The sequence below is a fragment of the Peromyscus californicus genome, unplaced genomic scaffold (assembly GCF_007827085.1).
Source record: "Peromyscus californicus insignis strain IS unplaced genomic scaffold, ASM782708v3 Scaffold_1__1_contigs__length_55948999, whole genome shotgun sequence".
Lineage (NCBI taxonomy): Eukaryota > Metazoa > Chordata > Mammalia > Rodentia > Cricetidae > Peromyscus > Peromyscus californicus.
Genome location: NW_026294492.1, coordinates 20,731,278 through 21,866,333, shown reverse-complemented (window position 1 = coordinate 21,866,333; position 1,135,056 = coordinate 20,731,278). Strand labels below are relative to the sequence as shown.

Below are 1,135,056 nucleotides of genomic sequence, written 5' to 3'. Positions count from 1 at the left end.
TATTTTGTAGAAATGTCTCGGCTTTGCTGGCTTTGTCTGTCTGCAGAATGGGCTGCATCCTGCATTAAGAGAATCATTCCAGTAAGGTGTGGGGGGTGATGAGAGAGTCACGTGCTGACCGTATCAATGAGAAGGCCGGGGCCTAGACTCAGTCATCTTGTTTCTTTGCCTCCTCTGCCTGGCTGCATGTATTGCCCAGGCTGGAGGGCCTCTCGTTTTGGGGTAAGCACACCTCAGCTGACATATGCCAGAGTAGCTGTTGGGATTTTAAGTGAGGGAGTCCAGCTTTCCTTTCATGTGAAAATTCAGGGACGATTTTTGTTCCTTTCCTGTTAGAGAGAATCTATGTCAGCTATTCTACACTAGAGATCAAGTTCTGTGCTTGGCTACTGAACCTAGTCCTTTGATATCCATTGATATCCATTGTGATTACAGGAAAAGCTGGGATGTGGCCTTGTCTTAACACTGATCACAAATAGAATGTGGTTTCATGTCTGGGATCAAAGTGGCACGTGAGCTCAGGCATATGGACAGGACATTCATTCTGTGCCACCAGTTTGTGACAGCTAGTGATTATTTTCTCTCTTTCCTTGGGCCTCATGTAGTCTAGGCAGGCTTCAAGCAACCTATGTAGCCAAAGATGGACCCTGAACTTCAGATCATCCCAGCATCCGGGAGGTGAAGGCGAGATTGTAGGCATATGCCACCCACTCTTGGTTTAGGCAGTGATGGGAATCGAACTCAGGGCTCTGTGCATGTTAGACAAACACTCTACCAACTGAGCTACAGCTCCAGTCCCTAACCTGGTGGTTTCTTCCCCTCTGTTGAACTACATTTCTTTTTTTTTTTTTTTAAAAAGAATTTATTTATTTTTATTTTATGTGCATTGGTGTTTTGCCTGCATGTATGTCTGTGGGAGGGTGTCGGGTCTCTTGGAACTGGAGTCACAGACACTTGTGAGCTGCCATGTCGGCGCCGGGAATTGAACCTGGGTCCTCTGGAAGAACAGTCAGGGCTCACCACTGGGGCATCTCTACAGGCCCTGCACTACATTTCTAATATTCTTGCCTCACCCGGGATAAGGATTTTTGAATGGCCCCCCTCTGCCCTTGTTCCCCTTTCTTGTCTCCGAGTTTGAGCTCTGCGCTCTGCTATAAGTAGAATTTGCCAGAGGAAGGGGAAGTCCCTTGACCCTCACAATGTAATCCAGCTGCAGGGTGAGGTCACAGCTCAGCATGGTACCCACAGTCAGTCTTCTAGAGCAGCTGGAGGCCTCTTTGTGAAGCCTGGCACCTGTGGGCCGGTGCTTGACTTGGCTTGCCCCAATGATGCATCTGAGCTACCCAGTGCCCAGGAAGGAAAGTCACACTGACAGGGCTGCAGATGTTCCTTGGGGGGCTGTCTGGAAGGGGTGTGCTGTGCGCCTGCCATCGAGGCTTGTGCAGAAACTGGAGTGTTGAGTCCTCGATGCTTTCTGCTACATAGACTAGTAGAATCGTACATGGAGATTTCTGGAGAAATCGGGAAAAGGAAATAGTAGGGAAGGGTAAAGGAGGTCTTGTTAGGAGGTGGAAAACTCTAGGAAAGGGACAACAGGAAGGAGTCAGAAGACAGGCAGCCATTGCTCAGCAATTTCAGCTCTGCATCTATTATGCCCCTTCTGCATACCAGGTATGAATGCAACTATCATTCCAATGCTCCCAGCAAGGTACTTAGCCACTCAGCGAGGTGGAACAGTCTTTAGGGGCAGGTGTCACCAGGGGTACCCAGTGCTCTGGACTGCTCCTTGAATGTAGCCTGGGAAACATCTGTCTCAGAAGACCATCTATGGCCATGACCTTGGCTTCTATTCCTTTTGAAGGCATCATCAGAAGCTCTTGGAAGACATGGACAGTGTCACTACTGACTTTGCAGTCTCCTGGTAGGATGCTTGGCAGGGGAGAGTACAGTAAATTAATGTCCCAAGAATCTGCTGGATGACCAGGCATGGAGATTCACTTGAAAAAAAAGAACATCAGAGACCAAGGAGGGACTTTCCAGCCCAGACACCGTATATGATACTAATGCCTTTGAAGTTTAATGTGCTTATTAACATCCTGAGGATCTTGTTAAAAACCTTACATGGGCTTTACCAGAGAGGCTGTTAGAAAGGTGGGTGTGGGGAGCTGGGGAAATGATGCAGTTGGTAGCATACTTGCCATGTGAGCATGAGCACCTGAGTTCAGATCCCCAGAACACATGTAAAAAGTTGGGCATGTGTCTGTAACCCTAGTGCTGGGAGGGTAGAAACAGGTAGGATCCCTGGAGCTTTCTGGTCAACCAGCCTAGCTGAGCTAGTGAACTCCAGGTCAATCGAGAGACAATGTTTAAAAAAAAAAGGGTGGGTGGGTGGGTAGAATGAGGAACTCACCTGAAATTGAGCTCTGGCCTCCACATGCTTGTATGAGCACACACATACAAACACACACAAGCACACAGATACATACATGGATACACAGGAAAAGAAGAAAATGGAAGATGGTTGTTTGGGATTCAGACGGAAAGGTTCTTGCCTTGTCTGCCCTTTGCTGAGCTGTGTGGCCCAGCAATAACGAACTCCATCTGAAGGAGCTCAAAGAGCCAGAGAAACCAAGTCCGAGGATGTCTGAGGTCTCACAGCTGGAAGCGACAGGGCGGGAATCCAGGTCTTTGGACTCCACGGCAGATGTCGTCACTGCTGCCAATCCTCAGTTTCCCAGCCTCCTCTCTGTGCTGGTGGTCTGAACTCTGGTGGGAGGACCTGTTCTGTGCAGAGGGGCAGACCCCTTCTACAGTAGGGCCCAAGCTCCTCTCAGCCAGAGAGGGACAGGCGGGTCCAACGGCCAGCTTGGCCTGGTTTATGGCCAAGCTTAGGTACTAAAGGAGCAGACTGAGTGGGTCTCTTCATTCAAACAAACTTTTTTTTTCCACCCGAGGCAGGGTTTCCCTGTGTAGTTTTGGTGCCTGTCCTGGATCTCACTCAGTAGACCAGGCTGGCCTCGAACTCACAGAGATCCGTCTGGCTCTGCCTCCCAAGTGCTGGGATTAAAGGCATACACCACCACTGCCCGGCCAAACAAACTCTTAATTCCCTGAGATCATGGGGTCAGGGATGTCGCTGCCACTCTATAACTTGAGTTTTTGCGGAGTCAGCCTTTGAAAGGCGTTTATGTGTGTCTCTATAAACAGAGCAAGAAGCCCCTTGCCGCACCCCGATCCCCTGAGTCTGTGATGTGTCAGAAAGATGGTAGGCCATAAAGTCATGACAATAAATGCCTGACACTATTATGGTGATGCAGATTTTCAAAGCACTCTGAATGCTCCCTTTCATCTTTGTCCTCCTGGCCTCCTTTTAAGGGAGGCAGGACAGGTATTATGTTCATGCTACAGATTAGAAACAAAGACTCAAGAAGGAGGTTGGCTTGGCCAAGTTCATAGCTCTAGATGCAGAAGACAATGGTCTTTCGACTGTGCTGGACCCACTGTCCCAACTGCCTGCCTGCCTGACGCCATACAGCAGAGACTGTCTCAGTTCTGACAGATTTATTACCAGCAATTTATCATTTGCTTATTACCAAAGAGAGGAAAAAGCCAGCCTTGAGAAAAACACCCGAAAAATTGCCCAACGAAGTGTTCAAGAGCTGACTGAGCTGGCATGGAAGTGAGGCCAGGAGATGGTCCACCCAAGGGAGGGACAGGAATGCTTCTGCATGGGAAAGGTACAGGTAAAGCACACGAGTTGGAGGCTGGCAGATCAGAGTTCGCACCGGCAATAGCTGATGTGTGGGGAGTGGTAGGTAGAGGTGTGCCGGCTGATAGGACAGGGTCAAGTCTAGAAGAGATCAGAAGGAGGCAGGCTACATCCAGAGTCTGGGCTTTAAGAACCAAAGCCCAGAATTCTGGAGGAAAAATTGTCAGGGACTCATGTCTGGCAACTGAGAGTTGGTACCAAGAAAGGAGAGGAAGGAACAAAGAGAACAAGAATGTGGAAAGTAGTTGATCAGAGTAGAGATGCTTTTAGATGTCTTGTCCAGGAGAGATCTAGGTTCATGTGTTTAGATTGGCTGGGAATGTGTGGGAAGGTAAACCGGTCAGTGTACTGTGGTGGGAGGCCAAGGATGCTCTTGGCATGATTGATTTATCTGGAGAAAGGGTTGTATGCTTTTTTGTTGGCTGCCAACTCACAGATGACAACACAGAGACTTATTAATTATAAAAGCTTGGACATTAGCTTAGGCTGGTACCACCAGCTCTTATAACTTAAGTTAACCTGGTTTTATTTATGTTCTACCACGTGACTTGGTTACCTTTCCTCTGCACCTTATATCTGACCTCTTCAGTGTCTCCCTGGCGTCCTTCACATGCCTAGATTCATCTCCTACTTCCTTTCTCTCGTCTCAGAAGTCCCGCCTATACCTCCTGCCTGGCTATTGGCCATTCAGCTCTTTATTAAACTAATCACAGCAGTATATCTTCACATGGCGTACAAAGATCCCCAGCAAAGGGTCAATAACCCAGGCTAGTCTTGAACTCCCTATGTAGCTGAGGATGACCTTGCACGTATGATCCTTCTGTCTCCACATCCTGAGTGTTGTGATTACAGGTGTGTACCACTACACCCCATCTATGTGGTGCTGGGGATTGAACCCAGGTCTCCGTACATGCTAGCCAGGTACTCCACCAACGGAGCCAGGTCTTCGCTCCTAGTATGGGTTTTAAGGAGCTGTTTCTTCAACTGACATTCAATAGAGCAGTGCTCTCTAGGATGCCTCTTCAGGAGAGAGGGAGAGAGGAAGGTCTGTGTGCAGTACAGATGTCAGAAGAAGCTCCACAGGAGCCCTTAATGAAGGCTCCACAATGCCTTGAAGAAGCACACATGCAATCTATTCCAAGGGAGAGGAAGTGAGAGCAGTTTTCCAAGCTCTTTTGATCTTGGCACAGGTTAATATCTCCCGGGCCTCAATCTTGGAACACAATCCAACATTTTATCAGCTTGGCCAATGGCCATACCCACAATACTTTGTGCCTTCTACCCCTGGCCTCTCACCTCGTGTTGGGGGTTGGGCACCTACATAAGACAAGACACTGCGGTGACTTCAGCCTCCCTCCTGTCTGTTTTGGGGTTTCCTCTCAGAACCTTTCCCTAAGTATTGCTTTAACTTGGCTCTTACCACAGACTAATTTGCTTCTAGCTAATGTCCAGTGGGGATTGCCCACCTGTTTCCAACTACGTGACAAACTAAACGTCAGCAAAGCCTGGAGATCCTCCACCTTTCTCTGGCCACCGGGCTGTCCACTCTGCCCACCTTGTTTGCCCAGGTGAGCAGGAAGCAGAAGAATGGCCCGGAGCAGGCTCCGCCAGGCTCTGGTGTCCCTTTGCTTCTGCCACTCTCTTGCGTGTGCCCACACCCACTTGGGCTTGTCCTTGGCTACGCTGCCTTCTGTCTGGGCTCTGCTTGCTCCCTTCCTCTGACCTTATCCCTCCTGTAATGGAAAGATCCCAATGGCTATTGATCTGCTACGGCCTCCTAGTGGGTTGCAAACGTATGCAGCCACCAGAATTATGGGGAGGCATGGGATAAAACCTTAGAATTGCCTTTCTAGTAAGTTCTGTGGGATTCCAGTGCTGTCGGCCTGAGGGGCCATGCTTTGCGGATCTATAGCTCCCAAATGTGAGATGCTTGGGAAATGTGGTAAGACGTTATATTAGTTACTTGCCTTAGTCGCTGTGATAAAATACCCCGGACTTAAGAGAGAAAGGGTTTACTTGGGCTCACAGTTTGAGGCTACAGTCCATTATGGTAGGGAAGTTCTGGAAGCAGGAGCTTAATACGAGCAAGTTGATCACATTGTATCTGCATACCCTTCCTTGTTCAGCTAGGTTTCTTTATTCAATCTAGGACCCAAGCCTAGGGAACGTGCTGCCCATTCTTAGGTGGGTCTTCCCACCTCAACTGAATTTAATTAAGATAGTCCCTTCCAGGTATGCCCATACAAAGGCTCATTTCCTAAGTAAGATCCTATCCAACTGACATCAATATTAACTATCACAGAAATGTATATTCCTGGCGCTCACCTCGGACTTACTGAATCAAAATCGCTGGAGGCCATGGTCCTTGCTGCCTGCTTTTCCTTGCCCTGGCCCAGTGTGGACTGCTTTGCTCTTCCACCTTTCCTGTTCTTCTGGCTGTGAATGCTCCTATTGGCTTGCTCTAAACCCCATCTCTGGCTCCTTTCCCAGCTTGCTCTGTGTGCATTCACACCTTATTGCTGAGTGGGAACTTTCTGTCAGTTTTGATTCTCTCTCAAACATTTTCTTTGATTTAGGGTGGCAAGATGCCCAGCAAAATGCAAACTTCAGAAGAAACAACAAATATTTGGGGGGGTTGTTAAGGTTTGAAATAGGGTCTCTGTGTGGACCCGGGTTGGCGCTGGACTCCAAAAGCTTCTGCCTTAGTCTTCTGAGTACTGGGATTATAGATGTGTGCTATCTTACTGTTTCAAGTAAGTTTTTAGTGTATGTCTCCTGCAGTATTTGTGACATAATTAATTAAAATGTTGTTACTTGGGGTTGGGGATCTGGTTAAGTGTTTGTTGCATAGGCATGAGGACCTGAGTTGATGCCATCAAAGTTTGCGCATCAGGTGTGGCACACACCTTTAATCCCAGCACTCAGGAGGCAGAGGCAGGTGGATCTCTGAGTTCAAGGCTAGCCTGGTCTACATAGCAAGTTCCAGGACAGCCAAAGCCACACAGAGGGACAATTGTCTTAATCAAAACAAAGCCGGGCATGGTGAATCATGCTTGTAATTCCAGAACTGAGGGTGGAGACAGGAGGATCCCAGGGTTTGTTGGCCAGCTAGTCTAGCTGAATCTGTGAGCTCCAGATAAAAATGAGATGCCCTGATTCAGAAAACAGATGTTAAGTGACTGAGGAAGATATTTAAGGTTGGCCTTTTGGACTCTACATGCATGTACACACTAGTGTACTTATACTCTGTATACACATGTACACACACAAACAAGTACCCACATAGAAATATTATTTCTTTGAAGAGAAACATTTCATCAAGTGTTCTGTATCTTCTCCTAACCAGTCCAGCTGCCCCTTGGCATGCTGCCATTTTGGTTCGGACAGTTTTGACAGAACCTTCAAGGGTTTGCCCTTGATCTCTCTTATTCTCGACCCCATCCTTTATCTCTTTAGGTCACCTGCCTGTCACCTGCTATCCACTCACTGGTGCGTCTCACCATCTCACTTGGTCAGTTTCTCTAGACTTGCACCTCTGGTCTCTTCTCAGATCCAAGTTGCCTTTGTTCCTGCATACATCCCCGGTCCCATGTGGCCAAGCCGTGACTTGACACACCAACATCAAGGCTCAGTATATTGAAGCCATCGGAGATTTCTACTCCCAGTTGCGGCTAAGATCGAGGCCTAATATGTTCAAGCCCCCAGAGCCTTCCATTCCCTACAAGCCCCCAGAGACAACAGCTCAGTGCTTTTACTCATTAATTTCCTCATGCTGCCCATGAGTTACCATAATGGGCCAAAGTTCACTGTCAGGGTTGAAATTATATATAGGTATCTCATTGATGAGGCTGCCTTTAGGTACATGCTTGACAAAAGGACCTAGGAATATAACCGGGAACAAAGAGCCCTTTAATTAATTTACTCAATTTAATTTATGTCAATACAATTTTAATTCTGCTACCAAGGAGAGGGAAGCTTCTTTTAAAGTGTATTTTTAGTAATATTTTAATTCATTCTTTGACAGTTTCATACATGTACACCATGCTTCTTGATCATATCCACCCTTCACTTTCCCTAGATCTCCCCTAACGGGTCCCCCTTCCATGAAAAGGAATCTTCTACGAAGCTATCTACTAAGACAGCTTGGAATCCTTTCTTTTCCTTTGGAGATTTTTTTGGGGGAGGGGGTCACAAGAACATATGTAAACCACTTGGGGTTCGGGGGGCGAAGCATGAAGCTGTCCGTGGGAGTGGTTTGGTTAGTTTACAACTCTAGGATTTTAGAGGGACAGAGCATTTGAGCTTGCTATGGGTGGGTGTTGGTTTCAGAGGCAAACGTGGGTTCAAAGCAGCCCACCACCACTTCTCCACTGCTCAGTGATAGCAGCAGTAAAAACAGTCCATTTGGACATCAGGGCTTCACACAGAGCAGTCAGTGAACAAGACAATAGTGCATGCAAAGGGATCCAGCTGTGGTTTAACATGCAGCCTGGGAGAGATGTGAATTCCAAGCCTGGAGAGGGGGGCAGGGATCCTGGCTGGAAGCAGTTAGAGGTTAACTCAAGAGAAGATGTCATGTGAAGTTGGATCTGAGTAAGTGAAAAATGCAGAATTCTAGAGAATAGAGAGATGTGTCCTTCCTGTCCTCCAGAGGCTTGTCCACAGTCAGTCAGGAGAGGCAGACTGGTGACAGCTTTGCTGCTCTCCCTCACTTGTACTCCTACTGGGAGGTTTTGTGTTGGGGTGTGTGTGTGTGTGTGTATGCATACATGTATGCATGCATCCACCTGGAGGTGGCTGTCCTTATAACCCACTATGAACTTGATTTTAATGTTCTTAAGGGTTTTTTTGTTTTGCTTTAGTTGGTTGGTTTTGGTTTTTTTTGAGACAATGTTTCTCTGTGTAACAGCCCTAACTGTCCTGGAAACCAGGCTGGCCTTGAACTCACAGAGATCCGCCTGCCTGGGATTAAAGGCATGCGCCACCAGGCCCAGTTATGTTCTCAAGTTTTAACACGTTCCTAAGTCATTTGGGGATGAAGTAGTGGTATGATTAATATACGAGAAGAAGCCGGAGAGTTTGTTGAAATACCATTTGTTGTCTGTTTCCATCCTTGGAAATTGAGGTTCTGAAGATCGGGGGTGGGCCCGGCAATCTGCCATTTTAAAGAGCTTGCCAGGCAATCCGATTGCAGGGGATCTTTGACAATATTTGAACGTAGCTGTGGAAGATAGCTCCCCATACTACACCCCTGCTTTAAAGAACTCTCTGTTGCTGAGAAGATGGTAGTCAAATGATCCTGGATGGAGGCCAGAGCTTCAGGCTTCTTCACGGTTTCTCAGACCCAAATCCTAGGGAGAAAAACACAGTGGAAGACCCTGTCTTACCAAGGAAATGTGACCACATTATTGTCTCTTTAGAAAATGCTGTGTAAAGGGGTTGGAGAAATGGCTTAGCAGTTCAGAGCATTTTGTCTCTCTTGTGGTGGACCTGGGTTCAGTTATCAGCACCCACATGGCAGCTCACAACCATCTGTAACCCCACTTCCAGGGTATCTTATGTCCTCTCTGGCTTCCACAGGCATAAAGCATGCACATAGTGCACATACATACATACATGCAGGCAACATACTCATCCACATAAAGAATAAAAAAAAAATCTTACCAAGAAAATAACACCGTGCAAGGTTAGTGGGAAGAGGTCAATATCCTATGTCCTTAGTAGAAATGGTTCTCACTCCTGATCAGCTCTGAACATTATGATGTTCCCCACACGGTTCATGGTTTACCCCATAAGTCCAGGTAGAGGCAGATATGCCCCCGGTTGCTCTTTCTCCCTCCCGCTGGGTTTCTCCTTCCTCGTCTTAGAAGGCTCCTTTATGTGCTTTCATTACAGCGTCTACTTTGATGGCATGTCAGTTCCTCCAAGCAGCCCAGATACTCCCCTCGGTGTATGACTGCCATCCTGGACAGAGGATGTTCTTGAGATACTCCCACCGTCATGTTCCACAAACCTGGGCTTTGGAGACGAGCTCTAACTTCATACATTCTCTTTCATTGGAAACCCAATGGGTTGCGAGTGTAGAAGGATGGACTGACACATGCCTGTGACACATTCATGCTTCCCAGGACAGAGCGCTTTTGGGTGGCGAAGCCAACCCCGACTTGGAGTATGTGGGAGGATACAGTAGGATATAGGAAACAAGTACTAACTTGATGCCTTACATGCCTTTTTCATAAGGTCAGGAAGAATTTTGCCTCCCTACCATCTTATTTGTGGATGGATGTTGGTGAGCTTACTCATGTCACATACCATATTCCTTAGGGGCAGTGTCCTCTTTTAATGTGCTATGGTGATTGTCCCCTAAAGTCACAGAGTTAATTGTCACCAAATTTGAAAGGCGTCCGACGACAAGTTGACAGATAAAAGCACTAGAAAAACAGCCATGCTGACTGGCTGCTGACAGGGAGAACTCTTGTAGCCACAGGATGAAAATTCAAGCTATGTTGATCTAATCAGAGCCGACATCAAGGCATAACACTGGGCTAGTCCAGAAGTCTGGATTGGATATGGATTGCTCTGCATTCCTTCCTGATATTGCCCAACCCCTTCCTATATGTGTAGCTGGTGCCTTCAGACATAAACTAGTGACATCAAGCCATACGGAGGAGCAAGGCATTGAAGGAGGTGGCACTGGGTCCATTGATGAATCATTCTACTTGACAGAGCGGTGTTGAAAAATCACAAGGCTCTGAGCTCCATACCTCATCAAAATCTCACTTAACCATAAATGTGATATTTAGGAGTCTTAAATTTTTTTTTCTCTCCCCCTCTCTTCACTTGCGGTTTCCTTCTTGTGGTGATAAAAAGTACCCACATGTCGTCATGCTTAAATAAAATAAGGGAAGTCACACAGCAACGAGGAGAATAGATCATTTTCACACTGGTGGAAAATGCATAAAAAGCACAGTCAGATATTAGAACAAATTATGCGCTAAAACACCCCATATGTTTAGCCTATGATATTTGTCGCTTTGTGTCAGCTATGAAATATGGAGTAACTCTGCATGTATGTGTGTGTCCCGCTGAAGAAAGAAATGGACCCGTGAATTTATTCTCAGTAGACTATCTAATTCAAATTATGCTTTGGGATTGGAGCGGAGCTCATGTGTTTAGCATGTGAGAAGCTCTTGAGTTCAATCCCCAGGACCAAACTCAAAACAAAATGATGCCTTTGGGGCGGGAGAGATGACATCCGGGTTCTGAGATTTGTGTAGTTAGGTGATTGTGTCACCGTGAGATCATGGAGTGTGCTTACACAAGCCTGGACGGTACAGGTCAGCCAGGAAATGCTACAAAGCTGGACATCGTGGAGTACAGCTCTAGTCCCAGGAGTCCCAGCCTTGGGGAGGCTGAGGTGGGAGGTTCTCCAGTTCCATGACAGCCTGGTTAACCCTAGATAATGAGACACTTTCTCAAATAGAAAAAAAGTCAGGAAAACACACACACACACACACACACACACACACACACACACACACACACACACACACAATCTATCATGACATACTATTTTATAACAAATGTTTTGATGGAGTTAAGGGCACTTACAGAGGGCCTGGGTTCATTTCCCAGAATCCATATGGTGGTTCACAGGACTCTGTAACTCCAGTTCCAGGGGACCTGATGGCCTCTTCTGATCTCTTGTGGGCACCAGGCATGCACGTGGTACACATACTTACATGCAGGCAAAACAGCCATATACATAAAATAAAAAGAAATGAATCTTAAATAATAATTCTTGGGGAAAAAAATCATGGATGTGTCCTCCCAGTTAAAGTTACTGCTTTAACTAGAGTCAGACTCCTGGGTCAGTGGCCCCGCCCCTTGCCTGCCGATGCACAGGGTGCAGGAAAGCTGTCCCCCACCCCCATGGCTCTCCTCAGCTGATTGCTTCTGGTGTAGCTGCAGGCAGAGAAAGACTCATCCTCCCTCGGTGGTGGTGGTGGTGGGGGGGGGGTTGGCCACTAGGAATTTGATCGTGCTCCAGTGAATATATGGACAACAAAAAATGCACTTTTTCTTTCCTTTTTGGAGGGGGGGGAGGTCAAGGGAGGGGGGGTCAAGGTGGGGGTGTGTGTGAGAAGACTGGGAGGTGAGTGTGACTGGGGCACATGATGTGAGATTCCCAAATTAAAAAAAAAAAAATCCTGAGTCAGATCTCTGTGACTTCATTTTATAAATGTCCTATGAAGTGTCTTTCTCCCATAAGTGCTGGTAGTCTATACTGAACGAGTGAGCGTGGCTGTGTGTGTAAAAGCAGATTCCTATGAAAGAATACAAACAGAGCTCCATCAATGAGATGATTTTGCTGTATCATTTACTGGCTACTGCAGCACAGCCAGACGCGTCCAGAGTACCTCGGGCTATCATCACCCACATGGTAAGGCACAAACACAGGCTTTGCAGTGTAGTAGAATTCTTAGGACATTTTTGTAATGAGAGGAAGAGTCACCTCAAGAGCATTTTGGCCAAGCGCTTCTAAGAGCCATCCTGCTTGGAGATGAGTTATGCATTTTAATCAGTAGCTTGTTACAAATTTGTTTCTCTCTGTACTGCTGATGAACTGGGTGTCAGTAGCATGGCACAGAGGACGTATTTACAAAAAAAGTAAACTCGGTTCATAGGAAAGGAGGAGAAATGATCCGTTTTTGGAAGCTGAAAGGTGTACAGTAATCTTCCAGTTGCTGACAAGTATAAATGTAATCTGCCCAGTGGCCATGTCATAAGAGCAGCAGATGGCAGTTGACTTCAAGGGGTCAACCCACCAAGAGGAAACTCCCTGATGGGTGAATTTCAGATAGGCAAGACCACAGACCCCAGACTGTCTTTTTCTTCTGCTGTGCCTTTACATGTTTGCTGCTGCCAACTTTCCCTGGTGTCTGGCATGGTGTGAATGGGTGTGGGGAGATCCCCCCTGCTTGTAATGTAGTGTGTTTATCTCATGAAAACTTCCCATTCTGCTGGGCGTTTTTACTCCTGGATTATTATGAAGATGATTCCTTCCTAAGCTGTATTGTCTAATTAATAATAATAGTTTATACAGAGTTTTGATGAATAAAAATAAATACAAGGAAATGTTACACAGCTAGAGCCTATGAGTTTCACCTAAGGAGCTGTATTGATTGCAGCTCAAGTTAATAATTAAGAAAAACAGTTTATGGTTGGAGAGATGGCTCAGAGGTTAAGAACACTGGCAGTTCTTCCAGACGTCCTGAGTTCAATTCCCAGCAACCACATGGTGGCTCACAACCATCTGTAATGAGATCTGGTGCCCTCTCCTGGTGGGCAGGCAGACACTATATACACAGTAAATAAATAAATCTTTAAAAAAGAAAGACAATTGAGTCCCAGGAGCCAGGCTGGCTCAGATTCCTTTAATCTTAATACTGTAAGTTGCAGTGACAGGTTTTGGTGTGCATAGTTAGCTGAAACAAAGCCTTAAATAACTTCAGGTTAGATCAGATGTTTAGATAATAGCTTTGAGATAGAAAACCCCCCAAAAACAATTGAAACTTCAGAAGGACACATGGCTGAGGTAAAAAATACAAAGCAGCATAACTGTTACTAGCTGATGTACTTTCTTGCTAAGGTTGGTTGATGATCAAAGGTGATGATTAATTCCTTGTACCCATTCCTGCCCACAATCTCCTGATATAAAAAACTATTGGTGAGTGGGTATGCACCCTAATGGTTTGAAGTAGAGTTGACTGATTCTTTTTCATATATAAAAGTTTGTTTAGCCGGGCGGTGGTGGCGCATGCCTTTAATCCCAGCACTTGAGAGGCAGAGCTAGGCGGATCTCTATGAGTTCGAGGCCAGCCTGGTCTAGAGTATGAGATCCAGGACAGGCACCAAAACTATACAGAGAAAGCCTGTCTCAAAAAAAAAAACAAAAAACAAACAAAAAAAAAAAAACAGAAAAAAAACCCAAAAAGTTTGTCATTTCTTTAAGATTCCTTATAAGATTACCTTTCAAGATAAGTAATAAAGTAATTGGCCCTTTCTTTGTAACTGCAAAACGCAGCCTGCCAGCAAAAGACCTGACTGAGAAGACTATCTTGCTTGCCTACACCATTAATCTATAACAAGTTGCTTGGGTATGAATATACGTGGGTTCTTGGGATAATTTGTTTTTCATCTGTAATACATAAAATGTTTAATCATGTAAGAGAGATGAAAAACATGTTTTTACCTGTATTCATTATAATCTTTCACTTGAAAAATCGAATGTAACCACATTGTAATTCCTATATTGCTTGAAAAACTTGGTTGGGGTATATAAGCTGTAGAAAAAAGTATACAGTAGGAAAGAATACAGAAGAATAGAGAATAAAGAAGGAAACCATCAAGAGAGTGAGTGTGAGTGTCTAAAAAGTCTAGTATGGACTACTCTGTGGATTCCCTTTGAGCCCTGAGCTGCTGGGGGCTGACCCCCCAGGCAGCAAAAATAATCCTTTTAAAATATGATGTCTGTTTATTTTTATTTATTTAGTTTGTTATTGTTGAGACAAAGTCCCATATGCTCCAGGGTGACTTTAACACACTGAGTAACCAAGGATGACCTTACAGTCTGGATCCTCCTGCTTCTACCTCCCAAAAGCTAGATTGCAGGTGTGTGTCACCATACCCAGTTTTATGTAGTGCCAAGGACCAAACCCAGGACTTCACAGATGTTAAGACAAGCAACCTGCTCACTACCTGAGCTACAAACCCAGTCCTGAAGGTGATTTGTGTGTGGTGTTCATGTGCATTTGATATTTGTATGGGCACATGCTTGCCATGGCGCATGTGTTGTGGACAGATAACACCCTTGGGCATCTATCCTCTTAATCCCCTTTGTTATAGACAGGCTCTCCTCTTGTTCACCCTTGTGTAAGATAGTCTAGCTGGCTTGTGAGCTTCCCTAACTCCCCTTTCTGCCTCCCATCTTGACTCAGGTATGATAGGATACATGTGATGGTTTTTACAGGAGTTGTGGAGATCTGAATCCTGGGCCTCAGGATTGCACAGCGCCTGCGTGCTGTATCCACTGAGCCATGTTCTCAGCCTCTGGGGGTGGTTTTTTAAAGGAAACATTGGGGCAGGTGTTTGGAAATGCTACTGTTACATAAAGCAAGAGCAGGAGCCATGAGGTCTGTGTAGAGTAATACCATCTGTGCACATTCAAACAAACTTAGAATGAAATGTTCTGAGACCGCTTTACGCTTTACGCTCGAGTCTGGTACCACAGGCCTGTAACCCCAGCTGCTTGGGAGACTGAGGCAGGAGGATCATAAAGGCAGTCTGTCTGGGCTGCAGAGTGAGTTCAAGGCCTGTCTGTGCAACAGAGATGGTCAAAAGGTAAGGGGAAAAATAGTCGTATAGCTCAGTGGTAGAGAGCTTTTTTTTTTTTTTTTTTTTGCAAATGCAAGGCCCTCAGTTCAATCCCCAGTCTAAAAATAAATAACTGTAGGGTTGAAGCTTTAGCAGAAATGAGAGATCTTCAACTGGCTCACTTACCCCTCCTCCCAAACAAGTGGACACTGGGCAGAAGGCTAATAATTCATAGGGGCTCTTTAAGAAATGTCTTGGGAGAATTGCATGAAATTCTGCAGATCAAGGAACAATTGTGGCTACCTGTCTCTGTAAGGAATTTTCCCAGCTACAATAATCTTTGAAATCAAATTTAGAAAGGTTAGGTGGTTTTAAAACATATCAAAATCTGGTCCATCAAGATGTTCTTCCCCCGACAAGGGTACTATTTTGGCAGGAGCCAAATGCTTATTTTGTCTGTAACTTTAATTATGACATGATTATTATGTGGTCAGTATAATTGTAACTATAAATTTAAATCTAGTTTTCTTTGGAAAATTATACTTGTTTGTGCATCTATGTGTATATATTTATGTGTATGTGTGTGTGCAGGCGCGCACACACACACACACACACACACACACACACACACACACACACACACGACACAGCACGTGTGCAGGGGTCAGATGGCAACTTGTAGGAGTAGTTTTCTCCTACACCATGAGTTCCTGGGGTTGACTTCAGCTCCACAGGCTTGGTAGCAAGTGTCTTTACCCAGTGAGCCTTTTCACCAGCCCCAATCCTGCTTTTATCGTGAAAATAGCATACATAGATATGGAGATACTTACAAATTGTATATTGGGGTGCATGTGTTAGTGTTTCCTGGGTGGTACATAGTGGAAAAATTAGGATCCCCAAACCAGATTCCCATCCCTTTGATGGGAGGCCTGTAACTGTCTGGAGGAAGGGTTGGGATGCCGACTGGTCCAGAGATTTTTGTTATGAAAACAGCATCAGTATCAACCCAGGGAGGACAGCATCACTAAATCAATGGACATTAGCAGAGCAACCACGGCAATCAATTACAATAGGAAATTGAAGTGCTCCCCATGAATAGTACTAACAATAGCTAAATCTCGGAGTGAGCTCTGTATGCCAAGAAGCGTCCGGTGCCTTCTCTCAGACTGTCCGACACATCCACAACAGCCACACAAGGTCTGAGTCATGGTGGGGATGCCCACAGGGTTGGTTTCACAGTACCCATGACACCTTCTGGAAGTAGGGGGCTGCCCTTTTGGACAATTTAGGAAGCTGCTTAGGTTTCCTTGCGAGTCCAGGGGATTTTGGTTCCATGAAGAGCCTGGTCCTGTGCCCTGCTGTGTAAAACTATAAAAATAGAACCGGAGAAGAAAGGTCAAAATTGAGTTTCCATATGTAATGATGTTATCACTGACCCTTACCAGTCCCCAGAGATGTGCTGTTTTCCCAGCAAGTGGAAAAAAAATCTAGCTGCCCTGCAGGCTTGCCTCCTGGGTTCTGCCTCAGGCTAGGCACCTTCTTCACTCTAGAAGATTAACACCTTCCAGCTGGCAGTTTGTCCTGATTATATAAAGGGAACAGAGACTGATGGCCTGTCACTCTGGCGCTAAATGGTCTTGGCATGGTCAGTTTTGTGGGTGTGTGGCCTGTAAGTGGTTCAAAAGATCCTCCTTGGCTGAATACTGTTGCTGTTTAAAAATTCTTCATGGAGAGGGGGTGAGGGGTAGGGTGGCCACGGCCACGGCCACGGCCACACCTTTGATCCCAGTGCTCGGGAGGCAGAGGCAGGCAGATCTCTGTGAGTTTGAGATCAGCCTGGTCTATACAGCAAGTTCCAGGACAGCCAGGGATACACAGAGAAACCCTGTCTCAATAAATAAGTAATTTTTTTTGTTTTGTTTTTTGTTTTTCAAGACAGGGTTTCTCTGTGTAGTTTTGGTGCCTGGATCTCACTATGTAGACCAGGTTGGTTTTGAACTCACAGAGATCCACCTGGCTCTGCTTCCCAAGTTGTGGGATTAAAGGCATGCACTACCACCGCCCAGCTAAAATTCTTCAGTTTTTTTTTTTGTTTTTTTGTTGTTTTTTTTTTAAACAAAGGGCCCTGTACTATAATTTTGCGCTAAGTCCTGTGAACTATGCTCTTGGTCTTAGGTCTAGGCCAGGATGGAGTAGTCCATACAGGGCAGCTTGGAGCACTTGTCTGAGCTGGTGGCCAACTCCAAGGCCCATTTCTACCTTGAAAATCAAGTCTAGACGTAAACTCAGCCTCAACCCAGACTTTGAATGGTTGTATTACAAAGTCCCTTGGCAAGATGGGCAGAGAAGGCAGCTGAAGCCCCGGGGAGGTTTGGGAGCTAGGGGGGTGAGAACCCATTCTCTCTTTATTCCTGAGTTTGACCACTCAACATGCTAGCACATAGAATTGTACTACCCATCTGTTTCATTCCAAATTGAATTTTAACAGTGCTCCTGGAGGTCTGCCGTGTAACTGCCCTGTTCACCCCGTGTGTGGGGAGCAAGCTGCTGCCACAGAGGGTCTCCCTGGAGGCCCCAGCGCAAGACTGAGCCTTTGCTAGCCACATAAAGGGCCAGTAGTTCTATGCCAGGCACATGGTAGAGACACACGGAGAGTGTAGGCAGTGACGCAAAGGCTGTGGAGAGCAGGTTGGTGGTTATGCTTTCTCCCTAGGCATGCACACAGGAGGATGGTCGGAGCTGTTACTGATCAAGCATCTATTCACCACCATACCCTTTCATACAGCTTCTCACTTAACCCCCAAATGGCTGTTTGTTTGTTGTTTTTTTGGGAGGGGGAGGGCAGGCTTCTTGCTTTTCATTACAGTTAAAACATTAGGGTCATTCCTTACAAGTCAGGACCAGAATCCCTTGTTCACCTCGTCTAAGCCCCCAACTCCCAGGAAGTGTGGTCGTTCAGTCATCGAGCCTGACTGGGCTTGAGATTCGAATTGATCGGGCATAAGATCCAAATGATTAAAACACCACTTGTGTGGAATACATTTAAGGATGCTGCATTTCTTCTTGTCTCAGTTCCTTGAATCCCAGGCTTCGGAAGCATCTTTGTTACTGGAGGACGCAGGCAGGGAGCTAAGGAGTGGACTCCAGGTCTTCCTTTCCAAGAGGATGGAGAGGCCCTGGGAAGGAGGCAGAGCCTAGGGCCAGAACTGTAGAACAAACTTCTAGTGATGAGTCTCCTGGACATTGTTTGGAGAGCAGGGGGGTGGGGCACATCTTTTTGCTGAACTTTGGTAAGCTGCTTTTGTCAACAGTTACAAAACTAACTTCGACTAACAAAGTTTTGCTAATAGATGCAAACCTTGTTAGTGTTCTATGGGCACTGGAACGATCAGCATGTTATATTTGGTTTTTATTATTATTGTTTTTTTTTTTTTTTTTTTTTTTTTTTTGGTTTTTCGAGACAGGGTTTCTCTGTGTAGCTTTGCGCCTTTCCTGGAACTCACTTGGTAGTCCAGGCTGGCCTCGAACTCACAGAGATCCACCTGGCTCTGCCTCCCGAGTGCTGGGATTAAAGGCGTGCGCCATCACCGCCCGGCGGTTTATTATTGTTTTTAAATCATACTTTTAAAAATTATTTATGTATATGGGTGTTTTGTCTGCGTATATGTCTGTATATGCCTGGCCAGAAGATGTCTGAACCCCCAGAACTGGAGTTACAAATGGTTGTGAGCCATCATACGGGTGCTGGGAATTGAACCCAGGTCCTCTAGAAGAATAGTCAGTGCTCTTAACCACTGAGCCATCTCTCCAGTCTCTTTTTAAAAATAATTTTTTTTGGCCGGGCGGTGGTGGCGCACGCCTTTAATCCCAGCACTCGGGAGGCAGAGCCAGGCGGATCTCTGTGAGTTCGAGGCCAGCCTGGGCTACCAAGTGAGTCCCAGGAAAGGCGCAAAGCTACACAGAGAAACCCTGTCTCGAAAAACAAAAAAAAAAAAAAAAACAAAAAAAAAAAAAAATTTTTTTTTGTTTTTTGGCAAGACGGGGTTTCTCTATGTAACCCTGGCTGTCCTGGAACTCTCTGTAGACCAGGGTGGCCTCAAACTCAGAGCTCCACCTGCCTTTGCCCCCTGAGTGATGGGATTGAAGGTGTGTACCACCAACACCCAGTTTTTATTATTAAAAAATATTATTTATTTATTTTTGAGACAGAGTCTCACTATATAGTCTTGGCTGGCATGGGACTTACTATGTAGACCAGGCTGGATGTAAACTCAGAGATCTGCTTGTCTCTGCCTCCTACATGCTGGGTTTTATTTAAAAATAGAAAGCCACAAGTCACTGTCATTTCATAGTGCCAGGCTCTAGTCACAGTAGCTGAGCTTTACTGTTGACAGTCCTGGTATACAGTCTACACGAAGACACGTCAGTCACTGAGTTATCCCCTCTTGCTGTTTGAAGCTCGAACTGGTGTCTTTTTCTCTAGTAATGCTATATTTCATTTTTGGAAGTTCTGTTTCATTCTCAGTTCTTCTATAAAAATGCTGCCTTGCTCTTACACTTTTATCTCTAAAAATACTTACTATTTTATGTGTATGTGCCTGAATGTATACGTACATACCATGTGCATGCAGGTCCCTTCAAAGATCAGAAAGGGGCACACTGGAACTAGAGTAGTAGGTGCTTATGAGCATCCAATGTGGATGCTGAGAACCAAAACTAGGTCGTCTGGAACAAGTGTCTTAACTACTGAGCTGTTTTTCCACCCCACTCCTTAGTTAAAAAAAATTGATATGCTCATGTGCTGTGTGGTGACATTTTTGCCAACAGGGAACCAAATATAGGATGGTGCTTCCATAAGGGTAATAATAGAGTTGAAGGTTTTTAATCATGTAGTGATGTCATAACTGTCCTAATGTCGTGTGTGTGTGTGTGTGTGTGTGTGTGTGTGTGTGTGTGTGTGTGTGTGTGTGTGTGGTTTATGTATGTGTATTAGTACTGTACTGGCAACTGTATTGACTAGTTTTATGTTAACTTGACATAAGTAATCAGAGAGAAGGGGGCCTCAATTAAGAAAGCGCCTCTATAAGATCGGCTGCAGATAAGTCTGGAGGGCATTTTCTTAATTAGTGATTGATGGGGGAAGACCCAGCCCATTGTGGGTGGGGCCATCCCTAGGCTGGTGGTCCTGAGTTCTATAAGAAAGCAGGCTGAGCAAGCCATGAGGAGCAAGCCAGTAAGCAGCACCCCTCCATAGCCTCTGCATCAGCTCCTGCCTCCAGGTTCCTGCCCTGCTTGAGTTCCTGCCCTGACTTCCTTCAGTGATGGACAGTGATATGGAACTGAGTGAAATAAACCCTTCCTCTCCAAGTTGCTTTGGTCATGGCGTTTCATACAGCAATAGGAACCCAAACTAAGACAACAACTTACAGAAGGAAAGGCTTATTTGTATATATGTGTATTAGTAACTTTTCCATATATGTTATGGATCTTGAGACATAAGAGTTCTTCCTCGTCAGAGATGGGAAGTGTGGCAGCAGACAGGTCCAGTGGCTGGAGCAACAAGCTGAGAGCTCATGTCTTACAGTGTAAGCAGGAAGCAGAGAGAGTGAACTGGGAATAGTGTGAGGCTTTGAAACCTCAAAGCCTACGCTCGGCAGCATACTTCCTCCAGCAAGGCCGTATCTCCCAAACCTCCCAAACTGCACCATCCACTTGGGACAAAGTGTGCAAACATATGAGCCTACGGCGGACATTCAATCCATCACAGCGTGCGTACAAGTGAGTGTGGCTGCATGTGCATGTATGTGCATGCGGAGGCCACAGGCCAACTTTGAGTGTCTTCCTCAATTGCTCTCTATTTTTGAGACATGGTCTCTCATTGGACCTACTGCTCATCAGTTCTGATAGGCGAACAGACCAATGAGCTCCAGAGGCCATTCTGCCTCTGCCCTCTTCCTCCAGGACTGGGGTCATAGATGCTCGCCACCACACCCAGCTTTTTACGTGGGTGTTTGCGGATCCAAACTGAGGCCCAAGACTCGGGGCCTCAGGCTTGCACAGCAGACACTTAGCAAAGCGTCCATCTCTCCAGCCCTCGGCCCCGATGTCTTGGTGCAACACATCACTCATGTGTTCTTAGTGTTACTGGTGCAAACACACAATACTAACAGTGGTGTATGCAAGTAGAGCATGTGCAACACTCAGTAATAAACATACAATGCCACTAGTTTACACACCGTGCTATTTCATATTTTGGAGTGTATTCTTTGTATTTATAAACAAAACATTCGTTATAAAACAGTATGCCATGATACGTTATGAGGAGCCTCATACATTGTGGCCCCTTGCCTCCCTCACTTCCCTCTCTCTCTCTCTTTTCCTTTTTGAGAAAGTGTCTCATTATATAGCGTTTCCCAGGCTGGCATGGAACTTGGGTCCTCCTACCTCAGCTTCCCCAGGGCTGGGACTAGAGCCGTAGTTCACAGTGTCCAGCTTTGTTACATTTCTTGGTTGGTCCTTACTGTTCAGGCTTGTGTAAGCACACTCCACGATCTCACAGCAACACAATCACCCGGCTGCATAAGTCTCAGAACCTGGCTGTCATCGGGTAACAAGGCTGTGATCCCTCTCTAGCGCTGCGTCAGGTAAAACGTCGTGGGTCTAATTGTGACGTCTGATTCTCACTTTCCGGGATTGTAAAACGTCGTGGGTCTAGTTGTGAAGTCTGATTCTCGCTTTCCGGGATTGTTTGGTTTTGCTTATGAAAAGACTGGCTACAAGTCTTGACTCTGAAGTTTAATTTTTAAAATCACAGATGGTTAATCAGGTGAGTTCTTCTGCCCAGGGGAATGCTAGAGCTGTCATGTTAGTCATGGCCTACTTTTCTAGATTTTTTTGATTTTTATAGACGATTCATTTGCAGCTGGGTTCAACTCATGGCTGGACTTGGTGGCCATTTTCTATTTGGAGGTTACTCTTCTACCATGGATTAATCTTCCACTGTGTGTGATGAAAACATAACTGAGCCAATTCCCTCTTCTCTGAATCTTGGTTTCTTTCTCTGTACAAAGAGGGTGGTAACAGGAAGGGGTGGAGTTCCTTTATTCTAGACTAGGGTGCCTGTCTGGCCTGATGCAAATGCTGGAATGCTGTCGATTTTCTTCTTTTCTCCTCTTTCCTCCACCCTCTCTCTTCAGGGTCCCATGCAGCCCTGGAGTGTCTTGAAATCACTACGTAGCCAAGGATGACCTTGAACTTCTGATTCCCCTGCCTGTACTTCCTGAGTGCTGGGATTATAGGTGTGTGCCATCACTTCGGGCTTATATGATGCTGGGGATTCAACCCTTCCATGCCGAGAAGCACTCTGCCATCGGAGTGGCAGCCCCAGCCCTTGACCTTCTTGAGAACACTTGCCTTTGAATGAATCTTTTTCACTACCCCTTATAGTCCCAAATCAGAAGCAGTCCGATACAGCCAACACAAATCATTGCTAACCCCTTGCCTTTTCCACAGTGGTCCTCCGAGTAGCTGACTCATCTTCACCCTTGTTTCCCTAGCTACCACCTCTGATACAGACCAGGCACATCCTTTTCTCTACCTATGCAGAATTACCAGTCTTAATGGCTATTATTCCCTTAGGGCCTCTAACAAGATCATCACTCCATCTTTCAGAGCTCAATTAATGTTCCAAAAGCCTCGCTGAAGGATTCTGACTAGGTTTAATCCACCTTAATCTTTCCTTTATGCATTTAAAAGCCTCTATAAGGTGTACCATAGAGGTAGCTTCCCTGGAAATGATAGGTTTTGTTCATGGTGTGACTTTGGGCGTAGTCCTACCTAGACTGTTTACCTAAAGGGACACGGTACACCATTGGTGTACACAGGTCCTGAGTCACTCATCCAAAATGTGTGGGATCTGAGTGTCTTGGAATCTGCATTTTTTTTTTGAGTATTTGTTTGTATGTAGTTGAGATGCTTTAAGGATGGTACCCAAGTCTAAAGATGAGACCCACTTTTGTTCCAGACAAAACACCTACTACAAGTAGTCTGCAGGTAACTCCACACAATGTTTCAATGCACCAATTTTATGGGGTCAAGTATGGAATTTTCCACTTGAGCGGCCTTGTTGGTGTTGAGTGGCAGATTTTTGAGTCAGGTGTTCTCTGGGGTTGGGATGGAAAGAGAAATGGGGATTGGAAGAAGAGACGTGTCATTTGGGACTCCTAGATTTAATAGGTCATCTCTGTTGGGAAGTCATCTCAAACGAGAGGCACCTAGGGCTGTGTTGACACAGTTCATGGAATGAACAGGCCATGACGCACTATTCATAGTGTCAGACCTGGAAGCCCAGGAGAACAGACACTGAGCATGGCCCTTCTAGTTTATCTTCCCCAAGAGAGATGAATTCCCAGGAGAGGAATTCAGTCGGTCTCTATGCCTTGAGATTACTGCCTGGTACCAAGGGCCCACCTCTGGGCTTTGCCTCAACCCTTTACTAAGAATGACACGTTTTCATTGGTGCAGTTTTTAGGGGTAACAAAGTGCTGCGAGGCAAGAAAAAATGGGTGCTTGCATTCCAATTTTATTACTACAGGATCTGAGAATTTGAGCTGGAGACCAGGGTTTTAACATGCATTGTCACCCCAGGTTTTGTAATTGTAGAGATGCTAACATGAAGATGACGATGTGGACCTTCTGGATTCCTACTGGGTTCCTCTGAGGTGAAATTCACATGGCATACAATTATTTCTAAAAAGAACTCATCAGCACTTAGTACATTTGCAGTGATGATCACCACCACCATTTTCAAAGTATCCTCCCCTGGCGTTAGGTGCAGAATATAAGGGAGAATGTATATGAGGCATGCAGCTCTGGCCTTGCCCCTGACCAATGGTCTGTATCTTCAGATTTAATCCCGATTTCTCTCAGATGTCAGCTAATGTAGAACTAGCTAATTACCTAAAATTAGCACCATTTGAAAGGTTGAGGGGACATGACATAATTCATATCCCAATCTAGTTTTCTTCCAAAATGGCATATTCCCTTCCAGGGAAATTCCCCGAGCAACCAGACACATCTCCCAGTAATTAACTACATTATCGAAGAGCCGCCTCTTAGTTGGAAGGAGTTTGTCTTCCCAGCCGGACTGTGACATGCATAGCTCAGAAGCTATCACAATGCTCTCATGGTCTCGGGTACAAGGCAAAACAGGCGCTGAGTGCATGCACACCTACCTGTTGGGTGGAATAGAACAGGGACCAGTCACCATCAGGTGACCAGGGTTTTCACTTCAACTGTGGGTTTGGTGAGTGACAAGATATGCTTGTCATAGGGTTGCGATGGAGCTGGACAGGGCCAGTCTAGACTCTGGTCTTATCCCCCAGGCAACCCTGCCTGGCATAGGACCCAAGACACTCTGGCTCCCACACCTGTATATGCATCAGATGGAGGGCGAGAGCCAGGGCCAGGCTCAGCTAAGAAAAAAACAGTCTTTCAGTAAAGGCTCTGGCGCCCCCATAAACCTGGGAGCAGGCAGGCTCCCAAGAAGTTGTGACAGTCCCTTTGGCTTCTGAGGGCACCAGGGATAGAAGCAAGGTTGGCCACAGTCCAGGGCTGCTGCAGCTGAAGGCCTGGTGAGGACTGTAGCTGGGACTTTGGATGAAGATCCATCCATCCGCTCAGGGTCCTAGAAACTGACAGTGTTCGGAACCTCCTTTCGGGGGCGTCTCATGGCTCTCCACAGCATCATCCCAAGGATGCCAACCACCAGGCCACCGACTGCTGCCACTGGTACTGCCCAGTACAGCACCTTGGAGGATGCTTCAGCCGTCTGGTCTGGAAGGAGCTGACTATTCCGAAGGGTGTAGAGGAAAGGGCTTTCCTGGGGAAGGAGGTAGGAGGATCAGAGGCTAACGGGCTCCATCCACCCATCCATCTGCCCCAATCCCATCTCTAAAAGAGTGCAACGACCTCCTTGCTGTGTGTCCTTGTAAATCTCCTTCACATTGTTCCTGAACCTTCCCTGTGAGGATGGGGGTCTCAAGTGATCAACACCCAGCTATGACCTCTTTGGTTTCCCACCAGCCTTTCCTTTCAAATGTGAGTTTGGAAGGTGGGGAGTTGGTAAGCTACTGTGGGAAGAGTCTTGGGGTGCTGGCTGATTGGGGTCTTTCCCCATCCCAGGAGTGTCTAGGGCTCAGGAAACGTCAAGGTAACAGGAGGCCTGGTCGTGTAGTGGAGTTAAGCACCCAAGTGGCAAGTGGATGGGAGGGCAGGCATCTGAGCCTGCTTCCTACCGCCCTCTTCCTAAACAAATCTCAAGCAACTGCTCTAGGGGCCTGGGTTGGGAGCTCCGATAAGCACCTGAGGACTATCCTCTCACTGTCCAGGAGGAAGATATGGAGAGGGTGCACACAGAAGAGGGAGCCCACCACAGGGAGATGTTTGCAGGCAGGGGCAGTAGACTAAGAAGATGGAGAGAAGTCCAGGGGATAAGGGAGCAATGGGGTCAGGAGGAGGTGGACATGTGCACAGGCCAAGTCCACAGCAAACAGGAGTAAACCACACATGCACACTACTGGGACTCCTCTGGGAAGTGGGTCCATTTGCCTTGGGTGTGAAGTGTGTAATAGCGGGAGGCAGGTGACCCCTCTGGGCAGCGGTGACCAGATAAGGATCCAACATCCTTGACAAGGCTGGGGTTACTTTACAGGACATTTCTAGAAGCAAGTGAAGGATGACGGAGGAGAGGAGAGCTGGAGGGATGGGGGGAGCAGACTGAGTCTTCACGGTCCCCTCCCTTCCCTGAGCTCCTAGCACAGGGCTGGGCACACTACACGATCCTCAAGTCCTTCTGAAGTAAAGTAGTTCGGGCATCTAGCCAGCACTGTCTAGCGTGACTCCTCTCTGCCACTGCGTTATTGGCTCCTGCTTCCCCTATGGTGTGGCCGTCAGAAGGGAAAGTTGTGATGCAGTTAGTGAGTGGCAGTATGTTTAAGTCCCGCCCCCACACATGCAGTCAACGTAGGGCAGGTGGGGTACTCATTGCTCACTCACAGGTGAAGGACACTTGAGTTTGGTTCGGCTGTATGTGAAGTTAGTGGAGGTCGTCTTGCGGCCCACTGGTTCCAGCTGGAAAGAGGAAAAAAAGATACCTTGATGGTGTGGAAAGCTGACCTTGATGGTGTGGAAAGCTGGGATCCGGCTTACATGGGATACTCTTTTGGAAGGGTGGGTTGCTAACATCTGCTGCACAGCATAGCTCCTCTGACTGGAGCTGACTTTTGACTCACAGGGAGAAAAGTCTGTCTGAATAGGGCAGGACCCCTGAGTTGATGCCTTTAGACTTACCCAGAAGGACCCCAGGGCCCCAGGAAAGAATGATGCGTCTGTTGTGAATCTCTTAAGATCTGGGACCAGAATGCCCACTGCCTCTCTACTCGTGGGTGGCAGTGACTGCAGACACTGTATCTTCAATTTTATCAAATGGTGATCATATTTACCAACTTATCCCAGTGTGTGCGGCTAGTCAGTTTCAGGAGAACTTTGAAAGCATATTGGTTACCATGACATCCTTACTACACTTGGCTTGCCAACCTTAAACTGGAATCTTCCTGGAACTGTTTTATGGGTTGTCACACAGATGAAAACATTGACTTGAAATATCCCAGGGAGCAGCTGTGGTTCAGTGGGGTGCTGTTAAAAGCTTCCATATCAGACTCTGGGAGAAGTAGCAGGAATATGACATACCCCTACCCTAGCAACTTTAGGTAGTCGTCTGTCCTGGGCGTGTGTCCCCAAAGGAGGAGAAGATCGGGCACTTTGAACTGGTCTGGCCTTTACCTACTGTGTGATTTGCTTCAGGTCTGTTCTTGGCCACCAAGCCCTGACAAACACAGGAAGTAAATACTCTCTCCATGCTGGTGACAGACCTGGGGCCTGATCTCACTGTCTTCTGTCTGAATGCCTTCCACACCCATTTCTTAGGAACTCCGAGGAATGGCTGTAGGCTTGGAAGAGATGAGCCATGAGCACATGCCAGAGCCCTGACTCAGTGGACAGTGACCATGCAGGGCCAGCCGGTTGCCTTCTCCAAGGCAGCAGGATGGCTGGTATTAACTGTGGTGGAATTTCTAGGGCATTTATTTTAGGGCTTCCAGAGAAATGGTGACATGGAAGCATCCATGGACTGGGATGGGTTATGGATGTAGATCTATTTCCACTTTCTCAGAGTCAAGGGAACACAACTGCACTCTAGCAAACAGAAGTGCTAGGGACAGAAGGAAGGTTAAAGGTCAGGTTGGCTGATTCCCAGGGCTGCTCTGAGAACTTACTGGCACAGAGGATGACGGTGACCCCGCGGGTTCAATGAGCCTCTATCAATTTCCTTTTCCTGTTGCTTCCCACCAGAGTGCATCTACTCCATCCTTAAGCCTCCATCACCTGGGCTGTTGTTATTGACTGATTTTTCGAGATAGGTTTTCTCTGTATAGTTTTGGTGCCTGTCCTGGGTCTCACTCTGTAGACCAGGCTGGCCTCAAACTCAGAGATCTGCCTGGCTCTGCCTCCTGAGTGCTGGGATTAAAGGCATGCGCCACCGCCACCTGGCTATTGTTATAGAGGCTATTGTTTTTGCAGTCAGCTATACTATATTCACAGAAAGTCCCTCCCTAACCTGCCCCTTGGTAGTTGGCCCTGTGATCTCTACTCCTCCCTTAGGGCATGTCAAGTTAATTCTCTGGTTTTCGAACACTTACGTTGGTTGCACTAAGGTCACTTTTCTGTCGTGGTTGCCATCTCACTCGGACTTTCCCATTTGAGCTCTTGCATGTGGCAGACCCCAATACCTCTGTGTCAATGTCTAGGAGGCAGCTCCCCCTTCCCATGTCCAAAACAGAACTCAATTTTCAAGTAGATGGATGTCTCTTTTGCTATTTGACCATCTGCTTAATGTCTTAGACCCCCAAACCCAGAAGCCTCTCCCTAGTCACCCCCCTCAGCCAGTTTTAAATACACCCCAGGATGATCACAGCTCTCCTCCATGGCTGTCACCCTGGACCCAGCCACGCTTTGATCCCAGCCCATGCCTGCACAGTGACTAGAGGGCAAAGTGGAACATGTCAGCCCCTTGTTTAAAACAGCCAAGGATGTGGCCCTTGCCTGTCTTTCTGAGCCTGGTTCCTGACCGCTGGAGCATCACACACTGGCCTGTATGTGCCTCGGAAGCTTCACGCTCATTCCTGACTCCATGCCACATGGCTCCTATTTCTTCTCCCTGGAACACTGTGGCCCAGACCTCTGCCTGCCTGGCAACCTCTTGACATTCAGGTCACAGGCCATCAGTGTCACCCCCACCACCACCCTATGTCCTCACCTCCCTGCTTTACTTCTTGTAAAGCTCAATGCAGTTGGTTGTACAGGACCTTGTGTTGGCCTAACTTGATTATCTTTTGTCTTTTCCTGGCCACACTGTTCACACTCCATGAGAGCAGGGATATTCTTTACTCTGTTATGTTTTTGGCACCTGGAACAGTACCTATCACGTAGTAGTGCTGGATAGTAGTTGATGAATGGAAGTCTGAGGGTCTTGAATGGAAATACTAAGAAGGAAAAAAGGCCTGGTGCAGCCCCAGGAAGTGGAGTTGTTTTTCTGGCACGGGCGCTGTGGGGTACCAATGATGCAGCCAATCTCAGGGCTTGGCAAGGCGCAGTGGAGGTGGCAGCCACTGGCCCAGGGAGGTAAAAGAGAGGTCCCTGGGGTAGCTTCCTCTTGAGTGTTTAGACTAGGCAAGGGAGTGAGACGCCCCTGCCTCCAAAACAAAAAACAAAAAAACCCAAGGTAAAAAGCCAGCGTGAAAGTGCAAAGGAAAGGCAGGGTCTCCTTAGTATGGTGGCCAGAGAAAGGGATTGGGACCAAGTCCCCAAAAGCCTTGTATGCTATGCCAAAGGTTCCTAACCTGTTTCCTTCCCATCTGTCATAGTGGCACATGACTTTAATCATAGCAGTTAGATCTGTCGGTTCTAGACCAGCTTCGTTATCTGGCCAGTCAGGGATATAGAGTGGGACCCTGTCTCAAAAGGAAGAAAGGAAAAGAGCAGCAACTCTGAGACCTACTCCAGACAAATTATCAATTATACATCAATGGATGTAGCTGTGTGTGCATAGGAGAACAGTTGCCCTCAAAGACCAGAAGGGCACCGGATCCCCTGGTGTCACAGGCAATTGTAAACTCCCTGTGTTGGATAGTTTTTTTTTTAATCAACTTGACATATGCTATAGTTGTCTGAGAAGAGGGAACCGCAATTGATAAAATACCTCCATAAGATTGGATTGTAGGCAAGCCTATGTATGGCACATTTTCTTAATGAGTGATTGATGTGGGGATGACCTTGCCCGTTGTGGGCAGTGCCCCTGGATGATAGGAGAAAGCAGGCTGAGCCAGCCAGTAAGCAGTGGTCCTCCAGGTTCCTGCTTGAGTTCATGCCCTGGCTTCCTTCATGGATGGGCTGAGCTGTGCTGTGAAACCGTAAGCTGAAATAAACCCCAAGTTTCTCTTAGGTTTCTCTTGTTGCTATAAAACATCATCCCCTGACACTGTCTGACATAGTTGGGAATTGAATTTGGGTTCTCTGCAAGAGCAGTATACACTCTTAAGCTATATGACAAGACATCTCCAGCCCCATTGCTATATTTTAAAAGTACTATTTCTGGAAGCTAACAAAGAGAGAAACAAATACATTGCAAATACGCAGCTGATCATTTGGGTAAAGAGAACATGCCCAGTACTCAGAAGGGCTCCTCCTGCACCTCCCCCTAATCCTGTTCACTCAAAGAGAGATCACCAGGAAAGACTTTTAAGGCCTTACAGTCAGCTGCTTGCCTTTGAGGTAGAGGGGTGTGTGTGTGTGTGTGCACATACTGTTAAAGTTTGCTTACTCTTGGTGTGTGAAAATACCCTAGCTTACGGATGTTCAATAGTTTGTTGATAGACGCTTGGTTACGTGTGTAGTGCTGCTATGAAAACTATAGTATGTATCTGTTTAGTGGACACTTGTATACTCTTCTCTCCAGGATAGAATTGGTGGGTCTCAGGAACTACACAGGCTCAGCATTGTTAGATAGATACACAAGAGCTTGTCGAAGTGGCTGTAAACACTCAACTACACTGAAAAGTCACCAGAGGACGGTCTAGGGAGATGGCTCCAGAGGATTGTCCTATGTAGCAGGGGCTGAGAACTGTTGTATAGTGGCTGTGAGTCTAGAGACAGGGATGCTGAGGAGGAGGAGGAGATGGGATTACAATTGGTGTAGTGTTTTTAGATAAGGGTATATTGTGTAGCAGTGGTGGAATAGGTCTCTAGAGGAAGAAGCGGATTATTAAGCCAGGAGAAGGCAAGAGATGTCGTGACATAAAGTACATTAGGTGCCCTGGGAACATCAGCCAAAGTACAGACACTATGTCATAAGACTAATTATGAGACATGAATTCACCGGCTGTATATGTGCTTATCAGGCTGGGAGTGGGAGGGAGCGAGGTTGGTGTTATGGCTGGGCCACCAGAGGAAGACATGGAAAACATGGACTCTTGTTTCGGCCAAGCCCCTATGTGAGCCTAGGCAAACTGGCTCATGTCTCCAGATCTCAGTTACAAAGTGTTCCGCCTGGATGGCCCCTCAGATCTGTTCCAGCTCTGACAGCCCATTTATCTGCTCTGACTCTAGGGGTGACATTCCAGGAAGACTGGAGAACTGGCAGAACGCTAGAGCCGTATGTCTGAGATGGTTTGGGATGAAAACATGGGACTCTGTAATTATTCCCCCAAATTATACAGGACAAGGGACAGTGGGGTAGTTCAGCTTTTTTTTTTTTTTAAATTTGGGGTCTGGCTGGGGAACCCAGGCTGTCTTGTGCTACCAGTGTTTTTTAACCATTTCCTCCTGCCTTCATGGAACAGAAGGCCCTAGAAAAGGTGCAAAGCGTGTTAATCCTCACAGCAGAGACCAATGGGCGTGGTTGTGTTTGAGCATCCATCTGGCTATTGAGCCTCAGGAGACCCTGAAGAGTCCCAGCTGTAAGCAGATGTGGCTTGATGGAAAAGCTGGGAAGGGAAGAGCAGGAACTTGGCTTTCCCCTCAGATCTTTGGGGGGGGAACATAAGACAGGAAACAGATTCCCATTCCATGAAGAGATGTTCAAAGAAAAAATGTCATGGGACTTCATCACTGAAGGACAGCTGTCCTTCAATAACAAAGTCACCAAAAGAAACAACTAGGAATTATGGTCTATTAACTTTGATTTCAAAAAAAACTTGTGCAAATGCCCAGGTCGAGAGTGCAGGCCCTTGGGAGATGGAGACAGAGAGAGTTCAAGGCCAAGCACGGCAACGTAGTGAGACATTCTTTTTAAAATAAAAGATGACTCCTGGGAATATAGCTCAGTGGCAGAGAGCTATATACATGTGATGCCCTCAGTTCAGTACCTAGTAAGAAAACAATGAAACACCCCCATCAAAGCCAGATACAGCTATAATTCTGGCATTTGGGAGGCAAGAATCAAGCCAGTCTGGGCTACAAGAACCAAGAAAATCAAGAGAAACTGAGGGAAGCAGGTGGAGGGAAACTCAGAGATTTTGGATGGCAATTGAGAATCTTGTGCTGAAAGGAGTATGATGGGAAGTTCTGGAACTGAGCAGACAGATGATGTCAATGGGAGGAAAACCCCAAAACAACACGAATGGAAGAAAGCTGAGTCTGCAATTAAATAGGCTTACATGGAACTTTGGTTGCTAGAGAGGAGGAGGTGATGTAGCTAGGGAGAAAGTCAATATTGTGAGCCAGCTGAGGAAGGCACCGGGCAACGTGGAATTGCTGACAGGTGTGGGAATATTTGCCCAGAGGTGGTTGGCACAGCCACCCTAGGCTTGAAACCGCAATAAAGAGCATGGGTGTAGATGGTTCAGTCACCATGGGAAACATGCAGGCCAGGGGGGTTTTGGGTTGCCGTGGAGCCTAGATCAAACGGCCGGGAAAGCGCTCCATTTGCTGAGTCAGATGATGTGGGCATCAGGGGTGATGGGTGAGGCACAAGGACACCTGCCCCTGGGGGCCCAGGACTGCATGTTCATTTCATAAGGTTCTCTCCCTCTCCAGTGGAAAGGACTGGACTAGGTCTCCACCGGGAAGAGCAGGCTGTGTGGATGTTGCCTTTATGGTGTCTATAGAAAAAGACTAGGTACTGAAGGGTAATGGGGCTGACATTTGTCTAAACCGATTACTGTGCCGACTATCATTATTTTACAGATGTTGATACAGATGTTGATACAGGTGAACAGAGAGACCATTTGCTCAAGGATGTACAGCTGGTACTCTCATCCAGTCTCAGTCTGACTGCAAAGCTACTCTCTTAGCAATGCCTAGGAAATGTCACAAGTGTGCAAATGTGTGTATAAATACATACACATCCTTTAAAAAGGTATGTGTACGTGGTGTGTATATGTAAGTAAAGGTGCTTACTGGCAAGCCTTCTGACCTGAGTTCAAGGCCCAGAAACCATATGGTGGAAGAGAACTGACTCCTACCAGTTGCTCTGACCCCCACGTAGATGCTGTGGTATGTGAACACACACACAATAAGTAAAACATTTTTCTTTTTCAGTGAGATAGCTCAGGAACTAAAAAGAAGCACTTGGCATCCAAGTCTGATGAGCTGAACTTGATCTCCGGAACCCACTGCTGTGGAGTAATCCTTTTGTACACTGTGAAGATGTGTTGCTCTCATTGTTAATAAAGAGCTGATTGGCCGATAGCTGGGCAGGAAGAGATTGGGCAGAAATGCCAAACTAGAGGACGCTGGGAAGAAGAAGGGCGGAGACAGGGAGACAAGCAAGATAAACATGCAGTGCTGAAAGAAGGCACCACCACGTGACAGAGGGTAGATAAGAAATACAGGTTAATAACTTGTAAGAGCTAGTTTGTATAAAGCCTAAGCTACTGGCTAAGAATCTATAATTAATAATAAATCTCTGTGTGGTTATTTGGGAGTGGGCTGCTGGGACAGAGCTGACTGGCGGGCCTGATGAAAAACTCTGCCTGCAACCCACAGTGGAAGGAGAGATTTGTGCTCTAATGTCCACATATTTCCACACTCAAATATATTAGGGGTTGAGCAGATGGCTCTGAGGGCAAGAACTTGCTGCTAAACCGTGCTAAGCATGAGGACCTGAATTCAAATTCCCAGAATCCACATGAAAAACCAACCAACCAACCATATCAGTAGTTTGTCCTCTTGTAGGAATGAGCCAATAGCCTGAGGTTGCCCCCTCGGCCACTTACCATGTTGTTCCAGAGGGCAATGGCCATCTCAGCATGCCCACGTTCTGAGAAGTGGAGACAGTCTTCAGAGAAGAAGGTCAGGTTCGTGCCCCCTAGCTGTGGGAAGAGATAAGGGGAGGTTACCCTCTGGACATGGTTGCCTGCTTCCCCTCCCAGCACGTGACACAGCATTTCCCATCCTTTTAATTCTGCTTCCGCCTGCTTCAGGTGCTGATGGAAAACCTCCTGGGTTTAGGGTTTTGTTTTTAGCAAGCATGAATTGTAGCTTCCCTAGCTCATCCCGGGCCTGGAATTGAAGATACGATGATTTTCCCATTCTGGGGCGGGAGCTAACTTGGTGGGGGTGCACTGCCTGGTCACAATTCATTTTATTGTTTCTAAGAATGTCTAAGTTCTAATCACACACACACGCACACAGAGTTGAAAAAAAAATTCCTTTGGGAGTCTTCCTAGAGCAAGATCATAAAAAACGAAGCTGCATTCAAAAGCTTCCTAGAAGCAGCTGCAGCTTACCTCAGTCAGCGGGATGAGGGTTTGCCGGAAGAAAGGCTGTACAATGACTGCAAAGTCCTCACGCTGCATGTACTGGGGCCAGAAGGAGAGCCCGGAGATGGCACTCTGCGGATGAAGAGGTTGTTCAACCCAACTGGCAAGGCTAGACAGGATCGACTTTAGCTGCCATGGGATGGTTGTGACAGGCGTGGACCCACCCTAGACCAAAGGAACTTAAAGGGACTCTGCTGGCCCACACATGGGTTCATCCTGCTTGTAACGAACACCCACATCTTTGGGGCCCTGTGCTGACCATCAGGATCAGAGTCAAGGAGCCCCGGTTAGAGAAGTTCTCCATTCACAGGCTCTATTAGCTTCATTCTCAAGAGGCTACATCTGAGCCGCTGATGACTTTGCATTGGCCATGGGTCTGGCTGCCCTCACTGCATGGGGAGTATCTCATCAGCTCTCGAAAAAATGCCTAAGAATGTAGGATGACCAGGGTAGAGAGCCTATGGGTTTTGAACTTAAGTATCAAAACATGGGATATTAAAAGGATTAAATTATAAGCACATATAATAAAGACTTCACGATTCATCTGGTAAATGGAGGCAAAAGCAGAAGGCGTGAGAAGCTCGAAGGTCCTTCTGGTGCAGACCTAACTTGATCTGGGGAGGCTGCTAAGGTAAAGAGGGAGTCACGGGGACTTCAAAGAGGAATATTACTTGCCTCATGAAGAGGGATTAGTCTGAAACAAGGCTTAAGGTAGGCTTATCCCAAAAGGGTAACATAGATGTGCAGAAGTATTAGGGGAGTAGACATCAGTAGGCTAAGTTTTCTGCTCCTGGGGAGGGGGAAGTGGAAGGAAGTGGGAGCCAGGTACACTAACCAGTCACCTCATAAAGGTTAGAGGTAAGGAAAGTGGCCTCTGCTGTGTGACGTCTACTGACGGCAAATCTGTCACTTGCTCAGGGCTGACCCTGAGCCAGCAGGCAAGGTTTCTTCCAGCTGTCCCTTTGAGATCTCCATGCCATCTTTCCCTGACCTTGGTATCCAATTTGCCCAGATAAATACTTTGAGAGAGAGGATCTACATTTTAGGGAGTCACTGGCTCTCAGCCAACCCCTGGTGCACACACAAGGTCTGAGTCGTCCTCAGAGCACAGCGTGGGTTCCCATCCTGGACGGGAGGAAGAGCGCCAGGACTGACCTGGAGGTTCCAGTTCACTTTTTTCAGCTCCTGCATCGCCATGGGGTTTTGAGCGTGTTTAAAACAACTGCAGTTCCTATGAGACAAGAAATCGTGCATTGGGGCTCCTTGGGGTGGCTCAGCTCTGCCCTCCTGACAGGAGTTTCTGCCCACAGGGAGCTGCCTGTGCTGCTCAATGGGTATGGAATGGGGCGGGGCTGGACATACAATTATCCCTACAAAATTTGGACCCAAGTCACCGAGCCCTAACTCAGGATTGAGGTTAAAAAAAAGGTGTGCCATGGCTGGGACCATCAACTTTCCCTAAAATCTCAAGTGCCGAACAAAGGCTTGGTCCCAATTTTTGGCACTATGGGGTGGTGGTAGATCCTTTAGGAGGTGTAGCCTACTTGAAGGAAGTAGTCACAGCTACAGCGAGAAATCCAAGGGTGTCTGTTTAAGGGTATTAGGGAGTTTGTTATGCTATAAACTGGGGAGAATAACTCATTAAACAAGATGGACAAAATTGTTGCAGAGTCCTGGAAGGCTGATGTCTTGATCCATGTTGCTCCTGCCGCCTGAGTCAGTCCACACCATCCAAGCCCACGAGGGCAAGAAGGGGCGAGCATACGTGCCCCTCAGGTCTTAAGCTAGCCCCGAGGCCATGCCCTAGGGGCTGGGGCCTCCAGGTCACAGGTGGAACAGGTACTCACCACATCTCCCTTTTCATCTAAATAAGAGAGTACTAACTTAACACAAAACTGTATACAGTAGGAACGACCCTGGGATTAAGAGTCCCTTGCGGCCGGGCGGTGGTGGCACACGCCTTTAATCCCAGCACTCGGGAGGCAGAGCCAGGCGGATCTCTGTGAGTTCGAGGCCAGCCTGGGCTACCAAGTGAGTTCCAGGAAAGGCGCAAAGCTACACAGAGAAACCCTGTCTCGAAAAACCAAAAAAAAAAAAAAAAAAAAAAGAGTCCCTTGCATTCTGGTTCTACAGGCACTTCCAAGGGTTTTCTAGGTCCCTGGCTTCCGGCCCTGCCCACCCCAGGCAACCATGCCCCGCACACTTACTGAACTGCCAGAGGCATGGCACACTTCCCGTCTTGGCCCTGGTGCAGGCCAGCCAGCTCCATGACTTCCACCACATTGATGAAAACCCTGGGAAGCTGCAGGAAGCAGAGGCATGGGTTTCCTGAGTTTGAGGTAGTGGGTTGGAAGCCTGGAGGACAGGTCTTCAGTCTAACCTTGCCCTCCCTGATATTACCAGAGAAGAAATGGACGCCCAGGGAGGGGGCCTATGTGATCGCACCGACTCTTTAGTACCTCACTTCATCGGGTAGGAAAGCTGAGACTCAGGGAAACCCCAGCGCTAATGAAAACCACAGTGCCTGCCTTCAGACTCAGGCCTGCCGGCTCCAGCAGGAGCTCTGTGCTAGGCCACTGTCCAGCTTCCAAGCCAGCTAGACGCTGTCCTGCAGGGAATTGAGTACAACTTGCCTAGATGTACCCAAGGAGGGGCCCTCCACACACGGCAGTCGTGGGAAAGCAGGGTTGTTTGCGGGACCAGGGAACAGACTGCTCACTGCCCATTCCTACCTTCTCATAAAGGATGTCCAAGGCCTGCTGGATGTGTTTGACATAGTCATTGGCTGAGTGGTTCTCCTGTAAAGGGAAAGGAGGTTCTCTGTAGATTTCTATTCTGGGAGGAAGAACCAGAGGGTGAACTGAGTGACTGCTGTCCCCAAGAGCCCTGCCTTCTTGCATTCTTGAGAGACCTAGTGGCGTCCTTTTTCATAAATATATGCTCTAAGGAGCAAAGCTGAAATTGTCTACATGAGAGGCATTTCCCCACATCACGTATCCACAGGAAGCTCTGGGTATCCACTGGTTTCCAGTGAATCCTACGATCCAAGACCCAGAAATATGGAAAGCCCTGCTGTGGGATACACTGTATGAAAATGTATTGCTTTGATTGGTGTAATAGAAAGCTGAATGGCCAACAGGTAGGAAGACGTTAGGTAGGACTTCTGGGGACAGAGGTGTCTTTGGAAAAAAGGGCAGAGTTGCCAGCCACAGAGAGGACTCTGGGAAGAAGGATGGAGTCACCAGCCCGATGGAGAAGAAATAGAAAGTACAAGATGGAAGAGAGGTAACGCCATGTGATAGAATATAGATTAATATAAATGGGTTAATTTAAGTTATAAGAGCTAGTAAGGAACGAACACAAGCTATAGGCCGAGCTTTCATAATTAATTAGAAGTCTCCATGTTATTATTTGTGGGCTGGCCGTCCCAATGAAAAAATATGATTATAAAGCTCTAGGGGTTAGGTCCTTCTTGCATACCCCAGGTCCCCAGTTCTGGGTAGTAAGGGAAAGGACTGAGGGAAGAGTCTAGAAGAGCTGAGCCTGTGTGAGGGAAGATAATCAGGCTCTCTGTGATCCACCAGGAGCTAAGAGCCACCCACCCACCCCCAACAGTGACTGTCAAACATTCTACAACATCTTCAGAGTCCTGGCCGAATAAAATACAGGATGTCCCCAGCTTAGAACAAGCTGTATTCTAGAAGGGACAGCTTGCAAAGGCTTGTAAGTCTGGACATGTTTCCCCACAGAGACACATCAGGAATGGGGTCAGCTCCCAGGCCAGCTGGCTGGGGTTGGCTGGTTAACTTATCACGGTCCTGAAGGACAGCGAGGACACTCTCAAGTGTGTGTCTATTTTTTTTCCCAATTCCATTTAGAAGATTGTATTGTCTCCCCTTCCAAGAGAGGGCAGACTCCAAACAGGCACAAGACAGAGAATCACTGGCCACCTGTCTACCAGAAAGTGCCATCTGTATGCCCCAAAGAGGCCACACCCCCAATGCGTGAAGACTGAGTCCTTCTAGACTTTTCTTCTGAATGGAGTGCCACTTCGGAAAAGCTAAGCCTCACTCTGTGTGAACCAGAGGCTGCCGGGGTAGAATCAAGTTCCTGGAACCCAGGCTAGTCTGACACTCTGCAGGGTGTATGTCAGAGTCCAGGGTGAGGAGGAGGCTGGGGGTCAGCAATTTCATTCTCGTGCCCCCAGTGGGGCTAGTCAGCAGCTTACCGAGTTCTCACAGTAATGACACAGGTCGTTGCCCCCAATGAGGAGTGTAACCAGCTTCCAGTCTTCCTCCAGGTTGATTGTCTGAGGGGACAGATCCTGAGTTTAAGGTCTGGGAACAATTGCTGGTGATATTAGTCATGCTATATGGTCAGCTGATTCTCAGGTATCTTTTTTGTATCACCCAGAGTATGAGGTGGTAACTCCTCTATTACTATGGTGCCCTGAGATGATGGGAGCTCCCCCGTAAGGTGTGTGTGTGTGTGTGTGTGTGTGTGTGTGTGTGTGTGTGTATATATATCTGCTCACACACAGGAGGCAGGCTACTTTCTCCCCTCAGATCCTCTTAAAATGTTAGAATGGACATGTCTCACATTTCCCCAAGCTCTTGAAAGGCCTCTTGGATTATCCTGCTCCTCAAACGTGATCTGAGGCGTTCAAAGGAGTTTGTGTCAAAAGATAGAGCCTGAAGACCAAGTCGGGGCTCTTAGGGCCTGAGTTCACGGAGGGAGAACCCAGCAGGGTCCGTACGGTGGGATAAAACCAGGAAGGCCCAGGAGCTGCGGTTCTCCACTCGGCCTCCACCATAAAAGGAGTCCCTCCAGGAGCCACAGTCCACAGCACAAGAACAGAGCATCCAAAAAAAGAGTTTAGTGAGATTCTGAAGGGCTGGGGATGGGGAAGGATTGGACCGGGCAGCCTATTTTTAGCACTTTGTGTTTATGTAAGAGGGCTCTGGGAAGCCAACTCTGGGATAAAGAGCCCGAGGCCTGTGATCTTGGCCAGCTCCCCGCCGCCGCCACCTCGTCCTCCTGCATCCAGCCCCGGGGCAGGGTGCCAGGCAGATCTCCTGTGAACTCCCTGGAAGATCACCTGAAGGCAAGCTGCGGGGACAGTCGAGGGGTTCATCAGGCCCTGCAGCTCCCCCCGGTTAAAGAGAAGAGCACCTTTCGGGGTGGGGGTGGGGCTCTGTACTCACAGGTGTGTCTTTCATTCTCTCCACCAGGGCCTGGGCCTGGGCCGGCATGTCCCTAGGGAGAAGGGAGAGACGTCACTATCAGAGTTGCTCGGGATGGCGGCCTTGAGCTGGACTCCAGAAAGACTAACCCCATGGAAGTCAGGCTTCCCGGTCAGCCTGTGAGTTTCTGTTCCGCAGAAGCTGCAGGCTGGTTCTCAACCAGGGACCTGGGGCGGACCACGGCTCCAGATCCTGCTGCCCCTGGTTGGGACAGGAACAGGGCCTCACTGGCCTCTTATCTAGGCTTTGGACACCATTCTCAGAGATCCTCCCTCCCCCCGCCCCCCCTTTATCAAGTCTTTTCACTACAAGCTGAGCCTGTTTGGTTCTTACTCGGGTGCCTGTTTTAAAAATAATCTTTTTCTTTTTTTTAATTTTTGAAAAAGTCACGTTCCTAAATCATTCCCCAGATTTCCTCTTTCCAGGCATGACGGCTCCTTCCACTGCTACGTCTGAGCCCCAGTGGGCAAGCCTCTGGTCCCTTTAGTCTTCTCCACTGTTACCTGGATTGTGACACTATTTTCCTCCTCCCCTCTTCCAACAAGACAGGATAGGAGAGACAATACGGGCAGGATGGGACTCCTTTTGTCTCCCCACTGTTTGATATACAAAAAGGTACACTGTTCTAGATACTCAGTCACGTACGGCAGTGGAATAGTATGCAGCCGTGAAAAGGAATGAAACCTTGCTGTTCCCGGCAGCCTAGGTGGACCTGAGATAACTGTGTGAGTGACAGATATGTTCACTGCATGAGATACGTTCACGGCTTGAGAGCGGTGATTGTCTCACAGGTACACAGGGGTCAAGACTTACCAAACTGTATACCCTTGAATATGTGTGGTTTATTGTGGGTCAATATTACCTCAATGAAGCAGTTTCCTTAAAAAGACACATGTATTGAGGCGGGTGTGGTAGCACACACCTGCCATCCCAGCACTTGGGATGTAGAGGCAGGAGAATGGGGAGTTGAAGGCCAGTCTTGGCTACACGGTGAATGAGAGGTCAACCCGGGCTACCCGAGACCCTGTCACAAAACAACAAAATTGATCTGAGAAGTTAGGTGAGCAAAGAACACATAGCCGACCTAAAGAGCCAACACAAGATGGTGACAGGCTGTGTGTGGACACAGTGGGCAGACACAACAGACGGACACTGGCCAGCACTCAGGGTGCCATCCCTGCCCTTCTCATGGACAGCTTATGCACCTGGGATTATAGTGACAGGCGCCCACCTTCCCTGTAGGGCCCAGGGTCTCTCTTTGCGGCTGTTCCCACAGCTCTGTGAGTTAGCACAGGTCCCAGGCCTCAAACAGCATGTCCCGACATCACCCTGCCTTTCTAAGTGAGAATCAGAAGGTTCCAGTCTGCACGGTTGCCGTACAAATCACCTCCTTTCCCCAAAAGGGGAAAGTTCCTTGGCGGGACTAATTCTTTCAGAGCAAGGATTGCACTTTTTGACTCTATGGTATCACTCAGTAATGCAGTGAATTACTGAACACATTTTTGCTTGATGATTAATGGAAGGGAGATTAGCTGTTGAGTAAAACCCTGAAACTAAATATCCCAACAATGGCAAACTTTCGTGTGCACACGGACTATGTGCCGTACTCAATCTTTCCAAGGCTTATTTATCCCCTTTAATCCCATGACAGCTCTGAGAGACAGGTACTATGATTGACCTCACTAGAGAGGAGCAAACTAAGTCAGAGATGCTAAGCAACTTGGCCAAGGCCACAGAGCCAGCAAGTTTCTGAGTGGAGACTCGAACACAGAAGATCTGATCTCTGTGGACCTGACAATTACATGGGTCCTGGGGATTCAAACGCGGGTCCCTCACGTGTTACCTTTCTCTTCAGATGAACTCACACTTCTCCACACCAATGAATGACAGGGTAGAAACAAGGAAAAGAGAGAGAACAATTCTCAGCCCTTCCTTAAGCCAATGGCTTACCCTTGCTTCCCCCCCAACACTGGACACGGGTGATGCCTGCAGGTGTCAGCTACATCTCCTGTCACGGCCTTCGCTCAGGCAGGGATGCTAAATAAGGCAGTAAGAAAAGGGAAAAGTGGGAGACGGGGGAAGATGGCCCAGGGGGTAGCGTGCTGGCTATCCAAGCGTGAGGACCCGGGTTTGAGTCCCCGGAGTCCACGTCAATCCAGGTACAATGGTGCACACCTGTAACCTCAGTGCTGAGGCGCAGGCAGTGTACCCCTGGGGTTCTGGCCGGCTAACCTAGCCCTATCTATCGGTGAGCTCCAGGTTCGGAGAGAGACCACGCCTCAAAATACGGGGTGGAAAGGCAGTGAGTTGGCTGGGTGGGAGAAAGCGCGTGCTACACATGAGCCAGACATCCTGAGTCCGAGTCCTGGAAGCCATGATGGAAGGAGAGAACCTACTTCTCAAAGATGGCTTCCGACCTCCACACATGCTCTTCCCATGTGTACCCCACCTCTCTCTCTCTCTCTCTCTCTCTCTCTCACACACACACACACACACACACACACACACACACACACACACACACACACACACACAAAATAAAATTACAGGACTGGAAAGATGGCTCGAGAGTTAAAAATGCTTGCTTGCACAGGACAAGCATCCAGTTCCCATGCCAGGCAGCTCACAACCTCCTGTATCTCCAGCTCCAGGGATTCCAATCCTCTCTTCTGGCCTCTGTGGGCACGGGAGCATGCACGCACATGCGCATACACAAGGTAAATCTTTAAAAAAATAATTTAAGGGGGTGAGTTACTGAGGAAAGTGTGACATCGTCCTCTGGCCTCTCCTTGTTGGAGTGTGTGTGCGCGCGTGTGCACCTGAATGCACACACTCACACCCAAGTCCATACCACCCCCAGAACCCCATGAGGGGGTGGGCGAGGAAGAGACTGGGGAGCCAGCCCCCCCCCCCCCCCCCCCCCCCCCCCGGTGAACAAAGCCTGGGCTCCAGTAATCCTAACAGTAACTAGGTGCTGGAATAATGGCCCACAGTGTTTTGTAGACAAATAGGTCCTTCTTGTGACACTGAGAAAGTATCAACACTTCTGTGGCACCAAGATTCAAGCAGAGCCCCGGGCCTCGGTTAGGCTTCCAAAAGGAATGTTCTCTGTAAGCAGAGAGTCAAGCCTGTGCCGTCTCCCTGGTGACAAGGACACAGCATCCTCCTGCAGAGCAAATACCCAGCACGCTCCGCTCTGCTCCATGCAGGAAATCAATGAACCCGGTCGGGCATTTCAGCTTTAATTACCTGGGATGCCGTCAACAACAGAGAGCCCAGTGAAAACAAACCAGTACCATGCTATTTGAGGGGCCCCGACATCTGACTCTCTAGTGTCAAAACACGGCTTTTCTTTTTTTCTTTGAGATCCAGGGATACGAGGCAAGACAGAGAAACACAGAGGAAGAGGACTGAGTGGCCCCTGATGCCGAGAGCCACCCTGCACAGGCGACTCACGCCCCTGATAGACAAGAGGTGGGACTGGCATCAGCAGGGACAGTCTGCTCGTGTGGAAGTGGATGGCGCCTTCGGCTTCTTAGTGCAGTGGTCAGCGCTATGTGCAGGAATGGTCTGATCTAGGGCATCCCTGATAACTTGCGAGGTGACCTCTGCTATTTAAGAAACTCTCTAGCCACAAGGTCCGCAGCACAGTACCCGTGTCCAGGGGTGTGAGGATTACAGGAGATAATCCATGTGGAAGGTCTGGTGTGGGCCCAGCATTCAAGGAGTGCGGGGTACTGAGACCATGGCCAAACTAGGTCCTAGACACTGTGCCCCTTGCTTTGAATCCCGGCACTAGGGAGGCTGAGACAGGAAGTGAGATGGCTGGGTGGAGAAAGGCATATAAGGCTTGAGGAGATAAGAACTAGATCCCTTTTCGGGCTTTCCAGTCTGAGGATTCGTGGAGATAGGATTTCGCCTTTCATTTGGCCTGAGGACTCGGTAGTGATGAGAAGTTTCTCTAGTGGCTTGTTCCTTGTCTCTCTGACCTGTCAGCATTTACCCTGATCCCTTATCCCCACCTCGATCTCTTTGTTGGTCCCCATGTCAACTCACTGAGCTCTGGCCCCTTCTTCTGCCACATTGAATCCCGCCGTCTCTTCCAAGGTACCGGTAGAGAATCCGAGGATGGAAGGGTTGAACTTCTTCAGTATGTCTTTAAAGAGGGGTGAGGCAGAGAACACAGGGGACAGGAACTGAGGTGGGCCTCTAGTTTGGGGGTCACAGGTGTGTGTCTGGAAGGGGCTAGCTGACTCCCTTCCCTGCAGATCACTTCCTGTGTCTCCAACTCTAGGCAAAAGGCCCTGGCCTGGGTGAGGGTCATGATGGTCGTGGTACCAGGACCTCTTGGCATGGGTTACTTACTGGGCAGTGTGGTATGGGTCTCCAACGTGCCATCTCCTCCAATGCTGGGGAAGAGAAAGTCACTTTGTCAAGGCCACGCTGACCTGCTGCCTCCGGGGTTGCCACAGGTAGGAGACAGGCCGGAGAGATTCTACCCTCGGGGCATCGCTCCTACCACCCTCAGGGCTAACACAGCGTCACAGAGTCTCCTTGGATATCAGAGTTGGGCCTGGGGACCTACGCCTACCCCCGAGCAGGTGGCGGGGAACCCACTTCTTGTACCTCTTTAGGGGAATATTTTCTATAGAGAGTGAGCCGAGAGCACTCTTACCTCCAAGACAGCCCCCTCCAGGGGGTGGTTAGATTGCTGGACTCACTTGGTCGAGCTCCAAAGGCTGTCTGTGAAGAGCAAAGGGAAGCTTTCAAAAGGCTGCCACAAGGCGATGAGTTAGAGGGCCTTCAGGCAGGCCCTCTGGCTCGTGCGTAGCAGCCAGTACTCAGCTCGGCCTTTTCTAGGGAAGGCCCCTTCTTCTGTGTCTACACGTCTAAAGTCTGAGTTCTTTTCCCAGACCTTCACGTGGTCCTGCTGACTCTTTCTGACCCGCTCCCCTTTCCCCAGTAAAGGTCCTCTCTTTTACACTGTTCATGTTCTTGGAGGCGCTCACATGTCTGCTGCGGACAACACTGGTATCCCATCTGACCTCATGGAGGCCAACACATTCCCGCCCTGCCACCAGGGCTGCCACGACGCCCTACGTCTCTTTCTGCCATTTACCTCTGACTCTGACACTTCCACGTGTCTACCTTGCCTTCAGGGTCTAAAGCAAAAACACCGTCCCTGGTGTTGGATGCCACCATCCAGCATCCACGTTCTGATCCCAGGGTTTGCATCCTGCATTTCTGACCAGGCCACGCCTCAGATGGACGCAAGCTGACCTGGCACTACCTCCAAAGCCTGAAGGCCTTGAGCTGCTCTGCCCTGTCCTTGTCCTCCCCTCCCTTCCCCTTCCTGGACTGCTGAACCTCTTCCTCCCCAGGCCCACAAATCCCTAGTTCCTTCTCTCCCATCTCTGGCCACATCGCTCCCTGCTATCCCGGTCAAGGCAGGGTCAAAGTCAAACCCCTATCCCGTGGGGACATCATCATCTGTGGTCCATCCCCCCCCCTTGTCGCTTCCTTTATTCTACTTTCTTTTCTATGAACATTTCTGAAGCGGCCTTTTTAAAAATTTTTTCTTAATAAAAACAAAAGAAGCAACCTCTCTTTGGAATTTACCAAAGTAACACGTTTGCAATAATCAGGGAATTAAACAAAGACTTAAAAAAAAAAACAACTTCATCTCACCACAGGAATCTTGCCCCAAGACTAGGGGTGCAACTCATCCTGTAGGGGGCTTGCCTGGCATGCATGAAGACCTGGGTTCAGTTCTCAGTGCCGAATAAACTGGGTTCAGTGGTGTATACCCATAATCCCAGCACTCCAGCGGCCGATGCCAAGAGGGATAGGGGTTAAGGTCATCCTGAGGCTATGCAGGGCTACTTGAGATCTTCTCTCAAATTAAAAAAAAAAAAAATCAATATTGCCTCAGCAGGCCCTGGTAGCTCATGCCGGTAATACCAGCCGTTGAAAAGCTAAGGCTTACTGGGAGTTTGAGGCTAGCCTGGGCTTCAGAGCAAGTTGGAGTCAGTCGGGGCTATTTATTGAGATTCCCAACACACAAAACAAAACTGAAAGAATCATGGCCCTGACAGTCTACTGCATCTACTATACATTACTTCCTTCCCCTGCACCCGTACACATGTCCCACCGGGGTGAAGTCATGGTTGTTGGGGCCTGGTGTACACTCTTCACTACATTTTCCCATGTCTACACCACAATTAAAACACTTTCACGTCCATGTGGGGCGGTTTGGTTTCCACAGGAACGGACATGCCTTTTGAAAGTCCCATATGTCACCCATTCACTCACGATTTCCTCCCCGGTAAGTTTCCTGCTGTCTTAGCCGGAGGGCTGTGACTGTGTCAACCTTCCTTTTTAGAACTGCTGAGAGAGCATGGTGTACAGAGCAGAGTGGCTAAACAGTTGACTAATGCAACTGAGCCAGGACCAAACTGGGTTTCCCCCTGTCCTTAAGGAACATGTCATAAGTGGGGTGAGGCAATGCGTCACTAAGACCTATCACTCTTTAGGACTGTGTCGATGGACTTGAGTTCAGGCAACTTTGGGCATGTGCGTTATACTGATGTGAGGGAGCAGGGTGGGGTGCAGGGAGACCCTGTGCACGGGGTGAAGTTTAAGTAGGGCTAAGGAAGATGGGGGGGGGCTGGGATGCATGCTTCCTGCCTGGAAGGGGACTCCCTGCTGAATGCTAAGGAAGAGCTGACTCTGCCGAGCCAGGCGAAACTTTGTGGGGGCCACCCTGGCCCACGGCGCAGTACTCACAGTCAGGGAGTCACCCATCGCTGCCACCACCTTGATGTCTGCTGGTCGGAGCTCGTGGACTAGGAGAAAGAGGCAAAAGCAGAGTGGACGGGTGTTGGCCTTTTACAGCGTGCGTTCAACAAGGCCAGGGAGTCTGCGCTAGCCTACGGCTCCCTTATGCTGTTTCTAGCCTAAAGGTTTACTGGTACTGCCTCTTCAATTCGTTCAGAATGCTAAGGCTCTGAAGAGCGTGGGCTTGATGGCTACCATCCGGCACGCTATAGGTGGTGGTCCAGCAGAGTTCCAGTGTGGTTCACATGGAATAGGCAGCTAGGGCCACATCCCTGCCTGCACCTGTCTCACCAATCGGGGAGGCCTGAGGAGCTGTGCTGAAACTTCAGAGAGACAAAAGTATTACTCGGGGGGAGAGGCCTGAATCCTTCCATATTGGAGCCCAGCAGTAGCTGCAGACCATCTTCTCCGGGGGCCTCTGAGCATCTAGCTCTGCCTTGAAACGGAACCAGCAAGGTCTGCTCAACTTGGCTCCAGGGTGCACCTACCTATAGTTCTCTCACCCAATGTGGTATTTTGTGAAAGGGGTGTGATGATTTCACTTACCTGAGCTGGGCACACTGCCAGAAGGATTCTGCTCTGTGCACAGAAAGTCACTACCCCAGTTCTGAGTCAGAAGGAGAAAGATAGAGGATAATCACTCACATGCAAGCAAGGTGCATCCAAGAAGATTCAGCCAATGAACCTAGAAATACATCCCTGGATGTATAGTTAACTGCAGGTGTGGAAAAAGGAAATTAGAAGTGGGCTTCTGTGCATGTGTGCACATGTGTGCACAGCACAGCCTTTTCCTTCCTGACTTATCTATATTTGAATGGAGCCAGCAGCCACAAAATAAGGCAGAAAGCAATGAACTCTTACAACCAGTTCTTCAAAGGACACAGGTTTTATACATCTAACATGAACAATTATAGGCATGCTTTGATGTGTGTTAACACTAAGTTGACTGACATTAATTATGACACCAGAGTCTACACAACCATCCATTAAGATATTTTTACGAAAATGCTGAATTTTTTAATAGCAAAGCTCTTGGCTTCTGCCCATCTTGCCTGTTTTGCTATTTAACCCAGAGCCATCAATCCCTGCCATGTGCAGAAACAAACATCTGGCACACTGGATACTTTTGGTCAACTGTCCTTGTCTCTGATAAAGGGTGGATTTTCCAGGTGCCAGGGGAGTCAGGGCAGGTGGGAGGTAGAAGGCACAGAAATGCCAATTCAAGCCAACCGGTGAACTAACTTTCTCCAAATACGAGCACACTGGGTGTGGAGTAACGCCTCCCCACAACTGTTGGACTGATTTTCTTGGAGTGTGAGTGACTGCCAGAGCTTTGGAAAGGTCATCCAGAGACAAGTCTTCTCATGTCCCTCCTGAGCAAATGAGAAGAACTGTCAATCAAAACACAGCTTTCACCTCAGAGGGACGGAGGATAAACCTTCCATCAAAACACAACTCCCCTTTAAAGGGAGAAAAAAAAAAAGGTGATTTTTTTTTTCAGCCAAAAAAAAAAAAAGTGACCATAGCCCAGGAACATAGATTTAGATTGCCCCAAATAATATGTTCTAATGTAGAAATGGTTCTGTGAAGTTTTTATAGTCACAGAACAAAGAAATACATTAACGGAGACATCAGGTGTCCGGGTAAAGAAGGAAAATGTCCTCTCAGATGTTCTCTAATGACATTTTTAGCTTCTGGGTTGATGGAAGGTAGTGGTTGTCTGCTTAGTTTCATGTATTTTTAAAAAGTTCCCCCCCCCCCCCGCCCCCCGAGAGTCACAAGGACTTAGGTTGGGCACAGAGTTGGACAATGAATAGCTCCCAAGGGGACTAAAGACAACACAAGACTGTTTGGCTCTGGATCTGTAACATTCCAACTCTCTACATTCCTGAAATTGTGATCAATCAACCTTCAAGACTCTTTGACATAAGTGTGGCTTCTGTGGGGGTGGGGGAGGGCTTCACCAAACTGTCTCTCAAACATTTGCTTACTCCGGTAGATCCGTGTATCCCCGGGGCCTCCTCAACAGACCACAGTGATTTCCCCCATCTGTTTAGATGTAAGATGGAAGTCAAGAACGGTCACACAAATACTTGGGAAAAGTGCAACTTTGAAAGAAAGTTCTAGAGCTACCAAGCACATCATGGGAATCGCTGATGGTTGAGCATGTTCTCTGTGACACACGCAGATTAGACTTGAGTGTGTACATCCGTCACAAAGGAGAAGACACCATGCTGTTACCTCAACCAGGACCTGCCAGGGGTCTGCCATCTTGCTCTATGTACACCAAGTGGGTCCAGGAAACCACCCAGGACTTTGTAACAAAGGCAGTGTTTATGTTGCCTACTTTAGGCAGCCATCTATCAAAACGAGAACATACCTTTCTACCCTGAGCTTTAAACAGTGGAAGGAAAGATCCCTAAGAACAAAGATCCAGGAGAACAGGCCGAGCCCCACTACCCACTACTGTCCATCCAGTACTTAGCATAGTGGTTGTTCCTCGTAGTCTGTTAAGGAAGTGGAAAATGAACAGATGAATGCCTGGCTGACAAGACTTTTCAGTCACACGGGAATTTGGTCACTGGTTCAAGCAGGACTCGACACCTTTGGGTTAACGTGAGTCAGAGAGAATCCAGAGAGCCTGGAGATGATGTAGCTCCCAGCCACACCGCTGGAATAGGACGTCCCACTTGACAGTTCCTTGGCACCTCCACACAGGCTATTCTCAGTGCTTTGGTTGGCTTATGAAAGCTCTGTCTTCTAGGTGTGGCAGTTCCCACCTGTAATCCCAGCATTTAGGAAGCTGAGGCAGGAGGATCATGGTGAATTATAGCCCAGGCTGGGCTATAGAGTGAGATCATATTTCAAAAACCAAACCCAGATTTAAGTAAAAGCCAGGTGTGGTGGTGCACGCCCAGAACCCATGGACTTGGGAGGTGGGATAAGAGATTCAGGGGTTCAAGGTCATCCTTGGCTACATAACAAGTTTTAGGACAGCCTGGGCTACATGTTACTCTGACTCAAAAAGCAAGGTCCCCCTAGTCACGGATGTCTGGTACAGTCTCCATGCTGCAGCCAGAGAGGTCTCTTAAAGGCATGTACCAAATCCTCAAACCTCCCATGGCTTCCCATCTGAAACCTAACCTTCATTCCCAGGCATCCCGGCTGTGTGCCCTGGCCCTGCGCACTAATGTGATCTTATCTCCCACACTGTTTACTCACCACAGCCACATGCCCTGACTCCAGCCACTCTGACTTCCTTCTCCTCCTCGATTATACTCAACTTGCTTCACCCCCCCAGCCTCCATGCTTTCTGGCCCTTTTGCTTGGCATTTTCTGGTCCTCCAGGCAGCTGGCATCTTTTTGACCTGCATCTCTCAGTTCAAATCTCCCCTTCTCAGACAGGCTCGGCAACCATGATGCATCAGAATTGGCCACCCTTCCTGTGGCCGGCCCATCTCCCTCCTTTGAGCAATGGCTGTCCCTACCTGAAATGATCACTTTAGTTATGTCCTAGATGTCTCAGCTCAGCAGATGGGACTCTCTGTAAAAGCTGAGTCCCATCAGTTTCTACCGCCCTGAAATAGTGTATGACACATGGTAGGTGCTTAATAAACAATTGTGAACTCTCTACTGGGCTCTAACTACCCAGGTCAGGACCATGTCACATGCGTCTCTAAATCCCCACCAGCCCTCAGCATGAATGTGAAATGCTCGAGTCTCTGACCAGGCCTAGGTCCTTCAAGGTGTGGTGTGGTGTGGTGTGGTGTGGTGTGGTGTGGTGTGGTGTGGTGTGGTGTGGTGTGGTGTGGTGTGGTGTGGTGTGGTATGGCACAGGATCTGGCAAGCCACCTTTGGAGTGTCGATCCTTAAAGCCAAAGAGCTCTCTGAAAGCTCCGAGCGGGATTGAGTGACTTGTATTCAGTTAAGGTCGGGGCTTTGGTGTGGATATGCGTCAGCTTCCTGTCATGCTCCACCCCTGGCACAGAGATTCCTTCCCACTCAGTTTAGGGTTCCACCTTCAGGAAGCTGATGGCACTTCATGACCCCTGCCCCACACCCCCACTGTCCACCTCTGCAAGACTGAGACGCTTAATTACGAACAATGTCGCCGAGCCCAGGACAGCAAAGGTCGGTGCACGCTGATCCCTGGCACTTCCTCTGCTTGGCCCCTGACGTCAGGTAGACAACTTGAGAACATGTCAGGACCGTTCTGGGGCCTCAGTTCCGGACCCTTTTTTTGTACATTCCAGTTCCCAGTATGTCAGAAGGATATATTTGGGCTTAAACTAACAGTGAAATCTGCACCACACCCCGAGTCCCTGGCAGGTAGGACTAGCTTGTGTCTGAGAGGCACAGACATGAGTCAGAGGTTACCTCAATGGCTGGCTTGGAAGGGTACGTGTAGTTGCTGTTCTGGAAGGTTCTCAGGAAGGGCTCATCCTAGGAGGAAAAAAAATTGACCCGGGGAGGTTATCTAACAGCATGGAGGCTATGTATGAGCTAACCACCCTGCCTTCTAGGTTTATTTAACAGAGTTCTGCATCGAACAGCAAAGAGCTGCGTAGACACAATTTCAGCCATTCCAGAAGGGTTTTTATAAACCATTATTAGCCAGGGAGGCACAAATAAAAGGCTTAGAGAAAGTTCAACACATTCTGCGGTCTGGGCTCCATGATCTCATGTAGACCATAGCAATTACGCACATCTCCACAGTCCTCGGTCTTACCTATTTTCTTATTTTTTTTTTTTTTCTGGCAAAAGACTCACATTTCAGCAATTTTCTTTCTGGAGAAAAGTTATGATGATCAGTGTGTTTTATTACCTGTCTTTTTTTTTGTTGTTGTTCTTTCTCTCTTCCTTGTGCCATATGTGTTTATGACTCACTGTAATTTGGCTTCCTGTGTTTTAGGTCATTTTCCCCCCTTGACTAACCTGTTCTCCAGGAAGGCCCTCCTCACCTCTCTGCTGTACAGCCAAAGCTGCTGCAAGCCAGGGGGACACCCCAGGCCACGCAGTGGAAGGTGACGGGTTAATCAAAGAAGGGTGGAGGCGGCGGCCAAGGAGAAAATCAAACTCGGAGAAAACCCACAACCGAGCGAAGCCAAGTCAACCTAAGACCTGGACCAGGAGACAGTGAGGTCGACCAGACCCAGGGGCACTCAGAGAACATGCTTATAGAGTAGAAAGGCCAAGGCTGGGGGGGAAAAATGGGAAGCCAACAGTCAGAGGTGTGGAGAGATGTGAGGGGAAAGTCAGACCGTTGGAAAAGAGGTCTTTAGAGATCGGTTCCAGGTGCTGTAAACTATGTCTCCGTGGTAAACTCAGCTGGGAGGGGTTTTATTTTGGCTCACGGAGGGGTGCAGGAGAAAGAGGGGAGGAGAAGGAAGAGATGAGGAGCAAGAGGATGATGATGATGATGAGGAGGAGGAGGAGGAGGAGGATGATGAGGAGGAGGGTTAAAATGTTGAAGCTAGCTAGGTGGGGGCGTGGTTACACACGCCTTTAATCCCAGCACTCGGGAGGCAGAGGCAGGCAGATCTGTGCGAGTCTGAGGCACCAGCCTGGTCTACAAATCGAATTCCCTGAGAGCCAGAGCAGTTACACAGAGATACCTGTCTTGAAACCCCGCCCCTCAATGCTGAGGCCTGTCTTCCCCTTTCTCTCAGTCTCAGCACTCCAGTCTGAAACAGAGACGAGCGGCACTCAGGCAACGTTGCCAGTGAGAGACAGAGAAGCTCGTAATGGCATGCTGCATCGTTAATTAGGCAGCCTCAGATCAGTGTCGTCAGCATCCGCCTCAACAGTCACTCCGGAGGGCAGCCATAGTGCCTTCTACAAACGATCGACCTACACCTGTCCGGCTCCTGTACCCAGAGAAATACCGAGAGGAGGGCAGGGGGAGATTCATCCATCAGGCACAAGGAAGAAAGACATGAGACACTCCTAAGCAATAAAGACCAGCAGACCTAGAACTGTGGAATTTTTTGAGGGAACCGACACAAGACTTGGGGACTTGCATCCCTCAGGACAAGACTGGGCGTGGGGGCGCTAATTATGATTCTCCCTCCACAGAGACGTCCTGGCTGGAGTGGAAAGGCACAGTCCACTTTTACCTTTCTGGAAGAGCTAGGAGTCTCAAAACTATTCATCTGACCCCAGGAAGCCTGAGTTGGGGAAGAGGAGAATATGCCAAAGGGATCAGAGGACAAAGGGACCTTGGAATTCTGCTTTTATTGGCTCTTGGTTGCTTGGTGCACATGAGTCAGGCTGGTTTAAAAGGCCTGGGGTGTGGCTGATGACATGTGAGATTCCTGGCTGCGAGCCTGAGCAGGTAGAAGGGACACTGCCCGGCGGTTTCCGTGGGCTGCCAAGGAGGCAGAGTCCAGGCAAGAGCGAGCAGTTGAGTCAGTGGCTGGAGAACCCGACTGCTGCATAGCTAGATGGAAAGGTCTGCAGAGAAGGAAGGGACTTTTCTGATGGGCTATGTATACATTTAATCTCCTCCCCCGTGTCTTGGGTAGGAGCGGCAATCTTATGCCATATGTGGCTTCCAAGAGGAAACGTGTCTTAAGGGTTTGGAAATCTAGGATGGGTGTCTGGGAAAGAAAATAAAACAGTGGAAGGGTGAGAGACTGTGGAAGCTGGAGCTATGAAGTTCAAGTGGGGGGGGAGAACTCTAGAAATAGACCAACTTCAGAGTGAGGATGTACACAATAAGACCAAGACCAGGATGTCTGGGAGGGGCCTCGTTTTCAGAGCCAGAGAGAGGAATGCCATGAAGAGGTAGGAAGGGAGGCAACCAGGAAAAAAAAAAATGGAGGTGCTTAAGCCTTCCCAAGTCAGGGAGGGACAGATTCCAAAGGAGAGAAACGTAACTATGACCGAGGTCAAGAAGAATAAAAGCTGGAAAAGGGCAGAGCTCAGCTCTGGAGTGAGGTAAAGGAGGGGCAGAGAGCTAATCAAGACTCAGTTGTACAGAACTCGCCCAATCTGCGAATACATCCTAAAACCACGGTGTACTGTGAAGTCACCCTACCCGGCGCAGCGGAATGTGTTATCATGGTATCCGTGAGGCTGGGAATGGAGGAGGAGAGGGGCCCTTCTGGAAGTACTCACTCCCAACTCGCTGCCTCCGCCCCTCCCTCATCCCCCAGGTCCTGCTTGTGGCTTCTATGTTTAGACACAGCCTGGATGAAAATATGCGCTGCCTGTCCTGCTCATCAGCTCACACGGAGAGACGGGTGGACTTTTGTGTGGCTCCGAGGCACATGGCAGAGAGCAGATGGCACCTGAGACACTGTGCTGTGAAGCTGGGCTGGCCAACAGATGGACCCTTTTGGAATGGGCTCCAGGGTTGCTTAGCAACAGCTTCTACTGGGCTGGGCTTTTACAGGGCTCTAGGAAGCTGGATCTTTCCTCAGTTCATCAATAGTTAGGTCAGGTTCTGTCCGGAATGGAGGAAGAAAGCTTGAAGTCCTAAGGTAGAGCCTCACCTCTTTGGGGCTCCCTGCCTGAATTGGGACAGAGAGGGGCATAATTTGCCTTGGGGCTCACAGTGAAGGGACCTCCCTGACCCAGGGCCGGGACCTCAATTTGGCATATAATGTTTGTAGGGAGGAAGAGCTCATGATGGCTGAGATTTGACACTTTGGAGGGGACTCTTGTAGTTGATATCCAATGTGTTCATATCCATTATTAAAGTACTGCAAACCTCAGTTATAGGCTGGGGAGATGGCTCAGTTGGTAAAGTTTGCCACCGAAGTATGAGGACTTGGATTTGGATCTAGAGCCCATCCAAGGAGCCAGATGTAGAAGTTTGAGCCTGTAATCCTAGACCGGGGGAGGTAGAAATGGGGGGATTCATGGGATTTCCTAGTCAGCCAGTCTATAGCCAAGTGGTTAACTCCAGGGTCCTTAGGAGAGCCTATCTTAAAACTAAGGTGAAGAACAGCTGGAAACATCCAACATCAACCTTTGGCCTCCGTGTACGCATGCATGCACACCCGTACATACAAGGGCTCACAAAGAGAAGGAAAATGAAATTCTTATGGTATGATCACTGCTGTAAGTCTTCAAATGCCCCTTACTGCCCAAGCTGTCCAGGTCCCTCCCCCCTCAATGCCCCTGGGCAGCCTCAGGAAGCGGCAGTGAATCTCCTCACACATGGCATTGAGGGGCCTCACCCAAGCCCTTTTGCCCAGCATCTGATCAATCGTTGGTACTCAAGCTACCCATGCACGCTGATAACTACATGACTCGACTTTCTCCTCTGCTTGGGGCACTAGATCCAGCCATTGAACCCTCTGCTACCACTGCCCTGATCCCCTCTTCCGGCCCCTCTTGCTCATGGTATATCAGAGGAAGCCAGGTACTAAAGATTGAGATGGAAAAGACAGCTGACAGGGAGCACGGAGCAGGATAGGGGCCTCCCCTTTTCTTGGGATCCCCAGCAGATATCCCAAGGGAGCTGCAAGCCTAGGCCGAGGCTCTGCCTGGTAAGCAGGGGGCGGGGTGCTGGTTGCAGCCTGACCCAGACTGGAAGGAAACCCAGCCTCCCACATTAGGTCAGGCACTCTGCTTTTATGGCCACCAAGGGCTCTCTAGCCTTGGCCTTATTTGGTTAAAAAGCCATAAGACAAAACCAGAAACTGAAGGCAAGGGGAACGTGAGCCTGCCCCCACTCCAGGCCTGAAGTCACGTTGAACATATTCCTCCTTAAAAGGAGCCCTTGTGCTGCTCCTGATGCCAATTCAGGCTGGTCCTCTCGAGCCCTCCCGGAGGGTAGCTCGGGCTCTCCCGTCGTGACCCCCGCTGTTGGCCCTCTTCGTGGGGAGAACACCGAGTCCAGGCTCTGGGCTCCCGGGTCCCTCTCTTGGCCCTTCCACCCATATTTAGACCCTCCCATCCACTCCACACTCTCTTGTCCTCCTGGCTTCTCCTGCCCAGGCTCCTCTTTGTGAGGACCCAACTTTATCACCCATCTCCAAGGAAGCAGCTCAGCCACATTTCCCTCTCCCCATCTCCCAAGTCCATCTCTCCGCCTAGGGCTGAGCAAGCTCAGTTGGAGGAGGAGGAGGAGGAGGAGGGGGAGGAGGAGGAGGAGGAGGAGGAGGAGGAGGAGGAAGAGGAGGAGAGGAAGAGACAGAGAAGGAAAAAGAGGAGGAGGGACAGGTCTGGCCAGTTTCTGAGGACAGACCAAGCAAGTCCCTCCTTTACTACCTGGGTCGGGCAGGCCATGGCTATGAATGCTCTCAGATCCAAAGTATCTGTTTTCTTTCCCAGAGGTTCAAGCTGATCGGGGAAGAAAAGAAAAATACACCAGGCTTGTTTGTTCCTGCTGAAGAAGTGAAGATCAGAACTTCATTTTGGGGGTGTGGCTTTGACTGGAGGCTCTGTCAGGTGCTGGCAAGCAGGATCCAGAGCAAGTCAGGCAGCTTCTCTGGAAACTCAAAAACGCTTCCTGTGAGAGTGCGTGTATGTGGAGGGGCTGAAAGGAGATTACGTGGTTTCAACTGCCTAGCATATGCAGTGGTGGACAGAAAAGGTTGAATAAATGAAGGTTTTCTGCTGGTGTGTGTGTGTGTGTGTGTGTGTGTGTGTGTGTGTGTGTGTACGTACGTACGTGCGCGCGCACATTTAGGAGTTGATAACCATGCTTGTGTATGGAGGTCAGAGGTCAGTGTGTCAAGGGTTTTTTTCTCTGTTGCTTTCCACCTTATTTTTTGAGTTAGGGACTCTGATTAAACTTGGGAGTGTGCTGTTCCAGTTAGACTGGCTGGCCGGCAAGCTCCTGGGATCTCTGTCCCCCCAACACTGGCGTGATAGCGGTCTGCCCCCCATACCCGGCTTTTACATGAGCCCTCAGGATCTGAACTCAGGTTTACCCACTGAGTCATGTCCGCAGCCCTTCTGATAGGTTATGTAGACAGCGTCCCTCCTGACAGCTGACAAGGGGCAGCTGGTAGTGCAAGCTGGCCAAGTCAGTTTCCAGGATTCTCCATGGCCACTCTGTAGATATCTAACTGATGTGCCAGCTGCTGTCCCTCTGGGCCCGACCCACATCGGTTAAGCTTGGTGCTTTGCATTAGACTACGCTGCCAGAAGCCGCCCTTTATCTTACCATATTGGCCCAAAGGGCTCTCGAGAGCTGAGAGTGGAACTTCTGATTAGGGAGGACGCAGTCTGGGGCAAAGAAGGATGTATCTGGACGCCCATCCTGAAAGAGACAAACACTTCCTCAAGGTCCTGTGGGGTTAGAGGGAGCCAGAGGCCATGGGATCCTGGGGAATGACCACAACATACCCTCTTCCCTTTGAAGAACATGCCAGGGACATAAGGGCATTCCCACAGATAAAGAGCTTTGGGTGACCTAAAGCAATACCTTCTCTGGCCTCCACATTCTCCCTATTTTATTTAAAAAGTGCTCTGTTTGGGCACATTTGTAGAATCTCTAACTCATGCTGTAAGTGAAGAAGCTAGTTTCTTAGCTCTCCAGGGAGTCTTGGGTAGTGTATTGGTTAATACTGACGTCAACCTGACAGAGACTGGGTGACTTGGGGTGGGAAGACCCACATGGAATGGGGTACTGGATTGCACAGGGAGAGAGCTAACTGAGGACCAGCATTCCTGGCTTTCTGCTTCCTGACGGTAGATGCAATATGCCCGGCTGGCTGCCTCATGCTCCTGACCCTGCGGTCCCTGCCAGGATACATTGTGTCTCTTCTTAAACTAAAATGTGAGCCAAAACAAGCACGCCCTTGCTTAAGCTGCTTGTCGCAACGAAGAGAAAAGTAACTAATAGTAAACTAGCTAGGGTGTGATGGGGAGTGGGGTAGGGGAACTTCCTTGCTAATTCTCAGCCTCCACAATTAGGCGGAGAGGATGAAAGGGCAGACCAAGTAGGCCTGGCTAGGGCTGACATCAGGCCAGCAGGACACCTGACTCCAGTTCTTCTCTCTGGACACACCACTCTGTGTTCCTTCCACCTTCCCCCCAAGTTGTCTGAGGTCTTGGGATAGAGGCCTTACCTGTTCCGCCCACACAGCCAGCTCTTCTGCACTGAGAGGAAGTGCCAGGCAACATGCATGGCCAAGGGGTGGGAACACAGCACAGGAACTCCCTTTCATAGCCACAGGGCCACATGTGAGGGAGACCACATGTGGCAGCAAGTCACTAATGTAGGCTTGGATATCTGTGAGTCTTGCCTGTCTTTTACGTTCTTTCTGATTTTTCTGGGAAGGCTACAGCACATCTATTCACTTTCTGTTCTATGGGGTTCTCAGTATCCCCCAAGGCAGTTGTGGCAATCTTATCTGTGGGATGCATAATGCCTGGGTTCAGGTGTAAAAGGGCACTGTGGCTGCTGGCCTAGCATCTGCGGAGCTCTCTGTGTCCTTCCCATTCTCATGCATTCCTGCCTTGAGGGTTCTCTTGCAAGGATGCCCCTCCTCCCTCCAGAGCCCAAGGTGGGGGGAGCGTACCTCTAGGATGGGGAGCCTGACGTTGAGGAGAAGGGGCTGTAGGACCACAGAGAAGTCCTCCCGGGTATCATAGCGGCCAGACTCCACCAGCTGGAGCATGCTACTCTGGGAACACACACGAATACCAACAGCAGCCTTTAGCACAGGATAGGGTGAGGACAGGCGGCAGACAGCATCCCTGTCCCCATCCCCTTAGACAAGGGAGCTGACTCTCAGCCTGATGCAAATGTTTTTGATGGCAAATCCCATTCTAGACAGTTTGGAAATGGGTGTACGGTTTCAGGGTTTTCTTTTGTTTGTTTGTTTTGTTTTAAACCTGCCATCTCTAAAGGGTTTTTTTTTTTTCCACAAGGAAAAAAAAAAAGAAAAAGAAAAGGAAATGAACAAAAAACAGAGAAGACACTCCAGAGCTCGTCAGGCTCCCAGGTTCTTATCCTGTAACCCCCTTTCTTGTGGCTTGTCTGTGGGCACTCGTGTGAGAGTGGGGGCCAGAGAAATGGGGAGAAGCTGGCCTCCAGTGTGGCTTCATGGGACACCCCAGACCTACTGGCTAACAATGAGATTTATCACCCTCCACCCCAAAGGTGGCTCAGCCATACCAATGTCACCTGGATGCTACTGGGGCTTTTCCAACCAAGGAAACCAAGACCCTCAGCCAGGTGGGGCAGAGGGAGGGGCCCAGGATGGTTGATGTCTTGCTCTATTTCCTTCATGTCCCCCAACCCCCTGCCTAGAGGGGGCCTCTGGGCTGTAATAAGAAGAACACAGGAGGAGGACATGGAAAGGGGCTCTCCTCTACCTTACCTGGTAGGACTGGGTGAAGGACTCCAACCTGGCCAGCTCGTAGGAATTCTCCCCCGGGCTCAGAACACAGTTGCACATGACACTGTACAAAGAAGGGGAGAGAAGAAGGTCCATAGCTGAAGCTCCCTCCACTCAGGGACTGCTTCTGGCCACCCAGAGCTGAGTGGGGTAGCAAGACTCACTCAAGCCCTGGTTTGGGAGCACAAGCGCCTGGAGTTTCTGAGGCATCTGTCCCAGGTCCTCGAGAAAGTGATGTGTGGTGGTATTGTGTTCCCCAAAATATTGTGTGCCCTAATAAACTTATCTGGGGTCAGAGAACAGAAAAGCCACTAGATACAAAGGCAAGAAAATGGTGGCACTCGCACCTTTAATCCTAGCATTCCAGAGGTAGAAATCCCTCTGAATCTCTGTGAGTTCAAGGCCACATTGGAAACGGCCAGGCATGGTGACACACGCCTTTAATCCCAGAAAGTGAGCCTTTAATCCCAGGGAGTGGTGATAGAAGGCAGAAAGGTATATAAGGCGTGAGGACCAGAAACTAGCAGCATTTGGCTGGTTAAGTTTTCAGGCTTCAAGCAGCACAGTTCAGCTAAGAGCTGTTTGGAAATGAGGACACAGAGGCTTCCAGTCTGAGGAAACAAGACCAGCTGAGAAGTTGGCCAGGTGAGGTTAGCTGTGGCTTGTTCTGTCTCTCTGACCTTCCAGCATTTCACCCCAAGAACTGGCCCTGGGTTTGATTTTATTAAAAGACTCTCTAAGATTCCTGCTATAGTGATGAGAAGGAGGAATCTGCAGTTTGAATGAGTCTGCTTTAATAAGTATTGAATTGGACTTCAGAGGCTAGGCCTGTCACATTCTGTCCAGTCAATGAACTCAGGCAACAAGAATGCAATATTTAATTAAAAAAATAAAATAGCAATGCATCCTGGTATTAAAGCAGGCACACCAGGACTCTGATACTCATATCCTGAGATACCTCCTCTAATGTTATTCCAATGCCTTTCCTTTGATTATGAGTTAGCTTCAGTCATATGCACTTTACATTCAGAGGAAAGTTAAAGATGACCTTTGACATACGATGGAGGCGACATTCCAATAAGCCTATGGTAAGTTTATAATAGCATATGTTAACATTCGTGTTCCGGGCTGGCAGATGGTTCAGTGGTTAAAGCGCTGGCTGTACACGTGGGAGGGGCAGAGTTTGGATTCCCAGAAGCACCAGAAATGCCAGGTGGGTATAGCGGCCCACCTGAGATCATAGTCTGGGGAAATGGAGACAGAGGATTCCCAGAGCAAGCTGGCTAGTGAGACCTGCCTTATCGATGAGCTCTGGGTTTGACTGAGACACCCTGCCTCATTGAGTAAGGTGGAAGATCACTCAAAGATGAGTCCTACCACCAACTTCAGGCCTTCACAGGCACACACAAGCATGCGCATGTGTACCCTCACATGTGTGCTCCCCCATATAGACATGGATGCACACATGTGCACCATACCCTCAAAAAATGGAAAAAGGAAAAAAAAATCATTTGCTATACCTACCTACCAAATATTTCATCATAGCAGCCCCATACGCCATAGGGAGCTGGCTGGTTTCCATTTGGGGGGAGGGGCTTTTCTTGGAGTATTTCTTGGGGCTTCCAGAGTCACTTGAGACCATGGGACTACATATTTCCAGCCCAGAAAAAGACTGTATTCTCTTGAGTACATGTGGCTATCGCACCATTATATAGGTCAGAATCCTAAGTCAAGGCTATCTGTGTTGCCTTCAAGACTGTGCCTGGGGCACAGTAAATCCTGTGAGATTTTGTTTTTTAAGATCTATTTATTTATTATGTATACAGTGTTCTGCCTGCATGTGTGTCTACAGGCCAGAAGAGGGCACCAGATCTCATTACGGATGGTTGTGAGCCACCATGTGGTTGCTGGGAATTGAACTCAGGTCCTCTGGAAGAGCAGCCAGTGCTCTTAACCACTGAGCCATCTCTCCAGCCCCTGTGAGATTTAAGTCAATAGGTGCATGAAGGTGTAAAGGATGAGGACTCACACACCTGTGTACCCACCACCCAGTTACAGAAGCTGAACAGTCATCTTTCCCTTTCCCCAACCCCCCTCTTCTCAAGAAGTCTGGGTTGGGTGTTCTGTCTCTTGCTCTCCACTGTAGTTTAGCCACACAGAAAACCAGTCTGTGTTGCCATTTTCAGTTTGGGCTACTCATCTCTTGAATAGTGGCCCCCATGATTCTTGCTATCACAGAAGTTCCTGCCTGGCACCTGGGATAGGGAAGGGACAAGATCAAGGGTCTTGACCTCCCAGAAGAGAATGATGCTAACACGGTCCTTGTTTATAGACAAGGAAGAACTAAGCTGCTGCTGAGACTCTGGGGAGACATTGCTGAAAGGGCAGGCCAGGGCAAGGCTTAGGAGATCTCTTGGATGGGATGACCAGTGCCTGCCTACCTGGCCTGATGCACCGGGCACTTGTCTGGGTTCTTCAGGAACACTTGCCGTATGATACTGGGGTTCATGAAGTCCACGAGGTTGACCAGGGCTCTGGGGACCTAAAGAGAAGGCTGCAGGTGAGACAAGGGCTCCCTCCCGGGGTTTGGACAGAGGCTCCCTTTAGACTTCGAGCTCAGCTCATCCCCGAGTTCAAGAGACAAGTCTACACAGGACTGTTTCACGGAGTGTTGCAGCCCATGTGTGACGTAAGGTATACCAGTGGGTGGGGAGCGCCCTATACAGCTACAGCATAGATAGTACCTCGAGGATGGGACAGTAAATGCTAAGAGCTCAGCTCTGTTCAGCCATCATTTAGTGAGCCAGAATATGGCGTGATAGACAACTTGTTTGCCAGCCTGTTGGCTCCTGACCAATTTCTGCCAGCTTGACTCGGGTCAACTACTTCTGAGTAGACACGGGGACTCAGTTACCCAGCAGGGCATCTAGTGGTTAGAATGTTATTTCCCTGGTACAGCAAGGGCAGCTTTTTGCTGCCCACAAAATAGCAGTGAGGTGGAAGAAATGAGCCTGGGTATAAATAGAGGTTTACTCAAGACACACTCTGTGTTTAACATGCAATGCCAAGCCTGGCCAGTGGCTAACACCAAGGAATGTCCTGGAGAGAGATGTTAGTACACAGTGCCTTCCTTTCTTGATACCGGAGATCTCTGGGGCTCCTTCCAAATAGAATGCAGCTGACTTGGGTATAAGACTGGATGGAGCCTCTGGATGGGGACAGAGCCTATGCCCCTGGCTGGCTCCATCCTTCCTCTCCTCTCCCACCCGCACCTCCACCATACTAGAGCTGTAGCCAAGTTACAGAAGCCCTAACCCACCTCCTTATGCAGGATATCCAAGGCATTGCGGAGATGGCCAACAAAATTGGCTGCAGAATACCGATTCTGGAAAGAGAAAGGGAAGGGGAAGGAAGGGATTGGTTCCGGTGAGAGGGCAGAGGGGCAGGTGTGGCCTTCCCTTTTGGGTCCAGCCCCGAGGACTTGTTACCCCCCTGCCCACCATCCGTGAGTATATCAGCATGTTAGACTCTGAGCTGAACGCCCAGTGATTCACTGTCGTCAGGGACAAGGGGCTAGGAGATCAGAGCCATTGGCCAGAGCCGAAAATGAAGACCGCTCTCCCAAAATGTTTGGGGGGTCTACAGTTCCTTCTCTCTCCAGAGTCGTAAAAGCAGCAGCCACCACTCATGTGCCACCTGGCCCCTCCCCACTTGGGATGTGCATGTGGTGCCAGTCACAAAGTCGACCCCAAGGAGCTCGAGCACATGAGTGCGTGCATAAGTCATGTGTACACATGCACAATGTGGTTGGAGCTGAATGCCCGCGCCTGGGGTGAGTTGTAGGGACCTCGATCTCCAAAAGCCTAATGGTCAAAGGCAGGATCAGACCCAGACCCTATCCAATTACCGAATCCATGCAGAATTCACACAAGTCACGGGCCCCGATCATGACTGTGATGACCTTCCAGTCTTGGAGGAAGTTCACTCTCTATATTAGGAGGGAGGAAAATGCTCATCAGGAGCTCAAGGAAATCCAGTCAGCCCCTTGTGACTTCCTTGTCCACTTGAAATAACACAATCAGAACCTTGGAGCTGATGACATTTTAGAGGCTTTATTTATAGACCAGAATCTTAGCAGCAAGAGGGACCTTCAAGGTCACTGTGACCAGCAGTCATTCTCCCCCCACCCCTTATAATATCCTCTAGAAGGTCTCAGACAAGGGGGTTTTCCTATCTCTGCTTGAATGCTTCTAGCAAAAGGGCACTCACTGCTTTTCATGGCAGACCACTCCATTTGGGGAAAACTTTACCGGGCTAGACAAACTAACATTTGTCAGTAACCACCAATCTGACTCACGTGGTCATTCTTCATCCTCTGAACCAGAGTTTGGACTTGGCTTGCAAGGTTCCTAAGGAGAGAAAGTCAGTCCTTCTGTTGAGGAAGGATGCCCATATTTGTCCTCTTACCCTCTAGGGCCTACACACTGCAGGTTTTCACAATACTACATGAGCTGCCGGTTGAAGTCTGAGTGATGGATCCATAGCATGATGGTCTCCTTGGGTAGGACAGTGGGGGATTGTATGTCACAGGCTACTGCTATTGTAGAGCCCAGTTAACGGGTGTTGGGGGCACGCCCACCAACTAGAGATGTGGGCTGGAACCATGGGTGGGCCAAGAACCATGGGAAGCAGGAGCTCCAGGCTTCTGGGGTCTCTAGAAGAATTAGCACCTCCTTGAGAGACCATCCCAGGAGGCTAGGCAGTTCTGCCTCGGCAGCCCCCTGGATATCTCTAGTCTGCTTTTTTTTTTTGTTTTTGTTTGGTTTTTGGTTTTGTTAGCTCCATTCCAGGACTAGGGAGACCAAGAGACTTGTCCAGAGGACCCCTCAGGCTGGAGATCTTGACTTGGATGCAGTTGGCCTTCCCTGATCACATAGGGTAAGTGTTACCCGTGGGAGGATTTCTCTAACAGCATTATGTCAGAGTGAGCTTCAAAAATTGGCAAATACTGCTTAGTTAGTCCAACCCTTAGATGCCAAGGTGTGTGAAAGCCTGACCAAGGAAGGAGCTGGGTGACAGCTGTAGAGACACATCCAAGGCGACTCCAAACTCCACCCGCTAACTTTAGTTATGGGGGGACAGGAAAGAGCACCCTCAAAATCATTGCTGCAGATGGGGCCCCTTTGTGGGTCTCTATGGGGATCTCTGAGGGGCTGACCGCATGCCTCTGTTCCCCCTCTCTGCAGCACCCCCCCCCCCCAATGTCATACTCAGCTTTCGCCCTAGGAACAGCCTGGTTAAGGAATGCGCCTGCAGAATCGACGTCACCCATGCCGACTGCGTAGCCTGTGAGGTTGCCATTAAATTCCCGGAGGATATCTGCAAGAGGAAAGGGAGACTCTAGGCACAGAACTCAAGACAGAAGACTAGGGTGCATTCTGCAGTAGTACAAAGCGTCCTAGGGGCTCACCGGCATTCTCATGCTTCCTGGGAACAGGAAGTGGGTTGCGCATAGGCCCGACACAAACTAGGGCCTCTCTCAGATGGAATGACGTGATGATAAGCATGACGGGGTAAGGTTGGCAGTTTCTCACAGAAGTTCTTTCCTCTGCCCAACTTACTTACAGGGCCAGTGAAGGCCCTATGGATTTGTCTCAGCATTTTTCTTGAAAAGCTCAAGGCCAAGGGCACTTGGCGGCTTGCCCTCGGTCACCTCACAAGAACATAGAAAGAGCAGGGATTGAACTCAGGTCTTCAGGCTCTGTCTCTGGTGCTCATTCCACCCCCTCAGGCTATTGGGGTCTCCTCTCCCTCTCCAGGGCTCATCCGTAAGGATGTGTTTTTTTTTTTTTTTTTCCTAGAGCATTCCTACTCAAGCCCTGGGTAGTTACTTACTGGGCAAGGTGGTCACATTCTCCAGGGACTCATCCCCGCCAGCACTGTATGGAGTGAGCAAGGCAGAGGAGGAGAGAAACCAAGTCAGTATATGAACTTTACCAAAGACCAGTCCCCACCCGTTCTAAGAATGTGAGGGATCCTAAGAACATTCTAGATTTGCCAGTGGACGATTGATTTCCCCTTTAGTCTAGGATCTGAAGGTCAAGGACTTTCCTTTATCTACTTGGGTGGTGAGTGCTCAGCTGAGGAGGACATGGTGTGCCCTGCATGGACTGTATTGTAGGTCATGGCTCTTTCTCTTGTCCCAAGCTTAGAGTTAGATATGGACATCTCCACGTGACAGAGAAAAAAGCTGAGGTACTGGGAGGTTAATGGCTACGGGTAACTAAAACCCAGCTTGAGCTGGGAAGCTTGAGAACACAGATAAGCTTTTCTGCCCCGTATCAGGTAGATTCCAATGGAAGATTCAGAGGATGGGAGCTTGCTGCCTTCCAGTGCCCCATCTCATTGGATCTGGCCTAACCTCAAAACACAGCACATAAGAGGTCATTTCCTCCCATGTGTTTAAGGAGATACTCATTTCTCTCTTTAAAAAAAAAAAAATCAAGCCAGGCGTGGTGGCACACGCCTTTAATCCCAGCCTTTGGGAGGCAGAGGCAGGTGGATCTCTGTTTGAGGCCAGCCTGGTCTACAAAGTGAGTTCCAGGACAGCCAGGACTGTTACACAGAGAAATCCTGTCTTGAAAAACAAAACAAACAAACAAAACAAAACAAAACAAAAAACCCCAAAACCCAAACAAAAAAATCTAGATGTTCCGATATTTGGTATTTACTGTGTTTTTCTCTGTGCCCTTTCCCTCAGTCCCAGTATATCATTCCAGGCCAGGGGAGTTTGAGAATATAGACTTAGCATCTAGCCCCCTAGTAGAGACCTCTCAAGGATGGCCATAACTCAAAGTTGCTAAGCTCCGCCCTCCACATCACTGAGTTTTCTCCCCCACGGCCCATCAGATGTCTGGGCCTGGGCTAGCAGGTGGGGCTTTTGTCACTACTGAATTCTCTTCTAGCTCTACATGACGGTGTTGCTTCTGAATCCTTTTGTCTCTGAGCCCAAGTCACCAAACTGGAGCATTTTACACTTGGAAGGAAATTAGAAATCCATATACTGTCCCATCTGCTGTCTTCTGCATATTTCCCTCAACAAACAGGAAAACATATATAAACACGTACATTTATCATGTACCTTCTACTTTCATTTCTTAAAGGTAGATTGGTACTTAAAAAAGGGTGGTGGCAGAACAAGACCAACAGGCTCTCCTGGTGCCATGTCAGTGTCCAAGAAGATAAAAGATAAGCACACAAATAAACACAGAGAAGTCAAAATACTGAAGCCACCATTTTGTTCAGAACTACCCAAACATGAAAGGAAACCCTCATGCCAAACATCTGGTCTACGTTAGACTCTTCAGGAAACGTAATCTGTGACACACGAGCTCAATGGCTAGACTCTGTTTCTTCTGTGGTCATCCAGGGTGCAGAAAGGTACAGGAGATGCTTAGGAATGTGTGTTCAAAGTGTCAGAAATGTGAGGTTAAAGACCTGATTAAAAACAAAAACAAGGAGATGCATTTTGCTTTGGTTAAGTAAATTTTATTTTGGCCATAGAATAATCCCAAACAAGCCAATGCATTTCTATCAAGGAAAAAGCTGTACTCTAAAGAAGAAAGCCCTCAGACCAACTCACTGGTAAGCTAGCTGACAATGATGCCCATAGGTGCGCGGTCTCATAGGCCAAGGGGCCTTGGAAACCTCTATAGGTCATGATTACAACCATCCATCCCTACAGAATCCTGGGGCCCCTTTTCCCGTTTATGTAAGGTCCATTTTTCCTGTTTCCTTGGAGGAAAAGGTCCAAGGTGCTTTCTTAATTTTCCTAGCACCATTTCATTGCCCGGTATTTCTAATGTAGTGAGCTCCAGAAAATGGTTTTTCTCTGATCAGTCTACTTCACGGACATTTCCCAGGGGTTAACATATTTCAGAGACACAAAAGTCCAGAATTAAGGGCAACCCTGACTCAAACATAAACCATCAAGAGAGGTCTTCAGTGCGGCACGTCTCAGAACCTTTACTATGCTAGTATGCACATGAAGGAAATAGTAGGTAATGTTTTACCTCCAATACAAAGGAATGCCCCTCTTGGACAGTTAACATTCCATGGACCAACCCCAAGAAACACCTGTCTGGTAGTCTACCACTGTCACTTAAATGCTAACCTAGAGCTAACCTAGAGCTTCCATCCTCAACATAGGGACGCTTGGCGGGGGGGAGATTTTAAAGTCCAGCAGTCATTGGCCATGGGTTATTGGGATTATAACTAGAAAAGTTCGGGCATTTCATTCCTAGGAAAGAACAGAGTGGCTGAACATTTGCACGACCGTGCAAGACATCTCTTAGAAGGCTTATGCATCTGGGTTGGGAGCTGCACTATCTCAACTACCTGTGAGGCTGGGCCAGTTACTTCCGTTCCCAAGGGGTGTTCCTCTGGAGCAGACACTCGTGTGTGGTTTCCCTCACACAATGATGTGTCACTGCCTCCTTCATCTGAGATACAAAGCAGCTGCTGTTGTGAACCAGGCCTCTTCTGGTTCACCTCAGTGAGTCCTGCTCCCCCCACCCACCTCACTCTGTTCTCTTTTTCTCTTCCCTCCCAGCTTCAGCAACACTCTGGAGAGTGCTGAGTAAGGGAGGGTCTGCTTTGTTCCAGGTAGCCCGCTAGAGACCATTGACGTGGCTGAAGAGGCGTGGGAATGTGGGGGCCTCTGAGCTGAAAAGCAGCGCCCTAGGGAAGATCACCCTCATGCTGAGGGTGTGCATTGGAACTTCTCGGTGGGTGGCTACCAGCTCTGTGATCCTGCCTCTCTCTTCCCTTGGGAAACGGGTCTCTCTTGGGGGCTTTCCTTGGCTCTGGATCACCCCACCTTGTCCCCTATCCCTTTCTTAGGGAGGATCCTTGACATGAATGCACCCCGCGAAAGGAAACAATAAGTTTGCTTCTGAGCCGGCAACTGCTCATTAACACCCCGCCCTCTCGTGGCAGGCTTCGGTTTGGTTTTCCCAGATAAGTCCTTAACCACTCACTAATTACTTTGAAGCATGCAAAACCTCGAACTTTATTAGGAAAGAACAAAACGTAACACCACCGACACTCAGTTGCTCACCTGACACCCCAAGCCTGAGCTCCTTTCTACGTCTGTATCTGTAGCCGGGGTTTCCTTTTTTATCCCTCCACTTTGTCTAATGACATGCTGGGTACCACTTTCTCTGGGAAACCTTCTATCCCTGCTGGCAGGAGGGCTGGTTCCTCTCTCCTTTCCCATCCTGTAGCACTCAGGAAGTTTTCATTTCTAAACACTAGCCAGGCGAGTATGCAGCTGATGCCCACACCCCTCGGACACCCATCCGGTTCTTAATCCCATGCCAGCGCACAGGAGTTGCTCAGGGATGCCCACTGATTGCAACTTGCATCCATTACTTCCTCTGGAAGTGAGTACTGGGTCTGGGCAGTTTTCTGTATAGACGCATACATATATATATACAAGCAGAGGTGTTACTACAAAATGACATGAATACATACATGAAGACAAACAGAGTAGCATCGACATACGAACACAGACATGCAAACGGGCAGGTGGAGACTCAAGGACTTGGTGCTTTTCGGGCACATTTCAGTTTGGATTTGCTGACCCAGGAGTTTGGTAAGAACCTTGGCTTATTTTTTCTGCATAATTTAAAGATAAAAGGATCATTAACAGCAAAATTATCTTCCCCGTTCAGTAAATGTTCATAGTTTGCAGAAACATACAGCGGTTCCTCTGAAAGCCCCTTCTAGACCTGGTCCTTGCTCTTTGAGATTTGCGCATTTATAGGAGCTAAACCCACAACCTAGCCAGTGCACACTGGCCATCCTAGCAGCTGAGAGGTAGAAAGAGGAGGGCTAGAAGCCCAGGGTCATCTTCCCTTACATAGTTCAAGGACAATCCTGATTCCCCGAGACACTGGCAATAAAACAAAACAAATCCACAAAACCAAAAAGGTAACAAAACCAACAAGGAGGCTAAGCTCTGGGGAGGAGGAGGTCAAAGGTTAACATTACCTATATGACAGTCCTCGATACTGGGTGTGGACATCGGAGAGGTTACCTTCTTGGGAGCCAATGCCATTGCCAGCCTTGGAGAACATCAAATTCCACAAGAAAACCAGTAAGCCAGAGAGAAATGGGGAGCCGTGAAGATGGGGTCTGAAGGCGTGGCCCCCAGTGCACTCACAGAGGCAAGAATGGTAGCGAGGGGACCCAGGCTGCGACCCTCCTTCCCAGCTGTGCTTTCTCTCACCACGGCAAGCCTTTCCACAGGAGAGGCTTGGGACTCAATTGGATCGCAGCTGTGAAGTCTGGGAAACTCTCAAGTGCTTTACAAATGGGAGTGATGTTGATACTATTACCAGCATCAGTACCACACAGGGCTTTATGGACAAAGCGCTTAAGCTGGAGCCATTGTGATGGGGAGATTTCCAATAAACACCCCCCCTCTCTCTTTCTCTCTCTCTCTCCAGAAAGGCATTTCCAAAGCCCCGGCTGTGCCACCAGAAGGTGGTGCCCTGGGACGGTAGTACAGTCCCACGCTGAAGGTGAGGAGGAGCCAGAGCCACCGCTGAAGGATAAAGCTGTGTGTGGATGCGGAGAGAACAGATGGGGGTCTGGGCTGCTCACAAGGGAGGGAGAATAGTACCCACACTGGCATCGTTAGGAGAATTTTGAGTCAACATGACATATTCTTTTGCATATGTCAAAAAGTGGTGTTGGGTGTTCAAAACCTCAGCCAACTGAGAATATTCAGTTCATTCCTGAAAAAGATTTTTTTTCCCCCTGCACACCTACTTGATAAAGCAGTTGTAAAAATAACATTGTTGCCAGTCTCCTGGACAGACAGAGCCAGGGCAGAAGGGCAAGGGCTTGTAGAAGCTCGGAGTGCAGGCTCTGGAGTTAGGAGGGCAGGGACTTGGAATGGCCCCACCACACCCATTGCCCACTTTTACCCCCTCCACACCACGCCCACTCCCACCCCAAGGGCTCCAAAGTCCTTACGGTCAGAGAGTCTCCCAGAGCTGCTACAACTTGGATGTCTGCAGGTCTCAGGGCATGCACTGGAAGATAAGTGGACATGCGTGAGTCTGGGAAGGGAGCTGCCGGCACAGGCTAGAGCCTCTGCTTTATGCCAACACCCCAAACAAGACGCCATGTGTGTTTTGGCCACGTAGAGCTGGGGAGCCCAAACTGTGTTGGCAGAATGTCATACAAGAGTCTCCTCATCAGAGACAAACAAATCTTAGGTTTTCATCGGGCCGGAAGATAAAGAAATAGATGACAGGAATGTTGCAAGGCACCAAGTAGGAAGGGGGGCAGGGAAGAAGAGGTATTAGTGCTGGCAGTCATGTGAGAAGTCAGCTGTGGCCTAAGTGCCCACCCAGAAAGACACTGGCCCATGTATAGCCCACTTCGAACTGGGTTCTAGATTTCCACAAGAATCTAAGAAATAGTCATGCCAGACCTTTCCCTCCCCTCAAGTCTGTCCTGAAGAATCCAGAGAACTTTCTAGACCCTTCCACAGGCAAAGCTGGAGGACACATTTCCACAGAGCTATCCATTTAACGGGACTCCCTGGCCCTTATCCCCCTCTGGACTTCGCCACCCTGCAGGCTGGGCCAGTAAGAGGCAAGCTCCCATGTCTTCTGTGTGTCCCTGCTTAGATCCTGAAAGTAGGCTAGGAAACAGCTCCTGACCCAGAATGCACTGGGGCTTGCCAGGCATGATACTGCCGAAGGCCAGAGCTGGGCAAAGCCCAGCTAGACCAGGCTAGAAAACAAGCGCTGTTCAGGACTGTGTTGAGTGGTCACCACGCGAAGCCTGAGAGCTTGCTCACTGGTAGGTAAGCCTTTGTAGCGGGGGGAGTCTTGGATCCCAGTGGGTCACAGGAGCTTACCCGAGGTTGGTGGTGAGGTGGAAGGGGCTCTGTCCTTGCATAACGTCCAGGTCCCATAACCCTAAATGCAAAGAGCCAATCCCAGAATCTCAGAGTTAAGGGGGTGACGGGCAGAGAAGATGGATAGGCATCAGACTTAGTAAGCAGGCTTGAAAAACACAGAGCCTGGGTCCTATACCTGGGGAGGGTCCTCCAGGGGCACCAGAAGATGGCACCCTAGATGATTCTGAATATCAGCCAACCTGGGATCTGTTCATCTCAACTCTGACCTCTCTTTCATCCAGCGCAAGACTCAGGGCCTTCAAAAATGATCCACCCCACCCTCTGCCCTCTCTTTACTCTGTCAAAGACCCCTTTAGCTCTGTTCTGTTCTTGGTGGGGTTGCAATTTGATATGAAAGGCGTTTGTTCTGCTCTCCACCCCACTGGAAGGTGTGGGTGGGGAGATGATTTTATGAAAGGGTCCGAACCATCTTCTGCTTTCTGTCAGGGGTTCTCATCCGTCTTCCCATCAGTAGCGGCTGCCCACCCCATTGCCTGGTGATCCCAAGGGAGACTTAGGTAGATACCTGGTTGCTGTTCTTGTAGGTGCTCAGAAATGGCAAGGTCTGTGGGAAGAGGAGAGGGAACAGGGTCTGGCTTCACACCAGCCTAGACATGCCCTTTCCTAGCCTGCCCAGTGCCACAGTTAGAGCTTAGACCCTTCCAGAAAGACTGACCACCACGTGCACCAGGGGCTTCTCTACAACCTGAACCCAGCCCCAAGACGCAGACTGAACCCTTAAGTAGCTACTAGGAAGGCGTGTGTACTCTTTCCCACACTCAGCCTATTGGCGAAGGGAGTTGGGTCTTGTTTCTCCACCCTGCCCCTTCCCAATAGGTTGCCTTGCCACCCACCACCCACTTTGTCCTACAGTGACCTGGGTTCCTTAAGCAAGAAAAAGCAGATTCCTCCACGTCTAATTTCCTCCCATGCAAGCCCTGGTCCAGCAGTTCCCAGTGAGAAGCCTGAGATCCTTTTGGGGACCCAGCAGAATTCAGAAGCCTCAGAGGGGACAACTACAAAACTCCAAGAATCTGACAGTTTGTGAGTGGAAACTGGGGTCCTGGTCTGCTTTTCCTGCTGGTTAAAATCTGCTTTTCTAGCTCAAGCGTCCATTTTAGCCCCCCACCCTTCTCTACTCTCCCGTCTGTAGTCAGAGGGCGTTGCCCGAACAGCCCACTCTACCTGGTTTGGACACATAATAGGGATCTTGTTTTCAAAATTGTGTTGTCTTGTCTTGTGGCCAACAGGTTCCAGCTAAACAAACAAGCAAGAAGACGAGGAATGTGGACCTGGTGGCTTGGTCAAGATGCAGGGGGCGGGGGAGGTGGGAGGGAGGAGGAGGAGATGGCAGGCAGCTGGACTGGAAGGGAGGACTCTTACACGGTAGTTCTTACCATGTTCTTCCAGAGGGCAGTGGCTGAGCGTGCATGAGTCTTGCTACTGAAGTGGAAACAGTCGGGGGCAAAGAAAGAGCTATCGGGCAGGCCCTCCTAGTCACCGGACAGAAAGAGAGAAACAGTTACAGATGGCAGAAAAATGCAGCTGCGTACCCTCTGGGGTCCCCCCCTCATCCCCAATGCATCATTTCTTTACCGGGGTCCGAGGCATGGGCACATTTTCAAAGAACGGCTGGAGAACCACGGTGAAATCATCTCGAGTGTCGTATCGCCTGCTCTCAATCAGCTGTTCAGTGCCTTTCTGCAGGAGGAGACAAGAGACAGAGGTTGGAACAGCTGGAGGAACACAATGAAACCAGTCTCATGTCTTACTAGCTACTTTCAACCAACGCTTGAATTCCTTCTTAAGGGAGGAGGCGGCGATGAGGGGAAGGGGTCCGGTGAAGTGTGTTCTGTGACTTCATTCTGAAGCTTCTAAGAAGCTGCACTGTGATCCCTATCATCCTTGAATGTGCTTCCACTGGCACAGTCCTTGGCAGTCCCCACTCACTCAGTCAAAGACAAGATACTTAGCATCAACTAACTCTGCCTGATACAGACCTCCCCGATCCCTGCGCAGTGGCAGAACCCTCTCCCGGCTTACCTGATACTGCCTGTTCCTTTCAACTAGGGCGGCAAATTCTGTTGAGTTATCATCAAACTTCAGGACACAAGGACACAGGGTCCTGCCGGACAAAACCAAAAAGATACCCCCAGCCCGAGGTCATCATCCTGAATGGGTGATGCAAAGGCTCTGGCCATGAGCCTCAATGTGTTTCTTTTTAAGTTGAAGGAGGCATCAGGAATCTAAGGCTAGTCAAGAGGAAGCCACAGAAAACGGCCATGAACTTGCTCTTGGAAACCAAATGCCTGATGTCTGGAGGAGTGATTTATGGAGCTGAGTCATCTGATGGTTGGGGAGAGATGTGCAGCGCGACACACCTCCTCCAAAATGGCAATAGTGACAGGAGCAATAATTGCTAGTATACATTACATGCCAACGGCGCCAAGCATCATGTACTGATACGTTTAAATCTCTTAGCCACTCCAGAAATCATTATTGACCTCATTTTACAGGAGAGAAATCCGAAGCTGGCACAGCCTATCATTCTGGTTATTTCAACAGCTAAGGAAGACGATCATGAGTTTGAAGCCAGCCTGGGCACCTTAACAAGATGCTATTCTTAACATAAACAATGAACAGGGGGCTGGGGATGTGGCGCAGTTGGTAGAGCGCCCGTCGAGCATGCCTAAAACCCTGGGTTCTGTCCCTAACACCCCAAAACCGGGCGTGGTGGTCCCTGCCTGTGATCCTAGCACTCTGGGAAGTAGAGGCAGGAAAATCAGAAGTTTAAGGTCGTTCTCGGCTACAGAGAAAGTTTGAAGCCAGCCTGGGATATACAAGATGCTGTCAAAAAAAAAAAAAAAAGAAAAAAGTAAAAAGGGCTAGGGATATAGTTCAGTGGTAGCAGATGTTCCAAGGGGTCGGGGGAGAGGAAATGACCAAAGCTCAGTAGTTAAGTAACTTTCTCAACATCACACAGCCTTAGACGTGGATTGGAGTGAGGACTTCAAACTCAGTCTCTGAACTAAACTGTGTCCGTCAGTCTGCAGCTCCACTCTGGCTTACCAGCCGGTAAATCTGGATGTTTGGCCTGGGGGATAAGGTAATAATAGCCCAGGTGGCTCAGCATAGATGTAGCACCACCGAAGAAGCTTGGCCACTGAGACAGAACAGCAGAAGGGTGGAGAGTGTGGTCCCAAGAGAAGGAAGCCCTTGATTTCGTCAACACTGACATTCTCGTCTTCAAACGGGCTTGGCAAATGCCTTACTCTGAACGTCGAGTTCTAGTGGCCAGCAGTGGGAGGCTTTTGGGGGATCTCTCTGGAGTGGAAAGCATTTCCATACTGAACCCCCTGCATGTCCCAGTGACTGGAGAAAGTGGAAGCCGGCAGAGGAGTCAGCAGGTTGAAAATAACATGCCTGGCACCAGCTGTGTTAATAGACACGCGTCCCTGACAGGCAGCCTGTTCCTGCTCCGCAGTACCCTGAAGCCTTCTCTAGGGAACCTGTGCCGTCTGCCTATACTCCCTTAGGGACGGTCTGCCAGAGTTCTCCAGGGATCAGTATACCCCCTTAATTTCCAAGAACAAGGCTGGCTGGCCCTTGTGAATTATTCATTCGCTTATTCAGCAAACAGCCCCTCCGCTCTACTGGCAGTGACTCAGTGCTCACAGGCTGTGGGAGATAATCACCGCCAGCCGGTGACTAATGACCACGTGGTGTGCTCGGGGATGCGGTGGGGGCTTGCACAGAGCTGGAGGGCAGGGGAGGAAGGTTTGCCCAGCCCTGTGACCCAGGCAAATGGTGCAGAGAGGGGCTTTCAGGGCAGAATCGGTGGGGAATGGCCATGCTTCAGTTAGAAGAGCAGCTTCCTTCCAAAAGCCATACACTTACAATGGTGCAAGAGGGAAGCCATCTTTGGTGGGTTCTGGAGGCTGAGGCCAGCCTCTCAGGAGCATCCTTCTGATGACTAGAATGCTCTGTTTTGAGAGGAGACTGTCCTCTAGACCCTGCCGATTCTGATCTCTCTTTTTCTTCTAAGGAGTGACATAGCCCTATGTTGGTCCCACCTGGAGCATCCACATGCCAGTCAGAAACACTGTCCTGGGAATGGGCCTCTGGAGGTGGTGACTATGCTCTGGATATTCTGTGAGTTAGGTCTTAGTAGTAGGCTGAGTGCTCCCCAAGTCTTACCCATGACCTGACCCCATTCCTAACACCCTCTTCTCCCTTCCTTGATGAAGGGGTCCTGTGGCTTGCCATGGCAACAGAAACAGGAAGAGATGCCCCATGTGCTCCCTCAGAGAGATTGTTGAGGCCTATACTGATGTTTGGTTTGTTTTTAATATCCTGAGATGCCCCCAGGGAGACCCTTTTCAGGTTAAAATGTGCGGTGGTCCTAGCAATTCCCATACTCTACCCTGGGGTTTCCTAAAGAATATGCTAAGGTCCATGACCCTTTAGGAACATGGGAGAAGTTCCCACCAGACCTGAGGATGAGCCGTGGGCAGCTGACTTGAGTTTCTTTGTATAGCTCCCTCAGGGCGATGATCCCAATCACTTCCACCATGTTCACAAAGGCTCGGGGAACCTGCAGGAACATGGCGTCAGTCACCAAGGCGACATGTGAAGCGTAGCATCAGCTTCTCACATGGGGGCTGGAGCTCAGCTCTTGTGACCTCTTCCTGACCCCGCCCACTCTCCTTCTCCTTTCACTCCTCCCTCTGCTCTCCAAGGATGCCAGTGCATGCAGGCTGCCGCGGAGGTGGCCCCAGAACAAAGCCAGAGCTGCGTCCCGGCCGCCGCCGAGGCTACAAATGATGGCTATGACGGAGCTACTCCAACACCCGTGTGGTCTAAGCCCCGTACCTCTGCATGGAGGATGTCCAGGGCCTTCCTGATGTTGTCTGTGAAGTTTTGAGGAGAAAAGTGATCCTGCAGGCAGAGGAAGAATCTCCTGAGGTCCATGAATCACCCTATCTCCTCCCTACTAAGCCAGATTGTTTCTTATTTTGGCTTTTCCTTTTTCTGTATTTTGGTCCGAGTTGGCAATATTGAGACAAAGTTTAACGAAGAGCAAGGTTCGAGGGAAAGAGAGCTTGGGAGCGGGAGATCCCAGCTGGATCAAGAACAGAGAGGAAGAACAAGAAATAAGAGACCATGATAAATGAAAACCACATGAGAATAGGAAGAAGTGAAGTGCTAGAGAGGTCCACAGAAATCCACAAAGATACCTCCACAATAGACTGCTGGCAATGGTTGAGAGAAAGCCTGAACTGACCTGCTCTGGTGATAGGATGGCCAAACACCCTAATTGTCGTGCTAGAAATCTCATCCAAAGACTGAGGGAAGTGGATGCAAAGATCCACAGCCAGGCCCCAGGTAGAGCTCCAGGAGTCCAATTGGCGAGAGAGAGAGAGAGAGAGGAGGGTTTACATGAGCTAGAATTATTGAGACCAGAATTGGAAAAAGCACAGGGACAAATAGCCAAACAAATGGAAACACATGAACTTTGAACCAATGGCTGAGGGGCCTCCAACTGGATCAGGCCCTCTGGATGAGTGAAACAGTTGATTGGCTTGAACTGTTTGGAAGGCATCCAGGCAATGGGGCCTGGACCTGTCCTCAGTGCATGAGCTGGCTGTTTGGAACCTGGGGCCTATGCAGGGTCACTTGGCTCAGCCTGGGAGGAGGGGACTGGACCAGCCCGAACTGAATCTACCAGGTTGAACTCAATCCCCAGGGGAGTCTTTGCCCTGGAGATGGAAATGGGGGGTAGGCTGGAATACTCTCAGGAAAGGGTCCTTTCTTTTTCCTAGGGCCAGGGAAAACTCGGAACTGATTTTGTATTGCCTAGAGGTAGAGCCTTGGCTGTGCCGTATCACTTCTCTGAACTCCTCTAAAATGGGGGTGTCGGAGCAGATGACCTGAGGCTCCGCAGTGTAAACAGTCTCTGGGTCTACTCTCTGTCCCCTTCCTGTGTGATCAGAGAATCTGCGCTGAGCCTCAGGTGCCTAGAATCACATCCAAGCAAGTGCCTCTAGGATGTAGTGGGGGAAACGGGGGGGGGGGGGTTGTGGGGCCTCAAAACATAAATACGCTCTGATTTTTGTATCTGTGGTTTTAGAATTGTGTGTGTGTGTGTGTGTGTGTGTGTGTGTGTGAGGAGAGAGAGAGAGAGAGAGAGAGAGAGAGAGAGAGAGAGAGAGAGAGAGAGAGAGAGAGAGAGAGAATGGATGGATAGAGGCGGGCATCCATGTATATGTGTATGCAGACAGAGGCTGGCACCAGACAGCCTCCTCAGTGGTCTCCACCTCATCTTTTGGGACAGGATCTTCCACTGAATCTGGAGCTTTACTGTTCAGCTAAACTGGTTGGCTAGCAAGCCCCAGGAATACCTTTGTCTCTCCCGAGCAACGGGGTCACAGGTGTGCACAACACAAGCACACCGGGGTCACAGGTGTGCACACACAAGAACACCGGGGTCACAGGTGTGCACCGTCACAAGCACACTGGGGTCACAGGTGTGCACCGTCACTAGCACACCGGGGTCACAGGTGTGCACTGTCACGGCTGGCATCTTCTGTGGGTGCTGGAAGTCCAACCTCAGGTCTCCATGCGTGCATGGTGACATGTCACTGGCAGGGCCATCTCTCCAGCCCCATTTTCAGAGCACGGGGGCGGAACCCCTCTCGTGGATGGCAGCTCTATGAGCACCCCACTTTACAACAGGGTAAAGCTGTGTCCCTCAGGAAGCTAGAGGGGGCGTGTACCAAGGTCCCCAAGCCTTTCCTGTCCCCAGCAGCTTGTCGGACCTCAGCTTTAAAGTTCCTAGCCCTCCGTACACCAAGGCTGTTTTGGCTGTGGACTCTCTGATTTGTGTATCGTCAGAACCCCATGGTGATGTCTCTTGTGTTATGAAGAGTTGCTTGTTTCTGGCCCCTGGCTGAGGGAAACCCCCAAGGACAGAGCTTGTGTTTCATCTGCCACGGCTTACCCCTCCCCCACCCCCCGGGCACAGCGTACGGGTGTGAGACAGGTGGTATGGTCTAAGGGGTCTCCTTCAGAGGGACTTGGGAATCCAGGATTACATGGCAGCCATAGATCAGCAGCCTCTGGTGGGGGCTTCCCATCAGCCCCAAGAGGTGCAGACCTGAACCTTGCCTTATCACGTCTGTGGGAAATCACTTTCTCTAGCGACCGCACAGAGGCAGAACTGACAGGGCTGGGCAGTGCTGTGGAGGGGAGCCGGCCTATCGCTAGCTATGAAAACACGCCAGAGTGTCTCAAACAACACAAGGTTGTCTTGTTTTCTAGAATGATATCATCAGGCTCCCTCGCTAAGCAACAGCATCAGGACCAGCCTTCCAGGGGAACGTCCCCGGGGTCTTAGGGTTAATTAGTCCTCAGTTGGATTCATGCCAAGCCATGAACAGAGTCCTGACCTAGCTACGCTGTTCCAGGAGCCAGTGGCCAACTACGGAAATCCTTCCCGAGGGTGAGGGGCTGGGGACTTACCAGGTCATTGCAAGAATCACAGAGGTCATTGCCTCCTATAAACACAGTGATGACCTTCCAGTCCTCCTGGAAGTCTATTGTCTGAAACGCACAGAAAACAAGCAGGGTCAAGCAGGAAACTCCCAAAGAGGCAGTTCCCCACATGCCAGAGAGTTCAAACTTTTCTTGGCACAGTAGGACATTGGTCTGTCCCCAACCACATCAGTAGGAGGAGCTCTCTGAGTTTTGCCCTCGGTCTCTAGCATGGCCAGGAAGGGGTGGGAGATAGGGAAATAAGTCCTGGCCCTGGGAAGGGAAATTTGTTCTAGAATCTTCTAGAAATCTGGGGTTCTCACAATTAGCTTTACAGGAGACCGATCATCTTCTGGATTTCTAGAAGATTCTAGAACAAATTTCCTAACTCGGGTATTCACTTGAGTTAAAGGCACCTGTGAAGAATTCCAGCTGGAGCTGGGCCTAGAGGCACATGCTTGGAGTCCTGGTGCTAGGGAGGCAGAGGCCAGTGGATCTCTGAGTTCAAGGCCAACCTGGTCTACAGAGAGTTCCAGGACAGCCAGGGCTACACAGAGAATCCCTGTCTCGAAAGACCAAAATAGAAAGGAGAGAAGGAAGGAAGGAAGGAAGGAAGGAAGGAAGGAAGGAAGGAAGGAAGGAAGGAAGGAAGGAGAGAGAGAGAGAGAGAGAGAGAGAGAGAGAGAGAGAGAGAGAGAGAGAAAGGAAGAAAGAAAGAAAGAAAGAAAGAAAGAAAGAAAGAAAGAAAGAAAGAAAGAAAGAAAAAGAAAGAAAGAGGAAAGAAAAGAAAAGAAAAGCTCCAGCTGGGGTAGCTGGTCAGAGCAACACTGTGGTCTCGAGAACATGGCCGGGAGAGTTTGCCACCTCTAGACTCTACCCTCCTGCAAGAGAGAGCCAGAGAAGTGTTTGAAGTCATAGGCTGCATGGAAGGGGATGTGAAAATACATGAACATATATATTTTCCACACACCATGGCCCAAGGGTAGCTGTGGCGCTCACAGCCTCTTACGTCATCTCTGGCCCACATAAGCTGCACTTCTCTGGCCTCTGCTTCCAAATGAGGTGGAAGAAGGATGATGGGAATGATGGGAATGATGGGAGGGAGAGAGGGGATGCTGGCCAGTTTGACAGTGGACATAGACACATTCTGAAATTCTAATAATGGGTTTTTTTTAGGGGGTGCATTGCATTACAGAAAAATAACCAATATTGATCCCTTTTTGTTATTTTATCCACCCGAGACCACCTCCCAAACCAGATCAGCACTGAGTCTGCACTTCTCTCTTAGCTGAGAGACAATCTTACACTCATCTGTTAGAACCCAGCCAAACACCTGTCTCCCTTCTGAATCCTACCAAGCAGGGGACCTAGCCCCATGGCGCCCTCTTCCACTCTACGCGTAACTCTCTTTACAAAGCCTGAGCCAACTGCTTCAGAATCTTGATCCTCCTCTTCTAAACTCCTGGAGGATGGGACCGTGTTGAATTGTCCTCATGTATCTACAGTCCCAGGCTTGGCTGGTAACACACGTTTACTTTGTACAGCTGGTTAATACACTGAATGGGAACCATATTTGTAAAGGCACAGAGGTTCAGGGCTCAGATCGGCTAGAAACCTGGCCGGAATCCTCTGCACCTCTCACCCTACTCCCGACTCCTCTGTGTCTCGGGATTTCTCCTCCCGTTCTGTGGAGTCCTACCTCAGTGTGTCCAGACTCACCTTGTCTGCCTTCATCAGGCTCACCAGCTTTTGGGCCTGGGTAACTAAGCCACTGTGGGAACACACAGGAGTTGAATGAGGGTTAGTGACAGGAAGGGCAGCGTAGAGGCAGTAGCAATTGACAATCCACTTCCGGCGGGTGGCGGGGCAGGACTGAAAGCCCACCCCCCCCCCCACCCCCCCCCCCCCACACACACACACGCACGCACACACGCACGCACGCACACACAACTCCTTCTCTACCCAGGCTTCACCAGGGAGGACTGACCACCTGAGATGGGCAGGAGCTTGCACATTTTTGTGGGGGCGGGGGTTAACTCTCAGCGGTTTTATTTTCAGGTTGGCGTATTTAATGATACAGTTCCGGTTTCTCTTCCAAGCCGGGCTTGTTCAGGGCATAGAGGTCTCACCTAAACATTTTACGTCACGTGCCACTCAACTCATGCCCCTGTTAGCAGATGCCACGGCCTGCCTACCCTACAAGGTGACCTCAGTTTAAAATGATGACAGAGCTCGGTGTCAGAGTGCTTGCTTAGCATGAACGAGGCCTTAGGCTCATATTCTCCATAATGGAAAACAAAAAACTGTAACCAGGGAGATCAACCTGCTTAAGGAAAGGCATCGTGGATGCAAATGGGGTTCAAGCAGCCCCTTGAGTAAGAGCTCCTATTCTGCTAGACAGCACGGGTTTGAGTCCCAGGTCTACCCATGACCACCTACCTCTCTGACATCTTTACCTTACAAAGCCAGTGCTTTCCTTTGTAAAATCAATCACTGGCCTTGCCTCCATGGGGTCGAGAGAGCCGAATGAGGGTCACATAAAGAGCTTAGTGCCTAACACAAGGCAAGTGTCCTTAGAATGATTTCTATTAACACTAGCACTGACACCATCTTCAAAGTTCCCCCAGGCACTGTGCCCAACGGGTAACACCAGCTGTCCTACCTCCCTCTTAACTACTAGCCCAGTTGCTCTGATCTTGGCCCTAGAACCCTGGGTAGCAGCTACTTGGGAGGAGATACTTTGAGTCTCTTAACCTGTTTCTCATCTGTGGATCTGCAGTTATCAGGGCAGCCCCGCTGTCTGAACGCTGGTTTGGAATGGGTACTCGGTGGGCTCTATTTAACCGATTAGAAATACAGGTAATAACCCCTCTGTGTGGTGCATCTCACAGAATTACTGTGTGGAACACAAGGGTGCCAACCATGAGGGTATTCTGTAACTTGGGCACTGCTGTGTGTATACAGAGGGTTATGATCAAGATGGGAATAAACCCTGCAAGATCCCAGGCCAGACCCTGGGGTCAGCTTGCTGTACCTGCTCAGGCTGCGTATCTTCTTTGTGCTGTAGTTTCAAGTGTAATATGGGAACAACCCTCCTGGCCCTGCTTTTCTCTACCACCTAGATATCTTCCCTAAGGCCTAAGGAAAAGTACGGCCACAGATTCCAGGCTGTATGAGCCACACTTACTGCTGTTAGTCATAGGTCCTTGACTCTGCATGTCCATTCTTACGTGTCTCCCTGATCTAATCATGTTTATAACTGCCTTTCTTCTGGTGCGGTTACCAGCTGATACACACTGGAGGAAGAGAAACTACAAATGTTAAAGCCAGCTTTAGCCTGAAAGTGGTAAACCACTAGCCTCTCACCCCCAAAGAAAGCAGCAGCCTTCAAATTAATTCTAAAGCCTATTAGGCTTGGCATGAGCTGTCTTTCCTGTAGGGAAAGTTAATGTGAAAGCTACTCAGAGGACATTTATAAGCTCCAGGAGAGAGCGCCTTCAGGGCTTGGAAAACGTCATTGAGTCTTAGGACCAAACTACAAAAAAAAATCTTCAGACCCACACGGAGATGTATGGTCTGTGCTAAATCTGGAAGAAAAATTGGGGTAAAATAGAAAAGATCTTTTTAAACGTTTCCCTAATTGGATGTGGTATTTGTGTGTTCATTGGCTAGGAAAAAGACACCCCCCCCCCCCCCGACACTCAGTCTTTGAATAGTATGCAAGCAGAGCTGGGGGTACCAGGAACGCTGACCTGCTAGTTTTTAGGGACCATCAGGTCAGCAGCACCATGGAGCATGGTCTCTGAGCCACTAGACATTTTCTTAGGGGAGCCCTGCAGCCCTACTGAGTTAGCACTGGGGCCACTGCTGTGAAGCGTTGGTTTTTTTTTCATTTTTTTCATTTTATTATTATTAATTTTTTTGGTTTTTCGAGACAGAGTTTCTGTGTGTAGCTTTGCATGAAGTGTTGTTTTAAGATGGGTTGTATTTGTTTACGCTGTGGAACATTTGTTTTAATGATGCAAAGGTGTGTTGCATTCTTTTATGTTGCATTTGTTTAACTCTGTGAAGCTGTGTTACTTTACCTGTCTAAAACACCTGATGGTCTAAATAAAGAGCTGAATGGCCAATAGCGAGGCAGGAGAGAGAGAGAGAGGTGGGGCTGCCAGGCAGAGAGAATAAATAGGAGAAATCTGGGAGGAACAAGAAAAAGAGGAGCAAGAGAACAAGGAGAGGAGGATGCTAGGGGCCAGCCACCCAGCCACAGAGTAAGAATATACAGAAGTAAGAAAAGGAAAAAGCCCAGAGACAAAAGGCAGACAAAATAATTTAAGTTAAGGAAAGCTGGCTAGAAACAAGCCAAGCTAAGGCCAGGCATTTATAAGTAATAATAAGACTCTGTGTGGATTTATTTGGGAGCTGGGTGGCGGGCCCCCAAAAGAGCTAAAGAGCCAAAGAGTAAAAACGAAACAACAGACCGCCATACTCACCCAGTCCATGCAAGGGTAGAGCTCACTAGAGCTTTTGTATCCAAGATGCTGTCAACCTGTGACAGCCTTGCCCCATGTGCTTCAGAGACTTGTAGAGGCCAAGGAAGACATGTGGCTGCCATTCAGGGCTCCCTTCCCATGTCAGTGTGCTTCCTATGGCACCAGAAGCATAGCGAATGCAGAGCCCCAAATAACCCTCTAAAGAAGGCAGGGAGTGTAAGACTCAAAAACAACAGGAACAAGCTAATAATGGGGACTCCCCGCGAGTCCATTTACAGCCACTGCTTTGTGAGGGGATAGGGTTTACCCACGAGGCCAGGCGATCTCCTTGAAGTGCATGCAGGGCATCAGAGGAATCTGATCAGTTGCTAGGGTAGGGCTGAGTGTACCCTGCCAGATTTGTGTGTCTAACGGCGAAGAACTCTCTCAAGACAGCACACTCCGGCTTCTCACCCTGACTCTACCCAGACCAAGACTCTGAGCCTACACTAAAGCTCTCCCGGGCACCCGTGCTTCCATCCTCCCCAGCTCGCACCCCGCTCCGGGATATTCAGGCTCACTCTGCTTTGGCTCCCGCTACAGCCTGGTTGAAGGACGCCTTGTCCGTGTTTTCTTTCCCGGTGCCGACAGAGAAGCCCTTCAAGGCGGGGTTGAATTCCCGGAGGATGTCTGGAAATACAAGGGACGTGTTTGCCAATGGCCTCCACAGCAACCTTCCCGAGACTCTTTCATTGTTTTGTGACAGGGTCACTTACAGGTATAGCCCAGGCTATCCTCGAGCTGGTCATCTTCCTACCTAAGCCTCTTGAGTGCTGGGATTACGCGGCCGACTGTCAAGTTCCTTTGACCACTGAGTGTGGGGGACAAAGGACAGCCCCCAGCTCACAGCCCAGCATGGAACAGAACGTGGTCCTCGACCTCCCTGATGCTGCGACCCTTGAATACAGCCCCCTCGTGTTGTGGTGACCCCGAAACTATGACATTATTTTCGTTGCTACTTCATAACTAATTTCTCTACTGTTACGCATTGTAATATAAATACCTAACATGCAGGATGCTCTTGGATGACCCCCGTGAAGAGTCCTTTAACCCCCACGGGGGTCATGACCCCCAGGTTGAGAACTCTGCTTTACATCAGGCACAGCACATAATAATGTACTACACTGAGGGTTTTTTTTCTTCCTTCAGCTCCTTCTTTAAGGATTTTTATCATGAAGGGCTGTTGAAGTCTTTTCCTCTTCTATTGAGATGATCATGTGATTTCTGTCCATACTAATTTGTATATGTCAATGCATTCATGTTATCTCTGGAATGAAACTGACTGGCATATGGTCTCCATGTGTACTTGAATTTAATTTGCAAGTATTTTATTGAGATGTTTTGCGTCTATAATCACAAAGGAAATGGGTCTTTTTTTTTTTTTTGCTACTCTGTGTGCAGCGGGGTTGGTGTGAGGATGATGCTTGCAGTGTAGAGTAGTACTCTTTCCCTCTGCTTTATAGAATGATTTTAGGACTGCTGTTAGCCCTCCTCCAAAGGTATGGGAGAATTCGTTAGTGGATCGGTCCAGTTCTTGGCTTTTCTTCACCGAAAAGTTAGTTTTATTTTTCATCAAATTTTAAAGGTAGTTTTGCTGGATGTAGGAATTTTGATTGGTAGTTACTTACCTTCAGGGCTTGAAATAAATAATTCCACCTTCTCCTGACTTCTATGGTTGTTGATGAGATCTATTGTGATTCTGATGTATTTGCCTTTGTGGGTGAGTTGGCATTTCCCCTTTACAGCTACTAATATTTTTTCTTTGCTTTTTAACTTTCGATACACTGTCTATAATACATTGTGATTAGGTTCTATTTTGGATTTTAAATGTCTCTTGTGTTTGATTATTTTTCTCTAGGCTTGAGAAATTTTATGTTATAAATTGAATTGGATAATTCTGTATTCATTTAGTATTTATCTCATCTCCTTCTATCTTAGCCATTCTTAGGTCTGGCCTCTTGATTATATCCCAGAATTCTTAGACATTATGGTCATACATTCATTTATTATTTTATTGTTATTTGACCAAAGATTTCATCAATCTTGTCCTCCATCCCTGGGATTTTTTTTCATTTTGGTTATAGCTCTTGGCAATACTTTCCATTATATGTTATTGATTTCACTGAGATTTTTCGTTCCTAACATTTCTATTCCCCCAATCTCAATGACTAGTTCCTTGCTGACTTTTTTCCACATTGCAGACCTTTTTCTCCACACTTGCTGATTATCAATTCCTACGTCTATCTTTAGGGTGGCATGCCCCACCCTGGAGATTTGCTGGCACCATCAGGGCAGAGTTCTGTCTCCCACACACCCTGTATTGGAGCATCTGCTGGGTTAAATCAAGCAGGGCACCGGGCAGAAGCTCTGTCCTGACCTCACACTGTCACTGCACATTCCCACACACCTGTTTTACCCTGAACCATGTAGCTCTACAGGTTGCTTCCTCCCACTAGGAAAGGTTGAAGAGGTAACTGTGTCACTGAGGGGTGACACTGTCTCCGTCATTTGTAAAGCACTTTGGTAAATGATCTTGAGCAACATGATGTCCAGCCATCTTGCTGAGGCATCTCAAAGCCAAGATCGTCACAGTTACAGAAGCAACCTAAGTCACCTCCCAGCAAATGGGGACAGAGAGTACTCAGAACACGGAACTGTACCTACTTAAATTCAACACAGTTTTCCAAGAACTGAAATAGATAATAGACATGAAGTCCTATCAGGTGTGCCAATGTGGACGTTAAGAATCTCTACTGTCCTGTCTAAACTTGCTGGCTTAAGACTCAAATAATATCTCAGCTCAAAATATGTATCAAAGGGATATGTACCCCCCAAAGTAGCAATAATGAAACCCATCAACCCCCCCAACCCCAGGCAAAAATTCTTAAGCGTTTCTAAGAAGAAAAGAATTCACTGTAAATATTGTCTAACACCTTATTAAAAGAAAGTGTACTTACAAACACTGGGATTGGGCAGTACTAAAAATAATCAATCAAATAACATAATGGAAAGCAATGCCCATAGCCATACCCAAAAAGATTAAGGCAGACCTGTCAGAAAAATGTAGCCAAGCTTAAAAAAAAAATCATCCGAGTGGGTGAAAATGTTGAGCCCCAAACAAGGCTCTGTTTGCACAGCCTGAGCAAGGTAACTTCATCTCTCACTGCTGCCATTGCTACGGGTTTATACAGCAAAGTCTTTGTGGACAGAGATGCCCAACCTACCAGGCCTGAGTGGAAAACTTCCCAGATAGGCTCTGTGTCCAGAATGGCAGTCCAATCCTTCTTTATTGGATCACTTTTAAATGATTGTCCTAAGATTTTATCTAAGCGCTCTCTCTCTCTTTTTTCCACACTCATTTATTGGATAAAGACGATTTCCCATTGAAAAACACTGAAAAAAAGTCAAAACCCTCCAAGGCTTTTAAAATTAGCTCAGGAGTCCAGCCAGGATGGCAACCTCGGGGAAGCAGCGCCCCCTACTGTACTCAGCGGCGTCCTGCCACCTTGCGAGGCTGGCGGCCGCCAGGAGGGGGCGCAGAGGGCTCAGGCGTAGCCACCCCGCCCCGAAGGCACCAGGGTACTCACTGGCCAGGGTGGTCACGGTCCTGATGTTCTCATCTCCTCCGACGCTGTTGGTGAGAAGCAGGAAAGAAAAGGAAGGTTTAATATGCCAGCCAAGCCTAAACAAAACAGATTTCCCGCCTGAGTCACAGGCTCGGGGACTCACCCTCTACCCATCATTTCTTCACCAGAACTAAAAACCCAAATCAGAACGCAACTCCTTTCCTCTCACCCTGGACGTCCGCCGGCGCAAACAAAACAGACAAAAGAAGTTAAATTGTCGCTGCTGGGGCTGCTTTTGTTTTAGCTTTGAGCCCAGCTCTGATGTCGGAGCAGGGAGAGCTAAGTTTGTCTCTTTCACTGCCTTTCCCAATCCACAGGGCTTCTGGGCTTCTTTTGTGGCCAGCCCCGTGCCACTTAGGGTCTCCGTTACTGTTACTAGCTGATGCTGCTCTTCCTGTTCCTGTTTAGCTTGGAAAAGCCCGTTTTGAAAGAGCACCTGCGTCAGGGTCTCCCGACCCAAGCTTCCAAAGGAGATAGCACGTGCGGCTTCTAGGAACACAACATTGGCGCCTGTTCATCCCCAAAACTCCCGTCCACACCTTCTGTTACTGGGATTGTAGTCTTTTGGGGAGGCCAGTACATTGAATTTAGAAGTTTGTTAAAGAAAGGTAGAGATAGCCCATCCCCCCACTTGATGTACTGTTTTCTAGAAGGCTCAGGGACCTTCTGGGTCTCGCTCACCTCCAGGACAGGCCTCGGTATTGAGTTAAGACACCGAACAGGTTCCCGGGCTCGGCCCCGGCCCCATTGGCTGCCTGGAAGAGAGAGCAAATAGTGGGTGGGTGGCCCCTGCTTTTTCTCAGGACACCACAGCTGTCCACCTGTTTGAAGGCCCATACCATTAGCCTGAGCAGGACACCTAGGAAAGTTCTTGAATCCAGATGGAACCTCCTATGGGTACATCTCCCGCCCTTTCTGGGATGATAGTGCGCTCCCTCTGGGAAAGCCTGGTGCCATCCACAGCTGTACCTCCTGCCCGGAAACCCTGTCTAGACAGCAACTGAGAGATCCAGGAGCCCATGGCATATATTTCTCAAAAGCACATGTCTGAAGGTGCTGTGTCTTTTGAAAGCTGTGAAACCTATCATCAAAGGACGCATACGCTAAGTCGGTCCTCATCACATCTATGTCTGCTCAGGTGAGAAACAGCAAGATGTTTCTTTAGGGCGTCTCCTCCCCCAAAGCATATATTTCTAAACTCCAGGAGAAATCCCCAGATTACACTCACTACAGTTTGGTACCTAATTCCCTTTTCTACCTGCCTTCATGTCTCACTTGCTGCCTTCCATGCCTGTGTGATTCTTTTTCTCTATGGCTCTCTGTCCCGAGAGAGAGCATCTTCTAGGAGACGGTAGAGGATGGTAAGGGTGGGGTGATATCAAGACCTCACTCAGCAGGGAGTGGCTAAGATACACAGCTGGTAAGATGCCCAGGACCAGCCTGCTAGTCTCTCCCGGGGGGGGGGGGGGTTTACACACAGTAGGACCTTTGAGATAAGCAATTGCTGGGGTCTCATGGAGGAGGTTGCTACAGGGCTAACATTCTGAACCCAGAGTCAGGACTCTTGAGTTCTTGGGCCTGGCCTGTAGACTCAGAAGCCGACTTGGGTACTCACCGCAAAGCTCCTTATTGGTCGGATGTGAGGAATGCCAGACCTCACGGGACTTTTGTCACGGGGCTACAGAGTGAGCTAACTTCATCGTGACTAGGCCATAATTGTCCTTGGAGAGTTCAAAGCTGCAGATGCTGCCTTCTAACTGATCCAGGGGATAGCAGCTGGAGATAACAGCTGGATTCTACTGGGAGTGACCATTAAATAGAAACTTGTTTCTTGGAACCTCTGGGGACCAACCCCCTCAGGCTTTCTATAGGATTTTTTTTAAAGTGTGCTTTGTTTAGGGTATCACCCTGGGGCATCTCCAGAGGTGGATTTGTCCATTTCTGGGACCTCTACTTCTTCCACCGACCCTCATTTCTCACCCCCACCTCCATACCCATTGGTCCGAGCTCATCACCTCTTTGACTTGTCTAAGCAGTAACCTCTTAGCTTTTCTTCCGGGACAAACAGAGGACTGGCTGCGTCTTTGGAGACACGCCAGAAGATGCTGTCCCACTACAGACACGGGCTATGTAACTTCATTTTGTTACTCATGTTCCCTCGGGGTCCCTCCTGCTTTCCCAGCATTGGGGGAGGAAGGTAGAGGGTGGAATGGAAATCACATTGTGCAAGGCATGCTACATGCTAGACAGTGGGAATACGGAGGGTCTGGGGATCGGGACCAGAAACAGGCGAGGACTAAAACCTCAACTTTCAGTTCCACGTTTTCATGGACACTAAAATCTCCTCTCTCCTGGTAGCCCACAGCTGTAATCTCAACACTTAGGAGGTAGACACAGGAAGATCAGGAGTTCAGCTCCATAGTGAATTAGAGGCCAGCCTGAGCTACATGAAACCCAGTCTCAAAAGCATCAACAAAATCTCCTCCTCTTTCTACAGCTGAGGTCACCTACCGTGAGAGAGTCGCCCAGCGCTCCAATCACCTTGATGTCAGCCGGCCTCAGCCTGTGAACTGAAAAGCAAGTCCGGGGTGAATGGAAAATGAGGATTTCAGGAAGACCCTGGACCTGGTTCCCTGGGCCTTGCTCCCACCAGCAGCCAGCTCAGGCTCGAGCAATTGCGGGCTGCATCACACTCAACGGAAAGAATGCTCAGAGGCACCTCAGTTCTCTGTCTCCTTCCCTGGACATCTCTCTACCACTTTCATGCTTCTTGTAGAGTGGCAGCTGCCACTCCCACTGAGGACTTTCACTGGGAAGGGAAAACGCCCCTACTGTTTCCGAGGACATGATGTAAACGAACACATGCGTGGTCGTGAACGCATGCCTTTGAGAATATATAGATTAGCCGTCCTCGAACTGGGTTGTGCGCCGGAATCACCTGGAGAGCTTGTTAAATCACATATGATCTCCTCCCCGCCCGCCCCCCCCCCCCCAACTCCCAAGAGCTTCAGATTCAGGAGGTCTTTAGTGAGTCTAAGAATTTGCATGTTTAATCCTTAGGCACTATAGCTACAACAAGTGCTATCTGGGTATTACATTTTGAGTACTACTGAGAAACACTTTTTTATTTTGAAGCCATGGGCAGTGTGGTCCATTTCTGCATTTGTGGAAGAAACCGTCAACTGTTTCCTTCTAGGTCTAGGTACAAATTGGCTCACACAACCGTGGCTGCCATTGCAAAGCCTGATGGTGGCTTTGTCATCTTGTTTTTAGACCCTAGAGTCACTAAGCATCTTTAGAGTCTTCCTCTCCCCCCCACGCCCCATCATCATGTCTTGAATTTACCACATGCATGCACGTGCGCTCTCGCGCGCGCGCGCGCGCGCACACACACACACACACACACACACACACACACACACACACACGCGCGCGCGCGCGCGCACATTCCCTTCACATGATTACAGCCTATGTGGCCTTTCCCAGCTTTCCACAGCTACTCTATGTGGTTAACAGAACAATATCAAATCACAGACCCAGCTGTACACATTAACACACGCCTACAGGGCTAAGCATGGAAACTTGAAAACGACCTCTTCCCAAAGAAATCAGGCTATGAGGGGGTCGGAGGGGGAAAAAAAAAGCATACCAGAAAATAAGACCCATTCCCTCAACTCCCAAGTGGTTTATTTTAGCTTGTGTTGACGACAGGCAATCGCTATATTTCGCAGGGCCAGAATAGTGAATTCTCTGAATGCTGACTGGTATGCAAAGGTCAGGGCAAGTCTTTGGAGTTGGTAAAGTGTGAAGGCGATGGGCAGATGTGCCTCCACAGCTCCAACCTTTATTATAGGCTGAGAGAGAAAGAGAGAAAAAAAAAGAAGCTCAGATGGCTTCATGGGTAAAAAGCTCCTGCCACCATGCCTAAAGACCTGAGGATCCACAGGGCGGAAAGAGAACTCCTGCAAGTTGGCCTCTGACCTCCGCACCTGCTCCACGGCACAAGCACACCCACACACATTTATACGTGTGCATGCAAAATAAAGCTTACAAAAAAATGTAAACAGCAGCTCAAATAGATCATAATTTCCTCTTAAATTTGACTGATAGAAATGGAACAGAATATATGCACACAGACTATATGCACACAGACAGATCTCCTCTGCTCCCCCACAGTGTGTGTGTGTGTGTGTGTGTGTGTGTGTGTGTGTGTGTGTGTGTGTGTGTGTGTGTGTGTGTGTGTGTGTGTGTGTGTAAACAGTTTGTTTCTGGAGTGGCTTCTCTAGTTGGACACTGTATTCTCAGCCAGAGAGAATAGGCCATATGAAGCAAGGCTTGGTGGGAGGAGTTGGCTTCTCTGGCATTCTACTGTTATGATACAACCCAGGCATTTCTTTGGTTTTATATTCTGTAGACCTTGGTTTGAGGTTTATTAACACCATTGTGTATGATAAAGACTCAGAAATTGAGCAAAACACTTTAGCAATTGCTCTCCCTGGAAAGACAAGTATTTCAAGATAAGATTAAATTTATGTGGCCTGATTAATGTTATCTGGAACAAACTGTTTACTACCTTGAAAGAAGATTGATACTCATCATTAACTCATGAACATTTCTACAGAATCTTTATCAGAAGGCCATCTAAGCTTTGGTGCGGTATTATGAACAGTGAGCAGTCTACACCCGAGTAACGATGGGGAAATGGTCTCTGTCCATGAAAAGCCATACTCAGGAGTAGCATTTAGCAGTTTGGAGTTTTATTCTTGTGTGGCCCAACAACTTGAACCATCCGATGCTGTAATCTAAAAAGTCAATTTGCTCTCTTTGTTAGCTAGGGCTTCCCAATCCATTTACTCTGCAACTTTAAGAGTCTTATGAAAAGATTTCCACAATGATGGTGATTTACTGACATTAGAATAAAACCCCATTTCTGCCTTTGGGGATTTTAATCTAAGTGTATATGAATAAATGGGAACCTTGTGCATAGGAGGAGTGCAAGAAACATATTAATTTCACTTAGAAATGATACAGGTCCGAGGTGTTGTATATGCCAGTTTTCTAGATATGATTGTTATACATTGTATTCATGTCTCAAAAGGCCACGTTGCACTCCAAGAGTACGGATGATTACTATGTATTAGTCATAAGTATATTAATAAAACATATTAGCTTGACTGAAAGGTTATGTGGCCTGTGATGGTTGATTTTACAGATCTCAAAGGTTTAAATAAGAAACTTGGGGAGCAAGGAGGGATAGATAGGAGGGTTTGAAGGGAGGACAAGAGAAAGAAGTGATGTAATTATCTCAGAAAAAAATGATAATGGATTGTTTACGGACTATTAAAACAAAGCCTGTAATTCCACTCTAGACAGCACTCTTTTTGTCTGAACGTTTTTGAGCCATTATTGTTTGAATCTGTTGACATGGAAACCATGGCTGTAGAGGCTAATTCCACTGACTTACCTGTGGGACTTTGTCATTTCTACAGTTATCGCACCTCAGTGGATGATGACATCCAAAGAATGTCCCCAGCTCTGTCCTCCAGTTCACTAATTTTATTTTCTACTCATTTTGCCATGTTGTTTAACATAGCAATAGGGGTCCCAATTTCAATGATTATTTCTCCATATTAATTAGGGACCCAATTCTTACCATCCTATGTTCAGATTTCAAAGCTCTACCTGATTCTTTAGCATTTTGGTGGTTCCTTCATCAAATTCTCAATTTGTTTTTATTTGTTTAAACATACTAAATGTATTTTAAAAAACAACATTGGGTGAGGAAAACAGATAAATGAGTCTCTTGGGGAGAATCTGAATTTGCTCAGTAGGCTGGATGTACTGAGGGACAGACAGGCTCTTAGTTCTCATGGGACAACATTTCTTGCTTATGACAGGCTACTACGCCAAGTCACAAGTCTCGTGAACAGGTAGATGGCTTCACAACCTCCACTGAGCATTAGCTCTTGGGTCACAATGAGGTGAAAGGTCTGGTGAGTGACTGCCTACTTGGAACGTGGTCATTCCTCACCTTAGCTTTGGGAGAGCTCAGTTTAGCCGACTGGGGTGAATAAATAGCATTGGGAGTTTAGAAAGGAGCAGTGACTGAAGTAGATGTACTTTTTTGACTCACACTGCTCGTGACAGCCACATACAGGCAGCACATTGGTGTCTCCTAGCCTCAAAAGCTACAGGTTGTTCCTACTGCGTGGAATTAGAATTAGAAGCTTGTCTTCAGCGGACAGCCAATGAGCCACGTCCCCTCTCACTCCTCAGTGCCATTTTTGGAAAAAAACTGAAGTCAGCGGTAGATCCCCAAGTCGATATTTAAGTCATCCCAGCTATACGAGAGGAAGGGCCAGCTCATATCAAACTATCAGCGTTCATAAAGTCATAAAGCGCTTGACATATCCTGCAGGTGTACAAGCCTTTATTCTTTATTGAATTCCAAATGCTGATTGGTTATAAAAAAAAAAATTACCTACACCAACTTTCCACATCTCATCCCCAAAACCCCATAGATCAACTGATGAGGTCCTACCACCCTCAAGTCCTGGTGTATGAGAATAGGTTCCTAGGCCACCAGGGACCGTGGCCTGTGATGATAAACAGTATCCTATTTTGTAACATTGTTTTTGATCTACACAACTGTGGGTTGAGGGGGACATACTAGGAAAGGACTACAAAAAGAGGGTTGAAAATAATTGGGAAGGCACAATAGTTACTTTATACTGTAGTCTCAGTGACAGTATTTCAGTGATAGTACTGTGGCCTAGTTGACATGTCAACTCTGAGAATTCATTGGATGAATTCAAAATTCTCAGTAACTCAGAGTTGCTAAGTATTTAGTGGCTCCTCCCACTTGCTAAGCCAGCGGAGGGTGTAAGAAACAGGCAACTCGATTAGGATTGTGTATCATATGATCTCATTTCATTTAGCAATCACGGGCTCCGGAAGAGGGGAAGAACTTCCCAGAAACATGGTAACAATCAAAGAAAAATAGTCATGTGGTTTTTTGCTGAGGTCTCCCCCCGCCCCCCGCTTTTTTTTTTTTTTTAACATGGAAATACTTCTGTCATCAATATGGCTAGAATGCTCATAGATCAGTGGCCCAAAAATGAAGTGTGGTTTCCTTCTTGCCCACTTATCTATGGCTGTTTTCCTGACAGATACCTTCCAGGGGACTCCGAGGTCTCCCCCCAACACTCTTAAATGAGTGTAAATGTCACTGGACGAGCTTGTGTGGTTCAGTCCTAGGCCATTTGGTTAGCTCAGTGGAAGGAGGTTTGGATCACCTATCTATGTGATTCCCTTAACAATGCCTATCACTGACGTATCTCAGATCGTAAAGTCTTGAGATCTCCTAATCTTGAATTTCTTCCAGCACTCATAAACACAATGGTCACAAGGGTCAGGGAGTAAGGAAGACTCTACTTCATCTGGTTTTCAGATGTGGAGATAGGTTCTAATGGATGGCAGGTTCTAATGGATGGCAGATTCTAAAGGATGGTTGCCATGACAGAAACACAATTTCGGGAGATTGCAGAACACACATCATCCTTTCAGAATGATAAGATTAAAGTATGGCTATTAAAACCTTCCAGCTGATATTCTATCTTTATTTATATATATGCCAATCTCTCTACATATATCTCTATCTACGTCTCAGAATGAGGGCTTTTACTGTGGGAGGGCACACATATATAGATGATCGTTCCTTTCGGCTGTTAAAGTCCACCAGTAAATAAATCAATAGGAATGCAGTGTCATCAAACACCGGAGCAAGACATCTAGAGACTTAACTCATCTTCCTGAAAGAGCTGCACCATTTCTGTGGGGCTTGGATGTGGTTTGGTCCCCCAAAGACTCAAGTCCTGGAGACTTGGCCCTCAATATGGTGGTGTGGGGGAGGTAGAAACTGAAGAGATGGATCTAATGCAAAGTAATCTGGTCACCGGGGGCTGGGGGGGGGCCGCCCTTGGGCAGGATTAATGCTGGCCTTGCAAGGTGAGTTAGTTCTCATGAGAGTGGGTGGTTACAAATGAAGGTGACCCCAACACATGACTCGGTGTGTCAATTCTCTTCTCATTTCTCTACCACATTTTAACTGTGCCACACGGGGCATCGCCAAAGAGACAGGCCATCTAATGTTGGGTATTCAGGCTCTAAAACCACGGGCTAAACGTGATTTCTTTTCAAGGTCCCCACTTCAGGTATTTTGTTACAATAACAGGTAACAGATTAAATACGATTGCCCACTTTGTTACATGACAGCTTTGAAGAGTAAGTTTTGTATCCAGGCTTTGGCGAGAGGGAGACAATGTGACAACGGATGTCAGAGTCCTGATAGGTATTGTGACTTCTCCAAATTCAATTTTCTCTTTTCAGTAATCCATGTCAGAAGTTAACATGGATCAGCTACGACAGACACTCCTGAACGGCTTATAGGAGATACTCAGCAACTCGCCAGCAAATGAACAAACACACAAACTGAGAAGTGAGCATATCTAATTATCCTCGAATGCCCAGCATGAGAGCCTACAGCACTAACGTCTTAGCTAAGGTTCTGAGTCATCTGGGTCCCATGAAGACCTTTGTGTGACTTCCCGTATGTACAGACATCATTTTCCCAAGCTACTTCACCTGCCAAGAAAACTACAGTGCTTAAGTGCCTTCCTCTTTAGGAAGATTGTTGATGACCACCCAGAACATCCCATCAGTCTCATATTCAGAGCCCAGCAACATTTTAGAAGTGAAGCCAGGAGTGATGGTCTACACCTTTGATCCCAGCACTCGGGAGGCAGGGGCAGGCGGATCTCTGCGTTCGAGGCTAGCCTGATCTACAGAGTGAGTTCCAAGACAGCCAGAGCTACATAGATAAAACCCTGTCTTGAGAGGAAGGGAGGGAGGGAAAGAGGGAGAAAGGAAAAGGAGAGAAACAGTGAGAAATGACACAAACGAATTCACCCATCAAGGTTTTAAGATAGGAACAATGCACTCACCAACCCTGAGGCTCCTTGCACAACAGGACCTGACATGGGGTCAATGCTCAATAAACGCTTCCTGATAATGATGTTATTATTTTAGTTAAAGGATAATCAAGCATAAACATGACCTTATGGCCTCATGCAGGGCCATAAACACCGGCTTGGACCTTCTCACCCATCTTGATTCAGATCTTGGGAATCCTTGCTGTCTTAAAGTTGCTCTGACTTGGATTTCAGCCCTCAAGCGAGTTGAGAACTCACGGAACCCAATAGCCATGTACCTGTGGTGGGGATTGCGTCCGACGGGTCCTTGTCAGGACAGCTGAATTCTGTGCCTTCTCTCGCCTGGAATAAGACACACAGGGAAAAATAAATGGCATCTACCAGAGTAGAGCCTGGGGATGGCGGGTGGTGGTGGGTGGTGGACCTAGATACTGGAAAAAGACCACTTACAATAAAAACAGAACAGAACGATCATGTCTGTTAAGATCTCTCTCTCTCTCTCTCTCTCTCTCTCTCTCTCTCTCTCTCTCTCGCTCTCGCTCTCGCTCTCGCTCTCGCTCTCGCTCTCGCTCTCGCTCTCACACACACACACACACACACACACACACACACACACACACACACACACACACACACACACACACACCCTCATTGCTCACTGTCCACACCACATTGCTCTGGTCTGTCTCCGCCTCCTCCACCTGAGCTTGAGCCTTTAATACTCTTGCTCAGAATGTCGCTGTCCTCAACGGTGTCCCCTCCTTCATGCTGGAGGCCCCCCCCTCTCCATTCGCAGTGGTCTCTCTCTCTCTCTCTCAGGAAGACTTAACTGTGACCCTCCCCTGCCTCAGTTCTCAGTGGAGTCAGGCCGTTCTGGGTAAGCTGCGTATTGCCGTGTCCCCAAAGGTGAGAATGGTGCTAAGCGTCACAGAAAAATTAATATTATTTGTTGATTGGAGAAAAAAAATGGCTACCATATGCCAACCTCAGCATCGAATCCATTGATGCTACTCTAGTCTGTCTTTGACCAAAGGCTTGATACTCTCCCACACCTCTTAGACTTTGCCTACGCCATTCTCCTTTTTTTCTCTTCCATCTTCTTACCCTTCCATCCACCAGGCTCATCCCTCATCATTCTTCAACACTGAGACCATGGGTAGGTACCTTTGTGAAAGTTATCTTTAACTTTCTGAGTTGGGTTTTCTTCCTCTGTATTCCCGGAAGACCCGACACAAAATATTAATTCTAGTTGTTATTATAGTGTATGGCATTATATCATATAGTGTATGTCATGTTGTTATAGTGTATGTTATTATAGTGTATGGCATTATATCATATAGTGTATGTCATGTTGTTATAGTGTATGTCATTGCTGGCTGGGGTGTCCATTTCTCTACCAAACCATGTTCCTTTTGGAGCGGCAGTGTATTCTAGTTGTGGTTTAAAGTCTCATGTCTAGAATCCAATCTATCCACCTACTCAGTCACCTAACAGATCATACCTGGGCACTGGCCCCGAGTCCTTGCCTCTCTGAGCTTGCATTCTAGAGGTATACAAGAGACTTAATAATGTATCCTGAGGAAAATTAGCAATACATAGAAAACAATACCAGCACTTCAATAGGAGCCACTGCATTCCAGGCATGGAAATAAGCGCTTTCTATTTCTTAATGCACTTTAAAATTCTGTGGTAATATTATTACAGTTACTCTTCCCAATGAAAAAACCAAAGGCATGGAGAGGTTAAGGGCCTTGCTTATCAACACAGAGCCAGGATATGGAAGACTCTGGATTTGAACGTAGAGCTAGTGACTTCATCTCACTTGCCTGCTTCCTTCTAGATGCATCTATGATATTAGAAAATATGGGGGTCATTGGTAACTTGGGAATCAATCACATTGGGTCTCTTAAGAGTAGAAGTCCAGGCTACCACTTGGCGTGAGTGTTCCCATGGGGAGAGAAGAACCAAGTCATCTTTATCTACCTTTGTCCTGGTTCTCTGATAACAAAGACATCAAACTTTCGCTGTTTGAGTCCCTTGGGGAGTACAAAGTGCCCTATCTAATCTCAGTAGGAAGAATCCAGGCGACTCTGAAATAAACCGTAATCAAGACATAATGAGAGAGGTGAATAGTGTGGGTACAGGTCGACTTTAAGGCTCTCTGGTCCCCAAACTACCTGGGTTCTAGACCTCGCCTCACTTCTCCCCGCCATCCTGACAATTTTATTTTCTTTCTCCTCAGGTGAAAGGTTCAAGGACTAGCCAGAGATTTGTGAAGGGTTTGGGGTATCTTGTCACAGTGCCACAGAACCCCAACATCTCATGATGCTGTGAGAGCTGCAGGGAGACAGGTCTAAGAGGGTGTGGATCCAGGCCACCAAAGGCAAGCCACACATACCCTTGAGGTTCTTCACTGCCCGCCCCTGCCCCGCTCCGGTCGCTCTGGCTGAATTCCAGGTACCTGTTGCAGTTCCCATAACTGCAGCTTTCAGCATGCCCAGAGGCAAATGGAGTTTTCAGGACACAGAGAACCAAGTGGAAGCTTACCAAGATACAAGGCTGTCCTTCCCTTACCTGAAGCCTTCCTATGGGTTTCAGCTGTTGGGCCTGGTAGTTGCTATTTCTGTAGGTGAACAGATAGGGGCTCTCCTGCAGAGAAAGGTAACATGTAGCCATGACCCCTGAGCTCTCCCATCCCATAATAATCAAACCCATCATCATCGATATGGTTGACTGGAACATTCATGTTGAAAGGTTTCAGGTGCGGGGGGGTGGGCAGGAGGTTCAAGAGAGACACTGAGGAGGAGTATTGGGGAGTAAGGAGCTCATTAAAAAAAGGGGTATCACAGGCAAGCAGACAAAATTGATGGTAAGGGGCTCTGAGGACAGTTCAGAGCCCAACACCAGAGAGAGACCCCACAGCATGGCAGGGTCTCTCAAGAGAGGTACAGAGCCCAAGCGGCGGAGTGAGATTGGGGGAGGGTTCACAGTGTAAGCCTGCAAGCCAGACAGGAGCCAGGGAAAAGGCTGGGGAAGAGGATGTGTCATCAATACTCCCTTGGCCATAAATGAGACCCTGGCCCCACAGGTCTGTTAGCTAGAGACTTGGTAGGTGCCTGTCAGTCTCTGGGACTGGGAAAAGGCTGCTATGGGTGTCGTGGCCCGGGCAGTGGCTGGATTCTAACATGGCGTTCTTACACGTCTCTTCTCCACGAAGCCAAACCTCTCCCTACAGCTTTTCTTCTTGTTGGCTGTTGATCCCCTGAAGAAGGTTCCCGGGGCTTTGAAATGGCCCATTCCCAAGATAGCCATCTCTGATGCTCTCTAGCTCTCTACCTCAGTGGTCTGTATCACCGGCTAAACACATGTATCTGACAGAAGAGGACCTCATTGTAGGCTTCTTGGAAGCCATAGCAAAGAGGAAAAGAGGTTTGTCTAGCCACAACAAACTTACTAACTCATCAAGAACGCACCCCGCCCCCTGCCCCCAAATCAACCTGCATTCCACAAGAGAAGGAATTTCCATCACTGATGTTATTTCCTCATCCCTGTATTTGGAAAGACTACCTATATGTCTATTACATATTGGGCATGTATTTAGGATACAGCCTTCAAGACTCATTAGGAACTCATCAACTCTGCCTCCCGAGGAAGAGAAAGGCCTCGAACTGGTACCTGGTGCCCCAAGAACATTAGAGGGACCATAGCTGGAGGCCAATAAGCTATGGTTTTGTTCCTGTGACATCCACAGATATGGAGGGCCTTCACTCTGCTAGTACTGCTCTCACAGTCCATAGGAATAAGTTTTAGGACAGCTACATGTACAACCTATGCTCAAGCCCAGAGCAACAGACCCAAGACTCTCGGGGCTAATGTCTCAGTAAGACCCCACTTTTCAGTAAAGTCCACGTCGCCACCCACATCTCGCCTCGCCCAGTCCAGTGTCTCCTACCTTAGATGGACATTGAATTGTCTTTCTCTCTGCTGCATCGAATATCTCATCTTTGTGACCCACTGGTTTCATCTAGAAAAGAAGGTGACATCTAAAACAGAAGCCTCATGCAGGTAGCCCCCCCCCCAGCACTGAGATGAGCCCCTCCAACCAGGGAGTCCCCCAGAGTTTGAGTCTTGGATCAGTAGCCCCTTGTGGGCATTTCCAGCTCTGTCCTAGACCTAGGGGTTAAAAGCTCAACTCTCAGGGGAGTGCAGCCTACATCTTCCTGGGGATTCGGTAGTGAAGACCACTGTGTGAGGATGAGTGGGTTTTGGGGGGGCCTTGTTTTTTGACAGGATTTCCTAGCCCATCTCCCCAGGAGTGCAGGAGGAGAGACTCAGCGTGGTTTGGAGCAGGTATTCAAGGAAGACTGACATTGGTCTTCTGAATCCAAACAGATTATTTTGCAGTGGGTCACATGGCTTCCTGATCACCCTAGGGTGGTTACCATACTTGGCATCATGTCCTCCCCCTGTGTCCAGTTGGCTGGACACTGATGAAGATTTCCATAGCAAGGACAGTCGAGGCAAGGAGGAAGGTCAAGCCCGAGCAGCATGTGAAAAGCATGTATCCTTTGCCCTGACTTCTTCTTGCCTGTAGCTATAATCTACATCAGTGGTTCTCCACCTTCCTAATGCCGTGACCCTTTAATACAGTTCCTCGTGTTGTGGTGACCTCCGGCCATGAAATTATTTTCATTGCTACTTCGTAACTGATTCTGCTACTGTTATGAATTGTAAATATCAGATATACAGGATATCTGATCTGTAACCCCCCCCCCAAAGGGGTTGCAACCCACAGGTTGAGAACCACCGATCTACATACACGTAAACCCAGGTGCAATTAAAAAAGAAACACCACCCTCTGGATTGAAGTTTACACCACTGCACGGGAAGTCAAACAGGTCCCAGTCTTTAGCTGGGGTATGGAGATAGAGTGACAGAGAACGCAGCTCGGCCCCCACACTCACAACAGGCTGGCTAGCAACTTGAGAATGAATGGCATGGTACCATGACCACCAAGGCCACCTGACGACAGACAGATGGTGCTCAGAACAGCAGCAGGTGGAACCATCACATCAGAACTTCGGCAAAGCGCCAGAGAAAGGGGGATGGAGGGAAATAAAGGCAATTGAAGAATTAGATGAAGAGTTTTTGTTGCTTTTCTTCAGCGCTTGAGATCAAGATCATGCCCTCTGCACGCCAGGCAATTGTCTACTACTGAGCTACATCCCCAGCCCGAGGGAGAATGTTTTTAAAACTTGTTTTTGTGGACTAGGGATGTATCTCAGCAGAGCGCTTGCCTAGCATGCTTGAGCCCTGGGTTTGATCCCAGTGCTGAATAAAGACCTAGTAAGTGCCTGTAATCCCAGCACCTTGGAGGTGGAGGGTCAGAAACTCACTTACGTATCAAGTTCAAGGCCAGCTTGGGCTACGTAAGATCCTGGATATGAGGGAGGCAGATATGAGAGAGAGAGAGAGAGAGAGAGAGAGAGAGAGAGAGAGAGAGAGAGAGAGAGAGAGACAGAGAGAGAGACAGAGAGAGAGACAGAGAGAAAAAGACAGAGAGGAAGGGATGAGAGGGAGGGACAGAGAGAGAACTTAAAAAAACAAAAACAAAAAACCACCCTGCAGTGGCTTGGAGGGATCAGTGTCCTTTGCACAAGCCTTTCCCCTCCTGTTTGGGAGCCTTGTCCTTTGCTCTCAACCCCACCACGCCCACAGTGCTAGGCTCTAGACCAGCTTTTCTCCTCCTCTCCCCTTACAAGGACTTTGACAGGGACATAGTTAGTTACTGGCTTGGACACCCCTGTCTAGCTGGCACATGTATAAAACCGTGAAGATTCAGATTCCCCTCAAGATCTGATAATTCTGCATTTGTGCCCCAGACACTGGGAGCCAGAAGGAACATTCAGGACTTATGGCTTGTTCTGATCCAGTGGAAGGAGAGTCCGACAAGGGGGTATAGTTACAGTCACTTCTGGATAAGGAGTGGCAGTCTGCATCTCCAAGCCCGGAGTGGGGGAGGAAACGGTCTCTCAAACTCTTTCAGTTTTATTTTGATGGTGGCCCAGGTGGTTCACAAAGGGAGCACTCGGGGGTGGGGGGGTGGGGGGGTTGGGAGGGTTGGGGGGAGGGCATGGCTAATGGTCAGGGTCAGGTGGTCAATTACACTGCATTTTTCTCCTCCTCAGTCTTTCAAGAAAGTCAGAATCTATGGGAGAATCTGGAAAGAAACCGCATCTATCCTAATGGAATGAATTCAACAGAACCCTTAATATCTCAATCTCCTAATCTTTTAAGGACCCCAGAGAAGGAGAGTTGACAGGTTTGTCCAAGAAACCTGCTTCTTGTTTAGAGTCTTATCTTAAAATGAGCTTGATGGTACACACCCATCATCTCAACATTTGGGAGGCTGAGGCAGGAGGGTTGCTTATGTTTGAGGACAGCCTGGTTATAGAGTTGGGATCATGTCTCAAGGCCCAGGCAACAGCAAGCCTTAAGTTAAAGGTTCCCGTATCAGTCACCCAGTGTTCTCACACCGGTTCTAACCCTGAATCCTCAGAGAAGATAGGAAAACCCAATTACTTCATATAACCCCTCTTCCTCCACCACCCACCGCTGCACACAAAGGCACTATCCCCCCCCCCGGGGGGGCATCTGTCCCTGGTCTTATCCTTGCTTTATGCTCCATCTTCTGGTCCCTTAATTGCTAAGAGTCTCCTCCACTCTGCTCTGCCACCGAGAAATTAGCTAGTACGTGGGGATGGATGAGGGTGATCTTAAGATCTCTGGGGGCTGGGGAAATGGCTCAGCAGGAAAAGGCACTGGCCACCGAGCCTGGCACGAGTCTGCCAGGTGGTCCTCTGACCTTCAAATGCACATCGCAGCTCATCCCCTCCCCTCAACAAACAAACGCAGTACATTTTTAAAAATCAGATCTGGAAAGAGTTCTGAAGTATGAACACTTCTTACATTCTCTTCCCTGCCTGGAGGTGCTAGCATCTTACTGTGAGACTTAACATAGGGTCTTATGATTGCTGGAAGGACCTGGGATTTAACGTCCCCATGGGTGCGTCCCTTCATTACCACTATACAAGAATTTCCAGAACTTGCAGAGGAAGCAGCAGAAAGATCCCAGAGAGCGTGAGTTCTGCCCAAGCACAAATCTTCTTCAGCTTTGTATAAGGGGTGCAAGCTGCAGCCAGGGCTGGGACCAGGCGGATCCTGCACCTGGGAGAGTTCTAGTCCAGGTGTGTGCAGACAAAACCACCACTCACCACCTCTGCCTATGTGTGGTGCTTAGAGTTCACACCTGCGGTCTGCAGGCACGGCAGACAGACGTTGATGTGGCCCGTGCACATGGCTCTGTGGGCTGCGGAGCGAAGGTTCCTTTCCACACTGATGTGCCCCGGGTGTGTGGTCAGGAGAACGGCAGATGAGGGTCCCCGAGATCACAGCAGTTCCTCTTACCCCCACCACCTGCCTAGGAGGAAAGCCCTCCTCCCCCTGAGCTCTGTGTCTGGATGTGGCCTAGAACAAGTCAAGTACTCCTGGGAACTGGCCTCAATGGTTTTTTGGGTAAGCTAACCACAAACCAGGGCCTCCAGCTTCCCCATGCTCTCAAGGGACCGCAGCAGCACTGAAAGAGAGGTAGGGAGCCCACGGGCTCCCATTCCTTCACAAGCCCTCTGAGGCTAGCTGAAGGTCATTAAATTCTCTTGGCAGAGGAGAGAAAAAAAAAAAAAAAGTCACTCTTGTCAAGAAACAGCCAGAAGTGGGCCTGGAGCCAGAACACTATGACACCCTTTGCCTCGCCCTAACCTGTCACATTCCAGATCGTTCACGGGGCAGATTCAAGCCTGCAGGAGGCGTGGGTGGGTTTGAGCAGAGTGGTGGGTGGCCTGGTATTTCGCCCGTGAGGGAACTGGGGAACTGAAATACTTGCGGGACTCCTCTCTCCCCTTCTGGGCTGCAGGCACCTTGAGGGGCTTAGAGGGAAACTGCGGGCTTGTGGGTGTTTGGACAGGTCTGGAGAGAGACCAGAGGCTGCCCGTCTAGGACAACTGTCACCTCCTCTGTGAAGCCCTCTTCTTGGCACTTGCTGTACCCCAGGCCCTTGGCCTTAAGGGAGAGACCTCTGTTTCCCTCTGGGCACTTGCTTGCTCCTCGTGACCCTTGAGCAGGTGAGAGGAAACTGGGTCAGCAGCATGGGAATGTCCCTTGGCCGCCTGATAAACTGGTTATCACCGTTACTGCTGCCAACACCCGAGGACATCCACAGAAGGAGAAAGGGAAAGGACCCCGCCCTGACATGCTCTCGTCGGCTGTTCCTGAGTTCCTGGACTCGTCTGTGCTCTGGGTCCCATCGTCCCCATACCTTCTCTCTGCCACTCGCCGCTGGACTCATTATCCCCACACCCCTTGCTCACAGAGGTCCTCTTGCCAAGGATGTCTGCCCTGCCCTCCTCCCACACACCACTTCAAATTCACTTTGCAGCCCATCTTCAGGGCCCCTCCTGACCTCGTGGTCCGTATTGAGTTTGGGCAACTGCCAGCACATCCCTGCTGGCCCAGGTGCACGTGCCCTGTTCTAGGTACTGGTCCCTTCCCAGCTAGACCTTAAGGTCCTGGCGTCTCCTGTCCCCTCTAGTACTAGGCAGGGCAGAGTGAGGTCATACACTTGTTGGCGGAGGAAGCATGGCATGGTAGAGGCCTGAGGTTTGGCTGAGGTGGCACAGTCAACCCTATCTCCTTGAGAGAGGGTGGCAGGAAGACAGTGGGTTCTGTGCCCTTCATGGAAGAAAGGCTAGCAGAAGTTCTCAACCCGTGGATTGCAAGCCTTTTAGCAAACCTCTATCTCAAAAAAAAATTTATATTACAATTCATAACAGCAGCAAAAATCACAGTTGTGAAGTAGCAATGAAAATAATTTTATGGTTGGGGTCACCACAACGTGAGGAACTGTATTAAAGGGTCACGGCATTAGGAAGGTTGAGAACCACTGGTAAGGAATTATCCCATCCCAGCACCTGCCCTACCAGCAAATGCCTTTGGAAGAGGCCTTGGGTTTCATCGACAAAGGGCAGAGTGTTTCATATATGGGGTCTACCGCTGTTCTCTGCCCTGCTCTGATCTCCACAGGGTCACCCTAGACTAACTGAAACTCAATATACTCCACGCAGCTCACCAGTAGGAGGAAAAGAGTGAAATGTTTCTAATCCAAGGAAGAAGAAAAACCAATTTACATTGCTGGGATTCTAAAGACAGGGCGGCGTGGGTGGGGAGACAATGGTAAAAGCAGCTCTCTGAAAGGACATCAAGCTTTGGGGTACCTTCCATCCACTAAGAATCCCAAAGGCCCTCGGGACTCTTTGGGGACCTGGGAAAGCCCATCAGTGTCACCCTATGGAGAGCAACAGAATCTATGACATCAATGGTGAGATACGCTGAATGGGTGGGGTCAGGGGTCATGCGTTTCGTGTAAGGGGGGGGGGAGTTGATACCCTGAATGGATGCAGGCATGAAAGGCGGGATCTAATTCGAGCCCCGGTCATCTCTCTGAAGACCGTGATGGCTCTAGGTACTACCTACACCTTTAAACCTGCATGGTGCCACATGAGTGAGCAAAGTGAGTAGGAACTGCAGGGTGGCCTGTGGCCTGAAATGAAACTTGAAGCCAACCTCTAGGGACATGGCTCTGCCTCTGGGGAAAGCAGGATGGAGCTCCCCACCAGCTTCTGTCAAGATTCTGGGGTCAAACTTGGCCAGCATCTCCACTAGCGTCCCGCACCTGTTCCTTGGTGCCATGGGCAGAGAGATGCAGTGGCTGTCCCTTTGTGAATCAGCTCTCAGGCTGGCATGAGCCTCCCATCTCCACACTCACCATGCTGTTCCAGATCCTGAGGGCGAGTGTGCTGGGATCCTGGGGTGAGGACCTCTCCTGGAAGAGAATAAGGTAAGAAAGGACTCTGTCACTCACCGCTCACCCCCAGGATATGATGGCCTCTACATACTGATTGATCCATGTGGACAGGGCCCTGGCCCATCCAGCTCTGTCCCCTAGTCCTTCCTTAATGAGTATAGGAGCACTGTCTGGGGTTAGGGTTTGGAGGTCAGGGCCAGCAGGGAGAGGGTAAGTCTCCAATTGTTCTCTATTGTTATGGTGCCTCCAAAACTGAACTCAGAACAGGAGCAGGTGACAGGGAGGCGACTCAGTTGAGGCATGAGGCATGGGCAGGGGTTCCTTTCCTCCTTATGAACCAGGACTTCAAACAGCAGGTGCGTCTTGGAGGTACACAATGAAGCCAACAGGCAGGAGCTGGGAGCTCTTCCCAGACACAGCCCGGAAGGCTCAGGGGCTACAGAGACCCTGGTAGGCAGGCATGTCTCTCCTTCAGTGCTATACACTCCAGATAGTCCCTTGACCAGTGAGTGACCTTGGGGAGGAAGGTGCAGATGCCTCTCTCCAGGGATAGAGGTAGAAGAGCACACAGAGGGAAAAGCCAAAGGTGGTGATCTTGAAAATGCCATCCTCAATAACCACAAAGGTGGGAGGTACCGAGCTCTTCCCATGTGTTAGCTCATGGGATCCCGACGTCCACTCCAGGTGGATGGAATATTAGCAACAGTCCTCGTTTGACAGATGTGAAACCGAGGCACGGAGATGTCAAGCCTGAAGTCACACAGTTGGCCCATTCCAGAAGCAGGGCTTTAGGCCAGGCTATCAGCCCTGAGGCCCTGCTCTTCACTTTGGAGCTACCCTGCCTTTCAGAATCTGCCTACGTGAGGGAATTGCATGAGAAAGGGCGAGAGAGTACTGTGGTATTGTCTCAGACTGTACATCTGATATTGGGTAAAGGCTGGGGATTCTCTGGAGGAGAGGGGAGGGGCGGGGAGGCAGGTGTGTGGCCCAGGCTACCTCACCATCTACTATCTATACTCACGATGCCTCACATGGCTCACTCACCAAAGGCAGGTCTACCTCATAGAAGAAAGGCTGGAAAACCACTGTGAAGGACTCATGCTTGTTGAACTTGCTGGAGGCCAGGAGATCTTGCCAGGTTTCCTGAGGAAGCGAGAAGAGAGCGCATGTTCAAGAGCCCAAGCCAGCCCGAGTGTTTCGCACACCAGGACCCCCAACTCAACCACCTCCACACATGATAGACAACTGTGTGCTGCTTGGAAGGCCCACCCCCACCCCCTTGCCTTACACTTTGGGGCTCTTGAGGACTGAATTTGAGTTTTCCCTTGTCTCTGAAGCCCCAGCACTAGGGCATACCAGATTGAGAGCTGGAGTCTCTTCTCTGGAAACACAAGAAGTGCAGGGCAGCCCTGCATGCCAAGGAGGAGCCGCCATGGTCTCCTTGGGGGCTAGGTCTGCAGAGGCATGTGCCATTAGATCCCGCCTCCCTCCCCTCCAATCCTATCAAGAGTAGGCAGCGCCGCACAACTGTACTTACAACTTAGTTGAATGCAAATAATGTTAACACATGTCAGCGGGCACTGTATTTTGAGCTGTTTACCAGCAAGGATAGTGGCTTTCACTGAGCCCACTATACCCTACTTGACCTCTTTGGTCAACTAAAATGTATGGCTTCAGGAGCCGTGGCTTGCCTCCATACAGGCACCATCTGTATGGTGTGTATGGTGGGGAGTCTGTGGAGGAGAGGGGAGGAGAGGAGGAAGAGGCAGGGGCAGGTCCAGGCTTCTTCTCCATCTACTGTCCATACTCTCAATGCCTCACACAGCTCAATCACCGAGGTGGTTCTATCTCATAAAAGAAAGGCTCGGGAGCCACACATGTAGCAGTGCCAGTAACAATGACAGCAAAAAAACAAAAACAAACAAACAAACAAAAAACAAATTTCAGAATGAATGGGCCAAACTCTTCACTAGCTGTTGTCAGCATGATCGTCCACTCCCACACAGGCTGTGCCTCTCCTTTGTTCTAACAGTAAGGACTCATCACAGGGAGTACCATGAAGGTACCTCTCCTTGGCTCCCAACAGTCCTGAATTCAGCCACGTCTTGCTAGAGCTAGTTAGCTCTTTGCCCCCCCCCCCCCCACCACCACCACCACGCCTGTTGACCTCCTCCACACTCCCTTGCCCCCGTGAGCCAGCAGCTCAAGTTCCACGTGGGACTCACCTGATAGGACCACTGCATGACAGCCTTGGACAACTTTGTGGTCTCCTCCGAGCAATTGCAAAGCTCTGGTGCAGGGCTGCTGCGGATCAAAAGGAGCCAGGCATGATTGATTATGCTGGTGGGATAGAGGTATGCAGAGGGCCTCCAACAGAGTGTGTGTGTGTGACTGGGGGTGCAGTGAGTTGCTTAGGAAGAGGAGAGGGGAAGTGGTGGATTTAGAGAGTGTAGAAGACCCAAGTGGTGAGTAGGAAGATTAGGGTGTATCTCAGTTAGGGTTACAAGTGTTGTGATTAAAGCAACTGGGGGAGGAAGGGGTTTATTGGCCTGATATATTTGGAATCCCAGTCCATTGAGGGAAATCAGGACAGGAGCTCACACAGGGCAGGAACCTGGAGGCAGGAGCTGATGCAGAGGCCATGGAGGAGTGCTGCTTACTGGCTTGCTCCCCATGGCTTGCTCAGCCTGCTTTCTTATAGAACCCAGGACCCCTAGCTCAAGGATGGCCCCACCCACAGTGGGCTGGGCCCTCCCCTGTCAATCACTAATTAAGAAAATGCCCTACAGGCTTGCTACAGCCCCATCTTTTCAGTCATCTCAGATGACTCTGGCTGGGACAAGAAGACATAAAACTAGGTAGCATAACTGACCCCTTGTCCACATGACACATAACACATCACTGTTACGCCATAACCTTTCCTTTCTTGTTCATCTCATATTAATATATCACATTATAAAACATATCACAAAATTAAAAGTTTCACAGTCTTTACAAATTGAAACACTTCAGTCTCTTAAAAAAAAATCCAAAGTCTCCTTTAAAACACAAAGCCTCCCTAAAACTCCAAAATCTCTTTAAAAGTTCAAAGTCTCTCTCAACTGTGGGCTCCTGTAAAATCAAAACAAGTTAAATAATTTCTTACTTCAAGAGGGGATCCACTCACAATTTTCTGGGGTCCTCCAAAGGGCCTGGGTCATTTATCCCACTCTGCCCTCTGCAGTACATATGGTTCATCTCCTAAGCTCAGACCGGCTCCACTCCAAGGCCTGCTGTCCTTGGCACCTCCAAAATTCTGGGGTCACTTGCTGCAACTGGACTGCACCGATAACCTCTCCTCTTCTGGGCTCTTCTTCAGGGACTCCCTCCTCCCATACAGTGCCACACTCCAGCCATTCTCCATGACCCCTTCATGCCTTCAAAACTAGTACCACCTCGGTGACTCTTACACTACCAAGTCCGGCTGCCAGCACAAGGTACAACTTCGGCCGCCTCTGGAACACAGTTTCTGTGTGCTCTCAAGCAACACTCCCCAGAAGATTTCACCTCAGTCATGCTGGTCTCTTTCTTAATCACGGCTAATTTCTCAGCTCCAGCTGATCAGCATCAATTGTCCAAGCAAGGCAAAGATTTCACTTTAGTTTCACACAACACTTCTGGGATCTTGTTCATCACAGCTGATTCTCCAGCCCCAGCTGACCAGAACCACTGATTTCTTAATTCAAAATATGCAATGGCCCCGACGGTGTCTTTAAGTGATTCTCAAACTTCCTTTTGAAACGTCACAAGCCAGACCTCTGTCATCTGCCCGGCTCTCAGGTTCATCCTCCAAGTTCTCACAATGTGCTAACCTTTGAAGACTGAATGGCTTTTCTAATCCAAAGTTCCAAAGTGTTCCCACAATCCCCCACTCCCAAACAACATGGCTAGGTCTATCACAGGACTACCCCCACAAACCTGGTACCAATTTCTCTCAGGGTTATTACTGCTGTGGAAACATCCTGACTAAAAGCAACTTGAGGAGAAAAGGACTTATGTGGCTTACAGATCCTGAATCAGTCCACTGAGGGAAGTCAGGGCAGGAACTCAACCACGGCAGGAACCTGGAGGCAAGAGCTGATGCAGAGGCCATGGAGGGATGCTGCGTACTGTCTTGCTCCTCGTGGCTTGCTCAGCCTGCTTTATTATAGAACCCAGGACCACCCACCATGGGCTGGGCCCTCCCCCATCAATCACTAATTAAGAAAATGCCCTACAGGCTTGCCTGCAGCCCAATCTTATAGAGGCATTTTCTCAGTTAGGGCTCCCTCCTCTCAGATGACTCTAGCTTGTGTCAAGTTGAAACAAATCCACAAATCGCCAGCTCAGGGTGGAAGGCACCCCATGGGGCCCTTGTCCACAGGGTCAGGATATGCTGTGAAGATGTTCTTCCTTTCCTTTCCACGCGCTCCCCACCTCAGAAACCCACACCCCATCATTTCTCTCCTAGTCTCCTTTTATCTTCCTTCCCCTTCAAATCCCCTCTTCCTTTCTCAACTGTTCTCATTCTGACTTTTTTCATATGAACCTCTTTTTCAGCATCAAATACCAGATTCTGAAGATAAAACAAAAAATCCTCTGAGAAATTTCAGAAATACACGAGAACCAAGTTCTGAAGCATTAAAATATATTTAGGTTATTTTTTTTTACCTAGTCACTAATACTTCTTGTGGCAGGGATATTTTGCCAAACTCGCACGGGTTTGTGGTTGTTTTGTTGAAGACTGTATCTCACGTAGAAGCTAGGCTTGCTTCCAACTTGTTGCACACAGCTTTGCCCTTCTGACCCTCCTCTCTGTCTCCAAGGGCAGCAGCTACTGATGTGAATCACCATGCCTAGTTTTATGCAGTGCTGGAGACCGAACCCCGGGTGCCAGGCGAGCACTCTACCAACTGTGGTTTAAACCCTCAAATCAGTTGGGGTGGGGGTGGGGCTCTGCCACTGCATCAACCAAATTAAATATTGCAACATCCCCACCGGCTCTGCCACTCACTAGTATGTGAGCGAGACAGCTACTGAAGTCCCCAGGCTCCATGCGTGGGTCTCCCCAGGGGATCGATGTACGTGGAGAGCCTGTGCAGTACCAGCATGTTAACAACCACAATCACACACAAGAGATGGTGCCTCTTCTGCCTCTTTTTTCTTTTTCTTTTTACCTGAACCCAGTCTCTTGATGCTGATGAGACACGGCCAAAACCTCAGAGAGATCCACCAAATTCACAAATGCTCGTGGGACCTAGGGGTTACAAAGAGCCGTAAGGGATAGGAAGGGACACGACACGAGCTTTTGCCGGGCGCTGCCTTGGCTGCTGTGGCCGTCTCTGGGCTCTCTGCAACCCTGTGGGCTTCGTTTGGGGGCCACCCTTCTAGAGGGTTTGGATGAGGCTGGTCCAAAGCCGTCACCCCTCCAGCTGTGCATCTTAGAAATGCAGCGGCCGCTCTCTCTGGCGGGTCAGTGCAGCCCCGATCCTGGGGTAGCACGGAGCCCAGGGGAAGGTGAGCCCCAGCCCCCCATTCTTGGGTGCTCAGAACCTGCGGCTTCTAGAAGGGCCAGCCTCAGTCAGAAAGCAAGGACACTGAGGCCCTCCAAGGGCTGCCAAGCCCCTGTCAGGAGCGTCCCTTTTTATGGTGGCGAGAAGACGGGGTCCGTCGAGCCTTCCATGTCTCAGGGTCTCATTCTCCCTCCAGAAGTCCATTTACCCCACTCCAGCAAACGCTGGGGAGCCACCGCCTCACCTCTCGGTGCAGGTAATCCAGGATCTCACACAGGTTTTCCATGCGCCTCATCAAACGGCTTTTCTGTGAGAGAAGAACTGGGCTGAGCCAGGGCGGTCACAGGGAGGACGTGAGGCCCAGGGACCCAGACTCAGGTGAGCCCACAGAGATGGGGACCGGTGCCTCCTGGAGATCGTGCTTCCCTACAAGGGTAGAATCCCGGAGCCGTGCCATTTTGGTCTGGGCTCTGGGTCCAGTCTCTATTTCTCTAACCGGAAAAACAGTCAACCTCTCATGAGGGAGGCGTTTACCCACAAGCCCAAGGTTGGAACATGATGAGAAACACTGTGGTGACTCTGATGCTCCCGGTAGAGGGTGGGACACATTCCCGAGGGCTGAGTGAGTTGTTTTTATCTGAAGAAAATCAGATCTGAAGAGGGAACATGACCAGCCTGGATTTAAGGACCTAGACAGATCTCAAAACTTCCAAAAAGGGACCTGGCAAGATTGCTCAGTGAGTAAAAGGTTTCTGCCACCAAGCCCGGCAGCCTGTTTGATTGTTCTGTGACCTCTGTAATCATGGTATATATCACACACACACACACACACACACACACACACACACACGCTCGCACTTACGCACTATGTAATCAACAAGATTAAAAAAAAAAAAAAAAAAAAAAGCCGGGCGGTGGTGGCGCACGCCTTTAATCCCAGCACTCGGGAGGCAGAGGCCGGCGGATCTCTGTGAGTTCGAGGCCAGCCTGGGCTACCAAGTGAGTTCCAGGAAAGGCGCAAAGCTACACAGAGAAACCCTGTCTCGAAAAACCAAAAAAAAAAAAAAAAAAAAAAAAAAAAGGAAAAGGATGGGCCAATGAGATGGGTCTTTGGATAAAGGCACTTGCTGCCAAGCCTGAAGACACAAGTTCAACTCCCTGAACCCTCACGATGGAAGGAGAAAACTGACAGGTCCTCTGATCTCCACATACACACCATGTCATCTTGTGTACACACACACACACACACACACACACACACACACACACACACACACACACACACACACGTATACAAAATATAGTAAAATTTTCAAAACCCCAAACTTCCACAGGGCACAGGCCAAATATCCCTTATCAGAGACGTCTGGGGCAGAAGTGTTTCTGGTTTTGGAGTCTTTCAGATGAGGGGATATTTGCATGGACTTTACCAACTGAGCATTTATTATCCGCAAATCTCAAATCTGAAAATGCTCAGAGGTTTTTGGATTTTGGATTCCTGATCAGAAATCCAAGCTTGGCTGTTTGCCAGATCCCTCCTTCTCATACCCCACCCCAGTTCTCCCCTGTGCCACGTTTACCATGAGTAAGAGACAGGGTCCCAGACAGAGGGCTGAGAAGGCCTCATTACTGGAGTGGATAAACCCTCCCAGCCCCCACCTTCTCCCCCTCTTCGCAGGTTTTGAAATAAGTGAGAGCACCTCTAAATTTGACCCCTGGTTATCACTTCAGTGTGGGAAACGAATAAAAAGTACAAGATGACAGACTCCTCAGCTGGCTGCAGACTCGCTGTCCCCTGAAGCAAGGTGGCTCCGACAGCCAGGCAAGGAAGGGCAGGAAGCTGTGCTGTTACCTGGGGGGACAGGGGCTGGGACTCTAGAGACAGCTGCCAATCACCAGATGGGGGTTGCAGGGAGGGCCGCCTGCCACCCACAGCCTAGGAAAAAGGGCCCATCCCTGTCTCTCCTCTGCTCTGCGTCGGTGAGAGGCTGCCAGAGGCCAGCCCAGCCCGTCTGTTGCAATGGCCAGTGATAAGCACTGTCTGGATTCTTCTGAGCATGGCGCACCCCCCCCACCAAGAGCCCTAGGTAAGTGGGTCCGGAAGCATCCCTGCTGCTCATCTGTAGCTCATTCAGGACATCCACCCTTCCTAGGGGATGTGGAGGACATGGTGCCTCCCCTGCACCCCGAGTGTGAATCTTGCTTTAGAAACCCCTGGGTCAAGGGTTTGTCTGTAGCTATTTGGGGAATCCAGGCTCATTCCATCATCTCAGGCACGGGATGGTTGTCACTTGGTTCACAAACTGTCCCTGTTTCCAAGTGGGAGACATATACCTATAACGTCTATTCTAGACATTTGTCTTCAAACTCCTTGGACCATGACTCAGCCTGTCACGTGCTTCCCATGGTGGTCCAGTGCAGGTACCCAGAACAAAGAAAGCACAGACTTCCTCAGTCCACAGCCCCCTAACTTCATGCAACGAACTAGAATATTCTATAGTTTATTCTATCCCATTTCCTTCTCCCTTCATTCTGCAGTTTTTGCTCTAATCTTTCTGACTAACTCGTGAGGACTCACTAATGTACCGGCACCCATGACCTCAGAGCCTAGAAAACACTTTTACACGTTTCAAATACTAAGAAACTTGAGGGAGCTAAGCGACTGTCAATAAGCCAACGCCGAAGCACAAGGTGGCCGACTTCACACTGCGGAGGGACTCGCTCAGCAAGACGAGGTCTCGTCTGTAGGTATCAACGTGACAGGGTCTTGAAAATATGTGGTTGATGAAAGGCACACAGTGCACACTATATGGAAATGTCCCGCTGAATCCATTCATTATGCACACTGAATATATTTTAATAAAAAAATAAAGAATATTAAAAGTAAAAAAAGAAAGACTTGTGTAGTACTTGTGGAACTAAAAATTAACAAAAAAAACAAGTCACATAAATGGGACACATGTATTCAGAACGCATCATGCATTCAATAATGCTCGAAGGGATAAATACATTAAAGGCAAGGAATCGTGTACGTTTGCTTGGCTGCAGGTTAGAGTACAGAGAAGAAATTATGAATCAGTGTAAACATCTGTGAATGCACACTTATACATTAAAAAAAAAAATCAAATACCAACCTGAGCAAACTCATCGCAGATATGCTAACATGTGTCTGAGTCTGCACGTAAGAGGGAAAATTTGCATATGGGTTGATAATGGGTGAGTAGCTAAAGAGTAATGAGTGCCTATACAGAGGAATTCAGCAGTGTCTAAACACACGCTTGAATATTTCCGTGCAGGGATACATAATTCATGAGTTAATGTTCACACGCACAATGACCCCAGAGAGAACAGAGCGTGTAAATTTCACTTGGCACAGGTGGGCAGAAACTTTCATCATCTGTACACAAGACACTCAGAAGAGCTGCAGGAAGGCTGAGAGCCGGCTAGGGAAAGGAGATCTTCACCACGATTCTCCTAGGGTTCCACAGCACTAAGAAAAGGGAACTTCGGTAGTGGCCCAGGGATCTGGGCAAGTACACTGGATTCGGAAGAAGAGATGCAGCAGGGGAGGGGCATATCAAGAAAGTTAGCCAGGCCTGAGCCATGGACTGACAGAGGTCCTGGGAGCTGGGCTGAGGGGTCAGTAGGCAAACCACGGCAATTGACAGAGACAGCCTGGTGGCAGCTAGACTTTAGACCACTGAAGAAGAATCTGTATGGCATTTGTATTGCCACAGCCTATGGCCCCAGCCACCCCTAACACTTTCAGCTGATTGGAATTGTCTTCAATAAATACTGAAGTCACAATATAATCACCTACACAAACACAGGTTGTTTGTCTTTGGTAAACAATAGCCTTCTCGCCCAAGCTGGAACTCACAGGTTTAGGGTGAGGCAAGTGTACACATCCTACACTATTCTGTAAATCCAGCACTCATGTGAAGAGAGGCAAAACAATTCTTAACTAACTAGGAAGCTGATTCTCCTCGGGTGTAGAAAGATCATTAATTCAGTTTATCTAAACCTGAATTTATTTTCCTAATATGAGATTGGTGGGTATAAAAATCGCTAATAGAGCTGGAGTCTCAGATTTTTTTTTTTTATTTTAGAGGAGAGGGGCTCTTTATATGTGACTGGTGGTAGTGTGAATTAGTGAATTACTGAAAAGCAGTAGAATGTTTCCTCCAAAAATGCAAAACAGAAGTACCATATGACCCAGTCACATTACTCCTTAGAATCCCAAAGAATCCTCAGTCATGATACATTAATGACATCGATACACTCATGCTTCTCATGGCACTGCTATGGAACCAGTCCAGGAGCCCACCACGGATGAATGGATGATGTGGTATATCAACACAGTGGAGTACTATACATCCATGAAGAAGGATAAAATTGTGTCATTCCCAGGACCTAGAAATCATAGGTAAGCAAAATAATCCAGACCCGGAAATACAAACACACATTTTCTCGCTTATGTAGAATCTAGGTTTTTCTTTAAGGCATGGAAGTAGAAGGGTGTTGTGTGATATTTTATTCGCATTCTGACAACGTTTGCTTTGAGACAGAGGGCAAAGCTAGCTACTAGCTGACCAAAATTAACCATAGAGGTTTTGGAGGACTGAGGACAGAGAGACAGGAAGCAGTAGAGCAGGGCTTAGAGGAGGTCTCGGCCTTTTTGGATGGAGGAATGAAAGAGATAGGAGGTCACTGGTCACTATGCCTCTTCTGTGATCACTCAGGTTCTTACCCCGATGTCTGACTCCCGAGTCTTTATTGATAAAGAATAATTAGATAAACACTTCAGAAGGGGAACTGTTTGTCAAGAGGGGGGAGAGGGAAGGAGAGAGGGTAATGGGTGGGGGGGTATAATGAAAGTACATTCTATACATGTATGAAAACACCACAAGACCCATTGTTTTGAACAATGGATATAACAATAAATTTTCTTTTACAACTTTAAAATTCCAAATTTAAAAGCATTCTTGGCACTTGTGATGGTTATAAATGAGCAATGTTAGTCATACACTCATGACAGCATTTAATCCCACCCAAATCATAACACACAAAAAATGATTAAGATGGTTAATTCTATGTTCTGCGCATGCTCTCACACTAAAATACTGGAGGAAGAAAAGCAAATACGTATTGTTTTGTTTGTTTTCTTGAGAATCCGTCTGTCCGTCTGTCCGTCCGTCCATCCATCCACCCACCTGACCCACTCATCTACTTGTCCTAGTTCTGAAATAGGAGCCTCATCCCCAGCTCAGCATACAGTGCTCAGACAGGGTTGCCCCCTTCTCCTCCACATCAGCAATCCCCCAGCCTCCCAGCCTGCAGCTTACCTCCTCAGCAGAGGGACACAGGTGACACTGGCTTGTGTTACTGAAGAAGACCGTGATGAGTTTCCAATCCTTCTCAAAGTTAAGTTGCTGAAACGTAACAGCAAAAGGACAGAGGGTAAGAGCTGGGCCAGGAGTCTGTCTGTCCATGTTTCTCAATCTCACACATCAACTACCTTAAATCACTGTTCGAGGGTTGTTTTCGTTAGCCTCAAACATCTGATCCTCCTGCTTCTGCCCTTGAGTACTAGGATTATTGGCATGAGTTACCACTGGCTTGGGCGTTTGTTCTAATTTCAATTAACTAATTAATTTGTTTGTTTGTTTGTTTTGGCAAAAGTAGTATTTGGTAGTCTAATGTGGAATAATTTTTCTAGAAGGCAATTTGGACCCAGTTGTATTAAGGAGCATACCTTGTTAAAAAGTTGTTGTTTTCAATATCAGATTGAACCTAGGGTCCTGTGTATGCTAAGTAAGTACCGTACCACTGAGCTATACACACCCTCTTTTTATTTTAACATAGTTTCACAAAATTTCCAAGGCTGGCCTTTACTCTGTAACCAGGCAGACTTTGAACTTGTGATCTTCCTGCCTCAGTCTCCCAAGTAGCTATGATTTCAGGCCCATACCACCAGGTCCAGTTCTCAAGGGGTATTTTAAAGAAAGAAGGACCATACAAGATTTAGCTACAATGAACGATGCCTTGTTGGGAGGAATGAAAATCAGCCAACAGCATAAATATCTGAAGTACTTTATTGTGTAAACTACGCCACATTCATGTAAATGAACCACTACGTGGCTGTTAAAATGATAATGGAAACTGTAAATAATATCACCAGAAAAACTGAGAAAAGTAGATTACAAAAAGCTTATCTATCCAGTAACACCCCACTTTATACCGATATACGTAATTAGAAAAAAAATGTCGAAGGGAATACATACAAAGTCATTATTAGCAATTATCTTTGGATATGAGGCTTAAGGTGGCTTTAATATTACATTTGCTTTTTTGACTTTTCTCTAGTGAACATATTACTTGGATACAAAGCAAACTTGTTTTCGGAGGCAGCTTTGGGTAGCTGGGGAACACCGTGAACTCTGCTCTTTAGGGTTTAGCTCTAACTGACTTCGTGAACTTGGCCTGGTCTCATGGCATCTTGAAATTCTAGTTTCTTCATCTTTAAAATTACAGGGTTGGATTCAGGACCACCCACCTATTATGCAGAACAATTACATTCTTATTATCATTATGATAGCTAACCACTGCCAGCCAGACTGGATTTATTTATCTTTTTTTTTTTTTTTTTTTTGAGACCGAGTCTAACTCTGTAGTTCAGGCTGGTCCCAGATTGCCTAAGATTTGCCTCCTTTGGCCCACTGAGTGCTGGGAATATGGATGTAAGCCAACACCCCTGGCTTAGACAGGATTCAGAATCGCCTAGGAGATACACCTTTCTGCTTGCTTCTGAGTGCAGCCCCCGAGAGGCCTGAGGAGGGAAGAGCCACCCTAAATATGGTTAGCACCATCCTGTGGGCTAGAGGCCTAGACTGAATAAAAAAGGAAGGAAGAGAAAATCAGCATTCATCTCTCTTTGCCTCCTGACTGAGGGACACATTGTAACCAGATGTCCCATGCCCTGCCTTCCCCGCCATTCTGGACTGCATCCCCACACACCATGCGCCCAAATAAGTTCTTCTTCCCTGAGCTGTTTCTTGTCAGGTCATTTGGTCCCTGTGTGTGTGTGCATTATGTGTATTTGCGTAGGCTAGGGATGGATGCTAGGTATCTTCCTCAACCACTCTATTTTTTTTTTTTTTTTCTGAGACAGCATCTCTTGCTGAACCCAGTGCTCTCAAATTTGGCTAGACTGGCTGGGGAGCGTGACCCAGGGATCCTCCTTGTCTCCTCCCTCCCCAGTGCTGGGACTACAGGCACATACCATTCTGCCTAGTTATTACGTGGGTGCTGGGAATTGAACACAGGTCCTCAAGCTTGCACAACAAGCATTCTTCTGCCTGAGCCATCTCCCCAGCACTGTGGTAATTATTTGTAACAGCCATCATTGATACAATGACAATGATAACTACCGACTTTTATTGAGCGTCAACTGTACCAGGCACATTCAATATATCATCCAATCCTTCATAAACCCTGTGCGTCAGGCTCTCTCACTACTCCGTTTCTTAAATAGGGAAAATCAAGTTTAGGGGAGGCTGGATGCCTTACCCAGAATCACACAGTGATAAGCTGAAAGTCTAGGTCACACCCAAGCTAATCTGTCTCTCTCCGGAACCCAACCCCCTCCCTATGTGAAAGGTCACTCGGTCCATCTGCCGACTTTCTGCAGTTTCACACAGAAAATCATTCTAAATAGACCTCCTCACTCTTTTCTCTAGTGACCTTCGGGGTATTACGGTGGAAGGGACACTTTCTAAGAGGCCAGGACACCTGAGGTGTGCTCATGGCAAGCTGGCACCAGGGTCATCCACTCTGTGTCTTGGTGTCATCGTCTTGCAGCCCATGCCAGGGTTAAAAAGTCTCTTACCGGGTTCTCTTTCAAACGTCTCACCAGCTCTTTAGCCTGAATCCACAAGTCTCTGTGCAGAGGCAGGGGAGTAGAAAGAACAATCAATAAAATACATTTTTGAGAGTGAAGAAGCTGACCCCACCCCCACTCCAGCACAGATGTCAGCCTCTGAGCCGGAGGCTACCCTGAACCACCCTGGCTTCTGAGGGGCAGACTTGACCTGACTTTTATTTATTTATTTATTTATTTATTTATTTATTTGAGACAGGGCTTCTCTGTGTAGCTTTGCGCCTTTCCTGGATCTCGCTCTGTAGACCAGGCTGGCCTCGAACTCACAAAGATCCGCCTGCCTCTGCCTCTGCCTCCCGAGTGCTGGGATTAAAGGCGTGCAACACCACCGCCCGGCTCTTGACCTGGCTTTTAAAGCCAACTACCATCAGCCGAGGGAAGGTACTTGGGCACAGATTTAATAAAGACCTCTATTTTAAACCTCCTCTCTGACTGCTGGCAGTCCCCCTCAAGTCCCACACCCAAGGCTAGCAAGAGCGCAGGACACCAGAGAGGGCCAAGAGTGTGACTTACTCAGCAGTACTGTGGGCTGCACCACTCTTCCCAGGAGAGCACATGGGCATCAGAACAGAAGGGTTGAAATGTCTGATGATATCTGAAAGGACTAAAGAGAAAGCCAGGGGTCACCTCTAAAGATGAAGGACTCCCTGGAGTGACAGCATCGCTGCCCCCATCGCAAGGCACAGCCTTCACACCATGCTGTGGGGGTCACCCCCGAGGCAGGCCCTGGAAAGTGCACAGAGCTAGGCTGAGCATCTGTCTAGGTGGGCCAGGCCCAAGGTTGAGTGCTCTCCAGGCATTCTCTCATTTACTCCCAGGGAAACGGAGATGGAGACATCAAGCAGGCAATGTCGGGTCTCTCAGCTGACAGGAGCTACTTGGGATTAGAACCAGAGCTCTGGGCTGCTCCTGATGAGTGACATCGGGGTAGGAAAGCTCCGGGGAACACGCAGAGAACATGTCGCCAAGCTGACAGCCAGAGGACCGCTAAAAATAGTGCTGTCAGGAGTATTTAAGTTGTGTCTTGCTCCTGAGAGAGGAGGGGGCAGAGCAGGGAGGGAGGGTGGCAGAGGAGAAAGGCCTCTCTCCACTCCCCTTGCTTTGTGTCTGATCCCAAGAGCCTCAGGGTCTATGGAAGCAGGATCCAGGGGGCTGCAGGAGAGTTCTGTATGGGGAACACACTCTGCAAATGATAGGCAGAGAGAGAGAGAGAGAGAAAGAGAGAGAGAGAGAGAGAGAGAGAGAGAGAGAGAGAGAGAGAGAGAGAGGAAAACTGGGCTGAAGATGGGGGGACTGGTTGCTTGGCTTCATGACCTCAGGTGGCCACCTAATTCATATGCGATTTGGCTTTGCCATCTTTAATCCAGACTCACAAGTCTAGTTTTTTCAGCCGTGACAAGTTTGCAGGATCCCAGGGCTATGGGTGGGAAATGCAGAGCTTTGGACTCAGTTCAACATGGTAAGAATGGCGTGCATGTGTGAGTGTGGGGGCCACTCCATTCCCCATGGGAGGGTAGCTGCTGAAGGTCTATGAAAATACATGAATACAAAGTCACGGTAATAAGTCATTGGAAGAACTGCTTTCGAAATTACATGTGCTCAAACTTGACCGTAAGACTTTTCACAAAACTTTTTCTATCATTTTTTTTTTTCTCAGCTGCTGGTTTCTTTTTCGTTTGTTTGTCTTTTGCTTTTCTCTGGAGCTGAGGACCAAACCCAGGGCCTTGCACTTGCTAGGCAAGTGCTCTACCACTGAGCTAAATCTCCAACCCCAGCTGCTGGTTTCTAGTCTATTGTTACTTAGTCTTTCTCTTGGGGTTTCATGATGGTGGGGAGCGGGACAAAAGGCAAGGCTGGGGGATAGATGCCCTTAGTTTCCAGGGACCCTACTACTTACTGAACATACAACCTTGGAAATGTCCATTTATCTCCTCAACACTCAGTTTTAAATCTACAGAATGCCACCCTGACAGGCAAGGGCATGGCTTGATGTGGAGGTCATTAGAGTGCTCTAAAACTCCGGGATCAGAGGATAGGAGGGTTGAGCCCGGACCAACCCCATCATACACAGAATGGGTCCGGACATCCCTGGACCACTTTCTCTGTGGAACTCCTGCCACGGCTGTCAGGGAAGCTTTCTGCCTTGGCACTGCCCCGCCCGACTCAGGGTGCCCTCAGCTTTTGATGTTCTGATGCTGAGGGTTTCAGATGCAATCTTTCCCTTCCCTGTCACTTCCACTGCCCAGCTGGGATTCCTGATCACTGTGTGCCCAAAAGGGGTGATTCGGCTTGGCAGGGGGAGGGGGGGAAATGGAGGCAAATGAGAAGCCTGGCAAAAAAGCAGAGTGGTACTAGAGGCTCCGGGGTCCAAAGTACATCCCCAGGCATTCCCAAATGGACCACTTCATTTCTCTCCTACCATTTGAATGGCAAGACGTCCGGGCCTTGGCACGGCTGTGACAGCCACCAGGTCAGTGAGCACTCTGACTCCTGCCTAGGAGACCTTCCTACCACCCTGACCCTCACTAGCCCCTCACCTGTCAATCAGGTGACAAGAGGGCTGGACAGTGGCCTCAGCCTTCCTTGCTGGGTCATGAGCAAAAGAGAGAGAGGATCCTCATCTCCGTCCTTTCTAAGAACCTAATACATCACAAGCCCTGTGTGTCAATGCCCAGGCTCAGCTGACAGGGGACCGCCGCCGCCCCCCCCCCCACCCCTGTTCATCAGTGCAGCGGGGGCGGGCAGCTCAGCCTAACATCTGGATGGCCAGCTCATCTCACAAGCAGCAAGCATGGGACACCCATGCTTAGCTCAGTGGCATCAAGGGACTGGCTGTTTTAGGATAACTTAGTAGAGTCACAAAGGTCCTCTGGCATCAAAGGAAGAAACAACCGAGGTCACAGAGAGCGGATTCATTAGAACATGTGTGTGTGTGTGTGTGTGTGTGTGTGTGTGTGTGTGTGTGTGTGTGTGTATGTATATATATATATACATGTATATATATATATATATATATATATATATATATATATATATATATATATAGAGAGAGAGAGAGAGAGAGAGAGAGAGAGAGAGAAGAGGCCAACATGTCAATCACAACTACTTCCTTTTATTTTCTGGAGCCTAGGATATGTTTTTATGGCCAGTGAGAGAGAGATTATAGAATGCAGTTTTATTTTACAAATAGGTGGAAAATTAGACTTGGGTCTTCCCCTTGGGCAGGAGGAAGGACCCAAGTAAGTGCCATAAATCCATCTCTGAGGTCCCGGAGGAGGAAGAACCCACAAGGCTTTGGTCCAGTCACCCCAGTCGCTCCCTCTTTCCTAGCTCTCTATCCTAACCCATCCATCTCTCACGCTTTCTATTCAGGACATGTGACCTGACATTCCCTGCCTCCCTTATCTGCCTTCCTAGCATGAAGTCCTCCTTTCCCAGGCATTGATGATAAAGTGACCAATAAAATGCATCTTCGCTATTAACAAAATGTCTGCTGTGTCACAGGGTTGGAGACAATCTGGCTAGAAACCCAGGACTCACCTGTCATGACCCCCAGGCACATCTGCTGTGGTTTGTTCTCCATGCTGTAAGAGGCGAGCACAAAATGATCAGACTGCACTGGTCACCCATGGGAGCCCTTTCCTTGGCCATCATAGGCCATTCCTAACAAGCTTTTAACCTATCCTTGCTCTGCAGTTAGTAAGGGGCAAACAGCTCCCTCTGGACCCTCTTCCCAAGCTCTCCAGTCCTGCCCAAAGCTGAAGGGGAAACTGAGTCTAGTGTAAAATGACTCTGGTCCAAACCCTGCAAGGTCACCCAAGAACAGAAGGAAGAGGCCTTGTGGCAGACATGGGCATTCCATCTTTTTGACCTCTCCCACTTCCCATCCACCCAGAGGGGCCATGGGGAGTCAAAGGTTCTGGATGGGTGCTAGGAGGCTGTGAGTTGGTTCCGGTCACTGCTCTGTCCCTAAGCCTTAAGCAAAGTCTTTAAACTCTCTGGTCCTTGGTGTCACCCATCAATCTAGCAAGAAGTTACAGGAGAACATGTGTGGGGCATCCCTGCTAGCTCTGTGTTCCAGAATACAGGTACCTTTGAGTTTTCTCCATGTTGGCCACGCCAGAGTCTGGAGGCTGGAAGAGACACTTAGTGTGAGTAAGTCAGCCATAGGAAGCCAGCAGGGAAGTTTGAGACCACAGGAGGACCAAGTCCACCTTGCTCACTTTATGGGGAGGAAGACATACCCTGCTCCCCCACAGCTTGTCTGTTAGACCCTCACAACAGAATGGCTGAGAGCTTTCCTCAGAGTATAGATGTAAACACATCAGTAGTCATGCTATATTCTATACAGAATTAAAAGACCAATTTGCCATAGCTCTCCATAATCTAAGAGTGACTGTCATCTTTCCCCCTTTGAGTAGAATGTAAGAGCCATCGAAGGGAGGGGGTTTCATCTGTTTGTACTTGACTGTATTCCTTGGACCTAGAACAGGGCCTGACGTATTGTAAGCACTCAGTAAATGTTAAATGAATAAAGCATGCCGGGCGGCGGTGGCGAACGCCTTTAATCCCAGCACTTGGGAGGTAGAGGCAGGCGGATCTCTGTGAGTTTGAGGCCAGCCTGGGCTACAGAGCGAGTTCCAGGACAGGCTCCAAAGCTACACAGAGAAACCCTGTCTCACAAAACCAAAAAAAAAAAAAACAGAATAAAGCAAATTTCTGTTTCCCCTTGATGAAATATTGGGTAACACAGGGCATTCCTTGTTGGGGAAGTCCTAATCACAGTGCTGAAAGGGAGACAATTTTACCCTTCCCCTGGTGACAGGGTCATGTGCTTAGCAAGCTCCCAGAGACACTAGAAACTGTTGTCAGGACATTGGAAGCACTCAAACATTAGCTAGCATAAGTATTTTCATAGTTTTTGACACATAAACACACACAAAGTTCATATATGTTTAAATTTAGATCTGTCAAAGTTACTAGAAGACAGAATGCCAGGTATAGTGGCCATAGGTAGACAGTTATGTCCTCATTGTCCCAACCCAGGCTGCTTTAATGAGCCCAGTTGTCCCAGCCACCAGCTCCAACCTGGCCAGCCCACGGACGGCACTGGGTCACATCCTTAAAGCTCTCTAAGAGCATAGGCTGACCATGAAATCCCTCTCCCTGAGGGCCACCCCTCTCACTTGTCAGTAAGAGGGACTTGGGAAGGTCATCGTCCAGGGAGAGGCCACAAGCAGAGCAAAAATCCCCGGACTACGCAAGTCAGAGCCTGTGAAGCCAAGCAGTGGGCCAGTTGGACAGTCTGGGTCAGACCACAGGGGGTGCTGTCTGCCAGCAGGAGTGTCCGGTTGCCGGAGGAAGAGCAGGGCACCGATGGCTGTCAGATCTCATATTTCAGACACTGGAAAGGCAAACGTTTGAAACCTCCGGATTTCAGTGTTGGCAGTGGACTGAATTAAAGACACAGTGTTTTAGGACCACAAATTTGCTTCTTCTGCAATTAGCTGCTGGAGAGCACACCTTGCCCCCAGAGGGGGGGTGGTGCTCAAGAGGAGGAGAAGGAAGAGGGAGGAGCACAAGGCCAGGACGTGGGGAAGCTTAGCTGGGAGGACCCAGAAACCATGAGACTGGCGAGGGTTCTTTCTCCTCCATCTCATTTGCTGAATGCCTGGCCAATACTATGACCTCCAGGTTCCAAACCAAGTAAGACACAGGCTCTCGCACAAAGAATCCAACAGAGTGGATCCTAAGCTCCCATTTGTTTGGCATGGAGATGTCTTTGATAGTTAAACATGAAAAAAAAAAAAGATTTTTCAGATGTTCTATTACGTTATAGAACCATTTAGGTTTCGCATGTCACTTCTGTCCCTCTCTGCTGCCTTCAAATGTATTGGATTGTGAGTGTGCGTGTAAGGGAACATGTATGTTAATGGGGGCCGAGGCACAAGGTGTGAATGGCTCTTTTAATTTTTCTTATGCTGTACACCTGAATTTATGGAACGTGTATCACAGGTGCTATTGAAAATCAATTGTGTAACTATTTGCAGATCTTGTTTTCAAATGTTTGAGAGGGAATACAAATCTAAAGCAATTAACAGTTTTTAGAGAATTCCAAGTAAGTGAGTGTGTCTTCATTTCAGACACCCCAAAAACTCAAAGCAAAAGTGTTAGCATTAAGGACCTTAAAAAAATTCCCGTGTGTGTGTGTGTGTGTGTGTGTGTGTGTGTGTGTGTGTGTGTGTGTGTTTTAACATACATCTACCTGTCAGGACAGACAGAGAAGGGTGGCCTACAAGGAGCTGGGCCTTCAAGTCTCATCCTGAAGCTAGAGGGGCCTGCCTATGGACTGGTGAGGTCAGAGGTCATCCTGGCCCAAGCTTCATTCTGTCTCTGTAGGCCCTGACTCTCACTCAGTAAGGAGGGGAGCAAAGGACATCAGGCAGTGTCACCGTTGGTGAGCGGAAATGCTGTCTCAAAGCGAAGCCTGAAAGGTCCAAGTCCACGAGAGCTTTAGATTTAGAACATGACTCTGGAAACTTCTCTGTCCGGAGCAGAGAGCCAGAGAGTCCCCTCGGGAGTGGGTCACAGCTGCAGGAACCCGGAGTAGCTGCTTCCGTGTCGACAGCACAGACTCAGCAGAGGCCGGCTGTCACCTGGTACAGGAGACCTCTGCTCACTGATTCCCTCTGACATTGGTACCAGTGTTCCTAAATATGGCAGGGCGAGCATCCCAGGCCAGTTCCAGAGAGGCCAGTTATTCAAGAGGAGCGGGGAGAGAGACTCGGCATCTCAGGAACACTGGCTGGCTCACACTGCCGTGGGGTTGAGCCAGGCCTAAAGGAAGGATATGTGGTTGAGGGAGCCCAAACTGGAGATGAAGAAGAGCCTGGGGGAGAGGGAAGACCCTCCTGGCTCAGGTGTAAAAGGCACAGGAAAGCTCTGGAACACAGGGCAACTGGTGAGAAGCACTATGCTCAGCTGGGTCATGGGGACTCGAAGGACCCCAGGCTTCCGCTTCCTGCTAAATCCAGGGTAGGTGGTATGGGGCAGTAAGGGCAGATGTGAACATGTGGCATTGTCTATTGCCCTCTAGGCTCTCCCAGATGGTTTCCCTGCTCACCCCTTCCCTTTCTCCCCGCTCTGCATGACTGTATAAAACATGTCCCTTCGAGTTTACAAACAAGAAGCACACCAAAGGTACTGACCACCACCAATCACCAGAAAAATTAAAGTCAAACCCACCGTGAGGTGTCAACCCGTGCCTGTTAAAAAGCAAGCAGACATGGATCTGGAGAGATGGCTCGATGGTTAAGAACACTGGCTGCTCTTCCAGAGGACCTGGCTTGGATTCCCAGCACCCATACTGGGAGGCTCACAACCACCTGCAACTCCAGCTCCAAAGGATCTGATTCCCTCTTCTAGTCTCTAAGGTCATTTACTGTGTGTGTGTGTATGTATGTGTGTGGATATGTATGTATGTATGTATATACATATACACACACTCAGACACAATACATAAAATAAAGTCTAAAAAAAAATCCTGAAAAACAAAACCACCAAACAAAAACAATAGAAAATAAGGGTTGAAAATATGGAGAAACTGGAACTCTTTGCGTTGCTGATGGGAATGTAAGCTGTGCAGCCTCTATGAAAACCAATATAACAGCTCCTCAAAAAAGGAAATTTTTTTTTAGACAAAATAGCACTGTATATCTCAGCCTGGCCTGGAACTTGCTATCTAACCCAGGCTGGCCTAATCTGCTTTGATCCTGTCTCAGTTTCCTAAATTGGGATTATAAGTACACACCATCACTTCCAAATTCCTCAAAAAAAAATTAAAAGTATAATTACCACGTAATCTAGTGTCATATTTAAAGGCATCTTTCCAAAAGAATGGGAAGTAGGACCTTGAGGAGATTATTTGTACAGAATGTTTTTAGCAGGATTGGAAACAGCCAGACGATGACACATGTCCATGCATGAACAGATAAACAAAATAGGCTGTGTCCATGCATACAATGGAATATTAGTCACCCTTTAAAAAGGAAGCATCTGGCACAGGAGGAGATTATGTTGATCAAAATAAGCTGTTTACATAAGATAGACATTACATGATTTCAAGGATGTGAGGTCTCTCTGGTCAAACTCACGGAAACCAAAAGTGGAAATGTAGATTTTGGGGGGCTGGGAAAATGCAACATGAGTTGTTATTTAATGGGTGAAGAGTTTCGATTTTGTAAGATGATGAATGTTCTGGAGGCCGGTTATACAGTGAAAACAGACTACACTACTGAGCTGCACACTTGTACAACCCAAAGGGAAGCTTGGATCTGTATATGTGAAGGAACAAGGAATAGTTGTCTTGCTGGGTCTGGGTTATCTATCTCAGGAGTGCTGGAATGCGGCATTTTCTTGTCACTGCTTCCTATATTTGCATTGTATTAGGTATTAGAAATAAATATTTAAGTGGCTAAGATAGCAAGTTGTATGAATTTATATTTATCACAATTATATGTTTTTATTAATATCAGTGTATTTTTAAATTATTTTATGAGTGTTTTGCTGCATGCATGTCTGTGCATCACATGGGGGGCCCAGGTCCCCATGAAGGTCAGAAGGTCAGAAGAGAGTACCCAATTCCCTGGGACTGGAATTATAGATGATTGTAAGCTGCCATGTAGAAGCTGGGAATTGAACCTGGGTCCTCTGGGTCGAACAAGTGCTCTTAAGCACTGGACCAACTCTCCAGCTCCTCCATGTATTATTTTAAAAAATATACAAACTAGACATGTAATTTCCTTTATCTTAGAAATGCAAAAGCTTAAAAGATTGCCTTATCAATTCTGTGCCATGATATGGAATTCAGTATGGCGGCTTCTTGAAAACTAAAAATGGGTTTTCCGTATGACCCAGCTACAGCCCTCCTGAGTATTGACCCAAAGGATTCAAAGTCAACACATCCAAAGCACTTACACATCATTGTCTGTTGCAGCGCTATTCATAACAATCAAATTATGGAACCAACGTACTTAGCCTACATCAGAGGACTGGACAAAGAAAATGGGGCTTACCTACATAGTGGGCTTTTCTCAGCCATAAAGAATCAAGTCATGTTGTTGAAAGAAAAAAAATGGAAGCAACCAGAGACAATCGTATTACGTGAACTAAGCCAATTTCAGAAAGACAAACGTCCAATGGTTTCTCTTGTTTGTCGTTCCCGTATCTTCTATAGATGATACATGAAATCATGAATGAATATATGAAAAGAAAGAGAAAACAAAAGGGGAGCTCGGGGAACAAGGGTGACTAACGGCAGGGAGAGAGGCGTGGAATACAAAGATAATGCAAATCGAAAGAGATAAGGGATATAAAGGGAACATGCTCAGCCAGAAGAAGAACGTGTAGAAAACGGAAGCAATACATTCTAAAACATAGGGCCAGGACTCTGGGCAAGACTTACCAGTGGGTTTAACTTATTAATGAGAAACCCCAGACATTCCCTTTCCTGAGGTGATCATAGGCATTTATTTGATTTTTTTTTTTTAAATTAGATCCTCCCTCTAAGATTTTAGGATGTCTTTGACTCATACAAGGTTCCCTTCCAAATGGAGCACTATCTGAGACAGAGGTCTAACAGCCCAGGCCAGCCTCCAAGTTGTTGTTGTTATTATTATTATTATTATTATTATTATTATTATTATTATTATTATTAATTATTATTATTACTATTACTATTATTAGACAGGGTTTCTCTGTGTAATAGCCCTGGTAGTCTTGAAACTCACTCTGTAGACCAGGCTAGCCTCAACTTCACACAGATCCGCCTGCCTCTGCCTCCCGAGTGCTAGGATTAAAGGCGTGCGCCACCACCACCCGGCTACCCTCCAAATTATTATGTAGTTGAAGATGACCTGGAACTTCTGGTTCTTCTGCCTCTACCTCCCAAGTGCTCAGATTACAGGCTTGTGCCACCACACCTGGCCGAAAACAGAACATTCTGCCGAGACATCATCAGGAGCTTATTCATGGTATCACTAGTACCAAATGGCCCCCTTAGCCAAGGTATATGAAGTACTTACAGTTCCCAGGTTTCCAATGGCTGCCACAAGTTTAATGTCTGATGGTCTTAGAGAGTGGACTGTGAAGATAAGAACCCATGTGACAAGGTCAGACCTGCAGTCCCACAAAGAAGGCAGAGAATGCCCCGTGTGGGTACACAGAGCAGACCCACACCCTCAAACCCCAACATAGCCACTAAGGCCAGGTCTGTGGGCAAGTTCAGGATCCTGTACTCACTGGGAACCCCAGCACCTGTACTCAAGGCTCCTGCCCTCTGGAGACCACACTAATAACCTGGACTTGGCCTCTCTAAGCTTGTGTCCCAAGGTTCTCATGGTATCTTCTCACCTGGCCCTCTGCCTGCCTCTCACCTCCCACTAACTCACAACCCTGCATTTCTGAGCTACCATTAATAAGTAACAGACCGAGAGACTAAATTAGGGCAACCCGGGTACCCACTGGTTAACTGTGGTTAGAAGATTACCAGCGCGAATAGCACTCAAACTCAGTGACCACATGGAAACATTGGATGCAAATTATGTGCAAATGTACACTTCTCCTCGACCCACGCGTGTGCCTCCCTAGAAACCACTGGCCAAACTTCCTAGGTGTGTTATGGAGGGATTTAAATGTAAACTTGGAGCCGGGCAGTGGTGGCACATACCTTTAATCCCAGCACTCAGGAGGCAGAGGCAGGCGGATCTCTGTGAGTTCAAGGCTAGCCTGGTCTACAAAGTGAGTTCTGGGACAGGCACCAAAACTACACAGAGAAACCCTGTCTCGAAAAACCAAAACAAACAAACAAACTTCTAAAAGATGCCATTTTCTAAAAAGTGCATCAGTTTATTTTTTTTAAAAGACGTTTAAGTGGGAACCCTAATAAAGTCAGTACAACAGCACACACACACGCACGCACGCACGCACGCACGCACGCACGCACGCACGCACGCACGCACACATTTCCACTAAACCCAGCCAGCCACTTAACAAGTAAAGTTAGGAGATTTATGGCATCCCAGTTTTAGAGAAACCCAACCCATAATAAGGGAGAATGGCTAGAGTAGGCACTGTGACTACATAGCAGAAATGGAGAAGCCACATGAGTGACAGCTTCCAACCCACAATTCCCAGGACACTTCACCCTGCAAGGGAGTCAAGACACTAGAGGTTGTCTCCATGTTGGTTTTATCCTTAAGTGTTGTGTTGTCTCTGTCCCTCCACAGGAATAATTGAGGAGGAAACAGAGCAGTGGTTTTTCAACCTTCCTGATGCTGCGACCCCCAACCATAAAGTTATCTCGTTGCTACTTCATAACTGTGATTTTGCTGCAGTTAGGAATCATAATAATCTGCTATGCAGGCTTATCTGATATGCTACTCTCCAATGGGGTAGGTACCCACAGGTGGAGAACCACTGAAATAGTAAGGTGAGGGGCTGAGGGAGAATGGAATGGCCGAGAGGCAGAAGAGGAATGGAGGCAGAGCCTCTGTTGGCCACAGAGCCTCTCCTGCTCACGGCCAGTGGGCACATACCTGACTTAGAAGGCATACTCAGTCCTAACTTCTTCGGCTTGCACGGGAATGGAAAATTCTTCAGCGTCCGCAACTGAAACCAAAACACCCAAAACATCAATTTCCGTGTACAGAAGCATTGCCTGCTAAAACACCTGGTGTAGAAACGACCCTGTTCCTGGCTTCCTAGGCTCAAAATCCAGAAGCAACACTTGCCCATGGGCACACTTTCCTAACTTCCACACCCAGTGTCCCTGGTCAGAGAGGACACGTGTCTCTTGATGAGAATTTAGCAAGCGGCATGTGCATCTCTTGGAAGAGTGCGGTGGAGAGGGAAGGCGGATGGTGGAGAATAAAAATGAATTCTTGGAGAAACAAACAAACAAAATGAACTCTTGGGATGATGAAATGTTCTGGAGATGGATAGCCACGGACACACAACAGCAGTGTTCCCAATGTTGCTCAAACATAGGGTAAATATTAATGCTTGTTATGGATTTTTTATTCCAATGTTTAAAAGAAGAGATAATCGAAGGACCTAGTTTATTGAGGGGGAAAAAAAACTACACCTAGTTTACTAAGTGTAAAAAATTAATTCAGTGCCTCCTTTATTTGTATTATATACTGTTCCTCTCTTATTTTAACACAAGAAAGAGCATGAGGCATTGTGCCCATTTGCTGCTGCAAATTGGGTAACCATGAACCCAGGAGCCTCCTGTGTCTCTTCCAGACTGGAGTGTCCTGAGCCCAAACGGATCACTAAGAGCAGAGGACGGTCATGGTGACCAGTACGCAAGTCTTCAGGGCAGCATGCGCCTCTCAGGGTACTGGTGCCAGGAATCCAGGGTGGCTTCTTTGGGACATGGGAAGTGCCAGGGGAGGGACTCTGGCAGGGAAAGCAAGCAGCACACGGAGCCCTCACTGTATATCACAGCGTAAGTTAATTTCTCGAGAATTACTGATTACAGTAAGAGACACACAGCGTTTACTCTCATCTCTTATCTGGTGGACCTTCTGGGAAGACCTCACCCAGATGCCTTTGGATAACTTACAACATCTGCTTCAAGGTTCACAGTGATAACATGTCCATTTATAATGCTTGCGGGACACTTCTGGGAACCACCCGCTCGGTCTGCAAGGATGATGAGCCCCAAATTTCAGGAGCCGTGGCAACGTTCTGCCAGGCTTCCTGGCTGGCCTGGGGAAGCAGCTCCATTGGCCCATTCCGTTAAGGCCTTAATGAGGGGCTACCCACCTGCTCGGAAATGTAGATTTTTTTTTTCCACTAGAAGAGAGCGTCCACATCTCCCATCCCACTATACACACATATGCACCTCCCACCAGGGCGAGATCCTTACCACTTGCTGTGGTTGCCATGCCAATGTGTTCTCTCCAGAAGAGCTCTGAATTTGGGAGGGTCCTAAAAATGAATAAAAAGAAACACACAAGCACGTAAGCAGAAATAACTCAACTTTGTGTATGTGTACCTGTATATGAGGTGGTTTTTAAAAGTTGAAATGAACTCTTACCCAAATGCGTACCCTTTACACCTGTCCCCCAAGCACTGTCATGTAGCCATATTAGTAATATCCTTTATCTTAGAAAAGCACAGATTCCTTTTCTCCAGCAGTCACAGTTTGGAACACCATGATTCCATTTATATATTTCATTACAGTAGAATCCCCAGTTGAGGGTACAGAAGTGTGGTCTGAGAGAGGCGGCCGTCCCCCTATATCCTGCTTAGGCACATTATTAGATTACCATACGGCTTCCTTGCCAAGAAGCAGAACCCTCTAGGATCTTAAAAATGATGGCTGATAGCTGCCCCTGTTTGGGGATCTAGGACAAGGCAGGAATGGCAAAAGGCATCCCAGAATGATCTGAAGTGTAGCAAGACTGTAAAGAGCTAATCACAGGGTTTCCCAGCAGCCATGACTGTGTTAAGTACCTAGGTACTGCTGTTAATTCTCAAGAGGTCTTGCTGAATTGAGGCAAAGAAGATGGCAAGACAGGCCGGGAGACACAGAGACATACTCCTCATCCCAGCATACTCTGGCAATATAGCCCTGGCTGACCTGGAACTCACTATATAGACCAGGCTGGCTTCCAACTCACAGAGCTGTACCTGCCTCTGCCTCCTGAGTGCTGAGATTGAAGTCACGCACCACCATGGCAACCTCTTCAAATTCTTCCTGTTGTGACATAATCTCGTTATCTGTCTCAACGGCGCCACAGGACATTTCTAGTACTTGACTCTGGATTTAGAGTCCCCGCTCCCTCTGACTCTTCTCAGCTCTCTGTACAGTGGGCACCGTGCTCTAAAGAGCAGCAGACACCGTGAAAGGCAAACCTGACCTGAGAGACGGAGCTTGACTAATTTCCCACCCCAGCCTTCCTCTGCAGCTTTACCTTTTGACCCTGAAAATAATTTATCTAGAGCTGCATGAAGGAGAAACAGTACATTTCCGGATCCTACCCACTGAGGGACCAGACACCAGTTTCCACGAACACTATAACCCACCTCCAGATCTCATTGACTCTTGAAATTCCCGGAAGCCAGTTTTCTGGACAGAAAGGGCCCTATGATGGGAAATCAGTGAGATGTGGACAAGCATGGCATGCTGGAAAAAGCTAGGACATGGGGTCTGTAGCTGGAGGGCAAGGAAGGGGCCGGTCACAAAGAGAAGGAGCTGGACTTCAAAGGCACAAATGCCAGGCTAACCATGGGTAACTGGGAACCATGACCAATCTTGAAGAGATGATTTTTAAGATGTTGTTACTACAGTAGTGGAGAAATGAGTTAGCAGGGCAGGGAGAGTTCATTCAAGGTAACGTTCTGCCCAGGTCAGGAAAGCAAATCTAAATGTAAGTGGTAGCCGCTGCTTCCACACAGCTCCTGTCTCCCACTGTTAGAGCACTGACATAAAATACTTGCTTTGATCCTTATGACAGTTCTATGAGAGAAGTCCCATAATCTCACCCTATATGCGGCAAAGTGAGATCCAGAAAGCCCAGCTCACAATAAAGTTGACATAGCTAGCCGCTGGTGACAGAGAGACTCAAAACAGACAGCCTAGCTCACTTAGCGACCGGGGCAGTGTTAGAAAGCAAAGAAGTGAGGAGAAGCCACATGCCCGAGACGAAGTCTGACAAATGCTTCCTATAAAGGCCAGATGGTCCATATTATGGGTTGCGTAGACCCTAAGGTCTCTTTTCTGACATGACCATTCTTTCTATTCACGATTTCAATATTGTGAAAGTGGCCAGAGGCAGTGTGTGCATACGTTAACTTCATCTGTGGAGGCTACAGTTTATAGTCTACATAATTTTCACCTGTCATAAGATACTGTTCTCCTTTTTAGTCTTTAGGGCCATATAAAAGTATAGCAATCTCTGTGGGCATCAGCAAACTGATTCTACAGTTTCTATGGAGAGGCAAAAGACCTCTTATAGCTAACACAACACTGAGGATCAATAAAACCCAATACCAAAACTTACTGTAGAGTAACCCAAACAGTGTGGTACTACCAAAAGGACAGACAGATCAATGGGACAGAATGGAGACCAGAGAGGCCCAGAAAAATATAGTCAACCAAATCTTTGACAAAGAAACAGAGACAATATGGTGGAGAAATTACAGTCTCTTCAAAAGCAATGTTGGACTTTCTGAACATAGATACACTCACCCAAAACGTAGAAATGACTTTTAGCTTATCAGATACACAAAACAGATAGCAGGCTGGATTTCACCCATGTGGCTAGTTTGACAACCAACCCATGATCTTACACCGGGCCTGAAGAGGTCATCCGGGTGAAATAGGAGGGTGGACCTGTAGTGACTGGCACTAGCCTTCACAGGGTGGATGAGAGACCGGAAAGTAAAAACAATGCATTGAAAGGAGGTGAGAAAGGAGGGAGACCCTAGAACAGACAGGGTACCCCAAAACACAAATAGGCAGATATTATATTCGATCACAGAGGGAAGACTAGAAATAAGAAGTGGAGGAGGGTTTAGGAGCCCACTCCTCAGTATCTGCAGGGCTGGGTATCAGGAGAACTGCCCTTCCCCGGGCAGCTCCCAAACCAAGACCGGAACAAGGAAGGACACAGGCTTGTCCCTTGGGAGACTAGCTGCAGATAGCCAAACAAGAATAGACCGTCCAGAATGCTGGCCCCAGCGGAGGCTTCGGATTTCAGACAGGGTCAGGAGCTTCGACAACCTGTGTCTTGTCAACCTCCCCCCAGCCTCAGTTCCCTCATAAGATGGACGTGGTAATGTCTGCCTTGTACAGCGGTAATAAGCTTTAAAAGGGTAGAGACACCCGAGGCTGCACTCCTCCCCCAAAGAGACATCGGTTAATGGTTGCCTGGAAAGGCGAGTCGTTTTCTTCAGTGGTGTAGACGTTGGTAAGGGACCCACCCATGCTCTTTTAAATACCCGCTCCCCCTGCTCATCAAAAAACCGTAAAGGCTGTGGGGGGTCACAAAACCAAGACAGACAGGAGAGCAGAAAGGAGGTTGTTGGTCAGACAGGGTGAGTGGGAGCAGGAGGGGAAAGAGAGGGCAATGGGGGTGAAAACGACCAAAACACATTATGTACAAATATGGAGTTGTCAAGGATAAATGGAAATGGTTTTGATATTTATTTTTTTTATATGGGTGTTTCGCCTGCATGTATGCCTGTACACCACATGCATGCCCAAGACCCACAGAGTCCAGGAGAGGGCATGAAGTGCCCAGGGATTGGAGTTATAGATAGTTGGGAACTACCGTGTGGGTGCTAGAATCGAACCAAAGGTCCTCTGGAAAAATAGTCAGTGCTCTTATCCACTGAGTCATCTGTCCAGACCCCTAAATACATATCCCTTTAAAGGTGTATATGACAGATGTCAAGGGTGCAGGAATAAGTGGCTGTGATGAGCTGCTGACGTAGATAATCCTTCAGATACTTCCAGACTCTGTAGCCTGAGATTACCCATGTCACTGAAGGTTCTAGAGCCCGGCATTTTCAACTTGGTGGTAGAGTTTCTGGTACAACTGCCCTGGGCTCTCAGAGAAACTGTGCCTCTCAGTTGTCATGGAAAGTTACAGCCCTTTGTCCTGTTCCCACTGACTCTTGGAGGGACTCAGGCCTCATTCTCTCCCTTTGCTTTCTCTCAGGTATGTGGAAAGAAAATTCTTTCGGTGTTCCCCGGTGCCTGAGGCATTGTGGCAGAGACCATCAAAGCACTGTGACATCACTGACCTCCCCAGTCACGGGACCCCAAGGGAATGTTTCGCTTCTGGAAAGTTGTTTGACCATCAGGCTCACGGATCTGTAAAGGGCTCTCGGCTCCCTGAGAAACTCCCACCTCAGTAAGGTCAGTCAGGGAAAAAAAAACATGTATTTTTCCACCCTGCTGGGAACGACAGAAAACCACCTATGTGAGCTCTGAGAGACAGGCCTGGATGACAGAGATCAGTCATCCAGATCAGAGCTGCAACCTTTGGGGTTGGGAAGCAAAAAAGGTCCATTTATAGCACCAGGCCTTGGGGAGGTACAATGCACAGAGGTTTCTGCCTCAGGGATCCCCTTTTAATTCAGCAGCTCTCTATTGCTCTGCCGTTACCTAGATACTGCCCTTCCCCCCTAAAACCTCAGGTTTCACTAGACTGCATGAGGGCCTGGATAATGCTAGGCATCAGCAATCACAGAAGTCCCTTGGGCGGTGCTCACGGACTTCCAACTTAAGAACCTGACTCTACAGTAGAGAACTGACAGGGGCTGGTCCAGCAGCTAGCCACATGTGGGTGGGATGATTTCACTAGCCAACTTAAAACAGGCCACACACTCCAATTGACTGATTTCCTTGATGCCTGCCTGTCCACTTAGAGTGTATCCGGGGCACAAGTTTCCACAATCCATCCCTTGCTTGAGGAAGAACCACCCCAAGGTGACCTTGGCCATGCACTCAATCTCTCGTCGTCGTTGTCTGTGGACTTCCTCATCTATAAAATGGGAAGGAGCCTGGCTGCCTCACCTTCCTTCTGCAGTCGCTGTGAGGATCAAAGAACAGGAAAGTGCTGTGTGGGCAACAGTCGTGCACGTGAACAAAGATCGCCTTCCAGATGAAAGCGATTTGCGTCCCTGGGCATCAGGGAAAATGATCAAGGATGACGGACGTGGAACTGAGGTCAGGCTTTGGGGTGCATTCAATTCTTGGGTTCTTTGTGAAGTATAATGTCCTCACAGCAACACCGCAGGTGGGATATATGACCCTCTAGACTAGTGGTTTCTCAACCTCCCTAATGCTGAGACCCTTTAATACAGTTCCTCATGACCCCCAACCATAAAATTATTTTGCTGCTATTTCATAACTTTTTTTGCTACTGTTATGAATTGTAATGTACGTATCTGACACACAGGGTATCAGATATGTGGCCCCTGTGAAAGGGGCCATGACCCACATGTTGAGAACCATTGCTCTAGACTTTTTAAAAAAAACAGGTTCAGAGACCAGACCAGAGAGGGAAGTATAGGCTTCATGAGCTGCATTCACTAAGTATTATGCTAAGCCAGGATCTGGAAAAGGGAGGGTCAAAGTCACCGAGTGTCTCCCTGTGGTCTCCTTGACTGCACACAGATCTTCTGGGTGACTCTAAGTTCCTTAGGGTGATTGGCAAGTCTCATTCATACCCGGGCCTTACAGGATGCTGTGGTGGCCTGTGAGCAGATGCTACCCGTGAGCAGCTGTGCATACTGAGTCAGAAAATCATGAGTCACGCCTGACTGTGGCTTCCACCTCAGAATTCCAGGCATGCTGGGAGGCACAGGTATCTTTTTTTGTCAGCATGGTACATGAGCAGTCACATGCCAATCAGTAGAAGGTGACATTGAAGTCCAGAGAGACTGCTGGGGCTGGCTTCTGAATATTTGTCCCTGTAGTTTAGGGTAGTGGAAGCGGAAGGCCACTACAATCACCTTGCCAGCTGCCTCAGGAAACTATGATCTAATGGGTTAGCACACACACCAAAGACACTCCATAGGTCACTAGCGGAGTCGTGTGGGGCATTCAGTTCTTTTAAAGTGAGTCCAGTGTGCTTGCTCTGAGCTCACAGGCTTTTTGAATGGATGATGATTTGGATGTAAGTTGGGCCCCATAGGTCTGTGTTTGAATATCTGGTCCTCAGCTGGTTGTACTGTTAGAAGTTGTTTCAGAACCTTTAGGAAGTGGGGCCTAGCTGGAGGAAGTAGACGGCTTGTGGGATGGGGAGTTAGAGCCCACCTTGCTTCCAGAGGGGGCTCTCTATTTCTGAGACCACAGAAATGTGAGGAGATCAAGCCACATTGTTCCTGTTGCTATAAACTCTGCCATGCCCTCTTCCCCATGATGGATGCACCATCTCGAACCCTGAGTCCAAATAAACATCCCTCCCTTAAATTGCTTCTTGTAGATATTTTGTCACAACAACAAGAACAATAACAGTACCTTCCCTGAATTGTCCCCATGTGGAAATGTGTCCTGTGGCTATGCCTACATGAACACAATTTTCAGCTGCCCTCCCAGTCAGAGTAGGTTTGCCATCAGGCTGGCCAAAGAAATGACTTACCATGAACAATAGCATTCCCTTTGGGGAGATACCTAGTCTGATGAGCCATGAAAGCCATCAGAGATGATTTCAAAAGCCCTGAACCATGTTATCTAAATATTCAGTGTCCAATGCCAATGGCCAAAGGAAGACACCACCTCTGTGGGATGGAGACCAGTACACCCTCCATCTTCTGCCCACCCCTCCCAACATCACGCACCCTGAGCTCCAAGGGATGGCAGCATTCCTCACAGGGCAGGGCATGCTTACAGTTGACTTGTAGTTTGGCCCTTGGCCTGTGTTTTTGTTTTTATTTTTCTTGACTTTGTTTTGTGAGGGGAGGTCAGGTTCTGGGCCCAGAACAAAAAGGCCATGGAGATCTCTCAAAGCTAGATGTGGGGAAAGAATGCTCGTCAAGGAGCCCCAAGAGGAGAAGCATCTTAAGGAAGCGCATGGGAGGGGGGCTCAGGGTCTCTCCATCAGGAAGGTCTCCTCCCAGAGATAAGGGAGAGGTGGTGGTATGACGGGAAAGGACCTCACATGGAAGAGCAAATGGCGGCCTAAGGCAGAAGAGCTGCATTGGCCTTTTCCAGAGTCCACCAATCCTCCCGCTCAGGCTCAGTGGTAGAGCACTTAGTGGCACTCACCCTCCACTTCCTCTTAGGACTCCAGGCTCCAATCCTACCAGCCTGCTTGGGGCAGGCGGTGAGCCTTGCCACAGAGTGGGCAGGTACACCTCCCTCCCTTTGCACCCCTTGCCTGCTCTTCTGGGTTGATTTCAACCGAGCTGCTAGTTCTGTAGCACACCCCACTTAAGACTTCCCTCGCTCACAACCGTCCCTCAGTTCTCAGAATCCTTTTGCAGCTATCACGGCTCTCTGCGCCTGTGTTGGCGCCTGATTTTCCTCCAGTGATCCCGTGAGATCCAGTCTCTGTCCCCAGAGACATTGCTTAGTAAGTGCCAGCCAGGCTCAGCTTGACTTGGGCTCTCCCAGGGGTGCTCAGACAGTTCACTGACAGCAGTTAAAAACTGCAGCTCCAGGAAAATGATGATTGACAGCAAGTCCTAAAAATCTTCAAGATGCAGGTGACATTCCGGGAAAGTAGACTCTCGAGCCCTGAAGGAAACCCCCATACCTGTCCTGGCTGCTCAGAGCAAGAATGGGGGGGGGACATATGTGTGTGATGGCAGAGATGGGGACAGGGGCTGAAACTTCTGAGATAGAGGGGAGTGTCCGGCCCCAGGGTCCTAGGAATGGCCCTGCTGACATCCAGATGAGGGACCGAAGCCAATCCCTTCCCCCTTGCATCAATAATTTGAAGGAGTTGTGTTGTTGGGAGTTTTTGCTCTTTTGCGGGGCCCACCCTCAGCTCCCAAAAAAATCTCTCATGGTGGCTTATTCTTAATTATAAATGCCTGGCCTTAGCTTGGCTAGTTTCTTGCCAGCTTTCTTTAACTTTAAATTATCCCCATCTACCTTTTGCTCTGGACTTTTCCTGTTCTCTTATTTCTGTAAATCTTACTCTTACTCTGTGTCTTGCTGTGTAGCTGGATGGCTGACCCCTGGACTACTCCTCCTCCTCCTCCTCCTCCTCCTCCTCCTCCTCCTCCTCCTCCTCCTCCTGCTTCTCTGGCTACTTCTTTCTTCTCCTTCCTCCCAGATTTCTCCTTCTATTTATCCTCTCTGCCTACCAGCCCCGCCTATTTCTCTCTCCTGCCTTGCTATTGGCCGTTCAGCTCTTTATTAGACCATCAGGTGTTTTAGACAGGCACAGTAACACAACTTCACAGAGTTAAACAAATGCAACATAAACAAAAGTAACACACCTTAAAATAATATTCTACAGCAGAGTTGGCCCACCAGAATTTCCCTAACATCTGTTTCAACTTTTATTGTTTTTAAAAATTTTTTTTTATTTTATGTGCATTGGTGTTTTCCCTGCATGTATGTCCATGTGAGGGTGTTGGGTCCCCTTGAACTGAAGTTACAGAAAGTTATGAGCTGCTATGTGGATGCTGGGAATTGAACCTGGGTCCTCTGGAGGAACAGCCAGTGCTCTTAACCACTGAGCCATCCCTCCGGCCCCTCCACTCTTATTGTAATGATCGTGTTTCTAGAGAAGGCTGGAAGGGGAAGGGACCCAAACTCCCAGCAGCACCCTGGCTTCCTGCCGATGTGTGGTGACTTCACTCACATCAGTGCTGAAAACACACATGATCGGTTCACTCAGCTCCTACCCCTGGCTTTGCATCGACACTATCACGGATGCATCGTCGCCAAGGCAATGAGGTTTTATCCACAGTTAGGACAGCCTCTTGGGGATTTGTGACCCATTTGAGGAAAACGGAACTCTAACAAAAATCTGCATTTTATTATCTGTGGTGCTTTCCTGCCAGCTTGCTGGGGCCGAGAGCAGTTTTGAGATAATGCTGTTTCTGTTTTAGAAGTTAAAGTTTTGAAACAGGGATCTGTGTTTACATGTGTGGTTTGCTGAGGTTATCTTCAAGTTTAAATAGAAGTCTATTTAGGTCCTGTCCTCCACTGGGTTCTAGCATCACACAAATGAGTGGCAAAGGGCCTTGGGCTTGGGACCGGCTCAGGTTCCTTTATTTACTAGAATGACTCTTGTTAAGCCACCAAGACTCTCAGAGTTCTCATCCACACAGTGGGAATAACGGCACAGTCCATCTTAAACAGGAGTTGCTATGTGCAGTCCGCCCTCTGAAGCTGTATGTCCTATACCCATGGATTCAACCACAGCGGGTTGAAAACATTTAAAAAACTGTATCTGAACTGAACATGTGTATCAACTATTTGCAGAGCATTTACAATTCATTTTGTATTGAAATCTACCTAGATATGCTTTAAAGCACACCGGAGCTTATTCATGTGTTTATACACATCAATCTACACACGGATGGTACAAGGAATTTAAACACCCTCAGATTGGAATATCCTCAGAGGAGTGGGGTCTGGGAAGCCACTCCCTGCTAGGACCAGGGAGAAGTTATGTGTGACTGCTTGGCATGTGGTTTACCTCTTCAAACCGTGAATTGAGTTTGAAATGACTCCTTATTGGAATGGTCTCAGTGTCTGAACGCATGACCCTTATATTTATATTTTCTCTGAAATTGGTCACCTTCAGCCTAGGCCCCAAAGACTATCATGGGTAGATTGTTCAAGGAGGCTGTTACAGGGCAGAGGAAACATAACCAAACCAAGCAGAGACACACAGTGCCTGTGAGTGCCAGCATGGAGAAAATAGAGCAGAGATATCGTAAAGCTTTGTATGCTGAAATTACCAGGCAAAAATTACACAATTATTTTTTTTTGAAAATAGCACATACTTGAGGTTTTTTATAAGAAGCCAAAAATTACCAAGTTATATTGATGTAATAATTAAAATATGGCTTAATATACTATATGTAATATAGTAATACATACCATGTATTAAGCCAAATAAGTTTGTGAGGAACTAAATATAAATTAAATTTGAAAAAATAAAATCAGTAGTTTTCAAAAATCTTTCTTCATCAGCTCTAACAGCAAATTAGACACAACTGAAGGAGAATGGAAAAACCACATGTGTCAAGATAAACTACTTAATGGTAAGTGTCTAAAAGGATGGCGGTTTGGGAAGAGAGGTGACAGGTATGGTATGTGACAGGAGAAAGCCAAATAAACATCTAACTGGCACAGAAGAGGAAAAGAAAGAATAATTGGCTGAGAATTCTTAAAACAGATGAAAACAATCAAACCACAACTTTGGGACACACAAGGAGGACAAAGCAAAAGAAATGTGCAGAAATTAATAACCTTGGAAATAAACACACAACGTGGGTTTAGTATGTCTATGCACATATATACATATCTTGTGTGTGTGTGTGTGTGTGTGGTGTACGCAGGTGGACTTATCTGTACATGTGTAGATGCAGAAATTGGAGGTTGCCATCAAGGATCTTCCACTACCATTTTTCTACCTTGCTTTTTTATTTATTATGATTCTATTTTTATTTATTCATTTAGTTTGAGACAAAGTCTCTCACCGAACCCGGAATTCAAGACTAGCTGGCCAGCAAGGCCCAGGCAATATCCCGGGCTCTGCCTCACCGGTACGGGATTACAGGTGGACACCACCATGCCTGTCTTTTTATGTGGGTTCCGGGGACCCTAACTTAGGTCCTCATACTTGAACAGGCAGCAGTTTGATGACTGAGCCGTCTCCCGGCCCAGATCACGGCCTTTTTCCTTTGCTTTGGTGACGTGACTTTATCTTCTACCCAGCTGCAAAGTTCCTTTCTCTCTCCTTGAACCAAGGCCAGCTCTGGAATCTGCCTTGGGTCCCCAGAAGCATGAGAAGTGATGTCAGGGCCCAGGGATTAGAAGACCTCTTGTGAACTTTATCTGTGTTCTTTGGGGGAGTCTTGGGTCATGACCTAAAGTATAGGCTGCATATTAGAAATACAGAGCCGGGCAGTGGTAGCACACGCCTTTAATCCTAGGACTCAGGAGACAGAGCCAGGTGGACCTCTGTGAGTTGGAGGCCAGCCTGGTCTACAGAGTGAGTTCTAGGACAACCAGGACTACACAAAGAAACAAAGTCTTAAAAAAACAAAAGCAAGCCGGGTGGTGGTGGTGCACACCTTGAATCCCAGCACTCGAGAGGCAGAGGCAGGAGGATCTCTGTGAGTTCAAAGCCAGCCTGGGCTACAGAGTGAGTTCCAGGAAACATGCAAAGCTACATAGAGAAACCCTGTCTCGAAAAACCAAAAAGAAAGAAAAAACAAAAACAGAAGATGAGAACAAAAAATCTGACTTTGGAACTGATTTAAATGTAGCCACCGTTTGGGGACGGGGAGACGGCTCAATTGGTGAAGCGTCTGCCGTGCAAGTGTGAGGACCTGAGTCTGGATTCCCAGCACCCATGTAAAAGCACACATCTGTAACCTCAGCCCTGGGTGGAGAAGGAGGGCGCTGAAACAGGAGGATCCCTGGAGTTCATCTGTCAGACAGCCCCGCTGGAAGGAAGAGCTTCAAGTAAGAGACACTGTCTCAAACATTAAGGTGGAGAAACAATCGAGGAAGACACCCAACATAGACCTCTGTCCTCTACATGTATGTACATGTGTGCACATGCCCCTAGACATGTAAAACACACACAAACGGAGAGGGAGAGAGAGAGACAGAGAGAGAGAGAGAGAGAGAGAGAGAGAGAGAGAGAGAGAGAGAGAGAGAGAGAGAGAGAGAGAGAACAGCTACTTATTTCACAAATTAGGAACAAGATGGAAGTTTCTCAGTCTCACAGGAAGTGCAGGTTGAGTTGTCCTTAAAATGCCTGGAGTCAGAAGTATTTCAGATGTTGGTCTCAGAAGTGCTGCTTCTGAATCCTCTAACACACACGCACGCACGCACGCACGCACGCATGCACACCAAAGGTTCATTTTGGTGCATTTCCGGCTTTGGATGTTCAGATTAGAGACGTTCAAAGTGTCCTCATAAAAAAAGGCCACAGCAAACATCGCACTTGCCGATAGAACTGTGTAGAAGTTCACTGAGTTGTATAGACTTTGTGTCTAGTCAATTTGGGTGTTCTTACTTATTTGCAAGTTTTTTTAAAGTGAAGTTTATAAAATTAGAAAGTGAAAAGAAAACGCTTCCCAATGGAACTTGTAAGATTACAATGCCTCCAACCATATCTTCTATGAGAAATTGTAAACAAGGTTTCAGAGACCTTAGAGACACACAGACACAGAAGACAGAAGGAAGAAGGATTGAGAGGGAGATGACAGGACCAACCAGACTGTGATTAGAGGGAATTCCAACAAAGAAGCAGAGAGAATATATGAGAATTTAGTTCTGCCCAAATCTCAACATGTAAAAACCAATTGTACTTCTTTATGCCTATAATAAATACTTTTAAAATAAAAAATCAAATCTATTTTCCATATAACATAAATATCATATACCTGGGAATAAATTGATCAAAATACATGAAAGACCTCAGCAAGAAAACAGTGAACTATGAACAAAAATTTAAATATATAGTCATGATTTTCATGACTCAGTGTTGTGAGGGTGTTTTGTTTTTGTTTGTTTGTTTGTTTGTTTGTTTGTTTGTTTGTTTTTCAAGACAGGGTTTTTCTGTGTAGCCCTGGCTGTCCTGGAATTCACTCTGTAGACCAGGTTGGCCATGAACTCAGAGATCCGCCTGGCTCTGCCTCCCGAGTGCGGGGGATTAAAGGTGTGTGCCACCACCCGGCTAGGGTGTTTATTTCTCCCAAATTGATTCATAGACTCAAAAGCAATCTTTATCAAAATCCCAACAGGTTTTCTGAGGTAAAAATGGACAAGCTGATAGATTTTCAGGAGAATTCAAAGCCAAGACACTTTGAAGAAGGAGAACTAGGAACTTATTTTGTCAAATTATAGCCCTTACCATGGAGCTACAGAGTTAAGGCAATGTATGACAGGCAGAGAAACAGACAAAGGAATTTGCCAAGCACATCTGACCCCTAACCTTGAAACAAATGTCTCTTTGGGACAGTGGGAAACAACTGACTTTTCAATAAATGGTGCTGAGGCAGCTGACTATCTGCATGAAGAAAAAAATAACAAACCATCGCACCAGGCTCCTCCCCTACACGAGGCACTGAAATCAATCCTAGGTGTACCAAGATTAACCTACTCGGGACAGCAAACACAGAAAGAAACATGAGCTATTCTTCGTGACCTCTAAGTAGGTGCTCTTAAACAACACATACCGAGTGCCAACTGTATAGAAGAGACCTACAATTCATACCTTAGGCACCAAGACAGAATATACAACAATGACATTGGGACTCTGACCGCCATCTATGGCCACCAGATCTCAACTGTCTGTGTCTATTGTTCTGTAACAGCTTCCGACTCAGGATCAACTAGCTCAGTAGTTCTCAACCTTCCTAATGCTGCAACCCTTTAATACAGTTCCTCATGTTGTGGTGACTCCCCCCCAACATAAAATTATTTTTGTTACTACTTCACACCTGTCATTTTGCTACTTAATGAATTGTAACATCAATACTTTGGGAGGTAGAGGTTTGCCAAAGGGTTGCGACCCACGGGGTTGAGAACCGTTGCACTATAGAAACCCAAACATGCTCAAGTCAACTGCTGAAGACGCCCTGTTTCTTAGCGTGCCTCCAGCTTCCTCCAGCCGACAGCCCACAATCACAGCAGACCTGAAGTCTCTTCTTCACCATTAAGCCTTCCAGCTCCCGTCGCCCTCTGAGTCTCTACGGAGTGCATATTATGGTTTCTTCTAGCAAACTCTGAGTAAACAGCCTATAGGTCCTCTCTGGGTGCTTATCATCTGTTTCCACGATATTAACCCTCCCTCTCTCCATGAAGAGAGCAGAAAGATGGTGGACTTCAGGGTGGGAAAAGACAGTTGCCATGTATGTTCACCCACCAAAGAACCAGTAGACAGAACACATGGGAAACTCGAATAATCCAAGAGAAAGATAAGACTACAGAAAAATGGAAAGACCCGGTCCAACACAAGACAAGAACCCATTGATCAATAGGATGAGAGGTTCTTTCGTGGGTCTCACCAGAAACCATAAAAGTGCAATCCTCTTGTACAACAGGCAGAGTGGTCCCTACTCGTCTCCCCAGAGGCTCACTGAGGCCACTCCCTTACCCTAGATGAGCAAGCAGGACTTCGGGGGGGTCCCCGGCAGCACAGACTCTGTCCCATCTATACCTCCTCCATTGTTTGAGTGGCTCAAGGGCAAATACCTTCTGCTCCAGTCCCTGGCCTCTCATAGGAAAGGGCAGGAAGTCATGCCCAAGGCCTTTTTCAGCTTAAAGAATCCTGCCTTCCTAAACCAAGGAGGATGGGGCAGAGAGAGGGTGTGGCAGGAGTATCCTTGTTCACAGTCATGGCATCAGAAGAAATACAAAGCCCCGAAGCCCTGTTCATCGCCTATGTGGTCCAATCAAGTACTCACTAAGTACTTCATACTACTAAAGCCTACAAGCTTCTTTAGGATTTATCATACTGATCTATCTTCATCTGTCCTTAACAGAAAAAAACCAAAGGCCACAGATAGCCATAACCCTGACTTAATATTGATATACCCATTTTATTCTATTATTTTTGAGGGATTGAAACTTGGGGATTGAACCCAGGACCTTGCACTGATAAAAACTCTACCATGGAGCCACATCTCCACCCACCACCACCTCATTTTAAAGATGGAGGGAAAAAACTGAGGTCCGGGTAGGTGGAACTTTTCCAAGGCCATACAGCACACAGTAATAGAAGTAGTCTTGGCGATTTGGCACTCACCGCTTTCCCCCGCCCCACCAGAGTCTGCAGCTCATCTGTGCATCTTACCTCTCCCAAGACTCCCCCCCCCCCCCCCAGCCTTCAGAGTGCCTAACTCTCAGCCCTTCTTCAGGCAGCATCCGCCTCCCATCATCCCACAAGAGGCCAACAAGCCTTCTCATGTCTTAACTTTCCATTCGGAGCTGTGTCTCAACAGAAGGGGGGCATACCACTCCCCAACTTCTTGCTTAAGCAACTGAGGGCACCAGTAGGACTGAGTATCAGTGACTCTGACACTTATCAGTCACACTTACCTTGTCCCAGCAGTAGCAACAGCAGTCCCACGAGGGGCACACCTGGCCGCAGCTCCATGCCACAGTGTCGCAGGTGTCTGGGGCCTTGGCGTAAATGGCTTCCTTCCACAGTTGGTGGAGTGACCACTCACCCCCCTGCTTTTATGCTTCTCTGGGATCTGATAGAACACCCGTTGTAAACTTTATGGTGCTCACCTTTGACAGGGGGCAGTGGCTGGCTGTAAACGATAAATATTAACATTTAGGCAGAAGCTTGACAACAGGGGAGCACGCTCTAATCATCAACACCCAATGATCAGGACCCCAGGGTGGCCTTCCCGCTACCTTCCACGATGTCAGGGGTCCAGAGATGGAGCTACTGAGGAGAACATAAACCTTGGCATCCTATGTGTAGAGCTAGGATCCCACTGTATGCCAAAACTCTGGGATCTTGGGCACATCCCTAAATTTGACCTCATCTGCCTTTTATTTTCTGGCTTACAGGAAATAAAAGACACCGAGAACCAAGTGTTTAGGGACCACCATAGACCCACCAAACCAGCTCCAAATTGGAGCTTTCTTAGAGTGAAAGATGTCACCAACCAGTCTCAGAAGCCACTGGGCTCTCTAGTTTGGACCTCAAGAGGAAATCTGTTTCTGTTGTCCCCACCCCACCACCAAACGCGCTGATGGCCAGAAGTGGCAGGCAGCGGAGTACACACTCATTGTCTGCCTGTGGAACGGCGAGAAGCAAAAGGCTGAGAGGTGAGCCCGTGGAAATCACACTGACCCCATCAGCAGTTTCCACTGGGCACATGAAGTGGGGGATGCTGGGCTGAGACCAAGTCAGGCAGACTGAGCTAGAGTCTAAAGCCCAAGTGACAAAAACTGTTGAGGGTGACACTTTTGTCCCTTCCCCTCAAATACCAAGGAATGACTGATTGCCTTGGTTAATACGCACAAATACAGGCGAGTCACCTTGCCCTTTGCCCACCCTATGACGCAGTAGCCAAGAGCTAACTCCTGGGGTCTAGCTAGGAGCCCTGAACTGGTTCCCATGACCCAACTGGGATCTCTTGCTCTCATGCAAAGCTTTACTGAGTTGAGACTCAAGTGATGATGAGGTGGGCGGCTCCTCATTTATCAAGTCCTGATTCTGGGATATTGCCATCCCCTCTCATCTGCTCAGAAAAACGTAACATGGGTGACTGTGGATCTCAGGCTTAGTCTCAGCCTTCAGACTTTGTGTGAGTCTGGAGCCATGTTGTGGAGTGTAGACATGGCCACGCTAACCCTGTTGGCCAGGGGCTAATCCTAGGGCCTGGGAGAGAGTAATATGCTCAGAAAAGGAAGAAGAAGCTGTACCCAATGCCAAGGTCTGTGAGGGGGCTATTTGGGCACAGATGTTCCCTGGGTACTTGTCACTATCACTACACTGCCCACAAATGCAACCTCCAACTCACAGCTGCTGCCCCACTAAGGATGCAAGAACCACCTACTCTGTGCCACCAGCAGCCTGGAAGAGCACCCCTAAACTTCCGTGAATGCAGTGAGGGTCCATAAGTCTCTGCTCCTACTTAGACCAGGAGCAAGCAGAGCGTGAAGCATGATGGGGCAAGGGCAGAAACATCTGCTCCCATCTCTGATCTCTCTGGAGTGTTGTTGGCCATAAGCTATCCTATAACCTCTTTTATGTTTAGAAAATTGAGATGTGACTTAATAATTCTGATCTGAGAGGCATTTTGGCATAGGACAGTCTGAATTGCCTTTTAGATCAAGGAAATATTGGAGTCTCAACAATGCCTCAAAGGAGCCCTCCCTTTCCTTCCTTCCTTCCTTCCTTCCTTCCTTCCTTCCTTCCTTCCTTTTCTTTCTTTCTTTCTTTCTTTCTTTCTTTCTTTCTTTCTTTCTTTCTTTTCTTTCTTTCTTTCTTTTCTTTCTTTCTTTCTTTCTTTCTTTCTTTCTTTCTTTCTTTCTTTCTTTCTTTCCTCTCTCTCTCTCTCTCTCTCTCTCTCTCTCTCTCTCTCTCTCTCTCTCTCTTCTTCTTCTTCTTCTTCTTCTTCTTCTTCTTCTTCTTCTTCTTCTTCTTCTTCTTCTTGGAGGGGTATGGGGGGGCTGGAGTAAAACATGGCCTCACACTCTATTCCAGGTTGCTCAGAATTTGCACTGTATCCCATGCTGTCCTCAAACTCATAATAATCTGCCTTACTCAGCCTCCTGGGTTAGAGGATCACAGGTGTGAGCCCTCACCCCTGGATTGGTAAGTAACATTGTGTGGACACTCTTGCTAACACTGTGGAGGCATCTGTTGGCTCGAGTGACACTTGTTGTCTGTGAAGTCTGTTATAGCTGAGAAAACTAGGGAACAGCAGTCCTCTCCAGCCAGAGGCAAGCAACTGTTGACTTCATCACTTCTCCATCAATTTCTGTTCTCTGATTTGTTTTCTCTGTAAAATGTGTAAAGAAGGTAAGTTCTAAAAGAGGGAATGTGCTCCATTGCCTGTTTCAGTAAAAGTCTTCAGGTGTGCCCTTTGAGAAAGAAACAAGCCCATGAATTCACATCTTCAGGGTGAGACCGCACGCAGTCCCTGCTCAGAAGGCTTCTTGTAGACAAAGCAAAGTAGTTGCTGTTTCTCAAAGTTCCACTAGGAGGTGCTAGACCAAATCTCGGGCTCAAGGCCAACACAGATTAAAACAGCACTGGCCTTAGAAGTGTAGTTTTCAAACTAAAGGATATAAGTGATTATTATTCTCATGACTTTAATTTGATGAATGACTATCCCATTTTAAAAAATAGACTATAGGACATCCAAGGGTATCGAATGTAACATTGGTAAGTATGGTGCCTGGGGAATTTGTTTCAGCTACATGTTGTGAGTGCGTGTTTCTTAATGTGGGTCACAGTCACTGTCTGAAAACCACTATGTTAGTAGAAAATGCAGAGGTCTGTTTTGTCCTCTGGCTGATGATGCAGTGAACCACAATTCCTCTGTGTTATAGAGGAATTGCCTGCGGTTGGTTCTGGGCCTAGGCAAAAAGGGAAGTGAGGTCAAGTTCTTTGATGTTTATGAGAAGAGCCTGAGGTAAACTGTCCTATTCTTCAATAAGAAAAACCAAGTCCGCTTGAGTGACCCGGGACAATATGATAGGAAAGGTCTGGTGGGGGATCTGCTTGTACCTATTTTCCAGTACAAAAAAAAAAAAAAAAAAAAAAAAAAAAAAAGCCAAGTTACAACACAGTAACCAGACTTCATGGGAAAATCCATGCCAGCCAGCCAGACCTCCTCCAAGAATACAGAAAGCATTCAACATTGTGTAAAACCCTGTAACAATGCAGGATTTTTTTCTTTTGTTCTTTCTCTGTTGTAGAATATTATTTTAAGGTGTGTTACTTTTGTTTATGTTGCATTTGTTTAACTCTGTGAAGCTGTGATACTGTGTCTGTCTAAAACACCTGATGGTCTAATAAAGAACTGAATGGCCAATAAAAAAAAAAAAAGATACTGAAGACATGGACTTCACTAAGAAACAAAGAAAGGACCGACAATATAGTTCTGGAGAAAGCCCACACTTTTGAAGTTTCTCCTTCTTACTAAGGAGAGTAAAACTGATGTGGCAAATCCCTGCAGATCAGATAGACATTCCCCGAGAGGGGACACCTGGTCCACTTTGATCTCTGTGCCATCCCCAGAAGCTAGCCCAAGGCTACTGTGGCAGGCATTCATTAAGTGTTGGGTGGATAAATAAATGAAAGAAAGCTGGAATGAAGCAGAGGCCAAGTCGTCTATGAAAAGATCACTCCCAGAACAGACTGAAAGGAATACAAATCGTGACTGAGGACAGAGGGCTGAGGACAAAGAGAATGTCTCCCTTGTGCCACGAAGCACAAAGGGACACAGGTGGTGGATCACGGCTCCTCTCTAAGGCTATGCTGTCATTCGGCTGGTGGCCCTCAATCCTGGCTTCCTTTAGGGATCTCGAGGACCTACTAGGCAGCCAGCTGAGGGACAAAGATGACTCTCTGATTTGCATCAGACAAGTCAAAAGTCCACCTGGCAAGAGGGTAGGCTATTAACAGCTGGCAAAAGACCAGGCTGACCCCTGACCTCGCTAGAGAGGAAATTCATTGGAGCACACGGGCTGGCCAGATTCTGGGCTTACTTCTCAGAGGTCGTGGGGTAGATGAAAAAGGGGATAATTGCTGGTGCTGGGTAAAGCCCAGTGTCTGTGACCAGGACCTGTAAGCTAGAGTCCCAAGTCAGCTATGATGCCTGTCGACATTTGTGGTCTCTTTCTCTTCCTCACGTACTGTGATATATGACAGCATGGATTCCATTCCGCAGTGAGCACACAGACAGACACATCCATGGATTTGGAAGGAGGAGGTGAGCTGACCCACCCTGCTTCAAGCCTGCAGGATATCCTCTTTCTACCCCCCAGCATTAATGCAGAGCAGGTACTATGGCTGACCACCATTTACAAGTGGAGGTGAATTAGTCTCCACAGTATGAGCCCTGGCACTCTGCAAATCACAGGGACACTCTAATTATGAGTCTTTTTTTTTTTCCTCTCCACACCTTACCACTTTCAGACTCTGAGGGTCCTCTAGACTCCAACATCCTGGTGGCATAGGCAGGAACATTTATTAGAGCCAAGCTCTCCTAGCTTGTTCCTCCAAGCACGTAGAAAATGAAGGTGTTTGTATGGCAAGGAGCTGAGATGATCAGCCACGTATTTTAAACAGCCCAACCCAGCACCCTCCCATAAGTCCAGACAGAACATTCTCACTGCCCTCCTGGAGCCCACTACTGCACCTACGCCCAGGTTCAGATTTAAACAGCATTCACTGAACACCTACTCAGTAGTAGCTGAGCACCCACTGGGTAGCAGGTCTCTTGCAATTCAAGTCCATAAATGTTTTATTTCATACTAGTGGGATCCTTCAGGGGGTTAAAAAAAAAATCTAGTCAAAGGTCACCCGATTAGTAAGTGTAAAAGGGGGTTCTGATCAAAGTCTCTTCTCCCATTCATTTCTTTCCAGCGTTACTGGGAGATAGGCCTAGTACAACGTCTAGTCCTCCTTCAAGAGGGAAGTGGGAGACGGCTCAATCCTGCGTGGTAGGAGGGTGGCCTTCGGCTCATATACTAAATTTGACAGAGGACTTACCAGTGTGATTCTTCTTTCCTGGATGCTGAATCTGAAAATTAGGGTGATAGGGAACCTGGGGATACAGCACCCCCTTTTCCTGGCACCAGAGGACTCCTCTCTGGCACTATTTCAGAAGGCCCAGAGAACTTAACAGCCTTCCACAACCCATCACAGAAAAGGTGATGCCCAGCTCCATCCGTCCGTCTGTCTGTCCGTCCTTCTCCCCTGCCTGAGGACAATTAGGACTCCATAGTTCAGGAAACACCTGGTCCTAGGCAGTGTCCCAGACCAGGCTTTCTCCACCCCTACTGTACACAGAAGAAAACTAAGGCAAAGAAAGAAGCTTTTGTGATGCCTCACCATGAGTAAGAGCATCGCTGGGGGGTTGGACTCTCTGGTCCAAGTTCAATGCTGTTTCCTACTAATTGCTCAGGGGTAAATCACTGTGACCATGGCAGCAATGGTGTGTTTACTCCAGTCTTATTGATAAGAAATTTAAAACGCACAGAGGATGAATAACCAGCTCAAGATTGCTTAGCTACTAAGGGTAAATCCTAGAATGCTTGCCTGTCCACCACGGCCAGCAGTGACCAAGGTCAAGCTATGAAGACTTAGTATAAAACCTGCGATAAGTCAGATGATGGTGGCACACACCTTTAATCCCAGCACTCAGGAGGCAGAGGCAAGTGAATCTCCAAGTTCAAGGCCAGCCTGGTCTAGAGAGAATTCCAGGACAGGCAGAGGTACACAGAGAAACCCTGTCTCAAAAACAAAACCAACCTGTGCTAAATGATGCCAACATAAACCCTCATGCCCATACCTACCTCACCTTTGTTCTAGCATGGAGTCCCTGGGAAAAGACGAGTGTGGGAAGCCCTTCCCTAGCTCTCCCAGAACTGAGATGTTATATGTGGTACCCATGACTCCACGAAGCAAGGCGAGGGAGCCAGTTGGCATGGAATTGGATGCTTTGCCCAGGAAACTCACCATCCCCTCACTGTCTGCAGGAGCTGTCATCCATCCTTCAAGTCCAAAGGGAATAAGCCAGCCCCCTCCCCGCCTCCCATGCTTCCCTGGGAACCTCAATGCTTGCTCCCATGCCAAGAAGGCGGCCCTGGATTCCACAACCCCAAGCATCCCATGCTGACCCGCACCTGTCTGCATTCACAGCAGAGTACCTGCCCAGAAAGCATCTCCCAGTCTTGGATTAGAGAGAGGAGCAGGAGTGAAGATTGCCAGCTCTTGCCCCCTGAATGTCTCTCACCTGGATGCTGGTGACAATTCCTGCAGATGGACTGGGGCAGGTCACCAGCCGGGAAGTCCCTCTGTTCACGTGGCACAGCAGATACAGAATGGGGCCTCTGAGCCTGTGGTTGCGGGGCAGGGGATGGCTGAACTTTATGTAGCCAGCTTGGTCCAGGGCTGGGCTGCCAACACCCAGGACACCAAGGCAGCTGTGGGTGTTACTGGCCTTGGCAGTGATGCACAGACCTGTCTACCTGTTTACTTTTGATGGCACCACCTGGGGAGAGAGGAGGAAATGCTGACAGAAAGATCTGTGCTGGGCCCCAGCCATCAGGACATCCAAGCTGGGGACTGGGTGGCTCACTGAGGAGTTGTTCCCTCAAGTTCTGTTTCCCGAGGGACTGCCCATATACCACTGCCTCCAGGCACTTCTGACTGACATGCACCTGTCACCTGTCCTGGCTTCACCTCAAAGATGCAGGAAGGACTTCTTCCTTGCAGAAAATTGAATTCCCAAGATCTACATCTTTTCTATCCTAAGCTTATTTTCAGACTATGGCATTTCTGAAAATAGACTACCATGTGCGTGCGTGTGTGTGTGTGTGTGTGTGTGTGTGTGTGTGTGTGGTGAATATATTTGTGTGTGTGTACCTATGTGTTGTGTGTGTATGCATTGTGTATGTTTGTATGTTGTGTATGTCTGTGTGTATACGTGTTGTGTTTATGTGTCTATGTGTTGTGTATATGTCTGTGTATGTTGTGTATGTGTTGTGTGTATCTGTATATGTTTGTGTGTCCATGTGTGTTGTGTGTCTGTGTGTTGTGAATGTGTTGTATATATATATGTATTATGTGTGTATGTGTGTATGTTGTGTGTAGCTCTCTATGTGTATATGTGTTGTGTGTATATGTGTGTCTGACTCTGTGTGTGTGTTGTGTCTGTGTCATTTGTACATGTTTGTGTGTGTGTGTTTGCGTGTGTATGTGTGTTGTGGGGGTCATGGGTGTTCATGTGCACCTATGTGAGAACAACCTTAGTTGTTGTTCACCTGGCACTATGCACTTTTGAGACAGAGTCTCTCATTGGCCTAGAGTTGCTGTAGGCTAGAGTAGCTGGCTAGTGAGTCCCAAGGATCCTCTTGTTTCTACCACCCCAGCGCTTACACCCCAGGGGTTACAGGCTTGTGCCACCACACCAGCCTTTTGGACTGTCTTTAAATCTACAGTTAGAAACCTTCCTGAGTATGGGTGGTCAAAGCAAATTTTATTTTGTTTGCATCTGATCTGAGATGAATCTCAGGTTAGCCTTGAACATGACCCTTCCTTCCTGCCTCAGACTCCTGGGTGCTGAGATTACAATTGTGTGCTGCCATGCCCAACTTTAAAGCTGGGTTGTTGTTGTTGTTGTTGTTGTTGTTGTTGTTGTTTTTAAATCTTGTTTTTTCTGCTCCAAAGACCAGTTATTTTAACCTGAGACATAGCACCTCCTTATGCTTATTCCTTTGTGTCTGACACTTAATTGACATGTGGGGGCCTTTTAAGGGCATGTGGGAACAAGAACATTCAAGGACATGCTTCTCCTGGGGTGTGCTCCTGGTGGGAATCATGAACATTCCTATTTCCTGTTCACTTGTTTCTGAGGCAGAGCCACACCAGGCTACCTTCCCTCGTTTCTCTCCAGCCACGGAGACCCATGTCTCCTCAATCTCCATGAGGCTTCATATTCTTACCCCTCGATCATTTGATACCCGAATCCTGTAAGAATTCCTGTAGGCTGACCGCCCCAAGCCATTGCCAGGTGGCAATTCTAAAACGCTTTTCACTCACCTGTCCCTGTCCTTCAATGTGGCTTCTGTCCCCACCACTCCATCAAAAGTTCTGGAAGGTCAGGAGTTTGCTGAACTCAATGGACAGCAAAGGACCTTCAGATCCTTTCTTACTGGGCATCTCAGCAAAGCTTGACTGAGGGCATCTACTGTTTTCTTGAGCTACTAGCCCTGCCTAGGGTTTCTGGCTTCTCCCGGCCACTCCTCCTCTGGCCTGGCCCCTCCTACTCTGTGGTTCTCAAGGCAATCCTAAGTAGCCCGTGGCTTCCTTTAAAGCCTGTGTGTCAATCGTTCCCAATTTCCACTGCAGCCAGACCTTTCTTCTGAGCTTCAAGCCCCATAAATTCATTCACTGACTCAATCCTCAACCATCACTTTGAAGCCTGTAGGTTCTCTAGACTCTGGGAGTGTAGAACTGACCACATCATTCTTCCTCCTTTGTTTCCAACCCTACAGGAAACAGCAGTGGCCACTGCAGACAGACCCGGGAAATGTCCCTGGAATCTCCCTCTCCTCCGTCCAGCAGATCACCAGTTGCTGAGTCTCATTCAATCCTAAACTGTTCTCCAGTTCCTGGACTAGGCTGGGTCACTATCCACTGGGCTGGCCAAATGGCTCCAGCTAGACTTCCGTTTCCTATGTTTCCCTTTCCTTCTTTACCTATATCAGTCTGAACAGTCTTGTCTGTGTGCAAGCTTAATGTCATAGCCTGTATAACATCCCCCTTTGGCAAGTTCCCATTGCCCTGTAGTTAAGGCCCAACCATCTTAGCAATGTCTATAAGGCCCTGTGTGCTTTTTCTCCAGCCTCAAGTCCCATACTCTCTCCTTGTTTTACACATACACACTCATACACACATGTACACACACACACACTCATACACATACACACACGCATACATACACACATACACACACTCATACACATTCATACAAACACACACTCATATACATACACACACTGATACACATACACACACTCATACACACATACACTCATACATATACACACTCATATACATATATACACACTCATACACACACACATTCGCACACAACACTGGGCTCCTGTGTGTCCTTTGACCTATGCTGCTTGTCCACAGATCATCCTGTCTGACCAACCTTAAGCTCCAAGAGGACAAAGACTGGCTGGCGATTGTGTCCCCACTGCATGGCAATGGGCCTGATATCAGTAACTGCGGACTAGCTGTATAAATCCACTGCCACTCAAGTCATCCCTCAGGGGCCCCAGTAACCAGAATCAAAGTTTACTCCTTGGTGGCTTAACTACCCCTGTCCATCCTCTCTGGCAGTTTGCTGAAGGCTCCTTCACCTACTCCACTTTGATGGGGAGCACACAGTTGGCCAGTTGAAAAAGGTAGACCCTGTATTTCACTCATTGATGTGACTCCCACACAGCTCCTAATACAATAGCGACCCAGCTGGAAGCAGGGTCCTCAGACTCGTTCTCTTGAGACCAAGACTAATACATTGCTTTATGTATTAGAATAGATACTCTTGGCTTCTGCGGGACGCAAATATGTCCCTTTGTCCTCCAAAGAAATCTCTTAGAGCAGTCTCCCTGAAAACCAAGAAAACCTGTAATTTTCCCAGTCCCAGTAGCTAATGAACCCAGCAAGGACTGCCAAATGTTCTGCCGGGTCAGTGCCAATATCCCCAACCCTAACAGAACACCTGTCAGTCAGAAACCCCACCCCCTCTTTTCAGGTACCCTAGAACCCCTGCAGATTCAGAGGCCACTGCAGATGGTTGCCTCCTGGCTGGAAGTTTATAAATACACTTTTCTAATCGGCTAACACGCTCTTGTGGTTGGTTGGATTTTTTTTTTTTCTCGCTGTGATCTTGACGCTGTGACTTGGCTCTGGCTCTTCACCAGTTGCAGGTCCTACTTAATAGCCTCAACCCCACTCCCTCTGCTTTGAATTCCTTGACTGCTGCATGGACTTGTCAAGTCCAGGTATTTATGTTTGGGTAACCTTGCCCTGGAGCCGTGTCCTCAATGACTTGCTTCTGCTGGCCCTTCCTTTCACCCTGTGTCCTTAGGTGTCACCATGTCACCAAGAGGAGGGTCATGAAGTGGAATGCAAGAACATTCCTAGCAGCTGGCCTCCCAGACTGGAGAGCTGGCAGCTTCCCTCAGACTAGCCCGCTTCCCCCCACCCCCAGGACAAATAAATCCAGAGAGAAGGGTCCTTTCGGCCTGCCCGCTAGTCCTGACAATGTGATTTCAGAGGGATCGTTTCTCTGACATACTCTGCCTGTAGGAGGCTGAGATCACCAAGTTCCCAGGTGTCCAGCCATTAGGTCAGGGCTCAGACCAGAGATTGCCTAGGCTACTTCAAGGAGAAGTAAGCATGAGTCTGAAGAAAGAGAAGGAGGGAGAGGAGGAAGAGGGAGAAGAGGAGGAGGGAGAGGAGAAGAGGGAAGAAGAGAAGAAGAAGAAGAAGAAGAAATAGTAGTGGTGGATGGTGTCTAAGGAGGAAAGATAAGTAGATCTCATTGGCCAGTTAGTTTAGAGAAATTGATGAGGTTCAGATTCAGAGAGAGACCCTTTCCCCGAGAACAGAGGTGGAGAAACATCAAGGAAAGGGACCCAGTGCTAATCTCAGATTTCCACATGCACACACACGCACATGCACACACGCACATGCACACACGCACGCACGCACGCAGACTCCAAATGATGAAACTGGGACTCAGACCCCTTCCCCCTTCCCCACACACCAGGGAACACAGACACTGGTGTCTGACCAAGGCCCTGAAACCTCCCTGTGATGGGAGTGACTGACTAGAGCCAGACCTGCCCCCACGAGGATGTATTTGGAAATATGGACCCTGGAGAAGAGCCCAGGAGGGTGCGGATGAAGACCATTAGGAGCCTGGAAGATTCTTCATGACCTACTCACGAAAGCATTATATGGGTCAGAGAAACACAGGACAGCACACCTCTGCAATGAGAAAGTCCAAAACCACCAGAGACACTCCCTCCCGGGGGCAGAATCCTGATCTCCCATCCTTCATGCCTTGAAAACCTTAATGATGCCAGGCATGCCAGGCCGGGCTCATTCTTTCCTAACCTCTTCCTCCAGCTCCCCACCCCCCCCCAACACCCACACACCTTCTCCTGGTTCCCCCAGCTGAAAGGACGCAAGAAGGGTGCCCTATGACTCAGCGCCAAGAGTTGCTCCAGCCTTTGCGGGTGGCAGGGGGCAATTTCCAATGGAACCTGGCATTTTGATACCTGTACTGGCTGGTCTTACGTCAGCCTGATACACAAATGAGAGTTATCTGAAAGGAAGGAAACTTCGTTGACAAAATGCCTCCATAAGATCTGGCCATAAGGCATTTTCTTAATTAGTGATGGATGGGGGAGGGCCCAGCCTATGGTGGGTGGGGCCATTTCTGGGCTGGTGGTCCTGGGTTCTGTAAGAAAGCAGGCTGAGCAAGCCATGGGAGAGTAAGCCAGAAAGCAGCACCCCTCCATGGCCTCTGCATCTGCTTCTGCCTCCAGGTTCCTGCCCTGTTTGAGTTCCCATCCTGATTTCCTTCGATGAAGAACACTGTATAGACATGTAAGCCAAATAAACCCTTTTCTCCCCAAGTTGCTTTTTGGTCACGGTGTTTCATCGCAGCCAAAGAAACCCTAAAAGACAGTATCACACCGGCCGGATTTTGTCACATGGGAGTTGCCCCGAAGAATGGATCCCAACTACTTACTAGTCAAAAGCATGCTTATGTTGCAGATCTAGCTCACGGGAGTCAATCACTACCTCTGTTTACACCTGGGTAGGTGGGCAGGGAGGCCGCGACTCAGTGCAGATTTTTCTGAGCTACCTGTATGCCTGCCACGTGTGGCCTCTGATCTCACGGACCTTCCATCTGAGCCAGGGGTAGGGAGACATTCATTAGCGTCACTCGTGAACGTCAGAAGCCAATGGGCAAGCATACCCAGGGCTCTCTTCAAGGCTCACTTCCCGGCTCTGTGGTAAGCGCCTTGGAGCTTTTCTTTTTTTTTTTTTTTTTTTTTTTTTTTGGTTTTTCGAGACAGGGTTTCTCTGTGTAGCTTTGCGCCTTTCCTGGTACTCGCTTTGGAGACCAGGCTGGCCTCGAACTCACAGAGATCCGCCTGCCTCTGCCTCCCGAGTGCTGGGATTAAAGGCGTGCGCCACCACCGCCCGGCCACCTTGGAGCTTTTCTTACCTCTGTTGGCTTCACGCTGCAGCTGCTCTCCTTCTCTGAACTGGCTCTTTCCTTCGTCTGACTTGCAGACTTAAAAACTCAGATACCATCAAAGCTCCTCCATCACAGCGGCTGCCCATCTCACAGGCACAGGGCCACACCCATGTGCTTGTGAAGCCATCAAATTGCATCACTCAGCCCCAGGCCACTCTCAAGAGCTCAAGAGACCATATTCTAGCCATGATGTGCACAGCCCAAAGTAGAAGGCTCTCCTCCCCTGGCCCTCTCAGCTTCTGTCAATAAGATCTCACCTGCTCTGCGGCCCCTGGGCTCCATGGTATTATCCCAGGAAGGAGATGTCTTGAAATGAAGGTGACTGAGTCCCAAAGTCCCAAAGCAGTTTAAAGAGGACAGTCACCTTTTGATAAAGGCTTAGTGGCTCTCTCCCCCCCAACTTCTCTCTCATATTGTCAAAGAATGAATCAATTCTTCCCACAATTCAAGGCTGAGTCCCAAAGCCAGCTTCAATTCTCTTCTCCTCGACACTTGACGTTCCAAGTCAACTTGGACCTCCTCCAACTACCCTACATAGGGCCCCACATATACCTGCCCTGCACACCTTGGTGTTCTGAACCCATAGGAATTAGCCCGAGAGAGGCAGGGAGGCCGCGACTCAGTGCAGATTTTTCTGAACTACCTGTATGCCTGCCACGTGTGGCCTCTGATCTCACGGACCTTCCATCTGAGCCGGGGGTAGGGAGACATTCATTAGCGTCACTCGTGAACGTCAGAAGCCAATGGGCAAGCATACCCAGGGCTCTCTTCCTGGCTCTGTGGTAAGAGGGTCTTTGGGAACTTCCAGGAAAGGCCAAGGTGATTTGCAATGTAGAGTGGAGGGAGCCTGAAGTAGAGCAGGAAACTGTTTATGCTTGGGTAACTCATGGGCCTTCGTCCCAAGAAAAGCTGGAAGCCGGCTAGAAGTTGTAAAGAGGAAATTGATGGGCCCTCCTCATGTGTTGGTTTTGTTTTATTTGTTTTGAGACAGACATCTCAGATTGGCGTCAAACTCACCGTGTAGCTAAGGACGCTTCTTAAACCCTTACACGTCCGATTTTCTTGCTCCCGCCTCCTGAGTTCCAGGATTATTGGCGTGTTCTACCACACCTGGTTTGTGCAGTGTATGCTAGGCAAGCACTCTAACTACTGAGCCACATACCCAGCCTCTCCTTGTGTTTTGATGGCTACATGGAGCATGGCTATAGGAGGACAAGGGTAGACGCCGTGGCCCACCACTTAAGACACGAAGGTGGTTTGCTGTACTAAAGATGGACATGGTAGAGATGTACAAGCAGGAAATAGGCACGCTGTAAAAGGGAAGGGCAGATTTCTGATTTGGACACTGGCCTGAACATCATCCTGTGCCCTGAGTAGGGATCAGAGGGCCTGGATGAGGGGTTTGAAGAGCATGCTATGGGAATGCCGGAATCTAGACTTAGATACTACAGTAAGCCCCGCCCTTGAGAGGTGCCAGAGACAGGTCGGAACACAAATTAGAGATTCAAAAGAGGACTCTGGGAAGCCAGGCTTGGTGGCTCACGCCGGTAACTCCGGCACTGGGAAGGCTGACGCAGGGGGGTTATGAATTCCAGACTAGCCTGTCTCAAGAGGGAAAGAGAGATGCATGAGAAAGCATGCACATGTGTTCTGGGCTAAAGCTGTGTTGGGAGTCCTGTGAGGCCCTGCAGGCTGTGGCCCCTGTCTGAGGAAAGACTAGAGGAGAAGAAAAAATACCAACAACTGCTACCTGAGGAACCATTGTGTGGGAACCTAGCTGTGAAGGAAAGATCTACAAAGCAGACAGATGAGAAACTGACCCCAAAAGTAAAAGAAGACTTGGCTTCGGGAGACGCCTCAGTGGATAAAGAGCTTCCCGTATAAATGTGAGGACCTGGGTTTGGGTCCCTACAACCTCCTTCAAGTCAGACACAATAGCATATGTCTGTAAGGCCAGGACTCCTACTGGGAGCTAGGAAGTAGAGACAAAGGTCCTCTGACCACATCCAGGCTTGTATTCACACATATGCATGCATGCACGAGTGTGCTCACACGCATGTGAAAGACTTGGTTATGGAGGGGAGAGTCAAGGCACGAAAGCTTGGAAAATGGAATCTTACCAACGGGAGTCACTGCTGAGCTCAGTGAAGCGCCTCAGAGTCTCAATTCAGCTTGCTCCCCCTGGGCAACTGTCCTCACATGAGCATCCTGTTTGCACAGCCCCAGAGGGAGCAGACTGGCTCATCGTCACTGGGCCCCTCCCAAGCTGGCCATCATTCCAGAGAACATCATGGTAGGGGCAGTTCCAGCTCCTCCTAGCTCCCCTCCCTGCTCCCTATCTCTACGATTTAGGGTCACATTCCCAAGGTACAGGGCTCATGTGAGTGGAAAGAATTCCCACTCACTCAACGTTCTGTGCATGTTGGGATTTCTGTGAGCCAATCCCTATTATAGGTGTCACCCAGGAGGGGGAAAAAACATGAGAGGCGTGGTCCCCACCCTCAAAGACTTTATCATCATCTCTTTGGGAGATAAGATGTAGTCACGAGCAACAATAAAGTTTGGAAACTTTAAGAAAGAGGAGAGGGCCGTGCATAGATTGGTGGCCCTGGAGGAAGCTGCTTGGAGCAAGAGCCACCTTCAAGCCCAGTCTTGAAGAAATGAGGAAATCTGACTGTAGACCCATGAGCAAAAGCAGGGCAGCCAGCTGTAAGCAGACAGATGTGGGCTCCGCCTGGCAGATCCAACTAGGTGGGACAGGACTCATTCAGAGAGGTGCAGGGATGAAGTAGGGATGCTTTCATCTAGGCCCACAGACCCAGGGCCACGACACGGCCAGAGCACTGTAGGCCAATGCCGCAGAGGACACATATTCTGTGAGGACCTGGTCCCCAAGTGACTCACCTGAGTCCAGGCAAAGACACTTAGAGACATGGGCTCACCACACATCACAAGCATGGCTGTAAACAGTAGTCCCTTCCCCATCCCCCTGACCAAGGCAATAAAAACTCATTTCTCACCTTGACCTGACTCTTCCCACTGGAGACTCTCCCTAGGTGGTGGGCGCTGCTGGTTTCTCTCTGAGGTCCAGTCTGCTGCACAGGCTTCTCTGGATAGCATCTCCCAGGGCATCCCACTACTCACGTGACAGGGGCAGGCTCCTCCCATTGCCTCCTGGCCCCGCCCATATCTTCACATGCCTGATTTCCTCCATCATTCCCCAGCGTTTCTTTCTCGGTTGGCCTTTTTAGCTCTTCATCTCGGGGTGGTTCCTCCTTGCCGGCCGGTGAATCTTTTCCTACTTGGAGTGCTATTATGACGCCTGTGGCCTTCTAAGAAGGACCACAAGACCCTCTCTAGTCCCCACCCTCACCCCAAAGCCTTCCACAATGACCAAGACTTGCCTTGGCTCAGATGCTGAAAGTCTCCCCTTGACCTAGATGCAATTCTGGTACCTCGCTCTGTCTTCTCTCCAGCTATATCTTGGCCAGAATAGGGTCCTCCATTGACATCTGACCGCTTCCTTCTCAACCTCTAGGTTCTCCACGAGCTCCACCTGTTTTAGATGGCAAACGATGAAGGCACAAGCCAGAGAGCCCTCTGACCCTCTGAAAGATGCTTTGCATCTTTCAGGGAGCACCCTGGGTCAAGCCACTGCATAAGCTTCACAACAAGAGAACCCATCCTCGACTTAAGGAAGTCAGTGGAGCGCTGCAGTCAGCTGTATGGCGTGCTCAACGAGGCACTTACCTCCTGTAGTCTGCAGGAATGCTTTACCCATGGGGTTTGTTTTCAGGTCCTGAGCATTAGCTGCAAGCTCACCTCCTTTGAAAAATCTACATCTAGAGTAGTAGTTCTCAACTCGTGGGATGCCACCCTTTGGGGGAGTCAAATGACCCTTTCATAGGGTCACCTAAGACCATCAGAAGACACAGATATTTACATTACCATTCATAACAGTAGCGATGTTATGAAGTAGCGATGAAAATAATTTTATGGTTGGGGGTCACCACAGCATGAGGAAATGTATTAAAGGAAGGTCGAAAACCACTGATCTACAACATTCCCCGTCGTCTCTCTGACAGGATGCATTAGTCATGTTATCGGCGACAAAGGCCTCTAACACAGAGATCCTTCTTTGTACCCCTTTTGGACACAAAAGGTATTTTTTAAGGAGAATGAGGAACCACTTGTCCTGAGAACACACACTTGGCTATGGCTGGAGGTGCCCCTTGGGCTTCCGGCCAGCAACTCCAAGACTTGGAAACGCCTTGCCCCACATTCATACCACTTTGGCCTCTCCTTGCTTCCTCCCGTTCCTCAGCATGACCGTGGACAGGGAGGAGCCGAGATGAGCCGAGATGAGCCTCAACAAGGTCAAAGCAGCAGCTGCACCCCGTGAAATTGATGAATCCAACCTCACCAGCCTGGCCACTCCACTGTACAAATTAAATGATGCCCAAATCCTGTGGGGCAGATTTCTAGGGACTGACGTGGTGAGAGGCCTAGGGAAGTTTACCAGGGCTTTATATGTTATTTCTCTAAAGCAAGATCGAAAACTGCCTGAAAGGATGATTTCATTTTTATTTTTTAAACCAAGAAAAGCAGAAAAGGGCTCGGGAGGGGCTCACTCTGGAAAGCGTTTGCTGTGCAAGCAGAAGGACCAGCATCTTAACCGCCAAAGTCCAGGTATTCAAAACGAAGCTGAGCACGGTGGCATGTGCCAGTTATCCCAGGGCTGTGGAAGCAGAGACTGTGTGTGTGTGTGTGTGTGTGTGTGTGTGTGTGTGTGTGTGTGTGTGTGTGTTACGATTCATAACAGTAGCAAAATCACAGTCATGAAGTAGCAATGAAATAATTTTATGGTTGGGGGTCACCACAACATGGGGAACTCTACTAAAGGGTCGCAGCATTGGGAAGGTTGAGAACTACTATTCTAGAGGGTGCCTTCATGGGAGGTGATGGCCCAAACTTCCCCCTATTACTTGTCCTTGTTAAGAAGATGGGACATTGTGTCTAACTATAAGTAATGGGATCCAGAAAGCTCATGCATCAGGGATAGATCCTGATCTCACTGCCAGGGGCTCCTCAAACAGAGCCAGCAACACATCTGTCTCCCATATGCAGAGGGTCTAGTCCGGTCCCATGTAGGTCCAAAGGTGTTGGTCTAAAGGTTGTGAGTTCCTTTGAGCTTGGTTCGGTTGTCCCTGTAGATTTCCCCATCATGATCTTGACCCCCCCCCCCTTGCTCATATAATCCCTCCTCCCTCTCTTCGACTGGACTCCCAAAGATCAGCCTGGTGCATGGTTGTGGATCATCAGTTACTGGGTGAAGGCTCTATGATGACAGTTAGGGTATTCACCAATCTAATTACTGGGGTAGGCCAGTTCAGGCACCCTCTCCACTATTGCTAGTAGTCTAGTCTGGGGTCATCCTTGTGGATTCCTGGGAACTTCCTTGATGCAGTGGGGAGAGGCTTGGTCCCACCTCAACTGAATGTACCAGACTTAGCTGTCCCCCCTATTGGAGGCCTTACCCTGTTGGAGAAAGGGATGGGGGGTGGGTCAGGAGGTGGGAAGGTGGGGCCAGGGGGAGCCAAAGGAGGGATGACAGGGAGATCTGTGGTTGGTATGTAAAATGAATTTAAAATTTTTTTTTTTAAAAATAGATTAGGATGGTTGAAAAAAAAAAAGATGGAACAAGAGGTATCCATAGAACTCAAGGCTCAAGGTGGGACAGGTGGAGTCCCTCTTCCTTCTGGAGAGACCCAGCCTATTGGACTGAGCAGAGGTATCATTCACATCCAGAAGCAAGGGGGAATTCTAGTCTCAGGAGATTAAGCCTTGTCGGAATCCCGGTAGAGTGCATTCATTGGCAGCCCAGTAATCTCAAGGCTTTTCCAAAGGCTGGACCATTATAGGGACCAGCTACCCTCTATCCACCTTACCCACCAACTCTCATGATCCAAGCACTGTTCATTTTAATCCCTTCTTTTTCTCAACAGAGAACACTCTCCTGTTGTTGGTTGATCTTTGGTCTTTGGGGGTGGCCCTCCACCCAGCTCCCAAATAAATCACTCACGGAGGCTTATTCTTACTTATGAATGCCCGGCCTTAGCTTGACTTAGTTTCTAGCCAGCTTTCCTTAACTTATCCCATCTACCTTTTGCCTCTGGGCTTTTCCCGTTCTCTTACTTCTGTCAATCTTACTCTTACTCCGCGGCTTGCTGTGTAGCTGGGTGGTTGGCCCCTGGAGTCCTCCTCCTTCTCTGGCTGCTAGCTCTTAGATCCCTTCTCCCAGATTTCTACCTCCAAATATTCTCTCTGCCTGCCAGCCCCGCCTATCCTTTCTCCTGCCTTGCTATTGACCATTCAGTTCTTTATTAGACCATCAGGTGTTTTACACAGGCACAGGAACACAGCTTCACAGAGTTAAACAAATGCAACATAAACAAAAGTATCACACCTTAAAATAATATTCTACTACACTCTCCTTTCCTATTTCCTTCTCCACCCAGATAACTAACTTTACCTAAAAAAAAAAAAATAAATGTACCCTGGAAAAACATATGCCATGCCCCAGCCTCCTCGGTTTTTGTCCTCTGACCAGTCCTGGTCGCATCCCATGCTCCTTTCCTCTCCAGCAAATCCCCCTGCTCTTTGACTGATCATAGGTCTGTCAGTACAGACACAGCTCTTTGAAAATTTTGCCTCTGTAGCCCAACGGCCAGGATCTCGGGGCTCAGATTAGTGTTCGACTGCCCTGGATCAAAGACATGAACCAGATATCTGATTCTAGCCAAAAAGCCATGAAATTAGAATGTAGCTTAAGACCTAGTGGAATGTGGAAGACATAAAATGAAGGCTCCCCTAATGTCCCAAAGTCCACCTACCATTAGACAGTTTCCATTTGTCCACAGTTTCCGGACCCCAAGCCTCTGGCATCTGACTCCTCTCCGATTCTTGCCCTGTATCCCCGAGAAGTTCTTGGACCCCAAACTAGAATCCACATGAAAAGAAAATTCAGCACCTGTGTTGCTGGGTCTGAGTCACCTGGTTTATCTAGTTCCATGAAAGTTTCACAATTTTATTTTTCTTTATAATTGATTCAAAGTCTGTTGTGTATATGTACCACATCTTCAACACCCATTCATCAAAACTGGTATCTAATTCTGAGAAAGGAGGCGCAGCTGCTGGAGAGAAGCCATGATGCCTCCCACATTATACTGCTCACCAAGCAACCTCAGGTTTCCATCCAATCTGAGGAGCAATACTCTCTGCTCAGTGTGGGCAAGGTGGCTCATTTCACAACAAAGATGTATTTTGAAACCCTGCATGCTGGGAGCTAGGGGGACAGTTCTGTAAAGGCCTCACCTTACATGTAGGAGGACCAACTCCTAGAACCCATATGAAAAAAGAAATTTGAACAGGTGTGGTGACATTCATATGTAATCCTAGAGCTGGGTAGGTGGAGACTGGCAAATTCCTGGGCCTCTCAGTCTAGCCTACTGGGTGAGCACCAGGCCAGGGAGAGACCCTGTCTCAAAAGAAAATGTGGACAGCACCTGGGTGACAACACTAGAGGTTGTCTTCTGGCCTCTACACACACACACACACACACACACACACACACACACACACACACACACACACACACACAGAGAGAGAGAGAGAGAGAGAGAGAGAGAGAGAGAGAGAGAGAGATCCTGCACACATAGGCTCACAAAGGAGAAGATCAACCCTCAACCCTCACAGTATTTTATAGCAGCTTCCATTTTCCAGAAGTTGTATCAAGGGGCAGGAGCATAAAGATTTATAATTCACTTACCTGCCGGGTTTAAAAATCATGCAATTTGTGAAGACTTTTAGAAATATCTGGGGACTCGTGCTATGTCATCGCTGCATGTAAACGGAGGCTTTGTGACCGTTTCATTAATATCGTTTTTAGTAAAAGAATACTTCAAAAATTCTTTCTTTCTTACAAAAAGTTCTGATTGCATCACCAAGCTATCTCAAAAGTGTGTGAATGGTGTGTGAGTGGGTGGAATCGGGTGGGAACAGCATGCAATTTACTTTCCCAAGACACTGGGAAGGTTCCTTGCAAGAGCCAGTGACCCACCAGAGAGACTTTGGGCAAATTACTCTCTGCCTCAGTTTACTTCTCTGGATCCCATGCTACTATCAAACTGCTGTGATAAGCATCTACATAACCTGCCACCACATGCTTGTTTTTTTATTTTTTAAGTTTTATTTTTTTTTCCTCTGAGGAAAAAAAAATTCTCAGAGAAATTTTTCATTGCATGCTCTCTATCAGAAGAGACACAAAAACTTTATTTTATGTTCTCTACTTTGCAAATAGATAGGTAAGTGGCAGAGACTTTGGAAAGGAAAATTGGACACCATTCACAAAGCCAGAGGCTAAGGCAAGGCTGAGACTCCTAGCTTGTTCGCAAAGGTAAGCTACCCTTGTAGGGTGGAGGCTGGATTCCTTTCACAGTTTTCCTGACCCCACATTCCAGGCTCAACAGCTTTCTCCACCTGAAAAAAAAACAAAAACAAAAAGAAAAAAACTCATAAAACACAAAACAAAACAACAACAACAACAAAAACTCCCACGGGAGCTTAACATAAGCTTGATCTATCTTTTTTCTGAATTTGGCCTTGGCCAGAGAAGTGCCATAAGAACTATCTGGAGGGGCTGGAGAGATGGCTCAGGGGTTAAGAGCACTGACTGCTCTTCCAGAGGACCCAGGTTCAATTCCCAGCACCCACACGGCAGCTCACACCTGTCTGTGACTCCAAGATCTGACACCCTCACACAGACAGACATGCAAGCAGAACGCCAATGATAAATTAATAAATTAATTTTGAAAAAACTATCTGGAAAGGCCTGGCTAAAAGACAGACTCTGTCCAGCCCTAGCTCCTGGCCCTGGGGTCACAGACCAGAGCTCTGGAGGAAGGTCTCTGTGTCGTAGCACACTCATTTAGGCTGGACACCATTGGCTCACAGGGTATTTTACAAACATATTAAATGAGGAGACATTGAACCATGAGATGATTTTGTACTTTTATTTTTATTTTTATTTTTTTTTTTTGGTTTTTCGAGACAGGGTTTCTCTGTGTAGCTTTGCGCCTTTCCTGGAACTCACTTGGTAGCCCAGGCTGGCCTCGAACTCACAGTGATCCGCCTGGCTCTGCCTCCCAAGTGCTGGGATTAAAGGCGTGCGCCACCACCGCCCGGCTGATTTTGTACTTTTAAATGCAGGCTTCTGGCTTCTTTTAAAACGGTACATGATCTAGAACATGAAGGCGTTAAACTCTCCCACTCTATAACTGAGTTTAGGTTTCAGTTCTCTGAGGGGGCAAAGAAGGTGTATAGTGACTATTAATGAGGCAATGTCACCTAGTTTATCTGATAGGCAAAAGGGGTTTATTTTGAGTTAACTTACAACAAGCAAAGTGCGTTAGTTACGGGATCCAGGAGAGGTGAGGCCCGGTCCAACACAGTTTTCTGGAGAACTCTGACTTGGTCCCCAGCACCAGCCTCCAGCATCCAGGATCACGAGGTAGCCAAGAGAGAGCGAGCGCGTATGCATTTCAGGTCTTACGGGGTCCCCGTCTCGGACATGCCCCAGGTGGGGGCAGGTACCTAGCAGTTACCTGCTAGGAGTGGTGCTTCAGGGGTGAAGCACAATCACCCCTACACAAGTGTCTTTCCCACAAAGGGTCATTTATCCACAAGGCCCTTGCATTCAAGGAAGAGGCCTGAGCCAGCCTCAGAATGTCTCAAGGACAAATCCGGCAGCTCCTTCTGAGTCACGTCAGAACTTGCCCAAGCTTGTGCAAGTATGTCCAAGAAGGAGAAGACTAAACCTTAGCCAATTAAAAGCACACTAATACGACTTGTTTAACCAATCATATTTGAGATGACCTGACTGTCCCTAAAACGCCCCTTAACTGTCCTTAAAAGGAGCCTACACACTTCTCTCGGGGTCGTTGCCATTTTGTACAGGTGAATGGCCCCACACGCATGCTGGGATGTTAATAAACGCTCTTTGCTCTTACATCCTGTTTGAGTCTGGGGTCTTCCTTCAGCATTTCCTAGGACCCTACAAACATAGAGGTCCATAGCCCTACATGGCTACAATTGGCTGTCCCCAGCACAGCGTGTGTACTGTCCAAGCTCATGACAGGTCCCACCTGTCTCCGCTAGGGTTTCTACTGCTGCAAGGAAACACCATGACCAAAAACCACCTGGGGAGGAAAGGGTTGATTTTTGCTTTTACTTCCTTTGATGGCAGACTGTGATGTGGAAGTCAAGGCCGGAACCTGGAAGCAGGAGCTGATGTAGAGGCCATGGAGGAGTGCTGCTAACTGGCTTGCTCCCCAAGTCTTGCTCAGCTTGCTTTCTTATACATCTCAGGACCACCTGCCTAGAGATGCCCCCCCCTACAGTGAGCTGGGCCCTCCCCCATCGATTAGTAATAAAAACATAAAATGCACCACAGGTTTATTTGGTGGAATATTTTCTCAGTTGAGTTTCCCTCTTCCCAAATGACTCGGTCTTGTGTCAAGGTGACGTAAAACTAGCAGCACACCATCCTTCCCTCTTGTCTCTGATAATGAAGCTGGCAGTCAGTTTCCAGCTAGCATCTTGCCAGGGTATTGGGGCTATTTGCACCTCAAATTCCAGTGGATAGTGAACTCTTCCTAAATAGTCCATGTGTCCTTCTATAGGTCTAATTCCTTCCAGAAAGCTGCTCATACGCTTATCCCTACCAGAGCGTGCTCTGGAGCCAGGGTCCCTCCTGCTCCTCTATTATTCATAGCTACATGTTTCTGTCTTCTCAGACATGGTGTGGTGGTTTGAATGAGAAAGGCCCCCATAGGCCCATATGTTTCAATACTTGGTCCCCAGTTGGTGGAACTGTCTGGGAAGGATAGGGGGCGTGGCCTTTTTGGAAGAGATGTGTCACTCACTAGGATGGGTTTTGAGGTTTCAGAAGACTCAATACCATTCCCAGTGTGCTCTCTATATCCTGCTTGTAGATTGGGATGTGAACTCTCTTCTTGCCTCCATACCTTTGCTCCACCATCATGGACTCTACCCCTTTGGAACTGTAAGCCCAATTAAATGCTTTCTTTCATAAGTTGCCTTGGTCCTGATATTTCATCATAGCAATAAAAAGGCAGCCAGTACAGCAACCATACCGCACATTTACATCAATGCACCCTCAAGTTCCTATAGGCTGATGTAGATTAAGGAGGCACGCACAGAGGAGATCGATGGTACACGTGATGATTGACAGCCCCTTTATTAAAGTTTTGATACTGTGGGAGTCTATGTTTTCTATCTCTATATGCACTGAATTACAATGCAAAATTAGTGAAAATAGAACTCGAGTTGGGTATAGTGACTGACACCAGTAATCATAGCACTCAAGAGGTAGAGGCAGGAGGATCACTGTAAGTTTAAGTCCAGTCTGGGCTACTTAGTTCCAGGATTGTTTGGGCAACAGAGTGTGACCCTGTCTCAAAAAGAAAGAAAAGAAAGTAAGAAAGAAACAGAGAAAGAAAGAAAGAGAGGGAGGGAGGGGAGAGAGAGAGAGAGAAAGAGAGAAAAAGAAAGAAAAAGAGGAAGGAAAGAAGGAAGGAAAGAAGGAAGGAAGGAAGGAAGGAAGGAAGGGAGGGAGGGAGGGAAGAAAAAGGTGGAGGTAGAGGAAGAAGAGAGGGAGGGAGGGAGGGAAAAATAATTTGAAAGCCGAGGTCAGAGACAAATAAAGAAAACTGCTCCATAGCCCAAATCCTGACTCCAGTTAATTTTACCTGGTCAGGCCTGGGCAAGATGGCAACCAAATCCTGTCCTGGCTGTAGCGTGGTAACCAGCCTGCAAGGGGCTCCATTCTCCTGGGAAGAGACATGACAAGATGTACCTGAAGGTGGCAGACTTGGTCTCAGTGATGTCTCAGTGGCCCACCCTCCTTAGGTCTACCTCCCCACAAGGAGAGCACTGTCTTGCCACTCACTTGAACCACACTTCCCACTCACTCCACCTTAGGAGGAAGCAAGGAGGCTTCTGCACTCACTGTGTCTCTGGAGTCAGCTCCATGGCCAGCTCCATTCATTGAGCTGTCCTACCACAGCCCTTAGCATATGTGCTCTGAAATCCCCTCAGTGAGTAATGGAAATGAGGGGGCAGCACGGTCCCCCCATCCACCTTCCACATGCATGAATAACGTAGCTCTGTGAACAGATTTAATTAGTATGATCTACACGCCGAAGGAACTGACCAAAAACAACAGTAGGGTGGCCTCTGTCAGTTTCTGGAACTTCCTATGAACCCATAGAAGGCCAACTGTGGTGGGTGAATAAGAGCCCCCCCCCCCCATGCACGCACATAGACTCATATGACTTCTTAGTCATCAGGGAGTGCCATTTAGAAGGGTTAGGAGGTGTGGCCTTGTTGGTAGGTTGGTAGGTGTGGCCTTGTTGAAAGCAGTATTTCACTGGGAGTGGGGTTTGAGGTTGCAGAATCCCAAGCCAGGCCCAGTGGCTCTCTCTTTTCCTGCTGCATGCAGTTCTAGATGTAGAACTCTTGGCTCCTTCTCCAGCACCATGTCTACCTGCACGCTGCCATGCTCCCTGCCATGATGAAAATGGACTAAACCTCTGAAACTGTAAGCCAGTCCAGGGAAATGCTTTCCTTTCTAAGAGTGGCTGTGATCACAGTGTCTCTTCACAGCAGTAGAACAATGACCAAGACACCAACTCCCCAACTGTATATAGGACCCGATGTTCCCATGGTTCCTTCTCCATCATGCCCTCCTTTGGGACACTAATATAGTATCATTTTTCCCCCAAGGTCGAACATTAAAATAAAATGTCTCTGGATTGCATACACCCTCCAACATCAACCCCGTTTTTCTGGGTGTGTGTGTGTGTGTGTGTGTGTGTGTGTGTGTGTGTATTTAACTTTAATGTTTAAAGTTTTTTTTTTTTTTGGTTTTTCGAGACAGGGTTTCTCTGTGTAGCTTTGCGCCTTTCCTGGAACTCGCTTTGGAGACCAGGCTGGCCTCGAACTCACAGAGATCCGCCTGGCTCTGCCTCCCGAGTGCTGGGATTAAAGGCGTGCGCCACCACCGCCCGGCTTGTTTAAAGTTTTTAACCAATACTTTATTCTTTCTCCTAGACTCCCAGTTTTTCCCTTCATTAGGTTCTGACTTAAACAAAACACTCCTGTACCAAGAACCTTCATGGGGCTAAACCCAGCAGTCAGTTTCAATCTTAGTCTTATTGAAGCCATCAGCAGCCTCTGATTGGTCAACCACTCTCTTAAACTGAAATCCCCTCTTGCCTTGAATTTCAAGAGAACATTCCTGTGTTTTTTTCATCTCCCTTTTTGTCCAATTGTTCTAGGTCTGCCTTGTTAATTCTCCCTTGGCATCCTTGCCATCCGAGTGTAGTTGCTTTTGGTTCTGGGCCTGTTTCTCTCACACTCCAGGCTCACACCCTAGTTAAGGATATTGACCTGACTTCCTGTGCTGCGTGTGTTCTGTCAAAGGTTATGAGGTTCTTCTCCAGAATTCTCTAAGTATATCTCACCAACGGGCTGCTGCACATCTTCAGCTGGATGGCTGCTGCCCATCTCAAACTTAATGCATCCTAAGTCATGTCAACAGTTCTTCTCCCAGGGCAGCCCGACAGCAGCCACTACACTTGCCTCTGCACATAACAATGTCACAGTCTCAGCAGGCTGTGACAAATGAGGCCCTAAATAGTGCCCAAAGCAGGCAGTTTCTAGAACAGAGTCAATACTTGAATAAAAAGAATGTCTAGGAGGAATTTTTCATTTTTAGTAAAAAATAGATAAAATGGCAATAGGAATCCTAGCCCAAAGAGTCAAAGGCTTGAGTTTAAGTCAATGATGGCCATGAAAGTGAGGAGGGAGAACCCACAGAAGACCATAATTCTGATAGACTTTGTACAAGTTCTGGACAGTTCCTGATCCCCGCATGAGATGTGCTCATGTGACCATCAAACAGTAGACAGATGGACCTGAGACTTACGCTATTACCCAAGTGACAGTTCACACTTGGCCTGATGAAGTTCACTGTCTACTACAAAACCACAAATAAATGCAGCATTTTGTGGGAGCCACTACATAACAGAGCCCAAGATTTCTGTAACCAAAGAATCATAATGTGCAGAATATAGGAAAGTATTCGACATATGAAAAAAATGAAAATGTGACCCATTCTTCAGAGAAAAGGCAACCAGTAGATTCTAGCCTTTAGATGATCTTGAGTTTGGAATTAACAGATCATACTTTATGCTTTTTTTTTTTGAGAGACAGAGAATGAATATGCATGTACAGGCACACTTGTGCCACGGCACATGTGTGGAAGTCAGAGAACAACGCTGTGGAGTCTCTTCTCTCCTCCCACCTTCTGTGGGTCCCGGGGATTGAACTCACGTCACCAGGCTTGCATGGCAAACACTCCTGTCCACTGAGCCGTCTCCCCAGCCTAGAGCATCCTGATTTTAAAGGAGCTTTTACGAGTCTGTTTTACTAGCTGAGGGGTTAGATCTTTTCAACAGAGAACTTCGGCCCAGAGACCAACTTCATTTACAAAGAAACCAATGGAAATAGCAGGCCTGGGAAAGAGTTTTTGAAATGGAAGGTCATCTGGATTGGGTTAGTCTCCAGTCTGAAGAACAAGGAGGGCGGTGGTGGATTGAGGCAGGAGGGGAAAGCCAAGCCCGAGGCAGGGCCAAAAAACAATGTCAAAATGTTACTGTGTAGAATTGGAACCAGGAAGGGAGCGGGGAAGGAAAAACAAAAGCCTTGAAGAAATAATTCTCAGAATTTCCCCTAATTTGGTGAAAGAACACACATTTGTAGATTCAAAAAACCCAGTGTCCTCCAGGACGGCAAACGCAAACAGCACTTTTATTTTCTTCTCTCCCAGCATCCCCAGTAGTTGGAACACAGGCGTGTGTCACCCGGCCCAACAAAACCCCCCTTTCTATTCTCATTTCCCAAGTAGAGCAGTCAAATAGGATCCCACATCATAATCAAACTGCCAAAAACAAAGAGAAAAGCATGAAGGCCACCAGGGGAAAAGGCACATTACACATGAGAGGAAGAGTATCTCAAATCACTGCTGGCTTACCAACAGAGCTCAGAAGCCAGCGACCAACATCTTAATACTGAAAGCAAAATCCAGAATTTTATACCCAGCAAAAGTTGCCTTTAAAAAGTGACGCTAGCTGGGTGGCAGTGACGCACTCCTTTAATCCCAGCACTCAGGAGGCAGAACCAGGCAGATCTCTGTGAGTTCAAGGCCAGCCTGGTCTACAGAGAGAGATCCAAGACAGGCACCAAAACTACACAGAGAAACCCTGTCTCAAAAAACCAAAAAAAGAAAAAAAAGTGAAGGTATTTCCAAGGTAGGCAAGCGGGAAGGATGGAAAAAAAAGGAATGAAAAAAGGTAAAAGAAAAACTAAAAGATTCCAGTGCTTGGGTCAAAAGGAAGGTGACCAGGGAGGGGGGCCAGGCCCCAGGAGCCAGTGTTTATGGCCAGAGTGGGCTGTCAAGACAAAGGCTGCAAAAAGGCCCGCGTAACAAGACATAGATCCCAACTAAGAGGAAACATTCAGAAAGGACGTCTGATAACGAACTTCCAGAGTTGTCTGTACACACAATGTAGAGTGCTTTCAGCCAGAGGTAGCTGGGGGTGGGAGGTGGCTCCATTGATGAGTATCTGCTGTAGGCCCCAAGTAAAGACTCAGGTCTTAGACCTTCCTGCCAGCTCCCAGGGGCTGTCTCTGCAGAATCGGAAGCAAAGAAAGGGAACAACCTGGTCTGTGTTTAAAGCAGCTATGAAGATACTGAACTAGGAACAGAGATACAGGGAAATAAGATCACCATTTGCACGGGAAAGGTGTCATACTGAGGCTCATACTCTGTAGAGCTTCCTGAGTTGGGATCTAGAACCTTCCTTCATTGGTATTCGTCTATTTCCCACACTGGAAGCACGAGTGAATTCTAGTTGGGCTTCAAGCACTGCTTTGTAAAACCATCTTAGCCTGAAAGTCAACAATGATCAGACATGTGGTTGGGGGGGAGAGACGGAGGGGGAGCCAGATCCTATATATAGTGGTTGCGGGGAGGGGTGGAGAGGGAGCCAGATCCTGTATAGTGGAGTGAGTTCAGGTAGCTCCTGTCAGGGAAGCCATGGAGGTAGAATTTGGGCAGTAGTGAAGACACCCCTCACAGTTGTGACAGTCAGATGGCCTCTTGTCTCTTCTTCACAGTGCGGTGGCATCTTGTTTATGCTCCACGATTACCCCGGTGAGACATCACAGCTGTTCTGTGACATTGTCAGACAACTCCCACAAAGCCTTCAGCTGACCTGCCTGCTTTCAGACTCCTGGGAAGAGGTATCAGAACATACCTGAATCTGTCAGTGTTTAATCAAAATGAATCTGACCTCAGAGTGATCTTCCTTGGAAATGCTAGCTCATGCTGCAACTATTTTATAATGTGAGAAATTCATAGAGTCTATTTAATGAGCAAAGGAATTTATTTGGGGGTTAACTCACTACCATGGGTGATTTACTGTAGGGTCCAGGAAAGCTGAGCTATGTCCCATGCTGATTTGCCTGGTCCAAGATCTCAGCATCTAATACCATGAGGAGGCAAAGAGAGCCACTTATGTGCATCCTAGGTCTTAAGGGTCCTCAAGTGGCCATGCCCCAGGGGCATGTACTTCAAGGTCATAGGCAGGTGCAACAATTACCTATTAGCTCACTAGGGGGTGGTACTTCAAGGTCATAGCTACAACAGCACTACATCTCCCCCTTTTGTCTAAATAAGAAAGTTCTAACCTAACATAAAACTGTACACAATAGGAATGATTATTAAGTATTGTCCAGGAGAACCAATAGGTAATGACCTAAGCAAAATGGAACTACAACCAACAGGAACATCAAACAAGAGACACATACTAAAATCCAGAGATGTCTAGAGCATAGGTAAATGGCACGTTACAGAGATTATTCCAAAAGCTGTCCTATCCTGAAGAATCTGAATCTAGTACTTAGTATGTTCTAGCTAAGCTATGAGAAGATTGTAACTGTAACTATTAGTCTTCAACTGCATCAAAGACCTAAGAAGGAATATAATAATACCTGAGAAAATGGAAAGTGCACGCAAGCAATTTTTGAAAATCTTTCGAGAACAGACAGAGACATCTGGCCACTCCATCCTTCTGTCTTATGATTTTGTTGGCAATCAATGACCTCTGATTGTTAGTTCACTTGTTGCTGTTTCTAAATAACTGTGGATCAATGGGAGCTATAATACAAGGATTATTTTCATTTCTTTGAAACTTCAACAGGGTTGGTATCTGCGTGCTCGAAGAGTTGCTTTGACAGGAGCCCACAGGGTACCAAAGAGGAGCATCACTGTACTGCCATGCTTGATCCTTGGCACCAAGTCACGTCAGCTTCGCAGAGAAAGGTCACTCATTTTAGAAGTATGACATTTCGGTCGCTCTGATGAGAACTGCAGTGAGAGGGAAGTCTGCACTCTTAACGCATCTGTCCTGGTTAGCTTTACTAGTCAGTTGACACAGCCCGAGTCATCTGAGAGGAGAAGGCGAGATCTGGTTTGCGTATAGCTGTATCTGTGAAGGATTGTAATTAGTAAATGATGAAGGTGGTCCCGTCTACCCTGGGAGACACCATTCCCCAGCAGGTGGTCCTGGGGTGTATAAGAGGACAAGCCAGTGACTGAGCCAGCAAGAAGCCTTCCTTCATGGCATCTGCTTCAAGTTCCTGCCCAGATTTCCCTGGAAGTAAAAGAGGAAATAAACCTTTTCCTGCTCTAGGTTGTGTTTTGCGGTTTTTTAAAAAAACTTATTTATTTTCATTTTTATGTGCACTAGTGTTTTGCCATGGGTGTCGGGCACCCCAGAACTGGAATTATAGACAGTTGTGAGCTGCCATGTGGATGCTGGGAATTGAACCCCGGTCCTCGGGAAGAGCAGTCAGTGCTCTTAACTGCTGAGCCACCTCTCCAGCCCCCTAAGTTGTTTTTGGTTGGAGTGTTTTATCACAGCAACAGAGGTAAAATTAGACCATTTGTAAAGGTTCATAGAATACCATTTGAGAGCAAAGATCCCGTGGCTGATCCCAGGGTTGATCACTGGAGAGCGATTATGTTTCTGAGTGTTGTAACAACTTTCCCATCGTCTCCAATTCTGATCCAGTCATTTGAATACTCATTCTATTCCAGTATTACTTGCTGCATTTTATGTTAAACAGGATTGTCTCTGGCTGTTCCCACCAGCACTGTGCTTCACTTCTGGCCTGTGCTACTGACTGAAGGGATGTTGAACCTTCTGCATGCCCTACATTCTGGAGGCCATGGAAGTTGCTGAGCGCGGTATACTAACTAAGCTGAATCACTGCCAGTGGAAACAGCCTTCTGGTGACTTTTTATGGTTTTGATACTAAGCTTTTGCTCAGGTTCCCAAAACAGGTCTATCCCTTACAGACTGTGTGTGCTTCAAACAGTCCTATATATTCTCTCTTCATAGTGTGTGTGGGGGGGGGGGGGGCGGGGTGGGGGGGGCTAAGCCAGAGTCTATGCTTTCTGATCTTGTTAAAATACTTAAGTCCTGTTGATGGGAAGATGGCTCAGTGGTGAAGAGCACCGGCTCCTCTTTTAGGAGACCCTAGTTTGGTTCCCAGCACCCATGTGCTGGCTCGCAATCGTCTCTAACGCCAGTTCCACAGATCTGATGCCCTCTTCTGGCCTTTTCAGGTACTGCACGGCAAACCACCCCACGCATAATTTAAAAGAAAAGAAAAGAAAAGAAAAAAAGAAACCTTAAATCCTCTAAAACCAAAAATGAAAGTAAGAAAAATTACTATGGGCAGATTGCACTACAACAAATGTTACAGGAAGCTCTTGGGGTGGGTACCGTGACACAGAGAAGGTCTGGGTGGCCACAAACTGCTGAAGCACCCGGGAAACGGGAAACCACTCGGCAAACACAAAGCCACAGAGGCTGCTTCCTGCCCTGCCTCACTCAGACCTGCTCTTCCTGCAGAGTCCCTAGCACACCCTGCCGTTAGCTGCTTCCCCCAGCAAGGATCTTGGCTCTGTCTCCAAATACAAAGTCACAAGGAAGCCGGGGAGTCAAGGTCAGAGCGGGCCGGAGAGTGAAAGAGCTGTCCGGAGTTTAAAGGGTCCCTCTGGTTGCTGTGTGGAAACGCGATGGGAAAGGAGAAAGAGATGGGAAGGATGGTGCCTCAGAAGTCCATCAAGCGACGGGAGGGCTGGGACCGCCGGTCCTGCAATCTGACTTCCGGTTTCCGCTCTTGCCGCTTTAAAAATCTACGCTGGCTCGCTCATTCTTCCATCCCACCGCATTTAGGAATAGAGGGTAGAGGTGGTTCTTACTGTGGTCATGTGATGTGTCCCCTGCCACTCCTCTGGTCTTCTCTCCTTTATCCCACTTCCTCCATCTCCTGCTGCCTGAGCTATGACCCGTTGGCTTCCTGCTGGTTCCCACGCAGGCTAGGCTCCTGCCTCAGGGACTTCTCCTTGGTGTCTGTCTCCTCTAAGAACCACAAGGCTCCCTCCCTCACAGGATTCTCCTACTCAAACGTTACCTTTTTTTCCCAAAACTAAATAAAACGGCAAAACTTCGGTTTTCTTTGTAAGGCTTACTGCCTTCGTGGTCGTTAAATATTTGGTAGATGAGTGAGTGAAGGTACAAACACCTGAGATTCGAAACAGAAAGTACGGACACGGGGCCCTGAGAGTTCAAAGGACCAAAACTGTTACTGATTCAGCAGCCTGCTCGTTTAGCTTGTTGCATTATAATAGTTAATCTTCATCACCATACTATTAAGTAATGTATTATCATTCATTTATAGGCAGGTGTTAAAGTCCAATGAAGTTCGGTATTTTGCCATGATCACATGTGGGTGTTAAGTAATAACAGGAAAGTTCAAACCCAGGTCTTTATAACATATATATGTATATGCATATATGTGTGTGTCATGATATATATGTCATATATATGGTGTGATTTATTTATTACATCATATTCACTCATTGCTCCCAAGACTCTTGGCTCCTCTGAAGAGAGGAGAGAAAGTATGTGAGAAGGCTTTCTGAAGAAAGTAGGACCTCGTTTCTCAGGGGAGTCTAGTTATAGGGGGCACTTAGACCCACAAGCAAGAAATTAAAAAACATCTTGATAAAAGAAAATGAATGTATCCACCATTTGTACAAGCTAGGGAGAAAGCAACTCCAGTTTCTCCTGCTCTTTCTGTGGCCACGGTTTTGTAGGAAAGATGGTACAGAAGGCAGGAAACACACTCGTACTAATCTGTCAAAACCAAAACCGTGAGATCTCTGCTTAGGAGGCGCGTTCCTCCTCTGTGGAGCACTAGGGAGACAGCCTTTCCTTCCCCATGGGAATCCCCATGGAATTCCTGGGACAATTTTACTTCTTTGGGGTCCATGTTTCGGTAGTCTGATCGCTGAAGAGAAAGGCACAGTGTCTCCTTTAGATCAATTCATCTCCTGCCAGAACAGCCATCCTCGTCTTTGTTTAAGATGTCAATCCTTGAGGCTATGGGGTGATATGGTGGAATTAGCGTGCAAATTCCTTAACTATGCCTGTGCCTGAAGCACAGTGGGAGCCACAGTTAGAAGACAGACAGTGCCAAGTGACCATGGCTAAGAACCATTTCCTTAGCACTCTGAGCTTGAGTAAAGGGCTGGCACAAGTGACTCCATTTTCGTTGTTGATGTGGATACAAAGTCTTCCTATGAAACTCAAAGTCAAGATCTTCTCATTGACCCCATTAGTGCTGGAACCCAGGCAGGCACCATGTCCAGTTGATTTCAACCTTAGAATTGTCTCCGAAGGCATCACGGTTTCACAGTCTAGTGGTTTGGTTTCAACTGCCCTTCAGCCCCCATTGGTCTGAGCCGAGTTCATGTTGTAAATGACAGATGTCAGGGAGCTGATGCCGATCAAAACCCTTGTTAGGCAAATCTAAGTAGCATGAAGTTGACAAAGATTGGCTCTTAGGCCAAGTCTACCTGGAATCCATGGTTGAGTTTAATTTTGCCTCTTCCGTAGTTGGTTTCCTAGCGCTACTCGGGATCTTTTGTTATGAGTCCTTCTGCAGAGTGTTGGCAGACAGCAATAACAATGTCCCACATTGTTACTAACAATGTCCTACAAGGAGAATACAAAACATAACCCCAAAGAGTAAACATGGAAAGAGAAACTAGTCTGAAACCTAAGTTCCTGTTGCAGCCCTTTTCATGGGGGGTTTGCAGTTCTCTAGAGAAGGAAGGAAGCTGAGCATGATGAAAGACCTAGACTAGCCCAGGATTAGAATGTTCCAGAAAGCTCAGCAATTGCCCAACAGTCTGCTTGCCTTTGCTTAAAGATGAAAGTCACCGTACAACTAGGAACACAGCTGGGAAAAGACAGCACCATTCACAATTCTAGTTTGGAGGATACCATCTTTGTCAAATATTCTAGTCCTAAGTGTTGTGTTCTGGGAGGCTTATGTTCCTAAGGAACATAAATATACCTAGCATGTGTGTGTGTGTGTGTGTGTGTGTGTGTGTGTGTGTGTGCGCGCGTGCGCGCGCGCGCGCTTGTATGCGTGTAACAATACTAATCAAAGAAAAAGAGACTATCAACTTGAGGGGGGAATGGAAGGGCGAAAGGGACGTTATCAAAGGAGGGGCTGGAGGGAGGGAAGAGAGGGAAAAAGTGGTGTAACTCTATTGCAATGAAAATCATATATATATATATATCACTAGCAGCAATTAGCACAAAGGTGCATAGAATTTTTTGGGGGGGGTGTCTGTGTCTGTGTCTGTGTGTGTCTTCTATTTTCAAAGCAAAATTTAGAATCCTTGGCTCAATTACTGTGCTGGCTAGTTTTACGTCATCTTGACACACATTTTCTTAATTAGTGATTGATGTGGGAGGGCCCAGCCCATTGTGGGTGCTGCCACTCCTGGGCTGGTGGTCCTGGGTTCTATTAAGAAAGCAGGCTGATGGGGCTGGAGAGATGGCTCAGCAGTTAAAAGCACTGACTGCTCTTCCAGAGGACCCTGGTTCAATTCCCAGCACCCACATGGCACCTCACAACAGTCTGTAACTCCAGAATCCAACACTCTCACACAGACATACAGGCAAAACACCAATTTTTTTAAAAAAAGAAAGAAAACAGGCTGGGCAAGCCCCTTCGAAGCACCCCTCTATGGCCTCTGCATCAGCACCTTCAGGTTCCCTCTCACTTTGAATTTCCGTTCTGACGTCCTTTAATAATGGCTATGATGTGGAAGTGTAAGCCAAATAAACCCTTTCCTCCCCAACTCGCTTTTGGTCATGGCGTTTCATCATCGTAATGAAAATCCTAAGACAGCAATACAGTAGGTGCTCAGCACTGACAAAAAGTGAAACTTTACACCTCTTACAAATTAGATAGGCAACAGGCCACACAGACCAGCTTTCTGACGCACAAGGATGTCTCACAGGCTCATTTAGTCAAAGCTAAGAGATGCAGACCAGGGTTTTTAATAGCCTGGAAGCCCCAACATCAGGCTTTAATCTGAATGGTACTGTCCGAAAATAGCAAAAGATGGGGCTGGAGACATGGCTCAGTGGTTAAGAGCACTTGCTGCTCTCGCAGAGGACCCGGGTTTAGTTCCCAGCGCCCATGTCAGGTGGCTCACAACCCCCATGTAACTCCATTCCAGGGGATCTGACGCCCTCTTCTGGCCTCTAGGAGTACTTGCATGTATGTAGTACACTCACATACACACTCAGGCACACACATACAAATAAAATAAAATAAATAAATACACTTTTAAAAATTAGTAAAGATCTCATTTAAAAATTTAAAAGCCCAGATGTAATACTGTAAAGAGAACACTTATTTGGTCATTTTGCATATCACAGAGCTTTAACTGTGCCAACTTTTACATAGTATTTAAGGTTCAGGAGTACAGCCCTATACGTTGTTAGCCAGAGACACAGAGGACATTAAGTGTACTAGAATTGCCTTAGAATAACAGTTGGGTATCCGGGTAGTTGCAAGAAAAAACAAAAAGCTTTATCATAATCACACATTGCAAAGAACCTTGGCTTGGTTAAGACTTGGTTTCTTACGTAGCCAGACAGAGCCACACAAAGTGAGCAGAAAACATAAGCAGTTATCTCACAAAACATGAAATCTTATCCTTCATGGCAGTTCTCTGGTTCAGTTTTACTTTGGTGTATTAAATCTTGACTTAGAGAGTCCTGTCGGATTTTAGAACATCGCTTACAAAATGTTTTTGCACATAGCACCTACATCCTAAACAGACTTATCACTTGGTGCAAAGGGTCCCTCTCATGGGCTGGTCCTATTTAACCAGGGCTAGAAAGTGATTGTGGACAATTCCAGCTTAACCAAATGTGAATGAGAGCCGGTCTGTTTTACAGACCCAACAGGAGGCTCAGGGGGTGACAGGGAGACGGGACAGTGGGTAAGAGTGCCTGATGTACGGGCATGAGGACCTGAATTTGGATCCCTAGGGCCCCTGTAAAAAGCGGGGTGTGGTTACAACCCCAGCACTGTGGGGATGGAGACGGGAGGTTTATTGGGCTTGCTGGTCAACTAGTCTAGCAGAAACAGTCAGATCCAAATTCAGTAAGACCTTGTCTCAAGGGAAAAAGAAAATCATCCAATGTGAGAGCAGGACACAACATCCTTCCCTGGCTTCGGTGCACGCACAGACAAATGTAAACATAACTAGATGTGCCTATACATCATACACACCACACACTCACACACACACACACACACACACACACACACACACACACTCACACACCACACGAGAGAGAGAGAGAGAGAGAGAGAGAGAGAGAGAGAGAGAGAGAGAGAGAGAGAGAATCAGAAACATAAAACATTAAACCCCTGTCTTTTAAAAGTTAGCTCTTTTGGCTATAACCCCAACGCTTCAGAGGCAGAGGCGGGTCAATCTCTGTGAGTTTGAAGCCAGCCTGGTCTATATAGAAAATTCCAGGCTAGCAGGATTATGTATTGAGACCTCGTCTCAAAAACAAAACAAAATAGACCTTATACAATTTTACTAAAATTAGATCAGCATTCTAAGAAAGTCTAATTGCTTTGAATATAAAACATTTTTTAAACGCCCATTAAAAAGTATGACATATCTGAAAACTATATAAAAATGGATACAATTTCCAGTGATGTTTTCCTCATGTCTCATCTGCCAGAGACATACTTATCTAATAGCATCATACTGCATGTGCCGTAAGAATGTTGTCTATTACAAACATAAATATTGAATTTAATGATCTGATGAACTTAACTCTTAACACTGCCTTTTTGTGAGAGGTGCTGGTTTTATCTCAATTTCATAATGTATATACATATCAAATTAGATATTAAAATGTTTAATGTCATAATCATTTATAATACAATCTATTACCTAGCAGTGAATTAATGTTGACCAACAACTTTATTATCCCAATAAAAAAGTAGCCCATCTCAACAATGACACAATATTTTTATCTTTTTAATTTACTAAATTTGACTAGGAAAAAAATAGCTTAGAGATTTTCTAAGCATCAGCGAAGGCGTGCTTTAGTACATTTTCTTCGTTTTTAAATAACTTATCATATGGAGGGGGGTAGCAAGTGTCACAGCACACATGTGGAGGTGAAGGGACAGCCGATGGGACCTGGCTCTCTCCTTCCACCACGTGGGTCCTGGGGATGGAACTCGAGTCCTCAAAGTTGATAGCAAGTGTGTTAACCCACCTGAGCCATCTGCCAGCCCCATATTTTGACAACTTAGTCACCCTTTGAATACAAGATGTTAGCTCTCTCTCTTCTGAGTAAGCCTTAATACAAAGACTAACACACAAGCAATAAGGTTACTCAAACCCTAAATGTCCTTGTGTGTAGGGACTGGCATTTCCTGGGAGCCTATTAAGAAAAGGAAATGCAGCATGAAGTTCTCTGACAAATACAAACACCCATCACTGTATGTGTATCATAGCCTTAGTAAAAAGCTCCTGTTTATCAGTTGTATATACGAGTATTCCTGAAAGAAAAACCCATAGCTATAAGAAGTCTCCTTCATAAGAGGATGTATAATATACATGACTTTAATTAGCATAGCATGCTTTTAGGTCCTCTCAAGGGTAACTTGACTATTCAGGAAAATGAATAAAATTGAATTTCTTTGTAAAATCTGCTTTGGAAGAAAGTCCTATCAAAGGTCTATATAGCTGAAATAAAATTTGATTACTTAACAAAATTTAAGACAATGAATCCTGTTTTACATTTTTAAAAAACCCTTTATTTTCAGTATTTTAGATGCTTATCATCCTTCTAAAATTGGAGGCTTTCAAAGCATTCTAAAGTTTCTATGAAACATACTCAATGGACCCCCAAACGTCATTTTTGTTTGGTTTAGTTTTGGTTTTTTGAGAGAGTGTTTCTCTGTGTAGCGCTGGCTGTCCTGGAACTCGCTCTGTAGAGCAGGCTGGCCTCGAACTCAGAGATTCACCTGCCTCTCCCTCAGGAGTGCTGGGATCAAAGGCATGTGCCACCACACCTGGCTCCAAATATCATTTTACTAGGTTTTGCTGAGCTATGAGTGCCTATATTTCTAAGGCAGTAAAGGTCTTTGAACAGACAGTTAATTACAAACTGTATCTATGACAAATTAAGAACATCTACGTTTAAAAAACTTTGTTGTAAATTATTTGGTAATCCCTTGTTTTCTTGCTGTATTCTCAGCATCAGTTTCCAAAACTGACATTTGAAAGTGTGGTGTCCTCAATGCTAAGATGAATAGATTGTGGGGAGCCCCACAGAGTGGATACATCTACCCCACATCTCCCTGCATCATGAAGAGCGATAGAAAAATTGTAAGGGCCAGAATACCAGGAAGTCTGCTGGCTAGCAGTCTCTCCTAGAAATGGCTGCATAAACAAGACCAGAACAATGGCAAGATGAGTGGACTTGTTAATGTGGGAAGGGGGAAATGTCAAAGAACTACAGTCAACTAGTGACAGCTGAAAGAAGGCGAATTCATCTCTCCCAGGGATGAGCACCCAATTTGGTTGTCCAATGCAGAGTTGTCAGTCTTGAAACCATAGGACACATGAAACACAAAGGACAAAACCAGACTCAGTAGGATCTATTTATATGTATTTGTGGGCGCGCGCGCGCACACACACACACACATGTATGTGTATGTATGTACCAAATATCATCAGAGAAAAAGAGGCTATTGACTTGAGAGAGAACATGGGAGGGGGGAGGGGGGCGCTGGAGGGAGAAAAGGGAGTGGAAAGTGACATGATTCTATATCAATTAAAAACATTTTTTAAAGAAAGTTCTGCCGGGCAGTAGTGGCGAACACCTTTAATCCCAGCACTCAGGAGGCAGAGGCAGGTGTATCTCTGAGTTTGAGGCCAGCCTGGGCTATGGAGTGAGTTCCAAGGCAGCCAAGGATACATACAAAGAACCTTGTCTTAAAAAAGGAAAGAAAGCTGGGCGGTAGTGGCACAGCGGGGCAGTGGTGGCGCACACCTTTAATCTCAGCACTCTGGAGGCAGAGCCAGGTGGATCTCTGAGTTCGAGGCCAGCCTGATCTACAGAGTGAGTTCCAGGAAAGGCACCAAAACTACACGGAGAAACCCCGTCTCAACAAAACATAAAAGAAAGAGAAAACTAAAGTTCTGTGTATTAACCATTCTATCAAAAACTCAAAGTTAGCATTTCAATATCTATAGTTAGACAAGCTAAAAAAAAGCCCTTTATAATGTACATGATTTAGGGGTATTTTAATTAAAATAAAGTGCTTTTAGGTCCAAGGGATGGGGGACTGTGTTGCTAAAGTTTTCCTGCCTGGCCCACAGTCAGGACAAATCTCTCTCACCCGCCAGTCCCACAGCCATCAGACCCAACCAAGTAAACACAGAGACTTATATTGGTTACAAACTGTATGGCCGTGGCAGGCTTCTTGCTAACTGTTCTTACAGCTTAAATTAATCCATTTCCATTAATCTATACCTTGCCACATGGCTCGTGGCTTACCGGCATCTTCACATGCTGTTTCTCATCATGGCAGCTGGCAGTGTCTCTGACTCAGCCTTCCACTTCCCAGCTTTATTCTCCTCCTTGTCCCGCCTATACTTCCTGCCTGGCCACTGACCAATCAGTGATTTATTTATTGACCAATCAGCAACACATTTGCCATACAGAACATCCCACAGCAGGACTGGGCACAAATAAATGATGACCCAAGTCCAAAAGTCAAAAGTTTTAAATTAGATGTGCCAATAATTATAATTTTTAGTGTGCAATGAGTTTTCAAAATGTTTAAGGGGACGGGGGCAGCAGACAACCACAATGGTTGATTGGTTAACTTTAGGAAATTTAAGGGCAAATTACTCTAGAGGCACACCTTGACGGCTGAAGTAAGTTAATGCCAGAAAAGTGTAGCTGTGTGGGTGCTGCTTGACAGGGATTCCATCCCAGAGCATCTGCAGAGGTCTAGATTTCCTCCCTCACATGTCCAGGAAGCCCCAACACCAAGGGTTATGGGGTGACTCAAGGTGAGGGGTGACCTTAGGGTGTGCCTAAACAAGCTATTAGAGTTCTTCCAGCCCAGAAATGAGATGTGCACTTCTCAAATGGTTCAACTAGGGCAAGGAGAGATGGCTCAGTGGTTAAGGGCACTGACTGCTCTTCCAGAGGTCTTGGGTTCAATTCCCAACAACCACACGGTGGCTTACAACCACCTGTAATGAGATCTGGTGCCCTCTTCTGGCCTGCAGGGACACATACAGGCAGAATACTGTATACATAATAAATAAATCTAAAAAGAAAGAAAGAAAGAAAGAATGAAACCAGGGCAAGCCACTTAGCATCCATGCCCCTGAGTGGGCTAAGCAGGAACATTTCTCTCTTTTCTCTGGAGTCCAGAGACCCTCCTTGTGTGTAAATCTCTAATGGGACCTAGTTGCTACAGTCACTGAATTTCAACCCTCATGAAGTCGGTTATGAGAGATGCAGACTTGTTCACAAAACAACACATTAAAAAAAAAAGAAAACAGTCGCATTAATTCAGAGAGCACTCATAAAAGGAATAGTCAGCAGGTAAGTCCCACCAAGGCAGTGTGGACTTATTGTTTCCCATGCCTACACAAATTACAGGAGGGATCTCTCAACAATGTACTCAAATTTCAATGTAAACAGTGTGTGTGTGTGTGTGTGTGTGTGTGTGTGTGTGTGTGTGTGTGTGTGTGTGATGTACATGCATGTGCGTGGGGATGTGCACACCCATGTGCAAAGGCCAAAGGAAGACACTGTGTGCTCTGCTCTGTCTTTCGTTGAACCTAGAGCTCACCATGGTCTCTGACCAGCAACATCTAGCGATCCTCCTGTCTCCAACCCTGTACTGGGTTACAGCTGTGGATACCCATGTGGCCACACACAGCTTTTGTCCACTGGGCCAACCTCCCCAGCCTCCTCCAGGCAAGCTTTTCAAGAATCAATCTTTATCCTACAAGGAAGGCAGAGACTAAATGACCACCAAAGTCTCAGACAGCGGAAATGATTTCTCTGTTGTGAGTCGATACTACTGAGTGATTCAAGACTAATTCAAATTGAAGTGGCAGTCATGCTCCAAACAGGGAGATAAATATTAAACCAAAATCTAAAGACAAATGCCAAATTGGGCTAGCTGGAAAAACAAACAGAATGATCACTCTGACAAACTAAATTGGAACTGTCCTGTCACTTAACAGCTAGTGGCTCCGTGAAGCCATCCCAGTGACAGGCATTTTAAATGCACCTTTTACAAATTGTACCAAGGACACAAAGCGAATCAAGGTCCAGGCTGTGAGAGCGAACCAGGAACCCTGGTTCATAACCTAGATAGCCAGGGTATTCTCCACAGGTCAGCCCCAGTCAAAATCCAAAATGCTTCCTTTCTTCCCCACTCACCAACATGCGTTTATAGCAACTGACACCCAAGGGTCAGAGAGAACCAGGGCAGACATGCCATGAGTTCCAAGCACAGGAATGGGCAAGCCATGGGTTTATGTCCGGGCTAGCTCCCCAGACTTGTTACAGGGCGCTTAACCACTTTAAACCAGGAGACAAGTCAATACTTCCTTCATGGATCTATTTCCAGTTTAGCCAAAGTGAGACTAGAATGGCTCCTAGTTTTTCCTCTCTGCTTTTTCTCTAGTGGTTTTTCAATTTTATGGCAAAAATGAAACAAATCCAGGAAACCACCATGTTAATTTAGCTATGCGATAAGCTGTCAGAACCGTGTGAAATCCTGCTCAGCAAGTTTTAGCCTTTCCCCTTGCCCCAGCAGGTGATCCGCTGACCCATTGTTTTTTTTTTTTTTTTTTTTTTTTTTTTTAATTTATTTTGCAATACAATTCAGTTCTACATATCGGTCACGGATTCCCTTGTTCTCCCCCCTCCCGTCCCCCTCACCTTCCCCCCAACGCCCCCCCCCCCCCCATTCCCATCTCCTCCAGGGCAAAGCCTTCCCCACAGACTGAGGTCAACCTGGTAGACTCAGTCCAGGTAGGTCTAGTCCCCTCCTCCCAGGCCGAGCCAAACAATCCTGCATAGGCCCCAGGTTTCAAACAGCCAACTCATGCAATGAGCACAAGATCTGGTCCCACTGCCTGGATGCCTCCCAAACAGATCAAGCCAATCAACTGTCTCACCCATTCGGAGGGCCTGATCCAGTGTGGACCCCTCAGCCATTGGTTCTAAGGTTCCTGTTTCTACTGCTGAAGGGGCATTGAAGGGCACAGGGTCTCATTTTAGAATGTCTCTCCCCCAGAGGGCTTCAGCGCTGGATCATGGTGACAGTAACATCTGTCCTACAAACGGTCATGAACTCTCAATGTACCATCTTTATAATGTGTGTGCAGTATAAACTGTGTGGAGGGTTTTTATCCTTCCCTGAGGTAGGGGTACGTGTTCCCATCCTCTCTTATGATGCTGAGCCGTGGCGGGAACCACAGCTCCCAGCTGACCCTGAGAGACCACAAGAGGAAGAAGGGACCATCCCCTGTTCATTGAGTAGTGTTGCTCAGCTCGGATGTTCAGTTGGGTGCATTAGGCAAATGCATTTCCAACGCACATTTCAACTTACAATGAGTTTATCAGGATGTGACCTCCATGGTAAGTGTTGGCCCTTCACATAAGTGTCGTCAGAAAACATTGCGGGTTATATCGTTTTTGTGTGTCTCACTCCCTTAGCAAATGTCTTCGAGATTCATGTACGTTACAGCAAGTGTCAGAATTTCCTTCTCCTTCAAGGCTAAATAATATTCTACTGAATGGACATACCACATTTTGTTTACCCATTTCATTGCTGCTATGGTCCAGTCTTACTGGCAGAAAGCAACAATCCTGTTCACCAGAAACGTTTCTCAGTTAGGCTGCTAGCTGCAGCCTTCTCTCCTCATCCCAGGGGCTTCTCTTCACGCACACACGCACAGAGCTATGTGCATAGGAAAGCACCTACTTGAAATCAGAGGCGACTGTGAGGACCAGAGTTCCCAGAAGTTTCTTGTCTTCTAGGAGGCAATACTGAGGAGGGTAAGGCCCCAGAACAGCTCTTTGAAGAATGGAAATGGTCACGTATTTCAGGCCCTCGTCCTTTCCCAAATCAAAAAAAGTGTCCTGGCAGCTAAAATTGCCTGAGGGAAGGGAGGAGGTAAGGAGCCCATAGGAACCACAGCCATTTATCTCTTTTCCTTTCACGCATTTTTTTTCTCTCCTCTAAAAAGCCTTGCCACATGACGTCATCTCTGCCCCTACAGTGCAGAACAGAGGAGGGTGGCCGCCTGCTGGACACCAGAAGAAGTGCAGCCTTGGAGCCCTGGCAAACCTTATTTGTGGAGTGTATCCACCATAAACGAAAGGGCTTGCCTCCCTACAGGAAAAATTAGAGGAAAACCAAAATATACAACAACAAAAAGCAGCCTTATATCCATAAAATGGGATTTATTCAACACTAAAAAGAAAGGAGTGATCAAGCTGTCAAAAGACACAGGAGAGCTGATATATGTGTGTGTGTGTGTGTGTGTGTGTGTGTGTGTGTGTGTGTGTGTGTGTGTGATTACTAAATGGAAGAAGCCAGTCTGGGAAGGTTATTCATCACAGCATTCCTAAACCATGGAGACAATGAAAAGACCAGCGGTTGCCAGGAGCTGGAAGGGGGAGGGACAATCAGATCATAGAGGACTTTTAAGGCAGAGAGACCATCTTGGGATCCCACCATGAAGGATACATGTCTGTGGTGTGTATTACATTGGTAAGTCATCATGTGCTGTTTGAAATTATCAGGACCCTGGCTCTTTGCCTCTGCCTTCAGACCCAAGCATCTTTGTCTCCAAGTATCCTCCACGACTCCCTGTCCTGGAGCAGGCTAGCCACCCCACCCCCACTCTGCAACAGGGAAAAAGGAAAACAGCAAACAGCTGAGGCCAAACATTATACGCCAGGCGGTGGTGGCGCATGCCTTTAATCCCAGCACTCAGGAGGCAGAGCCAGGTGGATCCCTGTGAGTTCGAGGCCAGCCTGGTCTACAGAGTGAGATCCAGGACAGGCACCAAAACAACACAGAGAAACCCTGTCTTGAAACCCCCTCCCAAGAAAAACCCCCAAAATTTCCTCCTAGTTGGAGATTAATCATAATTAATTATATTATCATCTACCTTCCTAAAATTACATAAATACATATAAATTGGTGTATAACTATTCATACCATAGGTCAAATGAAATTTTCTCATCTGGGCTGACCTTAGAGCCATAGACCATCTAACAAAAACTCCAACACCAGGCACGCAAAACCCCCTTTAGAGTTATCAGTCAGGGTTATCCAAGAGACTCCCGAAACATTGTAGGTGATTGCTAGTGCCCTTGGCTGCTTCCCAGAAGTCAAGTCCCCATTTCTGAAAACACCACAAACTTCAGACACAGGACCCAGAAGACCTGAGCTTGATCTGACCTAAAAGCCTCTTCCCTGAGAACTAGCTTTCATGGTACCAGAGACATCATACAAGCTTCTAAGGAAGGGAAGCAACCAACAGTCTTACCCAGATGTGATGCCTATGGACCACAACAACAACCAGCATGGCACAATAAGTGTGCAATACTGGCCCACAAGCCTCGGTGGTCACCAACAATTCTCTAACCGGACTTAAGGCTTGCTCACAAGAGGGAAATTGTGCCTGGTACTAGACACCTAGTCAACCAACAGCATGGAGATAGAGAAGTCATGGGTCTTGAAGGAGAATCTAAACCAGCGTCATCCCTAAGTGCATTCTAAATATTCTCTTTATATCCATAGATAAATGTAGTTCTTACCCCCCATCGGAGAAACTTCTCCTTACGATGGGTGAAGACATTACAGAAACAACCACCACCAGAATGCAGAGAAGAGATGGTGTGGAGCCCGGCCCCAACGGATACGTCTACAATACAACTCCCGCACCCAAAGCTCCGGTATCACTGCGGAAGACAGGCAGGAAGATTTTGAGAGCCAGAAGAACAGGGAGTTTTGGGTAAGACTGTGTCTCTTAGAAATGCTACGTCTCACCAACATGGCTGCTAAGACCTGAACGTTCATGGCACCAATAGACATGATAATATGAAAGGGGGAACCTTCCGAGAAGGGGTCAGCCCTGAAGTCATATACATACAAGTAACATTACACAGGCTGAGCAGGTTGTACTTATATATTTAGGAATATATATATATATGTATATATATATATATATATACATATATATATTCAGGAATATATACATATATCGACAATTAAAGAAAAGGCCATGAATTTGAGAGAGAACAGTATGAATCATGGGAGGGATTGGAGGGAGGAAAGGGAAGTAGGAAATGATGTAATTTTGTAATTTTGAAAATTAGCATAAAAGCACTATGGCCTTGAAAGCAGTTAGAAGATAAGCTGTTTCTCCCAGCCATTGCTGCTGTTTATCCTAGTGTCCAAAGTTGCCTGTGATGAGAATGGGAAGTTGGGAGCTTACCCATGGACCTCCAGCTGACTGCCCCAACTTCCTCAGCCGGTTTCAACCCGAGGTTGTAGGCACCCAATTCGATGTTTCTCTCCACCTGCTTCTCACTGTCTGTCCCCTTGCTTTTGCTTGCTCTAAGCCTCATCAACTCACTCACTCAAAACCCAAATCACAGCTCCCACAGATCCCTCTCAGACCATACACAATGGGGTCATTACATTTTTGGTGAAACTCAGAGAACGTACATCAAGAATGAGCCCTGAGGTATAGACTTCCGGAAATGTTAACTTCCCTGACTGTGATATGTACACCACACATGGAGGAAAATGGAAAGCCGGGGTCTCTCTGTACTTGGTACTCGGTTTTTCAGAGCCTAAAACTGCTCTTTAAAAAGTGGTTTGGGCTGAAGAGAGAGTTTGGTGGGTAAGTGCTTGCAAGCTCAGAGATTTGAGTCTGAGCCCCACAAACCCATGTGAAGAAAGCTAGGCATGGCAGGGAGTACTTTTAATCCTACTCCTGGGGAGGCAGAGACAGGTGCTATCCTCATTGTTTGCTGGCTGGGTAGCCTAGGCTACTTAGCAAATTCCAAGTCAGTGAAAGACACTGTCTCAAAAGTAAATAAACAAACAAATGTTTCCCTCTGACTTACACACACACACACCTCTCCAGCAGGGGCTCAGCCCCCATTCCCATTGGCCTTTTAGGTGGGTGGCAGGGAGTCCAAACCTCCTAACTTGGGTCACCGTTTAGGGCCTTTCGCAGGAAGAGTCCCCTGCATAGTGGTTCAGTTTAAATGTCACCTTGCTGGGTCTCCCTTGACCACCCTTCCCCCACCCACTGTCTCATCCAACCCATCTATGATTTTCTACCTAGCAACACACCACTGTCTAAATGAGCTTCCTCACAGACTCCGCAAGCCACACCAAGAGAATGGCATCTCCACAAAAGGCAGAAACGCCGTCCTTAGTGCCTAGAACAGCAGGTGGCCCAAAATAGGAGCCCAATAAATATTTGCTGACTGAATAACCCAGTTACTGACCAGCTGTATTGCCAGGGGTAAGGCAGTTAAACCTTCCTGGACCTCAATTTACTCATCTGTAAAATGGGCAATTATGCTTAATAATTGCACTCTCTTGCCTCAACGCTCTGCGTGTCCTAGCCGGGATCAGAGTGACCTTGTTTTCTGACTCAAGGGCTTCTTGGGCCACAGGATGGTTGGGAGGTGCTTAGGAGTCGCAGTTCCAGTGACCTGGGTTGCCTCACCTTCCTGCCCGGGGTGGCGGGGGTGGGGGGGTGGGGGTGGGGTCTTCAGATCCAGAGGGAAGTGGGAGTGTGTGCTGGTAGATGGGGGTTGTCGGGAGTTCCTTCCCTGGAATGGCATTCCCAAGAAGGCAGCCACCTCGCATGCATTGACCGCCTATTGCCACATGTGTAGATTAGTGCCCGGCACCCAGCAGCTCCGTAGATGGTTCTGGAATGAGTAAGGAACAGCACATGCCAGCCATGCATGTTTCCATGCCTGGCTAAGTGCCGTGCGGTATGAAAACAGCGGTAAGTCCCTCCCACTGGCAGAGCCCTCTCCAAGCTGTTTGTACTTGCCCCGTCTCATTTGATCCTCGTGACAAGCCCATGAGATAAGCACCATTAGGCCCCATTATCCCCAATTCACAGATGAGATAACTGAGCCACAAAGGGTTTGCCCTGCCCAAGGCCACATTGCAGGTGAATAGCAGAGACTGATCTCAAACCCAAGTCCTCGCTCCAGACTCAATGCTGTGGGCACCTGTGTGTGGCTGGCCTCGCACACCTCTGCGTGTGAGCGTGAGCAGGGAGACTCGAGTTGAAGCGAGGAGGGGGCAGGCAGGCGGAGAGGAAGAAAGCAGAACTGTCTGCTGTGGTGTGGGGTTCTGGACTGCTCCGGTAAGCCAAGACCAGGAAGAAGGCGGGTCCTCGCCAGGGGCCTGGTGACCCCGGTAGGGGATGCACCTGCAGGAAGTGCATGGCCTCACGTAGGCACCAGCAGGCCCAGACATGCCCAGCTCCCTTCAGGTTCCTCACAGGGCACAGATGCCAAAGATGTGGGCAAACAGGTTTGAGGAATACAGAACCAACTCAAAGTTTTCTCCTCTTTTCTTGGGCAAGGCACCAGGCCTGATCCATGGCTCCTATGCCACAAGAATCCTTCCTAAGTGGCTTTCAGCCCCCTCTTGCCCTTGCCAAAGTCACTTACGTCTCTCTCTGAATCAAAACTACTTACTTATGCACCATGTCCAAGCCACCTAGACTCTGCCCTCCCCCCCACCCCAGAAGCCCATGACGATCTCCATCACTCCTGGACTCCCACCTCTGCCTTCTGAGAGCCCCTTGGGGGCCCCATGAGCTCTGCTCTGCCATGTCCTCTCCGATTCCTGCTCCTGAGGAGGCATCTTCATCTCCTGCTGTCTGAGTTGGTCCTTCTAAATCAGCCCCGGCTGCTGGCACCTTCCCTGTAATCTCCAGCTCCCAGAGGATGAGATTCAAGGCCCCGTACCAGATCTCACTTGGTGTTAAGGACGTCACAGCTGCTGGCCATCCTGCACTGATCCCTGTCAGAGACCCCTGGGGTACCAGCAGCTTGGCAAATGCCCTGAAACCTTCCCACCAGAGGCCGGGGACTGATGTGGATGGAGGGTGTGATGAGGGCAGTGTGGAGTGGAGCCAAGGACGGGTGCTGGTCCACACACTTGCCGTGTTAGTCACTTAAGGCGGTCAGCAAAGCACAGGTCACCTCGAAGCTGGTGTGTCAGGACATGGGTAGGGGACAGAAGGACCATTACAAAAGCTGACGCAAAATGTCAAAATGTCCTTCTTTCAGTGACAATGCAGCTTCCCTCTCCATATCCCAACAAGGCCCTAAATTACCAGAGGAGGGGCTGGGCCACCCAAACACCAGACTCCTAATTCCTGCTTCATCGACAGCTCTGGGTGCAGCTTATCCTGTCTGAATAGCTGGAAATGGGCTTCCAGAACAATACCAGGATGCCAACTGCTCCCACGAGGGGCTAAGAGATAGTCATTGACCACATTAGCCAGTGACTCCTTACTCTATAAAGCTCCCACTAAGCACTTACACGTGTTATCTTGGTGACTTCGCCAGGTGGTTCCCTGAAATGGTTCTAGAGGTTACAGTGAGATGTTTCCAAGCCTGGATGGGATGATCACATGCCTCACTCTGCCCGAAACAGTCCCATCTTATGTCTGTTATCTCAGAATCATTATTGACAGACTATCACTCTCGTGCTCGGTATCCTAATTTGATTCTACATTGGGCTTTGCTCAGAGAGAGCATTGTGTGATGTTCCCTAGAGGAAAGAAACTGGGCCCAAAGACTCAGACGCCAGAGGGCACCAGTGAGCTGTGTTTGTCTGGTGTGTCCCCCGGCAAGGCACAGGAGGGCAGGAGGGCAGGAGGAGAGCAGCTGAGAAAGTGCCCAGTCACCTTCCTTACAGAGCCTGAGCTCTACTCTGGCTTGCTGAAACCCAGCAGAAGTCCACCTCTTCCATCTGCCCAGTAGAGAGAGCCCAACTAGGCACGAGACTCCGTGAGGGAAGAGAGACACTGGTCCCAGCCCACCACAGCCTGGCCAGCCTCTTGCCAGGCTCCACCTTGGGCTCCACAGTAGGGCTTGGCTCATTCTGACTTTGATGGACGCGGATGTGGTTGCATCCTTATATTGGTATCAGTGTGGCCTTAGGCACATTAATAACTTCTCTACGCTCAGTTGACTCCTGTCACAAGAGTGTCTACTTCCTTAGGCTGGTGTGGGGACGTGCCCTACGTGCCCTAGAGAACATGAAGCCCGTGGCTTCGTTCCTGGCATTCTCATGGCGGCATGTGGTTTGGGAAGTTCTTATCCCCATCAGTTTTTTTTCTGTGTACCGAGGTGCCTCTTGGAATAGGCAAAGATGGACATCAAGATACAAGAGAAGCATCAGTTACCCAGATGAAATGCTTGACAGGGAGACCAGCAGATGCAAAATGGAAGCCACAGATGCCTCAGGGTCAGAGCCCCATTCAAACAGACAGGCAGACAGACAGACAGACATCTATGTATAGATGTAGAGAACAGACTCCTGTGTTGTCTAGTATGGTCTCGGATGACAACCGCTGTCCCAACATAGTTATTAGTAGCCTCCCTTCACTCTTGTGGTGGCCCAGTTTGGAGAATAAACTACGTGATGCCGCCTACTGGACATCAACTGTGTGCCAAGGTCAGTGCCAGGCACAGGGGATGGAGAGAGAGAGATGACATCCCAACTGCCAGTCTCCAGCTCCCAGCTCTACGAGAACACAGACTAGGAATTGAGGGAAACGCATTGGGAAGGTGGGGCCGGCCATGCTGCTAGAAGTTCCCTTTAGACCTGCCAAGAAACATCTTTGGACAGATCTACCTTTCTTGGGTTTATTTTTCCTTAATGAATTAATTATGTGCATTTTGCCTACATGTATGCCTGTGTAAGGGTGTCGGATCCCCTGGAACAGGAGTTACAGACAGCTGTGTGAGCTGCTGTGTGGATGCTGGGAACTGAACCCAGGTCTTCTGGAAGAGCAGCCTAGGCTCTTAACCGCTGAGCCATCTCTCCAGCCCCCTCTTGGGTTTATTTTTGCTGGTTTACAAGTTTGGGGGTTACTGCAAACATTGTCCCCCTGATACATGAATTAGCAAACATTTTATTCAGTATCATAGGATTTTAGTATTTTTCCAGCCTCATAAGCCGCTTTAAAAAAAAAAAAATCTATGTAGCCTAGGCTCATGAAACCCTCCTGCCTCTGGCTCCCAAGCACTGGAGATTTTTTTTGTTGTTGTTGCTGCTGTATTTATCTATTTGTCTCTGTGTATGCTGGACAAACAGGTGTGTGTTCTCTACCTTCTTCAGAGATGCACGCCGACTGGTGCAGGACAGAAAGGGACAACTGGTGGGAATTGTTCCCTCCTCCTGCCATGTGGAGCTCTTGGTGAGATTCAGGTAGTCGGCTTGATGTAAGCGCCGTTATAGGCTGGACCATCTGGTCAACCGCAGTGGATTATTATAGGCATGTGCCATGTCCAGCTAGAAGTGGCATTAATCCATTTTCTGTTAAAAATATATTTTTAAAAGAATTGCTTTAAAAATCCCATCTGTTCTTTTGTGATCTTATAAACATAATTTTTTTTTTCTTTAGAAGCAGGTCCTGTTTTTCTTCCTCATGGAAAGTGCATAGCAAGAACATGGCTGTGGTCCAGGGGCACACTCTGAGCTGGGCTTCCTATTGCTCCACACTAAGGCCATCGAGGGAAAGGGATGGGAGAAGAGAGGAAAGAGAATATGATGGAAGAGGTGGTGTTGTCCCCTAGCTGGCTAGGATCCTCCTGATCATCTGAGCTGGTTTGGAGGAGGATGGTGCCCTGACCCGAAGGACTAGAGACAGCTACACACAGCTACCCTCGACCCAGAGATGCCTGGAAGGGCACAGACTGCTCAACACTAAGCCTCTTGCCAGCTTCCCACAATCCACTCCCCCAAGCCCTTTCCTTGTCCATAAACCTCGCTGGTCCTTCTGAGCTAGGTCCTCCCTGAGTCCTGCTGAGTTAACTTGAGGGCACCCACTGGTGGGCAGTAGAGTCTCCCTGTCCATCCATCAATGTCACACAGGAACTTTGTCCTGCTTCTCAGCAGGCCATGTCCTGATCCCATCCCATAATATCCTGGGTGACTAGATGAAAACCCCAGAGCTCCCCAGCACTAGAGGAGCTTTGCCTTATTTAGACACGGTGCCCTGGAGGAAGAAGAAGAAAAGGAAGGAGGAGGAGGGGATGACAAGCAGATAGGCTGGAAGGAGAAGGAAGGAGGCTGGCGAGTTCTGAGAACTAAGGGTCATGACGACATCATCACAGGAGGGTTTTGCTGGGGTCAGTGGGTGGGGGCGGGGTCCAGCGGCTGGGGCTCGTGGTGACTCATTTATAGGAATGGGCTTCGTGTCTGCAGAAGTCATTTATTTAGTAAGCCATTAATTGTTTCGACACTCGTTTATTGAGCTGTTATTATGCTCTCAGGACCAGGACCAGGCTCCAGAAGGGAAGAGCTGGGAGCTCATGGCCCAAAGGGGAGAGATGAGGCCACTGCGGTGTGGGGGTTTGTGCAGGAGGAGAGGGATGTGTGGCAGGCATTCGAGAGAATGACAGCTACAGGAGCAATGGACTGGCTCCATTTGGAGGAGGTAACAGCCAAGAAAAAGTCCCCTGGGAGGGAAGGTGGGGGGAGGGGGATACCTAAGCTGCTAGGGGAGGAGAGGAGGGGAAAAAAGGAGGAGGAGGAAAGAGGAGGAGAAGAGAGAACCAGGTATGGGTAGGAAGAGTATGTTCTGGAAGTCTAGGAGGGGGGCTTAGGAGGTATAGGAAACTGACAAGCACCTGAGACATGATGACAGAGACAAGACATGTGATTGAAGCCTAGTGACATGGCTGGACCGGTAATGGCACTTACTGCCAAGTCTGCTGACCTGTGTTTGATCCCCAGGCCCCACATGGTGAAAGGAGAGGGCCAATTCGGGAACGTTGTCCTCTGACTTCCACGTGCGTTCTGTGGTACATGAGTGAGCGCGCGCGCGCACACACACACACACACACACACACACACACACACACGCATGTACATCAGAGAGAGAGAGAGAGAGACTAAACAAATCTTTAAAAATTCAGAAGGAGAACAGAAATGTTTCTGAAGAAGGAATGGTCACCAGTTTCTAAAGGAGCTGAATTGCCACTTTCATCTGTGAGGACCCTGAAGGGGTGGCTACATTCTTCACACGTGGGGCTGCCTAGTGTGACCCTGACAGACTGATCCCTGCTGTAAGGTATGGCCAGGTACGGTCACGGTTGGAGCCTTAGCGCACATCACCCCATACCAGCCCCATCCTTCCTCAGAGGTAGCCCGTGTCCCCTGCTGATAGGTGCGAAGAGTAAGCCTTCATGGGGGACAGAGTTTATCTGACCCCACAACCCACAGTGGTAAGAATCAGAGCAATTGTAGCTTTCAGCCACTACACACACACACACACACACACACACACACACACACACACACACACACACACACACACACACACACGGTCACACCTGAAGATCTCTACTTGATGTCTGGACACAGCTCCTGGACAGTTACTGCTAGTATCATTGGACGTCCTTCATAACAGCCAAGGCCAATGTTACCCATTCCTGGCCAGCCTCAATTCTCACGCTTGCCATCTGACTCCATGCTGGACCAGGGGTCCTCACTCCCAAATGGGAGACTGCCTGCTTCTCAGTGTAGAGACCGCCACACTTTCTCTCTCCCGATCCTCCACATTTCTGGGGGGGGGGTGCATTGGGACCCTCTTCTAGAAGAGCCAGACCATAGGAGGCCATAGACTCCAGGAGGAACCTTCAGCCCTGAGAGTCTCTTCTTCCAACAGGAGACCATGAGCTTTCCCACAGGCCCCAGATGAAGGTGGCTTCGGCAGGGGTTCCCCCCCCCCCCCCCGGGGTCCTGAGCAACCACTGATCTTCCAGAAGAACCAAGCCACTCCACCTGGTCTTGGGTACCCACACTGCCCGTTTCTTGCAAGCACTAAAGTCCCGAACATATTTCTGTTTCTCCTGCTAACACTGATTTGAGTCTATTTCAAGGGAAACTCTGTCGTCTGCCCGCTTCTGATTCACACCCACTGAGTTCATCAAAACCAGAACAATTTGGTAATAGCTGCTGGGTTTACTGGACGCCCTCTGGGATCTGTGAAGAAAAAAAAAAACTCCATTCCTCAGAAACAGGAAGTTTCGACAGAAGGAAGGAGACGGTTGCAAAAATCAACATTTGAATTGTCCCTGCCTGGTGAGAGATACCGTGTTCTGGTGTGCACCACTGTGCAATCACAACACTTCCTTCCTTTGGTAGGTCAGCAAACATGGATTCGATCCAGTACCTACTGTGGGGGGGTGGGGGGGTGGCGGCGCACGCCTGGGAACACAGGGGAGTTTTAAAGAGGACCTGTGGTTGGGGAGAGTTGCAGTAACCGGGCACAGAGGGGAAGGGCTGGGGAGTGTAGGTTGGGGGAGGAAGAGGAGGCCGGTTACAAGCTCACCTAACAGATTTACCTTCGTCCAGTCCTGGAGGCCTTCCTGGCTTACGGCTCTCTTTCCTCATTTGTGTTCCTCTGGTTGTCCCTCTGTGAGCCTGTGTCCAAATCACAAGCCCGGTGTGGTGGCTCACCCACGTAATCCCAGCAGTTGGGGAGGCAAAGGCCAAATTGCCACAAGTTTGAGGCTAGCCTGAGCTACATAGAATGAGTTCCAGGCTAGTCTGGGCTACAGAGTGAGTGTGTGTTTCAAAAATCCAACGATACAATAAAAGGATATTGGTCACATTGGAGTGGGGCCTGTGACCTCCTGTTAATTATCTCTTTAAAGGCCTTTTCTCAGCTAGGCATGACACATGCCTGTAATCCCCACACTCGGATGTTTAGGGCCATCTTCAGCTATATATTGAGTTTGAGTCTAGCCTGGGCTACATGAGTCCTGGCCCCAAACAAACAAATAAGTAAGTAAATAAATAAACCATAAATATAAAAACAAATGCCTTTTCTCTAAATAGTATCACACTTTCAGAGGTCCTGGGGATTACGGTTTCCATATGTGATCTGGACAGATGAAGGCAATAACTACAGGGCCATGTCTTTCTCCTTGATCATCATCTTCAGTGAGATTCCTAGTTGAGCTTATCACAGAGCTTTCTACAGAAGGGTGGCTCCATGCAACGACCATCAGGCCACCCGATCCGGGTTTACCTCTGGCTCCTTCATTTAGTATCAAGGTGACATAGCCCTCGTTACAGGGTCTGGAAGCCTGTGTTTCCTCAGAAACACAAGGAAGATGTTGACTGCATCCAAGGGAAAAAATGTGATGATCCAGAATGTTCAGCAGTGTAGGACACAGTGTCCATCCCAAGACACACAGTGAGTGCTCACAAAATTCAAGTTCTTTTCCTAAGCATGCTGCCCCATTGGAGCTTCTTCCTACAGGAAACTGAGGACGCCCCCTAACAGTTCCCTGGGAAGGACTGAGCTAGGGATCCTTAGAAACAAAGACCCAGACTAAAGAACAAGCCAGTTCAAAGCTGAATGCTGACTGTGGGTCCTTAGCCCTTGAGTCCGGGCCACTAAGACACGTAGGCACCTCGCAGAGGGGGACAGAACTGCCAGTCCTCATCTGACTCATGATCTCCTGACCCATTACCGTGTCCAAAAGGATCTTTAAACTATGCACGGTGGTACCTGCCTATAACCTCAGAACACTGGCTTAGAAGCAACAGAATTAGAAGTTCAAGGCCAACCTTGGATGGTACAAGAGACCCTGTTTCAAAAAACCAGAGGAGGAAACTCTGTTTCAAAGGCATTCAGGTCTCTTCTAAACTTGAAGCCCATCCAGGGACACTCACTCTTAAGACTTCAAAATATGATAGCAGAAACCGTGTCGTCGGGTCCAGGCTGAGCCCAACTTGAAATCTGATCCTGGAAGATAAAAAAAACAAAAACCACCAAAAAAACCTCGTCAAAGTTGGCAAAGCCTTCATCTCAGGGGAAATCCTCACAGCCCATGGCAAGGCTGGACTAGGAATCGAGGGCTTTGCCTTCGAATCTCAGCCCTGATATTTTCCATTGGTGGAACTCTAGCAGGTCATGGCAGGGGACGGGGGCACCCAGAGGCCAAAATGGAAGCCATATGCTTGGTCAACATGAGGTAATATCGTAATAAGCCCAAAAGGAGTCCCACTGGCTCCACTTCTGGCTAACACAGGCTTCCCTGAGTACCTGGGGTGAAGAGAGAAGTCCTTATCTAGTCTGGGACTCCATTGTCGAACTGCCAGCACTTGCTGACTGCACGCCCACTTGAGAGTGGATTGAGGATGCATCTTTTCTTAAGAAGAGGAGCATTTCCTGTTTTGGAGGAAGAGCGATGGGGCTCTTCCTGGACCACATTGCCTCTTCCACATACCCCCCTACACCCCGGCAGCACCACACCTCCCTCTCCGAATTACTCACTCCTGGAAATATGACTGATGACATCAGGCTGAGTAAGAGGCTCGTGCGCGTCACTGCTGGGAGGGTGAATGAGTTCAACACTGGCTCCCTAGAGCACAGCCACACAGATCTACACCAGGAGTCCAGGCAGCACAATAGGCCTGGTGTGTGTGTGTGTGTGTGTGTGTGTGTGTGTGTGTGTGTGTGTGTGTGTGTCTATGTCTGTGTGTGTGTGTGTCTGTGTGTGTGTGTCTGTGTGTGTCTGTCTGTGTGTGCGTGTGTGTGTGTCTGTGTGTCTGTGTGTCTGTGTGTCTGTGTGTCTGTGTGTCTGTGTGTCTGTCTGTGTGTCTGTTTGGCGTGGCACTGCATGGGGAGGCTGGCCTTCATTTAGTAATGAATCACAAGCCCTGATCCATTGCTCTCTTTTTTCATTCATGTATTTTATGTATGCGAGTGCTCTGTGTTCATGCACACTAGAAGAGGGCATCAGATCCCATTACAGATGGTTGTGAGCCACCGTGTGGTTGCTGAGAATTGAACTCGGGGACCTCTGGAAGAGCAGTCAGTGCTCTTAACCAATGAGGCATCTCTCCAGCCCCAGCCATTGCTCTCTCTGACTAGCCCCTGAGTGATGGTAGCCTTTCTTAGCAACAGGTAACAACCGCAACACCTTTCTAGGCAAGGGGGCACAGAAGACTAGCTCCTTTAGAAATCTAGCTGACTGTTCTTCTGACCCAGTTACCCAGCTCCACCCCAGCACAAGGAGATATAACAGCAGGCCTGAAATTGCCAGTCCAGCCTCAGCTGCTTTAGAAGGGCCCTAACCCCAGGGATTATCCTTGCAGGGTGCATGTGTGGAATGGGTATGTGTGTGTTTATACTTTGAGGGACACCCTAATTCACGGTGTCAGTCAAACGAATACTTTGGCTCTGTTTTCCATTTCCACGTGTCCCATTTTGGAACATGGAGCGGACATGGGATCAGAGCAAAGGAATGCATGAATTCAATGCATTTTGAAATAGCTCTTTAACATTCTTAGAGTTACCGTACAAGCTGAGAATACAAAGAGAGGCAAAACAACACGCCAGCTAGACTCTCCTGGCACTTGGTAAATAGGGCTGAAACACCAGTTTCCCCATACCTAACATGGGCGTAGTCAGGACATGGATGGTATGGAAAATAACACCAAGGCTGTGAAGCATGAGGCAGCCCCACCTTCATGCTTCTCCACCAGACAGTGGCATGAAACGCTCCCCAAACAGCCACTGCTTCACACATTGTTCTTCACATACCTTGGGGACTGCTGCTTAGGACCTACAGGGTTTCTTTGGAGTTGTTCTATCTGAGAATGGAAGGGCATGCTCTAGACCTTTCAGGACAGAGGGACTAGAATTCAGAAGAACATATTATGAGCTGGGCATGGGGGTCACACCTGTGATCCCAGCACTTGGGAGGCTGAGGAAGGAGGATTGTTAGTTCCAAGTTGGCCTGAGCCACACATTGAGACCCCTCTCTCAAAATGAATTGCTTGATGTGACTTTGGTATCTCAGAAATGACTACGACAGCAGTGAGGCCGGGGAATCAACTATCCAGGGCTCCCCCAGTTCCTCTCCATTAGCCCCTGTGCCATCAGAGGGGACAAAGTGTCTCCCAACTCACATTCTTCAACTCCAGGCTTAGCTTGCTAGCAGTTTCCTACAAGGCAGGAAGGATCCTTGAGGAACCTATTCAGTGTGTAAGAGATAACTCTACCCCTGTCCCTACCTCCATAACTCAGTGAAGATTCCTGACGCTAGAAAAGCAAGAAATATGCATTGGTTGACTCAGGATCCCCACCTTTCTTAGTATAGAGAATGACTTTCCGGGAGGTTCACAAAGGACCAGGTCACTGGGGTGACTTTTCTCAGAACCACTTGTCCATTCAAGTCTCTGCTGGAATGGCCACTGACTCTGCCCAACGAGCCTTCTGAGTGTGACGTTCTCTGGGTCATACTGAGAGTTCAGGACGGACCATTTTGCTGCTCCAGGGCTATCAGGGTGGGTGTGGGCTGGGAGGCTGCTCCGTGCCATCCCTGGCTCTCCCAGCTCCTGCACTCTAACCACAATAGGCACGTATAGCTGCTCTCTCCCCAGTTCTCCCCTGGACCTTTTTCTCCTTACATCCTAGGAGACCTCTTCCTAGTCCTAGAGGAGTTGCTGGCTGGGTGAGGGCATGAAAGCTACTCTCTATCATGCTCTTTTCCAAATGTGTGCCCTTGTTGCTTTAAGAACTTGAGATGGCTGGGCAGTGGTGGCTCACGCCTTTAATCCCAGAACTCAGGAGGCAGAGCCAGGCGGATCTGAGTTCGAGGCCAGCTAGGTCTATAGAGTGAGATCCAGGACAGGCACTAAAACTATACAGAGAAACCTTGTCTTGAAAAACCAAAGAGAAAGAAAGAGAAGAGAGAGAGAGAGAGAGAGAGAGAGAGAGAGAGAGAGAGAGAGAGAGAGAGAACCTGAGATGGCTCAGCAGTTAAGAGCACTGGCTTCTCTTCCAGAAGACCCAAGTTCAATTCCCAGCACCTACATGGCAACTCACAACTGTCTGTAACTCTAGTTCCAGGGGAATCCAACACCCTCACACAGATATATATGCAGACATACATGCAGGCAAAACACCAATACATATGAAATTAAAAAAAAAAAAAAACTTAGGTTCTGAAAAGCAAATCTAAGACAGCCTCTCTTGTGCACCAGCCCTGAGCATAATTGCATGGAGCCGCTGAGTGGTAAAGAGAGCAACAGGTAAATATTGGGGGGAACGAGCTGAAGTTTCACGAAAACACTACCCGGCAGAGAGTTCTCTCGCTGCCTGATTTAGGGCTTTTGGGGAAGCTATAGGAATCACGACAGTATGCTATTGGCAGAAGAACAGACAAGGATTAAGGAAACAGAACAGAGGCCAGAGGTGGATCCCCAGGCATAAGTCCCACTGCTCCTCAGCAAAGGCACCAGTGTGCCTTGGTGAGCAAAGGAAAGTCCTTTTTAATTAAAGGCTGCCAGGACAACTGGATATTTAAAAGTATTACCTCACCTCATATTCAGACCTTGTTTTGAAACGGACACAGAGCGATGCAAAACTCTAAAGCTGTGGGTCTTCCAAATGTTCATAGAAAGTAAAAAGAACTATTGAAACCAGGGCCCCGTGAATGCTGCCTAAGTGTGCTACACAGAGCTAGATCCAGCCCATTTTTATTTCGTTTTATAACAGTGAGGCGGGATCCCACTGTTACCTAGACTAGCCTTGAACGTGCAATTCTGTATGTTCACACAGGACCTGAACATGCAATCTCCTGCCTCAGTCTCTGGGGTAGCGAGGATTACAGACCTCTATGACCAGTCCTGGCAGAAGGCAAAAGTTTCTTTCTTTTTTTTTTTTTTTTTTTTTGGTTTTTCGAGACAGGGTTTCTCTGTGTAGCTTTGCGCCTTTCCTGGAACTCACTTGGTAGTCCAGGCTGGCCTCGAACTCACAGAGATCCGCCTGGCTCTGCCTCCCGAGTGCTGGGATTAAAGGCGTGCGCCACCACCGCCCGGCGGCAAAAGTTTCTTAAACAGGCCCCAAAGAACCCAAACGAGGAAAAGAATGAGGGGGAGGAAGCCAGAGAGGACTCGGTTAGATGCTTGCCACACAAGATTGAGGACCTGAGTCAAAAACCAAGCAACACTGAGCTTGGTGAAGGGGCACTTGGAAGGCCGTGGTAGGAGTGCTGTGACTTTGAGGCCAGCCTGGGCTACATAGTGAGTTCCAGGCCAGTCTGAACTGCGAAGTAAGACCTTGTCTCAAAATAAAAGACACAGCTACACAGGCAAGCCAGTCTGGGAAGAAAGATCGCAGGACACGCGTGTCTGTCAAGCTTCTCACATCCAGAGGATATTAACCCCAACAAATTCATAATTCAAGTTTCCAGAGGAAGACAGCTGACAAAAGAGAAAGCCAGAAAGCCAGATGTGGCCACGCACACCTGCAGTTCAGCACGGGGGAGGGGGAGGCAGGCAGGCTGCCAGGCTGAAGACAGTTTAGCCCACAATACTGATACCCTGGCTAAAATATAAATAAATAAATAAATAAATATAAATTTAAAACAAATCAAACACTTAAAGGAAAGCCAAAGACTTGAACAAATACGTCACCAATGAGCGTTGTTCAACATCACTGTGTTTCCCCGGGAGGGTGCAAACCAAATGCACAGTATCATCGCATACTCACTAGCAAGGCTAAATTTAAGAGTGACAATCCTGAGTGTTGGTGAGGACCCAGACCAACTATTACCCATGCATTGTTGGTGGGGGCATAAAATGGGATGACCAGTTTTGAAAACTGCCTGGCAGTTTCTTTCAAAGCTACACATCGACCTACACTATGAGTCACCAAGTCTACGCTCCAGTATTTTCCCCCAAAGAAATCAAAACATATTTGTCACCGTAAAAACATATCCAAGGGATTCATGAGAATTCTATTCATAAAAGAAAAAAAAAACAGAAATAACTCAGGGGCCCATCAATGGGTAGATAAACAAACACACACATTGTGGCATCTTCACAAGATAGAATATTACTCAGCGATAAAGCTGAACAAGCCGCCAAAGGAGACAACACACATCATCTCAGGATTGCACTGAACGAGGTCAGCACAAGACTACTTGCTGTGTGAAGTTCTGAAGCAGGCGAGACTAATCCACCACGATAGAAATCAGAACATCGGTTGCCTCGGGGTGAGAGTTGGAAACTGTCAAGAGAATGAAAAGGCGACTCTGTCGGGGGGTGGAAGGCTGCTTCATCTTGCTTGCAGTTGTGGTAACCCGGGGTTTGCGTCTGTCAATCCTCATCGAATTTTGCTCCTAAGGGTCACCCACGATACGATATGTAGACTATGCCTTGACAACAAAGAGCTGCCAGAGAGGGTGTTTACTTGCTAGAGAGCTCCAGTTTTACAGCATGGAAGCGGTCTGAGACAGAAGCAGCGTGGCTGGACTCAACACCAGTGGACTCCATTCTTACAGACAGTCAAGGAGGTCCACCGTATCACAATTAAAACACACACACACACACACACACACACACACACACACACACACACACACACACACAACGACGACGAAATATGCTACCACTCAAACTTAACAAGCCATATTCCTGAGGCTTCAAAATGTGATTTATTTTATTCTTTTGATTAGTTTGAGAAAGGGTCTCTATATATATTCCAGGCCTCAAGCTCTACCCTGCTGCTACATCACCCGAGTCCTAGGGTTACAGGTGTGAGCCGCTACATCTGATTCACAAGTTGATTCCTTAATATTCAATACTTACGTTGTTTTGTCAAATAAGTGAGGGGCATTTCATGTGAGGTCTATTTTACCAGAATATACGAACGTGAACACTGGCATGAAATGGGCTCGAGTGGGCACCCGTGACTCAGCTCTGTTCTGACTATTGGCATTCAGCATCTCTTGGTGCCATCATAACTTCCCACACAGTCTTGAGGGAGATCTTGGCAAATGGCTATGTGACTTTCCTTCCTTCCTGAGTGGAGCAAAGTCTAGAACTGCTTGCAGGTGAGTTCTCTTCCAGGGAGGCTGGTTTCTTGGTCTCCTTGTTGGGTCTTTTCCACAGTTGATCTCTCCTGTTTAAACCTCCCTCCACAGACAGTTCAGACAGTAACAGCGTGACCGTGCTCCTCCTCCAACGCCCTCTGGGCCCCTCAGACCCCCCCAGGGGAGAGGTGTCCTATAAAGACACAAATTCTGAAGCTACGTGGGCCCATTTGCCTTGTGTCTTTTGTTTTTGTTTTTGTTTTTCGAGACAGGGTTTCTCTGTGTAGCTTTGGAGCCTGTCCTGGAACTCACTCTGCAGCCTAGGCTGGCCTCGAACTCACAGAGATCCGCCTGCCTCTGCCTCCTGAGTGCTGAGATTAAAGGCGTGTGCCACCACCGCCCGGCCTCATGAGTCTTTTTGACAGAGAGGTAGTGTGTACCCTCATGCTCTTCGCCTTTATCTCAGGCAGAGGACAAGGTCCTTTTGCGTGCCTGGACGCTGTGCTCAGCATCTTGTTCACTATGTGGAGGAGGGGAGGAGGGGGTGAGCGAGTCTTGAATTTCCCGGCGATGGGACTGGCTTCGAACCTTGGAAAACCAATCGCCCCCTGTGCTCAGCGTGCACCGCAGCACCCCGAAGCCGGTCCAGCCTAGTGTCACAGTGGTGACATATAAAACAGAGGGTGTGAAGGTGACATTGGGGGCCCTGGGGACATCTGTGCTAAGATGGAGATGACAGAGTCCTGTCTTCTTCACAGGACTGCCCAATGGTCAGACTGAGGGATGTCATTGGCCCTCTTCAACTTGGTGGTTGTCCACTTGAATTTATTCTTTCTTAAAAAAAAAAAAAAAAAAGGAAGAGGTTCAGGATGGCCAGGGAAGTAACTCATAAACACTGTAAAACAGGAACCAAGACTCCAAGACTTGGGGTACTCTCTGTACCCACAACCTCAGATCTCTAACAGATTCCCATCCCGGGTTTTCTTTTCAGCAAAACACTCTGAGTAGCAGCAGAGATACCTAGAGTCATCGCTGAGGTTTTTGAACAATGGGAATGGGAGGGGGAAAGTCCAAAAACAGCTGCTAAGAAGAAGAAAGGGGAGTGAATGAAGCCGGGCCTAGGCTCTGGAGGACACACTGGGACCATGGGATGTGGAAGTGAGTCAGGATGAGGGTGCCCCTTCTAACTGCTGTGGCCCACACTCCCTGGACCCCAGAGCACCCCATGATTTGTTCTGCAGTCCACTCCCCTACTCCTGAAGCCTCACAGGCCTAGCTTCAAGTCCTCCTGCTCCTCCTCCACAGGCTCCACCGGGCCAGCTTCTCCACTGCCCTCTGCTGGGCTGGCTGTCCTCCAGGGCCTGGATGCGCTGTGGCGGCTCCTCCACCTGCCCCAGCTTCTTCCTTAGGTTCTTGGTCTTCTTGGCTTTCTCTGGGGTGGCAGCTAGAAGGGCAGCCCGGGAGCCGTGGAGAGCACTGGGCATTTGGGCCGCGTCTCCCAGAGACACCTTATCGAGAGTCCTGCTCAGGCCTCTGCCTCCATCTCCTGCGGCTGCCTCCTCCTCTTCTATGCTTCAGGTCGCCTGTGGCTGTCTTGGAGAGAGGCCTGCTTCACCTCCTTCAGGTCTGGATGGGGTGACGGGTGTGGTGGCCTCTGGGCTCAGTCCTGGGGGAAGTTCTGGTTTACTCTGGAAAAACTTCACATACTTGTTTTCGTAGATGAGAACCTCCTCCTGGGGCACCTATGACAATCTGCTGCTGTGCCAGGCCCTGTCGGGTCTCTGTGTTGAGGCAACGAACTTGCCTATTTTTACCTTATCTTGCTTCCATCCTCTGGCCTTGATGGTATCCCAGGGTGAAGTTAAAAAAGAAGGGAGACATTTGATGATTCCTACCCGCCCTCATAACCTCAGGGATACTGATGGATTCCATGACTGAGGTGGGTGGGCAGCCCTCATCAGGTCTGGCCCCTCAGAGTAACTTCTTGCCCTCCTCTCTTAAATTGTTAAAAGTCTCTGCCCCAGCTAGTTCTCTAGAGAAAGAAGCAAGGATTGGGAGACTTTCTGTGAGACAGCCTGAGCCCGGGAGGGTCCCTAGAGGAACACGCAAAGAGGAGCAGCATTGTGTCTAGGTGTATGTTATATTGAGCTGAGACCAAGGGAAGGAAGCGTGATGGGCCTGCTTCCCTGGAGCCATGCTGTGGGAGACCTCATCCCACTAGCCTGGACTCTGTCTCTATCCTGCTCTATAGCCTTTTCCCTATGACCTTTGCTCTATGACCTTTGCTCCCTGGCCTTTGCTAAGCCACTCTCTGTTGAGGTGTGAGGCACTCTGAGGAAGGTGTAGCTCTGGTCACTCTCTGATGGGATCCTCAGCCCTGGCTGGGACATTCCACAGTCCCTCTGGCCCTGACAACTCATGAGCCAAGAATGGGGCAGGGTGGAGGGACTCAAGATGGAGAAGGCTGACCCAGCGGGTGGGCTGAACAGTGATGTAGATGGTGGAATAAGAAGAGAGAAAAGGCTGTTGTCCTTAGCAACAGGGGTCATGATGAGTTAGTGAACTCAGCCAGTTAAGAGATAGACGTACAAGCTGTGCTGAGATCATGACACCCAGTCTTCACAGTTCCCTAACTCCTCTTCACTAGACCTTCTGTCTCTTCCTTGGCCTAAGAACCCTGGGGGCAATGGTAGGGCCTGACCTTGAGCAGCAATGGCTGCTTTGGAAGAGAAGTGATATTTAAGGTGTACTATCCACAGGACAGGACCACACTAAAAGATCCACACAATACCTCAAGAAGTAGGTTTACTGCTCCCACTTCATGGACGGGGATGTTGAGGATGCCCTCATTCAAGCCTAAGTGCTGGACATCCTGGACCGATCTAGGGGAACCACCTGTATTTGGGGTCCCACCTCACCCCGAAGTCCCATGTTTCCAGATCCTAATTGTCTGTTGTTAGGCCTCAATAGCAGTCACCCTAGGTAGACAAGGCCACACTCTTACAAAACCCAGTTTCCTTCCCATGCCCCCACCATTGTCCTCTGCCCGGTTTTCCCATGAGGGTCTCTAAGGACCACAAATCAGTCTTTCTACCCTAAACCGTAGCTGCCCTCCTGGCCTGGAATGCAGGCTCCAGGGACCAATGTGGGCATTTCAGCAAATCACCAAGTCTCTTGGCCCCACTCTTTGCCATGGTAAACTGGTGCAGGGCAGGAGAAACGGTCCATGGAGGACCCCTCCCTCGGTGGTCCATGGATGGTACCGTGAGTTCTTCTGGTCTTTATTTGGAAGCCACCAGAGACATTCACGCCCTGTTGTCAACAAGCTGAGAAAGAGACCCAAGGCAGCAAGGCCATGGTTCGATTTCCCAGCAAGAGTATGAGAGGGTAGGGAGTGCCACCCCACACCCTTGTAGAAGTGAGGAGTGGAGGGTGTCTGAGGAGGGAGGCTCCTCTGTCCACCAGGACCGAGAAGGGGCCAAGTTTCTTCTTTTTAACAATGGAGGAAAAGGGTGAGCGGGTGGGGTGGGAGAAGGCAAGAAGCCTGTTGCATTTCCACCATCCTGCCTTCTTTCTCATTGGTGGAAGCTGCAGAGATTGGCATCGGCTTTCTTCACACAATAGACTGAGAGGTTCAAAGGCGCTAACACAATGACTTTTATATATTTAGAAATAGTCCCGCCCCCACCCCCGAAGTAGAACACATTTGTTTCTGTCAAAATAAATACCAGGCAAGAATGCCACACGGCTTCCTAGCATGCAGGTGACTGTTGTGCAAGCGGCCTGCCCACCTGCGTGGGTGGGGACCTGCCCACAGCTGTCACCCCCGGCTCTTAACTCCTCTGGGCACACCCAACTCATTAGGCCAAGGCCACACCCAGCTGTCCCACTCCTGGTTGAACCAGAATGCCGGGAGCCTAGGGCGGCCCCTTGAACTCCAAACAATGGGTGATGCTGTAGTTCAGCAGGGCCCAGGGCCTCGGGCCCCAGAGAGCTGGAGCTGGCCCTGGGATGCTCCCTCACCATGCCAAGAGGAGGCCTTTGGGTCTTGCAAGATGGCCTGGCCCCCTGTGCCTCATTGGGAGCCCCAAGTAGCCAGACACCCCATCGGGAGTGGGACTGTGCTCTAAGTAGTAAAAATAGACTGTCTGGAGCTGCCTCCCTGGTGGAGGGTGAGGAGAAGCAGACATTAGCTCACCCCTGCTCAATGTCCCCCCCGGGGCAGGTAAGGGATGGGACTTGTTCCTGCTTTATAGTTGGGGAGCCCAAGCTGAGAGGGGGGGACAGGCAGAGAGGAGGTTGTCAAGCCCAGTCCAGCATCTGTCCTGTACACGGAAAATACCTCTGCTGGCCAGGCCACTGCCCCTGGGATGCAGGACTGACCGGCCCTTGGAGTAGAATGTGTCTTGACAGTGCGCGCGCACACGCACGCTCACACACACACACACACACACACACACACACACACACACACACACACGCACAGGCCTCTCTGCCCTACCCCCTTCCAGGGCCACCACACCTCTTGTCTCCCGAGGCCCTTTGGGCAGGGTCCCCTCCTTTGTGGCATTACCATCCTTCAGGCACTGTGTGGCATGAGGAAGGACAGGGTGTCCGGCCCAACCCCACCTGGGAAGTACATCTCTCCCAGGCAGTTCTGCTAACTCAGGACAAACCGGATTGGGTTTAGGCAGGCGGTGACACATGGCTATTTGTAGATGCTCCTGGACGTCTGCTCCCATGACACTGGGAGGTGAGGGTGGCAGCTGTCTCTGCCTGGTCACGAGACTGTTTAGAAGGCCAACGTAGAGTTATGGACGGCAAGCTAGATGGTATAGAGTCTGTATAGAGAGTCAACGAATGCCAGGAAGAGCCCCTCATTTAGGCAAGAGATGCAGTGGCCTGAACTCAGCCACTGACTACGGGAAGGCTGCCTCCCTCCTGGCCTCGTGTATCATTGAGGGGCTGCATGTAATGAGATCCTCTCTCTTCATGAGCCCTCCACTGTCACGAGGCTGTGTTCCCTGACTCTCAGCCCCTCCTTGGTCCTCTCAATAAAATCCACGCGAATTGGGGATGAGAATGTATTCTAGATGAGAGGCTGGGGGGGCGGGTGTGATGGCGATGGTGATGAGCAGTGGCTGTGCACCTTCAGAGCAGGTAGCCTTGGGGCCTCAAGAGAGGAGAGAGGGGCTGATGAATAGCCAGAAGAGCCAGTTCCAAACCCATCTCGTAAGGCTGGCCCCATTCACCCAGGTCTCCAAAGCCAGGGTGGGACACTTGGGCTCAGAGTCCTCTCCTGGAGACATGGCAGGGAGGACATGAAGAGATGGGTCACAAGGGTGGGAAGAGTGAGCACTGTCCTTGGGGGCCTCAGGGTACCAATGTCTTCCTTAAAGCCAACTCTACTACACACAGTCATCCCTTAGCAGCGCCCGGGATAAAGGCATGCCTATAAGTTCCTTTATTTCCCATCCAGTCTGGTTAATTATTTGTTCAGTCTGGTTAATTATTTGCAGAGTATATTTGTATTTTGGCTTACACAGTATTTTTTCCCCATCCGTGACTTCATTTGAGCATCAGAACAACACACTAGAAATGCCTTCATTTTATGACAAGCTAACTAAAGTTCAACTCACTTTAGGGATCGGTATTAGTCACTTTTCCAGTCTTAGCTGCTACAACAAAATGCCCAACAAGGGCAAGGGAAGGAAGGAAGGGTTTCTTTGGGCTCAAGGTTTGAGGGTACAGTCCACTGTGGCCACAGCAGGGAAGGTGGGGTGGGGAGGGAGGCTCTGGCTGTGGCCGCGGGGGGGCGCGAGGTAGCTGTTTACAGCGCTGCCACACTGCTGGCGGTCAATCTACTCTCTCCCCCTTATAGTCGGTGCCGGAATCGGTGTTGTATAGTTTTTTGACAACTTGACGCAAACCAGAGTTCCTTAGGAAGAGGGGAACTCGTAAGAGGAATCGCCTCCATCAGATTGGCTAATGGGCTTCTCTATGGGGTATTTCCTTGATTTCTGACTAATGTGGAAGGCCCCGGCCACTGTGGGGGCTGCCACCCGTGGGCAGGTGGTCCTGGGGGCTATAAAGCAGGCTGAGCGAGCTGGGAGGAGCAAGCCAGTAAGAAGCACCCCTCCGTGGTCTCTGCCTCAGTTCCTGCCTCCAGGTTCCTGCCCTGACTTCCCTCAGTGATGAACTATGACCTGGAAGTGTAAGATCAAAATAAACCCTTTCCTCCCCAGGCTGCTTTTGGTCATGATGTTTATCGCAGCCACAGAAAGCAAACTGAATCATCCAGGGTAGTTCTTCCATCTGCAGTTACAGCTCTCTAGACACTCCTCACAGAGACATCCAGAAGTGTGTCTCCTAGGTGATTTCAGGTCTATCCAAAATGACAGTGAAGATTCACCATCCCACAGTCCCAACCTGGATGTGGTAAAAAAACAAAACAAAACAAAACAAAAACAAAAAACAGGCCTGGAAATGTGATGGTTAAATACATGTTACCAGACACTGCATCACTCTCTCCAAGACTGGAGACCTGGAAATACTCCACCAGGGTCCATACAGTGGGATAAGGCCCTGTCATAACAAGGGTATGAAGTTCACTCTCAGAGGGGTCTAGAAATCTGCCATGTGGTTGCCCCATGCCCATGTGTGGATCCATAGAAACCCAGTGCAACTCTCCCCTGGAGGTGGAGTTCTCTGCTGCAACACTTCATGACAAATCCCCTTTAAGTAAGAAAGCCATCATCACCTGCCTTCAAATACCTGAAAAGCCATGAAAGCCAGTAGTCATCTGGGAGCCAAGCAGGAAGCAGATGGGTCAGTGTAAGGACAGCTTGCTAGTCACGGGACCTGCCTGAGGATGTTTCGGGCTGCTTTGGAAGGTGAGAACTTCCCATCCACGGGATAGTTCAAACAAAAGACTGAGAAACATTGTGCCTGGGAATGTTATAGAGGAAATTCAATGATGCATAGGTGAGTGGGAGGAATGAGATGTATGGCATTCATGTGTTTTCATACCAACAGCCGATGCCGAAAATGAGAACTATTTCTTCTGTTGGAGGCCCTGATGTCTTTCTATGAGTGCTATACTGGAGAAGGATAAAGCTGCTCCTGCCTACTACCTCTGGTTAAGAGATTAAGAGTAGAAATGGGGCCGGGCGGTGGTGGCGCACGCCTTTAATCCCAGCACTCGGGAGGCAGAGGCAGGCGGATCTCTGTGAGTTCGAGGCCAGCCTGGGCTACCAAGTGAGTTCCAGGAAAGGCACAAAGCTACACAGAGAAACCCTGTCTTGAAAAACAAAAAAAAAAAAAAAAAGAGAGAGAGAGTAGAGATGAGCTCCAGAGGCAGAGGCAGGAGGATCTCTGTGAGTTTGAGGCCAGCCTGGTCAACAGAGTGAGTTCCAAGACAGCCAGGGCTACACAGTGAAACCCTGTCTCGGAAACAAAACAAAAAAACAAAACAAAAATAGAGATGAGAAAAATAAGTCCACAATAGAATAGTGTGTAGTGTGTGTGTGTGTGTGTGTGTGTGTGTGTGTGTGTGTGTGTGCTGCTGCTGCTGCTCCTGAGCTACAGCAGGCTATACTGACAAGGATATGTACTCCTAAAGCTGGATTCCTCTGAGGGATGAACGCTCTGAGGCAACCGCTCTCTGCCCGCTCTGACAGGTAACTAGGACATCCCCACTGATTGGCCAGCCAGCCAGAGAGACCTGCCTAGGCCCTGAGAGTAACTGTGCCCTTTGCCACCGTGACCAGAACGAGCTGTTAGACTGAGCAGAGGTTAGTCTCACCTCGGCCAGGGTTGCTGGCCAGCCATCTGCCTGCAGGATTCAGTTGGCCAGGTCACCGAGTGATCCCCCTTCCTAAGCAATCTCGCCCAACCAGATCTTCCTCATGGAGAAGCATTCTCTTGAGACATGAGCACCTGGAGAGTGGCAGATTATTTGATTGTGCTGTGAAATCCCGAGACTACGCTAATAAAATTAACCTTGGATTATGGGGCAGAGCTAGAGACTAGCTGACAAGAATTAGCCACAGAGAGGACAGAGGACCTGAGGAGATGGATAGAGAGGCGCACAGGAAGGAGTAGGGAAGGATTGAGAGATTCTCGGTCTTTTCGGTCTGGGTTGTGTGGAGAGAGACGCACTTGCTGGATCTCCAGTTTATAAAAAAGAAAAGTCAGCTGGTCGCTCCTCCTCCTCCGCGTCTTTGATCTATCGGGTTTTCACCCCAATATCTGCCTCCTGGGTCTTTACTGGTAATAGAACAACTTGGATCAAAACAACACTGGAGTCGGAGTCTAGTACTTGGATGGAGAAATTTGACAGTAGCGTCCCAACACTGTCCATGTGACACCTCACACTGGGGTACACGACAGTGGACCAAATAAATCCACGTTCCTCGAGAAAGCCTTCAGGGCCGTGCTCCATGGTGAATAGAGGGAGAGACTGCATGTCCCCCAATCCCTCTGTTTCCACCTCATTTTCTCTCACTTCCTCCTCCGTAGGCATAACTGACCAACCATAGGGGGGTGAATGACTAAATGCCAGAGTTCTAAGAGTCCTGGAAGCCATTCCCTCCTTCTGTAATAAATAACCATTGAGCACCTCTGTACCCCCCAGCCTCCCCCCCAAAAAAAAAAAACAGAAGAATGGTCAGAGTCAGGCCTGGTGTCACAAGCCTGTGATCTCTGGGAGGCCCAGGGCAGGCAGATCACAAGTTTAAGACCCGCCTTATAAGGCAAGTACAAGGCCAGTTTGGTCACATTGGTAAAAGCCTGTCCCATTTTTAAAAAAGATTTAAAAAGAGCTAAAATCTTTTAGCTGGGGCTGTAGCTCAGTGGTAGAGTATTCACTTAGCATGTGTGAGGCCCTGGGCTTAATTCTCAGTACTGAAGGTGGGGGAGGGGGAGGGAAAGAGGAAGAAAAGAGAAAATACAGTTTCTGGACACGGCTCAACTCCTTACTGCAGTGTGAATTTTGCCAAAAAACTTAACAGGTTTGTGACTCCATTTCCTTCTGGATTCTACTTTAACGAGTTATTGGAACCATTGAATACAATAATCCATACAGAATAAGCAAAAATGGTCTCCTGAAAGTTCATATGCTGGGGGCTGGAGAGGTGGCTCAGTGGTTAAGAGCACTGGCTGCTCTCCCAGAGGACCCGGGTTCAATACCCAGCACCCATGTGGCAGCTCACAACTATCTGTCACTCCAGTTCCAGGGCTTCTGCCACCCTCACACAGTCACATAGATATACAGGCAAAACACCAATGAACATAAGATAAAAACAAATTATAAAAAAAGTCATACGCTGAAATACCAGCCCTCCCTCAGTAAGTAAGTAGCTCATGATAGGATTTTTGGAGATAAGACCTTTTAGAAAGATGATTGGGTGAAAAGGCAGCCATCAGGGTTGACCCTAATCCAACCTGGCATGTGGGCAGAGGAGAACAGCTGGGGACACACACGAATATAGAAGACCATGACACTGCCAGGAGCAGACAACAGCCATCTGCAAACCAGGGAAAGACGCTGTACAAGATCCCCATTCACACCCTGACCGTGGATCTCCAGTCTGAAGAACCATGAGACGATGAGTTCTGTGGCTTAAGTCCCTAGCAGCAGCCGTAGAAGATGAATATTCCACATGAAGCAGCATAATAAACCCAGCACATAGTATTCAGTTGATACGAATCCCTGTCATAAACATGACGGGATCTCAGCACCGTATGAGAATCCTGTTGCTGCTATAACAAATTGCTGAGAGTGTCCAGGCTCCCAAGTCTGCAAATGTATTGTTCTGTAGCCATTGGGCTACAGTCAATATGTCATCCGGCCGCCTTCCTTCTGGGGGAACCAAGAGAGCGGCCATATCCTTGCCTCTCCCAGCATTTTAGGCTGCCTGCACGGCTTGGCCGGTGACCTCCTCCTCTAACCTCCACAGCAGCCATATTCAAATGCGTCCTTCTTTGGTTCTTCTCTCCTATGATGACACCAGATTCACCCAGATAATCTAGGACAGCTTCCCATCTCAGGAGCCTGAATCCGATCAGCCAAGTCTCTTTAGTCATGGGAAAGGACACAGTCACAGGTCTGCAGGAGCAGAACGCGCACATGTTTGGGGGGACATTGCGCTGCTTGTTCATGATTATTATTATAATCTGTATGACACAGGGTCTCACTCTGAAGCCCAGGCTGGCCTTGAACTCATGGCGATCCTCATGCCCAAGCATCCTGAGAATTGTGCCGTTATGCCCCAGTTTCCATATACTATTATTACAAGGGGGAAAAAAACCCAGAAAACAACCAATATTGATGAATATCCTGCATATGAAATACTAAATAATCTGTGCAGAGAGAAAACACAGAACAAGGGAAGGAGGGGGAGGGAGGGAGAGAGGGAGGGGGAGAGAAGAATGGAGGGATAGAAAAGAGAGAAACAATGGTGGGTGAATATGACAAAGCATGAGGGAATGTCTACGTGAAAATATAATGGAAAATATCATAACAGCCATTGTTTTTATATGTTAACTAAAAATCAAGTTAAAAAAGAAAATATGCAGGTGTGTTGAAGGGGGAAATAAAAAAAATGAGGAGAGTTCATTGGCAAGGGGAGAGAGGAGTAGGGAGAGAAGAGGAGAGAGGGAGGGAGGGAGGGAGGGAGGGGAGGAGAGAGAGATAAATAGCACTAAGGCTGTTTGAAGAAAACACACTATTTTATGTTTATGAAAATAATTATGACACATATGTTATGATTATATATAACACACACATACACAAAGTCTGAATGAAGTTGTGCTACTTGGGGTGACGATGATCCCCCCAAAAGCACAGATCAACAGACACCCCAGTGCCAGGCATGGGAAACCTCTCCTCCAGTTCTTGGTCAGGTGAGTCGAAGATATCCCCAAAACAATATAAGCTACTGCTGTTGTCCTTGGCTGCCTTCCAGAACTTGAAGGTAAGCCCTGTTGCTGAAGACACCACATACTTTGGACACAGGACTTGGAGGAATCGAGCTGGACCTGACCTGGAAGCCTTCTTCCTCCCCGAGGACTAGCTGGCATGCTATCCCAACAAGCTCTGTAAGCTGCTGAAGGAAAACAGCAGTCGATCCTCCTACCCAGCTATAATGTCTACAAACCACAACAAAGAGCAGCCCATAAGCTATCTCAAGGATGCCATGGTGGTACTTACAGCCAAAAGCCGGCTAAGTGGATTTAAGGCCCATGTAATAGGAGGGAATTTGTGGTACCATGAACCCTGCCAACTACTTGTGACTAGTGGGTCATGGACCTAGAGGAGAACCTACTTTCCTATACCAGTATGATTTTTAACTGCATTCTAAATACATATCCTATACTCACAGGCATGTGTGTGTAGCTCTTACGCCTCATTAAAGAAGCTTCTTTTTGCAGTAGATAAAGACCACTGGGCTATCCAACCCCCACCAATATACGTACAACCTAACTCCTACACCTAAGGTTCAGCGAATATCCCCAAAGAGGAGATGTAATGATTGTTAACACTGGACAACCAGGATCTCTGCTGTGAGATAGTGTGCCCTACCCACGAAATCTCAAAAAACATAGCCGCCTAACCGAGACCTACACACTGACACCAGTGGCTGACCTACCATTACGGATGGAGTAAATCTCACAAGGCCCTGCCCACCGCCGCTAGAGCTAAAGGCAATTAGTGGCTGCCGAGAGGGAAAAGCAGTCTTCCCCAAGAAGGAGTTCCCTGAGAGGTGATCTGGTCCCAAACAATCAGCCCTAAACACATATACATCCAAGCAACACCAAATAGACTCAGCAGGCTCTGTGTGTGTGTGTGTGTGTGTGTGTGTGTGTGTGTGTGTGTGTGTGTGTGTGTGTGTGTGTAATAATAATTAAATAAAAAGAGGGCATGAATTTGAGAGGGCGGGGGAGGTGAAAAGAGGCGGAAATGATGGAAACGCAGTGCTCACACATGAAACAACCAAATTTTTAAAAAGAAGGCGTGTATCCATTCCTTCCAGGGACTCTCAGGCTAGGGGGGGCATAGGACGTGAATCCACAGCACCAGCAGCTCCCAGGAAACCTTCTAAGAAGTGTGGGCAGAGCTCTGTGGTGGCTGGCCAGGGGACTCACTGTCTGGGAAACCCCAAAAGGCCTTTGAGGAGTTAGCGATTCTGGAGAACTCTTACAAGAAGGTCAAGCAGGGGGAGAGTAATGCCAGTGACCCCAGCAGGACAAAAACAAAAACAACCTGATGTCCCTCATCTGCCGGTGTGTGGAGTCGAGGCTGGGGGTGGGAGGTGCGGAGCAGCTGTACCAGCCCCAGGCAGAGCTGAACACACAAGACAGGGCAGCCGGCACCTGTGGAGAGGCCAGTGCCAGGCCCCGTGCCCGGTGGGTGGATAGGTGATTTCTTCTAAGATGTAAGTGAAATCGGGTGGGGGTGGGGGAGGAAGAAGGGCAGGAAAGATGGTAGCTGATCCGGGGACTGCTCCCGGATCGTCCAGTCCACACAGGCAAGGCACGAGGAAGCAAGGAAGGAGGGTCAAAGCCGGTGACAGACAATACCTTACCACCCACCCCAAATATACGCACACGTCTGGGCTTCTCGTGCCCCCGCTTCCCACTTCAGCCCCACTACCGATCCAAGGGCCAGGAGGATCTCAGGCAGCCTACTGGGAGTCGGGTGCCAAAGAGCTTCCTTAGTGGCCTGACCCCAGACCTGGTGCCCCAGGGCAGGCGAGGCAGCTCCAAGTGGTGACCAACGCAGCTGGCCAAAGAGCAGGCCCAGAACATCCTGGCAGTGCCCTTCAAGGTTAAGTATACAGGCCAGAGTGGGCAGAGCCTGACGCAGGGAAGCAGGTGTAGAGTTTCAATCCACAGCCCTCCGCTTCATGCGCTCCTGCTTAGCAGAGAGGTTGTGCCCTGAGGGTGTTAGCTGCAGGTGGGACCAAAGGACAGAGGGCCAATGGCATGATGAGCCAGACAATGGGCTTACGTCCCTGTTTGCCAAGTTCAAGCTAGGTAGGGCTTTGTCTCAGTTTCCCTGTCTCTCACTGGGTCGATGATGATAGCTACCGTATGTTACTGTGTGTGTGACACTTTGGTACCCAGGAGGGCCATCTGGGCTCCGGTGGCCGTTCTTTGTGGACCCTCTATAGGTCTCCTGGCTGAGCCTGGCTGGCAAGGTCACCTTTGGGTCTCTTTCAGCCGACCACCTGCTCATGCTTACTCCAGGGCCATAGTGTGGTACGTAGCACGGGAATGATGTCATGGGGGCGGGGGGGGGGGGGGGAGGGGGGCGGTGATGGGGTTGGCAGCTCTACGTGGTGGTAACTGTGGCCCTGAAGGACAGAGTGGACCAAGCAGAAGCAGGAGCTTCAGAGTAGTAGACATCCTGTCAAGAAGATCTTCCTGGGGCACAGACAACTGGGCCACCCTGCTAGTCCTAAATGCCCAGGGTTAGGAGGTCAGGGATGGCTTAACATGGGCAGAGGTATCTATCATGTGCTCAGGGGTTGTTGGGAATAGAACTGGGTGCCAGGCATGTGAGCACCTGGAGTTCAGAATCTGGGATTTGGATGGAGAAATTTGATGGTAGCGCTCCAACACTGTCCATGGGACACCCCTCACTAGGGTTACATGATAATGAACCAAATCCACTTTCCTTGAGAAAGCCTCCAGGGCTGGATTCAGTGGGTGAATATCCTTTCTCTCAGACCTGTCTTTTACCCTATCTTATGCTTGGTGTATGGTTTCTTTCCTTCCACAGGCACACATGGCCAACCATGTTCATGTAAGTATGTGCATGTGTTTGGGGGTATGTGTACATGTATGTGCCCACGCATGTGGAGGTTGGAGGATGGCACTGAGTGACTTCTTGGATTGATCCCCACCTTACCCTTGGAGACAAGGGCTGTCCCTGAACCTGGCACTTACCCATTTGGCTTGGTGACTTACCAAGAGAGTCCCCCAAATCCCCCTGCCTCCACTCTCCCAGTGCTGGGTTATAGACGTGCACAGTGCTAGCTTTTCATGCGTGCTAGGGATCCAGATGCAGACAGTCAGGGTTATGCAGCTGGTGGTTTACCATTTTTCCCAGACCCAGAAACTTAATTTTTAAAAGCAGTTTTAAGTTCACAGAAGAATGAACACATGTATAGAGTCCCTGGCCCCAAAGATACAGAGTCCCTACTGTCAAACTCCTGAGCAAGAAGGGCCAGTTATTTAAATCTGCAAGTCCAGATTGATCCCCATTGTCACCTACAACCCAGAGTTTACCTTAGACCTCACTCTGGGAATTGTATTCTCAAGGGCTTTGACAACTGGGTAGTGTCAGGGATCCACCACTGCATCATACAGAATGCTTTCCCCATCCTGGAAATCCTCCCCACTCCACCATGAACCCCTGTATTCCCCCAGCCCCTGGAATCCACGGATCTTTTTACTATTTTCAAACTTCTGCTTTCCCAGAATATTATGTAGTTGCATGTAGGCCCTTGCAGAGCGTCCTCATCGCTGGGACAGAAATCAGGTGGAACAATTTAAAGTTCTAAGGGTTGTTTCGGTCTGTGACTTCAAGGAAGGCATGGTGGCAGTGGTTCCGTGAAGTGAGAGTCCCCCTTCCACACACACACTCACATACACACTTATGCATACACTCACATACACACACATACATACACACACACTCACACACACATACACATATACATACACAAACACACACATACATACATACACACACACTTATGCATACACTCACATACATACACACACATACACATATACATACACAAACACACACATACATACATACATACACACACACTCACATACATACACATATACATACACAAACACACACATACACACATACACACACAAACACACATATGCACACAAAGGTAGTTTATGTCAGTGGCTTGTTATAAATAAAATGGCTAACAACGAGGAGGCAGAAAGCTCAGCTGGAGCCCAGTCAGGCTATGATTGTTCAGGATACAACCTAAGACTGTGATGCCAACCTGGGACCAAGTGTTCAAGCCCATGGATTTATGGGGACCTCTCACACTCCAATCATGATGCTCCTTCCACTTAGAAACATACATGTAGGGTCCTTCATGGTCTTTCATGGCTTGATGGCTCATATCTTGTAAGCAGTGAATAATATTCCACTGCCTGGATGGACCACAATTTAATTATCCATCATCCACTGAAGGCCATCTTGGTTACTTTCAAGTTTGGGCACTAAAGAGTGTTTTACTTCTGTAAAACGTTGCTGCAAGCCAGGCATTGAGGTACACGCCTTTGATGTCAACATTTGAGTTGCAGAGGCGGGCAGATCTCTGTGAGTTCAAGGCCAGCCTGGTCTACACAGGGAGTTCCAGGACAGCCAGAGCTATGTAGAGAAACCCCGTCTCAAAACAAAACAAAACAAAAATTGTGAGTACCTCTTTTTTTTGGGTGACTATCAACTTCCTGCTGCCTCTGGTAAGTATAAAAAATATGACCACCAAGTCATGCAGTAAGAGTATGTTTAGTGTATCTTCCAAAGCATCAGCACCACCCACATCCTCGCCAGCAGTAAAGATGAGAAGCGACTGAACGAAGATTGTGTGGCCATTAGTTGCTATAGCAAGAACCGCATGCAGAGCGTCTGTCTCCATACTTTGGTGGCTGCTGCTTGACGACATTCACGTCCTCGCAAACATTCCCACTTACCTTGAGCTGAGAGTTAAGTCCTGGTTGCAGCTCACCCAGCTTCCTCTCTTGCTGCCTCTTCTAGTTCCCATTCTGCTGCCGTGATAAGCACCGTGACCAAAAGGAATCCAGGGGGAAGACAGGGTGTCCTTTGGATTACAGGTGACAGTGTATCGTTGAGGGAAGCCGAGGCAGGAACTGAAGCAGAGAGCACGAAGGAACACCGTTTACTGACTCGCTTGGGCCTCACACTCAGCTTTCTCACACTTCCCAGGACCACCTGTCCGGGGGTAACAGTACTTGTAGTGGGCTGGGTCCTGCTGCATCAGTAATTAAGAAAATGCCAAACAGACATGCCCACAGGCCAAGCTGCTGGAGGCAATCCTCAGCTGAGGCTCTCTCTTCCCAGGTGGGTCAAGTTGACAATTACTACTAGTCAGTGGACTTGTAATTACTAATACCAGTTGTCAACTTGACACATGAAGACATAGTCCAACTTGGAAAAAAAAAATCACACAGTCTTTAAAAAATTTCAACCCTTGAAAAATGCAAGTTCTCTCTAAAAATCCCAAGTCTCTTAACTGTGGATGTCTTTAAAATCCCAAAGAAGTTCCATGCTTTCTTATTCAAAGAGGGAAGAACCAGGGCACAGTTACAATCAGATCAAACCAAAACAAAACCCCAACCACGCCCCAGGCGGTGGTGGTGCACACCTTTAATCCCAGCACTCGGGAGGCAGAGCCAGGCGGATCTCTGTGAGTTCGAGGCCAGCCTGGTCTACAGAGCGAGATCCAGGACAGGCTCCAAAACTACACAGAGAAAACCCTGTCTCAAAAACAAAACAAAAAAACCACCATGTAAACAGCACCCACTGAACCTCCGTGGGTATGCTGCGGAAGCTCTTGGCCTGTGACCTGACCCTCACTGGCCTGTGTCCAGGTGTTCAAGCTTTACTGTACCCAGGGGCATCCTGAAGGCCCTGGTCCTCTTCAGAGCAGCCCCAGGCAGCCCCAGACTCTGAGGAGTCATTAGGACCAGGTCAGTCAGGGACTGCAGGAGAAAAGGACAAACTCTCCGGCTCTCCTTCCTCCCTTCCTCCTCCCTCGGCCATTTTTCCTCCTTCCCCCCTTCCTCACTCCCTCTCTCTTCCCTTCTTCCTTCCTGTCTTCTCTCCTTCCTCTTTCCCTTTTCCCCTTTTGGATGTGGAATTCAGACAGGCCATTTTTGAGCGAATAATTCGGTAGTATTTGGTACGGTCATGAAGTTGTGCAAATGTCACCTCTGTCTAGTTCCATAAGCTTTCACTGTCCCTGAAGAAACGCTCACAGCCATGACAGAATTCCTTTCCTTACCCCTGCCCAGGCCCTGGTAACTCTCTCTCTTTGAGTTTACCTATTCTCATAATAGATTAAATGGAATCTTACAATATGTGCCCTTTTACGTCTGGATCCAAGTCTTTTCCTTGGATCCCTAAGGAAGGAAAAAGATCAGGGACCTCTTTACCTTTGTCCTCCTCCTGTCCCCTGTCCACCCTCCTCCCTGTCTCCTGCTCACAGTGAAGTGGCCTGGATCGTATAGCCATGTTATTTCCCATTTCTTCTCATCTCTGGTATAATACTTTAAAAGTCCATAGATGCAGTCAACAAACTGTCCGTGACAGATGGGGCTAGTGACACAAGCCTTTAATCACAGCCGTTTTGCAGGCCGAAGTAGGAGGAGCTCACACTGAAGGCCAGCCTGGGCTACAGATCAAGTTGAAGGCCACTGTAGGCATTTTAGTGAGACCCTGTCTCAAAACAAAAAGGAAATAGAGAGGCTGGGGATATAGAGATCAGGAGTAAAGCACTAGCCTAGCAGATGTGAGGCTGTAGGTTCAATCCCCAGTATGGGGACCAGGGAGCTCTCTGGCTAGTGCAGGTAAGAACCAGTCAACAGCCCTTAAAACTGTATTAAAGCAATGTGGGAGCCGGTGGGGGCGGGGGGTGGGTGCCTGGAGGAAGGCCAGGTGTCTCACTGGGGATCCAGATAGCCAGGGAAAGATCAGGGCTAGCTTATCTACCTGTCACCTCAGCACTCAGCTCTCAGCACAGTTCCTGACACCTATTATGGGGAAGAATGGATGGGCTGGCCTTCAAACCATCTTCCAGCTAAAGGCCGGAGGCTGAAGAATGGTCTATCCTGGGAAGTGGGGACGCCACACCTAGAGACCTGTCAGCAAAAGTTTCAGCCCCTTGTTAGACCAAGGGATGGTTTAGCCTAGATGAAGATGGGAGGGGGCTGAGGGGAGAAGATGGGAGGGGGCTGAGGGGAGAAGATGGGAGGGGGCTGAGGGGAGAAGATGGGACCTGGTTGGGCAGGACCTTGGAAGCTACACAAGGGACCCGGACTTGAGAGTAGAAAAAGGAACCCCTGAAGGCTTCAAGATCTGCACTGTGGACATGCATCTTCCCATCCAGACTGGAGATTACGGTGGCCTCCGAGGGACCAGGCAGACTGAGGAGCTGACTCTGTCCCTGCCCTCCTGGGGCTGATGTTTCCACAGGGAGTAGAGGGTCTTAGCACTCCCTAAGAATAATTACGCCAATCATCACCAAGTGTGCATTCAGTTCAATGGACACCAGGGCCCAGGAAATCCTTCCAGGGAGTGAAATCTGGGCAGTGAGGGAGAATTGGTGGATTAAAAGAGAATTCACGACTGTGGGGGGCTCAGCCCTAATTGGTACATCTACAACCAAATCCTTACACCTAACACTCAGGAAACATCGAGGCAGAAGAGGTGGAAACATTGTAAGAGCAAGAGGACCATGGCACCTGCTGCTGAACAGTGTCTCCTACATATGACGGGGATGCTACACCATGAAATCTCAGCAACATGGTTGCCAAACAACATCACCAGTAGATGTGCCAATGTGGGTAAGTGCCCCCACCCCCCGAGATCAAGAGTTACAGATAATCAACGTATACAGAGAGGAAGAATCAATCCTTTTCTAGGGATAACCCTGATAGGTCATCCAAGTCCCAATGGCCAGCCCTACACACACATACATATGAGCAACACGACATGGGTTCCCAGAACCCAGAGCCCAACAAGACTGGTGTCCCAGCTGTAATTCCAGAGTGTGAGCCAGAAACAGGGACTCCTGTTTCTAGGAAGCTAGTTAGCCAGACTAGCTAGGCTCAGTGAGAGACCCTGCCTCAGTATAGAAAGTGAGAAGCAATTCAGGGTGACACTTGACGCCAACTTCAAGTCGCCACACGCACGTGCAAACACACATGCTCAAAGCTATGCACACCATACACACGTACCCACTAGAAAAAAATTTGTTTAAAAAGGAAAGCTGGGTGTGATGGTGTGCTGTGGGATGTTCTGTATGTCAAATGAGTTGCTCTGATTGGTTAATAAATAAAACACTGATTGGCCAGTAGCCAGGCAGGAAGTATAGGCAGGACAAGCAGAGAAGAGAATTCTGGGAAGTGGAAGGCTAAGGCAGAGAGACACTGCCAGCCGCCACCATGACAAGGAAGATGTAAGGTACCAGTAAGCCACGAGTCACATGGCAAAGTATAGATTAATAGAAATGGGTTAATTTAAGATATAAGAACAGTTAACAAGAAGCCTGGGCCATTAGGCCAAACAGTTTAAATAATATAAGCATCTGTGTGTTTATTTTATAAGTGGGCTTGTTGGACTGCTGGGGCTTGGTGGGACCTGGAGAGAAGCTCTCCAGCTACAATGGTCCACACTTTTAATCCCAGCACTTGGGATGCTGAGGCAGGAGGATCTCAAGAGGATCACAAGTTTGAGGGTATCCTGTGCTACATAGCACAACTGTGTCAATAAATGATGATGATGATGGTGATGATGATGATGATGATGATGATGATGATGATAAAGACAAGCAAAGAGGTTTCCAGATCACACTCCAGCATTTAAGAAAGTGCTAAGCAGAACTCTGCTGAAGGAACTGAAAAAGTCCAGTGTGGCCATTGTGAAAAACATGTGAGGCCAGGACTTGGATCAGCTGAACCTAGTGAGACCTGAAGGGGCCGGGGGTGGGGTGGGGGGGGGCAGGATGGACAGACAGACCCTCTTACACATTCTGGACTTACCCTCAGCAAAACAGGAAGTCCTTCATTATGTAAACAGGATCCTGTTTTGACAAATAGGATTAACTACATTTCTCTTTTGGATTCAGAACATGTAACCTTCCGCCTGGTCAGTTCAAACATTCACATGTCTGAGAAACAGAAAAAAAAGATACCTAGCATTTTACTAAACCATTTGACTGGTCCTAAACATTTATCCTTATACCCACAGATACATGTAGCACTTACGCCTCATCAGAGAAACTGCTCGTTGCAACAGATGGAGAGAGACCACCACAGAAAGCTACAACTGGTCCAAATGCAGAGAATAAGTGACCCCAACTGATATACCTATAACCCAGCTCCTGCACCTAAGGCTCCAGAAACATCATGGAAGAGCTGGAGGACCAGGAAATCTTCCATGAGACTGTATCTCCTCGAAATGACAGAGAAGCTTCACCCGTGATACCTCCACGATATGGATGCCTAGAAAGGACCTGAGGAAGTACACCACCAACAGACACCCCAGCAAGGAAGGGGTCAATCTATAGGCCCCACCCATGGACAAAGAACTACAGGCAACTAAGGAATGCTGAGGGGAAAGATGAGACCCCTAATCGGTTATCCAATACCAAGTGGCCAGCCCTGAAGTTACAGTCGTACAAGAAATAGTAAACAGACTGAGCAGGTTATATTAGGGGTGCGTGTGTGGGTTCATTCGTGCGCGCGCGTGTGTGTGTGTGTGTGTGTGTGTGTGTGTGTGTGTGTGTGTGTGTGTGTGTATGTGACAACAATTAGAGAAAAAGAGGCCATGATTTCTAGAGGGAGAGGGCATGGGAGGTGGGCACATTGGGAGGATTGGAAGGAGGAAAGGGAAGATGAAAAATGATATACGTATATTTGAATTTTTTTTTTTTCGAGACAGGGTTTTCTCTGTGTAGCTTTGTGCCTTTCCTGGATCTCGCTCTGTAGACCAGGCTGGCCTCGAACTCACAGAGATCCACCTGCCTCTGCCTCCCAAGTGCTGGGATTAAAGGCGTGCGCCACCACTGCCCGGCTATATTTAAATTTTTAATTTTATTTTTAAAAATTTAACTTTAACAAAGGGAGGGGGAGCTAAGAGCAAACAAGTCCTAAGGGGACAAACCTATCAAGAGCAAAATAGCTTGAAGAGTGTGTGTGTGTGTGTGTGTGTGTTGTGTGTGTGTGTGTATATGTATGTGTGTGTATGTGTGTATGTGTATGTGTGTATTTGTGTATGTATGTGTGTGTGTGTATGTGTGTGTATGTATGTGTGTGTGTATGTATGTGTGTGTGTGTGTGTGTGTCTGTGTGTATGTCTGTGTGTGTGTGCACAAGCACTGACATGCCGCGTATGCATATGGAGGTCAGAGGACAGCTTTCAGAAATGAGTGAGGTCTAGCCTAACCAACTTGCAGGATCAAGGGATCAGACCCAGGTCATCGGGCCTCTATTGACTGAGCCCTTTTGCCAGCCTTGTAAAATCTTTTCAGGTGTGTGTTGGGTTTCTTTGGAATTTTTGTTTGCGTGCAAACAGTATATCATACTGTCAGTTTTTGCATCAGTAAAACTATGGATTTGTAATCCTCCATTAAAACACACACACAGACACACAGAGGAAACCCCCTGACCTTTGGTCCAAAGGATGCTGGGAGGAGACGGCACAAAAACAAGGAGGAAGTCAGACGTACTCCATCACTGGTCATCTTCCAGGTGAGTCCCAAACATCCAAGGTTCATTAGACAGAGGGAAGGACAGTGTTTCCGGGGCCCCTGGAGGAGCCGTCCAGAGATGCGCATTCCAAAGTCTATACTAGATCTCTAGCTGTGGTATTTACAAGAGAAGGTGACCACGACAGATAGAGTCAAAGCTTGCTTTGCCTTTGTGCCAGCTGGCTTTCTGTCAACTCGACACAAGCTGGAGTTATCAGAGAGGAGGGAGCCTCAGTGGAGATAATGCCTCCATAAGATCGGGCTGTTGGCCAGCCTGCAGGGCATTTTCTTAATGATTGATGTGTGAAGGCCCAGCCCATTGTGGGTGGGGCCATCCCTGGGCTGGTGGTCCTGGGTTCTATAAGAAAGCAGGTTGAACAAACCAGAAGGAACAAGCCACTGAGCAGCACTCCTCCATGGCCTCTGCGTCAGCTCCTGCCCTGCTTGAGTTCCTGTCCTGACTTCCTTCAATGATGAAGCATAAGCCAAATGAATGCTTTCCTCCCCAAGTTGCTTTGGTCATGGTGTTTCATCACAGCAATAGTAACCCTGACTAGAACAGCCTTTTTAAGAATTGTGTATTGGAGGAACTTCAAAAACTAAGAGAGCAGTGACTGTGACCTGCCATAGACTTAATAGTCCCTTAGCTAAGAACCCACCGTGGGATGTAGACCCTGAACACCCTGATGTTCCCGGGGGAAGCCACTCACCAATGCCAACTTCAGGGGTGGCAGGGAAGACTCTCCCAGAAGGAAAAGCCCAGAGACACAGCCAAATGAACCGGAGTTCCTTCTGAGAAGGAAGACTTTCTGTCTTCAACCTGAGGATCTAGATTAGAGAATAAAACCTTATATGGTCAAGTGTCTGCTTCTTTGGACTCTGCGTCGGGCACCGCTGTATCTAATCCTAGCGATGTCCCTCCACGACAGGCTTTGAGCAAGAGCCTCACATCGGTAGTTTACACTGGAGGTCCTGGAACTTGTCGGCCCAGGAAACAGACCATAGGGTCCCAGAGTCAGTTTGTGACTGGGCTGTGCAGTGAGGACCGGGCTGTGCAGCGGGGACCGGGCTGGGCAGCGGGGACCGGGCTGGGCAGTGGGGACTTGGAAAAGGCTCTTGTTGCACAGACAGAGATGGCAGGGCTCCTGCTGGGAAGGTGGCAATAGACAAGACATTTCTACTTGAAGCAGACTCGGTGTGGTGTTGGGATGCATCGACGTGGGAACTGAGGGTGTAGTAGGAGTCCAAGGCTTGGAAGAAGGAAGCCAGAGAGAAGCGCCTATCACAGGCACAGCTGGGACAACTCGCCGCGCCGTGTCCTGCTTAAGAGCACTCAGGGTCAGATGCTAGTCTATAGCATTTCATCACAAGAAAGTCCAGTGTCTGGCAAGGGAGGCAGAAGTTAGACCTGAGTGGGTGGCGAGGAGTGGGAGGTGAGGAAGTAGGCATCAAAGGGGAGATTAACTCTTAAGACTTGGAGGTGAGCCTGAACGAGGGCATGTTCTAGTTGGTGCTGGGGAGGGCTCTGTCATCTAAAAGATGGGGTCACACTTAATCCTCTCGGCTCCTGGTGGGAAAGGGCCTTTGGAAAACCGGAGACCAATCCAAGAACAAGGAAAGGGAACTCACCCCGAGAGGGTCCCAGCTCTGGCAAGAGAGTGAGGCTTAGGGACCAGGAGGGAGAGGAGCCGACGGGTTTGTGAAGTCAGTGAGGGGAAATTGAAGAGATCCCCTGCTTTCCTGCGAAGTGGGAAATGACCTCATCTGCAGAGAGTGAGGAGGTTGGGGACAGTTTGAGAAGGGAGGAGACAGCACTGAGTAGCCCTTCTGAGGAACCAGAACAGACCTGGCCAGGAAAGCACCCACGGTGAGGTCCAGGGTGGCCTGGAAGTGAGCGGAGCTGTGAGGTCCCACACTTTTCCCTGGAAGGAAGCTCCTCATCTTAGGCTTCCCGGCTGCCTTTGCGCCGTCATGGTCTAGGGGCCTCTGCCAATCCCCGAGCGCCTCAAATGAATGTGTCTAAACCCAAACTTGGGACCCGGGTCTCCTTCCCACTCTGATTCCTCCCAGTTTCTCTTCCTGGAACTGGGGGGTCTGGGATTCAGCCTCCCCAGGAGCACACTGCCGCCCAACCCCATGGCTCCGACTCGAGGCTGTTCCTTTCCCAGCTGTCCTACATATGGGGTCCCTTAGTCTTCTAAGGATGACTGCCGCTGCTTCGCCTCCTCTGGCCGAGTTTGGATCTGTTGCTGTGATAATTGCCATGACCAAAAGCCACTTGGGAAGGGAACGGGGGTCGTTTGACTTACACTTCCATCTCACAGTCCACCACTGAGGAACGCCAAGGCAGGAACTGAGGCAGAGATCACGGATGAAGGCATCTTACTGGCTGCCTCTCCCTGGCTTGCTCAGCTTGCTTTCTTTTATAACCTAGGACCACCTGGCTAGGTGTGGTACCACCCACAGGGAGTTCAGCCCTCCCCCTCCCACCAACCACCTTCACACACACACCCTCCCCAACCCGTGCATCAATCAGAAATCAAGAAAATGGCACACAGGCATGCCTGCAGGCCAGGCTGATGGGGCAGTTCTTTAATTGAGGCACCCTCTTCCCAGGTGACTCTAGTTGGTGTCAAATTGACAAAAATCCTAACCAGCCCACCCACTTCCAGTTAGCTGCCACCTTCAAAGCTAAATACCTAGAAATTAACTCTTAATTTCCACTTACTTTGGGGATTTCAGTTTAAATACCACTGGTTCTGGGATGTGACCCCCCTCTCCCTTCCCCCCCAGATTGGGGAAAGTCCCCAGTGGTACCTGCACCCATAGCACCGTATGCCTCTTCTCTTTTTCAGTGAACTGGTCCTTTCTTGTACCCCTACCCCATGAAGGCAGAGGCCGAGGTGGGGATACTAGGACCCCCTGATCTAGTTGACTTTCTTGGCACAGAGACTGTGTGACACAGACAGACACTCCCTGCATGACAGACGCCTGCCATTCAAAGCCCTTAAGATCACAGCTTAGAACGCTCTGTCTTCCCTTAAATCGGCACCCGCTCTCGACATCCAGGCACCCTGGCCTTTTCCCCCCATGTCTTTTTGCTCAGCCGTTGCTGGCTGCGAGGCATGCTTGCTCTCTGCTCCACCTACCAGTGATTGTCCCGTTTACCTTTGTCCCAGCCCTGTCCTCCCTGGTGTCTTCTCTGTAGCCTCCCCCACCCGCCACGGGTCATGTTCCACGTCCCACTGTAACTTCCTTGAGGGCAACTTGTAGTTTTCCTGTGAAAACCCTGAACTACAAAGCAGAGACACTTTGTAGAACATGTGTCCAAATAGTGTCTTATCCAGCTGTGTCTCAAAGTGTCCACTTTGTGGTATTTGGGGGGGGGGGGGGCGTAGTAAGGACACAAGAATACTTCTGGATGAATGGGAGAACTTTTTCCCCCTTAGACCTGTCAGAACAAGAGGCGTACCCTCTTGTTGGCATATTAATCTTTAAAACGCGGTCCTCTTAGGTTTACACGAAGAAGTCCTGTTTTTATGAACGAACAACAACTGCGGTTACGGGTTTGCTCCATCTTTATTTGGGAGACGAATGCTTGCTTTGTGCACTGGATGAAGGTAGTGATTGTGTTTGCCAGAGTGTTAGCCGGGCCACTGCGTAAGGGCAAAGGAATCCCTCCTGGAGCTGGCGTTTTCCAGCACACTCAGCAACATGTGTCTCCTGGGCTGAATGAGACCGTGTATGTGAAGGCATATGGAAAGGTACGAGGCCAAAGGCAGGGGGGTGCTGTGTCTATAAATAATAAACCAATAGTTATTTTAGTTTATTTGCAACATGCTGGGTTTTTTTCCCCCCCAAGTGTGGAAAATGGAATTGTTGGAATCCTCAGAAATGTTACCTAAAAATAAATCACAGAGACAGACAGCAGGCTGGTGGTTGCCAGAGACAGGGGACAGGAGGTGACTGCTTAATGAACCAGGTTTCTTTCACGGTGATGAGGATGTTTTGGAACAAGATAAGGGCAGTGGTTGCCCGTGGTGTAGGGACACAAATACCATGGAACTGTTCGCTTTGAAATGGGTAGTTTTACGTTAAATGAATTGAAAGTTAATAATAATAATAATAATAAAAGGTACTTAGCATCTAATAACACATTCCAAATAGACAAGGCTGGGCTATTCCAGGGGCGCACAGGATCTACAGTTCCCACCGTGATTTGGACTCTTCTGTTGTACAGGGGATGGAAGCCTTGTGTGCACAGGATCACGCCCTCCTGATGTTCACGAGAGTGAACACTATTGTTGGCCAACGTGGCTTAGTTACCTCTTCTGGCTTCCACAAGGACTTAGGTCTTCTTGTTCTAGAGGTGGGAGCCTGAAGCATTTCCCCCTTCACGTGAGTAGAATTTTCCAGAGACAAGAACTCACAGACCGTGATAAGCTTCACTGTGGCCTCTGTCCACCAAGGCCCTTCACCCTGCCTACTAGGCAGCCACAGCAATTTCTCAAGCCTCTAGGCAGGTCTGATGACAAAGAAGGCTGAGCAGATGAGTATTAGCAGCTCATCACTCCTAGTGACACGGCCCCTTCTCTCACCAGGAAGGGACAGAACTGTCTGCAAAGGCAAGGGCAGATTCAAGAGCCACGACTTGGACCATGTGCACAGCCCAGAGGCTCTCTCAGTTCTCTTGTGTAGCAGGACTGTCCATGTGGGTTCTGGTGGGGCCCCATGAGCAGCAGGGATGGAGCTATCCACAGACACATATCCTATCCACCCATTAAACACATACAGCCTCCCGGAAAAACACACCCTTCAATTCAGACATGGCGGTCCAGCCCAGGGCCCAATGGCTGTACTGTAATCAAGCTGCATCAGTCAGCTTTGTAACCAAAGTCTGTGGGATTTAACGACTTGATCTCTTCCTGATTCTAGCACTTCCTTTCCAAAGGCCTTCGCGTATGTGGTCTCGTGGCTCAGAGGGCTGGAAATCTCCAGGAGATAGATTACTCCTTATACACTGCAGAGCTACTTAATAAAGAAAGCCTAGAAACAAAGCTGTAGTCACCAATGGAGCTCCAGGTCTAGCACAAAGGATAGTCTCTTGACCCCTTTGCCAAGGAATCCTTTCTGAGGATGGCCCCTGCTGAACCCCTTGGAAGTCTAAATGCTGTCTACCTCTCATGTTAAAAGTCTGTGTTGAAAACAGAATAACAGAGTCAAGTGATGGGAATGGTTTGGACCAGTTCAATGGAGACTTACATAAGGTGACTCCCAAACTCCCCTAGTACATGCCCTTAGATTTGAGAACCCAGTGGGGCTATCCCGGTTGCCGGTTTCTTTCTTTCTTTTTTCCAATAAAAGCCTGAATGCCTGTCTGGATGTTAAAACATTTATAGCTGTACAAAGAAGCATAAGACTCCATCTAATAAGTGCCTGTCAATCATCAACTTCTCTAATTGCCATATGGGTAAGGAGGTGGGGATTGTGACGTGTCACTGGAAGATGGAGAATGTATGGCGGTACTCAGGCATGAGAGGCAAGCTCAGAAAAATCATCACAACATGCCTCTCTGTGGATAGTGTCATCCTCAGAGCCTAGAGAACCCTGGGCAGCTGTTTCCTTCATATTTGTCCCACAAGGAAGCATGAGTTACTCAAGAAAGTACAGTATCATTGAAACAGCCCAGGCTCTATCTGAATTTGTTTCCCTGCCCATCCAAGCAGAAGAGATCACAATGAGGCCCAGTAGTGAGACTTCCTGGCCGCCTTATTCCAGCCTCTACACCATGGGCCCACTGCGAAGGAAGTGGTGGGCTAATGTTACCTTGTCTAAGCCCTCCCATGTAGGTATTCCTTCCCTACTATCATTGCTCCACTGCCTCCCCAGGAAGGAAACTGGGGCTCAGAGAGAGGTTCCACGGCTTCCTCCATCAGTTACTAGACGCAAGCGTAGGAGTCAGGGTGCCTCTGACCCCCAGTCCAGCTCTCCTGGGTCCTCCAAAGAATGAGGCCTGCATACTGAGATTGCCTGAGGCCCACCAGGGCAAATGGCATCATTTGGGGGGGCTATTTTACTAACAGATAGTAATAAATATCCCATTATCGTGCACTGCAGACATTAACTGAGATGGGTTTGCCTCTGGGCCCAGAGATGGAGAGGAGGGAACACATCGGAAGATGCTCCTCGGTCACTCGGATTTCCTAGTCCACGGAACAACGAGGCTGTACTGTCACCGCTGCACGCTCCAGACTTGACAACCTGTGACTTTCCAAAGAAGTCTAGAGATGCCACACTCCATGTATTTGCACGTCTTGATTGTTTTCAGGGCTCCTTCCTGCCTTCGACCTGTCTGACCATGACAACCGCAGAGTACATTTAATCGGTCCTTTGACGATTTCTGGGCTTCCAGAGTCAACCTCTTGCTGGATCACAGGTTGGCAGGCGTTGGCAGCTGGCTGAGAACTGGGCCCTGACACAGGATGGGAAAGGTTGGGGATGAGATCGGAAGGGCAAAGGTGGGAAGGGGCAGGAAGTACTCCCCCTGCAGCCCAGGGTTGAGGTGAGCCCCTTCCCCCCAACTTCATTCATGAGAAGCCAAAGACACAGAGGAATAGGAGAAAAAGGGAAGTGGCCGGGCAGATGGGAAAAATAAAAGGCAACCACCACAGGCTCTTTGATCTTAATTCATTTTATTCTACAAAATGCTACTCAATGGAAAGTGGGAAAGCGAACAACAACAACGACAGAAACATAAAACAAAAATAAACCCCAGGGGGAAACAAGTTTTAATATGCTCTTTCCTCCATAGCAGCAAGCTTCTCCCAACAAGCTTTTCTTAGTGCAAATACTGTAAGCTTGTGTCACGTACAGTACACAGAACAACACAACACACACCACCAGAGATGGCTTCCGAGCAGGGATACTCCTCAATTTTTAAAACTATACAAAGATTTGTGAGCATATGGTCCTGCCTGGAGAGTCCGACTAGAGAGGCCCTCCCATAGGGCCATTTCATCATGACTTTAAAAACAGGGGACAAAAGGTGCCCAGAAAAAAATCATTAAAATTCCCCCACGGAGCCATAAAACCTTGTACAACTCATTTGCCTCCAGGGTCTATAGCAGATTTCACGTCACGTCATTGACTTATCCCAAATACAGGTGCACAAAGCTTGAGTTTCCACTATATACCAAAATACGATATATACACCTCCCACTGCCAAAGAAACCCTGATACCTAGTCTTTATACAAAGTTGAGTATTTTCTCCCTCAAAATCAAGTAACCACGAAGTAAAATAAATGGAATTTTTTTTTTTTTAATCATACAGAGAAAGTTAAGTTTTAAGAGACAGGGCCAGGGTCTTTCATTGTGTTTTCTTACAATGTTAAGACTCCTTAGCAGCCACTGTCCCCAGAGGAATGACAATCAGTCTTTATAAACAGAACCTTTTAATACAGTTTATACAGCACAAGTCCACAAAGTCACTTTAGAAACAGACAAACAAAATAAAGCATCATTATCCTAAGTTAGAAAAAAGGAGGGGGGCGGGGGGGGTACGGGAGGGTACTTTAATGCTATCGGTTTCTATTCAGGCTTGGAACACACACAGAAGATGTAAACATTTAAAATAAATAATAAAATAAATGTCGATTTCTTCTCCCCTCTCCCTTCCCAAACCCTCTGTCAAAGTTTGACCCAGCTCCTCCCGAACGGGTTGCCGGCACTGGATTGTTACCAACGTGTGGTGAGGCGTGGCCAGGCCCAAAACACCAGAAGCGTGAGAAGACCCCACTTAGCAGTGGGACGATTGGTTTCCTTCTTAAAAAAGAAACAAAAAAGCAGCAGGAGGATAGAAGCACACGCTTACATGCGTGGGGATACGAATGCACACACACACACACACACACACACACACACACACACACACACACACTCACATGCCCCTGTCAATAAATAGTGAGATGCTAGCTTGAAGATGAATGTCAAGATGACCCAAGCAGAATGTGGCGAGGCCCCCCCCGTTACTTTCATTTAAAAAAAGAGTAAGTCATACACCCTACACATCCTACTGGTCCAAACTTTATGAGAACTCAGGTTGCCCCTTCGGTCACCCGAGGAGCACAGGCCAAGCCAGGGGAGTCTGAGGGGGAGGAGCCTGGGGTGGACAGACGGGTGCCAGGGGGTGAATCTTGGAGAACCACCAGACTAAAGGCACTCCCACCTGGGGTCTTTGAAGAAAGCCCTCTCGTCTCCAAGTGTTTTTTGTTTGTTTGTTTGTTTGTTTGTTTAGCCATTACTTGGGACCTTCTAGAAGGGGATGACTTAGTTCCATCTTAAAAGAGGATAAATATAAAAGTGCCTCGTAGTGCCTGGGCACACAGTAGGTGCTTATTCCTTTCCTCCCTAAAGAGGCCACAGGACATGCATATCTGCTCGGGGAAGGAAGTCCCTGTGAAAAGATGCGTGGTGACATCTCCAGGGACACGCTTGCTCTCTCAGGAAAATGGGGAGAAACGAATCCAGATGCTTCACATGGCCTCTCCCTCTTCCACACTTGGGAGTCAAGCGGAGGCAGACTTGGGTTCTCTCTCCCCAAAGCCTGAGGAAGCGCCAGGTTTGCTTATGGTTAGCTCCGAAATGCTCCCACAACCGGCCACCATGGGCACACTCGTCCTGTGACAGCAGCAACCTGACCTCCGAAAGGCTGCTCGGTATTAGCTCCCCCTCACCTGGGCTCCGCTCTGTCCCGTGTCACAGCAGTCCCTAGATAGCCAGACAGAGGGAGGATGGCTCTCCCAGAGGCTGGGGTGGCCATGAGGACTGTGCTTCGTGCTAGCTGACTGGGGAGTGTCTGCCCTATGCCAACCCAGAGCTGCTCACAGTCCTAGCCCAAGTCCACACCAGCTGAGGGCACACATGAGATCTGACACCTTGCCTGAGCACAAAGCACCCCACCCCACCCCACCCCCCCCCCGTGCCCCCCCCCCCCCCCCCCCCCCCCACTGCAGCTGCTCCCTGAACTGGAGGCAGGACAGCAAGCCAGGCTCCTGACTCTGGAGCATCACAGGCAGATAGATGTGTGAGTGACATGTATGTGAGTGACATGTATGTGACGAGCCAGAAGGAAGCAAACCGAGGTTACTCCCACCGTTTAGGTATGGATAATCAGCTTCCCCCCTACTAAGAAATCTCTGTCTTTTGGAAAAGCCATGGAGTCTCGTGGGACGAGGCAAGTGGGTCAGAAGGGAAAATGGCCTCAGAGGCTTCTGAGGCCCAGGTCAGCTGGCTGTGCCTTCAACACTGATGCTGACACAGCCTGAAATCTGAACTGAGAGACAGACTTGGGGGGGGGGGGGTTTCTCAGGAGTGTCCAACTGGGGCACCAAGTCACAGGCCTGTGACCTGTGTCGGGATCCATACTATGGAGAGTAGGGCAGAAAGGGGCTTTGGAAAAAAAGAGAACAAAAAAGCAGCTTCGTCGTTTCAGAAACACCCATGAGCCCAAGGAGGGAGAGAGCTCCCACTTGGCTTGAGATGATAAATGCTTCTCAACTGAGATCACCCCCGGGTATTTACCCAACTCCTGCTACTCTTGGCTGTCTTCTGTTTCTAGGAGGACTCTGAGGCCAGGAAGGCACCTCCCAGAGGCTCTGGGAGACCAGCATGGCAGAGTTAGAGCCAGGGCACACGGGAAAGAGCATATGGAAAGTATTCTGAACAAAAATCCTCTCTCCTTTCATCTCCCTCTCCACCTAGCCAACGCCTAAACCCCCGTCACTTTCAGGTCTAATGGACCATGCAGGCTTCCCACATGGCTCCCGGATCCTGTGTACTCTGCATGCATGTAAGTGGGTCGTGGGATTAAATCATGGCCGGCCCATGTGAACTTGGGTTGAGAAAGGCATAGGTCTGTGAGGTTGTCCCTTCCCTGTCAAAACTCAGATTTCCACCACCAGCCATGATTTCAAATAACATGGTTTTAGACAGGATCTTCAGAGTGGGCACACTAGGTCGGAGCATTAGCACTAGAGACCGGTTCTGAGCAGACTCCACTTCCCAGACCTGTGTCAACATGCAGCACGGAGGAAGGGCTGGGATGCGGGGGCAGGAGTGTGCTCTTGCTGGAGGCCAGGACACCCATGCGAAGCACGGTTCTTTCAACAGTGGGAAGGAACACATACTAGCTTTGATAGGAAAGGCATAGACACCCCAAGCCCAGCAAGACTGGCTCAGACCAGTGACTCCCAATTGGCCTGCTGGGTCAGGAGGTCACTCTGGAGTGGGCCACAGAAGGATCAAAGGAAAAGCATTCATCCATCAATGGGAGAGACCACTGAGAGCAGAGCTGGGGCGGGGGGGGGGGGGGGGGGGGGGAGGGCTTCCTGCACCTCACTGATAGGGGAGTAGCCAGGGAAGGCTAGGTATCTGGGGCTGCTGCTGCGGCCAAAAATCATTCCTACCACAGCCCCAGACATCTCCCCAGCTCTTCCACCTGAGGTTTGAAGAGAAACCATTAGGTCAAACTCGGGGGGAGGGTCCGGGCCCACACTCTAAGAGCAGTGTCACCCTGAGAGATGGGGAAGGGCAGAACCCAGCGGGGCTTTGGAGTGACGTGCGGTTCCTGGGGAGGGGTACCTCCCTGGTCTGGGGAGAAGGGTCCAGGGTCAGAATGGCGAGGCAATAATTACAGGAGAAGCTCCGCTCAAGACGTCAGGTGAAGGGAAGCTCACTGGGACAGCCCCGTGGCTTTGTTGGCACTAATCCTGGCTTGGTAATTAGGCGTTTGGCAAACCCAACCTATGCCCTGGTTGTCGCACTTACACCCTTGTCCTTCTGGCCAAGCCGATCCTCCAAGGGATGGACATCTCCGAGGCTGGGGAGGAAAGGTCCTCGGTGCATCCCAGCGGTGACGGCCTCACCTGTCGAACTCAGGGAGGCCGCTGGTGGTCTGTGATGTCCTCAGTGCGCTGGGGTGCGTGGGGAGGAAAGGTTCAATAATATTGCACTTTGACTGTCCCCTTGGGGACACATCCACCCCAGTGGAAGAGTCACCTGCTCCCCCAGCTCCAGAAATAACAGCGCTTTAATATCCGGACCACCCAGATGAAATGTCATGGCAAATCTCATAAAAACCCAGAGGGAGTGAAGCTGGGACTGGGGGAGGCAGGGGACACCCAAAAGGCACTGAGCATGCTTGGTGGGGCAGGAAAGGGACACCATCACTCCAGGGACAACAGAGTCACAAAGGGACAGGAACCATCCGGGCCGGCTCCAGATGCTGCAGAAGCAGGAGAAGATGTCTGGAGTCCACCAAACCAAGTTCTCCTCCGGCTTCTCAAGAAAGAGGATTTGCTTGCAAGATGAATGAGGGAAAGGGGGGTCCCAGGGCTTCCAAGAGATCAACCGGTGGCTCGCCACTAAGTCCCATCGGGTCCCCAGAGCCAAGGTCCCCCTATTGCCCTCACGGCCCTGGAGTGCTTAAAGGTACTGGTCTCCGGGAAGGGTGACGAGGAGGATGAGGAGGATGAGGAGGAGGAGGATGATGATCATGACGACTTCTCCAGAGCTGGAGCACAGGGTTACAGGGCCAGCAGTGTGGGGGAGTTCAAGGAGTCTGATGACTGGTCCCCACTGCTACTGCTTCTGCGGTGAGCCTTGGAGCAGGACTCCGAGGGTGACGCAGGCGACTCCTGCTCCAGGACACTGGGGTAGGTGAAGACAAGGTTTGAGGTGCCTGGAGTAATGGCAGGTGTGGAGGTCACCACGATGGGGGTGTGCAGAGGCTCTTCCCCATAGAAACCACCCCCAGCAATGCTGATGGGCTTGATGACAGAGCGCTGGGTCTTGTCCATCCCTACCACTGAGGAAGAGGGGCTGTCCTCTTCGAGCGGCTCCTGCTTCACCACCACGGCGCCGCCCGTACCACGGATGGGCTGCAGCCCGGAGGTCGGGGGCGACCGGCGCTCCTCGGGGCTGATTTTGCACACAGGGCCATGCGCCACCAACATGAACTCCAGCTTTTCCTTCTCCTTCTGTAGCTCAGCGATCTCTTTCTGCAGACCGGACTTCTCCTCTTCCAGCTCCTCTGTTTCCTATGAGGGGAAAGAAGGGTGTGAGGGACAGAAGCCCACAGGCTGAACTGAGGGACGGTCCCAAGCCACACATGAGAGAGAGAGATCGACAGCGTCCTTAGGTGACCTACCACAAGCGTCTCACACACCTGGCAGGAGAGCTAACTGGGTGTGAGTCACATGGTGGCTCACGGTCCCTTTTAATTCTGAAGGAGGAAAGTTGGCTTGTGGGGCAGGCGCATTAACATCTGGCACCGCTGTGAACGAGGCACCTACTTCACCGTATTGTGCACTTCCCAGATTATCCCACTCAACCCTCCAGAAGCTTCTGAAAGCAGATGTTATCATCCGCCCATTTGGAAGATGAGGAAACCAAGGTTCTGAAAAGTTGGCTCATCTGCCCAAAGTTAGAGAGCTAGCAGAGAGGGATGGCCAGATGTGAATCCCAGGGCATCGGACTCCAGAGTCAGCATGCTAACCACATTGGACCCTGATGATACCAGTACTACCTTTGGGTCCCCCAACAGGTTAGAGTGGGGTACTCATAGACAAGGGAACCCTCTGCTTGCTCTTCCTTTACCATTTCAGCCCACTAGTGGACACAGATGCTGAGCTGGACGCTGCGCGTGAGCAGACTCCCGTGTACAATCCTCTCTACCCTCGGCACTGGAACGAACAGTGCCTGGCTTGTAACAGACGCTCAGCCGATCCCTGCTGGATCCTCCCTTTCTTACTCCACTTTCTGAAGCCCGCGTCACTAGACCAGAGACACCAAGGGACACATTTAGCTCCACTGTGTGCCCAATAGAGGGGCACCTGCAGGCTGTAAGTGCCCTCAGGGACGCCAAGATCGCCAGTGGCAGCCTCAACTCCTCCCTTCACACAAAGCTCCTCTGGGCTGTCATGGTTGGGGAGAGGAAAGGCATGCGTCAGCAGTCTCCTCCCTACTTTTTCTCTAACACAGATTCCCATTCACAAATGAAGAGATAACGGGCAAGAGCTTCATTAAGCACAGGATGGTATATTCCGGAGTGAAAAAAAAAAAAAAAAAAGTTTCCATCTGTCTCAAGGGTCTGATGAACGTCAGAGGCTTCCTGTGGAGGATGTGGCTCAGGGGCCTGGGTAGCTGGGTCAGGACGTGGGGGAGGCGGAGAAGTAGGGTGTGAGGCTTCTGGGAAGACGGGAGGGAAGTAGGGAGGACTCAGAGGAGTAGCTGGGCTGGGCTGGTGGAGAGGGATGCCCTCAGGGAGTCACAGTAAGGCATGGTGGCTCCTTGAAGTAGGAGAGAATGATTAGCAGTGGAAGGCTCTGCGGAGGGAGCCTCCCGTGGTGGGCTGATCGCTCCCCGGTCTGCCCCATCTGGGAAGGAAGAACTTCTACCCCCAACCCCCATCCCTACTCTTGACACCTCCACAGGCCATGAACACAGGCATCATGGGATTCACCAAGTATATATTCTAGTGAATGTGCCCCAGAGTTGGGGCTGAGGCACGAAGGAAACAGCTTAAAACAGATCGACCGTACCTGGAAGGATGAAATGGCTTCTAAATCTCTCTACTAGTCAGTCACCATGTGAGGACTGCGCACACACACTCTCCCGGCTCATCTCCTCTCTCTGGGAGCACTGTGTCCCAGGGAGTCAGCACGGGCCTGGGACCTCCCCTACCAGATGCTCAGCCCTTCCTTTAGGGCCAGACACAGAAGGGAGTTACGTGACATTGGTCAGGTCAAGTTTAGAAAAGGGAGGGGCAGGATCACAGCCCTCTCCCCCTCCCCCCACCCCGGGCCCCGGGGTCTGGGCAACTAGGGAACATGGGGGAATGACTCACAAGGACAAGAATGAAGCTCTCAGCTCACCATAGAGGTGGGAAACCTTCCTGCCAAGGAAGGATAGGCAAAAGCTCCAAGAAAATATAACTCGAATGACATGTGAGCTGTCTGCATGAGGATGCTTGCTCCCACCCCACTCAAACCAGGGTGCTCCGGCCCGGCTGGGCCACCTTTGCTGGCCCTGGGCATAGGGGCAACCGGAACCCTGAGAAGGAGCCACAGAGAGGCAGGTATTGATGTACCTGCCCTAGCTCACTGGAACTGTCAACCTTTATCGAGACGCCCCAGTGGGTTGAGGACAGAGTGCCCACAGGTACTGAGTGAGAAAACGCACTGGCCCAGAAACGTGGTCTGCTCCTCTCTAGACCCACGCAGATGGCAAAGCCCAATTCTCATGCGTTCATTTCTCCATTCTCCCCATTCCCACCCCTCATTTAGCATAATGTTGACCCATGGGTTCTGTCTCTCCTGACTCATCATCCGTATGATCCTTGTGAGGACAGGACTGGAAGGGCAGGAGCCCTGCAGCCCTCGGCCCACCTAGGGTAAGCCCGCCCCACACACAGCTCCTCACCGCCTGCAGCTTCTCCGTCAGCTCGCGGCGACGGTTCCGACACTTGGCGGCAGCCAGTTTGTTCCTCTCCCTCCGGATTCGACGCTTCTCCTCTTCTTCAGGAGACAGCTGAAGGGGCCAAGGTCAAGGGTCACGATCAGAATGGTGGCAATGGTTTGCAGCAATTTTTAAAGAGCTGTATTTTAACGCACGCAACCTGCCCTTTTTTCAGAGATTGTGGGGAGGGGAGAAAAGAGATGCGTCGCCAGGCTCATGAGGTCACTGCTGCGTGGCTGCCTGGAGGGAGCTTGTTGACGGATCTGCCTTGGAAGGGGGGGACGGACGTTGCATGTTGAAAGGGAGAGCAGACCAAGAGTCTGTAAGGAACTCAGTGGCCGTGCACCAGGGCAAGATCTGTCTGTCAGCTCTGATTCAAAGTCTAAGCCAGAGGAGAGTCCCCTCCAGCAAGCTAGGCCTGGCCCCGCCTGCTATATACAGCAGCTTCCTCCAAAGCCTAGCTAATTACCCTCCCCATCACTCCGCCTGCTCCACCAGCCTCACCACCCACCTTTGATTATGCAGAGTCTCCACACAGGTAAGATCCAGCCACGGGGGGAGTGTGAACTGATGTACTATCACCACTCTATTCCCAAATTCCTCTGCCAACCCGAGTGCCAGCTTCTCAGAGGTCTCCCTGAGGACTCCTTGGGAGCCTGCCACAGTACTAGGCTGGGCAAGAGAAAAAGCAGCCTCGGCATAAAAGTCTCATTGTCCAGCTTTTCTGTCTATTTGATAGTGACCATCTACATGAGACATAATTCCAGGAGTTGTGGCTATGGACTAAAGGAAAAACCCCCCTGGGAAGAGACCAGGAACTAACTAACTCCTTCTGGCGAACCAGTCAGAGACTCGGAACTCAACTCTGCTCACACACACTACCGAGGAGAGGGCCAGGGGCTAAAGCATAACACAGGGCAAAGAGAAGACCTTCTCGTTCAGGTACCAGACATTGATGCATACCTACTGTGTGCCTACGCGCTGCTAGGAGCTTCAGAGATTCTAAGTATGATAGGACCTGAGTCCTGCCTTCAAGGGACACATGGGGCTGGGGGGGTGGGCAGCTGAAGCTACCCCAGAGAGAAAGGCTGCCTGACGACAGACCACACCATGAGGAACAAGCCGTTTGTGTTGTCTGGGCTCTCAGGTCAGGACCCCAGGGAGCTCCCTCCCACCCTGGGAGTCCGTGGCTCTGAAATCCTGAGCAGCCAAGAAAGGCATCCAAATGGAAAGTCCACTCCATCTACACAGAGCTGACCCCACAGGAGGTCACAAGGCCACTCAGCCAACACCTGCTCCCAAACCTATCTTGGTCCAAGCCTTACAAAGTTAGTTAGTTACCAAAAAAAAGCCTGTGGTCTTGTGGCAGTCCTGGGTTGAGGTTTCTCTATGGGCCCCTGGACGCCACTGAAGGCCCAGCACCACTACCCTCCCCTCCCCTCCCCCACAGGCAGCCTTTATTGCTGAGGGAGAGAGGTTCAAAGCAAGCCTTCCTCCTACCTTGGTAACTTTTAGCCTTAGAAGTCTCCCTGTCTGGGGAGGTGTGGGGCAATTGTGGGTACTGTCGACATAGGAAATGTTCTGGGGTGGTGAGATCAACGTGGTTACAGCTTGAGTGTTGTTAACATCACTAGGGACCCACCCACAAGCCACACACGCCCTCCCCTCCCTTCTCCTCAGTCCCCACCCTGGGCTCAGAGGAGCCTCCTGGGCAGGCTCTGGACGAGGCCATGAGGCACCAAGCTGATTCCTGGGACAAGCCTTGGGGTAGGAATGGGGGTGGGTGGGGGGGCTGGAAAAGGGGACCACAAAAGGAAGGATGGCCCCAGACAGCTGGTCTTGAAGCAGACCTGGGTGGGGGTAGCATCAAAAACATCCACCTGAAGGTCAAAGCGGTGGATCCCAGTCTCTGCTACTACTAACTTGGTGTGACTCTGAGCAGGCCTTCTAGGCCTCATCTATGAGCTGAGTCCAGGGGGAAAATTTGGAGGCACTGTCCTCAAAGTCCCTTCTAGGTGTAAACTTCTGAATGTAGTGTGAGGTAGACCCAGCAGAGGAAGACCGTGGGACACATCACGCTGCCATGTCCCGTCAGCCCACAGGAGCCTGGCTGCTGCTCAGCATCATGTATATCCCGGGACAATCTGGCTTGTCAATGGCGATGGAGCTTTGCAGTATGGATACATTATAGGAAGCACAATGACAAAGGACAGTAAAGTCACACCTACAATTCCTGTAACCTGTGGGAAGCCCCCAGAAGGGGCCAGTGGCTTCCCACACACATGCAACCATACCTCACTATCTACTACACATAGCCCCCAAGGGCCCTGCACTGTGGCCCCAATGTTAATATCTAATGGCCAGTGGCTTCCCACACACATCCACTGTACCTCAGTGTCTACCACACAGAGGCACTCTCGGGACTACTGGCTCTGGGTCCATCCCTGTGCCGTATTAAAGGCACTGGTACTAGGATATGGTAGGCCCTGGGGACCCTAGAGTAAAAACAGACAGGAGCTGGAATAAAGGCTCCCACAGTTATCAGGAAGGCGTTACCAGATTCACATTTCATTTGAGGAGGAAAACGCACTGGCATGGCCTTGTGGGAAGGGCACTGTGCATGGAGTCTAAGCAAGTAGGTCTAGGCCTTGGGGGTATCATCTGTGATGGGAGACAGATGAGGTCTTGGAAAGCCTGCATCCTTCCTTCCAAGTCAGTTCTCTTTCAAAGCTGAGCCTCTTGAGGAGGAAAAACAAGCGAAACCTGATGTGTGACCTTTGTCTCCCCGCCATAGCTGAAGAGACTCCTTGGGCCCAGGTCACTACACTTCTAGAACATACATTCCAGGAACAGGAAAAGGGCTTCAGCTTTGCTCTAAAGGCCTGAGACACTGAGGAAGAATGGAAAGTCACACGGATGCTCAAAGCCCTGATCCTATGGCGCTCACCCAGTGGCTCCCCACTCTAAGGCCCAGGGCAGGGCACTACCGTAGGAGGCCATGACAGTTCGCATTCACTGATACTTTACACTTACAAAGTGTTCCCCAAACTCAAGAACTCCCTCAAGCACCAACATAACATCTGCATTCAAGAGCCCCTCCCTCCCCCGGCTACCAATGTGGCTCTTCTCCACTAGCTAGAGGCATACCTGCTCATCTCTCCTCCTGCGGCCCACAGTGGTACCAATGGTCTTGATCACGCCGGGTCTGGGGAGAGCCATGTGCCCAGGGACAGAAGCCAGGCCCGGCAGGGGGCTGTAGGGGTGTGAGCGTGGATAAGGGTTGGACATGGAAGTAATCACTGTGGGCTGTACCATCCACTGCAGGTCCTGGCTGGTGGTGATGGCGTTGATGGTGGGGATGAAGGCGCTGCCTGAGCCAGGCATATCTACCCGGAACTTCTGAAACAAGGAAAAAGATATGACATTGAGCCAAGGAACAGCAGACTGCCGCAAGCGGAGCCAGAGCCAAGGCCAAAACCTACAGACTTCAGGGTGAAGGCTTGATGGCATGGTCAGGACCCAGGTGGGCATCCCTGGACAAGTCCCATATAGCCAAAAGGCAAGCCGATCTTATCCATCCCCGGGCCATATGTCAGATCTGTTCCCTGCCTGGAGTCCTGAAGACTCCATTCTCAGGGGCTCTGGGGAGGATGCAGCCATATCCCAAGTGACTTCTAGGACACACGTGAGGCTGAGCCGCTCACATTTACCCTGCAGCCCTCCAGGGCACATATCTGCAGGATGTTTCACGTTGGCCTCCTGGGGCCTCTGAGTCACCTACCAATTATTCCCCAGGGTACTGGCTCAGGACACATTTCTTGGAGATTTACACACCGGTAGATCAAGGGAGATCACTACAAGTATATTTTGTCACTTTCCAAGGAAGTTCACGATGAGCCTATACGCCTATCAGATCAAGGTCAAGTTGAGAAGGCTGAATCCTCACCTCTGTTTAGTAGAGAGTCTACAATCAGTGGGGCCCATGCGTCTGGCTTTGCAACTGGAATTCCTCTTGCTATCTTCGACCCTGCCCTCTCTGCCTTCCCTGGCATCTGGCTTGGGGCAGACGCACTGTGTCTATCTCTACCATTGACACATCTATCTACCTGGGCTCACAGATGTGTCTGTGGGGAAACTTGGGTACTGCCAGCTCAGAGGCTTCCCTTTGCCTCTTAATTTACGTCAGGACCATGTTGCAGAGCTCTGTGAGCTGTGGGGAACATTCTATTTAAAAAATCCAACGAGACAGAACATCGAAGCACGATAGATCAGGCCCCTCAGCTACCGTGTTACTGGAGGTGTTGGGGTCAGAGCCTGGGCCCCACAGCCCTAACTAGCTGGGCTCTGCACCCATCCCCAATGGGCCAATTCAACAGTAATAGAGGAGAGCAGAAAAGGGAGATTTATTCAACATGACCATATTAAGAAAAGGGACAGAGAGGCCCAGTGACTCCCCAAGCCTGTCTTCAGAGTCAGGACACAAAGTTCAAGTTCAAACAGAGGGCAAGAGGCATGGATAGCTAAGTAGCCTCCGTCAAGATGTGGTCCTGCCCCCCCCACACCATCTTCAGTCTGTCCTGCAAGGTGCTCTGACAGGTTGTCATACTGTGTAAAGATCCTTCCTGGGAGTCATCAGCCCTTTCCTTTTCTCAGTATGAGATTCCTGGGACAAATCCAGTTTCTTGGGGACCATGGTCTCAATGGTCTGATAGCCAAAGGGAGGGGCACAAGTGTCTCTCTAGAATATCCCGCCTCCTGCCAGGATGGCTAGAGCTGGCCTTGACCCTTCGCTGGGACAGCTCCTGGAAGAGAGGAGGAGAGGCAAAAGGGAAGCCCCTCCCATTTCCAGCGTTTCAGGAAAAAGGCTCTCTACGGACCCAGTCATAACCCCGTCCTCAGATGATCTGCGTCCACAAGAACATCCGGCAACTTTGCCGCCTTGATCTCATGGGTAAAATGACGACAAGCCATAATAGCTAGGCTGCCCGACACCATGTTAATGTCTTGCCTAGATTGCCCGGCTAATTCTCCCTCTGAGGTAAGTACCACATTATCTTCATCTTAGAGGCAGAAACAGTCTGAGAGACTCCAAGCCACTGATCCAAGGCCATATTAGTGCTAAGCAGTGGGGTCAGAGTTCAAATCCAGCTCAGCATGACCGAGACTTGCTGAACCATCTTGGTCGTTGAGGAGCCTCTCAACGCGGTACCACACAGATTTCTCTAGCATTCTTCCTTCCTCGAAACTCAGCCCCAAGTGCTGGAGCCCACCCTGTGCCAAGGGTCCCCTCAGCCCCCCCCCTCTCACCAAGGAGGTCCCACAGATCGGTTTCAACCAAAAGGAAACTCTGCTATCCTTAGCCCAGGCACTAGAGTAGCCCCCAACTGGTCTAGTCAGAGCAACCAAGACTAGAAGAATTGGAAGTGGCCACCTCTGCAGTCTTCACCCCTGCTGATAACATCACAGGTATGAAAATAAAGTGAAGCCTACAGACCCCCATACTGGACCTGGCTGAGCTGACAGACCCTTCCTCGCTCAGCATTCTGCCACCCACCTGACTCCAGTCCCTGTGGTAGAACCCGACTGCCTCACTTCCCAGACTGCCCCAGTGCAATGGATTCTGGGATTTTATCAGGGAGGTTGCTCAGGACAATGGCTTCTGGTCAGTCTAGCCAGTTTCAGAGTTATACCACCGAAGGCAAAGGTAAGTAGGTTTGGTTTTGGTTTTGAACCAAGAGTTGACTGAAGAGAAACAGGTATGCCAGGCTTGGTGGTTCAAGATTATTAAAAAACAAAAAACAAAAAAACCCAGCTATTCAATAGGGTTGAAGCAAAAGAATAATAAAAAAAAAAAATCCAAAGTCAGCTGGGCAGTGGTGCATGCCTTTAATCCTAGCACTTGGGAGGCAGAGGCAGGAGATCTCTGAGTTTGAGCCAGCCTGGTCTACAAAGTCAGTTCCAGGATGACCAGGGCTACACAGAGAAACCCTGTCTTGAAAAACCAATGCCCCCCTCTAAAAAAAAAAAAAAAATTAAATAAAATCCAAGGCAAGTCTGAGCGACAAAATGAGTTCAAGGCCAGTCTGGGCAACTTCATGAGACCTTGCCTCAAAAATAGAAAAAGGACTCTAACACTCACTTAGCATGTACAAGGCCAAGGGTTCAGCTCCTAGTACTGTGGGAGGGAGGGAGGGAGGGGGAGGAGGAGCATTTCATGTAAAGCCGGTGTGTGTAAAGCAGGTTAGACTTTTTTGAAGTGGAGAAGGTGTATGTGCCTGGAGCTGAGCTATGAGAAGGTAAAGGTGTGCTGCGGACAGTGGACGTGGGCAAGTGCGTACAGGAGCACTGAGGTCCACACAGTGAATTTTCTCTGGCGCTACTGGAGGAGGCATAGGGACTTTGCTTGGAGTCAGGAGGTCCGGGTTGGAGGCCTGGCTGGAAAAGCTCTGCTCTGAGACCATCCCTGAGGACTCAATCCTGGGACAAAAAGAGAACATATTGATTCTGAAGGTCCCGCATTGTGACAGGGATAAAAGCCACAGCGACTGTAATCACAGGCTGCAGAGCACACCAAGTGGTTCTCAACCCCAGCTAAGAATATTCCGAGGAGCTTGTAAAAATCACCAACGTCGGAGCATCATCATTGGAGACTAGAATAATTGGTTAGAGGTGGAGTTCTATTACAGGTACTTTCTGGAACTCCAAGGAGATTTTATTATAATGTGCAACCAGGGCAGAAAAACATTGCCCCAAACAAATAGAAGACACTACAAATCTCCACCATCACCGCCGCTGCCGCCGCCGCCACCCCCGTCATCAGAATCACGTCACCCTCGTAATGTAAGGGCTGTGTACACGGCACAGGCTAGCTCTTGGGAGAACGGCCAGCTTCCTACTTTTGGAAGCACCCAAATTTGTATTCCATTTCTCTCCCCCAAGATAGGTCCTTAGACAGAAGCAAATCTGGGTGCTTCCAGGGCAATGGCCTGATGTGACCATCTCCTTGAGGGGGGCAGCTGTCAGTTCTTTTCAGGAAATTATCTCAGAAATACGCTCCTTCCAAAGAACAACCGTGTGCCTGTTTTAGGCTTGGGGAAGGAAGCAGAAAACCCAAGGGCAGCTGGGAGACTAAGATTCCTCAGGGATGGGCAGGTGCCGCCCAGCCCCTCTCAGGCCCTCTAAGTCCACACACACACACACTGCTTCCCGGCAGACACCAGCCAGATTCCTCGCAGTGATGGCTTGGTCTAGACAAAACAAGGCGGTAATAAAAACAAGGCGGGAGGTAATGACTGCCTCTGGATCGCCTGTACACCTTGTTTCAGACAGAGGTAAAGCCATATGGATAACACGCCGACTCCAAACTGCAAGGAAAACAATGTCCTGTCCCCAGAGGGGACTGAGGCCCGATAAAGAAGGCTTTTGTCTCCGAAGGAGCCTCTTGGAGAGACGCACAAAAGTTTCAATTAGATCTGGCAGATGTTTTTGTCTCAACTCCAAACATGTTATTCAGAAAGTGACACTGGGGTAAGACAGAGGCGATGAGGCTGGAAGTCTGTGGTCTCAGACGTCAGCCCGATATTCTCCTATGCTAACAGACCAAGAACGACCCAAATGTCCTGGAAAGGGGGCATGGAGTCATGGTTCCCGGTAAAGAAACCAAGACAGCTTTCCAGGCCCAGGAAGCAGGGCAATACCGTGACAGTGCCCAGGTACAGGCTGGCAGTCATAGGATGGATGGAAGAGGTAGCCAGGGACCGAGTTCTCCTGGGGCTCTATAAGCCCCTGGAAAGCTCTTCCTTTGGGGACAGGCCTGAAGATACTGGGTGGCTATATGGCATTCCAGGCTGTCAGAGCATCCAAGTACTTAAAAAAAAAATTGTGTCTCTCTGTCAACTTGTGGGTGAATGTCTATAAAAGGACAAACAACCCCCATAGGCCTCCTAGAGCTGAATCTGGCAAGATCCACTCTAAGGAGCCAGACAGCAACTACTTTGACGCTTTCTGGGCCGTATCTGTATTACCCCTCTACGCCACCACTCTGGCAGGCGAGCGTCCATAGAGAACATATGAGCAAGCGGGCATTTCTGGGCTCCATTAAATGTCACTTACAGACACAGTTCGGCCTCCAGGCTCAGGCTGGAGGGAAACAGAGAGGAAAGAAGTGAGCCACAAACACACACACAAACAAAAACAGACAGAGATACCCCTTTAAGCCAGGAAGCCAAGGGGATGGACCTCACTCCTCGGATTGGATCTCCAGACTCTGAGCCAAAGTTCAAGCCCTCACAAGCTTTGTTGTGAGTCTTCGGGCACTGGGGACTTCAATGTCATTCAGCAGCACTCTGTGCTTAGGGGAATAGTGGGGGGCTCAGTGATAGTGGGGGGCTCAGTGAGTATGTGCGCCGCCCTCAATCAGAGATCAGCTCAAGAGGCCTCACTCTCCCAGCCCAGCCGCTGCTGACTTGGAGAATAGCCTTTTGGAACACAGCAACAGGACCTTGGGTTCAGAAAAGAGTCACACCTCGTCTTTTGCTAAAGAGTCTCAGAACAAGAGCTTCGACCACCATCCCCATAAGCGTAGATGGAGCCCCGCCCCCCCCCCCCCCTCCCCCCGCTCCCAGAGTCTTGAGCTAGGCAGACATGGTATTTAGATAGACATCAAGTTTGAAGTTCTTGGCCCATCCTCCTGGTCAGGACCTTCTTGGATTGATCCTCATCAGGACCCCAAATCATGCAAGACACGAACCTGTGGACCCTATAACCTGCTCCATCAGGAAGGCAGGCAGGATGGAATTGGTCTTTGTCCTTCCTACACGCTCAACGAAGGAAAAGGAAATCTCCAACATCCCAGAAGACTAGCTTTAGAGAGAGAATGGGGGATGTCGAATGTTCTAGTCACACTTACTCACATCAGCCTTCTGAGGCCCAACACCAGTATCAGGCTAGTGCTGTGTTCATTCACTGAGCACAGGGTGCCTTCCAAAGCCTGTACACAGCAGCTACACTGGCCGTCACCTTGACCTCTGACCTGTCTTCTCTGCGGAAATGCCATTTATGTCACAGTGGAAATTGCTGCTAATAACTCACAATTTCCAAACTTGTAACCTATGCAGACGTATCCCGGGTGACCTGTCCCCCACCAGTCACTTCACCAGCTTCACTTGAGAGAACCACCCTCGCCTGGGGCACCTCATGGCCAGGGTAAAGGAAAGCAAAAAGCAGAGAGAAAAAATGGGCAGAGGTTGCTGCGGAGTTATCCCTGGGTTTCCTGGGTCCTTTGCTCTTTCTGGTAAGAGTCCCACTCCTGAACACTGGAGAAATTCACTCAGGAACCCTTTCCTAATATCCCTGGTCCTGTACCCTCTGCAGTCAATAGGACCAGGGTTGAGACCAGGCTGGCCTTGAACTCAGAGATCCACCTGCCTCTGCCTACATACGATAGAGATGAGACATATCTACCCAGCAATGAAGGTATTTTTTTCCCTTTCAACACATAAACCAGGAAGTTGGTTTCCTTCATTCTCAAAACCAGTATCTTTATTTCTGTTTAACAAAGAAAAAAAAAAAACGTTCAAGGCATCAATGGCAGAGATGCTGTGTCAGCAAGGGAGACCGTTCTTTGTGGGCTTCGAACTGGAGAGCTTGTGGACTTGGAAGATTGAGGCCAACAGGACTTGGGGTGTCACTCTGTGCTGGACCCCAGCCTGTCCTTTCAGACTTTATACATAAAACCGAATTCCAAAGACCTTTCGGTAATTTTCAAATAGCAAGTTCACCTTTCAAGGGAAGATTTGTAAGCTGGGAGAATTTCCTAAATACATTAAAAAACAATTCCAAAAGAGCAGTTCTTGCAAAGCCTCTGAGTCCTGCAGCCTCGGCATTCAGTTAAGCATGTGGTCCCCATAAGCAGCAAGGATGGAGGAGGCAGCAGCGAGGAGTGATTTAGGCGTGTGGGCTCTGGTGTGTCTGTAGTAAGACACACACACACACACACACACACACACACACACACACACACGCCCTCAAGCTCTCAAATTTTATATTCGCTATGAATAATAAGGCAGGCAGAAATACAATAATGGAAATGCACTTGGGGTTTTGGAAAGGAAACTTCAGCTGCCACTCAAGACAGTTTATGACTGCTACTTCACCCCGATAGTGACGGGAAAGTGAAGCATACTGCCACCACCAAGAGTCAACAGGACAGACACAGTCCTGGGGTAAATCCTGTTGGATCCTGAATCTACAACATCTGTCCGGTCAAGGGAAAACAAAAAGAGAAAAAGCAGAGGACCTTCATTTACATCTCCCACTCTCCCAGCGTGTCCCCACACAAACATGTCAGGAAAACAACACTGTGGAGGGCCCCTTCCCAACCAGGCTTTATTTGAAACAACAAAATATGGTTTTTTTTTCTTAAAAAGAAACTCATTTTTAATTCAAGCTGTTTATAGTTAGCTATTGCTAAATATATGGCATTTATTTGCCTTAAATAAAAAAGAAAAATTCTAAGAATTTGGAAAACTAACCAAGTTTAACACCCTGAGACTGGAAAAATACATTCCCAGGAGCGTGGTACCAAAAATATCCTGTAGGGGGCACTAGAGAGGTATGGTTGAGGCTGACTTGGGAAATCACAGTCATTTCTGGTAAAAGTTGTTTGATGCAAGGAATGTCCCAGCCTGGTACAGTTGGCAAAAGTTTACTCTGGGGAATTTTTGTGTGTGTGTGTGTGTGTGTGTGTGTGTGTGTGTGTGTGTGTGTGTGTGTGTGTGTGTGTGTGTGTGTGTGCGCGCGCGCGTGAGCGTACCCCTGTTGGGAGAATGTGGCAGAGGGAGAAGGAAAAAAAAAAAGCTGGTCTGATGTTCCTTGATTCCAAAAGGAAATATCCTTGACTTATCCTCACAAGTCATCTAGAAACAGATAGCAGCCTTGGAAAAGTTCCGGGTCTTGTTTTTGTTTTGTTTTGTTTTTTTTCATTTACAGGGGGGCCTGGCTGATGAAAACAAGTTATGAAATGACCTCTGTTTGTGTAACTGGCTGGATTGCGTAATGCCAGAGCCCTGAAACCGTAACAGCCAAGGAGCAAGGCACAGCATATATCTGGAGGTGTTATCCCAGGAAAGCCAGGAGGAAGAAAAGAATAACAACACAGCCACCTCCAGGAGGGAGAGGTATAGACAACTCTCCCGAGGAAAATGGAATCTCAGTGATTAGCCTTTGAGATTGGGATTATAGCTGCAACAGGAAATCTTTTTCGTGTTTCAAGTTCCTGCCATATACACAAGCAGAGGTTTGCACAAAGAGCTGTCTGCCTCCCCCCCCCCCCAAGTCAGTGGAACCCAGTGCTAAGACCAGGCTTTATGCAGCTGGATGGGAGTAGGGGGTGGGGTGGGGGCTGGGGGATGTTGGCGCTGGTTAAACAGCAAATGTATGGGGGATACAGGACCCCACAAACAAAGAGACCAGGAAAAAAAATTGTATCCACACTTGCTCAAGGGAAAACCAGGAATATCTCACAATGATTGGTCCATCACAATGCCATAAAGGAAGAAGGCCCAGTCGCTAACTGCCGGAAAAATTTCCCCATGAAGGAGGTTGGGAGAATAGTTGATTACAGACTTTATCTGGTATGTAATAAAGTTACCTTGAGCCCAGATCGGGGTGGGGTGGTAGCACAGACTTGGAAAGTAACAAAAGCTGAGGCCTATCATTGGGACCACAGAATCATTTTTTTGTAGAAAGCCAGAGCAGGGAGGTGATTAACATCCCCACCACCCCACCCCACCCCCGCCGACTCCTCATCTCCCACCCACCACACCAGCAAGGAGTGGAAGGGACCATGCTGAAACTTGGCCAAAGTGGCGGTACCTTGCCAATCCCTCTGGGTTGAGAGACTTCTTGCTCATGCTACTGAGCAGAATGGGCAGACGGACCTGAGAATCCCATGCATTGGTTGTTGCTAATTGCAAAACCCTCATGTGTTACAGCATGCTAGGAATTAGCCAACAGCTGCTTTTTGCTTCGGTAATGAGGCCCCATTACACACGGCTGGACGGAGCGCTCTTCCTTCGGCCTCGCATTGGTTTCCTGTCTGATTGGCTTCCAAAACAAGGAATTGCCTCCGCTCATATCCTGGGCTCAGAGCCCTAGTGACACAGATTATTCAGCTGGGGCACTGATGTCCGGTCTGACTTCCCATCCAGGCCCCAGCGTCCCAGCGAAGCGCCAGGCAGGGAGATCGCACCGTTGTCAAGGGTCACTGTCTCGGTCTCATTAGTGAAAGAAAAGAAAGAATGCAAAGCGCCGATGTTGACTGCGGAAGGAGAGGGATGTGGGGTGGGGGTTATTGAATTGGAAAGTGGGGGGGGGCAGGTATAAATGACTCTAACCCATTGGTTAGAACCCATTCGATGTCTGGGTTCAACACAAATCACCCACTGGGCTGGGATGCAGACATAATCAATGACTTTTCAGATAAGATTTAAAACTCCTCACTTGGTAGTAAGGGTCCACTGACTGCACCCTCCGCGCACAGACGAGGCTCTCTACAGTGGGTGCTTAGCAGGTACGGAGGGGTTAGGGAGAAGACACAGAAAAGCCATTTGGAGGGGCTCACCAGACATGGGACATCACTTCGAGAGAGGTGCCCCTCTTTTTCAGATTACAAAGAAAGACATGTTTTTTTTTATTATATTTCCCAGCTCAGTCCATCTCTTCCTGGAAGCGCGCGTGCGCGCGCGCACACACACACACACACACACACACACACACACACACACACACACACACACACACACACCTCTCCTATCAGGTTGACTGCTGGAGGCCAAAGACAAGGCCATAGCCATGGCCTTAGGAGAGTAACTCACGCTGCCGCCAACTTGCCTAGGAACTCCTAGGAACTCCGGTGGGCTTCAGGTGGCAGAGGACCTTGTGAGTTCATGCAGTTCCCTCGCAAGACGCTACACAAGTCAGGTACCCCACCAGTACTCCCCCCCCCCCGCCCCCCAGTGCCTGTTTGGTACCTATAGACACACAGATTACAGGCACAACCCCTCCAATGGAAACCAGTCTGCCTGCTTTAGAAAGTTGTTTTCTACTTCTAAAACCACTCCGGAGCCCAAGGGATGTCTCTTTCTCCCACTTCTCTCTGTCAGCGTCTTTGCCTCAGGTACCCCCCAAGCCCCTCAAGGATCTGCTCTCCGGGACAGTACATGCTCCTGTCCAACCCTCACCGGAAGCTGGGGGGGGGACATGAGGTGTCAAGAGCCAATCAAAGCCAGCTTCTTCCTTCCTGACCTCCGCACCTGATTCCCAGAGGCAACCCTAGCCCGCCCTCCGGATCACTGGAAGGAGCCCAACCATATTTCTGAGTCCCCAGCCCTTTTCAGAAAACAGCTAAGACTGAAGGAAAACGGGAGTAGGAAGGGCTAGAAGGCCTTCGCTGTAGGGTCTTTGACGGTTGGGAGGGGCTTAGGGAGTGCAAAGATTTTCTTGCCTATCCACCACCGAGAAAGGGGAAGGTGGAAAGGGAGGGGAGAGCGCTCGGAAGGAGGCAACAGGCTTCCAAAGGGGACCTGGAATTCCAGAAGCTTTTCTGGAAAATAAAGTAAGAGAAGCCGAGGGGTGAGGGTGTTATTGGCTCTTCGAGCCCACTCTCCGCTTGTTTAAAAAAAAAAAAAAAGTGGTGGGGTGGGTGGGGCGGAACAGAACAAAACCCCACAACTTAACAACGGTGGCCCCGAAGTGTTTTTCTAGCCCAGTCAAGAAAGGGTAAAGACAGAGGTTGGGGGTGGAGGCAGTGGGAGCGAGGAGAGAGGGCAGGAGTCTGCCCGCGCCGCCAGGTGCACCCGGGCCCGCACGTACCTGCTGGCCGCCGCCACCGCTGGAGTAGGACTCGGCGTGCGCAGGAGAGCCGCTGCTGCCCCGGGACGAGGTGTCAAAGTTCCCGGGATAATCCTGGTACATGATCCGCGGTGGGGGCCGGAGAGGAAACAGGGTGGTTTTCTTCCCCGCCCTCGCCGCGGCCGCGCACAGTCTGCTGCGCGCTCGCTGGTCCACGGGCCCCGCCGCGGGCTGGCCTCTTCGCTCCGGGGCTGTCCCCTAACCGAGGCAAGACAGGGAGGCGGCGACACTCGGGAAGTGACCCCCCGATCGCCGCGCACCGCACTTCGTTTCTGCTCTGCAAGCTCCGCGGAACCGGTTGTCCACCGGGTCCCTCCCTCTAAAAAAGTCGGCGCGTCCCTCGGTCCCTCCCCTGCGCGCGCCCTTCCGCCCCCGCGCGCAGCCGGAGCTCCGCCGGGACCCAGGGGCTGGAGAAAAAAAAAATGGGCAAACGCAAAAAAAAAAAAAAAAAAAAAAAAAAAAAAAAAGACTAGGAGCCCAGCGGGTGTCGCTTGGCAGCTCTGGGGGGACTCCCTCCCCAATCTCACAGGGCGCCAAAGAGGCGAAAAAGAAAAGCTGCCGGTTGGGAGAAACTTCTGTTTCCTCCTTTTAGAAAAGGAGCCCGAGAATAAACTTCCTGTGGCCAACTCGCCGCCTGAGTTTCCCGGCGACTCGGACACTTGACTTAGGACAAGGCAGCAAGCGCCGCCGGTCCAGCGGCCCCGATCGCGCCGGCGGGACAGTGCCCGTGGGGTTCCAGGCTGAGCGGTGCTGCGAGGGACGTGGCTCGGCGCCGCAGTGACCTGCACCCTGTGTCCGCTCCGGGACGGGCTGGCCTCGCGCGTCTCGCCTCGCTTCGCCCTCCCTCTCCTCTCTCTCTCTCTCTCCCCCTCTTTCTCGCTCGCGCGCGCTCTCTCTCTATCCCTGCCGAGCGCTGCTCGCTGTCTCGCTCCGAGCCCCTGCGCTCTGCCCGAGATGAGTCACTACAATGGCACGAGTTCAACTCCACACTCTTTATTCTCCAGCCCCGCACCATGTGGATCCACTCACGTCAACCCTAGACTCCACCTTGCTGGGAGGAGCGCTCGCGGCGGCGGGGGAGGAGGAGGAGGAGGAGGAAGAGGCGCGGGAGGGGAGGAGGCGGGCGCGGCGCTCCCCTCCCGGCCCTGCTCGCCGTCGCGCTGACGCCAGCCGCACACCCCGCGCGAGGAAGGCGGGCGGTGGTGAGGGTGGGAGCCGCGGCCCTCGCACTATGGGGGCGCCGAGGCCGCTCGGGTTCGTGCCGATCTCCTCCACACCCCCGGGGCGCAGCGCCCTTGGTCTGTTCCATTGGCGCACGTTGCCAAAGATGGTCATTTGCGTTAGAGGACGCGAGTGCGGGTTTCCTCGCTTTCGGGTGACGTGGAAGGAGAGGGATTCCCTTGCCCGCTCCTGAGCGCGCCGCGGCCTCCCCCCCCCCCACCTCCACCAACCCCATCCCCACCCCAAAAGGAAGGGGCGCGGGGCGGGGCCCCGAAAGCGGCCGCGCGGGCTTGGGCTCCGGGTTTTAGAAAACAATCGCAGCCCTGAAGACGAGACGGGTGGCTCAGTGCGGCGCCACCGCGAGGCCGAGAGCCCGGCGCGCAGAGCCGCTCGCGGGGAGGGCGCGGCCGTGCGCAGTCGTCCGCACCCTCGGCGGCGCCGCCCGGTGCAGCGGGCGTCCTGGGCGCACCGGGCACCCGAGCCGCCCTGCGGCCGGGTCTTGGCGGGGTGCGGCACGGCGCCGCCAGGCGGGGCTGGCCTGCCCATTTCCCCCTCGGAGCCTGGCTGCCCACTGCTTCCCTTTTATACGTGTGTCTGTGTGCTTGTTTGTGTGTGTGTGTGTGTTTGTTTGTTTTTTTGTTTTTTGAGATTTTTGTTTTTGGGAGGGAGATATTGTTTTGGCCTTCCAAACTAATTTCCTAGACGTAGTATTGAAGATGAAATTAGCTAGCGAGACATTTTCGGGAGTCCTCTGTGCTAGACAATTAGGACGCATCTAATAGCAGTAACCAGGCCTTAAAAGCAAACCAAGCTGTTCAAACAAACAAAAAACTGGGGGGCGAGAGGTGTGCCCCAAGTTGCCTTGAGCTGTTTTGGAGCAAAGTTCAGGGCACGCGTGGCCGGACTCCTGGCTCTTCCCGCCTTGCTGGGTGGGGTGGTGCGCAGGGTAAAGAGCGCAGGCCTTGGAGTATGAACGCCTGGCCTTGCTATTTACGAGCTGTGAGATCTTGGGCGAGTCTAGAGTCTCAATTTCCTTCTCTGTAATGAAAGGTTTGGATCAGACGACCTTCTAAAGCTCTTGTCTGCTCCGGATCTCCAATCATCCTCAGAGAAGGCACAGTGTGTACAGATAAGCGTTATACCAGGAGTTGAGGAACTTTCTTTTGAGGCAGGGTCTCAGGTAGCACAGGCTGTCCCCGAACTCGGTATATGTCTTAGGTAAATTTCCACCTCCCGAGTGCTCGGATTACAAGGGTGAAACATACGCCCAGTTTTTAACCATCCTTAAGCCGCGCATCTGTATCCTAAAGATCTTTTTGAGGAGTGAATAGGAAGATGAGTTGTTTGCGGGGTTCACTGAGGACTTCGAGAAGCGCTACGTATCTGCTAAATCACAGCCCAGTCCTCAGTTTCCTTATCTGTGAAGTGGGGGCGTTACTAAGGAAAGAAAAATAAGAGCCGGGAACTCGAAGCTTTCCCGGGGCTCTATATAGAGCTCTGGCGTTTCCGGGACGGCTGGCCGCATCTGGCCGCCCCAAGGGCCCCCAGATACGGTAATCCCAAACAATACTCGGGGTCATTGTTTACAGTTATAAAACACATTCTGTCCTGAGCTCCATCCCCAAGGACTTGCGCGCGTGGTGAGCCGCGGTGGCCAGACTGCTCGCATTTCTGCAGCTGCTCTCCCAGCAGAGTGCAGCTCTGCAGGCCCGCGAATAGGGTGTGGGGCGGGCGTACACGCACGCACCAACCGTGGGTGCCTGGCTTTTTTTTTTTTTCTCTCCTTTTCCCTTCATCCCTGCGTCCTGGCCTGCCTGGGTGTTTACGCGCCTCTCTCAGCAGGACTGAGTAAATGCAGTCCTTTGACGCAAAACGGATCAGCCCTGCCCCAGCAGCGGCAGCAAACCCCAGAAAACTGGGGGTGGGGACGGGGGCAGGGCACAGAAAAAAATCGTGACACTTTCCCACTCGCCTCGCCCTGTGCCGCGCGGGCCCTCGATCGCCCTAGAGAAATTTGGGGGGCGGGGGTGGAACGTGAACAAACTGGGGGCGCGGCCGGGCTGCGTAGGGGCCTCCCCGAGGAACCGCGTGTCACAGCAGCACGAATAGACGCACTTTTGGTTTTCCTTTGAGCTGCACCGGCTGTCCAGCCCTCCCCCAGCCCGCACTCAATAATCGTGTGCTTCTGGGTCTCTCCCACACAGTCCTTCCAGTAACGCGGGGGGGAAAAAGGAGGGGGAAGGAGAATAGGAGCTTCCTCCAAGGCCTCCGCCGTCCCGGGCGCGCCCAGCCACCAGCAGGCGCCGCCGGGAGCGCGCCTCCGGGCCAGCGCAACCTCGCGCCCTCGCCCGCCCCCGCCCGGACCCGCTTCCCCGGTCCTTTCCTTTCTTGTGGCTTCCCGTAAAGCCCAGCAGCCCCCAGACGTCTGCAGAGCATCACGGAATCTGTGCTGATGCAAGTCGCCGGCCTCCCTTTGGTGCGCCCCGGCCTGCCTGCGAGAGCTTTGATCCCTGCCTGGCCCCGCTCCCGAACGTGTGCTGGTTTCCCCCGTGCCTGCCTGGAGACCTGCGTTCCACAGTCTAGGCCACCTTTCAGTCCTGTGGCACCAGAGGCAGAGCTGCGCCCCAGTGCTGCCCCCGGGCTTGGCCTCCCTGACTCCAGTGGATGCCTGAATTTTGCCTTATCTAAACCCAGTTCGGCGGCGCCTACGTGGGAAGACATTCCCGGGGGCACGCAGTTAGGAAGGGCCTGGAGTAAGATGCTAAGACCAGGGATTAAGCCCCAGTGTCTCAAATCTTAAAGAAAACAGGCACTGTCTCTTGTAATCCTCACAACAAACATTTGAGGTGGCTCTCATTCCCAGGTGTCAGTTCAAGAAAGTAACGTTAAGTAACTCGTCCAAGGGAACTGGTCAGTGTGCAGTAGCGAGTTGGGAGTACAGCCGGAATCTGACAGATTCTGCCCGGTCCCTGCGCTCCCGCATTACCTGCCTCCTACCGGAATGTCTTTCTGGCTTTCTAAGCCTGGACTTCATTTGTTCATGGCTTTAACTGACACTTAAAAGTGCTCTTTCTTTCTCTTCTGAGTAAATATGTGGAGTGAGGGAAGGTAGGAGAGCAGCCGAGGTGAGGAAAAAAAAATAATAGTCGGGGCTGATTCTTCATTGCCTCTCTGGATGTCTGGACCCTCCCACACCCCACACCCCCTGCCAGTTGCCTTGTTTTTCTGTCCAGCCCAGGCTGCCCTTGAAAGACGCGTTGATTCTTACAATGGTTGTCACCCATCAGAGCACTGAGCACTTCGGAAGACCTTTCTCATGTATGGCCCTCACTTGTCTTACAGCATCCCTAGGAGGAGCATGGACAGCCGTTGGCCAGACCCGGGATTGTCGAAGCAAAGCCAAAGAATAAAACGGCAAAGCAGCCTCCTCAGTATGGTCCAGCCTGCGGATGTTTGCCGCTGAACGCAAAGCCGACTCACATGACCTTAAACCCAAGATTCTGCCAACCTTGACAGTCTCCAGAGTCTACTCCTCAGTGAGAAACCTACCCTCCCACACTGCCGGGAGGATTCTGCAATCATAACCTTATAGTAAACAATGCATTTGGATGCTGTCTTAACATTCCCGAACACATTTCAATTTGAAGCCCGAGTCTTGGTTAGGGTTCCTAGGCTGTGATAAAACACCACAACCAGAAACAGCTAGGGGAGGAAAGGGTTTATTTTGCTTAGTCATCCACAGTTCTGGCAGGAACTCAAGGCAGGAACCTGGAGGCAGGAACTGAAGCAGTGGAAGAATGCTGCTTACTGGCTTGTTCCTTCCTTAGTCTGCTTTCCTATATGGTCCAGGACACCTGTCCCCTCCCCCCTCCCTCCCTCCCCCCCACTGCCTGCCCGCCCCTGGGTGGCATGGCCCCCAGTAAGCTGGGCCCTTCCACACCAATCTTTAATCCAAAGAATGTATCACAGACTTGCCTCCAGGCAATCTAAGGGTGACATTTTCTCAGTTGAGGTTCCTCTTCCCAGATAACTCTAACTCTAGTTTCTGTCAAGTTGTCCCAAAAACAAAGAACGAGCAAAAACAAAAACACCCAGGACAACCTGTTTAATATAGAAGTGCTAGTTTTCTAAGGACCTACCTATAAATTCGTCAGGGGGCCATCAGCAAGCAGGTTTCAGCTCAAATGGTTCAGAGGAAAAGGTCATTGTGGTGAAGCTTCTCGGGAGGGGGTGGGGGGGTGGGAGGTGGGGAGAGTGTGTGTGTGGGGGGTGAAGAAACAGGGGACTTGATATATCTAGTATCTGGCAACAGCTGAAAACAGACCAGCAGTAGAGTGGCAGAGAGGCAGGGTGAAATGCCCCCCTCAACTGTTCAGAGCCACTAATCCTGAAGGGGTGGGTTTGTGTCTGTCAGGTGTGGGATTCCAGGAAAGGCCCAGAACTGCTATTGTTCCAAAGGGACCCACAGGGGAGTGGGGTGCTGAGTGAACTAGACGGCTTCTCCTTTTGTGGCCACACACCACCTTCTTGAGGACTGAAGGGCACTTAGAGCCTATGTACTCTGAAATAGAACACATACGCTTCTCCCAACATATATTGGAGATCGACATAATCATAAGCTGTGAAGACAAAAACCAGCATGGCGGCATACACCTATAATCTCGGGAGAAAGCAGGAAGATCAGGAGCTCAGGGTCATCCTTTATCTACACAGTGAGTTGAAGACCAGCCTGGGCTACGTGAGCCTCCCCCCAAGGCGGGGAGGAGACAAGTCATACTTAATAAAATGTTCTACCATATGGGTTCTGAGGACCCAACTGGGTCCTCTGGAAGAGCAGCCTGTGCTCTTACCCACTGAGCCATCTCTCCAGCCCCAGGGCAGCTCAAAACTGTCTGTAACTCCAGTCCCACAGGATCCAACATGCTCTTCTGGTCTCCCAGGACACTGCACACATGTAGTCCACAGACACAGATGCAGGCAAAACACTCAGACACACCAAATGATAAATAAAATGTACATCTAGTAGACGGTAGAGGTACCTGTGTGTATATACATCAAACAACTCATGGACTGTACCCTTAAGGTTGCAGAATTCTATTCACTCTGCTGAATTGTATTATCCTCAATAAAACTCAGCAATAAACGAAGCCTTCTGTGGCCTCAACCCTCATATAGAGTTATAGCCCTATACCAAGTAACCATGCTTTGGCCCACAAGTGTCTGGGGGGACACCATGAGTATCTGACTTTGGGTCAGTATACTCTACAATGTTCACACAATGACTAAGTGACACATCTCTCAGAAAGTGTTGCCGCTGCAAGGTATTACATGACTGTAAATTAAAATTTGGGCAAGCAATTTTGGAAATTATGTACAAATAATGCCCTTCTGCGCCCTCCCCCACCCCCAGTGCAGACCCTGGAGGCTAAGTAGGAGTTCTGCCCTGGAATCAGGAAGGAGAATCCCCCTGCAACGTGTGTGTGTGTGTGTGTGTGTGTGTGTGTGTGTGTGTGTGTGTGTGTGTGTGTGTGTGGTGAAAGCTGGATACATTCCAGAGATAGAGTGATGGATGGATGCGGGTGCTATCATTCTGAAACATCTCTGAGTCAGAACAGAAATCACCCCTGGTAGAATGTCAGGTCCTGAGGGGAAAATGACCAACTTCTGTGCCTCTCCATTTATTCTCAGATCCACGCAAGGAGAGTTGAGAGAGGGTTTGGCAGAAATTGGAAAACTGATAGCCAAGCGCACATTCCATTGTGACCTGGCCAAGGGTCTTGACATCTGCACGGGGAGGCTGGACTGATTTTGTTCTGTCTCGGAGAAGGGGAGGCAGAGAAGCCCCTTAGGGAGTGAAGCTCTCTCCTCCATCTGGACCAGGCTCCTTCCAGGCATCTCACTGGAAACTTACTCTTCTAACTCACTTGCTATGAGGACCCAGAATACCGAGGGAAGGCTCTTTAGTCACACCTGTGAGCTTCTCCCGACAGGCTGCTGGCTGTAGGTTCTAACCACTTCTCACTTGGTTTGGGCCCAGGACTCTCCAGGGGCTCTATAGCCACATGTCAGCCTGATGGGCAGGATCTGCCCTGCACTCTCTGGGAAAGCAGAGACCCTGGATGTGCCCTGAATGCAGGTACCATGCATGCAGTCTGAAAAAAATATAGGCAAATACCCATAGGGGAGTCACACAGCAATAATAATGGGAACATCTATAAAGCATTCACAGGACATACTTGAACCAGCTTTTATTTTAACTGGGTCACACTAGTATATTCCCAGCAACCTTAAGGCAGCCCCATCGTACTGTGCCCATTCAACAGTGGGGAAGGCGGATCAGGATCAATCAACTTTGTCCACATTTTCAGAGCTACAAAGCAATCAAGCTGGATGTCAATCCTGACTTCTGGCCCGGGAGCCTTGGCATGGATGATGGTTAAGAACTGTTGCATGGGTGAATAATTACCAAAATATGCTGTAAGGAGTTCTCAAAGGATCCTTAAGGTGTATTTTTAAAAGAACTATTACTTTAGAATAGCATCAAAGCGTTTTGTATGAGCCATTCTGTACAGAGTCTGGCCACTAGAACAGAACTTTATCCTTTAATAGTCTAGATGGTAGATGGGGCCCACATTATGGGCCACGTGTTCTATGTTGCTAGCCTGTTCCTAGAATAAACACCATGGCCAAAAGCAACTTGGGAGGAAAGAGTTTGTATGCCTTACAGGTTACAGTCCATCCCAAGGCAGGGACCATGCAGAATGCTGCTAACTGCCTTGCTCTCCATGGCTTAATCAGCTTGTTTTCTTATATAGTCCAGGCCCATCCACCCAGAGACGGCACCTCCCACAGTGGCCCGGGCCCTCCCACATCAATCATTAGTCAAGAAAATGCCCCACAGGCCAGTCTGATGAACGTAATTGTTCATTTGGGGTTTTCTTTTCCCGGGTGACTGTAATTCGTGTCGCGTTGACGAAGACCGAGGTGCACATCCTATTTCCCAGATGAAGAAACTGAGGTTCAGGGGCCATGGAGAGGTAAAGGTGCCTGACAACCTGAGTTTGAGCTCGGGGACCCACACAGTAGGAGAAAGGCAACTTCCACAAGTTGTCCTCTGACCTCCACCCATGTGAACTGTGTGTGGCACCCACACACACTCACACAAATGTACTAAATAAATAAATATAGTTGAGGTTTAGGTAAGGCAAGTCATAAATTCAAGGTCACACCATGAGAAACTAAGAGTCACCCAGGGGAAGGCTAGGAGCAAGAGCCCCCATAGCCGATCTCAGGACTCCATCCAGCTGGGTTGAGCCTGCTTCCTTTGCCTGGCCCACCATCCCTCTCCTTCCTGTGGTGACTGCATCGATCTTCTTTTAGGAAATTTCCAGCTCCCCACCTCATGTGCCACGGCTGACCCTTGAGCTCTAGAGTGAACGCACACACCGGCACACGATACAGGTCTGGCTAACAAAACATCTCAGGCTGCAGTTACTGACTGTGACAGGGTTAAAGGGCTGGCCCAAGACCCAAGATTGCTATATGACAGTCAGACCTGAGACACTGGCTAGAATCCCTTTAAAATTAGCAATCTTTTTGCTACCTCTCTGGGCCAGGCTAGCCACCTAGCGGGAAGTAGACCTGAGGGGCAGAGCGGAGTCTGGTAACAGTATTCCACCACCTGCCAGTGTCTCTCTGAACTTGTAAATTCTACGACAAAAACCTCCCTTTTCTGCTCAAATCACTGGGAGAGGAGTATCACTGGCAACTATAATGGTCCTGAATGCTTCCCTGCGAACATACAAAGAGCACCCACCGGAAGCACCTACTGTTCACCAGACATTTCTAGAAACACGAAGATAGGGGAGATAGCATCACTCTTTGGAGAATTTGGCACATGGATGGGAAACAGTCTCAGCTTTAAAAGTAAGCCAGCAGGCCGGGCGGTGGTGGCGCACGCCTTTAATCCCAGCACTCGGGAGGCAGAGCCAGGCGGATCTCTGTGAGTTCGAGGCCAGCCTGGACTACCAAGTGAGTTCCAGGAAAGGCGCAAAGCTACACAGAGAAACCCTGTCTCGAAAAACCAAAAAAAAAAAAATTAAAAAAAAGTAAGCCAGCAGGACCACACCGCACGGTTTTCTCTGCTTATTGCAGAAGGTTGAAGCATATCCGCCTGTATAGCCGTGAACTTGGCCTCGGGAATCTGATAGGATTGGGGGTAAAGGTTGGGGGAAAGTATAGGACAGACAGAATTTGGAAGGGTCTAGGTCCAGAGAAGCCTGGGTTCAGGGGTAAGAGCTGATAGACTGACGGATACCAGAAGAATGGTCTCAATGGAGTAGGGAGAGCATGGTCCTGAGGTGTCTCCTGAAGAACTAGGCTTGTTGGGAATGACTTTGTGGGCAAGCTTAGGCTAGAATGAGTGCCGGTATTGGGGGAAGTTGATTAAACTTCAGCAAGAGGCCCCCAAACCACGGCAAGTTTGGGGCAAATGTTTAGAAAGAGGCTCTGGTGGCAGGGTAGACTCTAAAGGCCATTCAGAAACGAATGGGAGTCTAAGTCAGCTGTCCCTCGAAAGACTGAGGAGCATCCCACCCGTCATGGGAGTCTACCGTGGAATACTCACCCAGACGGTTTGCATTGAAAAGCAAAGGTAAGTATGACCAGTGCATCCAGAAGCTTGAGAGGGAGGGAGGATGGGAGGCAGGAGGAGCAGGGGTGGAGTGGGGAGTAGGGGGGGAGTGGGGGTGGGTGGGTAACAGAGCTTCAACAGTAGGCCTGAATCCCTTTTGTAAATACACAGTTTATAAAGTGTTCACACAGACTGGATATTAGCTGCTGCCCAGAATTATCCTCAATTTTGTTTGGTGAGATAAGAGCATGGATTGTATTATATAAAGTAATTTTATTTAGAGATACATACATGACTGGCCTAAAATTTGAGAGGTTTCTGTGCTAAGGATTAAATATGTGTTTTTGTGCATGTTAAGCACTGAGCCACATTCCTGGCCCCTGCTTTGGAGTTTGCTTTAAAATATTTCAGCTAAAAAGGAAGGAAATATTTCTGTATGTTCCTATACGCATGCATATTCTGTATGTATATGTTTTATACTATACATAGATCCGTAGCTAATTAACAAATAGAACGTTGAGCAGAAGAATCCAGACACAACATACTACATATCATCCCATCCCATAAATCCTGTTCTGAAGGCAAAGTGAATCTATAATCTAGATGTTAGACTTCAGAATGTGGTTGGCCTTGTGCGATCAGGGTTGGGCCAAGATGGAGGAGCCTGAGGGCTCTGTGTTGGCTTGGGTCCATCTGTTTCCTGACTGGGTAAGATGGTGTATAGGTGTGTTGTGAAACATGTCGCTATGCACAAGACTTGGGTGCCTTATGTAGGGTGTATGCTTCAGTAAACGTACCCCCAAACTACCATTGCACACAGAGATGGGGGTTGGGAGACTGAAGCAATCAGGGATCCTCCATGGCCAGGGTATGAAGAAGATGCAACTGGAAGAGGCATTAATCCTAAATTTTCTAATCAGTTTTGAGAATGGCCTTTCATGGACCAAGGGGCACATATAATGGGCCACACTGAAGCATCTAGCTTCAAGCTGATCACCCTTGCAGCAGGACAGAGAACAGGAGGGCAAGAGCAAATACCAAAGAACAGGGGCTTCTGAGGCCAAGTTCACTGACCGCTCCAACTGTCTGGGGTAGGTTCAGATGCAAGGCACAAGGTTGAATGAGACTCAGCCAGGCAGCCCAAGCATGCCACCCAAGGAGGGAGCCAAGTTCTGCCAGAATCCCTGCTAATTCCCTCTGAGCATCAGCACACTCCCTCCTGACATGGCGTGGACCAGCTGCCGTGGGTCACTTGGCACACGCACTGCCCCATGGGGTACAACAGGTGCCCTGGGAAAAGAGCCTGGGGAACAAGGCTGTGTTAGCGCCACCAACAGCACCTCCTGTGGTTTCCTGTTGGAGTGAGCTCTTGAGAGGGGAGGGGAGGGTCCTGGAAAGAAAGTAGCAAAGGTGGAAAGGAGGGAGGGAGGGAGGGAGGGAAAGAGTCCACTGGCTTTGCTTTTCACAAAGCTGTGGTGTTTTTAGAGACCTGGTGTGTGTGTGTGTGTGTGTGTGTGTGTGTGTGTGTGTGTGTGTGTGTGTGTGTGTGTGTGTGTGTGTGTATGTGTGTGTGTGTGTGTGTGTGTGTGTGTGTGTGTGTGTGTGCGTGTGTGTGTGTGTAGGGGTCTGATTCTGTATCTGCCTAAGGATGCAGAAAGGGCTAGTGATTTAGATCGAAGAGCGGTGGGTTAGAAGCCTGACCTGCTACCCTATAGCAGAGTAAGCCTGGCAGTTCCCGGACCTCTCCACACCTCCCTTCTCTCCCGTGTCATGTGTGGTGACAGTAACACCCGGATCTTAGATCAGAATGGCAAGATGCCTCAACAAGTAAAGCCACCAAACCTGATGACCTGAGTTCGATTCCTACCAAGTGGGTGGGAGAAAACCGGCTCCCATGGGTTGTCCTCCGACCTCTGTTTGAGCATACGCCCACAAGCATACACATACACCCCAAATAAATAAATAAATATCATGTAATAAAGGATCTTTGAGCCACTACAAGGGTTATATGTGCATATACTTGTAGAAATTATCATTCTCTGTCCATTTATTTATACTCCAACTTATTCCCCAAAGGGCCTCTTGTGGCTGTGGGGAAGAGTTGCAAAGCAGCCTGGGAAGGACTTGGCATGTGATTAATGCTCACAGTACTGCATTCTGCCCCTGCCTATCTCATGAGGCTCAAATGGGATAACATTTCTAAAAATGGCTTGTAGACTGGGAAATTCCATATACAGGACAGCTAGAGGAAGTGGGAGAAACTGGAGGGAATCGGAGGCGGGAAGACACACCCAGTCATCTTCCAAGAAAGACATGGGATTCCTGCACCCCTGAGCCTTCCATTGCCCCGGGGGGCCACTAGGAGTATGGGCACATTCAGGAAGAGCCCTGTCTATAAGATCCAGCAGTGTCAGAGCTGGAAGGAGCCCAAGGGCTCCTTTGAGCAATCCCCCCCACCCCCACACACTATTAGACACATCTGAGAACTGAAGGCCGGCGGTGGGGCGGGGAGCACTGGCCTTCAACTCTGACAAGTGTCGAATAGCTTGCTTTAATAGTCACCCAGAGTGGCAGAGGCAGAGCTGCAACAGACACCAGGTTCTTGACACCAAGCATAGGACACTCTTTCCAAGCTCACAGTCCTTGCACATTACCCTCTCTCTGGCTGGGACACCTGGAAGCCCATAGAATGGCTGGACTGTCTCCCCCCAAGTGTGCCTGGGGCTCCACCCCCGAGTTGATGTGCCAAGGGTCTCCTGTACAGCGCCTGCAGCCAATGAATATAACAGCCGGGAGCAAACACAGAGCCTTATTGTTAGGGGCAGCGATTGCTGCACTGGGTGGGGCATTTATTTATTATCGCAATTATTTCTTTTCATTAACAGAAAGCAAACATTTCCCCACCTGAGGAACTGGAAGGCTACCACCTGGACCAGAAGCTAGATGATGTCTCTCCAGACACATTTGAGAGCAGATTCACCCTTCTTAAATGGCTCTTTCATCACATCCAGGTCAAGCTCGGGTAAGAAAGGTTCAGGTCAGACCTAGGAAGAGCTCCCACACCACCAGATGCAGAGGTGAAAGCTAACAATGGAAGCCCTGGTATGGGCCTTGGGCAAAATATTATGCCATATTCTATATCACTGCTGACCGTCTTCTGTAAAATGTTGGAGGTGGTAAGAATTAAACGATAGACATGTGGGGGTCGCTAATGTGGTGCCCAATATGCAGTTACTCAACAAACAAAGGCAAAGTTATATTTAAAGGCAACGTGAGCCAGGCGGTGGTGGTGGTGGTGGTGCATGCCTTTAATCCCAGCACTCGGGAGGCACAGGCAAGTGGATCTCTGTGAGTTCGAGGCCAGCCTGGTCCACAGAGTGAGTTCCAGGACAGCCGGGGCTACACAGAGAAATCCTGTCTCGGAAAAACCAAAACTAACTAAAGGAATAATAAAAAAGCAATGTGAGCCCTGCTTTGGCAGAGATTGTCCAGCACGGGTGCTCCCAAATAGCTGCTCTCGGGCTAAATAAACAGAGCAGAGGGCAAGAGCCCAGGTGTTCCAGATGTAATCTCACCGAGAGGTGTGTGTATGGGGTCAGAGGGGACAAATTCGTTGACCTTTTAGGGTCACACTTTCCCTAGTGCAACTCTCATTTCACAGTCTCTAGCCCGGCTCTGTGGCCCCAGGTTGGAGCCCCTACCCCCACCTTGCCTGTGTGTGAGTCATCCCAGGCCTCTCCCCTTTCCCTCAGGACAAGCCCTTCTCTCTATCCTATCTTTCCTGATCCCATTTCACAAGATCCAACTTCTGAGATTGATTCAGATTTTTTTTTCTCCCAGAAAAAAAAAAAAAAAAAAAAAAAAAGCAGGATGTAGGTGAGGTCCTTCAGTGTCGCCTTTTAAAAGTTTCCAGGGAGCCGAGGCTCAGAGGCTGTGGGCTAAGGAAGGGGAGCTAGGCAGGCAGCACTGAGTCTGAGGTGGCTGGAGGTCTGGATCCCTGGGGACAGGACCACAGGTCCTTCCTCCCCTTTCTTCTCTGGAAGGGATTTTAGAAGCAGGCAGGGGTTGGAGAGGCCTCGGCCATAGGAGGAGTCTGTGGCTCACCTCATGTGATTGTTCATAAAGAACCTCTTACTCAGCGGGCGGCGGTGGTGGCGCACGCCTTTAATCCCGGCACTCGGGAGGCAGAGGCAGGTGGATCTCTGTGAGTTCCAGGCCAGCCTGATCTACAGAGAGTTCCAGGACAGCCAGGGCTACACAGAGAAACCCTGTCTCTAAAAACCAAAGGGGGTGCGGGGGGGGGGGGGGGGGGGGGACTCTTACTCCTAGACTCTTGAATCTCATCCTCTGAGGGGTTCCTTTCCTCTAGCAAGATACTTAGTGACTGTGCTGGGGGAGGAAGTCAAAACCTATGAACTATACTATTTGACCGTGAGTGCCGGAAGAGGCCCCCTGGAAACCTCTCAGGTTGGCATTTCCCACTGTGTTGAGGAAGTTTTGCCTGGTGCTAAAGGAAGATGGCAGCTGATAAAAGAACTCTGGTTTTTTGTTTGTTTGTTTGTTTCTAGTAAGTTTGGACAATGCGAGGTGAATAGAATTTCTTCACTCAAGACTTCTCAATATTCCAGTGGGATTTGACGACCTCTGGGATGTGGGTGACTCAAAACCAGCCCGTGAAACAGTGAGTCAGCTGCCCTCTGGTGTTATGAAAGGAAACTGAGGCAGGCGATCCCAGAGACAGAGTCACCAGGGAGTCCGGGTTGTTCTTTCCTTAACAGCAAAACTAATTAAAAAAAAAAAAAAAACAACATAATAGACAAAGGTGGTGTGCAGCAAAATGGCCGGACATTTAAAGGCATCTGCTGCCAAAATGGACACCCTGTAATACCTACATGGTAGAAGGAGAGAGCCCACTCCTGAAAGTTGTAGTCTGGTCTTCATGGGTGTGTGTGTGTGTGTGTGTGTGTGTGTGTGTGTGTGTGTGTGTGTGTGTGTGTGTATGAATAGGAATAAAAATATATATACCTAATGGGAACGGTGGTGGGAGTCTGTAATCCCCACACCCCAAAGACTAAGGTAGGAGGGTTGAGAGTCTGTGGCCAGCTTGGGTTATATGGAAAGATTATAAAAAAAAAAAAAATACAAACCTGCTCATCCTCTTCCTGATTTTGTTTTTTTTTTTTTTTTTCACTGTGATTGGGGGCAGAAGATGTGGGAATTGAGAGTTGATTTATTTGCACATATATGTTCTAAAGGCCAGGAGGTTCCTCTTGCGTAGAATTATTTCAACTCCTCCTAAGCAAGAACGTCCATCAGACCTCTTTGGAGGTGAATGCAGCCATCTGGTTGAGTCGTGAGCCCCCTTACCATAGAGGGTTCCACACCAGGGTTGACTGAACAGTGGGTGGAGGAGCGACAGGTCAAAAGGGAAGTCCTCATCAAGGCTACGTTCACAGTCACATCCCCAGAACCGGTGACTATCTTAGGGAAAAATGAGTCTCTACAGATGTCATGATAGAAAGACTCTTGAAATGAGTGCTCGTCTGAGTGGACCCTAAATTCAAGGGTAAGTGTCTCCCTAAGATCCAGGGCAGAGGCCAGTGACACACGCAGAGAAGTAAGCGATGTCAAACTAGAAGAGACTGCTGCAGCCACCAGCTAGGGTGCTGGCAACAACCAGAGGAGCTTAAGAAACAAGGAAAATGCCGGGCGGTGGTGGCGCACGCCTTTAATCCCAGCACTCGGGAGGCAGAGCCAGGCGGATCTCTGTGAGTTCGAGGCCAGCCTGGGCTACCAAGTGAGTTCCAGGAAAAGGCGCAAAGCTACACAGAGAAACCCTGTCTCGAAAAACCAAAAAAAGAAAAAAAAAAGAAACAAGGAAAAGCCCCCTCGGTGTTCTAAAGGTCAAAACTAGGACCCGCGGATAAAGGTGGTTCCCAGAGCCATGAAACAGACTTCTTGGTTTTGGACCAGGGATGCTGTGGAGGGGAGTGCAGGAGAGAGGCTACACTGTATGATGTTTGGGGTCCTTCCGACACCGGCACCCCACCAGCATCCCTGGAGGATATTGGTGATGCCGTAACAAGGAAGCTGTAGGATTTCCTATCTGTCCCGGGAAGAGGAAGCCGTGAGTGCTAACCACAAGACAGGAAGAGCAAGCTGGCTGCTTTCAAAGTTAGTCCCTTAAAGGACCTCCAAGCCACTTCTGGGCCTGTAGGGTATTGGGCTATCTCCTCTAAGTGGCCTGCCAGGCAGGTGGCCTTCAGCACTGGGTAAGGAACTAGACAAGGACAGCAGCCTCCGGCTTAGTTGACACCAGGGGATTGCTGAATTCCACACCATGCCTGGGACGTCAATTTGTCCTGGAACTTTGCCTCAGCGACAGAAATCAGCCCAGAGATAACTCCCCCTCCCCGCCCCCCGCCCCCCGCCCCCCAACTAGCCTGTCCCCGGCACTTCGCTCCACTCATGCGCTTTTACACGCACCCAGGAACTCTGTCACAACAGCCTCTCTGCCCGGAGACAAGCGATAACATGCCCGCCTGCCCGCCTCTTCTTGCCTTTAGTCCCTGGCAAATTAAGACCAAACCCAAGTTGCAGGGCAAAGCAGGATCAATTACCAGGCAAAGGAGTAGGCTGCGGTTTGAATGTCTCAGCCGCAGCTTGCTGAGACCTGGGAGACCATCGGATTTCTCAAAGCTACGGGGTGACCCAAATGTCTGCAGCTGTTGGCAAAGCAGGTCCTGTCACTTGGTCCCTAAAGCCAGGAGCTGGGTGTTCCTTTCCTCCGGAGAGTTGGGGGCGCACAGAATGAGCTTTGCCCACCTGAAAGATGGATGCTCTGGGCAGAAGTCCCAACCGGGGCTGTACCTGTGTGTGCCGTCTGACTGGATTGTCCAGAGCTTAGCGCCATGGGCGTCCTCCCCCCCCCCCCCCACACACACACTCCCTCAGGGTGGGGAGGGCTCCCGCGGCTGCTGCTGCTGCTGCCCAAAGTCAATCACAGTCCCCTGCTTCCCTGGAAGCTACTTTCAGGGGTGACCCCTCTTGGCTTCTGGTTGACCTTTTCCCACTCCCCAAAGTCCTCACAAACCCCTAGTAACCATCCCCAAGGTTGAGAGGGGCAGGCAACCCAGCACACACACACACACACACACACACACACACCCTGTTTTAGGTCAGAAATGTTTTGTAACCAGGCTTGCTTCTGCTAGGGAGACACTTGCTTGCAGGGTTGTTTTGTTCAGCTGGGCAGGGCTGAGCCGAAGCCCCCCCTGTCCTCAGCTGCCTTCTCCACCTCCCTTCACCACCCTAATTTCAGGCTCAACTGTGCGTGTTTAGGGCTTAATTAAACTCCTGTCTTGCTTTCAGCAGAGACACTTTCTGCCCCAGGGAGTTGCTACCGTGCTTTGTGGGGAAGGCAGGTCTGAGCAGGCTTCTCCAGAGACGATCTGCTGTGAGAGGAAAAGAACATGCCTTCTGGAAGCTGCTGGGCATGGCTGTGCAAAGGGAGCCACCTTGGCCTCCCTGGCTGAGGGCTCGAAAGCACCCAGGAGCCTCCCCACCTCGGCTTCCACCAACCTCGCTTGCCCCTGCTCCATTATTCCAGGTCGGGCTGACCTGGTCACCCTGCTCTCCAGTGCCGTGCCCCGCCCCGCCCTGTCCTGCCTTGCCCAGCCAGCCAACAACAGCCCTTCACCACCACCACCCACCCACTGCTGGCCACACCCTGGCCTCACCGGTCCCCAGAGTCCTATGGGAACAGGTTTCCACCCCAAGGAACTTTGGACCTCTCCCTTGAGCCCTCAAGAGGGTGTAAAAAAAAAAAACCCAGCAAGGATGCTGTGCAATCCAACCTGAGAATGGATTCTGCAGTCCAGAACTTTCTAGACAACATCTGGGGGTGGCTGGGGGGTGTTTGGTTTGGAAGCCTGGGTTAGTCCATTAGAACCTGTTAACCCTTGAACAGCTTACTCCTACTTCCTAGCCTCAGTTTCCTTACCTGTAAGCTGGGACCTCTCTTACAGGTTTGAAGGGGGATTGATAGAGATGATATTAGAAACTGCCTATACAAATAATTAAAATCGTGGACAAGGCTGAGCAAACTGTTAGCAAAACTAGATCTTTAAGCATTTCCCTCCAAAAGATTCCCTCCCCGCCCGCCTCTCACCCTGGCCAGGACATGCTGATCTTGCCACCTCTGGACTCTACTCCTTGGGTTTCAAAAGCCCCCATGGGAGTCACGATGCCTGTGTTTCCCCACAGCAGTTTTTACTAACAGGAAAATAGAGGCAAGGAGCCTCGTCCAGACCACACAACATGTTGAAGGGATAGCCAGGACCTAGAGCCAGGCCTCCGATACCCTGCCTAGTCCCCAAGGTCTCGTCACCGCTGTCACTGGGATGAATCTCCTTTCTGACAGATTGTTTAAGCTTGGAGGGAAGGGGTGGGTCCTGGCTAGCACAACCCGCTGTAGTATGTGGCTCTATTTTAAGGGACTGGGGATCAGCAGAGTCCTAGGGACTTCAGACGTCTCCCACTTCAACCTTCTTGGAAAACTAAGCCCCAGACAGAGGAGTATCAGGTGGCAGAGGAAGGTGATAGAGCACTCACTCACCCCTCTGTCCTGGACAGGCCCATGGGCAGGACACAGGAAACTGTCCCCAAAGCTTAGGGGTAAGCCCATGAGGTGTCCGTCCCTAGATGACCCTGTGGCTTCCGATATTCTGAGAACTTCCCCATGAGATGACACAGAACCCAGGACAAGGCTCTTCATCTTCCCCGGGAAGGACCAGAGATGCAGCCTCTGGGCACTTCAAAGCCCTTCCTGACATGATCTCATGTGGCCTCACCTGCGCTTGGGAGGGAGTCAGGGGCCAGGGAAGGGAGAGGTAGGTGACTGAAGGACGCTGGCTTGTCCACAGTCCCACCATCAAGGAAACTGATTTTCTTCTGTGTACCTCAGTTTCTCTCTCTTTAAAATAACGGCTGAGGATACTCCCCTCCCATTGCCTGGATGGCTAGCGGCCATGCAGGCGGAAGCAAGCGTCTTGATCCATAGCAGGTGAGCCTGAGTGGTGATATCTTCCACAAGCCAGGCTCCACATCTGTGAAATGGGACCATACGCTTATCTTCACAGGTGGGATTTAGACCAAATGACCAATAAAAAAAAATTGAATAAATCATCCCTCTTAGGGATCAGTACACACTAGTTGCCCTATAAATGTCACTTCTCTCCTCAAACTGCCAGGCCAGGCTAACAACCTTAGTCTGTGAACTAATGTCTACGATCCCGAGTTTCTTTAGGGCTCAGTGTGGCTCACACTCCCCTTAACAGCATCCCAGGCCCCCAGTCTCCATGCTCACTGCTGGACAAGGTGCAAGTCCTGTTGTCTGAGCCCTTCTCAGGGGCCAGGGGCCGTGAGTTCTAACCCTCCTCAGCTACCAGCTTATTGTGTGGCCTCAAGCCAGCCTCCTGGCTTCCCTCAGTTTCCCCACCAGTAAAATGGGACTAATGACCATCAGCCTCCTGCATTTGGGTGTTGTGAGAATTAATTAAGGTTTGTAAAAAGGCTTTGAGATCCATGGATGAAAGGGCTGGGGGGCGGACAGAGTGTTATTATCCACTATTAGTACTGTTATATTCTATCCAGGGATCTCAAAGCCTTTTACAGACAGTAATTAGTACCTTGCAGGGGTGTTTTGAGGATGATTAGCTCCATTTCACATATGGGAAAATTAAGGCACAGACAGAAGTCAAGTCGCAAGAGGGCCAAGAGGGATCCTAGTGTTCCTAGAATGTACTGCGGCCGTGGCCCTTGGACCCACCCTGCTTGGGCTGTACTTAAGCCGTCTCCCTCAGACGGGTCACCAGGGTCCACGATCACAGGGCTGTGGAGAGGCTCAGAGCAAGAGCCGTTTCCACTTGTGTCTCTGGTTCATTTTTTCCTGTTGGACTTTCCCCAGAGAGAGCTCAGGGTGGCCCGTGTCTAAGCCAGCTGGGCAGCAAAATCCTTCACCGGGAGACATGGGAGGAGGGTGAGAGCAGACACCCCCATTTCTTCATCCCTCCTCAGACTCTGCTGGTCACCTTTCTGTGGGATCAAATCCAAACTTGGGTGAACCAAGGCCCGCCTTCCAGGCAGTCTCTACAAGGGCATCAGAGTCAGGAAAGAAACAAGCGGTTACAGAATCGACGAGAAAAGGTCCAGGGGCCAGGCTTTGTTGCTACTTCATAACTGTAATTTTGCTACTGTTGCGAATCGTAATGTGACTATCTCATTTGCAGGATATCCGATATGCGACCCCCTGTGAAAAGGTTGTTCAACCCTCTTCCCCCAAGGGGTCGCAACCCACAGGTTGAGAACCACTGCCCTAAATAATCCAGTTTCTATTTCCTCCAGAAACCACCCTCTTCTCACGACCTCTAATTCAACACTCCCAATTAGGAAATCAAAATCAACTTAACATTGTCATCCCATTCGCGGACCTCATGCAAATACCTTCTACTTTCCCAGCGATGCCTCCTCCATGTTTCTGGTTCAGGATCCACGTCAGGGTTGCGAGCCACATTTAGCTGTCATGCCTCGTTAGCTCCCTTCAGTCTGAGACAGATCTTTGGTCTTTTCCTGTCATGGTCACCCTGACGGTCATTTTCTCTTTTTGTCTTTCTGAGTCAGGGTCTTACTACGCAGTCCTGACTAGGCTGAAAGTTGCCATGTTACCCCAAGCTGGGACCCTCCTGCCTCTGCCTTGCAAGTGTGTCATGTGCCTGGTGACAGTATTAAAAAGTACGGGACATCATTTTGTCGGACGTTCCCCAGTGTTTTCATGTCCATCCTCAGGCCGCTCACTCTTGGCAAGAAGACTCTGCAAAGACACTATGCCTCTCACGGGCATGTCAGAGCTCTCTCTAGCAATGAGGCTCATCCTGTCACTGGGTCAAGTTGGTGCCTGCCAGGCTTCCCCATCACACACTCACCATGTTTTGCTTTGAATTTGATAACTGTGTGGTCAGGAGAAACTGCAAGTCGGCACCAATACTCTGCCCCTCACCAACTCTCCACCCACCACGCTTAGCATCCTTTGATGACTTCAGACTTCATCATCCACCACGATAGTTACCAAAGGAAGATCATCCACGGCTATCATTCACTCTCCATCCATCCATGCATCCATCCATCATCCATCCATCCATGCATGCATCCATCCATCATCCATCATCCATGCATCCATGCATCCATCCATCCATGCATGCATCCATCCATCATCCATCATCCATCATCCATGCATCCATCCATCCATCCATCTGCTGGCATCCTACTATAAGAGAGGCATAGACCCATGAATTCCTATTTCAACTGAAATGTTATAGTTTATTAGTACAACTATTTGTGCTGATACCCAAATTGTCCTAGATTTAGCCAGTGGGAACCCCATCAGACTGACTTGTGATCATTTTGACGTCAACTCTTGGAGCATTTCCTCATTGTCTGGCACAAAAAGAGGTTAAGATGTGTCCCCTCCCTCCCTCCCTCACTTCCTTCCTCCTTCCTCTCTCAAAGGCTAGCCTGAACTCACTATGTAAGTTAAAGCTAGCTTCAAACTCATGGCAATCCTCCTGCCTCAGCTTCCCGAGTGTTGCTATTATAGGCTTGACCTGCCATACATGACACAAACAGATGTTCAGTCTCCTCTGAGAATGTTCCTGTGTTAGCCCCGGCATCCGCCTTCTCCAAGGAACTCCAGTGTCTTTTGCAGAGAATGGCCGGCACATACAAACTGTGATCTGGACACCTGGTGACTTGTTTTCCTTGGGTGTCATTGTCTCTTGGCTCCTGCCACTAGTCAACAGTTCTGGAATTCTGTAATGTGAAGTAACAGAAGAAGATCCTGGCGTCTTCTTTTAAATTTTTTTTTATGTGCACTGGTGTTTTGCCTGCCTGGATGCCTGTGTGAGGATGTCGGATCCCTGAACTGAAGTTACCAACAGCTGTGAGCTGCCACATGGGTGCTGGGATTTGAACCTGGGTCCTTTGGAAGAGCAGCCAGTTCTCTCAACTGCTGAGCCCTCTCTCCAGCCCCCTTGGCATTTTCTTATGCCTGACAAGGTCCCAGTATTTCAGCATCTCATGGGATGTTGTCTATTGGTTTGACATGGATATTTTTTAATTCTGCTAGAGCAGCATCCAGTTTCAATCTTATGTATCATTATTGTATACCATCTTACGTATCATCATTAGTATGTGTGCATGTGTGTGCTGCACATAGAGGGCAGAGGAGGGCATCAGGTGTGCCGCTCTAACAAGTCCATCTTATTCTCTTTGGATAGGATTTCTTATTGAAAACGGAGCTCCGCTGGCAGCCAGCAAGCCCCAGCAATCTTCTGGTCTGGACTCCCACAGCCATGGGGACAGGCGTGTGGGCACGCAACTATGCCCAGCTTTTTACATGGGTGCCAGGGTTGGAACTTGGGTCCTTGTGCTTGCCCCACAGACACTCTTACTCACTAGCCATGTCCCCAGGCCCATGTACATGTGTGTGCGCGTGCGTGTGCGTGTGCGTGCATGTGCATGTGTGCGTGTGTGCGTGCGTGCGTGCGTGCGTGTGTGTGTGTATGTGTGTGTATGTGTGTAAGTAAGAAATGTGGGTATATATGTTGGACTTTTGCAGGTGATAATTATTATTTTGATTCAGGGTCTCACCTTAGCCCAGGCTGGCCTAGATCTCACAGTAATCCCCTGCCTCAGCCTCCCAAGTGCTAGAATTACAGGCGTGAGTTGCCATACCCAGTTTGGACTTTATAAAAACAAACCAACAAACAAACAAGGAAGGATTTCCTATGAGGAATTGGGGCTAGGTGTACGGAGGGAAACTGTAATCTGAGGGAATGTTAAGAAAGGAACCCTCCGTGGGGAGGTCAAGTCTCCTGCCCCGGGGTGCAACTTGCTGAATGAGAGGTGATTTCAGTTGAGATTGTAGAGGCCGCAAAATTGGAGGTCAGGATGCTGAATGATCTGTAGCCTACTGGGGTCAAAGGTCTCCATAGCTGGAGGCAGAGACGATGTCTATGTCAATGCTAAGGCAAGAGGAAGCATGTTTGGAGGCCAGTATGGGACGATGGGGACCAGTGCTGAGGGTGGCTGGAACTTCTCAGAGAGGACAGAGCTGCTGACTCCAACCCTGGGACCAGCGAGAGATGTGAAGTACTAGTCCCCGGCATAGAACGAGCCCAGCGTTGCACAGGGGTTTGTTATTTGTAGGAAGCAATTAAATGGACCTCCAGCAGAGCTAAATGACAGTTGTAGGCAGCAATTGCTACATTCTGCACATTTCTCCTCTCTCCTCTCACCTCTTCGCCTTTCCAAGTCCTTGGCATAGCCTTGGAGGGCAGCCAGATCCAGCTGAAATCTCAGTGGCTCACCAATCAGCTGCCTGGCCTTGGGCAAACCTGGGCCTCATCTATGAAATGGGTCGATAATTACGCGATCACGGCGAACTCCACCAGTGCCTGGAGTCTGGGAACACTGAATGCCACAGGGCTGGTAACTTTTCAGAGGCTGAACGGATCCAAGGGGCAGAAAGAGGCAGAGCTGATACCAGCTAGGAACTGGATCTTCATGGCCCAGACAGAAGAGCAAGCAGGAGAGGAGCGGGGAGCAGGCTTTCCCAACCGTAGCAGCAGGTCCAGGAATACAGTCCGGACACTGGAGTTCAGAGGCAGAGGCAAACTGAAAGGCTGGGGCCCTTGTTTGTGGTTAAGTGGGTAGCCTCGGCAGTTCCCCATTTAAACTGGGAACTAAGCAACAGCCAGCCAGTGCCACAGGCCTCCATCCAACCCATTTCCGGCCATGGTCCTAGTCCCAAAGGGCTCCCTGGTCACTGGCCTTTTCCAGGGTCTCTGCAGGGGCTTCCCCTTTTGGGGGTAGGGCCATCACTCCTCCAGGGACAGTGCTTGTGGGAAAAAGCCAGGCTGAATTTTGATGCTTGTCCTAAAAGCAGCCTATCACTGAACTGGGGAAGGACAGAGCGGGGAGCAGGAAGGGCGCGGCTGCCCACAGCAGAGAGAGTTGCCAGGCAGAGGCCACCGCTCTAGGACTCTGGACACAGGCAACACTGACAGTGATATTGCCATTATCTCAGTGTCTAGGTCAACACCCACTTTACAGACGAGGAACCAGAAGTTACGAGTTTTTAGCCTTCCTAACATAAGGGAGGTGGTAAGTGCCAGAGCAGGATTGGAACCCAGGTCTCTGGAGCCGGGTGCTTTTGCTCAACACTCCTCCCACACAATTCACAAATAATCAGTGTTGGAACCCAGCACCCCCTAGGTGCTGCGGTGAGGCCAGGCAAGAGTCAGAATGTAATATAATGTAAGAAGAGGGAGTTGAATTGGGGAGGCGCAGACTAGACCCTGGAACACCTGACCACTAAACTTTTGGGGGCCTCGTGCATGACCCTTTATGGGGCGCTGAGTCCCTTGGTGGAGAATAGAGACAGTGACAAGAAAAGGAGTCAGTCAGAAAACGGAGGTATGAGGGATGACCAGGATGACCTAGCTCTCCCAGTTCCCCAAGGTCAAGGCAAGTCCAGTGTGGAGCACCAGGGGCAGAGGCACACAGGATCCCCACCCCTGCCCCACCCCCTCCGGCTCCCCAGGGGAGCTGCAGGGCTCTGGATTTGGGGGAAGAGAAGGAGGAGTTTAAGTTCTAGGCCTCCATCTCCCTCCAGGTGTTAGATCTGCTTTTTCCCTTCTGGGCTAGCTCGTAACCTAGGCATGGCAACTGTGTCTTCTCGGCCCCCTTCCTGGAGGGAGGACTGGGTGAAGGTCCTCCCTGCAGCAGGTATGGAGAGGATGCCATGGCACAGGGCACACTTAGTAAGTTAAGGTGTTTGTGTTTGCTACACGGTCCGGTCCGGGAAATTTCCACTCCCTTTCCCCTCTCCACAGCAAGAGAGCCCCAGCCTCCGCCCGGCCTCTGTCTCTTGTCTCCCTCGCCTTGCTTCCCTGTGAAGCTCCTTCCCGCCCTCCCGTTCCCCTTCACCAGACAGGCATCTGGCTCCACACACACCCGCTCCCTTAAATCCTTCTCTGCAGCATCCATCCCTTCCAGACACTTCCAGCGCGGAACGGCCTCCGTGGAACCCACTCGCTTCACCGGCAGGCTGGTTGCGGGGGACAAAGGGGCACGAGTGACGTGACCCTCCTTCTCAGCATAGCACCCCTCCTGGCGACCTGCCCTTAGGAAGCGCATGGTCCACTTGGGGTAAGGAAGCCGCCGGTGCTCTCTCGGACCGGTTAGAAACCACACACAATAAGACAGCTCTTGAGGGGCGCCACATGAACTCAGGGAAGAAAGCAATGACAGAAAAGATAGGGCAGCCAACCTGGACTTGACCCCCATGGAAAAACCAACTTCCTCTCTCTAACCTGATAAGGCAGGCAGGCCTGGCTTTGAGACAGGGCCAGGTCAGCGGTTGTCCCAGCTAGGGTTAGTATAGCCGTAAGTGTGTGGAGTGTGTACAAGAGGCTTTTATTCAGGCCTGGGATGTGGGGACACCAGGGCTAGAGGAAGAATAGCCCTTGGAAACAAAGCACTGGAAAAAAAAAAAAAAGAAGACTCTGAAGGATTAGCCAATCGGGAGACTCCACCCTCCAATGGCGGAGCCCCAGGAGCTTGCCTTTATGAAGGGGAGCAGCAGCTGAAATGGCCATGGGCAGTGCCCTGCTTACCTGCAAGCTCATTCAGACAACCGAGGAGCCTCCTCTGTGCAAGTCTTGGGCAAGGCCAAGCCACCACGCCTGATCAAACCTCACATGACTACCTCCTGTCCAGCCCCATTGGGGTGTTTCTTCGGCTGAACTCCATCCCCCATCCACCACTAGGACATTGCATCTGAAAGGCTCCCTTAACTCAGACCACCCGGGCGACTAGACTTTGCCACCATCAACTCTAGGTTTTGAATGAATGGTGAATGTTTTCACTCTGCATGTTTAATACATGGGTATGACAGGAGCTGCCATAATCCTGGGTCATCTGTTGGTGAAGGACGTGTTGCCGCATTAACTGGAAGTGTGTCTGTTTGGCTGTCTGCCCCTTCAGGAATGGCCTTAGCTGTAGGGAGGAGCCTCTCCTAGGACATCATCTCTTCTCAGGCAGTGCAGTTTCAAGGGCTGAAGGCGGTGAGCACAGAAAGGCCCAGCAATCTTGGCCCAACATGGCAAGACTCTACAGAGCAATTCTAGCAGCCGAATTCCCAATGGGCCCAACCCCAGATCAGCATCTCTTTGTCCCTGTATGCTGTATCTTTGTCCCTGTCCACAGAGGTTTAACCTAAGCCTCTCCCTCTGAGAGTCAGCTCCCCGAGGAACCCAGCCTGTGACAGGGACCCTGCTCTAGAATTGGAACAAAACAATAATAATGATAACTGCCATTTAGAGATGGCTCCTTGCCAGTCAGGTACTGAGCAATACACTTTATATCCATTATCATAATGTCCTCTCCCAGTTGAATAGAAAGGATCTTGGTTAAAAAAAAAAAAAACATCTTAAGGAAAAGTAGAGACTTGGTTGGTCTAGGTAACTAACGAGGCTAGTAGAGCTGCCAGGGAATCCAGTGTTGCCGCATCAGGAACCCGGGTCTCCCATGAGCTTTGGTACATTGGTTCCGTCTGGAGGCTCTGAACACCCTGTTCTCCCCTAGCTTCTGGCTGGGGCCAGCACTTTGTGAGTACCTGGCCAACACATGCATCAACCCAGCCTCCACTCCGTCCTCATAGGACTGCCTCCCTTGTCCTTGTGTCTAAAATTCTCTTGTGTGGACTTGGGGCATTCATTTAGAGCCTGGTCCCTTTTAGTTCCATCTGGTTCCCAAGGCTGTTTTCCCAGCACATGAAGGCAAAGCATTCTGAGAACGCTCTCCACTTCCTGCAATGCCATAGTCAGGCTAGCCTTGAGGAGAAGCGGGGCAGATGGAGGTGTTGGGCTGTATCTCGAGGGTAGGAGAGGGAGGACAAGGTCTGAATGAAGGGACCTAGAACATGAAAGGCCTAAGTCCTTTGGCTAGAAGTCTAGGGTTCCCTTGAGGGAGGGGAAAGTGAGGCTACCCTGAAGACCCAAGTGTCTTCTGTTTCCCGTGGTCATTGAGAGTCGGTGACACTCTGACCCAGGGGAGACTTCACTGCTTATATGTCTAGAAAGCACTGTCAATGTGTCCTCTGGGAAACAGCTGAAGAATAGGTGTGCAGGGTCACTAGAGGGCCAGAGCCATGGCTTGGGGAGAAGGCTAATGCAATCAGCTAAGAGGTGACAGGGACAGAGAGACTAGAGGGGACTGGACACTCTCCACCCACCAGCCAAGACCAAGACTCAAACTAAATGGAACTGTCTTGCCTTAGTGCCCTCCCTGAGGATGTTGGCTTTCTATGATCTATCCAAGGAACGTCTGGGACTTCCTTTACACTCATGTCTTCTATCAGTGGCTCTCAACAGGTCAGATATTTATATTAAAATTTATCACAGTAGCAAAAATAGAGTTATGAAGTAGCAATAAATAACTTTATGGTTGGGGGCCCACCACAACATGAGGAACTGTATTCAAGGGTCATGGCATTAGAAGGCTGAGGACCACTGTCTTATACTGTACCTCAAAAATACCTTTTGGCAAACTATTCTCATGACTCATGTATGTGCCAACATTGCTATGGCAAGTCATCACATCCTACTTGGTCCCATTCTACCTCCATCCAAGTGACATACTCAGAGAATAAGACATAGAGGCATAGCTATTCTTGGAGACCCAATGAGGGGTGACCTCAGGAGATGCCCCTCACCACTGTCCACACTGATGAATGCAAGCAGGAAAATACTTGCCCCCACTTGAAGACTAATGACAGAAAGCTATAGGCTGCTGGGGAAGACACCCTCAGAATCATGACTAGGGTCTGGGAAGAGAGTTGCTGAGTGGGAAGGTAACTCCCATCAGAGCCCAGGATGGAATCCCTGAGCTAAGAGGTGCCGAAGAATTGGGGGCCACACATGTTTTCTGCAATAGACACAGAATTTTATAGGATGGGTTTGTTATGCTGTGTGCATGTGCACCTACTGTATTTATGTGTGGAGCTCAATTCTCAGGTGACATCTGTCTACGGGATGGTTTCAGGCCACACTGAGAGGTCTGCCACTCCTCAGGGGTCCTGGAGGAGATGAAATGAGACGTTCCGTACTGGGTCCCCTCATCTTTCAAGTGACCCAGTGTGGAGCACCCCACTCCCCTTTCCCCCTCTGCATTTGTGGTGTTTGAGAGAAGGGAAAGCCAGCATGAGAATATGAGCAGCTCTGGGAATTCTCAGTGACCACTCTAGCCTCTGCCCCACTCCTGGGTGCCCACTGCTCTGGTTGCTGGTAAGTTACTAGAAGAAGCGGTTCCCTCCGCATCAGGGGGAAGGCCCTGTATTTTCTAGTCACTTGCCTTTGTTTCCTAGACTTTCCACGGGTGGCTCAAACGGACAATTCTGGCTTCTCCAAACATCCACCTGGACAGTAGAAGGTATGGCTTGGTGACCAGTGGTGCTTGGGATTCCCCAGACGTGAGGTCTGGAGGCAGGGAGGAGACCTTGGGCTTTTTAGAGATCGACTGTAAAGGGTGTGGTAATGGTGGAAACAGGAGGCCCTACCATTGCACCAAGGCCATTTACCATTGCACTAAGGCCGTTTGTGAAGTCTGAAGCAGAAACATCTCTCCTAAGGAGCTGGAGTACCTCCTTGGATGAGAAAAGGAGCACTTGCTACCAACGGCCTTCACCTTCAGAGCTGACATGCGGCAGTGTGCTCAGCCCCACACTCTCCTCTTCAGCCCTGGGCTCGTGCATTCTTTCATAGGCTCCCAATGTGAAATATCTCAAATCTCTTGGAAAACAGGCAGAGCCGAGTAGGTGAATGAATGATAGCATCGCCTAGGCACAGATTAGGTGGGAGGCTCTGTTCTGAGCACTTCGCAGGAGTGACCGGACTTAAGCCTCCTAACAGCACCCCAAGGAACACCTTGGTGTCCTTTCCACACAGCCAAGGAGCTGAAACAGATGGAGAGGAGCTCGCTCAAGGTCATGCAACTGGTTGGCAAAAGAGCCAGACAGCCTGCCTCTCCCTGGCAGCCTCTGGGAAGGAACGAACGAATGAGCGAATGAATGAATGGGGAAGCAAAGACACATCCACGGCACTGCACCAGTGCTAAAGGGTCAGGCTGCCCCTGGTGATGATGGCATTAACGTTGATGGAGATGGTAAGGAAGACATCCTCCCCAGCCCGTCTGCTCCCAGCTCTCCCATGAGAGTGTTTTGCTCAGGCATAAACATGAAGCAGCTGATGTGGTGGGAAGAGTCCCGGTGTCTGGCTTGCCTTGTGACCTTGGATAAACCCTTTGTCCTCTCCTGGCCTCACTCACTGCATGTAAGGAATGGCTGGTGAAATCAGATTTGGGAGGCCTTTCAGCTTAGACACCCCCTGCCTCTCCTTTCAGATGAAGCAAAAAGCAAGAGACGGAGCTCTGAGGTTCTGGCTGTCTGGTCTCAGGGAGCCCTGGGAAGACGGGAAGTCAGGGTGAGCAGGCTCCAAGCTTAGTCTAGAAGATCTTGGAGTAAAATGTGGGTGCAGGCCTCACCCCTATGCTTGCCTTAAATCACCTTGACCTTCCCAAGAAGAGCTGAGGCAGAGCCTGGTTCTCGGCTGGGAACTTGCCCAGAGGCCAGCTGACTTTCCATTTTGCAGCCAAGGATGCAGAAGCCAGAAAAGCAGGAGAGAATCCCAGGCCCCATAACAACTCCGCCTCTGTCAGCCCTCCCCACTACCCTTGCTCTGAAGTCCCGGCAGCCAGGCGAAAGGGTATGTCCCAATTCTAAGCAGCAGAAAGAGAAATCATAGACCACCAAGCTGGTCCAGTAGGCTCTCTAGCTTTTCCCTGGGGACTCTGTGTCATCCTGGGCCACAAGTCAGCAAACCACCATTGGGACATCAACTCACTGAACCACGGACTTGGGGTCAGGCAGTTGCTTATGACTAATTCTTATGTCCAAGGTATTGAGTGAGTCTTGGGAAAATGATAAAGTATGTGTCTTCCTCTGGCTTTGAGGCACACCTCCCAGCTCCATCCCACCCCTCACAATGTTCCTCAGCTCCAGCTTTGCCTCTGCTCAAAGCTGGCTGTTTCTTTGAAATGACTGACGGAGACCTCAGTAGGAGCCTGCTGTTGTTTAAATGTGGTTTGTTCGTCTCAAACTCATATTGAAATTGAAATCACATTAGAAGACAGTAAGAGATGGGAACTTTAAGGGGTAACTAGGGTTCTACCCTCATGAACCATCCATGTGATCAATGGGTTATCTCAAGACCAGTGGTTCTCAACCTCCCTAATGCTGTGACCCTTCAATACAGTTCCTCATGTTGTGGTGACCCCCCCCCAACTATAAAATTATTCTTGTCGCTACTTTATAACTGTAATTTTGCTACTGTTATGAATCATATAAATATCTGTGTTTCTGATGGTCTTAGGCGACCCCTGTGAAAGGGCCATTTGACCCCCAAAGGGGTCACGACCCACAGGTTGAGAGCCGCTGGGCTAGAGTCTACTTATATCAGCCACCTTGGCTAGGTCTCCTACCCCATGATGTCCTGTGCTACCTCAAGGTTATTCCAGAAAAAAACAAAAACTTCAGATGTGGCACTTTGATCTCAGACCAGAAGCATGAGCCAAAAGTCACTTCTTTATAACATACCCAGTCTCCGCTAGCGTGCCACGAGCACTGTGGACTAAAATGGTGGACTAGAAGATGCCAACATTGATGGGAAAGGGCAGAGCCCTGACTGCTCCCTCCCTTGTTAACTATGTGGTCCTGGCTGCATGCATCCTTTTCCTTCTGTGGCTCCCGCTGTCAGTAAAGCGCAGGACTGGGCTTATGGGGTCTAGACGGTCTGTGCTCTAATATTGAAGGGTTTGAGCTCCTTTTCTCATGGGCTGTTTGTCTTAGAAAGGGAAAAAGAAATAATGAGAGGAAATAGCTCACCCAGGGGGCAGAGGGAAGGATAGAAAGGCACAGGCTTGCCACCCGGGCAGCGGGCCTCTCTAGGGGGCAGGTAGCGGATGGGAGCTGGGGCTCGAGGTGGGAGTCAGTCACCCGGGACTCAAGCGGACACTGCCAGCCTGCTGCCAGACAGGTTTTGTATTTAGAGTTGGAAGCCCTGGCCAGGGAGTCACCAACTCCCTGCTGCCCATTTGTGCACGGGGAATGCCTGCTTCACAGAGTCCCCTCTCAGGAGGTAGCAGAGACATTAACTGCACCGGTTGTCCAGCCTCTTACTTTTGCCACTCTTCGCATGCCATAGTAAATATGATCTTCAGTTCCACAGAGGTCAGCTTGGGACCCCGTGAGCAGCCAGCCATGAGCCTGCCCTGCTTAGACGTTGACCCGCCACATAGAAAAACCAAGGTTTCCACATCGCCGCCCGCTCGTCTACCCTGCCTGGCCTCTACGTCCAACATCTCTGGGAACCCTTCCTTCTCGGAGTTCCACGTTAAAAATCCTGCCGCCGCCGTCCCTGCCCGTCTCTAACCAGAATGCCCCAGACTCCCTGTCCCTTCTGCATGCACAAGTGACTTTTGCTGAAAAGCAGAGCTCATGAGGCACCCAGCCTTGTGGTTTACCTCATGACGTCATCTCTCTTCCTCCAGATAAACCAGAAGAGGCCAAAGAGCTCAAAGTTTCAGCTGGCCTGGGGGAAATAATGTCTTCTCTGACTCAGGGTGGAAGGTTCAGGGAGGGCATCTGGGGCTGTGAGAGGCGGAAAGGGTTCCTCACACCAGCCCGAGATGCAGGTGACCTGGAATGCCTGAAGGGAAGGTTACCTGGTCTATAGAATTTAGCAATAGGATGCTCTAAGCAGGGGGGGTTCCTGATATCCATGAGGAAATCTGGGTACTGAGGCTCCCCTGAAGTCCCCAAGTGCTACCGTTGGCCACCTCAGGGTTCTGGGGGCAGGGTCCTGGGCTTTGGGTCACCTTCTACAGAAAGAGACAGGACAACAACCGAAGTCTGGAGAGAGTGCCCCTCTCAGCCTCCCTTTACCAAGTTTCCTTTTCTGCCAAGCAGGGAAGGGGTGGGTCCTAGAGCAGGTGGGGCGGGGACAGTGGTGGAGGCGGGGCCGGGGCCGGGGGGCGGGGCCGGGGGGCGGGGCCAGGGGCGGGAACAGGGGTAGCTCCTATAAGTAAACACAAAGCAACCAAAGCAAGGCGGGATCACTGGATCCTCTCAAGTCTGATCTGTCCACAGCTGGGGGGACGTAGGGAGCGGGGAGAGGGCTCTTTTGCCCTCCCGGTGGGACCCACCTCCGTCCATGTGAACCAGTTTCTTACTGGGCCTCTTCCTGTGCAGTTCACACAGGGCACTAGGAGAGTGTAGGGGTGGATAGAAGACAAAGATTGACCCAGTCCTCAAGAACGTCACTCTTTCAGGGGTAATGACAGGAGCAATGGCCACTGCCAAGGTCACATCATTTCATGATCACTACGCTTACTGAATATCCCAAAGTGACCAGTCCCAGGCTAAGCAAATTACTCACTTCTCATTCAATCCTTGCTAAACAGCCCATTAATTGGCCTTTATTACTTTTTTTTTTTTTTTGGTTTTTCGAGACAGTATTTCTCTGTGTAGTTTTGGTGCCTGTCCTGGATCTTGCTCTGTAGACCAGGCTGGCCCCAAACTCAGAGATCTGCCTGGCTCTGCCTCGCGAGTGCTGGGATTCCGCCCGGCCTTTATTACTCCCCTTTAATGAGGCTTCAGTCGTCGGAGGTCATCCAACGAGGATTGCAATCTGGTCCCGTGGTCCTGACCACAATGAACAGGGACTCAGACCTGGGGCAAGAGGATGCATATTCCAGAAAGATGTATCCATGTGTAAAAGATGGTCTGCGGGAGAGCCAGGGCTCTGGAGAGGACCTGGGTGGACCAGAAGGTGGGCTGTAGACTGGGAAGCAGGAAGAGGGGAAGGTATGGGGCCAGCTTGAGTGGAATTCTTGGTACTGATGAGAGACTTGCCGCCAATGGGAAGAAGAGTCAGGCAGAGGCCAAGGTCAGAGCAGGCCAAAGCAGCACTAGGCAACAGTCCTCTGGCCTTCAGTTCAGGCAGGGCTATCGTTCTCAGGAGCCAGTCCAGGCGGGAGCTGCCTCAGTATGGTCTCCTCCTCACACCTCTCTCCCTGTGGCCCTGGTGCGTGCCATGGTCAGCTGCGGGGGGCTTAGCAGTCCAGAGAGGAAGACCTGCCCAGCTTGGAGACAGCAAATTTAGCTTAACCCAAGTAGATAGTCCACGTGGGTGGTCTCCAGGACAGCCTGGGAGGAAACCAGGCAGGGCGGCTCCATCCTTGGACCGGATTCTAGAACTCAGCTGGAGCAGGCGCATCCATATTGTTGGCTGGCTGTAGGGCCAGACTCCCAAGGTACTGTCCCAAGCCATTGCTGGATGTCAGGAGCCATTCAGAAGCGGTCCCTGCTGCCTACACACGTCCCCAACATCTCTCTGCCCTGTCTCTGGCTACTCTCTCATCAGGCAGTCTTCTGTACCTCCATCATCAGAAGTTGGGGGTCATCTAATCGACTCCGTGAGGCCTCTCAGTAAAGGCAGGCAGGGGCCCTGAGCTGGACCGTGAGACACACGGGTGACTTGGAGGTGAGGAAGAGACATTGGCAAGGCCAGTGAGGTCTGAGCCAGAGGCTCAGAGGGCAGGGCAGAAGCCGAGCTTTCCCTCCTCACACCCCTGGCAAGAGGCCCAGGCTGGGAGCTGGCCGCACAGGCTGATTCGTGACTGAGAAGCTGCCTTCTGGGCCCTGCTTGGGGTGGGAGGGGCCTGGGAAAATCAAACTGCTGGGTTTTCAAGGCCCTGTGGGGCCTGCTCAAGCTGTGTGTGTGGCGGCTAAGGGGCTGGGGAGGGGGTCCGGAAAAGCCTTTTTCTTCATTAAACAGTGGGTGGAGATTTAAGTATTAAACAGGAATACTTTTCCACTTACCTAGGCGTGGACTGGGACTAGGGGCTCAGGAGAAACAGGCTTGCCTTTTGGGTCCTTTCTAGTTATGCCCTGTCCCCTGCCAGGGTAACTGATCAGTTCGGGAGATTCCTCTGGAAGGGAGCAGGCTGACATTTGTTTTGCTGTCTAGGCTTCCCGGCATCCAGCTGCAGCCCCAACCTCAGGAACTTGAGAGGAACCAAGCTCCTTCCACCCCCAGGTCACCATTGTCATCTCTACAAAGGACTGGGATTGGTGACAGAGACATGGCCTTCACAGGCACCGGCACATCCTTGTTTAAAGCGGCATCTACAGCCACAGGGACCTTTCTAGATCACCAGGATGGTTAGGGCCAGTCACCAACACCCAGATGGCACATCCCTGTATTGTCCATAAGCACAATGTCTGTGGCAACGTCCCTACATTTGGCTTCAGTGTCAGACTTCAGTGTTTAGTTCACCGGCTCTGAGCACCAAATAGCCATTTGCTATCCACCGTGTGCTCACCTTCTGATGGAGGAGTTGGTGTGGACTTGAGGAGAACAGGTAGCATGAGATGCACTGAAGGGGAGAGCGGGTAGCCTGGATGGCCGCCAGGTGGGAAAAGAGGATGGCAGCTTAGATGAACGCTCGTGAGAGAAGATGAGGCTAAGGTAGGTGGATCTGAGAGATATTTTGGAGGGAGAAGATATGGGACCAGTGAGTGGGTAGGGGGCTGAGAAGAAGGCATGGGGAGTGGTCTCTTGGACCAGCTGGGGGGCCATTGTTGCTTGGCATGAGCTGTCTTGGCCTGAGTCTCCAGTACCTATGCAGTCCTCTCCATATCCAGGGTAACCCTGGACTGAGGGACTTCTAAGGAGGGAGTGAAGAGAGTCACATGAGTCCTTGGGAAACTCAGGCTACATGTTATCTTGCAACTGATATTGAGAAAGGTTCAAACAGGCAAGGAGGAAAAAGGCAGTGTTGGGACCCCCGTGGGCCCACCAATCACCTTAAAACTTCCTCAGAACATCCTCACTCCTCACTCCCATTGCACTGCTTTGTTATTTTAAAACAGCCCCAGACACAGTATTAATTTATACACAATTGCCTTGGCCTTTATCTCCAAGCAGACGATTAAAAAAAGAAAAACCCACGTAACGACAGCGTCAGGTCTTGGCAGCTGCTATTAATTCAACAACCCTTTCTCTTGTGTGTGCATGCATGTGGTGTGTATATGCAAGTGTGCTCACCTGTGCAGGTACACACGGAGGCTAGGGGTTGACTTCAAGGATCCTCATCAATAGATGAAGCGATAGCTCTGTCTTACTCTTTGGACGCAGGGTCTCTCACTGAACTTGAAGCATGTCATTTTGGCTAAATTGACTAGTCAATGAATCCCTGGGATCTGCTGAACTCATGTCCCAACACTGGGGTTACAGATGTGTGCCACGCACCCAGCCTTTTGTTGTTGTTGTTTTTGGTTTTGTTTTGGTTTGGTTTGTTTTTTTTCGAGACAGGGTTTCTCTGTGTAGCTTTGGTGCCTGTCCTGGATCTCTGTCTGTAGCCCAGGCTGGCCTCGAACTCACAAGAGATCCATCTGGCTCTGCCTCCCAAGTGTTGGGATTAAAGTGTGCACCACTGTCGCCCGCCTGGTGCAACCAGCCTTTTTATGCACATGGGGAATCGGGGCCCAGGTACTCACACTTGCGCAGCAAGCACTCAGTCACTGAGTCGTATCCCCAGCTCCTAACTTCTCAATATCATGTAGAAATCAGTCCAGGCTCAGGCTTCCCTGATGGTCTCTTTCTTCAAGGAACAGCAGCACACGTGATATCTAGGTCGGGGTGATTAGCATGATGGTTCAGCTCGGCTCATGAGGTACTACGTGTTTGCTGCATGACTGGGTGTGGTGAATTGTGGAGGGAACCAAAAAAAATGAAGGAACAAAGAAGTAACTGGAAAATGTGGCAGTAGGGGAACACTCTCTCCAAGTTCTCTGCTCATTCAGAAACTCGAAAACAAATGATACCAGGGAGAGTGTTGGGGACATTCCTCTCCCGGGACAGAACTGCCTCTTGTTCCTTCCCACCACCCAGTTCTGCCTGTCTGGTGTCCAAGGCTCATGAGTTCCTGTCCCACTGGCCTGTCTTCAGCCTGGGGCGGTTTCCCTCCCTGGAACAGGCTGGGAACAGGAGGGATGGTGTGGGACACACCCAGAACCAATGTTGCTGTGTTTATGGTGGGCTGTGTTTATGAGGAGTTATCTGGTTTCAATACCGCGAAATCTCAAAACTTTCCATGGGAACTTCTGTGCTAAGCTCCTTCCGGGGTGGGCTGGACAAGCTCAACCTGAGCAGGCTGGCACTCTGGGCTGCTTCTGGGGGTCTCCAGTGGCCCCCCAGTAGGCAGGAGCAGATATAACTAGTTCCAGAAGTCCCCAGCGACCTGGATTCAAATCCAGCAATATCTCTGAGTTAGCTAATGTGACTCCCATAAGGTTCCTCAGTCTCTTCATTGACAACGTGGAAACACACAGTACTGCTGGGATCCACTGAAGCCTCTTGAGAGCTCAGCATAGCATCTAGTATATGGTGAGGCCAATGCTCAGGGCTGGTGAACGTAGATTTACCAGTTCTCAACAGAAACCTGACTACGTGTTATAGAAGTCCCGTTTCTGGACTTTCAGAAAAATAATACGATACATATTCTAATGTCATATATAATTCAGCAAGGTTGGGACAATACCATAACCAAACACGTGAATACTCTTTAAAGTATAAAAGAATCCTCTTTCAAGCATGGGACTATTCACCCAAAGTGGGGGGAAAAAGTCTACAGGCAATCTCATGTATGCTTAGGCCTCGTTTTTTGCTAAGTAAGCTATGAGGAAAACTTGGTGTTTTCGGGGCCTGGAGGTGTTTGGAATTGTAGAAGAGGGACTGAGGGTATCTGTGTTGCCATTAACATTACATGTTTAGGAACAAGGGGGGTCTCTCCTGCTAGAGGGGCATGGCTTGGCCCCTGTGGAGAGGGGTGGTCTTTCCACAGGCAGAGCAAGCAGGAGGCAACTTTGGGTGTTGACAAAGGACCACTTCTCCGGGCAACTGGCACTGTGTTGGTGACAGCCTTGCAGTGTGGCCCTGCAGGCTGGTGGACACTGTTGGAGCTTGAGCTGGCCTTTTCAGTGTGGGCATTCTGGAGGTAAAGAGGCTGAGGTAACCTAGGCTTCCCCTTGGCGGGGGCTCCCAAAAACCTCTTTCCACTTAGGCCCCTGCGACGCCCTGGGCCAAGGTTTGTGACCCATTTCCCTTCCCTGCTCTCCACTCTTTTCTTTTGGGCTCAGGCTCAGGGCTGAGTGAGAGGCAGAAACCAGTTTTCTTCATCACAGCATCCGAAGCCTGGGCTGGACATCTCGTGGGGGTATCTCATCCACCCCACGACGCTATAGAGAATGATCTATAGGTCTAGACGGAGTACTAGCATTTACAAAGCACGCCTGCTGACTCTGGGCAGCTCATGACTTGGTCATGTGTTTTTATCACACTTGGAAGTGAAGGGACTTGCCCAGGTTTCTACGTTGGACACACTTTTCCTCTTACCTTTCTTTTGCTAGTTCACCCCGACAGGGGCGGCTTCCCCGGGACACTTCCTCTGGTTGCTGTCCCTGCTTGAAGGCAACTGTGGGAAAAGCAGGGCTGAGCACAATTGGGGTGTGGGACTTTGCCCGGCCTGGAGTCCCAGCCGCTGGCGCTGGAGTGGGGCTTGCGTCCTCGCCTCCTCCACGTCTGGCGTGGGGGAATTCCCCTTGCTGGGTGCCTGAGGATTAAACACAACACCTAATAGAATATAATAATAGAATACAAAGAGCAAACAAGACAACAGCTGGGGTGGATGAAGGCTATGGATGCTTATAAAAGTGCTTTGAGCCCCTGGGAGAAAGGCGCGACCAAACACAAGGCTCCAGCCTCAGCCCTGGTTGGCCTGTAGGGCAACCCGAGAGAGAGGCTCTGAGTCTGTAGTGGAGGGGGGGGGGCGGGGGCGGCAACTTGGGCCCAAAAGGAGTGCTGGGATCAACCATGAATGAACGTCTGGCGCCTTGGCGTTGTCCAGCCATAGGAAGCTAACAGGGAGACTTGTCCCAGCCCAAATCACTCCTAGCAATACCCCCCTCCCTCTGTGGGCTTTCAGGGCTGGCCAGGATGGTACAGGAGGCAGGTACGACTTTGGAGTAGGATAATTCCACATCAAGGCCTTCCCTTGGTCAGTCCTTGACAAGGACAGAAGATCTCACCTCGGCCATGGCCACGGTTTTGGCACCCGTGAAGGAGGGCTGGACACCAGCATGATAAGTCAAGCAGACAATCTTACCCTAGTGTGTGAAGCCTGCCAGACAGAGCCAGATCAGTCCTCTGGCCCTCAACTACGTATGAAAGGCCTCTCTGGGCTCTGGGTCTTGGCATGAAATGTTCACAGAGCATACCAGAAGGTCACTAGGTTTATCACGACACCAAGTTGGACTGAGGGACTTGGGCTATAGTGGCTGGATAGGTATGGCACACTCCGATGTCAAGGGCTGAGTTCTGGTGGGGCTCTTTCTCAACAGCCCTTTCTGCCTCCACCAATAGAGTCCTCTCCCACAACTCTCAAGAACCATAGCTGTTTTTCTGTATGGCAGGCCAGAGGCCTGAGGCCTCTTAGAGGGTTTGCTCAATGCCCAGCAAGTATTCTAGACGGGAGCATGAAGGCCCCATCCACTTGGCCCGGTACAACACAAAAGCCCACTGAAGTTGGTGTCTGGGACCTTCCCAGGGCACACAAGGTGATCTCAGTAGTGTGATGGTCTATTAGATGGAGGTGTTGAGGTAGCCAGGCTAGTCACGGAGACCATGAGCTTTCCCCCACATACCTCTGGTATGGCTGGGCTAGAGTTGGGGCAGGCTGAGGGCTTTTTAGTAGCATCAAGGAGTGTAACAGCCGTTCTAATCCTCTGGGTGATCATTAGATGCCAGACCTGGTGGAGCCCTTATCTGTCAGCACTCTGGTTTGCCAGGCAGGTACGGATACTTGGACCTCAGTTGTCTGACTGTCCGTGGCCTTCCATTTGGCCAGTGAGTCTGGGTTTTGTTCAGGCTAGGCCTCAGGTCGCCCAGATACTCTGGCTGGCGGGGGGAGGGCATTCCTACTTTGCCCCAGGCTCTGAGGTAGAGGGAACAGTTCTGCTCTTCCCACCTCACACGTGTGTGCCGATCCAGGTTTCTGGATTCTACTGCGGGCTCCAGCCTGGTGGCCCATGCCAAGTCTCCAGGCTACCCCCAGCCCCAGGGATCTCAAAGCAGGTGGTGAAATGCAGGAGGCCTTAGCACCCTACCTCCTACCCCATCACCTTGCTGTGCCCTCCAAGAGTGTAGTCTGGCCATGAGCCCCTTGGCTTCTCCTCTATGCACCATGCCCACCACTCTCGGGTTTCTAGAAGGTTCTCACTTCCGTCTCTTCCTGTCTCTGCTCCAAGGCCCACCCTCTGTCCCCCAAAAGGTGACAATCTCATTAGCCGCCAGCCTCTACCCTGCTAGCTGCCCTCCATCATCTCACTGGCCACCTTAGCGTCGCTTTAGTCCTGACCCCTCTTGCTGGTCACAGGGCCACCTGTGCCCCCGTCTTAGCTTGTCTGGGAAAAGCCATCACCCACGCTTTGAACATAGTACCCACCTCTCCGTCTCACTAAAGCTACCTACTCAGAGTTCCTCCCCCTGCTCCACCAGAATATTCTAGTGCAATCTCATATGTTCCCCTGCTCCCGAGTCTCTGCGGCCCGGGCTGGCCCTGCCTTTCCACTCATGGCTTCCTGTGATCTGTCACACAATTGCCCAATTTCAGCCTGGCCCGAGTACCTGCCTGCAGTAAATTAGAAGTCGTTCTTTATGGAATGTATTTCTAATACAGAAATCAAGAAGTAATTCAAATGTCCTAAAAGGAAGGGAAACAGAATGTCAACTCTTAGGTGGCTACTCCAAAGGGGTAGGGGTGTGTGTGTGTGTGTGTGTGTGCATTGTGTGTGCATTGTGTGTGTATGTGTGTATTGTATGTATATGTGTAAATATATGTGTATGTGTGTGTATGTATGTGTATATGTGTGTATGTGTGTATATTGTGTGTGTATGTGTGTGTGTATGTGTGTTTATATGTGTGTGTATAGATGGTAGGAAGATGGTCAAAATGTATTCAGTAATGTTAAGTGATAAACAAAACAGGATCTAAAATTGGATAGTGTTGTTTTCAAAATAAACAAGAAAAATGACTGGAGGGGAGCCCCTGCATTCCTCAGGTCTCTGGTGGGATACTGAGTCCAGTCATAGAAGAGATACAAAATGTTTGCTGAACACTACTGCACACCTACACAGTGAACATGGCCATGTCAGGAGCCGGGGAGTAGGGGTGATTTCTCCACTCTTCTTTTAAAAGGAAGAAAAGACTCCAATTCCACGTTTTGATGGAGTGACATGGGAAGCATGTTGCTGGGGTGACACCTGTTCAGCTGTCCCTGTCTAGGACCCGGTGGCAGAGCTTCCAGATGGGACTCAGGGTGGGCCCTCCAGGGGCACCTGGCCTCCAGGACCAGGCAGAAGTGGAGGCGGCCTGACCTTTGCTCTCTGTTCTGCATGCTAGGGTTGGGCAGGGCAGGTTGAGCCTGGGGAGAGCGGCAGGATGGGTGTCACCCCATTTCCTTTGCACTCTGTGGTATTTTTACCATCTCCTTCGGGCACAGCTATCAGGCCTGGGCTCTGGCCTGGAAGCAGGAAGGAGTCTGCATCATTTTCACACAGCGGTGCCGGCCAGTGTCCCCAGACTGTGTCTGCTCACTACAGCTGGCTGTGCTTACAGGTGACGGACTCCCACCCCAGCCCAGAGCGCAGCCAGCCAGCCAGCCGGGACCATCTCCCCACCCACCCAATGCCCCCTTGCCTGCCACCCCTGGAGGCAGGGACAAACTCCACCAAGAGGACACACTTCCTCTGTGTGGAAAGGCTGTCGGCAGATTCACACTGGGCCCGAGAACGGAGCCATTTTGGGGAAGAGGAGAAACTATGTCTCCGGAGTCTAGAACGGTACCTGGCACCTCATGGGCAATCTGGGTAATCAAATGCCTGGGAACACGTCCAACACTCCTCAGCAGGAGGCCTGACCACCAAATGAAGCAAAAGGAGAAAATATCTTCAAAGCCGAGGGACTTGGAACTGAATCGTCCAGCTGTCCCCCTCCTCCAGGAAGTCTCCTCCCTCCCCCACCATTGGCTACAACTATAAACAGACGGTGACAATCTCTTATTCTCTCACGAGGTCATGATCTTGCTTCCTTGGCCACAGTCAGTGGCAGAGGTATGTCCCTGCCTTACCTGCCTGGCCCTCTGGTGACAGGGGTGATCTTACCATTCAGACAATCCCAGTGTCAGCCCAGGGTGGGTGCTCCACATGAGCATGTCTAATGTCCAACCGGACTTCAAGTCTTGTTTCTGCCCTAAAGCGGCTCCCCCCTCCAGTGTACTGAAAGTGCCCAATGAGCCCACCGGGATGCATAAGCTGCTGCCTGGGTTGGGGAGATTTTGCTCAGCTAGAGCCCAGGCCTCCGAGTTCCCATGCTGCTCATACAGGCCCATCTCTACCAAGCTCTTTCAGCTTCAGGATAGCCTGATGTTCCCTTTCCTATGGCATCTCCAAGTCTGGCCACCACCCATCAGTGAAGGAATCTCAGCAGCAGCCATTCCTGGACTCGTCTTGGAAACCTACTCCTGACCTTGGTGCTCCCCATGCTGGGCTCCTGAACCTGGTGCTGTCTATGTTGGGCTCCTGATTCTGGTGTTCCCCAAGCTGGGGTATACTTGTTGACCTCAAGCTCACAGCTGGGTGGGAAACATGTCAGCTTTAGGGGGCCATAGGGTCTCCAATGTGCAGTGTAAATATTTTTCTGTTTTGTTTTGAGACAGAGTTTCTCTGTGTAGCCCTGGCTATCCTGGAACTTGCTCTGTAGACCAGGCTGGCCTCGAACTCACAGAGATCTGCCTGCCTCTGCCTCCCAAGAGCTGGAATTAAAGTATTCACCACCACTGCCCAGTGTGCAGTGGGGATCTTAACCGGCTGGTATGAGAACCATTAGTTAATAGGTTTGTGTGGGGACTGACTACTCAGTAAGTGTGGCTTTAAAAGTAACAACAAACCTATGCTAGCAAGGGTCCCGGATCAAGCTGTTCAGTAGACTCTCTGAACAGTCGGCAGGGGTGCTGGAGACACTCTGGTGACCTGCAGGTGGACAATGGTTAGGTAGAAAAGGTGGTGTTTGTCGAGATGGGCTAGCTGGTGCTAAAGGGCTGAGCTCTGAGAGAAAGGACAAGGAGCACCCGGAGCAGTTCCTGCACCGTGCTCACAACGAAGACAGGCTTTCTGGAGTACCGTTTGCCCTGTGTGGCTATGGTTCTGTGTCCCTGGATTAAACCTGCAGCCTGGAAATATTCAGAAAGACTTTGCATCTAGCCGGGCAGTGGTGGTGCACACCTTTAATCCCAGCACTTGGGAGGCAGAGGCAGGCGGATCTCTGTGAGTTCGAGGCCAGCCTGGTCTACAGAGTGAGATCCAGGACAGGCACCAAAACTACACAGAGAAACCCTGTCTTGAAAAAACAAAAAAAGACTTTGCATCTATACTGAACATGCATAGACTTTTTTCTTGTCATTATTCCCTACATAATTCAGTGTAACAACTATTTATATTGTACTTATACTGTATTGGGTATCATAAATAATTCCGGGGTGATTAAAGTGTCTGATAGGATGTCCAGGAGCCATATACAAATACTGTTGTGTTTTATACAGGGGACGTAAGCCTCTGTAGATTTGGGGTGGGGAAGTGGAATCGGTCTCCATGGATACCAAGAATGGATGGGTGTACTATGTGTCAGGCACTGGACATGTCCTGACTCATTGAGCTCTTCTGCTTGACCCCATCGGATTGCGGAGTCCCATTCTGCAGAGGAGGAAACAGAGGTCAAGTGGCTTGCTCAAGTTCATGCACTTAGTAAGTGGTGGAGCCAGGACCTGACTCAGGCTGGCTGGCTCCAGAGTCCACGGGCCTCAACTCGGACAAGCTAATTAGCCTGGAGCATTAATGTGGCTGTTGCTGGGCTCCAGTCTGGAGGGAATTCTATGCATGGCTCTGGTAGTGGGTGAGACTGGGGGACTCCTGGGTCTGGGTGGCTGGGGTGAGAGGAGGTGAGGCAGGTGCCCCCAGGGGCAGACTGGGTGCTGATGTGGTGGTGGCGGGGCACGGGGGGAGGGGGGAGAATCAGGAGAGACAGGCAGGCAGCCATTTGGGTTGTGTAATTCACAGCCCACGCCATGAGGGCCACTGGCATAGGGGCAAGGTGAGCTTTCCTCTCACCTGGAATATACTCCAGGCTGGGAAGGACACTGAGGCAGTATGAGGGGAACAGAGTCCTCCAAGTCCCGGCTATACATGTATGCATCTGTAGGCAAGGCATCTCCTTAGGGCCCCTCACACTGAAGGCCCTCCAGTGTGAGGCTGACCCTTGCTCACACACCAAACATGGGATCAAATCCTAGGCAGACCTTCCACACAAGCCTGCTTGAACTCATGTCCTCTCACTGTCCCCTCCCAAGTGGACCCTGGGTAACTAGCATTCTGCAGACACTTCGATATCCAAATGGCTCTTGACGTTCCCAGGAGTTTCTCCAATGCCTTCCTTTGGCTCTCTGCAGGACTGTCCTATCAAGGGTCTCCGAAAGGTCAAGAGACCAAGAAGGTGGCAGATGTGAACTCTGTGGAGCAGGTCCTGGAATATGATGCACTATGCTTGAGAGGGGAGGGGGCAGCAGTCACCATCAACACCCATGTACCCTACCCCCTCATTTCTAGGTGGGACCTTGCTCTACTGTTTGCCAAAGGTCACTCAGGCGCAGGATAGTTCCATGTGGGGACAGAAGTGAGATCCCAGAATTGAAAGGGACTCATTTTCTCAGGCTGTTCCCAAGGTGACTCGAGACACGTTCCAAAGAGTTTTTGGAATGAGGAGATTTCTACAGCAGGCCTACTTCATGAGATGCCAAGGGAAGGGGAGGTGTGCTGTTGAAGGGCCAGGGGTGTCTGTCTGTAGGGCTCCAAATGTCATCCTGCTCACCCCAAGGTCCTGCAAAGGCAGTTGCCCAGAGCAGAAACGGTCACACCGGATGACCCTTGGTCCTTTCTAGAGCTACTTTGATTGCCATGATTATCATGGTTTGTCATGACCCCAAGCATGACTTCCCACACTTGTAAAGTGTGATTCTTTTAAAGGGATGAGAGAATATTGCAGGAGTGAAGTCCAGAACCCTAGAGAAGGAAGATATTCATTAAAACTATTGGGATTACTTCCTATTCAACCTGAAACCAGTCCAAAGACCTGGAGGCCTTTGGGAACCCCTGGGTAAATTTCCTTGGTAGTTGTAATGTTGTTAACAATTTTCATCCTGTTTTCCCCCCAGATAGTAAAGGACTTTGACCTGTAAATATGGCACCAACTTTGAAGTTATAGTTTGTTTCATTCCCAGGCTGTTATAGCTTATCATCTGAAAAGAAGTTGTTATGATGTACATTTATATAGCCACGCAGATATCCTACACACATATACAAAGAAAGTACTTTCTGGTTTGTTTTAGTTTCTGGAGACAGGGTCTCATGTAGCCCAGGCTGTCAAACTCACTGTGTAGCTGAGGATGACCTTGAACTCCTGGATCCTTCTGTCTCCACTTCCTAAGTGCAAGAATTATAGGCGCGTGTTACCACAGTCAGCTTCAAAGTTCTTTCCTTCAAAATCCACTGTGGTCAGCCTGACCTCAGAGGCAGGGCCTGACTCCAGCCTCATGCGCTTTCAGCCCAGGACCCATCATAGCAAGCCCCTCTCGTGGGAGAAATATCAAAAAGCAATTGTAGCCATGAGTCACTTAAGGGTGTTGACTGCTCTGAGAAATGTAGTGTTGGGTGATTTTTGTGGCTGTGTGGGCATCACAGCAGAGGATTATGAAACTAAGATGGCTGTGTCGTCACTGGTGATAGAATCCTATGAAACCACTGGTTTTTTGTTTGTTTGTTTTGTTTTTTTGAGACAGGGTTCCTCTGTGTAGTTTTGGAGCCTGTCCTGGATCTCGCTCTGTAGACCAGGCTGGCCTCGAACTCACAGAGATCCGCCTGGCTCTGCCTCCCGAGTGCTGGGATTAAAGGCGTGCACTGTATGAATGTTAACACTCGGGCGGGTTGTAACACAAATTGATCAGAGTCTCTTGGATTGTGGAAGCCAGTGAAATAGGGAACTGAACCAATTCCTTGTGCTATAAGGAAAAGGGAGAGAAGACAGGGCAGGAGGGGAGAGAGAGGGAGAGAAAGTTGAGTGAGTGGCTTCACGTCTTTGGTGAGTTATGGAAGATCTTGGATGTTATGGATTTGATCTGATTCTTACAACAATGGGGATGGAGTACAGGTCCTTGCTAGGCTAGGTAAGCGCTTCACTGCTGATCTCAGTCCCCACCCTCAGTGGTTTGATTCAAAGAGCGAGGCTAGGATCCGACCTACAGTATTTAGTTGTTCCCAGCAATGAAACAGTGTATGTGCCTGTGAAATCCCCCTCCCTGCCCCCCCATTTCTAGTTGACACCTAACTCTCCTTACTCTCTTGGCAATGTATCCAAGTGTTGTAGACAGGTAAACGGAAGGCGCTAATGCTTGTTTTCATTTGTAAAAGTTACAATGAATCAATTTTGATGCTATTAATAGCAACGTGGCAACTCACTATTAGACACTGTTCTAACTTTCCCCGTGTCCTCAGGACTGGAGCGGGTTGGGGGGCTGCTTCTATTTCGAATCCCACGTAAGCAAGCAGCAGACCCACTGTGCTGGCAAACTCTTGAAACAAGAGTCTGGGAACTGAAACTAAGTCAGAGGGAGGGAGAACTCTGTTGCTCTGATTGCTTTGCCATGGGAAAGCAGGGGCCAGCCAGGGAAGAAGTGGGTCATTGGGTCATGTAGCCCAGGAGTCCTGTGGAGTTAAAACAAGCCATGTGTGTGCATGTGCATGTGCGTGAATGTGTGTGTGTGTGTGTGTGTGTGTGTGTGAGAGAGAGAGAGAGAGAGAGAGAGAGAGAGAGAGAGAGAGAGAGAGAGAGAGAGAGAGAGAATGAATATGGGGGGGGGGGGGCTCCCACAAAGGACTCTCATTTCTTAAGCAACAAGATGACTCATTTTGTCTTCCTGGTAATCCAGACGGGGTGACCCTTCCAAAGGCCACATTCATGGGCAGAACTTTTTAACAGGGGTATTCTGACGTTCTAGAAAAAGGCCAAGGTCAACAACAGAAAACCCTTTCTCCAGTCTGTAGGAATACTAGCTGCTGTTTATCAAAAGCTCCCCCACTGGGTTCCTGGTGTCTCTTCCCTGCTAGGTGACTATTCCCACTTTGAAAGGTGAGGGTAAGAAATTGCAGGCTAAGCAGCAGCACCTGCTGGAGCTGGCTCCCCCAGCTGAGCTCCCATCCAAGGGCCTGTCGATTCTGCATTTAGTGACTTCACGTGGGTGGCTTGAAACTCATTCTGGTGGGCTTATTTCCACTCGGGAACTGGCAAGCAGTCCATACTACTCAGGATCCCTGTGTTTTTGTTTTTATTTCTTTAAATCACAAGTGAGTTGGTTGTTAGATATTTATCAGTTGCTAAGTGGGCAGACCCAGGATTTGAATGTAAGTCTCTCTTATCCAGAAGCTCCCAGTGTTCGCAATTTGTCTCAGGAAATCGGCTTCATCAGGCTGTAGGCAGTGGGGCTTTGGAAGCCACATTGCTGGAAGTCGGTGGAACCCTGGCTAACTACGGTCTATTATCTCTTCTTTTGGGATAGTATTAGTAAACACACTTTTTGCTGCAAATCCTTTCCTTGGGGGAGACGTAAACGTCTACTATCTACTCCCTCCTCCTGGCTAAGGTCAAGCCAGGGTGTGGTCCAGCAAACCCTGTTCACTCCAGGAAACCGATGGGTTTATCAGGCTTACTTACCAAGTAATGGGCGAAGTACCTTAAAGCAGCCTCAATGCAATGTCTGCACCCAGCATGCAGGATGACTCCTTCATGGCTGTGTGGCTAGTCCCCTCCCCTAATCCTTCCCTCCCTACATCCTCTAGCCCTTCTCAGAGGTTGCAGGGCCAAGTGCAATTAGGAAAGAATTACACACAACTGGTTTGGAGGCATGGCCTCTGGATACTCAGGTGAGGATCCCATGGCCGTCTCAGTCCCCTCCTTCCAAGAGGAAACAACTGTCAACAAAAGCCCACCTGTGAGAATCTTCCGGAGCCGGCCCAACAAAGATGGCGGCAGTTTGGCTTGCCTTAAATGACAAGGGCTGAGTAAGCTGGAGGTGGGATTTACAAGGTAGTAATAATGCGCTCTCCTCTATGGCACTTGGCTTCTTGAAAGCATTTTATAACCATTTGCTAATTAGTCCTCAGCTGCACTCTGTGAGCCAGCACAATGCATGCTTCCTGATGGGAAAGCCACGGACAAATTGTCCAAATATGCAAGGACCCTCACTCCCCTGCAAATCACACAGCCTGGTGCTTCAATCCATATGAAGCAGTGATGGTCAATTTCTGCGTTTTTTTTTCCCCTACCAATATTTTTTCAAGTGTGTGTGTGGGGGTGAGTGGGGGTGGGGGGAGAGGGAGAGAGAGCGCCTTACCACGGAGCGTGTGTGGAGGTCAGGAGGTCAGAGGACCACTTCCTAGGGCCTGGCTGTCTCCTCCCACCTTGTTTGGATGCAAAGTTTTCCTTGCTTCCACTCCTTTGCCATGTTGGAGGCCTTCTGACCCATTCTGCCTCCGTCTCCCATCTCACCATAGGAGCGCTGTAATTTACAGACGCAAGCCACGACATTTGGCTTCTTACGTGGGTTCTGAGGACGGAACTTAGGCCACCGAGCTTGCGTGGCACGTGCTTTCTACCTGCCGGGCCATCTCTCTGGCCCCATTTTCTGTTTTTTCATTTCCCCTGAAGAAAATCAGTCCAAACTCCTCCTGGAGTAAGAGAGCTGAACGTCTTGGTGAACGCAGTCTCCATCCCTACAAACCTACACGTAGTACATCATCCCCCTTTCCTGGGAAAGATAAGAGAGCCTCCCTGTGTCCCCTAGACTCACGGCCATCTTCCGCTCTGCCTGCTCCCCACAGATCATCACAGGTGGCCTTTGTTGACGGCTGATGTTCCCACCTGGAAGGAAGGGGCTGGGAGGGCCATGAGACCATCACCTGAGTATCCAGAAGCCACGCCCCCAAACCAGTTGTATGCAATTCTGCCCTACCCAGAGGCCCCGAGAAGGGCTAGAGCAGCGATTCTCAATCTGTGGGTCACGACCTCCATAGGGGTCACCTGAGACCACTGGAAAACACAGAGATTTATATTATGATTCGTAACAATGGCAAAATGACAGTTACGAAGTAGCAACGAAAATAATTTTATGGTTGGGGGGTCACCACAGCATGAGGAACTGCATTAAAGGGTCGCAGTATTAGGAAGGTTGAGAAGCACTGGGCTGGAGGATTTAGGGAAGAATTAGGGGAGGGGACTCTATCTACACAGCCATGGGAGAGCCATCGTGCATGCTGGGTGCAGACCTTCCAGAGTGGCTGCTTACGGTCACCTGTAAGGTAACCCCTTACCTGGGACAGAGTTCTGATCTGGGCTCAGTCTGGTCTGGCTGGTGTTGATGGGCAATTCATTTAACCTCTGATCTTGTTTCCTCATCCGTGGGTCAGGACTTGACCCCAGCTACTCGTTTCCATCACGGGTCTGCTGTGAAGCTACTCTGAGCTTGCTCTGTGCCAGTGCTTCCTAGACAGACTGTGTTTGCCTCACTCAGATGCGAGGATGTCATTAATCATCTGGCTAGCCTGGGCATGCCAACCCTAGAGACTGACAAGGGCAAGATGGGGACAGTGGCGGACTGTATTGCTGGGACAGGCTGCAGGTTCTGTTATTTGAAGTATAGAGGTCCAGTCTCTGGATATACACCCCATCCCACGGCCATGCCTGCCAGGTCCCAAGGAACCCTGGCTCCACCAGCTCTTGACTCAGTGGGCAGTAAAGTCCGATGCATGCCCCTCCTTGGTTACAAGGTAGCTAAAATAATTCTAAACGATCATGTCACAGAGCCTTAGGGCAGTGTTTTTTAACCTGCGGGTCGTGACCCCTTGGGGTTGAATGACCCTTTCACAGGGTTCACCTAAGACCATGGGAAAACACAGATATTTATGATTCATAAGAGTAGCAAAATGACAGTTATGAAGTAGCAATAATTGTATGGTTGGGGGTCAGCCCAGCATGAGGAGCTGTATTAAAGGGTCGCAGCGTTAGGAAGGGTGAGAACCACCTTAGGGGGAGGTCTTGGCGCTCAGCACACATCTGCCCTGAGGAGAGGGAACGGCCAGAACAGACTCCAGTGTGAACCACCCAACAGACTCCCTGGGGAGTTCCAGTAAACTCTAGGTGCCCACACTTGGGTTCCTATGAGTCTGCTCAGAGTCCGATAATGGGGACAAGTATAGGAGTTCCTGAAAAGCTCCCTGGGAGATTCTGGTGAGGTGAGGGACCATCTGGTTTAGCCTCACTTCTAGTATTACAGAAGCAAGGGACTGACTTGAGTCATACAGCCAGTTAATGGCAGAGTTAGATGTGGACACAGGATTACTCTGCCCTGGGAATTCCCAAGGGCTGTGAGCAAAGTACCCCTGTGTGAAGAGGGGCAGCTCCCCAGCTGACAGCCCAGCACGAACATCTCTCCCACCTCCTCTCCAGCCTCTTGATTCCTGGTGCCGGGGGATACAGGGAAGAAAGGTAACCCCTTACTGGTATAACAGGGTCCAGAGCTCCTTCCTTTCTGGGCTCATGTGGTAAAAACCTGGCTCTAAGAGCCACGGCAGGAACAAGGGCACTGTCTGTACCCTGCAGGAGGAACCTTCACAAAGCAGGAGGGAGCCAGGCCGGCCACGCAGCTCTTGGTTCTCTTGCCCAGGACCCTTCCATGCACTGAAAAGTTGCCTTCAGGGTAGGAGCATGCTACAGTGAACTGTGCGTGCAGGCCTTGTTGAGTGGTCAAGCTGACTGCAGCATGCCAGTGAGGGCTGGGAAGCTGCATGCTGCTCTGCGCCCTAGCTGCTCCTTCCCACACCACTGCTGCTTTGCTGGGAGTGTCTAGAGCCTCCTGGACGCCATTCTTCTCTCTGCACTGATGGGAGCCGTTAAGGATGGGGTTGGGGGGGGCGCGATGGCTTCTGAAACGGCCTTGCTATGTAACCCAGACTAGCCGCCATCTTGCGACCCTCCTGCCCCATTCTCCTGAGGGCTGGGGTGACAAGCATGTACCACACATCTGGCTTCCCCAGCTGTGATCCTGCATGGATGCAGAGCTGCCCAGTTGAGATGTCTGACACATACCAGTGACAGCCCTGGACCCCTAGCTTTTGTCTCCCATGAATAATCCACAGAGGGCCCCAACAGCCCAAGGGGCTCCCGTGAGCCCAGAGAAGGCTAGAACCCACACAGGAGCCCAGGGCTGGCATAGTGCCGGGACCCAAGAATTCCTGAGTGCTGGCTCTGGGGCTGTGGAGTGGGCAACCCCGTAGATTCAGAACCTTTTGGCCACCTTTGACAGTAGAAGACTTCCCCAACCGGAAATGTAAATGTTAGGGTGTAAATCACGCACACAAACTCAACACTACTTTCAGTGGGGTAGGGAGAAGCCAAGGGTGTTCAACCAAACTTTAACCTTTAGAAGTCCTTTAGGACAAAGACTTGAAGGAAGGGTGTGTGCATTCATGACATTTTATTTTCCCTGGAAAATTTCTGCAATGTAAAGGAGTTTCTTTCTTCCAGCAAAGAAATATAAAGAAGATGGAGGGAGCAAGCAGCAGTGATGGGTACTAGGATTCAGGGTACTACCAGCCGGCTCAAGTTTGGGCTCCAGCAGAGCAGGGCTGTGTTGGGCAGGCAGAGCTGCTGTGTGAGCGAGCAAAAGGCTGCCATGAAGACATTCCAAGTGGCTTCCAGGAAGCGGCCTGTGGGCTGACACGCATGTGGACTGAGCAGTCTGGTTGGCTGCCTCTCAACACTGGTGTTTCCTAGAGCTTTCCATTGGCAAACGCGGCCTCCTGGAACTGAGGGACAAAGGTTTTGAAATAAGCCCTGGTGGGAAAGAGGGGAGAAAAAACTGTGGTTAGCACAAACAGCCTGAACAGAAATATGCGACTCAGAGCTTTCGACCTAACTCAGAACAGTTGTTAGTTATTGCTCATGCGTCCTGGGTTGGACTCTCCTCCTCTTGGAGGCAAAGCCCTCTGGATTGTTCCAAGGGAGGTACACGCAGTTCACTTGTATGCTACCGCTCATGGGTATTTAAAGAGCATGTATGTTAACCTTCCTGCCTGCCAAGTTTATTAGACGCTCACCCTGAGAATCTACTGCCCGTTCCTAGGAGAAAGACAGGGTTTGAGCCAAGCTGTAGGACAGAGAGTCACAGTTTTGACACCCAGTCACTTCTATGATCGAAGATATCATCAGGGTCATATTCTCCTAAACTGGATCTGTGACTTCATAAATATAAAAGTCTAATAAGGATTCCTAAGAGAGTTAGGGTCTGTATTTATTTCCAAAACACATGTGTAGTCTAGTTTCCTGGCTGGGTTTTGGGAGAACCTTCTAAAGACTGAATCTGGGAGAGAACACATGGCCTTCTGGATACCCGTTTTTTTTTTCTATTTAGACAAGGTGTTCCTCAGCAGCCAGACTAGCCTGGCCCTTACTAAATAGCTGGGGCAAGCCTAGAACCCACCAGGTACCCCAGGCTGGCCTCTAACTCCCAGTAATCCTCCTGTCTCAGTTTACCCAGTGCTGGGGTTATAGATATGAGCCACCATGGTTAACCCAGACACCCAGATTTCTACTCTGCAGAGAGAAAGCTACGTTCCACACCAGGAGATGGAATGTGCTGAGCCAGGCACTGGTGGGGTGACCCAGATGGGGGACCTGCCATGTAGGAGATCTCAGTTTAGAGGAGGAGGCAGACACAGAATCAACATTGAGGCAGGTCGGGTGGTAGGTACAACTCGGGTGGCCCTGTGGACCCTAGCAGGCAGTCACTGAAAGGCTAGGGTGGGTGGTATCGGCAGAAGACAGGAGGAGCAGAAGCCTGTTGGAAAGGGGGTTTGGAGAGAGAGGGAGGAATGGGCCTCTCATTACCCAGGCTTGCCTCCTGGTCCCTGACCCACTCCCACGTAATCTCCGTTACCCCTGGGCACCCAGAGAGGGCTCACCCAGAAATCTCACTTTCCCAGAGGAGCAACTCAAGCACAGCCTATCTTATTAAAGATCTGGTTCCAATAAGCCTGACTTCCAGGCTCCAGCTCTTTGGAGGGGAGGGGAGGCAAGTTAAGTGTGGAGGAGCTGCCTGAGAGGCAGATGTGCATCCACCTGAGTCCTGAGGGAAGGGGAGCAGAAGCCACCAGAGAGAGCACAAGGAGCTGAGGAGTCCTGGGACGTAATGAGTGCCCCTCAAGCCAACAGGCCCTGTGGAGGTCCTCTCTAAGCCAGAGTGAATGCAGTTATTGGTGATACACCACCCTCCTCCTCCACGAACTCCACCGAATCCTTGTAATTAGGTGGCTCTGAATGTCTGGGCTTCTCAGTCCTGGTACCAGAAGGGTTCTAGCAGGCCCGAGCATGGGAACCATGGCACCCAATGGTTTTGCCCTTTATTCTTCTCCACCTTGCTAAAAACCACGAGATTACATTCCTAAAGCTAGCCTCCAAGGTCCACTTCCCTTATGTGGCCACTTCCTCCTCCTGAAGTTGACCGCCAAAGTCCAGCTATCGAAGTACTGAAGTCCACCAATCAAAAGCCTCCTTTTGGGTGCCCTAATTAACCTGTCCAATCAAAATTAAACCCCTCATCCTAACACAGGGGTTCCCCTTTACTTTTATAAACTGCCATTTGCCTATGGTCCATACCCCTCTCCTCTCTATCGAGAGGCAGTCCCTTGTCCCTCTGGGGCAAATACATCTCCTCTGTGCTGAGAACTTGGTCTTGGTGTGTCCGGTGCCAAACAGTCCTTTCAATACCCACTCAGCATCTCTGCAGCATTAGAAGCTGGTCTCCTCTCTGGAAGTGCTCTCTCACTGTCTCTCTCTCGCATCATAATTCTGTGACACTTTCAGCACCTCAGACCCCTTGTCTCTCTCTCTCTCCCAGACACAACTTTTCTCGGAGCCTGTCTCTCCCTGCTCTCCACGCTCCTCATGGAGAGCAAGTTCACGGTCGTTGGAAGGTTTGCATCACCCTCAGCACTCTCGAGCCTGGTCCCCGCCCTTGTCCCCTCCCAAATTTCCAGTCCCACAGTCCCAACCACCTGCAGGACATTCTGACCTAGAAGACACTCTGGCCAACTTGCCCTTCTGTTAGCAGAGCGTTTAGTTTCCAAGGCTCCCTGAATCCTCGCAGGGAATCCACCCTCGAGACTTCGTTCTTGGTGACGCCCCTGTTCCGACCTTGCTACCTTTCAACAGAACTGCTGCAGAAGTCCACTTCCCTTAGGACACAAGCCAGCCATGCCTTTCTGTTGCAGAGAGAGGATGGACTGTCTCTGGCACCACCCTGACCAAGACCTTAATGTTCTCCAAACTCTGGCCCGACTCCCAGTGGTTCCCACTATCTGGCTCCCACTTGTTTTGTTTTTTAACAAATGTATTGTTCAATTTTTTTTTGAGGTATGTATTCCTTTGAAAAGTAAAGAAAACAAAGGACCCTCTCCTTAAAAAGAGTGCAGGCACGCCCTTCTGTTCTTATTACATGTATCTTACGCAACTAAGGGATGACACAGACTCCCCTAAGCCCACCCATAGTGTAGTATATGAGTCCCAAGTCTACATAGCTGCCCCATCCTCTACCACTTGACTACTTCCGCTTTCTCACACACGCCATTTCCTCCCTTTATTCCCATGTAGGTTAGCTGTTCTTGATTTCTAAGTCTCGTGGCCACCAGATGACTATCTTCTGCACATAGACGCATTGCTGTCCCCTGTAATGGGACTCACTGGCTTAGATCTGGTTCAGCATGTTGTCCGTGGTGGCTTTAATGAATAGAGCTCATGACGGCCACTGGTAGGCAAGGACTGGTTTTAAGCACATGCATTGCTAGCTGTTAAAGAAGGTGGATGAGAGAATAATCTCCACCAGTAAATGTAGTGTTTAGGCACTGACAGAGAAGACTGATCCATTCTTAAATTTCCACCTGTACCAACAACCAGATACAGCACCACTGTGGCTAAATCGCTGTTATTCTCTGACACTTGACTTTAAAGCATGTGTGCACAGCTGCACCAGACCAAACATTCTTCTTTTAAAATTATTTATTTTTGTTTTTTTTAAGTGCACTGGTGTTTTGCCATGGGTGTCTGGTCCCCTGGAACTAGTTACAGACAGGTGTGCGCTGCCATGTGGGTGCTGGGAATTGAACCTAGGTCCTATGGAAGAGCAGTCAGTGCTCTTAACCACTAGGCCATCTCTCCAGCCCCAGACCAAACATTCTTAACACATAAGAAAGGACTGTGATGTGGCAGGAGGAGTCTCTGACCTCAAACAAAGCTGGACGGACCAAGAGAAGCCCTGGTATGAGGCTCCCAAAGGACAATGTGGCAACCGTGACTGCCAGTCAGACATGACGGGCGTTCATTCCTTACATGTTCCAGTAGCTTCTATTTTCCCAACAGTCAAGATACGTAGCTGGGGAGAGCTGATTCCCTTAGTCTGAGGAGCAGGGTGGACAGGCTGCCACCAGCCTCTGTAGCCCTTGCTTCAAGGTCACCGTGGACAGGGTCACTCTGGCCACATGACAGGGAAGAGGCTGTAGCTAGGCGCCAGTAGGGTACCAATGTGACTGGTGAGTGGATGGTACTGGCTGCTCCAGGCAATGGCCTGAGCCTGGCAGCCGCAGTTCAAAGGAGTCCCCTGCCATCCCTCCCAGGACCAGTCTCACAGGTTCTGGAGCTCCGCAGCTGCCCAGTTGAGTGTTTCCTGGGAACACTCTTGAGGAAGGGGCAACAATGTCCTTACGAAAGGTCCCTACCACAGGGAGCATGAGTGAGAGGCAAGCTCTTGCCTTTCCAGAAAATTCTGATGTTTCCTGTGTGTCCCAGGCTTTCCCTGCTAGGGCGAACTGTGCCTCCAAGGGGGAAGTGCGGCGAGGGCTATTTAAAGGCATGATGCTACCAGCTGTTTGCAGCGATCGCGTCTCAGCTTGGATCCTCATTAAGTCAGTTAAGGGAGGGAGGAAGGCGCAGGAAGGGGGAAATGACAATTGGCGCCCACCCATTTATAGATGTTTTTAGAGCACTGTTTCCAATGATTTCACTTTTTATCAGTTTAGAAAACCAAGAGCGGCCCAGGGCACGGCATGCTAATGGCACTAGGTATCTACATCTGTTACCAAAGGCAAAGTGTCCAGGAAGCTTCCCAAGTGTGTGATGTGGTAGTTCCTTGCCTGAGCATTAGCTGGCCAGGGGCGGGAGCTGGGGCAGGAGGCAGATGCCTGGAGTCAGCCAAGTTCCTCACTCTACTCACGCTCCAAGTCTTAGTTTCGGACCAATTCAGAGTCCATTATGTTTTAGGGTGGAATGAGGTCCTGACACTCTTGTTGTCTGATTGAAGCCCCATTGTTCAAGGTTTCAGAAAACCCAGTACAACCCAAGAGTCCCGGAAAGCAAAATGCAGAGAAGGGATCCCGGGCTGTGACTAGGTCAGGTCTCTGTGGGTTTGACAGGGCAAGGAGCCAGGAGATGCAGCCCTTAGCAGCCTCCTGGTCTTGGACCCAGGGCTGATACGGTTCTCTCTGGATGCAGTTTTCTCCTCCACACAGCCAAGAGCTTGGCCTGCTGACTAAGGTATGCTGCTGCAGGCTGTGGATGACAGGTCAGGTAGAGTGGGTTCTGAAGGCGGCCAGACCTCAGCTTCAGGCCTGTTCATGTGCCTGACTAGCCGGATCCCTTGGGCAAGTGACATTAGCTTTGGTTTCTTCATCTATAATGTGGGAATGATTATGTGGCTACCTTGGAAGGTTCTTACATGTAAGCACTTGACATAGGAACTGGCCTAACAGATGATCAATGATGCCAACTGTTACCATGGAGACCAAGCTGGGTCTAAGCCAGTGGGGGAGAGGCTCAGAGTTTCTGGAATCAACCATAAGCATTGTGTGGGACTGTGGAAAAGGGATGCCTTCTACGGGGAGAGATAGAGGTCCGAGGGTCTGCGTCCTCAGTTTACTTTCCCTGTGGCTTCTTAACTGAGCCCTGCTTTCCCACATATCATACAGAACTGGCAGCCAGGACAGTGAGATGGCTATTCTTACACTGGACATGCAGCCATGGTTACCCATCTTTTGAAATTCAGTCCTGACCTGCTTGGTGGCATACTGGTGGCATCTGAGGGTGAGCTCTACAGCCAAAGGTCCTCATTCATCTCTCAGACCTGCTGGGTTTGTTACTTTGGGTGGTTTTTTTTTGGGGGGGGGTCAGGAAGGAGGTTGCAGCTGTTGACTAGTGAGGTTTGAGAGTCATATGACCAGCTGCCCAAGACAAGGGCAGAGTGATTTGGTCTGGTCCTCAGACAGATCTTTTTATTTTGCAAAAGCCTAAACATTTGCCTTCTTCCAAAACAGGACTTGGATTAGAAAATGCTTTTCCTTGGGCAACTGTAAGATGCGCCCTGTGACGTTTTGTTTGAGCCAGGCCAGAGTGGTGGTGGGTTGGGGTGGGGTGGGCCAGGAGAAGGGCTTCAGAGCGATGACCCTCGCTGTCAGCAAATCCCGAACATGTAAATTGAGCCAGAGGTCATTTTTGAGAGCAGAGGCAAGTTCTAAACACCTAATAGCTCTCACTGCCTTTTCCAGTTGAATTCTGCAGCTGTGACTTCAATCGGCACATGTTTTTCATCAGGACCATGAAAACCGATTGTGGTATGAAAATCAAAGCAGTCCTGTAAATAGTGTAAGACAAGTCCTGCTAATCATGCCTCGTGGTCTTTGGTCTTGCCTTGTCCTCATTGTCCTGGACCGCCACTGTAAATACTGACTCATCCTGGGTTCTTGCCTCATGTCAAGAGGCCAGGCTTATAATAGATCTCTACAAAGAGACCTGCTTCCATTCCGATGCCCTTCACCCCAAACCTTCCAAAGCCCAGGCAGCAACTGCCCGTCTAACTCTGGGTACCATGGCGAATCCGTGACTGCTAGTGGGAGTCAGTCTGGCTGTTGTACCCTGGGCGATGGTGGCCTGGCTCTCTGGTATGGGGTTTACGAACATACAAGTGTTTATAATCGTTCGTGGACAGTCTTGCTACCCAGGCCAGTCCTTGAGCAGTTCTGGTTTGTTTCCGGGGTGAGGGTTGGGGTAGAGGTGCCTGAGCTTATAAAATGAGGAATTAGCACACTAGAGATACCAAGTCTTGATATCAAGCTGAGAATACAATGTCACATGCTGACAGCTTCAGACACAGGCCCCTGTCCTCAGCTGGACCCCTGTCTTCCTTAGGCTGAATTCCGTGGTGCTCTGCACACCAATCTCAGGCCAGCATGACCTGACTTGGTTGGGGCTGTTTAGGCTTGTGTCTAGACTGTGTGTTAGGCAGCTTGCCTCCTCACCTAGGAGAAGGCTGAGGTTGTGGTCTAGGCATTGCTAAACTCAATCAAAAGTTGTTGTAGAAGGACTTCAGAGACCACTTCTACACATCAAAGAACTGGAATGGAATCTGGTTCCTGCCAAATCATGGGGTATTTAAAAATTCTAAAGTGGTCAGGATTACCTAGCAGTTCTTTGCCCTTCTGAAGCCCTCCCATTGGGTCTTCCGGAGCCTGGTCAGTTCCTTTGGGGTCAGGGCAGCTCGTAACCAGTTACTGCAATTGTTGGGGCCAGTTTTCACTCCCCAGGATGCAAGTATCTCTGGTTCCCTCCCGATGCCCCAGGGCAGTGCATGAGAAGGTAGAGGTAGCTAGCTAGCACAAGGCTAGCTAGTTAAGGAGCGGGAGGGAGAGGATTCCAAAGGCCTCAAGCCTCCTCAGCCACAGGGCTGGCTTGCTCTGCTGGCCTTCCATCTGAGTGAATGCCTCTATCATATACCAGGCGGTTTCCCACATCCCTCCGAGGGAAGATCCCTGCTCATATACATCCACCTTTGCACCCCCAGTTTCCCGTTGATTATTCTGCACACAGCAGCTCTACACGGATTCCTCAGATATGTGGAGTGCTTCAGATCAATATAATTTTATAACAGAAGGAATGCTCACAATTGTTACAGAGAAGAGCGCACAGGGGGCAGGTTGGGTTGCAATGGCCCCTTACTATGATGTAGAATCATGGTATGTCCACATAGGATTTTTCTCGAAGCCCCTCCAAGGTTGAGATTAGGATGGCCCATCCTCAGTGTCTGGTGCCTGCCTTCCTCAGGCCCCATTACAGGCGAATTCCAATAATTCGTAATGAATGAAATCTGCTCTGAGGGCGCCTGGCAGTCTAAAAGCTGGCAAGCAAGTCATTTCATGTGTTTCCTCTCTGGTCAACGCTGGATACATCGTAACCCACTGATGAAAGGCTGGGAGGGTGAGGTGCTCATGTGGCCACTGAGAAGGACTGGGATGAACTGGCTGAGCAGCAGCAGGTAGTAGGTGTTAGGAACTGAGGAATGGGATGCTGCTGGGAGCTTGGCTGCCCAAGCAGAGCCCAGCCCCGTGTTCATCTGGTCTGATCATCTTCTTCTGCCTATTATGTTCACACAGGAGATCCTCCAGTTACCCTGCCCAGGGCAAGCAGGAATCTAGTGGAGGTCAGGATGTGACGGCAATGTGAAGGCCCGTGGAGGGTGCAGGGATCTGACCATAGCCCTGGCCACAAGAAGGGGTACTCATCGGCTCACCTGCTAGGGGGAAGTGACTGCCTATCTGATGGTGGTGAGTCACCTTCGTGGTCACAGATGGCTTTCCACTGCTTAGTAAGGCAAAGGGGAAAAACCAAAGGATGTGTGGGGTCTAGGCTTCAACACATGGGGGTGGTGCTTCAGGGTTTCCATGCAGCATCACGGGGCATTAGGCTAGATCCAGGCTCTAGTTATAGGCCCAAAGGACCAAGATCACCCTTAGGATATCAAATCTTTGGAGGCTTAAACACTTATTTCCCTGTTGAGTTTCTCGGGGGGGGGGGCTATGATATATCGCTTACCAGGTAGTAAGTATGGCCTTTGGGGGTGAATGCTAGACCTCAGTGTCTAGGGGCTGCAGCAGCTCATGACTTTCCCAGCTGCCTGGGGAAACACTTGTTGGTTTTGGGGCATAGCTTTTGGCCACCCAGTGCTCTGGGTCTTTGTCCTCCAGGCTAGGTGCATACAGGTAGCTTTTGTGGCAGACTGAGGGCATTCTACATCCTTTCCACTCGTGACAGGTGCACTAGAGAGGTCAGGGAGCCAACAGGAGGAGGGCGTCCACAGGGCTCACTCCACTCCACTCCACAGCAGCTCAGGGTCCTGCGGTGCCCTCCTGGCAAGTGCTCGCAGCTCTCTGTGGCCCTAGGTGTCAGTTACAGACAAGGAAGAGGAAAGACAGAAAGGGCTTATGTACAATGTAGGCACACGACATCCATTCGTGGTGTGAAATGGGCTCATTCAAATGCTGGGCTGTGAAATCCATTCAGTGGGTCCTAACCCATATTAAAATAAGTAAAATCAGAGAGGGTCACAGGGGGCCAGGGGAAATACTATTTTGTGAAACTTTTGCTCTGGATTGTGGTTAAAAAAAATCTAGGCCGGGCGGTGGTGGCGCACGCGTTTAATCCCAGCACTCGGGAGGCAGAGGCAGGCGGATCTCTGTGAGTTCGAGGCCAGCCTGGTCTACAGCACGAGATCCAGGAAAGGCGCAAAGCTACACAGAGAAACCCTGTCTCGAAAAACCAAAAAAAAAAAAAAAAATCTAGAAGCCACGAGTATAAGGGAAAGAAAGAGGCTGCTATATGCTAGACCCCATGATGTGTGTACTCAACTCTGTTGTTTTCCATTGATTCCTAACGGCCCCACTATCAGGCTGGTGTCTTTATTTTGACCAGTGAGAAGCCAATGATCCAGAGTGCCCAGTGGCTTTTCTAGGGTCACACACTAACAGGAGGTTATGCTATTGGGAATCCCAGGCTGTTGACTCCAAAGGATACACTCTTTCCTTTCTACCCTGCTATAATTTCCAGTAGAATGAGCACTAACCATTGAGGTGAGAAGTGGGCTCCATCCCAGGCTCTACCAAACAAATGATTCTTTCATTTCCTTATCTACAGGGGAGTAAGAGATAAAATTACTTGATTTAGCTCTCCCCACACCAAATATCATTTTAGCTGAATGTTCTTCTCATCCACCAAAACTTTTATTAGACTAGCCAACTACCCAGTAATGAATTTCAAGAACTACTCATGGCCAATTCTCATTGCCCCTGCATTTCTCCTGAACATGCTCAAATGGACCTCTAGAGGTACTGACTGGTACCCCTGCCCTGGGTAATCTCTCAGTAGAATTATGACTGTGATAACAAGGCACACGAGAGATGAACCTGATCATCTCGCTTGCCCATTTGGTTCTTTGAAGTTTTCCAGGCTTGCTTGGAAGGAAGGAAAGGGACTCCAGGAAAGGCATTGTAGTGCATCCAGGTGACATTGGAGGCACCACAAATGTTCCTTAAATAATGAGTCCCAGGAGAACAAAGGGTACCCAGGAGCTTTCTTTACCATGGATGTCATCTGGAAGCTTAAAACTCTCTCGAGTTGTTGCCGAGAGCTATAAAATGGGATGCCTTTGATCCAAATGCAATGGATGTAGGGACCCAGCCTGGGGATGCTCGAGACATTCCAGCTGTTTTACTTGCTGTGTGACCTTAGATAAGCTACCTTACCTCTCTGGGCCCCAGAAGCCTCATGTGTAAAATGAAGGGATGGTTTCTAAGGCAACTGCTAGGTCAAGTATATTATTACCTGTCATTGTTTGTTATTACTATTGCTTTAGTGTCAACCCACCCACGTTACTCAGAGGTAGTTTCTCAAGTGGGAAGCAGTAATTTAATAAATGACTTCTCCTTGTGCTTTGCTAGAGGGGTTCCCTCCAAGTCTTAATAAGCATTATCAGAGGCACTGCATATGTCTGAGGTGGCGGCTTCTTCTCCTCCTCCTCCTCCTCCTCCTCCTCCTCCTCCACCTCCTCCTCCTCCTTCTTTTGGTATTTTGAGACAGCGTTTCTCTGTGTAGCCTTGGCTGTCCTGGAACTCACTCTGTAGACCAGGCTGGCCTCAAACTCACAGAGATCCGCCTGCCTCTGCCTCCCGAGTGCTGGGATTAAAGGTGTGCGCCACCACCGCTGCCCGGCTGTCTGGGGCTTCTATATAGCACCTCTGTATATAGCACCTCTGTATCTCCAGATTTGACCTAGGATCCTAAGAATGATGGACAATATCCTTTAAATGAATAGACAACTGGATATTCACACACTCAGTGAGCTCATGGCCTAGAGCTGGCTGGTTCCTGCAGGGGTAAAGAAAGGCATACGTGCAGGGCCCTTGGCCCTCAGGGAACACATAGACATTTGACTCCCGGGTTGGAAAGTTGTATGCTAGCCCTGGAAGGGAGCTCGGTGCTTTGCTTTTACTCATGGTCCCAGTCCTCCTTGGCTCACTCATTTACTGCCAGTGAGAAAACTTTCCTTTCTGCTCAGAGCTATGCCAGGGCATTATGTAGCAGGCCAGATGTCTAGCATCTTTAATAACAATAATAACAATAATAATAATAATTTGCATTTATACAAGGCCTTTCATCGGGGATCTTAAAGTGTATCACAAACAATAATTAATTTTCATTCGCAAGTCTGGGAGCCAGCTAGGTAGAAGCCCCTTTATTTCACAGGTACAGGATACTTTCCTGTACCCTGAAGCATGTTGGGAGGCCTTTTTGCCTCTTGGAAATCCAGTCCCTTCTTTCCGGAGGCCTGAGTTAGCATCCGGCTCTGCAATGGCGTTTCCTGTGTCGACCATTCCCCAGCTATCCTGCCTCGGCTAACTGCTGAACACCAATTTGGTGCTGGAGAAACAGCGCTGGGAAAGATCTGAGCAGGCTGCCTGTGGCAGGGCCCTAATGGCACTGGTGAGGGGTGACACTCTTGGGTGCCTTCTGGGACAGAGAACTCAATACTTGCATAGAAGTTGTCCATTTTTGTGGTAAGCCCTGGCCCGAGTTTTGCGGGTCACACACGCAGCGGTTGGGTGGCTGGAGGCTGTGCCACCTGAGCTGGGTCCTGCCTCTGTGAGTGTTACGGGGAGTCTCCTGAGTGTTTCTGGCTTTGGTATTGCAGACTGCCAAGTTACAGATGCAGCTCTTCAGACTATTTTGCTCCATCTCTGGAGGTCAACTCTAGTGCTTTCTGGGCTTATCTTGGGGCAGGTGGATGCAGCATCTCAGTGACATAGAAATGCCCCAAATTCCCATTGGATGACTGACTGCTGACAGTCTTTCTTCTTAAGAATCCATTATTTTTCTGCTTTAGTGCTGGAGATTGACCCAATGGCTTGACACACACTAAGTAAGAGCTCTACCACTGAGTTATAGCCCTGGTCCTCCTATAGGTCTATTTCTTTTTTAGGTTTTTAAATTTTATTTAATTATTTTATGTGTATGGGTATTTTGCTTGCATTTGTGTCCCGGTACTACATACATGACTGGTGGCATACAGAATATCTACAGAAGACATTGGATATCCTGGAACTGGAGTTATGGATGGTTGTGAGCTGCCATGTGGGTTCTGGGAATTGAACCCGGGTCCTCTGGAAGAGCAGCCAGTGCTCTTAACTGCTGACCAGCTAGCTCTCTTGCCTTTCCTACAAGTCTTCAGACAGGGTCTCATTATGTAGTGAATTTACTATTTAAACGACACTGGCCTTGAACTCACAGAGATCTGCTTGCCTCTGCCTCCGAAGTGCTGGGATCAAAGGTGTGCGCCACCACCCTGCTATGGTTCTGTTCTTTATGCAAGAACGGTCAATTCCCATGAATTCTAGTTTCTGTCGAAGATCCTGACAAACAGTTATCTCTCTAGTTTTTTTGTTCTTTACGCTTTGCTCTCATTCTGTCCTTCCGCTCCACCTCGCTGGAATACAGGCTTGGTGTTATACTTAGAAAAGGATGCATCACGGTGATCTGGGAACCAATATAAAGACAAGAGGGCACCCGGACCTGGTGAGAGGCAGAGGGGCACGTGCAAGCCTCTGCAAAGTTGATCTTTCAAGAAGCTAGCTCTCCTGGAGACGATACCACCCCTCTCAAGTGATTTCTGGATCCGGCTGCTCTGTTGACTGCCCGAGAGGGCACACACCCTCCCCTACCAAGAGTCCCTTGTTTGAGTGAGAGCTTTGTCACAGTGGCCTACCATGGAAAGAATACTGAGCATGCATCCAGTGCTGTTGTCCTAAAAACTGCTCCCCAGTTAGTTTGAGGCTTGGCTTGTGGGGGTACAGCACCTTCTGTTTTGACTTTGCATGATTCCTAGAGCCTGGTCTAGACCCAGAGGATCATTCTGGCCTTGGCTTGGTCTGGGCCGTTCATTGGGACAAGCCTGGGAAAGGACAGAGGGACTGGAGATGGAGCTTCCCGGTTCTTCTACAGCCAGGGAAACACCCTGCAACTGTGCTGCTTCAGGGAAGAACCTGAGCGTTAGCATCAGCACAACATCCTGATACGGACCCATCACCTGCTCTCTGTGTGTTTGGGGAAGTGCCTGGGTCTCCACGCGTTTCTCTGCTTAGGTGATAAAAGCACACCACCAGCCACGGAAGAACTCAAGGCACCTTGGTTTTCTTTTCACCCTCGCTCTGTCATCTGAATCTGTGTGTGTGTGTGTGTGTGTGTGTGTGTGTGTGTGTGTGTGTGTGTGTGTGTCTGAAGGCTAGCGGTCAACTTTCAGATGTCCTTCCTCAGGAGCTGTCCACTTTGTCTCTTGAGACAGGGTCTCTCACTAGTGCCTGAGGATTGTCATTAGGTTCTGATCACTGGCCAGTGAGTCCCAGGGATCCCCTGTCTCTGCCTCTCCAGTGCTGGGATTTGAAGTGCACATCACCGTGCTTGGCTTGTTACGTGGGTGCTAAGCCTTGAACTCTGATCTTCAGGCTTGCGTGGCAAGCACTTTACCAACTGAGTCTTCTCCCTCCTGGAAAGCTTCCGGGGAGATCTGGGTCCGCTGTCTAACTGGTGCCTGGTTCCATGTAAGTTTCCAGTGTTTGCTGGTTAAGTGAATGAACTAACTTGGCACTTGGTATTTTGCAATTTATAATGTGCTTTTAAAAATAACTTCATTGTAATCAAGTAACAGAATGTAAAGAATAGATCCTGTTACTCACCCCTACAATAAATAGGTCCTGTTATACTCTATTCCACAATATCCATGAACAAACAGGCTTGCAGTGAGGCCAGAACTGGCCAGTGTCAGACAGGGACCTGTGGGTCACCAAGTGCCCTGCCAACAGCACACGACTAGTCTGGGAGGGTCTTTGGTGCCTTCTGTGGCCAATGAAGCTCAGACACGGGACAGGAATAACATGGTCTGTGGTGTACCGCATTCTACATGATAGGACCCTTGGAGTGCTGCTCAACCCTGTGTCCGGCCACCACAGCCTCCTTCAGCAACATCAGGAGTCTGGTGGCCGGAAGCAGTGCATTTACAACCTCAGGCCCTGGGCACAGTCACAGGTCACATGCTACCATACATGGCCAGTCCCATACTGACCACATTTGCCCACCTTGCTCTCTCCCATGGGGTGGATGGTGCCAATGAGCATGTCTGCCCTTCATCTTCACAACTCCATCAAGGCCACTGAGAAGGAAGTGCTGTATCCAAAGGACATGGTTGCTCCTTAGTAGGGTACTCTATACATGTTAAGGGCTCAAGACAGTGATGAATGACATTCCTTCTCTTTCTACAGTCTTTTCAAAGTGAGAATAAGGACAGCACCCAGCCTCTCTTTCTTCCTCCTCCTCCAGCCTCTGAACTCTGGGAGCCCATGTCAGATGCAGGCTGAGAAGTGGAAGATGGAAATCTTCCAGACATTCGTTCACATGCTTGTCCAATGATAATTCCCAGCGTGAACTGAGGAGTGGAATCAGATGAGACCACAATGCAGGATCCATAGGGAGCTCACCACAGCCTCCTACAAACAGTTCTGACAGCACACTGTGTGGGGGTGGCTGGTGTCCCAGTGGAATGCCATCCCTGTGCCCACTGGGCAGCATGTAACCCAATGCCTCGGGAATGAGGTCAGCTCCCCCCACGAGGAACCCATCTACTCTGGGTCTCTGAGCACATTTCTTGGTGCTGTAGGTGCTGCCTTGAGATAGCACAAAGAGGAAAACCATGTGCATTCCTCAAGCTTGAGCTAGTTTTAGGTCAGAAGGAGGCAAGGAAGGGCCAACATGAGGACCTGAACTAAAGAGGCCTGAACAAGAGAACCATGTCTCCGCTCCCAGCCACAGAGCACCCAACCTCCATCCCTGAACCTGGGAGCCGTGTTCTTATTGCAGTCTTGCTTTGGGTGGGGGGCAGGTATAAAAGGGTGTTACCAGTGACCCAGCCCTGTTTGCTGTGATCTGAAAGGTGAGGCCACATACTGGCCAGCGAGGATCATCTTATGGGACTGTAGACACAGTGGGTGGGTGTCAGGAGCTGCTCCTGCATCTGGGAGTCCAGCAACTGGTGCTGACATGGCCAAAAGTGGGGACTGATCCAAAGCCAGTGCTCAGCTTGCTAAGCTGTGTGTTCACCCGGAGCCACAGCACCAGAGAAAAGAACAGCTTGATTCCAAGATATCACTGAAACTGTACCAAGCCAAAGGGGGCAGAGGCAGCCTTTCCTAGTCTGCACAAAGCTTTCTTGTAGACCAAGTGGTCCTGAGAGGGCCATTTCGAGTTTCGGTCATTAGAAAGCTGGTATAGAACAGAGGCACGAGAAGCAGATTTACCGGGAAATAAATTCTAGAAACGACAACCATGTGTGCACTGGCTTTGAGCGGGAGAAGGTGAGAAAGATTAGACGCTTCCTAGTTCACATGTCAGAGGCCCCTTCCGACCTCTTGCTGGGCTTCTTGCCAGAGCTCCCCAATCACCTCACCACCTTTGGCCATCTTCCCCATCCCACTGCTCAGACTGGGAGACAAGGCAAATCCAGACAGAGCAGGGGTGGGAGAGGGTTGGGCAGGCATCTGGGCTCTTGAAGACAGCGTGTGGTTCCCTTACCCACCATGTTTACCAAGCGGATGAGTCAGTGTTCACATCAGCATTCCCCTCCATGTGGGGACAAATGGGTGTCCCACCTTGAACCAAGCCACCGGATACAGTCAGTTCCACAAGGCCAAGGAAGGTCCCCCAACCTCCCTACCCTGCCTAAAACTGGTAGACACCATGGGTGCCAGAGCCACCAGACCAATGAACAAATACAGACGTGTAGCAAAATAAACTTGGTAAAAACACAGCAGGAGAAGCTCCCTACCCTTTGTGCAGTCCAACAATGCGGAGCATGTCCTGTAATGCCAACTATGGGGAGGGAGAACGGGACCCTTTTCCTAGTCAGATCTTTATTGGTCACTTTGGGGGCCAGAAGCCTTGTTAGACTTCAGATCTCCTCCAGAACATATTCTGTAAAAAGCCAGACACTAAATATTTTCAGCTTGTTAGGTCATATACTCTGTCACAATTCAAATCTGCTCTGTACTGATCATGGCTTTAGACAAGATGCAAATGGATGGGGGTAGCTGTGTTCTAATAAAACTTTATTTAAGAACAGGTGCTGGTAGTGTGGGCCTCTGACTGTCCACTGAGCCCTTCTCTAGTCTGTACCTTCTCTGTGTAGAGGAGGCAAGGTGAAATGACTCCTTCAGGGAATTATACAGCTGTCCAAGACTGAATTTGCAAGGCTTTGTGTGGGGATCAGAGCAGACCCAAGAGCTGCCCAAGTTGAAGAGAAAATGGCCACCTGAATAACTGGAGATTTTAACGACTTTCACCCTAACAGAAGGGACCGACAACAGAGGGGAAAGCCACAGGTTAAACATCTCTGTGTGGCTACAGCGTGTCTAAGCTGGGATAGCCGGCTTGCATTGATGGAGGCAGGGGCTATGGGTTTCCTAGTGTGTGCGGTCATTTCTCAGGGAGACTCAGACACAACCTTAAAGCGTCTCAGGAGAAGGGCTGGGAAAAGAGGCCAAAAGGAACTGGAAAGCTGCGGCGCTTGTCTGCGAACGGTATGAGAAGAAAGCAGCAAATTCGTTTTTTCCAGTCAGCAGTGAGTCCGACACCCAACAGCGTGGAAACGGTCAGAGAGGGACAGGCCCTCTTGTCCAGGCTGAGAACAGGTTGTTTTGGCTGTCAAGCATTTTCAAAACAAGTTTTCTTGGTCTCATGACAGGTTGAGGCAAGAACAAGAAACTGAAAAGAGTGGAAGATCCCATGATCACGCTCTGGGCTTCCACGTGGGCTGGCTCTGCCTGCACGGTCAAGTTTGCTTCCAGAACATTCCAATAAAACTGGTCTTAGGGTTAATACCACCTTGCCAGTGACACCATTTAATGGAGTGATTCCTCTAAGCACGCTCCGGCAGCTGGATAATCATTCTAGTCCAGGAGGAATAAGAGGTCAAAGTCACTCTTAAACCCAAGGGTAGGACTCTGCTCAGACCTCCGCCTCTTTTGTTTTGATTCTCACCTCAGGTTACGTGGACAGTCTTCCCTGAATCTGAGGTTAAGGACTGTCTTCTCTAAGGTGGAGTTTTCCATCTCAACCACAGAACACTTGGTCAGGGTGGGGCAGAGAATGCAGCAAGGAAGCATGAACAGGCCAGGCCAGGATCAGCCTGGTCTTAGGAAATGCCACCAGTTCCTACCAGCCTGGTCTGTGAGGGCTTAACAACTGCGTTCAGGAGAGAAGTGCAAACATACTTCTCTGAGTGTGGTGTCTCAAAGGACAGTGCACCAGACGGAGCCTGGGGACGGCTTATCATACAAGCCACAGAAACCATTCAGACACAAGGGTGCTGGGGATTCTCAGACCGCCTGAATAATCACGAAGGGCCGCAAACAGAAGACAGAAGAGCTGCAGATGGGGCAGAGCACCTCCCTTCTGAATTGTCCTCTCATCGCCTCAGAGTCCCGGAGCAGTGCTCAGTGAGTCCATTAGCATCGCACTTTGGGGGTGGGGGCTGTCTCAAATCCAGGAAGAGGGTGCTCACTCCACTCTTACTCTGTGGGATAAGTTACTAGACCACGGAGGCTGTGCTTGTTCTGCTAACTTCGAGAATGTTCTGAGGAGAAAAATCCTCCACCAGACTTTCACACTAGAGGCCTGAAGGTCTGAACTGCGTGTTGAGGTCCACAGAGAGCCTGGAGAGATGTGCAGACCAGCACAGGACATTCCTCCTGCTTCACATCCATCCCCACTCCCACACAGTGGGGACCATCAGCACTGCCCAAGGTCCACTGGGTGGAGCTTTTATTACCTGAGAGACCAGAAGGGCAAATCCTGCTTTGAGAGACGCAGGCTGACCACTTCTGCCTGGACTACCCACCAACACAGGAGGCCCCACGACAGTCCAACTTTAGATAAACACCATTTGACTTTTTAGTGTAAATATGTTCTGCGAGGGAGATACTTTTATGAACTTATTTGTGACTTATCAAGCTTTCCTGGGCACCCTGCCTTTTGAACTGCTCCATCTGGCAGCTCTGTTTTTGTGTGTATGTGGGGGTTTGTGTGTGTGTAGGGGTTCATGTGTGTGTGTGTGTGTGTGTGTGTGTGTGTGTGTGTGTGTGTGCCTGTGAAGACTGGAGGCCAGCCATGGGTGTCGTTCCTCAGGTGTTGGCTACTTTTTTTTTTTGAGATAGGGTCTCTCATTGGCCTGGAACTTACCAAGGAGGCTAGGGTGACCAGCCAGCAAGTCTCAGGGATCTACTGGTCTCTGCCTCTCCAGCGCTACAAGCATCACCACTGCATCCGGCTTTTTCAATGTGGGTTCTGGGGATCGAACTCGGACAACCTGCAAAGCTGGCACTTTACCAGCTGGCCACCTCCCTGTTCTTCACCTGGCAGTTGAACACTAGAGAACCAGAGTAGGTTTGGAAAGCTCTAGGCTGACACGAAAAGGTCAAAGGGTCCACGCTAGAGCTTGACGTGAAGACATGATGCTTTCACTACCTTTATTTCCATTTCCAAGGTTATGTAGGATTTACTTATCTACATTAAGGTAGGCCTATATATCAATATGTAAGCTTGTCAGGAAAACCTTATTGCATACAGAAAAAGGATCAAATGCTTCAGTGTGGCAGTTAATAACAGCAGCGATTATTAACCATTAACCAGCACTACGCCAGGTACTATAATCACCTCCCCATCAACACTCACACTCTGACTTGCACACTGTATGTATTGTGCAGTTAATTCCCTAGAAGACCTTAGTGTCTGGCCATTAGTGACTGGCCACACTAGTTGGGGTTCTCTGAAATATGGGTATATAGGTGCTGAGTTTTACCCAATGAGCAGCAATGCTGTGTGTGTGTGTGTGTGCGTGTGTGTATGTGTGTGTGTGCATGCACATGCTGGGGTCCCTAGGGCTCAGCACATGTTCTGTATGTAGTGACTTCCTATATATTTGCTGAATGGATCTGGCAACCCTTACCATAACTGCTGTGTCCCGCTTCTCTCTGTTGGGCAGCCTAGCACTGACCTTCCACGGGACACAAAGCAATGAATTTCCATTTTCCCCTCAGAAGTGACTTTGGATGAGATTTACCTAGGAACCTCTTGATCTGACTTCTGCTTTCCCGCCTTCTCTTTCCACTGGGCATGACTAAGTGTCTGTCTGGAGGATAGGAGTCACGGGAATTTTCTGCCCACTTCTCACTGTGCACCCCTCCCCTGCTCATTTGGAGGTTCCTGTGAAGGGCCAGGTTGCTTGTGGCCTGTCCCTGTAATGTCCCTGACTCTTTTCTCTCATTTATAAACCCTAATAAAAAGTTTAGCTATGCACATAGTTTACCTTTCCTTAAAAGTCCTTTAGACTCTCAGAAAGTTATTTCTGCAAGAATATCCTGGGCTCATCCTGTGGCTATAAAGGCCTTCAGCCTCCTGGGTGAGCTGAAGTAGAAGGTTATTCCAAGTCACTTCATGGGTGGGTAGTGGGGACACACATGCAAGCCCCCTCACCCCAGCCCCCGACTCCAATGTGCTGCTCCCCTCAGGGAGGAGGCCCACATGAGGCAGGGAAAAGGCAGATCAGAAGCAGCTTAGGTGTCATCTTGGACCAGTTTCAGGGACACAGGGTTCTAATCTTTGAACTGTGCATCTTGACCAAATTCTTCTATGAAATGAGATTGATGCACGGAATGTCAACTCTATGCCATTAATTTCATTTCACTGTTACCATGATGGTTCAAGTGTAGCATAGTTCTAGCTGGCTGTTCTAGCTGCTTGTTAAAGCTTTTTCTGTGCCCTACATTGTGAGCCTGGCCTCACTGTCAAGTCTACCCCCTTGCATGGTCACTCAGGCTAGCCCTGCCGATGGCTATGGAGTTTTGGGGATCACTGAGGACCACAAGAGACCTATCTACCTCGTCACTATTTTTGCTTCTTTCTACCAGATCTACTTCAGCAGGCACGATCTAGTTCATTTTCACCAGTGGTCCTTGTGCCAAATGATCTGATAACAGACAAGAGAGACTCTTGTTCCCACAGAAGCAAGGCCTCTGCTTGTCACCATGATCTGCGCAGGATGAATGGTCCTAATTATCCTCTGATCATCCTTTGATGCTTCCTTTTTTTTTTCTCTCTCTCTCTAGAATGCCTGCCTTAATGAGAAGTGATAGAAACAAGAGCCTGGGCCCTCTTGCCTTGGCTGGACTCCACATCACACATGACAGCCCCGAGCAGCCCTGGTGGCACCTGTCAGAAACCAAGACACACATCTGAACAGTCAAGCCTAATTCCCAGGAAGCTGTTTGAACTTGACATCTGAAAATGTACTGCATCTAGAATTATTTTACAGGGCGTGTGTTCGGGGCATATGTGTGCACATTCCACAGCTGAAGTGTTCTATAAATATCAGATGCAGGCTGTACAAACGGCATCACGTACACAGTGTCCTTAATTCTGTTTAGTAAGGTTTCAATTTGTGTCTGACCTCTGGTAACAGGGATGGAGGTTTTTCAATACGATAAAAAACTATGACAAGCTATCTTAAACACACTTTTCACTTCAAATTCCCACAAATCTATCAGAGTTCAGGGATAACAGGTAGGCACTCGCCTGCTGCTTTCAGATGAGGGTACCAAGGCCCAGAAAAATGACATGCCCTTCCCAAGATCACACAAGAAATTAAGAGTGGTGCCTGGATGAGATCCAGGTCTCCTAGCTCACAGCCAGTATTCTTTGCATTTTCTTTGTTTTCTTATGCATGTCTTCTTCCAGCGGTTCAAAGGGAACTCTGATCCTATTAATAAACGTACACTCCTCTTCAGTGTGTCATTAAAAACCTCAAACCAGACCCTCTCTACCTTATCCTTTCTGTATATTTTTCTGAGTAAGTAAGAAAATATTTGACTGTAACTCACAAATAATTCAGACAACCTTACCTATGATGGAAAACACTTTCCCCAAGGCAGGGGGTGGTATAATTAGAACTCATGCCTGAGTACTCAGTGGTCCTCACAATGGAGTAACAAGTGGCTTTCCCCAGCAAAGATGTGGAGATCTCCCACACCCTCCATCCCCCAGCTCTCCCGATAAGCCCAACCTAGGCCAGCTTCTTCTGGCTTGTGCAACTGAGGTCGAAATTTAAGCCCACACCCTGTTTTCTACCGAGAAAGCAGCATGGACCAAGAGCTCAAAACCTTCTTTCTGTGAAGCAGAAAGAAGGCCTGAGAAAAGATGGGCTGCGGGGTCCTGCTGAGGGGATTTGCTCTGCTTGGCATTCCCAGGGAGAGGGGAGGCAGGGCAGGGCTGCAAATGTTGGTGCCTGGTACAGTCAGGGCTGTTGCAGGCTCCCAGGATGCCGAGAGGCTCGTTCTGGGATGAAGCTGTATAAGCAGTGACTGATGGCCGGGCTTTTTAATGGAGCTTATCATATCACAGCAACAGATGTCGGGCTCTAATAAATAACACGCTCTCTCTGACCTACGCAATTTGGAGAGGATGCCTGTTGTCAGGCAGAACTGGATCCCTCCCGTTCCTGTTGCTCCATCTTCTGTCAGGAAAAACAAAGCATGTCCCTTGAAGAGACTCTTCAAACCGATTCTCCGAGGAGCCATCGTTCCATGTTGTTTATTTCGCTTTTTCTCTCCACAGCATCTAAATTCCTACACCCTGTGAGGGAAAGCTCGGAGGGATGCAGGAACTCCGTCACAGAGAAGCCCAGGCAGGCAGGGAGGGCAGGCCTGGGTGACTGGAGCCTTCTGAAGGCCTGTCAGCCCACTAGTGCTGGGCCCGACACTGTCCTCTCAGGGCGCTCAGACAGCCCAGGCTTGGAAAATTCCCTTTGCTCTCAAGGGGAGTTCAGTTGAGATAAGGTTGGGAGTTTTTAAAGGGAACTGGTCCTAGGAAACAGGGCAAAGCAAGAGACAAAGAAGAATGTCCATGAATCACTGCAGGAGCTGAGCGGCATGTTTGTCCCAAGGTCTGTCCCATGGGCCCCTGGGACAGAGCTTCCTTGGAGTCTAGCCTGGGCTGCTCTGCCTTCAGTCAATGCTTCCTCTTATCCCTCTTTGCCCTTTGTCCAGAGGACTTGGAAAGTGACTGAGCAAAGCCTGTCACATCTCCTACCGTCCTGATTGACTCTGCATCCTTAGAAGTCAGGTGAGAGCCCCAGGAATACAGACATGAAGGGAGGGGATAGGATGAAGTAAGTCATGGGCCTGGAGACAGTCATCTGGTCCCCACCAGGGTTCTCCCCAGAACTTAGCCAAGTGTGGATGAGGAGGATGAGAAGCACAGAGCTAGTGGGTTCCCAAGCTGCCAGCTCACGAGGCATGGGGACTGGTGGGAACAGGGCTGACCATAACTCAAGCATCGGCATAGAAATAAGGCATCGGCAGGTGACCCAGGAACTAACAACAGCCAGCCAGGAGGAGTGGTTGACTCCTGGGGAAACAAACACACAAAGGAGCTCCCACGGGAACCACCTGGATGCCATGCCCCAGCCTCCGAGGAGTCTCAGGCCACAGGCCTCTCACCACCATGCTGTGAGGGTCCAAGTGGAACCAGGATTTCCACATTGTAGTCCAGAGTCCCAGAACAACTACAGATGCCATGGAGAGGACTGGGGATGGGGGTGCAAATTCTGATGCCACATCTATCTCCATCTCTTGAATCAAGAGGGGGCGATCTATATTTAGATGTTTTATTTAAAGGACTAATGCATGAGACTGGATTAGAGCATTCGGTACTAAGAACTTCGAAGGAAAAAAAGAACCAACCTAACAATCCATAGTATATTGGAGAATATTAAAGTAAATATTAAATGAAAAGCCATTGAAATAATCTGTAATATACAATTAAAAAAAGATTTGCTAAAGACAAAGTTATTCTGCACAGACAACTGGATATCAAGTGATAAGAGAGAACAGTGGAAAGATCACACATGGGAAGCCGTGGACTGCTCTGGGAGGGTAAGAAAACTCTTTCTGACCTTGAGGCAGGAGGGGAAATGGAAAATGGTTTGGGGAGGCACATGATGACAGCACTGTGTGTTGTCTACGGCGTTATTTTTGAACTATCTTTAGTGATTCCTTTTCTGTTATGGATTTTCGTGTGACAAACCATTTTAGTAGGCGCTTTGGGGGTTCAGCCTTATTCTAAGCTCCCCAGCCCTCTGCTAGGACCAACCTGATGCTGTACACAATGGAATTCACGAACAGTCATGCCATCTATGTGTAGATCTCACTGACTATAAAAAGGTTGCCCCCTCCAATCTTCTTACCTACATGATACTAAGGTATATTATTTTGCTTTTTGTCTTTTAAAGTGGTTATTTCATACAGATTAAGCAAGTGAGGATGAGATAGAAATCCTTAGGAGTCAGGAGCCTAAGATTTTAGATCTCTGGTCAGGTCGCTGGGGTTTGGAGCTTTTGGCTGTGGTATGTCTCAGTGTTGATGCCATTACCTGTTACTATGGAAATCTCCTGTACTCTGTAAGGAAGCAGCACACCAACAGGTAACATCTACTGCATGCTCACCACATGTCCGTCAGACAGCCGATACATTACCTGAACAGCAGGTAGAGTTCTAAGAGTCTATGCTCCCTGTAACAGCTGAGATACTGAGAACAGTGGGTTCCATTCTGGCAATTAGGTTGTCTTCTATGGTACAGATGACTTTACGAAAGTGGGACTGACTGACTCAGTGGAATGGGCCCTTTAAATCTGGGTGTGGAGCTCAGGGATACAAGACAGAGACTGGAAATACGAGGAGGATTTGATGTACTGCTGTGGGCTTAAAAATGGAGAGGCTATAAGGCAGGGAAGGAAGCCAGCTTCTAATTACTGAGAGTGATCTCCAGGTGACATCTAATAAGGACACAGGGTCCTGAGTCCAACTACCCCAGGGAACGGAACTCTGCCAACATCCCAAATCAACTTCCCTAAGTCTTAGCCTAAATCTTAATTGCAGCTGTCTGGACCCAAGCATGGTATGTGGGCCTCCTAGCCCATCAAAACTGTAGTGTAAAAATCTGCAGTGCTTTACGATGGGAAGTTTATGGTAATCTGTTAGATAGTAACACAGAGACCCATAAACCCTATGTGACACGTAGTGACCCTCTAAGCAAGTCTTTACCAGTTTACAGACAAGGAGACAAAGACTCAGGAGGATTATGCATATCCCCAAAGTTGCACAGCCACTGAATGGTAGAAACAGGGCTGAGCCAGCTGCCAGGACTTCAGGGTCAGTGCCCTTCAAGTATCACATATATTTCCTCTCTGCAGCATGCCACTGAGATGCCAGTGCCCCATGAAAGGGGACTTAGGCTAACGGTGAAGGGAGTGGGGACTGTGTCCATCCATCTGTCTGTAAATGCACAGTGAGGCCAGAGCTCCAGGAGCTGAGTCCTTGCTGTACAAGAAGCTAGCTATGTACCCTTGGGAACTCTTCTTCATCTACAAGAAGGGACAGGAATTTCTGCAGGGCTGCTGCAGGGGTGCAGGGTGATCCTATGAGAGAGAGGATTCACTGTCACTGGTTAGGTCTACTGGGAAAGCAGAAGCACCTGAATGTCATGTTTGTTAATGACTGTAAGTCTCAATGTTCTTAGCCTATACAGTGGATATGATCTCTCTGATGGTTTTTCTGAAAAAGATTTTTAAAAGTAAGTTTCTGTTGGGTGGGGTGACTCACCCCTTTAGCCCCAGCAAATAGAGGGGCAGAGGCAGGTGGGTCCCTGAGTTTGAGGTCAGTCTGGTCTACATAGGGAGTTCCAGGACAGCTAAGGCTAGATAGTGAGAGCCTATTAAAAAAAAACTTTCCCCCTTTGGCAAGGAAATGATTCCCTACTACCTGTATCTACAAGCTCCGGAAGGAAGTAGGCTGTAGTTTTCCTTTGGCTAGAAAAAATTTTTAAAGCTAATTGACTGTTAAAAGTCAATTTATTGTGGAATTCACATGCAAAACCAAAACATATAGCTATCGCAGCACAAAGGCTAACTGAGGGTATAAGGAGGCTTATCTTGTTTTAGATTTAGGATTTGATATTAGGTGTGAAACACTGTAATATTAATTAATAATAGCTATTATTAATATTAAATCATGTGTCAAGGTACAGGTTATATTTACTGCATATGTAACCAGAATATATGAAGAGATAGTTAAGGAGCCAATAAATGATAGAAGGGAGAGAAAGAGAAAAGAAAAGAATACTTCAATATACCAAAGAACACAAGAAGAAAAAGACAAAGGAACTAAGAACAGGGGAAATAAAATTAAAAAAAAAAAAGCAAGATGTACGACTTAAGCTTAATGAGCTCATTTGTTATATTAAATATAAACACACCAAATAATTCTATTAAAGGACACTGACCATCAGAATAGATTAAAAAAATCAAAATCTATAAAAGGTTTCAGGACATATAGATGTACAGAGGTGAAATAAAACAAAAATGGATGAAGAAAGACAGCATAAAAAATATGTAGAAAAACAATGGGGTACAACTATTTTAACATTAAGGAAGACTTCTAGTTAAAAAGCCTTACCAGATACAGACATTCTGTAATGGCAGAAGGACCAATACATTAAGAAGACATAAGTAGGCAGGGCGGCAGTGGCAGCGCACGCCTTTAATTCTAGCACTTGGGAAGCACAGGCAGGTGGATCTCTGTGAGTTCAAGGCCAGCCTGGTCTCCAAAGCGAGTTCCAGGAAAGGCGCAAAGCTACACAGAGAAACCCTGTCTCGAAAAACCAAAAAAAGAAGACATAAGTAAAATAGCATACTGTAGACTATTGTTTTTCCTCCCTGGGAGCTGTGGTTTGCCACTGTTTTCTGGAACAGCATAGAGCACTGTACTAAATAATACTAGCCCAGAAAAATATCACACCTTTAAAATCAAATATGGATTCTACTGAATGCATATTGCTTTCAGACCACTACATAGTTCAAAAATTATAAACTGAGCCATTATAAGATGGAGACAGTCTTTACATAAAAATCTGTCCACAGCATTGTAAATTATACTACAATAAAAAGATAATTACGGCAAGCTTTTGCCTTTAAAGATCTCACAATTTGGTTAAGGAAACAGACATATATAAAGATGTAAAAACTAAAAATAGCATAAAAGAGATTCTAGAGAAACGTGTGAGCAGAGTACAAGCCTGGAGAGAAGGTGGTTCAGGGCTGCCTGGGAGTTTAGAGTATATGAGGAAACCCATATGGAAGAGGGCTGGAGGATGAGGGGATCAGAGCTGTGAGCACAGGCACTGAGAGCCGGAGCAGAAGGGACATTTCCATTGTGCAATATGCTACCTCACTGACTGTCCCTTCCTAGCAAGTCCATTTAGCAGAGGGGAGTACCACCCTGTCTTCAAAGATGAAGTTCAGAGAGATTATGCAGTCCGCCCAAGGCTACAGAGCTTATAGGATTAAACTCTGTGGTCGGAACCGGGGCATGCATAACCCTGAGCCTGTGCCCACTCATTTTGGGGTATTGTACTTGCTGAGGGCAGAAGTGGCTGGACTGACATCAGCAAGAAGCACTGTGGTAGGAAAAGCCCTGGCTTTTCAGTGCCAGGAAGTATCTGTCCTTTCTTAATGCACATGCTTAGAGAAGGCTCTTAACAGGCAGTATAAACAGCTGATTTCACTCAAAGGGCTTTGGGGCTGTTCTAAACCATGAGAGTGTTTATGTCGTGGGCAGAGCTCCCCAAGTGAATTATAGCCTTTTACGTACTGTGTACAGTATCTTCACAGGATACAGAAACAGGGCATGCAAGGAATGTTTCAGCCGGCCTTTCTTTTTGTTTGACATTTTCCTCCATGCCTTCCCATGAGTTTCAGACAGTACCACAGGACAATTCTTGCTTATGTTTACCCATTACCTGGCCTTTGATACAGCCCCATGCAATTACTCAGTTTAGTTAAAGAATGGGGCCTTTAAATGATTTCTTCTAGCTAGCACGAGCTTCTGGCTGTCTCTCTTATTACATCTAAAATGGATTCATCTTCACTGAAGTAGAAGGCAGATTTCTTTAACACGACTTCAGATGTTTTCTTTAGATTGGTGTTAACATAAAGCAAATGTGTCTTGAAAGTCTGAACCAATCTGTTAAGACAAACAGGCTTCACTTACTATATTCCTACACTGAAATCACAGGCTCGTGGTCTACAGCTCCTAAAAGATTCAATTCTTACATGCTAAAATGCCTGCTTTAGAAGTACACACACGCACACCAAGACAGCTTTGCCATGGAAACCACAAAGACATGTCTGGTTCTGACTCCGGAGCTCATACCACAAATAATGGCCCATCTTCTAAGGGCAGATCCTGTATACACAGGGAAAGACCAGATAAGTAAACAACTCCAAGACTTCAATCAGAAACCTTGCTTTCTATCTGCTCTGTTCTGTTCATTTCAACATAGGTCTTAATAGTTGTTGCTAGTTAATTTACATGATTATTTTTTCCTGAAATATAATTTCAGGCTTCAGTATACTGGACAGAAAGGGAAAAGGCACACAAGTTGCAGATCACAACTCTGGGTTGCACATAGGATTTTGGGTGGTTGGAGTGCTGGAGAAGGGCTCTCAGAGTAGAACACTGAGCCTCCCATGCATGAAGGTTTTGTACTAGAGGACGATGGGAGATGACAGGATGTTCCCTTGGGAAGGAAATCTGTATCAGGAAATGGGAGGTAAGAACAAGGAGTCTTAATAATCAACAAGTCTCTAGGCCTGGAAGGCCAGCTTCTGTTAGCAGGTACTTGAAAACTGTCAGAAATTTGGTATGATTCATCTCCTTGCTGGGCTCCAGGAGGGCATGGATAGTTTCCAGTTGGCTTATCATGCCATCCTCAACACAGCACACAGTACTGGGATCAGGGTAGATGCTTAATAAATACTGGATGAGCAAATGAAGAAGATGCTTACTAGACAGTTTTCATTTCTATGATTCTTTGGCTCTGCACATCCTTCAGCTGGGATCACAGGTGAGTGCATATGGCTGTTCAGAGTGATAAAGTACTAACCACACGTCACACCATGATTTATTTTTTGGGGAACTACCATTTCGATCTATTGCTTCTTCAGGAGCAATTCTAGGAGGCAATGGTCTACAGACTGCTGTTGTAGACAACGAAGTCTTATCTCCCAAAAGCAATCAGCATGTTTCCGTATCAGCTGGATCCTTGTGACTGAAGTGACAGCCCTCCCCACTCAACGGTGGAGGCCAGCTGACCTCAGCCTCCACTGAGCGCTGCTTCCACAGCAGTGTCAGCAGACAGATCCAAGGAGTCTGTGTATCTGAGTATGTAACCAAGACACACTCATGCAACACCCAGGAGACACGTGACACAATTCAAGAGATGCAGCCTCCCCTGAAAAAGTAGCTACTGAATCCATATGCTGACGACTCGATAGGAACTCTGCTTATCAACATTTGAAATCTACCTTTTAAAACATATACAAGTAGCTGCCAACGTTTTTGTTATTGATATTATTCATCTACAGCTCAACTTGCTATTTAGTATTTCTCTAATCCAAATAGAAAGGTAGAGTTCTTATATGTCCTACAATTTACCAGAAAAAGCCACTCATGGTCAGTCTTAGCGATCAACAGAAACAGGACGAGGGGACATCAGACCCAAGTCAGCTTCCCTTTGATAAGGTGACAGAAGAGACTGCTGTTTAAGTCTAAAGCTGGAGACAATTCTGAGTTCTGATATTCTCTCTTGTGACGACTACCTCTGTGGCATGAAGGCAGCATGAACAAGTGCAGAAGTGGGGTTGCTGTGTTTTAATCACACCTTAAAAAACAAGTTCCGGGCAGGATTTAGCCTAGTGAGCAGCGTCTAGTTGACCCTGGACTGTATACACACACGGATCTCTGAAGAAAGAACATTGGGTCCACTTACTTCGCTCTCTTGGCCATTTCATTTCCATCCCATCTGGGGCTGTATGGGTAATTTTTTTGTGCTTGGGAGTAAAGTTGTCCGCTGTTGGTAAAATGATAGACGGACTGAAACGTGAGCGTTGGCTGATCGCGAGGAAAAAACAGGGGCAGGTCAACTGGAAACACAGAAAAAGGAAAAGAAAGTTAGAGTTAAACAGTTAAGAAGTTAAGTTAAACAGTTCAAACTTAAGATACTTTTTTTTTTTTTGGCTAAATTGGAATGTTGGGTACATGAAGGTTGGAAACAAAAATACTGCTTGAGGTTTGCTATGGAGTGAGGGACCAAGGAATGTAGGGCATCGTCCCTGCCTCCAGGAGTGTAAAATCTAGTTGGAGGCAGATCATACACGAAGTCCAGTGTCATCACCCTGAAGCATGCTGTGAAAGTGCTGAAAGACCACCACAGAATGCATGTGGAAAGCATAACCAGGATGGCATCCCACACTGTTGGACGTCCTGGCCCTGGCCTTGTCCATCAGCCAGTGCAGAGCCAGCCACATAACTGTGTTAAGTTTTGATTATGCCATAGCTCTTCAAGGGTGGGACAGTGTCTTCCTCGTCTGTAATTTGATGGAGGAGGGCAGGATAGAGGATGGTTTTCAAGAACAAACTTGGAAAAGGGACAAAGAAGGCCTTCAGTAATTTCTCTACTTTATAGGATGAGCCAACTAGACTACCAGAAAAATAAAATTATCATTCTGCTTCCAATCAAGCAGCGAATCTCCACACTCAGCATTTTCCATTTTCCCCACATGTTACCACATATATTTATATCTCCTAAATCAGAGGGAGCTCCTTAATGGGCCAGAACAGGGACAAATCTGAACACAGTCTATGCCCTGCTGGTGCAGCAGGGCTCAGTCTAAACCTCCTGCTAACATGTAGTCTGTGCTTTATTGCTTCATTTCGGGGTTAAGTCAACTTTTAGAAATAAAATCACTTTTTAGTTTTAGTGGAGGCCAACCATCCCCGGAAACAGACTGTTTTAACATTCTTTGAGGTAGACAGTACTTGTGTAAATCTTACCACTTCTAGGACAGAGAAGAGGCACATAACAAATGCAGTAACGATATGTATAGAATTTTCTAGCTTTGCCAAGGAAGACTGACGTACTTTGTTACCTAAAACTTCATGGAGGGGACACTAACTTGAACAAGTGAGCAAACTAGAAAGTGTATGGAGTTGATCACTTTCACAGACAGGCAGCCACAGGAGACAGAGCTGGAGCCACGGTTCGAATCTTTGGTTCCTGTGACACTGCCTCCCCTCTGCACTGAAGAAAGCTCCTAGAAGCTGCTTATAACTGTGCTGCAGTTACAATGTGGTAATCCCCAGCCTCCACTGTAAGAAGGAACAAGGATGAAAACTTCAGCTGTACAAGATACATATATTAAAGGAACATGGACTGGATGGTGTGGAATTTATCACTCCCTCGGGGTTGGTAATGCTGAACGGGACAAGTGCCTTCTCCATATGTGACTTCTCGAAGGAAATGTTAGGTTCAGGGTAAGACAAAAAAAAAAAAAAAAACAACCCACAAAAACAAAAACAAAAACCCCAACAGCAACAACAGCAGCAGCAGCAACAACAACAAAACCCAAAATTAAACCCCTGCCGTGGGGAGGGCCTCTCAGACTTCTGAGTGCACTCAACTGATGCCTGACTCAGAGACACAGGGAATTTCTACTGGTGACTCACATCACGACCCAAGAGAAGGGGCAAGATTGAGAATGTCCACTTTTTAGTCACATTTCTCTGTGTCACAATAAGACAGTCTCCATACATGCCTATTTTTTTTCAAAGCAGAGATTTTATAACACGCAGAACAATGAAAGTATGAAAAGACCTATCCGAAGGACAAATATCTCAATTCAGAAAACCCCTTCGGGTTCGTTCATGTAACAAAGCTCGGTCTGTAACATCCCCAGTTACTCTGGACAAATACTGCTTCCTCACCTCCTTGTATCCTTTCTGAGACTCATTTAGTTTCCTCTGATTATGGTTTTAGAAATAAATGCCTGTTCATGTAGACTTTCCTTTGATTTCAATTGCAATCGCTATATTACATTCGAGTTTTTCAAATAGAAAACCACATTCAGATTAAGTTCCAAAGCAATCATTAATAACAGAAAAGTATTTAATATGCTATCTTACCTATGAAAAACCATAATTTCAAGTAATAGAATTCAGTGCAGCCATAAAAAACAGCCACCACTCAGTACCAGAAGCAGTGTAGATACTACTATAGGATATGTGACTTTCAAGCTACTAGCTTTTGGGAGCTGTAGGATACATTTTTCTAAAAACAAATAAGTTTTTAGTGTACATGTGTGCATGTGTGCCTGTGCTTGTGTGTGTGTGTGTGTGTGTGTGTGTGTGTGTGTGTGTGTGTGTATGTGTAGGTGCATATGTGTGTCAGTGCTCATGGAGGTCAAAAGACAACTTCAGGTGTCATCCTTACGAACACCATCCACCTCTTTTGAGAAAGGGTCTCTCAAGTGGCCTGGAACTCACCAGTTAGACCAGACTAGCTGGCCAGCAGGCCCTGAGGCTCCTCATGTCTCTGCCTCCCCAGTGCTGGGATTCTAAGCACACGCCACCATCTCAACTTTTTATATGGCTCCAGCTCAGGTCTTCTTGCAAGTCCTTCACAGACTAAGCCATTCTCCTAGTTCCCCCCAAAGGGAAACTTTTCCAGGACCGGGGATAGTGCTTTGGCTGGTGCCAATCTCCTGGGCTTAGGCCATCATCCTATTGGCCCCAGACTCCAGGCATGTATCACTGCATCTGGCTGGAATGCCTTCTACTTTTTTCCATTGTTTTGTAGAAGAAATGAATCACTGGATTAATTTTTTGATATGCTGAGAAATATTTTTCACCTAGTTTTGAACTATCTTCTTTAACTCAGATGCTCATTAGTAGCAGAAACAATAAAACCATAAATATCTACTCACTCACGCAAGTAAGAGACCTAATTTTTGTTTTTTTTGTTTTTTGAGACAGGGTTTCTCTGTGTAGCTTTGGAGCCTTTCCTGGATCTCACTCTGTAGCCCAGGTTGGCCTCAAACTCACAGAGATCCGCCTGGCTCTGCCTCCCGAGTGCTGGGATTAAAGGCGTGCGCCACCGCCGCCGCCGCCGCCGCCGCCGCCGCCGCCGCCGCCGCCGCCGCCGCCGCCACCACCACCACCACCCGGCTCTAATTTTTGTTTTCATTTAAGTATCAGCAAGCTGCATGCTGATGGACACCACGACCGCCCTCCCCCACCCCCAAGCATTTATTACACATTTCTTTCTCTATGGAGATCTGTCTAACAGTGTGTCGCTGAAGCCAGTGGTCAGGTCTGAACACTTCTGTGTGCATACAGCAACTGGATTACTAGACGAACAGAACTATCAAAGGATTTCGGAGATAAAAGAGTTAGTCTATATGGTAATTCATATATGAGAATATAAACATTTACAGCTATAGATACCTTGCTCGAGTAAGTTAGAGCCTATTTAAAATAGTCTGTAGTTACAAGAGTGGCTTCTCTAAAAACTACTCGATGCCTAAAATGATGTAATAACCGAAATAGCTCAGAAACACTTTGCATTTTCTTATAAGATATGAATGGTACAAATTAGTCAGAAGTTAGCAAAAACAAAAACCTGTTTTCCTTATCTCCAAATGTTTCTGTCACTTAACTTTTACTTAAAGGTTAACTGATGACAGTAATGACTTCAAACAGCTAACTTGTTCTGAGGGAAGCTCATAGATCTAAGCAATTTCGTCTCGTAGTTGGGTGGCAGCAAACAGAACACTAACCATTTGCCTTCTTGGACGTCTGATGCCCAGAGCAACATCATCCACTACGTGCTGTCAGTATTATTTTGACAACTGCTCCCTAGTTCCTTCTTCCTGTGAGTTTTCGTCAGCTTTCTGTGATAGAAGGGATGTCCTTCACCAGCTCAGTGCATTTGAACAGCTCTGAAGGTTCTTTCTTCAGAACTTGTTCAAACAAACCACACCAAACACTCCTATACTACACCACCTGGGCCATTCTCGGGCCTAGTCCCCAGGGCTTTGGCCACTGGAGAGAGGACAGGAATGATGAAGCCTCAGTCCAGACAGCTGCTGTGACAGGTTCTGGTGGTCACTGGCACGGAGTTAATGGACCAACCAGGCGGCAGCATGAAAGGAATCTGAATGCAGATAAAGCATGCTGTCTCTCTCTACACCACTCTAAGGCGCAGTGTGCGACCACGCTCGCCTTCCTTAGCAGCCTGGCTTGCCTGTCTCCAAACACTCATCATTTCACCTAAGAAGACTCCAGGAAAGGGGTATCTCAGATACAAAGCTCTAGAGGAAGATCTCATTTCTTCAAACAAACCAACCCCAGAAAAATGGCCCTAGGACAGCGAAAAGAAACTCCACCCCTTGCACTGGATGCGCAGGTAGGGCAGCCTGACTGACTCTCAATATTTTAGGCATAGTTCTAACAACTCTGGTTATAGGATTTTTCATCCTCAGAAATAAAACATCGTAATTACAGCAAGATCGTAACAGAGCGCTTTAGCAGCAGGTATTGATGATTGCAGTCTGGTTGGGGAAAAGGACAGTATAACAAATAATAAATGAGCCGGGCGGTGGTGGTGCACGCCTTTGATCCCTGCACTGAGAGACAGAGGCAGGGGGATCTCTGTGAGTTCGAGGCCAGCCTGGGCTACAGAGTGCGTTCCACGAAAGGCGCAAAGCTACACAGAGAAACCCCTGTCTCGAAAAACCAACCAACCAAACAAACAAACAAAAAACCCAAATACTAATTGAAAGCTATTAGGAGGGGAAGGTCCTAGTCTGAGGCCACTTAGAATAGGAGCAAAGAACACTATTACCTCCAAGTCACCCCTCAGACTGTCAGTCAGGGACACCCTCGAGGACCTGAGTCCTGACGAAGATGTAACCACCCTGGGTTGCCTAGCTCACAGTCCTTCTCTCTTTTTTTCTCCCTTGAGCAAAGCTCCCTTCTTTTATCCAGTGTGCAAGGGCTTGAGTCTCTTAAACTCCTAGAAGCCAAGTCATGTGACTGTTGCTGGTAGTGCCTGGGATTAGAACCCGAGCCTCACACACGTTAGACAAGCACTCTACAAGTGAGCTAGACTCCCCCAAAGCATGGAAATGTGACTCACTGTTGCCAGTGGGATCTGACAGGAAGCTGGCAAGGGCTTTTCTGAGAAATATTTTCCTCTCTGGTTAGGGACATGTGGAGGCAGAAGCCCCCCAATTCATTCTAGCCTTTGATCCTACCCTGTGAAGCCCCGAGGCTTGGAGCTGTGGCCCCCGGCTAGTGACCGTGAGGAGGTCAGCTTGGTATCATTGAGACACTGCCTTTATCATCTCTGGGGTTTCTTGTTTTCTGAGGCGATTACAAGTCTTTACTATTTTAACCTCACTTGATCTGGTTTTCTCATATTTAGAGTCAAAGCCATCCAAGGAAACATTGTTTCTTAGAGCTTCTCTGTTCAAGAAGGAAGGGAAACGGAATAATACTTTAGAAACATCTTCATCAAGTATGGTTAAAAAACATTCAAGAGACATAAATAGGAAAGTTTTAGCTGTCTGGAAAATTTGGTTTTGTGGGACAGTTCAATCCTTGAAAATGCCAAACAAATGAGGGGTTAACCATAATTGCTTCCCTGGGAGTCACATCATCAAATATTTTCACCATTATTCACAAGCCATTATTTCATTTCTTCAGGCCTTACAAACTATATCCCCTGCTTGCCCCATGTTCTCGGATTAGAGGGAAGGTCCTCACAGCCCCAGTTACCAGTGGTTAGGGTGCGGTTCCCAGTCCTGGGCTCTCAGTTCCTTGAAGTGGCTTTATGAGATAGTTTTAACCCCGTGTTAACCCTCCAATGATGACAGTCTCACTGTGCACGTCTACTGGCCACGGAGCCCAGGCTGACCTTGAACTTACAGCAGTCGTCTTCTTCTGCGTCCCAAGTGCTAGGAATACAAGAGTACGCTATTCCACCTGGTTTGAAGTTGACTCCTAACCACAGTTTGTGCACGTCCCATTCTCAGGCTCTTCTCCAGCCATTGTGGAAAGACTGCCATGGAGCTACCATCCACCTCCATCTTGTTAACAAGCACAAAACCTTGGAGACACATGGACTCCAACCCCCGGAACGCTAAACATGATCTAACCACACTGCTCGTTTCTGAGAAATACAAAAGTAGTTAGCCCTCTTTAAGGTGTCCCCCCTGGTTATCACTGCCTTTAAGGGAAAGTTAGTAGCTAGATTTTGTTAAATCAGTTGTACTTTTTACTGACTTTAAATGTTCACTGTGTGTGTGATTTGATGGTGTAAACAGGTTACCTTTGTGGTTTGAATATTACCGAACTGAAGCGCAAAGCTTGCTCAAAGGTGCTGCTTATCCCATTTTGAAGAGACAGACTTATACTCCCTTGCTATCAGATAAAAATGGCCCACAATTTATTAGTGACGCCACAGGCAAAATACTTCACTTCTCATTTGCAAAGTAAGAGTAATAAATATTTCCTCATTGTGATTGTTGAAAGGGTTAAACAAAAACCAGGCATGTAGTAAATAAATGGTTATTCCTCACCCTTACTCCATTTTTTCCTATTTTTTTTTCATCTAGCTTTATAGTGTTCCACACTATTGGAATTTCTCATGATTATAGTGTAAACCTTCAGATGCTTACATTTTAATTATCTTGATGGAAATAGTTCTCAACTTTGTAAACATTTTCACATCTCAATAAATACACTGAAATAAATTTAGTCTTGTTATTATGGAACACTCCAAAAGACATTATACAAAATGCCTCAAGGGTTAAGGAAGATCTTGCTTGCTATTTCACAAGTGCTTGCTACCTAGTGGCCCCTGCTCCCCACACTGCTGTGAAGAGCAGTGTGGCATGCTGAGGTCTCCGGGGCCATTGGGTGTGAGCCAATATTCACCCACTACTACAGACTCTCTCCTTTATTTATGGGTCCATTTTCTAGCCAACCCTTTTCTAAAGCCAATTCAGTCCCAGGATCAATTCTTTCCTTCTGTTCAGAGGTAAGGTGGGGCTAATACCTATCACTGGGCAGATATGGAGGAAACAGGAGCTCTGCTGCTGTCTACTCAAGTAGCTAATCATGAAGAGCCAAGGTCCTCTCACCTGCCCACTTAAACAAACTTAGAGCAGACCTATTAATACTGAACTTTTCTTCCCATGAGAACAGAAATTTCCAACTGTAAGTCAACAATGACACACTATGGAACTTGACACTGTGGACACCCTACACATTTTTTCTGCCTCCTCAGGCAGAAATTACTACGGATGTCTGGAGGATCCTTTAGGATAGGGACTGAGGATTAGTTATTTTATGTTCTTGGCAGTTAGCACAGGTGTGAGATAGATGAGAGATACTCAATACTTGCTTATTGAATGAAAAGAACTACTGGGTTCACATGAAATCAGACAATACCCAGCAGTTGTCCAAGGCACGGAACACCAAGTTTCCACTCACTTATGCTGGAATATAAAGCCTCCGACACAACGAAAGATGATATACATACTCCACAACTCAGCAAGTCCACCCAAGAAACTGCATTAGAATCTGATAGGTGTTTGCTTGTCATAGCATCGTTGATGATGATGATACCATCTTAAATGAAGACCAACTTAAATGAGACTGGATAAATACAGTGGTGTAATCTTTCCACAGAGTACTGGACAGCAGTTTAAAAGGGGTGAACAAGGGCTTCATAATGTGAACATGCACAAAGTTCAGGGACAATACTCAGTGAGCAAAGCAAGCTAAAAATGAATATGTTAACACATATTTATGAAATTCAAAACATGCACACACTCTGCTTATGAGTGTCTTATGTAGTAAAGCACACAAATATGCACAAAGCAGACAAGCACTAGCTGAAGGGCAGTGATTACTGTGGGGAGTTAAGGAGAATGTGAGAGATGTGGGGTGATGGGAGACAACCACTGTGCTATTTCTTTTAAAAATCCAGAAGCAGTTACAGCACTATATCAATGTTTAACTAAGATGGTACATGTACATGTGTATATGTTTCTATACTCTTCATATAAGTGCAAACGCTATATAATAATTTGTAAAAGCTTTAAGGAGCAAGACATTCAGTCTTTCTTGGTGCTAAGGGTTGAGCCCAGGGTCTTACTCATGAACAGCATGTACTCTGCCACTGATTTGCACCACAGGCTAGGATATCAACATTCACAGAAGCAGAAAACAATCAGTGTAATTCCACTTCTACGAAGTTCAGAATCTGTAAAAAAAAATGATATATTGCATATTGTGTTGATATGAGTATTATAGTGTTTATGGATACAGAGTTGATATGGTAACTACAGGAACAGTTAACATAAAGTTCAGGTTAGCACCTGTTGCCGGGACAGGCAACACAGGCCTTCAAAGGTGCTGGCACTGTTCCTGCCAGCTTTTACTACTCTTTAAAGTGTCCAAGTAGGTTTTCATAAAGCCAAAGGCTTAGCAAAGCTCAACAGTTTTGAGGAAATAAAACAAACCCGAAGCTGGGAGACTATGGGGAAGAATGAGGGTGCCCATGCGCGTGCCCAGGGTCTGCAAAGATCTGAGGAAGGGAAGGAACCCCTGAACTCACATGAGGCACACAGGGTGGCAGAGGGGAACTCCACCTGAGGTCAGAGTTCTGCAGAGGAGATGGACTTCGAGCTGCTTGGAGAAGGTTAACTATGAATCAGAATTGGAGTCTGGAGACAGTCTATAGAAAGAGAAGTCAATCAGACACCCACAGCTAGCTGCAGCAGGAGAACAGGTCTCTACCCTTTGGCCAGAGAAGCCCTAACTTGTTCTAGTTCATCAGTCTTACTTCTGTTCACCACTTTCCTGCCCTTAATGTTCACAGATGGAAAGCGGTGACGGAAAGCTGAGGGAAGCAGATCTGACCCCGGGAGGCTCACAGGCCAAGCGGCTCTGCCCTCACAGGCTTCCTTGTTCTTCTGAATCCATCCAGTTTCATCCAGCCTCAGGGTGTCAAGCAATGTGCTCGGTTCTAGAACTTGGCATGCTTCCAACCTGTGCTCCCAAGCAGGGCTCCCTCATTCAGGCTCTCGCGAGGATTACAGAATACCAGCAGCTGAGGCTGGGGCCAAGAGTCCTGAACTGGGAACCCTTCCTGGTACTGACTGCTCTCCTGTCTCCTTTCAGGTATCACTCCCACAGTGTCCACGTACCCTGGTCCAGGCGCCATGCTAGAACTGAGGGTCCATGCTTTGCAGAGGCTGGCTGTGTGCTGAAATCTGCCTCTTCCACTGGCAGTGCCATGTGGGGGCCACATCCATCTGGACCCTGACTTCCCTGATGCTCTGACATCCCCATTTCCACCATCTTTCTGCTTCCCCCCAAGACACTGCTCAAGTTCCATTGCCTCCATCTTCTGGGGTCCGGACTCTTTTCTTCTCAGCTGCGCTGCTGGAGTGCTGATTGTAGTACTCACCCCACTCAGGGCTGGCCACGCAGAGGTGGTCAGGGTACACTCAGTGATTGACTGGCACAGAACACCACAGTGAGGAAATGTTAACTGCACTAGACACGGAGGAAGGAAGCATATTCTTTTGAGATGCAGAAAGAAATATAGCAAGAGAGAGTGCCATAAATAGCATTTAGTACTGTTTTAAGTTCTATTTAAAAAAGAATTTAGTCACAATAAACAAATTCCTGGCTTGGGAGTATTAAAAAAGAAAGCTGGCTAAATTAGGGAAGCATTTGATTAAAAGAATCCTTAAATAAATTAAAATATATTCAAATGCAAAAATCCCTGGCACTTAAAAGCTGGGCAAAGTCTCTAAAACATCATAAGCTTTTAATTTAAAAGTATTCATGGACAAGGTACTAAATGTAGCTGATTAGAAGGAAGAGGATCAATGCAGTGTTTCTGGTTCCAAAGAGGGACTGACATTGACCAGCTTCTATTACAGGCTTAAAAACTTGAACTAGCTACATACAAATTCACAAACACTGTGATGGCCCCATTTGAAGGATGACTAATGCAGATTTATGAAGAGAATAAAAAATTCCTCAAGCTAAACTAGTCTTTTGTTTTGTTTTTCTAGACAGGGTTTCTCTGTGTAGCCCTGGCTGCTTAGAACTCTGTAGACCAGGCTAGCCTTGAACTCAGAGATCCACCTGCCTCTATCTCCTGAGTGCTGGGATTAAAGGCGTGCACCACCACTGCCCAGCTAGTTTTTTTTTTTCTTTTTAATGATGTAGTTATAACCTTTATAGAATAGACAAGGCAACACGTAGCCAGTGAGGACCATTCCCCAAGTATCTCCCATGAAGCGGCTTGAGGAAAGCCATCCTGATTAAGCTGGGTCTTCCTCCTCACTGTACCAGCTCGTGTGAGCTCCACCACCTGAGGCTGGGAGGAGTGATGGGCACAGCAGAAGTGGTCCCACCGGTGTCACGGGTAGAAAGGCACAGTGCCCAGGGGCTTCTAGGAGGAACATTAGATAAGACGGCTTTGTGCAGGGAGCGGGGGATCGGACGACAGTCAGGTTTCTAGCAGCGTGTTAGAGGGACAGGGCTGCACTGGGAAGGGAGGGATGGGAGCAGGAAGGCCAGGCAGAGGGAAGAGCCTGGAATGGTCAGAGTGGAGGATGAGAGTACCGGGGGACCATGGCAGATGTATTACAGGTGTGTGGTAGGTTAGAACACTGGGTAGAGGGGCGCTGATAAAATGTGGAGCACTTTGAACATAGAACACAGGACTGTGGACATTTTCTATGTAGAGGACGTCTCCCATGCCACTCACTAGTAAGTGAGGCAGTAGCCAGCTCAGTATGAATCCTTCAGGGTGGAGAACACTTTGGAAACGAAAACTAACAAATCAGTTGAGTTCTGAGTTGTTACTGGAGGGGCTTTTCTGAAAGGAGGGGGATGCTCCAGAGGAGTGTGTTCTGCAGAGGGTGACCTGGATTCCATTAGTAGTTAAGCGGCACTAGCATATTAACTGATCTCTCAGAACCTCTTTTCCCACACCATAAATCTGGAAAAATTTTAGCCTGAGGGATGAAAATAAAGCCCTGCGCACCTTTGCCGCCTTTACTGGCACATAGCAAGTACTGGATGAAAAAGGATGGAAGGTTCAGGAATGTGAGACAGCATGGTATACTGGAAAGAATACTGTCTTTGGAATGTGACAGATCTGGGCTTGATCCCTGCTCCGCCGATTACAACCTGGGTGACCTCAGGCAATTTACCAAATTCTCGGAGTGTGAGTTTCCTCATCTTTAAAATGGGAAAATATCTACCTTGCAAGACTCTGGGTGATTTCATGATCTAATGAGTATGTATACAGAATGTTTGGCACACAGCAAACATTCATAAGTTATCGTTATTATTATTCATTTTTCTCTAGAAATAATTTAAAAAGTAAATCAGAATCGGTACGTTTTTTTCTAACTTGACAGAAAACACAGCCCACATAACAAAAGCAACTTTCACTATTATTTTCCCCAATTAAGCTTTCAACTCAGTTTGTGCCCATATTTATTTGAGGATAATTCAGAAGCCCTCAGAAATCTTCATTTAAAAAATCCTACAATTTTCTCCATTCAAATAAAAAACTTATGGGTCCAGATAATCTCAGGCCAAACGGTGTCATGCAGCAAAGGCTTCCCAAACCAGAAGGCAGCCGAACAGGCGGAAGCTTGAAGAGAACTCGGCCAGTCTCTCTGAGCTTTCATAATGCAACATTCTCCCCATTCTTAGAGGTGTTTCCTGTGAGAAAAAGCGTTCCCTTTGTTTGTGAGTGGGTAGTCTTGATCTTGAGGAAAACAAAGAGTCTGTAGGAATACAATCAGTCTTTGCACATCTAAGGATTACCTATTTGGTTGTGAATTACTCAGGGCTGGAGACTGTCTTAACGTACTTAGTTATTTTAGCCAGCTCCTTTGGTCATTATTTCTATGTAATTCAGTGGGAGGACGGAAATGAATTAATGTTCTTCTCTGATAGAAACCCCAATTAGAACTTCATTTGAGATAACGTATGGCTGCTCCTAAAATGCGATTTTTGAGCTGTCTCATTATTCTCCTACCTATCTTTAATGAAGGAGAATAAACTCTGTCAGCATAAGGTGATCCTGTTGAGGCAAGCTCTCGGGGCTTCCACACACGGCTCGACTTGCATGTCAGATCTGAAGAAGGAGGTCCTCTCCATCGGGGCCTTGGCTCAGTGTCACCCTCCAGAAAGAAAGGCACATTCGCCCTCAGCAAACCATCCTGGTAACCGGGGATTTGCTTCAAGTCCCACAACTGTGTGTGTGTGTGTGTTGTGTTGTCCCTGATAAAAATATAAATAACTTCACATTTACTTCTCTCGTAACCCTAGATGATTCAATTCAAAATTATAAATCAAATTCTGATAGCAGGCCCTTTAGTCATGGCATGGCCAGTAAGGTGTGTTAGCCTCTAACCTAGTGCCAGAGAGTGCTGTTCTTGGCTCGGAACTCCTAATTCCTGGCTCTGAAGTATTAGATTATTGTCCTGGAGTTCAGTTGTAGAGTGACTGGACTGCTAAGGATTTGGGAAGTAATCCCAGTGGGCTGATTAAAAAGTATGAGAGTCAGGCGGGGGCCCTTCGAGTAAATAACACCGACATGGGGACATCCCTTTATCTCTACCTCTTCACTGTCTTCTGACAGTTGTGCTGACAGGGTCTCATTTTCCTCAGAGGTTTCTCTGCCTTGTCACATCAGAGGACATACTCAATGGCAGGTCAGCAAGAGCTTGGCAGTTACCACCCAACTGACACGTGAAAAGCTTGTGCTGTGTGGCCTGCCTCAACTGCCTGAGCAGCCACAGAGAAGATGCCAGGGTCCTTTCCTGAGACCCACGGTGGCAGGCCACTGACCACACGTAAGCCTCCCTGCAGAAACGAAGCAGCCACAGCACAGTGGCTGTTTTCACAGCATGACGGGATTCTCCATGAACCCAAATCTGAAAATCCCTTACAACAGACATACGGCACGATAGGCTTTTGTTTTGTTTGTTCTAACACATACTTTTTAAAGCACGAAGAAAACGCAGGCCATCAACCCCGAGTGAATGCCTGCAGTGTGCTGCATGCTTTCTGCCCTGGGGTCCTCTCTCTCCTTTCTACTCGAGAGTCAGCCTGCCTCTGGGGCCAGCCAGAGAAGCAGCTGAGAGAGAGAGAAGACAAGACGGCCAGCAGACATCAGTCTTCTGGGTCTGCAGCCTACATGTCTTCCAGCACGGGTTCTACCAATCTGACCTGCTGTTGGCTTCTGATGCTACTTGGGCAGTTTGACTGGGTTGCCTTCTCAGTCAGGGGCGGCTACAGGCAAGCATTTGCTGGCCCTGCATGGAGAAAACCTAAGAGTCTGGGTTGACATTTTGTCAGAATGGACAGGGAAGAGGGAGATAATGTGCTTGTCTTTCCGACAAATTAAACTCAAGGGTACAATGTTCTTAGGCCTGAATTTTTGTTTTTGATGTTTCAATTTCCTTGTTTGCTCCTTTTGATGGGGAAAACACTTTATGGCCCTACCTATGGAGCGTTAATGGCATCTGACACTGTCGCTCACCCCTGTCCTCCCATGGTTTCCGCAATACCACCGACCTGCTACTGCTCTTCCTTTCCAATTTTAAGCCCCTCATCCCTCCATCGACTCACTAGTCTCAGTCTCCAAGCTCAGTCAAGGGACTTGTTAACTCTGTGAGGCCCAATAATTCCTCTTCCAGGTAGTCCACCCATCAATGAAGACCCTCTGATAACTTCAAAATGTCCACCTCCTTTCTGACTTCTCACCTACGCTCCAGCCTGCTAATTCCAGAGGCCTGGAGAATGTCACAATACAGGCTCTATGCTTAAACATAGCCTTCCAGCCTGGCACACAACCCCACTCACAGAGCTCACTCGGGAACAGAGAGTACCTCACTTCAATCAGGCAGAGCTACCTTGGATTCAAGCCTTTAGATGTGAAATCTAATGGTCCTGATGCTGTCAGAGCATTCCGGCATCCGTGGGGGAAAGAGTTCTTCCTGCCTCTTCTAAGTTCACTGAACATCAGACTCAATCTAAGATTCAGCCAAACACAAAACCTGGTCATCTCTGGCCCCCTTCACTCTGCCATTTCCGCCCTGGTGAGGCTGCCATCCTACCGAGAACTGCCTGCAAGAACACCATCCTTCACATTGACTTCCACCCTGGATCAGAGAAATGTGAACGTACAATCAAATACCACTGTCAGCCTACATTAGACAGCTGGATATACTTTTGAACATACTTGCAGGTTTTTGCCAGAGCAACTGCCAAGGCCTCCCACACCCACCATTCAAGTCGGCTCCAAACAACATACTAATCAATGTTCATATGGAATAGATCAATAAGCTTTCTCTGCTCCTGGGAGCTGGCTTTTTATTTGACCTATACACAGATGTCAACTTAATGACTGCCCTACCCCTTGTTCTGGCCCACGGTGCTAGCTACAGTCTCTGTGATAAAAACAATACTTGTATGCAGCTAAGGGCAGCTCTGTGAGGCTTGGTGAGTCTTCTGTTAGCCTATAACCCATCAAGCTCGGGCGAAACTTTGGCTTGGAAGACCGAAGAGGTCTGGATTCAGAAAGGGAAGTTCAAGTATATGGAGTATTTAAGGGTTAGTGAAAAGAATCAGATTAGAAATAGAAAAGACACTCAAGTTTCCCAGGACTTTCACGTGGACCTGGTCATATCTCCAACAGTCTCGACGGCAGACTCAACAGCAAGCCCTTCTCAGTGTGCCTGCTGCCGCTGCTCTTACGCCGGCACGGCCCTCCTGCCCCATTGGCCCTGACCCCTCACCAACATACACTGTGATGAAGATCTCGGATGCCAGAGGCCAAATGCCTCCTTTTAGATTTATTATTAATCGGCTCATGGAAAAACTGGTTTGGCTCTTTGTTCGGCTTGCTAAGTCATTCCTCAAGCTTAGTTCACAGAAAAATCAAACAGAGATCTGCAAAGTAGTGCAGGAGCAGGGACTGGAATGAGTCAGGAGAGAATGTTGGGCTTCTAAGACATTTCCATTTGGAAGTTTGTCTTCTTGGCACAAAATGGCCTATTGGGCAAAGAACTGCCCTTGTTGAGCCCTGGATCTAGAGCAGTGGTTCTCAACCTTTCTAAGGCTGCTACCCTTTAATACAGTTCCTTGTGTTGCGGGGTGACCCCAACCATAAAATTATTTTCATTACTACTTTATAACTGTAATTTCGCAACTGCTATGAATCATAATGTAAATATCTGTATTTCCTAATGGTCTTTGGCAACCTCTGTGAAAGGGTCGTTCAACCCCCAAAGGGTCACGACTCACAGGTTCAGAAAGTGCAAATCCCACCCCCAGCATCTAAACATCTGTGTGAATTTGGTGCAAGTATAGTTTAATATTTGTATAAACTAAAGAGCTGTTGGCCTGAAGCTCTAAGAATGTGACCAAGGCTTTTCAGCTAGCACAAAATGAACTTTGGGATTTCAACTATTTAAAACTCAGTTTTAGCCAAGTCTGGTGGTGCAGGCCTGTAATTTCAGCACTTGGGGGGTGTAGGCTAAAGGATCAGGAATTTAAGGTCAGCCTGGGCTACACAGTCAGTTCTAGGCCAGCCTATGCTACATGAAACTATCTCAGAAAGCAAGCAAGCAAGCAAGCAACCAACCAACCAAACATGAACTATACAAAACAAAAAAAAACATACCCAGTTGTGGTTTCTGTGAGAACAGGACCTGGTACATTCTATAAGCATATTTAGATAGGAAAAGGTGAGTTTGTGGTTTATTTAAAAGCTCAAGTTGCCTGCCTGACTGTCTAACTGTGCTATGGGCAGGGGGATTCAAGGGAAAGCAAAAAGTAAATTGCTTGAGCTGGCCATTGAGGAGTCAGGGACAATCACAACACAGTAGTCCTGTGGGGACTACTAACAGGAGAGCACACTAAATGCTCCTGGGGTTCCGAGGCAGAGAGGGACCAGCTAGAGCTCCTCCATCCTCAAATGTGTTTCCTTTACTTAGAAGATAAAGTGTAGATGGAGGGGCTCATGGTCTGCTCTGACCAAATCTCAGGTCCAAAGATGACTCTATTCTATGCCTCTCAAGTGGCCTTCTCCATGCGCAGTAACAGAGGGGAGACACACTGCTTAGTGGTTCCCAGGGGTAGCTGAGGGCAGGCCTGTGGTGGTACTAGCTACGTTTCACTCCTCCGTGTTCTCAGGAGTGGCTACACTCTGTGCTGAGAAACGTCAACAGCCACCTCACTGGTTCTTCCTCCTTGAGTTGGATGACAATTTCATTGTCCAAACTTGCCTCCTTGGCCATCACCCCTACCAGCGATCACCTATTCCCTCTTCCTTAATGCTCTCCACTCACAAAAGAGGACTTTCAACAAACCCTAGAACCTGCTCACACTTGACTTCTGTCTATCCACATGCATTGGCGGCCCTTACAACCATCACCATAGTGATGTTTTTCCTTGTCCTTCCCAATCCTGTCCCCTCCCTTCCGGATGTCCCTCTCCTGGTTCACCTTACCCCTCTGCCGCTTAGCATCTTCCAGCAGTAATCTTCTCTTGCCCTTCATCAGCTGTTGGCCAGACCACTGGCCCCAAGCCTTCAACCGCCATTGCTACGTGGGTTACAAAGCATTTGTCCCATCTATTTTCTGCTACTTACTGAACATCTGCACTTCTCACACAAACACCCCAGACTCAACACATGCAAACTCATTGGCATTCTCCTGACTTCTGGTCCTCTGTTTCAGTTTCCACTCTCTCCTCATCTAGCCAGAATTACACAGCCATCTGTGAGTCCTCCCTCTCCTTTACCCTCCAAGTCTGAGTGCTCACTAAGCCCTGATTCTCTTCTGATGTATTTCTAGACTCCGTCCTTTCCTCTCCCGACTCCCACAGTTTTAGTACCTCACAGTCTCTTGCCTGAACTAGTTACCAAAGTCGGGTTTCTACCCCCGGTTTCTCTTCCCACTTGCGTTCTCCTCCCCTCTGCCATCATACTTGGGAGTCAGAGATAATGCCACATCCATGTTTAACATTCCTCCAGGCCTTTCCATCAGGAAGATGACATATTTTCAACAACTGACGCACACGGTTCTTCCTAATCAGGCAAATTCCTTTTCTCTCTCATTTGCCCAGGACTCTCTTCACTCGTGTATCCTGAAAAGTGACTTTTATGAATTATTTCCACCATCAGAATATACTACACCAGTCCTGCGCGCATCCTGTGCTATTCCCCCCCCCCCCACCTACTTTAATCTACACAGGAAGCGCAAGCTCAGAGCCTTGCTCTAAGACTTTCAGAAGAGGCTTGGCATGCCTGTGTTACAGCAGTTCACAAATTCATCTGCATACTTGCACGTCTGACTCTCCCACCCAGGGACAAATGCTGTGCACCTAGCCACTTCTGTAGCTCTGGGCCTAGACCAGGGCTGGGTTCACGGTATTTGTTGCAATATTTGCTGAGGTGACGTAAACATACACAGGGCTTCTCTTGACGATAGGACTTTAGCCTATGCATGCGCTACTGTTCCTGGTAATAGTACTACTGATACAGCAAGTTTGGAGCAAAGCAGACAGATGGTCACAGAGGCAACTGCGAAGTGTCAGAAATGGCTGAAGGTGGCTGCGGATGGGCGGACAGAGGGAGGACGCTAGTGCTTTTCATCCGTGGTTTTCTCCAGTACTTGCTTTTGCAGTCATGCTGATGTTTCCTTGATAAATACAGTGAAACTCATTGTTGGCTACGAACCATCAAATGGCAGGTCTGCAAACTGAAAAGGACCACTTTCTGCACGTATGAATGGACAGGTCACACTCTTATCTCCGAATAAACTGCGCTGTTCATGTGTCAATGACAACAGGGAGCTCAGTGTGTGAGGCTATCCCTGGAGGGCCACTGGACCAGCAAAGCTCAGTGTCAGTCTGAGAACAGAGCGGAAGCCCTGTTGGACAAATGTGCACTTGCCTTGACCAAGGCTGCTTATCTATAAAGAGAGATCCGTGTGCATGGGTACTTGTGGGGTTTTGTTTTAAAGCCTGGGAAAACACTTTAAAGCCAGGTGTGGTGGCATGTGCTACTCAGACCTGAACTTAAGGGGTAAAGGCAAAAGAATCAGGACTTCAAGTTGGGCTATACAGCAAATTCAAAGCCCTTCTGGGGTACAAGAGACTCTGTTAAATATTATTTTATTTCTTGTAAACTCTGAGCATAGGTAAAATGTGGGATGGAGAAGGCTTTGGAAGCTTTTTCTTCCAGCTTTGAGAACTAATATTTTAATATTTTAGGCTGAGAGTTTCAACCCCCCGCCACACACACACCCCGCCCCCACACATCCTGTTTAAAGGAAGTGGGCCTTCATGCTGGACTTGTGAATGGAGCCAGGGTGAGACTGAGTTTCTGTTGAAGCTGATTGAGTCCTTGGGTGAGAGGAGCCAGTGTGAGGAGGTGGTTCTGCAGTGTGCTGCGGCAGAAGGAAAAGACATTACCCAGCATGGATCATAAATAGATTCTTTGAAAGACAGGGATGAAGATCAATGAGCCCTTGCTCAAACACTGGACGGCTGCATGGTACAAAGGCCTAGTTTGCTTTGCTATGTAATTTCCTCACTCCTTAACTACAAAAGCGGATCAGAATTGAATTCTGGTGCTCTGTCTAAATGGGAGCTGAGTCATGGGTACCTTGATGCTGTGTCTGCAGACTCAACTGGATGACTCACGTCTGTAAAATTCTGAGAGAAAGTACCACCCGACCCCTTGCTGAGTCATCTTTCGCATGGATGCTGGGTTCATGAGCTCTGTAAACTATAATGAGCTATCTCGCCTTTTACCATCTCTTTATTCTTTTCTAAACAGTACAAATTACAGATCTAAAAATAACCTCGTCTACGCAAGTGAGTCACTTTGACCTAACAAGCTTCCACAAGTAGTTAGCCAGCTTGATTGTAATATTTACTTGTGAAGGTACAAATCTTATTGTCATATTAGCCCCCATTTTTCTTTTCTTCTTCTGCCCCAAGCTCCTATAAGGATTTAGTAAGCTGGGGGAAAGGAAGAAGGAAGAAGTCGTCAGGGTAAGTGTTAAAGAAAATATGACGTACTCCTCAGGTCTTATGTGTTCAGGACTGTGGATAGGGCTTGGGGGAAGGAGTTCTTTGAAAGCTATCCCTAGGGTTGGGATGTAGTTCAGCTGGTAGAGAGCTTGCTTAGCATTTACAAGACCCTGGGTTCCATGCTCAGCACTATACGAACTTGGGTGTGGTAGTCTGATCAGAAGTTCAAGGTCATCCCAGGCTACACAGCGAGTTTGAGGCCAGCCTGGGCTAGAGATCCTGTTACTAAGTAAGTAAATAAATAAGTAAACAAAAAACCCAAACAAAGTAAGTATAAGTAAGTAAATGAGTAAGAAAAGTTATTCCTAACAGCATATGAGAGCTAGAATTTTAATATTTTAGGATAAAGAATAACCAAAGCCTTCTCTTTTAGTACGGAGAACAAATTGATGATGGAAAGACGGTTCTCTCTCAATAATTCTATTTTCTTAAAAATCCTGGACTGTAAATTTATGACTTTTTTTGACAATGGAGCCGCGCCAAAAAATTTGTATGTACTGAATGTTTATCTTTGATTTCTCAGAAGCCAATCCTATGCCACACCCCGAGTTCTAGAGGCATACCACTAAGCTTTGGCACTCCACCCATTCTCTGTGCTACGTTCCAACCCTCAGGCCTGACCACTGGCCTCCAGCTTGCTTGGTGAGATGGGCATTGCCATCTCTTTATCAGCCCCACCCTAGGCCTATCCTGGTGAGACAAAAAGGACAATGAATTCAACCAGGGGCAAGAGCTGGCTTCCTCCAGGGAGCTTCTGTCTTCACAAACGAGGCAAAGATACTGAACCTTTAAGCACCATTCACCTACCTACACTCTGGCTTTGCTCAGGGAGACCAGGAAGGGAGAGCATCCCCACTTCCACTAGGCCTAGAAACTGCCACCAAGTCCCAGCCCCTCCTGTCAGAGAGCAGACCTCTTGTCCTCAGCCAGACAGTCACGTGAACAGTCTCCTAGGATGCTTAAGGAGAGGACGATGAAATCACTGATTGATCTGAAAAATTCCCCAGGAAATAGGCTACAAAGCCCATTGATGGCTCCAGGCAGGCAGAGGCTGAGTCACCCCAATCCTTCCTGACTCCCCTCCCCTTGACTTGTACTAAATAGGTCAGTTGGATCACCTGGGTCCTGCTCCTCATCCCCAGGAGGAGCTGCCCCCCCCCATCCCGAATCATGCCTACTGCTTCCTGTTTGGTCTAGTGTTTCCTGTGAGGACTTCGATAACTAGCCTTAGCCTTGAGTCCCAGGAGGGCCTGTGCACTACCACGGGCCGCTCCATGGTCATGCCTCCCCTTGGGATCCCATGTACTCTGGATCCCTTCCAGGACACAGAGACCCTGGCTACCCTTGCGTTCCCACAAGTTAGATGACATGTAGACCTTGCAAGCTTCTCTTCTCACTACAAAATGGGAGTGCCACCTACCTCTCAGGCTGTGACGAGGAAAAAGGACCCTGTCTGTCCAAGTACAAGGGGCTCCCACTACCCAGTGGCTGCTGTGCTTCTGCTCAGGGCCTGCCACTGTGGGAGGCTCTGGACCTAACGATGTGCTAGAATGTGATTCAGACGTGGGCTTGGACCTCAGGGAGCAAAGTACCTAACGAGGCCAAGTTCACGGGATAACAACATGTTAAAATTTCACCTTGTGTTCTTCAGAGCAGGTGAAAGATGTTCAGATCAGACAGCAAAACAGCAGCCAGGGTTTCAGAAATGGTACAAGAGAGATGAGGCCAAGGAGTGACAGACAGAAAGGAGGGTCAGCAAACAGGTTCTTGTGAGTGGGAGAGTTCTGCTAGCCAAGGGAGACTGTTCCCCGAGAGGCCAGGGGATATAAAAGCCGTGCCCATTGGTTGGATGTGGTATCTGGGCACAGGAGCTGGCCAGTGAAATACTCCAGAAGCGAGGTGACCTGACTTGACCTGGTATAACCAGGGAGGGAGCCAAGGGAGCGGCAAACTCAGAAGCAACTAACGCCTTGCATTGCTAAAGAACAGAACCTAATTTGCATTCATGTGATTAACCCTCATCAAGGCCCTGGAAGGCAGGCAGGAAAAGGAGCAATTCCATTTCACAGATGAAGAGACCAAGTCTCGAGGCCACTGTGTGGTGAGGGTGAGAACCTAACCCAGTTTTCTGGTGGTGGGATGAATGCTTTTTCTACCATCTGTACAGCTCTCAAACTAGCTGTGCATCTGACTTACGTTGGAAGCTGGTTTTGCAACCCACATGTTTGCCAACCTATCCTCCCCATCTCTTGGAGAGAGGCAAGGTGCAGGGAGGTCTGTGGTGAGAGGGTCAGCATTTTAAGGCTCAGAGGCGCTTTTCTCCAGCTGGGGCGGGAAGCGCCAGGCTATGCTGCACTGCGGGAGTGGACAGTGATGAGAGCAGGTGAACGGGATGCTGCCCCAGTGCTGGAACCATTAAAGCTGCTGGAGCACATGCTCAGTTAAGGGATTAGGTAAGAGCTCCTCCACGGCACGTCTTATCGGCTCTGTGAGCCTCTGCTAGCCCCTATCTTTTCTCAGCACCCAGAGCAAAGCAATTGTGTGGCTTTCTAGAAGACTGGCTAAGAGCATTATGGCTGTGAGGATGGCTTCCTGCAAAGAGAAGACTTCCCGTGACAAGGGCATTGTGCTCGCCTTGGTCTACATGAAGCCAGATGCTGCTGGGCCTTTGCCTTACAGCCCTCCTCTCCTCTCTCACGGCTCTCTGCTTCCTCAGGTGGAAGGAAGATTCCTGATTCCCACATGACTGCGAGCTTCACAGACATCCATTCTAGACAGAAAACAGCTTGAGGGTTGGCACCATCCTGGATCACCTTGCACGCTTCATGTGAGAGAGAGGTTCCCTTCATTATTTGCTTACTTCAGTCAGCCATAAAGAATTTCTGTCCTGGTGCTGAAGAGATGGCCAGCAGTTAAGAAAGTTTATTCTTTTTTAGAGGACCAGAGCTCGGTTCCCAGCACCTCAATTAGGTGATCAGGTGGTTTACAACTGCCTGCAACTCTAGCTCCAAGAGAATCTGAAGTGCCCTCTTCTGGTCACACACACACACACACACACACACACCTTTAAAAAATAACCTCTACCCAATTCTTAGCTTTCTATCTATAGCACTGTCCTTTGGACCAAAGGCCACACCTTCTTTAGACTGTTCTGACCTAAGTTGAGGCTTTGATCCTTGACCTGAGCCAAGTGCCTTCCTCTTATTTCAGAGCCTTCATCTACATGATAAGTTGCCCTTTTTATTACTTCACATTCAATCCTCCACTCTACTTTCCTTCTCCAAGCTACAAGCTGTAGTGGGTTCTGACTTCATGACTATTTTCTCATGAGATAGTCAAGTCATTAAGTCCGATGTCTAAACCTCTAAGAAAAAGTTTGATGTTTCATTTGGCTTATATAGCTTTATCACAGATAAATGTGTGATCATTCATAGACTTTTGAATTAGTTTTGGGCACAGTGTGGCCACAGACCCCTACAGCTGTTCCTGGGAATACAATGGTCTAAATGCTGTAAATAGTTCTTTGTCTCTTGTTCATCAGGTCATGAAGCAGCGACCCTCTAGTGGGGTCTTTGTTTTGCTTTGAGACAGGGTCCTACTATGTAGCCTATCCAACTGCAATTTCAAAACCATGCCCCTGGGATGCTTCCCCAAAGGAATTTTCCAAATTCTCTATTAGACAAAATAACATTCCTTGTTCCTTCTCTCTGCAGATGTCATTGCATCTATCATATCTGCATTTCTTTCTCTCTGCATCAACAGAAAGTTCATGTCCCTGAAAGCAGGAAGTAGGTGTAGGAAACTCCACCAAGTGCCCAGAGCTGACAGCAGGCTCGTACAAGGCAGTTAACTGGCACTGATTAGCATAAGTGTTACAGCTAAGGGTGACGGCTGGGCTTCAGCATGTGTACATCCATGCAGTGAAACCCCAGGCCCTACTTTTAGCCTCTTATTTTAACTCCATATGCAAAGCTGCTCAGTGTTGCCTCCTGGAGCTAACCTGTGTGGCTTTCCCTTTCATCTAATGGCTTCATAGGAGTGCGCTGGTGACAGATGCCTCTGTATTTATCTAAAATCCTTTACAAAACCAGGGGATTGTCTCTGGCTTGACATGTCTAAGGAACACTCACAGTGAAGGGCATGTGGGCTTGTGTCCTTTCCAGTGGGTTAATAAACTGATCTCTCCAAAATTAAAAACAAAACAAACCAGAAAACAAACAAAGCCAACAGTATTCGGCAACGATGATCAAGTCACGTTACTGCAGGTGGACGTGCCGCCATCCCTCCCAGGGCCTGTGTCATGAGGAGAAGAGGTCATGGTGGTTCAACACTTGGGTGGAGACATTAAAGGAACAACTTCCCTAATGCAGCAGGAAGTTGCCCTGCTGGTAGGCAGGTGTTGGCTCTGGTCCAGCTCCAGGCCCAACCAAACCAAGTGCATTAAACCACCTTATATTTATCAAAATCTCCTCAGAGGATGATGGGTACGAATTCTCAGACCTTTACCTGCTGAAGATGTCCATGTGTATGCAGTAGCTGTCTCCTTTCATCTCCAGCCACAAACATGTCAAACATTGTATGAGACCTAGCTGTACCAAAGGCACACCAAGATACTCCATGTTTTCTTCCGTTCCAAAGGCTCTGGCACACAATCTGTAAGTGCTAACTTCATGTACCCACATCCTTAGCAGTCCTGACTCAAATCTCAGGGAAGCAGAGCAAGATGATATCTAAAGGACCAGTGATGGTGTTACATCACCATGTGCATCAGATAAAGGGAGGCAGAAGAGAAGGAGCTGGCTTTGAGTTTGGACACTCAGCACTTTGCTTAAACCCAGTTCCTCACTTATCATCTGTGGGATCTCAGACATGCCACTAAGCTCTGCGTTCTACCTTTTGAGTTGTAAAATGGCAATTATGATTTTTATCTTGCAGTGTTTCATAAGTGACAGCTATTAGTGTGATTTAGGATACAGTGAAGACTCATTCTCCTCCATAGGAGCAGAAGACAATGTCAACAGATTGAAGGAACCCAATGGCATGCAGGTGAACAGCAGGTCAGCTCTTGGTTCAGACTAAGGTCCTTCTGGCTTAGGTACAGGACAACCCTCTCCAAAGCGTAAAGACCACAGAGTGTACACACAGCTGCTGCTGCCACAATAAAACCCTTGCCCTGAATATGGCCATTTTTTTTAAATAAGAGAGACAATTTAAATATCCTTGAGTGGTGAGACATAATGATTTTCTGAGGTGGGGATCATTTTTTATTCATGTATCAAATAAACTACCTGGCCCAACTATTCAATAAAATAATTTCGAGCTGAGTTATAATAGTAAAATTTACAGTTTTTCAATATAGAGTTAATGGAAAATAACAAGCATGCTAAAAGAAACACCAAGGCTATCCCCTTCTAGTATTTATAACATAAAGAGTTAGCCTAGTGTTATTATTATCGTTAGTCAAATACTACTGGAGCCTCTGAAACTGATCTTTGCTGTAAAAGAAAAGAAAAATCCCAACTATCTGGGAATCATTTTTATTGAAGAGCCTGGGTTTATTTTCACTCTCTCCACAGCTCATGTTCATATCTGTGGCCTCCCTTTTATGGGCCCTGGAGCTATAAATCTGAAAAGACAGATAAGGTAGGAACTTGTTAAACAAAAATCCCCACCAAAATGACAAACACTCAAACAGGAGTGGCCTGCCTTTATCTCGTCACCACCCAGCTATGACCGGGTCTGGTTTCCTTTTACAAAGGGTCTGCTGTCTACACGGCAGCCAGCATTATACCCGGGAGACCAAAAGTCACTCCTCAGCTAGGTATTTCCCAAAGGACTGGTACTGTATGTTCCAGAGTGAACTTGCTGAGCTGACTCTCTGGGTTGCCATAAAAATCCCTTGATTTTTATCTCTGGTTAGACAGATTGGGCCTTTTGATAACCTCGGTCCATTTCCCTGGAAATGTGGGTACGCATCCATATGCTGACTCATTATGGGTACAGAGAGCACAGAATCCCCCGCAGAGGGTGGAGACTTGAAGACAAGGGAAGGTGGAGAGCAGAGGAGAAGAGAGGAAGGTAAACGCAGAGCTGTTCTGGGTAGATTATTTACAGGGAGTTTGCTAGCAGCCAGAGAAGCAATAGGCTGGGCTGGCAGCTTGGTCAGTGGTGGGTCCTTTAGGCCATCCATTTGAAGAGAAAAGAGATGTGACGTGTTTATGAAGCGGATCGGCCTGCCGGAAGCTGGGCATGCAACCTCTGCTGACAACTCTAGAGCAATGACTTCTGTTTGGGATTAGGGCGGGCTTTGGTCTGCTCTAGTTGGCATCTCTGCAGGCACAAGACTTTGAGTCAGGATCACAATAACGTATGGAGCCCAAGATGGCCTTGAACTTAAGGTTCCTCTGCTCCAGACTCCCAAGTGCTGGAATTGCACGCCTGTGCCAACATGCCTGGCCAAGATCCTTTTAAATAGATGATATTTACTAAACTTAGATTATGTAAAGTCCGCCTTTCGTCAGAAGGAACTGTGATGCAGTTTTTGCAGGATTTCTCTGCAGGGAAATAATCTCCACAGTAGGTGTAAAGATACTACACGTTGAGCTCCCAATGACAACTGAGTCAATAGATAAATCTGGTTTATGTGAGCTGCAAGACAACTACCATGCCAGGTGAGCACTGGGCACTGGGGCTGATAAAGAAAATAGAGATCACCATTTGTGATATTTGGTAGACTGACCCCAAAGGGAGTCACTTCAAGAGCATTATGAAGCCTTGTGTGGCAGTGCATGGCTGTCATCCCAGCATTTGAGAGGCTGACGCAGGAAGGTCAAGAGTTCAAGTCAACCTTGGCTATTTGGCAAGTTGCAGCCCAGCCTTGGCTACAAGAGACTTGGTCTCAACAAAAATAAAAACCGAAACAGAAGGCTAGAGAAATAGTCAATGGTTAAGAGTCCTCTTACATAGGACCAGAGTTATACCCTCTTGTGACCTCCAAGGGTACCCATAAACATGTGTCTACATTCTTGTGCAAGCTCGTACATGCAAGTGTGTATGTAAACACACACACACACACACACACACACAGAGAAAGAGAGAGAGAGAGAGAGAGAGAGAGAGAGACAGAGAGAGAAAGAGAGACAGAGAGAGACAGAGACACAGAGAGAGACCAAACCAAATAAATAAGCATTAGAAAAATCAGTGAATAAGAATCACCTTTCAAATGATGAATCAGCCCTTTCTTGCATTCTTACAGCTAATACAGATGTATTTTTATCATGACTAATTATAGTGTTACATTCACTATTAAAATTTACTATACAGGCTCTGGGAAGATAGCTCAAACAGTGAACTGTTTGCCATGTAAGCTTGAGGACCTGAGTTCAAATCCCATTTAAAAAGATGGGTGTGGTGTGACCTGTGCCTGTAACCCCAGCACTGGGGAGACAGAGACAGGAGGAACTGGAGCCTGAGGGTCAGGTTTGGTGAGAGACTGTCTCAAAAAAATAAGGTGGACAGCAAGTGAGGAAGGCATGCAGTATTATCTCTGGCTCCCACATGAATGTGTACACATGCATGTGCACACACACATATACAAGAACATGTACACAAAAATTGAATTTGCAATGTAGCAAGGAATGTTTGTAACACATATTAAGTTCTAAAACATGCTAAAAGCATAGATTCTGAGGTTGGAGATTGCCTCAGTGTCTCAGAACACTTGCTACTCTTGCAGAGGGCCTTCTGGGTTTGGGTCCTAGAATCCATACGGCAGCTAACAATCATCTACAAACCCCAGTTCAGGGGATCCAACTCCCTCTTCTGGCTTTCTTGGGCACCAGGCATATTCATGGTGCATATACATACACACAAAGCACTCACACACACACAATAAAATAAATAAATCCTTTCAAAAACACATGGTGGCACACACCATTAATCCCAGCACTCAGGAGGCAGGGGCCAGCCTGGTCTACTTAGTGAGTTCTAGGCTAGCTAGGGCTATACAGTGATACCCTGTTTCATAAAACAAACAAACACAGCAACTAAAATCAAGAATGCCCCCCCTCTCGCCCCAGTCTGTCTGAAACGGCTCTGAGAACAAATACACATCTGGACTCCTTGCTTCCTTTGCTCCCTTGCCTCTCCCAAATATGGTCTATCTTAAAATGCCTGTAGTCACTCTTTCCTTATTAAAAAATATGGCTTCAATGAAGAATCATATATCCCTGGGTTTGACCGTTTTTGTTTTTTTTGACTTTTTTATATGAAAGTTCTTGTTGTACAAGACATACTGCATGTCTCTTGTAACTTGCTTTTTAACACTAGGATTCTAAAATTTCATCACCATGGTGTGTAAATTGCCACTTTCACAATTAATCAGAACTATTTCTCCATTCCCATTTCTCCATTCCCAACATCCATTCCCTCCAGCGAACACTGGGTTTCTCACAATTCTTCTGGCCCATGTGCTCACCAGCATCTTTCCTTGGCTTCCTGGGCACAGTCAGGCACACTTGTCAATTTCTTTGTTGTTTTATGAGTTAGGAACTCATACAGATCAGGCGGGCCTTGAACTCTTGATCTTCCTGCCTCAACCTCCTAAGTGCCAGGATCATAAGCTCGTTCCACCACGCCTAGCTGGCCCAGCCTCCTTGCAGTGAGGTGGAGCTACGTACCTGAACTGTGTGGCTGGGGGACTGTGTGGAAGGGAGGAGGGAACTCCCTGACCTGACTCCTCTAATGCCCTATATCCTGCCAGAAGCAGAGGGCCAAGTTGGGGGTGTAGGAGGCTGCAGGGAATGGAGGATCCACCAGACAGGTAAATGGGGGAAGGCACTGCCTCATGCATTCATGGAGAGGGAGCTGTGAGGGTAAAATGGCATGGGGTGGGGAACAGTGGAGTTCTGTCTGTTGACTGTGTCTCCATCAGTGTCCCGCTTGTTGATATTGTCCTACAGTTATTCAAGATATTCCTATTGGGAGAAATGGGAAAAGAAGCAGTGCTCTCAAAAAGTTTACAAACCATGAATAATTCTATGATAAATACAGAGACGTAACAATTAAAACCACCTCAGCACCAACCAGTGCATCCTTAGGTAATTTGTGGCTTAAAAAATAAATTGGTATCTCTCAAATATCAAAGTTAAATCTACATTGCTTCAAAGGACTTTGTAGTTGTTAAATCAAACTTGAGGGACTAAGATAGCTCAGTCTGTAGGGCTTGGCATTCAAGCTTGAGGATCTGAGTACCCACCAAGAAAGATGGGTGTGGTATACATTTGTAACCCCAACCCTCAAGAGGCAGATACAGATGGATCCCTGGGGCTTGCTGGCCAGTGACCCTAGCCTTATTAGTGAGCTCCAGATCAAAGAAAAACCTTGTCTCCAAAACAGGTGGACGGAATCTACTGAGAACTCAAGGCTGAGCTTGTCCTCTGGTCTTTACACTCATGCACACATGTACTTATGTACCCTTCCTCCATTACCCAGAGGAGGGACCCCCCCCCCCCAAATCAAACTTGAAAAGCTAAAATCAAGAAGCCATTCTTTCCATCGGGCTAGTTTTCTATAGTCCCCCTGAAGGATGGCTACAATGAATAGTACTGGAGTAAACTCTCTTTGAACACTGGGATGTATGGTCTCTTTCTGTTTATTCCCCATGGAGTCTACTGAGCCTGGAGTCTTGGGCTGCTCACCTCCCAGAAGGAGCTTTTTGAAGTCCTGTATCCCTTTGGTGAGAGGCCAACTGAGCATATTGCCATCTGGTAAACACAGTGTTAAGTACCATGCCACCAAAAGTTCTACCTTCTCATCAACGGGCTGTGGCAGAGCCCAGAACTGAGGGTTTTGGGTTCCTCTGTTCTTCAAACACAAAACAAAGCCCTTGGAATTTGGAGAGGCTTTTGTTGAGAGCAAAACTCTGAGCTCCCCATCAAACATGAGCTTAAGGATATATTCTGCAAATTCTTTTAATGTCTGCCACAGGACACAGTTTATAAGCTGTGCGAGGTTTCTAAGCATACATCCAAATAAAAATAAGGACTATTAGCATAGCCAGAGATTAACAGGACAACATTCATTGAGAAGGCACACAGAATCTGAGCATGGTAGCTTACTTATGAGTACTTCTAGAAGAGGGTTGTCATCATCACCCTAGCTATTCAGTGTTCATTCAGCAAGGCCAGCTTAATGCCTAAATGTCCATGGAGTCAAATTTCACTCCTTCTGGGGGTACATGTATAAGAGAGCCGCATCAGCCTCCACATTGCATTTGAAAGACTAGCTGTAACAATACATGAACTAAACTTGGAGCTTTCCTGAGAAACAGCTGAGAAGAGAGGGCGCTTTCAATGACAGCCAGCCAGGGGGTTAGTGTTGTATACAGTGAAGGTGTTTGTTCCTTGGCCCAACCACACTTGATCGATTCTTTCAGTAATTATCTTTCCTAGGCTCACCTTTATGCAAACTTTGCTGATCAAGAGCAGGTACTATTGTTTCCCTAGAGACCAGAAATCCTTAATCCACCTTTTCAACATTAGGAGAGTTCAAAAGACCCACAGCACAAAGGGATATTCTCATAGCTGGAGAACCAGAGGGATTGCTGGAGAATCCCAAAGCACCCCATTTTCAGGAAGAAACAAGAAATTAGGATCCCTGCCCACCATGTCCAGTGAGGTGGAGATTCACACACCTAGCTGGGGCCCTCTAACTGCTGCAGAAGTTAGGCAGAAGGAGTAATGTGTTCGCCAACCTCTCTGAAATCATGGCACCCACCCAGAAAATGATATTATCTTAGGCATATTAGGGAGAATGGGTGAGGCTGGTGAGGCCACTGACTGTGCGCTCGAGCTATTTCCATGACTGCCAAGAAAGGAAGCCTTGGTGAAGAGCAGGGAACAGGGGATCTGCAAGCAGGTCTTGGTGTGCATGCTATTTCCTGCAACTGCAGGCCAAAGGACTAGCAGATACTTCCGCTTCCTCTTCCTGCGGAGTAGGGAAAGTAACCTAACCTCAGGGGCCGCTGAGAAAATGGTACTGAGTTACAGGTGTAAAACTCTCCGCACAGTGCTGTGCACAGAGCACTCAACATACGGTACTGTTCCAATGTTGCAGCACTCTGTCACCTCTCCCAGTGACCTCGGGTTTTGGGATGTACTTGGCTGGCACTCAAGAAACGCTGCTTCATTTTTCAGGCTGTGGCTTTCAGTTGTTTCAGTTTTTTAAAGTTATGGCAAAGTGTAATAAACTTGAGCTTTTCAGCCAGCGGTGTGAAGTGTGTTTACACTGCTGTCCGACCATGATCACTATCCATCTCCAGAATGGTTTCCATCACTGCCATTCCATATTATAAATACAGCTTCCTGCTGGCCTGGATCCTGGCAACTGCTGCTTGTCTTTCTCTCCCTATGAATCTGACAACTCATCGAGGTGGAATCAAACTGCAGTTGTCCTGTGTGAGATGAACTGTGTTTGGCCATCTCCTCACGCTCCTCCCTTTGGAGGGCAAAGGTTATACTTAACCAGAGGCCATTCTTAGTCCAGAAGTCTCTCCCAAAAACTCTTTAGTACATCCTAAGTTAGAGCACCTCAAGAATTCTGACCACTTTGAGAGAAAAAGCATGTGACACTGTTTTATGAATTCCAGCTGGAGAGATGATGGCTCAGTGATTAAGAGCACTGGCTGCTCTTCTAGAAGATCCAGGCTCGATTCCCAGCACCCACATAGCAGCTCACAACTGTCTGTAACTCCAGAGCCAGGGGATCCAACACCCTCACACAGATATAAATGTAGGCAAAAACTAATGTACATGGGATAAATAAAAAAAGAAGAAGAAGAAGAAGAAGAAGAAGAAGAATCGTGAGTTCCAAACCAGTTCCCATCAATACAAAGTCAGAGGACAGACAAATCCATATATCAAGCCAAATAGTGCAGAACCTTCTGGACTGATGAAGACCAGGGGTTTCTGGCTTGGAATGGACACTGTTCCATGTGAATGTTGGCCCATTCTTTCTTCATCTGGATGCCCACAGGCTCTTAATTAAGTACAGCATCTCCCAGTCTGGCCTCATTATCTCCAGTCTATTCCTCTGGACAAAACCTTGCTTTAACTGATGGCATCTGCTGCCTAGATGCCTAAAGAAGCAGCCTGGAAATGCCTTCATTCTTTGGGTTTAGATACGCATGTGTGAGGAGGCCAGATAGCAGCATCATTAAGTGTCTCCCTAATCATTCCCCATCTTATCTTTGGAGACAGGATCTCTTGCTGAATCCAGAGCTCACCAACTGGCTAAACTGGTTGGCCAGCCCCAAAGCTTCAGGGATCTGCCCTGTCCATCCCTCCCCCACACTCACTAGGCTCACTGACATATTTGACTGTACCTAGCTTTTTTATGGAGGTGCTGAGGATCCAAACTCCGGTTTTCAAGTTTGCACAACCCACCCGTTACCAGCTGAGTCACGTTCCCAGCCCAGAAACATTGTTATACCCTTACATACATCTTCGACACAGAGCCAGCCACCGAGCTGTACTTGTGAAAGATTTCTGGAAATCCTTTTCCCCCCTTCCACCCTTGGTAAAGATGGCTCTGGCGCAGATGTCATCGTCGGCTGGACTCCCTTCTCAGGCCTGTTGCTTTTCATTCCACACCATCTTCTACAACACCAGACTAATCTAATTGTTAAAAGCAAATACATTCCTCTTCCTACTGAGCCCTCTTCCTTCTCTTCTTGGGATAAAGTCAAACATTAGACTGGTATGCAGTACTGTCTGTGTTCTGGCCTCTGATGACCTTTTTAGTGGAATCTCTCACCACTCCCTGGGATCCACCAGACACTTGAGAAACTGGAGTCACTTACAGTTCTTCACAAACACTTGGCCATTTCTTCTCTAGGTATCTCTGTTTACGCTAATCTTTCGGCTGAAAGTTTTCTTCCAACTTTCCTGCTCTCGTAAGTTGGGTGTCCCCACCCTGTGTTCCCATAATACCTGTTCCCATAATACCCAGCATGACACTTTAAAGACTCTCTCATTGTTAGGCTGTTTTTGTTTGGCTTTTGAGACTGAGTCTCTTTGTACACTTGTGATTCTTGTCCCTGGGCCTCCCAAGTGTGGGCATCACAGGTGTGCACGACCACATCTGTGTGGCTTTATGTTCATTTGCTCCAAGAATGTGAGCCATTTCAGAGAAGACAGCAGACATGCTGGCAGTCTGTGTCTCCACAGTGCATGAACCACAAGCAGGACAAATATGCAGTGCGCAGATCTGGGGCCTCGGGGAAAGAGGTGCAGACCCCTGTGTGGGTCAGGTCTGGGGCCTCAGGGAAGGAGGTGCAGACAGACCCCTGTGTGGGTCAGGTCTGGGGCCTCAGGGAAGGAGGTGCAGACAGACCTCTGTGTGGGTCAGGTCTGGGGCCTCGCGGGAAGGAGGTGCAGACCCCTGTGAGGGTCAGGTCTGGGGTCTTGGGGAAGGAGGTGTAGGCCCCTGTGTGGGTCAGATCTGGGGCCTCGGGGAAGGAGGTGCAGACCCCTGTGTGGGTCAGGTCTGGGGCCTCGGGGAAGGAGGTGCAGACCCCTGTGAGGGCCAGATCTGGGGCCTTAGGGAAGGAGGTGCAGACAGACCCCTGTGTGGGTCAGGTCTGGGGCCTTGGGGAAGGAGGTGTAGGCCCCTGTGAGGGTCAGGTCTGGGGCCATGGGGAGGAAGGAAGAAAGGGAGGGGACAGGGGAAGGCATGGAAGAAAAGTAGGCACACAGGAAGGAAGAAATGAGACTGATCCTCTCAGTCTGTCTCAGTGCTGGAGCTGAACTCTGGCCCTCTACACAGTAGGTAAGCACTCTGACTGATATCCCCAGGTCTATATTTTTTGATAACATTATCATATACATGTAAATCCTAAGGAATCTATTAAAGGTCCAAAGCAAAAACAACAGTCCTCCCCAAGAGCTCATGTTATTTAGAATAAGCTAACCTGGAACTCACTGTGTAGCCCAGGCTGACCTTAAACTCAATTCTCTTGCTTCAGCCTCCCTAGTGCCTGGATTAAAGCTGTGTACCACCATGCCTTGCTTTGTAGTTCTATATATTAACAATGAACGATTAGAAAATGAAAATTTAAAAACTCCATTCAGAATGGTTAAAAACATACTTAGGAATTAGTTTTTTTGGGAAATTGAAAACAACTAAAATAAATAGAAATGTAAACCACATTCATGAACTTATTATAAATCTTAGTATTTCTAAGACAGTGATTCTCTTCCAAAGAGGAATGAATTCAACAGCATTCCATTCACATTTGTTGTGCAGAAACCGACACATTTATTCTAAGATGAACATGAATGGAAAGGCGAAGGATGTATACAGTCTAAATAATTCTGAAGACAGAAATATAAAGTTGCCAGGAGTGGCGGCACACATCTGTAACAATCCCAGTAGTTTAAAGGCAGAGACAGGAGGGCTGTAAACCTGCACTATACAGGGAGACCTTGTCTTCAAAATAAACAGAGGCTGGAGAGATGACTCAGTGGTTAAGAGCATGTACTGCTCTGGCAGAGGGCCCCAGGTGGATTGCCAGTATCCATGGTGGTGGCTTAAAACTACCAGTAACTTCAGCTCTAGAAAACCTGAAACCCTCTTCTTGCCTCTGTGGGCACTTGTACTCATGTGCACATACCTACACAGAGATGCACATACACACACGTAATTAAAGCAAAATAAATCTAAATAAACAAATGACTGGCGTTACTTGCTCTCAAGGCTTACTATCAAGTGAGGACATGAGCACACAAATCACTGGGTTGGACCAGATCTATATTTACATTTGCTCATGGGACCAAATACTGGACAAGAAGCAGCTTAAGGGAGAAGGATGAATTTGGGGTCACATTTGAGTCCATCATGCCAGGGAAGGAATGGCGGCTGGACCATGAGGTCTCTTGTTTGGATCTGTGCAGACCAGAGCAGTGAGGGGAGAGCTGCTGATTGGCTGGCTTTCTCCTTGGTTCTTATTCAGTCCAAGACCACATGCAATGGGGTGTACTGTCTACAGTCTGCGGGGGACCTTCCTCTCTCTGTTATTTGTTTCTTGAATTGTCCCCACAGATACACCCAAAGATGTGGCTCCCTGGTGTCCTAGGAAGTTCTGGATGTATTCAGGTTGAGAGTCAGAGGTCAACCACCACCTACGGTCCAATGATGTCTTTACAAAGATGCTAAAGCAATTCAGTGGGGGAAATTTAGTCTTTTCAACAGATGTTTCTGAAACAGTGATATTGAATATGAAGAAACTAGAACTACGTCCCTCACCTCACACTGTACATAAAATTGAAGCAGAATACAGACCTACATTTATGAATTAAAACAACTTAATTATGGTGGGGTCCCCACCTACCATCTTGCTACTCAAAGCAGCGCCAGGAGCAGTCTGGACCTCACAGAGAGACTGTCTCAAAAAGAAAATTAATTAATTAAATTTAGAAAGTTTTGAATTGGATTAGGCAAGACTTTCTTAAGCAGACTGCAAAAAAAAAATCTCTCTATAAAATTAAGGCATGATAAAAAGAGATCTCATAAAAATTGTAAACTTGGTTTTTGGAAAGATGCAGTTAAACAAAACAGTTTTGTTAAAGTTTATATTACACACTGCTGACAAGGGATGCTATCCATGTTTATAAAGAATTCCTATGTCAGGCTAGGGAGAAGGCACCGTGGTACAGCATTTGCCCAATAGGCTTGAGGCTTTGTGCTTGATTCCTAGGACGGGGTGGGGGATGCACAACTCAAAAACTGAAAAATAAGGTATTACCATGCCAATTAAAAACTGAGGAAGGATTTCAACTGATCCTTCCCATTTCATGAATGAACTTATTCGGACAGCTGGCACACAAAGAGCTGTTCAACAGCACTGGACACTAGGGAACGCAAAGAAAGAATCACAGGACAGTGTCACATGACCCACTGTGACTAAAATTAAAGACCGAGAGTAGCCAAAGCTGGAAGGGATGTGGAAGAACTCAAACACTCACATACTCTTAGGAACACCATAGAGTCACACGCCTTTACAACAGAATGGTGGTGGATTACTGAGTTAAACATACACTTACTGGATGACTCAGCATCCCTACTCCCAGAGTTAACCAAACAGAACTAAAAGTGTATGTCAAAACAAAGACTTTCCCTTAAATTATATCCAAGGAGCACTGTTCTTAATCACCAGATATTGCAAAGAAACAAGACTCATTATGTGGGGTGGAATAGTACTCAGTAACAAACAAGAATGAAACACCGATACACAGAACAGACGTCAAAAACATACGACCTAACAGAAAACCAATACAACATTATATCCTGCATGGCTCCACTATAAAGCAAGTATTACAAATTCTATAGTAACAGAACTGCTGACCTACATGCTCTCTAACTGCTAAGAATTCTATTCAAAACTGGCATAAAGATTAATGGCTCATATTCTAAACAAGGTAATCAAATACTCTCTGGGTGGTCAGGTACTCTCTAGATGGTCACATAAGATTTTGCCTCTTTTATGGGTGAGGTGATGTTCTTGACAGTTTCTTATCTAAGCTTATTAACCACACTTTGAAAAGGAAAATGGATAGTGATGTCTATTACTTGGGGCCACAGCTCTTCTTCACTGATGCTTCTGAGATTCAGGGACCCTGACTGTTTTGGATCCTGATCTGAACAAGCTAACTGTAATGATAATACATTTGAGGGGTTGGAAAGATGGCTCAGTGGTTAAGAGTAACTACTCATCTTTCCAGAGGACCTGGGTTCAATTCTTAGCACTTACATCAGGCAGCTTAAAACTTCAGGAACTCCAGTTCCAGGGGATCTAACACCTTCTGAACTCTGTGGTCACCGGCATGCATACAGTGCACATAAACGCATGTGGGCACACGTGTGTGTGCACACAAAAATCAACCTTTCTAAAAAGAAAGTATGCTTGAGACAAACAGGGAAGCTCAAAGGCAGACTGGGAATTTTCTGACATCAAAGAATTAGATATAAGAGTGTATGGTGCATATACTGTCTTTAAAAATCACTACCGTGAGAGACACACACAGATACATATGAGAGTTTTTATAGGTGAAAAGAGAGGTTTTACACTTGCTTCAAAATAGTCCAGAAAATTCTAAAAGCAAATTGAGACAGGGCCTCACTTAGTCACTGTCCAGGTTAGCCTTGACTGCACTCTGTCCTGGATCCTTGGTATGTACTGTGGATCTTTCCTGCTTCAGACCCTCAAAGTAGCTGGACTATAAGCTGATACCACTAGGGCTGGCAGTGATTTTCTAAATTTGTGATTACATGTATATTATGGGGGTGGGGCGTGCACACAAGGAGGTTAGAGGAAAACCTTTGGGAATCAATTCTTTCCTTCCACCATGTGGAGATCAAATTCAGGTGGTTAGGCTTGGTGGCAAAGGACCCTTTTATCTGTTGAGCCATCTTACTGGGCCAATGTTCTTGTTTGTAAAGAGTTATGGGCACTCACGGTAGATCTAGCGCACAGAACTGTTTGCATTGTACTTAGTTAATAAAACAATGGTGAGTGTGTAAAAGGGCATGCACTTTGCTACGGTTTAACTCCTCTTGTCCGGGACCAGGAGGAATCCCACATCCGCATCACCTCCCGGGCTTGGATGGGCACTGGATCTTACAACCCTCTTTAGACTCTGTATGAGAAACCATCATTAGCCACAGTTACTGTCTAAGCCGAGTTTCTGATAATCTGTTGCCTGTTAATTCTCTCACCAAACCAAGCACTTTGTTCCTTTAGTGGTCAGAGTGAATTTTTATCTCAAGCTTGCATAGTTATGTCCCTGTGGAGGAGATTATAGCTGGACAACCTGCCACCATTAAGGAGCAACTCTGGCTTCAAGCTCGATGCCTTCAGCTGGGAGTGTCAACTCTGCAGAGGTCCACGCACATTCTTCAGAAAGGAGAGGAAGCGGCCACTTGCAGGGCTTGACACTGACATTCTGAAGGAGTTCGAAAGTTGTCACACATCCCTGGGGACACTGCCAATGGATTATCTGGAGCAGTGTCATAATGTAGTCACGGCTCAGTTTTGAGACTGAAATCCTAGCTGTCGAGGAATCTTGCTATGCCACAGTTTTGTCCTTTGCTCCTCAGGGCAAACTAGTAACTGCCCATAGAAGGGTGCTGGGAGGCAGAAGTATCATAAGATATGCGAAGTTCTGTTCAGTGACTGGGGCACAATGCACCTGCAGTTTCTGTCAACAGTGATGACTATTAATTACTGTCAACAGCTGCAGTTTTGTACCAAAAAATGCCTCCTCACCAATGTAGGTAGTTCTTAATGTTAACTATACAACTAGACCAAGACTGTAAGGTACCCTGTAAGTGGCCTTCCTTCTCCCACTGAGTAGGAGGCCCTCTTTGGTTACAATTTGTTAATTAGAAAGCGGCTGAGCACATTCTGAAGTGAAAAATCACTGAAACTTTTCAGGAACTTTGATCAGAACAACTCACTTTTGAAATTACTTTATTCCAATAATTACCATGGAGGAGAACTGTGCCATGGGCACAAGAGGGTAACGAGAAAAAGGATCACTGCATTGACTGTGGGTCTGATCCATAGCTCCCTCCCCACTGGACAGCCCCTTCGATCGCTAAGAAAGGTGTCATGTAAGTCCGAGGACTCACAACAAAGAGAATATGGCCAAGGAAGATTTGTGAATGAAAATTTCAACCTAGTGTCAGAAGGTGCAAACAGGCTTTTGAAAGTGAACTCTAAAGAAGACGGAGGTTTCAGTTTGAGTCAAACTATTGACGGTGGTTGCCAAAGGGCCAGAACTCTGAGCCAAGAACCTTCTGAGGAAGGCATGTGGCATGTGTAATCGAAAGATGAAGACGGCCTGGGCCACCATCAGCTTCACAGAAGTCCTGGCTAAAAATGAATCAAAATGTCTGAAGTACTGAAAGGACCCAGGAGTTCTCCTGATTAAAACAAGGAGACATTAGAGAGATTTCTGTAGATGGTCTCCACATTCTTTATCATTTTGAACAATAGAAGGAACAGTTCCGCTTCTCACTAATAATCAACTAGTTCCTGTCGCTCTGATAGTTATAGATACTAAAAATGATTATATTAAACAAAGAATCTCTCAGATAAGAGGTAAACACGACAATCTTACAATAACACTATGGTTTAAGAGTTTTGGTTTAAAGTCATTTCTAATACACACCACTGTGGTTCCTAGCTTCAGTCACTTTACCAATTCTGATTTGTTCAAATATATTCATTAACATACATGAAACAAATATACTTTTTTGGATACAAAAAGAAACTCATTTCTGAGAAACACCACAGTTTGGGGTTTACTGAACTACCTAGTAGCCAACTTTCCTTGCTGCCTGCTAGATTATGCCACAGGCACACTGCTTCTGCAGCAGGGGCAGTGTGCTCAGGAAGTGGCCACCGAGAGGATGGCTTGACTCTTAGTGGTCGGTGACAGTGTGACCCCATCCAAGTAACTTCCTGGCTTATCCTAGGAATCATGCAGCTTGACATAATCGGAGCTTGGAAGGGGCATTTGCAGCAATTACAAGCCTCTGGCTCTTGCTAACAATTTTCAAAAGCTCTCTTGATTTCTAAGTTATTGGCCTCCGTTAAGGAAAGAATTGTTTCAATGAGTAGCAGAATTAGTGTGAAGTTGCCAGTTTTCTCTGGCTTCATAAATATTAAGCACTGCTAGAGAATAAACCCTTTGAAAAACAATATGACTGACTTCTGTTCTTAATATAAGCTTTGGAGCCACAGAAGAAAGAAGAATGGATGTATGAGTGGGAAATACAGACACACGGAGAAGACAGCTGACGAACCTTATCATTAAGAAGGAAGGGAGGGAGGGAGGGTGGGAGGGTGGGAGGGAGGGAGGGAGGAAGGAACCAGAGCAAGAAACTCATCATTCTATAGACCCAATGAACCCGCTACCTACCTGCATCCCCCCCTGACAATTGCGGGGAAGTCAGAGCAGCCCAAGTCCCATGAGAGGACACAACCATGTCCAAGAGGACCCTGGCTCTTTGCTTTCACAATGAGACTGGTATAGCAACCACAGACATCGACAATGTTGTACTTACAGTTAACATTTATGACACACGGGGCAATTACTAGCACGAACAATGTGGGGGAAGCAAAGCCGCCACATCCTACTAGCATTCAGTCATTATTAATCTGAAGTAGACTGTGTCAAGCCAAAGATGCACATGAAAACCTTGACAACAAACTACTAAGAAAGTATCTAAGCAACAGCAACCACAAAAAGAAGCCCCAAATGCATCCCCCATTGTGCCCCAGCCTAGAGGTTCAAGTTCTTGGCTGCCTGGGGGTTTCCGCAGAATCTCCTTTCCCAGAACGCTTTTTCCTTGGCTTTTCAATGGTCTGCCCACTAAGGTCTTGAGTGAACTGTCACCTCTAGGAGAGATCATTCTAACCATACTGAAAGACTGCTTCTGAGGACCCAACTCTGTGCTGTCACAGTACTGGTGCCCATCTGAAATGGATGCACTCATATGAGCCTTACAAGCATTACTTTATTTTTTACATCACTGACATACAAAAGGTGAGTCAGAATACTGTGGTAAAGCAGCATACAATTGTGTTTCGCCTTTACCTGATTTTATCAACTAGACGGGGGCTGGCACACTGTTCCTGAAAAGGGTCAAATGGTAAAGATTTTAGGCTTTGTAGACCGTTCACCATCTCCATTGCACATTCTTTCCCTTCTCTTTTTCTTCCTAACAACTTTGTAAAGACATGAGCACTCTTCTTGGTTTATCCACTACATGGAAACAGGCTGTGGCCTGTAGGCTATAGCATTCTATTTATGTATTTCTTTTTTTTAGGTATAAGTGCTCTGTCTGCATGCATGTCAGAGAGGGCTTCAGATCTCATTACAGATGGTTGTGAGCCACACCATGTGGTTGCTGGGAATTGAACTCAGAAACCCTGGAAGAGCAGCAAGTGCTCTTAACCGCTGGGCCATCTCTCCAGCCCGGCTATAGCATTCTACCTACTCTGCTATACTACTATGTGCACCCTAAGACCAAGCCCGAGTTATTTACTTCTATCCCAAGAATACCTACCATCGTACTGAACACAAAGAAAATGCAAACATAGCTAACCTTATAAACTATGGAGAAAGAGAAGAGAAAAATGAACAGATTGGGGCTGACAGGCAGTTGCTAGGGAGATACAGCACATTGTCCAGGCCAGATCAACAGGGGTTTATGGATACCAGGAAAAGACAGCTTGCCACAGTCATGGGTTCCACCCGCTTCTGCCTTCAGGTCCTGGATCTCAACTCTGCCACCACGGGCCACACGCTGGTGCTTGCTGCTGCCTGGGGCCCATAAAGAGAGGAAGTCGATTCTTCAGGGCTGCTCGTACTCTGTGCCATTGCCGGGCCTTGCTATAATGGCTCTCTCAAAATCAGCATTCTGACAAACTGCTGGCTTGTGGGTATCATCTACCTCCAGAGGTAAGAATAACCTGGCAGACACAGATGGACCTGCCCAACCACTTTAAGAACTTCCCAAACAGGAGGAAGCAGTTTCTCCTGATGTGGTGTGATTCCAGACACTGATCAAGGATGAAGGGAGGAAGGAGCGAGGGGCTAGGATGCTGCCCAGCCATACTCAGAAGTACAAGAATACCAGGGTGCTGCAGCACTGCCTGGGGAGCCAGGAGTGTGGAGAGCACCTCTTCTAAAGGCATTCTTGCAACAGTCTGAGGTCAGCACCATCTGGGGCAGGAGAGAGGTGCCTTTCCTCTGGCGCCCCCAAGTTAGCACCAGCAGCCGCCCCACTGGCACTGGCTTGCTGGGCTGGGAGAATGCAAGGACAGAGAGTGGGGCAGAGATGCCAGCTCGTGTCCTGCCAGGGCTTCACCCTCAGTGACGCTCTGGAGCCGCCCACGGGAGGCCGGCTCTAGCTGGAGGCACTTCCTTCCTCCTCTTTCACATGTTGAGATCCCAGAATAATTCACTGCAGTGTTCTTTGTCAAGTCCCTGCTACCCCGTAGTCTCCCCACCCCATCTTTATAGAAGAAAAAGAAGAACAAATGGTCCCCTGGGCGTCGTAACCAAGCAAGCAGATGCTTCCAAAGGAAGGTAAGTGTCAGATGCGCAACCGTATGACTGAGGAAAACACATTATCTAACTAAGCTCCACTGTGCTGCAGCAGGTCCTATGTCTTAGATAAGAAGGAGGCAAAAGGATGCAAATGATGTACTTAAAAGCAGGCTGTGAGTTAGGGGTGGAGCAGGGGACAGCATCCAAGGCCCTTCATTTACAGACTGTCCCTATGGCTGTGAGTTAGGGGTGAGCAGGGGACAGCATCCAAGGCCCTTCATTTACAGACTGTCCTTAGCTGCCAGAAGAGCCAACAGTGTGTGGGCCGTGACACTAAGGGACAAGGAATGAACAGCCTGGGGAGGAGAGGAATGACAGTTTGGGGGAACACTTTGGAAAAAAGCCAATGAAACCCCAGGTTTTAATGCAGCCATTCCAAGGGGTGCCTGAGGAGTGTTTCTGAAGAAGGCAGGTCATAACTAAGGGAAAATGTGGCGGGGACACAATTTTGGATGTCCTACTCAGCAAAGCTAAGATAGATGGAGAAGGAGTCATAAGAAATACTGGATACACAATGTCAGGGAGACGATATTCTGCAGGAAACTCAAAAGCAGGAGTAATTACTCCGAATACTGAGGTACTGACAGAGTTGGCAGGAGCCACATGCAAGTGTTCTTTTAGACTGAATATCACTGCAAGCGATGATTTCCCCCCAGTAACCAGCGCTTGACATGGTTTGTCTCTCTAGGAGTCCTGTGCTGGATGTCTGGTTCCCCAGGGTGCAGAATCTTTGAGGTCAGGCCTACAGAAGTGTGGCTGAGCACTGGGTTCCGTGTTGGGAGGGATTAGTACCATTCTCATGGGAATGAATCATTTTGAAGCTAAGTCACACATACATGGGAACCTCTGAATGCAAGCAGGTTCTTTTTCTATTTTGCTGCCATATTGTGACCCAGCCAAGAGGCCTGGAATAAATCGCAAGACTCTGGACTTATGAAACTATGAGTTATACAAACCACTTTTCTTTATAAAGTACCTAGCCTCGGGCATATTGTTAGAGCAACAGAAAGAGGACTAATACATGCCATTTTTGAGTTGCCTGCTGAGAAAAAGATTAGGACTGAAGAATGTTAAGAATGAATTTTTTCCTTTGCGTCTGATATGGTTTACCACCAACTGAAAAAACCATGACTAGGAAACAGGAGTAAGTTTCCGGAACAAGATGTGCACTGTTAGGACACTACAAGATGAAGGAGCTGTTGAGGTAGTCCTTCAATCTACCACTGGGCTGTCTGTCCTCAGTCACTCTGGGGGCATCTGACAACCATCACCACAAGGTGCAGACTCCCGTGGATGAGTTAGGCTGGGGCAATCCCATCAGGCAATGCTTCCAAGTCAACTGAAGCAGCAATCGGGATCTGGGTATCAGGTAAGAAAAGTAGTGATTTTGAGGCTCCCTTTCCTAGTGTACTTTTTACTGTGGGCTAAATTTCATACAGTGATGTTTCCCCTCCACCATGCACATTCAAAAAAACCAAAGCAGAAGGAAGCTTGACCTAGTGATTTGAACAAGGTGTAGTTGGAAGCACTCCCAAGCTGGAGCTCTCTCTTTCCAATTCTGTTTATCTGCACACATAATTAATACAAAAAAAATGCCTTTTCCAGATTTAATACTTGAAAAAAATTGCCCTAATGTAGAATGAGCTCCCACGCAGGAGCACAGTGTAAAGTACCATGCAGGCTGGGATGGCTGGGTAACACTGAGAAGGAAGAAGATCCATTCTCAAATGCATAGCCTGCTCTCCACAGTCTCTGTGAGGTATGTCAGCAGCAGGCTCGATGGGGAGGCTTTCTTCCTATCTTATGGACAGTTAGGGGCTTTAAAAACCCCAAGGTCAATATCTGCACACTGTCTGACACTATATACAGGGCCGAAGAATCCCTTCCTAACATGGTCTAATGAGGGATCAGGAAGTTCTGCCTCGGAATGAAGCCAGCTCAACCCCTTTGCTTTTGTCCTACCTCAGGCTGGAAAAGCTGGAACTCCTTGGTCATTGACTTTAGCAGAAATATTATACACCAAATTGCTGAGGAACAGAGGGCTTAGTTGAACTGCAGCCTAAACCTGATGCCACAGGCCACTGGCCCCTCTACAGCAAAGAAATACGATGTAAACCACCCAGAGGAGAAAGCTAGACCAGTGGTCACTGACCCACTAATGACTGATTATATAACAATCATTTACATATGACCTCAATGTGGAAAGCCACCAAGAAGGGCTGACGGGGATTTGCAGAACACTCCTCCTTTATGTTCTATGTCACTTTTATTAGCCAAAGTCAAAGACTTCCACTCACTAATGACCAGAAGATCAAAGCAAGCCCGCTTGCAGGAATCCTAGAAGTTTGGAGACGTGACACTGACTGGGTATGTTTTTTGTGACATTTTGTACTCTGTCATTTTCTGTTGTGAGAGGCTGCCCTGGGACACATGGACATTAGGACGTTTAGTTGGTCACTGAACCCCTCATTCACTTGTGACAGTAATCAATGTTTTCAGACATCATCAGATGTCTTCTGTGGGGAAACATGGCCCTAGCGGCAAGAAACAATGTTTTTTTTTTTTTTTTTTTTTTTGGATAAAATTTCTTGTTATGACCTCAATATAAATATACACATGTTCGAATAGAAAGGGCCACATTGGAACACCAAAGGTTCTCACCCTGATTAGTACAGTAGACCATCTCTAAGCAGATACACATAGCAAAAGTATACTCACTGTGTACAAGGAAACAAAAATCTTTCCACATCAGCAGCAGAGTAAGTTTTGTGAAGCCTTCTGCATCGTATTCCACGACACCACTAAGTAAGAAAACACACACACAAACCCTCATGAAAATAAGGTTCAACAGCAACAGGACTAAGTTGAGACTATTTACAAGGCAACTGAACCACAGATAGACGTAAGCCATGCATGCATCATCAAGGAGGGGCTAGGGTTTGGAATGAGAGTACCGAGGTTCGGGTCATAACCTTGCCATTTGCTATAGCTCATGACCCCACTCAAATCTCTTAACCTGTGGAGACTTAACTTCCTCATCCAGCAGGAAATTATGCTATTGGTAACATTTTAAGAGTATTGTGAAAAAACAATGAAGATAAACCACAAAATGGAAACACCCGTCATCAGTTATGTGTAAAGAGACAATCTAAGAAACCAATCAGCTGGGTATGATGTCTCGTGCCTTTTATCCTAGCACTTGGGAGGCAGGGGCAGGTGGACCTTTGGATCTCTGTGAGTTCAAGGCCAGTTTGCTCTGCATCCCTAGTTCCAGGCTGGCCTACAAGGTAGGACCCTGTCTCAAAATGAAACAAAATTTAAAATGAAACCAGGTCACAGATGACATTGCAATACCAAATGTCACCTGACTACCTGGACAGTGAGCTTAAGTCTCACTTTACGCAGGGACTAACCAGAGGCGACACTGACAATCTAATTTGGGATTGTACTGGAATTCTTGCATTGGTACCCTGGCTCTGTCTTCCCAACAAAGCAGCAACGTCAGTGGGCAAGTTCTAATGGGGTGTCAAGGGACAACCGCTCCTGACTTGCTGAGGGGGCTGGCAGAACCTGGTCGGCTCACCTCATCAATTTCCCACAAGAATGGAGTGGTAAAGGATGTTGTCACCAAAGTGTGACAATACTAAGCATGTACTGGGGACAGGAAAGTACTCATTCACACAAGGGAGTCTCTGAAGTCTCTGAAGAGATCCCTTCTTCCCGACTGATCAACGATAATGATGTTTCCCAGGTTAATACTGGGACATTCCGGGAAACATACAGGAACTAAGATCCCAAAGATCAGGTGACTTGCTCAAGGATGGTGTGTCTATCATTCAGATCTGACTTAAGCCAACAATGCTGCCTTATGAATGGATAATTAACCCAATATTGTAACCATGGGGTCTGAACTCTTTAGCCCTCATACCTCATAGGCAAAAACAAAGTATAATGCCTTTTGTGCCTAAGCATATAATATGGTAATACAGTGGTAATCATTTGTAATTTAGTAACTACATACAGGTAATACTATATTATATACTGTGCATAATATGCAAAGTGTTTATTAAAAAGAATGACATTGAAAAGCAAATATAAATTCTCTTTCCTATTTTTCTTATACCCCAATGGATATGTGTAACCTTTGGGGTGTGTACACTCCATTCTGAAGATGACTGAACTAGTTTCTTCATTTTCAATCACATACGCTAAAGATAATCTACTCAAAATTTAGAGCAATAATGTCATTACCACTACTGTATAAAAAGTGCTCTTTCAAAATGTTCATCAGGAAAGCTGAAAGTAATTTTGGCTATGAAAGACTTATGTGAAAGACAGCCATGCTGCTCGGTATCGACACTTTATTCAGGATAATGAAAACCGTCGTAATAGTTACCGAGAGAATTGCTTGGCAGTGTCCCAGGAGTCAGATTTTGCTCATGACTATGCTACAGTGTGAACGCTTTACTCTTACTTTCTCTGCTTTTACTTGTTTACTGGGTAAGTCATTTTTATTTATTTATTTATTTGAAATAGGAAGTTTGTGTTTCTGTTTATGTCTTTCAATTATTTTCCAGTCATTTCTGAACTAAGAAGCAGGGCCCTGAAATCTCCAGCACAAACACCGGGCAGGGGGCTCCACCTTCAGAGGCTGTAAAGAAAACACACTGGTGCCCCGACTGTGCTGAGCCCTAGGGGGAGCTTCTAGGACCCCTGACAGTACTTAGAAGAAACAGGGCTGCAAACAGCATCGCTTCTGGCATCCAGAGGGAAGGGCAAATGCACACGGCAGCAGTGGGAAGAACACTCCATGCTTGGCGAGCAGTCAGACGCTCCCCACCTGCCTCCTGGGCCATCTTCTCACCCCTCTGCAGTATAACTCATCACGGTTAGGTGTAACATTAGGTGCCCTTCCCGAATCTGTGAGGCACTAAGGGTGGTAGGGTCCTGTAAGGAGAACCAGATCCTGGGGAGATACGATTCCTGCCTTGCTGGCCCCTCTTCTAGTGAAACTTCACTGGCTCACTAACCTTCCAAGTCTCAGGGCTACCTGCGATAAAATGTGCTTATCAAGTGCCTGAATGAACCATCCTTGATGTCCATCACCAGCTGAATGGACAACCAAAATGTGGTACACACAGACAATGGATTTCATTCTTCTTTATGGCACTTGTAGGAAAACGGACAGAACTGGAAATCATTATGTTAAGCGAAATAAAGCAGACTCGGAAAAGACAAATACCACATGTTTTCTCACATATGTGGAATCTACTTTCAAATATGTGTGTGTAGGTCATGAGAGTAGAGAGAGCCGCCTAAGAAGGGAGGAGTTTATGAGGAAGGCTAGGGTACTGGAATCCGTGAGACAGGAAAGTAAAGGGGAGACTATCTGGGAGGAAGAAGGGTCAGCAAGAGACACAGGGGACATGGGCAGGGTATTTAGAGGAAGGACAAGAACAAAGGAGAATGACATGTGTATGGAAAATGCCAGAATGAAACCCATTACTTACATGCTAACTTAACAATTAATTTTAAAAAAGCATAGAAAAAAGGCCCTGTTGGTCACCTCCAGACAACTAGAAGGCAATGGGGGTGAAGGTGCAGTACAAGCTCCCCAAAAAACAGGCTTTCCACCCACGATGGCTGCAGAGACCACCGTGATGGCTGTGTTTGGCAGAGGCATACACACTTGGTTCTATTGTTTGCTAAAGGATGCTAAAAGCTAAGGCAGCCCGGCAGCTTTAGGGTGAGCACCAAAGCCAGAAGGTCACAGAGAAGGCCCCACACATGAGAACCAAGTGCACTGCTGGGACATGGTGTAGACAAGGCAGAACTTACGTGCCAAAGTGACTGAGGAAAGCAGCGATATACTCTCTTCTTTTGTGATATCCTTGAATCACATACTGTACCTGGAACGGGAACCCAAGACCGAGAATTAGTGCAGAAAGATTGAAAATGCTCTATTATAGAAAACTGGAAAGATCAGGAGAAGCAGAAGGAGCAGGGAAATGAACACTCACATTCCCACCCTACATTCAACAACGGTGAGTATTTTGCCTAGCTGCTTCCTCCAGCCGTCTACCTACCTATCTATCAACCTATCAATCAATCTTGCTGAAACATTTCAAAGGAAATTAGAGACATCCTGATGGTTCACCCCAAATACTTCATTTAATATGCAACTCCAAAAGAATCAGACATTCTCCTTAGGAAGCCATAAATACAGTTGTCACACCCACCAGGTTTAATGAGCATTCCGATGTCATCTGCTACCCTGTCCATGTTCAGCTTTTCTTCATGGCCTCCAAAACATTGTTCCCCAAACTGTATAATTCAGGATTGGATATGCTGTTTATATTTTTAAAATATTTTAATCACATAATAACAGCATGTATATCTTTTTTGTGTGTGCGTGTGTGTGTGTCCACACAAACAGGCATAAATGGTATTGCCTTTCAAAGAGATTGGGTTAATGGTCTTATAGATTGTCTCAGTTTTCTGTTTCCTTTATTGTCTGTATTTTCCTATACATTAGAAGCTAGAGCTAAAGGTATGATTAGACTGGATTAAAGGGTTTTGGCAAGAAATTTTCCTAGGTGATATTGGCTTCATCATTTGGGAAAATCACTCCATTGTAGAGGGACGCTCTTCCTTGCCATAGTGAGTGTATGTCATAGTATACACACAAAGACACACCCCCCACTTCTCAGTGCGAGCATTCTGCTAATGTATCTCTCAAAGCATGGGAAGACTTGGTTCCCCATCAGTCATTCACTTAATGGGTTCAATATCAATTGGGAGATTCTTCTCTGAATTATTTCATTTGGGGTTGAGAAATGGTGAGCTAAAAAAGTTCTATTATTCCTTTTGTATTTATGAGCAGACATTCTTTATAAAGCGATTTCGTCAAGTGGGGGCTTTTTGGTTATCTTGAACTCCTATTGAAAGGGTAAGATAAAATTAAAAAGGTAAGAGAATGCCTAATTTCTTCAAAAATCTTAATATTCAAATGAGAAGTATTATAATGGGTGATTTTATTTTGCATTTTTGTATATCCTTGTTAGCATAAAAATGACAATTTCTACAAAAAAAAGTTAAATCATTATGCTAGGTAGCCGAAAGTAAGCTAGTTATACAATAGCTTCTACCATAAAAACACATTCTTTATAATGGTCTCATTGTGGCTGAAAGAAATGATGACAGACCCCCCCCCCAAAAAAAAACCCCTGTTTTTATTGGCCGTAGCCACACTGCATTCCCATGGCTAAGAAGAGCTCAAGATAAAGTACTCAGCATAACCTTGACACAAGTGTTCCTGATAGCCAGGCTCTACCTTCGAAAAGTAAAACAATTCTATTTATATAATAGCGGTTTATGTCAATTTACAAAAACAAGGCTTACTTTGCAGGCTTAATGCAAGATCAGATGTTATTTTCAGAAAAGAAAAACAGATGATAAGTTTGCTTAAGTGGCTTTGTTTAAAAAAAGGATGAAAACAGTTCTGTGTACTTGATTTTAAAAACAGAAAAGCATTTGAACAGAAACCCACAACAAAACTGGCTATAAAGATAGATTCCGATGTAATTATGGAAACTCATTTGAAGAGACTGCTCCTAAAAGCAGCCCATGCTGTCCTCGTTTAGAACAAACAGAAGAACACCAATTTTAAAGACAAGTAAAATTAATGAAAGGGAACCAGATAAGAAAAACACTGATTCTTATATTTCTGAGAAAACGATATTCTAATTTTTTTTTTTTTTTGAGGAAAATGTGTGACTAGAAATTAATCTCAATTGGGGAGCTTTAAAAAGGCTTTTCTTCTCAGTTCTGGAAGACACAATTTACATTTTTCTCTGGAATTCTGGAGCACAGATTTGAAGGCAGTGCAAAGCCCCAGAATGTAAATAAGAGTCCTGCCCTCTACTCTGGCTTGGAGGGGAACCGTGAAGGGAGGAGGGACCTTGTCTCAGCAGAAGCCACCACTCCAAGAAGCTAAGTGCCTTGGAATCTGGGCCAGTCCCACACGTTGTAGCCTCGCCAGATTTTAGTTTCCCTGACATTTAAAAATTAATACTGAAGCCTCTGAAATATCATTGTTCTTTAAAAAATATGTCCTATAGAGAGATGAACTATCTTCTGAATGAGAGAGATAAACAAAAGATCTGTTTTCCCAGCCAATATGAACGAGTCAACAGGAGCAAAGAAAATAACACTTTGGCAATTAAGCCAACTGAGTCACGGTCCATGTGGGATGGGAAAGAGCCAGGACTACCAGTGCGTTAATATCTCTAGTGTTCAGCTAAATAGATTGGCTAGGCATTAACAAGTATATGCTCACACTTTTGGGAAAAAGTTGCCTACCACCACTACAGTAAACTCAGCTATACGCTTCTGAATACAGCTAAGGGGAAACTTCAGCTGATCCGATCTGGTGGGGAGAAGACCGGCTGACCCGGAACTCTTGCCCCTAGAGGAACAAAAACTCTGGTCAACTGCTTCCAGGCATGACAAGAATGAAGGACAGACAATTAATTAATGGGTGAGATAAGAAAGCAGAAGGAAATGAAGGCTGGTGTAAAGAATCATCCTGCCATGGGCTGGCCGTGGACATGTGTGTACACCAGATGACTGGGGAGAAGGGGGTTCACAAACGTAAAACCCTAAGAAGACACAAGACGCACCAAAAATGTAGGCGATACGGGCCTTCGAAGAGTTGACGGAAACTGCCATTAAAAAGGGGAAGAGATGAAGATAAGAGGTGGAAGCCGGGTCCTCAGAAAAGGGAAAGGAGGAGGAGGAACAGATGAGCTGTCCTTCAGAGTAGGCCAGGCAGAGGCTGAAGGCAAAGGGGCGGGTGAGGTGCGGCAACCCTGATTTGACAGCTGTAGCCGCGTTCTGGAGGAGGGACTCTCACGAGACACAGGGGTCAGGGGACTTGCCTTTACCTTGTTGGTGAGCAGGTGGCACACTTGTGGCACATAATCAATGAGACATCCTCCTCCTGGAAAGGCGGGGATATGAAGAGCCGAGGAGCCTCCGAGGGCACTGAAAAGACAAGAGCACAAGGAACTTGTCTTAGAGTCGAGGCGACATAGGGCATGGTATCCCGCAGACTTGGCATCTCATCATGGTCCGGCCGCCAGCTGACTTGGGTTAATGAGGTTGGAATATGAGCATCAAATGTCTGTATTTTAATTCATTTTGTTGCACTAATAGGTCACACAACTGAACATCCTGCAGATGATGTCACACAGCAGTACATATCTGCCACTTCTAACTGGCTCAGGGGCACATCTCACTTTCATACTCCACGTTGTGCCAATTTAGTGCTGGACAAAGACAAGTTGTTCATCAAACCCCTGGCCTGACAGGGAACTGACAGCCAGTTCTAGAGTTCATCAGCTTTGACCTGTGCATTCTAAAAGACATCCAAGACAAAGAGATGGGAACAAACAGGCTGATCCAATCAATAATCTGATAGTCAGCCTTGATTCTGAAATAGTCGCCAGAACTTTCACACGGGTGAGACTCTTTCCACAGAAATGAAGTGCATAATGATAAAAAGAAACAGTTCAGAAATTTACAATGCGGATTTCATTTATCACCCTCAATCTTTCCTGCTGCCATTTTTTCATTTTATTTTAATGTATATATTTCTATACTGCCCTTAAACTCCCCCTGTAATATGTTGGGAAATAAAACAAAATACCCCAGGCCCTTAATGCTGTGATCATTTCTTGTATGAGTTCCAGCTCCAATGCTGTGAATGAATGTCACAGTAACTACCTGCAAGCTCCTTTCTAGAGAGTGGAGGGCAGGGTGACTCAGTCTAGGGCCATGACACAGAGAACACACTGAACTCGAAATCCTTACTCCACTGACTGCAGATTTCTGAAATTCATTTTGCTGGTAAAGATGAATTTTATGTTTGCTTTTGGGGATGAGAAATCCCAACAAACAAAGGGCAGGTGGTGTGAGGAGGTCGGAGAAGGAGTGCAGATACTCAGCCCTCACTTGGTTGACTCAGAAGAGGACTGAGAACTGACAGCAGCCCGTGCCCTGGTACCCACCGACAGGTCATCTATGTTCCACAACTGTCCAGGACCAGGAGGGCCAGGGCTTCTCTCACTACTGTGAGATGGATACTGGAGTAAGCAACACCCTGTGAACTGGGGACCAGCTTTCTGTCCTTACTTCTAACCCACAAGGCACACTCTCCATCAGGTTCTAATGAGTCCATTAGGTTAGAAAACCAACCGGGAAGAAAGTTCTAGAGGACAAAAACCAAGAGTTCAGTATTTACGATTGAACTTGTGATTACTGGTTAAGTATATATACAAGGTAGAAAACTAAGGTAAATACCAAGACCCGGGCTACTCGCTCCTTACTCAGAGAAATCATTGTTGGTATTACAAAAATTCCAAAATGAGTAAACTAACTTGGACAGTTTCCTGGAATTGACTGCAGTGGGCTTTTGGCTTGTATAAAACATTATAAGATAGATCTTCAAGCATTTGTTAAATTGTATGAAAGGAAAACGGTCTAAGGCCATCCTCTCAATCTCTCTCCTCTCTTCTCCATCTATCTTGATCTCTCTCACATTCCTGTTCTCTCTCCCTCCCTCCCTCCCTCCCTCCCTCCCTCTCTCTCTCTCTCTCTCTCTCTCTCTGCTGGAGTTGTGTCATTCTGAAAAGCAGCCATACACAAAAGCTGCTTGTGGTGGTGAATAGAGACAGAGGTAGGAAGAAATCTAGAGTCTTGTGGCCAGGCCCGTTTCTCTGACTATCAAGAGCCGACACTTGTTGCTATTCCGTCACATCGTCTAATTTTGCCTTCCCTACAACTCAGTGAGGTGAGAACTGCCATAACTTTCTAGGTGAGGAGAGCAAGACTTAGAGGGAAATTACTGAGGTTTGCACAACTAGCCAGTGGTCAACCAAGACTAGACGGCAGGTCTACGTGCCGGTCACTAGCACCCCTGATATTTTTGCTGACATACTTTGCTTCCTGAGAGGAGAGTGAATTTAATCACAAAAGGCTACAGGGTTGGGAAGAACAGTTGGCGTGGCCCCCTACAGTCCTCAGGTCAGGATGTTGATGAGGAGAAAGCTCCTGAGGCACTCCGAAGATCGCTAAAGCAGATACCGCATGGCTCATCTCCCATTGCACTCGTCCGCAGAGCAGGGGGGACAGCGGTCCTCTTCACGTTCATACTTCAGCACTCACCCACATCTCCTCAACAGTCAGACCGGCCTGATTCTGGATGCGATGAACTGATCACTCTTGGTATCTACCTTTGAATCATTTAGCTTGCTGTACTCAGCTAGCTGAAGTCTATCAGGTGTTATAAAAGAGACCTAACTGGGCTCATTTTAAAAGGATGCTTGTGACGGGCGGTGGTGGCGCACACCTTTAATCCCAGAACTCAGGAGGCAGAGGCAGGCGGATCTCTGTGAGCTCGAGGCCAGCCTGGTCTACAGAGTGAGTTCTGGGACAGCCAGGGCTGTTACACAGAGAAATCCTGTCTTGGAATAAAACAAAAGATGCTAGCTTCACCGTGAGTTTAACTCAGGAGTTTCTTAGCGTGTTAGGATACATGACCTAAGATCCAGTATCGCACACCTATAAGTGCTGCTGATTCATACGACAATGCCCACCTCATGGGTAAATATTTAACAGGCTGGTTAGAGCCTGAATGCTGTCCTGATCGTGTGAATAAACAAAGACTGATGCCGTGAAATAAAAACACCATTATATTTTCAAAGGGTGGAAGGTACAAGTAATGGCTTGTGAGCGCCCATTATTTGCTACTGATGAACTATCAATAACAACAACAATAATAATAATGGGCTGAACATATGGAAAACTCACCCTGTGCAGCAGAGACTCCAGGGCTTGCTCAGATCCTGCCAGAGACATGGGGCTGGTGGGAAAAAGGCAGGGCTAAGCCCGGAAGTGGCTACTGTGGGCTGAGTTGGGCAAGTTGCTGCCCCTTCTGATCTCTACAGTGGAGCTCAGAGAGGGGCGGGCGAGAAGGTGAGGACGTGTTGTGGGTGTGGCAGGGCCTGTGGCTGAATCTGGGGGAGGGGTGAGAGGGATGTTTGGATGCAGAAGCATGGAGTCATTTTTCATGGATTACAATGAAACTTGAAGTTAGGTGCTAATTTGTAGAGATGAAACTAAATTGGCATGTATAAATTTGAAAGTCAGAGTTGGAAAACCTTTTCATCCGACAGTTAGTTAAACAGAACAAAAGGCAATCTCCTTAGCTCTAAAAGATGAGCAGAGCAACTGTTTCTGATGAAGATTAATCTATTTCCATGTAAATGAAACTGACGGGGGGGGCCTTCTGTGAACCTTAGTCAGAACGTCTCTCCTACTGAAGACTTGACTGGCTGGCTGCAGTGTGACAACAGAATGCAGGGAGCCAGCCTGTCTGAAAGCCTGACTTAGGACAACGGGGTCTGACACTGACCCCTGATGAAACAGCAACTCCCGAGTAAAATGAAGAAAACATCTTTTAGATGGAGACCAGAATGGTGAGGGATGCACGCTCATCGCTCTCCTCCCTGTAGAGGTCTCTCGACTCAAGCATCTCATCAGCACGACAGAGAGGACGCCACTCTTAAAACAGATCATCTCTCAAGGCATTACGAGGATTAGATTAACAACAGGGCTTATACTAATAGTCGAACAGCACCAAGCACTCCAAAAGAAAATACTAGAATAACTCTGGGCTGAGTATTCATGCCCAGGAGTGAGGACAAGATACTTTCAGGGACACCTGGGACAGCCCCCATGCTCTGATAATGCTCTTGACTTAGGTTCCAAGGGACAGGGAGCTGTCCAGGCTGCCTCCTCCACGGGACAGTTGTGAGGGGTGTGGGAGGATAACGCATGGACATGGGAATTTTCAGGACCATAACCAGGAGACAGGTTGCCTCTAGCTCCAAGCTAAAGGAAAGACAAAGGGTTACTTACTGCCAACAAAGATCAACAGTCTGCTTAACAGTTTAAAGGTGTCATTTTCCCAAATAAACATATGACCAGGTCATCCCAGCAAGTCCCCGTGAGGCAGAGGAATGCCAGGGCACTCCATGGTACCGGAGTGTATCTCCTGGAGGCAGGCCAGGCCAGTCCTTACAAGTCACTGGTGTTTAATGAGTACCTACTTTGGCCAGGCATTCCATAATATCTAAACTCCACAACAACTCTGCCAACCAGACTTAACTAGATCCACTCACAGGTGAGAAAAATGAGGCTCATAGTTTCAGGATCTTATCCAAGAAGACCAACTACAATGCTTGAGCCTGTCCTTCTGGTTCCAAATTCTTTCTGTTTCATTGGGAATTCTTTCATAGGAAGACTCGTCTGTCTTTTGTGTGGGTGTTTTGTCTGCGTGTTTGTTTGTCTGTGTACGAAGTGCATGCCTTGTGCCTGAAGAGGGCTTAGGATCCCCTGGAACTAGAGTTGGTTGTGAGCTGCCATGTGACTGCTGGGAATTGAACCCAGGACCTCATGAAGAGCGGCAAGTGCTGAGTCATCTCTCTGGCCCCAATATTGAATGCTTTACAGATTACTCCCTATTTGATCCCAGCATTCTGAAGGCAGAGGTAGGTGAATCTCTGTGAGTTCCGAGGCCAGCATGATCTACAAGAGAGTTCCAGGACAGCCAGGGCTACAAAGAGAAACCCCGTCTCAGGGAAAAAAAGAAAGATTATTCCCTAAACCTGGTGTGGTAGTTCACTCTGTAATCTCAGGACTTAGAAGGCTGAGGCAGGAGAATCTGTATGAGTTTGAGGTTAGCTGAGGATATATAGTGAGTTCTGGGCAAACCTGGGCTACAGTACATGTCTTGGTCTTGAAGAACACCCCCTCAAGAAAAGTCTGTTCCTTACCTAAACCAGCCATCATATTTATCTATCACCTTGATTGTCACCTTACTCCTTCTTAGTTTAAGATACATATGTCACAGCTATCCTAGTTGGATTAAAAAATTCATATATACAATACATACATATATCACATATACATACTTATATGCACACTTCCTAGACTTGTTGTTAGTGCCTACTTCACTTTGTGATTTCATTTTAATTTTGAGCCATATCAAGAGTCTCTTGATCCTCAGTTAAGCAAAATCGGGGTATAATACAATATGGAAAGATCCCAATGTGCATGAGAGAAGAAGAAAATAAAAGACAGATTAGAATGAGTACTCAAAATCACAAGTAGGGGAAATCTGGGGAGCCACACTGGGGTAGGAGGCTCCCAGGGACATCCGTGCAGGACTGTCTACACATACTTGTAGTAAAGCTGAACACACTCCATTGCTTGCTTGGAATACTGTATTCTATTTCTTGTCTCTCAATTTTAGAGAAACAGATAAAAATGGAAATGTTCTGAGATAATGACAAAGATGATTAGGCACCCAGAAAATGTTCCTCTTTGGAGCCAAGTCTGAAGAAGCTGAAACCGAACTGAAGCAATTTCTTAGATGTTTATGGCATTATTAAAAGGACAATTAAAAAAGATGAAGACATACTTTGTGGGTACTGTCAATTAGCTGTTCTCTGCTTAGGGGAAAGTATGCATGAAAAGAACTCCAATGGCAAGAAAAGGAGATTTAGTCTGCAATGAATTCCCCATGGGACAGAAGGCAGACTAACTCCACTCACTGAGTACTAACTATGTCTGCATTATGCTCTACATCAGGAGTGGGGCGATGGATAATCTTGATCATTAATCTGACGGGATTTAGAATTGCTATGGAAACAAATCTCTGGGTATATCTCTGAGAGGTTATCTAGATTAGAATAATTGAGGTGGGAAGACCCATTCTAACGTGGGCAGTACCATTCCATGTGCTGGGGTCCTGGACTGGATAGAAAGGAAAGAGATCTAAGCACAAGCTCTGGTTCCTGACTGTGGACACAATGTAACCAGCACCTCCTGCTCCTGCATACTTCCCTTGCCAGGATGGACTGTATGCCTTTGAACTGTAAGCCAAAGCAAACCCTTCCTTCCTTCCTTAACCTGCTTTTGTTCCAGGGACCAAAATGTACCTAATACAAGAAGGGTTATTCCATCTTTCAGATGAGAAGGCTGGAAGGTGAATAAGCTACATAATCCCACTAAGGCGCACAAGGTGGTGATGGCAGACACAGCTAACTCTGGGTCTCTGATGTAAATCTGCCCGACTCCCCGGTTTTCGGTTACCACTTTTGGCACTTCAAAACCCCCCAACACACAGACCCGATCTCTACCTCTACATGTGGCTTGAGTGTGTCAGGTGATGACCAAGCCCTTGAGGCTTTTTCCAGGAAATCTTACTAAACTTAACCAAGTACCAGAGCTGAAGCAAAAAAGAGTCTTTCTCATTCCAGAAAAAAAACTCTTGGGAACCAAAGAGAACCGCACAGATCAGAGGCCCTGACCCTTTCCAGTGGAATGCAAGCAAGAAAAATTTACATTTAAAGGATACAGAAGATGGGAATATTTTAATTACAAACAGAGTCTAACAACATGGGCTCTAACCAAGCCTTTGTTCAGTAATGTGCTTTCTTAAGTTTGTTAAACATTTCAGAAAAGCCTTTAAGGGGCAGTAATCTTAACAGATGTCCACCATCAGGATTCTGTTAGCATGTGGAAACGCATTTTAAGGAAGGCCCCCCAAACAATAATGGGCTTGGTAGATGTCCTAGTAAGACTTGGTAGAAACTACTGAGAAGATAGCTAGCCACTAGAGACATCCCACGGAAAGGCTGGGAAAAGTTTTCCCCTCTTGCTTCAGCCCTATCCCTGGCCTATGAACTGTAGTTAATTCCATCACAATCTCTTAAAGTAAAACTACTTTCAAATCCCACTGGTCAGGTGTGAGTGAACGTACCTTCTATTTGTTATACATTTACAAATCTGCATTGCCCCAGAAGGGCTTAATGTCCTTGTATTGTTCAGAGCCAGTCTACTTTTCCTATGAACTACCTTTGAAACATTTTTATTGGATGCATTCAGTAGTTACTCAAACCTAATTTATCTTTCCCAACAACTCCTTGCCTCACAAAAACATAGGTTTTAAGGTCATCCACAGGCAGATGCAGAGAGGAAGAGGCAAAGCTTTTGCCTCAGAGGAGAGGGCATCTACTTGCTTCCTGTTCCGTGGTGTTTTGCTAAAGGCTCCTCCACATGAATGGCACGCACACACAATGCCCCTGTGCTCCAATGACTAGTGTGGAGGTAGCTGGAGCCTGGCTTGCATACCCAAATGAAAAGACACCAGAAGATGAGATTAGCCCAGGAACCGGCACTCTTCGCTTTACAACTTGTTGCCATGGTGCTGCTGCTTGCTTGATTTCTTACCTTAGCTTTACAAAGTGGGTAAGTGCTCCAAGAGCACCAGAGAGCAGAAAACTGACAGGGTTGGGAGTGGAGAGAACCTACCCAAACTGGAAATGAAACTGGGTTTGCAAAGTTTCTCTGTACTAGTAGTTTCCGTGTTTACTTAAGAAGGATCTGGGGAGCTTGTTAAAGATTCACAAAGCCAGGCCCCACCCTAGAAGGCAGTGAATGCATGAGGTCCAGCAGGTCTGAGACGAGGTCTGGGCATTGGCACTTTACCAGTCCACTTGGGCAGTGCAGCACACACCTGCTGCAGCTGGCCTTCTTCACTGACCGTGTTCAGACACTGGACACAGGCAGAGGAGAGGGCGAATCGGCCTCCCAGTCCAGAAGCATCGGGAGCGTCTGAGAGGGACCGCCATGAGCTTCAGTTCAGACCGGATTATACAGTGAGTCTCAGGCCTGCCCAAACCACATACTGAGAATCTGCCCCCCAAACCCAAACCAAAGTCAAAGCCAAACAAATACCACCACCAACAAAAACCCAAGTGCAGGAGGATCCCGAGATGTCTCGGCAGTTAAGAACACTAGCTGGTCTTACAGAGGACCCAGGCTTGGTTTCTAGAGCCCACGCTGGATAGCTCACAACCACCTGTAACTCCAGCTCCAGGGGCTCTGATACCTCTTCTAGCCCCGATGGGGATCTGAATGTACATAGTTACATATACTTACTCCCAGGTACCGCACACATAGACATTAAAACAATCAAACAAAAAACCCAACCAACAAGGATCAAAAGCAAGGAATTCATTGTAGACAGCAGATCATGTGTCTTGGGCCATACTTAACAGCTTTCTGGCCCACTGAGAGGCCTAACTCCTCAGACTGGCCGGGCTACCTACTCAGTAGAGGACTGTGCCTAGAGAGGAAGCAAGAGGGACGTGGCAGATCCGGATGCCCACATATGGTAAATTAGAAACAAAATGAGGTTAAGAAAAGCTATGTTTAGTCGCAGAGTGAGAGAGATCCTGGAGATAAAGAACCAAGGGCTTCTCAAATGATTCACAGGCAACCTTATTACTTAACTTTCGCCTTTATTCTGACAACTTCCAAAAGGATAACTCTAGATCAGACTGGTACTATAATCAGGACCCAGATAATACACTTCGAACAAACTGTTCACAGCAAACCCTACCTAATTGATGAACTCTTCCTGCATATATCTCACTTTAGGAACGACAACTCTCGCCTTGTAGTTCCTCAATGAAAAGTCCCAGCCACTGCCCCCACCCCTTGCCTCTTTTCTCACAGGTCATATTGAATGAGCCAGGATCAACTCTCCACCATCGCCCTCCTGGCTCACTGCCCATCTAGGGCTGTTCCCACTGTTCTCTTGCCAGGCACTTTTGGTCTTTTCTCCCTCATCTTCTTCAGGTTTTAACCCAATGCCATCTTCTCACCGAACCTTCCTGTATATAGCTAGTCACTTCTACCTCTGGCTGTACCCTTTCCTGTTATGCTTCCTAAGGCCCGTACTCCTAAAAGACACCCTGTTGGCTATACTAATTCGTCACTGACTTTCCTGAGCACCATTTATTAGAATGCAAACTTTTCTAGAATGGGGAACTTTGCTGATTTTGTTTATGTCTATAACCCCAGAAATAAGAATAATGACAAGCTATATTGGGTTTCCAATAAATATTTGTAGTACATGTCGAACATTCTTAATCTGAAAAACTAAAATCCCAAATGCTCCAGAACTGGAAGCTTTTTAAGTGCCAACTGGTATCACAGGGGAAATTTTCATACCCAATCTTACAGGACAGGTTACAGTTAAAACACAGGCCCACGACAGAGGAGATAGCTCAGCAGAGTAAGAGTGCTTTGCTGGGCAAATATGAACACCCTAGTTCGAATCCCCAGCTTGAAGGTAATGACTAGGTATGCCTGCCCATGCCTGTAACCCAAGCACTGTGGGGGCAGAGGCAGGAGGATCGCTGGGGCTTGTTGGCCACCAGTCTAGACCCAGGGGGAGAGAGAGTCCCTGTTCCAAGAGATTAAGGGAGGCATTCTCTTCTGGTCTCCTATTACTCGTAGATTATACATACATGTACGTATGCACAGACCCACATACCTTCCACACCCCACACATACATATCACACACACACAAACCCACAGGTACACCAAAACTATTATATGAGATTAATTTCAGACTATGTATATAAGGTACATATGAAAGAGAAATAAATTTCTTGTTAGACTTGGGTCCCATCTTGAAGACAGATCTTTATGCATATGGAAATATTCCAAAATCTTAAAAAAAAAGTCTGAAACACTTCTGGTCCCAAGCATTTCAGATAAAGGACACTCAACCTGTATGAAAGTCTAAGGACTAGGGTGAAAGCTAGTGCTGGATTTCCCAAATGAACATTCAAAGTTAATAGGCATCTGTATTCTTTTTCTGAGATAGTTTCTATGGGAAGGAAGTTGTTGTTTTCCAAGATAGGGTTTCTCTGTGTAGCACTGACTGTCCTGGATCTCACTCTGTAGACCAGGCTGGCCTCGAACTCACAGCAATCCATCTCCCGAGTGCTGGGATTAAAGGCATGTACCACCGCCACCTGACTGGGAAGGAAGATTTTTAAGAGTGTAGGGGTCAGCAAACATTTTTGGTAGAGTCGGTTAATAAATATTGCTTTTGCTGCTTTAGAAGACATGTAAATGAATGTGCATGGCTATGTTCCAATAGAATTTTATTTATGGCTACAGAAATTTGAATTCCATGCAGTTTGCACAAGTTATAAAACATCATTCTTTAAATGTTTTTCTAACCATGGAAAAACGTAAGAACCATGCTTAGCTGGTGGGCCACACATAACCAGCTGCTGGCTGCATTTGTCCAGTGGCCACAGCTTGCTGACTCTTGATTTAGGATGAGCCGATGGTTCTACAGAGGCTGAAAAAAACAGAAACATCCAGGAAGAAACATAGGCAGAAGGCCCAAGGTGGGGATATTCGCAGAGACAAAGTCCAGGCCCCTCTGCCGGGTCTCCTTGGAGCTCTGCTGCCTTACTTAACGCCCTTGCAGTGCGAGCCTCTTCAGGCATGGGCGAGGTGCACACGAGGCAGTTCATGGATCGTGGGAGTTCTTACGATGGCACTCGATTGTAACTGTGCAAGAGCGAGCTATTTATATGATTCCAAACGAAGCTTGAGGCATATTCTGGTGTTTTTTACTTCTATGTTAGGTGAAAAAAGCGGCCTACAAAAGGCTGCCTCCCACCCGAAATACTGCCTGTTAGCTGGTGACTGATCCTCAGAAATATTAAGATGAATCATATATGCTCTTTTCACAGTGCAAAAAGAGATAATTTTAAAACTCAGAAAATGTCACTTTGGATCGTCACAAACCACACAATAGAAAAGCTGTCCAGCCTCAGAGTTGTAAATAAATAGACCCTGCTCCTGCGTGGCCATCTTTTGCTTCTTTTAAACTGTGATGCTTTTTCAGGCCTCGCCTCCAACACTGCACGGTGTCGGAATGATAAAATGTTGAAAGCGTGTTCCGTGTCTAGGCTGGAAGGCAGCCTCGGCTCCTCATCTCTCTCCCCCGGGCACCCCACCCCCTCAACCTGAGGAACCCACGCCCTTTCTCAGGCAGCTGCCTTCTCACCTACACCAGCCCCTGGCTTTCCTGGCTCTCCTGGCTTGCCCAGCTACAAGGCACCGGCTGCTGGCAGAGCCTCGTCTTTCCCCGTCACAGAAAGAACTCCGTGTTTCTTTCTCCTTACTGCGCAGAGAAGCAGGTATTTTTGGCTTCGACTCCTGAGATCTGTTTTCTTTCTCTCGTTACTAAGCAGGTCACTGCCACTCTCTTTTTCTGCTCTGTCATCATTTTCCCACATTGCCCCGTTTGGCACCGAAGGGAGAACCACATCAAATGGAGGAATGCAACCACACAGAGCCTTGAGAAGCAAGGGAGGCCTCAGGGTGTGCGTGTGCGTGTGCGTGTGTGCGTGTGCGTGTGTGTGTGTGTGAGAGAGAGAGAGAGAGAGAGAGAAATCACCATTTTCGGGGCTTGTTCTCCCATAATCAAACCCTCCCTATGGTGTTAACAATGTGGTGGTGTGTCAAAACATTGGAATTCTGCTTCAATCAGCAACCCAAAACTTAATAGGAAAATGAAGCAACAAAATGTTGGTCTTACTGTTAACTTGAGGCTGGGCTTGTATGTAGCATGGGAGGATTTGTTTCCTTATGGCATTCTGGCCAAACCTTCAAAGCTGGTGTGAGCTCTGGGCTATCCACAGAGGCCTCAGGCAGTCTCTCGACCAGCCCTCAGGCATATTTCTTATTTATTTATGTATTGCTGCTGGGGACCGAACCCACTGGTTCATGTTTTTAATTAACCATCACTTGCCCTAGCAGGCAATCTACTACTGAGCTAGACTCCCACCTTCTTCCAGTCCCTCCCTAGAGGGACACTGTGCACTAGAAGTGGAAGTCCTAAATCCAATAAACCATAGAAGAGCACAGAGGCAGTGTGCTCACACACATTTTAGACCCGGCCAGAGACCCGGACGAACGGGAAGACACTTGCCTAGCTGGTATGAACAAGGCCCCAGCTTCCATTCTCGGCTTTGTAAGGAAACCAAACTAAAACCAACCAGCTACATTTACGCTGGTAGCAGCAGTGCGGGCAGGTCTGGCTCCGTGACCCTTACGACATCTGGAGTTATCGCAAATGGGCCTGTATCAACTGACTGTTTGCTAGTTAATTAAAAACATGTGTCCAACAAGTAAACCTTTCAGGGACTAACATAAGATGCCACGGTCCCAACCAGAATGTTTAGAAGTCACCTTCAATGTCTTTAGGATACAGTGCTCTGGCTGATGTTTAATGACAGCTGGCTTGTGCTCATCATCATGGAAAACAGCACTTAGAGGCGGAGCACGTGTAGTGATTTTATCTTTGTGACTAACATGGGCAATTAAGCGGTTCATAAAATGAATGTCGGTATTTTTGCTGTTGTTTTGGTCTGGCTTACATGCCATTTTGGCTAATGTTGGAATTAGCCTGCTCTCGAACGTCATCTGTAGACTGTAGAAGCTGTCTGTAGTACCAGGCAGTGGATCTCCCCTTTCTTCTGTTCCCACAGAGCACATGCAGGCAATGTGCATGTCTTCCACAGACTCTCTTGGAGCTGGAGGAGACATTTGTCTTTTGAAAACTAACAAGATCCTGTGGCTGGTTCTGCTGCAGACCCACAGGACCAACTGTGCAATGGGCCGCGCTGGCACAAGGAACCCTGTCAAGCACACAGAAGGCAAAGACATCTATCCAGCATTCTCAGCGAAATGCAACTGATGTTCTCCCAATCTGGGGGGTGTCCAGCCTGTCCAGATCTACCTTCAAGAGCCAACTCACCCATGTAACTCTATTTGCCCATTGACCTTCCCCCCCTGTTTCAAGCCCCTTACTCTCCCTCCGCCCAGCTCCTAGTAGCTGCCCAGTGGGACAGACCATGGTCATGTCGAGAGCTGAGTGACGAAGGGAAGGAGGATGGAGCCAGAGGACTAGGATGCGGGTAGGTGCTTGCTTAGACACCCCTGCCTACATTGTGCCGCTGAGATGCCCAGACCTGGTGGTAGCTGGTAACCATCAAATGCCTGTAGGGTGAGTACAGGATGCTGTCATACTGCCCAAGCAGGACACAGATACCGGATGGCAGCACACCCACTTGCCCACCTCTGCGTTGAGAACCACCACCCTCCCAAGGCCAATGACAAGCAGAAGGGGACATTTTGGGAACAGGTTGCAGAGAGGAAGCAGAGGAGAAAAGATGACGAAAAGGGGCAGGTGGGAACTTGGAGTGGTGACGGACTGAGGATGCTAAATGTGGTCAGTGTTTTAACCCCAAAAGGTGTATTCCAGGGGCTCCTGTCACTTGACGTTTTACCTCACTAGACAGTTCACTTACTAACAGAACAGTGGGGGCTCAGTTCTGTTAACAGCCATCTGTGCAAAACTGGGGAGCTGCTTTTGAAAAGTGGGACTTATTTATTATCTTTAATTAAAAAAAACATCATTCTAAACACTATTTTATTCAGTTCTCTGAAATAGGTAATTAACAGCCATGACAGTAATGATGGCCTAACTATTCCCAGACAAGGCTACAGAACATGCCTGAGGTAGAGCTGCAGGGTAATCTACTGCCTAGGGGGACGAGTTTGTGGACCTGCCACTCGGAAGAATATGCCCTTCCTTCTTCCCTTCCTCCCTCCCTCCTTCCCACCTTTCCTCTCTCCCTCCCTCCCCTCTTTTCCTTACAGAGGAAGAAAGACTTAGGAAGGGAATGGATTCTGGTAGATGAGTCCAAGGCCAATTTCACTGGCCAAATACTATTGAAGTTGGTCCAGTGACTTTTTAAAAATGGCTTTCTTGATTGTTTGAAAATTATGCTTTCCTAAGCATTCAAAAACCAAAACACTCACAATTTACTAATGGAGCAGTTTTATGGCATAGAAGAAAGTGTACATTATTACGGGTACTGTATGGCTGAGCCATGACGCTTACATCTTGTTTCTGTATGAGGTAAATACATAGAAACTATATCAGTGTATCAACGGACATGAAATGATATCACCCAGACTGCCATGGAAGGACACACAGAATGGACCTCTTCAGTTCAACATCCTCTTGACTCTCAGCAGTCCCAGTATTCTCCAAAAACACACTCCCATGGAACTCAGTGCAGACACACAATCATTGAGCACTCCCATGGAACTCAGTGCAGACACACAATCATTGAGCACTCCCATGGAACTCAGTGCAGACACACACTCATTGAGCACTCCCATGGAACTCAGTGCAGACACACAATCATTGAGCACTCCCATGGAACTCAGTGCAGACACACAATCATTGAGCACTCCCATGGAACTCAGTGCAGACACACAATCATTGAGCACTCCCATGGAACTCAGTGCAGACACACAATCATTGAGCACTCCCATGGAACTCAGTGCAGACACACAATCATTGAGCACTCCCATGGAACTCAGTGCAGACACACAATCATTGAGCACTCCCATGGAACTCAGTGCAGACACACAATCATTGAGCACTCACAACTTCTGGGCTCTCTGACAGCTCTAAGCATCCGATTATTTACAGTCCACCCCAGAGCTCTCAGCCAATCAGGGAGGACCCCAGGCTCACATCAGCACCTCCATTTCCCAGTCAGCCAGAGTATGCGTGTTAGCACAGGCTGTTACTAACTCAGGGCAACTCACAGTTTAGATGCTTCTTCATTTCAGTGGAGCAAGAGGCAACCTCAGGCTCACTCATATCATGCCCTCAAACCATGAAGTTGTAGGTGTGTTCACTGCCTGAGCAGACTGGACCTCTAACAAACCTATTTGGCGTAGTGTATCTGAGTGACCTGGGCCTCCCAGGAAGGCAGAGGACTGAAGCTAAATGCAGGGGAAAATAAATAACAAGTCCACGAGGGGAGGCATGTAAACACCACTTCAGATCCATGGACTGAGGAGCTAAATAGACTACTGTCAATCTTCCATTGGGGGATTGTGTAGCCACCAGAGAAAATGAATGAGCGTGACCTACAGACCCTAGTTTAGAAAAATGGCCAGGATATATTACGAAGAGAACACAGCAAGTGGCAAGATCATATGTACTATAGCATAGATTTTTGTGGCTAAATTAGAGGAACAAAAAATTAATTAGAAATACACCAAACTCATTTAACAGAATTATTGTAAAAAACATTAAGTCTATGTACTTCTCCTTTATCAATAAATTATGTTTCCTCTCTGACCTTTTGTTGGGGCTTACATTTGAGAGGCTCTTTTGTCTTGAGGAAGAAGTACCACTCGAGTCAAAGAAGCAGGAGCAAGGAGGTTACAGTAGTGGATGGCCATGGCCCCCAAGCATGACTGGGAAGAAGCCAAGGTCCCAAGTGGAGAAGTTCAGAGGGCACAGCCTGCCTGTTTGTGCAGTGATGACCAGGACAGGAGCTCTGTATTAAGAGAGGAACTCCAAACGGAGGGGAATTATTACATTTTATCTTAATCTTGCTCACTGGCACTGGAAATCACCATTGGTATATACGGCCTTTGTGTGTGGAGGGGTGGGGAGGTGTCCTACAGTTGAGCCATTTTCACATACAAGGACTGTGGACTTGTAAACTATTGGTCTGAAATCTACCATTTAGAAGAGCAGCAGCAATAGTTACTGCCTATGAACACTTTCATGAGCCAGGCATTGGACTGAGAGCTTATTATCTTGATTTAGCCCTTATGAAATCTCTGCGAGGTCGGCAACAGAGGGCTGGGCAGATTAAGTAAGTGACTCAAAAGAACTCCAGGAAATGTGAGTACCACTTTGGACCAGGCCACCTGATTCTGATTTCTGAATGCACACATCTCAGCCCCACCTCCCACAGAGCAGCTGGGTTAACAATCACTTAGCTCTTCCTCACAACAGGGTGCGATCAACTGTCTTTGAATTTGAGCATCCTCTTCTAGTTTAAAGCAGTGGATGGACAGGCTGGCAAGACGATGTTGACACTTGGATTCAGAGAGCAAGACTGTGTCTTACTGAAGAAAGCCTAAAAAGAAATCCTCCAACAACAGAAAGAGACAATCTTAGCGGACAATTGTTCCTGGCAAAGGATGTAGAAAGCAACTCGCTGGTCATGTAAGCACCCTGTAAAAGTAGGTGCAGGTACTGGGAAGGCAGAGGGCTAAGCTCGGGACAGGACTGCTGAGCTGCACCTCCATCCGGTGTGACTTTCCCGAAGTCCTGCAAGACTGCAGCACTACTTGGATTTTGCATCAGAGACACTTCAGCAGCAGACCCCAGATGTTTGCTTAGCATCTCCAGTTTTCTCAACCCTTCAAGCACTGTGATGGACTCTGGTACCCCTCTAGATTCTTTTGATCCCCTTCTCTGCAAGCCTCTTTCTTTCAACAGAACCCGAAAAAGCCCCTCAAGGAACAGTCTCCTTGTAATCTGTCGGATTTTTTTCCATATTTATGTGCGTGTGTTTGCAGGTGTGTGGGTGCGCATGTGTGCACATGTCTGTGTATATGCCTGAAGAGCCTTCCTTGATCACTCTCCCTCCTTATTTGTTGAGGCAGGGTCTCTCGGTTGAACCAAAGCTTACATAGACAGTGAGTTTCCAGGGGTTTCCCTGTCTCTGCCTTCAGAGTGCTGTAATTACAGGCTGGCAGGCCCACCTGGGATTTGCCTGGGTTCTGGGGATCCAAACTCTCAGGTCTTCAACCCTGAGAGGCAAGTGCTTTATTGAGCCATCTCTCCAGCTTCCTGCCTGACATTTTCTTTGAAGAACTTGAAAGTAAATGCCTGGCAGAAGCTTTGAAGAGGGTAGTCATTTGTGGTAGGTAGGAAGATTCCCCAAAGATGGCCCTGTCCTAATATTGCTGTGCTAGCTGGTTTTGTGTCAACTTGACATAAGCTAGAGTCATCAGAGAGGAGGGAGCCTCAGTCGAGAAAAAGGCTCCGTAAGTCAGGAATGTGGGCAAATCTGTAGGGCATTTTCTTAATTCGTGATTGATGGAGGAGGCCTTAGCCCATATGTGTGTTCCATCCCTGGACTGGTGGTCCTGAGTGCTGAAAGAAAGCAGGGTGAGCAAGCCATGAGGAGCAAGCCAGTAAGCAGCACCCCTCCACGGCCTCTGCATCAGATCCTGCCTCCAGGTTCCTGCCCTGACTTTCCTCAATGATGGGCTGTGCTGTGGAAGTGTAAGCTGACACAAACCCTTTCTTCCAAGTTGCTTTTTGTCATGATGTTTTCTCACAGCAACAGAAATGCCTAAGACAATCACCCTCCATTGCAAAAGGGATTCTGGTAAGATGTGATACAAGCTAAAGACTCAGCCTGGCATGGTGGCACATGCCGTGAACCCCAGCACTCAAGAGGCAGAGGCAGGCAGTGCTCTGTGAGGTAGAGGCTAGCCTGGTCTAATGAGTTCCAGGCCATCTAGGGCCACACAGTGAGACCCAGCTTCAAAAATTAAATTCAATTTTAAAAAAGGTAAAGACCTTGACATAGGACATTACCTTGGAGTATGTGGTCGGCACAATTAAATCATGGGAATCTTTAAAAGGAAAAGAAAAACAGAAGAGTAGGGAAATATGAGTGAGGAATTAGGAAAGAAGTGAAGCATGTATGAACCATGTATGTGCCAACCATGCTTGAAGGAGGAAGAAAGCGATGTGCTAGGGAAGCTCGAGAAACCCAACTGACTTCCAGTTTAGGACACTGATATCAGTCACATAAGAGAGAGAGCCTAAATTCTCTCAGCAGCCTGAATGAGCCAGGACAAAGATTTTCTACCTCAGTCTCCAGGAAATCATACAGCCCCTGGACACCTGTGATTAGCTCCTAGAGACTCAACGAGGCCTTAACTTTAGGACTCTAAGACAATAAATCTAGGTTATTTTAAGCTGATAAATGTTTGGTAACTTGTTAGAGTAGCCATAAATTTTTTGTTGTTGTTTGTTTCTTTTCGAGACAGGGCTTCTCTGTATATCCCTGGCTGTCCTGGAACTCACTCTGTAGACCAGGCTGGCCTTGAACTCAGAGATTCACCTGCCTTTCCCTCTTGAGTGCTGGGATTAAAGGTGTCCATCATCACCACCCAAGCAGCAGCTATAAAAATTTAATGTAGCACTCCAAACAAATTTTTGGAAGAAAAAGCATGATAAACCGAGGTTATCTGTCTTCAGCTAACAAAATAAGTAATGAGAGAAACAGCTCATGTCTCATGGAATAAAAAAGAATGAGTGTATTTTTTTCTAATACTAATGTATATGACGGTAAATAAATAAATGAAGAAAATTCTTTGGAGTGGGAAAGCCAGTTAATAAATAAGAATTAAAAGATGACATTGAAAAGTTATTAATGGATGTTAAGACTAGTGGGTGAAAGTGTGGTAAGGATATTATTGAGAGTGTCAATATATTTTTGCACAAGTTTCTAATTGATAACATCGAGTGAGGACACCTCATGGACAGTGGCAGAAGGTAACAGTGGCAAGGCTGAGACAACCTGGCATCACATGCCTTTGATAAGAACGCACTCAGAGTGCAATGCCATATCTGTGCCATCACTGCCAAAGACTTCTACCACAAACCTACTCACGACGAAGTAGCAAATGAAGTCCAGTGAAGAACAAAACAACTGGCCTGTGTTCTCTGCAAACACCAAAGTCAAGAAAGGTAAGAACTTAGCAACTGTTCCAGACAGGGAAAAAGTATACAGAGCTGTGACAATGATGGCAATGTGTGATTCTGGACTGGATCCTGAATCAGGGCAGAAATAGCTAAAGGGATGTTATGGGATTAATTGACAAAATTAGAACATGGATTGTGGGTTAGATAATGGTCCTGTATCAGTGACTTGCTTCCGGTCATAACTGCACAACAGTATGTGAGACAATGTTCAGGCTCTTGGGAAGTACAATCAGAAGCATTCTATGGGGGAGTGGACTATGCCCCTGACTTACTCTCAGACTGCCCAGAAAAATACTAGTATACTTTGCAAATATAAATACACAAAGGAAATAAGGCAAACACATCAGGTACAGACAACTGAAGTCTGTAGGTACACTCTAGCCTTTTAACTTTGAATATTAACCTGAACGTTCTGTAAACTATCCTTGTAGTTCTTAGGCTTATAGTAATGCATTGCTAGATGTCACATAGAGAATTACAAGCAAATAAGACATGAGTTCAGCGAGCTGAATCTTCTCTCAATGCAACATCATAGCTGTGCCTTTTCGATGAATGTCCTAAGACTTCCTACATAGTAGGCAAGCAATAAATATCTATAGATTGAACAGCAAGTACCTGACTGTTAGTAAAAAAAACCCCAACATCCCAAATTAAAGAATGGTTGACATGATATGAAATAAAATATTTCTCAAAACTTAATGTGCCTGAGCCAGAAGAGTGAGGCAGCGAACAGCCCTTGCTTTAGAGTTGAACTGTCTGCTTGGATTGAAAATCCAATTTTCGTCACTTACTATACTGACTTGGAACAAGTAGCTTTAAGAGTTTCCTAAGCCATATCTTGCTCATCTATGAAATGGGAATAACAACAATACACCTCCCAGTGCTGCTGTGGAAAACAGCAGATTCAGGTGAGGTGTTTAGCAAGTTCCTCACACTGTTTTTTAATTTCAGCTATTATTATTAGCCCAGGTTTTAATACTTCTGTGGTTTTCTGCTTCCTTTACAAGAGAGAAAAACTAACAAAGAAATTAAAATACTTAAAAAACATACCTCTAATTGACTTTTAGAAACCTGTTTGGCCAAAGGGAAAGTGGTGGTAAGATACTGTAGTCTATAGGCCTCCAATCTATCTGTCACTCAACCTGGTCAGGCACACCCTCGCCCCACCCACCCTACTCTCCATCCTTGCCCTGCTTAGACTATGACTTCAGTTATGTTCATCTAAACAGCAAATTGTTTGAACAAGTTAAGACTTTTTGGGTTTGCCTTTTTTTTAAACTTTAGGTCTACAGTTTATTTTCTATAATTGGAACAGCTTCTAGATAGCCGGTACTCAGAAGGCTGAGGCAGGAAGATCATAGGTTCAAGGTCAGCCTGAGCTACACAAGACCATGTCTCAAAAAAAACCACCACATCATAAAAACTTAAACTGCTTCCTTTACATTCTGAATCCACTTATTCGGCCCCTGCACACTCACTTTCCAACTGGTACCCTCCCTACAGTTCAGGTGGATGCTCAGAAATGCCCTTGCTCAACTAATGATATTGACTACTATCACCTGATAACATCAATTTTTCTTCACATATAAAATGCCTGTGGCCAGTCTGATACATATTGATATATTTTTACATACATAGAAACACATGCATGTATACACACACATATAAAATTATGCCTCATCCAAAGTACTTCAATAGGTGTGACGTCATGAAATGAGACTTCATCTCCCTCCCCTCCTTCCTTTGTTCTTTATAGCACTGGGGATCTGCAAACTGAGGGCTGTGTGCATGTTAGACAAGAACATGACCACTGAGCTGAATCTCCGGTCCCCGTTACTTTTTATTTTGAGACAGGGTCTTACTAAGCTGTTGGGGCTGGCCTTGGACTCATTCTGTGGTCCAGGCAGACTTTGAACTTGAAACCCTCCTACTTCAGCTTCCTGAGTAGACAAGATCTCAGTGAGGCCTATTTCAAAAGGCCTATCCATGAAGCCCTTCTTGATACCATAAAATGTAATCACTCTACTCATTCATTCATTCAGTTAACAAATGTTTGTTGTTTACTACAGATCTGGCAGTGAACAAATCAGGTTTTTGTTCTCACAGAATTTATATTCTAATACAATATAGTAATAAAATTACAAAACTAATTACCACAGTGCCAAAATGTATGGCTTATGCATGCCCAAGATGGTAGACGTTACCTTTAAGACAATCAAGAAGAGTACCTCTGAGGAAGGGCCTTTAAATCAACACCCAGTGATAAAATGGCGTCAACTACATAGGTAACAGGGTAAAGGATTTCTGGCAGAGGGAACAGGAAATGCTCCGAGGGAGGAGGTAGCAACAGAGTGTTAGAGGCACACTGTGGCCCAAGTGGTGGGGATGAGGTGAAGTGGGAGGAGACAGGGTCAAACACACAGGCGGAGTCCAGGTTAGGGAGACAAAGGCAAGAAACTTGGATTTTATTCCGTCTATGAGAGTTTAGTTTCTTATTCTGGCCATTCTGGACTTGTACAAGCTCTCCACAGAACAAGAGCTTAATAAATCTTTTGGAAGACTAGTTGGGAAGAGGAAGGAAATCAGCAGGAGCAGGAACAAGAAAGGACACCGGGGTGTGTGAAAGCATCACAAATGTATCTGAAAATGGTTCAACTTTTACTAAAGAGTACTAGCTTTTACTACTACACGTTAGTAAAGCTCCGAGGAAACAGGGCCCAGACTCTAAGCTATTGGATGATGCCTCCTGTCACTGACACTCGCATGGGTCCCATCAACCCGAACTCCAGATCAATAGGTCCGCTACACTGTAGGGAAACATCGTTGGCATGGCAACTCTAATGAGATGCTTCCTTTCCCAGGAGAAGATCCAGGCTGCACGTGCAGGCTGAGCTGGTTCTCGGGCACACCCGCATGGACCGCAGCTCTCTAAGGTTGGAACACTGAGTACAGGGAGCATCCAGTTTACCACAGAGTGGGTCCCTCCAGAGAGCATGCTTGGAGGACTCGGGGAAAAGCACTTGCTCTTAGAAATAATGTTGTAAATGAGGTTAGATTCTGGGGCTAACCCAGAAAAACATTTGAAGAACCCATAAAGTGATAGAAATGTTGTAAATTTTCATTGAGAAAGTGACGGAAATAAATTCTTTCACAAGAGCAATTGAATAAAAATGAAGTTTAATGAGAAGAAAGTTAGAAGAGGACTAAAAAGGTTAGAGAATCTATTAAGGAATTCCGTCACCATCAAAGCTTTTTAGTGATTCATGTCACTAACGCCTACCACTGCTACTCCTACTACTATGACTACTTTGGGTTCAAGTGTCTCTCAACCATGACCGTGGACATTTTTGGCCCAGGAGTAGAATAAACACTGTCCTAAGGTATTATGTTACCTAATTTCATGTCAACGTGACACAAGCTAGAGCAATCTGAGAAGAGGGACATTCAATTGAGAAAACGCTTCCATAAGATCGGGCTGCAGGCAAGCCTGGAGGACATTTTCTTAATTAGTGATGGATGGGGAGGACCCAGTCCATGGTGGGTGTTTCCATCCCTGGGCTGTTGGTCCTGGGTTCTATAAGAAAGCAGGCTGAACAAGCCATGGGGAACAAGCCAGTAAGCGGCACCCTCCATGGCCTCTGCATCAGCTCCTGCCTCCAATCTCCCTATCCTGAGTTCCCTCAGTGATGAACTGTGCCGCGGAGCGTGAGCTGGCGTAAACGTTTTCCTCCCCAAGTCGCTTCTGGTCCGATTGATTGTTTTCTCACAGCACCAGAAACTCTTAACTAAAACAGGCATCTTGAGACATAAAACAAATGAAAGAGAAGTCAGTCTAAAACACAATTAGGGGAACCAGAAACACTACAAAGTTGAAAAAAGAAAACAGGAGAGAGAGGAAAAAGAGGAAATGCCTATGAGAGAAGGCCAGCTTTGATCATCACAGAACAAAGCAAAACAAACAAAAACCAGCAAGGAAAAGAAAGAATGCTTCTAACACTTGTACTTTTAGAACTGATACATGCTATCACGTAAATGTAGCAGACATCTCCAAAGGATATATGAAATTAGAAATATAATTATTCGGGGCTGGAGAAATGTCTCTGTGGGTAAAGGTTTGCCACACAAGCCTGTTAGTTAATTCTGATCCCTGGAACCTGTGCAAAAGTAGGAGAAAATGAATTTCATAAAGTTGTCTTCTGACCCCCCCCCCCCCCCCCCCGCCCCCATCCCACACACCATGGCATGTACACTCATACAAGCATGCCATGTTTGCAGGCACTTACAACAATAATGAAAGTAATTAATTAAAATAAAAAACCTGCAAGACTCCATTTTGGAATTTTTCAAAGACAGAATTTTTTTAGTGTGGACCATGGGAATGTACTATGCATTAAAAAGTTTATATTAAAAAAGAAACAGTCACTTTTACAGAACAAGTAGAAATCATAACTAATGCAGCTTTATAGTTATAAGTAATATAGGACAGTGACTGAACAGAAGAGGCACTCAAATGTTTGCTGAAGAAACAGACAAAAGAAATCACATGACTGAAATGGTAGAGATTTTGATTCTTTTTGAAAGACGGAGCTGAAATGATTTGCAAAAACCTCAGGCTACATGACACTTTTGAACTCACAGAAGCTGTGAGGGTATGGAGGTCTAGGTGTTTGCTCACAGGCCCCTCTTTCTTCCCCCCAGCTCCCCGGCCCCAGGATTTACAGGCTGGATGATGGGGAGGGAGAATCATCTTCAGTGGTAAGTCACTGGTAAGGTGCCCAAGCTCTTGTAAATAAGTCCTGTCCCATGCTCATATAAGCTACCCTGATGAACCTCATTGGGACACACACATGCATGCATGCACACACACACACACACACACACACAGACACACACACGCACACTGGGACACTCACACATGCATACTGGGACACACATTTGCACACATAGGCACACGCATGTAAACCCACCAACACACACACAGGGACACACACAGACACACACACAGTAGAAAGAAGACTAGTTGGGAAGAGGAAGGAAATCAGCAGGAGCAGGAACAAGAAAGGACAATGGGGTGTGTGAAAGCATCACAAATGTATCTGAAAATGGTTCAATGAAATCCATTATATGTACAGTTATATGTTAGTAAAAAGCTTAAAAAAACCCCAAAACTTCAAGCTATGCCACTTTGAAAGAAATACCAGAAAACAGAGGCATACGTAGGTTCAAAACACACAGATACCTCTAGGAAAAGGGATGTTCTACAAGAACACTGGTCTGGTTTCTTCATCAGGTCAATCTTACAGGAAAAAAAGACAATTCTTTATTAAAAGACCTATGGGAAGAAATAACCAAATGCTATAGACTAAATGCTGGTTTGAACAAACCAACCATAAAAAGAAACAGGAGAGTCTAGTGGGCAGTATTTAAATGGCATTAAAGAAGTATAGGTAATTGTCACATGTGTGACTCTGCAGTCCAAGCTAGCTTGGGACTTGCTCTGTCTTCCAGGTGGCTTTGAACTTGCAATGATCTTCTCACCTTAGGCTAGTATGTGCTATGTGCACATGCTTGTGCGCGCGCGCACACACACACACACACACACACACACACACACACACACACACACACACATACACTGTCTCTGTCTCTCTCTGTCTCCTTTTTAAAGATGCATATGAAAATATTTCCAGTGAACGAGCAATGCTTGTGGCTGGTTTTAATATGTTATAAGCCCTCTTCCAAAGGAGAGGAAAGGGAAGGGAAGGAAAGGAAAATAAAGGGAAGGGAGGAAGAAAAGATGAATGGGTAAATAAGACCAAATCTGGTTAAACAGGGAAGATTCTGGGATCACTTACACTGTGTTTTCTATATACCTGAAATCTTCCTTACCTGGAAAATTATTTTTAAGTCTCAACTGAATGCAAACACAGATGAGCTCCTGGAGTTTCCAAAAACTACCTAATGACTATCTTTTCTGGTGACCAACATGAAATCAGGATGGAATTTTGTGTCTTCTCTATTAAGATTTTGGCTATTATCTGCTCAGAGAATACTCTTAATATAGATTTTTAAAAAGTATATGTAAGAGTTGGAGGAACAAATGATAATAGGCTGCATTTTGAAATCATATTTAAAATACTTGAATTGTCTTTACCACTGTCATTTGCTTAAGCAACCGAGAGTTAACTAACTTCACAGCCTAGTATCAAATTTTAAAGATTTATTTTTTTTTTTATTTATGTGTGTGCACTTGTGCTACATGTGTGTAGATAGTCTCAGAGGCTATAAGGAGGCATCAGACCCCTGAAGCTGGAGTTACAGGCAGATGTGAGCTGTGATGCTGGGAATCTGAGAGGCTATAAGGAGGCATCAGCCCCCTGGAGCTGGAGTCACAGGCAGTTGTGAGCTGTGATGCTGGGAACCAAACTAGTGTCCTCTTGAAGAGCCACAAGTGCTCTTAACTGCTGAGCCACCTCTCTAGCCCCTCATATTTTCTTTTTTGTATGTAGGTGTGGCGTACGCATGTAACACGTTTATGTGGGTGAATGACCATGTGTGGGGGTGCAGATGCATGTGTGTGCATAAGTGTGTGGAGGCCGGAGGTTGACATGAGGGGTCTTCCTCAGTTGATCTCCACCTTTTTTTTTTTTTTTTGAGACAGGGTCTCTCTCTGCAGCTGGAGCTCACTGTTTTGGCTAGAGTAGCTGTTACCGGTAAGTCTTAGCAATCTGCCCGTCTCTGCCTCCCTGGTGCTGGGTTACAGACATGTGCCAGCTCCTGTGCCGCACATCCTTTAAAGTGGCTGGTGGGGATCCAAACTCAGGTCCTCATGCTTGTGCACAGAACCATCTTCCCAGCCCCTAGGTTTCAAATGCTTCATTTGTGTTGTTGTTCATAACAAGTCTGATTATTTTAATAAATCACACCGAGAAAGCACCCCTGGTCCCCCATCTCTTGGAGATTTGCTTCTAAGGGAAGAAGATGTATGACTAAGCTTTGATGGTGTACTTCTGCCTGGTGGAGCACCTAATCCAGGAGCTTCTCAGGCAGAACTGTGAGGAGGAGCTTAGCTGCTCTGGTTTTTCTTTCCGCCTGCATTTTACATCTCTTTCTCAAAGGCCAAAGAGAAAACCATACTCTTGGCATCTTTCTCTTTTCTCGAGTTTCCCATCTCCTGCCAGCACTGTTGCAACTTGGCAGGCCCTAAACTGTCCATTACTAGTTATTAATTAATTTAAAAGTACTTCATTAATTCTTTGAGAATTTCATAAAACATATTTTGACCAATTCACCCCCACTCCCCCAACTCCTCCCAGACGCACCCTCTCCTCTCTACCCCTAATAGTAGTTGCAAACTTGATGATATACTATTTTTCTGCTAAATGGACATAATATTAAACCAGTTCCTATGACTTATCATCATACCCATAGATCAACGCATCTCTCAATCCTCATCTGAGACGCTGCAGTAGATGGTGACCAGCACAGAGACCCATTAATGGCCCAGATACAGAGAATAAGGGACTTCTGAGTGCTCAACCTCAAAGGGAATGTATATTCCCTCCCTCACCCTCCCTCTTGAGGCTCAGGGATCATTGTGGAAGAGGGAGTGGAACAAGTAGAGCCAGGGATGGTGGAAGACAAAGAAACATTGTCTTCTAGACACAACCGGGCAACTGTACATATTAACTCACATTGGTTACAACAGCATGCACACAAGCTGTTCGTGCCAGCCCAACTCAGACCAAATCCCATCATGCAAAGGGTAACTGAACAAATGATTCCACCCCTAGCTAAGGAGCCACTGCCAATTGTTAGTTGCTAGGAGAGAGACAATTTTCCCTGAGAGGGTAGACCCTGTTGCAGCCAACCATTCCAGTGGTAGACCACCAACTCAAGAATGTCGGGGCAGCACAAATTGGTCTTGAAGGGTTGAATAATGAAAAAAATAAAAAGGACATAAAGTTGGGTAGACAGAGAAAGGTTTGGATTTTCAAAGAGTTGGGAAAGGGGTGGGGAGAATATGATACAAACACACATAAAACTCTCAAAGAATGAATTGAAGTTTTTTAAAAAGCCAAAGTAAAGGGTATCACTAGAGAAAATGTAGTTTGACAAAGAATATTTTTGTAAACATAGTATTAGAAAGGTAATTTCTAAGGTCTTCTTTAATACCCAGCTCAACTATCATCATACCTTGGTGAGAAACCCCCAACCCAAGCATACCAAGAAGTTACCAGCATTCTTTCCTATTCTTTGAGTGTTCTGGGTTCCTAAGTCAAACACAGCACTTTCAGTTGCTGGCATTTATAACACTATATTACTCTCCCTCCATAGACTATGAACAGCTCAAGGACAAAAACATGTTTTTATATCTTTGCAGTTAGCTATAGGATTGGGCTCTAATCTGACACATAATGGACATTATACATCTAATTAATAAGAGATGGGAAAACACTGAGAAGACCCAGGGAAGTCACTTCTGCCCTGGAAGCCCTCCCATGCTGTTCCTGTTCACCAAGTTAAATACTGAAGAGCTGGAAAGAGCTGGACTTATGGAAAGCCATAGTGCCCTTGAGCCCAGGGTCACCACTTTCAAGGAAGGAAATGTGAGGAAAGTATAGAGTTCCTCTCTTAGATACTACAGTGTGGGTCTGATTATACATAGGTATTTGCAGCATTTGCTTTACGACTTCTCTCTATATCTAAACACAATGCACACACACACACACACACACACACGCACATGCACACGCACACACACACACACACACACTTATACATACACACACACATATGGCCTTAAAGTTTGAAATTATTTTCTAAGTAATTTTATTCAAAAATAGTAGAGAAACATGCTCTATAATTTCCATTGCAGGTACAATGATTTCAGCCCCCGAGGTTGGCTTACATCCCTGGATTATAAAACCACTGCCTCCAGGTATCAAGAAACCCTAACAGCTGGCCAAATGTCTAGGAAGAAGAGTCTTCAGGAGAGCCTGAGGAACCAAGAGCACTAAGTAGCTCCTCAGTGAAGACACGGGGGACAAATGACCAAGCCACGTGACAGCAGCATGCTCTCATCATTTACCTCACTGTCTGCTCACCTGGCCAGCCTTCTCTCTCAGTTAGTAATGCTTCTAATTCAGTGTCTCAAAACTTAAAAATTAGCCAGGCAATGGTGGCGCACGCCTTTAATCCCAGCACTTGGGAGGCAGAGACAGGCAGATCTCTGAGTTTGAGGCCAGCCTGGGCTACAGAGTGAGTTCCAGGACAGCCAGTGCTACACAGAGAAACCCTGTCTCAAAAAATAAACAAAGCAAAGCAAAACAACGAGAACTTAAAAATCATTACTATCCCCTTTCAAGGTAACGCTTTGTCCCCAGGCTGCACTTTCTAGAGAGAATCTAAAGACCAGGCTGAAGTCCAAAGTCCCTAGTATTGGCAGAGTCCTCACTTCCAGTTTGTAGGCCAGCAACCCTAGCAGATTGCTGTTGGTAATCAGACCCTTCTCCACCCAATACTGCAACTCCAGAAAACAACATTACCTCAGAGATAAACACAGCAATCATCGCCCGGCTCCACCCCAACTGGAAGGAAAGATGAGGAGACCGGGCGCAACGCTGACTGTTGACTTCCTGCTATGGTAACCAACACCCACCTCCTCAGACGTTAGCCACTAAGGGATCTCTGAACTGCAGTTGTAGACAGTGACAGCCACTGTGGACAACTGAGCTGGCCAAGTCTATCACGATGCAATACTGTGAAATGTTTTTGAAGTCTCCTTGGACCTAATTTGGTGACACTGTACGCTCTGGACAACTGGAGTTAGGGTGAGATGAGAGACTGAGAACAAGTACCTGCGGAGGCAGAGCTAGAGCCAGAAGCACCTGCCCCGACCTCCAGGTTCCCGGAAGAAAGGTGCCAAGAGTTCACCAGGAGAAAGAGCCGTGCAGCTTGTGATCAGATCACTGGGCAGCGGCTGTGTGTGCTGGGTTAAGTCGCTACTCGCCCCTGGTCTCCACTGGTCAGCCTCGGGGCCCCTGTCCATTTGGGAAGGTTTGTCCAATCCCACGTGTACACACATGCACACGGGGCCTTTAGCACACTACCCCTCCTCACTCAGATTTTTTGACAGAATGATGCTGTGCTCTCAGAAAACACGTTCCCTCTCTTAGTTCCATTTGTGAAGAAATGAAACAGACGGAGCAGAAGCCAGCGTCCCAAAGCAGAGACGTGTAACAGTAGTTAGCAGTAGACAAGACAGGTTTGTGTTAAGGAAACAGAAGGTCAATTTGACCTGGTTCACAGCCTATGCCACCAAACTTCAAATTCCTTGGAAGTAACTAGGAATGTCACAAAAATCTCCATCTTTTACACACACCCTTATACTTGCCTTTTCTTTTCAAGGATCTTTGTGCACAAAACTCTCTGGGTAGCTAGCTATCAGGTGACAAGGTGTGACACTGATGGGACTCCCCGTTCAACTATGCTGTTTCAAGCATTTTTGTTGTCCATGTTTTATTTGAACTGTTAATAGGGAAACAGTTTTATTTTCGGAGCCAATTCATCCTTAGGTGTTCGGGGAGGAAACTGGTATAGTGTTAAGTGCTCAGGTCTAGAGTCTGAAAGATGCTTCAATCTCTGGTCTGCCACTTAGTGACAATGCACAGCACTCACTTCCCAGGGACCACCTGAAGCTGAAAAGAAACCATGCATGTAAATCACTGAACCCAGGCCTTGGCACATGCCAGCACTCAAGGCACGTTAGCTGCTATTCTTCCTCGATCCTTCCTAGTGGTAATAGCAGTCGCAGTGGGGGTGGCTGTGGTAACAGCTGTAAACAGCTCCAGGGAGTGTTGCAAGAGTGGAGGCGAACAGCAGCGTAAGAATAAAGAACAATGGTAGGTTTGCAGTTAGGTAAGAGTGGACTAAAAGAAAACTAGCATTGCGTGTGTGTGTGTGTGTGTGTGTGTGTGTGTGTGTGTGTGTTGACACCTCTGAAGCAAGATGACCAAAAGATGCCCTTCATCAGGACTTACCAAAGGGCACCTGGCTGGACAAGAAGACACCTGAGAACTCTGGTGGCGGCTCAGGGCACTCACCACATCAGTCAGGGTCACGCTCACTGTCACCATCAATTTCAAGAACTCGGAAGACTTAAGGCTCGGAAAGATGTGGATACCCTCCATTACCAAAGGGTCTCACAGCCTGGAACTGCATGTGTCTCCCTGTGACAGTATTAGCCCACACCCCTGAAGGTGTCATCTCCCCATTGAGAGTCTCCTGGCTTTTTACTTCCTGCTGAACCTCACAGGCTGGCATCCCAACTTCCTGAGGGTATGATGTACCTCCTCGGTTACAACTGGCAATCTTGTCAATAACTGGACTATAGAGAGCATGCGCCATACATACTGGATCATGGTTGCTCACTGCCATGTTACTTGAACTTCAACCCATAGTCTATAAAGGGCATGGGACCTACCTCAGTTTAAATTTAAGAATTCATTTTTCCCTCTACAGGAAGAGTCAGGCTGAATCTAAAATGGTGGACTTTCCCTGGAGGAAGCTACAGCAAGTAATCTCTGTGCGGTCTTTGTAAACCAGGGGTTATAACAGGACCTCCTTAGGCTAGGTTAGGTGATGCTGGTGATAGACCCCTCCACCTCCTCACATAGGTTTCCCAGTACAGCCAAAGTTCATGCAGAGCCGGATGTAAAAACGACTGTCTGGTGCTGCCTTCAATGGTGCAGCAACTGAGCCAGCGTCGCTAATGAAAAGATCCAGTACCAACCAACCCAACCTCAAAGCATCAGTTGCCTCTACTCTTGTATCATTGATTAACTGGCTACAGATATGACCCAGGCAACTCCAGGGGGCCGACAGGGCAATGCTCTGTATTCTCAGGAGGAGGGATATGGAGACAGGAGTTGGTAACGGCAAAGCATGACTCCTGTCAAGCTTGCTTTGACAACCTGGAACATGATCTGAATAAGACAGTGAATGTACAGGTCTCAGAGCAAGACAGCAAGAGCTCGGTAAAGGTCTGCTGCAATGACAAAATACACTCACTACTATTGTTATACTATACAGACATTTACCGTCATACGTTATAGGCACGGTTGTAGACACCAGTAATTCCTTGCTACTCAGAAGGCTGAGGCAGAAGAACCACAAGTTCAAGACCAGCCTCAGCTACAGAGTGAGAGCTCTATTTAAAAAAACCAACCAACCAACCAACCAACAAATATACCAAGAAACACAAACCAAAATAAAATAAAAAAGCTGGGGATACAGCTCAGAGGTAGAGTACTTGTCTCATATATGTGAGGGTCTATGTTCAATCCCCAATTTTTTCAATGAGTGAAGATTCAATAACTGATTGATCTGCGCTCATTAGAGCATTGAAATGATCCTGTTTCGAGGGTGATTTTTAAAAAGGTATTCTGAAGAGTCAGCACACTGTCATGAATGACGATGAGCCCGTCCAGGCTGTTCAGCCTCACCACTAGGCCTCCCCTAAAAGTTCTTAAGGAATGCACTCTGCCCTCTTTCTCATTCAGAGATCAGGTTAGAAATCTCTAAGGTCTTGGCCTAAGGGTTCCATTTTTGTATCTTCTACTGTCAACTCCTAGCTCAAGGCAAATCCTAAATTACATTTTTTTTTCCAGAAAGGGAAAAGATTTATGTAAAATAATAATACATAACACACTTTCATGTTACAGATGGATAGGACAGACAGAATGAACAGAGAGGAAATTTACAGGGAAAAACAACAGCCAAGATTTAAATAGGAGCAGTATAGCATATACAAGATGCTCCAGGAAACAGGTAGAGAGACAATGTAAAAACGAGTAGAAGACAGGACCAGACAATCTGCAAAAAGAGAGACGTAAGCGGGTAAAACCAAATGACTGATGGACAACCTGCCAATAACCAGAGAAATACAAATCAATGCAAAATCATGAAGATGGGCCAAACCTAGAAACTGCACTCATCCAGAGAGCTGACAAAGACGTGGGGAGATGAGCATCCTCAAGCATGGCCGCTGACCTTCTAAACCGGTGTGGCCTTTCTGGAAGGGCAGCGCTGTAGAATGCTCACCATACCAGCTGAGACACTTGCCTCCATCGTACCACGGGAATGGCAGGAAAAATGCAGCCGCCTCCAGCTGTGCTCCCCCGTGTCAGGTTCAACAAGCTCCCTGTGAAAGGAGAACTCTTGACAGTCTAAAGCCAGGGGGACATAAAGTAGCACGGACAGGGACCTTAGCTACCACCCAAGAGATGAAAAGCATCGTGTGGCAGCTCTATTTTTAAGGGCAGATAATACATGACCGAAGACAGTATTCCTGGGAATTGGAAGGGAGATGAAGGGATGAAAGAAGAAAAAAGAAAAAGGCATAAACAAGGTAGGGGGCTACAGACGTCAGTGAAGATAATACATTACCAGAAACCAGAAGTATGAATGACTCTCTACCCTGCTTCCAGAGATGCCCACATCCACACAAAATATAGAAATAATTTGCAGGAATTAGTTCATATGTATCCATTATATTATTGAAAAAGGCCTCTCTTGATTGATGTATATAGATAATTGGAATAAAACAGGCCATGGGTGATAGTGAGCTGAATTGGGCTTTTGAACTGCTAAGAAGGAGAAGATCAAAACCCTCTTGGTTTGGGGGATGGCTTAGCAGGTAAAGTGTTGCCTGCATCAGGGAACTGCAGCCGTGCATGTCTGCAATCCCAGCAGTGGGAAACTGTAAGAGACCCTGTCTCAGACAAGATGGAAGGCTGTCCTCTGACCTCCACACATGCATGGTGGCAGGTGTCTGCCCTCACACACATGCAAACTAAAACAAAAACAAAGAAGAAACAAAGAAAAAAACCCAGCAGTGGTACGAGTGAGCCCTTTTCTCATAGAAATCAGTTCACTGCTAAGTTTCTATTTTGTTTGCTTGTGGGAGTGGGGCCAGGTCTCACTCCAGACTGGTCTTGAACTTGCTATATAGCCCAGCCTGGTCTTGAAGTCATAATATTTTCACTTCCACCTCCTAAGAGCTGGCATTACAAGTGTGTACCTCCACATCCAACACGATGCATGTTTTGAAATTTGAAACACAGATCCTAAAATACAAAGCAGCCCTGGTAGAACAGGCCCGCAGAGTCTTACAAGTCATATTAAATTCACATTCACAAGGAAGGTCATCACCTTGAGTCACTGGCCATTATTTTAGCACCTGATTAGTCTAACACAGAAGATGACTCCCACGTGATTCATCAATGGAGACTATTCTTTCTGTGGGAGTGTTTAAGGTGATGTTCAGGGATGAGATTTCACGCTGATGCTTTGTCCTAGGCAACAGGGAGGAGGCATTTCAGGGACTGAAGTACACAGGGCATGTAGTTAGGATGTGGCACCGGTGGTGTTTTTCTTTCTCTCTTTTTTTTCTTTTTTTTGGGGGGTGGGGTAGGTGGATGGGCTAAGTCCCAAGGAAAAAATGATGAGGATTCTGATTTTCTGTAACCGTAGGTTTATTACTTTTTCTCATTTAAAGACGCATTACTGACAGGATAAAGAATCTCATTTGTAGCTGCATATACTGTATTAACAAAAACTTCAACTAAGTCATATAAACTAAAAGCAACATTATCTTAGTCTTAGAAAATACAATTCACCCAGTGTTCTTTGAAGCCACAAGATGCTGGAAGTAAAGTATATTTTTGTTTTTTGTGGAAACTTCTTACTCAACATTTTAAGAATGTAAGTAGTCCTTGATAGAGACCTCAGAGAGAAAGTCACACTGTGAAATTCGGAGAAAGGATGGAATAGGTGGGGGAGAGGGAACAAGAAAAGGGGGAGGCAGGGAGGGAGAGAGCATGCGCAGAGCTGAGGATCCTGGAAGAGGCAGGCATCCCTGGTCACAAACTTCACCCCAGAGAAAAGCAGTGAACCACTCCACCTTCTCAGGACTGACTCTCAGTCAGTGGAGCTTTCCCAGCTTAGTGAAGAGGAGGCTTGAAGTAAATCAGCCATGGTTCTTCAGAGACCACCAAACACCCCAATTCTGAAAGCTTCACTTCCTCTGGCAGAGGATGTCTCAGGCCAGGCCATCAGCTCACCCACCGGACTTTCCAAATGGAAGAAGCCCATACCTACTACCAGGACCACGCTGACCTTTGCCCACGCCGGCTGCATCTCCAGCCTGTGGCCTGGCCTCTGCGAATCTTCCCTGGTCTCACCGGAAGCTTCATCCTCACTTCACAGCCTGTGGCTCGTATACTGCAGTTCGTTTGTTTCTTTGGACTCTGGCTCTGTGACTCTCACTCAAGAGTCAAGCATCTCTAGAGAGAAGCTGTGTTGGCTTAGTTGAGGTTACAAAAGGGAGACGAAATCCCCAATAGAGTCAACCATTACAAGTCTGGCTAAACTACAAGAAGTTTGACTGTTTTCCTTCTCTTTAGATGAGCCCCCCACTGCTGCCCAAACCAAACAGAAGAGCTGTTAGACGAAAGCCAGTGGTTTTCTTCAGTAACCAAACCCACACACAAGAGGCTTCCTGCACCAAGACACACACGGGCCAGCCCTCCATCATCCCAAGAGAGCACTGGCTTCTCCCAAATAGCATCCTGCTTGCCATGTCCCTGGATTCTTCATACAAAGGAAAAGGAATATATATGAAAATGTGTGCAAGGCTGCAGACAAATGAGAAGATGGTCATTCTTGCATAAAAACCATCATTATTAGAACCAAGGAGTATGAAATTAATAATCGCCTTCCAAATACCACAAGTCATTTCATGCTGCATATAAGAGTTTCTTTATTATTAAATCAGTTTTTTTAAAGGAACTTTAATACAAAATAAAATAATATCATACTGCCTTTTTAATGGAACAAAGGACATAGCTGGTTGGTTAGTATCGAAATCTACTCCTATCTCCTCTGCTATTAGTAAAAAACAAAACAAAAAACCCAGTAATCTTGTAAACAGCCTAGAGTTCTAGATAACAAAAGATAAACACTGAAGCAAGTCTATTTTTGGAAAGACTGATGATGCTATCTACTGTTGGCAGTTGATTGGCTGTTTCAGTCAAGTGAGCAAGAAGAGGAAGTCATTTAAACAATTATTTATAGATGACGAGGCTGATTAATTGTTCCAGCCAACTCCCAGGCTGCCTCTTAACACGAACTTTATCCTTCTGCTTAATTGACATTCATGGGGTGGGTACAGTGGACAGCTCCTGGTCATGCCTTTCCTCTGAAATGATTGACTACTTTATTAGCAGGGGTGCAGGAAAGGGCTGGCATTGACAGATAATACTATATTCCACCCATTTCTCTAACAATTAGCCTTTTAAATCTTATTATTGTTGTTGTTGTTATTGTTGTTATTGGGTACTAGAAACACCTAGAGGTAGGAGGTCAGGAAATAGGAAAGGCCATTCTGGAAAGTCAATGTTAAGGAAAACAAGAATGAAAACGTGAATTCCATTTTCCTAACAGGCACACTTCACACATCTGGTTAAGAAGATGCACACCTTAACTGTATTTAACAGTTCACTTAAATACATGCGGCATGAACAGGGACTTTACAAAATTACAGGATGTTAGGAATTGGCCAGCTCGGCTTAGACTCTGCCTTGTGTCAACCCTAAAGAAGGAATATTGCACAGGTCTTATGGTCCAGGGTATTTTGTTGCATACTTGCTAACAGTGGTTTCCAAATTATTGCCAGAAACAAAGTGGTCTACAGGCTCTTCAACCTTCCAGTAGGTGTTCACTGACCTCCCAGAAGCCACCCTGTGGCCCTTGGCCCAGCTAATGGACCTGTTTTTAATTTCTTGACAACAAGTGGGCCAGCACAACACCTGAAGGCATCTTCAACTTCAGCTCAAGACACTACCACCAGACTAACCTTATGGTCCCCGTCTAAGACTCAGACTGTTCCATCTTCCAGGCTACACTCTACCCCGGTGGTTCGCAACCTTCCTAACATTGCAACCCTTTAATACAGTTCCCCATGTTGTAGGGACCCCCAATTATAACATTATTTTTGTTGATACCTCATAACTGTAACTTTACTACTGTTATGAATTTTAAAGTAAATACCCATGTTTTCTGATGGTTTTAGGTGACCCCTGTGAAAAGGTCATTTGACCACCCATAGAGGTTGTGACCTATAGGTTGAGAATGGTGCTCTACACAAAACACTCATGCATTCAAAACCTCGTATCAAGGACTTATTATTCAACCAAGCATGATTCTATGGCCTGGGTGTGTAGTCATGAACAAATTCACTTGCACATTTTTAAAGTTTAGAAACAAGGACTATCATCTGCCAGAAAAACCCACAGCTGCCTGAACAGCAAATATAGGCTGAGAACAGGAAGAGCTGGGTGGCATTTACCTGTGCCAGCCTAGCCAAGAATATGAACATAAAACATGCAGCTCGCTCCAAGCACATAAAGAAAGAGTGAAGGATGCAGCAGCCAAGAAGTCAACTCATACAGTGCAATGCATGCCGCCTTGCTTCTGGGATTACACTAACTGGCACAGCGCTTCTAAAACCAATTGTTTGCCCTTAATGCTGACCCAGCGATGGGATTAGCACTGCATTATTAGACTGGATCCAAGGCATGCATAAACAAGACACGTAAAGGGATGCTGGGACAGAACCATGGTAATGGGAACACAAATGCACATTAACAAATGTGAGCCCTCCATTTTAACAATTACATGTGAGTATGGCAGAGATGGAGAGGGGGCCCTGGGAGAACCCTGAAGGACAACTGGCTGTCTCATTTTCTGGTTGCTCTGGTAGTTGTGCTGTTTTGGTTGAAATGCTCCTGTCCATCTGTCTTGCTGCCCAAATCAACACACTGTTAACCCCACTCTTCCCTCTAGACATAAGACCTGTGCAATGAACCTTGTCTAGGATTGACACAAGGGCAGAGCCTGGACAGAGCTGGCTGAGTCCAAACACCTTATAATTCCTGACATCCTCTAATGGTTTTCAACCTGTAGGTCGTGACCCCTTTCAAAGTTGACTGACCCTTTCTCAGGGGTTGCGTATCAGATATTTACATTATTGTGCTGGCTAGTCTTATGTCAACTTGACAGACAAACTAGAGTTATCTGAAAGGAGGGAGCTTCAGTTGAGGAAATGCCTCCCTAAGATCCAGCTGTAAAGCATTTTCTTGATTAGTGACTGATGGCGGAGGACCCAGCCCATGGTGGGTGGTGCCATCCCTGGGTGGCTGGTCCTGGGCTCTATAAGAAAGCAGGCTGAGCAAGCCAGGTAGAGCAAGCCAGTCAGCAGCATCCTTCCATGGCCTCTGCATCAGCTCCTGTCCTGTGTTAGTTCCTGTCCTGATTTTACTTAGTGATGAACAGCAATATGGAAGTGTAAGCCAACTTGCTTTTTGGTCATGATGTTTTGTTGCAGCAATAGAAACCCTAACTAAGACCATTATGATGCATAACAGTAGCAAAATTACAGTTATGAAGTAGCAATGAGAGTAATTTTAGGGTTGGAGGTCACCACAACACGAGGAGCTGTATTAAAGGATCGTAGCATTAGGAAGTTGAGGACCACCGCTCTAGACTCATTCCTGATCTACTTCAGGTCTATTATGATTTGTTTAGAATAGAGTTTTGATACAGTTAGGCCATTTCCCTTTGTTTTCGTCTTATTTACTACAGGTTAAGTCCAAAGCTATTTATATCATGTGGTCTCTGCTCACTTAACAGGGTAAGGTAGATTGCTATTATAAAAAAGGAAGTCAATCAATTATAACTTTAATATCTGAAGTTCAGAGACCCCTTGCCTCCGGCTTCTCTCTTATTAGTCACTGGTGCCAAAGGCAAGGATGGAAAGAAGTGAGCTGTATCTGTCTAAGGAGCCAAAAGGCACCTCTACTAAGAACCCAAAGCCATGTTAAAATTCTTTGGCTGAAAGTTTTCAGGCCACTCTAAAAGAGAGGAATGCAGGCTTCCTTAAGAGACGCCTGTGGGTCTGAATTCCTAAACAGTCTTGCTTCCTTCCAAGGTCAAGGTAAGCATCCTTCCTTGCTGATCCCTTTACAGTAGAGACCGCTTTCTACACTGGTCTTCTGGAAGGTGTTGCAATGGTCTCAACTGTATATGGAACCTTCTTGTTGTAGCTCTTGCTTTAGGTCGACCCTTGCATTGGCTCCAGTCCCCTACATCCAAAGCTATCATAACTTCAGCTGCGGGCTTTAGGATTTTTGAAAGCCACCTCTATTGACAGCCTACTCTTGGATTTCTATTTATGACTTCAGAAATGATGTCATTTTCTTTTCCATTTTAACTTTTATCTTATTTCTAAGATGTTTGGTATGAAAGTTTTTTTTTTTTTTTTTTTTTTTTTGTGTGTTTTTTTTCGAGACAGGGTTTCTCTGTGTAGCTTTGCGCCTTTCCTGGGACTCACTTGGTAGCCCAGGCTGGCCTCGAACTCACAGAGATCCGCCTGGCTCTGCCTCCCGAGTGCTGGGATTAAAGGCGTGCGCCACCACCGCCCGGCCGGTGGTATGAAAGTTTTTAAATCTTAAATTCTGGGAGAAACCAAAGTTAGAGTATGGTTCATAAAGTTCCCCAAATGCTATCTCTACTTAAACCCCTTTCCCCTGACTTTTGCCTCCCATCTAAAGAGTACCAGCATAGGATTCTGAGATAACCGCAGAGAGGGACCACTGGAAGTCACTGTGCCATGTCTATCTTCTTAGAGGTGTTTTAGTACTTTTAAGAGAGAAACTCGTGTTTCAAGAGCACTTGCAAAGCACCACGTCCCTCTGTTTTGTGCTTTCACACACACTATCCTTTACTTCTGTGAACTCCATAGCCTAAGCTGTGTGGGTCAAGGACTCCATCAGCAAGCACTCAAGCTGTGCTTTGAACCAAGTGTCGCTGTGACTCCAACAATGCCTTCTCTTTATAAAATGCTGTTTCTCAGAAGTACGAAGTACAGACTCCTGTCCTCCCAGCACTAATTTTCATGGTAAACTGGTATACTGATTCAGAGAATGAAAACCTGAGACTACAAAGGAGCCAATGATAACTTCACAGCTAGGTCATGTAAATGGCAAAGTGGGTACTGTAACCGGAGTCCCTTGTTCCAAACGGACAATTTAATGTGTTCTAAAAGAAACACATTAAACAGATTTTGTCAAGACGTGTTAAACGTTGGACTCATACGTTTATACACCACGTGAGAAACCCCAAATATTTACATGGTAGAAAGTGGTGTCTGGTGAAGTGGGGTCACTCACAGCATAACAGCACCTAACCTGCTAGGCACTAACAGCAGGATCAAATGCTTTTGCAATACTGCATGGGACACTTTTTTCTGCTTCTTTGAACTAACGTCTTATGAGTACATTTGACTTGTCGAAGGCTACTTTGGTCATTAGGCAGATTTGAATTTTCCTTTTTTTTTTTTAATGTGCTAAATTTGTATCAAATAGGTTGAGACTACATGCAGTGACAGTAACTTTTATGGTGCTAGGCTGCCTATATCTGAATTGCAACGATATTTACATATAGTCTGTACACACATACATATATAGCATATCAGATTAGAACACTGATAATTTGTTCAACACTGACTCTGGTGCATCCAATGAGCCTGGCTTTCCCGATGGACAACACCCCTGCCCTCCCCAATCCCCAATGATGGGAATTACTCTTAGTTGCTAAACTATGAGTTTGTTTCAGACGTCCACACCCTTGATTCCTTAGAATTCTCAAGTTGTGGCACTTTTTTTTTAACTGAAATGTGAATAGAGAAACAAACAACAAGCTATCCTACTAGGGAAATGCTGTAAATATTTTCTGCTATTAGTATTTATATGAGACCAAGAAATCTACAAAGTATAGTAATGGAGAGAAAGCTGGAGAAAGAAAGACAATAGCAAGACCAACCCAAGCAGAAACCACAGACACATTCTAAACAGTATTCCTGTGGCTTAGAAAAGTTAACATGCCTTTTCCAAAGTTTTTATTTATTTACTTTTAAATGCCAACACAGCAATTGGGAAAAGGGAACCAGAAATGGGTTGTCCTACTGTTGAAATGAAGTCAAGAGGTTGAGGTATAGCTCAGTGGTACAGAACATGCTCGAGCCTACCTACTCCGGGCCAGTTGAGGCAATGTGATGAGACACTGTCTAAAAAACAAAACAACCAACAGCAGAAAGAACCAGCACTATGGCCTGTGAATTCTTCCGGATTTGAATCATGCTGGTCTTTGTTAGAGCTGGGTACCTCCCATACCCAGGATCCCCTTCAAAACAACAAATTGTGAGGGAGACACTAGGAATTACGATTTGGTTGGCCAGGATCGTAACAGTCCTGTTGTCTATCTGGAAAGGCTTCAGTGTTCTCGGTAGAAAACAATGCAAACCAAGTCAATGGGGTCACCTTAAACTAAGTTCTATCCAAGAAAGTCTCGCCTGCAAGAGGTCAATGGTCATCTTAATCCAGGGGACCACCAAGAGCCATTTCGGAGGACCTCTGAGAGCTGCATGATGGAGATCAAGACTTGGCATGTCAATGCTACAGACTTCTGCTTAAGCTCCACCTGGCTCTGGGATGCAATTACCCAAGCTCACAGGGCTCCAGCAGCAACCGCCCCTAGTGACTCGCTCATGGGAATGCTCACTGAAGTTCTTCCTGGGGCTAGTTCTCTGGCTCTCTCTTCTGTGACTCCTCAGATCTGTGCCACAGGTCCTCACAGGTGCTCCAGTACCCCTTTGCATGATCCTCTTGGGGCACCTGTGGCACTGCACCCCACCCCCACTGGAATGTCGGCTTTTAGGTGGTAGTGACTCATCTGTCATCTTCCTTCTTCTATTTCTCTTGCCTGGCAGGTGCTAAGCAATACCTGTTGATGAAATGAATGAAGCAAACTGAGGAAGCAAAGGAGGGAAGGAAAAAGAGGCCAGAGGAGGAAACAGCTTCTGAAGGAGCAGGGCGGAGTGTTCAGGACGGTGCCGTGGGTTTTAGTGACGTCATCTGTTTCTACATAGAGGTTACATCACAGCAGAGCCTTATTTTCCTTCTTGTAAATTACAAAGATTACGCATCTTTGGCTTTCCTGAACAATGGATGAGCAGACCCTGAGCTCTTGAGCAGGGTGAAGACAGAGGTAACACCCTGTGTTTGCAGGCCACTTGACAGCTTTTATGGAGAGGCCATGTGACTCCTGTGTCAATGCTGGAAGGCAGAGAAAAGAAATCATATGTTCCCCCTCAACACTCCCTACCATCAGCCTCACTATGCTGCCCTGGCTGGCCTGGAACTCTGCTATGTGACCAGGCTGGCCTTGAACTCACAAAGAACTACCTGCCCATGCCTTCCAAGCACTGGGACTAAAGGTGTGCACCACCACATTTGGATACTATTCTCATTTTACACATGAGAAAACTGAGGCTCAGTGACTCATGGCCTGCCAAAGTTACACGTTCACTCTAAGTGGCTGAGTCGGAGCCCTTGAAGAGGCCTCCAGACTGTGACAGCTGAGCTTGGGCCCCCATGGCATAGCATAAAAACTCATTACCTTGCCCACCACCAGGGGAGCAGGGGCTCAAGAGAGAAGTACTAGGCTCTATCTCAGGCAAATGAAAATCTAATCAAAATTTAATTTTATAAAGTGCCCAATTTGCTTTCCATAGAGAACATAAGCAGAACTATTGCTTAAGAGCAATTTTCTCCAAATGAATGCAAACAAAAGAGAAAGAGAAAACAATAGTTAAGGCCTCAGTCCCATCAACCAAGAACCAAAGGGATGGCTACACTGGCTTCTCTAACCTGCTGTAATGTGTGATCTCCTGCAACAGGACAGCGGCCTCACTGGAAATATGTCTCTGAATCTTGTCATTATGCAAATGGAAACGATCATTTAGACAACCACTTTTTCCCTTTTTTGTACAGCACTGAGGAACAACTGATGTAAAGTAAACTGTACATTTTTAAAACGCATAATTTTAACGACTTTTGACATATGTTTACATCCAGGAAACCACAATCAGGATAATGAACATACTCAGCATCCCCCGAATTTTCCCTTCTCTTTGTCATCTGTCCCTCCCACAACTGCACTTCTCCCATCCCCAGGCAACCATGGCTCTGCTTTCTGTCAGCAATGGTTTGGTCTGCATTCTCTAGAATTTTATACTAATGGAATCATGCAACTTTTTTTGTTGGTCTAGTTTCTTTCAGTCAGCATAATTATTTTAAGATTCCCCCACTTGCGTGTGTATATCAATAATCCATTCATTATTATAGAATGGCATAGTCCATTGTTTGGCTATTCTACAATATATGTTTAGCCACTCCCTGCTGATGGTTACTTGGGTGGTTTCTAACTTTTGGCTGTTATAAATAAGTCTGTGATGAGCACTTATCTAGAGTCTACTTCTATGAGGACATATGCTACCATTTCTCTTGACTAAGTTAATAGGAGAACAGTTACATGGCAGGCATATATTTAGCTCTATAAGAGCTGCAAGCTTCATTCATTCATTCATTCATTCATGTCCTCCAAACACAGCAACAACTCTAAGTGAGAGTTCTAGTTCTATATCCTTGTCAATATTTATTTTGGTCAGTTTGTGATTTTAGCAATTCTAGTGGATACACAGTGTTATCTCTTTGTGGTTTTAATTTGCATTTCCCTGGTGATCACAGTAACATTCAAATCTTGGGCCTTAATTTTATTAAAGTATTTGTCATCTAATTCACATGCTATAAAGGTTCTTTATATTTCCTGGACAAAAGTTCTTTGGTGGGTGGGTAGGCAGGCAGGCAGGCAGGCAGGCAGATAGATATAGCCAGACAGTTCATGTTCTTTGTAATTTTCTTCTCCCCATTCTGTTTGCTTGCTCTTTTCTTTTCCTAACAGTGCCTTTGCATGACAAACATCTTGATTTTGATAAGACAACTTACTGATCTTTTTTTCATATTTCATATTATTTTGTATATGATGCTTCATAAGTCTGTGCTAAATTCATGAAGATTTTTTTCCTGCCGATTTTCCCTAGACACTTGTTATGGCCAAAATGTTTGAGTATCCCCACATTCTTACTCTGAGATCCTAATCTCCACAGCAATGGTATTCCACAGTGGGGCCAGTGGGAGGACTCTGTTCTCATGGGACTGGGGCCACAGAGAACTAGCTAGTTTTCTCTGTCATGTGAGGTCATACTGCAAAGATGATCATCTGCAGAGGAAGCAGGCCCTTGCCAGATACCCAATCTGCTTGAGTCTTTAATCAAGGACTTTCCATCCTTCCAGAGATATGAAAAACAAATTCCTGTTGTTTATAAGCTGCACAGTCTAGAGCAGTTTGTTATAGCAGGCTGAACAGACATGGTTCTTGAATTTTCGCTCTTATGTTTAGGGCTATAATCCATTTTGAGCTTGAGTTGTATATGGTAGATAAAGGGATAAGGCTTAACTTTTTGGTTATGACTATCTAGCTGTTCCAGCATCATTTGTGGAAATGAGTATTCTTTCTCTATTGAGTTATCTTGGCGCGTGCGTGTGCGCGCACACACACACACACACACACACACACACACACACACACACACACTGTCCATGGATAGTCTGTATACTTCTGGACTCATTAATCAGTTTTATTTATGTATTGTCTCTCTTTTGCCAATTTTTACACTGCTTTGATTATTTTAAACTTCACAAAAGTCCTGACATTGGTAGTGCAAGCTCTTCCTTTAGTTCTTTTAAAGTTGTTTGAAGCATCTGGACCATCAGCATTTGCACACACACATTTTAGAATCAGTGTCAAGGCCTCCAGTCTGCTGAGATACCTGGCTTCTTGAGCTTTTAGATCAAGGATTAATTTGAGAAGAGATGATGTCCTGAAATATTGAGCTTTCTGGCTCACAAATGACATGCTGCTCCACTTACTTATTTATATATTTATTTATCCCTATTTTTCCTTTACAATTCCTTGGGTATAGGTTTTGTGTATCTTGCAAATTTACCCCTGATATTCCACTTCATTTTTCATGTTACTTAAGTCATACTTAACAGAAATCCCATGTCCCCCACAGGAAGGGTGCAAACGTGTCCTTCTGGTCTACCTACAATCTTCCACTTGTGTGTTCAACAAGCATCTCGTGACCATCAGCCCAGGCCAATAGCTTCCCTCATGTTCTCACTGCCTGTGATACTCAGCACTGTTTGATCTAACTACACCACACAACTCAACACCTTAGAGCATGTGCTGCTGGGCTCTTCCCTCTCGTTCATGTCTTACCTGGCCCTAAAGTGGGGTCCCTGTGAGAGTAAAAGCTACAGTTTCTGCTTACTTCTAAATCCATGGTGCTCGGGGTATTGAGAAACAGAGAAGTAAGTTATTCCTAAAGTTAAGTCAACCAAACTGTGTCCAAAATTCTATTCTATGTTTAACACTAACTTATAATGAAGCACATGAAGAAAACACATTGAGTAGCTATCTGTTGTGTTCAACTGCAGCATGGAGTTTCAAAGAACCATGTGTCTAACTTTGCTTTCTTGTCCCAGGGCACGTCCATGGATGAAATCACTGAGGAGACAATGGAAGAACCCAAAGGGCCCCAGGGCCTGTGCTCAGAGATGTTCTAGGATGGCTTCTGTCCACTTTCCATTTCAGTTTCTGGAACGTGTAACTCTAACAAATACCCGTTAACATCTGATTGAATCTGTTTACAAGATACAGGCAGCTGTTTACAAGATGCAGGCCAAATTCCACCCATGGGTATTCATGAATTATTTCCAGTGATTTTAGTTCCATTATTGGATTCTGGCCCTATTCACTTTTTGGTATAATTTTAGCATATATTCAATATGTTTATAAGACCTTGCAAAATAATTTCCTGCACCACAGTATAAGAGGTATCAGGAATAAAACACAAGGCAGGGACTTCAGTGTGGGTCATTCAGTGGAATCTTTTTTTGGTCTACATAGTCCAGAAATTAAAATATCCAACTCGAATATAAGATATTTAGGATCTAGTCTGTTTTTAATTTCCATTATTATTTTATACCAGCCTCAACTTTTCCTCACTTTCTCCATGAGGGAATAATTTTAGGCCACATTAAAAGCCACAGACACAAGAGACGGGGTAAGCTAACAGCTGACAGTCACGGTGACACCGCCTCAAAGGATGACTGCCTACTACAAAACCACTACAGGGAACGCTAGGAACAGTGGACCTCGGATTCTCTTGAAAATGAAAGGAGGGGTCATTAGTAATAGATCAGCAAACAGGGAAAATACATAGCTGCCACTGTAGGACAGCTTAAAAAGTAGTTTAAAGTTGGCCATGTTGCATTATCAAGACTGATGAACTTACAGCTTCAACAACATGAAAAATTGGTGATGGGCTTGTGTTTTATTTCCAGTATCCAAGAACTCTAATGTTCAACCCCAAAGAATTCAGACATACTGCCTGAGTTAGGGAGAAAATAGTATATACTTTTACATTACAAATAATTCCAAAGGTTCTGTAATAGAAGAATAGTAATGACTACTTTACGAATGGGAGTGCTTCAATTCTGTGGGCAAAAGCCAGAGGCCATTGCCAAGATAGTTTATGAGAGTTCAGACAGATAGACAAATGTGGGTAGGCAAGTTTTATACCGAATGATTACAGTACAAGGATCAGATGCATGGTTCCTGTGGCTGCTGTTTTCAAAGCACTGTGGTGGGGAACTGTACAGGAGCCCTACAGCTTCTCTACGCCTGCCAGGGGCCAGTGGTGAGACAGTGCACCATGAAGGGAGTGTGAAGTGGAGGAAGATCCCACATCCTGACTAGGACTGCGAAAGAGCGACGAGGGATCTGGGGCCCTTTAAGGATGTGTTCCCAATGACCTAACTTCCTCCCACTAGATAGCAAGTCTTAAAAGTTGTGCCACCTCCCAGTAATGCCAAGCTGGAAGCCAGTCCCTTAATACATGGTCTTTGGGAGACAGTTCAGGTCTAAACTGTGCGATCCACTTACTGAAGTGAGAGCTTTTCAGGTAGAAGGGGTCACTCACTGTGCACATGGGCCAGGAACTGGGCAAGACATGGTTCTTGCCTTCAAGATGTTTGTTGAGTAGCTATTCTCCAAAGGCTGAAACGAGAGGCATTTTCTCTCTTGCCCTCACAATCAAAATTCAGACTGGGGTGCAGAGATAAGAGAATGGGAAGCCCACCTGGTAGAAGAGAGTCACCCACCAAGGCTCACAGAAACAGCTGCCAGTGAGGCATCTGTCCCAAACCTAGTCCCTCATCATGCCTTGTGTGGCATCAAACACTGGAGACAGTGTGGCAGGCTACCACCCTTTTCTAGTACTGTTTCCATTTGCTTCAGGTGGGTTCTCTGCTTCCTTGTTTCTTCTTTAGAATGTACTTCTCACCTTCCCTTTGTTCCCTATGTACATGACAGCTACAAACTCCAAAATATCCCCATAAAGATAAAACGTCTTACTGTATATTTATAGACTTGCCTCACAATAATGCAGTGGAGGGGGCGGGGACTAGGACATAAATGAGTATACGACTGAGCTCTATGGCACAGAGCTTGTTTGCCTAGCACACTCAAGTCCCCATGTTCGGTTCCCAGCACCACAGCAGAAAATGACCATAGAACAAAGAAGTACTGTGATGCGCACCTGAGATTCATTATACTGATCTGCCTTAATGGCTTTTGAATGTGTTCATTAAAAAGTTAAGCTAAAAATATACATTAGGAAAAACTTACAACATCAATATTCCACCCGGAAAACATGGCGGTAAGCTAAGGTCACACATGACAGAAATACATGAATTTGCATGCATGAGTCACTGTTACTTAAAACAAGAAGCTATGTGTTCAAGTCTTCCGTTCTTCTTTATCCTTGTCCTCACTGAGTCCTACCTTGATACTTTATAAGTTGGGCTTTCAAAAGGTTTTAAATGATAAAATTAGTAATATTATTCCTTCTTTTTTTCTTTTTGTTTTTTTGAGACAGGGTTTCTCTGGGTAGCTTTGCGCCTTTCCTGGAACTCACTCTGTAGCCCAGGCTGGTCTCGAACTCACAGAGACCCGCCTGCCTCTGCCTCCCGAGTGCTGGGATTAAAGGCGTGCATCTGCGCCGCCGCCGCTGCCACCACCCAGCTAGTGATATTATTCTTCAGACCAATCTTTCTAGTCGTACCTTAAACATCCATATTTAAAAAGAACACTTACAAAAAATTGTCTGAAGGTCAAAAAAATGCTTTAAATTGTTGGTCAAATGAAAGGAACATGGCAATTCAGGTAACTGGCTTTACTTTCTAGGTAGCTTGTCTCACTCCCCTTCACAATAACTGGGGAGACCTCATGCATTAAGCTCTGCCAGAGGATTACTCACACACTGATAATAATGCAGACCAGAGAGGCAGAGAAAGACTGAAATCTGAGAACTAATATATTTTTAAAATGACAAAGTTTAGTATCACAGGAACCCAAGCCAGCTCCCATACCAAGCCCGGTGATGTTTCTGGCAGACGTGCAATCTGGATCATCCACGGAGCTATTTAAAGTTGCTTAATATGTTACCACGACAGATTTCAAAGATCAAAACACAGGTGTGCATGAGTGTTGCACAACCCTGTGGTAGGAGAGAACAGGAGCTCATTCCGCCTAGAAACAGACCCAAACACAAACACCCACCTGGGGTTCAGGTGTATGGCTCTGTCGGCAGGCAGATGAATTTATCTCCGGAGTGTTCTGATAGAAATATGCTCCGATAAGACACAGTTTTAATAAACTTACATTTCTCTGATCGGGGTGTATCTTTTTAGCTGACAAGCAGTGTGTACACCTGCCTTTATACTATTTTTAACTTCTTCAAAGACCCATAAGATTATGGCTGTTCCTAATTTAAAGGCCCTTAATTGTTCTTTTTGGCCCCAATCAACATAGCAAAGTGGCCTGCAGCTCCAAGGACAGTGGAGGTGCAAATCAGTTCCATTTCATTGTGAACCAAGAAAGAAAGTCATTGAGATAAAGCCTTATGAAGACAAGAGACGTACCTAAAACCGTCTCATTGAGTAGTATGTGCACTATATCCAGTGATCCATTTCATATTAAATAGTTCCTGTATGCAAGACATTATACATTGTTTCACATCAACAAGACCAAACAAGAGAAGGGAGTCCTGGCTTCTCAGGCCATAATGGCCACAACTCTGGTTCAGTTTGAGGGCTTGATTTCATTTTGAGAAGGCTAACTGTGGTAAGAGTGCTACTGATTCATCTGAGTAAGAGTACACTCGCCACCTATGCCCAAATGCAAACTTTGCCCAGCAGATGAGGAGTGAGTTTTGTGTGAACGTAAGCAGGAAGGAAAGAGTCAGGACTGTAGCTGTGAGCAAATGACTATACTGTTGGCTCTCTATCATGAAATCGCCGAAGAGAAACAAATCCTTTCTTAAAACAAAATAAAACACAACCCCAAACCCATGGAAAGGAGAAGCATGCACACAGATGTAAATAGGGGAAGCATTTGTGCGCTGCCACCATTTGGTCAACAGATGTTGGCGTCTGCCCTCGGCTCCCACAGACGAGCCAATGCGCTTCGTTTTGGTACAGCAGCTTCTATCCCAAAGTAACACGAGATGCTGCCTGGCTACTCCGGCCGTGAATGCGTGCGAAGAGCTGTGTGGTAAGAGTTATAACGGAGCAAACACCTGTCGGGCCTGTTCGGCTGCTGTCTGCTGAACTGGTGGCAGGCACCGTCACGTGGATGCTGAGCTGGACGAATGCTCCAACTTCTATAAAGCAGTCAGGGCACCGTCAGTGGCCAGACTGCACAGCTATGACTTCCTTACTTTGTTTCTCTTTATTCTGTGATCTGCATCACAGAGGGGGAAACGTATTTTGTGAATTTTCCTAATTCATATGGAGTTTGAGGTTACCAGGTATCTGACATGCTTAAGGAAGGAAGGCAGACAGGAAGGGAGGAAGGGAGGGAGGGCAGGAGGGATGGAGGGACTGAGGGAGGGACGGAGGGAGGGAGGGAGGGAGGAAGGGAGGGAGGGAGGGACTGAGGGAGGGAGGGAGGGAGGGAGGGAGGGAGGAAGGAAGGAAGGAAGGAAGGAAGGAAGGAAGGAAGGAAGGAAGGACCATTCTCTTTTGTAGCCAAAAGAACCAGGAGATAGCTCCTACTTGTTACTGGAAGCCTTTATAATCCTACAACAGATTTTAGTCTCCTAGTGTTCAAAGCAAGGGAAAGGACTGGACTAGATAAATGCATCCCAGCCTTTTCTTAGCATTGGCAACGTTAGCACATCGAAACCTCTGTGAGACCAATCAAACGACAGTAGTGATACTTGAAGAATCCGTGCAGTCATAAGAATATGACAAAAAGAAATGTCACAGTTGCACAGTGATAGTGGCAAATAGAGCTGCAAAAACAAAGATGCAGTGATAGTTGAAAATATAATTCCCATGTACTAATCACGGCAGAGTCAACATTCATTTTTAAAGTAATGGTACACAGATGTTAGACATTATTTAGTCTACAAACAACAGTCGGTATACATATGACTTTTCAAAGTCTTTGCAATAACTCCATAGCAGATTCCCAACTCCATCTCTGGGCCTTTGTACTGGAAGGCTGGAAACTCGGAACTCCACAGACATACTCCAAATCCTCTGCTGCTGACCCCACCACTACCATTTACCGGGCGAACCAGCTCTGGGAACAGGGAGACTCCTGTTCGACAGGTCCTCCCTCTGCAGGGGCATCCGAGTGACATTTCAACACGGCAGTGCTGTGAGGCTGGGATGCTGGCATACAGTTAACAGAAATCCTCAGAGTCCCTGGAGAGCAGCCCCACTCCATGGAACAGAGCCAGCCAACTTTTCTTGGTGTCTTGGAAATGTTTCCACAGAGACCCTACAATATCCTCTCATAGAAGGAGAACACGTGTGCCCAAGCAGGAGTCATCCCCTGTGACATATGCCTATACAATCTGAGAGGAGGGAGGGGCAGAGAGAATGTCCCAGGTATCAATCTTGTTGAACCCCAAGTAGCCCACACTTGACTTTTCTAGAAAACCCGGAGCTGTTGGTGAGGGCGCATGGGTGTGTGCATGCGTCTGTGCGGTGAATTAGGGAGGGTATTTGTTGTGGAAAACAAAGCAGGATAACAGTGTTCTTTCTCCAGAAGTTCTTGATGTCATTGGATCCTTTAGGGTTGGAGCACACGCAGACAAGCAGACCAACATAGATGGTCTTCAAAGTCATTGAGACTGGCATCAGTTCATCCAGAGCAACTCTGGCTAAGTGCTGATGGGCAGATTCTAGCTAGACAAATAGTACAGAGCAATAAACTCAGCTATGGCAGTGTCTCATAAAAAACTAGTTTATCAAGATAACTTGAATTCCTTTAGAGGACCAACTTCTCAAAACTGACACGAGACACAGCTGCAGAGATGACTCTGTCCATCACCCACTACTAGTCAAGTTCTTTGGGCAGTTAGAAAGGTCTCTACTTACTATCGACAGGTCTTTGGAAGAACATTATTACTCTCATCCCCTACACCACGCAATAGAAAAAGACCTATCAATAGATACATTCAACAGTCAAAATGAACTCAGTACCACTCTTTTGTATGTCTCCACAAAAATTACCCCCCAATGTAGAAGTAAAATTTACAATCAAAGCCAAAATCTTTTAAAGTAGTTACCTCATGTAAGTCATTTAACAGTCTTTACCATCAGAAAACTATTAGTTACAAGCAAACTAAATCTCTCCTCATGCTCATGCAAAGCTGTTTTTCTGTAATTTATTATTATGTATTTTTTCATATTTGATTTTTTTGTTGGTGTTGCAAATCTCTTCATCCAAGTAAATTATAAAACGGGTTAAAGATCGCTCAGTGATAACGAGTGATTATTGCTCTTGTGGAGGACTCAAGTTCAAGTTCAGTTCCCAGCACCCACACCAGACACTATATCTGTTGTGATCCAACTCTAAGGGATCCAATGTCCTCCTTTGGACTCCACAGGCACCTGTGCTCACTCGCACATACCTACATACATATACGTATAATTAAAAAGTGATTAAAAAATAAACCTTTAGAAACCCTACAGAGCTTAAAGTCTTGAAATTTAGTTTTTGTTTTTGTTTCTTTGTTTCTGCAGAACCAAGGAGAACAATGGTGCATCACCAGGTCAAACCTCTCCTCTGAGCACCAACCCACATATCTAACTGCCTTCAGTACATGCCCACTTGGATGTCTAATATCTAAGATCAATGCATTCAAGACCCAACTCCCAATCCTACACCTCCAAACCTACCTGACAGGCTCAGCAGCACTGTTCCCTCATCTACCTCCCTACCATGCCAGCCACACTGGGATCCTTGTGCATCCTTGGCGGCTCTCGGTAGTATCCACTCATCACCGCCATGTTCACTGAGACACCTTCCTTCTACTCAAACGTCATGAAGTTTCCCTTAGTCTATACCCCTCTCCCCGTACCCTCACCTCTTTCTTCTCTCATTTTCCCCTCCATAGTATTGGTTTATTTTCCCGCCTGCTTCTATAAGCTAGGATGCAATCTCCGTGAGGGCTTTGGTCTCTTCAGGGCTACATCCACCTTTGTTTAATGGATGACAAGTAGTCTTCACAGAGGCTTAGAATCCACTCCTATACAAAACCACACTTCTGCCTTGATTATGAAGACTACCAGGAAAACTAAAATTCCTTAGAGAAATGTACTTCATAGATAAAGCGGATGGAAGTTACCACTCTACTCTAAAGCGGGGATCACGTGCCCCAACGTTTTTTCTCCACTTGAATACCTGTATAAGAGCAGGGAATTTATGGTTAATCTATCTCTTCATCCTCTTAATTCTCTTAACTTTTATAAATCCTATTTCTCAATCGTGTCTTCTTCTTCTTTGTAAACTTCTGGATTGTCTCCAAGGCTTTCAAACCCAAAGGTCATGTACCAGCCTGTACTGTAGAATGCATAAAGCCGTCAGAGAGTTTCATTGGCAGTACGGAACTGTCACCGATTCCTTAGCAGTCCCTTGTCAAGTGATGCCCTGACAAATCAGAGAGGGCAGTATCACATCACCCCAACATCCAAGTACAAGTCTAAAAGCAGCCTGGGAAGGAGAGTCAAGGATACCGCAGTGCCAGCATGAAGCCGGTCCATGCACAGCAGAGTCACACACTCTGTGAGCCAGAAGTCTCGCTCCCTGCTGCACACAATGACCTGGAAGTCAGATCACTGGAATGGTGCTGTGTCACCACGGCTGTTTTTAATGACTACAAACACACTTTTAGTGCTCTAAACCCCAAGGCATCCCAAATCCCCGGGTTTTTTAAAAAAAAAAAAAATCTCTTCCCTCTCTCCCCAAGGCTATCTGGATCTGGGGGATCTGGAAACCTACCTGGTCCTAAGCCAAAGTTTTGTAAAGCCTACAGGCTGGAGCTTCACAGTGAGTTTTAGGCACCGAAGGGAGAAAAGGTAAACAGAGTCATTTATTTATAGAGCAGTTGACCACTCCTGGTCAATTAAGCTCTTGTCAAAAGGGAATGGTGAGTTGTACTAGAGCATCCTCCACAAGGCTAATGCATACATCCTACTCGGGAACAAGGTTTTCCTTATAGGGAAGTCTAAGCCGAGAGAGAAGGCAGCTTCGGGGTAACGGGGGAAAGCAGACGTGCCTGGGCAGAGCTCCACACTCTGGCCTGCTGGCCCTGGGTTCACAGTGCTCTCCACACATATGAAGGAGACAAGGCAGCACAGGGAAGCACCTTCCTCCTCTGTAGCCGCTCAGAAGAATGCCTCAAACTCTTGTAAGAACTTGTTCTCGCCTTCTTGATGAGAAAGAATTAAAAAGAGAGGGCAAAACTATGTATATTATTGCACATGCTGCCCTTCAAAGCTGTGAGTGTGCTAATCTGAGTGTGCTATTAGATCAAACAAAAATTGGTTTCTCAATCTATTTAGATTTATAGACTAGATCATGTGCACACATCCTCCACTACCAAACAAAACACAGAAGAGGTGGGTAATGTTTAGCAGGGTTACATTTCCTAAGTTCCTCTCTTCTGTTCTCCTTTAATAATGTCCCTGAACTAAAAACTTTGAGTGGCATATAACACATCAAGAAAGGTCTTTGTTGGGGCTGGAGAGATGGTTCAGTGGTTAAGAGCACTGGCTGCTCTTCCAGAGATCCAGGGTTTGGTTTGAATTCCAGCACACACAGGATGGCTCACAACCATTTTTAATTTCACTTTCAGGGGATCTAACACCCTCTTCTGGTTTCCACGGGTACCAGGCACTCACATGGTACCCAGACATATATGCAGTCAAAACATCTACACATAAAAGAAAATAAAAACTTTAAAACATCTTTGTTCTAAGGTTACACACACAAATAAATCAAACAGGCACTGTTTGTAGGTTAGCAGAAGAGAGAAAAATTAATTTTAAAATCTGAAGGCAATAAGATCCAATCTACAGCCTTCATTGACATATCATTAAATGTCCCAACTGCTGAATACACCTAGGAGAGCCAATCTATGATCACCAATGAGACCTTTATATAGGCACTAAAGAGTTGTCCACCTCAGCAATAAAGAAATGACCATTTCAGAAGAAGGTAGGTTATTCCAAAGAATAAGTTGAGTAAGTAATATACGGGAAAGCTCTTGGAACATTGCTAAGCACTGTCTCATCAGCTCACAGGTGTGACTGGTAATAATCACGGTCCTCAGCACATGTACAAAGAGTCACTGTTAGCTCAGTAAGACTGAAAGAAAACCCGTGGGCAACAATAAAGATATGATGAAACAAATGTACTGCCAGTTTATGTCCAACGGAGCTGCGTGGGTTAAAATGGAACAACCTCTGAGCCATATTGTTGGGGGAGGGGCAGGCTTATTGAGATGTTTGCACTCACCACACACTACCATACCAGTAATGGGGTAGTAAGCACAAATCTGTATGCTCAATATTAGAAGGCTGCCTTTGTGGGGTGAACTGGAAGAAGTATACTTTACAGTGTATATTCTTTTATATCCTGTTTCTTACTTTAAAAATATTTTTAATGTGTATATCTATTAACCTGTTTGGTATTCTTTACTTAAAAACATATTTAAGTTAGGTATGTTGGTAAGAGTCTGTAATTTCAATATTTGGGAGGTGGAGGCTGGAAAATGAGGAATTTTAGGCCAGCCTGGGCTCCTTGAGACCCTGTCACAAACAAACAAATAAACAAACAAAATGTTTAAAAGCATGAGAGAGAAATGGGTATTTTGCAAAGTTAAAATATTTTTCTTTTTAGCTTCTGTTCATGAACCTTTGCTTAATATTTTAGAATGAAAAGATTCAAAACTATTAATAATTAAAAGTCCTTTCATACCTCATTTGATTCTATTCTAGTTTGTAAACACCTAAAAATAACCTTAAAAATGTGATATCATCCATCAAACTGAAAGACATGGTGCGTAGCCTTTAGTTATTTTAGGAAGTAATGTTTCTTATATCATAATTGTTCTTGATTTTCTGCATGAGTAGTTAAATTCATTACTTTAATGGCAACTGGTGGTTGGGAGTTAATAAGTCTAGCTTTTTCTACACGATAATTGTGATACTTTGGGCATTGGAGTAAGTCAAAATATTGGCCTTATGCCTTAAAGTATTTAATGCTTTTCATGAATAGATAGTGTATGTTCACTGCATAAAAATGCATGTGGAGAAAAGCAAAGAGAGAAATTTAAACAGTTCATAACCCCACCACCCCCTAGAAAAGCACTATTAATTTTGATATTCAGTCTTTCCTTTTCACTTCCAATGTAGATATGTATATTTAGTACATGCTGTTTTAAAAACCTTCCTTATAGATCCTCACCTCTGCCTATCTGTGTGTGGAAGGGTGCATTGTTGGTGTGTGTGTGTGTGTGTGTGTGTGTGTGTGTGTGTGTAGGTCAGAGGCCGGTGTTGGCTGTCTTCCTTGACTGGTCTCCACCTTTTGTTTTTGAGTCAAGGTCTCTCACGAAATCTGAAACTCAGAATCGGCTACAATGGCTGGCCAATGGTCGTCAGCGTTCTATCCAAGTGTTCCCTAACACCAACACCAAGGTTTCAAGGTGTATCCCCATGCTTGGCTTCTGAGAACCCGAATTCACATCCTCATGTGCAGTAGGCACTTAACTGAGCCATCCCTCCAGATTTCCCCTCTTTTTAGTGCTGCAGATTTAACTTATGGCTTTCAAGGTACTAGGTAAGCACTCCACCACCGAGCTATGCCAGAGTTCTCTTTTGTTTTGTAATTTTTGTGCTTAAAATTATAAAATACACACCACTTATAAAATCCCAGTTAGTCAAACTTTCAGTTTTAACTTTTGTTTCAGTCTCTGATACTTGTCCATTAGAGAACAAAATTTGCAAAATGAAAATACTAATTATAAAAGAAAGTTAAATAATTAAATTTTCAAAGTGTGTTTGAAACTCTGAAATATTTATACTTCTGAAGTTATTAAGTCTTAAAATTATATTAAGATTTTTTGGGAGGCCTTCAATTATAAATATGTTTCTAGGCCATGGTTTATTGTTCTTAGTGCTGAGAGGATTCTACACTGCCATGCCATGTCCATCTAAAGTCTTACTACTGGATATTTGCCTTATTTCACTGCACAGGTCAGAAAGTACACAAGGACAGATGACTTACATAAAATCCCCTGCCCCGATTAGAATTAGATCAAACGGGTCCAAATAGGAAGAATGCACCTTCTAAAAGTTTGTTACAGATTCTGTCAAGTTATCCAGAAGAGTCAAACAAGAAACAATGTCATCAATATTCGCTAGACTTAGACTTAAGCTAAAATGGCTTTAAAAAGAAAGCTCTTTCCCTCTCTTAATCAAAGACACCTACAATACTAATTAGAAAACTATACTGCAGACTCCCTTTGTCAGCACAGCTCGAAGTAAATTCTCATTATCGTGGTTCAGGAAAGCACCTTGAAAACTACCCACAGTCCAAAGGGGAATGAGAAAGAAATGCAGTGTGACTAAGCCGGTCTTCGGTGGGCAGTGAGATCAGAAGTCCAGAGCCTAGGGCTGGGCTCTGTCCTTCACTCAGCTGCTCAGAGCTCTACCACAGAAGGAAGAAGGGGCCTCCTGGGATGCAGCCGGAGAAGACTGAGGAGGAAGGTGAAAGTCTGGCAGTGTTAGCTGACCTGGGCCCTCTATGGTGGACCTTCGGAAAGGTTACCACATCAGTGCACAGATGGAATGTAAGGAGAAATCATTGAAGATGCTACTCCCTGTCTCCAACCTCTGAAAGTTTAACTGGGAGCCATGAAGCATTGAGAAGGGAGGTTCCCAGAGATTAGAAACATGTTCAGAACTCAGCTTCCTGTTTCCTGGAATAATGCACTGGATGAAACTGTACTGAGGATCTACTTAGGTCATGTACATTTCCTTTTTGAATGTTCCTTACCCTTCTGACCCTCAAAAGGGGGTAGAATTAAGACTAAATGAGAAGGGGGAAACTGCATAGTGACCAGGCGTGATGCTGATCATAGAAGACAGACCATGAGACCTCTCATGACACCACAACAAGCCACATGCAAAATCCCTGAAGCATCAGGCTACTGCTTGGCAAAAGAATACAACATCAAATGTACTCTAATTATGTGATGCTGACCAACAATGGATGGTCACCTAAGCAAATTAGTTTCTGGCTAAAATACTGAGCACATTACATCATTCCTACTAGCTAAAGAATAGAAAGGATAGCCGTGATAATGCCCTACCCAGCCAATTCTGGTCTTTCAAATACCAGGTTCAACTGCTTGCCAAGACCTTTGGGAAAGGCATCTTCTAAGCCTTGACCACAGTAACCCCTTTTCAGCGGAAGTGCTTTGTGCTGGCCTCCTTGAGTTCTGAAACAAAGCGCCTTTGGATGGGGCCCAAGAAAGTCTAAGTATTAGTGAAACCCCTCACTTGTTCAGATAAACACAAGGATTGGGCTCTGACATTTGCCTGCTGTGTGATCTAGAGAAGATGACTGACTTCTCTAAGTGCCAGCTTCGTCATCAGTAAGGAAGAAAACGGCCCCTGTGATACAGAAATACAGATTAATGATAGCACAGGAAAAATGATCATATAACCATTACAACTATGTCAATTTAATAGGTAGCATAGGCTTTATTGTTTTGGAATATATAGCCTAAGTAAGTCTTGGCCACCAACGAGTGCCATCCAAAAGGACTTAGTAAATTTCATTAAGAAGTATCTTTTAAAGCAATTTGTAATTAGACATACAGGGTTGTTAATAATTATATTTATTTCTGAGGTCCTTAAGGACATTTTAAAATGTTATCTTTTATTATGCTACTTACTCTCTATAAACTGATCTGCTGTTCACTGGTTATCAAGTCCCCTCTTTATGACAAAATCAAAGTCAAGAACTCTCTCCCCCACCCTCTCAATTTTTAAGCTAGGCTGGAAGCTAGAACTCATGATCCTCCTGCCTCAGCCTCTTCGTTTAAAATTACAGGTATATGCCACCATGCACGCAAACTTTGGCTTCTATGTAACTAGTAGGAAGATTCAGTCTGAATTAATTCATTTGAGTTTATTCATATAACCAAACTGAAGACTATATAAGTAAAATTCAACTTTGCTATTAAAAAAAAATTCCTGAAAAGTTTATTTTTTTTCCAGCATTCTAACTATGACCCTTTTCCCTTTTCATGCTACAGGATTGGCAACTAATGGATTCAGATGAACCTACATGATACTAAATCTACACGCAGACTCAGACTCTTTCCAAGGGTCATGATAAATGCCCTCCTGGAAGGAGACACTTCCAAGTCATGGACAGAAAGGGATGGCGCGTTCAAAGGGCAGACTGAACAGAACTACTGAAGGAACTTCTTCCACAGCTGTAAACAGGTTAAAGAAACAAGAGACAGAGAAGCACCCCCAGCCTGGCCACAGCGGGCTGGCATTATTTAGCCCAGGACTTTAAGGAGAGAGAACTACAGCTTCAGGAGATGACTCCCAGTGGGACTGTAGCCGGAGGGGGAAGGATGCAGCTACGGCCACGCCTGCTAATGGGAAGCAGGAACAGAGCCAGTGCGAAAACATCTCTAGTGCTGTAGGACTCCAGCAGGGCCAGCAGGCAAGGAAGTTCACTGTCACACCATACCACTCAAATAGCTCAGCCACCCCAGGGACAAACAGAAACAGGCGGATCTGAATCTAAATGTACTGTTTGGGGTACTACTCGGCTCCACTCCCCCAATGATGTCCCCTCTATGGTATTCAGTATTTTGGTTAAATGGGTAACACAGTCCTTCAGCAACCTAGACCTTTGCCACGGCTCCCTGTTCCTGCTTCCTCTAGCTCACTACTGTCCACGCTAAGCCAGCATCCGCCACACAATCCCGCGTGTATCCACTCTTCAGAGCTCCTGTAACTAAGTGCACACAGACTCGGCTGCCGAAACAACAGAACTGCATTTTCTACAGTTTCCGAGGTGGAAGTCAGAGATCCAAGACTGGCTGATGAATGCCTTTGTAGCATGCTTCCACGGTCTTCTCCCTCTGCCTCTCAACTTCCTCTTCTGGTAAGGACCCCAGTCCTACCGATTAAAGCATACCATGACAACTTCAGTCTAGCTTAACAACCAGGGAAAGGACTCATCTCTAGTACTTTCTGAGGTCCTGGGGTGGGAGCGCAGAGTACGGATTTTTTTTTTTTTTTTTTTTTTTGCTTTGTTTTGTTTTTCGAGACAGGGTTTCTCTGTGTAGCTTTGCGCCTTTCCTGGAACTCACTTGGTAGTCCAGGCTGGCCTCGAACTCACAGAGATCCGCCTGGCTCTGCCTCCCGAGTGCTGGGATTAAAGGCGTGCGCCACCACCGCCCGGCTTAGAGTACGGATTTTAAGCAGACACATCTAAGTCCATAACATTGAATGTGTGGCTTTCTGTTTAAAAGTTGTCACTGCTCTTATCTTCTCTTTTCTGTGAGATATACCCTTCGGGCTGCTGCCCACCTTGCGCTCCCAGCTTATCTCCTTCGTTTCTCGTACCCTAGTTACCACCTCCTCTGACCTAGTTACCATTTTGCAAACACAGTCTTCCCCATACATGCTGTTCTATGTATGTCGAGAGAACACACATGTCAAGTACTCTGGGAAGTCATTTTTGATGCCTGAGGCAGAGTCAATTACACCCTTGCCATTCCTCAAAGGACTTTGAATACCCTACTATTAAAGCATGTATCACCTTGAATTGTAATTAATTCTTTATATGCCTTTCTCCCTCACGACAATGGGAATTCCTTGAAGGCCAAGACCACATCTGGTTTTACTTATTGCTGACTCCTTTGTACCCAGAGCAGTACCTGGTACACAGCAGGAGTTAAATATATATGTACACTTCTTGAACAAAGGAAATGAAAAGATAAGTGAAAACATGAACAAAACAGTGAAAGAAGAAAGGGTCTGACTTATTGTTTAATAGCCAGGAGAGTGGCATAGCACTCACCAAACTTAACCACATGCTTCGGAGCTGATTGCTACATCAAATGCTGCCTCAGCCGCAGGGGGAAGCGAAACAGCGACAGAATCTGGAGTTATTTACTTGAAGAAAAGTCATGGAAGCAGAGTATCTTTGGGGTAAGGAGGAAATGGGTTGAAAAAGCCTATAAACTTCTGGGAAGACGCGCCAACACACACGTGACAAGGCAAGCAGAGCTCCACTCGGCTCCAAGAACAAAGGGTTCCCAGTTTAAGCTATGGAAGGGTCTGTTCCAGAAAGCAGCTGGGCAGAATTTCCTCCCACGAAGAGTTCTTAATGTATGGGGAAAAGGAAGGAGCAAAACAAAGCGAGCCAAGACAGCAAAGGGGGATAATTAGTGTAAACAGTTTAAGGTTTCTTTTTCTTCCTTTCTTTTTTCCCTTTAATGCACTGGACAAACCCCAAGAAGAGGAATACCGTGGGATAAACATCTGTTCACTGGAACTTGACAGAGGCCTTCACGGGCTCTGCGGCCTGTGAGTGTCCTCATGTGCCCGAGGTTTCTATTTGTGCTTCTCTGGCCCAGACAGCTCAGAAAGTGGCCTGTAGCAGGCACACCCACTCACTCCAGCAGGGGTAGGGGGGCAACTTTCTCTGCTTTGAATTTGACATACCAGAAACCACACAGAAAAAAACAAATACCAAGTATACATGTGGAACTGCCTGGCTTTGTTTGCATATATTTCTACCACTACTGCATCTGACTGCTTGCAGAGACGTCCCCATCTGTCCTATGACCCCTGGGATCGAGAGATTAAGTATAACCAATGGAAGGAGTCAGCTTTCTTGGGCCATGTGTGCCCTGGCATTGTGGTAAGAAAAGAACTCTCCGGGAAACTCCTCCAGTTTGGGGTACCACCCGTTATTTCTACCTCCCCAGTGGAGACGAGGTACATGGTTGTGGCCCAGTGTAAAGTTAGGCAGAAACAATCTAGCCATTTCCAATGGGCTGTGACCTTTTGAGGGGTGTATAGCCTCAATTCTTATCCCCACAACATTCTATCACATCATCTTGAAGCCTTGGCCACACAGGACGGTGTCTGAGACCTCTGGCCCAGCTCCTCCAGTCCAGCTCATTCAATGCCAGCTTCAGTCTTCAGAGCGCATGTGTCGCGGGGGATTCTGCTTCCCTGGTGATCCTTCTCTGGCTGGCTCAGGGCTTCCCTTGCTCTACCTTCTGGTTAGCCTCCCTTCCCCAAGGTCCAGTGCACATAGTTTTTCATCATTCAAGTGGCATTAAGGTCTGACCTTGGCATCTGGTAAATATCAGGCTGAGGTGACTGCCTTATATTTCTCTTTTAGAACTTTGTTTCCAGTCCTAAGTGCACAATACAAAGTCTTGATGTCCTGGAACCAGGGAACCATGGCCACCTATGTCAAATGTGATGTGTTTTAGATAGACCTTTTCCGTGACATGTCTCAAGTTCAGGAAAATGAGAGATTTTCCCCTCTGCAGACATGCAGCTCTCTAGATCTCCAGCGCCTCCTAGGATAGCTGGCTACTGGCATATCCCCTACAATACAAGAGGACACGCTTATCCCAATTATTTTAAGAGCAGCCAGTTGGGGCTGTTAAGAGAGCTAATTATAAACCCATCTTGGCCCACCTGCTGAGTTGGATGGAGGGCCCACTGGCTCACAGAAGTTCACACTCAGACGAAGGTCATGGGGAAAACAGAGGAGCAGTAGGCTGGAGAAGTGCTGGGAGAGAGCAAAGAGCCACAGGCTAGCTCAAAAGGCCGACTCCAGGGTTTGTCGGCCTCAGTCTCCCTGTCCACGAACTCACAATACCATGTTAGAAGTACAGGGATTTCTACCTGTTTTCATTTTCTACAGAAATATTACTGAAAGCCATTTTTGCACACTTATGGATTGAAGGGTTACTCCATGGCTTAATTTTGTCTGAAGGGAGTGCGGAGAGCCGACATCTAGCAGTTAAATAAGTCGCTGTCACCAGAGGCCTATGACACAAATCTCAATGATATTTTAGGGGAACATGCATAGCTTTTCTTCACTTGTGGCTATAATTGCTGCTGGAGAAGCCCCAACATGGAAAGGTTGATGCTTCGGAATGTGCTGAAAGATGTTGGAACTAAACCATGCAATGACAGCTATCAAAATGTCACCAATGCAGTGTCATATTCAGTCGAGATGCTTAAAAAAAAAATCAAATGTTCAAACTACACGGCGATAGCTGTGCAAGGAAGGGGGGCACCTAGCTACTGACTGGGAGGCTAAAAGGAGGCTACCTGCAGAACAGCACTGTACAGGGCCTGGTGCAGGCGCCCAAGCCAGCAAGAGCTCTTAGCATTCACCGGCTGCTGCTTAACTACCTTCACAGGCACTTTGGAGGTGCTGAAGCTGAGACTGATCGAGATTAAGGAACCTGCCCAGGATCACTGTGCTCCTAAGTACTAGAGGTGCCATTCAAACCCACATCTGTGTGACCGTGGAGTCTGGGCTTTCCTCATTCAGCAAGATCTAGTTTCTCACAGGTGTCCATCTGCAGAAATTGAGCAAATGTCCTTTACTTACCTGTACTACCCAGGTATGAAGCACAAGGTTCAGAGACCAAACACAATATTCTCCTGCCCATGACCTAGCCACCTTTTCAGGGAGCACCACAAAGGTCAAAGTACATTACAAGTTTCTAAAGAATTCCTGTGTCAGTGATTATGACTCGTAGGTGCCTGGCCACAAAAATCAGAAGGCTTCATTTGAAGTCACTGGTCTTTCTTCTAGGAATTAGCACCTGGCTAAAGAGATGATTGTAGTGAATAAGATTTAAATTTAGACTAAATGAGGTACAACAATATCATCTAGCATAGTACATTTGAAACTGAAAGCATGTACAGGGCAGGAGAGATGGCTCAGGAAGTAAAAGTGTATTCTCTTTCAGAGGACCTGAGTTTGGTTTCCGGCTCCCACATCAGGCAGCCCACATCTGCCTGTAACTCCAGCTCCAGGGGATCCAATGTCCTCTGGCCTCCATGGACACCTGCACTCACATTCACATACACACACACACACACACACACACACACACACACACACACACACTCCTCTCTCTCTCACACACACACACACACACACACACACACACACACACACACACCCCTCTCTGTCGCACACACAAATAAATTTTAAAACAGAAATTGAAACCGTATAAAAGCTGTCCATATGTTTAGTCCCAAACCTAACAGTTCCATCTCTGGCTCCAAATCAAATAAAGATCTCATCCCTCAGTTTACTCCGATTACAAAATGCAACCAGAGCTTCATTTGATAAACACCCGGTTAAGTGAGCTGCAGCTGTGCCCACTTGGCACTAAGAGACCGCTGTGCAAGGCGGACACTTGCACACTGGGGTGGACAAGTGCTAGGAAGGACACACCCACTACCTGTGTTATGTTGCTCTGGGATGCCCAGGCCTCGGCACTGCTCAGGAGTTCCAGGGCAAGGTCATGCACAGTTCTACCAGAGCTTTGCCTAACCCTTGCTGGAAAGGTGAAAGTCGAGGTTCTGACTCCAGAGGTAAAAACAAAGAATTTTTGTGACAATTGGGTAGGCTGGGCCAAACCAAAGACTCTGGTAATGGGAAAAATAAAAGTGCAATTTCTTTGAGGCCTGTATCTAATTTCTCCCCAGCCCAGTTTTTGCCTATGTTTTTAATTCCAAGCTCTAGTGTCTTTTGTACTGGAAAGTGGCTCAAGCTTTGAATGGAACGCTGGGTCTCCAGGACCTAGACCCCTAAATGCCCAAGGAACCCTAGGGGCCACAGAGAAGTCCTGATGTCCCAGCAATTCAAAAGAAGAAAGCGCCAACCAGTGTTCCTTCCCCTCAAAGGGTAAATGGTTGGGCATGTGCTCTCTGCTCACAACGGCATTCTTCACATGCCGTATAAGCCACTTAAAAAGAACACTGCCTCCCGTAATTCCCTGAAGATGTCTGGCTGGGTTAAACAATTTCTCAGTTATGTGCCCGCCCTCTGGAAGGAATCTGTTGGAAAGCTGGCTGTGCACAGCTAAAAATCCTGGGATCATCATCATCGAGCATTAATAAGTTCACAGGGAACATCACAGTTTAACTTTGCAGTAGCCTGTAGCAATCTGACTAAACGATGTTAAATCTTTTTTTTAATGTGAAAAGTAGATCCTCGTACTGTATGCTGACAACTCACATGCAGACCACAGTGCCTGTACCTTCCCAACGCCCCTACTGACCAGCGTCTCTCTCTACTTTACCCAACGACCCATCAAAGCATCCCGCCCTCTGCTCATTTGCCCACACTCACTGATTCATTACTGCATGCCATCTACCCATGTCTAAAATACAAAAGAGAAAAATGAAACAATATGCACTCCTTCCCATTTCCACTTAATGGATAAGTGTCTAATTTGCACAACATATACATCTTCCCATTTCCACTTAATAAGTGTGTGTGTGTGTGTGTGTGTGTGTGTGTGTGTGTGTGTGTGTGTGTGTGTGTGATTTGCATGTGTCAGATGCCAGGTTGTGCCCTCCAAAGAGCCACCAAATATTTGGAAAGTGCCTCCTATGGGTTTAACTTTGATTAGGAATCATGGATGAATATCCAGGATAGCACATCAATGGTGCTATGCACCACACCTTATGAGGATGTGTGGTGACTGTACGGAGACGCCCACCAGCAGGTTCCCTGGAGGGGAGCCTCTGCAGCCCGACACACATGGCTGAGTGCACTGGAAAATCCTCTCCACAGTGTGACAAAGGTGGTAAGACAGTGGGACCAGTGACTGAGAGACCCGGGGTGGCATCAGCTAGTGGCTAAATCCATGGTGCAAATATTGGCTAACTTCTGTGCAGAAGGCTAGCCAAAAAAGAACATTTGAACATGCAGCCATTTTAAGCATTTTTCTTGGGATATGAAGCCCTTCTAAATGATGACCTTTAACCTCACTGAGTTCGGGTGTTTAAACTGTGGCTGATACCACTCATGATTAAATATCCATAATGTTCTACTCAGAGAATCTTGAACGTGTTAGGGACCCCTCTGTTGCAATACCCAGTCCATATGATGTCCCTTCTGTCTAGCATGCTCACACTCCTATTCTCCTCTTGGGAAAAAAGATTACTTGTCCTTCAAGTCCTATGCAGATGCCTTCCTTTCTTGAGTCCTTCTTGGGACCTCTAGCAGATGGATCTCCTAGCTCTGTGTGCTCAGCTCCTATGCTTTGGAGTCACACCTCCAGGACAGAGCTCATGGAGTTGAGCTCTGTATTCTTCTTGAGCCTGGACATCTTTGATTTATTCTCTAAGTCCTAACCAGTGTCAGCAGAGTATCCTGCATGGGATAGGTGATTAATAATGCTGGTTCAATGGATTATAGATTTGTATTTAAAAAACAAACTCCTGAAGGCCTTGACCTAAAGGAATTCCCTCAGAATGTAGGGATTTCAGCTCAAATGTTTTCTTCCCAAGCCATTTGAGTGAAAAGAGAATACTGTTGATGTTTTAAGTGCCACAAAAATACTTTCCATACCAGCAAAATCATAAAGCATAAACCAAAGCAGAACTGAGGCTGCCAGACAACTTCAACGCCAGTGACAACCTCCAACAGAGAAAGGGCAAAAACTTATAATGAGAATGAACACAAATTTACAGCTCTGCCTACTATAAATTGTTTTTAATTTAAAAATCCTTCCACAACCCCATGGAATAAAATCTGAAATGTAAATTATGCAATAAAAACTATCAATAAGGTAGGCAAAGGCTGCACTTGGCAAGGAGAATTCATGAGTGCACAGGAGTCTCAAGCCATATTACATTACCATCTATAATATTCCAAGAGTAAGGATGTGACTTCTGGGTTGGGTAGGGTAGTGCATTCCTGTAATCCCAGCCCTTGGGAGGCTAAGGTAGGAAGACAAGAGTGAGGCCAGTGAGACCCAATCTCATAAACAAACAAACAAACAAACAAACAAACAAACCACGATTCCTAAGAGACAGAGGACAGACTGTTCCAAGAAACGAGGAATACAAATATAAGTTTATGACGATGCCAGCCCACTGAGAGGAACACTCCTATCAACGGTGACAAAAGAACAGAGCTCCAGGACCCAAACTACCTGTTAGGGCCAGCAGGAGACACGGAGCACGGAGCACCAGCCATGTCGTAGAACAGTGTGCACTCCAGCACTTCCACTTCCTATTTCTGTTTCCCTTCCCTCTCCCTGGTGAACCTCTTCATGGGGCACTTATTTCCATAATTTTACTACCTTTATGATTTAATCATGATGTAGATATTTTGTTGTTCTTACTTCAACATTTTGGATCCTTCACTGAGGGTGGACATCATTCTAGTTCTGTCCATTGTTTTAATTCCTGTTTTGGAAGAAATCTTTTTTTTTCTTTTTCTTTTTTTTTTTTTTTTTGTCCTTTACCTACTGGGATTTCAAGTGATCTTCTGGTCATTGATATGAGAAGATGCTAACTTGCTGCTATGGTTGCAACAGTTTATCTTTCTGGTTTGTTTTCTAATTATTCTCAGGAAATTTCTGACAGGGAAGAAAAGTAGCTTGAATGACTGGACACACTATTCACGACTATCTCATCAATAGGTGGCACATCTGGGATTAGAACCCGGGCCTTTTTGACTTCACAGGTCATGTCCCTAAATAGTCTGTTGAACAGAAAGAATGAATTTGAATTTGGGTACATTCATGATAAGGGGACATGATGGGGAATCTTGGCTAATGCATTTGACTTCTGCCTTTAGCAAAGCTGTTTTTACTACTATCAAAGTACATCTATCCATGGCAGTCTGCCTTTCATCCACAGGTTCACATGCAATAGGCTAAAAATAAACCAAGTTTTCCAGGCAGCATAAAACAAAATAGATGTCTGTGTTTTAAAAATAGGGTCTCTAGAAACTCAGATTCCCTTCCTCTTGAGTTCAGGGATCAAGGCTCTTTTCCAGGGTGAGGCATGAGTCTCACCTTTGGATACACGGGGTTTTTCCATGGGACTGGTAATGTGACCTTCCCATAGGAGGCACTTGATAAATGTTTGTTGAAGATGATGAAATAGTTTTCTTAGTTGCTGAGAAGAAACTTTTCCAGTCAAGATTAGGAAGACCAAAAATTTCCACACATAGGGAAATAACTAGGATATTGTTTTATAAGGAAAAAAGACTTACATTTTTCTTCAAGTAAATGTTCTTTTCATTTTCACAGAAGTCTAAAAATTGTAGAGCAATATACTTGTTTCTATTGAGAACCGATTTAAAAGTCAGGCAGTGGTGGTACACATTTTTAATCCCAGCACTTGGGAGGCAGAGGTAGGTGGATCTCTGAGTTTGAGGCCAGCCTGGTCTACAGAGGGAGTTCCAAGACAGCCAAGGCTATACAGAGAAACCCTGTCTTAGAAAAAAGAGAGAGAGAGCGAGAGCGAGAGCGAGAGCGAGAGCGAGAGAGAGAGAGAGAGAGAGAGAGAGAGAGAGAGAGAGAGAGAGAACACCAATTCAATTAAAATAAAATTGGCTATGAAAGAGAGTCCTATCAATGGAATTAAATGAATCATATTTTTCCATAAAGTTCTAGTTAAAATAGTATATAATACAGAAAGAAATTTGACCTGGTATACAAAGATGTCACTAGGCTACTTAAAGTCATTGAAGATAAAAGGTCTAATTTTTTTTTCAAGTCAGACGATAAAATCATATTTCAAATAAATCACACAATTAAAACTTCCATACAAAGCCCCACACATTTGCGGCACTGAGGACAGACCTACAGTGGGAGAATCCTCACACAGTCCTTGCAATTAACACCACAGTCCTTTCCTCTCCAGGTAAACACCCCTTTCCAAAAGGCTTCTAAAGCGAACTCTTTTATTTGAAAACTGCTATCATTATTTATATTCTAGGGGAAGACTACACCGGAACTACTAATAATATTCTTTAAATACTCTATGAAAAACTACAATTCACAAGTACTTACAACTTGTGACTAATACCCGCCAGGTTTTGCTGTTAGCAGTAGGTAGAGACATGTCAATGATATGCGGTCTCAAGAACCTCCTAATCAATGGCAGGGACGTATACACAGGAAAGGAATTTTAACTCAATAGGATAGCTACCATTATTGGGTAGACATAGGCACACAGAAGCACAGAAAAGGGCATTTCTATCTTTGCCTAGTGGACAGACAGACAAGAAATATACAAGAAATGCTCCACAGAGGAGGTGACATTTGAACAACTACTGGAGGAGGAACGCAAAGCATGATTAATAACTAGTATTGTTTTATTCGCAAATAATCCAATCTTTAATTTTCTTCTCAGAAGAGTTACGTCCAGCATAATACAATGACCTATTATAACAGAGATAGATATTTTGCCCAAAATACAAGCACTTCATGCTATGAATAACCAACATAAAAACCAGTTCATTCCATACTTCCTCCCCAGCTTATGATGGAACAAGGAAGCTCCGTGACACAGCAACTGAGCTGCCTGTGGCTGACGGCCCCACCAGGTGGTTGGTGTGGGAAACTTCCTGTCCCTGCACTCATTTTCTACGGAGTAGGGAAGGATGAAATGTGCCCTTTCTCCCGTCTCCCCTCCAGCCCAGTATCTCCAGAACCTGACCCTTTGCACACAAATATTTGATTCTATTTCCCCAATGAAGATCCACAGGATGAAGTTGTTCTGAAGAAGACCTGTTGACACAAGGCTTTTGTATGACGCGTTCCCTTTACCCACCAAGCATGTTTCTATACACTGTCTCAGTCCCTTAGCTTAACCATCTTAGTACAAAAGGAAAGAGCAACAATGCACATCTGCCATGCTTATCGTCTTTTACACTACAGTACATGTGCTCCCTAAGGAGACAGCTGCTCCATCAACTCTTCAGATAGATGGATGGATGGATAAACAGACAGACGGACAGACAGACAGACAGATATACTGCCCTAGTCTCTGAAACAAGTGGTTTTTATTGAGAATGGGTCTTCAGTAGCCCTGCTGGCCTCAAACTCACTATGCTGCCAAAGATAAACTTGAATTTTTGATCCTCCTGTCTCTACCTCCCAAGTACTGGGCTTACATGGGCCATCATGTCTACTTCTCTTCAAATTCTTAATCTTCCACCTTCATTTCTATCTGTAAGCAAAGGGTCCTCTTAGTTACACTCAAGAGCCATGCTACTTGCACATATGGTGGCAGATGAGGGAGCCTACAAAGTGTGACCATACAGGACGACCCACTCAGACAGCTGCTGGCACAGCTGGGACACCAGTGACCAGTCAGATGCTCCAGAAGTATCCAAGCACCTTTTTTTTTGTTTTCAAAAACTTTCTTTTTCATTTACTCTTTGTGTGTGTGTGTGTGTGTGTGTGTGTGTGTGTGTGTGTGTGTGTGTGTGTGTGTAAAAGAAAGGGAGAGAGATGTGGGGGCGGCACACATACATGCCACAGAGAATGTGTGGGTTTCAGAGGACAGCCTGGTAGAGTAGGCGCTCTCCTTCCACCTTCTCAGTCTCCAGAGATCAAACTCAGGTCCTCATCAGGTTTGTGATTCATTGTATCCACTAAGCCATCTCACTGCTTCCTTTATTTAATATTTCAATTTAGGTAGTTTTTGGTTTCACATTTGGTACTTGAAGGTGTTAACCTTCAAGATTATTTTTAATGTACTCAATTGTATTTTTCTGGACTAAGTAATTAGTTTGTATGTATGTGTGTGTGTGTGTGTGTGAGAGAGAGAGGGGTGTGTGTGTGTGTGTGTGTGTGTGTGTATGTGTGTGATAGGAAGACTACAGATAAGGCAATGGTGGAAGATTTAATAGAAATAACAAGGAAACACCAGTGGGTCCAAAGTCAAGATCTCCAAAGGGAACACAAAAGAAAAACAGGAAGAAGAATGGGTGATAACTAAAGGGGGTTTGTAAAGGCCTCACTTCCTATGCTCTGCTGAGACAGGACCGTTGAAGTCCCACCATCGGCCTGCCCTGCACACTCACTTTCTGGGCCATCTGCCTTCAACAAATCTATTCAATACTCCCAAGTTTTTACCTGTGGAAAAAAGGGTCTGAGCACAAGTCTTTAAGAAGTCAGAAGTTGTGGTTTTGAACGTTCTCTGAATCTAGAACAGTGGTTCTCAACCTTCCTTTAGTACAGTTCCTCGTGTTGTGGTGACCCCCAACCATAAAATTATTTTTGTTGCTACTTCCAACTGTAAATTTGCTATTGTTGTGAATTGTAATGTAAATATCTGTGTTTTCTGACGGTCTTGAGTGACTCCCGTGAAAGGGTCCTTTGACTCTCCCAAGGAGTCACGACCCACAGGTTGAGAACCACTGATCCGGAATAATGTACGAATGGGTAAAGGGGGCTAAAAGAAGGAAAATAAATGAAGGAGCCAGAAGGAATATGAGGTTTAGTACAAAGGAATGTTAGCAAGAAAAACGATGGTGTTTTCCAGCCAAACACCTCTCTCTATTAAAAGCATTAATTAGAGCAATAAAATATGGCTGTTTTCCCTCAAGACGGACTGTAACACCAAGAGGACGACCACCCTTCACCTCCAGCCCCCTGACCTAAGTCACAAGAAAGATCTTCCTTTTCCAAGTCAACTGTGTCATTATCTAAGAGAAGTGTCTAGGCTAAGCCTTCATGGTCGTCTTTAGCTTTAAATCTAGAAAAGTGAGGAACTTAGCGTTGACCTCTCTTGCCAAAGTGTTGCATACTTTGTTTAATATGGTACTTTAAGGCCCTCAGTTTAAAGACACTTGAGCGGTACAAAGTATCATTATCTTAATTACTATTATTATAAGGCTCCAGAGCTTAGACTAGCTATATTCTGGTGTCTAATGTACTAAGTAGTCATCTATGACCTAGGAAGGTGATTTCCAAGTGTCACGTGTGGGTCCACTGCCCTAGCATATCTGTGAAGAGCCACACCCAACAGTCATCAGGGGAGCCAGTAACTCAGCCTCTGGTGATGTTGTTAGAGTCTAGCTTTCTCTGGGACTGCTGAATCCCAGGGAAAGTGTGGCCCAATGCCTTCCTAGGAGAAGAATTCCCAGGACTCAAATCAAGGGCAGAGCCTCAGCGAGGCCCCATCACGTGTGTCCAGGAGAAAATTAGGTAATAACTCCAAAATAAATGAGTAATGAGCAGACTTGAAGCCAAGAGTTCGCAATGTTTAGGGAACATTCAACTGCCTATGAAGTTTGTGAAAATGTCCATTTCTGAGTCTCCCCACCCCCATGCTAACTTGGTAAGTCTGAGACGATGGGTTCAAAGAAACTGCACAATTAAGGAGTTCCCAAGGCTCTGATTCAGCATGTTCAATGTGTTGAAGAGGTCTCAAAGACAGGCACACCAGCTGGGCTATATTAATTAGCTTTAACCATAGACTCGATTAAATAGCAACTTGAGAGGCTATAGTTTGGAACACCAATTCCAAAGTCTTGACCAAAACCAAGTTGGCTTGAAGAAGCTGCTTCAGAAATGCTCTGCTGAGACGTCCACATGTACAGGGACAGAGTAAAGCAGACGTCTTAGCCAGCACGATATTCGTCACTCAATTTTCCAATACACCAACTAGCATCTCAGAAAACAGGCGTGGCAAACAATCAAGCAGTGGAATGCTCAATAAAAAGCACACAAGTGTGGGGGAACATTTTGTGAATAGGCCTCTGTGAAGAGGAGCATCCAAGAAACGGGATCCAAAATCTGAACGAGTTTTTGCATTCTTAAATGCTAAAGTCACAGTAAAAACCCTCCACAACTTCAAGTGAAATGCTGCCAGGTGTTAATGTATCAAAGTGTTACCACTAAGAATAACACGGCAGACTGCTCAAGTGATTGCTGACAGGTTTTATTGTGGAGACAAATGGGGACAGGAGAGACAGGGATGAATGAAAAAAAGAAAAAAAGGTTGGCTGTGCAGAACTCAACTGTCCTCCCAGTCCCAGCCCCCAACTAAATTAAAGACTGAGCTCCTGGCAAGGGCTAACACATAAAAGTTACTGTAAAACTTCATGCCAAAGCTTGGTGTAGACAGCAGGCAAGAGAAGTGAATCTGTCACTGGCGGCCTGGTAGCTGGTGACCATCCTTCACGACCGCTCACATCACACCTCTTTGGGAAGCTCCCCTTTCCTAGCTCTGCAAGGGAGATTTGCTAGTGGCGACAACGGTGGCCTGGGTCTTCTGGTGTCACACCAGTACCCACAGACTCTGACACCAATGCTGCTGTTGGTGCGACAGTCTGAGTCCAGAGCTGGGGCGCAGCTCCAGCCATGCTTGGCTCCTCGGCTTCTTGGAACGCTGCCATTCTTCCCTGTGTCCTTCAGTCACTCACCCTGGCACCTCCTGTCATCTCCCCTCCACAGGCCCCACCAAAGAAAGCCGAGAACCCAGGGAAGAGGGGGAAGTCCTTGAACTTGAGAGACCTCTTCCCCTCCTACGGCGTGGTGGCAAGGAGCGGGGAGAGCGGATTAGGGGGCAGTTACCGAGAGACAGATCAAAGCTAGTGCTGAGGCCCCTGGGCAGAAATGAGCAGCTCCACCTGAGTGCTTTGACTGTGGCAGAAATGGTCCACAGTCCTACCGTGTGCCAGCTCCAGGGCTCCCAGGTCTGTGGTCAAAGCCCTTAGGGACACAGGGCTCTTCACCCGAACTTGTTTAACCAGGTGGGTTACTAAGTCTCGGGGTGGTCTTCTGCACATGGGAAGAGTGCTATGTGCAGACTGCTGGAGCATCTGTGTTTGGGGAAAAGGTACCACCCTGGGTGACTTCTTTGTATTGTTGTATAGCCTGGCCACTACACCATGCAAACCTCTCATTCTAGGGAGGGCTCAGTGCACACAACAAAAAACGGTAAAAATCCCTGTGGAAAGTACAGCTACCAAAAGGGAGAAAAGCTGGGATCCCAAGGAGAGCCTGGCAACTCTCCTTTCCCAGAGAGGGTTTGAACTCATTTCTTTTTGGGAAAAAAAATCCAGAGGCCGATTAGACAACTAGTGCAAATAAACTGTAGTCTGTCAAGAAAGGGACCAAACCCTGTTTCTGATCATCTTCCTCTAAAGGATACTTGTTCTCATGTTCATCCTCAGTATTAGTAATTAGTTATAGCTCACTTACAGAGAACTCTTGAGAAACGTGAGTGTGGAACACGTACACAGCTCTGTTAATTGGAACACGATCTTGAGGAAAGGCTTGAGAGGAATGGGCTCACTCCGGGATGCCGCCAGGAAAAAGAGATGACAGCATCTCCCCTCCATCACCACGGGCAAGGCCAGTCCTTCTGCTTAGCAGAGTGAGCTCCAAAAAGTACCGAGTTCACAGAATGGAACCTTAGGCTCGGGGCAGGCCTGAGTCCAATCTCCCTCCACTTTCCACGTGCATTGTAATTTACTCAGCCTGTCTGAACCACAGCCTCTTCACTTTAAACTACAGAACGCCACCTACTTCAGATGCTTCTTCACAAGGATGAAATGAGATCACATGTGCAAAACATCTAGGACAGCGTCTGGTTTACATGAGCTTCTCAAAGATATCTGTCCCCATTGTCCCTTCTCTGCTTAATGTTTTAGACAAGTAACCAGCCTCCCCTGTATAATGGCAGATAATAGGTGCTTGGGATGAAAAGATACTATATAAAACAAAATATGATGATTAACCGTCAAGATGAATACCCAAAGGCATTCATTCACTTTATAAAATACGTAAAGGTACCAATTCACTAATAAATGGGCTGCAGCAGGGGCTTGTTGTGAGGTGTCAATTTGCTGAGGAGAGAGAAATGTGCTACGGTCCAAGTGCCCAGAACACTGACAGAAAGAGCCAGGGAAGAAAGGCTAGATCTCTCCTCGATGAGTTTATCGCTGAGTTTAGAATCTACAGGGAGCCAACACCACCCACCAAGGAATAAGAAAACCAAGGGAAATGACCATGTATGTGCCATGGGGCATGAAGACAACATGAGAAATCCGACTCTGGAAGCCCCATGCTCTCACTCCAGGTCTTCAGGCTAGCCATGAGAGTGAGAAAGTCCTTTGTACCTGCATATTAATTTTCACCCTGGGAGACAGGGATGCCAAAGCCTACATTACCCAGCTTGCAAAGATAATCACTGAGCACGCATTTTGTAAATAAAATAGCAAGCACTCCACAAAGGTAAAGTGAAATTAGTGCCACTAAGCTACATACAAAGAGGAAATAGCAGGCTGAAATAAGGAAGTCCCAGGGTGATTAGACAGGAGGAGGGAAACCATGACTCTTAATGAAGATGGTAAGTGAATGATCCAAGGATAAACACAGAAGCTGAGACCCACGCAGCTGGGTGCTCAGCATATCACTACATCCCAGCATGCCACAGGAACAGGCAGGCTCTGGAAATAAACATGCACAGCAAACACTCAAGAACTACTCAGCTTCATTTCAAAATAAACTCGGTAGAGCCACCACAACTGTGGTGCAGCCATTTCTGGTCCTTGTCTTTACAGCAATTCCATGACCCTGCTTTCCTCATATTCTTTCCTATGACAGTGACACATTCAGCAGCAGGAAAATGTCTTGCTGTTAGCCCTTGGGTGACATGAGGTTCACACAGATTACAGAGAGCCAATCACTTATGGCGAAGAAACTTGGAAAACAGAACATAAAAGCAGACCACTTCATCTGCCCTATGCTTACCCCAGCACCAGTTTCCCTGGCTTGGAGAGGTGGGCAAGTACCAAAAATCAGGAGGGAAGTGACTAGGCACTATGGTAATAATTCGGCAGTGAGTGACATCTTGGCTATTGATTGCCCTACATTTCTACTTTATATGAGAGATTCAACTCTACTTTGGAGACCTCCTGCTATAAAGACTTGCACTGTGTGAACTGAGTGGGTCTATTCTGCTCTAGCTGGCTCATGGCTGGTTCATTCCCTAACAAGATGAGCTGTCTAGCTAGTAGCCACCAAGCAGAAAGAAAAAAGGGTTGGATTCTGTCTCTCAAAAGGTAATTAAGTAGGCACTATGGCTTGATGGACTCCTTTAGTACATCCAGTTTCCTTGGTAACCTAACTATGTACTAAATGGTTTCCATGGCAAAGCATGTTCCAGAGTCCAAATAAGCAACCTACACATACAATTTGGAATGTAGCTTATTAGCAGAGGGGCTTTCTACACTTAAGAAAATTAGTAAGCTTCAAAACAAGTCTTGGTAAACAGATACCTCTAGGGAGCCTATTCAGAGACTGGAAACAGGAAAGCCAAGTCTAGAGTATGCCAGGGCCAGCTCCTGATTCTGCTTCACACACAACCCTCCAAGATGAAAGCTCACTCTGAAAGTAATGGGCCAGTCAAGCAGAGGAAGATTAGAACATTTCTGTGACCCCCTAGAAACCTCTTCTAGGAAGAGAAACAAGCTTCTTAAACAACCTAACAAGGTTGTTTCCCACCTGGAGCCCATCTCAAGTGAGCTGACAAGAGCCCTCTGTGGGGCATCTAAAAATGTACGGAGACACATTCAGCAGGCTAGGCCAATGACGTGAGATGTCCTGCCCTACATAACATAGAACCACAGCCAAAATGAATACAGTATCCATGTTGAGAAATGCAACATACTGCCAAGAAAACTTCCCAATGGGGCTAAATTTAAAAATTTAACGTGTTTCTATGTGTATTTCTCTAAAAAACAATGATACAGGGGGACCAGAAAAAAAAACCTAAATTTTGTTTTTAACCACTTTAATGAGAACATTTTGTCACAAAGATGTAAACTTAAATAAGTAAATAACATAAAGAAAGTTAAAAATGACTTGTCAAAATGAAAACAACTCTCATTTCCGGTCTGCTAGGCGGGCTCTCTCAGCACTGAGCTCTACTTCCGGCACCAACAACTCTCTAAGACAGAATGGACTTCCGAAGACTGCAGTGAGTCAAGGCTCTATGTTTATTTCCTGAAGACTGAGAATTTGAGTAAAAGGTAAATTGGACTTCGTGCCCTGTTGATCTTCAAGATAAAATCTTTCAAAATAAGTTGCTGGAGAACCCTTCCGATAAAGCTATCAAAAGGAGCTGAAACCCACAAACATGCAAAATGCTCTCTGATTAGCTGCATCTGTGAGAAAACAGAGAACTAACTTGGGAAGAGTCAGCAGTGATGAAAAGTAACAAAAAGATGACAACTGAAATCGAGAAGCACACTGTCAAAGGACAGCCCCTCCCTCCTGAGAGTGAGGGAGAGCAGGAAGTGGGCAGGCAGACGGCTGCACACACAGAGGCATGTCTGAGCACTGAGGGCCTAGAGCTCCGGGGAGCTGGATACAGGATAACTGGAGGGTACTCCGGGTGCAAGGCTTTCAATTCAAATCACTGTGCATTGTGTAGGCGTGGCTGTCTTTACTTAGATGAAAAGAGTTCAATGCCTGAGTGAAGGGTTTGTGAAAGCTTAGCACAGATAAAAACAGGCCCTGGGAGCTTCCTAAAGACTGATGACAGTAGACTGTTCCTCGGTTGAAGACGTTCCTCCCAATGCCCATACCCTTTCTCCACTGTCCTTCTGCAAAGGGAATAATACAGATATTGTTGACTGCCAAGGCTGGCAGGGGCTACTGATATCCAGTGTGGAGGGGCCAAGGATGCTGCTAAATGTCTTTCAATGAATAGAAGAGACAATCCTTCCTCCTAAATAAGAGCAGTGAGAGATTCAACCCACACTGTCCACAGCGCCGAGGCTGAGAACCTGTGTAGGGAGTGCAGTGCTTCCGTAACCAAATGGTCAGCAGCTTCACAAAACTACCATGTGTTATATATACAACAGGGCTTCTACCAATCAGTATGGTAGTCATTGATGACTGAAATGCATAGACACCTAGGTTATTTACATACTGAAATATTCCCAACCAGTTTGATTGTTTTTGGTATCTGTGCTCCTTACAAGTTTATTTCTTCTTTACAAAAGAAGCTGGACGGCCAGTGAGATGGTCCAGTGGGTAAAGACACTTTCTGTCAAGGCTGACAACCTGGGTTCGATCCCCGAGATCTACATGGTGGAAAGAGAGAACCGAGTCTTGCAAACCGAGTCTGTCCTCTGATCTCAACACCTGCGCTGTAGCACACACGTGCACACACATGCATGCATGCACACACAAATAAAATTTTAAAGAGTTAGAAAAAGTTAAGTGAATAGTTCCTGGTAAATAATCCTAACAGAATGGCCACAATGAAGGGTGGTCACCAAAATAACTAATATCTACATATAAATATTCTGAGAGGTTTTCTTAAGTCTAAGAACTGAAAAATCTAAAACTTTCAATGGATTTGGCTTTGAGACGAAATATTATATGATGTAAGTAATAAAGCTTTAAAAGCTTCCAAAACATCTTCCCTTAGTTTTAAAACATATTAAATGGGTCATGCTAAATTCAGACAAAATTCAAATTAGGAAAAGGTACTGGGTCAGGATAAGGAACAAGGACATGTAAGTTCTATCAGCATGTGGTCATAAACTCCTTTCCTCAGAGAAACATGGCTGTAAAAATCTGCTCCAGGATGAAAACTTGGCACAAAACAACCCACCCTTACATCATACTTTTTAAAGATTAGGGTGGAGTAGGGAGAGAGGGATTAAAAGGCAGGAGGGAAAAATTCTTTGCATATAGGAAAAAAAGAGACTGCCAGTGAAATAATTTTCCCACTGATATATCTATCTCCAAGTCAAGAGTGTGGGCCAGCTTCACCTGGCCAAAGGCGATCTCAAGCTTTTCCAAGGATGTCCTCTATATTGTTGAAATGTCTCTAAAAGATGATGTTCGTAGATGGAATCATTCGCTCCCTCAGATGGCCCTGTTCACTCCATGTTGGCTCATCAATTGTTTTGAATCAAAGGACTTCCATTCACTAAGTCATTAGTGCTGCTGGTAAAAGACAGTGTGTCTGGATTTTAATAAGTGTAGAAAACTCCAATATAATCATTAGCCCTTTATTATGGGAATCAAAATCAGACATACCAAGATTAAATTACATGCTCTCTAATAAAACCCACACAGTAAAATCTGACAACACTGATGTTAGACCTTTGCTCCTCCAACAGCAGTAAAAGGAGCTCCACTTCATACACAAATTGTACATAGTAGGAGCCTTAGTCATTACCCACTTACAGCAAACGGTTGTAATCAGGAACCAGGGCATTACTTAGCTACTAAATAATTACCCTTTGAAAATATGCTGAGGATAATATAGTCAGTGTACTTTTTAGAGAGGAGAGGAGCAACTTTAAAACCCACCTGACATATTTCTAAGTCTGTGCTCACATTCTATTCTAAAAACTAAGTAGATGACACTTTCTTTATTATCATGTACACAGAAACCCACTGGTGAGAGAAAATAATGGTGCATCTGAGAGCCAAGTGCCTGGAAAGGAGAAGAGAGTTGAGCCATAAAGCTTCACGGAGGTCGGAGCCAAAACCCAAGTATTCCCAAGTGTTGGGGCCTTGCTCCCTCTTAAGCGCTTCTTTCCATGTATGGTCTGAACTATCTTAGCTGTTTATGTCGAGTGGGAAGGTGAGAAAGAGTGACAGACCTCCGTATGAATCTGTCATCCCCCCATGAGACAAAACAATAGAAAAAAAGAGCTTCCTAACATAGTAATTATGTGAGCTATTTTGAAGGAAGTTAAAATGTTCTTTTACTTAAGCAAATATTCATACATTTGAATAAAGGGTTCTTGGAAAAATGATCACTCACTACATACCTTTTACAACAAGTGTTCCAAATCTGTTTATTTCATAACACTATGGGGCCAAAGAACAACAGAAGAGGGGTACTACTGTGCTGTGTGCTAATTATCATGTAAGGACTGGCCAAATGCTGTGTGGAGACAGAATATATGTGACACACACGAACATTAGTGGCTGCAGTAGGTGCTGGGAACCAAACCTGGGTCTTCTGCAAAAGCAACAAGTATTCGTAATTGCTGAGCCCTCTCTCCAGCCTCTTGTCACCTAAAGTGATAGAGTGAAGCCCTTACTCCAAAGTGACAGTTTTAGGAGACTGGCTGCTTTGAAGGTAAAGAGTTTAGGTAAGGTCATAAGTGTACGGTTGCTGTGATGGGATAAGTGTCCTTCTAAGAAAATGAAGACATGTTAGCACCTCTCTGCCATGTGAGGACATAGCCTGTAGGTGGTCTTTTGCCAGTTAGGAAGAGGGGCCATAACCAGACACCAAATCAATCTTTCTTTTTTTGTTTTTTAAACTTTTTGTTGATTCTTTGTGGATTTCACATCATGCATCCCAATCCCACTCATCCCCCTATCCTCTCTCTTCCACCCTCTGCCCTTGCAACCTCCCCTCAAAAACAAATTTTAAAAGTAAAACCAAAAACCCAAAACTCAAAACAGGACGACTGACAGATCAAGATCAGCCTGAGCTACATGATGAGACCCTAACTCAAGAAAGAAAAAAAAAAGAATTATGAATTCATAACTTACTAATATGAAATACTAAATGTTTCTTTCATTTCTAGGAGTCTGTGAAACATTTTAGAAATGATCTTTTACCAACAGTACAATGAGCTCTTTGTAGTGCATAATTCTATGGGTTTTGACAAATAGAGAATTGGACATCTACCACAAGTGTGACACGGAACAACTCTGTCACCCTAAAATGTTCCACCTCTTTGTAGTCAAGCTCTCCTCCCATGCTCACACTCAGAAAGGACTGCAATAACCTGCTCACAGCCCTGATGACCACCTGCTTCACAATTTCAAGTCATCTATTTAATACACTGCTTTCAACTCCTCACATGGTTCTGACATCCGAGATGAAAGGGGATGAGTAATTGAAACAAGACGGGCGCAACTAAAGGCTTGGTGGAGTCCAGACGAAGGCAGCATGAAGAAAGGCATGCTCACATCGAGTGATGGACTGGATGGAAGCAGGGATGGAGGAGGTATCAGAGATGCCGGCAGGAGCACTGTGGCGGACATATGAGGAGAAATAACGAGCTCTGTTTGGACCTGAGCGAATGATGAAAACAGGTTTGTGTCTTTCAAGGACCACTCTGTCTAGAATAGCAACTAGCTTGAAAATACTAGGAAACCAGTCCCCAGTAAGGAGAGCATGGCGCTCTCCAAGGAGAGTTTAAACCAAAGGCACAAGGAATGAAGGGCAGGAAAGTCTGCATAGCTGTATGACTAGGGTGGCACTTGAATGTTATTCAGCACATCCACAAGGCCAGCCAGCCAGTCCATGGGGGAGACAGAAGAGGACGCCATGCATATACAGTTCTAGTGAGACGGCCAAGTAGGTAACTCAGAGCCCTTCTGCTACAACACCTAACCTTGCTGGGGAAAATCTTTGAAAGCAACAGCCCTACTCCCCTCGAGTTCAGGCAAGTCCTTAGGAGTAGCTGCCCCTGGTCTGGCCATCTCTGGTCCAGGCTCTCAGGGGGCTACATGGAAGTTCTCAGACACGAGGATCCAGCACGTCCTAGACTGGTGTGTTCGGCAAAGAGGCACAAAGGGTGCAGGAGAGAAAGTGACAGGGATGGAGTTCTGCTTTAGGAAACCTAACGTGGAAGAAAGTCAGCACCAAGGAGGTCCGATGGGGCTGGGGCCGGGGCCGGAGACGGGTGAGAAGACTGTGGGGGGACAGCAAGGAGGTCACATCAACCAGCAGTTGTTTAGATGGGCAACAATAGCAAGAGAAAGATATAAAATGGCTGGTGCCACTAGAAGGGGTGGAATCCACTAATAGAAGCAAGCAGTAGAGAAGAGCAGAGCTGGGAAGGTGGGGGATGGACAGTGTGTGATGATAATTCTCCCTTAAAACAACCTAACTTGTTAAGTTTTTATTCTTACATTGTTTTATAGTTTATTAGCATATATTAATTGTGCAATATCATGGGTTTTGTTGTGACATTTCCATACACGTATATAATATACTTTGATCATATTCACCTCCCCATAATTTGCATGTTAACGAGGTACATAAATTGGTTACAGGGGAGTCTGTTGCTCTCAAAACTATATTTAAACCTGTGTTTCTATACATTTTTCTAGAGTAACGTCCTGGGCCCTCATTGGATCTTCAAAGAGGTCTGCGGCAATCTGTTCTTTAACCAGTGCAACTCTGTACACATCGCTCTTCAGTGCCTTGCAGTCGGGCTGCAGACTTCTTTCATTTAGACTGTTTGAGAGGCATTCTACTTCGCCAGCTAAGGGCTGGTATCTCCCATCCGTTCAGGGACACTTGAGGACATTTCCTCTCTGACACGCTAACTTCTCTGGTTCTCCCTATAAAACTGCCTAGTGTCTTTGTTAACTCCACTGTGTATCTCAGCCTCTCTGTCGAGAAGGAGTTTCCTGCTTGTGAATATGAACGAACAGCAACTCCATCAACCAGAAATGACCGATGCTCACAGCTTTGCTAGTGAAGAATAGTGTGAAACTGAACATCACCCATGTCTCATCTTCCCTACAAGAAAAATGCTGGTCCATATCCTAGAGATGCTCGGCAGAAGATGTGAGGCTCAGTCCTTTGAACGAGGATGTGGTGTGTCTTCCAGTGTAGGCTAGTCGTTACACAACAGAAAAATAAGGTACAGAAGTGACCGAGGGCAGGAAATTAACCCAAGGCTGAACGTACTGAGGAGATCTGAGTTCTCACGGACCTGCACGCGTCTTACTTGTAAACACACATTTTCTGCCTAAAACAGGCCTAAGCAGAACCACTGAGCGAGCACTGACTTCCGAGGCTGGGGAGGTGGAAGCTGCCCGTCAGAAAATTGCCAAACATATGACATTTAGGGGCTGATTGATCTTCTCCTCATAGAAGCCTGTTTGCAATGTTTCTTGGTGTGCAGGGAGGCGCAGGCGAGACAAAGGGCCAAACTCACTAATGAAAACTAGCTGAACTTTTCAGAATTCCATTCTAAGTCACGAAGAACCCATCTGGCCCTGCTCCCAGACCAGTAAAAGGAACATCTTAAGTCCCTAGAGGCTAAGACAGCTCTTCCCACCAAAAGCAAATACATCTCCCCTGACAGCTGGGTGTCTTAGCATACACTGGACTGTATATTTATCAAAGGAAAAAAGCCTCTCCAGGAGAACAATATTTATTATAGGATTATTTGAGTGACTCATGTAAACATGAGTATGGCTAAATTAAGTCATGTTTACTATGCTGTACTAGTGCTTAAACCTCAACCCAAAATTACCTCTAGTGGTATGGGGCCTCCTTTTTCAAGACAGCTGGCAGAAGATAGTTTTCTTCAAAGATAATAATTATATATATTTTGCCAGTCAACCTACTTGGTCACACATTTTCAAGGTTACACATTTGAAAAGGCACTCAAGGTGGTCACACCCACTCAAAGGTATCACACTCCCTATCCCAACACTTAGGAGGTGGAAGAAGTAGAGGACCAGGGGTCAAGGTCCTCCTTGACTACATGGTGAATTCAAGGCTACCTGGGATACACAAGGTCAGGTATCAAAAAAAAATTTATTATTATTATTATTTTTTTTTTTTTTTGGTTTTTCGAGACAGGGTTTCTCTGTGTAGCTTTGCGCCTTTCCTGGAACTCACTCTGTAGACCAGGCTGGCCTCGAACTCACAGAGATCCACCTGGCTCTGCCTCCCGAGTGCTGGGATTAAAGGCATGCGCCACCACCACCCGGCTCAAAAAAAAATTTTTTTTGGAACATCTAAAATGGTATGTTCCACCCTGCCAGGTATTAAAGTCAGTGGGACATTTGAATAAAATCACAATATAGTGAATTTTCTTATTGAATTAAATTGTATTTTATCTGAATGTAGTACTCTTGCCTACAATTTCAAACAGCATTATTTTAATTTTCAGGTCCCTGTACCCTTTTCATCACTCCCGGAGTCAAATTTCAGTGTACCCCAGCCTCTGGATGAGAACCCATCCATATGTCCTAAAAGACTGTGGCTGTTGCCAGGAACAGTAGGGAAAAGGAGGTAGGAGGGGCCACAGGCCACAGTTAGAGGAGAGAAGAGACTTTAAGTTCAAAGTTCGTAAGACCAAGTGCACGTTTACCACCTGCAAGGTTCAGGTCAAACAGCGCTCCTACAAAGTCAAGTCCCAGAAGTATGGTCAAGCAACCCCCAGGGGAGCTAGCTGCTGGCCAAAAGGTTCAACCCCCAGGGAAGCTAGCTGCTGCCACAAGGTTCAACCTCCAGGGAAGCTAGCTGCTGGCTACAAGGTTCAACCTCCAGGAAAGCTAGCTGCTGGCTACAAGGTTCAACCCCCAGGGAAGCTAGCTGCTGGCCAAATGGTACAATCCCCAGGGAAGCTAGCTGCTGCTACAAGGTTCAACCTCCAGGAAAGCTAGCTGCTGGCTACAAGGTACATTCCCCCCGCCAGGGAAGCTAGCTGCTGGCTACAAGGTACATCCCCCCGCCCCCCAGGGAAGCTAGCTGCTGGCCAAAAGGTTCAACCTCCAGGGAAGCTAGCTGCTGCTACAAGGTACATCCTCCAGGGAAGCTAGCTGCTGGCCACAAGGTTCAACCTCCAGGGAAGCTAGCTGCTGGCCACAAGGTATAGGAGTGAAAATGAAAAGCAACAAGGGAGACATTTCCCTTGCTAGGCACAGAGAAAATCAACTCCTGCCCTTCTGGGAAGTTACATTAGTAGGTAGCGGGGCTAGGGTAGGGTCAGCTTGGCAAGAAATGGCCTGGTCTTCCCCAGCCCTCAAATGTCAGGGCGTTTATAGTTTAATAAAACAAGATGCCCTGAGAGTCAGGAACACAGGAGGAAAAAGTGTAGTTTTACTAGAAGGCATGTGGTGGATGGTGAAGAAAATTCCATGGAGGAGATGACCACCAAGACCTAAGAAGATGGGCAGACCATCTGCAGACCCTGTAGGAGGGGGGAACCAAATGTAACACTCTGGAACAAGGACCAGGCTGAGCAAAAGTACAGATGTGGAAAAAACACAAGTCTGTTGAAGGAAATGACAAAACATGGCAGGCTATGTAAAATGTCCAGATGGGGGTGGAAAGGTGAGTGGAACAGCCACATAGAACTGCTTGACTGCCAGACAGCTAGCTGAATCACTTGAGGAATGTTTAAGCAAGGACGTTATGTGAGTGGAGCTTCAGACAGTGAAAGCTCTGTGCCAAAGAGAAATAGACTGAAAGCTAAAACTGGGAGTTAACTGGCAGTCAAACAGGAAGAGAACAAGAGTCAAGAGCCCACCAGGGGCGTGGCAACAGGACAGAACCAGCTAAAGGGAGGAACGACAGAGTGGAAGGCACCGGAGAGTGGAGTCCAGCATTAGACACTGGCTGCTTCACGAAGGGAGAGAGTGTCAAGATGCCTGGGAGATGTGAACCTGAGCACCCAGGAGAAGCAGAAGAGGATGAAGGGAAGCAGGGTAAGGGAAAATGCTGCCTTACTCAAGATGATAAACTTGGGTTTTGACATTTTGATAATTTAGACATGTGAATTTGAGGTGACGGATGGAATATGAACACAAATGTCCATCAGATGGCCAGAAAAGCAGTTTTCTAAGCTAGGGAAAAATGTTAGAAATGAAGACCAGGGAGTCATCCACAATGAAGGCTGTGAAGATGATCTGGGGACGGGGAGAGACGGGGGAGATGGCTCAGCGTTAGGAGCACTGGTTGCTATGCAGAGGTTTGGTTCCCAGCACCCATGTGGTGGCTAACAACTATCTAAACTCCAGTTCCAGAAGCAATGACCTCCTCTTCTGGCATCTGAAGGCACTGCACACATATGGTGCACAGACATACATTCAGACAAAACACCCATACACATAAAGTAAAAGTAAATAAAACCCTCAAAGAAAATATTTAAGAAGAAAGAAACTGACCTGGGGGGCTGGCGGGACAGCTCAGCTGGCAGAGGCACTTGTCCCAGGCCTGGTAACCTGGGTTTGAGCCTCAGAGCCTCTAAGGCGGCAGGAGACAACCTACTCCCGAGAGTTGTCTTCTGACTCCCACGTGTATGCTGTGGCACGCACACACCTGCATTGACACACACGCTCAAAATAAAAATTAAAAAACGATCAAGCGTAGAGGCATGGAAACGCAATTTAGTACAATGTCATGAGCTGACAAAGGAAACCGCCAGTGAAGGAGAGCAGGAAGGGCCTATGAACACCAGGTTCCAGGGGAGGAAAGCTCTACAGAGAACACACGCCAGGAACACCATCATGGACATCATACGGTAGAGTAAAATGAATAGCAACTTAAACATCTGAAAGCACTAAACACATATATTGTCACCGTGTTGCTTATTTAATTTCTAGAGAAGTCAGAGGACATTAGAAAAGCTAGGCCTTCAAAAGCCTTCCAGTGTTCCCTTCATCAAGCCAGATAGAAATGCAGTCTCCTCCGAGCTCTTACGATGTTGCTAAGTTTTCAAATTATTTCTACAACCCGAAAAGCACTGACTGAGTCTTGACCATGGGCTGAGCACTACAAAAGGCCCTTTCCTATTGTCTCACTGGAGTAGACACAATTAAAACTGCATTTGCCCCCTTTTCAGAAGAAGAAATGGAGCCCAAAGTCACTTGAGTCAGGCTTGTCACCCAAAAAATGGAGGGGCAGAGGGCTGCTGGCGCCAAGTCTCACTGTGTCTTCTTCACTAACCACAAGTTGCAACTTGTGGTTGTTTTTATGCCTCTTACTGTACTCTAAGCAAACTAGGGCACAGGGCCACATGACATTTATCTTGACAGCCTCTGGCACACCAGCAAAGGGCCTTGCACTTGCTCAGTTCTTGCAGGGCTGCTCCTGCTGAAGAATGACCACATGCATGTGTGCAGGCACACAGGCCTCGCTAGGGGTGGACATTTATGAGCTGGTAAGTTCTGCGTACTTATTTCCAAGGTGGGCTGTAACTTAACAACAAAAAAGTTCTAAAAACAAATTCTGTACTTGTGAAAGATGCCACCTGGTCTGCCTCAGGGGCTGAAGTCCTCTTTTTATGCACTGAGTGGGAACAGCCCAGGGAGTGACGGAGCTGGTTTTCTTCAAACCACTCCCAGACACTGGCTGGAGCCAGGAAAGCGGCCCACACCTTTCCGAGATGAGCACTAGATGAGCTGTCTCCGATGCCCAGTTCACCTTTCGTTTCACGGCGGGAACTGCCAACAGTCTGGGACCGAGGAGAAGGTATGGCACGCTTAGTGCCAGCTCTGATGATGTAACCTTAACATTCACAGCTCTTCTGCCAGGAAAAAGCACGGCAACCGGTTCAGAAACGAGTTCTCCCTTTTCTAATATGCAACCAAAACCGAACAGTCTGCACGTCTGGCCACTAGATAACCCTCCTCCTCCTCACTGTCCTCGCCTAGATCCTTCTTTGTGCATGACTGGGTTCATTCCCTCAACGAGCCACACTTAAGGTCTAAATCAAAGGACTGGTTTTGATTCCGTGGAAAACAAACGTACAGAATACATGAAATATGTTTACTTCATAAATGTCCCTCATGCATGAAGAACACAACGTTCTTCTTAGAAGTGTTTATTCTTTAAGCTAGATGCATGCACAGTGGGAGGCTTGAAGACAACAGGCATCTCTGCACCATGAGGGCATGCAAGCCATGTGCAACAGGGCTGTCAAAGGCACCAGGCAACTATTCCCAGGTCCTGGAAAAACACAAATTTCAGAGCATCATAAAATCAGAATGCACTTGGGAGTTTTTGACCAATGTATCTGACAGATGTTCCTTTTCGAGGGGACTGTCTAATTTGGAGACATTTGGTACTCATATTGTTAAACTCTTTAGAGTATAACAAATTGATCCCTTTGCCTTCATGTGATGACAACACCCTAAGCAGTATTTTTCTATTTCTATTTCTGGGACTAGTTAATATCCTTGCCTACTGCACAGACAAGCTGGGGCAGAGTGATAATAGCCAGACAGGCCTGGAATTTCCCTCTGCCCATGTACTGGGAGGTAGAGAAGCTAGACTTCTTTTGACCATTTTTAAATAATGTAAAACAGGCTTTTGGTCTCCTGGAGCTTCTGCCTGTGAGATATCCTGTACGAGGCTTGGGACTTCTCAGAAAGCACCATAGCAGAAACCAAAAGGAACAGACCCTCAGCTAAGGCAACAGCCAGGCAAGTCTAGTTGGGAATGCCTTTCCCATAGCTGAGAATTGGCTGAGTAACACAAAACACAGGGAGCAAATGAAAGCTTAACACAATGTCCAAGATAATACTAATCCCCCTTCACTCATGTCTGAAAACTTATTCCATGATATGACATGAATCCTCCTGAAATGACATTATTCCTCTTTTATGCTCTGAACTCTGAAGAATTAGCTAGATACAACAGTCCCCTTTATCTATGAGGGATATGCTCCAGGACCCTCAGCAGATGCCTTAAACCACAGACAGTACTGAATCGCAGATATCCTGGGTTTTGCTATATACATACTTAACTATGACAAAGTTCAATTTATACATACGAAGTGTGACATTAACAATAATCACAACAAAACAGAACAAGAGCAACTTCTACAGTCTAACTTGCAAGAGAAAACTAGCACAGGTTTCTCCTCCTTCACAATTTCATAGAAACAAGATTTGCTTACTAGAAAACTGAGTGAACTGAATGGCCTCAGACTGATAGAGCTCCTCCTCCTGCCTCTACCTCCCAAAGTGCCCAGCCACTGTGCCCAGCCACCATGCCCAGCTCACAAGTTGAAAATTTTCACCTTTCCACTTTAAGGGAAATCACTTTAAGCAAGCCAGGGCTTCTCACTGGCATGTCTGAATTACCAACATCACTATTCCTGCACTTGGAGCTATTATGAAGTAAAATAGGGTTTCCTGAACACAGTCACTGTGAAATCATGACAGCCAATCTGATAAGAAATCTACTAATGACTAACAGGTAGGGAGCGTGTACAGCATGGAAAAGCTGGACAAACAGGCAACTCTTATCCTAGGCAAGATGGAGCGGGACCACACAAGACTTCACACGGCTCCTCAAGATGCTGCACAAATTAAAACTTATGAATTGTTTATTTCTAAACCTTTCTGCTTAATATTTCAGACTTCCGTGGATTGCAGGTAAATGAGATCCCCAGAACATGTGACCATAGGTAAGGAGTTAGGGAAAGACTGGAATCAATTTAGCAAATGTGTAAGCCCTCACAGAGCCATTCCTCAACTTTACCATTCTCCATTTTAACCCTTCTCTAAAATCTCATGTTGAAAACCTCTACTTGAAGAAATAGTAGTGTCTGGCTGTTTGCTTAGCATTAGAAATACAGTTGCAGCCGGGCGGTGGTGGCGCACGCCTTTAATCCCAGCACTCGGGAGGCAGAGCCAGGCGGATCTCTGTGAGTTCGAGGCCAGCCTGGTCTACAGCGCGAGATCCAGGAAAGGCGCAAAGCTACACAGAGAAACCCTGTCTCGAAAAACCAAAAAAAAAAAAAAAAAAAAAAAAGAAATACAGTTGCATTAGGTGAATTTGTATTAACCAAGAAAAATGTCAAAGTTTCCAGTACAGCCATTCCAAGCTGGGGGTGAGAATTACATACTAACTTACAAGACTCACAATTAAGCCATTGTTGTGCAAGGCACTATGGGATGGTACACTTCTTCATCAACCCGAGAAGTGTGCAGCTTAGCAAAGGATTAAAGAAATGCACATCACAGGTAGGTAGATGGTAAGATGAAGACAGATTTAGTGTGATGGGAGGGTAGACCGCCCCGAGGCAATGCTGGTAGTGAGGGCATTTGAACAAAGCCTAGAATATGTGCATTTCCCCAGGATAGGGAGACTACTACAGTGTGGAAAGAAGGAATAGCTTTAGACAGCAAAGGTACAGCAGCAAGAATGATGGACTGAGAACATTTCAGCTGAAAAGACAGACGGAGGGGAACGGCAGGAGAGCAGTGGAAACGACAGGCTATAGCTAGTCCTCCACATAAGGAGGGGACATTGAGAGCTGGGCTTCTGTTTATTTGTTTGGCTTTAGGTTTTTGTTTTTGTTTTTTTCTCATTTGAGATGGGCCTCTCTGTGTAGCTCTGGCTGTCCTGGAACTCACACTATAGATTAGGCTGGCCTCGAACTCACAAAGATCTGCCTGCCTCTGCCTCCACAGTACTGGGATTAAAATCGTACACCACCACACCCAGCCTAAGAGCTGGGTTTTAGAAATAGGAAAAGTGACTTAAAATACACCTTTCCTTACTCAATTGTCTCGCCACATCTTAGGTTTTTAGAATAAGGATATTTTATTAGCAAGCATCTTTGCAAACTAGGCACAGTTTCCTCAAAAAAATAACCTGGCTTCAGTTCAGGAGAACAAGAATCCTTCAAGTTAGACTTAGTGGCACAGGCTGGCAATCCCAGCAGCTCAGGAGCTGAGGATTTCCAAGTTCGAGGTGAGCTTGGGCTACATTAAGACCAGCCTAGGGAATTTAGTGAGAAATGATTTCTAACAAAACAGTAAGCATTGGACTGGAGACACAGCTCAACAGCAGAACACTTGCATAACATGTGTGAGACCCTCCACTCCACCCCGGTAACCAACAAACAACCCTCTCAGAGAGGGCAATTACCCACCTCTGGGTAACTAACGTACTCATTTCTCAGACATCTTGGGATGTTTTTCTCTAACTTTCTCACCACCAAAACATCTGAATTTAACTCGTCAAGTTCATATTGAGTGTCCATAACAAGTGCATGCTCACGTCATACCACGCTCTTCTGTTTCTCCTCCGACTCTTCCCTCTCATCTACCTACTCACTCACTCGTTTGCCATGAACTCTCATCAAATCGGCAGCACTAACAGCTACTATTTGGTGAGGGTTGCCCCAGGGCTGGTCTCTATACCTAATACTTTATGAACAGTAATTAATATAATACTAAAAATAACATTATTAAATAGGTACCAGTATTTCTAATTTATGAAGAAATAAGATTCAAGGCATTAATACTTCACTAGTTGCTAAGGGCCAGAATCTGGGTGTATGCAGCTCTGTTGACTCTGGAACCTCTCCCTTTTATCCTGCATTGTTGCCTCCAGTTATGGCCTTTAATTAACATGGGTCAGTATTTTAAGTTGAAAATTCATGCACTAGGCAGGGCAAAATACTGTCTTGCCACTGTACAATCCCACTCTAGCTGTTATCAGAGATATATAAGTAAACAAGAGAATGCCTGTACATGACTGATTTTCACAGTCTCCCACATTTGGGCATCATATTAATTTGTAAGATGGGGTGTCCATGACTCGTAACTTAGAGCAACTGAGGTCAGAGAGCATGAAAACGGCTCAGTATATTAATGTCGGGTGACAACCACATCAACTCACAGACAGAAATCTGCCAACCCTGACTAAATGACCTACAGAGAACTTTACGAATGCATTGCAGTCAGAACCTGTACAAATTTCTCTCTTGATGAAAAATGTGTCTTGTCAGAAGTTCCCAACCAAATCTGCTCATGATCCCTTTTCAATGGACCTCAGCATCCTTTGAAGTGGGGTAAACTACTAAAGCATTTGGCCAACAAGAAGCACATTGTGACACGAGTCTTCATGAAATAATGAGAAAATTTTCATGACTAATGAGAAGTTACTTGGGTAGACACAAGTATGATAGCCAACTGTTTTCACTATGTGACTGGACATTGCATAAAACCATACAGAGCTATTTAAACAAAGAACTCCAACATCATCATTTAAAAATACCTACTTTTAATATTGCCTTTATCAGTTTCTGATTAATTTTTTGCTTAATATCTTAAAGAAACTGGTTATATCTTCACAAATAACTCTGACAGTTTCAAATATATAAGTTAGGTCGGATATTATTCAGCAGTCCTCTACCGGCTACAACTACTACTTACAAACCCCTGGAGATACCCCAAGAGAGTAACAATTTGGACTTGTTATACCTACAATTCTCTGAAGGACTCAGACACACAATACAGAGACCTTAAATTGCATGAATAAGATTCACTAAAAGATTACACTTGTAAGTACTATCTGCATGTACTGTACCACCAAAACCTTCACCCTAGAGCTGGAGAGATGGCTCAGCAGTTAAGGGCATTGGGTACTCTTGCAGAGGACCTAGTTCAAATCCCAGTACCCACATAGTGCAGCTTCCAACTGCCTGTAACTCCAGTTCCAGAGGACCTGATGGCCTCTTCTGGCCTCAGTTGGTACATCCATGCAAGTGGTGAACTTACACTCAGGTGTATGGACTTGTGTCCACAAAAGGAAAACATCTTTAAAAAAAAATCCCTCAATAAACCAAGTTCTAAGAAAAGAAAACTAAAAAAATGTTTAAGAGTTCACACTGCATAAAAGGAAGAGGGAGACACAGGGCTTACTAAGTAGAAGCATCTGGCTCATCATGTCAACGACACTGACACTTACTGCTCAATTCGGGGTGACAAGTACAACTTGGGGTACACTTGGGTGGCTTCCGTATCCTCAAAACTGACAGAAAGGAGGGCCACATCTTCTCCAGGGTCTTCATTTACATCCTTAGAAAGGAAGTGAGAAACAACATGAGCACCTGTTCTCTGCACACTTTGGGTTTTTTGAGACAGGGTCCCATTATGGAGCCCACGCCAGCCTCCAACTCAAGATCTTCCTGCCTCCCGAAAGTCAGGATACAGCCTGTATCATCATGCCCAGCTTACTCTGGAATCTTATCAGTGATGAGCTCACAGCCTACTGGCATGAAGCCATGGTTGTGAGTTGTCTTCATTCAACCAAATGGTCCAGCATACCCTTGCCACACTCCTCAAGGGTGGTGCCCAGGAAACTTCTTGACCGAAGCCTACCACAATAAGGCACATGGCCTTCAACTATTTCACTTGTTCCCACATACTCAGTGAAGCAGGGGAATGGATACGATGGTGACAAATTAGATAGAAGCATAGTTAACTCATTCAGTAAACATATTGCTAAAAACATAATTTATATGTTAAAACACCAGCAAAATGTTAAAATATGGGCCCAATAACCTCATTATACCAACCTTTATAGTATGCTCTAAGTTATTTAAATAGTAAAAATCCAGAGGAAATATATTCCCATGAAGTATAAAGTATGCCAGCCACTATATAAACACAAGGCTGAGTGGGGTAGGTGCTGATCTACTTTAACAAAGTGATCATAGATGATTTACTTGGGAACTGCAACACATATTTATCATGTATGCCCAGTTATGAGAATATTTTAAGACAAACTCCCTATTAATCTAAGAATTATAATTACTGATTAATCTATCAGAGGACATCTTGGGGTTAATGGTAAACTGAATTGATAAGTATTGAATACCAGACTGACAACCGAATATCAGAACTAATTCAATGGAGTATTGATGACGCACTGATGAAGTGTACTGAATCAAAATTGGGAACTTTTAACTATGTGCATGTGCTTTATGATTATTGCCAAGTACGAAGTTGTCTGCCAGAGTTTGGAATAAAATGCTGAATCAGAATAACTCTGTCAATATTGACTTCAATTGACTTTAATCTGACACACCACATTTCTGCAACCCTAGTAACCTGGCAGTGTCTCTAAGTCAAGTACAAAACCTAAAACATTAGCCCTGGATATCGTTCTCATGTTGGGAACGGTAAAAACTGACCTGTAATTCTCAATCAGTTCACGGTCCTGAGGGCAGGGGGCTCAGGCAAACAAGGAAGGGGTCCCAGCCTAGGCTTGAACTCTGTGTGAGCACTGAGAGCCTTAGGCACAGGCCTCCATCTGTCCAAACCCCACTCCCTTTCCTGCATCCCAGGAAGCTGGTCAACACATACACATGCTGCTTAGCTTGGACATCTTCAGTATCCTTGTCTGGTTTCTTACTGTGCACGTGTGACATGTATACACAGGGACAAGGATCATCCAGTCTCTCCCATGTTTTTAAAATAAAAATTAGGAGGAAGTAAGAAGCAAGGGTTAGGTAGGAACACGTAGGTGCCACCAGCTGCAGCCATCTCCATGGCCAAGCTTTTCACTGCCTAGGCCTTGGCCTTCATGTTCTACATCTACCTGTTACAACATTTGCTCACTGGCCTAGAGGACAGTGAACACACCTAAGTGTCCTGGTTGCCTGCATGAGATGATGGGCTACATGGAGAAGCATATCAACCACGAAAAGCTGAGAAACACCAACAAACAACCCATACTTATGTCTCACTTCTGGTTCACTAAGGACTTGATCTCAAAGCTGTTCAAAGGACCAGTCCTATCCTTCCAAGGTCAGAATGGGGGCTATACAAAAATGTTGCAAATTCCAAATAAGACTGAAGAAGATCAGGTGATGTAATTTGATGGGAACCGCACCCCCTAAAAACCTCTGCCTCACAGAGGCAGCATCCTTACTCTCCTACACTAGCTACAGCATGAGCCCACACCATAACCAGGAAGCAAGGCTCCACAGCTCCCACTGGGTTCAAACACCAAAGATGTAACTGGAGCTGGGGAGTGCATGGCTCTCAGTGTCTGTGATCACAGGCCTTTGGAGCACTTGTAGTATATGAAAAGTAGAAGAAGAGCTGTAAAATGGATGGTCTTACTGGGCCCAGACCTTTCTGCTGAGCCAAATGGCCTGCTCTAGATAAAATACAGATAAAAGTAGACGAGGAGGAAAATCATGCCCGACTCTAGGTAGGCTCAGTTTAACTAATTGAGGGAGGCACAGAAATCTTGACAAAAGGAAAAATTGTCTGAACACACAATAACTAAAGTTTAATTCAAAGTCAAATGCGAAGTTCATCCAAGGTGTTTCAAGCAGAGCTTATCTACGAAGCATCCTGTGTCCTCCCAATGTCTTAGTCCTAACGTACAACCTGCACACCTTGTATTATGCATGCCATCACACCATACATTCCAAGGAATGTATCCTGAAACACCTGGGCTCAGACTCGAGACACTGTATGTCATGAAGTATGGTGGTTTTATACCAACACAATGATTTGATTACAAATACAAAGACATTTCTATAACATCCCTCAGCAAGTAACTAATCAGTATATTTTAGGTTTCTACTGAGTTATAATGCTTGATTTTAATAACTATTGTTTGAATTGCTGACTTGAGTTTCATTTTTTTAAAAAAGGCCTCAATTAATTCTGGTTTGAGGTTAGGACAGAATTTTCAACAATTCTGAATCTGCCCTAAACATGTCTCTGCCATTTTGTACCTTGTATTATACAAAGACATCTCCTCAACATTGACAGTGCTAGAATCAAAATGCCCATCAATTCAATATTCACCCAAGACTTATGTCTTTATGTAAAAAGAAGCAAATGCATCATCTCACCAGGATGCAAATTTACTTTTAAGTACATGGTAAAATTACATGTCTACCAAAACCTTCCTTTAAAATTTATCAACAAATGTTTGATACGTATACATATTTTATATAGCTTTATAAACAGGGTTGTACAAAAAGTTATCAGGTAAAAAGGGCCCATGAATGGAAAGGGTTGAAAAAGCCCTGCCCGAGCCCACTCATCTAACCTAGGACTGTGTTGTCAATGGATCAGCTTCCCTGCCCGAGCCCACTCATCTAAGTAGGACTGTGTTGGTCAATGGATCAGCTTCCCTGCCCGAGCCCACTCATCTAACCTAGGACTGTTGGTCAATGGATCAGCTTCCCTGCCCGAGCCCACTCATCTAACTAGGACTGTGTTGGTCAATGGATCAGCTTCCCTGCCCGAGCCCACTCATCTAACCTAGGACTGTGTTGGTCAATGGATCAGCTTCCCTGCCCGAGCCCACTCATCTAACCTAGGACTGTGTTGTCAATGGATCAGCTTCCCTGCCCGAGCCCACTCATCTAACCTAGGACTGTGTTGTCAATGGATCAGCTTCCCTGCCCGAGCCCACTCATCTAACTAGGACTGTGTTGGTCAATGGATCAGCTTCCCTGCCCGAGCCCACTCATCTAACTAGGACTGTGTTGGTCAATGGATCAGCTTCCCTGCCCGAGCCCACTCATCTAACTAGGACTGTTGGTTCGATGGATCAGCTACTTCCCGAGCCACCTTCGTACACAGCGAGAGCTCTGTCTTCGGCTCCCCTGCTCTCTAACAGTGCTTCACAAGGATGGCCACTTGCCTCCAAGGGCTCTTTCCTCTCTTTTTCCTTTTTTAATTCTGAAAAACATGGTTCTAATTTTCTGTATCAGGCTTTTGGCTCTTCCATTTTCATCTTTTTCTTTTTAAGTTCTTAAATTGTTTTTTGTTTGTTTGGTTGGTTTTACACTATAAAAATTAGGCTTTTTTTTTTCTTTAAACAAGCCCAGCCATATAGAAATTTATTTGCAAATTAGTTCTTCCATTCTTACCTTACTACTTATTTTTAAAAGTAATCAATATTAATAGTGTTGTCTCAGTCAGCTTTCCCAGCACTCATAAACACACACATACACACACACACACACACACACACACACACACACACACACACACACACCTTTAACCTCCTGTTTTGTTTTCCCTAAAATGGGATCCTATTACGCACATCACTCTACTAATTGCTTTTTTAATAGCCACATACTATTTGCCAGCATGTATATATCTTCTATTTAACCATTTCCCTAGGAATAGACCTTCAGGGTTGCTTGTAAGTCTTAGCCACTTGATAATGCTTTGATGTATCTTCTATATGTGTATAGACAGTCTTTAGTAGTGAGATGCCTAATTCTTAATAGGTAAGTAAGTTTAGAGGTCACAAATACCTTATATTTCAGTCGAATCTAATGGATTTTTTTAACCGAACAATTTTCAGAAATGCAGATTTGGGCCAATGCATATGTGGAATGATGTGAGAAAGCCTGTTTCCCTTCCTTCTCAGTAACTTGGTAACACTGCCACCTCTCATTCTTTTTAAATTAATATTGGCAGTTTGATAGCTGGAGACAGCATCTCAATTTAGAATCCAGTGTTGAGCTGAAGCAATTTTTCACTTGTTTCTTGGACATCCACATTTCTTCTATATAACTGATAGGTCCACTGTTGACTTGTCTTTAAGGTACTCCGATCTTTTGTGTTGGCTAATAAGTTTATTAACTCTCTCCTACAACATGTATTATAAATATTTTCTCTCATTCTAACTGTAGGCATTTATTTTGAGGCTCTTGTCACAGAAAATTTAGATATTTTTACAAATGAAATTAAGCCTAGTCAATAACAGATTATATTACTGTTGCTGTAGTTTTTCATTTAACACTGTATTTTTTTTCAGGTAGGTTTATAATTCCTCTAGAATATATTTTAGGTATCATGACATGAGGAAACATGGCTTTCTGCTTGCTTTACGCAAACTGGGGGAGCAGGCAGGAGCGACAGGAAGCCGTGAGAGGAAGGCCGCACACGGTACGTGGCAGTACTAGCCGCCATGTCTGCTGACTGCACCAGCCGAAAGACTAGCGGATTGGAATGCCTGCCTTTTGTTCTCTGTGTCTAATGATAACTCTTGGAAGCTGCTTTTCTGCAAGCGCTATCAGCAGTGGAATCTGGAGACCAGGTACTGGCCCTTGTCCCTCCCTGACGACGAAGTTCACAGGCACTGACAGTTTTAACAGCAGAGCCCAAGTTGGGAGCCTACACATTCTTATGTCTCCTTGCTCTTTTACAGGAGGTAAAATATTCAACACGGAATCCTCTTTTCTAAAAAATGAAGGATGAATCTGAGAAAAAAATACTTAAGAGTACTCAACAAACAGACACTACCTAATTCTATGACTCTAACACTTAGAAATATCCAAGATGAGAGACATGCCATCCATCTACACAGCTTCACTCTGTGATCCAAGGGTGGAGGGGTCATCATCTATAGACTGGTGGACATAAGGAAGGTAACAGGAAAGAAAGCACACTGTCCGTGTCAGCTTTGGAGTTCTATTGTGAGAGGTCAAGGCTGGAAGCTGTGATTACAAATCACAAACCCTGCAAAAACACACTGCAAAAACCCCAGGGGCCACTGAGGTCATTTACCAATGGCAGCTTCATTCCATATGCCTGTGGAAAATTTCTACTTACTTCTCTTACCACCTTTAAAATTTTCCTTTTCACTATCATTCAAGTAAAGAACACAAATGCTTGAAGACAATCCTTCCAAAGAATGACTCTGGTTTACATGGTCAACCCTTAAATCTGATGGTCTGCAGAAAAAGCGCCCGAGACCCTGGTCCGGTTGTTTCTAATTTATCTTCTGAACTACTGCAGTGTTTACTCTTCTTGGTAAGACTCTCGGATTCTCCTTGAATTGGTATCTGACTGCTAATGGATAGCTAGGTTTGGTTTGGGGTGCTTAAATAAGCCCAAAGAGTTCCAAAAATACAAATCCACACAGCGCTGCTTCCAGTTTCTGCAATTCTAACAGGCTTGTACATGTGTACCCTCCCATCCGGGAAATTAGAAAAGAGGCTCTTGTACCCAGGTTCTTAGAAGCTAGCATTACAGACGATTATTGTAACCACTAATGGCAGCATTTGCAAAACAGGGGATGGTTAAAACGTAGTAAGGGACATTTGAAAATGTACAAGGATACATTTTCAGGGCTTCTATCTGCGCCATTTGAAACTGCCACAGGCTAAAACGGGAGGAAAAGACGCCAAATCTGCTAAAACTACAGAATGTTGCCTTCTTCCTCCACAAAAGTGTGTCAGGCACTCACACGTACATGGCAAGAAAATAACAGCTATGATATTCTGCTGAGACCCAAACATGCTTCTGGCTCAGCCTTTGGACTATAACGGAAAGGGGTTCCTGATTTTTATGATGAATATTTACACTAGGTGAGTTCTTAAGAGTCTAAAGGCTTTTGCATTCCAGTTATGGAATACACCACATACACAGGGAATTGGTTGAGAAACACAAATGATTAATGCAGGGATAACAGAACGAGCAAATGAATGAAATTAAACACTGCACTTGCTTTTCCAATTTGAAGCCTCCTGGAGTTCCAGGTACAGTGCATAAAAAGTAGGAAGTCTCTTTAGCTGGGAAGATCTTCAGTGTTTATCTCAGGAGTCTTAAACCATAATCATTTATATTTTATTAAAGAAAACTCAAATTTGAAAAATGGTACCAGTCAAGGCTACATCTAATATAATGAGTCAACATTTCATTTTAGGTCATGATTCACTTGCATGATTATTCTCAATTGAGGCTCTCTCCAAATATCAAAAGACTATAGAAAAAAATAACAATTAACTTTGGAAATGAAAGTAAATACAAGTATAATTTATCATTATGTGGTACTCCTTTGATATGCTAATCTTTTTAAGACACAAGCCATTAAACAAGTCCCTATATGTTGAGAACATTAGTGTCACTATGGGTACAAACTACCAATTAACTAATTGCTGACAGACATTAGCTGAACCAAAAATGTTAATAACTATGGGTCACATGGGAGGACTGTAAAAAAAAAACTGTATTTCTCAATTCAGAAGTGCTTACAACCAATCCATAAGCATTACTGGCAAAACCAGTCTGTGGGCATAAGAGACTATAATAAAGCTATTACATAGTATGTCAGAAATCTGGTTTGCACCATCTGAGTTACATCTGAAGAGGTACTAACCTAGACTAGAGACTGACCCTGATTCCTAGAGTGACGATAAAATGAGGGCTGAATATTGTTTATACAAAAACTGTGAGGTTTTTGACAAGCTACAAACACAAAGCATTTCTAAAACAAAATCTTGTTCAGAGAAATCCTGAGAGGTTTGCATGTCAGATGCTCCAGTATTTAATGTAGATTCAGCACCCTCAGTTTACAAAATGTAGACTTTTCAAATCAGGTTTTTTTGTTTCCAGGCAGGAGAGAGTAAGATTCTCTTATAAGTAAATAAAATACATAGTATGTTACAAACGTTACACAGGAAAGATAAAGCAGAGTAAGGGGATGAGGAGGAGAGAAGGAAAGTTGAATACAGAGAACTGGGGGTGGCCAGAGATGTAGAATAAAAGGTCCTTCTGACTCACTGTGTTGCCTATCAACCTACGGAATCCTGACCAAGACCTGACTTTGGAGTCTACAGGCATTAAGACATGTCAGTGAATATGGTATGAGTATGATTAAGTATAAGCAGAAAGAATATACTTAAGAAAAGGAAAATGAAGCCGGGCGGTGGTGGCGCACGCCTTTAATGCCAGCACTCGGGAGGCAGAGCCAGGAGGATCTTTGTGAGTTCGAGGCCAGCCTGGGCTACAAAGTGAGTTCCAGGAAAGGTGCAAAACTAAACAGAGAAACCCTGTCTCAAAAAACCAAAGGAGGAGGAGGAGGGGGGAGGAGAAGGAGGAGGAGGAGGAGGAGGAGGAGAAGGGGGGGGAGGAGGAGGAGGAGGGAAGGAGGAGGAGGAAAGGAAAATGATGTGCATAATAAGACCTTGGCTATTCTGTCCCATGATGCAATAGGTATTTCTGAATTTAGGTCCTTTTCTCTTCAGTCAAATGCTAGGAGACATGCAGGTGCCCGAGAAAGTGCAAACAAACCCAAAAGGAAGATGAGAAAGATGCACCAAAGAGACATAACTGAGCCCCCCTGTGCCTTGCTCCTGCTGGTGGTGGTTCCCAATCCTGAGCCTCCCTGTTCCACACATCAGAGTGCTGGAGCACTCACTGGGTTAAGAATTCTACAGGCCCGGTGACAACTCATCTCCACCATATGCTGGATTATTGTTCAAAATGAGAAGAGGGGGACAGAGAGAGACAGAGACAGAGGTAGAGATATCTTACGTAGGCAGTGTTTCCAGGGTCACTTCTGATTAATTTTGTCAAGTAGAAATGGGTACATTTCCCTGCCTAACCCAGACACATTGGACCACCCTCCATTTACTTTTTTCTAGATCTTATTTAATACCTCTATACAACATTCCTTTTAATCAAAAAGCTCGAGCGCTCTCTCTCCCCCTCTCTCTCTCTCTCTCTCTCTCTCTCTCTCTCTCTCTCTCTCTCTCTCTCTCTCTCTCTCTCTCTGTTATACGTGTGAGGGTATGTATACCTGAGTGTACATGGAGCTCAGAGAAGGATATCAGATGTACTACTCTATCACCCTCCAACCCTATTACTTTGAGACAGGGTCTCTTGCTGAACCTGGAGCTCAGCTGGTAACCAGCAAGACTCAGGGACTCTCCTCTCTTATCACCTACCCCACCCTATGTTGGTATTATATACACAGGCACAGCCATAACCATATCCTGATATAAAGGGGTAATGGCAATTTGAACTCAGGTCCTTTGCCTTGCTCAGCAAGCATGTTACACCCACCTATCTATCTACACAGAACATTTCTTTCTTTTCTTAGCTGATATGTTTTTAATATCTTTCATTCTATTAAGTTGTGGATTTGCCTGTTCTATTAAATTGTTTTCAACTGTATTCTGATCCATGGCTTTCCTAGGTTCCTTGCACCACATTGCTTCATGAATTCCCCATACTATGTGATGGGGCTTTGGATTCCAAGGAGACGTGAATTTCTTGAGGACAGAGTAGAAATCTGTTAGTGAACATTCATCACTAAACAGAACAGCTGACGGGAACAACTTAGGAGATGAAAGACTTACTTTGGTTTAAGGGTTCAGAGATTTCAGGCTACGGTCATATGGCTCCGTGTTTCTGAGCCTGTAGTGAAGCAGTCCTTCATGGTGGGAGGCCAGAGGGACCGTGAGACAGAGGCAGGCACAAGAACCAAGGACAACCTTCAAAGACACATTCCCAGTCATCTACTCTCTCCTGCCACTGTCACCTCCTAAAGGTTCCATAAGCTACCAAAGTGAGTAGGCAAGGAAGCGCTCAGTCCGTGAACCCCTTTGGGGGAACTTCATATCCCAACTATAACAAGACCTATCTTCCACCTTGTCATGTCTAATAATAATTCATTCAGTGTCCTTAGTCAACTGTCATTTTATCAGTGCTTTAGCAATCTCATAAGTTGGTCTTAGTACTCTCACTTGGAGATGAAATTGAGGCTCAAAGAGATTAAATGGTGCACATGAATTTTGAACTTGTTGACTCAGAATGTAGACTGAGAAATGATGTCATAACCCCCACCCAATTATTGGGTACGAAGAAGATTCAGTATCAATGTTCAAAGAAGAGCATAAAAAACCTGGACATCTATGTGAAGGAAGGTAGCAAAGAGTTACTATGCATTTTGTTGTTTCCCATTTAGTGTCTCAACACTGTATGTTCCAAAGATCATGAGTACCCATTTCTTACTTCCTTGTTACCCAGAGCAGGCGGCCCTGCCTGAAACAGGCATTCTGTGGGTATTCAAAACAGATAGAAATAAGCAAGCCTTGTGTATTTACTGTTTATTTTTGGAAAGGAGAGAGAAAGACATTAAGTCATAACAATATAAATACTAAAGGCTACAGAGGCTACACTGCCAAATAAAATGCATTCATTTGACCTCTACACGGACTCAGGGAAACAGGATGGCTTCTCTCAGGGCGCTGACTAGGGTCATCAAGTTCTAACAGCAGGATGTCAGCCTTCCTTCCCTAAATCATAGGCACATTCTAGTTGGTGAAAATACCAAGTGTTAACTGTCAGGTCACAGCATAACAACCAATGTTCCTGAAGTAGCCAACTCTTCGAGAATGACCTGCTGCTACCTGCCTGTGCCTTCCAAGTGCGACGCACTGAGTCTGCTACTCCCAGAAGTCAAGATCCAGAAGTCAAGATCCAGTACGGGCTTAGGCTTTACCAAATGTGCATCTGGACTCTTCTCCTGCACAAAGGCCATTGCACAGCTTTCTTTCGGGCAGGAATCTGCTTGCAAAGTTGCGCTTTCCCTTAATATGTTGGGGAGAGCCGCTGTTTAGAAAGCTAAACCAAAACACATGTTGTTCATATAAGTGCGGGGAGGGGTGACTCTTTGAAAATAATGATGATAAAGAGTTTCTTGGTCAATTACATCAGGAATTACACACACCCTGAGAGTCACCCAACTCTTCTCTGGGCAGTCCAGGCCTACTCTCACAGCTGTGCAGTGCACCCCTTTCTCCAAGAGTCTGGAAGAGGCTGGGGGGGGGGGTAGCCTTTGCCACAGCTTGGGTTCTCGCTGGCAGCCAAGGGTGTTTCTTGCTTCTGCCAACTTCTCTACTCATCAAAGCTTTTTAAGTGAGAATATGAAACACTGCCTTTCCCCTACTCTCCAATAACTCTACTCTTAATGACTCTGACGAGAACCCTGGGCTTGTTTAGAGCGTCAGTTCCTGCAACGGTTTGACAAGTTATACTGACCTGCATTTTGGAGACCTCTGAATTATGGTTTATGTAGGTATACCAATACAAACCTTGAATCTGACTTTTATCCAAGAACCAAATAAAGCAACTGAATGTGACAGTGAAACTTTACTTAGGTCTATACAGAACAGATGTGAACACTAATTACCATGCTGCTATAACTTAAAAAAGGCAGATTTTTTTTTTTTTTTTTTTTTTACTTAAATCCTTTACGCATTGCTCTGTAAGGGACAGAAAGACACAGACTTAAATGGTCGGTTAACATGGTAGTTACTACGATGTGCCTGCCCTTACCCTTCTCTTCTCTTGAGAGACATCACATCTGCCTGCCTCTCCCAAGCCCAGTCCTTACAAGAGTAAGGATGGGAAACGCCCCACAGCACACTGCCTTCTTACACCTTGGGAAGATCTGGGAGGTCTAGGGCAAGGCTGGTCCTTTCTTCAAGATTTCTAACTAAGTATAGGCCGGCCACTCTAAAGAAGCAGAAAGGGTCAGCAGCAGCCATGTTTCCCACCCGTGAACAAGGCTAGGCTGCAATGGAGGGCAATGATGCCAACTCACTCAGAGAGGCCAGTGTGGGCAACATTTGGTCCTTTGTTCCCTTGGGTCCATGCAGCTGTGTCCCTTCAATTGCTGTGGCTTGGCTACTCAGCCTGCTCCTGGCTTTAGAAAGCTAATAAATTGCCCTAGATGCTTAAGCTGGTTTGAAGTGGTTTTCTTTGCTTATAACCCACATTTTAAAAAAATTATGGAACTGACTGATATAGATGATTCCATGGCAAATTTACAGAAGTGCTAAAAAGAGAGAGAAAGAAGCTTATCTCTGTGTTGCTGGAATATTTATTGCATGCTATGTAATGCTGGGCCCTTAATCAGAGCCTCCGAGGTTCTTAGGTGAGGATGGGGTGCATGCTACACACATCAGGAGAAAGCCTTTTAGACAGTCTCCTGAAACAGTGCTGCCTTTGGCTGAAGCTCGGCTGTCTCTGGATTTGCTGCCTCCCATCTTGATGGACTTGAAATAGCATGCCAACCCATTCTGGGTCCCAGAACACCTTTGTGCCCTGGGTTCCTCCTCACAAAAAGAATGAAATAGCTATGCTAAAAGTGGAATGTTCAAAGCAATATGCTTTGTGAATACATGAAATTTTTTACAAGTCTGTCCTGCAACTTGAGAACTGCCCAAATATGGTGAACTTTTAACTATAGAAAAAAAAAATTGCAAAGAGATTACATGTTTTTGTTTTTTTTTTCCATATGACATGCCAAATGTGGGTATTACGGAAAGCAACAGGCTCACACAGCTTTTGCAAACGAATGTGAAAGTGCCAAGTCCAGAACCCGTCAGAAAGCACGTATTCAACAAATGCGAGTTTCACTTCTCTTACTCTTTCGAGAGTTGGTCTGCTATCACTTCCCCTCCCAGACCACTCTTCCTGGGATTAAAGCTCTACTCTGTCCTCTCCTCTCCATGCTGCTTCGAGTTCTGGCGCTTAGAGATTGTTCTTAGCAATTCTGGCCATGAAGACAGAAAGGGGGAGAGCCTAGAAGGGAAAACTACTCCCTCACACCGAGCAGCTCTCGTAGCTTGGGCTGTCTGGGGCCCACAGCAATTAGGCCAGACTCACTTCCAAGTTATTTCAGTGACTTAGCACTACACCTTTATAAAATGGAGGCCAAGACAAGCCATGGGTGTTAAAAGCCAGAGTGGAGCCTGTTGTCTTTCTAAGCTAATTCTTCACTACCCCTACCTATGTGACCACTAGTGACCACTGATCTTTGGATTTGCATGTTGATATTATTTATAAGACATAAACAGCATCCTGGAGCTCTGTGGGGGAGGGGGAGAGAGAGAATGAAAGGCTTGAGCTACAATCGCTCTGGCACTGGTTACAGGAAAAGGTCCTGAGTAGAAATGGGTTCTGAGAAGCAGGTAGTACTGTGCCTGTCTCTAGCCTGGTGGTTCTCAACCTGTGGGACACGACCCCTTTACCAAACCTTTATCTCCGAAAATATTTACATTACATATCATAACAGTATCAAAATTAGTTATGAAGCAGCAACAAAAATAATTGTATGGTTGGAGTCATCACAACATGAGGAGCCGTATTAAAGGGCCGCGCATTAGGAAGGGTGAGAACCGCTGCTCTAGGTCTTCCTTGTCTACAATGGCCTCAACATTCAAGCTCTGTTGAGCTATCTTTCTCATCTAATTCTTCACTACCCCTAACGGTGGCAGGTCTCCACATCCTGCGCTGACACTCTATTAGCTCTCTACTCTGCCACCCGACGCTGATTGCCGTTCCCTTCCCCCTACCCTCAGTTTTCAGCTGGACCGAATCTTTGAAGTCCGTTTCATCTTCTTGAGACTCCCAGCACTGTTACCTGAGGTAATGTCTTTCCTCTCGAGACTCCCAGCACTATTACCTGAGGTAATGTCTTTCCTCTCTCTGCACTAGGCCAGCTATTCGTCTGCACTCTTCACACGGTCAAACTTCTTTTGTCTTGAAAGTTATTTATATATGTGCTCCTGCCATTTGTCTGACTGGATTCTCTAAAAACAGTGACCGTGTTTCGTTCAATTTTGTATTCCCACTGCCTAGTATGGTGTGCTCCACAAAAATAGACACCCGGTAAGTATTTGATGGCAAACAACTAAACCAAAAATGGACTTTACAAGCAGGCTTCTCTACTAAAATCAGCAGAGATGGATGGTAATTATTAACTTGGCCTTCTAACATAAATCAATTGGGGTAACTTTGGTCTTAGTTCAGATTATCCCCAGGAATAAGGAGAAACAGGAGGTTATACAACTGAATGAGCAAACCTCATAGTGCAGAAAGGTCAGGGCAATCTTCAGTTTGCCATTTCTAATCATAACCTAACTTCTTAAAACTACCAAGCTTCTAAACAACACACTATGTGGTGTCCCCATGGCCTTGCTCATTTATGACTTAGAACAATGTATGACACACTGTGATAAACATAATAAAGACAAAAACATGACAACAACCAACTTTCTCTTAAAAAAATACAGATAAAACACATGAATATGAAAAAAGTAGTTCTCTTTTGGCAAGAATTCTTACAATGATAGGACAACACGATAAATGGTCAAAAGCCCTAAGAGAAGAGGCTAAAGAATTCATCCAGTTTCTAGGGATTTGTAATCAACTCCTCGGGCTCTTTTCCTGTCCAACCTCCACTCTTATTAAGCTCTTTGAGAGAGAGAGAGAGAGAGAGAGAGAGAGAGAGAGAGAGAGAGAGAGAGGGGGGGGGGGGGGGGGAAGTAGTAGAGTAACATGCATTCCAAGAAGAAAACTTTCAAAAGATGTAAAAGATGAACAGAGCTCTGGCCTTCCCAGCCCGAAGGAAGTTATAGGCACTAACTGTTTTCCAGTGAAGACCACTCTACCTCTTCCATATTTCAGGCTCTCAAATTCAAAACACCTAGAGACAGAGGAACGAGGGCAGCCGGAAACGGGGATGTGGTGTAACTTTTGTGAACAGTGTATGTAGTGAAGTCTACATGGTGGCTGGCAAAGCTCAGAGCCTTGCCACTAAGACTGAGCACTGGCTAGGGTATTTGTATGCACAGTAAAGTCTCAGAAGTGCTGGCTTGAAGGTCTGGAAACTAAAGAAAAGAAAACAGAGGTGAACACAAACAAGGAACTGAAAATTAATAGGGTGAGCTATCACCCTATGACTTAAGAGAAAAAAGTAGGATAAAAGAATGATATCTCACTGGGCTAGGAGACCACACAAAATTTACACTCATGTGAAGTTTAGGATTAGTAAATAAGTACATAGACAATTAAAGAAATAACTGACAAATCAGACATTATGAAAAAATTTTAGACCTCAAAATCCAGTATTGACAGAGTAGAAAGGCAAACTATCAGATGAGAGAAAATATCTCACTACGTAGACCAGGCTGGCCTTGAACTCAGAGATCTTCTTCCTTCCATCTTCCAAGTGCTGGGAATAAAGGCATGCACTACCTCACCGAGTCTATAAATCCTATTTTATAATAAATTAATATCCAGAATACAGAGAACTCCTAAAACTCAACAAGAAGATAAACAATCTGATTTTAAAACGTGCAGAGAATCTGAGTAGACATTTCTCCAAATAAGATATACAAATGACCAGTAAACACACACAAGTTGTCGTTACTACCCCAAACTACAGTGAGATGCCATCTAACCATGAGGATGACTACCATATTTAAAAGGGAGGGACCAAAATAGCAAATATTGATAAGGATGTGAAAAAATGGAAACCTTACTTACTGTTGATGGGAGCCCATTAAAAACAAACCCAGAAAATGTTAAAGGAAGAACAGTCTTAGAGGTTTGCACCCTGTATTCCAAGGAGAACTATTGCGTCTGGACATCTCACGAGTTTATCGCTTCACCTGGACCTATTTTTAGTCTATCTGTTTTATATTAAAAAAGGAAAACTTGTGAGCATCAATTCCAAGGCAGATTTGCAGAGACACTGAGGTAAGGAAAGGGATTTATGCTATGCACAGATCTAGTGAGTCACAGGGCAGAAACCCAAATTCAGGGCTGCTGACTCCTGCTGCAATTCCTTACATGATTCTTCTAGATCCAAATTTGCTTTGAAAACTCTTTGTCACGTACTAAGCCTGTGTGAATCAAAGAGGAAATGTAAGATCCAAAAGAGGAAGAATGGAGAAGTGTCTGTGCAGTGAATTATGAAGAGTAGAAATATTCCTATGAGGAAAGACATGATATTAATAGCTCCATAAATGAACCACTATAAACGCTGGACTTAGCATGGCTCTTGAGTAGGTGGATTTGCTAAAACTTTACTAATTATAGAAGTGCTGATGCTAGATTTAGAAGTATAAATTGAGTTAGGAGTTCTCATTGGCCTGGCTTACTGAAGAATGTTCCTCTCGTTTCTAAACTAATAGTGGTTTGAGATAGATCAATTGATGAACATTTGCAGCTTTGTGCTTATAAAGAAATTCTGAAGAGAAATTGTGACATTTCACGATGCATAACGGATGATGGAAGTAGCAAAGCATGCTTTCAAGTCGTAATTCTCCAGGGAAGCTATTAACAGCTTAACATTTATAATTCACGCCAGAGTGTGGATTCGAGTTGCTGGAAAAAGAAAGTTTCTACTAAATAGATATCAAAGAATGCAATTAAGACAGCAGAAGAGGGTAAGCCCTTAAGCTGAGTTTCTTGACTCTGTTACTTAAACATGTATGGGTAAGGATAGAAGAAAACATGCATAGCAATCCAGACCAGCTTTCAAAAACTATGTTAAGAAACAAAACTTGTCAAAATGATAATCAGCAACAAACGAGGACAAAAGGAACTTTCCCCAGATCTCAACAAAACATTACAGGCTTTCCCCATGGCTAGACACACTGTCACGGGCAGCAAAGCAAATAAGCAAACTAATGCTGATAATAAATGTGTGCTCTAAGAGAGGTACACTCCAGTGCAAGTGCAAAGCAGGGGAACCCAAAAGGGGGCAAAGCTGGCTGCTCCAGGAGGCTTTCAAAGAGCAGGAGTGAAAAGGGTAGGGGAGCAGAAAGAAGGATGCGGAGGGTAAAGGCACACGGCACAGGCATGATGCTATTCGGGAAAGCTGAGGCACTGGACACTGGCGGGAACAAAGGCGAAACTGATAAACGATGAAGCTAAACAAGAAGCTGACCATCAACAACCGTGATGCATCTTAGTTAAGGAGCTCGTTCTTTTTAAGGGTGATGTGACAGGAATGATAACACAGATAGATAGTGAGAAAAGCAGACGACCCACTGTATCCAAAGAGCTTCAGAAGGCTGGAGTGAGGAGGGCATGACAGAACCTGGGCCGGAAGAAGAGCAGTGAGGAAGTCTGCACAGAAACGTATGCTGGTTGGCTTTGTCAACACAAATTAGAGTCACCTAGGAAGGGGAACCTCACCTGAGCAATTGCCTAGATCAGACTGGACGGTGGGAGTGTCTGGGAGGCATTGTCTTGATATATGATTGATGTGGAAAGATGCAGCCCAAGCTGGTTATTACTATACCACAGGCAGGTGGTCCTAGATTATATAAGAAGGCAAGCTGAGCAAGCCACGGAGAGCAAGCCAATAAGCAGCACCCCTCCACAGTCTGTTTCAGTTCCCATTTTCAGGTTCCTGCTTTGAGTTCCTGCTTTGGCTTCCCTTGATGATGGACAGTAAAGTTTAAGATAAAATAAACTCTTTCCATTCCAAGTTGCTTTATCACAGCAACAAAAGGTAAATTTGAATAAAAGATAACTTCGTACAGCATGTCAGAGTTCAAGCAAAATGAGGGACATACCCACCCAAGGAAGGGGGCAGAAGAAACAATAATAGAAGATTGGTTCAATACCAAGGGATGTATAATTAAAATAAGTAAATAAAACCCACGCACAATTATTATAATAACACACTAAGATCATGAGAATCATATTTAACAATTTCAGAGGAAAAGATAGAATGTGGCCTGTGTGTTGAACTGGAATTAGAAGCATCAGTATGTACATGGCTATCAACACAGACAGATAAAGAAGGAATAATAAAGGCCTTAGAACAAAATAGATACAAATAAAAAGTAGGTAAAGTGACTTTATAGTAAAAAGCATGATCGATATCACACGAGTCAACCTTCTATTGCTATAAGAAAACAACCCGAGAGAGGGAACAAGGAAGATGTTTAGTCTGGATCATGGTACCAGAACTTTCAGACTGGAGTCTCTTGAGCCAAGGCAACACAAAACAGCCTTGTCAGGAGCAGGTGAGGAAAAAGATCTGCTCATCTCATGATGGCTGAGGAGGGGCAGGAGGAGAGAAGAGGAGGGGAGAGAGGGAAGCAATGGGAAGAAAAGAAGAGGAACTGGGGTCAAGATAACCCTGCCTCCTAAAGGTTCCACTACCTTCTGAGAGTACTGTGGATCGGGGGCCAAGCCTTTGCACATGGGCCTTTGAGGGACACTTAAAATTCAAATTATGGTAGAGAGCCCCCAAACAAGTGATGAGCATCTATAAGTCAAAAGGCAAACAGAGAGGGTATGGCATTTGAGAGGTGGCGAAAGAAAATGCAGCTAATTTCTGTGATAGCCTGCCATGGATGCATACATGGAATCCAGTTATGATAGAACATCAGACAAACCCAAACTAGGAGACAGTTTACCGAACAAATGACCTATATATTTTAAAATGTTGTGAGTGCCAAAGAAAAACTAAGTTCTATTACACACTGAAGGGACATAGAGCACACAATTTCACAGTGGAATTCTTCTGCTACCAAGAACTCACTGGGTGACATGAATGGTGAAAGTTGAATGGATCTTAGACCCAGACAGTGGTAATGTAGCAATGTTAACTTCCTGAACTGCATATACAATTACTGGGAGGGCTCTTCACTTGTAGGAGTACGTATCAACGCATACGGAGTTTGTGTCCATCACAGCAAACACTTATTTTCAAATGGCTAAAGGACAGATATGCTTATACTGTCTATATTTTCGATGTAAATTTGATACACTTTAACTTGAAAACACGTAAAAGTAAAAAATATAAATGCACTAGGAGAACAGAGAAGACGATGAATTTTTAAAACAGAAACTCAGGGACAGGCATTGGGGCACATGCCTGATCTTCTAGCATTTGGAAGGCTGAGACAGGAAGATGATGAATAGACCAGCTTGTGGCACATAACAAGACCCTGTCTTAAAGAAAAAAAAAAAAACAAGCAAACAAAAACACAGAAACACATTAACATGCTTTACAAATGTAAAGAACATTTACATTCAATTGCATAATAAAACTTGTACAGCTATCAGATCATGATATGGGCTTACAAATTCTCTCAAATATTGCTGTTTTCCTCCAACTGGGAATCTTATCACGTTTTATCATAGCAATCTACTAGGGTACATGGCCTCTCTCTGATCATAGAGTCCAGATTTCAGATCCAAAACAGTAAAGTCTGTGTTAGCAATGCTTCTCGTGGGTGTTGCCTTATAGGACTCATTGTTATCTGGGTGCTGTGTATCATGATTTGACATAATCACCAACAATTCATTAGGACAGGTACTCTTCTCACCTGCATGGTGAAATTCAATTGAGAAATTAAACATTTCTCAAAGGTACCGCACAAAACGCGCAGTCTTCAACTAGGATCAACAGGCATTCAGGGACAGATCCCATGGTCTAGATCATAGCCCATGCTTTCCTCACCACCATCGAGGACCTCGCTGGGTACAAGGCATCGTGCTGCTCACTGGGGCAGAGACAAATCCAAGGGAAAGGAGCTCTCAGAGAACCAGTTGTCTCTGTCCGCTCTTCCTAATGCTGTAGTCTCCCTCCCACCAGGACTTTCTCAACACTGGATAGATAAACCCAGGCTCAGTGCTTCCTCTACGGTTTAGCCTTCCACTGGAGAAAGGTCCCTGAATGCTGAAGCTCTGCAGATGTGTCTTAGAACGCAAAATTAAAAATGCTTTCTTAACGTCCTGTGCTCAATGAGTTTGTGGAGTCTATGATCCATAATCCAGTTGATCATCAAAAAGTAGAAAGAACAAAGTACAAAGGAGGAGCATAGTGCTAAATATAACTACTTAAAAATAATTTGATGTTAGATAAGAAAAGCCAAAGATCACGCTGGGAACTATTAGGAGCTCCAGAGTGACCTTCTGACTCTCATGTTTCACTTGGAAACAGATCTTCTAGGAAGCTCTCAGAAATCACAGCCAGGTCCTGGACCAGAAGAAACAGGACTGAAGAAGCAATGCGGCTTTGAACTTTTATATCTGTGAAGATTCTGATAGTCTTCCCATCTCAGTGATGATGTGGAAACCCAGACGCTAGACAAGAACAGAGGGAGAAGAATGAGATGCCACTCCACTGAATCAGTAATCTTCTCCATCGTGCTCATGATATAAAAGAGGGCACGTTTAGCATTCCTTCTATAATTCCAATTTGCCTGTCAGAAACACTGGTTGTAAAAACCTTACTGGGATTTTGAGAAGTATACATACACCAAGTAAACTTTCCCAAAAAGCAATAGTCTAAACTGCAAGACATGATATAAGAACCATATAATTATTTTCAAAGTTCTATGGGAGAAAAATATCCCCAAAACAAAAGCAAAAATCTGTAGAATGTACACAGTACATGGAAATAAGAACAACTCGATTATTCAAATTATTATTAGCTATTCAAATTAGCTGAATTCAGGAGCAATATTAATGCAGGAAGCTATAGGAAAACCTGGCAGGGTGTGCTTCTTGCTGCTAGTACTAGGTCAAGGAGGCCAGTGGCTTTGCTTTCCCTCCAATGGTCTCTCACACAAACACCAACTGACTGTGTCTATTCCTGGAACTGCTCTGACCTCCCCTGGGTTTCACCCTCTCGCTCAGTGTAGTGCACCGGGAACAGCGGTAATATGTGAAGCAAGTTCAAAGATCCCGGAGTGGAAGACACTGTTTTCCTGCATCCTACCTACTGTAAGCGAACACTGGGAATTTACTGGAATTGAGGATTTATTATGACTCAGACGGCTGATAGCCTTTCCAACCAAAACATCTGCTGCACAAAGGCACAACTGCTACAGTCCATTTCCTCTTGGACCTGGAGAGTGACCAAGTTACTTAGCCCTTTTCTTAAAGACACAGGAACCTGGAATGAAAAAATGGGATAAAGGGGATCATGACAGAACCTTCCAGCTTCTACTACTTTCTAAAATGCTATTCAAAATCTAAGAAAATAAGAATTAATGGACATATGAAAAAGCAAGCCAGTTCAGTGGAGTACTCAATAGCTTGTCAGATCCCACATTTGCACCAGGACAGCAGAAGCATTCTTTCTTTGGTATGTGAGGAGAGAAGGGGCACCCATCAACACAACTGGGAAGGCTGCAATTCACTCAGTCTTCTGACAACTGCTTCCTGGGTGCTTCTATGTGTCAGGAGCTGTTCTTGGGCTAAGTAGAGAAAGAGCCAGGCAAGGGGCTGCCCCTGAGAGCTTGCCTTTCTACCAAGAATCACAAACCATAAGCAAGCAAGCCACTTCATGAATAATCTTCAGAATATTACTGGAGTTACTGTCTTGTTTCTGGTAATCTATTTACAACAATGGGCATCACCATTTTCCCCAGCAATTATAAAGTAATGAAATTTTCAAGGATTTTCAAGACTATACCTTAACTTAGAAGTTCAAGGCTAGTGCTGGTTAAAAAAAAAAAAGAAGGAAAAAAGGGGGTGGGGAAAGGGAGGGAGAGGGAGGACATCCATGAATCCTTCCTCTGGGGGTAAGGAAATCCTGGACACTCAACTGCTCAGACAGGTTTGGGGTCTATTGCCTTAGAACACTTAAGCCTGAACATTTAAAACCTTAGCCATCGGTAAGAAGTATTGAGTTTTATAACACTGTTTTTATATATTTAATTTATAGCCATGGATCTGTACCAATATATTATAAACAGTATAAAATGTGCACCAATAATAGAACTTTTGTGAAGGTGACATTAGACTAAAAACAAATGATTATTTCCCCCTAAAATTGTGTAGCTTGCCTGTACAGGCTATGGTTACTATCTGGGCCATGCTGGGTGGAAGGTCTGCAGGTTCCACAGTCAGTCCAGGCAGAAGGACAGACACCGGCAAGGTGTGCTGGTTCTCTATCAGCCTCACTTGGCTCTATAAACTCACCCCTATTACTTCTAGCACAGGTACAGAGAATACACAGAACGCATTAGAATTATAATTGTCTCGGTGACAGAAGAAAAATGCTTCACTCTATCTGCCAACATCTATCTGCCAGTTCTTGTCAACATGAAGTATGGTAAACCTGACCTGAAAAACGCATGACCCCTGTCATAGGTCCAGAGGTCATAACCCTGCTGTGTCAATTGCTTGACTCATGTGTGAATGTGTCCGTGCATGCTATACACTAGGCAACGTGCTACAGTTGGAAGACTGAAGACTTCGGGGACAGACTAGGGAGAATCGCGGCTCTACTGCTTCCCTGCTATGTCAGCCTTGCTGGACAGTCACTGAAAACCTGGTTCCCTGCTGTGGCTACCATCAGTGTCACTGTTACCCAAGCTCCTGCTAGTCTATCTGACTCACCTGTTCCCTGATGCGGACACTAAGCAAACGATGCCTGGCTGTTTCCTGCTGTGTGTGTGTGTGTGTGTGTGTGTGTGTGTGTGAATTCTGCTGGAAAAACCTGGCCTGTCTGCACAGAGCCTGTTCCTTGTCTGGTCCCTCCTGCCCAGGAGTAAGAAGCAGTTCGACCGCTGCCTTCTGGGGACCTACTATCTGCTGGCCAGGTCTGTGCATGTTCCTCTGGATTGAGCTCCACGGCATTCCTCAAGGGCCAGAGCCATGAATCAACACCGAACTAAAGTTAGAAAAGGCAGGGGGTGGAGAGACGGCTCAGTTAAGAACACTTGCTAATCTTGCAGAGGATCTGAGTTCAGTTCTCAGCACCCACTGTCGCTCACAATGGCTCTGAGGACACTAGGCACACATGTGCTATACATACATATATGTATGAAAAACACTCCTACATATAAAGTGAAAATAAATAAATCTTTAAAAAAATAAAATTTTAAAAAGTCAAAGTAAGTAATTAAGATCAGACAAGCAAGTAAAATACATGCACGAATAAAAATAAACTAAATTAATACTTTAAGTTAGAAAATATGATTTTAAAGGAATTAGGTCACTATAAATCTAGTTATGTACCAGTAAGTTTAGTAATAAATGGAAATGAGATTAAAAAATATCAAAGCTATTAGGGCATCACAAACTTCAGTGAATGATAGAACAATACAAGTATTAGCATTGAACTCTTTTAAAAGTTATCAGTAGGCAATGAGTCTCTTAAAGAATGTATGTATTCAAGCTTTTCAAAAATAGGTAAGAATGTTCTTTTTTTCAATCTACTTCATCAGGCAAATATAGTTTTTATTTTCCAGAAATAGATAAGATACACCCAACTTCTATGACTAATAACAAAAACTTCAATAAGTACAATGAAAGCCTATGCTAAAATAATTTTCCACTGTGAACAAAGTTTATTCTTGGACTGCATGAACAGACACAAGGAAAACAATACAATTAATCACATAAGAAAAAAGCTTAGGAATTGTGTCTTGATTTCAATGAAAGTGCACAGAAAACTAAAGCATCGTTTGGTCCCCTGAGGATGCATACATACTACACAACCTGGTCATCAGGGTCTCTCCAAGAGACTTTAGGGCGACATGAACATGAAGCCATGGCTCATGGGTGGGGTGAGGTGATATTGTACAACCAGAAAGCTAACTCATTAACTTACTCTAAAAAATTAATTGAGTACTAAAATGCTCAACGTTCACATGGGAAATGCATTTTCTACCATAACAACTCAGCCCACTGACTTTGCACGGTAAAGTACAGTCACAAGAATGGAATAATCTGAGCCCTTAACATCAGTGCACTGTCTTTTTTATAAAGCAGAGAAACCCCGTATGTGAGTTCTGACTGAACTGAGGGTCAGAACAAGAGGAGACAGAGACCTGTATTTTAATAGACATGATACACTAGTCTCACCCCAGGAATAACCCAATCAGTGGGGAAATGGTAGTATGGAGAGTGTGTTCAGTCTGTCATTGAGTCCTGCTCCATCGGTTTCCACTACAGAATATCCAAAGTTCACTGGTGAAGCAATGTTTCATTTGGATAATGTTAAACTACTTACTATTCAAATTTTAATTCTATTACATTCTTCCCCAACCTCTCCCTAGCTTTGAGTTTATGTATTACTTCTTCAGATACATGGACACATTCAAACAGGCTTGACACTGTTCACCTGGGATCCATTTCATCTCCCAAAGAGAGTATCACATGTTCATACCTTAATCCACTTATGTGCTGTCTGCACCTTCCACAGGGTAATCTGACTCCTTTATTTCTTGGTTCTTTGGAAAGCAACAGTAGTTACATGGTTGAATGGGCAGTTAATCATTAAAAAGGAGAAAGATTTAAAAGTATAAACATAGAAAGATACTATACTTGATCTTAGCCAAAGGCGAAGAGCTGATTAAGCAGGAGGAAAAGAAGAAGCATGTTTTATACGGCATAGTTCTATATCAGGAAGTTACAGTCATATGATTGTAGAAGTCAATAAAATCAACTGGAAATAACTAGTGTTAGCAAATGATTTCAGCAAGTTGCAGGATAAAAGCCTACTTGAAACCATTCTAAGCCTGCATACTCTGGGCTACAACTAGAAAATATAGTAGATGAGGGACCATTTATAACACTGACAAAAATTCAATAAGTGGGTATTAATTTAAATCAGAAAATTAGAAGCTTACTCAAAGATGACATAAAGTCTGACAGCAGAATTAAAGAAAGATGGATAAATGGAGAAATATAATTTGTTCCATGCTGGGGAAGCTAAATATAGTACAAATGACAACATTCCCTAAATCATTATGTAGATTTAATAAAACACTGATTTTACAGAAGTTGATATTGGTATTAAAATACATGTTGGAAAAAGAGGCAAGACTACCAAAGGGAAAAACGGGGAAGTTATAATAGTGGTTTCAAACTATGAAGTTTGAAAAATGTTTATAGGAAAAATTATCCCTATAAAAAATATGGTATTAGGTAAAATAGAAGAAAAACCAGAATTCAGAAATAAATGGGAAAGGTGGGCTATGACAACCCGGAAGCCATTAGAAATGAAGGCAGGACTAGGGAGCAAATGGAGAGGGAATGGAGGTAAAGAACCAAGTAACATCTTCAGCTCATGCCACATGTGCAGGCTAAAGAGTGGAAATGTATGGCGAAAAAAATGACCAGAACATTCTATCCAGCTGCAAGAGAGGTAAATTTATAAGTCCCACAAAGAAAAATGTATCGCAAATATTTTCAAATGCCACTCTAAATAAAATTTCTGTACCCTCACATAGATCAAATATAATATTAAACATCAAAATAAACAAAGAGTGCAGAAGACACAGGATGATAAATGTTAAGTGATACAAAGTTACGACCCATGGTGTGTAACTGAAAAGAACTAAATACCACCTGTACTTAAAGACTCCTAAGAGGTGAACCTGGAAGGATACACATCCTGATAAGGCCAGGAAACAATTAATGAATGCTAGAGCTATTAACTTAGAAAACAATACAAACAGGACAAAAAGCCATCCAGACCTAGGTTACAGGACACACGCTTTGCTTCATGGCCCCACAATCCGGGGCACCTCCCATCCAGTCCCAGATTTTGAAAACGGTTATGCTTTCTGGGTCTTGCCTGGTTATTTCTGGTCAAAAAATGTACTCTCTACATATTCCAGTAAATGAATCTGGGTTTTATTTTCCTGTCCCTGGGTCCTCTGCTGCCAGGCATCACAGTTACCCCACAATTACTGCCCCACCTGGCTCTTACCATGTTCTTAGCCAATTACTGTAACCAAGCCCTCTCTCTCTGGTTAACTTGAATCTCTTGCCAATATCTGGTACTACAACCTTCCTGGATTGACCAGCCCACTCAGTATCCGCTTATTTTCCAAGGCAGGGTTTTTCTCCTGACAAGGCCACAGAAAACAAGGGTACTGATTAAACACAGAAATACATTTTCATATTGTTAGGAAGTGAGGCTAATCTTTCATGAATGCCGCCTGGAAACACACACACACACACACACACACACACACACACACACACACGCACACACACGCCTCTCTCACCAAAGAAATAATTAAAAACATCTACAGTATATTCAAAACATCACTATCAGAAATAAGAAGAGAAAGGGAAGAAGGGAGGGAGGAAGGCTTGTTAAATAGTAAATGTTATGAGAATAGCTAATGAAGCTGACATATTACCAGCCTAGAGAACTGGCTCAGCAGTTAAGAGACTAGCTGCTCTCCCACATGACCTGGGTTCTATTCCCAGGACCCATATGGCAGCTCTGTAACTCTAATTATAGAAAATCTGATGTCCTCTCTGGCTTCCATGGAAGCCAGGCACACACATGGTACACAGATTTCCAGGGAGGGAAAACACTCATACACAATTGTGCATCCCTTTGTTAATTAATTACCATGTACTGCAAGAAGTACCTTCTCGGATGAGGGTTGAACGAAGCTCTGACCGATGGGTACAGCAATATGTCATTAGGGGTCATTTTGTTCCTCTGTTCTTTTAGCAGAATAATAGTACTAGGTTTTCCGCTAGTCCCGTGGCCTATCTAATCTCAGGTTCTTGGCCACTTTAGCACAGTCAGGCATGTGTTCTATCTCATGGAGTAGACCCTCGAGCCAATCCAAATTGGTTGGTTACTCCCATAACATTTGTACCATTATTGCACCAGGACATCTTGCAGACAGGTCTTTTCTGTAGGGCACAGGGTTTGTAGCTGGGAGATACTGATGATTACTTTTCTCCTCTGGTGGTATGCAAAGTACCTTCTGCTCCATGAATGCTAGTCAGGAGGAGTGAAGCTTCTAGTTAGCACCAGCTCAATTTCTTCATGTTTGATAACATAAGGAAGTTGTGTCTTCAGCAATACACGCTTACTATCAGGTTATGGAAAGTAGCCACCAGCCTTGGCAGTAGAGCCACAGCAGGACAATGCACAGAGAGTGAGGGACTTTGGAGCACTCAGTCCTGAACCCCCGGGAGTATTTTTATCAAACCCCTCCCCCTCAAGGCTCAGGGATCTATGCAGAAGAAGAGACAGAAAGATTGTGAGAGCCAGAGGTGGTATGGTAGATGATTCCAAGGAAACAGCCTATTCCAGATACAACAGGACAAAACCCCAGCTCTGAGGAAGGGAGGTACAAAGTCCCACTCTTAACCAAGAAACAATTTGCAACTGATACCTGCTAGGAAAGGGAAGACCAGTTTTCTCCAATGGCGTGTCACGGGGCATATCAACCACATTCCAGGGCAGGACCCATGCCCAGGAATAGTTGGCCAACACAAAACAGACTCCATGGTTTTGGTATTTATTTTCTTTTAGTTTGCCATTTGATTTTCTTTCCCCCCCCCCATCTTTTCTGAGAAGGGGCATGAAGTTGAGTAGGTAGGGACGTAGAGAGTATCTGGGAAGAGTTATAGGAGGGGAAAGAATATGAACAAAATATACTGTATAAACAATTTAATAAGAATTTTTTTAAAAACCCAAACACATAAAATAAAATAATTAAAAAACAAACTATGACATATTAACAACGGATGATCTATCATTTCCAAAAACAGAAACCATGTAAAACACGGATAGGAGACATTAGGATTTGGATATAAAACACCCTCCATAGACTTCTAAGTTTAAACACTTTGTTCACGGATGGTGACGCTGTTTGGGAAGGTTGTGGAACCTTCGGCAAGTGAGGCCTCACTGGAGGAAGTAGATCTTGGTAGGGAGGGGCGGGCCTTGAGGTTTGCATCTTCCTGTCCTGTATCTATTTTATTGTATGAGATGTATGCAGCTGCCTCAGTACCATGGAGCTACCATGTACCAGAGTACCTTCTGTGCTATGGTGGACTTCACCCTCTCAAAAATATGAGCCAAATACAGCTCTTCATCCTAAGTTTCATCTTCTGAGATATTTGGTCACCAGGATGAGAACAGAGGTACTCATACACCCTTGACCCAAGAACAGACCTCCTCTACCAGGGAAGGTCATCCTCACTGAGCATGCAGCTTTGGGGTGAACACACAGGGAACAGTGTGAAAAGAAGGGACACACCCTAGCTAACAGATCGTTGGAGTCAACTCTGGCAATAAGAGAGATAACAGATATTATGGTCGGGTCTAGAAGCGGTTAAAGCAGACATCCTTACCTTTCTCGAACCTCAATGAGAACATGTTGACAATTTTTAATTAAACATGAGATCCTTAACCACAATGGGGATGCTCCTGTCTATTCACAGTTTGCTAGACATCTGTAATTATAAACTTTAGCTAATGTTTTTCTGTTTCCCATTGAGATTATCATATGATTTTTTTCCCTTTAATTCATTAATGTGGCTAATTAAGTATATTGATTTTTGAGTGTTAAACAAATTATATTCCTGCAGGAAAGTTCACTTGAGGATGATGTGGTGTTATGTTTTAAACATAATTTTCACTTTATGGCTAATATTCTGTTAAAGGTTTTATATTTATGGATAGAACAGTTTGTAATTTTCTAGTCTACTCTATCCTCATCAACCCCCAATTTTTTTTCTGTTACTTCTTATACATATGCAACACAAAATACTTTGAAACCTGAGCCAGAAATATCTAGATATTGCCAATCCATTTGGTTAAGGATATTAAAGTATCCAATATTGTTTTCATATCATTTTAAATCAAAGATAGGGTCTCAACTGGCATAAGGCCCCATTTTAACTGTTTTAAGACAGGAAAACAAGAGCATCTAGTGAGTATTAAAGCTAATGAGGAAAACAAAAACCACTTTTCTATCTTTTGTATCTGAAAATTAAAATTCAACTTATAAAGGTAGTATAACAAGGAGAAAAATTCATTATCAAAGTTCAGGAACCAGGAAAATGACATTAAAATAATGGTAAACAGAAAAACAATGATTCCCACTGTTGATATATTACTTGGCAGCTAAGAGAGTGATTTTCAAATATCCCATATAATTCTTCCACAACTCAGGAAAATAGAAAGAAAATAATATGGTCATTGTTTCATGGTAAGAAAACAGGATAAGAAAGTTACATAACTTGTTCAACTTTACACGAACAGCAAATGGCAGGTTGAGGAGCGGACCTTTGTCCTCTAAATCAGACAACAAAATAACTCCCTAGTGATGGGCCATTTGTTGTTAGCTATACATACAATGTGCACACAAATTTGTGCAGCCATTCCATGACATCATTGCTTAAAGAACAGAAATCTTGAAGAACTACAGCTCATGTGGAGTGAGCCAAGCTAGAACATAGCACCCATTTCCAGCCTAACAGGAAATAGTCTCAAAGCAAAAAGAAGGATGGTAGCCCATAAAGACAGCAGCTAGAACAGAGACCACAAGAGGTCACTGACTCTTCTCAAAGACCCATGGTCACTGACCACACATCAGCATGCTGTCACTTGGCCATCTCATGATGACCTTTTACCTATGTGTTAACAAGTTAAGAAATTGTGACTCTTGTTAGCAAAGACAGGTAAAAATTATTCTAAGATGACCTGAACCCCAGAGACTTTTAAGTCCAACCCAATGTACTTCAACAATGGTCCTGCCAACTCAACTGAGGATAAGAAAACACTGTCTGAATCCAAATCCCCAAATTCTCCTGAAAATAATGTTAACAAAAAAGCTTAATCTCTCCCTTTCTCTCTCCCTTCTCCCTCCCTCAGAGGTAAATAGCAGAGTTTAACCTTCGTAACTGGTAGGTAATTTCAAAGCGGGCATGAACATCACTGAGGGCAATTTATTGAGACTAACTTCTTAACAGTATCTACCTTTACTGCAGTAAAAACATTGTTGAACCCACTCTGCCATTAGGTAATGAATGGAGGAGTAAGCCTTCTTGCTCATAAGATTTGAAGTCAGAGGACCGTGACTGAATCCCGGCTAAGTTGGCACTACTTTATAAGGCTGAGTAAGCCATTAAATGTGTATTAAAAGTGCTCCCTCATCTACAAAATGAAGATAATAAAAATAACTATTTTTTCATCATCAGGTTGTTTATCAGAACTTCAAAGGTAATTACAGCTTTCATTGTCTATTGTAATACCTAGAAATCCATCGTTTGAACTCCAGATCAAAATAAGATTACCAAGAAAAGACTGAAAACCAGGACCGAAAGTTCAATTTTAAAACTACTCAGCAATATCAGAGAACCTGTTGAAGTTCCCTGGAGGACGCCCAGCATCTGGAAGAGTGGCCTGCATAGAAGAGGGAGCCAGGCCATAGCCCTTCAATGGAAGGATGAATCTTATACCGAGTGAAGTGCCTTTTGTTGAGGGCATTTGTTATTTCTAGACACAGTAGCTGGGGATTTTGGTTTGATCTCAGCCACCATAACCCTGTGCAAGCACTGGGTTCTGGCCACAAGAAAAGGTGTCTTCCTTCACTGAATCAGAGTCATCCAGGGCTGGTAGAGTGTGGAAAAATCAAGAAAAGTGGCCAATAAGAGATTCAAATTAAAGTCTGATAGGAGGAAGAAGTTCTGGTGGGTTATTATTGCCCAAGAGACTGACCACAGAGATAGCAATAATTGACTTTATACTTCAAAAAGCTGGAAGAAATGATTGTTAAGGTTTTAACCATAACGAAATTATAGGTATTTAAGGAGTTTGATATGTTCACTCTGATATAAATAATACAGAATATACACATATCATAACTCCAAATAGTACCCCAATAATACATAAAATTTTTGTTCTTATGTGCCAATTTAAAAATTAAATTTCAAAAATCAAGAAATGTAAAATAATGGCATGATCACTTAACAGTCATTTGTCCATTTCAATAAAGTAGGTGGAAACAACATGAACACAGGAATTTTAGTTCCTGATGGGTTCCTGGGACAGGCACTGTTCCAGGCATTAGAACACCATCTAAAACAGGAGGAGATGCCTTTCCTCTGAGCATTCAAAACTGTCACAACAAGGCAGGTGTGCATGTCCACACATGTGCACTTGCACAGAAGGTAAACACGGCCTTTATTTACACCCCAATTCCCACAAGAGGAGTACTGAAATAATTGGGGGTGGAGATATTACTTTTCTAGGTTGTCCCTGAAGCTCCAAGGGGTTCCTTAGGTATGAAAACACGCATTTCCTTCCGCATAAGGTCCTGTAACCTCAGCAGTATCCTGAAATTTCTAGAGAGCTGTAAGGACTGCCGCTGTTGGGGACTGTCCCCAGAGACTAGAATTTAATTGGTCTGGGTGTAACAACACAGTGGAGTGTTTCAAGGTCCTCAGAATTGAGTACCACTGACTGAGGGCACCTCAGAATTTCCTGGGGATTAAACTTCCACCTTGTCTCACAAAAGCCTCTTTGCCTGGGAGAACAGAACAGAACAGAAACACACGGGCCACTTTAACCACACCTGCAGCTGAAAAGGGGGGCCACAGTGAGGTCTGAGGTTAGCAGGGCATGCTCATAGGGAGTCTAAAGACTATCACAAAGTGTTGCCGTGAAGAGCTGTGTCGGGGGCAGGGGAGTATGCAGGGGTCTAACCATGGAGGATCCGAAACACCTACATGACATGGACCTGCCAAAAAGAGGGACACTTTTTACTTCCTGATGATACGTACAGTTCTGTTTTCTGAGAATTCTCTTAAATACTTTTTTTTTTCCTCAGCAATGTAGAAAATACAAATAGAAAACATCGCCCACCATCTATGGCTTAACTATGAGTCACGCTTTCTTCCGCTGTCTGCATGCATACACAAAATGCCCAGATTCCTACTGCATATTCTTTCTGGTCAGAGGTTATTTTCAGTTAACAGTATGTTGTGATAGAATCCTCTGCGTAAGATAACAGATGAACTTCAGAAAGCGTTACTGGCAAAACCTCACATTGCAAATGCCTCTGATGTCAAGAGCCCTGACACTGGATTCTGTGGACGGTGACATGACAGGCAGAGCTGAGAAGAGGGGTGAGGATTTGTTCTCATTAGCTTGCAGGTGGGTAAAAAGTTGCCCCTGAGTCTGCAGGTCTAGAAACTTCGTTCTCCTCACACCCTTCACTTTCAGTAATTCACCAAAACCTCTAGCTTGGTCTTCCTAAAAGATGCCAAGCATGGTGGCCCACGCCTTTAATCCCAGCACTTGGGAGACAGGGACAGGCAGATCTCTGTGAGTTCGAGGCCAGCCTCGTCAACAAAGAGAGTTGTGGGACAGCCAGCGCTACACAGAGAAACCCTGTCTCAAAAAAGAAAAAGGGGGGGAAAAGCATCCAGAAACTACTGCCTCAGGTGAACAAATGCTTGTTTTGAGTTTCACTGAAAGTCTCTGTCCCTGTTCAGATTTGGGAATGACCATTTGTTATGTAACTGTAGTTAGTCCTCTGGTGAGTTCATGAAAACAGTCTGCCCTCCCTCACTCTCTCCTGCCCCCAATCCTTACCTTGTGTGTGTGTGTGTGTGTGTGTGTGTGTGTGTGTGTGTGTGTGTGTGGTGTATGGTGGTGTGTTTTAAAGATGGAACTTAACTCCAACCACAGGCATGACACCAGATATTTATCAAAATAAACTTCACCAGAAAAGACCTGCTGACTGACATTTGAGAATTTCTTAATGAACAAGGCAGCTTGTTGCCTGATCTTTTCATGGTTAAAATTTCCATTATCAAGGTAGTTCTCTTTTAATAAATTTGCTTAAGTTGACATGAGAATTATTTTGTGGGCTGGAGAGATTACTTAGTGGGTAAAATGTTTATTGCACAAGTATGAGGATCCGAGTTCAAATCCCCAGAACCCATGTGAAGCAGGGCATGGTAGAACATACTGTAATCCCAGCATTCCAACACGAAGATGGGAGCAGAGGCAGGAGAATCCCCAGGGGACAGCTAGTCTACTGTATGCGGAGATGAACAACAAAAAGACAGAGTATGTCTCAAACAAGGAAGAAGACAAGGACGGACACCCGAGGTTGGCCTTTGGCTTCCACAGTGGCATGCACTCACACATACATCAGAAACACACTTGTAAAAAATGTTTTGAAAATTATTTTTGTATTCTTGGCACAAAAAGAGATCAGGAAGTCCCGAAAATATGGAGGCAAATGAGAGAACAACCAAACAAAGGCAAACATCTCTTTTTTTCCTGTTAGAAAGCAAATGAGTCCATGCCACAGAGAGTTTTTAAAGATAAATGACACTTTGAGAAACAAGTCAAGAAAACACACTGAAGTCAAGAAGGGGCGCTGGAAATTTATGGGGGCATCTCATGCTGGCCCGAAGAACTTCTGAAATGATTAACTCAGAGGGAGGGAAAAGGCATCTGAAGTAAGTCTCTCCACTGTTGTTTCGAAGTGAAGTTTTATAGCAGTTAAGTACCACAATCATGGGGCTAGAAAGGAGATAAAGCCCTTGAAAGCAAATTTCAACACACTCCTGGTCTTTGGGCCAATGCACACTTCAATCAACCCACAGAGTAACTATCTGCCATAGGAGACTTAAGAAATTTTTCAAACCTTGAAACAGGTGTCCACATGCCCTAAACAAGTATTTACACATGAACTTGGCCATCTGTAGAGTAAAAATTGTAAATTCTCCCAAGAAGAAGACATGCTTACTTTGGAGACTAAATTAACTCCTGGTGGCTAGTAAACAAATGATAACAAAATTACTTTAGTCAGAAAGAGAAAGCTCAAAAAAGGAATTATTTGTTTTAGTAAGTCCAAGTCCATCTTCCCTTGGCCCTGAGGACTGTGGAATGTGTTGACACACTAGGTCACATACAAGCCAACATGTTCTTGGCTATGAGCTTCTCACAGACACATTCAAAATTCTTTCTTCTGTTCATCTAAGCTCTGAATTATATTTTTTGTACTTGGGCATATCCTGACTATAAGTTACAGATGGACAAGTTCATCTGAAAATTGACTAATTAAAATATATTGATCATAAAATATGTACTGTTATCTTTTTCCTTAACACATCCTAAAGCTAATCTTAGCTGAACACTTATAAGTACTTACCCCTGTACAGCATAAGACAAGAATATAATTCAATGAAACCTTTACAAAATGTCAGATTAATTACATTCTTTCAGTGCAGATGGATTTAAGGAAATCATCTCTGAAAACAGTACTTCATTTAAAGTAAAATAAAGACAAAATCTTCTGTGATAAGTCGACGTGTAGGAGATGCCAAAATATTAAAACAGCCATATATTAAAGAGGCTTTGCTATGGTTTTAAAATAAATATAAGTTTGTAACTCTCATGGGATAATGGCCTAGACACACTGAAGGTTTTGCAATTGCACAATAAGAAGGATCAATGACACAGAAGAAATAAACCATGTCATGTGGCGGGGGGAAAAAATCTCAAATCGCAGAAAAGGCATTAATACATAAGTTGTGTGTGCATTACAAATTCACGGAGCTAACAAGCGTTTGCTATCTGCAATGCACAAGTATTCAAATATCTGTAACTAAAACTCGACTTGGAATGCGAGTGATCACACAGACAGATTTTACCTCTCGCACACAGGTCAGCATGACATTTCCCTAAAGTGACTTTTTATGAGGTTTTGAAATTCAGTGCCATAAAAGTCAGATGCATAAATCACTTCTGGAGAATACATTTATAATGTACTGCTCATTGTGCAATGACTTCATGTTTCTGTGGACTTAAAAGATTTACTGTTACTGGAGTTAACCATTAACAGGGACAAACTATTTATCTCTTTGCCCAATAAAGCTTAATACGCACCTTAAGACAATTTACATCCATGTATTTCTTAACAAAACACAAGTAATATGCTGTCATCTCAAACTAAAATTGTTGTTGATGACATCACCTATGTCACATTTGACACAAAAATGGTACTTTAGAGAGTATTCAAGTTAGGAAATGTGCAAAATAGAAAAATCTAAAGTTGTGTAGCTAGATTGCTAGAGCTTTCCTGTCACTGTTTCTCTGCTTTAACATTCATTCTACAAGGGCCATTTTCTGTCTGGGGTTTTAAAATCCCAATAAAGAAGAAATTAGTTTCACTTGCTGCTAAGAGAATGCTATATAAAATGAAACTGGGAGTGTCTGGATACACATGCTGTCTTTTAAGATAAATTATTTAGACAAGACTGGGAGAGTGTCAAAAATTGGGGACACTTAGTGTTACCTTAAGTTCATCTCTTGAGATGGTTTCCTAAGAGACCATAGGAAGGAGGAAGAGTCCTCGGCCAAATGTTCTTCAACTATGGCCTCCAAACCACTGCCTCAGATCTATCTGGGTCCACTGCATGACTCCCCGAATGCCTTCAGTGGATCAACCCTGGAGGATTACCTTCCCTAGCAAAAGGCATCAATGTGAATAGCCCACCAACAAGGCATCAGCACTCCCTCTGCAGGAAACCACCCAAAATTAAGACACCAGGGCACACTTGGGTGAGAAACATTGCCTTCCACATTGACTTACTCTATTCCATAACTCCAGAAAGAACAAAAAGAAATACATGACAGATTCTATTTCAAATATAATTCAAGCCAGCTTGTGCTACATAATGAGATCCTAGCTCAAAAAACAAACAAACAAAGTACAATTCAACACACACACACACACACACACACACACACACACACACACACACACACACACACACATAACAAGCAAATTCTATTTTTAAGAATGGCTGCCATTACATTTTCCCTCAGAGAAATACCCTATCTGTCCTCATCACACGTCAGTCAAGGCCCTCTCACAGGCTGTTCTAGCAGAAATTGCTACTCACATCTCTGAGATGTCTTTTGCACTCTAGCTCACCAAAGCAGCATCTCCTCCTTCCAAGGCTGGTTCTGACAGTCCTCTGAAATCACTACCCCAATACTTTTCTGCCTTTACATATCCTTTACAAAAGTGCAGAAGTTCTGCAGAGTTGCTACTGTGTGTCTGTTACCTATGTGCATTAATAGTGACAATAGCTTGGAAGCAAAGTCATGTTATCCACATGTCACATCTTACATCATAAGAAAATGCAGGGTACCATTAATGTAACCAAATTCATGGTTAGAAACAAGTGCATAAGAATGAAGTTTTATGCCAGGCAGGATGACAGTGTAATGCCAGCACTCAGGAAGCAGAGGCAAGAAAACTGTCACAGTTTGAGACCAGTCTGGTCTACAGAGTGAGTTCCAGGACAGCCCAAACTATACAGAAAGGCCTTGTTTCAAAACCAAATGAACATACACGTGGAAGTTTTACTTAATTTAAGTACCTCTGTTGCCTTCATTATCTGTTCATGGCATGGGCTGTGGGGTTGGTTTTGCTGTCCTTTTTCTAATTTTCCTCACTACCTTCATAATACACCACACTCAATAAATACAGATCACTGAATGATCAAATGCCGACAGGCAAAGGAAAAGATTGTGTTTATTTCAAAGATGGCGACTTCTAAAACTGGGATAAAGGCAGGTCTGAGTCTTGTTCCTTGAAAGTTAAACCAGACCTCATGGACACAATACAACTGAGCAACATTCTGCTCATCAACCTTGCAGAGACAATGAGCACACAAAGCCACAAAGAGCATCCATCCATCATGTCAGTGAGTGAGGGCGAAGACAATCTCCCAAGAGAAGGGACAGTGAGTTCCAGTTAGAACTGGAGCTGCAGGGAGAATGGAAAAGATTTAATAGCAACTGAAGAATGTGCTAAATCATCAATTTTTTTTAAGTCCAGTCATAATAAAAGTCCCAAATGGAATCAGAACCACAAATTTTAGGAGACCAAACTAGTATGGTTCTGGGGGTTTCTTCTCATGGTCTACATCAGACTATAGGAAAGGGCAGAGCATGGAGTGGCAATCCCAGTGACAAAGTGCATGGTTAGGAGGACGATGGAGGCGGGGCTGAGGTAGCAGACCCCTGCGACAAGACTGAGCGGACCATCAGTGGTGATGGGCTAAAGGCCCGGAACCAGATCAGGGACCATCAGTGATGGGCTAAAGGCCCGGAATCGGATCAAGACGTGCAAGTGTGCAAGAGAGAGTGTCTGAAGACTTAGGAAGCAGAGGAGAGTGCCGGGACTTCAGAAACAGGGTGGCTGAAGTACAAGGTAGAGCAGAAATGGGAGGGTAGAGGGCCAAGATGGCGGCGGAGAGAAACCAGCAGTCTAGAACAATGATGAGCCGTCATCATATGTGCCAAAACCTAGTGAGGAGGATGGCAGACGGCAGGGAGAAGGCAGGACCCAGGTACTGAGGTTACATACAAAATGAAAACAAGTCCTGGGTTGACAGAACCGGCAACGGTTACTAGAAAAGACTGATGCTCGCAGACATGTAACTATGTTTTCATATTTTCAGTCAGTCAGGAAAAATGGGAGGAGGGGAGGCCACCTTCTACTTACGACAAGAGTCTCTACAAAAGGAGCAGGGGGAATCAAGGAGAGGGAGAGAGAGAGAGACAGACAGACAGACAGACAGAGAGAGAGACAGAGAGAGAGAGACAGAGAGACAGAGAGAGAGAGAGAGACTTCAAATGGAGAACACACACACTATTTCTAACTACAATTGTGTTGACTGGATTACTCAAGAAGAGAATTAACCAATAAAGTATCTTAAAAGCCTTTATTCTAAAATGTCAAAAAATATAACCACTGTAAAGTGCATCAACTATTATCATCTGGAGATTGACTTGTCCTCACAGATACACTATGACCCAGGTTTTATATTCATTTCAAAGAAGACAGAAGGGCAGAAATCAGCAACTTGTCCGGTGTCTGGGTCAGTGTCTGCTGAGCCTGGAAGTACAGGGTAACCTGCTATATTTCCTGTTCTCAACCACTGACAAAACTCAGATGCCATCAAGTATTCCCTCTTCTAGTATGCCTGTCTTTATTTTTGAATTTCTTTTAAAGCTATGTGATGTCAACTTTCAACCACATCAGAGAACAACCGCCCCACATTTTACTTGCATTATGATAAGAATGCAATTATGTCTTCCTGGAAATGCCACACTTGTAACTTCAAGGTGAAAAATACAACGTGCTAAAAACACGATTGTGCTTGACTTTCAAGTTACTGACAACTTGGTGAATGGCCTGTTTTGGTTTCCTCCATAGCAACATGACAAATCACACTATGAACTCCTGGGCATTTATTATTTTGTCTCAATGTTTCCTCACTTCCAAAGAATACATACTTCAAGTTGGATCCGTTTTGTTACTATTGATCATTACAAATAAAAACATCTTTAGAACACTGGATAAGACATCCCTGTGCTTTTTAGGTTGCTAAGTCATTTCCTTAGCTAGACAATGAGTTGCGTTTGGTCTTACGGTCTGAAACAGACTAAAAAAAATCATGGATAACTTCTAGTTTAGATGAAAAGGGTTCTGTTTAACTTAATCATACATACATACATACACACACACACACACACACACACACACACACACACACACACACACAAGCGAGACCCCACAGAAGCAGGAGCTCTGTGACCAGACTGTGTGAATCCGTGAGACTTCCAACTACACTTCCCTGCCTCCTGTCCCCTGCCATAGGAAGGCCGCTTCACAGGCTCATTATTGCTTCACCAACTGCGAGGAAGGAAATATTTCTATGCAATAAAAATTCTTTTGGTGTTTTTTACTCCCTCCTCATCCATGCAAAACAGGAAAGCATGACACATTGCCTTTTATGGTTATAAAAGAACCAGATGAAGGTTCTTCGTGTTCTTAGACAATTGGGCTCACAATATCCACACGACCCTTTCCTAACTGCACCGTTTGAAGGGGGAAAATGCCTTGTATGCCCTCAGCATACATCTCCAGAGAAGACCACCTGACAAATGTTTACTATATCAAGTCACTGAGTAGTCAAATAGGGAGTCCATGGAAATAATAAAATTAATGTGCTTGCAGATGGCTACCGAAAATGAGAATGAGAAGGTAATTTTAAGTGGTTTTAAAAAAAAAAACAATTTTCTTTTAACTTCAAATATACGAACCACACCCTTAATAGGATGGTCCACAGAACACTTACAACCTAGGGCACAAATTGGGTTCTTACATTTCAATTTAGTGAATTTGCATGCTGTTCAATGACCATTATCACACAAGCCATCAACTGACTGGTACTTCATCTAAGGCAGGACTTTTCCTCTGTCTTGTTATAACTGAGACCTTTCCTTAAGGCATGTGATCGACAGAGTCTTCCACTTCATGCAGAGTCTAACTGGTGTCATCATTTAATGATACATAGGTCGTTAATACTTTCCCTCAACTGCTAGGTGATGCCATTGTTTTTGTTTATTTTATTTTACGTGTATGGTGTTTTTCCAGCATATATGTCTGGGTACCCACAGAGAGCATCAGATCCCCTAAATATGGAGTTACAGACAGTTGTGAGCTGCCATGTGGACGAGTGCCGGGAATCAAACTCCACTGAACCATTTCCCCCAGTACCATAATTTTTAAAGCGAGTATCATAAAATTTTAAGGCTGAAACTTTACAGATTATAACTGCTCGTTTCTGGAATTATAGACAAGGCTGGAGCTCTGAAAATGCTTAACTTCCCTATGTCATATCAAATGTGCTAAAGGCCATCCAATTTAACTACTTAGAAAAATCTAATCCCCAAATCTGTATTTACAAACAATTATGAATTTTATATAAGGAGTTTCTATTTTCCCCAACCAGGGAGGATTTGGGGACAAAAGGTTTCTTAAATAATGAGCCATACCATTTAAGAATTCACTATGTGAAATAATGAATATCAAATATATAGAAATACATCTGATAGTTAACTATGAGCCAAGATTTGTAACTGATTTCTAGATAACATGAGTCATATAAAATAACTTTAAATACGAATATTAGCAATGAAAGTAACAAAATTCTGCCTTCTTCAAGAGAGGTCCAGTGAAAACATAACCATTTTATCTTCTAATGGCCTCAACATGTTTTCAATCAATAAAATGGAATCAACCCACACTTACTTCAAATTAAAGGTAGTGCTTACATTTACAGAGAATTATACTCCTTAATAAGCCCTCTCGCTCCCAACAATGTAATTAGACTCGGAATTTCCCATGGAAAGAAGTAGGGAGAAGCTGGGGAGATGTCTCAGTTGGGGAAGAGTTTGCTTGCTGTGCGCACGCACGTGAGGGCCTGAGTTCAGATGCCCAGCCCCCAGAGCAAAAAGCCCGGTGTGGGTGTGGGTGCCAGTGGGTGATCGCCACACCAGAACTGGGAGGCAGAGACCGGAGTATTCCTGGGACACGCCGGCTAGCCAGAATAGCTGAATCAGCACATTCTAGGTTTGGCGAGAGACCCATCTCAAAAAGGTGAAGAGTTGATGCTGACCTCTAGTCTCCACACGTATTGGCTCACACACTCATTTATGCACACCCACACATGAACATGTGCACACATAAAAGAAGAAAAAATGGAAGGCTTCAAGCTCAAAGTTTATTTAAAAACTGTTCGATAGTCACACTTCATCAATATTGTAATGTTTGTTTACATAATAACATTGAAATCAATAAAACAATGAAATTCATTGAGCATAAAATTTCTCTATAGTAAGCTACATGTCCTAATGAAGGAAGAGCTTTAATTTTTACCTCTATAACTCTTGCTCACTTATATTAAAACAAAAACAAAATGAATAAATCGCCATTGGAGTCATCAAATTCCAAAGATTTTCTCTAGAAATGTGTTCCAGAGTTTGTTTTTGATCCCTGCCCCCGGGTGAAAGAGTCAAGACACCGCCATGAGTACCAACCTACGTAGTGTGCACCACTCAATACGTAAGCTGTGTCTGGAGAGCCCTTTCCTGTCCTCCTAGCCAAGTATCCATCACCCTGACATTTCGATTTTGAAGAAACTGGCACATTTGATGTTATTTTTTTTAAATAAATTATTCTTGTTGACATCTTTTTCCTCTGCAAATTTCACTATATTAAATATAGAACATAAGTTGCTAGAGGAAATGAGATCAATATTCCACAACTTACTTGAAAAATACATTTCTGTTTAATTGACATGAAAAGAAGTTAAAAGCAACTAAGAATGATTTCTTAATGATGAATGAATGAATGAATGAATGAATGGCCAGCCACCATATGTTTACTGTTCTGCTTTCCTTCCTGTCAGTGCTCAGCAGCATCAGATAGAGTTGAGCATGTCTCCCAGAACACCTTTTCTCTTGGATGGATGGATGGATGGATGGATGGATGGATGGATGGATGGATGGATGGATGGACGATGCTCCTGTCACTTGTGTTTTCTATCATTGTACCAAGAACTCTTTCAAGTCTCCACTTTTTACTGTTTCTCTTATGTTTGACTTCCAAACAGTCCTTAGAATTTGGGGCTCCTCTTTACATATCTCCCCCATGCTAATGTTGGGCATTTCTGTAAGTAATTTTTAGGCTAACGCTTCTAACTTACAGTTCCACCACAATCTTTCTTTTGAACTCCACACTTAACATGTCCCATCTACTAGACCTGTCCATGTGCAGATGTAAAAACCCATTCCAAATGAATACAGATAAACCATAACTTTTGGCCAAACCCTGGACCTGCTCACCTCACCCCAAACTTGTCTCTAAACCAATGTTTACTCCCATGTCATAGCAAAAGGCACCACCATCTATCTGGTCACTTAAGCTAAGAACCTAATAGCCACTGTGGATTCTTCTCCAAGAACATTACTTTCTCTTGGTGTGTAACAGATTTCATGAGAACTGTATTGAACATTGGCCTGTCTTCCCAGCACAGTGGCACACTAGACAATTAAGGAAAGGAAGTGAGATAGCATAAGGTGTTTTTCATTGTATCTACTGGGTGGAATCTCTGGACTGAGGTTGGGAGTTTAGTAAATAAATGCAAGAGAAATGACTTAATAATGTATTAATTTGGGTGCTTACAAAAACCCATGTGGAAGATTTATGCTTCAAAAACGGGCCTCCCCCCCTCAAAAAAAATCTTATTCTTTCACTGAAATAACATTTATTTAGGTTAAAATTATCTTGAAAAGATAGCCTTGGGCAGGAGAGGTGGCTCCCCAGCTAAAAGCACTTGCTGCACTTGCAGAGGGTCAAAGCTCTAAATTCAGGACTCATGTTGGGTGGGGCTCACTATCACCTGTAACTCTAGCTCAGGGGACCCAACACCCTCTTCTGGCACACACACACACACACACACACACACACACACACACACACACACACACACACACATGCACACACACATACACAAAAAGACAGACACAGACACATGAAGACACAGAAAGAAACAAAGACAGACAGGGAAACTTTATTTTTAGAATATAAATTCTCAAATGTCACATGAATTTTTTGTGTAAAATAAACAGCTCCTTATATACTGCCTCTCTGAAGTCTGTAATCAAGGATAATTATACTAGAGAATAAAAAACCAAAGCTAGTACAATTTTAATAGCATCTTGTATGCTCTATAAAAATATTTTGAATTCATAAAACATATAGAAACAAAGACGAGCATTCCTCTTAAGACTTTAGTCCTTAAAGAGGACAAGATTTACTAAAATATTCTGTAAGGTGACATCAAACACAGCAGCTTGTACTCTATACTAACAATCATTCATGCACTCTCAGAATCAGTCTCTCCTTCCCTGTTTATCATTATTTCATCCTACCATCAATAAGCAAGCAAAGCTCTGTGTGGTTTTAGTGCTTGTCTCCAATATCTAAAGGCTGAAATATCTACTTAGTCTCTTACAATGAATGAAAATACCATTAGGGGAGATATTCATAAGTCACTTATTCTACTGCCAATTTTCAATTAATAAAAGAATATGTCGAGCTGGTAAAAGCTTGTTGATCACCCAAGTTAGGTTTTGATAATGTGTAAATATATAAAGCCTGGAGTCTGTCCCTGATGAGTGCATGGGACAGACATCCCTTCATATAAAGTCAACAGCAAAAAAGAAAGAGAGAGAGAGAAAAGAGAGAAAAAAAGAGATGAAAGTTTCTGTTAAAGGTGATGATTCCTTCCTGGAAATCCCTGATTCTCAAGAGTTCTTTCTCACTTTTCCTTAATAAATTTGCATTCATTCTGCTCAAATAATAAATACATACATACATACATACATATATACATACACTTTAAAAAACAATAAAGATGTTATATAGTCAGTCACCTGATGTGACGTGAAAGATCTCAGTTGAACTGCATGTTAAATTACTGAAACAAATTATTGTTGACAAAAACACGGGTAATTTTTTTCTTACTTCAGAAATGTGCCTAACCATCCACAATATATAATGTATCAAATATAAAGAAAAGTATGTAATGGATAAAAAAATATACAAGATGGTGTGAACATTACATCTTATTCAAACAATAACTGTAATCATTTCAAGAATCATTGAAAGCACTGATTTTGAACTACCAACTGTCTACTTACAATATCGTCTAAAATATACAAAGAAAATATTGCATACTACATTTAGATGATTAGTTAAGAAGATTTTCCATATAAACTGCAATGCACAGAAATTGTATAAAAGCAGACCATGCCCACAATTCTGTCCTTACACACACACACACACACACACACACACACACACACACACACACACACACGGTGGGGGGAGAGGCTTTGTTTTTAGAATGGCTATAATTTGAACTTTAACTTTGAAAGTTAAATTTAACTTTCATCTTTTCTTACCTAAATACAAATTTTCCTTGCCTTGAAGGGAATGCCATAATGTACTGGGGAACTAATGTTTACTCCAGCGGTGGGGCCCCAAAGTTGTGCAGCTCTATTATTACCTTGTTAGAAGCCTGAAGGCCTAGTTAATCTGCATTTGAAAACAAAACAAAATAAAACACTGTTGTCTCTATGCTTTTAAACAGAGCTGCAGCCCCATCCAGACAATTGTGTGTCCTAGAATATTCTGCTAGGCCTGGCTTTAGTTAAGACAAAGGCTAAGGGTTTGCTTATTAGTACTTATGTTGATTATATTTGTACATCTTTTCATACTTTGTATGAAAAAAATGGAGTATGTGGCTGGGGGGTATAGTTTAGTAGTAGGCGGCTTGCTTTTTATGGATAAAGGCCAAGATTTGAGCCCCAGTAACACATATACACAATAATGTGAGTCTATTATTGTTGTCTATAAGTGTGTGTGTGTGTGTGTGTGTGTGTGTGTGTGCGCGCGCGCGTACATGCACGCAAGGAAACACTGGCTTAAGACACAGCAACCTAAGAAATCTTCACAGTTCAATGTAGTGTATTCCCAAGAATCCTTGAACCGAAAAGACAGTGACTGCAGTAGACATAACCTGGGGAAGCTCCTCCAATTATTACCCTCCTTTCTACAAACCCTCCATCCCTCTGCGCCAAAAGTGTTGGCAGAAGTTTGGAATGCTAGGTTATATGTACACTAGAAATAAAAATGAAGTTTACTATTTACGTCCTAAATAAGGGTTTGAAAAATCTAAGTTCATTAAACCAATGGTGAGTCTCTGTGTCATGAACCTGCCAACAGTCCTCCTATGCTTAGATGACTACTTCCTCATCTAACTATGTCACACTTTCACCTTCCTCTGCCCCAATAATAAGTACACAGATCAGGAAAGGAAAAAAAAAAAAACCAGACCAAAAAAGTCCACAGAAAGGAATCAACCTCAATATCTAGCACTACGACTCATTAATTAAATTATGGCAATTTATTGAATGGAATCCAAGATCCTCTATAAAATTTTGTGGCTATTTTTTTTTTAAAAAAAGAATGAAGTGTGTCCACAATCTCGGTTTAACTGAGAAGACTAGAAAATCGCCAGGAAAGTCTGAATTGACACCAGATGATTGGTAATGGTCATCGAGGAGGTGGAATTGTACCAGGTTTGCCCTTTTCATTTTACAGGTATTTATAGTAGGGCTTTTCATTTTATAATGACCATGTATATAAAATAATAAAAGATCAATATTTTAGTTTTTAAAAAAGTTCAAAATGCAGGAAATCTTGAGAAGTTTTTAGACTAGCCCTTACTCAAGGGATGAAAAGAAAATCCCAAGAGCTTCTGTCCCCACATGCTTAGTGGCAAAGCAGGTCCCTCATCATAGACTCAACCTCAGAAGTAAAAGGAAAGAAAAACTGAATAGCAGCTAAAGTACTTAAAGGTGAAATTGTATCATTCATGGGCTTTGATTCAAATTAATCCAATTTGTAGGCTAAGAAGGGAAAAAGGAGAGATAAAATAGATTAGGCAAATGATAATTATTTCAACTAGGTTAATGGGTTATAAGATGATACAATAGTCTTTCTGCTCTTCGTATGTATTTTTAAATCCCATAATTATTTAAGCATATGTGCATGTGTACCCATAAACACATGTGTGCCCACACACATAGGAAGACACACATCAAAACAAGAAGAAAAGAAGGAAGGGAGGGAGGTTGGGAGGGAGGAAGGGAGGGAGGGAGGTTGGGAGGGAAGGAGGGAGGGAGGGAAAAGGAAGGACTGACCAATTGACTGACTTAAGAGCCAAGTTCAGGAGACTAGAGCTGGCCAAATACAAAACAATACAAATTTCAATAAGGTTAGACTATAACTAGAAATCCACCAAGTATGTTTAAAGTCATAAATCCAAAATAAATTTAAATATATTAAAAAAAACTAATCCATCAACTGATGCATGCTAGATCAATTTACGATCTTGAAAACCCACAGTAAACAAAAGAATCAAGCATTTATCAATATAAAACAGTCTGAAAAGCTTCAACATGGGTGAGGATACACACTAGGGTGATGAAAATAATTCCAGTTTCCTCCTAACTGGGTGGTTTACTTGGTGGAGAAGGAAGATGAAGATGGGAATGAGCTAATGGGTACATGAAGTCAGCAAGAGAACTCTCCAGCAAGGGAGCATTTAGGGAAAATAGTATTGTTCCACTTATAATTAAGAACTTCAGGCTGACGGGGTTGGAGTGACATGCTAAGATGACACCGTAATTGGTAGAGCTGCAGTTGGAACACTGCTGTCCTCACTAGAAGCCTGGCCTCTCACCTAGGGCCATGTGACTGCAACAAGCTTTTTGTAAAGGATACCTTACAAAAAGCAATAGTTCATTACTTTTAAGTGTAACTTGAAAATGAAGTCAATACGCTTTCCCTATGAAACAATGTTTTGCTCTGATGGTAAGCAAGGAAAACTAGAGTGCAAAAAAATACTCAATGAGTGGATTTAATAATGAAACTACTTGGTGCTGTGTCGAAGAGTAGGCCTAAGTTTAATTCATGTAACAGCTAGGCTTAGATTTGCTATGCAAGTCACAGTAATTCATAAGTGTAATTAGTAAATATTTACCTTAAGAATGAATTTTATAACAATCATAGTAACAGGGAAATTCCTATGAAGGGTTCCTAGGAATGTCACTGAGTTAATTATTTACTTACATGTCCTAAGTCAGTTCATCTTCTGAGCTACCTTTAAAAAAATTGGTAGTTAGAGCCTCAGTTCTTTGTTTTTTGGTTACAGAGTTTCTTTGTGTAGCCCTGGCTGCCCTGGAACTCACTCTGTAGACCAGGCTGGCCTTGAACTCAGAGGTCCTCCTGCCTCTGCCTCCTGAGTGCTAAAATTAAAGGTGTGCTCCACTCTGCCGCTAGGCTAGAACCTGGAGTCTTTCTTTGTTTTGTTTTTGTTTGTTTCTGCTGAGGGAACTAAGACACACAAGTAGGCACAGCTTAGCTGGAACGGTGACTCACTGAGCGACATCATTATCCAGGTGGCAATTACCAGGCAGTCCGTCCTTCTGTTGACCAACCTTGCTCTAAGTCAGCACAATTCTCATGGCAGCTGAACAATCTTAATAGAATTCCAAGCTCTCTAGAGAACCCATATGAACCCATTCCTTCTCTGCCTGGACGTCTATGCTTAACTTCCTATAATTTTTTGACCCATGGCATTTCAAAGTCACCTAGAAACATATCAGAAGTTCATGTTTTTACATGGATCATTGTTGTTATCTTCAGCTTGTTATCCTGAAAGTGAAAATGTAATAAAAATGTACCTTTCAAGGCTGGAATTGTGGCTCAGTGGTAGAGTGTTTGTCAAGCATGTAAAAGGGCCGAGGTTCAAGAACACCCCAACATCTAGGGGTGGAGATTGTCAAAAAGCAGACACACAGATATTTGCTCTCCATTAGAGCATCTTCTGAGCAAAGAGTGAAGTAATTAGAGCAGAGCATCTTAAATTCATGGACTCGTTTTTTTAGATTTTTATCAGCCTCGCTATTTTGAGTTGCTATTCACTAAAAGCTCTAAGCTGTGTCAGTATCGGGGCCATATGCCGCAAGTCAACGGGACTCTTTCCTTCTAGCGTTCTCTCTCTCACTGGCAGGTTCTCCTTAGATCTGTCATCTGGCAGGGCTCAGGCTGCAGAGTTGATGAGTTTCCATAGGTTATGTTTGCAGGCTGAATCATACATCTTTTGTAGCTATAATCTGCTGAGATTCACATCACACTCGTACAATATTTAAAACCTTTTTTTCAAGATGTAGAAGTTTTTCAGCATATTCACAACTAGACCAATATCAAACTGTCTTAGCCGAATCGTTAGCTATTGGGTGGAAGTAATCAGGTTTTAGAATTTAAAACCTAATATCTACCCCAATGTTGTAATCTCAGAATTTTATGTATTCCTAACAAAGGTTGTTTGCATCAGCCAAAGTAGTTCACAAATGTTACATTGCGTGACTTGGTTCTGATTTATGGCTGAGATTGTTAGAACTTGTATTCTGTGCCCTTGCTACACATGTACATTGTAAATATTACATAAGAAGATTGGAATGCAATACTCATAAAAATAATTGCAGGGTATTACATAATCAGAAGTCTGTTTCTAGTCTTTATTAGGCTAGTCTCATCCCACTAAGCAAAATATATGTACTAGGTAAAAATAAAATGAGTTCTAGAAGATTTTTATGTTTCCCTTACATTTAAGATTTTAATTACTATAATTGAGGACCATAATTTTTCTTTAAAAAACAGGAACCGTAGAAAAAGTAGGGTCCACTCAAACAATCTAAGAACTTATCTGTATTTTCATTAAGTCATATATATGTGTATATATATATGTGTGTGTATGTGTGTGTGTGTGTGTGTATATATATATATATGTACATGCTGACATACATTTGTATTTTTAAAAGAAAAGGTTTACTGAATATATTCAGTCAACCCTCTGCTTCTAAGAGTTCTGAATCTGATGATTCAACTCAACTAACTGAGGATTAAAATACTTTTTAAAAACTGAACCTGAACCGAATATCAAGACTTCTCATGCCATTATTCCTTAAGCAATGTGATACATTTATATATTTACACATCAGTAGAAATTCTAAATAATCAAGAGATGATTTATCAAGAGAAAAATGGACTTAAGTTATGTGAAATTGATACTCCATTTTACATAAGAGCCTTGAACCATCAGAGATTTTGTTTCTAATGGCTCTTGGAATATCAAGAGATGGCCATGATGTGTTCAGGAGGTCTGATATAATGCAAGCAAGTACAAAGGGAATCCACCCAAATCTGCCACAATGAGCTTCAACTCCTAAAAACACCATATGCCTATGAAGAGTCAACGATGAGTAGCCGACAGTGTATCATTCCCTCCTGGCCTTCCGCAGTCTCCTTTAGTCTAGCTCTTCACGGCACACAGCCTCCCCATTGACATCTTAAGGCTCCATTCTAAAACTTCCAATGATCTTTGGTGCACAATCAACCAACCCTAAACTCTTTCAGCTGGCCATTTCACATTCAACCCTTATGTTTCCTTCAACAGAATTTGAGCCCAATGACTTCACAAACTTCCTCACTTCCATTCCACTTCCATTCTTCCTGGAGGTAGCCAATATGTAAGACCTTATCTGACAAGAAGAAAAATTCGAACCAGGTAAAACCCATAATGTAGAATGTTCCAGGTTGAGGGAGACAAAAATGAAGAAAATGTAAAGGATTTGTCCAGACTAACTGTTGTATGTGCCTAGAATATAAAACTGACATAAGTGGCTGAAGGGACAAGGTGATGCCCATGAACTTCTAGATCACAGCGTCTGGTACTCACTCATCTACTTCGTGTGTGTGTGTGTGTGTGTGTGTGTGTGTGTGTGTGTGTGTGTGTGTGTATACACACACACGTATGTCCTAAGGTACAATCCCCAACTGACATCACAGTTTAATTATTAAATAGATGGGTGGATTCCTTTCCAAGGATGCCTCTGAAGCATATTTTCTTGCAATAATACAGATTTCCTGGCACTGGGCTCCTCAGGTAAAACTAGGCAGAGCAAATGGAGATGATATATTTATTTATTTATTCCTTAAAACCTATACATTCAATATTATATTGTTTTTTAAAAAAAATAAACCATTTTACAGCTGGACATGGTGGCACACACCTTTCTCAGCACTCAGAAGGCAGAGGCACAATTGGATCTCTAAGTTCAAGGTCAACCTGGTCTAAACAGTGGCTTCTAGGCCAGCCAGAGTTACAGTCTCAAAATTTAAAAAAAAAAATCATCTTACCTTTTTATTGCAAAATAAAACAGAAATACAGAAAAATTGTTTTTAAAAAAACAGCCGAGTGATTAGTAAAAGACAAACAGCCTTGGGAAGATCCACCCAAGTCAAGGGCTTTGTTCAGCAGCCGCAGCCGTATGTGATGTACGGGTGCAGCTCCTGTCCTTACCTAAGGAAGGAAAGAACCAGACCATTCAGTCTTAAGAAAACAAGGGGAGTAAAGCTGCAGAAGCAGTGGGAAGAGCTCTTCCGGCCAGACTCTTAGAGTTGCTATGGCTGCCAGCTGCTAACACCTGGGGGAAAGCCAGAGCAGTAGGACCATAATGAATGGAACGCTCAATATAAATCTAGTATCCTTTTAAAAAATTAATTAAAATGCAGGATACAATTTCCAAGTGAGAAAATGTGATTGTGGCAGGAATACTTACAAACAAGTCAGCATTTATGCTTTTTAGGTCTTCATTTTACATGGTTTTATATCATACTGCCTTGTGAAATTAAACTGCCTTAATGTGCTATGTTATCATCTAATAATGAAACTTTTGCTAGAGTGCTAATGAAGTAAATAAATTAAGCTGAACTTTTAGCTCTGTGTCATCAAGTATCAATTGTTTAACCGCAATTATAGATTGCCCACAATTATAGGTGCCCTAACATAAATGTCAGCCTCGTGTGTGATAACTCACAAGCATATGGGTCTTGTTCTATGGATCAACTGTCAGCTCCATGCTCGAGCACTGGAATCCTTCAAAGAATGATACTGAAAAATGGTAAACAGTAGCCTTGTTCTGATATCCAGGTTTGCAACATCAGGCATGGTAACAAGACTGAATCATTCTAAAATTATTATACGTCCTTGCCTAATGCCATTCAGCTTGAAATACAGACCTTGCGCAGCCTTAATGAGGCTTGTGAGTTTTGCTCTTTCATGATAAAATTGTTAGGAAGTGCTAGTAAAGTTTCTTGGGCAGGCTATAATGCACTTCAAATAAAACAGCTCTGGGTTACGCCACCTTGTCTACAAGACAACAGAAGTACCTAACCACAGATACGGAGTACTGACCTGGGCTCCACTCACTGTCAAGTGACTTACTGACTTACTGAAGTCACCTAGAATGAGCAGGGGTGAAACATGTTTATGACACTACTATTGGATCCTGACCACAAAATTCCTGTCCTGTAGTAAGTGTTCTCATCATCCCATTGTATCTGAAGCTGGAGGAACTGTTAGGCAATGAATATGGAACAATGCTAGGAACTGATTTCCACTCCTTCATGCCAAGAAGCCTCTTCTACAGGGAGCTCCCAAGGCAAACACCTATGGGAGAGAGAGCCGACTGAATAAGACCAACTTTGGGTTGGAATCCATGCCATATCATGCTTATGGTATACAGACAGGATAATCTTGAGTAACCATCCTCGTTAACACATTCGCTGTGCTTATTTATCTTAAAACATAGGAGGGCAACAGTGCTTTACTGTATGAGCCAAGAATCTTCTGATTAAAACTGACAGGAACCCAAATCACCCTCACATAAAAGAAAATGGTCACTTAATACAAAACTGTGAAATTACGTCAAAGACTCCAAAATAAAGCGTGCTTGGGAGGGAGACCCAACAGAATTCCTCAAACATTAAACAGTAAAAACCAAAGCCTCACCACTGACAGTACTGCGTCTCCTCAAGAGCAGCCTCTCCCCTCTGCTTCTCATCACGAAGGCCGCCGTCAGTCCCTCAGAGCACATGCTGTCCCAGAGGGAAGCCACCAAGCCAGTGTGCCACCTGAGCCCTTGCAATGTGACCCCACTGAACAGAGGGGTGGCAAAACATTTCAAAACTTGACTATAAAACACTATATAGGCACATTACTGTTCTTTTTAGTGCACACTTTAACATTTTGAAAGTATATAATACACTAAAGAAAGCCGTAAAACGAGCTCAGTCGTTTCCTCGCAACTCTTTTCATGTGGCCACTTGAAACTGTTGAGGCACATTCAGGGGCTTGTATTTCATTCTACTATATAGTGTGTCGAGATGTTGTTTCTATACGAGGAACATAGCTGTGTACAGTCCCAGACCAAATTTCCCTAGCATAAAAACATCTCAGTGGAGAACAAGATTTTTTTTTTCCCTTCCTACTTTAGTTTCCAAATGTACTAGAGAGACTTCTGACTGGTCACGCTGAAGTCACCTAACCTCTGACTGATCATGCTGAGATCACCTAACCTCTGCTAGATGTTAAGGCAACTTAACTAGTCAGTTCTACTAGAGGTGTAGGAATGGGAGAGAATGCATGGGCATAAAGTACGAGCAGCAATGTCTGTCTGTCTGTTTTCCAGTTCTGAGTTCATCTCACGGTCTCACACATGTGAGGCGAATACTCTTCTACCCATGTCTACTCTCCAACCCGGGACATGAGACACTACCACACGAGGAAGGGAAGAGAGACACAAGGCAGATGGATACGAACGTGCCACAGGGATATGCAGCATGGCTCCGTCTAACAGTGGCAAGACTCTGACCAAAGTCCCTCTCTAAATGCTAGCAGTGACAGTAAACCACACACCCCTTGAATGAATAGACTGCTCTGAGTCATGACTCAGAACAGCAGGCACCAGATACCCAAGAGATAAGCACTCCAGATTTCTACACTTGAGTATTCAATCAAATGTGCCTAATCCAAGGATACTTCTGCTAAGCCCTAGAGACTGGCTGCTCATGAGAAGGACTGATTTCAAAGAGCAATTCATGAAGAAACCAGCTTTCCTCTACATTGGTACAAGTTAGCAACACTGAAACCTTCTGGCCGAAGTACTATCAATATTAAGCATGTAACAAGTATGAAAATATTTAGATTTTGTACTGAGTCTACTAAAATACACAGGTAAAAGTCTACAGCAGTGGTTCTCAAACTGCTCAGAAGTCACCTTCACATAGATTGAAAACCCCAAAGAGTTCTCATTTAGGTGTTATCCAGGTTGATATATAGTTTTTTTGGTTTTGTTTCATGGTGGTTTTTATTTGTTTGATTGATTGATTGTTTGTTTGTTCTTAGACAGGGTCTCACTAAGTAACCCTGACTGGTCTAGAACTCACTATGAAGACCAGGCTGCCCTGGAAATCACAGAATGTACCTGCCTCTGCCTCTCAAGTGCTGGTAGGTGCCATCACTCCTGGCTACTAATAACTAACTTTTTGACATATACTACATTCAAAATTTAAACTGGCTTTAAAAGAAAACATAAACCTTATGGAGTTTTATTGTATTTTCTTCTAGAACAGTGGATCTCAATATGTGAGCCACAAACCCAATAGGGGTTGCATATCAGATATTTACGATATGATTCGCAGCAGTAGAAAAATGACAGTTATGAAGTAGTAATGAAATAATTTTTGGTTGGGGGTCAGCATAACATGAGGAACTGTATTAAAGGGTCATAGCATTAGGAAGGTTGAGAACCACTGTTCTGGAAGATTTAAAGTTTGAGATTCAAGTTCCTTATCATTATTATTTTATAGATATTTGATTGTTTCAGCATCATTTTATTCAAAAGATTTTTTTCACCTCTGAACTAACTTTGCACTTTGTCAAAAATCAGTGGTAAATATAGGTCTATTATGAATATTTCATTTTGTCCCATTTCTTTATATTGGTCATCTGGATTACTACAGCTTGGTTCTAAGTCTTTTTTTTTAAAATGGCAAACGAACCCTTACTAAGTCTCTGTATAGTTTACTATTAGGATTTCGGTGACTTGCTCCAGAGGAATGTGTATTTCCTTACTCCGTTTTTTATTGCTGTAGCAGAATACCGCAGCCCAGGTTGTTTGTCTGTTCACCAGTACTTCAACATTCCCCTTTATTTCTTATTCACTTTTAAAGCCAGCCCACCGTTACAGGTTCCATACAGCATTTGCATACACAGTCATTATGCTTTGTTCCTATCGGTCCCGTGTCCTTCCTCACCCCTTCGCCCACCCTTTGCGGGTTCCCTTTTGCCTGAGCAGTCTCCCCTTCCCTTTTCTCTTCATATGGAGCAGAACAAGTCTTAAATCAGGGTGTGAGCCTTCCATTGGGGCTTTTCTTTTTCAGAGTTGTGTAAGCTATTCTGGGTGATTGGTATTTCGAAATAAACTTCAGACTCTGGTTGTCAATTTCTACCAAGACTGCCTGCTAAAATTCTGACTTGCTAGGATTGTGTTAGATCTATCTAACAATTTAGGGAGAACTGATGTCCTACAGTATTGAGTCTTCTGACCTATAAACATCTGTTTAGCTCTTCTTTAGTTTCTCTCCACAGTAGTATACTTTTCAGTATAAAGGTAACTGTTAGACTATCAGGAAAAACTGAAATTGCAGAGTTCTGGGGAAAAGTAGAAGGAAATGGTCATCAGAAATCACACGGAGAAACAGATTTGGACAAACACAATGATGCCCTAAACAGAAACTCGGGCTCATTGTTGTGTGGTTGTTCCACTTCCACAGAGATGGGAAGAAAGCAAACAATAAGCATTTAAATAAGAGTATGTGCCAAGCAGAGGGATATGGAGTTGAAGGACACAGTGTGCAAACCAATGCTTTAATGTATTGCTCACATGGCACTCACATTGGTACATTCTGCATTCTGTTGTTATTAATTAGTAGTCAAAATGCTAATGTACCAAAAAATCATCTACAAACCATAGCAATGTTTGCATTACGCTGGCATGCTTCCACTGTTTACCAATTATGTACGGACTAATTTGTGTTACGAAAACACGCGCTGTAACAGAACAAAGTGGACTTGCGGGATTAGCATTCTCTATGAGACGGGACTGCAGATGGGGCAACCGATAATCATTTGAGATATGGTACGTTCTATGACTGTAACTTTAAAAACAAAACCCAAGCCAACTATTAAAAAAAGAAAATTAAACTGCAAAACAATCAAAGGAAATCACAATGAGAAAATTCACAGCTTGTGAGGATTCTTCAGTTTTCACACGAAAATGCACTGTTGTCAGATTACAGTATGTCACATCTAGATATTTGGGGTGAATTACTGAGCTTTGCACTCAGGGTGGAAGAAAATTAAGAGAGAAAAATGAAGTAACAAAATTTTATGTCAATTTAAATGAAATATTTTCTTCAGAGTAATACTTTGAATAAGTAATAAATTTAACACATGGAAATGTTCATTAGATAATGAAATAATAACCAGACCATTTCTACTCTGTACTTCCTCCAAGCTCAGAAGTCACATTAGTTAATTTCCTATCACTGTAACCAAATACCTGAGGATGGTGGGGAGCTGGCTACTTTCCTGTCAACCTGGCACAAGCTAGAGTTATTTGGGAAGAGGGAACCTCAAGTGAGAAAATGCCCCAACCAGACTGGCCTGTGGGCAAGCCTTGTGGGGCATCTTCTTGGTTGATGACTGATGTGGAAGGGTACAACTCAGTGTGGGCAGTGCCGTCCGTGGCTGGTGGTTCCGGGCGCTGTAAGAAAGGGCTGAACAGCCATGAAAAGCTCATCAGTGAGCAGTGTCCCTGCATGGTTCCTGCATCAGCTTCCGCCTTGAATTCCTTCCCTGACTTAATACAATTGCAAGATGAAATAAACCCTTTCCTTCCCACACTGCTTGCGGTCATGGTGTTTCATCAAAGCAGTAGAAACCCTAACTAAGACAGGTGGTTACTAATGGTTGCCAATTTGATAGGACCTAGAAACATTTAGGAGAGAAACCTCCGGGTACATCTATGGGAATTTTTCTGGATTACAGTAACTAAGGGGGCAATACCCACCCCAAATGATTGTAGGCCACTCTATCACATGGGCCAGGGTCCAGGACTGACTAAAAAGGAGGAAGGGAGCTGAGCATCAGCAGCCATTGCTCTCTGATTCCTGACTGCAAATGTGATGTGGCCAGCTGTTGCCACACTTCCTCGGCCACAGCGGGCTGTATCTTCAGACGCGAGACAAGGCCATCCCTTGCTTCCTGCCACACTTCCTCGGCCACAGTGGACTGTATCAGACTGTGAGACAAGTCCATCCCTTGCTTCCTGCCACACTTCCTCGGCCACAGTGGACTGTATCAGACTGTGAGACAAGGCCACCCCTTGCTTCCTTAAGCTGCTCCTGCCAGGGACTCCGTCACAGCGGTAAGAAAAGCAGCGAATATACCAGGGTAACTTAAAGAGAAAATACTAACTTGGGTTTATAATTTCGGAGATTTCAATCCATCATCAATTCCCCCACTACTTTTGGCCTATATCAAGACAATATGTCACGCTAAGAGCACACTGTCGAATGAAACTGCTCCCCTTATGAACAAGAAGCAAAGCAGAGACGATGAGGAAGAGAGCAGGTTCCAGAGCCCCCTCCCAGGATGGCTTCTAAGGAGCTAAGGAGCTCCTGCCAGCCACCTTTTGGGAACTGGACCCCAAACACTGAATACATGGGCCTCTCTAAGACACTCAAATTCAAATTTATAAAAGGAAAGTATTAAAGGCTGTCCTGTTTTACTTCCTTTGACATTCCCAAAGATCCTGTGTGGCATGTCTAGTATCTTGATCAGTTCTATTGCTGGAACAAAATACTACATAGCTAGATAGTTTCAATCAAGCAGGTTATTTCTTAGGATCTCAGAGGCCAGGCAATCCAAGATCAAGGCCATAGCAGACCTGGTTCAAGCACAGATGGGTCTAGATAGCTCTCAGGGGTCTCTTAGATAGACTGATGCCTCAACCATTCACACTCCTCCACTCAGATCCATTTATTTACCCATTCACCATGTACCAGATACCTTTGTAAAGAAACACTCCTTTTCTCAATCTAGAAGACGAGCAAACTACTGCCCATGGGCAAAATCCAACCCAAGGCCTGCTTTTGAAAATAAAGTTTTATTGGACCCCAGCCATACTCACTCATTTACATATTGCATGTAACTGCTTTCATACCATGACAGCAGAGTAGTTGTGACAGAAACCATATGGCACATCAGCCTAAAATTTTACTATCGTGCCCTTTAGAGATGGCTGGCCCTCAGCTAGGGAGGCTTCTTCTCCAAGCCTCACTCCTCTCTCCAGAGAAGAGAGGTGTGATAAGGACAGTGAACTAAAAGTCACAGTCCCATACTTAATGAAGAGACAGCTGACATTTCCCAGCAGAGTAAATGTTCATCCCATCTCACTGTTCCTGCGTGATTGAGTCCCAAATGCAGATTTTGGCTCAAAGTTAGCGAGGATAAATCAGGCTTGTTACTGGAATAAACAGCATGCTTCTTTCATGGAGCTTTCTTCTGGGTACACATTCCTGCTTTTAGAAAAGTATGCACCCTCCTATTTGATTAGACAGAAACTATTTCCCTTGAGATAAGAAGATGAGTGCTCCCTGTGAATTCATTATTCCCTTTCAAGACCAGACAACCGCTTTGCTTGAAAGCCAAATTGCGCAAGAATGAGTTAAAGCAGTCTTTCTAAAGGCTACTTCTTACGTGTGACTTTATCGGATCCAAAAAGAGTAAAAGTTCTCATATTCGGAGGCATCATTTACCTGTATGGTACACAGGAAAAGCTGTGAGGTCTGCTTTAAGTTTACAGACACATAGGAGGATGAGAGGGTTTGGGAGGTTTGCAGTTTGATACTAAGAAGTAATTATAATCAGTAGCACCACCTCAATAAGCTTCTAGGTTTTAAATAAAGGGAATAGTTGGGAGAAATCACTCATTTCCTCCCTGGAAATCTGGTAATGCTAAATGGACTTTCAAGCAGTTCTGAGTTAGAAAGGACAATGCAGGAATTCATACCCCTCCTCCCAAATCCCAGGGTCATCAAGCAGCCCCATTCTCCTCTGAGACAACAAAATGCAAACCCCTCCACCAAGCCTAAGGAAAGGCCAGAGAATGAGAAGTTACAAAGCTCTACCAACTTCTTAAAACCTAATTCTTGACAGCAAGGCACAAGATGTGACTGTCACACATATACTTTCAAACATGCTGTCATCTATTTTTCCTAATTCTGTGAAAGAAATGGGTGTTTTCCACTAACATAGCTTTAAACCTTCCAAAGGCAAGCTAGCAGGAAGATTGGCATATTCACGTATACTATGGATTTCAACAATTCCTTTACAGAAAAGCCTTCACTTTAGAACTCTGGATAGAAGCTACAGAATCCATAGGATGCATAGCCTTCGCCAAGCTTCACAATTCAGGCTCAAAGTCTCAGAGGGGAGAACTGAGGCAGGAGAAAACTTAGCAACACTCGAAAACTTACAGGGTCATGAAAAGGAAACAAAGCCCTCATTGTGGAATAGTTTGTCTTGGCTGCTGACTGACAGACAGTCATGAAACTTCAACACAACAGATAAAGCAAAACTGTCCACAGAAACAATGTGTTTTTCCTAAAGACTCTCTCAATCAAGGACGCTAAAAACAAATAAGCTGTGTCTACTCAGGCCCCCAAACAAAAGCCTTCTCTGGGATTATTCTGCATGGGGTCTACGTTTCAGTGAAGCCTGGTCGCTTCACTTGGACTCTTCAATTCTGGCTTCCATCTCATTCCCACAATTGGCTTTGTTAAAATGCTGACTGAGAGTATTTTCTAAGCAGTCACACCCTCACTAATACCAAGCCTCTACCCTGGCCACCGAGCTCTCTCCATCCCTGGGCTCCTGGCTAAGTTAGGTGTGCCTTGTCTTTCCATTCACTAGCTGTTCATTCCACAGCATCTGGCCATCTTTTCTTCATGGAGAGTGTTAAAACTTTAGCTTCTAGTTCTGGGTCCTTTATCCTTCTACTGATACACAGTTCTCGGCTGGATCTCCCAAGCTCAGACCTTTGCTTGCTTACTGTTTCAGGCTGAATTCCCTCTTTCAAAATGCCTGCTTTGGCTTCATATCCCTCTTCTCCACATTGACCTCTTAGGGCAGTGGTTCTCAACCTGTGGGCCATGACCCTCTCACAGGGATTTTGTATCTGGTATCCTGAATATCAAATATTTACAACTCATAACAGTAGCAAAATTGCAGTTATGAAGTAACAACGAAAATAACTTTGTGGTTGGAGTCACCACAGCATGAGGAACTGTATTAAAGGGTCACAGCATTAGGAAGGTTGAGAGCCACTGTCTTACGGCCTTTCCTCCTGTTGCCAACTTGAATCACTTTGAGATCCTCATTATTCTCACTATTCAAGGAGCCATGAGAAGAGCCCCGCACAAGAGAGCAGATTCTAGAAGGAGCATCCATCAAGGAGCCACCGCTGTCTTCAAGAGGAGTTGAAACAGATGGTGATAGCAATGCCGATGAAGAGGGCCCAGCCCAGACACAGGAGGGATGGGGCCAAAGAAATCAAACCCGAGCTGCTCCGTGCTAACTCAGGACAAGGGAGGAAGACCTTTATAAGGAGGTCTGAAGTCATCTGACATCAGGATATTTATCACGCACCTTCCTAGTGTTATTCCTCACTAGTCTCTTTCAAGAATTTCTCTTAGAGCCTAGATTATTACGTACTCCCCAAATTAAGTGTGCCCCCACAGTCATGCACCAACTGGATAAACCTTCCTGCACTGGGGGTCCCTTGCCTCTTCTCAAGCCCTTGGTCCTAAGTTTTCCTAACCATTTGTATGCATAACAACCTTTACTTTTTTCCAATTTTTATTATAATTGTCAACCAATATTGATTTACAGATTAATGGGCTTCTATGTGCTGTTTCCATGACATGACTGCATTTTAAAAGCCACATATATATGTAGGATCCCAGTTGGTACTTGATTATTTCCAATTAATGTTTGTTAACTGTATATTATGTATAACTGTATAATGAGGTACTTGAGGACAATGATTAACGCTTGAAGTTTTAGTGTATGGATGTGCCGAAACCTAGTGCCATTTTGAGTCTAAATCAAGACTGAGGTATTCTGCAGAGAATACATGTCAAACCCAAACCATACCCATTGGGGGGTTCCACTGCAGAAGTTACAGCAGCATGGGACACTGTGGGACGAACTCTGATACTGACTAGTTCAAAGTTCCTCATCTTTGGGCCATTACATCACAGTAAGGTCACCCTTAATAACAAACCGAACATAGAAATCATGGGAAGGGAAAAACAGCTTTCCATTTCCCCTAGGCTATCATAGTCCACGGGTCCTGATCAACACGAAGAGATACTCTTGTTTTGGCCTAACCATGGCTTTGTTTGTTTGTTTGTTTGTTTGTTTGTTTTTTGAGACAGGGTTTCTCTGTGTAGCTCTGGCGCCTTTCCTGGAATTCACTCTGTAGCCCAGGCTGGCCTCGAACTCACAGAGATCCACCTGCCTCTGCTTCCTGAGTGCTGGGATTAAAGGTGTGCTCCACTGCCACCTGGCTTACCCATGGTTTTTAAAAATATTTATCAGACTAGTGAGATGGCACAGTGGTTGAAGGCGCTTGCCAACAAGCCTGATGACCTGAGTTCAATCCCAGGAACCCACATATTAGGAGAGAATGACTTCTGCAAGTTGTCCTCTGACCTCCACACATATGCCTTGACATGGACACAAAGACACACACACACACACACACACACACACACACACACACACACACACACACACACACAATATATATATATATATAAATAAGAGTGAAAATACTTATCTTTGCCATCACTTAAAAGGCAGGCACTTTTCATATTCCAAAACTTAAAAGCCTGAGCTTCTGGGCTCCTTCTACAAACATCTGCATATCTGGCACACCAGGCCCTACTGTCACGGGGAAGCAGCTCGAGCTGAACGGCAGCTGCCGCGCTAGATGAAGCACAGGCTTGCAGACTCATTACGGTTCTCACCATGTCCTACTCCACTACATCAAGCCAGAGCCCCTCTTCACAGCACCTTTCTGGCTCCGCGAGCATCTGCTGAGCCAGGTTGGCATGAGAGTAGGCTGGTGGGAAGACCTTAACCTACTAAGCACCCTCAGGCTGAGGAAGCTGCTCCCAATTCAACCAGACAATCACAGCAGCAGGGACTCTGTAGTCCTGCCTTCCCCATTAGCGAGCCGCTGGAACCGCTGTGTGCAAACAATCTGGGAATTCACTGTAGCTCTCTGCCCGTCTAGGACTCCTAAACACATCTCGATAGGCTCACCTTCATTTCTGCTTTCTGTCTCTACTTGGCAGAGTGAACTGTTTCTCACTGTGCGCCCTGACTGACCAGACAGCCACAGTGGGTGGCTTCAGAAGAAAGATGACCGCCCCGTCTCTGACAGACAAACGATTTGGCTTTTTTACCCACAATTCATTTTCGTAGTGTCAGGATTCAGATTCCATAGGGGAACGAAATTTCAGCAAGCATTCCATTGGGATGAATAGTCTCACTGTGTCACATAAAATGAAGCCAGTAAGATTACTGCAGAAACCAGAAGTCCACGTACTTCAGTCATGATTTTGGCTTTGCTTGTGGCCTGGTCTGGGCTATAGCCTGACCATATCCTGTGGATGGACACTCCAGAGCTCTGTTGACTACATGAACAATGTGACAATTTCTTATCCAAGGAAAAGTTGCTGCTGATATTTTTTTGCAAGGTTGTGTTTATCATATGCATTATGAGCTAGCTAGTTTCATGTCAACTTGACATAAGCTAGAGTTAACAGAGAGGAGGGAGTCTCAGTTGAGAAAATGTTTCCAGAAGATTGGGTTGTAAGCAGACAAGCCTGTAAGGCATATTCTTAATTAGTGATTGATGGTGGGGAGGGCCCAGCCCATTGTTGGTGGGGCTACCCCTGACATGGTGGTCCTGGGTTCTATAAGAAAGCAGGCTCAGCAAGCCACGAGGAGCAAGCCAGTAAGCAGCACCCTCCATGGCCTCTGCATCAGCTCCTGCCTCCAGGTTCCTGCCCTGCTTGGGTTCTGACCTTGGCTTCCCTCAACAGACTATGACTCAGGACACGGAAGCCAAATAAACCCTTTCCTCCTCAAGCTGCTTTTGATGCTGGTGTTTGATCACAGCCCGAGAAGAGTAAGACACACTACCAGCAGGAAATAATTGCTACTTAACCCTCCAGTCCAGTGACATTGGACAGTTCCTATGTATTCCTATACAATATTACTAAGAGATTCCCACCAAGAGGACTTTAAACTTCAGGACAGTCTGTTGATGGCTCCTTGATTCAAGAAACCAATTCAAATATTCAGACATGTCAACAAACTTCTAACCTCCCTCTAAATTACTGTATTTGTAGTTTTTGAGTATTTCTTGTTCAGATGATAAAAACTTCAGTATAAAAATTAGAATTTTTTTCTTTTCTCTCATCACAGAGTATGGTTTTTTAGGAAAACAAAAGAAAAAAAGACAGCATGTTCTTTGTATTATATTGTCAGGTTTAGTATTTCACAGAACAAAGAATAAAGATGGGAAGGTAGAAGCCAGTTTTCACTCTAACAAAATTAAGAGCAGTGTCTTCTAATGATTAGCTCTCTACTATGAGAAAGAGACCAGTCATCCCTGGCTATCTCTGGGGACTGGTTCCAGGACTCCTCAAGGATGCCACAATCTGCCTGGTGCTTAGGTTCTTGATAGAAAATGATAGTATTAGCATATACCCTATGTGCATCCTCCACAGACTTCAAATATCCAGTACCATGTAAATGTTTTGCAAATAATTGCTATATCATATTATGGGATAATTACAACACACACACACCCCAAAACGCCCACCTCTACAAATTCAGTGGAGGTGCATTTTTTCCCAAATGGTCCATCTTTGCTTGGCTAAATTCACAGATTCAGACACAAAACCTATGGCTCTGCATGGTCAACTCATATAATTACAAAATACTCTTCCTTTGCTTAAGTACTGTGATGAATAATTACACTTTGACTCTCCCAGCTGTTCTATGAACCACAATTGCTCCCTACAAATCCATCAGGTGGGGTATGGAATTGAGCCCAAAAGAATCACACTTGGAAAGATCAGTCTACTTGATCTGAAGCCTATAAAACAGAGTCAGTTTGCTGCTGATGATGTACTACAGAAGCAGAATAATCTTACATTTTCCCTTTGGTTTCCACCAGTTTGTGCTGAATTTCTAGTGACTGGAAAATTATGTTTCTACTGACTGAGTTTTTATATAAGTAATTTATCGATCTCAGCCTTCGATTTAGCACAACCAAAAGTAAAATTCAGGACCTGAAGTTAGGCTTCATTTTAAGAACCTTATCTACTTATAAAGTAAAATCTTATCATTGAATATTTCTTTTTTTTTTTTTTTCTTTTTTTTTTTGGTTTTTCGAGACAGGGTTTCTCTGTGTAGCTTTGCACCTGTCCTGGAACTCACTTGGTAGCCCAGGCTGGCCTCGAACTCACAGAGATCCGCCTGGCTCTGCCTCCCGAGTGCTGGGATTAAAGGCGTGCGCCACCACCGCCCGGCGGTTGAATATTTCTTAATTGCTCATCCTAACATCAAAGAATCCATTAGTAGGTACACTGGGTATCACTGGTAATAAGAACTTAAGAGTAGATGGTGAGTTATCACAATGCAATGAACCTCACTGCAGCAAATCAGCAGCGTGTTATGGCAAATGCCACGTAGTCTCAGTATTTACAAGTTCTACTTCACCAGCCAACTGCAAGGCCAAGTGGGGTGAACTGCTCTGATTGTGACAAAATATACCCTAACCCTAGGAGATGAAGAAGTTAACTTTATTTTTATACTGACAGAAATAGTTACAGTCCTAGAAATTAAGTGAGTCTGGTGGTTTGAATAGTATGGCCCACACAGACTCACGTGTTTGAATGCTTGGCCTATAGGGAGTAGCACTATTAGGAGGTGTGGCTCTGTTGGAGTAGGTAGGGCCTTGTTGGAGGAAGTATGTCACTGTGGAGGCAGTCTTAGAGGTCTTATATGCTCAAGTTCACTTCCTGTTGCCTGTAGATCAATATGTAGTACTCTCAGCTCCTTCTCCAGCACCATGTCTGCCTACAGGCTGCCATGCTTCTCACCATGATGATAATGTACTAAACCTCTGAAACTGTAAACCAGTCCCAATTAAATGTTTTCTTTTACAAGAGTTGTCATGGTCATGGTGTCTTTTCACAGCAATAGAAACCCTAAGACAGTGGGGAACATCCAAATACAAGTAGTGTGTCAAGGAGTTCCTAATGAATATATATTCTCCAACGAGCACAGCAAGGGGCTGGAGAGCTGGCTCAGCTGATGAGAGCACTTGCTTCTCTTGAAGACGACTTTGGTTTGATTCCCAGCATTCATACAGTGGTTCACACCCATCCATAACTCCAGTTCCAGGGGATCCGATGCCGCCTTCTGACCTCTATGGGCACCAGGCACACACGTGTTGTGCAGACATTTTTTTTACACATAAACTAAACAAATCATTTTTTTAAAAAAGCACAGCCAAAGGTCCCACAGCTGTGATACTACAGCAGATCTTAAACCCCCACATGTGCTCTGCACTACGTCTGGGACGGGCCTTGTCTGTCTGCCTGTCTGCTGGACGTGTGCTTTCATTTTATTGTTTTGCTGTGGTTTTGAGTTGCACAAGTTTGTCCTGTTGTGTTCTTGTTGTTTTACTATGTTGCATAAACTGAAGATTCAAAAGGACATCAGTGTGGACTTGCAGGTGTTTTATCTATAGCACACAAATAACTTCAGAGTAATTTGAGGAGAAAACCAAAACACTTCACCATTTTGACTAATATGTTCCACCTTTCTCTTGTCTGGCTGGTAGGAAAACCAGAAGCAAAACAAAGTGAGACTTGTCAAAATAGAAAACAGAAATACAGGCACTTACTACTGCAGAGGAGAACACTGGCTATGAACTGCACCTTCAAGGACACGGGCACAGACAGCAGGGATGTCAGTCGAGAAGACTCTTCAAAGTACAAGACCCAACAAATCAGAGCGAGCCCACACTAACTAAATGTGCGTTAATGGGATTATATGGATAACGGACTCGTATATACTGCTGGATTTCACTTGAAATGAGCTGATGGGAGTTTTAACTGGAATAAATGAGGAGGTCACTGCAGGACACACTTCACAGGTTCCTAAGGAGACTTCCTGCTGTAATAACAGAGTACAATGATTTCTGGAACTAAATTAATTATACATGGTAATCATGAATCTAATAGGTCCAGTCCCCACCAAAGGTTCTAGAGAAACTGACAAAGCACTGGCCTCCAGTCTCATCTGAACTTCCTAACTGGATACGGAGAGCAAACTAGTCCACTGGAAACTAAAAAGTTGATGAGCCACCAAAGAAAAATCCCATATTTATTTAGAGGAAAGTAAAATGATTTTCCCTCTTGGAGGGAATGAGTACTTAGGTGTGGTAGCATACACATTTGATCCCAGCATGCAAGAGGCGAAGGCAGGTAGATTCATCTGAGTTCAAAGCTAGCCTGATCTATACATATTGAGGGCCAGGCCAGCCAGTGTTATGCAATGAGACTCTGTCTCAAAAATCAGAAAAGACTTTTCGGGTGTAGCTTCTTGTACTACCAGAAGAAAAAAATCTCATGAGGCCCCCCTCAACACTACACAAAAAACTACAGGCAATTACGGAAAGCTGGGAGCAGGAGAGGTGGCCTTCTCCAGAGAAAAGGACATCCATTGACTGTCTAGTGCCAAACCGTCAGCCCTGAGAATCCATACATCCATACATGCATACATACAAGTAGCATTATAGGGATTAAACAGGTTACATTTTTAGGAATATATATGTTTGTATATATATGCATACAATAACAATTATTTTTAAAAAGACAATAAATTTGAAGGAGAGTGGAGAGGGGCATATGAGAGGGTTTGGAGGAAGAAATGGGAAGGGAAAAATACTGTAATCACATTATAATCGCAAAAAGAAAAGAGAAAAGGAAATAAAATGTTATAAAGAAAAAAGCGGCCAGGCGGTGGTGGCGCACGCCTTTAATCCCAGAACTTGGGAGGCAGAGCCAGGTGAATCTCTGTGAGTTCGAGGCCAGCCTGGGCTACCAAGTAAGTTCCAGGAAAGGCGCAAAGCTACACAGAGAAACCCTGTCTCGAAAAACCAAAAAGAAAAAAGAAAAAGAAAAAGCAATAACAATAAAAAGTTCCCTAGTTGGTTGATTGGTTGTGACATCTCCCTACACAGTCTTTGGCTGACCTGGAACTTGCTACGTAGCCCAGGGTGTTGTGGAATCCACTGTGTAGACCAGGCTGACCTTGAACCCACAGAGATCTGCCTGCCTCCTATGTGCTGGGATTAAAGTCATGTGTCACCACCGCCCCAGATCCCCAGTCTCTTGTACCGTTTCAGTCTATATTCTACCAAAACAAACTTCCAATCATTCCCAAGAGTCCTGGCGTTTATTAGCGATTTCTATAATGTGTGAGGAGACGTGCACAGGCCCTGTCTCTTCCCCCAGCTGTTACAATACAACCAGCTCCCTGAAAACATCAAATGAAGAAGGCAGAAGGTTTCCAAGGTTAGACGGAAATGAAATAAGCACAGGTTGAATCAAGAGCTGAGGGCAGCCAGCCAAATCTTAAATTACAACCCAAATCCTCATCTGAGCTGAACCTGGGCCTCTGTCTTGGCGTTATCTTCTCTGCGAAGCATGCACCTTTCCCAAACAGTTATTCCCGAGGCCTCTATCCCACTTTAGAGAATGCCATATATACTTGTCTAGCTAGACTATGAATCTCTCTGGGACAGCCCAACTTTGAAGGTGCCCGAGTTCAACTGCTGACATAAAGAAGATGAAATGCCCTTTAGTGAGCATGTTTAATAAGCAGAATGCCTTGGACAAGTTCTATGAGTCTTTCATCCCAACAAGATTACCAAATAAAAATTATTTTCTTGAGTGTAATTTATTTATACTACTAATATATAATCGCCGTGCACAAAAAAACTCATGCCTAAACAATTTTAAGGTTAGTGCTTTAGCAAAGGAAACGGAATTCCAATGAATTGTCCTGCAGTAAAGCATCTTATTAGAATTCATCATCAGAACAAAATGTGAACAAACCAGTTAAACAAATACTGAGCTAAAGGACTGAAGTTTGATGTATTCTCTTACTGATAATTGTAGATTTTTACCTTGAGAAGGTATGTGGGAATGTTGCTGAAATCTACTGGCAACTTCAATAGGAAACGAGCTGAAAATTCACCAGTCTGTAGGAAGGAAAATAAAAAGATTAAAATTTAAAACAGGTTGAGAAGTAACAATTACAACCAAGAAAAAAAAAACCCACTATTTCAATATGCAGACAACTGTGATTAGGGTTTCCTAACATAGGGCAGAAAAATAAGGCTGGAAAAGTAGAAGAGGATTAAAAGAACTCTTAAAACTATTAAAAGAGCACAGTTTTAATGTCAAAAATCTACATTTTAATGCATGATAAAATTTTAAAGTATTGCATTTTTTAAAACTGTGAAAAGAATACATGAATATTATTTTTCAAAAAACTGAAACAGGAAGAGATCAATCTACCCCTCAGACTTGCTTTCCTAAGCACTCACATCACCTCACTGATTCTGTAACTTACCATCATGATGTAGACACCAGTTATAGGAGTGTGGAAGTCCATACAAAGACCAAACCCACTCATGTAAAACTAGACATCAATGTAAACCCAGATAAGTTTCTAATCTCTTGAAAGTTCAATAATATTATTATCAACTAATGTTTTCAGCAATTTCCTTTACAATCTATGTAAGAAAGATACATAAAATTGGAGATTTAAAACAAGCTATGAATAATAACTGTAATTATTAATTGATCTGTGAGTGTGCGTGTGCGTGTGCGTGTGCGTGTGCGTGTGCGTGTGTGTGTGTGTGTGTGTGTGTGTTGCCAGGGAACAAACCCAGGGCCTCATGCATGCTAGGTAAGCCTTTTTTCTAAATAGACCATTAGACCATTCAGGGACGTAGGGGTTCCAAGGCCCCTATGAAAAGGCAGCAAACCAGTGATTGAGCTGGTGGGGCCCTGAGTCTTCCACCCTCTCTCACTGCGAGCATGCAGTGTGGCTGGGGATCTTGACACAATGAACTCCAATACGACATGTTGGATAAAACAAACAAAGAAACAACAACAACAAAAACACAGATGATCTAAAACTACTTTAGAGAATGGTTCTCGCTCTAGCCCACCCACTTGGCTTAGGAACACAGATGAATGCAACCTTTGTCTCTTATCGGAGAAGCTTGTATTTATAAAAACGGTAACAAAGAGACCCATAACTGGTCAAGGTGCAGAGAATAAAAGATTTTAGAATGCCCAGCCCTGAGTAGGACATCTGTACCATAATCCCCTCCTCCTAGGGCTCATGAGTGATTGCAGAAGAGGAGGGAGAATGAGCGTAACCCCTGAGGTGGATGACTTCAAGGAATCGGTGTCCTCTGGGCAGGACAGGGCAGCTGCACATCGGAACGGACAGCCGCTGTGACAGCACGCACGAGACCCGTGACTGACAGCTCAAGCCACATCCCAGCATGGAGGGCGGGGGGTGGCGTGGGGAGTGGGCGTGGAGTCCCACATTTAGTGCCGCAGCTTTGAACTGAGCGAGTATTGGGAGAGGAAGAGTCAGCTTCCCTTAAGTGTAGCTCCTGGGAAGTCTCCCACCCTCCAGGAGAAGGCTACACATCCAAGAACATGATCAGAACTGGGGGGTGGGGGGGTGGGTAGGGAAGTGGAGGTGACTCTGGGAGGGACTGAATATGATCAAAACACACTACACGAAGTTCTCAAAGCACAAATATTAAAAGGAATATCTCTCTATCCTTCCATATGGTGATTACCTCTGAGCTCCCAGTATCTTTTCTGCCTTCCAATCCTTCAAAAATTCAACCACATAAACTCCCAAATCATAGCTTTCCGCAACAGAAAGCGCCCACAAGTAATTTTTAGGGACGAATGGATGAGGCCCACACAAGCCAAGCACACTTTTTACAGACGGCTCCACCGGTGTTACCGCTCCCTTCCACAAACACTAACAACTGCCTTCGGGCTTCTGGCCCTCATCAAACTCTGACTTCAACTTTAGAAATGGAGACACACACATAACAAAGCTTAGTTCAGAAGCTAGCAGGGTTAACAGTCTCTGCCAGGCTCAGCACTCTCCTTACCACTTAGGACATCTAACTTGCATCCGTCTCTGGCTAAGGATGGAGTATTTCTCCACCATCCCAAGGCCAACCTCCTGACAGAAAGGGGAGAAATGAGGAGTACCCCAAGGCAAGGCTGAGGTAAGCCAGAGACAAAAACCCTGCACAGCAGGAATGTAAAAGGTGAGACAGGGCCTGATTCTCAAAGCTAAGCAGCTACTCCCAGCCCAGAGCTGGGGCACACTTACGGGCCACACAATGATCTGCTAACACCACCTCAAGGGGATGGCTGAAGGAAGGGTGGTGAAATCCTAGCATAGCTTCCCTTCTGGCGTTTAGCTCCTAGAAGACTCTAAAGCTAACATGCCCTACTGAACGGTGGCTCTTTGGATCAAGACATACCGGAACTGTCAGGGAGGAGATCATACTTTGAAAGAAGTAAGTCTATGCTAACATCTAATTCTACAGTATTAAATGGGGTTTTATAAGAAGGCCACTAGACCACTGGGTACTGAGAGTGCAGAAAGAAAACAGCAAGTCTCCCTCCCCCCTGGGAGTGTGTACAGCGCTCAGCCAAGAAGCCATGCTCCCAACTGACCCTCCACTCCTTCTCCTATAACATCACTTCCCTCTCTGCTCACTCTATCAACCTGCAAGCATCGTCTTAAAGAAGTCTTCTTTTATCTCACTTTCTTGATAAGCTCCCATCTTACTCTTGGTTCTACATTACAAAATCCTTCTCCCGAGATGGTCAGGAGTAGATCTGAGGTCTGTATCTCCTCTTGTTTTTCTCTCTAGTCAAGCCTTCTTTCCCATCACTCCACCAAAACAGCTCTTGCAAGGTCTCCAATGACCTCCCCATTGCCAAAGCCCATGGTCACTTCTGTCTTGTCTCAGCGCCATGTCAGCAGCACTCTCGCAGGGTGGATCACTCATTTCTTAAAACAGAATTCACTTAGCTTCCAGGGTCTCTGCCACTCTGCCTGGCCTCATGGCTAATCTCCTCAACCTGGAAACGATGAAGTATGCCTGGGCTTAACTCCAAGACCTCTTGGCTTTGCTACACTCACCAGAGACCTCATACAAGCTCATGGCCTTAAATTATATTTATACACCGATGGCTCCCAAATGCCCTAGCTCCACTCCAGACATTTTCCTAATTCAAATGTATTTCTCCAATACCATGAAAATTCCCGATTTTGTGTTCTTTCCTTGGTATTTATTTATTCCTCATTGCAATAAAGACAAACTCTACTATCCTTTCAGACAAAAAAAGAAAAAAAGAAAAAAAATTCCACAACCATCCTGAAGTCTAGCTTTCCCTCCTACCTCACAGTCAGTGGAAACACTGCTGATAGAAGGCAGACACTTCTCACGTCCTCTGACACCTGCTACCACCTGGGGGAAGCCACATGACCTCTAGGCTAGACACTGCCATTGTCCCTGACTGCTTCATAGCTTTTCACCTGCAGGGCACTTTCTTACCAACACGTAGCAGACGGATCATGATGGTTCTTGTTTAAAGTCCTCGAACTGTGGAGATTTAAGGCCTTTCCAGTGTAAGGTGACAAAGGGACAAGGGAGCAGGGGAGCCAAGTGTCCAGAAGAGCAAGAGTGGACAGCCACAGAGAGACACAAAAGGGACTACTGCAAGCATGAGGAAAACTTCTTAAGTCACCTGGGGACAGGACTTTCAAAGGTGCCATGGGATTCCTCCAAGACATTGGGAGAGTTGGAGAAATGATAAGTCAAATTCAACCTCTTTATCCTTCACTTTCAATTTATAAAGGCAAACAAACTACCTAGCAATAAACAGACATCTTATCAGCTAGTGCCAAATGTTAGTCCCTAGTTGAAATGGAAATTTCAAAGTCTTTAATTTGTTAAATCTGATGGCTTGTGTGTGTATGTATGTATCTGTATACACACACATATATGTATTTTTAAAACCAATAGAAGAAAAATGTGGGATTTTAAAAATCATAAGAATTCTTGTCCATATAAGGTAACAAAAATAATTACATATTTAGCACTTGGACTCATGTGAACTACAAGCTATTTCAGTCCACATACTACATTTTAGCTTTTTAACCTTCTTAGTTTACACAATATATTTTTATTCTACCAACTATTTTAGACCAAACTTAAAAAAAAAAAAACCACCTCTCCAATGGTCCCTGCTTTATCCTTTCTCAAAATGTTGCTCCCAGAACTGACATACATGTGTGTTTGTTGGCAAGGGGCTGATTGACACATTGATGTCACAATTAAAAACCAATATGAATCTGAGTTTCTCTGCGATGGGCTAAGGTACGAAACAAAGTCAGCATGAGAGGGACTTGTGATAGGAAGGGACTGCGCTCTGCTGGGAAAGAAAAGGTTATTTATGGTTTCTAGTCTCTGAGCCTACCATACCTTTCTTCTGAAAAATATTTTATCAGCACATATTAATTATACAAACTAATGAATGGGTTTCACTGTGACATTTAAAAGCATGGAATGCTTCGTGAATTCACATGCCATCCTTGTATAGGAGCCATGCTCATCTTCTCGTCAGTTCCAATTTTTGTAGATGTGCTGCTGGATCCAGCACCCACTGTACACTTCTTAGGCCCTGAAGGAATAAAGAGAGCCTGGGCTGGAGACGCAGCTCAGCAGCAAAAAGATTGCCTAGAATGTCCAGGCGCCATGTTCAACCGCAGGCCTGCAGACACAGGACACGGGGGCACAGGAAACTCAGCACTTATCTCTAAAGCACCGCAACCCTGGGAACTAAGGCTCGGGAATCCTGTTGTTAGCTGACACTGACTCTCCTATGGTCCGTAAACTAGCCTTCCTTTGTGAAACTGAGCAAACGGTAGTCTAAAGCATGTCTTTGTGTAACTGGAATTACAGACACACTATGAAAAGGAAAACTCCCGTGTGCACGCACACACACGTTCATATTCACATATAGACACACAATCACTGCTCAACCATATACAATGACTGTCTTTACATCTGATTTGCCGTGGCTGTTGTGTCGTCAGAGATAACTTCCACAGCACTCCTTCCTGTAAGCTGTAAATGAGACATTTAGATGCAGCCAAGTGAACGGGATAATTTGAATTTTTTTCATGAGTCCCTGGTCAGGCCTCCTCTTGGATAGACATAGAAGATTACCTGACCTATGGCTGTGAAAATGTTAGTCTCCCTGTCAACTGCCTTAATGGAACTGTCCCCAGCATCAGCCATGAATATGTGCATCCTCCTCTTCTTAACTGAATGTTGGCAATGGCTCCAGCTAACAAGCCTCAAATTGGGCAATTTCCTGGGCCTGGGCTTTTCTCCTTCACAGCAGCTGTCCCACAGTTCCCTTCATCTTTGGGAAGTGACAGGCAGACATCTTGTGCTGAACAGATTCCAGTCAGGTCGTCCCGCCTCAGGGAATCCTCCTTCCTGTCTTAGGGACTGTGTCCTTGTCCACGAATAAGCTTTCATCTGAGATGGACCAGTGCCACTCAGAGCAGATAAAGGCTAAGAAGTGGAAAAGGCGACTAACGTCATATGCGACAATGTGGTAGCAGAGATTCTTAAGACTGACAACCGGCTAATCTGGAGGTTGTGGCCACTGTTCTTTGGCAACAAAATAAACATACAGAACATGTAAAAAAAAAAAAAAAGACAGCCAATTTAGTCTTATTAGAATATCATACTTAAAAGTATTCTTAAGATGTAATACTGACCCCCAAATTGTGTTCAACAGACATAATTTATTTCTGGTTTTTTGTTTGTTTGTTTGCTTTGTTTTTTTTTTTCTTCGAGAAAGGGTTTCTCTGTGTAGTTTTGGTGCCTGTCCTGGATCTCACTCTGTAGACCAGGCTGGTCTTGAACTCACAGAGATCTGCCTGCCTCTGCCTCCTGAGTGCTGGGATTAAAGGTGTGCACCACCACCGCCCAGCTATCTCTATCTATTTTGAAGCAAGGGGAAACAGAAGCTAAAGGAGAGTGGAACTCCACCTCAAGACACCGTGGATCAAGCTCCATGTTTTCAGCAAACAGAAATGCACGCCTTGTATGACCTCATTCAGGTTTCTAATAAATTCCTGAACAGGACAGAGTTGAAGGAAAGGCCTCGTGATACTCCTCAAGATGCCGGAGGGTGTGGAGACAGGAAGTCCACAGAGCAAACTTGCCACTTTGACCAGCTGACATGGACATTTTACCAAGTTACTGTGCCTTGACAGACGAGGGGAAGACACCAACATCAATCAGTCTTTGTCCTCCTCATGAATGTGTACACATGTGCACATGCATCCCTACATACATAACGCACACACATACATATACAAAGAAAAGTAGGGGATAGGAAAAAGGAGTCCAATTCATCTGTAAAATCCCATGATTTGACCTGAGAAATGACATGAGAAATCCTATGATTTCTCAAAGATCATGTCCACAAGTGGAGCCCTGCCAGCTCTCCCCTGAGAGCCTCCTCCAGTCATACTGCTGTCCATCCCTTGATCTTAGAGCAGACAAACCCATTCTCAGTGCTGACCTGACCCCTGAGACTGTCAGGAAGCATGGCTAGGTTGTCTTAAGCTCCCTAGATCACAGTAAGTTTATAGCAGCAATAACAAGCTAATACAGTTCTTGATTTGAAACATTTTGGCTCAGAATCAAGCTCTTTTCTATCTTTCAGAGTCCCGTGTTAACCAAGGTAAAAACAAAGACAAAAGAAAAAAAAATGGCACATAGATGGATGTTTGTAATCCCACTGCTGGGAGGCAGAGACAAGCATATCCCAGAAGCTCACTAGGCAGCTGGTCTATCCTATTTGGTGAACTCCAGGCCAATAAGAGAGACTGTCTTAAAAAAAAAAAAAAAAAAAAGTAGATAGCATCAAAAAAAAAAAAACCACATTCAAAGTTGTCCTCTAGCCTCTAGATGCGCGCGCGCGCACGCACACACACACACACACACACACACACACACACACACACATACACACAGCAAGACACATTCAACTGAATGTGCATGCACACACACAAACATGCCCCCCACACACACACACACACAGAAACACACAAAAGATGAGAAACAAAACCATAAAAACTATAACTGAACAGTAATTCCCATTTTAAAATGAACCTCCCAATATTAAAGACAACACAAACTCACAAAGAAGTCAAGATGGATTAAACCTAACATCCTTTTCTGAGAGGACAACTAAGTGGACTTTTTAGTAACGAAGAACTTTGAATAGTTAAATATGTTCAAACAGGAAGACTTGTTTGAAATTTTTAAAAATATATTGCTCATTCATATGACTTTGGAAATCAGATCCCTTAATAAAAGTTAAAGACTCCAAGGGAGATCATATTGAACTTAAGAAAAGAATGTGCTGTGGAATAATCCTCTTGTGCACTGTAAAGATTTGTCACTCAAATTGGTTTAATAAAGCACTGATTGACCAGTAGCCAGACAGGAAGTATAGGCAGGGTGACCAAACTAAGGATGATGGGAAGGAGAAGGGCGGAGTTTGAGAGAGTCACCAGCAAACACAGAGAAGCAAGATGAGAATGCCATACTGAGGAAAGGTTCTAAGCCATGTGGCTAAACACAGATAAGAATTATGGGTCAATTTAAGTGTAAGAGCTAGCTAGTAACAAGCCTGAGCTATCAACCGAGCATTTAAAATTCACATTCAGCCTCTGAGTCAGTTATTTGGGACCGGGTGGTTGGGACAGGAAAACTCCATTTACATATGGTGCTTGACCCATGGACTGTGGTGGACTTACATCCACATAAAGCCTAAAAAAACTTTAAAAGGGGGGAGGAGTTCATGCAGGCCACAGTACAAAAACACATCCCCTGGCCATGGCCATGAGCTAAACAGTAGGGGGGTTCCTGCAGTCTCTTACACAGGCTGCAGTACAAAGAGTCTTCTCCCAGCTGCTGCCTGTGGGCTTGAGAGCTCTGCCAACATGCTAAATGGCAGGTTTAGGGTTTTTGCTCATGCAGACAAAAAGGATTAAGGATGCACTGTAAAAACAGATTCCAATGAAAAACACAGCTAAACGGGTCACAATGTATTAAAAAAAAAAGTACGTAGCCTTGGGAGATAGAAAAAAATATTTACAGTCATATATTAAAAATATATAGTTTTAAAATAAAGTCCTTAAAAAGGAATAGAGTAATAAAAATTATAATAAGCCACTTAAAGATGGAAAATACACAGTATGGATACTGTATGTTACTGTATTGTCTTTCATTTTTTGACTACTGATAAACAAATGATAACTGCTAAGAAACATTTGATTAAGCTAACCTATGTATTTTAAAAAATACCTTGACATCAAAATTTAAGTCAAAAGATATGATACTTTGGGGGAGAGGTTATGCTCCCCCCCCCCCTTACAGGAAATGAGAGGCTCTGGATTCATTCTGAGTTCAGAAAAACCAGGTTTGATTGAGGAAGACCTCCTGAAAAATCTCCAATGGGAATGCATGACCCAGATGATCCAATGTTTCAAAGTGCCTCTGTTCAGTTTCCTCTGAGTTCTGCATCCAGAACAGCTTTAAGGCTGCTGGCTGAGATGATCCAGCCTCACAGAATACTCCAGTCAGGAATTGACCATAATCCTAAATTTTCTCAGGATCCCCCAAAGATTACCAGCACCCTCAACCAACAGGAAGCAGTCTAGAAAACTATGCCCACATTTTCAAAAAAATGGGTTATGGATATTTATTATCATTTGGGGGGGTTGGTTACAAGTTGTTATTGGTAATGGTCAGGAAAGAAGCTAAACAAAGGAGATTAGATTCAGGGATCTTGTTCTGAAAAGAAAAAGGGGGGATACAGAAATGAAAGGATAAAAGGGTAGATTACTGAGTCTACTTTTATCAAAAAAACCTATTAATCTTACATATTTTACATTGGTATGGATTTTGGTTTATTGATACAAATTTAAAGTTAATTTTGTTATACTGTATATTTCTACTCTTGCTTAGGGTACTATGTTCATGCAGCTCATTTAAAATGTAATATATGCCAGGCGGTGGTGGCGCACGCCTTTAATCCCAGCACTCGGGAGGAAGAGGCAGGCGGATCTCTGTGAGTTCGAGGCCAGCCTGGGCTACAAAGTGAGTTCCAGGAAAGGCGCAAAGCTACACAGAGAAACCCTGTCTCGAAAAACCCAAAAAAAAATAATAAAATAAAAAAAATAAAAAATAATAATAATAAAATGTAATATATAATTAAGAAATACAAATTAATAGTCATTTATAATAGCAAACTTATAGTTATGTTAGGTATGTTTTCAAGGTCATGAAGAGATATATTTCATATAGATAGGCAATTGTCAAACACTTTAAAGACCTACAGAATATAGCATTTAAAATTTCCATTGTTCCCTTTATTGCAAAAGCTAGACATGCAGGCAAAGAAACTGCCCTTGCCTCAATTGCTGACAGTTACTGTCCAAACTGGACCAGCAGGATGCAAGAAAGGTGACTGCCAAACTTTGCCAAGACAAGGTAGGACAGTCCTTCAGAATTCCCTGATTCACAGGAAAGTCTGTCAGATATGCTAGGCCTGTAGGCCAGAGTTGGATGCCCCAATGCTACAGAGAAACTCTGGGTGACTGTTCAGGCAGCTTGAGGTCCCTGTCATTGGGTAACATTTTTCCCTTCTAGGGTTGTTAATGGAGTTGAAGACTAGATAGTTATAGTTTTCTTTAGTTATGATAAAAGATAAATTAGATACAAAACTTTGGACTACAAAGATAAGATAGATAATGAAGTATTTTCTCTAATTTTGCCAAATACAAATAGACTGGATATTGTAACTGTAATTCTTACTTGATAACTGTTTTTGTTGTATATAATTTTTACTATGTTAAAGTTAAAAGTTTCCTTTTAATTAGACAAAAGGGGGGAATGCTATGGAATAATCCTCTTGTACACTGTTAAGATTTATCACTCAAATTGGTTTAATAAAATGCTGATTGACGAGTAACCAGGCAGGAAGTATAGGTGGGGCAACCAAACTAAGGGTGATGGGAAGGAGAAAGGTGGAGTTCAAGAGTCTTGGACAAACACAGGGAAGCAAGATGAGAATGCGATACTAAGAAAAGGTACCAAGCCATGTGGCTAAACACAGATAAGAATTATGGGTTAAGTTAAGAGTAAGAGTTAACTAGTAACAAGCCTGGGATATCAACCAAGCATTTACAATTCACATTCAGCCTCTGAGTCAGTTATTTGGGACCAGGTGGTCGGGACAGGAAACATCCATTTATAAGAAAGCCTTGATGGAATATAACAAAATTAGGAAGAGAAGAATGCCTAAACACGCTCTATGTGTCACTAGAGTTTGCTCACTCATCTATTCACCAAACGCTCGCAGAACAGCAATGATGCAGCCAGCACTGTTCCTGGTGTGGGGTTGTCAATCGCTGCCCTGAAACCTGACATCCCAATAGGAAAAGACAAACAAGCATTAAGTGTGGCAGGCTTCCCAAAGTGGTACACAGCCATCCTGGCATTCACACTTACATGTATTAGAGCTCCTCCCTTGTGTGGATCTAACAGACAATAAGAAGAGGGTGGACATCATCTAAGAGATTAGGTTGTAATCAGCTTCTTGTTTACACATTCTCTCCATCTCGCTTGCTTGCTTGCTGTGGTTAGGCCCCCTGTCACCGTAGGAGGCCCACTGTGGACAGGCCCTATAGAAGAGGAGGCAGGGAATGGGAGGCAGCTTCCAGGCCCCAGCTAGCACCAACTGAGGCCCTCAGATGAGCAGCCCACAGAGAACAGCACCTTCCCATCAGCCACACAAATGGGCTTACAAGGAAACTCTTTGCAGTGGGACGCTGAGGAGACTAAAGTGCTGGCCGACACTTTGGTGCAGCTAGAAGGGGCCTGGGGTGCAGCTCTATCTAGATGCCTAACAGACAAAAGCTGTGACAGTCAACACTGTGTTCAGACACTGAGTGCTGGAGTGAATATCTTACACACTAACATATAAATGATCTATTCAAAAAATGCCTTTAAAAAAAAGAGCAAAATAATGTTGGAGAAGAGAAACAGAAGTGAATTTTAAAAACAAGTTTAATAAAGGCTTACATATGAATGTTTACACTGCATAATTCATACAAGTCAAAAGGTAAAAACCACTGAAACGTCATGAATTAGAGACTAGAAAAACAAGATGTAGTATGTCTGTCCAATGGAATATTATTTAGCCATAAAAGAAAATGAAGTACTGGTACATGTACAACATGGACAGACCTGAAATACATTCTACTAAGTGAAAGCACCCAGCCACAAAACATTAGAGATGTGTCATGGTCATCTAAAGTGTTCAGAAGAAAATCTTTAGAAACAGAAAGAAATTTTGAGATTCCCTAGACTACGGTGGGAAAAGACTAACAAGTGAACATGAAGGACCTTACTGGAGGGCAACAGAACATTCTGAATCATGTTGGTAGTTGTGGAAATCAGCCAACTGACTGACAGTCATGTAAGTATACAATTAAAATGTGTAAACTTTATAAAACATATCTCAAAAAATCAATACAAAAAATTGGGGCCGGACATTGTTGAAAATACATTAGCAGAAAATGGAAGTAGGAAGGGTATTCACCATGGGGGGCAGGGGGGGAGACAACACACAGATGCAGAAACTTATGCAAAGTGCCTGGGCAGGAGCATGTGTAGTGTGCCTGCACGGTGCAGAGGTGTAATATGGCTGGACCCCAGTGCGACAGAAGTAGAAGAGGAAGTAAGCGGATCCTGAAGGAAGGAAGGTGGCCTTACAGTATCCAGAGTTCATGCTACCACTGGACAGAGTGATTGCAGCTTTTACCTTGGAGAGGGGTGTTTATATGAAGTTTCTGGGCAGAGGAGGGTCATAATCTGCTTTGCATCTCAAAATGATCACACAATGCAAAGAAATTACAAGTAGCAGCTAGAGTTGGACATGGTGGCCACCCCTGTGATCCCAGCACTCAGGCAGGAGGATTGAAAGGACTATGAGTCTGACATCAACCTGGGCTGTGCAGCAAGTCCTCGGCCACTCTGAGCTATATAATGAGACCTTGTCTTTAAGAAAAGAGTTTGAGGGAGTGCGCACGAAGGCTCCATATAACCAGCTGTATCCAGAACAGCTGACCTCTCTTATCTGACTGGGGCACTGGAAGAAGGTGGAATTTGTCAGTGTCTTAACCTGTGGCCTGCCGGCTACCCACATCAGGACCTGCATGGAGGTGTAGGGCAGAGGCAGTCCTCAGGCTCTCACGCTGCCTTCTGAACATAGCAGACTGCAGATGAAACCAACTTCGCACACTTCTCCTGTGACATTCTTAACAAATAACAAACCTGATAGCCACTAAGTCCTTCTCCACCTCTACGTCACGACTAAGCACACAGGCGACCTAAGCCATCTGTATCTGAGGACATGATTAGAGCTCACTCGACAGGGACACCCTAAGGCTCTTGTCTCTAATCCCATCACAAAGTAACGTCCTTTCTCTCAGCACTCACCCAGTTGTTTTTCTTCCCAGCGTAAATTTCCATGTTCTCTCCATACTGAGGCTCTTCCAGGAGCGTCTGGTACTCAAACATGAGGCGCGAGCTCTCGCGGAGGCGGCTGCATTGAAACTGGTGGTACTGCTGCACCAGCTCCTTCACCACGAGCAGCAGGCACTCGGGGTTTGAAGGGTTCCAGGAGGCCAGGTTCTGCGGAGTCATAAACGAGGACCAGTGAGACACAACTTCATACAAACCCCTCGTCACAACTGCACATCAAGGCAGAGGCAGGCAGCAATAAAAGCCTTCGAGCGAGACTCTTCCTGCTGGGCTGTGCACTCAGAGCCGGGGCGCTAGTGAAGAACAAAACAGGTAGTGCTAACATTGAGAAAGCAAATTCACCTGGACGATTGATTTTGACCCTGAAATACTGAATTTGTTGTTTTTTTTTTTTTTTTTTTTGGTTTTTCGAGACAGGGTTTCTCTGTGAATTTGTTGTTTTATTCTTTTGGGCTCTTTGCTTTTAACAAGCACTCAATTCTAAACTCAGCATTCTATGCAAAAGTAATTTAATTCGACATCCACAGACCATCTGCATCTATAACACCAGATGTAAATAAATGCTCCACAAACAACAGCATTTCACAGAAACATAAACATAATAGTATGGACCTGATCTGGGAAAGGATAGGAATGGAGAAGATACAAGGGAAAATACATCTAGGAAATGCAAGCTTTGGAGGGGGAAAAGGAGGGAGTGGAGGAAGCGCTGGTAAGATCATTCATTCTTTCCACGGTGTGTGCTGAACGTGTTGTCTCCTGTTATGTATCAGCCATTGGTCTAGACAGTGAAGAAAGTAAGTCAAGTCCTTTGTCAATCTGAGACTGTGTAGCAGTGAGGACTGCGGTGACTTCCCAACGACCTGCATAGCTGAAGCCCTGGCCTTCCTACTAATACTAAGGTATCAATGGTGCTCACCAACACTTCTGCAGAGTAAGTGAAAACATCAGCACAATAAAAAGAGACATGGGTAGCATCTTCATATGGTCCTGAAAATAGTCCGATGCCACAGATGTCTGAAGGGTCCCCAGGGATCTGCAGACCCACTGCAGAACCATCACACTACACTTCATTCTTTTAAAGACAACCTAAACATAGCCCCTACCTAAAAAGAATGAACAAGCATTAAGGAATGCATTCACAGAAAGGAGGCCAATGCCCTTGGTACCCATGGTTTCAACATTCACAGATTCAACCAACTGCAGATTAAAATCATTTAGAAAACAATACATTTGTACTGAACTGATATTTTTCCTTGTCTATTATTCTCTAGAGAAGAGAAATAGCTATTTACAAAATATTTACATTATAGGCATCCTAAGCAAGTCATAGATGATGTACACAGATGACTACAAACACCATATCATTTTATACAAAGAACTGAGCAGCTGCAAATTTGGGGATCCATGGCATCTCTTGGAACTGATTTCCCAGAGATACCCGTGGACAATGGTACTTTGCTCTATTGAGCAGACAGATTTACAGGGAGTAGATGGGAGTGGGGAAGGAACGAGGCATTCCTTCACTGATAGGAGGGATTGGGCTAAGCAGACACTCGCAAAAAAGAGGAAGGAGCAAATGCTTCAGCGTCCTACAGTAAGTAGGCAAGGATATAAAAGTGATTTGGTCAGAAGAACACAGAGTCCTGCATGGCAGAGCTCTTGACCTTGACAGCCCGAGATTCCTTTGAGCTATTCAAAACCTCATTCAAAATATTAACAGGATGTACGAACACAGACCAGAACTGAAAATGGACCACTCCAGAGAGCTTGCTATGTGTTTCCTTCAGAGATCACTCAACACTTATAAATAGGAAAGATGATGACGTTCTACCTTTTAGTCAAGTATGCCTTCTCAGGCTGCCTACAATACTAAAGCAAAAGGAAAAGCTTTAGTCACCTCAATTTCTTCTTTTTAAACCTTACTTTTTTCTTCAGTGTTTAGAAAGCTTCGAGCCATATCCACACAATAAGAAAAATTATAAAAACATATTATCTGGTAAAAACATCTGAGTAATTTGAATTTATTTCAAGTCATTCAACCTAATTGTTAAACTCACAGTATAGACAAGCCAACCAACACGTCCTTCCTGTTAAAACACAGCCTCCCAATACCTGGAAATGCCTCTGACCTTGACCATTCAAACATACTTCACTGGAAACCACGCCCAACAGTGCAGGTTTAGACATGCCCACTAGATACAGATTTATCTCCTAAGGCTACATGACCAATTTTGCTAAATGAGCCATGTTGGAATCATGTTATCTAGAAGGGGAGAACATAGAAAATATAGACAGTTTTAGTCATGTCCTAAGACTAAGTCTCCTGAAGACTAAGGCGTATTTTAAAAACCATGTCTAGGCAGGGCGGTGGTGGCAAACACCTTTAATCCCAGCACTCAGGAGGCAGAGGCAGGTGGATCTCTTGTGAGTTCGAGGCCAGCCTGGGCTACAGAGTGAGTTCCAGGACAGCCAGAACTGCAGCACAGAGAAACCCTGTCTTGGAAAACAAATGTCTAGAATATAGGACACTGGGCTTTCTAATTCTCTTGAGTAGTAAATAGAGCAGAATGCCCAAACTTTGGTCAGGGAAGGAGGCACTGGTATACATTTTCAAGACTCTTTACAAAAAAGGAAAAAATAGCTGTGTCTCTAATCACCAAGTTCTGTTCTACTTTATTTTTGTTAATGAACCAAGGAAGAAATCTGAAATGAAGATGGCCATGAACCAGGGGCGCGGGTCACATAATATCCTAACAAAAAAAGAACATTATAATGGATCCTGAAATGAAGAATACAAAATACAGCTGAAGAAAATGATCAACTCTAGTCAAAGGAGACACCAAAGAGTTAACTAACAGTTTGGAAGAGGAACTTAACTCATCCTCACTAATCTCTGTGACACAGTTGGGACTGGGGTGGGTGGGACTGGGGTCGGTGGTGCTGGAGTGGGGTGGGGGTGGGATGGGGTATGGGTGGGGTGGGGGCAGGGCAAGGGTGGGGATGGGGCAAGGTCGGGGCAGTTCTTTTCAGATACTGCTTAACCAGTGGGGTTGGGTAACTGCTGATATTCAAGTGCAGAGAGCAAGTGAGACTGTATGAAACATAGAGCTGCCCCCTCGCCCCCAGCTTAGTTCACTAAAGTATTAGCGAAGCAGTGTTGCAGACCTTGTCACCGGAATGGTAATTCCCTGTCCCTACTCTAGCTATGCTGTCCAGCTGTCCTCTATGAGGGATACTCCAGCTTAATTGACCCCCAACCTGCCCGTGTTTCTTTTCTCAGTACACTCCCCTGAAATCAGCAGCCTCACAGACAGCCCATCAATCCTCAGCTCTCTATCTGTGCTTCCTGCTGTGAGCAAGCAATGAGTCACAGCAGCGTCAGAGGCCTAGCTCACAGGCTACTCAGGCTTACTCAAACCATATATTCACCATGCTGAAGCAAATTCTGACAGGAGAAAATAGGGAAAGCTGAGAAACAATTATCACTAGTCCGTGCCTTTGAGGAGATTCAATAGGGAAAAAAATTACCACGTGAGATGTGCAATCATCACTGCCTAATAATAAGGGGAATGACATCTCAGAGAAATTTCTCTTTCACAAAAATAATTTTGTGATGAAATTTGTCAGGAAGAGAATGATGTATAGTAAAAAATATTAGAAATATAGCAAGGAAATTACCTAAAACTTGCTACAAATCCTGCCTAACGTTCTCGCACAGGAGGAAATCAAAACCAAGGATCAGCATATGAAAACTATTCAACCTTGATAGTAATCAAAGAAGTGTGGCTTTAAAACAGGGACATGTCATGATGTCATACACAATGACAGCAAGTCTCCCTCCCAGCATTAACAATCACGCGCCCTACCCAAAGACAGCACCCTTACCCACACAGGGACTCCTGTGGACAAACGTCTGACCCTCCTCAGGTACCCTGCAGATCACATGGCTTTGCCCACTCTGAGCTTCCTGTCTGCAGGGCACAACAAGCCCCAGATCACTTGAGCTCTACAAGCTGTTTCTCCTTTCCATGTGACACTCTGATTTATCTTGCCCCTCATATTGCATCCCAAAATTATGAGAAACAATGCTTATATCTTAAAGTAGCCAATTGACTAGTAAGAGTGAGGGTATCACTTAATGGGTGCTTTAACATGAGGGAATGTAAATACTCCACATGAAAACCATATATGCACAGAAAAAAGTTATCAACTGATTTCTCTAATTGAAAGCCATTTCAGAGTTTTTTTTCCTGATTACCCTATTCTCCAAAATTTCCATGTATGTACGAATATGTTTATGTAGAAATGCATTTAACACATGTCATAATGAAAAAATAAAAATTAAAAAAAAAAACAGGATAAGCAACTTCACATCACCTGTGCATGGTACTGGGGACTGAACCCAGGGCAGGAGCATGCCACATATGAAACTACTTTCCATCTCAACCTTGAGGAACCCATTCTTTTGTCATTTGTCATTTCTGAAACCAAACTTCAGTTATCTCTTCCAAACACTTGAAACTTAGTGGGTTTTGGAGAAAAAAAAAAAAGTAGCATCACTTAACCCTAAAAATGTAACATTTAGCACTAACATTGAACTTGTTATTGCTTCAATTCCAAGGCTCACAAAACACTTTGGGAATGTTAGTGCCATATGCCCTAGTGACATGTATGGCCTCAGTGGTCTTTGGAAACGACTGATGACATGTTCATTTCTAATAGAACAGGAACTGAACAAGCAGGAACTGTTTAAATGTCAGCTTGGGGGTACATACAAATACCAACAAAACTAAAACTGTCATTAGCTTCTTTGTAACAGAACCATGTCACATGTCAGCAACGAAAATCTCTATCATACCTTAACATACAAATAACTCTTCAATATAAAGAAATGAAATGATCTCAGACATCTCTTCATAATTACTTCAAATACAACAAGCTCCTACTTTCTTAAAGCTAATGCAACATGAATATGGTGTGGATGACAAGAAGGAACACTAAGGAAGAAGGTTTGAGTCTACACACACACACACACACACACACACACACACACACACACACACACACACAAACACACGTCTACTCCCTGTTCACACAACAACTCTTGAAATATTTACATAGTCCTGCAGCTAGCAAAAAAACCAAACAAACACAGACCACAACACTGTGATCACATCCCGGGTTGGTGACGGTGTTGACTGACAGTTAATATTTGGGGTCTTTACTCTTGAGGAGATTCAAGCACTAAGAACAAAAGGAAGTACTTAGAAGGGAAGAGAGCACCATGTACTCTTGTAGCACACTCACAGCGACAAACGTTGGCAGGCAAGAAATTAAACAGGGCAGTAGTTCCATGCGCCTAGTAGCTTTATTTTCAAATATTCTAATAACTCTCTAGTAGGGCTTATTGTGTCAGAGGTTCAAGACTGTTGTCATGACGTTTGAAGTTGTTAGCTACAGTTTTTCAAAGCCCAGGTGGAGCTAATTAGAAAAATATACAACTCTCTAAGATCTAAACAAATAGTTAAGCAGACACCAATAAAAAGTCATTTGAGGGATTAATGTGCAATAATAAAAAGTAGTCTTAGAGTGTAGGGAAGTTAGGCTCGAACACTCAAGAAGAATGGCTGCAGGTAAATGGAATGTGTACTGGGAGAAGGTGGCTCATGACCTGTATTCAGTAGCCACTGCCCAGCCATGACCAGTGCGAGAAGGAAGCACCCTGGACCTTCTAAACCAGCATGTCCAGAGCTCTCCAAGGTTCTGATCTGCTTCTCAACCAAGAACCAACCTCCCCAAGTCTGTGTCTGAGGCTCCTTCTAAAAGGGATTTATTCATTTTATTATCTTCTGTGTACAAGTGTTGGGTGATATTTGGATTGTGTTCTGACCAATAAAGCTTGCTTGGAGTCAGAGGGCAGAGCTAGCCTCTAGTTAACCATAGAGGTTTGGAGGACTGTAGAAAGAGGGATAGGAAGTGGTAAGGCGGGCTGATTTGGGATCTCAGCCCTTTTGGTCAGAGAACAGAAGAAGTAGAAGTCACTGGTAGCTGCTCCCCTGCTTCTCTGATCTTTCAGGTTTTTACCCCAATATCTGACTCCTAGTTTTTATTGATAAAATTAATTAACTTTATGTATCATATAAGTGATTTGTATGCATGTATTTTTTGCTTCATAGGGGTGCCTGATGCCTGTGGGAGTCAGAAGAGGGCATCGACCCCCTGGGGCCAGAATTACAGCTGGTTGTGAGGCACCATATTGGATGCTGGGAACAGAACTTGAGTTCTCTGCAAAAGCAACAAGTGCTCTTAACCAGTGAGCTAACTCCCCAGACCCTAAAAGGAATTTATTTTAATGACTTGCAAGATGGTACCCATCAGTCCATTGCCTGGCCTTACAGTAAAACAGTAGCCAGAAAAGTCTTCTGGCTCCTAGTGTAATATGATCTTAACTCTAATTTCCTAGTGACATGCAGCCAGAAGACAATGTCATGGGGAAAATATACAAACATCTTAATAATGAGAAGTAACTTTTCCATGTGACTTTGTGATAATACTAACAAATCTCATAAAAGAAAACACAAACAGAAGAAAGCATAAGTCTGAACTTGGAATGCAATCTCCTAGCAGGCTTATCCAGCTATCTGGTCAAGTGAAACTTCCAAGTACCAGGAGGACTCTAGAGTACCTTCAGATATCTACCCCGAGATGATGTAGTGGTGTATCACTCTAGAGGTTCTCTCTCATCCCAATTTTGGTCGAGGATATCAGAACCACTAGTGCTGGAACACTGTCCTAATGTCTTCTATAATCAAGCAAGCCTTAATTCTAAAATATGAGAAAGTACACCAAATTGTAGCTGTGGCTCCACTTAGAAAATTCAAAAACCTGTATTGTCCCTCCTCGCCCATCACAAGTTGTTCTTAAAAGGGGACAAGCCCACACTGATCCCCAGTTCAACTGAATCTCTAGGACCACACATCTCACTTCTAGGTTGTATTTCTTTCTTTGGAATTGATGGTAAATAGGAAGAAACAAGGGTAACAGGGTAGGGGGAAGAAGTTTCTGAGAGCACCTCTTGATCCCAGGCAGAATCAAGGGTTACAGGGTACGGGGGAAGAAGTTTCAGAGAGCACCTCTTGATCCCAGGAAGAAACAAGGGGAACAGGGTAGGGGGAAGAAATTTCAGAGAGCACCTCTTGATCCCAGGAAGAAACAAGGGGAACAGGGTAGGGGGAAGAAGTTTCAGAGATGACTTCTTGATCCCAGGAAGAAACAAGGGTAATAATGTAGGGGGAAGAAGTTCTGAGAGCACCTCTCGATCCAGCCTCCCTCTCTCTCAGAAGCACTCTCAAATGGCACAGGAATGAAGGGAAAGGCAAGTCTGCCCTCGAAGGAAAAGGTCCATCAGCATCCTTCTTCTATGGACGTTCTAACCACCGAGAGAGTGCACACATCCTTTCGTCATGTGAAAGAGCACAACACCAGCACACTAACGCTCCCAAATACGACATAAGCACCTTGCAGGATCGACTGAAGCAGAACGAAGCCCATCTCTTCTACAGGTGTCACCTTTTCCCACACAATTGTAGCGTCCTATCTTTCAAGCATGAGAACAGGTCAAGACCAAAACACTCATTTTATACCTGTTTCTCAGAGAAAATATGAACTAATGTTGGTTTTAAGTTTAATGTCAGACAAAACACCAACATAAAATTTGACTAACGAATCCTCAACATGAAAAAAAAAAAATTCACTTTCCAGCACAGGCTGGCTGAGCCTGTGACACAGGTCTGCTGTGTCATCTGGCTGCTGACGTCACACACTGCCCTGCCTGGGCTGCTCAGACCTGGTGGCAAGGGCAGAAAGACAAGTAGAAATGTGACTGCAGCTTGACTCGAGTGTTCTTCCTGGGGACGCACTGAATCTTCCAGGTTGCTCGAATACCATCCAGGGATGTGATTCTCAAGGAGACAGCTTGTTACTGCTTTTCCTGGCTGTACTACAAGAAACAACAGTGTGAGCTTATTTTAAATTAATGTGTGCTTCTGTGTTTCTTTACAAGAAATTAACTGCAATCGTTCAGTTAAAGCAAACACTTTGTGTTTCACTTTTCATTATGAAACGTCTTCAGGATCCTCTCAAACTTAGGAAGCTAAAAATTCCCAATTTTAATTACCAGTTTCCAATGTGGAGGAAATTATTTCAATCACAATAAAAGACCTTTCAAGCTTAGTTGGCCCTGTGGGGCAATGAGTGCTTTCCTAGTGAGAGGGTTCCTCACCATTCTCTGATGGCAAGAGTGTTGTGATAGAGTGCGTCTTTCTGTCTCTTTCACTGAGACTTTACAACAATGCATCGCACAGAACAAGACAGAAGGCAACAGCCTGAACCAGCTTGTTATTTATAACTAGGAAACATCTGCAGGCCGACACCTGCCTTCCGTCCTCTGCCCTAAATGACGTTGCTAGTTAGACCCGTCCCCTGTGCTAAAATGACTTCTTCTGGACCTCAGCTGAGCATCTTGGACTTAAAGATCCAGACCTAAAGCACTTGCCAGACCCTTCTCTTAGTCCAAATTCCACATACACACTTTCCCAGTCAACAGTGACCTGGTCACACACTTTGTGTATGTATGAACAGGGGGAACTATCTGAAAGGAAGTGATTTTGGCTCTTTTTGTTATAACAGGAACATGCAGCTACAGGAGCCAGAAGGAGAAAGCAACACAAAGCAGATAGTTAAGTAAAGGAGGAGACACAAATACTGTGTAAGTTCTAAGAGCTTTCATTGTCTTTAGTTTTTTTTCTTTAAAACTCTAGCATGCATATGGTGTAAAACTCATGCATGCGTATGATGTACATACATACACTCAAGCATACACATACACATCAAATGTTTAATAAAAAAAACTCTAAGCCTTAGACCTTGGTCCACATAATGACCATGACACAGACACGTAGTAAGTTTCCACCCACTGTTTGATGTCCAACATCGAATCTCTCTCCTTCTGCAAATACTCACCCAAAGTTCCTTAAGAAACCACCCCTGCCCATTCTCAGCCATGGACCTGGACTAAGAACTATCAGATAAAATTCTATAGGGATTGACTCCCCAACCCAAGTATTTCCTATGCACCCAGTCTCAATGACTAATTCGGCTCCAGTCAAACTAAGTAAGATAAGTTGCAACATGAGCTGGCCTACTGAGAAATGAAGGCGTGCCTTCTTCCCATGGTGGGGATACAGTATGAACTGGCGTAACTGTGCTGTATTCACAGAAGCAGGGCGACTGAAGATTTACGTGCTTATGGGGAATAAAGGTCAACACCCTACAAAGCAAAGAAGAAGTGGAGTAGAAGGAAACTAGGTTCTTCAGTGACGTTATTTCAGCCACAGATCCAACATTATCTTAAGTCCAACTCCGGCCTTTTAGAATCCTACGGGCCAATGAACTCCCTTTACTGTTTTAAGACAATTTGGATCAGGTTTCTATTACTCGAAATGAAGAAGAGCAGATATAAGAGGAGGAGGAAGAAGAACAGGACAGGGAAGAATAGATACATCGAAACCGATACTGCTGTTTTGCCTTCTCTAGGGGCAAAGGGAGAGGTTAGAAACTCGTACCGAGCCATGTAACTGTTGAAAAGCCTTTAACCTTAAAGTACAGAGTCACTTTTAGGAACTCATGTTTTCTGCCAGAGATAAAATCTGAGGATCTTCTTCCAATCTCAGGGCAGAAAATCTACAAAAAGGATGAACGTATTTTCACTAACCCTCCAAAGATTATAATCATTTCTGTTATGGGAAAAGTAAACAAACAGGAAAGAAGGAAAACAGAAGGCTACACTTTTATAAAGTATGACTCATTTAGTGAATTTAAATTAAAATATATTGAAATAGGTAGCTAAGATGTTCCCCATCCTGGAGCTCTTCAAACACCAAGAAGGTATTTGCTTCAGTGGGTAATAAAGCAAGACTTCCAAAGGAGCCAAGAGACGCACTAAAGGATGTAAAGAATGAACTGGTTGAGACCAGATGAGGACACTTTGATTATTGACATGTAACTTGGGGCCATATATAACCATCTGCACCTAGCCCTTCTTGAGCACAAAGCTTGGAGAGGTCTTCACTGATTTCATGGTCCTTTACCCAGGAGATATTTTTACCTTTGCTCTACTTGACTGGAACACATTCAGCACGTACAAGCTGTCTTGTGGTTATCACATGAATGCTGGCTATATGCCAAGCTGGGAATGTGTGCCTTGGAGCAGAAAACCTTTATATCTTCTGCAAACAATCTCTCCCCAGAGACTTGAAAAGGGCCCCACAAAGCAGCCGCGGTGACTGCACTCAGACCATCTATCAACTCAGCAATGCATAGTCAACACTGTTTAATGAACTGTCACTTCTTCAGACTAGTCACCCCTCACCAGGTCCCAAACCCATACCTTACCAGCTCTTTCAAAGCTGTGGTGACCCTCACAAAGAAAAGCATTTGTCCAATGAATCATTACACATTTACCCAGTCCAATTAAGTGCTTCAGAAATCTTAGGCAGGCTTTCTCATTCCAAGCTACCAATGTCCATTGCCATCAATCTACCACCAATCAAACAGAATGGGGCTCCTTTTCTCAACAACCACCATTTCTCTTTTTTAAAAAAAAAATCTCTGCCACGTAGAGCGGCCATGCTGGATGCTAATAATCACAACAAGGACAGTGGAAGCAGAAGAATTCAGTGGTCAAGGGTGTCACATCAGTCTTCACCAACCGAAACTACCTGATCTCTTGAGACAAGTGGGCTAGCCTCGGGTGTCTTCAGAACAATGTGCAAGTATCTTTAAAAGGCAGGCTCACAGGTCCTACCATTAGGACATGGATTCAATGAGCCCAGGATGATACCGACACTTTGGGCATACAGAATCTATTCTGTGTTTCTGAGCCATGGTCAGGCATTTAATAGCAAGGTGGAAAATTGAATCATCTTTGTAACAAATTATCTTATTAAAGGATCAACTATTTTACAGCGATTCCTTAGACCCTCATATAAGTTCCACTGATGTCATGATGGCTTGACTCTCCCTTCTAGACTTTTCTACAACTTGTCCCACATGTTTCTCAGGAAGTAAGAGAATTTGTCTATAGATAATGTCTCTGATAATCAAAGACTTCTGAAAAGTATTAACTCCTGGAATCCAGGGCTACCTAAACCTTGGGGAAGGGAGGGAAGTGGGCATGATATATTTCAACCATGGAGAAGGCAGACACGGTAGCATATACTTACATTCCCAGTAATTGGGAGGCAGAAGCAGGAAGTCAGCTGAAGGTCAACTTCACCTCTGTAACATGTTCAAGGCCAGCATCGTCTACATGAGACCCTGTCCTGGGGAAGGGAGAGCCCTTCCTACTCTTGCTGGTTTCTGCCTCTCCCATAGCTCTTTATTTTGCTCAACTTGGCACCTCTTCCCTCTTCTGCCTGGACCTGGAATATCTTCCAGGCTTCTCCTGGGACCCCAGCATTCCAGGTTTAATACCATCTATGCCCCAGGGGGAGAAACACCAATGATGGTGTGATCATTCTTAAATTGGTCATATTTATTTGCATTTAATTTTAAATCACCATCTTTTTACTCAAATATTTTTGTGATGGCTCAAATAATATTAAGGAATCACGGAGCATTTATAAATTGGCAGACATAGCCTGCAGACATGCTTTCTTTGACCCTCATAGAATTTTTATTTAAAGATCTTTAGACAAGGCAGACACACTTCGGCAGGTCATAGTCCTCACTAATTCTCACAGCTGCCATATCACCTTCTTCCCTCATCTGTGTGACTTGACCGGCCCCTTCCGATGTCTGAGTTTACAACCCCTGTGGTTAAGGTTTTAGGACATTTCCTGAAGAGATGACTTAGTTCCTGCCATGGTTCCTTCATTTATGTTACAAGCAGTGGGTGTTTATTAGTTTTATGTTTGCAGAATACAACAGAAAGAATAGTTAGACTTTCTTTGTGATTAACAGTGAAACAGAAAGCTTTCTGTTCAATAAAGCCAGTAATGTTCACACTAAGTGACTGATTGTCTGGGTAGCAGTTACTAAACACCACTTTCCTTCAGTGAGATTATTTTTAAAAGTATCTGAGAACAGAGATGGTATCTTACTTATCTCTGTGTTAAATAGCTTGGCTTTTACAATTTACATACTTATTTTCAAGAAATGACCACCACAATATATTATAAGCTAATATAATAAATTTCAAGAGTCAGTAAAGATACTGAATCATTTGAGCCAAGTTTATCGAGTGGCCATGAGCAGACGTTGACAAAAGAATACTGGACAGTAATTTTGAAAATACAATATTGCAATATGACTAATTATAGTCATCAATCATTAAAAATTTAGGCCATCTTAAAAACAGTATCTTTCAAGCATTCGAAGATATAATTTCTTTTCCCAGGCTAGCACAAAAATAAAGTAAGAATGCAAAAAAAATTAACAAAATAAAATGAAATATCATGGCTCAATAGAAGGGTACAAAACAGCACATTTTCCAGTTCAAAAAAACTGCATGAGATGTTGGTCTTCCTGTTTTTCCTAAACCTTCTAATTGTGCTTCCAGAAAGCTCCCAAGCATCTGCCTCTATGGAGCTGATTCTTCGTCTTGGAGCTCCCACAAGGAAATAAAGAGTACACTGTGCCAGGATCACTGTCTTCTCCAGCCAAAATCAGTAAGTCTTAGAGCCAATTTCCTCTGGGTAAATTTGATGAAATTCCTTCCATTTGCAGCTTCCTTACTTAGTGGTAATGGCTGCACATGTCACAAGTCAATATATATGTACATGTGTTTAACAATATACATTATTTATTTAACGGTACTATGTATATCAGTGCACCCAGGTAAACATACATCTATCTACGCGCTCACACAGAAATGTACAGCTCCATAATGGTTCCTAGAATCTACTGATGTGATTTTTCTGTGACTACTATTTCTTAATTGAGACACAATTCTCTGAGACCTAGCATTACTCTGGAACTCAGCATCAACCAACTCTTCTATGCAGCTACAGGATAATGAGAAGGTTGGTTAAAAATAATTCTAATGCTTTGCACAGTCCCTTAAGTGCTTCTGAATCATCGAAGAAAGATCAAATTAGGTTCTATTTTAGGGTAAGGGGTATTTTATCAAAATTCAATTATGTTTTAAAACATGGTGATCCATATATAACTTATACAGTAAATTTTTATGAGTCTAAATATTTTATTAATTGGGCTAACCTTATTTCCTATTTACTCTTAATAAAATAAAACTTGTAATTTTATGTCTCTCATTAATAATATGAATACATTATATACATTATTAACAAGGACTGCAGATTAAGCATAACATACATTTTCCATCACCGTATCTAATTCTTCAATCCTTCAACTGCCAGTCTGTTGATTATCTAGTTGCTGTAGAACATAAACTGCATTTCATACAATTCATGTTTCTTCATGGACGAAGGTCATTTTTTATAAGACTATGTGATACAGATACATTTTTTAAATAGTGAGGTCATGGGGGTTAAGTAAATAGAACTGTTATAATAAATGGTAAGGATACTGTACTTTCATAATCCTTCTGCTGCCTCTGGTAATTCTCTTCTTTTATCACACACACACACACACACACACACACACACACACACACACACACACACACACCTTATATGCTACAAAAAGTATTATTGCAAATTCTAATCTATGGCATATATTATACACAATTGCCTAAATAAAAACTAAGATACATCTAGGTCACATATCTCTTACAATAGCCATTTTACATTAAGCCAAATCTCTAGTGAGGGGTGGGAGGGGATTATTTTTGGTTTATAATTATGAACCATAAGATAGAAAATTAAGACATATACATCCAGAGAAATGAATGAATGTGCTAAATTATACCATGAAGGACATGGCTGGCAAAAATTCACACTGTTGCAATTTTATAGGATGAATTATCTTTTTTCTTAAACTACAAATTGCAAAGAGAAAAAAATGAAGAAAACATCTAAGTTAAAAAATACTAGAAAAGGTAATAATGAACACTGTATAGATCTTGATTCAAACAATTAGAAATCTGAGCATTGACAGGTTATTTGAAGAGTCAATGTATTTCAGATAAGAGAGTATTATTTTGGGTTATAATTTCAAAAGGATACTTTTTTAAGTACCATAATGAAATATAAGTGAAATGGCATGTTTGGGATTTGATTCAAAATAATCTGCCAGGCAACAAGTGGGTAAGAAGATAGATAAGACAGAAGCCTTGTGTGGTGACAGAAGTCAGGCAGGTGACAGGGCCATGGAGTTTCATGACACAATGCTTATATACATTCTACTTATATGCATGTTAAAATCTCCAAAAGACAAAGTCTCTCCATAAGAAGAAACTTGATAGGTAAAATTGTTTGTGTTTTGCTTTAGTTTCTATACACTACGCTTTGGTGTCTCGACATGCCTAACTGAACATTTACAAATGGGATGTTAAGGGTTAAAGGGCTCTTACTAATCTTCATTCTTTAATCTGACTAAAAACACTCTTGATTTGTCAAACCTTCACTAATCCTGAACTACAGATGTTGTAAATGACGGGATGGGTATTCAACACAAGGCACCCCAAGGCCAAGTTCTCAGCACAAAGGACATTTACTTGAGCCCAGAGCCGTGTTTGCCATTCTCGGGCTGGCTGGAGTCCCTTCACTAACCATCTCCTAGGGCATTATTTCCTTAGAAAGCCAAACTTTCATAAAGCATGCTGTGAAAGAGCACAAGAGTGTAGATTTGTATTTTAATTGCTATAAACAAAAGGCTCATAAAATTACTACCGAAAAAGGAGGAAGGAGGGAAGGAAGGAAAGAGAGAGGGGGATGTGCTCTAGGCTTGCTTCAGGAAATCAGGCACTGGGTTTACTGGCTGATATCTCAACGGGAGTGTCTCTGTTTTCATAGGCAAAGACTTGATTTATTTGTATGTTTGTTTTGCTTCTGCACTGTGGTTTTGGGACAAGGCTTCATGTAAGCCATGTTTCTGAACTCTTGCTCCTCAGCAATCCAAAAGTCAATGTCTGTAACAGCCATTTTATCTTTCTGTTATAACAAAATGCTTGTAATTCAAGCTGAGCAGATTTAATGAGTTTAGAGGAATGGGAATGGGATGAAAGACAAAAGAAAAAATGGTTAACTTTTAAGTTTTAATAATGAATTAGTTTTAAATAGTAATTAAACTCACTGGAGTAAATTTTACTTTTTAAAAACACAATTGTCAAAGGAGTCAGTCAAGATAAGCTTCATGTCAGCATGGACAGCATCATTAAATTAATGAAATTAAATGGTTTTTGTTTTGTTTTGTTTTTTGTTTGTTTTCCGAGACACGGTTTCTCTGTGTAGTTTTGGTGCCTTTCCTGGATCTCCCTTGAACTCAGAGAGATCTGCCTGGGTCTGCCTCCCGAGTGCTGGGATTAAAGGTGTGTGCCACTGCCTCCAGGCAAAATTAAATGTTTTTAAAACATGCCTTTAGCCAGGCAGTGGTACCACACACCTTCAATCTCAGCATTTGGGAGACAGAGGCAGGCAGATCTCTGAGTTCATGGATGGCCTGGTTGACAGAGCGAGTTCCAGGACAGCCAGGCTACACAGAGAAAACCCTGTCTCAAAAAAAACAAAAAACAAAAAACAAACAACAACAACAAAATCATGCCTTTAAGCATGCAAATTATATTATAACAATCACTACTCTTACCAATTATTTTCATTTAAATGCAATGTTTGTATTAACTCTTTAAGAATCTCATACATACATGCAATGTTTTTTGACCAAATTGACACCCCTTAACTCCTAACTCATTTGATTTCCGATCTCCACCCCTTCAAACTTCCTGTCCTTTTTTGTTTGGTTGGGTTTTTTTTTTTTCTTCATAACCCATTGGCTTCGATTTGTGCTGCCCTTACACTTATGGTGATGGGCCATCCACGGGCGCACAGGTGACCCACCAGGACTACATCCTTCGTCCTCTGAGCAGTTATCAACTGCACTCGGCTACACTCCACATCGGAACGCTAACTGATGTTGATCTTGTGCAGATGACAAGAGACGCTGTGAGTAGTGACTGCAGTGGCTCCTCTCCTGTCCAGAAGACACTGCTGCGATCCCTGACCTCTGACCTCTGACTCTTACAATCTTTCTGCCTCCTCTTCTGCAATGGTTCCAGAGCCTTGAAGGGAGGGGTGTAATACTCCACTTATGGCTGAGCAAACAAATTATTTTTAATCTCGTAAAGGACTCCTTTGATTTTAGATGTCCAAGAGACTTTATTTTTCTGAGACAGGAGACAGGCTCTTATTGAATTAGTCCAGTTTGCCTTGGATTCACTCTGTAGCCCCGACAGCCCTTGAACTATAAGCCCCCAGCCTCAGTCTCCTAAGCAGCTGAAATTATAGGCCAACACTCAGCCTAGCTAGTCCATTTTAGAGAGACTCCAAGTAATTAGCTGCCCCTCTTTGAAAAGTTCTATAATAATCCAGACTTCTACTTCTCAATCTGTCTTCTTCATGAACGTTCTTGAACCACATTCAAGAATATGTATTAAATGTGTTGAATGTTTTGCTTCTAATATTATTATAATTCTTGGGAACTTAAAAACAGGCTTTGAAAAACATATACAAGGTCTACTGAGTCACTGTCGGTTCCCGGATCCAAACCATGCTGCAGCTAAAGGATTACATCAGACCAGTGTAAGGGTTGAGCTGCCACTTCACTTTGCAGGTTTCAATATCTTGGCTTTCCAACGCTTGTGTGGGGGCTGCAGTTTGGCATCAAATTCTCAGCCGGATGCAGATAATTCCTCTGAAAAAATGTTTTTATAATAGCTAAGGTTTTTCGCTTTTAAAAATGTTAGAGAAAGCATACATTATATCCAGGTTCAATTTTTATAATACTCTTTTTTTCTTTTTTCATGTGTTCTCTCTCCCTGAAGCTAACCCAAGTACAGCAAGCTAATCCACAAACACAAAGACTTAGTAAGTACAAAAGCTCACTTCTCTCAATACTCTAAACGTAGTATCAAAAATCAAAACAATCTACTTTAATTACAACAGAGAACACAGGACTTTTCTGAAAACACAGCCATCTGCTAGTCTCCATAGTCAGTTCCATGCCGCCCTGGATCATTTTTGCCTCTGTGCCCCATTTTCTTTCTGTTTTCACAGTGAAATTGCTGCTTTATCCATTCCTTGCCATAGCCTTGTGGGACGGGTACTAATGCCATTCAGTTTATCAGTTTTCGAAAGTGTAACAACAAACTTCCATATCCACCATAATCTACCTGGGGCGGCAGAGTTGAGAATGCCGGAGAGGTCTGTGTCACCCAGTATTCAAGCTCACTACTCGCAGTCTCAACCCTGGTCATATACTAAAATTGGCATTCTGAAACCACTGAGGCCCATGTGGGATTGCTGCCCGTGGTGACTGTCAATTTGACTGGACTGAGAATCCCCTAAGAGTCACACCTCTTTGTGTAGCTCTGAGAATATTTCCAGAGAACATCAGCCATGAGCAGAAAAACTGCCCTAAAGTGGGCAGCAAATGGTCCAGAATAAAGGGATCGGAAAAAAAGCAACCTGAATGTGCCTGCCTCACGTCCTCTAAGTATGCCTGCCACTGCCATTGGAGTCTTTGCTTCTTCAGCCTTCCAATGTCACTCAAAACCAGCAACACTCCAGAGAACTTAAAGGCCTCCAGCTGCCAGGACCACGTGCCCTGCGGTGACACCAACCACAGTAGGCTGGGCCCACCCAAATCAATCATTCTCATTAATTCTAAGAGACTACAGATGCCAGCCCAAACTACTATACCCAGCAAAACCTTCAATCACCATAGATGGAGAAAACAAGATATTCCACAATGAAGTCAAATTTAAACAACATCTATCTACAAATCCAGCCCTAGAGAAGATACTAGAAAGAAAACTCCAACCCAAAGAGGTTAACTACACCCATGGAAACACAAGAAATAAATAATCTCATACCAGCAAAAACAAAAGAAGGCGCACAACAACCAGGGAGCCTGTATGGGCCTGATCTAGGTCCTCTGCATATGTGTCACGGTGGTGTAGTTTGGTGTTCTTATGGGACTCCTAACAGTGGGAGTGGGGTTGTCTCTGACTCTTCTGCCTGCTCTTGGGACCCTTTATCTCAGACAAGGTTGCCTCTCCCAAGCCTGACATGAGGGTTTGTGCCTAGTCTTATTGTATCTTGTGCCGCGTTCAGTTGATGTCCCTGGGAAGCCTGCTCTTTTCTGAAGAAAAACAGAGGAAGAGTGGATCTGGGTGAATGAGGGGACTAGGAGGAGTGGAGGGAGGGGAAACCACAAGTGGGATGGCATATATAAGAGGAGGAGGAGGAGGAGGAGGAGGAGGAGGAGGAGGAGGAGGAGGAGGAGGAGGAGAGAGCGCACAGACATACCGAAAGGCCAATCTGATAGAAGCAATTCCTCAACTGAGGTCCGCCTGCTCCTAGGTGACTCTAGCTTGTGTCAAGTTGACAAAAACTAACTGATACACATAATGAAAAATAAAAAATTGAATGAACAGCTAAGGAGAACAAATACCCCACACATGTGAATGCTAAATAATGGACATACATAGTCTGCCCTGGACAAGACTGCACCTTACTCTCCACTTAAGTGTGAATTATACACACTGAGACTCTTACAAAACACTGCAGCAAAAGTATGAAATCTAGAAGTATCTTGAATCAAGTGGCCAAAGTTAAGATCAACAACAAAGTTAAGTCACATCGAGAGTGTATATACTCTTGATATCATGTGACAAAAGTGTCACTGAATGTGCTAGCTAGTTTGGTGTCAACTTGACACAAGCTAGAGTCATCTGAGAGGAGGGAACCTCAGTTGAAAATATATCTTCATAAGATCAGGCTGTAGGCAAGCCTATTGGGCATTTTCTTAATTGATGATTGATGAGGGAGGGCCCAGCCCATTGTGGGTGACGCCATCCCTGGGCTGGAGGTCCTAGGTTCTATAAGAAAGCAGGTTGATTGCAAGTAAAGATAAATGCACTAAAGGGTAAATTTGTTTCTCAACAGGCCACACTAGAACTTCTACAAGATCTCGATCTCTCTCTCTCTCTCTCTCTCTCTCTCTCTCTCTCTCTCTCTCTCTCCCATTTGTTTTTGTTTCTGTTTTTCTTGTTTCTTCATTTTGTCTGGTTCTTTATTTTTCTTTTAAATTTGGTTTTTGTTTTGGGGGGAGGTTGCAAGGGCAGAGAGCAGACACGAGGAGACAGGAGATAAGTGGGATCAGAATGCATGATGTGAAATCCACAAAGAATCAATAAAAGTTCAAAAGGATAAAAAGAAAGAAAGCAGACTGAGCAAGTCATGAGGAGCAAGCTAGTAAGCAGCACTCCTCCATGGTCTCTGCATCAGCTCCTGCCTCCAGGTTCCTGCCCTGCTTGAGTTCTTGCCTTGGCTTCCCTAAAGCAGCTATGATTCAGGACACATGAGCTAATAAACCCTTTCCTCCCCAAGTGGCTTTGGTGATGGTGTTGTTTTTCATAGCAGAAAAAGAGTAACTAAGAAGCTGTGTCATTGAAGTCTTATAGCCAAAAGCCTCACCATGAGAAAACACCAGCTAAATCCCAACTGAAGGTCAGTTGCTTAACCAGACCAGCTACTCCTCAGAACTACCAAGGCCAACAAGAACAAGGAAAAGTACAAAACCTTGTCAGGACCAGGAGAAGCCTAAACAGGAGTGAGGACAAAACAGAATGTGATAACTTACATGGATCCCACAATCAAAAGTGAACACAAGGAAATGGCTAAAGATCACGGTCCAGGCTCCAGCTAATAACAGTGTATCAATATTGAGTCACTATTTGTCACAAATATACCATAGCACTGTAAGATATTAGGAATAAGGGCAACATGTGGGGTACACAGGAGCTCTCTCTAGTATCTTTGTAGTAATTCTGTTCACCTAAAACCAAGTGCTTATTTAAAAAAAAGAAAAGAATCATTCTCTCATATGACACTAAAAGCCAAAAGCATACAAAGCACGTTAGTTACAGAACCAACCTTACAACCTGGGGAATAACTAATTCAGAAATGCCAAAGGAATAGAATCAGTGGCCACCAGCACATTTGTCTTTAAAATTACATAAAAATTTGATCCCTCTGAAAAATTAATGTATTCACATGAAGTTCATAACTACTATTACAAATATATTTAACAAGGAGCTTAAAAGTAAACTCATCAAAAACAATTCTGAGGAGACGCCAGCCCGCCATCCAGGGAGCAGCATGTAAAGGCAACAGGTAAAGCCACAGAACATGTGGCGACATATAGATTAACAGAAATGGGCTGAGTTTAAGTGTAAGATCTAGTTAGTGGTAGGCTTGAGCTAATGGTCGAGCAGTTTAATAAATATTAAAAAAAAAAATTCTGAAATCTTCAATACAGTAATCTTGGAAAAAGTAAAATTCTTAGAATATGTACATCTCACAAAAGCTTGAATATGTAGATAAACCACACGGGGTGGGGGGATTCCAAATCTGTGGTAGTTTCTTAAATCACAGCACAACACAGTTAAGTTGCTGTATAGACATAGCTACCTAAGTTTCAGCTTCAGAAGCCCATACAAAGGTAGAAAAAAACAACTCCACCATGATATCCGCGGGCCTCCACACATGCACTGTGGCATGTGCACCACCCCTCCACAGGAACACAAAATAACAACAAACAAAACAAACACCTTTTAAATCAAAACATAAACCAGCAACGAATACCACTTAGCTTAACATTATGGTCTAAACCAGGGTTCTTAACCGTTTTTCCACTTGTGACCTTTTTCTTGCCTGAGAAATTTTTATGGGATCCCCAGTATACATGAATATAAAATAGGTCTACAGATCAAAATTTTACTCATAATAGCTCGAAAAGGAAATCACTTAGACAAACCACTGGTATACATATAGTTTTATAAAATTTATAAAATGAATGTTACCATTTACTTAAGATGAAAGCAAAGTCGACACTAATGAATGGGTGTACTTGTTTATTTTTACATAAAGAACTAAATCTTGGCTGAGTGATGCTGAGGATGTAGAAACCCTTTAATGCTCTTCAGAGCTGATCGATACTTTGACAGTTTTTAAGTGTCAAAGCTAAGAATGCCGCTTCATATAATTACATAGCACAAAAAGGGCAGAAGGATGTTTAGGGCCATTTCAGAAATTGTTGAAATGCTGTCCTAATTCTTAGCCGAAATTCATTCAGTGATTTCTGGTGAAACTCAAGTCAACAGCTCAGCGTGGTTTGTTTTTTGTTTTGTTTCCCATCAACATTCTAACGCAATATAAAGATATACTAATTTGATACTTACATGATGAGAAATGACATTAGGAAAACAAAAGTCTTTATTTTCTGTATTTCAACCGTTATAAAGACACTGGATCTAACTCATACCACTCTGCAACCAGAGGTCTCAGGGGGGGGGGGGGGGGGGGGGGCAGTATTTGACACTGCAAAGTGTGCTAACACACTCAAGTGTGGAGTACTCCTGCCACATAGTGAGAACCAAGTCTGCAGGGAAGTCATGAATGCAGCGGATGGTTCGGATTCAGTACGTGCTTGATGATGAGTGTGACTCACAGTTTAAGGAGCTGGCGTCTAAATATCTCATGGGTTTTTGCCACAACCTAACTCTGTAACTATCTGCCTGTGAAAACTTTATTTAGAGCAAGCTGGTTTATTTAGAGCAAGCTTCTAATATGTCACTCTTGCAATGTGATGTTTCTCCGAAGCTTGTCCCCCTGCCCCTCAATCTCCTAACCCTTGCTTGACAATCCTATCAGTCTAGACTCAGCTATCACTAATTTATCAGAATTCCTATAGCATTAACCTAGTATCTGTCTATTAAATACAAAAACAAACAATCAGGGAAAAAAACCCTTTTGTGTATACTTGCTAGGTAATAAGTAAGTGCTAGGAGAGCCTAGGACTAGTAACATCATAGGCTCTGCCCCTCAAGTGCCCTTGAAGTTATAGAGAAGACAAACCAATAAACAATTACTAGAAGAGTAATGCTACTCAGGTGTGTAAACTCAACTACCGCCATACAATACGCTGCAACTTGCTACACCAGTTTTTACCATTTAAACCAAATTGCTCCTATTTTATCTTTATAAGCATTTTCTTAATGTATGTATATGTCTGTGAGCCTGCCTGCATGTATGTGCATCCGTGCATGCAGGAACATAAGGATGCCAGCAGAGAACCTTGGATCCTCTGAAAACGGAGTTACAGGCAGTTGTGAGTCACCATGTGGGTGCTGGGAACCCAACCCAGGTCCTCTGATAAAACAGCAAATGCTCTTAACCACTGAGCCATCTCTCTAGCTCCAAGCCTTTCCTATTTAAAAATAGTCCTACTGAAATGTGCTTTCTCTTCTCAATGTGACATACAGTAGTCATGATCAACTCTGATACTGTTTTACTAAAACTCCACTCCTTTCCAGTCTTAAGAGAAATAGGACCAATCCCGGCTGACAGACATGACAATTAAAGTGATGAACTAATATGTGACTTTTTAGTAAGTTACTAGCCATAACCAACCAGTAGTTATTTATTCGTGGCAAGAAAATGTGAATTATGAACTCACAAGTAACCACTGTTTGCTTTGGTTTGTTTTGTGTACTTTTTTTGATTCTTTGTGGGTTTCACATCATGTTTTCTAATCCCACTCATCTCCCTGTCTCCTCACATTTGCCCTCTGCCCTTGCAACCCTTCCCCATCAATCAAAACCAAATTTAAAAGAAAAACCAAGCCAAATTTAAAAGAAGAAGAAGAAGAATCTGGTCGTGGAAGCTGTCGTGTGGCCCGCTGAGTCCCACAGTTGACCCTTTAGTCCATTCATCTTTACTTGCAAGTGTTCACTGCCGTGAGTCATTGGTCCGGCTGGATGTCCAGTTTTTGCTACACCGCAGGTAATGGACTTTTACTGGGGCTCTTCTTGGATATCCTGTTGTTGTCTTGTGTTACGAGCTCCCCCACCGTTTTACTTCAGTGTGTTAAAGGACTCACTGTTTTCCTAGAGTAACAAACTTAAAGAAAAGGGAACTCTTGATGTTGATAGGCAACGAAGTGCTCCAGGACTTGGGTTAAGTCCACCGGAGAAAGGAGTGAAACCCTTATTTTCCTGGGGAGCCACTAACAATCAGAAGCAGATCAAATCATTCCAGATAGTTATACTGTTGTACTGGCTAGTTTTGTGTCAACTTGATACAAGTTGAGTCATCAGAGAGGAGGAAACTTCAGTTGAGAAAATGCCTCCCTAAGATCCAGTGTAAGGCATTTTCTTAACTAGTGATTGATGGGGGAAAGTTCAGCTGATGGTGGGTGGGGCCATCACTTGGCTGGCGGTCCTGGGTTCTGTAAGAAAGCAGGCTGAGCAAGCCATGAGGAGCAAGTCAGTAAGCAGCACCCTTCTGTGGCCTCTTCACCAGCTCCTGTCTCCAGGTTCCTGCCCTCACTGCTTTTGAGGATGAACTATGAGCAAAATAAACCCTCACTAAGATAACTTTCCTAGGGGAAATGCTTAACAATATATAAAGTTTGCAAATGAAAAGGTATGGAAGAATTTAAAGGATGTATATGCATATGGCATAGACAGAGAAAACACCAAGAAAAAAGATAAATTCTAAAATGTTAAGACTCAGCTCTACAGTGTTTGGGATCATTGAGGGGTTTGTATGTCATGACACTTATATGAATTTTACATGTCATTAATAACACAAATACATATCCAGGAGTGGTGGGGCACAACTTTAATCCCAGCACTTGGAAGGTAGAGACAGGAAGATCTCTGTGAGTTCGAGGCCAGCCTGGTCTCAAGTTCCAGGACAGCCAGAGCTACACAGTGAGACCCTGTCTCAAAACAAACACATAACAATAACAATAACAATAATAATAATAATGCATTATCATACTATAAACATTGAACTCTTGAGAGGAGTTGTGGAGGAGACAGGAGGTGATAGAGGACACAAAGAGACATAGCCAAGAAGGATGTGGCCAACCCTCAGAACTGTTCACTGAACGTCCTTTGGAAAAGAGTATTCATGAAAGGCAATGATTTATTCCCAACTCAGTAACTCATTTTCCCAAAAACATTTTTACAAATTCAGTCAAGTAAATCAAAACTGACAACATCTGCTAAATGTTTTATTTGCCTTTGGATTTCAAAAAATAACTTAGTTTGCCTTTTTCCATTTGTCTTATGGGAAGCAGCATTTTTAAGGTACCTTGTTTATACTTTCAAGACGCTCTGTTTCTCTACAACTATATTTAAAAGTCTTGTTTACAACACATGCTTTCAAAATTATGTGTGTGTGTGTGTGCATATTAACAGTCCCTAGTCCACAATTGGCTGTGATAGCAACAGTTTTGGAGAAACAGATAAAATCATAAATCACAGTTTGTAAACCAAGAGCCCTTCACTGTCTTCCTTAGGGAGGACGTTGTAAAAAGGAGAGGAAAAGACACCAACTTTTTCCCACCTCATAAAGGATATCTATAACTAATAAGTTAAAATAGACGGACAAAAGTACTCATAGACCTGCACAGACACAAGTACTTACAGACCTTCACAGACACAAGTACTCACAGACCTTCATGGACAGAAGAACTCACAGACCTTCATGGACAGAAGAACTCACAGACTTTCTCAGAGAGAAGATCTTCACAGACATAAGTACTCATAGACCTTCATGGACAGAAGAACTCACAGACCTTCATGGACAGAAGAACTCATAGACCTTCATGGACAGAAGAACTCACAGACCTTCATGGACAGAAGAACTCACAGACCTTCATGGACAGAAGAACTCACAGACCTTCATGAACAGAAGAACTCACAGACCTTCATGGACAGAAGAACTCACAGACCTTCATGGACAGAACTCACAGACCTTCATGGACAGAAGAACTCACAGACTTTCTCAGAGAGAAGATCTTCACAGACATAAGTACTCATAGACCTTCATGGACAGAAGAACTCATAGACTTTCATGGACAGAAGAACTCACAGACCTTCATGGACAGAAGAACTCACAGACCTTCATGGACAGAAGAACTCACAGACCTTCATGAACAGAAGAACTCACAGACCTTCATGGACAGAAGAACTCACAGACCTTCATGGACAGAACTCATAGACCTTCATGGACAGAAGAACTCACAGACCTTCATGGACAGAAGAACTCACAGACTTTCTCAGAGAGAAGATCTTCACAGACATAAGTACTCATAGACCTTCATGGACAGAAGAACTCATAGACCTTCATGGACAGAAGAACTCACAGACCTTCATGGACAGAAGAACTCACAGACCTTCATGGACAGAAGAATTCACAGACCTTCATGGACAGAAGAACTCACAGACCTTCATGGACAGAAGAACTCACAGACCTTCATGGACAGAAGAATTCATAAACCTTCATGAACAGAAGAACTCACAGACCTTCATGGACACAAGTACTCATAGACCTTCATGGACAGAAGAACTTCACAGACCTTCATGGACAGAACTCACAAACCTTCATGGACACAAGTACTCATAGACCTTCATGGACAGAAGAACTCACAGACCTTCATGGACAGAAGAACTCACAGACCTTTATGGACAGAAGAACTCACAGACTTTCTCAGAGAGAAGATCTTCACAGACATAAGTACTCATAGACCTTCATGGACAGAAGAACTCACAGACCTTCATGGACAGAAGAACTCACAGACCTTCATGGACAGAAGAACTCACAGACCTTCATGGACAGAAGAACTCACAGACTTTCTCAGAGAGAAGATCTTCACAGACATAAGTACTCATAGACCTTCATGGACAGAAGAACTCATAGACCTTCATGGACAGAAGAACTCACAGACCTTCATGGACAGAAGAACTCACAGACCTTCATGGACAGAAGAATTCACAGACCTTCATGGACAGAAGAACTCACAGACCTTCATGGACAGAACTCACAGACCTTCATGGACAGAAGAATTCACAGACCTTCATGAACAGAAGAACTCACAGACCTTCATGGACACAAGTACTCATAGACCTTCATGGACAGAAGAACTTCACAGACCTTCATGGACAGAAGAATTCACAGACCTTCATGGACAGAAGAACTCACAGACCTTCATGGACAGAAGAACTCACAGACCTTCATGGACAGAAGAATTCACAGACCTTCATGGACAGAAGAACTCACAGACCTTCATGGACAGAACTCACAGACCTTCATGGACAGAAGAATTCACAGACCTTCATGGACAGAAGAACTCACAGACTTTCATGGACACAAGTACTCATAGACCTTCATGGACAGAAGAACTTCACAGACCTTCATGGACAGAACTCACAAACCTTCATGGACACAAGTACTCATAGACCTTCATGGACAGAAGAACTCACAGACCTTCATGGACAGAAGAACTCACAGACACAAGTACTTTCTGTCGCATCAGCACATAAACCAATTTCCCACCAAAATGTCTAGTTACTTTTTCACACTTACTTTGGTCATTTACTGACGGATCCATTACTATAAGCTGCACTCAACTCAGAAGAAGCAGAGCTGCCCTCGCTAAACAGAGTCCTTACTTGACCCCAGGAAAATCCACTGGGACTTAAGTATGAAGATTTCTATAATAAAAGAAGTACACTGCCATGGAACCTTTTTTATTCTTCCAAGGCTTGGCCAACACTTTGATTAGCATCTTATCTAATTAATTATAGTTAACTTTGTATTCTTTTTTCTCTGTGTGGATGTGTGTACATGCTCATGCCGGGAGTGGGTGGGTGTGCAGGTACAGATATAGGCATGTGGCAATCGGAGAACAACCTCAACCTTTCTTCAAGCATCATCTACTTTTTCTTGGAGAAAGGTCCTCTCATATCCTCAAGATTTACTGAGCATAGTAAGCTAGCTGGCTAGCAAGCTCCACAGGTCCATCTGTCTCCAGCTCCCATCTCAGCATCTCTGATGTAAGAAGTCCAACCACTTCCCCTTGCTTTTTACTTGGGCTCTGGGGACCTGAACTCAGGTCCTGTGCTTTGAAGACACATAATTTACAGACTGAGTCATTGCCTCAGCTCTAATTCTGTGTTCTTACCAACAGGGTGGGTGGAACTCATGGTCGACTCAAGTCTTTATACATTTATACATTTGCTTTGAAAGTAAAGGATAAAAATGACATTTTCAAAGTAAAATGACATGTTCTAAAATAAAACTGACATGCTTCCTTGTGGGCTGTGGTGGCTTTGCACAGATTTGCACTCTGAACAAGGACAACCTGAAGCTTAGATACAGCCCGGATCCTTCTCTGGAGCCATCCGCTCTCTGTAGAGGCGAAAGCTGGTGAGACAGAGGACCTCAGAGAAGAGCTGACTGCTGCAGCCACCTCACCCAGAGACATGTGCAAATTGGCCCTCAGGTAGACTGGGATCCAGCACTGCCCAGCCAAGTGCTGCTGCGGTGGCTCAGGGAAACCAGGACAAGGTCTGGCAGAGGGTGAAGAGACCTCAAATAAGCAGGGAGTTCCCCTCAAGACTTTGATGACTTGTGGTACAGCTCAACCTGTTGAAATTTAAGAAAATTCCTCTGTGAAGCAGAGCTATCTGCAGTTACGCAAGACAAAATTTAAAATGTGGGTCCCCTGGGGGTAAAGATCTATACTGCTTGTGTGTTTAAATGGTTGGTGAAAATTGACTTAAAAATACATAGGCAGCAAGGCATGTAGAACTGTCTCAAAAGACTGATCACTCCAAGCTTCAGGAATGACCTGAACAGGCTACTTCACAAACCGAAGTGGTCCTGCCTCAACTATAAACCACCCTCACTCAGCAAAGGCTCTGGCTTGGAATGATCAGCTGCCTCTCAGCGAGGACAGTTCTGTGTGTGTGTGTGTGTGTGTGTGTGTGTGTGTGTGTGTCTCGCCGTCTCTCTGTGTGTCTGTCTCTGTGTGTCTGTCTCTCTCTGTCTCTCTGTCTCTGTCTCTCTCTCAGAAAATGGCATCCTCTGGAGCTGCCGCCATTTTGTAACTTGAATATCTGGTGTTTACGTCAACAACAAGAGCTACCAAACACAGAAGCACGTGACTGATAAGGGGAAAGGGAGACAAAACATATGCTCAAGGATATCTCAGATATTAGAATGAGCTCACAAGGACTTAAAAAGAAGCATGAGTGAGAAAATGAAGAAGACTCTGTAGACATGGAGGAAAGATAAATTCACCAGAGAACTAGATGTTGTAGCAAAGGATGAAATGGGAGAACTGACTCAGACTCAGGAGTGTCCAGGAACACTGAGGGATGAGAGAAGCATCTCAGCAAGGCTCGGAGCACCCTGGCTTCCCTGGCTTCGTGCCTAGAGAAGGGTCCAAGATGAGGGTTTGCTCGCTGGGTTCTGGTTAGGTATGCTTTTTGTTACAACATTAGCTAGAATAAAAATGACTTATTTCCCCATCTTTAAAAAAGAAAAGGATCGGGCTGGAGAGATGGCTCAGAGGTTAAGAGCACTGGCTGCTCTTCCAGAGGTCCTGAGTTCAATTCCCAGCAACCACATGGTGGCTCACAACCATCTGTAATGAGATCTGGTGCCCTCTTCTGGTGTTCAGGTACATGCAAGGAAGCAGAACACTGTGTATAGATAATAAATAAATAAATCTTAAAAAAAAAAATAGAAAAAAAAAGATTTTCAAAAAAAAAAAAAAAAAAAAAAAAAAAGAAAAGGATCAGATAAAACTGGAGACTAAAGAATGTTGTTCTCAAAATGAAGAAGTCATTACATCAGTTTAAGAAAACAAACTAATAAACTGGGAGATAAGCTGGGCATTATCTAAATGTGCTCACTCATTTTTCACCGCTCACCTCCTCTAGCCACTCTTCTGCAAAGCAAGGCAGCTTTCCTTTGCTAGCCCAGGGAATGGCCGGCCTGTCCACACAGTGACATGGGAAGAGTGCGGGCACAATAGAGTGGGGAGCTTCGCGTCCTGAACACAGACCTGACGGCCTCTCCATCTGGCTCCGATGGTGGTATGGCACCCTGCGGTGCCCACTGGCCAGCTGTTTCGCTGCACTGCACCCACCTCATTTCTACTGTCAGGCCCTAAAAGACCCAGTGGGCCACCAGCATCAGCTTTGGTTCACAACACCCACAAGGACGGTTGCCATCTTCCAGAGGGCTGTAGCCACACCTTCTTCCAATAAGTAAATGGAAATTGTGGAGACCTGGGCCACAATAGGGAACAGAAAGGGGGGGGGGGGTTTAGGTTTGTTCCTTTGGGGGCACTCTCCTTTAGCCTCAAATATCTGTCTTCCACACTATTAGTCTTGTATTCCTTAGCACTCTCTTGCTTTGTTCAGTAATTAACAATTCTGTATATTAAAGGTTCCCTATTTAATTACTAGTGTAATTTCTATCACCGGACTAGACCCTGACTGATAATCTAGGAAAGCTGAGAAATCACTAACGGATCTATCCCCTACTTATGGCCAAGCAAGTCCACACTTGGTTATGTACCATCAGGAATCCACGTCGCTGTTACTGAGAAAGGCAGAACATCCACAGCAGTGCCGTTCACAACAGCAGTAGATGAGAGGTGAAATCAGCCCAAATGTCTATCACCAGAAGAGATGAAGAAACTGTGGTGTGCTGATACAAGGGAATACTATCATCAATGAGCATGAAGAGTCACGACAATGATGGGAAGAAAACTGTATGGGAGAGGGAAGAGAAAGAAGGCAGACATAATCAAACAAAACCATTTGATTTGATTTGATTTGAATGACAGTCAAAAAGGGTAAAACTAATACGATGCTATAAGCCAGTACAGTGTTCACTCTTAGGTGGGTGGGCCTAAGAGATGGAAGGGAGTGTGAGCAGAGCTTCCAGATGTGGGGAATGTTCTATTTCCTCATCTGGATCCCAGTTCAGTTTTTGGAAACTCACCATGCTCATACTTTGGACATGTGTTCTCTTCTCTGTGTGTTATTCATCACTAATGGTTACATTAGTCTTATGAATACTCAGATGAGGGGTTAGGGATTTAGCTCAGGATACAATGCTTGCCTAGCCAGCACACAGCCCTGGGTTCAGTTCCCTAGCACTGAAAACAGTACAAATAAACAGACACTCAGCTAATATGTCTCTAATGTCCTAAGGCTTACCATGCATTCACAGATTTGCAAAAAGTCCTTGTCTTGGTTCTCACAGTAGCCATGCTCACGCTTCCCTCCCTACACTCGCCACCCGACCATGCAAATCTCTTACTTATCTGTCTTAAGCACATGTCCAGCTTGAGAGTCAAAGATGAATCCTTTACAAGTCTCAAACGGCACATGAAATAGGAAATAAAACTGTGAAAAATGAGAGTCTTCCATGTTAACAGAGGTCCAGGTACTTGGAAGTATACAGGTTTTCTACGCAACTGATTGGCATTTTTCAGTAGTATGATATGCAGACCATTTCAGCTCTGTACATTTGTGACATGTATTTCAAGCACACAGGGGCAGGTAACTACCTTATAGGAACCTATTCAAAGAGTGTCATTTTGTAGACGGCACTGTGAGGTGCCAAAGAGGAAAAGCAAGACGGCTGAACAAACTGACATTCCATGTGAGCAGAACCGCCAATGGAGGACTCAAGCAATCAGGGGACACTAACATCAGCGGCTCTGGCCTCATGACCCTGAAAAGCTGGTCCCTGGCACTAAGTCACCCCGCCTTCACACCAGGAAGTCACAGCACTGCTCTCCCATCCTCCGAGAACTGCCACATGCTCTTCACATTCAGATTTATGATCCAACTTCCCTCCTTTATGCAACCTCGTTCTGAATTAAAATGAATTATCATTATTACTTTGGGGAAAAGAATTTCAAAACAGCCTTGGAGGCAGCTGATCATACCACAGAGTGGTGCAAGACTGGGCTGAAAAGCATTACTTTAGGAGTTCTGGTAACTGATTTCTGCCCTCCAAATTTTTCTAGCACTACAATTTTTTCCTAATATTTTCTAATTACATCAAAAGTCTACATCCTAGTTTTAGAAATCAGCAAAGTTATGACTTCATAACCTCAAAGGAAACCTATTCCTCTAATAAGCATGTCCTATGCATCTCTAGCAGAACCAAACTAATCTAGTCTCTGCTAATGTTTCCTTCCACGCTGGGAAAGACACAAGCACAATCTCTACCCCAACTGTCTCAGGACTGTACTGTTTAACAATAAAAGTCCTGCATCTCACAATTACCAGTCTCAGGCAAATCAGGGAAGTTGGTCACCCTAGGAAAGACAGACACCAAATAAGCAACTAAAAATTACTATACGGTAGTAAGTGAAATCAAGAAAGAGTGTGGTACAGGTCAGAGACTCTGTTACAGCCCTGAGTAGAGAACTCGCAGAAGGCATTTTTAATATGGTATCTGAAGGAAGGAGGGGCAAGCTATTCAGGTGCCTGGGAGACAGAGTTCAGGCAGAAATGAAATGAAAATAGCATGTGGCAAATGAAGAGGTCCTAAGACGTAGTGTGTTGAGGATGTGAAGAGGCCTCTGCAGCTGGAGGGTCAGCAGTCAGTAAAGAACAGTGTGGAAGGGCGAGAGATTAGGAAAGCTATGGGGTGTCAGCCACATATATCTGCCATCACTTAGTCTCAGCCCGCGAATTCCAACCTAGGAGAATATTCCTTCTCATTATAATGAAGCCTATGTCTTTTTATTGAACATCTTTTCTTCTCATATAATATATACATATACATTATACATGTGTATAAAACCCCTATTTAACTATCCCATAGAAATCCTTTATAACAATTATTCCAACCTTTATATAATACCTCAGTGTACTGTCTTCCTGTATCTATATCTTACCTCCCTAAAACTCAGCCTCTTTGAGTTATTATATTATATATAATATAATTATATATATATTATATTATACAGCACTGAATACATGCGAAATCAAAAGCTACCAGTAGGGAGGAAGTTCATTAATTTGCCGTTTGTTATTTTATACACTTTTTTGTAAGTGCAGCCACCAAAGAGCCATGTCTCACACATACTATGACACAAGGCCAGGAGCAGCAGAATGGAACATGAGGACAAAATGACCACTGGCAAAGCAGCCTGCAGTACAGAGCTGTCTCTGGATCAGCAAACGCTCTGGTTAAGGTACAAAAGAGCAAACAGGAAAAGGCTCTCAGCAAGAGCCTCCCTAATCCTGATCAATGCAAACCCCCCCCCCCCGAAAAGATATCTCTAAACTTCCATGGCATGAAAAAGTTTCCATGACCAACCCCTTAAGCCATCTAAACTCTCCCCTCTACAATGTACTGTTTGTTTTATTTTGATAATTTCCCTAAACAATAAAATAAAGATTGGGGTCTATCTACCCCACTACCCAGGGAACACACCTAAAGCCCAGGTCTCAGGTCAATCGCCTGGAGCTCTGTGTCATAATTTTTAATTAATGCTAATTAAATGGTTTGATGAATGAATTATGAGCTTATACCATATAGAACCATGAGGTAATCTTACTAGAATTTACGAGTGTTAACTTAAATGCAACTTTCCATTACAATCTTGAATCTATTACTATGCTGTTTCCATTTCTGTCTTAGGAAATGCTTTAAGCTTCATTTTGAGATGAAGGGAAAGCAGTGTTACCATTTTATAATCACATCTCAAGGTCTCAAAATATGCACTGAGCCAGCTTCCCCAACATATTGGTCTGCCTCAAAAAGGCAGAAAAATGTTTTTAAAATGTGAAAAAAATTTGCTTGGTAGAAAAAGAAATCTTACACTAAGATCTTACACTGTAGATGTCACAGTATATGACCAATATTAAAAAAATCAATTGTGTTTCTACACTGCCACAATATAAAACCAGAAACTAAAATAAGAAATAATTTTCATTTATAGCAGCACCAAAAAGAGTAGCTAAAGCATACATGTAAAACTCACACTCCCCAAACGATAAAACACCATAGAAAAGAATTCAAGAAAGTGTACATAAACGAAAGGACATTCCACAGTGTTCCCAATTACAAACACTTGACACCACCCAGAGGCAAGAACGCCCAGAGTCACCTGCGATTCAGTACAATCCCTATCAAAATCCCAGCTGGACTCTGTGCAGACATTCACGAGCTGACCTAAAATTTATACGGCAATGCAAGGACCAACAACAGTCAAGGCCGTCCTGCAAAGAACAATGATGGAAAAGTCCATTCCCCAGTTTCCAGACTGATTACAGAATCGGTAAATACACACACTGACCAACGAAACAAAAGTAAGAATGCAGAATACTCCCTCACATCTACTATCAACTTAGGGATAATAAAATGCCAACAAGATGAATAAGGGAAACACATCCTTTCTAATGAACAATGCCAGCATATCTAAATATCCACTAAAAAATAAAGCTGGGCGTCAACCCCATACCATACACAAAAATGAACCCCAAATGGGTCAAATATCTAAGTATGACAGCAAAAATAATTAAACTCTTCAAAAAAAGTATTAGATTAAATCTTTATAATCTTGAATTAGGCAATGGTTTGATTATAAAATCAAAAGCACTGGCAACAAGAGAAAAACAGATAAGTTTAAATTCATCAAAATTTAAAACTTCTCTTTAAAGGACAGCGCCTATTGAGATGGGTCAGGCGGTAAGGTGCATGAACTCAGATACATGAGGCTGTGAGTTCGGGTCCCTAGTACCTATGTAAAAGCCAAGCCCCGCCCCATGTCCCTGTTGCCCCAGCACAGGCAGGATGGAAACAATGGATCCAGCAGAAATGATGAGTTCTGGGTTCAAGGAAAGACCCTCTCTCAAAAAGTAAGGTAGAGACACAAGATGCCTAAGCTGACAGCTGGCCTCTATAAATGCACACACCGGCAAGCACACACATACACATGCACACACAACAGTACCTAGGAAGCAAAAAGACAATCCACAGAATGGGGGGGAAATTCTGGCCGATCGTGTATAGGATGAAGAACTTATACCAAAAATATATGGAGAAAAAAAGAAAAAAAAATCAATGTACAAATAGGCAAAGGATCTTTTGTTTGTTTGTTTGTTTTTGTTTTTTGTTTTTTCGAGACAGGGTTTCTCTGTGTAGTTTTGCGCCTTTCCTGGAACTTACTTTGTAGACCAGGCTGGCCTCGAACTCACAGAGATCTGCCTGGCTCTGCCTCCCAAATGCTGGGATTAAAGGCGTGCGCCACCACCGCCTATCCAGCAAAGGATCTTAAGAGATATTCTCCAAAGAATGTCAAGAAAAACATGCAAAGATGCTCAAATCATTCCTCATCAAAACCCAAACCACAAGGAGCTACTATTTACTCAATACTACCAATAATGACTAATTAAAAAGATGCACAATAGCATGTATTAGTGAGGACCCAGAGCAACCAGAACACTTATACACTACTCTAGCTAGGAATACAAAATAGTACAACCCATTTTGAAGACAGTTCATGCATTTAAAAATTTACTATTTGGTCCTGCAATTCTACTCCTAGGGATACAGCCAAGAAAAACAAAAGGATGCCCATACAATTTCAGAAGTTGCAACAACCAAAACATGGAAACAACCCTAATGGTTATCAACTGGCAAAGGAATAAATAAAATGTGATATACACATATAACGGAATATTATTTGACAATAAAAAAATAAGTGTGCCCAGTGAAAATAGTCAGAAAGGACTGTATGTGTGTCTTTTCCGAGACAGGGTCTCTCTGTGCAGCCCTGACTGTCCTGGAATTCACTCTGTAGACCAGGCTGCACTTGAACTCAGAGGTCCACCTACCTCTGCCTCCCAAGTGCTGGGATTAAAGGCGTGCACCACCACCGCCCGGCTGAAATTATTTCTATTTACATGAAATGTTCAAAATAAGCAAATCCCATAAAAACAGAATACAAATTAGTGTGTTGCCCGGGGTGGGATGGATAGGCCAGTAACTGCTGATCGGTTTGGCATTTCTTTGCAGTATGATGACAAGATGCTGTAATTTGTGGTGACAGTTGCACAACTCAACAAATAGATGAAAAACCACTGAATTAGTACTTTAAATAGGTGAATCGTGTGGCACACAAACTATGTGTCATAAAGTTGTTTTTAAAAATTATATACATATGTATGTACGTATGCTATCCCCTAAATAGAAAACAGTAAGTATCTCAGTAGAGCAATGTTGAGCAAAGGCAAAGGACTCTGTGTTATGGATGTTACTAGATGATTCAGTCAGTGGTTCCCAGCACAGGTCAGACTGCTACACGTAAACAGCCCATCAGACTGGCAGTCCTGGGGTTCTCCAGACTACCTCTTCTGGGTCTAGTGGGGAAACGAGAATCATGACAGGTTTCCAAATTAATGCAGCATGTATCCAGACTTGGAACCATGGGGGCCACTAAGGCCTTTGTTCGGTGTCTTCCTGATTCTGGGGCATCCGAGATGCTTCTGGCCCTAGTACAGATCCTAACATTCTACACCCACTGATTCCTTCCATGAAGAGTGTGAGCTCGGACATGGAGGCTTCAGCTGATGTCTCTTTCCTGCACCCATGTCCCTTATTTGACATGTCCCATGTCGCTTGTTGCAGAAGAGCCAGTTTAAATAAGTGGAATAAACTTCTCTAAAACTATGTTTCTCAAGCTGGACCATATTGGAGAGTTCACATTTTTCTTAACCATTATAATTTAATATGTTTTTACATTAGAAATACAGACATACCACAGAATCAGATGCATTTTTCTCAAGAATTTTAATGATGAAGTCCAATAACTCAAAGCAAATTTCCTACTTGCCAGAGGACACACTGTGGACTGTGGTCCCAGATTGTAGGGGTGCAAACTCCCCTTGGATACTTGGCACTTCTGGTAGAAAATCTTGAGAAGTTGGGACTGTTTCCCACCCCACAGGTAATAAGATGAAATTCCCTTTCATTCAACATGTAGACAAGTCAGCTGGGCTAGTCCTTCAAGAGAAGAGGAGAGAAGTCTGGGTTGAACACAAAACTAAAGGCTAACCTATTCACCCTGAGTGACAAGTCCCTGGGGGCGGGATGTGCCTAGAAGACTGGCCGCTGGGGGTCAGGGTTACAGTTTAGCCTGCCCTAGTGTTTCAACAAGCCAGGAATCAAGTGTGCACCATCACAAGTGTGCACCTTCACAAGTGTGCTGTGATTGCCTCGCTGGCTTGTCTGACCCACTCACTGGCCCATGAAGTAAGCCTTCCTGAGGCTCTCCATCAATTATCACCAGGGAGAAAGTGCTCCCCTGAATTTGCAATCTTCCTCTTGGATCCAGTACACTGTTAGTTGCATACACACACACGCACGCACCCACGCACGCACGCGCACACACACACTGTTCATTTTCAGCTTATTTCTCAAAAGCATCTATGAGAACTTCACTCAGAAGAGTGGAATTACCATATCAGCTCTGCTACAGAATTCTATAAATCTACTACTAGAGTTCCTTCAGTACTAAAATAGAAGAGTGGAATACGATGAATCTTAGGGCCCTTTCTAGCTCTTAAATTCTCCATTCACCGAGCTTGCCAATACTGAAGATATACACTGTAAATTTTAAAGTAAATTCCAAAAACAGGCTGCGAACACTCTTCCTTATCCTCTTCATCCCAGTGATCTCTCTCGTATTATCTTATGCTTTCTCTCTGCTGTAGATTTTATTTCAACACTGCTCAGTCTGGTCTTGAAACACATTTCCATCGGGTAGTTGTTGTTCTGTTCTGCCTTCAGTGGCTCTTGGCCAGCATTTGATGCACCCCACCAATGTCCCTGTGCTGGCTACTTTTATGTCAACTGGACACAAGCTAGAGTCATCTGGGTGGAAGGACTCTCAACTGAGAGAATGTCTCCAGTAGACTGGCCCATAGGCAAGCCTGTGGAGCACTTTCTTGATTAGTGACGGATGTGGGAGGGCCCAGACCACTGTGGGTGGCGCCATCCAATGGGTAGACAGGCTGGGTGTGTTAAAGAGCAAGCTGAGCAAGTCATGAACAATCCAATAGGCAGCACTCCTCCATAGCCTCTACATTAGTTTCTGCCTCCAAGTTCCTGTCTGGGGTTCTCACTCCATTCCCTGGATGACAGTTATAAGCTTATAAAGTAAAATACACTCTTTCCTCCCCAAGTTGCTTTTAGTCATGCTGTTTTATAATGATAGAAACCCGATGACACCACCAAATGCACCTAAGCTTTGTGGCTCTGTTTTATGTGAACATACACCTCAGCAAATCTATCAGTGCCCTTTTCTCCAACACATCATATGAACCACAGCTTCAAATTTACTTCAGTCATGCACCTACCTGAATTCTCTCATTTCCTTCTTTCCCTTCACTTTTGAAGGCCGAGGACAAACATCACCTCTACACAGTTTTCTCTGAACACCTACTGTAAATTCTAGGACACTTAAGAGTATGTTTCTTTGGTATCTGGTGTACGTCTCCCTCCACTGGGCAGATTTCAGATAGGGAAGGACTCTACAGTAGTGCTTAGGTCACATCTACTGCAGGTGGGCCTCTCAATTTTAATATGGGGTAGATGCCAACCCTATGGCTTCTGAGGAAGCAGCATTTAACAAGAAAAGTTTTTTTAATCAAACAAAAGTTTATGTACAAATATTAAAAACCTTTCAATCTCACTCCTGCCAATAGTATTCTCACAACTGTGTGAAATTTAATGTAATTCTTTAGGCTTCAGCTAGTACCTCACTGTCTTAGTTAGGGTTTCTAGTGCAGTGAAGAGACACCATGACCACGAAAACTGTTATAAAGGAAAACATTTCACTGAAGTGCAGTGGTGGCTCATAGTTCAGAAGTTCAGTCCATTATCATCATGGCAGGACATGGCAGCATGCAGGCAGACATGGTACTGGAAAAGTAGCTGCTACATGTTAATGTGCAGGAAACAGGAAGTAGACTGTCTCACTGGGTGTGACTTGAGATATATGGGACCTCAAAGCCCGCCTCCATAGTGACATACTTCCTCCAACAAGACCACACCTACTCCAACAAGACCACACCTACTCCAACAAGGCCACATCTCCTAACAGTGCCACTCCCTTTGGGGGCCATTTTCTTTCAAACCACAACACTCGACTCTAAATGGGAGATGGAGGAGTGGGGGGGGGCCTTTCCAAAGTAAGTCATTAAACCATCAAATATACAGTTTGAATGAACCAAAAAATAAAATCCAGAAAACAAACTAAGAAAATAGTTTCAATCAACAATTAAACCTCTTTGAAGAGTATAGTTATTCCCCAGACTTGAATTTGGAAAATGAAAGAAAGAAACATGTAAACAAAATGGCACCCACTCTTCATCAGTCATGCAGAAAACCCAACTGTTAAACTGTGTATGCTCTGACAGGTACCATGACCCCTTGCGCCTAATGGTAAGTCTTCTTGCTTTAATCCCAGAAATGTTGTATTTCGATTACAAGGTTTGGGTCTGGCTTAATACAAAACATTCAATCTAGTCTTTCCCTTGTGGTGACACTAAGATTACAGACATGAATGTCCACGTTTGCCACCTTTACTTCCACAAAAAAAGAAAAGAAAAGAAAAAAGAAAGAAAAGCCTCCTAAAAAGCCAAGAAACACTCTTCTAACCAGCATTTTGTTGAATGCTAGTAAACACTGGAAAACTGACTGCAGGCATGAACTGTAATATTGAAACAAAGAAAATGTCTTCAATGTGGCTTTAAGTTGAAGAAAAATTACTTCAATCAATACTGTAGAGTTAATTTGAAATGGTCCCAAAGTAAAACTATGATGAAAACCCTCTCTTCTTCAACACACATGAAGAGTTGCATTTCTTTCACGAAGGGGGAAAACCACAATTGACTACAATTATCAAATGCCAATGTTGTTTTCTTTTCGACAAGGACCAGGAGAGTGAGCTTACAGTACTCACGTGTAGAGCAGAGGGGTCCGGCAGGAACTCGGCGTCCTCTCCAAAGATGAAATCAGGGGGCAGCTCTGGGTACTGAGCATTGAAAATGATGTCCCCTGAAATGTAGAAAAGTGACAGGCTCTTCTTATTCCCTTGCAAATGGTCAAACATTCTGAAGAATGCATCAGAAAAACTTGAAGAAACTTATATTTAGTTTAAGAAACAAATCTGAAAAGTACTTTCTGAATGATTAATTCTTCAGATAAAAGAAGTGATATCCTCTTTGAAATTACCACCCACAATAAGCAATCAAAAAAGTGCAATACACTATGAATATAAATACCCTAGTGGGAAAGGAGAAGCAGCCCCATGCAACACACATGCTGATTATTTTTTACAGGAAACACAACTGTCCAATCACTGCCTGCTAATTAAGAAGACTTTACTGAAAACTGATTCTGTATAAACACAGTCTTTGCCTTGTAGAAATTAAACATGCATACCTTTGAAATAATGGAAAGAGCATCTGGCTTGACGTCAAATAGGCCTACTTATATTTTCAGGGTTCCCTAATCATTATTAACTCAGAGACCTTCGGAAGGCTCTGACCACTTACCCTTCTGTTTCTCTATCAGTAAACGAGTGGTACAGTGGTACAATGGTACAGTGGTACGGTGGTGCGGTGGTACTGTGGTGCAGTGGTACTGGTACAGTGATACTGTGGTACTGTGGTGAGTGGTACGGGTACAGTGGTACTGTGGTACAGTGGTGCAGTGGTACTGTGGTGCAGTGGTACTGGTACTGTGGTGCAGTGGTGTGGTGGTACAGTGGTACGGTGGTAGAGTGGTACGGTGGTGCGGTGGTGCGGTGGTACTGTGGTGCAGTGGTACTATGGTGCAGTGGTACTGGTGCAGTGGTGCAGTGGTGCAGTGGTGTGGTGGTACAGTGGTATGGTGGTACAGTGGTGCAGTGGTATAGTGGTACTGTGGTGCAGTGGTGCAGTGGTACTGTGGTGCAGTGGTACAGTGGTGCAGTGGTGCAGTGGTACTGTGGTGTAGTGGTGCAGTGGTATGGTGGTACAGTGGTACAGTGGTGCAGTGGCACTGTGGTGTAGTGGTGCAGTGGTACAGTGGTGCAATGGTATGGTGGTACAGTGGTACAGTGGTGCAGTGGTATGGTGGTACGGTGGTGCAGTGGTATGGTAGTACAGTGGTACGGTGGTGCAGTGGTATGGTGGTACAGTGGTGCAGTGGTACAGTGGTACTGTGGTGCAGTGGTGCAGTGGTACTGTGGTGCCGTGGTACAGTGGTGCAGTGGTGCAGTGGTACTGTGGTGCCGTGGTACAGTGGTGCAGTGGTACTGTGGTGCCGTGGTACAGTGGTGCAGTGGTGCAGTGGTACAGACATAACAGACCTACTGTGTAAAGCAAAGGAGGCAATGTACTCAGCACCATGTCTGGCATTCAGTAGGCTCTCAACAAGCCATAGAGAAGTATCATGTTGACAGTGGTGATGTTCTTAAACATGAAACAGGATTCGGAGTCTCAAGAGCACATAGTGTTGTAAAGTCAACCTGTCTGTTTCTTTCTGTCTCCTTATTCAGCTCCTGTGTTCTCTCTAGTCACCTCAAACTTCAGTCCTCATCTTTCTGCTAATACTAACCAGCAGATTGGTTAGCAGACAATCTAACACACACTGGGCTCTAAGTATTTCATGGTGTGCATATTTCTGTACGCATACACAACACAGTTGTCAGTCCACTCACTTCCACTGTTCAAAGGATAAGATTTACATAATGCTACCCAAAATGAACATTCTAGCTTCAGTTCTAAATTGAGCCTTACATCTGTATGCACTAGGCATTTCACATCAGGCTCAGCAAGCATAAAGATGTGATTGTGACGGTCTATGCTCTCATACTCTAGAGCATAAGCCGTCTCAATAGTTCCTCCAAATGACCCCACCATGGACTGTCCCTGCTGCTCACAGCTCTGTCCAAGCCCAGATCAGCCTGTCCACACATTCATACTTTCACTGAATAATGAACTGGGCTTTGCTCTAGCGACTACACTCGGCACTAAAACCAAAGAATTCTGCTAATAAAAACTGAAAAACCAAAATTAACAAAATCATACCCTCTTAAATGGTATCCTAGTTCCAACTGCCCTCTGGCCCACAGTATACACTAATCCACAAGTAAATCTTACTGAAGTACTGTATTGCCTGAAAACTTGCAACTCAGATAATTTCAATAATTCTTTCATGCTCAATATGATAAAAGCAAACCTTACAAGCTGGTATTTAAGGCCTCCACAATATGATGCTCCTCCCTACTTCGCCCTTCTGTCGGTCTACAAGCCAATACAAACCATCTATTTTGGCCATTCTGATCAACTCAATGCATTTGGAAGGGTCAAATGGCCCTCCTCTTGCTCAGCTTTTACATTGCATGTGACCCACTCGAATTACCTTCTCCTGCATAGTGCCCCTCTTCATAAATCTACAAAATACTGATCACTGCTGCTTCTGAAATTCATCAATACTGCTTGGCTACAACACTGCTTGAATAATTGACGATAGTCTTACACTATTTTATGGCTCTATTAATTTTAAAAATTATAGTAAGCAGGAGCTACATATGAGGAACCATGATACACTCTCTTAATTCAAAAACTGTCATCCTCAAAGGGTTCACATTTAGTGCTGAAGATAAGAACAACACAGAACCTTCCAGACACAAGAGGACTGATGTCCATGTGAACTCACAGATTGTGGCAGCATATACATTGCCTGTACAGGTCTAAGCCGGATGGAATCTCGATGCTGAGAGGGGAAGTGGACACAGGCCTCACCCCTAACCTCCACTCCAACTGACAGCCACACACACACCACACACACACAGACAGCGTTTTCTCAATGGAGTCTCACTGGGGATACACACCACACTTACAGGCAGACCCCATGCCCAGCAGTGGATGGTCAAGACAAGACAAACTCAATGGTATTCCTGTCTCACACTGCTTTGTCTAGGCATTTTTCTCCTACAGGTCTTTTGCTTGATATATTATGGTTTCTAATGGCGTGTTTTTGTGGAATTCTCTGTGTCTATACGTGTTTCTTATGCTTTTTTTCCCACATTGGCTCTTTTTTTTTTCCCCTGTTCATTGTTTGTTTTGGCCTATTCAAGCTTGTTTTTTTTTTTTTTTTTCATTTTATCTCTTTTTAGGTGTTCATGTGTTTTCTAATGAGAGAGGGCATGAAAGGGTGTAGATTCGGGTGGATGGGGAGGTAGGAAGGAGCTGGGAAGAGTTGGGAGAGGGGAAACCCTAATCAGAATATATTATATGGGAAAAAAAACTATTTTCAACTTTTAAAATGTTAACCAAGGAAAGAGGGAAGGAAGAGAGGGAGGGAAGGAGGCAGGCAGAGAATTACCTACAAACAGTAGATGGCAAGTACACATACTTGATCTTCCTACATATATCGCAAGCATCTAGAGAATGAATGTGTTCCAATGCTCATTTCGTGTCTCTCACAAGGCAAAGTGCAGCTCACAGAGAATCTATTTTAGAAATGCTCAGAATATGAAAAGGGGCCTCTCTTCTCTGAATGGATATCTAAGTACTGAGAAAACCTACAGTAACTACCAAAGCACAGCAGAGTTACATCCAGACTTCCAGGAGGGACGAAGCTTAAGCAAGAAAATGCACCTACAGGAGGTGGATGCGGAATCAAACTATCAAAAGTAATACAACCACCACCTCCTTTATAAACCTTTGCTACCACTATTCCAACTGCCAAGTACTTCAAAAGTGCTAGGTCCAAGCATGGACAAGAATCTCTAGGAGAGACAGTATGAATATCCTCATTATTTATTCTATCCACATATACCAGCAAGCATGAATCCTTAAGAAAAGCACACAATGCATTAGAAATGTGTCTCTCAGGCTGCTTACTTAATCATTTTTATAATGCTTTTCATTAAGTTAATAGAGCATCAGACCTTTTGGGGAAAGCCAAGCTAGAAGGTATTGGGAATTGACGCTCAGAAACCAACATGCTAAATTCCAACACAAAGGCTTGGAGCAGCAGGGCCCAGTGGAGAACCACTTGCCCAGAATTGTTGGTTCTATTTCAGTGCTGCACTGGATGCTTTAGCCAGGGCAGAAAAGGGAGATAAACAGCATCTATACTGGGAGAAAAAGAAAAAAAAAGGAGCCAAAAGACTTCTCCCCATAGATGATATAGTCCAGCATATGGTAAATCTTTGCAAATCCATGAAAATACTATATGAACTAATAAGCAGTTTCAGAGAGATTTCCAGACACAAGACAAATCGGGAAGGGGGGGGGGGGACTCTATTTCTGTAGCAAGGAACAACCCAAATTATTTAAGAAAACAATCCCATTTGCAGTTGCATCAAAAAGTCTGCTTACAAACAAGTTTAAGGATGAACTTTATACACTGGAAACCATAAAGCACTGTTAAAGGAAATGGCAAAAGGTCTAAGTGAAGGAACAATGTCTTCACATCTCAGAACACTTAATGTTGCTAAGGGGCAATACTATGCAAGCTGATTACAGCTTTCACACAAAATCCCCAACAGATTCTCTGCAGAAATTGAAAAGTCAATTCTAAAAGTCATATAGAAATGCAAGACTTCCATGTAGCCAAAAAGAATCTTGAAAGTGAGGGAGAGACAGAAAAGAATGGAAGGATTCCTCTTTCTCAATTTCCAAAGCTGTTACAAGGTCACGGCAACTGGGGAATGCAATCCTGGGCATCAACAGACATCAACCACTAGAATTCAGACTTGTCAGTCAGTGTTCTGCGGGCGTGGTGGCACATGGTTATCTACCAGCACTTGAGAAACGGAGGGAGGAAGACTGGGAGTTCAAGGCACTCTCAGCCACACAGCAAGTTCTAAGCTAGTTTTGGCTACATGACACCATATCTTTAATAAAGAAATAAATATTTTCACTCTTAAGGTCAACTGATTCTTCATAGAGCTGCAAGGCAATTCGATCTCCCCCCTCCCCCCCCCCACACACAAGTTATTTTGCTTTCTTGTATCCACTAGGATAGCAACTATTAGAAAAAACAAGAACAAAACACACACACACACACACACAAAAATGTAGGGGAAGACGCTGAGAAACCCAAACCCTTACGCAGTGTTGGTAGGAGTGTAACATAATGTTACTGCTATGGGAAACTGCAGAATGGTGGCTCTTTAAAAAATTAAAAATAGATTACCATATGATCCAACAATTCCACTTCTGGGCATATAACACCCTCCAAATTAAAAATAAGGGCTCAAAGATTTATTTGTTCGTGGCAGCATGATTCACAACAGACAGAATGGAAACAGCCCAAGTGCCCATCAACAGATGAATGAATAAAAAATATGTCATACAATGGGCCATTATTCAGCCTTAAAAGAAAGTAAATCCTGACATATACTACGCCATGGATGAACCTTCAAGACACTATGGCAAGTTAAGTAAATTAAAAGACAAATATTATGCCTCATAGGAAGCAGAATGGTAGTTGCCAGTGGCTGGGAAGAGGAGACAAGCAGGAGTTTCTGTGTCATGGTACCAAGTCTGTTTCACACAGTGAACAAGTTCTGTGACTGTATTTAATAATACTGAAACAGATACTTAAACCTTGCATCTAGAACCTGGATACTGTGACACACACCTGTAATCCCAGCCCTTTGGAAGCCAGGCAGGAAGATCCTGGGCTGGGGGCCAGCATGAGCTAACATTATTTTTGAAGCTAACTTGGGCTACATTGCATGACCTTGTCTCAAAAGTCACAATTTAAAAAAAAAAAAACTGTTAAGCTGGGTGTAGAACACAACAATAACCAGCCTTGGGAGTCTGAAGCAGGAGGATTGTGATCTGAGGTCTGCCTAGGTGTCTTAGTTAGGGTTTCTAATGCCGTGAAAAGACCATGACCACAGCACTCTTACACAGGAAAACATTTAATTGATGGGGTGGCTTACAGTTTCAGAGGTTTAGTCCACTATCATCATGGTGGGGAGCGTGGTTGCTGGGGGTATGGTGGTGCGCAGGCAGACATGGTGCTGGAGAATTCTACATCTTGATCCAAACGCAACAGGAAGTGAACTGTTTCACTGGGCGTGGCTTGGGCATATATGAGTCCTCAAAGCCCTCTTCCACAGTGACACACTTCCTCCAACAAGGCCACAACTCCTAACAATGTCACTCCCTTTGGGGGCCATTTTCTTTCAAACCACCACACTAAGCTACATAGCAACCTCTAGTCAGGCCCAAGCTCCATAATAAGATACTGCCCCATCCATCCCCAAAGAAAGGAATGTATTTTGGGGATGGGGCGCTCAGTAGTAGAGTGCTAGCCACTTGCCTAATGTAGGAAGCTCTCAGTTTTATCTCAAGCACTGAAAAAGAAACTTGCTTAAGAGAGAAAAGCATGCACTGCCCTTCGAGAGGACCCAGTTCAGCTGCCAATATCCACAGTGGTCAGCAGCACCTGTAACTCTGGTTTCAGGGGACCTCGGCCAGAGTCCACACACAAGTGGTATATACTCCTGCGGATCTACACCTATACATGTAAATAACAATACAAATAAAATCATTTCTAAAGTACCTTTTCAACAAATATCGTTGAAAAACTAGACAGCCAATGTATTGAGCGGGCCCTATTTTTACATAATATAGAAAACCTAACACAAAATGGATCAGAGTCCTAAAGGTAACGACAAAAATGAAAAACAATATTTTATGAAGCTTGAGAATGAATCCTCAAAGCACTGAATCAGACAGTCTCTTCTGTAGTGGTTAATTTTAGGCTTACATGGAGGAATAGCTGGAAAACTGTTAAAGTGTGAGTTCTGGGTGTTTTTGTGAGTATTTGTCTACAGGAGACTGACATGTTGATCTGAGTAGACTAAGTGGGGATCTAGCAAGACTTACAACAGCATCCTCTGGGGTCTCTGGCCTTTGGCCTGACCCTGAGAATTGCATCATTAGCATCTCCAGTTCTGGGGCTTTCTAAATGGGCCTGGGCCATGCTACAGGCCAGCATCCTGCAGCCATGGGGAATAGACAGTCTGTTGCAGAACTTGCCAACCTTCGTGCTCACTTGGGTCAGTTCTCCAAAGAAATCCCCTCTGTGAATCTGGACATTCTGTTGATTCTGACCCTCTGCAAACTGTTTCTTCCACCCAAAAGCAAATCAAGCAACACCACCAACAAAATTATCTTAAATCATACCTCATCAAAATGAAAAGCTAATGTCCTACAGGGAACATTACCCAGAAAGTAAAAAGCCCATAAAATGGGAGAAAATTTGGCAAGCAATGGATCTGATAAGGAATATACAGAATATATACAGAGGCATATAAAAATATGCAGACTAGCGACTAGGGATACCACGATAAATGAAGACCCATGGGAATAGGAAGAAGCAGAGTGCTAGAGAGGTCCCCAGAAATCCACAAAGATACCTCCACAATGGACTACTGGCATGTCAAGAGAAAGCCTGAGCTGACCTACTCTGGTGATTGGATGGCTGAACACCCTAACTGTCATGCTAGAACTCTCATCCAGTGACTGATGGAAGCAGATGCAGAGATCCACGGCCAAGACCCAGGTGAAGCTCCAGAAGTCCAATCAGTGAGAGAGAGGAGGGATTATATGAGCAAGAGATATTGAGACCGTGATTGGAAAAAGCACAGGGACAAATAGCCAAACTAGTGGAAACACATGAACTGTGAACCAATAGCTGAGGAGCCCCCATGGAACTGGACCAGGCCCTCTGGATAAGTGAGACAGTTGATCAGCTTGAACTATTTAGGAGGCCCCCAGGCAGTGGGACCGGGACCTGTCCTTAGTGCATGAGCTGGTTGTTTGGAACCTAGGGCCTATGCTGAGACCCTAGTGGTGTTCTTGGGAACCATGAGGAGAAGATGCAGAGAAGAGAAAGGGGCAGGAGGGGGCACTTTGCTCAGCCTTGGTGTAGGGAAGAGGGGACTGGACCTGCTTCAACTGAATCTACCAGACTGAGCTGAATCCCTAGGGGAGTGCTTGCCCTGGAGAATGGGGGGTGGATTGGGAGGGGAGGTGGTGGGGAAGGACAGGGGAATCTGTGGCTGATATGATAGTAAAATTAAATGAATTATAAAATAAAAATATAAAAAATAAAGTAAAATAATAAAATAAAATAAAAATATGCAGACTATATAAAGAAAACTAGCAACTCAGTAATAAAAAGCCAGCCCAAATTTTAAATGGGGAAAGACTGTTATGAGATTTTCTCCACTTACAAGTGGCCAAAAAGCCCACAGATGTTCAATGAGACACCAGGGAGAGGCATAATCAAACTCAGAATGAGATACCGTGTCACAGCTCACTAGGACGCCCCTAATAAAAAAGACAGACGACAGCCAGAAACGCAGAGGCGGCAGAGGAACTGACACCCTGTAACACAGCCAGCGGGATGCGAACTGATGCCGATGAACGGCCTGGCAGGTCCTCAGAAAGGTGAATGTGGAGTGACCCCCTGGACTCGGCACTTCCTCTCTTAGCTATCCCAAGAGAACTAAAACCAAGTCCACCCGAAAGCGTGCACATGAATGCTCCTACCAGCATAATTCACAGGAGCCAAAAGTATAGACAACTAATGTCCATCAACTGAAGAAGGGATGAATAAAATGTAAAGCAAGAGGGCAGAGAAAGAGAAACAGGAAGAGAGGTCAGGAGAGGCAGAGGAATATACTTATTATTATACATGCTACAATGTAGGTAAAACTTTGAAATCATTAATGATAAGCTTTAAAAACCATGAGGGGGTCACTTGTATTATTATTCTATGGCTCCATTTATATTAAATGTTCAAAATATGCAAATGTAAAGACAGAGGTAACTTGGTGACTGCCTGGGGGTGGAGAACGAGTGAATGCTAACACGTCGGTTTCCTTTTGCAGTGACGGGAAGGGAGAGCAGTGGTGACGGTGGCAAACTTTTCTGGCGACACCAAAAACCACTGGGTCACACACTTTAAAGGGTGGGTTGCATGGTATGTGAATTATATTCAATAAAGTTGTGTTTTAAATCTAATACAAAAATATTGCCTCGCTTTCAAGAAACATGATCTTAAACACAAATAAATTATAAAGTGTTTACTGAGTGGTTGTGGGTAAATCTATGTTTTGTAAATAAAATCATGTTGAAAATGCAATTTTAAGAGTTCTATACTTAAGGAATTCTACAATGGTCCCTTTTTGAAAGTAAGGAAGATCTTTATAATATGAATACTTATAAATATTTCACTTTTTAAGAATTTCCTTAAATGTGTCCTATTAAAAGAGAGTACTAAAGAATGCTAAAAATGTGTCATTAAACGTTAGCTAATTTTTTTATTTAAGGCAAACAAAAACATCTAAATTCATGGTAAAGATTTTTTTCAAAAGAGGAATACTGTATACGAAATATTATACCCTAATTGAAAGGACCTTCTGAGAAAGATGAAATAGAGATGTGGTGTTTACTATATTAATACAGCAAAAATATTGTATGACTATTTGTAAAAGAAATAAGGCCATTTACATGCTTTTTGAGATCTCACACTGTTCTGAATTTCTCAGAGTTGTGCTTCCAGTCTCCAAGAACTTCTGAAACCCGTGCCTCCAAGCTCAGGAGCTCCTTGAAGGAGCACGCGGCATTGTTGCTCGCAGCCGGTAAATCCGTCAAGAAGGCTTATTAAAAACGCACCCGGCGCAGATGCTCTCACTGGACACCTGGGGAGTTATACAGGAAGTAAAAGGCACAGCACCTGACCCCGAGGCAGACATGGTGGGGACAAAAGCTATACACAAATCATGGGAAAGGCAATAACACCGTGTTTCCTTTATCTCACCCTGGAGAAGAGGATGTGAGCACTGAGCACAGGTGACTTGGGTACTGCTTACTTCGACCTGTCATAAAAAGGAAGAGTAGGCAGGAGAACAGAAATAGAAATGGGATCTGAGGTGATATGAGGTGAGGTTAAAAGAGAAGAAGAGCAATGAAACATCTACAATTTAGAAGCATTATAGCCACCTAACAACAAAAGCAGTTTCAAGTTGTTTGATATTATCCTCTGAAACTTGCAGGTCTATCATAGTAGGACCAGTGCTGCAGAAATGTCTTCCCAGATGCACATCAAAACTGCTTCCCGGTGTAACACATCTAGGAATGCACAGAAATCAGGTACAAGGCAGTTTTCCACATGTTGGAGGGGCGTCACCAGAGCTGCCAAGCAGACCCTATGTTCTAACTCCATTCCCAACCTGTCCAAGGACTCCTTCTAGCCCAGTGAAATATGGCCATGCCACTCTGGCTACTCCCCAGTAAGAATGGCTGTAAGCAAGTGGAGCATCAAATAAATAGTTCAAATTATCCTTATACACTGCTCTATTAAATGCTTAGTTACTATAATGCCAAGTATGAGGAGGGGGCGTCAGGCCAGAAAACATCAGGGGTAAGGAGATTCTCAAAATGGAAGGCAAGTTTAAGCCGAAGAGTCTTACGAAAAACTAGAGAGGTGGCTCATTTCTCAGAATTAGCTCCAACTACAAGACATTTCCTTATGCTGAAATTAAATCCTCCCCCCGCAAAAAAAAAACCTCCATGTGCTTGTTCTTAGAAGTTTATAAACAAGATCCTCTCTAATATCCTGACCTTTACATTGCTGAAGGCAGCTCTTGTGACTTCTCTCTCAACCTCTTGGCCAAGCTATGCAGTTCTCCTCTCCCTGCTCCTCAGCTAACTCGATCCTGCTTCAAAGGAAGCAAATGCTCCCTGTCTCTGCATGTGCCCATCACCCTCTGCAGGGAAAGTATCCAGAACTAAACAGGAGAAAAGCCATGCCTTCGTTACAGATACCAGCCTTGCAGGGCTAGAGACCACAGCAAACTGAAACAGGTTTTTGGCAGTATTACGCTTCCTACGAACTAAAACCTCAGACTTTTCCTTACATACTATTGCTAACCTACATATCCTACACTCTTAACTGGGACAGCTGAGTTTCTGAATCTATTCCAGGGTTTTAAATTGATCCTTATTACATTTCAATTTCATTAGACCTACCCTATAGATAGGATAGCCTATCGTAATAACCTAGAGTCAACCCTCATTTGGGGTTAGCACTCCTAACTTAATTAGCAACAGATTGGCCAGGCATACTCCTGGAAACTGCCCATCATATTTAGGTTCCTACTGTTGTGGAAAACACTATGATCAAAAGCAATGTGGAGAAGAAACGACTTTATTTGGCTTATGGGTTACCGTCCATCATCGGGACACAACAAGGCAGGAACCTGGAGGCAAGAACTGATGCAGAAGCCATAGAGGCATGCTGCTTACTGGCTTGCTCCTCATGGCTTGCTCAGCTTGCTTTCTTATACTACCCTGAACCATCTCTCAGGGATGCCACCACCCCCAGTAGGCTAGGCCCTCCTCTATCAACTGGCAATCAAAAAAAATGCCCCAGAGACTTGTCTGCAGACAGTGTTTCTAACTGAGGTTCCTCTTCCCAGATAACTCTAGCTGTGTTAATCTGACAAAGAGAAACACAACCAGGACATTACATTCACAGCATCTACAGATCAATTAGTCAATGTCTCCTGGGGGGAAAATCATTCAAACAGTAATGCCCACTGAATAATTGTGATATCATCAGAAGTTTGTTGAACAACCTGTCAAGTATTGCTGGGTGGCAGTGGCACACACTTTTAATCCCAGCACTTGGGAAGCAGAGCCAAGCGGATCTCTGTGAGTTCAAGAGCGAGATCAGGACAGGCAACAAAACTACACAGAGAAACCCTGTCTCCAAAAACAACTTGTCAAGTACCACCTTGCCTACAAATTGAAAGATATTATAGTCCATTATTATCATTAATATGTTCATAATTTTATTGTACAGGGCATGTTTTCTCCTGAAAGACAGTTTCTTTTCTACTATGAAGGAAAACAGACTGTAAGGAATTTCATATGAGAAGTGCATAATCTTCATGTATTAGTCTCTCAAAATATGTTTGTAGAAAAAAAAATAATGAAAGTAGGGGCACCTAGCCTTAGGCCATCTCCACGACCTTGCTTTCCTTACATGACCTCTTCCCAGCAAATCCTTCTCTCAAGACTTGGTGTTTCCACTATCTGGAGCACTGCATGGTACAAATCATAATGCAAGCCACCAGTTTTAGATTCATTAGCAATCTCACCAAAGAGTAAAATGGAAACTAGTGAAATTTAATTTTAATTTTTTTTCATTTTACATGTAATAAAATTTGCTTTTCTAATGCTACACAAGCTGCATATCACACATAGACCTCAGTACAGTATCACCAACACAAGGGCACAGAATAATTCTGTCATCCTCCAAACAGCCTTACTCTAGCCCTTTGTGGCTGAACTTCCCCACGTCCACAACAGCCTCTGCTCCCCTCTCTGTCCTGTTTACGCTGCTTTCCCAGAACATCAGACCTTTCAGATGGGTGACTTTCAGACATGCAAGGTTGGGACAAATTGGTGCGCATGTCAACAGCTTTCTCATCTTTAGGATGCTCGCTCGGCCTCTTGCTGTATTCTGGGGATTTCAGTTGCAAATGGAGAGAAAGATGAGGTGGAGGGTGTTTACTCTCTCCTATCTTGAACAGACAATTACTCCCAATGGTTAAATTTATAAATAAAATAAACTAATATTTCTAGTCAACATACCAAATGAAACAATTTCAACTGGTAATCAATGTAAAAGTTGTGCGATAACTGGAGTTCTAATAGTAGCACTTCATGTATTTCACACTTCAGTTCAGATTAGTCACATGTCAGAGTCCACTGTCACATGTGGCTAGTGGTGATTATCTGGACGGTACCAAGCCAGCACTGACTAGAGAGGAAGAGAATGAAGGAAATGAAAGAAGATACAAGAGAAAGGCCACCCAGGTCTCCATGACCAATACCGGGGAAAGTGTGCTCACTCCATCAGGCAGCATGCTCTGTTCTTGGGCAGTTATTAGTGGCTAGGGAAGGTTCTTTCTTGAATTGAAAAAGAAAGGAGATGGTGCTGCTTGCCTGTAATGCTAGCCCTGGGGAGGCTGAGGCAGGAGAATTGTTGCAAATCTTAGGCCAGTTCAGGCTAGAGTGAGACCTTGGAGAGATGAAGGGAGAGAGAAACATGCCTACAAATCATTTTTCTCCCTAACTTTCTACACTGATGCTAAATATGCTGCTAGCAACATTCTACACAATAGCCCCTAAACCATGTGACAATGTCTACCACATCTCCATTCGGTTCAAAACAAAAACAAAACAAAACAAAACAAAAAAGACATTTCCGTAGTTTACAGTAAAACAGTTTACAGAGCCAGGGTCTGTGGTGCATGCCTGCAATTCCAAACAGTTAGGAGGTAGAGGCAGGAGGATCATGAGTTCAAGGCTAGCCTGACAACTTAGCAAGATGCTGTCTCAAAATAAACACAAGACTCAGGATGCGGCTCAGTGGCAAAGTACACATCTACCGTGTATCAGGCCCAAGTTCCAGGCCCAGGACAGGGAGAGAAGACAGGTCAGCTTTCAGAAAACTGAACTACAAGATCCTTAGGTATATCTGAGAAATTCTACTATGTCACTGATTCTAAGACACTCAGCCTAATTAGGAACGGAGTAGAATGACCTGTCTCCAGATATTAAACTTTTAAAGTTTCAAGTGAACTTTTAACCCATATCTTTGTATACTTATTTCAAGGCATAAAATAACAATATTTTAAGCCAACTGCTATAAATTAGCATTACTTTATTAAGCAATGAATATTCTACTCCAGAAAGCTTTGGTCTTCGTAATCTCCTAATGCATATTCACAAGCTGTTTCATTAGCGCAATTTATTACCAATTCTTCTTTAATGACTGAGATGCAACTGACCTCATTAAAAAATAAAAGAAACTGTCTCAATCTTCTATGATGGCTGTAGTTTTAAAAAGTAGTTAGGAATTAAATATTATTTTTAAAACAAATCAGTAATGATTGCTGTCATGGAAGAGTAAGAATCTGAGGAAAGAAAACTAAAGGAAATTGTAGCAAATGTGATGTTGCTGTTACCATCTTTCTTACATAATGCTGAGTGTCAGGGGTAGGACCTTGTGTGTGCAAGATGAACTTGACTTTTATACACACTCTCACAGACCCTTGACCCTCAGTGTAACTTCGACTACCCCACACTTATATTTCACTTTCTATAAGGTAAACATCACTAGGAGAGAAATTCAAAGATTGGCTTTATTTTATCATATTCACTCTTTTATTCAGGCAGGCTCTCACTATGTAATTTAGAATGGCATCAATGTCCAGACCTTCCTACCCAAGCTTCCTAAGTATTGGGACCATGCCTGGCTAATCATCTATTATGGATCAGATATAGGGAAAGGCAAAATCATACTAAGCAGCTTTGCATTTACAAGGAAGAAAAAGAGGCGATGTCATTTGGTAGACTGTCTGCAAACAGCTTTGAAATGGGAGGCAATTGGGGGGGACAAATGGTAATCAAGTACTCTATGCCTCAGGAAGCTGGAGGAAAGGAACATGTAAATAGAAAGATCTGGATTAAACTAACAGAATATAGGGCTTTTTTACTCATCTCTTAAAGACAGTATTCATTTACCAGTCTACTCAATTGCTCAAAAAATATGAAGCATATATACTATGGTAGGTAGTGTCAGTGACACCAAGAGAGTTCAGAAAGTCTGTCCTTGTATTAGTAGCCTTCTTTTCCTGTGACAAAAATATCTGGGAAATCAGCATGAGGAAGGATAGATAATGTTAGCCGCATACTCTCAGCAGCTTGAGTCCATGCTCAGTGGATCCACTGCTTTGGGCCGCAGCAAGACAGAGACGTGGGAGAATGGCATGGCAGAAGAAAGCCACTCACCTGTGACAACCAGGAAACAGAGAGAGCCAGAAGAAGATGTCCACAGAAAAGATACGCCCTTCACAGTCACGCCTCCAGTGTCCCACTGCCTCCAGGTAGGCCCCGTCCCCTGAGAGCCCTTCTATCTATCCTGATAGCCCTTCTATCCATCCTGATAGCTCTTCTATCCATCCTGATAGCCCTTCTATCTATCCTGATAGTCCCTTCGGCTACTAACTCATCAACATATTAACCCATTGATGAGCAAGTCACTTCTCAGTGGCACCACGAGTTGGGGACCAAGACTTCAACATATGAACCTTTTAGGGAATGCTTCAAACCCATACCTTAATAGTCCCAATAAACCTTGCAATCTAGGAGATTTGATCTTAAGACACAAAATATTTTTAAAAAACAGCTATAAACAGGCAGGAATAAATAATTCAGGGTGGAATCATCCATGCATACCCACCCAACAAAATGTCACTGGAGAATTCCATAGTCTTAACTTCACTGTGCAAATTCCTAACTAACTGTAAGGGGGGAAGTACCTCTGTATTGGAAACCTTTGGGAGAGGCCATCTAAATGGAAGTACAAGGTCCACCAGCAGCACAGACAATGGGAAAGGGCAGTTGTGGACCTCGTGATGACTGCACTGAGGATGACCCACCATCTGCTACCACAGTGTGACCAAATAGATCACCTAACAACCCTGTGGAGAAACGCCCCCAGATCAAACTGAGAGTCCAGAAAGCTCCGAGTCCAGACTCTCTAAACCTGCCAATGCTGTAAGAACAAAACACAAATTTAAGATACAAGAACTGCCGAGATTAAAGACTATTAATGATATAACCAGTAGGTACTGTTTGATCTTTAACTAGATCTCAGATAGGGGAGCTAACAGGATGCTGGAGAACACTGAGGAAGAATATAAGACTATTGGGCCAGATGTGGTCCCAACACAGAGGAAGCTGAGGCAGGAAGTTCTGGAATTTGATGCCAGTCTAGACTATAGGGTGACACACCCACCTCAATAAAATAAAAACAATAAATAAAAGAGAAGAAGAAAGAAAGACCACTGCAATTATTTGAAATTTCTTTTTGATGACACTGGCACTGAGATTTTTCAGGATAAAATCTGTTCTTTCTTTGGGAAATATAGACTTAAGTATTTAGGGGTGAAATATGAACATATTTTCAGATTACTTTAAAAGAGTTCTGTGAAAAAAACACAGATAGATATAACTATATTCATATCTGTATATAAATACATATCTGTGAACAGAGAGATTTTTTAATGGAAAAAACGTTAACAACCAATAAATTACATAAAAGACTTACAGATATTCGTTGTATAATTGTTCCAGGTTTTTTATAGGTAGATTTCATTTTTAAAAACAGAGAAATGCAAATTCGAAGTGCTGTGAGATTCCGTCTTACCCCAGTCAGAACAGCTCTCATCAAGGAAACAAAGGGCAAGATGTGTTGCTGAGGTCGCAGGGAAGACGGACCCTTGGACACTGCTGGTGGGGACATCACCTGAAGCCAGCACTCTGGAAACCAGGGTAGACAGCCCTCAAAAGACGAAACTAGACCTGGCACCAATGTCCAGACCTTCCTACCCGGACCTTCTGACCCTACACCTACAGGTCTACTCCTGTGCACATCACAGGGGTACTTGCACATCCATGTTTCTCCTATAATACTGACAAGAGTCAAGGAAGGGAGCCAGCCAGTCTGGATGTCCAGGGACAGATGAATGGATAGGGAAAACGTGGCACATATGCACAATGGAATTGTATTCAGCTGCAAAGAAAGATGAAACTGTAACAGTTTCAGGAATTGGATGAAATGACAGGCCATTCTGTTAAGTGAAATAAGCCAGATTCACAAGTAAATATTGCATGTTTTCTCTTCCATGCAGAGTCCAGATTTAAATACAGAAGTGTGTGCATGTGCATACGTATGGATAAATGTCTATGTGTAAGAAGGCGGGGTGAAAGTACTCCACCCCAGTGTTATCCGACACTCACAAGCTCTCTGGATCTCTCACCACTGCTTCTCAGTCACACCACTGTGACATCTTCTCTGCTGCGTAAGCTTGCTCTATGTGTTGTGATACATTGAGCAGCACCCCTGTCCCCACCCACCACATGCTGACCCGGAACCTCTTCTCATCCCTCACTTGTAATAACCAAAGCTGACGTTGCGAAATGGTCCTTCGGGAGCAAAAGCACGTCCTTCTCTCCCTGAACTCTCCCCTCCATTTAAGAAAGAGCAGCTGCTATGTGGTAGCTGTCAGCCAACTTAAGCACCTCCATCAGCCTGCCAAAGGGCATGCTCTGGCTTAGAACACGCCAGTACAAAAGAGAGAGAGACAGGGTGTCTGACCATGAAGGCCCTAAGAACGGACATACGAACAACTTCCTTGCTCCACCCTAGGACACCACCAGGCAAGCCCTACACAATTACTGAGGTGACCAATGGGATTTACCCTCACTTACCCACAGCAACAAGCTAGTCACTAAAGCATCCTACAGCGGCGCCTCCCCCTCTCCTTTCTCTCTTCCTACCAGTGTGCTGGTAGTTTTGACTGTCAATCTCATGCAACTGGGGGAAGGTGAACCTCAACTGAGGATGACCCACATCAGACTGGCCTACAGCCATGTCTAAGAGACTGTCCTGATTGATGATTGATGTAGAGGGTCCTGGCCCACTGTCCAGCACCATCCCCTAGGCAGATGCTCCTGGCCTGCACAAGAAAACGACCTAAGCATAAGGCAGTGAGTGAGCCAGTCAGCAGGCTCCTTCAGGATCTCTTCTTCAGTTCCTGCTACAGTTCCTGTCCTGATTTCCCTCGTGATGAACTGTAAACCAAATAAAACCCCTTTCCTCCCCTGAGAAGCTTTCGGTCATGGTGTTTATCACAGGGAGGAAGCAACTAGAGCACCAGGACTTCTCCACGCTTCCAGAAATCACCTCCCAAACAAATTACATATACCCAAATCCTTGTCTGGGGTCTTCTGTTTCTAAAATCCAATCTAAGACAGGAAGTCTGGCCGCTTGATAAAGAAATATCTGTTCCTCTTAGAAATGGAAGGTTTAATATCTCACCACAGCCCTCTTCAAGTTTTCACAATCACCCCTCTGCTGCCTTTGCTCACTCAATGTCCCTACAGGAAGCAGCACGCGGTATAAAGGACTCGAAGCTTCCGTTTCTGCCCCACAACTACTAAAGAAGGCAGTGTGCCTTGCCCAGAGGCAAGTAAAGGAAGGAACCAAAAACCAACCAAACAGAAATCACAAACAAAAAGGAGTTTATGCTATTAAACCTGCCGGGCAGGCAAACTTAATCACACCAAAGGCATAGCTTGAGACCTGGGAGAGCCTGGTACAGCAACTCACTAAAGACAGCCAGACGTGTTTGCAAAGTGCAGTAATTCTCCTCTAAGAGCCTAAACTTGTGAGGAACGGGGAGAAACGCTGGGCTGAGGCCCAGACTAAAAAGAACAAGACGAACCTGAGACACCTAATCATGCCAGAAAGCAAAGCCAGAAACCAACAAAAGCGTTGGGAGTCACCTCAACAAGGTGGGTCAATTTAAGCATTAGTAACAGTAATGAAAGTGTTGGACAAAAACAAAGCAAATAATTTTAAAAGTCATGAATTAACGATACTTTTAAAAATCATTATTTAGATTTAGAAGATTCATTTTGAAAATCAGTGGCTCGGCCATTTTAGGCCTGGCAGACTGCCAAGGACAAGCACACCTCTAAACAAACACAGGTCTGAAGACCTGGGGCGGGAAGAATTCACCCAGGAGCTGCTCAGCCATTCTAGGCCTGGCAGACTAGAGAGGAAAATCAGTTAGTAAGAAAATACCAAGCATTTTTCCTGTCCTTTTTAAAGCAGTTAAACTCACGATTACCAACTACTTGATCAGGAAACCCTTATATTCGGAGAAATAGTCCAACCAGTAAGTCACTAAGAGATGGTGGTAGCATGTCACAATTTCTAAGCTTCTTTCTTCTTTGAGACTGGAGACTTACTATGTAGCCTAGACTAGCCTCAAACTCCTAATTCTCCTGCCTCAGCTTCCCAAGTTCGGGGATAACAGGTCAAGCACCAGGGACCCAACGTTTCCATTAATCCACCACAAGTTCATTTTGTAATTTTGAACAAATTAGTGATCTAGACAAAAGCCATTAAAGGCTGTATATAACAGATGGGCTTGCACAGTGGTAGGGTGTTTCAGTATACAAAAGGCCCAATTTAATCCTCTGCACTAATAAACAGAAACAACTAGACATTACAGAGCTCCTAACATGAAGATGTGCTACCTTAAGAAATATTCTTGCCAGAAGAACAAACCTGAACTTGAACAAACTTCTACAGAAAATCACCAATTCATACGGAATATGCAAAAGCAAAGATGTATTTAAATGACACACAGAATAAAGTGATCCATGTTCAGCCTATAGGAAAGTACAGGGCAAATGACCCAGGATCTTTATTAATAAACTGAAAAAGAACAAAGAGTGGGGAGGAGGAGGAGGAGGAGGAGGAGGAGGAATGAAGTCAAGAGGAGGAGGAGGAGGAGGAGGAGGAGGAGGAAGAGGAGGAATGAAGTCAAGAGGAGGAGGAGGAGGAGGAGGAGGAGGAGGAGGAAGAGGAGGAATGAAGTCAAGAGGAGGAGGAGGAGGAGGAGGAGGAGGAGGAGGAAGAGGAGGAATGAAGTCAAGAGGAGGAGGAGGAGGAGGAGGAGGAAGAGGAGGAATGAAGTCAAGAGGAGGAATGAAGTCAAGAGGAGGAGGAGGAGGAGGAGGAGGAGGAGGAGGAGGAGGAATGAAGTCAAGAGGAGGAGGAGGAGGAGGAGGAGGAGGAGGAGGAGGAGGAATGAAGTCAAGAGGAGGAGGAGGAGGAGGAGGAGGAGGAGGAAGAGGAGGAATGAAGTCAAGAGGAGGAGGAGGAGGAGGAGGAGGAGGAGGAGGAGGAGGAGGAGGAGGATGAAGTCAGGAGGAGGAGGAGGAGGAGGAGGAGGAGGAGGAGGAAGAGGAGGAATGAAGTCAAGAGGAGGAGGAGGAGGAGGAGGAGGAAGAGGAGGAATGAAGTCAAGAGGAGGAGGAGGAGGAGGAGGAGGAGGAAGAGGAGGAATGAAGTCAAGAGGAGGAGGAGGAGGAGGAGGAGGAGGAGGAGGAGGAGGAATGAAGTCAAGAGGAGGAGGAGGAGGAGGAGGAGGAGGAAGAGGAGGAATGAAGTCAAGAGGAGGAGGAGGAGGAGGAGGAGGAGGAGGAAGAGGAGGAATGAAGTCAAGAGGAGGAGGAGGAGGAGGAGGAGGAGGAGGAGGAAGAGGAGGAATGAAGTCAAGAGGAGGAGGAGGAGGAGGAGGAGGAATGAAGTCAAGAGGAGGAGGAGGAGGAGGAGGAGGAGGAGGAGGAGGAGGAGGAGGAGGAGGAGGAGGAGGAGGAGGAGGAGGAGGAGGAGGAGGAGGAGGAATGAAGTCAAGAGGAGGAGGAGGAGGAGGAGGAGGAGGAGGAAGAGGAGGAATGAAGTCAAGAGGAGGAGGAGGAGGAGGAGGAGGAGGAAGAGGAGGAATGAAGTCAAGAGGAGGAGGAGGAGGAGGAGGAGGAGGAGGAAGAGGAGGAATGAAGTCAAGAGGAGGAGGAGGAGGAGGAGGAGGAGGAGGAAGAGGAGGAATGAAGTCAAGAGGAGGAGGAGGAGGAGGAGGAGGAGGAGGAGGAGGAAGAGGAGGAATGAAGTCAAGAGGAGGAGGAGGAGGAGGAGGAGGAGGAGGAGGAGGAGGAATGAAGTCAAGAGGAGGAGGAGGAGGAGGAGGAGGAGGAGGAAGAGGAGGAGGAGGAGGAGGAGGAGGAAGAGGAGGAATGAAGTCAAGAGGAGGAGGAGGAGGAGGAGGAGGAGGAAGAGGAGGAATGAAGTCAAGAGGAGGAGGAGGAGGGAGGAGGAGGAGGAATGAAGTCAAGAGGAGGAGGAGGAGGAGGAGGAGGAGGAGGAGGAGGAGGAATGAAGTCAAGAGGAGGAGGAGGAGGAGGAGGAGGAGGAGGAAGAGGAGGAGGAGGAGGAGGAGGAGGAAGAGGAGGAATGAAGTCAAGAGGAGGAGGAGGAGGAGGAGGAGGAGGAAGAGGAGGAATGAAGTCAAGAGGAGGAGGAGGAGGAGGAGGAGGAGGAATGAAGTCAAGAGGAGGAGGAGGAGGAGGAGGAGGAGGAGGAGGAGGAATGAAGTCAAGAGGAGGAGGAGGAGGAGGAGGAGGAGGAGGAGGAAGAGGAGGAATGAAGTCAAGAGGAGGAGGAGGAGGAGGAGGAGGAGGAGGAAGAGGAGGAATGAAGTCAAGAGGAGGAGGAGGAGGAGGAGGAGGAGGAGGAGGAAGAGGAGGAATGAAGTCAAGAGGAGGAGGAGGAGGAGGAGGAGGAGGAGGAAGAGGAGGAATGAAGTCAAGAGGAGGAGGAGGAGGAGGAGGAGGAGGAGGAGGAGGAGGAGGAGGAATGAAGTCAAGAGGAAGAGGAGGAATGAAGTCAAGAGGAGGAGGAGGAGGAGGAGGAGGAGGAAGAGGAGGAATGAAGTCAAGAGGAGGAGGAGGAGGAGGAGGAGGAGGAGGAAGAGGAGGAATGAAGTCAAGAGGAGGAGGAGGAGGAGGAGGAGGAGGAGGAGGAGGAGGAATGAAGTCAAGAGGAGGAGGAGGAGGAGGAGGAGGAGGAGGAGGAGGAGGAATGAAGTCAAGAGGAGGAGGAGGAGGAGGAGGAGGAGGAGGAGGAGGAAGAGGAGGAATGAAGTCAAGAGGAGGAGGAGGAGGAGGAGGAGGAGGAGGAAGAGGAGGAATGAAGTCAAGAGGAGGAGGAGGAGGAGGAGGAGGAGGAGGAAGAGGAGGAGGAGGAGGATGAGGAGTCAAGAGGAGGAATGAAGTCAAGAGGAGGAGGAGGAGGAGGAGGAGGAGGAGGAGGAGGAATGAAGTCAAGAGGAGGAGGAGGAGGAGGAGGAGGAGGAGGAAGAGGAGGAATGAAGTCAAGAGGAGGAGGAGGAGGAGGAGGAGGAGGAGGAGGAAGAGGAGGAATGAAGTCAAGAGGAGGAGGAGGAGGAGGAGGAGGAGGAGGAGGAGGAGGAATGAAGTCAAGAGGAGGAGGAGGAGGAGGAGGAGGAGGAGGAGGAAGAGGAGGAATGAAGTCAAGAGGAGGAGGAGGAGGAGGAGGAGGAATGAAGTCAAGAGGAGGAATGAAGTCAAGAGGAGGAGGAGGAGGAGGAAGAGGAGGAATGAAGTCAAGAGGAGGAATGAAGTCAAGAGGAGGAATGAAGTCAAGAGGAGGAGGAGGAGGAGGAGGAGGAGGAGGAGGAGGAATGAAGTCAAGAGGAGGAGGAGGAGGAGGAGGAGGAGGAGGAAGAGGAGGAATGAAGTCAAGAGGAGGAGGAGGAGGAGGAGGAGGAGGAGGAGGAAGAGGAGGAATGAAGTCAAGAGGAGGAGGAGGAGGAGGAGGAGGAGGAGGAGGAGGAGGAATGAAGTCAAGAGGAGGAGGAGGAGGAGGAGGAGGAGGAGGAGGAAGAGGAGGAATGAAGTCAAGAGGAGGAGGAGGAGGAGGAGGAGGAATGAAGTCAAGAGGAGGAATGAGGAGGAATGAGGAGGAGGAGGAGGAGGAGGAATGAAGTCAAGAGGAGGAGGAAGAGGAGGAATGAAGTCAAGAGGAGGAGGAGGAGGAGGAGGAGGAGGAGGAGGAGGAGGAATGAAGTCAAGAGGAGGAGGAGGAGGAGGAGGAGGAGGAGGAAGAGGAGGAATGAAGTCAAGAGGAGGAGGAGGAGGAATGAAGTCAAGAGGAGGAGGAGGAGGAGGAGGAGGAGGAGGAGGAGGAGGAATGAAGTCAAGAGGAGGAGGAGGAGGAGGAGGAGGAGGAGGAGGAGGAGGAATGAAGTCAAGAGGAGGAGGAGGAGGAGGAGGAGGAGGAGGAGGAGGAGGAATGAAGTCAAGAGGAGGAGGAGGAGGAGGAGGAGGAGGAGGAGGAGGAAGAGGAGGAATGAAGTCAAGAGGAGGAGGAGGAGGAGGAGGAGGAGGAGGAGGAGGAATGAAGTCAAGAGGAGGAGGAGGAGGAGGAGGAGGAGGAGGAGGAGGAATGAAGTCAGGAGGAGGAGGAGGAGGAGGAGGAGGAGGAGGAATGAAGTCAAGAGGAGGAGGAGGAGGAGGAGGAGGAGGAGGAGGAGGAATGAAGTCAAGAGGAGGAGGAGGAGGAGGAGGAGGAGGAGGAGGAGGAGGAGGAGGAGGAATGAAGTCAAGAGGAGGAGGAGGAGGAGGAGGAGGAATGAAGTCAAGAGGAGGAGGAGGAGGAGGAGGAGGAGGAGGAGGAATGAAGTCAAGAGGAGGAGGAGGAGGAGGAGGAGGAGGAGGAAGAGGAGGAGGAGGAGGAGGAGGAGGAGGAGGAGGAAGAGGAGGAATGAAGTCAAGAGGAGGAGGAGGAGGAGGAGGAGGAGGAGGAAGAGGAGGAGGAGGAGGAGGAGGAGGAGGAGGAGGAGGAATGAAGTCAAGAGGAGGAGGAGGAGGAGGAGGAGGAGGAGGAGGAAGAGGAGGAATGAAGTCAAGAGGAGGAGGAGGAGGAGGAGGAGGAAGAGGAGGAATGAAGTCAAGAGGAGGAGGAGGAGGAGGAGGAGGAGGAGGAGGAGGAGGAGGAGGAGGAGGAGGAGGAATGAAGTCAAGAGGAGGAGGAGGAGGAGGAGGAGGAGGAGGAATGAAGTCAGGAGGACTGAAAGGACAGGAAGGGGAAAGGAAGGCGGAAGAAAGGGTAGGAAGAGGGATAAGCTGACCGTAAATATGAGACCTCAAGGCCAGCAACATATTGCAACACACACTGCCAGTATACAAAAGCTATAAAGCACACACATCATACTACGTATGTGTATAGATGCATGTATCTGTGTATACGTGTGTATATACACACCAACCAGAACATTTTTAACACTACTAATTAAAGACTTAAGAATGCTTGTTAATTTTTACAGTGGGACCATGATACCCTGTTTTGGTTGTGAAGCACCAGGGACCCAACGTTTCCATTAATCCACCACAAGACTGTGTTTCCAGAAGTCTCATCTCACACTGGTCCATTCCGTCTCTCCCCGATCTTTTTAATAACTGTTTTCCTTTATCAAAGAACTAAACATGAAATTTAAATGGAAGACTTCACATTTATTACATGCATTGTTTCTAATCGAACACGCTAAAGGACTAAACATGAAATTTAAATGGAAGACTTCACATTTATTACATGCATTGTTTCTAATCGAACACGCTAAAGGACTAAACATGAAATTTAAATGGAAGACTTCACATTTATTACATGCATTGTTTCTAATCGAACACGCTAAAGGACAAGTTGAAATGCATCATGGTAACTGTCTCTCCAAAGCTGAGTTTCCATATTGGATCAAGTACTTTTAAGTCCTTTGGAAAAATGTTGAGCAAACAATAAAAACCATGACACTAGGAATTTTCCATGACTGTTTGACTTACGAAAAATCTATTCGATACATATATATTATATATATATACGTGTGTTGTGTCATCAACTTTTGAGTCTTACCTGGTATCCATACAATAATAATAGTAATCTTCAGAATATAATACTCTTCCATTTTCCTTAAGTAATGCAGCCATGGTTTCTCTCATGGAAGGGCTGCTATTATGCATACTTTCCTTAATGCAGACAATTACTGCAGTAATTCTAGCAATCCCATTTGTTAAAAAGACCACTACTATCAAAGGAAGTGTGGTACAGGCAACAAATTTAGCCAAGCATTCCAGGGAATGTTCCTTTCAGCACATAAAACCGTCACGTAGATGAGGAACTACAATTGCTCTGTCCTCAGGACAAAAGATATATGTATTGTTTGAATGAGAACTATAGTGTTGGCTCATGGAGAGTAAAGTCCCTCTTAGTGACAGCAGCTTCTGTCCACTTACCAGGGGTACAATTAAGAAACTTCTATCGTGTACAGTAAATTAGATGATGTCAAAAGGTTTCAGTTCTAAACACTAAAAGTCTTTCACTGAGTTAATTATTAGGATTACGTAAGTTCTAACAAATCCAATTCTCTCAAGAAATGTTAAAGACCAGCGAGTTGAGAATAAAATATTCTATTTTAACTTGGTTTTTATGTTATCTGCTTTATAGCATAAAACTGTGCCTTTTTAAGTGTACATTAAAGTTAAAATCTTTGATAAATTTCATCTCTACCAAAACTGTAAGTCATTCTTTTGCTGTCATTTTTATTTTGTCCTGTTCTTTGAGATAGGATCTTGTTATCTATCACAAGTTGGTCTAGAACTTGCTGTACAGCCAGATCTTTCCACAAACTTGTAATCCTCCTGCCTCCACCTTCCAAGTATCTTGGGAGTATGCCACCATGTCTGGCTTTAAGTACATTTTTAAGTGAATTGATTTTTTCAAGAATGGTCAGAGTTTAGTTACATGAATTTCATCTACTTTATCATCTTGAGTTGTAATTTATCTTCATCTTTAAGCTTTCTTCTTTCATCTTCCCCAAGTTATAAGAGACTACCAAAATTATTTTAGAAAGTATTTCAAAATTGTTTTCTAATTTACAAACCAAAAATATAATTTAAAAAGTAAAGATATATGAGGCCAGGTAATAAGAACTGAATCATAAATCTGACCCACCCAGTAGAGTCAGGGGTTAGAAAGTTGGTCACATGCTAGTTCAAAAAGCATACAATGGCCGGATGGCGGTGGCACACGCCTTTAGTCCCAGCACTTGGGAGGCAGAGACAGATGGATCTCTGTGAGTTCAAGGCCAGCCTAACATTGAGAGAGTGAATTACAGGACAGGGAAACCCTGTCTCAAAAATTAAAAAAGTGTACAGTGGACTAGGGATGTGGCTCAGTATGAGACCTGAGTTCAAAATCCATGTGTAACCCAAGCACTTGGGAGGGAGAGGGAGACAGGAGATTCTTGGTGTCTGTTGCCAAACAGACTAGCCTAATCAATGAGCTACAAGAGCCAGTGAGAGAATCTGTCTCAAAAATGAGGGTGGGAGAGCCACTGAGATCAGCAAGCAAGCCTAACAACCTGAGTTCAAAACCTATGTAGTGGAAACAGAGCTGACTCCTACAGATTGTCCTGTGACCTCCATACACCCCCACCCACATACACAAAATAAATAAAATGTTATATAAGATAGATAGTGACTGAAGAGGGCACCCAACAATGACCTCTGGTCTTCACATGCATGTTCATCCACATACACACTCCCACAAGAAAACACACATCACACATCTTACACACACACACACACACACACACACACACACACACACACACACACACGTGCGCGCGCGCACAGCATTTAATATTATGTTCTGTATCTGTAGCCATGACGGAGAGGTTTGACTGGTTCATGGACAAGAAACAGTGCATGACTGACCTCCTGGCCAAACTCAAGGCCAAGGCCAGAGTGAACCAGAGCTTTGTCATGCTACATGTGACTGGGCTGGTGGACTTGACTGTGGTGTTTGGCTATGGAGCCTCTCTTCCCTGCAACCCTACAGGCCTGGGATGCTTAGCCTATATTTCAATGAAAGCCACAGAAAGTCCCAACAACGATGATGATACCAAGTGGCTGAATGGCCTGTCAGTTTTCTCATCAACTTGACATAAGCTAGAATTATCTGGGAAAAGAAATCTCAACTGGGAAAATGCCTCCATCAGATTACCAGTAGGGCATTTTCTTGATTAATGACTGATGTGAGAGGGCCCAGTCCACAGTGGGTATTCTGGGTGGTGATTCTGAACTGTAGAAGAAAGCAATCTGAGTAAGCCAGTAAGCATTCCTCCAGGTTCCTGCCATGTTTGAGCTCCTACTCTGCTTTCCCTCAGTGACGGAATGTGACCTGAGAGTTGTAAGAAGAAATACACGCTTTCCTCTCCAACTTGCTTTTAGTCATGGTGTTTTATCACAGCAACAGAATCCTAACTAACACAGTGATATAGAGTCGTGTATGGTATGTTCAGCATGGACAAGTTCTTCTCTTGTCTCTTCCTGTCAGTTCCTCTTCTAGTGCATGCAGAGGAGAGGATTCCTATTGTGCTGCATGGCCCCAGCTCTTCTGACAGAGCATTATCCATCCTGTCTTCGTGAAGCATGAGTTCCATGCTTCCTGAAGCATGAGTGAAGCACGAGAAACAAAGCCAGAGAGGCTAAAGAAGTCAAGAAAAGCTACAGTGCTGCGGAATAGGACTTTAACTGTGTAAAGATGTGGTACATTGGTTTCTGTTGTGGAATATTACTATGTAAAGGTGTGTTACATTGTTTAGGCTGTATTTGTTTAATGATGTAAAGGCACCTACGGTCTAATAAAACGCTGAACGATCAATAGCTAGGCAGAGGAAGGATAAGTGGGGCTACCAGGCAGAGGGAATAAGTAGGAGGAAGAATCTAGGCTGAAGAGAGAAGAGAATGAGGGAGAAAAAGAGGGAGACACCCGGGGCCAACCAGCCAGCCAGACACAGGGGAAGCATGGAAGTAGGACATACAGAATGAAAGAAGGTAAGAAGCCCTGAAGCAAAGCATAGATGAAGAGAAACAGGTTAAGTTATAAGAGCTAATGGGACAAGCATAAGATAAGGCTGAGTATTCATAATTAATAATAAGTCTCTGTGTCATGATTTGGGGGCTGGCAGTCCAAGAAAGTCTGCTATGCTACAGTGAATTTAATGGCCTGGTGTGAGGGCTTCCTGCCCCAGAGCTTGGTTGGTTGGGTGTGTGTGTGATGTATAAGATCTATATATCATATATACATATGTATATGGCAGATCATTTAATAATGTTGCCTTGAAAGTGGTTTTGATATATTAAAAACTGGAATGTATTAGAAACTGTTTTGCTTACTTTTTCTGTGTGTACACAAAAGGAGCATTTCCAGTTAAATTTTTAATTTTAGAATGTATTTTATGTGTGTGAATGTTTTGCCTGCATATGTATCTGTGCAGCATGCCCGGTCAGAAGAGGGTGCTAGATCCTCTGCAACAGGAGTTACCGACTGTGAGTTACCATGTGGACGCTGGGAACCGAACCCGGGTCCTCTGCAAAAGCAACAAGTGAGCCAGCTGAGCCAGCTCTCCAGCCCTGCGTTTAAATTCAACACAGGAGGCAGGATCTACAATTCTGAAAATAGTTTGCCACTGAGCAGGAAATACAAACCAAAGTTAAAATTCTGCATCCCCTGGGCTCTGTACTCTACTGGGCTCACTCTGCATGCATTTTCTCATACTTACATTTAGGAAATCTTTATGGTTCTACCTCATGTGGTTTATAATTTTATATAATTCTTCAGTGTTTTTAAATGCCTTTGTACATATACATAAATATATATGAAAAGGTTATTACTTGGATATAACATGCATAATGCTTATGGAGAGGGGGCCAAGAGGAGGTTATATACAGCACTTATAAGCCTATAAAATAAAACCATCTGCTACAAACTGACGGTACTGTTCTGCTGGTGTGAGCTGCTAAATAACATTTCAGAAGATTAATACAAGTGACTAATATTCACATGAACACAGTGAGAAACTGGGTTGAGAGGAAGTTGGCCCTGTTATTTTCCTAACATTATATCATGAATACCGGGACAGCTTTGCAGAGCAGTTAGCCACACTGGTGTACAGGGAAATTTACACACACACCATGGCGCCTGAGAGACAGCCATACTGTCTTGCCTGCTTCAGGTCTGTCTGGTTTTGAGATGTGAGCCATTCCTATTTTAACTACAAAGCTGGGGAGCAAGCCGCCTTAGTCTCCCCCGCCCCCAGTCCCTACTCTTTCTAACCCAGTTTAGGGGACCCCCCAGACACCCCCACCTTTGATTACATACACGGCTTATTTTACTTCTTTCTTTTCGGACAAGGTCTCAGGTAGCCCAGGCTGGCTCTGGACTCACTTTATAGTTGAGATGGACCTTCAACTCCTGATCTTCCTGCCTCTTCCTCCCAAGTGCTGGTACGACAGGCATGTGTCCCAATGTCTTGCTTACATACACGTGCTGTTTCTGTCATTACAGGCCCATGACACCCGGCCCTAAGAGCGGCTCTGGGAGAACGAAAGGATCAGATACAGCCTCTATCGGGTCAGCAGTTGTTAAACCGTCGTCTCTTTCCTCTAGCCCATTAGGCAGGACTAAAGAGGTCTCCCTACTTCACAAGTCAAAATGACTTGGGTTCCCTTTAAAGACCTTCATTTTTCTGTTTGGGTTTTGGCAACAGAATAAGGTTGCAATGAATGCCTACAGCTGACTGGTCAATGAGTTCTGGATTTGAAAATCTGAACCTGACATCATAATCGGCTTTCCAGCTTTTGAATTAGACTAAAGTAGACCAAAAAGGTTGTCTTTCAAAATTAGTAACATTTTAAAGCACATAAACAATAATTAGCTTTCTTTCAGAATGACATAAAATATTAAAAATACTACAAAACAAGGGCCACTGGACCCCCAACATAATAACATGGGTCACAGTGTTATTTTTCCTGTGAATAATAATGATCATATCACTTAAAGGGAAAAAAATCAACTTTTTAGAAAATAAGCAGAATTGTTACTGGGGGGGGGGGAAACAGCTGTTAGGTTTAAAATAAATAAATACATAAAAGTGACTCTAAACATATTTTGGTCCCTTTCTAAAAAGTAAGAAAAAAAACATGCCTTTCTAGGTGGAAGGATGAAGATGATCAACTTCTAGTGGAGAGTATATGATCAGACTGCTGGTCACAGTTAAACATCAGTGCTGGAGTAAAGGCAATGAGAGTGAAATGAATTCTAAAATGCAATCTTTGTTCTTGTTGTTGCATTGATCCCTCAGCTTTTCCCACAGTGTATTCTTCAAGTATCATGTTATGGTACCTGTTACCACAGTATGTCAATGATCTATATTACAAACTAATTGTATTTCCCAAACAAAATAATATCATAGCTGAGAGAGAGAGAGAGAGAGAGAGAGAGAGAGAGAGACTATGACTCTTCAATGGGCTAAAGATACAGCTCAGTGAAAGAACATTTGCCTAACACGCATAGCTCTGGACTCAATCCCAACACCCCGCCCTCAACAACAACAACAAAAAGATTGTTGTTGTTGTTTTGTTTTCTCTCTTTTGGGGGGTCTGTCACCCAGCTCCTAAATAAATCACACACAGAGGCTTATTCCTACTTAGAAATGTCCAACTTTAGCTTGGCTTGTCTTGCCAGCTTTTCTTAACTTATCCCGTCTATCTTTGGCCCCAGGGGCTCTTATCTTTCTCTATTCCTGTATACCTTTTCTTTCCTTCTTACTCTGTGCCTGGCTGTGTGGCTGGCCCCTGATGTCCTCCTCCTTCCTCTCTCATTCCTTCTTTTTTTTTCCCCAGATTTCTCCGTCTATTAATTCTCTCTGCCAGCCCCACCCATCCTTTCTCCTGCCTCGCCATTGGCCATTCAGCTCTTTATTAGACCATCACGTGTTTTAGGCAGGCACAGTAACACAGCTTCACAGAGTTAAACAAATGCAACATAAACAAAAGTAACACCCCTTAAAATGATATTCCCCAACAGACTAGTCTCCACATCTTAAAGAAACAGCCTTCATCTCTCTGAAACTGTCTAACTCATGACCCTGTTTTCACCATCTTCTGCTTGTGATTTCTATCTCATAAACAAAAGAACCAACCACAACTGTTCCCCATGTCTAAGAGATGTCTACACATTAAGGGACATTTTTCAGTTAACTTCTGGCTATGGTTTGGATCCAATCTGGCACTATTTAGAGATGCTGAAAATTTTTCAGAGATAGGAGCTCGCGGAAGGGCTTCAGGTCATTGGGGACATGGTCTTTAAGGGACTGGACACCAGCCCCTTCCTTTTCCTCTCCTTTGCCTTCTGTCTGAGGTGAGAGATTTTGCTCTGGTATGCGCTTCCACCACGATCCATCACCTTACCACAGGCCAACCATACAAGGAGAATGGATCAGAACCTCCGACACCATGAGCCTCAGTAAACCATTTCTCTTTAGAAGCTAATTTCCTCTGGGATTTGTCAGAGTGAAAACACTTCCCCAGGCAGCTGGCAGCTGGCTGGCCACCCCCTTTCCCAGCTGCTGTACAGCAGAGAACATCAGCAGTCAATGCTGTTTGCCCCCTAGTCACGAAGGCCACTGCTGGTTCTCACCCCTTCACAGCTTTCTCACCATAGGCAGCTGACTCTGTGGGGATTTGTTCTTTCCTACTTTGACAGAGAAGCAAACTGTTGGTGTGTAGTAATACTGACACAACTTACTTCTGAGCATGCTACAGTGGTAAAAGTACTACATGGAGAAGTTGTAGATTTGAGTGCCAGGTCCCTGACTGCCCAGTCATGTGACCTCAGTCTAGTCACTTAGGCTCTAGGATCCCTCTTACATACAAAACAAGAGAGCCAGCCCTGTGAAAGCTGCTGGAGATTGAAATGAGATCATACAAGTAAATATACTTTGGAAAATAGAGAACACTATTTGATTATAAATTCTCCTCTTCTAATTCCTAGCTGAATTACACAAAGCTGAAATTTAAGGCTGATGTGGCACAGTTTGACACACACAAACAACCCTTGCCAAAAAGATCAGGAGAAATAACCACAGAATGCTAAATGGGGGGAGAAAAACCACACCAATCTTTCTTCAATTCTAAGTTCATTGTTTCACAATGAGTCTTATGCTGACTCCACACACAGGCATAAGCCAGAGCACCAACAGCAGAGTCAAACTTGCACACAGAGGATAATCATGGACTGGCCCTGTGCTTAACTCCCTAAAAACAATGCCCGAAAGAGCATGCAAAAGACCACACACTTCCATAAACGTGGTGAAAACCAGACACTTGCCTGTGGAATTTACGAAAAAAAAAACTGACTAAATCTGTCAAACAACTCTGAAATGCCCAATTAACACAAGAAAGATATGTCTTTTAATGGTATGAAGGATCCTTTCCATTCACACGTAACAGACCTAAACAATGAGCATAATACTACACAAAAGCAAATTCGGAAATACAGAGGATGACATGGAAAAAAATTAATTGAAATGAATGAAAAATTTGGATGCTGAAAACAGCAATGAAAATTTAAAATCCTTCAAAAATAGACATAAGGAAATGCTTTTGAAAAACAATAAATACAAAAATATAAATAATCTACTACTCAGGTAAAAAGTCAAAACTCTCGCCAGCGTTCACAGGAAGTCTGGGGTGGAAAGCAGCGGAAAAGAAACTGTCAAAGCGACAGCACTTCCGTGGCAGCTTTTCTAATAATTCCAGTTCAGATCAATGACAGCAAAGAAGAAAGAGCGAGCAGCCATGCCTCCACCAGGAAAGTGATACAAGTCAGGAAGGGTCTGTAGGGGCGAGTTATGCACACGTGCTGCGAGGTCAGGGGTGGAGGATGGAGTGAAATGTCTCCAAGGACACTCCAATGCAATAGAAGATAGATAGATAGATAGATAGATAGATAGATAGATAGATAGATAGATAGATAGATAGATAGATAAAAACCTATGAAATGAGGAAGTTCCTTTACTAACCATCAGAGAAACGGAAATTAAAACAACATTGAGATTTCATCCCGACCCAGAGAAAACAGCAATCATTAAGAGAACATCAGGGGCTAGAGCCATGGCTCATTGGTGAAGAGCACTTACTGTTCTTGCAGAGGACCCGGGTTCGGTTCCCAGAGCTCACATGGCAGCTCACAATCTTCTGTTACTCTAGTCTCAGCAGACTGGCATTGATCTCTATGAGTACCAGGCAGGCACATGGTACACATAGATACATGCAGGCAAAACACTCATACACATAAAAATAAACAAATAAAGTAACTAATAAATCTCTAAGAAAAGAACAACAAATGCTGGTGAGGATGTAAGTAGAAATAAACTCTAAGATTTGTAAAGTAATAAAGCCGTAATAAAGAGAAAAGGTGACACATAGAGGTGTTTGGTACACTTCAAAACTGAAACATGGCAGACTCCTCTTAGAACACAGGGACTCTCTTCTGACTACAACAGATAAAGACTTGGTACAGCCCAGGGACCCTGCAGTGACAGCATCCTCTCCCCTAGTAACAGTATTTATTGAGCCTCTATCACATCTATATCCCCAAAACATAAATTAGAAGTCTTCAACAGTGCGGCGGCAAATCTCTCATCTCTCTAAAGGGAAAACTAAGACTTGGTGATTTCTCAGACTGCACTGAGACATGGATATATGGCTTGAATGGAACTAGCGACCAGAATGCCAGATACCACAGAACAATTCTTAGTTTACATAAGTAATTCTGCCACTTGAAACACTTGCTGTGTCTTCTACGTGGATTAAAATCCTCTGAAGTCCCTCCTCTTTGAAGGATACTGTTTACAATCATTCTTTTTTTTTTTTTTTTCAAGACAGGGTTTCTCTGTGTAGTTTTGGTGCCTGTCCTGGATCTCGCTCCGTAGACCAGGCTGGCCTCGAACTCACAGAGATCCGCCTGGCTCTGCCTTCCGAGTGCTGGGATTAAAGGTGTGCGCCACCGCCACCAGGTTCCAATCATTCTTATACAAAGGTGAGATCCTTCCATACAAACCACACAGCTTCAATTCATCTGGAGAAGATGGGTGTGGCAGTGCAGACCTGTAACCTCACCAACAAATGGGGAGGCTGAGGCAGGAAGACTGCAACTTCAAGGGCAGCCTGGGATACATCGTGAGACTCCTTCCTCAAGAAGGGGTCCAGGGGTGTATCATATTAAGATTCAAAAATCAACAGACAGCCAGAGTCAGCCTAGAGCATTCATGTGGGGAAAACTCAACTTCTGCAAGACTCAAAGTACTTCACACTGACTTTTAGACTCCACAAAAAATTCTCTTGAAGAATTCAGATCACATCACACACCACAAATGAGAACAAAATGCCAAGCCTCTGTCCATCCTCACTTGAGGGTCAGATCTGTGCAGTCTTTAGTGCCCTCCACCAAGTTGCACAGTTCTTGGTAGAGGATTTCAGCAAATACAGATGTGTGTGTGATCCACAGTAACTGGTGGTCAGATGTCAAGTCTCCACCCCTCAAAAGTCAGGAATTTCCTTCGGAGTCCTTTCATCTTTCCACTCCTTCAGGGAACTTAATGTTGGTGTCTCTGCTCCCATCCCATCTTTCCAACTCTCCTACGGATTCTTGTTCCACCCCATTCTTGTTTTACCCCCAGCCTATGTTCCAGTTCATGTCCCTGCTCAGCAACTCCAACACCTCAAAGCTAAAAATATAAAATCAAATAAAAAATAACCCACAACTTTATCATGCTCACAGGTTCTAAGGGTTAGAAGCATGAACACAATCAGATGGAAACTGTTCCTCACGGCACTGAAATCACTCAATGATGCTCAGCTAGTGGAGTTCAGCTACTTTGAAGGGTCCAGTATGGTTTCACTCACGAATCTGGTGCTCAGGCTGGGACAGTGCCAACTGCAAGGCCTCTTCATGTGGTTTGGCTACCAGTCAGCCCAGCTACCTCAAGGTAGTCAAATTTCTTAGCCTGTGGTGAAGTGCTTCAAGCATAGGCACCCCTGCTGGCAAGATGAAAGCCGCAATGACCAAACCATCCAGCACCATCTGCGACATACTTGATTGGTCAAGAGGCAGGAGCCACCATGACTCAAGAGAAGGGAACTAAAACTATAACCCTTGAAAGAAAAGTAACAAGGGCATGGGAGAGAAAGGTGGGAGAGGAGATACTGTAGCCATCCCTGGACAAAACAGCCTCCCACGGTTTTCTGCTTCACTGATGACTTGTCTAAAGCAAAGCTCAATCCGGTTTCAAAATGGCTGCTGGAGTAATCCACAGTAGGCAGTTCTACATCTGGGATAGTCTGTCCGCTAAGTTACCTTCCTCATCACTACGACCTACTACCTGACAGAAGGAACTCACGGAAGGGACAATTTGTGCAGGGCCATGGTTTAAGGATGTGTCTATTGAAGTAGGGAATACATAGCAATGGGAACGTGGAAGTCCATGGCTGAAGGAGCTTGGGCACAGGTTTCTCACATGGTGCTCAACAGCAAGCAGAGAACATGGATGAAACCAAGCCAGGCTATAAACTCTCAAGACTTACCCTCCAGCAACCCATTTCCATCAGCTAATCTCTGAACTGTAGGCATCTATAAAACCCCAAATGAGCTACATACATTCTTAGTGAAAAGGGAAGAACCAGGGCACAATTACAATCAGACCAAACCAAAACCTAGCATCCAGCAATAGAAATCAAATCCTGTAGCTTGATGTCTGGCATCCACAGTACACTCGTGATCTTCTGGCTCCAAATGGCTTGGGCAACTCCAATTATCTGGCTCTGCCATCTACCACACACATGCACACACACAGTGTCTCATAGGCTCAGCCTGGCCCCTCTGTTGGAGCCCATTTAGGCTCTACCCAGCAGGTCTGCATAGAGAGGATGATTGGACCACGGGCCTGAGTGCAGGTGTCTGAGATGGTCTGCACTTGGCTGTAGGGGGGGGGGGGGCGTCTTTTGCTCCACCCCTTGGCATTCCTTTAAATACCCTAGGGCAGAGACAATCAGGGCCTGAGGGATTAGGATCCAGGCCCTCCCGAGGCTATCCTGTATTTTCTGTTTTTCTCCCCTCTTTACTTCTATCTAATATTTCCTGCTGCTCCTACTCAAGAGTACTCTGGGGGAAAGTGGCGACGGGATGGCCCCCCCCACCCCACTCAACACTGTCCTTAGTGGTCATCCCACTATGTTGGCATCTCCGATATGCTGAGATTTCTACTATAACTGAGGCTGCATCCCCACCAGTGGCCTCTCCTGGCTGCTCACAGCATTAAGCCTCAGCTGCTCTCCATGACCCCTTCATGTCTTCAGACCCAGGACCATATGGGAGACTCTCAGACATTTTTTGTCAAGCTCTGCTACACCAGTTTGATGTCGAGTTCCCACAGGACAGCCCAGTAAGCTCTGAACACTCAACAGCCTTTCTAGACCAAAGCTCCAAAATGCTTCTACAATCCTCCCCAAAACAACACATTCATTTGAGACTATACTTACAGAAACAGAAAAAGAAGAAACAAGGAAATAAGCAATTTTTTTAATTAGCTGACAAAATAAAGTTGCAATTTGTCTGCATTAAGACCAAACTCCTTTCAACATTAAGTAACATTCAGTCCTTAACCATGACAAATTTTAGGCATACTGTAAGCAACAACACATTTTATGCTTAACTAATCATTCATGAGCTGCTCATCAGATCCAACCCAAGGACAGAGTCAAAACCCTGCTACCCTCAGAATAATCCAATTTGTCATTCTCTTCCCAGTATACTATATTAGTCTTTTTATAATAAGAGATTAACCTTCTAAGAATTGTTCTTTACAAAGTAAAAATGGTTCTATAGTATCATAATTCAAGTGATTCTTTTCCCAAGTTTTTCTAACTCTTAAGCATGTCAACCTCATAGATTCCTTCATTATATAACCTCATCACTCCTTTTTCAATACAGAAACTAGGTTGTTCCTTTTCAAAGCCTCAGAAACTTCCTTGTCATGATGCAAGGTCTCAAAATAAGTGCCCTTCCCATTAAAACTTTCTTCCACATAAGACATGCTGTTTGGTGCTTGTGCTTCGCTCACTGAACAAACAGTATCTGTTGTCTATTACATATGCCACACACTGCAACCGACCTCAGCAATCAGTGGTCTTCTGTCAAAGTTTAGCAATATATTACTCCTGTGACTACAGAATTGGCTTATTAGAAATAACTCATGCATCAAATTCCTCCTAATCTTGAATATAAATGTCTTCCCTACATGCCATCCCAAGAGTACTATCTGGATTTGAGCTGTTTCTACAATGTTCTCTGATGTCCATAAATTGAACATAAAATCTGCCTTCAGCAAGATTTGTGTGGGGTTTTTCTTCCCCCTATTGAGGAGCAGAATGGACCCTTCTTTTCCCTTCATTTGTGTTAGGAGCCATGATATAAAACAAGAGCTACAATTCAGATGTACTGACCCCTACTGAAGACGGGCTTCTTGTCGTAGAAAGGAAGAGAAGAGCCTCAAGTATTGAGGGGCTGGGCCATGATAGATTACCAAGGATGCTACTTTAACTACTCTAAAGTAACTCACTCATGAGCTGGTATCCTCTTTATTAAACACGTTCTTCTCTTTGACGAACTGGGCTAAAAAGGCAATTCCTGTTCTACAGAAAGAAATCAAATTGCCAACATATAGCTTCCAACTCACAGGAAGATGAATGCTCCCGTTTCTAATTCTCATCCACTGTGGCATGATACCTAGAAATGACTAAAGTGATGTGGTTTTTTTTTTTCTATTAAAGGGTGAAGAAGGCATTTTAATTACTTCTGTGTTCCATACAGTTTGAAAATGTGATGCAAACACTCAAGTTACTCACTCAGGTGAAAAGACTTAACAGATGCTGGTAACAGGAACAGAAAGATCCCAGTGTTAAGAGAAGCAGGGAAGAATTAAGTAGGCTACAATATGGCCTAATTAATTAGACTAAAGTTTAAAATCAAAGGCCAGAAGAAAGCAAAACAAAAAATCCTGTTGTCTCTCTAAGGACGGCATGCGCACGGGAGGAGGGTACTTCTGCTCTTCATGGCCACACCGCTACACAGTCTATGTCATGGGAAAACAGGACGAGATTTACAGGTGATGTGAAAAATCGTTTGCATTTGTGCCCTAGACCAACAATATGCACAGAGTTCTTTCAAAATGCTACCCAGAGCCTTTATAATTTGCCAAAGTTTGAAGCAATTTGTTCTTTCAAAGGAAGACAGCAACAACAAGAAACAATGGTGTGTTTCCTGGCCTTAGGAAGAATACAACAGGAGCTTCCCAACTGCACTTCCTAGAGAAGTATGCCAGCTGCCTCAAATTGCCAAAACTTCACAGAACAGCAGTTATGATGGATGACCAAATACAATGATGTGTGCAGAGAGGAAGGAGCCCAAACCACACAGGAACTGACAGGAAACAGCCCTGGTGCTGGCACCTCCACATTCAAGAAGGCTGGGAGTCCTGGACCCTTGACAACCAAATTTCATCATCTTTCTCTGGAACAAGAGTTATCTTCCCGAAAGATGTGTCGGGAAAACGCCACACAAAGCTTTGCCATGCCTAACTGTACTTACTGGCCCTGCCCCTGCTCCCTCTGTGAGAAGAGCCCATAGGAGATCATTCAGAACCACCTGACCACAAATCACATTGGCTGGCCCACACCTTCATGCTCTCGACCATGAGCCCGCTATATGCCACATGTGAGTCACAGGCAGTGATGCTGGTAGAAAGAAAAACTAATATTTGGAGTTCACCAAATAATGAGTCACACTCCTGGAAGAAAAGGAATCCTTACAGCTGGCAGCTCTTGAGTATGAAATTTTCAAATTGTTTGAACATTAATATTAATTCCATGAAAGTTGGCAAGAAGAAAATGAGTAAGAAATGTGGTATTTGGTTGACTGGTACCATGTAAAAGTCCAGTTCATGCTCCAAGAAAAAGAGTGAGTAGGACATCCACTACCTATTCCTAGCCTTGCCTTCCAGAACCACTCACTGCTGCCAAGATGCTCCTTCTCCCACACAACACTTCCAGACTAATTCTGACCCTTAAGAATCAAAAGGAAGCCTTGCTTTCTCTGCATCCAAATGCCAAATGGGATCTTGTGGGATCTCACCTTTATAAAGGGAATGTTTGAAAACAGGCCCCTCTGGCTGTGACATCAGTGAGTTGCTGAGGCCTCCAAGGGCCGGAGGAAACATTCCCAGTCCCTCGCAGCGCTGCCGTACTCCTACGGTGCAATCTGGCAATGGCCAGGGACCAAATCTTTAAAGCTGTTTTATGGTATTTAACATATGGTCATAAATTGCTCAGTGCTCTAAAGAGGGGCTAAATTTGCCACCCCTATTGATGAGACATGTTCTTATTTATTTAAATTTAGTGGCAAACTGGCATTTCTCCAGATGGAGAGGGTTAGGCATAAGTACAAAGGAAGAACTAATGAGAAATGGTTTGCAACTTCTCTGTGCACTAACTACCACTATTATCAAACAGGGCCTGCCACTGAGAAAAAGAGTTACAGGGGAGGACTCCAGTCTCTACGGCCCAAGGAAGGGGGGGGGGCATACAGACGTTATTCAGAATGTAGTTTAAAACTTTTAATTGTTTCCTTTTTCCTCAAATGAGGTCTATCTGTCCACATCTCTCTCTCATCTGCCTCTTTATTCCCCTCACAAATTCGATATCCTTGGTCTTCATCGGAAAGCTCACATCTTTATAATTCTCTAGAACTTTCCAAACCCTCTTGCATCATTTTCTGATTTTGCCATACTGTTGGTTAAGTTGTTGTTGTTTTTTTTTTAATGGATGTAATTATTCCATCACTGAAGATACAGTCCTACCAAGATGTTTTGTTCCCTTCCTTCTACGAGACAACACATAGTCAGAGACAGAAGAACAAGGATTTTGGTGAGGAGGGTGTGTGCCTAATGATATTAACAAGCATGGTGTCAACATGTAAATATCAAGGGTAAAGTCGCTGGGGTGTTGTTTTTTCTTTTTTGTTTTTCATATCCTGATATAGAACTGGCTAAAGAATCCAAAGATGATCATCTTGCTTAAATCTGGAATGTGAAAAGGGATTTCACTAAGTTGGAGTTTTGACAGCAGTCTGGGAACAGTATTTTTTAAAACTCTACTATGAAAGATTAGGCTGTTTATATCACACAAAAGTCTTTTATAATTTTAAGATACAGAAGAGTCATACATGGCACAGAAATAAATATCTATATACAGACAGGGATAGACATTAATTATCAGTGTACACAAGTTAATATGAATGTCATATGCTAAAAACTAAGAAATGGGGTATATTTCTCAGGAGGATGAAATATTTCACTGTTGTGGGATGTTTTTCTATATACTCTGAGATGTCTTTCTATATGCTGTGAATATATGTGTTGCTCCCATTGGCTAATAAATAAAGCAGCTTTGGCCTATGGCAAGGCAGCTTAGAGGCAGGTGGGAAACCCAAGTGGAGGTACAGAGAGAAAAAGAGCGGAGTCGGGGAGACACCAACCCACTATCCAAGGAGCAACATGCAATGGCACACAGGTAAAGCCATGGAACAGGTGGTGATACATAGATTAATAGAAATGGGTTGAATTAAGTTATACAAGCTAGCTAGCAAGAAGCTTGAGCCATAGACCATAGAGTTTGTAATTAATATTAACCCTCTGAATAATTACTTTGTAAGTGGCTGCAGGACCACGGGTGGGAGAAATTCATCAAGAACACAGGCCGGGTAGGACCGGAGAAACTTTTGGCTACATGTCATCTCAGTTATGTTGCCCCAAGACAGACCAATGATCCAGTGATCAGGGAGATTAGATCATACCATGTAAAGGCTGCTGTGAAACCTAACCTGATCTAGAGTAACTGGGTCATCTGGAGTGGCCATAAAATGACCCATAAGGTCTTATACCAACTTCGATTTGAAATATCCTACACATAAGCTCATTCTGTCTTTAAGGGCCAGAAAAATAAAGAAAAAGACTACAAAGAAACATATTCGGGTCCTATGAACACTTCCAGTAAGGACCTAGTTTTCTGAACACTCTTCTTTCTGAGGTCAGAATGGAATGTTAAAATATCTTCTGTACTATTCTGAAGAGGTATATTTGTAAAGTCCTTTCCTTTCAGACACAAGGGCACTTTTCTCAGTGCCATAATCTTGCAGAAAGGAAAACAGGCCTGAAATTGAAAGATAATTACTAGACACATGTTATTCATTAATATGAATTATGTACCACAAGATGATAAGTATACTTATGCACTGATCAGTCCAATACATCAATAATCATATTAAATGTAAATGATCCAAAATTTCAATTAAGAAGCCAAGATTGTTGGAATTAAAAGCAAGATCCAGTTATATGCTGCCATATAAAATTCACCCTAAATGTAAAGACCCAAACAGGTTAAAAATAAAAGAATAAAAACAGAAAGTGCATGCAAGCAACTTCCAAAAAATTTGTGAGTTGACAGAAACAGCCAGCTGCCTGGACAGTCACCTGAGGTTTCTCCACAGTGTTCTGTTTTTATTTTTGTTAGCTAATATTATTTCCTTCTTGGGTCTCTGAGGGAGTTGAAGATTAGTTAGTTATAGTTGAAGGTTAGTTAGTTATAGTTGAAGATTAATTAGGATAGAAAGTGAATTAGATACATTTTGGACTTAACAAAATAGGATAGATAATGAAATTATTTTCTCTGAATTTGTCAAATACAAATGGACTAGACATTGTTTAGACATTTATTACTTGTATATATTGTATATAGTCATTGTACTTTTGTATATAGTTTTTCTTTTGTTAGTTATAACCTTTTTCTTTTTTTTCCTTTTTATTAAAATAGAAAAGGGGGAAAAAAAAAAAGAATGGAAAAGAAAGCAGTGTCTTAGAACAATGGCTTCAAGTATCAGTAATCAGCAGTTTATTGAAGAAGAAAAGCATGCAGAGGGAGGGTAAAAAAAAAAAAAAAAATAAAAGAATAAGAAAAGATGTACCATGGTATATTAATATCAATTAAAGTAGATTTTGGAACAAACAATATCCTAAGAGCAAGGTTTGTATTTATCATAATCTTACACTTTTTTTAAATCTAGTAACAAGAGCTTCCACCTACATAAAGCAAAAGCCGACAGATCAGTAAAACCAGGTAGATCTAAAACTGCAGTCTGCAGTTTCTACAGCCCATCAACAACTGATAAAACAACATACATGAATACAATATGGCGCACTCTTACACAAACTCATAATCACACTCAAAGAACTTAGCAACCCTTTCTAAACATCCACAGTGACAACAAGCAGACAGCAATACAAAGCAGTACGTTACATCTGAACAACCTACCAACCAATTTGACTTAGCTGTCATATTTACAGGGCATGCCACCAAATAACATAAGAGCATACATCTTTTTCAGTGCACACAGAACACCTGCTAAGATCATTCATATCCTGGGCTGTCAAACAAGTTTCAATAAACTTAAAGTGATTTAAGTCATTTAAAGAATATTCTCTAACCACAATTAAATTAAATTCATAATCAATAAAAGGTAACGAAAGTCCACAGAATTCTAAAAATTAAATGAGATATTTCTAAATAACCTACATGTGAAAAAAGAAATCTCAAGGAAAATTTGAAAACATCAGGAAAAAATGAGCACAAAACAGCCCAAGTTGCAGAATGCAGCTGAAAATGCTTGTGATGGAAAACCATAGCACTCAATGCTAAGATCAGAAAACCATGAAACTATCAAATCAGGGACTTCACTTTCCATTTCAATTAACTAGGAGAAAAGAAGAGAAAACAAAGTTCAATGTGAAAAAGAAGGAAAACGGTCACTACAAAGACGGATGAACCCAAAAGCTGGCTCTTGGAGAACATTACACACTGAGAAACCACTAAGCAGACTGGTGGGAAAGGCGGGGAGGAGATAAATTACTCAACGAGGAAACTCAGAGGTGACATTACTACTACAGGTTTGACAGGTGTTTTCAAATCTAGGGGAATAAATATAAACAAATATTGACTCAAAATGGGCGACAGGCAGAAGCAGAAAACCTGAAGTGTAGGACTGGGAGGATGGCTCAGTGGGCACAGTGCTTGTTGATAAGCATGACAGCTGGAGTTTGGATCTCCAGAACCTATGGACATGTCAGGTGGTGTGGTGGCCTCAGAAGGTGGAGATGGGATCTCCAGACCTCGAAAGTCCAGCCACATCGGTGAGCTCTGGGTTTGACTAGGACACCTGTCTCAATGAATAAGGTGGAAGAGTGGTCGAGGATGATTCCTGGTATCAATCCCAGGTATCCACATGCATGCACAAACGTGTATACACATATTCACACACATATAAAACATGCACACCACATAAAAACATGGAAGTCAATCAATAAAAATAAGAATAAAGCATGGAACAAAAATCTTTGTGACACTGGGTTAGACAAAGATTTGTCAAGATGATAAAGGATAGTCAGGGGGAAAATATACATCTCATAAAGAGCTTATGTCTAAAGCAAATGAATTCCCAAAATGAAATCAGAAGAAAACGATGTGAACACTTCACTAAAGCCACCGTTACAGTCAAAGACAGAGATATGTAACAGGAAGGACAAAGGTGAGGAGGGCTGGCCAGGGAAATGTATACATACATACAGACTGAGCATCCATTATCCAAATGTGGGGGACAAAATGGTTTTCACTCATGGGGATCTCTACACAGACTTTGCTGGCTGAACACCCCTAACATCGGTGCCGACAGGACCCTAAAACGGTTCAGGGTTAGGGTCAGTGAGGAGACCTGATGCTACTAAGACATCCACTTCTCCACAGATTGGGCCTGGATTCAGTGAGATCCCAATAGGACTTTGGGACCATGCAAAGCTGATCCTAACATACAAATAACCTAGAACAGCCCCAACAAGTGTGGAAAAGATACTGGAGGGCACACATGCTCACACTTAAACACTTCCACTAAAGCTACAGGAATTAAAAGAATGTTGCATTGGCTCAAGAGAGTACACAACAGAAAATCCGTCAGTGGAAAGAAACTACTTAAGTGGTTAAACAATAAATACATGACCAAACTTAGCTCAAAATGGGTCAACAATACCGGAACCTGGAATAATTAGAACACTCGCAATTGTTATCTGAACTGTAAAATGGTACATCTACTTCACAGAACAGCTTACCACATACTTATAAAGTTTAATCTATGCTTAGCCTACAACACAAGATTCACCCAAGAAAAGCAAAAAATTATATCCACAAAAGGTATCTACAAAAATGTAAGAATTCAAAATGTAATTCATATCAGCCAAAAATCTGGAGGTGGCCCAAGTGTTCTTCAACAAATGAACTTTTTGAAGGGATTCTATTCACACAACGATGCACTATTCAGAAATAAAGGGGCTAGGTTCTGTGGCGCAGGCCTGCAATCCCATCACCAGGGGGCTGAGGAAGGAGGACGGTGCGTCCACTGGTCCACTGTCACTACAGCCACGGAACAAGCAAGAGCAGCACCAATACTCACAGTAGTATGGATGAAGTTCCAAAACACCATGCTCAGAGAAGGAAGCTAGCCGCCTATCCACCCAGGAACACACAGCACACAATTCCACTTCTGTGAAACTCGGGAGCAGGCAAAACAGTCTCACACTTTCAGAGAAAAGAGGTTCAGTACGAAGGGATGGTGGTGGAGCAGACTGGCCTTTAAGGAATGGAAGGCTCTACATCTGGACTCAGGTATTCCTTACAGATATCTAGAACTGTCAAAATACGTGCAGTATTACACTTAAAATGTATAGTTTTATTAGCGTAAATGATAACACAATAAACTTGACTTAAAATAGCGGTATATAAATTCCTACATCAGAATTGTGTCAAGGGAAATTCTGTATAATAAGCCTGCTTTGTATAAATGAAATTATTTCATAGTTTAGAAATTATGTCTGTCAGTTGCTTTTTATTAAATTATAATCATCAAAGCCAGATTGCATGTATGTACTATTAGTTATAACTAAAGCAGTTTTACAAAGTTAACAGTATTAGCTGCTCTTCTTAAGATAGCTCTAATAGTCCATAAGGCCCGAGAAATAAAATACTCTGAAACACCACGACAAAAGAATCCTGAAAATCTAAGGGAGCAAGACTGTCTAACCTCCCAAATTAGCACTTCTTCCTTGCTTTTCAGTGAGTACTTTAGACCATTCATTAAATCAAAGGTGGCCTGCCTCCCTAATTAGCCTCTAAAAATACCTTGAGTGCAGGATAATAATAATCTTTAAGTCAATGAATCTTTTTTTAAAGATAAAAATAAAAGTAAAATGGACCATGCCACCAAGGAAAACTACAATGCCCTCAGCATGCTACAGAATACTACATCCCAAGATACAGTGTCCGACTTTTTACTTAGTGCTGCAAGGCACAGGAAGAACAGTTAAGTCCTATTCCCCTCACAAGGACCCTGGGGTCAAAAGAACCTACATGTCCACTGCACTGGCAGATGTGTGAGTGCAAATGAAAGCTGACATAAATGTCACACGATGGGCTGTTTGCTACCAGCTTGGTTTGCTCCACAAAAGCCAAACCCGAGTGACCAACAGTACAAGCAGGGACCACAAGAATTTTGAGAGCCTCAAAGGAGCAAATCAGTCTTGCATTTCCTTAGCTGAGCTCCAACTGGAGAAGAATGGAAAACTAGAATGTCAGTCTATGGCTGGCCTTGAAGGTCAGGCTACGGGATGCAGTCCACTAAATACTAAAGGGGAGATGGACATGGGGACAAAAAAAAGATTATTCAGTTAACATTTTCTAAACAGGTTTTATTTTAAGCAGCACAAGAAATTTTTCATAAATTTTATAAATGGTTGTGTCATCCCAACAAAAATGTCAACAGCAGCACCTGAACAAATAGTGCAGGCCTGTGGTCCTGAGTACTAGGGAAGCTGAGGCAGAGTGTCAAGTTCAAGGTCTGTCCAGGCTACAGAGTTAGTTTAAAGCTAGCCTGAACTACTTAGACAGACCCTAACTCAATTTTTTAAAAGTTAAAAATTAAATGCCAATAGCTATAGCCACAACAGCCAGCTTTGGGAATTACTTGGACAAAGTTCAGCAGTTATATGGCTGGCAAAATGGCTCAGTGGTAAAGGCACTTGTCACGAAAGCCTGATGACCTGAATCAATCAATCCCTGGAACACATACAGTGGAAAGAGTCCACTCCAGCCAGCGGCAGTGGTACACGCCTTTAATCCCAGCACTCGGGAAGCAGAGGCAGGTGGATCTCTGTGAGTTCGAAACCAGCCTGTACAGAACAGGCTCCAAAGCTACACAGAGAAACCCTGTCTCAAAAAGCCAAAAAAAAAAAAAAAAGTAATATGACATGTCAGTGCCTCCATACAAACATCATACACATAGATATGCAAAAACAAATGTTCTAAAGAACTTAGAGCACAAAAACAAAGCAAACAATTCTTGTAGATGATATTAAATCAAGGGCGTCAACATCTTTTTCAGCTGACACACAAATCTCCCCACAACACTGATAACTGGATCCTTCAGATATCATCAACCGGGTGGCCTGTTTCTGTGCAGCATCCATCAGAGCCAAGAAGATGCTCAAGGCTACTACACTACACTGTGCTGTCTGAGCAAGATTTTGGAGAGCAGTAACCAGAAAAAGATACACACTCTGCTCTTCCAACACTGATTGGCTACAATGAGGACCATGCAATGGATCTAAGGTGCTAAAGCAGGGTTAAAATGCATACAAGTGTGTGAGTGTATACAGAGAGAGAGAGACAGAGAGAGAGACAGAGAGAGAGACAGAGAGAGAGACAGAGAGAGAGACAGAGACAGAGAGCGCAGCCAAATCATCAAGAAGGTATGGATCAAACACTGAAGCTGAATCCTGAGAAGATTCAGGGAAGCAGGATTTCTGGATTACAGTATTTGTAACTTCTCTATAAAAAAATCGGTGTATCTGGCCACTGTTTAATTGAATAGTGCATTCAATTTAAACAACAGTTCTGAAGCTGGTTTCATTTTGTTTGGATAATTCTCCAAAAATTATATATTTAAATTTAGTAATGAAGTACTGAATCCTTAGAAATGAACAGTGAATTTTACACTGCGCTTCTGAGCACATGGGGGAGAATGTATTATCCAAATCATAATCCATGTGTTCTTCCAGGCTTTTTCCTCTGAAGGGAAAGTATTTCAACTTCAAACCCTTTGGAGATCATTTTTTGGCACAACTTCTCTACTGTGTTGCAAATGGCTTTAATAAATATTCATCATTCCTCTCAAATGATAAACAACAGTATTGCTCCACTATGAGACACAAAGTGAGCATGTCTACAGTTTCATCAGAAACAGAGGAATGGACCTCTCTGGGTACCTGCCCCAGACCATGCTTAGCTGTGCTTACACTGTCTTCCAGAGGGTAGGGAGACAGCTCCTGAGTAAACCTATTTGCTGTGAAAGCATAAACACATGAGTTCAAATCCCCAGCACCCATGTCAAAAGCCTAGCATGGCTAAGCATGCCTATAACTGGAGAGGAATGGTGAGTTTCTGGTTCTGTGATAGATCCTGTCTCAAGGGAGTAAAGCAAAAAGTGACAGAGAAAGACTCCAGAAGTCCTCCTCTGGCTACATGCATGGGTGCCTGCACACCTGCACACTCATGGGCATGCAACACACACACACACACACACACACACACACACACACACACACACACACACACCAGAAAAAAAACAAAACTAGAACCTAATCTCTAGTAACTAAACTGAGAATACATAACCTAGAGCCCTCTGGCCATGTTTATATCAAAAGTGGAGATTCAGCCGGGCAGCAGTGGTACACGTCTTTAATCCCAGCACTCGGGAGACAGAGCCAGGCGGATCTCTGTGAGTTCAAGGCCAGCCTGGTCTACAGAGCGAGTTCCAGGACAGGCACCAAAACTACACGGAAAAACTGGGAAAAAAAAAAAAAAGCGGACATTCAAACACTCAGCCAAAGCTGCCAACCAGACCTACTTTCCCAAGAATGTAGAGCCAATGACTTCCTCTCTAATGGAATCAAGTCACCTATAGGAGGCTCAGAAAGTCATTTCTAGCCAATGTTTAGAAACAGCTGGGGAAAAGAATAAAGATAATGAAGTGCCATAAGAACACCTTAAATCCAAGGATGCAGCTGACAGCTGGCTACCACGGTGTCTACCAGCATTCCAGTGCCTTTTTCCAGTCCCACTAAGGCCTTTTCCTCCTCCCTGCCCTTGGGCACCATAAAATTCACTTGATTCCTTATAAAGATAAATAAACAAATCCTTTCATTTATTTTGGTTCCAATGGATTTCTTATAACCAAACAGTCCCTGATTAACATAAATTGTTGGTATGAAATACAAAAATTTCAAATAAAAGATCATTTCAAATTTGAAACCCATATTAACAAACTGATTCCCTAGCCACAGACTTGCTCAATATAACTTACAATATTTCAATAATTTCTCTTCGTAGTGGCATAAACAATACGATTCAAAGAGCTTGCAGAATTAAGGTCTGTCACTTGCTCATCAAATCTCATCATCGCTAGATCCAGAGAAAGAATATAATTGGTTCATTCCACAAACACTTATTAAGCTTCTCGAAATGTCAGAGATTGGAAATAATACATGAGCAAAAGCATACTCCTATATAAACAGTGTGGGTATCCACACACATTCTCTTATTCCATCTCCTTTGCTGTCCTTCCCTCCCTCTCTCCCTCAAATAATCCAATAATTACTCCTAGAACTAAATGCTATGCAGAATGACTGTGATGTCTTTATGTATAAACCTACGTTCATAACAAATCCCTGGCCCATCTATGACTTCTCCTGTAGCTGAGAGACTTCTACCACTTCAGGAAGGTCTTCAGACTTCAACACACACTTTCCTCACATCCTCAAGAAGCACATTTCCACTCCTGTGCAAGTATGATCTGTGTCATCTACAACTGTCAGATTCGAGGGCTTCTCTTTAATTAATATCGCTGTCCTTGGACAACTTTCAATAATTTCTCATACAAACTGGCAACGCTTCCACTGGCCAGCAGTTGTTCCTCACATTAAAAGAACTGCAGAAACAATAGCATCCTTCCTAATGCACTGTGATCCTCTGCCACCCCTTTATTTCAGTTATTGAATTGTGAGTGTGAGCACTTCTTTAGGAATCAGTTCATGAGGACACCGAGATGTGCAAATCTCCTTTGCCTTTCATCAACATGTTCCCTTTGTTCACAGGTGAAACCGATTTCTCTAAGTACTGTTTGCTAATACGTAGAATATTCTGACAGACAAATTTTAGTTGAGCTGCATCCTACTTTCGTTAATCTGATTTCAGGGGACAGAATGAAATGAAATATATAAATATGAAATGGGTTCAGACTCCCAATCTTCAAAGTACTGTGCATGCCTTCCTGTTTTCTGAATTGTTAGGGGCAGGGCTCCAATTAACAATTCCTTGTATAATAAATAACCTGTAGAGACCGAGTGTCTGCTGGTACAAGGCAGACACATGGAACAGAATACCGTATTCTCTCTAACACTGTGACCAACACACATCTGAGCACTAAGATTCCCAAACTCATGCATTCTACCTACTCCTTCCACAGTATAAGAGAACATCTCTACTGTGCGGGGAGTTGAAGGTACAATTGATTAAACAAAGCAGGTTCTGTTCACTGAGTTTAAACTTACAAAATAAATTACTATAAACCCCAAATACTTTGAATTAGCCTTGGCTAAAATTATATTTTAAAGGGCATACAACAAATTTTCAATAAAATTTAATGTAAAACTTTAAGGAAGTTATTTATACAAATGTTTTCAGTCTGAAAAAGCGCTGAGTTCGCCATTACCCTTTGCTGGGGCAGGGGGTGAGAAAGAAAAGAGTTACCTACTACTCACCATACAGTGGAATCTAAATCTACTCTCAGTCACTTTTCTCTTCCATCAACTTAAGTTTCACTTTAGGTTTAATTCTTTAAAAGCAAATAGCTTCAGGCTGGGAAGATGCTCAGGGTTAAGAGCCTAGCTGCTCTTCCAGAGGACCCAGGTTCGATTCCCAGTGGCCACATAGTGGCTCCGGTGCCATGGGATCCAATGCCCACTTCTGGCCTCTATAGGTACTAGACACGTACATGGTGCACAGACACACATGAAGACAAAATACTCATACACATAAAGTAGTTTTTTTTTAAAGCAAAGAGCTTCTATGTTTATGGTCATAGCTGTTTTCCAAAGACTGCAAAACTATAGAAATTCACAAATATCTATGTTTACTTGAGCAAACTGAGCTTATTGAAGAGTTTGTTGATGAGAACAGTATTTGTTTATCTAAAGATAAATATTATATAGGCTGCAAAAAGTTGAATTTAATGATAAATCTTATAATAATTAACCACGATGACATACATCTCTTAGCTATAATAAACATAAAGTTACAAAGTGCTCAACAGGAACATATGCTAAGTCTTCATCCTTGCAAAAAGATGTTAGGCAAAATAAAAGAATGACTTAAAAAGTTAAAAGAAGCTAAGGTGGGCGGCTCATACCTGTAATCCTTGTACTCAAGAGGCAAAGGTAGAGAGATCACGGAGAGCTGAAGACTAGCCTGGGCTACATAGTGAGTTGCAGGACAGTGAAATCTTGTCTCAAAAAGAACAAAAAAGAAAAGTATAAGGAATAATAAAGCCTAAAATAGAGGAAGGGAGTGGAGAAAGAGAAAAAAAGAGAATAAGCCTGTAAAATCTTACTCTAAGAGGGAAGAACTGATTCTTTAAAAATTCATGGCTACCACAAATGACTCGTTCTTTATAACAAATGAACCCAGGAAAGCCCCTTCCATGACTTTCAAGTGGAACTACCATAACTACTGACGTTAATGCAAGATCTAACTGGTCCACATTCCTACCGCTATCAGCCCCCCACAACTCAAACCTCCTGGCAGGGTTTGTGAGAGCTTGTAGCAGATGGGCTAGCAAGAAAGCGTACAGTGGTGAAAGTCACTGAGCCTGAGGACCCGGGTTCAATCCTCAGGCCCAACACGATGGAAGGCAAGAACAACGCCCGAAGGTTGTCTGTACTCTGACCTCCACATGCACACCATAGCAAGTGCAAGACTATGGGGACACACACACACACACACACACACACACACACACACACACACACACACACACACAAATGCACATACACATACAAGTAATTGAATTTTTTTAAATCTTATAAACAGAATTAATTTGGAAATAGTTTTCAGTTAAGTTACAAAGAAAGGAAGCTTAATGGCCATGGCCTAAATATCATACAAAACAAAAAACCTTGTTCTTGGAAGCACTGACAGAAACAAATTATGTTTGCAAGTGGGAAAAGCAGCAGTGCTCCGATAAGCAATTCCCTGTATAATAAATAACCTGTAGAGACCGAGTGTCTGTTGGTACAAGGCAGACCCAAGGAGCAGAATACCGTATTCTCTCTAACACTGTGACCAACACATATCTGAGCACTATGATCATGACCTCATGTATCCACTCATATACTCAATCTTGATCAGTAATGATGGCTCAAACCATTCTTTATTCGAGGATTAACTACATGTTCAAAACTAAGTTTGGATTTTCTAAACTAAGGTAAGGCTTACCCACCACAATTTATGTAGTTGATTTCGTTTATTTTTGATGTCCACTACATCGTCGCCAGATCATAGAAAAATAACTTCCCAGGGCTAGAGAGATGGTACAGCAGTAAAGAATGCACACAGCTCTTACAGAGGATCTGAGATGGGTTCCCGGCACCCGTGCCAGGCAGTTCCCAAGCACCTGTAACTCAGCCCCAGGGGCAATCTGATACATCCGGCCCTTGAGGGTACCTGCACTCACAGGTATACACCCACACAGAGACATAGCAAAGATTAATCTTAAAAATGAAAATAAGGAAGAAGAATTCCCATCTCTAAACTTACAGAGGCTTTTGTCTGGACCTCTAGACTGAAGCAGTAGGCTACTCCATGGGGTACAAATTTGAGAATTAGAACAGGCTTTCAGGGAGTAGACAAATGGCACCCTAAACCCTCCACCTTTCTAAAGTCTAGAAGGAACTAATTCATAATTCCATCTTCCTCAAGGCTTACGGAAATCTGCTAGCCCAACACTTGCTGCCACACCCTGGCTCTAACACTAAACCTAAGCATTTCGCCAACATCCCTTTGAAGGTTTTTGACAGAAAGTCAACCATTTCAGAAAGAAGGAGCTTAGGAAATGGCCCAGTCAATGAAGTGCTTGCCACTCAAACAGGAAGACTGAGTTTGAACCCTCAGAAGTCACGTAAGAAGCCAGGTACAACAGTGCACATCCGTGATCTCAGAGCTGGGAAGACAGACACACAGATCACCAGACTCACTGCTAGCCAGCTTGACCAAATCAGTGAGCTCCACCTGCAGTCAAAAACCTTGTCTCAAAGAACAAAGGTAGCCAGGCATGGTGGCGCACGCCTTTAGTTCCAACACTCGGAGACAGAGGCAGAGGCAGGCAGATCTCTATGAGTTCAAGGTCAGGCCTGGTCCACACAATGAGTCCCAGGACAGCCAGAGTGAGACCCTGTCTCAAAAAATCAAACAAACAAGCCAAGGTAAAGAGTGACTGAGGAAGACACCTGATACCAATTTCCGATCTCCATATGCACATACAAGCGAACACGTACATACACATGAAGCGTGCGTGCATGCGCGCGCGCACACACACACACACACACACACACACACACACACAATTTCAGAAAGAAAAAAGTTCATCCCTCTAATTCAATGAACTCACATAAATAAGTTTTCGTGACCAATAATTTTTTCCCATTTATTTGGCTGTGGGCTGCTTACGGCTGGGATCTTAGTATTAAGATTTCGCCAACAGTCGCCTATTCATGTATTACAGAGAATATTATAGGCTAAATAAGCTTTTAGTATATAATGACATCAAACAATAGGTTGGCAGAATACACCTAATATATGACGAATACCAGGTTTCATGTGAAAATTTTACAGCAATGAGGAAATATGGGATCTCAGCAAATATAGTATAACATGATAAATTCACACACCTAAAAACACTCTAGGCTGACTATATATTTATTTATTCTTCCTTCTAACCCCTCTCCATTAATAGTTAAAAAAATAGATAAAAAATACAAAACAAGAGAAAGGAACAGCGGAAGAGAAGAAAATAGCAATCAGCAGCTGAGAAATCCCAACAAGTTTCTGGAAGACAGACTACAGACGGAAACTGTGCTTGACAGGACAGAGCGCTCCCTCGCTGCCTCTCACAGTAATCTGAGAACATGATTGATGGGAAAGAAGCCGTCATCCTTCCAGATATCCAGTGTGTGGAGATGAGAGAATGAGACACAGGGCCATGAACAGGGAGATTAAATAAAAGTCCCTCAGAGAATAGTCCACACACCTTCCTGCCTGACGAGGGCCAAGTGTGTACTCCCAGAAAAAAAAGAAACCACACAGGAAGTTCACTTTTGAGAAAACTATTTTGATGACAGCTAAACTTCAAAATAGGACACTCAGGGGTCCCCCACACTAAGAGATGGCCCACCGTGCACTTGCATACTTCATGAGTCCTGCTCAACTATCCAGAAGCTCTACACAGTATTTTTTTCTACTACCTTAAATATACATGACAGTTTTTATTTGAGGAAAGTCTATAGAACAGTGATTCTCAATGTGTGGGTCATGATCCCTGTGGGGGTCGAATGACCCTTTCACAGGGGTTGCCTAAGACCATTGAAAAACACAGATATTTACATCACAACTCATAACAGTAGCAAAATGACAGTTATGATAACAGTAGCAAAATTACAGTTATGAAGTACCAACAAAATAATCTATGGTTGGGGATCACCACAACATGAGGAACTGTATTAAAGGGTCACAGCTTTAGGAAGGTTGAGAACCACTGCTCTAGAATAACAGGAAAAGAAATGATGATATAAAATATGCTCCCTGCAGATACCAAAATAATGGTGATAAAAAGAAAATATTTCAAAAATATTTTTTTCACTTGCTGGGAGGTGGTGGCACATGCCTTTAATCCCAGCACTCAGGAGGCAGAGGCAAGTAGATCTCTGTGAGCTCAATGCCAGCCTGGTCTACAAATCAAGTTCCAGGACAGCCAGAACTACAGCACAGAGAAATCCTGTCTCAAAAAGCAAAAAGCAAGAAAAAAAATATTTTTAACTTTTGTTACATTTATTTTTCTCTGTGTGTGTGTGATTGTGTGTGCGTGTGGCATGCATTTGGAGGTCTGAAGACAACTTGTGGGAGTCAGTTCTTGAAGTGAGTAGCTGGTTTTTTTTGTTTCATCTTGTTCTAAAGATTTATCTTATTTTCAATTGCAACTATACATATGTGTAGGTATATGGACATGTGTGCAGGTGCCTTCACAGTCCAAAAGAAAGAACCAGATCTCACGGAGCTGGACGGGCAGTTGTGACCTGCCTGACACTGGTTCTAGGGACTGAACTCGCGTCCTCTACAAGAACATTTGTGTTCTTAACTGCTGAGCCATCTCTCCAACCCCCTGCTTAGTGTGAATTGCAGCCTCGCGTCATTGGAGAGGAAAGCCTTGATGGAGGAATTGCCTAGAACAGACTGCCCGACAGGCAGTCTTGATTATTAACTGATCCAGGAGGGCTTTTGGTCAGAGTGTTTTATCACAGCAACAGAAAGGAAACCGGAAGAGCTCTCAGCTTCCACCAGGTAGGTCCCAGGGATTGTCAGCAAGCATCTTTACCTGCTGAATCATCTCACTGGTCCAAAAGCATTTTTTTTTTAATCTCTAATTTTTGTTCTTTGAAAGACTGTAACAGATACTGCACTCATAACGTAAGAAGACATCTGAAAGAGGAACAGAGGAAGAAAGAGCTCTTAAGTAAGACACCTAACTGAAATGCAGGTAATAAAAATATTGGCCAGAGATGTAGGAAAGGCAGAAGCAGACAAGGGAGGAACAAGGCCGGCCTGGGCTATTTGAGGTTATTTGAGCCTGGGTTCCAGGAACCTAAGCAAGTGACCTGTTTCCTAAGAAATCATCCAGTCGTATATAGAACCTTTAATATACAGGCCTACAAAACAAGGTAAAATCTAAGGATAACAAATGCAGGAGCAGGCCCACAGAGCCAGTGTGCGATTTGTGAATAATGCCCTGGAGACAATTATAGACAACAAATTAATCTTGAAAATGCAAAGAAAAAAAACAGAAAATAAGAGAAAGCAGTGCAGGAAAAAAGAAAGAAGCAGAGACTAATATTCTTATCCTGTGAAGTGTGAGGCCAAAAGACGTTATCTGCGGTTCATGGGAATCCAGATAAACGAAGCATTCATCACTACTGCACAGAGATCATCCTAGCTGATAGCAAGGCTGAGTCACGCACTTACCAAGAATTTTTGGGACTGTTCATTTAATTGTATGATGCAGTGTTTAAAGTGACCCTGAGGGGGTGAAGAAAATGGGGAGGGGGCATGGAAAAGCTTTTCTCTAGCCTTTGTAAGGCCCTGAGTTTGATCCCTAGAATGAGAAAAAAGCACCAAGTTTCAAAGTTTTAAGCTACAAGGTAAGGACACAGGAACCGACAATGGTGATGTACTTACATTAAAGAGGAAGAGAGAGATAAGGGGACTGTGAAAATAGGCTAATGCCTCTCTATCAGGGCAGGAAGTCAAAAGGTAACGTCGAAAGCTGGCCAGTCAGGAAACAGGCAAAGGCCTATTACTGAGAGAGATGGGAATCCTCAGAAGAACTAAACTGAAACCGTTTCTTAACATTCTGATGGTTTCCTCAGAAAACAGGAGTGGGAGGGAAATGTGGGGCAGAAGACCGATGCCTCCTTACTGCTCGGCACCATCTCCATTTCACTCACATGAGCGACTTACTGGATCATTGCTTTCCAATTTAGTTAATAAGTTCCTTCTGAAAAAACAGTAGCAATCTAGCCCTGTCCCTACTTCACACAGGCAAAATTTTCGTGTGCTTTTGTGGTTTCCTGAGAATAATCTAACAACGCAAGGTTAACAGGTCACCTTGTAGCAGAGCACACACCTTTAATCCAGCACTGGGAAGCAGAGGCAGGCGGATCTCTGTGAGTTTGAGGCCAGCCTGGTCTACAGAGCTAGTTCCAGGACAGCCAGGGCTACACAGAGAACCCCTGTCTTGGGAAAAAAAAAAATTGTCACCTTGTCCTAAGTTTCTCATTTAATGTTGCTTTCGGTAAATTAATACAAAGCAATTCTAGAGAAAACTGAGATGTGGTACCTCCTGGATAATGAGGCTAGAACACACAGTCAATAGTCCAAAAAACACAGTTTACCCACCCATCCCATCCCGTGTGTGTGTGTGTGTGTGTGTGTGTGTGTGTGTGTGTGTGTGCAAGTGCAAACACACAAGTGCACGTGGGGGCCAGAGGACGACTTTAGGTATCACTCCTCAGGCGCCATCCACTTTGTTTCCCGAGACTAGGTCCCTCACTGGCCTGGCACTTGCCAAGTAAGCTAACCTGACTGACCAGAAGCCCCCGGGATCTTCTCGTCTCTGTCTCCAACCCTGGGATTATAAACGTGTCCCTGCCCAGCTTTTTCAGTGTGGTCCGGTCCCTTTACCTTGAAAGCACTTGACGGCCTGTGCTATCTCCCTCACCCATCCGTCTGATCGCTAATACCCACATTTTTTATTCCTCTTCTGTTAAGAACAGATAGATCTGAATACCCTGTTCACAAGAATAGGTTTCAGAGAGAAAATGCCGGGTGCAATTACTGACAGGGACAAAGCAGAGCTATTATCACCTTCACAGTAGGCGAGAGCTTCAGCGCTGTGCCGGTGACAGAGAGGGGCTACCGCAGCATAGACAGATGCTGCAGATGCGGCCCTGAATCCCAGGGATGCACCTCGTGCACCACCCAGGCAGCGCTGGAAGCACACAGTACAGAAACTCAGGCCACTCTTCCCACGTATTCAGGTTAACCTGAAGAACAACATTATGTCCTTAATTTTGGAAAAACAGCCAACATCTAAAACTGATTTTCAGAGAAAAATCATGTAAAATTTCTGACGTCTACCTTCTGAGTCAAAAGAAGCAGTTTCCTCAAGAGACAGGGCATCCCAAGCTGCCACACTTAGTCTGCTTTCCTGGTTTATACTATCAGTCTGACTCTTGAAGGCCATTTGCATTTCTAACCCTTGCTGTAAAGGCCGTAGCATGTTGACACACAGAGTCTGTGCCCAGAGCCTTAGAGAAAGAATTACGACAAAGGGGTTTCGATGGGGGTAGTGGGGGTGGGGGGGCGGTGTGCACAGCACACGTGTAAATCAGAAGACAACCTGCAGGACTCAGTTCTCTCTGCCATGTGGAGCCAGGAATCGAACTCAGGTGGTCAGGATTGATGGGAGGCGTCTTTACCCATGGAACCATCTTGCAGGCACAAAGCAATGAGCCTCTTTATTGAGGTATTATCTTAGAGCTCCCTCCAAGAAGAAAAAAATACATAAGCACTGTTGTGCTAGCCTCAAAACGAAGAGTTTCTACGCGGGCCTATTCCACTGCGTCGTAATCCCGGCTGGCTGCCTCACTGGTGGGCAGTATCAGAAATCGCTCTCAACAGCTGGAAATAAAAACTAAACCACAACCTCCAATAATTAACTCTGGATCTATATTTTCATTAAAATAATCATCGTTTACTCACATTTTAATGTCTCTCCAGCATACGGTATGTGCAGTTTGAAGCGGTCACAGTTGGGTCCAGGAGTCAATGATGTACAGCTTAAGAAATCCAGAGAGGGGAAAGAAGATTTTTAAGAACAAAATTGAAAAGCCCACATATTTATGACACTTAATAAAGTAAATAAAAAGTAATTTTTAATACATAAAAGGCTTAAGGAAGAAAATGAAAGCCTTTACTGGTCATGAAGTCTAAGACAATAAATGTGCCTTACTCTGAGACAAATTATGGATCTCACAATAAAACTTTTATGCTTTCTAACAACAAACACCAAGTACTTCAAGTACCTCTCGAAAAGAAGTCTATCTTGACTTTTAAAATCATGTATATCATCCAAAACAGGTCTCCAGTCCTTGGTGCCAAGAACTGTAAACGCAGAGACATTTTATGGTCATATTTTAAACATAGATTCTTAGCTTTCACTCTGTTCATACAAAAGAGAGCCCACTTTTGGCCTTTCTCTAGTGGCAGATGGTTTTCTTTCTTTCTTCAAAGGTACGATGCTTTCTCTCGAGCTGGCACACCGTACCATTCATCTGTAGAAAAGCACAGAGCGTGGTACTTGATTTCAGATAAAATGCAAATGCAAAAGATGGGAAGGAGCCAGTCAGCCAGGTCTCCACACTGGGGAGTTTAGAAATCTATGACTTTACAAGGTTTGACAATGGCCTCTGCTTTTCATACGTATTAGTTTTGTAAGGTGTCTTAGGACCTTACAAGTCAGAGCTTCAACTGCATTAACACAGCCCTGATCTCTTAACTGAATAAAATACTCACAGGAGGTCAATGGAGGAACTCCAAGTGGATTCCAGGTCGGTGCAGCCATGCCCAACTTTCTCATTTTATTTCCCACATTATTTGTTCTATACTGTAGAGGCAGCAATCTTTGAAAACCATGGAGTTGGTTCAATACCAGGACTCTTGTGACTAAAATCCTCCTTTGTGCCTGGTGGAAAAACCAACTCAACTCGCAGGCCCCTGAACTATCCGTCTCTTGCTTACTGATTATCATCATCTTTTGCTGTTCTTGTCCTCTTTGCTGTGGCCATCTGCATGGCCCAGGCATCCTCCTTAGGTGTACCTGCCTATTCTTGCTTGTGTGTCTTTGCATGGGCTGTTCCCTGCCTGAACTGCGTATCCCAGGACTTTGTATCCCAGGACTTCGATTGGCCCTCCATGCTACTCAGGCTTTGGTTTCATCTCCTCCAGAGGTCTCCCCTGATTTTCTAGTGTGGAGCAGCACCTGCTTTATCACAATACCCTGGCTTTTTTTCCTTCATATCACTAAGGATGCTCTGTCTTCCTGTACTTGTCTCTGGCTTATTGATTACCGTTTCATCCTCACTGGAACTGAAATACCAACAGACTGTAGACTTTGGCTGTCCATTTGCCTAGTGTTCCTAATGCGCAGAGCACTGCTCAGTAACCCTCCTCTAGATGAAAACGGATGAACTGAATGGGGTCCTGGACTAAATATAGCTATGGCAAAAGAAAAAGAACTTTTGGATGAAGACCTGTGCTGTAAAAAAGTATCTTTTACACATTTCACCTCATCTCCAAAAACTGGAAATGAGCTGTTTTAAACTTTAATATGGGAAAACCAAGAAAGAGAGATCGAGTCTACAAATCTGAAAACAGGAATTACAACCGGGAATCCATTTTTTTCCACCTAAAATTACATTGTGTGTGTGTGTGTGTGTATGTGTGTGTGTGTGTGTGTGTGTGTGTGTGTGTGTGTGTGTGTGTACACACACGCAGTCATACACATGCACTCAGGTATCCGTGGCACACATGTAGAGGTCAGAGAACAACTTGTGGAGTTGATTCTCTCCTTCGACCGTGTGAGGCCCAGGGATTGAACTCCGTGGAGTTTAGCAGCAAGCACCTTTACCCACCCTGCCACCCCGCCAGCCCTCAAGTGGGAATTCTTGATAACATCAAAGAGGTAGTTTTTGTCTACCACCGTTTCTACTACTTTTCTATTGCTTTATTTTGGAAACTTTCGCAGTTAACAATTTACACAAGAAATGTTCAGCATGAGCTTCATGCACCCTCACCCTTACAGGCTCATTAATCACAGGACTCCTAGAATGGCTCGGTATCTGTTTTCTAACTGTGGCTTGTTTTCTCAATCCAACTGGAGGACTTTGGTGCTGGTAATTGTTACACACATTAAAAAAAAAATACCAAACACAGTGCTAGGTACCCAACACAGATGAAATCTTCATGTATACTAATAAAAACAATTCAAAAATTGTTTTTGACATATATAGGTCTCACGGATACTCAGAGAGTGCAATGGGGTTAGAAATTGTCCAGGAAGAGCACTGTGTGCAATAGGCTGGCATTTCAACCAGCATGTATGCAGATAAGGATTTGCTGAATGCATGGTGGCGCATGCCTTTGACCTGAGTATTTGGGAGGCAGAGACAGGCAGACTTCTGTGAGTTTGAAGACAGAGTGATCAACATGGACAGGATGGCCAGAGCTACACAGAGAGACTTATGTAGCCTGTCTTTAAAAAGGAAGGAAGGAAGGAAGGGAGGGAGGGAGGGAGAAGGGAGGGGGAGAGCAGGCAGGCAAGCTTTGCTGAATGGATGTACCAGTCTGTCATGATAAAAACTGCTGACTGGCTGGCACTGGGAAATGCTCTCATCCCATCTTGAGGAGAGAAATGTGTGATTACTGTGGAAGACCCTCCCTTAGAAGAGTCAAACACTGAGCTCAGAATTTAAACTTTAAATCACTGCTTAATATTTTTCTAGCATTCACTGGGCATTCATAAGTGGCAACCATTATTCTAAGTTCTGAAATTGAACTAGTTCCATCACAGCAACCTTCTAATTTGGACACAATTATCATTTCCATTTGCAGAAGAAGTGAGTGAACTCCCTGGATGATATGTAAATAACTTGCTAGGAAATGAGAGAGCTACAATCCAGACCCAAGATGTCTGACTATGGAGCCCTCTTTATAAATCACAACACTAAACCATCTCTCAATTGATTAAAGTGATGACCACTAGAATTAATGAAAAACTATAAAGTGGACATTTTTAACAAGTGATATTTGATTAACAAAGTACCAGTAATGCAAAGCAAACCTTGATTACCAAAAAGAGGCTTTGACCAGCAAGCAGAGGAAGGGACAAAGGAGATGAGAACCAAGCATAATAGTATATATGTATAAGGGCTGGCAAGATAGCTCAGGAGGTAAAGGCCTTTACGCAAAGCCTGCTGGCCTGACTGATCATAGTAGATAGCTATCTCTCAAAAGTCATCCTGTGACTTCCACATGCACTGCGGCATGCACACACACACACACACACACACACACACACACACACACACGTAATTTTTCAGTTAAAAAATACATATGTATGACAATAGTACAAAAAACCCATTACTTTGTATGCTAACTAAAGAATTAATAATGAAAGCTCTGCAATGGGCATCAGTGAAAATCACTTATACATATGTAGAAGAACTGTCTGTGCACACATCAAGTAATGACAAAGAAGAATCAAGTCCGTGACACTGGATTCTTGAGATCTACAAAGATGATACTCTTGATTCATTTAGCAGATTATTCATGAAAAAACAAAAAGTGGTGGAAAGTAATGTTTATTTGATTCCTCTTTAAAACATCTATTCCGCCAGGCGGTGGTGGCGCACGCCTTTAATCCCAGCACTCGGGAGGCAGAGCCAGGCGGATCTCTGTGAGTTCGAGGCCAGCCTGGGCTACCAAGTGAGTTCCAGGAAAGGCGCAAAGCTACTCAGAGAAACCCTGTCTCGAAAAACCAAAAATAAAAAATAAAAATAAAAAAATAAAACATCTATTCCTAGTTATTGAGATGATTCAAATTATTAAGTTTTCTGTACAAACGGAGAAAATGATTGATTTCACGGTACTTCACAGGATTTTAGTTGGCCAAACACTAATGGAGATTAATCAAGTTCCATGCAGGCATCTCACAACCTTTAGAACATCCACACTTTAAGACAATGTAAAATACAAGAAAACATGCTTCCTGGCTTATAGCTAAACCTACTTAATTCAAAAAAGTCGTGAGTTTGGCCACTTCTGTTCTTTAAGCCGTCTCAGAAGCAGATGATTTCAGGTTCCTTCCCTGGGAGTGTGTCAGTTTCCTTCACCCTGACTATTAATTCACCACTTGGATGTTCTCCTACATAGCTTCCTGTTTTCGTGATAATGACGTTTGTGCTCCACCAACAACACTTAGCATCCGCTAAGACGGAAGCCTTCAGCTTTGGCAACCTTAAGTAACAGGTGACAGTGAAATAAAATAGGCTCCAAGACCAGTAATTGCCTTGTAAATAACTCTAGTCACACGCTGCAGTGAGTAACTGTTAGCTGATATTCACCACATTTTTCATTTTATAGAATGAAGTGTAGGTAGAGTTTTCCTGCCTGGCCCACAGTCAGGACAAATCTCTCTCACCCGCCAGTCCCACAGCCTCTCAAACCCGACCAAGTAAACACAGAGACTTGTATTGGTTTCAAACTGTGTGGCCATGGCAGGCTTCTTGCTAACTGTTCTTTCAGCTTAAATTAATCCATTTTTATAAATCTATACCTTGCCACATGGTTCGTGGCTTACCGGCATCTTCACATGCTGTTTCTCATCGTGGCGGCTGGCAGTGTCTCTCTGACTCAGCCTTCCACTTCCCAGCTTTATTCTCCTCCTTGTCCCGCCTACACTTCCTGACTAGCCAATGGCCAATCAGTGTTTTATTTAATGACTAATCAGCAACACATTTGCCATACAGAACATCCCACAGCAATGAAGTGTTTTTGGTTTTTTTTCAGGATTAAATCGAACATCAATAACTTTACTCAGACTAAATCAGTTTCAAAATGATCATGGCCTCCAGACTGGCTGACATCTTAACATCTACCTAAATAATCTACAAAATGCAAAGGCATTCAAACCAACTCTAGGATGTAGCTCTTTAATGCAATTATTGTACATAGAGCCAACTAAATCACACCACACAAGGTGAGGTCTTACACCCCCCTCAAAGGAAACACATGAATTAAAACTGGTAAGAAGAAAGTATCAACAATATACTATAGTAAATCTCCTACACTGTTCTCCAGGGAAATGGGACTATCCACTAAGTAACATGATTTTCTTGACACGCCACATGAATATCTCTGTATCACTAAAATCTAAAAGGTAGTTTGAGAACCTACTAGAAAATTATGCGTTTAATTCCTAGAACAGAATTCCAAATAACCATTACCAAAATAAGTGACTCATTCCAGAAGGTTTTTATAAGCATCACAAAATTAAAATATTCAAGAAAACATGTTTGCCAATTTGTGTGGCATCGACTGTTATTCCCAGCTTCTATGTAATATCTCCATTTATAAATGATAAATCTCAACTCGACCTTAGAATATGGAGTATAAAATGTTGGTTGGTATTCCTCGGACAAAAGTCAGATTTAAATTGCAATGTGATTCTAGTCGGAATGATGGGCTCAGATACTACTTTTAATCTTTAACAAGGAAGTGCATGGTGACATATGTCTTTAATCCCAGCACTCGGAGGCAGAGGCAAGTGGATCTCTGTCTCAGGTAGTTCAAGGCCAGCCTGATCTACCCATCAAGTTCCAGGTCAACGTGTGTGTGTGTGTGTGTGTGTGTGTGTGTGTGTGTGTGTGTGTGTGTGTGTGTGTATGTGTGTGTGCACATGCACAGGCATGTGATGTGTATGTATGCTGGGATCCCAACTCAGGTCCTCATGTTTCCAAGCAAGCTCTTACCCACTGAGCCATCTCCCATCCCCCAACACTTGATTTATTTCTTGACCTAGGGGGTCAAGATGGTCATGGTTCAGTATCTACTGAATGTAGACACACTCCACACGGATCCCAACTCAGGTCCTCATGTTTCCAAGCAAGCTCTTACCCACTGAGCCATCTCCCATCCCCCAACACTTGATTTATTTCTTGACCTAGGGGGTCAAGACGGTCATGGTTCAGTATCTACTGAATGTAGACACACTCCACACATCATCCACCCCGTGAGCTGGACTTTCTTTGGTCATTAGATTAGCACAGCAACCTCACGCACACAAGTTCACACTGTCTTCTTCGATGATAGTGCATCAGTTTTCAAACAGCCTACTCTTGTGTGGTCCCTTCTTCTGCACTAGAATTCTTCTTAACTTATGGAACTAGAAAGTTTTCACAAAATTTGAGATCAGAGACACACATTTATTTTTTTCCAAATAAAATTCACAACTATTTGTTGAGCATTCTGTGACAGGTACAGAAAATGCTAGAAATAAGCAGTCTGTGCTCAAGTGAACGTGTCAGAAAACCCACAGAAAGAAAATCTTGGCGGGGAGAAAAGGGTTCAATACGTATGTGGAATAAATTCATCCTTTCTACATGAAACACAGGTTGACACTGATGCTCACAGCTGGTTCCCACTCAGTTCTTCAAGAGTCCTAGGAGAAGGATGAGCATCTCACAATGCCGAATGCCTTATGCTGGTGTTTCCCATGATAATGGACACAATGCTAATAACATAAGCACAGACAACTTTCAACAAAACCATTCACATAACTACTGAATAGACTGGAAACTAGTCCTAGGGTACAACACGTTGCCAATTTGGCATATCTTCCATTAGCATCCCCATAATTTTTTAGATGTCTTTTCCAAATATGACTGGTAAAAACACCATTAGTATAAATAATATAAATTATAAGTATTGCTTATTTCACTTTATACCATTTTAATTCAGATCTCATGTTATTTATAATACATATATATTATAATTAAATAAAATGCATGTATTGAGATTCCTAACCAAATTGTTTAGATTATGCTATATCCTCCAAAATTCATATGATGAAATCTAATCCCAACATATTGACATTAAGAGACAAAAGCTAAATAGGTCACTGTGAATGGGGCCAGGCCTTTGTGAAAGAGGCCTGACGAAGCCTGTTTGTCCCTCTGTCCTGTACCATGAGAGGATACACAGAGGGCATCTATGCAGAATGGGCCTTCAAGAGCTACTAAATCTGCTGGCATTATGACCTTGGACTCCCCCGCCTCCCAAATTCTGAGAAACAAACTTGTGTTGTTAATAAATTATCCCGTGGAAAGTCTGTGCCATAGCCGTTGAAACTAACAAAGGCAGGGTGGGTAATCAGCAAAGTGCAGAGATCACTGTTGGGAGAGTTATAGAAAGGCGTCTCCTTTCAAGCATCGGGCTAGAATCAGAAGACAAACATCACACGGGTAAAGTCAAGACAACTTAAATAACAAGTCGAGACAACAATAGATGCAAGGCACAAAGCAATTAACATGATTAATTGCCAAATTAGTGGTTAAAGAATGTAAGCACAATTAGATTTCAGAGAGCAGAGATGCTGTTTGCAGCCAAGTAATCAAGGAAGGCTCTCTGAGAAAATGGCCATCAGAATGAGTTGAATCTGGAAAGAAGGGAATGTGGACCACCTCCCTGCGACTGTCCTGAAGCAGAACAATGCACAGGAGACAGAGTTCACTGCATGGCTGGAGTTCTGTCCAGCAGCCATGCTGGCACACAGTTGACAAGGACTGTGGAGATCCTCTCCTGGAACAGGCTGGAGGTGGACAGCACGTGCTCACTGAAACAAGCCACCCGAACGTCACAGAGCAACTGCTGGTAACTCTCACACATATAAATGTTAAAGGCCAACGTCAGCTTACATGCAATTTGTCTACATCTAATATACAATATAATGGTGTAAAAATTGTTTAATAAGCCATTTTCAATAAAAATATTCTTATAGCCATTTTAGATCATTTTCATCCCTTTACCCAAAACAGGTCCTAAGTGGATGCCCACCCTAACTCTGTACTCTGGGGCTTTTTCTTTCTATCATATACACATTCTTTGAATTCCTGTCTTTATGGGCAAGTATTTACCTATGGAGAATATTTACCTTGGCATGCTCTGGGAGCTCACTTTTGTGGGAATTAAACTAGCAAAGCTTTGATTTGCTTCCCTTATTAATTTTCAACCCATATGCTTTATTTATGCTGATTATTTCCACAGTGCCTCACACTTACCAGGTACTCAATATATGCTATCTATCTATCCATCTGTCTTTCTTTCTGCCTATCATCTATCTATCTGTCTATCTACCTATCATCTATCTGTCTGTCTGTCTGCCTGTCTACCATCATCGACCTACCTATCATCTATCTATCTACCAAGCATCTACCTACCTATCTGTGTAACTACCCATCATCTATCTGTCTATCTGTATCTACCGATCATCTATCTATCTACCTACCTATCTGTCTATCTACCAATCTATTTATTTATTTATTGGCTTTCTGGCTTATTGTGACAGGATCTTATTTGGTAGTCCAGGATGGTCCAAACCTGAGACTATCCTTCCTCAGTCTTCTAAGTGTGCCATCCATCTTTATGATATTCTTATAAAGAGGAAATCTGAATGAATACAGACAGTTCAATACAGTGTTTATGAAAGACTGAATTGAAAACATTCTCTTTACTCAAAATCCACACATCCTTGTAAACCCAGCATTTGAGAAGTAGAGGCTAGAGGGTCAAGAGTTCAAGATCAGGGGTTGGAGAGCTGGAGAGACGGCCCAGTGGGTAAGAGCACCAGCTGCTTTCACAGAGGTCTGAGTTTTAACTCCCAGCACCCACATGGTGGCTCACAACTGTCTGTAACCCCAGTTCCATGGGATCTGATGCCCTTTGCTGGCCTCCTTGGGCACCAGGCACACACATGGTGCACATACATTCATGCAGGCAAAACACCCAGACATATAAAGTAAAATAAATGTATTTTTTAAGTGTTCAATGGTCATCTCTAGCCACATAGCAAGTTTGAGGTCAAGCTGGGCCGCAATAAGACACTATGTCCATACAAACAAACAAAACAACAGCAAAAGCTGTTTCTTAGTATAACCCAAATGCACAAAGTCATGATGTTCTCCTGTGTTTTCATTCATCCAACTACTGAAATTCTGAGAAGTCTTCATACATCAGCTACCATATTCGCTTAAAGTTAATTGCATCATCCAGTTTTGTCTCTATTCTAATAACTGCATTATCTAGTTCTGTCTCTAGATTTTCTAAGACAAAATTCTACAAAGACCAACTTCTGGGCTGTCAGAACGGCAAAAGCTTTCTAAAACAGTACTGTTCAAGTTGAAACCCACAGAGCAGCTCTTGTATATAAACTGTTACTAATCCACAGAAACTCGGGTAAGAATGTTAAAACTTCGAGGCAGTGTATAAAAACAATGTTAAGTCTGATGGATCCAATAAAGAAAAAAAAAAATAGACAAGCCTGGCGGTTCCCATTTCTTTCACTTCGTTTTCCTAATAATTCATCTTTATGATATACTTACTACAAAGGTATCAGTAAGAAACTGGGTATTTTTTCAACTCTGCTCTTTCATCAAAGACCCTCTGAGAAACATTTCACTGACGAGTCTTTAAATGCTGAAGGATGCAGGGCATCAAGATAAACTGCTCCTCTTTGATGTTCCCAGTCTCCACTCATCTAGCTTTCACAAGAGCCACGCACTATTCCTTTATTTTCCAGCACTCTGAGCTCTGCTAGGCTGGCAGCAGTATCGATACAGCCCACTGCCTAAGACTTACCACCGATTCTCTGACTGCACGGACGGGGAATGCAGCATCCCTTTGGCCATAAACGCCACCCTGAAAGGCTCCTAGTGAGAAGCCGGTGACCCTGTTTGAGGAGTCACCCAGCCTTACAGCATGAATGCTGGCACCACTCATGGAAATACAAGTCATGAAACATTCTAAAGCTAGCACAGCTTAGTTTAAATTCCATGCTGCTACATCTTTTTTAAATTTTTCTTAGTTCTTTGAGAATTTTGTACAATGTGTTTTGATCATATCTACCTCCTCCTCTTAATTGTTCCCAGATCCACCTGCCCTTCCCCATCCCCACAACTTTGTGACCTGTTTAAGGTTGTTTTTACACCCATCAAGTCCAGTTACTGCTGCCCATGGAGTCTTGAATGTGTGGACTCCCAGTGGAGTGTGGTCAGCTCCCCAGGGGCCACACTCTGCAAGAGAATGGACCCTCCCTTTCCCAGCAGCTATCAACCACCAATCGCTCCTCAGCCAGGGGTGGGACTCTGGGCCCCCTCCCCTCTCCATGCTAGGATTTGGTTTGGTCTGAGAACAGCTCCAAAATAAAAAATAACAACAATAATATTAAGCATTGGCCTGTGACATCCTGAACTCATGCTCAAAAACCTGTTATTCCTTCAGTTATTCCTTCAGTTCTGATAATCTAGCTATACTTACAATTTTCCATTTGAACTACACAACTTTCCTGATTTACAAATTCCTTTAGTTTCTTATACGAGTATGTACAAAGATATGCATAATAAATAGATTTATTAAAAACTTGCCAATGATAATTCCAAAAGGTCTTTTTATTTCATAAAAATATAATGAATACTAAGGAAAAATAAAATATGCAGTGTTGTATTCTTAATTCATAGTACTGATAACCCATTACCACTAAACCAGCCCACATAATGCTATGTTGTAAGAAATAATTCTGTAATGCTAATAACTATATCATACTTTTAGTTAAGACTTGCAATATCTTTCATGCTTTCAACTATTTAATAACTTGTATAATAAAAAATTATAATTGGGGTCAAAAAGTAAAACAATAGCATATATAAAATAACTAAATGTATTTGATTTCTGCCTTAGTTCCAACAATAAAATTAAATTCCTCCCCCCACACTACTTAACTTTTAGACATCTACAAATTCTTGTCAAATTACCTATTGCTGAGATTTAGCCCAAATGCAGTAAATTATTGCCTAAAAACATTTTTTAGCCAGAGACTTTTCCTGGGGTATTTCTTTCTTACATTTATTTTATTTTAGGGGGCACACACACCACAGTGCATATGGAAAGGTTAGAAGACAACTTGAAGGGGTCAGTTCTCTCCTTCCATCAAGTAGGTCCTGGGAATCAAACTCGGGTCCTCAGGCTTGGACTGAGCCATCTATCTCTCCAGCCCGTCCTGAAGTCATTCCTAATACCTAGTGAGTCTTGATCTCTTAGTCCTAAGCCCCTATTCTGAATAACAAAATTTCTATTTGAATTTTAACCAGTTACTGGGTTTTCTTTAAGTGTCCATACCAAAAAATCCTCATAGATGGAGATGGCTAGAACCCATTGGACAGGGTATCACAGCAAGTGATTTCCTGGCCAATTTTTTCTTGGAAAAAAAGACATAGCCTTTGGTAGAGAGAACCTGGGCTCTAGTCCAGGTCTCCACCACTTATCAGTTAAGTAACCTTCAAAGAATTTCGTAACCTCTTGGAGACTTCTATCTCTGTATGTTTAAATTTTTAAAGAGAGGGATTAAGATTCTACACAGATTTACTGGGAGCAAAAACTCAGCCTAAGGAAAAGAGATTTACACTACTCATGGCACTAAATTCTCTTTGTGGAAAACACACACACACTAGACATTGAGTCAACTTAGCGCTCTGAATCCACTGGTGGCCCTGGTCAGTGTCCACTGCCAACTCACAGTAAAATCAACGCTCTTGCCGGGGATGCGCCTCAAGTTCCATCATTTCTTTAACATGGAGTGTGTGCTCCTGCACAGTTCCCAGTGCCCGATGCTGAAGATGCTTCCCTTTGGGGCTTGATCCCCCCCCAAGTCTATTTCTTCTGTCCAGATTCTGTCTGCCTCCCTGACACCAACACAGACTTCCTCTTCTACTGTCTTCGAAGTCTACAGCAGAAACTTGTTTTAAGCATACTCACTTTTTTCTACAAACTGTATAAGTAAAATGTCTTCACTGTAAAAAACTGTGTCATAGAGATGAAACTCCTGGTTAGCCCCTCAGTGTTCATGGTCTCTTACTCTCCTGACTTAACCTGAATTTGGTAAGTATCTTTCTGAACCTTTCTCTGTGCACTCAGACATACATGTGTACATATGTACCCATACACATATGCATGAGAGGACCTTTCTACAAAGGTACAATTATTCTGTATCTATTATTCTATAGACTGGCTCTGCCTTCTTGTCATTCAGGCACATCAACATAACTATCTTGACCCTTTGGAAACCAGGACAGTACACACAAGTGGTAGGCCTGAATGCACTCCAGTCGGAACAGTTTCCTATTGCATTAACAACTACTTACTGAGTAACTACTTTGTACAGTGTGGAACAAAACAGACACTGTCCTCAGGGAGCTAAAAGTCTTCAACAAAAACAACATCAACAGGGGGTGTGGTGGCACATCCCTGTAATCCCAGCTCTCAGGCGACCAACCTGGACTATACAGTGACATTCTCTCAACATCCCCTAAGAAGACAGCAGGTGGATGAAAACATGAAGAAAACTAAGTAAATATAGCTCATCCTGAAGATACATTCCAAGACATACATGCCCCAACAGATGCCTGAAACCCTGGACATGATTTTTTTATTACTTGGATCTTTAATGTAATATTTTTATTAATACTCTGATAATTTCATACAAAAATTTCATACAATGTATTTTTTTTTTTTTTTTTGGTTTTTCGAGACAGGGTTTCTCTGTGTAGTTTTGTGCCTTTTCCTGGAACTCACTTGGTAGCCCAGGCTGGCCTCGAACTCACAGAGATCCGCCTGGCTCTGCCTCCCAAGTGCTGGGATTAAAGGCGTGTGCCACCACCGCCCGGCCTGTATTTTGATTATATTCACTCCCCACTCTTCCCACTAACTCTTCCCAGATCTACTCCTCTGATCCCACTCCCAACTTCCTGTCATCTTTGTTTAAACTCTCTGAGTCTATTTGTGCAGCTCATCTATTCACAGATGTGGGGTCATCCACAGAAGGATGGATGGTTGGCCTTAACAAAAACTCTATCACCCACAGAAGCTATCCAGTGTCAATAGCTCCTCAGATAGGGGAGCGGGGCTCAGGAGCTCCTCCTTCTCCGTGCTAGAATGTTTACTGGCAGGATATCTTGCTGGTCTTATAAAAGCAGCCACAGTTGCCGTGAGTTCCTACGTACAGCGGTCCCCATTGCCCAGAAAACATGGTGTTGCTCTGCTCCTCCCTGACTTCTAGTTCTAACCATCTTTCTGCCCCCTCTTCCGTGTCCCCAGGCCTTGCAGGGGGAGGGAAACAGAGGTACTCCATTTGTGGCTCAGTCCTCCACTAACACATACTCGTTGCTGTATTAACCACCATCCACTGCAAAGAAACGTCTCTGACATGGACTCAGAGCTGCACTGATCTCTAGGTAGAGCGGCAGGAATCTAGAGGGCCATGTAACACCAGGTTCATTTAGCAGAATAACAGTAATAGGTCCTCCCCTGGACAAGAGGAGCTCCCCAGCTACATGGTAAGGTTTACAGTCCCAGGCACGCATTTCCTTGTGTGGAGAGGGTCTTACACCCAATCAGAAGACATAGTCCCATAACATCATGCCACTATTGTGCCCACAGGCTTGTCTTGTCACTCCAGTCGTTACTGTACCTCTCAGCTTCCAGGTTGAGGAAGACTGCTGATGACTTTTTCCCCAGCAGCCTACACAGCACCTTCTATCCTATAAAGCAGAGCCAGTAAGGGAAGCTTCCTGGTCAGTACCAACTTGATTTCCCTATGTCCTGTAAGCCAAGTGTGTGGGATCTTCAGCAATAACCCAACACTACTAAATCCTGTGGATATTACGCTTTTTCCTACAATCACCTACCTATAATAAAGTTCAGTTTACAAAGTAGACATTGTAAGAGACTAACCATGAACAAGAATGAGACGGAATATCTGTAACTATATACAATCATAAAAGCCATGGGAACACGGCTGCTTTCTCTTTGGAGTCCCAAGAAATAGTAGTATTTTTGGATTGTGGGTGACTGCAAATAACTGAAACTATGGAAAGTGAAACTGTAGATAAGGAAAGACTATGTAAAGAATACAATACAGTCATCAAAGCACTGACATTACAAAGACAGCATTATTCACGATAGCTACATTATTGTCCTTACTGCTAGACCTAGCGTTGCTTAAGTTAACCAATGACTTGGCATGATCTATACCATACCTCCATAATCATAACAATCTAATCACTAACATAACAATATAATCACTAACTTGAGATTAAAAGGCTTCTACTCTGGAGGAAGCAGGTGCATCGGCGAATGGTTTTCCTCTCTCTTGGAAGGGGATGCCAGTAATATGAAAACTTGGTTCAGTTTCAACACAATTTTTTTTAGTCTCGTGTGTGTGTGTGTGTGTGTGTGTGTGTGTGTGTGTGTGTGAATTCAAGTGGGTTTATGCATGTGTGGCTGTGCGTGTACAGGTTTATGTACATATATGCACACACATGAAGGCCACAGGACAATGTCATGTGTCTTCCTCTATGGCTCTCCACCTTGTTTTCTGAGACAGGGTCTCCTGCAAAACCTGAAGCTCACCAATTTGGTTAGGCTGACTTGCCAATAAGCTCCAGACATCTGCCTATCTCTGCTACCTCAACACCTCCCTGCAAGCTCCGGGGTTACAGATGTGTGCTCCCATGCCTAGTTTTTATGGGGGTGCTAAGGAATCTAACTTGCATTCTCATGCTGTGTGGCAAGTCTGTTACCAAGTGAGCCATTCCCCAGCCCCTTTCCTAGCCTTTAAGGCAAAAAATAGATGGAAAGACACTAGTAGAGGTGAAGGAGGCTGGAGAAGTGATTTCAAGCTCTCGATGGTTAATTTAACAAGGTGAAGGACACAGACTAAGTACCTTAGACTTCAACAAGGTACAAATTTTGTGAATCAAATGACATTATCAATACTGCAAATGAGTGTCCCATGTTACTTTCCTACAGCCCATACTGTAGAAAATTATACGGTGAGTCATCAAAACTAAGCACAGACTTGCCATGCCATCCAGCAAGTCCTGGAAAACAAGCTCAGGTAGTTAGACATCTTTACTAACAGCAGCATTATTCACAACAGCCGAATGACAAATGCAACAGACATTACTAAAAGAAGTACACAATGTAACACACATACGTGTGCATGCACACACAGAGAGACACACATACGCAATGGAATATTACTCAGCATTAAAGGGAAAGAAAATTCTGACACATGATACAACATGGATTAACCTTGAATATACTATGCAAAGCGAAAAAAGCTAGCCACGAATGGATAAATACCCCATGATTTCACTTACTATCTAAAATAGTTAAACTCATAGAGACAAAGCAAAATGGCAGTGGCCAGCAGGTATGAAGGGAAGACTAGGAAGTTAGTTTCACTGGTACAATTAAGTTTTCAAGACTTAAAAATATGGCATGTGTAACATCGCCATATACCACACATCTGAGTGTACTTAATGCCATAGAACTGTACATTATAAAATGATAAATTTTATGATAAATCTATTTTGACACATAAGTATATACAAAGATAAAAACTGTACCAGTATATTAATAATTTACTCAACCACTAGAAAAAAATCATTGAGGATTTAAAAGAAGATAAAAAATGTCCTCCAAACATCAACTTGATTCAAGACTTGCTGTCCAGAAATTGGCAAGAGCACAGGCTGAGATAAAAAGCTTTTGAGAAAACAGAAAGTCAAGAGCAGCAAGGTCAGCTGATAAACTTGACTTTCAGGACTTGCCATAAGAAAGATAACCAAGTTACTCAGGAAATGTGGCCCTGAGAAGGAAGGTTATAAAATCATTTCTCAAGCAGCATGGCACAAAAGTCAAGATTATTCAGCAACACGGAAGCTAAAATGGGGAGCGAATCTAGGGCCGGCAAGATGGTTCAGCGGGTAAAGGCGCTTGCCACCAAGCCTGACGAACTCAGTTCAAAACCCATCGCCCACCTGGCTGAAGGAGAATCCTGCATGTTGTTCTTTGACCATCATACTTACACACAAAATAAATAAATGAATGTAAAGGGGATGGTAATCCACCTTTCTACACACGTATAAGGCCCCCTTTAACATGTGAAGTGATAGTACAGAATAACTAATTTGGAACCTTAAAACACAGTTACTGCCATATAAACATGAGCCAACCAAAATGCTCTCACTTACCTTCTAAATGCAGAGTCAAACAAAATAAAAACTATTCACAAAATACTATCTTAAAATTGTACAGAATGGGGACTGAAGAGATGGTTCAGTAGTTAAGAGCACATATAGCTCTTATAGCAGACCTAAGTTTGGTTCCTAGCACTCACGTCTATCAGCTCACAACCACTATTACTCCAGTTCCAAGGGATCTGATGCCCTCTTCGGGCCTCCAGGGTGTGGTAGTTTGAATATAATTGGCCCCAAAAAACTCACTGGGAGTGGCACTATAAGGTGGTGTGGTTTTGTTGGAGTGGGTGTGGCATTGTTGGAGGAAGTATGTCACTGTGGAGGTGGGCTTTGAGGTCTCATACATGCTCAAGCCACACCCAGTGACTCAGACCACTTCCTGTTGCCCACGAGTCAAAGATGTAAGAACTCTCAGCTCCTTCTCTAGCACTATGTCTGCCTGCATGCTGCCTTGCTTCCTGCCACGACAATAATGGATTAAACCTCTGAACTGTAGGCAAGCTACCACAATTAAATGTTTTCCTTTATAAGAGTTGCCATAGGGCTGGAGAGATGGCTCAGAGGTTAAGAACACTGGCTGTTCTTCCAGAGGTCCTGAGTTCAATTCCCAGCAACCATATGGTGGCTCACAACCATCTGTAATGAGATCTGGTGCCCTCTTCTGGCCTGAAAGGATATATGCAAGCAAAACACTGTATACATAATAAATAAATAAATCTTTAAAAATAAATAAATAAATAAATAAATAATAAATAAATAAATAAATAAATAAATAAATAAATAAATAAATAAAACAAAAGAGTTGCCGTGGTCATGGTGTCTCTTCACAGCAACAGAAACCCTAAGTAAGACAAGGGCAATTTCACTCATGTGCCCATAACTCCCCCAGACACACAGGCCAACACATAACTAAATCTTTTTTTTTTCTTTTTTGTGCAGAATAAAGGGCTGGAGAGATGACCCAGTGGTTAAGAGCACTTGCTGCTCTTTCAGGGGACCCAGGTTTGCCTCCCAGCTCCCATATGGAGGCTGACAACCATCCATAACTCCAGTTCCAGGGGAAATGAAACTTCTTCTAGGCTCCATGGTGCACTTTATATACATGCAGCCAAATACATAAAATAAAATAAATAAACATTTTTTACATTGTATAGAATAAAAAGTATAGAAGCCAACAATGGAACCATTTTGTTGTCGGTTCCTTGAACAATGTGAAGCTGAGTCAGGCTTTGACTAGAACCTTCTGCCCTCTTTTCTTTCCACATTAAACTCATCTCTTCCCTCTATCTCTTTCCCCATCCCAACCTCCATACAAAATATTTCGAAATCCTCCTGAAATGAAGTCAGTGCAGGACACGAAAAGTCTGAGTTTTACATCATATAAAATCCAACCCACATTTCTCAAGGTTGGACCACTCCAGATTCTGGAGTCCCCAAAGTTCCCAAGTGAGTGATTTCAGGGTCTACTGGATCAGGGCCAACACCACCCTTTAAAATCCTAAGTATAAAATAGAAATTAAAGGCCACATGTGGCCGGAAAGGCGCTTGTTTGATGTGGGGTTTTGTTGAGGCTGTACCTGGCCTCTGAGCTAGCTCACAGGCCTCTTCTCACTCTGAAACGTCATCCCACTACGCTGCCCATGCTGAGCTTGAACTATCTCTGCAGCCAAGCCAGGCCCTGAACTTGAGATCCTCCTGCCTCCCTTAGAGCTGGGTTTACAAAAGTACATCATTCCTGGCTATGGCAGCACCTCTAAGTATTAAAAGCGCCATAAATGGCTTAATTAAAATTGCATATATTAAGAACTAGATAGCAAGAAGCCGGCCACGGCCATGCAGTTTATAAGTAAAAAAAAAAAAAAAAAAAATTGCATATATTACTCTGTCATACAAGTATAATCAGAGTAGAGCTAGATAGACAGCTACTAGGATAAAGATCTAAGGGAGGAAAAGAGCATGAGAAATGTGAAGCCTGTGTTTCTTCTGGTTAGAAATACCTAAAGAACAGCTTCCTAACAGGCACTCAGTCAAGTCAGCAAAACATCAGCACCACACTCAAGGGTCCAGCGGCTTGTAGAACACAGCTAAGCACCGAGTACTAGATGAACTCCTACCACACCCACTGCCCACACTAGCAGAGCTCAACACCACTTATCCCTACCATTCCTGGATAAAACTCCCTCCTCCAGTCCGCATACTGTCCAAACAGGCCCAGGATGAAGGTTAGCTATGGGGCTAAGTACAGCTGGAATCAATGGGTCATTCTCTCTCAAGACGCCCCATGAACATGTCAATCATGGTATCCCGAGAAGGTAGAAATAGAACTGCCAGGCTCTTAAGGCCAAGACTCACAGGTCAGGCATCACTCTCTCATATTCTATTAGTAAAATCCAAGTCATAAAGAATCCTACACTAGGGGCTGGAGAGATGATGGCCCAGTGGTTAAGAGCACTGGCTGCTCTTCCAGAGGACCCGAGTTCAATTCCCAGCATCCACATGGCAGCTCACAACTGTCTGTAATTCCAGTTCCAGGGGTTCTGACACCTTCACACCAATGCACATAAAATAAAGTTTAAAAAAAATTCTTAAAAAAAAATCCTACACTAAAGAAGGAAAGAAATGGGCTGCAGAGGAGGCTCAGCAGTGAAGAATTCGCGCTGCGCTTGCAGACAACCTGGAGTTAAGTTTCTAACGCTTACATCAGAGTGCTCACAACCACCTGCAACTCCAGTTCCAACACCCTCTTCTGGCCTCTGCCTGCACACACATGCATACACTCACTGAGACTCACACACAAACACATAAAAATTTTTCTTAAAAATATTTTAAAAAAAAAGTAAACAGAGTACCTCTTGACCAAAGACAAGGCAAGATTATATTCAAAGGACAACGGATAAAGGAAGGGACCATTATTATAGCAATCTAACACGGCCAGTGCTTTACATAGAAAGAAACAAAGAAGGCTTACAGATGTAAAGACTGTCTTTAGAAGGAATAAAAGAGAGCAGTAAGAGTAGTGGCCTCCAAAGACCAAAACTAAAGGAAAGCAGAAGTTAGGCACTGTCTACTATCACGCTTGCTCGGCATCTTCCCTTCGATATGCGATACATTATCAAGGCTTCAAAGCGGAAAACACTGAAGAGCTTCTGCACATTATAAGTCAAGGTTTAATTGAAAGACATTGAAAAGTTGGGAGGAACACAGGCATTTCATTGTATAAAGTGTTACATTTGGTAACATACAAAGGGTTTTACAAGTTACTAAGAAAAAGACAAATATCCATGTGCTCTCTTCTTTCTCCCTCACATACACATCAACAACTAAGGCAAATGACTAAGTAAGGACCATGTCTAGCTATTAAATTAAACAAGTAATCTTTAAAACTTTATGAATATCAAAATTAAGAATGTAGAGGACTTGGCAGCTTCACATACTGCTATTAGAAGAGCAGCTTTAGCTGCACAGTAGTAGTGGTGGCACATACCTTTAATCCCAGCACTCAGTGGCAGAGGCAGGCAGATCTCTGTGAGTTTGAGGCCAGCCTAGTCTACAGAGAGAGTTCCAGGACATCCAGGGCTACACAGAGAAATCCTGTTCCAAAAAATCAGAAAGATTTCCAAAGCGGCTGTACGAGACTGCATTCCCACCAGCAGTGGAGGAGTATTCCCCTTTCTCCACATCTTCTCCAACATAGGCTGTCACTGTATTTTTTATCTTATCCATTCTGACAGGCATAAGATTGTATCTCAGAGTTGTTGTGATTGCATTCCTCTGATGACTAAGGGTGTTGAACATTTCCTTAAATGTCTTTCAGCCATTTGAGATTCTTCTGTTGAGAATTCTCTGTTTAGCTCTGTAGCCCATTTTTTTAATTGGATTATTTGATATTTTGCTGTCTAGTTTCTTGAGTTCTTTATATATTTTAGAGATCAGCCCTCTATCTGATGTGGGGATGGTAAAGATCTTTTCCCATTCTGTAGACTGGCTTTGCATGGCTTGATGTGTTTGTGGGTCCCCTGGCAGTGGGACCAGGACTCACCCAGGTACACAAACTGGCTTTTTATACCCCATTCCCTATGGTACAATGCCTTACTCAGCCTCGATGCAGGAGGGAGGGGCTAGGTCTGGCCCCAACATGGTATAACAGCCTGTGTTGACTACGCAAGGGAAGCCTTACTCTCTATGAGGAGGGGAAAGGGGTGGCATGGAGGGAGGTGGGGGGAGCAGGAGAAGAGGAAGGAGGAGGAACAGGGGTTGGTATGTAAAAGGAAAGAAAATCCTTTTTTTAATAAAAATTATATATTAAAAAAATCAAAAAGAAAAAAGAGCAACTTTATAATGTACTTTCTGAAATGTGCATATGTAAGTGCTTACTAATATGTAATATACTACTGGATTGAGAATATCAAAAGCCTTAAAGTGTTCATACTGTTTGGTCTACAAATTGGAATTTTGCTGATGAGTAAGGCATGCATCCACATGGGTTTACTTTATAACCTAGAGAAAGACCTTCAAATAATAAATCTAGTAATTACCCTATTCATAGGCCCAACTGTTGCCTGATAACACTGCAGTAGAACTCAATAGTTAACTCATCCATACTCAAAGAGCTTCAAACATGCATTTTAGAATCATGTTCTTTAATAAATATGGACTACTAATAGTCAACAGGTTGAAAAAGGTCATTCGCATTAAAGAGAATGGAGAGATAATGCACAGTACAGAAGAATTTCACCAAAATGAATATCCTTACAGAAATAAGACAGAACACTGTCTCCATGCCATTATGACAGTATGTGTATTAGGTCTCTCCAAAATTACAGAACCAAGCTTCCAAAATTCAGAAGGAAAATAATTTGTAATTTAGACTTTCTGTACCAGCCCCCAAATTACTGATCAAGCTTAAAACAAGAATAAAAACACTTTTAGATTTTCAAGAACACTACAATTTATCTCCCCTCTCCCTTTGTTAGGATGCTATCACCTCCAATAAAGAAAGAGAACAAAGTAAGAAAACAAGATACGAAGCTCAGCACAGGAAAAAGGCAAAGAAAAGACCCAAAATGACAGCAATATGGCAGATCCAGAAACTAACCAATCTCGAGGGAAGCAGTTCTTGCACTGGCCCTGCCCCATCTCAGTAAATGACATGAATGAAGTCAAGCTAAGACAGAGGTGGCCATCCTTGACTCCCCCTCAAACCCCACATTCAATGTCCTCACTATTCCACCTCCTCAACAGCTCAGTAACCTCATGGCTTTCTGTCCTCACTGCTACCTCACACTCTAAGATGCCATCAACTCTCACCTTGTCTACGTACTGGCCTGTTAACAAGATGCCATGCTGTGAACAAGACGGTTCCCATATACTCCACTTATCTTATTGTTAAATATAGTAAGATCACTTCACACTACCTAGAATCCTTTAGTAGCTTCGCATTTCAGCTAGAATAAAACAGCTTCGAACCTAGGCCCTCGGGCACCGCAAGAATCTCTTCTCTCTGCCTCACATCTCTATTCCGACCACGGTGGTCCTTCCAACCCCAGAACTCAAAGCTTCTTCCTGCCTTTGCACATGCGTACCTTTTCCATCGGCTCCCCTGACTTTCACACTGAATTAGACGTATCTTTCATTACTCAATTTAAATGTCATCTCAGAGAGTTTTCCTGAACATCGATTTTCAGTCAATCCCTCACTACGTCACTCTTCCTTTATTTCCTTTTCTTGGTGAATTAAAAGGAAGAGGCTTTGTTAACTGGATTAGAGGAGGTTCCCTAATGGAACAGCACACTACTAAATGAGGTTATTTTCTTAAAGTATTTAGGATTTGTGATTCAACAGGACCATTTTAAAGCACTAGAACAGGGTAGATGGGGGACAATTTGTTCTGCGAGACTAACACCTTTTAAAGCGATAACAGATATGGCCGATCAAATGACACACAGTGAGGGGACGGAGCCGATGAGAAAGCCTAAAGTCCACGTGTGACATCAACGAGACTTGAAATGGCACTGCAGGACGACAGGCAAAGAATGACGCTGGCTCAATCATCCACACGGAAGGGATCTATGTCTGCACCTTGTTCTACATCCTAGAGGGGAAAAAACTAATTTCTATTTAAATATCAGGAAAAGTAAAAATTGTTAACTCTTAGGAAGGCTGGACGACTACTAAAAAGACCAGAATTTCTTCAGACTCTGCATCTCCCCTCTTTCTCTATGCATATTCTTTTTCTTCTCTGTGCTCCTCTTCAAAATGAAAGTATTAATTAATCTGAGTTCATTAAAGTTAAAACTCCTGGATATAAGTAGCACCAAAGAAAAAATCCAAGCCACAGACTGCATGCAGGTATTTCTAATACATGTAATTGCCAAAAGATTAAAGTCTAAAATATAAAATACATGAATTATGCTTTCAAATCTATGCAAATAAACAAACAGCTCACTTAAAAAAATGAGTAAAGACTGTCTCCAAAAGTAGCAATTGAATTGCCAGTGGGCATATAAAAAGATTGTTACGGAGATCAGAGAGATATAAGCTAAAACTATACGAAATAGTATTTCACACTGATTGGCTTGACAAAAACCTAGGTCTGACAACACTGTCATGGTCTGAAGGTGAAATGTTCCCCAGAGGCTCGTGTGTTGGAAGGTTTGGTCCCTGCTGGTAGGACTGTTTGGGAAGACTATGGCACTTTCAGGTGCAGAACGCTTGCTGAACAAAGTATGCTGCTGGAGGCAGGCTGACATTTTATAGCCTGCTCCTATCTTTTGTTCTGTTTCTTGAGAGCCGATAAAATGTGACCAGCCAGCTTCCTCCTACCACCAGACCTTCCCTGCCTGTCGCCATGTCTTACGCCCATGACCTCCTCCATCCTTCTGGAACACTAAACCAAAGTAAACCCTTTCTCCTCTAAGCGACCTCGGTCAAGGTATCCGATCACAGCAACAGAAAATGAACTGGTACACCAGGTAATATTGAGGCTGCAGACTAAGAGGAACTCTCCTACCTTTCTGGTAAAAGGAAACACACTATGTGGGTACAACCAAAAACAAAAAAGCTGCATACAGTCTAAGAGTGAGTAATGGCATTCCTAGGAACAGACCATCAAGGCGCAACTACCAGTCTGTTTTCATCATCGATGCTTATTTTTCTTTATGACCCACCCAGAACACTTTTACTTAGTTTACTGAAAATTCACAAAATACTCTTTATCCTTACTACACATGACATATTCTTAGAGTTTCCACTCTGTTTTTCCCCCCTTCTTGAATGTTGCTATGACTCACTCTCTTGCTTTTACAACACTAATAGATAAACATACCCAGGTTGAGAAATTCTGCCTGAGACAGTGTTCTCATATGCATCTTCTTGTGTGGATAAAACAGAATGCTCACTATGGTACTTTTGTCAGAAAAAAAAATATATTTAATAATGAATTACAACCTGAGAGCATGTTAAAGTGGGAGAGACATGCTGAGGAGTGTTTGTGGGCAGAGGCAGATGGATCTCTGAGTTCAAGGCCATAGTGAATTTCAAGATGGGCTATGTAGAGAGAACTTGTCTCAAAAAAAATAATATGTAATATATGTATTATACACACACACACACACACACACACACACACACACACACACACACACACAGAATGAAGACTTGCTCAGGGAGAAAGAACACGATCAAAAAAGAAAAGAAAGCACTATGAAGAGCCAAGTGAACATCTACATACTAAAGTATTAAAACTGCCATCTTTAAATTAATCTGTTGCCTCCCAGAACAGCAGCTTCCTTCCAGACAGACGAAGAAAGAAAGCTAGAGACAGACACAGCCCAACTGAGCTCAATCATAAGAACGCACACCACTCATCTTTTAAAATTACCCTCTTCGGTAATCAAGTACTTACACTGAGTATCTATTTTTAACTAAGTAACGAAATTCAGAACATGCACCAAAAAAACGCAACAGGTAGTTGTGGGTGGATGAGATGTCACAGCAGATGCCCCAAACACAGCCATGTGCCAGTGAGGTTGAGTCACTGCAATATGCCAAAAAAGGATACTAAGGCTCGGCTGCCACAGGTTGCAGTGAGCTGCTCTGCCTTCCCTGTTACACTTGCCAGGCATCATTACAGAGTGCTGATCAGACACTCAGACATCATCAAGATTACAAAACTCACTAAAAATGACCAAGTACGGCATCCTGCAAATAGCACAAGCCTGTGATCAAGTCACCACACAGCAGAGAATTAATAAACCTTTAGAAAGCTCATGGGACGATTCCCTGTAATTAACAGTGGCCCCTTTGGTTCTCAGTATACATTCTACCTAAAAGAATAAATCCGGGTCTGGTGAGATGGCTCAGTGGTTAAGAACACTTGTTGCTCTTGTAGAGAACCCGGGGGTTGGTTCCCAGCACCACACTGTGGTTCACAACCATATGTTAACTCCAGCTCCACGGATCCAACACCTTCTTCCAACCTCCGCAGGCACCAGGAATGCACATGGTGCCCATACATACATTCAGGTAAAACACTCATACACATAAAAATGAAATAAATAAATCTAAAAACATATAAATAAATGCAAAATTTTTTTAAAGAATACATCTAATGTTGTAATGTATTTTTGCTATAATTTCAAAAGCATCAGCTTGTCAGGGAATGTCAATTTTTAGAATGATATGTAATAGAATTAAATGTTAGCAAGATAATCAAAAGCCTTCCAAGCCACAAGAACAAAACTACTCTGACCCCCAAACTAAGTAACCTGTCTGTGAAACGCCTATCCCATCCACCCACTCATTCAGCCCCTGTTTCCCACATTATACGTGGAGGCACCATGGCAAGCTCACAGAAGCACACAAATAGATTCAGTAAGATCTCTATCCTTACGAGACTGATGGCCCGAGCAATGGAGCTTAGGAGTGCATAGGATCCTAAAGGATACAGACAAATCTAAGGTCCATACGGGAAGCAAGGATGAATTAACACACTAAAAAAAAATAATAATAATAACCTTGCTTTGATTTGGCTCTTGCCTATCTATTCAGCCTATCGGTCAAATACGGAAGATGGGTACTTAAATAGCATCTCGTCAAGGGTAGCTAGCTACAATTACTAACAAGACTGTTCTTATAACCTCCAAAACGTCTCCTCAGACGATACTTTCTGTGTGTACCGTGCCCTACATGGAGGAGTAAACAGAAATTAGAAATATGGATCCCCGTTACAGCCCATAACCCTGAGCACTACAGGTCTAAAAGAAAGAGAAATGCTAGTCAATGAAATGGTTCAGCGGGCAAAAAGGCACTTGTCACCCAAGCCTGATGACCTGAGATCAATCCTCAGGACCCAGGTTGCCCTCTGACTTCCACACATGCATTGGGGTACATGCATGTTCACACACATAGACAGATGAAATAGACACAGTGTAAATAAAAAAGTGTTAAGGTAAAAGAACCTAATAAGGATAACTAAGAGAGAACCAAGGATGCAACATCTTAGACCACCCATCTCCTGCCCTCTCCTCTCTGATGCCGTTACTGTACTTCTCAGTAAAACCTTGTTTGCTTGCTCTTACATATGGAAAAAAAAAAAAAAAAGCAACATTTCTAGTGAGGAAAAAAAATGGGGATATGTCAAAACATCACAAAGCCACTTGACAGACCTCCCAAAGACAAAAGCTGGGAACAAATAACAACAGATATTTACTCCCTGGCTTACTAAGAGGTTACACCCCACTAAACACATCAGAAACTGGAAAGATGGTGTACTGAAAATGCATAGACTGTGCCCAATGGGTCAAGCACAGGTTAGCAGCACTGTGGTGTTGAGGTCCCGGCTGCATGGCTGAGTGGGTGTGGTGTCTGCTATCCCAGCTACTCAGGAGGCTGAGGCAGGAGGATCACACAAAACAACATGAACATCACATAGGCGTGCATCGGATGCACTGAGGTGGAACCACACTGCTGTAATGCTCTTGGGGAAGGGGATATAGTTCTGACTCGAATGTAAGAAAGCATCATACAGAGGGACATATCACAGACACATATGGAGGGACATATCACCAAGTAACCAGTCAATATTCTTGAAGAATGCCAAGATCATTCACGGCAAAGACAGACTAAAGACAGGCTAGGGAAATGGAGGACACTTGACAAATATAGTTTGTATTCTGGATTAATCTTGGGCCATGAAAGAGGAAAACAGTTCATCTCAAATAAGAACTGTAAAATGATCAGGAATGGTAAAACCATGTGAATTTCTGTCCTACTTTGCTTCTCTGATGCTCTGATAAAACCCTGACCAAAATCAACTTAAGGGAAGGATTTATTACACCTTACAGGCTCTCTGGTCCATCACTGAGAGAAGCCAGAGCAGGAACTCAAGCAGGAACCTGGAGGGAAGGACTGAGACACAGACCTTGGAGCAGTGTTGGCTACTGGCTTGCTTCCTCGGGATGGCTCAGCTACACTTCTTATATAGCCCAGGCTGACATGCCCAAAGATGGTACCGTCTGCAATGGACTAAGACGTCTTCCTCCATCATTTAGCAATCATGAAAATGCCCTCCAGACATGCCCACAGGTCAATCTTATAGAGGTAGTTCTTCAACTGAGAGGCCCTCTTCCTAGGTCCGTCAAGTTGACAACCAAGTTTACTACTGTAATTTCCTATAGTATTTTTCAGTCTTTTCTGTAGCTCAAATTTTATTTTTAGATGAAATGTGTAGCAGGATTTTCCACTTCTTTTTTCTTTTTTTTTTTTCTTAAATTTGTTTTGTTTGGAGTGTTTTGTTTTGTATTATTTTTAATACAATATATCCAGGTGTGAGACTCGATGCTTTGACCCCATTATGAAGAATGACTCACTCGTTCTGGCGAGCTATTGTAATTTTTGTATTAAGGGAGATTATCAAATGATGTCAGACACAGCATCTCTAAACCCAGTTCTTACAGTGTATGACATATTGCAGTAAACAAGAAAGCAAGCCAGTGAAGGAAAAACCCACGTGCTAAAACCCAAAGAGATAAGCCAGAAAAAACACATGAATATTAGAACATGAACAGTAGAAATAAATGGCCCTTAACGCCCACATGTGGACACATACACACAAAGCATGAAATGTCAAGAATTAAATAAAACCAAATGAATTGGGGACTAGCATGTAACTCTGTGGTCAAGTTCTTCTCTAGCATGTGTGAGACCCTGAGTTCAATCCTCAACACACACACACACACACACACACACACACACACACACACACACACACACACAAACATTTTTTTAACTCAACTGAATCAGCCAGTAGTGAGATCATGACTTGAAAGCTACCAGAGATGGTCAATTTTCATGAATTTCCAGTAAGAAGTTTACTATAAAGGTAAAGTTGCATTAGCTCTGATACATACCCAGACTTCAAGTCTGTTATTCTCAAACAGTTTGTAGCATCCAGCCCCACCTTTCCATTTCGGACCACGCTAGATATGAATGGGGACAGCATTGGAGAAATTCGGTTCAAGGCAATTTCTGGAGACATTTTAACTGGATTTGAGTCACCACTGAAAGTAGAAAGAAAGAAAGGTGATCAGTTTACCAGATACAATATAGAGATAAAGATGTAACAAGCTTCCTGGAAGCTAGCACGGTGCTCAGAATTTCTCTCGTATGAGCAAGTGCTCTGTGACCTGGTAACACCTCCACCCTTAGTCTTCCAGAAGAAACCAGATCCCTGCTGCTCAGACATTCAGGGCATGGGCAGTTCTGTGCTTTTCAGGAATGAAAGGAACCCTGAAGTACAATCCCCTCCTCCTCTCCAAAGACGATCCTCCACTAGAGCAATACCCTAAAGGGCATGGCTCATGTCACAACCGCTCTTCTAATTTGGTTGAGATGGAGAAGCCTTCCCTAACAGTCCTGTCCCCGTAACACACAAAACACACATCACTGAGTTAGGAACCCCTCCACCCGTGTCCCCATGAGGACAAAGAGCTTGACTGGCGACAACGTACAAAACTCTAGAGCAAACACAACCAATGGTTACTTACTAGAAATCATTTACGGCTGACAGTCCTTTCTTAATAAGTCCTCCCATGGTGGAGTATAATTACCTGTTTACAAGGACTCTCCCCAAGAAAGACCACAACTCGAAGTTCTCACATGTAACAAATGCATTTAACATACACTTAGTATTCAGTAACATTTTAATAATATATAAATTAAGTGGTAAGTTCAAATGATAGATTTTTTTTTTTAGCCAAATTTGAAGCAAGCTTTATTAACTACTGGTCAGGACCATGGATACTGATTACTTGAGACTTATGCTCAGAATAAGGCCTCAAATAATAGATTTAATCAAAATAAATCTTAAATAAATGAATAAGGGGAGCAAAGCTGGAGAAATATTTAGGGATGAAGAGAATATACCCTCAAAAACTGATAGGGTGTGAGGCACCTAAGAAAACAGTTCAATGAGTAAAATGCTTGCTGAACACACATGAGTTCAGACCCCCAGCAAGCACGTAAAAAGCCAGGCCCTGTGACACACATGTAACCCCAGCACTGGGGGTTGCAGCATGGCAGATCACCAGGGCTCACTGGCAAGCCAGTCTAGCCAAAATGGTGGACTCCAAGGTCAGGAAGAGACAGTTTCAAAACCTAAGGTAGAGAATGAGAGAGAAAGATACTCAACACTGACCTCTGTCCTCCACACGTGCACACCAAGGCAAATGGGCATGCACAGACATATACATGCTATACACACACATATATACCATGTACACACACACACACACACACACACACACACACACACACACACACACACACACGAGGGGAATGAATCCAGCAGAATCTGAGGAACAAATGAAGCAAAAAAAAAAAATGTACTTAACACTTAAATTATAAAAACATAGTCCTGTCGAGATCTAAGCAACAAAAACTAATTGAGTCTTTTCAATCTTTGATTTTCAGGCACTAAGATGTCTCTACCCTTGATAATACAAAAGCAATAAATCACATCCACGCTACTTGGATATTCATGGAGCTGGAGGAGAGAGAGCACGAATTCCTAATAGACTTCTAAATGAAAGCTGCTACTTTAGAGGTGAATAAGTCAATTCAAATGATCATTGTCTTTCTCAAACTGAAAGGTTAATCCCACATTGAAAGCTAATTAATTTCCACCCAGTTACAATTATGAGTGCCTGCTGCTCTGGATCTAGTTTCTACACACCACGGCACACACGGACTTACAGGCTCTGCAAAACTGAATACTTGTTCTATCATTTTAGATAGTAATAAAGAAATGACTGTAGAGAGCTTTCCAAAAAAAAATACCATGATGACCCCATGATGCCACCCAGAAATATTTCTGAGTGGTTAAGCTTTATACTATATACTTTAGTCTCCAAATGATTCTCTTCTGACTCCTTTGTAGATGACTTCCCCATACCATTCTAATACGCCATCACAAGGCAAGAGTAAACTATCTATCATAAAAAAACATACATTTTATAGCATCACATCACTTATAAAACACTTTTATCTGCAGTGTTGCCATCCACAACATGTATAAGGCAGGTTTCCAATTCCCATTTTCTAGATGAGAAGGCTAACTGTTTTTTGAATAATATACTAACTGACACAATCACCTTAAAGATTTCTCTTTCTAAATTCTACAGTACTCCTACCTGATTTCTACCCACCAACGTCACAGTTCCTGAAAGGGATGCTTATTTACATCACAGACAAAACACAGAAATAGTCATCTGGTAGGAGCACACAGAAAGATCTCTCATGACAATAATTGATTTTTGTCATGACTTTTTTTTTCTCACAGTACCTACTATTTTACCTCAAATTTCTCTAAGAAAGAGAAACAAAACTAGCACCTTCTAAACCTCACACAGGAGCTCTCTATTCCTCACCTCTCTCTGTACAGCTATCCACTCCCCCCACAGCAGTTTCTTAATGACTATTGTTTCCATTTTATGAATATAAAAACTGAAGGCCAGTGAGACCAAGTTACTTCATGTCACACACAGAGCAAACAGAAGGATTAGAATCCAAATCCAGACCTCTCTCAAAGGCCACTATTCCCATTTTCCTCTCAAGCATTAATCCCATTGGCCACTAAAGGAAGCAGCAAGGTGAATTTTTAAAGCATACACCTTGTTAAATATGAAGACATGGTTATGAATTTATACATGATGACTTTACAACTAGAAATCAGCGAGGCTCCTGCTGACCCAGTGTTGATGCTAGTCTGAGTGATTCACTAGTTAAAATGCCAAAAGAAACAAACCTAAAACCTACTCCAGATGCCAAACCACACCAGTGACGATGACAACCCATTCCACTTCAGCAAGTGTCAAGACTTTAGGATCACACCTGAGGGAATGGATTTCTGTCTTTATTTCCGGAGCAGGCATAATAGGCATAATACAATTTTTTGACAGTACACAGTTTTGTGCAGCTTTAAGATGGCTCAGTTGTGAAGGGTGAATTCTCTAACAAAGAGAAAAAAAACTATACTGACTCTCAAATCAGGAATTTGAAAAAAAAAAACAAAAAAAAACGATGGTCTTTTGGTACAATATGCAGGGATATAGACTGGAAACAAACCACACACACACACACACACACACACACACACACACACACACACCCTCTTTTTTACACATGGCACCATTATAACGGAACCCAGAGGGGCAGGAATTTTTGGTGGCCAGGCTTTCTTGAACGCTTGTTTTTGCAATTTGTATTTCCTGATTTTGACGTATTGCAGGAGGAAAATGCAAATATATGATTTTTATAGAAATCTGCTGCCGTAAGGTAGGGTCACATGAGGTCTTTTGGTGGGCTGGCTATCTGGGGAATACAAAGACGTATAAAGCACCGACCAGGCTCTTGCAATTAGGAGGATGACAAACACGGAAACATGTGCCCCGTTGACGTCATGGAACGGAAAGGGGTGGCCTCCTGCTGCATCACGTTCACGTCATATGGCGCACGAAGGAAGTTACGGCGGGGGAGCAATTTCTCCACTGGGGCAACATCGGGGAGGGATGGGGAGAGCGAACCGGTTCAGATCCAAAGAATGGCCACCCATTCTGAGGAAACCCTAAAGGCATCCAACCCTCTCTCCCAAACTGTATGATTTTCCCCCCTCTATTAAGCGCAAAAGAAGCGGGCTTCATCGGGGACCATGAGTGAGCAAGATATGTGGGGAGAGAGAGAAGCCTCGGGTCTTGGGGGCTCGTTCTTGAGGGGGATCCGCGTGCTGGGGGGCGAGCGGGGCATCTTTGGAACGCGGGCCTTCTCTTGAGGAAGAGGCTAGCTCTCGGGCCAGATTCAAACATGGCTCTCGGCGCCACCTGTGCGCCTGAGATCCAACCTCCCCGCACCAGCCCGGGTCCAGGTACCTGGAACTTAAGTCCGATCAGTAACCGGCGACTAGACGGGGTACAGGTTACCCGAGCGCGCCCCCGACCGACGCACCGACCTGCGCGCGAACCGCGGGCCGGATGCGTGCGCGCTCCCCCACCCGGACGTCCCGCCCCCCCCACACACCTCCCTCCGGAGCCGGCCGGGCGTGCGCGTCCCCGCGCCGAGAGCCCGGCCGGAAGCGAAGGAAGGCGGCCGGGTAGTGCCTGAAGGTTCCCCGCGGCTGCCGCCTCGAGCCTGGCGAGCCGGGCCGACTCTCGCCGTGGCGGCTCGGCCCCGTGCCGGGCGGCGGGGCGGGAACATGGGTCCGAGAAGAACCGGGACCGGCCGGAGGCCCGGGAGGTTTCACGGGCATTAGGGTGGGCGACCCAAACCGGCGTGCAGCACGCCCGCGTCGTTAGGGAGGAAGGCGCGGCGTCCCTGGTTACGGGTTCAGGCAAAGGGCAAAGGGCAGCGTCCGGGTTGAGCTAGAGCAAGGCTTGGGAATGGCGGCGTCCGGGGAGCCCGCGAGGCCCCGGCAGGAGGAGGTGGCGGCGGCGGCGGTGGTGGTGGTGGGTTCCTGCATGACCGACCTGGTCAGGTTAGTGCGGGGGCCGCCGCGCAGGGTCTCGGGAGGGCGAGCCACCCTGTTGGGTGCCCGGGCCTCGGGGGCTGTGGGCACCCACCGTGGAGCTTTGCAGTGAGCTTTAGGTTTCCACGGCGCGACTTCTCACGTGGAAAAGGCAGAATTCGAGTCTGTGGAAGTCAATGACAAGGGAAGGGACTGGGCGCCCCTGAACGGAAGCTCCGATACCGAAAGACATCCCACCCCTCCCCTAAACAGCTGCCCCTGGCTTTTGACCAGGCTGCCCCACGACATTTCCACCTCTGAGAATGTACCCACCTTACAGGGTTGTTCTGAGGACAACAAGAAGTGTTTTGTCAACCAGGCCCAACTGGGTATTACTCCCTTGAACACGTGTGAAATAAGGCGTCCAGGCAAAAAGACACACACCTTTTCACTCTATCGATCGCTGGCATTCCTGCAGTGTCTCTTGTTTACAGTTTACTTTTATGTAGAAGTGAACCGTTGGTCAACCTTGTGATAAACCCAAGTGTGAGTCAAAAAAAAAAAAATAATAATTATGTTCACTAAAAAACTATGATCAAATAGTGATGAAAAAACATGCTAAATGAAAATAGTTGAGTTAATCAGAGAGATTGAAGGAAAGATCCTTCTGATTTGTCTTTTTTTTCTGAAAACAGTGTTTTAAGCATGAAAGTATACATGTTGTAGAAAAATAACTCAGATACTCCAAAAAGATTCATACTACTCCACTTCTGTTTGTTAATGATCACATTTCTAATATAATGCAACTTAATATCATTTTTTAAATGATTAAGTCTACTATGATGAAGACCTCATCCGTCCCTAAACCTTTTTCCAAATGATAACAGAAAACCTTGAAATAAGGCCTTAGTGTAATCAAAGTAACCAAATGGTTGCACCAAACTACCAATATCTACTTTAAAAACAGCTCCAGCCGGGCGGTGGTGGCGCACGCCTTTAATCCCAGCACTCGGGAGGCAGAGCCAGGCGGATCTCTGTGAGTTCGAGGCCAGCCTGGGCTACCAAGTGAGTTCCAGGAAAGGCGCAAAGCTACACAGAGAAACCCTGTCTCGAAAAACCAAAAAAAAAAAAAAAAGCTCCAGGCTCCAACATGTCCAACTTAATCTTGCTAAAAACATTTACAAATTGGGGCAGTGGTGGTGCACGCCTTTAATCCCAGCACTCAGGAGGCAGAGGCAGGCAGATCTCTGTAAATTCAAGGACAGCCTGGTCTACAGAGTGACTTCTAGGACAGCTAAGGCTACACAGAGAAACCCTATCTTAAAAAAAAAAAAAAAAAATCACTTAGGAGGGAAGAGGGGGATCTGTAATTGGTATGTAAAATGAACAAAAAAATTCTTAATAAAATATTTACAAATTGTTATCAGGGTCATCAAGAGGGCTTAGGGAAGTTATTCTCAACCTGTGGGTCTCAACCCTTTGGAGGTCCGCATATCAGATATTTACGTTATGATTCATAACAGTAGCAAATTACAGTTATGAAATTGTAACAAAAATAATTGTACGGTTGGGGGTCACCACAACATGAGAAACTGTATTAAAGGGTCACAGCATTAGGAAGATTGTGAATCACTGACTTGGGGGGTAAAGGTGCTTGTCCTAAGCCTGATGACTTGAGTTCAGTCCTGGAGCCCACTATGGTGGAAGGACAGAAACTGACTTCCTTCCACATGTGTGGTACACACACACACACACACACACACACACACACACACACACACACACACACTAGACATACAGGATAGATGGCTAGATAAATATATGTTGTCAAATTACCAAACTCAACATCAAAAGATGGAACTAGAAAGGAGACCGGTAGAGGTAAGCGTGATTGACAGAGACCTCAGACAGTATGGCTCAACCGTTCAGAGCACTGAATCACAGCCACCAGTGACCCAGCTCCAGGGGATCCCACACCTTCTAACCTCTAAGGGCCCTGCATTCCTGTGCCCAAACCTACACATGTGCACAGAATTAAAAATAAAAAAATCATTTTTTAAAGTGTAGCAATAGGGGTTGGGGATTTAGCTCAGAGGTAGAGCCCTTGCCTAGCAAGTGCAAGGCCCTGGGTTCGGTCCTCAGCTCCATAAATAAATAAATAAATACAGCATAGCGATAGCAAGAGAACTTCAAATAATTAAATTTTACATACTTTTGTGTGTGTGGTACCAGAATTGAACCCAGGTCCCTTGCATAACAAGTGAGCACACTACTACTGAACTACACTCCTAACCTTTTATTATTTTGAGACAGAATCTCACTACCTTCCCCATGCTAGACTTGGACTATGTGACTCAGGCAGGCCTTGACCAGACTATCCTGTTGTAACGGGATTACAGGCTTACGCCACCAAGTCTGTCCCTAAATTTCAAATGTTTCTTTTCAGAAATATTTGAGCTGCTACTTTGTCATAAGTTATGCCAAAATAGACATGATTTTTTTTAAGTGACAGACAATATAGTTTGAGACACTTGGTGAGTAGGCTTATGCATCTTTCTCTAGAGAAGCCAGCACACCTTCCTGTAAAGCTCCAGATAGTAAATGTTTAAGTTTGGTAATTGATACGTGGTCTAGGTCACATTTTTGCAGCAACCTTTTAGAAATGTGAAAAATCATTCCTATCTCCCAAGTCCTACAAAAAGCCGGCCGACAGACCTCTGTCTATGATCCCTGTGTGTATAGAGGGTCGTCTTCTTGGAGCCCATCATAACTAACTGATAATCCTAGTGACGGTTCTTCAAAAGATAAAATGTGATATTCATTTTATATAAAAGTGGGGAGTATGCTTAACTTTAGAAATGGTTCCATCAAAAACATACCAAGTTGAAAGGTTGTTACTCAATTGTGCATGTGCATAGCCTGGCTCAGTCCAGCACCTTCTGTGAAGCTTGACCAGCAAATACTGCAAATACCTTAGTACCGTCAACAGTGATTACTCCTCAGACTCGGGTGTGAAGACTACGTTTATGATGTCAGGATTTTAAAACCTTATTTCAAAGAGAGAGAAAGTGTAGGGGCTATTGGTCCCACCCCCTCAGTTTATAGATAAGTAGGCCAGGGCCTAAAAACTTACATTATGTATAAATGCCCTAATTTCCCTTGCCATTTTCTTTATAGAATATCTGAGTTTCTATTTTTCATGTGAATAACTAATAAAAAACTATTCCCTAGACTACTAATTTCCACAGATTTTTGTAAAAAGTTTTCATGATCTTGGTTTTTTTTTTTTTTTAATTCCTAAAAAATACCTGATTTTTATTCAGAACCCTGCATAAAATTGGGTCTGAGCCGGGCGGTGGTGGCGCACGCCTTTAATCCCAGCACTCGGGAGGCAGAGCCAGGCGGATCTCTGTGAGTTCGAGGCCAGCCTGGACTACCAAGTGAGTTCCAGGACAGGTGCAAAACTACACAGAGAAACCCTGTCTCGAAAAACCAAAAAAAAAAAAAAAAAAAAATTGGGTCTGGGCCGGGTGGTGGTGGCCACACCTTTAATCCCAGCACTCGGGAGACAGAGGCAGGTGGATCTCTGTGAGTTCAAGGCCAGCCTGGTCTACAGAGCGAGATCCAGGAAAGGCACAAAGCTACACAGAGAAACCCTGTCTCAAAAGACCGGAAAAAAAAAAAAATTGGGTCTGGCTCTGTCCCTTACAGATGTGTTGTGGGTGTATTACTTTCCTCTTGCTGCTGAAACAATTTGCCACAGATTTAATTGACTTAATATTATGGTAGCTCTGGAGGTCATAAGCCTGGCTTAGTACTCACTGGACCAAAATCAAGGAGTCAGTAGGGTGGGCTTCCTTCCTGAGGGATGTAGGGGAGAATTTGTTTTTTACACTTTCGTAACTCCTCTATCCTGGTTTGGTCAGGCCCCCTTCATCTTCGTAGCCAAAGATGGTCGGTTGAGTCTTCCTCACATGACATCAATCTGACTCTTACTGTATGTGCACTGTCAGAACCCTTGTGGGGCTGAAGAGACGGCTCAGTGGTCAAGAGCACTGGCTGCTCTTCCAGAGGATCCGGGTTCAATTCCCAGGACCAACATGGCAACTCAAAACTGACCACAAGTCAGGTTGTAGTGGATCCAACTCCCTCACAAAGACAGTAGGTCAAACACCAAACCACGTAAAAATAATAATAAATAAAAAACCCTTGTGATTACATTGACCCCAGCCAGATAACTCAAGATAACCTCCTTCCTTTATAGTTTCTTATTAGCTTATTCACTACCTGACTATTCCCTTGCTGTAGACAATATAGTTGCAAGTTGCCGAGATGAGACTATGAATATCCTTTGAGAACAATTTACCCACACTGTAATAATCATACACTATCACTTAGGGAACCTTTGGATCTTTTCAGTCTATCCTCACATTTACAGATGAGGTGACCAAGAGCTTAAACAGCTCACCCCTAATCACACAGCCAGTTAGAGGCATAGTGAAGGCTGGAGCCCCGGTCCTCCAGAGTCACTGTCCTCCCTATCATTCTGCCTTTTTGTATAGTCTGTGTGGAAATTTATAGTCTCTGTAGTCACGGTATATCGTGGACATTGATAAGGAATACCAACTAAAGATCTTCGGAACTAAAAAGAGTATCTTCATTACTCTCCTTTCTTGCCTGCGTTTTAACCGTAGCCGCTCAAACATCATGCCCGTACTGTAGAATCACTTCAGAAGGAAAACTGCTTCCCTGACTTCCCTTCCAAGTCCAGCTTACTTTATGTATTCCTGTGTGCCAGACACTGCTAATAATTCAATCAATGAGCATTTTTGTCATCTTTAATTTTAGTTCTCTGTGTGTAGTAAGCTGTGTAGTAATAATTTTTAAAACTCATTAGCTCATCCAGCTGTCATTGTTTAAGACCCATCTTCATTTATCATTATCCTTTCTCTTGAACACTCATGGCTAAGGTTTCATGTCGTGCCAGGCATGATGGCACATGCCTGTAATCCAGCACTTGGGAAGTGGCAGCCAAAGAATCATGACTTCAAGGTCACCCTCAGCTATAGTGGAGTTGAAGGCCAGTCTAAACTACATGAAACCCAGTCTTTAAAAAAGGGTTCATGTTACAAAGAAAAGGGAACTCAAGCGTGTTCTTAGGAGAGATAAAGCCAAAGTTCCATGAAAATACATGGTAATTTTTGTGTGTTCAGTTTACAGACCTTCTTTAGTCATACTTTAACTCCCTATTTCATACGTATCACCCATTCTTTTCAGTCGTTCAGTCCATTTGTCTTGCATGAACACTACGGACCAGTGTCTGCCCTGTGTCGAAAAGACACACAGACAAATATGGCTGCTTACAGAGCTACAGAAGGAGGCGGTAGCAGTGAAAATAAGCAGATCACACTGTGTCCTAGGTTCAGTGCTTCCGAAGAAAGTCACAAAGGCAGGACAGGAATCCTAAGTTTAGATCCTCAGCTGAAGAAAGCCTCACTGAGGAGTGTGATTTTGCATAAGTTCCTAAAGTAGGAAAGAAGCGAGAATACATTAACTGACGGCCTAACACTGCAGGCAAGGGAAATGCATATGCAAAGGTCCTGAATGGTTAATAAGGAGGAGTTTGGAGTTTCTGAAGGAAAAAAGATTGGGGGGGGTCATTAAAGAACCCTGGATCATACTCTGGATGGATAAAAAGCGCGACTAAAAGGACTTGCTGAGGGCATCAGGCCAGATGACTCCAAGTCGTGTGGCTCTGCAGCTGCAAGGGGGAAGTTGCCCTTTGCCCCAGATGTGGAAGACTGTATCAAGCTCAGGGTTGACACGTGAGGGTTGGAATACCCGTCAGACAGCTGACCCATTAGATTGAAGGGGTCAGAAGGGCAGATACAGGAGTGGGGCAGTCAGAGAAGTCCAGTCTGGAGAGACAGATCTATAAATGTGTCATCGGTGTATAAATGATATTTAAAGCTGGGAGGCACGATGAGATCACGGAGCTCTGAACTCCAGGAGCACTTCAATATCTCGAGGATTCGTTTCATTTACCGCCTACCCCTCAGCCTCTCCGCAGCCCCAAAACTTGCTCTGAGACAAGTTCAATCCACGTTTCCAAAGCAGCTGACCGTGATGTCAGCTAACACGTGCATTGTCTTTTTCCACGCTGCCGCTGGGAAGGGACGGCTTCAGAGAAAGGCTCAAGTTCACTCAAACATGTAACTTGATCCTGAGCAAATCAGAAAACGACGGCTTAATGCTCAAAAGATTTGAAGTAGATACTGGAATAAAGGAAGCAGTAAACCTAGATTACTTAAATAAGAAAAAATACTTTCTTAAAAATGGGCTAAAAAGATGGCTCAGCAATTAAGAGCACTTGTTCTTGCAGAGGACCCGGAATCGGTTCCCAGCACCCACACTGGGTGGCTCACAACTGCCTATAACTCCAGCTCCAGGGGGTCCGACGCCCCCTTCTGACCTCCACGGGCACCAGGCATACACTGGGTGCACATACATTTATGCAGGCAAACTGACAAAGCATCACTCCCATCCTGCCTTCCTGGTGCTGTAACAACCAGCCTAATGAAAGGCTTCTAGGAAAGTGAGGGGATGCTAACAGAAATTTCCTTTGATGCCACCTTTGTAGCCTTGATCGGACTAAAGCATATTATCATATTTAGATCAGGAAAATCACTTTTAGGCCACATTTTCAGTAAAGTTAAAAAAAAAATCACAGGAACATTAGTCCAAAATTATTTGACAGTCCCCCATATTTGAGGAGTATAAAACCATTCTTCATGATTTCTGCTTTTTTAGTTTTAAAAGTTCGCTTTTAAGTTGTAAGTCATATTTTAAAATCAGTATTTTTAAGTAATGTTTCTGTCACTTGTATTCTGTAATGCCAGAAGAAATCATCCATGAGAAATTTGCTAATTTTGATACCTCCCGTGAAAAGAGATGCTTAAAAAAGTAAATTCCAAATGACAAGAAAGAAACGAAGTGTGACAGCACACACCTTCGATCTGGCAGGAGAGTCAGTTCAAGGCCAGCCTCGGTTATGTAGGGAATTCAAGGTCTGCTAGGGCTACATGAGACCCTATCTCAAAAAGGAGAGGGAGGAGGAGATGGGGGGAGGGAGGGATTGCTGATACTAAGGTATCCATCCATCATCCCTCGCTAGCTCCTCTGTGTTCTGGGGAGGACAAAGGTGAACTCCAGTGAATTTTGCTCCAATATTTTGATAATTATTTGATAATAAGATAATGAAAAATATGCTAGACACTGGCAAGATTGCAGTTAGGAAAGCATGATCCATGCTCTGGAGCAAGTACCTACAAGTTCTCTGGAAGCATAGAGAAAGCTTCCAAAAGGAGATGGATGCTGAAGATGGAGGATCCCAAAATGGTCTGAGATGATTGCACTGCAGTTCTTCCATGCTTAGCCATACTCAGTCAGCGTTACCTCGTGGAATATAATTGTGTGTGTGTGTGTGTGTGTGTGTGTGTGGTGGTAGTGGTGTTTTGGGGATTTCTTGTTTGTTTTTTCGAGACAGGGTTTCTCTGTGTAACAGCTCTAACTGTCCTGGAACTCACTCTGTAGACCAGGCTGGCCTCAAACTCTCAGAGATCTACCTGCCTCTGCCTCTGCCTCTGCCTCCCAAGTGCTGGGATTAAAGGCATGTGCCACCACCGCCCGGCTTGAATATAATTTTAATTCCTACTTTTATGGCCTTGGAGGACAAACTTTCTTTGTATTATGTAAGAGTCCGTGACAAATTTGCAAGAACCATTTTTGAGATCTTCATTCTTCACATGAGCATTCAAACCCTTCAATATCCTTGCCTTATTTCACAGTTATTCTGTGATACTCTGGACTTGAAGAATGTCTTCTACTACTGCAGAGCCAACTACAAATCACCTTTGTATATGGTTGGTTTGTCATCTAAATAAAACTTGGTTTTGTGTGTTTTTGTTTTAGGTCTGGGGTTTTTTGTTTGGGATATTTTGTTATAGTTTGGTTTTGGGTTTGTTTTCCAAATACATCACATCTTAGGTACTGGCTTTTCCTTTTGTGGTCGGAAACAAAATCTTGAAATACAATTCTGTAATGTTGCACAAAGAAATTTGTGCAGTGGTTTCTTAAATACCCTCTATAAATTGCAAGTGTGTGTGTTTTATTTGAGACAAGGTCTTACTATGTTCCCAGTCTGGCCTCAGACTCAAGCATTCAAGTGATGCCCCTTCCTCAGTCTCCCAACAAGTTAGGACTAGGCTACCCTACCCAGGTACAAATTATATTTTACATATATTTACATATATGGAGATATATTTTATAGTGGATTTTTACCATTGGTCAGAACCATAATATTTGGGGGAAGGGATTCTGATTAAGAGTCTTCATTTTTAAGTGATTAAGTAAAGGTATGATTTTCAATTATCTGTGCTTTCAACCAAAGATCTTAGAGAATCTTGGTGTTTAAGTCCACTAGGGCCATCTTTGGTGGTACATACCTTTAAGTGGTGGTAATGTCAACACGTGAGAGGTGGAGACAGGAGTTCAAGGTCAGTTTCGGGTATATTGCAAGTTAGAGAACAATCAAGGCTGCAAGATATGCTATCTCAAAAACGTTAAAAAATAAAATTTAGCCATGGTGGTGCAAGCCTTTAATCCCAACGCGTGGGAAGCAGAGACAGAAAGGTCTCTGTGAGCTCCTTGTCAGAGATAAGTATTTCTTTGATTTTATGTTAAAGGCAAAAGAAAATAGACAGTTTATCTTAGCAAAAATAAGGATAATAATATAATAATAATCCCAACGCGTGGGAAACAGAGACAGAAAGGTCTCTGTGAGACCCTTATCAGAGATAAGTATTTCTTTGATTTTATGTTAAAGGCAAAAGAAAATCGACAGTGTATCTTAGCAAAAATAAGGATAGTAAAAGAAGTGCACTGTTTGTACTCAGGGTATCGCAGCGTCTTGCTCAGGATAGCTACTTGGTGGACGTGGCGGGAGTACAGGGGTACAAGCATGCACATCCCGTCTTCCCTCGTTCTGTGGTGCTATAATAGAACACCTCGAACTGGATAGTTGATAAGGAAGGGGGCCCCCCTCACTGACCCGTACTTGAAAGGAATGAAGCTGTGGCTTTACCCAAGTTCTCCAGCCCGAGGTGACTTCATGTGCCTAGTACTTTAAATACTGAAGAACTAAGGGGAGGCTGGAGGGAGAGGAGGGAAGGGGAGGGGGAACTGATCAGGCTGGGAAAAAATAATTAATTGATTAATAAAAATTTAAAGAATTATGTTAAAACCATTTATACATATATATGATGGACTTGTCTTTCTAACTACAGCTATGTTTATTTTTGTTTTATAATGTGTATTTGATGGTATTTTATTACTATATTCAATCTGAAATTATTACCTTCTCTCTTTCTGCTATTTTCTTTCTTGTTTGGCTGATGTTAATAAAGCTTTCCACAGTTATTGTAATTGATATTTGCCTAGTATATCTTTTCCAACCTTTAAGTGTTAATTGTGTTCCATAAACAACACATACCCAGAGTTTAGTCTTTTGTGAATTTTTTAATAACTATGATTTTTCTCTTTGTACTAGCAAATATAATCATTCCACATGTATTATGTTACGATGTACATTCATTTCAGACATTTTTATATAAACTGCTCTGTAGAAACATTAAAAGATGGCAGGGTACCTAACCCACCCATATTAAATATTTAATGTCAGATTCATTTCAAACATTTTTACATAAACTTCTCTGTAGAATATTGTTTGTCAAAATTATTAAGGTTGTACAGCACAACTAAGTCATTCTTTTGTGGAATATCATAGAATATTAAGCTTAAGTTAACTGTGTTCATATTTCACATGAATTTAAATGATCTCTTCTAATAGATTGTATTTTATACAAAAAGTGACTCTAAACATCCTGACTCTGAGCTGGGCATAGTGGCACATGCTTGTTATCCCAGCACTTGGGAGGCAGTGGCCAAAGAATCCGGAATGGAGGATCATCCTTGGCCACATAGGGAGTTTGAGGCCTACCTAGACTACATGAGACCCTGTCTCAGAAAATTTTAAATAAGTGAATAAATCCTAGTTTCACCATCTTTTAAGCAAACGGGTATGTTTTTTCAATGTGTATGATTTTAATTCTCCTTATTGTGAAAGAAGAAGAAAACAGTTTTTCATGGCATTTTTTGTAATGACTATTTGAATCGATAAATAAAAGTATTTGGTGCAATACTTATATGATAAGCAGTCTAGAAATAGTATCTGGCACTGGTGTATTACTGCAGCAAGTTTATTAAGGCAGCGTGTACATAGGTGCAGCCTTAGCTGGTGGTGATACAGAAGTGTGTATGGCACACGTGACGTGAAAGAAATGTCGTAGATGACTAGATCAGAGGCAAGGTCCCTAAGCCACCCTGGACTGCTGCATTGGAATGCCTGGGGGAGGCCAGACCGAGCTGAAATTTAAAGGATGTGGATGACTTAGCTAAGTAAGGAAGCTAGGGAAGGAACTTTCAGGCAGAGGCAACAGATTGTGCAAAAGATTTAAAATACAAATAAAATTCTAGGGATAAGCACTATTCGGAGACTGGAGTAGAGACTGCCTCTGGGACGTGAACTTAGAAAGTCACAGAAATAGTGAGATGGGATAAACTACGGGTCTCTACTGAATCTCTTTCAGTGTTCTGCTGCAATTGCTACTTAAACATTTGTCTGTATTCAGAATATCTACTACAATGGTCACAATTCTTTCAAATGCTGTCTGAGTACAACAGCATAAAGACTGTAGCATTAGCATTGGAAGACCTGAGTTAAATTTAGGTCAGCCCCTTGCGACAGCTACGAGATTTCTGATAAGCAAGTACTTTTCTGAAGTCTTAACTTTCTCCCCAAAACAGAGGTGATGATAATGCATATCCAATCTACCTTATAAATATTTAATGTCAATTTTAAATATAATCAGTTCTTGGTTATTTATTATGCCTACCCAACCTGCTTACAAATATATTGTTAACTTCAAATATAATATAATCAATTGTTGATTACTTATAATAATGGGAAGCATGATCACCCAAAACCAGAAATAGTAGATAAATGAAAATTTAATAATTAATTCTAAAATACATGATTTTTCCCCCTCATGATTTATCCTTCTAATTATATTTTGTTAAGGATGAAATTAAAATCCATTTTTATTGCTTTAAACTACACCAGCAGATGGCAGGAAGATGTAGCCCAGATAATTATAATATGGTGACAGAAGTCATTTTGGAATTTAAATTTTTACTGTAATTAATTGGCAAAATAGAAAATAAAGTATTGGTTCTGTAGTTATCTGTCGCTGTCTTTTTTGTTAGGTTTTAGTGTCTTGTTAATTGTATACATTGCTAGGTTTCATTATGACATTTCCATATGCGCATACAATGTGCTTTGATCACGTTGACCCATCACTTAGCCATTCTCGTCCTCCCCCCGCTTTGTCTCCATCCCCGCCCAGCAGAGTCTCCCCTTTACCTTCATGGCCCCCACCCCAATTCCACTTAGGAAAGAAAACAAAGGATTCTTGTCTTTGTGCGGTTGTCTTACCACACTCAACATGACAATTTCCAGCCCCATTAATTTTCCTGAAAATTGCATCATTTCATTCTTTGGGGTTGAGCAAAACGTCCTTGTGTATATATGTCACATTATATTTATCCATTCTTCCAGTGACGGGCACCTAGCCTGATACCCTCACTTGGCTATTGTAAATAGCACAGCAGTAAGCATGTCTATTCAGATATCTCTAGGGTGAGTTGACTTGATTCTTTGAGGATATACCCAATAAAAAGTCATATATATAAAACAATATACAAATTGTTATATACATATACTATATAGTTATATAAACTATATATAAATAAATTTTTCTTGTCCTCAGTGAATTTAAAAGGAACATCATTAACTTTGCCTGTTGTGAAATACAATTTCCTTTCTGGTCCTCTGCACCCTAGCTTCTTACTGTGCAGGGTCCTCATGGAAACCTTTTGCCATTTATAGTTGTCAGATCCTTACTTCTGAACTCCCAAATGCACATTTATTTCCTGTGCCCTCTTCCTCTTACAGCCTTGAGTTACAAAATTGATCCATTCCCTACCTTCATATTTAAGTTTCTATTATCTTGGGTGAAATTAAGGGGTTGGGGGAGATAATACATACACACACACACACACACACACACACACACACACACACACACACACGTGCATGCGCTCTGTAGACCAGGCTGGCCTCAAACTCACAGAGATCCGCCTGGCTCTGCCTCCCGAGTGCGCCACCACTGCCTGGCCTACAAACAGAAACTCTTAAAGCACCAGAGGAAAAATACACATGACATAAAAAAGAACAAATACTTACTTCCAAATTCCTGTCAGGAACAATGCCAGAAAAGACAATGAAATGAAACTTGAGGTCGGGGGGCAAGGGGTGCATGGTGGTGTTCAGGTGTATGAGCCTGGGTGTGGGCGTTCAGAAGCCAGATAAGATGTCTTCCTCTACTGCTCTCCACCGTACTGCCTCGAGACGGGCTTTGTCATTGAACTTCAAGTTCACCTTTTCAGCTAGGCTGGCTGACCAGCAGGCTCTCCGGATCTTCCTGTCTGCCCCCACACCCCAAGGCTGGGGTCACAGGCACAGGCAAACTGATTTTGCGCGTGGGTGCTGAGTATTCAAACTCAGGTCCTCATCTTGGTGCCTGCAGAACGAGTGCTCTTACCCACTGAGCCATCTTGCCAGCTCCTGAAAAGAAACATTTAAGTGCTTGGAAAACAGACTATTGACATCGACTTCTACGTCTTCATCGTTAAGAATCAGAGGCCAAATATGTTAGCACAAAGCATAAGCCCAACACTCAGTGAACAGAGGTGGGAGGGTCACAAGTTCTGAGCAAGCCTAAGCCACACAGTAAGTTGAAAGCCAGACCTTGAGCTATGTGGTGAGGATTTGTTTAAAACATGAAAGAAGGGGTTGGGGATTGAGCGCTTAAAGCCCTGGGTTCGGTCCTCAGCTCTAAAAAAAAAAAAAACATTAAAGAAATTATTCATATTCATATACATGTATATATGAATCACTCCTTTGACTATCATATTCATTATATCTACATCACGTGGCCACTAATCATTTAGTATCATTCTTGTTTAGCAAACTATCACTGCATAAAAGTACTTGTGTTCAGCTAACCTTTATGCACCAAAATGCAAAAATGGTGGTAAATGGGCAATTTTATTGCAGAATTTTGTTATGATTCTCCTATTTCAGCATTGTTAATTGTTAGTCTCTTACTGTGCCTAATTTATAAATCACACGTTACTATAGGTAACCCTTATAGGAAAAGCATGGTATGTGTGTGTTAAGCCCAGTACTATTCATGGATGCGTACATCCAGTGGAGTAGGGGTGTGTTAGGACTTACTTCTAGAGATGGCTCAGTGGTTAAGAGGGAATATTGCCCTTACAGGTGACCTGTGTTCAGTGCCCAGCACCCACCTTAGGCGGCTTACAACCTCCTGTAACTCTAGCTCTAGGGCAATCCAAAATCCTCTGGCCTCTGTGGGCACCGACACTTATGTGGCCACACACAGGCACACACACATACACATAATTAAAAATAAAAGTAAGTCTTTAAGAAAACAAACTTATTCCCCATGAGTAAGGGAGGACCACCATGTCCAAATGTCTCTGGGACTGTCATCATAGCACACATCTGTAATCCCAGTCAGCACTCAGGAAACAGATACAGGAGGATTGTTGCAAGTTCAAGGCCAGCTTGATCTACACAGTGCGTTCCTGGTCAGCCAAGGCTACATAGTGAGGCCCTGTCTTAAAAACATAAAAAGAAAAATGTGAAGAAGACATATGATCCAGAAATGTAGTGTTTCTTGACAGGATGGATAATACTTAATAAAAATTATAATTGAGCCGGGCGGTGGTGGCGCACGCCTTTAATCCCAGCACTCGGGAGGCAGAGCCAGGAGGATCTCTGTGAGTTCGAGGCCAGCCTGGGCTACCAAGTGAGTTCCAGGAAAAGGCGCAAAGCTACACAGAGAAACCCTGTCTCGAAAAACAAAAAAAAAAAAAAATTATAATTGGACAAAGGAGGCAATGTGATCACAGATTTTAAGGTATGATGGGCCACCACGCCCATCCAATTGTAAGGTAACATGAGGAGGTTAACATGTGACCAGAGACTTGTGAATGAAATAAGGTTTGTCAAGGGATGATCTGGGAGAATACCATAACACCTGTACTCATCTGTGGGGGTTTGAAAGAAGATGGCCCCCAAAGGTCCAACAAGGCCACACCTCCTAATAGTGCCTTTCTCTTTGCGGCCCAAAGTGTGTCACTGTCGAGACAGGCTTTGAGATCTCTTTTGCTCAAGCTTCCCTCAGTATGACTGTCGGTTGACTTCCTGTTGCCTGCAAGATGTAGCACCCTCAGCTCCAGCCCCACATCTGCCTGCATGCCACCATGCTCCCTGTCCTGATGCTAATGGACTGAATTTCTCAAACTGTAAGCGAGCTCCCTCAAGTAAATATTTTCTTGATAAGAGTCACCGCAGTCATGGTGTCTCTTCACAGCAATAAAAAACTCAAACTAAGACAGCATCTTTATTATCTTTCTGCACCTAGCTTTTTCCACATATAACCAAATAAATAGATTGAGGTCCAGGACATGATAGTAAAAGTGACCACCTCTGCCTGGACTTTATCTACTCTAAACTTGAGGGTAGCTACCTACATCTTTTTTTTTCAAGCATTATGATCTCCGTTTTTTTTTAATTATACTCATGATATTCATTAATTACACTCATGATATTAATTACATTTGTGGTATTCATTGATCATATTCGCAATATTCATTCAATAACTATATTTATGATATTCATTAATTACATTAATTTATTGATTTATTACATTTATGATATTATGTCCTGATACTACTGTCTGTCTGTGGGGCTTTTCCATCGCACAAAACAGAGATTCTATACTTAGGAAATCATTGCTCTATATTTCTTCTCCATCTTGAGATAACGTCTAATCTTTCTGTCTCTATGAATTTGTATATTCTATATATTTCATGTAATACAATTCTATAGTATTTGTCCTTTTTTTTTTTGGTTTTTCGAGACAGGGTTTCTCTGTGTAGCTTTGCGCCTTTCCTGGGACTCACTTGGTAGTCCAGGCTGGCCTCGAACTCACAGAGATCCGCCTGGCTCTGCCTCCCGAGTGCTGGGATTAAAGGCGTGCGCCACCACCGCCCGGCAGTATTTGTCCTTTTTTAATGTAAAACATTTTATGTACAACTGCAGGAGAAATAATACACAGATAGCTTGGACATAAAAACAGGTTATAGCCGGGCGGTGGTGGAGGCAGAGGCAGGCGGATCTCTGTGAGTTCAAGGCCAGCCTAGTCTCCAAAGCAAGTTTGAGGAAAGGTGCAAAGCTACACAAAGAAACCCTGTTTCGAAAAACCAAAGGGAAAAAAAAGGTTATAATTCAAAAGTCCAGGGTTATTTGAAACTGGAAAATATTTTCTCTGTAGAAAATAGTAAAAATGATAACATTTCCCACTAAGCCCTTTTAAGCCAAATGATAGCTGAACTATACATATAAATATTGATTAGATTCTGGGATACAGAAGAAACCTATCTTCATCTGTTCAGAGATCTATGTTTTACTTATGTTGTGTAAGTGAGATTCCTATTCATCTTCCCCTTCACTGATTTATGGCAGACATTTTTCTATAGGCTAATCCATAATCTAAAAAGATTTTAGCATCCCCTCCTGAAAGTACAGTCAGCATATCCTTTCATCAGCTTGATACGGTACAAATTCTTATCCTAATAGTGAAATGTTTCACTAAAGCTTGCCCAGTGATTGGGTAAACCCAAAACTTATTATAAGCCACAGTCATCCTAGGGTCCCCCCTGCTAGGTAGCCTCCCTGGATCTGTGGGTTGAAGTCTGATTGTTCTTTGCTTTATATCTAGTATCCACTTATGAGTGAGTACATACCATGTTTGTCCTTCTGAGTCTGGGTTACCTCACCCAGGATGATATTTTCTAGTTCCATCCATTTGCCTGCAAATTTCATGCTGTCATTGTTTTTCTCTGCTGAGTAGAACTCCATTGTGTATATGTACCACATTTTCTTAATCCATTCTTCAGTTGACGGGCATCTAGGTTGTTTCCAGGTTCTGGCTAATACAAATAATGCTGCTATGAACATAGTTGAACATGTATCTTTGTGGTATGATTGATCATTCCTTGGGTATATGTCCAAGAGTGGTATTGCTGGGTCTTGAGGTAGATTGATTCCCAATTTTCTGAGAAACCGCCATACTGATTTCCACAGTGGTTGTACAAGTTTGCACTCCCACCTACCTACATCTTAAGACAAAATGACATCTTAGTTTGGAAAAGATAAAGGTTAGACAGACCCTTGTCAAAAGCAGTTAACCACTTAAAACATAATTGATGTTTTATTCCTTTAATAATCATATATATGTGTGCAAGTTTAGATTAGAAAGAATGCATTTTGTTGCTGTTGTTTTTTGGGGAAATGAGACAACAGCATCTCTCTATGTAGCCCTAGCTGTCCTGGAACTCACTATGTAGACCAGGCTGGCCTCAAACTCACAGAGATCCACCTGCCCCTGCCTTCTGAGTGTTGAGATTAAAGGCATGCACCACCATGCCTGGCAGAATGCAATTTTAATTAGTAGATTAAGATCATTTTACAGAGAAATACATTTTATTATTTTGATTGTTAAATTATTAACAAATATATATATATTTGTGTAATATTTCAATACATGTGTTCATTTTGTAGTTGTCACCTCAAACATTTGTTTCGTGGTGAAGAATATTCAACATTTATTTTAGAGTATACAGTATATTACTTTCCACTGTCATCACCGTGTTATACATGGAATTCTGGCAGTTATTCCTGCTATCTAGTTGAGACTCTGTAGCCATTTCCCTCTTCTACCTAGCCCCCCCTGGCCTCTGGTAACTTCCTTTCCACTCTACTTCTGTGAGTTCAACTTTTTTTGGCTCCACAAATAAATGAGATCACGTGGTATTTATCGCTCTATTCCTGGCTTATTTCACTTAACACAATGCCCTCTAAGTTCACTCATGTTTTCGCAAGTGACAACTTGATTTTGAAATTACACTTAACCTTTTAAATGTGACATACACAAATGCTGAGGAGAACAGAAATGGTTGAAAAATACAGGCAGCAGGAATAATTAGTATGAATTTTAATTAGGTATTAACTAATATACAGTCTCTTATCATAGAAGCGTGTTATATGCCAAAAGCTTACAACCAGAAGGAAGGGCCAGTGCAAAAGCCAAAAAGCAACATGTTTCTTGATTTTTGCCAAAGCAGGTATTAGTGTGACTTCTTTGGTTGGAAGACTTGTAATCTTCCTATCACCCGGTCATCCCTTCCTGTGGTTGAAATCATCTCTTGAGAACCTGTAACAGCCGCCTCATTGTCAAGAAGTTAAAAGCAATTGATAGGTTGTTCTGGTAACACCTGTCAGTGAATTCACTCTGAGCAGAAAACCCTGGCATTTCAGGAGTTGACAAGTATTATTAAACTGTTTTGCAAGAGCAGAAGCTGGTTCAAAGAGGGGAGAGCTGTCAAGATAATGAAATCAGTAAGTGGGTCAGGCCTCCTGCTTCAAACACCATATCTAACCACGCGGCTTCTCGTGGCGGGGACCGCTGCAGGGCTGTCTGTGAGCATGGGTAGGGTGTTCCTTTCAGTCCAATTCAAAACTGCAGCATTTTGCAAGCCATGAATTTGTTCTCGGTTTAAATATGTCTTAGGCATGGTTTTTTCTGTTGGGTTTTCAATTAAAAGTTTATACTGTTTTAACTTTTAAATGATAGCAACCTTGTTTCTCTTTTCCTTGGTCTCCCCTCCCCCCCCACACACACACACTCTCTCTCTCACCGCCCCCACTCTGAGCATTTTAATTTGTCTGTCTTTGGCATTCTGCTAAGCCTTGTGTTTGAAGTAAGGGGAAGCCATGTAATGCTTCTGTGAAGGTTGATCTTCATTGCCAACTTGACCGGGTTAAGAAAAGCCTGGGGCATTGGTATAACGCACCTTTGGGTGCATTTGTGAGGGTGTTTCCAGGAAGGACTAATTGACTGAAGGAAGTAGACCCGCCCTGAATATAGACTACACTGTCCCATGGGCTGGGGGCCCAGACTAAAAAGAGAAAAGGAGGGATTGGGGATTTAGCTCAGTGGTAGAGCGCTTGCCTAGCAAGCGCAAGGCCTAGGTTCGGTCCTCAGCTCTAGCGGGGGGAGGGGAAATGTTTGCAGTATTGAGGGTTGAATTGAGTATTGAGGCTCGCTCGCTCGCGCTAAGCAAACTCTCCTCCACTACACTAAAAAGAGAAAAGGAGAAAGCCAGCTGCGTGCTGCAGCTCACGCTTTCTCAGCTTCCGGATCTGCCCATCCATGAGCCAAATCTTCCCTCCCATGATGAATTAGCCCCTCCCCATCACACCAGCTTCCCCGCAGCTTTCAGCGGCGGTTCTATCACAAGAAGAGTCAGTGGAGACATCCTGTGTCCAGGGGATGGCGCCGTCTGCGGGTGCTTTCTTAAACTTGAGCATCACCTCCTGATGAGTGAGGGGTAAAGTCAGGGAAGCCTAATTTAAAGTAAAGTAGGATTTATGTTCAGGAGTACTTCTGTTTGTAACTAACGCCCCAGTTTCTCCTCAGTCTCTTTACACAGCAAACTCTTATCCTAGATTAAACAGGAGCAGAGAACTAAACAAAGGTTTAAGAACACATGCTCAGCCAGGTGGTGGTGGCGCACGCCTTTAATCCCAGCACTCGGGAGGCAGATCTCTGTGAGTTCAAGGCCAGCCTGGTCTACAGAGTGAGTTCCAGGACAGCCAGGACTACACAGAGAAACCCTGTCTGGAAGAAAAAAAAACCCATACTCCATCAGCAATATGATGGGGGGAGGGTAGGGGGTACAAAGGTCCTTGTGCCCATAGAGCACTAGGGAACCAGGAATGTTAATCACATAGGGACCTCTCCTCATAGGAGGAATTACCTGATTCCTGTCCAGAAGGCTGGGAGTGGATATTGTTAACAACCTGGTGACCTCCTCACCCACTGTGTGCTGTAGAGGCAGACCTCACCCACTGTGTGCTGTAGAGGCAGACCTCACCCACTGTGTGCTGTAGAGGCAGACCTCACCCACTGTGTGCTGTAGAGGCAGACCTCACCCACTGTGTGCTGTAGAGGCAGACCTCACCCACTGTGTGCTGTAGAGGCAGACCTCACCCACTGTGTGCTGTAGAGACAGACCTCACCCACTGTGTGCTGTAGAGGCAGACCTCACCCACTGTGTGCTGTAGAGGCAGACCTCACCCACTGTGTGCTGTAGAGGCAGACCTCACCCACTGTGTGCTGTAGAGGCAGACCTCACCCACTGTGTGCTGTAGAGACAGACCTCACCCACTGTGTGCTGTAGAGGCAGACCTCACCCACTGTGTGCTATAGACGCAGACCTCCCCCATCTTGTACTATAGAGACAGACCTCACCCACTGTGTGCTATAGACACAGACCTCCCCCATCTTGTACTATAGAGGCAGACCTCACCCAAGATGTTTATCCAGACTCTTCCCTCCCTAGACTGTTATCCTTAGCTCCCAGTTAATAGAGCCCATCCTTTGGAGAATGTCACATATATTTTATGGCCTGCTGACCTCTATGCTATCTCAGTCAGAGATCACATTAAATTCTAGGCCTTTTCGCTGTAGAACCCACCCTCATGGTTACATGTACTTTGTAAGGAGTTTCTAAGCAGTCACACCTTAAGATTTATTGTACACCTCGATTGGAATGATTGTGGCCTGAAAACCTTTTCCCAAATTGTACTGTATTTTCAGCATGCTGGCAGTGAACTGCTTGGCAGGCATCAGACTCCCCGAGTCTTATCCAGGTTGACGAAGTCAATCTGAACCGAGTTTTCATTCTCGCTTCTTTGCAGTTTGCTTCCCTGCATGGACACCTGCAGGGTCCCCCTCGATGGAGGAAGCAAGGGCAGGGCAAGAGAAGTCACAGCAGGAAGACAGAGCCCATGGGAAGATCATGGTGGGTGGGAGATAGCTCATGAGGGAAGGTGCGGCTGCCAACCCCGACTCCCCGGATTCAATCCTCGGGACCCACATACTGGAAAGAGAGAACTGACTCCCACAAGCAGTCCTCCGACCTCCCTGGGCTGTCCTGAAGGATCATAGCAAAGACATGGAGAAGCTCTCGGGAGGAAGATAACGCAGCGCCAGGCAAGGCGCCATTAGTCTGGATCTGCAAGAAGCCAGTTGCTAGCCACAAAGAACAGGAAGCTGGAAAACAAGGCAGGAAGACAAATGAATCTGAAGTAGTGCCAAGTGGTGTGCCATAAGCCAGTAATAGAGTCTTGCTGTATACACTTAGGTCCGTAAGTATCTAACATAAGACGTGAAGGCCAGGCCTGATGGTACAGCCTATAGCCCCAGCTGCCTGAGCGGTGGAAGCAGCAGAACTCAAGGACCACCTGAAGAATGCGCAAGCTCAGACTACTGAGGATGAATCTGGAAGAACACTGGCCTAGCCCGTGTGAGGCCTTGTGCTCAAACCCGTACTGAAAACAGAAACCAGTAGAAGGTGAAATGTCTGCTCCCCACCCTTCTCTGTGGGTGCATGGCATAAGCTCATTTTCTGTGGCCCCGCCCCCACCATGTGCAGCCTAAACAACCACATAGTGCATGAAGCTGTTGCTGTCCACCATGGACTGTGTACGTGATGATAGGCTCATAAGATGCTCCAGCACCCAGTGGCACAGCCATCTTGATTAGTATACGCTGGTATCTGACAAACAGCAAAACTACTCATTTCCCAGAATGTATACTTGCCATTAAGCAATGCATACCTGCATACATATCTTTTTCTCTTTAAGTTCGAGGGATTGAACCCAGGGCCTCACACATGCTAGAAAAGTGCTCTCCCACTGAGCTACATCTCCAGCTTTTGTAAAAGATAGAAATCGGATCATATGGTCCTTGATCTGTAACGTGAGTGTTACTCATTTATCGCTTGTTTCAGGTTTGACTTTATCCCCTCGTCCGCAAGATGATACTGCCCTATAGAAAGAACATCAGGAAACACTAAATCAACACTTAGTGAATTGTTGCGTGAATGAGTAAGCATTGTGTGTTCTATTGTTACAATTCTTGCTTAGAGAAGAGGACTTATGGAGGCCGAAGAGATGGCCCTTTCAGAGGGCCAGAGTCTGTCCCGACACCCATATCTGGCATTCACAACCACCTGTAACTCCAGCTCTGGGGGATCTGACAGCCTCTTCTGGCCTCTGAGGGCACCAGAATGTACACACGTCAATTTTAAAAGTGAAAGTAAATCTTTTCAAAAAGGAGAGGAGAGGAGAAAAAGGAAGAAAAGTTCCAAGCCAGGCATGGAGGCACATGCCTGTGACTCCAGCACTTGGGAGATAGAGGCAGGAAGCCCAGGAAGGGGTTCAAGGCCAGCCTCAGCCACAGAGTGAGTTCAAAGCCCGCCTGGGCTAAGGGAGACTGTCTTAAAGGGGGTGGGGGGGAGTGGGGAAAGAGAAAGAAAAGAATCCCCCTAAAATTTGGAGTGTAGTGGGCAGGAGATGGCAGAACATGGAATTGTTGTTAGATGGTTGTGTAGCCATGGCTGCTAGTTTCCTCTTCCATCCCATAATTAGCACCTTCACCTTCCCAATTCAGAAGCAAAGTGGATGCTAAGAGACAAAGTGAGCATCTCTTACCCCTCTGTTAAGTGGCAGGCACTTGGGGTTCAGTGGAGAACACAGCGGAGCTGTTCTCCGTCCCTGTGCAGGGACCACTAACAGGTGGAGAACACAGGCACCAAGGGGATTGGCAAGATGGAGAAGGAAGAAAAAAGAAACCAGGAAAACACGCAAGACATGGCGTTTCAATGACTGATGAATTAATTCCACACTTGCTAATATCTACTGCCTTGTGTTAATATTGTTTGTTTAGAGATGACTCCAAGGGGGCTGGAGAGATGTTTCAGCGGTTAAGAGTACTGGTTGCTCTTCCAGAGGGCCAGGGTTCAATTCCCAGCACCCTCATGACAGCTCACGACTGTCTGAACTCCAGTCCCAGGGGATCTGCTGCCTCTTCTGGCCTTCACAGGCACTGCATGTACATGGTGCACAGACATACATACAAGCAAAACAGGGATGCACATGAAAACAAAGGTTCATGTTTTTTTAAAGAAATGATTCTAAATCGAGCCATCTGCTCCCACATCAAGTGCACATGCATGCCCCCCATACATACATATCCCATAGTAACCTGGCAGTATAGGTCTAATGATTGCCCACAGCTGATAGCAAAGGGGACACTTGATTCAAAGCAGTGACCCCTGACCCAGATCTAAGTGTAAATAGAGCGGAAGTCCTACGTTTCTCGAAGCCATAGTCTTGCTAATGAAGTTATTATACCTGTTTTTAACCAGGTTAGATATTCTTCTTTTTAAGGTTTTACAAGAGTCGTTTGTAGGAGAGTCAACAAGCCAAGAATTCACATCATTACTCCGTCACATGGATTACTCACCGCTGCTGCTCATAACAGAATCCTAAAATGTTTCAGATTTCTGATGCAAATCAAAATCTCATCATTGCTGTCACCGCTAAATTAACTGACAGGATAATAACATTACATTAAAACCATTTTTCTCTTGATTGAGTACCTTTTGCAGAAGTGAACCTTTTAGATGTATATTTTTTTCATCAGTACTATAAATGCATGTAGGAGCCTAGATAAAAATAGCATTGAAAAGAGGAGGAGTGGGATGTTTTCAAATTATTGGTGAGTCTCTTGTATCTCAACCATATTTGACAGTTCGGTGCTGGGAAATGGAATAGTCTCGACGATTTATTGATGGTTTTAGAAGCACGTAGAGGGGCTCACGGGTTGATCTTGGTCTGTATTGAAACAATTGTGCATTCTGGCATTAGTTCTTGTCATCCCACTGCAAACAAGCTGTTAGTGGCCTGGAGGAAGTGGCATTGTTCTGTCACTCTATATAATACGGCGCTCATTTCAGACATATCACAGCCTATTAACGAATGCAAACCTGTGATCTCCTAAACCAGCATAGATTTCCAGCTGACTTTCCAGTGTGAGCTTACCCGGCCTTTCCTTCCCATAGAAAGTGGATTCACTTCTTTGGTCCCATCCGCCATCCTTGGCCCCTTCTTTGTGGCCAGGCAGCCAGATCTCATTTTGTTTGTCCCTATGTTTGAAACTCCTCCCGTTTGGAAATCAGTCATTTCTCTCCATCCTTCAGAAATGTTGTTTCCTCAGATCTTGCCTTTAAAGTCATGAAAATATTTACCTGGAACAAATATGTAATGTTTGCCTCGGATAATACTGTCACCACTGGCCACACCATTATGGTGAATGAAGACCATGCTTAGCTTCTTAGCTATGGTGAATACTGGGCGTCGCTTCTTGGTTATGGTGAATAATGAGTTTGGCTCCGTGGTTATGGTGAAGACTGGGCTTAGCTTCTTGATTATGATGAATATGGTGCTTAGTTTCTTGGTTATGGTGAAGATCATGTTTAGCTTCTAGGTTATGATGAAGATCATGTTTAGCTTCTGGGTTATGGGGATCAGCTAGGAGCTGATGATAATTGAATCTGAGTGATGAGTGAATAGGATAAGGGGGGGGATCTACTATTATATCATTGATATGTACCATAATAAAAGTTAAAGCCTAAACTTGGTCCTTCAGGCTACATTGTTTTAAGTATGTGTTCTTTTTGACATCATGCATGAAATGGCATGGTATGCAGGACAGACAATCCAAGTCTGCTCCCACCCCACCCTCAAGTATAAAAATCAGATTGTTTAGGGAGAGGGAGTTGCTGCTTCCCTCTTCCTCTTAGGTCCTAGACTTGAGCACTCACTAGAATCAAGATGGACCTCCTGCTTAAAGTGCCTGAGAAGCCCATACACTTTCCTGCCCCCCCCCACCCCGCCTGCTGAGTCCCACTGTGAATAACGCTCTGGGGTGTGTAGCTAGAGTTTTCCTGCCTGGCCCACAGTCAGGACAAATCTCTCTCACCTGCCAGTCCCACAGCTGCTCAGACCCGACCAAGTAAACACAGAGACTTATATTGGTTACAAACTGTATGGCCGTGGCAGGCTTCTTGCTAACTGTTCTTACAGCTTAAATTAATCCATTTCTATAAATCTATACCTTGCCACATGGCTCGTGACTTACCGGCATCTTCACATGCTGTTTGTCATCGTGGCGGCTGGCAGTGTCTCTCTGACTCAGCCTTCCACTTCCCAGCTTTATTCTCCTCCTTGTCCTGCCTACACTTCCTGCCTAGCCAATGGCCAATCAGTGTTTTATTTATTGACCAATCAACAACACATTTGCCACACAGAACATCCCACAGCACTTCCCCCCCCCCTTTTTTTTTCAAAAAGGAAGGTTTTAACCTTAACAAAGTAAAATTACATATAATTTGGGAATTTGGGCGTAGCTTCTCTTACTACTTCCTGCTGGAGGGGGGCGCTGTATCTTATGGGGACACAAAGAAAATTTTAGGATCATGGAGTAGTCCGTGAGGCTGTATCATCTGAGCCAGTTGCCTTCAAACCATTCTGGATGTTGGATCATCTGGGCCATGGTGTCATCAGAGACCTTTCAGGGGGTCTTGGCTGGTCAAACCTGATGTATCTTAATCTGGAACAAATCCATAGCCTCTGGCTTTCTGTGGGAACAAAAGCAGAGACTCTTTTCCAAAGCAACACATCCTTATATCCAAATTTTGAAGTCAAGGTATCTTTAAAATATACATATTGGTTTAACTCAACATCTTTTACAATCAAATGTTTTTCTGCAGTTAAAAATCCCAAAGACAACACAATCCAGATTCTCTGTGTAATATTCATCTTTACGTGGCTTATTTTTTAATATTAATTTTACTGTCTCTTTAAAGACTTTATTTTTTAAAACTATGTATTTGTTTCTATAACTGTATATATCACCTTTTTTGTCTCTTTTAAGCCTATGTATATTTTACACACATTACAAACTATTACATCTGAATCTGTCTTATTGTGAATTTCTTGCTTTAAACTGCAGCATTTGTAAGATTGAAAAGGTGCTATGGCTGCTGGCTCCGCCCACCTCAGCTTCCTAACATGGCGGTGGTTCGTTTACCACCAGCTCTGGGAGCTATCGTGGGTCTATGCTTTTATCCAAGCAGCATGTAGCCCAGAAACCTCTTTTTTTGTTTTGTACCAGCAAAGGCTAAATCTACCATGCAGCTTAACGTGCCAGTTGCAGAGGCCTCATTCCCGCCATACTGCAGGTCAAGCGCGCATGCTAGGAACCCACCAGTAGCTCAAACAGGCAGCTGCCGCTCATTTGAGAGAGACAATTAGGAAGCTGTTTTTAGCTCCGTTTTAGAATCTTTTCTCAGGTTTTAGGTGGAAACTCTTGCCAACACGTTGGGCGCCAGGGGTGGGCCAGGGAACTATCCCAGGAATAATCTCAATGCAGTACAGACACCAGCTGCCATTTGCAGTGTGGCCACATTGGTGGCTATGGAGAAGAGAGGAATTCTCTCCAAGAGATGGGCTCTGTCTGTTACGATGCAAACTGAGAGGAAAGACCTTCCGTCTTCCTGGCAGTTCAGTTTGCTTAAGAGTCATCAGAAGCTCGTTGGATAACCTTTCCGGGCTTCTAAAGCATGTACACTGATTCCAGTTACCAACATGCTTTGTTTTCCTCTCTTTAAATTATAACAGTCTTACTCCTCGCTTGCCAAAAACTGGAGAAACCATCCACGGACATAAGTTTTTCATTGGCTTTGGAGGAAAAGGTGCCAACCAGTGTGTCCAAGCTGCTCGGCTTGGAGCAAAGACGTCCATAGTCTGCAAGGTAAGTGTGAAACGTAGGGGAGGGGCCCCGGGAAGGGCTGGTTCAAGCTCATCGTTTCTGTTATCCTTCACCATTATCCACAATGAACTCTTCACTGGGGATAGCGGTGCGGGCCCATGGTACCAGCTGCTCATGAAGCTGAAGGGTAATTACATAGGGAGGCCCTGTCTAAAGAAATACTGAAGTTCAGTAATACATAGTAATCTCTAGTGTTTTGCAACTACCAGTACTAGCCAGTTACAGGAAATCATCATTCCAAAGGAAAACCTCCTGTCCAAATGGTTTCTACCCATTTCCTCCTCCACCTGGAACCCTGGAACCAACAAACTACATTCTATCTCTATGAACCTATCTATTTTGGATACTTTACATAAATGGGCTGTGTAATATATGACTTTTGCTTCTGGCTTCTTTTGTTGTTTTGAGGTTTCTCCATTTCGTAGCAAGTATCAGTATTACATCCTGTATAATGGCCAACTAGTACCCCATTGTATGGACAGACCATCACTTACTTATCCACCCGTGAGTGCACTGATAGACTCCTGGACTGTTTCCTTTTTCTGACTGTCTCAGGCTAGCCCATGGCCATGCTTGCACACACATGCGCTTGTTGGAGTACCGGTTTTTAATTCTTTTGAAAGTTTGGTCATAAAAAAATCTAAATAAGAGTGACTGCACTTTCTGATGCTTTCCTCTGGGAAGCGGCAGTCCTCAAATGACTTGGTGCTGCCTCCCCTGAATACAGTGAGCTTATAACCAGAGCGTGCAACGTGAGAGGAATTAACCTGTGCCCTGGGTGTCGACAGTCCACCTTCTAAACGGCCTGAGTCATTCTGTAGTCAACAGGCATCGCTGTAGCAACGCAGCTCTTGGAAACATAGTCAGTCCCTCCTCACTAAGCCATCGTCCACCGCCATATCATAATGGCAGTGGAATGTGGGTTTTAATGACCGCGCGTAATAAATACCTTACATACTTCTGTTTTCAGTCATACAGAGAAAGGGTATGTAACAGTCAGGAATCCTACTGAAATAATTTGAAAAGAATTGTATTTGGCTGTCAAGAGTTTTAAATTTTAGATCTTTCATGTCATTTGAAGGTGGTAACATTGCTATTAGAAGAAGATGAAATTATGTGAGTTTAAGTACAGGGAAAGCTGGGTTTTAATGATAAGAAAAGCGCGCGCACACACACACATACACACACACACACACAAAACCTTAGAAAAGCTATCTTGTGAACTATGTAGATTTAAAAAAAAAAAAAAACCCTGCAGAAATGTCATTTCCACTTTCACATGTCACTCTCCTCTCCATGGGAGATTTAAGTGATGTGTAAGCTATACAATTATCACTTCATCTGCTAATGAACTCTGGCTTCATTTCTGATTTATGACCAGCATATCATTCTCATGGCTATTTGGTCAGAAACATCACAGGAAACACAAAATTCCAAATAAGAACCCTTCTATTGTTAAGATTGGTCCCTAAGGATTTAAAACAGTAATATAGATAATCAGGAAATAATTATATTCTAGAAATGATGGCACTGTGAAAGAAGGCTGACGAAATCTTCACACCTGACTTATCCCATGCTTGATTAGAGAGGAGACCTAGGTAATGACCCAGTGATGCTCCCAAAAGGGGGCTCAGGAACTGGGAAGGACATATGATTTCCAGGCTGGAAAAAGCTGGACATAGAATTGGTATGGGAAGCTAGGCATCCAAAGTGGCCATCCTGGGATAAGGGGTGTTTTCTGGGCCTGGGAGTGTAAGACATGGAGCACCTCCCCTCTTGGAAGCTTTCTGGATACTATTCATGTGGCCACCGAAGTCTAGACTGCATGTGTCCTGACCTCATCCCACTCTAAGATCTTGAGATTGCTTTTATTTAGGTCTGTAGAATTGGAGGTAAGGATAGAAAAATAAAATAGAAATCTTTGAGTTGTAGGACTGAACTTGGGACGTGAACCATGAAACGGTGCGAGAAGCAAGAGGAGCAGGCGGGGAGCTGTGCTGCAGTTGGGGGGTGGTTGAGGCAGAAAGGCTGGCTTTCTCACTCTGCTCTGTGTGCAGCGGCTCGTGCCAGCACCTGAGCGCTTCTGGATCATCTTCTGTGCTCTTTTTAGTCATCCATGTCTGCTCCACACAATTCAGTCTAGGTGTTTGCACAGTGAAACATAAGAAAATGGGTTTTAAGCAGATCCCATCCAGGGTAATTTTACTTTTGTGCCTTGGGACCCTAAGGCAGGGATTTATTTAAAGGCTTAAATTAAGGGGGCTGGAGAGATGGCTTAGTGGTTAAGAGCATTGGCTGCTCTTCAAGAGGACCCAAGTTCAATTCCCAGCATCTACATAGCTCATAACTGTAAGTCCAGTCCCAGAGCATCCAACCTCCTCACAAAGACATGCAGGTCAAACACCAGTGCATATAAAAGTAAAATTAAAAAAAAGAAAGAAAGTATGTTTTAAGAAAATTGCAATATTCTTAGTCTTCTTGTTTTATTTATTTATTTACTCACTTAGCTTTATTTTTTGATGTTGGGGAGGAATGTGTCTTACAAACACAAAGAATGCCTTCTGCCTCTGAACTTCACCCCAGCATGAAGCCTTTTTTATTAATTAATTAATAAAGGGTTTCTCTGTGTAGCCCATATTAGCCTCCAAATCATAATCCTCCTGCCTCAGTCCCCTGACTACTGGGATCATAGGTATGTACCTCTTAGAATTCTTTTTTTGTTTTTTTTTTTGTGGGGGGGTGGTCTTTTAAGACAGGGTTTCTCTGTGTAGCCCTGGCTGTCCTGGAACTCACTCTGTAGACCAGGCTGGACTCGAACTCTCAGAGATCCATCTGCTTCTGCCTCCCAAGTACTGGTATGAATAGACTTTTATAGGGAAAGCTATCCATTATCCATTATAGTTTTCCATTGTGAAGTATTGTGTTGCGTCGTTTTTCCTTTTTGGCTGTGTGAAACAGAGTTTCACATAGCCCAAGCTGGCCTTGAACTTGTTGTATGATATAGAAAGCCCTTAATTCTTCCTGCCTTTGCCTCTCTAAACCTGGGGTTACAGGTGTGCACCCGCACATGCAGCTTGCAGTATATTTTTGTTAGGCAAATTAGCACACTTGTTTTCTAGCAGTTTTTGAAAGATGACAAGTTCCAAATCAAAACCCAAATCATTACATTAATCAAGATAAAAATGAACAGATGGAGCAAAAGAAAAACTGGTAGAGAATCCCCTGCCATTCTCTAAGCAACGTTAATTTATGTACTACTGCGCTACAACATACTAGATGCCAGGCTCTGCTGGGAAGGTTGGTGGCACAGGGAAAACCAGGAAGGGGAATTATTTGTTAAGATAATTGTGACAAAGACATTAAGCAAGAGTTACATCAGTATTTATAGAGTGACAAGCAGATAATGAGGTGCTCTAAGCAGTTAAGAATCATGGATTTGGTATTCAGCTGAGTCATGTGCTTAATGCTAAAGTCCAGTGATAACTGGAGATGGTGTTTTTGAAAATGAAAATCCCAAGGCAAAGAGCCTGCTGGGAGCTCTCTCATAGACTTAGCCTGGTTTGTGTAAATGTTTCCTCTACTTCTATTCCATTGAAGTCAAGTGTTTAAAGGTAAGAAGTTCTTTCTAAGCATCAAACACTGGCGAATGCCTATAGTCCCAGCACTCTGGAGGCTAATGCAGAAGAACCAGCCTGCCCTAGCCTGCGTACTGAGACCCTGACTCAAAAAACAGCAGGAGATGAGACGTGGTACAATATGACAAGCATGAGGATCTGATCTCAATACATAGAGCCCGTGTTTATTAAAAACAAAAAACAACAGGCATTTTCATGTACAGTCCCAGCACTGGAGAGGCCAAGGCCAAGACAGAAGGAGCCGTGGGGCTCACTAGCCAGCCAGCCCAGCCAAACTGGAAAGTTCCAGGCCAGTAAAAGACACTATCTCAAACGACATGGATAGTGTCCCAAAGGGAAGACACCTAAAGTTGACGTCTGTCCTTCACACACACACACACACACACACACAAGCATGAACACGCATACATGTTTGTACCCTCACACACATCCAAACACATATATGCACACAAAGGAAGAGGAAGAAGAAACATCACACATGGACAACAAGAACCATGTTAATTACAGAGTTCAGGATGAAGGGGCCCAGTGTGAGCCCACAGCCGCCTGCTATGCAGGTAAAGAAACCAGGAGCAGACATGGATGCCAGTGACCAAGCCAGGAACCAGCACACTAGGGTGATCTGAAGAATTAGTATGGTTTTGCTTCCTACAAATGTAAAACTGTCTCCCTTCTAATGCGGGCAGCACCTGGTTCCCTTCAGGAAGGTCAGGCCGGAAGTCCAGTGACAAAGGGCACGCACATTAGGTTAGGACAGTGCGACTCAAAAGCCTGCTCCTCAGGCCAGTGCTGTGCTCAGTCTGCCCCTAGTCTAGACAGTACAGAAACCAGAAGTAAACAGAATGATTTATAGCAACGTAAGCTAGATTTTTTTTAACAGCCACTGGATTTAACAGCAATAATAAGTGAGGCTTTGTATCTTACGATACCTTTTTGCCCTTATTGCGTTGTTTTTGTGTTTTACAAATTGTTGATCCACACTGTGTGTAAACAAGGAAAACAGTAAGCAGGGGGCCTCATGTAAGAGAGCTTGAACAGCAGTGTATGAGAACACCTTCATAACCAGAAGACCCTTTCTATGCAAGATCATGAGGTCTGTGAATTGTCCTGGCTTAAATTTGTCGAAGCTGCCCTTGACTGCCTCCTTTCAGCTGGAACAGGCTACACAGAGACTTCTTCCGAATATGTGCAATTGCAAGAATAGTGCCTTCAAGACAGGAGACCTGTGAGAGGCAAAGCCTTGTCAGTACAAAGCCTTGTCTGCAGCCACAACAGAATACTCCTGTGCCCACGGTCACATCCCTTCAGGAATAAGATAGGTCCAAGAAAATGAACTAACTGTAGGGTAACTGAGATGATAGGACACTGATGGGACACCTTCCATGTGCAGGACTTTGGGAAGGGCCACTATATTTTGAGCTAGCATCTCCCAAGTTTCGGGGAGCCCCTGTGGACAAATATGGAGTTGCAAACAGTGTAAGATGGCATTGAATTATGACAGTGATCAGGAATGCTGTGTAGGAGTTCTGGAAATGAGAGGATTGATGAGAGCCCAAAGAAGGAAGGTAGATTAAGTTGGTGCTTGAAAAACAGGTACAGTTTGAGTAGGTGGGGGAGAGAAGAATGAACTCCTAAGTTCTCAGTGAAGGCATGGAAATAAACAGGAGCATATTGTACACACATTGTGTGCTAACACAGTCAGATGATGAGGTCAAGTTAGTAATGGCTTTCAACTCACAACCCCAAAAATGAAATCTAATTATTTTGGCCAAATGTGAATTTTAGGGAGATAGAAATAAAAAGACAAAGGGGCAGACCTGCAGGACTTCTACTTGAGCAGGCTTCAGCGAACACAAACCAAAGAAATCTCTGCTGCTCGACTATATCTTCATCCCAAGGTTGGGTCCAGCCTGGTGACTTAACACATTCTGCAGGCCATGCTTCCCCATCTCCACCCAGCTGATCTACCTGTTAGTTTTATGTGGCACAATGTTATTCATTAAGCAGCGCCGTTTACTGTGTGAGAAAAGCCACGAGGCACAACAAAACCTACTGTAAGAGTTTATTAAGAGAAGGGACAGAGGGCAATGTGCTTAGACGTATGGAGATTGTGCAGGGAGAGAGAGGAAGAAGAAAGGGGAGGAGTCTGTGACCCGCTTTTTATGGATCCCACACACACATGCGCATATGGGCTCACACAGCTCCGCCATGCATGGGCATAGATTGTGTGATCTCGCTGCACGCAGATACGCGACCACGCGGCACACGGATTACATAGGACATAAGGGACGATTAAGCCTCTTGCTTGGCTACTGGACAGTGCATATGTGGTCATGTAGCAACACTACCTACAGAGCACGCCCGGGACTGTGCGCTCGTCTCCCCCTCTCATTTTCATCTCTTCAACACACACAGGCTTTACAGTACTCTGCCAGCCTTTCATCCTGAAATTCAGCGGTCTTCCGCCTGGACCACACACTTCATGCAGTCACCTCCCCATACAGCTCCACCCGCAGAGTGGGGTTTAACTGTGAGTGTGACCAGAGCATCCAAGATGATGTTTAATGTTCTTGGGATATGTTAATGTGTAGCCACTGTTGAGAACCATTGGTTTCCTGCCTGCCAGAGAGAACTCACACCAGTTCCACCCTCCAGCCTGGCTCAGATGGAACAATTTGAGGCAAAATGCAAAGAATTTTAATTAGCTTGATAATGGCAGAACTGAAGCAAGACTCCAAGTTCTCTGACTCCCATATGCACCATTTGCCTCCTGGCCAAGATGCTTACATTTAAATATTTCTTGTCAATTTGATGGCCAAAGTGTGAGTGGGAAACAGAAGCCTCCTGATATTCCTTTGTGATAGTCTTTATTAGGCCCATCAGTATTTTCTAACTGGCTCCTGTGTGAGGATTCCATCTGTATTACTCACTGTGATTTTCAGGGTACATTCATTCAGTCCTCAGTCACAAGAAATAAACAAAAACCTTTTCTAAGGGTCTACTGTGACTTCTTAACAATTCCTAATAACTTCTGTTTGAGACAGAAACAAACAGAAAGGATTAGGAAGTATATGCTTCTTGTAACACTGGAGGGGGAAGGGGGCAAGTCGGTCTCAGTAGGTAACCCAGGAAGTCCTTGAATCTCTCCTTCCTCCTGGGGAGTGCTCAGCTTGCTCCTCCATGCAGAGGTGGCAAGCTTATTTTAACTATTTCTTTAATTTGTTGAGATTATAATATAATTATATTCCCTTTCCTCTCTCTAAACCTTCCCATAAACCCTTCCTTGGTCTCTTTGAAATTTATGGCCTTTTTTTCATTGTTGTTACATATGTGTGTGTATAGGTTCATAAATTCATAAATACAATCTGCTCAGTTTGTATACTGTCCCCTGTGTGGACATGTTTTCAGGGCTGACCATTTGGTATTGGATAACCAATTGGTGTGCTCTTCCCTGGGAAAGACTACTTCTCCCATTCTCAACAGTTGCCTGTGGTTCTTTGTGTAGGATTGAGGCCCTGTGGGCTTTTGCCATGCACATTAGCACGAGATCTTAACCTTTGTAAAAGTAAGTCCAGAAATATAAATGAATGGTGGATGCCCACAAGTCTTGGAGGCGAAGAATTATGAAGGACAAATTTCAAAAAACAAACAAACAAACAAACAAACAAACCACAGCATTGCCTGAATTGTGTATGCAACTCCTGTGCAATTTTGCCTTCAATAAACTGATTCTGGGCCGGAGAGATGCTCAGCTGTCAGATGGATGCTCTCTCAGAGGACCCAAGTTCAAGTCTCCACACCCACAGGGCAGCCATTTGTAACTCCTATCCCAAGAGATCAGAAGCCTTCTTCTGGTCTCCTGGGCACCAGGCACACAGGTGCACAGACATACATGTTTCATGAGTTCGATGAGATGTAAGGAAAACAGGTTACAGAACAGAATGTCCTTTGGGCGGAAATCAAGTCGAGCATCTTACATTAAGATTAATTAGCTAGTGCTTATGAAGTACCATGCAGATATGCCCTTTTAAAATGCTAACTATTATAAAATCTACATTATAACATTTTACTAAATGTAAAAGATCTAATGCTCATCATTTCTTTGGTACAGGTTGGCAAAGATTCTTTTGGCAATGATTACATAGAAAACTTAAAACAAAATCATATTTCTACAGGTAAAATTTCATCTTCTTTAAAGTTAATAACTTGCTTAATCTCTGAGCTATCTCTCCAGTCCCATGTTTATAACTTTCTTTAGGGATTTTACTTCATTTTGGTTTGTTTTTACTTTTTTGAGAAAGGGTCTTGCTATATAACCTTGGTATGCCCTGCCCTGGTATTCACTTTGTAGCCTATACTGACCTCAAACTCAAGGCAATCCTCCTGCCTCAACCTCCTGAGTGCAAAGATTATAGACATGTGCCACCACACCTGGCTTATTATTTATAACTTTCTTCTGTGACCCTGTTATGGGGAAAACTAAAAGTTAAGTATAATTATTAAGTCCTCCCCTGATGCCAGAGAGGTCTTATGCACCTCTTCATTTAATTCTCTCAAGTACATTCCTCCAGATGGGAATGAAATCCTAGGAGATTACAGATCTTCATTCAATGGCCATGAGGCAGGTGACAAGGAAAAACAGGTGCTATATTCAATAAAGGATGTGTTACGAGAAGTCACTGAACGACATAGCTGAAGGCCATCACAGAAGAAAAACCAAAGGCCAGCGAGGCTCTGGGCTTTCTCCCAGAGTACACAGCCAGTCGGGGCTGCAGCCAGGACTAGAATGCAGGTCTTCTGCTCGGGTTCAGAGCTCTCTGCTGCTATCAGAGACTGCCTGATGAACATTTGTGTCCATGCCAGACCACAGTTCGTGATGAAATACAAAGCTTGTAAAAAGAAAGAAAACTCAAACAAGTTCATTTTAGATGTTTAACCTTTTGTTTTTTACCTCAAGTCTGTCATTTTTTTTACAGTGAAGAAAAGAAATATGTTGTTCTAAAAAATGCATATGTACACAACTGTGAATAATTCTAAGGAGCAGTAAGTGTGGGTAGTTTGATGGGTCGTTGCTAATGCAAAGGAAAGTTTTCACTAACTGTAAAGATGCCGGGTTTCCTCATTGTATAGGTGATGGGTATAAATTAGCACTAATTACTTATTTTTTTAAACTCATTCCAGATGGTTAAAGGTTAAAAAGTGTTTCCAAGAATTAGTGTCACATTGAAATTGTTCAGATAAATTATCCATGCCAGCCTGGATTACGTGACTGTGGATTTCTTTTTCTTGTAGAATTTACATATCAGACCAGAGATGCTGCCACAGGAGCTGCTTCTATAATTGTCGACGATGAAGGTACGTGCAGCACATGCCAGGGTCATGCCTGAAACAGACAGCTCATTTCCAGAACGAGAGTGAAAGCAATGATTGTACTCTGGTCCTTCCGGCCTCTTCCCACGCCCACTGCTTTGTGACCTGAGGTGTGGCTCTTCCGATCCAAATAAAAACATTTCCCTTAAATTATATTCCCCACCTTGATCATTTGAAAAGACTCCATCTAATATATATGAAGCATATATGAAGATGCTTCCAAATACGATCTGTATCCTGTCATGGCCCCTTTACCCTTCACGGGAGCTCGGAACTGCTGTGTGTATCTCCAAACAGCCGAGTGCTTCCCTGTCATTTCTACTAAGTAAATAAATGTACATGGTTGCAAAACAAAGTTGGATGAATCATATTTAGATTATTTGCTGAGCAAATGGCAGCAAGTAATTGCTTTTAACTTATCATTAATATTCAATTTTGTCTACTCTTTAAGCCGCAATCAAACCTCAAAAGTCAGTGTACACAGTTCAACCATAAGGCTTTACCATAGTTAAAACATTTATCTTTAAAAACGGTAACTGCCAGGCGGTGGTGGCACATGCCTTTAATCCCAGCACTCAGGAGGCGGAGCCAGGTGGATCTCCGTGAGTTTGAGGCCAGCCTGGTCTACAGAGTGAGTTCCAGGAAAGGCGCCAAAGCTACACAGAGAAACCCTGTCTCGAAAAAAAAAAAAAAAAAAAAAAACATGGTAACTATAGCTGGGCATAGGGGCTGATCTCTGTGAGTTCAAGGCCAGCCAGATTACATGGTGAGACCCTGTCTCAAACAAACAACCAACCAAAACAAAAAACAGTAACGGCTTTCAAGTTGAGATTTCATAATCTACCAACTGTTCTAAGTGTAAAAATACCTACATTGAGTTTTTTATTTTAAATTTAGGTCAATATTTGGAAAAAACCAGGCATCGCTGGGGTATGCAGGATAGAACCTAGTACATTGTGGGCTGTGTTGGGTCTGTTACAATGTCTTTGATTTATACAGTGGTGCTCACCCTTCTTAATGCTGCGACCCTTTAATACAGTTCCTCATGTTGTGACCCCCAACCATAAAATTATTTTATTGCTACTTCCTAACTGTAATTTTGCTACTGTTATGAATTGTAATATAAATATCTGATATGTGACCCCACAGGGTTGAGAACCACTGCTATAGAGGAATACATTTTAAGACTCAATAGTCTTGATCTCTCTCTATGTTTTTTTCTTGTATGTATATCCCTAGGATAAAGTTTAGTTTATAATAGAGACTGTAAGAGATTTATAATAGTAATAATAAAGTAGAATGTTTATAACGATATAGTATAATAAATGTTACGTCACTGCAGTCTATTGCAAAAGATCTTACTGTACTGCACCCAGCTTTCCTGTGATGATGTGAGATGGCATGATGAGATCAAGTGAGATGAGTGACATGGGCATTCTGCTGTAGAGCTGTGCTACTGTGTAGAGATTAAAATAATCCAAGAACTGCAATAGCTACTGTGTAGAGATTAAAATAATACAAGAACTGCAGTATCTAAACAGTCCATCTGACAATCAGGATGGCTATGTAGGTGACTACCTGGTAGGTAGCGAATACACAGGCAGTGTCCACATGATACACTGGACAAAGAGATGACTCCCATCCCAGGTGAGACAGAATCAGATGGCATGAAATTCCATCATGCTACCCAAAAAGGCATGCAATTTGAAACACATTAAGTTTTTCATTTCAGGGATCATTCATTCAATATTTCCACATAATATTTAATAACTTTCCACTTAATGTACTGACTACATATATACTTTTTCAAGGGGGGAGTTATTTGTAGCCTAGGCTAGCTTTGAACTCATTGACATCCTGTCCAGCCTTCTGAGTGCTGGGATTTCAGGCAGTTTGTTTCTTTCTTCTGGGGGTAGTTAGTTTGCTTGCTTGCTTGTTTGTTTGCTTGCTTGCTTTGAGACTAAGGTGTCACATATTCCAGGCTGGCCTTGAACTTCTGATCCTCTTGCCTACATCCTTCAGGAACCGGGATCACAGGCATGCTCTATTGTGCCCATTTCATGCAGTGCTAAGGACCACACCTGGGTTTTTGCATGTTAGGCAAGTACTCTACCAACCTGAACCACATCTCCAGCCCCCGTACAGTGTCTTCCTGCTGTGTGACTCTTTGCCGTTGGTGTTAGCGCATTTTAATCCCAACCTCAGCAATCCTAAAGTCGCCATAGCAAAGACACTGGGTTAAGTTTTTGTTCTGACCACAGAAAGTGCATTTATTACATGAAGCTCTGCCATCCATAATGATTTTTGGCAAAAGCAGGTCATTTCTGATCTTCAACCTTGTGTTGTGTTCTAGGAATGACTTCAGTTTTTCTTTCTTCCTTTCCTGTGAACCCAAAGCTTCATTTTCAACGTAAAAGTTGACATTCTATATTGAATGCCTATCCTGGTAAGCCTGGTTGATAGTAAGGTAATAGGTCATGGCAGCACAAGTGTTAGCCCAGCGCTCAGAGGCTCACACTGGAGGATTACAGGAAGCTTGAGGCCAGCCTAGGCTGCAGCATGAGACTGTCTAAAAATAATAATAAATACAGAGAAATGCAACCATCAGCTCCTTCACATGAAGGGGCAGGAGTGCCGCCAGACAAAGTGATGAGTATTATTTTGGCAAGTTAAAGGTAAGGCATGATTGAGCTAGTCACGTGTCTCTGTCTGTGGACAGTTTCACTCTCAGTCTTGTTGGTCAGCCACGAAAGCCCGTCTAGAAACGCATATTACGTTATGCTACAGTCGACTCCAGCAGGGAGGATGAGGTCATCGCTAGGGGAAGGAAGGAGAGATGGAGTCTTTCAGCAAGTGGCCTCTTTGCATTTTTTCCAGGACTGAGGTTGAGTTTGTGCAGAACCATCCCCACTTGATTAAGTTTTCCTCATGGCCAATAAACACACATGTGGTAAGACGAGAGGCTAGGATTTGTGCTGTGTGGAGAGGTAATTTTAGGTCGTGTCTATACACGATCTGCACAAGCAGCCTGAAGCACTGAAAAGTGCCTGCTGCAACTCATTCCTTTAGAGCTGTGCTGTCCAACAGAAATAAAATGCAAGCCACGTGCAGTTTTTAAATTGTCCAGGAACCATGTTTTTAAAAGAAAAATGGAAATAGGTAAATTTAATATTGACAATATATGTTAACCTAATATATCCAAAATATTATCGTTTCAACGTGTAGTTAAGTTTATTTGAAAATGAAAACTTTTCAGTGTGTTTTTACAAAATGAGTGGGGCCAGAGAGATGGCTCAGCAGGTAAAGATGCCTGCTGCCGAGTCTGCCGACAGGAATTGGATCCCCAGACCCACGTGGTAGAAGGAGAAAGGGAACTCCCACAAGTTGTCCTGACCTCCACATGTGTGCTGTAGTACACACATACCCAAACACACACTGATAGATGGATGGATGGATAGATAGATAGATAGATAGATAGATAGATAGATAGATAGACAGACAGATAGACAGATAGATAGACAGATGATAGACAGATAGATAGATAAACATTTACAAATAGTGAGATATGTTACTTCCTGTTCTTTGCACTAAATTTGAAACTGACTGTGTATTTTCTACTTAAAGTTCATGCACCTCAGTTCAGACTAGCAATATTTCAAGTGTCGGTACCACATGTACTACTATGAATCTAATGCTGGACAGCACACCTCTTCAGAGTTCCTTTTCCAGGTGCTAGAGAGAGAGTTCAGTCACCACAGGACTTTGGAAGACCTGAGTTCAATTCCCAGAACCCATATTGAAGAAGAAGAATTTAAAAAAAAAAGCTGGGCGTGAGGGCACATGCTTGCAATCCCAGCTCTGGGGTAGCAGAAGCAGGAAGATGCCTGGGGGTCACTGGCTAACTGCCTCAGTCTACTTGACAAACTCCAGGCCAGTAAAAGACCTTGTCTCAAAAGAAAAGATTTTTTTTAAAAGGTAGCTGGTGAAGAACAACATCTAAGTTTTTTCTCACACACACACACACACACACACACACACACACACACACACACACACACACACACACACACCATTCCTCTGCAGATAAGGAACATCACCACCCCCTCCTGTGTGGGTATATATAAGGATTATAGAGAGTGGGTTCAGGTGCTGAGAGTGTATCAGATCCTTGGTTGTGTTTCTTTGTTTGATCTGTATAGTACAGGCCAAATAAAGTTAGAGATTATGTATCTCATATATTTTCTGTCTTTTAGATATAAAAAAAATGTGTTTGGAGTAACAGTCAATTTGGGGAAGAACATGGCACACACATGAACTTCTCATATATAGCAGAGCATTTGTTTTGAGCATTCCGCAGGGCTATTCCTGCCTATATTCATCTATATAATACCCGTCATGTAGAATTCACAATCTTTACCATATGCACGTATTAGTCATTTCACATAAAAGAAACTGTAAAAGTAGGTTATGTATCATTTCTCAACTATTATTCTTTGTATATAAGAATATAAGGAAAATGAGCTTAAGATTTTGTTCAAAGTGATCATTGGGCCAGAGAGATGGCTCACCAGGCAGATCCCTGGAGACATGAGTTCCGTTCCTGAAACTCACATGGTAGGAGGAAAGAGCTGAATCCTATGACCTCCACATGCATACCAATGGTATACATGCATCCACATCCACATGCATGCACACACATTCACAAAATAAATACATGTAAAATAATTAAGTTCTCATAGTAAGTCAGGCATAGTGTGGTATGTACCCACAGTCCCACCTACTCGGGAAGGTGAAGCAGGAGGAGTTCAAGGCCAGCCTGGGAAACGTAGCAAGATCCTATCTCCTTTAAAAAAAAAAATGATCCGAATATCATGAATCTCACGGAAATATTGCCAAAAAATACATTTGGAACACAATAACTAAATCCCGAATGTCCTGGAAATGTTAAGATTAATTCTTCTAACACATTCCATATAATGCCTTCAAAGGACTGCTCTACGGTGCAGCATATCACCGCTTGGCTTGGCTTGGCTTGGTATGAATATGTAGAATTTCTTTATAGGCCAGAATATCATCGTCATAGTGGCTGGAGCAAATCTGCTTTTGAATACTGAAGACTTGAAGAAGGCAGCCAGTGTTATTAGCAGAGCCAAAGTGCTGATCTGCCAACTCGAAATAAGCCCAGCGACTTCTCTAGAAGCTCTGACAATGGCCCGCAACAGTGGAGGTAATCTTACAGATCTGTCACTCTTTCTGAGAGCTTTTATCACTGTCTTAATTCAAGTTAACCTTTCAAGATGAGGAAAGCATTACTTTGTAGTAAAATATTCGTTCCTCCATCTGTGAGATTCACCGGCTTGTAGTTCTTGATAATATTAGGAAAAAAAAACTCACAAATAGCATAAAAACAACATGAGTAGCATATCCGATATCCCTAAATATAAAATCTGGAGTCTAGTTAGCAGAAACGACCTAAGGAGTAACTGGAGCCCCTGAAGACTGCAGCAGATAACTACAGGCAAAGTGCAAAGATGTCGCCCACTGCCTGCGATCACCTGTCACCGTCCAGTGCATTCTGATGCTCAACTCCAGGAGTCAAAGATTCATTCTTAGCTGGACAGTGGTGGTGCACACCCTTAGTCCCAGCACTCGGGGGGGGGGGGGGGGGGGGGGGGGGGCGGGGGGGGGGGGGGGGGGAGAGGCAGGTGGATCTCTGTGAGTACGAGACCAGCCTGGTCTACAGAGTGAGTTCCAGGACAGTCAGGGCTACAGATTGAGACCCTGTCTCAAAAAAAAAAAAAAAAAAAAAAAAAAAAAAAAAAAAAAAAAAGAAAGAAAAAAGCCACAAAAGCAAAGATTCGTTCTTTCTCCTTTTTCTAAAATTCTATCATCTTTTCGATATACAAGAGATTATTTGTATGTAACGGGTGCTATGTTGTGGTGTCTATTATCTGGCTCTTTTGTTTTTCTTCAACTTTGAAAATGTTCGAGCTGACCCGATTACTCAGCGCTGTATGACGAGGCCCGCCTCAGGAGTTAGCAAGCCTGGGTTTCTCTCTTCTCCCTCTCTTGACCTCCCAACAAATAATGTGAGGAGAACATATCTTTTTAACTCAGGTAGTTTCTTCTTTTTCCTCCATTGCCTAGGAGAGAAAGCATCCCATTTCTACCTCTTGTTAGTTTGATGTCTTAGCAAAATCAGCTAATTTTTCTGAACCTGTCTGTAAAATACAGATAGGAATGTGTCCTGTAGACTTCTTCTATGACTAGAATGAAATAAGGCATGATGCCAAGCATGACGCCAAACTCATAAGTAAGTCCCAATTTTCTTCTCTCCTATCCACTTTTCTCTCTAAATTAGAATTGGAATAGTTTAGTGTGGTGTTGCACACCTGGAATCCTAGCACTCGAGAGGTAGAAGCAGGAAGACCATGTGGTTGAGGTCAGCCTGGGCTACATGGGGAGTTAAAGCCAGCCTGAGCCAGACCCTGTCTCAAAAATAATAGGATAATACCTTGATGTATCACCATTCGCTCAAGACAGAAAGTAGCCGCTGTTACGATAATGGCCTCTGTTTGTTATGGTGGCAATAGTTATGTGATTTATAGTAAGAATAAAATAGAGAACTACAGTGACTTTCCCTAGTAAAACTTCCCAGCAAGATGTGACATAAAGAAGATGAAAACAGTAGTATAGTATATACAGAGGATATAGTATATACAGACCATATCAGACACCTTCGGGGTGACTTGGCCATAGGGAACAGAGTATATGTGTATGGCATATATGTGTGTATGTGTGCTTTATGTACATGGTTTCTCCTAAAGCATTTCATGTTCTATATGACAATAAGTGGAAAATAAGTTACTGAGGACTGGCAAGATGGCTTAATGGGTATAGATACTTGCCGCTAAGCCTGACAACATGAGATTAATACCTGGGAACTACAGGATGGAAGGAAAAGCCAGCTCCTCCTGCAAGCTCTCATCTGACCTCTACCTGTACACCATGGCATGTGTACACACCCTTCCCCACAATAAATCAATCAATCCCGTTTCTTCTTTAACGGAAACTAAATCTCTGGAATGATTTTTGTGGAGAATTTTACAGTGTTTATACTGATTTAACAAATTTTCCTCTTGGCAAAACAATATACCGTGGCAAATTCTCACTGACATTTACTGTATTTTTAATGGACTCAAAGCTGTCAGAAAGAATTCAGAGCCAAAATGCATTTGGTTCCATTTTCTCAAAGTGTCACAGATGAGTCCAATGCTCGTGGCGAGCAGTCTCGGGAGATGGAGGTAGCCAAGCTGGTAGGCTGCTTGCTAGCATGCTCACATCGCTCTTGGCTCCCCAAGTGTGATGTGCACACCCGTCCTCCCAGAACTCAGGAGGTGGGCACAGGAGGATCCGGAGTTCCCGGGCAGGTCAGTGAGACGGCTCACTTAGGACCGGGCCTTACAACCCGAGTTCCATCTCCAGGACTCACACAGCAGAAGGAAAGAACTATATATACCCCACAGTTGTCCTCTGACCGCCACGTGTACTCTGTTGCAGGAATGTGCGCGTGCGCACATGAGTGCACACAATAAATGAATAAATGTGATTTAAAAAAAAAAATTTCAGAGCTGAGGACCAAACCCAGGGCCTTGCACTTGCTAGGCAAGCGCTCTACCACTGAGCTAAATCCCCAACCCCTTAAAATATTTTTTAAAGTTCAGGTCAACCTCAACTACTTAGCAAATTCAAGATCAGCCTGGGCTAACCTGAGACCCTATCTCAAAAACCAAAAACCCAATTCTGTGCCTTCTACTCTTTCTAAGTAGGTAGAGTGAATACTGTGTGCGCTCTGCTCTCCTGTCTTGGTACAGAGTATCCTTATGCTGTTCTCTTTCCTACTATCCTTGCTTCTCAGAGACCACTCTTTCCTCTGGCCTCCTCTAGTTCCCTGCAGCCTGCCCAGCCTGTGGAGGACAGGAAGGCACAGCCAGCACAGGTGAGACACGAACCTTCCACAAGGAAAGCTAGTCCCCCTGATGCGCAGGCAGCCTGACCTCAAGCCGTCATCTGGGTGGGGTCCAGAAATGTTTCCTCTGTCGCCTACCACCCAGCTCTTCCCTTTCAGAAGCTGTGGGTCTTGTGGCAATCAAGTACAGGGGTGGGTGGTGGTAAGCAACTGCCACATAGCTTACTTTAACTTTTTGTTTGTATGGTTTTTTTGTTTGGGGTTTTTTTTTTTTTGTTTTTTGTTTTGTTTTTTTTCAAGACAGGGTTTCTCTGTGGTGTTTTGGTGTCTGTCCTGGATCTCGCTCTGTAGACCAGGCTGGCCTTGAACTCACAGATATCTGCCTGGCTCTGCCTCCTGAGTGCTGGGATTAAAGGCGTGCGCTACCACCGCCCCGGCTTGTTTGTATGTTTTGAAACAAGGTCTTATGTTGGCCTTGAATTGCTGATCTTCCTGCCTCTGTCTTCCAATGGCAGGGGTTACAGGTGTTCACCACCATGCCTGGTTTCCTACTTCCTGTTCTTACAAAGATCCAGTGTGCCTCAGCATTAATCCTGCATGATCTTTTCCTACATAGCAGTCCCATCTTATCTGGAGAACGTACAGTCCAGAACCCCTGTGGATGCCTGTTACGGTGATGAACTACTTTAATGTTACTCTTAATGAGCTCTCATCATACAGTATGGTCATAACTTCTGCGTCTTAAAATACAATGTGAAGCTACTGTTATTCTATCTTCCTTCCTCCCAGTTTTATGGGTATATTTGTTCTTAACACAGATCCTAGCAACCTTGGCATACAGCCTTTTCTTGCCTCATTAAGTCAAGAACTTTGACTTTTTCACCAGAAGAAAGCACTGTATATAGCTCTATGTTGGCATGCCTGAATTCCAGCCTCGCTACTCTGGAGCCACTGTTAAATAAAATAAGGGTTCCTTGAACATAAGCACTTCGATCCCTGAACAGTCCAATAGCACACTGTATGTACAGGGTGGTAGGAGGATTGACATCTCAGGAGGTGGGTCAGGAGGTGGGTCAGGATGGCATGACTGCAAGGCTCAGGATGCTGGGAAATGTATAACTGATGACTGTGATGTCTGAGAGTTTTCCACTGAATATTTTTTGGCTCGTTGACATTGACCATGGGTAACTGAATCTGTGGAGAGCCACACCACGATAAAGGCAGCTACTCAAATAAGACTGGAAGTGCTAATAGCTTGTGCTTATATGTAGTTTGCAGCTTTATAACTTACACAGTTCTTTTTAATACAGTTGATCGTGGGAAACCCTGCAAGCTGGGCGTGGTGGTGCATGCTTGGAATCCTAAACACTTGGGAGACTGAGGCAGGAGGATCAAAAGTTCGTTATCTTCAGTTACATAGTTCTCTCAGATTGAGAACAAAGAAGCTGAGAGTTGGGGGGGTTAAATACTTAGCTCAGTCACCTCCCACTTCTTTTTTTTTTTTTTTTTTTTGGTTTTTCGAGACAGGGTTTCTCTGTGTAGCTTTGCACCTTTCCTGGAACTCATTTGGTAGCCCAGGCTGGCCTCGAACTCACAGAGATCCACCTGCCTCTGCCTCCTGAGTGCTGGGATTAAAGGCATGTGCCACCACCGCCCAGCCAACCTCCCACTTCTAATGAGAATGGACAACAGGATTTCAGGCTCCACAACAAAAACCTACTGTCCTCCAGACCACACTTTAAAAACTGCCACGTGGTCCTGATGTTGAGGAACTCAGCCCTCGAGAAGAGCATCTCCAGAGCAGTAAAGTCCACACACTGTAATAGCAGCCAGCATGTGGACTCAGTGATTTTGCTGCTCAGGAAGCAAAGGCATCCTAGAGCATCTTAGCAGTGGGGATGCACACCCGCTCACCTCTGCCTAGAACTCCTCCAGGCAGCAGCTTTCTCTAGAGAGTCAGCTGGCCTTATTTGGTAGATACCAGCCTGATGCAGCTTAGATTCTGCACTGTGAGGTGGGGGTGGGATGGAGTAAGAGAGAGAGAGAGGATCTGGGGGTGTGGGGTGGCCAGGGGAGTTAGAGCATCTTCAGTCCCAGTGAGGCAAGAATGTAAGAATGAAGAGAGAGCACTAGATCAATGTTCATGAAGAATGGTATTGACTTCTGAATGAGTCACTTAGCAAACAGGGGACCTCAGTGAAGAAAGTCAGCTGATTCCTTCAGTTCGCCATGTCTCTGCTGTTCAGACATGGGCTGAGAACTCTCACCATCACTGATGGAAGCATGGACTGATCACAGAGCCCAGCAGGCAACACTAGTGACCTGTTGCCCTGAGGCAATGGTGTGCTTCTTCGTCATCCGAGTTACCACACCTCCTTTCCACCCCTTACAAGTAGCAAATTTGAATCCTACACATGATATAAGCCGATGATCTCCAGTTATAACGCAGAGGGAAGGTCCCATCTTGAACACACTGTCTCAGAACTCTCCCTGGTTTTACCCAAATGAAAGAATTGCTCTTAGACACAGCCCTCACAGTGTCACAACACAGAAACAACAGAATCTGTTCCCCTGGCTCGCAGTGCAGTTAGGTAGACCTGCTGGAGAGCCGATGCCGGAGCTGCCGGTGGTGAGACTGTTCGTGTTGGGTCTGGTCTTTATATTCATTTCAAAGCAATGGAACATTACAGGGACAATTATAGATAATTGAGATTGTAAGATCGCCAAGATTAAATCCTAGGTATGATACAAAGTGCCTTTTAATGCCACTTTAGCCCTTTTCCATTTGGCAAACCGAACCTCTTGGCTGGCCGTGTAGACTTTTGCAATAACATTGCCCCACATGTGGGCCAAACTTGGAGCTATTTTATGGCTCAAGTCCCCAAAAAAGAGCCTCCAGTGGGGAGACGGCCAAGCCAGTGTTGGGGTCTACCACTCTCCTCACACTTCCTATGCTTAGGGGTGACTTCAGTCCCCTGTTCCTCTGAGCTAGTTCCCAGGGCATTCTTAACTGGCCATCCTCTCTTCCGTGGAAGCCTTCAGACCTTCTGCCCCATTTCCCAGCCCACCAGCTGCTTCCCTACGGCTCCGCCTCCTCCTGGTCAACATCACTGTGTCAGCCATTGGTGTGTGGTTAGGATAAGCGGGAGTTCAGTGCATCTCCCTCCATAATGAGTGATAATTACTGTCCTGTCCTGCCCTCCCCTCTGCAGCTCCAAGTGGTTCTCTGGTTTTGCCCGGTCCCAGGATGACATCATCTTTTCCATCTTAGGTATTAATTTGTGCTTCTAACTACCTGTGTCTACTAGTTCATGTTTCTTCACCCTGGTAAAGAGTTTCTGTTCATTTAACAGCAGAGGCCAAGAAGAGTGATTTCCTTGTAGCATTTTCACTTTTACCCTAAGCTTAGGCGCTATTAACCACACATTAGACACTACGCTTACATAACCAGAGATGGCCGGAAAGAATGCTGTCCCCCAGGGAAGTACAGGCAAATAAGATTTGCTTGATTTTATGCAATATTTATGGTAATTAATTTATAGAGTTCCTCATTCCAGCCACTGATGCTTAAAACACAATGTAATTTTCTCTAACGTTTGTTCTCATTGTAGAAAATTTCAAATGTAGTATGACAGAGAGAATAGCCTGGTAAACCCACATAATGTCACATCATCATTCAGTTTCCACAATTGTTGAGACCTTATTGATTGTAGCAGGAATCTTAAAAGGTCTTATCATTAAGAACGAATCTGAGCCAGGTATTAGGGTGAATGCTGGAAGATCAGAGAAACAGAACAAGCCACAGCCACCTCACCTTGCCAATTCCTCAGCTGATCCTGTTTCCTCAGACTGGAAGCCTCTCAGTCCTCATCCAGAATGAATCTCAGCTGAACTGTTGCTCAAAAGCTTAAAAGCTTAACCAGGCCTAGTTCCTGGTTTTCATGCCTTATATACCTTTCTGCTTCCTGCCATCACTTCCTGGGATTAAAGGCTCGTTACCACACCTGGCTGTTTCCAGTGTGACCTTGAACTCACAGAGATCCAGGCAGATCTCTGACTCTGGAATGCTAGGATTGAAGGCGTGTGTGCCACCATTTTCTGGCCTCTATGTTTAATATTGTGGCTGTTCTGTTCTCAGACCCCAGATACGTTTATTAGAGTGCACAATATTTTGGGGAACACAATACCAACACAATTGATGGCATGTCATTGGTGTCCCACCTCATTTTCCACCGTCCCTCACTACTGAACCGGATGTCATTTCTTCATCAGTAGAAGATTTGATGAGTGTTCTAAGAATAGGGTCTTCCCCTGAAGAACAACACTGAATCTGCAGTCAGACTTCTTCCGCCTCTTTACAACTCATCATCATGAGTTTAGTGAGTAGCCTCGCAGGCCTGTCCTCTTCTCTGCACGCACATACACACAGAGTTATGCTTTGTTTTAGTTTAGAAGGAAGGGCAAGACTGCCCTCTTTCCGGTTATAAAGTATAGGAATATTTCTCTGACAAAGCATAGATGACTTCATTTTAGCAGCTTTAGAGTATTTACCAGGTGGACCGAGGAAAGAGGACCAGCCAATCTACTTAGACCAGCCAGTCCAGTATTTTTTCCCCTTTATTTCCTTTTTTTTCTTTTTTTTTATCTTTTTTTTCCTTTTTTCCTTTTTTTCCAGTATTTTTTTAACCAATTCCTCAGATAGATATGTAGAACCCCCTTTATTTTTGTACCATAAGCAGCAGTAGCATCACATTTCTTAATTGTGTGCCTGTCACCTTCTGTAAGATGAGCATGCACAAGGAATTGCTAGATCCTGGACGTTGGAGGAACCAAAAGGAACTTCTCTGAGAATGGCTTCATTCTGCATCTTGGTTACTGGTGGCTTGATGCGGGACCTGTGCTCAAATGCTTAGGACTGCAGGCTCGAGGATCACTCTAGCTGAGCGATGGTGTTCAGTTTGATGTTTGAGGAAAATAGAGAACAGTGTGCTTGTAGTAATTGCTTTCTGATGCTGTGATAAGATATCATGACCAAAGTAACTGTGGTGGTTTGAATGAGAATGGCCCCCAGAGAGTCGTAGGTTTGAATGCTTAGTTTTCAGGGAATGGCACTATTTAAAAGGGTTAGGAGACGTGGCCTTGTTGGAGGAAGTGTATCACTGAAGGCTGGCTTTGAGGTTTCTGAAGCCCAAGTCAGGACCAGTAGCTCTCTCTTCCTGTTGCCTATAGATCTGGATGAAGAACTCTTTACTTCTCCAGCACCATGTCTGCCTGCATGGCACCATACTCATCACCATGATAACAATGGATTAAACCTCTGAAGCTGTAAGCAAACTCCAATTAAATGCTTTACTTTTACTTTATAAGAGTTACTATGGTCACACACACACAAAAAAAAAAGCCAGTAGTGGCACACACCTTTAATCCCAACACTCGGGAGGCAGAATCAGGTGGATCTCTGTGAGTTCGAGGCTAGCCTGGTCAACAAAGTGAGATCCAGGACAGGCACCAAAACTACACAGAGAAACCCTGTCTCAGGGGAAAAAAAAGAAAAAGAGTTGCCATGGTCATAGTGTCTCTTCGCAGCAATAGAATACTAAGACAGCAACTTATAAAAGAAAGTGTTTATTTTGGTCTTACAGTTTCAGGGGGTTAAAGTCTGTGTCCATCATGGCAAAGAGCATATCAGCAGACAGGCAGGTGTAGTTCTGGAATAAGAGCTGAGAGCTCACATTTTAGACAGGCACGAGGCAGAAACGCTAACTGGGAATGACAGCTCTTGAAACTCCAAAACCTACCCACAGTGTCACACCTCTTAATCCTTCCCAAATAGTTCCATCGACTGGGGACCAAGTATTCAAACCTATGAGCCTATGGGGGCCATTCTCATTCAGACTATCCCAATGCTATTCAAAAAATCCAAAGTCACACTACATTTAAATGCTCTACACAGAGGACCTTCTTGTATAATGGGTGTCCCTAAACCCTAAAAGACATGAGAAACCACTGAGAGATTGTTGGTGGGCTCCACACTGGGGCAGAAGGCAGAAGAGGGGTGGACAGGCGGGGGTGTCAGCCGTGTGCACAGGACAGTATAATAACAGTAATAATCCTTTATATTTGGACAACACTTTTAGTTTACATGGGGCTTTTACATGCATTTTCTAATTTAAGCCACACAATTGCCCTGCACCAAAAAAATAATTTTTTTTAAAGCAGAATTTTCGTGGGAGGACATTGTAAAGTCTAAAATAACAAAAACCTGGCAATACTGTTAGCCTGTACTGGCCAAGACCACTTATGGAGCAACCTGTTTAGTAAGATCTAGGAAGGTACAGAAGCAGGTTGGATACACTCACAAGGTTGCTGCCGTGGGGACCATCTCTGCCAGCCATGAGCTGATTCGCGTCTCCCCAGGACAGGGATGTGTCATTGCCAAGCTAGCTCCATGAGAGCCACCTAGAGAACTTGTGAATGTGTGGATTCCCTGATCCTACCCCCAGAGATTCTGATTCGGTGGGCTGGACGTGGAGCCTAGAAATCCTACCTCTGAACAGCCTCTGCTGTTGTGTGAACAAACCGTAACCGTTGTTGTGGAGCAGTCTCTAAGAACCGCAACTTCAGACTAGACAGGTGGGATTAGTCACCGCATGGATCGATGGATCCAGTTTGATAAAGGAAGAATAGCCAATCTAGTTGTTCTGTCCAAAAAAAAAAAAAAAAAAAAAAAAAAAAAAAAAAAAAAAAAATAGGAGCTTCTTGCAAATGGAACTTTTAAAGCCTTTAAAAGAATTCGCAGAATTTCACACCAAAAACTGTTGTAAGATATTATGCGTTAGAGAAGCGTGTTGCTATGGATAAAGCCATGGTCTAGATATGTTGCTATTTTAAAGAGGATCAAACCCTAAAAATCAAAGCCAAAGAACTCTTGGTTAGGACCCAGCCTAACCGTGTCCAAGGGTATGGGCATGACATTTGGCCTCATCTCTCTAAGCTTCACGTTTCTACTCTGAAATAATGGCTGTGACATCCTCCCTTCTCTTGCTCTGCTATCCCCACCCACACTTCTCTTGTACTTGTCTAGTCTGAGCCAGCACCTAGTCTGTGAATGAAATGTCCCTCCTTTTTCAATCTTACCATGTTCCCAGATAGCTCCTGGAAGCCAAGAGCGGAGGTGGGGTGTGTGTGTGTGTGTGTGTGTGTGTGTGTGTGTGTGTGTGTGTGTGTGTGTGTGTGTGTATGTGTGTGTGCGCGCACGTGCGTGTGTGTCTGTGTGTGTTGGCTTGAGTAATTTTAATCTATTGTGGAGGCATGCATGGGTACACAAAATACATTCAAATCCCTCAGTTTCCTACCTGCTGTCACTACTAAGAAAATTTCCAATTCTTTGCTCTTTCTTTCCTGCCCTTCCTTTTTTCTTCCCTTAAAAATGACTTTATGGAGCAGCTCACAGACAAGCACTTCCGTTATCCTACAGATGCACCTTCCACCTGCATCCATACATGCCCTTTCACGCCGACTTATGATGCTCTTGTTGCCCTCACCTGAACTAGACAAGCACGTTAGTTGTAAGTATGATGCTTGCCCTTGAAGCTGAAATGGGAAAGTAAAAAATAGAGGGACTGGAAATAAGAAGGAATTGATACTAGACTGTCATGGAGACTGAGATCTTGAACATTTCAGTATCTGTCGGCTAATAGTTGTTTAATCTGGTGAGTGTAAAAATGATGGCAGACTTCCCTCACTTAATGTGTCTGTACGTACACCTTGTCTAAATGGTCTGAAAACATGATACTGAAACCTGTTACTTTACCTCTAACCTTAAAGGTAAATATAAAGGCTAAATTAATATTTTGCAATGATACCCATTGCGCGCCCCTTTCCCATTCCTCTGCAGTGAAAACATTGTTCAATCCGGCTCCCGCCATTGCTGACCTGGACCCCCGGTTCTACACCCTCTCCAGTGTGTTCTGCTGCAATGAAAGCGAGGTAGAGACAATCGTTTGATTCTTCTGGGAAGGGCTTTCCTGCAATTGGATAAAACGAGGCAGGGCCGGGTGGTGGTGGCGCACACCTTTAATCCCAGCACTCGGGAGGCAGAGCCAGGCGGATCTCTGTGAGTTCGAGGCCAGCCTGGTCTACAGAGTGAGTTCCAGGACAAGCACCAAAACTACACAGAGAAACCCTCTCCTGAAAAAGAAAGGAAGGAAGGAAGGAAGGAAGGAAGGAAGGAAGGAAGGAAGGAAGGAAGGAAGGAAAGAAAGAAAGAAAGAAAGAAAGAAAGAAAGAAAGAAAGAAAGAAAGAAAGAAAGAAAGAAAGAAAGAAAGAAAGAAAAAACAAGGAGGCAGGACTAACTGCATCAGTCTGAGCACATGGGAACTCAGTACAAAGAGATTTCTCAGTTCATTGGGGTGTGGAGGTCAGAAATTAATGAAGCCTTGGACGGCCATAAAAGATTCAAGACACACCCCTTAATCTGACCCTGACTAAAGCTCCGCCCATTTTAACACCCTCCCAGCCTCACACTATTAATACATTGTTTTCATTTTAATTATTCCACATTTTTCTGGACTAATATTAAACTAATATTAAGTAATTAATATTAAAGTTGCCAAGTTGAACGAACAAAAATACAGGCTGTCCTTACATTTGGATCTCAAGTAATCAATGAACAGACATACAAAACTAGTTGTCGTTTTTCTGACAATCAAATTTCCCCGAGCTTTTGTATTTTATCTGACGGCTGTAATTAGTACATGACTCCCGGAGTGGCTGCTACTTTCTAGTGGGCAGACCGTGTGACAGTGGTGGAGAGACAGGTTCCCACTGAGGCTGCTGTCTAAGGGAGGGAGAGTCTCATCCAAGGGTCATAATGTCCACAACCGCACAACATACCTGTCGGCGTAGTGATATAATCTACTCTTTTATAAGACTACTAGGGAAGAGATCTCAACCAATCACAGTTTTTATAGAAAGACCGCCTTAGACTAGAATTCTTTCTCATTGTTGAGATGCAGAACCTCTTATGCATTTTGGCAAATGTACCATGCACAGAGAGAGAGGGATTGATGAGAGATAAAGGGTCCTTTGGCTCTAAAGCTAAATGAAGGTCTAGGTGCTCTTAACCTGCTCTCCTGAAAATGTCATCTGTCAGGATACACAGGACAAAGAAGGCTGCTACATGGAAACTAACTCTAACAAACCACAGTAGGTTATGCAACATTTCTGAGTAACCACCATGGCAAGGCATTGGGCTAGGAGAAAGGGATTGTGGGAGATGGTGACCATTTCACAATAAGAGGTTACATTACTCTCAACCACCAAACTGGCTTAGATTTCCCTGGTAGATGCTTAAAAGACACTGTGTTTATTCTTCAGTTTTCACAGCCCAGATTGTTGACTCAGCTGATGTATCTTCTCCATTAAGTTACAGACTTCATTAAGACACAGCATCTGTCTTATTGTACCCTGTCCCTGTCTGTATTCTTACCTATTGCTTTATAATAAACTCCCCCAAAGCAACAGGAATCACTGCCATCCCCAGTTCCCATGCATGGGGAATTCAGATAGGGCCCAGCATGGCTTGGCCTTGCTCTGTAGTGCCTCTGGCAAGAGTCGAAAATGTCCAAGGCTGAGAGATTCTTCATTCATATGTGTGATAGTTGATGCTAGTGTTGCCTATAGCATAATAGGAGCTGTTGGTGAGAATACTTACACGTGCCTTACACAGGTATGAACACACACATACACATACACACATACACACATACACACACACACACACACACACACACACACACACACACACACACACACACACACACACGGGGTGAAGGGGTTGTTAACAGAGATTTCAAAGTTGTTTTTTTAATACATTTTTTAAGATTTATGTATTTTATATATATATGAGTACTCTTTCTGCATGTACAACTTTATGTCAGAAGAGGGCATCAGATCCCACTATAGATGGTTGTGAGCCACCATGTGGTTGCTGGGAATTGAACTCAGGACCTCTGGAAGAGCAGCCAGTGCTCTTTACCACTGAGCCATCTCTCCAGCCCCAATTTCAAAGTTTGTTTTTTTTTTTTTGGAAGATATCAGTGAGTGTCTCTAAAAATAGATCAGTGAATTTAGCAGACAGAACTGGTCCTGGGAAAACAGATTAATACAGAACTTGTTCTTTAAGATAATGGCCTTGGAGTTGAAGAGATGGCTCATCAGTTAAGAGCACTGGCTGCTCTTCCAGAGGACCTGGGTTCAATTCCCAGCACCCACATGGCAGCTCACAACTGCCTATATCTCTATCTCCAGGGGATCTGACACCCTCACACATATATGCAAAACATCAATGCACATAAAATAAAAATAAATAATTTTTAAAAAGATAATGGCCTCAGGTTCTGTTCTCAGCACCCACATGTTAGCTCACAACCATCTTTAACTCAAGATCCAGGGGATTCAATACTTTTATCAGGCCTTCTCAGGCTCCTGCACACACATGATACACAAACTCACACTCAGGCGCACACACACATACATGTAAAAACTAAGTAAATACATAAATACAGATTGAAAGATGGTCTCAGAGTACAACCAATCCAGACTGAAAAGGAACATACAGAAGACAGGAAGAGAAGATAGATAGCCAAGTTCAGGAAACCTTTGCTGTTGGGATCACAGATGCTCAGAATGAGCACACACTTGAGGGATGGTTTTTATACACAAAAGGATTAATTTGGGCATGCTCAGAGCATATAAAGGTGAAATGTAGTCTCATTCTTAGGAGTATATACCATATGATTCCTGTAATACAGAAAAGACATAATTTGGTTATATACTTTAAAAGATTTTTATACATCCTATGTGTGTGTGCATGCATGCTCATATGCCACGACATGTGCAGAAGTTTCAGGGGAGTCAATATTCTCCTTCTACCAGGTGAGTCCTGGGAACTGAACTCAGGTCATGGGGCTCAGTGGCAGGTGCCTTTACACCCTGAGCATCTCGGTAGTCGAGTTGCATGCTTTGGCTTTCATATAACAAATGGGTTTAATTGGGGCGTATTCACAACAACTACAAGCAGGGCATCCGTGCCGTCTTGTGTAGGTATGGTTAAGCTATAACATGGAAAAGAGAATCCAGTTATACACACTGAGTCAAAAAGTACCATATAATTCCTCCAGTGCTATTTTAACTACCTCTGTCACTAGCAGAGGAGGAGATGCCAGAGGAGTGCCTCTCAGCCCTGTTTCAGCCCAAGATGCTTTTCTGTTCCAGGAGAAACGCTGATCCTGCCCAGGTCCTCCTCATTTATTGTAGTATGTGATTTAAGGAAGGTCATAGAGACAGTGAGAAGCAGAGGGCTCTTCTGCTTCCAGTTTCTCTAGCAGAGGCAGACAGACAAAATCAAGTAGTCTGCAGCATCACGAGAAAGACACCAGGCCAGAAGAGGCCTGGGGAATGGCATCCTGAGGTGCCATGTTTACAGATGCGGCATCCGTGGAGTCACTGGGAATGGCATCCTGAGGTTTTTTAGGTGTTTTACCTGCATAGATGTAAAGACCTTCTGGTGCCTGTGAAGGTCAGATAAGGGGGTTGGATCCTCTGGAACTGGAGTTACAGGGGATTGCAGGCCACCATGAGGATGCTGGGAACTAAACCTCCGACCTTGGCCAGCACAAGTACACTTAACCACTGAGCCATCTCTCCAACCCCCAGAAATGTTGTGTTTGGTTTGGGGTTTTTGTTTTCATGTGGATTTTGTTTGTTATCATCTGTTACTTTGTACTATAGGCTGGCTTGAATGTGCTGTGGCCATTAATATCCTCCTATCTTGGCCTCTCAAGTACAGAGATAAGCATGAAACCACACCGTGCCCATTCCAAGAATATCTTAAATAACTAATTTTTGTTTTCATTATTTTTGTTTCTTTTCTTTTTTCTTTTTTTTTTTTTTGAGACAGGGTCTCACTATGTAGCGCTGGCCTCGAACTCGCAGTGATCTGCCTGCCTCTGCATCTCCTGGGATTAAAGGTGCGTGATACTACCGCCGGTTTGCTTTAGTCCCTCTTTTATGTTTCTGCACCAGTATCCTTCGGGGTTCCCATTGCCTTGATCGTTATGAAAAACGGGGGAGTCACATTTCTAAAAGGACAGATCCACGGTGGATCTCCATGGCTTTATTCTCACCACGGTTTCTTTCCTCGTGGATTCCAGGCTGAGATTTTAACAGGCCTCGTGGTGAACAGCCCAACCGAGGCTGGGAAGGCTGCATTGGTTCTCCTAGAACGGGGCTGCCAGGTCGTGGTCATCACCTTAGGGGCTTCGGGATGTGTGACACTGTCACAGGCGGAACCTGTACCAAAGCACGTCCCCACAGAAGCAGTCAAGGCCGTGGATACCACGGTAGGTTTCAAACTTTAAGAATCCTTTTTACTCTAGATCATTTTTAGCACTTGAAAATCATCTAATAACGAAGATGTCCTGTCTGAAGATTGAGATGGCGAGGTAAGACCTAGGAGTGGTGTGAGAGAAGACAGCCAGGCAGGAGAACCATCTCTTAGTCCCCTCTAAGTCCCCGGGAGACTTCATGTCACCAACCCTCTCTGAGCCTCAGTTTCCCTATCCATAAAATACCGCTGTATTTCCTATATACATTCATTCAGTAATAAATATTTGCTGACCACCCGTTAGGTGTGGCCATGCTGCGGATGCTAGGGGCATGTGAGGAAGAAAGCTGGAGCTAAAAACGGCAGCAGTAAACACAGCCGTGTCTTACAGGCCTCTGGTGGCGGGAATGACAAGGCTCACCGGTGAACAGGGCTCCCTGGTGAACAGGGCTCACTGGTGAACAGGGCTCACCGGTGAACAGGGCTCACTGGTGAACAAGGCTCCCTGGTGAACAGGGCTCACCCGTTGGTGAACAGGGCTCACCAGTGAACAGGCTCGCCCATTAACAGGGCTCACCAGTGAACAAGGCTCCCTGGTGAACAGGGCTCACCCGTTGGTGAACAGGGCTCACCAGTGAACAGGCTCGCCCATTAACAGGGCTCACCCATTAACAAGGCTCCCTGGTAAACAGGGCTCACCAGTTGACATTCTTTGCTTTGTTTTCTCTTGTTTAGTCTGCAGTATACAGAGTAACAGGTTTCATTACAGCATCTTCACACACGTGTGTCCCACAGTCGCATTACACTTGGTCCTCAGGAACTCCCCCCACACACACTCCCTTCTTCCTCTCCACAGTTCCTCCCCTTCCTTTTGCTATCTTATTGCACATGTTCTATCGCTCGACTTCCCACCTCCCTGAGCATCTCTTCCTCCTTCTCATTGTCTGCTTTCTAGTTACACTTACACTTACACACACACACACACACACACACACACTTTTAAAGTTGGGTTCTGCATTTAAGAGAAAACATAGCTCTTGTCTTTCGGAGTCTGGCTTATTTTGCTTAACATCGTGATCTCCAGTTCTATCCATTTTCCTGCAGCTGTCAGGACTTCATCCTTCTTTCTGACACTATAATGTTCCATTGTGTGCACACACCACATTTCCTCCATCTAGTATCTGTTCTGTACCTGGCTACCTTGAATACTGCAGCAAGAAACATGGGTGTGCAAGTACAGAGATCCTTCTTTTAGCCAACAGATGGTAACAACTAACACTGCAGGGTTCTGTGTCTCCTGCATGTAGCTCATGAAATCCTTGCAAAAATGACAGGAAGCAGGTGTGTTGTCGTCCTCACTTTACCTTCTAGAAAGTAACAGAAAGTGGGCTTGTGTGTCCCACCCAGGTGCTTTTGCGAGAAGGCACTGTGTTCCGGAAAGTGCATGAAATAGACAAGTCACAGCTATCATGTGACATGAGAAAGTGACAAGTGGGAAAAACGGTTCATGATTACCAAGCTAGGGAAATAAAAATTGTTTAAAGGACAAAGAGCTCACCTCAGAGAACAGGATAGAGGCACTGGTTAAACAAAGGGAACTCACCCTCAGGACCACACAAGGGCACTACTTGGGGTGGCACTCTGTTGGGAGATTCAAATGAGTAGTAATGACTCAATCACTTGAGTTTGGAAGACTGGATTCCTTAGGTCCTGCCAATCATAACCTTGACAATATTAACACAGCAATGTGCACTGAGAGTTTTCACATTTTGGTGATACTTTGTCTTTTATTTGGAGTCTTAGCACTTACCGTTAAGTTTTGGGTTTCAGAAAACTGAATAGTTTGAAGAATAAAGATTCCAACTTCATGTCCCTGTCAGTATAAAAGGCCTCTTCTCTGTAGAAGTCACCTTATCAACTGGGCAGGGGGAGGCTCTACAGCTCAAGAGACAGGAGGCCCCGCCTGTCTCCTCAGCAGTTGGCCATGACTGAAGCAGGTCAGAAAACTCCTGAGCCTTGAACACCTCACGTCCAAATGGAGCTGCTCTGTTAATGGTATGGACTGGGAAAGGCACTACAGGGAGAAGTGACCACAGGCTTCCTTCTGGCTCCGGATCTTTGACTCTGATATTTTCAGTTGAGGTCTAGATATTTTCTTTCATTCCTTCAACAAATACCAATTTGATTCTGATGACATACCAAAGAAAGAATTTTTTAAAAAGAAATTATATCCCAATATATTAGGAATAATATATTAGGAAGAAGACTATGAGTTAGAGACCAGCATGGCCTATATAGCTAGACTCTCTGAGAGACAGAGACTGACGACGATGAGACAGAGAGACATTGTAACATACCTAGGATGTGTGAATATAGCCAGATTTTTTTTCATTTCCTTGCAGAATTTGAAGATGAATTAGTAATTAGTGAATAAAACACTGCGGAAGTGGACTATGGATGTAGCTTGCCTTACATGTAAAAGGTCCAAAATGACTGATTTAACAATGAATGGAGATTATGATTGTATTATAAAAATGAAAAGATAAAGTAGGTGTGTATTTGTGTACACATATACCAAATGTTCATCTTCCATATTTGGAAGTTAGGAAATACTATCTGAAACGGATTTTAAAATGACACACAAATATGTTACCAGAAATTCAAGATAAGTGATGGGAGTAAACTGAAATAATTTAAAGTATTTCCCTTATAGAAATGGAGCAGAGAGGAATGGTGCATAGACACATAAGCTTCATGTTGTTAGACTATAGATGCATGACTTTGATTTAAAAAAAAAAAAAAAAAACAGGGCTGGAGGGATCCAGGTTCTGTTCCCAGCATCCAAATAGAGGCTCACAACCATCTATAACTCCAGTTCCAGGGAATCTGATATCCTCTTCTGGCCTCCGTGGGCACCCAGACACAAGCATGATACACATACATATATACATGCAGGCAAAAAAAACCTCATACATAATATAAATAGATATCTCAAAATAACACAGAGACTACTTTAAATCCACTAGAATATCCATAACCAAACCCTAACAGTAATGCGTGTGGTCTAGATTGGAGAAACTAGAACTCTTGTACATTGATGGCTCAAGCTTAAGATAAAACATTCACTTTGGAAAATGGTCTGGAAGTACATCAAAAAGTTAACTATAGGGTCCACAAGTGACCAGCAATGCTACTTCTAGGTAGCTACCCAAGAGAAATGAAAATAGATGTATGCAGATATTCCAGGTAGTATTCTTCCCAGGCAGCCCAAACTTGGAAATGCCCAGAGTTCACCAGCAGATAAGTGGACAGTTGTAGTCTATCCATACAACTGGGAATAGATGAACACTAAAAGGAATATTGATGCACACTGTGTGCCTGGCAAGGGCTTTACAGACTCAGCCACCCCCCTAGCTACTCCCTCATCTTTTCTATGCTGTGCTTTCTTCTCATCCAGCACCCTCACCATCAGTATTCTTGCCTGAACCACGCACAACTATTTGGCCAGTTTAAGAAGATGAAATAACTCCCCTGGTGGGGTGAGGGATTCCTGGGGTGAGATTCTCCCCTGAGCCAACAGCCCCTTCGCTTCCTGCCAACAGAACATGACTGGCTGCCGTTGGTTCCCAGGTCTCTCCCTTGTCCCCTCATCCTTTCACAGACATCAGGCATGACACGGGTGGAGGAGAGTGGTTATTGGTCGGCATGCTGTCCACTCGAGGCAGCCTCTACGTCAGCGCCGCTGCACGCTGCTATATTCAGTTTTGCCTCGTTAATAGTTGAATATATCACTTCTATTTTTACATCCGTTCTTCCCATTGTGCTGGCGTGAGAGGGTGGCGGTAGCTGCAGATGTCCTCTGTTCAGTTTGCAAGACATGACAGATGTGTCTCTTTTCCCATTTCTGCATCTCAGCCTCAGAGCGAGAGTGCTCTGGTGTGTTCTATTCAGGAGTCATTGGAAGTGCATTCTGTATCTCTCTGTATCTCTCTGTATCTCTCTGTATCTCTCTCTCTCTCTCTCACACACACACATACACATACACACACACACACACACACACACACACACACACACACACACACACACACACAGCAATCCTTAGGGATTTTCATGCTAGTGTGATGAAATGCAACATTATATTGTTGTCATTTGGCCCTGTAAGCTCCGTACGGTCCTTATGTGCTGATTGCCCTTCTTTATGGAAATGCTTAAGTCCTAGAACCTGCCCTAACACTGTCATTTCAAGAATGCAGGATACCGCTAAATCTATGTCCTCTGGAATCACCTGTTTTACAACAACACACCATAAACCAGGACAGATAACTAAGTCAAGACTAAACAAAAGCCAGGAGCAAAAGGGATGCTTCTTCCCTGATCTTTCCTGCCATGACTTCTGTCTGTTCTGAGTCTGGTAGGATTCAGAATTGCTGATGAGGCTCCCATCACATCTGCCCACCTGCATGGATGTCCCCTGGTGACAAGGCTTGAGAATTTGCTCTAGAGATCACCCCAGTAGGAAGTACAGAGTGTTTCTGTGAAAGTTACCAGAGGAGCACTTCAGTAGGGTGTGATTGCTGACACTTGCTAGGTACCTCCAGGCGGCTTCGTTTGGGTGTGTTCTCCCATCCCAGGATCTGACTTCTACTGTCCAGGCTGTTCTCAAGCATAGGTTCCCATTAATCCACCGCTTAGGTACTGTAGAATGGGCAGTGCAATCTGAGAGCCAGCATCTGAGGGGTCATTTCGCCCGTCTTCGTAGACCTTTCCCCGACCCTGCCCGCTGCACCGTGTCCCCCTTCCTGCTACATCACTACGATGGGTACAAAGTCCAACAGCTAATGCCAGATGTAATTAGAAGCAATGAATGTAGGTCACTGTAAGAGGTGTCACACAGCCTGGGTGCTCTGTAGCACTGCTTGCTCCTAGCCATAGGGAAGTCTGGGAAGATGGACAGCTCCACATTATCAATGAGGCCGCTGCCTAGACTTCATCTATCTCCCCACCCCCTTGGGCTTTCCAATCAGCATGTACTGTCATTGTTTGTGTGAGGGGAAAGGCGGGTATGGGGGTGGGGTGTAGGTATGGGGTGTGGTGGTGTGGTTCTGTGCAGTCTTTGAAGATCTCTGTCCAGAAACGGAACTGAATGTTTGGGTGTCCTTCAGTGGTGAGCACTTAAGAGCTGGGAGAATAAGATGCTGTGGGTGAGGAATAATAGAATGTTGGACCCTGAAGAGGTAACGACAGAGTGATTAAGGCTTACTTTAACTCTGGGTCAGCATGGTTCTCCAAGAGGAGATTTTATTTCCTTCGGATTTTGACCTCGGAAGACTTACTCTGTGGAGACCATAGTCAGTCACAGTCCCATGCCGGCTGGGATGTAGCTCAGCTGAGAGGATTTGCATGGCATGGGTGAGGCCCTGGGTCCAGTGCCTTCGGCAGCTCCTGTGTCCCACTAAGTGTTTATTCCATTTCTCCTCTGCTTATGAAAGGAGCACATACGTAATGTGCAATGGGGCCTGCGGAGGGCACCAAATGGGTAGGAGGAGGAACAGCAGGTGCCTGTGATTCTGCCGCTGGGTGAGGACGCTTCCGCAGTCCCAACACACAAAATATCCCTCCAGAGTCATGTCAATAGGCAGGTCTCACAAGAAGAAACACAAAACCACCAAGAAACCAGAGCATGCTCAGCCTCACAGGACGCCAGAAATATGCCCATTGAACAGCACGGAGAACCACTGCCCATAAGGTTGGCAAAAATTAAAAGTAGAGCCGGGCGGTGGTGGTGGCACATGCCTTTAATCCCAGCACCTGGGAGGCAGAGGCAGGTGGATCTCTGGGAGTTTGAGACCAGCCTGGTCTACAGAGTGAGTTCCAGTACAGCCAAGGCTGTTACACAGAGAAACCCTGTCTCAAAAAAACAAAACAGGAAAAAAATTAAAGATAATGTCCATACTCCAGCAGCTCAAAAGCACATCCTGTCATACTTCTAATGGGAACATACATTCTTCCAGTGTGTTTTCAGAGGGTGACCCAAGAGTACCAATGAAAATACACTTTCTCTTATACCTATTAAGTCTCCTTCCAGGAGTCTATTCTACAGGTGTGCTCACGTACAAACATTTATGCAATGATGTTTATTTCAACTTTATATTAACTCAAATTTGAGAAGATGGCATGTCCTCCTCAGTAGAGGAGGTTAGGCAATCACTGTGTCGTGCTGGTTATTGGAAAGTAACTCGCAGCTCTCAGTATGTAAATATAGATTTCATGTCTGGAGCAAGCTTGCCAAGCTGTTCTAATCACTGCTCTGGAAGGGAATGGATTGGCGTGGTAATTTCCACTTTCCACTTCATATTCTGAATTATTTGAGATCTTGTCCATAAACCTGTGTTTTTAGGGTATTACTTATTATTTGAAGTAAATATTTCTTTGGGGGCATAGCCAAGAGCTTTTGCGAGCCAGCCACATCTAGCAATCAAGATAGGTCCCATCACTGCTCCAAGGCTGCTGGGTGTCGTCATCACAGAGGAGCCCTTGATGGTCAGTTTGCCCTTGGCTTCACAATTAACCCCTCAAGCATTCCAAGTCTCCATGTAACCAGTCTGAGCCACCACTTGACAGGACTTCTGGAAGGATGCTCTTTGCCACACAAGACCCATAGTGCCTTCTTACTTTGGGGCCTTTGGGGGTCCAGTCTAGATATCTCAGTGCACACTTTGACGGGATTTTTTTCTTAATCTTTTTGAAGAAATAGTTTTCCTCAAACATGTTATCTGATATAGTTCCCCTGGGAAATATCAGGGTAAATTTCAAAGTCTGCTGCTTCTGTTCAAATATATTCAAATATATTGCACATCCTCAAAGAAATCGCTCATGTTCAAGTTCCCTTCTGGATGGATCTGCTTGTTACCAGCTTGGCTCTTTGGCCTTCTTCCTCAAAACAAGGCACAGTACCAGCCTGACTGCTTTTGTCACGGGTCTTGGATTTGGCAACTGGCTAACCAGGAGGACTTGTAAAGGGGACCCGGTCAGGCTACAGCAATGTCTCGGTCAGTGGAGTGCTTGCTGTACAAACTCCAAGCACACACACACCTGAGTTTGGAAGCCAAGCACCCCATGAAAGGCTGAGCATGATGACATACGTCCGTGGTCTTCAGCCATGCCCCTCCTACTTAAAATGGTCCTAAAGCAGACACAGTGGTACACATCTTTAATCCCAGCACTCAGGAGGCAGAGGCAGGCGATCGATGTTTGAGCCCAGCCTGGTCTACAGAGTGAGTTCCAGGACAACCAGGGCCATGAGACTTTGTTTCAAAGAAGGGGGAAGTGGGGCAAAATGGTCCTGAATGAAAAGACTCTTGGGAGTAGAACATGGGACACCATGATGAGGACTGAATTGTGTCCCACTAAAGTTCACATGTTGAACCTGTGCCTCTGTTGCAGTTATATTTAGAGACAGAGCCATGTTGGGGGCAATTAAAGTTAAGTGAGGTCACAGGCAGAGCTCCTGCTCCAAAAGGTTGAGTGTCCTCAGAAGCAGTACCACGAGCACACAAAGAAAGAGCGCCATAAGCACCAGCAAGATAGTGGCCACTTGCGAGGCCAAGAGAAAAGCCGTTTTGGTGACTGACACCTTGATCTCAGACCCCCTAGCCTTGGGGACTATGAGAAATACGTTTCTGTCGTTTAAGCCACGCAATCTGTGGTTTGTTTTGGCACCCCTGCAGACTAATACAAGGAAGCAAGTGACTCTGCCCAGAAGTGACCTAAAATAAATTCAGGAAAATCAGGTGTCCCGAGGGGAAAATGATGAGCGACAAACCAGCAGTGTAAGGCAAATTGCTAAGCAGTCTTATTAATTAAAAACCTGGAGCCAGATATTGGGGTGAAAGCTGAGAGATCAGAGAGCAAGCCAGCCACGTCTTACCTCTAGGAAATCCTCAGCCCAAGAGAGCCCCTTCCTGTATACTCACGTCTTATATACTTTTCTGTGCCCTGCCATCTTACTTCCTCTCTCCGCCCAGCTCTATCACTTCCTGTCTGTCTATACAGACCTCCAGACCTCTATGTTTAACTAGCACTGGGATCAAAGGCATGTGCCACCACACCTGGCTCTGTTCCCAGTGTGGCCTTGAACTCACAAAGATCCGGATGGATCTCTGCCTCCCGAATGCTAGGATTAAAGGTGTGTGCCACCACTGCCTGACTTCTATGTTTAATATAGTGGCTGGGTTTTTCCTCTGATCCCCAGATAAGCTTTATTGCGTGCACAAATAAAATATCACCACACAGCAGGATGAGCCAAGTCACTTTTTCGGTAAAAAGCCAAGGGTTGCATATGAAAAGTCCAGTGGCTTGGGGCTGATGATGGCTGGTTCTAATCCTGCTTCAGCCATTAGCTAGCAGGGCTGCTCTGAGCAAATAAGTTTGGTATTGTCTCACTACTCTGCCTTTTGATTTGGGTGACCGTCCACCTCTCTGTGACTTGACACTCTTGCCACTTGTCATGATACAGACTTCTATAATCACCCTTGTCTCTAGACCTTGAGAAGTTGCCAGATCTTGAGAAGGCCTTACTTTCTTGTACTTAGACTGCCGTCTCAATGGAAAGGAATAACCCACGGTAGACCCTGAGTACCGTCTGGCTCGTGTGCGTGCTAACAACTCTTTAGTACATCCCTCTGTGTCTGTCTGGTTATTTATGCAGACTGGGGGTTTCTAGACAGGAAATACCAGGAGCATGCTTTGTCCACTGGTACAGAGAACCCAGGTACCACCATTCCAACCAGCTGCTTCCTCTACAGGCCAGGCCTGGACTATGTGAGAAGTGGGGTGGTGGGATTGAGCCATTCCAGATAATAATAACTGGCAGGATTCACATCCATTCATTCTTGTCCCTGAGTGCCCATTCTTGGAGGAGATAGGCATTTTCTTACAGATTATATAATCAAGTTTTCTTGTCATTCAACTTCTTTGGTAGGAGTCTGACATCTCCCAACTGCCTTTGTGGCTAAGGTGAGCTAACCACTCCTAGTCACCTGGCTGTCCTGACTAGCCAACTCCCCGTGCTCAGGACGCGGCTTAGGGGCCCTTTGTGAGCAGTCTCAATCACAGCGTATTACAGCAGCCCTTTGGAAACACCCAAAGAGTTCTGGTGCCTTCTGGAGAGTGACTGGCGGGAGTGTGAGAGTCGCTCCACTCAGCTGTCTCTGGGTCTACTCTCCAGACTTCCTCACATCCCTCACATCCCTCACATTCTACATTTAAAATAGCTAGAGAAAGACGAAGTCAGAGGCACAGTGCTCCTTAGAAATTATTTGAAAATGAAAGAATTACACAGTGTTCCCTTTTAAAATATATCCCCGTTTAACAAAGACCACAACTAAAAATTCCAGGTTATGGAGAGTGAAAGGCACCCGTGAAATACAGGAAGCACAGCTGAGTTCTGAAGTGTCCTCCTGGGGCTGGCTGGTGGCTCGGGGGCTAAGAACAGTTTTGACTCTTCCAGAGAACCCAGCTCCCATAGATGGTAGCTTACAACCACCTGAAACTTCAGCTCCAAGAGATGACCGCATCTCTTCTGGCCTCTTCATACACACACTCATACACACACTCATACAAACACTCATACACACACACACACACACACACACACACACACACACACACACACACACACACGTTGATTGCCAGCACCCACCTGGTGGCTCCAAACTGACTGTAACTCCAGTTCCAGAGGACCCAAACACCCTCTGGCCTCCATGGGCAACACACACACACACACACACACACACACACACACACACACACACACGGTATATACACACATGCACACACGCAGGCAAAACATTAATACACATAAATCAATCTGATTATTTTAAAGAGGCCTCCTTGCCCCAAGAATGACATTTCTAAAACTCTCTGAAACTTCTGCTGACAGGAAAATGAAAAAGACAAAAAGGGGTTCACTGGCCGTGAGGAAAGGACAAAGGACAGGGTAATTGCTGAGGCAACTGACGGGCAGGACACAGGACATCTGTCATGCCCTGAAGGTCTGTATTAGCGGTATTACATTACTTTCACATCAGCAGATCAGCTCATTTATTAGCTAATCAGGCGGAACTCAGTATTTGAAATTATCTTTCAATCCTGCATGCGATCAGTTGAAAACCCAGGGCTCTAAAAATCTAATTGTAATTGCTTACCAGAAATGTCATCTTCGTGTTGAAGAACTGAACCGGGGCCAAGCGGGAGGCTATTTTTTTCCGTGATTCCCAGTGCACTGCCCCAGAGCAGGACTGGCTTTATACATCCAGGTGCCCGGTGCCCCATACTTTAGCAGCTCCTGGAGGGGGTCTAGGACCAGTCCTCTCTCAGAGATGGCCCAAGACTAAAAGTGTGGTGGAGAAGAGCGGCATAGGATGGAGGAGCAGTCAGTCATCTCGGTCATAGCAAAAAGTCAAGAGAGAAACATCAAATTTTGGTTTGGAGTGTCCTGTGGGCCTGGGCAGGAGCTCATCCCTCCAGCAGGGTGGGATGGCAGAGGTAGATCATAGTCATGGATGATTGGCATCTTTCCCTCCTAGCACTCTACTTATCATCACCCCCGCCCTTCAGGAGTGTGGCATAAGGCAATGAACCTGTGGTCTGCTCCTGGCTTCTTTTCCTTGGCAACTGAACTGGCATCACAGGGCAGACATGCGAGGGCTATACTGTGGGTCTTCTAAGTGCCTCCCACAGAGTGGAGCGGTTTCCTGAGGACTCTTGAAACTGTGAAGAGATTCAAACTACAGAGCCCAAAAAGCTGGAGCCATGCCATGCCCACCATCTTCATTGGCCACTGCTGCAGATGGAGGTGAGCAGGAGAATGGAAAAGCAGCTGTGTGGGTCACAGATGTGACATCTGCCTGCCCTTTGTAGAAAAATGAGTGCACGCTATAGGCTGTGCTCTGTATAAATATACTGCTAACGGTGTGAAGGGAAGATTGTCGTGTGTGTGTGTGTGTGTGTGTGTGTGTGTGTGTGTGTGTGTGTGTGTGAGAGAGAGAGAGAGAGAGAGAGAGAGAGAGAGAGAGAGACAGAGACAGAGAGAGAGAGAGACAGAGAGAGACAGAGAGAGAGAGAGAGAGAGAGAGACCTGCTCCCACTTTTACCCCAGGCTACCCTTGAGGAGGGAGAAGTGAGAAATATTTAGATAGAAGGATAGAGGGGAAAGAGACAGAAACACAGAGTAGCTCAGGAGGGCCTGGATCCTCATCCACTCGCCCCTTCTGTCTCTTCTAAAGGGCTTTTTAAAGGAATGCCAAGGGGTGGGGCAAAAGACCTCCCCTTGCTAGATCAAAGCACACCGCACATCCAAGTGCAGACCCTTCCAAACACCTGGTGACCATGCACGTGGTCAAGCCATCCTCTAATGCAGCCCTGCTGGGAAAAGCAAGCTCAGATCTCACTAGAAAACCTTTGCGGGCCTCCACATTTTTTTTTTTTTTTTGAATTGGGGTCTCCCTATATAGCTCCGGCTGTCCTGGAACTTGCTATGTAGACCAGGCTGGCCTCAAATTCACAGTTATCTGCCTGACTCTTCCTACCAAGTCCTGGGATTAAAGATGTTACACCACTCACTATACTTGGCTTTTTTTTTTTTTTTTTTTTTTTTTTTTAAGGCAAGATTTCCTATGTAGCTCAGCCTGGCCTCAAACTTGCAACCCTCTTGCATTGGCTTCCCGAGTACTTAGCTCAGAGGACTGTGCCACCATGCCCAGAAGAGGAAGTAGTCCTTGACAGCATCTCTTTCATTTCCTTTTTTCCTAGTGCTGTTCCTTCAGAAATATAAGGGAGGGACTTAGTCCAGTGATAGAGAATAGCAAGTATGAGACCTTGGGTTCAGTCATAACAACAAAATAATAACAACACAGAAAGCCTTTTTGGTTGTTTTGTTGTTATTTTGTTGTTATTGTTGGTTTTCCATACAGGGTTTCTCTGTGTAGCTCTGACTGTCCTGGAACTCACTATGTAGACCAGGCTGGCCTCGAACTCAGAGATCTGCCTGCTTCTGCCTCCTGAGTGCTGGAATTAAAGGTATGCACCACCAGCTCCCATAGCTTTTTTTTTAAAGAATATAAAATTGCCTGGCAGTGGTGGCACACACCTTTAATCCCAGCACTCAGGAGGCAGAGGCAGGCAGATCTCTGTGAGTTCGAGGCCAGCCTGGTCTACAGAGTGAGTTCCAGGATGGCCAGGGCTGTTACACAGAGAAACCGTGTCTTGAAAAAAAAACCAAACCAAACCAGAATTCTATACTCTAAGCCACTGAGGGAAAGCACTGAGGTCTGGAGACAGAAGGGACAGAAAGAATCCTTAGGAAGTGGAGGAGTTACGTGCATCTTCTCTGAGAGTCTCCAAAAACTAAAACCCTAAAGGTTTATATCCTTTATTTACAACCAAACAAAACACAGTTGGGGCAAAGCCCCTCAGTTCCATGGTCTAGCTAACCCCCCCATCCCCCCCCACCCCCCGTGACTGTCCTGTTTCGATGGCAAACCCTTTTCTTCTACGGAGTCTGCTCTTTAACTAATCATTTCAATCAGTTCTGACTGTGATTTGCATCAAATACATATATTTATCACTTTAGCACACCTTCCCTCTCTCTCTTCCTTCCTAAAGTTAGGAAATAATTTCAATAACACTGGAAGATACTTAAAAAATAAATAGTATAGGCCAGCCATGGTAACATATGCCTTTAATCCCAGCAGCTGAGAGGCAGAGGCAGGAGGATCTCTTTGAGTTCAAGTCCACCCTGTTCTACATAGAAAATTCCAGGACAGTCAAGACTACATAGAGAGACACAAAATAAATAAATAAACAAACAACATGTAGCCTCATTAATTCTAAACATTCTGCTATTTTAGCTTCAAGTAGTTTTTTTTTTAATATTTGAGAATTTCATACAGAGTACTGTATTTATATCATTTCCACCCCACAGTCTCTTCCCTCCAACTCTCTCTTCCCCACTCCCTCTTAACTCTACTGGTCATCCTAGGTCTCTCCTTAGCTGAGTATTGATTCTCTTAACTTACAAAGTTTTGAACCACACAGCTAATGTAAATGTTAATGTCCAAACTGAGCAAAGGACAGGCTCCAGGTACCAAAGTCTCAGTAGAGACAGGATTTCTTGCTACTCCCTAAACTTGTGACTAATTTTCCCTGGTTCTTTCCTGAAGGAGTCTTTAGTTTCAGCATCCCACTTTGCCTGAAACTCACTTCTATCCAAACAAAAGCATTTCAACTGCAGCTCCCAAGAGTACTACAGTCAATCAGGGAAACGCTGATCAAAACTACATAGACTTAGGTATGGTGTCGTAGACCTGTGATCCCAGCACTTGGGGGGCAGAAGCAGGAGGATTAGGAGTTCATGGTTATCCTCAGCTGCAGATTGAGTTCAAGGCCAGCCTGAGCTATATAAAACCCTGCCCCTGCCCCCCACCCCAAAACCAAACCTGTATCGAAATCCCATCCGCCCCCATCAGAACGGCTGTCATTAAGAAATAAACAACGGGCGCTAAGGTTATCATCGCTCAATCTATAAAGTGATCCCCCAGGCCATGTTTTAAAAGACAAGTGTGCGTTTGCATTCCTAGTTCTAGGAAGGCAGAAACAGGCAGTTCCTTGGGGCTCACGGGCCAGCCTGGACTACCTCTTACATGGCAGAGGACAACAAGATGGTCCTTTTGTGGGAAAAACAAACATCATTCTGTTGGTCTCAGTGGTTTTCAAGATGTTTTTGGCTCCTTATTCACCGAAGCCAGTTTCCCCAGAGAGTAGTAGTAGAAGTGTAACCCACCAAAAAAATCTAAATCTCAAGTGACTTCCATGTCCTTTAAGGGCATTCGTACCTGCCTTCTGGTGGGTGATCTGTTCCGCAGACAAATGCTGAGAGCAGAAACCTACCCTTCATTTAAATACCAGCTGGCATTTAGTAATAAATACAATAATTAATATAATAAATATTAACTATCCTCCACATAAATACCTCACAGCACAATGCTAGTTTACTATAAATAATAAGTAATAACTATCCTCCACATAAATACCTCACAGCACAATGCTAGTTCACATAGCTTGCCTGTCACACATGCTTTAGACACCAGCTCACTCCTGACTGAAACAGCCTCCACATAACTATTCCTCCCTCCTGACAGGGACTGCTGAGGCAGTGCATGATGGGTTTGGGTTGTGCAGACAGAACCAGGTATTCCGGCCAAGGGCCAAGCACTTTGCAAGGAATCACTGGCACCAGCTCTCAGCATAGTCAGAGTCTCCAAACGATTTTGCTCAGTTCCTCCCTTCAACCTCACGGTGTGGACCTGGCTCCAGAGCCAGGAGTGAGGCCGTCACTGTGAGGAAGCAGAGGCATTATAAATAACCCAGAAACCCTCTCCTGACAGCAACTGCCTGCTGACTTTGTGGCCTAACAGCTCAAGCCCAGAAAGGCATGGCTGCAACATTGTGCAATGACCCATTACTCCGAGTTCCGTGTGCGGCAGAGTTGCAACCTGTGGTCGGTGCTCGGGCTGCTCAGATCCCTTTGCTGTGTGATAATCCCGCGGCTCTGTGCCCTTTCGCAGTTCCCAGACAACAATGCTCTTATTTCAAGGCCCGCTCACCAAGAGAAGAAAGCAGCTGGTGGAGATGAGCACTCGGCAGAGAATGTTTCAGTAAATCTTGTGGAGGATTCCAAGACATACTGGATTAACTGTTTTCTGTCAGGAATGCTGGAGTCACAAGGAAGAAAGATTGCTGACCACAGAAGGCAAGGCCAGTCTTTAGAACCCAATGAGTCACCAACGGACGCTTTGGTTTTAAGTGCCATTTATTCGCAGATATGTAAAGTTATTTCTATACAAAGCCTTCATTAACAGCACTGGAAGAATAGGGCCTTTCTCATCCCATTTTTTACTTGCACTCAGGATTCCTTTTCTCTTTTATCAATTATAGAATGAGTTAATCCACCACAGGCATTTTGGGCAGATGGGGGTCTTGGCCAGTTTTCAGTCTCCTTAAGCCATTTTTCTCCATGGCTTCCCAGACTGCAGAGCAGTGAAGGCCCTGAAGGAGTCAGTGGGTTCTGCTGAGCACAGCCCAGGCCGGCCCCACCCCAGAACCTGAGGAGGCTACAGCAATCCGTGGTCCATCCCCTTCATGGCTGACAGTGGACCTCACGTGTTCTGCAGTCCGGCCAGCCCTGGGCAAATGAGAGGTGTCCTGGTGACTGACACCAAGACATGGCCACTGGGCCCAGCCGATTCCGGCAAGTGTGGCAGAGCTGCTTTACTGAGGTCATAGTGATTCCTGACAGCGTTCATAACAATCAGTTGTAAGTAAAACATGAAGTGTTCTTATTTTGTTATCAAGGGACACGTAAAACAGCTCCCCCCACCCCCATTTCCACACTCAGCATAGAGCAGAGATTGAAACGAGAGAAAGGGCTTCAGGGATAGCTGAGCATGGCTAAAAGGATGGGGCTCGAGTTTGGACTGCAGATAGATGAGGTCCACAAAGGGGGTACAGCGAAGGAAAGGGGGTACAGTCACGGATGTCTGCTTTGTCCGTTAGTGGGTGGGCCTGCATTTTATATGTGATCCTTTGGTACACGTGTTGCTTTGGAGTACCCCATCAAAACGTTCCACCTCAGAACTGGTATGACTGGCCATAGAGAGGCCGTCACTGACTGCTGCGGCTGGGAGAGAATCCTGATCCACAGGCAGGCCCAGATGGAGCCAGCAAATGACCTCTGCCATCCCAGGAGCCATCTGTCACTAGACAGAGGTCAGCCTGAGCCCCACAGCCCTGCACATGTGGGAAACCTGAGACACGCCCCCCCCCCCCCCCCAGCACGTCCAGCAGGGGCTTCTTTAGGCTGTGACTCAACCTTACACAAGACCCCAGTAAGGCAGTTGTTCGGGCGGTCAGCTCTTCTCTTACAAATAAAGACACGGGACCAACAGTGAAGAATCCCGGGGCTCTAGCAGGGAGGCGGAAAGAGCTTTTTGCTTTGTATTAGTTGAAGTTTAATCGATGTGGTGAGAACAGAGAGACCAGTGTCGTCTTTACGGTCACCTGCAGCCTCTTTGGGCCATCAAATGCTGGCCCGAACGAACGCACCCCAGCCTCACCTCGCTGTGATTTTACACCTGACCTCCCATTGATCCTTCTCCGTTCTCATCCATCTAAAGGAAAGCACGCTTTAGCCCCGTACACCTCACTCCAGATAGAAATACATAATTCAAGAGGAATACGATGTCAACGAGGAGGCATGCCAATTTGTGTCAGCATTGGCTGTAAAACAGAGAGGAGTACAAGGAGAGTTTAATGTAATGTAGAATTGAAATTAAAATAGAGCCAATATTTAGGCATTCCTCCGCCTCCTTTCCCCTGCTGTGACACAAAGGATTGACTCTCTCAGTACTAATGTCATATGTTGTTTGGTTTTTTTCTCTCCTACTGGGATTTTTTTTCCTTCTTCTTCTCTGGGTGAAATGTTACATGTTTGTCTCTGGGATCTAAAATTTGACCTTTTCACCTGCTCCAATCCTATCACAAGAAGCAAAAATCAGGAAGACTTTTCCCTCCACCTCCCAATCTACACCCCTCGTGTGAGCGGCACAGAAAGGACCCCTGCCTGCTCAGCGTCACTCAGTAGCTCTCACCTCTTCTCTGACACCCATCCAACATGTCACCTCCATGCTTTCTTTTTCCAAAGCTGGAAAAAAAAAATCAAAGGTTGATAATGAATATCTCACAGCGTGAAGCTGGGCAAGGAGCTCCTGCTCCCGCAACTAACTCTTCAGTGCCCAGTGGGGAAACGTCACGATTTCCCTCAAACCAGCCAAGTGCAACAGCACTTCCGGCCTTCAGGGAGCAGAGACAGGAGGTTCACAGCAAGTTCAAGGCCAGCCTGGTCTACTATTGTGTTCCAGGGTACATGGGGAGACTCTGTCTCAAAAAAAGTCAGCACAAATAAAAAGACCTGTCTGGAGCCCTTTATTCCATTTCCTCCCATTGTTTTTGACCAAGTGGTAGAATTCCTAGTTTGATCCCAGACCTAAATGACTGACCAGCCTTGGTTTTCAAATGATTCACTCTTCCCAGAAGTCAAGTCCTTAGGCAGAGTGTTTCTCAGCCCACAGCATCAGTACCACCTGGGGACTTATGAGGACTGCAAACCCCAAGCCCCACCTTAGGTTTAATGGATCAGAAAGTCTGAGGGAGGAGCACAGCCCTCCCCATTTAACAAGCCCTCCAGGCTATTCTGAGGTCAGGATTGAACCCCAAGCTTAGAAGATGTACATTTGCTTCCACTGAAGACATTCAGAGGTATTTTAAAGTATTTATGAGCAAAGGCCAAAGCCTTTCCAGGTACTGAGCTCCAACCAAAGACATCCTAACTGCCACCTAACTGTCTTGAGCTGTTATGCTTGGTTTCTTGTCTGGAAAATGAAAGCCTGACTTCCTCACAGGACCGTAATGAGAGTATTTGAATCGCATCTGTAAACATACCCTGTAAATAGACAAGAAAGTGAAAGTCCTGCCTCTCTGCAGGCAGGATCCTAGGGTTGTGAGCATTGCCCTTGACAGGAGCGGAAAGGCCTGTGTTTATCATTTCCCTGACCCAGTTCACTTTTTTTGTCCAGCCTGTGACCTGCTAGGTGTGACTCAGGTTCTGTCATTTAGTCTCACAAGTTGATCTGCTGTGAAGGAAAACCATTTCCTGATTGCGGCTCACCCAAACCTAAGGGGCTATATACCCTTGCTCAGACATGCCATTTCTGCTGGCTTCCCCGGGATGCTCTGTGCTGGTCTCTGTGGGTGGACAGTGTGTGACTACCAGAGCTCTCGTGAGAAGTGCGCGCCACACCAGAAACCTCCATCTCAGACCTGTGCATCTCAGACCTATAAGAAGGAAGCTTAACATTTACCATGACGCCACCCCTTAAGCAGCACAGAAAATCAGAGAGAAAATCCCTCAAGCCAGCCGAATCTCCAGAAACCAAGATCGACAAACCAGACCAGGTAATGGTGAAAAGTGTAGGTGGGTTTTCACTTCCCAGATTAGCGGTCACGGGCAGTTAGTTTCACCACAACAAACTCCCGGTGCATCGCTAGTTGAAGTTGAAAACCTCACAGGCTTTTGGTGACAATCGGAGGACAGTAAACCTTCTCTGCAATGTTTGTGAGGAATGGTGTTTTCATAACTAGTTCCCACTGGATCAACAGCCGCCTCACTTGCACATGAAGTACACCGAAAGGAGTATGGTTAAATTGTGTCTAGCTAGGGAATAATAAGTTATCAGTTAACTATAGAATTAAAAGACGAAATTCTTTTACTGAAAAACGTGTATATATTTAGCAAGTCTGTAGAGACAGAAAGCAGAGCGGTCTGAGGACAGTAAATGAGGTGGTTTCTTTTCAGGGGATGAAACTTCGAAACTTAGACAGCGGTGATGGCTCGCTCAGCCCCATGACTACACTAAAGAATGCGGACTGTACTCTTAAAGCAGGTGTATTGTGGCTGTATGAACTCCAGAGCCAGGATTTGGGGAGAGGTGGTTTGTTTATTTGTTGTGTTTGTTTTTCTGTGGGAGGCAGTTGTAGTTCAGTGATAGAAACCCTGGGTTCCATCCCCAACACACACACACACACACACACACACACACACACACACACACACACACACACACGACTAGCAGAGTATATAAACCAAGGAACAAGTTTCAGTGCTTGAAGAATTTCAAGTGTTGATCGTTGATCGTTTGGACTATATTAGGTCATGAAATAGTTTAGTCTTTTAATCATAGAGTATTTTTAAGTGGACTATTTCAGCCTGATCATTAGCATGTATCATAACGTGGCAAAGACATGGACATCTGTGATGTAATAATTTGTCATGTCTCCTACAGATTACTTAGAGTGGCGATCAGCTCCATTTACACATAGAGATAAAATCTGGCTTCTGCCTGGCTGTCATGATGCTCATCAGTTGAAATGGTCTGGGAAGGCGGGAAGTTTGAGGTTGAGGAAGGATATGATCTCATCCTCCTGAGGTAAACATGAGCTGATAAGAGGAGAGGGACAGATTCCAGTGGGAGCCATGCGCTGAGCTCTTGCGTGAACAGCCTACCTCAGGGTCAGTCCACCGCAGAGCTCACCCTGTCACATCCGCACAGGCAGCGAACTTGGCACTCTTCTGCCCAGGGAAATAGCGCCAGCCATCCTGGTCCCCATCCGCTTCCCCAGTTCCTTACTCTGTGGCTTTGAGACTTCCCAGGGTTCACTGGTAACCATGTTAGAAATTCTGGCTCAATGGGAAGAAAGTGGGGGGGGTCTGCCAGTGGTTGCCCACCATGCCTTCCAGTGGAATGTTTGCCTGTTAGGGTCACCCACACACCAAAGACCCTGACTAGACCACTTGCTCTTCAGGACAAGAGGCCTTCCTTCAGCATTTCTCAGTCTTGTCTTCATCATCACCCTGCCCCAAAGACCTGGTAAAAAATTTTCCCTCTTCACCCTCCTTTTTTCCCCATGAAATATTAAAATGATAAATATACTTGTGTACATTTATATGCTGTAGCGTTTTAAAGAGATGACACCCATTGTAATAGCTATGGTTTTCACACATTCATGAGTTCTAGTCCCAGCCGGGAACACGTGCCCTGTATGAAAAACCCCTCAGTAGAGCTTTCTTGCTCTTCCTGGTAGTGAGTAGTGAGGTTGGTCACGTGGAGAAGGGGACCCAGCGGCCTGATGGTGTCTGCCCACCAGGATGAGCCTTGACCTCAGTTTCCAGGACTGCTAGAGGAATCTCATCCCAAGCTTGCTCAGCCACCTGCTGCCTTTTGGGCTCTGCTACCACCTCTCCCTGGCAGGGGTAGCATCTGCCCAGCCATGGAGAGCAGAGTGCTCCACCAAGCTCCCATGCAGTGGAGGTCCAGTGTGTCCCTGCCACAGGAAGCCCCCTTCCCGTGCTGACCTCCGGCCCCACCCTCCCAGCTCTGACTCTTCCGAGAGCCTCGCATTATTTAGCCTCTGCTCCTTGTCCCTATGTGAAAGCAGGAGACCAGCCTGGCTTCCCCAACTCTGCATTGACTGCAGGGACTTCCTGCTTTTTACTCTCTACCACTTTAATCTCATCGAGTGTGAAGGGTTCATCGAGTACCTCACCTCAAAGTTCAAAGGTCTCAGGAGATACTGATGGCCACTGCTAGAGCTCTCTAGATCCTGGCCTGCATAACACAGGGCTCTGGGATTCTGGCTTCTGCTCCTTCCCAGCCACACTTATTCTTTTCCTCTGAGCCGGGACTGAAAAGCCAACCCTCTTGCTGTAACACTCTATAGATCGTGTCCCTGTGATGGTGACCCGTTTGGTCCCTGGAACCTTGTCTGACCTCACTGACCTAGGTCATGAGTTTTCACTACAAAACCTTGCACAAACTAAATGGCCTCTGACACGATGCCATCTAGTCTGCCCCGCTCTGTTGAACACTCACTCTGTGCCGGGCTCTCCCGGACCCTCCGACATCGTCTGAATTAGTATCCACAACAATCCTATCATACGGGTCAATAGATGCAGAGAAGCTGAGCAACCCGCCAGAGGTCACATGACTAGTACATTAGTGAAGCAGGTACACATTAGTGAACATGTCTGGCCCCAGGCCATTTGCACATGGTTCCGCTTGAGAAAACATTGCCTCAGTTGTGTGAGTTTTAATTCAGATGACAGAGGGTCTTCAACACAAATGGGAAGGCAATCCGGTCACCATTCCTAAAAGATGACAGAGCTAACAAAAAGGGTTGACGCAAGATTAAAAGGTCCTTCTGTATGGTGTCTCTGAGGTTTAGGAGTCGCAGGCCCAATCAGCTACTCATGCCTCAGGTCCCGGACATGGGAAGGAGGCAGAAGCCCATGCGTAGACATCTAGGCCAGGGAGGGCAGGCCTGGCTGCCAGTCTAGCCTACAGGCAGTCATTCAGCAATTGGGGCAGCTCCCTAAAATGATCCCTGGGAGACAGTTCCATCCCAAACCAAGTACAGAGAGGAGGGCTGACCCAGAGGGCTCTAATCTGGGCCTCGGCACCATGTGATCGGCAGTAGGGACCCTGATGGTTTACATTTGCTCTCTCCTGAGCCCCTGGCCAGATGCTTGAAGGAGAAATGGTGCATCATCATGTTTCAGCCATTTGCTCCTTGCTGGCCTCCGAAACCACAAGCAGACTGAGGAATTCGGCCTGCAGTGCGAGCTCTGAATATTCTATGGAGGGAGAGGTTCTGAAAAGAAAAGAAAGTGGTGTGCTCTTGTCCGACGGAATGTGTGAAGGCATCAAGGAGGAATGTGGGGGCTCTGTTGGGGTGGCTCAGCAGTTTAGCCTCTGAATCGTGCTGTGTGGGTCCAGATTCCTAACGGATGAACCCTCAGGGCTGACATCACTCTTGCAAGATCATCCAGGCTCTGTTGTGCTGCCCAGCAAGTTTTTACCTTGGGGTTTTCAGCACTTGGGTTGTTTTTTTTTTCCCCCAACCGCATTTAATACCCATCATTCCTTCCAACTCATCCATTTTTCTATCATCTGGAATTTGACAAACTAGGACTTTTATAAGCCTGTTTCATGGCTGCCCCCCCCCCCACTCCCCCAAGATGGGGCATTTGGAACAGCGTGTGCTCTCCCCTGACCACTCAGGCCCAGCTTCCTGACAGTGCATTTCAGCAGAAGCTGGGCACAGCACTAGGCCTCAGGATCGAAGGTGACAACTGTGACCTCAGAAAGGAAGCAGAGGACATGGGGTAACTGGTCTAGGTTAGTGGGCTCAGAGAATGCTTTGAGCATAGTGCCAGGCAGTCGGTGTGTGACTGACTATACTAAGGCCTGAGCTGAGTCTTAGAAATGATGTAGAGTTAGTCCGTGGAAGGTTCTGAGCTGTAGCGTCTCCAGGAACAAAGACCCAAATGGTAAAGAGGAAGCAATAAGAGGCGAAACTAGCAAAGTTTATGCCAGATGTGGTGGTCACACCTTTAACTCCAGCACTCAGGAGGCAGAGGCAGGCAGATCTCTGTGAGTTCGAGGCCAGCCTGGGCTACAGAGTGAGATCCAGTGAGACTCTGTCTCAAAATTTAAAAAAAGGAAGGAAGGAAGGAAGGAAGGTAGTTGATGTGCTGTGCTGTTTAAAGAGCTAACGTGTTATCCTCAGAGAGACAAGAAGCATGTGGAATGTTTTAGGCGTAGAGATGAAGCAGTCAGATTTGCAGGCATGTGGAGGGTAGACTGGAAGGGTCAGGCCTGAAAGCAGGGAGACCAGTGAAGAAATCACTGTGGACCGCTGGAGAGGGTGTGGACTTGTGTGGGAAGGGAATGGAGAGAGACAAGAGGGCAGATCTGAGCATTTGGAATTAACTGCCCAACTGTTCCGTTTACAGTAGAAGAGTCCAGAAGACCCCCAGGTTTTCAGTATGCAGGTGTGCAAGTGACAGGAAGCCAGCATTCAGGCAGCAAGACAGTCAGTTTGGCTGTAGGGAGCTCAGGTTGTCTGCAGCAGACATGAGCCTGGCCAAGCGGTTTCCCATCAAGAGGAAGAAGAGCATCTGGAGTACAGGCTTTAGGACTTACAACATTCAGAGCAGCTGAAACACCCAGGAAATGGGAACAAGAAAGTTCCTTGAAAATGTCAGTTCCTGTGTACTCCCTCCCCACACCTGCCTGAGACACACAGCTAGTTCAGACTCTCTGCTCTTTCTTGCCCCGAGCATACAGAGGAAGTGGTACCTGTTAGGATTGGAATCTGGTATGTCCCCACATACTTGTGTTTTGAGTGCTTGTCCCCCAGCTGGTGGCCCTATTTTAGAGGGCTGTGGAGCCTTTAGGACACAGAGCCAGGCTGGCAGCCGTGAGTTACTGGGCACAGGCTTTGGAGTATCTGCCACAGGCTCCCACCATGAATGGCACCCTGCCTTCCCCGCCATGGTGGACCCCACCCCACCCCCGGAATCACGAGACAAAGTGACCACTCCCACCTTGAGTTATTTCTAGAGGGTGTTTTGGTCACAGCCAACACAGCACCCCATGCAGAACATCACTAGAGACTCATGATCTTCTTCACTCTTGCCCCTAACGTGCTTCATCACTACAGAAAAAACAAACCACAAGCCCTTCCCACAGGCCAGTCTCAAGAATGTGAGCGGTAGCCGAAAGCCAGTCTCCCCAGGAATGCCTGTCCACCTGCTCTGTCGCGAAAACCCTTCCCTAGAGGAGCCTGAACAATGTCTGCCCCTCCTGCTAAGGCCTCGACAACAAACTGAGGTGCGGCCAGGGCGGAATTGCATGCAGGAGGTTGAGAGGCGGCTAAAGATACACAGGTGAGCGGTCTGTGAGCCTCCCCTCCCCTCCTCTGAGGAACGTCAAAAGCCAGCAGCAAGTGGTCTTTTTCTTTTTTTTTTCTTTTTTTTTTTTTTTAATTTATTTTAATTTATTTTGCAATATAATTCAGTTCTACATATCGGTCACGGATTCCCTTGTTCTCCCCCCTCCCGTCCCCCTCACCTTCCCCCCAACGCCCCCCCCCCCCATTCCCATCTCCTCCAGGGCAAAGCCTTCCCCACAGACTGAGGTCAACCTGGTAGACTCAGTCCAGGTAGGTCTAGTACCCTCCTCCCAGGCCGAGCCAAACAATCCTGCATAGGCCCCAGGTTTCAAACAGCCAACTCATGCAATGAGCACAAGATCTGGTCCCACTGCCTGGATGCCTCCCAAACAGATCAAGCCAATCAACTGTCTCACCCATTCGGAGGGCCTGATCCAGTGGGGACCCCTCAGCCATTGGTTCATAGTTCATGTGTTTCCATTCATTTGGCTATTTGTCCCTGTGCTTTATCCAACCTTGGTCTCAACAATTCTCGCTCATATAAACCCTCCTCATTCTCGTTAATTGGACTCCCAGAGATCCACCCAGGGCCTACGGAGGGATCTGGATGCAAGTGGTCTTTTTCAAGCTAGCCCAGGGGCGGTCACGGAGGTGGCGGTCTGGCTCAGAGGACAGTCCTGTATAGCATGCTGTTGTCGCCGGAGAGCCACGCAGCTGACCTTGCTGCAGACCTTGACTTCCCAAACAGCCTTTTCTCTGGATATTGGCAAGCTGTTGACGCGCCTCGAACCAAGGAGGATCTGTTTGCCTCAGCTTTAACCTGAGGACCCGACAGGGTTGCCGCTGGCCTGCATGCCACTTAGTGGAAGATCAGAAGATGCCTCTCTGCGGGAGCCCGCGGCTTGGTGTGACTCACCCCTTCCACGGGCACTCAGATGAAACGCAAGTTGCACGCTGCCGTACGCCACAGTGTGAACTGTGCCTTCCTCCGTGGGGATCCTTGTGACCAGTCCAAGCAAGACCAGCCAAGAGGCCCAGAGAAGAACCCAACTGGGCAGAACTTCAGAACAAAACCAGCAACTGCAGACAACAGAGGCATGGCCAACATGTGAGGATGCCGTGCTAGGGTGACAGTCTACCACTTTTAAGCATGTACTCCCCAGCTTCCTCCCTCACCAGACAGCCCTAAGAGCCTGGTATGAACTAGGTCAGTTCAGTGAGGGCACAGAGCCATGGGCATAGGTAAGGACCACAGGAAGGTGGGGTGATGGAAAGACGGTCTGACAGAAAAGAGAGAAATGAGAGACCAGCCTCCACACAGCAACACTGTCTCCCACCTAGGAGCAGAGGCCTCCCCACAACCCAGCTTGGCACTATCCTTAAAAATTCCGACCTCTCAGGTCCTGCCCTTGAGGTCATCTGAACAGCTGTCCCAGTGCCCTCCCTACGACACCAGCCCTCAAACCCCACCTGCCCCCACACTTGCCCCAGTGTGCTGCTTTGATAGCCTCATGACCAAAAGCAACTTAGGGTTTATCTGGCTTACAGGGTACAGTCCATCACTGAGAGAAGTCCGGACAGGAGTTCAGAGCAGGAACCTAGAGGAGGGAACTGAAGCAGGGGCCATGGAGGAGAGCTGTGTACTGACTCTTTCCATAGTGTGCTCAGCCTGCTTTCGTATACACCTCAGGACCACCTGCCCAGGGGTGGCACCGCCCATGGTGGGCTCAGACCTCCCACTTCAATCGTTAACCAAAAACCTGCCCCCACAGACTTGCCCACAGGCCCATCTAATAGAGGCAGTTCCTCAACTGGGACTCCCTCTTCCCAGATGGCTCGAGCTGGTCGACTTGAAGGAAGCCAACCAGCACACCTCTAGAAGCCTCGGTATGCATCACTGAACATTTTCACTGTCCTTCACACTCTGACACATGAGCTGCCTCCACACATACTACGGAGCAGACCATCTCAAAACACAGGGATGTAATGGCCCTTGGGAAAGCAAGGACTTCAAAATGCCACATGTACTCCGTGTGAGCACCATGTCCTCATGGGGAAAGTGTTCTGAGAAGGCAACCAGTACTAGCCACATGGGTAACTGTCGGAAGGAAGGTGAATTATGCCATCACCCCCTTTTGACATAAAAATAATTTTCAATAGAAGGTTAAAACCATCAAGTTCTATCAATGAGATCTCTTCCATTATACCAAGAATGATTGATTGGAAAGTACTTTACTTACAGGAAAATCATGGAGATAGAACACAGCTTCCACTTTTAAAGCACTTTCCATTAAAAAAAAAATCATACCGATGTATAAAAATAGTTAAAGATGTGAATCAACAGCCTGGTAACTGATTGGCAGTTGAAAGCCTTGTGGTATAAATAGACCGGACAATGGGAGTGTCAAGCAGCTCTGAGCCATGGCAACCTGACCTAACACAATGTGGTTCACCCAGGGCCAGCCAGCCACCTTGGACCAGATCTTCAAGAGAGAACATGATGAACCTAGAATCATTAGGTCAGGTCAGCATCAAGTGCTGGGCAGGGCAGGGGAAGAGACGGGGAGCAAAGATGTGGACCCCACCCCCAAAGAGTCTCCAAGTTGTCCTGACTGTAGGCCTCTAAATAAAATACACAGCATGCTGTGCATATTCAGGGTCCTATGGGAAGGGCAGAGTTCCCCAGATCCTAAAGCAAAGAGAGATCTGGTCCAACTCTGTGATGTCCTTCCTTCTAGCCTTCCTTCCTGCCCAGACTTCACCTGGGATGTGATGAGTAGGGAGCATGGCATGAACTGATTGGAGGGGTTACTGGGGCTCTAGTATTGACTGGTGATGCCTCAACAGTCTCTGAGATTCGGTTCCTTCTTTGTTCTGTCTCCTGTTGGGGAAGGTCAACTGAAGGTGAAATGAAGTTGGGAGGATGTGCTGTATGCAAAGCATCCAGCTTGCAGCCTCCAGGCACTGAGCAAACCAAAACAAGCAGTTGGTACTGGACGTCCTCACTCCCCTACTCCATATGAAGAATCACTTCTCTACCCTTGATGCTCTTTCCATCCCTGGCTGGAATATGGCTTTCAAGGGGTTGGGGCTCTGTGCCCCCACACGCACCCATGCCCAACTTTACACGTGTCCTGGGATTTCAACCCAGGTCCTCGGGCCTTCCACAGCAAGCCACCTCACCTACCGAGTTACCACCGTAGCTCCTACCTTGATTTCTGAGATAGGCTTGTTACCAGCCTGATGCTCACCAAGGTTAGGCAGGTTGGCCAGCAAGCTCCAGGGCCTGCCTGTCTCCATTGCTCTAGTACTAGAATTACAGATGCCCACCGCCGTGCCCAGCTGTCATGTGGGTTCTGGATTCAGTAGGTCCTCGTGTTCACAAGGCGGGCACTGTGCCAGCAGCCACCTCCCCAGCCAAGTGTGTACCTCTTTTCTGGTATTTCACCACTGAGAAACCATCAGGGAAAGGCGGAGACGATTTCTGACCTCTCCAAACGTTTAACCGGGTGGGGCTGGGGATTACTTCAGTCAAGGTTCTTGGTTAAAACAAAATAAGGCCAGCCTGGTCTCCAAAGCGAGTTCCAGGAAAGGCGCAAAGCTACACAGAGAAACCCTGTCTCGAAAAACCAAAAAAAAAAAAAAACAAAACAAAAAACAAAATAAGGCATCAGTGTCCTGCCATGGTCCCGTTAGCTCTGCTGCTGACATCTTGAGCCTCAGCTTTCCTGTGGTCACTGTCACAGCCATTACGCGTTCCTCCCAGGCCCCTCAACTTCCAAGTGCCTGGCCCGGTTTTCAAGAGCCTGCCACAGTGAGCTTGAGCTTGAGTATCCGGATTCATTTCACACCCGACTCACAGTGGATATCCATAACATGTCTTAAAAAGAGAGAAGTCATTCAGAGGCAAAAGTTGTCACAACTGCAAATTCACAAAAGGTGACTGGTTTGACTTTTAAAATTCTTTAAGTCTTAAATTTTTATTTCATAAGGAAAACTTGGAAACTGCAGCTCTGCCACACACTGTTCATTTCACCTATCCTTAACATGCCGTCACGTCCGTTTCCCTGCCCTCTCCTGCGAATGTACACCCTGCATGCATGTGTGCAGTACATGTGTGTGGGCAGAGGCCAGGAAGGGCATAACAAAGTGTTTTGTTCTATCACTCTCCATCTGGAGACAGTATCTTACTAAACTTGAAAGCCATAGCGATCCTCCTGACTCTACCGGACTCAGCTCTAACAGCTCTGTCACAGACACATACACACAGGCACACCTAGCTTTTCAAGTTCCAGAAACTTCAACTCAGGTCTTCGCGTGTGCACAATCAACGCTCCTTAGCGGTTACCTTTCTAGCGCAAATATGTTTGGTTTTAGATGAACAATTTGAGAATAAGTTACTGACACATGCCTTACTGCATAGTTTCGGATGATCTCGAACTTCTGGCCCTCCCGCCTCCAGTCCTCAGTGCTGGGATTGCAGGCCTGTGCCACCACATCCAGTTTAGACAGTGCCGGGGATCGGGCCCAGGGTTTCATGCATTCTAGGCAAACACTGGACCAACTGAGTGAACGACATTCCTAGGCCGATCTTTTTGATTTTTCATTGTTACTATAGAAATACAATTCATTTTTATGTGTCCGGTAATCTTGTTGAACCTGTTATTTCCTGTAGGATTTTTTTTCTTAGAGTATCTACATAAATCATTCTGCCATCTTCACAGAATTTTCCTTCTGTCCAATCTGCATACCTGTTCTTTTTCCTGCCTTTCCACACTGGCTGTGCAATCCGGAACAACGCTGAGGAAAAGGACACCCCCCCACCCCCAACCCCAGGCCAGGTCCCAGAATGAGGGGGAAGCGCCGCTCTTCCTCAAGTGAGTCCACAGGAGATCTGGTCATAAACGCCCCCTCAGATGATCAAGCCTGTTCTATTGTGCTCCTGAAAGTTTTTAAAAGCATATTTATATTGATTTTAAAAGTAAGTGTCAGGCCAGTCTTGCCTTCATTCCTTGGACAATTTCTACTTGATCGTGGTGCGTGATGTTCATATATTTATATTCCAGTTGATTGCTTAAAAACTGCTACTTTTACACCCAAATTTATGTGGCTGTTGTTCTGTTTGATTTGGTTTTTCTTGTGATGTCATAGCTGCTTTTGGAATCATGGCAAGCTGACCTTGTAAAGCAACAGAGAAGTACCCCTTTGGCTTTTCTTGTGCTCAGTGTCACAGTAGCTTTATTTCTTATTTAAATTTGGGAAGGGTTCTGCAGTGAGGATATCTGGTGGTGTTGGTAGAAAACCCCCAATTTGAAACATAGGAAGAGTGTGTCTTTGCAGCCTGTAGGCACGGGGCATGGCATGGGGAAGGAGGGAATCCAATTTAAAATATAGAAGAGTGTGCCTTTGCAGTCTGTGGGCACGGGGCATGGCTGGGGAAGGAGGGAATCCAATTTGAAACTTAGGAAGAGTGTGTCTTTGCAGTCTGTGGGCACGGGGCATGGCATGGGGAAGGAGGGGAATCCAATTTTAAACATAGGAAGAGTGTGTCTTTGCAGTCTGTGGGCACGGGGCATGGCTGGGAAAGGAGGGAATCCAATTTGAAACTTAGGAAGAGTGTGTCTTTGCAGTCTGTGGGCACGGGGCATGGCTGGGGAAGGAGGGAATCCAATTTGAAACATAGGAAGAGTGTGCCTTTGCAGCCTGTGGGCACGGGGCATGGCATGGGGAAGGAGAGAATCCAATTTAAAATATAGAAGAGTGTGCCTTTGCAGTCTGGGGCCACGGGGCATGGCATGGGGAAGGAGGGGAACTAAGGTGTGCAAACCCTTGCCTGAGTGACGCTTCCAGCACCCAGCTTCACCAGTGTCTCCTCAACTTCGGCGATAATGAAAAAAGCAATACAAATGGTGTCCGCAGGAAGTTTGTAGCAACCGATACAATGTTTCTGTTCTTTCTTCCTTTATGTGCATCAGTGTGGGGTGTCCGGTATTGTGGAACCAGAGTTCCAGACAGTTGTGAGATGCCCTGTGGGTGCTGGGAATTGAACCTGTGTCCTCCTGAAGAGCAGCCAGTGCTCTTAACCGCTGAGCCATCTTTCCAGCTCCATTTTTTTTTAATTCTTTTTTTTTAGGTGTATTTGTACATGTTTATGAAATATATTATCTAATACATATAGAATGTAATAATCAAGTTAAGATAGTAAACATTTTCATCTCTTCAATCATTAATCGTGGCATGTCAGAATTTCCCTATTTTCTAGTCATTTTTAATAAATCACATTGCAGGAGGAGGAGTTTCCTTTTGTTGTTATTTGTTGTTTTGGTTTTGAGATACAATCTCATTAGGTGGGCCTGGCTAGATTGGAACTCTCTTTGTGGACCAGGTTGGCCTTGAACTTGCAGTGATCGTCCTGCCTCAGCCTCTGGAGTGCTAGGATTACAGGTGTAAGCCACTACGCCCTTCAGCTCCCTGTTCCTCTGGTCTCAGCCCCTCTCATGTCAGGCTGCTGGGCTGGAAAGCCGAAGATGCCTGAGAATAATGTCGTTCCCTCCATTCCATCCTTTAGGGAAAAAAATGAACTTAGCAAAAAAACGGCTAGGAGCTCAGAATAAGAGGGGAAAGGGAGGGGAGGAGGAGGGAGGGAGGGAAAGGAGGGCAGGAGGTCCACATCCACATTACTATGACCCCTTGGCAAGTTTCGTATCATCCATGTTGGCTGTGTAGACAAAGTGAAATGACTTTGCTTATCTCCTGAGCTCACCCTTCCCTCCTCCACGGTCTGTTCTGTGAAGACTGACTTCTGCCTAGAAATCCAGCTTCTTCTAGAAAAACCCCAGAGGTTTTCTCAAACCCTTCCTTCAAAGCCACACTAATTAAGCTTGGCACGGTGGCACAAGTGTGTAAACCCAGCGAAGACTCAGAAGGCCGAGACAGGAGGATCACAAGTCCAGGCCAGCCTGGACTACCTGGCAAGATCCAGACCAGCTGTGGGCTGCACAGTCAGACTCTCACTCATCAAAACACACCCCAAACCATTTGTAAACTCTGCCCTACTGTTCACTACTCAGTGGGTTCTGCACACACACCCTTTTAGACTCACTATGTAGTCCTGGCTAGCCTTGAGTTATTATGTAGCCCAGGCTAGCCTCGGGATTGTAGTTTCTGCCTCTGCCTACTGATTAAATCCTGGGACTAAAATCCTTCAACACCGTGCCTCTTTTCTTACTGTCCATCACTGTGCTGGACACATAGCTCAATGGATGTTTCAGCTGCAACAGAAACAATTACATGCCAGGGCTCCCTCTTTGCAGTGGTTAGAACAGCCACAAGAGTTACCAAGAACTGTGAAAACTGGGTCTGAGGGAAGGAAGGACACTGGAAACGCCCCTGAAAGCAGCTGATACCAGAATTTCCAAAGTGAGATTCTGAAATGACACTTAAAATGGTTTTAAACATACCAGTTACATGAATACATGACGAAGTACCACCCTAGAGGCACTGATGAACAGACTTCGTTAGGGTATTCATTTTTTCCTCCATGACCTTCTCCAACACAGACCCTGGAAATGGAAAGAGAGATGCTTTTCCCTGTATTTGGTTTGAGAACATGTATCTCAATGGTTGGTTCTCACCACTTTGCATGCATCTTTAATGGCTAATTTTAGGGTTAGAAGGGGACATACAAAATGAGCCTGGGGCATCTTGTCCCAGAAAGCAAGCAAGCAAAAAAAAAAATGATGGAGATAGCGTAGGAGATACAGGAGGCAGCTGAAAAGAGCCCCATTGCCAGTGCTGGGAGGAATGGACAACAGAATAAATCTTAGATAACAGCCCCAAGAATGAGTTCAAACTGACACAAATAATTAAATAAATGGGGGGGGGGGATTTTGAATGCAGACCTCAAAACAATTTATGTCAATAGTATATGCTCAGGGATCTAAAGTTTAAGCTGAGAATGGAACTCTACCCACTTAAGAACAGAGTGTCTGGCTAAGGATGTAGCTGGAGTGCCTGCCTGTCATGCATGAAGCCATAGGCTCAGTCCCTCGCACCACCACATGAACCTGGTGTGGTGGTGCATGCCTGCAATCCCAGCATGCAGCAGGGTGAGGCCAGAGGATCGGGAGTTCAGGGTCATTCTTGGCTACTCAAAGAGCCTTTGAAGCCAGCCTGAGCTATGTAAGAGCCTGCTTGGTGGGTGAGAGGTGGAGGATTGGATCCTTAGTGACCAGCTTACAGAGTATAATATGGAAAGTGGACAATGACATTAGAGACACCTGGTACAAGCCACTCAGCCACATGGTCGAGGAGACTCTCACAACACACAGCCTTCCTTTGATGTGACAATTTAGAGACAAACCCCATAGCCAGGCAATCTCCCACATTGGAGAGGCTAAGGCTAGCCTGGGCTACACAGTGAGATCCTATCTACTCTGAGGCACATTCCACAAAGTAGCTGACTTCTAAACTGTCATCAAAAACACTTAAGACACTGTCGCAGCCTACAGACATCAAAGGAAACATGACAACTAACTGTAAAATGGCATCCTGCATGGGATGCTGGGGCAGAAAAAGGACACAGCAGAAACTAATAAAATCCAAATAAAGTATGAAATTCAGTTACTAATGTAACATTATTTCCACAGTTACGGTAAACGTGCCACATCTGGATGTTAACAAAGCTGGGGCTAGAGTCTTTGCTCCTTCTCTGGGACTCTGGAGCCATTCTAAAATTAAAAGGGTTAGTTTGGGTACTGAGGCTTGAACCCAGGACCTCCCGAGTACCAGGCAGGTACTCTACCACTGAGCCACAGCTTGACCGGGCTTGTCTTCCTCACTGTACTTTTCTTTCATTACAGGGTGCTGGTGACAGTTTCGTGGGGGCTCTGGCCTTCTACCTGGCCTACTACCCAAATCTATCCTTGGAAGAAATGCTCAAGAGATCAAATTTCATCGCCACAGTCAGCGTCCAGGCTACAGGAACACAGTCCTCTTATCCATACAAGAGAGACCTTCCTCTTGCTCTGTTCTGACTGCTGCTGCCCCCAAATACATGTAATCTGGAAATAAAATGCACGTGGGTGTGGCCATTCTTAGCTCACAATTGCTAGAAAAATGCCCTTCCTCTGTAAATATTATGTTCATTTATGAAGTCATCAAGCCGTCACTCAGAGCGATGCTTTGCTTTTTCATATTCACAACATCAACTAGAATTAGGTTCCACCCTCAGAATCCGTACAAACAGTACCACTATGTAGAGAGCAGCAAATTCTAGTGCTGAAAGCATGCTGGGCAGCAGTGTTTAGAGCCAGGGCAAAGAATGTTCCAAACGGAAAGGGGGGGGTAGCAGTGGTCTTGGGAGAGACAGCTAATACCCTTTAGCCTACATTGTCAGACCTGCTTGGGGGGCTAGGGATGTCGCTCGGTTAGTAGAGTGCTTGTCTAGAATGCACGAGGCACAGGGCTTCATCACTGCCTGAGCTGATGTGGTGGCCCATGCCTGTAATCCCAGCACCTAGGAGGTGGAGACAGATCAGTAGTTCAAGATGAAATGGGAGAGAGAGAGAGGACAGAGAGGGGAGAGAGAGAGAGAGAGAGAGAGAGAGAGAGAGAGAGAGAGAGAGAGAGAGGAGGAGGAGGGGAGAGAGGAGAGAGAGAGAAGAGAGGAGGGGGGGGGGAGAGAGGGAGAGAGGGAGGGAGGGAGGGAGGGAGGGAGAGAAAGAGAGAAAGAGAGAGAGAGACAAGATGGCTCGATGCTGGAGGTGCTTGCCACCTGGCCTGATGACCTGAGTTTGGTTCTTTTTTTTTTTTTTTTTTTTTTTTTTTAAAAATTCATTTATTTACTATGTATACAGCATATGTGACTGCAGGCCAGAAGAGGGCACCAGATCTCATTACAGATGGTTGTGAGCCACTATATGGTTGCTGGGAATTGAACTCAGGACCTCTGGAAGAGCAGTCAGTGCTCCCAACCTCTGAGCCATCTCTCCAGCCCCTGAGCTTGGTTCTTGGGTCCCAACTCCCAGCAAGTTGTTCTGTTTACATGTTTACATTTTGTGAGAGCTGCTTGGTTCCCTCCAAAATCACAGACTGCACCTTGGGACACACACTTGCTATTTGGGGACAGCACTGGTTCCTGATGCTTATGGCCAGGGGGACACTACATTTTCTCAGGCATTTTAAATGAAGTAGGATACGGACTAGCAATTCTGAAACAACTCATCTTTCTCTTCAAGCCAAAAATCTGTGGGGAAAAAAAAAATGGAGGAAGCTGGGGAGTTTGGAAAAATGGTGGGAACAGCCTGAGTGGGAAAGGGGATGAGGAGAGGCAGCAGTCATAGATGAACACAAGAGCTATCAGAGTTGGCCATGGAGTATCAGCACGCCCGAAGCAGCCGTATGGAACATACCATAGCTTCTTGTAAAAGAGAGGTACAATCCAGTCTACTGCCGTCCTCGGGGCCTGGGACCACTCTGGACTGCACAGCAAGCTCCAGGCCAGCCTAATTACCTGGTGGGAGCTTGTCTCAAACCTCAAACCATAAACCACCCGTCTCCAGCTCTGGTAGCTGTTTGAGAAGAACCATAAACCACCCGTCTCCGGCTCTGGTAGCTGTTTGAGAAGATGGACCAATGGCAGCGTTCCTAACCACCCATCACAAACCAAAGCAGATGTTCCCTTCCTTCTTCCAGCTGCTCGCTGCGCTGCCGTCACAGGGCAGTCGCTCCAACCTGGAACACTGTCCTGTGGAGGCACGAGGAGCAGCCTAGGAGCCCTTGCTCAAGTCTCACCGTGGAAACGGCTTCTCTCGTGTGAGACAGTAGGTATTTTCTTGGTAAGGTGGTTAGTTGTTTGGTTTTTTTTTAAAGTTTCAAATAGTAGGGGAAAATATCACTACGAGACAAGAGCACAGGCTGTTTCGACATTTTTTATTACCGCCTATAAAAACTACAGAGAGAGAACTATCTGGTCTCCGTGAAGAACTCTTTCACGGCACTGTTCCTTCACAGCGGCCTTCACCTCACCAGCGGCCATGCTGGCGGTTCCTCTTCGTCAGTACACACTGCAGGTCTCTGAGCCAGGGCCTCACCTCCGTCTTCCCGTTTATGAATCAAATTCACTCTCAATCCATTGATTAGAGGGAGCGTATTTTTTTCTGTTCCACGAAGAGAACTTTTTTGTTCACTGCGAGGCAAGAAAAAGGGGTTGTAGCAGAAAACTAGGAAGTGCCATCATTTCATCCACACACACATCAATCATGCCCCAGTCCTCTCCTTTTCCCTTGTGTTACTATTCCTTTGACATGAGGATGAGCGATGTCAAACCCAGCTGAGGCCAGAGAAGACAGACAGAAACGGGGAAGAAGCCCAGGGAAGGTCACCAGCCAATGAGCACTGTCCTGACAGGCCGCGAAGTCATTATCTCAATCACTGTGAGATACTGGGGATAAACGTGGCAAACTCTGACTCAGGGTCCACTCTCATAGTGGGTAAGCAACAACTGGCCGGGCACAGGGCTCCAGAACAGCACTGAGAGCTGAGCAGTCCACAGAGGAACGTAGTCAGAAGGGAGGGCAAATTCCACACACCTCTACTGTGTAGAGACGGCTGCACACCCAAATAGGAATGGTCCAGATCAACAATGCGGCACTAGAGCCAAACCTCAATACTGTAATTCACAGAGTAGGTCCCCAAAACAAAAGTGCTACCTGCCTGCCTTGGTGAGAGACGAGGCTTTCATAGGCCCCCCGTGTCCTAAAATCCACCACCAGCCTCCAGGCAACCCTACCACACACACACACACACACACACACACACACACACACACACACACACACCAATGAGGCTTTCACAGGCCCCAGTGTCCTAAAATCCACCACCAGCCTCCAGGCAACCCTACCATACATACACATACACATACACACACATACACACACACACACACACACACACACACACACACACACACACACACACACACACGCCTGACCTGATTCTCTTTTACCAGAAAACAAGATAGATAGCCAAAGGAAACCCAGGAGGCCAAAAGACCGTGCGACCTCACAACTCCTCACTGATCCTGACCATACAGGCATTTCAACTTTTTTTTTCTCTTCTTCTACAATGAAAATGGATATATCCCTTATTAAATTTCCAAACCATGATTAAGAATTAGCTAGAGAACTTATTAAAATACATTGCTGCAGGCAGAAGAAAAGCTCAGTGGTTATGAGCACTGGTTGCCTTTGCAAAGGACCCAGGTTCAATTCCCAGCACCTACATGCTAGCTAACAACCATCCATAACTCCAGTTCCAGGACATCTGACATCCTCCTCTAGTCTCTGCAAACACCAGGTACACTCGTGTTACATGGACATACAGGCAGCCAAATCACCCTTACAAAAACAAAATAATGAAATAAAAATCTCACCTCTATCCTAATTCCAGTTCAGAAGCAGGAATTCAACTATTTTTTTTTAATTCTCTAGACAGCTGAACTTAAGCACCATTAACCAGTCGAGAGAAATGCACTAAATTAATAAAATACACAGACATTATATAAGGGGTACTGTTCACATAGTTCGAATCACTGACATGAGAGAATATCTTCATGCTCTGAGAAGCAATCAGGAGTTATTAAATGGCCATGTCCAGAAGTCACTGATTATTAGACAGGCCTTAAACTGGTCAAGGTGTACACACCTGTAATCCCAGCACTCGGGGCGGGGGCGGGGCGGGAGGAGGTGGATCTCTGTGGGTTCCAGGCCAGCCTGGTCTAATACCAAGTTCCAGGCCAGCCAGTGATACACAGAGACTCTGTCTCAAAAAACAGCAACAAATAGAACAAGGCTTTAAACATTAAAATTCCTTTATTCTCTGTATTTATTCCTTTAATTAAGAGTTAAGTGCACAGGGCAGTGGCAAGCACTGCAGTTTATATAGAGACCCTAATTTAATACAGTAGTGTACCCTGTATTAAATGTGATGAGCATGTGAAAACCCAGTAACGCTTACGAACCTGGAGACCTGGAGATCAGAGCAAATGTGGTGAATGCCTATAATCCCAGCACTCTGACGGCAGGAACAGGAGTTCAAGTTCAAGGCCACCTTGGGCTACACGGGACATGATGCTCCCTACCCCACCCCACCCAAAAAAACAGAAACAGATTGGGCATTGTAATCCCAAAGGGAGACAGAGGCAGGTGGATCTGAGTCCCAGGCCAGCCAAGGACATACAATGAGACCCTGTTTCAAAATTAAAAAAGAAAAGAGGGATAAAAAAGTCAGACCTCAGGGAGAAGTCAGAGCTTACTCCCTCAAGCACAGGGACACCTGGACGCAGAGGCTCGGGTCACAGGGCCACAGCGCAGGGCAGCATCCGCCCACTGTGTGCCATACTGAAACCATAAATAAAAATAGCTAAGAGGCAGAACAAGGACATCAGCGGAGCTCTGAATGCTGGGCCGACGGCAGGAGAGGTCCTAACTCTTCTCTTCCGATCTGGTTGGTCTGTGGCTGCAGGGCTGTGCTAGGGGTTGACTTAGGACCTTGGAGACAGAAAACAGGTACTCAACCACTGAGCCACGCATATCCCCAGCCAAGGTCCTAAACAAGTATTAGGAAGGTGCTCGAGCCACCTTTCCTGCTGAGTGTAGCTACCATCCCTCACAACGAGGCTTCTCTTGAACAAATGGAGACCATCACAGAAAACCACAACTGGACACAACAAAGATCCCCAACAGATCCACCCACATCAGAGCTCCTGATCTGTGGCTCAGGGGACATCATGGAAGAGGGGCAGAGAGACTGTAAGAGCCAGAACACCAAGAAGTCTGAGGTGGAACAGTCTCTCCTGGAAATGGCTGCACAAACCAGACTGGAACAACGGCAGTATCATGGACACGTTAACATGAAAGGGGAAAGTGTCATGGGGTCCCACCCCTAGACAAAGAACTGCACACAGCTAATGGCTTCTAGGACAATTAGTCTCGTCCAAGGACGAGTCCCTTATTGATTGTCCAGTGAACAGCAGTCAGCCCTGATGTGCACACACATACACATACATACATACATATGCATATAACAATAATGAGAAAAAGGCTATCAGTTTGGAGGGACCATCAGAGGGGTTCGATGGAGGGTAGCTGACAGGAGCTGCAGGGAGGAGAGAAACAATGTAATGGATTTCAGCTAAAATGTATTTTAAAAAAAATTAGAAGATAAAATTGGCCCCATGTACTAGAAACAGCAGAAGGGCTGGGTTCTACCACGGACTCCAAGGAGCTCGCACAATATTCATGAGTGCTTGCACAAGGTCCTCGGACAAAACAGCCGGGGAAGGACGGAAGGACTGTGGCTCCACTATTCCTCCGCCCCGAGCCCCTGGGCAAGTATCAAAACCCTCTCCTCTCCATTTCCTCCCTGGTGTGAAAGACAACCCCATCCCTCAGAGCTGTGGCCAGATAAACAGTGAGCACTCATGTGAGTTGAGCTGAAATGACACACTGCTATCCACAACACTAAACATAATGTAATTTTCAGTCAAAATATTTGCTGTTTAATTCCTAGAAGAATGAATCTGTCAAGTTCTTTCCGTAAAGCCAACCTAAATCTATTCTGTTCCAATTAAAGTCTGTATTGCCTTGTTTAGTGATCCACAGAATTAAAACTGACAAGTTTTCCTTCTCTTCATGATAAACAAAGTTTAATACGCTTATGCCTCAGCCTTTAATCCTTCCTCCTTGGCATCCTATATGAGGAAAGGAGTCTAAAGACAGAGGTGGGGGCTGGAGATGTCTCAGGGGTGTCAAGGGGACCCGGGTTTGATTCCCAGCGCCCACATGGTGGTCCACAATCATGCGGAACTCCAGCTTCAGGGAACCCAACGCCCTTTCTGACCTCCATGGGCAACACAAGCACACACAGGGTGCATATACGTACACATGTAGGCAAAACACTCACAAATAAATGTGTGTGTGTGTGTGTGTGTGTGTGTGTGTGTGTGTGTGTGTGTATAAAAGAGGCAGATGCAGCTGATGTTGCCTCCAAGTACTCTGTGAAACGGTCAAGTGATTGGGAATCCTGTATTTCATTCCTGTTTTGCTTCATTAGAGACTAACAGAACATCAGCCGCCAACCAACTTTACTCATGGCAATAAAATGATGGGAAACGGCCAAATTCTCTGGTACCCTGAGCAAAGCTGGCCCCAAGGCAAACATCTTCATCATGGCAAATCTGCAGGGCATCCCATAGAAGAACAGAAAGTCAGGCATCGGCTACCCCAGGACATTACCTTCTCCAGAAAAGACACTTTGCTACCAAGGTTCAGACATTTCCTATCAGAAAACCTAGTTGTGGCTGTACATGGTGGCGCACACCTTTAATCTCAGTACTCGGGAGGCAGAGGCAAGCGGATCTCTCTCTCTGAGTTCAAGGCCAGCCTGGTCTACAAAGCCAGCCAAAATTGTTACACAGAGAAACCTTGTCATGAAAAACCAAAAAGAACAGAACAGAAAAGAAAACCTAGTTGTGTACAGGAAGCTGACGTATGAACTTGTGATCTGAGGTCCTTACCTCAGGTCAAACAAAACTATCTGGCAAATCCTAACTTCCCAGTACCCCCTCCACACTAAGGATGAAATTCCAACACATAGTTAAACTACCACAGAAGCTCATTTAATAAACACTTATCACTGTGTGGGCTCCTAAAAGGGTGCGCTTCCACCAACAGTGGCTGGATTTGTGAGTGGACAATCTAGCCTTTGGAACATATCTCTCTTTTTAATTTATTGCATTTATTTATTGTACACATATGGGGCGGGGTACATGTATGCCATGGCAGATGTGTGTAGATCAGAGAACATTCCTCCTACTCTGTGGGCCGCAATGATGGAACTCAGGTCACCAGGCTTACTGGCCTCAATCCGCGGAGCCATCTCATCAGCCCAAGCACGTCTTTCTTAGACAACTTTGAAGTTAGCATTTACTATGGCATTTTTGGTAGCTAGCACAATAGAAAACCAACTCTTCTGCCCCAATGTACCAACATATACTCTTACTCATTTAGTTCACATCTGTACCTTGTAACTTGCCCTTCAGACCACGCCTCCCCTTTGCAGACAGCTGCTGCCAATTCTTTGCGTGGCTGATTTCCTACCTTTACGGAATCAACCCTTCTCAGGGACTCTGCCTGACTACCCCAGCTCAAAGAATCTCCCAACAGCCCCAGCCCTACTCCATCCCAGTGACCTCACTCACAGCACTTATTTATCACACTGTCACTTCCTCCCTCTCCCTCCCAAACCAACTATAAATGCCAAGAGCAGAGACTGTGTCCTGGTATACCCAAACCCGGCATGGCAGCTAGCTAGTGCCATAATAAACATGGTGAATGAATGTCATGATTCCAAAGGGGCCACAAAATCACCAAAGACAGTCATTCAGGAAAGGACTCAGAAGGCCCTGAAAGCTTTTGCCCTGCTGTGACATCACTCCCCGCTGTGACATCACTCCCCGCTGTGACATCACTCCCTGCCGTGACATCACTTCTCCCAGTCTTACCGATTGGATCATAATGCAGAAGAGTCAGCTTTTCTCGGAGTCGGCTTCTCTTGTGGTTGAAGGAGAAACCTGTCCCAGCTTGGCTCACCAGCCTCACCAGAATGGTCCTAAGATCAAGAAGTACACTGTTATGAGCTGAGGAAACACACTGGGCCACCATGAACACACAGCACACCATGCGACTTATGTGGAGTCACAAAGTTATGAATATTACTCGGCCCTAAGAAGGGTCCACGCTATGACAGTCTATATTACCCATAAAGCAATTTCAGTGGCTCTGAATCCCAAGGTAGTCACCTACAGGGACTTGGTAACCACCTCACCAAACAGCAGGCGTAATCAAGTCAAGTCAGAGAAAGAGCCTCTGAGGCCACTCCCATGAGGAGCAGAAGTCAGGTAGAAGAACATCCAAGAGTAGGTGGTCACAGCTGGCCTATGGCAACCTTGAAGATGGCTGCCTCAAGAAAGCCAGTCTTCCAAAGTGACTAATAGCAGTACAATCAGGAAGGGACAAAATCAAGAGATCTGAAGTTTCACACCACTAATGCACAAGCCCTGGGCACCTTCATATTTCATTTAAATTAATCATCCAAACCATAAAACGTATGGTTTGCCTCCCCGGGCCCTTAAACACCTGTTCTGTTACTCTGTCATATGTGTGCTATCTTGTCTCCCCACAGAAGACATCATTCTCATGCCATTCCCAAACAAATTTGAAGCATCTAAGACCTAGGGCCAAATGTATGCTGGGCAAATCCTCTCCTGCTGAATTCTGTCCAGTCCTCTGTTTATTTTTCTAAGTTTTCAGACAGCCTGAGTGAGTTGCCCAGGCTGACTATGAACTTGCTCCAGGCTCCTGAATGGTTTGGGTTATTGGTCTGCAACACAGACCTGGCATCATTGTTTTTCTTAATTCATCAACAAACAATTTGATAGTCTTCAGAGGCACTGTTCTGAACATGCATTTGGCCCTGGGTTCAATCCCCACTACTGGGGGATGGGAGTGGGGTTACATAATTACTCAATCATTCATAAAGATTCAAAAAATGACGAGCCTTACAAGAAGCATAAAACTAAGTCTACGTCCTTTAGGGACTAAAATTACAGTACAGATGAACTGGCACATAAAGAAAAAGGCAAGGCATATTTCTACCCTCTAGTACACCTGCCTAATGTTTAGCTATACAATTTTTCTAGTGCTTAGACTGATTTCCAAACTCAAAACAGGCTCTAGGATTTAATCAAATCAGAGCACATCTGGAGATTCGAAGAAGACTCCAGGCAAGAGCTTCTTGGTCCTCACTCTGAGGAAACAGGATTTTGGTGATGAGCCAAACAGAGCAACAGCCTGACAGCTTGTTTAGGAACACAACAATGAACTGAGAGGCTAAATCCTGAGATACGAAAAGAAGCCAAAGCTCCTTTAAACAAAGGACATGACTACTCACTGGAGTTACTCGGTGGGACAGGAGGGAAACAGGACAGTCCTCAAATTGATTTTTAATTATACCTCAGTGTAAATGTGACACTTTGGAAGAGGCCAGATTTCCAACTATGCTCTTCTCCTGGGCCAGTAATGGGTACTCTTGGGAGATGCTGGGCAGCGGGTACCACAGCTGCCTATCAGCCACAAACTTGGAAGAGGAAGCAGCCAATCATGCCTAAGTACTGAGTCAATAAGCTATGTATTCTGTGGTTTAGGTACACTAAATGCATTTTCAGTTTATGTATCTGCAACCCAGGGCAGAAATATCATCAATTGCATCACTATCAACTCAAGATGCATCTGTATTTTATTTTTTCAAGGCATTCACACCGACAAAATAATTAGCCAAATAAATAACCCCAAATCAACTTGGTCTGAGAAACAGATACACTGGCAGCACACAGACTACCAACCCCAATAGAAATACGCAAAGTTTAAATAAAACCAACACTTTTACTTACTTTGACTTGCTCTTGGCAACTTTTTTTGGGTAAAGGTTGGAAGAGAAAAAGAAAAAGATACATTTATTATTTATTTTATTCAAAGTCCCTTATAAACATCATAATAACCCAACAACACTTAGGGACTATGCCACGTTTACCCTAAAATAACTTTCCTGGATATTAGAGAGTAATCAAACCAACAAAATTGGTGTGAACATTTATTTTTTTAAGACAATCCATGGAGTTGACTGGCGCCTTAAAATCTTTCTAAAGTAGGATGTGCTCTATTTGCAACTATGTGCATGCAGTACCACAAGCCTCTCGTTTCGACAGGTGAACTTGGCAAACCGCAGCAAAAGTCACGTGAGGTGAGAACGATTATCTCATGGGGAAGTCGGCGAGGAGCCGGAGGACGGAGGCGGTAATGCACCGCGGCGGCCGGGGGAGTGATCCTCCGGACATCCCACCGAGGGCGGCGGGGGGGCCCCGACCCTGTAACCGGACCCGGGAGGCGCGCGCGGGCTGGCAGCTTCCCCCGCCGGGCCCTCCACCCCGCCTGGCTCCGCCTCACGACCTGCCTGTCACCGCCTCGGCCCTGCCGCCGCCCCAGACCAACTTACAAGAGACGGCCGAAAGCAGCATGGCGTCGGTCCCGGGACTCTGTCCCAGGCCGGCCTCAAGAGCTAGCGGAACAACTGCTTCCGGGGCACGAGCCGCTTCCGGTAGGGGGCTCAGGAAGTTGATCTTAGAAGCCACGCCCTCTTGGGGCGTGGTCCTTGAATTCTCTGACTCTGCTTTATAGGCAGTGAGTTTTGTGGCATTATGGGATGGACCCTCCTCCATGCAGAAGTTAACAAACTTCACATCTGCCTGGCTCCAAACATGGGTGCCTTTCCCACTGGGCATTGGTCTACTATTTGGCCGTTATTCATTTTTTTATGCCTGTGCAAGCAGCCCTACCTCATTGTTGACTTCATGCCCCAATTAATAATCACGATTTTATTATTTTTGCTGTTGTTGTTTTTGCTTCATTTTGTGTGTTTATAATAATTCTCCCTATTTTATTTTTCTAATTTGTTCCTGGATTTACTTAGTTTTATGTGTCTAAGTGTTTTGTTTGCATGCCTGTTTGTCCACCACCTGTGTGCCTGGTAGCGGAGGAGTTCAGAAGAGTGCATAGGATCTCCCGGAATGGGAGTGTTAGGATGGCTGTGAGCCACCGTGTGGGTACTGGGAACCAAACCCAGGTCCTCCGCCAGAGCAACAAGTACTCATGTCGGCTGAGCCATCTCTCCAGCCCCTTGTTGTTGTTGTTGTTGTCTTAAGTGGTCTTCCCAATCACCTTGTTAAACCTATAATAGTGTTTCCATGTCCACGAGAGGTAACTGGGGATGAGAGTGATTGACTTGACCAAGGTTGCTCAAGTTGTGAGTGGAAAGTCTTGGTCTTGAACCCAAATCTTCAGAATCCAGAGGTTATATTTTTAAATTTTCAAATATGATAGGCATGTATTGAGTGGTAGTCTAGCCAAAGCAGAGTCCCAGGTTCACTAAAGAACCTGTCTTAAAATAGATAGATAGATGGATAGATAGATAGATAGACAGATAGACAGACAGGGTGGAGAAGAAGGAAACTGACATTGACCTCTGGCCTCCACACAAGCACCAGTGCACATGTATACACAATATAACACATAGACAGAAAAGAGATACCATATGAACTGTCTTGAATTCTCTTTTTTATTTTATGTGCATTGGTATTTTGTCATGGGTGTCAGATCACCTAAAACTGGAGTTACAGACATTTGTGAGCAGCCATGTGGATGCTGGGAATTGAACCCAGGTCCCCTGGAAGAGCAGTCAGTGCTCTTAACTGCTGAGCCATCTCTTCAGCCCCTGTCCTGAATTCTTGAATGAAGTATGAAGGAAACAATGGCTTTCTCCTCTCATTAGCTATACTTACCTGTTATTTACACGTAACACATTGTTGGCAGCTGGTGAGTTGATTAAGATGATTACTAATCCAGATGGAATTTGTAATTTGCTCTTTCTTTTCCACCTTAGAAAGTGCGGAACAATAAAAGCATTCTTACAGCCCAGAAGGGAAAGGTTTGATTCTATGAGACACCACTGTTTATCATGATCTCAACCCAGAGAGGTAGGTGGAGGAAGTGAGAATCCATACTGGTCCTGGGTTAAACAAAGCACCTGCCTCATGTTGATGGACACTTTATTCCCAGCACTTAGTGATGGGAGTCAGATCTCTTCTGTATGCTGGGAGGGCCCTGGCTGCACACCATCCAGCCCACTATCACACATATGCCCTACCTGACCCTTTGGGACCTAGAGCTATTGTTCTTGTCCACAGGGTCAGTGATGTGAGCTCCCTAACCTATCCCACAGGCCAGGGAACATGGGTGCTAATGGAAGGGAAGCCACAGGAGGAAGTTGTTTCCTGCAGAGATGGCACCTGCTCAGTTGCCTCCAGACAGACCCAAGCATTTTCAAAATGAGGTCTTCTGCCTCAACAGCTTAGTTTTAGAGCAAAGAATGCCTCGGGAAGGAAGGCTGAAAGCTGGGGATGTGCACTGGGTCCAGTCTGTGTGGAATGGGTGTCCTCAGGTCGGCAGTCAACACCCGCCATTATCTAACCCCACCATCATGATTCAGCCCCGCAACTCTTCACGGAGGTCTGCTATGGGTCAATATCATTAGAAAGTATTTCCTGACCCTCTGTGCCCCATCTCACCACACACTTGTTCCCACTGTCCCCTCAAAGTAGCTAGTAGGCTTCTCGGCAGTCTTTAAATCACAGGCCTTTCACAAACCCCAAAACAAAACCATAGCGTCTGGTTCGTGGTGGCCAGCTACTCCTGAGCATGAGGACTGCCTCGGAGTGTGGTTGATATACCCAGTGTGACTCTATAAATTGATTTTGTTTCCCAGCAGCTATCAACTGCAGAAAGCTTCTTGGTTAGGGGTGGGACTTTATGCCTTCGTCCCCTTCTCCTAGATATGGACTGTGGCAGTAGGCATGAAACCTGTGTAAGTTCAAGCCACACAAAAATCCCACCTGGTTTTTAAACTCCCTAGAAGGTTCTAAGGTACGGCCAAAATTGAAACGACGAAGTGGGACCCGTGAATTCTAGACAAGGTAGTAGGCCCCACATTGCAAGTGTGTCTATTTAATTCATTTTGTAGGATGAGCCACTCACTCTTACCTGGGTAGGCAGAGGAGGAGAGAAAGTGGCCAATTTGGAAAAAAAAATAAGGAAGTCTTGAGTTATAAGCCACTAGCAAGGTGCTCGCCTACATTCTGGAAAGCTCTCGGACACTTACCAGAGGCCCAAGACACAAGACCCAAACCAGGAAGTTCAGTTGCTACCGGAAAGATTAATGGAGGTCGTGCGGACAACACCCTTCCCACCCACATATTTCACCTTCCACAAGAAGAGCTAGGAAGGCTCTGACAGGAACAGCCTTGGGAAAGTCAACACATTTGGCCTGATTGGTGGGTGATGGATGGGCGAGAACTGTGGGTGCTGAGGTAGGGCGTGGAGGTTTAGGGGGAAATGGGCTGAACCCAGTCAGAGGAGGCAAGGGGCGGGAACTGGTCAAAGACAGGCATTCCTACAGTAGGTGGGACGCTGGGCCACGGGGCAGCTGCTGCAGAAGCAGCTGGTGAGAAAGAGCTGCCCACAAAGCGAGCTTACTTTTACGGCCAGCCCTGTGGCTCCCTAGGTCTCCCATTTTTGAGGGGCAGGAAGTGTAGTGGGGTTTTTGATTGTTGTTGTTTTCTTTCCTTTAGTTTCTTGTTGTTTAGTTGGTTGATTGGCTTTATTTTTATTTGTTGACTGATTGATTTTTTTTTTTTTAAGACAGGGTCTCACTAGGTATCCTTGGTTGGCTTGGAGCTTTCTATGTAGTGATTAGGCTGGCCTTGAACTCACAGAGATCTTCCTGCCTGTGCTAAGGAGTACTGGGATTATAAATGCCTTTGCCTACAGAGCCTTCTCACAGTCCCGGTTTGACAGAGTTTGGGGCTTTCGTTTGTTTGTTTTGTTTTCTGATCTGGAGCTCCGCAAGTAGGCGGAGCTATATTGGCTAGCAAGTCCCAGGGATGCCCCTGTCTCTGACTCCCCAGCTCAGGGTTTACAAGTGTACGTCACCATATCTGCTGCATTTTACATGGTTCCTGCTTCTTTCCTCCTAGAACTGATCCGGCCACAAGGGGCCCAATTCAATCTGAGAGGATTGAAACTGGCTCCATTCTCGGCCCTCTCGACTGCTTTCCTGAAGAGATCTCTGAACTTCTGATTCTCCTGCCTCCACCTCCCCCAGAGCTAGGGTTAGAAGCGGACACCCAATTTAGTCAGCCTCAGTTTGCAGAGGGATTTGTGTGATATGTCCGTGGAGCCCATGACCCCAGTTGCCTGTCATCAGATGAATTCTACAGCCTTTTCCATGGTGAAGTTCCATGAACTCAGGAAAATACCCTCCCAAGATGCTCCCCGATGCTGTCAACCCTGGTACCTAGCTGAATCATCTAGGATCCCCATCACCAGATAATATGCATCCCTGGTTAGAGAATGGGGGTCCTGGGACACTTCATAATGCTCTCCAGGTCCTTTAGGTGCTGCATATGATTTGCAAATGGTCATCCTGCATGAGGGATGTTCAGCACTAGGGAATCTGGGTGATAGGGTCAATCCTGAGCCAACGGGGCTGCAGTGAGGCCTGAGACTCTGCATCTCTCTAACAGGGTATCAGATACTGTGCATGCCGCTGGCTGGGCACTGTTACCACTCCAGCTGTAACCAGCCAGAATCCCCAGCAGCCACAGCCAAGGCAGCATTTGAGAGCTAGCTGGTAGTGCAGATTTCAGAGCCCAGGCTGACTTCCTGAATCACAGTCTGCATCTTAACAAGATCCCGAGGTGATCGGAAAGAACTGAAGTTCAAGAGGCAATGTTCTCGGAGTGACTTAACGATCAGATGACAAAGGCTGACCAAGAGTCATTCTCTCAGAACAGAATAGAAGGGGATGGGGGGGTGGGTGGTTCTCCCTGTTTTAGGTACTGCTGTATTTGTGGGCTTAATACCGTGGCTGATATATAACAGTTGCTCAATGAATACTTATTAAGTGGATAGACAAGTTAAGGGTCAGTTTTAAGTCCCAGGACTCGAGGCTGCTACGGGGCCAGCTACCAAGAATTTAAAAAGACTTGATGTCAACTTCTGAGGCAAAAGTCTTTCTAGCCTCCTGACTAAGGCAAGACTGGTCCTGATGTCAGCACAGAATGGGACTCACAGCCATGTGGGGCAAGAGCCTATTAAACAGTCTTATTTGTAGAGGTAAAAGGGTAGCCATGAAAAAAACCCAGCCCAACAGGCAGGTCTGATATAAGGGCCAGAGGCTAAGCCAGTGAACAGTGGGAAGTCGTGTAGCCAGAGAAGCTCCAGGTCCAGAACTGACTTATCTCATCTGTAGATTGGTTCTGCGAAGCCACCTCGCAGAAGCTGCCTCAAAAGTGCTTACGGTAGGTAGAAGAGAATACACTTGGCCTCTGGGCTAGCACTGCTTTCTTTTCTGCACTCAGATTAGACATCAAGGCCTAGAGACGTAGTTCACTTGGTCGAGTACTCACCTAGAATCCCCCCATAAACTGGGCATGGCACCATGTAGGCAGAGTTTTTCTGTCCCGCAGCCGCTCTCAAATAAACACACTGCGGCTTATATTAATTACAAATGCTCGGTCAATAGCTCGGGCTTATTACTAACTAGCTCTTACATTTTAAGTTGCCCATATTCCTTATTTACGCTCTGCCACGTAATGATACCTTTATTACCATGGCACGGTCATCTCCAGCTCCCTCTGCATCTGGCTGGCTGGTGTCTCCTCTGACTCCACCCTATCCTCATCCCATCATTGCTTTATCCTGCCCAGCTATTGGCCAGTCAGCGTGTTTATTAAAGCAATCATAGTGACACATATTCCATAGTGTACAGAAGGAGTATCCCACAGCAGCGGCCCCCACGTGTAATCCCAGCTCTGAAGAGCTGAGGGCAGAAAGGCAAAAGGCCCAGAAGTTCAAGGCCAACTTTTCATACAGAAAGCTCAAGGCCAGCCTGGAATACAAGAAACAGTGTTTGGGTTTGTTTTTGTTTTTGTTTTGTTTTGTTTTTAAAGATGTCAGTACAAAATTCCTCAGGCAGCCTGAATGGCTTCTGGATTAAGTCCAAATCCCATGGTCGGACAAATGTTAACTCTTACAGAGAACAAACAGTATTTGTTAGTCACTATCCTCAAAGGAATGGAACAATAGCCAATTTTTGAAGTGAAAAGAAAAGAAAGGGTCGCTGTGTTTCCTTTATGCTAATATGGTCAAGACTTCCTAGGAAACCCTGACAGAAGAAGTTGGGAGATACACCCCATTTTCATCACACTCTTCTCAAAACACCCGCTCCTTTATCCTAATGTTTGATACTCACACACAGGGAGACCTTTTTTCTAGGTGTGTGTACATGTGTACGGTGTGTGAGAGTGTGTGTACGTGGCCCTGTGCTGTGGTGTGCAGAGGACAATTTGGGGAGTCGTTCCCTGCTTCCACCTTGTTGAAGCAGGATCCCTTTAGTTGTTCCTCCCATTATGGCTAGCTGACTCTGGAGCAGCAGTTCTCAACCTGTGGGTCACCACCCCTTTGGGGGTTGAATGACCCTTTCACAGGGGCCCAAGACCATCAGAAAACACAGATATCGACATTACGATTCATAACGGTAGCAAAATGACCGTTACGAAGCAGCAATGGAAATCATTTTATGGTTGTTGGTCAGCACAGCATGAGGAACTGGATTAAAGGCTTGGAGCACTGGGAAGGTTGAGAAAAGCTCTGGAGCTTTGGGTCCATTCTCCCGTCTTGTAGGGATGCTGGGATTACAGATCCAGGTCACCATCTTGAAAAACCAAAACCAAAAAAATCCATGCCACCACGTGAAGCTTTTTTTTTTTTTCCCAAGTGGGTTTCAGGGATTAAACTCAGGTTGTTAGGCTTGCATGACAAGAGCTTGTTTCCCCACAGAGCCATCTCACAGGCATCTCGAAGGATCCCCCACCCCCCCACCCCACCCCCAGACGGTTTCTCAGTGTAACAGCTCTAGCTATCCTGGAACTCGCTCTGTAGACTCAGAGAGCTCCACCTGCTTCTGCCTCCTGAGCCCTGGGATAAAAGGCGTGCGCCACCACAACTGGCTTAATTATATTAGCTTTATTTTCTACTCAATTCAATGGTTTTGTTGTTGTTGTTGTTGTTGATGATGATTTTTTTTTTTTTTGAGAGACATCTCTCTATGTAGTCCTGGCTATCCTACAATTCCCTATGTAGACCAGGCCGACCTTGAACTCACAGAGATCCTCCTGCCTCTGCCTCACCCCCCCTCCCACCCCCACGCCTCCCTCCCGTGCTGGGATTAAAGGTGTGACCACCACCACACCCAGTGAGGGTGCTTTTCAAAGCTGTCTTTTTGCTCACTCATTTCCAGAGTGGACAGAGGTAACACGACTGTACATTCCCAAGGACGTGTCTGAGCTGAAGTCCATGTTTAAGATAAAATGAAGTATTTGGGGACTAGCAGCGTGCCTCAACAGGCAAAAGTGCTTTCCTCCAAACCTGATGACCTGACTTGGATCCCCAGGACCCACAGAGCAGAAGGAAAGTAGTTCCCACAAACTGTCCACACCTATACTCTCTGATATGCACACAATAAATCCATCAATAAATTCAGCAAGAATGGGAGAGACAGCAATTAAAGGAGACTCTCAACATCTGCCTCTGCCCTCTTCTGCATGTGCACGCAGTCGAATACAATGTGCTGGCACACACACACACTTCCCCATCTGAAAGGGAATAGCAAGTTTCCATGACTTATTCCTCTTGCTGACCTAACCCCCGGCCTTATTTATAAGTGGCCCCGGAAATCAGAGACACAACCCTGACATTGTCTCTGCAGCTTCTCCAAGGAGTTTGAAGATGGCTCCTGCCCAGTGTGCCATCCATGGAAATAGGGAATGAATCCCACACTGAACATGTTGACTTAATTGCCTGGTGTTCAACTTCTCTGCACCCCCGGGGCGGGGGTGGGGGGGGGTGGGGGTGGGGGGGGGTGGGGGTGGGGGGGGGGGTGGGGGTGGGGGGGGGTGGGGGGGGGGTGGGGGTGGGGGTTGCTTCTTGAGAAAGACAGGCCAATTAACGTCACATTGTTTTGGAAGAGCATTCCGGGGCAGGTTGACATATTCCTGCAAATTCTGAGTCTCTTAAAGCCACTTTCAAATGTGTCTGGGTTTCATTTTGTTGACCTAGAGAGACAACCAGTTGTCATGTTCACAAGAATGACCTAAGTTGAGCTTCTGTGGTTTGGGACTCTGCCCGCCTGCTTTTTGCCTTGTTTTGCCTGCAAGGCAGGAGCCTGTTCTCCTAGCCAGGAGATTGTGGTTAGTTTCCTGGCCTCCGCCCCACATGGGGACACACCTGCACCCCTGAGGGAGGGAGAGCCTGTGGAGGGTCTGTGAGGCCAGAACTGAGTCACTTGGCTGGATGTGAGTCAAAAGACATTAGAACAGCACTTTGGCACTCGGAGAACCCACACAAAAAAATCCTCTTGCATGTGACAAGCCAGTCCATCTTCAAACTAAACCAAGAAAGGGGATTACAGTTTGGTGTCTCCCCTTGCCAGCCCTGGAGTTTGTGCTTCGTGTGGAATTCACACAAAAGAAACCTTAGCAACCATCCTGATGGGGTGACAATACTTTAAGGAGACATTTGCGCCCCTCCCCGTGGCCACCAAACTACTGAACCAATGGACCCCAAGAAAGTGGAATTTCCCCGGGGAGTCTCAGTCTGAGAGAAGGAAAAAGCTGAAGCCTCAGGACAGTCAAAGGGGCATTTATCTCCAGGAAAGAGATCTCACAGAGTTCTCACAATTTGTTGGACCACCTTGCAGGAGAGAATGGAGCTGAGACAAGGGTGGGGGGGGGAGGGGGCCACGTCTTGACAAGGACTGCTTCACCGGCAGGCCTCTTAAACCTTAACTTCATGTCAGAGCCCTAAGACAGAATGATGGAGGGCGCTTCGGACCCCTCTGCTGCTCTTCCCAATGTGGCCACACTGAATAAATTTCTTTTTTTCTGCCTTTCACTATAACTTGCCTAATTCTCTACTGGGGACAGGTGGCTGAGCCTAGCTCTTTATGGCTGCCAGGGCCCAGGCTCTGACTCTAATGACTCTGGTAACATCCGGGGAAGTTGAAGCCCGGCCCCTGAGGATACTGCATGCACATCCTGCCCTGTTCCAAGATCAGGGAAGTTCAGAAAACCACACCGGAGGCCATTCATTGACTTAGGTTTTTCTATCCAAATCACTTTCCTGTCTTGGAGAAATTATTTGAAATGTAACATGAATGAACCCTCTTTTCCTCCCATATGAAGGTTTTCCTTCATGTCTGGGAATAAGCTAGCCATCCATGGTGGCATATGCCTATGATCCTGGGATTTGGAAAGTGGAGGCCAGAAGACTAGGAGTCAAGATAATCCTTGGCTAATTAGCAAGATCAAGACCAGCCTTGGCTACATGAGACCCTATCTCTAATAACAATAACAACAACAACAATAATAATAAAACAAGGGCAGAAAGATGGTTGTGTGAGTAAAACACTTGCCACTCAATCCTGGGAATCTAAATTCAATCCCTAGAACGTCCATAAAGGTAGGAGGAAAATGACATGACAGCCCTATCCTCTGACCTCTACACAAGCATTGTGGCACATAAGCCACACACATTACGCACACACACATATTATGCAGATATAATAATAATAAGTTTTAGCTCCAAATGCCTTAGAAGTGATGAAGTGTTTTGGAAAGGTAGCCATCTTTTTCTGACATCACAGTGCAGAGAAGAGCCTCTTACGTAAATCAAAATTCCCTGTCAGATCTCTTTCATCATTTCACCCTGATCGTCCCCCTTTAACCCAGTCACAAAAAGTGGGGAGCCCAACATGGGGCTCGTAGGGGCGGCGGGGAGAAGAAAAGCTGTAACTGCTTCTGCCTCTGGTCTTGGTCCCTCTAACAGGTTTGTACTCGCTGAGTCTCGGAAGTAAGAATAGCAAGGGAAGCCAGTCTGCCTCTGGCTCCGGCTCGGGGTCGGGCTCCAGCTTGGGCTGATGCTCTGGCTGATGCAACGGCTCCAGCTCCAGTTCCGGCTCCGGCTCCGGCTGATGCTCCGGTTCTGGCTCTGGCTCAGTCTAAAGGACAGACAGCTCCACCTCATCGCCACGATGATCAGGTGCCTTTGACTACAGCCCCCCTAACCCGCAGCTGCAGGCAGAAAGCAGGCAGTGCTCTGACAGGTAACATCCTCCACAGGACCTGCAACAACTTCACCCAAACAGGGATTCGCAATCCACATCCACTTCCATCCGCCCTGGCTAGTTTGATGTCACCTTCACACAAGCTGGAGTCTGAAGGGAGAGAACCTCCACTGAGAAAATGCCTCCAGTGGCACATGCCTTTAATCCTAGCACTCAGGAGGCAGAGGCAGGTGGATCTCTGTGAGTTCGAGGCCACCCTGGTCTACAGAGCTAGTTCCAGGACAACCAGGACTGCATAAAGAAACCCTGTCTTGAAAAACAAGACAACAAGATCAGGCTGTAGGGCATTTTCTTAATTAGTGATGGATAGAGGAGGGCCCAGCCCAAGGTGGGTGGGGCCATCCCTGGGCTGGTGGTCCTGGGTTCTATAAAAAAGCAATCTGAACAAGCCATGAGGAATAAGCCAGTAAGCAGCTCCCCTCCATGACCTCTGCATCAGCTCCTGCCTCCAGGTTCCTGCCCTGCTTGAGTTCCTGTCTTGACTTCCTTTGATGATGTGGAAACATGAACCAAATAAATCCTTTCCTCCCCAAGTTGTCTTGGTCACGGTGTTTCATCACAGCAAGAGTAACCCTGACTAAGACACCATTTCTTCGGAGAAAGCACCTTTGAAAGATTCAAATGGCTTAAATGCAATCTGGTATACAGCTAGGAGGGGAAAACCAGGGTCCTCCTCCAGCTAGCCATCTGAAACCTTTGCTAAGAAGGAGAAGAGGGATCCTCCTGCAGCTGGAGGCAAAACCTTTCCAAAGATGCCGCTATGACGTGAAAAGCTGGGTCAATTTCGTTTGGTGCGCAGTGAACTACGTGGTTGCTTCCAGGTCCCAGAGTCACTAATTAGCTCTAGACTAAAGGTTAATGAGATAAAACATTCATAAATCAGGTTGATGGCTGATGTAAGAAGAAGGCCCCCCAACTCCCGCGCTATTGCACTAACATCATAATTGTTCTATTTCGGGCTGTCCAGATGATTAAATTTGATTACACACTACTGTATGTGAACAAATGGATAATCATAAAAGCGAGTTCTTAAACTACGAGCTACCTTGCTCAAGGCTTCTTTCTAAATTTAGTCATTCAACACCAAGGAGAAAATGAGACAATCAATTATTAACCAAATTAACCATCTCAGAGTGAACTGATTTGGGGAAAGATTTAGAAGTGTATTTTCCCTCGCAGAACATAATTCTATATGTTGCATTCAAAATATATATTCTAGGGGCTGGTGATATGGTTCAGGGGGTAAAGTGTTTATGGTCCAAGCTCAAGAAGCTGAGTCTGAATGCTCATTAATCATGAAAAAAAAAAAATCAGGCATGGTGGCATACATTTGTAGCCCCATCACGGGGCATGGGGAAGACACAGGTAGATTCTGGGAACTCACTGGTCACCCAGACTCACTGTGTGCCACCACATCTGACCTCAGGATTTATTTTATGATCCATGGAAGTCAGAAGACAACTCTGTGGAGTTGGTTCTCTCCTCCTACCTTTACCTGGGTGGGTTCCAAGGATTGAATTTAGGTCACCAGGCTCTTGTGGCAAGGGCCTTTACCCACTGAGCCATACAGCCAGGCCAGTATTTTTTTTTTTTTTTCCTAACATAAAAAGTTTGAAAGAGTTACTACTGTGCCCTGGCTATCTAGGTTCTTGGGAGAAGGGAAAGTAACACAGAGTTCATTCCTACTGGCTAGATGGGGCCTTAAATAGAGCTGGCATCCCCTGGGGTGTGTGTTGAGCCCTTTGCCTCTACCAAGGAAATTTTGGGATCCCTTGGGCTGGATCCATTTCCTACTGGAAGAGCTCACGGGGGGCAGATCCTCCAATCAGCCTGTCCGGTTCTGAACACCCTGCTGTGTGAGTTCCCAGCAGTCATGGCGGCTCCCCGTGGCTGCAGGTCAACAAAGCCAAAAAAAGAATGCAGGTGAATCCTGACAAGTGTCATCTAGCAATTAGGGGAATCAGGAGGGTGAGCCCCATTTCCGTAATAAAGACAGATTGGCAGGGGACAAGGTGGGAGCCGTACAGAGAGCAAAGCCTTGCAGCGGCAGCCCAGAGTGGCCCAGCCCTGCGGGCCTTGTCTTTGTCCTCAAAGAACAACACCAGCTTCGGTCAGCCCATTGCATCAGCTACTACACATCTACCCTTCCCTTCCCCACCCCAGGAAGTGGTGAGGAGGGTTAAGTAACAGCCTGTGAGGCAACTACTCAGGGCAGCTGGAAATCTGGGGGAAGCTGTCTCTCCCCTTCCAGCCAGGCTCCACCCAACAGTCTCCTTAAATTCAAATCGGTGAAGGAAAAATCTTCAACGGCCAGGGTCCTCCCCACGGTCCTGACGCTGTTCCACCCCTGGTACCCGCTTGATGGGAGGAGAAAACAGATCCCAGCCAGTTGTCCTCTGGACTCCACATGCATGCCTGTGGCATTTGGGGCTGAGTGCACACACACACACACACACACACACACACACACACACACACACACACACACACACACATACACACACACACACACACACACACACACACACACGAAACAAATAAATGTTAAAAAAAAATTTTAAAGACTTTTTTTAGTTAGCAATGCTTACTGCTCCTGCAAGTCTTGAGTTTGGTTTGCCACACCCATATCAGGCAGCTCACAACCATCTGTAACTCCAGTTCCAGGGTATCCAGTGTCCTCTGCACTCCATAGACACTGCATAAAGGTAGTGTACCTAAATTCACACAAGCACGCACACACATCTAAGTTAAAAAAAAATCTTTCAAAGACTTTTTCTTTTTTAAATTATTTTTACGTGTATGGGCGTTTTCCCCACATGTATGGCTATGTACCACGTGTGTGCCTGGTGGCCATAGAGACCAGAAAAGGGTGTCAAGTCTCCTGGAGCTGGAGTTACTTACAGACAGGTGTGAGCTCCCATGTGGGTGCTGAGAATCGAACCCAGGTCCTCTGGAAGAACAACCAGTGCTCTTCTCCACTGAGCCATCTCTCCAGCCCCATGTAGCCCTGGCTGTCCTGGAACTCACTCTGTAGACCAGGCTGGCCTCAAATTCAGAGATCCACCTGCCTCTGCCTCCTGGGTGCTGGGATTAAAGGCATGTGCCACCATTGCCTGGTGACTTTTTCTTAATTAAAAGAAGAAGAACTACTAACAATATGCTTGACTCAAAGGCTATATTAGCTATCATTACACAAATTCTCTCATTATTTTTAAACTATTATTATTGTGATGATGATGATGAAGATGAAGATGATGATGATGATGATGATGATGATGTTTGCTGAGATAGAGTCTCGATCTGTAGTCTAGGCTAGCCTTGATTACACAGTGCCTCCTGCCTCAGCCTCCTAAGTGCTGGGGTACAGGTGTTCCCTGCCATACCCAGCTCCCATTCTTTATTAATATATGTTGCTATGAGTCAGGCTTTAGCTTGAAGGTCAAGGATGGACCCCTGTGCCATAATCAGCAGCTTGTAAAGTCAGGAACCAAAGCTGCAGGACTTTGATTACAGGTTAAAAGAACAGGCCTGGGTGGAGACATGGCATTCTGAATTGTCCGAAAGATCATATGATTACTATCTAGTCAGAGGTTTTCTGGTAAAGAGCAAAGACATACTAATTGTCTCTTCAGAGTTCGTCCAAATGGGCCTGTCAATCACCTAGATAAAGAAATGCCCTTCAGGAAGCTATCTGTTCCAGAAACTTTAAGAAATAATACAGAGCCAACATAAAATGTAGGTTGGTCTCTCTGGCCATTGTCTAGCCTCACCCCTTAAGAGTGTTTTCCTCCACAATGGTCCGTTTGAACATTCTAATCTTCTCGGTGGCAATCCTATCTTCTAGATCTAGGCTTGTGCAATTCTTGTCTGATTTTTAAAATTACATGTGTGGACATGCCCCTGCTTATCACAGGGTGTGTGTGGGGATTAGAGGACAATTTATCGGAATCAGTTCTCTCTAGGTTTACATGGGTTCCAGAGATCAAACTCGGGTCGCCAGGCTTGTGCTGCAAGCCCCTTGGGCCAGCTCATGAGCCCATTTCTGAATTATTTCTATGTAGATTATCAGGCCCAGGGAGCTGAGGGAGTCCCAGAGTGTGACCCAAGATACAGAGTCCTAGCTGGGACTCTGTGTAAAGGTGGCCAGCTTCCTTAGGCCTCTCGCTCCTGAGAAATGCAGCCTCAGTGAGCTTGTCCTGATGAGAAATGGGTCCTAACTCCTCATCTTCCCTGGTCCTTGTTTATGAACCAATTCTGTCTGGGCAGTAGTGGTGCACGCCCTTAGTCCCAGCACTTGGGAGTCAGAGGCAGGCGGATCTCTGAGTTCGAGGCCAGCTTGGTCTGCAGAGTGAGTCCTAAAACAGCAAGAACAACTTCTTTTCATTTGAGATCAAGGGCTACAGATGGTACCTCAAGTACGACATGTTTGGACTTTTCCTAGACTCTGGAGCCCTTGTACTGAAAGCTCATTGTGATATGGATCAGACAGACTGGGGGACCAGGAGTGTTTGGCATACGTAGTTTTGTTGAAGACCACATGCTCTTTGAGTCCTTCTTAAGAGCTCAAAACGTCTCCAGACTTGAGTGCTCAAGCAGGTTCTTTTTAAAAATTTATTTATCTTGGGCGGTGGTGGCGTACGCCTTTAATCCCAGCACTTGGGAGGCAGAGCCAGGCGGATCTCTGTGAGTTCGAGGCCAACCTGGTCTACAGAGTGAGATCCAGGAAAGACACAAAGCTACACAGAGAAACCCTGTCTCGAGAAAATAAATAAATAAATAAATAAATAAATAAATAAACAAACAAAAATTTATTTATCACATATACAGCGTTCTGCATGCAGGTACACCTGCCCACCAGAAGAGGGCACCCAATCTCATTACAGATGGTTGTGAGCCACCATGTGGTTGCTGGGAATTCAACTCAGGACCTCTGGAAGAACAGCCAGTGCTCTTAACCTCTGCGCCATCTCTCCAGCCCTCAAGCAGGTTCTTTTTTTTTTTTTTTTTTTTTGGTTTTTCGAGACAGGGTTTCTCTGTGTAGCTTTGCGCCTTTCCTGGGACTCACTTGGTAGCCCAGGCTGGCCTCGAACTCACAGAGATCCGCCTGGCTCTGCCTCCCGAGTGCTGGGATTAAAGGCGTGCGCCACCACCGCCCGGCAGCAGGTTCTTTTGCTGATGATTCAAATTCTCCTAACTTCCTTTCTCTACATTTGGGGAAGGAGTTGGCTTTTTGAGGCAGAGTCTATATAGTCTAGGTTAGCCTAGAACTTGTCATTTCCGGAGTGTTGAAACTATCCAGCACACCGTGCGCCACCTTACCCCAGCTCTGCTTTAACAATGCATCCGTTCTTCTTAAATATTCATAGTTGTCTCAGAGGGGCAGGAAGCATTCTTCCTTCCTTTTAGACAAGTAGACCCGAGGCTTCAATCCGTTGGCTGAATGCTAGATTTCCTCGGTGCCCTGTAGACACAGTCCCCCCCACTGTGGGGTTGGCTCCAGGGAGAGTCCGTGGGTTCCTGTGAAGCCAGTAGGAGAGGACCTCAATGTGTCAAAAGGCTCCCCGCTAATCCACAAGCCCCTGTATAACCCAGGAAGCCACCCTGACGCCCCAGCCCTGCTCCAGAAGAATGTGAAAAGGGGTGTGTGAGTTAAGCAAGCCAACGCTGTGGAACAAGGGATGTGCAGGAGCTCAGAGAGAATGAGGATATAGTCCTATGAGCAAGAGGACCAGGCAGACCTGGGGGGTCACAGGATCGGGTTCAGTGAAGGGCCTGAGGCAGTGGATGGAGGTCCAAACCAACATAACCAAATCGTCTTCCACTTTGGCCTCACAAATCCTGTGTTTGCTTATTTCACATTCTACCCCTGAGGGAGAAGGCAAAAGATGGCTTGGCCCCAGGATTTGACCTTTTCAGCTGTTTCCAAGAATAGAAAAGATCCGTTAAAAATGAGCAGTCACAAGCAGGGTGTGGTGGTGCACACTTTAATCCCAGCATTGGGAGGCAGAGGCAGGGGCACTTCTGTGAGTTTGAGGACAATCTGGTCTACATAAGGAATTCAAAGCCAGCCAAGACTACTGTGGGAGACCTGCTCCCACCTTTTCAAGGGTTCCTATGAGGAAGAGAGAGGAATAAGAAACTGTTAGATAGAAAGATAGCAGAGAGGAGACAGACAGAAACACAGGAGAGCTTCGGGAGGACCTGGGTCACAACCCACTGGCCCCTTCTGCCTCTTCTAAAGGATTTTTTTTTTGTATAACAATGCCTAGGGCGGGACAAAAGACTTTGCCATCGAAGCACACTGTACAGCCAAGTGCAGACCCTTCCAAACACCTGGTAACCACGCCCGTGGTCCAATCATCCCCTTATGCAGCCCTGCTGGGTAAAGCAAGCTCCGATTCTCAGACCCTGAGTAAGTTCTCACTAGGAAGCCTCTGTGGGTCTCTACAGGCTACATAGTAAGATCCTGCCTCAAACAAAAACAAAACCTTAAAACAATCAAACAAACAAAACGAGTAGCCATGGGGCTGTAGACGGAGATGGTTCAATGGCTCAGAGCACTTGCTGCTCTTGCAGAGGACTGGGGTTCATTTCCTGGCATCCACATCAGGCCATTCAGTTACCTGTAGCTCCAGTTTAAGGGGCTCCCATGCCCTCTTCTGGCCTCCAAGGGCACCTGCACACGTGGCACACAGACAGACAAGCAGGCAAACACACAGACTCAGAAATAAAAATAAATTTTAAAAACAATTTTAAACAAGCGATCACATGCCGGGCATGGTGGCTCCTACCAGTAATCGCTACCCTCAAAGGGGCCGAAATAAGAGAGACACCACGAGTCTGAGGCCAGCCTGGGCTACAGTGTGAGATCTTCTTCTCAAAATGCACGAACAAGCAAACCAACACTGACATTCCGTCTTAAGTCTGTTCTTTGGCACAGACAGCAGCACACTCCTCTTGAGGAGAGCTGGATAACAAAATCTAAGGGGGAAAATCAGAGCGGAGAACGTTCAGAAAGAATCCTCACTTTGCAAACGAGAAAACAGGACCAGATCGGTTAGCTGACCAACTTCAAACCGAGAAGCCAAATCTGCCCCAGGCCGAGCAGCTCTGCATCCAGGACGGGCAGCTTCTGGCCTTCCAGCCTGTTTCCGCAGGTCCTCCTTCTCATTGCCAGGCTGTTCTGTGGCTGAAAGTTTGCCCTGGAGCGCCCTCCCCTGGCTCTCAGTAAGCCATTAGAGCGGCAAGCTGTGCTATAAGCCACGGTTCTCAATCTTGAACCAGCTACACACAATTACCTGTCGGTTTGGTTAACGCAGACTGCTGGGCACCACGCCAGGAGTTTTGCGCATGGTAGGTCTGGGGTGGCATCTCAGATTTTATTTATTCCTTTGGTTCTTTGAGCCAGGGTCTGGCTATGTAGCTCAAGCTGGCCTGTCCCTCATGGCCATCTTTTCTCAACCTCCTGAGAGCTGGAATGACATTCAGCTTTGGGGCAGGGGTTCAAGACAGGGTTTCTCTGTGTAGCCTTGCCTGTCCTGGAACTCATTCTGTAGCCCAGGCTAGCCTCGAACTCACAGAGATCTGCCTGCCTCTGCCTCCTGAGTGCTGGGACTAAAGGTGTGCGCCACCACTGCCCAGCTTAGGCTCATCTTTTAAAAAGCATCTTGGTGTCTGGGATGTATGCAGCTCTGTAGTGTTTGACTAGCATGCATGAAACCCTGGATTCAATCCAGAGTACCCTGTAATGATGTGATCCCAGTACTCAGGAACTGGAGACAGGAGGATCAGAAGTTCAAGGTCATCCTCAGCTACATAGTGAGTTTAAGGCCAGCCTGATTTATATAAGACCTTGTCTCAAAACACTTTTCCTTTTTATTGCTACCAAGTTCCCAGGGTGCTAATGTGCTTCAAAGACTGAGCATCTCTGGTATCAACAAAAGAGCACATTGATTTGGAGCCAGAAGATTCGGGTTCAAGTCCCAACATTAGATAGAGACTTTGACTATTTGAATATGATACTTAATCTCAGCATTCAGTCTTGTTTTATGTTGGTAAAGTGTTCATGCACACACACACACACACAACACACACAAACACACACTCACAGAGTCAATATGTAAGTCATAAGTAAAAATCCCTAGAAATGGCAAATGCATTCTTGTACTAGATGAGTACACAGACTCACATAAATGTCACTTCATTAAAGAGATGGCACCATGCTCCAGGGACCGTCCATGCTGACAAAAGAAGGGGCCACTTAATGCTATTCAAAAATAGCACAAACCCAGAAGAAATGGTGTTTATCTTTCCACAGTATTGCTTGAGGAATCATCAGGGCTTGGCACTGTCTGTGACTGGGTTTGCAGAGCTGAATGACATAGTCTTTGCCCTAAAGGAGCAGCTAGGAAGGCGATAAACATGCAAATCCTAATAATTACCCTAAGAGGTGATGAGCCAGGAGAGGAACCCCGTGCCTCCAAGCGCAGAGCAACCAGCCTTGTCTGGGTAGTCAAGCCAGGCTGCAAAGAGACACCTGAGCTTTTAAGCAGAGTTTTGAGAGATAAATAAGAGTTCTTAAAAAAAAAAAAAAAAAAAAAAAAAAAAAAAAAAAAAAAAAAAAACGGGGAGCTGGAGAGAAGCTCAGCAGTTAGGTTAGCACATTGGCCTGTTCGGGTCCCAGCACCCACATGACAGCTCACAACATCTCTGACTCCAGTTCCAAGGGACCAGAAGCTCTCTGCTGGCCTCTGCGGGCAGCAGGCATACGCACGGTGCACAGATACAAACATGCAGCCAACCCATTCACACACATAAGATTAAAAATTAAATATTTAAAAAGTGAAATGCCAAAGGCATTCCAAAGGAAGCAAATAGCGAATGCAAAACAGTCACAGAGGCATGAAATTTCGAGCCCTCCAGGGTAATAGTAGGTGGTTCTCAGTGACCAGAGCTCCTTGAGTGTGGGAAGAGAATTGGCAAAGTCCGGGGCAAGGTTCACAGAATCCTGGATGCCACGCTAAGGAGTTTGGGTCTGATTGTGAGTCTGGTGGGAAGCCGCTGGAAGACACCCAACCCTTCACGGGAGAATTCCTTGGAAAACAGTCCCTAATGACTCCCCCCCCACCCCCCCAAGAGCTCCCCTCTGCCCAGGGCCTGAGAACTTCCAGGGAACAAGCTCCCCAAGAAGGGACTTGCAGAGGCGCTCAGCTTCTCTCCCTTCTTCCCGGCATCTGAGGCACGGCACTTTCCCTGTAGATTTCCTCCTTCCCTCCCCCGAAGGGTGTGGATCATTCAAGAACAAAAGGATGTTATCAAGAGCTGAGAGGTTCTGGGAGCGGGAAGGACCTGTGGGCGCAGCGTGGGTGGGAGGATGAGCTCCTCCGCCGCTGATGCAATGCAGGGAGAGGCAGGTGGAAGCCCACACCTGAAGCACGTCCCGGCCTCGCTGCCGGGTGCAGAGCTGAGGCTGGAGGAGGCCTGACAACCGGCCATCCCTGGTACCCACGCCCTGGTAACCCCTGAGCCTGCAGCTAACTGCTGACACTTGGCTCTCGGTCTCTACATCCGATTCCAAGAGGGGAGATCCCAGCGCTGGGGGAAACCGAATTCTGTTGACCTTGTGCCTCCTACTGAAACGTTCCCATAAATCCTTGCGGCCTGGCCATGGCCTCCTTTTCAGACTCCGTCTTTGCTTTCCGGATAGGTTTATAACGGGGTGTGCACGAAGTGGCCTCTGCTATTTCTGAAATAGCTGATGCGAACACCGGGGACAAACTCCAATCATAAGACGCAAGAGTCTGGGATTTTTAGTCTGCTTTCTCTGTCTCCTGTGGAGGTGGCAGTGATGTACTCTTCTGGGAACGACCCTTTTATTTTTAGGGGGAAAATGTTTTAATGGGTCTTTGGGTTATGCAAGGATAAGCCCAGAGCGTCCTCTTCTGGGAAAGAAACAATGTAAGCGAGACAATGGCTTGGGGCTGTCACTGTTGCTTCCGGGACAGACCCAGTCTGCAGTGGGAACCGGCAGGAAAGGCCCTACCTGCTGGAGGGCCTCCCAGCCAGTGTATGAATTCCCAGGAGTGATGTCCTACCTGCAGCTGGAACCCTGAGAAGGGCCGTGCTGGGCTGCACCCATGTGGTAACTGAAGTTCCTGAGCCCAAAGGCAGGCAGCCCGTGAATGACACTACCATTCTGCTCTTTGCTGCTGGCATGGCTACCAAGGACATCTAAGTCAGTCCAAGGACCACCGAGCTCTCCCTAGGAGACTACAAAATCAGGTCACATTAACAGTCATTCCAGTTCCTCTGGACTAACACTTGGAGGAAGACCCGCCATGTCAGCAGAGGGACCCCCACCTCCATCCCCACCCTCACCCCCCACATCCCCTAGCCTCCATCTCCCCACCCCTACCCCCTGCCGCTTCTATGAGGGGATGTGAGCAACACCAGTCCAAGCCCTTATGTCTACTTTGAACTGCTTCTTTAAAAAAAAAAAAAAAAAAAAAAAAAAAAAGCAAAACTTTCCTTTGAGTCAAGCTTTCTCTATAACGAAGCCCAGTTTGGCCTTGAACCCACCATCCCCCAGCCTCCGTGTCTAGAGTGCTGGGAGTAAGAAGGGTTTTTTTGTGAGTTATTTGTGTGTGTGTGTGTGTGTGTGTGTGTGTGTGTGTGCGCGCGCGCGCACTGTTTTTTGCTTTTGTTTTGATTGTTGTCTTGTTTTCTGAGACAGAGTCTCGCATATCCCAGGCCAGCCTCAAACTCAAATTTACCTGGTACCTGAGCTCGCAGGTACCACATCCAGTTTATATAGTACTGAGGATGGAACCTGGGTTTCCTGCATGAGAAACAAGCTTCCTCCCTACCAGTTGAGCTGCATCCCTAGTCAAAGGAAAATAGTTTCTTTGGGAAGAGTCCTAACAGGAAACCAGATGTCTGCATTAGAGTGTGGATCCTGACAGAATTGGGGCTGGGATTCAGACAAGAACCCAGCTGGAGTGTGTGGCAGCGGACCCTTGAGGGGTAAAGCACTTCTGTCTCTTGGTATGAGTTAGTGTAAAATTTAAACTAGCATTTTGGCTCAGCAGGTAAAAGTACCCGCCCCAAAGGCTGACAGCCCAAGTTCAATCCCTGGAACCCACATGGGCGGAGAAAGCCAACTTCCACAAGTTTTACACACACACATACACACCAAACAAACAAGTAAATTAATAAAATATAACTTTAAAAATTACACTAATATTATTTTATAGTAATGTTACAATCAAAATATATGCCATGATATATTAAATATCTTTAAAGTCATATTGATAATATCAAAATCTATTTTGAAATAAACCACGTTATACAAAATATGTAAATAATATGTAAGTGTGTAAAATCCACAGACTTGATCCTAAGTGAATTGATGTCGCTTTGGGGGACACGGCCTTCTGGTTTTACTGCATAAATATAGACAAGCAAGTGAACAGACAGATGTTAACATCTACCCACATTTATCTCCAGTCCCGATAGAAAAGACAGTTCTTCTCAATACTTCAGGCAAAGGTGCCAGAGCCAACTTTTTTTGTTTGTTTTTGTTTTTTCAAGTCAGGTTTTCTCCGTGTAGTTTTGGTTCCTGTCCTGGATCTCACTCTGTAGACCAGGCTGGCCTCGAACTCACAGAGATCCGCCTGCCTCTGCCTCCCAAGAGTGCTGGGATTAAAGGCGTGCGCCACCACTGCCCGGCTTAGAGCCAACTCTCATTGGTCTAGATTGGGTCACGTATCTATCCTTGAGTAAGTCTCTCTCAGGATCTGTCAGGCCCGAGCTATATGCACCCCATCCTGCTCTAACCACCTGACTGAAGGGTCTGGAGAAGTGCCCCCCCCCCCCCCCGACCCCCAACACACACACACATACACAGAGAATCGGTGTGCTGATACCAAAGACTCAGTAGCCTGTGCAGGCCAGTAACAATGTACACGTCCCACTTCAGGGATGTCCCTCTGAGTTATACATATTAATCAGGCAGGTGATAAATCACTAGCCAAGTGTGGTAGTAATATACTCCTGTAAGCCTAACACTTGGGAAGCAGAACCAGTGGCAGGAGAATTAATTCAGGTTTGAGGCCAGCCTGGTTTACCATGAATGCCAGACCGACCAGAGGTACATAGTGGGACCCTGTCTCAACAAACAAACAAAATGTCAACTCACTCAAACGAAAACCAGCTTATTCATCGCCCTTTTATGTTTTCATCCATGAAATTCTATGCACAAAGCGGCCTACTCTACTGCTGTCCCTTAACCTTGACTAGAGACCCCAAAGATCCAAATATTAAAGGCCCACTCTCCTAGGTGTTGCTATTGGAAGGAAGGGGCCATGATATGTAGGAGGCAGCACCTTGAGAGATGTCCTTAGTGCATGGGGGATGTCTCTAAATGGGACCCCACAAGTTCTTTCCTGCTTTGCTCTCCCGCTCAGGATGTGAGTACTCGGTCCACTGCTCACTCCAAACACCCAGGCCACCCAATCGTTTACTTCTAGAACTATGAGCCAAGATGCTGTTCTTGTCACTTGACAGAGTCCACACTGGAAGGGAGTGGTGTCTTCCCCTCTGTGAGTCCTTCCTTTGCCTGTACCCAGAAGCACCACGCACCCCTTCTTAGGTCTGTTCATTGGGCACCAGAGCCATGGTGTACTCCACTCACTCAGAAGCCCCGCATCTCCACAAGGCCTGTTTCCTTCCATTAATCCTAGCTTGACACTTGGAGCGGGGGTCTCCAAAGCAGCAGGTGATAGCTACGTTCTAATTACCTGCAAGAGCTGACTATACCTACAGCGGTCTAATGATCTTGATATATCCTTCGTAATAGTTACATTTTATTTATTTATGTGTCCTGATGTCTTGCCTGTCTGTCTGTGCACCATGTGCATGCCTGGTGCCATAGAGGTCAGAAGAGGGCATCAGATCCCCTGGAGAGTTACAGACAGCTGTGAGCTGCCAGGTGAGTGCTGGGAATTGAACCTGGGTCCTCTGGAAGTGCAGCCAGTGTTCTTAACCGCTGAGCTATCCCTCTAGCGCCAATTTATACTTTTTTTGAGTTATTGCACTTAATGAGTAAATGAGAACAAGAATGTGAAAATCCTTTGCAACTGTAATTATTATTACCACCATTAATTGTAAGTGTTGTTATTGTTGTGATTGCTGTGTATACCAGGCTGGCCTTGAGCTTGCCGTGAAGTTCCTGCCTCCGCCTCCTGAGTGCTGGGACTTGGGGCATGTGCCGCCATGCCAGCTACAAGCTCTATTATTAATAGTCTTTTTTTTTTAAATATCTATTTTGGTTTGGTTTATGTGCATCAGTATTTTCCCCGAATGTATGTGTATGCACCGCGTATGCATATCTGGTGGCATTGGAAGCATTGGAACTGGAGTTATGAATGGTTGTCAGCCACTGACTGGGCGCTCTTCCCTGAGGAGCCATCTCTCCAGCCCCCCTGTTATCAACATTCTTGCACACTCCTCTGCTTGTCTGATCTGAGTTTTTGAGACAGGGTCTCATGTAGCTCAGGCTAGACTCAAACTCGCTACGTAGCTGCAGATGACCTTGAACTCCTGATCCTTCTGCCTCCACCATATAGGCACCACATGTCTGGATAATGGGGTGTGGGGACTGCATCCTCAGCTTTGTGCGCACGAGGCAAGCTTTCTACCAACTGAGCTGCATTTCCAATCTTTTTCGGGAGTGGTGCGGGGGCTGGGATTTTTTTTTGTTTGTTTTTTGAGACAGGCTCTCGTGTAACCCAAGCTAGCCACAAACTCCCAAGTGCTAGGATTATAGCTATATGCCATTGTGCTTGGTTTATACAGTGCTGAGATAAAACCCAGGGCTGTATACATTCTAGGAATGCAATCTACTAACTGAGCTACATCTGTTTCTCTGCTCTCTTCCCTCCTAGCCAAGTCTCCAGCAGAGCTGGATCTAGGGGTTGGGGCTTTAGCTCAGTGGTAAGGGCAAGGTCAAGGTCCTGGGTTTGGTCCTCAGCTTCCGGGGCAGGGCGGGGGAGGGGGCTAGATCTAGACAGTGGTGGACTGGTGAAGAGTGGAAGCACTGGGCATAACAATGTTGCCGTGGGCAGTGAGGAGGCGACATGGGAGCACACCCTTACAGGTATCCCTTCAGCTCCCGCTGTAGCCCGTCGTGGGGCTTCTGAGAACTCGGTCCACAGAGAGGAAGAACATGGACAATAGTTCTCTCTCCCACCAAAGGCAAACACCTCCTGATCAGCTGCATAGATTTGGGCAAAAAGGAGTTGGTCTCTCAGGGAATGCCTGGGGTAGGGCCACTTCCTGTCAGTGGACCGCCAGGAAAACATTTTGTCTGGAGAGAGGTCACAAATTGATCGGATGTGTATCTATTTACCTCCCAAGACCTCACTTAAAAAAAAAGAGCATTTTTATTCTGAGTGTTTGCCTGTTAGCATATATGTGCACCTGGTGCATGTGTCGTACCTGCAGAAGCCAACAGGACACCGGATCCCCTTAACCGGGAGTGACAGGTGGTTCACTGTAAGCTGCCTGACATGCTGGGAATTGAACTGAACTTGGTCCTCTGTAAGAGCAGTAAGCCCTCTAACTTCTGAGCCATCTCTCCAGCCTCTACACACAAATTTTAGAGACAACCTCCTCTCTCTCTCTCTCTCTCTCTCTCTCTCTCTCTCTCTCTCTCTCTCTCTCTCTGTGTGTGTGTGTGTGTGTGTGTGTGTGTGTGTGTGTGTGTGTGTGTGTGCTTATGAGTACAGGTTCTCCAGGAAGCCAGAAGAGGGCACCAGATCCCCTGTAGCTGGAGTTATAAGTAGTTGTGAGCTGCCCAATGTGAGTGATGGGAACTTTCAGTCTTCCAGTCCTCTACAAGAGCAGCAAGTGCTTGACTGCTGAACTATGTCTTCAGTCCCAAGGATAGGAAATTCTATATATAATAACGAGTGCAGTGACACACTCCTATATCCCAGCTATGGCCTAGTGAGGGAGAGCTGAGCCAGGAGGATCACAAATTCCGGGGCAGCCTGGGCTGTATAATGACACCCATTCTTAAAACAACAATAATGTAATAAGCTTCCCAGAAAAGAAGGTCATAACTCTTCAAATTAAAGGTGCCCACTAGGCATCACACAGAATGGAGGAGGATGCCAAGGCGATATCATGAACTTCAGAATGCCAGGGTAGTGGAGCAAGTTAATAGTTTCTAGAGCAGTAGTTCTCAAACTGTGGGTCACGACCCCCCCCACAGTCACATATCAAATATTCTGCATATCAAATATTTACATTGTGAATCATAACAGCAGAAAAATTACAGTTTTGAAGTAGCAAAGAAATAATTTTATGGTTGAGGGGTCACCACAACATGTGGGACTGTATTAAAGGGTCGCAGCATTGGGAAGATTGAAAACCACTCTTCTAGAGAGAAAAAGCCAAGGCCTATACGAAGGAGTAAGTAAGCATGCAGGTGGCATCAGACCTCTCAACAGAAGCACATGACGCTGGGGAAAGGTGATAGGTACCCAACGTTCTGAGAGAGAAGTACTTTTATCCTAGAATTCTATACTTAGCCAAATAAAGGCTAAGCATGGAAAAAGATATTTTCAGATGTGCAAGAACTCAAAATTTTTGCCTCCCACACACCTTTTCTTAGGACGATAGTAAAAGATATGATTCAGTGAAATGGAAGTCTCAGCCAAGAACAAAAAACAAGGGCACTCTAAAAATCCAGAGAGGAATCCAAAGGGGACCGAGACTGCTGACGACAAGCAGTCCTGCGAGGCCACCTGAGCCCCAGGTGCAGCGAGGAACCCATCCAACCTGGATCAAGATGACAGCTGGCACAGAAGGAGGCCTCCAGCAGTGCGTGTGGGTGGGGCGGGGCGGTGACAGGTTACCTGATGATACGTGTGGACATTCAGGAAAAACTGTACCAGATAGCAAATGGATACACACGGGAAATATTAGCAATGGCTACTTCCAAAGTTTAGCAAAAGGAAAACTGTTAGCTGCAGGAGGAGAGGTAATTAAATGTAATAGTAGTTGGAGGAAGTGTAATTAAACACCGTTGTTCAGTAGTGGTCATGGTATGCACAGAGTGAGGACGACATAAACATTGACTGTTTAATTAAACACGTACTACACTTACATGGAGATATACAGAAGCGGGGACTAAAACCCCAGTTATTGTGAAGACTATCAATGGATAGTACCTATGGTGGTCACTTCTCTTGTTACTGTGATAAACTGCCTGACAGAGCTACTTAAGAAAGATGGCTTTATTCTGGATCACAGTTTGGAGGTACAGTCCATCACGGTGGTGAGGAAATCCTGACAGCAGGAGCCTGAGGCTGCTGGTCCTGTTGCATCATACGCTCAGCTCCCTTTCTCCTTTTTATCTAGTCCTGACGGCGAGCCGTGGCTGGTTCTGTTGGTGGACCTCTCACCACAGCTAACAACACACCCAGATGTTTGTCTTTCTGGATGATTCTATACACCCTGTCAAGCTGACAATTAGCACGAACATCATACTGACCACGTCCCTCGTGTCTGAAAACACAGATAACCTCTGAGAATTTTATAAACATATCAGTGCCCATGGGAAGCTGCTCAGAAGTCTTCTGACATCTGGAGGTGTCAGAACGGAGTTGGGTGGCTGAGCATGGAAGACTGAGGGGAAAGTCACTTGCACAAACCCATCCCTCCTGGGCCACCACCCAACAGTTCCAGCTCAGTTTGCGCTCACCTAAGTCTGAAAAGGACCCTGAAGAGTGAAAGCCAGCTTTGTGAGGCAGAAAGCTCCATCCTGTGGGGAGGACAGGGAGAAAGGGAAGAGGGTCTTAGGGGGAGGGGACAGTGCAGAAGGGCAGGGGCATAACAGATGAGGCTAAATTAATTTTGGAAACCATTAAATCTTTGAAAAGAGAGCGTGTTTTCGGCAGGGACAGTGAATCACTGTGATTTGCAGGAACAGGCACAAAGCAATTAGCCATCTGGATGCTGCAGCTTCCAGCCTCCCAGCCTTCCAGCCTCCCAGCGGAAACTTCAAGCAAGCGGAAGGCTGGTCATTACAGGGCCCAGGTCCAGCGCTCCACGATCTGCAGATAACTTTGTGCCTCCAGCCGGCTGGAAGTCCAAAGGGTTGGGACAAAGGGCAACTTGGCATGAGACGCAGAAAATGGGCAGGGAAAGCAACAGAAGCCACAGGGAGCCAGAACTCCTTCCTTCTTCCTGTGTGTGCCCCTCAGAAGCCATCACGAGTCAGTGAGCAGTTGACTTGACTGATAAGCACTGATTAATCATCTACTGTCTTCCAGGGTTTCTGATAGTCCATAAATCCTGTCTTTTCACGACATATATTTAAGGAGTTCCACCCATGACACAATCCCAAGAACTCTGCAGTCACCAGACAGTGTAGCCTTGCTTAGGAGAGATTATAATCTCTTTATTTTATGGCCTTATTTATTTTGAGACACAGTCAAACTTTGTAGTCCAGGCTGAGCCTTGAAGTTCACGTGATTCTCTTGCTTCAGCTCCCCATGTACTGGGATTACAGGCATGAGCTACCATGCCTTTTATTCTTTTTTATTTTTATTTTTTTTGGTTTTTCGAGACAGGGTTTCTCTGTAGTTTTGCGCCTTTCCTGGAACTCATTCTGTAGACCAGGCTGGCCTCGAACTCACAGAGATGCGCCTGCCTCTGCCTCCCGAGTGCTGGGATTAAAGGCGTGTGCCACCACCGCCCGGTGCCTTTGATTTTTTTTTAATCAATGAGGAAATAAAAGCAAAAAGAGACAAGTGGAACTGGGACTGGACTGGCTGGTTTTGCGTCAACTTGACACAAGTTCGAGTCATCAGAGGAAGGAGGCTTGGTTGAGGAAAGGCCTCCATAAGATCCAGCTGCAAGGAGTTTTCTCAATTAGTGATCAATGGGGGAGGGCCCAGCCCATGGTGGGTGGTGTCATCCCCGGGCTGGTGGTCCTGGGGTCTATAAGAAAGCAGGCTGAACAAGTCATGAGGAGCAAGCCAGTAAGCAGCACTCCCCCATGGCCTCTGCACCAGCTCCTGCCTCCAGGTTCCTGCCCTGCTTGAGTTCCTGTCCTGACTTCCTCCAACGAGGACTATGATCTGGAAGGATAAGGCAATAAACCCTTTCCTCCCCAACTTGCTTTTTGGTCATGGTGTTTCATTGCAGCAACAGGAACCCTACGACAGGGGCTGTAGCCCAGTTGGTAGAGTGCTCACCTAGCACACACAAAGTCCTGGGTTTGATCCCCAGCGTGGCATAAACAGGGCATGAGAGTGAACACCTGGGTCCTAGCACCCTGGAGGCAGAGGCGGGAGGATCAGAAGTGTAGAGTTGTTCTCAGCTACATAGACAGTCCAAGGTTAGCCTGGGCTGCATGAACTCTGTCTCAAGAACAAACAAAAGACAAAGTGTAGTTGCTCAAGGCAGGAAGAGGACTGAGCTGAATTGTGGAATTCTGTGCCCTTCCCTCTATGAGGCGAAATAAACTGCTGCTCTGTGTGGCTAGTATGGTTGTGGGCACAAAGGACTGCAGGTAGATGAGAGCTTTTCTAAAGTGTCAAGAGCAGTTAGAGAGATGGCTTGGGGTTAAGAGCACTGGCTGATCTTTTAGAGGACCTGGGTTCGATTTCCAAAACCCACATGGAGAATCAACTATGGTCTGTAACTCCAATTCAATTCATTCCTAGAAACTGAGGAAACTGCACAGCCAGCCAGGGGTTTCATTCAAGGAAGCCTGAATGGACTGGATGAACTGTGAGGTGTGGGCCAGAGGTCTGAGCATCAACTCCTGATTTCTACTATAGCCACACGAAGCAAATCACTACCAGAGACAAGAGGGAAGCCAGGAAGGGGACACAACACTCAGAGAGGTCAGAGGTCAGTGCTCCCTTGTGGAGGACCCCCATATCTTCTTGCCTAGCTGAAGTTTGCTGTGGGACACGTGACTCACTCTGCTCTGTGTTTCGGTAAAGAGTCCCTCCGGAGCCTTAGCAAAGAGCTGCTTAGCACGGCTCAGGACTCTGCAATGGCCTGGAAGTCCCCCAAAGGCCTTGTCATTTGGTGTCTCCATCTGCAGTTCACTCAGCTGGCCAGGGAGATCTCCAACACAAGACAGGCAGAGGGGAGGCAACAGCTGGGATAATCAGTCTGTCTGCTTCTTCCTGGCTGTAGCCTCATGGCTGCCCTCGCTCCTTGAGTTTTCCCCAAGATGAAGCTAATGTCACTCTCCCAGGGCAGCAGAGAGGATTAAGGTGGTCACAGGTGACCTTGAACTAGTGCAGAAAGTTTACATAAGGAGGACCAAGAAACTGTGGCTACTGCCCAGCCCGTGGAGGCCTTCCAACTCGGCTTCTGATGCAAGGGAAACACGGGCTTGCTGTCACCAGAGATTTTCATTTGTCCAGAATAAGAAATGTGGTTGGTTGGTTTGTTGATGTTTGTTTTAGAGCTAAGGCTCTTCTTGTAGAGCCCAGTCTGGCTTGCAACTTGGGCCCAAGCTACACAACCTTTCTGTCCCCTCCTCAGTTCTGGGAATACAGGTGTCCACCACCACGCTCATCCTGGAAATCTGGATTTCCTCATGAACTTCCCAATTTTCAGAACCCTGTGAGGACAGAAGAAAACCCGGTCTGCAGGTCCCCGGGGTGGGGACTTTGATGTTTCTACAGGTCTCTTGGTACACCCGTGCTTGTTGCCTTCCTGCCTGTCTCGGGGACATCTTCGTGGCTCCCCGCCTCCACACTTTGTGTCTGTCTCCTTATCACACACACTAGATGGTGAGTCAGGGTTAGCTCAACCCTGCGGGTCACCAGAAGCAAGCCGGGAACAGGCCTACCACCTAGTAGACCCACAGAGTCTCTTCCCAGGGAGGGAGCCAGAAGGCTGAGGCACAGAAGCTCTTGGAAGAAAGGGATGAGATGCAAAGAACCAATGAAATATTGTCACGGCAGGCAGAAGGACCTGGGGGCTGGGTAGCATCTCCAGGGCATTGCTACAGAAAGCTGAGACAGAGCGTAGGCGCCTCCTAGACAGTTGGTATGGCCTTCCGAGAATGCAGCCGTCCCTGGCAAAGAAGCAGCCCCCAGATGCGGGTTGGCCTAGTGAGCGCAATGGGTCTTGCATCAGGGTCCTTCCCAGAAGCTGAAGGCTTCCTGATCCTGCCCCTCCAGCTGCCTGCCCGCCGCCCTTCCCGGATTGATGCCACTCCCCAGCTGCAGCCTTTCCCAGGCCTGTTCAGTCTAGGATGACCCCGGGTCCTCTCTGGACACAAAGGAAGAAACCTTTTGCCTGCTGCGCCTGTTCGCGACCTGTCCTCTCATTCCCCAGGCCACCTAGCTGTCCCTAGAAAATGGTGTGAAAACCCATCGGGCCGCTCACTCTTGGCTCAGGCACCTCTAGTAAATCCTGGAGGGTAAGAAACTGTGCAAAGCCGGGCGGTGGTGGCGCACGCCTTTGATCCCAGCACTCAGGAGGCAGAGCCAGGTGGATCTCTGTGCGTTCGAAGACAGCCTGTCTACAGAGCGAGATCCAGAACAGGCACCAAAACTACACAGAAACTGTCTGCAGAGGTGTCTCAGGAGGCTCCCCTTGGCCCCTGAGAGAGCACCTCCGCAGACACAGATTAAGGATTCGGCCTCACCATGCAAGGGCTTGACTTGGGTGCCCACTCACAAAACCAGAAAGACCAGGAAGTGCAGAGGAACTTACAAGAGAGGGTGTGAGTGGTAACGTTTAAACATGATAATAGGTGTATTTGAATAGTAACATGTATGAACGGGGCTCGAATGTAATTCCAATACTTGGGAAGCCCTGGTAGGAAGATGACTGGAGTGTGAGGACAGCCTTGACTGCAGAGTGAGCTCCAGGCTAGTCAACTAGAGTGAGAACTTATCTAAAAATAAATAAATAAATAAATAGATAGATAGATAGATAGATAGATAGATAGATACAGGGGCAGGAAAATAAATAAACGCATCGATGTGAAATTTGCTAAAGTTGAGCGTTGAAATGTGATTACAGAAAGGCATGTCCTTGGTTTTATTTTTGTTTTCTCTAGAGTACTCAGGGATAAACGGGCATGTCTGCAACTTATATTCAAAATGGTTCAGAAGTAAAAACAATAATTTGTGCTTTGCTACTCCTCAAGTGGTTAACTACCCAGTTACTGCATGAGCTACAATTCCAAGCCTAGGTATATGCTCAAAAGAAATGAAAGCACAGGTCCACACAGAAACTGGTACCAAATGTTCATTCATGGGAGCCGAAACATAGAAACAACCCAAACACTCATCAACTGATAAACGGATAACTACACTGTGACAGGTCCATGTACAGATCCTCTCTCAGCCATAACAAAGAATGAAACTCTGATATGTGCTATGGTCTGGATGAATCATAGAAACAGTATGCAAAATGGACAATGAGTCATGAGTGATGACAGAAGAGCCCCTTTCCACGCACATTCCAGACCAGGGACATCTACAGAGGAGGTGAGTGGGCTGGGAGGTGTGCTATCTAATGGGTACCATTTCTGAGGTGATGAAAATGTTCTAACTGTGGCTATGGTGAGGACTGCATATGTCTAAATACTGAAAGACAATGAACGGTCTACTTTGAGTGAATTATATGGTGTGTGACTTACACCTCAATAAGACTGTTAGAATGACATGGGGTGTGGGGACGCACGCCTGTAATCCCTACACTTGGGAGTCTGAGGCAGGAGGATCCCTGAGTTTGAGGCCAGCCTGTACTACACAGTGAGTTCCAGGACAGCCTAATGTTACGAGGGACACCTGTGTACCCTGGAGCATCCATCTACCCTGCACCCAGCTCAAGGGACGGCAGAGGTCACCTAAACTTTTGATGGGATAATAAATTCCTCTGTAAAAGAATATTAGCTTTGTACACCCCCTTGAGTCATATAGAGGATTTTGCCTAAAACTGGGGGAAGGAGCACCAATGCTGTGATGATTGACGGGGCTATACATCCAAGTTGCAAACACTTAATTTAACCCTCTCATTGCAGATCTCCTAGGAGAGCCAAGCCTAAGGAAGGAAGGGACTTGTCACACTGTGCCTAAGGGGCTGAGCTGGTCTCAGAAGCCAGGACTACTGTCATCTCAGATGCTGTCCTTGTCACTGTCCTGTTGCTGTGACGAGACACCGTGACCAAGACAACTCTTGTAAAAGAAAGTATTCAGCTGGGGACTTGCTTATAGTTTCAGAGGGTTAGTCCGTTGTCATCGTGATGGGGACATGGCGGGAGCATGGTGACACCCATGGTGCTGGAGAAGTGGCTGAGAGCTGCACCCTGGTCCATAGGCAGAGACAGAGAGGTTGGGCCTGGCATTTGAAACCTCAGTGCCCACCCCACCCCTCACCCCCACCCCCAGGGACACACTTCCACACCTCCTCCAACAAGACCACACCTCCTAATTCTAATCCTTCTCACTCCCAGATGATGAGCATTCAAATATATGAGCCTATGGGGGCCCGTGCTGATTCAAAACACCATGGCTGCTCTACCATCAGGGATCCCTTCAGGGGTCAGCTGAGGGAAGGAGGTGGGGGGAATGTGCCCTGGGCCAGTTCAGTTTCCAGCCCAAGCTTGGAGGCTGTTGTAACAGTAGTGTTTATTCCTTCAGCACCACCCTCCTGTTCCTCAGGGAGGCGTGGGGGGAACTACCAACTCCCCAGACAGCGACTCTGACCCTGACCATCCCAACTGGTTCCAGCTGTCAGCGGAAATATTATACAGGAAAGAGAGTGCGTTTCCCTGAAATGAAACATTGTTTTGTCTCAGCAATGATTTGCATATTGGTAGGGACACAAATGTCATCCTGGCCCATTTCCTCCCTAAAGATAAAGATTCTGGTCAGTTTTCTTCTCAGGAGGGAAGGCAGCTATGTGATGCCTTCCTGGAGGAAGTGAGAGGTGAAGGCGCAGAACCAGACAGTAGCCAGCACCGCGGGAAGTCAACATCTGTTGAATGAATAGTATTTATCTAAGGGGTAAGGACCACCACAGCGGGTGGAGGGGAGCAGAGGCTCAGCTGTGGGAATTAAATGGGCTGGTGACCATAGAGCTGGTAAAGGGTCGGGTTGATAGGAAGTAAAAGGGAAGGCATCTTCAAAGAAGGCATCCTATAAGCTTGTACTCCAGCAATGGACGAAGGAGGATCAGGAGTTCAAGGCCATTCTCAGCTATGTATAGTGAGTTCAAAGCCAGTCTTGGCCACATGTCACCCTGCCTTTAAAAAACAATGTACCCTGGAGTCCACCCAGTTGAGAGCTGCAGGGCTGTGCCGCTTAAGGTCTCTGTCAGTCACACCCCGCTCCCTCCCCTTAGGTCTTATGGGAAACTCAGCCATGCCAAACCCAGCAACTACCTCACTTTGATTGTAGCAATTAAAAATTCTCAGGTTTCTTCAACCAGAAAATCCATCAAACCTGAAGAATGCAGCCTGAATTCTGGTGGTCAGTGGTGCTAGCATAGGATCAGGAAGAAAAACAAGAGGCTGAGGGCTACTGGTAGAGTGCCTGCCCAGCACATATGGATGCACGTTCAATGGGTGCTAGGTCCAATCCCCAGCAAGTGCGCACGCACACATGCACGCACTCACGCACGCACGCACCTTGGGGGCTCTCTGCTCTTCTTCACCTCTGTACCTTTCACTCTCCAGGGTTCACACCATGCACCTCCTCTGCAGGCTGGCTTCTCAGGATCCATTCTCTTTCCAGAGCAACAAGGCCCTTCATCTCAGAGCATTCACACTGCTGTTACCCGTTCCTGGACCCCATTGTACCCTTAGCTCTCCCAGTCCCTAGCTCCTCTTTGCTCTTCACCTCAGATCACCCCCCCTTCTTTCCCAGTGCCCTGGATAAGCCCCGTGTTCCCTGCGGCAGGACCCCCAAGGCTCCCATACTCTGCCATTCCTGTGGTGAGCCTCCTTAGAACACAGCTCTCTAGGGGTTCGCTGACGCCTCCATGACCACCACAGCAAGCTGGAACAGAGCAGCGTTCAGTGGCTAAGACACCTTGTTTTGTTCCTCTGTGTTTGTTGAGACAGGGTCTTGCTTTGTAGCCTTGACTGTCCTGAAACTCACTCGGTAGACCAGGCTGGGCTGGACCTCACAGAGATCGGCCTGCCTCTGCTTTCCCAGTGCTGGGATTCAAAGGCGTGCACCATCATGCCCAGCAAGGGGCAGACTTTTTAAAAACCGGGCCAGCAAGATGGCTCAGCCAGTAAAAGCACCCTCTGGGCCAAGCCGGATGACCTGGGTTGGATTCCCTGCTACCCCCTGCCCGTGGCACTTACTGTGGAAAGAAAGATCCGACTCCATAGAACTGGCTGACCTCCACGGGTACACCCTGGGACATGTATGCCACGCTCGCCCAAAAAGAAACAGTAGCAATCAAATCCTTAATTTTCAGACAAAGAAAGGATCCCGGCGAGTTAGTGTGACTGACCCAAGGGCCAGAACCCTAAGCAACCTGCCGCCTCTTTCACCTCCTCCCAGTCTCCTCCACCGTGACCTGTGCAGTTTTGACCCAGGCTCAGGGGGGCATTTGCCAATCCTCGTCACCTGTAAGGGGAACATCCCTTAACCAAGACTGATGACCAGAGACACACCTGCCTTAGTCTCACGCCGTGCTCAGGCATTGTCAAGCCGTGCAGGCAAGTTTTTAGGCCACTCCTTGATGTGACAAGTTGCTGACAGACCCTGCCCTGAGCTGTCGCCTGACTTCCTGCTCCTCTCTCCCTCTGGTGCCTGCTGGAAGCCTCCATGGAGGAACTGCCTTTGTCAGCTCTATGGCGCCTGTAGGAGAGCATTAAAATCATCATAGAGGACAGCAACACTGTCTCCTTCCCACCATTATCAAGCTGGGTACCTACGCTATGCCTAGAACTTCCCTGTCTTCCTGTTATGGATACAGCAGTGCGTTGTGGAATGATCCTTTTGTACACTGTAAAGATTTGTCACTCTTAATTGGTTTAATAAAATGCTGATTGGACAGTAGCCAGGCAGGAAGTATAGGCGGGGCAACCAAACTAAGAATGCTGGGAAGAGGAAAAGTGGAGTCAGGAGTCACCAGCCAGAGGCAGAGGAAGCAAGATGAGACTGTCATACTGAGAAAAGGTACCAAGCCATGTGGCTAGACATAGATAAGAATTATGGGTTAATTTAAGTGTAAGATCTAGTTAGTAATAAGCCTGAGCTACTGGCCGAGCATTTATAATTAATAAAAGCCACTAAGTGATTATTTGGAAGTGGCTGCATGAGGGGTGGGGCAGAGAAGTCTCCGCCTACAGCAGTGAACAGGACAAATGCCTGCCCCTTCCAAGTTACATTGAGAGTCCTTTATCTGAAATGCTTGAGATCAGAGGTATTTCAGATTTCTAATTTTTTTTGGAGTTTGGAACATTTTCATATACATAAATAGAATATCTTAGGGATGGGACACAAGTCTAAATGAAATTCACTGTTTCTTATACACCATTTGAAGCCCACAGGCTGAACTAATTTACACAATATTTTCAATAGTTTTGTGTTCATGTATGCTAAACTATAGAAGCAAAGGTGTTGCTATCTCAAGCGCCCACGGAATGTTCTCAGATTTCAGATTTTTTGGTTATGGGACTTTCAATCTACATTGTAATAGAAACACATTGAACATAGTATTTCACCCACTAGTGATGCCTATAAAACCCACAAGGATGATGATGTCTAAATGCTTTCACTATAGAGAATTACTGCTTTATCTGCCCAGCACGCCTCCCTTTCATGGGTAACTCCAATACGTCACCGTGGAAGGATTTACCAATTGTCAATGACTCTAGGACTCACCAAGGTGGGCATAGGAGCCAGTTTGGCCTAGTCATGCCAACTATCAATTCTATGGTTCCCTTTCCCACAGTAATTGAACCAGGAACAGTCACGTGTCCAATGCCAAGTCAATTGGAATGCTGCTGTAGGTTTTTCTGTCTTTTAATTTTAAAAATTAATTTCAAATATGTTGCACATGGCTATGTTATCACTGAAAAAAAGTTTAAAATCTGACAATCTCTGTCAATTCTAACTTCTAGTCTCACTCCATGAAGATAAACAAGACAATTTAGTATGAATCCAGACCTTTTTGTATGTATTTGCATATATTCAGAAACATATGTTACAAGCCTGCATATAGAAATACCTTATTATTTCAATGTTTTTGTTTACGCCAGAGTGAGACCATATTGTATATATCATCATGCAAATTGCTTTTCTCGTTTACCAAGATGTCTTAAGGATTTGTGGTAGTACATATTTCATTCTTTTTGAACACTTGCCATATTTTTGGAGTACAAAAAATACGGTGATTGAAGCGGGACATTCAGTTTCTTTTGCACTGTAATTGTGCAAGTAATAATCCCTGAAACATCCTGTAGGCCCATGTGTGAGTTCCTGATCTAGGGTTTGAGAATAGGAGATCGATAGTGTTCACGTCTAAAATCTGAACAGATATAGGCAAGTCTTCCTCCAAAGTGGTTGGGACCATCATATCCCCTTGGGTTTTAGTTAGGGCATTGTGGTCTGTGCTTTTCCATTCCTTCACCAGAACTAGAGAGGAACAGAGCTGAACACTCTGGAAGTCTGCTGGGTCTTCCACCTGGAGCTGGTAAAGAGTCTCTCTGTGGTCTGGGGCTATGGGAATGGAAGCAAGGCCTCAGGGTGCTGAGGGCTGGTGGCTGACCCAATGGGCTGAGAGGAGGCAAGCTGTGTCCTCAAGGTATCCATTCCCTGAGGCCGGTTGTTCCTCTTTGTAGGCTCCATTGAGAGCTTGTGTGAGCCAACACCTTCCCCTTCGGGATGAAGCTAGTTAAAGCTGTCCTTCAGTTACTTTTAGCTAAAAGACAGAACTCCTGCTTAAAACATACAGGTGCCCACTAATTCTCACCCTGCCCTGCATGCATATGGAGTTTCTATTCCCCTTTCTTCCTGGCCCCTCTTATCGTCTGTCCATGGTCACATGCTCCTGGCCCCAGGCACCAAGTTTAGGGTTCACATCACTCCTGAGACTCTCCAAGGAAGACAGGAAGACATCAGAGCAGGGGACAAAGCCCCTGGGAACAGAGGGGAAAGACAGCTATCCCACCCCTCCGTGGACTCTTCTCAGAGAGACAAGGACAATATTACAACCTGGATTCTCTGCCTAGGCCTCATCAGAGATGGCCTCGGATCAATCACTGTTCCTGTTTTGAGAAAGAAGAGAGAAGAAAATAAAAAAAAATAAAAAAATTTCAGGAATAAAAAACACATTGGAGGAATCCATGTCCCCTTTTGGTTTCAACTATTATATTATATTATAATCAAAACTTATTTTGTTACATATCTGCATAGCAGTTGTAGCTGCTCGGAGACAGACACAACCTAAACACATAAACACAGGCTGTCTGGGTTCTTTGGAAGTACCGTGTTTATTGTTTAAGTGCATTAACAAAGAATGAAAATGGAGTGTAAGTATCATCCAATCCAGAACAGAAGACTAACTTCCATGCCTAGGAACATCATCTGCCCCATTGGTGACACCAGGCCCTGCCTTCTGCTGGACTTAATACTCTAAGTGACATCTCTGGTTGATACAGTGCATGCTGCTAGAACTTTCTGTGTCTAACCCTTCTCGGAGGTAAGCTTATTTCATTCTGGAATAATCCTGAGAGGAAGAAATGGTGGTCATGGGGTTGAAGTCACGGCTGGAGTCACAATTGTTAAAACTCACAAGCAAGAGGGTTGGCTGAGGCATCTGCCTGGGGATATCTGTTTTACTCACTGCCATCTCCCCAGGATCTAAAATGGTGTCTGGCAGGTATTGGATGCTCAGGAAATAGCTGCAGAATGAACACATTCGACTCCACACCTGCAATTCCTACCTCACACCTCCTTGTCTCCCTTCTTCAAAGTCTGCTATAACCATCACAAAGAACGTCTGTGGTTGATGATCTAGTTCTTAGGCCTCCCACTAAAGGCCTAGGTAGGTACCCATCGGGGAGCTGGGAGTGCTGCCTGGGATTGGAACTCTCTTCTCTGTTGCTCCAAGTCCCCCCCCCCCCACACACATACACACACACACATACACACACACACACACACACACACACACACACACACACACAAACAGTACCCTCGCTCCTAGGTCTTCATCAAGATTCCTCTGCCCATTTTACATTTAGGGCAGGTGGGAGAAGTGTGCCAGAGAGAAGTGTGCCAAGGCTTTCTGTCTTGTGCCTGTGGCTAGGGCGGAGCTCTGGATTTGTGTGTATGCTATGTGTCTGCACATGAGGTGCTTGCAGAGGGCAGAGGAGGTATAGGATCCCCTGAAACTAAAGTTCCAGGCCACTCACTGTGAGCCGCTCACGTGGGTGCTGGGAGGCACACTCAGGACCTCCGGAGCCATCTCTCCAACCCGTCAGCCTGCATCAGTCTGGAGGGCCGCCCCCACGGAATGACGCCAACCCTGGTATCTTTCGTACTTTCTTCTGAGCTGGGCTGGAAGCTTCCACTGTCCGTTATGTCTGACAGGGGTGAGCAAAGTCCCGGAAGCTACTCACTGGACCAAACAGAGAGATGTGAGACACTCCTTGAACTCGAGAGAGTCCAGACAAGCACTGTATGTCTGTTACTAAAACCTGCTTCTGAACAAACAGCCACGCTCTGTGACCTTTCCTTCTCAGACCCAGGAGTAGCCTAGTCCCCCGCTGCCCTGAGTCCCTGCAGTAAAAAGGGCCTGGGCGGCTTCTTAGCAGAATCTGCTTGCTGGAGGAGAGCCGGGCCCCTCTAGGTGAGGTCACAGGATCCAAGGCAGGAACTCTTCATCCATGCAGGTGTGGAGCCATTGGTGTGTGAGAGGCCACAGTAGCTTGGACTGCTGGACTGAGCCAGGGGCGGGCCTTGTCTTTTTACACGGCCCTGGGTCCCAAATAAGGTCCCCAGGTAGGTACAGAACATAGATGAGAGTTCTTTTGTTCCTGGCTGACCTGGAATTTTCTATGTAGACCAGACTGGTCTAGAATTTGCAGCACTACACCTGCTTGCCTCTGCCTCCCAAGTCCTCCACCGTTTCTGGAAGTAGCTTTTTTTATTTTTATTTTTTTTATGGCCTAAGAGAAGGAACTTCCCCAAGCTCTGGTCTGCAAAGGGACTGAGTCACCCGTTATATGCTGCCAAATTTATCGATCAAAGAAAAGATAGAAGCCCAGTTAGACCTGAATTTCAGAAAAGTGTCGATCAAAATTTTTTAGACTTATTTATTTTATGTGTTTGAGTGTATGTGCACCACATTCATGCCTGGTGCCTGCAGAGGTCAGAAGGGGCATCAGATCTCCTAGACTTGGGGTTTCAGATGGTTGTGAGCGACCATGTGGGTTCTGGGACCTGAACTCTGGCCCTCTGCAAGAGCAGCAAGTACTCTTAACCTCTGAGGCACCTCTCCAGCCCCTATCATATACTCCTAACTAGGTGTGACCCATGGAATATTTGGAACGAACTTACAGAAAAAAATTGTAAGTTATCTTTCTCAAATCAGATTTAGTATGGTCTATATTTTTATTTATTTTACTGTATCTGAAAGCCCCAACTCTTCCACAACCCTCCGTGACTAAAGGGCTCAAGGAGCCCACCCCTTCCCAGAGCCAGCAGCCACACCTCACAGGGAGTTCTGGGAACTCTCCCAACGGGCCCCTCCCTGGCTTCCTGCTCCGGCCCTATCTTCAGTTCCTGGGTGGTAACCCACGCAGCCCAGCCTGGGTCAAGGGAGGAAACAAGATTCCCTCAAGTCTTTTCCCCCTGGACCCTCTGAGGAAAGTCACCTGTGCCCTTCACGGGGCCTTGTCCACATCAAAAGGAAGCCATGGTGGGAAACTGCTTTCACACCACGTGACAGTTCATTTTAAATTCGTTATCAACTGGACACAATCTAGACTCCCCAGGGAAGAGAGTTTCAGTGGGGGACTGCCTAGATCAAGGTGGCCTGTGGTTAGGTCTGTAGGGGACTGTCCTTATCATGTTCATTGATTGACCCATAGGAGAGTCGAGAAGAGAAATGAACTGGGTGGTAGGCAAGCACCGTGCTCTCTCTCTACTCCTCGCTAGGGATGTGGTGTGACCAGCTGCCTCTCGTTCCCACTGCTCGACTTCCATGAAGTGACGGACTGTCACCTGGAATTGTGGGCTAAAATAAAGCCTTTCTCTCAGAAGTGGCATTTTGTCAGGGTGTTTTTTTTTATCACAGCCAGAGAAGTGAGACCAGCACACGTGACAAGGTGCCGGCCTCCTGTAAGAGACATGAGCTCGAGCTGTACCTGCCTTTGGTCACTAGTGGTCAGTCCTTTCCTCAGTCCTCTGGGCTACCACCTCAGCCCCACACACCTATGTGTGGATGGCACCCGACTTAGCACCCCAGATGTCTTTGTGGTAGAGTGTGTGTGTGTGTGTGTGTGTGTGTGTGTGTGTGTGTGTGTGTGTGTGTGTGTGTATGTGTGTGTGTGTAATTTGTTCAGGATGATAGCCTGAGACCCATGTTTTCACCTGCTGACTGGATGTAAGTTCAGGAGCCTTCCTGTCCATCTTCCTGAAGATCTCTGGGTGTTGCCCGGTCCTCTCTCCCTCTGCTGCTGTCTATAGGAAGACACTGAATGGCCTTATCTAGTCTGTGGAGGCAGCCCCAGAAGCACCCAGTAGCCCCGTTCAGCTCCCATCATCCCCCTCAGCCCCCACAAGTCCCCCTCAGTGCCCAGCATCCCCCATCAGCCCCCAGAAGCCCTCAGGGGCCCCCAGCAGCCCCAGCTCCAGTTCCCTCCAATACTATCTCCAGAGCAGGTTACTCTGTTAGCATCCCCTATTTAAGACCCTCAGTGACTTCTTCTTTTTCTTCCAAAAGAGTCAATGCATTTGTCCAAGGTAGACTTGGTGGTATATACATATAATCCCAGAAATTAGGAGGTGGAGGCAAGAGGATCAAGAGTTCAAAACCATCCTCAGCTACACAGTGAGTTCGAAGCCATCCTGGGCCACCTGAGACCTTAATGTCTGCAGTGGTTCTCAACCTGTGGGTCGTGACCCCCCACAAGGGTTGCATATTGGGTATTTACATTACGAGTCATGATAGTAACAAAATTACAGTATGGAGTAGCAACAAAAATAGTTTTATGGTTGGGGGGGTCACCACATGAGGAACTGTTTTAAGGGGTCGCAGCATTGGGAAGGTTGAGAGCCACTGCTCTAAGAAATCAATTTCTTCCCCACTTCGCTGTCTATAATGCCAACTTCCTTGCCCCATCACATCACAGTACCGTCCTTCCTTCCCAGCCCTCTACCAACCAAGTGCCTGCCAGTTCCCCTGGCCGGGACTGCCTTTGCTGGTCCATGACCTTCACGAATCTCTCTATTTCTTCCTTTTCCAACTCTAGGAGCATCTACGTCTTCTACATCTCTCTGTTAGAGCCTGAACATGCCATGTCCCCCACCAGGTCATGTATGAAATGCTTGACTCGGAGCTGGTGGTGCTGGGAACGCTAAGTGGAACCCAGTTGGAAGGAGCAGGCCATGTATTTGAAGGTTATACTTAGAGTTTGATCCTCTATAGTTTTCTCTGCTTCCTGTCCTCCGTGAGCAAAGTGGCCGGCCACACGTTCCAACTGCCAGGAGATTCTAGCCAAGTCTGGAGGGCCAGGCAATCAATCAGAGACAGAACTCTCTAAAACCGTGAGCAAATAATTCTCCACTCCCTTAAGCTGTTTCTGTCAACTATTTGGTCAGAGCAGTTAATTAACACACCTGTGGCATAGTGCGTGCACCATCCTGCTGTCTGTCCCCAGGGGTTGCCAAGGGATGGACAAACTGAAAAGTTTTGGGGAACAGTATCGACTAGAGAGGCAATCGGTCTTGGAGAGTCTTGTAAAGCTCTTTATAAGTTGACCTCGAATTTATCCCAGAAGCTCAGAAGACCACAGTATGGAAGCATCAGGAAAACTATGGGGTTTGAGCAGGGAGATATGGGTGAGGCGGGGGGTGGGGTGGGGGGTGGGGGTCATCAATTGAGTAGTCAGAACCTATTCAGTCACGAAGTCTGAGTCTGCATGAGAAGCCCTGGGGAGGCAGGGAGTGAGGAGAGTACAGGAGAGCTGGGTTTTTGCCTCTTCCTTTCAGCTCAAGGAGATGAGTCATTCTGAGGTGCCGGCCCAGATTTCATCCTCCTCTGCTTGAGACTGAACTCAACGGTCCAGAGGATGTACCCAGAGGATGGAGACCACAGTACAGTGAGTGAGTCAGAGGGCTGAGTCACAGCCCACTCAGCCCCTTTCGGGGCTCTGACGAAGGTTGTGCCAGCACAGCGGCAGTCTAGCCACACACACACACACACACACACACACACACACACACACACACACACGCACGCGCGCAAACCTCCTCCAGACTGATGACCTCATAGCATGCTTCTCGTGACTGCTCGCCTCACTGATTTCACAGGTTCAGTGACTTCTACTGCATCTGCCACATAATGAGCTCCCCTCACCCTCACCCTTAAATCACTCCCCACTCATTCATTCATTCCCTGTACAGGCACTGAACTCAAATCCCAGCCGTGGCCTTTAAGGAGAATTACCAGCAGCGGAGGATGAGTTCCCATCCTGGCTTTACCATGGCAGAGCCGTGGGCAAGGAGGAACCAGAGCTCCATCCACACCTCAGTCTTCCATCCCCCACTACACCCCACAAGACAGCCAGGCTGAGACATGCGCCCTCAAAGTAGGGACGGCTGGAGCACCCCGGACCCCAGGACTCCCAAGCCCGGAGTCTTCTATTTCGCAGATGGAACACCAAGCCAGAAGGTTATATCTATACAGACCTAAACATTTGGTTTGCTTTGAATGACACACAGGGCTACATAGTGAGATCTGTATCAGATTCACTAGCTAATTAATTGCCAGGTCCCAAAGAATCCGGGACTTGTCTCACTCCGTGCCTGTACCTCCTCTCAGCACTTCCCCCCCACACACACACTCCCACCCCCTCCCCACCCCTACCTCCCCATCCTCCACCCTGCACCCTCCACACCCCTACACCTCCCACACTCTAAACTTCTCCAGCCCAGGGGTTTCCATTTCCTTCCCCAGCTCCCCATTCCTATATAAACCTGCCATTTTGGTCACACTCTTGGTCCTCCTGGCCCTTGGCTCCTCTCCTGGTCGCCTTGTCCTCTCTCCTCTTTCTTCTTTTTCCAACTCCCCGCCCCTTCCCACGACCTGGTTCAACCAGTGGGTCATGTGTGGTCCCCCACTCTCTTTCCCTCGTCTGGACTCTTGCAGATGCCTCTGGCTGCATTCTCCCTCATATCTACAAAAAAAAACCCTTCTCCTCAGCATTACCTTGGAAGCAGCCATGTCCTCGTTTTCACTAATAATCAAAAATAAAGTCACAGAGGAGAGAGGAAGTTCAGTACTTCGATGACTCCCATCTATTTCCAATCTTAAACACAATGTTTCCTCCAGAAATTAGCCACATCACAGGAAGTCACAGAGCCTAAACTAACGGGTACAGGAGAAGTTCTAGTCTGTCTTGTCCATTTGCAGGGTGACTCCTGAGTTGGAGCTGTTTATAAAAGAGGTATTGTCTCATTGTGCTGCCCAGTTCAGCTCCAAATCTCCCTCCTGAGTAGCTGGGTTGTAAGTGTGTCACCACATTCAGCTTGAGCTTTGTCAAGCGACAGCCAAGTCACTTGACTATCAGAAAATAAAACAATACAGAGCTCAGATGACCTGTAAGTCAGCTAAGTCTTGTCTAACTAGTTCATTTTAGAAATAGAAACTGGGGGCTAAAGAGATGGCTGGGCAGTTAAAGCATGGGCTGCTTTTCTAGGGGACCAGGGATAAGTTCTCATCACTTACATGGCCACTCACAACCATCCGTAACTATAGTCCAAGGGAATATGACACCCTCTTCTGGCTTCCAAAGGCACTGCACACACACAGACAATTCAAACACTCACACACATAAAATAAAAACAAATACAATCATGCTGGACGTGGTGGTCCAGGCCTTTAATCTCAGCACTTGGGAGGCAGAGGCAGGCGGATCTCTGTGACTTTCCCTGGGCTACATAGCAAGTTCCAAGCCAACTAGAGCTACATAGTGAAACCTTGTCTTGAAATAAATCTCAAAAAAAAAAATTTTTTTTTTAGAAGTAGAAACTCAGACCTGGCATGATGCTCATGCCTATAGCCCCTGAACGTTGGAGGCAGAAACAGGAGGGTCACCACAAATTTGAGAATAGCCTGGTCTACATAGTGAGGCCTGTTGTCCCCCTCAGAAAAGGAAGTTTAATTCTTTGATAATTTCTACCTATTTTCTATTCTATTTACTCCAGAAATAAAGCATATTAGAGAAAGAATGCGAAACTACTACATTAATCTCAGTATACCAACATAACTATTGAAGTCATTAGCTATTATTTTTTTCATAACTTCTTTTTACCCAACTGTAATCAGATCTTATAAATGATTTCACGTACTTTTCCATTTGTTTTTGTGTTCTAACTATTTCCATCACGTTATCAGAGTCTTTGTGATTTTGAATGGCTGTATATTATTCCAGCAAAAAGAGAGTCTTAATTTTTTTCATGACTTACTTGACCATTCAACTCATGCCCCAGTCTTAGATACTAAAATGCTACACGTCGGTTTTTCCCTCGTTTCTTTCTTTGGGCTAGATGTACAGATGGAGCTGGTGACATCTGAAAGTCAGGCCATGCAGGTTCACAAACTGCCTCAAGACTGTATTAACCAACCTCTCCCTTGTACAACAGAAGCCCATTCTCGCTGAATGTTTTTCCTCTTCATTGTCCAGACAGGCTTCAAGGAAATAGCTTCAATTTCAAGATGTGACCAAAATGTTTATGTTTATACCTTCTGACCCATCAGCGCCTCCACAGAATTATGGTGACAACCATCAGTGTGTCCTGACGTCTGTCAAGATACAACTGGGGAACAGGATGGGAACAAAGTCGGTGGAGAGGTTTATGGGGAGGGCTTCCCTTTCTTCTCCTCAATTTTAAGTCATTTTAGTTATTCATAGTTAATAGGTATTACTTTAGTATAATTTTTTAAAATGACAAGATAGATTTAATCTAGAGCAAAGAAATTACAAAGAGCAGCACCCCAGTTTCATTTGCCAGTAGTGAGCTGGGGGAGTGCTTCAGAATCCTAGCTCTAAGCCTTATGGGACGCTGAGTTTTCTATTCAACTGTGGTAACACTAATGTCTCAGGTTATTGCATCACTTACATAAGATAATTTCTATAAACTATGGAGCACACCACCTTGTATTTAGGACACATATGCACTTTCAGTAGATTTTAAACTTTTTTTTTTAATCCTGACATTTCTGTTGGACTACAGAGGCCCCGGCTTCCCTACTCACGATCTTAGTCACTGTTTCTCACTCTTACCCCAGCGCACACAGCCTTGCAGGGAACAAAGCTTGCCTAGTGCCTTATCAGCCACATATTCCATATTTGACAGATCGTAAGCCATTAACCCCAGAGTAACACCAAGACATTTGGGAACCAGCATTGCGCACATGGGTGGGCAGTACACACCAGCATAGATGGGTGTCATCTCTCTGCACACGTGTGTGGGCAGTATACACCAGCATAGATGGGTGTCATCCCTCTGCACACGTGTGTGTGGGCGGTACACACCAGCATAGATGGGTGTCATCCCTCTGCACACACGTGTGTAGGCAGTACACACCAGCATAGATGGGTGTCATCTCTCTGCACACATGTGTGTGGGCGGTACACGCCAGCATAGATGGGTGCCAATCCTCTGCATGAGTGTGGGTGGAACACACCATCATAGATGGGTGCCATCTCTCTGCACACATGTGTGTGGGCGGTACACTCCAGCATAGATAAATGTCATCTCTCTGCACACATGTGTGGGCGGTACACTCCAGCATAGATGGGTGTCATCCCTCTGCACACATGTGTGTGGGCAGTACATGCCAGCATAGATGGGTGCCATCCCTCTGCAGACAGTCCTGAGGACACACAGCATCTGAGAATGGCAAACCCCAACTGCTCGTTTTCACCAGAACAACTGTTAGTGGGGAAGGAGTAGGTTCTCAAATAAGCAAAACTAAGAACATGGGATTGTCGTCCTTGCTGTCTGTCGCTCGTGATTGGCTTGTTTTGGTGGCTGTCATCTTGTGTTTGACTGGTTTGAGGCTTTTTTTTTTTTTTTTTTTTTTTTTTTTTTTTTTTTTTTTTTTTTTTTTTAGAAAAGCCCTTGCTATATAACCCAGGGTGACACTGAACTTGTGGCTAACCTCCTGCTTCTGCCTCCGGGGTACTGGAATGAAGTACAAGCATGCACCATGATGCCTAGCTAGAAAGTTTTGTTTGCCTGGGTCTCTTCACATAGCCTTGGCTTTCCTGGAACTCACTCTGTAGCCCAGGCTGGCCTCCAGCTCCAGAGATCCGCCTGCCTCTGCCTCCCGAGTGCTGGGATTAAAGGCATGCACCACCACACTGTGTCCAGGGAAATTTTTTTTTTTAAAGTTGAAATTTTCCCAACATATGTAATAGAATGTCTCGTGCTTAGGTTCAGAAAAAATAAATAAATAAATGAAACAAGATAGAATCAGTTTTTACGAAGAAAACCGGATAACAGAAAACTAAGTCAAGAAGCTTCATTCAAATTCAAGAGGCCTAAGCTGAGAGACTTGTTCAAGTTCAGTCGGAGGAGGAAGACTACTCCCTGAATCCCAGGCCTTCTCCTCTATAAGCATTAAGCCATCTTTTTCTTCTTTCCTCTCTCTCTCTCTCTCTCTCTCTCTCTCTCTCTCTCTCTCCTTTCTTTTCTTTTCTTTTTTTTTTTTTTTTTTTTTTTTTTAGATAGGGTCTCACTATGTAGCCCTGGCTAGCCTGGAACTCACCATGTAAACCAGGATGGCTTCTAGAGATCCACCTGCCTCTGCCTAGTGCTAAGATTAAAGGTGTTTGCCACCATCCCCTCATTTTGTGTGTATGTGTGTCTGAGTTTCCACTGTAAAGAGGATCACAGAAGTTTCCACATTAGGGGGTGTTGCGGGTTAAGGGGAGCAACGCTTTAAAGCTCTGGCTCTCACCATCTTTATACCCTGCCCATGGGCATGTGCTAGTATGGGAAACAGTGGGACCTGGTTTGGCAAACCACACGGTCTGCCAGGACTTGAGCTGTGAAGGGAGAGCCAGCCCAGGATTGCCTGCAAAGTTTCCGCTTCCTCTCAAGAACTCCGGAGGCAGGGGGCCAGAGCGAGGAGTCCCGACCCTGCCATCTTCCTTAGACTCCAGGCCCTACCCTTCTCCAAAGAGGTGGGGAGGGTGCTGAGTACCCGGTGAAGGAGGGAGATCCACACAGTCAGGCAGGGGAGGCTGACCTTGAGTTAGCTGCTGCTAGCTGGAGCTTTGGCTAGTTACCCAGGAAGGCACCCAAGAGCACCAGACTCCGGGGTCGGATGGGGGAGAATGCAGGGCTTGGTGTGAGGAGGGGAAAGAGGAAATGGGAACGGGAGTGGGGGAAGGGAGAGCCCTAGAGAGCGTGGTGAAGGACGCAGAAGGCATTGTGTGGGGAGGAGGTTGAGGGATCGCAAAGAGGAGGAAGGTGGGGAGACATGGAGAGGGGAAGAATAAAGCTGGGGGGCGGTGAGAGAAGGGAGAGGAGGCCCTCCAGTTTCCTTCTCCCTCCCCCGGAACATCCAGCCTGTGCGTTTGTGGCCTCTTGGGCTGGGTGGCAATCTCATGCCAACCCAACCGGCTTGCTGGTTGTCAGGGGGCCCTCTGGGGAGGGCTCCGCAGGAGTCTCAAATGCCACCTACTCCCCGGCCTCTCTCCCAGTTGATGTTTCTATTTTGGGCACCACATTATTTCCTGCTGTGATTTTTTTTTTCAGGCTTCTAATTCGGGCTCTGAGGTAAGCCCTGACATCCGCTCGTGCCCACAGGCCCCTCCCGCACGCTGCTTGTCCTCCCGGGGTGCGGGCACCCCTCGGGCCCAGCAGCAACCCATTGTGGGGAGTCTTGGCAGGGCCCGCCTAAAAATAGGCTTTCGGGAGGAGGGATTTCCCCTCCCCCTGGTAGGGCAAAAGGAGTCCAGCTAGAGCAGATTTCTAGGCAAGGATTTGGGGGTGATGGTCGGGGAATGACAGGGACTTGGTATAAACTGTGCCTAGGGATGCGAGGACTGTAGATGCTTAGGTGTCGGTGGTCTTTATGTTTGGACAAGGGCCTTTTAGAGGCACTGATAAAGGCTATGTACCGTCCCAGAAAAAGTCCACAGCAAACTCACAGGTAGACTCCTTGTCCATCTCCTGGAGTTGGAGACCCCCAGGTTACAAACCCCACTGGAAGGTCCTGGATCTGCATAGGAGCATCCCGCCTTGATCGGTTGCGTCCTAACCAGACTCAAAACTCCCTATTCCTCTCCTCCCGTCACCTCTGATGGGCCTCATTATATTTAATCAGCATGTGTGTGTGTGTGTGTGTGTGTGTGTGTGTGTGTTTTTAAGTCTCCCTATGCGCGAGCATTTCAAACGGAAGTAAGCTGCATCCTGGGGGCAGCAGCAGCCTCCTGGGACTCCCTTCTCCTTTAAGGCCAGGGTCCTGCTGGTATCTGGCAGCAGGAAGGACAGACACTCACTGCATTGGGCTCCCACAGACCTGGGGTCAAAATCCAATTCAGCAGGTTTTGTTTCTGTTTTCTCTGACTTCTCACTCACAATGGGCATGCTGAGGACAAAGCTCCTCCCGGGAGGAATGAGAGGGCAGGAGGAGCCATCTTTGAAATGTCCTTGGTCACCCAGGGACCTTTTGGCTTTTGACTCACACGCACCAGTCTGTTTCCTTTTAGAAGGCAACATCCAATGATGGGTAACATCCATTAAACATATTGTTTCTTAAATTTTTATTCCATTTTAATTGTGTGTGTGCATATGTGTGTGTGTGTGTGTGTGTGTGTGTGTGTGTGTGTGTGTGTGTGTGTTCGTATATGGGGAGAGGGTATGAATGTGGAGGTCAGAGAACAGCTTACAGGAGCCGATTCTCTCTCTCCACCATGTGAGTCTCAGGGATAGGAGCCTGGTCATCAGGCTTGGGGGCAAATACCTTTACCTAGTACGCCATCCTTAATTCTTGTTTTTAAACTAAAGTTAACCGCTATGCCCTGGCTATTGCTATGGCAAAACAAAGAAACAAAGTCATACATTAGAACCCAATTTCCTTTTTCTGTTTTGTTTTTTGAGAAAAAGGTCTCACTCTGCAGCCCTGGCTGTCCTGGAACTCACTCTGTAGGCCAAGCTGGCCTCAAACTCAGAGATCTGTCTGCCTCTGCTCCCAAGTGCTGGGATTAAAGGCACCAGCACCGCCTGGCTAGCCTAACTTCTAATTATACTACCAGGAGGCAGAGACTCTGGGGACAGACTAAGTCATGAAGGTGTCTCTTTCAAGAATGGGATTGGGAAAACGGCATGGGAGAGCCAGTTTGCCTCTAAGGATCTGCTGGTGCCTTCAGAGCTTAGACAACCTAGTCTCTAGAACTCTGAGACATATGATTCTATTGTTTAAAAATGACTCAATCTAAGGTGTTCTGTAGTAGCCATCCAAATGGAATGAAACAGGTAAACTGAGCCCCAATTAAGGAAGTGATGTAAGGTTAGTTAGCTATTTCTGGACTACTGAATGAGGATCAGGAGCCCATCTCCAGGAAAATAGAGTGGCTAATAGTCTCCCTTGCTACATTAAAAAAAAAAAGCCAAGAAATACCTCTCACCAAAAAAGCAGACACCCCCAATTCCAATGCTTAGTGGGACCAGGCAGGCCATGAAATGAGTAAGTGGATAAGACAGGCCAAGTTGGAGGGCGGGGTGCAGGAGTGACATTTAGACCCCAGATGTCTCACCTAAAGGATACCTACTACTCAGCTCCTTTTCATGTCAAACCCAGCATGAACAGATCGCCTAGTTTTGTTTTTTTTTTTAAGAAATACCAAATTTAGGTTTATATAAGTCATATACAAGCCAAACAAAACATGGCTTTGGACTAAACTTAACTTGCTGGTCACCCTGAGTTCCTGCTCTGTAGTCATTCTCAATGCAGCAGAGAGCACTTTATGCTGGTACTTACGGTTACGCCAGAAATGGGAGCTATGCTACCTTGAATAAACCTCACCCCCTCATGTATATGACGAAGGATTCTATTAAATGATCCCGAAATCCCGAAAGCCCTTTCAGTTTGGTAGCTGTGTGGTTCTTTGCTTTTCCTAAGAGGGAAATCCTGTTCAGTTGAACTGGCTGGTTAATGAGAATCACCATACACACCCGGTAAATGTGTATTACCACTTTCCAAAGAGCAAGCATACAATACGCGTTTTGGTTAACTGGAATTCTCCAGGGTCAGCTGGAAAATCCCCTCAATCAAGGTCATTGTTGAAAGACTCTAAAATACCAGCGTTGTTTCCTGCCTTTCTAAGCACAGGGGATGTAGCCATACCCAGCTAGAGGAACTAATGAGTCAATGTCTGGAGATGGCTCTGCCACCTGGGTTGCCACGGGCTGCTGCAGCAGAGCAAGCTGGAGTTTCTCTCAGCCAGCGGCTGCTCCGAGCACAGTGGGATCTGCACGTCAAGGGCATCTTAGCTGTCCATAAAACAACTATCCCAGGGAGGGGAGCTGAAGCTTCCATTTTCTAGCTATGCGGCTTCAGGCGAGTGTTGTGATCTTTCTGGATGTTCGTTTTCTTGTCTATAAAGCGGAGGCAACAATATGGTCCCACTGAGCTGTCATCAGAACTAAGTGACATAATGGACGCTAAGCACTCGGTGGCACTGGGGCATTTGGGATGTAGTGAGTGCTGGAAAAATGGGGTCACTATTCCATTAGTCAGTATTCCATGCAAACATGTTTCATCATGCGAAGCTCATGTCATTATCTAGCTTTTTCTTGGGGAGGTTAGAAAACCAACACTAGCAGTTCCCAACCTCAATAGACATTTGAGACATCAGCTACTGAAGAATCTAATTTTCTTTTCTTTTTTCTTTTTTTTTTTTTTTTTTTTTGGTTTTTCGAGACAGGGTTTCTCTGTGTAGCTTTGCGCCTTTCCTGGAACTCACTTGGTAGTCCAGGCTGGCCTCGAACTCACAGAGATCCGCCTGGCTCTGCCTCCCGAGTGCTGGGATTAAAGGCGTGCGCCACCACCGCCCGGCCGAATCTAATTTTCTACTCCCTTCTTTTCACCCTTACCTATCACCATGAACTAGATACCAGCCTTCAAACCAGAATCATAACCTCACTTTTGAACTGTCATACTAATAGCTGATTCCATCAAGAATCATCCATGGGGCCAGCAAGACGGCTCAGGAGGGAAATGCGTTTGTTGCCAGGAAGAAACTACCCAAGTCTGTCCCCTTGGGACCCATATGGTAGAAGGAAATAACTCTCACAAATTGTCCTCTGACTTCTACATGTGCCCAGTGGCCCAAGTGTTCCAACCTCCACACAAAATAATTAAATTGATAAAATGCAAACAAAAAAAAAATCCTCAAAGAATCATCAATGCCTTGCAAAAGTTTGGTGTAGTTGGAATAGCCACAAAATTAAGGTGCATTCACCCATTTACCCTTTTTTTAAAATGTATTTTAATGTATGTGTGTGCGTGTGCATGTGCGTAGGTGAACATGTGTGTAGGTTCCAGAGGAGGCCAGAAGAGCATGTCAGATCTCCTGGAGCTGCAGTTACAGACCTGCTGTGGGTGCTGGGAACTGAACTCTGGTCCTTTTGCAAGACAGGATGTGCTCTTAGCTACTGAGCATCTCCCCAGCCCCTCTCCAGTCCCAGCAAGGGGACAAGATAGAAACTTTATAGTAGAGAAGCTGGACGATAGTCTCTTAACCAGGGGATGGAGCTGTTACTACTGTCCTGTGGGATTCCTGCTCCTAATCACCGCCCTTGTCAGCCTAACCCAAACTGAGGAGCAGGCTACCCACAGCTGGCTTGGACTCTTAAGGATTATTAGTGTCCAGAGACCAAGATGGCTGAGAAAGTATCCTAAGCTAAACACTAAAGAGATATCAGACTAAACAAAGTATGTGTTCTGGATGTGTGGTATTGGATCCTAGCTCAAAAAAGGTTCTTATTTAGAATATTATTGGGAGAAATGGATATATTTTAATATGGGTTGTTAAACAATGTATTATATCCACATTAAGTGGCTATTCCTGGTTAATGTAAAATAACATCTGTATTCCTGAGAAATTCCCCCCGAAGTATTTAAAGGTAGAGTCACTTTTTTAATGCCTGCAACTGATTCTCAAAGGGTTCTAAGAGTACAACTATACATAGAAAGAGGATATGGGGCTGGAGAGATGGCTCAGAGGTTAAGAGCACTGCTTGCTCTTCCAGAGGACCTGAGTTCAATTCCCAGCAACCACATGGTGGCTCACAACCATCAGTAATGAGATCTGGTGCCCTCTTCTGGCCTGCAGGGATATGTGCAGATAGAACACTGTATACATAATAATAAATAAATAAACCTTTAAAAAAAAAGAAGAAAGAAAGAGGATATGAACAGTACTGGAGCAAAGTGTTAACATCTGATGAACCTGATGAAGAGTACATGGACCTCTTTGTATTAGTCTCAAAGCTTTTATGTAAATTAAATTATTAATATTATCATCATCATCATTATTATTTGGTTTTTCAAGACAAGATTTCTCTGTGTAGCCCTGGCTGTACTGGAACTTGCTTTGTAGACCCGGCTGGCCTCGAACTCACCAAGATCCTCCTGCCTCAGCCTCCCAAGTGCTAGGATTAAAGGTATGTGCCACCATGCTTGGCAAATTAAAATTACTTTAAGATAAATAAATAAACCAAAGCCCAAGGCTGGGTATGTAGCTCAGTGGTAGACTGTTGCCTATTAGGAAAAAGAAAAACAAAAAAACAAAAAAGCAAATGAACATTATCCAGTCACGGTGGAACACACCTGCAATCCCAGCACTCGGGAAGTGGACTCAGGAAGGTCAGAAGTTGAAGGTCACCCGCTAGCTCGAGGCCAGACCGGACTACATGAAACATGAGACCTTGTTCCAAGAGACAAAACCCAAACAATCCGTTTAGCGTCTCACCTGCCTGCAGATAATGGAGCGGAGCCCTCACTGAGACAGGTGGGAAGCCAAGTTCCCAGGGCTCTGCTCTTCCCTCGGTTGTACACACCAACAGAATGCCTCCCCTAGGGCGGTGAAGGGACTAAACGAAGCAGCCTGGGTCAAAACCCGCCAGAGAATTATTCACGGCCTCTTCAGGCACATGCCGGTTCGAATGCCGAAGATGGAAATCCATGGCTAACCAGACCAGACAGAGTGGTTGTTGGGTCTCCAGGAGCGACACTAAGTTAGGACTGAAAAGTAGAAGGGAGGGAGAGCTTGGCAACTTCGGTGATAGAAAAGCCCGGAACAAAAGCTCTGGGGTGGGCAAGCGGTATGTGTCTGCAAGGACCTGGAACTTCTCTTAGCCCTTAGGACCCGGAGGGAAGGCTCAGCTACAGCGCAGCGTCCATTTGCAGACGGTTGGAGGAGTGGACAGTGAATGCTGGGCTCTGGTTCCAGCGTCTGTCCGTCTGTCCGAAGAGAGACGCCCTCTTCCCAGCCCTTAAGCCTCACGGTGCTGTGCAAAGAAAGCGCTGCCTTTGCCCCTCAGCGCAGAGAGCCGGAAGAGAGCCCCCCCCTTGCCTCCATCCCTCCTGTTAGCAGAGGCCCTGATTCAGGGCAGCCTTGCGGGGCCCCTTGGGTCCAATGGGGCCCTTGTTTTGTGCCTTTCCCAGCTCCGCAGCCTGTTTATTTGTTCTGCAGCTTTATTTCAGCCATGGCACAGCCTGTTCCAACTCTGGAACATTTACGAGATGAGCCAATTTTGAAAAATCATACAAAATAAATGATTCGCTCTTGGAGCTGAAGGGTGGGGCTTGCCAGGGTGGGAGACAGGTTTCTGGCCAGCACCGGGCAGAGTTTTGGCTTATCCTTCGATGTGTTCTTTCCCCCTCTTGCCCATGGGAACCGAAGGGACGGCGATGGGATTTCCTGCCTCTATTTCTCCAGACTATGATGTGGAAAGATTGGAACATTCAGCCGTAAGATTTCCGGTTCTCATCTCCACCCTCGTTAGTCCCATTCCAAAGCCTGGCTCTCAGCTACTGCATCTAAGCCCCATCTAATTGATCAGGCTCGGGATGGAGATGTCAGAACCAGACCTGGACCGTTCCACTCTCTCAGCTTCCTTTCCCTCTCTGCTTGTGAATTCTGGCTTTATCCTTCCAAGCCCAGCTGTCAACTCGTCACCTCTAAGTCCTACCGTCTCCCTTATAGCTGGCCAGCTATTAAAAATACTTCTTTTTTCAAAGCCCAACCAGAATTAACAGGACAGCGAAAATGCCGAATTTCTTTGCTCTTTTTGACTGGTTATTAATAATAACTAACATAGTAAGCCAGGCAGTGGTGGCGCACGCCTTTAATCCCAGCACTCGGGAGGCAGAGCCAGGCGGATCTCTGTGAGTTCAAGGCCAGCCTGGGCTACCAAGTGAGTTCCAGGAAAGGCTCCAAAGCTACACAGAGAAACCTTGTCTCGAAAAACCAAAAAAAAAAAAAAAAAAAAAAAGCAGTTTAGGAGCTGTGCCAGCCCCAGGCCCTGGATGCTTCATCGATGCCATGCCCTCTTAGCATTCACTCAGGGAGCACAGTGGCTGGTGAGGAGCTGGGGACAGGGCAATGTGTTCCGGACCCCAATGCCCACACCAGCACCCCTCTGGGGCAGCTTGATCAGCTGGCCTGGAAGCAAGCCTGGCTAGCTGTGGGAGGTACTGTTCTTCTCTTCCAAGATTAGCTCAGACTTCAAACCCCGACCCTGCACCTGCCCTGGGTGCCAATGAAAACAGTGTGTCAGGAGCCTCCTTAGGTATCTGGAGGACAGCTCCCGCGGCCGCTCCCTTCCTCCTATGAGGTCATTGAATCAGGATGACAAAGCAAACAGTGACATGTGCTAGGACTTGTTCCCAGAATGATTCTAGGGATTCTCCGGCCCTTCCCGCCTCCCCACTTCAGAACGGCAAATCCATATGTGGGCAGCAAAACTGGACTGGACTCGGCAATTGGGTTCCTGGGAACGGCAGAGAGAAGGAAGGTCCTGGATAGACAGACACTGACAGTGCCTTTAAGCTTCAACGTACTTCCACCACATTCGAATTTGACTCAAGGCCGGTAGGAATTCCTTCCCCACCCCCACAGAGGAGGAATGTAAGGTCAACAGTTCAGCGTTAAGTTGCCTAGGCAGACTCAGACTTGTGATTATAGTCTGTCAATGGTTTTGTTGCACGGTCCCACTTTACCAGTGTCTTAAACTTGACCTTGGGAACCTGCTTCCCACTCTTTGCCTTGCTGCATATCAACAACCGTGTCACTATTTAATGTTTTTCTTTCCTTTTGGGGGGACAGGGTCTCACATATAAAGCTGGCACCAAACTCCCTATTAACCCAGCATCCTCCTGTCTCCACGTCCTGGGCGCTGAGATTACGTATGTGTGCCGCTATGTCCTCAGGGCTTTGTGGGTGCCTGGTTGGCATGTCACCACCTGAGCGAGCTCTTAACTGGACCCACACGGAAAGTTAACTTCAGGAGCTGGGAGGGCGAGGGTAGGGCTCAGCATTTTAGAGGGCTTCTTGTACAAGCATGAGGACCCAGGTTTGAATCCCCAACTGGGCTCAGCTGCGTGTGCCTGTAAACCCCAGCATTTTAGGGGCAGGAACAGACAGATCTAGAGAGCTCAATGGCTAGCCAACTTAGCCAAAACAGGGTTTCTGGTTTAGCGAGGCAAACAGAGATTGCCTTTGGACAAGTCACTTATTTCCAGTCTGTTTCCTTCAACAATGACAATCATCCCCTCTCTGCCATTCAAGAATGACAGATGACAGATCTGGGGGCGGGGGGAGAGATGTGACAATCCTCTGTAAACCATAAAGTTATAACGGCACTATGGGATGACCCAAATTCTTCCACAGAATGTTCTCCTTGTAACTGGAGAATGACTCTCAAGGAGAACACAGGCTGGAAAGAGACTTGGGAAGCAGCCTCTGGACCTCGGCAATGTCCCTGGCCAGCATGCTGTGTGTGTCCAGGTGTTAAGCTTGGAAGACACTGCTGAGCTGAAGCAACTTGCTGCCCTTGACTCCTTCGGAATCCTGCTTTTCTGATCCTGATCTTGGTCTGTTAGGCAAGTTAGCTAAACAGGAGTGGGTCTCTACTGCCCTCGTGTGGTCACTCCCTAACATTGCTGCATGGGCTCCTGCAGAGATCTGAGTGACAAGGCCAACCTGCCTGAGGAAGCCAAAGCCGGGACCCTCCAAATTAGCATTTTCCAAGGTCAGCGGAAGACTTACACCCCAAATTAAGGTCAGCTTCTCAAACCCGGTGCTCCTTCATGGGATGGGGTGGAGCTACTCTAGTGGGGGATGTTGGCATCAGGGAGGCCATCCATGTGTGAGCGCAGGGACATAGGAACGCTGAACTGCTGGCTGGCTGTGCACTGAAGCCTACTTTAAAGGGAAAGTATTTTTAAAAATAACAGTGGAGAAAATAAAGACAATTTTACCAATCCCAATTTGGATAAGGCACTATCCGCTGGCAATTTCCTCTTAGTAAATACGTCTCTAGGTGCATCCATTCCTTGTTATCCATGGGTGTCTAGGATCCCCTGCACACGCCCAGATTTGTGTTCAAGATAACACCATGGTTGCCAGAAAGAACGCTGAGAAAACAGTCTACTTCCAAAGAATAGGACTTTGAGGGGGAATGTTTGTTATTGAGAGAGGGTCTCACGATGTAGCCCTGGCTGGCTTTGAACTCACCGGGATTTAGATTGTCAGGCACACCTAATCAGGTGGTGTAAAGGCATATCTGGAGTCAGTACAAGGAACCTAGGATGAGGGATTTTAAATCCTAAAGGAATTTGATGCTGGAGAACTTCCAGGTTTCAGAGCAAGGCCCCCGCTTAAGGATGTAGCCGAGATGTGGAGCAGAGCCGCCAGGTAAACCTGTGACCAGACGCGGGTACGGGAGGTATGGGTTAGGGAAGCGGCCAGTGAAATCTTTACCCGAACAATCTAAACCAGATTTGAGGGATGAAGACACTGTGCTGGAGGGGGCCACTTACCTTTCACATGCTAAGGTGGTTAATTCTATTCATGATGCCAAGTACTCTGGAGGGGAAAGATTTCTGGCCCCTATGGAATAGAGGTCTCAGTTCCGCTGTGAACTATGGTGTGCCAAACCCCTAAACCCAAAGCAGGGCAAGGTCTGCTTAGAGACCAGAAAAAACGGTGAAAAGTTTTCTTAATGCCGTACCAAATGAGGACTCTCAGGATCAAAGAATGGCTAGTCACGAAAGGAGACCACACCAGTTCCATGCCATGACCCACTCCCCACAGGTCACAGAAGGACTTTATGTCATTTCCCAGAAGTTCAGCATCTGGTTGGACCAAATCCTGTATGGGAACTCAGCCTCAACACCCCCCTCCTTCCTCCAGGCTTTGATTCCTGCTTTTGATCGCCACAGCGCTGGCAGGCTTCCCTCTGGCTCCCCTTCTTTCAGGAAGCCATCCACAGCTGCTGGCCCCGTCACATCCTAGGAGGTGGTGGCAGCAGCATTGCGATGGTAAAACAACAGATTTCAGGTTATGCCTACGGGTTTCAAAGTTAGTTCGGAAATGCGTTGTGTTTCCAAAGAGGGCTAACACCTCCAGTTCAAGCGATGTAGTAACGGGTGAGGGCTCAGACTTCAAGGGGATAGCTGCTCTTCGATTCCTATTTGTTTTGGAACAATTCTAGGGGAAATGTTTATGGCAAGTACTCAACAAACATTACTGGAGTGTTCTGGGTACTTTGTATAGCAAGAAGTCTCTGTTGTCAAAGACGTTTGATCCCAAGAAGAGGAGCGCTAGGTTGTGCTAATACCACTTTACTCTGTCTTTTCCTTCATAAAGCTTTGGTGACACCTGCCCACTTCACTGACCCGTCATGTCTGCTATTAGCTGCTACTGCCCTGATGTCACACAAAGCCATGTGCTGAAGAAAACAAAACAAAATTTAGACATAAGCCTGGGGTGGGGGAGTATGGCTTAGCAGTTAAGAGCACTTACTGTCTTTTGGTTTTGCTGCTGGTTTGCTGAGACAGGGTTCCTCTGTGCAGCTCTGCTGCCAGGGAACTCACTCTGTAGACCAGGTTGGCCTCGAACTCACAGAGATCCGCTTGCCTCGGCCTCCCGAGTGCTGGGATTAAAGGCGTGCGCCACCACCGCTTCACTTACTGCTCTTTTAGAGGATAAGAGTTCAGTTTCCAGCAGCCACATCAGGCAGCTCACAACTGCCTGTGACTCCAGCTCGGCGGACGCAACGTCCTCTTCTGGACTCTGCAGGCACCCGCACGTGCAGCATACACTCACTCAGAACAGACCACACAGACGGCACATTTTTTTTAAAAGTGACCTTTTAAAGGGAATACGTGTTTCAGGGACCAGCTATAAAGGAAAATGGCTCTCAACACGGGTAGCCCCCCAACGAATACTAGGTAGGAAGTTCTTCTACCTCTAAACAAGTACAGCCTGGTTCCAGTTGGGATATGGACACACCTAAGAAAGCTAGCGGAAGCCTGACCCTGCATCTGGGGTCAAGACTGAGTACAAAGTCACTTCATTCCTTCGATGGAGGTGGGATGGGGTGGGGAAAAGACAGAAGTGTGGAATGAAGCACCAAAGAGGGGCGGGGGAGAGGGGGGGTACATGACAGATAATTCCTTAGCAACTATATACAAATTATGGTTTTCAAAGCAACTTTACATACATTATATGGTCTCTCAACATCCTTTATACACATTATATGGTCTCTCAACATCCTCAGGGTAGGAGGGGTGTTTAGAATGTTATGTTAACTAGGCAAAGATGTGTTACATTTGTTTATGCTGTGGAATATTACTTTAACTATGTAAAGATGTGTTACATTTGTTTATGCTGCGGAATATGACTAAGTGAAGGTTTGTTACATTTGTTTCTGCTGCAGAGTATGACTTTAACTATGTAAAGATGTGTTACATTTGTTTCTGCTGCAGAATATGACTTTAACTATGTGAAGGTGTGTTACATTTGTTTATGATGTGGAATATGACTTTAACTGTGTGAAGGTGTGTTACATTTGTTTATGCTGCGGAATATGACTTTAACTGTGTGCAGGTGTGTTACATTTGTCTTTGCTGCCTTTGTTAACGATGTAACGATGTGTGACTTTTGTTTATGCTGCATGTGTTTAACGATGTAAAGATGTGCTGCATGTGTTTCACCTGGCCTGCCTAAGGCACCTGATTGGTCTAATGAAGAGCAAGGCCTGTGCTCATGATGATGATGATGATGTGTCACAGACCGAAGTCCTAATGCCCAAATGAAAAGAGCAGTCACAGGCACAATGGCACCAGGCCTTCCCGGGTGTGACATTGTGCTAACTGTCAACTGCACAGGGTCTAGGATCGCCTAGGAGACAAGTCCTTCGGCACGTCCCTGAGGGATTAGGTTGGCTATGCTACTGAGGTGGGAAGACACACTAGAAAGAGGTGGCATTACTTCCTGGACTTGGGTCAAGGAGAACCCGGGACTGGAGAGAGGGCTCGGTCTGTACACACACTTGCTGCCAAGCCTGAGGACTGGAGGTTGAGGACCGGCTCCCTCCAATTGCCTTGGGACCTTCACACCAACGCCATGCTCACCATACACAACAGATAAAAATGTAGTTCAAGGCAGCAGAAGGCTGGCTGGGGACATCCACTGCTCTCTGCTTCCTGAGCCCAGGTGCACTGTGACTACACCTCGGAATCCCGCTGCTTCGGCTCTCCGTCAGGATGGACAACACTCCTCAGCCAGAAGCCAAAATACACCCTTCCTTAGGCTGTTTGGTCAGGATTTTCATCATGGCAACAGGGAAAAGACAGACAGACCTGGCTTTCCGCGTGGATTTTGCAGACTGAACTCAGGTCCTGTGCTTGCACGCAGGCACGTTAGCAATTGAGCCATCTCTCCAGAATCCGATGCTAGGATGTCCACAATTTTTTTTTTACTTTAATCCATGCGTCATTACTTCCCCTTTCTCTAAATATCCTCAAGATGACCATCTTTCATTTACTATTTTTCCTCTCTAATGATATATGTCTATATACACACATACATTGAGAAAATAATTTTGCTTTGTTTTGTTTTTGAGACAGGGTGTTAATCCATAACCCAGGCTGGCCTTGAACTTGTGGTAGTTCTCCTTCAAGTCCTTGAGTACTGGAGTTTCAGGCATGAGTCACCAATGTCTGGTAAGAAATGTTTTAAATAAAATCTTTAAAAATGCTCTGTGAGGAGATTTTTGAAATTAAGGTAATACCCAACTCTACAACATTCTATAAAAGGCCGTGGAGATATAAAGCCAAAGTCCCACAGGATGTTTCAGCTGTGCTGAATATCAAAGTGGACAGATTGATTAGACTTCCTGATTTCAGATTGGGATACTGAGGATCCAGAGATGGTTTTCTTGTACTATCTTGAGTCTCCTTCACAGCTGTCAGGTAAAACCTCTAGCATGTACTCTAAGCAGACCACCAACGCCATTATCTTACCTGCTCTCGCCTGTTGCTATGCTAAAACATCCTGACAAGAGCAATTTACGGGAGTAAGAGTTGCTTTTGCTCATAGTTCAAGGGGACAGTCCATCCTGACAGGACAGGAAATTACAGAGGCAGGAGCTTGAGACAGCTGGAGACTCTGCACCCATCGTCAAGAAGCAGATGGTGGGGTTGGGGATTTAGCTCAGTGGCAGAGCACTTGCCTAGCAAGCACGAGGCCCTGGGTTTGATCCTCAGCTCAAAAAAAAAAAAGAAAGAAAGAAGCAGATGGCAAATGTCAATACTCAATACACTCTCTCCTTCTCATACAGTCCAAGACCCCAGCTCAGAGAATGGTGCCACCCACAGTGGGCGGGTCTTCCAACCTTAATTAGCCAGGTCAAAATAATCTCCCCTAGGTATACCCTCAGGCCAACCTCTAGTGATTCTAGACCTTGTAAAGTTAATAATCCAGACCTAATCTTCACATTACCAGCCCCAAAGCTATAAATGTCATCAGATAGCACCTGAAATTTATAACCAAGTTTTCACCAAATTGCTTTAACCTGATCCACCCATCTATATATTTGGTAAATGCATTGATTTATGACTTTCTTTCATTCTGTAACTAGAAAAAAACCTCATAAAGCTACTTCCATGGTGAAACGTTATTTGGCACAACCTCAATCCATGTTGCTGGGCCCCAATCATTCATGTTTGGCTCAGAATAAAGCATTTCTTAGTTTCTTTCAGGTGAGTCTATGTTTTGCATCAACAGTTTTGGCGCCCAATGCTAGGTCCTGTGCTGGTCAGTTTTCTATCAATTTGACACAAACTAGAGTCATTTGGGAAGAGGAACTCTCTATTGAGAAATGCCTCCAGAAGATGTGCCTGTAGGTGGGGCCTGGAGAGATAGTTCAGCGGTTAAGAGGACCGAGGTTCAATTCCCAGGACCCATACAGGAGCTCACAACTGTGTATAACTCCAGTTCCAGAGATCCCATGCCGTCACACAGACAAATATGCAGGCAAAACACCAATGCACATAAAATAAATATTTTTTAAAAAAGATTTGCCTGTAGGTAAGTCTGCAGCGCCTTTTCTTGATTGATGATTGATGTAGCAGGGACCAGCTCACTGTGGGAAGTACCACTCCTGGGCTGGTGGTCCTGGGTTCTATAAGAAAGCAGGCTGGGCAAGCCATGGGGACCAAGCCAGGAAGCAGCACCCCTCCATGGCCTCAGCATCAGCTCCTGCCTCCAGGTTCCTGCCCTGACTTCCCTCAGTGACGGGCTGTAATATGAACTGTAAGCTGAAATAAACCCTTTTCACCCCAAGTTATTTATGGTCATGATGTTTCATCACAGCAACAGAAACCTTACCTAAGCCAGGCCCACAAGATAATCCACTTTCACTGGTGAAATCAGCAAGACCAATGCTAGGTTCCAACATGGGCTCTTTGTGTCCAGTTGTCTGGGTCACCTTGTCAGGTGGATGCTGGTGAGTTCTTTCTGGGGCCTGGGCCTTCCCGTTGGTTTATTCTGAATTGGTTGTTGTGTATCCTCTCATTGCCCAGCATTTGGATGGAGCACTGAGCAGTTCTGAGAACGTTTGTTAGCATTTGGCCTTTGCCCCCCTGCCATTCCTCAAGTCTCTGTTGTTTTCTGTTTGTTTTTCCTGTATCCTCTCTCGATTTTTACAACCTAGCTCCTTGCACTTTGGAAATTCCATGACTGTGTGATCATAAAGACATGAAGACAGAGGCATTTATTCCCTCCAGGCCAACAGGGTGTAGGTGGCAGGGGGAACTCTCCAGGATGTGTGACGACCTCAAGGGAAGACCAAGGCAACCCACCCCAGTCCTGGTTTGTAAGAAATCTTGTTGGCTCAGCTCGGAAGACATACATAAGGGCTGATCATCCAGTGCCCTGAGCCCCTCTCAATCCTGAGGAGGTGCAGTGTAAACCCCAGGCATAGCAGCAGAGAACTGACTTAGGAACAAGAACCCAAGGGGCTCCTCTCATAAACAGCATGCAAATTCGATCCAAAATGCAAATTCCACCAACCTAAAAGATTGGCTGCAACTTTCATGGGGGAAAAAAAAAACATTAAGATGGGAAATTGAGGAGGAGAAAATGTTTGGAGAAAAACACCATGTGGTGCTCCAGCTGGTTTCATGTTTGATAATCATGGTAATTTAACTTGCAAGCATTTGATAAAAAGGGGTGGCCAGAGTAACTTTTGACATACCTAAATTGTCTACTTTTCTCCTTCTTAAACTGGAAGTTCTAGGTGGCAGAGCAAAAGATCCTAAGTGGAGAGCCTGCTCGACCTGGGATTTAAAAGGATATAATTAAAGAAGTTATGAAATTTTCAATTTAAAAAATGCCATCAAAAATGTTAAGGATGGTAAAGAAGAGGAAATTTGTGGTGGTATTTTATTTGTACACCCCCAAAAAGTTTATCTGGGGATCAGAAGAAAAAGACAACCACTATATTAAAATAGGTTTAGGCAGTGGTAGCACACGCCTTTAATCCTAGCTTTCAGAAGGCAGAGATCCATCTGGCTCTCTGTGAGTTCAAGGCCACATTGGGAACAGAGCCAGGCATGGTGGTACACACCTTTAACCCCAGTGCTAGTTAACCGTAGAGGTCTGGAGGTCTGGACAGACAGACAGGAAGTGACAGAGCTGGGCGGAGAGAGGACGTGAGATGGCAGGGCACAGAAAGGCATATAGGCGTGGGTATACGGGAAGTAGCTCTCTCTGGAGGCTGAAGGCTGGTGAGGTGAGGCTGGCTGTGGCTTGCCCTATTCCTCTGATCTGTCTTTTCACCCCAATATCTGGCTCAGGATTTTTTTTTTTTTTATTAATAAGACCGTTTAGCAATTCGTCTTACCGAAATCCATGAGAATTTTAGGGCTGTAGATGCAGCTCAGCAGAGCAGCATCGTCTCACATGTGCAGACTTTAAACTCAACCCCTAGTGCTGCGTTCTCTGTTCCTGTTTGAAAGGATCTTAGCGGTGAGAGCTGAAGATGAATTTGGAGGAATTGACTTTTCTAATCCTTTCCTCTCATTTACCCCTCTCCCTCGCTGCCTCCTTCTCCTGACACGCCTCTCCCAGTCTCTTCTCCCGCAAGCCCCATGCAGAACAATTCCACAGCAGAGGGGAAAGCATCCCCAACACTGCTGAGGTAAAGCCTAGAGGGAGCAGAGGTCCTGATGGTATCTAATCCCTGGACAAGCCTGGGCTGAGAGCACCAATTCTGGGATTTCCTGAGTCATATCAAGAAACACTCTGGGGCTGAGGTACATGCAGGGCTTTTATTTTTTTATTTTTATTTTTTTTAACTACAGGTTTTGAGTATAATGACTTCCAGTTTTGTGTTTTTATGGGATTCCTGAATGTGCAAACAAGTGCATCCCTGCATCTATATCTGTTTGTGCCTTTTCTTGGGTTCTTTTCCTTTTGTTTTGTCCTATTCTGTTTTGTTTTTATCTTAGTATATTTTATTTTACTCTTACCCCATAGATGCCTATTTCTTTTTTTTGAGACAGGTTCTCTCTCCTCTCTCTCTGCCTCCCAACCCCCTCTCTCTTCCCTTCTCTCTGGCTGTCCTGGATCTCACTCTGTAGACCAGGCTGGCCTCAAACTCACAGAGATCCGCCTGGCTCTGCCTCCAGAGTGCTGGGATGGAAGACCACTATTCCTGTGTGTTTTCTAAGGAGAGAGAGGAAGGGGGTGGGTCCAGATGGGAGAGGAGGTGGAGGACTAGGAAGGAGGGAGGGGAAATCATATCAGAATATATTACATGAAAAAATGTTTTCAATAAAAGAAAAGACACTCTGGGACTTCCTTAAGGATTTTACATTACTCTATTGACTCACACACCAGTGTTCTCTGGGTTTTCCTAATTAGAAATCTCCATGAGGAGGGCAGCCCCCTCTGGTGCTCTCAAGGGGAGCTCTTCACCTACAGTGGCAGAGCACAGAGCACGTTTCATCTTTTGACCTTTCTCTCGGCCCCTCTAACATCTCCAGGACATGGTTATAAGCTTATTACTTTGGTTCTTTCTCCTGGGTGCATTCTAATTTAATGTGATCTTATTATGTTTGGGGGTTTTCTTTTCTTGTTTGTGTTCATGATAATTACTGATTTCATGTAACTGTTTCATGTCTCATTTTGTCATATGTCTATAAACTTATGCCCATGATCTGACATCCTTATTTATGACTCCAAGATACATGGTTTTGTTTTTTGTCCCTCAGCCTAACTATTTGGGGATTTTTTTGGGGGGGGGCTTCTTTTGAAAACTAACATATAAATGGTGGTTACTCAAGAGGACTATCCCAAGCTCATCCTAGTTAAAGCACAGACGTCACAGATTTTTAAGATTTTCTTTTACTTCCACAAACAGTTTGAATGAGGGCCCTTAATTTTCTGTTCTGGAGACAACAGGCAGTTAAAACACACTCATCCTCCACACCTCCACCTGTAAAATGGTTCATTCCCAGGACTACAGGTTTTAACCACCTCCTGACCCACTGCTCATGTGGCTGACTACCCACACTACCACTGTTACTTTGTCTTTGTTTTGTGTTTTGGTTTTGAGACAGGGTTCCAACTGTGTACCCCAGACTGGTGTGGCCTCTATGTAGACCAGGCTGGCCTTAAAACTGGAGGATCCTCTTGCATCTGCCTCCCAAGTGCTGGGATTACAGGTGTGCACCACCATGGTCTACTGCTTTATATTATAACTAAGCTCTAGACTCTAAAATTTAGAGAAAGTTATGTCATCTTGAGACTATCAATGTTTCTGTATACTGCTTTTAGATGTATGTTGTGGGGAACAGAGGAAGCCTAAAATTAGTGAAGTCCTGCATGAATGTGTGCTGTTAACATGGGCAAGGCACGAGGCTCAAAGGGATTACAAAGCCTTACTCTGGGGGTCCAAGTGTGAACACTGATAGTCGTACAAAAAATGTCTACCATAGCTTTTTCCTCCTGACTTTTATGGCCCGAAGACTGCTTCCCTACAGAGACTGTGTCTACCAAGATTAGTAGCCCTGCCTCCTGAAATCAGCTGTATGCAACAGCCCCACCTCCCTGTTTAACTGTGGATAAGAAACTCTGACCTTCCAGAGTGCTGTGGTTTCTCCATCAGAACCCAGTCCATCGGATCCCAGCATCTCCCTGCATCTCTAAGTCTGTCTTTTCCATTCCCTCATCTTGAAGCATACTGGATGTGGCAATACGTTATTTGGTCTGTTTACAAAATAAGCCCTCCAATAGTTTGATTAAAAACTGACTTTAAGAGCTCATGTATTATAAACTTAGTACAGATTCCTTCTAGTTCATAAGATCCAAACAAATCTAAGAACTTCATTTAAATTTGTTGGTAAGAGACTATAAACACATGAACAGGAAATTAATACAATTTGCCTGTCATTATTGTTAGATATTTAAGGTATAATGTCCATCTTTTCCTGTATACATACAGCTTCCTGGGTTCTCACTGAAATATAGTTATTCTTGTGAAGGAAATGACCTAAGCTGAGAAATTCTGTGAAGAAAAATAGAACCATCAAATATGAGAAAGTTGTAATTTTTTTAATTAAAGATTTTTTTTCTTAAGTTTAAAAAGGTTTTAATGTAAAATACAGATTTTTTTTCCCCTGAAAGGAAAGGATTGTTCTGGAATAGAAACGGAAAGATAAGGCCCAATCCAGAAAGTATGTTGCAAACGGCCTGCCAGGTCATAGGAGGGTTTGTAAAAGATAAATCTTAAACGATTTTGCTATAATTAAAGGCTATTAACTTTCTTAGGTCAAAATTCAATGACACTCTGATGCAAGAGTGAGACCTAACTCACTTCTTCGAACAATAAGGTCTTCAATTTAAAAACAAAACAAACAACAAGAAGAACCAAGCTTAGGCCGGCCAGGTGTGATAACGCACCTTTAATCGCTGCTCCCAGCACTCAGGAGGCTGATGCAGGTAGGTCTGGGTTCCAGCCAGCCAGGGGTTCCCAGTGAGACTTTGCTTTAAGGGGGTAAAAGGCTTAGAGAACAAAGGCTTCATGCTTTACCCCTTACTGGATGAGGCACCTGAAACTTTAGATTTTATCCAAATGCCTCTAACAGTGTGACACGTTCACTGGGGCGCCTGGCTTGTTATCTGGGTGCTGGGATCCAAACTCCAGTCCTCATAATTGTACAGCAAATGTTCCTAACCACAGACCCATCTCTCAGCCCTAATTCTTAATCTTTTAGGATGGATTTCTTGAAAACAATGTATCTTTTAAAACTTGCCTGAAAATCTTGGGGTTTACCTTTGTATGTTTTTCTAATGATAAGAATGCTGATCTTGATGACTTTAATGATATCATGCCTTCATCATTAGGCATGTTTTGGTACCAACTGTTTGCTTACCCAAACTTCTTACATTCCTTGAACCAAATCTTCATGATAGGAATGACTCAATTTTTCACCACTCCCTTACTATTCAGTAAATTGGGATAAAGTCAAGACTTTACACTGCCAGAGCTCTGTATTAACTCTACCAAGGGAGTTTCCTAGTCGGGGGTAATTTTATTTTAGATCTACAACCCCTAGAGCCAAAGCAATGGAAATTCTTCCTACTAAGAACAGTAACTGGGGCTGGGCGGTGGTGGCGCACACCTTTAATCCCAGCACTCAGGAGGCAGAGGCAGGCGGATCTCTGTGAGTTCGAGGCCAGCCTGGGCTACAGAGTGAGATCCAGGACAGGCACCAAAGCTACATAGGGAAACCCTGTCTCAAAAAAAAAAAAACCCCAAAAAGAACAGTAACTGGGTCCAAACAACTGGATAACCATATTGCCACAATATTGGAAATGATAAAATACAATAAATTCCTAGATAAAAGCTGAGAGCTCTTGCCACCAAGATTAACAATCTAAGTTCAATCCCCAGAACCCACATGGTGAAAAGAGAGAAACAATTCACAAAGTTGTCCTTTGACCTCCACACTCATGCTCTAGGACACAGGTACATACATACAATAAATAAGCGTAAAGAAAAAATTTAAAAGAGTCAACCTGGCCAGGTGTGTTGGCACATACTTTTAATCCCCATACTCTCCTTAGGAGGCAGAGATAGGCAGATCTTTGTGAGTTCAAGGCCAGCCTGGTCTACTTAGTAAGTTCAGACCAGGCAGGGCTACAGAGTGAAACCTTGTCTCAAAAAAAAAAAAAAAAGGTCTATCTGTTACAGCTCTACAGAGATTTCTTATTTCTGCATAACCAGTCCCGACAACCACCCACCCTGTAAATGTGGTCAGATATAACAAAGAATGGGATCTAACCAAATCTATCAAACATTCAAACTCCAGTTTATAGGAGCAACTTGATAGGTTCAAACTCCAGATGGTAAACACAGTACCATCAGGCCTGAAAGGCTTTGGAGTAACACTGAGATTATTGATTCTTATTAGGGATACTGGAAAGATTTTAGATGGATTCTTTTGATTTAAATTACACAAAAACTAACCAGTCCTCAAGAGCAACAGCATTCATGGTGTTTTTAATCAAATTCAGCCAAATGCTCGAGCCAAAATTAAACCTCTCTGGGTGTATGAGTACTGGACTAGGAATTTTAGGACAGACTGACTTTGCTAAAAGCACACCTTAAAAAAGATTGCCGGGCGGTGGTGGCGCACGCCTTTAATCCCAGCACTCGGGAGGCAGAGCCAGGCGGATCTCTGTGAGTTCGAGGCCAGCCTGGTCTACAGAGCAAGGTCCAAGACAGACACCAAAACTGCACAGAGAAACCCTGTCTTGAAAAACCAAAACAAAAAAAAAGGAAAAAAAAAAGAAAAAAGATCATAGCCAAGATCCCACGTTTCCAGATTAAACAAGACTTCAAGGGACCACATGCTCCAGGCAGCCAGGATTAGAAAAGCACGAAGCAGTACTCACATTTTGCCAAAGACAAGTAAACGGGTAATGTTACAAAATGAGCTCAGTGGAGTCACATTTCCTTTCTGGTTGTGAAGTAATGAATGGGATTTAGTGATGCTCGCAAAAGCTGTGGGATCCTGGTTTCTCACAAGTCTAGACTCCTGTTTCTTCTCCTGTCACTAATGTTTGGAACCTGGGGAAAGGACAGATTTGTTCAGAAAGAACTCAAAATGATACTGTATCATGACCACACTTCTTTTGTGATGTGACTGTCTATTTATTTCCTTAAACTGGAATGCTGTGTAATACCAAGAGACATTACTAATTACAAAGAAGAGTTATGATAACTTAGACTGTAAAGACCAACTCTTCCTACAAGTAGAAAAAGCCACTCGACACAAGGTTTATGGCTGTAGAATCAAGAAGAAAAACTAGACTTAAAAAGCAAGAATAAGCCAGGTGGTGGTGGCACATGCTTTTAATCCCAGCACTCAGGAGGCAGACGCAGGCGGTTTTCTGAGAGTTCAAGGTCAGCCTGGTCTACAAAGCAAGTTCCAGAACAGCTAGGACTGAAACCCTGTCTCAGAAAAAACAAACAAACAAACAAACAAACAAAAAACCCAGCAAGAATAAATTATTTCAAACACAAACATTAAAACCTCATGAACTAGAAATGAAATCATATTCAGTCTAGCTGAAGAAAAGGATGATAGAGAGGTTTTTTGCTGGTTAAAATGCCTGTTTCCCTCATCTGCAACCTTACCATTATTCCTCCTTTCTGGTTTTGAGACAAGGTCTCTCTATGTAGCTTTGAATACATACCACTATGTAGACCAGGCTGGCCTTGAACTCACAGAGACCTGCTTGCCTTTACCTCCCAACGGCACGCCCAATGTACCTTTGCTTCTTTGGGTCATTCTATGCTCTTATTTTAATTGTAGGTACAATATTCCTATCACCTTTGTGTAAACATGAGATGGAGATGGTAAAAAAAAAAGACCCAGATCATGATGGCTGACAGTATTAATATGGTCCAGGGCTTTTTCTTCAGTGGCTTTTACAGCTATTTCTCTCTGAAGAATGCCTTCTTGCCTGCTCTGACTCATCTTTGTCATGTCTCTAGAATGGGCCTTGCTAACACTATGAGATAGATCTAAAACAACATTTGGGTTGGCCAGTTGACTCAGTTGGTTGGATCATGGTGCTAGGAAAATATTTAGCCTTTGCATGCACAAAACGTAATAGTTGGCCAACAGAAGCATTATCAGAAGTTCCCAGGAAAAAAGCAATACCCACGCTGAATATTCTACCAGGATAACCGACTGCCTTATTAGAATTGTGTGATGGTGAAAAGTTAGAATGCTGAAGAAGAACCAGAAACTAATTATCGTGGGCTCTTTTTAGTCACCTTAACAGACATCTATTGTCCATCTCTGTGTCTGATCCTGTATCCTCTGACAAACAAATCTCTGGAATGTACTGTGAGTAGACCACCAGCTTCTAGCAACCCCAAAGTGAAGAACGTTGTGTTAGTACCTGAAGCCGGGGGTAGTTTCTCCACTTTGCTGTAATTCATCTACCTGCAGTCTCCACCGGTGTATTTAATATATGCACTGATTTATGACCTTCTTTTGTTTATACTAATGAAAGCTCATATAGCCACTTCCATGGTGGACCCACTTCCATGTCCCTTGGGGCAACCTGAACCCATGTCCCTCAGCTATGGTCACTGACAACTGACTACAAATAAACCACCTCTTATTCCCCTGGAGTGGTATTTGCTCCGCCCATGACCCTGGGCTATACAGCCTGAAGGAGGTGGTACTTCTTCCTGCTTCCTGGCGTGATCTGACTGTCAGGTGGATTTGCTCCCGGTCAGAACAGAGGACGCCTTCAGCTGTTTACTCGGGTCTGTGTTCGTGAGTGCATTTCCTCCATTTATATCCTAATAAATTAAGCAGACTCCCGTGGATTTCTCGCCCAGGTAGCTCAGTTGGTAGAGCATGGGACTCTTTTTTTTTTTTTTTTGGTTTTTCGAGACAGGGTTTCTCTGTGTAGCTTTGCGCCTTTTCCTGGAACTCACTTGGTAGCCCAGGCTGGCCTCGAACTCACAGAGATCCGCCTAGCTCTGCCTCCCGAGTGCTGGGATTAAAGGCGTGCGCCACCACCGCCCGGCTGAGCATGGGACTCTTAATCTCAGGGTCATCCACTTTCACTGGAGGCATCACCCAGAATGGCACTAGGTACCAGCACAGGCCCTTAATTACATCAGAAGCTATGACCTTAAATCAACATCAGGGAAACCATCACCTTCTTATTTTATAGTAGGGTCATGTCTCTCATTTACTAATTTTCAGTGTACATGGTTCCTTTTTACATATATACACAAACACTTAAATATAAACAGCACAGTTCAGGAGGATCCAATGGGCAGATGATTTAGGAAGCCAAGGATACAGAAGAAAAGGGCAGTCACCGGATTTCACAAACGGTCATCTGAACGTCCCTGGCATGACTTGCTGTATCACCCCAAACATCCTGTGCTGGTCCACGAGCTCTTCCTGTGAGACTGGGAACCAGTCAATAGCCGTACTTGTCATTCAGATGGGTTCTGCCGTCTCCACTCTGACCTACATCAAATATAAAAAGAAGAAATGTATTGACTTTTCCAAAGTCAAGAAGGAAAAACTATTCAGACATCAGGAGGTCAAAAGCAAAACAAATAAGGCAGTTTCTTTTGAACAGAAAATTTACTTTAAAATGTTTTTCTTGCCAGACGGTGGTGGCGCACGCCTTTAATCCCAGCACTCGGGAGGCAGAGGCAGGCGGATCTCTGTGAGTTCGAGGCCAGCCTGGTCTACAGAGTGAGTTCCAGGAAAGGCGCAAAGCTACACAGAGAAACCCTGCCTCGAAAAACCAAAAAAAAAAAAAAAAACCAAAAAAAAAAAAAAAAGTTTTTCTTTCTTTTTTGTTTTGTTTTTCAAGATAGGCTTTCTCTGTGTAGCCCTGGCTGTCCTGGAACTTGCTGTGTAGATCAGGCTGGCCTTGAACTCACAGAGCTCTGCTTGCCTCTGCTTCCCAAATGCTGGGACTAATGGCATGTGCCACAATACTTGGCTCAGGAAATTTTTTTTTTGGCATAATTTCAGGATATGGTTTCTTATTACTTCTATTTAAACATTTGTTAGTGGATAAAAAGCAAATATTTCTAGGAACTAAAGTTGAATAGATACTAGTATCTTAGAAACACCATCCACCAAAAAACCAACATGCGATGGGCCTGTGGGGAAAACAATCACCTCTTACGATGTGTGCACGAACTAGTACAAGACTGGTATAATACCATCAGAATGAATTCTGGGCACACCTCTGACCCAGGACATTAACGTCACCGTTTTACCTACAGATGTATCTCTATAACATAAACATTTCATTTAGTTTGTCCAGTAACCTTTATCTCTTTCTTTATCTCTTCACTTTCTGTGTTTATTAATTTTCTTCCTAGTGTTCTATTTTGTTACCCGGGGTTTTTCATGTGAGTGTATCTGCACTTGAGCATATCCCCCTGAACTCTACTACCCTCCCCTTCTCCCCTCCATTAGTCCCTCTGTTCCTCTGGACAGTTTCACTTCTCCTTTCATGTCATGTATACATGTGTGATTCTATGTGTCCACGAAAAATCTAAGACCCACAAATGAGAGAAGACATGCAATGTTTGCATTTCTGAAACTAATTCATCTAATTATTACTCATTACAGACTTGTTTGTAATAAATAGCAAAAGACTAGAAACATGGCAAATATCCAGTGAAAGAACTATTTAAATATAAAAAAGAACTATAGTACCACTTAGCCAGACACAGTGGCATATACCTGTGGATTCATAATCCTCCTGTCTCAATCTCCAAATGTGCATCATGGAACAAATACCCCCTATCCCTATCATACTTGTGCATTATATACACACAATAAAAATTAATAAAAATAAAATATAAATTAAACAAACAAACAGTGAGATGGTTCAGTAAGTAAAGTCACTTGCTGCCAAGTTCAACAAGCCCCAGGACCTGCACTGTGGAAGGACAGAACAGACGCTTGCAAGCTGTACTTTGAGTTCCATATGCACATCATGGCATATGTGTGTTTGAGTACACACATGCACGTGCACACATGCATGCATGCATGCACAATAAAAAAGTAAAAGCCAAAAATCAATAACCATGATGTCAATTAAATGAGAAACAAGAACTCTATAAATAGTAGTGGATCTCTGAGTAGTGCTAAGTACAAATAATGGGTAGAAAAGCCTCCACTTGTGCGAAAAAGGTGCTGAAATACATCTTATCTTTTGAATAGGCATTTTATATAATGCGTAAGAATTAGTAAGAAACTGATACTATTTCATTATCTTTAGATGAAAAAAATAAGTAAATGAGGCAGAATCTAATGGTTTTAAAATTCTTGCAAAAGTAAACAGGGGTTGGGGATTTAGCTCAGTGGTAGAGCACTTGCCTAGCAAGCACAAGGCCCTGGGTTTGGCCCTCAGCTCCGGAAAAAAAAAAGTAAACAGAAAAATATAAAGAATCCATGCATCCCTCATTTAGCTATCCCTCATCTAGCTTTAATAATTAATAATATGTAGCCAATCCTGCCTTATCTACTACCTCTGCCCAAACGTCTCCTATCCCCCACTACCAGAGCATTTAAAGGTAAATGTCAGATGTCATTACATCTGTGAACCTGTCTAGAATATAAGGACATTTTCCAAAAGTCATCATTCAGCACCATTCAGACCTTTAAAGAGTCAACAGTAATTTCTATCAGCAAATACTCAGTTAGTGTTCAAATGTGTGTGGCTGTCTCATTACTTCATAACAATTATTTTTACTTATTTATTTATTTTGAAGCAGGGTCTCATGTAGCCCAGGCTGGCCTCAAACTTGCTATGTAGTAAGACACGGCCTTGAACTTCTGATCCTCCTGTGTCCACTCCTGAGTGCTGGATTACAGGCCTGCGCCACCACACCCAGCTTGTGCGCTGTTAGGGATCAAACCCAGGGCTCCACAAACCCTAGGCAAGCACTCCAGACTCAGCTACACACTAGACTATAATAATCTTTAGAAGTTGTTTAAGTAAGGATCTACACAGGATGCACCAACTCTACTCAGCTGATGTGTCTCTGTATCTTTAATTCCATCAATTATATAGTTACTATAGTAACTATACACTTTTGTAACTTTCTTAAGTATAGAGCCTATTTAAAAACATCAACCGGTAGCCGGGCGGTGGTGGCGCACGCCTTTAATCCCAGCACTTGGGAGGCAGAGCCAGGCGGATCTCTGTGAGTTCGAGGCCAGCCTGGACTACCAAGTGAGTCCCAGGAAAGGCGCAAAGCTACACAGAGAAACCCTGTCTCGAAAAACAAAAAAAAAAACAACAAAAAAAAAATCAACCGGGGCCAGAGATGACCCAGAGGTTAAGAGCACTGGCTGCTTTTCTAGGGGACCTGAGCTCAGTCCACAGCACCCCTATGGCAGCTCACAACAACCAATATTACATATACATACTTTTTTTTTTTTTTTTTTTTTTTTTGGTTTTTCGAGACAGGGTTTCTCTGTAGCTTTGGCACCTTTCTTGAAACTTGTAGCCTATGCTGGCCTCAAACTCACAGAGATCCACCTGCCTCTGCTTCCCAAGTGCTGGGACTAAAGGCATGCGCCACCACCACCCGGCTCATATACATACATCTTGAAGGAAAAGAAAAATAAAAACAATACCTTCAGGTGGAACCCACACACAGTAGTCCGGATCATCTTCGGGGTATTTGGAAGAGAGTATGGGTGGGAACTGCAAGGAAGAAAGAGACTATTTTACTCAAACAGCTGTTTGTTAGGTCGGAGTCTCACCGAGCCGCTCAGGGTACCCTGAAATCTGACCATCCCACCTAGGAGTACAGGTTTGTCCCACCATGTCTGACCCTAAGGACTTGTGGCTGTAAGAGTTATTTTTTCGCCTGTCACTAAACAAAACTGAGAGAACAGTTTCCATGGATGATCCCGACACTGGTAACTAATAGAGGGCACATTCTCTCTCTGAATCTTGACTTTTTTCATAAAGCCAGAGGTCAGTGTTGACGGTCTTCCTCAAACGCTGTCCACTTTTACTTTACTTTTGAGACAAAGTCTCACCATGAAGCTCCAGCTGGCCTGAACACGTTACATAGACCAGGACGGCCTCAAAGTCGCAGAGATCCACTTGCCTCCGCATCCCAAGTGCTGTGATTAAAGACACGTACCACCACACCTGTTCCACCAATTATTCACTCATTCATTGTCTGTCTGTCTGCCTATCTATCTATCTATCTATCTATCTATCTATCTATCTATCTGCCTATCTGCCTATCTATCTATCTATCTATCTATCTATCTATCTATCTATCTATCTATCTATCTACTTTTGGCTTTTTGAAGCAGGGTTCTCTGTGTAGCCCTGGCTGTTCTGGAACTTGATGTGTGGACCAGGCTGGCCTCAAACTCAGAGACGAGCCTGCCCCTACCTCTGCTGCGATTAAAGGCATGCACCACCACTCCCATTTTTTTTTTAAACTTATAAAATTCTATCTATTTTTAATAAACAAACAAACAAACAAACAAACAAACAAATCTATTTGTGCTTTTGAGTGTGCATGCCCTGGGGCACATGTGGAGGTCAGAGGTCAACTTGTCAGATGCAATTCTCTCCTTTCACCGTATCAAACTCAAGTTGTCAGGCTTAGGCAGCAAGGGTCTTTCCCTACTAAGCTGATGGGTGGTTCACTGATTTGGCGAGGCTGGGTGACCTGGCTGCCTCCTCAGCACTGGGACCGAAGACATGTGCTGGACGTGTGTGCTGAGGATCCAAAGCCCCAGGTCCTCACACTTGCCTGCAAGCACCTCACCAACTACACTATCTCTGCAGCCCCAGTATAAGATTCTTTAAAGTGGTGTTAACATCTGGCCAGCTGAGGCAGGAGGGGTGAGTTTGAGCCACCCCTGTACCATCACACAAGTTGCTGTTTCAAAACAACAAAAATGAACAATAATAACAACCACCACCAAAAAGTGCTCTAACAGGTATGGTGGCTCACTGTGCCTCTACTGCACACCCAATGTGGTTATTATGCTTTCCTTCTGCAAGTATGGAATACATGCAAGCAGGAAATGCCTTACCCCATGCACCCTCACTAAGAAGCCTTGTTCTGAGTCCTTAAATGAGTTCCTCCACTTAGCAACACGTGCCACACAGAGCTAGTTGCCAGGGCGATTAAGCACATCTCGTATCGCTAGAGGAAGAAGACTCTGAGCCTTGCATGTGGTTAACCCCACATGTTTGCCCAGCTGCCTTTCCCTGTTGCGGACTACGCCAGCTAGCCTTGTGCTGTCAGGAGTCACAGCTGCCAGCACAGCTACATACTGAGCCCTGATCCCAGATGATCCCGGGGACCCCTGACATAATCTAACAATCCCACTTCTGGTCGCTTACCACAGCTACAAATATACATCCTGAAATGACTCACTACAGCCTGGTACAGTGAAGACCAGAAACAACCCAACTGTCCTCTCTAAGGAACTAGCTCAGAGGGTTCATCTACACAGTAGGAGGCTCTGGATATATTAATATGATTCCCATGATAGGTTTAAAATTAAGACTAGAATGGAGAACATCAATTCTACTTCTGTGTCATAAAAGGAGGGAGATACCAAACATGTTACACAAATGTCTTTGCATTGCATACTAAGATATAAAAAACATTCATAAATTAGTAAGAGGCAGCTTGTAGGGTAGATAAGCAGGGTAGATGAAGAATTAAAAAAATGAAAATTAAGCAGAGTCCGGATTTCTACAAGGAGCGAAGGCTGCTAGAAACTCCAGGACACCCGAGAGCCACAGACCACGAGTACTTACTTTGCCAGGACCAGGAGCTTTCTTTTTCTTCAGCTCATCTCTGTTCTTTTCATAGTCATTCTCTGGGGCTACTCGAAAGGGGGAGAAGCAGAAACAGCTGCTATCAGAAGAAGTAAAAGTGCTACGGAAAGAAGCTCCCCGAGACGGTGCTGGAACTGAAGTCATGGACACCCCAGCAGCTGGCATGTCTAACTACAGGATGCACACGAAGGCTCAGAGAGCTGGCTCAGGGCTTAAGAGCACTTGCAGAGGAGCCACACTGGCAGCTCCCAACTACCTGTAACTCCAGCTCCAGAGGATCCAACACCTCTGGATTCCCTAGGCACTGGCACTCATGTGCACATGCCCATATGCAAACACACACACACACACACACACACACACACACACACACACACACACACACACACACACACAACTAAAAATAAATCTCTTTTAAAGATAGAGTTTAGAGTGCTTGCTGCTCTGCCAGAGGACTAGAGTTTGGTTCCCAGCACTCATCAAGCAGCTCACAGGCACCCGTAATCTAGCTCCAAGGGAATCCAATGCCACCTTCTGGTCTCTGCAGGTACCTGCATACATGTGGCATACAATCACAGACACACATAAACTTAAAAATATACGGGGGTGGGGTGAGGGGGGGGACGCTGGAGAGGTGGCTCAGCAGTTAAAGGCATATATTAACCTTACATGGGCCTGAGTTTGGTTCTCAGCACCCATATCAGGTGCCTCACAACCATCTGTGACCCCAGCTCCAGAGGGATCTGGCACCTCTGACCTGCGAGGACAGCAGCACTCACATACATATATCCCCACACAGACACACACACACACACAATCTTAAAAATAGAATAAATCTTTGTTCTACACACACACACACACACACACACACACACACACACACACACGTACACACATGCACGCGCACGCACGCACAATGAGAATTTTCCTTTCACTGATATCTTTCAGTTTTTAAATACCAAAGCTAGGCTATAAGTTCAAATACAAAGAGGCTGCTTTTACTATTCACAGTTTAACTATAAGAGGCAAAGCCCAAAAAAAGCAGTCAGAAAGACAGTAGGCCAATCTATCAACTGATTTATTACTACAGGTTTGATTCACTTCCATGGTGGGACATAATGGACTGAGAAGGGTAACACCGGAGGGGCTTCTTCTATCTGGTCAGAGAAGCATGAGGCATTGACTGCTTTGTGGGACATAGGGAGCCCCCGGAAGTGGTCTAGGAGTAAAAAAATAGGCAAAAAAGATGGCACCAAACAAAACGTCTATGCATTCTCTTCTTGTCTAGGGCCCTGGTTGTAGCCTGGTCTGTAAGGCCACTTTCTGTCCTGCCTCCCAAGGCAGCTGCTGCCACCTCCCTGCTCACAAAACCCGTGTGCAGAGCAGCAACGGTGTCTGCTACACCACTCACCCGAGGGGTCCTCACATGATGAAGCTATTTCGTCCATCTCCTGATGATCTTTACTCTGTTCTGCTTGGCTGAGTTGAGACATGGTTTCTATAAAAAACAGTGCCAGGATATACTGTTATTTAATTCACAGTAAATCCAAACAATCAAAAACAAGGACAGCAGCTACAGACTTAGATGGTCATTCAGTCAGACTACCAGCAGACGCAGTTAGCCTTACAGTCTTCGGTAAATGGGCCTCCAGAAGTCTACAGAACCACCCAAGTTCCACTTCAGAAGACTTACAACAAAAGACTTTAAAATGTATATACGCCCCTCTCAACTTCCAAAGTTAAGTTCTAGAAGTATATATCTAAATATATGTCAGAATTAAGCATCAAGTTTTATTATTGACATTTTTTTTTAAATTTATTTATTATGTATACAGTATTCTGCCTGCATGTATCCCTGCAGGCCAGAAGAGGGCGCCAGATCTCATTACAGATGGTTGTGAGCCACCGTGTGGTTGCTGGGAATTGAACTCAGGACCTTTGGAAGAGCAAGCAGTGCTCTTAACCTCTGAGCCATCTCTCCAGCCCCCTATTATTGACATTTTTAAAATTGTAAAAATTAAAAGGGCCAACGAGATGGCTCAGCAGGTAAGGACACTTTTACTACCAAACCTGACAGACTGAGTTCGGTCCAGTATGCTCATGGCAGAAGAGAGAACTGACCTCTGAAAGTCATCCTCTCCACAGGTACACTATGGCACACACAATAAAGGTAATTCAACATTTTTCAATTAAATTTAAAAATGATTAAATATTTTACATGTTTAAAAAGTAAAAGGTAATTAAATCATGATGCATGCATGTACTGGACCACTAAGACCCTTAGTAAAAGAAAACCACATTTTAAAAATAATACTTTTATTATTTCTTATCTGTTCCACAAAGCCCGTGAGATGGTTTGGCAGCTTCAGACACTTGCTACCAAACCTGATCCCCAACTATCCACGTGGTGGAAGGAGAGAACCAACTCCTACAGTTCTCTGCCCGCCACGTGTGTGCCATGCATTCACATACTCGCATACACAGAGACAAATAAATGTAATTTTAAAAACTAGGAAAAAACAGGCTATAGAATAGCAGGTAATATGATTCCATGTCAAAAATATAAGTAAGAAGGAGGAGAACCAAAAACCTAGAACAATCCCTTATCAACCACAGATTTACTAATTATTTAATCTTTAAGGTTTTTAAACCAAGTTTTAAAACCTGAGCTCTTAAATAAAGTTACTTCACTTGTGCTGACAATTCCCAGAAGACCACACAGCCTACCTCACAAAAATCCCAGCACAAGGCACGAGAAACCTTTATCCAGGTGATTGCTCAGGTTAGTTCAATGACTCCCCAAACAATAGGAGCTTTGCCATTGCCCCTCGCTGCCTCCCAGAGTTGACAGTAAGTCCCTGTTGCTAAAGACACCGCATACCTAGGACACAAGACTCAGAGACTGGAGCTATCGTCCTGGAAGCCTCGCTCCTGCAGGATAACTTCCACAGCCCCAGAAAGGACTATGCACACTGACAAGGGAAAGAAATTCATAGTCCTATCCAGCTGTGACAAGCGTGAACCAAGACAAGGACCAACCAGGCAATGACCTAACAGTGCAATAGTAGTACCAACAGCTGTCCAACGGACTCAGGTTTGCTAGAAAGAGAAAAACCAAACTTGCTATTTCCACATACACATATAATGAACACAAATGGCCCACTAGCGAGCACAGGGAAAAGCAAGGGACTACCGTGGCTTTCTGTCTCCCTAGAGGCAGAGGGATCTGTGGGAGCACGCGGGTCCGGCACTGCTGTCTCCAGCTCCACCTCTGTCTCTTGAGGCAGCCTGCTGCTTCCATCCTCCATTTGCTCTTCACGCTCCTCCTTTGCTTTCTCCTCTTCTTCCTCCTCTTCCTCCTCCTCTTCGACTTCAGGTTCATCCTTCATTTTCATTAAGGCTGGAGGGAGTTCTGGACGCTTGGGCGGCAACTTCTACAAGGGAAATAGAACCATCAACGAGGAAGTAGTTCTGCAGAGCGGTAAAAAGAGACAAAGCTCTTCTAGGAGGTTAGGTTAAATGTATACGGTGCAAACTTAAGATTAATAAACCCCACCAAAGTCTGCTAGAAGCCTGACCTCTGCAGGGAATGTTGTCCATCTGCGGATCTTAGTTTCCAGCAAGTTCTAGGGCCAGAGATCACTAGACTGGAGAATATACACAGAACAAGCAAAAATTGCTGAACACAGCACTGGGCATGCAGCTCAGTGGTGGTGTGCTTGCCTAGCAGATGCAAGGCCCTAGCTTCAGTCTTCAGTGCTACACGGGGTTACAGGATTATTAAATAGAAAACTGCCCAAGGGAACAGAAAGACTGCCAGGGTCAGAGGCAGTAGATGACTCTGAGGAACAGGGTTTTCTGGACCTAGCAGGGCAGTCCCATGTAGGAACTCACAGTGGTTGTAGCAGCACACACAAGACCTCCATAAGCGTGAGCCAGACAGAAACCGCAGCGTGGAAAAGGGAGGAGGGGACAAAGTTCTTGCCCCGGCTGAGGAGCTCCCGGCAAATCACAGAGGCAGGGAGATCAGGGGTCAGTTTGCTCTAAGAGTACAGCCTTTGGTCGATCAAGTGTGCTCCAGTAGGGCACACGTCTAAGAACATATGGACAGCAAAACTGGGTTCAATGGGTTAAAGAAAGAAAGAGGCACTGGGTGGCGGTGGCGCACACCTTCAATCCCAGCACTCAAGAGGCCAGTCTAGTCTACAGAGCTAGTTCCAGGCCAGCCAGAAACTCTAGCTTGAAAAATCAAAACAGAAAAAAAAAAAAAAAAAAAAGAAAGAAAGAAAAAACAAGAGGCTACCAAGTTAGGTGAGTAGGAAGGGGGACCATGGATCTTGGAGAAGTTGGAGAAGGGGAGTGAATATAAATAATCAAAGCACAATCCACAAAATTCTCAAAAAAAAAAAACTAATTTTTTAAGAGGAAGAAAATATTACAGCAGTAAACAAAATAATATTGAGGGAAAAAAATCAACATAGACACTTCATTCCTAAATATAACATTCATTAGAAACTAGTAAACTAGCTCCAGGACAGCCAAGACTACATAGTGGGACTGTGTCTCAAAAGAAGAAAATTACAAGTTATTTTCACGTTGAATGGCACAGATTAATTAGTCAGTTCTTTTGTGTACGTGTGCATGCCTGTGTACACACATCAGCCAGAAGAGGACATCAGATGTCCTCCATCACTCTCCATCCCATTCCTGTAAGGTAGCGCCTGTCACTGAAACTGCAGCCCAGCAAGGCTTGTCCGTCAACAAGCCCAGCCATCCTCCTGCCTCAGCACCCCTCAGTGCTGGAGCTGCAGTCTTGCACACGACCAGGCTTCACTTTACTTGGGCAGCAAACACTTCCACAGCTGAGCCGTCCCTGCAGTCCAGCTCACCAGCTCTGAGAAAGATGCTGAGTGAGCAGTCCTTTCCCACACAACCAGGGAGTAAGACAGACGCCTCGCCCAGGGACGGCTCGAGGACTAAGAGTTTAACACGCCCCACCTCACAACTTACCCCTACTGTTCCGGTTTTTAACTTGAACTTGCTTCCTCCTTTCATGGCACCAAAGAGAGGTAATGCAAGTCTCTTGGCTTTGTTTTCAGTATTTGTAGTCTGAAGTTCCGTCCTAGGAAGAAGAACATTATAAATCCCTATTCTATCGAAGTCGGAGGTTTTAACTTACATGCCGTGCACCTGGGCCGGGGAGATGGCTCAGTGGATAAAAGCACTTGTCAATCAAGTCTGGCAACCTAAGTTCAACCCCTTAGCCTGCCCACATAAAGGTGGAAGGAGAGAACTGACTCCCCAAAGTTGTCCTCTGACCACCACACACGTGGGCTGCCCCTCAGCCAGTAACATACACAAAATACTAAGAAATAAGATGTTTTTAAAATGCCATGAAACTGACAGTACTCTTCTGAACGAACAGAAACGACCACAGGTGAGTATCTGGACATAAAAAGAGAAAGAGGCCAGCAGCCCACTGAGGACTGTGAGACACAGGTCCTAAAGGCAAGATGAGGCCACCCTCAGCCCAGTAGTTCCCAACATGCCACAGGGCTTTGCATTTATCAATGGTGACGCCAGCACAGGTCACTGGTGAAGGAAAATAAAAGCACAGCCCATCTTTAACATCTAGATGCTCTTACATAAGAGTTATGGTTTCATACAGAGGGATGAGGGGCATAACCCATGCTCACCGACAACCTAAAACAGCACTGTACAACGGAACTTTCTGCAATGATGGGACAAAATTTATGTTTTATATTGTATTATCCATTTGATTAGATATCAGCCACATTTGGCCACTGAGCACTTGAAGTGTGGCTAATATGCTGAAGGATTGAATTTTCAAAACTTTAAGAAACTTTAATAGTATATGATGCTTAATATTATAGGGTGTTATACTGGATAGTACAGATCTAAATAAAACAAGAAATGTCCTGCACAAATGTCCACCTGTAATGTACTCATCAGACTTATTTTTGTATCAACACCCTCTACATTTTCAACACTTGTCAATAAAAGTACAGAAAACCTTTAAGAATTGTCACACTGAAAACGGGACCTTGGGGCTAGAGTTAAGAGCACTGATTGCTCTTCCAGGGGATCAGGGTTCAATTCCCAGAAGCTACAACCGTCTGTAAAAGATCTTCCGGCCTCACCAGGTACACAAATGGTGCATAGATGTACATGAAGGTAAAATATCCATATATAAAATGAAAATTTATCCCCCCTTCAAAAAAAGAAATAAAAATGGACTCTCTCTCTCTCTCATACACACACACTCCCACTCATAAACATTAGCTAAGCAGGGAGTGTCAAAACCTGGTTTATAATCTCCTTCTACAGACGGAAGTAGATTCACAAAACTAACTCCCTAGAGATTACACATTTACACATCCTCCCCTTTTAAAGAATGACTTACATTTCTTTCTTTCTTTCTTTCTTTCTTTCTTTCTTTCTTTCTTTCTTTCCTCTCTCTCTCTCTCTCTCTCTCTCTCTCTCTCTCTCTCTCTCTCTCTCTCTCTCACTCTCTCTCTCTCTCTCTCTTTCTTTAGTACTTAAGGGCTGAAGAGCTGGCTCAGCAATTAAGAGCACTGTTGATCCAGCGGACCCAGGTTCAATTCCCAGAACTCACATGGTAGTTCACAACTGGCTGAACCAGCTACAACTCTGGTTCCAGAGGATCTGGCTCCCTCCTCTGGCCTTCACAGGCACTGCACATATGTGGTGCACATACATGCAGCTAAGTACCCATAAACATAAAATAAAATTAAGTATTTTTGGAAAGTACTTAAAAAGCTGTCCACTGGTTCTAAGGTGCTTGGTGTGGTGGCTCATGTATTTAATCCAGCACATAGGAGACAGAGGCAGGTGGCTCTCTGTGAGGTCAGAGTCAGCCTAGACTACAAGTTTCAGGACAAGGGGGCAACATAATGGAAATACCTTGTCTCAAATAAATAAGTAGGTAGGTGGATGGGTGGGTGGGTGGGTGAGTAGGTAGGCAGGTAGGTAAGTAGACCGTAGATAGACAGACAGACAGACAGACAGACAGATAAATTATAGATAGCTATAGATTGATGATAGATAGATACAGATTATCTGTGCTCATAGCTTTTTACCTGTAATTTTAAAACCCTTTAACATCTACCACTCTAAGGAGATCAAGCATGACTACTTATAAATTCAATCTAAACTATGAGAACTGTTAGAAGATGTCATTCATGATTTTGTAATGTGCTATAACAAGCCCTCGTCAGCTAGCTCGGCTGCTTTAACCCGGTTTATGACCAAAAGAAAAAGGAGGAAGACGTCAACCTCCTGTGGCACTCTCCAGTCCCTTGTTTCTCCCATGAGTCAGGGTCCGACTGCTGGTACCCTTCCTTTTTACTTCCACTCTCCTTTCTAAACCAGCTATGAGAACTGGACTATTCTAAACCACGAGCACCTCTCCAATGTGCAGGATATCTAACATTAATTTTCACATAGTCACACTCAACTTTTTTTGTTGTTGTTGTTTTGTTTTTGAGACAGGGTTTCTCCATGTAGTTTTGGTGACTTTCCTGGAAATCACTCTGCAGCCCAGGCTGGCCTTGAACTCACAGAGATCCACCTGGCTCTGCCTCCCAAGTGCTGGGATTAGAGGCGTGCGCCACCACCGCCCGGCAACTTTTTTTTTTTTTTTTTTTTTTAAGAGCAGAGATTTTCCTTAGCATTAGTCATTTTAATTGAAATACAATTTTTTGTTTGTTTGTTTGTGTGGTTGGTTGTTTGGTTTTGGCTTTTTATTTATTTATTTATTTTTTTACGTGCATTGGAGTTTTGCTATGGGTGTCGGGTCCCCTGGAACTGGAATCACAGACAGCTGGGAGCTGCCATGTGGATGTTGGGAACTGAACCCAGGTCCTCTGGAAGAGCAGCCAGTGCTCTTCACCGCTGAGCCACCTCTCCAGCCCTGGTGTGACTTGGTACTTGCTATGTAAGCAGACTTTGGAGCAGTCCCCACTTCTCAACCTTTCACGTGCTGAGATTACAGGCACGAGCCACCACTCCTAGCTGTCAGGTCTTAAGACAGGGTCTCCCCCCACAGTCCAGGCTAGCTTGGAACTCACTCTTCTGGTGAGTTCTAGCAGGTGGCCTCAGACTTGAGACCTCCTGCTCAGCTCTCCTCATGCTAGGATTACAGGTGCGGGGCACCACGCCCAGTCTGCGATAAATGTATATGGTTTTCTAGTCACTTGCTAGTTAAAGCTGAAACTGCCATCACACAACCATAGTTTTAGACCTAAAACACTATGGCTACTTGGTGCGAGGTTCTCCTTTTCTCTTTTTCAACTCCTTACCTACACATATTCCCTTCACACAGACATTGCGCACACTGTTCCATTAGCTGATATCTTTTACTACTCAGTATATTTTGATAACAAGTCCACATTTTACGTAAATAATTGCTTCCTTATCCTGAAAGTTACAGGTTATTCTATTGTATAATATATATTTAACCCAGTCCTTGGTAATCATTACCTGATTGTTCATATTTTGCTATTGTAAACAACATTATAATATATATTCATCATTTTCTAAGTATGTAAAAGACAAGATTCTAGAAATGGGCCAGGTGTGATAGCACACACCTTTAATGCCAGCACCCAGGACACAGAGGCAGACAGGTTTCTGTGAGTCTGAAGCTAGTCTGGTTTACAGAGTGAGTTCCAGTCCAGTCAAGGATACTTAGTGACACCTTGTCTCAAAACAAAACAAACAAAAAAACTAAATAAATAAATTTACATTTCTTTCTTTTTTTTTTAATGCAGTATTGGGAATTGAACCCAGACCCTACACATGCTGGGCAGGCACTCGACCATTGAGCTATAGCCCTAGCCCTAAGTGTTTTTGTTTTTTGTTTTCTCTCCTTCCTCTTCTTCTTTGTTTTGGTTATGCCGAGGGTTGTTTTTTTGCTTTTTTTTTTGAGACAGGGTATCACTATGTAGCCTTGGCTAGTCTGAAACTCATAGAGAGATCCCCTTTCTCTGCCTCCTAAGTGCTAGGATTTAAAACACACACACACATTGCCAAGTGTAGACCAAGCTGTTTTTCAACTTGCTGTGTATCAGAAGACTTTGAACTGACCCTTCGGCCTCGACCTCTCAAACACTGGGATGACAGGTGTGCACTACCATGCACAGGTCTTTGTGTGTGTGCAGGTGTGCATATCTCATTTTCTGTGGCCTGTCAACTGATCTCCTTTGGCCACTTACATCTGTGTGGCTGATTATCTATTACCTTGCATAGGTTTTTAAATATTAGAGGAATGAGTCTTTTGTGCATGTTGCTTTTTAAAGAAATTTGCTCTGCAGTAAGATTAAGTTTAAAAACCTCACAGCATCCCAATGAACCAGAAATCCATATAATATCCATGGGAAATCATCCAGCAATCTAAATTTCACAAACAGCTCTTCTCTTGTTAAAGGTTATCTGCACCGGGGTACAGCACATGCTTACTATACAAACTTATCATGTTTGACCCTTAGTGCACGTGCACAAAAGCACACACACCCCACCACACGAAACAATTCTGTAATTATTAAACACAAAGATAAATAAGACTCAATGTGGTGGCACATACTTATAATTCCAGCATTGGGAAATAGAGGCAGGATGTAATTATATTTTAATTATACACACAGCGCTCTGGGTAAATCTGATAGGAGTTGGGGGAAGAGAGGGGATGAATATAAGCAAGAAAATATATGAAATTCTCCAAGAATTAATAAAAACATGACTGAAAAATTCTTTAAAAGTTCAGTGTTAGGCTGGAGAGGTAGCTCCGTGGGTAAAGATGATTACCACCACCGTCAATAGTGTGAGTTCAATCCCAGAACCCAGACGATGGAGTGAGAACCAAGCACTGAAAGCTGACTCCTGACATCTGCAACATCTGTACAGCCACATATACACAATCAATGTAAAAATAAAGACAGAAGTTCAAGGTCAGCTGCGCTACAACAACCTGTTTGAGGCCAGGGTGGGCTACATGAGATATTGTCTCAAAAACAATTTTTTAATGTTTCTTTTTTTTTTAATTATTTGTTTTTATTTTATGTGCATTGGTGTTGTCTGCACATGTGTCTGTGTGAGGCTCTCAGATCTTGGAGTTACAGACAGTTGTGAGCTGCCATGTGGGTGCTGGGAATTGAACCCAGGTCCTCTGGAAGAGCAGTCAGTGCCCTCAACCGCTGAGCCATCTCTACAACCCCATGTTTTTTCCAGTTAGAACTACTTACTTTTTTAGTTCTGGGATCTCTGCTGGCTTTACAAGTTTTATTAATCCTTTAAGCCTCTGTTGTTCTTTCCTTAGTTCAAAAGTCCTCAGGTGAAGTTTCTTCCGGGACACGCCATCTAATGTGCTCCCTGATTTCATTTCTGACATGAATGCATCTAAAGAATCCTGAGATGATGATTCTGATAGAGCTGCCCAAAAAGGAATATACATGTTTAGAAAGATGACCCAAATACTCTAAAATTCAGTCAGATTATCCACAAAGAGGTCACAAATATAAAGGTGAACAGAAAACATCATTGATATTAAGAATGCGCCAACAAGTTATAGCTGTGTGAGACCTTGTAAGGTAATTTAGGCTTCAGTCCCTTCAACTATTAAATAAAGAGATTAAACCAAACAATTTTTAACATCTTTCTAGCTTTACAATGTTACACTGTGTGGCGGAAGAAATGGCTCAGCAGTTAAGAGCACTTGCTGCTCTTGCAGAGGACCTGGGTTCAGTTCCAGCACCCACATGGCAGTTCACAACTGTCTGTAACTCCAGTTCAAGGGATCCAGTGCCCTCTTCTGGCATCCATGAGTACCAGACACACAGGTGGTTCACAGACATGTATACAGGCAAAACTCACTCATAGAAACACACATAAAATAAAAAGCTATATTGCTCCTTAAAAATGTCTCCAAAATCCGAACCTTCCAGTGTATCCCAATGCCTAACATGATGCAGCATATATTAATAAGATAGGTGCTCGGTAACTACTGGCTGATAGTCTTACCTTTGCTTGAAGCCTTGAGCCTCTCAGAAATTTCAGAGAGTTCCCTTTCAGCATCATTTAACTTTGCAACCTAAATGCCCAAATCAACAGAGTTAGCAAATGTTTTCCTTCTTATCACCTTCCTATTGTCATTATTATTACAAGCTTTAAGACAATTACTTCAGAAATCCACCTAAATTGGCTCCTGATAGTTATTTCATTTGTTTACTATATTCTAGCTGAACTAATTTTAAAATTAAAGAACTCAAATAGAATGAGAAACTTTAAAAGAAAACATTCAAGACATTTGTTTTTATCAATGAACAAGAGGTAGATGTTGGATAATGTTTTAAGCTAGGAATACTGCTAAATATAGTGTGAAATACATGCCACCTTAAGGCAATTTCACGAAGGCTGCGCCATTCCAGACTAAAACAGTACTATTCTTCTGATTTCTCTTAAATGCCAGAGCTTAACATCAGTTTCACCATGGACACCCAAACTGGGAACTTTTTCTTTGCTTGTTGGGAAGTCACACCATATCCAAAGAATGTTCACTAATGGATCAATACAAACCTAGAGGAAAGCCTGCATTAGTGAGTCAACTCTTTTTTCTACCAACTTGAATAGAACTAGTAGTTATTTGTTACCATTAAATTTAGATTTCACAAAAGTTGTAACTCAGTACTAGATTCCCATGCAGTTATAATGCCCATAAAAATAGCTGCTTCTATAAACAACTTGCCAGGGATTCAAAAGTTTCTGGCTTCTCATCAATCTTCCCAGCCTTCTTCATCCGGTTCAAACGCTTCTTCTCGATCAGGCCAGTCCGATCAAGGAACGTATCATCGTCACTATCATAAAAATCTTCATCTTCCCAGTTCTTGGCTTTCCTTTTCCGAGATACTAAAAATAAAACGATTCATAATGAACGCTGTGTGTGTGTGTGTGTGTGTGTGTGTGTGTGTGTGTGTGTGTGTGTGTGTTTTTAGGGAGACATAAGGAGAGTGGGAGGGAGGGAAGCGGGGGCTGGGTATGCAGCTCACTTGGCAGTGTTCACACCTACTATGCACAAGGCCCTGGGGCTGATCTCCAGCAGAGATCACCTAACTAGGTGCAAGGGAGCCCACCTGTGACCTCAGCACTGGGGAGTTAGAGGCAGGAGGGTTAGAAGTTTGAGACCAGCCTGGGATACACAAGACCTTGTCTAAAAAAAAAAGACAGGAAAGGGGAGTCAGACACAAAGGGCACTTATCATGCCACTTCCACAAGGTGCCCAAGTAGTCAGGTTCTGTGCTGAGAGGACGACTCAGCAGGTCAAGTCCTTGCCTCACAAAGGCGAGGACCAGCGTTCAGATCCACAGTGCCCATGCAAATGCTGGGCAGGTGTGGCAGGGCACCTGCAACCCCAGCACACAAGACTGAGAGACAAGGGATCCCCAGAGCTAGCTGGCCAGCTAACCGAGCTCAGGACACAGGGTTCAGCAGGAGATTCTACCTCAGCATAAAAGGTGAGGAGTGACTGAAGAGAATACTCAACACCAACCTCTGACCTCCACATCCCTTATAAAGTAATCAAACCACAGAGACAGAGACAGAGTGGAGTCCCCATGGGCTGGGGACGAAGGAGAATGAATTGATGTTCACAGGATACAGTTGCACCAGGAATAACGAAAAGATCTGGGCCGGGCAGTGGTGAGTAAGTAAGTAACCTTAATATCACTAAATTACAGTATGTTTTATGTTATATATATTTTACAACAATAAAAAGTTAAAACAAAGCTGGGCATGGTGGCGCACACCTCTGATCCCAGCACTTGGGAGGCAGAGGTAGGCAGATCTCTGTGAGTTCAAAGCCTGGAACAGAGTTCCAGGACAGCCAGGGCTATACAGAGAAACTCTGTCTTGAAAATAACAAAATAAGTAAGCAAAACAAACCAACAAAAAAGTCAATCAATAAAATAGTAAGAAGATGAGGCTAGAAAGATGGCTTAGTGGTTAAGAGCACTGGCTGCTCTTCCAAAGGACCTGGTTCAATTCCCAGCCCTCACATGAAGGCTCATAACTGTCTGTAACTCAAGTTCCAGCAGATCCTCACACATGCAGGCCCAGTACCAACACACATAAAAATTAAATGAATAAATAAAAATCACTTAAAAAAAATAAGAAGAACTGGACGGTGGTGGTGCACGCCTATAATCTCAGCTCTCAGAGGCAGAGGCAGATGGATCTCTGTGAGTTTGAGGCCAGCCTGGTCTACAGAGCAAGTTCTAGGACAGCCATGGTGGGTACACAGAGAAACCCTGTCTTGAGAAACTAAAAAAACAGAAAAAAAAAAAAAAAAAAGGATGTGTGTGTGTGTGTGTGTGTGTGTGTATACATATACATACCAAGGAACATGGAACTGGCCTGAAACCCACACATGGACCAGGGTGGCCTTGAATTGCAACCCTCCTCCTGTGTCTGCCTTGCAAATTACAGACATGTGCAAGCATGCTCCCAGGAATCAGGTTTTCAGTTGTTATTTCTCTTCTTCTCTTTCTTTCTTTCTTTCTTTTTTTTTGTCTTCGATACAGGGTTTTCCATGTAACTCTGGCTGTCCTGGAACTTACTTTGTAGACTAACTTGGCATTGAATTCACAGAGATCTGCCTGCCTCTGCTCCCGAGTGTTGGGACTAAAGTTGGCTGCCACCACTGCCTGACTTAGCTTTTTAACCAAGATTTAGTTTTTATAATGTATATTCACCTATGTACCGAAAATGTCTAAGACAATATAAACAAATGTCTTAGGTTGTTGAGAGAGGGGATTTTTCTTTCCACTTCAGAACATTCTGTACAATGTACACATTATCCATGTAGAGAGATTAGGCTTTGCGTTACATTTCCCTTCTTTGATTTTCAAAAGAAAGATTTTCATATACTACCTGCTTCCTGCCGCAGCAATCCCAATGTATCAAGGATCCGACAAGCTTCCAGTGAGCACTGTATCATCGCTTCTTTTTTCTTCCCTGAGTGAATGGCCTCAGCCACCAGCTGCTTCCCAGTTGAGTCATCTACAGGTAATCTGCAGGGGTTCACAGGGAGTGACAGCTCAGTGGTAAGCCCTGACTCCCATGAGGACAACTGTCACGATGCCATTTCCTCAGATGGCCTTTCAGTCCCTCAGTGAATTTCATGCTGTCTTGCCAGGACTGGACTTCAAACCATTTCCTTCCACGATTTATTCATTTCACCCAGCTCCCAGTAATACTAAACTAGAAAGGCACAAACTTGGTAAGAGCCTAAAATGCAGAGTCAAGTTCCTCTTGGGGATAGTCTCTGAAACCACATGTTAACTTGAAGGTGGCCACTTCTAGTTGTAGACACTAACAAGAAAAGAACCCAGGAGCTCAATATTTAGTAAGTAGAAGAAAGAGGATTCTCACAAAACAAGACCCTGTCTCAAAAAAAATAGTAAACAAAAAAGAACATACCTTACCCTGCAGAGCCAAGTGCTATGTCCCTGCTCATCAAATTCATATTCTAATTCTTCTCCTGCAGAAAGAAGAACAATGTTAGTAAGAGCTAAAATGACTAGCCGATAAAATAAGAGAACAAAGGTTAAAGACACCAAGATTTAATATCACAATGAACACTGAATTTCAATACATGTCATTTATTCCTAGGGATCATCCCCTGGAAGTAAGACTAGAATAAGTGAGACATGAAAGAAAAGAATTTCAAATCAGAACAGTCAACTCAGCAGGGCCTAGTGGCATGGTTGGTGGGTTGTTTGTTTGTTTGTTTATTTGCAATCAACTCAGTAGGGCCTGGTGGCATGGTTGGTTGACTGGTTATTTGTCTGTCTGTCTGTCTGTCTATCTCTATCTATCTATCTATCTATCTATCTATCTATCTATCTATCTATCTATCTATCTGTTCGTTTGTTTGGTTGAGTGGTTTTCTCTGTGTAACAGCCCTAGCTATCCTGGAACTCACTTTGTAGACCAGGCTGGCTTCGAACTCACAGAGATCTGCCCGCCTCTGCCTCCAGCAAGTGGTGGCACAGACTTTTCATCCAGCTACACAGGAGGCTGTGGCAGGAAGATCAAGTTCAAGGCCTGTCTGAGCTACAGAGTGAATTCAAGGCCAGCCAATGAAACTTAGTGAACCCTGTCTCAAAAATAAAAAACCCACACAACTGAAAAAAGAGGGCTGCAGTCAAGTGTGGCAGCTCATGCTTATGATCCCTGCACTCTGGAAGGAGACGTAGGAAGATCACTGCAAGTTCAAGGCTAACCTGAGTTACATTCAAAGTTTGAGGTTAACCTGGGAAATGAAGTGAGATCCTATCCTTTATTTAAAACAAAAACAACAACAACAACAACAACAACAACAAAAACCCCGAGGGATACACCTCAGTGGCATCGTGCTTGCTTGACGTACATATAGGTCCTATGTTCAACCCTAGGACCACAAAACACAATCCTGGTTGTATAGGCTTGTAATACTAGATATTCAGAAACTGAGGCAAGAAGATCATAGCTACAAGGCCTGCCTGGTCTACAGAGCAGGTGGAGGTGGGGTTCAGATTGTGGCTTAGTGATAAAATGCTTGCCTAGCATGAACAAGGCTCTGGATTTGATCCCAGAATAATCAGAACAAAACAACCAAACTAATCGTCTCTCCATACATACTTTTATTTATGCAATTGTGTGTGTGTGTGTGTGTGTGTGTGTGTGTGTGTGTGTGTGTGTGTATGCACGCGCATGTGGGGGGGGGGTTTGTCTTCCTCTGTCGTCCACCTTAGGCTCTCTCACTGAACCAGGAGCCCATCAATCCAGCCAGGCTGGCTGACCACCTGTCTCTCTGAGTCCTCAGCACTGGGCTCACAGACACATATGACCAGGTCCAGCTTTTTAATGTGGTACTAGGAACCCAAAGGCAGGTCCTCCACTTGTGCAGCAGACACCTTATTGAATGAGCCTGCTCCCCAGCCCTAATTTTCATACTTTCATAGGTTACAGGTGGTGTTTAGAAACATAAATACACATTTTGTTGCTGCTGGAGACAGAGTGTCATGTAGTCTAGGCTGGCCTTGAACCTATGTAGACAACCATGACCTTGAACTCCTGATCTTCTTGCCGCCACTTCCTAAAGTGATAGGACAGCAAGCATCAACCACCATGCCTGATTAGAAGCTTAAATATTATGTGTTGAGAGCAATTAGTTCATATATATTTCCAGATACATATGTGTGCATATCTACACACACACACACACACACACACACACACACACACACACACACGACTTGATTTTTTCCTTATTGGTAACCAACCAATTGCAGATTGAAAAAAACTGTCTAGGGCCTGGAGAGATGTCTCAGCAGTTAAGAGCACTGACTGCTCTTCCAGAGGACCTGGGTTCAATGCCCAGCACCCGAATGATAGTTCACATCTGTCTGTAACTCCAATTGTAGGGGATCAGACACCCTTGCACAGGCATACATGCAGCCAAAACACCAATGCACATAAAAGTTTTAAGAAAAGAAAAGAAGCCAGCAATGGTGGCGCACACCTTTAATCCCAGCACTTGGGAGACAGAGGCAAGTGGATCTCTGTGAGTTCGAGGCCAGCCTGGTCTATAAAGCTACACAGAGAAACGCTGTCTCGAAGAAAAAAAAAAAAAACAAAGAAAGAAAGAAAAAAAAAAACCTAAATAATCTAGAGTATATTTAAAGTATATGGGAGGCTATATGTAGTTTATATACAAACACTATGCTACTTGATATAAGAACTTAAGCATCTTCAGATCTTGGTATTTCAGGGAACCAATCCCCAAAAAGCAATGTGAATAACTATGAATGTATAAATATGTCCATAAAACACGAATACACATGTAAATATGCATCAGTGTTCTCTCAAAGTATATCTACTGAAACAACTCTCCCTGAGAACTTTTCTTATCATATGAAGTTAAAGTCTGCACTAAGAACTGAAAAGACCAGGGGCTGAGGGGATGGCTCAGTTGGAAAAGCACTTCCCTAGAGAGCACAGGCCCTGAGTTCAATGCCCCAGAAGCCAGGTGAAAAAGCACATGCTTGCAGTCCCAGCCCTGGAGAGGCAGAGGCAAGAGGATCCCTGGGGTCAGAGGCCAGGGAGTCTAGTGTGATTAGCAAGCTCGAGGACAGAGAATCCTGTTTCCAAGGAGGTAGATGGTGCTTCTGAGGAGGACACCTCAGGTTTTCCAGAACACATACACATGAAAAAGTACTGATTATAAAAGTCTATGTAGATTAGAAACAGTAAATTCTAAGGCTTTGCTTCATTTCCCTACCACTAAGGCCAAGGTCTTTTGAGAAGAATGTGTTAGAAGTATTTCTTTAAGAAGAAAAGAAAAATAAACAAGAGGTTTACTATCTTTGAAATAAACCTGGGGCTGGCAGTACAGCTCAGTGGTAGAGAGAGCAGTTTCCTAGCACATATCCAGGGTTTGAGCCTCAGCATCCCACAAAAAGTAAAAATAGACAGAGCCAAAGAAACTGGTCACAGGGCAAGAACCAAACAAGGAAGACAACAGACAAAATAAACTGTTTACAAGTGTGAGGCTAAAAGCTTCAGGAAGCAGCACTGCCATGAACAGCACTTTACTGTCAGGGCCAGAAGCGCATTTACTTACATACCTTCTCTGTCAAAGAAGCCTTGGAGAGCCTTCTTTGGATCCTTTATATAAAAGGCCTCCCGGTCCTGCTGAAACTCCAAGGCAATGGGGTTCTCTTCAGCCTCATCCTCTACAGCATCCTCGCCTGCAGGGCACAAGAAAGAACAAATATGAGAAAAGGAGACGTGAATGACAGCCTTGATCCTTCCAGACTGAGTAACGATATAATTAGAAGAGCTGGCACAGTGACACACACCTGTAATCAGTATTCAGGAGGCTGAGGCAGGAGGATCATAAGTTCCAGGATCGCCTGACTGTATAGAGATAATGCTTCAAGAAACACACACACACTTGTTTATCTATATTTGAAAGTGATTAAAGAAAGATATTTGAGGGCATGGGATGGAACAACCACAGATCATGAACATCTTTTAGTTTTCCAAATTATGTAACAGATAAGACTTGTTTCCACAGCATTTTTTTTTCTTTTCATCACTTTAAAGATAACATTTACCTACTACACTTTGAAAAAGCACTGAGCTCTTTAGCCAATAAGTCTCTTTCTCTCCTATTCAGGTCTTACTCACTGATTCCAATATAATTTCTTAATTCCCCTGTCTGCCAAACAGACAGAACCAAACGTGATGCCAATGTGCAGCTTTATTATGGCTACTTTTCCTTTCCTTCAACTTCCAGCTTGAAAATGTGGTTTAAAAATGTGTAAATTGGGACAGCAGGTAAAGGTTCCCACGGCCAGGCCTAACAACCTGCTTTTGACCCTTGGGACCCACAAAGTAGAAAAAGAACCAGCTCCTGCAAGTTGTCCTCTGACCTCCACATGCCCGCCATGCCCTCCAACACAAACGCACAAAAATTAAATAAATGAATTTATAGTTCCCGAAAGATCTAAATTAGTATCGTCCAACAGAAATATGAATGTTATACGGGTAATTTTGAATTTGCTGTTAGCTACTTTTTTTTTTTTTTTTTTTTTTTTTTTAAGATTTATTTATTTATTATGTATACAGAAGAGGGCGCCAGATCCATGGCTCAGAGGTTAAGAGCACTGACTGCTCTTCCAGAGGTCCTGAGTTCAATTCCCAGCAACCACATGGTGGCTCACAACCATCTATAATGAGATCTAGCTACTTTTAAAAGGTCATTCCACCATAATAATCAATACAAGAATATGATAACAAATATTTTAATTCTTTTTTCACTGTCTTTGAAATCCTGTGTATTGTCTGCACCTAGAAGACATGCTAGTTTGGATGAGCCAATCAGACACATAGATAACAACTACCATACTGAATAGCACAGGTCTAAGTTCCCAGTGACTGCTTCCTTTTCTGACACTAACCTGAGCATGCTAATGGTTTCTGGCTTATTCTTGACACTTTGCATAGTAATTCTGTATTTATTCTGTCTTCATATATAGACAGGTCACACACAAAAAGTGCCACAGTGCACATGGAGGTCAAAGGACAACTTGTGGGAATCCATTCTCTCTTTCCACCATGTGGGTCCCAGGGATCAAACTCAGGTCATCACAATTGGCAGCAGACACCTTTACCTGCTGGGCAATCTCATCAGGCCACAACTGCTTTCTTTTTTGGTTTTTGAGACAGGGTCTCTATAATGTAGCTCTGGCTGTCCTGAAACTGGATATGTAGATCAGGCTGGCCTTGAACTCGCAGAGATCCACCCTGCCTCTGCCTCCCGAGTGCTGGGATTAAAGGTGTGGGTCACAATGCTCTGTTAGCCTCTGACTTCTATCTTTTTTATAGACCCGAGTATCCATCCTCCAAAATGTCTGGTGTTTGTGGATATATTTGATAGTCTCTTGAATTTTTTGTACTTTGTGAAAATAGCATGAAAGGTGAAATATCAAACGCTGATTTCTTAGCCAAAGGAATGAATTAAGTTTTCCATGCCCTCCAGTGATAATTATTTAGCTCTGTGTGTGTGTGTTTAAATGATGAAAGCAATAAGTCAATTATATGGTGAGGAAGAGTATGTATAGTGCTCACAATTCAATTCCTTTATATCACTAAAGTTAATGAACCTGGGTTACTTTATTTGCAAATTACGCTTGCCCTACATCTATATCAAAGAGCCATGAAGAGCTATCTGATCAAAAGCATTTAAAGGCGCCATTAGCAAGGGACTCAGAACTTGTTTGCAATTTCTTACCCATTCCCCACGTGCAACCCATATCATCATCTTGAACATTTCTCTTCCCTTCGGTGGTATCTGTTTCCTCTTCTCCATCAGAGTCTTCCCCTAACATCTTCTTCTCCAGCAGTATCTGTTGCTGTTTGCGCAGTTCCTTCAACTGTGTTACTGTCAACTCAGATTCTGCCTCTCGGTCTTCCTCTGGTCCCTGATGAATCACGGGGCGGGGGGGAGAATATATACATATATGGATTCAGGGATGGAGAAATTATTTTCCGAGATACAGCAATGTACACCGACCTGTGGGTCCAGACTGACCCCTATGCTCTTGTCACTGGTGACTGGAGAATCTTTTTTTTTTCTTTCTCTCAACTAAACCTTAAAGAAACTCAGAATCCCAGCCTAGTGAAGTCCCAAGATTCTTCCTTTAGATTTTTCTACTTACCTGAAGGATAAAGAGCCGGGTGCTGCCTCCAAAGCGGAAAACGTGCCCAACGTGGACTCTACAGTAAGTGCGGGGCGGGATGCGAGTTTTGTTGAGGAAAGTGCCATGGGTACTTCCCAGATCATAGAGATAGAAGCCCCGCCCAGGACTGTCAGCTTCTCCGTCGGGATCAGACCCCCGGTGCTGTAGCACCGCATGGTACCGAGACACGGAGGGATGCTCCAGGCATACGTCACAGCTAGCAAGCCTCCCGAAGAGGCAGCAGCTCGTCCCTTTCAAGGTGCGGGTGCCAAGGATGGTGCCGCCCTTCAGGGTCTCGAGGCTGTAGGGGGCCGTGGCTGGGCTGCCCCACGATGGCTCTTGGTAGGGCGGAGCCCGGGCCGGACCGCCGGAAGCAGCAGCAGCTACCCGCGGGGATCGGAGCTGCTCCGCGGGTGGACTCCCAGTCTCCCCGCCGTCCGGCTGAGTCGATGATGGGACCTCGGGCTCCCTACAGCCGGGGTCCAGCAGCACCGCGGGACATTCCTTCTCCACATCCTCAGGGGCTGGGGGACTGGAGGCTGGCGCCTTGCTCCGCACAGCCGGAGACACCGGCAAAACCGGCTTCTTAAACTCGCTGCTGACTTCCTGAGGTGCAGGCGGTTCCGACTGAGAGGTAGGATCAGCCATCCTCAGCCGGGTGCAACCTCCAAATGTGTCCCTCAGAAACCCCGGCCGCTCGCTCTCCACGTTCCCAGCTTCCTGCCGCTTTTCTGGACGGCAATATTGGAGTTCCTCTTTCAAGACTCACCGAGTTGTAAAGATGTGAATAGCCCTAGGGAGTAACAATACCGGGGGACGTGGGGGGAGCTATCGTGGTATGTGCAGAACGCGGACATTTTTAGGCGTTGCAACCGGCTGGTAATAACTTCCTGTGGCAGAGGGCGATTGAAAAGAAGCGCTTCCGGCGGCCTAGAGCCATTAATCAATAAACTGGCCTCTTAGGCTTGACCTAGTCGTCGCCTCGGACCTGTCGGAGTCAGACAGCCGCGTAGACCGCTCCTGGAACACGGCGGTGAGTATTTGAGCCTTATTGTCTGCCTCAGGTCCAGAGTTCCCCATTTTACTGCTGTCCTGGAAACCAGACTTCCCAGGAGCCTGTGGTTGGCGCCTAAGCTGGTCGTGATCACGGAACCCCTGCCCTGCACCTCCCGGGCGTAGGCTTGATACCCCCTTTTTACTCCTTTTGTGAAGTTAGGGAAGAGGGCAATTCCTTGTTAGTTCGTCCGTTCCTTGTTATTCCCAGAACGAATTATTGAGGCAGCATGTTCAGTGGCTTTACGAACCTGGGCGTCGAAACCTATTTTCTCGTTCATCCTTTGTATTTATGACATTGGCATGACACCGGGCCACAGCTTCCCCATCTGAAAAATTAGAAATAGTAGTGCTCCCTTTTTCACAGGAGTGTTGGAAAATTGAACTAATCAATAGTTCATATTGTAACTCTTTTTAACAGATGCCTAGACACTATACCAAGATGGTAGCCATAACAGGTGGGCGAATGCAGCGGATTAAGTCAATTAAAGTTAAATCCAGGGATAAATGCAAATCGATGTGAGACTACAAAGAAAGAATGTATATTGGGGAAATGTTAGGGGACAATGATTTTAGTTATATTAAAGAACAAATTCAAGTCTGATAAAGATGTAGCGGGTGGAAGAGGATTCCTAACAGAGGACACCACTCAAAGAGTCAATTATGAAAATGTCTGGCGTTCTCAAGAAGCTGAGTAGTGGGGCTGGAGAGATGGTTCAGTGGTTAACAGTGCTTGCTGCTCTTCCAGAGGACCTGAGTTGTGTTCCCAGTACCCACATCAGGGCAGCCTGTAACTGCAGCTCCACAGGGATCTCATGCCCTCTTCAGGCCTCCTTGGGCACCTGCATACATGTGGGACACACACATATGTACAAAACAATAAAAGTAAAATCTAAGCACCAGGCAGTTGTGGCGCACACCTTTAATCCCAGCAGGTGGGATCTCTGTGAGTTCGAGGCCAGCCTGGTCTACAGAGAGAGTTCCAGGACAGCTAGGGCTACACAGAGAAACTCTGTCTTGAAAACCAACAATTACAACAAAACAATCAAAAAGGCTTGAAAAATCAAAACAGTAAAGAATAAAAATAAAATAAAATCTTAGCAAAGAAAATAAACCCGAGGGACCAGCCTGACAACCTGAGTTCAATCCCTGGAACCCACATGGTGGAAGGAGAGACCTGACTCTCACCATCTGTCCTCTGACTTCTACATACACACCCCCAAACACACACACACACACACACACAAAATAAGTAAATGTTAAAAAAAAATTTACAAAGAAAAAAGAAGCTTAATAGTATGATATTGTTAGAACTAAGGTCATTTAATCCAGGAATCCCCTGTTTGCCTGCAGGGCACTGGGTCCACACCTTTACAGTAGCAGTTACTGCATGCTACTATACTGAAATACTTTGTTTCTGTGTCTCTCACCTCAGGACAAAGAGCTTGCACCTTCACACAATGTCTGGTATTCAATCAATGTGTATCGAACCTGAAGAGACATATAGGCAATGAATCTGGAGAAGCAAATTGAAGATAGATTGTAAGTTTCATTGAATGGTAAGCCACAGGATTCCGACTTTTTTTTTCCAAGTGATGCATTCAACGGGAGTTTCTCTGAGACAAAGAGGCAAAAAAAAAAAAAAAAAAAAAAAAAAAAAAAAAAACAGGCTGGAGGTGTGGTTCAGGGATAAAACACTTGCCTAGCCTGTGTTCGGTACCATGAAAAGAAAAAGAGAGAGCAAGCCCAGCCACAGTGTAAAGTGTTCTGGGAAAGACTAGAGGGAGGGATACCAGTTAGACGGCGGCTGAAATCTCCCCGCTTCAGTCTGGGGAGACAACTCAGTCTATAATGTTCTTGCCATTGCAAGCATGAGGACCTCAGTTTGAGCCCCCAAACCCATATAAAAAACCCAGGTGTGGCTGCATGTGTTTATGAACTTAGTTCTGGGGCGGCAGAAGCGGGCAGATCCCTGGAGGTCTGGAATGAGCAGCCAGCCCTAGGTTCCAGTGAGAGGTCCTGTCTCAAAAAGCAAGATAGAGGACACCTGAGGAAGGACACCCAAGGTTGATCTCTGGCCTCCATGTGCATACATACACAAAGAACCTCTAGTCAGGCAGGAGGAAGTATAGGCGGGACAAGGAGGAGAATAAAGCTGGGAAGTGGAAGGCTGAGTCAGAGAGTCACTGCCAGCCGCCGCCATGACAAGCAGCATGTGAAGATGCCGGTAAGCCACGAGCCATGTGGCAAGGTATAGATTTATAGAAATGGATTAATTTAAGATATAAGAACAGTTAGCAAGAAGCCTGCCACGGCCATACAGTTTGTAAGCAATATAAGTCTCTGTGTTTACTTGGTTGGGTCTGAGCGGCTGTGGGACTGGCGGGTGAGAGAGATTTGTCCTGACTGTGGGCCAGGCAGGAAAACTCTAGCTACATTCTTTCATCTATATGTCCAAATTTGAAAGCATAAGGCTAGATTAAACGTTCATGAATGTTTCCACCAGGATAAATTAAAATATGCTCAGGTACGGCATAAGATAAGAAGCACCTGCTAGTATTTTTTGTTTATTTTCCAAGACAGTGTTTCTCTGTAGCTCTGGCTGTCCTGGATCTCACTCTGTAGACATTGCACTCAGAGTTCTGCCTACCTCTGCCTCCCAAGTGCTGGGGTTGAAGAAGTGTCTGGGATTAAAGAAGTGTGCTACCACATCTGTCAGCATTTTTAGTGCTACTCTCTTTTTTCTATTAATCAAGCACAGTTGTGTCAAAATACTCTGGAAATACTCTAGGCCTCCCATTGAAATTTCATGCTTTATAGCCAGGCGGCGGTGGCGCACACCTTTAATCCCAGCACTCAGGAGGCAGAGCCAGGCGGATCTCTGTGAGTTCGAGGCCAGCCTGGTCTACAGAGCGATTTCCAGGACAGGCACCAAAACTACACAGAGAAACCCTGTCTTGAAAAACTGAAGAAAAAAAAAATGTTATGCTTTGTAAAGTGTTTAGATTTAGGCATGATGGGAATTCTGGTAATGAATTAGTGAAAGGAAACAGGCAGTGTATATGTTAGAGTCCCAGGCACCATTACTGCTGTTCATCTACTAATGACTTTGATTGTTCTTTTGTCCTTCAGTCTAAGAGGAATTGTCATCGTGTGATTGGCATCTGACAATTATTTTTCTCTTAATTTCTTCAAGGAGAACATCCTTTGTTCTAGAGTTTTGCTGACACCTTTCTCAAAGTGATCTCAACTTGCTTTTTATGTAAGAACTGCCTGGACTTCATATTTTTTGCTGCAGAAGCCTATGATCTGCAATTGCCAGAGACTTAAACGTATTACCTGTAGGGTCTCATCCACATTAACCCTGAGAGCTCTTCTCTGCCTGCTCTAAAATGTTGAGATACTGGGGAGAGATACCAATCCCGTCAGGACAGACCAACAGAAGTTCCTTTGATCTGCTCCCGCGGGAGTTCCGCCTGGTGGAAGTCCATGACCCACCCCTGCACCAGCCCTCAGCCAACAAGCCCAAACCCCCCACCATGCTGGACATCCCCTCAGAGCCGTGCAGCCTCACCATCCATACCATTCAGTTGATCCAGCACAACAGACGTCTTCGCAGCCTGATTGCCACAGCTCAGACCCAGAATCAGCAGCAGACGGAAGGTGTAAAGGTCGAAGAGAGTGACCCTCTTCCCTCCTGCCCTGGGTCACCTCCTCTCCCTGATGACCTCCAGCCTTTGGATTGTAAAAATCCCAATGCACCATTCCAGATCCGGCACAGTGACCCAGAGAGTGACTTTTACCGGTAAGACAAAGCATTGCTTTTTCTTTTTTTTTTTTCCCCCCTTTGGTTTTTCAAGACAGGGTATCTCTATGTAGTTTTGGTGCCTGTCCTGAATCTCATTCTGTAGACCAGGCTGGCCTCCAACTCACAGAGATCCATCTGGCTCTGCCTCCCGAGTGCTGGGATTAAAGGCGTGCGCCACCACTGCCCGGCTATGTTATCTTTTTCTTAAGTGACCTCCCCAGTGATCCTGTTAAGCTTATAGGAGCATTTCCACTTCTGCACGAGGAAACTGAGGATGAGAGTGTTGACTTGGCTGACATCGCTCACATTTTTTAATTTTCTAATACAGTAGGCATTTATTGAGTGCCTACTCATACCATTCATTTTACTAGAAGTGAAGTAATACAATGATACATAAAAGGTAAAAAGAAGGCTGAGGCTATCACTCAGTGGTAGAGCAGTGGCCTAGCAATACGGAAAAAGAAGAAGAAAAAAAGGCCTGTAACAGTCAGCACCATATCCACATTTTTTGAGGGTAATATAGTTTCATTCAACAAAATATTGTTGTTCATCATATTAAATTCATGCTATTACTACAATTTTGTAGGGTTGTTTTTTTGTTTGTTTGTTTGGTTTGGTTTTTTTGGTCAGGTTTCTATTTTAATTGTTTGTTTGGTTTTTTTTTGGTTTTTCGAGACAGGGTTTCTCTGTGTAGCTTTGCGCCTTTCCTGGAACTCACTTGGTAGCCCAGGCTGGCCTCGAACTCACAGAGATCCGCCTGGCTCTGCCTCCCGAGTGCTGTGATTAAAGGCGTGCGCCACCACCACCCGGCTCTATTTTAATTGTTAACAAGAATGGTGATCATGCCTATGGGCGGGGGCGATGGCTTAGTAAAGTGGTTGATGAGACCCTGTGTTCTGTCTCCAGAACCCATGTCAAAAAGCCAGGCATGGTGGCTCACATTTATAATTTCAGCACTGGGAAGACAGAGACAACATCCCTGAGGCTCTCGAGCCAGTCAGCGAACCTCCTTGGTGAGCTCCAGGCCAAGGAGAGACCCTGCCTTCAAATACAAGGCAGTACCTGGGGAGATTGCAGGATGAAGGGACTGTTTCCCTGGGAAGGTAGAATTGTAAAACTCTGAGTGCGACAGGCTGGTCACCCCTGGGCAAGAGCACAGATAACACTAGTATGCCTCCTCTTTCAGCGGAAGAGGAGAACCTGTGACTGAGCTCAGCTGGCCCTCCTGCCGGCAGCTCCTCTACCAAGCAGTGGCCACAATCCTGGCCCACGCAGGCTTTGAGTGTGCTAATGAAAGCGTCCTGGAGACCCTAACCGACGTAGCGCATGAGTACTGCCTGAAGTTCACCAAGTTGCTGCGCTTTGCCGTAGACCGGGAGGCCCTGCTGGGACAGTCCCCTTTCCCTGATGTAATGGAGCAGGTGTTCCATGAAGTAGGGATTGGCAGCGTGCTCTCCCTCCAGAAGTTCTGGCAGCATCGCATCAAGGACTATCACACTTACATGCTACAGGTGAGGTGACCTGGGAGACGTGGGCAATGGTGCCATCGTCTGGGAGTGTTCAGCAGAGTCTACAGCACATGTTCTGGAGCACAGTGCATGGGGACTTGCAGACGAGTGGCTTTAACCCACTTTTCTCGTGGCCTTTTGTTTCTGTGTCCTCACACTGGCCCAGTGAGATGTCAGGGCTCTTTCAGTCAGTGGACAGCTCATTCACTGTTTCTCCCTCTGGAAGAAACACACAGGTATCTGGAGTCTCAGACACTGTGCTTAGCATTCTTTTTAGTCAACAAGCATTTATTGTGACATATTGTGAACCAGGCATTGTGGGAGATCTTAGTTTACAAGGTGAGTAAACTCTTTTGAGCTTGCAGTAGTCACAAGAAGCAAAACCAGGCAAGCCTGTAATAACCACAACCATTTCAGAGAACACTAAGTGTGTCGAAAACGAAACGAAACCAAAGGAGGTCCTGGAAGGGGGCCTGAAGGGCTAGGGTTAGAGCACAAGCATCTCTCCAGTTCCTGAGGCTTAGGCAGTTTGTCCACTTAAGAGTGACCGGGAACCCTCAGCTTCTAACGGAGACGGCTTAGGATCCAGATTGCTTGCTTCACTCGTGTTGGCCTGTAGGGTCTACAGGCCAGATGTCTGTCTGGGGGTTTCTGTCGTGTGAGACAGGATTCCACTTGCAGCTGGCTTTCCTCGCCTCCCTCCGCATATTTGCCTCATGTAACTTTTAATTAATGATCAAGACATTTTCTGACACCTTTTCTTTGTATGCCTCTGTCATCACCTCGGACCCAACCCTTCAGCAACTTCCTCCCGTTGGCAGTGCAAGTCCTTGTTGCTTAGTGGTGCTGCGGATGCATGCATGGCCTTGCACACCCGAAGCACGCTCTCCCGCTGGCCTGCATGCCCAGCCCTGGCAGGAAAAGTTTTACAATTCATCTTTCAGGCTGGCTCAGTTAAGTGTTTGCCTCAAAAGCATGAGGACCTGATTCAGATCCCCGAGCCCATGAAAAGAGCCAGGTGTGGTGGTGCACATCTGAAATTCCAGCAATAGTGAGATGGGAGACGGAGACGGGGATTCCTGGAGCTCGCTTTCTCACAAGCTGAGAAAGGCAGCTGTGATGATCTTTGACCTCCACACACATGCACTTGAGTGCACATGCACACGCATATATGCATAGACATGTGTGCATACTCACACGTGTACATATACATGCACATACACACACACACACACACATCAAAAAGAAAGAAGAAATAAAAGTACAACTCATCTGTTAACCTGTACTCTCCTGGGTTCTCCTTGGGTTACCACAAGTTGACTATCCAATCTAATTCTGAAATAGCCTTGGAAAACTAACTCTTGCCTGCCAACAGATTAGTAAGCAGCTCTCTGAAGAATATGAAAGGATTGTCAATCCCGAGAAGGCCACGGAAGACACTAAACCTGTGAAGATCAAGGAGGAACCTGTGAGTGACATCACGTTTCCTGTCAGTGAGGAGCTGGAAGCTGACCTTGCTTCTGGAGACCAGTCCTTACCCATTGGAGTCCTCGGGACTCAGAGTGAGCGCTTCCCATCCAACCTGGAGGTGGAGGCTTCACCACAGGCTTCAAGTAAGGCACAAAGTGCATTTGGGTTCTAGTTCTGTCCATCTCAGCACTTAGACATTTTAGACTCGTACTCTAAGTGGGGGAGAAGCAGGCATGGGCAAAGGAACGTTGCTGGAACAAACAGAGCTGTGGTGGGCCCTTTTCAATATGCTCTGCTGGAAGTAGCTGTGTTTCCTCCATAGAGACTTCCAACCAACTGCAGACAAAAGGGATGAGATTGTTCTACCCTGTTTGAATACGCTGCTCTCTTGTAGGTTATAGCTGTGATGACATTGGGAACCTGGACCACTGGTTCATTTTAGTTTTGGGCCATTACATTTGTATTTGTTTGGTTATTGAGACGGGGTCTTGCCATACAGTCTAGGTGGGTCTGAAATTCAAGTCCTCCGGCTTTGGCCTCCCTTGTGCTGGGATGACTGGGCTACACCACATGCTGCCTGCTTCACTACCCAAGTCAGTTACGTTGCAGATTAGTTTGGATACTTGTTTACAAACGTAAATGCATAAGAAATTTAAATATCAATCCTCAAATGTGACCCAAAGAAAATTAGGCCAGTGTCAGACATGCTGAAAAGAGGCTTTTGGCCAAGGAAGAAGTAACAGTAACAGCAGAGCTGTATTAGCAGGATACAGAGAGGGAGGGGCATCCAGGACCATGTCCCTTGTCAGGAGAAACAAGCAGGGAACAGATGTCAGCATCATGCAGTGATCAGTTTTCAGAATGCAGGAGAGGTCCAGAGAGAGTCTCCGATAAAAGGCAGGCAAATAAGAAGACAGCCCCATAAAAGGAAGGAGAGAGCTCGGGAGACGGCTCAGTGGGTAGGAGAGCTTACTGTGCAAGCGTGAGGGCCCGGGTTTGAATCCCCAGCACCCGTGTAAAAGGAGTGGGTGGCTATGTGTGCCTCTAATCCTGACACCAGGAAATGGAGTCAGGTGATCCTAAAAGCTTACCGGCCAGCCAGCCTTGTAAAAACAGTGAGTTTCCAGGTCAAGGCAGTAAGAGCAACAGAAGAAGATTCCAGCATCCTTCTCTGGCTTCTGCATGCATGTAGGTATGCACACATACCTGCAGGTTTATTTGTGTCACACACACACACACACACACACACACACACACACACACACACACACACACACACACACACACGGGAAGGACAGCATAAACTATCTGAGCAAGGCCTGGAACTGTATCTACCTTTGAACATAATCTTTCCACCCAGTCTTACTTTCCTGGTGAAGGGAAGTGGAGAGGAAGCTGGTAATTTGGGGGTGACATTTTGAACCGTGGACGTCCTCAGTCCATGTGTGGAACAGCAATGAAGCCAGCGCAGAGGATGCTTGTCAGCCCTGGATGGGAGTCCGTTGTTCTGTTTGGCCCCCATGGGTTCATACTCTTCCCCTTCGTTCTAGGTGCAGAAGTAAATGCTTCTCCTCTTTGGAACCTGGCTCATGTGAAAATGGAGCCTCAGGAAAGTGAAGAAGGCAACGTGTCTGGGCATGGGGTGTTGGGCAGCGACGTCTTTGAGGAACCAATGTCAGGCATGAGTGAAGCTGGAATCCCGCAGAGCCCCGAGGACTCGGACAGCAGCTATGGTTCCCACTCCACGGATAGCCTCATGGGGTCCTCCCCCGTTTTCAACCAGCGCTGCAAGAAGAAGATGAGGAAGATTTAACTGCAGGACCTTCTGGTCCAGACCTGCATCAGCAGCAGAGAACCTCGATGTTCAGATTGTTTCCGTAATAGTGATTGGATTCTTATTCTGAAATACAGTGGGCTTTCCTAATTTCAGAGAAAAGGTTTTAGCCTGGCTACATTTCATGTTGGCACCATTTTTGTGCTTTTTCAGAACAACAGAGCCACTGTTCACACACCGACTGTGATGCTGGCAGTAGTCAGACCAAAGCACGGTCCCCGGCTGTTATCTTCCTGTGGGACACACACGTTCTTAGCTCCTCTCGGCCATCTCTCTGGCACATTTGGGAAGAATCACGACACTTTGATGTTCCCTGCAGAGGTATGAAGCCGAGATGTTCTGCTTAAACGTCAAAGCTTGTGTGCATTCATTCACATCGATATACGCCATTAGAGATGTCAGGTTCATTCATTTATTTTGGGTCAAGTCATGAGAATCCAGTAGTAATACAGAAAATAGCTAAACATAACATCAGTCGTGTTTCAAAACTCTTTTTGCTACTCAAGCCTCTTACAAAATGAGGGCCCTGTGGTGACAGCCTTATGTAAACAGTGCTTTCCCCACAGCTCTTCCTTTTCTGGATTATTCCATCCAGCCTCATCCTTTTTACTTTTAGTATGCTTTCTGTTGACAGAGACTTTCAAGTATTTTCACCACGCACATTTCCAACTGCTCGTTTTCTCCTTTGTGAAGGATGCAAACAGGACCTGCTACAGTTGGTAGATGGGCAGCATTTGGTTTGTTCGAGGTTGTTCTTTATTGTTTATTTTGTTTTGTTGTTGTTTTCTTGAAGAAGACATCTGAGGAGCCAGAGAGATGGCTCAGTGGGTAAAGGCACTTGAAACGGGAGTGTTTGATCCCCAGGACCCACATGGTGCCTGGAGAGAACTAACCCCTCCAAGTTGTCCTTTGGCCTATATACATGCCATTGTGCATTCCTGCACACACACACACACACATAAATAAATTATTTTTGAAAAAAGTCATTTGAGTTATCCCAGTTCTTTTTAAAATTCTCTGACCACGTACATAATAAATGTTTCCCTTCTTCCGACCAGTTGCGCCCCACCCCTTCATTTCTTGTGTGTGTGACCCAGTTTATCAGAGTTGGCTCAAGTGTGGGTGAGAACTCACTGGAAGAAAAGCGACCTAGCAGCAGCTACCTCACTGAGGAGAAGCACACCCCTCCCCTCAACAACCAGTCCTGCTAACAGGCCCTCGGAGGGGTGGGGTCTCAAGGGTGCCCTCTCATCACCGTGAAATGTTGGCAGGCCTATCTTGTGCAGGTAACCAGTGCTAGAGTGAGTCCATGAGTACAATGGCTACATCATCTTCAGAAGGTATCTTTTTGCTGTCCATCTCCCATCCTCTGGTTCTTAAATTCTTCTCACCCCGCTTCTGTGACGGTCCCTGAGCACAGGGGTGTATGTGATACAGATGTGTCCTAATTAGCACCTCACTGCCACTTACTCTCCACACTTTGGCCAGTTACAGGTGTCTGCATTAACTGATGCCCACTGCCATAAGCTCTGATGAAGGCCAAGCATAGCTCTATTTCAAATGGTAAACGAGTTTAGGTCAAAGGATAGGCATGTTCCCTTCCTCAAATGCCAAACCAAGGTTAGAGGTTGAGCCCCCTACCTTGGAATGTGTTTCCGGGTTTATTACGTGCATGTGTGCTAGCGCATGTGGGTGGGGCTGTGTATGAGGTCAGAGACAACTGCGCAGTCAGTTCTCTCCTTCCACCTTCACAGGGGCTCCAGGGACCGAACCCATGGCGTCAGGCTGGCATAGCAATGCCTTTAACCCACTAAACCATCTCGCCATCAAAGTTTCAGGGTTTTTAAAGACAGCCACATCGGGTACCTTAGACTGGCCTCCTGAAGTTATAACTTATTCTAAAATATTTATGAATTTACAAACTAATCCTTAACACTCTTAGAATCTACCCCGTTTTGATCTTCATTTTCATGAATGAAGTGGCCAAGAGGCATTGTATGTACAGTGTTTAGTTCACTTACTTGGGAAACATTCATTAAGCACATCCAAATACTTTAAATCTCATACAAGTGGCATAAAGACAAGACCCTACAGAGCTGAGACAAGTAACATTTTAAGAGAGAAATAGGTAAGAGGAGGCACCATGGAGAAAAGCCCAGTATGTTCAGAGTATTGCTTTGCAAATACTTTCCCCTTAAGTAGGTCAAGCAAGTATAGCGGCCCAACCCTATAGACGCAGCATTCAGGAGGCAGAGGTGGTCTGGGATACAAGAAAGGTCCTCTTTTTCTTTCTTTTTTTTTTTTTTTTTTTTTTTTTGGTTTTTCGAGACAGGGTTTCTCTGTGTAGCTTTGCGCCTTTCCTGGAACTCGCTTTGGAGACCAGGCTGGCCTCGAACTCACAGAGATCCGCCTGGCTCTGCCTCCCGAGTGCTGGGATTAAAGGCGTGCGCCACCACCGCCCGGCTTTCTTTCTTTTTTTAAGACAGGGTCTCACTAGGTAGCCCTGACAGGTCTCGAACTCACAGAAGCCCACCTGTTTCTGCCTCCCAAATGCTGGGACTAAAGACGTGCACCACAACGGCATGACATCAGGCAGAAAGGCTTTAAAAAGGAAAGATCAGAGTTTCCCACTAGGTATGGAATATTGAATAATTAATGGTAAAATAAAATTCTGTGTTGCCCTGAAATAATACTGGAGAACAGGCACCAAGTCAAGAAAGACTTTGAAAAGACAAGTTATGAGGACTGGTAGCTGATTCATCTGGCCTGGGATTAAGTCGTAGGCTGAGTTGGAACAGTGTTCTGAAAGTCAAGCACACCCCAGTCACCTGGAGGGCTTACTGAACAGTCTGCTGAGCCCCCACCCCATTTCTGGTGAAGCCGATTTGGAGATAAATCAGTAAAACTTTCCTGGCTGATGATCTTACTTCCAGTCCAGAGACTACACTCAGAACCAGGGCAAACCCTTCTGGTTATGTTATTGAATGGATACCTAGCTAAATCCTGTGGTCACAATGCTTTACACTGTTCTAAGGACAATATAAACAGGACCTGGCTAGGTAATGCACATGGGAAACTAAATGACACATTACATCCTGCCAGACCTGCCTTTAAAGCTCGGTTCTAACTAACGGTGAATTGATTAGTGATCACGTAATTTCTAACTTGAAATCATGACAGACAGGCTTACCACAAAGTTAAAAACTTTATCCAAGTCACCCTTCAAACAGAACTCTTTATAATGTTAGCTCGTGAGAGCACATCTCATACCAGCTCTGGCTGCCAAGGGCACTGCACTGCCCCTCTGTTTGAGGTTGTCCCCTCCCATCCTGTTTAAGAACAGAGGCAAAAGCACAGTGCTAAAGAAGCTGAGTCCACAGTCCAGCCTGGTCAAGACCCAAAGTCGTCTTCAGAACTGTCCCATCAGCAGCAAGTACTTGAGTTCAAACAATACAACTCCAAGTTTTAGGCTCAACAGTTATCAGTTTCCAGAGCGGTGAGAACACACTTCCTTGTATAAATACCAGGAGAAGTTCCCAAGGATGGGCACCCACCTGCCAGCTCCAGCTTCAACCCTGACTTCATCTAAGTCCGGTTTCCCTCAAAGAAGTCACTATCCTGGAGAAACTGCTCTTGCCTGCAGCCCTGACTCCCAGGAAGGACCTCTCTGTGGAGACCCAGCATGTCAGACTCAGGAACAAGTGGGATGGGCTACTTGTTTCTCTTCCAATGTTGTGCCATTGATTCTTGCATGAAGTTCTGAAACGCTGGCTCTTCACGGCTTTCCTCTGTAACTGTAGGAGAAAAGGGTGCTCCTTTAAAACGCTCGGGGTACGACAAGCAAGTCAGCCCTGTCACCCACCCGTCAGAAACCACATTTGAAAATTATTCTTCCCTTTTTCAAGACAGGGACTCACTATAGATCCCAAGCTGGCCTGGAACCCAAAGTTCTCCTGCCTCAGTCTCCACCACTGGGTTCCAGGCATGTGCCACCACACCTGGCTGAAACTACTTTTATGGCATTAAGTACTCACACTTCCATTGATGAAACGGCTTCTAGAAGCATGCCTTATTTATCAAGTTGCCAAAGTGTGCAGCAGCTAAGAGAACATCCCCTTCATAAATAACTAAAAGGAGGTCTACTTAGGGAGGCAAGAGACAGAAAAACATCTAGAGTAGAGTTAGCCACTGCCTTAGCTACCCAAGAGCTAGGAATAAGTAGGGAACCGCCATATTTGACTGTTAAAGATCCAAAACAAATCACTCGGGCTGGAGAGGTGGTTCAGCGGTTAAGAGCACTGGTTGCTCTTGCATAGGCCCCAGCTTTGTGCCCAGCACCCACGTGGTGGGTCACAACATCTGTACCTCTAGTTCCAGGGGACTTCTGACCTCCACGGGGACCAAGTATTCATATAGTGCGTACATAGACATGCAGGCAAGACATTCACATACATAAAGTAAAAATAAATACATCTTTTAAAAAACCCAACATTAAGGACTCAGGATGTAGCTCAGTGGCACATGCTTTTAGCAAGCAGGAGGCCCTGGAGTCCATCCTTATCACCAACTAACCAACACAGCAGTAACAGAAACAGTGGCATCTGCAGATGAGTCAGAAGTTACAAGACATAAAAGGCATGGGACTGGGGTTTTGGTATCCTGCCCACTGTGTGTAGACCGTTCCCTAGACAGGGCTCCTGACTGTCTTGAGAGGAAAATCACGCGGAGGGCACTCGAACAGTGAGGCTGTATGGATGCACTGCTCTCTGTTCCTGATTGTGGATGTGAGGGAAGTCCCTGCCTTGACTTCTCATAATGATGGAACCTGGAATTATGAAATAAACCCTTTCAACACTAAACTGCTTTCTGTCAGGCTATTCCGTCACAGCAAGGGAACACAAGTAGACCATGGGGCATAAATGTATATATGTAGAACATACAGGGAACTTTGTTGGCACTGTTTAGTTTATTAACATCCTCTTTCCTGCCATTGACCACATACTCAGATCTTCAAAGTCTCCACAATGTCAATCCCGAGCAGAGTGCCGCTGCTGTCTCCATCAGCGACCTCTCACCTCTGTGGTCAATGTCATCCGTGTCACTTTCCGCCTCCTCATCCTCTTCATCCAAGGTTCCTCGAGTCAGGATCAAGTCAGAAGGGTCCAGCACAGGAGAGACACTGTCTGTGGTTAAAACACTCGTCAGTACAGATGCATCTTCAAGAGCTGCTTCTGAGTAATTATGACTATCCATTGGCAGCATCAGAGTGCTCTTGACAAACAGAAGGCAGGAGAGTGAGTCTTCCACCTGTCATTTCTACCAGGGCTTAGTTCACAAAGCACTTTCATGAGCCCCCTTATTTCCACTGAGGAAAACATAAGAAACGTATCCCTCAAACACCAGCACTCTGCCTCACTAGCTCACAGACTAGAAGGAGCTGGTTTTTTCCAATGAAAGATAAAGAAATATAAGGTTGCAAACTGGCAATAGTTTAAAGACTGTAGAAGCTTCTGGGTGGGATACAGGTTCAGGGGAGGTCTGAAGAAAATACAGGGTGAGATGATATGGAATAGAGCTGCCATGGCAACCTTCAAGCAATGGAAGGGGGTAAAAAAAAAAATATGGCGCAGCCATATCTGATGGGAACGGCATAAGTCATAGGCCAGTCCAGCTGCTTGACAAAGATCCAGCAGAGCTGAGCCACATGATGGCCGCCATGCCACCTTTGGTTTTCATCTCCACCTGTTGCATACTTAGAGGACTTTTAAATTTGGGGATGTTGGGTTGATGGAAAATTCCTTATGAATCATTTATGCCTTCTCCCAGGAATGCTGCTTCTAAGGTTCCCCAGGAAAGTCCTGAACATACTACCCCTCCCACTTTTAGGGAGACATATATCCTCATCTACTTGAAGGTCTTGTTACGCTTTGGAGGTTGTGACACACTTAAAGAAGCCAGAGGTCTCTTTATGAGGCTATGAGACATTCTTGAAACATCTATCCCTGTACTTACTTAGGGACAAAATATTCAAAACAAAGTAAACTTAAAAAGGTTAACAAGGTTCGGTGGACGAGAAGAATTGCAAGCCTCTTCCCACTATATACTCAGGCAATTACGTGGTATATACAGCAACAAAGTTAGACTAGCTGGAGTCGCCTCTGCCCTACACAGGGACTTATACTGATAAGAAAAGAATGAGTGGAAAGATGATAAGAGAATGAGATGTCAGGACCTCCCTTTCTTAGAGAAGTTAGCTCATGCAGAGTCACTGTGGCGTCATTTGACCAAGGAACAAAAAAATGCCAGGATTAGACATATAAAATTCTATAAAGATATAAAATATAAACATTGTTTTATGCCAAAATTTAAATAATAACTGCAGCAGCTTTGGCCTGAGGACTTTTCTTGGGCACTCTGACCATTAAGAGTTAATAATACACTGCTTGGGACACGGCAACATGCCTGGGCGTCCTTGAAGCACCCAGATCTACCAGCCTGAAACCAGGCTGTCATATGCCTTTAGATTCTTAAAAATTGGGTTATGGGGTTAATGAGTAAAAATGGCTATAAAAGATAACTGTTTATCAATGATGTTAAAACTTGAGGGAAAATGATTGGAAATGATAACTCTGTCCTGTCATAGTTTATTAATGATGACTAAAAGATGAGCAAAAGAAGCCGGGCGGTGGTGGTGCACGCCTTTAATCCCAGCACTCGGGAGGCAGAGCCAGGCGGATCTCTGTGAGTTCGAGGCCAGCCTGGGCTACCAAGTGAGTTCCAGGAAAGGCGCAAAGCTACACAGAGAAACCCTGTCTCGAAAAACCAAAAAAAAAAAAAGATGAGCAAAAGGAAGTGAAACCCATGTCCAAAGACAAAAATGATATGATCTATGTTTTGGAACAACATGAATCTATCTCTGCTTACTAAATTCTGTATAAATAAAGGAGCACTCTTTATTTATTTATAGCTGCAAGATTCTCACCACCACCATGGCCTGGCTTACCTCCCTCACTCGCCAACTCCTTACATCCTCTGCAGGGACCTGTCCACCGCCAGGGATGGCTCCCAGCACAAATATACTATTAGAGGTAAAATTCCCTACTTAGTGGATAAGGACTAAACCCTAAGAATGGGAAGAAAGTCTGATCCAGAAATTCCTGGCCCAGGACTCATGAGGTTGTGACCACTGACCACTGTTCCAGAGATTATCAGGCTACAGAGCTCAGCTATGGAGGGGTGGGAGACAGGCTGATCTCAGTGGCCAGCCAGGCATGGTGGCACACACCTCCAATCCCAGCACTTGAGGAGCAGAGGCAAGCAGATCTCTGTGAGTTCAAGGACAGCTTGATCTACAGAACAAGTTCCAGGACAGCCAGAGCTGTATAGTAAAATCATGTCTTGGGGGGAAAAAAGAGACCTATGACTTTAATAGAACAATGATGACAGAATATGCTGACAGTGTATGTCCTTCTACACCTAACTAAGAATAACCCAAATGTACTAGAGATTTTTCTCAAATCATCCATGGACTCTCCTTCCCTTCCCATCTGGATGCAGCAGCAGATTTAACTCTGGAGGACCTCGGTGTATACACACTCGAGATGGGGAGGTGTCAGGAATGGCCCAGGAGCATTCATGTCACTGGCTACCCAGGCAGGTTTCCCAGCTTGCCTATTCTCTGATGAAAACAAGCGAACGAAGGTCACAACAGACGCTTCTTTCTTTTAATAAGGTACCCAAGAAAAAAATGTTGCTATATGAAGAAAAAACAAAACTAAAGCATATAATTTATTGTCACAATAAATACATAAATAAAATGGAACTTATTATATTATTAAAAAATAAAGTCCCTCTATTTGGTTTCTGGGTCCCACAGAGTTGCAACAAATTTCCACCCTGCTTTTTGTGGGCAGTCCATCTTCTTGCCTCTAGAGGAGATGGGGTATATATGCATTTTAGACTTACTGCTTTTGTGGTGTGTTTTGCCTACATGTATGTTTATGAACCACATGTAAGCCTGATGCCCATGGAGGTCAAAAGAGAGTGCTGGCTCCCCTGAAACTGGAGTGGGTGGCTATGAGCCATTATGGGGGTGCTGGGAATTAAATCCGGGTTCTCTGCAAGAGTAACAAGTGCTCTTAACCGACGAGCCATCTCTGCAGCCCCAGTGGTATTTATTATTTAATATGAGCACATCCTAGACACTCCCCTCTGAGGGTCAGTGATAAGAATAACAGACAGAAGGAAGGAAAGGGGACAGATGAGGGAAGAACCAAGAGTGAGGCAGCAGGATCAAAGACTGAACACAGAACACAACCCAGACCCACACCGTTAGAAGACCGAGCTGCTTAAAACAGTAACGACACTAATAAGGAAGACAAAACCCACTGCATAATGTAACAAGAAATATGCAAAACATACTCAGGATAACATTCCAGAAAGACACAAGACCTGCCAAATACAAAAATTCTTCCTGCTCTCGAGGAGGAAGGTGCGAGATCAGACAGGTCAGTTCTTCCTGAGCTTTGTAAGCAGCACAAGGCAATCTCTTTACAAATGCCAAAGCCTTCTAGGAGGCCGAGAAGCTGATGAGAAGTGCATGTGGAGCAGCAAAGCAGGGAGAGGAACAGCACCAGGGAGACCAGCCTGAGCAGACACCGAAGCGTTTCGTAAGTAAAATGTGCAGGCATGTAAGGAAAGAAGCCAGCAGAATAAACAGGAAGTCCAGGATAAGCTCAGTGGATAAGGGCTCTCAATCCCAACCCTGATGAGCTAAGTCTGCTCTGAAGGGAAATGGTTGCACCTAAGTAAGGCCATGTATTAGACAATAGTGTCTCCATGCTGATCTCCTCATTGTTCCTCATTGTACAGGGGTGTTTTGTTTTGTTTTGGTTTGGTTTTTTGAGACAGAGCTTCTCTGTGTAGCCCTGGATGTCCTAGAACTCTGTAGCCCAGGCTGGCCTCGAACACAGAGATCTGCCTGCCTCTGCCTCCCAAGTGCTAGGATTAAAAGTATGCACCACCACCTCCTGGCTATACTGAGGTTTTATAAAATAATATCTTTATTTTTAGGAAGTATACACAGAAGGATTCAAAATAAAAGATCATCATATTTGCATGAGTTTTAAATAATATGTAAAATTCAGTTATAACGCACTGTTAAAAACAAACAAACAAACAAACAAGCCAGAGCCCTTTGCCAAAGTACAAAACTTCCAAAAGGACCTCAGAGCAGTGTAAGGTGCACACCACCCTTGGGTACTTTCTGTCCCGGGTCACTTTGCAGATCCGTGTACGCTCGTCTCCCATTGCCCCATCCTTTCCCTTGCTCGTTTACACATAGATTGCTGCTGAGTGCTCCACCCCTATTCTCTGCCCTCACCAAGCGCCCTTCCGATACCTTTGCCGGCCCCTGTGTCCAGGGCTACGGAGCCCATGTCCTTCCGAAGACGCTCCAATTGCTCCTTCTGCTGATCACTCTGGGCACTCGCCTATAGACGGAGGGAAGGAATGTCCTCAGGTTAAACCAGCAGATCCCGGGCTGGTGAGATGGCTCAGTGGTATAAGTACTTGGAGCCACGAGGGATGACCTAAATCCCATGTGTGGACCCCACGGGATAGGAGAGAATGGACTCCCGCAAGCTGTCCTATGACCTCCGCATGTACTCTCCCAATACCAATAAACTTAAAAGACTGTAACTTTTTTTTTAAAGGAGATCTCTGGGGCAGGGTTTGTAAGTGAGAAGCTAGGTGCTCAGCAGACGTGAAGCACTGGTTTCAATCTCCAGAACAAAGAAATAAAGCAAAGTAAATTATAAATTATTATAATAATATATATAATATATAGATGCATAAATTAGATGCCAGTTTGTTTTTTTTTTTAAGGTAGGGTCTCATGTAGTGTAGGCCACCCACCCCAAAACTCTCTATGTAACCACGGATGATGCTGAACTTAATAGGGTCCACCACCTAAGAACAAGCACAATACATGCTAAAAAGACACTCAACCAACTGAGCTGGGTCCCCAGCCCCAAGATGGCACCCTTTTAAGAAGAGATTAGGAATTATAAAGTACTAGAGGCTGGTAAAGAATGGCAGATATGGAGACAAAACCAGTGAGTCATGTGGGCCCAGGTGGCAGCAGATTCTCAGTCATGCGCTGAATGAACTCATTCAGAGCTTCAGGGCTTACACCCAAAACCATGACCAAAGAACCCTCAAGTGGAGCTTGCAAGGCCCTTGGAGAAAGGACCCAATGCAGGCTCTGACAATGGGAGAGACTTAAGTTAGCATTTGGGACGAGAGCTGTGTGACACCCTCTATTCTTCAAAACCCTACAACAAGCCTTAAAGCTGACCTCAGAGACTGGGTGAGGTAGGGCATAAAAAGGTCTTGGTAAATATATTTCAGCAAAACTCTGATATTTTAAAAATTCAGATACAAGCCGGGCGGTGGTGGCGCACGCCTTTAATCCCAGCACTCGGGAGGCAGAGCCAGGCGGATCTCTGTGAGTTCGAGGCCAGCCTGGGCTACCAAGTGAGTTCCAGGAAAGGCGCAAAGCTACACAGAGAAACCCTGTCTCGAAAAACCAAAAAAAAAAAAAAAAATTCAGATACAAAGCCTGTGTGGTGCTCAGAATGAAATCCCAGCACTCAGAAGGATGAGGCAAAAGAAGGATAAACATTTACATATGAAGAGAAGAAAGGTTGCTGGGAGGCCTTTCTGCATACAGACAGTTACACACAGCCTTACCAATGTCAATGAACAAGGGTTTGAGATGGGGTGTGGTGTCACAGGCCTGCAGTCCCACCTGCTCAGGGTGGCTGAGATAAGAGAGCACTAAAGCCCCAGAGTTTTAGACCAGCCTGGGGTACGGTTGAGACCTCAACTCAAAACCAAACAGAGCTGGGCACACAGCTCAGTGTGTAGAGCACTACCAAAAACGAAGAAACAAAAAAATGCAAGAATTTAAAAGAAACACTGAAATTCCATCAGTCAATTATATCTCAATAAAGCTGGGGGGGGGGGGAATAAAACACAAGCCAAGCAGTGGTGGCACGTCTTTAATCCCAACACTCGGGAGGCCAGAGACAAGCACATCTCTACGAGCGTTTGAGGCCAGCCTGGTCTACAGAGTGAGTTCCTGGACAGCCTGGGCTACACAGAGAAACCCTGTCTCCAAAACCTTCTTTCATTCTCATCCCTCCTACCTGAATGCAGATTACAGCACAGGCCAGCATACCAGCTGGTCCCCAACTCCTCTGCTCAAGAGTCCCCCACCAGTCTCTAGTGACTGGCTGGGACTGCAGGCCTGTGCCATGTGTGGGTCAGAGGGACTCTCTGATAGCTCTAACACACTCTCCCTCTTACCAGTGATTTCTTCAGGCGCTCGTATTCAGGCCGATATTCCCTGGTGAAAGAAATGCCTTTTAAGTTCCTCTCCTGAATAACCCATACCACCCACCCCGACCTATCCCTTGTTTGCTTAAAACTGCCTGCAACAAAGACTTGACCTCACTGGAGTCCCCTGCACACCCTTCCCCATCACTGAGTCTGCCCTGTAGAATTCAACAATGCCAATGGCTGCTGTAAAAGCTAACAGTGAAGCCACCCCAGCTGAGGGACTGAGGGGCTCGTCACTGGTGTGAGGAAACAGGTAAGGAGATGGGCTGTTTGCTCAGGAAGCCCAGTGTATAAGGAAGTGATGGGCCCGAGCGACAACAGAACAGACTGCATCCTGAGCCTGGGAAGCATACACAAAACCCTTCAGGGTTCGTCAGTGGGAAAATAATGTTGCCTGGCAACCACAATGTCGTCCTTAGGGTCAAAGTAGGAAGCCGAAGCAGCATGCTAACAAGCAGCCCATGAGGTCATGGTCTGCTCGGTGTCACAGGTGAATGGGACCCCACTGGGGTCAGCAATGAAGTGTCTCCAGGAGGTGTCAGTAACTGTGATAGGACTTAGCGGTTATACTTCTTCACGTAATACAGCAACCTCAGTGCCAAGTCCACACCACGCCCGTGATGCAGGTGAGGTCTTTCAGGGACATAACCATGATCTTGTTTCTGAACATCTACAGGTCTTTTGTCCTACAACAACAGACGTGAGAAGTTGCCCACGAAACCTGTAATATCTACCAAGTGGCTCTTCTCAGAACAGGCCTGATGGCCCCTGCCTGGCAACCACTCAGAGCAGTGAACACTTTATACGTCTACCTTTTCAAAGAAGGGAACAGGCACTTGGTCACTCCTGAGTGTGGCCAGGTCTGATACACACAGGCAAGCAAATACACTTTCCACAGAAGGTGGAGATGCCTCTCCTGGCACGACCACCACGTGAGGGTGGTCGGTGACGAAGAGCGCATCAACGGCCCTTCCCTCATCCTCACCTTTCGTACTCCTCGGCAGCACTGGCGCCCTGAGCACAGAGCTCATCGAAGCCGGTGCCCACCACAGCAGAGACACCCACCACCTGCCAAGAAAGCTACGAATGTGTGTGTGCGAGGCAAGGACTCTGCTACTGAGCTGCATCCCAGCCCATGAACCCCCTTTACTAAGCATCGCAGCCAGAGCCTGCTTTACAGAATGTAAAGCACTTCCTTTCAGCGCTGGCTCAAAGCCCGGTTAAGGCTATGGTAAGACATTATCTGCAGCAAACCACCACTACATCAGGGGATGAATTTACCCGGAGGGAGCTGTAAAACTCATCTAACACCAGGCTCATGGAGCGAGTCAGGTTACTGACGTAGGTAGTCTCTTGGTTCAAGGCATCTTGGAAAGCCTCAAAGTCCTGCATCCACTCCACTGCAAAGCTGTGGTCGATGATGTCGGTCTGTGCCAGAGAGAAGGCAGGCGTCAGCAACCTGAATCAAGAGCACAGCTAAACCAGGGCAAAAAACATTTACGTAAGTGGTGACCGCCAAGAACTCAGCATCCACAGAGTTTCCTTCTCCGGCTCCCCTGTTCCCAGCTCCACTGCAACAAACCCTAGGGAGATCTGCCTTGCCTCTGATCGGCATTCCCAGTGGACTGCTGCTCCTCTACTGACACAGAATCCCTGAGGCTGGGGGACGACTGAATCACTCTGGCTGATATGTTAGTCTGTCTGCCCTACAATTACTGGGTGAGAGGCGGCACCCACTCCCCTGATGTCCCTCTGACTTTCTGTAGTAAAATCTTTTTTTTTTTTTTTTTTTCTGATTTTTCAAGATAGAGTTTCTGACTGTCCTGGAACTCACTCTGTAGACTAGGCTGGCCTCTAACTCAGAGATCTGCCTGCCTCTGCCTCTCAAGAGTTGGGATCAAAAGCATGCACTACCACCACCCCGCCTCTGTAGTAAAATCTTAATCTGCTGACAGCACTTGAAGTGACTCTGCACACCTCTCCAGACTTCTAACGTCAGTCATGGCTCTGGGTTAGAGACATGTTGACATCCCCACAGGAAGCAGCACTTACTTTGTTCATGACCACAATGAAAGGCAGCTTGGTTTTGTACAAGATGCTGAAAAAAAAAAAAAAATCAAAGATGGAGCCAGCATTATTAAACGCATTTAAGGCCAAGCATAACGACACATGCTTGTAATTCCAGTATTCAGAAGGCAGAGAAAGGAAGTTCAAGAGTTCAAGGCCAGTCTGGGCATATAGTGAAAGTTTATTGCCGGGCGGTGGTGGCGCACGCCTTTAATCCCAGCACTCGGGAGGCAGAGCCAGGTGAATCTCTGTGAGTCCGAGGCCAGCCTGGTCTACAGAGTGAGCTCCAGGAAAGGCGCAAAGCTACACAGAGAAACCCTGTCTCAAAAAACCAAAAAAAAAAAAAAAGAGTTTATTTCTAAAAACAACTAAAGGCATTCAAGCTCTTGGGACTAAGTAAAGAGAACAGGAAAACCTTCAGAGTGAATTGTAAGTGGTACTGAGTCTCCTCTGCCAAAGGAAAATGACCACCAACATCAAGCCAGCAACTGACCTCCAGCCCATACCATGTGTTGATAGTGATCCTTTTTAATATTTTATCAAATAATTCTCTCTTTTGTTACCCAAGTGGAGGGAATGAGCATTTACTGAATACCCAAAACAGGATGGTTACTCTGGTAGGCACTTCCACATGCATATACATTATCTCCTTTAATCCATACAAATGCCATGTAAATGTATACAATTTTTGCTGTCTTTAAGACAGGGTCTCATTCTGTAGCCTGCACTAGCCTAGAACTTCTTAGCCCACAGTCCCAGGATGGGCTTGAATTTATGACCATTCTCTTGCTTCAGCCTCCGGAAACACTGTCCTGCAGGTTGAAAATTTCCCACATTTCCTGAGGTAGATGCCCAAGATAAAATTATATACACTTAAGGCGTGCATCATGAATTATTTTAAGTTGATCTCCTCTTACCCTTTATTAATGTCCGCAGTCCTGATGGCTGACCCAGGCCTGGAAAGTCAGAGGCACACCCTCTCCTGCTGAGCTACATTCCCGATCCTCTGACATTCTGAGCTATGAACACACCGTGAAATGACTCTACACTCAGGATAATCAAGGACATGTGTTTTACTCCTTAACATAAGGGTGGAGCAATGCTATCTTCCTATGTCAGGACGTCTTGCATCCAATATGATGTTTACTCTGAGACCCAGCATCCTGGTGATGGCTCCTGTCAGTCTCCATAGCACTCTCCTAAAACTTCAGTTTGCATTCACAGTGAATCGTGAAGCAACTTTTTTTCTCCCAATGCAACATCTGGGATAAATTAGTAACATGTTCGGATGATAACTATAATCTTTCTGTTATTATTGTTCTTAATGTTATGGCAGGGTCTTACTCCATACTCTATACTGACCTTGAATTTGCCCTCCTTCACCTCCTGACTTGGGATTATAGGAAAGCACCACTACACCTCGTTTTGATAAAACTTTTTATTTCTGGTGTCTCCTCATGTTACATTTTTATATTACTTATACAAAATCTAAGCACCATTTATACCAGAGAACTGATTCTATCCTGACTTGGATCTCACCCAGCTGGGAATAACCACCACCTAATTCTGTGACAGGCAAGGGAGGAACATGCTGAGAGAAAATGCCAATAGTACACGTCTCTCTTTACTGGCCTTCTCCTGACTCAGGACAATCTGTAAATACAGATGATCACAAATCCAGGGGTATATAACCAGGACTCAAAACCAAAAGGGGAATAAAGTCAGATAAAATAAAGCTGAAGATCTGGCTCAGCAGTTAAGAGCACTTACTGCTTATACAGAGGACCCAGGTTCAGTTCCCAGCATCTACATGGTGGCTCACAACCACCTGTAACTCCAGTTTGAAGAGATCTGACATCCTCTTCTTGCCTCCACAAGCTCCTGCACACACATGGTACACATACAACCATACAGGCCCACATACATACAAATAAGTAAGTAAATGTCTTTAAAAAATAAAAAGGAGAGCCAGGTGGTAGTGGCACATGCCTTTAATCCCAGCACTTGGGAGGCAGAGGCCACGTGGATCTCTGTGAGTTTGAAGCCAGCCTGGTCTACAGAATGACTTCCAGAACAGCTAGGGCTGTTACACAGAGAAACCCTGTCTCAAAAAAACAATAGATAGATAGACAGACAGACAGACAGATGATAGATAGATAGATGATAGATAGATAGATAGATAGATAGATAGATAGATAGATAGACAGATAGTAGATGGATGATTGATAGACAGACAGACAGATAGATAGGAAAAAGAGAAAGCAGCCTCACAGCTGGCAGAACACCATGCCTACCAACCATCAGTTACCTGCACGCATACAGCATATTGGACATGAAGGTCACCGGGTTAGTACTTCGGGACGTGTCCATCACGTAGATGACCACTGTTGGAAATGAGGATGCCTAGAACCACAGAGTAAGTGAAGTCTTAATCACGGGGCTCATCACTTGCTCCCGTACTCCTCTCCTCCCTTTCTTGTAAGAGAGCAGCACTGTAGACAGGGCGTGCAGAGCCTCTCCTCTCCCTCTCGTATTCAGCCCAGGCAGTAGACAGAGGCTGAGCTAACCCTCCACATGCTCTCAGGAACAAGACCCAGAACACTCACCAGGGCCTCGGTGATGATGGTCCCAGAAGCTGACCAGGTGAACACTTCAATCTGTCCGGGTGTGTCAATCAAGACATATCTGGGTCAAGGAGACCATTAAGGGGTGTTATACTTGGGCAATTCTGAAGATATTCCATCACAGAGAATGCTCAATGTCTGCTGACCCAAGACTGCAATAACCTCTGCACACTGCCAACCACAGTCCTACCATGCCCTAAAACTGCGCAGTCCCAAGAGCTTGCTCCAGGTCCAATATGCATGCCAAGGAGAAGAAACAGCACAGCACAATCTGCAGTAACTAACTAGAGAGGAAACAGTGTAATTACAGAAACCCTTCACTACCACTGAGACATTAGCAAAACCAGAACGCAGCTCTCTTTGGAAGCATCTTGTTTCTTAGGGAGGCGTGGAGGGAAGGAGAAGATATGGAGGAATAGGGGAGTGGGAGAATACTACTGCCTATAGAACATTCTAAAATTGACCGCACTGACAGTTACACAACCCTGTGTACAACTCTGGACATATTAGAAGCCACTGACTTGTACACTTGGATGTCATGTAAACTGTATCTTAATAAGTATTTTAGAAACAGGCAAACTTGGGGATAGGGATGCAAGTCAGGGTCAAACACAGGCTGAGCATGGGCTTAGGGTGTTCGACACCATGAGTCAAATCCCCATGAGAATAAACTAATAAGAAAGTTAGCAAATAAATACAGGACAGGTACTAGGGAAACAGAGAAGGGAAATTAAGAAGTGACTGTTAATGAGTGTGTAGGTGAGATGTGTGAAATTAAACAATTATGATCCATGCACCAGTATGTAAATATAATAAAATACATTTTAAAAAAGGAAACTACAGAATGTGATCTCAAAGAACCTTTTTTTTTTTTTTGTTTTTGTTTTTGTTTTTGTTTTTGTTTTTCGAGACAGGGTTTCTCTGTGTAGTTTTGCGCCTTTCCTGGGACTCACTTGGTAGCCCAGGCTGTCCTCGAACTCACAGAGATCCGCCTGGCTCTGCCTCCCGAGTGCTGGGATTAAAGGCGTGCACAAAGAACCTTTTTTGGCCCGGAGGTGGTAGCATATGTCTTTAATCCCAGCATTCGGGAGGCAGAGGCAGGTGGATCTCTGTGAGTTCAGGCCAGCCCTGGACGACAGAGTGAGTTCCAGGACAGCCAGGGCTACACAGAGAAACCCTGTCTCAAAACCAAACCAAACCAAACCAAAAAAAACTGTTTTGTTGGTTTTTTTTTCTGATATTTCTGGTTGTGAGCCTAGCCTTCAACGGCTGAGCCATCTCTCCAGGCCTTGCTATTTTTTCTAATGAAAACAAAAATCTACCTCGATTATAATCCCATCTTTGTAATACTTTACGCATAGAAATAGGTGAAACGCCAATCAGCGAATAACAGCAATTGTTACTAGGACTGAGAGTGACAGTTTCATGTTTCGAATATGTATTCTTTTAAAATAACCTTTTTATTACATTCATTTAGTTTACATATAAAAGTACAGAGGAGACATGCGGAGGCCAGAGGTCAACTTGTGGGAGTTCTCTGCTCCCACCATAGGGGTCCCAGGAATCAGACTCAGGTCATCAGGCGTGGCTGCAGGCGCCTCTACCTGCTGAGCCATCTCGCTGGCACATGCTTTTAATTTGTTTTTGTTTTTTGTTTGTCGAGACAGAGTTTCTCTACTGAATTTCATCAGAAATGCATACAATGGATCTGCTGGCAGTAGTAGTATTTTGTTTTAGGATGTTGTGACTTAGACAGATAATACAGATGTCTTCCCCTCTTTTATAGCTTTAAAATCTGACAGAAAATTACAAAAAAAGAAAAAGTAAACATATCAAAACTTTAATAATAGTTAATGGTGAGAAATGATGTTCTTCCCCATCATGGTTGACTGTGCTCTCTCAAACAAAGAGCAAAAGTCTTCCTCCCTTAATCTGAGAAAGGAGAAAAGAGTAAGTGTTTCTCCAAAAGTCATAGAAAAAGGAAGAAAAGTGTTGGGGTTGTGGGGAGGGGCCAAAATAATTGGGAGTAATCCTCTGTATTATATGTCATCTCAATGATTTTATTGTCCACCTTTCTTTCTTTTCATTTCATGACTTGTCTCAGTTAACAGTTTCAGGGTTCAAAGGTCACCAAGTCCTCTCAAAGGTCTAGAACTGTATCAGTGACAGGCAGTCAACTCAAACCACCTACCTGAATGTGTTCTGGGCCTTCTCGATAAATTTCATCACCTAGAAGAAAAAGATGTCAACTGTAACACCATCTAATTCCAACACGACACCAGAGGTCACCCTCCAGGGTGGCATGTGTTAAATGCACCATCACAAGGCACAAGCCGAGGACACCAAGCAATGGCCTCCTCGATGCAGAGAAGCAGAGCCACAGCAACAGCATTGCAACCTGGAGCACAGCGCCAGACCTGGCCTGTCACTGTGGCATCAGGGTCCCTTAACACATTGGCCACATTTGTCTGCTTTAAAGAGCCAGGGTCAGGCATACTGTGGACCTCAGGCCCGTGTGATTCTCCTGCTTCATGCTCCTGAGCTGGGAATTCAGTTACAAATCATCCTGGCTTTGGTCAAATGTCAATGTCTCAAGTAGCAGAACCAGAGTAAAACGTAGTGATTATAAGCCACTCTCATGGGAGTAAGTGACAGGGAAAATCTAGAGGGTGGCAAATACTCCTTACAAGAAAAAAGGGTCATTATTTCACCTCCCTTGCTGTGGCTAATGGCAGTGCCCTGTACCCTCAGTAACACCATAAGCCGGTAACAGGTCACAGAAAGAAGCCAGGTCTCTGGAATTTCTCTTTTGTTCTCTCACAGACATTAAACGTGAAGTGTCCCAACGCAGTCAGAGGTTATTTCTGTCTACCAAAATGCCTGCTTATTTTTGGTATTTCTCCATTTTTGCTGCTCTTCTTTATCAATGTGATCAAGCAGGAGCATATTCAGAGTCAGATTTTTATAGTACCATGCCTATAAATGTAAAAGAAGCCTTACCTGATCAAATCTGGTAGCAAAGAGATTGAGTGAGGTCACTATGCCACCATTTGGCCCAAGTCCATATCTGAGCATTCAGTTAAGGATTTAAGTTGCACATATGAGATTATATGGTTCATATCTAGACTGTCATTCATCCAACAGCATTATGTTCAGTATGTAACAGTATTAGTGTTCAATTAATGGGTACTGGCAACCCAGTCTTGACAACCACACAACCTTGACATTCCAAGAACCACTGACTAGCAAGGGCCTCCCTGTTCATCTATCATTTTAGGGATGGTCACACACGATAAAGACAACGGAATGGCCAAAACGTAGTGAATACACAGACATGTGAACAGTGACAGGCTGCTGGCATCCGTCATTAAAATCATCTACGCAGCCAGACATGGGAGCTCACGCATTTAATTCCAGCATTCAGGAGGCAGAGGCAGGCAGATCTCTGTGGATTTCAGGCCAGCCGGGGGACAGTGAGTTCCATCCCCGCCAGGACTACATGTAACACTCTTTACTCTGATCCTAATTAACCAAGCAACCTAAAAGTACTTACAGAGAGCCACATGCCATGCTGAAATCAATCCATAAGAATTAATCCAACTCAACATATTTTTCTGAGTTTCCTGGTTGAATTCATAGTTATCAATGACTGTCTCACCCAAGACAACATCACTTCACTGGACCCGGGCGGTTAACAGCTGGCCACTCAATTCTGCTCTCTGATTACAATACCTGTAGTCTGCGCATGTCAAGAAAACTGAAATCAAATGGTAGGGTAGGATGGCTGGAAATCTCTGCTCTCTCCTGCATTCATCTTACTCATCTTACATCTTTTTAATACGATTACTTAGAAGTAAGTTTTCTACTTGTGTATTTCACAATTTGACAGGCAAACCAGTCTGTCAACGTGGGGAGAAATTCTCCAGGGACGAGTCCACCCACAGCTGACGAAGAAAAGGATACTGCTTCATGACTTCTTTATACTTCACTGTGTCGCGAATATCTGAGAGGAAAAGAGAGATCATGGTTTATTTTACTTCTTTTTTGTTTTTCGTTTGTTTGTTTGTTTGTTTTTCAAGACAGGGTTTCTCTGTAGTTTTGATGCCTGTCCTGGAACTCACTCTGTAGACCAGCCTGGCCTTGAACTCACAGAGATCTACCTGGTTCTGCCTCCCGAGTGCTGGGATTAAAGGCGTGCGCCACCACTGCCTGGTGTTACTTTACTTCTTGAGGCACGGTCTCAGTTGTCTGGACTGGCTTTGAACTTTCCATGGCGTCCAAGCTATCCTCAAACTCTGAGCAATTCTCCTGCCTCAGCCTCCTGAGTGCTAAGGTTGGTTGCAGAAGTGCCACCAAAACTGACTTAGGCTTCTTACCAGCATTTTCTTATACCTTTCTCCAGTTACAATGGCTTCTTTCCTGACTAAAGATACTGCCAAGTATCCTATGAAGAATGCTGAGTTCCTAGGTGTGATGATGCACACTTTTAATCCCAGCACTCAAGAGGCAGAGGCAGAGTCAAGCAGATGTCTGTGAATCTGAGACCAGCCTGGTCTACAAAGTGAGTTCCAGGACAGCCAGGACTACATAGGGAGACCCTGTCCCGAACAAACAAAAAAGTTAGGCGAGAAGCTCTTAATTATGAAAGATATTGTCTGAAACAAGATTAAAAGTTTTAGACAATTTCAATGGTACTGGGCACATGCACAGGGGGAAAATCAAAACAAAACAAAACCTCAAACCGAGAAAAGAAGACTTCTTACTAACCACTGCCTGGTAATAAAGGCGACTCACAGACATATGGAAAAAGAATCCATCTACTGAGATCTACCAAAACCTATCCACCAGGAGCTGGGCTCAGTGATTAAGAGCACTTGTGGCTCTTGTGGAAGACTCAGATTCAGTTCCCAGCACCTACAGAGCGGCTCACAAATGTCCGTAAGGCAAGTTCCAGGGGTTCTGGCACCCTCTCCTAGCCTCTGAAGGAATCAGGCACATACCATGGTGTACAGACGCAGGTACAACATCTGCACACATAAAAGAAAAATAAATAAATAAGAAATTGACCCACCAGCCAAGAGAGGAACAATATTACAAGTTTATCCTCGAGTTTGGATAGGAAACTTTTTGCCAAATCTTCCCAAAATGATCTACGATTCTTAAAACAACATCTCCCCACCTCCCCCTTAATTTGTATATTTGGGGTATAAGAAGCTTACTAGGATTAACAAGTGAGAGTTATAGCCTAGGAATCAGGAAGCCTGAACCTAGCAAGAACCTTGTCACTGGATCGCATACACTTTCATAATGAATCTACCCCTCACTCCCCATTTTTTCTTTATTAAAAAAACGACAACAAACAAGCAATGTTTGGCTAGGTAGGTCTTACTGACCCCGAACTCTTAAAATACTGTGCCTCAGACTCTCTTGGATAACACCCATACTTAATCTTTCTGATAGTGTCAGTCAGAAACTCTCCTCAGAGCAATGCATTTCTTGTTTGTTTTTTGAGATGCAATGCCTATTTTTAAATTCGGCCCCCCACACATACACACACCTTTGGGAATGGAAGGGACCTTCCTACGGATCAGAGTGAATTCTAGCAGAACTCATAAACTCTTACTACAACACTGATAAAAGAAACTGAATGATTTATGTGTCACTTTTTTTTATAGCCTGACTTAATGTGACTTCTCCTCCAATTCATTACAACAGTTTCACACACTAAGGACAAAAGAGAGAGAGAGGAGAATGGAAATGATACACACCTTAGGAGCCATTAGATAAAGAGGGGAATAAACCTCAGTAAGGAAGAAGCCTGTTGTGGAACTCGGGCAAATCCAAAGAAAATAAAAAGTAGATAGTTAGCCAGTTCAGAAAAGAAAGAAAACTGAAGGCACTCACCAATATTGGCGGGAAAGGGGACTTCATGCACAGCTGGGTCCAGGTTGATGACGTAAGGTGGGGAGCCTCTGTTGTGCAGGTGTCCTGTGAGCCTCTGCAAAAACAGGGAATAATCTGTAACATGTTCATTTTTTCCCCCACTTATTACGCTTGCTCAACAACAAACTCTGTTTAAAACCCATCTAGCGGGCCTCCTCTACCCTCCATCACCTCTTTACTGACTTTGAATGGCCCTGTAAGGGTTTGGGGCTCCCCGCCCCTCATCCCCTTCACTAAAACATTAACACCGTGAAAGCAAGAACCCTGTCGATTCCATTTTCGCTCTATACTCGGAACTTAGAACGTCTTGGGTCGAAAGAAGTAATTCTTTCACAACTCCTCACGCAAAACCAGGGTGCTGGCATTATATCCCCCTACTCTTTTAAGCCCGGGGCCTTCCAAAAAGCTGCTCATTCACAGCAAGGCAATTTCAGTTGTACCAAACATGCACTAGGGTTACCCAAAGGCTGCCTTAAGTGACCCAGGCTAGGGTTCGAGCCTTCGGGAGTCGGAGGCAAGAAAACCACGCGCCTAGACCCTCCCAATTCCCCAGACAACTTCTTCCCGTCCTCCCTGGCCACAGGCAACCTGTCGAGCGCTACTACCGCTTCCGCGCAGTGCACGTCACCTGTACGAAGGTAGTTTTCCCGGACCCCGCCATTCCCAACACCAAGAGACACACGGGGAGCTGGGGAGCCCCGGAAGCTTGGGGCTCAGCCGGAGCCACGGGCGCCGCCATCTTCCCTCAGCCACGCCCACCGCTCCACGGAGACGCCGGCGGGGCGGGAGACTTGCGGCATTCCGGGCTGCGATTGGCCGGAGAATCCGCCCTCTCTGTGTTTAGAGCTACGATTGGTGGGATGATCCTGCCTCGCTGCATTGAGGGCTATGATTGGCCGGAATATCCAAACCGCTCAAACCTGCGGAGATCCTGAAGGGCTTCTAGGCATCAGACTCTCCGGGAATGTTTTAGATGCTCCAGCTGCCAAGCAGGGGCTTTGGACAAGTGAGGGGGAGTGTACGGAACCAGGAAGAGTTGACAGGGGTGAGGTAGGGCCTGAGAGGGGCAAAGGTCGTGTCTCTAGGGGCGAAACGAGGTGGGATCGCAAGCCTAGAGTTATAGTGGCGCAAGCCTGTCAAGATTGTGAGGTTAGCTGCTAAGATGTCAATCCACCTTCTATCTTATTAGCCAAGAAGAAAAAAGAAAGTTTTTAAAGGTCATTGTATCCTAGAAAATATTAGGTAAAAATTAGGGTAACACTTGAAAGAATGAATACTGTCCTTCAAATAACAGAAGAAGAAATAGTTGAGGCAGAGTCCTCACCTAATGCAAAGGGGATCAAAGAACAAAGAGGTGTTTGTGGCCCAAGTGTAGCTGAGTAATTAATAGTGAGGCATATGAGTAGAGGTCGGTAGGATGAATCTCATGAGGGAAAGCCCGTATGACAAGAGACTGTGACCAAAAATGTTTTAGTTGCCCATCTGTATGTCCATTTGTCCAAGGGAAGAAGTTTTGGGGATCCTCCTCTCCTTCTCGTCTCCCTGTTGTTGGGGTAGGGGGACAGAATTACCTACCTCATCAGACCCCACCACTTAATTGTATTTTCAGGGGTATCCCTCTCACCCACACATTTTTGGTCATGCCAACCTGCTCTGTGCCCCTAATGGGAAGAGATTTTTTTAGCCAAGGTAGGAGCTTCCATTTTATTTGCTCACTCCATTCGCCTGACCCCAGACTCGCCAGAAGCTCCTCTCCTCCTCCTAGCCTTTTACCCCACCCCCAACCCAGGGGAATTCTTCCTCATACACAGTGACACAAACAGGGCCCTGCTCTCTTAAGTTCCAGAGGACACCGAGATCAACTGCCTTGTCTCCAATTCCAGAAGAATAAGGTTTCATCCCGCAACCGAACTCAACCCCACTGGATTGGGAACCCCATAGGTTTTCCTTCCTGATTCCCACTCTGCATTCTCCTGTCTCTACTGACCATATTCTGCTTCATCAGTTTCCCTCTGTGATTCTAATAACATAATCAAATTTCTAATTAACTACTCAGCTAACTTACAGGACCACCATCAGCCACAGAGCTGGAGGCACAAGGACCATCAAATATACCCAGGCAGTAAGAAACAGTAACACTTCAGAGGTATTCACAACCCCCAGACTCAAAAGGGTCTGGACTCTGCAAAAACAGACTTTAATATAATAGTTTACTGCTGTTAAATGCCCTCAGCAATCAATCGCCTGTGTCTCCTGGATGCTGAAGTGATACCGAGATAATAAAAGGAAACAGGTACCTTAAGGTTTGTCTCAGGTGAAGATAGGAAGCCTAATTGATAATAATAGAAAAAAGAAAGCATGTTCCAGATTTCTCTCTCTCTTGCTATATGACTCCATAACTTTAACACTAACCAATAAAACGCTGATAGCAGACTACTAAACCTTATAACATCATAGCTACCAGCTCAGGATTATAAATTCCCTTTGTTGTTGTTGTTGTTGTTTTTTTTTTGTTTTTTTTTTTTGGTTTTTTGTTATTTTCAAGACAAAGTTTCTCTGAGTAGCTTTGGAGCCTACCCTGGACCTCACTCTGTAGACCAGGCTGACCTCGAATTCACAGAGATCCACCTGCCTCTGCCTCTCAGGTGCTGGGATGAAAGGCATGTGCCACCACCACCCAGCTCCTGGTTGCTTCTTAATATGTCTAAAATTTGTCTCCTTCGTGAACTTAAAAATTCTTCTGAGCTCCAGGGAGTTGACTCGGCCCCACCCGGACAGGTCAGATCCACTTCAGCCTGTCGGGTCCAAGCTGTCAGACCCAAGCAGCGCTGGACAGATTCCACAGGGCTCAAGACAACAGCAAAGATAATCAGCTACCTCAGAAGGTCCAACTCCCTCAAGAAAAGCCCCTCCTTATCCCCCCGCAACATTAACCGATGCCCACCACGTCAGCTGGAAGCGGTTCTGAGAGACACAGTGCTCCCATTCCCTTTCACCCACCACCTCTAGCCCTTTACTTTTATATAGTAACAAAAAGGGTGGAATGTTACTATTCCTACCTGGAGTCACATGAGTGCGCATGCGCTGTCAGCAGTCAGGCAAAATGCTTAGTCACTCTACCATTTCCCTTCCCTAACAAATATGCAGAGAAACGTTCTTTGCCCAGGTGTAGCAAGAAAGGTACGCAAGAATGGCAGAAGTTACAATGCATAGATGCTAAGAACACTCATCAGAGAAGACCAGCTGTGCTCCAAACCCCTCTCTGATCTTCGAAAACTATAGATTTGCAAGACCAGTGTGTGTACCCTGTTCCCCACTTGCTGCCTTTCTCCAAGCAGCAAACGGGTCGTCAGCAGTGGTCTTCCTGGTAGAACGTTAGTAAAAGTGACATGCTGCTTCTAGCCTTGCAACCGTACACTGTGTTTTCTTCCCCTCTTCCTTGGCTAGATCGGATGGCCCTATAGGAGAAGACTGCACAAAAATGGAAGACGGTTGCTCCCCCATGTGATCTTGTGAAGGAGACCCACCTAATAACCAGAAACACCTATCTGAAACCCTTAATGGAGCAAGAAATGCGTCTGTTGAAACATTACACACTCATCTCGTAAAACCAGCTCTAAGCCAGGCAGTGGTGGTGCATGTCTTTAATCCCAGCACTCGAGAGGCGGGGCAGGCAGATCTCTGTGAGTTCGAGGTCAGCCTGGTCTATAGAGTTCCAGGATGGCCAGGGCTGTTACACAGAGAAACCCTGTCTCAAAATTAAATAACTAAATAAACAGCTCTGGTATACAGCTTTATTTGTCCAGAAGGAAGAATAAATAGTAATGTAGTCACACACTAGGTTATATAAGCTATCAATGTAATAAGGATTTCTCCTAATAATTATGAATAAATCTGAAAAATACTGGGGTCCAGGAAAAGCAACTTATGGAACACATCAAATGTACCATTTATATAATGTATATTATATAAATATATGATTATATAGTAACACCAAACAGGATAGACTCCAGAGGGATGTCAACCGAATTTTCATGTTTATTTTTCAGTACTTAGGACTGTACCTAGGAGCTTTCCACTTACTACGCAAACACCCTAACCAGTGATTTATAGCCCTTCTTTTTTCTGTTGTTGAGACAGAAGCTGATAATGTGTCCCAAAGTGGTCTTGAGCTTGCAGTCATCCAGCCTCAGCCTCTCAAGTACCTGGGTAATATTAATTACCCAGCACACAGCTTGCATCTTATTTCTGAACAAGGATCACGAGTTGTAACTTTTTATACTTCAGAAACTAACTTTTAAGATGTGTAACAGCTGGGTGCCGTGGCTCATGCATGTAACTGTAGCACCCAGAAGACTGACACAGGTGGGTGTGCCATGAGTTCAAGGCCACATAATGGCTACGTAATGAATTCCAGGGCAGCCTTGGCTATCAAGTGAGATCCTGTCTCGGGGTGGGGGTGGGGGAGTTTATAACAGAAAGAATAATACATCTTTCCTACCTCTTTCTTTTTTTTTTTTTTTCAACAAAGATTTATTTATTTATTATGTATACAGCATGTATGACTGCAGGCCAGAAGAGGGCACCAGATCTCATTACAGATGGTTGTGAGCCACCATGTGGTTGCTGGGAATTGAACTCAGGACCTCTGGAAGAGCAGTCAGTGCTCTTAACCTCTGAGCCATCTCTCCAGCCCCTTACTTCTTTCTTAAAGGCAATGCTTTAGATATTTTCCTCGCTGCACACCTACTCTTAACTCCCTCTCTCTCACCCCCTAGTCACTTCTCTTCTGGAGCCAACAGTTCCACTGTGTGTTCAGAGGTGGAAGCCAACAGAATCATTTTCACTTGTCTCCTGCCTCTCTGTCCGTACCTTTTACCAGCATCACCTTCCCCTCCCGTAGGTAGAAGTTTCTGTCCTGCCAGCAGCTCCCAAATAAGCTGCTTCCAAAATTACCACACAGAAGCTTATACTAATTTTAAATGCTCTGCTGGTAGCTCAGGCTTATTACTGACTAGCTCTTACACTTAAATTAACCCATAATTCTTATCTATGTTTAGCCGCGTGGGTTGGTACCTTTTCTCAGTACGGTATTCTCATCTCGCTTCCTCTGCATCTGGCTGGCGACTCTCTGACTCCGCCCTTCCTCTTCCCATCATCCTTAGTTTGGTCACCCCGCCTATACTGACCAATCAATGTTTTATTACACCAGTTCAAGTGACAAATCTTTACAGTGTACAAGAGGATTATTCCACAGCACCCTCCTTTACCCAAATTATCTGATCATTCACCAGCAATACTTGCGTGCGTGTGTGCATGCGTGCGTGCGTGCGTGTGTGTGTGTGTGTGTGTGTGTGTGTGTGTGTGTGTGTGTGCATGTGTGCCATGTTGCCCATGTGGAGGTGAGAGGGCTACTTGAAGGAATCTGTTGCTGGGTTTTGGGGATCATACTCAGCCTTGGCTGGCCACACTCTTACCATCTGAACCATCTTGCTGGCAATACTTTTGTTATATGTGCAGTTCTGTGTTTTGTTTTGTTTTGTTAATGACTCACCTCAACTCTGATTTTAGGCCCTTTGCATTCAGTACCTGTCTGGTTTGAATATTCAGGTCTATCTTCCTATTACTTCACCTGATTCCTTTAACATCCCCCACCAGTTTTGTTTCCTCTGTAAAGGAGAATGTTCACTAAGGTAGTTGTAATTTTTAGCATTACCACAGACTCAGGCTAGAAGAATGATTTATTGCACTGTGAATCCTGGTTTATGAAAAACGATCCCACGTCGTCCAGTGGTCCTCCATGGGAACGTCTAAGAATCACACACACACACACACACACACACACACACACACACACACACACACACACAAATCTCAAAGTGATTTTCCAAGCTGGGAAAATCCAGTGTCACTGGCAATTCAACAGCCTCCCCAGTAGGCCAAGACAGTGCCAGAGCCTAGTTGTTGATTTCCAATTCTAATTTCAAATAAATAAATTACCTCGGATCTATTCTTGACTTGGTGCATAAAGGATGTGGTTCAGTGTGGCCTCAGGGCACCCTGTTCTTCGGGAAGGGGTCATAATTATGACTTCTCTCTCTCTCTGCCTTCAGCTGGTGTCTCCCCCTAACTAAGGCTTCTTGGTACCATTGCCCCTCCTTCAGCTTCTCCTTCCAGCTCTCTAACTGCCTCTTTAGAGACTCTAGCTTGTGATACTCCCGGACTTGCTTCAACAATTCCTCCTGTAACTCCTGGTTCTCTCTGCAGACACTAGAGCAAATCTCAGAATTCACCTTCCTGGCTGTTGATGCCAAGGCCCGGGCCTTATTCTTCGCTTCCTTGGTTCTGCCCTGTCCCACCTGCAGGCATTTGAGTTCCTGCATCTGTCTGTCTAGGGGCGTCTTTCGCTGCAGGAACTGCAAGAATGCCTCTTGGTCCTTTTTAGCAGTCAGCGCTTTCATGTTCGCCAGCTCCTCCTGTAACGCCTGGATTCTCATCTCCTGGCCCTTCTTGACTGAGTTGATATGCTGCAGTGACTGAACCTGCTGCTTCAACTGGAACTGGGTGCTTTTTCCGTGCAAGAGCTGCTTTTGAAGGTCTGCATTTTGTCGGGCAAACATAAATGCCAGTTCTTGTCTCCTACGTCTCATCTCCCCGCATTCCTGGAAATACTCATTCCACAGGTCCTCGTGTTTCTTTTTACACAGATCATTTCGTTTCTTTAGGAATTTCAGGAAGTAGTTGTTCTCAGTCTCCAGGTAGAGTGTCTCCTGTTGCAGTACCTTGCTGTCTTGCAGCAGCAGTTCCTGCTGCCGCCGGGCCTCTTCTATATTCTTGCTCAGCTTCTCCAGGGCCTCAATTGTCCGACGTTTTACCTTATTCTCCAATTTTGTTAGCCTCTCTGGCTTGAAAAATTCATTTAGAATAGTGAGATACATTGATGATTGGGGAGATCTGGGACTCCGGACAAGCCTGGATGAAGAATAAAGGAAACCTTCCTTTATCTGTTCTTAGACACAATTGAGAAAACAAGAACCAAAAACTAACCCAGACCATTGTATTATTGTAATATGCATCCTCCCCCCCCCCCCCCCCCCCCCCCCGAGACAGGGTTTCTCTACATAACAGCCCTGGCTGTCCTGGAACTCTTTGCAGACTTTCAAGCCTTGAGCTCCCAGAAATCCACCTGCATCTGCCTCCTAAGTGCTGGGAGTAAAGGCGTGCGTCACCACTGCCTCGCCTTAGTTATGAGTTTTATCAGAGCAATAGAAACCCAACTAAGACAGGGTCTTTCACCAAACCTGATGCTCACTGACTAAGCTAGGCTCGCTGACTGGCCAATAAACATCTGGGATCTGCCTATTTCCATGCCCCCCTCCCAACCTTAGGAGTTACAGGCGTGTGTTGCCTTGCCCCGCTTTCTAAATTGGTTTTGGTGATCTGAATTCAGGTCCTCTTGCCATGTGGCGGATACCTGAGCTGCTGGACCATCTCCCAGGCCCTCCCTCTTCCATCATCATTGCCAAGCTTAGACCTTTCTCTCACATCAGTCTCCCTCCTCATCTTCAGTACCTACCTGGTTCTAGACTTCAGGCGTTTATCAGGGTGAGTTTGGTGTTCACTGGAGGTATTCGCCCAAAAACTCATGCTAGGTATCTGCCTTCTGCGAGCACAATTTTCAAGAGGTGTCTTTACTTTGGGGACAATATGATAGGACTTTGCATGGTTAGAGTTGACATCCCATGATATCTTGGCCTCACCTACCAAATTAGTCCTAATTGATTGACTGGATCTGTCCCCAGATATTGGGCTTCTGAATTTTGAAACTTGGTTGTCCTGCCCTCGGGATTCCATGTCTTCTCTTACTCGTGAGGAGTAGGGCCTTGCCCCTCCCACGTCGTAGTCTACTACCACCAACACTTGTTGAAGCGCCCTACACACCTTCTCAGTTGTCTGACCCTTCCATTTCTCAGGCACTGTCACCAGTTAGCCCCAGCAGGGTAAAACCCACAGATGCCTGACTAACCTACCACTGTCCCCTACTCCTCAGATTGGGGTCAAATGTTCCCTGCACGATGATCTCATGGAATGTCACAGAAGTCTCTCTAGTGATTTGGTGTCTCTATGGTGAGGGGCTAGACTGCAACTTCCGCTGAGTCTGAGACCTCATGGGACATCAGCCCACTGTGTGTCTGTTGGGAGTGGGAATGGCAGGAGTCCAGAAGAATCACCTTTCTAGAAATGACTACTTTGAGGAGACATGGTAGGGGCCTGGTGAGAGGTAGCCTGTGGCAGGAAGGTGGTCAGAGCTGAAGGGAAGGAGAGTCTCTGAGGTAGTAGAGAGTCTAGAAGGTTGGCTTCTGGGCAACTGGACTTCCACTCCAGTTCCTTCCTCTGGGAAACCTGGGATCCTAGCTTGGATCAGTTAGAGTTGTCTTCTGCATATTCCCAGTGCACAGCTGGCATAACTCTCCATGTTGTACAATGTCTTGAGGATGAAATAGATGCTTTTTTGGTTTTTCAAGACAGGGTTTCTCTGTGTAGTTTTGGTTCCTGTCCTGGATCTCACTCTGTAGCCCAGGCTGGCCTTGAACTCACAGAGATCCGCCTGCCTCTGCCTCCTGAAAACTGGGATTAAAGGCGTGTGCCATCACCACCCGGCAAAATAAACAGATTCTTAAAAGCCAGGGTTTAAGAATACGTAACTCGGGCCGGGCGGTGGTGGCGCACGCCTTTAATCCCAGCACTCGGGAGGCAGAGCCAGGCGGATTTCTGTGAGTTCGAGGCCAGCCTGGGCTACCAAGTGAGTCCCAGGAAAGGCGCAAAGCTGCACAGAGAAACCCTGTCTCGAAAAACCAAAAAAAAAAAACCAAAAAAAAAAAAAAGAATACGTAACTCGGGCCAGGCAGTAACTCAGTGAATGAGAGGGGCTGAGATGTAGCTCAGTTGTCAGAGTGCTTACCTGGTGTACAAGGAGCCCTGAGTTCAATGTCCAGCACCAATTAACGCTTGGTGTGACAGCACACACTAATCTCAACACTCTGGAGGTGGACATAGGAGGACCTCCTCTTCTACACAGGGAGTCAAAAGCCAGCCTAGGATACACGAGACCTTGTCTCAAAAAAAAAAAAAAAAAAAGCCAAGTGAATGAAAGGCTGGAGAGATGATGGATCAGTGGCCAAAAGCATTTGCTGCTCTTGTAGAGGACCTGGGTTCAGTTCTCAGAACCCATGTGGTGGCTTTAGAAAACATACATGGGAATTGGGGTATGTGGATGGTAGTGCAGTCTTGGATCGGCATTTAGTATTCTCTGATGGACCATCTTTCAGGACTGCACAAGTATAACACTTCTCTAGTGGTTTTCTGGAGCCAAATATGCCTTGATTGACACACCCAGACAGAATGAAGTATTCATCTGGTCAGCTCTGGGAAAATCATCACCAAGGCCCTGGGGAGTGTTCTTGAATCTTGTTCATGAGACGACCTGAGTTTGATCCCTGGAATCCACATGGTGGAAGATGAGAACTGACTCCCATGAGTTGTCTTCTGACTCCCTCAGGTTCACTGTGGCATTCACACACACACACACACACACACACACACACACACACACACACACACACACAATCAATCCATATATCTATATTATATGGATTACCATGCCCAGAATCCATCATGTCTCTTCTTTCTCTCTCTTTCTTTCTTTCTCTTTCTTTTTTCTTTCTTTCTTTCTCTCTCTCTCTTTCCTTCCTTCCTTCCTTCCTTCCTTCCTTCCTTCCTTCCTTCCCTTTCTTCCCTTTCTTTTTTCTGGCTCGTTGAGACAGGGTTTCTCTATATAGCCCCAGCTGTCCTGGCACTCACTCTGTAGACCAGGCTGGGCTCAAACTCAAGAGATCGGCCTACCTCTTCCTCCCAAGTGCTGGGATTAAAGTTGTATGCTACCACCATCCATGTGTCTTTTTTAATAGAACTAGAAATGTCACTTGCTGTTAATAGAAGAAATCCTGAGTTGTATAGAAATCTTTTTTTTTTTTTTTTGGTAATGACTTATTTTTATTTTCTGCTTGCATGTCTGATGGAGACTTAGTAATACACACACACACACACGTATAAATTACTATTTGTGCTGGTTAGGTTTTTGTCAACTTGATACAAGCTTGGGTCATCTGGGAAGAGGGAACCTCAACTGAGAAAATGCCTCCACCAGACTGGCCTCTAGGCATGCCTTGGGGGCATTTTCTTAATGGATGACTGATGTGTGAGGATTTGACCTGCTGTGGGTGGTGCCTGGTTTACAGCAAAAAACAAGCCGAGCAAACACGGGGGATAGACCAGAAGCAGCACTCCTCCATGCCTCAGTTCCTGCCTCCCAGGTCCTGTCCGGAGCTCCAGTCCCGGCTTCCCTTCGGGAAGGACTGTAAGCTGCAGAATACAATAAACCTTTTCCTCCCCAAAGTGCTTATGGTGTTTATCAGAACAACCCAAACCAAACCAGGCCAGTATCCCACCATGTGGCTATTCCATTTCATCCATCCTTCCAGATGGAAAAGATAATGTATCAGAGTCGGCTTTTAAAAAAGAAATAAGGGGTTGGAGATTTAGCTCAGTGGTAGAGCCCTTGCCTAGCAAGCGCAAGGCCCTGGGTTCGGTCCTCAGCCCTGGAGAAAAAAAAAAAAAAGAAATAAAAACATATCATAGTCTCAGATGTTCTTGCTTGGCATATGGCCCTCGTTCAAGGGCTGACTCAGTCCACCACCTTGCACACTTCTATCCTGTGAGGCATCATCTTAATTGCATCTAACTGGCAAAGAAGAAAGAAGTACGTGGTATACTTTCTTTTCCTTTAAAAGACGAATTTTACTCACACTCTTAGAGGTATTGGTCTATCAGACATGCAGGGTGTGGCAGACCAGAAAAGCCCGCATCCTGGCACCAGGAAGCAGGGAGGAGTTACTGTAGATGAGAACTTTCTCCCTGATGCTAGGGACCAAACAGGCCCATGTATGCGCTAGTCACCCATTAACCACAGCGCTTTACCCCTCACTTATAGTCATAGTCTTCAAAGCACACACATTCCTTCTACAGATTCCAACATGAGAGACACTAGCTGGCCACTCATTTACCATGTAGAGGGCAGAGAAGGCAACAAGAAATAGTCTAGTGATGTTTCCTACTGCCTGTGGTTTTAGAAGATGAGAAGAGATTTTGGTGGACAGTGGTCATCCCTGATAGGCATGTTGGGCAGCTCTGAATTCTAACCACACTCGCATCTTGTCATTCTGATACAACTCTCCCACACAGGTGGGCAAGAGGAGTCCCTCTGCACATACCTGGGACTGGCTCTTACTCTTCTGGTACATGTTCAGCTTTACTAGATATTGCCAAGTCATTTTCAAAGTAATTGTACCCATTTCCATTACATACACATGCACACACGTTCATATTGCTCAACATCCTATGTGTACCAAACACTGTTGCCCTTGTTTGTGTTATTCTAATGAATTTTAAAAGCTGAATACAGTGACCAGGCCAGGCTATGCCAGTCTTGCTGATTCCTGGCCTTGGGAAGGAAAAAGAAAAGGCCTGCTACAGGAGGCTCCCGGGAAACAGGCCATGCGCCCTGAACCCGCTCCCCTTTGCTGCCATCGTTGTGACCAGCAGATTTCAGGAGCCAAGGAATTATAAAAAGACTTGGAACTCCACCCCCGAGGCCTTGGCCATCTTCTGAGTCCCATGCGGTGTCAGCAAGGAGTATGACAGCAGAGAGGCAGCAAACAGAGCCACAGACTCTCTAAGTGAGTCATTTTATTTGCCATTGTCAAATATTATCCAAGTCCTTGTCACCGGAACTTGACACAGCTTCTCATTTCTCTTCTTCGACAACCCTCATCTACTACAGGAGCTTTAAGGGTGTTAAGGAGGAATAAAAACAGCACAAAGACGACATTTCCTCAACTTGTTTCAAAATGACCCCTTCTGGCAGTGCCCAATTCAAGTTTTAATGCCCCGTTATTGAAAAGTGGTCTTCACAAAGCACACATGATAAAGCTATTTAGAGGAGCACAGAGAACAGGGACTTGAGGGTGGCGAACAGCCTTTCCGAGTTTGAAAAGGTAGTATTTGTCCCCATCAAGGTTAACGTTGTGAGTGGCATATGCCACACAACAGGCAGGAAGAGAGGAGAACAGTATTTACACAGAAGGAGGAAGAGGAACCAGGAACACGACAACAAGGCTACTTACTCTAACCCATGTTCCAAAGATACCCACCCTCACAGGGAGAGAGCCCACTCAACACCACCAGACAGGCATGAGGTACAGAGAGAGACCATTCTTTCCCGCTCCAGAGAAGTATCTACATCTGGTATCCAAAAAGCTCACGATATAAAGCAGATAGAACTCCATATACAAAACAGTAGGACAGTATTCTCAGAGTACTCAGGGACAGAGGCGGGCCAATGCCCTGGCTGAGGACACACGTGGGCGTGGCCTAACGAAGAGGGCAAGCACACCTTGCTTTGCAACGCCAGTGGCCTTTCCAGAGGCCAGGGCACCGAGTCAACCCAGCGGGGGACTGAGTCGTTTCCCAACCCTTAAAACCAAGGAGTAAAGTCGAGCTTCCGGGGCACCGAAACCGGCAACCCAGCAAAGTGGGGCAGTGTTTACTACCCCTGCCCTGCCCTTGCTTCTCACCTTAGTGTTTGGGACAGACCCCTAAGGCTGTGTTTTCATGCCTGTGGGTCCAGTTAGTCCCTGCTCCAAGCATAGTGAGTGTCTAAGCTTTTTCATGCTAAATCATTTTCTTTCCTCAACAGTAAAATCAAATTACAGACAAGTATCCTCTGTCAGACTCTGCTTCCCGGGGTTCGGGGTCACACTATAATAAAAGCAGCGGCTCTCCTTTCTAATCCTCTATGTCACAAATGCAGAAAGATAAAACCTGTCATGGCTTTAAAAAGAAAATTAGTTTGGATCTGTTTTATGAGCTAGATGACGGAGTCACCACTAAATCAACAAAGACTCCAAGAACATTCATAACCCGGGCAGGAAAGAAGAAAGCCAGCCGAAGGCTTCTTAACCTTGCGCAGGGCTGGGGGGCCTGCAGATGCTTTTCCAGGGGGACCTCTTTGGACAACAGAAAAAGCAAAAGGACTCTAATGGGAATATGAATTTACTAAGGCGGGGGTGGGGGTGGGGGTGGGGGGGGTGAAAGTGAACTAGTCAGGAAGACCGTGAAATGGACACAGGGGAGCTGAGAGCCGCAGCCCAACAGCAACATCTGACAGCATCTTCACCCAGCCCCAGGACTCAGGCCTCCCCTGCACATGTCTCCATGACAACAGCATCACACCCACTCTCCTAGGAGCTAGACCAGTGTCTACTTCCTCCCTCGTTTGTGAGTGGTCTTGGCGGGCTCTGCTTTCTGGGACTGTGCCGGCACTGGCTCCTGCTCTGATCCCTTACACAAAGCGGACACCGCCAGTTCCTCATTCGCGCCCTGCCCCTTCCCTGCCCTCGGCTCCGGCGGGCTCTCTGGAGGCTCGGGGCGCAGCGGCTGCTGCCTCCTTCTCAGAGACCGCCGGCTCCCTTGCTGCTGCCGCTGCTTCTCCTCCTGCTGCTGCTGCCGCTGCTTTATCTTCATCAGCTTCTCGAAGCTCTTGGTGGTGGTCGGGTTTACAATGAACCAGTCCTAAAAGGGCGAAGCAGAAACGGGGGCCACTTAGAAACGCCATGAAGGAAACACGAAGGGACAGGAAGAATGGAGAGAAGGTAGTGTTAGGTAGACAGCATAGGAAGGAGGGGGCATTTTAAACTGGAGAAATCCAGTGTGCATCAGTTCTCTTAAGTGAGTACTGTGTAATGAATGCATGATTCTGTGTAATTTAATACGTGACCCAGACACAGGTGTGGCGGTGCGTGTCTGGACTCTTAGCACTCTTAGCACTTAGGATCATTTCTGGACACGCAGCAGGTCTGAGTGTAGCCTGGCTGCATTAAGACCTTGTCTCAAAAATCCAAAACCTGGGCTGGAGAGATGGCTCATCAATTAAGAGCCCCAGAGGACCCAGGTTCTGTTCCCAACCTAACAACGAACATCCCACAACCACCTGTAACTACAGTTCCAGGGGACCTGACATTGGCAGGCACCAGCACAAGGTGGAACATGTACTTACATGCAGGCACACAATTTTACACAGTAAGAGGAAAGGGAAAGGCTGTGATCATAAAGTGCATCTACTCCGCGTCATGTCACCTGTCACCTCCATTCCACCCTGGGATGGAAGCGCTGGCTCACGGGGATGCTCATGTCACGACACTACGGTGACAGGAGCGTGAATTTCCCATCAGAGCCTGAGTGCAGTTCTCTCCTCTGGCTTCCTGGAAGTCACTTCATCCCTTTGAGCCTCATTTAGAAAATCAGGGGGTAGTTGCACACACCTTTAATCCCAGCACCCAGGAGGCAGAGCCAGGAGGATCTCTGTGAGTTCGAGGCCAGCCTGGTCTACAGAGCCCTGTCTCGAAAAACCAAAAAACCCAAAACACGAAAATCATGGGGTTGAGGAAATTTATTATATTCTTCTGGAAATGCATACGCCTGACTCTAAGTAATCCAATTAAGTCTCCCAGGTGGGACTATCAACTCACTGGAAATAGGTAGGAGAGAGGAGCGCTACCACAGGACAGATCAGCACAGTCCCAAATGGGCAAAGTGAAGCCTCCCAACCACATGATGAAAGGTGACAGTCACTGGCCACCTATGCCTAATGAGCTCTTGAAACAGGGGAAGTCCAAACAGATATGCCTTCAGTGAAAACACACACAAGGACTTGGCAGCAGAACATGTCAATACCTCACTATTTATTTCTTTTTTCAGACAGGGCCTGATGAGGCCAAGATGAATGCATCTCTGATTCAGAGTTGTGTTATGCAGTAATATATAGAGCATCAAAAACTAGTTGTTGGTGGGCTGGATAGCTCAGTTATTGGGAGTACTGGCTGCTCTTGCAGAAGACCCAGCACCCATATGGTGGGTCACAATCATCTGTAATTCTAGTTTCGGGGGGCTACAGTCCTCTTCTGGCCACCAAGGGCACCAGGCACCACGTGGTACAGACAAAAAAACATGAAGGCAAAACAACTATCTGCATAGAATAAATAATAATACTCCCAGATTATTGGAAAACATTAGAACATCTGAATTTTTATCAGAAGAAAATGCTGTAAAATGGGGCTGGAGAGATGGCTCAGTGGTTAAGAGCACTAGCTGCTCTTCCAGAGGACCCAGGTTCAATTCCCAACACCCACATGGTAGCTCACAACTGTCTATAACTCCAGTTCCAGAGGATTGGACACCCCCACACAGACATACTTGCAGGCAAAAATACCAATGCACATAAAATAAAATAAAATAATTTTAAAAAAGAAGAAAATGCTGTAAAACAAGATCCAATATGTAAGTCCAACCTGGCTTCCAATTTGGTTAAGAGAATTTAATCAAAGTTAAGAGAATTATAGGGGCTCAAAGACGTCTAGCCATAGTAGGCTCAAATACCTTCACAGAAAAATACATTTACCACTCTTCTAATTTCTGAGAGCATTTGAACTCTAGCAAGTTCTCAACCTTAATTGCTTTGCCAGTCCTAGTACGTAAAGCCAGGGACAAGGTCCACTCCTTACAGCTTGAAGACGGGACACACAGGGCTACACAGACATTAGGGGGAAGTGGAGCCCGCACCTCAGCATGGACAGAGTTGATGTGATACTTGACGCCACTCTCTGACACAAATTCTTTCTGACACAGAAGACACTTGTATTTTCCAGCCACAAAGGTGCCCTGTTTGCAAGACAGAAAGAAGAGAGAATTAGGGGGAAATTCAGGAAAACATCCCTGGGCGTTGTGCAGGGACTGTGACAGATGAAATGAGGGCGTCTGCTTAATCAGAAACCTAGGAAACGGTCCAAAATGGGGATACAGTTTATGAAAACCATATCTATATAGATATAGCTATGAAAACCAGCTGAGACGAACTCTCACCGCTACACACCTGTCCGGATGCCAGTCTGCACCAACACCCACTGCCCTGCGACACAGCCTGGCATTCTCCTGCTTCCGATATGTTCCGAGCCACTGTTTCTACCTTCTTAGCTCCTTTTTGCTTCATATTTGGCTTTCCTTGATTCCTCTCCACCAATAATCAAACTCCCCAAGTTCGCTAGAGGCACCAGGCTCTGTCCTTCCCCCTGTGAACCATGGCGGAAACCGTGCCTTGGAAATCCCAAATAAGACGAATACCATCCATAGTATCTAGTCCAAGGACTCGGAAACTAGGATCAAGATGAAACTCCCCTACGCACTGCTACACAGACCTGGCTGACATGCCCACAACTCCCTCGGGGCCTTGAACTGAGACCTCCCTCTCCCCTCCTGAAGCCGCACATTTCAATGCTGCTCATGTTGTGTGAGGAGATACTTCTCAATGGGACTGGAAAGTGGACACCTGGGTCACCATGGAAACGATTCAGAGAGATGAGTGGTTGTTAGCCTGAGTCCCTGTCCTGCCTTCTAACCCATGGGGCCAGTAGAGTCGAGATGGGTTTGGAGGATCTTTGCCAGTCCAAACAAGTTTTCACGAAGATTATGGCAAAATGAGGCAAGGGAAGCCCAGCGTGTGAGGCCAGGGAGGAGAAGGCAGTCTCTGGTTGCAATTCCAAACTCATAGGGTTTTCTTCCAATTCCCTAAATGAGCATGGCATGACTCTGTCGACCTTTTCTGTATCCTAGATGCACCCTGCTATTCCATCTAATATGAGACCAAGAATGTCCATGATACTGAGGCCGAAGGGCAGCCTCTGAAGATGACGACCAACAGAATGACTAGCTGTTCACCTAGACAGAGTTCTCTTCCACGCCAGACTGCTGGAGAGGACGCATTAAGATAGTAAACTGAAAACGTTACAAACCAGTGTGCAGGAGCCCAGGTGAGCTTTAAGGCCAGATACACTGCTGTAGACAGCCTCACATCCCTGCAAAAGAGAAGTGAGGAGGTGAGTGCCGTACCACACAGGACCCTCTCTGAGCAATACGGTCCTTTACACTGGCCAGTTCCACATCAATCGCCAGTGCCCCAAACCAAATACTAAAAAGACACACACGAGAGGACAGAGGCAAGAAGGAAACCCAAAGGGAAGACGCTAAGAAAGGTGAACAAGTAAGCTTGAGCCGTGCCTTTCCCTGGCCCTCTCTCTGACATTTAACAGAATACCCAAAGTTTCGGCTATTTTTTTTTACTCTATTTTATTTGGTGTAAATATATCAACTACGTTTGTATTTATTCCCTCCAAAAGGACGACACTATCAGCTCTGGTACCAGTTTTAAAGATAGCAGCAAAATCTCTGCCACTCTATCATTGGAAGTGGAGTCCATTCACATTTTCTCTGAGTCTGGGGGAGCCCTACTGTGATGGTCTGAATTAAGAAATATTGCCCCACAGACTCCTGTCTTAGTTACTTGATTGCCGTGAAGAGACACCATTGACTAAGGCAACTGATAAACGAAAGCATTTAATTGAGGAATTGCTTATAGTTTCAGAGGGTTAGTTCATGACCATCATGGTAGGAAGGATGGCAGCAGGCAGGCAGGCATGGTGCTGGAGCAGTAGCTGAGAGCTTACATTATCCACAAGTTGGAAGCAGAGTCAAAGCTAGCTGGGAATGGCCTGGACTTTTGAAACCTCCAAGCCTGCCTGTCCCCAGAGACACACCTCCTCCAACAAGGCCACAGCTCCTAATCCTTCCCAAGTAGTTCTGCCAACTAGGAACTAAGCATTCAAATATAGGAACCTGTAGGGGGCCATTCTCATCAAACCACCACAGCTCCCATACGACCTTGGTCCCATTTGGTGGTACTATTTGGGAAGTGGTAGAACTTCCAGGAAGTGGAGCCTTGCTGGAGGAAGTGCATCACTGGGGGTGGGATTTAAGCATTAGTCCCACTCAATTTCCTGCCCGCTCTCTGCTTCAAGTTTGCTTTTGAGGACATGGACCTTTAGCTTTCTGTTCCTGCTGCCACACCTGCCACCCGCCGCCACACCTGCCACCCGCCGCTATGTTGCTATGCTTCCCTACCGTGATGGACTCTTGTCCCTCTAAACCCTGAGCCCAAACAGACCTCCTCCTATAAGATGCTTCTGGTCATGGCGTCACAGCAACAGAAAGGGAACTAATATACCTGTGATGCCTTTGACTAATGGGATGCTATGGAAGTGAGGCTGTACAAATTGTGCAGTGGGACCTTAAAAAACCTGCATCTTTTACTTCTGTGTCTGCAGTTAGTCACTTACACTCCCTACTGGTAATCCTGCTGTCCTGCAGATGGAGACGCCATATGGAGTGCCATCTGCTCAGCTGAATGCAGCTGCATGGGACATTCCAGTTCATGCCCCCATGAGTGATCTCAAATGATGCTGCCTATAGCCGCAGGGCTGTCCTGATGATCTCAACAGAATTATGGAGGTCCCCAATTCTCAACAGACTCAATAACTGTTGCACGTATCCACTAGAGTTCAAGGACTTTGTCATGAATCAACCAGTAACTAAAACAGCAGATTCTCCAGAAGCATTTGCTGATGTAATGACAGAGGAAGAGTCACCTGGTTAGGACACTGGATTCGATGATACTTCTTGATATCTGTCTTCCACTTATGCAGTACCTCCTGACTGAACGTAGGTAACCCAGGGCGAGTATATTTTAACTAGAAGACAAGAAACATTGCGAGAATGCAACTCCCAATGGTAACACCCCCAAACTTCGTGCCTACTGTAAGAAACGGATAGTTATTTCCACCACGCATGCCTGTGTGTGGGTATGTGAACGCGAATGTGGTGTCTGCAGAGGCCAGGGAGAGGCTTTGGATCTGCTGGAGCTGCAGTTACAGGCCGCTGTGAGCTGCCAAATGTGGGTGCCAGGAACAAAACGGGGGTCTTCTTCAAGAGCAGCAAGTGCTCTTAGCTACAGAGCTATCATTTCTGACTGCTCATCCATAGGACCGGGGTTCAATTCCCAGTACCCACATGGTACATATAAACAGCTCACAACTGTTTATAACTCCTGTTCCAGGGGATCCAATGCCCTCATACAGACATACCTGCAGGGAAAACACCAATGTACATGAAATAAAAATAAACAAATTAAAAAGGAAAATGCAAATAGAATAATTCAGGAAGTGGCACTGACCTTCTCAAAATGTAACTGTTCGTATGTTTGCCTCAGAGCCATGGCAACATCACATACACATACACAGTGGTGATTTGCATGAGAATGGCCCCTAGAAATCACTCCAGCTGATCCTGATGCCACGCCTCCCTGATCCACCACGCCACGATAATGATGGACTCTTACCCTTTGGAACTATAAGCCCCAAAGAAACTACTTCTTCTCTAAGTTACCTTAGTCATGGCGTTATATTACAGTAACAGAAAAGTGACTCATCATCTCAACCTCTCTCTCTCTCTCTCTCCCTCTGTGTGTGTGTGTGTGTGTGTGTGTGTGTGTATCTATGTATGATTAAATATGGGCTTTATGTGGGCACATGGATACCTACATATATACAGCATGACTCTGCACTGGCAGGACCCAGAAGCAATGAAAGCCAAGTAGGAATGAACTCACTTAGAAGATACTTAGCACTCGTATCTTCTACTCTATGGTCTAAATATATTCTCTTGTTAGGAACCAGCATAGCTTATATTAATGGTTAACTTCAGGAGTGGGGCAGGGAAAACACAAGCCAATCTTTCAGTATCTTATGGTGTTCAAAACAAAACAAAACAAAACAAGTGTGGGCTGGAGAGATGGCTCAGAAGTTAAGAGCACTGGCTGCTTTTCCAGAGGACCTGGGTTCAATTCCCAGCACATACAATTTACAATCATCTGTTAACTCAAATCCTAGGGGATCTGATGTCTTCTGGCCTCTGCAGATACCAGGCATGCATATGATGCATGTATATACATGTAGACAAACACTCATACACATAAATAAGTTTTTGTTTTGTTGTTTTTTGTTTTTCAATACAGGGTTTCTCTGTGTAGCCCTGGCTGTCCTGGAACTCACTCTGCAGACCACTCTGGCCTCGAACTCAGAGATCCGCCTGCCTCTGCCTCCAGAGCACTGGGATTAAAGGTGTGCACCACCACACCCAGTAATAAATATGTTTTTTAAAAGTAAAGAAGTGTTTAGGCACATCAAAAGACTCAGGAGTCTACTTGACTTACCTCTGATACTCCAATCTGGGTTGACTGGAGCAGAATTAGAACCTATAGCATAAAATAAGTATCTAATAGAGCGAGTCTCTATGCAGAGCTAAAGACTCTACATTTGCTGAGTCAACCAACTGCAACTCATGAAGACTGTGTATGGGGCTGGCGGGACGGCTGAGGAAAGGCACTTTCCTGATGACCTAAGTTTAATCCATGGGATTCACGTGATGGAAGGAAAGAATGGACCCTTCTTCAAGTTGTCCTCTGACACCCATATGCACCCCTCCCCATAAATAAAATAGAGTTTTTAAAAATACGTAAAGACCGTGTGTGTGTGTGTGTGTGTGTGTGTGTGTGTGTGTACGCGCGCGCGCGCTCATGTGCACAATGTAATTTTCAGATCCTATTCTTGTCACTAACTAATACAGTATAACAATTACTTTGTCTTTCCAGCACAGGGTCTCATGATGTAGCCAAGGCTGGTCTTTAACATGCATGCTCTCCCACTTGGTCCCCCCAGTGCTCCGTCTACCACCACACATGGTTCAGTAACACTTGTAAAACATTTACTTAGTATCAGCTAGTTAATCTAGACACGATTTAAAGTATACAGGAGGTGTGCACAGATTCTAGGCAAATACCATACCACCTGGTATACAGTGTTTGAGCATCCATAAGATGTTTGATCGTCCATAGAATACCATCCTTTGTGAGGTTTTTCTACAACTAACTCCTCATGAATTATGAGGGAAGGCTTTGCTGATAGTAATACAGTTTTCTCACGGTACAGTTTCAATGAATGACTACAAAAGCTCTGAAATAAGTGAAAGTGGGTCATTAAGTAGCACCACAGTTACACTTACTGTAGGAACGGTTCATCAATGAATGTATAAGACAGAAGACCTTTGTGCAGGCTTGGCCTCTACTCCATCTATGCAGTAATTGAGGGACCAGTGTAATTTTATCACTGAGTTACCCAGAAGACACACCCTTGCCAACTGACCAGTTAGCACCACAGTAACTTTTTGCTGATCACATCAGTACCATGTACCTTCTGACTCAATGCGTCAAGAAGGTCCAACATTGCCTGGGTGGTATTTCCACGGAAACCATATGGCCTTCAACCTAAGCTCGAGAGAACGCCACACAAATCCATACAGGGAAACATCTATAAAATATCGAGTAGCAGCGACACGTGACCTTACCTTCCGGTCATCGGGTACCAGGTCCTGGAGCACCTTCCTCTTTGGCCACTCCTTGGTCAGCTCAGCAGAGGCCAGCTCCTGCAGATGGTACACAGCTATCTTGGCCGAACGCCGCTGAACTCGGCCTCCGCCCTTTGATTCCAGACTCATCTCCTTCAAACAGTCTGTCTGTCCTGATTCTGGGAAGAAGACCTGCAAGAGTGAGCCGTGAAAACAAAGTGGCTTCAGTCACAGCCAGTGATTACACACAATGTGCTGTGGATATCGTTCTGTATAAATAAAACACTGATTGGCCATTGGCCAGGCAGGAAGTATAGGCAGGACAAGGAGGAGAATAAAGCTGGGAAGTGGAAGGCTGAGTCAGAGATCCTGCCAGCCGCCACCATGACAAACAGCATGTGAAGATGCCGGTAAGCCACGAGCCACGTGGCAAGGTATAGATTTATAGAAATGGATTAATTTAAGCTATAAGAACAGTTAGCAAGAAGCCTACCATGGCCATACAGTTTGTAAGCAATATAAGTCCCTGTGTTTACTTGGTTGGGTCTGATAGGCTGTGGGACTGGCGGGTGACAGAGATTTGTCCTGACCGTGGGCCAGGCAGGAAAACCCTAGCTACAGATAAAGTCTATGACACTAGCACAGGGGGTAAAGACAGGCAGAGCCTTGGAGTTCACCGGCCAGCCAGTCTAGCTAACAGGGCAAGTCCCAGAGTCATCGCGAGACTCCATCTTTAAAAATAAGGTGGAGTGAAACCGAGAAATACACTCAATGCAGACCTCTGACTTCAACATGCATGTTCACACATGTGCATGCACACCTACACATCTATGTGTACACACACACAAACACATCCACACACATATTCCCCCACCACACACAAAGGGTAAGGCAGAAGGAGGAGATAGCTCAGTCTGCTAAGGTTGATCCCCAAAGCCCACACTGCAAAGACAGGTGTGGTGGCGCACACTTATAATCACACCACTGGAGGAGCCGGGACAGGAGGACCTCTGGGGCTTTCTGGCTGGCTGGCAAGCCTAGCAGACTGGCAGACCATAGGCCGATGTCTCAATAAAACAGGGGGACAGCTACTGAGGAATGACACCTGCAGTTGTCCTCTGGCCTTCACATCTGCACACCCACATGCACCTGCACACAAATATGTACATGCACACACACGCACGAGCACACAGACAAGTATGAAAATGTAATATAAAAACGGAGTCAAGACAAAAAGAAAAAATGAAGAACAGAGACATTCCTACAAAAAAAATCTAAATAGGAGGGAATGTTTTAGTTTTAAAAATATAGTAATGGGGTTTGGAGAGACAGCTCAGCAGTTAAAAGCATTTGTTTCTTGCAGAGGACCTGGATTTGGTTCCCAGCTCCTACATGGTGGCTCACAACCATCCATAACTGCAATTCCAGGGGATATGACACCCTCTTCTGACTTCCATAGGCACTAGGCACTCATGTGGTGCATATACACACATGCAGGGAAAATATTCATGCATATAAAAGAAATCTAGAAAAAGATTAATATAATAACTAGAGTTTGGGGAGATGGTCGACGAACAAATTTCTTGCCATGCAAGCATGAGGATTGGAGTTTGTACCCCTAGCACCCACAGAAAAGCTGGGTAGGCACAGCAGCCACTGGTAACCCCAGCACTTAGGAGGCAGAGACAAGGGCAAGCTGGTTAGCTACACTATCCAGAACTGCTGAGCTCTGGGTTCATTTAGCAAGAGAACCCACCTCAATAAATAAGTACGTGATCAAGGAAGACAGTCAAGGTCAACTTCAGACCTTCACACAAGCACACATACATGCATGTGCACCTGCAAATACATGTGTGCCTACACACAGGCAAACACATATATGTTGTGGTGGTTTGGATGAGAATGGTCCCCACGAGCTCTGATGTTTGAATACTTGGTCTCCAGTTGATGGAACTGTTTGGGAAGGATTAGGAGGTGTGGCCTTGTTGGAGGAGGGGTGTCACTGGGGTGGGCTTTGAAATTTCAAAAGATTCTTGCCATTCCCAGTGCGCTCGCTCTCTCTGTCTGCTACTTGTAGATCAAGATGTGAGTTCTCAGCTGCCCTGCCATGATGAACTCTGACCCTCTGGAACCATGAGCCCGATTAAACACTTGCTTGTAAGTTGCCTTGGTAACTAAGACATATGTGCATCATACTCTCTTACTCTCCCGCCCCTCCACGGAAGAGACAACAAAAGAGAAAACAGGACACAAATGAGGAAGCAGGATCCACAGAAGACACAAGGGGGAGTGCCAGGCACAGCACATATCTTCAATGTCTTGAGAAGAATCAATACTCACAGGCCCGTGCTCTGACCTCATGTGATACGCAAGCCCAGCCTTTGACCTGTATGGTTTTCCACAGTGGTGACATTTCAGGGTCAACTTCTCCAGCTCGGCTGCCTCTTTGCCACATTTTCTAACATGGTACAGATATCCCATGATGCTGGTGAAAGTACTGGAGCAACTCTGAGCACAGGGATGAAGCCTATGTTAGATTCACACATGTTTCCCATGATCCCTCAGTTTCTCAGAAATCATCACACACCACAAACTACAAGATGTTCACCTGCAATTCCCATTGGCACAACCCTCCTTCTCCTAGGCAACCCTGTCTATGTGCCATATTGTCAATCAGTTCAGCGATCACTGAGAAAGTATAACCACACACCTACTCTGTGTCAGAGCTTCCTTCTTGGATTGTGACCCAGTCCCACCCCAGTATCAACTAGCCAGCAACAACCAGTATCATCATAGTATGAGCTCTTGGGAATCACCTTCATCACGCTAAAGCAGCAGCCCCTTTGTGGAACTGGAGAGATGGCTAAATGGTTAAGGCTACTGACTGCTCTTCCAGAGGTCCCAAGTTCAATTCCCAGCACCCACATGCAGCTGACAGTTGTCTGTAACTCCAAGATCTGACACCCTCACATAGACATACCTGCAGGCAAAACACCAATGCACATAAAAAATAAAAGTACATGAAGAAGAAGATGAAGAAGAAGCAGTAGAAAAGGCAGCAGCAGCCCTTTCAAGCAAGGAGGATGAGGGGGGGGGGGATATACTCGTGGAGAGGAGAAAAAATAAACAACTATCAATGACTACAAGAGATCTGAAAAGCGGGTGCCATCCGACGCCATCAGATGGCAGAGGAGGAATTCTGCAAGGGAAGAGGAGGACGGATGGGAAAGAACAACAGACACAGACCCGAGACTCCAGGGAGAAGGATCTGCTGCCCCGGGCTCTTACCTCACGCATGCACCTGAGCTTTCCCATTCTCTTTAGAACTGTTCGCAGCCGCTCCCTCTCGCTTGGCTCATCTACTTCATCTCCTGCCTTCAAAATTGGCTGAAAAAAAAAAAATTAAACATGATTTACGGAACAAAAACCTAACAGCACCCCCACTTCCAGATGGCGGGAAGTAAGTACAATGGACACACAAGTTCTCATCTCTACCTCCCAGTAGAGGATTAACCTAAACAAATACCTATGGTCCAGCGCAAAGATTTCATCCTATGCAATTCCAGCAATGAAGAGTCTTATCTCCTCTATTATGAGGTACAAGAGCCAGATCCAGCTTCATTGAGCTGTCTATACTCACTAAGTAAGAGACACACAAAACATCACAACAGAAGGCCAGCCAAGATGGAGGAAGCTAGTGATTTACTGAACTCCTTGCCCCTGCATCTCCATAGCAAGGATCAGCAGCATCAAGTGGGGAAATATTTCAGGATGGACTGCTGATCCTGGCTCCCAAGCAACCTGAGGGAGCACCAGGTGTGCATATACTGAGTACATGCAGCAGCCTGCATAAACTCCGCTGCAGCAGCAACAAATGGTCTGAATGCAGCCACGGGAGCTGGGCTGTAAATCCTCCTCACCATCTGGCTGAAAACCTATAAGATGCTTCTCTGCAGCAGCAAAGACCCCAGTGGTGGAGTGCTCCACCCTGAGAATTGGACCCAGGAGGACTTCCCAGTTGCCATAGCTGCAGCCTGGCCTTAGGTCTCCTATATGCCCAACCTTCCAGCAGATACTGTATCCTCCCCGGGTTCCACAGAGCTCTTCTCAGCCTTCCAGAGATTCCTGGTCTCCTGCTTGACATCAGAGTACCAAGAGGGAGGTGGCATTGCAGACATGGAAAAACCACGCTTAGGATAATTCTTTTGTTTTCTGTTTTAAAGATTTATTTTAATTATTTATTTGTTCACTCATTTGTTTGTTTGTTTTTTGAGACAGGGTTTCTCTGTGTAACCCTGTCTGTCCTGGAACTCTCTGTGGACCAAATTGACCTCAAATTCACACAGATCCACCTGTCTCTGCCCCCAAGTGCTGGGATTAAAGGTGTGCACCACAACACCGGGTGATTTATTTTATTTTTGATGATGTGCATATATTTGTGTGGGGGTATAAACGTGAGTGCCAGTACCTGTGGATGTCAGAGGTGTCGGATCCCCCAAGAACTGGAGTACAGACAGTTGTGAACTGGAGTACAGGCAGTTGTGAGCTGCCCGATGTGGGTGCTGGGAACAGAACTCAGGTCTTCTGCAAGAACACTACATACTCTTAACCAGTGAGCCATCTCTCCAGCCTCCTCAGCCCAGGATGTTTCTGACTCTTTAGGGGCTCTTGCAGATCCCAGGGAGGTCTTCCTGTTGAGCAATTTCTGTGTCTTATACGCTGTCCCTCTAAATTGCTAGAGATAGGCCTTTGCCACTTTCACTGAGCTGACCCCAAACTGTTGTTAATGTCCCCACAACTCATCATGTCGTCTGTGGATTTCTAGTCTAGAAGTGGAGTTGCTGCTTGTGAGTGCATTTCCTTCAATGGATAACTGCCCACAAGCTCTCTGGGGGTCCCAGGCTGGTGTCCCCCATTCCTATCATTCTGAATAAAAAAATTTTGTCATGGTTGAGACAAGGTTTCACTATGTGGCCCAGCCGGATGGCCAGATGTAGCAGCAATCCTCCCACCTAAGCTTCCTAAGAGCTGGAAGTGCGCAGGCCTGTGCACTGTGAAACTTTGGAAGGTTTTCTTTCCTTCTTGCCATAGTTTTAATATTCATTTCCCTGATGACCAGTGGACTGGACATTCTCACATGTTACCTGAATATCTGAAATGCTCACATGCAGCTAGGTGTGACGGTAATAGCAGCGTTTGAGAGGTAGAAATAGTAGGGTTAGGAGTTCAAGGTCGCCGGGCGGTGGTGGCGCACGCCTTTAATCCCAGCACTCGGGAGGCAGAGCCAGGCGGATCTCTGTGAGTTCGAGGCCAGCCTGGGCTACCAAGTGAGTTCCAGGAAAAGGCGCAAAGCTACACAGAGAAACCCTGTCTCGAAAAACCAAAAAAAAAAAAAAAAAAAAAAAGAAGTTCAAGGTCAGCCTCAGCGACACGGGAAGTTTGCGTCCTGTAGTGAGTGGCTGTTTGTGCCCTGAAGCACGGCCCTGAGGGAGGCAGCAGGTAGCTGCTAGGTACCTGACCCTTGGCCAAGGCTGCCAGGGGCCCTTAAGACCGGGATGCATGTACGTACGTGTGCTCTCTTCTCTTCGCTACCTCGTGGTCTTGGATGCTGGTGCGGATCAAGGCAGAACTCTCCTAAGAACCCCATTGGACTGTGCCCCACCCCTCCAGGATTCCACGACCAACTCCTTAACTCTGGTTGTGAGTTAACCCCCAAATAAATTCCTTTGACCATCAAATAGACTCTGTGGATTTATCCCATTATCTGGTGCTCATGTGGGGCCAACTCCAAATGCCCGGGTGGCCTCTGCCCTCAGCCTCCGTGGCTGCTGTGGCACACTTTCCACGCTTCCTTGTCTGTTTTAAACTTCTTGTTCCTCCTGGGGACTCAGTGCTTACCCATTTGGCCCAGTCGTGGGCATCAGTTCCCTATTTTGAGCTACAAGTTGTACCTTACGCGCTCCTCCCCGCAAGCCGGGTCCTGTAGAGCCTCTGAGCACACCCAGTGTGTGTAAGCATGAGAAGAGGTGGCTGCCCGACCACCCTGGCTTCCCCGCTGGCCATTGCTAAACTTGTTCAACAGGTCAGTGTCTTCGGCAGGACCTGCTTCAGTGCGACACCTGCAACACTTGCTGGCTGACCAGCGTTACTACACCCCCCCCCCCCCCAAAAAAAATCTCAAGAACTGAAACACCAGCAATCAAGGATTTCGTCCAAGGTAAAAGTACTTGATAATTTTACACCTTAAAACTGATTAATAACTAAACAAATTAATACAATTTTCTTTACAAATTTTGAATATGTCTCAAAAAATGGTGGAAAACATTACATCACAAGAATTTGAAATTTTTTTGCTTGTATGATGAATGAATTTTTTCAGGGCATATACAAACTTCCTGAGACATATCTAATATTCACTATTATGGTATTTAGCATAATAATTCATATCATATAACTGGAAAATTGGCTTAATAATGATAACAAAAATAAGGCATTAATGGGACTGACACAAGTTTTACAAGACAGTAAAATTTGGCCAATACCATAAAAGGGGACAAGGACTTACATAGTCCAGGAGAATTATCAGCTGAAGCTGAGAAGGAATTGGTTGTAGTAGAAAAGAAAATATGAGAGGCACATGTGGATCATGTGAATCCAGAACTTAACTGCGTTCTGATCATACTCCCCTCCAGACACTCCCCCACAGGGATTTTGATGCAGAGGGAAGATACTATATTGGAATGGATATTCCTACCAAGTAAACCGAGTAAGAAATTAAAAATTTATGTAGAAATAATCTCTGATTTGATTCTAAAAGGAAAATTAAGACTTTGTCAATTGACAGGAGTGGACCCAGCATTAATTGTAGTACCTTTAACTAATGAGGAAATTTCATCACTATGGAAAGATAATGAATACTGGCAAAGGGCCTGCGGTAACTTTTTGGGAGAGATTAATAACTGTTATCCAAAAGCAAGAGAATAGAATTCATAAAGAGAACTGACTGGGTCCTTCCTCACATTGAACAGCAAAAGCCAATCTCTGGAGTCCTCACATTCTATGCTGATACAATTAAATCAAGGAAAGCAGGATACAAATCAGGAGACTTAAGTAAAGTGGTTCAAAGCCCAAATAATTCTGTACAAAAGGCAGAACTGTATGCCATTCTTACGGTACTGATGGACTTCATGAAACCCCTTAATATAGTCGCTGACTCTCAATATGCAGAGAGAGTTGCTTTACATATTGAAGCTGAATTTATTCCTGATAATACAGAATTAACTTCACTATTTCTACAATTACAGGAAATTATCAGAAATAGGGAACATCATATATATATATATATATATGTGTGTGTGTGTGTGTGTGTGTGTCCGCTAGCATAGGTAATGATGAAATTGATCAGTTACTAAAAGGTAATGTGCTAGAAACTTCAGAATTACATAAGAAACACCCTGTAAATAACAAGGGGTTTTTTTTTTTTCTTTTTCTTTTTTCTTTTTTCGAGACAGGGTTTCTCTGTAGCTTTGCGCCTTTCCTGGAACTCATAGAGAACTGCCTGCCTCTGCCTCCCGAGTGCTGGGATTAAAGGCGGACACCACCACTGCCCGGCAATAACAAGGGTTTGAAGAAGGGTTTCTCCATCACTTGGCAACAAGCCAAGGAAATTGTAAAAAAAAAAAAAAAAAAAAAAAAAAAAAAGCCGGGTGGTGGTGGCAAGCCTTTAATCCCAGCACTCGGGAGGCAGAGCCAGGCGGATCTCTGTGAGTTTGAGGCCAGCCTGGTCTACTGAGCGAGATCCAGGAAAGGCGCAAAGCTACACAGTGAAACCCTGTCTCAGAAAAACAAAAACAAAAACAAACAAAAAGAAAGTCGGACTTGTTCCTTCTATAACCAAACTCCATTACCTGCAGGAAGCAATCCAAAAGGTATACGAAGAAATGAAATTCAGCAGCTGGATGTGTTTCATTTCACAGAATTTGGAAGACTAAAATATTTATACCATACCATTGACACCTACTCAAGATTTCAATGGCCAACTCCTATGAGTTCTGAAAAGGCTAATTCTGTGATTACACACCTATTAGAAGTTATGGCCATCATGGGAATACCTGTACAAACTAAGACTGACAATGCCCCAGCATATGTGTCAAATAAAATGAGACAGTTTGGGTTTTTTTTTTTTTTTTGCATATTACAATTACAATATAAAGCACATTACAGATATACCACACAATCCTACAGGCCAAGCAGTCATAGAAAGATTTAATCGAACTTTAAAAGGAGATCCTAAATAAACAGAAAAAGGTAACAATGACCCCTAGAAATAGACTGCATAATGCTCTATTAACCTTGAATTTTCTCAGTGCTGATGAGAAAGAGACAACAGCTGTGGAGAGACATTGGACAACAGAAAAAATTCCTGGGCTAAACCAACTGGTTTACTGCAAAGATGTGATGACCTCAGAATGGAAACCAAGATACGTCCTATGTTGGGAAAGAGGTTTTGCTTTTGTTTCTGCAGGAGAAGGAAAGCTATAGATACCAACAAAATTAATAAAAAATCAATTCGAACAGGAGAAACCCCTTGATGAGGAGAAGTAAAAGCTTATCCACTGATGTGACATCTCTACAAGTTATAAGAAAAACTCAACAAACAAAGGTTGGGGCAGGGTTCTGTTTTCTGTCTTTACAAGATAATTAGGAATACCCATCTTCCAGAAGTCATAAGGCCTTGTATACCCAGGTGTCTACAGCAGAAGAAAAAAATCTATTGGAACCAATCTACACATGGTAATATCTCACTGCCTAACATCTATATCTCTTTAACTCTAGAAAAGTTGTGATCCCAATTCAATTATAAATCAAGCTGGCTTTGGAGTTAGAATGTGGCTCTCTCCTTCTCTAAACCCTAACATACTGCTAAAAGAAAAATCAGGAGATTCTGTCTCATTTTGAAAGAGCTGCCTGGTGTGGAACAGAAGAAAAACAATAATTTAGAGACCATTGTCGTCTAGATTCCATTTCTCTCCACACTTGTCCTTGCTTTCAAAGATATCTTTCTCTATCCAGAATGAATCCAAAACTTTCCATCTTGATATCAAAAATGTTCAAGTTTTCCACAGTAAAAAATAAGTTTTTCCAATAGCAATCTCTGAAGTCTGCAGAAGGAAAATGGGGGTCCACAACGATGACTCTACCCAGTCCAGAACGATGCCATGATACCCATGAACATCACTCAATGATCAACCTTGGACTGAAAACTCTCCAGAACAGTTCCAAGATTAGATGGTCCATCACACTATACTTCTAGTCAGAATCTCAGACAACCTTACCCATTACTCTGAGACTAGCTACAGAATCTACAGTTAGTCCAACTGAGACCTATCTAAGCTTTCTTATAGGACCCCACAGAGATACTGTCACCCCCTAAACAGCAGGGAGCAATTCTAAGAAAATGACACCCTTGGGGCTGGAGAGGTGGCTCAGAGGTTAAGAGCACTGACTGTTCTTCCAGAGGTCCTGAGTTCAATTCCCAGCAACCACATGGTGGCTCACAACCATCTGTAATGAGATCTGGTGCCCTCTTCTGGCCTGCAGTCACTTATGCTGTATACATAATAAATAAATAAATCTTTAAAAAAAAAAAAAAAGAAAAGAAAATGACATCCTTTCTCCCAAAGGTTTCCCATGTTTCTCAGGGTTATAGATGATGGTTATAGGGTCGGGGGTAGAAGAAAATATTAGACTCAGTATTCTCATTAAGAAAAGAAAAAAGGGAATTGATAGGTATAGGATATTAAGGTAAATTATTGTATATACTAGTAAACTAATTTAGTAAAGTATCAGTCTTAGATAATTTGTACTGTTATGGATTCTTGTATATTGATACATACAGAACTATATTTATTGTAATGTACATATATTTCTACTATTTGAAACATTTTGTATATTGATACAAATGTAAAATTATATTTGCCATACTGTATGTACTTTCTACCTCTGTTTAGAATATTTTATACACTGATACATATTTAGGATTGTTGTCATATTGTATATTGCACTATACACTTCTACCTCTGTTTAAGATATTTCGTGGCCGGGCAGTGGTGGCACAGGCCTTTAATCTCAGCACTTGGGAGGCAGAAGCAGGCGGATTTTTTTGAGTTCGAGGACAGCCTGGTCTACAGAGCAAGCTCCAGGAAAGGCACAAAGCTACACAGAGAAACCCTGTCTCAAAAAACCAAAAAAGATATTTTGTGTATTGTCACAATTTTGAGGTCATTGTCCTTTTATTGTACATTTGTTTACAGACTGTTTACCTTGTTTATATGAAGCCTTAGTCATTAGGTTATTCAGGTAGGTAAGACTTACAGATTTATAGTCCCCCATGCTTTCATCTCTATAGTTACGTTAGTTAGGTTGTCCAGATTTACAGATGCATAGGTCAGATGGACAGGTAATCTTCAAACACTTCATAGACCTAGAGAATATGGCTTATTCTCTAAGTTACTTAAATATAACTTAGAATTCTGTTGACATAAGACACAATTGCTCCTGGCAGAACTGATCTGATCCCGAGAGAATGTTGGGCTTCTAGACATTCCCGTTTGGAAGTTTGTCTTCTTGGTACAAAATGGCCTGCTGGGCAAAGAACTGCCCTTGCCTCGAGTGCTGACAGTATGAATGATGTCCCTTCTGAATGAGTGGGACACAAGGAAAGGCGACTACTGAACTCTGCCAAGACAGGGTAAGATGGTCTTTCAAAATTCTTGCTTCTGAAAATGGTCTGTCAGATATTCTAGGCCTGTAGCCAATTTGGATGCCCCAATGGTGCTAGGAAACTTTAGGTAACTGTCCAGGCTGTCAGCTGTCTCTGTCTATTCTCGAAAGATTTCCGAAAGTTGCTTGCGTTCATCTCCCGTTTTCTGAGGTATTATTATATTCCTTCTCAGGTCTTTGATGAGATTGAAGACTAACAGTTATCGTTACAATCTTCTTGCTGGAACATATTAAATATTGGATTCAGGTTCTTCAGGATAGGACACCTTTTAGAATGATCTCTGTAATGTGCCATTTACCTATGCTCTAGACTTCTCTGGATTTTAGTATGTGTCTCTTGTTTGATGTTGCTCTTGCTGGCTGTAGTTCCATTTGTTTATGTTATTACCCTTTATTTCTCCTTGATAATTATTCCTATTGTATATAGTTTTGTGTTACGTTAGAACTTTCTTCCTTATACAAAAGGGGGAGATGTAGTGGGTGGTTGTTTGTACCATGCCCTGGCACCACCCCTAGTGAGGTATCAGGTAGCTGCTAGGTACCTGACCCTTGGGCATGGCCGCCAGGGACCCCTAAGACCTGGGATGCACGTACATATGTGTGCTCTCTTCTCTTCGCTACCTCGTGATCTTGGATGCTGGTGCGGATCAAGGCAGAGCTCTCCTGAGAACCACGTTGGACCGTGCCCCACCCCTCCAGGATTCCACGACCAACTCCTTTATTCTGGTTGTGAGTTAACCCCCAAATAAATTCCTTTGACCATCAAACAGACTCCATGGATTTATCCCATTAGAGGCCAGCCGCGGGTACATTAGATCCTGTGTCAAACAAAACAAACACCAACTAAACCAGGACCATGCCTATAAGGAAACTGAGGCAGAAGGACTGCTGCAAATTGGTGGCCAGCCTGGGTTTGTGAGTTCCAAGCAAGACTGACTATAGGATGCTACCTGAGGAAGGAAGAGGAGAGGGAGAGAGGGAAAGAGGGAGGGAAGGAGGGAGGGAGGGAGGTGTTTTCACATCAATTTCTTGGTGTTCATGAATTATACAGCAATAAACATGGGTGTGAAGTATCTGTGGTATGGTGTCTTACAGTCTTTTAGGTCTATGCACAAGTATGATGTAAGTGACCATAAGTACTTACGACCATAAGTAGTTCTATTCTTGGATGCTTGACGGAGCCTCCATATTCACTCACATGGTGGCTACATCAATTTATAGTCCTACCAACGGTGGATAAAGATTCCTCTTTCTCTCATACTTTGTATTTCAAAAAATTAAACTTAAAAACATAAATGTTTGTGTGTATGTGTATGTATGTATGCATGTGTATAGGTATGTATGCATGCAAGTGTATGTACATATATATATACACACATATACATGTATGTAAGCATGCACGTGTGTGTCTGTGACCATCACACAGGCTCACAAAGAACACAGGAAACTCTTACCAAGCTATTATGATTGGCCATCACATGATACTTCATCCCTGCCAGTGAATGAAGCTGTTTCCCACAATGATGGCAGGTAAACATTTCCTGAAAGGAGAAAAATCAGTGTTCAGTGCCAGATGCTCAGGGGAGACACAGAAGGTCACTAAATGCCACCAGCTGGGCCAGGCCAGCCTGTGTTACTTCTTCCTCATCGCACGTTATGGCTGGAATCTGATGTTGCCCACAGGCTCATGTGTGGAACATGTGGTCCCCAGCTGGTGCCATTTCTCTGGGTGTGTGTGTGTGTGTGTGTGTGTGTGTGTGTGTGTGTGTGTGTGTGTAACCTTCAGGAGGTGGGGTCTGGCTGGTGGCTTAGGAGTCGCCTGCTTCCTCCTGTGGTTTTTTTTTTTTTTTTTTGTCTTGATTCAACTGCCATGGGAAAAGCTCCGGTACAAGTTCCTGGCACCTACAGGTAAGTCACTCCAGCCGTCACACCTTCCCAGCCACCGTCGGGCTTATGCCCTCTCTCACACCATGAGTCAAAGCAAACGCTCCCCTCTAACTGTTTAGTCAGGACTCTGGTCACAGTGACATAAAACAACAAACCCATCAAGGCTGTTGCCATCCCTTCTGCATTCTACGAGAGGAAACCAAGGTCCACACATTAAAACAGCAATAAGTAGAACAATTAAACAAACATGCAAAATCTGTGTTTTCTCTATCGCACACTGTTGCCCCTTAGGAACTGTAACAGACTGCACACACACTACCAGAAGTCTACCGTTTAGGTAAACAAACAACAACAACAACAACCAAACCATCCCAACAGTCAGGAAATGCACAAAACAGCTAACCTGTTTGCAGTTTTCCATGTGCTTCTTCAGACCCTCTATAGTCTTCCTCCCCACCGCCTGGCAGGTAGGACAGGACACACTGCCTTTATCCATGATTTCTAAGTACCATTTTTCCTCCATACTTCCTGCCAAGGAAAGAATAGGACACTGTAATCTGGAGCATTCTTCAGAAACAAAAAGCTTAAGTCTACAATTGAGGAAAAGCATTATGGTTTCTTTTTTAAAAAGAGAAATGGTTTGCTTTGGTAGATGACAATAAATAGACTCTTGAGGTATTTAACTTCCACACATAACTTGTTTCCATTCACTGCAGAGTTCCAGAAACTTCTACCCAGTTCCCCATGATAAAAACCCATCTGAGGCTCACTCCAAAGCCCGCTGACACACACAACTGGGTACCACTTTTCAGACCGTGATTTAAGAAAAAGATACTGAGACATGTAAAACCGTTGTCTGAGATTGCTCCCTTAAGTGCCTGAGACCACGCAGAAGGCATAATGTGCTAAAACTTAAAAGTCTGCATGACCCCAAAACCAGCAGCTGCTGCTTCCAAGAACTGCAGTCAGGCTTGGTGCAGCGCATGCCTGGCACAAACGGAGTGCTGGGTTCAAATCCTCACACAGACAGAAGGAGAAGGACAGAGGGAGGGAGGGAGAAGTGAGAGCCTCATCCGGCACATCATTCCTCACAGAAACAACAGACATTCAAAGAGAAAGCATACCTGCCGCATAAACTGGCGGTTCCTTCCGGACCCGACGAGCCTGGGGTTTTGGGTGAGGCTGAGCTTTCGGCCGCTGCTTCCTCCCTGACATGAGACAGAAACTCAGAAATGTGAAGTCTGACATGTCGACTTTACAAACCGCTTCCCCTTCTCTCCAGCAGACTAGGTCCCCCTCCCTCGAAACTGAGTGGAACGGTACCGGAAGGCGGGTGAAGGCCATTCCCTCACTCAAATTCTAGGGGCTCCCAGGCCAATCAAGCCTCCAAACAAACCAAAGGCCTTCTCCCTCGAGCCCTAAAGGACGATGCTGGGTCTCCCACAGAAGGACAGACAGTGCAGGGGCCCTACCATAGAGCTTGTGCTTCTTCTGAGGAAGCTCACGGTAGTCTTCATCTTCTTCCTGCTTGATCTTCCTTTTTCCTTTGGCCTTCTCCTTTTCCTGTGCACCTGTGCCTGACACACCACACAACAAATGTCTGTCAGGGAACTCCTGGGCCAGCCTCCAAACACTTACCACAATACCACCAAAGGCACGGGTCACCAGGAAACACCCTCACAGAACAGCCCGAGGAACCGTGGTGTGACAGAGGCTCCCTCTTCCTTTTAGACTGTCTTTCCTCTGAAACCATCTGCTCTTCCTTGGCTTAAGGGTCTCTTACGTCGCTCTTGACTATGACTTAGAACTACAGAAGCAGAGCTCAATAAAGACGCTATGAATCACTGACTATGACCCTCTAGCATACACTACCATGATAATCTATTGCCCAGGCCCCACATTCCCAAAAGCAGAGGGCAACAGAAGAATAAGAAAAAGAAGGTCAAATCCCGTGAAGAGGAAGGCTGCCAGTAAGTAGGATTGGTAGAAACTCACTCCATTGACAAAGGATGGTCACGAAGTTAACAGCACACGACAGACTAACTCCTTAACATCTGTCTCATCAAGTTGGCTGCAGCATAAATCCAACACTCTGGGAGCTGATGCAGGAGTATCCTAAGTTTGATGCTAGCTTGAGCTCAACACTGAACCTGAAGCCAGCCTGAGCCACACGGTAAAAGCCTGTCTCAAACAAAATCGTGTCTAATCACTAATGGCGAGCAGCCACTGGTGCGGACACAATCCCGCACCACAAGCCTGTCTTAGAACTGAGAGTCTGAAATGGATACCTTCCACTTGTGCGGGGGCGGCAGGCCTGGCCCGTCTCATCTTCATCCAGTAGGTGGACTTTCGGAAGGACGCTGGGAAATCACTCACTGGTTCACATGAGGAGGCGGACGATGAACCACTCAGGGAGTCATCATGAGGGATAGTGTACTGGAAGCTGTTATCCTTTATGGAGCACTGGGTCCTGCTGCTGACACAACACAGAAGAATGTGCCACAGAGGAGGCTGGAGAAACCACCTATTAATTCTTCTTCTATTGTAAAATTACAACCAGGTTAATAACTTGTACAAAACTATTAAGACTGGTTTTTGTTTTCTTTATTTAAAAAAAAAAAAAAAAAAAGCCGGGCAGTGGTGGTGCACACCTTTAATCCCAGCACTCAGGAGGCAGAGGCAGGTGGATCTCTATGAAGAGGCCAGCCTGGGCTACAGCGTGAGTTCCAGGACAGGCTCCAAAGCTACACAGAGAAACCCTGTCTCAGAAAAAAAAAAAAAAAAAAAAAAAAAAGAAAACACACACATACACCAAAACACAACACTGGTTATAATACCTAACAATTCCAAGTCAATTTAACACAGCATACACAATTCTTCTTAGACTCAGTGCAGTCAGGGTAAGCAGACAACACAAATGACCCCTCTGCAGCCCAGGAAGCCATGCCTTCCCAGAATACTCTGAGAAAAGAAAGCAGGCAAAGTGATAGGGTGCAGCGTGACTGCTCACACGTTCTCTGGATACATAGCCACATGTATCCCATCTGCCCTGTCGGAAAGAACAACCATAATCAAAAGGCTTCTGAGCACAGAGGTAAAGAACAGTCTGTGGTTTCTGGTGTGAACCATCCTCCCCCTCGGCCTCCCTTCCCAGCACTGATATGGGGCCCTGTCCTACTTATGCAACACAACCCTTAGCTTCCACAGCTTAAAAACAATGCTATCTTGTCTTAGGGAAGCTAGCCAGAGAAGCCTGGTAAATAGCTGGATTCAGATTTCTCAATCAAACTGGTCATTAAGAAAAATTACTGATGCTGGCCAGTGGTGGTGCACGCCTTTTTAATCCCAGCACCTGGGAGGCAGAGGCAGGTGGATCTCTGTGAGCTCAAAGCCAGCCTGGTCTACAGAGCAAGTTCCAGCACAGCCAGAGCTACGCAGTTGCCGGTGGCCATTTCAGAGGATCAGCAGGTGGCAGTTGACTTCAGGGTGTCATCCCACCAGGAGGGAAATCCCTGATGGATGAGTCTCGGATAGGCAAGGCTCCAAGACCACAGACTGTCTCTTGCTTCTGCTGTGCCTTCCCATGTTTGCCGCTGCCATCTTTCTCTGGTATCTGGCACGATGTAAATGGGTGTGGGGAGATCCCCACTGCCTGTAATATAGTGTGTTTATCTCATGGAAACAACCTGTCCTACTGGGCATTTTTACCTGTGGACTATTATGAAGATGATTTCTTCCTAAGATGTACTGTCTAATTGATAATAATAATGTTAGTTTAAATAACCACATAGACTATGGCTTAGGTTAATGATTAAAAAAACAATTTAGCCGGACGGTGGTGGCGCACGCCTTTAATCCCAGCACTTGGGAGGCAGAGCCAGGTGGATCTCTGTGAGTTCGAGGCCAGCCTGGTCTCCAAAGCGAGTTCCAGGAAAGGCGCAAAGCTACACAGAGAAACCCTGTCTCGAAAAACCAAAAAAAAAAAAAAAAAAACAATTTAGGGCCGGGCAGTGGTGGCACACCCTGAAATCTCAGCATTCTCAGCACTCTGGAGGCAGAGGCAGGCAGATCTCTGTGAGTTCAAGGCCAGCCTGGTCTACAGAGTGAGTTCCAGGACAGCCAGGGCTACACAGAGAAACCCTCTCTCAAGGAGAAAGAAAGAAAAATTGCTGAGAAACTCAATGTGTCACACAATACACAGTAGCACACAGTTTTCAGAGTGTGCCCAAAGACCTCTAGGACCTCCCTGTGCTAGTTCACAGCTATGAGGCCCACTTCAGACCCCGAGAGTTAGAAAGATCACTCTGGCTATTGCACGAAAGATGGCCCAAGGGTAAAGAGTAACCAAAGAAAAGCCAGCTTGCTTCAAGAGAAGTGGTAAATTCGGCCTGTGGCACAGGCTTACAATCCCAGCACTCGGGAGGCTGAGGCAAGAGTTCAGCCTGGACTACATAACCAGACTCTGTCAGAAAGGAGAGAGAGAGGAGAGAGGGGGAGAGAGGGGAAGTGGGGTGTTGAGAGAAGAGGGGAAGGGAGGGAGAGGAAAGGATTTTAAATGTGACAGCTAACAACTCTGGAACACTACACAGTTGTCAACTGCACCAGAGCAGTCCGGCAGCCTGGCAGTGGTGGTGCACACCTTTAATCCCCACATGGAGGCAGAGGCAGGAGGATTGATGTGAGTTTAAGGTCAGCCTGGTCTACAGAGCGAGTTCCAGGACAGCCAGAGCTACACAGAGAAACCCTGTATCAAACAACCAGAAACAAAAATAAAGCAGTTCAGCATATAGAGACCTAACTGGATTAAGGGGGTTACTGCTAAGTACAAAAGGAAACAGAACAGGATCTCTCTTACAATGCTATCTCAGTAAAGTTAAAAACAAATATGTATATAAAGCAGATCTGATTTTAAGAGATTCATAAATAAGGACAAACACATTTGCTTACATGGTTTCTTCTGAGATGAAGTATAGTTGGTTGTTTTTTACTCAAATTTTACTCTTTGGGGGCCCACAACCCAGTTCCCAAATAAATCACAAGGAGTCTTATTATTACTTACAAATGTTCAGCCTTAGCTTGGCTTGTTTCTAGCCAGTTTTTCTTAACTAATTATCCCATCTGTCGTTTGTCTCTGGGCTTTTATCTTTATTTCTGTACATCTTTTCTTTCCTTCTTATTCCGTGTCTGGCTGTGTAGCTGGGTGGCTGGCCCCTTCTTTTCTTGCTCCTTGATCTTTTTCTCCCCAGATTTCTCCTCCTATTTATTCTCTCTGCCTGCCAGCCCCATCCATCCTTTCTCCTGCCTCACTATTGGCTGCTCAGCTCTTTATTAGACCATCAGGTGTTTTAGGCAGGCAAAGGAACACAGCTTCACAGAGTTAAACAAATGCAACATAAGAGAATGCAACACATCTTTGCATCATTAAACAAATGTTCCACAGCATGAACAAATGTAACACATCTTAAAATAATATTCCACAACAGTGAAGGGGACAGAGTAAAACATAGAAGGTGTCAGTATTCTAGGAGTCAGGGAAACAATTATCAGCTGACTGTATGAAGTCCACTATTATAAATTATTGTAAATTTGATATGGAGCAGTCCTGGAAGGTGTGGCAGAATCAGCTGATTACAACGATAAACTCCAAAGTGTGCCTTAAACAAAAGGAGGTGGGCTGCACGGGGGAGTAAGAGCGGGGAAGTGACCCACATGCTGTCACATGGGGCAGAGGATGTTCCACGGCTCTGCCACAAGGGTGGCTCCCTCCACATCAGACTACAGTGCACATTCATCTTGAGAGCACAGGAAGCTGGCCCACAGTGTGGGGAACTGTGGAGAGGAGAAAGAAAAGAAGGGGACTGCGTAATTCTGTGTATACAATCACAGAAGTCACAGCTTAGCCTGAGCTACGTAGGTGGAAGACAGGGACATACTCAGATCAGCCTGGCAAAGACTGAAATCTGACATAAGATTTGAACTGAGTGAACCAATCAATAAAGAACAGCCTGGAGCGTGGAAAAGACTTGAAACAGTGAAGTCTTAGAGCAGCTATGTGGCCTATCTGCCAGTGGGACAAGCCAGACAGACCATAATAACAAAGAGATTGAGAACATAGCTGAGGTTTCCACCAGTGACCTCAGAAGGTGTGTCGACACTTACAGCCTCAAACTAAATGAACAGCTAAAACAAACTAGCAGCATTCCCCAGGAGGGACCCAAACCCTACGAACATGATATACAACTTTATGTAACACACAGAGAACCATGGAAACGTGAGGATTTTTTAAAAGCAACATCAAGCCGGGCGGTGGTGGCGCACGCCTTTAATCCCAGCACTCGGGAGGCAGAGCCAGGTGGATCTCTGAGAGTTCGAGGCCAGCCTGGGCTACCAAGTGAGTTCCAGGAAAGGCACAAAACTACACAGAGAAACCCTGTCTCGAAAAACCAAAAAAAAAAAAAAAAAAAAAAAAAAGCAACATCATTAGCAGGTGCTGAACCAAATATGCTTCAGATACCGGGAATGGTGAACGCTACGTTACGCAATTATGCAAACTGCCTAAGAAGGAAAACATATAAAATGAAGGGCAGGACTTATGGGTACTCAGGAAACATAAGAAAGAACTACATGAAATTTAAAACTCAAAAATACAGGGTTTGAAGTAAAAACTCCTTCGAGGGGCTCAGGAGCAGAAGGGCAAGGACAGGAGGAGTGATGTCAAAGCTGGGAAAGAGAAAAAGTCCGCCAAGCTGGGGGGCAATCTCTGAGCTCTACCCTGAGCATAACTGAAATTCCAAAGGGAGAAGAGAAAGAAACCGAGGCAAATAAATGCACTGGGGGATGGGGAGATGACTCAGTCAATACAGTGCCCACACCCAAGTAAGAGCATCTGTAATCCTAGTACTGAGAGGCAGACACGGAGGCCTGCAGGGCAGCCAGCCTGGGAAAGTCAGTGAGAGGGCTCAGAGGGGAGAAGGGCTTGCCTCCAAGCCCGACTGCCTGCGTCTGACCCTTAAGACTTGAGCAGTAAAAGGAGCCAACTCCTGCAAGTTGTGCTCCCACACCTGCACAAGTGCCGTAAATGAGCTCCCCCCAATACAATAAATAAAAAGGTCAACAAATTTTCTAGGTTTTTATTTTATGTGTCTGACTGTTTTGCCTGCCTATAAGTACGTGCACCAAGGTATTCATGGCATCTATATGAGTCAGAAGAGGGCTTCAGGTCCCCTGCAACTGGAGTTACAGATGGCTGTGAGCCACCATCGGGCGCTGGGGGAATTGAACCCAGGTCCTCTGCTAAGAGCAACAAGGGCTTTTAACAGCTCAGTCTTCTCTCCACACGTCCTCCTCCCCCTGTGTCTCCCCTGCCCCACTCAAGACAGAGTTTCTCTGTGTAGTCCTCACTGACCCAGAACTACTTCTATAGACCAGGCTGCCCTCAAACTCAGAGAGTGCTGGGATTAAAGGTGTGTGCCACCACTAGCATGCAACATTTTTTTTTTAATAAGGTGGAGAGTAATTGAGGAAGACAATCAACATCAGCCTCTGGCTTACACACACTCCTGTACGCACAAAGACACCATGCACGCACGAATGAACACACGCACGCACACAAAGAAAAACACATTTGGAAAAAATAAAAATTGGTTAGAACCCCCTAAAGTTGGTGACAAACATAAAGTGAAAGATTTAAGAAGCTTAATAGATCACTCAAAGAAAGACATAGCTATGCACATCTTAATGAAACTATGAAGCAAGCAAGCAAGCAAGCAGAGCATAGCTCCAGAAAGGTAGTGTTTTACAATACAGGGAGGTGACTCACAGGATCATGGATGCTCAAGAGAAACCAAGGAAATCAGGGCCATGCAATGCTGTTTTTAAAATCTTGAAGGAGATTTGTCAACTCAGAATTCTAGCTTCAGTGAGAAGTTCCTACAGTGATATTTCTTCAGATAAAGAAAAACTAAGAATCTGTCTTCAGTAGATCTGCTCTGTGAGAAATAACCATGATGATACTTGGATAGGAGAGGTGACTTCCAGAGGTTTGAAGAAAAATAATAACGTCTGATGCTTTAATTGTGGTAAACAACACCACCTAAAAAGGGATATTCCTAGAAACAATGTTTTTTTTTTTTTTTGTTTTTTTTTTTTTTGTTTTTTTTTTTTTTTGGTTTTTCGAGACAGGGTTTCTCTGTGTAGCTTTGTGCCTTTCCTGGAACTCACTCGGTAGCCCAGGCTGGCCTCGAACTCACAGAGATCCACCTGGCTCTGCCTCCCGAGTGCTGGGATTAAAGGCGTGTGCCACCACCGCCCGGCCTGAAACAATGTTTTTTCAAGGAATGATGGCAACAGAACATCCCTCCCTTCTGGCTTATGTAGAAGGTGTGGTAAGGGTAAACATTGGACTAACAAATGTAGATCAACAAGGGACAGTCAAGGTAATACTTTTCCTTTGCCATCAGGAAACTCCATGAGGGGCCTCTCACAGGCCCCCACGGCAAATTCAGTTCAGTCCTTTCCTGCCATTGTAGAAGAAACCCTTTCTCAGAGTAATTAAATAACCAAACACCTATTGTAAAAAACCATACTCCTCGGGGTGATAGAACAGACATAGAAGAGAGAACAAAAGTCCAGGAGAAACTATAAAGCAAATTTTTTGGCAAACTTCTATAAATGAACAAAGACCAAAATTAAAAATACGAATAAATGATGTTCTCATTGAAGGTCTTTTAGACACAGGTGTGGACGTTACAATAATTGTACCAGAATCTTGGCATCTAAATTGACCTCTTCAGGAGGTACATGTTCAGCTGTTAGGGATTGGAACATTATCTCAAGTGAAACAGAGTGCAAGATGGGTCGAATGTATAGGGCCAGAAGGACAGAGAGGAAAATTAAAGCCATATGTGGCTAATACAGCTATGAATCTATGGGATCCTGATTTATTACAACAATGGAATACCCAGATTAACATTCCTCCAGTCTCAGAAACAAACCATAAACTAACACGTAAACCATAAACTAACACGTTTCTGAGAAAAATATTAGAAGGTATTATAAATAACAGTCACCGACCATCCAGATTGTACAAGAACAGGGTACAACAGCTGTTGATCTTTCAAAGACACCAAAAGCCCTACCTTTAAAATGGCTAACAGACAAGTCTGTATGGGTTCAGCAATGTCCTTTAACAACAGAGAAACTACAGGTCTTAGAACAGCTGGTACAAGAGCAGTTAAATGCTCAGCATATTGAAGAACCAACAAGCCCTTGGAATTCTCCTATATTTGTTATAAAAAGAAAAAAAAGAAATCTGGTAAGTGGAGAATGGTAACAGATCTAAGTGCAATTAACAAGATAATTCAGCCAATGGCTTCTCTACAATCTGGAATTCCTTTGCCTTCTCTGTTACCTAAAGGATGGCCTCTTACAGATATTGATTTAAAAGACTGTTTCTTCTCAATACCCTTACAAGAAAAAGACAGAGAAAAATTTGCCTCCCACAGGGAATGGTAAATAGCCCAACCCTATGCCAATATTTTGTACAACAGCTGTTGGAAGTAATACATAAACAATTTACTAAATCTATAATGTATCATTACATGGACGATATTTTGCTAGTTGATTCAAATGCAGATACTTTAAAAAGAATGTTTGAAGAAGTAAATAAAAATTTTGCCTTGTTGGGGATTACAAATTGCTCCTGAAAAGATACAAAGAGGAGATTCTATTAATTATTTAGAATATAAAATAGGTCTACAAAAATTAGACAGCAAAAGGTGCAAATTAGGAGAGATCAATTACAGACTCTTTTTTTTTTTTTTTTTTTTTTTGGTTTTTCGAGACAGGGTTTCTCTCCAAAGCTATTGGAGCCTGTCCTGGAACTCACTCTGTAGACCAGGCTGGCCTCTAACTCAGAGAGATCCGCCTAGCTCTGTCTCCCGAGTGCTGGGATTAAAGGCATGCGCCACCAACGCCAGGCCAATTACAGACTCTTAATGACTTTTAAAGATTATTCAGAGACATTTTGAGTCTATGAACTGCTATTGGGGTAAAAAATGATGACCTGAGTAATTCGTTCAAAACCTTAGAGGGTGATAAGGACTTAAATAATCCAAGAGAATTATCAGCTGAAGCTGAGAGAGAATTGGCCTTGGTGGAAAAGAAAATACAGGATGCACATGTGGATCATGTGGATCCAAAGCTTGATTGCATTTTGGTTATTGTACCCTCTAAGCATTCTCCGACAGGAATTCTAATGCAGAGGGAAGATATTATATTGGAATGGATATTTCTACCAAATAAAGAGAGTAAAAAATTAAAAACTTATGTGGAAAAGATCTCTGATGTGATTTTAAAAGGAAAATTGAGACTTTGTCAATTAGCAGGAATAGACCCAGCAGAAATGGTAGTACTTTTAACTAATGATGAAATTGACAAATTATGAGCAGAAAGTGAACCTTGGTAAAGAGCTTGCAGTAATTTTTTTGAGAGAGATTAACAACAAATATCCCAAAAGTGATAGAATTAAACTTATAAAGAGAGCTAACTGGCTCTTGCCTCGCATTGTACTGGAAACACCAATATCTGGAGCCCCTACATTTTATACAAACACAAACAAACAAGGAATGGCAGGTTACAAATCAGAAAATTTAAGTATAGTAGTTCAAAGTCCTTATAATTTGGTTCAAAAATTGGAATTATATGCTATTGTGATGGTATTAATGGATTTTACGGAACCTCTCAATATAGCTATTGACTTTCAGTATGCTGAAAGAGTGGTATTACATATCAAGACTGCAGAATTTATCCCTGGTGAGTCAAAATTAACTTTGTTATTTATTCAGTTACAAGATATAATCAGGAATAGGAAACATCCCTTATATATAACTTACATCTGATCCCATATGGGTCTGCCAGCCTCTCTAGCACAAGGTAATGATGAGATTGAAAAATTATTGATAGGAAATGTGCTGGAGGCCTCAGAATTTCATAAAAAAAATCATTCAATAGTAAGGGTTAAAAAAAAGATTTTTCCATAACCTGGAAACAAGCCAAAGAAATTATAAGGAAATGTTCTACTTGTTCTTTTTACAATCAAACTCCACTATCAGCAGGATGTAACCCAAAGGGTACTCAGAGGAATGAAATCTGGCAGATGGATGTGATTCAATTTGCAGAATTTGGAAAATTGAAATATGTACACCATACCATTGATACTTATTCAGGATTTCAATGGGTAACTGCTTTGAGTTCTGAAAAAGCTGATTCTGTAATCACACATTTGCTAGAAGTTATGGCCATCATGAGTATACCTGTACAAATTAAAACTGACAGTGTTACCGGGCGGTGGTGGCGCACGCCTTTAATCCCAGCACTTGGGAGGCAGAGGCAGGCGGATCTTTGTGAGTTCAAGGCCAGCCTGGTCTACAGAGCGAGATCCAGGAAAGGCGCAAAGCTACACAGAGAAACCCTGTCTCGAAAAACCAAAAAAGAAAAAAAAAAAAACTGACAGTGCTCCAGCATATGTCTCTGGTAAAATGAAACAGTTTTTTTTTGCTTATAACAATATAAAGTATATTATAGGTATACCACATAATCCTACATGCCAAGCAGTCAAAGAAAGATCAAATCGAACTCTAAAGGATATGCTAAATAAACAGAAAGGGGTAACAAAAATTCCCCAGAAATAGATTACATAATGCTCTGTTAACTTTGAATTTTCTCAGTGCTAAGGAAAAGAACAACAGCTGTGGAGAGACATTGGTTAATAGAAAAAAAACTACAGAATTAAATCAGCCTGTATACTTTAAAGATGAACTGACCTCAGAATGGAAACCAGGATATGTATTACATTGCGGACGATGATAAAGGTTCAATTTGAACAAGAGAGACCTCTTAATTAGAAGAGGTGAGTGCCAGCCGGTGGTGACAGCACTTGGGAGGCAGAGCCAGGAGGATCTCTGTGAGTTCGAGGTCAGTCTGGTCTACAGAGTCAGATCCAGGAAAGGTGCAAAGCTACACAGAGAAACCCTGTCTTGAAACAAACAAACAAAACAGAAACAAAAACAAAAACAAAAGAAGAGGTGATAGTTCATCAACCAGCATGACCATTCAATTTAAACTAACTTATACCACTAACAAATGCTTTTCATTTAATCAGATATAACTTGCCGAAAGGAAACCTCCCGAAAGTTAGGGTTGGGGAAAAGTTTTTGTTTTTGTCTTTCAGTAAAATGAAGGCTAAGGAATCTGAAGAACACTGGACAAATAAGATACCTGAAGAAATAAGGACAAATCATCCAGAAAAAATGTCTCAAGAAAAAGAGTAAATTGGCCTATTGGTATATCACCTATCTAAAACAGGGTAAAATTTCGTAAGTCTTCCTAAATGTTTGTTTCCGCTGTTCTCTACAGACACATAGCGCAAATGGTCTTTATGTAGTCCCAGTTCAATTAAAAACATAAAGCTGGCTTTGGAGTTGGAGCATGGCTCTCTCCTTTTCTAAACCCAAGCATGTTGTTAAAAGGAAAATCCAAAATCTCTGTATCATATCAGAAGAGACACCTGATACGAGACAGAAGAAAAACTAAAATTAAGGAACTATTCTATTGCCACTAATCTCATAATTATTTGGTTCTATTTTGACTCTTTAAAACTTTTCATAAGGTATGAATTTTATATCAAAATTTATAAGATTAATATATATATTTAAACTTTTGTCATGATATTAATGGTCATATTAATACTAGAAAAAAGGCTTTATCTAGCTTCTTGTACCTGATTTCAGGTTTGAATCTCTATCAGTTTCTGTAGGGAACCATGATCACACCTAACAGGGACTTTGAAGTCTCCAAAAAGATGATGGGGCCCCACAACGACAATTCCATCAGGACAATGATAATACCACTAAGCTGACAAACACCACCCCAAGATCGGCTTTGGACTACAAACTGCTCAGGACAATTTCAAGATGGCTAGCTGAGATGATCCAGCCTCACAGACTACTTGAACAAGGACTTGAGATAAGCCCTGCATTTTCCCATTATGCAGAGAATGGACAACAAATGATACAGCTGCCTCTCCCAGGACTTGACAATTAACCCATTTTTTTTTTTTTCTTTTCAGGATCCCTTAAAGATGCCTTCATCACCAGACAACAGGAAGTAATTTTAAGAATACGAGGCCCACATTCCTAAGAGGTGGGGCAGGTGGTTTTTGGACATTCAATGGGTTATGGATAATTGTCATTGTTTGGGATGGTTGGTTACAAGTTGTTAATTGATAATTGTCAGGGAAAAAGGCTAAACAAGGAGATTAGATTCAGGATTTTTGTTTGAAAAAAAAAGAAAGAAAGAAAAAGAAAAAAGAGGATATAGATAACAGGTAGATTATTGAATCTACTCTGAAAAAAAGATATAGAAATGATGAATAAAGGGTATATTATTGAATCTACTCTGAAAATAAAGAGAGGATATAGACATGTTAAAATAAAAAAGTAGATTATTGAATCTACTTTTAAAAGGCAACTACTAGTTTTAAATATTTTACATTGGATTGGATTTTTATATATTGTATACAAATTATATATATATTGATACAAATTTGAGGTTGATTTTGTTAGAAAATATTGTACATATATTTCTAATTTTGTCCAAGGTATTGTACCTAAACAGCTCATTTAGCAATGTAATGCAAATTGCTAATCCTTGAAAGTTATTAGTAAGAAATGAAAGTTAGTAGTCATTACAATCGAACTTGTAGTCATATTAGATATGCTTTCAAGGTCAAGCAAAAATATATCTTAGGTATACAGGTTATCTTCAAACACTTCAGAGATCTACAGAATATGGCATTTAAGACATTTTAATAACATAGATTTTTCTTTTATTATTATTATTAAGAGATTTTCTATTCATTCTACATTGCAACCACAGATTTCCCTCTCCTCCCTCATCCCATGCCCCAGTCTTCCCTCCCAACCCACTTCCTATTCCCACCTCCTCCAAGACAAGGTCTCCCATGGGGAGTCAGCAGAGTCTGGTACATTCAGTTGAGGCAGGTCCAAGCCCCTCCTCCCTGCACCAAGGCTGCACAAAGTGTCTCACCATAGGCACTAGGCTCCAAAAAGCCAGCTCATACAGTAGGGACAGGTCCCGATCCCACTGCCTGGAGGTTCTCTAAACAGTTCAAGCTAAACAACTGTCTCGCCTACCCAGAGGGCCTAGTCTAGTACCATGGGGGCTCCTCAGCTATTGGTCCATAGTTCGTGCATTTCCACTAGTTTGGCTAGTCATCTCTGTACTTTTTTTTATGACAGTGAGATATGTCTGGTCCTGGTAGCACCAGTCTACTTCAGAGAAGATGATGGGCATTGAAGAAACTCCTTATGGAGTTTACTTTCACTGTGGCAAAAGTTAGTCACTGGGCAAGAAAGGGCCCTTGCCTCAACTGATGACAGTATGTTGTCCAAAATGGACAAGCAGGACACAAAAGAAAGGACTGCTGATCCTTGCCAAGACAAGGTAGGACAGCCCTTTAGAAAATCCTGCTTCACAGATGAGTCTGTCAGATATGCTAGGCCTGTAGGCCAAAGATGGATGCCCCAATGTTGCAGAGAAATCTTGGATGACTGTCCAGGCAGCCAGCTGTTTCTGTCATTCCTCACATTTTTGGAAGTCACTTATTTGCACTTCCTGTTTAACTAGGTAATATTATTTCCTTCTGGGGTCTTTGAGAGAGTTTAAGATTAGACAGTTATAGTTTTCCTTGTTAACAAATTGAGAAAAGAAACTCACTAAAGAAGTGTAAAGTGTGTAAGTTTGAAAGCTATCAAAAGATAATTTTTGGTTGGTAATACAAGTTAGGATAGAAAGTGAATTAGGTACATTTTGGACTCACCAAAATAGGATAGATAATGGAATATTTTTGCTAAATTTGTCAGATGCAACTGGACTAGACACTATTGATGTATTTATTGCCTATATATTGTACATAGTTATTGTATTTATTGTATATAATTTTTCTTATATTAGTTATAATTTTTTTTATTTTTTAAAAAAGGGGAAATGTGGTGATATTTTATTTGAGCTCTAACAAATAAAACTTGCCTGGGGATCTGAGGACAAAGCCAGCCACTATATTAAACATAGAGGTCAGGCAATGGTAGCACACACCTTTAATCCTAGCATTCGGGAGGCAGAGATTCATCCAGATCTCTGAGTTCAAGGCCACACAGGTAACAGAGCCAGGTGTGGTGGCACATGCCTTTAAGCCCAGCACTAGTTAACTATAGAGGTCTGTATAGACAGACAGAAAGTGATAGAGATGGGCAGAAAGGAAGTGATGTAGCTGGGTGGAGAGAGGAAGTAAGATGGCAGGGCATAGAAAAGTATATAAGGCATGAATATACATACAGGAAGTAGCTCTCTTGGGCTGAGGATTTCCTAGCTGTAAGAACTTTTGGCTGGCTTGCTCTATTCCTCTGATCTTTCAGCTTTCACCCCAATATCTGGCTCCGGGTGTTTTATTAATAAGACCATTTAGCAATTCATGTTACATGTGATAGTTAATACTGTTGGCTCAACAGGACCTAGAATCATAAGCCTCCTTTGAGGGCACACCTGTGAGGGATTACATTGATTAAGTTAAATAAGTGGTAGGTAGGGTCAGACTTCCTGAAAAGAGGCCCTGAGAAACCACTGTGTGAAGCTGTGAAAGTGAAGTAATGGAGACCACAGGATACTGAAGATGCCAGGACCATAGGACTTCCCATGAGGAAAGCCAGAGGCCCGGCATGGAGCTTGCTCCAGTTAGAGGCTGTGTGTACTAGAGATGGCAGAACTGGAGGGACGAGGTCACTCAAGCCCTCTGGAACCCAGATGATTCCATCATGAGCCCCAGATGCTGGACACAGAGCTGCAGGATTTGGTGTTTGCCCTGCTGTATTTCAGTCTTGTCTTGGTCTATGGTCCCGGTCTTCTCTTTGGACTAGGAATGTTTACTTTGTGCAGTTTTGTTTTAAGTATGTAATTGTTTTTAATCATACTGAAACTCAGAGTTAAGAGACTGCCTGCAATGTCAGAAGAGACTTTAAATTGTACTGGAATTGTTAGACCATGACACTCTTGAAGTTGGACTGAATACATTTTTGCATTACGAGTTAGCCATCAACCTATGGAGACAAAGAGCAGAAGGGTGTAGAATAAATTGATGTGTTTGGGGGCCAGCAAGATGGCTCAGCAGGTAAAGGTGCCTACTGTCAACCCTAACTATCTGAGTTTGATTTTCAGGATCCACATGGTAGAGAAAACTGACTCCTACAAGCTGTCCTCTGACCTCCAGATATGTACCTTGACACCCACACATGCATACACATATACATAAAAAATAAAGATGTAATAAAAAATAAATGTGATGTGTTTGGGTTTCAAGTTGGCACAGGGTTGGCCTCTGGGCAGACCTGTTGAGTGGTTCTCTTCACTGAGTTCATTGAGATAGGAAGATCCACCCTAGAAGGGGACACTATTTCTTGGGCTTGGGTCCTGGACTACATAAAAAGGAGAAAGCTAACTGTGAATGTATAAAGTTGGTTCTCTCCTCCCAACATATGGATCCCAGGAACTGAACTCATATCTATAGGCTTGGCTTTTATCCACTGGGCTATCTTGATGGCCCTAGATAAATTAAAGAAGAGTCGGTAAGGGAGAAGGAAGAGGCAGCAGACAGCCAGGCGTGGTAGCTCACACCTATAACCCCAGTACTTATGGGTGACTGAATTGCCTCAAGTTCAAGTCCACCATGGGCTACAGAGTGAGACCCTGTCTGGGAAAAAAAGAACAAAGAATGCGCCAGACACATCTTGTATTCCCATCACTAGGAAGACTGAAGCAGGAGGATGGAAAGTTCAAGGCCGGGTAGACTAATAAGCAAAACCATCTTAGAGAGGGAGAGAATGTGTGCTTGTATAAATAACTTGGGTAACATTTAAAAAAAATCATTTAAAGCAAAATGTTAACATTGTTTGGTAAGTTTTCTGAAGACTATACATAGACAATACATCCAAAGGCTACAACCTAAGAGTCAGATGGCAGGTGATGGAAGGAATCTACACATTTGGGAGGTTTCTACATTTAAGCAAAGGAGCAGATATTAATCTAAATAGACTGGGAAAGGATGTACATGAGTTATAATACCTAGAGGAAACAATGAATTCAACTTTTTTTTTTTTTTTTTCGTTTTTCGAGACAGGGTTTCTCTGTGTAGCTTTGCGCCTTTCCTGGGACTCGCTTGGTAGCCCAGGCTGGCCTCGAACTCACAGAGATCCACCTGGCTCTGCCTCCCGAGTGCTGGGATTAAAGGCGTGTGCCACCACCGCCCGGCCGAATTCAACTTTTAATGTAGAGCCTTAGCCAAACTCCTAATACTGTAGGAAATGTAAAGATTCTTATTAATTTTATTTATTTTCAATTTTGTATGTATGGGTGTGTTCCTCTGTGTGGGATGTACATGAGAATGCAATGTGCTTGTGAAAGCTAGAGGCATTGGGTTCCCCCGGAGTTAGAGGCAGTTGAGCCACCCAATGTGGGTGCTGGGAATTGAACTCAGGTCCTCTACAACAGCAGTATGCACTCTTAACCACTGAATCATCTCTCTTCTCTCTAGCCACCAACAGTAGTAAGTGTAAATGGGACCCTAAGCATTCAAATGACCCAAAAGAAGAACAAGAACAAACCACAGGACAGAGAACAAAGAACAGGAGGGTAGACCCAAATCCAACCCCGTTGATACTGATTCAAATGCTTTTGGTCTAAATACTCCAACAGATTCACTACAAAGATATTCTACTTGCATATGCTACCTATGGCCTGTGACCTATAAATATAAATACATAGATCAAAATTAAATAGGGGCTGGAGAGATGGCTCAGGATTTAAAAGTGTGCATTGCCCTCTAGAGGACCTGAGTTTGGTTCCCAGTACCCACATCAGGTGGCTCACAACCACCTGTTGGTGCAGCTCATGAGGATCTGATGTCTCTGCTCTCAGCAGGTACCTGTACTCACATGCATATACTCATACACAGCACACATGTACACATAATTAAATACAATAAATCTTAAAATAATGAATCAATGCAATTGTACTATGTAATCAGCAAATATGTGATAGCTATTTTAATTTCAGATAAAACAGACTTTGGGACAAAGAGTATTGCCAGATATAAAAAGACAAGCTTCCGAATGACAAAATGTAAAATTATTCAGAAGACATAATAATCTGTTGCAACATCTAATAATAGAGTCTCAAAATACACATACTGAAAACTGACAGAATTAGAGAAAAGCAGACAATTCCATAAGCTTAAAAAATTATAGTCATTGGCGAGCCTGGTGGTGCACGCCTTTAATCCCAGCACTCAGGAGGCAGAGGCAGAAGGATCTCTGTGAGTTCGAGGCCAGCCTGCTACAGAAAAAGTTCCAGAACAGCCAGTACTATACAGAGAAATCCTGTCTTGAAAAACTGGGGGAAAAAATTGTCGTGGTAAAACATTTTTGGTCTCAAACTTACATTTTTATTGAAGGGAGGAAAATCACCATGTGTTTTCTTGACCATATCAGAATCAATTTAGAAAACAAATTGCTTAGAAACCAAACTAAAACAAAACACAAAAATAATTCAAATATTTAGGAATTTAATAACCTGCTCATAAATAATTTGCAGGTGAAAATGATACCACAAAGGAAACTAGAAATGTTGTATAGTGAGCAACTAAGATGCGTTTATCCTCAGCTGTGCTACAAATAACACAGCACTTGGAAGGGAACTCTAACAGCTCACTTCAGGATGACCTCAAATCACAGACAAAAGGTTTCAGTTAAAGTTATCTTAAAAAGAAAAGCAAACTAAACCAAAGAAGGAAAAAAATTAATGCACAAAATAGGGGAAAAACTCTAGATTCTTTGAAATGAGCAATTAAATTAAGAACCTTGGCTAAGGATACAGCCCAGTGCTTGCTTAGCATGCACAAGACCCAGAGTCTAATCTCTATGAGTTTGAGGGTAGCCTGGTCTACATAGCAAGTTCCTGGTCAAATCCCACCTCAACGTTCCCCCCCGCCCCCCAAAAAAAACTCTAGATGAAAGAAGAAAAATCTTTGCAAGCATGGGATGCAAAGGTTTCTTGTTTTGTTTTTTGTTTGTTTTTTGAGACAGGGTTTCACTGTGTAGCCCTGGCTGTCCTGGAACTCTCTCTGTAGACCAGGCTGCCCTTGAACTCATAGAGATTCACCTGGGCTCGAACTCATAGAGTTTAATCTCTGCTGAGATTAAAGGCGTGTGCCACCAACTCGCACCCACAGGCTTAAGTAGGATCCTTCAAAGTAAGAAACACAGGTGCAGTCTTGGAAGCTGGCTTAGTGGTTAAAGTGCCTGCTATGCGAGCATGAGGACCTGAGATCAAATCCCAGCACACACATAAAAGCCAGCTGTGGAGGTGTGTGCCATTACTCTAGCACTGGAGAAGTCAACTGGTCCCCAAGAGTTCACTGGCCAGACCGTCTAAACCTCAGTGAGCTCTAGGCTCAGTGAGAGACCCTGTCTCAAAAAATATAGTGGACAGCACTAAGGGAGGGTACGTGCCTTGGACCTTTAGCTTCCGTGGGTACATACGGGCACAGGCACCTGCACTCATTCAACACACATGCAAAGAAACACAGTGGATATTTTTACCAAGTCCTCCAAACTCCAACCAGGGAAACAGGCAGCTGATGACAGATCCTCACCTCTCCTCCCAAACCAATCCCTGTCTTATTCCCAGCTTGTAGCAACCACCTGCTGCAGCATCACTAACCCCCCCCCCCCCCCCCCCCCCCCCCCCCCGCACTGTCCCCATCTCCAGTGGATCACACAGATCTTTCCCTCCTAACCCCCACCCCCATTCATTGCTTTATCCCAGTCCCTAACTCCAACAAGCCTACAGGACACTCTGGCCAGAGAAGTAGGCAGGCTGAATGCAGGTTCTCACCTCTCCCTTCACACTTCCAAGTCCAATCCCCCAGTCTCTACCCCAGCTTTGTAGCAGAATGCCTGCTGTAACCCCTCCTCACTCTATGCCCCCCTCCATTCCCAGGGAACTCAGCAGATCCTGGTGGAACACCCTGCTTTCCCTCCCTCCTGTGGACCTCCTAGCCCACCCTCATTCCTAAGGGTCAGCTTCCAAAACCTAGAAACATATTTAACCTGGAACCCTAGTGGCCACATCTAGCAGGGTCCCAGAAGAATTTCCTACACAGCCACCACACTCCTGAGAACCAGAGAGGGCAACAGAAACCAAGGAACAAAACACCCACCCAACAAAGACAAGACCAGCTATCAGCACCTAGAATTATAATCTTCCCCAACCCAGATGCCTAGACACCATTGTAAAAACACAATCAAACAGCCAGGACAATATGTCTCCACTGGAGTCCAGCAACCCTACCACAGCAGGCCCTGCGTATTGCAAAGTAGCTGAAACACCTTAAGAAAAAGACCTTAAAATATGATGGAGGTCTTTGAAGAAGGAAATGAGTGTATCCCTTAAAGAAATCTATGCAAACACAAACAGTGGGAAGAAATGAATAAAGCAGTTCAAGACCTGAAAGTGGAAATAGAATCAATAACAAAATCTAAACTGTGGAAAATCTGGAAATTAAAAATTCAGGAACTCAAACAGGAGTTTGAGGAGGCAAGCTTCACCAATAGAATACAAAGAGGTGGAAGAGAGAATCTCAGGCACTGAAGATATGACAGTATAAATGGATACCTCAGTCAAAGAAAATGTTAAATTTAAAGACATGCTGCCACAAAACATCCAGGAAATCCAGGACACTATCAAAAGACTAAATTTAAGAATAATAGGAACAGAAGAAGGAGAAGAAACCTAAGTCAAAGGCACAGGAAATATTTTCAACAAAATCATAAAAAAAATTTTTTACACTGATAGGAGGAGACTTCAATACCCTACTCTCACCAATAGACAGGTCATCCAGTCAAAAACTAAAGAGAAATGCTGGAGCTAAGTAACATTATAAATGAATGTACCTAACAGATTTATTCACAGAACGTTTTGTCCAGACACAAAAGAACATACTTTCTTCTCAGCACCTCATGTAACTTTCTCCAAAACTGACTACATACTCGGGCACAGAGTAAGTCTCAACAGATACGAGACACCTGAGATAACTTCTTGCATCCTTTCTGACCACCACAGATTAGAGTTGGACATCAACAGAAACAACAGAAAGCTTTAAAACTCATGGAAACTCAACAACTCACTACTGAATGAAAAATGGGTCAAGACAGAAATTAAGAAAGAAATTAAAGACTTTCTAGAATACAATGAAAATGAATACACAACATTCCCAAAGTTATGATACACAATGAAGACAGTTCTGAGAGGTAAGTATAGCACTAAATGTCTCGATAAGATAAAAAAAAATGTAGGGATCTCATACTAGTAACTTAAGAACAAGCCTAAAAGCTCTAGAACAAAAAGAAGAAATCACAACCAAAAGGAGTAGGCAATAAGAAATAATCAAACTCAGGGCTGAAATCAATAAAATAGAAACAAAAACAATGCAAAGAATCAATGAAGCAAGAGTTGGTTCTTTGAGAAAATCAATAAGATTGACAAACCTTTACCCAAATTAACTAAAAGGCAGAGAGAGAATATCCAAATTAACAAAATTAGAAATGAAAAAGAGGACATGACAACAGACCCTGAGGAAATTCAGAGAATCATATAGACATACTTTAAAAACCTGTACTCCACCAAACTGGAAAATCTAAAAGAAATGGACAATTTTCTCAATACTACCACTTACCAAAGTTGAATCAAGATCAGATAAGCAATTTAAACAGACTTATAAACCCTACTGAAATAGAAACAGTAATTAAAAGACTCCCAACCAAAAGAAGAATTCTATCAGATTTTCAAAGAAGAGTTAATATTCCTCAAATTATTCCAAAAATAGAAACAGAAGGAACATTGCCCAATTCATTTTACAAGGCCACAGTTATCCTGATACTCAAACCACATAAAGACCCAACACAAAAAGAGCTACAAACCAATTTCCCTTACATGATGCAAAAATATTTAATAAAATACTTGCAAACAGAATTGAAGACTACATCAAAAAGATCATTCACCATGATCAAGTAGGCTTCATCTCAGAGATGCAGCGATTCAACATACATAAATTATGATTCAACATACATAAATTAATAAATGTAATCCATCATATAAACAAACTGAAAGACAAAAACCACATGATCATCTCATTAAATGCAGGAAAGGCCATTCACAAAATACAACACCCTTCATGATAAAAGTCCTGGAGAGATGAGGGATACAAAGACATACCTCAGCACACTAAAGGCAGTTTACAGCCACTCTACAGCCATCATCAACTTAAATGGACAGAAACTCAAAGTAATTTCACTAAAATCAGGAACAAGAGACAAGGTTGTCCACTCTCTCCACACTTATTCAATATAGTACTTGAAGTCTCAGCTAGAGCAAAAAGACAACTGAAGGAGATCAAGAGGATACAAACGGGAAAGGAAGAAGTCAAGGTATTTTTATTTGCAGATGATATGATAGTATACATCAGTGAACCAAAATATTCTACCAGGAAGTTCCTACAGCTGATAAACACTTTCAGCACAGTAGCTAGATAAAAAATAAATCACAAAAATCAGTAGTCATTCTATATACAAATGTCGAACAGACTGAAAAACAACACCTTTTACAATAGCCTCAAATAATATAAAATATCTTGGGGTAACTCTAACCACACAAGTGAAAGACTTGCATGATAAAAACTTTTTTTTTGTGTTTTTGTTTTTGTTTTTCGAGACAGGGTTTCTCTGTGTAGCTTTGCGCCTTTCCTGGATCTCGCTCTGTAGACCAGGCTGGCCTCGAACTCACAAAGATCCGCCTGCCTCTGCCTCCCGAGTGCTGGGATTAAAGGCGTGCGCCACCACCGCCCGGCGATAAAAACTTTTAAGACATTAAAGAAGGTATCAGCAGGGGCTAGAGAGATGGCTCAGAGGTTAAGAGCACTGGCTGCTCTTCCAAAGGTTCTAAGTTCAATTCCCAGCAACCACATGGTGGCTCACGACCATCTGTAATGAGATCTAGTGCCCTCTTCTGGTCTGCAGGGATGTGTGCAGGCAGAACATTGTATACATAATAAATAAATAAATAAATCTTAAAAAAAAAGTATCAGCAGAATGGAAAAGATCTCCCATGTTCATGGATCAGTAGGATTAACAGAGTAAAAATGGCCACCCTACTGAAAGCAATCTATAGATTCAAAATTCTAATACAATTCTTCACAGATTTTGAAAGCACAATTTTCAGCTTCATATTTCCACACACACACACACACACACACACACACACACACACACAAAACCAGAATAGTAAAACAATCCTGAATAATAAAAGAACAGCATCCCCAATTTCAAGTCTACAGAGCTATAGTAAGAAAAGCAGCATGATAACAAAAACAGACACGTTGGTTAATGGAATCTAATTGAAGACCCAAACACAAATCCACATGCCTATGGACACCTGATTTTTTATGAAGACGCCAGAAATACACAATGAAAAAACAGGCAGCATCTTCAACAAATGGTGCTTGTCAAACTGGATGGCTGCATGTAGAACAATCCATATTTATCACCCTGCACAAAATTCAACTCCAAATGGAGCAAAGACCTCAACATAAAACCAGGTACACTGAACCTAACAGAAGAGAAAGTGGAGAATAGCCTTGAACTCATTGACACAAGAGACAACTTCCTGAGCAGAACATTGATAGTGCAGGCACTAAGAACAACAATTAATAACTGGGACCTCATGAAACTGAAAAGGTCTGCCACAGCCAAGGACACTGTCATTTGGAACAGCAAAGGACACTGTCATTTGGACAAAGCAGCAACCTAAAGAATGGGAAAGGTTTTTACAACAACACCTCTGATAGAGTGCTATTAACCAAAATATATAAAGAATTCAAGAAACTAGATATCAAAAACCAAATAATCCAATTTAAAAATGGGGTACATATCTAAACAGAGAATTCTCCAAAGAGGACCTCAAATATCTGAGAAACATTTAAAGAAATGTTCCACATCCTGAGCCATCAGGGAAATTCAAATAAAAACGACTCTGACTCCATCTTACACCTGTCAGAATGTCTGAACTCAATAAAACAATTGACAGGCCATGCTGGCGAGGATGTGGGCTAAGAGGAACACTCATCCATTGCTGGTGGGAGTGCAAACTTGTACAGCCACTATGGAAATCAGTGTGGCAGTACCTCAGGAAGATGGGAATCAATCTACCTCAAGATCCAGCTATACCACTCTTGGGCATATACCCAAAGGATGTTTCATCCTACCCCAGAGATACTTGCTCACCCATGTTCATTGCTGCTCTATTCACAACCGCCAAAAATTGGAAACAATCTAGATTTCCCTCAACAGAAGAATGGATAAAGAATGATACATTTACACAATGGAGTATTACTCAGCCACTAAAAAACAAAAAACAAAAAACAAAAAAAAGAAATCATGAAATTCACAGGTAAATGAATGGAACTAGAAAAATATCATCCTCAGTGAGGTATCCCCGACCCAGAATGAGAAATATGGTAAGTATTCATTTCTATGTGGACATTAGCAGTTAAGTCAATGATAAGCAAGCTACAAACTGTAGAACCGCAGAGGTTAGGTATTGAGTAAGGGACTAAAGAGGACAGACAGATCTCTCTAGGAAAGTAAAGTAGATACGGATGGGTGAAGTCAAGAAGCTTGAATGGGGGGGATCAAATGGGGAGGAGGAGACCAGGGAGGGAATACAGGGAGAGACAACTAATTTTAAGAACCATTTGAGGGATAGTCTGGAAACCCAATACAGTAAAAGCTTCCTAAAATATATACATATATGAAGGCCATCTAACTGAAATTGCCAAATAATAGGAGAAACACAGTCCCAACTGGCCATCTGTCACCAAATGAAGCTTCTAGTCACGTGATTGAGTTACATGTAATTGAGTTGTTGGCCAAAGGGATCCCATGGGAATCCCCCCCAAAATCCAGGCTGTTGCCACGACTATTGATTACTCTCTCCAAGCTGAAGGCAAGGCCCCATCGCTGAAGACAAGACCTCCACAACGTATTGAACATGGAGAAGTTGAGCTGGTGCCTACCTCGAGCCTTCAGCCCTCTGTTCTAGCGAGCGTCTTTGGTACAGGAAGGTTCTCTGCACACTATCCAAAGAGAAACATGAACACCAACCGAGCCACAAACCCTCTGACTGACGATGGGTCCGTCTGTAAGAGATGCTAGCACTACAATGGGACACAAGGCTTGTGGGAGTGACCATTCAGTGGCTGATCCGACCTAAGGCCCACTCCACAAGATGGAACCCATCCCCGACACTGCTTGGGTGACCAAGGACCCGAGACTAAAGAGCCCAGGGACCCAGGGGAAAACCAAATACTGCTGTTCTAAAATAAATAAATAAATAAATAAAAATAAAATGACGACTCCTAATGACATTCAGCTAGACTCGTAGATCAGTGCCTTGCTCAACCATCATCAGAGAAGCTTCCTCCTGCACCAGACGGGAACAGATGCAGAGACCCACAGCCAGACATTATGTAGGGTGAGAGACCTTGGAACACTCAGCCCTAAAGGAGATGGCTCCATGAATCCCTCCTCTCAGGGCTCAGGGAACCTTGAAGAGGAGGCAGAAAGAATCTACGAGCCAGAGGGGATGATGGACACTAAGAAAACAAGGCCCTCTGAATAACAGGAGCAAAGTTCATATGAACTCACGAAGACTGAAGCGACATGCGCAGGGCCTGCAGGAGTCTACCCCAGGTCCTCTGTGTATACATTACGGCTTCCAGTTTAGTGTGCTGATGGGATTACTGAGTGTGTGAATGAGTGGGTCTGTTTCTTGTGCCTTCGCTTGGGCTCTTTTTTTTTTTTTTGTCCCATTCCAATGTTTAAGTTTTTATCTTTTATTATTTTATTTTATTTTAAAAATAAATTTTGTAGTCCAAAATTAATTTTAAAAAGGCCTTCTCCAATTTTTAAAAATTATATTTTGTATTTATTTGGGGGGATGCATGTGTGTTTTGAAGGTCAGAGGTCACCTTTCAGGAGCCAATTCTCTCTTTCTTCCTTGTAGGTCCGAGGGTTGGAACTCAGGTTGTCAGGATTGGTGGTGACAGGTACCTTTACCTGCTGATCCATCTTACCACCTCAACACATGGAATAATTTTTAAAGATGAATTTTAAACTTTTGTTCTTCAAAAAACACCATTGGGAATATAAAAAAGCCAGGCGTGGTGGTGTATGCCTTTAATCATAGCACTTGGGAGGCAGAGGCAGATGGATCTCTGTGAATCTGAAGCCAGCCTGGTCTACATCTTGAGTTCTAAGATAGCAAGGGCTACATAGTGAGACCCTGTCTTTAAAAAAAAAAAAGCGGAGAACAAACCACAACCAGGAAGAAATACACTACAAATCAGAAATACGACGTCTTGATTTTTTTTTTTTAAATTAGGCCTAGGATGTAGTACAGTGATGAAACACTTACCGAGCATGCTTCAGGCCTGAGTTTGATCTCTAGCACCCAAAATGGGAGGGATACCAAAAGGGAGGGGAAGAAAAAAAGACTAACAATGAAGAACATAAATGGATTCTTTACAGAAAAAGATAAAGTGGTCAGTAAGCGTACTGAGCAAGATGCTCGAAGTTACTTCTAATAAAAGTTAACCACAGGAGCACCCTATGCAACTATTAGCAAACTATATATATATATATATATACACACACACACACACATACACACACATATACAAATGCACTACTTTGGAAGCCAGGTCATGTTTTTTTGTTGTTTTTCCTATTTCCTAATTTTGTTTTGAGAGAGGGGAAGAGAAAGAGAGAACATGAAGTTGGGTGGGGACCGAAGTGGGAAGGATCTGGTAGGAGTCGGGGAGGGGAAAGTATGATCAAAATATATGGTATGGAAATAATTTTTAAATAACAAAAATGAAACACAATGCTGTCATATGACCCAATCAACACAGGATGGTAAATGCCATTTTAGATATTTACCAAGTGAAATGAAAACACTTGTCTACACAAGGTTGACACATGAATCTCATACTTTACTGTAATTCCTCACATGAAAAATAACCCAACAACCCAAATTTCCATAAAGGTAGATGGCTACACAAATTGTGATGTACCTGTAATGGAATTCTACTTGGCAATGAATAACTATTTACATATCAAAATTAGTATTCTGTTAAGAAACAGCAGTTTCCAAAGACAAGGGGAGTGAGATGTGACTTATATAAAATTGTAGAACATGTAAACCACTGTACAGTTAGTTATTAGTGTCTAGAGCAGGGGTTCTCAACCTTCCTAAGGCTGCGATCCTTAAATAGTTCCTCACGTTGTGCTGACCCCAACCATAAAATTATTTTCATTGCTATTTCATCACTGTAATTTTGCTACTGTTATGAATCGCAATATAAATATCTGATATGGGGCTGGAGAGATGGCTCAGCGGTTAAGAGCACTGACTGCTCTTCCAGAGGTCCTGAGTTCAATTCCCAGCAACCACATGGTGACTCACAACCATCTGTAATGGGATCAGATTCCTTCTGGTGTGCATGTAGACAGAGCACTCATATACATGAAATATATGAATAAATAAATCTTTAAAATAAATAAATAAATATCTGATATATAGGACAACTGAGATGTGACCCTCAAAAGGGCCATAGCCCACAGGTTGCGAACCACTGGCCTAGGGACAGGAGTGAAGGGAGGAACAGACTGCAAAGGAACACAAGAAACTTTTGGGAGGCGCTGGAAAGATGGCTCAGCAGTTAAGAGCCTTTGTTGCTCTTCTAGAGGACCCAAGTTCACACAAACTGGGAGGCTCACAACTGCCTATTACTCCAGCTCCAGGAGAGTCAACCCTTCTGGCCTCTGTGGACACAACACTCATGCCTAACACCTACACAGATACAAATGCATGAACATAATTTAAAATAATAAAAATAAATCTTAAACAAACAAAAAAAACCAAGCCAGGCGGTGGTGGCGCACGCCTTCAACTCCAAGCGCTTGGGAGGCAGAGGCAGGTGGATCTCTGTGTGAGTTCGAGGCCAGCCTGGTCTACAGAGTGAGTTCCAGGACAACCAGGGCTACATAGAAAAAAACCTGTCTCAAAAAAGAAAAAACCAAAAGGAAACCAAAAAACTTTGGAGGGACTGGGGAGGTGTCTTAGCAGTTAAGAGCAATGGCTGCTCTTGCAGAGGACCCAGGTTCAATTCCTGCACCCACATGGCAGCTCACAACTGTCTGTAACTCCAGTTCCAGGAATCTGATGCCCTCTTCTGGCCTTGGCAGGCACCAGGCACACACGTGGTACAGACATATGGGCAAGCAAAACACACACTTAAAATTAAATTAAACAAAAACATAGAAAAACTGGGGGATAGACAGAAATGTCTGTCCTTGTGATTGCTGTTTTTTTTTTTTTTGTTTGTTTGTTTTTTGAGACAGGGTTTCTCTGTGTAGCTTTACGCCTTTCCTGGATCTCACGCTGTAGACCAGGCTGGCCTCGAACTCACAGAGATCCGCCTGCCTCTGCCTCCCGAGTGCTGGGATTAAAGGCGTGCGCCACCACCGCCCGGCGTGATTGCTGTTTTATAGATTTGTTCTTATCAATTCAATTCTTATCAAAATTGTTCATAGTGTACACATGAAGCAAATGCATCTACTGTCTGTCAATTATACATTAATAATGGGAACTGACAGACCTCTAGGATTGAAACTTAGCATTCCAAACAACAGGAGCAATCTCTATTCAATAAAGACTTCACATCACCAGCAGACCATTAAGAGACAAATCCCATGTGATTCCTGTTGGAAAAGTTTTATGGAGAATTGTTTTACTATCAACAGAGGACCCAGAAACCTCCATCTTCTATCTCATGAATAAGCATAAGCATGGAAAAATCAGTAGTTCACAGGATTAGCATGATTAATATATGGTGGATTAACTCAAGATGGCTAAGAAACTCTCTCTCCTAGGTTACTGTCTTATTTTTAAAAGACTCAGCAGAAACACGTCTATTTTGTGCCATCTACCAACCCAAGGTAGTTTTATTTATTAAAAACTATACTAATCTCAAACTTTCACAAATGACAACCCTATGACAAGAAAATACTTGGTTATGATGCAACGCCTATCATGATTAGCGACTTTTATAATTTATCACTGGCATAACAAGTCTCAGCTCCCAATCACACAAATGATCAAGTTAGCCTATTTTCAACTCTTTTTGGAGTAAGCATTTTTAAGAGCCTCTAGCCTATTCTTTTAGGTGCAAATATTTAGCTTTCATTTTTTTAAAAAGCATTCTGGTTCACCTCAGCATCGTCTGTAATCCTTTCCTACTCTATTTATCTTAAAGACTGGTATTCCTCATGCTTTCATCCTCTCTTCAGGTCTCACTGCAGACCATCAGCTCTCAAACTCTGCAATCTCTAAGAAGAGAATTCAGATTGAGTATGGCCGGGGCTGGCGACAGGGCTCAGTGGTTAAGAGCACTTATGGTGCAGAGGACCCAGATTTGATTCCCAGTACCTACATGGTGATTCACAATCATCCATAACTCCAGTTCCAGGAGATCCTATGACCTGACCTCCACAGGTCTGTGCTGCACAGACATCCATGTGAGCAAAACATAAAAATAAACACATAAATCAGAAAAGGTTTTTAAGTACTCCCAATGAGTCCAATCCTGGTTAAGAGATGGGCGGCCCATTTGCCTTCATATTAGTTAAGTTTCTCCAGGTAAACCAAGTTACACACTAAGAAACACTGCTTTTACCATAATCCCTAGACGAGCTTATGAATACACTCATCTCGTAGAGGAAAATAACATGTTTCCAATTTCTTTTACAGAAGATAATTCTCAAATCTGTACTTTAGATCAATTCTTCAAATGAAATCCAAATCCATTCATTTTCCTAATGTTACCTCTTGTTCAAAAACTGTTGGGTTTATGAATCCAAGGCCAACTGTTGCCAAAGACAGAAACCTGTAGACATCCTATGTTCCGCCCTCTTACCTCTCCCCTCCAATCATCATACACATCCCTAATATGGTTACTATCATGCACCATGCTTTATTTTCTTTCTTAGGTTATTATAATTGTCTTGGTAACAGTCTCCACTCACCTTTCAATCCATCTCTTCAAAAGTGACCTTTCCTCTCAGGATAATGACAATTTCAACACCTTAGCATGCCATAATGCCCCATGACCTGGCTCCTGCTAACTTCTCTAAAGGATGTCTCTGTAATACCCTCCACCCCCTGACATCCTCCACACCAATGATACAGAACTAGTTAGTATCGACTTCTTTTACCTGTTCAAATGCTCTTCTCTTGGGACAGGAGGGTTGAGTCTCCAAGCTAGCTAATGACATTATTCTTTGACTTTCAAACCTTAGTCTATGAGTGGCCTATTCTGGGCTACATAGTCAGTTCTAATCAGCATAAGCCACAGAGTGAAACCCTGTCTCAAACGAAAAACAAGTGTGTGGTGACAAGGGCATGTAATCCCAGCACTCAGGAGGCAGATGCAGGACTGTTGCAAGTTAGAGGCCAGCCTAGGCTTCACAGTGAGTTTCCAGATAGTGAGACCCTACCTCAAAACTGTATTTTTTCCTATTACACTGACTGCATGGCCATGCTTACCTATCTCGTTCTGTTTTCCATGCCTGTATGTCCAACCTACTACACAGCTGCCACAGAGCGGCCACTTAAGAAATGTTATCTAAATGAATGAATTCGTCAGGGAGGTCCAAGGTGAACAGGAATCTTTTCTTTTGTATTAGCCATAGCAAAACATAGCATATTCACTACACAAAATGATACATCGGTGCCACAATTAAGTAGCTTGAAAATATAAAGGTTCCTTACAGATATTTTTATTTTCCTTCCCAAGTTCGTCAAATTAATTATGAACACATATATGATGTGGAGGACGGGGGTTGCAGGACTACCACTAACTGAATCACATATTCCATTTTTACTATAATGTGCATTTTATTGCAAGCCAGGTCTTTTTTCCCCACACTAGGATTATACCTGCACTGTCCAATCCAGGAGCCACTAGCTACAGATGGCTACTGAAATTTAAGTCAATTAAAATTAAATAAAATTTATAATTCGGTTTTTGAGTTGCACTAGCCACATCTCAAGTGCCCAAAAACCATACCTGGCTGGTGGCTATGATGCTCCAAAGTGCAGACACAACACATCTTTATCAGCACTGTCTACACAATTTCAAAAATGTCCCCAGAAAACCTCACTTACTTCTTAGCTCCCACGATCCTGGTGCTCCTCTGTGGCTTAAGGGCTGTGGGTCCCGGGGTCTAGCAAATCACAAGCACACGAGTGAGTGCCAGGGACCTTTGAACCTCATCCACAAAGAGATGACTCCCCCTTGTGCCTAGACGGGAAGCTCTCGCGGGCAACTACTTCAAATGGAAGGAAGGTGGGTGACACTTCTTAGGAAACGTGTGCCATCCTATATTTCTACAGTGTGAAGGCGGGCTGACAATACCGGAGCTTTCATCTTTGCCCATTCGCAAAGCCCTATCCTAGAGGAAGGATCGAAAAAGGAGACCGGGGAAAAAATAAGAAGAAAAGGAACCGGGAGGCACTGGGGATGCTGAAGGAAGGTAACTAATTACAATCTGTCGAGGAACTGAGTCCGAGGACATGGGGAACAGGCAAAACTAAAAATGGGAGATAAAGGGGGGCAAGTGGCTCTGATATAAAAGGGTGGGGCCTACGATGGGCTCTGATAAAACCAACTCCGAGTTCGGGACAAAAGCAAGGGCCCTGGTGTTCTCGGCTCGACAGTTCTATCTCTAAAGTATAATGGTCACACCAAGAAACTCACGGCGGTGACTGCACCGAGTCTGGAAGACATCACTCCCCCTCCACGCCTAACAATTTCACCCAAGGGCTCCGGCCAGACCAACGCCACTTCCGCTCTCCTCGCCTCTCCCGGATGTGGTCTCCGCGGCGACTAGCCCTGTTCTGAACATCTACTTCCGCCTAGCAGCTTCCGAGGGGGCTGCAGCGGGGAAGGGGGGAGTGTGGGGGAGGGGGAGTCACGTGACGACTCGTCTCCCGATGCTTTTGGGACCCCGCCCTCATGGCGGCCCGAGGATTAGGGAGGCCATCCCGCCGGAGGGTTGGAGCAAGTGGGCGGAGTCTGAAGATTTAAGTGAGGGGGTCCTCCTGAACCCCAACCCTTGAGTTCCGCCAGTTTGCACACCTAGTCCCACCCACCCCACAAGTGATCTTATGGATGCAAATAGAGTTCGATTATTGCCCCTTTATTGATCTTAAATTACAGACCCATTCTCACTCCCCTCCAGAGAGCTCTTTCATTGCTGAGGGTGCAGGCAGTGGCTGAGCAGAAAGGGCAGCTAGGTGAAGATTCGCAGGCTATAATTAATAGAGGCAGGTCTCTCCTTATCTACTAACTTCATGTCTCCAAACTTGTCCAGCTTTTTGATTTTTTGGTGTGGTCCCTAGGAGGCATAAGTCCCTGGGAGTTTATAAGTCTTGAAGTCTTTATAGACAAGCTATGTCTGGGCTTCTCCTTACCCCTGAGCCTCTCCTTGGTACTGTGATGGGGTCCCTCGTTGTGACCTTGCCGGCTCCTCTCAGAATAACTGTGTCTGTTCTTAGAGGGACTGTAGTGAGTTCTCTCAGAATGACTGCGGTGGAGTCTGGAAGAAGACCTGTATAGCCTGGACTCTGAGGGAAGGTGGTGGACTCTCCCAGAAGAATTACGCCTTTTCCTGCCAGAGGGACCCCTGAAAGGGGTTCTCTCAGAGAGACTACCATGGCTCCTTTCTGAAGGACTGCACCGTGTCCTCTGGATGGGACTGAGATGGCACCTTTTTGAGGGACGGTGGCTTCTTCTCTCTCGTCCTCTTCTCTCTCGAGGACTAAGAGACCTCCTAGAGGGACTCCTAGGGCGTCTCCCAGGACTGGGTCGGCTCCTCCCTGAGGGACTGCGACCTATCCCCTTAAAGAGACTGTAATGGCTCCAGGAGGGATACTTTGAAGGGTTCTCACAGACGGACTACTATCCTGTCTCGGGGAGGGACTGCAATGACTCCTGTCAGAGAGATGTCTAAGGGTTCTGTCAGAGGGACTGCTATGCCTTCTCTGAGAAGGACTGCGGTATCTCCTCTCAGACAGACTTTCATGAATTCTCTCCCAAAGGATGCGATCGGTCCTTTCAAAAGGCTTATTATGGAGGGCACTCTCCCTGAAGAAGCCTATGACATTTTGAACTTTACTCAAGGTTGGAGGATTGAAGTAATTTGGATAGTGGCATCTCTTTCCGAAGCCATGGTCTCCAATTGCAAAGGTATGGGTTGGAGAGAGCTCACTTGTTTTGGCTGTTGAGTTTGTCTACATTGGTCACCTGTTCCCTGCAATCTGTCCTCTTGCTTAGGGTTCACACCTGCTGACCTTTGCTGGGCAACTGGTGTGCTGGCTCCTTTGCTATCTCCTGCTAAACAATACCTGTTGGCTCTTTGTTTGGGGTGCAAGTATTGGGTTGACCACAAATTGCCTGGCCTTGTCCTGTCCTCAGGCTTCTGTCCAGTATAAGCCACAATTCTATGTGCTATTTGGAATGCCTGCCTTAGGCCCTGGAAAAGCAGCTGGTAGAACTTGGCCTGAGAGGATTTCTCAGGTTGTGTCTTCGAAGAAACAGTGCTTGTTTGAACGGTTTCAATACTCTTGCTTCTTGATGGACACATTATTCTAAAAGGACTCTCTTCCGGGGTTTCACTATTTTTGTAGAGCTTTGTGTTTTGTGTTTTAAGTCCCTTGATGGTTTCCTTCATTGGATAGTTTAAGTCAAAGGTCTTTTTGAGGCTTGATTTCGACCATTTTTCTTCCTGATTACTTTCAAAGCCACTCTTGGATACAGAGTGAACCTGATGGAATTCATGGTGCTCAGAGTCTTTGGCGTCTGTCTGGCGGACCACCCCATGGCTGCCCCGTTGCTTTTTTCTAATGTGCACTTGTACAGTAGCCTGGGAAGATCAGACCTGGAAATCTCTTGGAGTAGTTGGACTCTTGGAAGCTGGAGGATAGATTTTAGCTTTCCTTCGTGATGGTGATGTAGTGCTCTTCCATGTATCTGCTCTTTTTCTCCCACGATGCTTTGAGACTTGAGGTCTTTTCCCAGTTCTCAGTCTAAAACCAAGATGCAACCGAATGTCACCATGGCCTTCACGGGTGCTTAAAAGGTGGATCTGTGGGTAGACGAGAAGATATGGACCAAAAGCAGACTGTAACTTATGACAGCAATTAACTCCTGAACATAGGCCACACTGCATGCAGATGGGATATTTCAGGACAAGACCCGATGAGATAGGTGGAGGGACATTGTGGGGTACTTGACTCTCTAAGAGTTTTGCTGCTATTTTTAGCTGTAGATCTTTTAGCAGATGGAGCTGTTCTGAGATATCCCTCTCAACCTGGGAAAGACAACTTGCCTTGAGGGAGTGGTGAGAGCCAAAAGTCCTTGTCGGTGAATCACTCTGTGAGTCTTTACTCTGGTCACTGGAAACAGGGTCTTCCCTAATATAAAGTATCTTCAGAGAAGACTCCGGCTTCACTAAGGCAGGAAACTGGGCCCTTGTACATGAGACAGACACATGCTGAGTGACTTCCTGGAATATATCACTGAGTTTTGAGTTTGTTTTCTTTATTCCCAATCTGGTACCGGAGTATTGCTGTAATATGGAAGATGTGGATCCACGTGTCCACATCTTTAAGGTCATTCTTTTCTCGTGACCATGGCATAAAATATGTCTCTGAATATAGTTTCTGATCACTGAAGTCTGTAAAATCGTCCTAGGACCCCTCTCTAGTAGGCTCTGGGAAAATGCCATCAGTTCAGCTGGAACCCCAAATAAAGTCTGAATAAAGTGACAGATATCCATCGTGGCTCCTTCTGTTAAAAATGGCTGAGAACAAAGCTTCCTTTCCATAGTGGTTCCCAGAACATTTCCCAGCATCAGCATATTGGAGAGATACTTTCTAGGGAGTCGCTGCCTACGGACATGACTTTCCCAGACATTCTGTTGTCTACCCAGGAAGAAACTCCGAGGGTAGTAATCTCAGTGGATATGGAGAATAGCTCTGGAATGAATTCCCAGATTCCTCCATTTGTTTCTTTTCGGTTGCTTCCTTGGATAGGACATCCATTTCCCAGATGTCAGGATATAGGGTTCCCACAGTGTTCCCAATATCAGAGGGAAGAACCAAGGGAAGGGCTGATGAATGGAACATAATAGTGTCTGTATAGGACTCTGGAGACGGCAAAATACCAACAGCAAAGTTCTTCATAGCCAAGGCCCTTGATACCTCCGGCATTCCAGAACCCTGAAGGGGTCCTAACTCAGTTGTTTTGACAGAACTTGAAATAAATGGGATTGAAGGGCTGGGTATGAACCTAGAGAAGGAATCCTGTGCTTGTAACTTTTCTGATGTTATCATTTCTGAGTCTCTATCCTCACACACCCGTCTTTGATTCAAATCCTCAATTTCCATTACTTTAGGAGATTCTGTTCTGATCCCTAGAGATTTTTCAGCCTGAAGCCTTTGCTCGTGAGTTAATACTGGAGGTTCCTCAAGTGGAGATGTTTGCTCTAAGATTAATTCTGCAAAATTCTCTTGAATATTTGCCCTTGGAGTTTGTTCCATAGGTTTTACCATGTCTTGAAGATGTGGTCTTGGGAGAAAATTCAAACCATCCATTACTTTAATGCTAGATTTTGTGGCAACTCCTGTTGGTTCTATAGCCTGAGGATTTGGTCCTGGAGCCAGCTCTTCAGATTTTACAATCAGAAGCAGTGGTTTGGGAACCAATATAGTCTTTATAACTTGAAAGCCTGACAACTGTATTGTTTCTAAAATTTGATGTGTTGGTGCTGTAATTAATTTCCTTGATTGAACATTTTGTAACCAAAGTCTTGAAGCAAATTCTGACATTATCACATCGTGCAGTTTGGGAGTCAAATCAGTATGTTTTGACCCTTGAGAGGCTGGCCCTGGTATCATCACAGATTCTAGAACTTGAAGTGGCGGACCAGAGATAACTTCCACAGATTCGGAAACACTAGGGAGAGCGGCTGACTGAGAAACATGAAGCCGTGTCTTTGCGAATTCTGTCACTTGATTTAGTGGCGTTGGACTAATTGTTATAAAGTTTATCATTTGATCCAGTGATTCAATTGGAGTTATGTTTAAAGTTCCCATGCTTGCACCCTGGGGCTTTGTTAGCCTACTTGCTACCTCCCCTGGTTGCCATGACTCAAAAGTGAGCTCCTCACAGTCTGTATCTTCCACAACTTGACTCATTTGCTGGGTTGACAAATCTAAGGATTCTTCTATTTGCAGCCATGGCTTAGAGGTCAAATTTACAGATTCAGGAATCTGAGGTCCTTGCCCTGGTGTTATCCCTGAAGCAGAATCTGGAACGTGATAGGATGGCCTTGATGGAGATTGTTCCCTTTGGGATCTTTTCCCAGAGCTCACCACCACAGGTCCTAAGTCTTGAGGACACGGCCTTGGAGATTTTTCTACATGTCCAGTCTCTCTATTTACTGGCTTTGAAGTCACACTAAGAAATTCTTTCCCTGGTCTTACCTCACAAGTTAGCATCCTTACTTCTGCAACATGATTCTTAAGGTCGAGGGTCATTCTATCAGACTCTGTGGCTTGTTCTGTTGGTAACTCCTTGACATCTTTAAATTGAGGCCACAAACAAGGCAGCAACTGCAGAGTTTCTGGGCTCCAGCAGCTTCTCTGTGGGGTTAGTTCTGAGGACTTTGAATCTGGATCACTTAGTGTTGGAGTCAGATCAACAGATTCTGGTCCTTGAAGACCTAGCTGCTGAGGCATCCCTAATAATTCTATGACTTGATCTATTGGGTTGGGGGTCAACCTCGTAGAGTTCTCTGTTGTTTCTGGGCTTTTATGTCCCAACCCTTTTGTCATTTCTGAAGATCCTGCATCTTGATAAACTGGTAGTAAAATAATATCCACCAATTTAGAGACTTGGTGCCTCATCTTCTCAGCATAGTCCTCCAACTGGTGCCCTGCTCTATATATCTCTTGAGAGGAGTCTATGGTTTGATCACATAGATGTGTTTGGGGATTTTGGTTCCCAGGTGTCACATTTTGAAGGAATGGTCTTGGTGATAACCCCACAGAGGTTCCAGTTTGTGGCAGAGACACCGATGACAATTTCACATGGTTTACACTTTGCCACTTCGGCTCTGAAGTAAATTCCGTTGATTTCATGCACTGTTGCTGTGATTCCGGAATCAAATTTGAAAATTTGACACTAGACAGTGCTGGTCCTGCTAAGAAGTTCCCGGTGGACTCTGGGGTCGATGCCACTGGTTTCTCATTTAAAGGAAACTGTTGGCAATCCATGCTTTGCTGTTGGGAGCCTAGTCTCAGCTGCATAGGCTTTCTTTCATGAACACACGGCTTCGGTGCAAAGGAAGTCTTAGTACGTTGAGAACAGTGGCGTGGAGCGTACTCTAAAGGGTTCACACTTGGAGTCGGTGACCCTGGCTTCAACTTCACAGATTTAACTTTTTGAAAACAAGGTTCTGGTGGAAATTCCTTACTTCTCACGTCCTGCAGACTGCAGCCAGGTGTCACTTTTACAGAATTTGTCAAACAAAGCAATGGCTGGTTGCTCATCTCTGGAGACATTCTATCTTCAGGCAGTGGGGTTGGTGAAACTCCCACAGATTTCACACCATTTGACAGAGGCCTCAAAGTAAATGTGGGTTGTGCAGTTTCCTGCCACGACCCAAGTTGGTTCTTCAAAAATGGGATCTCTTGAAACTCTGCCCCTACCATTAAGTGAGATGACATCATACCTTGAAAAGGTGGTCCAGAATTCAACAGAACAGATTTTGGACATTGAGATTCTGATCCAGGCATCAACTCAAAGGACTTCATGTTTTGCAACTGTGCCCGTGAACTAAGCTTCGATGGATTTATGCATTGTAATTTTAATCCTGGATTCAATTCAGGAAAATTCACACACTGTACCTGTGGCCCAGGGTTGTATTCCACAGGTGCTATATCTATAATATTTGACCCTGGAATTGATTCAAACTTCAGGTCTTGCACGTGTTGTCCTTTGTTAACTATTAAGGGCATCTCTTTTGAATTCCTGTCCCTGAGTTCGACTCAGAAAACTTCATACCTTGAAGTTTCGGGGCTTGTAAATGTGGCCCAGGGTTGTATCCAGTAGAATTTACAGACTGTGACTCTTGTCTTCGAGTACAGGCAGAAGAATCCACATCTTGCAAATGTGTTTTGGTATTGCACCAAACAGGATTTACACACATAATTTGTGGTTCTGGAAATGTTCTACCATCATTCATACCAAGAAGAAGTGGCTCAAGACTACACCTATTGGAATGTTCACACTGAGGGTTTTGCCCTGGAGTGCATGAGGAAGGATTTACACCTTGATAATGTGATTTAGGATTGCGCCCAGTAGAACCTACACACTGAATGTGTGGCCCTAGAATTGATGCCCATTGATTCACACCTTGCAAATGTGCTTCAGGATGGCACTCAGTGGAATTTACACTGTGAGGACTTGTCCCTGGGGTGCATACAGAAGAATTCACACACTGAAGACTTGGTCTTGGGGTGCATGCAGAAGAATTCACACACTGAGGACTAGGCCCTGAGGTGCATACAGAAGAACTCATACACTGAGGACTCGGCCCTGGGGTGCATAGAGAAGAATTTACATCTGACCAGTTTGGCTCATGGATACACCCAGTATAATCTACACCTTGCAATTTTGGTCCTAAAATGCATGCAGAAGAATTCATTCCATGTAAATGTGGCCCAGGATTGCACACAGATTTTATACATTGAGGGTCTGGCTCTGGGATGCAAGCAGAGGAATTTATATCTTGCAAATATGGCCCACGTTTACACCCACTGGTGTTTATATATTGAGAATTTGCATTGGGAGTGCATGCAGAATTCACATCTTCCAAGTGTGGTCCAAGGCAGAACACCTTAGATTTTATACCTTGAAGGTCTGGACCAGGGTGCAACTCAGACAATTCTACATTTTGTGTTCCGGTGTTGGATGCCATAACATTTTCACAGTGAATCTGTGGCCCTGCACTCGGGTCACAGGATGGCCTACCTTGCAGTGTAGGCTTACGCTTGAATTCCGGAGATGGCTCATCTGGAAACTTGGTTTCTGTGCGTCCCTCAAAAGGTATTATCTCTTGCAAATGTGGCCCAGGGTTGACGTCTAAAGACTGAGGACTTATTCTCAGGCCCAACTCAGAAGACATCACATCTTGCAACTGTTGCTCTGAATTGAATTCCATAGATTTCAGGTCTTGAAGCTTTGTACATAATTCTGATGACTTGATATGTTGTAAATGTGGCTCATCCCCGAACGATATTTGTTTTATTTTTTTGAAGTTGTTGCTTTTGACTTAATTTGTGAGACTTCTGATCTTGCTTCTGGTTTCTGGCATTGAGTTCAGAAGGCACCACTCTATAAACCTTTGAGTCCGAGGCCTGCTTAGAGAATCCCACAAACTGTGATTCTGAACCATGATTGATCCCTGTATCCTTCATTGTGTGGATATATGTGGCCTCAGACTTCACACCTTTCAACTTTGATACACAGTTGACTGACTCAGGTTTCATACCTTGAAGATGTAATTCTGATGTTAACATAGTTAATTTCCTGTCCTATAAATGAGCGGTTTCCAACTGCAAAGGTTCCCTGTCAAGTGCCTTACCAAATGTCCATTTTAAAGATTTTACATCTTGCCACAGTGGCTGATACACAAAGCCTATGGGTTTTTCTTTTTGAAGTTTGTCCTAGAAATCACTTTGGAAGACTTCATACCCTGTGAGCATAGGCCAGGACTGACCTCCATAGATCTTCCATATTGAAGCTTTGTCCCCAGAATTGACTGAGAATATTTCTCATCTTGTAACTGAGGGCCTGAGTTTAACTTCCCAGATTCCCCATTTGGGGGCTTGGACTCCACTGTCACACCTTGTAACTTTGGGCCTTGATTAAACTCTACAGACTCCTTAGCTAGGAGCCTTTTCCCTTGAGCCAACTCAGACGGCTTTTTATTTTGTGTCTGTGGTCCAGAATTGAGGTCTACCGCTGTCACACCTTGGGATTTTACCTGTGTTACCACCTCAGAAGATTTTATACTTGTAACATGTTGTCCCATAGAGTTCACACCTTGAAGTTTCATATCCATGATCAGCTCAGGATATTTCAAATCTTGTAAAGGGGGGCCTGAGTCCAGCTCTACAGATTTTGAACCTAAGAACATCTTCCTCGGGGTGAAATCATGTTTCTTACTTTGTAACTTTGAACTAGGTTTGTCTTCTACAGATTTCATACCATGAACACTCTTCCTTGTAATGACTTCAGAAGTAATACCTTGTAAGTGTGGTCCAGGACCAAAGTCCACAGACATGACATCATGGATCTTTATACCCATGATTGTCCTTGAAGATTTCAGATCTTGTAACTGCGGGCCTGATTCCCAGTCTTCCATTTCCATTTCTTGAGGCTTTGTCCTCAGAAATGAGTTAGATTTTATACCTTGCACTGGGGCCCAGGTTTACAGCCTAGTTTGACACGTTGAGTTTTGGTACCCGTAGCTAACTCAATACATGCTTTACCTTTCATCGATGAGCTGCAACTTAACTTAGTACATTTCATATTTGGGGACTCTGTTTCAGGTGTCAAGTCAGAACATTTTGCACGTTGCCACTGGGACCCAGAGCTCTTCTCAGATTTCATACCTTGAGGCTTTGCCTGAAGTGCCAACTCAGAAGATTTTCCACATTTCAACTCTACATTGTTTTGTGGTTGTGGCCTTTGGCTTATTGCTCCATATTTCACTTCTGAGGACTGTGACTCTTGTTTAAACACTGAAGGTGTCACAGATTGAGGCTGTGTTCCTGGGGATGACCCTAAGGGATTCACTTCTTGAGGGTGTATTCCAGGGTTTAATCCAGGAGAGCTCCTGTCTTCTAAGCAAAACCTGGGTTTGAATGTCAATTTTATATTATTGATCTTTGACCTTAAGTTTGGGTCACATGCTTTCATAATTCTAAAACTGCGGCTCAGATTTAAAATCAGTAGTTTTGGACCTCTGAAACTGATGTTCCTGGGTTGACCCTGAAGGTTGTTTACCTTGTGACTTTGGCCTCGTAGTCAACTCATTGGATGTCTTCACATCTAGTTGTACTGAGGGTTTTAACTCTTTAGCTGTGACATCCTGAGGTGGTAACCTAAGATTCAGTGTAGATCTATTAACCTGATAGTCAGACAGTGGTATCCAAAGAACAGATTTTGTATTTTCAAGCTGTGGTCCCTGAAGCAATGCCACACTTTTCACACACTGAGACTGTAGCTCTGAGGTTGATGTGATGTTTTCCCCTTCTTGTAGCTCTGGTCCTGGGGACAACTCAGGGGTCTTCACACACTGTACTTGTGGCCCAAGGTTAAAATCCACAGATTTTTTTCCTTGAGGTTTTGGCCCTAGAGCCATGTCTGATGTCTTCACACTTTCCAGTTGTATGGATGGTTTCCGTTCTGTAGATTTGACACCTGGAGATGGTGGTTCATGATTTGATTCTATAAATGTCACACCGCGGAATTCAGGTCTTGGTAGCCACTGGATAGATCTTTCTACCTGTGTCTCTTTGTTTAGCTGATCAGTTTTGATCCCTTGAGGCTGTGGCTCGGAAGTTAAGTTCAAAGGTTTAGTTTTCTGCAGCCCTAGTGCAAACGGAGAGGTTTTTACTTGCTGTAACTGTGACTCAAGATGAAACTCTCCGGATTTTTCTCCTTGAATTTTTGACCTGACAGTCAATTCAGATGACCTCACACCTCTCCGTTGTGTAGACGGCTTCAATTCTGTAGGGCTGGCACTTTGAGACTGTAACCTAAAGTTTGACCCTATACATTTCTCCCTTTGAAACTCAGATACTGGTATCCACTGCACAGATTTTGTACTTGTACTTTCTGGTTCTGTATTTAGTGCCACAGTTCTCCCATCTTGAAGCAGTGGCTCTAACATTGGCTCCAAGTCTTTCACTTGGTACACCTGTGATTCTGGAGTCAATGGACAAGGTCTCATACTCGGCACCTGTGGCCCATATGGGCCCTCTTGAGCTTTTACATTATCAGGAGCCAATTTAAATGAGGGTGCATCTTTACATTGTAGTTTAGAGGTGAGCTCTATGGGTTTTCTACCTGCAGGTTTGGGTTCTTGATCTGACCCCATAGACAACATTTCTTCTGACTCCAACTGTTTGTTCAGGTGGCCGAACATCCCACCTTTCCACTCTGCTGTGCTTATGTGGTCATCCTGTCCGAGCTCAAGAGTTAAATCCATGGGTGCCCTTCCTTGATACTGTTGCGTTGAGACTAAATCCATGAATTTTACTCCTTGGATCCCTTGTTTTTTGGCTCTATTCACAGGTTTTAGACTTTGCTGCTTCAGACATGAGATAATCACACGTTTGCTATCTTGTGTTTGTGGCCGTGAAGTCAGTTCCTTGGGTTTTACATCTTGTAGATGAGGCCCTTGCAACACCTCCATAGGCTTGTTTTGAAATAGCATCCCTGGTACAAAAGTCATGGGACTCTCCCCTTGCTTCTTTGGTTCAAGTTCTAAGTGCATGGCATTTACATCTTGAACACGTGCATCACTGGCCAACCCCACAGTTATCAAATCTTGAATTCTTGAACCTGGAATCAGCTTTACAGATTTCATACTGTCTAACTGGGAACTACTTGGGGATATCACTGTAGATTTTATCCTCTCTAGACATTGTCCTAGAGTTAAGACTGCAGATTTCCTGTCTTCTAACTGTGGTTCTGAAGGGGGTAACTCATATTTTAAACCTTTCAAATTGGAGCCCGGAGGCAGCTCCTCACGTTCCTTATCTCCTGCTTGTATCCCCGGGGTTGACAGCATAGACATGATTTTCCCCAGCTCTGACTTTGACCTTAACTCCATAGATTTCCTGTCTTCCAAATGAGGCCCTGGCGTTAACTCTTCTTGGTTTGAGGCTGTGATCTTCTCTACAGGTTTTATATGTTCCAAATGCTGTCTGTGGATCAATGTAGAAGATTCTACACCTTGTGCCTGTGTTCTTCTGATCATCTCAGAATGATCTGCACCTGCCAAGTGTTTCCCAGGAGTCAGTTTCTTTGATTCTGCTTTTGGTATCTGTGGTTCAGATGCTAGTTTATAAGACATTTTGCCTTCAAAGTTTGGTACTTGATTCCTTGTGACATATTTTATATCTTTAAAGAGTGGTTCTTGTACTATTAACTCTGGCTTCATCCCTTGCCTCTCTGACTGTGTGGTCAACTCAAATATTTTTACATACTCTAACTGTGGCCCTGAGTTTAACTCTGAAATCTTCACACCTTGAGGTTGAGTTCCTGGAATTACATCAAAAAATTTGACATCCTGCAGCCATGGCCCCGAATTAAAACTCACCTGCCTTGTGTCTTGTAGCCCTGGAGTTGCCTTTGCTGATTTGTGATCATGTATCCCTAACTCTGGAGTCATAGGACTCATACCATGAGGCAATGATCCTGGGGTTTGCTCCCCAAATCTGACCCCTGGTAGTTTCGGCCTAGAAGCCAACGCAGAAAATTTGGTATCTTGGTGCCACAGTCCTGGATTGACCTGCTTAGCTATCACTCTTGGATGTTGTGGTTCAGAGGCTGGGATTGGGCGTTTCATGCTGCAAAACTCTGATACTTCCGGAGGCAACACAAGCTTCTTATCTTCAACCTGTGTCTCTTGGCTTAATGGCAAAAATGATTCTGGCATCAATCCCTGAGGCTTCCTGTCTTGAAGCTGAACACCTGGCATGAAGGTTACACATTTGAAACCTTGGTGTTTGGGCTCTGGGATGGCATCAGAGAATCTCACATGTTGCAAGCATGGTCTTATGTTTACGTCTACCGGCTTACCAGGTTGTGGTTGTGGTTGTGGCTGTGGTTCTGGAAGCTTTGGCCCCAGGATAAAATCTGATGATGTGGTTTCTGGCCCCAGGAATCATGATATTTCATCATGAGATTTCACACCATAATGTGGGGGCCTGAGATGAAATTTACTGGGGTTTCCCCTTGAAGAAGTAGCCCTTGATAAAACACTGGAAACTGGACACTTTGCAATTTTGGCCCTGGAATCAATTCTGATTTGACACTTAGCTGCTCTGGGCCTAGATTGAAATCCACAGATTTCACATTTGGGGGCTGTGTCCCCTCAATCCGTTCCTTCGGTGATAAACTTTGTAGACATGGCTCTGGTTTTGTCTTTTCAGGATCTACCTCTCCTGCAGATAACGGTTGTATTACACTTACAGAGTTCTCATTTTGCAACTGTGATTCTCTATCCATTTGCCTAGACTTTACTTCGTGGAGCTGTGGCTTTGGGATCACATCTTTAATATGTGGTTTGGGTCCTATAGCTAGTTCTGTAGGTTCTACAACTTGTAAGGGTAGTTCGGTGATTACTTCTGCAGACTTCAAATTTTGGGCAAAGGACTCTGATTTCTCACCTTGCACTCCTGATTCTAGACTAAACTCCAGAGATCTCACTTCTGAATATAGGTCTATGATGGTTCCCTGGGTATCATCGACTTTAGAGAATGTCAATCTGAAGGTCTCTGTGTCTTCATATTCTCCTTTCAGAGTTATTTCCGATGGGTTAGTAACTTCTGCACATGGTTCTAGAGTCACCTGAACAAGCTTCACATCTGGGGGCTGTGGCTCTGGGGCCACCACTCCTGAGGTCATAGTTTGCACTTCTGAATCTAGTAGCAAATCCAGAGTATCTTTAATTGCACTTCCTGATTCTGGAGTCTCTTCCATCCCTTTTACAACTTGGGTCCCAGGTTCAAGAGTATCTTGGAGTGGTGGTGAGCTCATCTCCACAGATTCTGAGGTCTGGCTCAATGGTGCTGGAGTCATCCCTAATGATGATTGTGGCAACGGAGCAGATTCTTCCACCTGCTGGCAAGGTTCAGAGGTCACTCTTGCTTCTGAGGTTGGATGCTGTAGGGTCAGTCCTTCAGGTTCTAGGAAATGATAACTTGGTTTGGGGGTCGCTTCTAAAGATTTTGTTGCATCAAAGTGTGTGCTTGGGATCAGTTCACCAACTTCCATGCTCTCCACCAGTGCCTCAGGAATTAGACTCCTACCTTCTACCAATGGAGTGTTTGTATCCTCAAGCAATGGTACATGGGCTATCTTATCAGAGCCGGTACTTTGTGAACATGGTTCTGAGGCCAAGTCCACAGATTTTACATCTTCAAGTGATGGTCTTGGAGTCAACTCCACCATCTTTATATCTCCTTGTAACTCCTGTGATAGGGCTGAAAGAGCTTCTTCCATTCCTTGAGATTGAGAATCGGGGATCCAATGTACTGATATATTGCTGTGCAACTGTGGACCTGCCGCCAACCCAGCAGACTTTTTGATTTGGTGTTGTGGTTCAATTGTCAGTTGGCCAGATTTCACATCTTGAAACTGAGACTCAGGGGCCGATGGCACAGATGTCTCACTTTGCAGTTGTGGTCTGGGGGTTAATTCCTCATATTGTGAATTCTGCTGATGCAGTTCTGGGGCCAAATCTATACATATCACTGTTGAGGTTGGTGGTCCATATTTTTCCATTTCTGGGACTAAATCTGTGGTTATGTCCACAGATTTCATACTTTGCAATCTTGGATCTGGGATTAGGTGCTCAGATTTTACATTCTGTAGTTCTGGGGGAAAGTCCATTGAATCCCTAACCTTAGGCTGTGGGATTGTGCTCCCCCCGAAATATTCCATTTCCTGAAGCAGTGGTATGACTGGCACTACTTCAGCTTCTGGAACTTGATGCTTTTGGCCCCTTCCTATAGGTACTGCACCTTGATCTGGTGGTGCTGGGATTGCTCTCATGGGTTCCATTATTTGATAATGTGACTTTGGAGTCAATGACACACACTCTGTGCCTTGAGGTTGTGGCGTAGTCCCCACGGAGTCAACTTGACCCTGTAACCCAGAAGTCAATTGCAGAGACTCTTTAGTTTGAGGCTCTACAATTTGTAGTGGTGTGATCATTCCTGTCGGAGATGCCTGGACTGGCGGGGTCACCTTTAGAGCATGCAGGGACTGACATGACGGTTGTAGGTCATCAGTCATTCCTGATGGTTCCAGTACTTTAGATGGTGGCTGTGGAGGTACGCTTCTAGATTCTACAGTTCCTGCTGGGACAGTAGTAGTCGGAACATCTGGTTGAGCTGACACTGGGGTCCAATTTTCAGCTGGAGGCTGTGAGCCTGGGATCAAAGCCCTAGATTTAGTAATGTGTGGCTGTCCTAGTGGAAATATCTGCATGAAATCCATGGCTTGTTTTGCCACTGGAGACACTTTTGTATCTTCAGTGGCTTCAGGCAGTGCACTTGAGCTAATTTCCATTGCATTTTGATGTACTGGACTGGGAGTAATCCTGATGTATTTTGAGGCTTGATTCTGTGACCCCAAGGCCATGGTCAGTGTTCCCATGTCTTTATGCTGAGGCTGGGGAATCATTTCCACAGCTTCCACAACTGTCTGCTGTGGCCCTCGACTCATACTTCATGGTCTTATGGCTTGATAGTTATGCAATGTATCCATCTTCACTGATTCCATGACTTGGTATTGTGGCTGTGGGGCTACTCCTACTGGTTCTATGCCATGTGGACTTAATTTGTCAATCATCTCCATGGAATCCGTCACGTGAAACAATGCCACAGGAGTTACCTCCAGGTTATCTGTGACTTGACTCAGTCTTGAGGCCATGCTCTTTAATTCCGTGCTTTGATGCTGATGATGGGTTACTTTTAGTGGTTCAATTACTTGATTCGATGGCTGAGGAGTTATCCTCACTGTTTCTGCTTGATTTGGCGGCTCTGGGGAAAACCCCACAGAGTCTATCAGCTCCGACTGTGACTCTGGGATTATTCCCATTAAGTCCATAACCTGAAGCAATGCCAATGGAGTGAGTGACCTTTATGCTGCCAGTGGCTGAACGTGGTATCTTGGGTGTCAGCTCCACGTTAGTTAGTTGAGCCTTATGTGTCTGTACCCTTTTTTCTGGAAGACCTATGACCCTCTGCTCTATATTCAGCTCTAACACATGCTTTGAATTCTTTTTCAGTAAGGCTTGTTCTTCCTGAATTATGTTAACTCCTAAATTTCTGGGAGATGGTGTGCCCGTTGATATAACTAAAGGATTATATCTAAGTTCTTGGCGGTCATCCTCGGGTTGTGACTGCCTGTTTGAGGGAAATGGCTGTGAAATGATTGCTTCCGTCCTATGGACTTCAGAATTCACCCCAATGTTCACGTGGAGATGAAATGATGGAGGATCTGGAGATGTGTTGGTATTTTGCTCAACACTCTGAGGGATGAGTGCAGGTAACTGAGTTTTCGGGAGCTCTTCTTCAGGGACTCCTTGTACATCCATCAAATGATTGAGTATGTTCCAGGATTTCTTCACAGGCAGAGGCACCACTTGTTGTCCCAAAGTAGAAACCTTATCTTTTGTTTTCTCTTGTTCGCAAGGATCTAAGGATTCTAAAATAGAGCTCATAAAGGAAGTTTGAGCTTGTAAGGGACGAAGAACTGCCAAATTCGGAGAAAGATCTGATTTCTCAGGATCTGTCAGCTGAGAAGTAGGCAGGGATGTGCCAGGGCTCCTGGGCATAGATGCTTCCTTTTGGGAGGAAACAGGTCCACTATCGCTCTGGAATTGCCAAGCTGTCCCTTCAGGAAACATTGGAAGATAAGACAGGCTCGAGCTGTTGTTGGATGATGCAGAGGACATGCTGTAGTCAGTAGAAGGCTTTCCCTTTTGACAGTAACAGCTGGGTGGGACAATCTCCTGAACCACAGTGTCAGAGTCGGAGGAAGAAGTCACATCTCGGGATTCTAAAACATTCAGCTCCATAAGTGTTGATCTGAGAAACAAAGAAAAATGTTTTCATTTTCTTTGGAATCAGTAGGGGAAGTTAGAGAGAAGGGAGGGAGTGTCTAGTTCAAATCCAAAATATTTTTAGTCTAAGGGAGAGAAGAAGGAAAAGAGGGGTTGCATCCACAAACATCAATTATTTATGTCAAGAATTCCTCCGCCAAGAGCAAAGTAGACGAGTCCGTCAGTAGAGTGCATGCTATACAAATAGAGAAGCTGAGTTCCATCCCTAGAACCCACAGGAAAATAAAAGAACACAGTGCCCCAGTGCTGGGCAAGCAGAGACAAGTAGATACCCTGGGACTCACTGGACGGCCAAGGCTGATCAGTGAGTCCCAGGGAGTGACTCTATCTCACAACACAAGGTGGATGGCTCCCAGAAATGACACCCAAGTTTTACACACACACACACACACACACACACACACACACACACACACACACACACGCACACCTGTGCTTGGCATGACCTGAGTTTGAGCCCTAAGACTCACATGTTGGAAGGAGAGAACTGACTCCTGTGGCTTGTCCTCTGACCACCACATACATGATGTGGCACCTATGTGCACACATGCAAAAAATACAAATGAATAAAATATATACATATATTTACACAGTGAGGCCTAGAGAAATAGCCCAGAGGATAAGAGCAGTGACTTAGTGACTGCTCTTCCAGGGGACCCAAGTTTGAATCCCAACACACACATGGTAGGCCACAAACATCTGTAACTCCAGTACCAGGGGATCATATACCCTCTTGTGATCTCTCTGGGCACCAGGCATGCATGTGGTACACATACTTACCTGCGGGAAAAATATCCATACAGATCAAACATAAAACATATAAAGCTCACAAAAGAGTTCTCCACTGCTCCTCAAACTAACTTTTTTCCTTTACATCCTTCCTTTACTTTCTTTCCTTCCTTCCTTCTCTTCTTCTTCTTCTTCTTCTTCTTCTTCTTCTTCTTCTTCTTCCCCCCATCTCTCTCTCCCCCCGCCCCCATTCAGCCCCCTGCCTTGTGACTCTGTTTCCTGACCTTGCATTATCCAGATGTTGGAAGATCTGTCGAAGACTCCTGTCTATTGACCAGAGTACATATTCCTGGGTCCCTTCGGTAGGAAGTCCTGAAATACTGGACACAGCAGAGTATGTCAGTGGAACTGAAGTGACATTGCAGTAGGAATAGAAAGATAATTTAGGAAGGAGGCAATTGCTCTCAGAGTAAATGAAGTCAGAGTGCCAGGTATTTTACGTACAGCATTCACAATGAAGATGGTGTCACGGGTAGGAATTCTATTGCTGTCATGAACCCCAATGAACATAAACAAGTTGTGGGGACAGGGTTTGTTTCAGCTTACAACACTCAGGTCATACTCCATTGCTGAGGGAAGTCAGGGTAGAAACTCAGGGCAAGATGGATCCAAGAGGCAGGAGCTGATCCAGAGGCCATGGAGCTGCTTACTGGCTTGCTTTCATGGTTTGCTCACCCTGCCTTCTTGTACCCCCTGAGACCACTAGCTCATGCGTGGTACCACCCACAGTGAGCTGGACCTTCCCACATCAATCATCAATTAACAGAATGCAGCCAGGCATGGTGGCACATGTCTTTAATCCCAGCACTTGGGAGGTAGAGACAGGTGAGTTCAAGGCCAGCCTGGTCTACAGAGCGAGTTCCAGGACAGCCAGGGTTATACATTGAAAAAAAAAAGAAAGAAAGAAAAAAAGAAAAAAAAGAATGAAAATATACTATGGTGATATTTTATTTGTATTAGAATGTTATTTGTATGTTAATAAATAAAGTTGCCCGGGAGTCAGAGCTATTAACAAGCCATAGGAAAGCCAGACAGTGGTGGTGTATGCTTGTAATCACAGCACTTGGTAGGCAGAGCTAGGTAAGTCTCTTTGTGTTCAGGGATACAGCCAGCATTGGATACACACGCCTTTAATCTCAATACCAACCATAGAAGACCTGGAGGTCTGTACAGACAGGCAGTGACGAGGCGGTCATGTGGTTGAGTTTACAACCAATGAGAAGGCAGAGCATAAAGTCTATATAAAGACTTTAATACAGGAAGTAGCTCTCTTTTGGAGAGGTAGGACCACCACAGGAGGACGGGTAAGGTTTTTGCTCTTAGCTCTGACCTCTTGGCTTTCTTCTTTGCATTGGTTCTGTGTTTCTTATTTAATAAGTAGATGGGTTGTTTGGGAGGTGGCTGTGTCATGAGATGGAAAAACTACAAAACACTGTTGTAGAGAGTAAATAGTAAATAAGACATCCTTTGTTCATGATCAGAAGGTTTGATGGTAAAATGACATTACCAACACAATCTATAGATTCTGTAGGGATGCTGTGTAATCCCTACCCAAACCCCAGTGACCTTTTTTGCATAAATGAAAACCCTCTCCTAAAAATCCCTATGGAATTACAGAGATCCCTCAGGAGCCAAAACAACCTTGAAAAAGAACAGTCAGGGCTGGAGGGATGGCTCAGCGGTTAAGAGCACTGGCTGCTCTTAGAGAGGTCCTGAGTTCTCAGCAACCACATGGTGGCAGGCAGGGATATATGCAGACAGAACATTGTATATATAATAAGATAGATAGATAGATAGATAGATAGATAGAAGATAGATAGATAGATAGATAAAAAATAAATAAAAAGAACAGTCAGAAGACCCATACTTTCTGATTTTAAAACTTTGTACAGAGCGAGGTGGTGGTGGTACACACCTTTAATCTCAGCACTCAGAGCCTGGTGGATCTCTGTGAGTTTGAGATCAGCCTGGTCTACAGAGTGAGTTCCAGGACAGCCAGGGCTACACAGAGAAACCCTGTTTTGAAAAACCAAAAAGAAAAAGAAAAACAGTGTACAAAACCACAGTACTCAAAAATAGTTGTGGTACTGGTTTAAGAATAGACCTATAAGGCCGGGCGGTGGTGGCGCACGCCTTTAATCCCAGCACTCGGGAGGCAGAGCCAGGCGGATCTCTGTGAGTTCAAGGCCAGCCTGGACTACCAAGTGAGTTTCAGGAAAGGCGCAAAGCTACACAGAGAAACCCTGTCTCGAAAAAACCAAAAAAAAAAAAAAAAAAAAAAAAAAAAAAAAAAAAAAAGAATAGACCTATAGAGTAGGGTGGTGGTGGTGCACGCCTTTAATCCCAGCACTTGGGAAGCAGAGGCAGGCAGATCTCTGTGAGTTCGAAGACAGCCTGGTCTACAAAGTGAGTTCCAGGACAGCCAGGACTGTTACATAGAGAAACCCTGTCTCTAAAAACAACCAAAAAAATTATTTTAAAAATAGACCTTTAGGATCAAAGGAATCTAATATTAAAAGTCAGCTGATTCTCTCCATAGGCACTATGACCATTCAATGCAAAAAGAATAAGCTTCAGCCAATGGTGCTGAGACAACTGGATAACCACATGTAAAGGAATGAAGTTGGGCCTTTTACTTCATATCATATTTAAAACAAACTGGAGATGGAGTGAAAACCTAAACGTAGGAACTATTTAAGGTATGAAACTCTTTCCAGATAAAAAAGAGGCGAAGAATTAGGCTTGGGGAGATGGTTCAGTGGTTAACAACAGCACATACTGCTCTTGCAGAGGTCCCAAGTTTGATTCCTAGCATCCATATCACACGGCTCACAGTCCCCTGTAACTCCAGATCCATGGGGATCCAGCACCTCTGGCTTCTGCTGGCACCTGTGCTCATGCTCACACTCACAATTACACAAACACACAATTTTATACACACACACACACAACACACATTTTTAAAAATAATAATAAATCTAAGCAAGAGAAAGAAGTGTAATGGTTAATTTATGCCGACTTGGCTAGGCTATAGAGCCCAGTTGTTTGGCCATATATTAGTCTAGAACATTTCTTTGACAGTAATTTTACATATGATTAACATTTAAAATCAGTACACTTTAAAGCAGATTGCCTTCCATACTGTGAGTGGGCATCACCCAATCAGCTGAAGGCTTTAAGAGCAGAGGCCAGAACTCCCTGAAGAGGAAAGAATCCTTCCACAAGACTCAAGCACACAAAAGTGTACCCATTTTTCTAGCCTGCCCTGTCCTGCAGAGTTTGGGCTTGGGACAATGACATTAACTGTTACCCAAGTTTGTCTATGAATTTCAGAGGAGCTATGAGAGCCTATTTCTTAACCTTAGTATATCCTCCTTTGTGTCTGTGTCTGTGTGTGTGTGTGTGTGTGGTGTGGGTATGTGTGTGCATGTGTTGTGTGTGGTAGGTATGTGTGTGTGTGTGTGTGTGTGTGTGTGTGTGTGTGTGTGTGATAAAGATCAACCTAGTCTTTATTCCAGATTCTTAGTACAGAACTCCAAAAACCCTTGCAATTCCCTGAGTATTGAGGGTGTCTGTTACATTAATGAGATGGAAATTTGGATTTGCTTCTATTTTTAATTGAGGAAGCTGGAACAATCATCATTCTAAAATCTAATTAAGACCTGACCAGTCAATATATTTATGCATAGATGCATAAATCTCAAACAAAATATCAGCAAACTGAATCTAATGAATCTAAATAAAGTATTGGGACCAACATTACAAATGTGTTATACGTATCCTAGGAATTCACAGCTGGTTTATTATCTTACATTCTCATGCAACTCAGTACATTGATTGAACAAACAAGAAAAAATATATGACCATCTAAATAGAGGCAGGAAATATACTTAATATTTAGCACCCAGTATAGAGAGATTTAATTTAAAATTTTAGAAGATTCTTTTAAAAATTAACACTAATTCTTGCTAAAACTTCCTTAACTTGGAAGAGAGTATTTGAAAAACATACACAACTGGTGAATTATTTAAAAATGTCTTTGACTTAATAAAGAGACAGATGCCCACAACACATTGCTACTGAATATTGTACCTGAAGTCATAATCATAAATGAAGGCAAGGAGAACCAAGACATAAGGTTGGAAAAGAGGTAATAAAACTGTTGTTATTTACACATGACATGATTTAGAGTATATTCCTACAGGAGGATAAAGTCAAAGTGATACACTTAGCAGGGTTCTCTAAGCAGCTCAATATGGAAAGATCTGTTGTATTCTCAGGTTTCGGTATCATTTGTATAAAATGGTATTTACAAGGGGTGGTGGTAGTGCACATCTTTAATTCCAGCACTTGGGAAGCAGAGGCAAGTGGATCTGTGTGAGTTCAAGGCCAGCCTTGTCTCAAAGTGGATTCCAGGACAGCCAGGGCTACACAGGAAAACCCTGTCTCAAAAAATAAAAAAGAAATTATAATATTATACCAGGCCTGTGGATGTAGTTCAGTGGTGGACTGCTTGCAGAGAGCATAAGACTCTGGATTTGATCCTTAGCAATAAAATAAGTAAATAGATAGATATAGATGACAGATAGATAGATAGATAGATAGATAGATAGATAGATAGATAGATGGATGGATGGATGGATGGATGGATGGATGGATAGATAGATAATATGGATAAGATAGATAGATGATAGAAAGATAGATTTAGATTTAGATGATGAATATGATGATAGATAAAAATAAAATGCCATGCCAAATCGCACATTTTTGCCTCCTGATGATTATCATTACCTATGAACTATGTCACCTCTTCCTACCAGAAAACAAATTCTGATAAATCTTAGAACCAGCTTCCTCATGGTTTTAGTTCATGTTGAGCTGCTGAATTAGAATACTTATAATCAGTTCATTTTTGAGGGAGAGAGGTTTAGTTGGCTTCATGGTTCCAGATGTCTAAGATCCTAGAGCTAGCATGTCCTTCCCTTCACACGAGGATGTCTAAGAGCCTAGTGCTAGCATGTCCTTAGCTTCACATGAGGATGTCTAAGAGCCTAGTGCTAGCATGTCCTTAGCTTCGCATGAGGTCTTTGTGTAGCTTCAACTCACAGCAGAGGCAGAGGAGCAAGTGGATGTGTGTGGAAGACAAAAGGGGTCCCGTCTCCTGTGGCAGCTAACCCAGTCCTCAGAGAGTGAGGAGCCATGCCTGTGAGACCTTAGTCTAGAAAGAATGCATTAAACCCGCTTGAAGGTCACACTTTCCAACTCTGCTCCCCTGGCAAATGCATTTCTACATGAGTTCTGGATAAATCTCAACTCACTCACATGAAGTACGAGAGGCACCAGTTGTCAACTGACAACATGGAGGGGCATTATCATTTTTCCTGATTTCAGAATATTTTATACATGTGTACAATAAAATATAATCATACCCACCCCTCTCCACTCCAACTTCCCCCATACATACCCCACAATATATCCACCTCCCAACTTCATGCTTTCTTTTTATTTTTTTTTATTTATTTATTTTTTTTTTTTTTTGGTTTTTCGAGACAGGGTTTCTCTGTGTAGCTTTGCGCCTTTCCTGGAACTCGCTTTGGAGACCAGGCTGGCCTCGAACTCACAGAGATCCGCCTGGCTCTGCCTCCCGAGTGCTGGGATTAAAGGCGTGCGCCACCACCGCCCGGCCATGCTTTCTTTTTATAACCCACTAAGTCCAATTAGTGTTGCCTAGATGTGTATGGCTACACCGCATGGGTATTTGATCAACAAAATGTTGATTGTGAAATCGAGAGAAATGACCCTTTTATCCAATACATGAATGAAACTAATAAAATAAAAGAGAGACTCTGTAGATTAGAATACAGAAACATATAGTTCAATCTCAACATTCAATATTGAGTTGGGCTAAATAATAATTTATGCCATTAAGTTTCTGCGTGACTATTGGAATTTAAATGCTGGCGGGTATTTGAGGTATTAAGGAATTATTCAGATTTTATTGTTACATTTTTAGGTGTAATAATGATATTGTGATTAACCTGTTTTTCTTTTCTTTTTTGTCTTTGTGGAGTGGGGCAGGATCTCAAAATATACATACTAAAACATTTACCATGAAATTATTTCTGAATTGCCTCACAATGATTGAGTGACAGGTCTATGAAGATTCATCAGACAGCCTTTAATTTTTTTTCTTATACTAAGGATTGAATGTAGTGCCTTGTTCAGACTAGGCTCATTTCCAATTCTGTGTGCCTTTGATTTGCCTGAAATTATCCTCAATAAAAATCAAGGAAAGCCGGATGGTGGTGGCACATGCCTTTAATCTCAGCACTTGGGAGACAGAGGGAGGTGGGTCTCTGTGAGTTCAAGGCCAGCCTGGGCTACAGAGTGAGTTCCAGGAAAGGCGCAAAACTACACAAAGAAACCCTGTCTCAAAAAACAAAAACAAAAAAAAAAGGAAAAAAAATGGACCCGAGATGTAGCTCAGTGGTAGAGTGCTTTGCCTAGCATGAATTGGATCCTTACTAACACACACCTAACATACACCTAACACACACACACACACACACACACACACACACACACACACACACACACACAATGCACAAATGACTTGAATAGGAAGTTTACAAGAGAGAATTTCCAAATGGCTAATAAACCTGAGGCATTGCTCAGTGTTTAGTTATGGGGGTTACACAGGAAATCACAATGCCACACACTCACTGGAATCACTGAAATAAGAGGTGGGTGTGCCAAGTCTGGGTAAGATGGCAGGACTGTGGGGGAGCCAGTCACTCATGGTCTGCTCACATGATCGAAAACTCAGAAGAGGCATGACCTACTAATGTTAAACACGTGCACCACGAACTCAAACAATTCTTCTCCTGATGGAAATAAAAATCCCACAGCAAAGTGTCACTTGATCTTCTTTGTCTCGTCATATGATTATAAATCTTTATTAAACAAAGTCACTCTACCGTCTGCCTCCCATCCCGTGTGATGGACAATACCCACAGCATCCTTACCGCATTCTTTTTCCCAAAGTAATGTCATATGAATGTCTCACTTCAGCTCGAGCTCCTAGACAGCACTTTCTCAGCATCTAGTACATTCTGCCTCGGTGTCTATTTGATAATAGATCCTAAAGCTACCGTTACTGCTACTTCCTTCTTTTCTTCTTCTCCTCCTCCTCCTCTTCCTTCTCCTCCTCCTTCTTCCTCTCCTTTTTCTTCTCCTCTTCCTTCTTCTCCTCCTCTTCCTTCTTCTCCTTCTCCTATTCCTTCTTCTTCTCTTCCTCCTCTTCCTTCTCCTCTTCTTCTTTCTCCTCCTCCTCCTCCTCCTTTCTTCTTTCTTCTTCCCTCTTCCTCCTCTTCTTGGTTTTCTGAGACAGACTCTCCCTGTGTAGTCCTGACTGTCCTGGAACACACTATGTAGACCAGGCTGACCTGGAACTCAGAGAGATCCTCCTGCACCATGCCCATCCTAAGGCTTCTTGAAGTGAATTAAGAGAAAGACAAACTGGGCAGTGGTGGTGCATGCCCTTAATCCCAGCACTTGGGAGGCAGAGGCAGGCATAACTCTGTGAGTTCAAGGCCAGCCTGGTATACAGAGTGAGTCAGGGATACACAGAGAAACCTTGTCTCAGAAAACCAAAACAAGGACGAAAAAATAAAAAGGAAGCCATCTATCAACGCTGTCTCAACCCCCCTCTCCCCTCCATTCAGTTCTTCCTAAGGCCCAGAGGATAGGCATTTAGACAAACCTATAGGGTTCCAGCATGGAGAAAAGTGAGTTTCAAGAGAAAGTGGCTATCACGTACCTCTGTCTTGGCTGCCACCTGTGTCTGGCTCTGATACCAAGAAAACAACACCCATATTCCATAAACCAAAAAACCGAGTAGCATAAGGCTGAGATCTGTCGGCGATGGGAAAGCGAGCCCCCATATTAGGGACATTTCTCAAGCCTATGCCCCTCTCAACTACAGAGTATCTGTCTCTAGACTGAGATTCCATGACATCACAATAGACAGTACCAGGTAAAGCCAGTGTACACTCAGGTCCCAGCTGATGCCCTTCCCTGTGGCTGACCTTGGCTCTGAGCTCTAATAGCCAAAGCTCAGGGAAGAATCCATCTGTGAATCTTCTAGGGTCCAGGCAGACAAACTCGTCACTAAGGAAGGAGTGGCAAGGTCCAGTTTCAAAGGTCTTCCGAATGACTTGTTCTGACTCCCAGTTTCTTTGCAGCCAGTCACTGTCATAGACTGGGATTGGGTCTACGGCCATCAGTTTCACACTGCAGGTTAGAACACAGAGTCAAGTGGAATCTAAGAGTTGGGAGAGTTGAAGTGGGAACTCTCAGGGACTTTGAGGCACCTGGTTTTCTAAGTTCACAGGTCTCCACATTGCCTAGTTGCTGTTGACCTGACAGACATCACACTAAGCAGTGGCCTTAGAGGATCTACAGTCTCACTGCCAAGTTTAGAGTAGTCATGGATCACCACACCATCTTATCAAGTCAACACAGTGCAAACAATATTGATGTGATCAATTCATGTGATCAAAATTATTCTTTTCATATAGGAACACTAATGAACCACTGACTGGTAGGCACCATTTCAGAAGACAAAGTCTCCCCCACCACACACACAGTATATTCTATCTATAGGGGCAGTACAATTAATATTCTTGGGAAGCCCACTGAAAAAGAAATAGTTAAATAAATACAGTGTGTATGCTTTATGAAGCACTATGCAATTTCTACAAGGATTTTAATTATAAAGAACGCTGAGTTGTACATTGAGCACATGCTATATGGCAGGTGCTAGCTGTATATCAGCCTGGAGTCCTAGTTACATGCTATTATGATCAGGAATTCTGCTTTTGTTTTGTTTTTTCAAAACAAAGTTTCTCTGCATAGCCCTGGCCATCTTGGAACTCACTCTGTACACCAGGCTGACTTTGAACTCAGTGATCCACCTGCCTCTGCATCCCAAGAGCTGGGATTAAAAGCATGCACCACCACTGCCTGGCAGGAATTCTATTTTTTAATACACTTTTATTTCGTAGTAATCACAAAAGCTGTAATAGTAGTAACTAAACCCCATTTACCCTTTCTCCTCTATCCTTAGCATCTTTTTTTTTTTAATTTATTTTATGTGTATAGGTATTTTGTCTGCATGAATGTCTGTGTACCACATGTGTGCCCAAGAGAGTCAAAAGAGGGCATCAGATCTCCTGGAACTGGAATTACAGACAGTTGTGAGCCACCATGTGGGTGCTGGTACTCAGCCCAGGTCCTCTGCAAGAACAGCTAAGTGACCTTAACCACTGAGCCATCTCCCCAACCCCACTCTTTTGTTTTATTTTTGTTAGTCTGCTTGTTTTGGTTTTTGTTGTAGTTGTTGTTTGAGACAGGGTTTCTCTGTGTAACAGCTCTGGCTGTTCTGGAACTCGATCTGTAGACCAGGCTGGCCTCAAACACAGATCTGCCTGCCTCTGCATCTCAAGTGCTAGGATTAAAGGCAAGTGCCACCACTGCCCGACCCCAGCTCCACTCTAAACATAAAGTTATAAAACTTTAGTACACTTATCCAGACCATGAGCTAAACCTTGGAGTTGGAGGCAGGAGTATCCAGATTCCAAGGTCATCCTTGGCTACCCTGCAAATTCAAAGCCAGCTTGAGCTACATAAACCGTATCTCAAAAAATAAAATAAAAGCATTGGCATATTTACTATTAACTAAACTTCAGCCTTCATTTGGATCTCATATTTTCCCACCAATGTTCAGGATCTAATCCATAGTCCATGTTGCTGAAGACTAAACCCAGAGTTCTCTAGTGCTCTACCACGAAAGAAGGAGGGGGGAGGAGGAGGAGGAGGAGGAAGAAGAAGGAAGAAGAAGAAGGAGGAAGAAAGGAGAGGAAGGAAAAAGGAAGAAGGAGGAACAAAGGAGGAAGAAGGAAGAAGGAGGAGGAGGAGGAGGAAGAAGAAATCCTTGAATTTGAGTCTCTGTGATGTTCTCTTTATGCTTAGACTGAAATTAGGTGTGTATGATGTGGTTGGAATGGAGAATACACAGCAGTGGCATGCTCTCCCTATTCTAGCATACCAAGAGGGATCTGTTATCAGTATGTCCTGCTAGCTAGTCTCAAATACTTTGTAGGGGAGTGCATGCCACATTTCTCTACTGGAAGTTATTTTCTTTTGTTCATACTTTGCTTCTAGAAGTGGCCAATCTATAAATCTAACTCCTATCGGAGGTATGGGGCCGGTGTGATTAAGTCCCATCTCCTGGAGGAATACTGTAACACAACACATATTTGAAATTCTTGAGTAAGAAAGACTTGTCTCCCTCTCCCCACATTCTATTTGTTCACTTACATTTACTGGTATAGATGCGTGTATATTTCTTTTGTACTTTGTGTTACGGCTCAATACTGTTGCCATTCATTTTGTTGCTCAAATTTTCCAGCTTTTGCTGTGAGACCCCTGGCTTTGTTAGTGGCAGCTGCAGTCTAGACCAGTGTTTCCAGGTTCGTGGCCTCTTATTCACCAGACTGAAATAAGGGGCTCACACAGATTTGCAAAGAAACACAAACTTTATTCAAGGCAAACTGATGGGACAGATTAGAAAGGAATATACAGTCAGGATTGACAATAAGCCACAGAAATGAAGGTCCTCAAAGGCTCCAGTCACTGTTTGGGACTTCTTTTATAGGGTTCAAGAGAAGGGGGAGTTCGGTTGCTTAGGGGGATAGTTTGGATGGCTCTACTCTGATTGACAGATTAAGTTATGTAACTATTTCTCTAGTGTGCATGCCCCATCCCATAATACATTTGATTTTAATCATATCCAAGCCCAATTATAAATATGTGTAGGATGGCAAATAGATTTCCCTAGAAGTTCACTTTGAAGACAAAGTTTACCTTATTGTGCATCTACCCTAAACCAGTTCAGGCATATGTACTGAGAATACTTTTGAATAGACTCTGTCTATGTTTGATGATTGTTAAGGGGAGGAGAAACTTATTCTATAGTTCAGAGAGGGTGTGCATGCATCTCAGGGCAGGATAGGTGCATTATTTGGAGAGGAGCTGACACTTGTATTGTATGTGTGGGTAAATGTCTCAGATTTCAAGCACATTGTTAGCAGAGGGGTGTGTGTATAGCCCAAACCAAGTGGAGTCCCAGGTTGCTAAACTACCAACTATGCTTGCCTGCTTCATTCAGCAGTCTGGGGAACTCTGGGTTCTGAGAAGAAGGGTGAGGTACGAATTATACATCATTAAAAAATTAGAGCCAGTTAATTAATTAAAAAGAAGCATTGAATTTCTCATGACATCCCCCAATACCCTCCCCACCACACACACACACACACACAGTGGTTATTTCTTCCAAGGCTATCTTGTGGTTAACTGCTGGCCTGAGCTGCCTCCTGGGTCTGGAATGGCACTTCCCACTTCAGGTGTCAGGCCGCAAGGGCCATGCCCAGTCCTAGTCCTTGCTCCCAGAGCTTCATTTTCCTCCCAGCAGTAAAAGAGGAAGGACAACATCTGCCATGTTGTCAGTTCATCAATTCACAGAAACATGAACGGACATCAAAGGAAAGTGGTCCTGGAACAGTGGGAGTCAGCAATGCCACACACGACACTTTGGGAGATGTTGTTTACTGTATCGGCTGCCTCAAGGTGGGACAAAAAAATAAAGAGCTGAGTTTGGTGCTTTGGAATGGGGGAAGGCTGCCAACGAAGTTCACTCTCCCGTTAGGAGAGGTGACGGACGCCAATGAAATGCTCCAAGAAATTCCGGGGCTTGTCCAAAGATCTTGTCCTGAAGATGATTGGCTAGTAAAGATGAGTGACCCTTTAGAGTTGGATGAATTAACAGTGAAGAGGCATATGAGAAATATGTGAAGTCCATGAGGAGTGAACATGGCACCTTCTACTTCCATCCCCAAATAAAAGTGGGAAGTAACCTGCGATAGCATGGGTGTCTTAAATTAGAGAAGTCCTGAAATAACTTTTAGCAATACCAATGGATAAGATACTATTCTCAACAGTGCTACTGAAGAAAGTCCCCAACTCCCCAGTGGATGCAGATAAACATAATGTACATATTTTTGTAAGACCCTAGACTAGAGGCTAAGTCCTGGTGTGTAGAATTCATGAGATTATCTATGGTTAAAAGTTATGAGGTAGGCTGGAGAGATGGCTCAGTGGTTAAGAGCACTGGCTGCTCTTCCAGAGGTCCTGAGTTCAACTCCCAGCAACCACATGGAAGCTCACAACCATCTGTAGTGGGATCCGATGCCCACTTCTGAAATAAAGGTGTACTCATATACATAAAATAAATAAATTTTTAAAAATGCCAGGCAGTCGTGTCGCACTCCTTTAATCCCGGCATTAGGGAGGCAGAGGCAGGGGGATCTCTGTGAGTTCAAGGCCAGCCTGTGCTACAGACTGAGTTCCAGGAAAGGCGCAAAGCTACACAGAGAAACCCTATCTTGAAAAACGGAGAAAAAAAAAAAAGGTATGAGGCTGGGTTTGATGAGGAACCATCCTTTAATCCCAACATTCCAACAGTCTGATCTCTGTTACTTTGAGGCTAGCCTTGTCTACATAGCAAATTCCAGGCCAGCAAGAGTTATGTGGTGAGACCCTACCAAAAAAATGGTGACTTATTTCAGGATAACAATGTTGTCACATATAATATTATAACTCACCCAGATCTATCCCTGAATCTTTTTTGTTTTACTGTTTTGTCGAGACAGGGTTTCTCATCTGAGACAGCGATGTCCTCAAACTCACTCTGTAGACCAGCCTGGCTTCGAACTCACAAGAGATCTGCCTGCCTCTGCCTTCCAAGTGCTGAGATGCGTGTGCCACCACCGCCTAGCTATTCTTGGATCTTGGTCAAAAGACTTAATGTTTCTTCTCGTTAGAAATGCCTGGGAGCACAGGGAAGTGTTGTACAATGTCAGATGAAGGACAGTACTGTCTTCATTTCACCTTGAGCTGCATTGGCTGCTGTTGTTTTTCCACAGTGAATCTTTGCAGCTTCGTGAAAAACAAACAAAACATTCATCCGAGAGAGAGAGAGAGAGAGAGAGAGAGAGAGAGAGAGAGAGAGAAAGAGAGAGAGAGAGAGAGAGAGAGAGAGAGAGAGAGAGAGAGAGAGAGAGAGAGAGAGAGAGAGCCAGCAAACTCTGCTCAGCGGCTGCCACACTGTCAGGAGGATATATTTCTTTCCCTTTTCCCAGTTCACCAAAGTGTCTGGGTTCTCCAGACTGGCCTGCAGAACTTTCCAGGTCCTTGACCCCTGCCAGGTTTACGTGGTGGCCTCCCGCTTCTTAAAGAAATGGTTTCTCTTATGCGTGTATGTGTTTGCCGGCAGGTGTGGATGTACCACTTGCACGCCTGGTGCCTACAAGTCCAGAGGAGGACAACCGATCGTCTGGAGTGACAGGTGGTGCTGAGCCACCTGATGTGGGTGCCGCGAACAGAACTTTGTCCTCGGTTGAGCCATCTCTCCAGGCGCCCCGCCACTGCCCCCTTTGAGATAGGGAACACTCTTAGAGGAGGCTAGTTTGGAACTCACAGTGCAGCTCAGGCTGGCCTCGAAACTGCAGCGATCCCTCTGCCTCAGTCTCCTCAGTGCTGCGAGGACACTTGCGGCTCGGTTTTCATGCACTTTCAGTCATCCGAAGGATAGCTAACGCTGAGGCGGCTAGAGCCTGGGGCTCATGGGCTCCACTTACGGGGTCAGGAACCTCTAGGGCCTACGCCTGTCTGCTTGGAGAAAAGCTCCTGCGTGTTCACCTCCAAGGACTTGCTTCTGCCTCAGACAGTCGAGTGTTTGCACGCAGAACCTGATTCCATCCTCGGTCTCCCTTAGAGACACCCCCTAGTCACCAGGACCGAGGCCAACCCAACCCCATGGACCCCCACAGCCCCAACAAGGCCAGCGCGATCATATCCTCTGCGCATGCTCACACCCGTCTCTGATTGGTCGCTTAGGAGCGTGGGGATGTTTTCCCAGGATGCTCTGCGCTGCTGTCATGTCTGCCCCCGTGTGCCTGTCTCCTCACAGGGGACGCTAGTCCTGTGGGTGTCTGGACGGTACCCGTGGCCACCAGACGCCGGCGACTTTGGTCCCTGCTCCTTTCGCTTCCTCCTCCCCCGTGGGACCCTCGCGGGACCCCGAATTGGGTCCAGTGATGCCGGGGGTGACGTGGACTCCGGAGCGGGCGCTTCTGAGGGGTTTCTCCACGGAGGCCGAGCGACTGTTGTGCAAGCAGGAGGGGCGCCTTGGCTCAGGTGGGAGAGCTGTGAGGACAGGGATGCCAGCCCGGGGTACAGAGGAGGGGCGAGCAGGGGGCAAGTTTTGTTCGATGGTCTGAGATCTGGTGCTCTGGGAAAGTTCCCGAGAGACAGACTTGAGCTGATTTTCTTCATTCAGGACTGACATGTAAAAGAGAATTCGTCAGGGGGAAAAAAAATCGCGGTTGTAACAGTATTGAGGCAGGCATGAGCTGGGGAATATGAGGGAATCACGAGAGCACCTGTGTGTTTGGATGGGCCTCCTGGGAGAGAATATTGAAGGTAGGACCTCGGCAAAGGAAACTTCTGTGTCGGTTGGAATCTTTGTGAATTTCCCGAAGAAGGGTACTACGCCTATTGTTGTTGTTGTTATTATTACTATTACTATTATTATTATTATTATTATTATTTCTGTGTGACCTCCACTTTGCTGCTCATAGTCATTGTAGGTGTCCTGTAATTCTAGGAGGGGTGGTGTTGGTAGAGTGAGAAGGATTTGCTCAAGACTTAGTGATTCCTGTATAGCCAGCATTCTGTTTATACCGTTTTGTATATTAAAATATCTATGTAATGGATTGTCATTTACACTTAAATTCTGTTGGCTTGCTAGCCTGACTTTATATATATATATTACAGACATTGGAGTTTTCTTAGACTTGCTGTTGGAAGGGAGCTATGAAGCCATGTTCTTACATTCATTGACACGAAATATATTCAACTCCACAATGATGACTGGAGAAAAGATTGACAGCTACCTGGAGAAGCAGATAGTAAATTTCCTGGATTGCTCTACGGATTTGGAAGACTTTGGAAGGTAGAATTTTGTTTGAAATTTCCACAGAGAAACATACTTGTGCAGAGGGCTGGAGAGGTGGTTCAGTGATTAAGAGCACTTACTGCTGTTTCAGAGGACTCAGGTCCATTTCCCAGCACCTGCATGGTGGCTCACAACTGTGCAACTCCAATTCCAGGGGATCCAACATCCTCTTCTGACACCCATGGGTACCAGGCGCATATGTAGTGCGCATGTATACGCCCAGGCATTTTAGATTTAAGTTAAATTAGATTTACATCTATGTTAACATTTTTTAAAAGATTATCTATTTTTTTTTAAAGAAAGTGTTTTTTTTTTTAAAGATTTATTTATTTATTGTGTATATAGTATTCTGTCTGCATATATACCTGCAGGCCAGAAGAGGGTGCCAGATCTCATTACAGATGATTGTGAGCCACCATGTGGTTGCTGGGATTGAACTCAGGACCTCCGGAAGAACAGTCAGTGCTCTTAACTGCTGAGCCATCTCTCCAGCCCCAAGATTATCTATTTTTATTTTGTATGTATGGGTGTATTTTGCCTATACCAGTGTGTTCCATGTGCATGCAGTGCATGTGGAGGCCAGAAGAGGGCAGCAGATCACCTGGAAATGAGTTACAGACAGTTGTTAGCAGCCATGTGGGTGCTGGGAATATAACCTGGGTTCTCTGGAAGGGCAGCCAGTGCTGAGCCATCTCTACAGCTCTAGATTAAATTCAATTTAAAAGCCACATGTGGCTAATGGATTTATTGGACATTGCAGATATAAACTGTACTATATTAGGATAGTTTCAACTATTACTTGATTTTTTTTTCCTTTTTGTTTTTTTGTTTTTCCAGCCAGGATTTCTCTGTGTAGCTCTAGCTGTCCTTGAACTAACTCTGTAAACCAGGCTAGCCTTGAACTCCGTAGGATCTGCCTGCCTCTGGCTCCTGAGGGCTGGGAATTAAAGGTGTGTGCCACCACTCCTGGCTAAAGGAAAACATTCAGTTGGGGCTGGCTTACAGTTCAGAGGTTTAGTCCATTATTGCCATGGCAGGAATGGCAGCATGCAGGCAGACATGGTGCTGGAGAGGTAGCTGAGAGGTCTACATCCTGATCCATAGACATCAGGAAGAGAGAGACACTGGGACTGGCTTGGGCTTCTGAAATGTCAAAGCCCCGCCCCCAGTGACACACTTCTTCCAACAAGGCCACACCTACTCCATCAAGGCCACACTTCCTAATAGTGCCATTCCCTATGAGCCTATGGGGGCCATAGAAAGAGAAGAAGCCAAAGTATGTATTTGCCAATTATAAGATCTTATATACACAATCTCCTAAAATTTACACAAAAGCTCTTAGAACTAATTTAATTCAGCAAAGTAACAGTACAAATCTGTCTTAGGGTTTCTATTGCTGTGATGAAATACCATGACCAAAAAGCAAGTTGGTAGGAAAAGGACTTATTAGGCTTTCACTTCAGCATTGCTATTGATCATTGAATGAAGTCAGGACAGGAATTCAAACATGGCGGGAGTCTGGAGGCAGGAGCTGATGCAGAGGCCATGGAGGGGTGCTGCTTACTGACTTGTTTCCCATGGTTTGCTCAACCTGTTTTCTTATAGAACCCAGGACCAGCAGCCCAGGGATGGCAGCACTCATCATGGGCTAGGCCCTCCCCCATTGATCACTAAATGAGAAAATGCCTTACAGCTGGATCTCATGGAGCTTTTCCTCAGCTGAGACTCCTTCCTCTGATGACTCTAGTTTGTGGCAAGTTGACACAGAACCATTCAGTACAAAGTCAGTTATGTCTCAGATACTAACAATATCCAGTTGTCCTGGTTAGTTTTTTGTCAATTTGTTAGGAGCTAGAGTCATTTGGAAGAGGAAACACAATTGAGAAAATACCCACAAAGATTGGCCTGTAGGTAAGCCTTAGTGCCACTCATAGGCTGTTGGTCCTGGATATAGTAAGGAAACAGGCAGAGCAATCCTTGAGGAGCAAGCCAATAAGCAGCACTCCTCTGTGGTCTCTGGTTCAGGTTTTTCCTCCAGGTTCCTGCATTAAGTTCTTGCCCTGACTCCTTTTTGTGATGGATTGATCAGGACATACAAGCTAACATAAACCTCCTCTCCCCAAGTTGCTTTTGGTTGTTGGGTTTTCTCGCAGCAAGAGAAGCCCTAACTGAGACACCAATCTAAGAAAGAAATTGTGCAATCAATTCCATTTATAGTCTATTCAAAGAGGAAAATATTTAGTAAATATTTAGCCAAAAAAGGCTTGTGTGATGAGAACTATACTTAGAATTAGCAGATGGACTCAGTCAAAATGATTCTGGTTTTGTTTAACATCCAGAGCATCAGAATCAGGAGCCAGCCTCACACACACCTTCCTCTCTCCATCAGGACTGACGTTGACGTCATCAGTGTCATAGAGTTTCTTCACAGCCTGCTTGCTCTGGTGCCTGTTGGACTTGCAATCTCATCGAACACACCTGACTTGTCGTCTGTCTCTTCAGGGCTGACTCAGTGGTCAGGGGACACGTGATGATAGCACACTGGTCAGCTTTGTTGCTCCTGGAAATGCTCTTGAGAAGGGTTTTTTTTGTTTTGGTTATTTTTTTTTTCTTTTCTTTTTTTTCGAGACAGGGTTTCTCTGTGTAGCTTTGCGCCTCTCCTGGAACTCACCTAGTAGCCCAGGCTGGCCTCAAACTCACAGAGATCCGCCTGGCTCTGCCTTCCGAGTGCTGGGATTAAAGGCGTGCGCCACCACCGCCCGGCTCTTGAGAAGGTTTTGAGCTACTTCAAGAGCCTCGAGGTCTTGGGCTGGGAGGTGGGCGACTTAGGATCTTCTTTCATGCTTGGTTGTGGACGCCCCTCAGCACTCACTGCCTTCTCTGTTTTCAGAGCCTTTGCTTGGGCTTTGGCCGTGGGAGGGCAGGAGCCCTTCTTCACTTTCAGCACCCTCTTGGCAAAAGCTGGAATGTGATTTCGATTCATTTAGATAATTTTATTTTATTTCTCTGTCCCATGTTTATCACCATAAGCTACATCATTGTCATTTTTAAAGTCTCTTAAGCATCAGGCTTCAAATGTTTATTTAGATTGTCTAATGATGCACCAAATGAACCCCAAATGGACTAAATATACGCCAAGTATTTTGAGTCCCAGAAAACAAGGAACGGGACAGAATGCTTAGAAAGTTCTGCTATAGGAATGAAGGGGAACTGAGTGTAGAATTCACGAGCACATTCAAGTAAGGATGAGAATGTAGTTCATAATAGTCACACATTTTAAAATCCTTGTTTTAAGAATAGAATATTCAATATGTACCAAGTTGTTACCCAGACATTAAGTCCACAAACTGAAGTTCTGCATCCATCCATAAGCCAAAATAAGTTCAGATGGACAAAATATTTAAATTGGAATTCTAAACAGAATGATACTGTAGGTAAGTGTAGACTTGGGGATTAGGCAGCCTGAGTTCGTCCTGCCTCTCTTTGACTCACTAGCCATGTGACCTTGGGCAGGTTAGTTAACTACTTCCTGCCTCAGTTCATAAGAAAAAGGAGACCGGGGGAAAAAAATAAGAAAAGGAACCGGGAGGCACTGGGGATGCCGAAGGAAGGTAACTAATTACAATCTGTCGAGGAACTGAGTCCGAGGACATGGGGAACAGGCAAAACTAAAAATGGGAGATAAAGGGGGACAAGTGGCTCTGATATAAAAGGGTGGGGCCTACGATGGGCTCTGATAAAACCAACTCCGAGTTCGGGACTAAAGCAAGGGCCCTGGTGTTCTCGGCTCGACAGTTCTATCTCTAAAGTATAATGGTCACACCAAGAAACTCACGGCGGTGACTGCACCGAGTCTGGAAGACATCACTCCCCCTCCACGCCTAACAATTTCACCCAAGGGCTCCGGCCAGACCAACGCCACTTCCACTCTCCTCGCCTCTCCCGGATGTAGTCTCTGCGGCGACTAGCCCTGTTCTGAACATCTACTTCCGCCTAGCAGCTTCCTAGGGGGCTGCAGCAGGGAAAGTCACGTGAGGACTCCTCTCCCGATGCTTTTGGGACCCCGCCCTCATGGCGGCCAGAGGATTAGGGAGGCCATCAGGCCGGAGCAAGTGGGCGGAGTCTGAAGATTTAAGTGAGGGGTCCTCCTGAACCCCAACCCTTGAGTTCCGGCAGTTTGCACACCTAGTCCCACCCACCCCACAAGTGATCTTATGGATGCAAATAGAGTTCGATTATTGCCCCTTTATTGATCTTAAATTACAGACCCATTCTCACTCCCCTCCAGAGAGCTCTTTCATTGCTGAGGGTGCAGGCAGTGGCTGAGCAGAAAGGGCACCTAGGTGAAGATTTGCAGGCTATAATTAATAGAGGCAGGTCTCTCCTTATCTACTAACTTCATGTCTCCAAACTTGTCCAGCTTTTTGATTTTTTGGTGTGGTCCCTAGGAGTTTATAAGTCTTGAAGTCTTTATAGACAAGCTATGTCTGGGCTTCTCCTTACCCCTGAGCCTCTCCTTGGTACTGTGATGGGGTCCCTCGTTGTGACCTTGCCGGCTCCTCTCAGAATAACTGTGTCTGTTCTTAGAGGGACTGTAGTGAGTTCTCTCAGAATGACTGCGGTGGAGTCTGGAAGAAGACCTGTATAGCCTGGACTCTGAGGGAAGGTGGTGGACTCTCCCAGAAGAATTACGCCTTTTCCTGCCAGAGGGACCCCTGAAAGGGGTTCTCTCAGAGAGACTACCATGGCTCCTTTCTGAAGGACTGCACCGTGTCCTCTGGATGGGACTGAGATGGCACCTTTTTGAGGGACGGTGGCTTCTCTCTCTCTCTCTCTCTCTCTCTCTCTCTCGTCCTCTTCTCTCTCGAGGACTAAGAGACCTCCTAGAGGGACTCCTAGGGCGTCTCCCAGGACTGGGTCGGCTCCTCCCTGAGGGACTGCGACCTATCCCCTTAAAGAGACTGTAATGGCTCCAGGAGGGATACTTTGAAGGGTTCTCACAGACGGACTACTATCCTGTCTCGGGGAGGGACTGCAATGACTCCTGTCAGAGAGATGTCTAAGGGTTCTGTCAGAGGGACTGCTATGCCTTCTCTGAGAAGGACTGCGGTATCTCCTCTCAGACAGACTTTCATGAATTCTCTCCCAAAGGATGCGATCGGTCCTTTCAAAAGGCTTATTATGGAGGGCACTCTCCCTGAAGAAGCCTATGACATTTTGAACTTTACTCAAGGTTGGAGGATTGAAGTAATTTGGATAGTGGCATCTCTTTCCGAAGCCATGGTCTCCAATTGCAAAGGTATGGGTTGGAGAGAGCTCACTTGTTTTGGCTGTTGAGTTTGTCTACATTGGTCACCTGTTCCCTGCAATCTGTCCTCTTGCTTAGGGTTCACACCTGCTGACCTTTGCTGGGCAACTGGTGTGCTGGCTCCTTTGCTATCTCCTGCTAAACAATACTTGTTGGCTCTTTGTTTGGGGTGCAAGTATTGGGTTGACCACAAATTGCCTGGCCTTGTCCTGTCCTCAGGCTTCTGTCCAGTATAAGCCACAATTCTATGTGCTATTTGGAATGCCTGCCTTAGGCCCTGGAAAAGCAGCTGGTAGAACTTGGCCTGAGAGGATTTCTCAGGTTGTGTCTTCGAAGAAACAGTGCTTGTTTGAACGGTTTCAATACTCTTGCTTCTTGATGGACACATTATTCTAAAAGGACTCTCTTCCGGGGTTTCACTATTTTTGTAGAGCTTTGTGTTTTGTGTTTTAAGTCCCTTGATGGTTTCCTTCATTGGATAGTTTAAGTCAAAGGTCTTTTTGAGGCTTGATTTCGACCATTTTTCTTCCTGATTACTTTCAAAGCCACTCTTGGATACAGAGTGAACCTGATGGAATTCATGGTGCTCAGAGTCTTTGGCGTCTGTCTGGCGGACCACCCCATGGCTGCCCCGTTGCTTTTTTCTAATGTGCACTTGTACAGTAGCCTGGGAAGATCAGACCTGGAAATCTCTTGGAGTAGTTGGACTCTTGGAAGCTGGAGGATAGATTTTAGCTTTCCTTCGTGATGGTGATGTAGTGCTCTTCCATGTATCTGCTCTTTTTCTCCCACGATGCTTTGAGACTTGAGGTCTTTTCCCAGTTCTCAGTCTAAAACCAAGATGCAACCGAATGTCACCATGGCCTTCACGGGTGCTTAAAAGGTGGATCTGTGGGTAGACGAGAAGATATGGACCAAAAGCAGACTGTAACTTATGACAGCAATTAACTCCTGAACATAGGCCACACTGCATGCAGATGGGATATTTCAGGACAAGACCCGATGAGATAGGTGGAGGGACATTGTGGGGTACTTGACTCTCTAAGAGTTTTGCTGCTATTTTTAGCTGTAGATCTTTTAGCAGATGGAGCTGTTCTGAGATATCCCTCTCAGCCTGGGAAAGACAACTTGCCTTGAGGGAGTGGTGAGAGCCAAAAGTCCTTGTCGGTGAATCACTCTGTGAGTCTTTACTCTGGTCACTGGAAACAGGGTCTTCCCTAATATAAAGTATCTTCAGAGAAGACTCCGGCTTCACTAAGGCAGGAAACTGGGCCCTTGTACATGAGACAGACACATGCTGAGTGACTTCCTGGAATATATCACTGAGTTTTGAGTTTGTTTTCTTTATTCCCAATCTGGTACCGGAGTATTGCTGTAATATGGAAGATGTGGATCCACGTGTCCACATCTTTAAGGTCATTCTTTTCTCGTGACCATGGCATAAAATATGTCTCTGAATATAGTTTCTGATCACTGAAGTCTGTAAAATCGTCCTAGGACCCCTCTCTAGTAGGCTCTGGGAAAATGCCATCAGTTCAGCTGGAACCCCAAATAAAGTCTGAATAAAGTGACAGATATCCATCGTGGCTCCTTCTGTTAAAAATGGCTGAGAACAAAGCTTCCTTTCCATAGTGGTTCCCAGAACATTTCCCAGCATCAGCATATTGGAGAGATACTTTCTAGGGAGTCGCTGCCTACGGACATGACTTTCCCAGACATTCTGTTGTCTACCCAGGAAAGAACGGATAGAATTTCTTCGAGCCCCTAATCCTGCCTGAAACTCCGAGGGTAGTAATCTCAGTGGATATGGAGAATAGCTCTGGAATGAATTCCCAGATTCCTCCATTTGTTTCTTTTCGGTTGCTTCCTTGGATAGGACATCCATTTCCCAGATGTCAGGATATAGGGTTCCCACAGTGTTCCCAATATCAGAGGGAAGAACCAAGGGAAGGGCTGATGAATGGAACATAATAGTGTCTGTATAGGACTCTGGAGACGGCAAAATACCAACAGCAAAGTTCTTCATAGCCAAGGCCCTTGATACCTCCGGCATTCCAGATCCCTGAAGGGGTCCTAACTCAGTTGTTTTGACAGAACTTGAAATAAATGGGATTGAAGGGCTGGGTATGAACCTAGAGAAGGAATCCTGTGCTTGTAACTTTTCTGATGTTATCATTTCTGAGTCTCTATCCTCACACACCCGTCTTTGATTCAAATCCTCAATTTCCATTACTTTAGGAGATTCTGTTCTGATCCCTAGAGATTTTTCAGCCTGAAGCCTTTGCTCGTGAGTTAATACTGGAGGTTCCTCAAGTGGAGATGTTTGCTCTAAGATTAATTCTGCAAAATTCTCTTGAATATTTGCCCTTGGAGTTTGTTCCATAGGTTTTACCGTGTCTTGAAGATGTGGTCTTGGGAGAAAATTCAAACCATCCATTACTTTAATGCTAGATTTTGTGGCAACTCCTGTTGGTTCTATAGCCTGAGGATTTGGTCCTGGAGCCAGCTCTTCAGATTTTACAATCAGAAGCAGTGGTTTGGGAACCAATATAGTCTTTATAACTTGAAAGCCTGACAACTGTATTGTTTCTAAAATTTGATGTGTTGGTGCTGTAATTAATTTCCTTGATTGAACATTTTGTAACCAAAGTCTTGAAGCAAATTCTGACATTATCACATCGTGCAGTTTGGGAGTCAAATCAGTATGTTTTGACCCTTGAGAGGCTGGCCCTGGTATCATCACAGATTCTAGAACTTGAAGTGGCGGACCAGAGATAACTTCCACAGATTCGGAAACACTAGGGAGAGCGGCTGACTGAGAAACATGAAGCCGTGTCTTTGCGAATTCTGTCACTTGATTTAGTGGCGTTGGACTAATTGTTATAAAGTTTATCATTTGATCCAGTGATTCAATTGGAGTTATGTTTAAAGTTCCCATGCTTGCACCCTGGGGCTTTGTTAGCCTACTTGCTACCTCCCCTGGTTGCCATGACTCAAAAGTGAGCTCCTCACAGTCTGTATCTTCCACAACTTGACTCATTTGCTGGGTTGACAAATCTAAGGATTCTTCTATTTGCAGCCATGGCTTAGAGGTCAAATTTACAGATTCAGGAATCTGAGGTCCTTGCCCTGGTGTTATCCCTGAATCAGAATCTGGAACGTGATAGGATGGCCTTGATGGAGATTGTTCCCTTTGGGATCTTTTCCCAGAGCTCACCACCACAGGTCCTAAGTCTTGAGGACACGGCCTTGGAGATTTTTCTACATGTCCAGTCTCTCTATTTACTGGCTTTGAAGTCACACTAAGAAATTCTTTCCCTGGTCTTACCTCACAAGTTAGCATCCTTACTTCTGCAACATGATTCTTGAGGTCAGACTCTGTGGCTTGTTCCGTTGGTAACTCCTTGAAATCTTTAAATTGAGGCCACAAACAAGGCAGCAACTGCAGAGTTTCTGGGCTCCAGCAGCTTCTCTGTGGGGTTAGTTCTGAGGACTTTGAATCTGGATCACTTAGTGTTGGAGTCAGAGCAACAGATTCTGGTCCTTGAAGACCTAGCTGCTGAGGCCTCCCTAATAATTCTATGACTTGATCTATTGGGTTGGGGGTCAACCTCGTAGAGTTCTCTGTTGTTTCTGGGCTTTTATGTCCCAACCCTTTTGTCATTTCTGAAGATCCCGCATCTTGATAAACTGGTAGTAAAATAATATCCACCAATTTAGAGACTTGGTGCCTCATCTTCTCAGCATAGTCCTCCAACTGGTGCCCTGCTCTATATATCTCTTGAGAGGAGTCTATGGTTTGATCACATAGATGTGTTTGGGGATTTTGGTTCCCAGGTGTCACATTTTGAAGGAATGGTCTTGGTGATAACCCCACAGAGGTTCCAGTTTGTGGCAGAGACACCGATGGCAATTTCACATGGTTTACACTTTGCCACTTCGGCTCTGAAGTAAATTCCGTCGATTTCATGCATTGTTGCTGTGATTCCGGAATCAAATTTGAAAATTTGACACTAGACAGTGCTGGTCCTGCTAAGAAGTTTCCGGTGGACTCTGGGGTCGATGCCACTGGTTTCTCATTTAAAGGAAACTGTTGGCAATCCATGCTTTGCTGTTGGGAGCCTAGTCTCAGCTGCATAGGCTTTCTTTCATGAACACATGGCTTCGGTGCAAAGGAAGTCTTAGTACGTTGAGAACAGTGGCGTGGAGCGAACTCTAAAGGGTTCACACTTGGAGTCGGTGACCCTGGCTTCAACTTCACAGATTTAACTTTTTGAAAACAAGGTTCTGGTGGAAATTCCTTACTTCTCACGTCCTGCAGACTGCAGCCAGGTGTCACTTTTACAGAATTTGTCAAACAAAGCAATGGCTGGTTGCTCATCTCTGGAGACATTCTATCTTCAGGCAGTGGGGTTGGTGAAACTCCCACAGATTTCACACCATTTGACGGAGGCCTCAAAGTAAATGTGGGTTGTACAGTTTCCTGCCACGACCCAAGTTGGTTCTTCAAAAATGGGATCTCTTGAAACTCTGCCCCTACCATTAAGTGAGATGACATCATACCTTGAAAAGGTGGTCCAGAATTCAACAGAACAGATTTTGGACATTGAGATTCTGATCCAGGCATCAACTCAAAGGACTTCATGTTTTGCAACTGTGCCCGTGAACTAAGCTTCGATGGATTTATGCATTGTAATTTTAATCCTGGATTCAATTCAGGAAAATTCACACACTGTACCTGTGGCCCAGGGTTGTATTCCACAGGTGCTATATCTATAATATTTGACCCTGGAATTGATTCAAACTTCAGGTCTTGCACGTGTTGTCCTTTGTTAACTATTAAGGGCATCTCTTTTGAATTCCTGTCCCTGAGTTCGACTCAGAAAACTTCATACCTTGAAGTTTCGGGGCTTGTAAATGTGGCCCAGGGTTGTATCCAGTAGAATTTACAGACTGTGACTCTTGTCTTTGAGTACAGGCAGAAGAATCCACATCTTGCAAATGTGTTTTGGTATTGCACCAAACAGGATTTACACACATAATCTGTGGTGCTGGAAATGTTCTACCATCATTTATACCAAGAAGAAGTGGCTCAAGACTACACCTATTGGAATGTTCACACTGAGGGTTTTGCCCTGGAGTGCATGAGGAAGGATTTACACCTTGATAATGTGATTTAGGATTGCGCCCAGTAGAACCTACACACTGAATGCGTGGCCCTAGAATTGATGCCCATTGATTCACACCTTGCAAATGTGCTTCAGGATGGCACTCAGTGGAATTTACACTGGGAGGACTTGTCCCTGGGGTGCATGCAGAAGAATTCACACCCTGAGAACTTAGCCCTGGGGTACATATAGAATTCACACACTGAGGACTAGGCCCTGAGGTGCATACAGAAGAACTCATACACTGAGGACTCGGCCCTGGGGTGCATAGAGAAGAATTTACATCTGGCCAGTTTGGCTCATGGATACACCCAGTATAATCTACACCTTGCAATTTTGGTCCTAAAATGCATGCAGAAGAATTCATTCCATGTAAATGTGGCCCAGGATTGCACACAGATTTTATACATTGAGGGTCTGGCTCTGGGATGCAAGCAGAGGAATTTATATCTTGCAAATATGGCCCACGTTTACACCCACTGGTGTTTATATATTGAGAATTTGCATTGGGAGTGCATGCAGAATTCACATCTTCCAAGTGTGGTCCAAGGCAGAACACCTTAGATTTTATACCTTGAAGGTCTGGACCAGGGTGCAACTCAGACAATTCTACATTTTGTGTTCCGGTGTTGGATGCCATAACATTTTCACAGTGAATCTGTGGCCCTGCACTCGGGTCACAGGATGGCCTACCTTGCAGTGTAGGCTTACGCTTGAATTCCGGAGATGGCTCATCTGGAAACTTGGTTTCTGTGCGTCCCAAAAAAGGTATTATCTCTTGCAAATGTGGCCCAGGGTTGACGTCTAAAGACTGAGGACTTATTCTCAGGCCCAACTCAGAAGACATCACATCTTGCAACTGTTGCTCTGAATTGAATTCCATAGATTTCAGGTCTTGAAGCTTTGTACATAATTCTGATGACTTGATATGTTGTAAATGTGGCTCATCCCTGAACGATATTTGTTTTATTTTTTTGAAGTTGTTGCTTTTGACTTAATTTGTGAGACTTCCGATCTCGCTTCTGGTTTCTGGCATTGAGTTCAGAAGGCACCACTCTATAAACCTTTGAGTCCGAGGCCTGCTTAGAGAATCCCACAAACTGTGATTCTGAACCATGATTGATCCCTGTATCCTTCATTGTGTGGATATATGTGGGCTCAGACTTCACACCTTTCAACTTTGATACACAGTTGACTGACTCAGGTTTCATACCTTGAAGGTGTAATTCTGATGTTAACATAGTTAATTTCCTGTCCTGTAAATGAGCGGTTTCCAACTGCAAAGGTTCCCTGTCAAGTGCCTTACCAAATGTCCATTTTAAAGATTTTACATCTTGCCACAGTGGCTGATACACAAAGCCTATGGGTTTTTCTTTTTGAAGTTTGTCCTAGAAATCACTTTGGAAGACTTCATACCCTGTGAGCATAGGCCAGGACTGACCTCCATAGATCTTCCATATTGAAGCTTTGTCCCCAGAATTGACTGAGAATATTTCTCATCTTGTAACTGAGGGCCTGAGTTTAACTTCCCAGATTCCCCATTTGGGGGCTTGGACTCCACTGTCACACCTTGTAACTTTGGGCCTTGATTAAACTCTACAGACTCCTTAGCTAGGAGCCTTTTCCCTTGAGCCAACTCAGACGGCTTTTTATTTTGTGTCTGTGGTCCAGAATTGAGGTCTACTGCTGTCACACCTTGGGATTTTACCTGTGTTACCACCTCAGAAGATTTTATACTTGTAACATGTTGTCCCATAGAGTTCATACCTTGAAGTTTCATATCCATGATCAGCTCAGGATATTTCAAATCTTGTAAAGGGGGGCCTGAGTCCAGCTCTACAGATTTTGAACCTAAGAACATCTTCCTCGGGGTGAAATCATGTTTCTTACTTTGTAACTTTGAACTAGGTTTGTCTTCTACAGATTTCATACCATGAACACTCTTCCCTGTAATGACTTCAGATGTCATACCTTGTAAGTGTGGTCCAGGACCAAAGTCCACAGACATGACATCATGGACCTTTATACCCATGATTGTCCTTGAAGATTTCAGATCTTGTAACTGCGGGCCTGATTCCCAGTCTTCCATTTCCATTTCTTGAGGCTTTGTCCTCAGAAATGAGTTATATTTTATACCTTGCCACTGGGGCCCAGGTTTACAGCCTAGTTTGACACGTTGAGTTTTGGTACCCGAAGATAACTCAATACATGCTTTACCTTTCAACTGTGAGCTGCGACTTAACTTAGTACATTTCATATTTGGGGACTCTGTTTCAGGTGTCAAGTCAGAACATTTTGCACGTTGCCACTGGGACCCAGAGCTCTTCTCAGATTTCATACCTTGAGGCTTTGCCTGAAGTGCCAACTCAGAAGATTTTCCACATTTCAACTCTACATTGTTTTGTGATTGTGGCCTTTGGCTTATTGCTCCATATTTCACTTCTGAGGACTGTAACTCTTGTTTAAACACTGAAGGTGTCACAGTTTGAGGCTGTGTTCCTGGGGATGACCCTAAGGGATTCACTTCTTGAGGCTGTATTCCAGGGTTTAATCCAGGAGAGCTCCTGTCTTCTAAGCAAAACCTGGGTTTGAATGTCAATTTTATATTATTGATCTTTGACCTTAAGTTTGGGTCACATGCTTTCATAATTCTAAAACTGCGGCTCAGATTTAAAATCAGTAGTTTTGGACCTCTGAGACTGATGTTCCTGGGTTGACCCTGAAGGTTGTTTACCTTGTGACTTTGGCCTCGTAGTCAACTCATCGGATGTCTTCACATCTAGTTGTACTGAGGGTTTTAACTCTTTAGCTGTGACATCCTGAGGTGGTAACCTAAGATTCAGTGTAGATCTATTAACTTGATAGTCAGACAGTGGTATCCAAAGAACAGATTTTGTATTTTCAAGCTGTGGTCCCTGAAGCAATGCCACACTTTTCACACACTGAGACTGTAGCTCTGAGGTTGATGTGATGTTTTCCCCTTCTTGTAGCTCTGGTCCTGGGGACAACTCAGGGGTCTTCACACACTGTACTTGTGGCCCAAGGTTAAAATCCACGGATTTTTTTCCTTGAGGTTTTGGCCCTAGAGCCATGTCTGATGTCTTCACACCTTCCAGTTGTATGGATGGTTTCCGTTCTGTAGATTTGACACCTGGAGATGGTGGCTCATGATTTGATTCTATAAATGTCACACGGCGGAATTCAGGTCTTGGTAGCCACTGGATAGATCTTTCTACCTGTGTCTCTTTGTTTAGCTGATCAGTTTTGATCCCTTGAGGCTGTGGCTCGGAAGTTAAGTTCAAAGGTTTAGTTTTCTGCAGCCCTAGTGCTAACGCAGAGGTTTTTACTTGCTGTAACTGTGACTCAAGATGAAACTCTCCGGATTTTTCTCCTTGAATTTTTGACCTGACAGTCAATTCAGATGACCTCACACCTCTCCGTTGTGTAGACGGCTTCAATTCTGTAGGGCTGGCACTTTGAGACTGTAACCTAAAGTTTGACCCTATACATTTCTCCCTTTGAAACTCAGATACTGGTATCCACTGCACAGATTTTGTACTTGTACTTTCTGGTTCTGTATTTAGTGCCACAGTTCTCCCATCTTGAAGCAGTGGCTCTAACATTGGCTCCAAGTCTTTCACTTGGTACACTTGTGATTCTGGAGTCAATGGACAAGGTCTCATACTCGGCACCTGTGGCCCATATGGGCCCTCTTGAGCTTTTACATTATCAGGAGCCAATTTAAATGAGGGTGCATCTTTACATTGTAGTTTAGAGGTGAGCTCTATGGGTTTTCTACCTGCAGGTTTGGGTTCTTGATCTGACCCCATAGACAACATTTCTTCTGACTCCAACTGTTTGTTCAGGTGGCCGAACATCCCACCTTTCCACTCTGCTGAGCTTATGTGGTCATCCTGTCCGGGCTCAAGAGTTAAATCCATGGGTGCCCTTCCTTGATACTGTTGCGTTGAGACTAAATCCATGAATTTTACTCCTTGGATCCCTTGTTTTTTGGCTCTATTCACAGGTTTTAGACTTTGCTGCTTCAGACATGAGATAATCACACGTTTGCTATCTTGTGTTTGTGGCCGTGAAGTCAGTTCCTTGGGTTTTATATCTTGTAGATGAGGCCCTTGCAACACCTCCATAGGCTTGTTTTGAAATAGCATCCCTGGTACAAAAGTCATGGGACTCTCCCCTTGCTTCTTTGGTTCAAGTTCTAAGTGCATTGCATTTACATCTTGAACACGTGCATCACTGGCCAACCCCACAGTTATCAAATCTTGAATTCTTGAACCTGGAATCAGCTTTACAGATTTCATACCATCTAACTGGGAACTACTTGGGGATATCACTGTAGATTTTATCCTCTCTAGACATTGTCCTAGAGTTAAGACTGCAGATTTCCTGTCTTCTAACTGTGGTTCTGAAGGGGGTAACTCATATTTTAAACCTTTCAAATTGGAGCCCGGAGGCAGCTCCTCACGTTCCTTATCTCCTGCTTGTATCCCCGGGGTTGACAGCATAGACATGATTTTCCCCAGCTCTGACTTTGACCTTAACTCCATAGATTTCCTGTCTTCCAAATGATTCCCTGGCGTTAACTCTTCTTGGTTTGAGGCTGTGATCTTCTCTACAGGTTTTATATGTTCCAAATGCTGTCTGTGGATCAATGTAGAAGATTCTACACCTTGTGCCTGTGTTCTTCTGATCATCTCAGAATGATCTGCACCTGCCAAGTGTTTCCCAGGAGTCAGTTTCTTTGATTCTGCTTTTGGTATCTGTGGTTCAGATGCTAGTTTATAAGACATTTTGCCTTCAAAGTTTGGTACTTGATTCCTTGTGACATATTTTATATCTTTAAAGAGTGGTTCTTGTACTATTAACTCTGGCTTCATCCCTTGCCTCTCTGACTGTGTGGTCAACTCAAATATTTTTACACACTCTAACTGTGGCCCTGAGTTTAACTCTGAAATCTTCACACCTTGAGGTTGAGTTCCTGGAATTACATCAAAAAATTTGACATCCTGCAGCCATGGCCCCGAATTAAAACTCACCTGCCTTGTTTCTTGTAGCCCTGGAGTCGCCCCTGCTGATTTGTGATCATGTATCCCTAACTCTGGAGTCATAGGACTCATACCATGAGACAATGATCCTGGGGTTTGCTCCCCAAATCTGACCCCTGGTAGTTTCGGCCTAGAAGCCAACTCAGAAAATTTGGTATCTTGGTGCCACAGTCCTGGATTGACCTGCTTAGCTATCACTCTTGGATGTTGTGGTTCAGAGGCTGGGATTGGGCGTTTCATGCTGCAAAACTCTGATACTTCCGGAGGCAACACAAGCTTCTTATCTTCAACCTGTGTCTCTTGGCTTAATGGCAAAAACGATTCTGGCATCAATCCCTGAGGCTTCCTGTCTTGAAGCTGAACACCTGGCATGAAGGTTACACATTTGAAACCTTGGTGTTTGGGCTCTGGGATGGCATCAGAGAATCTCACATGTTGCAAGCATGGTCTTATGTTTACGTCTACCGGCTTACCAGGTTGTGGTTGTGGTTGTGGCTGTGGTTCTGGAAGCTTTGGCTCCAGGATAAAATCTGATGATGTGGTTTCTGGCCCCAGGAAACATGATATTTCATCATGAGATTTCACACCATAATGTGGGGGCCTGAGATGAAATTTACTGGGGTTTCCCCTTGAAGAAGTAGCCCTTGATAAAACACTGGAAACTGGACACTTTGCAATTTTGGCCCTGGAATCAATTCTGATTTGACACTTAGCTGCTCTGGGCCTAGATTGAAATCCACAGATTTCACATTTGGGGGCTGTGTTCCCTCAATCCGTTCCTTCGGTGATAAACTTTGTAGACATGGCTCTGGTTTTGTCTTTTCAGGATCTACCTCTCCTGCAGATAACGGTTGTATTACACTTACAGAGTTCTCATTTTGCAACTGTGATTCTCTATCCATTTGCCTAGACTTTACTTCGTGGAGCTGTGGCTTTGGGGTCACATCTTTAATATGTGGTTTGGGTCCTATAGCTAGTTCTGTAGGTTCTACAACTTGTAAGGGTAGTTCGGTGATTACTTCTGCAGACTTCAAATTTTGGGCAAAGGACTCTGATTTCTCACCTTGCACTCCTGATTCTAGACTAAACTCCAGAGATCTCACTTCTGAATATAGGTCTATGATGGTTCCCTGGGTATCATCGACTTTAGAGAATGTCAATCTGAAGGTCTCTGTGTCTTCATATTCTCCTTTCAGAGTTATTTCCGATGGGTTAGTAACTTCTGCACATGGTTCTAGAGTCACCTGAACAAACTTCACATCTGGGGGCTGTGGCTCTGGGGCCACCACTCCTGAGGTCATAGTTTGCACTTCTGAATCTAGTAGCAAATCCAGAGTATCTTTAATTGCACTTCCTGATTCTGGAGTCTCTTCCATCCCTTTTACAACTTGGGTCCCAGGTTCAAGAGTATCTTGGAGTGGTGGTGAGCTCATCTCCACAGATTCTGAGGTCTGGCTCAATGGTGCTGGAGTCATCCCTAATGATGATTGTGGCAACGGAGCAGATTCTTCCACCTGCTGGCAAGGTTCAGAGGTCACTCTTGCTTCTGAGGTTGGATGCTGTAGGGTCAGTCCTTCAGGTTCTAGGAAATGATAACTTGGTTTGGGGGTCGCTTCTAAAGATTTTGTTGCATCAAAGTGTGTGCTTGGGATCAGTTCACCAACTTCCATGCTCTCCACCAGTGCCTCAGGAATTAGACTCCTACCTTCTACCAATGGAGTGTTTGTATCCTCAAGCAATGGTACATGGGCTATCTTATCAGAGCCGGTACTTTGTGAACATGGTTCTGAGGCCAAGTCCACAGATTTTACATCTTCAAGTGATGGTCTTGGAGTCAACTCCACCATCTTTATATCTCCTTGTAACTCCTGTGATAGGCCTGAAAGAGCTTCTTCCATTCCTTGAGATTGAGAATCGGGGATCCAATGTACTGATATATTGCTGTGCAACTGTGGACCTGCGGCCAACCCAGCAGACTTTTTGATTTGGTGTTGTGGTTCAATTGTCAGTTGGCCAGATTTCACATTTCGAAACTGAGACTCAGGGGCCGATGGCACAGATGTCTCACTTTGCAGTTGTGGTCTGGGGGTTAATTCCTCATATTGTGAATTCTGCTGATGCAGTTCTGGGGCCAAATCTATACATATCACTGTTGAGGTTGGTGGTCCATATTTTTCCATTTCTGGGACTAAATCTGTGGTTATGTCCACAGATTTCATACTTTGCAATCTTGGATCTGGGATTAGGTGCTCAGATTTTACATTCTGTAGTTCTGGGGGAAAGTCCATTGAATCCCTAACCTTAGGCTGTGGGATTGTGCTCCCCCCGAAATATTCCATTTCCTGAAGCAGTGGTATGACTGGCACTACTTCAGCTTCTGGAACTTGATGCTTTTGGCCCCTTCCTATAGGTACTGCACCTTGATCTGGTGGTGCTGGGATTGCTCTCATGGGTTCCAATATTTGGTACTGTGACTTTGGAGTCAATGACACACACTCTGTGCCTTGAGGTTGTGGCGTAGTCCCCACGGAGTCAACTTGACCCTGTAACCCAGAAGTCAATTGCAGAGACTCTTTAGTTTGAGGCTCTACAATTTGTAGTGGTGTGATCATTCCCGTCGGAGATGCCTGGACTGGCGGGGTCACCTTTAGAGCATGCAGGGACTGACATGACGGTTGTAGGTCATCAGTCATTCCTGATGGTTCCAGTACTTTAGATGGTGGCTGTGGAGGTACGCTTCTAGATTCTACTGTTCCTGCTGGGACAGTAGTAGTCGGAACATCTGGTTGAGCTGACACTGGGGTCCAATTTTCAGCTGGAGGCTGTGAGCCTGGGATCAAAGCCCTAGATTTAGTAATGTGTGGCTGTCCTAGTGGAAATATCTGCATGAAATCCATGGCTTGTTTTGCCACTGGAGACACTTTTGTATCTTCAGTGGCTTCAGGCAGTGCACTTGAGCTAATTTCCATTGCATTTTGATGTACTGGACTGGGAGTAATCCTGATGTGTTTTGAGGCTTGATTCTGTGACCCCAAGGTCATGGTCAGTGTTCCCATGTCTTTATGCTGAGGCTGGGGAATCATTTCCACAGCTTCCACAACTGTCTGCTGTGGCCCTCGACTCATACTTCCTGGTCTTATGGCTTGATAGTTATGCACTGTATCCATCTTCACTGATTCCATGACTTGGTATTGTGGCTGTGGGGCTACTCCTACTGGTTCTATGCCATGTGGACTTAATTTGTCAATCATCTCCATGGAATCCGTGACGTGAAACAATGCCACAGGAGTTACCTCCAGGTTATCTGTGACTTGACTCAGTCCTGAGGCCATGCTCTTTAATTCCGTGCTTTGATGCCGATGATGGGTTACTTTTAGTGGTTCAATTACTTGATTCGATGGCTGAGGAGTTATCCTCACTGTTTCTGCTTGATTTGGCGGCTCTGGGGAAAACCCCACAGAGTCTATCAGCTCCGACTGTGACTCTGGGATTATTCCCATTAAGTCCATAACCTGAAGCAATGCCAATGGAGTGACCTTTATGCTGCCAGTGGCTGAACGTGGTGTCTTGGGTGTCAGCTCCACGTTAGTTAGTTGAGCCTTATGTGTCTGTACCCTTTTTTCTGGAAGACCTATGACCCTCTGCTCTATATTCGGCTCTAACACATGCTTTGAATCCTTTTTCACTAAAGCTTGTTCTTCCTGAATTATGTTAACTCCTAAATTTCTGGGAGATGGTGTGCCCGTTGATATAACTAAAGGATTATGTCTAAGTTCTTGGCGGTCATCCTCGGGTTGTGACTGCCTGTTTGAGGGAAATGGCTGTGAAATGATTGCTTCCGTCCTATGGACTTCAGAATTCACCCCAATGTTCACGTGGAGATGAAATGATGGAGGATCTGGAGATGTGTTGGTATTTTGCTCAACACTCTGAGGGATGAGTGCAGGTAACTGAGTTTTCGGGAGCTCTTCTTCAGGGACTCCTTGTACATCCATCAAATGATTGAGTATGTTCCAGGATTTCTTCACAGGCAGAGGCACCACTTGTTGTCCCAAAGTAGAAACCTTATCTTTTGTTTTCTCTTGTTCGCAAGGATCTAAGGATTCTAAAATAGAGCTCATAAAGGAAGTTTGAGCTTGTAAGGGATGAAGAACTGCCAAATTCGGAGAAAGATCTGATTTCTCAGGATATATCAGCTGAGAAGTAGGCAGGGATGTGCCAGGGCTCCTGGGCATAGATGCTTCCTTTTGGGAGGAAACAGGTCCACTATCGCTCTGGAATTGCCAAGCTGTCCCTTCAGGAAACATTGGAAGATAAGACAGGCTCGAGCTGTTGTTGGATGATGCAGAGGACATGCTGTACCGTAGAAGGCTTTCCCTTTTGACAGTAACAGCTGGGTGGGACAATCTCCTGAACCACAGTGTCAGAGTCGGAGGAAGAAGTCACATCTCGGGATTCTAAAACATTCAGCTCCATAAGTGTTGATCTGAGAAACAAAGAGAAATGTTTTCATTTTCTTTGGAATCAGTAGGGGAAGTTAGAGAGAGGGGAGGGAGTGGTTATTTCAAATCCAAAATATTTTTAGTCTAAGCAAGAGAAGGAAAAGAGGGGTTGCATCCACAAACATCAATTATTTATGTCAAGAATTCCTCCACCAAGAGCAAAGTAGACGTCCATCAGTAGAGTGCATGCTATACAAATAGAGAAGCTGAGTTCCATCCCTAGAACCCACAGGAAAATAAAAGAACACAGTGCCCCAGTGCTGGGCAAGCAGAGACAAGTAGATACCCTGGGACTCACTGGACAGCCAAGGCTGATCAGTGAGTCCCAGGGAGTGACTCTATCTCACAACACAAGGTGGATGGCTCCCAGAAATGACACCCAAGTTTTACACACACACACACACACACACACACACACACACACGCACACCTGTGCTTGGCATGACCTGAGTTTGAGCCCTAAGACTCACATGTTGGAAGGAGAGAACTGACTCCTGTGGCTTGTCCTCTGACCATCACATACATGATGTGGCACCTATGTGCACACATGCAAAAAATACAAATGAATAAAATATATACATATATTTACACAGTGAGGCCTAGAGAAATAGCCCAGAGGATAAGAGCAGTGACTTAGTGACTGCTCTTCCAGGGGACCCAAGTTTGAATCCCAACACACACATGGTAGGCCACAAACATCTGTAACTCCAGTACCAGGGGATCATATACCCTCTTGTGATCTCTCTGGGCACCAGGCATGCATGTGGTACACATACTTACCTGCGGGAAAAATATCCATACAGATCAAACATAAAACATATAAAGCTCACAAAAGAGTTCTCCACTGCTCCTCAAACTAACTTTTTTCCTTTACATCCTTCCTTTACTTTCTTTCCTTCCTTCCTTCTCTTCTTCTTCTTCTTCTTCTTCTTCCCCCCATCTCTCTCTCCCCCCGCCCCCATTCAGCCCCCTGCCTTGTGACTCTGTTTCCTGACCTTGCATTATCCAGATGTTGGAAGATCTGTCGAAGACTCCTGTCTATTGACCAGAGTACATATTCCTGGGTCCCTTCGGTAGGAAGTCCTGAAATACTGGACACAGCAGAGTATGTCAGTGGAACTGAAGTGACATTGCAGTAGGAATAGAAAGATAATTTAGGAAGGAGGCAATTGCTCTCAGAGTAAATGAAGTCAGAGTGCCAGGTATTTTACGTACAGCATTCACAATGAAGATGGTGTCACGGGTAGGAATTCTATTGCTGTCATGAACCCCAATGAACATAAACAAGTTGTGGGGACAGGGTTTGTTTCAGCTTACAACACTCAGGTCATACTCCATTGCTGAGGGAAGTCAGGGTAGAAACTCAGGGCAAGATGGATCCAAGAGGCAGGAGCTGATCCAGAGGCCATGGAGCTGCTTACTGGCTTGCTTTCATGGTTTGCTCACCCTGCCTTCTTGTACCCCCTGAGACCACTAGCTCATGCGTGGTACCACCCACAGTGAGCTGGACCTTCCCACATCAATCATCAATTAACAGAATGCAGCCAGGCATGGTGGCACATGTCTTTAATCCCAGCAATCGGGAGGTAGAGACAGGTGAGTTCAAGGCCAGCCTGGTCTACAGAGCGAGTTCCAGGACAGCCAGGGTTATACGTTGAAAAAAAAAAAAGAAAAAAAGAAAAAAAAGAATGAAAATATACCATGGTGATATTTTATTTGTATTAGAATGTTATTTGTATGTTAATAAATAAAGTTGCCCGGGAGTCAGAGCTCTTAGCAAGCCATAGGAAAGCCAGACAGTGGTGGTGTATGCTTGTAATCACAGCACTTGGTAGGCAGAGCTAGGTAAGTCTCTTTGTGTTCAGGGATACAGCCAGCATTGGATACACACGCCTTTAATCTCAATACCAACCATAGAAGACCTGGAGGTCTGTACAGACAGGCAGTGACGAGGCGGTCATGTGGTTGAGTTTACAACCAATGAGAAGGCAGAGCATAAAGTCTATATAAAGACTTTAACACAGGAAGTAGCTCTCTTTCGGAGAGGTAGGACCACCACAGGAGGACGGGTAAGGTTTTTGCTCTTAGCTCTGACTTCTTGGCTTTCTTCTTTGCATTGGTTCTGTGTTTCTTATTTAATAAGACGGTTGGTTACATCTACAATGTACCACAGGCTTGACCACAGGGCAATCTGGGGGGGCAATTAAGGTTTCCTCTTCCAAAATGATGGCAGTTTGTATCAAGTTGACAGGAAACTAGTCAGCATGGGTATTTGTCACAGGACAGTCTGTAGATAGACTCTGTTTATCATGTCAGATCAGCTACACTGACGTTCATCTCTGTTTCTTCCAACCGTGAAACTGTAACAGGAGCCAAGAAACTGTTAGCATAGTGACTCCTGACGTCATCTAACAGAACCCCCTTCATTTAACAATTAGGGGAGAAAAGATGAAGTCACACCCATCGTGAAGCTGATGAGTGGTACAGCACAGCTATCGAGTTTTGTTTTGCTTTTTAAGCATACTATCCTGTCTTCGTCATGTACTAGAAGTGACCCAGGAGAAGCCCGGACTGGGAACGCAGCGCTGGGGGAACACAGAGATCCCGATACATCTTCCCCTTCAAAGATGTCTGTCCCACATCCACATCTGTGGTAGAGGAATAAAGGTAATGGACCTCCTGCACCAAACTCTTGGTAGTTCATCTTTGTCCATTCTCCTCTCCCATACTTTGGGCTCTACATGAAGATGTAGGGACAGAGAAGCCCGAGGAATGGAAACAATGGAGGATGGAGCTGTCTGACTGACTTTGGAAGGAAAGATGTCAGAGAGATGGGCGTACTCTCCAGGCACACCCTCTTTTTCAACTTTCTTCCACTTCAAGTGGAAAGAGTCCTAAAGCAGGTCCACAGTTGATCAGTCATCAGCCTTGAGCTGACCCATAAGGATAGAATCATTCTTACCTCTGAGTTTCCGGATCTGTGTTAGAGATCTGTTTTGTTGCTTGGAAGTCTAGAAAGACACAAAGAGAAACTAAGTCAGGGTTACGTTCTAGTTTGGGGATTTTATTGACAACACATCTCATCTTATCTAGGGGATAGCAATATGTTTTATCAGTTGTCATCTGCAAACATATCATTAGTTACCATCTCATTTATTTAGTTGTGAATAATGGATTACATATCCTAAGGGACCAGCAAGATGGCTCTGTGGGCACAGGTGTTTGACACCAATCCCGATGACATGAGTCCCATCTCTGGAGCCCACATAGTAAAAGGAGAAAAGCAATTTGCACAAGTTGTGCTCACCTCCACGTGCATGCCATTTGTCCATGCGTGCACCCACATGCAAATTAGTAAGTGATTAAACAAACCTAAGTCCTAGATTATTATGTGTAGTCCTGAGAGTCTAGAGGTAAATATGAGTCCTGTGCTCTAGAGACTTGCATTAGTAAGGAAAACAGTCAACTAAACAGGTAAGATGCCATGTGGGAGCCAGCAAAATGGCTCAGTGGCTGAAGGCACCTGTTGCCAAGCGTTGGCAACCTATGTTCAATCCCTGTGGCCAGTATGGTAGATGAAAAGAACTGACTTGTTTAAAATAACCCTGGACTTGAATTATAACCTGTTTTTATGTTCAAGCTATCTGTGTATTATTTCTCCTGCAGTTGTACATAAAATGTCTTTACATTAAAGCCAGGCGGCGCACACCTTTAATCCCAGCACTCGGGAGGCAGAGCCAGGTGGATCTCTGTGAGTTCGAGGCCAGCCTGGACTACCAAGTGAGTTCCAGGAAAGGCGCAAAGCTACACAGAGAAACCCTGTCTCGAAAAACCAAAAAAAAAAAAAAAATCTTTACATTAAAAAAAGGACAAATACTACAGAATTGTATTACATCAGATATATAGAATATACAAATTCATAGAGACAGAAAGATTAGATGTTATCTCAAGATGGAGAAGAAAGGAATATAGAGCAATGATTTCCTAAGTACAGAATCTCTGTTTTATGTGATGGAAAAGTCCCACAAATGGACAGTAGTGTCAGGACATAATATCATGAATGTAATAAATCAATACAATTAATGTAATTAATGAATATCATAAATGCAGTTATTGAATGAATACTGCAAATGTAATCAATGAATACCACAAATGTAATTAATATCATGAGTGTAATTAATGAATACCATGAATGTAAATAATAAGTAAATAAGTAAATAAATGAAAAGAAAGGTCTGCGAATTGCCAAAAGTAACCACAAACAGAAGTGTAAGGGAGAAATTTACTGGACCAAAAATTAAGACATACCGTAAAACAAGTTCATAAGAACAGGAGCAGGCAGGTAGAATTTAAAAACAAAAAAGTTCTGAAATAATCAGGAGGCAGAGGCTGAAGAATTTCTCTGTGTTTGAGGACAGCCTCATCTAAATAGTGAGTTCCAAGACAGCCAGGGTTATATAGAGAAACCTGTCTCAAAACAAACAAACAAAAAACCCTAAACCCAGCTCTGAAATAAATTCACTTACATATGGCAGCTTAATTGAAGAGAGCTCCACATAGTGACAAGAAATGATTCCATAGCTGTGATAAGTGCTGTCAACTTGCGAAAATCTAGAATCATGTGGACCTGTGCCTCTTAGCATGCCCATGGGGAACCGTCTTGATAACCATACCTGGGGCGCCACTGTGGTGGCGCCATTCTCTGACTGGGATCCTAGATTGTGTCAGTGGGGAAAGAGAAGTGAGCTACAGTTTGGACTCATCACTCATCTCCGCTTCTTTACTGCAGATGCAACGTGACTCGCTAGCCTAAGCCCCTGCAATTGTGACCTCCTCTACCACGATGGACCAATGGACCATAACCTTGGGTGATGGTGAGCTGAAGTGAACCCTTGCCCCGTTAAGGCTCTTTTGTTAGGGCATTCTGTCACAGCGACAGAATAGAAACTAAGACAGTGGCAAACAGTGAGAAAAATAAAAGTGGATCATTTCTCAATATGGGATTCAGAGATGGGCTCTAAGTGGGTTGAGAATTCAAATGTTGAGGGGCTGGAGAGACGGTTCAACCGCTTAGAGCAGGGGCTACACTTACAGAGGACCCAGGTTTGGTTCCCAGCACCCACATGGTGGCTTATAACTTCAACTCCAGTTTCAGAGGATCTGATCTCTTATGACCCCTGGAAGTACCAGGCAACATGTGGTGCACATGTACACTTACTTGCAGGCAAAATCCTCATATACATAAAATACAAAAAAAAAAAATCTCAATTTGTATGAAAGAATTCAAGTGTGAAAAGTAATGTGAATTTTTTGTTGTTGTTTTTCATTTTTCAAGATAGGAGGGTTTCTCTGTGTAAATCTGACTCCCCTGGAACAACTCTGTAGACCAGGATGGCCTCAAACTCAGAGATCTGCCTGCCTCTGCTTCCTGAGTGCTGGGATTAAAGGCGCGCACCACCTCCTCACCACCCCATCCCCCCACTCCTGGCTAGTAATGTGAATTTTAAAGTATTCAAATGTGAAAGACTAGAACAAAGAAAATAAATCGATTAAAAAATTCTGGGGTTGGGGATTTAGCTCAGTGGTAAAGCGCTTGACTAGCAAGCGCAAGGCCCTGGGTTTGGTCCTCACCTCTGGGAAAAAAAAAATTCCTACCACCTTGGACAATGAACTAATTAAAGAAAACTTTTTAAAAACTCTAATAGCTAAAATAGATCTTAACTTTCTCATCATACACATGAAAAAAGTCTGAAGTGAAAAATGTATTAACTAGCTTGATTTAATTATTATACAATGCAAAAAGCAAAACATATTACGCTTCATAAAGATGTATTTGTTAATAACATTATTTATTTTTATGTATATGAATGTTTACTTGTATGAAAGTGAACCACATGTATGCCTGGTGCCCCTCTGAGTCCAGAAGATGGTGTCAGATCCCCTGGAACTAGAGTTACAACAGATGGTTGTGGCATACCGTGTGGATTCTGGGAATCAAACCTGGGTCCTCTGCAAGAGCAGCAAGTGCTCTTAACCACTAAACAATCTCGCCAATTAGTATCATTTTAATCCAGCAGAAGACGCCCCCCCATGCTCATTTACAAGTTCTAAGTGACAGATTTACCACTTATTCCTAGGCCCTGGGGCCTGCCAGCAAACTTGGCTTCACACGGAAAAGTACAAGGCCTGAAGGGGAGTCCCCAGAAACCTTTAGCCACAGGCTGCTTGTGTGGTTCCCAGTCTCTATTAGTTACTCCTAATGCTGTCCCAAAAGCAGGCTGAGGAAGGAACGGTTTAACTTGGCTCACAGTCTGAGGGTGCAGAGCATCATGGTGGAGAAGGCAGGTGTTAGCTGGTCACATTCCAGTCACAGTCAGAGAGAGATGACTGGTGGTATTCACTGGGCTCACTTCCTCAATTTCATTCGAGACCACAGCCCATGGAGCCATGCTGCCCACATTTTGACTGGGTCTTCCCACCTTAGTTAACACAGTCTCTAAACTCCCTCACAGGCATGCCTGCAAGTTTGTCTCGTAGAAGACTGGAGATAGCATCGTGTTCACATGATCTGAGTGGTCCTCCAAACACCCTCAAACCATGAATTTTAAAGTGTTTCTGAATTGATGGTGCCATCATTAAAGGCAGATGAAATGCTTTGAGTGAATTCCTAGACTTCCAAACCCACTGTAAAGCCAGGTTGTGGTGGCTCATGCCTGTAAACTCTCCACTCTGGAGGCTGACATAAAAGAATTACCATGAGCCAGGCGGTGGTGGCGCATGCCTTTAATCCCAGCACTGGGGAGGCAGAACCAGGTGGATCTCTGTGAGTTCAAGGCCAGCCTGGTCTACCAAGTGAGTCCCAGGAAAGGCGCAAAGCTACACGCAGAAACCCTGTCTCGAAAAACCAAAAAAAAAAAAAAAAAAAAAGAATTACCATGAGTTTGAGGACATATTAGGATGTCTAGTAAGTTCCCAGCTATCCTGGGCTACAGAATGAAACCCCATTCCCAAACAGAACATCTGAACTTGGGTGGCAAATGCCTTTAATCCCAGTGATGTATATGAAATGTCTATGAAAAAAAAATCTCTCCTATTCAATTGAAATTTCCGTGTAATGAAGGATCTGAAGAAGGTACCTATGGTGCAGCAGGGAGAGATAGAATCGAGCCAAGAAACACAGGAGCTACCGTAGAAGAGCCCCAGAAGGCGAGGGCAGAAAGAATGTAGCAAGACATTACTTGAGGATTAACAACACTGAAGAATATAGAAACCCCGGACTCTCAGCTCCATTTTCCAAGAGTCTAAAAACTGCTTTTTTTTAAATGTATGTTTGTGTGTGCATATGCATGTGCACGTGGGTACACAGGTGTGCAGGGGTGTGCCTGCTTATGTGGCATGTGCACGTGGAGGCCAGAGGTCAGCCTCAGGCGTCATTCCTCAGGTGCCATCCACCTTGATTTTTGAGACAAGGTCTCTCATTGGCCTGGAGCTTGTCAAGATCTGAACTGTCTGGACAGGGAGCCCCAAGGATACGCCTGTCTCTACCCCCAGCCCAGTGCTGGTATTACAAGTGTGTGCCACTGAGCACAGATCTCTTACACAATTCTAGGGATGAAAGTCAGGTCCTCACGCTTATAAAGCAAGTACTTTACTGACTGACAGATCTCCTCATCCCTAAAAACTGCTTCGAAGCAGTCTGATCTTTGACTTAATAACTAGAAACTCGTGAGAACTGAGAAGCCTTGATATGTGAGTGTTAGGACAGCAGAAGCCGAAGAACAGCTGAATTAAGTAGATTCAAAAATGCTGAAAACGGAAGAGGAAAAATCTTAATACTTGGCCCCGAATAAAAGAGTAGGCATATCTGCATGAGCAGTAAGGGGAAGAGCTGCCATGTTCTTAGAAATATAGGGCATGAGAAAACAACAGAATAAATTCCTTTTTTTTTAAGATTTATTAATTATGTACACAGAAGAGGGTGCCAGATCTCATTACAGATGGTTGTGAGCCACCATGTGGATGCTGGGAATTGAACTCAGGACCTCTGGAAGAGCAGTTGGTGCTCTTAACCTCTGAGCCATCTCTCCAGCCTAGGATAAATTCTTGAATGTGCTATAAGAAAGCAAGTGCCTACCTAGACTTGTACTTATTGGAACTACTCAAAAATGTAAGATAGAGTACAGAAATTTGTTAATAAACATAAACATAGTACACGTAGTGGGCTGGCCAGAACTTACAGAATGATGATGAGTCTGAGTGTTTGGAATTTATCCAAAGAATGTGTGGAGGTTAAATGTGACAGAGACACGTGCCCATCAGTGTTTCCTGCAGCACTATACATAATAACTGAGTTATGGAACCAACCTATGTGTGCAACAATGGAGGAATGGATGTTAAATGTGTGTGTATACACAATAGACTTTTTCTGTCACCAAGAACAAGGTTACATAGTTTTCTCAGGAAAAGGGATGCTTTATAGGAACTCCTATAAAGCAGCTAAGCCAGCCTCAGAAAGACTACATCAAATGATTCTTCTCCTTTGTGGGTCCTAATTTCATAGAGTGCATAACCTCACAGATGTAAACATGCCATGAAAGTAGAAATGACTGGAAGAGTTAAGGACACTGTGGGGAGACAGTGAAGGAGAGTGGGGAGGGAGGGGACTGTGCGCAGTGTAACAGTACCAGATACAGTAGATACACACAGTGAAATGATGTTTAAATATTGCAGGGCTATTTCAACATAGCACAGTGGTCAATACACTACCCCATACTAATAACACAAAGTGGGGGTTGCCATGGTCATAGCAATGGTGCAGAAAAACCAAACATGTACTCATGTGGTTTGTTGTTGTTGTTGTTGTTTTTTAAGACACTCAACAAAGTAGAAATACCTGGGAACTCCCCCCAACATACATTGGGTCCAGTGTTATCCCCCAACTTGATATGTTGAAATCCTAACCTGCAAAGTAATGGTATTAGTAGATGGGGTGTTTGGGAGGTGTCTATGTCATGAGATGGAAAAACTACAAAACACTGTTGTAGAGAGTAAATAGTAAATAAGACATCCTTTGTTCATGATCAGAAGGTTTGATGGTAAAATGACATTACCAACACAATCTATAGATTCTGTAGGGATGCTGTGCAATCCCTACCCAAACCCCAGTGACCTTTTTTGCATAAATGAAAACCCTGTCCTAAAAATCCCTATGGAATTACAGAGATCCCTCAGGAGCCAAAACAACCTTGAAAAAGAACAGTCAGGGCTGGAGGGATGGCTCAGCGGTTAAGAGCACTGGCTGCTCTTAGAGAGGTCCTGAGTTCTCAGCAACCACATGGTGGCAGGCAGGGATATATGCAGACAGAACATTGTATATATAATAAGATAGATAGATAGATAGATAGATAGATAGATAGATAGATAGATAGATAGATAGATAAAAAATAAATAAAAAGAACAGTCAGAAGACCCATACTTTCTGATTTTAAAACTTTGTACAGAGCCAGGTGGTGGTGGTACACACCTTTAATCCCAGCACTCAGAGACTGGTGGATCTCTGTGAGTTTGAGATCAGCTGGTCTACAGAGTGAGTTCCAGGACAGCCAGGGCTACACAGAGAAACCCTGTTTTGAAAAACCAAAAAGAAAAAGAAAAACAGTGTAAAAACCACAGTACTCAAAAATAGTTGTGTACTGGTTTAAGAATAGACCTATAGAGTAGGGTGGTGGTGGTGGTGCACGCCTTTAATCCCAGCACTCGGGAAGCAGAGGCAGGCAGATCTCTGAGTTCGAAGACAGCCTGGTCTACAAAGCCAGTTCCAGGATGGCCAGGAATATTAACACAGAGAAACCCTGTTCCAAAAATCAAAAATTATTTTAAAAATAGAACTTTAAGATCAAAGGAATCTAATATTAAAGTCAGCTGATTCTCTACATAGGCACTATGACCATTCAATGCAAAAGAAATAATAATCTTCGCCAGGCGGTGGTGGTGCAAGCCTTTAATCCCAGCATTCAGGAGGCAGAAGCAGGCGGATCTCTGTGAGTTCGAGGCCAGCCTGGTCTACAAAGCCAGTTCCAGGAAAGGTACAAAGCTACACAGAGAAACCCTGTCTCGAAAACAAAACAAAACAAAACAACAACAACAACAACCCCTCTTCACTGGGCTGTGATGGCACACGCCTTTAATCCCAGCACTCAGGAGGCAGAGCCAGGCGGATCTCTGTGAGTTCGAAGACAGCCTGGTCTACAGAGCAAAATCCAGGACAGGCACTAAAACTACACAGAGAAACCCTGTGTTGAAGAAGAAAAAAAAAGAGAGAGAGAAATCTCATTTGGAGAAAAAAAAAGAATAATCTTCAGCCAATGGTGCTGAGACAACTGGATAACCACATGTAAAGGAATGAAGTTGGGCCTTTTACTTCATATCATATTTAAAAATGAACTGGAGATGGAGTGAAAACCTAATCGTAAGAACTATTTAAGTTATGAAACTCTTTCCAGATAAAAAAGAGGTGAAGAATTAGGCTTGGGGAGATGGTTCAGTGGTTAACAACAGCACATACTGCTCTTGCAGAGGTCCCAAGTTTGATTCCTAGCATCCATATCACACGGCTCACAATCCCCTGTAACTCCAGATCCAGGGGGATCCAGCACCTCTGGCTTCTGCTGGCACCTGTGCTCATGCTCACACTCAAAATTACACAAACACACAATTTTACACACACACACACAACACACATTATTAAAAATAATAATAAATCTAAGCAAGAGAAAGAAGTGTAATGGTTAATTTATGCCGACTTGGCTAGGCTATGGAGCCCAGTTGTTTGGCCATATATTAGTCTAGAACATTTCTTTGACAGTAATTTTACATATGATTAACATTTAAAATCAGTACACTTTAAAGCAGATTGACTTCCATACTGTGAGTGGGCATCATCACCCAATCAGCTGAAGGCTTTAAGAGCAGAGGCCAGAACTCCCTGAAGAGGAAAGAATCCTTCCACAAGACTCAAGCACACAAAAGTGTACCCATTTTTCTAGCCTGCCCTGTCCTGCAGAGTTTGGACTTGGGACAATGACATTAACTCTTACCCAAGTTTGTCTATGAATTTCAGAGGAGCTATGAGAGCCTATTTCTTAACCTTAGTATATCCTCCTTTGGTGTGTGTGTCTGTGTGTCTGTGTCTGTGTGTGTGTTTGTGTGTGGTGTGGATATGTGTGTACATGTGTTGTGTATGGTGTGTGTGTGTGTGTGTGTGTGTGTGTGTGTGTGTGTGTGTGTGTGTTTGTGTGTGTGTGTGATAAAGAACAACCTGGTCTTTATTCCAGATTCTTAGTACAGAACTCCAAAAACCCTTGCAATTCCCTGAGTATTGAGGGTGTCTGTTACATTAATGAGATGGAAATTCGGATTTGCTTCTATTTTTAATTGAGGAAGCTGGAATAATCATCATTCTAAAATCTAATTAAGACTTGACCAGTCACTATATATATGCATAGATGTATGAATCCCAAACAAAATATCAGCAAACTGAATCTAATGAATCTAATTAAAGTATTGGGACCAACATTACAAATGTGTTATACGTATCCTAGGAATTCACAGCTGGTTTATTATCTTACATTCTCATGCAACTCAGTACATTGATTGAACAAACAAGAAAAAATATATGACCATCTAAATAGAGGCAGGAAATATACTTAATATTTAGCACCCAGTATAAAGAGATTTAATTTAAAATTTTAGAAGATGTTTGTTTTATAAATTAACACCAATTCTTGCTAAAGCTTCCTTAATTTGGAAGAGAATATTTGAAAAACCACAGAAAACATTATACATAACTGGTGAATTATTGAAATTTTTCCTTGACTTAATAAAGAGACAGATGCCCACAACACATTGCTACTGAATATTGTACCGGAAGTCATAATAATAAATGAAGGCAAGGAGAACCAAGACATAAGGTTGGAAAAGAGGTAATAAAACTGTTGTTATTTACACATGGCATGATTTAGAGAATATTCCTACAGGAGGATAAAGTCAAAGTGATACACTTAGCAGGGTTCTCTAAGCAGCTCAGTATGGAAAATCAGTTGTGTTCTCAGGTTTCGGCATCATTTGTATAAAATGGTAATTACTCGGGAGGCAGAGGCAGGCGGATCTCTGTGAGTTCGAGGCCAGCCTGGTCTACAGCGCGAGATCCAGGAAAGGCGCAAAGCTACACAGAGAAACCCTGTCTCGAAAACCCCCCAAAAAAAAAAAAAATGGTAATTACAAGGGGTGGTGGTAGTGCACACCTTTAATCCCAGCACTTGGAAAGCAGAGGCAAGTGGATCTCTGTGAGTTCAAGGCCAGTCTCGTCTACAAAGTGGGTTCCAGGGCAGCCAGGGCTACACAGGAAAACCCTATCTCGAAAAACAAAAAGTAATAAAAAAGAAAGAAAACAGTATTTATAATGTTATTTACAATATTATACCAAACTTGAAGATGTAGTTCAGTGGTGGACTGATTGCCGAGAGCACAAGACCCTGGATTTGATCCCTAGCATTAAAAATAAGTAAGAAGATAGATATAGATGATAGATAGACAATAGACAGAGATGATGATGATGATGATGATGATGATGATGATGATGATAGATAGATAGATAGATAGACAGACAGACAGACATAGATGATGATGATAGATAGATAGATAGATAGATAGATAGATAGATAGATAGATAGATAGACAGATAGATAGATAGATAGATAAAAATAAAATTCCATGCCAAATCACACATTATGTGCCCTCTGATGATTATCATTACCTATGAACTATGTCACCTCTCCCTACCAGAAAACAAATTCTGATAAATCTTAGAACCAACTTCCTCATGGTTCTAGTTCATGTTGAGTTACTGAAATAGAATACTTGTGATCAGCTCATTTATGAAGGAGAGAGGTTTAGTTGGCTTCATGGTTCTGGATGTCTAAGAGCCTAGTGCTAGCATGTCCTTAGCTTCGCATGAGGTCTTTGTGTAGCTTCAACTCACAGCAGACAGGACCAGAGGAGCAAGTGGATGTGTGTGGAAGACAAAAGGGGTCCCGTCTCCTGTGGCAGCTAACCCAGTCCTCAGAGAGTGAGGAGCCATGCCTGTGAGACCTTAGTCTAGAAAGAATGCATTAAACCCGCTTGAAGGTCACACTTTCCAACCCTGCTCCCCTGGCAAATGCATTTCTACATGAGTTCTGGATAAATCTCAACTCACTCACATGAAGTACGAGAGGCAGCAGTTGTCAGCTGACAACATGGAGGGGCATTATCATTTTTCCTGATTTCAGAATATTTTATACATGTGTACAATAAAATATAATCATACCCACCCCTCCCCACTCCAACTTCCCCCATACATACCCCACAATATATCCACCTCCCAACTTCATGCTTTCTTTTTTATAACCCACTAAGTCCAATTAGTGTTGCCTAGATGTGTATGGCTACACCACATGGGTATTTGATCAACAAAATGTTGATTGTGAAATCGAGAGAAATGACCCTTTTATCCAATACATAAATGAATAAAATAAAAGAAAAGAAAGACTCTGTAGATTAGAATACAGAAACATATTGTTCAATCTCAACATTCAATATTGAGTTGGGCTAAATAATAATTTATGCCATTAAGTTTCTGCGTGACTATTGGAATTTAAATGCTGGCGGATATTTGAGGTATTAAGGAATTACTCAGATTTTATTGTTTCATTTTTAGGTGTAATAATGATATTGTGATTAACCTGTTTTTTATTTTTTTTCTTTGTGGAGTGGGGCAGGATCTCAAAATATACATACTAAAATATTTACCATGAAATTATTTCTGGTTTGCTTCAAAAGGATGTAGCAAGGGTTAAGTGAAGTCTATGAAGATTTATCAGACCACCTTTTATTTTTTTCTCATACTACGGATTGAATGTGTGGCCTTGTTCAGACTAGGTAGGCTCATTTACCAATTCTGTGTGCCTTTGATTTGCCTTAATTATCCTTAATAAAAATCACGGGAAGCCGGGCAGTGGTGGCAGACATCCTCAATCCCAGCACTTGGGAGGGAGAAACGGGGATTTTTGTGAGTTCGAGGCCAGCCTGGTCTACAGGTAGAGTTCCAGGACATCCAGGATTACAGAAACAAACTGTGTCTTGAAAAATGGAACGGAAAAAAAAAACTAAAACAAACAAACAAAAAAAATCAAGGAAAAAATGGACAAGAGATGTCACTCAGTGGTAGAGTGCTTTGCCTAGCATGAGCAATGACCTGAATTTGATCCTTACTAACACACACACACACACCCACATACACACACACACACACACACACACACACTGCACAAATGACTTGAATAGGCAGTTTACAAGAGAGAATTTCCAAATGGCTAATAAACCTGAGACACTGCTCAGTGTTTAGTTATGAGGGTTGCACAGGAAATCACAATGCGATACCAACCACTCATTGGAATCACTAAAATAAGAGGTGGATGTGCCAAGTCTGGACAAGATGACAGCACTGTGGGGGAGCCAGTCACTCATGGTCTGCTCACATGATCGAAAACTCAGAAGAGGCATGACCTACTAATGTTAAACACGTGCGCCACGAACTCAAACAATTCTTCTCCTGATGGAAATAAAAATCCCACAGCAAAGTGTCACTTGATCTTCTTTGTCTCGTCATATGATAATAAATCTTTCTTTATAAAACAAAGTCACTCTACCGTCTGCCTCCCATCCCATGTGATGGACAATACCCACAGCACCCTTACCGCATTCTTTTTCCCAAAGTAATGTCATATGAATGTCTCACTTCAGCTCGAGCTCCTAGACAGCACTTTCTCAGTATCTAGTACATTCTGCCTCGGTGTCTATTTGATAATAGATCCTAAAGCTACCGTTACTGCTACTTCCTTCTTTTCTCCTTCTTCTCCTCCTCCTCCTCTTCCTTCTCCTCCTCCTCCTCTTCATTCTTCTCCTCCTTTCTTCTTCCCTCTTCCTCCTCTTGGTTTTTTGAAACAGACTCTCCTTGTATAGTCCTGGCTGTCCTAGAACACACTATGTAGACCAGGCTGACCTCGGACTCAGAGAGATCTTCCTGCCTCTCCCTCCCTAGTGTTGGTATTAAAGGTGTGCACCACCATGCCCATCCAAAGACAGAGCCAGGCGGATCTCTGTGAGTTTGAGGCCAGCCTGGTCTACAAAGCCACTTCCAGGAAAGGCGCAAAGCTACATGGAGAAACCTTATGTAAAAAAAACCAGAGAGAGAGAGAGAGAGAGAGAGAGAGAGAGAGAGAGAGAAGCTGGGCAGTGGTGGCTCATGCCCTTAATCCCAGCACTTGGAAGGCAGAGGCAGGCAGATCTCTGTGAGTTCAAGGCCAGCTTGGTGTACAGAGTGAGTCAGGAGAGCCAGGGATACACAGAGGAGCCTTGTCTTGGAAAACCAAAATAAGGAAGGAAAAAAATAAAAGGGGAAGCTCTCAATCAATGCTGTCTCAACCCCCCTCTCCCCTCCATTCAGTTCTTCCTAAGGCCCAGAGGATAGGCATTTAGACAAACCTATAGGGTTCCAGCATGGAGAGAAGTGAGTTTCAAGAGAAAATGGCTATCACGTACCTCTGTCTTGGCTGCCACCTTTGTCTGGCTCTGATACCAAGAAAACAACACCCATATTCCATAAACAAAGAAACCGAGTAGCATAAGGCTGAGATCTGTCGGCGATGGGAAAGCGAGCCCCCATATTAGGGACATTTCTCAAGCCTATGCCCCTCTCAACTACAGAGTGTCTGTCTCTAGACTGAGATGTCATGACATCACAATAGACAGTACCAGGTAAAGCCAGTGTACACTCAGGTCCCAGCTGATGCCCTTCCCTGTGGCTGACCTTGGCTCTGAGCTCTAATAGCCAAAGCTCAGGGAAGAATCCATCTGTGAATCTTCTAGGGTCCAGGCAGACAAACTCGTCACTAAGGAAGGAGTGGCGAGGTCCAGTTTCAAAGGTCTTCCAGAATGACTTGTTCTGACTCCCAGTTTCTTTGCAGCTGGTCACTGTCATAGACTGGGATTGGGTCTACGGCCATCAATTTCACACTGGAGGTTAGAACACAGAGTCAAGTGGAATCTAAGAGTTGGGAGAGTTGAAGTGGGAACTCTCAGGGACTTTGAGGCACCTGGTTTTCTAAGTTCACAGGTCTCCACATTGCCTAGTTGCTGTTGACCTGACAGACATCACACTAAGCAGTGGCCTTAGAGGATCTACAGTCTCACTGCCAAGTTTAGAGTAGTCATGGATCACCACACCATCTTATCAAGTCAACACAGTGCAAACAATATTGATGTGATCAATTCATGTGATCAAAATTATTCTTTTCATATAGGAACACTAATGAACCACTGACTGTTAGGCACCATTTCAGAAGACAAAGTCTCCCCCACCACACACACACACACACACACACACACACAGTATTTTCTGTCTATAGGGGCAGTACAATTAATATTCTTGGGAAGCCCACTAAAAAAGTAATAGTTAAATAAGTACGGTGTGCGTGCTTTATGAAGCACTGTGCAATTTCTACAAGGATTTTAATTATAAAGAACTCTGACTTGTACATTGAGCACATGCTATGTGGCAGGTGCTAGCTGTATACCAGCCTGGAGTCCTGGTGAAGAATTAGGAATGAGATATCCCTTCGGTTTCTTAAAACATTTACGTGCACTTTAACACGAACCTTTCAAGATTTGTTTTTATTGCTATTTTAAATATTGTGTATGTGTGTATGAGTGCAGGTTCCACAGTGAGGGGGCTAGAGGAGATCTGCAGTTTACAGATGTTTGTGAACCACACAATATGGGTGCTGGGTACTGAACTCAGTACCTCACCATTGTGCTGCCTCCAGCCCTGACAAGGACCTTTATAGGCCCTGTCATTTAGATATAATGTGTGTCCCTTAAGGGTTCATGGGGTGAAATTTCATCCCATGGTGAAGCATCAGGAGAGTAGGAATTTAATTCAACTACAATGTTTATCATTTTATTTATTTCATATTTTCGAGGCAGGTCTCATGTAGCCCAATCTGGTCTTCCATTTGCTATGTGGCCAAAGCTGGTCTTGAACTTCTTAATCCTATTGCCTCCACCATCCAAATGCTGGGAGGGCACATGAGCACCACTAGCCTGACTTCAACTATGGTGTTTAAAAGTGGGGCCTTTCAGGGGCCATTAGGCAGAAAATTATGCAAGCGGAGCTCCCATGGTCGAAGACTGGTAGCCTTAGAAGGGGAAGAGACAAACATGGATATCCATACACATACACTCCCTGTCTCTTGCCAGGTGCCCTCCTCCCTGTTCCACATCTGGACTCTACCAGCAAAGGGTCTGTCACCAGATGTGACCTGTCAACACTGCTTCAACTCAGAGCCAAAATAAAGTTCTTTTCTTGATCAAGTGGCCTAGTATGTCCGGAAAAGATATTCTTTGTGTCTTAAATATTTAACCACCTTGCTAGGGATGCACAGTGTTCTGCCCAAGTCATGAGCCCCCCAGAGACCATCAGGAGTCTGAGTTCATATGCAAAAGCAACGAGCCTTTATTGCAAGCTCGAGCTTGGGCTTTCCATACATTCCAACGCAGTGGTTGGATCAGGGAGAGGATTGAGCTCCTTTATGGCAGGATTTTTAAGGAGTAAAGGATGGTGTAGGGGAATTCCAGATTAGGATGGGGGTGTAGTGTAGGAGAATTCTGGATTAGGATGTAGGTTGGCCATGAGTGAGGTAACAAGTTTTGTCAAACAGTGATTGGTACTGGTGTTACTGCAAGGAAATCAGCAATCAATATACAAGTGATGTAAGCTATCCTTTATGTTCCAGAGCATTTAGTACTTGTTTGTCTTAATTCTGACTGGTCCCCGCAGGGTACAGTTCGTGGTTTTTCCTGCTTATTGTAATGGTGAGCCCTGCCCCAGTATTGTTAGTCTGCAGCCTGTCATGGCTCACTAATGTTAAATTAGGCCTCTTCACACTGCTCATCGGTAGTGCAAGTCCCTAGCATGCATGCAGTTGAGTTTAATCCATAGCATTACATAGAAAAGTTAGAATAGTTAAAACAGTCTGCATGTGCTCCAAAACAAGACATACTGTACAAGTGATATAAATACAGTCTCCATATGTCCATTTGGTCCACTTGCCTAGTGTCTATGGTTGGTTTCATGTCACTGTGTCACAGTTAAGTGGCCGTGCTGAAGGAATAGATGGCAGCATAGTAAACCATATATATGCCTTTAGTAAATAGCTTTTCCCCCAGTGCTGAGAGTGTCAAGCCCAGGGCCTCACACATGGTGGTCAAGCATCCTACTATTAAGCGACACCACTAAATGCCTTTCTACAAATTACATTTGTTATTGTTTCTTATGGACACAGTGTTCTGCCTGCAGGCCAGAAGAGGGCATCAGATCCCATTATAGATGGTTGTGAGCCACCGTTTGGCTGCTGGGATTTGAACTCAGGACCTCTGGAGAGCTGATAGTGCTCTTAACCTTTGAGCCATCTCTCTAGCCCTGTTTGTCTGTTTATTGTATGTGTGTGTGATATGATTGTGTGTGTGTGTGTGTGTGTGTGTGTGTGTGTGTGTGTGTGTGTGTACTTGCACTGTGGCCTACATGGAAGTCAAGGGACAACTTGATAGTCAGCTCTCTTTTCAAGTATATTTTTTTAGATTTAGATCTTTTTATGTGTACAAGTGTTTTGTCTGCATGTATGTGTGTGTACCACACGCCTGCCTGGTGCCAAAGGAGGTCAGAACAGGGCATCAGAATCCCTGGAACTGGAGTTAGAGATGGTGAGCTGCCATGTGGGTGCTGGGAACTGAACCTGGGTCCTCTGCAAGAACAACAAGAGCTCTTAACCACGGAGCCAGCTCTCCATGCCTGTGCTCTCTCCCGATATTCAAACTCAGGTCACCAGGCTTGGCAGCAAGCGCCTTTACCTGCTGAGCCGTCTCACCAGCCCTGGGTGTCTTCTAGAATGCACTATACACACTGATCAGTGTTAGATCAATCAAACATGTATTCTCTTACGCATAATCCAGGGCCCTTAGAATATTTAAATTCATTTAGCCTTCCCACACATGACATGCTATTGTAATCAGCAATTCTGCTTTTGTTTTGTTTTTTCGAGACAAAGTTTCTGTACATAGCCCTGACCATACTGGAACTTACTCTGTAGACCAAGCTGACTTTTCAAACTCAGTGATCCACCAGCCTCTGTAACCCAAGTGCTGGGATTAAAAGCATGCACCACCACTGCCTGGCAGGAATTCTATTTTTTAATACACTTTTTATTTCGTAGTAATCACAAAAGCTGTAATAGTAGTAACTAAACCCCATTTACCCTTTCTCCTCTATCCTTAGCATCTTCTTTAAAATTTATTTTATGTGTATAGATATTTTGTCTGCATGAATGTCTGTGTACCACATGTGTGCCCAAGAGAGTCAGAATAGGGCATCAGATCCCCTGGAACTGGAGTTACAGACAGTTGTGAGCCACCATGTGGGTGCTGGTACTCAGCCCAGGTCCTCTGCAAGAGCAGCTAGTGATCTTAACCACTGAGCCATCTCCCAAACTCTACTCTTTTTGCTTTGATTGTTGTTTGAGACAGGGTTTCTCTGTGTAACAGCTCTGGCTGTTCTGGAACTCTCTCTCTCTGTAGACCAGGCTGGCTTCGAACTCACTGAGATCTGTCTGGCTCTGCCTCTCAAGTGCTGGGATTAAAGGCGTGCACCACCACCGCCCAGCTCTTACAGGCTCCATGGTTAAGAGCTCTTGTTCTTGCAGAGGACCCAGCTCTTTAACATATTCAAGACCCATGCTAGCCTGTCTAAACCCAATTCCACCTAAGTTGTGAAAATAACAACTAGCTGACCTGGAAGAACGGTCGTGTTCCATTTTCAGGATATTAGACTTCCAATGTGTTCAGTATCCAACTGTCTCCTACCCTAAATCCTCCTGGTTTTGATGCAGCAAATGAGTACCCAAGAGGTCATGTGCCTTTATCTTCAACCCTATGGTCAGTCCCCCCCTCCCACCCCAGCCCCTCCCCACCTCCCCCCCCCATCAACATTTCGGCATCATGGCTGCCTACTCTAGTTGTTTTCATCTCCTCGGATGTCTGCTTTCTCCAAAGAGTGCTAGCTGTTTGGAGGCTAGTTGTAGACCATTTGTCTCTGGATAATTCTTTGGGAGAGAGAGAGCTCTTGACATGTAGCCTCCGATTCACAATCTCCTACTGCATCCTCGAAAATGAAGGGATTACAGGCACACACCGCCGTGCCTTACCCAATTCTAACGAATTTCTGAACTATTTTAGCTCTGCATAAAGCCCAGAATCCCCTAACAAGGACCTAACCCCCTGTTGTTCACTCCACAGAACCACTGTAAGCCTTCAAAACATTCACAGGTTTTATTTGCCTCATTTTAACCTCATTTGTTCCAAGACTTTTCTTGATTCTTGACTTCCCCTCTAATATCCCAAAATAATTCTAGCAATGAAGGTTCCTTAACTCTCTCTATAGGGGAGGTCCTGGGGTATCGCTTAATCGGCTATTTCTCTGCCACAAGGGGGAGCCAGATCTCTACCGTAAGAGTCTTGGCTGCAGGTACTGAAGACTGCACTTGGGATGAATCCAGGTGCCTTTCTTTATCAAAATCCGTGGTAGCTGAAGTCTAAAGCTGTACAGACAAGTTTCTAGTGTTCTTTGGGTCCCACCACCAAAGGGTCCCCAGCACATCCAGAGTTCCTTTGCTCTTTCTTCAAACACAGGGAGAGGGTGCAGTCAAAGCCCTCTGCTCACTGGTCTCTAAGTGGATGTGGCATTCATTCTAGTCAGAAGGATCTTGTCTCATTGGGATTGTCCTTCTCTAGTGAATAGTACCTTCTCTCTTGCCCGAAATTACCTGGTGCTCCCATTTTCCTTGTTTGTGATAACTGACTTTTTGCAAGGTTAGGTTCCAAAGCAAGACATTTAGTTTTATTTCTGAGATCAGAAGGTGCCAGTAAAAGTAGAAATGATCCGGCTGAGAGCGGGACTCTTCCCTGATCCTGGGTTGTTAGTGCTCCCCCCACCCCACTCCCCGAAACTGGATTTGCCCCACCACCACGTGTATTGTTGGCACAAGTCCTCATGGGAATGGACCAAGGCCCTGCCTCCTTCATGGTCCCAGAAACATCAATTCACAGCACTACAGGCTGTAGGGTCTCCAAGGGCTCGGGTGGTGCGTTTCTGACCCGGCCCAGAGAGGGCGCTCCTGACAACCTCACAGACGGAAGGAGCTGCAGCCAGGCGTTCCTTAGCCTCCGAGATGGAGCATCGAAGAAGCAGACTCAGCAAGGCTGTGGGGATCACCTGTGGGAAGGGGCAGGGCGAGCTGGAGAAAAGGTTATGTGAGAAAGAACCCTGGGAGAGGCAGAGAATTGGACACAGGAGGTAAGGTGGGTGCAAGAATAGGAAGCTGTTACAAAGACTAGAAAGAAGTCCTGTGCAAAAGCCTCTCAGTCCTTCTTGATGCCCCTTCAAGGCAGAACAGAAGCCCCTTTGTTGGCATCTTTTTGTGCCTCTGTAGTTTCTGTCACAGTCATGCCTCCCCACGCCACCTCTACCCCCATCCACCTACCCCTCCAAATGGGAGCTCCATGTGGCACGGATCTCTGAGCTTTGTAAATCCAGTGTCACACCAAGTTCCAAAGATGTTTAAGATCCTCAGAAAGTGTTGGTTGAATGGCCGGCAAGGGGGAAGGATACCTTTTCCTTCTCGTGGGCAACCTGGACATGGCCGGAGATGGGAGCAGCCCGGACATCATCTGACAGTGGTTGGGGAAAATGGATTGCTTGGAGGAGGCTCTCGATGCAGCAAGCCTTGGACTGTCCAGAGAACCGCTATAGAAGAAGTCCGCGTCAGGGCAGATGCCAAGGAGAACGGAGAACACAGGAGAAGGAAGAGATTTGAGAAGGTGGGCGGGGTGGGGGTGGGGGGTGAGGGTAGGGGTGTTGGGCTCCTGAAGATTGGCGGAAGACACTGGAGAATTTGTCCCCTCTGACAATCCCATAATCACGAGGTATAAAGAAAAAATGAGTTAAAGGAGTTGGTGATGAACCATCACTGGCCCATGAGGAATGGGAAATTGGTGAGATTTACAACTCTGATCCAAGGGTAGCAACCTTCAAGGCCACCCAACATGTTCTCTGGTCAGCATCTATTCGCTCTCCTTTCTGGCATCGGCCCCTTTCTCTTCCTGGATAACTGTTGGTCCCCATTCTGAGGCGGTAAGATACAATCAAGCTCATTTCCCATCCCGCCCCACCTGCGTCTTGAAAGCACTCAAAGCAGATGAGCAGGGAGCCCTTTCTCCCCGAAGGACAGTGATTGGTTCAAAGTTGTGCACATGACCCAAGACAAGCCAATAAGAGCCCTCCACCAGGCCCTGGTGGCGTCACAAGGAACAGAAAGACTCCTTCCCACTGATTGTCAGGATGTTAGACTAGCACTAATTGTGGCCCCTAATGAAGAGAATGGACCCGAGATTGAGAACAACTCAGAGGAAAAACAGAGCTAGAGACCGAAGTTTCTAGGTCACGTCACAAGAGCATTCATCTGTCCTGGAACTGTTCAGTTACAGGCTTTGGCTTTGGCTTACAGCAATACAAGTTTGTTTGTTAGTTCTTTTCTGAGACAAAGTTTCTCTGTGTGACAGTCCTGGTTGTCCTGGAACTCACCCTGTAGCCCAGGCTGGCCTCAAACTCAACAGAGATCCGCCTGCCTCTGCCTCCCGCACGAGTGCTGGGATTGCTGCTTGGATAGAGTTGGGTTTCTATTGCATTCTTGAAACTTAATGTCTCCTGGGAGTTATAGTTTCACTCTTATGTACCTTTGTGCGCATGCGAAACAGACCGGAGGATATGCCCGAGAAAGATACACCTGTGAAAAACTAGCTCTTAACCCTATACCCCTCCCCGACTTTGAAAAAAAAAAAAAAACACCTTATGTGGCAATCTAGGTTGGGGGCCCTCCCATTAAGCTCCCACCTGCAACATGGCCAGTGCCCTCCAAAAGAGCTTGGAGTTGGCGATGCGGAGGTCCAGCATGTGGTTCTGCAGGATCTTCCCAAGCAACACGTGAGCCCCGGTACTCACTGTATTCAACACCCACTTGGTGCTTAGCTCACGCTGGAACTTCTAAAATGCAAGCACACGGGAACGCCGGAAGTTAAGAGGCTGGGAGGGCAGTGGGGTGAGAGAGCCATATGCTAACACAGAAAACCTGTGCTAAGAAACCAGACACCAAGACACAGATCCTTTGTTTGATGAGAACAAGCTTTAACAATCTTCTTTACTTTTTATTCTAGGATCGTGAGGACTAAAGTTAACCTGTAAGCTCCACTTGCCCAAGGACAGATAACTTCCTGGAATGCTGGGGGCTGTTGTTCACGTCAGACAACAAGCCAAGTGTTTTCAGTAAACAAAATTGGTTGCCCCAACTACACAAGATGTGCTTGATCACAAGGTAGGCAGGAGGTACATGGGCAGGATGTACTCAGGATGTATGCTTGCCCCTGATTGGACGAAGGCACCATTCTCTGGGAATCCCGGGTGTGGACCTGGCCAGTGTCCATCTTTCCTGTCAACATTTATTAAAGTTTGCTTTAATGAGGCAATTGTGAATTTGGCCTTTCTCCTCGCAATTTTCAGGTGTAACATTCTACTTTATTTTTTAAAAAGATTTATTTACATGTATTTTTAACATGTGTGGGTGTTTTGCTGGCATGTGTGTCTGTGTACCACATGTGTTCAGTGAACTCAGAGGCCAGCAGGGGGCATCTGGAACTGGAGTTACTGACAGTTATTAGCTGCTGTGTGGGTGCTGGGAATTGAACCTGGGTCCTCTGGAAGAGCAACAAGTGCTCTTTGAAAGAGATCAAACAGTGGGGGCTTCGTCCAGAACCCCCATTAGGCACAAACCACACCCAAACATCTTTTTTCACAGAGAGATTCTTTTTTTTTTTTTTTTTTGGTGGGGGGGGGTTGAGACAGGGTTTCTCTGTATTGTTATTGGACCAGTGCACATTTAACATCCCGCATCACTCAAGAGCAGCTATACTTAACAATTAAACTGAGACAGTTGGTGTGGTAGTTTGGACGAGAAGGACCCCAATAGGCTCATATTTGAATGCTTCTTCCACAGTTAGTGGAACAGTTTGGAAAGAATTAGGAGGTGTGGCCTTGTTGGAGGAGGTGTGTCACTGGGGGTAGACTTTGAGGTTTCAAAAGCCCACAACATTCCCAGTTAACACTCTCTGTTTCCTGGTTGGTGTCTCAAGATGTAAGCTCTCAGCTACTGCTCCAGCGCCATGCCCACCTGCCTGCTGCCATGCTCCCTGCTCACCCTCTGAAACTGTAAGCAGGGACTCCAATTAAATGCTTTCTCTTATAAGTCGCCTTGGCCATGGTGCTTAGTCACAGCAACAGAAAAGTAATTAAGACAATTAGGTAATTGCTTGGGAAGATATAAATGAGTTCATGCCTTACTGCTTCCAGTATAAACAAAAGTCCTAAGAACTGCAAGAAGAAACACAGAGGTGCCATACCAGCCCGGGTGTAGGAGGAGCTTCCTGGGCTCCAAGCCCCACATGGTAATAGTGAACTGACAAATTCAACCTCGGAAAAACTGAAGCAGAGTCTTTGCAGACTAAAGCCAAGAGAAAATATTTACAACATGTATCAGAAATAGAACACTAATGGCTTCATAAAGAACTCAAGGCCAAGGGAGTCAGAAAAGTTTTAAAAGCCTGTTAGAAAAAAAGAAGTAAAGGCTGGGCACGGTGGCGGACCTCTGTAATCCCAGCATGCTGGAAGCAGGCAGGGAGGGGTCATCATGGACTTGAGGCAAGAAGATTTACATAGGGGGGTCCAGGACAACTGAAAAACAGGGTAAGAGAAAGCAAAAGAGAGCAGGGAGGTGGGTGGAGGAGAGTAAAGGGGAGAAGAGGGAAGATGCTCCACCTCTGACATCCTAGAGATACAGGCAGGGGTGTGGCTCCGTTGCAGAGCACTGGCCTAGCATGTGTGAGGCCCTGGGTATCATCCCACTACTTCAAAATGTCAATAAAGAGGGCTGGAGAGATGATGCAGTGGTTAAGAGCACTGACTGCTCTTCCAAAGGACCTGGGTTCAATTCTCAGCACCCACATGGCAGCTCACAACTGTCTATAACTCCAGTTCCAGAGGATCTGACACCTTCACACCAATGAACGTAAAACAAATTTAAATAAATTATTTTTTTTAAATGTCAATAAATAATATAATAAAAAATGAAAATTACACAGAAATTGAATGAAGCCAGACAAACTCTCCGGGAGGCTGTATGGAGTCAGCATTATTATAAACTTCAACTGCTAAAAGCGAGCGGCACAAAGGCTATGGAAGAAAAGCTTACAACATCCAACAGAATTCTATTTGTATGTAACCTTTGACAAATATCTAATGTTTCTAGGTATTTATCTCAAAGAAACACTTAGATACGTGCACAATCATTGCTTTGTTATTGGCAATAGCAAAATGTTGAAAACAAGCTGATGCCCCAAATAAGGGATCGGTCAGGTCAATTATCATACGTGTACATGCACACTGTAAGTGAAGAAGAGATCTGTATACTGCCGATGAGTAACATTCAGAAAAGTTAAGCAAAGCACATGAGATGTAAAATGTGTGTCACCCGAAAATAAGGTGTTTTTTTTTTTTAATTTTGGTTTGTTTTCCATTTTGTTTTTTCAAAAAGAAACATGCAAAGTATGTTTAAATGTGGCGATGAATAGGCCTGAGGAAGCCATCTTGAACAAGCTTTCGTTCTGAGGATTAAAATGAAAAGCAAGTATTAAGAGAATGTAGTAAGGGAAGCCAGGCACGGCGCACCCCTTTAATCTCAGCGCTCAGGAGGCAGAGGCAGGCAGAGCTCTGTGAGTTCAAGGCCAGCCTGGTCTACAGAGTGAGTTCTAGGACAGCCAGGGCTGTTACACAGAGAGACCCTGTCTCAGAAAATGAGAGAGACAGAGACAGAGAGAGACAGAGAGACTGAGAGAGATACACATATACACACACAGAGACAGAGACAGAGAGAGAGTGCTAAGGGGCTGCAGAGATGGCCCATATGAAGAGCACTTGCCACTCTTGCTTTGGATGGAACTCTATTCCCAGCACCCACACTGGGCAGTTTATGGTCTCCTGTAACTTCGGTTCCAGGAGATCTGATGCCCTCTTCTGTCCCATGGCATTGCACACACATGGCATTGCACACACAGACAAGCAGGCACAGACACATACATATAAAAAAAAGAAAGAAAATAGAATATATTAAAATACATCCAAGTCATGCATGGTGGTGGATGTCTGTCATCCCAGTAGTCAGGAGGTTGAGGTAGGAAGGTCATGAGTTCAAGGCCAGTCTAGGATATATAATGAGTTCTAGTCTAGCTTTGGCTACATAGAAAGCCTGTCTTAAAAAAAAAAATCTAAATACTTACCAACAACAGAAAATTCATGAGTCCATAATGACATTAAACAAATACAGATGGGGTGGGTCGTGAATAGGAAGTTCCTCGGAGAAGGAAGCCAATCAATGAATATAGATAAGAGGAAGAGGCTAGAAATAGAGAATCACCCGTTGAGAGTCACCACGGGAATAACTGAGTCAAGGAGAAAGCAGCAGATGCGAACACAGTGGGTAAGGACAGCTGGGTGACAGGATGCAAAGAAACAGAGCAGCCATCACCGCCACTGAATAAGTCACCACAGCCTCGCCAAGGAAGAGGCAGATGCCAGCTGACTCCTGATGTGACGTGCTAGTCTCCTCCAAAAGGGAAAAAAAAAAAAAAGCAAAAACAAAAACAAAACATAAACCTGAATGTGATGAAGAGACAATACAGAAGTTGTTTGTACATTTTGGAAATGTTAAGTACATCCTGGAAACAGATTGGCCTGCACTTCTAAAATTAGCAATGTCAATGAGAGACAGGAAAGAAAACATCAAAACAGAAGGCTAAAGACCGCTAAGGGAAGGCAGAGAGACCTACTGATTAAAGTCAGCGGGTTATCCTTGATCGGATTCCAGATCTGGAGAATAACAACTTCCCCGGGGACATCTCAGGAAATCTGAATTTAGGTAATGGTATCAGATTAACTCTCATTCCCAGAGTGGGTCATCATATCATACTTACAGCAGCAAATGCCCTTGCCCGGAACAGATGTATTCTGAAGTGATGGATGTGAAGTTTGGGGCTGTTTTTGTTTTTGTTTTGAGACAGGGTTTCATGTAACTCAGGGTGACCTCAAACTTCTTATGTAGATGGGGATGGCCTTGAACTCTTCCTGATTCTGCTTCTGCCCCTGAAGTGCTAGGGTTACAGGCGTGTGCCACTCTGCCTGGCACACTGTGAAGTATAAGATGGCTTCACTTACCTTTCAGATGAGCTAGGGAAAAGAAATGGATGAAGTAAATGTGGCAAAGGGTTGGTGAGTAGAGCAAAATGTTTCAGATTAAAAATGAAGACCAGGCGGTGGTGGCGCACACCTTTGATCCCAGCACTCGGGAGGCAGAGGCAGGTGGATCTCTGTGAGTTCGAGGCCAGCCTGGGCTACAGAGCGAGATCCAGGACAGGCACCAAAACTACACAGAGAAACCCTGTCTCGAAAAACCAAAAAAAAAAAAAAAAAAAGTGAAGATCAGGCTGGAGAGATGGCTCAGTGGTTAAGAGCACTGGCTGTTCTTCCAGAGGACCTGAATTCAATTCCCAGCAACCACGTGGTGGCTCACAACCATCTGTAATGAGATCTGGCGCCCTCTTCTGGCCTGCAGGCATACATGCAGGCAGAACACTGTATACATAATAAAATAAATCTTTAAAAAAAAAAAAAGTATCAAAAATATTCCTACAACCAAAGGTCAGCAAGTGCTGGGTTTTGTCAACTTGACACACAATAGAGTCACCCAGGATGATGAGACCTCAAGTGAGGAATTGCCGCCATCAGACTGGCCCGTGGGCATGTCTATATGGCATTTTCCTGGTGACTGATGGGGGAGGGCCCAGCCCACTCTGGTGAGTGGTGCCACCCCTGGGCAAGCGGTTGTGGGTTGTATGAGAAAGCAGGCTGAGAGCTGGTGAGGATGCCCAGTGGGTAGAGGTGCCTGCTGACAACCTAAGTTCAATCCCCTGGAAACACAAAGTAGAAGAAGAGAGCCAACTCCTCCTCTCTCTCTCTCTCTCTCTCTCTCTCTCTCTCTCTCTCTCTCTCTCTCACACACACACACACACACACACACACACACACACACACACACACACACACACACACACACGCAAATAGTAAAATGTAATAGAAAATAGAAAACTGAGCAAGCTAAGAAGAATAAGCCAGGAAGCACTTTTCCCCCATGGTCCCACCTCTGCTCCTGCTTCCTGTTTGAGCTCCTGTCCTGACTCCCCACAATGATAGACTGTACAGTGTAAGTTGAAAGTCTTAACCTTCCCAAGTGGCTTTCTGTCAGTGTTTTATCATAGCAGTCAAAAGCAAAGTACGATAAAGTCCCAATGGAAACCTTTTCTTCAGACAATTCCATGTGGAAAGGAGAAGCCAGCACCAAGTGAAAGATTGAAAACCACAAGGGAAAAACAAAACTAATAGATCTGAATAAGACAAACTTTAAATGTCACTACATTAGAAGCAGTAATAGCCGGGCAGTAGTGGTACACACCTTTAATCCTAGCACTTAAGAAGCAGAGGCAGACAGATCTCTGTGAGTTCAAGGCCAGCCTGGTCTACAGAGCGAGTTCCTGGACAGCCAGGGCTGCACAGAGAGACCCTGTCTCAAAAAAACAAAAACAGCCGGGCAGTGGTGGCGCACGCCTTTAATCCCAGCACTCGGGAGGCAGAGCCAGGCGGATCTCTGTGAGTTCGAGCCCAGCCTGGGCTACAGAGTGAGATCCAGGACAGACACCAAAGCTACACAGAGAAACCCTGTCTCGAAAAACCAAAAAAAAAAAAAAAACAAAAGAAGGAAGAGGAGGAGGAGGAGGAGGAGGAGGAGGAGAGGAAGAAGAAGAAGAAGAAGAAGGAGGAGAAGAAGAAGAAGAAGAAGAAGAAGAAGAAGAAGAAGAAGAAGAAGAAGAAGAAGAAGAAGAAGAAGAAGAAGAAGAAGGAGAAGAAGAAGGAGAAGAAGAAGGAGAAAGAAAACAGAAATAAGGGGCTGGAGAGATGGCAAAACTGAACAGACATGCCTTAGGAGATTGCTATAAAAACTGAGATAATATATATGAAATATTCATTAGGCTATAATTTGTATTTGTATTAAGCATCATGATTGTGTAAGTGTGAAGAAGAATATAAGAACGTACAGTTATTCAGAGAAGACGTCTTCAAAAACAGGCAATGTTGGAGGAGAATGTGAACATGGGAAGCATGCCAAGAAGAAGGGATACGACACAGGAACGCCATTTAGAACAAAAGACAAAGGGGAGTGGATTTCCCACTAAGGAGAGACAGTTATGTAAGAGCTCTGGGTTCAGTGAGGCTGTGTGCTGGCTCTGTCCAGTCAAGTCTGGAAGCTTCCAGAAGAAAGCAGTTTGAATAATGATGAAAGATCATAACCCGCCCCCCCAGCACTTCTTCTGGACCCTGGTTCTGTCCCATGAAGGGTGGGCAGGTTGACTGTAAGAAAAGGTCAGGCCCAGAGATACAAGTTTTCCTTCTTGGGACACACAGCAGAGCTGGATTGACACCCAGATTTCCCGGTGCCCGCTCCAAACCAAACTGCAAAGTGCACACAAACTGCTCAGTACTCCCATGATTCCTCTCAGTGTGTCTCCTGGATTGTCATTTCACGGCTGCACAAGGACTCCATGGGGTCATATCTGCGTTACGTTCCGCATAGTGTGCTGCGCAAAAGAAACGCCTTTGGGTGGTGGTAATGACTTCGGCATCAACAATTAACTTGTCCCAGAGAACAAATGAGCCTGTGGTGATTGGTGGCCTGTCTCGCCCTTTCTGTACACGCCTAGAAAGAACTGAACCCTGTTGCCTTGGCAACTCTGTTTGGAGACCACATCATGTGAGAATTTGCCTGGCTTGGGGCGGAAAGAAGACAAACAGGTATGAAGCCTCTTTCCCATCTAGCTGTGGGGGTTTTCTGGACCCCACTCCTGCTGGCGTTGCGGTCTCATCCCCACCTACCTGGATGTAGCTCCCTTCGTAATCAAAGAAAAGAAGCGGCCACGTGATGCTAATGATGGAGGGAAAGAGCCTCTTTAGACGGGCCTGAGGAGGAAGAGATAAACCGGTGGTGTGTTCCAGAAGGCCTGGCTGGACCACTCCCAGATCTTCTCCCCATTGCTGGACACTCACTGGCCAGGACTGCCCCACAGTGCTGTGCACCAGGGCCTGGATGCTCGTGGTCTTCTCTCTCACCTGCTCCACCAACGCCTGGACCTCTGTGAGGTTATCTGCATGGGATAGGAGGCACCAGAGTTAAAAGGCTGGGCTATGAAGCTGTTCTTCCTGCCACCCTGGGATCCTGCCAGGACACTCACTCTGTCCCTCTGTGTTGGGTAGTTTTGTGTCAACCTGACCCAAGCCAGAATCATGTGGGAAAAGGGAACTTATATTGAGAAAATGTCCCCACCAGATTGGCCTGTGGGAAAGTCTGTGGTGCATTTTCTTGATTATTGATGGGCCCAGCTCACTATGGACGGTGCTACCCCTGGGCTGGTGGCCCTGAGTACCATAAGAAAGCAGACTGGTCAAGTTATGAGGAGCAAGACAGAAAGTAGCATTCGTCCATGGCTTCTGCTCTGGTTCCTGTCTCCAGGTTCCTGCCCTGAAGTCTCTCAATGATAGACTTATATCACTTATATCACACTTATATCACAGTTGTTAGGTTAAAAAAAGAAAAAGAAGCCGGGCGGTGGTGGTGCACGCCTTTAATCCCAGCACTCGGGAGGCAGAGCCAGGTGGATCTCTGTGAGTTCGAGGCCAGCCTGGACTACCAAGTGAGTCCCAGGAAAGGCGCAAAGCTACACAGAGAAACCCTGTCTCGAAAAACCAAAAAAAAAAAAAAAAAAAAAAAAAAAAAACCAAAAAAAAAAAAGAAAAGAAAAGAAAAAGAAAACCCTTCCCTACCCAAGTTGCTTTTGGTCATGGTGTTTTATCACAATAGAATCCCTGAGACATCCTCCTCTGACGAGGCACCCTGAGACTCAAAATGGCAGCCCCTCTAAACCACCGTCGCTTCCAACCCCACTATCCCATCTTCCCTCTCACCGTCCAGGGTAAAAATGAAGACCACAGTGTCAATTTCCATGAGGGAGGGCAAGATGGAAGTCAGGAAGTCATCCTGGGAGAAGGTGAACTGGGGACCCTGGGACAGGAGAAGACAGGAGAGTTCCTCCCAGCAGGACACTCAAGAGCACAGACTTGACTGAAGGGGACCTTGGGGGACATCTAATACAGCCCTTCTGACTTCACTTGGAAAAAAATCAGTGTTCAAAATGGTAGCATTTTACCAAAGGTGAACTAAAGCCAAGTGTTAGAGGGCCAATCCAGAGCCTTCTATACTCACTGCTTTGAGGTTCAGTGACCTCTGACCTACATTCCTTCCCAGGACTATTTATCCCCTCATCCTCCCTCACCCCCAGGCTCCACTCCTCCACTGCCCTCTGAACACCAATGAGTCCCAAAACTTCCCAAGGCCTGTCGTCTTCCAACCTGGTTGGTGAGCTCTGCCTTCTGGTTAAACATGTCATTGTGATCACCAATGAGAAAGCCACGGACATCTTGGAAATCTGGGACGTTTAAGATCAGAGAGAAAGAATGGCAGGCTTTAGAAGATAGGACTAAGACTCTCCTGTAAGGGCTGTCATGGGGTCGGAAAGTGGGACGCGGGGTGAGCGGTAATCTGGGTGGGAAGCTATAGTCAAAACACTGAGGTGGGAGCTGAGAGGTCAAGGACCAGGTAGAATTTGGTGCTTCAAATGGAAAGAGCATTTGACTGAAATGCCTCTTTATGGAGGGCACTGGAGAACCTCAGGGGTCTGCAGGAAAACGCTTTGATAGGGGACCAATTGGCTGGGATACTTTGAAAGAGCATCAGGACTAGGACCTACCAGCACCAAAGGTGTGGATGCACTCCACTCCATCCATGATGGCAATGATGCCGAGGGTCTGCCAGCCAACTAGATACACTCGGCCTTTCTTCTCCAGGCTGAGAATGAGTCAGAGGCCAGGCCATACGTGATCACCATGAATAACCCAAGAGGAAACACCCAAGGCCTTCCAGCACGTGGACCCATCACTCTTGTTAACCCATCCCGCAGACTATGCCCTGCTCTCAAGATGTCCTCTACGAACACACAGCCACATACCTGGTGCTGACTTGTTTCATCAGGGTGGCAATTTTGGAATTCTGACTGTAGGTCACCTGATGAGCCCGCTCAAATGTCCTCAGGATTTCCAGAAGGCATCTGGAAGAAAATTCATTAGCTCCCAAAGAGGGCCTGGTATCCCCCCAAAAAAGACCTAGGTATCCCTACCCACGCCTAAGGGAAGACACAATTCCCATTTTTCAAAAAAAAAAGTTTTGCTAGACCCTGCTGGAGGGAAGTGGGGGAAGAAGGAGGGAGAAAGATCCCCTTTGATAAGAGCAGAAAGGATCCTATTTTTTTTTTTTTTTTTTTTTTTTTTTTTTTGGTTTTTCGAGACAGGGTTTCTCTGTGCAGCTTTGCGCCTTTCCTGGGACTCACTTGGTAGCCCAGGCTGGCCTCGAACTCACAGAGATCCGCCTGCCTCTGCCTCCCGAGTGCTGGGATTAAAGGCGTGCGCCACCACCGCCCGGCGGATCCTATTTTTAAAAAGGGCTGAAGTGGGAAAAACAAAAGCCAAGAAGAGGGTGGGCTTGAGCATTCTGAACCTGGGCCAGAGACTCTGGTAAGGGAAAGATGTCATAGCAGAGTGGCATCTTGGAAGCTAGCCTCTGGATTCTGAACCTCCCACCTCCTCCCCCACGTCACCCCTGCATGGATCTGATCCCCAACTTGTCTGTTTCCTCCATACCTTTGAGAGACCGCAACACCCCGGTCCACAGTCTTATGGGCCGCGAGTAGCAGAGTTTCCAGCAGGATCTTGGTGGCACTCCCACCTTTCATCCGGGAGGAGCCACTGAGCCCCTCGGGCTAAGGAGGCAAAGACACTAAGAGGAACTGGGAGAAAGAGAACAACCCAGTAGTCTACCAGTTCATGACCCCTGAGCACGGAGTGATGTCGGTGACCCTTGGGCATGGAATGTGATTGGTGACTCCTGGGCATGAGTGTGGTTGGTGATCCCCACTAGATGTTCACTCTGAGCCCATCTTTTCCTGGTGGCCTTGACTGTTTCATGAGAACGGGTGCTGGAGTGTGCTTAACGGAAGGAGAGGAGAAGGAAAGGGCCACCTCTGGCCGTCTCGATGGTGGATCCAAGACTCTCAGGAGGAAGCCACAGTGATTGTGTCTCTTGTCGTCTGGGTCGGGCGTTTCCAGAGAATACTCTTCTGAGAACCTTCCCCCACCGTGTTTTACGGCAGTTTGCCCTTCTTCAGTGCCAAGTTCCCCATGCTTTGGACAGACACATGGAGCAGGCACTCAGTGGTGATTTGTAACACCGCACATCACAAAGATTGCAGCAAAGAGAATGGTGTGGCCAGTGATTAAAAGCAGAAGACTAAGGTCTGGAAGGACGGCCCAGTGGTTACCAGTGCTTACTGCTCTTGCAGAGGACCCGAGTTCAGTTCCCAGCACCCACACTGGGAAGCTCACCACTGCCTGTATGAGACTCCAGAGGAACTGATTACCTCTTCTGGCCTCCATGGTCACCTACACACACACACACACACACACACACACACCCCTAAAAATATTTTTTTTTCCAGACAGGGTTTCTCTGTGTAGTTTTGTGCCTTTCCTGGAACTCGCTTTGGAGACCAGGCTGGCCTCGAACTCACAGAGATCCACCTGCCTCTGCCTGCCGAGTGCTGGGATCAAAGGCGTGCGCCACCACCACCTGGCTAAAAATAATTTTTAAAAATAAACCTTTAAAGAAAAAAACAAACCAGAAAACCAACCAGAAGAGTGAGGATGAGACATGAGACAAAACGGGAGACAAGAGCAAGCTATACACACAATGGAATTTCCCTTCCTATCTCACGTGAAGATCAAGAGGAAGTTCTGGGGTGTGCCCACCACTGACAAAGGGAGGTAGGGAGCAAAAGTTTTAGTTAAGAAAAACGTCGGGCGATGGGCAGCAGTGGTGCACGCTTTTAATCGCAGCACTCAAGAGGCAGAGGCAGGTGGATCTCTGTGAGTTTGAGGCCAGCCTGGTCTATAGAGTGAGTTCCAGGACAGCCAGAGCTACACAGAGAAACCATGTCTGGAAAAACCAAAAACCAAAAACAAAGAATGAAACTGCATGCTGGTTTTTAAAGCCATATTTGACATTTGAAGCTGTAAAAGAGACTAAATGAGACTTAACAGTGGTTGGTTAGTGAAGGCTGTCTATGCATAGATGGCAAAGGGCTCTTCTAGACTGTTCTAGACTCTCTAAACTGTTCTAGTTCTTCTAGACTGTTCTAGACTAAATTATTCTAGCTCTTCTAGACTGGTTTAGACTCTCTAAACTGTTTTGGCTCTTCTAGATTGTTCTAGACTCTCTAGACTGTTCTAGCTCTTCTAGACTGTTCTAGACCCTAGAAATGCCTTCTGGTTACTGATAAGTAGGCTTGAAATAAATTTTTTTTTTTTTTGGTTTTTCGAGATAGGGTTTCTCTGTGTAGCTTTGCGCCTTTCCTGGGACTCACTTGGTAGCCCAGGCTGGCCTCGAACTCACAGAGATCCGCCTGTCTCTGCCTCCCGAGTGCTGGGATTAAAGGCGTGCGCCACCACCGCCCGGCCGAAATAAATATTTTTTAAAAAGCATTTGAGGTAAAGAGAAAATAGGACTCCTTTGAAACCATGTGGGTTGACGTGAAATGCCTTGGGGATTTATGAACAGGGACTATAAGATCAAAGGTTCCCAGTAAGTAGCAAGCAATTCCCACATGCCTGAAGAGGTGCATAGAGGAAAGAAAGTCGGGCCCTACCCCAATGGCAGGATTGAGCACAAAAGCTTCCTGTTTCTCTTGCATCTTCTGCATCCGCTCGGCTACTTGCCGGAATGTCGATCTCCAGTCTTCAATGGGGTCATTTCTGAGGTCCAGAAAAACACATAAGAAAAAGGACTGGCCGGGCGGGTGGTGGCGCATGCCTTTAATCCCAGCACTCGGGAGGCAGAGACAGGCGGATCTCTGTGAGTTCGAGGCCAGCCTGGGCTACCAAGTGAGTCCCAGGAAAGGCGCAAAGCTACACAGAGAAACCCTGTCTCGAAAAACCAAAAAAAAAAAAAAAAAAAAAAAAAAAAAAGAAAAAGGACTGCCTGTGAGACTCTGAAGGAAAGACCTCGGCTAGTAGTGAGGATCAGTGAGAGAGTGGGGTCAGAGGTCAACTACTTCACAGTAGTTGGGTTCAATTCTCGGCATCCACATGGTGGCTCACAACCATACATAATGAGATCTGGTGCCCTCTTCTAGCCTGTAGGCATACATGCAGGCAGAGCACTGTACACATAATAAATAAGTCAATCTTAAAAAAAAATTACCACCTCATATTCCATCTTAGACTCCTTTGAGACCCTTCCCTTTCTTAGAAATACATCTGAAAATCTCTCCAAGGAATGAACCCTTACTACCTGAGGGAGATTGTTAGTCCCTAGTGAGGTATAAAGTTATGCTGTTAACTGTAGCATCTGTTGGTGAATATTCCACAATCAATGAATCAGGAGGGAAGCAATGCATTAATGCATTAATGAGACAAGAGAGTTAGTGCAGTCTATGTGCTTAACTACAAACTGGAATGTCAAAAAAGAAAAATTAGGGTCTTCTGAAGTGGGAGATAATTTGTGAATTCATCAGTGTGTCAGGACCTTAAAGACTGAGCTACCCCTGCACATGACATCCCTAACTGTCCCTTACCATCACATCCCCGACAAGATTTCATAATTTTTGAACTATTTCTTTTATTCTGTGTGTGTATGTATGTGTGTGCGTGTGTGTGTGTGCATGTGGTGTGTGTGTTCATGTGTGTGTATGCACATGTGTGCGGCTCCACATGCACTTGTGTGTGGAGGTCAGAGGCCAACCCCAGCTATCTTCTCTAATTATTCTCCATCTTATTTTTTGAGACACTAAACCTAGACTGACTGGCCAGCACGCCCAGGGATCCTCCTGCCTCTGCTTCGCCAGCACGGATTACAGGCCTACACCAGCCCCTTCTTGAACTCTCTTTTGGTTTTTTGAGACAGGGTTTCTCTGTGTAGCTTTGGAGCCTGTCCTAGAACTCGCTCTGTAGCCCAGGCTGGCCTCGAACTCACAGAGATCTGCCTGCCTCTGCTTCCCTAGACCCAAGGAGGGAACAGAAAAAGGACCAACATTGTGCAGTAAAAATTAGGATTCCCAGACTTTGCTGAACATCAACACCCCCCCCCAGGGGGAGGGGTTCTGTTTTGCAGTAACCATCCAGTTCTGGATACCACATCCACCCTGAGGTTAGCCTCAGCAGGCATGCACAAAGCCCTAAACTGTGTTTTTATAGAGCTTCCGAGACAGTTCTGAAGATGAGCCAAGACAGGGAGCCACCACTTTAAGGAACAACTGGAAGGTCTCCACGCCTACATTGTTTGAAATTCTTCATTTCACTTAGTCACAGGGCCTGAAATTAGCACCCGCTGCTGCAGATATATTTTGGGTGAAGGAGCGTCCTCCACGAAAAGGATCAGGGTTAAGAGTATCACAGACTCATTTACACCTTAGTATGAGTTACACTACAAGCCTGGAATCTCTGGGACTTGGAAGAGAACTTCCAAAAGAACCAGGCTCTCTCACTGCAATCCCTCATGGACAGGAAGCCCTCAGTGCCATAGGGTGATCCGACCCAATGGCTTATTTAGCAGGGTTCCCCCAATGTGGCTCTGCATGAGAATCGCCAAGGATGCTTTAACAAAATAGACATTTCATGGCCTTACCCCAAATCGATAAAGAACGACACCTGCACAGTATTAGCCAGCGACATGGAGTGTTAGATCAGACCAAGTGGCCATTTGGATAGGGCAGCTTAGGTAGGCTACATAGCAAGACCTTGTCCCTCTCCTCCCAAGAAGGTGGTTCCGTAGCACAGGGCTTCAAGAGGGAGGAGGGGCGGATGTGAGCAGCCAAAGAGGAGCCAAAGGGCTCCTGGGATAATGAAAGAGCATGAAATAAAGGAGATGGAAAGAGGAGTGGGTGGCCACTTGGGACCACTGCTACTCTGAGAAGATGCTTGGGGGTCACCCCAGATAAAAGCATAGACCTTTGGGGTATACCCTTTCCTGACCTGCTTTTTCCTTCTAGTTCTTATCTTTTTACTTCTTCAACTCCTGCTTTGAATTTGTGTTTTATGTACCTTTTGTTTTTGTTTTTGTTTGCTTGCTTGTTTTTTCAATATAGAGTTTCTCTGTGTAGCCCTGGCTGTACTGGAACTCGCTTTGTAGACCAGGCTGGCCTCGAACTCACAGAGATCTGCCTGGCTCTGTCTCCCGAGTGCTGGAATTAAAGGCGTGTGCCACCACCAACTAGCTTATGTGGCCTTTGTAAACTGCCTTCCACCCTTTCTGAAACAAGGAGAGACCACTGGAAATGAAGCGACCAACAAAAACTTCAAAAGCTTCAGGGCCACCACCTATTTACTTTGATGTTCTGAGGCTTGGCAAGCAAGACTATAGCCTCCCGCTGATCATACTGTGGACTTTGACATGTCCCTTTCCCGGGCTCCCCCAAGGCCCGGCCGGTCCTAACGGAAGCCTCACCTGGCCATGCTCACTGGATTGAAGCCAACCAGAACTGGCAAGAAGATGGCTGTGTTATCCATGCAGTAGTCCATCTGGCCTGCCACAAAGGGGGCCTGGCGGGGGCAAGAAAGGAAGACACATTAAAGAAGCCACTCCGTGTTTCCCAAGGTCCGAATGGAACCTGCCCCAGCACGCTTGTTAAGACTTGAGCCCAAATTTTATTTGGGGAGCCTACTTCTTACAAGTACCCCAAAAGTAGCAGATCTACTTTTTTTGTTGTTTGTTTGTTTTTCGAGACACGGTTTCTCTGTGTAACTTTGGAGCCTGTCCTGGATCTCACTCTGTAGCCCAGGCTGGCCCGGAACTCACAGAGATCCGCCTGCCTCTGCCTCCCGAGTGCTGGGATTAAAGTCGTGCGCCACCACCGCCCGGCCAGATCTACTTTTTCTCTGAGCTATGATTTCCTTGTATAGTTGATGCTGGCCTTGAACACACAGCCATCCTTCTGCCTCTCCCTCCTGAGTACTTGGATTACAGGCAAGAGTCACCCAGCTAGTGCTGCGTTTTTCTGATGTTCCTCCACGGAAATCCTCCAAATGGTGAAGCTGGGAAACTGCCGATCACAATTGTAACTGAAATGACCTCCTTGAGGCCAATGTCCTCTTCTTCCTCATCATACAACTGCTGAGGTCTAATGCTCTGCACCCTGAACTCTTAGAATGAAAACTGTTGTGGGGTTAACAGGAAACCTCATCCAGTGGTTCTCATACAAACATCCTGAGAATCTTGTTAAAACGCAGATTGACCAGCTGGAGCCTGAGATCCAGTATTTCTAACAAGTCCCCATGGATGCGGATGTTGCCGGTGGGGATGGAAGCCAGGGGCCAGACTCTTCTGTGAAGAGCCAGAGATTAATACTGCAGGCTTTGTGGACCCTATGATCTCTGTACAACTACTTAAGCCAAGCACAAAAGAGGCCATGAAGTCTAAGTAAACACTAAGACTGCGTGCCAGTAAAACGGTCCACAAGTTCAAGCAGCTGGCTACACGGACTGCCGGCAGAGTTTGCTGACCCCTGGACTAATCTGTCCATCTTGGCTGTTGATGAATCAATGCACAGTTATTCTGAGATAGAATTCCCTCCCCACTCTTTTCATATCCATGGGGGAAAAAAAAAACAGATCGAAGTTGGTGAAAATTAAAATAATTCCTTGTGTTGGTTTTCTATTTCCTAGCACCCAGCTCATCAATCCACCTTCCATGCCGTTCTAACCCCACCCCCTTCCTCTTGTCAAATGGCCCCATCAGCCTGCCCTGACACTTACTGAGAGTCCCACAGAAATGCCTATGACAATCACTCTCTTCTTCCCAGCAGCCACCTAGGAATGGAGGGGGTGTGAGTTAGGGTGCCCGGGAGCAGGGCGGTCTCCTGGAGGAGGACTGAGTTAGGGTGGTAGGGAGGTCACCAGGGTACAAATCTACTGTGTGAGAAAATCAGGGCCAGAGGAGGGGCCAGGCTTTGGCTGGGGTTGGGGTTTTTCTAACCCTATGAAAAGGGACCTTCGGGTGTCTCTAGCCGAGTAGTGTCAGAAAACACAGACCTTCTTCAGCTCCTCGATCCCATGAAGGGCGCTATCTTCTGTCTGTTCCCGAGAGGCCACGACAGACCTAAGGGTGCACACTCAGTCAGGTCGGTGGCACTGACTAAGAAGCAGAAACCTATAGTTTATTAGGAAAGGGCACATTGAAAGAATGGAATGGAGGGGAGCTATCATTGAATGGACACCTTCTGTTTAGCGGGGACCAAGGTAGATACACCACAGAGTTTTTGAAAAAACTCAAATACCTACAAGGCCAGGTAGGCAATAAAAGTCTGTGAAGGACCAGATATAAGGCTATGCAGAATGGTGGAGACTGAGGTTCAATATAATCTTTGACTAAAGTCATTCAAATTCAGTTTCAAAAAAATGTTCCGGCCACATGCATGCACAGGTCAAGGTAACTTACCTGTCACCTCCTGCAATGAGGTATGTGTAAAGAGGCTTTTGTCCAAGACCTTTCATCAACTGGTTAAAAGAGACCTGTCCAGGAGGAGAGGGTACAAAGAGGGAATGATAAACACGATGTAATGTGGATTCTCAATTTCTAGAGGATTGAGGATGCAGAATGGTCTTTTAGACCAATAGTTAACCCTAACTTCTTTGTAATCTCCCACTTAAAGATGCAACTTGGGGATGATCGATTAGCGATGCGTGAGATGGCGGGGGTTAACAAGAGAAAGATGGCGCTCTAGTGGGGGCAGAGAAATCAGACTCTATCCTTTGGAATGGAGGTGAGGAGAGAAGATGTCTATTGAGAGAACTGACCTCTGGCGAGCTTTGTGGTTCTGGGTGACATCCCCAGAATGAAGCGAGAAAAATGAATGAGGGAATGAGCGTACTCACAGACATGAGGAATGCCATCCGGCCAGAGGTTCCTCCCCCACTCAGCACGACCAGGCCTCCATCGGGCTCCTGTGGAAGGAGAGAAGCCCAGGTCACCAGGGTCCAGCTCAGGGGAGAAGCACACTTTTTTTTTCCTTTGTCAGCAATGGAGGAAGACTTAGAACTACTTATTCTTCACGTCATCATAAAATTGAGTAGAACATAGGCTGTGTGAGGTAGCAAACAAGAACAATGATTTGGAGAAAGAAATCCTCCTGGCTCTCCTCCCTGACTAAGCTATTCATTAAAATTCCTACTTATTCCAACAGGGACTTGGGAGCAGCTTTGTCAATTAAATAAAAATAAATACTCAAAGCAGAAGCATCCAACAATTATTAGCTGGGTACATTCGAGCAAGCTACTGGGATCCCCCTTTCTTTGTTTTCTGGTCTGGAAAGAGAAAAAAAAAATACAAGAATACCAACTTCACAGGTTTCTGTGAAGGTAGTGAGTGTGAAGGTTCATGGCTGGGGCCGGAGAGATGGCTCAGCGATTAAGACACTGGCTGCCCTTCCAGAGGAGCCAGATTTGATTGTCCACACCCACATGGCAGCTCACAACCATCTGTAACTCCAGTTCCTGATGATCCAACACCTTTTTCTGCTCTCCGTGGGGACCAGGTACTCAGGTAGTACACATACATGCAGGCAAAACAACCATACATGTTAAAACAATAATAATTTTTAAAAGAAAATGTATGTTGGGCAGTGGTGGTGCATGTCTTTAATCCCAGCACTCGGGAGGCAGAGGCAGGCAGATCTCTGTGAGTTCGAGGCCAGCCTGGTCTACAGAATGAGTTCCAGGACAGCCAGGGCTACACAGAGAAACTCTGTCTTGAAAAACCAAGAAAACAAAACAAAACAAAATTAGAAAATGTACTGCTGATGATAAAGTATTATTTATCTAGTAATTATCATTAACTATTATAATGACCAAGATAACAATAAATATCCAAAGGGAAGACCAAAGAGTTGAGATTTATAAAAATGAGAGATGGAGACCCAAGAAAGAAGACATTATAGGGAACAAAAGTGTTGGGATGAGAAGCAGGTGGAGAGCTCGCACCTTCAAGACTTCCTGGACTTTTCCAGCCACTTGCAACATGGTGGTCAGAACGGCCTCACTGTACAGTCGCTGTAGAGAGTGGACAGGAATCAGTAGGAAGAAACGGAAGATAGGAGGGAGGCAGTGAGAGGGCTCAGTGGGTAAGGGGATTGCCGCCAAGCCTGATGATCTGAGTTCGATCCCTGGGACCCTCATGATGAAAGAACAGACTGATTCCCAAAAGTTGTCCTCTGGCCTCCATACATTTCCCCATGGAATAAATCCCTCCACCGTATACATAAATACATGGGAAAAGGGGGGAATGAGGGGAAAAAACGGAGGATGGTGGATTGGGATGGAGGAGAGGGCTCAGGATTTCCAAAATCAGGAGTCATAGTCTGGGAGGGTAGAGGTTGAGATGTGGTTGGCTTGGCATCTCTTTTGCGGTGTCTGAGGTTTGACTCTGGGTCACCTGGTAGGTGGGCATGATTTGCCCCTCCTCCTGGAAGATCTCAGCATCACACTGCCCCAGCAGTTGGACAATCTTCTCTGCATCTGCTTTGTCCAAGTTCCGGGTCAGTGGGTTGGACTTCTCTGTGATTGGCACAGCTGCTTCATACCCTGACAACTAGAAGGGGTACAAGGGCAGGAACAGGAAGCCAAAGTCTTTTCTGCCTGCTGGACTGGACGTGGGAGTGGAAGCAGGCACATACTTCTTGCGAGCATGCACGCCCACACACACACACACACACACACACACACACACACACACACACACAGAGTCATATATACCAAGAATTTCGTCTTCATGTGATGTTTCCGAGTCTATTAGGGACGGAAGATCACAAGGGAAGACAAGGAAAAGGATGCCTATGCCGGGTGTGTGCCTTCTATCCCAGCATTTGCAAAGTGGCAGCAGGGGGTCAGGAGTTCAGGCTTTCCTCAGATAGGCAGCAAGTTTGAGGCCAGCCTGGGCTAGACCCTGTCTCAAAAGCCAAAAAAAAGAAGAGAAGGAGGAGGAGGAACAGGCAGGAAACAGAAGCTTAGGGCTGAGGCCAGTCCAAATTCAAAACTATTCTAGGAATCAGGGTAGAAGGCTGAAATTGAGAAAGGGCCTTACCTCCCATTCGCCAGGCTCAGGGGTCTCGATCACATGCTGGTATCGTTTTGTGCCTGGCATGGTCCCACACTGTGGACACTCTGTCCTGCCTGCCTCTGCAGTCACACAAACTCCTCTGGTGACAATAACTTTGCTTCCAGCTGGCAGGGTCTTATCTGAGAGCCATAGAGATGATTAACTCTGTGTCTCTAAGCCCCACCCCCTACACCCCTCTCTTCCCCACCCTTTCCTGTCCCTAGCTTCCCAGCCCTCCATAGGTGCTCCTGAGGGTCCTCTTCAAATAGCCTATGTCTCCACAGCCTCTGCTTTGCTCTTGAAGAAGAGGAGAGGGTCATTGCTTCAGGCACAGTGCCCTCTGGAAGGCTGGGAGCCTGGATGTGCAGAACAACACCCAGGCCAGAAAGAATCCCTGATCAAGAGAACTCCGGGGCCCAAATGCCTCTAAAGGCCAGAGATCAGGGTCAGAGGAATCGGAGGACCTGGGCCATGGCTTGATCACGTGTCAGCCTGCAGTCTTTCCCTGCCCCACTGGCCCATTTTATCCTCTTCTCTCAGAAAGAAGAGCATCAGAAGCTGCTGGGCCCCGGGTGTACCTACACCGAACTGGATATCACAGAGGAAAAGTCACAGAAATAGAAATACTGTCAGAAGAATGAGGACCGAAGAAGAACCTGCCCTAAATACAGCCAGTATCTTTCTCCTGTAGATGGTAGGTGTCACTGGATCCCCAGACACTTAGAAGTCATTGTTGACAGCCTTGCTTTTAGATGAGGAAACAGGCTCAGAGAAGTGGTCTGTTATTTAGTGTCACACAGATTTCATACTCAGCTAAAATATGGAATCACTTAAGGACTTCCATGTTTCCTGAATGAATTTTGCAACAACTAACAAGTTGGTGCAAATTAATAACACTCTTTCCATACAGTAGCGGAAGGTTTCTAAAGAACCTTGTCCAGTGTGTCCATTTGATAGTCTAACAACTGTTTGAGGTTTCTATGCTTCACAGGTGGGAAACCTGAGGCGCAGGTTAATGGATTTCTCTAAAACGAATGTTAGACACACACACACACACACACACACACACACACGAGAGAGAGAGAGAGAGAGAGAGAGAGAGAGAGAGAGAGAGAGAGAGAGCGAGCTGCTTTTTAATTGTTCCTCGTCTCCCAACATTCTTTTGAAGTCATCTCCAGCTCTTATAAAGCCAGGCACAGAGAAGATGATCAGTAAATATTTGCTGAATAAATGAAAGAATGAATGAAAAAGAGAACGGAATCAAATCAGATCATGAATGGGAAAGAGACTTAAAAGGCTGACGCAGTCTCCAAGAGACTGTTAAAACAATTATCATCTCCACCTCTCGGTCTCCTCGCCTCTTAGCCCCCCTCCTGCATTCGGAGATGGAATGCCTCCTCCCCACTTGGCTAATTTCATGCCGGGAAGGAGGGGCTCTCTCAGGTGCCCGAGAGACCCTGGCACCTGCGCCTGTCCGGGTACCCTAGTCAGTTCATCTACTAGGGCAGGGAGGATGAAGGGATAGGGGCCCTGCAGGCCGCCATTGGGAGGGTCGTGGGAGGAGCCCCGAGAGAACAGGGCTGTGGGGGGGGGGGGGGAGATGACGGCGGCGAGAACCCCAGCGGGGCGGGGCGGGCCCGCGCGTCCCAGCCGGGCTGCAGCGGAGCGCGCGGGGCCAGCTCTGCAGAAGGCGGCGGCTGGCTGGCTGGCTGGTTGGCTGGTTGGCTGGCCCGGACGATCCCATCCCGCTGCAGGGGGCCAGTTTCGGCCGCCGCACTGTCCTCTGCACCGGGGACGCAGGCCGGCTGCCAGGCCTCGCCGCCGGCAACGCCCCCTGCTCCGAGACAGACGTCGCGCGCGCGGCCCTTGGGAACGCTGGGGGCCCCGCAGACCCGCGGCCCGCGGCCACTCCGCCTCTGCCCTCTCTGCCCGCAGCTCGGCCGGCGCTGCCCGCCTCGGCGGGCCCGCGTCGGGATGGGGTAGGGCCAGCGCCGCTTCGGCGATGGGCCGCCCCCTGGGCACCGAACAGCCCCCCGAGGCCTGACGGACCACGAGGACCCGGGAGGTGGGTGTGGGCTGATCCGACTGCGCGGGTGGGGGCTGGGGTGGGCACCGGGGTTATGCGGAGGCGGGAAAGCCGCGGGGCAAATGGGCTGTGGGCTGTGGGCAGCCTGGGAGAGCTGCTGCATCCCGCTTGCGTTCTGGGCAGCTCCTTGAGCCCCTCAACTCGTGCCTCCTCCAGGATCCCCGCCTGGATGTCAAGCGGATGCCTCCGGGCCCCTCGGCGAACTCGGTGGAAACCATGGCTTCTTTGATGCCCCTTTCCCCATATCTGAGTCCCACGGTCCTCCTGCTGGTCAGCTGTGACCTGGGCTTTGTGCGAGCAGGTGAGTGAAGAGGACGCCCGCAGTGGGGGTCCGTCAGAGCTAGTGTGGAGGTGAAGCCTCTTAACCTGTCAACACCCTGGCACCCCCCCCCCCCAGACCGACCTCCCTCTCCTGTGAATGTGACGGTCACTCACCTCAGAGCCAACTCGGCCACTGTGTCCTGGGACGTCCCAGAAGGCAACATCGTCATTGGCTACTCCATTTCCCAGCAAGTATGAATCACCCTGTTTCCCCAACCTGTGCCCTTGGATCTCTGAACATCCCTCCAGTCACCTCCACACTACTCGTTTGGAGTGCTTGGATGTTATGAAGTCCCCGAGTTCAGCCTGATGGTCAGGGACTGGGGCTAGGCTGGCTCTCCTTTCTCTTCATCTCCTTGCAGCGGCAGAACGGCCCCGGGCAGCGTGTCATCAGGGAGGTGAACACCACCACCAGGGCCTGTGCTCTTTGGGGCCTGGCTGAAGACAGTGACTATACAGTGCAGGTCAGGAGCATCGGCCTCCGGGGAGAGAGTCCCCCTGGGCCCCGTGTGCACTTCCGTACTCTCAAGGGTTCTGACAGGCTGCCCTCCAACAGCTCCAGCCCAGGTGAGAGCCTGTGTTAGTAGATTCTCGGCTTTTTACCTGGCTTTTAACCTCTGGTTTACTTGCTAATAACAGTCTCGCTCAGATGAACAGAATGATTTAATTCGTTCCACTGCCAGGGAAGGGAAGAAAAACAGGTGGGCAGGGGACCAGCTAGAGAGACGCTGCTAATGAATCCTTTGGGGGGAAGGGCTTTTAAAAAGCTTCCTTTCACCCAAACTCAAATCGCATCCGCCACAGCCTGCACAGCGCAAGTTCTGTGATCACCCTTTGATGTCTAAACACTGCCCACCAAGGGCTTCTTCCTGAGAGGGCCCACTCTACAACTCCAGGTTCAGTGCGAGATGGATCCCGCTGACTCTAACCCCCAACATCTCCCTTCTGTATGTAACAGAGCTCTCCAGGGGGTCCTTTGTAACCCAGAGGATGGCTCTCTTCTTAGGTGACATTACGGTGGAGGGTCTGGATGGAGAGCAGCCACTGCAGACAGGGGAAGTGGTCATCATTGTGGTGGTGTTGCTCATGTGGGCTGGTGAGTCCTGGATGGGGAACCAGGGACTTGGGTCTGTGATAGTGGGAAGTGGTGAAGGTTGTCGATCTGTCAGGAGAAAAGGGAGAGGAAGGCAGAGGAAGGGAGTGGGGGGAGGGCCGGTGGAGGGAGGTAATCAGGACAGGTTTGAGGAGAAAGAGGGAAGGCTACTGCAAGGCCAGGGTTGCACGGGCACCAGGGATTGAAGGATTTTTCTAGGAGTTGTGCGACTATCTCTGGACCCTCCAGGCTGTGAATGGAGAGGTCAAGATCCGCCACGGCTCAGATGGTCTTGTTGTGTTTCAGCTGTAATTGGGCTGTTCTGCCGTCAGTACGACATCATCAAGGACAACGACTCCAACAACAACCCCAAGGAGAAGGGGAAGGGGCCCGAACAGAGTCCTCAGGGAAGGCCAGTGGGGACAAGACAGGTGATGTGGGGAACCAGTGAGTGTGAGAAGGGTGATTTGGGTGCCAAGGAGTATTCAGCAAAAGGCAGAATAGGCAGAAAAGAGGGGTGGGGTGGGAAAGGAATGTCTGGGAGGGAGGAGTCCAAGAGGCAGGTGTGGCACCTTTACTTTTCTGGAATTCGAGATTTTGGGTGATTTTCTTTCACAGAAAAAGTCTCCATCCATCAATACCATCGACGTTTGAGTGAACAGGGTGAATGAAGAACCCGGAACCAGAAGAGAGATGCACAAATAATGTGTGGGGGGTGGGGGTGGGGTCAGGGAAAGCCTAAGATGGTGATCTGCTTGAGACTCCCACAAGACAATGCACTCCCAGAATCCCTGGCTGGTACCCATCCTCTTTCTACTGTGAGCAGGGCCAGAAGGTAGGTCTGTTAGAATCTGTACCCCTGGATCTGGGAGTGGATATCAATGAAACATCTTCTATCCCCCAGGTCCAGGGGAGAGTCATTTATTCAACCCTATCCCACTAGGTCCCAAATAGGGGCCCATCTCACGTGCAACAGGACTCTTGGCGTCCACTAGCTGCCCCTACAGCTTGCCTCTGGGCCTGAGAGAGGGGTGTTTCTGTCTGTATTGCCCTCCTCCAGGGAGGAAGAGGAACCATCTGGGCCTAGAGGCAGATGTCACACTGTACTACTCCAATGTCTTCCACGGAGCCTCAGGTGCTCCCCCCTCACCTGGCAGCCCCTCCAGCTGCGGGTGATCTCACCCCTGGGACATTTTTCCAATAAAGGTTCTTGGACAAACTGGAACTGACTGTAAGGTATACTGTATGGTATGCTGAAGACGTCTCTACACCCTGTCAGCTCTCCAAGGGCCCCTCACGCCACCGCCAACTTAAGGAACAGACTCATAAGATGTTTGTCTCAGTGTTTTCGTCTAAGATGGGCGGAGAAAAGACAAGGAGGAAAGGGTACAGAAAGCTAGAAGCCTCCTTTCTTTGGCTCTGTCGAATGGCGGAAGGCAATGAGAAGACACAGAAGTTTTTGCACCAGTGGAAACCAGGCCATGTCACATAAAAGGGCCAGTAGATTTTTTTTTTTTAAATCTTTGTCCAGGACCTTGTGCATACTAAGCAAATGCTTTACCACTGAGTTATATAACTAACCCCCTCCCCATTCTTTTTATTCCACCGTTCACTCTGGGAAAATGGTCAGAAGGACTGAGCAGTGTCTTGGGGGCGAACAAGAACAGCTACCACGGATTGTCCTTTGGTGCCATGTATTCTCACCCTGTGCACACCAGTGCCTCTTTGTTTTTCTCTTTCATCTATGTCTCTGTTCACTCAAACTTAATAATAATTGTAATCCACAAAGGAGTTTATATTTATACTCTGTAACATATCCAGAGGATTCTAGAAATAAAACAAAGGGGTTTGGATGCCCCTATCGAAAAAAAAAATTATAATTTGGGTTCTGGGACCTATTTGTGTTGTTACCTGTGAAAAATTTTGGGAACTGGCCTCTACCCGTTCTTAGTTTTTCAAGCGGGAGGTAGTGATGGAGAGAGAAATATTCGTTGCCGTTGGCAACCGCTGTGCATGCAAGGCTTTGGAACCCAGCTTCTGTCTGGAGAGCACATGCTATGCTTTTAGGGGGATATAGGTCTTGCCAACCTGGGGCAGTTTAGAGAAGGCCTACGGGTAGCTCCTTTTCTGCATGTCATTCGCTCTCTCTGATACGCTGCAAGAAATTAGAAGGAAAATTCTTGAAAGGATCCCAGTCAAACAAAATAAAGAGGACAGTATCTTTTCTTAACCAATCCTCAACCCCTAGCTCTAAGCTAAGAGGGCAGCCAAGCTCTGTCTGTCCCCTGCACTGACCCATAAAGAGACCTGGATTTCAGTAAGCGGCCGTGAACTCACCGTTTACCCATTGGCCAAACAGGGTGCTTCCACACAGGGTGCCTTGCCTTTCCCTAGCCAGTGCTTCCAACACTCAAACCCCGGATCATTTCCGGAGACTGTCTTACAGGGTCGAGAAGCTGAACACGGAGACAATGGGTTAAGAAGACTTGAATCGTCTTCCGGGAATCAAAAGGTTATCGGCTCTGGGTTGAATCCCGGCTCCACCGTTTACTAGCTGTTTTAACTTCGGCCCGTGACCCGTCCTGTTGTGTAAAACGGGACTGTACCTCTGCCCACTTCAAACAGGTATCTCCTTGAGCATTCACTGTTGCCCATCAGTACTGAGTGGCCTCGGGCAAGTCACGGAACTTTTGGCGGGGGCGGGTGGAGGTTGCAGTTCGACGAATTGGCTTTCGCCTCTCGTAGCCCCTGCTTTGCTCGGCTCCAGAGTTTTAAGCCACTAAAAAGCGCACTTGGCTGGATACAGCGGTGACAAACACCAGGGTTCAAGTGATGTCGGAGCGGGAGGTGGGGTGGGGGGTGGGGTTGGGGGGCGGGGAGAGGAAGACTTGTGGGTGGGGCTTTGCCTTGGGTTTGCAATGCCGTTACGGGATTGGTCGAGGAGATGATGCGCCCACCCCCTCCCCTTCTTGTGGCCCCGCCCTAGGACTCGCCGCGCTTGCGCACGTGCCTGTTCGCGCCGGTCGCGAACCCGCTACGTGACCTTATGACGTGTGTCGCGCCACGTCGCCTGTGCGTCAGCGGCTAGCGCCGCCGCCGCCGCCGCCGCCGCCGCCGCCGCTGCTTGGCGGGTTGTCCGGGTAACGGCGGGAGTTGTCTCGGTCAGCGAGCCTCCGAGAGCCGTGTGCGTCATGCAGTTGAAGCACCTGAGGACCCTGCTGAGCCCTCAGGTGAGGAATCGCGTGCCTCTCCCCCGCCCCGGCCGCCGGGGGAACAGAAGTTTCTGTGGAGTGCCTGCGGTGTGCAGGAGAGTGCGAGAGCTCTTTTCAGTAGGCGACAGGCATCGCTGAAGACCTTCACTGCATCACGTACCTGAGTTGAGTGTCAGGCCCCAAGCTTAGGCTCTAAGGGATGGAGTTGCGTCACAGGCTATAAGGGACAACGATCATACGTCTGCACAGGATGAAGTAAGCGCAAGGCTGAACCCGCGTTTGGATTGTGAAAGGGTATCTCAGATTCAGGAGAGGCTGGGCACTCGGGGAGGAGCCCAGGAACATAGTCAAGGTTTGGCAGTGAAGGAAACGGAGTTCAGGTCTAGCGCTGATTTGTCCAAATGGTATCTCTGGCTTTAAGCCTCCTCTTACCTGGTCTTTCTATCACTAGCTTCTAGGTTTGGGAAAGAAAAGCCGTCGTGAGAGCAACTCTAAGAGACTTAGGAGAGAGTTAAATGATGTTACACACACACACACCATACACACCCCCATAAGCTGGTTTGGTGGCGCTGAAGGCCAGAAATCCCAGCAGTTGGGAAGTGGAGGCAGGAGGATCAGGAATGCAAGGTCATTCTTGGCTACATAGAGAGTTCAAGGCCAGCCTGGGCTGCATGAGACTCTTTATCTTGAACAAAGAAAAAAAAATAATAATTGGGCCAGTGAGATGGCTCAGTGGATAAAGGCACTTACCACTCAGCCTGACTGCCTGAGTTTGATCCCTGAGACCCACATGGTGGAAAGAACCAACTCATGCAAGTCGTCCACTGACCGCCACACACGCACCCCCCCCACACACACACCACCCCACCACACACAATAAATAAATGTAAGGAAAAAAAGTTTTTTAACTTTCTCTTTTTTTATTGACTCTTTGTGTCTTTCACATCCTGGATCCTGATCACACCCATCTCCTGTCCCCTCACATCTGCCCTCTATCCTGCAACCTAACCCCCCCAAATAAAACAAGATAAAATTTAAGATAGAAAAAGGAGAAAAAGAAAAAGGAAGAAAGGGAAAATCTTGTCATGGAAGCTGCAGTGTGACACAGTGAGTCACGCAGTAAACCCCTTTATCCATACATCTTGTGCGGGCGTTCATCGCAAAGGATCATTGGTCTGGTTTGAGGCCCCTGGTCTCTGCTACACTATCAGCACCAGGTCCTCACTGGGGCTCTTCCTGGACATCCCCTTGCTGTCCTGTGGGTGGAGATGTAAGGAAAAAGTTTTAGAGAGCATTGTAAACTGAAAAGCTGTGTGAAGACTAATAGACCACAGGGAAAGGCATCAAAACGGAATAGACAGGCTAACACTGCACAAATAAGGTTGGCTGTAGGGGAGATGATGGCTCTTCATAAGCAGGAGACACTGAATTCAGATCTCCAGCTTAAGTGCCAGGCACACCTGTAATCTCAGTTCTGGAGAGGCAGAGTCAGGTGGGTCCCAAGAGCTCATTGACCAGCCAGCCTAGCCAAATTTATGAACTCCAGGTTCCGTGAGAGACCCTGTCTCAAAAAATAAGGTGGTGTGCAGTTAAGGAAGACACTTGATCCTGACCTCTGGCCTCTACGTGCACACACAAACAGGCACATAGAAACCCCAACATCCACACACCTACATACGGAAAGAGTATGCTATTTGCAGAGGATGTTGCGTAGTGGTAGAGCATATGCTTGGCATGTGTGAGACCCTGCATTCGTCCCTAGCCCTACAAAAGGAAATCCCTTACCTGATCGTGGTGCCGTATGCCTGTAATCTCAGAATTGGTGAGGCTGAGGCAGGAAGGAGGCTTGCTGTGCGCTCAGAGCCAGCCTGACTACATAGCAAGACCTTCTTTTTAAAACTAAGAATAACGTGTGGCTTTTAGAGTCTCCTTGAGAAGTTGGGTGTAGTCCTACCTCAGCTTGATGTGCCATGCTTTGTTGACGCCCATGGGAGGCCTGCCCCTTTCTGAACAGAAACAGGAGCAGAGGAGTGGGGGTGGGGGAAAGTAGGAGGAGGGGATGGGAGAAGGGGGGCCGGGGAAACTGCAGTCAGGATGTAAAATAAATGAATAAATTTAATTAATAAAAAAGTTAAAAGAAAAAAAAAGAATAGCCAGGCATGATGCCTCATGCCTTGAATCAGGCAGATCTATGTGAGTTCAATCCCAGTCTGGTCTCACAAATTGAGTTCAAGGAGTACATAGAGAGCCCCTGTCTCAAAATAATAATAATAATAATAATAATAATAATAATAATAATAATAATGATAATAATAATGACAAAAATAAATAAAAGCATATGGTAGAATTAAGTTATTAATACATATACCACAACAGCGTAATTAAAGACATTACAGTTATAGCTTTTGGAATCAAACATACATGGATTCAAATATTCTATCTGTCATCAAAAAACTGTATATGTAATTTACTTTTTTAAATTTTCAGTGCCTCAGTTTCCCCATATGTAAAATGGGAATAATAATAGCTTCTACCTCAGAGATATGAGGTCAGGTACTTACTGGGTATCAAGCATTTATGAAAATGTCTGTCCCACTTCCTGTTCCACTCAGTTGTCAAGACAGACAGGCACTTATTGCAGAGAAAGGAGAATCCATCGATTATGGGACTTGGGGATGTTTGCAGGGTGTGTGGAGAGTAGAAGTAAATTGGAAGAAAGGAGAGTTGTAGGGGATGGAGCCCTGGCTCCGTGGTAGAACAATAAAAAGTTGTACTCCTTTCTCAGTAAACTTGTGTTGTCATCTGTAATTTCAAAATACCCTAATGGAAAAATTGGAAATAGAACCCCTCGGTCCCTAAAAAAAGATGATGTCATGGTGCAGCTGGGCCTGATGCCCAGGAAGGGCTCAGCCATGAAGGAAGGTGATCAGCCAAAGTTGGTGAAGCACCTGCACCCGCTTCTAACCTACGGTAGTGAGTGGTTGGATCATGACCATGGGGATGATGTGGCTGGTTATTTTTCTGGCTGTGGTTTGAGAATTTTGATGCAATGACCCCTTCCCCTTCTGGCTCTGGAAGCATTTGGGTTAGATGTAGAAAGTAAAAGTGTTTTAAGCCACACTTCTAGTAGCCAGAAATGATTACTCAAACATTTGGAGCAGGAGAAAAATTTTATCTCAAGAACAAAAACCTTTAGTGGTAGAGCCTTAGAGGACCCCAGCTGGTACAGTGAGGGACAAGCAGGAAGAATAATTCACTGTGGATGATCACTTATTTTCTTTTTATTTATTTTTTTATTTTGGTTTTTCAAGACAGGGTTTCTCTGTGCAGCTTTGGAGCCTATCCTGGATCTCACTCTGTAGACCAGGCTATCCTCGAACTCACAGAGATCCGCCTGCCTCTGCCGCCCGAGTGCTGGGATTAAAGGCGTGCGCCACCATGCCCGGTTCTTGTTTTTACTTTTTTTTAAGGACAACATCTCATATAACCCGGCTGGCTTCAAACTTGCTGTGTAGCTGAGGAGGATTTTGAATATCTGATCCTCTTGCCTCCACTTCCCAGGCGTGGGCCGCCATGCCTGTCATTCCCACATTCCTTTCATTTCTTAACTTACTCTTCTGAGGTGCCAAGAATCAAACTTGGGGAGTCGTGAGTGCAAGGCAAACACTCCACTGACTGGGCCGTATCTCAGCTTGTGCAGTGGTCACTTTTAACTCAAGACTTTGATAAAGCAGGCAGTTAGCAGGGAACAGTGACATTGTTTATCCCGAGTCTTCTAATTATGTTACTCCTTGTTTCCACATGTCCACTGTCTCTCCTGTTCCTGCCTAATAAATCCAGATGATTAGCTTGCCTCCAAAGGCCCTTCCTGAGCTAGCCCCGTCTGTGCTTCCTGCCCTACCTCCTCTCTCGTTTGCAAAGCCTCAGCTTCCTTAAATTGCTGGTCCTCGGCCAGAGCTTGACTCCGTTCATGCTACTCATTACGTCTGAAGTAATTTACCATTCACTGGCATCCATTCTTCAAAGTTTAATTTTGATCATTTAAGCATAAAATTGTCCTGAGCTTCTCTAAATTATTCCTGCACTCAGGACATATTATTCTTATGGAGCATTTCCAATTTTGTAGCATCCAATTAGGTCCTGGGGTTAGATCTGTGCTTCGTCTTTGTCTCTCTGTCAGCTCCTGGCCAAGTGCCTTTCTGGGTAAAGTGCTTGAAAATGTTAATTGAATGAGTAGCTATAAAGACTAAACTTTATCAGAATAATTGATTTTTTTTTTCCAGTAGCAGACCTGAAAGATGAGGGAATAAGCAGGCCATTGCTTTTGGAACAGTTGATGCATTATTTATACCATGAGTCTCAAAGCACATTAGGGGCTGAGGAGAGGCCTTGATAGGGACAGTGTTTGCTTGCCTTAAATGAAGCCCTGGGTCCTATCCCCAGCATGGCATAAACTAGACATGATGGTGCATGCGTCGAATCCTAGCACTCAGGAGGTAGAGACAGGAGAATCAGAAGTTCAAGTCATCCATGCCGTAGAGTGAATTTGAAGCCAGTCCGGGCCACACGAGGCTCTGGAAACTATTGTTCTTACAATTCAAGTGTCCGAGCACTTTGTCGTATTTTGTTTAGTTTTGAGAGAAGCATTGTGATGGTAGATGTAGAGCAAAGCCACGCTAAGACTGAGGAGCCTGGAGATACTTCACGCACCATAGACCAGCACTGTCTACACTGCCCCTTTGCCTCTGCAGGATGGAGCTGCAAAGGTGACTTGTATGGCCTGGTCCCAGAACAATGCTAAATTTGCTGTCTGCACGGTGGACCGCGTGGTACTGCTGTATGATGAACATGGGGAGCGAAGAGACAAGTTCTCCACCAAGCCAGCCGACATGAAGGTAGAGTGAACTCATGTGTGCTCTAACATGTTATCCTAGAAAACTTGGTAATCTGCCCGCTAGCCATAGACATGGGAAATGGTCTACGCTTTTTCTCAGTGTAAACCTCCCGGTCTTTTGGGACAGGTGTGTGTGTTTTGTTCTCTTTCATTTATACTCATTATTTTTGTTTTCACCCCTAGTACGGCAGGAAGAGCTACATGGTAAAAGGCATGGCTTTCTCTCCTGATTCCACTAAAATTGCCATAGGACAGACTGACAACATCATCTATGTCTACAAGATTGGAGAAGATTGGTGAGGATGGCGGGGAGGTGGCTTGTGGCCCACAGAAGAAGAGCTGGGCATGAGAAATGCTTTGCCGGGATAGGGATGGGGTCAACCGTGGAAAGCAGCAACGCCCTAGAGCCTGATGCTGTGGTGGCCATCCTGTGCCTGCCCCGTGTGTCCTGCAGTCCCGTCTCTGGAGGGATGAGTGTAAGGCCAGCGGAAGGTCCCGAGAGCCAGTGCGACGCTGTGTCTTTGATGTAGTTCCAGGGCTTCTTGGGCACCCACTCACATCTCCATCAGACCTCCCACAGAGGGACAGGAAGCGCTAGTTGGCCAGGAAAGGTTTCCGGTCTTGCTGCCTTTCATCCCCATCACGTCAGGCAGTTTATCTGCGGACGTGATTTTCAAGTATGCATCCTTGTCTTTGTTTGACAGGGGTGACAAGAAGGTGATCTGCAACAAGTTCATCCAGACGGTAAAGTTCACAGATGCGCAAACACCTGCTTATCTGCTTGGAAATGTCACCGGACTTGCCTCTGCCAATGTCTAGCCCTGATTTGACCTGCTGAGGGCTGGTGTGGACTGACTGCTCATTGTCACCTACTGAGGAGCCTTGTCGTGTCCCCTTCTCGCCTGCTCCCCCTGTAGAAGACTGGGGTGGCGGTGTGTGGTGGGTGGCGGGTTGTTATACATGTGCGAATTCACGCAGGCGGGGTTACCTTTCACCCTTTCTCATATAGAGCGCCGTCACTTGTCTGCAGTGGCCTGCGGAGTACATTATTGTCTTTGGACTGGCCGAAGGCAAGGTAAAGGAGGGGAAGGAAACCCAGAGTAGGTGTGAGGTGGGGATAATGGTCCTGGGGAGGTGGGGGAGAATATGGCTCCTCTTTTCCCCTGGAGATTAGTGTGGGCTTCATCTCAGTGCCTGGGCGAAAGTAGCCTAGCCAGACTTCTGCATATTCTTTGCTGTTTCAGGTTCGCTTAGCAAACACTAAAACTAACAAGTCGTCTACCATCTACGGGACAGACTCTTACGTGGTGGCATTGACAACCAAGTGAGTGGAAAAAATAAGACTGGGAAATGTCGGGAAGAAGCTGCATTTGACGGAAAGGGGACTTTCACGGGGTGTGTGTGTGTGTGTGTGTGTGTGTGTGTGTGTGTGTGTGTGAGAGAGAGAGAGAGAGAGAGAGTCTCTCCCTCTGTGTCCACCTGTCCGCCTTTGCCCTTCAGTTGCTCTGGGAAAGGGATCCTCTCGGGCCATGCAGACGGCACCATCGTCAGGTATTTCTTCGATGATGAAGGCTCTGGAGAGTCACAGGTATGCACCACGCATACTCTGGGGTGGGGTGGACATTCCAGGAGCCCCCCCGACCCCTGAGGTATTGGGGGAGGAGGCTGGGAGAGTGCGATCTCTGAGAGAAACATTTGGGTGCCGCCACAGAGATCTGCATTCAGGAGGCTAGAGCTCACTATTTATAGGGAGGAGTGGGTGGAAGGGACCTTGAGAGAGGGGGGAGAAAGACTGAGGGGGACAAAAAGTGAAAATTATTTCCACTTATGTAAATAGATACATATACACAAATGTGTGTGTGTGTGTATATATATATACGTGTTTACGTAACACACATACATCCGTGTCCATGGGGGGAAAGACGTTAACAGGCCAGCGAGCTAGCTCAGCAGGTAAAGGTGCCCGATGCCAAACCTGTCAGGACCCATGCGGTGCAAGGACAGACGTGACTTATCTGCAAGTTATCCTGTGCCCTCCAACCACATGCACACAAGCACAGATGTGCACACACATGCAAATGCACACATACAAATCAATAAAATATTAACGAGGTAACTATTTTCTTGGAAAAAGAAAAGATAGACATAAAGGGAAGTGTTGGTGTTTTGCTCAGTATATTTCAGTACTATTGAATTGTTTACATTGTGAGTTAACTGTGTAATTAATTACATTTAGCCCTCCTTGAAGCCATGTGCCATCTTGGGCCTACACAGTGTAGTTACTGTGTGTTGTGTCCCTTTGGGTGGCTTTACTAGTACATACCAGAGAGCTCCAACACTCACACCACTGTGAGTACAAGGTCAACAAGTATATACATAAGGCACGTGTGTGCTCATGACCCGAAGGATAATTTGTGAAGTCTTCAGAATTAGCGTGTGTTGGGGTGGGGAAATGTTGGCCGGAAGATTTTTTTTTTCTCGGCAGGGTGGGATGGTCAAGAGTGTGTGGATCAGCTTCGAGGTTGAGGCATTTCTAGGGTGGCATCCGCAAAGTACAATTGAAACGTTCTGTCTCAGGGGAAGCTGGTTAGCCATCCATGCCCACCCTATGCGTTGGCCTGGGCAACCAACAGCATTGTGGCTGCGGGCTGTGATCGGAGGATCGTGGCCTATGGGAAGGAAGGCCACGTGCTGCAGACTTTCGACTACAGCCGTGACCCTCAGGAGCGGGAATTCACCACAGCCGCAGCAAGTCCTGGAGGCCAGTCTGTCGTGCTGGGCAGTTATGACAGGTAGGTCCCCTGTCCAGTTGCACTGTCTTTCTCTGGACTCTCTGCGCTGGCCGAGTTGTCCTGAATTGCAGCGGGAGCGTGGACAGAAGCCACGTCTGTTGAAAGGGATTCTCAGATTGTCATCCGTTGGCATGCTGGCGGCTTCAGAATGCAGTGTGCTGCTGCAGCTGGGATTCCACAGCAGAATCCATCACATCCTCCGCGTCCCCACTTCAGACTGGAGTTCATCCCACTGCGCCATAGTTGTTGCTTCTGTTTTGAGGAGTTCTTGAGAAGAACTCTGAGTAGCCATCTTTTTCTCTCCGGTGCCTGCGTTGGCAGCTGGCATGTGACGTATAGCCACTGCTTGGTGAATGAATAAAGAACGAAACAACAGCTAAGCAGCTGGGGTCAGGTCCCCTCTTCTCTGTCTGTCTGTCTGTCTGCCTTTGTGGCCTTTCAGTCCTGTGTGTCTCCTTACGTGCCTTTCTTCTTCAACTGCTACACTTTGTTTTTCCTTCTTTCCTCTCCTGGCAGTCTGTTTGTCTCACTTGTCCTGCTGTCCTGCTTTCTCTTCTTCTGGCCTTTGTTGTTGTCTTTGATTTTTGAGACGGGGTCTCATTCTGTGGCCCATCTAGCCTGGAACTCACTCGGTAGACCAGGCTGGCCTCAGACTTGCAGTGATCCTCCTGCCTCTGCCTCCCAAGTGTTGGCATTACAGGTGTGCCCCGCCACGCCTGGCACCCATCTTCTTGCCCTGTTTCCCTTTGCCTTGACTTCCTCAGCTCCCTCTGCACTGTTTTTACCCTCCCTGCTGGGCTGCCTTGCTGATCCCTTCTTTTGTGTCTGCTTCCCTTTCTCACGGAGTGAGACGGCTCCCTTTCTCACCGAGTGAGACGGCTCCCTTTCATGACTAGCTTATTTTCACTCTTTCCCTCTCTAGACTCCGGGTGTTCAACTGGAGTCCTCGAAGAAGCATCTGGGAAGAGGCCAAGCCCAAGGAGATTGCCAACTTATACACCGTCACTGCCTTGGCCTGGAAACGGGACGGCTCACGACTCTGTGCGGTGTGTTAGTCTTGCTCCTTTCTGTATTAGTGATTGTCTCCACACTAGACTAAAATGCTCCCTGTGCCAAGGCACCACTGTGACACAAGAGATGCTCCAGCTGCCTTGTGACTTCAACCCAAAAATCTGCTGTTAAAGGCAGGAAAGAGAAATTTGCACTTTCCTGGAGACCCCAAAGGACACACTTGTCCAGGGGACCCTGATTGCTCCCTCATTATCCAATCCACATGTGATGCCTGTAAGTCCTCTTTGGATAGGTCCAAAGCCTGGCCACTCCTGTGCTGGCCGCTCGTCTCTAGACTGTGACCCCGAGGACTGAGGTCCTGAGAGTGTATCTAGACACCGTCCCGTGCCAGCACACCCATGCATTGCCTTCCATGCTGTCCCTTCGTCTCTCAGGGCACACTCTGTGGCGGGGTGGAGCAGTTTGACTGTTGCCTGCGAAGGAGCATTTACAAGAACAAGTTCGAGCTGACGTATGTGGGACCCAGCCAGGTGAGCAGCCGATGGCCTATCATGCTGAGATCGCCCATGGCTCACCCGTCCTTGTGCCATTTCCCTACCTGCTGGCCACAGCCACAGTCAAATGTAACCTTCATCGCCCTGGCAGGGAACAGAGTGTGTCAGGGCGACTTCTTGGCAACGCTCCTGCTGTAGAGATGTTCTGGCCTGTTGTAAGGAAAGGGTTAAGCACCAGGCTCAAGAGTACAGGGACTGGCACCTTTATCTTTCTGGTGTCAAGCTGTCTGTCTCCCCAGCGCTGCCCACTAGAGGAGTCGATGAGCAGGATCATGAGCTACCATAAAGCTCCAGGACTCTGTCGTCTTAGAGACACACTTTCACTCTCCCTGTGCCCTTCCCTGCATTTATTATTGGTTTGTTCCTTTACCTTTCCATTCTCTCCAGAAACATTTATCCTTTCCCTGCTGTTGTTAGTGCTGCTAGGGACTGAGAATGCAAAGGTGATTTATCTGGAAGACATTGTACCAGGGCCAGAGATATGGCTCTTACTATTCTTGCAGAGGACATGAGTTCAGTTCCCAGCACCCATGTTAAGTGGTTCACAACAATCACTTGTAACTTCAGCCCTAGGAGATCCAACACCCTCTCTGCACTCACCTTTGTACACACCTACATACATAATTAAAAATCTTAAAAAAAAAAAAAAAAAAGAAAGAAAGATATTGTGGTCTGGCATGTGGCCAGTGAGTTTTGAGGCCAGCCTGGACTACATAGCAAGTTCCAAGCCAACCAGGGCTACATGTCTCAAAATAAATAAATTCAGAAGTAGAAGAGGAAGAAAAAGAAAGGAAATCTAATCTCGGCCCTGCCCCTTACCAGGTGATCGTGAAGAACCTATCTTCAGGGACCAGGGTGGTGCTCAAGTCCCACTATGGCTATGAGGTAGAGGAGGTGAAGATCCTGGGAAAGGAACGGTACTTGGTAGCTCACACGTCAGACACGCTGCTGCTCGGAGACTTGAACACTAACCGCCTCAGCGAGGTAGGAACCGAGGATGGCAAGGTGGGTAATGGGATGTCTTGGCTTGCTAATTCTAGAGACACAGGGCCCCAAGAAGTAGGATCCCCAAAGGAGACCATTCTGACGCTGGTGACCTCGTTTCAGTAGTGAGAGGTGTGGAATCATGGTGTATAAATTTCCATAGCTGGACTGTGTTTTGCCACCATCTCTCAGAAATGTGGGGACCAGGGCAAGAATCTGATGAGCGCATCTTTTGTGTAATGTCAAAGCCTGGAACGCCGTCTCTTCCTCCCCACTGACATCCTTCCAGCCTTGTCCTGGGTCGTTGTCCACACTGTCTCTGACGTTTTCTCCTCACTCTGCAGATAGCCTGGCAGGGATCTGGTGGCAATGAGAAATACTTCTTTGAAAATGAGAATGTGAGTAGAGAGCTCGATTCCCCGCCCCCTTCAATGAGCCCCATTCCAGCTCCTAGTCAGAGGGGTGAGCGGCAGGGGAGGGGGAGACTGCAGGCAAAGGGTGGGGACGAAGCAGGAAGAGGTGAGAAGCCGTCCTGAACCACGTTTTTCTCCATGCCTCCTTCCTCTTCCTCCCCAGGTATGCATGATCTTCAATGCTGGCGAGCTGACCCTGGTAGAATATGGGAGTAATGACTCCTTGGGTTCTGTGCGCACTGAATTCATGAACCCTCACCTCATCAGGTAACCTCACAAGGGTCTCTGAACGCTTGAAATCCAGAAGGATTCCTTTTGAGCTTCTAAACTGTATGCCCCCAGATCAGTCTAAAAATGTCATCCCACGTGGTACTTCAGAACCGTCAAGAAGACCCCAGGCTGAGCCCATTTTACCTCACCTTGTTCTTGTCGCAGTGTCCGTATCAATGAGAGGTGCCAGCGAGGAATGGAAGATAATAAGAAATTGGCTTATCTTGTTGATATTAAGACTATTGCTATAGGTAAGATGCTCTTATCACTTTAATATGGAAACGGATACCTGTATTGCACTTCTGTATCATGGGATCACATTCACTGACAAGTCCAGGAGTCTGAAAGGTACCAGGTGAACATGTAACCTCATTTTTACAGCCATTATAGGAAATATTTAATTCCCTGTGGGTATGCCTTTATGTAAGTATCTAGCTATGGATATATAAATGCACAGGCCTATCAGATAGGCCTGTTTATTTAATTTCCATCTTCTCTAGTAATATATCTTAGGGTCAGCAAGTTGTAAACAGTAGAGAAGAATTATCAGCAAATTTAGGAATTTTCCTGTTTAGACGCCATCAAATCATAGACTATTTAGAACTGAGAGGGCTGTATTTTTTTTTATGTTTATGTCCTTTATTATTAGTAACTAGTAACAATAGAAACTTAATTTGCATTTCACAAGTGTTTCATTTATAAATATTAACTTTGTAATTTGTATCACCAAATGTTACAAGCATGGAAGAAAGGATCGAGAATAGCATAGTATCCTCCAGAAAGTGTAGAGACGAGCGTGCATATACAGCATAGCTGTGCGAATGGGACTCTGGCGCCAGCTACCCCGGCTGTACTTGCTACAGTGTGAGCTTACCAAAGTTAGTCTTTCTTAGTTTCTTCACCCACGGAGAGGGAGCGAAGACAGCGCCTGCGTCCGAGGGGAGCACTTAGACCCCCGCCTGCCACACAGTCATTTAATAAACGAGCTGCTGACCGTCATGGCATGTCGTTAATCCGTGCTTACTCATGCCTAGTTCTGTTGAATCCTAACGTGTCGTTGCATTTACATTGAGTCTTTTCCCTCATCTCTTACTCATGGGCATTTAGAGTGTTAATTTTTTTTTTCCTTTTTGGTTGTTTTGTTTTATTTTTTCGAGACAGGGTTTCTATATGTAGCCCTGGCTGTCCTGGAACTCACTCTGTAGACCAGGCTGCCTTTGAACTCAGAGATCCACTTCCCTCTGCCTCCCAATTGCTGGGACAAAAGGTGTGTGCTGCCACACCCTGCTGAGTGTTAATTTTTTAAGGTTTATTTATTTTATGTGTATGGATATTTTGCCTGCATGTATGTCTGTGCACCATGTACATGCCTTATGCCCCTGGAGGTCAAAAGAGGGTATTAGGATCCCTGGAACTTGACTTATACATGAGTGTCAGATGCCATGTGGGTACTGGGAATTGAACCTGGGCCCTCTGGAAGAGCAGTCAGTACTTTTAACCACTGAACCATTTCTTTAACCCCTAGTCGTTTGGGGGTTTTTGTTGTTTGTTTTGGTCTTGTTTGTTTGTTTGTTTCCCAGAGCTGAGGACTGAACCCAGGGCCCTTGTGCTTGCTAGACAAGCACTCTACCACTGAGCTAAATCCCCAACCCCTTGTTTTGTTTTTTAATCACAGCAATGCTGCTTGCTGAGGTCTATGCTTAGGGTAGAATTGCTGAATCACAGAGGGGCTGTGTCTTCAACTTCACTAAGTGTTTCCCATTGCTCTCCAGAGAGGTTGATCAACCTCAGTTCCTCTCCCAGTTAGAATTCCTCTTCTTCCACATCCTCTCCAGGACCTGAAATGCCTGGTGTGTGTGAAATGCTATTGCATTTATTATTAACCACTTGGATTTCTCCTTCTGTAACCTGCCAGTTCTTATCCCATATGCATTGTGAAAGCCAAGTGTTTTGTTGAAGATGGGAAATTTTTACGTATGTATGTAGCCTCTGATGGGTACTTACATTGTAGATTTTTTTTTCTCAGTCTGTGTGGCTTGACTTTTCTCTCTTTTAGGTGTCTTTAGTATTGAGACATTTAAAGAATGGATTATACTTATTTATGTCATGGTACTGGTTTGGGGACATGCATGCCATGGCACTCAAGTGGGAATCAAAAGACAACCTGAGGTGCAGTGGGTCCTTTTCTTCCACCATGTGGCTGTAAGGGATCAGACTCAGGCCCTGCAGCAAGCGCTTTAAAACTTAATTTAGGGGCTAATGAGATGACTTAGCATCTAAAGGTACTTGCCACCAAGCCTGATGACTTGACGTCAGCTCCTTCAAGAGGGAACTGACTCCTATAAGCTGTCTCCTGACGTCCACATGTGCTCCTTGCAAAATAAAAACAAATAAATAAAAGTGCAACTGATAGATTTTTAGTTTAAACAAAAAATTGAGTCTAGGGATAGAGCTTGGGGGTAGACTGCATGGCAGGCCTGTGTTCCGTCAGCAGATCTACCAAAATAATAGTAGAATAATTGCTGATTTTTGAGGTCTCATCTAACAACTTTTTCTCTTCCTCCCTCCTATATTTTAACATTCTTAAATTTTGCTTTCCACCTGGAATTTATTTTTGTGTGTGGTGTGGGTAGGTAGGGTTTTTACCTTGATTTTCTCCATCTGTTAACCGTTTACTGAAAGCCCACTAATTTGTTATGCCATCCTGTCATAAACCAAGCTTTCATACACATATGGGCCTCTTCTTAAGATAGTTTCATGTTTCATGAATATTACATTTCATACTGAGCTCAGAAATGCAGGTATCCGCAGTGGGAATGATATGTAGGCCAAGAGGCCTAAGCCTCTGGTGCCAATGGTAAACTATGAGACTTCAGACAAGTCCAGTCCCTCCTCAGGGGTCATTTTCAGTATATCTAAAATGACATAGTTCTTCAATTTTCTGAGTCACCAGTCCTTTTTAATGTAATGAAAAGTATAGACATTTCCAGAAAAAAATGCATGTACATCAAATTTTGCATACAATTTCAGTGTTCCCAGGAATCCTTGCAGCTCAAACATGGCTTGCTCTGGCTTGGTTTTGGTTGCTGTTTCCTTTTTCAGTGTCTGGAGACAGGGTCTCAAGTCGCCCAGATTGGCTTTACCCTTGAGTACTGGGGTTACAGATAGGAATCACCATGCCTGCTGTCATGATTTCTGTGTCTCCAAGTTACCAGCCTGTGTACCAGCTGGTCTCCAGTGGGCCATCTTCCTGACCCGGCCTTTCTGCCCTGTGCTCGAACTCTGGGCATGAGCCACTCGGCTGCACTGAGCCTGGCTTTCCTCAGAGGCTCCCTTCTACTGTTCACTCTGAACCCACTGGTGCCGTCTCAGCTCGTGCACTCCATTGCTCAGGTGACCTTGGAGTCAGTATGACATCACCAAGGTCACTTCATTCATCAGCTTCTCTGGTACCCAGTGACACATTCACCCTTTTTTACTTCTTTACTCAAGACAGGGTCAAACTGGGTAGTGGGAGCTGGCTGACATAGAAGGGCCTGGCTGCCACCTCCCACTCTCTGCCTCCGATTTCTGAGGGCTGGGGTTATTGTAATGTATCACCATGTCTCCATGAGATCTTTTAGTTGCCTACAAAGTCAAAGTAAAACGTCTATAATTCTAGACAAGTTCCTTGACAGGGTTTCTCTGTGTAGCCTTAGCTGTTCTTGGCTGTCCTGGAACTCTCTCTATAGACCAGGCTGGCCTTGAACTCACAGAGATCCACCTGCCTCTGCCTCCTGAGTGCTGAGATTAAAGGCGTGCACAACCATGCTTGGCGAAACCCAGTTTTTTAAGCATCCTAGAAAAATTGTGCAGTATTTATCATTTGCAGTCCCCATTGGTACCCCTGGACTGATAAAATGTTCTTAAAGCCCAACGTAATTGTAAGGCCAGCATTCTCCAGACAACTGCAGCCCTGGACATGGCTGGGATCACCCTTCTTACCTTGTCTCCTTTGCAGTGGATCTGATTGGCGGCTACAACATTGGTACAATCAATCACGAGAGCCGTGTGGATTGGCTGGAACTTAATGAGACTGGACACAAGCTTCTCTTCAGGGACCGCAAACTTCGTGTGAGAGGGGTTACTAGGGCCTTAGGCCTGGGCTGGTCCATAAAGGGCATGAAAAAAAAATGTTACCAGGGACTGTGGGGGCAATGCAGGACAGAAGTCCTTGGTTCCATATGCCATTAGCATAGCAGAAGGGATAAAGAATAGTCTGTACCCCGTCACAGTGTGTCCTAGGTACCCTGAAGGAGACTGTCTTCTGATGGGGACAGAGTCAGGAAGGGCGTTCCGGGGTCGGTTTCTCTGACTGTTCACCAGTCTGTCCTCGTGAGGCTGCTGCCCCCTCCTCAGGTCTGGCTGGCCTTTGCCCACTCCCACTCCAGCAGTGCGCTTCAGCCACACTTAGCTGAAGGTGTGGAGGCTGGCTTGAGAAGTCCCTCCTTGCACTTGCATATTCTCTTCTCAGTATGGCCTCACCCGAGTTCAGCCTCTCGTGTGATTGGTGGTTTCGGTGAGAGCCACACGGCAGACCATCAGCTCGTTTAGTTTTATTTGGGAGCCTTGCCTGTTAATCTGACCCAGGGTTACTCTAAGAACGAAAGTCCGACCTTCACCTAACCACACCTTGAATGTAGGCGTTAGCTTGTTTGGTCATCTCATACTTGACCAGAGTCAGGATAAACCAACTTAGCATCAACTCCAGGGGCTGGCAACTCAGTACGTCACTGACTGGTGGGTCGTTTACCACAGGGAAAATGGGCAGAATCGGATGACATCACCACACCGCTTCCTAATTGTGCTGTCTCCCTCCTCCAGCTGCATCTATATGATATTGAAAGCTGCGCTAAGACAATGATCCTCAACTTCTGCTCCTACGTGCAGTGGGTTCCCGGGAGTGATGTGCTGGTAGCTCAGAACCGCAACAGCTTATGTGTGTGGTACAACATTGAGGCACCTGAGAGAGTCACCATGTCCTCCATCAGGGTATGTTGACACCAGGAGCCCCCAGACGTGTCCATCTAATTAGGTAGAGCCCCGGGGAGAAGTCTGTGAAGGCTGCTTGACTTTCTCCACCCACCCCCCATAATCTCCATGATGAAACGGGCAAGCAGAGCTTTCGCTCCCTCCCCATACTGGCTCCAGATTGTCCTTGCCTGGGTTTCCTGACCTTGTATTACATTCCTGGAGATGAGCCCACGTGGGTTCCTGTGGCCCTGGGACTGTGTGGAGTCTCCAAAGGGAGTTCTTTCTAGTCTGGAAGATAGACCCCAGTAGGAGGGATGGTTCCATGCCATCATCCTTGTGCTGGTTTGCTGTTGTAGGCCATTCAGAATCTCTCCTTTCTCAAATTACACATAAAACACTCTCCACTGACCCGTCTCACACACACACACACACACACACACACACCATCCAAAATCTGTTTGAGATACCCTTGAACCCTTAACAGGCGCTTGAAGGCTCAAGTTAGCCAGCATCTCTCCCCAACAAATGACATAAGGGCCTTGAGAGTCTTTGACTCCGATCACTGCCCTTTTTCCTTTGTGGACCTGTATTTTAATTCTACCGTTAGATGTTCTGTTCTGTTTTGGTTTTTTTTGTTGTTGTTTTTTGTTTTCCGAGACAGGGTTTCTCTGTGTAGCTTTGGTGTCTGTCCTGGATCTCACTCTGTAGCCCAGGCTGGGCTCGAACTCACAGAGATCCGCCTGACTCTGCCTCCCGAGTGCTGGGATTAAAGGCGTGCGCCACCACCGCCCGGCCACCTTTAGATTTTTAAATTACATTTATTTACTTTATGTGCATGTGTATGCACACATGCACAAATACCATGGCATATATATGTGGAGGTCAGAGGACAGCTGCTGAGAGTTGGCTCTCTCCTTCACCATGCGGGTCCTGGGGTTGAATACAGGCCAGTGAGCGCCTCTGCCTGTCCAACCTTCTCTCTAGCTCTTAGTTCTCAACTTCATTGTTCCTGCTGTGCTGGGAGCAAACCCAGCATGCTTCAGGCACGCTACACATGTATTTACCACTGCACTGTAAACTACATGCAGTGGGTTTCCAGGGTTAGACCTTTAGTTTTGATGGTGTTTGTGGTTGGTTGGTTTGTTTGGTTTGGTTTTTGGTTTTGGGAGGTTCTTTTTTTAGAAAATATTTATTTTATGTTATGTGTGTGTTTGTTTTGCCTACATTTATCTGTGCACCACATGCAAGCCTGGTGCCTGTGGAGACCAGAAGAGAGTGTCAGGTTCCCTGGAACTAGAGTTACAGATAGTTATAAGCTGCCATGTGGGTGCTGGGAAACAAACCCAAGTCCTCTGTAAGAACTAACCACTGAGCCATCTCTCCAACTGGAAAGTCATGCTAGTCTTGAACTTTCTATAGTTCTGCCTTTACCTCCTAAGTGCCTGAGGGCTGGCATTACAGACCTGTGCCACCATGCCTGGCTAGTAAGGGTTTTTTCCCTCCCAAAATAGTCACCATTCATTTTCATTTTCTCATTCTTTCTCTCCCTCCTCCCTGAATGACCCAGAACTTGTAGCCCAGGTTGGCCTTGAACTTATCCTCCTGCCTCTGCCTCCCCGAGTGCTGGTACCACAAGCATGGGCCGCCACACATGGCTCATGACATCATCATCTTGTGGGCGGAGCTTAGACTTGCCACCAGTGTATTTCTCTCTCTCTGCCTGCAGTGTTGGTCTCCCCTCAGGACTTACTTTTCTTCCTGGAGAATATCATTTAGAAATTCCTGTGGTGAAAGTCCTTCAGTGGAAGATTATAATCTCTCAGTTTTTGATGATCTGAAAGTGGTTTTGTTTAGCTTTTGTTCCAAAAACACTTTTGGACTCAGTACCTGACTGACAGCTAACTCTTCTTAGCTTTTTGTAACATGCTATCCCAATAATTAACTTGCCTGTTGTGTGCACCTGAGTGCAGGGTGCCTGCTGAGGCCAGAAGAGGGCACCAGATCCCCCGGAGCTGGAGTTACAGGCTGCTGTGAGCTGCCTGATGTGGGTGCTGGGAGCCAAGCTCAGGTCCTCTGCCAGAGCACTCAGGAGTCTTAGTCTCTGAGCCATCTCCTGTAGCCCTTTGATTGTTTCTAAAACCCACTCTTCTTAGATGTTGTGACACTTGACTACAATTGTTCTATGTAGTATTTTTTTTTCTTGTGATGGAGTCTTGCTATGTAGCACAGACTGGCCTCAAATTCCTGGGCTCAGTCCTCCTGCCCTCGCCTTCTGAGAGACAGGGGCTGTGGGCATCAGGTTAGGGGTGTGGGGTTTGGTTTGTCTCAGTGGATGGCTAGCAATTGAACCTATGCATTAGAAGTCAGTTCTCTAGTACTGAGCGGTACCCCAGCCTTTATATATGGATTGAAATGTTATTCCGTTCAGCATATGTTGTGTTTCCTGTAATTGCAAAACACACTTATCTTCCTCAGTCTTGGGAACTTCTCAGCCACTCTCTCAGAACACGGTTGCCCTTCTCCCAGGAATTCTAACTAAGCATATGCTACATGTCTTGTTCTGTCTCGTTTGCCTTTTTAGCTTCTTCTCTGTTCCTCCTTCTTGCCCCCCTGAACATTCTGGGTAACATCTTCAGATCTCTCCCTCCGCTCATTGGTTCACTCTTCCCTCTCTGCTAACTTAAGCCACCACTGGGGTTTTTACCTCAGAGTTAAATGTGGGCTGGGAACTTGTCCGTGTTCAAGGACACAGGTTTCACTTCATAAAATTTCGATTCTTTTTCCAGTATGCCCGGCCACGCCATAGTCTTTCCTTACTTCATTTTCCATGTCATCTTTATATCTTTAAGTATGTCATATGTAATTTTATTACAGTGCATTATCTATAACTGCTATTTTTTTTTAAGATTTATTTATTGTGTATACAGTGTTCTGCCTGCACATATTCCTGCAGGCCAGAAGAGGGCGCCAGATCTCATTACAGATGGTTGTGAGCCACCATGTGGTTGCTGGGAATTGAACTCAGGACCTTTGGAAGAACTCTCTTAACCGCTGAGCCATCTCTCCAGCCCTATAACTGCTATTTTTAATATCTAAAACTTTTAGAGATCTAAAATTGCCGGGTGGTGGTGCACACGCCTTTAATCCCAGTACTCAGGAGGCAAAGGCAGGCGAATCTCTGTGAGTTCAAAGCCAGTCTGGTCTACAGAGTGAGTTCCAGGACAGCCAGGGCTACACAGAGAAACCCTGTCTCAAAAAACAAAAAACAAAACAAAAAAAAAAGTGTGTACCTAATGGTACACACTTAAAATCCCAGAGCTGGAGAGGCAGAGACAGGTAGACCCCTGGGCTCAGCCCAGCTTACTTGGTAAATCCCAGGGCCAAGCTGAGATCCTGGCTCATGAAAGAAAAGGTGGACACCTGAGCTTGTCTTCTGGCCTTCTCACGTGTTACAGGCACAATCACGTGTCTACATGCAGACACACAAGTACAGACATTACAGGTGTACACACACACACACACTGAAGAACTGGATGCCACTCTTTGTTGGTATCCCTCCAGGCATTGGAGCTGACCTCTGTTAACTTTATTGCCACAGCCCGAGAGAAACAGCGATAAGACACAAGGCCACTGTAATTCCCTGGGTGTGAACCCTGGGTTAGGTGGGGGCAGGCCGGCTCTGCAGCTGGATGGGTGGAAGCGCTGACCTGGCATTGGGCGGTGGGGGGCCCTGTGCAGGGTGATGTTGTAGGTCTGGAGCGAGGCGGAGGCAAGACAGAGGTGATGGTGACCGAAGGTGTGACCACTGTTGCCTACACCCTGGACGAGGGCCTTATTGAGTTTGGAACAGCCATCGACGACGGCAACTACAGCCGGTGAGAGGCTGCTCACAACCAGTGTGTTGGTGAGCCAGTGTGGGTCCAGGGACACCTGCAGTGATCCCCTCGATGCCATAGCTCCATGGGGCCCTGCAGTCATGGGAGGAACCTAGACAAAACAGACAAATACTTCTGGCCTTTCTCCTCCCTACTCCCGCCCCAGCTCCGGTGTTCCTCGGCTTCTCCAGACCAGACTTCACTCCTGTGCTCTGCTTCCCTCCCTCTCCAGGGCGACGGCCTTCTTGGAGACCCTGGAGATGACCCCAGAAACAGAGGCAATGTGGAAAACCTTGAGCAAACTGGCCCTGGAAGCAAGGCAGCTCCACACTGCGGAGAGGTGAGAGCCATGGGGAACTGAGATGCCGGCAACTAGGAGGCCTGTGAGTGGTCACCTCTGGGCTGCTCCTGTCCTGTGTGTAGGCACTGCTTCTCCACACACACACACACACACACACATATACCACCACCAACAGTATGAGCCCTCCCTGGTGCACTTACTCCAAACCCCCTCCCATCCTAAATTTGAGGAATCATCTTTTAAAAAATAGTTTTAAACTTTGTGTATAAAAATGTCAGTGTGTGGGTATGTGCGCAGGTGCCTGCCCAGGTCAGAAGAGAGTGTCCAGTCCCCTGGAGCTGGAGTTTCAGGCAGTTGTGAGCCACCTTGCTGGAGGTGCTGGGACTCAAACTCCAGTTTCTACAAGAGCAGTGCACACTCCTAACTGCAGAGCCATCCCTAATATGCTAGCTCCGAATGTGCCCCAATACTTTTGCTCCCTTCTTTGTAAGCTTCTCCCTTAAGAGTTTGTTTCTTATTTGCACTGTTGCTGTTTACATATTTGTTTTCTTCTGTTTTATGATGTGGAGAACCCAGCCAGGACTATATGCTTACCAGGCAAGCCCTTTGCCACGGACCAGCAATCCCAGCCCAAGAGATTTTCTTCAAGTTTTTAATTTTTTAAAATTTAGTTATTTTTAACTGGGTGTGTATTAGTCACTTTACTATTATTGTGATAAGACACCATAACCAAGGCAGCCTATAAAAGAAAGCACAAAATGGCTTACAGTTCCATGGGGTTAGAGTCTGTGATAGTTTAGGGAAAGCATAGTGGCCTGGACAGCTGAGAGTCATGTCTTGGAACCAGCAAACAGACAGCATTGGAGATGGCAGCAAGCTTTTGAAACTTCAGAGCCCACCCCTAGTGACACACCTCCTCCTTATTAGGCCACACCTCCTGATCCTTCCCAAACAGTTCCACCAACTGGGGACCAAGTATTCAAACATCAGAGCCTGTGGGGTCATTCTCACTCAAACCACCACAATGTATATGTGTGTGCGTCTGTGTGTGGGTATGTCCACATAAGTGTGGTTCCTGCAGAGGCCAGAGGCGTAGGATCTCCTGGAGCTAGAGCTCCAGGCAGTCGTGAGTCTCCTTATGTAGGTATTGGGAACTGAACTCAGGTCCTCTGCAAGAGCAGTACACACTCTTAACCACTAAGCCATCTCTCCAGCCTGCCCAGGAGTTTTTAACATGCCTTCTTTGTCTGTCCTGGGTGCAGTACAGAGGTAATAGACGGAGTTGGGACCTCAGATTCCTTGAGTTCAAACCTTGGGTCAGCTTTCCAAGTGTATAAACTTAGAGAGGTTACTCACCCTTTCCGAACCTGGGCTTTGATTTTCTCCATTAAAAAAAAAAAAAAGGGACACTGATGATAGTATTTACCACATAGTATTACAAAGAAGAGTGGTAATGGTGATGGTGGTGAAGAAGTGAGGGGATCTGTGCAGAAGGCTTATGAAAGTGCTCAGTAAACGTCAGCTGCTCCTGGGAAGCATCCTTGAGCTTTTTCATCTATACCCCCCCCTTGGCCCGATGTAGACCATCAGCAAGTCCTAAGGACTCCATCTTATCCACCTACCTACCTATGTATATATGTATGTATGTATGCTCTGTCTATCTGTCTATCTATCTAATCTATCTATCTACATATCTATCCATATATCTATCAATATATCTATCTATCTACATAGCTATCCATCTATCTATCTATATCTATATCTATCTATCTATATATATATACTTTTTACTTTTTAAAGTGTATTTATTTTATTTTTATGTATATGACTGTTTTGCTTGCATATCTATCTGGGCACCCATGTGTGCCAGGCACCCATGTAGCCAGAAGAGGGCATCAGATCCCCTGAAACTGGAGTTACAGATAGTTATGAACCACCTTGTAGGTGCTGGGAACCAAACTCTAGTCTTCTACAAGAGCAACAAATGCTCTTAACTGCTAAGCCATTGTTCCAGACCCGATTTTGTTTTTAAGCAAAGTCTTGGATAGCCCAGGCTGGCCTCAGATTTCATATGTAGCCAAGGATGACCTTGGAATTCCGATCCTCCTGCCTCTACCTCTCTGTGCTAAGATAACAGGCTTGCACTGCCTTGCCTAGTTTATACAGTGGGGGATCGAACCCAGGGCTCAGTGAGCGCTAGACAAGTGCTCTACCAGCTGAGCTCCATCCCAGCCTCGGGCTTCATCTTCAACACAAATTCCACATCTGATACCTGGTCTAGCCATCCTACCACTAGTGCAGACCACCACCATCTCCCACCCTCAGTCACGAGAAAGCCTCTTCGTTAGCCTCACTGATATTAGCCTTGTACTGCAAAATCCATTCACCACACAGCAGGGACTCAGTACCTACTTCACTTCCCCAGTGTGAGATTAAAAATATGTGCCCTGAACCTGTCCTTTTTTTTTTTCTTCAGTCACCAGCTAAGGGCTTGAGATAGCTCAGCAATTCAGAGCACGTGTTGCTCTTCCAGAGGTTCAGGATCTGATTCCCAGCACCCACATAGCAGCTTACAGTTTTCTGTCACTCCAGTTCCACGGGATCCAGTGCCCTCTTTCTGGCCTCAGGGAGCACCACACATGCGCATGGTACACAGACATACATGCAGATAAAACACCCATACACATAAAATTTATATGTGTTTTTTCGAGACAGGGTTTCTCTGTGTAGCATTGGAACCTTTCCTGGAACTCGCTCTGTAGCCCAGGCTGGCCTCGAACTCACAGAGATTCACCTGCCTCTGCCTCCCAAGTGCTGGGATTAAAGGCGTGCACCACCACCGCCCAGCAAATATTTTTTTTAAAACCATCAACTATGGGACCAGCAAGATGGCTCAGTGGTTAGAAGGTGCTGCCCAAGCCTGTTGACCAGAGTTCCATTCCCACAACTCATAGTGGAAGGAGAGAACCAACTCCTCTGTGTTATTCTATGACCTCCACGTGCACAGCATAGCACAGGCATGCCTGCATTCACACATATGCAATACATATACACAACAAATAGTAACTAAAGTAATTTTTTTTTTTTCTTTTTTTTTTTCGAGACAGGGTTTCTTTGTGTAGCTTTGCGCCTTTCCTGGAACTCGCTTTGGAGACCAGGCTGGCCTCGAACTCACAGAGATCCGCCTGGCTCTGCCTCCCGAGTGCTGGGATTAAAGGCGTGCGCCACCACCGCCCGGCCTAAAGTAATTTTTAAAACCATCCGTTAGAGGGCTGGGCTGGAGCTCGATTGACGGAGTGCTTGCCGAGCATGTGTGAGCCCTAGCTTTGGTCTCCAGCACCACATATACCAGATTATAGCACATGCCTGTAATTTCAGCATTTGGGAGGTGGAGACAGGAGGACAGAAGTTCCTTGACTATATAATGAGTTCAAGACCAGCCTGGCCTATGTGAGACCCTGTCTAGAAAACAACAAAACCCACTCACTATGTTGTAAAATTGTTTTTTGCCTAGAATTTTCCAATAGTTTACTGTTATATTCAGTATAAAAACTAGACCCCTTGCTGTGACCAGTGGCCCTGTAAGTATTTGCCCCTGCGTCTTTCTTATTCTGGTTAGCTAGTTGCCCATCAGTTTCTAGCCACACTGTACCCTTTGGCTCTGAGCATGCCCACTCATCCTTGCTGGGAGTGGGCATAGCCATTCCCTCTGCCCCATCTTGCCATGACTAACCTCTTAAAACTTTTTCTAGCCAGGCGGTGGTGGCGCACGCCTTTAATCCCAGCACTCGGGAGGCAGAGCCAGGCGGATCTCTGTGAGTTCGAGCCCAGCCTGGGCCTACAGAGTGAGATCCAGGAAAGGCACAAAGCTACACAGAGAAACCCTGTCTCAAAAAACAAAAAAAAAAAACAAAAAAAAAAAACCAAAAAAACCTTTTTCTACCAGCAGATATTAATCATACATACTAATGGATTTCCTTATGGTGTTGTAATGTATTTTTATCATATTTACCCATTACCCTCTCTTGTCCCCTCTCACTGTCTCTGATCCCCATCTTCCCAGCCAGCCCGCCTCCTACCTTTTGCTTTTAATGATTCAGTAAGTTTCTTTAGAGTTGTTTACAGGATCCTGGGTGAGGGGTTGTTTGCAGGAGCGTGGGCACCTTACCAGTGGCCACACCACTAAAGAAAGTGTCTCTCCCTCCCCCCACAACCATTCACTGCACATAGCTCCTGAGGCACCCGTGAGTGCCTCTATCCCCATAACAGGATATATTGGTCCCCACATGGCACATGTCGTGCCTGGAAGACAACATCCCACCCTTTCTTTCTTAAGTTCTTCCTACCCCCCTTCCATGATGTTCCCTGAGCCTTACATACCTTACGTACGTCCCATGTATGGCTGAGCACTCAACAGTCACTTACGCTCATCACCCTGACCAGTTATGTCCCGGCAGTTACATCTGCCCACTACACACAGAAGCTCCCCTGACCAACGCTGACCACAGACAGCACTGACCGATGGGCAAAACGTAATTATTTAAAAGGCAACCTGACGGGCACATCATGTACATTTAGCAAAAAATAACAGTGGTAGCTTCCTGACTAGGCCTGTGATTCCCCAGTCATAGACTTTGGACCAGTTTTATAGCACCAGATGTGAATTCCCTCTTGTGGGGCAGGCCTGAAATCCAATGACAGAGTTCTTGGTTACCCCCTAGCAGACTTGCCACTTTGTAGCCCTGAGCATATTTTTGCCTGGCCAGTGACTAGCTGCTTCTTGTAGTCAGGTCCCAGGCAATTTCACTGGCCTCCCCAGCCACTGATGACACTATCACCACAATCGTTTTACTTCTCATTCTCTCCTCCTTTGTCCATTTACTATTGTCTGTCTCCACAGGAATGGAAAATCCCAAGAGCAAGGCTTTCATCTTCCTTGTTCCTCATGGGCTTTCTGTGACTGCAGTGTAGGGCACACACTAGATGCCACTACATGTGTGTTGAACCAGTGACTTAATGACAGTCCTGTAGTAATGTAACTCTTGGTATTATTGCCTCTGTGCTATAGGTGCTTTTCTGCTCTGGGTCACGTGGCAAAAGCTCGATTCCTGCATGAGACCAATGAGATCGCAGATCAGGTGTCCAGGGAATATGCAAGTATCATTCTCTTGACTCATTCGGTCTCCCAAGCAGAAGTTTCTGTTAGTTTTAGTTCATGATTCCTAGTTTTCTAGCCTCTCTAGCTTCTATCCTGCCCAGCCCTTGTCCCTAAAGTGGGACCACTTTGGAATTGCCTGTGAAACCTCAGGCTGCTGAGTCCCCTTAAAGATCTTTAGCTTCTCACGTCTGTTAGCCTCCTGGCCCCCGTGTCCGCCTGCGCTGAATGACCAAACCTCCGTTTCCCTGTAGGGTGGAGAAGGAACCGACTTCTATCAGGTCCGAGCACGGCTAGCCATGCTGGAAAAGAACTACAAACTGGCAGAGATGATCTTCTTGGAACAGGTAATGGGGAGAAGAGGGACAGGATGGAAAAGAGGATCTTGGGAGGGGAGAGAAAAAGAAAGACCGTCTTCCAAAAGTTTGGAGAGAACTTTCAGGTTTGGGGCGTTCATCCCACGCCTTCTTTAGGTTCCTCCTCTGTGTTGGTCTTTATCTAGGCAAACATTCACCTTTGGTCTTTAATTTCTTCTTCCTCCCAAAATCAGTATCTTAGCTCCTCTCTACTCCAGAACCTGCCTTTGCAACATTTTATTTTATTTGTTTGTTTGTTTATAAGTCTTTGAGATTCTTATGTACAGGGTAGATCCAAGTTTTTTGTTGTTGTTTTGTTTTTTTTTTTGTTGTTGTTGTTGTTGTTTTGGTTTTTCGAGACAGGGTTTCTCAGGGTAGTTTGATGCCTGTCCTGGATCTTGCTCTGTAGATCAGGCTGGCCTTGAACTCACAGAGATCCACCTGACTCTGCCTCCCGAGTGCTGGGATTAAAGGCGTGTGCCACTGACGCCTGGCAGATCCAAGTTTTTGTGGAGCCCAAAACTTATACAGTCTGAGGAGCCTTCTTTAAGATAAATTGCCTTGGCTACCTGTGCAAACAAGGAGCCCAGAATCTTCAGCTTCTTGTAGTTTATAGTAAATCCATCACTGGAGCCAGATGCATAGCTCAGTGGTTGAGCATGGGCTTAACATGTACAAGGCACTCAGTTCAGTTTCCAGTGCACACACACAGAACATGTTTATGCCTGGCATCTTGGTCATGCTGAGCAGGACTTACTGACCCTGTGCCTTCCTGGTATCCTCTTTCTTCCATGTGGTACCCTTAGAATGCTGTTGAGGAGGCCATGGACATGTACCAGGAGCTGCACCGCTGGGACGAGTGTATTGCTGTGGCTGAGGCCAAGGTATTGTTTCTGTCTTCTCTTCACAGTTTGGTGTTACCAATTTCAGAAATCTTTCCAAGGAAGCCATGGGGTCTGGAACGGGGTTGGGGCTGGCTGATATGGTGAGGAATTAACATATTGGTGCCATGGGAGGAGCCACACTGTCACATAGGAGCAGGAGAGACGTGGCATTCCTAGCTCCCTCTGTGCACGCCCAGGGACACCCAGCCCTGGAGAAGCTGCGCAGGGATTACTATCAGTGGTTAATGGACACACAACAAGAGGAACGAGCAGGTGAACTGCAGGAGAGTCAAGGGGATGGGCTGGCAGCCATCAGCCTCTACCTCAAAGCGGGGCTGCCTGCCAAAGCTGCGCGCCTGGTGCTGACCCGTGAGGAGCTTCTGGCCAACACGGAGCTGGTAGAACACATCACCACGGCCCTCATCAAGGGGGAGCTCTACGAAAGGGTATGTGGCCTACCTTTTCTTGGCCCTTGTCTCCAGAACCTGAACCCCTCTCCCCCCCCCCCCCCCCCACCCCCCCCCCCCCCCCCCGAGGAGACTTGAGGACACATAGCTCCCCCTGACTGCCAGCATTCCTTCTGGGGGAGCCGGTTCCTGAGTCTGTGTTCAGTGGGTCTCTCACTGTAGTCTTACGTGTTGACAGGCAGGGGATCTCTTTGAGAAGATTCGAAACCCACAGCGGGCCCTTGAGTGCTACTGTAAAGGCAATGCATTCATGAAAGGTACTAGCTGCTTCTAAGCTGTCTTTTTCCACTGTACACTCCTGCCCATCCAGTACCCCAGCATCTCCTTGGGGACATCCATTCCGGTTGACTAGCTTCAATTCTTCTGCAGTCCTCCACTTCTCCCTGTTCGTCCATACTTCATCTCCCTGTCCTGTTTCCCTGGGTCCCGTCCCTGGGTCCCGTCCCTGGAATTCTGAGCCAGGTGCCTCTTGTATCCCTGGCAGCGGTTGAGCTGGCTCGACTGGCCTTCCCAGTGGAGGTTGTGAGGCTGGAGGAGGCCTGGGGGGACTACTTGGTGCAGCAGAAGCAGCTGGATGCGGCCATCAATCACTACATTGAAGCCAGGTATGGTGGCACAGGGCACAGGGATTTGGGCATGAGGTGAGAAACTGTGGTGAAGGAGGATGCCACAGCCTAAAGGGAGAGATCTCAAAATGTGGGTTAGAATGTGCTTAGGTCTCCACTCCTTTCCACCTCCTCTTTCCTTACACATATTTAATGTCCTGCCTGACTCTGCCAGGTGCTCCATTAAAGCCATTGAGGCTGCTCTGGGTGCCCGCCAGTGGAAGAAGGCAATTTATATATTAGACCTCCAGGATCGGAACACTGCGTCTAAATACTATCCTCGTGTGGCCCAGCACTACGCATCTCTGCAGGAGTATGAGGTGAGAAGTCCCTTTCTGCAGCATTGAAGCAATGCAGTGCAGGGCAGTAAGGACGCCCCTAGAACAAGATGGGGGGCAGCTCACCTGCGAATGAGGAGGCTCACTTCTCTACCGTCATCCCAGCATGACCCAGATGCTGCCTCGTTCCCCAGACAGAGTGAGCTGCAGCTCTCTTCCTGTGCCAGCTCAAGTGATTCTTCATGAGTGACTTCAACAGAGCTAGTGTAGATTGTCCTGCAGGGCGGAAATGTGAATAGACGGCTCAGTGGTCAAGGGCACTTGCTATGCCACCGTGAGAACCTACGTTCAGATACCAGCACTCACGTGGTCCCGCACATGCCTGGAGCCCCAGAGCTGTCGGGGGCGAAGACAAGAGGATTCCCTGCCTGGGGCTTGCTGGCCACCAGCCTAGCTAAACATCACACGGTCCAGCTTCAGAGAGAGACCCTGCCTCAAAGAAACAAGGCAGAGGGTGCTAGAATAACACTTTCTCCTCATTTCATGTTTATGTGTGTACCTAACACGTGCACATACACCACACACGTGCATCACACACACATGTGCACACACATGCACACACCACATGCACACATATACACACACACGCACACGCACACACACACGACTGTCTCTGCCCCGCTTTGATCTAGCCTTTTTCTTTCTTTTTTATTTATTTATCTATCTATTTTTTGAGCTGAGGACCGAACCTAGGGCCTTGCGCTTGCTAGGGCCAGCGCTCTACCACTGAGCTAACTCCCCAGCCCTGATGTAGCCTTTTCCTAGAGACACATTGTCCTTGCACCCTTCTTTTCTGCAGTATTACTACAAAGCGGTGTACCAGGCTCTCCGCTACCCCAGTTGACATCCTTTCAATTTTAGATTGCTGAGGAGCTCTACACCAAAGGAGACCGGACCAAAGATGCTATAGACATGTACACGCAGGCTGGCCGCTGGGAGCAAGCCCACAAGGTAGAGAATGAGCAGTGTCCCGTGAGGAAAGAACTCTGCGTTAGTGGCCATGTTGCCTTGCCCCTTGATCTCCGATCCCCCTCCTTTACTGGTTCCCTGAAGGCTAAGAAAGATTGCTAGAATACAGCATGGACAACTTGGATCCCGGGCAATGGGAAAAAATCAGAGGTCCCTGTCCCTTAGCCTGCAGTTCTAATGACAGCTGATGGACTTGGGAGCCAGGCCTTCAGAACTATCACTCCACAGCCCCTGGTCCCTCGATAACTGTCCTCTCCCTACATCGCAGAGCTCCGCAAAGCAAGTAGACGTGTAGTGATGCAGCGGGTGCTACATATCCCAGTCTCTCATGCCTCAGCAGAGTATAGCTCTTCACGGGCTCCTGGTGGACACGGCATGGCCTGAACTGACCAGTAGTGGCAGTAACTAAATGCCAGTGAGCGTTGGGGGAGAACTCGGAGCTCAAGAGCGGATGGGCCTCCTTGAGGCTGGCACCCGAAGCCCCCTGGGTTCCATGTTCACAGCTGGCAATGAAGTGCATGCGGCCGGAAGACGTGTCGGTGCTGTACATCACGCAGGCCCAGGAGATGGAGAAGCAGGGCAAGTACCGAGAGGCCGAAAGGTGAGGGGCGTGGAGGAGGGCGGGTCCTCCCAGAAGCAGCAGCAGCAGGGATCTAGCTGTTGGAAGCTCCAGCTGCATCCTGTCCTCAGGCTGTATGTGACGGTGGAGGAGCCCGACCTTGCCATCACCATGTTCAAGAAGCACAAGTTGTATGACGACATGATCCGCCTGGTAGGGAAGCACCACCCAGATCTGCTCAGTGACACACACCTCCACCTGGGCAAGGTGAGCCCTTCCAGCCCTGCCCAGCCCTGCCAGCCAGTCCCCATCACCCCTTCCATCCTGACGAACTCCCCTACAGGAGCTGGAGGCCGAAGGCCGGCTGCAGGAGGCCGAGTATCACTACCTTGAGGCCCAGGAATGGAAGGCCACTGTGAACATGTACCGGTCCAGTGGGCTGTGGGAGGAGGCCTACCGGGTAAGGAGTCCGTGCATCCCTCTTTCCTGTTCTCACAAGACTGGTTTTGACTAATGTCACAAAGACCCAAGTATTGTTGTCAGAAGCACAGCCACGCCTGTATATACAACACTTTACTTATAATTTTAAGGGCTTCTGACTTTCCTGAAGCCCATCCTCTGTCCCTAAACACTGTGACTGCCGGGCGGTGGTGGCGCACGCCTTTTATCCCAGCACTCGGGAGGCAGAGCCAGGTGTATCTCTGTGAGTTCGAGGCCATCCTGGTCTACAGAGCGAGATCCAGGACAGGCACCAAAACTACACAGAGAAACACTATTTCAGAATACCAAAACAATAAAAAAATAAGTTAAAAAACCCCACTAAGTTAAGAGACCCTGAAACCTGGCCCTCTTCGGTGCTGATCTGAAGCAGAATCCTGATCCTCATCGCCGCTGAGGCAGGGGGCCAGAGACAACAGGGGCAGCCCTGCAGTGGGCTAAGCTCCTGCAACTTTGCTCTACAGGTGGCCAAAGCCCACGGAGGAGCCAACGCCCACAAACACGTGGCTTATCTGTGGGCGAAGAGCCTGGGAGGAGAGGCTGCGGTCAGACTGCTCAACAAGCTGGGGCTTCTGGAGGCCGCCGTTGACCATGCTGCAGACAACTGGTGGGTCTCGGAGGAAGCCTCCTCTCCCTGACTGCAGCCCATACATAGAGAAGGAGATCTGACATGCCACTGAAAAACAGTTCCAAAAGCCGAGGCAAAAGGTGGTGCCATGTGTAATCCTGCCACTCGGGGGTGGAGGCAGAAGGATCAGAGGTTCAAGACCAGCTTCAATACATAGTGAGTTTGAGGCCAGCCTACGCTGTATGATACCATGTTTCAACAAAAATGAACAAAAAAAAGAGTGAAAAATTGGCTAGGCATAATAATGCACACTTTTAGTCCCACTACTTGGGAGACTGAGGCAAGTAGATCTCTGTGAGTTTAAGGCTGGCCTGGTCGACATAGTGAGTCTCCGGCCAGCCAAGGTTACATAGTGAAACCCTGTCGAGAGGGGAGGGAGAGAGAGAGAGAGAGAGAGGAGAGGAGAGGAGAGGGAGAGAGAGAGATCTTTGGAAGGGAGGTGTTTTATCAATGGTTCTAAAGAGAAGGGTGGGGCAGGAACAGCATGAAAAGCTAGAACTATACTAAGTAACATTTCTGGGTCATCAGAGTGTAATTCTGTTCAATTAAAAATGTCTATTCTTCTCTTTTATCTTTTCAGACAATTTCATAAACACATACAATGCACTGTAGTCATACCCTCCCCCTCACCCTGTCTTATCATCCCACCTCCCAGCTCGTCTGTCTCCCTCCTACTGGGATGTCTCTGTCTGTCTGTCTGTCTGTGACCCACTGTGTTAAATTAGGGTTGCCTGTATGAACGTGGGAGGGGGGTCATCTACCGCTGCACACACAACTGATCCGGGCAGATGTCTGCACTGTTTTGTTTTGTTTTGTTTTGTTTTGTTTTGTTTTTTCCGAGACAGGGTTTCTCTGTGTAGCTTTGCGCCTTTCCTGGAACTCACTTGGTAGCCCAGGCTGGCCTCGAACTCACAGAGATCCGCCTGCCTCTGCCTCCCGAGTGCTGGGATTAAAGGCGTGCGCCACCACCGCCCGGCTATATGTCTGCACTTTTTAACAAATGTCTCAAGCCGGGAGCAGAGTCCCAGGCTGGGACTCAGTAGTGCTCAGGAGGAGGGTGGGGGCTTCAGGAGCCTTCCTGCTGGCCTCAGCAAAGCACGGGATTGACCTGTCACTCTGTCACTTCTCTTACCTTTAAACCTGCCCTTTCTTCCCCCACGGTTGTCTCCATTTCTCTCACCTTCTGTAAGCATTACGTACAAACTATCTTCATCTATTTCAGCTCCTTTGAATTTGCCTTTGAACTCTCTCGGCTAGCCCTCAAGCACAAAACCCCGGAGATTCATCTCAGATACGCCATGTACCTGGAGGATGAGGTATGGATGTCATTTTGTTCCCCCATCCCCCTAACCACTGTGACCCTTTCAATCCTGTCTAGTTGCCTGTGCTACCAGGCTCCTCCTCACCCCGTGTGACGGTCTCTCTGTCCAGGGCAAATTTGAAGAGGCCGAAGCTGAGTTCATCCGAGCTGGAAAACCCAAAGAGGCAGTCCTCATGTGAGTGTCCTCACACCTTCTCTTTTCCTGTTGACTTCTGGGTCTGGAGATGCATGCACCACACAAGGGCGGGGGGGTCAAAAGACAACTTGCATGCGTTGGTTTTCTCCTCCTACCATGCGGGTTTCAGGATTTGAACTCAGGTCATCCGTTTTTGTGGCAAGCACCTTTACCCACTAAGCCGTCTCCCCAGCCCCGCACTGCAGACTCTTTATCCTGCCCTGGGATAGGATAAAGACACTGCCCCAGGATCTCTCACGGTCATCTTTACTTTTAAATCTTACAAGTTATACGACTGTCTGTCTCTCACTGTTGAGGCTTCGGTCCTGTGCTCAAAGTCTCCCATGTCCCCCATCTCGGGCAGGTTTGTCCACAACCAGGATTGGGAGGCAGCTCAGCGTGTGGCTGAGGCCCATGACCCTGACAGTGTTGCTGAGGTACTTGTAGGTCAGGCCCGTGGGGCCCTGGAGGAGAAGGACTTCCAGAAGGCCGAAGGGTTGCTGCTTCGGGCCCAGAGACCAGGCCTGGCTCTCAATTATTATAAGGTGAGTCACTCTATTTGGGCCACAAAGGGAGGATGGGACAGTGAGAGACCACAGGTCCACACTGACCCCTGGTGCTGAAGAAAGCGGGAGAGAGAAAGGAGGAGTCTAAGAAGTCAGGACCCAGGCCAGAGGGGCCCACGTAGCAGTAGGCAGCCTCAGAGCCCCCAACTCTGCCCTTCTGACACCTGCAAACCTGAGCAGGAGGCTGGACTCTGGAGCGACGCTCTGCGCATCTGCAAGGACTATGTGCCTGGCCAGCTAGAGGCCCTCCAGGAAGAGTATGAGCGGGAAGCCACCAAGAAGGGGGGAAGGTAAGAAGCCACGTGTCCTGGCAGGACCTGGTGGGGATGGGACACAAGGCATGCCCACACCGGCCCACACTCCCCCTCCCCAGTCCTGACCATTAAACACTCTCCTCACCCCACAGAGGTGTGGAGGGACTTGTGGAGCAAGCGCGGCAGTGGGAACAGGCTGGAGAGCACAGCCGTGCCGTGGACTGCTACCTCAAAGTTCGAGAGGCAGGCAGCAGCGGCCTCATGGAGAAGTGCTGGATGAAGGTGAGGCTGCAGACATTCCTGGTCCCGATTCCCATAGGTCCATTCCCACTCAGCGGCCTTCACAGGCATTCATCTTGACCCTCCTGTTACTTTATTTCAAGTAACAGACGTCTACCGAGTGCCTGCTGTGTATACTAGAGCCACAACATCTGAAGACCCTAAGAGACGTAAGACAGACACCCCAGTCAGCCAGAAGTTAGAGGACTTAATCCTACCAATCCGAGGAAAGACTGAGGGGTATGAAGTGGGGTTCAGAGACACCTGAGCTCTCTGTGGGCTGCAGCAGTCCAGAGTTCTCCGAGGAAGGAAGGAGGACTTGAATGGGAGCCAGAAGGGCAACTCCAGGCCCAGGGGCTTAGCTGAAGGCCGTGCCAACAGCATGGCTCCTCCTTCAGCACCTCCACCCAACAGCTCCCCCCAGCAGACTGAGCCAGCCAGTACTCTTCCTCAAGCCAAAGACAAACCATTAGTCAGAGGAACAAAACTGATATGCATGTGTATCTGCCCGAGATAAGCAACTGGCTCACACAGCTATCGAAGTGGCAAGTCCCAAGGTCTGCATGGAGACTGGCAAGCAGGAAGGCCAGGAGAGAAAGTGCTGTAGTTCCTGTCTGAAGACTGCCAGGCTGGAGACCCAGGAAGAGTCAGCATTTCAGTTCCAGAGTGAAGGCAGGAAAAAGCCAGTGTCCCAGTTCAGACAACATTTGGGCAGGGAGAGTTTTCCTTTACTCAGGGTAAAGTAAGCCTTTGGTTCAATCCAAGCTTTCAGCTGATTGGATGAATCCCATCTACATTAGGAAGGCCAATCTGCTTTACAATTTAAATGTTAATCTCATCCAAGTACAGAAACACCCAAAGTACTGTTTGAACAATGCCTACATCCTGTGTATTTCAGTTATGACACAAAACTACCCGATAAGCCAACCCCGTTTATTATCTTTGTGATTAGGCATGCATGTGTGGTTGAGATGGTGTACCCTGGGTACAGGGAAATATACAGGATTGGGACCCTGAGGAGCTGAGGGGTAACTGGCTCTCTAAATATTTTCCTGTTGATGCGCACGTTAAGATGTCCTAAGTTCTGGGGTCATTGAATAGGTCCCAGAAGGTGGAATAAAGGAAGTCAAGGGGCTGATGTTTGGTTGTGAGGTCTGAGCAGATGCTCACCAAGCACTAAGCACCTGGTACCCTTTACGCTGTTCACTAAAGTCTGTGCAGGGCTGTACCTTCAGGTTGGCCACAGGATGGCTCTCTGGATCGGGAGAAAGCATGCTTTAAGCATTGCTTAAAGGATTTGGCAGGCCAAGAGAGGGCAGGGGAAAGTCTAAACGGTAGCTAAATTGGGTCCTGTGGAAATTAAAATAAGTGTGGATGTTGGCGCCCCAGTGGAAACAGAGTTAAACAAAGCTGTCAATCATCCAGCCCAACACTGTCACTGAGACACTATACAAGCTACAAATGTGTCATTTCAGTTCTTAATACCTGTGTTTGAATAAGGTTTAAAAAGAGAATAAAGCCGGGCGGTGGTGGCGCACGCCTTTAATCCCAGCACTTGGGAGGCAGAGCCAGGCGGATCTCTGTGAGTTCGAGGCCAGCCTGGGCTACCAAGTGAGTTCCAGGAGAGGCGCAAAGCTACACAGAGAAACCCTGTCTCGAAAAACCAAAAAAAAAAAAAAAAAAAAAAAGAGAATAAAAATAGTTGGAATATACTTAACCGAACATTTAAATGTTGACATTTTGGACTGGAGAGGTGGCTCAGTGGTTAAGAGCAGTTGCTGTTCTTCCAGAGGACCCGGGTTATGTTCCCATCACCCACATGGCAGCTCACAACCATCTGGAACTCCAGTTTCAGAGAATCCAACACCCTCTTCTAGCCTCCATGGGCACCAGACACAGAAAAAAATGCAGGCAAGCCGGGCGGTGGTGGCGCACGCCTTTAATCCCAGCACTCGGGAGGCAGAGCCAGGCGGATCTCTGTGAGTTCAAGGCCAGCCTGGTCTCCAAAGCGAGTTCCAGGAAAGGCACAAAGCTACACAGAGAAACCCTGTCTCGAAAAACCAAAAAAAAAAAAAAAAAAAAAAAAATGCAGGCAAAATACCCACACACGGCATAAAAATAAGCAAAATCTTTAAAATATTGACATTTCAACGTAATAATCATTGAACTTAATATTACTGGTATTTGCCATTCTTTTTTAGTACTGTTTTCAAAATCCAGGGAACATGAGCAATCTGAGGCTCACAAATAGTCGCAGCGTTCCCTGCCATTCTCACTTGGGTTTTCTCTACCCTGTGCTAAGATCCTAGCTGTGACAAGGAAAACGCAGTGAGCTCATACGGCAAACGAAGTGTGCAGAGTGGAACACGAGATAGGTTCCCTGGTGGTCAGCCAAAAGACCCGCCGGCCAGGCTTAGCCCGGGAGGGTGGAAGCTGGAGGAGGCAAACGTAAGGCCAGGAAGCCCTAGTAGACTGTCCCCCACCATTTCCACCTTCTGTTCAACCACTCAGGCGGCCGAGCTGTCCATCAAGTTTCTGCCTCCCCAGCGCAGTCTGGAAGTAGTTCGGGCTGTAGGTCCCCAGCTGATTGGAATTGGAAAGCACAGCGCTGTGAGTAGGGTGCTGGGAGCAACAGTCTGTGTACACGGGTGGGATGGTGGCACACCCACATGGGTAGGGTGGACCCTCCGGCAGGTGCGGCGGTGTTCTGGGGAGAGGGAGTTCAGCAAGTGGGAGGCCATCCGGTCAGATGGAAAGATAGTGAAAACATCTGATTCCCACTGTGCAGGCTGCCGAACTCTATCTGAACCTGGACCTTGTCAAAGAAGCAATTGATGCTTTCATTGAGGGGGAAGAGTGGAACAAGGCCAAACGCGTGGCCAAAGAGTTAGACCCCCGGTAACTGCCAGAGTCTGTCTCTTTAGTTCCTTTTGTAAACACCAGGGAATGTTCTTAGAGGGAGGGTGTGGTGTCACAGGACCATGGAGTTAGCAATCTCTGTACATCTTCCCAGGTATGAAGACTATGTGGACCAGCACTATAAGGAATTCCTCAAGAACCAGGGCAAAGTGGATTCGGTAAGGCGTGGATTCGGTAAGGCGCTCAGTGTTAGGAGGCAGAATGCAGGGAGAAGCCAGAGGGGCTAGCTAGGTGGTTGAGCTCTTGCCTAGCATGTATAAGGCCTTGGGTTCAGTCCCCAGCACCACCAAGAGTAAAAGCCAATTTCCTGAAGAGGTACTAGAGAGCCTCCCTTTTTTATTGCTCCACAGCTGGTGGGTGTGGACGTAGTTGCCGCTTTGGACCTGTACGTGGAGCAGGGTCAGTGGGACAAGTGCATTGAAACAGCTACCAAGCAGGTATGGCTGCCCCCCCGATCCCCGAATCTACCTGCTTCTGAGCATCCCACCCTTAACCCCACCAATGCCCAATCTGCGGAGGCCCTACTGAGCACAGGGGGTGGGGGTGGGGGGTGGTCTTCCGTCCTCTGATACTGTGATCAGAGTCGCACGTGCCCTTTATCTCCTGAACAACCTATGGACTCTTGTCACTGCTGTCCATGCTGTCCCTCCACTCCCAAACAGAACTACAAGATTCTGCACAAGTATGTGGCTTTGTATGCAACTCATCTGATCCGAGAAGGTGGCTATACCCAGGCACTGGCCCTCTATGTGCAACATGGAGCCCCTGCTAACCCACAGGTACCCGCCTTCTGGGATGAAGGTTTCCCCTAAGGATTTCATTCTTCATCCTCTAAAGCGGCCATCCCTTCAGTTGTCTCCAAGAATCCTGTGCTGAAATGTAGACTCTGGAGGATTTACCCTTTGAAGAAACCCAAGCAGTTGTCCATGTCCTTAGTAAAAATACACGGACCTGTCTGTCCAAGAGGAATCCTGGACACCCTTCAAGGGTCTTTACTGACTTCCTCTAGAACTGACACTGTTCTATGGAGAATCAGAGTTTTCTAGACTATTAGCCTGTTAACGTCATGGCTGTACTCATATTTATATATTCGCCCACACTCACTGAACACTAGCTAATATGACGAGGTTTTTTTTTTTTTTTTTTTTTTTTTTTTTTTGGTTTTTCGAGACAGGGTTTCTCTGTGTAGCTTTGCGCCTTTCCTGGAACTCACTTGGTAGCCCAGGCTGGCCTCGAACTCACAGAGATCCGCCTGGCTCTGCCTCCCGAGTGCTGGGATTAAAGGCGTGTGCCACCACCGCCCGGCTATGACGAGGTTTTTTGTTGTGAATTTTGTCTGTTTTCTGAGTCAGGACCTTCTGCAGGCCAAGCCAGCCTGGAACTCACTATGGAGCCTAGGATAACCTTGAAATCCTGGTCCTCCTGCCAAAAAAAAATTTTTTTTTCTTATGCCTCTTCTTCCCCCATCAGTCTCTTAGCTCCTACACACACAGCTCCCTCACTCGGGTCTCCTTCCCCCTCAACCTCTAGAACTTCAACATCTACAAAAGGATCTTCACTGACATGGTTAGCTCTCCTGGGACCAACAATGCCGAGGCCTACCATAGCTGGGCTGACCTTCGGGATGTCCTCTTCAACCTGGTAAGCAAGGGTCAACAATGAAATAAGAAGTCCCTTCTGTCCTGGTCTCCTTAGTGGACACAGACCTTTCCCTTATCAGTGCAAATGGCCAGCAGTGACCACAACCCTCCTTGGCCCCTCTCTGACCCGAGCCTACCTGTGCCCCCCACCCTTTTCTAGTGTGAAAACCTGGTGAAGTCCAGCGAAGCAAACTCCGCCGCTCATGAGGAGTTTGAGGTGATGCTGCTGATTGCTCATTACTACGCTACACGATCTGCAGCCCAGAGCATCAAACAGCTGGTAAGATGCAACCAGAGAGATCCAGTGCAGAGCCCTCAGTCACAAGGATGCGCCCTCAGACCTAGGAGGCCAAACAGATCCGAGTTCTGGGTCTTCGAGCTTAGGCTCCTCGACTGCCACGTTTCCTTTGTGCAAAAGTCTCTTCTTTCTAAACCGTCCTTAACACTTGCAGACATGAGGTTTCTTCCTGTACTGTTCTGACCGTAGGGCTTTGTGCCCACAGTTCTACCAGTCTCATTACGTTGAAACACTCACATAAGATAGATTTTTTTTTTTTAAAGATTTATTATGTATACAGTGTTCTGCCTGAATGTTTGCCAGAAGAGGGCATCAGATCTCATTATGGATGGCTGTGAGCCACCATGTGGTTGCTGGGAATTGAACTCAGGACCTCTGGAAGAGCAGCCAGTGCCCTTAACTGCTAAGCCATCTCTCCAGCCCAGATATGATAGCTTTTATGTGCCTCCTGGAAGTACACTTTTGACTTATTTGGTTATAACTGTGCATACATTTCATGTACTTGGTCAACTCCTAGAAGTGAAAGAGCCCTCCCCATACATAACCTGAGTGGGTTATGTTATACTGACGAAAAGAACTAAGGCCAGAATAGCCTGAGATCTAGAGGGGTTCAGAACTGCTTGCTGGTTTTCCAGCTCCATGGCTGTCTTGGTCACAGGCTCACTGGTGACCAAGCTCAGTCACCGTAGGACCAGGATCGTAAACTCTGCCTTTAATCCACAGGAAACCGTAGCTGCCAGGCTTTCTGTCTCGCTCCTGCGCCACACCCAGCTATTACCTGCGGACAAGGCCTTTTACGAAGCAGGCACGGCTGCCAGGGTGAGCCGGGACGAGGGAAGGGTGGGGCCGAAGAAACGAGGAAGTCTAAAGTGGAAGATGGAGACCGCCCTGAGCAAAGCTGAGCAAAGCTGAGCAAAGCTGAGCATGGGGCTGACGTTGGGGACGGTCAGCCTCCTCCTGGAGCAGCCCCCTGACCCCCAGGAAGGATTCAACCTCAAACCCATTTGCAACTTGTCTCTTCTAGGAAGTTGGCTGGGAAAATATGGCTTTCATTTTCCTCAACCGGTTTTTGGATCTGACTGACGTAAGTAGGAAAACCGTCTAGAGATCGGGATGCTCTGCCTGTCCCCGGCTGTGCCTGTCTATCTCCTGGTTGACTGTTCTGTCACAGGCAATAGAAGAAGGGACTCTGGATGCCCTTGACCACTCAGATTTCCAGGACACAGACATTCCCTTTGAGGTGCCACTCCCGGCCAAGCAGCATGTACCGGTAAGGTGTCACCAGTGGGTTGGCACTGAGAAGGGAGGATGGCTTTGGGTTGCTAATTGTCAGTGACCTCAGCCTTCACTATTGTTCAGGGAAAGTAGAGGCAGTGACAATGTCCTTCAGATCCAAGGTGGGCTACTTATAGCTAAAGCCGATGTATGGCTAAGGCTCAGGAAGACCCGTCCTCACCACTGCCCCAAGCCCCCACCCCCACCCCCATGGGAAGCTGGTGCTACCGAGTCTCTTTCCCAGGAGGCCCAGAGGGAAGAGGTGCGAGACTGGGTGCTCACAGTCTCAATGGATCAGCGGCTGGAACAGGTTCTGCCCCGGGATGAGCGTGGGGTCTACGAGGCTTCCCTAGTAGCAGCGAGCACTGGAGTGCGAGCACTGCCCTGCCTCATTACAGGTACCGAACCCCACATCACCCCATATCCCACAGCAAGCAGAAAGGAGGGAAAAGCAGCAGCATCAAAAATGCATTTCAGCTGGGCCATGGTGGCGTAGGCCTTTGATCCCAGCACTCAGGAGGCAGAGGCAGGCAGATCTCTGTGAGTTCGAGGCCAGCCAAGAATGTTACACAGAGAAACCCTGAAAATGCACTTCAGTGACAGGACCATCCATCCATCCATCCCACTCTACTCCCAGGCCGCTGTTCACCCGTCCCATTCCCTTGCAACACCAGCACCTTTTTTTTTTTTTTTTTTAAAACTGATTTTCGAGACAGGGTTTCTCTGTGTTAACAGCCCTAGCTGTCCGGGATCTCACTCTGTATAGCCAAGGCTGGCTTCAAACTCACAGAGCGCTGCCTGCCTCCGAGTGCTGGGATTAAAGGCATGCACCACCCCACCCGGCTCCCATCTTATCTTCCACCACAGGTTACCCCATTCTGAGGAACAAAATTGAATTTAAGCGGCCAGGGAAGGCTGCTAACAAAGACAACTGGAACAAGTTTCTTATGGCCATCAAGGTTAGAGAGGGAGCCGAGAACAGTGGGGAGTGGGGTGCAGGGTGGAGGAGTGGGGTGCAGGGTGGTAGAGTGGGGTACAGGGTGGAGGAGTGGGGTGCAGGGTGGAGGGATGGGTGGAGGAGTGGGGTGCAGGGTGGAGGAGTGGGGTGCAGGGTGGAGGGGTGGGTGCAGGGTGGAGGAGTGGGGTGCAGGGTGGAGGAATGGGTAGAGTAGTGGGGTGCAGGGTGGAGGAGTGGGGTGCAGGGTGGAGGAGTGGGTGCAGGGTGGAGGAGTGGGGTGCAGGATTGTCCACAAGGCAGGCACAGAGCCTGCTCCTCATAACATGCGGGAGCTAGTGACCCCTACCTGGCTCTAAGGAGTTCCCCTCACGTTCTCCCTTTGTTCACAGACCTCCCACAGCCCAGTGTGCCAGGATGTTCTCAAATTCATCAGCCAGTGGTGTGGCGGGCTCCCCAGCACCAGCTTTTCTTTTCAGTGACTGGTGTGGCGGAGACATTTAGCTCTCTGCCCCTCATTAAAGTTCTGTAAGTAGTTGACTGCTGTATTCTTTGATCTACATCTCCCCAGCACACCTCAGCGCCCTTTACTCTGAAAGTAATGTAATCAGGCAGAAGACAAAAACAAGTTCTTTTATTACAATTATTTATATCACCCTGGAGTCAGGGCCCCTTGCGTAGTAGAAAACACCTGTGGACTGCGCCTCAGAAGAGCACCTGCCTGATAAAGGAAGAGCCGACCTGCATCAGAGAGCCATCAACACAGCAAAAAACTGGCCCCAGTCCCAAGAATGCATCCACTCCAGGGCCTCTTACCTGTCCTAAACCCAGGTTCTCTGTGAAGCCTGGAAATCCTGGTGACGATGGAGTAGCTTCACGTTTTCCTGCCTTCTACACTCAGGAGGTTCAAGCTCTGTCAGTTCCTCCAGCTGCAGCAGAGGGTGGATTCAGTGACTAGGCCTTCAATGGCACACAGCTCCTTTCTACACAACCAGGCCTTCTCCTCCTACACAACCCTTCCTGCTCCTCTTCCTTACCTGCCCCTGCAACCCTTCCTTCCTGCAGGGCCCAATTCCCCGTAGGGTGAGTGCCGCGACACAACAGTAACCAGAGAGAGCAGCCTCGGCTGCAGACATGAACAGAGAGGGGATCCAGAGAGCCAAGGCTGTATCCTAAAACCAAAAAGTAACAGAGGGCTAGGCTTGGAATGGGGCAGGAGAGCACACAGGGCATAGCTGAGGACCACCAAAGTTTGGGAACAAGATTAAGCTCACATAAATTCTGGTGGGATCAAAGGGGCAGTCGGTGTGTCCAGGCCCCTGGTCCAGAGGTATGGAAGGATCCAGCAGTCCGGGATGGCAGTCAGCAATAAGGCGGCGGCCACCATTGGCAATCGTGAGCGACACAGCAAGGAGGAGGCCCATGGAGCAGGCAGCAGACAAAAGCAGGTTCACTAGGGCCAGCGCCAGAAGGGCCCAGTGCTAGTGGGGTAGAAGACCCGGGTGAACAGCCCGGTTACGTTTCCCAGGGACTTAGACACGAGTTTCTCTATTTGAGGCAGAGCTCAGCTCAGACACCTCCACCCCTCTCACCAGTCGTGGGCGAAGAAGGTTCCTGGATGCCAAGAGGGCCACAAGTCCCACGGAAACGCTCTGCGGAAGCAACAAGCCGATGGTTCACTGTCTCTCTGCGCCCATTCCACCCGCCTACCGGTCCATCCGCCCGCCACGCTCACCAGCAGCCCCGAACCCACGGAGATGACATTGGCCGTGGTGTATTCCGGCGTGACCGCGCCACGGGGGTTGGCCACATGCCGCAGGACAGTACCATGCAGCACAGCTCCCACCAAAAGGTTCACGTGGCCCACCAGGAGCAGCGCGAGGCCCACGCGCATCAGCCGCCTGGGCCCGCGGGCGGCGTCTGAAAAGTAGGGGGAGGGGCAGGTATTAGCCGTGCAGGGCGGGGCCACGGGGCCAGCCACGGCGCGTGGGACGCCGGGGAGCTACAGGTGAGTTAAGTCGTGCAACTTACCGAAGACGCAGAGGCGGCAGCACCTCATCGTGGGCCGCTCTGCCCCCGCCACCACCCGTGCGCCCTACCTGGACCAGGCCTCGCCCGGCCGCCGACCTGGAGTCCAGCTTCCGCGCCGCCGCAAGGCAGCTCCACCTGAGCCCGCCCCGCCCCGCCGAGGCCCCGCCCCCAAGGGGCCGCCCCGCCTGGCCCCGCCCCCACGCGGGCAGCTGTGCCACCCAATGAGCCGCCAAACACCAAACGACGCTTTTAGCAAAAAGTAGACTTTATTACAGCAGCAACTGAGGCGATTCGAATGGCCCCCGGGGCCACCCCTGCAGCACCACCTTTCTGTCCCGCCCATCCGCCCCAGCGGGATCTAGAAGTCAGCTCCCCCAGTGCCCGTGGGCCTCCTGTCCACACAGGCAGGGCAGGGGCCAGCAGGTCAGCCACTAGCCCCAGCTACAAGGTGGCTGCTGAGAAGGCCCTGGCCCACGTCTGTGCAAAACAAGTAAACAAAGTGCAGAGGGAGGAGAGGGCGAGGGGCAGGGTGATGCTCAACCAGGGCGCCCCAAAGCCCTCCTGAATAATAAGGGGGAGAAGGGGCTTCACGGGTAATACTGACTGGGGAGAAGGGGGGCAGCCACACTCAGGGGTCTGGCTCAAGAGAGCTCTATGAGGAGACGGTGACAGCGGCTGGGTTGAGGGTGCTGTTCCTGGCAAAGTTGAACTTGTTGAGGGTCTCCTCGAGCAGAGAGGTCAGGCGGCTCTGATCGGCCTGAGGAAGAAGCTCAGTGAGGCAGGGCTGAGGGCCGGCAGGGAGGCAGCAGCCAGCGCAGAGGGCAGGAGCCCCACTCACCTCACTAATGAAGCCCAGCTGCACCAGCTCAGCCGCCAAGTCCGGGATGTTCTCATCTGACACAAGAGAGGAGGGGCGGTGAGCACAGCACCGTACGGGAGGACCCCCGGGAGCCCTCCTCAGACCACCCAGTTTCAGGAGCTGGACAGTCATGCTGTGAATCCCTCTCCCCCTGACACGTCCCCTCACAGGATAGGGCCTCCCTCCTCCAAAAGAAAGGGGACCTCACTTGGCATCAGGTCACAGCTCAGGTGCCGGTTCAGCTTGTCCTCCAGCTTCAGCAGAAGTGTTAGCTAGAGAACAGGATGATCACGGAATGAGGCTCCTCTTCCCCGGGCGGCCCCGGGCGGTCCCGGTGTCCCGCCGCCGCACAGCCCCGCAGCCCCGACTTACGTGGTGTTTGACCCCCTCCTCCACTGACTCGATGTTACACTGCATCAGCACCACCTGGAACACAAGAGAGGCGGCCACTAGAGAGCAGGCAGGAAACGGCAGCTCCTGGAAGCCTTTCCGGCCCGCAGAAGAACACGGTGGCCAGGGCAGAAACGCACTCCAGAGGACAGTGCCGTAGTTGAACGTCTCTGCCCCCACGGCCACAGACACAGTCACCCAGAGTCCCACCTTGCGTGTCTCCACCTCAGCTGGCTCAGGAGTTGGAGTTTTGACAGACGGGGGCACAACAGGTGACGTCACCTCCTCCTGCTGTGGCTGCTGAGGCCGAGGTAGGCCAAAGGCTGTCAGAGGGTAGATCCCATTCCTGGGGGAGATGACATGAGTCATACCAAGGTGAAGTCTTGGGGCACCTGCCCCTGCTTCCTCACAAGTCCACCGTCTCCTCTCACCTGACATCTTCAAGGAATTTGTCCAGCTCCAGGGCCGGTGACTGAGAGTACCTGAAAGGAGGAAACGGCCTGAGCATTCCAGAGCCTCGGAGGGAGAGTGAGCAATCTATCCCCTTCAGACCCTCTCAGCTGCTTACTCACAGAGTCTGAACTGAGTCTCGTCCTGGCCCAGCAGGGATTTCAGCTAGTACAGCACTGGTATCCATGTTTTTGGTGATCTCCTCCAGAGCGTTCTCTGGGATCATGTCTGGTGGGTATAATGGGGTGGAACATTATAAAAAGACAGAATTGCTTCACTCAAGGCTTAGAGGCACAGGAGCAGTAATGAATCCCTTTGGTAATAGAATAAAGACGCCATGCCAGGGATGGAAGCCCCAGGTTGGAAGAAAATCCTAGTAATCTCTGTTTAGCATGGATTCAGTCCCAGTACCAATTTCTAGTAGGGTCCAGGGGACTCACGTTGGTGTCCCACAATACAGTGAGCAGCGAGCAGTTTGAGTGAGGGCACTTCAAACAGTGCTGGGTGGAACAGAAGCTCTCTGGCTGTTGGTCTTCGGGCAGGCTCAGACTGCAGGCACTTTTGAATAAACTCCTGTAAGAGAACAAGAAACTGGAACAGGCATCCGGCAAGCCTCTCACATCCTGTAACTTTCATTAGACCTAGTAAGAGGTCTCGTACATACCTGGAAGTCAACACTGTTGGAAACATTGACATATTTCCTGAAAGGACTTTAAATATATATATATGGTAATGAAAAAAATTATCATTCACTGTCTTTCTGGTTTGTTTTTCATCTTAGACTTTTATTTTTCGGGGACATGGTCTCATTAAGTGGCTTAAGCTGGCTTGGAACTCACTATATAGCCCGGGTTGGCTTTGAACTCACAATTCTCCTGCCTCAGCCTTTGAAGTGCTGGGATTACAGGCATGAGCCACCATGCCTGGCTTGGTTATTACTTTTCTACTCTCCAAGCACAATACTTTTTCTTGAATGTTGAGACTTGGTATTTCTTTTTTATATAGATATGTATATTGTTTGTTTGTTTTGTTTTGTTTTATTATATTAGCTCATTCATGGCCAACTTTTTTTAGAACTTTGCCAAATTTAGTTTTCCCTTCCCAAACTTAGCAAACTATTAAACTCTGTAATAGTCACCATATTTTTTTGTTTCACTAGACTGTTATCCCAACCTCCTTCATCCACTCAATTCCTGATTCACTCTGCTTCCCATGCTTTCTTAACCACTGAGCCATCTCTCCAGCCTTTTCTCGTGCTTTCTCTAGCCATTCTACCTCCTTTTCTGCCTTTGACCAAATCGCATGGCAACGTGCTTTCTTACTTTCAGTTTTAAAGGCCAGCAGAGTCACAGACCTGATCTTTTACCCAACTATCCCATCCTAATGTGGACTGGAACCTGATCCCACTCTAGTAACTCTTCGACTAGACCGATGCTTCTTTCTTGCTCTCCATCATTGTCTCTGTTAACTGTTCCTTCCTTGTTTTTTGTTTGTTTGGTTGGTTGGTTTTGTTTTAGTTTTTGGAGACAGGGTTTCTCTGTGTGTAGTTCTGGTTGTCCTGGAACTCCTTTTGTTCCCAGGCTGGCCTCGAACTCACAGAGATCCGCCTGCCTCTGCATCCCAAGTGCTGGGATTAAAGGTGTGCACAACCACCACCTGGCTGTTGTTTTGTTTTTGAGGCAGGCTGTAATGTAGCCCAGGCTGGCCTTGAACTCCTGATCCTCCTACCTCCACCTCCCAAGTGCTGGCATTATAAAGTGTATGCCTCTATGCCTGACTTGAGTTAACTGTTCTTGTTCAGACTGTCCTGTCTCACTATAGTTAATCTACCTACTGATTCATAATTCCTTCATCCTTTAAATCTTAGCTCATTAAATATAAAATCCAAAATGACTGGTTTGGCCGGGCGGTGGTGGCGCACGCCTTTAATCCCAGCACTCGGGAGGCAGAGCCAGGCGGATCTCTGTGAGTTCGAGGCCAGCCTGGGCTACCAAGTGAGTTCCAGGAAAAGGCGCAAAGCTACACAGAGAAACCCTGTCTCGAAAAACCAAAAAAAAAAAAAAAAAAAAAAATGACTGGTTTGATATTTAAATTTACTTTAGAATGCCAAGATTACTGTGTAAGAGTGTATAGCAATTGACCGAGGTAACCATCAAATCAGCTCACTTCTATGTAGATATACTTAACTAGGAAACAATTTTTATCCTCAATACTACCTATCGGAACCCCTTCACAGGAAAATCGTACAGTTTAATCTTTTCTACTTTGATTTTCTTCTTTTTCTCTTAGAACATATCCCAAGAGGATAAGCCTGAAAGCATTTGAAAATCAGCTAAGGATGGAATTGACCCCAAGTACTCTTACCCTCTGTAGTGAGTCTTCCAGGAGCTGGATGGCGCTGCTGATGGCTTCCTGTGGCACATATGAGGACTCTCCATTGCCCTGAATCTCCAGCACAGCCATCTGCAGGGAGGAGGAACCCAAAGGGAACATGAGGTCTAAGAAACAAAGCCTGTTCAAACCCACAACCCCTCCCAGCACTTCCCTTGTGTCTTCTCCCTTCCCTCAAGTCTCTCACCTCCAGTGCACACATGCCAAAGGAGTAGATGTCCACCGCTGTTGTCACATTAGTGACTTCTAGAGAAAACACATGTCTATGTAAGAAGTGGCCGGCATACTTCTAAAATGTATGCAAGTACAGAGAGATGAAGTTTTGGTTGTAATATCCCTGTATCTCAGGGGTGGCTCTATCAGGGAGGGAGTGGTGGAGGGGCACAACCTGAGGGGCTGTAATTGTTTTTTTTTTAAAGCGGGGTCTGAGACTGGGGCAGAGAGGCAGGGTTCCTCACCTCCATACTCTGGTGCAAAGAAGTGCAGGTTCTTCTGCTCTTCCCGGCAAGTCTTCACATGATTGTTGATAGTGTCAGGAGCCACTAGGAGTAGGGAGACACCCACAATCTGACCACCACCAAAGCATGATCTTACTCTAGAGAGAGGCTGCAAAAGCCATGTTTCTCCTGAAGTGTCCTTTCTAACACTCAATGGACACAAACCTACCACTCTCCCAATTCTGAGCCATAGACTACATACGACCACCACCTATGTCCCCTTTCTGCAGCCAAGGTCCCTAACTCAGGAACAACAGTCTACACACTGTACAGACAGACACTGAGGCTTTAGACTCATCAAGTAACACAGTCAAAGGAAAAGCTTTCATTTATGACCTGCTCATCCTTCCAAAGTCCCATCTATCAAATTCATAGGCCCATGAAAATGCTAGGTTTTATTTGATTCATCCGCCCTGCAATGGACATAAAAACACAGGCAGCCCTTCCTACGATGGGACAACTGGAGACCTCATGAACCTGGATAAAGGCAAAGCAGCATTAACATACAACCAAGGAGCTAGCCTCTTCCTTACCCGTCTGTGTTGACTGAAACGCAAAAAAATACCTCAAAAGTGAACCAATACCCTGAAATCAGTTTCACTTTTAATCCACCAAAACGTCAGACTCTTGTCCAAAACCTTATTCCTCAACATCACCTACCACAGGACTGAACGAGGAACCAGGGCCAGGCTGGACTCACTCTGATCGTAACAATGACTACACATCACAGAGAATCTAGGAGCACAGTATGATTTAGGGAGCCAGCGGATGATGGGGGGAGTCTGACTAAGAGGAAGTGTCCAGCCAGGCAGAATCCACAGGAAACAAGCAGGTCACAAAGGGACAAGCAGGTGGAGGGCTGGCGGGGCAGAAGCTTGGCAGGCAGAACTAGGCAGGGAAGCGGGGAACAGGCCTTGCTCCCACGACTGCATGCACTGGGCAGCCGCAGAGGGAGCAGCAGGAGCACAAACAGAGCCCCAAGTGGGGCAGAGGGAGCTCTCACCATTAGCAAAAATCCTATGAAAGACTGTTGGGAACAGAGCAGCCCGTAAGCGGGAGGGAGGAAAACAGAGAAAAGTTGTGAGCGATGGAGCAGCCAAGCCCCAGACAAATGGTAACAACACACAGACACAGCACACGGAAATGTCACTGCACACAGATACACGGCAAATGGAAGCACTCACAGCAGGCACAGTCTGGAACCTCTTTGGTAGGGTTTGGCCCAAAGGGCTCAAGTCAGACCTCAGATCCATCTCTTGCCCTTTCCCAGCCTCCTATCAATTTCTCTGTATTAGTCCAAGTTTCTCGCCAAGAAGTACAAGATTGTATACCCTACCCCATTTCCACTCATTGGTCTCTCCCTATGAATTATCTCTACTAAAAGCCTCTCTTATCACCAGCCCACACCTCAAAATTCGCTGGTCTCCCCATGCCTTTTGCCTTACCCCCATGGTTCCCAAATTCCCGAGGCGCCCCTGCCCAGAACCTCTCCCTCCCTCACCAGAGCCAATCTTGATGAGTCCGTTGTGCTGGATGAAGATGGTGTCACAGGTCAGGTTCCCATGGATGATGGGAGGGTCACAGGAGTGCAGGTAGCTGTGGGGGCACTGGGCTGTTAGAGGGGCCACTAGGAAATTAAGGGCAGGGGGAACCCAAGGGTTAAGAGGAGCAAGGGCCAGGTCTCCTCCTGGACACCATAATGATAATCCCTGTACTCTGAATCTCTGTTATGCCGGGTGACTTAATTAGGATAAGCACTAGGAGAATGAGGCAGGGTCACTGCAGTGATTAGGACATTAGGAGGACCCCATAAGGGGGAGCTAATCTTGTCAGCACGTGACTCAAAGAAATTGGGGAGAGGCAGAATAGAAAAGCAGAGTAGTGCCTTGCAGTCTGTTTAAGGAAATAAATCAGGAGATACTGGGGGAAAAAAACTAACCAGATATTACTTACCTTAGGGCAGACAGAATCTGTGTGCACCAGCGTTTCCAAGCCTGGAAAAGAGTTTGGTCCAAGGATCAGCAGGTAATATTCTCTCTTCCCCCTTACTTCTCCCCTCTCTACCCACCCTCCTCCAGGGTCTCACTAGATTGCCCTAGCTGTCCTGAAACTGTAGATCACACTAGCCTTGAACTCAAGACCTACCTGCCTCTGCTCCCACTGAACTACGTCTAGCCTCACACCGTACCTTTTCATTCATAGTCTTGTGGTTCTTCTTGGTCTTCTTCAGAAACTGCTTAAGGCTTCCAGATGACATGTATTCTGTGATGAAAATCACCTAGAGGGGCAAAGCACTTCCTGTTATGGCTTTAATCTAGACTTTCTCTCTCACCTGGTAACATTTACACCACATACATATTAAACTGTGTTTGTCAACTTTCCTTTTCTTTTAATAATTTATTTTTATTTTGTGTGCATTGGTGTTTTGTCTGTGTGTATATCTGTGAGGGTCCCCTGGAACTGGAGTTACAGACAGTTGTGAGCGGCCATGTGGGTGCTGGGAATTGAACCCGGGTCCTCTAGAAGAGCAGTCAGTGCTCTTAAACACTGAGTCATCTCTCCAGTCCCCAACTTTCCTTTTCTTTAATATCACTTTGTTAGGCTCAACAGCACAAAGAAAATACAGAAGCAAACATGTTCACTCATTTCTCCCCGTCTTGAGCTGGGAAATGCTATAGGTAGCAGATGAAGCCCTACTCTCCCTACCACAGCTGGAGATTTTTAGTTCTTGTCTCAAAATCACCTCTTTGAATGTAAAAAGGACAGTAAATACAGTTGCTGTCTGGCAGAGAGTTCAGGAAACACTAGGCAAAAGAATCTTACCCTGGCCTTGTTCTCTTTAACATCAGCCCAGTACTTGTGAAACTTAACAATGTTAAGATGCTCCAACTGAATCAGATTATCAAACACTGCACGGACCTTTTCCTGGCAAGGGAGATGGAAAAGCAGTTCACAAATCACTGTAATAACAAGAGGGCATTCCCTACCCCTCCCCACAGATGATCCAACCACCAAGTTCCCCTCCCAGTCACTCCCCACCGACAACAGCTGTTTAAACCCTGGTTCTAGTGCCCCCGCCTCACCACCTACCTCCTGCAGTTTGTAGTTCTTGCGTTCAGAGAACTGCACCTCGTTCCACACAACCTCCACACCCTCCTCCGTATCCATGGCCAGGTACGCACTGTCAATACCTGGGACATTCCGCTGATTCACCTGGGAAGCAATTCGAGAGAAATGAAGTCACCTCCCGAACCTGCCATGTCAGTACTCCACACGACCACCTTCCAGCTCCACCCTACCCAGTCTGTCTGCTCTTCCGGACAGCTACTCTAGTCCTCACTTGTACAGCTGACTCTCCCCAGAACTCCATCTCCACCACTCACCTCTTCTCTCCTCTTCTGCCAGCGTCCACAGGGCGACTCTTCCAAGATCTCAGACTCATCTTCGCTTTCTTCTTCCTCCTCGGGGGAAGCAGCTGAGGTTGTAGAGGTCACAGGAGGTGACACTGAAGTCAGGCCAGGAGCTGAAGAAGAGGATTCTACCTTTGGGTCTGAGCCACTGCTGACTACTGTTTGGGACTCCCCTTCCGACATGCTGGAATGAACACTCAGCCTGCATTGGTTGGGCAAACACAGGAGAAGACAGAGGTCAAAAACACATCTATAAAACTTTAATAGTCTTGCCAGGCAGTGGTGGCGCACGCCTTTAATCCCAGCAGAGAGGCAGAGCCAGGTGGATCTCTGTGAGTTCGAGGCCAGCCTGGTCTACAGAAGGAGTTCCAGGATAGCCAAGGCTACATTGAGAAACCCTGTCTCTAAAAACCAAAAAAAAAAAAAAAAAAAAAGAAAAAAATAATAGTCTTAATTAACTTCATCTTCAGATTCAAAAATACATCTCCCTTGTTTCCTTTAAATCTAAAATCAGAATTACTCCTACCTAATACTGAAACATGAATGACTCTCCTGCTTCTGGAGAAGAGTTGTTAGTTACCTCAGCTGAAGACCACCCAGAGATGCCAAACACAAGGCTAATGACAACCTACTTTGGTCAAACCAAAATACACAATCAAATGGGTTCCCCATTCCTTCTCAGCAAACAGTGATGCAATTAATATAGTCCCCACTGACTCTCCATATGTGCCTCAATTTTCACTGTGCTCAAAGACTAGGGTACACAGGCACTACTCAGAACACATGACTCTAGACTCCAAAATGTTCCACTGAGACAGCTCTATGGGTCTACACCATCCTCAGCCAACGAGCTGAAATGCCTAACTGATTTAGACTACTAGAACCAACAGTGACATTAGCCATCCTTCCACACAGACTAAAGCTGCCTTTGGGCCAGGTGACTGGCAGGAGTGACCTCCATCCCTAATGGCCTCACCTTCCTTATGATGTGTGACTGTGGCAAATGGGTATTGTTTAACAGCATTTCTTTTCATTTACTCACTGAAATCTTTAGTAACATTTGTAGGTTAGTAGGTCACACACTGGGTGGGTGCTTGAGATACATCAGTGAATTAAATGAAATGCCTGCACTTAATTAGCACAAATTGGAAGGAAAAAAAGATCAAAGACCTTAAGTTTCCAACTTTCCTTTCATTCACATTGCTCAAAGGCTGTGACTTTTCCGTTCTCTGAAGCACTGCATCTGATACCGGTTACAAATACAAGTACAAATAATTCAAGCTATAGCTTTCATGGGAAAAGTGTTCAACAGTAACATTTCTACAGGGGCAGAGTTGCTTGAAGAAAATCCTAAATTTTTCATTAATCCATGCAAAAAATAAAAGGACCACCAAAAAAAGGCTGAAAAGGAACTGCAACATGTGAGTGCTGTCTAGTGGGAAGGTGATACCCCCAAAGTAAACTTGCATTCCAAAGTCAGCTCAGAATACCAGAAACCTGCAATCAACACCAATCCGCCATACACTTCTCTCCGATGTCCCTTTCTGCACCTCTCTCCCCAATCTATACTGTTTTACCCAAATTCAGAGATAAACAACGTTCCAGTAAACTCAAAGAGCAACACCGCACCACAGGAAAAAAAAAATCTGGTAGAATATTTCCCCGATTTAATTTTTAAGAAAAGTCTTTGCCTACCCTAGAAATTCTTAGTCTGCCAAGAAAGTTATGTGCACGTCTTAGCAGTAGAACAGAAAAGATGAGTTAGGCTAAGGAAATAGCAGTCTGTTTCAATTAGTTCCTCGAGCAGCTACGTTCACGCGATGTGCCTAAAATCTGCACCGCTAAATTAAACTTCTAGCGAGATTACAACAGAAGATACGAGTAGAATGTCAATACAGGAAGCTGTGGCCTATGGAATCCAAGACTACTGGACGAAGGACACAGCCACTTCACAGTTAGGTCACTCGAAGAGAAGACTGTCATCAGTTAGAGACAAATGTCCCGGAAGGTACACGCTTGTGTCTTCCTTCCCTAGTCCCGTCCCGGTAGGTAAAATGAGAGCAGTGTCTAAAGATCTGAAAGCACTCCCACTCGGGATGCAGAAACTTCTGCATCACAGGGGGTTCTGCCTCGGGGCTGCTGGCAGGTTTCCCGGGGGATCACACGTGGGAAGGCTCCCTGACGTCGGTGAGGGCCATCTCCCCGCAGCCTCTAGCTACCCCGAGGGCGCACAGCACATTCACCCCCAGGGCATCGTCCGTTATCTTGCAAAGTTGCTCGCCCGGCTTCCATTATTAGTTGAGAGCCCACTTGCGCGTCACCCCACCTGGCTCGCAGCCGCAGGCCGCTCTGAGGTCAGCACTAGTGCACAGTCGGAAAGGAAGCGGAGCTCAGGGACACGAGGCCCTCAGCATCTCCACACTCCAACAGGTCGCCCGGCCAGAATAGGGAAGGAAGCGGCGGCGGGCGCCCAGGGCCTCACCAGACAGGAGCCGGAGCACCGCAGCCACCTCATCAAAGGCCGGCCCCGCCGCGCCGTCAGGCCGCAGGCCACGCCCCCGCGCTCGGCGCGCCGCCCCGCGAGCAGGCCGGGCCCGGACGCCGCGCTTCCTTCCGCAGGCCCTCCGGCCCGGGCCCCCGCCCCGCCCCCGCCCGCCCCCGCCCGCCCCGCCTCTCGCGGCCAGAGTTCCAAGAGAACGCCGGGGCCCCCCCCCCCCCCCCCGACCCGCGCCCGCAGAATTCCGGGCCGCCGCGGCCACGCCGGAGACACCAAGGAGGGCGGGCGGCGCCCTGGGGACCAAGGTGGCCCCCTCAGCTGCGACGGCCCCGGCCGGGTCGGGCCTGACTCCCGAGGGAGCAGGGCCGCCCGACAGCACCCCGCCGGCCGGGTCCCGCCGGCCCCGCGGGCTCGGGGCGATCCCGGCGCCCTTCCGCGAGCCCCTCCCTCCAGGGCCTCCTCCTCCGGCGCTCACCTCCCGACTCCGCGCCCGCAGCCTGCGCCTCAGCTCCAGCTCGGGTTCCGGGGCCTCCGATCGCCAGCGACTCCCTCCCAGCTGCGCTCCGCAGCGCAACCGAACGGCGGGCCCCGCCCTCGCGGCGTCCCGACCAACAGATGGGCGGTGCCGCACCGCCGCCAGGTTTCCATTGGACAGGCCGGCGGGGGGCGGTTCCCGCAGACGGGCGCTCGCCGGGCAGCCGCCTGCCGGGTCTCCTCCCCTTGCGGGGCTCCGGCGGACGGCTTGCCAGCGTTGTCTCCTCGGCTCTCGGTCCACCCTCCGCCCTGCCGAGGTGCCCCGAGTAATTCTGCCGGACGAAAGCAAGGCCTTCTCCCTCGCTCTTCTTGAAAGCGCCATGACAGTCCTAATCCTCCGGAAAGACAAAAGGAACGAGAGACGCAGCCTCAATCCCGGGGACGAACCCGCCCACATTTCCCGTTTGGGAAGGAGACAGTGTGCTCCGGGCACCAGTGTTTCAGGAAGCTTTTTGTTGTTGTTTTTAATCGTTTAACGTGAAAATTAATAGTTGCTGATTTGCCTAACACTGTTTACCCAAACTCACCCGATTTGACCCTCATAAAGAAGAACTCATTGAAATTATCCAGTGATAATAGTTAACGCGTGCGAAAATGACACAAAAAAAGTTATCCAAATTTAAGTTGATGCGAACCCAATGAAGAATCTGAAGTGAGAAGATTCATCAAAACTGCCGTTGGAGAGGTGTTTGGAAAGGATTTAGAACGGCTGCGAGTTAATGTAAAGAAAGTACAATAGACTCTGGGTAAGCCATTCATCTTGGAAGACTAATGGCAGAATGTAAGGGATGGACATTCATTCTGCCATTATACATGTATTATCAGGGGAGAAGGAGCAATCATCTGACCTGAGACTGTCATAATCACCGATTTCACCTGCCTTAAACGTACTAATTAATCCTAGTTCACAGATTCATTTGGAAATCCTGTAGAAACACTCATTTTCTCATCTCTTCATTTTAAAAGACTTGGTTTTTTGTTTGTTTGTTTGGTTGGTTGGTTTTTTGTTTGTTTTTTGAGACAGGGTTTCTCTGTGTAACTCTGGTTGTCCTGGAACCCACTCTCTAGCCCAGGCTGGCCTGGAACTCACAGAGATCTGCCTGGCTCTGCCTCCCAAGTGCTGGAATTAAGGGCCTGCGCCCCTGATGCCCAGCTAAAAGACTTGTTTTAAAAGCAAAGGTTTCTCTAGGTGGTACTGGTAGCTGAGCAAAGGGAACACTCCTCCACTGTTGGTAGGAGTGCAAACTTGTACAACCACTGTGGAAATCAGTATGGCTGTTTCTCAGAAAATTGGGAATCAATTTACCTTAAGACCCAGCCATACCACTCTTGGGCATATACCCAAGGAATGCTCAATCATACCACAATCAGACTGCAACCCACAGAACCAGGGAGGTTACCTAGCAGGGGGGACCCTAGGATGACTGTGGCTTATAATAAGTTTTGGTTTTACTCAATTACTGGGCAAGCCTCAGTGAAACATTTCACTATTAGGATAAAAATTTGTACTGTATCAAACTGATTATAGAAAAAATAAAATAATTAAAAAAACAAAAAACTAAATTTTCTCTGGGCGGTGGTGTGGTGGTTCACGCTGTTAGTCCCAGCACTCAGAAGGCAGAGACATCCTCCAGGACAGCTAGGGCTACACAGATAAACCCTGTCTTGACAAACAAAAACAAAACCTGAAAAACTACATTTTCAACAGGCATGTAAGGTGAATCTCTGTGAGTTTGAGGCTGATCAGAGCTACATAGTAAGACCCTGTCTCAAAAACCAAGCTTTTTTTTTTCACCCAGCATAGTGGTATATACCTATAATCCCATCATTCAGTAGGCTAATGTCATGAGTTCAAGGTCAGCCAGGACAATCATGAGACCCTCTCTCAAAATAAAATTCTTTTGCATTAAAAGATGCATGTACCTAAAATGTAGAGCACACAATTTCAAAGTTTGTTTTAGTCTCAAGGGAAAGGATGCTCATCCTCTGCGGATTAACCTTTTCTCCTCGTGGGCACCAAGGCAATTGGAACTCCTGAACCGTGGCGAGCATTCATTAAATATCTGTTCATGCTACTTTAGTTCCCCATTATTTTCTGTCAGCACTATCGGCCTTTGCATTTCAACTAGCTATT

General features: G+C 45.8%; 17 protein-coding genes, 3 long non-coding RNA genes and 1 other non-coding gene across 57 annotated transcripts; 6 read left to right on the top strand and 15 right to left on the bottom strand.

The window, feature by feature from the left end:
• Positions 1-23,706: 23,706 nt before the first annotated feature.
• On the bottom strand, positions 23,707-122,576 carry Plb1 (phospholipase B1). Its single transcript, XM_052746199.1, has 54 exons — positions 122,545-122,576; positions 121,993-122,036; positions 118,966-119,056; positions 118,402-118,453; positions 115,859-115,945; positions 110,758-110,820; positions 110,178-110,257; positions 107,208-107,283; positions 106,027-106,125; positions 104,944-105,000; positions 99,016-99,087; positions 97,638-97,712; positions 95,342-95,405; positions 88,585-88,643; positions 86,755-86,828; positions 86,035-86,078; positions 82,969-83,077; positions 79,638-79,689; positions 77,907-77,987; positions 75,258-75,323; positions 74,879-74,979; positions 72,429-72,510; positions 71,982-72,086; positions 71,783-71,878; positions 71,571-71,642; positions 70,912-70,950; positions 70,344-70,404; positions 69,449-69,507; positions 68,459-68,532; positions 64,301-64,344; positions 63,676-63,784; positions 62,763-62,814; positions 62,313-62,393; positions 61,725-61,790; positions 60,847-60,947; positions 58,388-58,469; positions 57,584-57,688; positions 56,224-56,319; positions 55,323-55,394; positions 50,478-50,543; positions 46,647-46,707; positions 46,050-46,108; positions 43,939-44,006; positions 43,629-43,672; positions 43,320-43,419; positions 39,225-39,276; positions 38,249-38,329; positions 36,753-36,818; positions 36,228-36,322; positions 35,176-35,251; positions 33,988-34,092; positions 33,475-33,570; positions 26,201-26,275; positions 23,707-25,025 (listed from the first exon to the last, which is right to left on the bottom strand). The coding sequence occupies exons 1-54, from the start codon at positions 122,559-122,561 to the stop codon at positions 24,831-24,833; spliced, it is 4,098 nt and encodes a 1,365-aa protein (XP_052602159.1). The 5' UTR covers positions 122,562-122,576; the 3' UTR covers positions 23,707-24,830.
• A 115,446-nt stretch (positions 122,577-238,022) lies between these two features.
• Positions 238,023-257,839, bottom strand: Fosl2 (FOS like 2, AP-1 transcription factor subunit). Its single transcript, XM_052746198.1, has 4 exons — positions 257,406-257,839; positions 246,681-246,932; positions 243,498-243,605; positions 238,023-241,114 (listed from the first exon to the last, which is right to left on the bottom strand). Exons 1-4 carry the CDS (start codon positions 257,505-257,507, stop codon positions 240,602-240,604), a joined length of 975 nt encoding a protein of 324 aa, XP_052602158.1. The 5' UTR covers positions 257,508-257,839; the 3' UTR covers positions 238,023-240,601.
• A 50,370-nt stretch (positions 257,840-308,209) lies between these two features.
• Positions 308,210-684,904, bottom strand: Babam2 (BRISC and BRCA1 A complex member 2). 2 transcript variants are annotated; one of them, XM_052746193.1, is made up of 12 exons: positions 684,791-684,904; positions 680,777-680,926; positions 653,200-653,276; positions 595,866-595,969; positions 556,764-556,958; positions 544,227-544,301; positions 478,098-478,207; positions 387,448-387,547; positions 384,341-384,411; positions 381,221-381,303; positions 337,099-337,252; positions 308,210-308,583 (listed from the first exon to the last, which is right to left on the bottom strand). In XM_052746193.1, the coding sequence occupies exons 2-12, from the start codon at positions 680,902-680,904 to the stop codon at positions 308,520-308,522; spliced, it is 1,161 nt and encodes a 386-aa protein (XP_052602153.1). In that variant the 5' UTR covers positions 680,905-680,926; positions 684,791-684,904; the 3' UTR covers positions 308,210-308,519. The 2 variants fall into 2 exon arrangements, with proteins under 2 accessions (XP_052602153.1, XP_052602154.1); XM_052746194.1 differs by lacking the exon at positions 684,791-684,904 and having other exon boundaries at positions 595,875-595,969.
• LOC128116129 (U6 spliceosomal RNA) lies at positions 548,722-548,826 on the bottom strand. The gene has a single exon (XR_008220388.1). It is a non-coding gene; the product is annotated as a U6 spliceosomal RNA (small nuclear RNA).
• Positions 684,905-684,970: 66 nt separating the features above from the next.
• Positions 684,971-773,298, top strand: Rbks (ribokinase). 16 transcript variants are annotated; one of them, XM_052746180.1, is made up of 11 exons: positions 684,973-685,392; positions 711,284-711,416; positions 719,181-719,244; positions 720,362-720,424; positions 725,502-725,666; positions 728,387-728,438; positions 735,855-735,976; positions 736,306-736,397; positions 740,625-740,813; positions 759,270-759,357; positions 759,757-760,403. In XM_052746180.1, the coding sequence occupies exons 1-11, from the start codon at positions 685,298-685,300 to the stop codon at positions 759,897-759,899; spliced, it is 1,206 nt and encodes a 401-aa protein (XP_052602140.1). In that variant the 5' UTR covers positions 684,973-685,297; the 3' UTR covers positions 759,900-760,403. The 16 variants fall into 16 exon arrangements, 14 of the variants coding, with proteins under 14 accessions (XP_052602138.1, XP_052602139.1, XP_052602140.1 ...); XR_008220163.1 differs by lacking the exons at positions 759,270-759,357; positions 759,757-760,403 and adding exons at positions 751,387-751,655; positions 755,425-755,501 and having other exon boundaries at positions 684,976-685,392; XR_008220162.1 differs by lacking the exons at positions 759,270-759,357; positions 759,757-760,403 and adding exons at positions 751,387-751,655; positions 755,245-755,417 and having other exon boundaries at positions 684,976-685,392.
• On the bottom strand, positions 756,976-783,416 carry Mrpl33 (mitochondrial ribosomal protein L33). 3 transcript variants are annotated; one of them, XM_052746196.1, is made up of 5 exons: positions 783,320-783,416; positions 782,718-782,736; positions 780,771-780,877; positions 757,507-757,559; positions 756,976-757,135 (listed from the first exon to the last, which is right to left on the bottom strand). In XM_052746196.1, the coding sequence occupies exons 1-5, from the start codon at positions 783,339-783,341 to the stop codon at positions 757,100-757,102; spliced, it is 237 nt and encodes a 78-aa protein (XP_052602156.1). In that variant the 5' UTR covers positions 783,342-783,416; the 3' UTR covers positions 756,976-757,099. The 3 variants fall into 3 exon arrangements, with proteins under 3 accessions (XP_052602156.1, XP_052602157.1, XP_052602155.1); XM_052746197.1 differs by lacking the exons at positions 756,976-757,135; positions 757,507-757,559 and adding an exon at positions 775,122-775,394; XM_052746195.1 differs by lacking the exons at positions 756,976-757,135; positions 757,507-757,559 and adding an exon at positions 775,372-777,756.
• A 66,429-nt stretch (positions 783,417-849,845) lies between these two features.
• On the bottom strand, positions 849,846-880,934 carry Slc4a1ap (solute carrier family 4 member 1 adaptor protein). Of its 2 annotated transcripts, none has more exons than XM_052746171.1 (14): positions 880,109-880,934; positions 879,682-879,871; positions 877,511-877,633; positions 874,320-874,380; positions 873,771-873,910; positions 871,591-871,751; positions 870,867-870,936; positions 870,092-870,278; positions 864,819-864,930; positions 863,002-863,242; positions 861,220-861,306; positions 859,788-859,858; positions 857,621-857,690; positions 849,846-854,473 (listed from the first exon to the last, which is right to left on the bottom strand). In XM_052746171.1, the coding sequence occupies exons 1-14, from the start codon at positions 880,775-880,777 to the stop codon at positions 854,424-854,426; spliced, it is 2,232 nt and encodes a 743-aa protein (XP_052602131.1). In that variant the 5' UTR covers positions 880,778-880,934; the 3' UTR covers positions 849,846-854,423. The 2 variants fall into 2 exon arrangements, with proteins under 2 accessions (XP_052602131.1, XP_052602132.1); XM_052746172.1 differs by having other exon boundaries at positions 859,788-859,855.
• Positions 880,935-881,037: 103 nt separating this feature from the next.
• Supt7l (SPT7 like, STAGA complex subunit gamma) lies at positions 881,038-890,788 on the top strand. Of its 2 annotated transcripts, none has more exons than XM_052746176.1 (6): positions 881,038-881,162; positions 882,618-882,724; positions 884,379-884,987; positions 886,177-886,501; positions 887,874-888,111; positions 889,519-890,788. In XM_052746176.1, exons 3-6 carry the CDS (start codon positions 884,575-884,577, stop codon positions 889,779-889,781), a joined length of 1,239 nt encoding a protein of 412 aa, XP_052602136.1. In that variant the 5' UTR covers positions 881,038-881,162; positions 882,618-882,724; positions 884,379-884,574; the 3' UTR covers positions 889,782-890,788. The 2 variants fall into 2 exon arrangements, with proteins under 2 accessions (XP_052602136.1, XP_052602135.1); XM_052746175.1 differs by having other exon boundaries at positions 882,618-882,741.
• Positions 890,789-892,988: 2,200 nt separating this feature from the next.
• On the bottom strand, positions 892,989-912,593 carry Gpn1 (GPN-loop GTPase 1). Its single transcript, XM_052746177.1, has 14 exons — positions 912,468-912,593; positions 911,801-911,894; positions 909,860-909,899; positions 908,897-908,963; positions 908,088-908,125; positions 905,879-905,957; positions 905,581-905,675; positions 903,258-903,303; positions 902,487-902,633; positions 902,191-902,273; positions 901,173-901,212; positions 899,203-899,293; positions 894,878-894,985; positions 892,989-893,596 (listed from the first exon to the last, which is right to left on the bottom strand). Exons 1-14 carry the CDS (start codon positions 912,576-912,578, stop codon positions 893,514-893,516), a joined length of 1,122 nt encoding a protein of 373 aa, XP_052602137.1. The 5' UTR covers positions 912,579-912,593; the 3' UTR covers positions 892,989-893,513.
• A 5,296-nt stretch (positions 912,594-917,889) lies between these two features.
• Ccdc121 (coiled-coil domain containing 121) lies at positions 917,890-919,708 on the bottom strand. Its single transcript, XM_052747338.1, has 2 exons — positions 919,416-919,708; positions 917,890-918,811 (listed from the first exon to the last, which is right to left on the bottom strand). The coding sequence occupies exons 1-2, from the start codon at positions 919,691-919,693 to the stop codon at positions 917,890-917,892; spliced, it is 1,200 nt and encodes a 399-aa protein (XP_052603298.1). The 5' UTR covers positions 919,694-919,708.
• A 3,919-nt stretch (positions 919,709-923,627) lies between these two features.
• On the bottom strand, positions 923,628-978,198 carry Znf512 (zinc finger protein 512). 2 transcript variants are annotated; one of them, XM_052746160.1, is made up of 14 exons: positions 978,030-978,198; positions 977,438-977,496; positions 948,259-948,446; positions 947,443-947,547; positions 947,095-947,178; positions 946,374-946,498; positions 945,538-945,624; positions 936,590-936,688; positions 935,642-935,809; positions 933,302-933,493; positions 930,490-930,591; positions 928,801-928,863; positions 927,575-927,673; positions 923,628-925,528 (listed from the first exon to the last, which is right to left on the bottom strand). In XM_052746160.1, the coding sequence occupies exons 1-14, from the start codon at positions 978,057-978,059 to the stop codon at positions 925,217-925,219; spliced, it is 1,713 nt and encodes a 570-aa protein (XP_052602120.1). In that variant the 5' UTR covers positions 978,060-978,198; the 3' UTR covers positions 923,628-925,216. The 2 variants fall into 2 exon arrangements, with proteins under 2 accessions (XP_052602120.1, XP_052602121.1); XM_052746161.1 differs by having other exon boundaries at positions 948,259-948,443.
• Positions 936,698-939,463, top strand: LOC128115464 (uncharacterized). Its single transcript, XR_008220160.1, has 2 exons — positions 936,698-938,532; positions 938,717-939,463. It is a non-coding gene; the product is annotated as an uncharacterized LOC128115464 (long non-coding RNA).
• Positions 978,199-978,455: 257 nt separating the features above from the next.
• On the bottom strand, positions 978,456-996,868 carry LOC128115456 (uncharacterized protein C2orf16-like). 2 transcript variants are annotated; one of them, XM_052746152.1, is made up of 2 exons: positions 995,283-996,868; positions 978,456-994,234 (listed from the first exon to the last, which is right to left on the bottom strand). In XM_052746152.1, the coding sequence occupies exon 2, from the start codon at positions 992,865-992,867 to the stop codon at positions 990,324-990,326; it is 2,544 nt and encodes an 847-aa protein (XP_052602112.1). In that variant the 5' UTR covers positions 992,868-994,234; positions 995,283-996,868; the 3' UTR covers positions 978,456-990,323. The 2 variants fall into 2 exon arrangements, with proteins under 2 accessions (XP_052602112.1, XP_052602113.1); XM_052746153.1 differs by having other exon boundaries at positions 995,283-996,854.
• LOC128115454 (uncharacterized protein C2orf16-like) lies at positions 978,456-1,032,670 on the bottom strand. 3 transcript variants are annotated; one of them, XM_052746149.1, is made up of 2 exons: positions 1,024,918-1,032,670; positions 978,456-988,973 (listed from the first exon to the last, which is right to left on the bottom strand). In XM_052746149.1, exon 2 carries the CDS (start codon positions 985,558-985,560, stop codon positions 984,346-984,348), a length of 1,215 nt encoding a protein of 404 aa, XP_052602109.1. In that variant the 5' UTR covers positions 985,561-988,973; positions 1,024,918-1,032,670; the 3' UTR covers positions 978,456-984,345. All 3 variants share the same exon structure in this region, with proteins under 3 accessions (XP_052602109.1, XP_052602110.1, XP_052602111.1).
• On the top strand, positions 1,009,107-1,053,965 carry LOC128115462 (uncharacterized). Of its 4 annotated transcripts, none has more exons than XR_008220158.1 (5): positions 1,009,107-1,009,374; positions 1,010,014-1,010,191; positions 1,032,677-1,032,905; positions 1,035,028-1,035,112; positions 1,053,657-1,053,965. It is a non-coding gene; the product is annotated as an uncharacterized LOC128115462 (long non-coding RNA). The 4 variants fall into 4 exon arrangements; XR_008220157.1 differs by having other exon boundaries at positions 1,009,111-1,009,374; positions 1,032,758-1,032,905; XR_008220156.1 differs by having other exon boundaries at positions 1,009,113-1,009,374; positions 1,032,787-1,032,905.
• On the bottom strand, positions 1,050,694-1,074,506 carry Gckr (glucokinase regulator). 5 transcript variants are annotated; one of them, XM_052746156.1, is made up of 19 exons: positions 1,072,889-1,074,506; positions 1,072,561-1,072,754; positions 1,072,241-1,072,396; positions 1,071,790-1,071,858; positions 1,070,686-1,070,754; positions 1,070,249-1,070,322; positions 1,069,843-1,069,909; positions 1,069,567-1,069,620; positions 1,068,260-1,068,354; positions 1,065,465-1,065,570; positions 1,063,405-1,063,523; positions 1,062,717-1,062,815; positions 1,062,459-1,062,556; positions 1,062,061-1,062,137; positions 1,061,617-1,061,713; positions 1,060,531-1,060,799; positions 1,053,337-1,053,486; positions 1,052,056-1,052,190; positions 1,050,694-1,051,659 (listed from the first exon to the last, which is right to left on the bottom strand). In XM_052746156.1, the coding sequence occupies exons 2-19, from the start codon at positions 1,072,576-1,072,578 to the stop codon at positions 1,051,483-1,051,485; spliced, it is 1,929 nt and encodes a 642-aa protein (XP_052602116.1). In that variant the 5' UTR covers positions 1,072,579-1,072,754; positions 1,072,889-1,074,506; the 3' UTR covers positions 1,050,694-1,051,482. The 5 variants fall into 5 exon arrangements, with proteins under 5 accessions (XP_052602116.1, XP_052602115.1, XP_052602118.1 ...); XM_052746155.1 differs by having other exon boundaries at positions 1,072,561-1,072,750; XM_052746158.1 differs by having other exon boundaries at positions 1,072,241-1,072,389; positions 1,072,561-1,072,750.
• Positions 1,074,507-1,074,624: 118 nt separating this feature from the next.
• Positions 1,074,625-1,077,476, top strand: Fndc4 (fibronectin type III domain containing 4). The gene is made up of 7 exons (XM_052746170.1): positions 1,074,625-1,074,968; positions 1,075,146-1,075,290; positions 1,075,387-1,075,502; positions 1,075,673-1,075,877; positions 1,076,317-1,076,406; positions 1,076,710-1,076,834; positions 1,077,022-1,077,476. Exons 2-7 carry the CDS (start codon positions 1,075,170-1,075,172, stop codon positions 1,077,055-1,077,057), a joined length of 693 nt encoding a protein of 230 aa, XP_052602130.1. The 5' UTR covers positions 1,074,625-1,074,968; positions 1,075,146-1,075,169; the 3' UTR covers positions 1,077,058-1,077,476.
• Positions 1,077,477-1,077,891: 415 nt separating this feature from the next.
• LOC128115465 (uncharacterized) lies at positions 1,077,892-1,079,235 on the bottom strand. Its single transcript, XR_008220161.1, has 2 exons — positions 1,078,741-1,079,235; positions 1,077,892-1,078,558 (listed from the first exon to the last, which is right to left on the bottom strand). It is a non-coding gene; the product is annotated as an uncharacterized LOC128115465 (long non-coding RNA).
• A 239-nt stretch (positions 1,079,236-1,079,474) lies between these two features.
• Ift172 (intraflagellar transport 172) lies at positions 1,079,475-1,120,403 on the top strand. The gene is made up of 48 exons (XM_052746148.1): positions 1,079,475-1,079,633; positions 1,084,367-1,084,510; positions 1,084,693-1,084,805; positions 1,085,214-1,085,253; positions 1,085,519-1,085,584; positions 1,085,754-1,085,833; positions 1,086,010-1,086,097; positions 1,087,087-1,087,301; positions 1,088,224-1,088,347; positions 1,088,747-1,088,842; positions 1,089,689-1,089,850; positions 1,090,195-1,090,248; positions 1,090,427-1,090,530; positions 1,090,699-1,090,784; positions 1,094,534-1,094,646; positions 1,095,397-1,095,564; positions 1,099,285-1,099,421; positions 1,099,654-1,099,761; positions 1,104,791-1,104,875; positions 1,105,132-1,105,224; positions 1,106,040-1,106,117; positions 1,106,315-1,106,563; positions 1,106,763-1,106,841; positions 1,107,069-1,107,189; positions 1,107,365-1,107,509; positions 1,108,389-1,108,478; positions 1,109,000-1,109,097; positions 1,109,187-1,109,322; positions 1,109,399-1,109,515; positions 1,110,018-1,110,160; positions 1,111,404-1,111,497; positions 1,111,613-1,111,677; positions 1,112,042-1,112,222; positions 1,112,424-1,112,533; positions 1,112,650-1,112,779; positions 1,115,288-1,115,386; positions 1,115,565-1,115,674; positions 1,115,790-1,115,853; positions 1,116,046-1,116,132; positions 1,116,358-1,116,474; positions 1,117,226-1,117,336; positions 1,117,496-1,117,615; positions 1,118,357-1,118,452; positions 1,118,658-1,118,717; positions 1,118,805-1,118,903; positions 1,119,153-1,119,306; positions 1,119,776-1,119,867; positions 1,120,256-1,120,403. Exons 1-48 carry the CDS (start codon positions 1,079,595-1,079,597, stop codon positions 1,120,343-1,120,345), a joined length of 5,250 nt encoding a protein of 1,749 aa, XP_052602108.1. The 5' UTR covers positions 1,079,475-1,079,594; the 3' UTR covers positions 1,120,346-1,120,403.
• On the bottom strand, positions 1,107,532-1,122,049 carry Krtcap3 (keratinocyte associated protein 3). Of its 4 annotated transcripts, none has more exons than XM_052746169.1 (7): positions 1,121,895-1,122,049; positions 1,121,599-1,121,783; positions 1,121,456-1,121,515; positions 1,121,138-1,121,344; positions 1,120,901-1,121,035; positions 1,120,680-1,120,792; positions 1,107,532-1,107,743 (listed from the first exon to the last, which is right to left on the bottom strand). In XM_052746169.1, the coding sequence occupies exons 1-6, from the start codon at positions 1,121,920-1,121,922 to the stop codon at positions 1,120,685-1,120,687; spliced, it is 723 nt and encodes a 240-aa protein (XP_052602129.1). In that variant the 5' UTR covers positions 1,121,923-1,122,049; the 3' UTR covers positions 1,107,532-1,107,743; positions 1,120,680-1,120,684. The 4 variants fall into 4 exon arrangements, with proteins under 4 accessions (XP_052602129.1, XP_052602127.1, XP_052602128.1 ...); XM_052746167.1 differs by lacking the exon at positions 1,107,532-1,107,743 and adding an exon at positions 1,118,385-1,118,497; XM_052746168.1 differs by lacking the exon at positions 1,107,532-1,107,743 and adding an exon at positions 1,120,481-1,120,604.
• Positions 1,122,050-1,122,136: 87 nt separating this feature from the next.
• Positions 1,122,137-1,132,996, bottom strand: Nrbp1 (nuclear receptor binding protein 1). 3 transcript variants are annotated; one of them, XM_052746162.1, is made up of 19 exons: positions 1,132,864-1,132,996; positions 1,129,865-1,130,093; positions 1,129,572-1,129,694; positions 1,129,305-1,129,406; positions 1,128,670-1,128,759; positions 1,128,435-1,128,475; positions 1,127,983-1,128,077; positions 1,127,485-1,127,508; positions 1,126,443-1,126,526; positions 1,126,172-1,126,230; positions 1,125,958-1,126,056; positions 1,124,034-1,124,166; positions 1,123,716-1,123,821; positions 1,123,575-1,123,625; positions 1,123,354-1,123,489; positions 1,123,126-1,123,179; positions 1,122,962-1,123,025; positions 1,122,733-1,122,788; positions 1,122,137-1,122,651 (listed from the first exon to the last, which is right to left on the bottom strand). In XM_052746162.1, the coding sequence occupies exons 2-19, from the start codon at positions 1,130,072-1,130,074 to the stop codon at positions 1,122,547-1,122,549; spliced, it is 1,632 nt and encodes a 543-aa protein (XP_052602122.1). In that variant the 5' UTR covers positions 1,130,075-1,130,093; positions 1,132,864-1,132,996; the 3' UTR covers positions 1,122,137-1,122,546. The 3 variants fall into 3 exon arrangements, with proteins under 3 accessions (XP_052602122.1, XP_052602123.1, XP_052602125.1); XM_052746163.1 differs by lacking the exon at positions 1,132,864-1,132,996 and adding an exon at positions 1,132,218-1,132,369; XM_052746165.1 differs by lacking the exon at positions 1,127,485-1,127,508.
• Between the last annotated feature and the right edge of the window lie 2,060 nt (positions 1,132,997-1,135,056).

Coding starts and splice junctions, on each gene's coding strand:
- Plb1 (XM_052746199.1), bottom strand. Junction 72,087..72,428: donor AAAGGAACAGGCAGTATCAG/GTAAGCCGGGAG, acceptor CTCCTCCTGCAG/AAAGGCACTGAACAGCTGAT. Junction 71,879..71,981: donor TGCCCATGCCTCGGACCCCG/GTAAAGAAATGA, acceptor TCCGGTGACTAG/GAGGGCCTGCCCGATAGCTC.
- Fosl2 (XM_052746198.1), bottom strand. CDS start 257,507: ATGTACCAGGATTATCCCGGGAACTTTGACACCTCGTCCCGGGGCAGC. Junction 243,606..246,680: donor GCAGGAGGAGAGATGAGCAG/GTATGCCTCTAG, acceptor TGGCCCCTTCAG/CTGTCTCCTGAAGAAGAGGA. Junction 241,115..243,497: donor TGACGGAGAAGCTGCAGGCG/GTGAGGAGCTGT, acceptor TTCCCCTCATAG/GAAACAGAGGAGCTGGAAGA.
- Babam2 (XM_052746193.1), bottom strand. CDS start 680,904: ATGTCTCCAGAAATTGCCTTGAACCGAATTTCTCCAATGCTGTCCCCA. Junction 653,277..680,776: donor ATAACAGACTTGAAGTCTGG/GTATGTATCAGA, acceptor GGATTTCTTAAG/CTGTACATCATTGACTCCTG. Junction 384,412..387,447: donor GCCACCTGCTCACCAACAAG/GTAAAGGCAAGT, acceptor TTCCCGTTCCAG/GTACAGTATGTGATTCAAGG.
- Rbks (XM_052746178.1), top strand. CDS start 685,298: ATGGCGGCGTCCGGGGAGCCCGCGAGGCCCCGGCAGGAGGAGGTGGCG. Junction 720,425..725,501: donor TATAATTGTCGACGATGAAG/GTACGTGCAGCA, acceptor ATTTCTTTATAG/GCCAGAATATCATCGTCATA. Junction 725,667..728,386: donor AATGGCCCGCAACAGTGGAG/GTAATCTTACAG, acceptor GGCCTCCTCTAG/TTCCCTGCAGCCTGCCCAGC.
- Mrpl33 (XM_052746195.1), bottom strand. CDS start 783,341: ATGCTGCTTTCGGCCGTCTCTT. Junction 777,757..780,770: donor TCTGCATTATGATCCAATCG/GTAAGACTGGGA, acceptor TCTGTCTCCAAG/GTCCTAAGTCAACCCCTAGC.
- Slc4a1ap (XM_052746171.1), bottom strand. CDS start 880,777: ATGGCTGATCCTACCTCTCAGTCGGAACCGCCTGCACCTCAGGAAGTC. Junction 870,937..871,590: donor CAGAAACTTTTGAATCCCTG/GCAAGTTGTTTA, acceptor TTGGGCATTTAG/GTTGCAAAGTTAAATGATGC. Junction 861,307..863,001: donor TAGGGAGACAGAAAGCCACG/GTAGTCCCTTGC, acceptor TGTTTTTTATAG/AAACCATGTCTCAACTCAGC.
- Supt7l (XM_052746176.1), top strand. CDS start 884,575: ATGTTGAGATACTGGGGAGAGATACCAATCCCGTCAGGACAGACCAAC. Junction 884,988..886,176: donor CCAGAGAGTGACTTTTACCG/GTAAGACAAAGC, acceptor CTCCTCTTTCAG/CGGAAGAGGAGAACCTGTGA. Junction 886,502..887,873: donor ATCACACTTACATGCTACAG/GTGAGGTGACCT, acceptor GCCTGCCAACAG/ATTAGTAAGCAGCTCTCTGA.
- Gpn1 (XM_052746177.1), bottom strand. CDS start 912,578: ATGGCGGCGCCCGTGGCTCCGGCTGAGCCCCAAGCTTCCGGGGCTCCC. Junction 905,676..905,878: donor CCATCATCACCGAGGCCCTG/GTGAGTGTTCTG, acceptor CTGTGGTTCTAG/GCATCCTCATTTCCAACAGT. Junction 899,294..901,172: donor AGCGCCTGAAGAAATCACTG/GTAAGAGGGAGA, acceptor CTCCGTCTATAG/GCGAGTGCCCAGAGTGATCA.
- Ccdc121 (XM_052747338.1), bottom strand. CDS start 919,693: ATGGAATCCCGAGGGCAGGACAACCAAGTTTCAAAATTCAGAAGCCCA. Junction 918,812..919,415: donor CGCCTGAAGTCTAGAACCAG/GTAGGTACTGAA, acceptor TTCTTCATCCAG/GCTTGTCCGGAGTCCCAGAT.
- Znf512 (XM_052746160.1), bottom strand. CDS start 978,059: ATGTCTTCCAGACTCGGTGCAGTCACCGCC. Junction 945,625..946,373: donor ACATGGAAAACTGCAAACAG/GTTAGCTGTTTT, acceptor TTCTCCTTTCAG/GAAATGTTTACCTGCCATCA. Junction 936,689..945,537: donor TGGCCAATCATAATAGCTTG/GTAAGAGTTTCC, acceptor TTTTTTTTTCAG/CCAATTTTGAAGGCAGGAGA.
- LOC128115454 (XM_052746149.1), bottom strand. CDS start 985,560: ATGGAATTCAATTCAGAGCAACAGTTGCAAGATGTGATGTCTTCTGAG.
- LOC128115456 (XM_052746152.1), bottom strand. CDS start 992,867: ATGAGTCGAGGGCCACAGCAGACAGTTGTGGAAGCTGTGGAAATGATT.
- Gckr (XM_052746156.1), bottom strand. Junction 1,068,355..1,069,566: donor GCATTTCTGTGGGACTCTCA/GTAAGTGTCAGG, acceptor TGCCCCCGCCAG/GCCCCCTTTGTGGCAGGCCA. Junction 1,053,487..1,060,530: donor ACGAAGGGAGCTACATCCAG/GTAGGTGGGGAT, acceptor CTTGCATTTTAG/AAGTTCCAGCGTGAGCTAAG.
- Fndc4 (XM_052746170.1), top strand. CDS start 1,075,170: ATGCCTCCGGGCCCCTCGGCGAACTCGGTGGAAACCATGGCTTCTTTG. Junction 1,076,407..1,076,709: donor GGTGTTGCTCATGTGGGCTG/GTGAGTCCTGGA, acceptor GTTGTGTTTCAG/CTGTAATTGGGCTGTTCTGC. Junction 1,076,835..1,077,021: donor GGCCAGTGGGGACAAGACAG/GTGATGTGGGGA, acceptor TTTCTTTCACAG/AAAAAGTCTCCATCCATCAA.
- Ift172 (XM_052746148.1), top strand. CDS start 1,079,595: ATGCAGTTGAAGCACCTGAGGACCCTGCTGAGCCCTCAG. Junction 1,109,098..1,109,186: donor AAGTACCGAGAGGCCGAAAG/GTGAGGGGCGTG, acceptor TCCTGTCCTCAG/GCTGTATGTGACGGTGGAGG. Junction 1,118,904..1,119,152: donor CGGCCAAGCAGCATGTACCG/GTAAGGTGTCAC, acceptor TCTCTTTCCCAG/GAGGCCCAGAGGGAAGAGGT.
- Krtcap3 (XM_052746169.1), bottom strand. CDS start 1,121,922: ATGAGGTGCTGCCGCCTCTGCGTCTTCG. Junction 1,121,516..1,121,598: donor CCGTGGGTTCGGGGCTGCTG/GTGAGCGTGGCG, acceptor TTGCTTCCGCAG/AGCGTTTCCGTGGGACTTGT. Junction 1,121,036..1,121,137: donor TTGATCCCACCAGAATTTAT/GTGAGCTTAATC, acceptor TTTTGGTTTTAG/GATACAGCCTTGGCTCTCTG.
- Nrbp1 (XM_052746162.1), bottom strand. CDS start 1,130,074: ATGTCGGAAGGGGAGTCCCAAACAGTAGTCAGCAGTGGCTCAGACCCA. Junction 1,129,407..1,129,571: donor AGAACTACAAACTGCAGGAG/GTAGGTGGTGAG, acceptor CTCCCTTGCCAG/GAAAAGGTCCGTGCAGTGTT. Junction 1,123,490..1,123,574: donor AAATTCCTTGAAGATGTCAG/GTGAGAGGAGAC, acceptor CATCTCCCCCAG/GAATGGGATCTACCCTCTGA.